This window comes from Podarcis filfolensis (genome assembly GCF_964270895.1).
Source record: "Podarcis filfolensis genome assembly, chromosome: 4".
In the NCBI taxonomy this organism is placed as follows: domain Eukaryota; kingdom Metazoa; phylum Chordata; class Lepidosauria; order Squamata; family Lacertidae; genus Podarcis; species Podarcis filfolensis.
The window spans coordinates 93,618,527-94,672,458 of record NC_139607.1 but is presented as its reverse complement, the minus strand read 5'-3'; the positions used below and the strand labels follow the sequence as shown (position 1 = coordinate 94,672,458).

The window sequence follows — 1,053,932 nt, the reverse complement described above, 5'->3', positions numbered from 1 at the left end:
TAAGGGCCACTGAACCCAACAACTAACTTGTGGTTAGACACGGTAAGATTGCACCGTTGGTCATTACCTGAATATGGCCTTCAGCGAGGAGAAGCTATACACCGTGAAGAGCAGCATGAGCAAGATTTTAATAGGCAGTTCTGAAACACAACAAACAGTTGGCAGATGTTGTATATGGCCAAAACAATAGGGGGAGAAATACTCTTTGTTAAACAAAATAAACGCCAAATACAAAGTGCATATACCACTTGATTTAAAAAAAATGGGGACGCGGGTGGCGCTGTGGGTTAAACCACAGAGCCTAGGACTTGCCGATCAGAAGGTCAGCAGTTCGAATCCCCGCGACGGGGTGAGCTCCCGTTGCTCGGCCCTGCTCCTGCCAACCTAGCAGTTCGAAAGCACGTCAAAGTGCAAGTAGATAAATAGGTACTGCTCCAGCAGGAAGGTAAACAGCGTTTCCGTGCGTTGCTCTGGTTCACCAGAAGCGGCTTAGTCATGCTGGCCACATGACCCGGAAGCTGTACGCCGGCTCCCTTGGCCAGTAAAGCGAGATGAGCGCCACAACCCCAGAGTCAGTCACAACTGGACCTAATGGTCAGGGGTCCCTTTATCTTTACCTAAAATAAAAATACAACTCTCTAAGCAGTGTACAAAACGGTGGCAGCAGGCACATAAGAAGCTGCCTTATACTGAGTCTGACTACTGCCCCATCTAGTTCAGTATTTCCTATAATGACTAGCAATGGCTCTTCAGGATTTCAGATGGGGTTCTTTCCCAGCCCTACCTGGAGAAGGTGAGGATTAAACCTGAGACCTTCTCTGTGCAAAGTAGGATGCTCTACCACTGAGTTACATCACCTTCTAAGAAGAGGCACCTGCTGTTTTAGAAGTACTTACATTAAAAATAAGGCACTCCCCCACTAATCTGGGAACCCTTTTATTCAATTCAAAGGAGTTTCAGTCAATGAAAGGAAGCAGCCCTAAATGACGTATATTCTCGATGTGTCGATGGCCCTTCACGTACATCAGTAATCTTTGAAAACGGATGTGCAAGCCAGGAAATATTTTAGGCAGGTGGTGAGACATAGAAGGTACTTACCTGGTGCTGTAAACAGTAGAGGGAAAAGGGAAAGATGTCCTGTAGTGGACAGAACCAGATAGGTGCCAGCATCTCTGGATCTCTCCACAGCCAGCAAGCTAAAAATGCATACCAAAAACAGGAGATTTTGGAAAGTAGCCGCTAAGCTGTTCAAGGAGGAGATCATTTTCTTCAAGGTCCTCCCTCACTGCTGCCACCATGCTCCCAGCAGAATGCTATTCATGTCTACCCAGACGTTTCACAGAGTTCAGCTCTGGTTAACCATGTGCAACAGGGGTGAGAAACTTGTAGCCTTCCCAAGGTTGTTGAATTACAGTTCCCACCATGCTGGCTGGGGCTGAAGGGAATTGGGAGTGCATCTTTGCAGCAATACCTAGGATCTTCCTGCAGCAGCAGGGGGAACAAGGAAGTCAAGTTCCAAAGCTGCTTCCTTGTTTTGCTCTTCAACTGTAAGAAGCTGCTTTATCTCTGACTTGTTTCTAAGATATCACAGAAACAGGCCCAAGATCCACAGGGAAGTCCTACGTAGCCATGGAATTTTTAAAGAGAAAATTGAATTAAGAAAACTACACTCTTTGGATTCCATAATGTCATTTGTGGTGTGATATTTGTAAGCCAACCTTTGCACAATCTTGCCCAGAAAGGGGTCCAAGTGTGAAGACTGGAATTTATAAAAATGCAACCTGAATCCCTTTCCACCCCTCTTACCTCAGAGGGAGAATGGCGAGAAGGACTGCTTTCTCATGCACATGCCACCCAAACATGAAGGAGCTCAGCGCGCAGAGAACCAGGCATCGTAGAAAGCCTCTGGGCCCTTGGGGTTTAAACCAAAGACAGAAAACAGAGGGCTAGAAACAACAGGCAGAAAACAAAGCTTCAGTGGTGCATTTCAGCGCCAGGAACACAGGCTTATCATTCAGTGGGGGCTCAGCAGTTGCTAAGCTCTGCATTTTTACAGTGGTGCCTTGGTTGTCGAACTTAATCCGTTCGACCCCGGAACTGTTCAAAAACCAAGACGCAGCTTCCGATTGGCTGCAGGAGCTTCCAAAGTTCCAAGTTCAGCTTCCAAAAAACATTCGCAAAGCGGAACACCTACTTCCAGGTTTGCGGCGTCCGGGAGCCGATTTGTTCAGTAGCCAAGCCCTTCGACAAATAAGGTACCACTGCATTATTCTGCTTTGCATTGCCAGAAAGTGTTAAATTGCCTTTTTGAGATTCTAGGTACCACCTACGTTATATGCCACTGACGTGGGTCCCAAACCAAGGAACTCTGGGAATTGTAGTTTTGAGGATAATGCTGAGACAATCTTGTACCCTATACTTTTCAAGTGCGCCAGTGGTACCACAACCATCTTTTGAAAAGCAGGGGTGGGGGAGGTGGCGAAAGGGTGACAAGCAGTGAAATTTAAGAGAATCTGTAAAAACAAAATCCAGAACACTGGAAGCTGACCTCATGTTTCAGATTGCAATTAATGGTGGTTCTGAATATTTTGCCCCACCTAAGAACATAAGAGCAGTCTGCTCCTGACTCTTTAAAAGCAGCTTAACACAGGTGTGTGTAGATTTGAAGCTTTCCCCATCCATGTACTTCTAACCCAGGAAGAGCTTCAACTGCTGAATTTTCGCATGTCAGGCCACCGTTAAAGACACAAAAGAAGTAATCAAAACTAGTGCTAACTCTGTTTTTAAAGGCACAATAGACTGGCAGGGACCAGAGCGGGCTGAATATTCAATGCAAGCAAGTTGGTGCTTTAACAGGGGAGCATTCATTTTAAATGGGGAGAAATTTCTTGTGGGCTGTGCTTGCAAGCAGATGAAGATGTGCTCAGAGGGGTAGAGTGATATGGATTTACCAGCATAGAGATGGCAGTACAGGTCAAAGTTGCCAATGGAGTCACTGAAGGAAGGACGGTATGTTGAAATTCCTGGACTAGCCCTCCAGTCATGGCAGCCTTGGGCATCTTTGCAGGGTCAAGCAATTTATATTTCAGACCTGGAAGTTATAATGAAATTTGTAAGAAGGACAGGCATGTTGTCAGCCACACCATACCCACCCTAAATATATATGGAAGCAAGTCCCACGGCTTGTTTCAACACTTGTTTACATACAGAGAATTTTTAAATTTTATTTAAAGGTTTATAAGCCATTTTTGAGCAGATGCTCCAAAGTGTCTCATAGCACAAGTAAAAACCCAAAGCGGAATTTAAAATATAATTTAAAATATTATGTTTGTGCTAAAAAACAGCATTAAAACCAAAATAAAACCAGGTTTAACAGAGTCAGTTTATAATCACAACCTATATTACATAGGATTATAAAACTGTAGGGTTGTTAGGGACCCTGAAGATCATCTGCTCCAACCCCCTGCAATGCAGAATATGCAGCTGTTCTCTATAGGGATCTAACCGCTGCTGAGTGTCCAGCAGCCTAATTGTCGTCATGTGCAGTCATGCAAGGACACTACACAGCCCAAATGGTGTACTAAAAATGACCTTGTAGACATAGCAAGATGTCTGAGGCACACGCACATAACCAACTCCACTTTAGTAAACAGTAAGCTTCTGAGAAGATATTTAGGATGGTTTGGAAGTCATCCTCTGAGTGGGCACACACACTCATAAACACAATCTCCAACTCCTCAAAAGATTCCATCAACGGTGCCTCCGAAATTTTTTGCACATCTCTTGGGAAGACAGGCGAACTAATGCCAGTGTAGTGGAAGAAGCAAAGATCACCAGTGCTGAAGCAATGATTCTTCAACATCAACTTCGTTGGACTGGTCATGTTGTTCGGGATGCCTGATTATCGTCTTCCAAAGCAACTACTCTATTCCGAACTTAAAAATGGAAAGTGTAGTACTAGTGGTCAACAAAAGAGGTTTAAAGACTCTCTCAAGGAAAATCTAAAAAAATGTAGTATAAACACTGACAACTGGGAAACACTGGCCTGCAAGTGCTCCAATTGGAGAACAGCCTTTACGAAACGTGTCATGGGCTTTGAAGACACTCGAACTTTTGAACACTCAAAAGGGAGAAACGTGCTAAGAGGAAGGCAGGCTTGGCAAACCCACACCGTGATCAACTCCCATTTTACTACATGTGGATCCAGAATTGGTCTCTACAGTTACCTATGGACACACCGTTAAGACCATGTTCATGGAAGCCATGAGGAGATTTCACCCCTCCCATTGCAAGAATCTGCTGATTTTCTAGAGAGGAGGGGGTGGATCGTGCTTGCTACTTATTCCGCTCCAGCCTCACTTCAAAAGGGGGAGACTGTGTAGATAAGGTCGCTGCAGAAAGCAGCTGTAACACTCAGTGCAGTCCAGTGTCTCCATTTGTATATAGTTTGTATAGTACAGTAGCTGTTAGTGAATAAAAGATATTCTTCAGCGCTGTCATCCGAGTGATTTATGCTCTGCTATACTCTGCTGTGCACGACTGTCTTCTGGAAGTGAGTTCGGTGCTCACAGCTCTGAGTTGTGAGTCCACAGCACTTAGACCTGTTCCTGCAGATGAAGGTCTCTGGAAGTGCTACCCCAGCTCGCCTGGCCCAGTCGGGGCTGAAGTGGTTGAGCCCATTCGGTGGCACTGGCTCAAGGGCGAAGCTGACAAGCCATCATTTGCCCGATAATAAATGTTGGAAATGTAAGGAGGTTGAAGGTACATTCTTTCACCTTTGGTGGACGTGCCCAAAGATTAAGGCTTTCTGGGAAATGATTTATAATGAAATGAAAAAGGTATTTAAGTATACCTTCTTGAAAAAACCAGAGGCTTTTCTCTTGGGCATAGTCGGCCATTGGGTGCCAAAGAAGGACAGAACTTTTTTTTATGTATGCTACAACGGCAGCAAGAATACTTATAGCAAAGCACTGGAAGACTCAAGATCTACCCACTCTGGAGGAATGGCAGATGAAGTTGATCGACTGTATGGGACTGGCAGAAATGACTGGCAGAATCCGCGACCAGGGAGAAGAGTCGGCAGAAGAAGATTGAAAGAAATTCAAGGATTATTTACAGAAATATTACAAAATTAATGAACTCTGAAAAGATGCTGGATTGAATTTTTGTGGTTTCTAGCTGCTATGATAAAGATAATAGGGATTAAAATTGTTTAAGTCATAAAACTTAAAAAGTTGATTGGGAAATATGGTGTTAATTAAAAGAAATGTTAAGAGATTAGGATTTGCTGGATTAACAATTTGAAATAGAAAACAAGAAGGGGAGGTATGAGGAAGTCAAAGAAACATGTTATTGAAAAATTGTTACTGAAATTGACTTGTTTTTAATATTTTTCTTTTTCTTTTTGTGTTTGTATAAAATTGGAAAATCTAATAAATATTTATTAAAAAAAAGGGTGAAGCTGACAAGCCAATCTTACTCAGCTACGAGTGATCGCCAAAGAAGAAGAAGAGTAAACACAGTGGTTTAGGAGACTATTATAAAGATGAAGAACTTGCATGGAAATCTCTCTGCTGCTGTCATATCTGATGACTGTCAAAGGCAAGAGATTGGACTGGACGTCCCACTTACCCAACCCAGTTAAACAGTCCTCATGTTTATATATTCTTTTGCATACTTTCAAAAGATTAATAATAAAATGTAAGGAGAGGAACTGCCACTGTGCTGGTCAGACACAGCAGGCTTCTCCTACTGAAGATTTCTAAAAGGGAACAAGAATCACCGAACAAGTATTTGATATTAATACATGCAGGGTTAAGATACTCTACCAATAACGGAGAGCGCTTTGTCCAGGGCGTTGTACAGTGCCCAGAAGTTAGGAGCCCAGTATGCATGGCATAGGCCTCTTCTGAAAGGGAAGAGACGAGAGAGGACCTGAGGCAGCTGGCCCTAATGGAAGAAAAAGGAAGTTAGAAAGTTAGTCAAAGATTTTTCATTTATATTAAGTAACCTAACAATATATTTATGGTAAATGATGAGGTGTGTGTCTCAATTTGACACTTCTGATACAGAGCTGGAATCCCAGAATGAAGCAACAATTATGGGTGGTTGTTGTTGTTTAAAAAAACCCTATATATTTATGGCTGTGGCTTTATTGCTTTTACTGTTCATGTTGTTGCATTTTGTTAAAATAATTTTAAATGATTTAAAGCTGCTTTCAGAGCCTTTGGATAGAAAATCAGCTTATAAATCCAAGTAGAAATCACAGAATAGCAGTGTTGGAAGGGACCACAAGGGTCAACTAGTTCAACCCCCTGCAAAGCAGGAATCTTGTTGTCCAATGTGGGGCTCAAACCCATGGCCCTGAGATTAAGAGTCTCATGCTCCACAGATAGAGCTACCCTGAGCTAACAACCAAGTCAAGAATGTTCCCCACACCCGATCAGCTTATAAAGCATATTATTCACACATATAGTTAGTTACCCTTTGTACAGTGGTACCTCAGGTTACAAACACCTCAGGTTACAAACACTTCAGGTTACAGACTTCACTAACCTGGAAGTAGTACCTTGGGTTAAGAACTTTGCCCCAGGATGAGAACAGAAATCGTGCGGCGGCAGCGCAGCAGGCCCCATTAGCTAAAGTGGCACCTCAGGTTAAGAACAGTTTCAGGTTAAGAACGGACCTCCGGAATGAATTAAGTTCGTAACCAGAGGAACCACTGTACTCGCTTATGGGAACAATTAGTAAAGAACGTCTTGTATACAGTCATCACTCAGGAAGCAGGTGCATGTTTTAAAGGGGATCACGGTCCTTACCCAAACAATAAATGGTCCCAGTGAAAGTGCAGAAACAAAGCAGACAATGAATCCCAGGGCAATTAAGCGAAGAAAACTGAAACTGCCCCATCGGAGGGATCCATCTGGAGAAAACGAAAATATTATGATTAAAACAAAAGGGTGTGTGTGAAAGAAACAAGAAATGCTTTGGCAGTGTGTTTTAATTTCCTTCCCATTATAAAACAAGATCCTCCTCTGAGATAGTTAAACTCTTGTCATAGATCAGTCTTTCCCAACCTGGTGTCCACCAGATACTGTGGACTACAACCCCAGCCAATATGGCAGTCTTCTTTTTCACCTGGCGATGTATCCAAACCCTGGTCATTCCCCCTATGAAATCATCAATAACTTGCCTGAATTATTTGCAGTGAAGCAGTAGGACCGGAGGAGGTACACACCATATGCTGGGGCGACATAGAGGTTGATATGCTTGAAGTGCAAGAGGACGGCAAAGAGAAAAGCCCCTTCCAAGTGCCTTTTCTGAAAGGGAGTGTGGGGCAACAGGGAAGAGAAAGGTCAGGCAGTTATTTGAAGGAACAAAGAATCCAAAGCCTACATAAACAGAATGCACACTTAAGAGCTGGATGAGACTTCTAGAACAGGAAGTGGGCATGGCCGCCTCTTAATACACTACCTGGAATAGCCGTGCAATGGAAAGCACCATGAATCCAAACAGAAAGCCATTGTACTGAAAATGAATGTCTGTGATTGAGTTAAGGACTAACGTCCACTTCAGAAAGATGCCCTAACCCAGGAAACTTTAGTGCTTCAATTCAACTTCCATGTTGAATGACCAGTTGTAATTCTTACCAGTAGCAAATTTAGCAGTTCCAATTCTCATTAGAATTTGATAGGTATCTCCCCACTCCCCCCAAACCCAACCAAATGTTGATGTTTGGTTTAGGTTATCTGGCCAGATTTCTTTTGACACCTGAGTTGGAAGGATACGGTCCACAATTAAGAGGCCAAAATTCCATAAGAGGAGAACTGAAAGGACAAGCTGAGGGTTCTCCAGAGGTTCCTTTGTACCTCGCTTCCCATTTACACATCTACAGCACCTGAGCAGAGGAGAAATAAAGAGACAAGACAAAATCCAAATCCCTTTGTTCTTCCATACGCATTTCTTAAAGATCAGGTGCAGTTTATAGGTTATGTTAATACTGTTTTCTCCTCCAAACAGGTTTTTTTTTGTTTTTTAAAAAATACTCCATCTATTCCATCTAAAATACTCCATCTATTCTACTCTTCAACACATTTACTGATTTCAACAAGAGGCAGGCTGAGTGATTTCTTTCCAGATTCCAGTGGCTTATCTTCCCTTCTCCCGAAACACAAAACATAAAGACTTCTTATTTAAAAACAATAAAGGGGCACCAACATACTCGCGAACTGCGTAGATGAAGAGCACATCTGTGAAGATGACCGAAAGCCTTTGGAAAAGAATGGTTGGGTAGCTGGAATAGTTGAGGTTCTGGATAACCAGCATCTCTTTGTCAAAGTATTTGGCAACATGTGAAAGCCCATACTCAAACCATGCAAAGAAGGGAGGGTAATCTAAGGTCCACTCAGAAGTTGCCTGTAAACATGGGAAAGGAACGCAAGTGAGAAGGCAGGTGTCAATCACTGGACGACTTTAAACCGTAAGCTAGTTCACATATACACATTCAACGTGTGGCAAGTGCAACATCAAGTGATTTCTCATTTTGTGAACAGCCCATCACAAATCAAATGCTTTGCAGTCATTAGGGTGGCTTTTTAAAAAAATGTGCAAAGGGGAACGATCTGGATCAGTTGGCTGTTCTAAACCAGACAGAGACCTTCACTTTTACTCTAGGAAGCCTGGAAAAACAGGCAAAAGACGTTTCAATTGCCTGCACTGGAGGTCCATTCAGCTTCCAGTAACAAGGAAGGAATATCTGACGGCAGCCTTTAATCATCTGCAAAACTCCACAAGATGCTGCACCTCACTGTTCTAAGAACCAAGCACACTTCTGGAAAGGCAGAAAGACACACTTACCTCATAATACCACTGAGAGACTGGTAAGCTATGGGTGATGGCTAGCCAGTTCCTATGCACTTCAAAATCTGTGGAATGACTACAAAAAGTTAGATATTAGTATCTGGATCTTACCACATAGCTTTCTACTTTGTAAAAGGCAAAAGATTTATATGATCTAAAGAGAAACCAGAGCATTTCTACTTTGCATTTTCCAGTGCAAAAGTAGGTAAATAAGAACCAATGAGGAACTCTCTGCTAGGTTGTTAACAAGAGACAAACTTTCAGCAGTTGTGCTCATACATTAACATGTATGTCTATGTATCTCTGTAGGTATCTGTGCACAATAGCTTAGTTAGTTCTGTTAGTTAGTTCTGTTTCCTAATTTCATGTTAGTTAACTAACATGTTAACTAATTTCAGTTAACTAACACGTTAACTAATAACATGTTAACTAATTTCAGTTAGTTCTGTTTCTTAATTTCATGAGAAATTACTTCTGCCACATTCCGGCGATTTAATTATCACCACATCTACAACTCACATTCCCATTTATATGCACGGGTAAATGTACACAGCAGTGGATGACCAAAAGGTAAGGGGGATTTTCAGAGCGGCACTTGGTGGGATCACAGAGCAAACCGACAAAAAAGTGGACTGGGCTCATATACCATTAACACAGAATCATAGAAAGTTATGTAGAAGAGGACATTTTGATCCCTGGATGTCAGGAGAAGCTGCAATTGCCAAAATTTGCAACATGGAGAGAGACAATGGAGTGCATATCTGTGGGTGAAGTCAAACTGCTGCATTAGCAGCGCTGAAGTTGCCTCCCAGGGGTACAAGCCTGGGCAGTATGTAGAGGTTCTGAGCTGCTCAGATGACAACACATACCCCTCTCAGCTGGGCTGCAAGAGTTGCCAAAAGGAGGCAGACAAGGTGCCATCCAACCATCTTAGGGATTCTACTCCGGATTTGTGTCAGGATTATGCCTTAGCTCTTTCAGCTCCCGAATATATCCAGCAAGGCAGCAGAGGTTTAGGATCTTTTCCTTCTCCTACTTGGGCTACCCTCCCAGGTTGATGAGCCCCATCTGCCCCTCACTTCTCTCTACAGCACATGCAGAAACTGCCTTCTTGGCTGTTGGACCCACTGTTAGTATCATCTGCTCAAGACATTGGAGCTAATCCTTGCATGGAGGGGAACTACACCTGTAAATATCAGCTGCTGGGAACTGCAAGTGGGGAAGAGTGCTGTTGTGCCCATGACCAGTTTCAGGGCTTTCCAACAGCATCTGTTTGACCGCTATGAGAACAAATAGCTGGAATACAGGAGACTTTGGTCTGACCTTGTGAGGGTTTTCAAACGTACTTAATGTACAATTGGGCCAAAGCAGCCAATCATAACAGCCTTCACTATGTGAGCTGATGTTTTCTTTTTCTTTCTTTCTTTTTTTAAACTTGCTATAAAACATAATTGCACTGATTACCAAAATATGCTCTGTGAAAATCTTGTTCTTAGTCTGACCACATCCTGCTATAGTCAACAGTACCATTGGTGTCCATTTCCTCAGACACAGCAACGTACTTTAGTGCTTTGACAAAACCTGCATCTCCTGCATTATTAAGCCTAATGGACATTTACTGGAATTGATGCTGTGCTTTCCCCCATTTTATCACCTGGAAGCCCAGAGGGCTAACTAATATTCCTCCTCTTCAGTTAAATCTGTATCCAATCCCTCATGATCCTCATAAACTTGGTATTACTGCACTTCTGAGTTTGACTCCACTGCTAACTAGGGTATAATTTCTTGAAGATAGGCAATCTGAAGGGGTCTCCGGCAGAGAAATAGAATAAAGATAGATAGATAGATAGATAGATAGATAGATAGATAGATATAGATAGAAACAGGGAAAGAACAAAGGCCAGGGAGGAAACAAAGGCATTGAAAGAATGCTATTGTTTTAATCACACATACTTTGGGTTAAGGTAGGGATACCTAACATGGTACCCACTAAATGTTTCATGAACATAAGAAAAGCCTTTTGGATCAGGCCCATCTAGTCCAGCATCTGATTCTCACAGTGCCCAAGCAGATGCCTGCAGAAAACCTATTAAGCAGGACGCAGGTACAAAAGCACCTTCCCCTCTTGTGACGTCCAGCAATTGGTATTCAGAAGCCATTTACTGCCTCCCCAACTGTGGAGGCAGAGCATGGCCATCGTGGCTGGTAGCCACTGGTAGCCATATGCTCTATGAATTTGTCTAAACCTCTATTAAAGTAATCCAAGTTGGTGGCCCATCCCTGCCTTTTGGTCTAAAACTCTTTGCCTCAAGGGATAGCTCAGTTGGTAGAGCATGAGATTCTGAATCTAAGGGTTGTGGGTTTGAGCCCCATGTTGGGTGAAAGATTTCTGCACTGCAGGGAACTGGCCTAGATGATCCTCATGGTCCCTTAAAGGTAAAGGTAAAGGTACCCCTGACCATTAGGTCCAGTCGTGACCGACTCTGGGGTTGCGGCGCTCATCTCGCTTTATTGGCTGAGGGAGCAGGCGCACAGCTTCCGGGTTATGTGGCCAGCATAACTAAGCTGCTTCTGGCAAACCAGAGCAGCGCACGGAAACACAGTTTACCTTCCCGCCGGAGCAGTACCTATTTATCTACTTGCAATTGACGTGCTTTCGAACTGCTAGGTTGGCAGGAGCAGGGACCGAGCAACGGGAGCTCACCCCATCATGGGGATTCGAACCGCCGACCTTCTGATCGGCAAGTCCTAGGCTCTGTGGTTTAGAATCATAGAATCATAGAGTTGGAAGAGACCACAAGGGCCATCGAGTCCAACCCCCTGCCAAGCAGGAAACACCATCAGAGCACTCCTGACATATGGCTGTCAAGCCTCTGCTTAAAGACCTCCAAAGAAGGAGACTCCACCACACTCCTTGGCAGCAAATTCCACTGTCGAACAGCTCTTACTGTCAGGAAGTCCTTCCTAATGTTTAGGTGGAATCTTCTTTCTTGTAGTTTGGATCCATTGCTCCGTGTCCGCTTCTCTGGAGCAGCAGAAAACAACCTTTCTCCCTCCTCTATGTGACATCCTTTTATATATTTGAACATGGCTATCATATCACCCCTTAACCTCCTCTTCTCCAGGCTAAACATGCCCAGCTCCCTTAGCCGTTCCTCATAAGGCATCGTTTCCAGGCCTTTGACCATTTTGGTTGCCCTCCTCTGGACACGTTCCAGTTTAACCCACAGTGCCACCCGCGTCCCCTCTTACAAGTCTAGAATTCTGTGATTTTGTGAACTCTCATTTGTCCCAGACAGCATGAGTTCACCATGTTGGCCATCCCTGCAATAAGGTGTAGGGTATGGGGTGTGATCCAAAGGGAAAAAAGTGAGTTTTCAGAAAAACCTTTTCCACCCAAGGGCAGCATGTTGAATAGAGCCAGTTCTCTACTTGCTTGATTGCAAGCAAGCCGAACCATACCTGATCGAAACAATTCCATATTCCTCCTGCCTACCTAGGTCTCGAATTCCCTCCCCTTCCTGTGTGACTGCCTGGTGTCCATTTTATATTACAATTCCCTCAGGGCAGAGACCTGTCAAACCTGTTCTTTGTAAAGCACCACGTTCACATGGGACTGCACTGCTTGTTGTGCAATTCACACATATGTCTCCTAACAAAAAAAAAAATTCCTGCCAGTAGCACCTTAAAAACCAACTAAGTTAGTTCTTGGTATGAGCTTTCGTGTGCATGCACACTTCTTCAGATACACTCTGCATGCACACGAAAGCTCATACCAAGAACTAACTTAGTTGGTCTTTAAGGTGCTACTGGCAGGAAAATTTTGTTTTGTTTTGACTATGGCAGACCAACACGGCTACCTATCTGTAAATGTCTCCTAACCTTACACTTACTGGAGCTTTGCTTATGAAATGTATATTTTGTCATCATTTAAAAGTTGCAGCGTAAGTTCTACAGAGTGACTCTCAGGTTTCCCACCCTCTTTTTTTGACATTACAGGAGGGTCGGAAGAATTAGGAATAACATTAAGAATAGCCTACTGGATATAGTCCAGCATCCTGTTCTCACAGTGGTCAACTAGATGCCTGAGAAACCAGCGAACAGGATTTGAGCACAAAAGCTGTTTCCTGCAACTGGCATTCGGAAGCATTGCTGCCTCCAGCTGTGGAGGTACAGCACAGCTGGCTAGTTGCCCTCTCCTCTTCCTTGACTTTGTCTAACCCTCTTTTAAATCTGTCTAGGGTGGTGGCCATTGCTGCCTCCTGGGGGAGCAAGTCCCATAGTTTGTCTATGTGCTGCGTGAAGATTCACTTTCTTTCCTCTGTCCTGAATAATAATAATTCATTTATATGCTTGCCGCCCATCTGACTGGGTTTCCCCAGGGACTCTGGGAGGCTTCCAACCAATTACAGTGGTACCTCGGGTTAAGTACTTAATTCGTTCCGGAGGTCTGTTCTTAACCTGAAACTGTTCTTAACCTGAAGCACCACTTTAGCTAATGGGGCCTCTTGCTGCTGCTGCACCGCCGGAGCCCGATTTCTGTTCTCATCCTGAAGCAAAGTTCTTAACCCAAGGTACTATTTCTGGATTAGCGGCGTCTGTAACCTGAAGCGTATGTAACCCGAGGTACCACTGTACAGTAAAACACAGGTAAGACATCAAACATTAAAAACTTCTCCATACACCATACAACAGCCCATGAGGCCCTTAATCTCAGGGTCGTAGCTTCCAGCCCCACCTCGGGCAAAAGTTCCCTGCATTGCAGGGGGTTGGGCTGGATGACCCCTGGGGGTCCCTTCCTACTCTGCAGTTATTCCACGATTAAGAGAGGCGATGGGGGAGGGAACATTCCTCTGCCCACCTTCTCCGTGCCACGCATTCATTTCATAAGATGCCAGTTATGGAGCGAGGTTTCTCAAGCGCGTGGGCCTCTGGCAGTTTTTGGACTACAACTCCCATCATCCCTAGCGAGCAGACCCAGCGGTCGGGGATGATGGGAGTTGTAGTCCAAAAACTGCCAGAGGCCCAAAGTCTGGGAAACGCTGCTGTAGAAGGAAGCCCTGCAACGGGGAACCCAAGGCAGACTCGGAGAGAGAGACAGAGAGGGACCAGGCAGCAGGAGGGCGGAGAGGCCCCTGCGAGGAACAGCCGCGTCCATCATGGCGGCGCCGGAAGCCCCCTCGCGCCCGCCCCTCCCCCGCCAGAAGAATGTGAGGGGAAATAATAACGAATCCGGGCTCCTTACTACGTGGGGATGAGGAGCAGCTTGAGCAGCGTGACCCCGAAGGCCAGAGCCGCGAACCAGCCTCCGCTCGCCGCCATCACGGCCCGCTTGCCACCGCCAGCGCCTCAGAGGGCCGGCGGGCACTGCGCATGCGTGGGGGGAGGCGAGCCGTTGCCGCGCCGCAACGGTTTCAACCGCCTTCGCAGCATCCAGGCGCCTGCGCAGGAGGGCGGGCGGGCGGAAAAAGTACTGCGCCTGCGCGGTGACTTTACTCGCGGCGTCCTGGCTCGCCCCTCGCCACACTCCCTGCAGGCGGGAGTGTGTCAATACAGCCGCCTCGACGCAGGCGGGGTTTCAATGCGGTTTGCAAACCGATTCTTTGCTTGTTATGTGCAGTTGGTTCCAAGCCTAGAGCCTCTAGAATTCAGTGGAGCTTATTTCTGGCAGACAGTGAGAGGGTTGCAGGCTTCTAAATGTGCAGTAGTCCCAAGTCTAAATCCTGACCCTGTAGAATTTATTGGGCTGTTTTTATTCTGATTATATGTGTGTGTGTGTGTGTGTATATAAATATATATGTTTTTATGTTGATCTAGTATGTGAACCATCCAGGTATAGGTATAGGTAAAGGTCCAGTTAAGTTCAGTTGCAGACGACTCTGGGGTTGTGGTGCTCCTCTTGCTTTACAGGCCAAGGGAGCCAGCGTTTGCCTGCAGACAGTTTTTCCGGGTCATGTGGCCAGCATGACTAAGCCGCTTCTGGCGCAACGGAACACCGAAACCAGAGCAGTGCATGGAAATGCCGTTTACCTTCCCACTGCAGTGGTACCTATTTATCAACTTGCACTTTCTGGCGTGCTTTTGAACTGTTAGGTTGGCAGGAGCAGGGACCGAGCAACGGGAGCTCACCCTGTCGCGGGGATTTGAACCGCCGACCTTCTGATCAGCGATCCCAAGAGGCTCAGTGTCCGGGTATAGGGTGGTACAGTCATACCTTGTTTTGCAACTGGGATGCGTTCCAGAGCCCCGGCCGCTAGCCGAAAAGGATGCAGGAAAAAGCACCGCGTCTGTGCACACGCGGAGCGGTTTGCGCTTCTGCACATGCGCAAGTGGCAAACCCAGAAGTAACCTGTTCTGGTACTTCCGGGTTTGCCGCGGACGTTTGCCGGAACAGATGCTTGACAAGGTGGACATTCGTGGAGGTATTACTGTATATAAATTCACTATTTATATAAATATATAAATTGCACTATTGTATGCCCAGATAATATTCCTATTGTCTGATTTATCCAAACATCATAGGGCTGTTTACAGTTAGTGTTGCACGGACTGCATTCGGAACTAACTTCAGTTTTCTGGAGACTCTCCAAAGACAGACCCATATGTACAATTTATTACAGTCATCTATCCTAGATGTCAGTTTAATGGAAAGGCAATGTTGTTCAACATGATAACAATGCCACCCGCCCCGATGCATAGAAAACCAAAGTCTATCTGTAACGAGCCGCCATGCCAGTCTCTGTGTCTGAAAAATGCTCTTTAACAAATTTCATCGCCCTTTTAGTCAATGGGGGCCATGCAACTTGGGGGTGGGGTGAGGACAGAGGTCATGCTCCATTTTCTACTTTTGTCATGCAATAACTACCTGTGGGATATTGCGATCCGTCATAAACCAAGCCCAGACACACATGCGGAATTCTCAGAGGCGTGTTTCTAAAGTTAACAAGCAGATTTATTATAAACATCTGTTAAACCCAATATGCTTTTAGAGAGAGTCCCAAAGACCCTGTAACTCTGCAATAAGATGTCTTTACAGGATCTGTCATGGAGTTTGGCATTTATTGCAGAACTGAACGCCATTCGTAATAATCCCCCACAGAGCATTGAGTGTCAACATCTAAGGACACCTTTCAAAGGGTCACTTTGGCATCCCGATGAAGCAGATTTCAAAGTCACCCTCTACCTGGCTCTGAATTCTTTCCAAGAAGTGGTGAACTGAAATCTCAAAAGAGTTTTTACAGGACCAGTTTTTGTGCACAAAAAAGTCAGATGTTTTTACAATGATTGCAACCAATTTCCTACAGACATCTTTGGTCCATCCTGAGGCAAGCTCCGTCTATCCTGACTGCCCACTCTGCTGTTATACCATTGGCCAGGGGACCAAGATCACTGTTGGACTATGATTTACAGCCCCAGGAAGTATGGCTGATAGCCAGGGATGATGGGAGTTGTAGTCCAACAACAAGAGTAGGGTACCATACTATTATTATTAAATGTTTTCATATATGCTGGAAGCTGCCCAATAAGATGGATGGGGTACAAATAAATTATTATTATTATTATTATTATTATTATTATTATTATTATTATTAGCTACCAGTACTGGCATCAGTTGCATGCCTTCCTAGAGAGAGATAACCTGGCCATAGGCACCCATTCCCTAGAAACACTCCCTGCTTTTATTAATTGCTTTCGTGCATTTTAGTCGCTATGGCTTTAAAACAATCTGCTGCTCTGTTGCTTCTACTGCTTTCCATTATGAAATATATTTATTTTTTCGTTAAGCCCTCCAGAGACTTTTGCAAAAGATGGGCAGTAAATCCCTAACAGCGCCCTCCTACGCACGTTTATTCGGAAGTTAAGTCCCTGCTGTGTTCAGTGGGCTCACTCCCAGATAAGTGTGAGTGGGATTGCCGCCTCAAATGAATAAATAATAGAATTGCAGAGTTGGGAGGGACACCGGGGGTCATCCAGTCCAACCCCCTGGAATGCAGGAATACAATCAACTCCAAATGAAGCATGTGGCTAGTGAGCTATGTTCTCTTTGGGGGTGAGGGTGTCACAAGTTGTGCAGGCCTGATCTAAACCTAGGCCCCTTCATGCTTTTTTCTTTTTGCTCTGAGGAGAATCGCTGTCCGTCCGTGTCCAACACCCTTTCTCAATCTGACTACTGCAATGCGCTCTACGTGGGGCTACCTTTGAAGGTGACCCAGAAACTACAACTAATCCAGAATGCGGCAGCTAGACTGGTGACTGGGAGTGGCCGCCGGGACCACATAACACCGGTCTTGAAAGACCTACATTGGCTCCCAGTACGTTTCCGAGCACAATTCAAAGTGTTGGTGCTGACCTTCAAAGCCCTAAACGGCCTCGGCCCAGTAGACCTGAAGGAGCGTCTCCACCCCCAACGTTCAGCCCGGACACTGAGGTCCAGCGCCGAGGGCCTTCTGGCAGTTCCCTCACTGTGAGAAGCCAAGTTACAGGGAACCAGGCAGAGGGCCTTTTTGGTAGTGACATCTGCCTTGTGGAACGCCCTCTCATCAGATCTCAAGGAAATAAACAACTGTCTGTCTTTTAGAAGACATCTGAAGGCAGCCCTGTTTAGGGAAGCTTTTAATGTCTGATGTTTTATTGTGTTTTAAATATTTTGTTTGGAGCTGCCCAGAGTGGCTAGGGTACCCAGGCAGATGGGCAGTGTATAAGTAATAAATTATTATTATTACGAGTGCTGGGGTAACCAGCTGCAAAATGCTCCGTTTGCTGGCTGGTTCTGGAAACGCTGGAAGGAGATATCATGGCCCTAAGCCATGTAGCTCAGCCCTGAGCCATGTAGCTCTTAATCTCAGGGTTATTGGTTTGAGACCCACAGTTGGGGGGTGGACTAGATGACCCACATGGTCCCTTCCAACTCTGCAATTCTATGATTCCATGATCTTGCATTTGTCTAGTGCCTGTTAGCTGCACTCTCCACATAGATGCTAGGCAGTTTTCAGATGCTTCCTTTCTCCTTTGGAACAAACAGGGTCATAGGAAGCTGGCGTTTTACCAAGACCATTTGTTTCCCTAGCGCGGTATCATCCACACATACCAGCAGTGGCACTTCAGTTGGGGATATTCCCAGTCCTATCTGCAGGTGCTGGGGACCGAACCTGGAACCTTCTGCATGCAGAACCTTCTACCTAGCAGCCAGCTAGCAGAGACAGATACCCCCCACTAGCCTAGTACCATGAAGCCATGCTCCATTTTGTACTGCAGGCAAAAGCCCCAAATATCCCGGAGGCCGCCTCTTCAGACCGTTTGAATCTTACAACTGGCCAATCACATTAAAGGAAACAGTGACAGCATGGAGGCAAACTGCTGCACTGGGGAAACTAGGGCAATTTCCTATCTACGTGCCAGAGACGTTATAATATGACCGAGGAGGGAATCACCTCCAATGGCTATCATGCCCTGCTCGGGTCAGAAAGTCTCTCTCGCCCCGAATCCTCCAGCTCTTGCACAAACACAGACATCCTTAACCGCCTTTAGCCGCTCGGCTGCCCTTTATAGTAAGTTAAGATTGCACAAGTCTCTTCCCAGTGGGAAAAATGAGGCAGAGAGGTTAAAATGATGAGTCACCCGTCATTAAACAAAATGTGGGATCTATTCACAACTCCCAGTCTCTGTGTAAACAGTTCAATATTGCTATTTTGTCCTGTCAACCCCACAGATAAGGGATGAACAGCTTCATTCTGGCATTGTGTCGTTTGGGAAACAGATTTATCCATCAACATTCCCCCTCCCTTGCCCTTTCTGCCTCTTCCTCGCCGGGCACAATATAGCATCGAACATGCAAGGGGGGCAAACAAAGGCAGTACATAATGCCCCCGGTGCTGATGTCATTGCCGGTGCCCACAGGAAGAGATTCGTCCCTTCCCGATGATGCATCTTAGAAGAAAGGCAATTGGTTGACATGGAACCAGAGATCTTCCTCAGCCCCTGCTACCACCTGGCCCACAAACCAATCTGTCACACATCCCTAATCTGGAGTTTCGACATACACTGGTTAGTCTGTTAAGCAGAAAACTAGCTTCGTAATTCAGGTTATTAGCGCACGATTCGTGAAGTGGGCTCGGAAAGGGAAACCCGTGTCCAAACACGAACCTCAGCGCATCGTTGCTATGTGTAGCGGAACGGGGGGTGAAGAGGCCCCGCCTACTTGTACCGTATTAGCCGGATAATTTTATTGTTCATAAAATCCGAGGCGTGCGGGTGAGAGGAGTCGACGCAGAAGCCATCGCTCATGGCGATTTTCAGTACCTCCTCTACAAACACCTGGAAACTGTTGATCTGCTTCTTGGCTGGCAGGACCCACAACCTCTTTAAGTTCTGCCTGGTGTACTCCTCTTCCGGCAGCCCTTCCACGCTGGCAACCCAATCCAAGGTCACGTGGTAGGGATCCTGCAGGTAGCTGGAGATCGAGGACAGGTTGCCGTTGAAACAGTAGTAGAGTTTGGAGCCCAGAAGTTTGAGGAACAAACTGGAGGTGCTGAAGATGTGAGCGTTGAACACTTCCATGTTGGAAGAGGACAAGCTGTAGATCTGGGGAGCTTCCCGGACGGTGAAGTGAACCGTCTGAGTCCTCTGGTCCAAGCTGATGTTGAGCATGGCGTTCTTCTCCGCCCTAGAGAGCTCCACCTCCTTCTCCTGCAGGGCCTCAATCAGCGGCTGGACCTGGTAGAAATCTGCTTCTCGGCGGAGCAGGCCCATTTCTTGGAAGTCCTCTGGGAGGTCCAGGTGGGAGGTTCTCAGGAAGTTGAGGATGTAGCGGAAAACCTTGCCGTCCCGGTCGATGAAGCAGTTGCCTTGGCTGTCCCTCTTGGTTGGCAGGTTCCCGCTGAACATAGCACCCAGCATGGAGTCTGGGAAGCTGGTTAAGGTGGACAGCGATGTTGTGTACAGCTTCCCACCAACGTTTAGCGTTATAGGCTCTGACATGGTGGGAGGAAGGGATGTCCGGAGCAGATCTGGGATGGAAGGAAGCATATGCATCATTTAGGGGTGGTTTTGGGTTTTTTTTTTTGGAAGGGGGAGAAGCTTGAGTGCATTAAAATTCTTCCATTTACCTCCCCCTTCAACCCTCTTTTGGTGGAACAGGAGAGGTAAAGGAACAGGAGGAGGAGGAGGAGGAGGTGTGAAAGCCCTTGATTCTCCACCAGAAGGACCCATCCCTCTCGTCCTCCTGGACCTGCTCCTCACTCTCCAACCCTCCAGCTGATCCTGCCTGACTCTTGTCTCCTGGCTGTTATGTCTCCCCCAGATCCCTTCTTCCGTCAGCTTCTAACCCCCTTTCCCCCAGTGCCCCACTCCTCAGTTTGCCTAGCCACCGCTCCTCAGTCTCCAGCCAGTCCCTGACAGTATCAGCAGGAAGTCTTCTCCTGCAGAGCACAATAGCCGGTTGGGTATCTAAGGGGTGAAATGATCTTTTGAGAGCCAGTGTGGTGTGGTGGTTAAGAGCGGTGGACTCGTAATCTGGTGAACCGGGTTCGCTTCCCCGCTCCTCCACATGCAGCTGCTGGGTGACCTTGGGCCAGTCACACTTCTCTGAAGTCTCTCAGCCTCACTTACCACACAGAGTGTTTATTGTGGGGGAGGAAGGGAAAGGAGAATGTTAGCCGCTTTGAGACTCCTTAGGGTAGTGATAAAGCGGGATATCAAATCCAAACTCTTCTTATTTTGGAAGCTGATTAGGGCTTTGCACACCTGTAGTAGTACCTGTTGTCTTTGTCCATGGCGTTTGTCCAGTGACAAACCTAGACAGCATCTTAAAAAGCAAAGACATCAGCTTGCCAACAAAGGTCTGTATAGTTAAAGCTATGGTTTTCCCAGTAGTGATGTATGGAAGTGAGAGCTGGACCATAAAGAAGGCTGATCACCGAAGAATTGATGCTTTTGAATTATGGTGCTGGAGGAGACTCTTGAGAGTCCTATGAACTGCAAGAAGATCAAATCTATCCATTTTGAAGGAAATCAGCCCTGAGTGCTCACTGGAAGGACAGATCCTGAAGCTGAGGCTCCAATACTTTGGCCACCTCATGAGAAGAGAAGACTCCCTGGAAAAGACCCTGATGTTGGGAAAGATGGAGGGCACAAGGAGAAGGGGATGACAGAGGATGAGATGGTTGGACAGTGTTCTCGAAGCTACCAGCATGAGTTTGACCAAACTGCGGGAGGCAGTGGAAGACAGGAGTGCCTGGCGTGCTCTGGTCCATGGGGTCATGAAGTGTCAGACACGACTAAACAACAACAACAACTAGCACCTAGTATTATAGAATCATAGAGTTGGGAATCTCAGGTAAAGAATCCAGGACAGATGCCCATCCAACCTCTGCTTAAAAACCTCCCAAGGAGGGAGACCGTTCCAGTGTCAAACAACCTGAGGACCCACTGTTTGGTTCCCACGTGCAAGATCGTAACTGCAGCTTTCAGTGTCGGCTTGCAAGTGAGAACAAAACTCCCACAGGTAGAACTTCTACGTCTCCAGAAAACAACACTTTTCAGCATAGCTACTTTGCACATTCAGATGTCACCAGGCTTCCAACTTCTGAGTAACGCAGTGAAGAGGAAATCATCTGATGGTATGAATTTGTGTGAATGAGTTCTTGGGTACAGGGAAATGGAGACCCGTAGTAACTGGTCATCAGCCTTGAATGCCAGTTTGCCTCAAAGTCAACGACAATTTTCCCGTTGGAAATCTCAGGGCTGTAAATTCAAGAAGCTGCACTCAAGTCTACCACTAGGTCTTCTGCCGAGAGCAGATACCATTTGGAGACAAGGTACCTTTACAACGTCTGCTAATTTATTAATCAGCACAAAGCCAGCGTAGTTAGAAAGTCACACTAGGACTTGGGAGACCTGGGTTCAAATCCTCACCCACAGGGTTATTGTGAGGATGAAACAGAGGAATGAAAACCACGTATGCTGCCTTGAGCTCTTGTGGGGTATACATGTCAGGAAGAAAGGAAGAGAAATTTGCTAACGAAACTCCCATCACCCCATCTTGGCTGGGACTGATGGGTGTTGGAGTACAATGACAATCTGAGGACCCTACTTAGGGGCCTTGGTTCTCAAATGCCTTGGTTCTCAAACACGAAAAACCAGGAAGTAAGTGTTCCGGTTTTCTAACGTTTTTCAAAAGCCGAACGTCCGATGTGGCTGTCGGCTATTGTTTCAGGGGCGGCTGCACCAATCAGAAGCTGTGCTTTGGTTTTTAAACATTTCGGAAGTCAAACAAAGTTCCGGAACGGATTAAGTTTGGTGCTTTTGTTTATGGTATGTATTCTGTGTTTTTGAGGGTTTTTCGGTTAATCTGTTTTTGTGACTATGTGGAACCCAGTTCAGCTACTGATTGATTGATTGATTGATTGTGTGACTGTGGAAATGGATTAAAGCCCCCCAATCCAAACGACGACTATCATCAGTGCAGGTAAGAAATTTTTTTAAAAATTTTTTTATCTACAATACTGACTTATTTATTTTATAGTACAGCACACTGATTATTGCTTTCATTTTATGGATCAATGGTCTCGTTAGTAAAATTCATGTTGAATTGCTGTTTTAGGGGTTGTTTTTAAGAGTCTGGAATGGATTAATCTGTTTTGCATTACTTTCTATGGGAAGTGTGCCTTGGTTTTGGAATGCTTTGGTTTTGGAACAGACTTCCGGAACAGATTAAGTTTGAGAACTAAGGTACCACTGTACCAGGTTACAGAAAGGTGTGTTAGGAGTCAGAACTTTCAGACCCTCTTTAATCCATTATGACACGGCGTGCTGAACCCTTGCATGTTATGGAAGAGAAGAATAACAGTTGGCTGCGTGGACGGGCCTTTCCCCACGACTCTTTATTCACTGCGTCAGGTGAGATTTGAGGCTGGAAAGACCATTTCACCGACCCATCCATGAGGTAAGACCATTTGCGCAAAGAGTGATCTTGAAGGGAGTAAGCCAGTTAGGGTGTCAAGGGAAACATGAGGGATAAGAAATGCAAGAACTGTTTTGCTGGATGAGCACAAGTTTTCCGTCTGCATTCTAAGGCTGGATCTAGACACATTAAAAAAAACGTTTTGGGAAAACACGTTGCAAAGATCATAATGGGAAATCACATTAGCAAAGGATCGAACTCTACAGCGCCATCTGGTGTCATGGTGTTATAACACATTTAAAACTAATGTAAAAGGTAAAGGGACCCCTGACCATTAGGTCCAGTCGTGACCGACTCTGGGGTTGCTGCGCTCATCTCGCTTTATTGGCCGAGGGAGCCGGCGTACAGCTTCCGGGTAATGTGGCCAGCATGACTAAGCCGCTTCTGGCGAACCAGAGCAGCGCACGGAAACACCGTTTACCTTCCCGCCGGAGTGGTACCTATTTATCTACTTGCACTTTGACGTGCTTTCGAACTGCTAGGTTGGCAGGAGCAGGGACCGAGCAACGGGAGCTCACTCCATCACAGGGATTCGAACCGCCGACCTTCTGATCGGCAAGCCCTAGGCTCTGTGGTTTAACCCACAGCGCCACCCGCGTCCCAAAAACTAATGTAGCTGTGTCCAATAGTGGTCAGCCATATATTCCTAAGAAGGTAGTCCACCATCTAATTCTCACAGTGACCAAACAGATAGATGCCTCTTATGGGAAGTTGGGTCTGATATTTGCTTTGTTTATGCTTTTATTGTTAAATTGCTTCTAAATGTTTTAGAGGAAGCGATTAATAAATGAACAAATAACAAATAAATAAAACAATGTGAAAAATGCGTATACTGCTCAAAGGAAAGTATCTAAGTGGCGAGGAAAGGCATGTAAAAATATGTAAGACCGATCATTGAAGAAAATTAGAAATCATAAAAACCCTTCATTGTATGTTGTATCAGCCGTAAACTTCTAAACAACAATTCAGCTGGAGACGACCTGAGTTGTTGTTAAGCCTCTGAAGCGCAAAATAATAGGTGCCCATTGCCAAGGGGACAAAATGCCATTATGCTGGTGCATAATTAAGAGGCATATACAGTGGAACCTTAGTTCCTGAGCAGCTTAGTTGCCAAAGAAATCAGCTCCTGAACGCTGCAAACCAGAAAATAAGTGTTCCGGTTTGTGAACGCTTTTCGGAAGCCAAACATCTGACGCTGCTTCTGCTTGAGTGCAGGAAGCTCCTTCAGCCAATCGGAAGCCGCGCCTTGGTTTTCAAACCGTTTCGAGAGTCGGACAGACTCCCGGAATGGATTAAGTTCAAGAACTATGGTACCACTGTAGTAATAATAATATTAATAATAATATTTATACCCCACCCATCTGGCTGCCACTCTGGGCAGCTTCCAGCAAAATATAAAAACATAATAAAACACCAAACATTTAAAAACTTCACAAAACAGGGCTGTTTTCAGATGTCTTCTAATAGTCAGGTAGTTGTTTATCTCCTTGACATCTGGTGGGAGGGCGTTCCACAGGGTGGACGCCACTACCGAGATGGCCCTCTGCCTGGTTCCCTGTGGCTTCACTTCTTGCAGTGAGGGAACTGCCAGAAGGCCCTCGGAGCTGGACCTCAGTGTCTGGGCTGAGCAATGTGGGTGGAGACGCTCCTTTAGGTATACTGACGTTTAGCCATCCCTGACTTGAGGCCTACATAATACCTGGAGGAGAACTGAATCACAGGTAGGAAACTGGCCCCCTTGGGTGAAGAATGTTGGTGCACATATGAGTCAAAGGTCACTGGTGAAGGACCTTTGAGTCCTATGTGGATATTTGCTTCCTTGACCTGCTCTGAGCTTGTGGTCCGACCCAACGGCCCAGCTTTGAAACAAGTGGCTGCGCTGATGAACTTTTGCTCCTGCGCAAATTCCACCCCCTTTGTTTTTAAATAACTATCTGCAAAGCAGGGGCTTAACTGACCTTGAAAAAATGTCAAACAACTGGTCAGAGCCGTTCTGTATTTAACCTGAAGCAAGGATACTCTCTGTGTGGAGTGATGGCTAACTTGGGGGACGATTTTGTGCTTGTCTACATAGGAAAAACTATGAAAGAGCCATAGCACAGTGCAAAGGAATGAGACTTGTATGCATATAGTTATCTGAAGTTTAACATTTTAGTATATTTTTATATATGTTGGAAGCCACCCAGAGTGGCTGGGGCAACCAAGTCAGATGGGTGGGGTTTAGAAGAAGAAGAAGAAGAAGGAGAAGAAGGAGAAGAGGAGGAGGAGGAAGAAGAAGAAGAAGAAGAAGAAGAAGAAGAAGAAGAAGAAGAAGTCCCTCCTTTAGGAGAGAAATGTTGGAGGGCAAGGGCGAATGGCTGGATACAGAAGACTCTTACTACAGTTGTTCCTTGGACGTCGAACGGAATCCTTTCTGGAAGTTCATTCAACTTCCAAAACATTCGGAAACGAAAGCACAACTTCTGATTGGCTGCAGGAAGCTCCTGTAGCCAATCGGAAGCCACATCAGATGTTTGGCTTCAAAAATAGTTCGCAAACCAGAACACTCACTTCTGGGTTTGCAGGGTTTGGGAGTCAAAATGTTCGAGAACTAACTGCTCGAAAAACAAGGTGTGACTGTATATTCCTATGTTCTGAAATCCCTGGAGTCATTGTCAGTCAGTGCAAACCAGGTGAGTAACCTGTGGCACTCCAGATATTGCTGGACTGACTCCCAGCATCCCTGACACCACCACTGGCCATGGCTTCTGGTGCTGATGGGAGTTGTAGTAGCAGTTCAAGACATCTGGAGGATGTCAAATTGTCAAAAGCCTTGTTACGGAAGTGCCACCTGCAGAAACAACCTGCAGGCGTTGATGTAAGTTCCCCCTGAGCCCTGGGGTGTACAAAAGAGGGTTAGACATGTAAATACATAAGCAACATTAAAGCCAATGCAGCCTCAACCACACTTTAAAACCCGCCCTAAAAAAAACCTTCCTTCCAAAATATCTCCGTGTTTATCTTTGGGGTTGTATCGTAAGGCAAGGCGCAGCTAATCAAGGTATATTTGCACATATCCTGTCTGATATTTTTGGCCCCATCTCGTTATACCTTTAATCCCTTAAAACCAGTCCTACCTTTAAAGATAAGATCATAGGTAATCCAGGTTGGTGCTCTTAGATAAAAGGAACCAGCCGTGTATTAACAGATGATTTACCAATTGCTGTCTGCCCTCAGACACAAAAACTAAAAAACTGGTTCAGCCGTCAGGGTCTGCCCCCTGGCCCGATTCCAATCATGATTTCTCAGAAGGAAGTTTCCGTGAATTCAGCCAAGCTTACTCTCAATTAAGTGCAGAGATCGTGGCAACCTAAATTTAATTTTACCTTGCCTCTAACAAGAAATCTCTACATGGGACAAGAAGCTACAGTTAGAACTGGATATGGAACAACTGATTGATTCAAAATTGGGAAAGGAGTACGACAAGGCTGTATATTGTCTCCCTGCTTATTTAACTTATATGCAGAATTCATCATGTGAAAGGCTGGGCTGGATGAATCCCTAGCCGGAATTAAGATTGCCAGAAGAAATATCAACAACCTCAGATATGCAGATGACACAACCTTGATGGCAGAAAGTGAGGAGGAATTAAAGAACCTTTTATTGAGGGTGAAAGAGGAGAGCGCAAAATATGGTCTGAAGCTCAACATCAAAAAAACGAAGATCATGACCACTGGTCCCATCACCTCCTGGCAAATAGAAGGGGAAGAAATGGAGGCAGTGAGAGATTTTACTTTCTTGGGCTCCATGATCACTGCAGATGGTGACAGCAGTCACGAAATTAAAAGACGCCTGCTTCTTGGGAGAAAAGCAATGACAAACCTAGACAGCATCTTAAAAAGTAGAGACATCACCTTGCCGACCAAGGTCCTGTTCTCGAAGCTACCAGCATGAGTTTGACCAAGCTGCGGGAGGCAGTGGAAGACAGGAGTGCCTGGCGTGCTCTGGTCCAGGGGGTCACGAAGAGTCAGACACGACTAAACGGCTAAACAACAACAGCCTCTAACAAGCCTGGTCTAGCTGCATTCATCTTCCCAAGGAGCTGAGGTGATGCAAAAGGCTTTGCGTGCAGCTCAGGTCTTGCGATTATCTTGGCTTTCAACAACTTCGCCTTTAGAAGAAATTCTAATGTGGACCCAGCAGAAAAAAAGTCATATTGAAACAGATCTGTCAGAAAGTATAGCATCCCTCTTTCTCCCTAAGATAGAAGAAGTTGTCAGACTATTAGCTACTATTTCCTACTCTGACTAGGAACATCGCTTCATCATCTCAGACAGAGCATCTTTACCCTCACCTGTTACATGTAACCTGGCAGTATCCCATTAGTGTTTAAAAGTTCTAAATGACTTAAGCTCCAAATATCTGAAAGGCCTTCTCCCTCCCTACAGATCCTCTTGTGTGTTAAGATCTGCAGAGAGAATCCTCTTGGTAATTTTGCTGCCCCTGCAGGATCTAGGTGGTGGTAGTGGGTGTAGCAAGGCTCAGGGGCTTCTCTGTAGCGGCCCCTAAACAATGAAATTCCCTCCTCACAGAAGTGCATTTATGACTTCATTGTAAAGGTAAAGGGACCCCTGACCATTAGGTCCAGTCGTGACCGACTCTGGGGTTGCGGCACTCATCTCGCTTTATTGGCCGAGGGAGCCGGCGTACAGCTTCCGGGTCATGTGGCCAGCATGACTAAGCCCCTTCTGGCAAACCAGAGCAGCGCACGGAAACGCCGTTTACTTTCTCGCTGGACCGGTACTTATTTATTTACTTGCACTTTGATGTGCTTTTGAACTGCTAGGTTGGCAGGAGCAGGGACCAAGCAACGGGAGCTCACCCCGTCGTGGGGATTCGAACCACCGACCTTCTGATTGGCAAGCCCTAGGCTCTGTGGTTTAACCCACAGCGCCACCCACGTCCGACTTCATTGTACTACTATGCAAACAGCAAACAGTCGCAGGGAGAAGGTCAGGAGGGCTAAAGCTCAGAATGAGCTCAGACTTTCAAAAAAGGTTAATAATAATAAGAAGAAGGTTTCTTCAGATATGTTCAAAGCAAGTGGAAGAACAAGCAAGCAGTAGGTCCTCTGCATGGAGAAGACAGAGAAATGCTATTGGGTGAAAGAGAGAAGGGAACACGTACCTACTATAAACAAATTCAAATCTCCACCCAAGCGGCACCCAAGGGTACTAAAGGAACTTGCGGATATAATCTCAGAGCCTCTGTTTACAATCTTCGAGAATTCTTGGAGAACAGGTGAGGTTTCTGCAGACTAGAGACTAGAGATAGGCCAGTGTTGATCCTGATAACTAGCGAGAGATCAGCTTGATGTCAATACCAGGAGAAGTCCTAGAACAGATAATTGAGTGGTCGGTCTGTGAGCACTTATAAAAGGATGCCTTGATTACTAAGACGCAGCATGGGTTTCTCAAAAACAAGTCATGCCAGAGGATAGAGTTACAAGCTTTGATAGAGATACAAACTTGGTGGATCAGGGGAATGCTGTGGACATAGTGTATCTTGATTTCAGACCTTGACAAAGTCCTCCATGATATACTCCTGTTAAAGCTGGTAAAATATGAGCTGGACGAGGTAACTGTTAGGTTGATTTGTAGTTGGTTTACTGACCAAACCCAAAGACCACTCACTAATGGTTCCTTTTATCATCCTGGGAAAAAGTGACAAATGGAGGTGCTGCAGTGTTCTGTCCAGGGGGCGTTGTTGTTCAACGGCTTTATAAATGACTTGGAAGCAGGAATTGAGGGGATGCTCATCCAATTGGCAGATGACACCGCAGAAGACAGAATTTGAATACAAGATGCCCTGAAAAGATTGGTGAACTGGGCCAAAACTTAGTAACAAAATGCATTTCAGTAGGGACAAATCTAAGGTTCTAAACTTAGGCATCCCCAACCTGCATCCCTCCAGATGTTTTGGCCTACAACTCCCATGATCCCTAGCTAACAGGACCAGTGGTCAGGGATGATGGGGATTGTAGTCCAAAACATCTGGAGGGCCAAAGGTTGGGGATGCATGTCCTAATCCAACCCTCTAACCCAGGCATAGGCAAACTCGGCCCTCCAGATGTTTTTGGGACTACAGCTCCCATCATCCCTAGCTAACAGGACCAGTGGTCAGGGATGATGGGAATTGTAGTCCAAAACATCTGGAGGGCTGAAGGTTGGGGATGCCGGTTCTAATCTTAGGCAGGAGTAACCAGCTGCACAAATATAAGATGGGGAAATCTGACTTGACAGTAGTACGTGTGAGAAGGTTCTTTCACATTACCTGTTATCCAATTCCTTTTTCAAAACAGGAGATACCTGGGGGCTTCTGCATGTGAGATGGATGTTGTACAAATGAGCTGGTCTCTCCCTAGAGTTAGGATGGTGTTGTGAGCAGAATGAGAGACCTGGATCTCAGTCCCACCTCGGCAATGAAAATTGCTGAGAGGCTCTGGGCATTTTTTAATCATGGTTTCCCTTCTCCAAAACAGAAATAATACGGTCTACTGCAGAGGGTTTATTTATGTCTCATTCATGGCCTGCCTGTCTGCCTCTCCTCCAAAGCAGATGGCATTTTCATGCAAGAACAACTTTGCAAGGTAGGTTAGGCAGAAAAATAGTGACTGACCCCAAAGCCCCCGGTCACCTTCACAGCTAAAGCTGTGGCATAAAATTGTGTTTCAAACTTCCAAGGCCATCTCTCTAGTCACTGGACTATCACAACTCCCTATAATGAGTAAAGAAAGAAAGAAGAGAGTCTAGGTTATAAATGGGTATATTTTTATGTCTCTACGCAAACACACATCTAAACGATCTCAGTAACTTAGAGCAGAAATAAGTACTGCAAAGATCTGGAGAAAAGTAAAGGTGTTTGCATGCAGAGATTGAATAAAAAAAATGATCAGACAGCACAAAGTCTAAAAACAACGATTTTGGGATGACAGCAGACTTTGTAATAGAGCTGGGTCCTTTTATTGACTATTGTAAGATAACTTACAGTGGGGGAAATAATACGAATATACCTTTTACTGTTGTGTAGGGGCCTTGTTGCTCTGTATAATTTAAGAGCGGTTTACAAACTTGTACATAATGTTGGAAGACGTTTAGATACGGACATGTTGCCTTGATATCAACAGTTTATGTAAGCGTGTATACGCGGTCGGCTTGGGAGCACCTTTGGGTACCAAAGTGGAAGGACAAAGTCAAACCGGAAAAGGACCTGGCACACGTCTGCTACCTTGTCACCTTTAACTGCCTGACAGGCGGAAACTCAACAGATGCAGCTCTCCTTTCCCTAGAGCCAGAGGAACTTTCCGACAGTTTTCTTAGAAATGCGACTTCTGAGCCATCTGGGTTTTAAAGGCCCCCCCTCCCCAAACAAACAAACAAACCAAAAACCCCATCAAGGTGTATCATGAACCTTGAGCCAAAGGCATGCATCTGAGGGGCCCAGCCTTTGGGATCCCTCTGTTGATCTCTCCTGCGACCAGCCAGCATCCCATTCATCGGAGGGCTTCCCCCAGCATCCTCCGCCCCCTTTGGAGCACCTGGCTCTTTCGCATCACTTACCTGTCGCGCTGCCCACCTGCTGGACCGCTGTCGCAGATGCTTCTTTGGGGTGGGGAAGGGGAGAGAGAGGGGAAAAAAACGATGGGAAAGACTGGGTGGACTGGGGAGGGGGGGAAGAGAGAGAGAGAGGTGGATCTGCCCTGCCTAGGAGACGAAGGGAAACCCCAGCCGGCCGCAATGCTCCGTGGGAACTGTATTTCCTGGGCGCCTCCGGTGCCAGCGCCGCGGGCCGGGGACGGGACTACAACTCCCAGCTGGCTCCGGGGCAAAGGCGGCCGGCGATCAGCTGGTGTTAAAGGGGACGCAGCCCTGGAATTGTGACTCGGGGGGAGGGGGGGGGGAGAAAAACAAACCCACAGAGCAGCCGGAGGTGGTTCCCTGGTGATGCGCGCCGGCTGCAGCAAAGCAGCTCCTGGCGCTTTCCCTCTGCACCACCAAGTCTGGGTTGGTTTGTTTTTTTGCAAGCGGGGCGCTGGAGGAAAAGTGGGGCGTTGCTCTTATTATTATTATTTGCAACGGCGTCTTCTGCACCTGGAGAGAGAAGTAAGTGAACGGCCGCCTCCCTTCCTCCGTCGCTTGCTTGTTTGCTTGCTTGCTCGCCTCCCCGTTTTGCGCAATGGTAACGCGCGCGTGCAGTGCGGAAGGTTCCCCTACGAGGAAGCGCCGCTGGCTTTTGCAAGCGGGAGGGGAAATTGCTCCCAGGTAAACGGGCGCAGGGTGGCCCCATCCGGTCCTTCGGGTTTGGGGCGCTTCCTCGACTCAGAATCTCCGTGCGAACCCCTCTTTTTGACCCCTCTTTCTTCGTAGAGTTGGAAAGGGACCCCTCGGGTCATCTAGACCAACCCCGCGCAATGCAGGGATCGCAGCTGAATTCATGGAGGTTAGATGCGGCTCTGCTAGCCATGTTTAGCGGCAGTATACCCCTGAGTGCTTGAGGCTGGGTGGCAAATGACAGAAGAGGGCAGTTGCCCTGTTGCCCCCACTTTGTGGTCTTTCCGGAGGGGTCCGGCAGGGAAAGTGACCATCGATCTTTGGGTTAATGCAGCTGCGCTCTCCCTATGTTGTCTTCTAGCTGCTTAAGATGCACTCTGCACATGCTCAGTGCTGCTCTTTTTTCCCCGGAGGATGACTTAGAATCGTAGAGACGGAAGGGACCCAAAGGGTCATCAAATCCAACGCTCTGCAATGCAGGAACTTCATCTCTTTCAAGGCCGAGATGTGGTTTTGGGAACCGATTTTGGAGCACCAGTTCTTGATTTTTTGTTCCGGTCACTCGTCCCTTTCCCTGGGGCTGCCGCCCTCTTGTGAACCAAGTAACCGTGTGGTCAGGTTTTGGCGAGACAGGTGAGTCCGCGGAGGGAATAGCAAGTGTGGAAAGATGGAGGAATGTTCCTGCAGCAGAACAAACCCTTGGCAAAAACAAAAAAGTTGTCAGGCTTATTGACATGATGCAAGAAGAAGTCCCGGGGGAACGCCGGTGGTGAGGCTGCCTCGTTGCTAACTCAGACTGAAATTTATGCTCTCTTCATTCTGTCACCACCACGTACTTCTGTAATAAGAACTGCTGCAGAATTAGAGCCATCCGAGAAGTGCAGTTGTGGTGCAGTAAATAGATGCATGCATTTATTACATTCTGCCATTTCTTTAAGGAGCGCACAGTATTGTGAAAGGTTCTGTAGCCTAGTGTAGTGGTTAGAGTGTCAGACTAGGACCGGGGAGACAGGGGTTCAAATCCCCACGCAGCCTTGAAGCTCACTGGGCTTCTAGTCTCTGTCTAACCTACCTGACAGGGTTGTTGTGAATTGGGGAGTGCGTGTCACCTTGAGCAAATTGGAGGAAAGTCAGGATGTTAATGCAATAAGAAATAGATGTGCACCTGTATGTTTTATCCTTGCAATAATCTTGTGGGTTGGTTGGGCAGAGAGAGTGATTGGCGCAAGGTTCCCCCAGTGAGCTATGTGACAAGAGTGGGGATTTGAACCCAGCGCTCTCTGGGATACTAACCACTGTACAAACACCAGCTGTAAGTCAAGTCTCCTGTGAGGGTGCTGGATTAGATGGGCCATTGGTCTGATCAAGCAGTGGCATGGTTTAGGGGAGCGGGGAGGTCCTGGGGGCCATGGCCCTGGGTTCAAAATTCTGAGGGGGTGCAACCAGGTGCCCCCGTGCAGGCGCTAGCTTTTGGGGGATCCTCACTCTACCCCGGCAAAGGCAGCAGAGCAGCAAAGCCCACAGTGGGCAACCCCAGCGCAGCCCGGCCCAGCACTCTTCTTCGTGGGTGTCAGGATGAGTCTCCCACCAAGGGCTGCGTTGGCTGGCCAGGCTCCACTCTGTATGGGTGGGTGGGTCGTGCGACATGGCCCCGCTTAGCTCAGGGGGGGGGGGTACCTTCTGGTGCTATTGGTGTCTTGCCTGCCCCGGGCACCAGCAACCCGCGCTATGCCACTGTTCTTAAGTTCACTGGGCGTCCTCCAGCTTGGAGCTGCAGTCCCAAACATCTGGAGAGCACCAGGTTGGGGAAGATGAGTGTAAGCCAAAGAAAAGAAGCCACCATACTTTGAACTTATTGACTGTCTTGGCATAGGTGTTATGGCTGTTATTAAGATGACTTGGGCGCTTTCATGAAGGCTAGGTCTGCCATTGACTATCGGCCATATTAACTAAAATTGTGTTTCTGTAAATAGGGGCCTCAGTATACCTGTCATTACTGGGCACAAGCTGGGTAAGAGAGAGAGAGAGAGGGACTGAGACTGGCCATTTCCATTATACCTGACTTGTAGGCTTCTCTGAGTCATTTGACTGCACACTGCCGGAGACATAAATCTGGGAGCGGTAGGACTTTGACCCGATTCAGCATGACGGTTATGGTATTTCTGAGATCTGGTACTCAGCTTTATACTGAACAAAATACCCGCCCTCTTTTTTTATGATACACACTTTCTCTTTGCCAGAAGTGTCATATAATTATGGTATAAAATCCATTCATTTCAAGTTGGGCAAGTGTTCCGTATTCGCTCCTTTTCATTTCTTGTGTTTGTGGAATCCGCAGAGATTTCTTCCAGGTCTGTTTGATGAAATAAAATGATGGTTTTGTGAGGCAAAGCAAATTGATTATTCAGAAATTGTAGCAATAAAAACTTGTGATCATATGCAGACTTGCTTGGGAGGGAAAAGCCGAATCACTGTGGGACCTAACTTCTCCTTCTCCTTCCTCCTCCTCTTCTTCTTCTTCTTCTTCTTCTTCTTCTTCTTCTTCTTCTTCTTCTTGTATTTGTACCCTGTCCATCTGACTGGGTTGCCCCAGCCGCTCCCAACAAAGTATTTAAAACATCAAACATTAAAAACTTCCCTAAACAGAGCTGCCTTCAGATGTCTTCTAAAAGTCAGACAGTTGTTTATTTCCTTGACATCTGATGGGAGGGCGTTCCACAGGGTGGGCGCCACCACCGAGAAGGCCCTCTGCCTTGTTCCCTGTAACCTCAATTTTGGCAGTGAGGGAACTGCTAGAAGGCCCTCAGAGCTGGACCTCAGTGTCCGGGCAGAACGATGGGGGCGGAGACGCTCCTTCAGGTATACTGGGCCAATGCCATTAAACAGAAAATGTGCACAGGATTGTTGATCTTCAGTTTTTGATTCAAATTCTAACCTTCCTTCTAGGCACTGGCGGAGGAAGAGGAGTGCGAGGGGAGCGCACTGCCCTAGGCAGTGTGATCCCGGTGGGGTGCCATCATGGCTGCCCCCCCGGGGGCCACGCCCCCGCAGGCACGGGCCCCGCCCCCGGGATGCGCACCAGCAGCCCCACCCCCGTCTGCTTCCCCCCCCCCAGTGCCAGAGCATGAAACTCCGCCCCTGCTTCTAGGATGCAAAGGAGGAAATGGATCTAGTGTGAATTCTTTGTCTCAGAGTTATGATATGAAATCAGTTTTATTTTTATTTATTGTCCGTATATTACAATTATATCCTGCCCTTTCTCCCAAAGGAAGTGGGTGTCATTTTTCAGGAACGCCTCGTCTCTCCTTTTGCGTATTATGAAAGCGTCTGCCTTTTGCAAAACCTTATTGTGTGAAGACTGCTAATTTTTTAAAATTAAAATCCTTAATACAAGTTGGCAGTAGTCAAGGAATGCAATGGGAACAAAGTCGTACAGAATGTGAAGTAAAACATTCTGAAAGCATGGGATGATCTGTCTTGAGTTAAGGTTGGAGACAATGCATCCCGTGGATCTAAAATAGTACATTTCCGAGCACAATTCAAAGTGTTGGTGTTGACCTTTAAAGACCTAAATGGGCTCGGCCCAGTAGACCTGAAGGAGTGTCTCCACCCCCATCGTTCTGCCCGGACGCTGAAGTCCAGCTCTGAAGGCCTTCTGGCTGTTCCCTCACTGCGAGAAGCAAAGCTACAGGGAACCAGGCAGAGGGCCTTCTCGGTAGTGGCACCCGCCCTGTGGAACGCCCTCCTACCAGATGTCAAAGAGATAAACAACTACCTGACATTTAGAAGACATCTGAAGCCAGCCCTGTTCAGGGAAGTTTTTAATGTGTGACATTTTAATGTATTTTTAATCTTTGTTGGAAGCTGCCCAGAATCAATTATTATTATTATTATTATTATTATTATTATTATTATTATTATTATTATGTTGACTCGGGGCTGAAGTCAAACAGCTGTGTTAACAGCACTGAAGTGTTCTCCCTGGGCTAAAAGCATGGGCAGTATGTCTGGAGGTCCTGGGCTACCCAGACGACAAGACCCCCCTCTCAGCTTCACTGATGTGGTCCAAACGAAAGCAGAGCAAGATATTTGGCACCAGCTTGGCTGCAGGAGTTGCCGGAAGGAGGCGTACAAGGAGCCATTCAACTGTCTTACAGACTCCACTCTGAATTTGTGCAGCAGTTCCTCCTGAGCCTTTTCTTCTCCCAAAGATATCCCACAAGGCAGCAGAGGTTTAGGGCCAAAGTTTTCCTCCTCCTAGATGGGCTCCCTTCCCAGGTTGACAAACCCTTCACTTCCCTCAACAGTACAGGCAGACATTGCCTTTTTGATCGTTGGACCCAACCACTATTGGTCTCGCCTGCTCAATCCTCTGGAGCTTGTTTTTGCTTGCAAGGGAAACCCCTAACTCATGGGTAGGCAAACTAAGGCCCCCGGGGGCCTGATCCGGCCCAATCACCTTCTAAATCCGGCCTGTGGACGGTCTGGGAATCAGCGTGTTTTTACATGAGTGGAATGTGTGCCTTTATTTAAAATGCATCTCTGGGTTATTTGTGGGGCATAGGAATTCATTCATTTTTTCCTTCAAAATACAGTCATACCTCATGTTACGTTTGCTTCAGGTTGCGTCCCACGGCAACCCAGAAGTACCCGAATGGGTTACTTCTGGGTTTCGCCACTCGCGCATGCGCAGATGCGCAAAATGACGTCACGCGCATGCGCAGAAGTGGAGAATCGCAACCCACCTGTGCGCAGACGGGGGTTGCGTTCTTTTCAGGTTGTGAACGGGCCTCTGGAATGGATCCCATTCGCAACCAGAGGTACCACTGTATGGTCCGGCCCCTCACAAGGTCTGAGGGACAGTGGACCGGCCCCCTGATGAAAAGGTTTGCTGACCCCTGCCCTAACTCAATGAGCGTTTGAGACCATCGGCTGCCCTCACCTGGTTTAGCCAGCCAGTCGAAGCCATTCCAGAGTGTGGCTGCTATCACATACTGACAGCTTTTAGGAGCCACAGGTGAGAGCTGTGTGCAGGGTGAGGACCAAAGGTGGACAGACTACCCAGAAGGAGCAAAATGTGCCCCCCACCAGAGGTTCTACCCCTCCCCTAACAACCTATACACTCTACTAGGGTATTAAGAGAGAGGAAATTAATAAAGGTTTTTCTTTAAGCTTTGTGCATCATTTTGCAGTTAGTGGCACAGAATAAGGCCTAGGGGAAATGGCGATGCCACAGTCCCGATCATAAATTTTGCATGCAACCTTCTTTCAGAGCGTCACATTTGAAAAGCACAGACTACTGTAGATGTTTCCTCTTTTGGAGTGCAAATGTATGGCCACTCTGGGATGTGCTGTTTGTTGGTTTAACTTGTTTGTTGGTTAAAGGGGGGGGGGAATGCTAGGTTTCGGGGCAAGTACTCTTTAATGAGAGAACCCCAGCAGAGAATTAAAATCACAAAACATGCAGCAAAGTAAAGCGTGGAAATATAGCCTGTTGAGACCTTTAAAATATCCCCTTCTTCCAAAGTCCCCACTTCTCTTAGCATAGAAAGAAACCACACGTTTGACAAGTTGAAAAATGGTTTACTTACAAACTCTTCAAAGGTCAGATTCATGAGCTTTCCCATACAGCAGCAAGAAAAGACCTGCAGTAAAATAGTAAATGTTTCTAAATTATTTGTATAGAAAAACAAAGATGGCTTGCTTAAGCCACGCAGTGGCTTGGCACATCTTGGTTAGAACCCCCTTACTGGTAGGGTTCACATGGTGGAAGAGAGGGAACAAAGAGATTGGTAGGAGGAGTGACCTAGCTAAGCCTGGCAGGACAGCTTACACTCTATGGTCTTAACCCCTTCATGCATTAATTAGAGTTAAGCATCTTGATTATATGAGGCTGATTGATCCCACACTGGTTTCCAAGGTTTAGTGGCCAGACCATGTCACTTGAGAGGGCACTAAAAACCCCACAGATCTGCAAGGATTGTTGACCAGGCAAAAACGACAACATGTTTGCATAGCTGCACCTTCAACTTGCAAGGTCAGGGGTGGGGAACCTCTGGACCTCACCATCTGCCCCCGAGGGCTTTCCCCATGTACACACCCTCTGGAGCCACCAGTCCTGCTTTCGACCTTCCATAAGGGGTTTTGCCTGACTGGAATGTCCCCTTGAACTCTCATGATGCTTCTTGTTTATCTGAATTCAGGTTGGAGAGGGTTGTCTGAAGGTGTGTAGAAGTGCGCTGGACAATCCAACATTCCTTTCCCCTACCTTGTGCTTTTGGCTCCCGTATCTCGTTTTGTGTAGAAGCGAGCCTATTGAACAGCATCAGAATTCGCATTCGTAGCCCTTTCTCCCCTGGCCCCACCCAGCAGTGACCTGCGGCCCCCGAAACGCTGCCCCAAAGGGAATGTGGCCCTTGAGATGTTTCTCACTTCCTCCTCTGTAGCACCACAAAGTTCCCAAGAGTTTAAGCCAGCAGCGTTGCTCACTATTCCCTCTGGAGCATCGGGGGCTTAGCAAAGGTGCAGGTCTCAGTGAATCCAGATTGCCTGGCAATCTCAACGATGCAGAAAGTCAGTGATGTAATAGTTTGGCTGGCAGAGCAGGAGGTGGCTTTGGAAAAGGGATGAAGGACAGGGAGGTCAGGTTGAAATTTCCTCTTGGCTCTTTTCTTTGCTGCTGCAGAATGGAAGGGGGTGGAAAAAGCTAGCAAAAGACTCTCCTCTCCCCGCACACCCCCTCAACCTCAACCCCATGCAGAAAATTGACTATGTAAGCAAGGAAGCAAGCACTTCTGTCTTCAGGATATGTTTTGATTTTATTGGGTTTTCTTCTTAAAGGAACAGCATACTTAGGCTGAGATAATGGCAGGTCATAAAGATGAGCTAAGTTGAAATAGAGAAGTGTTTTGTTCCAAGGCTGCTGGGTCATTGTGCATGTGTTCATTTTATGGGAACCCCCCCCCCATAAAACCAGGCAGTCTGAGGTCCTAATCGCCAACTTTGTACCCTCCATCTGTTTCAAACTACAAACTCTGATCAGCCCAGCAATGAAAGAGGTACCTAACTAAGTTTAACCCACTGAAATTTCAGTGTGGCCTACTCTTGAGTATAACTTTGTTTGAAGCCACCCATAGTCCGAAACGTCTGCCAGACTACTGTAGATCCAATTGTATACAGTGGTACCTCGGGTTACAGACGCTTCAGGTTACAGACTCCGCTAACCCAGAAATACTACCTCGGGTTAAGAACTTTGCTTCAGGATGAGAACAGAAATCGTGCGGCGGTGGCGCAGCGGCAGCAGGAGGCTCCATTAGCTAAAGTGGTGCTTCAGGTTAAGAACAGTTTCAGGTTAAGAACGGACCTCCAGAATGAATTAAGTTCTTAACCCAAGGTACCACTGTGATATTAATAATAATAATAATAATAATAATAATTTATACCTCACTCATCTGGCTGGGCTTCCCCAGCCACTCTGGGCGGCTTCCAACCAAATATTAAAATACAGAAATGCATCAAACATTTAAAGCTTCCCTGAACAGGGCTGCCTTCAGATGTCTTCTAAAAGTTTGGTAATTGTTGTTCTCTTTGGCATCTGTTGGGAGGGCGTTCTACAGGGCGGGCGCCACCACCGAGAAGGCCTTCTGTATAGGTGTGTGTGTGTGTGTTTTAAAGGAATGTCGCTAAGCCACCTTGAATGCCATTTGGCATGAAGGTGTCCTGTGAACCTTTCAAATGAGTAAATTTGGGGAGGGAGGGATAAACACGTCTGAATGTGTCTTAGCTCTGCAATCAACCAGAGAAAGACCGTAAGGTTGAAGTGTTGGTGCTGACCTTTAAAGCCCTAAACGGCCTCGGCCCAGTAGACCTGAAGGAGCGTCTCCACCCCCATCGTTCAGCCCAGACACTGAGGTCCTGCTCTGAGGGCCTTCTGGCGGTTCCCTCACTGTGAGAAGTCAGGTTACATGGAACCAGGCAGAGGGTCTTCTCAGTGGTGGCGCCTGCACTCCTCTTCCTCCGCCAGTGCCTAGAAGGAAGGTTATAATTTGAATCAAAAACTGAAGATCAACAATCCTATGCACATTTTCTGATTAATGGCATTGGCCCAGTAGACCTGAAGGAGCGTCTCCACCCCCATCGTTCAGCCCGGACACTGAGGTCCAGCTCTGAGGTCCTTCTGGCGGTTCCCTCACTGTGAGAAGTGAGGTTACAGGGAACCAGGCAGAGGGTCTTCTCATGGTGGTGCCTGCCCTGTGGAACACCCTCCTACCAGATGTCAGGGAAATAAACAACTCTCTGACTTTTAGAAGACATCTGAAGGCAGCCCTGTTTAGGGAAGTTTTTAATGTTTGATGTTTTTTCGTGTTTTTAATATTCTGTCGGAAGCCACCCAAGAGTTGCTGCGGCAACCCAGTCAGTTGGACGGGGTATAAATAATAAATTATGAGTATTAGTATTCAGAAGCACTTCGTCTCTGAACCTGGAGGAGGTAATACGTAGGTACCATGACCCGTAGCCATTGATAGCTTTATCATCCGTGATGCTCAAAACCTGGCTTGCAGGTGGAGCGACACAGGTGTGACACAGCAACAAACGTCATTGGCCAAGGTCACTAATCCCCAATCCTTTCTGCAAGTATGTGTCTCCCTTCCCTCAGTGACCCACCCCCCCATGAAAACAGCCAGAACGGTCTCAAAAGCTGACTGAATATGCGGAATTAGATGGTCTATCAGAAAAAATAAAGACTAAACCAAAACATGAATTTGTTTCGAAATGGGAGGTCTTTAAAGTATATTTGAAATATAATTATAGTAGTTTAAAGTCTGTTGCAGCATTCGAAGAATTTCAGTAATAGTTTCAAGTTAGATATGAGACCTAGGACATATCTAGAATTAGTTCAATCATGATAAAAGTGTGTATGGGCAGCAAGTAATACATAAATGAAATAAGGAATGGACGGGAGGTTGGGTCTATAGTTCTAAAGCCTTACTTTGGAATTACCCAGAGGTCCGGCGGTCCGCCACTCCCGTGCCAGAAGGGAAAAAACAGTTCCAGAGACTTCTTGGTCAGAGAAAAGAGATTTATTTAGAAACACAGCATGCTGGGGCAACCAGCAGAATCACTTCTGAAAAGACTGGCTGCGCCAAAGTGCACATCGGCAAACACTCTTATAGGTAGAAAACACCCTTCCTTTCTTAAACTCCCCCAAAAACTTTCTCCAATCAACTGGCAAGCTTTCAACTTATTTCCTTATATGGCATATAGGTGTTTAGCTAGCTAAGCCCCCTCCCTCCCTTGTTTGTGTGTTCTTCTCTTGCGTTACTGCAATAGGAAGCTGCAATAGGAAGCGGGCCCCTCGCTCTGTCTGACCACATACGGTAAATAGATGCGGTTTCTGCTTAGCTGGCAAGCACAGGAAATGGTCTTGCTGCTGTTTGCTAGCAACTGCAAAGCAAGATTAAGAGAGGATTCACTGAATTTATTTCAAGAACAAGGTGCAGGGATTACTGATAGCAATCCCCTTCCTTAGGCACAAAGTGCAATCCCTACACCTCTCCCTTCACTCCCTCCTCTTCTTATGAACAACCTAATACTTAGGTTCGTTCTGGTCGCTCGGGTTCATAGTATCCCTGGAGGAGAGCAATGAGGGTCATGACACGGGGCCCCATCCTGCGGGACATCATCTTCCCCATCATATTTTGCATACATTGCATCAAGCAGGGCATACAGAAGCAGAAAAGCAGTAAGATTATTCCTACCCACCAACCCCAATCTGTCCATGGCTCCTCCCACCACTCCATCTCTTAACCCTGTAAGGCCAACTGAAACTGTGCTTCTATAAACGCCTCACCCGTAGGGGTGGGTCGCCAAAGTATCTCCTCCTCCCCTATTACTTGAAGCAACTTTCCTGCTACCCAACCATCATGAACGCAAATTGCGTAACCCCACGGTCGCCTATAAGAATCGTAGATATAATGGCAACCACAAGAATAAACCCAAGCGTTCAAGGGACGTTCAGAAGGGGTCAGCACGTCAAGAGGGGTAAAATTGTCTGGGCTTAATAAAATCAGTCCAGGGGGAGCTGCGCCTGGATTGTCTGGTTGTCGGGTAACTACGGTGGGAGCGCTGCCTGCGGGCGCCCCTCCCATCCACCTTCTTCAGCCGTGCGTAGAAGGGTCAGCGTCCAGAGTGACCCTAGCAGGGCGGTCGTCTAGCGCGCTTCTGGAGATGGTTAGCTTCAGAGGATCATCAGGATTTGGTGTAACTGTCCAATCTAAAATAGCCTTCTTCACTTAAGTGTGGTGGACCCACGGGGTGATGCCAGTGACTTTAACAGCGGTGGGTGTGGACAGCAGGACAGTGTGAGGACCCTTCCAACACGGTTGCAGAGGTGTCTGGGCCCAGTCTTTGATCCACACTTCGTCACCCGGCTCGAACTGGTGCAAGGGCTCGGTCAGAACACACGGGGTGCGTTCGTGGGTCCACCTATTAAGAGAAAGAAGAACTCGGGAGAGTGACTACACATAGTTATCAAGCTGTACATCTCGAGTGACGTGAGGAGTCAGTAACCTAACATAAGGGACTGGTCTTCCAAACATTATTTCAAAGGGTGATAAGTGGGTACGCTTTTGGGGTAGGCTTCTGACCCGTAATAAAGCAAGGGGTAACATTGATACCCAGTTTGAACCTGTTTCCTGGGTTAGCTTGGACAACTGATTTTTCAAAGTCCTGTTCATTCTTTCTACCTTTCCTGAGCTCTGAGGCCTATAGGCAGTGTGCAATTTCCAATTGATTTGCAGAACTTTTGCTAGTTCCTGCAACACCGCATGAACAAACGCTGGGCCATTATCAGAGCCAATAGTTCTGGGCAGGCCATAACGGGGTATGATCTCCCTTAGGAGACACCTTGAGACTTCAGAGGATCGCTCAGTTTTAGTGGGCCATGCCTCAACCCATCCAGTATAGGTGCACACCGCCACCAGCAAGTAACGGTGCAGTCCACAACGAGGTAATTCAGTAAAGTCCACAACAAGATCTTCCATGGGTGCAGTTCCAATATGTTGGACTCCCGGGGGAGCCAAAGGTCCTGTTCTGGGGTTGTTCTTTTGACATAGCAGGCACTTCCTGGAAATCTGGGCCGCCAGTTGATAAAGGTGGGCTATATAGAAGCACTGCCTTAGCTGCCTGGTCGTGGCATCTGGTCCCATGTGGGTGGACTCATGATATCTTTGAATTATCTGCCGGGACAGGGACTCTGGAATCCACATTCTGTCATCATGAGTAAGGTACCATCCTTCTTTGGACATAGTCAGTTCCTGGGCATCTGCGGTGTCCCTTTCCTTCTTGGTGTATATTGGCTTATCAGCGGTATTCAAGATCCTTCCAGGGACCAGTGCTCCAATAACTGACGCTGGGGGCTGGTTCCCGGGCTGCTTCCTTGGCCACTCTGTCTGCTAGTCGGTTTCCTCTGGCCACTTCTCCTAGTCCAATTTTGTGTCCATAACAATGGATAACTGCCACTGCCTTGGGCTCCCATACAGCATCCAGAAGGTTCAATAAGGCTTGTGGGTGGGCCACCTGGTTTCCTCTGGAGGTGAGCAAACCTCTTTCCTTCCATAAGGCTCCGTGGGCATGTAAGGTTAGGAATGCATACTTAGAATCAGTATAAATGTTTATCTTCTGTCCCTTTGCTAGGGTCAGGGCTCTGGTGAACGCTGTTATTTATGCCAGCCGGGCCGACGTTCCAGGCGGGAGTGGCTGCACTTCGATCACTTGGTCTTCCAAGGCTACCACTGCATAGCCTGCTTTTCGCTGTCCAGCCTTAACAAAGCTGCTTCCATCCACAAACCACGAAGGCCAGTGGGGGTTTGCTTCAACAAATGGGAACTAACAGGCCTGCTGAAATATTATTCGTGCATCTGCTCCTCACCTTCTCCTACCGGCAACAGGGTAGCTGGGTTGAGGGCGGTGGTAACCTGGAACTTCAAACGCGGATGCAGCAATAACATCTGACACTTTCTCATCTTTGCTTGGGAGAGGAAATAGGTACCCTTCATATCAAGCAGAGCTGGGACTGCATGCGGGGTCACACAAACAGTGTCTTGGCCAAAAGTGAATTTGTCTGCTTTGTTCAGTAGGGTGGCTACTGCCACAACTGCTCTCATGCACGGCGGTAAGCCTTGTTCTGTAGGCGTCAGGCGCTCAGATAGGTATGCCACCGGCTGTTGCCAGCTTCCCAATTTTTGGCACAAAACCCCTTTGCTGTTCCCTGGTCCTCATCCACAAACAGGGAGAAAGGCTTCTCAGGATTTGGAATGCCTAGCGCTGGTGCCTGCTGTAATGCCCTTTTTAGGTTCTTAAAGGCCTGCTGTTATTCTTCTCCCCACACAAAGGGGTCCTTCTCAGTTCCTCTGGTTGATTCATGCAGAGGCTTGGCAATGATGCTGTAATCTGGTATCCATATCCTACAAAATCCTGCAGACCCCAGAAAGCCACGGAGTTCTCTACGGTTCTTTGGCTCTGGTATCAGGATAATAGCCTGCTTCCTTTCTTCACTGGTAACAAAAGGGGTGTTTCACTGTGATTGGCATTGCCTCAAGATCCTATGTTGGAGCAGTCGCTCTAGATGCACCCACACTCCTTCAGTCGCCCTTCGTGGGATGGGATACTTATTTACTGCAACAGGATTGACAAATGGCTTGGGCTTCACGATTATTGGTGGGATATTCTTTGCCATTCCTGGGGGGTTACCTTCAGCCCATACTGTGGGGTTCACTTGTTCCAGAATACTGGCGGGGATGGGTCCCTCCTCTTCTTTTACCACCATCAGGCGCCAATGTTCCCTCAAGGGTACCTCTAGGGAAAACTCTCCTGCTGGCCCTGTAGTCATTGTTACTTCGCCTGTCGGTTGGAAGGAGATCTGGGCTTGCAATTTTGAAAGCAGGTCTCGGCCCAATAATGGGATGGGGCACTCTGGTATGTACAAAAACTTATGTTGGACCACTTGGCCACCCAGGCGGCAGACAACAGATTGTAGAAATGGGGCCTTTTGTGACTTGCCTGTAGCTCCTATTATGCTAATTGTTTGCTTGGTAGGCTTGGACACTGGTATGGGCAAAACAGAATGAGCGGCCCCTGTATCAACCATGAAGGGGATGGTTCGGTTCCCTGTTTGTATTTTGACCATGGGCTCACGGGAACCTAAATCAGCTGGGCCCGGTCGGTCCTAATATTCTTCTTCTTCCCTCAGGCTCATGGCACCAGGCTGCCCTTGGGCTGGGGGGTACCAGGGAGGTCCTTGTCCACGTCCTCTACCCCTGCTGGTATTTGCCGACGTCCAAGGCCTCAGTTCCTGTCCGGGTCCCACAGGAATGGAGCCTGGGACTCGTTCTCCTCGACCTCTTCCCCGGGCACTTCCTCTTTCTTGGGGACTGGGTGTGGTAGCCTGTAATGCCATCAACTTCTCTGTTTGATACTTCTCCTTTTTCTCTGGGCCTCCTCTTCTCTCTGATTGTAAGTGGTTTGAGCTATTTCCAACATCTATTCCAGCCCATGATCGATGAACCCCTCATGCTTCTGGATTTTTTTTCTTTTGGCGAATATCGGACGCTGCTGAGCTACAAAGGCAGCCTTTATAATGGGGCGTTGGCAATATCATCTGGGTTCTCCTCAAAGGTAGGGTTCTAATTTCTCCAATTGCACACATCAGCACTTGAAAAAGGCACATGTTGGACTGTATAAGTGCATGGTGGTGCTTCCCCACCCTGTCCTGGGGGGCCTGGTGGGTCATACACTCTGCGTAGAGGCATCATTGCAGTCCCACCCTTTTTCTGTGCCTTATGGGACTTATGGAGGGACGCCCTGGTTGCTGCTTCTATCCATTTCTTTCGCATAGGGTTGTACATACTGTTGCAATCTCAATTGTCTGATACTGTGTCCACATTTTTCCTTTCTTTGCTAACTCAATTAGTCCCTTCATAAACTCCTCATCATCCTCTTCCTCTTCGCTCTCTAATTCATCAACCTTGGAGGGTTCAGGCTGAGGGCCGGCTCCTCCCTGGGCCTGAGGGATTCGCTAGAGGGGCAGCTGGTGGAGCATAGGGTGGCGGCGGTTTAATGACTTCCCCCTCTTCTCCTTCTTCTCCTTCCGGCTCTGATATCGCCGGGGGCTTTTCTGACTTCCCTGCCGGTCGGACTGCACAAATTGTATTTTGTGGGGCGTCGCCTCGGCAGGCTTTCAGCCACGGTGGATTCTTTTCTACATTGATTTTCCAGGTAGAAATATAAGGGATCTGGTCTGGGTGGACGTTCAAGTTATTTTGATATAGTGGGTTGATTAGTTGCAAATTAAAACTGCCCTCCAAGGGCCAATTAGTTCCTTGGGTGGGCCAATCAACATCCTCTCTCTTCTCAATTTGAACCCAATCATCATGCTTCGTAGCTGCTTTCCAGTTGGTTAAAAAGCATTTCAGAGGACTACGTTAGCTTGCCCCAGACCCCATTTTTCAGATACTCCGCTCCTAACCGGGCTTAAGATCCTTTCACACACCAACCACTACAGGCTGTGACTTAGCGAACTCGCGTTGCTAAGAAATGCACAGCCCTGCAATCGCTCGGCCAAGGGGACGCTAAGCCCCGGCCCACACTTGACAATTCAACCACTGGAGTATCTGGCACACAACACACAAAACACAAATCCCTTCCCCTTCCCCTGTTTGTCCTCCTTCCGGCGTCAGCCTGCTGACAGCCAGACCCTTTCCTGGCGGCACTTTACTGCTCACTGCCAGGCGAAGCTGATCGGGCTTCGTCCCTTGCCCTTCCCTTAGGGCTTACCTGCTCCGCTGCGGACTCCTTCGGCCGTCCTCTTTTCTCCCTCGACCGGGTGTCTCCACTCCGGAGCGGTGTGGCGATCTCCCCCCACGAACTGGCAGGGTGGCGCCTGGAGGTCGCGAGCACCTGTCCTGGGTTGTTCACCTCAGTCGAGTCTGGCCCCTCGGCTGGAAGTGGGGACCTCTTCCCGGCCCAATGCACCAAATAAAGCCTTACTTTGGAATTACCCAGAGGTCCGGCGGTCCGCCACTCCCGTGCCAGAAGGGAAAAAACAGTTCCAGAGACTTCTTGGTCAGAGAAAAGAGATTTATTTAGAAACACAGCATGCTGGGGCAACCAGCAGAATCACTTCTGAAAAGACTGGCTGCGCCAAAGTGCACATCGGCAAACACTCTTATAGGTAGAAAACACCCTTCCTTTCTTAAACTCCCCCAAAAACTTTCTCCAATCAACTGGCAAGCTTTCAACTTATTTCCTTATATGGCATATAGGTGTTTAGCTAGCTAAGCCCCCTCCCTCCCTTGTTTGTGTGTTCTTCTCTTGCGTTACTGCAATAGGAAGCTGCAATAGGAAGCGGGCCCCTCGCTCTGTCTGACCACATACGGTAAATAGATGCGGTTTCTGCTTAGCTGGCAAGCACAGGAAATGGTCTTGCTGCTGTTTGCTAGCAACTGCAAAGCAAGATTAAGAGAGGATTCACTGAATTTATTTCAAGAACAAGGTGCAGGGATTACTGATAGCAATCCCCTTCCTTAGGCACAAAGTGCAATCCCTACACCTCTCCCTTCAGTTCTAAGACCAATTTTTGTTTTATTATTTTGTCAAGAAGATTTTGTGTTTATTGTTATTTTTGCTTGTATTTTTTTGCTTTCTTTCCTTTTTGCAGTTGTATCGATAAAATTTTGTGTTCTAGAATGAAAAAAGAAAAAAAGAAAATAGCAGGAAAGGACTGCATGTTGATATACTGCCCCATGTTTTCTCACATTTCTCCCACAATTTTCTGGGTTAAGGAGGCTGCAAACAAGGATTATCTTCCCCTGTAAAACACGACAGCAATAATTTTATTATTTATACCCTGCCCATCTGGCTGGGTTGCCCCAGCCACTCTGGGCGGCTTCCAACACGTATAAAAACGTAATAAAATGTCAAACATTAAAAACTTCCTTATCAAATACAGGCAACTCCCTGCTTGTGTGGGGATCTTGTTCTGGGTCATTGTGCATATCGGCAGAGCATGCGTAAGGCAGTCCTGCCCCATTCCCGCCCACATCCGGGGCAAAAAGCGGCGCGCATGTTAGCGGTTGCGCATGCATTGGATGCGTACAAAATGGTTGTTCCTTCTATTATGGAAATGAGTGCTAAGCATTCTCTGTATTTCGTCCATTTTCCAAAAAGCGGCTTTTGCATCCTATTAAAGCTCCGGTGGCGCAGGTGGCGCTGTGGGTTAAACCACAGAGCCTAGGACTTCCTGATCAGAAGGTCGGCGGTTCAAATCCCCACGACGGGGTGAGCTCCCGTTGCTCAGTCCCTGCTCCTGCCAACCTAGCAGTTCGAAAGCACGTCAAAGTGCAAGTAGATAAGTAGGTACCATTCCAGCGGGAAGGTAAACGACGTTCCCATGCGCTGCTCTGGTTCGCCAGAAGCGGCTTAGTCATGCTGGCCACATGACCTGGAAGCTGTACACCGGCTCCCTTTGCCAATAAAGCGAGATGAGCGCCGCAACCCCAGAGTCGGCCCCGACTGGACCTAATGGTCAGGGGTCCCTTTACCTTTACCTAAAGCTCCTTTAGAATGTGGAGATCAACAACTAGGGAAGCATTAGGAAAGGGGGATAAACTGCCGCGTGAATATAACCTGACTGAAAGTGGCTTTCCGGGGTTTCAGATGGGAGCTGGGACTCGAACCTGGAACCTCTGACATACAAAGCAGATGTTCTTTTGCTGCTGCTGTGCTGCATCCCTTCCCCTAAAACGCTTGCTTGCATTTACCGGCTTCCTGAAAGGAAAGTTCATAGTGGCAAAAATAATATTTCGGCCTTTTGTACGCAGTTCAAACTCCCCGTCAAGCTTCGTTCTGACTAGTAGTTCTAGTGAAATCCCAGCGTTTTCAGCAGATTTATTACCTCCCCCCACTTCTGTTTTCGTTGCTAATTAATGAAAGAGTTTCCCCATTTTCACTTCCCTCCCCCGCCGCCACCTCAGACTTTAATTGGAAAGAAACACAATGGTTTCATTCCTAGCCCTGGAGCATCGGCGAATTTTGGCAAGGACAGGCGGCGCATGCTGCATGATGCTGCAGAATTATCCTCTCATCTGAGTGACGGTGCACGATCAGCAGAAAGCCCAGACTTTCCTAACGAGGAGCCAGTAATTGCCTTTGAAACATGAGCGCCCATCTGGGGATTCATGGTCTTGATGGGGGGGGGGGAGAGAGAGCTGTGCAGCTCGCGTTTTGGCAGGCCGAATGGGAGCAGGTCTGCGGTGCTCTGGGCCGGCCCTGCCGTTAGAGTGAGGCAGCTGCCTCAGGCGGCACGTGCCAAGGGACAGGCAGTGACGCAGAGAGGGTTTGAAGGACAGAACTGTGTTGTGCTACATGGCCGGCTGGCCTCCGAAAGAGGGTGCTATCCCCTCAACTTTTAAGTAAGGTTCGACTGTCTGGTTAGCTTCTGCTATGTGCCATCTTGTTCTTGCCTCAGGCAGCAAAGTGTCTTGGCCCGGCCCTGGTGCCAGTGCCCAGCGGGATCTACTGTTTTCCCTAGTTCTCTCATCAGCACTGTGGGGATCGATATGGGAGCCGCCATTTACTTTCCCCACAAATGCCAATGATAGAGAATTGGCCAAGGGCATTATGGGAAATGCAGATAACTTCTCTCGGCTCCCCAGAGTCAACTGGAACGCTGTGTTATCACTACCAGGTGAACCCATCCGGGCTCACCCACACAGGAGACGGTAATGAAGGGTATGTTTAGCCTGGAAAAGAGGAGGGTGAGAAGAGAGAGAGAGATGATAGCCATCATCATCATCAACAACAACAACAATAATAATAATTTATTATTTATACCCCGCCCATCAGACTGGGTTTCCCCAGCCACTCTGGGCGGCTTCCAACAAAGTATTAAAATACAGTAGTCTATTAAACATTAAAAGCTTCCCTAAAGAGGGCTGCCTTCAGATGTCTTCTAAAAGTCTGGTAGTTGTTCTTCTCTTTGACATCTGGTGGGAGGGCGTTCCACAGGGCGGGCGCCACTACCGAGGAGGCCCTCTGCCTGGTTCCCTGTAACTTGGCTTCTCGCAATGAGGGAACGGCCAGAAGGCCCTTGGTGCTGGACCTCAGTGTCCAGGCAGAACGATGGAGGTGGAGACGCTGCTTCAGGTATACTGGGCTGAGGCCATTTAGGGTTTTAAAGGTCAGCACCAACACTCTGAATTGTGCTCGGAAACGTAGTAAAGCAGGCTTCCTCAACCTCGGCCCTCCAGGTATTTTGAGACTACAATTCCCATCATCCCTGACCACTGGTCCTGCTAGCTAGGGATCATGGGAGTTTTAGGCCAAAAACATCTGGAGGGCCGAGGTTGAGGAAGCCTGATCTAAAGGGTCACATTGAAGATGGAGCAAGCTTGTTTTCTCCTGCTGTGAATGGCAGGACTCGAACCAATGGCTTCAAGTTGCAACAAATGAGATTCTGACTAAACATCAGGAAGAACTTTCTGACTAAGAGCTGTTTAACCGTGGTCTCCCTCAGGAGGTTGTGGACTTTCCTCTTTGGAGGTTGGATGGCCATCTGTCATGGATGCTTTAGCTGAGATTCCTGCATTGCAGGGGGTTGGACTAGATGACCCTTGGTGTCCCTTCCAACCCTACAATTATACGATTCTAATTCCCAAATGCATCTCTCTCAGTCACACACACAGAGCACACTTGTGCACCCCATTCAGAAAAACTCTACCAGTGTAGGAAGTACTTGCCGTTTCAACCCTCTTATTAAAACAAATAAATCCTGACTCCCCTACAACAGCAAATACACGAGGGCCACCCATCTGGTGCCTACACCCATCAGCCTGCACTCGATTAGGACCCTGGCAGAGACACATGCCCGACTGGCATGTTCCCTCCCTCCTGGTCAATCGTTCGGGAGCTTCAAAAGCTTTCTTCAGCCCAAATATCACAGCGACCAATGCCAACCGACACTGACACACTTAGGGATCCGCAGAGTTTGTGCATCCCGCGTGACAGACCTCAGGAACTCAGCATTTTGGCTAATCTACTTTATTTACATATAAACACACACAGAACACTGCAACATGGCTCCCTCTCTAGCATCAGACAGCAAAGAGGGAAAAAACAAAGGACAATAGTCCTACTTCACGGAACACAGTAACACAACCATCCTGTCTCCATCACTTCCCACTCGGTGGAGTCAAAATGTATACCGTCATGTGATAGACAACAATCCCATGACTGCAATCATGGAGCAGGAATTCTAACAGTGCCCACGGGTGCTGTGTTGGCAATCCCTGGCCTACGGCATTCTGATTTTATTTCCGCCCTAGGGAGAAACAAACTCGTAAACTAAACTTGTCGTTATTTGATTCTCTTTCAGCACACGAGGTGCGCCAGCATGGACAAGATTCTTGAAGCCATTCTGATGTCCTCCTACCCCGACCACATGAAACAAGGGCTGGTGCGGCGAGTCATCGAGGCTTCGAAGCAGTCGATGGACAGCGAGCAGTGCTGGCTGATGCTGGAGCTTTCGACCAAGCTATTCCTGGTGGGCGACACCAAGTTCAAGAGGTCCGTCGGCAAAGAGGTCCTGGAAGCCTACGGCCATTACCACCGGGAAGCCTTTGAAGAGTTCTTCAATGCTCGTTTCCTCCTGAGCCTCTTGCAAGAGGGTTATGGGCCTCTGGGGAAGAGGAGCGTTTATGTGCTAGATTATATCCACCTGGGGCTGCCCTTTGTCTCGGACGGACCCTCGGCCAACGACATCTTCAGCCTGCTCAGGACGGAGGTTCTCCGGAAAGTCTGCGAGAGGCCGGGCCTGAAGCAGTGCGTCCGAATCAGCAAGCTCTTAACCCAGTACCCGCAATGTATCCCCATGGGCAAGCGCCAAGCCCTCTTTTGTCAGCAGCTTGTAAGGTGCATCGGGCAGTTCCACCCTGCCTCCGGAAGGGAAGAGGCCATTGTCGACTTCCTGGACCAGGTGATCAAAGTCAGCGCCTTGCTGCAGAAGATCTGGAAGACTCAGGTGTCTTCCATTCTCCCGTCCCTGAAAGAGCTCTTCACTATCATCTCTTCGACAGGTGAGGGGGCTGCACAGGCGGAACATGTTTCGTAGCATCAGTGCTAGTGATAATCATGGTTTGTGGTGATGTGTGTGTTGATTTTTTTGGAGAGTTTTGATTTTATTGTTATTATTATTAGATAGATTATGATGGGGGTGTTTGGGGAGGGATAATACCTCTCTTGCATGGATGGTGGGTGGCGCTGTGGTCTAAACCACTGAGCCTAGGGCTTGCTGATCGGAAGGTCGGTTCGAATCCCCGCAATGGGGTGAGCTCCCGTTGCTCAGTCCCTGCTCCTGCCAACCTAGCAGTTCGAAAGCACGTCAAAGTGCAAGTAGATAAATAGGTACCGCTCCGGTGGGAAGGTTTGCGTGGTGAGTTCCCCCCCCCCAGTGGAAATAAAGACACATGACACAATTATTAAGGTTAATGGACTAAATAAGGCCACAACTTTATTGGTTTCAGGTAATGAGTAGTATTGGCTTAGGCATTGGTCCTAACCGACTATATCCGGCTTCAGCCCGTCCGCTTGAAGTCCGGGAAGGGTTAACCACCAGTAGCGGGAGTCCTGTTGATGCACATCAACTAGGAACTCCCCTAGGGTCGCTGCTCGGGGGCGTGCCTTAGGCCCTCACCTCCATAGGCTTCGGACAGGGCCACGCCCCCCGGAATCCTTTATCAGACTGCCCTTCAAGAACAGCTGGTAGGCGGCAAAAGAGGGTGATCCTCGGGACCGCGCCTGCCTTAAATAGGGCAGGCCACGCTCCCAGACCCAGCCGATTCGCTGGCAAGGGGTGACGCGGCCGGGGATTCCCCCAATCGCGCGGGGTGGGGGCCGTGAAGCCCACAACCCCACCTCCTCTGCAGGGCGGAAGTGGCTAAACAGCATTTCTGTGCGCTGCTCTGGTTTCGCCAGAAGCAGCTTAGTCATACTGGCCACATGACCCAGAAGCTGTCTGCAGACAAAAATCGGCTCCCTCGGCCTGTAAAGCGAGATGAGTGCCGCAGCCCCAGAGTTGTCTGCGACTGAACTGTCAGGGGTCCTTTACCTCTGTTGGAGGACGTGACGTGCTCCTTCTTGGGTACTTTGCCCACCTTTGGTCCCCACTCTGCGCTTACCTCTCACCTATGGCTTGTAGAAGCTGCCAGCGTGTGACAGTGGCCACACCTGGGAAACCACTTCAGCTGGCCGGCTAAACCAGGTGAGGGTAGCTTATGGGTCTCAAACCCTTGGTGAGTTAGGGACTTCATGAGAAGACAGGCTCCGGCGGATTGAGTGGACAAGACCAATTGTGGGTCCAGTGATCAAGAAGGTGATTTATGCAGGTACTGCAGAGGGCAGTGAGGGGCAGATGGGGCTTGTCTACCTGGGAAGGGAGCCCACCTAGGAGAAAGAAAACGCCAATCCTAAACCCTGGCTGCCTTGGCTAAGAAATAAACCAGGCATAGGCAAACTCGGCCTTCCAGATGTTTTGGGACTACAACTCCCATCATCCCTGACCACTGGTCCCGTTAGCTAGGGGTGATGGGAGTTGTAGTCCCAAAACATCTGGAGGGCCGAGTTTGCCTGTGCCTGGAATAAACCCTACACAAGTGCAGTCTCTTATGATGGTTGGATGGCACCTTGTACGCCTCCTTCCGGGAATTCCTGCAGCGAAACTGGTGCCAAGCGCATTGCTCTGGTTTCCTTTGGACCACATCAGCGAAGCTGAGAGGGGGGTCTTGTCCCCTGGGCAGCCCAGGACCTCCACACACACTGCCCAGGCTTGTGTCCCAGTTTGACTTCACCCCCCCCCCTCCATTGTCTCTCAGTATAACTGGCGGAGCCATACACATTTCAGATATAATAATAATAAAAAATAATAAATTTTATTTATACCCCGCCCTCCCCAGCCAAGACTGGGCTCAGGGCGGCTAGCACTAGGTATAAAAACAATTGGTTAAACGCAACTTAAAAACAACATTAAAATGCAACATTAAAATGTAGCCTCATTTCAGTAGAAACTCAAATCAAAAACTTTTTGGGGATGAAAACGTCAAATCTTCATCAAGGCCAACTATCCTGACTGGTATGCTCATTTAGGTTTGCCCTGGCCTCTGTTTCCCTTTTCTGGTGTGTGTGTGTATGTGTTTGTGTTTGTTTGTTTGTTTGATTTGTGAGTTGCCTGGAAGACCCTAGATAGGTAGAAACACACGGTGCTGCAACCCCAGAGTCGTCCGTGACTGGACCTAATGGTCAGGGGTCCCTTTACCTTTACCTGCGAAGTACACTGTCTTAATTCTTGATGCCACTTGTTTTTGGGACTGCCTCTGCCTTCGACGGTCTTGTAGATGAGCAGGACCCACCGTCGATTGCCTTAGCCAGCGTGGTCCAGTACGTTCCCCTAGAACTCATGGATGGCATCCTTAGAAACCTCACCAACGACGACAGCATAACGGATGTACAGATGATGATGGCAATTGGCAGGTAAGGAGCGCCCAGGGAGAGAAGTATTCCCCAGAGAGTACTTGCAGGGTGGGTTGCTTTCACAAATGGTACTAATACTTTTTTTGTGGTGCGTGCAAAGGAACAGAAGAGGGTCCTGCAAGGATAAGGCAGTGGTTACCCCTTGTAGAATTCTGTGTGTGTTTTTGTGCTTAGGCCAGCCTGCCTTCCACCCCACCAGTCCCAACAGACAGAAGTCACTAAAAATATGTATTTTTATGCATATTCCCCTGCAGATTTCTTTTAAAAACAATAGATTGTGAGAACCGGGTGGGATGGGTTTGTGGCTGAACACATGCAAAAATGGCACGGATTTGGGAAATACCGTATTTTTCGCTCTATAAGACGCACTTTTCCCCTCCTAAAAAGTAAGGGGAAATGTGTGTGCATCTTACGGAGCGAATGCAGGCTGCGCAGCTATCCCAGAAGCCAGAACAGCAAGAGGGATCGTTGCTTTTGCTGCGCAGCGATCCCTCTTGCTGTTCTGGCTTCTGGGATTCAGAATATTTTTTTTCTTGTTTTCCTCCTCCAAAAACCTGGTGCGTCTTATGGTCTGGTGCGTCTTATACGGTAGATGCACCCATCTCTACTCATAATGCTCTTGGTTTTCTCAGGACAGGAGTCCTCCTCTTGCTCCCGGTTCTTTTCTGGGAACACTCAATTCTTTCTTTTGCTGTGTCCAGCAAAGTTAAAAGTGCTGCAGAGAACATGCACACCTCTCAACTTGGTTCAATTATTGTTCTTTCTCCTTCTTCTTTCCCTGGGCAGCTAATGGCAGATGCTTGCTAGCGATGTTGCTACTAAAAGGCATCTGGCTTCTATAATTAGCCCTTGGAAGATCGATGGCCTCCCTTTCCCTTTTTAAAACAGCCCCCGCGCTGGGGCAGAATTGGGAGAGACATGAAGCAGAGCCCACGAAACGCAATTAGGCTCACGCGAGGGCTGGGCGGGTGGTTTGGAGGAGGCTTTGAGAGCCAGCCGGCAGGCCAGATACCGCCTGCCAGAGCGTCCTTGCATTTGAGGCTCCTTTCCAGGCACTCGCCTCCTCCTGCGTAGACTGCGCAGACTCTGGGCAGCCGTCCAAATGACGTCAACGCAGCAAGCGACCCGTTCCTGGCAAATGGTTGTTTCCTGGCAGCCGGACAGATGCAGGAAGGCAGTAGCCGGAAGGCACGGAGGGGTAGGCCCCTAGCCCTTTTGACCAGTAGTCAGAGATGTTGGGAGTTGTAGTTCAGTAACATCCCACCACGTTGGAGAGGGCTGTTGTTCTTCTTCTAGGGCAGGAGTAGCCGGTATGTGGTGTTGTATGTGTGTCTTGAACTATAGCTCTTATCAGCCCCAGCCAGAACTATAAAATGGTGGTTTTCTTGAGTCAAAAGGAGAGTACCCCTAAACACTAAAAAAAAAAAAAAAGCACTGATTTTGCCTAACGTGGGACTCAAATCCACAATCCTGATGAAATATACTCTTGAGTCGAGAGTGGATTTCATGCTCTTTATTCAGCTCATAGTGGTGAGGAGGAATGGAAGTTCCCCCAGGATGTCTGCTTTATATATATTATTTACACAATGGATCCCACGTGATTGGCTAATTCCGGGATTCACCTACAGACCAATCAGGTTGCGGATTCACTTCCACCTGGAGCTGGATTGGGTGGCTCCTGTGGACCAATCAGACTGCTACATTCTGAATCCTGTTGTTCTAGAGCCAATCAGACTGCTGCATTTTGGATCCTATTCAACTCAGTACATAACACCTGAGATTAAGAGTCTCGTGCTCTACTGACTGAGCTATCCCCCTACCTCTCTGCTGATGCATCATGATGTTGAAAGCAAAGTATCGCCCAGCCCTAGCTAAATCATCAGAGGGTGAGCTGTTGTCCTCATAAGGCAAGATTCACTGAAAACCCTGCCTACACGCAGTGGGAGAGTCCTCTAAACTTGTTAGTCCCTGAAAGCAGTTAGAAGTTCAGTTTAAAAGTTATTCAGTTAAAAGTTATTATTGTGGCTTTCACTGTGCAATTAAAAAGAAAAATGAGTCCCTGGTAGGGGATGGTGCTGTGGACCCTCTGGGTGTGCTCTGCGGACCCCCAGGGGTCTCCAGACCCCTAATTAGGAACCACTGCTTTATGCAATTACCTTAGAGCAGGGTGTGGCGATCACACACAGGGCCCCCAGACGTTTGACGGTCTATTGACCCTGTGCCACCACTGCGATTGCTTTTTCCGCTGCCACCACCCCGTATCTCACGGGGACACACGGAGTCCAGTCAGTTGTTAACATTAACAAATAATCAAGTTTATTTTTAAGTGCAGGAACAAGCTTATGGTTTCAGTAAATTTTTCTCTCGTCAGTTTCTTATTCTTAGTTCCTAACAACTTCAAACTGATTATCCCCAACTATCTATCTGACTCCACCTAACAATTCATCTCACTCTCTCACAATACAACTCTACCAACCCACACCTAATCCTCCCTTTTCCTTCTTCAACTCCCAAACCTCAACTGACTTTCAAAACCTCCCACTCTAACTTTTACTCCTCCCCTTGCATTCCCACTGGCCAATCACATCACACACTCATTTAACCCTTTCCTTATGACCCATCCTAGGAGGCAAATGGCACACAGGGTTTCCCAAACTTGGGTCTCCGGCTGTTTTTGGACTACAAATCCCATCGTCCCTGACCCCTGGGTCCTGCTAGCTGCAGGTGATGGGAGTTGTAGTCCAAAAACAGCCGGAGACCCAAGTTTGGGAGACTCTGCCTTAGAGGAAGCCACGTTGAGAGCAACGGGACTTAAATTCTGAGTAGGAACGAATAGGATTGCATTTCCTGAACTTGGCATTTAGAGATCAGGTTCGTCTGGACCTGGCTTGCACCTTGCAAAGTTATTCTGCGTATCCTATCTTGCGGGACCTGCTTCCCTCTTTATCTTTGCAGGATGATTGAATGGGTGTCTTGGCCTCTGGGGAAGAACATCGACAAATGGATCATAGCGTTGCTGAAGGGTTTGGCTGCGGTGAAGAAGTTCAGCATCTTGATTGAAATCACGCTGTCCAAAATTGAGAGGGTCAGTTTGCTTCTTCGCGTAAGCCTGCATACAAGGGACTAACGTGCATTTAGCACTGCCAGGGAAGTTTTCTCTGCCCTCGGGGAGCCCATTTGGGAATTATAGAAACATAACTCAATTTCTGGCACGTGTGTTTGAGTCATTGTTCAGCACTGCCATGCTATTATCTTCCAGAAATAATTCAAGGGGCTGTTTTTTAACTTATAAAGGCTTAAATGGCTTATGTCAGAGGGGAAACATTTGGAAATAATCAACATTTGTGGGTCCCCACAAAATACCCACGGCACATGTTGACTGGGACTGACAGGGATGTTGCCTGCTAATTTAAACCAAAGCCCAACATTCTTTGCAGAGGTTTGACTCCATTGTCTCTCGAGACAGAAGGATGTCAACAACGACATATACGCTAATGGCCAAAATTGTGGAAACCTTTTGGGAAAAGTGTATTTCTGAGGTTTGATGGCTCATAACACCTAATTGGCTCTCTAAACATGCATGCTCATTGGCTACATTCAAATGAATGCATATCAACCTAAGCAAGTTGTGCTTCCTTTTTCTGGTTATTTGGCTATAACCTTTGATAGAATACAGATAATTAAACAGGCTTTGTGGCATTACATTCTTCATTAAATTATCTTTCCATTGATATCTAATTTTATGGTATTACTCTAAAAAAAGTGGTGTTCTGAGCCATCAAACCTCAGAAAAACACTTCCCCCAAAATGTTTCCACAATTTTAGCCACTAGTGTAACTCAGGGAGACGCGGGTGGCGCTGTGGTCTAAACCACAGAGCCTCTTGGGCTTGCCGATCAGAAGGTTGGCAGTTCGAATCCCCGCAACGGGGTGAGCTCCCGTTGCTCTGCCCCAGCTCCTGCCAACCTAGCAGTTTGAAAGCACGTCAAAGTGCAAGTAGATAAATAGGTACCGCTCCAGCAGGAAGGTAAACGGCGTTTCCGTGCGCTGCTCTGGTTTCGGTGTTCCGTTGCGCCAGCAGCGGCTTAGTCATGCTGGCCACATGACCTGGAAAAACTGTCTGTGAACAAATGCCAGCTCCCTTGGCCTGTAAAGCGAGATGAGCGCCGCAACCCCAGAGTCGTCTGTGGCTGGACTTAACTGTCAGGGGTACTTTACAGTAGTACATCGGGTTACATACGCTTCAGGTTACAGACTCCGCTAACCCAGAAATAGTACCTCAGGTTAAGAACTTTGCTTCAGGATGAGAACAGAAATTGCGCAGCGGCAGCGCAGTGGCAGTGGGAGGCCCCATTAGCTAAAGTGGTGCTTCAGGTTAAGAACAGTTTCAGGTTAAGAACGGACCTCCGGAACGAATTAAGTATTTAATCCAAGGTACCACTGTACTTTAATGTAACTCAAGAGCCGTTGGGTTGTGGGATCCTGCTCACCTGCCATGTTAATAATGAGCCCTTCCTCTCTTCCAACAGGTGTTTTCCAAGTTGCTGTACCCTATTCTGCGAGAGGGAGAACTCTCTATCCTGCGTTATATGCTGTTGAGCTTCCAGCACTCTCACGAGGCATTTCACTTGGTAAGGCGAAGCATGTCATCGCTCATGTTCAAACGTACAGGCGTTCAGTTAAGAACCAGGTAGAACAGGAATGTCCCGGAACTCCAGATGTTGCTGGACTTTTGCATCATCCCAGATCGTTAGCCAAGCTTGCTGGGGCTGTTGGGAGCTGGAGATCCACAAGATCTGGAGAGCCACAGGTTCCCCATCCCTGACACAGAAGCAGAGGTCTGATGCGGCAGGTGTTTCTTTTGGAATGAAGAGGTGGGGTCTTCTTCCACTGAGTCCTTGACGATTGGCCAGTTGTGGGATGAGTGACAGCAAAACCGAGTGATATTTTAACCCTTAAGTATCTGGTGAGCTCCCGTTGCTCGGTCCCTGCTCCTGCCAACCTAGCAGTTTGAAAGCACGTCAAAGTGCAAGCAGATAAATAGGTACCGCTCCGGCAGGAAGGTAAATGGCCTTTCCGTGCGCTGCTCTGGTTCTCCAGAAGCGGCTTAGTCATGCTGGCCACATGACCCGGAAGCTGTACGCCGGCTCCCTCGGCCAGAAAAGCGAGATGAGCACCGCAACCCCAGAGTTGGCCACAACTGGACCTAATGGTCAGGGATCCCTTTACCTTTACCTATCTGGTAACTGCCTCTCCTGGTATGTCCCACAGAGGACCTTACGGTCTTCAAACAAAAACATCTTGAAGGTCCCAGGCCACAGAGAGGTTAGGCTGGCCTCAACAAGAGCCAGGGCTTTTTCAGCGGTGGCTCCGATCTGGTGGAACGCTCTGTCACAAGAGACTAGGGCCCTGCGGGACTTGACATCTTTCTGCAGGGCCTGCAAGACAGAGCTGTTCCACCAAGCCTTTGGCCAGGGCACAGCCTGACTCCTTTGGCAATCTTCACAGAACTCTAGCCCAATGGTTGCCATCAATTTGATTTGAATTAATTTTATAATGAAATGATTTTAGAATGTTGTATTATTTTATTGTTGTTAGCCGCCCTGAGTCTGGCTTCGGCTGGGGAGGGTGGGATATAAATAAAAATTATTATTATTATTATTACGCGTGTAGCTCAGCCCTGCGGCTGGTTTTTTGCTGGTTTAGGCTGACTGTACCTCTCCTTTTCTCTCTCTCAAAGCTTCTCCCACACATCCCAAGAGTGGTTGCTGCCCTCCACAAGGAAAACTCCAATTCTGCGGCAAGTTGCCTGGAACAGCTGGCTGAGTTAATCCACTGCATGTTCTTCCGATTCTCAGGATTCCCAGATCTCTACGAACCTGTCGTGGAGGCAATAAAAGTAATTCCTCTTTTGGGGGTGGGTGGGTTCTGTATGCATGGAAGAAACCTTTGGGGGGGGAGGAAAAAGCTTTCAGCTTCATGCAGCTGAAATGAGACGCTTCTCAGAATTGGCGTTGGGGGCTAGAATTATAGCACGAGACAATCCTGCTTTTTTTACTTTTAAACCAAAGGAGCTGTGAACATTGCAGACTTAACCCTGACTTTCCCCCCTTGCTTTATTCCTCGTGAGACTCTCCCGATTCCAAATGAAGACCGAATCAAATATCTGCTCGGGCAGAACGCCTGGACTTCCCAGAAGAACGAACTGGCCAGCTTTTATCCTCGACTGGCTTCCAAATCTGAAACGGGGAAAATAGGGTTAATAAACCTGGGGAACACCTGCTATATGAACAGCATCATCCAAGCACTCTTCATGGCATCTGAGTAGGTGTTCTTCCTACCCCCTTTGCCTCTGCTTTCCCCTCCAGCCTTACCTGGTTTGGTATTTAATGATAGGTTTGGAAGTTCTGATTTGGGGCTATTAAAAGTGCCACATGTTAGCAGCCCATTTTCTGTTCTGGCTTCGTTGCTTCTCACATTTTAAAGCCTTCAGCAACAAATCACCGTGAGCCAGTGTGGTGCAGTGGTCGAGTACCTGATTAGGATCTGGGTTCAAATCCCCGCTCGGTCATAAGTGATGTTCACTTGGGCCACTCACAGCCTCTCAGCCTAACCTACTGCACAGGGTATTCAGTGAGCAGGGGGAGAGAACTGTGGGTGCCCCTTGAGCTGGGTGGAGGGGGAAATGTAGGATAATAATAATAATAATAATAATAATAATAATAATAATAATAAAAAATTCTATTTATATCCCGCCCTCCCCAGCTGAAGCCGGGCTCAGAGCGGCTAACATCAAATGTATAATACATTAACATAAAATCAGACAATTAATTAAAATACATCCTCAAATCAGATCAGGATCAGAATAAAATCCAATCGGATGGCAACCCGCAGATTAGGGTTGGGGACCTTAAATGCTCACCAGGCCCAACTGTTTGTGCTGAACTTATATGGGCCTGTGAGAAAATAATAATAATAATTTATTTATACCCCGCCCATCTGGCTGGGTTTCCCCAGCCACTCTGGGTGGCTTCCAACAGAATATTAAAATACAATAACCTATTAAACATTAAAAGCTTCCCTGAACAGGGCTACCTTCAGATGTCTTTTAAAAGTCTGGTAGTTGTTCTTTTCTTTGACATCTGGTGGGAGGGCGTTCCACAGGGCGGGTGCCACCACCAAGAAGGCCCTCTGCCTGGTTCCCTGTAACTTGGCTTCTCGCAGCGAGGGAACCGCCAGAAGGCCCACGGAGCTGGACCTCAGTGTCCGGGCAGAACGATGGGGGTGGAGACGCTCCTTCAGGTATACTGGACCGAGGCTGTTTAGGATATAGATGCAATAAACAAATAAACAAATAGTTGAATGTTTGCTGCTGAAGGCTTCAAAGCGAGAGAAGCAGTTCAACCTGAACAGAAGCAAATAGAAGTTGTAATCACCTGTTGATTGCATTGGTGAACAAATTAAATACACTTGTGGGAATTTCGGGTGGGGAAGAGGGACTTTGAAGGAAGTATAATAAGGGAAAGGAATTGGTTAAAATAATAGTTGCTGGCATTTGTCTGTCTCGAAAGACGATGGAGTGCACCTCTGGGGGTGAAGTCTACTCCAGCCCAATCTGGGTTAAGAGTTCCCCAAGAAGAGGGGTTGGTTGTTACACTACTCTAGAAACTTGAAATGGAATCAAGAGTGGATTTCATGCTCTTTATTCAGCTCATAGCGGTGAGGAGGAATGGAAGTTCCCCCAGAATGTCTGCTTTATATACATTATTTACACAATGGGCCCCACGTGATTGGCTAATTCTGGGATTCACCTGTAGGCCAATCTGGTTGTGGATTCACTTCCACCTGGAGCTGGATTGGGTGGCTCCTGTGGACCAATCAGACAGCTGCATTCTGAATCCTATTGTTCTAGGACCAATCAGACTGCTGCATTTCGGATCCTATTCAACTCAGTACATAACAAAACTGTAGCTCTGTGTGGTGAATAGGTGTCTTCTAAAAAGTACAAGCGCCCTTTAATGAACTACAGCTCCCAGGATTCCTTGGGGGAAGCCATGACTGCTTAAACTGGTCTCATAGCACTTCACATCTGTAGTGTGAATGTGTCCGGTGATGTGTTGCAGAATACACACACACAAAAGCATTTGTCTGGAGAAACCCTGGTTTCTCATGATTGTATGTAAAGTTTTGTGTTGTTGTTTGGTTGTGGGGTTGCCACTGTCGATCGGGGAGCTCAGGCTTCTCATTACGACGCTCTTTTGTTTCTGTTTTCTATACCACCTCAGTATATTCACTGTGTCTAAACGTCTTTCAAAACTTCCTTTTCAAGCTTCAGGCGTTCAGTGTTGAGCTTAGCCGAAAACACTTCCCAGCCCTTGGTGGCGAAGCTGCGGTGGCTGTTTGCCTTTCTAGAGCACAGCCAGGTAAGTCAGTGCATTTCCCAATTCCTGCATTTGCGTTATGCTTCCCTTTCGAATGTTCAAAGCTCTTTTGTTGCGTTATGCCTGCAACAGCCCCACAAGGTACCTTGGTCAGTTTTGTTAACCTCCGCATCCCAGATAGGGCGAGGAGGAAGGGAGTTGAGCCTCAGATATGGTGGCTTGCTCAAGCACCCATGGTAAGCTTTGAACCCGCTGCTTCTTGGCTCAAAGGGGCTGTTCAGTTTCCAGTACAGGTTGAAGTTTAGAGGTCTGGAGGATGAGCCTCAAATTATATAGGTAGAGGTAAAGGGGACCCCTGACCATTAGGTCCAGTTGTGGCTGACTCTGGGGTTGCGGCGCTCATCTCGCTTTATTGGCTGAGGGAGCCGGCGTACAGCTTCCGGGTCATGTGGCCAGCATGACTAAGCCGCTTCTGGCAAACCAGAGCAGCGCACAGAAACGCTGTTTACCTTCCCACCGGAGCGGTACCTATTTATCTACTTGCACTTTGACGTGCTTTCGAACTGCTAGGTTGGCAGGAGCAGGGACCGAGCAACGGGAGCTCACCCCATCGCAGGGATTTGAACCGCTGACCTTCTGATCGGCAAGTCCTAGGCTCTGTGGTTTAACCCACAGCGCCACCCGCGTCCCTCAAATTATATACTTTGCCTCAAACCAGGAATGGAATGAGGCAGCTGCCGTGTCCGCAATAAGGGGACTGATGGACTTGAGGCTTCTTGCTTGCTTTGGTTCATATCCTGTTTTTATCTCACGTTTCCTCCAAAGGGCGCAATATGTGCTCTTCTCTCTTTTATCCTCACAGCAACTCTGTGAAATGGATTAAGCAGACAGAGTGACTGGTTCATGGCCATTCAGTGAGCTTTGTGGTGGAGTGGGGATTCGAACCCAGCTCTTGCAGGTCCTAGTCCAACACTCGCAAACACTGCACCATGCTGACCCCTCACAATGCCAGAACCACCACCACACAGATGCTGTTTTGCTTAGTGTTGAGCAGAACAGAAACAGCCAGCATTTGTCCAGTGCACAAACAACAGTGTTTTGCTATATTTGCAGATTTTCGGGTGGGAGTGAGCAGGTTAAGGAATGTCATGGCAGCCCTTAAAGCAGCTGGGGAAACTGGCTGATACAGTGGTACCTTGATTCTCAAATTTAATCCGTTCCGGAAGTCCGTTCCAAAACCAAAGCGTTCCAAAACTAAGGCATGCTTTCCCATAGAAAGTAATTCAAAATGGATTAATCCGTTCCAGACTTTTAAAGACAACCCCTAAAACAGCAGTTTAACGTGAATTTTACTATCTAACGAGACCATTGATCCATAAAATGAAAGCAATAAACCGTGTACTGCAGTCACACAAACAATCAGTAGCTGAACTGGGTTCTTCCACACAGTCATAAAATAAATTAAAAAAAGAGCCGCAAAAACAAGAACGCAAAATAAATAGCCAAAACAGACAGACCTCAGTGTAACACTCAAATTGGAAGTGTGGCACTCTAATCAGAAGCGTAACACTCAAAACAGAGCATGTTCAGCTTCCGAAAAAAGTTTGCAAACCGGAACACTTCCGGATTTGCAGTGTTTGGGTTCCAAGTTGTTTGAGTACCAAGGCGTTTGAGAACCAAGTACCACTGTACTTTTATTATTTTAGGGATTTGTTGGCGACTGTCTACCCCAGCTTTCTAGCTAAAATGAAGCAGATTTTGAAATTTAAAACCACCTAATATATAAATTCAGCAGTCTAAAAATCAGCTGGGGCCATGATTTGAACTTTAAAAAGCACAGGTGAAAAAGCGCAGGCTTTGGTATCCGAATGGCAAATACTTTGTGTCTCTTCACCATTTCCCCTTCTGTTACCCACTTACCTTTCTTAAATCCCTGTTAGCGGCCTGCCATCTCTCCCGAAAGCTTTTTCTCTGCTTCCTGGCCTCCCTGGTTCACCAGGGGAGCTCAGCAGGACTGTTCCGAATACCTCAAGTACCTGCTCGATCGGTAAGATGCATCCTTCTCAGATAACATATGCTTTGTAAAAAAAACCCCAACATGAATATTAGGTAAAATTGTATGCAAAAAATGTCTACCGAGAAGGGAAGGGCCTTCTCGGTAGTGGCACCGGCCGTGTGGAATGCCCTCTCATCAGATGTCAAAGAAAAAAAACAATTACACAACTTTGCAAAGACATCGGAAGGCAGCCCTGTATCAGGAAGTTTTAAATGTTTGATACCTAATTGTGCTTTTATATTATCTTGGAAGCGACCCAGAGGGGCAACACAGTCGGATAGGTAGAAGTATACGTAATAAATTATTACTGTTCTTGTTGGGAGAAATATGCAGTAAAATGCTGCTGAATTTTCAGGACTTTAAACCAAATAAATAAATTGTGAACCGATCTAGAACTTAAAACTGGAAAGCCGAGAAACTGAAATTGGCATGTTTGCCTATCCTGTCTCCACACACACCCTGAAGATTGCCCAAATGCCCGCTCTCTTCACAGCCTGTGAAAGCTCAGCCCTTAAAATTGCCCTATACATTTGGGAGAGATTTGTTTGTTTGTTTTGAGGGAGAAGGGAGATTCTCTGAATACAGCCACTACTGAAAATGGCAGGTGTGTGTCTTCCTTGTCCCCTTTCCCTCTGCATTTCTCATTGGACTTCCTTGTGGCCGCAATCCACAAGGTATCAGGATACGGATTGGTTCAACCAGATTTTTGAAATAAGAATGTTAAGTTATTTGCCTCCTGCTTTATCAGGCAGCTTGCGTGTAAAAGCATGAAGCTAACACTGGACTTACTGCAGAAATGCACTCAAGGGATAGAACAAATTGAAATAATAATTTATTATTTGTACCCCACCCATCTGGCTGGGTTTGCCCAGCCACTCTGGGTGACTTCCAACAAAGATTAAAAATACATTAAATTGTCACACATTAAAAACTTCCCTGAACAGGGCTGCCTTCAGATGTCTTCTAAAAGTCTGGTAGTTGTTGTTCTCTTTGACATCTGGTGGGAGGGCGTTCCACAGGGTGGGTGCCACTACCGAGAAGGCCCTCTGCCTGGTTCCCTGTAACTTGGCTTCTCGCAGTGAGGGAACCGCCAGGAGGCCCTCAGAGCTGGACCTCAGCGTCCGGGCAGAACGATGGGGGTGGAGATGCTCCTTCAGGTCTACTGGGCCGAGGCCGTTTAGGGCTTTAAAGGTCAACACCAACACTTTGAATTGTGCTCAGAAACGTACTGGGAGCCAATGTAGGTCTTTCAAGACCGGTGTTATGTGGTCTCGGCAGCCGCTCCCAGTCACCAGTCTAGCTGCCACATTCTGGATTAGTTGTAGTTTCCCGGTCACCTTCAAAGGTAGCCCTATGTAGAGCGCATTGCAGTATTCCAAGCGAAAATGATTTATAAAATTCCTTCCAGAATATAGGTTTCAGTGTCTGTCTGGAGAGGCAGCTTGTCCGGTTTCCTTCTAGGAGAAAATTATATGATTCTGGTACTGCCATTCATCTTGAGATGCAGGGCTTAGATGTTGGCAGGTGTCTAAGAGCCTAGTAGCACCTCCTTCCGTGGTTGGAGGGATGGTTTTACTGGTGACATTATTCAGTGTATTTCTCTTCTTCTTCCCCCAACCCCCCCAAAAAGGCTTCATGAAGAAGAGAGAACAGGAAGGCGAATCTACCAGAAGCTCAAAGAGTCCACGCTGATATCTCAGGCTGAGCAACAGCAGCCTGCAAACAAGACTTTAATTGAAAAAATGTTTGGGGGCAGAATTAAGACGAAAATCCGGTGTCTGAAGTGCCTGAAAGTCTCTTCTAGAGAAGAAGCCTTCACAGACCTCTCTTTGGCTTTCCCACCAGCTGATAATCATGTGCCTATAGCCAGTAGCAGTACCTCTCTTTTACCGGTAGAAGAAATGGGCCCGCAGGCCGTTCATTCGGGCATAGAAGTGCCAAGCAGGACATGCGATTCGCCAAGGAGGTTTGCTAAGCCGGCTGCACCGGGAGAGAATCATCCCCAAATATTGCCCGTCGAAACTTTGGGGCCTGGAAGTCAAGAGACTCCTTTCCCCCCGAGGGCTGAGCAAGACGCTACCGGCGCGAAGCCTGACGAAGACTTGGCGTTGGCTCTGAGGGAGCAAATTCACAGGCCCACAGCCTCCAGATCCGTCCCCGACCTGATCAATTATTTCTTATCGCCCGAGATGCTGACGGCGGAGAACCGCTATCACTGTGACAACTGCGCTTCTCTTCAGGACGCGGAAAAGCTGGCTGAACTGACGGAGGGGCCTCACTACCTCATCCTCACCCTGCTGAGGTTCTCCTTTGACCTGAGGGCCATGAGGAGGAGGAAGATCCTGGACAACGTCTCCGTCCCGCTGGTGTTGAAGCTTCCGGTCCTGACGTCTTCAGAGGACCCGAGCGGCGGAGCGAACCCGCCACGGAGCGCCTCAGCACGCAAGGCCTTTGCTTCAGTGGTGTACGACCTTTGCAGCGTGGTGGTGCATTCCGGGGTCTCCTCTGAGAGTGGCCATTACTATTGCTACGCCCGGGAGTGTGAGGATGTGGCGGCTGAGAGCAACCTGAAGGACGCCTCTCGGAGCGGCGCCCCAGAGAAACCTCCAGACGTTGCGATCCAGTGGTACCTCTTCAATGACACCAGAGTCTCATTCTCGTCTTTTGAGTCTGTTAGCAATGTGACATCCTTCTTGCCCAAGGATACAGCTTACCTGCTGTTCTATAGGCAGAGGACGAGCCAGTCGAGAGACGCAGGGCGTGGGGCCACCGGAGAGTCCGGCCGGGTGAATGGAGACTTGCATTCTCCAGACAAAAGCCTGATGGAAGCCATTGCGAAGGATAACATCCTGTACTTGCAAGTAAGTGTCAGTTTGCATTTCTTGGTGTGGGAAGTATTGATCTGATGTTTAGAGATCTTTCCTATTCTACTTAATTCTGGAAGCTTCTGGAACCTTCTCTGTGTGAAAGAAACAAGCAGAAGGTTCATGATGTTTGGGTTATTCCTTCCGAGAAGCTGAGTACAGCTGGCTTAAACTAGTTCTTGTATCTCTTTCTGTCAAGGTCATGCTGACTATAAAAGTAAGGCCAGAAGGAGCCTGGGTTTCACTTTCTCTTTCTATCTCTTTTCCTTCTGGTGTGGTGTTCTGAACATAGTATGCTTAGTGTCAAGGTTTAGACTTATTATAAGTTATTGTAAGTTTAAGTTAAGTCTGCTGCAACTGGATTTCTTATGGACAGGGCCAATCCTTAATGTATTGGATTTGTGACCATTATGCTCATTTGCCTTCAGTGGCAGCAAAGCTCTGCTGGATGAAATATTAATGGCCTCTGGTCTATTTTGGGGGAATCTTGCAACATGTTTAAGTTTTTACTCTGCTAACTATACATTGAGAATCTACTCTGGATCAATATTGAGTAGATTTCCATGACAGTAAGGTATGCCAGCTCCATCACCGTAGTTGTATATTCCGGGGTAGCCAATATGCTGCTTTTTTGACACCCAACTCCCATCAATCCCAGCCAGTATGGCCGTTGGTCCAGGATGATGGGAGTTGTAGTCTAGTGACAGCTAGAGAGCGCTCCATTGGCTGCTCATCATAAAGATTTGAGACGTTCCGTGCTCATGGATATGAGCCAAAACCATGCTGCTTGCGCACAAGTAAGATATCAGCAGCCTCTGACGGTTATATCCAACAAAGCACTAAGCTAAATCACTTAGCTGCTTTTGTTGGTGAAATGTTTTCTGCCCCCAGAGTGCTATTACGCAGGAGACTCCATGCATGGTGGTTGGGAGACAACCAGGTCGTGGTGGGGAATAAAATGGATTAGCTGCAGCAGGAGAGCAGAGAAATGTTTACATATAAAGTGTGGAAAGAATGACCATATAGGTGACTTCCTAGTCGATTCTGTTTTTGAATGTATCCCGGGAAGAGATACACATGCATCACCTGAGAAGTTAAAGAACTTAGTGGATTTAGGATTGGGCGCAAGTCTGTCCACCCCTCCAAAAACAAACAAACCCACAAATGGAGGTGGCTGTGGGGGGGACACCCCAAACAAGCCAGTGAGGACTGTTCATGCTCCATGGGGATGGAATACTGTTGGGACTGACCAGAGTGGGGAGTGGGAGCAAAACCGTTGGTTGGTTGGCATCCTTCTTCCTTGAGAAACAATGGAGTGCACCTCCGGGGATGAGGTCAAATTGTTAGGCACCAGCTTGGCTGCAGGAGTTGCTGGAAGGAGGCGAACAAGGCGCCATCCAACCATCTTAGGGACTCCACTCCAAATTTGTGCAACGTTCATTCCTTGGCCTTTTCTTTTCCTGAAGATATCCCTCAAGGCAGCGGAGGTTTAGGATCAGAGTTGTACTTCTCCAATATGAGCTACCTTCCCAGGTTGATGAGCCCCATCTGCCTGGTGGCGGTAGTGGGTGAATTGGGGTGGTTGAAACCCTGGACGGAAGCACTGTGTGAGTGTCTGGAGGCGGTTGGAGGATGGATGGCGGCTGACAGATTGAGGTTGAATCCTGACAAGACAGAAGTACTGTTTTTGGGGGACAGGAGGCGGGTGGGTGTGGAGGAATCCCTGGTCCTGAATGGGGTAGCTGTGCCCCTGAAGGACCAGGTGCGCAGTCTGGGAGCCATTCTGGACCTACAGCTGTCCATGGAGGCAAAGGTCAATTCTGTGTCCAGGGCAGCTGTTTACCAGCTCCATCTGGTATGCAGGATGAGACCCTCCCCGCCCGTGGACTGCCTCGCCAGAGTGGTGCATGCTCTGGTTATCTCTCGCTTGGACTACTGCAACGCGCTCTACGTGGGGCTACCTTTGAAGGTGACCCGGAAACTACAACTAATCCAGAATGTGTCAGCTAGACTGGTGACTGGGAGGGGCTGCCGAGACCACATAACACCGGTCTTGAATGACCTACCTTGGCTCCCAGTATGTTTCCGAGCACAATTCAAAGTGTTGGTGCTGACCTTTAAAGCCCTGAACAGCCTCAGTCCAGTATATCTGAAGGAGAGTCTCCATACCCATCATTCTACCCGGACACTGAGGTCCAGCTCCGAGGGCCTTCTAGCGGTTCCCTCATTGTGAGAAGCCAAGTTACAGGGAACCAGGCAGAGGGCCTTCTTGGTAGTGGCGCCCTCCCTGTGGAACGCCCTCCCACCAGATGTCAAAGAGAACAACTACCAGACTTTTAGAAGACATCTGAAGGCAGCCCTGTTTAGGGAAGCTTTTAATGTTTGATGTAGTATGGTATTTTAATATTTTGTGGCTGGGGAAGCCCAGCCAGATGGGCGAGGTATAAATAAATTATTATTATTATCATCATCATCACTCCATACTGCAATGTTTTGTTACAGGGCCCCACTTGTTAGCTGAGAGTCAAGGAGGTTGGTTGCCTCCAGATATTGGTGGCCTCCACCAGCTCTCCTCAGTCCCAGTCAACATGGTGGCTCCATGTTCAGGGATGACGCACCATCTTGAGGGCGCCATGTTGGCTAACCTTGAGGGGGTTATTTGCTGTTGTTTATTTAACTGATTTGAGGTGTATACCATGTCTGAGCTTTGTTTTGTTTTCCCGTGCCACAGGAGCAAGAAAAGGAAGCCCGAAGCAGAAGTGCCTACATCTCGGCCTTGCCCAAGTCCCCTCTGTGGTGGAAAGACTTTGATGGGGACGATGATGATAGTTCTTCGGGGGGTTGTGGGCACGACCCCAGTGGAGGGTCAAGCTCTTTCCATGGACTCGTCTTCTAGCCATTGTTGACCCGACACAAAATGGCCGACACTGTCACCACCAAGCAAGGCTCCACTGTGCTCAACGATCCTTTGGCCTTTTTAATCTTCTTAGCAACAGGAGAGCTAGGCCCACCATGGCCGAGACAGAGTACCACAACCGTTTGAACGGCCTGGCCCTACCATGGAATTCTGGGAAATGTAGTTCTCTGATGGGTGCTGAGGAGGGAATTCTCCGCTCCCTCACGGAACTACACTTCCTAGGACCGCCAGGAAGACTGAATTCGAAGTGTCCTGAGGTGCCCCACCTACACCTTCTCCCCTTGCGAAAAGGTGGGGAATCCTTTTGCGAAACCCCTCGAGAGGGGTGTCTTTTCAGGGAGGGACAGTGCAGCAAACTGGACTCGAAGGCATTTCTGCTGTCCTGTGATACCTTTTCAAAGCAGAGCGGCGGCAGGTTCTGAACCCCTGTCCTGTTTCGAGTCTTCGTTGGCCATGGATATTTTGAGTGGAACTGAAAGAGAAGTAGGAGCTTTGGGGGAGGGATAGAACAATATGGCGGCGTAGAATAATTCAGGCCACAGGGCAACACCATTGTTGATCAGCATTGGCCTTGGGTGTAGCTGTGTGCCACTAGGTTGAAGATTAAAATGGTGCACATGCCCTCTCTCATACGAGATCTTGAAACTCCTGGATGTGCTAGTCCCCTTCTCAAGTATCCAACCTCAGCCTGTGGTACGTTAGGTAGGAAATCTTACCTTTGCTCTATCACAGAGCTCAGGTGAGTTATGCCTCCTGGCTGCCATCACAGAAGAAGCATTCTCTCCTCGTTGACCTAGACAGCCACCTAGGGAAGAATCATGTTTAGAAAGGCTGGTCCTCTTGACATGAATCTTTCCTTTGCCAGTTTCCCCCATTTCTTATTCTAGGAACCGCAATGTCAGAGAATATAGTCCTGGCCGAGACTTGTCTCCTAGCGCCTCCACTCCAAATCAGTATGTTAAGACTGTGGTTCATGTGGTGCCTCTGTAGTATATGAAGGCAGAGGTTGCTAACTGATTATTTAGCTGGTTTATAAAAAATGCACACCCATGGCTGTCACTCAAGATTTTTTTTTGTTCTGGGAAATCGCTGCTCTCGGGCTCAGTTCATTGGTTGTCCAAATCCAGGGTTACCGACGGGCTAATATTTTAAACTTCTGTATAATGGAATACACAAATACATACAACATGCAAAAATCACCTCCTTTTCTTTCTGTTTTGCGCCTTGATGAGAGCCGGAACTCAGCAGAAATTTAGTTTTCTTCCCAGCTCTGCAGAAATTGAAATTCTTAATGGCAGCCGGACAGTAGAAGTTTCCGTAGGGGCAAGAAAGGAGCTCTTAACTTTGAATCCCTCTCTCAGTGCTTTCTCTACACCTTTGGAGAGATCTGGTGTTTTCCTATGGTCTTTGACACACCTTCCCAGGGGGTGTAGGACTTACTGCCCATCTTTCACTTAAAACCACGAGACGGGACAGATTATGAATGGTCGCATCCACACCAATCTGCTTGTTTTAATGGCCATGACCTACCCCCAAAGAATCATTGGAATGGTACTTTCTCAAGGTTGCTGAGAGGTGTTTTATCAGGACCTTTGGAGAGCTAGTTTCCAAGATTCTTTAGAAGAAACCACGAGTGTCGAAGTGGTTTAAAAGCAATTTCAGTGCATGGTGTGGCTGTGTCCATTCCTACTTGCGTAGTATAGCATCTGTCTCTCTGCTGGCATCCATCTGTCTCAGGAGACAATGGAGGAGTGCGCCTTTGGGGGTGAAGTCAAACCTTTGGAGAGTTTCAGTGCCTGCAGTGGCTGCAGAGACCGATACAGGAGAGACATGTTTTGTTGCAGCTGGGGCAGATGAAGGCGTCCGGTTGTGCTGCTGCAGGTACAGCATAGCGTTTATTCTCTCTGTTCTTATTCCAGTGGTCATTCTTCCTGTGGTCATTGCTATGGATACTCAACCTGTCTGTTTCCAGGCACTGTGGTCGCCTGCAAGGGATTTAGCGCTCTTCTGAACACTTAAAATGCACCGGCGAGTACTTTAATTAGCATTATAAATAGCAATTCCCTCAACAGCCTGCTCTCCTAATTGTGCTAGTTAATAACAGAGAGAAAGAGAGACACTTTTTTTGCTTTTAGGCACAGGTCACATTTATTTAACAGCAAAAATAATAAGTTTCTTTTCTTTAAAAAAAGTATTATCTAGGTTAAGCGCAAGATCAGTTTTACAGGATAAGTGTGTCAAAAGTGTCTTTTTTTATAAACAACAACAACAAAAAACCCCTCACAAAGAATAAATTAATAATTTAAGGGATTAGCAATCCACAGCGACTAGAAAAATTAATAGCCAGCTCAAATGGCGACACCACAAGACGAACACGCTGTACACATTTTTAAAAAGGGACTATTTTTTTTGTCCTCCTAAAAAAAACCCCAAAAGTATTCTTATGAAATAAAACATTTCTTACCCCCTTCACCAAAAACAGCCATTCATTTTAGGACATTCATAGCAAAGTAACTAAAGCACAACGTTCCTTTTATTAAATGCCCTTAAAGGCTCCTCATCGAGTTGCTTTTGGGGACACATTATAAAATTACCCTAAATCGGATGTGGCGAGCTTTTGGCCCTCCAGATGTTGCTTCACAACAACCTCATGACGTTTGGCCACTCTTGGGTTCCAACATCTGGAGGGCCAGATGTTCTCTGCACCTGGTGAAAAGGTTTGCATTAACAGTCAAATGTTTCCATTATGTAGACTCAGCAACAGGGGACCTGAGACTCTCAAGATGTTGTGGACTACAACTCCCATCATCCTGAGCTTGGCCTATGGGAGCTGGGGCTGGCGGGAGCTGGAGTCCACTAACATCTGGAGAGCCCCAGGCTCCCCACTGCTGATGTAGATCCTTGGTTTCTTGAACCCTGGTTTCTGAAAAGCCGTATCTGATGTCTATCCATGGAACTACCAAGTCCATCTGTAAATAGCCCTTTATCCAAATACTACCAGGCTACATGGATGCTTTAGGCCAGGGGTAGGCAACCTATGGCCCGGGTTGCGGCCCAATCGCCTTCTAAATCCGGCCAACGGACAGTCCAGGAATCAGCGTGTTTTTTACATGAGTAGAATGTGTCCTTTTATTTAAAATTCACCTCTGGGTTATTTGTGGGGCCTGCCTGGTATTTTTACATGAGTAGAATGTGTGCTTTTATTTAAAATGCATCTCTGGGTTATTTGTGGGGCATAGGAAATCGTTCATTATTATTTTTTCAAAATATAGTCCGGCCCACCACAAGGTCTGAGGGACGGTGGACTGGCCCATGGCTGAAAAAGCTTGCTGACCCCTGCTTTAGGCATCTAACAGGGCCGTTTGGTTTTGCAGCAATACCCAATGCCATCAACCTTAGGTCTTATCTTCTTTCACAAATCAGAAACCTGCGATTTGTGTTATTGAGCTGCACAGACTCCCATCAGCCCCAGGCAGCATAATCAATAGCCAGGGTTGATGGGAGTACTACTCAAACAACAGCTGCATGGCTACAGGTTCCCCATTTCTACACTATATGGTACAGGGGCTACCACTGAAGACTTGTAGAGTTCCTCTTCCTGTTGGTAATTTTGGAATACAAAACCCACGATGCAGTGGTGTCAGATGAGCAGAGTGGAATTTTCCAAGCAGATGATCAGAATGCTTTCGTGGGGAGGGGATAAGGAATGAGGCCACTCCAATCGGATGCTTTAGATGCACAAAATTGCCCCTCATTGAGGTAATTTGTGTGTTAAGAACTGATAGCCCACACTCTCCCGAGCTTTTTGGGGTGTGTGTGTGTGCGCGCACACTACTGGCAAACTGGTATCTTGATCCTTCTGTAGTATTGCCTCCCATGTGCAGCAACCCATCATTTTAATTACCCACCCTGCCATTGTGGGGAATTTTAAAGCACAACTTATTGCAGCTGTGTGCCCTAGTGGCTAGGCATGCACGCACCCGGGAAAGGTGGGTAGAAGAAGAAGAGTCTCCCGCTTTATCACTACCCGAAGAAGTCTCAAAGCGGCTAACATTCTCCTTTCCCTTCATCCCCCACAACAAACACTCTGTGAGGTGAGGCTGAGAGACTTCAAATAAGTGTGACTGGCCCAAGGTCACCCAGCAGCAGCATGTGGAGGAGCGGGGAAGCAAACCCCGTTCACCAGATTATGAGTCTACCGCTCTTAACCACTACACCACACTGGCCCCAGCCCAGAACAGGCATGAAGTCTGGCGGTCTTGAGCGTGCTGGGTGTTGATGCCAGGCCATCCTGGTTTTGCCTGGTCGGGACACACACACACCCCTCCGATCTTACCTGTTTATTATGCATTCACACCACTAGGAACTACCAGGGTGGCACCCCTCAAAATGCAAACTTTTGGTAAAATACCCAACCAGGTGCTGCTCTGAATCCTTGTGCAAAATGTTCGCTGTGTTGCTCGGGGCCCCTTAGGAGTAGGACAAATCTATGTCTTGTCAAAACGGGAAAACGAGCGCATAGCATTTGTTTCGGCAGCTGGCAATGTCGCGTCCAGCTCACCGAGTTTGCTTTTCTCATCATGTGACCGACATGGTGGTCACGTGATCCCATTTCTGTTTCTGGCATGTATATGGGGATTCTATTCCGGCTCCCTGTCACTCACCCCTATAAATGAGAACCTGATGAAGGGGAGCAGGGATGGAGATGTTAAGAACTCTTCTGGGTCAGGTAATCTAGTCCAGCACCCTGTTCTCACAGAGGTCAGACAGATTCCACAATCAGAAATCCACAGCCGCAGAACCTGAATGTAAACAGCACTCTCCTTGCCTGCGATTTCTAGCAACGGGGACTTTACCAACAGCAGAAGTGGAATTTAACCATCATGGCTAGTAGCCGTCGATGGGAAAACTCAACAGTGTTAGAACATGTAAGGCGATGTCTTGCATGACTAGAGGTTAGCAGAAGAAGGGGCCGTCTGGGGGCTTTCAATGGAAGCTGTAGGGTTTTAGTTTAGAGTGGAATGCAAAAACCGGCATTTCAACGAACAGTCCCACAAGGCTACGTTTGACAGTTTGGACCGAGTGGGAGCCCCACGACGGGCTGCCTGTCAAAGCCTGGCATGTTGGAACCCAGGTAGCCATCAGAGAGGGGCCTGATTCAAAGGTCAAAGGGGCTGCTTCTTGTGATCCTGTAGCGATCACCCAAGAAAACCTTGCCACCCAGCCTTTCCCAAATCCCTGGAGCAGCCAGGTTGGGAAGCTATGTGAATGCAGCTGCCGCCCTGCCCAGGAAGTCTGGGAATTGGTTAGAAATCGTGCCCTCACACCGGTGACAAAGCTGTGTCTCCGTGTATCAGTTCACCACGCAGGTGGGAACTCAGCTGACTACTAAAATCAAAACCCCTGCACGTAGAAAACGGCATGGTCTCGGTGGCGAGGCAATGTGTGTGCGCAGAAACATAGCAGGTGGCTGAGGAGGTGCTGTTGTTCAGTGGCAGAGTACATCCGCTTTGCATGTAAAAGGTCCTAGGTTGCTTCTCTAGGTAGGGCTGGGAAAGACCCCTTGCGTCAAACCTTGGAGAGCTTCTGCCAGCCAGTGTAGACATAACTGATGGTCCAACTGACTCAGCGTAAGCCAGCTTCCTTCATTCTTGTGTCATATGAACCTTCACCTTCATCTCAGACACAGGTTTTTACCACATCAGGAAACCTGGGAGGGGCCTTAGGCTCTTGGTTAAGTTTGCAAAAGCTCAGGAGCCTCTGGAAACTTTGCTAGAAAAATAGGAATTAAAAATAATAATCTCAACACCGTTCCATTTCAGAGTTTCCCAAGCTGCCAACAACTGGGAAAATGCCTTACATTAAAAAATGAAGTATTTTCTTTTCCAATTATGCACCTGATGCATCCGATAATGTGCCTTTGCAGTGAAGGCTGATTCACATTTATTGCTATTTTCTCTTCCCTCCCTTGGATTTTATTCATGCTTTTCCCAACGAGTAGAATTCATTGCTCATCAAACTGGCTGGGAATTGTTCATTGTGTTTGATGACATTGGTGGATCAGAACAACTGCTCAGTGTCCTAATCCGTTTGAAGTCTCCGCCATTTTGATTAACAGTGTTTGGAGTCAGTGAGACAGAGAAATGTCCCTTCATTACACTTGCAATATTGGTTGCTGGAATGCCATAGTGGTGTCACATATAGTTTAAAGGTAAAGGGACCCCTGACCGTTAGGTCCAGTCGTGGCCGACTCTGGGGTTGCGGCGCTCATCTTGCTTTATTGGCCAAGGGAGCCGGTGTACAGCTTCCAGGTCACGTGGCCAGCATGACTAAGCCGCTTCTGGCGAACCAGAGCAGCGCACGGAAACGCCGTTTACCTTCCTGCCGGAGCGGTATCTATTTATCTACTTGCACTTTGACGTGCTTTTGAACTGCTAAGTTGGCAGGAGGAGGGACCGAGCAACGGGAGCTCACCCAGTCGCAGGGATTTGAACCGCCGACCTTCTGATCAGCAAGTCCTAGGCTCTGTGGTTTAACCCACAGCGCCACCTGCATCCCCACATAGTTTAGGGTCCAGCTAAAATGCTCTTTCCCCTGTTCTTAGTGCCCACAACACTCCTGTGAGGTAGGGAACTGAAACACTATCTTTCTTATAGGATTGGAGACCACTAAACAATGTGCTGCAAATCAGACCGTCCAAACAGCCTCTCATGGAGCAAACCCAAATACTTTGTGGGACACAAGCAGTGTGCAAGAAAAGCCAAGAAGTCCACAGAGCAGGTCAGTCATCATGCAAGAAGAAAGGGAATGAGAAGAGATCTGAGCAATGTCGGCGATGGGTGTCAGAAAGAGACATTTCAGAGGCATTTGTGGTTCTTAAGACAGTGGAAAAAGCAACGATCCTAGCCTGAAAAGCTGGTGGGCAAAACAGTCACTGCATTTTCTCTAAAGTGAAATTCAGGTGCCATTCTAGTGAGCAATGCCGGCCTGCACATTTAGGATGGAAAAGGAAGTGTGATGCCCATCTTTCTGACATGTATCTATACTTGCAAGAAAAAGAGTAGTTTGGATTTGATATCCCGCTTTATCACTACCCGAAGGAGTCTCAAAGCAGCTAACATTCTCCTTTCCCTTCCTCCCCCACAACAAACACTCTGTGAGGTGAGTGGGGCTGAGAGACTTCAGAGAAGTGTGACTGGCCCAAGGTCACCCAGCAGCTGCATGTGGAGGAGCGGGGAAGCGAACCCGGTTCACCAGATTACGAGTCTACCGCTCTTAACCACTACACCACACTGGCAAGCAGACTGTTTTGCTTCAGACTGCAGGTAGGGAGGGGTTTCCAGAAGCTGTATGACTGAGTAGACTTCCCTGCATGTAGAAAGCCAGAAATTTTGCCCTAGCCTTCTTCCTGCAAACCATAACCCTCACTTGCAGTCTTGAGATTATAAGGTGCACTCACTTGGCAGTTGTTATCACCTCCAAGTCTTTGCTGGAGGTTGAAATGTAGGTCTATGCCTAAACAAAGACTCTAGTGTAGGGGACCTGTGGCTGTTGGACCACAACTCCCATCGTCCTGCATTATGGGGGTTAGACTAGATGGCCCTTTGGTACCTTCCAATTTTGCAATTCTATTATCTCTGACCTTGCTGACTGGGGCTGATGAGAGTTGGGGCACTAAAGGGAGTTGGGACACTACCAAAGGAGGAGATACAGCAGTTCCCCACCCACAGCACTGATAAAAGAGGTTTATTTTCTGTGCCAGAGATGACCAGTTCCCCTCTTTGTCCCAGAGGTGGGTTTCCACTGTGAAGCAGAGTCTCACCATGCAGCTGTTTTCATTTGCACATGTTCTGAAATAATGGTGGCGAGGACCCTGGGAAACAGCCCTGGCCTGAGAAAATACAGTGGTACCTTGGGTTGCATACGCTTCAGGTTACATACGCTTCAGGTTACAGCCTCTGCTAACCCAGAAATAGTGCTTCAGGTTAAGAACTTTGCTTCAGGATGAGAACAGAAATTGTGCTCCGGCGGCGCAGCAGCAGCAGGAGGCCCCATTAGCTAAAGTGGTGCTTCAGGTTGAGAACAGTTTCAGGTTAAGTACAGACCTCCGGAACGAATTAAGTACTTAACCCGAGGTACCACTGTAAGCAGTTGGCTATTAAGTGGGACCCCGGTGTATAGGGGCAGTATACCTGCCAACACCAAGCAAGCAAGAATTGCTGTCGTGTAATCCCTTGTACCTCGGGTTACAGACGCTTCAGGTTGCGTTTTTTTTGGGTTGCGGACCACCAAAACCCGGAAGTACCGGAATGGGCTACTTCCTGGTTTTGGCGGCCGTGCATGCGCAGAAGTGCTAAATCACGCTTTGCGCATGCGCAGAAGTGCTGAATCGCAACCTGCGTGTGTTGCAAACGTGCATCCCGCACGGATCACATTCTAAACCCAAGTGTCCACTGTATGCAAGCTTCCCAGAGCCATCTTTCTGGATCAAGTCAGAAAGAGAACGCGGACCTAGGCTGACTCAGCAAAAGAAGTCTGACTCAGCACAAGTTCTGAATCCTCACAAATTGCGTGGAATCTCAAGGCAGGGTTTGCCACAGACCAGGGCTCTACCATCTAGAATTACAGAAATACGCTTTCAAGAAAGCTAAGCATGGAAAGGAATCCTTTTGCAAAGGAACAGATGTTTTTAACAGTCATAATTCGTGACGTCACAGCTTTCGCCGGCTACCCGCAATAACCTGTACAAAAGTGCAAAGGTAGGTCACGGCAATATGCTAATGGAGGCTGCGATCCTAAACACACTCCCCTGGGAGCAAGCGCTACCGGACACAATAGGGCTTACCTCTGAGCAAGCATTCATAGGGCACGAGGATGGTTTTGTCTGTCAGTGGCTTAGAGCCAGGTAGAATAAGGTGGACAGATCCTGGCATGCAAGGAAGCAGCAGAGATCACGCTAAATAGCATTCTTCGACCCCTGCTGCAACCCATCCTCATCCACACTGAGAAGCAAGCTCCAAGGAATGTGATTCTTTGTCCCCACCCTCCGTATTATCCAGTATAACGGCATAGCGATACACCACAACACGGCAGCAGTCCAATACACACCTGGGGAAAAGCTCCATTGAAGACAGTGGGACTTGCTTCTGAGTAAACAAGCACAGGACAGTGCTGGACGTGAGTCTACCTATGCTCAGGTATGGGTGGAGGTTGTACCTTTAGGCCAGAGGTTTTCAACCTTTTTGAGTCCACGGCTCCCTTGATCAACTGCATTCTTTCTACGGCACCTCTATGGGGCTCAGGAGCCCAGCTTTGTCCCCCTTGCCTGCAGAGCTGGCAGCCTCTCACCCCTTTTTGAACACCCTGCCTCGTGGAGGGTTCCCTCAGCCTCCTCTCCTCTCTCCTTGGGAGTCCTGTGGGCAGCAGCTGCTGCTGCCCCTGGTGTCTGATCTGCCCCCCACTGCCCCCAAGAGAGGTGCTTCCCAGAGGCACCATTCGCCTGTGGAGCTTGTAGCCAGGGCTGCTGCAACCAACAGCTGTTTGGGAGGCAGAGATGTGAGAGGGCATCAGAGGAGGGAGGGAAGGAAAGAGGGACAGAGGCGAGTGTTGCCCGCGGCACCCCTAACCACCATTCACAGCACCCTGTTTTAGGCTATAGCTTATCAGTATTTACGGGACCGCCTTTCCTGGTATGCCCCGCAGAGGACCTTAAGGTCCATGAATAATCATAGTTTAGAGGTCCCGGGCCCTAAGGAAGTCAGATTATCCTCCACCAGGGCCAGGGCCTTTTTGGTGATGGCTCCGACCTGGTGGAATGACCAGGGCCCTGCAGGATTTAACTTCCTTCCGCAGTGCCTGTAAGACAGAGCTATTCTGCCTGGCTTTCCATTTGAACTTAGCCTGATCTTTTATTCCCCTTCCTTCCCTCCCCCTCCCCTTTTTATGAAGATTACCCGCTCTGGGATCCCACAGCTAATTCTCCCCTGGTCTCCTCGCTGGCCCAAATAGGACTAGCACTGGTGATCATCTAATGTTTATTGGATGGATTTCCCCCCTAAATTTTTGAATTCTGAATTTATTATTATTCATGTTTTATACTGTATTTTATGCTGTTTTTTGTTGCATCAATTAAGTGTTTTAAATTTGTTGTTAGCCGCCCTGAGCCCGGTTTTCTGAACCAGGAAGGGCGGGGTATAAATAAAAAATTATTATTATTATTAATTAGTAGAGCCAATGAGTTGTATGCAGATGGCTCCATCTCCAGCATTTCCAGTTAGATGGATAAGGTTTCAGGTAACAGGAAAAGATCCTTCTTTCTAACTGAGACTCTGGAGGGATGCTGCCAGTCTGAGTCGGTAATAATGGACTCAGCGTAAGACAGCTTCATCTACAGAGCTCCCCATGCACTTACCACATCACACAGGGGCGCCCAGAAATGCTTTTAAGGTTGTTGTTTTTTGCGGGGAAGGGAGGGTTGTCTGCTGATGGTCCAATATTAAACCCAAAAGGAATCTCTCAGCTCCATGAAAAGACACATGGATATTCTAGAAGGGTAAAAGAACTAGAATCTTGCTATTCCAGAGCAGTTAGTCAGAGCATGGTGCAGATCATGCCAAGGCTGCAAGTTCAATCCAGATGTTTTGGGACTACAATTCCCATCATCCCTGACCACTGGTCCTGTTAGCTAAGGATGATGGGAGTTGTAATCCCAAAACATCTGGAGGGCAGAGTTTGCCTATGCCTGGACTAGATGATTCTCAGGTTCCCTTCCAACTCTACGATCCTATTATTCTATTTGGGGCTTGGCCTCTTCATTCTCAACCTGAACTCTGTCCTCCTGCTGTCCTTACAAATTAACTCTGCTACTCCTTCCACAGCAATCTGCACTCACCCTGGCGCAGCAAGCAAGTTAGTGGGGTTGTTTTCGTGGCCCTACAAAACGGGCCACACCTTTTAATCAATTAGCCTTGGCCAAGATGTTATTCCTTTCTTTGCCTGATCACCCTGGATAATTTTAGGCAGGGACTTCTTAATGTCTCCCTACTCCGATGTTTTCCAGGGTCCTTGACTTTATGCCATTAGATGGGGAAGAGGTTGACGCTCTTACAGCACGCAAGATAGGAGAATTCTCTCCATAAAGTGGCAGAAACCTGTCGCAGAAGGGCATCTTTTTCATATCCCATCTGGCAGACCTACTGCTTTGATGGCTTCCTGCAACAGCTTCCTTTTTTTTCTAGTCCTCTGTGCTAATGCGATCTTCTGGAGGGACAACTGGCCAGTGATTGTGGCTCTCATGTGACAAGGAGCAACTAGTAAGACATGTTGAGACTATGGGTTGAGGGCATCACTTAATTCGTAGCCACAATGACACAGAGCTTCAACCCATGTTCAGCTGCTATTCAGTGGCGCATCCACCTTTGCCATTAACCAGACAAGACTAGGAATCTGGAGGATTACTGTGAGACAGGGTTCAAACCTAACAGGGCAATTTTGCTGACATCTGGTGAAATGGGTTCTTTTTTTAGTGTATTTTGCACCCAGACTAAGCATCAAGGCAATGGGCAAATTCAAACACATGACAGCTGAATATTTGTAAATATTCAACCTTTCGCCAACGTCTGAATTTTCGTTTTGAAAACGCGAAAAGTTCTAATGAGTTTTGAGTGCGCTAGATTTATTGGCAAGCATCGGACATGAACAGTGGCTATTCCCAGAAACGGAACGTCGGACCGGATAGACCTTTAGCACAACCTGACAGGGCTCGTCTGACGGTCTCAACTATGAATCTCATGAGCAGCCAGACATCAAACTCACTCACCTACTAAGCACAACTGCACACCAGCTATCAAACACTTGTCAAACACCAAAGGCTGAACTCAAACATTACAGGATATCAGATACAGATATCAAATATTCCGCGAATGTTCAACAATATGCAAGAATTCAGAAAAGATTCGACATTAAGATTTGCAAAGGGGAATCTCGGAGGGGAACCAACACACTTTCCCAAGAAACTGATATATGCCAAGGAGCAGTGGTCGTTTCCTTACACCCGCCATCCTCACAAGGAAAGCTCTAAATGCTCTGAGGACAAGGATGTCTGTAATTTGCAAGGTAAACAAAACCCAGAGCTTCCACAGGCTTTGCTGAAAATCAAACGTGATTAGAGCCGACGTCTGGCCACTTTCTTTTCTGTAAAGGGATCAGGAGACGGAAGAGGGAGGCAAAAGGGAGACCCAAGATCCCAGCAGAAGCCCAGGATTCTGCCATACTGGCACCAGTTTGGCTCGGGGCAGGTGTACTTTGAAGAAGAGGAGAAAACAGTGGATACAAGGCGGGTCTGGTGATGGCTTAAAGCATGCAGGGCGTCAAAATTCCCAGTATTGCTATGTTGAATTCTGCAGATAACTTATCCACCAGGAGCTCTGACATCCTTTAGCACTGGCAAGCAGTTATCAGCCATGTTTTCCCTCCTGAAGTGAACTTTGCTTTCTTAGTCGACCCTGGCGCTAGCAGTCCTTGCTGAACGACGGCCGGTGGGCCCAGCGCCTTGATGGGCAGAACTATTTAGTCTTTGCCCTTCTGGAAGGCTCTCTCTATCTTTTTCCTCTCTCTCTCTCTTTATCCTGGTGTACCTCCGCCGGCTATTACTTCACCGCCTTGTTGGGCTCCGAAGACTGCCGGACGTCTGTCCACTCCTGCATGGTGCTTTGCAAAGCTTGCGTCTTCTCCTTGTCGACTTGTACGTAGTCGACCTTCTCGTCTGAGGCAACTGAGGATGTGGAGGGCTGGTGATAGGGAAGAAGGAAAAAGAAGAGTTTGGATTTGATATCCCGCTTTATCACTACCTGAAGGAGTCTCAAAGCGGCTAACATTCTCCTTTCCCTTCCTCCCCCACAACAAACACTCTGTGAGGTGAGTGGGGCTGAGAGACTTCAGAGAAGTGTGACTAGCCCAAGGTCACCCAGCAGCTGCATGTGGAGGAGTGGGGACGCGAACCAGGTTCACCAGATTATGAGTCTACTGCTCTTAACTACTACACCACACTGGCTCCACCACAAGGAAGCACAAAACAGTTGAACGTGGTTGCACATCTACCCCAAAACAGAGTGGGTGGCAGGGGGTGGAGAGAGAAGGGAATCCTTTTCAGCCTGGGGGCCACATTCCCTTATACAAAACCTTTTGGGGGCCATATACCAGGTGGTGGGTGTGCCAAGAGGCAAAACGCGATGGAGCAGCAGTTGTGTCTCTTGTACACATTCCTCTTTAACCAGGCTTTTGGCTGACAGACATCCAATGCCCTTTTAAAATGTGTTGTGGGGCCATTATTGGGTTGCTATTGTTATTTTATTTTTATTATGCGTTTTGTGTTTTTATATTGTGATTTTACATTGTGAACCGCCCTGAGACCTGCGGGTATAGCGTAGTATACTAATTGAAATAACGATGATGATTATAATAATAATAACAATGATAATAATAATGATGATGATGATTATACACAAGCCATGTATAGTTCAGAGGGTGCTATAATAATAATAAAGATAATAATAATAAATTTTTATTTATACCTTGCCCTTCCCGGTTCAAAAACCAGGCTCAGGGCAGCTAACAACAAATTTAAAACACTTAATTGTAAAAGCAGCATAAAATACAGTATAAAAACATGAAAAACAATAAAATTCAAAGTTCAGAAACCAATTTAGGGGAGATCCATCTAATAAATATTAGATAATCACCAGGGCTAGCAGAAAGTGCATTGCTTGAATGGGACAGAACATTACTTGCTTGCACCCCATTTGATTAATGCAAAGTCTTTGGGCTATACCTTTCTGTGAGGGCCAGGTGAGCTTGGCTGAAAGTCCAGAGCCAGGTAATCAACATTTCCTGTGCTCTTTTTCGTGGCTGGGCTGCTTGTGCCGCTGGGGATGGGCGATGCAGAGACAGGGTTTTGCTGGAAAAGACAAATAAAGAAGGAACAAGTGAAAAAGAAACCACAATCAGAGGCCAAGGTCTGTTCTTGGACTTCTGCTCACGGTTTTCCCAGTAGTGATGTATGGAAGTGAGAGCTGGACCATAAAGAAGGCTGATCGCCGAAGAATTGATGCTTTTGAATTATGGAGCTGGAGGAGACTCTTGAGAGTCCCATGGACTGCAAGAAGATCAAACCTCTCCATTCTGAAGGAAATCAGCCCTGAGTGCTCACTGGAAGGACAGATCCTGAAGCTGAGGCTCCAAGACTTTGGCCACCTCATGAGAAGAGAAGACTCCCTGGAAAAGACCCTGATGTTGGCAAAGATGGAGGGCACAAGGAGAAGGGGACGACCGAGGACGAGATGGTTGGACAGTGTTCTCGAAGCTACCAGCATGGGTCTGACCAAACTGCGGGAGGCAGTGGAAGACAGGAGTGCCTGGCGTGCTCTGGTCCATGGGGGTCACAAAGAGTCGGACACGACTAAACAACTAAAGAGCAACAACAAAAGATGGAGGGCAGCCACCCGGGGTTCCAATGCTGCTCACCCTCTGCTAAAATGTGAGCTGGGGTTGGGACCACTAAGGACAAGGGAGAAAGATGGAGTACGGAGAGATAACTTGGGTTGTACTGAGAGATGGATTCTGCAGGGACTTACCATGGCCACGTAATTCTCTTCGCTGTCCCCGGAGTCTGTGCTGGTGATGCTCTGGGTGGAGATGGGACGACAGTATTGGGAAAAGTTGGAGTTGAAGGTCTGGCTGCAATGAGAGTTGAGAAGATGACTTGGGCTAGGCAGGGTGCCTTACACATCCTGTCCCGTCCCCCCCAGAAATATACCCGGAGTCAAGAGTGGATTTCATGCTCTTTATTCCACTCATAGTGGTGAGGAGGAATAGAAGTTCCCCCCAGAATGTCTGCTTTATATACATTATTTACACAATGGGCCCCACGTGATTGGCTAATTCCGGGATTCTCCTGTAGGCCAATCAAGTTGCAGATTCACTTCCACCTGGAGCTGGATTGGGTGGCTTCTGTGGACCAATCAGACTGCTGCATTCTGGATCCTATTGTTCTAGGACCAATCAGACTGCTGCATTCTGAATCCTATTCAACTCAGTACATAACACCCCTATTTGAACAATCTGCTGGCGTGCTGAATGGGGACTCTGCACATGCCCCAACAGCTTTCCCCCGGAAAACTTGCTCTTTGGTGCTAAATCGGAACAAGCGGCAATCCACGGAGAATTCAATTACTGTTTGTTCCGATTGAGTGCTAAAACTGCGAGTTTTCCCGGGGGAAAGAGGAGGTTAAAACGGATGTGTGAATAAGCCCTTCTTCAACCCTCTGTTGACCCCATGGAGGGCCCTTGCCCTGTTTCATGGGCAAGATCTTCACTTAAGGAGGCTGGTCGCTTTGAGAGCAAAGGGTCCTTTACTCACCCAGGCCTGGACCAGGATTTGGTGACCGGTGACTTGAAGGGAAGCTCATCGATAACGGTGTTGTTCCTCAAGTCCAGAGGCGTTGGCTTTGCTGGAGCGGAAAGAGATCCGAGTCAGGCCTGAGCAATCATTTAATGGACACTTGATTGAATGGACTTGTCAGGGGACTGCCATCGGAACAGGGGAGGGAGGCAGGGGGGCCGTTGGGATACAGAGTGCTTCCAAAAATCTTGAGGAGCAGGTCCTCCTCCAGCGGTGGGGAAAGCCACACCTCCAGTGAAGGAGATAGAGAAGGGACCAGCCAAGTGGGGGAGGAGCTTGAGGATGCTGCTGAGAGCCACAGCGCCTCACATAGCCAGGCTGGCCAGGAGGGACGCATGCCCCTTCCGTTGCCCAGCCTGCGCAGAGGGGTGAAACGTAAGGAAGGGAAGCGGAGCCTTGGGGTACCGAAGCTTTTCTGTTGGGGCAGAAGCCGGAAGGGGCCACTCCCGGATTCTGCAAGACAGACATGAACTTTGAGTTTCTGCACTGTAAATAGTTTGCTTTTAAATTATGGTGCTGGAGGAGACTCTTGAGAGTCCCATGGACTGCAAGAAGATCAGACCTATCCATTCTGAAGGAAATCAGCCCTGAGTGCTCACTGGAAGGACAGATTGTGAAGCTGAGGCTCCAAGACTTTGGCCACCAGATGAGAAGAGAAGACTCCCTAGAAAAGACCCTGATGTTGGGAAAGATGGAGGGCACAAGGAGAAGGGGACGGCAGAGGACGAGATGGTTGGACAGTGTTCTCAAAGCTACTAAAATGAGTTTGACAAACTGCGGGAGGCAGTGGAAGACAGGAGTGCCTGGCGAGCTCTGGTCCATGGGGTCACGAAGAGTCGGACTCGACTAAATGACTAAACAACAACAAAAATAGTTTGCACCAACAAAACCTGTAAAAGACAGGTCGGAGTCTTGCCTGCTTACTCACAAGCAACCACCACCTGCATCTGACAGGACTGATAAAAAAAAACAGGAATCTGGCAGGCGTCTGGTCAGCCACTGTGAGAACAGGATGCTGGACTAGCTGTTGGCCTGATCTAGAAGGTTCTTAGGTTCTTATGGCAGAGACTGGCAACCTCCTGACGTGCGGATATTAGCCACTAAACGCAGCTTCAAGCCGCAGCAGTTGCCACACGCATTGCAAAAATATCAAATTGCCCACAGAAGAAAATGGCAGGAAAGTGGTGCCTTTCCTTCCCTGAACTAAATTAATGCAAAAAACCTCCCAAAATAACACCCAGTCCCCTGAAATGAGGGATAAGCTAGGGTACCTACACCTACCTCACAGGGTTGTTGTGAAGGGGGAAAAATGGGGAGGGAAAACCCATGTAAACTACCTTGAGCTCCTTGGAGGCAAGGGTGGCGAGGGCGGTTTGCTTTTCTTTTTTTTCCTTTAATTTTTATTAAGTACAAATTAGAAAACATACCTATTTACAACAAAAGAAAATACAAAAGAAAAAGAAAATACCTATAACCAAGGGAAAAAAATTAGAGAATATTTTGTCTCTTTTCATATTTACAGTTATTTATACCTCTATAAGGGACGCGGGTGGCGCTGTGGGTAAAACCTCAGCGCCTAGGACTTGCCAATCAGAAGGTCGGCGGTTCGAATCCCCGCGACAGGGTGAGCTCCCGTTGCTCGGCTCCTGCTCCTGCCAACCTAGCAGTTCGAAAGCACCTCAAAGTGCAAGTAGATAAATAGGTACCGCTCCGGCGGGAAGGTAAATGGCGTTTCCGTGCGCTGCTCTGGTTCGCCAGAAGTGGCTTACTCATGCTGGCCACATGACCCGGAAGCTGTACGCCGGCTCCCTCGGCCAATAAAGTGAGATGAGCGCCGCAACCCCAGAGTCGGTCACGACTGGACCTAATGGTCAGGGGGACCTTTACCTTTACCCCTCTACAAAATGCTATTCACAATAAAGCAGTGAAATGAAAGATAAGATATCAGAAAAAAGAACAAAGAAAAAATAAAGTAAAAGAAAAAAATCATAGGTGGAAATTTTTAAAAGTAGGTAAGTACGCACAATACATAGCCGTTTCCCGTCTATATTTATATTCAATTGTATAATTTCATCTTGTCTGCCAAGGGCAGTTTGGAGGGGAGAGGAGCTTACCTTTGCGGTCTGGCTTGAGGTTGCGGTTGACGGGCGGGGGCTGGATTTCGCTCATCCTCCTATGCAGCTGAGAACTGCTGCTACCTTTGTGGACCGGGAAGGTAGAGGAGGACATGCCCATCAAGTCCAGGTGGTGAGGCCCGGGGCTCATGGGGATGTAGAGGTGCTGGGAGTTGTCGTTCGACCTCTCCGTGCTGATCAGGACCGAAGAGCCTGGGTTCATGGGGACATAGTTGTCTTCCGAGTCCGCGCTGTGAGAGCGAGCCACCGTCGCCTTGTTTTGCTGGGGAAGGGAGAAAGTGGTGACACGTGAATGGGAGGCGAGTCGGTGAGGAAAGGCGGCAGAGAGGAAAAATTCAGGTTCTAGGTCAGGGGTCAGCAAACTTTTTCAGCAGGGGGCCAGTCCGCTGTCCCTCAGACCTTGTGGGGGGCCGGACTATATTTTGAAAAAAATAATAATGAACGAACTCCTATGCCCCACAAATAACCTAGAAATGCATTTTAAATAAAAGGACACATTCTACTCATGTAAAAACATGCTGATTCCAGGACTTTCTGCGGGTTGGATTTAGAAGGCGACTGGGCCGGAAGCAGCCTCCGGGCCTTAGTTTGCCTACCCATGGTCTAGGCCTTGGGAATTTTTTGCAAGGTAGCTTTCTGAGAAGCCCAGATTTTATATTATTTATATTTTTTATTTATTTATTGAATTTATCGTATTTTTCGCTCTATAAGACTCACCAGACCACAAGATGCACCTAGTTTTTGAAGGAGGAAAACAAGAAAAAAAATATTCTGAATCTCAGAAGCCAGAACAGCAAGAAGGATCACTGCGCAGTGAAAGCAGCAATCCCTCTTGCTGTTCTGGCTTCTGGGATGGCTGCGCAGCCTGCATTCGCTCCATAAACGCACACATATTTCCCCTTACTTTTTAGGAGGGAAAAAGTGAGCCTTATAGAGCAAAAAATGCGGTATATACTGCCCTATACCTGGGAGTCTCAAGGTGGTGCCCAGAATAAAATCAAGACATAAAGCCACAATAATAAAAATAAAAACAACAACCCAATAGCCCCTCCCACCAAAAAAACCCCCACATTTTCAAAGGGCATAGGATGTTAATCAAATCAACCAAAGGCCCAGTTAAAAAGGAATGTTTTTGCCTGGCGCCTAAGGGTGTATAATGAAGGTGGCAGGTGAACTTCCCTGGGGAGAGCATTCCACAGATGGGGAGCCACTGCAGAAAAGGCCCCGTTCATCGTGTTGCCACCCGCCGAACCTCTTGATGAGGGGGTACATGAAGGAGGGCCTCAGAAGATGATCTCAGGGTATATATGTATGTATAGAAAACCTCAAGTTGCTAGTCCTTAGGACACCAGCCAACTGAGCACCCATAGCTTACCAGATATGAGTTGAATCCAGCATTCACAGACTCTGTCGACTGAACTGCACTGCTGCTGCTGTGCTGAGGATATTCATAGGTTTCACAAGATGAAGCTGAAATCAGTGACATCAAAATCACAGTGAACAAACAGTAAACAAAGTTTATTAAGAGGAGCAACTTAGTGGGTTCTCCAAATTCCTTTTAGACAGAGAACAAACAAAAGCCAAAATTCCTAGAGTGCAGAATTCATGAGCGTTGGATGAAGTTGTACATTATCTACACCCTCAGGGCAACTGACTAATGCAGGTCACGCAACAGATACAGCTCTTTTCTTCAACATGCCACAACCACTTCTTGCCCCACGCTGTCTAACAGTAGAGCTGGACAGGCCCCAGAACTGGGAGGAAATTTGTCCCGCCTCAGTTTTTTTTACATTAAGGTCCTTCTGGAACAGGAATTCTATTTCTGAGCGACGGAGATGGAAGAGTGTTGTGTCCATGTATTGTTGGCATCCGTCTGTCTCTAGAGACAATGGAGTGTGCCTCCGGGGGTGAAGGGAAACGGCTGCATCTGCAGCACTCAAGTGACCTCTCTGGGGCGCAGGCCTGGGCAGTGTGTAGGGAGGTCCTGGGCTGCCCAGAAGACAAGACCCCGCTCTCAGCCTTGATGCGATGGTCCAAAGGTAAGCTGAGCAAGACGTCTGACACCAGCTAGGCTGCAGGAGTTGCTGGAAGGAGGCGTACAAGGTACCACCCAACCATCTTAGAGACTCGACTTTGGATTTGTGGAGCGTTTACTCCTTAGCCTTTTCTTCTCCAGAAGATGTCCCTCAAGGCAGTGGAGGTTTAGGACCAGAGTTTTCCCTCTCCTATATGGGCTACCTTCCCAAGTGGATGAGACCCGAATGCCCCTCACTTCCCTTTACAGCATATGCAGAAATCACCTTCTTGGCCGTTGGACTCACTCTTGGTCTCATCTGCTTAAGCCACCAGAGCCTGTCTTGGCATGCAGGGCAAGTCCCCAACTCATGGTCAGGGTACAGGGAACCGGATCCCTCCCTCAGTGGTAGTGAATAAGCACATCAAACAAAAGGAGCGTTCTTACCAGTTAGTTTCTTTAATAATCACAGCGAGAGACAAAGGAATGTATATATCTCTCTAGAAATGGCATTGTTCCCAGTAAAAGCTCACATCCACTGTCCCTACTAATTTATGCCACGTAATCTGAGCTGGTTGCCCCTGTGCCCTCTGTTCTATCACTTTCCAAGCCTGTCTAGTCTTAAGCGAAAGGGGGGGGGGTCAGGCATGCTGTCCAAGGACACTGAATCTGCCAGCTGTCTCCTAGTGTTTCTGTGCTGGGCCCGGGGGTAACCTATGAAACGTGGTCCAGGACCGGACCAGAATCTGGAGGTTCTGCTGGGAGTCAGTCCGACAGGGCCAAGGCAGGACATGAGGCAGGAAACCAGGCAAGGACAGGATCTAACATACAGCAATGTTGCTCCCGCAACCTGGGGCAGGTTCCGACAACCTTTTATCTTTGTCGAGGTAGTGGCCGGTCCTGACCATCCCCCAGCGACTTACCTCCCTGTTTCGCCCGAAGGCAATCACTCCTCCTGCGAGTACTCAGGTCTCTCCTTCTCTCAGACCTTAGTCTCTGCAGCTTGGGAGATGTCAGTGGGTTACTAGACCCAGAGGCCCCCTCAGCCTCCCCTGACCCAACTGGTAGTGGAGCAGCTGTAAGTGACGGCCCAGCTGGAGGCAACGAGGTCATCCCCGCATCTGGAGCCAGGGCAGGCTCAGCCCCATAACTCGGCCCAGCTGGTGTTTGTTGCAGGGGAACCTGTGCAGACTGGGACTCTTCAGCATCAGGCCCCAGACTTGGTTCAGATGATGCCTGAGGCAAAGGATCCGGTGCAGACTGAGACTCCTCTGGTTCTGAGTCCGAGCCCGAATCCCAGGCCATCACAGTTTCCTTTTCTTGCTGTTCTTCACCCAGGATTTCCCAGCTTTCCCCCCTGAACTATGCCCTTTTGCAAACCACTGTTCTAAATCAATACTGTCCTCCTGCCCTTGGGAAGGTTCAGGAGAGGGGGCGGCAGCTCCCACCAGTCCTCCTCAGTCCAGCCCCTGACACTCACTGAGGGTTGGATCATCATTGGTTGCCCTCAGCTGTTTTAGTCGGTCAGTGGAAGCTGTTTCCCGGGGTGTGGCCACTGTCTCATGCTGGCAGCTTCTAGAAGCTGATTGCAAGGTGGGGACCAAAGGTGGACAAGCTACCCCTGAAGGAGCATGACGTGCCCCCCATCAGAGGCACTGCCCCTACCCTAACAGCCCAGGCACCCCAGCTCTTGCCCAAAGCCTTGGAGAACTACTGGCAGTCATAGCAGTATACCCAACTGCAGTGGTACCTCGAGTTAAGTACTTAATTCCTTCCGGAGGTCCGTTCTTAAACTGAAACTGTTCTTAACCTGAAGCACCACTTTAGCTGATGGGGCCTCCCGCTGCCGCCACATGATTTCTGTTCTCATCCTGAAGCAAAGTTCTTAACCCGAGGTACTATTTCTGGGTTAGCGGAGTCTGTAACCTGAAGCGTATGTAACCCGAGGTACCACTGTATAGTCATCCAGTGCAAACAGCCCCAATACTAACCTCGATGCAGCCGGCAGTTCTCCATGGCAGGCAGCGTATTCCTTCTGGGAATGGTAGCAGCAACCGAGCCCACGCCTAGGCCTTCGCTGTCCAGCAGGCGCTGCTGAGGGCTGCCCCACCGTGTCTCTGCCTGCCCTGGTTTAGGTGGCCTGGGTGGGGGAGTGGCGGGCGTTTCGTTGGAGGCCACCCCCAGGGTGTTGTGGTTCTTGTCCAGCGTGAATGTCCTTGGAATCTGATAAATTGATAAAGGAGTGCCAGGGACGTCGTACGAGTCAGTGGACAGCTCCCCAAAGTCCTTGCAAAGGGTGTTGTTGGGGGTTTTGAAGGTGTACACCTCCTCGCTATCCGTTTCGGAACCCGTGAGGCTGGATTTGGTGTGCGTGTAGCACCCGAAACTCCTCGGAAGGTCGTAGGCACTGTCCCTGAGCTCCGAGTTGTGCCGGCTTGGCTTGGGCAAGCTGTAGAAGCCGTGGACTTGCCCGCCCACTCCGTTGACACAGTGCCCGTTCCCCTGAGAGAGCTTCTGGACAGATGGGTCGCTTCTCATGAAGAACGAGGATCTTGTGGCTTGAGAGAAACTAGCACTCCTAAAACGAAAAGGGGGAGAGAAGCCGTGAGGTAGAGATTCACACTGGGCACTGCCTAGGGTGACAGCAGTCACGAAATTAAAAGACGCCTGCTTCTTGGGAGGAAAGCAATGACAAACCTAGACAGCATCTTAAAAAGCAGAGACATCACCTTGCCGACAAAGGTCCATATAGTTAAAGCTATGGTTTTCCCAGTAGTGATGTATGGAAGTGAGAGCTGGACCATAAAGAAGGCTGATCGCCGAAGAATGGATGCTTTTGAATTCTGGTGCTGGAGGAGACTCTTGAGAGTCCCATGGACTGCAAGAAGATCAAACCTATCCATTCTTCAGGAAATCAGCCCTGAGTGCTCACTGGAAGGACAGATGGTGAAGCTGAGGCTCCAATACTTTGGCCACCTCATGAGAAGAGAAGACTCCCTGGAAAAGACCCTGATGTTGGGAAAGATGGAGGGCACAAGGAGAAGGGGACGACAGAGGACGAGATGGCTGGACAGTGTTCTCGAAGCTACCAGCATGAGTTTGACCAAACTGCGGGAGGCAGTGGAAGACAGAAGTGCCTGGGTTGCTCTGGTCCATGGGGTCACGAAGAGTCGGACACGACTAAACAACAAATATCTTCCTATATAAAAAGAAATGTAACGTGTTGTCACGCTCTGCAGCATGCGGAACAGCAGGCCGGGTGAGCTGTTTTAACAGAAGGAGGGAAGTCACCTTCCCCCCCGTTAAAGACGTCTGCAGTGAGGTGTAACATGGCAGGGGGTCTTCACATAGGTTAGCAAGCTGCTTTGTGAAGCACCTCTCCAACTCCATTAACATTTGGAAAATGCAATCTAATTTAGGGATAGGTGGGAATTTGTCAGAGAAGTCTCAGTACCTCAACCAATTATAATTTTCACGATTCTTGGGAGAAATGTTGTAACAGCCTGGTATAAAACTTAAATGAGTTTATAGCGTAGAGATGCTAACCTCTCAGACCCCAACTGTGGGATCGTAGCAGTAACTGGTCTGTGTGATGTGATCTTACGTACGGCTCTGAGCTTCACATAGTGGCCTGTAAAATGGTGAATAATTGTCTTGGGTCACACAAGTGTTGTGGAAGGAAATTTGCAGCCTTGGCAACAATGAAGATGAGTACTATGGGATACAATTACTCACAGTTCATTGCAACGACAATCCCAGAGCTGGTTACATAAGCCATTAAAAGAGCAGAGAGACAATAAAATATTACAAATAAATGGACCATCCGACCTGCAGCAAGCAGAAAATTGAAAGGGTAATGGCAAACAGGCACTATGCCCAGCAAACGCCTAAGTGTTTGCGTGGCACCTAAAGCTCTTAGGAACTGGCGCCAGCTGCATCTCAGAGATGAGGAAGTTCTATAACTGGGGGGGGGCCACCACCAAGAAAGCCGTCCCTTGGGTTGCGGCACTGCAAATATCAAATAGCTACCGCTCCACCAGGAGAACCCCACTCGCAGATCTGAATGCACCAATGTGCACACAACCACACCAGATCTTAATAAACACACACACAATTTTTAATTATTATTATTTTAAGAGAAAGTGCAAGGGAAGCTCATTCAGTCAACCCAACAGCTGGGATTTAAATTTAAGAATTTAAAGGTAAAGGACCCCTAGGCAGTTAAGTCCAGTCAAAGGCAACTATGGGGTGCTGTGCTCATCTCGCCTTTCAGGCCGAGGGAGCCGGCGTTTGTCCACAGACAGCTTTCCGGGTCATGTGGCCAGCAGGACTAAACTGCTTCTGGCACAATGGGGCACCGTGACGGAAGCCAGAGTGCATGGAAACTCCGTTTATGTTCCCGCCGCAGCGGTACCTATTTATCTACTTGCACTGGTGTGCTTTTGAACTGCTAGGTTGGCAGGAGCAGGGACAGAGCAACGGGAGCTCACCCCGTTGTGGGGATTCGAACCGCCGACCTTCTGATCGGCAAGCCCAAGAGGCTCAGTGGTTTAGACCACAGCGCCACCCGCATCCCATTGCTGCACAATGGAACTTCCCCTTCCTCTCTGATCCCCTGCAAATTCCAAATGCTCTAGCAGGTCCTCGAACCCTCTGGAGAGGAGTTTTGAGGTGTGTCGGTGGTGGTGAAATTGGGGAAGCTCCACTGCTGAAGCAGACATCTATTCCTCTCATGCGGTGCCATTCCTGGATGCAACCCATGCTGTTGAAAGGTCCCAAATGGCTGGATACAAAGGGTTTTTAATGACCTTCCATTAAGTTCCATCAGAAGTGAAGCATACTTTTAATTATTAATGAAAAACAGATGTAGGGGTGAAATTCTCTTGAACCCGCGAAAGCCCTGGGGTTCACCAAGAATCCAGCTGTGATTCAAGCATGTTGGGACCTTCTGATTTACACGGCTGGTACCTCTCCAGCTGTCGCCCACCGTCCTTTGGGTCATTTATGGGTCCCTTCCTCTCATCCTTCCCACATCACGTTCCCAGCACGTTCCAGTATGGTTTGATGGGAAGGAAAAGGCAATAAGCATTCCTCCTCTAGGGAAACACGAAACCAGTATAATGATAACAAACCAACTGGGACCAAAAGAAACGGAAAACCATAACACTGCTAGAATAAAGAAGGCTGATATATGGAAGTGAGAGTTGGACCATAAAGAAGGCTGATCGCTGAAGAATTGATGCTTTTGAATTATGGTGCTGGAGGAGACTCTTGAGAGTCCCATGGTCTGCAAGAAGATCAAACCGATCCATTCCGAAGGAAATCAGCCCTGAGTGCTCACGGGAAGGACAGATCCTGAAGCTGAGGCTCCAATACTTTGGCCACCTCATGAGAAGAGAAGACTCCCTGGAAAAGACCCTGATGTTGGGAAAGATGGAGGGCACAAGGAGAAGGGGACGACAGAGGACGAGATGGTGGGACAGTGTTCTCGAAGCTGCCAGCATGAGTTTGACCAAACTGCGGGAGGCAGAGGAAGACAGGAGGGCCTGGCGTGCTCTGGTCCATGGGGTCACGAGAAGTCGGACATGACTAAACGACTAAACAACATCAACAGCAGCACATATTTCTGTATTTGTTTCATAAAATCTATACACCTCTTGACCCCAACAACAATCAAAGTGGTACACCCAAAGGTAAAACAAGAAAATAAATCAAAATGAATAGTATATTGTATGTAGCTGCAGGACAGAAAGTTGGAAGTCCTTTTACTTTTTCTATTTTTCCAGTAGCTTTTTCTGTCTTTCCTTTTTCTCCCCCTTTCTCTTATTTTTAGGCCTCTCCTTTTCTTCTATCTGACTTTTTTAAGCTAGGTAGTTGTCTTATCATGGTATATTATAAAAAGATACTTTGTAAAGGGTATGTGGTTTTGTATATCTAAGTGAAAGGTAAAGGTAAAGGGACCCCTGACCGTTAGGTCCAGTTGTGGCCGACTCTGGGGTTGTGGCGCTCATCTCACTTTACTGGCCGAGGGAGCCGGCGTACAGCTTCCGGGTCATGTGGCCAGCATGACTAAGCCGCTTCTGGCAAACCAGAGCAGCGGACAGAAATGCTGTTTACCTTCCCGCCGGAGCGGTACCTATTTATCTACTTGCACTTTGAGGTGCTTTCGAACTGCTAGGTTGGCAGGAGCAGGGACCGAGCAACGGGAGCTCACCCTGTCACGGGGATTCGAACCGCCGACCTTCTGATCGGCAAGGCCTAGGCTCTGTGGTTTAGACCACAGCGCCACCCGCGTCCCAGTATATCTAAGTATCAATAAGTAAATCAAATAAAAAAGGAAGAAAAAAATCACAACCCTACTTTAAAACATACCAGAAATTACAATACTATAAAACCTATGCAATCTAAGCATCCAGATAGGCTAGCCTATTATACACGAGGGTTTTCAGCAGGCGCCAAAAAGAGTACAGCAAAGGTGCTCTCAACAGGCAGGGAGTTACAAAGTGTAGGTGCTGCCACACTAAAACAGATCATTGTTCTTGCAAATAAAAGGTAAAAGGACCCCTGACCATTAGGTCCAGTCGTGGCCAACTCTGGGGTTGCGGCGCTCATCTCGCTTTATTGGCCGAGGGAGCCGGCGTACAGCTTCCAGGTCATGTGGCCAGCATGACTAAGCCGCTTCTGGCGAACCAGAGCAGCGCACAGAAACGCGGTTTACCTTCGCGCCAGAGCGGTACCTATTTTATCTACTTGCACTTGTGCTTTCGAACTGCTAGGTTGGCAGGAGCAGGGACCGAGCAACGGGAGCTCACCCCGTCGCGGGGATTCGAAGCACCGACCTTCTGACCGGCAAGTCCTAGGCTCTGTGGTTCAACCCACAGCGCCACCTGCGTCGGAACTGTTATTATCTGGCACCTGCAATGGTGCCAGTTCTGCAGATCGAAGTGGTTGAGTGGGAACATGTAGTGCCAGGAGACACATGTTCACACAAAAGCTTCAACTAAGAGATCGTGGTATAAGGCACCTTCTGTGCTCTACTGCTTCATCACCAGTAGGTGGAGCTATGTATAAAACGACTACAGAATTTATTTTTTGCATGATGGGCCTCTTTTATTCCCAAAACACAGCTCTTTTTGCAGAACAATTGCAAAGTAAGATGTTACTTGTGCTGAAAGACCAGCAGCTGCCTCTTTGAGCTTCAGACTACTCTCAGATCTCTTGCCACTAAGGCTAAATGGCTGTGCCCCAAGTTTTATAGAACAGTGGTTTTTGAAGAAGGGTTTATTTCCTGATTTTTAACTGCATGGGTATAAACTGCTTCAAATTATCAAAACGACTTTTACTTCTGTAAATGCTTTTTAAAGGATGAGGCAACGAGGCACAATGCCTTGTCAGGAATACCGTAAGTGGAGCATACTGTTACCATTGCTGCTTGATTTTACTTTTGCCCTACGCTGAGTAGTACCATTGAAACTAATGGACCTAAGATAGTAACAGCTGCTCATTTCAAACGTTGCCCTCCAAGTAGGAAGAACTCTGGGCACTACCCATTGTGCTTAAGCCATCCTGAGCATTGCAAATTCATTGGAAGGGCAGAGTGTGACGTTATTAAAAATAAACAATGTCTCTCAGGCGCTGAGCTTGCAGGCAACAAAGAATATGCAGTGAGTGAATCTGTCAATTTTGGCTTCTCGTATTTCCAGCCTGAAGTTCAGCACCTAACATTTCCACCTCAGTCTGCGATTATTATTGTTTTAAAGTCCTCCTGAAAATTCACCAGCAATTTTAGTGTGAATTTCTCCTAAGCCACAGAGCGTAGGGCTTGCCGATCAGAAGGTCGGCGGTTCAAATCCCCGCTACGGGGTGAGCTCCCGTTGTTCGGTCCCTGCTCCTGCCCACCTAGCAGTTCGAAAGCACGTCAAGTGCAAGTAGATAAATAGGTACTGCTCTGGCGGGAAGGTAAATGGCGTTTCTGTGCGCTGCTCTGGTTCGCCAGAAGCGGCTTAGTCATGCTGGCCACATGACCCGGAAGCTGTATGCCAGCTCCCTTGGCCAGTAAAGCAAGATGAGCGCCACAACCCCAGAGTCGTCCGCGACTGGACCTAATGTTCAGGGGTAAAGGTAAAGGGTCCTCTGACCCTTCTGATTGGCGAGTCCTAGGCTCTGTGGTTTAACCCACAGCGCCACCTGCGTCCCTTAATGTTCAGGGGTACCTTTACCTTTTTACTCCCAATAATAGACATTTTTATATGCAATTTTGCCCAGTAAACACATATTGTTGCATAGTATTTCTCCCAATGCTGAAGCATTCTTGTACCATAACTCTCACTAAGATATATGCACGCTTTAATGTGGCAGATGAATTTTTGCAAACGGTGGTTGGCTGGAGAGCTGACTGCAAAATTCGGAGAAGTGTGAATTTCGAAGGACCTTTGCGTTTCAGTTTGCGTACCATTTCAAAAAGTGAGAATTAGGGAGATTCGTATTTGATGTGAACCGAATCGAATCTCTCCCCACCGATCACCAATCTTTAGCCAAGAGGTTCTGGTCCTACCTGGTGTTCTCCGATTTCCTGCTCATACACTGGTGCAGGAAGAGATAGTCTTGAGGGGCACTGGTGGAAAGCGTGGTCCGGATATGGTTGGCGGGTGAATCGAAGGTGAAAAGGGTGGGCTGGCTGGAGTGCGAAGGAGCCGACGACTTCCGTTCTCGCAGGAGCCGCTGGCTGGAGCCGCTCAGCTCAGCCGGGGAGGAACGTGGCCCGTGAATGACAGAAGGAATGTTTCTTAGAGAATCTGCACAGGAAGAATTGAGGGAGATATTGTCACCCTTAAAATAATAGCAGCAACAACAACAACAACAAAGATAACAATAACAACAACAATAAAGATAATAACAATATCAACAACAATCATAATAATTTATACTCTGTCTATCTGGCTGGGTTTCCCCAGGCACTCTGCGCAGATTCCAGCAAAATATTAAAATACAGTGGACGCTCAGGTTGCGAACATGGATCTGTGCGAAGGCACGTTCGCAACCCACAGCGCCGCGTCTGCGCACGTGCGGGTTGCGATCCGGCACTTCTGTGCATGCACAAAGTGCAATTTAGTGCTTGCGCACATGCACGACCGCCAAAACCCGAAAGTAACCCGTTCCTGTACTTCTGGGTTTCGGTGGGTCTGTAACCCGAAAAAACGCAACCTGGAGAGTCTGTAACCCGAGGTACGACTGTACAGTGGTACCTCGGGTTACAGACGCTTCAGACTGCAGACTCTGTTAACCCAGAAATAGTACCTCGGGTTAAGAACTTTGCTTCAGGATGAGAACAGAAATTGTGCGGCAGCAGCGGGAGGCCCCATTAGCTAAAGTGGTGCTTCAGGTTAAGAACAGTATCAGGTTAAGAACAAACCTCCGGAATGAATTAAGTTCTTAACCCAAAGTACCACTGTACAATAATTCATCAAATATGAAAAGCTTCCCTAAACAGGGCTGCCTCCAGATGTCTTCCGAACGTCAGATAGAACTTAACAGAGCTATAATGCCCAACATCCAACAAACAAACCAACAAGCCACAGTTCCCATGATTCTTTGGAAGAAGCAATGTGCATTAAATATGCAACCAGGGACAGAGAACAAGTGGCTCTTCAGATGCAGAACAATAGAATAATAGAGTTGGAAGGGACCATGAAGATCATCTAGTTCAACCCCCTGCAATGCAGGAATATGCAGCTGTCCCATACGGGTATCGAACCTGCAACCTTGGCGTTATCAGCACCATGTTCTAGCCAACTGAGCTATCCAACTGAGTCATGCATCTAGATTCCAGTTCCCACCATCCCTAGATACCAATGGCCATGTTGACAAGAGGCTGATGGGGACCCTAACACCCTAGGGATGACGACAAGTTCCTCATCTCCTCTGCCTAAACAAGGTGATTCATCCGTCTCCTATACATTGTCAAGTGATAAAAATAGGCATGTCTGCAGGTTTTCTTTTAGCCGTACCACAAATCCCTATTTTAGAAAGAATAAAATAACATCAGTACGTGGTTCTGACTGATTGGTTGGTGCCTGTGTGCACCACCGATCAATATCGAACATTAAATTTAATGGTGTCATTATGATATTAAGGAGAACAGTTCTTTGCATAGCTCAGTACAGGGATAGATTACACGCACAATGCTCAAATTCCATTCTTTGGGCAGAGGAGAGCTACCTGGCAGCACAGCACGCTATCGGAATTTAAGTCGTCACATTTGCCTAATTTTGCTATTAATATTACCCTGTGAATCATAATCCGAGGTCCTTCTTTGTGGCCCTCCTCCAGGTGAGGTCCGGAGGGTGGCCTTTTCGGTGGTGGCTCCCCGTCTATGGAATGCTCTCCCCAGAAAGGCTCGCCTGGTTCCTCCATTACATACCTTTAAGTTCTATGGCCTTTTAAATGTGCTTTTGGGAGGTAGGGTTATTGGCTTGTCATTGTTATGCATTTTGCGTCCTCATTTTGTATTGTTATGTTGTGAACCGCTCTGAGAACTTTGGATGAAGGGCAGTAATAATCTGAGAGGGTCTGGCTAGGGCTGATGGAAATTGAAGTCCAAAACATTTGGAGAGCTCCAGGTTAGTGCCCTTATGATTTAGGCAGTTTTATATTCAATCCCAGGGACATGGGTGGCGCTGTGGGTTCAACCACAGAGCCTAGGACTTGCCAATCAGAATCCCGGCGACGGGGTGAGCTCCCGTTGCTCGGTCCCTGCGCCTGCCAACCTAGCAGTTCGAAAGCATGTCAAAGTGCAAGTAGATAAATAGGTACCGCTCCGGCGGGAAGGTAAATGGCATTTCCATGCGCTGCTCTGGTTCTCCAGAAGCGGCTTAGTCATGCTGGCCACATGAAGCTGTACGCCGGCTCCCTTGGCCAATAAAGCGAGACGAGCGCCGCAACCCCAGAGTGGGCCACGACTGGACCTAATGGTTAGGGGTCCCTTTAGCTTTACCATTTATATTCAATCCCTCATGCTGCATTCTCCATTTTCACAGCTGCTGCACACGGGGTCGAGAAAGGGAGGAGAAATGTGGAAGGAAGGAGAGAGGGGAGGATTAATCAAATCAGCTCCTGGATGAATAAACCCGTCCTGTTTTTAGGGTTTTGCTTCTTGGTCACGCAAGGAAGTGACAGAATGCCAGGAGCTGGCTTTTAAATGTACGGCTGCCAAACTAGTTTTTTCATTCAACTGGTCTGGGGAGGGGGGGGGGAAATCCTGAAACATACAAATAAAGAGGTACACACAAGGGACGTCGCCAAATTGGGGGGGACAGGAGCAAATGCCCCCCCAAATCAAGTAAATAAATAAAAATACTTAACTAACTGACTAATCGTGTTGCAGATAGCTCGATTCTGCCCCCCAATAAATCCTGGCTATGTCCATGATACACACATAATTTTTGGACATACCCTAAAATATAGACCATTTGGATCGAAGAAATAATAGTAGCTGGAAGCATGATAGGATATAAAGTCCCCGTGAACCCGCTGGTAATTTGGTTTGGGTATGCCTTGACAGACGACAGAGGAACGACCTTAAATATTATTTTTCTTTCCTTTGTTAAGGAAATTGGAAATTACAAAAAAGAGGAATGCTTTGATCCGGTTTAACCAAAATTATGCCAATACATCAGTCTCCCACCCCCAAAGTATTTAACGAGCGCGTGGCATCCTACGCAGTAATTTTTATTGTTAATGGGGAACTACTTTTATGCTCCAAGTTATCAGTGAACCGGTGATCATTTACTGCTTTAAAACGTTGAACAAAAATAGATAAAAAGATGCATGCTGTTTAAACAAGCTAAGTGGGGGGGGGGGTCAGAGTTAAATATATATATATATATTTTGGGGGGGTTACTGGAGAGGAAGATGAATGAATCGGGGTGAAGGTTCATTGCAGGGGCTCTAATGCAGTAATTTTTTTAAAAGCTCAGATTTTAGGTGGGAAAAATAGGCCCATTACTCAACAGTCGCACGCTATTCTAGAGACATGAGCGGGCATCACTCAAAACAGACCCACACTCCATAATCTCTAGTAAAAGCAGGCTTCTCACCCCAAGGGAGCCCATTCTACTGACACTGGCATTGATTTTCAAAAATGTATCCTCGCTTTTCTCCCCACAGTGACCCGGCCACTAAGTGCTATTAGCGATTGCAGCGGGTTCAGAACTCACTCACCACTGTTAAAAGAGTTTCGGGAGACGAAACCCCGTCAATAGAGGCAAGGGGAAGGGGCAAGGAAGCTGCGAGCTGCTTGTATTTGAACTTACTGTGGCACAGAGAGAAGCAAAAAGAGGGGAAATAAGTCAGAAGATGGAACGTTTGTCCTCTGCGGCGGAAAATTCAGCGGACGTGCCTTACTTTTTGGTCGCTGTTGGAGGGCGAGAAGGATCTGGGGCACGTGGGGAATACTTGCAAACAGGTGAAACATTTTGTTTGCTTGTTTATTATTTCAGTACAGTGGTACCTTGGGTTAAGTACTTAATTCGTTCCGGAGGTTCGTTCTTAACCTGAAACTGTTCTTAACCTGAAGCCCCACTTTAGCTAATGGGGCCTCCTGCTGCCGCCGCACCACCGGAGCACGATTTCTGTTCTCATCCTGAAGCAAAGTTCTTAACCCGAGGTACTATTTCTGGGTTAGCGGAGTCTGTAACCTGAAGCGTATGTAACTTGAAGCGTATGTAACCCGAGGTACCACTGTATTGTTCTCTATTGAATTTGTTTGACGACCTGCATCCGAAGATCACAGGATGGTTCGCAACGTAAAAATGCAAAATGAAAGCACAAAATGCGTATAAAACAAAGACAAATGTGAAACAAATCAATATCCCTCCCTTCTACATCCACTTTATGATTTATTAAATTTACATCCTGCTCCTCCTCCCGAGGGAGCCCAAAGGAGAAAACCTGAAACAAAACTTATCTGCGAGCAATTAACACCATTTAAAAACATTTTAAAACGAGTAAGAGCCATCTAAAAAATAAGATACCCTCAGTTACTAAATTTCAGAGATGCCACTGCCGATATCTACCAAGCATCTAATTATTATTATTAATTATTATTATTATTATTATTTAATTATACCCCACCCATCTGGCTGGGTTTCCACAGCCATTCTGGGCGGCTTCCAACAGAATATTGAAATACAACAACCTATTAAACATTAAAAGTTTCCCTAAACAGGGCTGCCTTCAGATGTCTTCTAAAGGTCTGGTAGTTGTTTTTCTCTTTGACATATGGTGGGAGGGCGTTCCACAGGGAGGGCGCCACTACCGAGAAGGCCCTCTGCTTGGGTAAACAAGAATGCTTTAAATTCCTCCTGAACTGTATGGATTTTACATCTTCTTATTATTTGTAACGAATACTATTAGCATCTAGGAGAAGGAAAACTCTGATCCTAAACCTCTGCTGCCTTGTGGCTAATAGTAGTAGTAGTAGTAGGGACACTGGTGACACTGTGGGTTAAACCACAGAGCCTAGGGCTTGCCGATCAGAAGGTCGGCGGTTCGAATCCCCACGACAGGGTGAGCTCCCGTTGCTCGGTCCCTGCTCCTGCCAACCTAGTAGTTTGAAAGCGTCAAAGTACAAGTAAATAAATAGGTACCGCTCCAGCGGGAAGGTAAACGGCGTTTCCGTGCACTGCTCTGGTTCACCAGAAGTGGCTTAGTCATGCTGGCCACATGACCCAGAAGCTGTACGCCGGCTCCTTCGGCCAGTAAAGCGAGATGAGCGCCGCAACCCCAGAGTCAGTCACGACTGGACCTAATGGTCAGGGGTCCCTTTACCTTTAAACAAGCTATAGCTTAGGGCCCCACTCTCTTGGGCCCCCCCCCAAAAATTAATGATTTTTTTTAAATATACATTTCCAAAATATAAGATAAAAAACAAATAAAACAAAACCTACATACAGCAACAGTGTTTTGTGTTGTGTAGGCTCCTATGATGTAAGTCATGGGCTCCGCCTGCTAGCCTGCTCCCTAAAATATTACTTGTTTGCTCCTTTCTATATATAGGGACGCGGGTGGTGCTGTGGGTTAAACCACAGAGCCTAGGACTTGCCGATCAGAAGGTCGGTGGTTCGAATCCCCGCGACGGGGTGAGCTCCCGTTGCTTGGTCCCTGCTCCTGCCCACCTAGCAGTTCGAAAGCTTAATATTAATATAAAGCTAAGGAGTTAACCCTAAATGTGGCAGGGATGATGGTGTGAGGGTTGGCATTGCCTCTGGTGGGTCCCAACAGATGCCTGAGTGTGGCTGGTGCTGGTTTTGAAAGCAAGTTACAAACGTCAACTATAAAATCAATGAACGGCGTATGCCAAAAATAAAAACTGTGCAATGCAGTTCCATCTGTCTCTGTTTACCAAGTTCAGTCCCTATTTTTGGCACCTCTTCCTGGTAAAACATTGTCCCTATTTTGTGTTTTTCAGCGTGTGTGTGTGTGGGGGGGGGGAAATTGGGAGGTTGCTATTTTCTTCCTTAAAAAAAATGCAAGCATAGTTCCAACAGGAAATGTTGGGTTCTGTGAAGCCCTGGAAGTTTGTTTTATTCCACATTTACTTTAACTTCCTGTGGATGCAGAACACACACACATACGCACAGAAATCTAGCAAACAGAATGAAGAAAACGTTATTGCTGCACAATGGTTTCTTCTCTTGCTGTTAAGACTGACACTGAGAAGCTTTCCTTTCCCCAGCAGGCTCTTAAAAGGGGAGGAAGAAAAGGATCTGCCAGAGAATTAAGAGATTCTCCTGACACCGAGTAAATCAAGGCTGGAGATTATCTGCGATCAGTACTCAAACCATTCTAATGTGAGAAAGAAATTCTATCTGTTACACAGGCCTGAGGCGTGGTTGTGTTTTGTTCCACCGTCTCTGGGTGCAAGGAAGCTCAGAGAGGGGGCCTTGAAGGTTTAAAACAGCCATCATTAAAAATATGAGCCCTCCACAATGTCTGCAAATGTGATGTGAAGGCTGGCAACATCAAGTCCGCCAGGCAGGAATCTCCTGCAGATGACCACGGAGCCTGGAGACAAGACAGTCAGGTTGAGCATCCACAGCAGTGAACAGAGGATGAATGGCCACCATGGTGCATCTGCAGCAGCACAAAGAGACACCATCATCTGCCCCAGCTGCAACAAAACATATCTCTCCTGCATCGGTCTCTAGAGACACTACAACCTTCCAACAGCTTCACTTCACTTCCCTAAGGTGCATGCCACAGTGGTTTTCCAAAAAAGACTGCCAGCAGTTCTCCAGGGTCTGGTGAGGGACATGTCGTTGTCACGGTCTGGTTCACGGGCGATCGAAGTCTCGGCTGGGGACGTTGGGACCGGGGGCAAGATGGCGGGGTGGGAGCAGGAACAAGAGTCCAGAAGCCAGGAGTCAGGAAATCAAGAGTCCGAGGGTCAGAGAGCCGGGAGTCACGAAGTCAGGGGTCCGAGTATCAAGAAGCAAGGAGTCATGAAGTCAGGGGTCCCAGGATCAAGGAGCAAGGAGTCATGAAGTCAGGGGTCCCAGGATCAGGAAGCAAGGAGTCACAAAGTCAGGGGTCCGAGGATCAAGAAGCAAGGAGTTATGAAGTCAGGGGTCCGAGGATCAAGAAGCAAGGAGTCACAAAGGCAGGGGTCCGAGGAGCAAGGAGTCAAGGAACCAAACGCCGCAAGGCAGGGAACGCGTTGCTGTGGCAAAGAGCCGAAGGGAAATGCTGACCTTATATCCCTTCCCAGCTCTTGCCACCAGGTGCAGTGAGTTACCAATCGGCCTCACCTGTGCGGACGCGCCTTGCCTCTCCAGAACAAACTTAGGTAGGCCCCAGTCCTGAGAGTCCTACTGGTCACAGGGCCTGGCTCCTGCACACACTTCTGACAGTCGTGCTCCTTCTTGGGTAGTTTGTCCACCTTTGCTTCCCGCCTGGCACTCAGTTCTCACCTGCGGCTCCCAGAAGCTGCCAGCATGCGAGAGTGGCCACACCTCAGGAAACGGCTTGGACTGGCCAGCTAAACCAGGTGAGGGTAGCCGATGGGTCTCAAACCCTTGGTGAGTTAGGGGCTTCCCCTGTGTACAAAGACAGGCTCTGGCAGACTGAGCAGATAAGACCAAGAGTGGGGCCAACGATCAAGAAGGCGGTTTCTGAACATGCTGTAGAGGGAAGTGAGGGGCAGGTGGGGCCCATCAGCCTGGGGAGGTGGTCCACCGAGGACGGGGGTCGGCAAAGGTATTGTGGCTTGGGCCAGTTCACGGTCCCACAGACGCCGCAGTGGGCCGGAGTGCGTGTGTGCACACACATGCATGCACAAATGCTATTTCCGGTGCTGAGGAAGCGGGCGCGGCTTCCCATTGGAGGGCGGCAGGGGTCCATAGGCCGGTTAAACGACCCAAAACATCTTGATGGCCGAGTTTGGGGGTGCTTGGATTAGGTGACCCTCAGAGTCTCCTCCATATAGTAAAAGCTCCTCCGTATAGTAAAAGCTATGGTTTTCCCAATAGTGATGTATGGAAGTGAGAGCTGGACCATAAAGAAGGCTGATCGCCAAAGAATTGATGCTTTTGAATTTTGGTGCTGGAGGAGACTCTTGAGAGTCCCATGGACTGCAAGAAGATCAAACCTATCCATTCTTAAGGAAATCAGCCCTGAGTGCTCACTGGAAGGACAGATCCTGAAGCTGAGGCTCCAATACTTTGGCCACCTCATGAGAAGAGAAGACTCCCTGGAAAAGACCCTGATGTTGGGAAAGATGGAGGGCACAAGGAGAAGGGGATGACAGAGGACGAGATGGTTGGACAGTGCTCTCGAAGCTACCAGCATGAGTTTGACCAAACTGCGGGAGGCAGTGGAAGACAGAAGTGCCTGGCGTGCTCTGGTCCAGGGGGTCACGAAGAGTCGGACACGACTAAACGACTAAACAACAACAACAGAGTCTCCTCCAACTCCACAATTCTGTGATGCTGTGAATGCTTCCCCACATTGTAACTCCTTGTGCACAGAAATCTAGCATACGTATATCAAGGGGAAAGGATCCTGGCCCAGGTTTCTGCTTGGCACGATTGCTTTATACAGTGGTACTTCTGGTTGCGAACGGGATCCGTTCCAGAACCCCGTTTGCAACATGAGCAGAACACAACACGTGCACGCGCGGGTTGCAATTTACGGCTTCTGCGCATGACGTCATTTTTTCGCGTCTGCGCATGCGCAAGCGGCGAAACCCGGAAGTAACCCTTTCTGTAACTTCCGGGTCGCGGGACGTATCCTGAAAGAACGTAACATGAAGCAGACGTAACAAGAGGTATGACTGTAAAATGAAGGTAGCGTTTGTTTTTAAAAGAAAATGGCATTCCAACATTCTGCCCCTCGTCTTTGCAGTCTGTCACGGTGAAGTCCCGAAGGAACTGTTTCTGCTGATTGTGTGGCTTGGCTCCTTGTGAGGACCATAAATTTTATTAAATAAGGCAGGGGTGCTTTTCCAGCCAAGCCTATCTTCACCCAAACAGCCCTTTCTTATGCAAATTCTGCCCTTATCTTCGAGAAGGAATGCCACTGGTAGGGATGATTGTCATGCATGGTGAAGAGAAACAGCTTTAGCTGTGCATATCGGGACCCGAGAATAGAGCAAACATGGGGGGGTGCTTTTCACGTTTTGCAGTACCAGCATTTCCAGCTCGTTCTGAAAATAATACATTAGGTTCCCATTGCCAGGACCAAGGCATCCTTCGCCATACCCGTTTTTAAATTGCAAATTGCTGAAAGGCATCTTGCAAGGGGGGCTGGGTTATTGTGCTGAAGGAAGCAGTGGAAACGTGGCTTGCTTCTCATTTAAAAGGTGCAGGCCCAATGCTTGTTAAGTGCACAATTAGGATCTCAGAGGGGAACAGGAGGTTCATTGGTAGGGACGCAAGTGGCGCTGTGGGTTAAACCACAGAGCCTAGGACTTGCCAATCAGAAGGTCGGCGGTTCGAATCCCCGCAACAGGGTGAGCTCCAGTTGCTCAGTCCCTGCTCCTGCCAACCTAGCAGTTTGAAAGCATGTCAAAATGCAAGTAGATAAATAGGTACCACTCCGGCGGGATGGTAAACGGCGTTTCCGTGCGCTGCTCTGGTTCGCCAGAAGCGGCTTAGTCATGCTGGCCACATGACCCGGAAGCTGTACGCCGGCTCCCTCGGCCAATAAAGCGAGATGAGCACCGCAACCCGAGTCGGCCACGACTGGACCTAATGGTCAGGGGTCCCTTTACCTTTAAGGTTCATTGGAATAACATCTGTATTGCATGCTGAAGGTTCCAGGTTGAAAACCTAATACCCTCTCCAGGCAAAGCTGGGAAAACTCCTGCCTACTTTGTTGGCATCCGTCTGTCTCGAGAGACAGTGCAGTGCGCCTCCGGGAGATGAAGTTAAACTGCTGGAGAATCACAGAGCCTGCTGTGGCTGTGAAGACTGGTAGCTCCTAATGCTGCCTCCTGTGTTGCTTTTGCTGCGTTTGCAGCACCAGAGTGGCCTCTCAGGGGTGCAAGCCTGGCCAGGGCATGTGGAGATCTTGGGCTGCCAAGACGGCAAGACACACACACCCTCCTCTCAGCCTTGCTGATGATCTCCAATGGAAACCAGAGTAAAATGTTTGGCATCAGCTGGGCTGAAGCAGCTGCAGGAAGGAGGCGTACAAGGTGCCATCCAACCGCCTTAGGGCCCCAACTCCAGATGTGTGTAGGGTTTATTCCTGAGCCTTTTCTTCTCCCGGAGATGTCCCACAAGGCAGTGGAGGTTTAGGGTCAGAGTTTTCCTTCTCCTAGGTCAGGGGTCGGCAACCTAAGGAAACCAGTGGTCAGGGATGATGGGAACTGCAGTCCCAAAACAACTGGAGGGCCGAGTTTGGGGCTGCCTGATTTAGCCCAGCCCCCTGCAATGCAGGAATCTCAGCTAAAGCATCCATGACAGATGGCCGTCCAAACTCTGCTTAGAAACTTTCAAGGAAAGAGAGCCCACAACCTCCTGAGATAAGACTGTTCCACGGTCAAACAGTGCTCACCTACCATCCAGACAAACAAGAGTCATTATCTGAGTTAAAAGGAAACTTTTCAGTCAAAGCACTTTGGTTATAAAGGAGGAGCAGTTGGGAGAGTGGCATGGGGAGAGGGGCTATGGTCTGGGCCAGGAAAGGCAAAGGAGGAAAAAATGGCTGGGAAAAAGGAGCCACAATAATGGAACAACAACAACAACAACAACTTATTTTTATATGCTGCCCATCTGATTGGGTTGCCCTAGCCTCTCTGGGTGGCGTCCAACAAATTAAACACATCTAGCACAGTAAAACCTCAAACGTTAAAAACTTCGATATAAAGGGCTACCTTGAGATGTCGTCTTAAAGTCAAATAACTGTTTATTTTAACAACAACAATAACGATAATAATACCCCCAACCATCTGGCTGGGTTTCCCCAGCTGCTCTGGGCAGCTCCCAACAGAATATTAAAAACATGATAAAACATCAAACATTAAACACTTCCCTAAACAGGGCTGCCTTCAGATGTCTTCTAAAAGTCAGATAGTTGTTTATTTCCTTGACATCTGATGAGAGGGCATTCCACAGGGAGGGCGCCACTACAGAGAAGGCCCTCTGCCTGGTTCCCTGGAACCTCACCTCTTGCAGTGAGGGAACCACCAGAAGGCCCTCAGCGCTGGACCTCAGTGTCTGGGCTGAACAATGGGGGTGGAGATGCTCCTTCAGGTCTACTGGGCCGAGGCCGTTTAGGGCTTTAAAGGTCAGCACCAACACTTTGAATTGTGCCCAGAAACGTACTGGGAGCCAATGTAGGTCTTTCAAGACCGGTGTTATGTGGTCTCGGCAGCCACTCCCAGTCACCAGTCTAGCTGCCGCATTCTGGATTAGTTGTAGTTTCCGGGTCACCTTCAAAGCTAGCCCCACGTAGAGCACATTGCAGTAGTCCAAGCGGGAGAAAACCAGAGCATGCACCACTCTGGCGAGACAGTGTGCAGGCAGGTAGGGTCTCAGCTGGCGTACCAGACGGAGCTGGCAGACAGCCGCCCTGGACACAGGTTTATTGGAGGCAGTAAATGCTTCTGAATGCCAGTTACTGCAAACCACAGGAGAGAGTGCTCAAATCCTGCATGCGCAGGAATTGAGTTGGCTGCTGTGTGAACAGGATTCTGGACTAGATGGACCACTGGCTTGATCTGGCTGGGCTATCCTCATGTTCTTAAGCTTCATAAAGAAACTGTATTGTGTGAATGGGCCCAGAAAGATGAGAGTTTTGGCGAGGCAAGGAAAGAGAACGGGCATAAGCAGCAGCAATCGAAAGCAGCCCAGCTTTTAAGGAGAATCTGAAGGGCACTGAGACCTGAGTCACCAAATCCACTTGACATTTAATCTGCATGCTGTGTGTGCACACATGTTATCAGCAGGCCATTTGTTCCAAAGTTGTTTTGCCTCTGACTCGCTGCAAATATTTTCCACTATTTTAATCATGTCAACATGAGCAACTGCCTGGAGACACCTTGCAAATGTAGTCAGCCTGCGCTTAAGGTACAAATGTTTTGTTTCCTAGAGATGACAGCGCAGTTTATCTCTTTAGCTGCAAGGCAGGCTTCCCCAACCCGGTGCCCTCTGGGCAGCTGTGCTGGCAGGGGCTGATGAGAGTCGCAGTCCAAGACATCTGGGGGGTGTCAGGTTGGGGGTGCCTGCTGTATAGGGAAAAAAGACATCCTCCACCCAGCTTCTGCTACCGTATCCATGGCAGGAAGCCAATACTCGCCCTGCAATGGGAAGTCGCTGGAGAAGAGCAATGATCTCTCCTCAGTTTAGCTGCGCTTCCAATAGCTTTGCGTGTGTGATTTGCTCACAGAATGTGGGTACCACCTATCCATTCTTAAGGAAATCGGTCCTGAGTGCTCACTGGAAGGACAGAAACTGGAAACCAGTATAATGATAACAAACCAACTGGGACCAACAGAAACAAAAAGCCCTAACACTGCTAAAATAAAGAAGGCTGATGTATGGAAGTGAGAGCTGGACCATAAAGAAGGCTGATCGCCGAAGAATGGATGCTTTTGAATTATGGTGTTGGAGGAGTCTCTTGAGAGTCCCATGGACTGCAAGAAGATCAAACTTCTCCATTCTGAAGGAAATCAGCCCTGAGTGCTCACTGGAAGGAGAGATCATGAAGCTGAGACTCCAATACTTTGGCCACCTCATGAGAAGAGAAGACTCCCTGGAAAAGACCGTGATGTTGGGAAAGATGGAGGGCACAAGGAGAAGGGGACGACAGAGGACGAGATGGTTGGACAGTGTTCTCGAAGCTACCAGCATGAGTTTGACCAAACTGTGGGAGGCAGCGGAAGACAGGAGTGCCTGGCGTGCTCTGGTCCAGGGGGTCACGAAGAGTCGGACACGACTAAACAACTAAACAACAACAACTTTTCCTTTCTGCCTTCATAACCTTACACAAAAGATTAGAGCAGAGCCTTCCCTTACTCTCAAATATTCTTGACGGCACCTCCATTTTCTCTCCTTTCTTTATCTCTCTTTTCCTTCCTTCCTATCTTTTCCTTTCCTTTTCTCTCTGTGCAATTTCCCTTCTTCCTTCCTCTCACCCCCAGGCTCTATTGCAGCCATTTTTCTGTAGCCCTGTTAAGTCTGCTGAAACAACATCAACAAACAGCCCTGCTCTTCATTGTTTTCATTCTCATTTCCTTTCCCTACTTCCTGTTTGCCTTCTTTCGTCTACTTAGAAAAAGATTAGGGGTGTGCATATAGGGGGTGCTAGCAGACTGGAGGGGGAGTCGCACCAATTGCTTATGCAGTTGAATGAGGTGGGGAGCTTATAATAGGATCCCAGGATTCCTTGGAATACGGATGGAGAAATGACCAGCTCTGGGCACCATCCTCTGATTTCTCTTTGTGGGGCATGCAAGAACTTCCCAAGAGAGGAGTGGAAAAAAGACCAGCCAAGATTTATGCAATGTTACGCCCCAAAGTTAGAATGGGTGACTTTGCCAATTTCGATTTCTCTCAATTTCCCATTTTCCCCCAATCTTAATTTCAAGTCTCCACCCAAAAGAAAAAGATTTTTAAATGGAAATTCATCACCATTTTATAGTGTGGGTTGCTCATTCTAGATGCACACCTGCATTTAATTTCCCCCGATAGACACATTTTTGCAAAGCAATTTCTCTCACCTGGAGAATATTTACCACTCTCAATTTTACCAGTGGACTGCCATCTGTTGCAATTTTAATTTGCTCTGAACTAATTTTAAGATGTATTTTGATTAATTGATTGCCTGTTCTCATGATCTTTGTATGCTGTGTTAGTTTTATGATGTTAGCCGCCCTGAGCCCGGCTCTGGCCGGGTAGGGTGGGGTACATTTTTTTTCATTTTTTTCTAATTATTATTATTATTATTATTATTATTATTATTATTATCTATATCTATATTTTTTTACCAACCACCAAAACACAAACAGTGAAACCCTCAAGGCGGCTGATACAATGGGCATACAATATTCAATAATATACATATTCAATAATATTCAATAATAACATATTCAAATTAACCATATGTACACTTCTATATACCTTAACACTCCTCCTTCCACAAGGGCGGGGTACAAATAAAATCTATTATTATTATTATTAGTTACATTCTCTAATATAGGAATCTTTATGCACCCAAATATATATGCATTTTTGAAGATGCTACTTGGCTTGAGAACCGCATTGCAAAATTTTGAAAGATGCCTGTGTTGCAGTCTGCATGCAGTATTGGAAAATAAATTCCGACTTTAAATGAGACCTGGATCAAATTCCATCCCTGCCCCCCATCTTGTAATAGTCATTTAAGACAGAGGGAGGGAGAGGGAGAGAGATGGAAATATGAATCCTTTTCCAAAGAAGCAAAAGTCACATGAGAACAACAGAGAACCAGAGCCCACGATAGAGAAATGAAAAGGAGCAGCAGCAGCAGCAGCAAAGAAGGGGTCTGGGGAAAGGGCCAAGTCAGATCACCCTGACCTCAAAGCATTATATATCTCAGTTATTTTAACTGCAATCAATTCTTTGAAGGGCAGAGCAGGGAAAGGAAAGGAAAGGCAGAGAGGGATTCTTGAACATAAAGGCAAAGCTCTGCATCTCATTCTGCCTAGCCTTATCTAACTTTGTCTAAACTTTGTCATTCCCACGAGAATCTTTTTCCAAATGCTAACTGCTCATGTGATAATCTTGTTGCTGTTCTGTTAAAATAATAATAAGAAGAAGAAGAAGAAGAAGAAGAAGAAGAACAACAACAACAACAATTTATTTATACCCCGCCCATCTGGCTGGGTTTCCTCAGCCACTCTGGGCGGCTTCCAACCAAATATTAAAAACAATACAGCATCAGACATTAAAAACTTCCCTAACTTCAGTTGTTTTTTAAAAGTAAAATAGTTGTTTATTGCCTTGACATCTGCTGGGAGGGCATTCCACAGGGCGGGCGCCACCACCGAGAAGGCCCTCTGCCTGGTTCCCTGTAACCTCACTTCTTGCAGAGAGGGAACCGCCAGAAGGCCCTTGGTGCTGGACCTCAGTGTCCGGGCTGAATGATGGGGGTGGAGATGCTCCTTCAGGTATACAGGACCGAGGTGGTTTAGGGCTTTAAAGGTCAGCATCAACACTTTGAATTGTGCTCGGAAACGTACTATTTTAGATCCATGGAATGAATTGTCTCCAGCCTTATGAAGGGCATCTGCTGTATTAGTCTATTGTCCAGTACAGGGGCTGGCAAATTTTTTTAGCCAAGGGCCGGTCCACTGTCTCTCAGACCTTGTGGTGGGCCGCTGCGCTTACCTTCACAGGGGCTGCCGCTGCCGCCACCACCGCTGCTTCTCGTGGCAGAGCGAGCTCATCCGCTCCGCTCTCTGCCTCATAGGAGCACCAAGGCGACGGTGGAGGGAAGATGAGCATCGCAAAAGGGCTGGCTCTGGAGAGGGGCTGCTGAAAATGGGGCTCGGCCAGCTCAGCCCAGCCCCCTTCCTCCTCTAGGCAGGGCGGGGAGAAGCCAAGAGGAGGGAGGGAGGAGGCGCCACCGCGGTGTGTGTGAGGGAAGGGGTGGGGAAAATGGAATAGTGCAGGGGGGGGGAAATGGCGCACGCAGCCCGAACGGACAGAATCCCCACACTGATCCACGGACAGTCCGCAGGCCGGATCCTGAAGGCAATTGGGCCTGATCCGGCCCACAGACCTTAGTTTGCCGACCCCTGGTCCAGTAAAGGTAAATGTAAAGGGACCCCTGAACATTAGGTCCAGTCGTGGCCAACTCTGGGGTTGCGGCGCTCATCTCGCTTTATTGGCCGGGTCATGTGGCCAGCTTCCGGGTCATGTGGCCAGCATGACTAAGCCTCTTTTGGCGAACCAGAGCAGCACATGGAAATGCTGTTTACCTTCCCGCCGGAGTGGTACCTATTTATCTACTTGCACTTTGACGTGCTTTCAAACTGCTAGGTTGGCAGGAGCAGGGACCGAGCAACAAGAGCTCACCCCGTTGCGGGGATTCGAACCACCGAGCTTCTGATCGGCAAGCCCTAGGCTCTGTGGTTTAACCCACAGTGCCACCCGCGTCCCACCCTGGTCCAGTAGCTTCCTTTAAAAACCTGGCAGTCAACTAAATGTTAGCAAGGACCCTGTTATAAATTGAGGATGAGCAGAACAGCCTGTGACGCTGGCGATATTCTCTGATTCACGAGCTGAGTGCCAAAGCTGCAGATGATGCTAAACATGTCATTGGAAGCTGTGTTTAGGGGATGGGGAAGAAATTTGGCTCAGTTCGCATCTACAAGCAAACTGACTTAATTTGCACGACTCATAAACTGAAAAGCACCAATCCTTCAAAACTCATATTTTCCCCCCAATTTGCCAAGGCAGTTCTTCAGTCAAGTTGTTGTTGTTAATTAAATTTATGTCCTGGCTTTCTTCCCAAAGGAGACCAACATGGTAGAAAAGTGCATATACTGGGGTTAAACCATGTGTGCGTATTAGAGAAAACAGCATATGGAATCACATTAGGAAAAATTGCTTGCAAAAATATGTATACAGTGGTACCTCGGTTTAAGAACAGTCCCGTTTAAGAACGATTCGGTTTACAAACTCCACACAACGGGAAATAGTGTCCTGGTTTGAGAACTTTACCTTGGTCTAAGAATGGAATCTGAACGGTGGAAGGCCACTACTGGCGGGAGGCCTCATTAGGGAGTGTGCCTCGGTTTAAGAACAATTTTGGTTTAAGAACGGACTTCTGGAACGAATTAAGTTCGTAAACCGAGGTACTGTACATGACAAAATTAACATTAAAATGCTGGTGAATTTTCATAACTTTTTTTCAAAATCGCAAACTGATGTGGAAACAGAAGTGAGCTTAAAGTCTGGAAAAACAAGAAGCAGGGAGAAAGCAAAATTGTCAGATTCGCCAATCCCTTATCGTGTTATTGTTTTGTTTTGTTTTTTAAGCTGGAAGTAGCAGGCACATGGGGATATAATCAGGATCCATACTGTAGAGAAGGAGGGGGGGGGGGTTATCGGTTTTATCCCAAGCCACAGTCACAACCAAAGTTGCCCCCCCCACACGCAAGTGCAACAAAGGCTTTTTCAGACTTCAGTTCCTCATTCCCTTTTCGTTTTGTATTTCAGCTTAAACTCGGCAGCGAGCAGATGAAGTCATAAGAAGACAGCGCTGGAAACCAAATGGGAGGAAGTGGAAGAGAGGAAATGCAAAATTAACTGCAGCACTTACAAGTAAAGCCAGACTGAAAAGTCCCGGGAAACCACAAATTAACAACGCTGGGGGAAAAACCATATATATTAGGACAGAGCGTGTAAAGAAAACTGTTCAAGAAATCTGGAAATAATTTATTAGGGTTTAGAAGGGTGTGTGCATCTCACAAGCAGAGCAAGTTGAATTAGCAGGTCGTATATATAGGGAGGGGGAAAGCTAAAAATGCTTCAAAACACATTTGGATTGTTTTCCCCCGCTGTATGCAAAGGATAGACTGCTGATTGCTTTACTTACTTGTCTATGCATCTTGTGCAAAATAAAAAGTTTGATCTGTGATGTGCTGCTAACTTAACATGCTAGCTCAATGAGGCTCCTGGGAAATGATATATAATGAATTGAAAAAAATGTTGAAATATACATTTGTTAAGAAACCAGAGGCATTTTTGTTAGGAATGGTAGGAAATGAAATAAACAGAAAAGATTCTAAGCCTTTTTTATACGCAGTAACAGCGGCAAGAATACTGCTAGCCCAAAAATGGAAACAAGAAGAATTACCGTCAATGGAAGAATGGAAAATGATGTTAATGGAATTAACAGGAAGGATCCGAGGCCTACGAGACCACAGATTCACTGAAGACTGGAGTAAATTTGTAGACTATTTGAAAAGTATTTGCGATGAACAATTAACGTTTGTAGGTTTGCAAGAGGCTCTGTGAAAACAATATTAGAAATATTGTAAAAAAAGGGAATAAGAGGGTGGCTATCCCTGAAGCCTGGAGAGCGAGAGGGGTCGGTGCGCACCAACCCCTCTTGCTCTCCAGGCTTCAGCGAAAGCAATGCATAGCCTCCGGAGCGCGGAGGAAGAACTCCTTCTGCGCTTTGGAGGCTTCAGGTTCCTTTCGCTGAAGCCAAGGAGCCTGCATTTGCTCCAGAGGACGCACACACATTTTCCCTTCATTTTTGGAGGGGAAAAAGGGCGTCCTATAGAGCAAAAAATACGGTATGTTTGCTTTTTTTAAGTGCCGCTGCCAGGAATTTGAATTGAATTGAAGCATCCTGGCTTCTTCACCTGCCTGGTTCATCTCTGCCTCCCCGTGGCCCCTCTTCAGCTTCCAACTCTGCGTCCAGCCAGTCCATGACACTGGGGAAGGCCATGTAAATCACCCTTCTCCCATACCTGCTTTCCCAGAAAGACGACAATGGCAGGAGCTCCAGGCACAGAGTGCCTGGATGGATTCTAAGATAAGCCAAGGTGGTTTCACAACACCGAATGAGAGGGGAATGGAGGAGCCAGATGGAGCAGGCAGAGGTGTCTCCCTTGCTTAAACGAAGTCAACAGCGCTCCTCGCTTGATGTTGATGCTCGCAGCAGGGATGCTGGCGGTGATTAAATGCCTCGTTCCAGATAGGACTTTTCTCGACTTTAATTAATACCACAGCTCAGCTATTTATCTTGCATTAGACGGGAGGAAAACATTTCCCCGTCTCTGGTGATCTTTAGGGAAAGGGCAAGGAAATATTTCAATTCCATCTTGCCAGCGTCAACGCTATGGGATGATTTTCTTGACTGTGCGCCGACAGAGACACCCCATGCCGAAGAATGAATAATAACATTGCATTACAGGTCTACATAAGCTGCCCAAACCACAGTATTCTGGCCTGAATAAATAAGAATCATAGAATTGTAGAGTTGGAAGGGAACTTAAGGGTCCTCTAGTCCAACCCCCTGGAATGCAGGAATTTTTCACCCAATGAGGGGCTTGAATGTATGGGCCTAAGACTAAAAGTCTCTTGCTCTACCCACTGAATTAATTACATTGCCATCACTCACTCTCTCGAGCTCAGCTAACGAAGGTGTTATTACAGAGTTATTACAGAATCTCTCAGTCACTAGAATCACGTTTCTGGCTTCTGCCACACATAATAATAATAATAATAATAATAATAATAATAATAATAATAATTATTATTATTATTATTATTATTATTATTATTATTATTATTAAACATTATTATTATCTGCCACACATTTTCAAGCTTTATAGCAAGAGTAATAAAAAGAAAATGTTATTTAGGGGAACTGAATTTAATTCTAAATTATATTCTGGAAACGTGGGAGATTTCAAGGGGTCAAAAAAAAATAATGGATGTACCGTGCTATATTAGAAGCAAAAAATCTTGTTTTGATGAATTGGGAGAGCCGCAAAAAGATTCCATTGAGTACCCGGATTGATAATATGGACAGATTAGCTACATACGAACGAATTGCATGTCGACGCAAAATAAGAATGGATAAATATGAAGAAATCTGGAACAAATATTTAAGCGATAAGGATAGTGGTGGGAAGTGGGGGGGGGAGAGAGGTGGGAAACTATTGTTAAAAAAGGTATAGTCAAAGGTATATCAGTGTATTCAAATCTGAATTGTCAAATTGTGTAATTATTGTTATTATGGTTTTTGTCGTATGTGTGTTTTGCAGCTGATGTTTGTATGGAAAAAATGATTGAACAAATTTTTTTTAAAAAAGCTTCATTTTTCTTGCTAGCAGGGTGACTTTTGGACTTCATTTGTACCGTTTTATTGTCGTTTTATTATACCCGTGGTAGAAGACGTCGCTCGTTATCTGCCAGCCTGTATAGGGACCCAAGAGAACGCTTTCTGAAACCTTTGTTCACACAAGTAAGCAGGTACACCCTGGCAGAAACGGTTTGGTTTCTTGTCGAGTGACAATTCCTGTGCAACACACAGAGTGAGGGCCCTCTATGCATTGGCTACGGGGGAAAAAAACACCAGGAAAAAGGAGTTAGATTATTCATGTCCCATCGATTTGCTTTAATGCTCTCTGGTCTTCAGATTCTATTGATTCCAGCAAGTGACGTAGCCTCTGCAATCTTCTCTGTGTGTTCGTATATATGCGTGTGTGTTTGTATGCCTATGTGCTTTAGTCTTGGGCATCTGTGTGGCAGAAACGCAGTTTATGAACATCAAGTAAAATTCATCAGCTAAGATTCATAGGTCTAAAAGCTTTTAAAAATGAATGCTGAAATTTTCCAAAAACCCAGGAAAAATATATTGAGACGGATTGGTGCAGCTGTTAGAATAGGTCTGAGGATGGAATGTGGACCTTCAGGCATCCTTATCTGGCCCCTGGAACTCTAGGCCACACCCCTCACTAGTCCTGCTCTACGTACTCCTCCTGGCTGGAGCAGACCCTTGGGCTGTAGACCAATGCCTTTGGATGGAGAGGAACGGGTCTGTGGCCCCTGGAAGGCTGCTAATGAGGCAATGTGGCTTTTGGGTCAAAAAGCATTCTTCACCACCAGGCCTAGGGCTGGGAAGAGCAGGGCTCAAACTCTCACTCAGCCATGAAATTTACTGGGTGACCTTGGACCAATCGCTGAGGGTGGGCAACCCAGATGATCAAGGGTCTGGACCACCAAGCCTGATGAGGAATGGTTGAAGGAGCCGGGTGTGTTTAGCCCGGGAAAAAAGAGACTGGGAGGAGATAGGATAGCCATCTTCAAATAGCTCAAGAGGTGACGTGTGGAGGACGGTGCAGGCTTGCTTTCTCCTGCTCTGGAGGTTAGGACTCCAAGCAATGGACAAGAAAGGAGATTCTGACTGCACATCAGGTGGAACTTTCTGGTAGTAAGAGCTGTTGGGACAGTGGAACAGACTCCCACAAGAGGTGGTGGACTCTCCTCTCATTAAAGGTTTTTAAGCAGAGGTGGGATGGCCACCAGTCATGGATGTTTTAGCCGAGATTCCTCTATTGCAGGGCGGGTTGGACTTGATGACCCTCGGGATCCCTTCCAACGCCACAATTCAACGATCCGAACCTAATCTACACCACAGGGATTTTGAGAGAGTAAATGGAGTGAGGGAACCAACATATACCCTTTGCGTTTCTTGAAAGTAAAGGTAAAGGTAAAGGGACCCCTGACAATTAGGTCCAGTCGTGGCCGACTCTGGGGTTGTGGCGCTCATCTCGCTTTATTGGCCGAGGGAGCCGGCGTACAGCTTCCGGGTCATGTGGCCAGCACGACTAAGCCGCTTCTGGAGAACCAGAGCAGCGCACGGAAACGCCGTTTACCTTCCTGCCAGAGCGGTACCTATTTATCTACTTGCACTTTGACGTGCTTTCGAACTGCTAGGTTGGCAGGAGCAGGGACCGAGCAACAGGAGCTCACCCCGTCGCGGAGATCCGAACCGCCAGCCTTCTGATTGGCAAGTCCTAGGCTCTGTGGTTTAACCCACAGCGCCACCCGCGTCCCGTTTCTTGAAAGTAGGGTGGTATAAAAATATAAGATTTATTTATTTTTTGAAAAAATCTTCTCTGGTCTACCTGAGGGTCAGGTAAGAGAATTCCCAAACTATTCCCGCTGCCTTACCGAGAGCTGCTTCGATGAAACTTGTTTAATTGTGAGAGTGAAAGCCCAGTGAAAATGGAGAAGCCCCTCCAGATGGGACTCAAAACCTCTGCTTGCAATTATCGGGGTGGAGGGCAAAAGATGAGAGGTTTTGTGTGAAAACATCTGTATTGGTTTGACAGAGAGCTGGGGAGGAGGGCTTGCTCCCGAGCCGAAAAGCTGGACCCAGATGAAAGCAGCACAGACGTGAAATGTGCTCACTTGATATCCCGCCTTATAAAAACAAGCCTTCTTCAGTTTGTTGCTGCTGCAGGCTTCTAGCGGGGCCTGCACCTTCAGCGAGGCCAAGCTCTGCTGACACGCCTGTTAATAATAAATACAACCCCCGGGACCGATTCGTTCAATCTGCTCTGCTTTGGGAGATCAGGTGGATACTTGACGTCTTTCTTTTTGCGCTAACAGCAATGAACCCAGAAAAAAGGCTTTGCATCATAAAGTTTTACGTCCACGCACAAACCCCTCAATTTTTGCTCTCCGTATACAATAACTCGAATAGGAAAGAGATATATGAGGGACGCAGCATTGCCAGACTCCTGTCTGGCTTTGCTATTGCAGGTGTCTTCTGCAACTTATGATGGATGCAGTAAAAGCGGCCACCAAGACCACATAAACACCAGTCTTGAAAGACCTACATTGGCTCCCAGTACGTTTCCAAGAACAATTCAAAGTGTTGGTGCTGACCTTTCAAGCCCTAAATGGCTTCGGCCCAGTATACCTGAAGGAGTGTCTCCACCCCCATCGTTCAGCCCGGACACTGAGGTCCAGCTCCGAGGGCCTTCTGGCGGTTCCCTCACTGCGAGAAGCCAAGTTACAGGGAACCAGGCAGAGGGCCTTCTTGGTAGTGGCACCCGCCCTGTGGAACGCCCTCCCAGCAGATGTCAAAGAGAAGAACTACCAGACTTTTAGAAGACATCTGAAGGCAGCCCTGTTTAGGGAAGCTTTTAATGTTTGATGCATTGCGGTATTGTAATATTTTGTTGGAAGCCGTCCAGAGTGGCTGGGGAAGCCCAGCCAGATGGGCGGGGTATAAATAATAAATTATTATTATTATTATTATTACCAGCCACCCATGCTTCTGCATGTCCCCCAGGCATCTGGTCAGAGCCACTGTGAGAACCGGATGCTGGCCTAGATTGGCTACTGGCCGGATCCGGCAGATGTGGTCTTACGTTCTTATCTTCTTAAAGCAAACCGGACCTCCTGGCTGCTACGCTTTTCCAGCTAATGATCTCATGCCCCCCTGAACTGGAGAACATAGGGCCACCCCCGTCTGATAACTCCTGCAGCCTTGCCACCCACTGTGCTATGCACTCTCCCTAAATACCAAGCGACTGGCAATCTGAAACAAAAAGCCAGGAGCCAGCGTCCCTTGAAATAAATCTAATCTGGTCGCCTACTGAGGAAGGGAGAACTTCGGAAGGTCTTCAGGGGCTTCTCCCACCCTTGCCGTTATATAAATTTAATAAATAAAACAAAAAAAGAAGCACATTTCTTCTACGCCCAAGCTGCCTGCCAGAGGATCGTCTAGGGAGGGCTAGTGGATGAGTCAGCCGATGAAATGGCCGATCCCCACATCTTCTCTGTACCAAAGAAAACCACCTCAGCTCCCGATATTCGCTCCAAAACTCCTACACGAAGTATCCTGCAGGTTAAAAAAATAATTCCCCCACCCTCTCCTTCCTCTCTGAAACAATGCTCTTATTGGGTGGTAGATGAAAACAACTCTTTGGCCACTATCTATACCACACAAACACACACACACACAAAGGAAAGGGAGCCAAAGAAACCAGCAAGGCAGTGCCTTTGGAGGATCACTATAAAACTGATTAGATGAACTGTTCCTCTATTCATTTCCCCATCCCCACCCCATCTATACCCTTATTCAATGGCCTTTATAGATGTGTAGAACCCAAGGTCTTTGTCACCTTTGGACATCTGTCCATGCAGACTGGGGCTAATAGGAGTTGGAATCCAACAAAAACAATTTCATTATTTGTACCCCGCCCAGTCGCATAGTGAAAGCTATGGTTTCCCCAGGAGTGATGTATGGAAGTGAGAGCTGGACCATAAAGAAGGCTGAAGCCGAAGAATTGATGCTTTTGAATTATGGTGCTGGAGGAGACTCTTGAGAGTCCCATGGACTGCAAGAAGATCAAACCTCTCCATTCTGAAGGAAATCAGCCCTGAGTGCTCACTGGAAGGACGGATCCTGAAGCTGGGGCTCCAGTACTTTGGTCACCTCATGAGAAGAGAAGACTCCCTGGAAAAGACCCTGATTTTGGGAAAGATGGAGGGCACAAGGAGAAGGGGACGGCAGAGGACGAGATGGCTGGACAGTGTTCTCGAAGCTACCAGCATGAGTTTGACCAAACTGCGGGAGGCAGTGGAAGACAGGAGTGCCTGGCATGCTCTGGTCCATGGGGTCATGAAGAGTCGGACACGACTGTTCAGGGAAGTTTTTAATGTGTGATATTTTAGTGTATTTTTGGTTTCTATGGAAGCCGCCCAGAGTGGCTGGGGAAACCCAGCCAGATGGGTGGGGTACAAATAATAAATTATTATTATTATTATTATTATTATTATTATTATTATTATTATTAAACAACAACACCCTGCCCAGTGGGTAGGGTTGCCCAAGCGACCCCAGGGACCATCCAGTTCAACCTTCTGCAATTCTGCAACCTTCTGCAACCTACAATTCTGCAGGAATATGAAGCCGTCCCATATAGGGATCCAACCTGCAACCTTGGACTTATCAGCACCACGTTCTAACCAACTGAGCTATCAGTTGACCTAGTCTCAGTGTACTTCCAAAAAGCTTTCCACAAAGGACCTCACCAAAGAGTAAGCTTAAAAGTCATGGAATAAGGGTAGAGCTCCTTTTGTGGGTTGGAACAGGAAGCAGAGAGTAGGAATGAATGGAGAGTTCTCCCAAAGAAAGGATGTGGAGGTCCTCTGTGAGTGCCTGGGGGCAAGTGGAGGATGGACGGCGGCAAACAGATTGAGGTTGAATCCTGACAAGACAGAAGTGCTGTTTTGGGGGGAAAGGGGGCGGGCTGGTGTGGAGGTCTCACTGGTCCTGAATGGGGTAACTGTGCCCCTGAAGGACCAGGTACGCAGCCTGGGAGTCATTTTGGATTCACAGCTGTCCACGGAGGTGCAGGTCAATTCTGTGTCCAAGGCAGCTGTCTACCAGCTCCACCTGGTACTCAGGTTGAGATCCTACCTGCCCGAAGACTGCCTCGCCAGAGTGGTGCATGCTCAGGTTATCTCGCGCTTGGACTACTGCCATGTGCTCTCCGTGGGGCTACCTTTGAAGGTGACCCGGAAACCACAACTAATCCAGAATGCGGCAGCTAGACTGGTGACTGGGACGGCCACCGAGACCATATCACATTGGCTCCCAGTACGTTTCCGAGCACAATTCAAAATGTTGGTGCTGACCTTTAAAGCCCTAAACGGCCTCAGTCCAGTATATCTGGAGGAGCGTCCCCACCCCCATCGTTCAGCCTGGACACTGAGGTCCAGCTCCGAGGGCCTTCTGGTGGTTCCCTTACTGTGAGATGTGAGGTTAGAGGGAACCAGGCAGAGGGCCTTCTCGGTGGTGGCGCCCGCCCTGTGGAATGCCCTCTCATCAGATGTCAAGGAAATAAATAACTACCTGACTTTTAGAAGACATCTGAAGGCAGCCCTGTTTAGGGAAGTTTTTAGTGGTTGATGTTTTATTCTGTTTTTAATCTGTTGGGAGCCACCCAGAGTGGCTGGGGAAACCCAGCCGGATGGACGGGTATAAATAATAAGTTGTTGTTGTTGTTGTTGTTGTTGTTGTTGTTGTTGTTGTTGTTGTTGTTGTTGTTGTTGTTGTTGTTGTTGTTATTTAGAAAACAGAGTCCCCCAAGCATCCATGTTTGGTATTTTTATGTCGCGAACTGCCCTGGGATAACATCAAGAAGAAGTGAAAAGATAAAATACGCGAATGGATCTGATAAGAAATACCAACTGAAGGGAGGGAGGGAAGTCACAAGCTCGGCGGAGCTAAAATGGCTATAAAGTGGTACCTCGGGTTACAGACGCTTCAGGTTACAGACTCCACTAACCCAGAAATAGTGCTTCAGGTTAAGAACTTTGCTTCAGGATGAGAACAGAAATTGCGCAGTAGCAGCGCAGCGGCAGCAGGAGGCCCCATTAGCTAAAGTGGTGCTTCAGGTTAAGAGCAGTTTCAGGTTAAGAACGGACCTCCGGAACAAATTAAGTACTTAACCCGAGGTACCACTGTATGTTGATTAATGTATTGCTAAGAAAGAATGTGTAAAGAAAGTAAAAAAAAAATTATTGGGGGGGGGGGGAGAAACCAAATGTTAAAGACTTCCCTGTATGGTCCAAACCCGCCACCCATCCTACTACCTTGCTGGGGGAGGAGACACACACACAAGCTTCTCCAACCTGGTGCTCTCCAAATACTGTTTGGACCCAAACTCCCATCAGTCCACAAGCAGGAATGATGGGAGCATTGGGGAAGGCTGCTGTGGAGTATTTGGGTACAGCTGCAGGACTGCCTATCCCTTAGGCTGACTTCCTGTCCTCGCTCTCTTTCAATTGTTTAACACGACATATGCTCCAGCTGTTCCTAGGAACAAGGCACAGCCCCTATTTTCCTCAAAGTCTCTATATCCCATCACGCGCTGTTCCGGAACTTCGTAAATGTCAGGACAACACATCCCTCTTTCTTTGAGAACCTCGTGCTGAGAAAAAGAGGGGATTGGTTTTCATCGCCTTCCTTCCTTTCACTGCAGACTCCAGGCACTGAGAATTCCTGGGTATTTATTCGCCGTTGAACAACTTCATTAATTGTGGTTTATTGCTGTTATTTATTTCCTCCTAGGCCGATAAGGGTAGAATTTATTAGCTTGATCCTGAGTTCTGTATGGGTGTTATTGTTCTGGTGTGTTTTTTAACTTGTTCTCTTCGAGAATTTCCACGTTTTGCCTCCAAAGTGCCCATGTTTTGTGGTAAGGAATGAAGCACATACCTGAACTTCTGGTTTCCTCATTTAAAGCAGATTAAATGTCACTCAGGCACAGTGGTACCTCAGGTTACATATGCTTCAGTTTACAGACTCCACTAACCTAGAAATAGTGCTTCAGGTTAAGAACTTTGCTTCAGGATGAGAACAGAAATCGTGCTCCAGCGGCAGTGGGAGGCCCCATTAGCTAAAGTGGTGCTTCAGGTTAAGAACAGTTTCAGGTTAAGAATGGACCTCCAGAACGAATTAAGTACTTAACCCGAGGTACCACTGTATAACAAATTCACTAAATCCCTGCACAACCACAGACCTTTTGTGGTTTGGAAAGTGACAAGGATATGCATGGAAATGTGTGGGACGAATGAATGACCAAAGGGAAGATGTGTAGAATACTCTGCAAGTGAATCGGAATGAACGATCATTGTTGTCTAACCACCCCACAAACCAATCAGAACAAATGTGAAATGAAGACGGGATATAATCTAACCTCTCTGAAACCTTGTGCAAGGAAATCAGGATCAATGCTCTTTATGTTATTTTGTTTGTATTATTTAAACACAAGCTTCTGGGTTAGGGTGGATCATTTTATTACGTTAATTTACACTGTCGTTTGAAAAAATAAAATGAAAAGAAATTAAAATTAAAATTTATTTTTTAAAGGGTCCAATGGAGCAATACAGTGGAACCTCGGTTTTCGAACGTAATCCATTCTGGAAGACTGTCTGACTTCAAAAACATTCGAAAACTGAGGCGCAAAGGGCGGCCTGCAAATTTACAGAGAAAATTGAGAAAAATGCAGTGGTACCTCAGCGGAAGCTGTCCGATTTCTGAGGCGCATTCAAAAAAGGAAGCATTTACTTCCGGGTTTTCAGCGTTCGGGTTCCGAAACGTTTGTCAACAGAGACGTTCAAAAACTGAGGTACCGCTCATACGTATAAGCTAAACAAGCTATAGCTTAGAGTCCCACTCTCTTAGGGCCCCCCAAAAAATTTAAAGGGAAAAAACACTGGATGTACATTTCAAAAATATAAGATAAAAACAAATTATAGCTACATACAGCAACAGTGTTTTGTAGGCTCCTATGATATAAGTCATGGGCCCCGCCTGCTAGCCTGCTCCCTAAAATATCACTGGTTTGCTCATTTCTATATATAGGGTGCCTACATTCTGCATGGACTGTTATGTGCAAATGGCTTGAGATACCTATTAGGTCCATAAATTACCATATAGAATATATTCAATGCAAAAAAACAGTGGCAATTTGTTGTTGACAAAGGACAGCTGGACATATAAAGGGCCCCATTACCTTCAGGAGCTTAGGGCCTCATCAAACCTAAATCCGGCCCTGGCACCGCTGTACAACTAATCAATCAAATGAATGAATAAATAAATAAATAGCACCAGCAATCTTACTGCGCAGGCACACTGAGTTGGCTCCCTCCCTTCGGCCAGAGAGACAGAACATGCTTCAGAATTGCCAAAATGGCTCTTGGCTTCCGCAGCTACTTCCTAGCCATCCTAAGCCATTTATTTAAGAGCCGGCAAGATCATTCCAAGGCTCCTGTGCCTTCACACCAGGCAGAAGTTCAAAAGGTGCAGTTATTCCCCCCAGTGCATTTCCATGCCACGTATACAGTGGTATCTCGCGTTACATACGCTTCAGGTTGCATACGGTTCAGGTTACACACTCCACTAACCCAGAAATAGTGCATCAGGTTAAGAACTTTGCTTCAGGATGAGAACAGAAATCGTGTTCCGGCAGCATGGCGGCAGCGGGAGGCCCCATTAGCTAAAGTGGTGCTTCAGGTTAAGAACAGTTTCAGGTTAAGAACGGACCTCCGGAACGAATTAAGTACCGTATTTTTCGCCCTATAGGACGCACTTTTTCCCCTCCAAAAATGAAGGGGAAATGTGTGTGCGTCCTATGGGGCGAATGCAGGCTTTCGCTGAAGCCTGGAGAGCGAGAGGGGTCGGTGGGCACCGACCCCTCTCGCTCTCCAGGCTTCAGGAGAGCCGCAGCGCCAGCCCCACAAGGTCGGGGGACAGCGGGGAGGCGGAACGCCGCCATCCCGCTCTCTCCCGATGTGGTTTGGAGGCTGACGGCGGGGAGACACGTGCTTCTCCCCGCCGCCAGCCCCGCAAGCTCCGGGGACAGTGGGGAGGCGCAGCGCGTCTTCCCGCTGTCCCCGGACCTGTTCTGCAGGCGGGCGGCGGGGAGAAGAGCGCTTCTCCCCGCTGCCTGTCCCGCAAGCTCCAGGGACAGCTGGGAGGCGCAGCGCGTCTTCCCGCTGTCCCTGGACCTTGTCTGCAGGCGGGCGGCGGGGAGAAGAGCACTTCTCCCCGCTGCCTGCCCCACAAGCTCTGGGGACAGCTGGGATGCGCAGCACGGCTTCCCGCTGTCCCCGGACCTGTTCTGCAGGCGGGCGGTGGGGAGAAGAGCGCTTCTCCCTGCTGCCTGCCCCGCAAGCTCTGGGGACAGCTGGCCCCACAAGCGCCTGGGGGGAAATAATTTTTTTCCCTTTATTTCCCCCCCAAAAAACTTGGTGCGTCCTATGGGCCGGTGCGTCCTATGGGGCGAAAAATACGGTACTTAACCCGAGGTACCACTGTATGTTTTTCTAAGATGAAGTTCTTGAAGGCGCAGTAATCCTTTTTTTGGGTGGGTAATCTGATTTTTGTTTGCATTTTTTTATGTTTAAGAGACTCGTTTCGTTTTTAATGACGGTGCTTTAAATGTGGATCTCTATAGTGTTTTCATTTTGGCCGCTGCAGCCAAATTGGAACCCCCATGTTCAGAGGCACTCTATCTTTGATCTCACTAGGGCCTGTTGCCTGTGGGCTTCTGAAAATGACATGGCTGGACTGGCTTAATCAGGAGAGAAATTCCTTATGTTTTCTCTGTCGCTTGATAAATAGAGGCAATGAAATTAGAGAGGGGAGTGGGACATAATCGAACATATTTCAGCATCTCCTGTGTGCCAAATATACTCCTCTCCTCTAGAATTGTTTACTCTTTAAAACGAAAGCCAAATAGCGCAGGATTCTTAAAATAACTTGCTGTTTGGGACTCAGGAAACTTCGGGTCAAAGACATTTACGGAGAGAGGATAAAAATTAAAGAGGCAGCTGGCTATAAAATTATTGCTTCATATATTGCACGCACGGCGAGCACTGACTCTTTTGAGCCTCTGGTGCCAACCAAAAATGCTACCTTTGGTCGAAGCTGGCCAACAAACTGTTAATGAATTTCAAATTGCATTTATTCTCAATTTCCCCCGCAAGGTCCCAAAGGCAGGTCGCAGCAAGGTAAAGCAGAACATTAAAAACAATTTAAAGCCAATTTCAACCACAGTAGGTCCTAAAAAGTTTAAACCCAAGTGTCGAAGGCCAGGGTGCAGAGGTCGAGTCTTCAGCATAGAAGGAAAGCTGTGTAATGAAGGTGTCAGGCACCTTCCTGTGCACGGAAAGAATCATAGACTTTTAAGGGACCCTGAGGGTCATCTAGCCCAACCCCCTGCAAAGCAGGACTCGAACCCACACCTCTGAGATTAAGAGTCTCAAGCTCTACCGACGGAGCTATCCCAGAGTTCAACAACTTATTCATTTATTTTATTGCATTTCTATCCATCCTCTCTCTCCACGGACCTCAAGGTATGGTTCTCATTCACAACAACGCTGTGAGGTAGGTTAGGCTGAGAGGCAGGGGCTCATACAAAGTCACCCAGCGAGCTTCACCGGCCGAGTGTGGATTGAACCTTAGGGCTGCCACGAAGAATACCTTCTTCCAGAGCAGCCTTTCTCAACCTGTGGGTCCCCACAGATGTTGTTGAACTACAACTCCCATCACCCCTAGCTAGCAAGGCCAGAGCTCAGGGATGATGGGAGTTGTAGTCCAACAACATCTGGGGACCCACAGGTTGAGAACCGCTGCTTTAGAGGGTCTGGAGGGAAGGAGGCGGTCTTTCAGATATCGATGCGTTTTATTGACACGGTTTTATTATGTTCTATTGACGGAGTGTCTCCCCCCCCCCTTTGAGACTTACTGGCAGTAAATAAATATAATTTTATTGACCAGAGGAGTCAACCCTGCTTCCCAACTACAAATCTGTGAGCCCCTCCAGACATCCTTTTTATTGTACTCATGATTTGCGCTCACAATACGATTGGGACATGATTTGCATTCGTGATTCTGTACATAATTGTGCTTTCAACACCTGCATAAGGTTTTTTGGGGGGTGGGTGGGTGGGTTATATTGCTTCAGCTCCAACCAGTGCAATATAAACCCTCCTCCAAAAAAACAGCAACCTTATGTAGGCATGACCCATAGCTGTCAACGTTTCCCTATTTTAAAGGGAAATCCCCTTATTCCGAATAGGATTCCTCACAAGAAAAGGGGAAAGTTGACAGCTATGCCCATAGCTTCCTGCTAAAATCCCATAACTTCTTATGCCTTTTTTTTCCAAACTGCGAACTTTTTTCCAAACCTTTTTTCAAACCTAAAATCCCATAACATGACTTTTTCCCCAAACCTTTTGTAATATACAAGAGCAGCATGCCAAAGTGCCAGAATGCGCCTTCTGCTTTCTGATCTACCCACTCCTAAATACCTCCTGTTGATGGCAGATACCAGCATTCCTGCGGTTTGTGAATGCTGGGGGGGTGGGACCGGTGGTTTAGCAAAACTTTCAGTGCAAAACTGGAAGTGTGGTGGCACCATGTCATGGCACAACTAGCTTGTGCATGAGAAACAGTGAGGGGGTGAGCCATGGGAGTGGCAGTGCAATAGGAATTTTATGGTCTTAGATATATGGTAATGTTCATAAGCGTACCAACCAAGCACATACATAGATCAGCACAGGAAGGCCAACCTGGAACCATTTTGATTCCTAAACTGACCAAATTTTTCTCTGCAAGGTCAAACTGGAAAAGCCCTCCCATTGTCTTTTCCTTCACAAATCCTGTTTTAAGGGTATGTCTGTGTTTGAATAAAGGTGTGAGCCTGTGACCTGGCCCAGGAACTAAGTATTTATCACTACAAAAGAATGGCCAGGCTCCCCAGGCAATCCAATCAAGTAACCTGCTAGACAGGAGATAAACAACACAGGAGAAAACAATATTCAAATTTTCTGTTTTAGACCGCCATTTCTGTGATGTGGGTGTGATGTATCTGAGGGGTGGTCTTAGATTACACCTCTTCTGTGATGTATGTATGATGTTTCTGGGGGTGGCCTTGATCTACAGGGTGACAATTTCAAAAGTCCATATAAGGCCTTGCGCGCCATTGTTCTGGGTTCCTCCTCCTTTCCTGCGGGTGAGGGGAGCACCCTGTTGCAACAGTTCAATAAAGATCAAGCTTACTAGCTGCTTTGCTTCTCAATATTCTCTAGCTGGCCTCTGTCATTCTCTCCTACCAATAGGGAACCTATGTAAGGACTCTATATGGGCTCTTGGATACCCCATAAGGGAAAAGGGCAATTTTTGTTTACAACAGCGGGAACATGGAACATGGACATACTATTAATGAGTCACTGACATGTTGCTGAAAACAGTCACAATAAACCAGCAGTCTGCATGAGCAGTCTTCTCACCATAGAATCACAGAACTTGAGAGGGACACCTAAGGGTCTTCTAGTCCAACCCCCTTCTGCAGGAATCACAGCTAAATAAACCCGGGCAGATAGCCATCCAATCTCTGCTTAAAAACCCACAAGCAAGGCAAGTCTACCATCTTCCTAGGCAGTCCGTTCCCCGTTCCCATTTAATTAATTTCAGCTATGGATCGGCAAATCTTCCAATATCAGCTTCTCTCAATTTCGCATTTCCCCAATCTTCAATTTGCTTCTCTACATCATTTACCCCCCCTTAGAAAGTCCTCGTGAAAAATTCTCCACCGTTTTGGTAGGAATATATACTTGTTTGGGACGCGGGTGGCGCTATGGGTTAAACCACAGACCCTAGGACTTGCCGATCAGAAGGTCAGCGGTTCGAATCCCCGCGACGGGGTGAGCTCCCGTTGCTCGGTCCCTGCTCCTGCCAACCTAGCAGTTCGAAAGCTCGTCAAGGTGCAAGTAGATAAATAGGTACCGCTCTGGCGGGAAGGTAAACGGCGCTTCCGTGCGCTGCTCTGGTTCGCCAGAAGCGGCTTAGTCATGCTGGCCACATAACCCAGAAGCTGTACGCCAGCTCCCTCGGCCAGTAAAGCGAGATGAGCGCCGCAACCCCAGAGTCGTCCGCGACTAGACCTAATGGTTAGGAGTCCCTTTACCTTTATATACTTGTTTGTATGCAGTTCTACCCAATACAGTGGTACCTCGGGTTACAGACGCTTCAGGTTACAGACGCTTCAGGTTAAAGACTCCGCTAACCCAGAAATAGTACCTCGGGTTAAGAACTTTGCTTCAGGATGAGAACAGAAATCACGTGGCGGTGGCACAGTGGCAGTGGGAGGCCCCATTAGCTAAAGTGGTACCTCAGGTTAAGAAGAGATTCAGGTTAACAACAGACCTCCAGAATGAATTAAGTTCTTAACCCGAGGAACCACTGTATACAGCTTTGAAAGTCCATTTTCCCTTAAAAAAGCATTTCTGTACAGTGGTACCTCGGGTTACATACGCTTCAGGTTACAGACTCCGCTAACCCAGAAATATTACCTCGGGTTAAGAACTTTGCTTCAGGATGAGAACAGAAATCGTGCAGCGGCAGCTGGAGGCCCCATTAGATAAAGTGGTGCTTCAGCTTAAGAAGAGTTTCAGGTTAAGAACAGACCTCCGGAACAAATTAAGTTCTTAACCCGAGGTACCACTGTATGCTGTTTTCCCCCCTTCTAATTATGCACTGCTATGCGCACTTCTGCATTTTTGTACGCACTGCTTTGCTGGAGAAGGGCAACATGGCAAAATTTGCAGAGGCACGGATTCCGAAGACGCTGCGTTTCACTTTCCATGTTGTTTGGGGAAAGGAGGATGACGTGGGGTGGCTTTTAATCGCGAACTGAATCGAACCCCTCTCCCGCCCTTCGTTCCAGCCGTGTGCCGAAGCGTTTGCCGACTTCCTGCTCCTCCGAGCGCTTGACACCCTTCCCCTCCTCCTCTACCCAACCCCTGCCAAGAAAGAGCACATGGCGACCTGCCTTTGCGAGCGAGCCACCCCCAAGTCATTGTTAATCTGCTCATGATCTCTCTTCCCCCACCACCCCAGAGACAATGCGCCGACCGCACAAAGCCAGCGGGGAAGGAAGCGGGAGTGTGCTGTTCACAATGGCGAGGAAGCACTCGGGGGGTCTGTTGCAGCTGCTGCCATTTCCCTGGCCCTGCTAAGGTGTCGCTCTTAAGCCAACGGCCGCCGCAAGTAAATGCCGTTGCAGTTCAGAGGCCTTGAATGTGTTGCCGGAGGCCTTTTTGCAATTCTTCAACAACCATCTGTCATATTAAAAGACAGAGAGTTTACTTCGTATCTTGCTTTCCTATGGTCTTTCATTCTTCTTTTCTCCCTGTTGATTCTACCCCATGTTCATGCTTTGCTTCTTGAAGTTTCCTGTCTTGGATTAATGAAGGGAGGCACAGGAAGGTGATGGAGGAAGATGAAGGAGCCTGTATAAGGAGCCGGATAGAGAGGATCTCCCAGGGTGGGAGGCTGGGAGAAGAGGGGGAAGCTCCCAGGTGAGAGCTGGGAGGATTCACTCTTCTGTGTGAGGAATAAGGGTTAAAACGTAATTACGACAGAGGACCTCGTGTTTATTTCTTCTTTTTCTTCTTCTCTTCTACTACTTTATTTTCTTCCTTTGCTTATTCTTGTTTCTTTCCTTCTTATCTTCTTGGATGAGTTCGGCTTTCATTCTATTTTATGCTGAAAATTCCGAACAAAAATTGATATCTACAGTGGTACCTCGGGTTACATACGCTTCAGCTTACATACGCTTCTGTTTACAGACTCCGCTAACCCAGAAATATTACCTCGGGTTAAGAACTTTGTTTCAGGATGAGAACAGAAATCGTGTAGCGGCGGTGCAGCGGCAGCAGGAGGCCATATTAGCTAAAGTGGTGCTTCAGGTTAAGAACAGTTTCAGGTTAAGAACAGATCTCCAGAACGAATTAAGTTCTTAACCCGAGGTACCACTGTATATATAAAAGGATGCACAGGCAGTACAGAGGGTAGGGATGCGGGTGGCGCTGTGGTCTAAATCACTGAGCCTCTTGGGCTGGCTTGCTGATCAGAAGGTCAGCGGTTTGAATCCGTGTGACAGAGTGAGCTCCTGTTGCTCTGTCCCAGCTCCTGCCAACCTAGCAGTTCAAAAGCACGCCAGTGCAAGTAGATAAATAGGTACTGCTGCAGCGGGAAGGTAAACGGTGTTTCCGTGCACTCTGGCGCTCGTCATGGTCCTCTATGTGCCTGTAGCGGTTTAGTCCTGCTGGCCACACGACCCAGAAAGCTGTCTGTGGACAAACGCCGGCTCCCTCTGCCTGAAAAGCGAGGTGAGCACTACACCCCATAGTTGCCTTTGACTGGACTTAACTGTCAAGGGGTCCTTTCCCTTTAAATCCTTAGAATGGTAGAGTTGTAAGGGACTACAAGGATCACTTAGTCAAACTTAATTTGTTCTGGAGGTCCGTTCTTAACCTGAAACTGTTCTTAACCTGAAGCACCACTTTAGCTAATGGGGCCTCCCACTGCTGCCGCGCTGCCGGAGCACGATTTCTGTTCTCATCCTGAAGCAAAGTTCTTAACCTGAGGTACTATTTCTGGGTTAGCGGAGTGTGTAACCTTAAGCATATGTAACCTGAAGTGTATGTAACCCAAGGTTCCACTGTAATAATAATAATAATATCCCAGCCCTACATAAGAGATGCCAGGCATTTAATCTGGGGCTTTCTGCTTGCTCGCCACTCACTTCCTGCCAGAAATCGACAGGAGTCTCGAGGAGTTAAAAGTTAACTTCTGTTGCCACCAGAGGACCATTGTGAGCACACAGAATTCTCTGATGGGACTGCTCTGAACTTTGCTTCCAAAGGCCGCTGTGTTCACACTAAGTCCTTTGTGCCCCTGTGTCAGAACAGTCCGTGACTCAGACATCCCTCTCCCCTCCATTCTCTTCCCCAAACACACTTCTCCCCTTGCTTTTATTTCCTCCTCCTTTCCAAAGATCTTCTGTGGGGAGGGAGAGAAGCAAAACCCATACCAGAGGGGGGCAGGCGGGAACTGTGTGACCCGAGGAGACACACTGTACACACTTCCAAGGTTGTGCTTTTCAGACCGTGCACAGAAATGCATCAAAAGGGGGGGATGAATTACTTCAAACAGTTCCTCGAAATAAGCTCCTTTGCAAGCAAATTAATCCTGATTTTTCATGCTCAAGTGTGAGGCATTTGGGAAACACCACCTGAGGGCATGCAGGGGGTGGGTCATAGAGTTCGAAGGGAGCACGAGGGTCATCCAGTCCAACCCCCTGCGATTCAGGAATTTTCACCCAATGTGGGGCTTGAACACACGACCTCGATATTGGGAGTCTCATGCACTACCGATGGAGCTATATGACTCCGTGACACTTGGTCCCTTCGGTTTCTCGTTTAACCATTCTTCAGGCATCTGTATTTCTGCGTAACTTTGCATTTTACTTAAGTCTTCGTGAAACCCATCGGCATTTTATCACTTAATATACACACCTTTGTGAGCAATTTTGCCTGCTAATATTTTCTTGCAAGCTATTTCTTCGCACGCAATGCATTTCGTATGTTATTTTCCACTGTCACCTGTGTGTTTAATGTTGTTTGGAGACACCCTTACTCCCCTAGCAAAACTACAATTCCCAGAGTGGTTTAACAATCAATTCCTCTTCACAAGGGACACTGGGAATTGTAGCTCCCCGAGGGGACTGGAGGGTCTCCTAAAAGCTCTCAGCAAACGTAACAAACAACAGCTCCCAGAATTCCTTGGGAGAAGCCGGGATAATCTGTCGTGTGTGGGTGATGTCGCACGTGTGACGTCACATGCCATGCGCACTGCAGAAAGGCCTGCTGCCACTGTGGTGAGGCCTGCTGCTGCAAGGCCCTGCGAGGTTTGCCGCTGCCGCGAGGCCTGGCCCCTCAAAATTGGGGGCAGTGCCGGATTAAACCCTGTTGCAGCCCGTAGGAAGTTGAAACCTCGGGGGCCCCCTCACAAATTACCGTATTTTTCGTCCCATAGGACACTCCGTCCCATAGGACGCACCTAGATTTAGGGGGGGAAATAACGGAAATTTCCCCCCCCTTTATTTCCCCCCCAAAAGCAGGTCGGGGAAACCTAACCAGGTCGAGGAACAGTGGGATGGCGGCGCTGCGCCTCCCTGCTGTCCCCCGAGCTTGTGGGGCTGGCCGATGTCTGCCCGGCGCGAGGGGCGCTCTGCTTCAAGGCGCCCCATCCGCCGGGTGGCAGGCTGCTATCCGCAGCGTGGGGAGCCCTGTGAGGAACTCCTGCAGGGCTCCCCATGCTGCGGATGTCTGTCTGGTGCGTGGGGCGCTCTGCTTCAGGGCGCCCCGCCCGCCGGGCGGCAGGCTGCTATCCGCAGTGTGGGGAGCTCTGCTTTCAGGGCGCCCGACGCTCCGGGAAGCAGGCTGCTACCCGCAGCCTAGACATCCCTGCGGGACCTACCGCAGGGCTGCCTAGGCTGCGGATGTCTTCCTGAAGCCTGGAGAGCGAGAGGGGTCAGTGGGCACCGACCCCTCTCGCTCTCCACGCTTCAGCGAAAGCCTGCAGCCGCCCCATAGGACGCACCCAGATTTCCCCTTCATTTTTGGAGGGGGAAAAGTGCGTCCTATAGGGCGAAAAATACGGTATCTCCTAATACTTGATTGTACAGACATAACTCGGGTTTCAGCCACTTCATGTTGCGTTTTTTTGGGTTACGCACCCGCCGAAACCCTGAAGTACTGGAACGCGTTATTTCTGGGTTTCGGCAGTCACGCATGCGCAGAAGCACTAAATCGCGTTTTGCGCATGCGAAGAGACACTGAATCGCAACCCGTGCGTACGCAGACTGGTGCGCTGCGGGTTGCAAACGTGCATCCCGCACGGATCACGTTCACAACCCGAAAGTCCACTGTAATTGTCTTTCAAGATCAAATCAATATTATTTTGATCTTGCAGGGCCCTGAAAAGGACCCATCGGCCGGTGCCTACTCTGCCTGTATGGTAATCCAGGACAGATTTTTTTTTGGGGGGGGGCTCAGCCCCATCCCAACAGACTTCGGTGGGGGGCTGAAGACACCTCAGCCCTACAGAGTTGGGGCCTACGGACGTTGCACTCAGGTTGGGCTCGGAGGCCTGCCATTGTAGGAGCACCCAGTTGCTGAAAACAAATCACACTCCCGAGTCCGTGTTTTTGTTCCACGAGCCTTCCTGCTTCAGAAATCTGAACGACGCACTTAAGGGCAGAAGAAGAGTTTAGCTGCTGGATCGGGCCCATCTAGTCTCATCGCAGCCAAACACAGATGCATTTTATGGGAAGCCAGCACTTGTACCCTGAGCAGTATTTATTTTAAGCATAGCTCAGAGTGGGTTGGGCTCGATTCCTCATCCGATCCAAAAGTGAGAGGGGGAGGCAGAAAGAGAGAGAAAGGCAGAGAGCTAACAGCACACAAAAGTATGTTTTAGCAAAACAGATGAGAAACTTCGGTTCCCAGATGAGAGTTGGACACCTGCCCATTGGGGCAGGCAAAATACAGACAGCGTCATTCCTGAGAAGCGATTAACATTTCTGCAGCAGGGATAGCCAGTGCTTTGGTGTGAATGCTGCAAGTCAAGCCCAAAGAACGAGACCACGTGGCTCAAGCACGTACCAAGCTTGTGGATAGCAAGAACCAGAAATGCCGTGATGGATCACACCAAAGATCTACTCGGAGCCGTGTATGGCTTCCTATAGTGGCCATACAGATAGTTCTTGGAAGCCTACAAGCCGGACAGTGTTGGATGTGCAACAGCAGGAATCATTACATTTTCAACTCGAGGGTTAATTATGTTATCAGTAAATCAGCCAACCAAGGGGCATGTGTGGAGGTGTTGCTTAGCAACCAGTCAGAGTAACATGATCTCTAGTGCTCTGATTGGCTATGCATTTCCGAGGGAGTTTGTCCTCTGTGTGTTTGGTTGAATGTCTCCCTGCTCTGTACAAGGCCTGAACTAAGAAAGGCAAAACTTTACTTTGCCTATGGCTAAGCACTGTTTACCACAGCAAAGTGTTATTGGGATTTCTTTCTCTCTGGGCTCTGCTTTTGCTAAGTGACTTTGTGAAGCAGACACAAAGACTACTCTTCTACTCCTGCCCCTGGTCGGCATCTGTTGCATAGCTGTTTCCCTTTCTTGTGAGGAATCCTATTCGGAATAAGGGAATTTCCCTTTAAAAAGGGGAAACGTTGACAGCTATGATCTGTTGCTTGGTGGCATGCAACATAGCCATTAATACTACTAAGACTAGTCCTCATTAATTTGTCCAGTCTCCACAAAAGTGGGCAGAGAAATGAATGTAAACTTTGACATTACAGTCGTACCTTGGAAGTCGAACGGAATCTGTTCCGGAAGTCTGTTAGACTTCCAAAACATTTGAAAGCCAAAGCGCGGCTTCTGATTGGCTGCAGGAAGCTCCTGCAGCCAATCGGAAGCCCTGAAAGCCCCGCCGGACGTTCGACTTCCAAAAACAGTTCGCAAACCAGAGCACTTACTTCCGGGCTTGCGGAGTTCAGGAGCCAAAACGTTTGAGAACTAAGCTGTTCGAAAACCAAGGTATGACTGTATAGTAGGCTAGTTTCCACATGTACCAAAACATCCCTCTGTCCAGACAACCAAGAGGCATTGTCAGGTTTCAGGGGCACATCCTTGCTAGGCCAAAACATGCAAAAGGGGTGTGAAGGAGGATGAGTGAGGGGTGTGGCCTAGGGAAAACCCCAAGGGCCAGGTAGAGAGGGCTTGAGGGCTATATTTGGCCCCCACTATTGTCTTTGAAGAATGCTGGGTTGGGGGAAAGATAGGGGAATCAAGGAGGCAGTCAGGGCAGGAGAGAAGCTAGAGGATCATCACTCTTGGTGAGAAGGTTCAGCCACACGAGGATTTAGAAGGCATCTATGTGGGACGCGGGTGGCGCTGTGGGTTAAACCACAGAGCCTAGGACTTGCCGATCAGAAGGTCAGCGGTTCGAATCCCCGCGACGGGGTGAGCTCCCGTTCCTCGGTCCCTGCTCCTGCCAACCTAGCAGTTTGAAAGCATGTCAAAGTGCAAGTAGATAAATAGGTACCACTCCAGCGGGAAGGCAAACGGCATTTCCGTGCGCTGCTCTGGTTCGCCAGAAGCGGCTTAGTCATGCTGGCCACATGACCGGAAGCTGTACGCCGGCTCCCTCGGCCAGTAAAGCGAGATGAGCGCCGCAACGCCAGAGTCGGCCACAACTGGATCTAATGGTCAGGGGTCCCTTTACCCTTTACCTATGTGGGAATGTTCAGGGATGCAGGAGAGGATATATTGTCTGATTATATCCTTTTCCAGGGACGCGGGTGGTGCTGTGGGTAAAACCTCAGCGCCTAGGACTTGCCAATCGCATGGTCGGCGGTTCGAATCCCCACGGCGGGGTGCGCGCCCATCGTTCGGTCCCAGCGCCTGCCAACCTAGCAGTTCGAAAGCACCTCCGGGTGCAAGTAGATAAATAGGGACCGCTTACCAGCGGGAAGGTAAACGGCATTCCGTGTGCTGTGCTGGCTCGCCAGATGCAGCTTGTCACGCTGGCCACGTGACCCGGAAGTGTCTGTGGACAGTGCTGGCTCCCGGCCTCTAGAGTGAGATGAGCGCACAACCCTAGAGTCTGGCAAGACTGGCCCGTACGGGCAGGGGTACCTTTACCTTTACCTTTATATCCTTTTCCAACTTGTGTAAACAAGTTCACAATTTAGCAGAGTAACACTCCCCTTTTTAAACTCAGCGGAGGCTCGCTAAAGCCTCTCTAATAACTGTTCTGGTATTTTCCCCTTATTCCCTCATAAAAGATAAGACACGACACAGTCTTCTATAAAAAGAGTTTACTCACATTCTGTTCACAATTGGATCCCAGAAGGCAGACTTAGCCAACATACACTTGGAAACTATCTCATAAGGAGACAGTCCCTTTGTCCTCTCTTGGCTGGAAGCTAAGAGAGCATCTTTGGCTAAGGAGATGTTGCTTCTTCGATGCATGTAGTCAAAGAGAGAGGGATGGCTGCCCTGCCCTGTGCTTTTGTCGTTACCTGCACAGGTGAGGCCACACCCACCTCTAGTCACATGCCGAGGAAGTCTGTCCCAGCCCAGAAGGAAACAGGAAGTTTACCTGCTGGCTGGACAAACATTCCTCCCCATGTGTGAACATGTTCACTCTAGGAATGTTGTACTTGACTGCTCTTGTGTTTCACATCCCACAATCTACACCCAGAATGCATCAGGAATATCTATAAACAGCCATATGTCCTCTGTAGGCTCAAGTCCTCCTTCTTCCTGTGAACATAAAACAGCTTGGGAGCAATTGATTCCCACCTCGAGACGCCTCTCCACTCTAATGCATCCAGACACGTCTGCTGAGTTTGCGGCTGCCGAACGCCATGGCTTTTCGTTAGGCTAGTTCAGAAGAGATCCGTCTTGGCAGGTGAATTTGCTTCTTTTCCTGGGGCGCTAACCAAATGCGAGTTCCTCTCACAAGGCCCCTCTCTGCCTTTACTCGCCTGCCGCTGAACTCACTTGGTCAACGCTTGGAGCTTTTCCACTTCAAACAATTCCTCTCCTCCCTCCGGGACGAGTTTGCTCCTAGCTTGTTTTCCACGGTGCCACTGATGACAATAGCCAGACTTTGATTACACATGGAAGTTCTGTATTGATTCTGCAGAACTGGGGCTTGTTTTGCTAACGGGAACACAAACTGCAGCCCGGACGTCTGACTGATAAATGTCAAGACCAAAGTCCTGCAATGGGACATCTCCAAAAAGCCAAACAACTTGCATTCCTCAGCGAGGTGCCATCTGGTGGTCCCTCTCCCAAGAACCCAGAATATGGAAACTGGATATGAGAGCCAGTGTGGTGTAGTGGTTAAGACTCGTAATCTGGTGAACTGGGTTCGATTCCCCGCTCCTCCACATGCAGCTGCTGGGTGACCTTCAACTAGTCACACTTCTCTGAAGTCCCTCAGCCTCATTCACCTCACAGAGTGTTTGTTGTGGGGGAGGAAGGGAAAGGAGAATGTTAGCCGCTTTGAGACTCCTTCGGGAAGTGATAAGGCAGGATATCAAATCCAAACTCTTCTTAACATTGGCATGGCACCATTAGTGAAGATGCTACTTTACCGAGTTATAAGGAGAAAAAGGAGGTTCTGAAGGCATTTTTTAATTTAGTTGGACAAGAAGGAGTTTGGTCATCTTGCTATCTGTAAACACCCAACGGATAGGCAGTGAGAGAGCCAAGGGCGTGAACAACCAGGGATATATATTTTTTTAAAAGCTTGGAATCTCTCTCTCTGTAGCCTTTGGAATGTAAACACCCTTCAAAGTTTGAGGAGATGTGTCAGTGTTCTTCTCGGCATGGAAGATTTAGCACCACCCAATGACCGCTGTTCTGTTTTAATTTGGAAGAGGTATTGTTGTTGTCTAGTCGTTTAGTCGTGTCCGACTCTTTGTGACCCCATGGACCAGAGCACGCCAGGCACTCCTGTCTTCCACTGCCTCCCGCAGTTTGGTCAGACTCATGCTGGTAGCTTCGAGAACACTGTCCAACCATCTCATCCTCTGTCGTCCCCTTCTCCTTGTGCCCTCCATCTTTCCCAACATCAGGGTCTTTTCCAGGGAGTCTTCTCTTCTCATGAGGTGGCCAAAGTATTGGAGCCTCATAGCAAACTTCTAATGTTCTTACAGTCACAAAATTAAAAGACACCTGCTTCTTGGGAGAAAAGCAATGACAAACCTAGACAGCATCTTAAAAAGCAGAGACATCACTTTGCCGACAAAGGTCCATATAGTTACAAGCTATGGTTTTACCAGTAGTGATGTATGGAAGTGAGAGCTGGACAATAAAGAAGGCTGATCGCCTGTTATGTACTGAAATTCTCACCCTGGGCCAGCAGGGGGATACTGTAAATAGTTATGCAAATGAAGGATCGAAAGTGATTGGGTAGTTTTTATGCAAATGAAGGATTGAAAGTGACGTTCAGTGATTGGATAGTTTTAGAAAGTTGCTACAGTAATGTTGTACTGGAGCTCTATATAAGCAGGCTGACTGAGCCCTTCAGTTCAGTTCTGTTCTGGCCTCTGAATAAACAAGAGTTGTTTGAAGAATTGCTGTGTCATCTGATATGTTCACCCACAACTTAACATCGCTGAAGAATTAATGCTTTTGAATTCTGGTGCTGGAGGAGACTCTTGAGAGTCTCATGGACTACAAGAAGATCAAACCTATCCATTCTGAAGGAAATCAGCCCTGAGTGCTCACTGAAAGGACAGATCCTGAAGCTGAGGCTCCAATACTTTGGCCCCCTCATGAGAAGAGAAGACTCCCTGGAAAAGACCCTGGTGTTGGGAAAGATGGAGGGCACAAGGCGAAGGGGACAACAGAGGACGAGATGGTTGGACAGTGTTCTCGAAGCTACCAGCATGAGTTTGACTAAACTGCGTGAGGCAGTGGAAGACAGGAGTGCCTGGCGTGCTCTGGTCCATGGGGTCATGAAGAGTCGGACACGACTAAACGACTAGACAACAACAATGTTCTTACACAAAGTGTGCAATCCCGCTTTCCCCCAGCCCTAATGGGCAATTTTTATTAGAAACATTGTTGGGAGGCGGGGGGAAGATTAAATACTTCTTCTCCCTTGTGCACTGCTGATCATAACTTTCCCCTGCTACAATCTTGGGTTGGGTGGGTGGGTGGAAATATATAGAGGCAAATGCCCCATTGTCTCCAGAGACAGATGCGACGCCAACCAGTTTGGATGAAATGATAGTCGCTTCCCTGTGAAGAGGAACAGGCCGCAGGGAAGAAAATGGTCAGAGCAATGTATTCACACAGGTAACAAGCCAGAACAGCGGAATCATACGCTTTCTGGAGCTGTGGAAAATGGTGTAGCTACTCCACGGAGTTTAAAGAACGTCAGATATTCTGAGCTCTGAAATAAAGGGGGAAAGGAACACGGGAAGCGGAGGAAGGGAATGTTTAGCATGCAACACCAGGCAGGTGCCCTGGAAAAAAAAAAACGAGTGAGCAAAATATGGCTCTTTGACAGTAAATGTCCAGGGTGGTACCCGTTTTGCATTTTAAATTTAAGAAGAATTGGTTGGGTTTCAGAACTATGAGCTGGCTAGCGCTGGCACACTCTGATAACGTGAAGGAAGAGAAGTATCTATGCTGTCTGTTTGTAGGAGTGAATCTTCTTCCACGATTGCTGTTTGTAAATGAAGCAAATGTTAGAAAAACGCACCAGAGTCTTCAACACCCTGAAGATGCTGCTGAACTACAATTCCCATCACCCATTGCCAAATGGCCACGCTGGCAGGGGCTGATGGGAGATGCAGTCCAACAACATTTGGAGGCCCACAGGTACATCGCTCATACTCTAAGGCTGACGTAGAGCCAACTAAACCCTGCAGCGCTGCTCTTCCACTTCTTGCCATTGGGAGAAGAGAATATACAAAGTGATCTATTCCAGGAAACGCAGCGGCACCTACTTTGGCTTAATTTCACCTGGGCATGGGGACTGAGGAATTACTTATTTGTTATTATTATTATTCCTTTCCAAGAATTTATAACCCACTTTTCTCTATGAAGGTAGCCGAAGTAGTTCACAGGCAGAACAATACCACGTGAAGCTCCACAATTCTAGTTAGGTAGGTAGCCGTGTTGGTCTGACGCAGTAGAAATATATAGGGGGGAGGGAATTGTCCAGTAGCACCCTTAGAGACCTACTAAGTTTGTTCTTGGTATGAGCTTTTGTGTGCATGCACACTTCTTCTAGAGCTGTCACAATACGAACACCAACAATTGGGAAACACTGGCCTACGAGCGCTCCAGTTGGAGAACAGCCTTTACCAAAGGTGTCATGGGCTTTGAAGATGCTTGAACTCAGGACGAAAGGGAGAAATGTGCCAAGAGGAAGGCACGCTTGGGAAATCCTCACCGTGATCAGCTCCTGCCCGGAAACCAATGTTCCCGCTGTGGAAGGACGTGTGGATCCAGAATTGGCCTCCACAGTCACTTACGGACTCATTGTTAAAACTGTGTTTATGGAAGACAATCTTTCTCAGCTACGTGATCGCCAAAGAAGAAGAAGATGATATGGGGGGGGGGATTGTCCAGTAGAACCCTTAGAGACCAACTAAGTTTGCTCTTGGTATGAGCTTTCGTGTGCATGCACACTTCTTCTAGAGCTGTCACAATACGAATGCTAAAACGGTTAAGGCAATACTCAAACAGCAATACCATAAAATATAGTGGTATCTCGGGTTACATACGCTTCAGGTTACAGACTCCACTAACCTAGAAATAGTGCTTCAGGTTAAGAACTTTGCTTCAGGATGGGAACAGAAATCATGCTCCGGTGGCGTGGCAGCAGGAGGAGACCCCATTAGCTAAAGTGGTGCTTCAGGTTAAGAACAGTTTCAGGTTAAGAATGGACCTCCGGAACGAATTAAGTACTTAACCCGAGGTACCACTGTACTATAAATTCTGCAAGATCGAAACACAGTTCTAATCAAGGTTGCAGATAAGGCTGTGGCCCAAAGGCTCTTTGGAAGAGCTGCAAAGAAGAGGAGGAGGAGGAGGAGGAGGAGGAGGAGGAGGAGGAGGAGGAGGAGGAGGAGGAGGATGGACTTAATATCCCGCCTTTCACTCCGTTTAAGGAGTCTCAAAGCGGCCAACAATCTCTTTTCCCTTCCTCCCCCACAACAAACACTCTGTGAGGTGAGTGAGGCTGAGAGACTTCAGAGAAGTGTGACTGGCCCAAGGTCACCCAGCAGCTGCATGTGGAGGAGCAGAGACGCGAACCTGGTTCACCAGATTACAAGTCCACCACTCTTAACCGCTACACCACGAAGGCAGTGTGGACCCAAGCAGACCTCCTTTCGGAAGGTGTTCTGCTACCTCGGTGCCACAGCTGATAAGGTCCTGTCAAATGTAACACACCTCCACTAGCAGCACCAAATGCAGCCTTTGATGCACATCTCAAATGTTTCAGATGCTTTCAGTATCAGAGGAGGCGGTTCTTAAGCTATCTCCGTCACAGGCCATTTAAGGTCAAAATCACCACTGGGTCCCGAAACAAGCTAGAAACCAGCAAAGATCAAACATTGGCAGAGTTATGTGCTCCAAACTTCAGGCTCCAGTTAACAACCGCATTTTGGACTCACTGTACTTTTCAAACCACCTTCAAAGCAGACCCACTTGGAGCATGCAGTATTCTAATGTAATAATAATACATTTTTATTTATACCCCGCCCTTCCTGGTTTAAAAACCGGGCTCAGGGCGGCTAACAGCAAATATAAAACATTGATTAAAATGCGACTTAAAAAGAGCATAAAACAGCATAGAATACAACATAAAATGCAGCATCAATATCAATAAAATTCAAAAATTCAGGGGTCACTTTTTTTGGGGGGGGAACCCCAGTCAGTAGACACTGAATGATCACTGGGGCTAACTGGTCACGTTGTTCCTACTAGGGCCAGCAAGGAGGTGTGTGAATTAAAATTTAAATGTGGGGTCCCAGAAAGCGTTTCTTCATAGAAGAGGAAAGGGAAAAGGGAACAGAGGATCAGGCTAATTCAAATTGAAGGCCAGGTGGAATAGCTCTGTCTTACAGGCCCTGCGGAAGGAGATCAAGTCCTGCAGGGCCCTTATCTCATGGGGCAGAGCATTCCACCAGATTGGAGCCGTCACTGAAAAGGCCCTGGTGGAGGATAGTCTGGCTTCCTTATGGCCTGGGACCTTTAAGCTATTATTATTCATGGACCTTAGGGTCCTCTGTGGGACATACCAGGAGAGGCGGTCCCATAAATGTAGAAACGGCAAGGGCAAGAGCGAACATTATTATATACAGATTAAAAGGACACTATTGCAGATTTTTTAAATCGTGAAATGAAGGGCTGTGGAAGCAAGCGCTAAGGGTATGGGCTTTGTGATGCTGTAAGATGGACATGTCTATAAGAAGGGAGGACCAGGAATGGATTATTGAACAGGCTAAAGACCCTCAAAATTCAGAACGTGGTTCACCAAGAGCCTCAAAATTCAGGATGTGGTTCACCAAGAACCCCAAAATTCAAGATGTGCTTCACCAATAACCCCCAAATCCACGACGTGGTTCACCACGATCTCCAGTCATTTTTGTTCCCTGTGGACAGCTTGAAAATAATGGTTGCTTTAGACCACACAAATGCACTTGTCAACTTACCTGCTCTCATCCTAGAAAACACACGTCAGGTTTTTCACTTCTACATGTAAGAAACAACCTTTTTCACAAGAGCTAACTGCCTGTTGCTTTAAGGACTTTTTATTCTAAATGGTACCGACGTATGAAGTTAGATGCCACCTCTGTGCCATGAAATTTCGCGCATACCTGGGTTCTCCTCGGACTGGTTGAATCCACAGATCTGGCAAATGCAACGGACCCATTTGTTCATATCCTCCTCTGTTTCGGCCACAAGGTAGAAAGTCCTCTCGCTAGTCTTGATATCGAAGACATAGCTGTCCTGCAGCTCCTTCTTGTTGAAGGTCAAACCGGCGTCCACCTGTTCGCAGAAGTTGAGGTTGATCACCCGCAGGGGCTTCTTGGAGTGGTCATTCTTGTAGTACTCCAGCACATCGGGGTCTCCGCTCATTCGCCCACTGCGAAGGATGAACCATCGCTTCTTCCAGGCCTAGGAAAGAGAGAAGAGGTTGGGAAAAGTCTGAATTCCTGGAATTAAGCACCTCCTGGCTAGCATGGCTGAGCCTGTCATGTTTTTTTAAAATAATATTTTATTAATTTTCCAAAAATAAAAAATACCGTATTTTTTGCTGTATAAGACTCACTTTTCCCCTCCTAAAAAGTAAGGGGAAATGTGTGTGCGTCTTATGGAGCGAATGCAGGCTGCGCAGCTATCCCAGAAGCCAGAACAGCAAGAGGGATCACTGCTTTCGCTGCACAGCGATCCCTCTTGTTGTTCTGGCTTCTGGGATTCAGAATATTTTTTTTTCTTGTTTTCCTCCTCCAAAAACTAGGTGCGTCTTGTGGTCTGGTGCATCTTATAGAGCGAAAAATACGGTAAATATAGAATACAGTGGTACCTCGGGTTAAGTACTTAATTTGTTCCGGAGGTCCGTTCTTAACCTGAAACTGTTCTTAACCTGAAGCACCACTTTAGCTAATAGGGCGTCCGGCTGCCGCCACGCGATTTCTGTTCTCATCCTGAAGCACAGTTCTTAACCCGAGGGACTATTTCTGGGTTAGCGGAGTCTGTAACCTGAAGCGTATGTAACCCGAGGTACCACTGTAACAAAAATTTAAATAACAATATGGAAACAAAACAAAACAAATTGACTTCCCTCTAATCCCTTCCTTGGTTCCATTATTCATCGAGATACTGCATGTCCATTGTTAAGTTTATAACATGTTTAAATCACCTGTAGTCCATTCACAATAAAATTACAAGTATTCTTAAAACCCTGCTAATGTATTAACCTATGTACATTGCTTCTGTAGATATGCAGGATGAAGGATGAAGAGGTTGAATCAGTCAAGATTAAATGGGCACAAGATGTGGGACATAACATTGAAATGGCGGAATGGGAAAAATTATGGAAAAGTGATATAAAATTTACAGCACGTGTGGCGATCAAAGAAAATTACATGAAAATAATGTATACACGGTATTTAACTCCAGCAAAATGAGCAAAAATGTATAAAACTAGGGAAAGCAAATGTTGCAAATGTAAAGCAACAGAAGGGACATTTTTCCATATGTGGTGGGATTGTAAAATTATTAAGAAATTGGGAAATGATTTACAATGAAATGAAGAAAATGTTTAAAATAACCTTTGTTAAAAAACCAGAAGCTTTCTTACTAGGTATTATAGGAGTGGACTTACCAAAAGTACAAAAGAATTTGTTTATGTATGCAACAACGAGCCTATCATGTTTAATACAGCTGACTACGGTAAAAGTTCGCAACTCAGGAAGCCTTGCCAGGCAGGGTCAACTAATTCTAGATTTTGCCTCAATACTTCTAGCAGACCAATAGGGATGAATAAGCAGCCAATGTCCTGCAAACTACTCCCAAACTTTGTGCAAAGAAATCTGGGATGGATGCTCAATAAGCAGGTTGCCAGAGATATCAAAGCCATGGGGCCCAATCCACCAAAAGATTCTACAGTGGAACCTTGGTTTTCAAGCATAATCCGTTCCGGAACACCGTTCGAGTTCCGAAACGTTCGAAAACCAAAAACTCAGTATGGAAGCCTCAAATCGGAAAACTCAATATGTTTCATGTTTGACTTCCGAGGTGCGTTCAAAAACCGAAGCATTTACTTCCGGGTTTACGGCATTCGAAAACTGAAATGTTCATCAATGGAGATGTTAAAAAACCGAGGTATCACTGTGCTGCAAAAAGGATAAACAAAATGAAAAGGGCCCACACAGGACGAGTTAATGAGAGAGAAATAAAGAGAACAAGTGTGTCTGTCTGTGACAGATTTGCTGCCTCATGCAGAAAAATCTCTTGGATGGGCCTTGAACTAGCTGGAAGCAACTTTGAATGGGCAATGAATGCAGAGCTGTGATTTATGGGCGCTGTCAGTAAACTCTGGTCCAGGGCGATGAAAGGGCTGAGCAAGACCATTTGCTAACGCCTGATCTGAGGAAACATTTATTTAGCACAATTGTATCTCAAAACCTCTTCCAACTTGCTCAGGGCACAATGCACTAAAGTATATAGTCTGAATTAATTAATATACCTATACTTTGAGTCGTGTGACCTGTAACGTCGTTTTGGAGGGCTTGTAGGGGTTGAAAGTGCAAAGTCTGAACGGAAAGCCCTCCTCAACACCACCAGATTCTTTGCAAGGTTTACATTTATACAGAAAAGCTGCAATTTGCGCAGGGGTTACGTTCCTGGTCATCACACACTTCTGTTCTGCCCTGCCCTTTTAGTGACATCTTTTAGGACATTTCCAGGTCACTCCAGACTCACACTGATTCGCATCCTGAACGCATGTAAACGGAACCCGTTATTAAAAAAATGAGAGGCACAAATACAAGATGGGTGACACCTAGCTTGAGAGCAGTACATGTGAAAAGGATCTAGGAGTCTTGGTTGACCACAAACTTGACATGAGCCAACAGTGTGACGCAGCAGCTAAAAAAGCCAATGCAATTCTGGGCTGCATCAATAGGAGTATAGCATCTAGATCAAGGGAAGTAATAGTGCCACTGTATTCTGCTCTGGTCAGACCTCACCTGGAGTACTGTGTCCAGTTCTGGGCACCACAGTTCAAGAAGGACACTGACAAACTGGAACGTGTCCAGAGGAGGGCAACCAAAATGGTCAAAGGCCTGGAAACGATGCCTTATGAGGAACGGCTAAGGGAGCTGGGCATGTTTAGCCTGGAGAAGAGGAGGTTAAGGGGTGATATGATAGCCATGTTCAAATATATAAAAGGATGTCACATAGAGGAGGGAGAAAGGTTGTTTTCTGCTGCTCCAGAGAAGCGGACACGGAGCAATGGATCCAAACCACAAGAAAGAAGATTCCACCTAAACATTAGGAAGAACTTCCTGACAGTAAGAGCTGTTCGACAGTGGAATTTGCTGCCAAGGAGTGTGGTGGAGTCTCCTTCTTTAGAGGTCTTTAGGCAGAGGCTTGACAGCCATATGTCAGGAGTGCTCTGATGGTGTTTCCTGCTTGGCAGGGGGTTGGACTCGATGGCCCTTGTGGTCTCTTCCAACTCTATGATTCTATGATTCTAAAAGTATTTCAGTGGGCTGAAGATTGTATTGCTGCATTTAAAACTCAGTGTGCCCTACATTTGTCAGAGGTAGCACCACTGAGCTGAATGGGGCTTACTCCCAGGAAAGTATCCATAGGATTGCAGTCATGGCAGATGTCTCATCAGGGCTGCGAAATTGGGTCTCCCCAAATTCAAACATGCTAAGCGCTAAGTCATCCAGTGCCATATTAAACCCTATGGTGACCCCTTAGGCCGTCGAAATCTCGGGGGACCCCCCTCGCAAATGGTCTCCTAATACGTTTTTAAACTTGAGGCACACTAACTCACGGAAAGCTCAGTATCCGGAGGTTTCTTGTGTGTGCACTCTGGTGGGATAACATTGAAAGATCAAATCAATATTATTTTGATCTGTTGTCACGGGGCCCCTAAAAGGAAATCAATATTATTTTGATCTGTTGTTGCGGGCCCCCTAAAACAGCCCCTAGGCCGGGGCCCACTCTGCCTATTTGGCAATCTGGCACTGAAACTTTTCTTTACAATATGCTGGTCAGCTGGTTCCAATAATCTGAATACTAATCAATAATAATAATAATAATAATAATAATAATTTATACCCCGCCCATCTGGCTGGGCTTCCCCAGACACTCTGGGCGGCTTTCAACAGAATATTAAAATACAGTAATGCATCAAACATTAAAAGCTTCCCTAAACAGGGCTGCCTTCAGATGTCTTCTAAAAGTCTGGTAGTTGTTGTTCTCTTTGACATCTGGTGGGAGGGCGTTCCACAGGGTGGGTGCCACTACCGAGAAGGCCCTTTGGCTGGTTCCCTGCTCTCTCTCTCTCTCTCTCTCTCTCTCTCTCTCTCTCTCTCTCTCTCTCTGTGTGTGTGTGTGTGTATGTTGTACAGCATGTTTCTCCCACCTCAGGGCTGCTCCACCTCCTTCCCCTACCAACCAAGCTATTACTAAGGTCCCCCACAATTCCAATTCAGCATCTATGCATTGAAGCTGAGGTGTCTGCCCACTTTAGCTTCACTGCTATGCGGCCCCCACAAAGTTGTCTACAATGGGATGTGGCCCTTGGCCCGAAAGTCTCCCCCAGCCCTGCTTTACGCGACACCTTGGTGTTGCTTCTGCTGGTGCGGGACGATTGAAAGCCTTCTCCATCTCCTTCCCAGATAGCATAGGACCAATTTCACAAGTCTCCAAACATTCTGCGGCGCTCAATTCTATCTCCCTTTCCCCGGAAAACATCTGTTTTGTATGTAGGATGGAGCTGGCTGAGTGATGCTCGCTCCGAGGGCTGTTTCTCAGATCATGCGTCTGCCTGCCAAAGCAGCGCATGTATCTGTCGAATGCATATTGGCCCAGCTGTCAGAGACAGACAGCAGGGACTGGAGCTAGAATGCTTAAAAGCGCGAGAAACAGCGCCGGCCTTTAATCATAGGTTGTCGAGGGAGCGCAGATGAGATCCACCCAGCCCTTGAACACACAGCTGTCCCAGCTAAAGCTGCAGGCCTTCGTATGACGTGCCCCTCCATGCATAACTTGAACACACCGCAGAGAGCATCTTTTGCTATCATTCTTAGGTAAAGCTCAAGGGCACAGACCCCTGACACCAATGTCCCCTGTGCTGATTTTATAATGTATAGGTGCAATTTTGGGCCAAGTTTCTGGGCTGGGGAGACAAACTCTGGCTCATGCTGTTAGGGAGGTTTGTTCTGCATGATGAGGTCCCAACAGGATTTTCTTGAGTTACGCTCAATATGGGTTGGGCTCACTCGTAATCTATTGGCAAGAACTACCGATTACATGCACGCCAGACAATACAAAACTAAGCACCCTTTGGAGAAAGGGGATACAGCAAAGTTTTTTCCCACCCCCTCTGAGAATTCGGGGAAATGCAATGGAACTGAATGATGGAAGATTCGGGACAGCAAATCTCTTATGTTCACAAGACTAAAAAAATAAATGTATCCTACTCAATGTTTAGTGAATTTACAGGTGGCACTGTGGGTTAAACCACAGAGCCTAGGACTTGCCGATCAGAAGGTCAGCGGTTCAAATCCCCGTGACGGGTTGAGTTCCCATTGCTCGGTCCCTGCTCCTGCCAACCTAGCAGTTTGAAAGCACATCAAAGTGCAAGTAGATAAATAGGTACCGCTCCGGCGGGAAGGTAAACGGCGTTTCCGTGCGCTGCTCTGGTTCGCCAGAAGCGGCTTAGTCATGCTGGCCACATGACCCGGAAGCTGTATGCCGGCTCCCTCGGCCAATAAAGCAAGATGAGCGCCGCAACCCCAGAGTTGCTCATGACTGGACCTAATGGTCAGGGGTCCCTTTACTTTTACTCAACATTTAACATTACTTCTCTCTCTCTCTCTCTCTCTCTCTCTCTCTCACACACACCCACCCACCCACCCACACCCACAAACACAAACACACACCATTCCTTTTCTACCCCATCCAACTAGGGCAACACACTTAGAAGTCTCCTGTCACCAGTCAGTGCAATATTCAGCAACTGCAGATAATCACAACTTGTGCCGCAATTGGAAAGAGAATTAAGGTGGCAGGCATCTGCGACCTTACTGGCACTGTGTTTTAAAGTGCGTCCAACTGCCCTGCAGGCAAAGAATTAAATAAACGGTTTTTAAGTAGGAGAGGATGGGTTTAGAGTTGCACAGCCTTGAACCCAAGACCCAAGGTGAAGAAGAAGAAGAAGAAGAAGAAGAAGAAGAAGAAGAAGAAGAAGAAGAGGAGGAGGAGTTTGGATTTTATATCCCACCTTTCACTCCCCTTCAGGAGTCTCAAAGCGGCTAACAATCTCCTTTCCCTTCCTCCCCCACAACAAACACTCTGTGAGGTGAGTGGGGCTGAGAAACTTCAGAGAAGTGTGACTGGCCCAAGGTCACCCAGCAGCTGCATGTGGAGGAGCGGAGACGCGAACCCGGTTCCCTGGATTACGTGACTACCGCTCTTAACCACTACACCACACTGCACTTAACACAGTGCAGCTGGTTTCAAAGCATCGCCTCCCTCTCCAAATGTCCCCCCCATTTTTTTTTTAAACGTTCATCCCTGATTATTTGTGCTCATAATGGTATCAGGTGGTTATAGACGACACTGCTTTCAAAACTGGTTTGGCCTGCAAGTGTTTCCTCGTGGACACACTGCTTTGTTTCCTAATCAGTGCATTGCCTGTAACCTCCGGCAGAAACCCTGTGTCTTTTCATACGTCAACTGTTTCGATTCATTACTACTTTTGTCTCGTGTGCTTTTTGCTGTGCTACAGAACAAGGTTGCTGCCCCTCCTGACGGCAGTGTTGCTGCAACGCAGGGGTAGCATCAAAGGGCAACTAACAAAAGCGGAATGATGCATGGACAGCCCCATATTAATGGGAGTGCCTGGCGTGCTCTGGTCCATGGGGTCACGAAGAGTCGGACATGACTAAACGACTAAACAACAACAAAAATGCACTATTTAATGCATTAGTCACAGGTTGCGGAATACGCCCACGGATAACGCCGCCACCGCCAGACCTAATTTATTTTGTGTTTATATTTATTTATAATATTTGCATACAGCTTCTACAACCACGATGATTCCCAAAGCAGTCCCAACAGCCATTAAAAATAGTAATCAGTTAAAACAACAATTAACTAACCGCGACATTCAGCAATTAAGACGGAGTAAACAGCAGACAGAAAAGCACCACCACAGGAGTTCTCCAACAGCGGCAGACAATATCAAACGGAAGAGACCCAATGAAATAACAGGTCTTTACCCCTTTCCACCTTTTGCTTAAAAATCTCTAATGAGTAGCTGGATCAGACCAAGAGGCCACCTAGTTCAGCACCTTGCTTCTTACAGTGAGAGCAACCAGACCCCCATAGAAAACCCACAAACAAGGCAGAAAGGCAGTATGAGGTTCCGCTTTGCTCTCATGCCTAATATTGGTGCACCAGACTCAACTCCCTCCCTTCTTCCGAAAGGAAACAAGGCAGCAAACCTTGAAAGGTCAAAACAGTACAATTTAAATTAAAAGTAAAATAAAAACTGTTTAAAACATTAAAACTATCCAAGACAATTCAAATACATTTAGAAAAATCTAAAAACATATTAACAGCTTTGCAGTTCTTAATTTCATGGCCAGTATCAATCAGCCATCAAGTGCCTGGGACACAGGAATGCTTTTCAATTTCTTCTGGACGCCAACAACAAGAGAGACACACGCACCACATCAGAGGCACAAATGGGGAGCCACCACCCAAAAGTCCCTGTAATGTGTCAGTGCAAACAGGGCACCACCATGGAAGCCTTGGATGGCAATAGCCACTGAGAAGCCTATCCACCTCAATTAATGTGGCAGATCCTCCTTTTAATAATAATAATAATAATAATAAACCACCTAACCTAAAAGTCATAATCACATAGCATAGAACAGGGGTGGGCAGCCGGCACCTCCAGATAGGAGGAAAAGGGAAAGTCACCACCACCTCAAAAAGTCTCTCTTCCCCTCTTAAGATTATCACCGCTTCATATTATTCCCCCACTTCCTTCCTTCCTTGTCACAAGAGTGTGGTGGTAGCTCTGGCGGTAGCCAACATTGGTAATATCCAAAGGCAACACAATGACCAAATACAACAATGCAATGTCAATATAAACTCTTTATATAATCTAGTTGTTGTTGTTCAGTCGTTTACTCATGTCCGACTCTTCATGACCCCATGGACGATTGCACACCAGGCACTCCTGTCTTCCACTGCCTCCCGCAGTTTGGTCAAACTCATGCTGGTAGCTTCGAGAACACTGTCCAACCATCTCGTCCTCTGTCGTCCCCTTCTCCTTGTGCCCTCCATCTTACCTAACATCAGGGTCTTTTCCAGGGAGTCTTCTCTTCTCATGAGGTGGCCAAAGTATTGGAGCCTCAGCTTCAGGATCTGTCCTTCCAGTGAGCACTCAGGGCAGATTTCCTTCAGAATGGATACGTTTGATCTTCTTGCAGTCCATGGGACTCTCAAGAGTCTCCTCCAGCACCAGAATTCAAAAGCATCAATTCTTCGGCGATCAGCCTTCTTTATGGTCCAGCTCTCACTTCCATACATCACTACTGGGAAGACCATGGCTTTAACTAGACGGACCTTTGTTGGCAAGGTGATGTCTCTGCTTTTTAAGATGCTGTCTAGGTTTGTCATTGCCCCTTCCTGGATCACTGCCTTGTTGTGGCGAAGGGGCTTGAATAACTCAGAGAAGCTATGAGCTACGCCGTGTAGGGTCATCCAAGATGGACAGGTCATAGTGGAGAGTTTTGACCAAACGTGATCCACCTGGAGCAGGAACCGGCAAGCCACTCCAGTATCCCTGCCAAGAAAACTCCATGGACAAAGACTGCCTTATTATGGGTCAAATCATTGGCCCATCTAAGACAGTATTGTCCACACTGACTGGCAGCAGCTGTCCAGGGTTTCAGACAGGGTGTCTCTCTGTCAATGAGCTACAGCCCTCACAGCTGGCCGAACTGAGTGAGAGCTCAGCTAAAGCCCCAGTTGCAATCGGCAAAGAGGGGCAGAGGAAAGGCCTTCGCTTTTTTATTTGCAGAAGTCAGTGTGCACAACCAATGTTGCCAACCCTTGGGGGGCAGAATGGAGAGAGGAACTACTCATCTCCCAGGGCTGCAAGTCTTCTGCGTGAGGACGGCGCCTGTTACGTGTTTGGCGTGCAGCACAGAACTGGTGCATTCCTCCTCGTCCAGAGGTCACCTTTTTGACACCTGCGATTAAGACAAAGTGGCGTTTTGTTCCGATGAAGCAGGCAAGGACTAAAGCAAAGGAAAGAAGAGACCTCTGCATAGCTTGGCAAACAACCAGGGAGTTAATTGGGCCCCAAAACCATTCATCAGCTGCCTTTTCAAAGCCGAGCCGAGCATGATGTGGCATTTATCTCCCGTAAACAGGTCTGGTCTCCTTCTGCGCAGGTGAGGCCTCTGCGCTCGGCTGCTGGGAAGAGGCAGCCCAGATACTCAGGTGGTACGGCTGCGTCGAGCCTGCAACTGTTTCACCCAGTCAAAAGCATTGGCAAGAATTCCTGGCTGGAACTACAGGAACTGTGTTGGGTCAATGTAGAAGAAGAAGAGTTTGGATTTGATATCCCGCCTTTCACTCCCTTTAAGGAGTCTCAAAGCGGCTAACATTCTCCTTTCCCTTCCTCCCCCACAACAAACACTCTGTGAGGTGAGTGGGGCTGAGAGACTTCAAAGAAGTGTGACTGGCCCAAGGTCACCCAGCAGCTGCATGTGGAGGAGCGGAGAAGCGAACCCGGTTCACCAGATTACGAGACTACCGCTCTTAAACACTACACCACACTGGCATAGCAACATAGCCTTGAACTGAGTAAGACCACCACTCTGTCTAGCTCTGTAGGATCTACAACAGGGGTCGGCAAGGCTGGATCACTCCCGTGGAGATCCTCTGTGGGCCAGGCCAGTGCAGTGCGACGCCGGAAATCACCTCTGCGCATGTCCGTGGCACCGAAAATTGTTTCTGCGCATGCCCAGACGCTAAAAACCGTGCTCGTGAAGAAGCGATTTTCGGCATCTGGGCATGCGCAGAAGTGATTTCTGGCACCACAGACATGCGAAGAAGCAATTTCTGGAGCCGTGGAAGAGTCCCCGCACCGTGCTGGTTTAGCGCAGCATGTGAGGACTCGGTTCGGGGGCGGCTCATGGGAGAGTTAAGAGACCCTCATGGGCCGCTTCCGGCCCATGAGCCTTAGGTTGCCGACCCCTGGTCTACAAGGACAGGCTGTGGCTCTCTGGAGTTATGGAAGGGGCTGTTTTCCGGTCGTACCTGGAGATGCCAAGGATTGCACCTGAGGCCTTCTGCATCCAAGGTTGATACTTTGCCACTGACCTGCTGGGCCAGTGTTTGAAATTTGTTGTTATTTAGTTGTGTCCGACTCTTCGTGACCCCATGGACCAGAGCACGCCAGGCACTCCTGTCTTCCACTGCCTCCCGCAGCTTGGTCAAACTCATGTTGGTAGCTTCGAGAACACTGTCCAGCCATCTCGTCCTCTGTCGTCCCCTTCTCCTTGTGCCCTCCATCTTTCCCAACATCAGGGTCTTTTCCAGGGAGTCTTCTTTTCTCATGAGGTGGCCAAAGTATTGGAGCCTCAGCTTCAGGATCTGGCCTTCCAGTGAACCCTCAGGGCTGATTTCCTTCAGAATGGATCGGTTTGATCTTCTTGCAGTCCATGGGACTCTCAAGAGCCTCCTCCAGCACCAGAATTCAAAAGCATCCATTCTTCTCTCACTTCCATACATCACTACTGGGGAAACCATAGCTTTCACTAGACGGACCTTTGTTGGCAAGGTTTGAATTAGCCAGGTGCATTTTGCACCTAGCTCTTGGCCACTTGTGAAGATCCTGGGGGACCACGATGATGCCTGATATCTTCACCATCTTCACCATTTGGGCCCCACTCATCAAGCAGGCCACACGCTGGATCTGATCTTTGGGGCTGGCATAGATGTGATCATGCTCCCCGCTGTGGAGGTGCCATGGTCTGATCACTACGCTCTGAAAGCCAAGATTGACTTCCCGCTCCTCCCCGGCTCGGGTGGCGAACCTATTTGGGCTCGTCCGCGAAAACTGATGGATCCTGATAGATTCCGACAAGCCTTGCGGAACCCTGTTCCTCCTGGCGACTCATTAGATGACCTTGTTGAGGACGGGAATAACCGGCTCTTGGCAGCCATTGATGAGATCGCGCCTAAGCGCCCTCTGCGATCCCGTCGAAACTGGGCACCTTGGTTTACTGAGGAGCTCTGGAAAATGAAGCGGGATCTCAGACGGCTAGAGCGAGTATGGCGACGGACTCGTGACGGAGCCTCAAGAACATCTTATAGGACGCTTATGAAAGCCTATGAGATGGCTATGAAAGCTGCTAAGAAATCTTACTTTGCAGCTTCCATTGCATCCACTAGCTCTTGCCCGGCACAACTTTTTAGAATAATTAGGTCAATAACGTCCTTAGGAGAACAACCAAATTTAAGCACAAATTTGACCCACAGCTGTGAGGCATTCGCGAGCTTTTTTGCGGAGAAAGTCCTGTTGCTCCGCCATGACCTCCCTGCCAATTTAGATACAGTGACTGAACTGGAGGCCCCTCGACTGACTTCAGGTCCAGTGTTGGACCATTTCGATCAGATACTCCCTACTGATGTAGATAGATTCCTCCAAGTTGGTAGACCCACCACCTGCCTCCTTGATCCGTGCCCGTCTTGGCTGATTAGGGAGTGTCCAGATGTTGCGCGGACTGCCCTGGTTGAAATTATCAATTTGTCCCTTGACACAGGGACATTCCCAGGGGAACTGAAGGAAGCAGTGGTGTGTCCACTCTTAAAGAAAACTTCATTAGATCCCTTAGACCTATCCAATTACCGCCCAGTTTCAAATCTTCCATACCTGGGTAAGGTAATTGAGAGAGCGGTTGCTGATCAGCTTGGTAGGTTTCTGGAGGAAACATCGGCATTAGATCCATTTCAGTCCGGTTTCCGTCCTGGTTTTGGGACGGAGACGGCTCTGGTTGCCCTAACAGATGATCTCCGTAGACAACTGGATCGAGGTGGGTCAGGACTGCTGATTCTTTTAGATTTGTCAGCAGCCTTTGACATGGTCGATCATGATCTTCTGTACCACCGCCTCGCAGACGTGGGGATACAGGGCATAGCCCGTAACTGGCTGTGCTCTTTTATCTCTGGTCGGGGACAGAGGGTAGCACTAGGGAGGGAAATGTCGTTGCGCCACTCCTTGGTGTGTGGAGTACCGCAGGGCGCAATTCTCTCCCTGATGCTGTTTAACATCTTTATGCGCCCCCTTGCCCAGATTATCCGGAGCTTTGGGCTGGGCTGTCACCAATATGCTGATGACACTCAGCTCTATCTGCTGATGGATGGCCACACCGACTCAGCCCCGAACACACTGACCAGATGCTTGGAAACTGTGGCTAGATGGTTTCGTGGGAGCCGACTGAAACTAAATCCTTCGAAGACAGAGGTCCTATGGCTAGGTCGGGATGGCATGGGGATGAGGGACCAACTCCCTTCTCTTGCGGGGGCCCACTGCCTTCCGTTAAGAGTTTGGGTGTAATCCTTGACGCCTCCCTTTCCATGGAGGCGCAAGTTACAGCAACAGCCAAGGCAATATTTTTCCACCTTCGCCGCATCAAGCAGTTGGTCCCTTACCTTTCCCGCCCCAACCTGGCCACAGTGATCCATGCGACGGTCATCTCCAGGCTTGACTACTGTAATTCGCTCTACGTGGGGCTGCCCTTGAAGCTGTCCCAGAAACTCCAGCGGGTACAGAATGCTGCAGCGAGGCTCCTCACAGGGTCTCTGCCATGGGAGCATATTCACCCAGTGCTTTTCCAGCTGCACTGGCTCCCGGTGGAGTACAGGGTCAGATTTAAGGTGCTGCTTTTGACCTTTAAAGCCCTTCACGGCCTAGGACCCTCGTACCTACGGGACCGCCTCTCCTGGTATGCCCCACGGAGAGCCTCAAGGTCCATAAATAACAACACCCTAGTGGTCCCAGGCCCTAAGGAAGTAAGATTAGCCTCAACCAGAGCCAGGGCCTTTTCAACACTGGCCTGGTGGAACGCTCTGTCTCATGAGACCAGGGCCCTGCAGGATCTGATTTCCTTCCGCAGGGCCTGTAAGACAGAGTTGTTCCGCCTGGCCTTTGGCTTGGAGCCAATTTGATTCCCTCCCTCCCTCCCTCTCTTTCTTTTTTCTTTTCCTTCTCCTCCTGCGATGAGGCTACATTTTAATATTTTAATGTTCCATTATTTTAATGTATTTTATTTTTGTTTTTAAGTTGTAATCATTCATCTTGTTTTTATTATTGCTTGTAAGCCGCTCTGAGCCCGGCCTTGGCTGGGGAGGGCGGGGTATAAATAAATAAATAAATAAATAAATAATAATAATAATAATAATAATAATAATTATTATCTGGTGGTGCATGCCTGGGGATCTTTAGATCTGGGCTGTTTTCACACCCTAATACCTCATCCTGTAGAATTCTGTTATATTTTTTCTGCACAGTTGCAATGAATTTCTGAAACCAAAATGCTTTACCTGTGCAGCCTGAGCAAGGGCAGTGAGCAACGTTACAGTTAATTGATGTCGCTTCACTTACCCCTACCCCACTCACAGTTGTGAAGAATATTCTTATGTTATGAATGGTCCATGTCACTGTTAAGAAAAGGAGGTAGGAATAGTCCTACAAATATGTGGACTGTCCCTGGATCAAGTGACTTTTCCTCTTTAAGTTCTCAAAGCTCTAAAAAATTAAGATTAGAAATTGTACTTTTTATTTTAGTTTTTTATTTCTATTGGATTTGATATGTTAATCAGATGTTCTTACTGGAAAATTAATAATAAAAAAAGTTCTCAAAGCTCTTAACCCAGCTCAAGGTTGTCATCTGAACTATCCAGATGTTTAACTGAGAACCAACCACAGTCAGTCCATCCTTTGAAAAATAAAGACTTTAGAGCCTTCTTGCCCCCAAATAGCAACTAGACATTCTGTTTTGGCCACTGTAACCTGGGATTAAGGAGCCATTTAGCACCTGGCTTATATACCTGAATTTCTAACACTCCCCACAATACAGATCTTCGCTTTACAGAGGCCCTGTGTTGAGAAACAGGATACCTCTAATCGCCAGATGGCGGACATAAACAATAGGGTACGGCGCTCTGCATCATCTCCAGCTGGTGAGCTTCCAAAAACAGCTGGCTGGGAGCTCTTGGAAACATGCAGGATTAGACAGAACTTGGTCTGATCCCACAGTGCAGCCCCTGTGACGAGAAGCCTGGAGTACAAGTTGGGAGCAACGAGGCTACAGAGCCAGCAGAACTTGCTTCCTGCTAAAGATGCTTAGGATTACAGCCTCATCTGAGCAGAAACACAACCACATCTCAGAAGTGGGAGGGGAGAAGGATGACTTCCCTTCCCTTTGCCGTTTTTCCCCCCTCCCTCCCCATACCTTCCTTTGTCTTGTCACTCCAAAGATTTGTAGCCTAATTAGTTTTGCGCTAAATCTCCAACTGGCCGCGCAACAGCCGAGGAAGTGGCGGCAGGATGGATCTTCGCAAAGGCAGCAGAGCAGCAAATTGTTTGGCAGTAAAATAAAAGCAGAAACCGTAGGCCGGCTTTCGGATTTCAATTTGGTTTGGGAACTAAATGCAATTTCCCCTTTGACATGCCTGCTAATAGAGGAGCTAAATATAGACACGCAGCCATCTTGCTGCGCCCATCACCGAAGGGGGGGAAATATATAACTTGGGTCTTCCTCAGCGGAGAAGGAAATGGGATAGGGAAATAAAGAGAAAGAAAGAAAGAAAGAAAGAAAGAAAGAAAGAAAGAAAGAAAAGAAAGAAAGAAAGAAAGAAAGAAAGAAAGAAAGAAAGAAAGAAAGAAAAAGATAAAGGCAGGCTTATGCTCTGTCGCTCCCCAAGTGAACGGGGAGGTCAAGATAACCTTCCCAGGTCCTTTATGAAAATCTCTTTAATTTCAATATATATGCAATGCTCCAGTAAAGGGAAAATAGCTCTGTTCATCTACAGAGAGCTCTAATGGTCTGGGGTTTTTTTCCTTCTCTTTTATTCATTGTACTCACCCTTATATGGGCAGGGTAATTGTTGTATGTTGCTGGGTGATTTTTGCGGAGGATCGCTTTTAGAAGGTTTGCTTTGCTTTTGTGGATTTTTGTGGTGTACAGCAATAGCTTGGTTGTCGAACTTAATCCGTTCTGGGAGTCTGTTCGACTCCAGGAACCGTTCAAAAACCAAGGTGCGGCTTCCAATTGGCTGCAGGAACTTCCTACATTCAGTCGGAATCCGTGTTGGACATTTGGCTTCTGAAAAACATTCACAAACCAGAACAAACCAGGTTTGCAGCATTTGGGAGCTGATTTCTTCGGGAGCCAAGCCATTAGACAACCAAGGTACCGCTGTATTTTGCATTGTTTTGTGCATGTATTCATTGAATTTATATCTTACCTTTTCCTCCAAGGAACTCAAGGTGATGTACACAGTTCCCACCATCCAACATCACCTGCAAGGCCACAGATTTCCAACCACACTGGCTCTCATATAGCACAACGTGCCCCAAACCTTAAAATGTACCATTAAACACCCTATATATAGAAGTGTAGCAATGACAAACCTAGACAGCATCTTAAAAAAACAGAGACATCACCTTGCCAACAAAGGTCCGTATAGTTAAAGCTATGGTCTTCCCAGTAGTGATGTATGGAAGTGAGAGCTGGACCATAAAGAAGGCTGATCGCCGAAGAATGGATGTTTTTGAATTATGGTGCTGGAGGAGACGTGCTGGAGGAGACTCCCATGGACTGCAAGAAGATCAAACCTCTCCATTCTGAAGGAAATCAGCCCTGAGTGCTCACTGGAAGGACAGATCCTGAAGCTGAGGCTCCAATACTTTGGCCACCTCATGAGAAGAGAAGACTCCCTGGAAAAGACCCTGATGATGGGCAAGATGGAGGGCACAAGGGGAAGGGGACGACAGAGGACAAGATTGTTGGACAGTGTTCTCGAAGCTACCAGCAAGAGTTTGACCAAACTGCGGGAGGCAGTGGAAGACAGGAGTGCCTGGCGTGCTCTGGTCCATGGGGTCACGAAGAGTCGGACACGACTAAACGACTAAACAACAACAACAACATATAAAAGTATGCTTCCTGCAAGCTATTCCCTTTGCATGTAGACAATTCAAGGAATAATCAGTGGGGAAAGGAGCGGCAATGAAGGATTGCTTCTGTCACGATATGGGTGCAAGTTTGTGCTTTCTCTCCAACTTTCTGAAATCAAGTTCCCTTCCAAACTTACTCTGAGCGTGCAAGTGCACACACACACAAATTGGCCATCCATCTCTTTGGCATGCTAGTGCGCAGACCTCCTTGCACCCAAGTAGTGTATTCCTCCTTCCAGTATCTGTGCATTCCACATGGCTGGCCAGCCAAACGAAATTTGAAGGGCACCTTGCTTCAGAAAAGAAAAAGATACCTTGCAAGTTCAAATGGTATCCATTAATCATGACATGCTAGGGGACCCAGATTGAAGGATCGGGCCATTAAGCCAACAGAATGCTCAACTGGAGACCCAGTTCCAGTTCATTTCAGGGGTTTGGTCTTTTCCTAGTTTGGTTCGAAACCCATTTTCCTGGTTTGTCAGCCCTGAGCCAATTTGTTCCATTCACTGTCTCCTGTTCCAAGCGGGGCTCGGTTTTCTGCACTGCTTCGATCCATACCTTCTCCTCTTGAGCTTAAAAGATCTGAAGGCTCCTGGGCCAAAATTTCACATGATGCTGAGATGGTGTGCAGTTTTTATTTTGACTTTTCAGTGGATTCTTGGGTTGCGAACATGATCCGTGCCATGCGGTGGTCCGTAACAAAAAAAACCGCAACCTGAAGCGGCTGTAACCCGAGTTATGACTGTATTACAGTGGTACCTCGGGTTACAGATGCTTCAGGTTACAAACGCTTCAGGTTACAGACTCTGCTAACCCAGAAATAGTACCTCGAGTTAAGAACTTTGCTTCAGGATGAGAACAGAAATCGTGCTCCGGCAGCGCAGTGGCAGCAGGAGGCTCCATTAGCTAAAGTGGTGCTTCAGGGTAAGAACAGTTTCAGGTTAAGAACGGACCTCCAGAACGAATTAAATACTTAACCCAAGGTACCACTATTTATTTATTTATTTATTTATTTAAAAAGCCTGGAAAACATAGTTGCAAAAACTGCAAGCTGGAACAGATGACTGGGACTGGGGTAATAATAATATGAACAACAGAAGCAGTTGCTGGTGATACAGACTCCCCCTAGCCTGGTGAGGGTTTTTTTTTTTTGAGGCGTGTGGCAGATTTTTTGCATGTGCATTCTGCACCATGTCACTGACACATTAATAGTGCATTCGTGGTAGATTTATACTGGACCATCCAAACGCATCGGCGCACTTTATTCGTCACTCTGCAAGGTTTCCCCTACATTATTGCCATCTGGGCGAGCACCCTTGCGCTACAGCGCAACAAACGTCGGTCGAAATATAAACGGGAACATTTCCTGGCATGCAAAGTTGCGGGATTTCAGCAGGAAGGTACGGGACAGGCGTCGATTGGAAACGGACCCTGAAACTTGGGCAGGTGCGAACAGTAGTAAGCATAGGGTGGGGCATAAACATCCCAGTAACTACCAAGCGCCCTAGTCTCCGTTTCCAATGTTTACATATCTCCTTTTATGTGCAGATGCCGAAACCAGATGATGCCGTTCTGTAACCTCCGGGCAATTTGAGCTATTTGGCTCTGATATTCCAGTAAACCAGAAAACGCTCATGCAGAGACTGCACTGTAAATCAGGCTACGTCTGCAAAGTACACAGGCCACCCCCTTGACTATCGTCACAGACTTAGCCCTGCTGAACCAACAGCCACCTGACCTCCTGACTTTGTAGAGCCTTTCGCCACTAGCAGAGAGGCCGATACGGACACCCGCTAGCTCTGCAGGTGAGGTCAGCCAAGTCCTGAGACTTGGAAAACGCGCCTCCTTGCAGGGATTTCTGGCTTAGCAACGGCTGCCCTGCACCTGGGCGTCAGAGGAAGCCATGCGTTATCTTCCCTGTTATTGCAGAGAAGCAGATAAAAGGGGGGGGGGGGAGAAGGCACCAGAGGCAGACAGTCCATAATACTTTAGCAAGAGATTACAAAACACCCTTTCAGAGGCAAGGCCCTGGCAACTTATTTAATCACAGCAGTGGCTGATAAGAGAACTTCCGCTGCTGCCGTGGTTCGGAGAAGTCAATAAAGAGCAAAATCCACTCAGAGGGGGAGAGATGGGCTCTTTCCTTCTAAAGATTTCAGCGCATGTAAGGACACAGGTTCGCTCTTGGATATATTCTAGATTATACTGCAAAACCTCCAACCACTCTGTGTTTTTAAAAGCCCGCGTTGCAGGAACCAGTGAATGGGGCATTGATCATTGGAACATCTGGAGAGCAGTAGTTATGGAAATTACGGCGGGGGGGGGGGTTCCAACATCTTTAAAGTTGTTAAATGTTACAAATATTATGCATAAATGTATTCTTTCGACTTGACAGCTCAGGGAAGTTAAAAAGGTAAAGGTAAAGGGACACCTGACCATTAGGTCCAGTCGTGGCCGACTCTGGGGTTGCGGCACTCATCTCGCTTTATTGGCCAAGGGAGCCGGCATACAGCTTCCGGGTCATGTGGCCAGCAAGACTAAGCCGCCTCTGGCAAACCAGAGCAGCGCACGGAAACGCCGTTTACCTTCCCGCCGGAATGGTACCTATTTATCTACTTGAACTTTGATGTGCCTTATAACTGCTAGGTTGGCAGGAGCAGGGACTGAGCAACAGGAGCTCATCCCGTTGCGGGGATTCGAACCGCCGACCTTCTGATCGGCAAGTCCTAGGCTCTGTGGTTTAACCCACAGTGCCACCCACGTCACAGTGCCACCCGCGTCCACAGTGCCACCCACGTCAGGGAAGTTACCTACCTTTAAAAATCATATAAAATCAACTCCTCTGCCAGTTTCCCTCATTCCACCGCCAATTTGCTTCATCGGCCAAGGACTTAGAAACCACTTGGTCCGCCATAATCCCTCAAGCAGGAAGTCACATACTCACAGGAAGGTACTCATAGGTGTCAATCGCTCGGCAAAGGCACTCCTTTGGACTTGCCCAGGTGGCAGATTATGCAAACCAAAGTTCTATTGTCCCTTTGTAGTAGGTGCTTAGAATGTACTTCCCAATACATATCCTGTATCGGCCTGTTGCCCCAACACATTCCTCCTATGTTAATCATGTATAACCCTCCCCTGCAATGATGTAGTGATGATGCTTAATGAACTGTATGCTGGGATAAGATAGAAACTTTTAAAAGTCCTTGTCACCCCATCCTCAGGGTTCAAAATTCCTCTTTGAACCTGTTGCGCCATAAACTTTGGTCTACAGCTATTTGCTCCGGTTGGTGGCTGGACTCCTTCCTTTATTCTGCAGGGACCTGTGAGCCGTAGCTGTCAACTTACAGATTTGAAAATAAGGGACCAGCAGCCTCGAAAATAAGGGATCAGCAGCCAAAATAAGGGATTTTCCAAGCACAGGTATGTTCAACTTCTGAGCCCCTCCGAGCCAAAGGCAGATTCCCCCCCCCCCAGCAGCCAAACGAAGCTTCAAGCCGTGGTTCCCACAGCACAGCAACCCGGCAAAGGGGATGCAGCAAGGAAAACCACCGTCACCTCTCCGCTGGGAAGCACTGAGCAAAGGCGAGTCCCCAGGCAACGTGGCCGATTTGATCAGCACAAGGCATGCAAGCTCCACCCCCCAGTCGTTCTTAGACTCCTTATTGGGTGAGCAACGTAGCCAAACAACACAGTTGGAGCCTCCCTCCTCCCTGGCCGGCAGCGAGGGAGGGAGAGGAGCTGCTTCCTTTGAAACCCAGGAAATTTAAGGGATATCATCAATAAGGGACAGCAGCGGGACACGGCGCTGGGATAAGGGAGTTTCCCACCAAATAAGGGACAGTTGACAGCTATGCCGTGGGCTCTGCCTGACGAGCTGGGTGACTGAGCAGCCTCGCACCTAGATTTTTCCGTAACAGCAGTGTAAGAAACTCAGATATAGAAGCTAGGAGCCAAATGGCTCCTTAAAACAGGGTTCCAGTCGCCAAAGCAGAATGCGCAGTTGCACAACCAGGATGTGATTTTATGTTTCCAGTTCAAATCCCAGCTTGGAAACCCACCGATTCCAAACCCCCCCCCCCCCGTTTTTAAGGGAGACAGAGAAGACACCGACAAGCACACACTGCAACTTGGCATTTCCCACAAGCGGCGAGACATCACAATCGAACTCGGTTTGCACGTTTACGGCGCAATTCTTTGTCGGGAGCACCACACCTGTGATCCGGATTTTAAGAGGCGAGGAAAGATGCAAGAGACGTGGCAATAAGATACCCTCTCGAACTTTGTGATTTAATGGCATTTATGGGGAAATAGGTCCGAGCAAGGGGAATGCACAAGCAACCATGCTCCTGTACACTGAGGCGGTTTCTCTGACAGCCCTCTCTGCAAAAAAGGACAAGCACGCCCCATTAAGCACGATTGGCTCCCGGCCTCGGGGCATCCATCAGCTTGGCAGGGAGGGCAACCGAAGCTTGAAGAATTCGCACTCCAAGGACAGGCCTGCAAGAGCCTCAACATTTTAATGAGGGAGGCTGAGGATTTTTCCTTGCAGATGAGGAAAGAGACTGCATTCGTGGTGTGCCCGCCATTGTGGCGAGCTCTGGCTGCTTCTTGCAAAGCGTGGCTTGCTAACGGGGTCCAAAATTTGGGAGTGTGTGCACACCCCACTGTCCTTCCCCCACTGCTGCCCCAATTCCCTTCTGTTGTGGGCTTTAGCTAGGGCTTAGTGCCCGGCCAAGGAATATCTCTCAGCCCAGGGGCCGCACTGCCTTATGATCCTGAAAGATCTTCACTGGCTCCCAGTATGTTTCCAAGCACAATTCAAAGTGTTGGTGTTGACCTTTAAAGCCCTAAACGGCCTTGGTCCAGTATACCTGAAGGAGCATATCCACCCCCGTTGTTCTGCTTGGACACTGAGGTCCAGCTCTGAGGGCCTTCTGGCGGTTCCCTCCCTGCGAGAAGTGATGTTACAGGGAACCAGGCAGAGGGCCTTCTTGGTAGTGGCGCCTGCCCTGTGGAACACCCTCCCAGCAGATGTCAAGACAATAAACAACTATTTTACTTTTAAAAGACAACTGAAGGAGGCCCTGTTTAGGGAAGCTTTTAATGTCTGATGCTGTATTGTTTTTAATATTCAGTTGGAAGCCGCCCAGAGTGGCTGGGGAAACCCAGCCAGGTGGGCTGGGTATAAATAACAAATTATTATTATTTATTATTATTATGGGTAGCATTCCAAGGGCTGCATACCAGCAGTTGGCAGAGCAATGCATGCAAGTTTTTCATTGACCACACAGTGGGCAACCATTTTACCTGCTACAACAAGGGTGTCTCTGGACCTTAAATTCATCAGTGTTCATTCCAGGTAGGCAAATATTCCTGGGGTGCAAAGCCAGAGAACTGAGGGGTGTTATGGAAATTGCGCTTGAGATCCATGTTCAGAGTATTGGGATTGGGGCTCTGCTGGGGGCTAGATGTAGGCCTGCACTGAGCCCCTAGACAGCCAGCTGCCAACCCCTGCCTTTGCTGTGTTCAGCCACTCAGCAACCCTAGAATCACAGAATTGTGGGGACCCCAAGGGCCATCTAGCCCAACCCCCTGCAAGGCAGGGACCTCAACTAAAGCACTCATGACATCCTGTAAGATTGCCCCCCCCCCCATTCATGATGATTTGTCCAAGGATACCCGAAGGCTCCATGGCTGATTTGGGGCTGGAGCTACAGCTTGCATAAAGAGCTGCCTCCATCTAGCTCAATATCGCCTACACTGACCGACTGTAGCTCTCCGGGATTCAAGACTCTGGGTACATTCCCAGTTAGGGATTGAAATTATGAATGCAAACTAAACGTTCTTCTACTGAGCTACAGCCCCGCGGTGAGAAAGTAACCCAGTCAGATGGGTGGCATATAAATAATAAATTTATTATTATTACAGTGGTACCTCGGGTTAAGAACTTAATTTGTTCCGGAGGTCCATTCTTAACCTGAAACTGTTCTTAACCTGAAGCACCACATTAGCTAATGGGGCCTCCTGCTGCCGCCGCGCCACCCCCGCACGATTTCTGTTCTCACCCTGAAGCAAATTCTTAACCTGAAGCACTATTTCTGTGTTAGCGGAGTCTGTAACCTGAAGCGTATGTAACCTGAGGTACCACTGTATTATTATTATTATTATTAGGCACACAGATTGTGGTCCCTGGAAGTGCGGCGCAGCTGTATCCACATTAAGACCCTTTATCACTTGCACCAAACTCACAGCTAGCAGGTGTGGTCTTGCTCCTCTCTTACACATTTGCTGAACATACAAAGAAGGTCATGTAAACACCCCTTCCCAGTGAATACGGGCAAACTAGTTTTCTGGAGAGGAGATGATGATGATGATAATAATAATAATAATAATAATAATAATAATAATAATAATAATAATTTATTAATTACACCCCACCCATCTGGCTGGGTTTTCCCAGCCACTCTGGGCGGCTTCCAACAGAATATTAAAATGCAATAGTCTATTAAACGTTAAAAGCTTCCCTAAACGGGGCTGTAGGGGGGAGGTGGGGAAGGGCTGTAGCCCGGTCAGTAGAGTATCAAAGGTCTCAGGTTCGATCCTGAGGTAGGAAATACCCCTCGCCTGAAAGCCCAGAGGCCCACAGTTAGTCGGCGTAGATCACACTGAGCTAGGTGGATCAAAGGACCTGACTCAGTGCAAATAGCTCAGTTGGTGAGATTCAAACAGGGGTCAGCAAACTTTTTCCGCAGGGGGCCGGTCCACTGTCCCTCAGACCTTGGGGGGGGGAGGACTATATTTTGGAAAAAACCCCAACCCCACGACTCTCCCCTTCCTTCTCCACAGCACCGGACGAGTCCCGGTGGCTGCTGCTTACCTGCGCCTTGCGAGCGGTAGGGGCTGGCGGTGGTAAGACGATGAGCGGAGCGAAAGGGCTGGCTCCGGAAAGGAGCTGCTTAAAATGTTGGCGGTTAGCCAACAAAGCCTAGTCCCCTTCCTCCTCTAGGCAGGGCAGGGAGAAGCTAGGAGGAGGGAGGGAGGGAGGAGACGCCACTGCGCTGTGTGTGTGTGCGGGGGGGGAGGGTACCCAGGCAATCCAATCAAGTAACCTGTCAGACAGGAGATAAACAAGGACAGGAGAAAAACAACATTCAAATTTCTGTTTTAAGACCGCCTTTTCTGTGATGTAGGTGTGAGGTATCTGGGGGGTGGTCTTAGGTTACACCCCTTCTGTGATGTATGTATGATGTTTCTGGGGGTGGTCTTGATCTACAGGGTGGCAATTTCAAAAGTCTTTATAAGGCCTTGCGCACCATTGTTCTGGGTTCCTCCTCCTTTCCTGCGGGTGAGGGGAGCACCTTGTTGCAACAGTTCAATAAAGATCAAGCTTACTAGCTGCTTTGCTTCTCAATATTCTCTGGTTGGCCTCTGTCATTTTCTCCTACCAATAGGGAACCTACGTAAGGACTCTATATGGGCTCTTGGATACCCCATAAGGGAAAAGGGCAATTTTTATTTACAACAGCATCCCTCTCTGGTCCTGTTGAGATGCCCCATGTGCCTTAAAGACTGGGGGAGGCTGGTGTGGAGAAGGGGAGGAATGGCCAAGGCTGAATGCACCAAGCAAATCCTTAAGAAAGAATCATCCATGTAACTGAAGTCACATTTGCCCACATTCATCGGGAAAATATCTGATGCGCGTGGAGCAAACTCGCTGCCAGATCCAATCAGCACCCCAGAACGTATTTTAATTATCTGCCACACCGGTTGCAGCTTGGAGGTGTCGAAAGGTCAACGTTTACGTCGGAAGGTTTTTGTTTAGCCTGTTCATTAATTGGGGGAGCGGTGATTTCTTGCATTTTTTTGGGGGGGGCACACCACATCCCACATTAAAGGGGCTTTCAAAAGGCACACACAAAATAAAATGAGGAAAACAAAGCCTCCCATTCTGGGAACCATAAATAAAGGATCTAAGGGAGTCAGATGATACATAAATTAAGGCGGCAGGGATAGCTGCAATAGCCACAAGCACACACTCAGTGAAGCCCAAATGATCAGAATCCCCACACCGATCTATGTAGCAATTCCTGGACCACCCGCAGGCCGGATCCAGAAGGAAATTGGGTCAGATCCGGCTCCTGGGCCGTAGTTTGCCGACCCATGCTCTTAAATCTCAGGGCCGTGGGTTTGAGTCCCACACTGGCCAAGGGAAGAGGGGGGTTCCTGCATTGCAGGGGGTTGGAAGAGATGACCCCCGTGGTCCCTTCAAACTCTTAGGATTCTACGAATTAAGAGTGCAGTGTTTTTAGAGCAGAAGATTGTGACTTGGCTCTAGAAAAGAGCCGTCCGTTCCTTGCCGAAGCCACACAGCCAATCCTGCTGCGTCTTACTCCCAAAACGAAATGCAAACATGCGTACTTTCCGGTGACACCTGTTTACACAGCCAAAGCGCCTTTTAAACCAATGTTGTATTTTACCCAACAGCTGGGTTTGTTTGCTTTCGGCCACGTTCTCCAACAAGGAACCACGAGGAAAGAACTGTACATGAGCCCGTTGTGCATGAATTCTTGGGGAAGGGTAGCTGTTCACACAATCTGACAAAACCCATCATCAGGGAGAGATTATCTTTTCCATGGAAACATAGTAAACTGGCTTATGCTGAGTAAGAATGATTGCAAAACTACAACAAACCTCTGGTTATGTGAAACATATTCAATAAACACACAAGACATAACCGGCTGTACGTTTGAAAAAATAATATATACTATTCATTGTATTGAATTGTAGATTTCAACTAAAGAAGCTCATAAAGTTGAATGAAAAAAGTAGAAGACCCAGTGGATCAGTTCATTCTCTAATCAGTTTATGCATAAGGTCCATATATGTGAAAGTGTCTATTCCACCTGTCTGTTCGTAGACAGTGCACACGAAAGGTTGTTGCAGTTCCACAGAATCCTTTCACAGAGTCTAAGACAGGGATTTCTACTACTATGCTATAAGATCCACTGTCCTGTGATATCATATATGAGTTTGTACTACTGATGAAGCCCAAGAGGGCGAAACAAGGCTAATATTCTGGAAATCCTTGTCTTAGACTCTGTGAAATAGAATGAATAGTATATATTATTTATATATATATATATATATATATATATATATATATATATATATATATATATATAGTATTATATCTATATTATTTTTTCAAACATACAGCCGGTTCTGTCTTGTGTGTTTATTGATCGGGCAGTGCTGGATTACCCATGAGGGACACCCCACACTGCCAATATTTCGCCGCAGGTCCCACTTATTATTATTTGTGATAATAATACCTGTAACTTTTGGGAATGGGCGACTCCTTGAAAAGAGCATTTCCCCAGGGGTGTCTTATCCATAGAGGTTAGTGGCGCAGGGCGCCAAGTTCTGGAGGGCACCAGGGAAGAGACGGAGGCTGGCCGCGGCGCCTCCCGGCATCAGCTCGCCACCCTCGCCCACCTCCGCCATGATCCCAGAACCTCTGCCTGCCATGGCCACTGTGGCACAAAGCGTCCAGCCTCTGCCTCTTCCCCACAGGAGGAGCTGCCCTCCAGCTGCTGCCCACCTCCTCCACTGAGAGCCAGTGTGGTGTAGTGGTTAAGAGCGGTGGACTCGTAATCTGGTGAACCGGGTTCGCTTCCCTGCTCCTCCACATGCAGCTGCTGGGTGACCTTGGGCCAGTCACACTTCTCTGAAGTCTCTCAGCCCCACTCACCTCACAGAATGTTTGTTGTGGGGGAGGAAGGGAAAGGAGAATGTTAGCCGCTTTGAGACTCCTTCAGGTAGTGATAAAGCGAGATAACAAATCCAAACTCTTCTAAAAAAAGGTCAGCAACTCTGGGAAACCACGGCAAATGCTTAAGACGGCCTTGCATTTGCCAAGTTGTTAAGATGTAAAGAGGAAATGGCTGCACACAGCTACGATTTGTCACCGGGCAAACTGATAGGTGGGGTTTGTAGTCATTTTTGCCTTATCCCTCACCCACCCCGCAAAAATGTGCAGCACACAGGTCTCTCAGTTTAGCCATGCCATGGCTGGCTGGCCAAATCTAATTTCTGTGCTTGAGTAGCTAAGATGCATCAATGCCTTCAGGGAGCTAGGATTTAATATCCACTCACATCTGAATTAAATAGGAAATTGAGAGCAACACCTATGAACAAAAAAAGAACTGCATCCTTTGTGAACCTATGCGCTATTGCACCAAGTCGTTGATTAATCTAACCCAGAACTGTCTACTCTGATTGAAAGCCGCTCTCTGGGGAAAGGGCGGTAGAGCTTGGTGGTAGAACATCTGCTTTGCATACAGAACGTCCAGGTAAGATTATGAAAGGCTCCTCTCGGAAACCCTGGAGGTTTGCTGTCAAGATGGTAGGCATCGCAGAACCAGATGGACCAAACGCCTGATTCAACAGAAGACAGCTTCCTGTTCTAAAAAAGAGAGAGATGGTTCAGCTGTTTAGGTATGTAACAGCTAGGATTCTTTATGCACAAAAATGGAACGAGGTTCCCACTAAGGAATGGATAAGCAAGACAATGGGGCTATGCAGAAATGGCAAAGTTAACAGCCAAAATAAGAGAAACTAATGACGATTGTTTTGTGGAAGAACGGAAGCCTTTTTCGGATCACTTAAAGAAATGTTATCGAATGATGCACTCGCGAGCAAGATTTGAACTCTGAGCAACAGGAGGAATTGGAGATTATTATATTGTCGTTATGATATAAGAAAGGGAAGACAGTGTGCAGCAGAGGGGGAAGAAACTAAAACACCGTGGAAAACGGAATGGGAAGTCGACAAAAGGAAAGGAAAACAATTACTATGTACTGAAGTGTGTTCTTGGGAGAAAAGCAATGACAAACCGAGACAGCATCTTAAAAAGCAGAGACATTACCTTGCCGACAAAGGTCCGTACAGTTAAAGCTATGGTTTTCCCAGTAGTGATGTATGGAAGTGAGAGCTGGACCATAAAGAAGGCTGATCGCCGAAGAATGGATGCTTTTGAATTATGGTGCTGGAGGAGACTCTTGAGAGTCCCATGGACTGCAAGAAGATCAAACCGATCCATTCTGAAGGAAATCTGCCCTGAGTGCTCACTGGAAGGACAGATCCTGAAGCTGAGGCTCCAGTACTTTGGCTACCTCATGAGAAGAGAAGACTCCCTGGAAAAGACCCTGATGTTGGGAAAGATGGAGGGCACAAGGAGAAGGGGACGACCGAGGATGAGATGGCTGGACAGTGTTCTTGAAGCTACCAGCATGAGTCTGACCAATCTGCGGGAGGCAGTGGAAGACAGGAGTGCCTGGCGTGCTCTGGTCCAGGGGGTCACGAAGAGTCGGACACGACTAAACAACAACATTGAAGTGTGTATGTTAAACATTTGAAAATTGAATAAAATATAATAATAATAACATTAGAGGGCAGCTTCCTATGCATCTGTGCTCAGGGCTTTTTGACAGGGGTCTCTTCCGGAGGGAGATGCAATTCTGTCAGCATCTCCCAATTTAATAAGGTCTTATTATTAATAATTATTAAGTTAATGTATTTATTCGGTGGCTTTCTCCTAAGGTGGGATTCAAAGTGGCCGGCATATTTTTTTAAAAAAACATTGTTATAAAATACAAAGAAATAAAAACAAACCAGTTACAAGCAGTAGCCACAATACATTGAAACACACCAAGAACCAGCATCAGAGATCACCCTGACAGCAGTCCAGCACCCTAATTTTCAAAGATGTGTCGAATACAAAGGTTTTGATCTCCTGGTGGACGAGAACAAGGAGGGAGCCAATCTAACCTCTCTTGGGAGGGAATTCCGCCATCTGGGAGCAGCCACAGAAAAGGCTCTCTCTCGCGGCACCACAAAACCTGCCTCTAATCAGGGTGGATTAAAATCAATGATTTTAAAAAACAAACAAAATAATGGATTTTTTAAAATTTAAATCGGATTTTTAAAATAAAATGCTTTTGGAGGAAGAATCTTTCTAAAGAGAGTTTTCTGTTTAAGTTACATTATAGTCCAAAGGCTATTCATCAGGAAATAAGGGTTTGTTTTAAGTTTTTTATGTGTGCTAAAACTCAGTCTAAGTTTTGCTTTTTTCATAGTTTAAACAAATCAGTTAACAAACATGAATACATATATTGTTTTAGTTAAATAAATTGTTTAAATTGTTTTTAAGGAAAGGATTATTTTTTCTCCTTCTGATAAAGTACAGCAGAAAAGTTGTCCAAATATAAACAGTTAACTTATTAAACCTCACAAGAATTTCATAATTATCTCTCTATGTATTTCTACTAGTAGAACCAAATCAGAAATTTTTGATATAACTGTAAAAACTACTCTGAAACTACTTTTTTCATCAACAATCTGGCTTCTGCATGCTCAGTCGGTGCATTGTGATAGGAATTTTATGGTCTTAGATATATGGTAATGTTCATAACCGCAGGTACATAGATCAGCACAGGAAGACCGACCTGAAACCATTTTGATTCCTAAACTGAGCCAATGTTTTCTCTGCAAGGTCAAAGTGGAAAAGCCTCCCCATTGTCTTTTCCTTCACAAATCCTGTCTTAAGGGTATGTCTGTGTTTGAACAGGGTGTGAGCCTGTGACCTGGCCCAGGAACTAAGTATTTATCATTACAAAAGACTGGCCAGGCTACCCAGGCAATCCAATCAAGTAACCTGCCAGACAGGAGATAAACAAGGACAGGAGAAAAACAACATTCAAATTTCTGTTTTAAGACCGCCTTTTCTGTGATGTAGGTGTGAGGTATCTGGGGGGTGGTCTTAGGTTACACCCCTTCTGTGATGTATGTATGATGTTTCTGGGGGTGGTCTTGATCTACAGGGTGGCAATTTCAAAAGTCCATATAAGGCCTTGCGCGCCATTGTTCTGGGTTCCTCCTCCTTTCCTGCGGGTGAGGGGAGCACCCTGTTGCAACAAATCAATAAAGATCAAGCTTACTAGCTGCTTTGCTTCTCAATACTCTCTGGTTGGCCTCTGTCATTTTCTCCTACCAATAGGGAACCTACGTAAGGACTCTATATGGGCTCTTGGATACCCCATAAGGGAAAAGGGCAATTTTTATTTACAACAGCATCCCTCTCTGGTCCTGTTGAGATGCCCCATGTGCCTTAAAGACTGGGGGAGGCTGGTGTGGAGAAGGGGAGGAATGGCCAAGGCTGAATGCACCAAGCAAATCCTTAAGAAAGAATCATCCATGCAACTGAAGTCACATTTGCCCACATTCATCGGGAAAATATCTGATGCGCGTGGAGCAAACTCGCTGCCAGATCCAATCAGCACCCCAGAACGTATTTTAATTATCTGCCACACCGGTTGCAGCTTGGAGGTGTTGAAAGGTCAACGTTTACGTCGGAAGGTTTTTGTTTAGCCGGTTCATTAATTGGGGGAGTGGTGGTTTCTTGCATTTTGGGGGGGGGCACACCACATCCCACATTAAAGGGGCTTTCAAAAGGCACACACAAAATAAAATGAGGAAAACAAAGCCTCCCATTCTGGGAACCATAAATAAAGGATCTAAGGGAGTCAGATGATACATAAATCAAGGCGGCAGGGATAGCTGCAATAGCCACAAACACACACTCAGTGAAGCGAAGGCCGAGAGCAATGAGAAGCTCGCGCCAGACGACATTAGCCCATCACCACATGACTTTGCTGGCTGGGGCAGATGGGAGTTGTAGTTCAAAATATTAGGAGGGTGCTAGGTTCACCTAGCAGCAATGTTGTTTTCTGAAGCCTTCTATTTCATAGGTGGAAAACGTGATCAGGAAACTCATACGGCCTCGGTCCAGTATATCTGAAGGAGCGTCTCCACCCCCATCGTTCTGCCCGGACACTGAGGTCCAGTGCCAAGGGCCTTCTGGCGGTTCCCTCACTGCGAGAAGCCAAGTTACAGGGAACCAGGCAGAGGGCCTTCTCGGTGGTGGCACCCACCGTGTGGAACGCCCTCCCATCAGATGTCAAAGAGATAAACAACTACCTGACATTCAGAAGACATCTGAAGGCAGCCCTGTTCAGGGAAGTTTTTAATGTGTGATATTTTAATGCATTTTTAATCTTTGTTGGAAGCCGCCCAGAGTGGCTGGGGAAGACCAAGCAAGATGGGCGGGGTATAAATAATAAATTATTATTATTATTATTATTATTATTATTATTATTATTATGAACCACAGCTCTTGCTGGGATGCAGGATTTCAGATTGCAGGTGCTGGAACCATGCGTTGCAGGGACTGAAGCTCCTATGAGCTCCATCCAGATTAGCCAATGGTCAGGGAGGATGGGAACTGTAGTCAAACAACAACTGGGGACCCATGACTGAAGAGACGGATGCGCCTTCAAGCTCTACTCTACAATAGCATCATTGAATGGAAAAGAGTAGCATCATGGAGACAGCGTTCCGACCTTCTCTGACACCCTAGCTTTCTGCTTGCAGTGAGTTATTCTACATCTACATTCTGCAGCACTGCATCCTGCTCTGTTATGGAGGGTCCCTTAACTCTCAAGTGAGTTTTTAGGGGCCACAGGGGCTGCCTAGGACAGGAGGGGGCAGGAAAGCCCTATTGGCCATGTGACCTGTTCTATTAATGCAAGTCGTATTTGCATTTGAATGGAAACGTAATTCTGAAGCAAAAGGTTCTCTCCATCTCTCCTTTTTAAGATTCCGTGGCACTTGGGTGCACAAAACAGCTTATTGACTTTATGGGATTGGCAGAATTGACTGGCAGAATCCGTGACCAGGGAGAAGAGTCGGCAGAAGAAGAATGGAAGAAATTCAAAGACTATTTGCAAAAATACTGTAATATTAAGGAATATTGAGTGATGTTGGATTGAAATTAAGTGGTTATTAGCTGTAATGGTACAAAAGAATATGAAAAAATAGTTCTTTTTTCTTTGTATATAAGTAAAAGTATAAGTTACAATAATTTAAGAAGATGGATAGAAAATAAGGGGTTTTTAGCTGTAATGCTATGAGATAAGGATTTGCTGGATGAACAATTTGAACTGGAATACAAGAAGGGGAGGCATGAGGAGGTCAGGGAAATATGTTATTGAAAAATAAGTTATGAAATTTATGTGTTTTTATTATTTTTTCTTTTTAATTTTTTTTTCTTTGTTTGTATAAAATGGAAAACCCTAATAAATATCTTATAAAAAAACACAAAAAACAAAACAGCTTATTGGGAGTGATTTGGTGATGTCACATGGAAGATGGAGCAAGCTTGTTTTCTCCTGCTCTGGAGGGTAGGACTCGAACCCATGGCTTCAAGTTACAAGAAAGGAGATTCCTATAAAACATGAGGAAGAAGTTTCAGACAGTCGGAGCAGTTCGACAGTGGAATGGTCTCCCTCAGGAGGTTGTGGACTCTCCTTCCTTGGAGGCTTTTAAGCAGAGGTTAGATGGCCATCTGTCAGGGATACTTTAGATGAGATTCCTGCATTACAGAGGGTTGGACTAGATGACCCTTGGGGTCCCTTCCAATTCTACAATTCTATGATTTCTAGGATGTCGCTATTTGTGGGTTGGGATTCAATCACATAACAGCCAATTCAGCTTGTGGAAGTGAGGTTGATTTGGAGTCCATTTAAATAATAATAATAATAATAATAATAATAATAATAATAATAATAATATTTATTTATACCCCGCCCTCCCCAACCAAGACCAGTCTCAGGGCGGCTAACACCAAATATAAAAACAATTGATTGAAATACAGCTTTTTTAAAAAAAAGATTAAAATACAACATTAAAACATTAAAATGCAGCCTCATTTCAGTGGAAACTCAATCAAAAACTTTTTTGGGGATAAAAATGTCAAGTCTTCACCAAGGCTAAGTATCCAGACTGGTCCTACGTGGGCCAGAAAAAAGCCAGGGAAGTCCCCAAACAGGAGTTCCAACACAGAAGGAGAAAGGAAAAAAGAAAGAGGGGGTGGGAATAAAATTCATTCCAAGCCAAAGGCCAGGCGGAACAACTCTGTCTTACAGGCCCTGCGGAAAGAAAGCAGATCCTGCAGGGCCCTGGTCTCATGAGGCAGAGCGTTCCTCCAGGCCGGGGCCAATGTTGAAAAGGCCCTGGCTCTGGTTGAGGCTATTCTGACTTTCTTAGGGCCATGGACCTCTAGGGTGAATATTAATAGTGTGAGGACAGGCCTTCAGATATTCAGAGACAGCACACTCCCAATTATCAGATACTGGCGACATCTCCTTTGGGTCCTGCAGGTGAATTTCCAAGGAGAATTACGCTGGTCAGCACCACAAGTTCAAATGCTGGAGGCGACGGACCTGGGGCCTGCTCCCGCAAGACTGCCCTCGCGTTTTGTTTTGCTAAAACAAGAAGCGGGGTGCGTATGTCGTTCACACCCGGCTGACGTGTCCCTGACATAATGCAGCCTTGCAGAACGAAGGAAAAATCTTTCTGCACTCATCAGGAGTGTGTGCCCGGCCACGTCATTCTAGGAAACCATCTCTCCAGCTGCTGCTGCCACGATTTCTTCTCTGCTGCTAGACGTTGCCTGTCAGTGTGATTAGCGCAACGACTGGCTGGGAAAGTTTGGGGGAACGTAGGTTACGAGATGAGAAAGTGTGGTTAAGTTCAAAAGACCGGAGGGTCACAGAGACCCTGGTTTCAAAGAGACAAGAGAGAGATAAAAGAGGTTCGTAGGACGGCAGCTGACTCCCCGCAACGTGCTTTCTGGAGCAAGATAGCTTGTGACCGAACTTGGGTAGCCCCAGCATATTTGGGGGCTGGATGATCTCCATTACTGCACACAACACAAGTCAACCTGCAGGGCTTTTCGAGCGAGGTGGCCTTGGTTGATCTCGGTTTAGCGGAGAACAGAAATACAGTCATACCTCGGGATAAATACGCTTCGGGTTAGGCAAATTCGGATTGCGCTCTGCGGCGACCCGGAAGTAATGGAGCGTGTTACTTCCGGGTTTCGCCACGCGCGCATACGCAGATCGTTAAAATGACGTCACGCGCATGCGCAGAAGGGCTCAAACGTGACCCACGCACGTGCAAACTTACCGTATTTTTCGCACCATAGGGTGCACCGGACCATAGGGTGCACCCAGTTTTTAGGGGGGGAAATCAAGAAAAAAAAATATTTTCTCTCCCCAGCCCCAAAGAGCAGCGTACAGGCTGCACACAACCTCTCCCTGCCAGAGGGGTTGCGCGCAGCTATGGAAGAAGGCAAGGCAGCGAGCGGGATGGATCCCGCTCGCTGTTTTGGCTTCCCCTTTAGCCCCGTGCAGCCTCTCCCTCCTGGGAGAGGCTGTGTGGGGCTAAAGAAGCCATAGCCCCGTGCAGCCTCTCTGTGCCGGAGAGGTTGCGCGCAGCTATGGAAGAAGGCAAGGCAGCGAGCGGGATGGATCCCGCTCGCTGCTTTGGCTTCCCCTTTAGCCCCGTGCAGCCTCTCCTTGCCGGGAGACGCTGCGCAGGGCTAAAGAAGCCATAGCCCCGTGCAGCCTCTCCCTGCCGGAGGGGTTGCGCGCGGCTATGGCACAAGCCTGCATTCACTCCATAGGACGCACACACATTTCCCCACAATTTTTGGAGCGAAAAATACGGTAGCTACTCTATTCCGAACTTAAAAATGGAAAGCGTAATGCTGGTGGTCAACAAAAAAGGTTTAAAGACTGTATCAAGGCAAATCTTTAAAAATATAGTATAAATACTGACAACTGGGAAACACTGGCCTGCGAGCGCTCCAATTGGAGAACAGCCTATACCAACAGTGTCATGGGCTTTGAAGACACTCGAACTCAGGACGCAAGGGAGAAACATGCTAAGAAGAAGGCACACTTGGCAAATCCATACCGTGATCAACTCCTGCCCTGAAACCAATGTCCCCACTGTGGAAGGATGCGTGGATCCAGAATTGGCCTCCACAGTCACTTACGGACTCATTGTTAAAACCGTGTTTATAGAAGTCAATCTTACCCAGCTACGAGGGATCACCAAAGAAGAAGATGATAATTTATTGTATTGTTATTTTTACTGTAAGCTGCTGTGGGTACTTACTAAGTAGAAAAGCAAAGCATTAATGATAACACTAACACTAATAATAATAATAATAATAATAATAATAATAATCGTTCCCTTCCAATCTAACTGGGTTGCCCCAGCCACTCTGTGTTGCTTCCAGCACATACAAAATGATAATAAAACATTAGAAAATAAATGAAAATAAAACAAAGGTGTCACTCTACTCATTCTCTCCATGCTGACACCTCCCTTGTTCATATTTCCACCCCCCTCCTAAATTTTCTGGCGGACCCCTCCCAGCCTCAACAACTCGTCCTCACGGGCTGAGATTTACAATGGATTAGGAATCGGACCGCTTTATTTATTGTTTTCTTTCCCCCTCCCTCAACCCCACTGATTCCGCCACTACCCTGCTTAACCCCATGAATATTTCACAAGCATTTCAAAACTCAGTTTCCACCTGCATGCATTATTTAATGGACAACAACAAAAAAAACCCCCTTCCTTGTTAATGCACATGGGGCAAGAGGGTTCGCTGCATTAGAAGATGACCTCGCGGCTGACCCCGCCATCGAACGTGCTCTCCTGAGCTGTTAATACAACAGATGTGCTAAAGACAGGGAGGTCTAGGGCAAATTGTCTGCAGGAATATGCCCTCACGCTGCCTAGAGAGTTGCATGTGATTAAGAGGTCAAGGGGTCATCCCACTTGGTTAGGGATGTCGGAGGAGGTTGTTCAGCCCACATTTTTTAGCAAATCCACCTATTTTGTATTTCCCAGACTGATATGCAGATCAGGGTACTGCTACCCATTGGTTTTAACAATGCTCTGAATTTTGCAATGCCGTCCTCAGCAAAAAGCACACAAACAAAAAGCAGAAATCACAGGGAAGTGTGAAGAACAACAACAACAACAACAGCGTGTTTTAGTTTTAAATGCAAACAAAAATGCACATTCCAGCATAAATGCATGCTTTGGGATGAAATGTGTTCAAAATTTGCGTCTCTCTCTTTCTGTCCTGGCTCTTCCAACAGTCACCTTCATTGGATGTCCACAAATTCCAGCGTTTCCAGAAATAAGTATCTGCACAAAATGTTAAAAAACATGTAGCTAGGGACTAGTTCCACATTCTGTCAGCTAAAACCAGAGACTGAAAAGCGGATGATGATGATGATTATATTCGTATCCCACCCATCTGACTAGATTTCCCCAGCCACTCTGGGTAGCTTCCGACATACATTAATAAATAATAATAATAATAATAATAATAATAATAATAATAATTATTATTATTATTATTATTATTATTATTATTATTATTTATACCCAGCCACTCTGGGCAGCTCCCAACAGAATATTAAAAACACGATAAAACATCAAACATTCAAAACTTCCCTAAACAGGGTTGCCTTCAGATGTCTTCTAAAAGTCAGATAGTTACCTATCGCCTTGGCATATGATGGGAGGGCGTGAACAGGGTGGGTGCCACCACCGAAAAGGCCCTCTGCCTGGTTCCCTGTAACCTCACTTCTCGCAGGGAGGGAACCGCCAGAAGGCCTTCGGAGCTGGACCTCAATGTCTGGGCTGAACGATGGGGGTGGAGATGCTCCTTCAGGTATACTGGGCAAAGGCTATTTTAGGGCTTGAAAGGTCAGCACCAACACTTTAAATTGAGCTCAGAAATGTACTGGGAGCCAATGTAGATCTTTCAGGACCGGTGTTATGTGGTCTTGGTGGCCACTCCCAGTCACCAGTCTAGCTGCCACATTCTGGATTAGTTGTAGTTTCCGGGTCACCTTCAAAGGTAGCCCCACATAGAGTGCACTGCAGTAGTCCAAGCGGGAGATAACCAGGGCATGTACCACTCAAGCCAAATACTTAAACACACAGATGTGGTGACAGCATCCTAAGAACACAGGAAGGCACCAAATACAGAATTCACATACGTTTTAACAGATGTCGCTCCATCATTCTGGTTGCCTCTTTCTGAATTTCTTCTACTTCTAAAAAGAAATATCATGCTAGGCCTGTTCTGATCTCCCACTCTGGTCCTGGGTCTCCATCCTGGCACCAGAATTTTTATTTCAAGTGTTGCATCCCGCCTGCAGCGTTTAGGCAGCTTTGAGATTTTTATTTATTTTTTAAAGTCAGTATAGACTCTTTTGACACACCCACACCAAGATCTTTGTTGTTTGCCAGTGTTTCCTCCATCTGCAGACCGTAACATTTCGCCATATGGGTCTTGTGAGGATGGTGTGGTCATTGGCCGTCTGCAGCGAGCGCTGAGGGCGGAAAAATTCCAAGTTACATCATCTGCAGGGCTGTTTTCTGCCCAAAAAGAGGGAAAGTGCAAGCACTCTCTCCAGTGGGATGATGAGGTGGCAGAAAGACTAGCGGGAGGGGTGTAGGAAACGAGAACACCCCAGCCAGTAGTTTGGGAAAGACGGCAACTGCAAAGGCATGTTTCCTTGAATTGCGGCTGCAATGGCGAAAGGCTCATCAGCCTGGGAGGGAACCACCAGCTGGCGGGGAAAAGATGATGTTGAAATATTTTTGTGCACTGAAATCACGTCTGGGACTTATGGCAGGCCGTTGTCATTGGGATGAAGGAGCCAAAACGATGCTGTTCTCGGAGAACTTACAGGCACCAGCAGAAGGATGCGCAAGTCATTTATCGCTTATCCTAACAATGAATTCATTCTCCGAGCGCTGGATTCCTTACGAGGGAAGGGCGAATGTGTCGAATTTGGTTTACCAGAAGGAGATCTACAACGATGCATTCAGAGCAAGGCCCTGCTTAGCCTTGTTGATAAAAAGAAGAAGAAACCCAAAAGACTTGCACAACAAAATATTATTTAAGGAGTTGAGCGAGCCTGGCTTATGAGCTAATTATTTAGCTTGGCTATGTGACAGGTCCAGTGATAACTGCCTGCGAGGGTGAGGAATTTGCTAAGCGCTAAAAGTCGAGAGAGCCATTGTGTCATGGCATCAAGGACCGGGAAGGGCCTGTTTGATATGTGAGTGTGCCCTTCTTTCCTTCTCTCGTGTGTGAATTATCCTACCCAAATAACTTGAGTACACATTTCTACTTAGCAAGGAACAATCCTGATTGGAGCCTGAAAACAACACTGGCCTTCCACAACAGGAATATCCAATGTAAGGTAAAGGTAGAGGGACCCCTGACCATTAGGTCCAGTTGTGGCCGACTCTGGGGTTGTGGCGCTCATCTCGCTTTATTGGCCGAGGGAGCTGGCGTACAGCTTCCGGGTCATGTGGCCAGCAGGACTAAGCCGCTTCTGGCGAACCAGAGCAGCACACGGAAACGCCGGTTACCTTCCCGCCGGAGCGGTACCTATTTATCTACTTGCACTTTGACATGCTTTCAAATTGCTAGGTTGGCAGGAGCAGGGACCGAGCAACGGGAGTTCACCCCGTCGTGGGGATTTGAACCACCGACCTTCTGATCGGCATGTTTAACCCACAGTGCCACCTTCAAAAATCCAGGGATTATTTGGGTGAATAGAATAGAATAGAACAGAGTAAAATTGGAAGGGACCCAAGGGTCATCTAGTCCAACCCCCTGCAATGCAGGAATCGAACACTGCTCCAGAGCCATGAGGTCTAGAAACTTAAAAAATAAATAAACCTGAAAGTTTCAGGATAGTGACTTTCACAACCAGGAAGGAGTTTCAGCGCAAGAAATTTAAGCAAATGCACAGAAAGTCCAGATATGTACTGAAAGCAGCACAAATCCCCAGGCACCAGAGATTCATGATACACAGCCGTGAAACCTTAGAGTGCAGGGTTGCCTCCCGGGGCGCAAGAGTTTTAGCACTTCAACCTATTGGAATTAGGCGAGCAAATAACATCACTATGAACAAATCTCGTCTGGCAGAGACATACAGCTCAGATGACCTAATATTAACTCTCTCTCTCTCAGGCCTCTCTTCCCAGAGAAGCCCCAGAGCACTTTGCAAAGCAAATGTGGAGGATCTGGAAACGAGGACGTCCGAAAACATTCTGCCAAAAACATCTACGTGAGGGCAGGACTGCGCAGTATCCCCCCCCCCCAAAAAAAACCACATTTCCCAAACATTCATCCGCCAGTTAACGCGAATGCAGGAGGGGAGCTTTACAAGCGAGGATCAAGTTTTCCTGGTTTTTGCCAATTCTGTTTGCAAATGCCCTTCCCTAATTGACTGCCACCTTCTGCTTCTTCCATTTTCAGAGCTTGGCTGGAAGAGGAAAAAATAGTGGGTGGGGAAAAGATTAGGCATGAATTGTCCCCTACGGAATTTGTTTCCGAAATCCCAACTTTCCGACATGGAGCTCAGGACAGCCATTGTGGTTTGGTTTGCCAGCACACAGTCACACAGAACACAGAACCTAAGGATGTTAAGAAGAGTCTGAGTGCTGGATCAAGCCAATAGTCCTTCTAGACCAGCATCCTTTCCCCACAGTATTATTATTATTATTATTATTATTATTATTATTTATATCCTGCCCTCTCCAGCCAAGACCGAGCTCAGGGCAGCTAACACCGGTTTAAAAACAATTGATTGAAATACAACTTAAAAACAAGATTAAAACACAACATTAAAATGCAGCTTCATTTCAGTAGGAACTCAAATCAAAAACTTTTTGGGGGATGAAAACATCAAGTCTTCACCAAGGCCAACTTGGTGCTACGTGGTCCTACGTGGGCCAGAAAAAAGCCAGGGAAGTCACCAAATGGGAGTTCCATCACAGAAGGAGAAAGGAGAAAGGAAAGAGGGGAAGGGGATCAAGGATTCCAAGCCAAAGGCCAGGCGGAACAACTCTGTCTTGTAGGTCCTGCAGAAAAAAATCAGATCCCGCAGGGCCCTGGTCTCATGAGACAGAGCGTTCCACCAGGCCGGGGCCAGTGTTGAAAAGGCCCTGGCTCTGGTTGAGGCTAAGCTTCCTTCGGGACCTCTAGGGTATTGCTATTTATGGACCTTGAGGCTCTCCGTGGGGCAGACCGGGAGAGGTGGTCCCATAGATATGAGGGTCCTAGGCCGTGAAGGGCTTTAAAGGTCAAAACCAGCATCTTAAATCTGACCCTGTATTCCACCAGGAGCCAGTGCAGCTGGAAAAGCACTGGGTGAATATGCTCCCATGGCAGGGACCCCGTGAGGAGCCTCGCTGCAGCATTCTGCACCCGCTGGAGTTTCTGGGTCAGCTTCAAGGGCAGCCCCACGTAGAGCCAATTACAGTAGTCAAGCCTGGAGGTGACTGTCGAATGGATCACTGTGGCCAGGTCGGGGCGGGAAAGGTAAGGGACCAACTGCCAATCGGATGCCCCAATGGGAAGCCCACACGCTGGACCTGGGTGAAATAGACCCTTTCCCCGCTCACTCTCTTTCAGGAAATGAGATCCCGGGAAATGACTCAAACAAGGAGATGAAACCACATGTTACAGTGAAGAAAGAGGGGAAGTGCTGTTCACACATGACAAGTGCTGTACACATGTACAAAAAGTCTGCAAAGATGCTTGCATGAATCACTGTACGGGTGGTGAATTCGAAAAATCAACACAAAAACCGACGGAATGAATGTATATTACAGATCGGATGTGCAGCTGGCCACACGTTCAATGTGTGGGACATTATTGCTAGTCAAACCAACAATCCATGTTTTCCCAGATAGGCATATGAAGGGGCCGAGGGTCACAGAGCTTCCCTGTAAAGTTTGCTAGGGAGAACTCTTGTGAGGTCACTTCCTTTGTCTGCCATGGCAGGAAACTGTGACACGACATACCTCCTTCTTGTATTGGAAACTCTCTTTCCGCATCATCCCTCCAAGCTGACCACACGCGTGTGTCTGAGCTCTGCAGCTCAGACACCATTTGGAATTTAGAATTTTGTACTGTTGTAACTTAGATAGTAGTTATAAACCAGGGGTCAGCAACCTTTGTCAGCCGTGGGCCGGTCCACCGTTCCTCAGACCATGTGGTGGGCTGGACTATATATATATATATATATTTTTTGGGGGGGGAAATGAACAAATTCCTATGCCCCCAAATAACCCAGAGATGCATTTTAAATAAAAGCACACATTCTACTCGTGTAAAAACACCAGGCAGGCCCCACAAATAATCCAGAGATGCATTTTAAATAAAAGGAAACATTCTACTCATGTAAAAACATGCCGATTCCTGGACTGTCCACGGGCCGGATTTAGAAGGCAATTAGGTCGCATCCGGCCCCTGGGTCATAGGTTGTCTACCCCTGTTATAAACCTGCCTTCCTTTTGCTACTGTAACTGTTGCTTCAAGACATAGATTCTGTAAGTAAATACTACTTTTACTTCTTCACAAAACACCATGTGTGCGTATGTGCATATGTTATTTTTAAGTGGGGGGGAAGGGGGGAAGGGATGCATTAAAGGAGGTAACACCAGGGAAAATCCAGTCTGCCTTTCAAGCAGCCTGGATTATTGTTTCTAGAAGGTTAAATCAACCTTGTCTTAACTTCCATGTTTAAAGCTGCAAAAGATGGTACAGTGGTACCTCGGGTTACATACGCTTCAGTTTACATACGCTTCAGGTTACAGACTCCGCTAACCCAGAAACCTTGCTTCAGGTTAAGAACTTTGCTTCAGGATGAGAACAGAAATCGTGCTCCAGCAGTGCGGCAGCAGCAGGAGGCCCCATTAGCTAAAGTGGTGCTTCAGGTTAAGAACAGTTTCAGGTTAAGAACGGACCTCCGGAACGAATTAAGTACTTAACCTGATGTACCACTGTACTCGCTCATGTGAGCAAGGAAGGACAATAACAATATATTCTCTCCTAGTGCCTAAATCCATTCCTACAGAATGTACCCACGTATGATCATATGCAATATTCTAGAAACAGTCACAAAACCCAAACTGATTGATGGAAAGTTATTACCCTATTTGGACCCTGCTGCACCTGTCCGTAACCTAAGCCTGATGCTGTCCTACATTGACCTGACCTGACTGAGACCTTTCGCACCACAATTCTTGATGTTTCTTTCTCCTGGGTTGTGATCCACCCCTTTGCCTCTGCTCTGCACGTTTGTCTCGCCTAACCAGCCCTCCAAATTATCCCAGCAGCACACTGCCCCCCCCCCAACATTGCTGGTACTTGTGGAAATAAAAAGTTTACGTCCTGACATTTAAAGATGCTGCCAGCATATTAATAGCCTGCTAGGTTGAAAATAACACTGGCTTAGCCTGCAAATACCTTGAGACTCACAAGTCATAAACACCATTGCTTTTTATAGTAGAATTAAATATTTGGCCTTGGTGGTTATTAAAGAGGTTTGGGCACGTATTCCGCTATACAGGGGACAGCTTTGTATGTGAAGGGCTGGGTGATCTTACTTCCTTCCAAATTTCCTTCTATATATATGTTATCACATATATCACATGATAATATCATATATTGCACATATATGTATGATATATATGTTACCACAGGGAAATCCTGTGCATGTCTTCGGTTTGTCCTCCTTTGGGAGGGATGCGGGTGGCGCTGTGATCTATACCACCAAGCTTCTTGGGTTTGCTGATCGGAACGTCGGCGGTTCGAATCCCCGTGATGGGGTGAGTGCCCGTTGTTCTGTCCCAGCTCCTGCCAACCTAGCAGTTCAAAAGCACACCAGTGCAAGTAGATAAAATAGGTACCACTGTGGCGGGAAGGTAAACGGCGTTTCCCTGTGCTCTGGCACTCGTCACAGTCCTCCGTACGCCAGTAGTGGTTCAGTCATGCTGGCCACATTACCCGGAAAACTGTCTGTGGACAAACGCCCTCTCCCTCGGCCTGAAAGCGAGATGAGCGCCGCAACCCCATAGTCGCCTTTGACTGGACTTAGCTGTCCAGGGGTCCTTTATCTTTTTTTTACCCTCTTTTGGGGTGACATAATGACGTCCAACTCCCCCCCCCAGCCCTGACCTCACTATCACTTTGCCCCTCCCACTGGGGGTCACTGCTACAGCTCTGCCCCACCAGGTGAGGTGCTAAAAGGTAGGGCAAAATTTACACCCTCTCCAACCCTGAAGCCCCCTGATCTCACCAGGGAGTGCTCACAATCACTAAATCAAAATATGAAGTTTTAAGGCTAGCTGACCAACTAATACTCCCTCCATACCACTTGCGATTCCTTCAAAATCTCAAGCATGCCCCTTCACTCGCTCAATCCTATTTCCCCCCCATACATGCTCTAGGGACTTAACGTACACCAGCTTTAAGGACTTACTACTTACATATAAGCTCCCGTTGTGAGCTTATACGTAAGTAGTTGTGAGCTCCCGTTGCTCTGTCCCAGCTCCTGGCAACCTAGCAGTTTGAAAGCATGCCAGTGCAAGTAGATAAATAGGTACCGCTCTGGCGGGAAGGTAAACGGCGTTTCCATGTGCTGCTCTGGTTCGCCAGAAGCGGCTTAGTCATGCTGGCCACATGATCTGGAAGCTGTACGCTGGCTCCCTCGTCCAGTAAAGCAAGATGAGCGCCGCAACCCCAGAGTCGTCCGCAACTGGACCTAATGGTCAGGGGTCCCTTTACCTTTACTTACATATAAGGCCCACAGCAACTCTGGAGTAGCTTCCCTACGCTCCTTTCCCTGGTAAGAGCATTGCAACCAACAAATACAACCCAGCGAGTTTTGCCGTGGGCTGATTACTGCCGTGTAGCAACATGGAGGTGGGCTTTCTCAGTGGTGGCCCCAGAAGCAAGGAATGCTCTCCTTGCTGAAATATGAGAGACCCCCATCAGTACTGGCATTCTGCCAGCTCTTGAAGACACACCTGTTTAAGACAAGCGTTGGTTTACTCTCTTGACCTAAACCTCCTGTTTTACTTGACTTTTTGAAATCGTGGTGCAGTTTTAATGGCCCGTTTAGCGTGTGCACATCTGAACTGTTGGTTTTTATTCCAGTGTTTCAGTGGTGCTTTTTCGCTGTGCCTTTTAATTATGTCGTTGTTATTTTGCAATTGGCTTTATACTTTCAAGCTGCTTAGAAGCCACGTCGGCGACTAAGCGACCTGTGAATTAATTTACCGCTACTGTTATTATTGATTACCATTAACAACGTCAGCAACATGAAAATCCCTGCCGTCCTGTCATGATCTCATCCTGTTGGGAGCACAATAGCGGAGATCATCAGCGTGTGACTCTGTTATGGGCATGGATGGCAGCAGACTCCGACTGCCTGGAGGACCTAGTCAGTTGGGAACTAGCTGTCAGCGAGGAAGATGGCTGAGATTTGACAGCTGGAGGAGTTCGAAGGAAAAGTGGTTCTCAATGAGTATTTCCCCCCTGTGTAAGCCTGGATTAAGGAAGACCAACTTTTCTGGTTATTTCTCCTCATACAGTGGTACCTCGGGTTAAATACTTAATTCGTTCCGCAGGTCCGTTCTTAACCTGAAACTGTTCTTAACCTGAAGCACCACTTTAGCTAATGGGGCCTCCTGCTGTCACTGCGTCGCCGCGCCACGATTTCTGTTCTCATCCTGAAGCAAAGTTCTTAACCCGAGGTAATATTTCTGGGTTAGCGGAGTTTGTAACCTGAAGCGTATGTAACCCGAGGTACCACTGTATTTTATGGTATTTTTGTTCCGCTTACCTCTGTAATGCAATACAAACTTCTTTCCTTTCCGGACTCCCATCTGCTTTATTCCAGTCACTCTGCTAACAACTGCATCTATCTGGAGTGTGTTCAAAATGAAGAACGGAGGAATGAAATTTCTCCTGGACTAAACTGCAGGTAGGTTATTGTCATCCAGCAAGAAAACATCTTCCTAATAGACATGCACACCTGCGACGCCTGTCTCGTACGAACTGGCTCCTGCTTTTGAGAGCCTGTTCCGAATTGGTAGAAAACAGATAGATGGGTAGCTTTTTATCTTCAGGAAGAAAGAGCCAGGAAATGAATCATCCATTTGACACAAGGCCTCCCCTCCTTCTCTCCCTTTAAGCGAGGAAGACAATTAGTGATCAAGCCCACTGCCCAAGAGACTGAGTTCAGGGGTTCAGGGTGGCCAAAGACTCACATAGGGCTGCTGAACCCCAGACTGTGTTTTGCTAGATTTCATTGGTAATTCCACCTTCTTTTCAGTATTTACTATTTAAGTGTCAAACCTAACAAGGAAGGGGGAAAAACAGGTTTGTTTTTTTAAATAAAGGACAGAAAACACACATGCAACGACAACACACAAGACAGGCTGTCAACTCACAATGAGAATGCAATCACGTGGGTGGCGCTGTGGTCTAAACCACTGCGCCTCTTGGGCTTGCTGATCAGAAGGTCGGTGGTTTGAATCCCCGTGACGGGGTGAGCTCCCGTTGCTCTGTCCCAGCTCTTGCCAACCTAGCAGTTTGAAAGCATGCCAGTGCAAGTAGATAAATAGGTACCGCTGCAGCGGGAAGGTAAACGGCGTTTCCATGCACTCTGGTTTCCATCATGGTGTCCCGTTGCACCAAAAGCGGTTTAGTCATGCTAGCCACATGACCTGGAAAGCTGTCTGTGGACAAACGCCGGCTCCCTTGGCCTGAAAGCGAGATGAGCGCTGCAACCCCAGAGTCGCCTTTGACTGGATTTAACTGTCCAGGGGTCCTTTACTTAGCTATCAGTATTTTAGAAATCAATTAAACAGCATACGAGTAAAAATAAAAACAATAGCCATCAGTACTTCCATCTAAAATTACAGACAACTCCCCATGCGCATTCAAGGCATGCGCGACCACACACTTACGCATCGCTGCGAACCCGCAAACGGCACAAAAACAGCATCTTGCAATCCCAGAAACCTTTGCAACAGCCTTTGAGTCCAGAGAAGAGTTGGAGTTTTAGAGAGGTGGTTTGCAGAGAGCAATTGTGGTGGAGTTGGGTGGATTTTTTGGTTTTTTAAAGGGTTTCCAGAGGTTTAAATGGTGTTTGCAGGTACATATGTAGAAATATCGTACAAAATGCATTATACACACAACTCTCAATGTACGCCGAGGCTGCTTTCTGGGGATAACGCATAAAACCAAAACTGTGTATAGTCAAAACACATTGACTTTGATGGTGGGTGGGATTGCCAATGTCTCTCCTCCCCCTGGATGCTCTGCCCCCTTTCCATCCCCTTTTTATTTTTTTATTTTTTTGTTGGGTGCCCAAACCATAAAGCTGAATGTGCAGAAGTTAAATGTGCATATGTCGCAAGATACAGGGGAAAACTGCATGCAAAAATTTGTACAGGGGAAGCAATGCTCATTCAGAGGCCAATGGATTTTTTTCCACAAGGACTTTAAAAAAAAACGCACACACGGAGGTGGAAAAATGGCAAACTGAAATTAGGCTGGAAAAATAAAAAAAAAAACTGAGAGAAACCACAATGGTCAGATCCATCCATCCCTACTCCTACACGCACAGGGCCTACAACTCCCAAACCAAATCCTGGAATGGAAAAAAAGAAATCTATACTTCTAATTCTGGAACTACCAAGGACTAAGGAAAGAAATGAAAGTTGTTGGGGAGGGGGTCCCAAATCTTAAGCGATCTTGAGCCTATCCTTTGAGGGGACTTTCTGCACCAGCTGGAGGGGGTCCAAGGCATTTGCACCCACGACATTCCCTGAGAGTTTTAAAAAAGGCCTAGGGAACTTTTCTAGGAACGTGGAATGGCATCCCAGGCCAAAGCAAACACAGAGGAGGTGGATGATGACCTTCCCATCGGAGTTTATTTTTAAATAGAAGTGCGTACACATAAAGGGGAAAAACAAAATGAGTCCTTAAAAAAATTATTATTATTATTATTAATACTGGGTTTCTGGGTACTGGAGGGCAAATCTTTTAATTAAAATTGTCTCAGAAGGTTGAAAACTTTTATCTTCCGTCCCAAGCACCCTACAAGAGGTACCTTTGTGTCCAAATAATTACGGGAAGGCGTCTAAAATTACAAGCTTTCTCTCTGAGAAAGCTGCATGGTGAAAAGGATTCTCTCTCCTCCCCACCCCCTACCAAAAAAAGTGCTCCTTAATTAACGGGTGGAAGCTTTTCAAAATCCCCACCGAGCAACTGTAGCCGTTGCCACGGCAACGGCAAAACCACTCACCGGCCCGACAATGAATGGAGCAGCTTCGCGGAAATGTTTAATATTCGCTTTATAAAAATCTCGCAAATTCCCAGGGAGGCAGCGCTGTCCGTCTTACCGCTAAGGTAACCTTGGGCGATCGTGCCGGTGAAATATTCATAGGCAGGGAAGACACGTTTACTGGCCTCATCACCTCCCTTTCACCACTCATGAATTGGCAGAGATAAAATTAGAGCTTGTAGGTTTAGGCGTGGAAGGAGGGGAAGCAATGACCCCCTAAAGGAGCAAGACATCCAACCAGTTGCAGAAATGGTAAAAAAGGGGGGTTTAGGGCTCATCCAAGGGGACGTGGGTGGCGCTGTCTAGAGCCTAGGGCTTGCCAATCAGAAGGTCGGCGGTTCAAATCCCCACGACGGGGTGAGCTCCCGTTGCTCGGTCCCTGCTCCTGCCAACCTAGCAGTTCGAAAGCACATCCAAGTGCAAGTAGATAAATAGGTACCACTCTGGTGGGAAGGTAAACAGCGTTTCCGTGCGCTGCTCTGGTTCGCCAGAAGCGGCTCAGTCATGCTGGCCACATGACCCGGAAGCTGCACGCCGGCTCCCTCGGCCAATAAAGCGAGATGAGCGCCGCAACCCCAGAGTCGTCCGCGACTGGACCTAATGGTCAGGGGTCCCTTTACCTTTAGGGCTCATCCAACACTTCTGCCGCCCCCCCTCGAAAACCCACCGTTTACTGCTGAATCGGAGCAAATGATGATTGGGTTTTCTTCGAGTGGCTGGGGAAACCCAGCCAGATGGGTGGAGTATAAATAATAATAATAATAATAATAATAATAATAATAATAATAATACAGCGGTACCTCGGGTTAAGTACTTAATTCGTTCCAGAGGTCCGTTCTTAACCTGAAGCACCACTTTAGCTAATGGGGCCTCCTGATGCCGCCGTGCCGCCGGAGCACGATTTCTGTTCTCATCCTGAAGCAAAGTTCTTAACCCAAGGTACTATTTCTGGGTTAGCGGAGTCTGTAACCTGAAGCGTATGTAACCCGAGGTACCAGTGTGATGATGATGATGATGATGATGATGATGATGATGATAATAATAATAATAATAATAATATAAATAAAATAAAATAAAATAAAATAAAATAAAGAATAATTATCCCTACAAACTGCCGAGGCTTGTGCCCCGGAGAGGACACTTCAGTGCTGTCAACGCAGCCGTTTGACTTCACCCCCAGAGGCGAACTCCAGACGGAGTTCGAGACAGACGGATGCCAACAACATGACCAAAAACGGAAACCAAAGAGGATTGTGGCTGGTCCAGCTTTGACCTCCATTTCACGAAACGCTGGTTCTTCAGCTGGGACTTAAACATGGAGGTAAAGTGCTGGCACGTTTGCCTGCTTAAATTCATGGTGGGTTGTCATCTTGGTCTCATAGTGGAGAGGGAGAACAGAAGTTGCACACCCTCCTGTGCCCTGAAACCAGTAGATAACACCCCCCAAAAAACATGTAAGCCCACAAATCGCTTAACTCAGGCCAAAGAATCGGCCCAGCTGCCTCTCAATGATTTCAGTCTAGTCAAGATTTTCTCCTATTATTTTTCATCCCTTTGGACTTCAGATGCTGAATGCGCTGTTATGGTTGACAGCGCTTCATCCTGGCACGACAATTGACAGGGAGACTGTCCTGTAAATAAGGCAGCGGAGGGAGATAGGAAGGTCGTGAAACTTGAAAGCGTTTTTCTGAACATGCAAGGACCGGCCTGTGCAAATCTTCTTGTAACTCTAAGTTCTTTTTGTGCGAAAGCCACAGAATGCTATGTGCTCGTTCCCCTCAGCCACTCCACACAAAGCGCCGTGGGGCAGAATCTATCCAAAAATAAGCGCACTTAAGGCGTATTATTTTTAGTGTGGCAGCTCCTATCCTACTCTTTGGAACTCACCGCCCATTGACATTAAGCAGGTGCCGTCACTGTGTTCTTTTAGTGCCTATAGGCAAACCTATCCAGACATTTAAAGTTGATACTGATTTCAATCCGTAATTTGAGCTTATAATGTATACTTTTAACTGTTTGGCTTTTTAGAAACAAACCTTGATTTTTATTGAAAACCCTAATGTGTATTTTGTATTTGTATTCTTTTAGACGTGCAGATGATTGAACCAGAGAACTTCCGCATGCGAGGCTACTGCTGAGCTGTAGTCCTCCCCGATGCTCAAACGCCGAACAAGAGAGCTAAATCTGCCTGCCCCCTTTCTAAACTAAGTGTCTCCCTGCAAGGTCAGCTGGCAAAACCTTGGATCTCAGCCACCACGCAGCTCAGTTTTCGCAAATTTGTCTTAATTAAAACACAAGGAGGAGGGGTTGTGTAAACAGCTTTGCTTTGAAATCAAAGCTCAGGTCAAATGTTTGAGAGTCTGTAAAGCAGACTTATTCAGCAACCGTAAGAACCTGTTTTCCAATACAGTGGTACCTCGGGTTACATACGCTTCAAGATTACATACGCTTCAGGTTACAGACTCCGCTAACCCAGAAATAGTACCTCGGGTTAAGAACTTTACCTCAGGATGTGAACAGAAATCGTGCTCCGGCGACGCGGCAGCAGCTGGAGGCCCCATTAGCTAAAGTGGTGCTTCAGGTTAAGAACAGTTTCAGGTTAAGTACGGACCTCCGGAACGAATTAAGTACTTAACCTGAGGTACCACTGTATGCCAGAGAAATATCCCCGGTGTATCTATCTGAGGAGCTACAAATATGAAGAACGGCAGCAAGATGACTCTGACCTGCCTTTCATGGTCCTACTGGGAACCAGAGACTTTTAAAGCTCTGTGAGAAACACAAAAACTACTGGCCTGGATTGGGTGTAATGCTATGTTTTTGTTTAGCGCAGAGATGGGTAACCTTCCAGATGTGGTTGGATTCCAACATCTAGAGGACCACAGGTCTTTGCTGCAATGTTTCATACAAAACCCGTGAGCTTCTATGTCTCCTTTTCCCTCAAGACCACATCAAGGTGACAGGACTCTTTCAATTCTGCTTTCGCTTCGCTGCGGTTTAGTGTTACACCTCAACCCTAAATGGCAACTGACCATGGTTTACTGTAACAATCCAACTTTGCAAAACCACAGTTTGACGCTGGCTTACTTCCCTGAACCGCAGTTAAGACGAACAGCTGCTTGTCTGGGTTCGGATATAATGCTAAGCTGTGGTTAAGGGGGAAACCGGAACACTTTCAATCTCTTCCTCACAGCTTCACCCGAGGAGGAGGAGAGACTATGATTTAGCATCGTGCAATGCTGAATCCTAGTTTAGCGCTATGACCAAACGCAGTCACAGAACTCAAATTTATCTCGCCTCTCACATCTTTTGACAGGTATCTACTCCCATTCAATAAATGGAGACTTGGAAACAAAGGAGAAGGAAAAGCCTGCTTATTTCTGGATCGATCCATCTCATACTATTGCAGCGGAGGGAGGCTGCGTGGGGACTGCCCTCGAGCGTGGACCCCCGTCAACTGGCTATCAAACCAGACTCTTTTCCACAAGAACCATCTAACACTTCCACAGAATAACCTGTTTATATTTAGGCAAAGCTTTTCCTCCTTCTTCAGGGCTTGCAGGAAATCTTTTCTTAGACACTTAAACAAACACACAAACACCGTCCCGGACTATTTTCCTGGATTCTTCCTTGTACGGTTTCTCTCCTCCATCCTGCTCCCAAATTTCATCTCATCCCACACCTGGAGAGGGTTGGGAAGACTAGCAAGAGGCAGATGGATGAAGGAAGAGTCCTTCTTACCACAAATCTTGCAGAGAACATCTTTTCTACGCACATTCCGTCTCTCGTCCCCAGCTACTGCCTATCCAGGGAGTATTGTTGTTGAACTGCACCCGGTGACTCATTTTCAGTTATGAATTGAGAAATGCCTCGCTCATTGCCACTCACACCAAGCCAAAAGCAGATGGCTCTTTGAACCCTTCAACTCACCAGGTGTTTTAAAAAAGGAAAAAAAGAGGAACTGAGGTTGCTTCCAGATGACCTGTTTGTTGAGTATTCCTCCTGATTTGTTTGCACCAAGTCTGCAGTAGGGACGGCCACCTGTCCAGGATTATTTAGCTGAGATTCTCACATTGCAGGGAGTTGATCTAGGTCAGGCTTCCTCAACCTCGGCCCTCCAGATGTTTTGAGACTACAATTCCCATCATCCCTGACCACTGGTCCTGCTAGCTAGGGATCATGGGAGTTGTAGACCAAAAACATCTGGAGGGTCGAGGCTGAGGAAGCCTGATCTAGGTGAGCGTTGGGGATCTTTCCAACTCTACAATTCTGTGATTCTACGACGGGTGAATCTCTGTATGTTCCTCTCCATTTCTGATTTTTCTAGTCTTAAGTTCCACACCGAATTGTGATAAAATTCCTCAGCATCCGAGTGCAAATTTCTCCGAATTTGCACATTCTTACATGCACATCTGCCAAACACACCCATTTTTGTCAAACGATTTCCCCGGATGCAATGCAGTTTTTTTTGTATGCTGTTTTCACTTAAATATGCATTTTTGTACAAATTACTTGGCTGGAGAACAGCACGGCCCAGAGAAGTGTGACGTTTAAAGGATGGGGTTGTGTTTTCGGTTCCAGAAATTGCAAATTTTGTAGGTTCAACCCTGAATTGAATTTCTCCCCCTTCTCCAGTTTGCGGGGAGGTCAGATGACAGGATCATAGGGATTGTAGATGGGTAGAGGATATGCTTTGCATGCACAAAGTCCCAGGTTCTAATCTCACCATTTCCAGGTAGGACTGAGAGAGGAACCCTGGGAATGATGGTGAATGTGGACAATACTGCCATACATGGGAACAATGACCTGATTCAGTAAAATACCACTTCCTACACCCTTAAATCCCTGGAAGAGAGGGGATACTTTAGAGAGAAGCTGTTCATGGTTAATTTCTATTTGACAATGAAACACTGTACTAAATTACTCTTTGTGGGCATCAACAATGTCTACACATCACTTGGGAAGACAGGCGAACTAATATCAGTGTACTGGAAGAAGCAAAGATCACCAGTGTTGAAGCAACATCAACTTTGTTGGACTGGTCATGTTGTGCGGATGCCTGATTATCGTCTTCCAAAGCAACTACTCTATTCTGAACTTAAAAATGGAAAGCGTAATGCTGGTAGTCAACAAAAGAGGTTTAAAGACTGTCTCAAGGCAAATCTTAAAAAATGTAGTATAAACACCAACAATTGGGAAACACCGGCCTGCAAGCACTCCAATTGGAGAGCAGCCTTTACCAAAGGTGTCATGGGCTTTGAAGACACTTGAACTCAGGACGAAAGAGAGGAACGTGTTAAGAGGAAGGCACGCTTGGCAAACCCTCACCATAATCAACTCCTGCCCGGAAACCTGTGTCCCCACTGTGGAAGGACGTGTGGATCCAGAATTGGCCTCCACAGTCACTTACGGACTCATTGTTAAAACCGTGTTTATGGAAGACAATCTTACTCGGCTACGAGCGATCGCCAAAGAAGAGTTAGTAAACCCTTCTAAACTACTATGGTTGTTTCAAGTCCCACTTGTTCTGCAAGCTGTTATGGTTTCGTTTTTAACAAGCGGAATACAGAAAATCAAAACTAATATAATGGACATCAAATTGATGGCTTGGGAGCTTTCTATCTGCCACTTTAACAATAAGGGTTAAGACGTCAGCAAGCACACAGATTTCCCTAAATCGTGGTTGAGTGAGGCAGCAATCTTGATTCTTGCCCCCATGGCCCAGTCTGTTCAGTTCCCTGAAAAAGTGGGGAACCCCAGTCAGCTGACTCCTGCAAAAAAGCTTGCAAGGTGGGAGAACGAAACCCCTTTTATCGGCTCCCTCTTTCCCCACAAGGCTGTGGAAAACACAAGGCAGCAGCTACAAAGGCAAACATCCTGGCAGGAAGAGGAAATGCTTCCTATATAAAGGGAGTTTTATGTTTCCTGGCTGAGGGAACTTGCATCGAGCAGAACGGGGGCGGGAAGGCGATTATATACATCCTCTGCCTATATTGCGAATGGGGTTGTCCCATTTTGCGGAGGGAGATTTGGCGGTCAGCCTTGAACCAAGATGAGTCTGTGTTGTGCGCAGCACCAAATCAATAAAGCACAAAATGAGACCAAGTAAAATAGGGTTTCTGGTGAGGGGTTGGGTGAATTTGCCCATTTCGGCTTCCTTGTCTTCCAGCTCATCACATTTTTTCATGTGTTCAATAAACGAAGAAAAATCCTCATGAAAACCCACCAGCGTTTTAGTGCTAATTTCCTAACAAGCAAGCAATTTCTCCCACAAAAATGCGTATTTTCACAGACAGTGGTACCCCGGGTTACAGATGCTTCAGGTTACGTGATTTCTGGTTGTGAACAAGGAAGTACTGGAATGGGTTACTTCCGAGTTTCGGCACTCCTGCATGCGCAGGAGCACTAAGTCACACTTTGCGCATGCGCAGAAGTGCCGAATTGCGACATGCGCATGTGTAGACGCGGTGCTGCGAGTGGCGAATATGCCTCCTGCACGGATCACATTCACAACCCGAGGTTCCACTATATATGGCTATGCTGGCAATGCCTGATGGGAGTTGTAGTCCAAAATCTCTGGAAGCCAACAGGCTGGTGAAAAGCTGATTTATAGTCTGGCCCCAGGAATTGTATTATCAACCCTCAGAACTCTGGGTTTTGAAACTGCTGGTACTTTGCCTGTCGTTTTGAATTTAATATTTGGATTTATTTCTCCCCCCTCCCCCCCATTTGTACTCTGCGTTCTCTGTGGCAATTTGCTGAGATGCATAACGAATTGCGTGATTCGCAAAGTCATCATGCGTGACAACTTTTCTGAAACAACAACAACAACAAACCATTTAAGGGCATAAACCCACTTTCACTTACCCATTTAAAAATTATTCAGCTGTGCACAGGGCACCAGGCAAGCGGTTGAGGGAGAAACGACACCATCTGAGTATATTCTACCAATGTTTTCATTGCTTCCCCCCGCAGACACTATAATGGATTTCCCATTTGAAATTATTACTGATGTTCTACACTGAAGTTGTAATGGCATGGGGGTGAGGGCTGTTTTCAGCCATCATAATAACATTCTACCCAAATCTGTCTGTCTGTCTATCTATCCATCCTCTTTATAGTAAACTGTAAAACAGACATTTCCTCTGCAGAGCACGGACAGGCCACCTCCCAAAACCAATTAGCTAACTGGCTGCAATCATTCCCCAAGGAAACAGAGGCTCGTGAATGAACTCTGTCCACAGAAAGGGACCTGTTCTTCATTCCTCGTACCCTCTCTCCCCCCTCCCCACCCTGAATTCATAATTTAACTTGGATAACCACTCTAATAAATGAAACCACACGCACGCTGTTTTTCTTTGCCAGCGATTAACGGGGGGGGGGGGGGATGACATGGAAATGAAAAGTGGTTGGGAGCAAGCGGGGACACGGCAACCTGGGGGGCGGAGGGGGCCAACCTTCTGAACTGCAGCCATTGTCGGAGGGGGGGTCATTTGCATACAATTCAGAATGCACAACAAGTTGATCTTTGCTCTTGTGCAATGAACCCATTGCCCCCCACCTGCCGCAAATCAGACTTGTGTGTAATAAAGGAAGGGGGAAAGGCCAATAGTGGTTTTAAAAGTTCAGGAAACTAGACTCTTAAAATTTTGTGAACCGCCCTGAGATTGTCAGATTGAGGGTGGTATATATTATTATTATTATTATTATTATTATTATTATTATTATTATTATTATACCTCGGGTTAAGAAATTAATTCGTTACTGAGGTCCGTTCTTAACCTGAAACTGTTCTTAACCTGAGGTACCACTTTAGCTAATGGGGCCTCCTGCTGCTGCCGCTGCGCGATTTCTGTTCTCATCCTGAGGTAAAGTTCTTAACCCGAGGTACTATTTCTGGGTTAGCGGAGTCTGTAACCTGAAGCGTCTGTAACCCGAGGTACCACAGTATTATTAATAATAATAATAGGGCTGAAGGCAGCCCTGTTTAGGGAAGCTTTTAATGTTTGATGTATTACTGTATTTTAATATTTTGTTGGAAGCCGCCCAGAGTGGCTGGGAAAGCCCAGCCAGATGGGTGGGGGATAAATTATTATTATTATTATTATTATTATTATTATTATTATTATTCACTGGGAAGTGTGGGTTAACATTTGCATGATGTAACAACGTTGTCTAGTTTCCCTGCAAGCAAATCAGAGCACGTGCTCAATAGACAGTCGATGACTCTGACTCATTGTTGTTGCGTTTTTGATATCTAATTCAGATCCGGATGAATGCCAAAGAAACAGCTCGTCAGGGAGCAACCTGGGATAACAGGCTCAAAGGGGGAAACAAGAAATGCACTCTGGGGAGCGTAGTTTGGAGCAAAGTGTTCAAAGCTTTTGGAGAGCACTTGGACCCTCTTGCACAAATGACTGACTGGCACACAGAATTGTAGAGTTGGAAGGGACCCCTGAAGGTCATCGAGCCCAACCCCCTGAAAATGCAGAAATCTCAACATGCCTTCGTCTCCGCCCCCCCCATCCAATTTGAAACCATACCGGACGCCGCTTGGCTTTGCAAATGCAATAGCAGTTTTAGTGCCAGGAGGAACATCTGTGAAGCCACATCTATGAAGTCTGAGGTCCAGAGCCTTCCCAGTTGGCTCTGTGCGTTTCGGGTTTTTCTTTAAGTCATGACCAATTTACTTACATATCACATTTTCAACAAGTAAATCCCTGATCAAAGCAGCGACAAAGTAAGGCAAATGATACAGTGAGCCCACAACTTATGCAAGCGGTTACATTCTGGGGATCACGCCTGAAGTCAGCATTGCGTATGGTCAAAACACATTGGGTTCAGTGGCGGGTAGGACTGCTATAGCCTTTTCCCCTGTATGCCTGTCCCCTTTCTTATTGTATTTATTTTTTTGCCATGCGCTTAAGGCTGATAATAATAATAATAATAATAATAATAATAATAATAATAATAATAATAATAATTTATTTATTATACTCTGCCCATCTGGCTGGGTTTCCCCAGCCACTCTGGGCGGCTTTCTACAAAGTATTAAAATACAGTAGTCTGTTAAACATCAAAAGCTTCCCTAAAGAGGGTTGCCTTCAGATGTCTTCTAAAAGTGTGGTAGTTGTTCTTCTCTTTGACATCTGGTGGGAAGGCGATCCACAGGGCAGGCGCCACTACCAAAAAGGCCCTCTGCCTGGTTCCCCGTAACCTCACTTCTCGCAGTGAGGCAACCACCAGAAGGCCCTTGGCGCTGAACCTCAGTGTCTGGGCTGAACGATGGGGGTGGAGATTCTCCTTCAGGTATACTGGGCTCAGGCAGTTTAGGTCTTTAAAGGTCAGCACCAACACTTTGAATTGTGCTCGGAAACGTACTGCATACGAAGAGGTCAAGTCAAACTATCCATTAAGCAATTCCCTTATAAAAGTGCCTATGACTGGAAGGGGGGCAACACAGGTAAAACCAATAATCTCTCTCTGTCCCTAATAATAATAATAATAATAATAATTATTATTATTAATAATAATAATAATTTATTATTTATACCCCGCCCATTTGGCTGGGCTTCCCCAGCCACTCTGGGCGGCTTCCAAAAAAATATTAAAATACTGTAATACATCGAACATTAAAAGCTTCCCTAGACAGGGCTGCCTTCAGATGTCTTCTAAAAGTCTGGTAGTTGCTGTTATCTTTGACATCTGGTGGGAGGGCGTTCCACAGGGCAGGCGCCACTACCGAGAAGGCCCTGTGCCTGGTTCCCTGTAACTTGGCTTCTCGCAGCGAGGGAACCGCCAGAAGGCCCTCGGCACTGGACTTCCTCTGGAAACAGCTCCCTTATGAACAGTCTCCTTCAGGAGGTGATGGACTCTCCTCCCTTGGAAGTTTTTTAGGCAGAAATTGGGTGCTATAGTTGAGATTCCTGCATTGCAGGGGGTTGGACTAGATTGCTCTTTGAGCCCCCTTTCAACTCTGCAATTCTACGACTGGCAAATCCCCCCCCAATACTTTGCAAGGCTGATAATAATACGGAAGCTGCTCTGACATGCTGCTGTCAACATCTCTCTCTCCCCTGCGGAGAAAGGAGATAGGAGGTTGCTTGGAAACTAGATTACTTCTCGTTCTTAGAAAGCAGTCAAGATGCTGGCGAGGTCACAATGCCAGGTTTAGCAGGGGCTTGCTGATACGGCTTTCTGCCTAGAAGGGAGAGAATGAGCAAGAGATGGTTTCCAAGTCCTTGGTTGACTTCATCTAACACAAGAATGGGGAACCTGCGGCCCTCCAGAGGTTGAGGGCTGCAGTCCAACAGCAGGTGGAGATCTGGATGCTGTTGTTGTTGTTATTTATTAAATCTGCACGCCACCCTTCATCCAAAGGACACAGGATGGTTCACAAAAAATTAAATCTTTTTTTTCAACATCTGGCTCTGCCCAACTTTAGAAGAGGAACTGAAGAAGGAGGCTAGGCAGCCTTTCCACTCTTTTGCATTTCCACCAAGTGACATTTCAGCAGCAGAAATACCTTGAAGAAATCTTCGCTCAGTACCAGAATAAATTCTGCATCTGCTGGATTCCGAGACCCAAACCGAACTGACCCATGCAGTGGCTGGCGTTTGCCTGTTGTTGTTTAGTCGTGTCCGACTCTTCGTGACCCCCTGGACCAGAGCACGCCAGGCACTCCTGTCTTCCACTGCCTCCCGCAGTTTGGTCAAACTCATGCTGGTAGCTTCGAGAACACTGTCCAGCCATCTCGTCCTCTGTCATCCCCTTCTCCTTGTGCCCTCCATCTTTCCCAACATCAGGGTCTTTTCCAGGGAGTCTTCTCTTCTCATGAGGTGGCCAAAGTACTGGAGCCTCAGCTTCAGGATCTGTCCTTCCAGTGAGCACTCAGGGCTGATTTCCTTAAGAATGGAGAGGTTTGATCTTCTTGCAGTCCATGGGACTCTCAAGCGTCTCCTCCAGCACCATAATTCAAAAGCATCAATTCTTCGGCGATCAGCCTTCTTTATTGTCCAGCTCTCACTTCAAAGCCTACTATTTTGACACCCAAAGCCTACTAAGACATCCTGGGAGACTGTGCCCAACTAATCAATACGATCTAAATTTCAAGTTCAGGAACCTGAAGTTTGATTTTATAGCTCTAATGTTCTGTGGATGTTCCCCCATCTCGGAGCGGGCAGAGCACCCAAAATAAGTTCCTGGTATGTTTCTCTGCACCTTTCAGGGACACTAGATCCTATTTTGGATCTTGGGAGTCTGTATTCTAGGAGCGTGGATGGACAGACTTTCAAAATATACAGGGCAGTCAAGGAGCGCTCGTCTAACCAACATCTTGTTGACCAAAGCCTTTTCCATAGCATCCTTTTCCAGCGACGTGTTCGCAGTTGCAACTCAACATTTCCAGACAGGGAGTTGCCGAACGCACACATATATGATGATAATGGCCAATCCAGGCAACTTCCGGAAAAAAAAGAATCCAAGGCAGGCTGAGCGGCTGGGTTTTCCAATAGCAGCCAATAGCCATATTTTGAGAGACGGCGCCCCTACTCAAATAACTTCCCCATGAATATATATATTTATAAAATTAGGTGTCCAAACAAGCAGCTTTTTTAGAGGATTAACTGCAAGTGGAGCCCGGTTCCCTGCTCTGCTTCCCAGGGTGGATAAAAATCAATGTGTTTTTTAAAAATTGGATTTTTTTAAAATTCAAATTGGATTTTTAAAATTTAAATTAGATTTTTTTAAATAAAATGCTTTTGGAGGAAAAATGTTTCTAAAGATAGTTTTCTATTTAATTTACATGATAGTCCAAAGGCTATTCATCAGGAAATAAGGATTTGTTTTTAAGTTTTTCAGGTGTGCTAAAACTCAGCCTGTTGTTTTTTTAAAATTGTTTAGCCACAACAGTTAACAAGCATGGATACATATGCTATAACGTTACTGTTTTAGTTAAATAAATTGTTTAAACTGTTATGAAGGAAATGGCTATTTTTCTCCTTCCAATAAAGTACAGCAGAAAAGTTGTCCAAATATAAACAGTGAACTTATTAAACCTCACAATAATTTCATAATCATCTGTCTATGTATTTCTAATAGTATAACCAAATCAGTAATTTTTGATATGACTGCAAAAGCTACTCTGAAAAGTTATTATTCCAAAAACGAAACCTTCCTCTGGTTGCAAATATTAAGATGGTGCTGGCAAGAATGAGTCTTTCTGCAAAAAAATGATTTAAATCAAGTCTTACCGACTAGCGATTTACCATATTTTTTGCTCTATAAGACGCACCAGACCACAAGATGCACCTAGTTTTTGGAGGAGGAAAACAAGAAAAAAAAATATTCTGAATCTTAGAAGCCAGAACAGCAAGAGGGATTGCTGTGCAGTGAAAGCAGCAATCCCTCTTGCTGTTCTGGCTTCTGGGATAGCTGCGCAGCCTGCATTCGCTCCATAAGACGTACACACATTTCCCCTTACTTTTTAGGAGAGAAAAAGTGAGTCTTATAGAGCAAAAAATATGGTAAATCAAATCCACCCTGCTGCTTTCTATCCTGCAAGGAGGTTTAGGATCAGTTTTCCTTCTCTTAGATGGACTACTTTCCCAGTTTGACGAGCCCCTCACTTTGCTCTACAGCACATGCAGAAACCGCCTCCTTGACCGATGGACCCACTATTGGGTCTCGTCCACTCAGTCTGCCAGATTTTATCTTTGCATGCAGAGGAAGTCCCTCACCTGGTTTAGCCAGCCAGCCAAAGCCATTTCCCATGGTGCAGCTGCTTCTAGGAGCCACAGGTGAGAGCTGTGTGTAGGGTAGGAACCAAAGATGCTTTAACTACCCCAGAAGGAGCCTATGCATACCTGCAGACGCATCAGGCAGGTAATGTGGGAATGTTGAGGGTGGCAGGAGAGGATATATTGATCATTAATATCCTTCCTAACTTGCGCTAGCAAGTTTCTTCACTTAGCAGAGTGCATTCCCCTTCTTCCGCAGCAGAAAGCTGGCTGCCAACTCGTGTGAGTCTCTTAAAACAACAAGCAATTCAATTTGGCTTGCCCAGATTGAGACACAGTAGTAATTGGTTCTCAAACGCCTTGGTACTTGAACAACTTGGAACCTGAACACTGCAAACCTGGAAGTAAATGTTCCAGTTTGCGAACTTTTTCCGGAAGCCGAATGTGTTCCGTTTTGGTGTTATGCTTCTGATTTGAGTGCCACACTTCCGTTTTGAGTGTTACGCTGAGGTATCTGTCTGTTTTTGCTAATTATTTTGTGTTTTTGTGGCTCTTTTTTATTTCGTTTTTGTGACGGTGTGGAACCCAGTTCAGCTACTGATTGATTGTGTGACTGCAGTACATTGTTTATTGCTTTCATTTTATGCATCAAATTCATGTTAAGTTGCTGTCTGAGGGGTTCTTTTTAAGGGTCTGGAACGGATTAATCCATTTTGCATTACTTTCTACAGGAAAGCGTGTCTTGGTTTTGGAACGCTTTTGGTTTTGGAATGGACTTCTGGAACGGATTAAGTTTGAGAACCAAGGTACCACTGTATGTTCAATTATTCCTGGTAAGACCCCTTTGAGCCCTCCTTAAAGAATAAAGACACCACAGTCTTATTAATAAGTAACAAAAAGCAGTTTTACTCACGATCAGGCAGAGCAGTGTGTGATCCCTGAAAGCAGGCTTTAGGCTTAAAAGTTACAAACATGTACAAACTGGTTTACCCCATATGGGAGACTGCTGGCTGGCTGGCTGCCAGCAGTGCAGTCCAGGTGAATCAGGATGTTTGAGGGACGAAAAAAGAAGATCAAAGAGAGAGAGGTTGCTGCGTGACTTGGCCTTTTACCAGGTCTGGAAAGGTCACGCCCACCTGGAGCATGCTAGGACGGATGCTCCAGGCAGGTGTAGCAGGAAGTTTGACCGGCTGGACCAACATCCCCTTGCATGTCCACTCTAGCAAAACAGGTAATGTTGTACTTGACTGCTCCCAGTGGATTACATCCCACAGGTAAAAGTCAGCTCCAGCAGAATTAACTTGAGCCTCGAAAAGCTCATTGACAGTAATAAGAGGTGAAGGAAACACGAAGGAAAGGGAAGCTGTTATGTACTGAGTTGAATAGGATCCAAAATGCAGCAGTCTGATTGGTCCTAGAACAATAGGATCCAAAATACAGCAGTCTGATTGGTCCTAGAACAATAGGATTCAGAATGCAGCAGTCTGATTGGTCCTAGAACAATAGGATCCAAAATGCAGCAGTCTGATTGGTCCTAGAACAATGCAGCAGTATGATTGGTCTGCAGGAGCCACCCAATCCAGCTCCAGATGGAAGTGAATCCACAACCTGATTGGCCTACAGGAGAATTCCGGAATTAGCCAATCACGTGCAGCCCATTGTGTAAATAATGTATATAAAGCAGATACTTTGGGGGAACTTTCATTCCTCCGCACCACTACGAGCTGAATAAAGAGCATGAAATCCACTCTCGACTCTGAGTATATTTCAGAAGCACAATTCACCGTGTGCTTATTTCTAATATGAATGCAGAGAGAAAAGTCCCTGAAGACTGTCCGCTTACGGATCTGGGCTACTGTAGAAACGGTTGCAATTAGCCTTCTGAACTAAAGTTACGTCCCGAACGGTTAAAGAGAGAGATGGAAAACTTTCCAAAATACGAGCTGCCAATGCGATTGTGGAGGGGGCTATGAGCTCAGTGGTTTAATTGCTTTTAAAGAGGGGGAGTGGGGGGGCACACTCCTAAAAGCTCATTTTTTACAGGTTAATTTTTAACTCCAGAGTCACCTAATTACAGAATTGGGAGAAAAAGCCCCCTCGCCCACTTCATTTGAATTAAGCACCACACCACTAATAATAAAGAAGGTCAAAGTTGGGAGAGGTCAGTGTGCCTCAAATGAGACACACCGGTCGACCTGCGAATGAACTCTTAAGATGGCGGCAGGTGGAACTGCCAACTTGTGTGTGTGAGTGAGATTTTTATTAAGTTCTCTATTTTACCATTTAAAATATTCATTAAACAACCTTAAAATGTCAATGACTTCCCTTCTTCTCTTTCCATGGTTCAATTTGCATATCCTAAATCCCTGCATATTTTACATAAACTAAACCATTCAGTATTCCATTAATACATCCACCAAAACGTGCTTGCACTGTTGAATTTATCTAAATGCTGCCAACATTTTCAAGTGTACACAGTCCCCCCCCCATATATTCAATAAACATTTTGCAATCTTCTTTGAACGTATGTTCTTCTTGTTCTCTTATTCTATGTTACGTCTGCAAGCTGCGCATATTTCATCAGTTTAAGTTGCCATTATTCTTTAGCTGCGACCTCGCTCATTTACCATTTTTGGGCTAACAAACACAGGCCACAGTAAATGTAAAGGGACCCCTGACTGTTAGGTCCAGTCACGGACGACTCTGGAGTTGCGGTGCTCATCTCACTTTATTGGCCGAGGGAGCCAGCGTACAGCGTCTGGGTCATGTGGCCAGCATGACTAAGCCACTTCTGGCGAACCAGAGCAGTACATGGAAACGCCGTTTACCTTCCTTCCGGAGTGGTACCTATTTATCTACTTGCACTTTGACGTGCTTTCGAACTGCTAGGTTGGCAAGAGCAGAGACTGAGCAATAGGAGCTCACCCCATCGCGGGGATTCGAACAGACACCTGAGAATTTCCGTCTGAATTATCCCCAACGAAAAGGACTCTGGTGTTTTGGAAAAGTATTTTAAACATTTTTTCCCCAATTCATTATAAATTATTTATAGAGACTGCCAACTTTCTTACTGCCCACTGCCCCTGTGCGTTTAAGCAAGAGGCTTAATTAGGCATAGGCAAACTTGGCCCTCCAGATGTTTTGGGACTACAACTCCCATCATCCCTAGCTAACAGGACCAGCGGTCAGGGATGATGGGCGCTGTAGTCCCAAAACATCTGGAGGGCCGAGTTTGCCTATGCCTATACAGTGGTACCTCAGGTTACATACACTTCAGGTTACAGACTCTGCTAACCCAGAAATAGTACCTCGGGTTAAGAACTTTGCTTCAGGATGAGAACAGAAATCGTGCTCCGGTGGCGCAGCAGCAGCAGGAGACCCGATTAGCTAAAGTGGTGCTTCAGGTTAAGAACAGTTTCAGGTTAAGAACGGACCTCCAGAACGAATTAAGTACTTAACACGAGGTACCAGTGTTTATGTATGCCTAGAGGGCCAAGTTTGCCTATATATATGTATGTCTTACATATCCTGTATTTTGTTCTGACCCACCCTGTGATCTTGTGATGAGGGGCAGTATATAACTCTAACAGATAGCAGTAATTACATATGCTAATACATATATGGTTATTATGATACTTCACTTTTGAAGTATTTTGACCTACGGTTGCGGTTTGTTCCTTTTAATCTCCCCATGGACTTGGTTCTTAATGTGCAGTACGCCAAGCTATTCGTATCTTACGGACTTGCAAGCTGCTTTGAGACAATTCTTTTTTGTGGAAAGCGATGGATAAAGAAACAAAAATGAATGTGCTTTTTTGGGAGGGTGGGGATACCAGCAGGAGAAAAACTTTATCCTCACAGCAGGTTAAACATTCGGATAAATCAGCCCCAAGTTCCTTCTAGCTAAGAGTTCTCTTGGCTTGACCACACAAACACACACACAGAAAGAAATGTGGCTTTATTCAAACCAGATTACTGAAATTGCATTAAGCATCACTGTGCACATGCTTAATTAGGGCTCAGTAGCCGATTCTTTTGCTCAGCCCTACGTTCCCAACTGCTTTGAGCTGGATTTGAAGAGAAGAGTAAAACAGATTAAAATCAACTCCTAATCCAAATTGCTTCATTCATCCTTCCCCTTTGCTACGCAGATCTGGCAGACCAGCCTGAACTCTTGTTGTGTGCTGTTACACCATTTCTCTCATTATCCAAATTGATTCCTTCCTCTGCATGGGCTGTTTCCGAAAAAAGGCCAAAAAAACAAAACAAAAAAGCATCAACAACGGCTGTCAGTGTAGTTTGAATCACCCGCATGCTCTGTGAGACAAAACAGAAATGAGAAAGAGAGAAAGAGAGAGGGAAGCTTTGGCAGAATTACCCATTTGCTCCTTAGTCATACTGGGAAGCGTTATTTACAGTCACAGACCAAACACTAAAAGTGCCTTCGTTGCGGAAGTTTTAAGGACCAAAATGTGGCCTTTTTGCTCAATGCTCTGGGCACCGCAACACAGGATCTGGATGCTTTAAAAAAACACCACCTTCGCTTATGCAAATAAACTTTAAGAAAATACCAATTTATAGTGCTACGTAGCGGTCTTCCAACTTCCTATTTTAAAGGAACCTTTTGGAAATTGAGTACATTTCCAAATGAGGGGGGAAGGGTCCTCTGTCCCCTTCCTTCCCCAGCCAAACTTTGCATCCTTCTTGGGTGATCTTGCCTGGCCGGAATATGTCATCGATTCACAGCACTGTAGAGTTGGAAGGAGCCCTAGAACAGGTGGTTTGGGACATGGACTAGGATTCTTTGCAATTCTCTTGCATTTTGATGACAGGGGTTCAGGGGTTCCTGGTGGATCACCTGTGAGGGACTTGTTTCAGCCTGACAGCCAAATTCCCTTCTGGGCTACCTCCCGGGGGCCACACCTGCCAGGGAGGGCTGGGCTAGAGGCAAAAGGTTGGCAGAGCAATGGGTGCATTTTTTTTTACCTTTTTGCAATAGGTAAAAATTCTCTGACACTTCTCCCCATCCTTCATCTTATATATTTATTTATACCCAGCCTTTTCCCCGGACGGGAATCAAGGCAGCTTAAAGATACAAAACAGGAATCGCTAAACACACACACAAAACAAATAACAATTGAGCATCGTTTTTATTCATACACTTGGGGGCATCTTTTGGAATTAAGGGAAATTCGGATTCAATTTTGTCCTGAGGTAAACATACGGACAGGTTTTTGTCTTAGGTTACTTTGCTAATTCGTGCCCACATAGAAACTAATTAGCAAACACACATCCAGAGACAGACAGACAGACAGACAGACAGACAGACAGACAGACAAACAGAGAATGGATTCCCAGATTGAAAGCCAATCGCCTGAAATAAAAAGGGCAGGAATTTAGGTCAGGCCAGCTGGCAATCGATGGGCGACGTTAAGATGATGGAAAAACCCTGCGTTGTGTAAAAATCCACAGACGTGTGAGGAAACAAGAATATAGACATCCCTCGCTGCGAAGGGGTGAAATGTAATCACCTGCCTTCCATTTTGCTTCCATTTGGCCTCACTGCATGTGCCAGCCGTAGCTGCGAGGTGAATTTCTGTTATTGAACAACAGCACCATCCAAAACATTTGAATTCGGTTACCAAAATACTGGGCGCTTAGACACTTCACCACACCAGGCAACAAGTGCAATCGGTGAATACACAACTGAGGAGGGCTCAGGAACCAAAACTCTTTGCGTCAGGTCGTCCTTAGGTTGCCAACCCCTGGAATACATAATACCCCCCTCCTGCAATATCAGAAGCATTGCTGCCGCCAACCATTGATAATACAGTGATACCTCAGGTTATATACAAAATATACATACCTAAAGAAAGAAAAAATAAAATAAAGAGAAATTAAGGACAAAAACTATTCCAAAATCATATATGTACCAACACTACAGACTTCTTGTCAATCACATTGTATATTCCTTTTTCACAAATGAGAGCCTCTGTGTTAGCTCAACAAATCCACTTAGAAAAAAACAACTGGCTTTGATATGGTTTGAAAAGTGTTGGGAAAGATCAACATCATCATCTTATTTGGATGCCACCTTTCCACAGTTAAAACAGCGCTCAAAGCGGCTTACAATATGAAAATATTTCCATAATTACAAACATAGCAAAGCAGTCATAAAAATAAATAAAACACATCACAAACCACATAACCAAACTGAACGGTTTCCACGTAAAAACAAAGATACCCAAAAATTACTATCAATAACAGCAGCAAAAACTCCCAACAAAACTTCCCCCAAAATGCGCAGGAAAGTCTAGGACAAATGAATGATTAATGGGAAGATGCGTAAAACACCCCAAAAGCAAATTAGGGTGATTGCCATTTGTCATACACCAGCCCCATAAACAAATCCGAACAAATGCTCAGTAAAAATCAGATGTACACAAACCACTATGTCAGCTCTGCCCAAGCAAATCAGGAAACACGCTGAATAAGGTCAGTAAATGCTGTCTGCCAGTAGGCTTTTTATTACGTTTTTATCACTGATGTTCTGTATTAATGTCGTACGCTGCCCTGGGATCTTTTGATAAAAGTGTGGTATATAAATTGAATATATAATAATAATAATAATCTGGAGCTGCCCTTAAAAGAATAGTTGGTTCCCTTTATGTTTTCCCCATGGTACGAATTCCTCCGGCATGCCCTTAAATGTCTTTTATAGAGCACTCGGACTCGGGAGGAAGATAAATCATTCATGCTCAGTGCTGAGCGTGACCCATCGTGAGCAACGAATCCAGAGCTAAAAATGAACATGACTTTCCTTGAGCGCAAAGCAGGGCGAGGAAACACGTGCGGCTGGGCGATCTTTCGCAGCAGGTAGATGGGAACAGCTCCGACAGCACTTGTTTCTGTCTCGTCAGCGATATGTTTCTCAATGAGACCAGGTGCACATGGACTTCATGCGCGGGCTGCTTTCAGAGCACACTCCACGGGGGAGACTGGTTGCCATATTGTGAGATCTTAGAAGGAAGACAAGTGAAATGCGGCAGTTGTGCTCTTCTTGGAAGAAGCCGGTTTCTCAAGAATGAAGTCTAGTGTCCAGGTCAAGGAGAATTAATAGTACCACCCTGTTCTGCCTTGGGCAGACCACACCTGGAATACAGTGGTACCTCGGGTTACAGACACTTCAGGTTACAGATGCTTCAGGTTCCAGGCTCCGCTAACCCAGAAATATTACTTCAGGTTAAGAACTTTGCTTCAGGATGAGAACAGAAATTGTGCAGCGGCAGCAGCAGGAGGCCCCATTAGCTAAAGTGGTGCTTTAGGTTAAGAACAGTTTCAGGTTAAGAACGGACCTCCAGAACGAATTAAGTTCTTAACCCGAGGTACCACTGTACTGTGTCCAATTCTGGGCACCACAATTAATGAAGAATGTTGACAAGCGGGAACGTGTGCAGAAGAGGGCAACTAAGATGACCCAGGGTCTGGAAACTAAGCCATATGAGGAACGGTTGAAGGAGTTGTGTATGTTTAGCCTGGAAAAGAGACGGAGATAGGATAGCCATCTTCAAATATCTCAAGGGCTGTCCCACGGAAGATGGTGCAAGCCTCTTTTCCTCCTGCTCTGGAGGGTAGGACTCGAACCAACGGCTTTAAGTCACAAGAAAGGAGATTCTGACAAAACACCAGGAAGAACTTTCTGGCAGTAAGAGCTGTTGTACACTGGAATTGGACCATAAAGAAGGCTGATCGCCGAAGAATGGATGCTTTTGAATTATGGTGCTGGAGGAGACTCTTGAGAGTCCCATGGACTGCAAGAAGATCAAACCTATCCATTCTTAAGGAAATCAGCCCTGAGTGCTCACTGGAAGGACAGATCCTGAAGCTGAGGCTCCGATACTTTGGCCACCTCATGAGAAGAGAAGACTCCCTGGAAAAGACCCTGATGTTGGGAAAGATGGAGGGCACAAGGAGAAGGGGACGACAGAGGACAAGATGTTTGGACAGTGTTCTCGAAGCTACCAACATGAGTTTCACCAAACTGTGGGAGGCAGTGGAAGACAGGAGCGCCTGGCGTGCTCTGGTCCACGGGGTCACGAAGAGTCGGACACGACTAAACGACTAAACAACAACAACAACAGTGGAATAGATTCCCTCAGGAGGTGATGGACTCTCCTTCCTTGGAGGTTTTTAAGCAGAGGCTAGATGGCATCTGCCATGGATGCTTTAGCTGAGATTCCTGCATTGCACCGGGTTGGACTAGATGACCCCGGGACCCTTTCCAACTCTACAGTTCTCTCATTCTCCTGGCTCCATGAAGGATCTGATGGTGGAGCAAGCCTAGGCAAAATGGGGGGGTGCATTTGGCAGGGTCCACACATCGCTGGCACCTGAACACAGCCTGCCCCACCCCAGCCCCCCTTCTTGGGTGTTCCTGCTGGTTGCCATCCCAGAAAAACTCACGTGGACTCCCAATTCCCAACGCTACGTTTTCCATTTGAGCGCCTACGACTTTTCATCCTCCAAAACACATTTTTAAAACCTCTTCCATGAGGCGAATGCAGTTGGAAGCGGTCCCTGTGCACACTGCTTCCACCATGATTGACATTTGGGTTGTTTCCCCCCACTCCTTTAAAATCAAAATATATTTTGAGCAGCTTCTTGGCAGCTTTAAAACACGATGCTCAGGAACTATCTCCCAGACCTGCAGGAAGCCAGAAGGGAAAACATGGCTTTTGAATTGTACGGTCTGATTACGCTTCGAATTCTCCCCCCCCCCCATCCTTCTTCCCTCCTTTCCTTTCCCCCACCCCCACATTTCAGTGTGTAGGCTACACAGTCAGTCAGTTTTGAGTTTCCAACGGGAAGAGGACAGGATGATACCCAAATGAAGCAGCTCATTGTCTGGCAGGTCAAGGGTCGGGGATGTGATGTCATGATGTCGGGGAGCAGAACCAGCAGCTGCGTCCCATCCTCTGCGGAGGTCCACGGAAGCAAAACTGCACACAGGTCGCTCCAGGGAGCTCATGCTGTCTGGATCAGGCTTTGCCAACCTGGCGCCCTCCGGAAGGTTTGGAGCTGCGTTCGAAATTTCCCAGGAGCATTTTGCACCTGGCTATTGGCCACTATTGCACCTGGCTATTGGCCGCAACGGGGTGAGCTCCTGTTGCTCGGTCCCTGCTCCTGCCAACCTAGCAGTTCGAAAGCACATCGAAGTGCAAGTAGATAAATAGGTACCGCTCCGGCGGGAAGGTAAACGGCATTTCCGTGCACTACTCTGGTTCGCCACATGACCCGGAAGCTATATGCCGGCTCCCTCTGCCATTAAAGCGAGATGAGCACCGCAACCCCAGAGTCAGCCATGACTGGACCTAATGGTCAGGGGTCCCTTTACCTTTACTGGCCACTTAGGGGCCGCGTGTGGCGATGTGGGTTAAACCACAGAGCCTAGGACTTGCCGATCAGAAGGTCGGTGGTTTGAATCCCTGCGACAGGGTGAGCTCCCGTTGCTCAGTCCCCGCTCCTGCCAACCTAGCAGTTCGAAAGCACGTCGAAGTGCAAGTAGATAAATAGGTACCGCTCCGGCGGGAAGGTAAACGGCATTTCCGTGCACTACTCTGGTTCGCCACATGACCCGGAAGCTATATGCCGGCTCCCTCGGCCATTAAAGCGAGATGAGCGCCGCAACCCCAGAGTTGGCCATGACTGGACCTAATGGTCAGGGGTCCCTTTACCTTTACTGGCCACTTGGGGGCCGCGTGTGGCGATGTGGGTTAAACCACAGAGCCTAGGACTTGCCGATCAGAAGGTCGGTGGTTTGAATCCCCGCGACAGGGTGAGCTCCCGTTGCTCAGTCCCCGCTCCTGCCAACCTAGCAGTTCGAAAGCACGTCGAAGTGCAAGTAGATAAATAGGTACCGCTCCGACGGAAAGGTAAACGGCGTTTCCGTGCGCTGCTCTGGTTCGCCAGAAGTGGCTTAGTCCTGCTGGTCACATGACCCGGAAGCCGTACGCCTGCTCCCTCGGCCAATAAAGGAGATGAGCGCCGCAACCCCAGAGTCGGCCACGACTGGACCTAATGGTCAGGGGTCCCTTTACCTTTACTGGCCACTTGAGACCAAGTGAAGACGCCTGGGGACTACGATGGAGATGGTTTCCTGAGGATCTTGACTGTTTTCACACACTAGCAACACATCCTGTAGAATTCTAGCTGCGATATTTTATCTGCCCAATCAGAACAAATTTCAGGAACCAAGAAGCCAACCAGATGGTAAACCCACAAGCAAAGACAGCCCTCTCCCTGTATTTATTTTCACCTGCCATTTTGACACAAAGTTTTGCAGGTAGAGATGTGACTGTTGAAGGCAGGATGTTTACTGGGAAGTAACACCCTTTACTGGGAAGGGCAGTGCTGTTGCACTCAGTCTTAAGAAATTGTCAGGTGTCGAAAGAAGAATGGCAGACAAAAATAATGGACTACGCAGAATTAGACAAAATGACAGGAAGGATTCGAAACCTGCGGGACCAGAGATTTACAGAAGATTGGAAGAAATATACGAATTATTTGAAGAGCAACTGTGTTCAACAAATTACGCTAGTAGTTTTGTAAGGAGAAATATATGAAATATTGCAAAGAAGAGAAAGAAGAAAGATGCTAGTTATGAGATTTAAATGTAATAGTGAAAATAAGAAATGTAAATTAAGTAGACTGGAAAATTTTCAGATGTTATTGATGGAAGTCAAAAAAATTGTGTAAGATGTGAAAGTACATTTAATTATTGCTGAAAATGATATGTTAAAAAACTAATGAAAAATTATATAAAAAAGAAATTGTCAGGTGTTTTGCGACTGGCACAGGTCCAACTGTGATTACGTAGAGATCTCTGGATGGCAGGTTGACAACCAACATCTCCATCAGGCTGGTCCCTCCAGTTTTCTTAAGCAGGTCAGCAGAGGAGCTTACTCACTGCATTTCTATCCCACTTTCCCCCCCTCCAAAAATACATGGTTCATCCCCCTCCTCAGTGAGTCCCTGCAACGACCCTGTGAGGTAGGGCCAAGGGGCTGTGACTGACTCCAAGGGACTTGAACCCTGACCTTACAGGTCCTAGTCTGACACTCTAACCACTACACCATATGGGCTTCCCAGAGTCCTTCTGCTATGGGGCAGCTATACAGATTAAGGAGGTAAATAAATATGCAGAAAGCAAAATATCACTTAGAGAAGGACCTGAAAGATTCTCCTTGGAGCTTTAATTCGTTTTATTCTGGGTTGTTTTGTTTGATGTTCTAATGTGTTGTAAACCACTTTGAGATTTTGTCCTTTAAAATATAAGTCGGTACAGAAATGAAACTAATAATAATAATAATAATAATAACAGCAATAATAAATGTCACCGCCAAAAGAAAAAGGTACCTAGACCTTCCGTTGTGGCAACCATAACCTATGTTTAAGGTGCCATTTGGCAATTAGCACATATATACACACACGGTATATACATATACATACGGTATATACATATATATATATATATATATATATACACATACATATGAGTTTCTAACGCTGAATTTGCACTCAGGTCCTGCTAGCGGGCTGAATTCTGCCAGGCCACTGTGAGAACAGGATGTGGGCCTGATCCACCACTCTTACGCTACTGCGCAATTCATAGTTTTGCAGAAAAATGTTCCAATATTAATTTAATGCTCTCCTGACAACATCTCCTTTGGATTTCAGAAAAAGTACACTCGCACACGCCTGACGTCCCTGCAAAATAACACGTGCTCAGACATTTTAACAGTTGTCCCTTGGACAGCAGCCACGAGATTAAAAAAATTGTATTTGCATAAACCCATCCGTCCTCAGGAAGGTATTTGCATAAAAGTCAACAGAGTGTCATTTTTGCAAACAACTTGACTCCCAAACGTTGACAAGTAATTGTTCCGGGACTGAAGGCTTTCAAACCGAACGTCTTCTCTGTTATTACTGCGTAGTTGAACTCTCTGCCATTTTTTTAAAAAGGAAAGCACCCACACATGTACGTCTTTTGAAGCCAGCTGCGCTTCAACGTGAAACGGCGAAGCAACAGAAAGCATTACAAGTTTGCATCTGTGCGCAAAGGAACGGCTACAGCCTTGCTCTGTGTAAATGGGACTACTTGCAGGTAAACATCAGGCTCCCACTGTGGCTTTCGTTCTTCCTATCTCTTTATATCATTTGTAATTGGCTATGGGAGACCCCTCCCAGCCTACTAACCTCCACTTTTGGACTACAAATCCCATCAGCCACAACCAGCTTGGCGATGTTTACTGGAGCTGATGGGAATTGCCCAGTCTATAATACATTAGATTGGGGGAAAGCTGGGTCGCACCAGGTTTGGGGCAAATGCCACCGTCTGGGGTTCTTTGCTCAGGGACCAGAATGATAAACAGGATGGTTCAAATCCCCTGGGAGGAAAAGTTGCAAAGTTTGGGACTTTTTGGTTCAGAGAGAAGGCTTATCCACACCCACCCACCCACCCAGCCCCAGAGAAAACCACTCTTTAGCGCTCAACCGGGGGCAATTGGGTTTACTGCAGATTGTTGCCTGTTCCAACTGAGAGCTAAAGAGCAGCTTTTCTCAGGGAAAGGAGTGGCCAGAAGGAAAAACACGCAGAACTGTGCCCAGAAAGTGTGGCTCAAGCAGAAAACAGACCCATGGAAAAGCAGGAGTGTGGGTAAAGGTAAAGGACCCCTGGACGGTTAAGTCCAGTCAAAGGCGACTATGGGGTTGTGGCGCTCATCTCGCTTTCAGTCCGAGGGAGCCGGCGTTTGTCCACAGACAGCTTTCCGGGTCATGTGGCCAGCAGGACTAAACCGCTTCTGGTGCAACAGGATACCGTGACGGAAACCAGAGCGCACGGAAACGCTGTTTACCTTCCCGCTGCAGAGGTACCTATTTATCTACTTGCACTGGTGTGCTTTTGAACTGCTAGGTTGGCAGGAGCTGGGACAGAGCAACGGGAGCTCACCCTGTCACGGGGATTCGAACCGCTGACCTTCTGATTGGCAAGCCCAAGAGCCCTTTTGGTTTAGACCACAGTGCCATGATTAACACCCTAGAAGGAGACACGGTTGAAGTTTATAAAAAAACTGTACAGTACGAGGAAAGTGAATGGAGAAAAGTGTTTCTCCCCTCTCTCTAGAGACATGCATTGAAGCTGAATGCTGGAAGAGTCAGGGTAGGTAAAAGAAAGTCTTTCTTTACATACTGCATTAGTTAAACTATGGCACTTGTTTCCCCAGGAGGTAATGAAGGCCACCAATTTAGATGGATTTGAAAGATTAGGCAAATTAGAGGGGAGAATTGCCCTTGTGCTCAGCTTCAACTTGAGTTTCCCATGGCTAAGTGAGCCATGGGCCTAATCCAGTAGGCTTTATATGTATGCCCCCCAATACTTTTATTCCAAGAATCTGTGGACTTTGGAAGGACTGGATCTGAAGCACGCTTGTATGCTAGGGGCCGGCCCTATCAATGGGCAGAGTGAGGCGGCTGCCTCAGACAGCCGACTGAGGGTTTCGTGAAATGGGAGCTGTTAGGAGACCTCTATTCCTCTCCCAGAATGGCTGGACATGCAATCCATCTTCGAAGGGGCCTCTGGGAACCGCAGATCTGCAAGGGGTTCCTAACAACTTCCTAACACCGGGAAGAAACTACAATTCCCAGGATTCTCCAGGGGAAACCATGACTGTTATAGCGGTATCACAGAGTTTTAAACATACAGATGGAGTGTTTCCAAGTGTAGGATTTGGTGGTGGTGCTGGGCCAGTTGTTGTTCTGCCTCGGGCAGCAAAATATCTTGGTCTGGCCCAACTTTCTGCTAATCACAGAATCACAGAATTGTAGAGTTGGAAGGGGTTCCAGGGTCATCTAGTCCAACCCCCAGCAATGCAGTAATCTCAGCTAAAGCATCTGGTGACCTCAATCTCTTCTCCTGTTTTGCTTTCCTCCACTCTTTCTGGGGTACGGCCACAATCTCCGCACCTGCAAAAGTTCCCCACAATCTTCCAAGAACGATTTCCAAGGCCTGTCTGCTTATTTTGATGTTTGCAAGGCCCCAGCTGCCGTGAATTTTTATTTGTAAAAAATCACGTCCGGTCAGTTCTGCCTTTATTGGCTTCCAAGCCCCCGTTTGATCTCTTCCTGGGCTGTAACAATAGCACTCTGAAAGCCCTTCGCCTCTTCAAAGAGTTCGGTGGGCATTAAATAATTCATGCTAATGACAAAAACACGCCATCTTGACCCCTCCTTCCCCGAAGAAAATGGAAGAAGTTGATCCACGGCTGCAGGCTGCCTAGCTCGTCAGAGGTGCAAAGGTCTCATAATAAAGAGAAAGAAAGCGAAAGTGGTGAAGGAAGAGATCAAAGGATACGGGGAGGAGTGGGCGAAAACACCTTGCTGCAAAAATCACAGGAGCGGCAAGGGCAAGGAATGGCCATTAATCTGCTTGCCTAGACAGGTGTGAGAAGCCGTTTAGTCCTGCTCACTCCCAGGCCACCAGACCAGGGCGCTGACTTCCATCACCGGCTAGCCAAGGTGAGCCTCGCTCATTTCACTAATGCATCTAATTCTTGGAAGAGGCCTTAACGAAGGATAAAACCCAGCTAAGGCCCTCGCTCACCTTCCAGCCCACCTGGGGGCTGCAACGTACCCATCTCACATGTTTTATCCTGAAGTTTGTAAATATGTGAATGTTAGAGCTGGGAGATATTTCGCTGTATCGTCCAAAACCGGTTCAAAGTCCATATCGGGGTATCGGTTTCATCATTTTCTGACCTGCCAAGATGTCGCAAATCATGACACGTGTGCCCTATGCCAAAACCAAAATTTGGGAAAAACCCTGAAGCCACTGATACTTCCTGCAGCCCTTGTTAACTGCGCTGACTCAGCTCACCGCAACCTCCTACAGGACGAAGCAAATTGCCCGCCAAAATCACGATGCGGGACAAATTGTGAAGCCGGCCAACGCCTCTACGGAGCTCCATCCTTGTTTCAGATATCCTAATATATCACACTGTTTAGCTGGCGGATATATCGCAATGTTGTAGTATAAACACCGACAACTGGGAAACACTGGCCTGCGGGCGCTCCAATTGGAGAGCAGCCTTTACCGAAGGTGTCATGGGCTTTGAAGACACTCGAACGCAGGACGAAAGGGAGAAACGTGCTAGGAGGAAGGCAGGTTTGGCAAATCCACACTGTGATCAACTCCCGCCCGGGAACCAATGTCCCCACTGTGGAAAGACGTGTGGATCCAGAATTGACCTCCATAGTCACTTACGGACTAAATGTTAAAACCGTGTTTACGGAAAACAATCTTACATGGCTATGAGTGATCGCCAAAAAATAAGATATCGCAATGTTGAACACCAGATATTGAGATGTTCACCTCTTCCATCCGTATTTCAGACATCATGATACACCACAATGTTTAGCTGGTGGTGATATGAATTCCATCACCCCTGTGCGCCCCTCTTTCCCCACTCTGTAATCCCCTTTTTGAGGTGTGGCTGTGGGATGTGATACATAAGGAGCAGTCAAGTACAACATTCCTTATTTTCCTAGAGTGGACATGCGGGGGAATGTTTGGTGCAGCCAGTCGAAAGCTTCCTGTTTCCTCCTGGCTGGGACATACTTCCTTTGCATGTGACTAGAGGGGGCCTGACCTTACCTGTCCAGGTAACAAAAGTACAAGGCACACTGCACACCCTCTCTTTTTGACTTCCTCCGTCGTTGGAGCAGCTTTTTTTAGCTAGAGATGCTCTGTTGGCTTCCAGCCAACAGAGGACACTGAGATTATCCCCATATGGCAGTGATGGCCAAACCTGGCCCTCCAGCTGTTTTTGGGACTACAATTCCCATCATCCCTAACCACTGGGCCTGTTAGCTAGGGATGATGGGAGTTGTAGTCCCAAAACAGCTGGAGGGCCAAGTTTGGCCATCACTGCCATATGGGATAGAGCCACAGGAATATACTTTGTAACTTAAGTCTGCCTTCAGGGATCGCACTGTGCTCTGCCAGATGTAAGTAAACTTCTTTCATTGACTTTGAATAAGATTGTGGCGTTTTTATTCTTTTAAGAGGGATTTAAGGGAACTTACCAGGAACGTACAATTCAGTCTAAAACAGACTGAATTGTATACAGTGGTACCTCGGGTTACATACACTTCAGGTTACATACGCTTCAGGTTACAGACTCCGCTAACCCAAAAATAGTACCCCGGGTTAAGAACTTTGCTTCAGGACGAGAACAGAAATCGTGCTCTGGCGGCGCGGTGGCCCCATTAGCTAAAGTTGTGCTTCAGGTTAAGAACAGTTTCAGGTTAAGAACGGACCTCCGGAACGAATTAAGTACTTAACCCAAGGTACCACTGTAATAGTGAGAGGCTTACATGAGCCTGCAACCAGTTATCCGCTGTGCATTTTAAAGGGGAATGTAAAACTCTGCTAAGTAAAGGAACTTGCTAGTGCAAGTTAGGAAGGATATTAATAAACAATATATCCTCTCCTGCCTCCCTGAACATTCAAACAGTGGCAACCAAAACTGCTCATCATACAGGCCTGGTCAGTCTGCAGACTTGTGTCAAGGCATGACAATTCTGGCAGTTTCAGATCCGTTTTCTAACAAACCCCAGAATCTAGCAGCACAGCTATGCATCTCGACTAACAGCATCAGAGACTCAGCAATTTCATCCATCACCCGAAACTGGTGCAATTTCGCCGTCAGCAGAGGAGTCGTGGCAGCCAAGAGTTGCAGACTTTGCAGACGGGCTGAGTCATAATCCCTCACCTTGAAGCCAGTTCCAGATCCCTTGCAGGGATGGGGAGAGAGAGCAAGAAGGAACTGGGGTTCTCGGCCCCTTGCTCCATTTATCATGAGAACAGGGCCTAAGTCGGGAGGTGCTTTAGCATTGTACAGCAACACAGAAAATGCCCTCAGAAACAGTAAGAGACTCCATGACACAACGAGGAATTCTTCAACAACAAGCAATGACAAATATCTAATGGCTCCTCACACATACTGGAGCGCATGGCTTAACAACACGGCTATACTACAATATGTCCACTGTTTAATTTGTGTGCATACACAAACACAGAGGCCTCCATTTTGGAGGGATGGGGGTGGAAATGACTCCAGAAATCACCATTGCCCAAAATCCCACAAAAGCCGGTCATGCTGGAGCAGCATGCTGGATTTTTGCTTGACAGACAGCTGTCGAGAGACAGAAATGGCAAGCTTTTTTTCCACGTCAAAGGCGGGGACAAACAAACACAAAGTTTGTTTTTTGTGCATGTGTTTTTTGTTCTCTCTCCCACAGGGGTGGGAGAACCTATGGCCTTCCCAAAGGGCTATATAGCTCAGCAGCACTGAGCATTAGATTCTTAAAGGCAGGGTCGTGGGTTCGAGGTTCACGTTGGACAAAAAAATTCCTGGATTGCAGGGGATTGGATAGATAACCCTCAGGTTGAGCTTTTTTTGGAAACATTACAGGGGGCAGGAAGACCTTGCAGGTATATAAATTCCACAAATCGAATCAAATCTCGGTTAATTTGTGCACTTTGAATGCTTTTCTAAAAAAAAAAAAAAAATGGGGAGTCCACGACCAGAAGGAGGAGTATCAGGAAGAGTGGATTAAATTTAATGATTGTTTAGTTAAATATGTTAAGTTAAATTAACTGAAAACAGCTTGCAGATACTTAATTGGCTTAGGATTTTATTTATGTTAAATGATGAATTCATAATGTGAAGATTTAAGGATGTTAATGCCTAAGTTAAATTTTATAAGAATTCTGATTTGGAAAACCGTTAAAAGGCTATGCAATGAAATTCAACCAAGGGGAAGCGAGGAAGTCACTTAACAAAGTTAATAAATGTAATTTCCAATAAGGCTATGATCTATGTTTGTTTTTCTTATGTGTTTGTTTGTTTATAATATTGTGAAAACGAATTAAAAAAAATTGAAAAAAAAATGGGGATCCCATTCTCTCTATGAGGTGGGAGAGCCGCGGATGCTTAAAGCAGGCACCCCCAAACTTGGCCCTCCAACTGTTTTGGGACTACAACTCCCATCATCCCTAGCTAACAGGACCAGTGGTCAGGGATGATGGGAGCTGTAGTCCCAAAACAGCTGGAGGGCCGAGTTTGGGGATGCCTGGCTTAAAACATCGCCAGGCCGCTTTAAATCGGCAGTGTCAGACGGGGCGGGCCGACGGAACCGGGTTCCTACAGCGCGAACCCGGCCGCGCGCGTTCCCAGCCGAGGCCGCCAGGGGGCGCGCAGAGGCGGGCCGAGGCGGAGGCGCGCCCGCAGCAGCCAGACGCTCCCGGAGCGCTCCAGCCCCAACAGCGAAAACAAGCCTCCGCCCCTCCCAGTCCGCACCTGTAGCAGCCGGAGCAGCGCAGCCGGGAACAGGCCGAGCCGCTCTCCGCCCAGGTGGCGGCTGCTGCTGCCCAGGCCAACCTTGGCGACGACGCCCAGCCAGCGCCGCTTGGATCCGCAGCTCCGCCCTGAGATCCGGAGTCACTCCGGAGCGGCGTGGGAAGGGATGCTTCCACGCGCGCTCGCCTTTGCCCGCCTCTCCCCCCCCCCCGGTCTGTCGTCCAATTGTTTCGTTTTTATAAGTCCCTCTCGAAATTTATTTTAAAAGTCTAGCCAGGCAAGCGTTGTGTGTGTTGAATTGCTGTTCTTACGCACCCGGGTCCAACCCTGATCCGAATTCGCACCTTTGGAAGTGACCTCGAAAGCAGAGACGGAAAGGGACCAGATGAATTGGTGGGGGAAGGAGAAACCGCCGAAAATCATTGTGATGATATACAAACATCCTACTTAGAAACACACCCCTACACCGGATTAAAAGCTGGACAAAATCGAAGCCAGACTCCCCCCCCCCCCGCGATCTACTGGGGTGTGATCTCAGGAAGGCGCGCAGCCCCGACTTTTAGGAAACAATGTTGGGTTGATTTGCTCCCCGCACCTGCTTCTCTTCGCGGAGAAACAGGTGTGATCTGCGAGAAGGAACCGGGAGGAAGGGAGGCAGGCTGGCTTTCCGAACTGATCCCAGTCTCTCTCTCTCTCTCGTCCTTTCTCTTGTTTGGGACCGGGGCTCATGACAGCTTGCACGGGACACGATCGATCCCGTCTGCACAACCAAGCCCAGCGACGCGGCTCGCCCCCCGCCTCGATCATTTTCACCGCTAGCTAACCTTCAACTAAGGACAAGCTATTGGGGCGGCGGCGAGGCGCGGGGGGATCCATGCTTCCACCGATATTTTGCAACTGCACACACACACACACACACAAAATCCTGGACTTTGCAATTACACGTACACGATCCTGGACGTTGCGATGACACACAACTCTGAGCTTTGCGATTGACACACACAATTCTGGACGTGCAATTTTGCATTTCCCCCCCTTCCCAAAACAAACTAGGACTTTGTAGCTACACAAACACACAGAATCCTGGACGTTGCAATTATGGACACACAATCCCAAGACCTAGCAGTCACACATTGCTAGGGCTTTGTAGCTACACATGCACAATCCTGGACTTTTGCGAACCACACACACAAACAATCCAGGACTTTGCAATTGCGCACGCCCATCCAAACAATTCTGGATGTTGCAATTGTAGACACACAAACACAATCCTGGACTCCCGCTTGGGCACAGCCCCAGATCGGCCTCTCCCGGTTTCTCTCTCTCTCACACACACACACACACTCCTTGTCCGTTTGTTTCCAACCGCCCCGCTTCCTCCTCCTCCTCCGGACTTACGTATCTCCTCAACTTCTTCTCCGGCGGCGATTTGCGCAGCCAGCCCGAGCAGACCACCTCTCCGCCGCCTCCGGCTCCGCTCATGTTGCGCGGGGGCGCACAGGGGCGCTGGCCGCCTGTTCCTGGAGCTCAGCGCCGAGTGGCCCGCGGCCGGGTCGCCTCCTCCTCCCTGCCTCCTTTTGGCCCTCTCTGGGCTGCGCCTTCGCCCGCCTGCTCCGGCTCACAATGGCCATTCAGCGGCGCCGGCCCTCGCCATCTCCAAATCGCCCTTTGCGCGCTGTGCGCCTCCGCCCGCAGCGCAAAAGAGCCATCCGTCCCCGGCGGCTGCTCCCCGGGCCGCCTCCTTCTCCATCCCCGGACCACAGTGGCGCTTCTGTCTGCCGGCTGGCTGTTGTCCTCCTCCTTCGCCTTTCCTGGGGAGGGAAGAGTCCCCCTTCCTGCTTCCCTTCCCGGAGAGGGGAGAGCAGGGAGCGAGAGATGATGCTGCGAGCGAGCGCCCTTGCTCTGCCTTTTTCTTTCTCTCTCGTGCGCGCTCCCCGACCGACCCCTTGGGCGGCTCGGCGAGCAGGAAACTCCTCGCCGCCTCTGGAGCTCGCTCTCCCCACCCTCTCCAAGCGCACCCCGCCTACCTGGCAGGCTGGCCAAAAACGCACTTGTTTGGAAACAGAGCGCCTTGCCAAAAAAGGCCGAGCGGAGTCGCCTGGTTGTTGCCGCGGTGATCGGTGACGCGTGGGAAAAGAGACACAGCGGCATTAAGGATGAAGATGATCATAATAATAATAATAATAATAAATAAAATAATAATAATAATAAATGAAATAATAATAAACATTTGATCAGTGATGCTGGGAAGGGCATCATTACGGCATGGACAAAGACTGTGATATATTTATTTAGACCTGCAGGGACTGGAGGCAGCTTGCAGATAAAAATAAGAAGCAGATAAAAAGTGGGTTGGGAAGCAATTACAGTGGTACCTCGGGTTACATACGCTTCAGGTTACAGACTCCGCTAACCCAGAAATAGTACCTCGGGTTAAAAACTTTGCTTCAGGATGAGAACTGAAATCGTGCTCTGGCGGTGCGGCAGCAGCAGGAGGCCCCATTAGCTAAAGTGGTGCTTCAGGTTAAGAACAGTTTCAGGTTAAGTACAGACCTCCGGAACGAATTAAGTACTTAACCCGAGGTAACACCGTAATAAGATTATATGTGTACAGTCATACCTTGGGTTGCAAACACTTCGGGCTGCGTGATTTCGGGTTGCGCACTGCGCCGAACCCGGAAGTACTAGAATGGTTGCTTTTGGGTTTTGGTGCTTGCGCATGCGCAGAAGCACTAAATCGTGCACTGCGAATGCGCCAAATTGCAACTCGCGCATATGCAGATGTGCGGGTTGCGAACGCTGCGGGTTGTGAACATGCCTCCCGCATGGATCACGTTCGCAACCGGGGCGTCCACTGTATTATATATGTGTGTAATATATGTTATATACCTGTAAGTACGCAAACATACAGATAATTACAATACAGCACAGCACTGGCCCTTTCATAGAATCCTAGAATGGTGGAGTTGGAAGGGACCCCAAGGGTCATCCAGCCCAACCCCCAGCAATGGAGGAATCTCTCTTTTTTAAAAAAGAAATATTTATTAACGTTTTACAAAAACAAATATACAAAAATACATAATAAAAGAAACAAAAAAAATAAGAATAAACACAGAGAAAAAATAAGAAAAATTAAAAACAATTCCATTTTTCATAACTTAAAATTCATTTGCTTATTTCTTTGACTTCCTCACACCTCCCCTTCTTGTATTCCCATTTAAATAATCAAATCAGCAAATCCTTACCCTCTTTCATTTATCTTATCTCTATAACTTAACATTTTATAACTCTGTATTTTCATCCATTATCAATTCATTTTTGCATATTCTTATTAACTTTATTGCTAATACCACTTATTTCCAATCCAACATCATTTTAATTATATTTTTACCTATTTATAACCCTTTTTCCATATTCTCTTAAAGCATTACAGCTGGAAACCACTTAATTTCTATCCAACATCATTCTAACATTCATTAATTAATTCAGCCCAACCCCCAGCAATGGAGGAATCTCAACTAAACCATCCAACCTCTGCTTAAAAAAACTTTCATTAGAGCCTACTAGAAGAAGGTCATCTTCACCTGCTGCTAGAAGGACAACAGGGAGGGAGCTGGTTTAACTTCTCTAGGCAGGGAGTTCCAAAGTTATCTGGGAGCGGCCACCGAGAAGGCCCTCTCCTGCATCCTTACAAATATTATTGCTGAAGAAAACACTATTATTTATTATTATTACAATTTAAAAGACATTGTTACCATTGCCTAGCAAAATAATAATAGCAATAGTAACAAGAACAACAATAATATACTTTTATTTATCCATTCTTCCATTTATTATTTGCTTCCCATAAAATATTGCAAAGTGATTTTGCAGTAAGAATATCAGCAGTAAAAACTATTCCATCTGTAAAAACAAACAAGCAAAAAAAGCCACAGCAGTAATGACACATTGAGGGAAAGGCGGTTTAGAATTTTTTAAAAAAGTTTTTATAGTTAAAAAAAAAATCATTAAAAAAATATTGAGAAGAATAATTGCTGCCGAAACACAGATTCAAGCAGGTGGTTAAATAATAATATATAATAGTATATAATGTAATATATAATATAATAATTATACTGCCCTATACCCATGGGTTTCAGGCAGTAAGTGGGGAATATATTTCTTATGCAATCTTAACCCCGCCTTTCCATATCACACTGATGGCCAATAACACCTTGGAGGCACCCCAGAAATGTTTGCTTCTTCCTTCTGAAAGGCCGCAATTTGAAACTGTGGAACTCACTGCCACCTGATGGACTTCAAAAGCGGATTAGAAACATTTTCACCGAGGGCTAGGCTATCAAGGGCTACTATAGAACATACTATCACCTGGATCACAGGCTGCGTGTCTCTGATTACCAATTGTTTGGGCAAGAACAGCCAAAGAAGGCTAATGTATTTGTGTCTTCCTTGCCGGCTTTCCGGAGGCATCTGCCTGGGCCATGTGATAAAAACGATGCAGGATTAGAGGCCTTTAGTCAGATCCAGCAATTCTCCTCTGATGCCCTTATGACAGCAGCTGCCCCCCAGGTTTTTTTTAGATAAACGCATTTCTTGCTCCAGAAAACCCAGACACAATATACCCACTATAGGATTAATTTGTGTTATTATTAGAAGTTCCAGGCAGCCGTGCTGGGCAAACATCGCATTCGACTCCACCCACCCCCAAATTAAAGAGAAACCCTCCTCTCCTGGCTCCTTCACTCAACAACCACTGCCCTAAAAGGGGCCAGAGATTCATCACAGAATTGTAGAATTGGAAGGGATCCCAAGGGTCATCTAGTCCAACCCCCTGCATTGCATGAATCAGTTTAGACCAGTGTTCGTCAACTTGGTGCCCTCCAGCCGTTTTGGACTACAACTCCCATCAGCGTGTGCTGCCTGGTGCTGATGGGATTTGTAGTCCGAAACAGCTCACCAGGTCGGCGAAGTCTGATTTAGGCACTGAAGAAAGTACACAGAAGGGGGTGAGAAAGAGATTTAGAAGCCTTTTATGGATTGCCATGTCATCTTGTTGTAGGAAATACGGATAGAGAACAGGCGTTCATCCCTTTATCTTTAAATTTAACAAATGCTTAATGCCCCTTAACGCAAAAAGAACCTCACGAACAGCTTTCACCTTTCTCATTCATTCATCCTTTATTGGCAATAATAGCAGCTTTACTTAATATAAAACATTCATAAGAAAATGCCGGTAAAACCCGGAGACTTAAAAACACACACAAAGTAGGTACGTTAAAGCTATCAAAATGGAGATAAAACAATATAAAAAAATTCCTTCCAGTAGCACCTTAGAGACCAGCTAAGATAGTTACTGTGGTACCTCGGGTTAAGTACTTAATTCGTTCTGGAGGTCCGTTCTTAACCTGAAACTGTTCTGCTAGATCCATTTTCTGTGCGCATAGACGGGCAAATGGTTCGGAGCGCTCCGATACCCTCTTTCGGAGAGACTTAAAACAGGTTTTCCCCTGAAGTTTCATTGTACGTAACAGAACTTAACTGTGTTTTCAGCACGCCTAAATGTTTCGCTTTGGAGCGCACCTTAAAAAACCAAGCCTCCTCTTTTCATGCTGAGCGGCCGGCTCCAGGACGCTGGAGGCAAGGACCCTGCTGCAGAAATAATAAGGGGTCTTTGACTGCCCCCTTCCAATGACCGCCAGACTGCTACACAAATGCAAGAACACCTCGCTAACCCACACACCCAGCTGCAAAAAAACTCGTCCAGGTATCTACAGAGGAAGTCGCGACACCTTCCCAAAAGTCACCCACTTCTCCATTCCTGCCAAGTCATTTCTTGAGGCTTGGTTGACCGCGCACATTGCTCAAACCGGTATTTTTCAAGAAATACAATTCCCAGATCTTCTTCGTGTGAAAAGGGGAGCTGCGATCAGGTTAGGTGCCGCACCCCGGACCATTCCAAACCCTCTGTCTGTCAAGCGTCTGGGTGTGGGAACCTCATTTTGCACAGACTCTGTACAAATTTCGCCCGATGTGCAAATCAAACTCATGACCCTGGGGTTAAGCGTCTCACGCTCTACCAACTGAGCTGGCCCAGCTACCAAAGAACATGCCAGCAGTAGCTTATATCCATCCAAGCTGCTTAAAGCAGCACAGAAAGCACAGAATCACCTTTCAAATACAGCAAAGATACTGATTTTGCAATTTTGAAAAACAATAATAATGACTTGTGCCACCTATTGGACCCGGGCTGCCACTGCACAAATAACATTTACCCTCTATATAAAGATACAGTGGTACCTCGGGTTACATACGCTTCAGGTTACATACGCTTCAGGTTACAGACTCCGCTAACCCAGAAATAGTGCTTCAGGTTAAGAACTTTACCTCAGGATGAGAACAGAAATCGTGCGCCGGTGGCGCAGCGGCAGCAGGAAGCCCCATTAGCTAAAGTGGTGCTTCAGGTTAAGAACAGTTTCAGGTTAAGAACGGACCTCCGGAACGAATTAAGTACTTAACCCGAGGTACCACTGTACTGATATTTAAGTAGAGCTGTGTGCATTTCATTATAAATACAGAGGAACTTCGGCTGTCAAACGTAATCTGTTCCAGAAGACCGTTCGACTTTCGAAACGTTTGACAACCGAGGTGCAAAGCGCTGTCAGCAATTCCAACGGTGAAAATCGAAAAACACGAAGCGGTAGCCGTTGGACTTCCGAGTCGCGTTCGAAAACGGAAGCAGTGACTTCCGGGTTTTCAGTGTTCGGGTTCCGAAACGTTCAGCTTCCGAGATGCTGGGAAACATAGATTCCACTGTATGCTGAAGCAAAACAACTACCACCATCCCTCAAGGTGGTTCAGCTTCCCAAAAGCCGGCAAGTATGCATGCATTAAAAAGAGCAAGTTTCTAGCCCTCATTGATGCCAATGTATGATTGACATTTTTCAGGGTGGCTGGATAAGGTCTGCATAGCTCCTCGCCCCTTACTCTCAGAAACAGGACAAAACTATGTACACACATGCAAAAGGCAGAATAAATGGGATTGCTTCTATCTGCTCAATTTATGCTGGTGGCAAAACTGAGGTGTTTTATTTTTTTCAGTTGAGAATTTTAGGGAATGTTTAGGGACGCTTTTAATGTCTGATGCATTACTGTATTTTAATTTTTTGCTGGAAGCCACCCAGAGTGGCTGGGGAAGCCCAGCCAGATGGGAGGGGGAATAAATAAATTATTATTATTATTATTATTATTATTATTATTATTACTACTACTACTACTACTACTATTATTATTATTTGTGTTACCTTTGTGAAGAAGTTCAATTTGTTCCCATTCTGAAAACACAGAACACGCGTATGGCTTTGGTGTTGACTAGCAGTGCCAACCAAACCTTCAAAATTGCAAAGGAAATTGTGTTTTCCTTCCCCTCTGTCTTCCTATCTGCCCCATCACCTGCCCCCCAACTCCTGCCCTGTGATACAACAATCTGGAGCCCTCTTTCCTATGACAGACAAGGGAGGCTCACACACAGAAGAAATAAATAGCCTACCACTGTATTATCTGCCTTGTTCCTAGTATTGTTGTTTTTTTAAAGATATGCGTGGTATTCAATGAAGTTTTACCAAACCTTGAAATTGATGAGCAGAACTCAAGTTAGGCCCATTCATTTTAATGTGTCTACTCTGAGTAAACAGTAGTTGAATACCACCCAACAAATATGCAGAATAGGAACCTTGCCAGAGTTGGGCCTGTGACAGATGCAATGACTAGAGTCACAGTCTAGGACTGGGGAGACCCACTCAGACATGAATCTCACTGGGCTCATCCTCTCTCTTTCAACCTAACCTACCTCAAATATAATAAAATAATAATAATAATAATAATAATAATAATAATAATAATAATAATAATTTATTATTTATACCCCACCCACCTGGCTAAGTTTCCCCAACCACTCTGGGCGGCTCCAAATTGAGTGTTAAAAACAATACAGCATCAAAGCATACCCTCCAACATTTCACCAGTGAAAACAGGGACGTCCTATTCCATAATAAGAATAATTTTATTATATATACCCTGCCCACCTGACTGGGTTGCCCCAGCCACACCAGGCGGCTTCCAACACATATAAAAACATAGTAAAACAACAAACATTTAAAACTTCCCTGTACAGGGCTGCCTTCGGGTGTCTTCTAAAGGTTGTATAGTTAGTTATTTTCCAACATTTCTCTGATGAAAATAGAGATGTCCTAAGGAAATCAGCCCTGGGTGCTCACTGGAAGGACAGATCCTGAAGCTGAGGCTCCAAGACTTTGGCCACCTCATGAGAAGAGAAGACTCCCTGGAAAAGACCCTGATGTTGGGAAAGATGGAGGGCACAAGGAGAAGGGGACGACAGAGGACGAGATGGTTGGACAGCGTTCCCGAAGCTACCAGCATGAGTTTGACCAAACTGCGGGAGTCAGTGGAAGACAGGAGTGCCTGGCGTGCTCTGGTCCAGGGGGTCACGAAGAGTCGGACACGACTAAACGACTAAACAACAAGAAAAAGCAGAACATTCTGGGATCAAATCAGAAACTGGGATGGCTTCTGTCAATCTGGGACAGGGATACTTGAAAAGGGTTGTTGTGAAGATAAACAAGGAAACCTGTATGCTGCTCTTTGTTTGGAGGAAGGAGGGAAATAAATATTGTACCTATGCAAAGAACCTTTGGCTAAATTGGAGAATCACTCCCCTCCCAGCAGCTCCTTCCACACGCCCAGTCAGAATATTGGCATGCTTTGCCAATGACAGCGAACTTACATTTGGCATTTGTTCCTCATCGGGAAAGAATGGATCGAAATATTGCACAAGCGTTCTAACAGGGCAAGCCAAGACTGCAGGTTTTCCAAGCGTGGAACTCTCCTTTCTCCTTGCTGCACTGCGAAAGGGCAGGCCTTGCCTGCCAAAAAATAAAACAACTTAATTAAAAGTTCCACAAACGCTCCCTTACATCAAGACGTCATTATCGCCATCATGCACATGGGGAAACTGAGGGAGAGGCCTCTTAAGCAACTGCCCCAAATTTCCACAGCATTTCAACGACCGGTAGAGAAGAGTTAAGGCCTAGGAGTCATCTTTTAATTGATCGCGTCAGGATTGTCTACGAGTCAAAACAAAACATACCAGTCTATCATGGCAAGATGTCACCGATAAGCTCTAGAATTCCGGAACCACCTGCCAACTACTTAAAAAAGAAATTACGTCAAGATCTGCCAGTATCTTTTCCCCCTTCTATACAGAATGGGAATGCATAGGGGAATACATGAAGAAATATGGTGTTAAAGCAGAACTCTTAATAGGCAATTGTTAAGCGTGTAAGGACAAAAGAAGTAATTATAATTTAACAGTTTTCATGTTATTCTATTTTCTTAAAGAAACTAGAAAAAAATATTATGATGGGAAGATCTCACACAGGTCAAAGGAAGCAGTGGAGAGGAGGGGTTAGGTAGAATTTGGGAAATAAAATAATATATGGGACAGCAAAGGATATAATAGATTCTTATAGGATAGTAATATACTGTAACCAGAATAGAAGTTCAAAGGGAAGTAAATGTATTCTTTAGTATTTTCATTATTGTAATGGTTATTATTATTTCTTATAGATAGAAGGCAATGTTAATTCAGGCTTCTTCGTTTTGCTGTTTGTATAATTTTCTTAAGTCAATTTAAAAAAAGATATTCCAGTATCTAAAGGGCTGTCACATGGAGGATGGAGAAAGCTTGCTTTCTGCTGCTCCGGAGGGTAGTACTTGGGCCCAGGGATTTATGTTTCAAGAAAGGAGATTCTGAATGAACATCAGGAAGAACTTTCTGGCGTTAAGAGCTGGTGGACTCTCCTTCCTTGGGTGTGGCAGCTAGACTGGTGACTGGGAGCGGCCGCAGAGACCACTTTACCAACTGCACTGGCTCCCAGTGGAGTACAGGGTCAGGTTTAAGGTGCTGGTTTTGACCTTTAAAGCCCTATGCGGCCTAGGACCCACTTAGCTACGGGACCGCCTCTCCTGGTATGCCCCACAGAGGACCTTAAGGTCCACAGATGACAACACTTTGGAGGTCCCAAGTCGCAAGGTGGTCAGATTGGTCTCAACTATGGCCAGGGCCTTTTCTGTACTAGCCCCAACTTGGTGGAACGCTCTGTCACAAGAGACTAGGGCCCTGCGGGACTTGGCATCTTTCCGCAGGGCCTGCAAAACAGAGCTGTTCCACCTGGCCTTAGGTTTGGACTCAGTCTGACCCTTATGTTTATCTCCCCTTATGCTTTTGATCTATGGGCTTTTAAAATGAGGCTGCATTTTAAATTGCATTTTAACTCCCCACCACCCATTATGTTGTTACTGTAATTTTACTGGTGTTCGTTGCCCTGAGCCCTGCTCTGGCTGGGAAGGGCGGGGTATAAATAAAATTTATTATTATTATTATTATTATTATTATTATTATTATTATTATTATTATTACAACTACTACTACACTGGTCCTGAAAGACCTACACTGACTCCCAGTATGTTTCCGAGCACAATTCAAAGTGTTGGTGCTGACCTTTAAAGCCCTAAATGGCCTCGGCCCAGTAGACCTGAAGGAGCGTCTCCACCCCATCGTTCAGCCCGGACACTGAGATCCAACGCCGAGGGCCTTCTGGCGGTTTCCTCACTGCGAGAAGGGAGGTTAAAGGGAACCAGGCAGAGGGCCTTCTCGGTGGTGGCGCCCGCCCTGTGTCACCTCCCACCAGATGCCAAGGAAATAAACAACTATCTGACTTTTAGAAGACATCTGAAGGCAGCCTTGTTTAGGGAAGTTTTTAATGACTGACGTTTTAATGTATTTTTAATCTTTCGTTGGAAGCCGCCCAGAGTGGCTGGGGAAACCCAGCCAGATGAGCATGGTATAAATAATAAATTATTATTATTATAATATTATTATTGGAGGTTTTTAAGGAGAGGTTGGATGGCCATCTGTCATGTATGATCTAGTTGGGATTCCTACATTGCAGGAGGTTGGACTAGATGATTCTCAGGTTCCCTTCCAATGACTCTAGTCTGAAAGTCCTGAGATACAAAATTATATGATGTGAAGTTAGTTCAGAGTGGTGGGAATTTCAGGTCCAGGGGCCGGATGTGGCTCCCTAGGTCTCTCTATCAGGCCCTTGGAAGTCCTCCAGGTCACATGCCCTCTTCCCCAGGCCACACTCTCTTAAGTGGCCCTTCTTCACCCCACAAATGCTTTTGTCCAGCTGGCAACACTGATAATGCCTCTCTGCATGTCCAAACAGAGGAAAGAGGATGCAGAAACTAACCTGCTGTAAAGATGGGGAAAATTACATACAAGCTCCCCCCATATTTTGCCTTAAAGGTAAAGGGACCCCTGACCATTAGGTCCAGTCGTGGCCGACTCTGGGGTTGCGGCGCTCATCTCACTTTATTGGCCGAGGGAGCCGGCATAAAGCTTCCGGGTCATGTGGCCAGCATGACTAAGCCGCTTCTGGCAAACCAGAGAAGCACGGAAATGCCGTTTACCTTCCTGCTGGAGTGGTACCTATTTATCTACTTGCACTTTGACATGCTTTGGAACTGCTAGGTTGGGAGGAGCAGGGACCGAGCAGCGGGAGCTCATCCCGTCATGGGGATTCAAACCGCCGACCTTCTGATCAGCAAGTCCTAGGCTCTGTGGTTTAACCCACAGCGCCACCCGTGTCCCATATTTTGCCTTACCTTTACCTTTAAGAATGAAGCAGAGGTTTGGGAGAACAGCTGGCTCAACCCTTTCTGGTTCTTATCCAATCAGGGTAGTTATTTCAGTTTATGCAGCAGTTCAGTTTCCCTAACTAATTCCCCCATAGAATTCTTGAGATAAGTCAGAGACGCTCTTGCAGGCAACGCCGCGACTTTCAGAGGGGCGCCAAGCAGCAAAACGGAAGCAGGGCCTTCTCTGCGGTGGTGCTCTGCTGCCGAGCTGGATTCGGAGGAAATTCCTTCTGGCCAAACACTTTTTACCCAAGGAAGCATATCGCAAATTTTGCAGCGGCGCATAGGGACTGTGCAGCTCAGCCCTTGCACAACCTGGACCCTCCACATGTTTGCTTATTCTATGGGTAGGTAAACTAAGGCCCGGGGGCCGGATCCGGCCCAATTGCCTTCTAAATCCAGCCTGGGAATCAGTGTGTTTTTACATGAGTAGAATGTGCCCTTTTATTTAAAAATGCATCTCTGTGTTATTTGCGGGGCATAGGAATTTGTTCCTCCCCCCCCCTCCAAAATATAGTCCAGCCCCCCACAAGGTCTGAGGGGCAGTGGACCAGCCCTCTGCGGAAAAAGTTTGCTGACCCCTGGTTATTCACTTCAACAATTTATATGCCATTTAACTCTGTTGCCTCTAAGCGGCGTGCGGGGAACTCCCCACTTACACAGAGTCAGCACACAGACAACCGCAGGCGCATGTGCTATTTTGGGCACTGAAAGGGGGCAGGGGAGGACCAGACTTGCGAGTGTCCCACTGACGTATGGGGTGGCCAGGAACAGAGCCCCCGCATTAAGGGGCAAGATCCTCCTGTACCATAAAAAGAGAAGAATTAAAGATAAATTCAGCTAAAACTAACTGCAAAACCAGAAGAGAAAGAACACTGGTCTTGAAATGCCTGCTGAGATAAAAAGCTCTTCACTAGGCGCCAGAATTATGAGAATTTTGAATTATGGTGCTGGAGGAGACTCTTGAGAGTCCCATGGACTGCAAGAAGATCAAACCGATCCATTCTGAAGGAAATCAGCCCTGAGTGCTCACTGGAAGAACAGATCCTGAAGCTGAGGCTCCAATACTTTGGCCACCTCATGAGAAGAGAAGACTCCCTGGAAAAGACCCTGATGTTGGGAAAGATGGAGGGCACAAGGAGAAGGGGACGAGAGGACGAGATGGTTGGACAGTGTTCTCGAAGCTACCAGCATGAGTTTGACCAAACTGCGGGAGGCAGTGGAAGACAGGAGTGCCTGGCGTGCTCTGGTCCAGGGGGTCACGAAGAGTCGGACACGACTAAACGACTAAACAACAGGCGCCAGAAGGGGAACTAGTACAATATCAGCACAGAATTGGACACAGTCCCTGGTGAATACGAGTAGTACGCCCAAGGCACAGGGGACCACTAATAGTGGTTTGTCTCCCAGCTGCCACTGACCGCAGCCAGCCTAGCAAATGGTCAGGGAAGATGGGAGTTGGAGCCCAACAAATTCTGGAAGGCACCATGTTTGGGGAATGGCTGGCATCTCTCTTGCAACCTTCACAGTGTGTTGCTTCTTATCTCTCCTTGTTGAGAGCTTCGCGGTCCGCCAAAACGCTTCTCGCAGATGAACAGACACCTGGCGAAAGTTTAATTTTGTTCGTTCTAGTTATGGCCAAAGACAAGACAATTGTTCTCTACCCTTCCCGAAAACAGTCATTGAATGCTACAATGCAATGTGCTCTGCGGATTTAAAAACAATGCAATAATACAAAACTATCCTCAGCTTCAAATGTCATTGGTGCAATGTTTACCATAGTATTATTCAATGCTAAAAAAAGGGCGTTGTCTCTATATTCTTCCAGACAACATTGTAGTTTTGTCGTCAGGACAGCAGGGCATGGATCCGTAAAAACGAGCGATGGCCGCATCTTCGGGAAAGGCTACAAAACGCACGAGTGCGAAAACCGTGGGAAGGGGATGACGTCTTTGATGTTCTCAACGCCCAAGATGCAGCGGAGGTAGCGCTCAAATCCCATTCCAAATCCACCATGAGGGGTTGATCCGAATCGACGCAGGTCTATGTACCTGGAACGCAAGGCGGCAAATCAGTTATGTTTACCAATACTTGGTTTGATCCAGCAGGCCTCTATTTAGGTCCCAGGAACTGAGGAAGTTGTCTTATTCAGAGTCAAAGAATTGGTCTGTCTAGTTCAGCACTGTTTGCCCTGACCGGGAGCTGCTCTCCAGGGTTGCCTCCCAGTCATACCTGGAGATGTTAGAAATTGAGCTCAAGGTTGTCTACACTGACTGACAGCAGCTGTCTGGGCTTTCAAGTAGGGGAGATTCTCAGCCCCGTCTGAAGATGTCAAATACAGTTACTGACAAAAACAAGCAATCACTTTCCCCCTCTAAAATCGTTCCAAAGGTTTGTTTCTGCCCAACTTACTTACTTTAAGATAGATGTAGAATGGTAAAGGTAAAGGACCCCTGGACGGCTGGTGTTTGTCCACAGACAGCTTTCTGGGTCATGTTGCCAGCAGGACTAAACCGCTTCTGGCGCAATGGGACACCGTGACGGAAACCAGAGCGCACGGAAACACCGTTTGTCTTCCCGCCGGAGTGGTACCTATTTATCTATTTGCACTGGTGTGCTTTCGAACTGCTAGGTTGGCAGAAGCTGGGACAGAGCAATGGGAGCTCATCCCGCTGCTGGGATTCGAGCCACCGACCTTCTGATCGGCAGGCCCAAGAGGCTCAGTGGTTTAGACCACAGCGCCACCCGCTGAGGTAGAATGACAGCTGTCACTCACTTTGTCAGGCAGGTCAGGGGGTGCCAGGGGGAAGAATGCAGAGGAACATCATTCAACAGTGGAACGGTCTCCATCAGGAGGTTGTGGACTCTCCTTCCTTGGAGGTTTTTAAGCAGAGGTTGGATGGCCATCTGCCATGGATGCTTTAGTTGAGATTCCTACATTTCAGAGGGTTAGACTAGAGGACCCTCAGAGTCCCTTCCAATTTTACAGTTCTATGGTCCTATGTCCCAACTGATACATTTAGCAGGTATGATGGGCCATCGCAAATCTGTGATCCACCACAAGACTGAAAAAGGATTTGTTCTCCCCTCCAGCAGTTGGTGGGGACGCGGGTAGTGCTGTGGTCTAAACCACAGAGCCTAGGACTTGCTGATCAGAAGGTCGGCGGTTCGAATCCCCGTGACGGGGTGAGCTCCCGTTGCTCGGTCCCTGCTCCTGCCAACCTAGCAGTTCGAAAGCACGTCAAAGTGCAAGTAGATAAATAGGTACCGCTCCGGCGGGAAGGTAAACGGTGTTTCTGTGCGCTGCTCTGGTTTCACCAGAAGCGGCTTAGTCATGCTGGCCACATGATCTGGAAGCTGTACGCCGGCTCCCTCGGCCTATAGAGCGAGATGAGCGCGCAACCCCAGAGTTGTCTGCGACTGGACCTAATGGTCAGGTGTACCTTTACCTTTTTACCAGCAGTTGGTGGCTGCAAAGGTTTGGAATCATGGAACTGCAGTATAAGAAGGGACCCCAAGGGTCATCCAGCCCACCCCCTGCAATGCAGGAATCACAGCTCAAAAACCTTGGACAGGTGTGCCATCCAAAGGAGGAGGACCAGATCCACCTGGGCAATGCTCTGAACACAGCCGTAGACTGACAAACAATACCTGGCCGTCCTTACCATTGGTAGGTGTCTTCAAGCCCCTGCCTGTGGAGCCAAGGGGAAAACATCATGAAAGCAACCTACAAAAGGCCTTACATTATGGAAAACAGCTTTTGTGAGAATGTGCGTCAAAAAGAAACGATAGTGGACACAGGAGATTTTCGTAGGTGGGCGTTAAGATGAACAGAAAAGCAGGCACTTAAGACAACAAGGTGATGCATGGCAGTGAATTTCTGTCCCCCTCCCCAGCCCAAACACATTTGTGAGAAAGGAGCTGCAACAGTAATTTTTTTAATTTTTTTTTTTGCATTTCTGCGTATTGGACAGATTGCACCGATGAGTCTGGCATGTCAAGGAACACATCCCCTAAGAAGCATCTGTTCTGTCTGAACAAGTGGCCGGCCTCTCCCCTTTAATCACTGGCGTCCTCAACAGACCCTCCTTGACCAACTGTCCAACAGCTCCCCACAGTAAGCCAGAAGCAGAAATCCTCTCCCTCACCTCTGTAGGCGGGACTGGAGGAAATCAGGTCGGTCTTCCCTCAGGCTGCCTCCGCAAAGTTCCCCGACTGCTGGTACAAGGAGGTCAACTGCCGCCACCTTTAAAGGAAAAGGGAATAAAGGAATAAATCACTCTCTGAATTGCGTTATCCAAGATGGCGTTAGCCAGAGCGTATTTTAATGCCGAAACAGGACCATTTTATTGTGCTTTTTAATTACGGGTGTTTAAAAGTCGTGCAATCAGGTTTTGTACGCTGTAAATCACTGACAAACCCAGTTTGTCTCTGTGTATGTATGATTATGCATGTACATATAATTAATCACTTGCATTAGTTAGTCCCTTTATACAAAAAAATAGTCTCAAAGTGACTTAGCAACAAGATAAATGCAAAACAGGTGAAATCAATTAAAAGCCAATTAAAGCAAACAACCCAACGGCAGCAAACAATGTGAATTCCTAAAATGCTCACCCTTCTGATTGAATTGCTGGATAAATCCTGTTCCATCCCACTGAAGTATGACAACGTGGTGTCGTTCGGATGCGGCTGACTGACAGCTCCCATCACCCCTGACCTCTGGCCCTGCTGGCAAAGGCTGATGGGAGTTGGAGTCCAAAAACACTAGCTACCCCTGGCCTAAGCAGTAAGCAGGGATACTAAATCAAAGTAATTACACAGCAAACAGAAGCTTTGGGAGTTCTGCGTGGTGCCCTAGGCAATCCTCCCCTTTCCTGGGAGATCATGGGTTGCAGCCAACGTTTGTCCTACTCAGAGTAGACCCACTGGGATTAATGGACATGACCAACTTAGGTACATTTGTTTCAACGGCTCTGTTTCGAGTTGGGCACTCTTTTAAATCCTCACCCACCACACACAAACATTCCCCCAAGATTAGGGGCATTTGAAGAGCAGTGCTGGACCGGACTGCTTCATTCCAGAAACTATATGAAGAAAGCAAGATGCAAAAGGGCAATATCCTGCACTGCCTAGGCCCTAGGCATTTTGAATTGGAACTCTTACTGTATGTTGGGCTCCATCTTCATTGTCCCGCATATAGAACGGCTTCAGGTCGTACGGATAGTTGAACACAAATACGGGAATCTCGCCACAGTGTTGGACCAGGTATCGCTCATGTTCAGTCTGAAGATCACGACCCCACTGAAAAAAGAGAGCGGAAAAGAAAAATATTAATACTCAGGCCTCGGTATTCATTTAGTTTTTCAAAGAAACCCTCCCTCACAGACACACACACACGCGACAACACTCACCTCTGGTTTGTAAATGAATTCTTGGCGAGCTCGCTTTAAAACCTCTATCGCTTCCGTGTAGGACATCCTAGAAGGTGGGAGAGAACCTGTCAAGAACTTGAGCTGATTTATTCTGGCACACATTTATTTGTAGCCTGCCTTTTAGGACAGGGGAACTCCTTGCTGCAAGGCTACACCTGAGGCTCAGGTGGCCTCAGTGGCCCGGAGTGCCTTCCATCAGCTTCAGCTGGTGGCCCAGCTATGCCTCACCTGGACAGGGATAGCCCAACTACTGCTGTCTATTCTCTGGTAACTGCAAGGTTAGATTACTGCAATGCATTCTACTATGGGCTGCCTCCGAAGACAGTTCGGAAACTTCAGCTGGTGCAGAATTAAGCAGCCAGGTTGCTGAACAGAGCAAGGCGGTTTGAGCATATTACACCGATCCTGGTTCGACTGCACTGGTTACCAATTAGTTTCCGGGCCCTATTCAAATTGCTGGTTTTGACCTATAAAGCCTTAAACAGCTCAGGACCATAGTACCTCAAGGACTCCTACCCAGACCCCGAGATCATCTTGAGGTCCTCCTTTGTGTGGTCCTCCTTCTTGAGAGGTCCGGAGGGTGGCAACACGAGAACAGGGCCTTCTCTGCAGTGGCTCCCCATCTGTGGAATGCTCTCCCCAGGGAAGTTCGCCTGGCGCCTTCATTATACACCTTTAGGCACCAGGCAAAAACGTTCCTTTTTAACCAGGCCTTTGGTTGAACTGACTTACATCCTATGCCCTTTTAAAATGTGTTGGGGGCTATTGGGTTGTTTTTATTTTTATTAGGTATTCTGTGGTTTTATATTTTCATTTTATTCAGGGAACCGCCCCTGAGACCCCTGGGTATAGGGCGGTATACAAATTCAATCAATCAATCAATCAATCGACCAACCAACTAACTTTACTCTTTACCTAGGCCTTTGGCCATTAAATAATCCATTGCTCATGAAAATGTGTTTGTGTGTGGGGCTGCTATTATGATGATTAAGCTCTGTATCATGTTTTTATTATTATGCTGTGTAAATTATGTTTTTATTGTTGTACACTGCCCTGCCATAATAATAATAACGGGGGGGGGGGACGTGCTACTTTCTGTGCTGTTTGAAAGCAAGGCTGTTTAAAAGCCCTTTTGCAAAGAGCTCCACACTGCTCTCTGAACCTCTGGTTGCAAAAGTGATTTCAAACAGCTCAGTGCTTGGGCCCACCTGCCAAATTTGGCCCGTCAGGGGTGGGGAGATAAAAGACCTGGCCTGCTGGTGAGAAAAGGTTCCCACACCCCTGTTTCAGAACAGGTGATCCCCTAACATGCTCATTTGGGGAGGGAACACAGCTCAGTGACTTTACGTGTGGAAGCTCAAAGGTTCCATCTTTGGCACCTTTAGTTAAAAGGAGCAAGTAACAGGGAATGGGAAAAAACCTCCCTCTTAAGACCCTGAGGAGCTGCTTTCAGTCGGAATAGGGAATGCTGCACTAGTAATAATAATAATAATAATAATAATAATAATAATAATAATAATAAAAATTATTAGTCATACCAATCTGGCTGAGTTTACCCAGCCACTCTGGGCGGCTCCCAATCAAGTATTAAAAACAATACAGCATTAAATATTAAAAACTTCCCTAAACAGGGCTGCCTTCAGATGTCTTTTAAAAATAAGATAGCTGCTTGTTTCCTTGACATCTGAAGGGAGGGTGTTCCACAGGGCGGGCGCCACCACCGAGAAGGCCCTCTGTCTGGTTCCCTGTAACCTCACAGGAAGGGAACCACCAGAAGGCCCTTGGTGCTGGACCTTAGTGTCCGGGCTGAACGATGGGGGTGGAGACGCTCCTTCAGGTATACTGGGCTGAGGCCGTTTAGGGTCTCAACAAGAAAGGAGTATAGCTCATTGGAAGAGCAGCTGCTTTTCCAGCTTTATTTCATCATCATCATCATCATCATGAGCTCCCAGCTTCATTCCGCAGTAGCACCTCCAAGTAGCTAAGTGGACTAGGATTTCTTGACAGCTAACCACAGCGCATGTTAAATTCTGCTGCCCTGGGAAGACTGTAGCTTCGCTCCGCGGGAAGCCACAAACAGGCAGTTTGGAAAAGGAAAAAACCCACAGCCAACTGAGCCAAATACGACACACTTAAAATGAAAGCAGCATGGTCTGCGGGCTTGATGTCACAGCCAGAGCAAATTTCGGGCCAGAGGAACGATTACCGTTCATTTCTGCACTTGTCGGCACAGAGAATGCGTCTCTTACAGCTTACAACATAATACACGCAAGGGCTTATGATGAATTCCCTGGCAGCTTTTTAATTCATTTATTTTTTTAAAAGAAAAATCACTCGGGGGAGACAATTTCAACTGGAAAAGTGATGGGAGGGTTAAACTGCCCCCCAGCTGCTATTTCTCTGCTCTAAATCATCCCATTCTGAGGCAGAAACAAAATAAAAAAATTCCTTCCAGTCACACCTTAGAGACCAACTAAATTTGTTATTGGTATGAGCTTTCGTGTGCATGCACACTTCTTCAGATACAGTGGTACCTCGAGTTAAGAACTTAATTCGTTCTGGAGGTCCGTTCTTAACCCTCGTAGAAAAGCCAGCAGAAGCTGCACACCTTTTAAAGAGCGCGCGGCTTTTGTGTGCTTTTGCGTGCGGTGGGGAAATTCCCCCACCTCCCGCAAAAGCCCACAGGAGCCGTGCACCCTTTAAGGAGCGCACGGCTCCTGCGGGCTTTTTGACCAGGAGGGAGAAGGGACTGACACGGCCAGTCAGTCCCTTCTCCCTCCTCGGGGAAAAGCCTCAAAGAGGTCGGGGAGCAGCGCAAAGGCGGCGCACTGCCTTCCCGCTGCTCCCAGAGCTTGTGGGGCTGGCGGTGGGGGGAAGCGCTGCTTTCCCCCATCGCCAGCCTCAGAACTAGATCGGGGAGCAGCGCAAAGGCGGAAATTCCCCCACCTCCCGCAAAAGCCCGCAGAAGCCGTGCGCTCTTTAAAGGGTGTGTGCCTCCTGTGGGCTTTTCTACGAGGTGGGAGAAGGGACTGATGCGGCTAGTCAGTCCCTTCTCCCTCCTGGGGAAAAGCCCGCAAGAGCCGCACGGAGCTTGTGTGCGGAGCTCTTGGAGGCTTTTCCCGTCTGCCTCCCCGCTGCATTCGCTCCATAAGACGCACACACATTTTTCCTTGCTTTTTAGGAGGGAAAAGTGCGTCCTGTAGAGCGAAAAATACGGTAACCAGCTGATGCTCCTGGGGGAGAGGCTTCCACAAAGCAGGAGCCACCACAGAGAAGGCCTGTTCCTTATGTTGTTGTCCTCTAGACCTCTCATGGGGGAAGCTGTGGGTTGTGGGGCTGCATGCGCTGCCCATGCCTCCATGTGTTCAGTGAGCATGAGAAAGTCTGGATACCTACAGGTGAAACTCGAAAAACTAGAATATCGTGGAAAAGTTCATTTATTTCAGTAATTCAACTTAAAAGGTGAAACTAATATATGAGATAGACTCATGACATGCAAAGCGAGAGATGTCATGCCTTTATTTGTTATAATTGTGATGATTATGGCGCACAGCTGATGAAAACCCCAAATTAACAATCTCAGAAAATTAGAACATTAAATGAAATCAGCAAAAGAAGGATTGGACTTTTCCACGATATTCTAATTTTTCGAGTTTCACCTGTATGTATGCCTATAACAGAGCTCTACCATGTGATGACACCCCCCCAGGACTAGCATAGGAACTCTCAACACCCTTAAAAAACTACAGTTCCCAGGAATCTTTGGGGGAATCCTGGCAGCTTAAAGTGACATGCTACTGCTTGAAATGTACCGTGCCGGAGGGACCCCGCCATTCATTGTGATATAATGAAAAAAAGCTGGGAAACTTCAGCCGCAGCCGACAACAAGAACGCCAATGTATTTTTTGCTTACGTTATGAACCGGTTCTTCAGCATCCGTTCCACCTTTGCCTTCGGGAGAGGAAGAAACAATTCACAATGGCTACCGGAAGAAGAGTTCAGAAACCACCACCAAGTTCACATTTGCGTTTTTCGGAAAGGATTTCAGAACGGAACCGAGGATTTGCACATCTAATCTAAGCGGGAGATCGGTTTCCATTTCTGGCCTTACCGAAACCAGAGTCAAGACTACCCGGGTTTTTTGTTCCGCAGGAAAAGCTGAGTTGTGCTGTTTCAACCAACGCACAAGGCGAGGACGGTGGCTTCGTTTTGCATTGGGATGGTCTGCTGGCTGCATGAAGGAGCTAGGCAGAGAACCCACAGTAAAACGATCTGGGCCGGGTCATTACCTGGTCTATCCAATCCAATAATAATAATAATTTATTATTTATACCCCGCCCTTCTGGCTGGGCCTCCCCAGCCACTCTGAGTGGCACTCAACAGAATATTAAAAACACAATAAAACATCAAACATAAAAAACTTCCCTAAACAGGGCTGCCTGCAGATGTCTTCTAAAAGTCAGATAGTTGTTTGTTTCCTTGACATCTGATGGGAGGGCATTCCACAGGGCGGGTGCCACCACCGAGAAGGCCCTCTGCCTGGTTCCCTGTAACCTTACTTCTCGCAGAGAGGGAACCGCCAGAAGGCCCTCGGCGCTGGACCCCAGTGTCCGGGCTGAACGATGTGGGTGGAGACGCTCCTTCAGGCACATAGCAAGTCCACAACCAAGACATGAAAGCCGTAACAGAAGCTAAGAGGTTTGCTTTAGTCACCATGTCTCTCTTTTAAGGTAATAGAAATCTTTTCTCTCCCTTACCTCTTGACCAGGAGCTACGTGTTTATGAAAAAGCTCAACATCGCGAGGGCAACTGGACAGAACTGTGTCGGTCACTTTCTTGAAAAGGTCCTCCATAGCCTAAGGAAAAGTGAGGGAGCCGTAGATGCAGAGTACATGCAAAAATGCAATATTTCTTAAACTTATTCCACGCTTTGGGTGGCTTAAACTCTCCACATACGGACGCAACATTACACCATGGTTCATCAAAACATGAACATTCCCAGCTGGACGAGTTTGGCAGCTTTTTGGTTTTCCTTAACCACAGTTTATCACCTTGCCTGGAGTGAGAAAACTGTTTTAGCGTTAGGTATTTTTAGCTATGTTTTTGTATTCAACTTTTCTGGCTTAAGTGCGATTATTAAAAGAAATATTTGTTTAAAAAATAAGAGGTGTCGAAAGTTGGCCTCTTCTGAACTCCAGCTCACCCAGAGAGTGGAAAAAACTAATTTTGTGCTTCATGCCACCCACTTTTTTCCCCCGCGTGAGAGAAAGTTGTTTCGTCTGCACGCTGTGGGAACTTTAAAACTGTTAGTTCATGGCAAAGAGGTGGGGGCAGGAAAGCCAAGACCGTGTTTTCCTTTCCTTGAAAGAGGAAGTGCTCTAATGCGTCACAGAGCTTCTGCCAGAGTAAAACCTACACAGCAGGTCGTTTCAACAGAGTCTTTCTACTGCTGTTTGAAGCCACTTTTCTCTCTTTTTTTAAAAGGAAATTGTGGTGATGATATATTTATTTATACCCAGCATTTCTCCCTTAAAGCAATGGTTCCCAATTAGCTAATTACGGAGGACCCCCTACTTTTGAAAATTTTGGAAACTCTGTTAGTTACTTCTGCAAAGCAGTTTTTTGAACAAAATGTGGGGTAGCCCCTAATAGGCTAATGATTTTAGCCATACTAAAAAACAGACCATAAAATTTGTTATTGGTGTTGTTTAGTCATGTCCGACTCTTCATGACCCAACGGACCAGAGCACGCCAGGCCCTCCTGTCTTCCACTGCCTCCTGCAGTTTGGTCAAACTCATGTTGGCAGCTTCGAGAACACCATCCAACCATCTCGTCCTCTGTCGTCCCCTTCTCCTTGTGCCCGCAATCTATATTATCACCCGGCACAGGGACATCAGGACAGCTTTTTTAAAAAGTGGCCCATGCTGGCTGCTTTGGGAGAAATAGCACTGAACTCTTTTCATGGGACACACAAAGAATGTAACAAAACACTTAGCAGGACGGAAAAAAACACCACCTGTTGTACGATTGTCAGTAAGTTTGTGGAAAGTTAGCCAGAAGTGGAAGATCTGATGGTTCGTTCATTCAGATTTCCGGTCAATCCTTTTTAAGGCAGCTGTGGGTCTCTGGGTGTTGCTGAACTACAACTCCCATCATCCTTGACCATTGGCTACACTTGCTGGGGCTGATGGGAGTTGTAGTTCAGCAAAGAGCCAAAGATTCCCCCACGACTGCTTCAAAGGTAGGACAGGCAGCAGGTTTCAAACCACACATAAAATACCACAGTTTTGTTTTGAAAGAGCTCCGTTTTCCACGCTCCCCGTAACTTGCTCCATACCTGCATGATATCCTGAAGGCTTTCAGCAAAAGACAGCTCTGCTTCCACCATGTAAAATTCTGCCAAGTGCCTGCGGCTTTGAGAATCGTCAGCCCGGAAGGTCGGACCGAACGCGTACACCTTGGAAAATGCCCTGCAACGAGACGGTGGGAAAGTCACACCCACAAAACACACAGGCTGTGATCAGCACCTACTGGCTAGAGCCTGTGCCGTCACCAATATGCTTCCCTCAGAATCCCTGGATCACATTTTCATAAAAATAAGCATTTTATCTGTTTGGGAGCCCGAAACTGAATCAGAAGAGGCTGTCTTATATCTCAGTTCTGCCTACATGCCTGATTCACCCAACACTCTACTGTTCAAGGATGATACAGGTTAATGAGAAGCAGATTTTTTTGGGGGGGGGACATGCAGGGGGCTGGAAGAGACAGGAGAGACACCACTGGGCAACTGGACATCTGCTCATGTTATGCTGGATCTCACCCAAAGAGAGTCACACGTTCAGGGGGGCCGTGCCCTGTTTTGCTGCTCGAGGTAAAACGGGAATTCCACCTCTACCTCTGGAGAACCCGGTGCCAATTTCTGGCGAGATCTTGTGTGTGCTCCCTGCAAGATCTCATGCAATTCTGGTGAGATCTTGCCAGAAATTGGGGGGGTGGGGGCGCCTCCTTGCGACTTCCGTCACCTAAGACAGTGGCATCACCTTACCCAATGGCTACGCCGGCCTTCCAAATATTCGAAAATGTATGCGCTCTCGGCCCCAGGTGCCTCAAGCTGCTCATGGGGGTCATTTAGGGGAGCACAATTAGTGGTCCCCCCCACCACGGAGAAGAAGCATGAATCATTTCAACAAAGAGTTGTGCTGCCCAGATGGGCAGGATATAAATAATAAATTATTATTATTTTATTATTATTGACATCTTTCCGCAGGGCCTGCAAGACAGAGCTGTTCTGCCTGGCCTTTGGTTTGGACTCAGTCTGACCCTTATGTTTCCCTCCCCTTATGGCTTTGATCTATGGGCTACTTTTAAAATGAGACTGCATTTTAAACTGTATTTTAAATTGGGTTTTCCCCCCTTATTATGTTGTTTACTGTGATTTGATTGGTGTTAGCCACTCTCAGCCCAGCTCTGGCCGGGGAGGGCAGGGTATAAATAATTTTTTTTTTATTATTATTACTTAAGGCCGCCTCTACTTGGGCCCGATCCAAGTTGCGACTGCGGCAAACCTGGATGTAAATACCGGGCTTGCGGTGATTCGTGCATGCGCAGAAGCGGCTTCTGCCGTTTGCGCATGCGCAGAAGCACACTGCTGCTGAATGCACCTGTGCACAATGGCGATTCTACCAGTGACCCGGATCGACTTACGGACGGACCTCCAGAACTGATTACGTCCTTAAGGTTCCACTGTTCTGGGCTCAATTCTACGGCACCCCCCGGATTAGAAACCCGGCAGGCCATGTCAGTGCTAAGTTTCAGACTCTGGGTTAGAATGGCTTAACATCAGGAGGTCTCGGCACCATAAGCGCTGCTCTAGCATTTTATCCTTCCATGTTCAGATCTACAGTTAAATTCTGTATATTGCATGTTTGAATTTCTGCAAGCCACTTCAGGACACAAGAAGAGTCTGGTGGATCAGGCCAATGGCCCATCTAACCTTAATGTTTTGACTGAAATTATTTCAGTTATAAAGAAACAGTCCTGTCCTATGGAGAGGCAGAGTTGCAAGTTTTGCTGCAACTTCTGCACAACAGCCCTGCAGAGAGGGACATCAGAAAAGCAGGACGGTTGCAACACACCAAAGCCCATCTATAGTCCAGCATCCTGGTCTCAGGGGGGCTGATCAGATCCCTTAGTTGGAAAGTGGCAAGCAGGATTCGTGCAAAGGACCCCTCTCCCCTCCTACGGTGGTACCTTGGTTCTCAAACGCCTTGGTACTCAAACAACTTGGAACCCAAACACTGCAAAGTGTTCTGCTTTGCCAACTGTTTTCGGAAGCCGAACGTGCTCCATTTTGAGTGTCACGCTTCTGATTTGAATGCCACACTTCTGATTTGAGTGTCACGCTGAGGTCTGTCTGCTTTTGCTATTTATTTTGCGTTTTTGCGGCTCTTCTTTGTTTGTTTTTGAGACTGTGTGAAACCCAGTTCAGCTCCTGATTAACTGACTGCTTGTGAGACTTCAGTACCTTGTTTATTGCTTTCATTTTATGGACCAATGGTCTCATTAAAATAGTAAAATTCATGTTAAATTGCTGTTTCAGGGGTTGTTTTTAAAAGTCTGGGACAGATTGATCTATTTTGCATTACTTTCTGCGGGAAACCACGCCTTGGTTTTGGAACGCTGCGGTTTTGGAACGGGCTTCTGGAACGGATTAAGTTTGAGAACCAAGGTGCCGCTGTACTTAAAAAACATTCCTGCCTCAACTGTGGCACCAGAGCACAGCCATCGCAGCTGGCAGCCATCTTTATCCCTCTCCTCTACGGTTGTCTAATCTTCCTGAAGGAGAAAATCACGCCTGAAACATGGGTTCAGCGTTTTGTTTTGTCCTGATGTCAAGACTTCTTTCCCTACCTTCCTCCACAAGCTGGAACGGAGGACAAGGAATAAAGAACAGGGGTTGCCAAAACTGCATATGCGTTGCCCGCCAAATCTGTCCCCCAAGCTATCCTGGCACAGATTTCTGAGGTAACCCTGCAATAATCCGCACTGCATTGTTGCAGGATTAGCTCCCAGCCCCTGCCTCCCCCCCAGCTGCAAATGCTTTGTAAACACCAATGAAAGATTTCCGCATCTGTGTATTTTGCAGATAAGAAAATTCAGCGAAAATCTGCAGGGTTTGCACGCGCAAGGCGCAAGAAGCATCTCGTACAAAGCGGTTTTTCAGGGGCAGAAAAACCTCTGGCCCCTCCCTCTTATTTCCAATCACCTAAAGCAAGAAAAGGACCCCATTGTTCCCTTTGTCCTCTGCAAACCTGGAATTTACTGCCGGGGAAGAAAGCCGCGTGCCCTGCCGATCTTAATTAAGAAGCAGCAGAGATGTTATTACGGCAAACTATCTGCAAACAGCCAGCCATTTCCGCAAGGCTGAGGGAACCCATTGACCTGCAGAGGATTCTGGGGAAATGGCGGAAAGAGCTGGGAACATGGTGCCTGGAGAAGAGTAAAGGGAAAGATGGATAGCTGTCTTTCAGAATGTATTTCAATTAATTGACTGTGATTTTATGTAAACTGTGCTATTTTTACTGTTAGCCGCTCTGAGCCCGGCTTTGGCTGTGGAGGGTGGGATATAAATAAAATTTTAATATTATTCTTATTATTCAGTTAGGGCTGTGTTTTCCCTTCACTACCGGGGGCAGAATACTTTTGCCTTTTATCTTATTTAACTAATAGGTTATTTGCCCGTATCACCCCTTCCTGGGGGACTTGTGGACAGCAGCCAGCCAGATATCATAAAAGCGACCAGTAGCCAAACTGACAGAAAGCTCGTTTTTCTTGGCCCCTAAGCAGGACTCCTTAAAATGTCTGCACAACTTAGAAGGGCATATAGTTGTTGTTGTTGTTATCATCATCATCATCATCATCATCGAATCTTAGAGTTGGAAGGAATCCAAGGGTCATCTAGTCCAACCCCCTGCAATGCTGGAATCTCAGCTAAAGCATCCATGACAGGACACAAGAGTTACCCACCCTGGAAGAGTGGCAGATGAAGGTGATGGATTATATGGAATTGGCGGAAATGACTGGCAGAATCCGAGACCTGGGAGAAGAGTTGGTGGAAGAAGACTGGAAGAAATTTAAAGACTATCTTCAGAAATACTGTAAAATTAATGAATGTTAAAATGATGTTGGACTGAAAATAAGTGGCATTAGCAGCAAAGTTAATAAGAATATGCAAAAATGAACTGATAAATGGATGAAAATATAGAGTTATAATATGTTAAGATATAGAGTTAAGATAAACGAAAGAAGGTAAGGATTTGCTGATTTGATTATTTAAATGGGAATACAAAAAGGGGAGGTGTGAGGAGGTCAAGGAAACAAGCTAATGAGTTTAAAGTTACTAAAAACGGATTTGTTTTTTAATTCTTTTTTATCTATTTGTTTTTTGTATTTTGTATTTTTATTCCTCTTTTTTCTCTTTTATGTATTTTCTATGTTTTCTTTTTTGTATCTTTTTCTTTCTATGTGACTTTTTTCTATTTTGTAAACTTATGTTTTTGTAAAATCACAATAAATATCTTTTTTTTTTAAAAAAAGCATCCATGACAGATGGCCATCCAACCTCTGCTTAAAAATCTCCAAGGAAGGAGAGTTTACCACCTCTTGTGGGAATCTGTTCCACTGCCGAACAGCTCTTACTGTATTCCACTAATCATTGTTTTTTATTTATTTTTATTTTTATTTTATTTGTACCCTGCCCCTCTGACTGGGGCAGCTTCTAACATATATAAAAACATAGTAAAACATTGCACATTAAAAAGCTTCCCTATACAGGGCTGCCTTCAGATGTCTTCTAAAAGTTGTGTAGTTATTTATCTCCTTGACATCTGATGGGAGGGCGTTCCACAGGGCGGGTGCCACCACCAAGAAGGCCTGGATCCCTGTACAGTCATACCTCGGTTTACAGACGCTTCAGGTTGTGTTTTTTTTTGGGTTACGGACCTGCCAAAACATGGAAGTACCGGAATGGGTTACTTCTGGGTTTCGGCGGTCGCGCATGTGCAGAAGCGCCAAATCGCAACCCGCGCATGCGCAGATGCGCCGCTGCAGGTTGCGAACACTGCAGGTTGTGAATGTGCATCCCGCAGGGATCGCGTTCACAACCCAAGCGTCCACTATAACTTCATTTCATAGGGAGCCGCCCAGAACGGCTGGGGCAACCCAGCCTGATGGGCCACATATAAATAATAAAATAATTACAATTGTAATTTCTAATTATTAGCACATTACTGAAAGAACACGTTTGTCCAAACCCACCCAAAAAGTATGAATCGAGACATCGTGAGACGGCCGCGTTCTTCAATTCATTTTTTGTCAAGTGCCTTTCGGCAAGGAAGGGACGCGGCGTGGCGATAAAAAATGGCGGCCAGTGCCCACTTGAAGACACAGATCCTGAGATCCTTAGTCCGTCTTTTTTTCCCCCTCAGAGAAAAAGAGAGTGCAGTCGGAGGCAACTGGCCTCACTTCCTTGTAATCTGTTTTAAGACCCCTTTTTTCAGGCCCTTTCTTGAAGGCTGAAAAGCCTGGAATGTCATTTTGGCTCGGAAGAAGAAGAATTTCTCTCCAAGCGGATAAATTTAGCTCGTCTAAATTTAGCATGCATTTGAGCCGCTTAAGATGCCTGGTGTTGTTCTTAAATAATAAAAGAACATGTTCTTGAAGGACAGGGTGTGAAGCAATAACATTGTGTCCTGTACTCAAAGAGCCCTCACTGTTTATTTTGAAGTCCGGTACAAGGGTTTTTTGTTTGTTCTTTGGTGGTGGTAGTGGAGGCAAAACAAAACCCCCAAAACCCAAGAAACATCTTAAGGACATCACTATAATAATGACCGACGTGAAGATGAGTCCCTTTCATTATACTTGCGTGGGGTGTCTATACTTTATAATTCTCTGGACAAATTTAAAAAGTTCTGATTTAATAGAGTGCCGCGTCATTAGAGTACCTTCATCCTGTTCAATTTACTAAAACACCGACACAATACATTATATTATTATTATTATTATTATTATTATGGGAAATTCTAAACAAGGGGTCATCCCAGATGTGCTAATTTGACAGGTGGGTGTGGAGGAACTGAAACAACAACAATAACAATAATAATAATAAATTTTTCTTTATACCTTTCCCTTCCCGGTTCAAAAACCGGGCTCAGGGCGGCTAACAACAAATTTAAAACACTTCAAAACACTTAATTATAAAAGCAGCATAAAAGACAGTATAAAAAAATGAATAACAATAAAATTCAAAATTCAAAATCAATTAAATAATCCCCAGGGCTAGTTGGCTGAATTGGACCTACTTGGGCCAGCGAGGAGGCCAGGGGAGAATTAGCTGAGGGGTCTGAGCGGGTGATCTTCATAAAAGGGGAGAGGGAGGGAAGAGATCAGGCTGAATACAAATTAAAGGCCAGGTAGAATAGCTGCTTTACAGGCCCGACGGAAGGAGGTTAAATCCTGAAGGGCCCTAGTCTCATGGGACAGAGCATTCCTCCAGGTTGGAGCCATCACTGAAAAGGCCCTGGCCCTGGTGGAGGATAGTATGAGTTCCTTAGGGCCCGGGACCTATGGTTATTCATGGACCTTAAGGTCCTCTGAGGGGCATACCAGGAGAGGCGGTCCCGTAAATACGAGGGCCCTAAGCCACAAAGGGCTTTAAAGGTCAAGACCAGCACCTTATACCTGACCCTATACGCCACCGGGAGCCAGTGCAACTGGTAAAGCACTGGGTGAATATGCTCCCATGGCAGGGACCCCGTGATCACCACCAATCAGCTGATCGGGGCTGAATTCAAGTCCCGCTTACATCAGGCAGCTCCAAATTTTGGTGTCAAATTTAATGCTGTCAGACTCGGATCAAAAACCCTGCTCACAGTCTTTGCTTACCCCACACCTGGTGTCATGTGGTGTGGTCATGGGCTGGCTCAGTTTGACAGATCAAGGATGCATCTTCAAAGCCCAGCGGAATACCAATACAGATGAGGGCAACTCATATTTCAGCAGGCAGTATATTCAACAATATACTCATTGCAACTAGCTAATACTGTGCTTGTTAGTCTGATCTTAATGCCCTTACTGCACTATGGGCAGAAAGTCCGGTCTTTAGAGAGCTCTACCTCTCTTTCAAATCAGAACCAGTGAAGGTCCTGTGTGAGTGTCTGGAGGCGGTTGGAGGATGGATGGCGGCTAACGGATTGAGGTTGAATCCTGACACGACAGAAGTACTGTTTTTGGGGGATAAGAGGCGGGCAGGTGTGGAGGACTCCCTGGTCCTGAATGGGGCAACTGTGCCCCTGAAGGACCAGGTGTGCAGCCTGGGAGTCATTTTGGACTCGCAGCTGTCCATGGAGGCGCAGGTCAATTCTGTGTCCAGGGCAGCTGTCTACCAGCTCCACCTGGTATGCAGGATGAGACCCTACTTGCCTGCGGACTGTCTCGCCGGATTGGTGCATGCTCTGGTTATCTCCTGCTTGGAGTACTGCAATGCACTCTATGTGGGGCTACCTTTGAAGGTGACCCGGAAACTACAGCTAATCCAGAATGCGGCAGCCGGTCTGGTGACTGGGAGCGGTCGCCGAGACCGCATAACACCGGTCTTGAAAGACCTACACTGGCTCCCAGTACATTTCCGAGCACAATTCAAAGTGTTGGTGCTGACCTTGAAAGCCTAAATGGCCTCAGTCCAGTAGACCTGAAGGAGGGTCTCCACCCCCATTGTTCAGCCCGGACACTGAGGTCCAGCGCCGAGGGCCTTCTGGTGGTTCCCTTACTGCAAGAAGCCAAGTTACAGGGAACCAGGCAGAGGGCCTTCTCGGTAGTGGCACCCGCCCTGTAGAACGCCCTCCCACCAGATGTTAAAGAGAACAACAACTACCAGACTTTTAGAAGACATCTGAAGGCAGCCCTGTTTAGGGAAGCTTTTAATGTCTGATGCATTACTGTATTTTAATATTTTGTTGGGAGCCGCCCAGAGTCGCTGGGGAAGCCCAGCCAGATGGGCAGGATATAACTAATAAATTATTATTATATTATTATCTTTCAGGTACCCTGGATCCAGAGCAGTTTAGAGCTTTATAATTTTATTTTATTATTTATTCATTTATTAAACTTGTACACCACCCTCTACCCGCAAGTCTCAGGGCGGTTCACAGGATAAAATGACAATACGAAAACACAAAATGCACAATCAGAATTAAAGCAAAACCAACCCAATAACAACACCCCTCCCCGAAACTGTAACAAGACCTTAAAAACAGGGTCAGTGGCTAACAGGCATCCTGCAATAGCTGCAGCCTCTGGACCAACAACAAGGGAAGCCCCACACAAAGTATACGGCAGTAGTCTAAATGTGTGATTACCCAAGCTACAGTGGCCCAGAAAAGGGTGTAGTTGGACCTGGAGGTGGTGCAATGGGTCAGTGTGCCTGGCAGTTAACCTGAAGGTCGGTGGTTTGAGCCCACTCAGGGACAGCTGTGGGCAGAATTCCTGCATTGCAGGGGGAAGAACCAGATGACCCTGCTGATATTTCCATTCCACCTTAAGGAACAGGCATGTGGAATTGTTGCGTGTCACATGTCTGTTTACATTCCAGCACAGCTTGCTGGGAACTTCCATTTGTGTATAGCTTTTGCTTTTGCTGTTCTCTCCGAGACGACATGAGAGAGAGAGACGACATGTTTCTTTGTTCTGATCTACCGTATTTTTCGCTCCATAAGACGCACTTTTCCCCTCCTAAAAAGTAAGGGGAAATGTGTTTGCATCTTATGGAGCAAATGCAGGCGGGAAAAACCCCCAAGAGCCTCACACACGCTCCGCGCGGCTCTTGCGGGCTTTCCCCCCGAGGAGGCCAGTCAGTCCCTTCTCCCTTCTCGGGGAAAAGCCCCCAAGAGCCGCGCACCCTTTAAAGAGCGTGCAGCTCTTGTGGGCTTTTGCGGGAGGTGGGGGAAGGGACTTGAGGGGCTGCTCTCTGTCCCTTCCCCCACCTCCCGCAAAAGCCCCCAAGTGCCGCACTCCCTTTCACAAATCGCGAGGAGGGAGAAAAGCCTGCAAGCGCCGCACACATGCACCGCGCGGCTCGTGAAAAGGAGCTCTGAGCTGGGATGCATGCAGGCTCCGCTCAGCGCTCCCTTTAAAAATATTGTTTTTCTTGCATTCCCCCTCTAAAAACTAGATGCATCTTATGGAGCGAAAAATACGGTATGTTTAATAAATCTGTAGCTGCAGCATGACTTACACCTCACGCCTACTTCTGTGTGCAACCCACACTCTGCTAATTGCGTGCCCTGGCTTTTGAAGTTCGGGTCGCTGATTTACGTCGGAGTACGGGCCGATGGAAGGAGACGTCCAAGCTGGGCTTGCTAGCTGGCCTCCCGGCCCCTCTGCATGTCGACAGACCCCTGGGTCCCTTCCAACTCTATGATTCTGCGATACACCAGCTGAAGCTGGCACTCTTTCAAACTGAGACCACGTGACTCTCCTTTGCCTGGCTTCTCTGTTCCCCTGCCTACTCCACTCTCAAGTTGACCAGACACACCAGGGAGAGGCAGTGTGGTGGTTAGGGAGAACCAGGCTAGGACCTGGGAGACCAGGGTTCGAATCTCCACCCAGCCACTAGGTGACCTTAGGCCAGTCCCTCTCTCAGCCAAGCCTACTTCTCCTCAAGCTGTTGCATGGATAACATGGGGAGAAGTATGGGTGCCACTTTGAGGTCTTTGGAAGAAAGGTAGGGCGTAAATGTAATATATAAGAAAGAAAAAAATATATTTGCACTCATGCTTGTCCCTCCAATATGATTTCACCCGAGTCTGGGCTTCCAGTGCCATTTACAAGGGCCACCCCATGGATATTTCCGTTGTGTCAACACCTTACAACCACCGCGGGGCCCAAAATGCACCCACAGACACCCACAGTCAGCCTTAAATCTCCCAACTGCGAAAACAAAAACCAAAAAAACCAGCAAGATCCATACCCAGCCATCACTTCCAAGTGGAGTTGGCCAGAGACCGTCAGAAATGCAGGGACGTCAAAGAAATGGGGGTTTTCTCCAGGTTCTCTCTCTTCATTTGCAGACTGCAAGAATTAAAACAAAACAAAACGGGAAACTCTTGATTAGCTCAGGGGTAGGGAACCTTCAGCCACCTCCAGCCCACGGGCCAAATTGCATGCCCAGGGTTCAAATCTGGCCTGTGAGGCAGTTTTCGCCAAATCACATCGACCTTCCCCACACGTGATGTCCTGTCTGACACAAAGCATGTGCTGTAATGATGGAGCTACAGTCCCTCCCTGATGGAGCTGCTTCGCTGTAATTTCTAGAAACTGTGGTTTGTTCAAACAAAGGCTTGGTGTGATAGCCACAGTACATCAACCATTGCTAGCCTCCTTTAGAGGCCACAATGCAACAGAAATGAGTGTACAGATCAGATGGAAAACAGGAGGCGGCAAGCGGCCGTAAACTACAGCATGTTGGTATGTGCAGAAGCCCCAAACCACGGTTTCCATTTCAACTGTGGTTGGCACCAACCATAGTTCGGCTGAACGTCTGAACGGTCACACACGTGGGCACTTCGCTTTGCATATGCATCCCGGGTAGTGGGGTGACAGCAGAGAGACTTGCACCAGTTGCGACTTCCCAGTGCGAAATATACACAGGAGAGCCACTGTGGTGTAGTGGTTAGAATGAGGATCTGGGTTCAAATCACCCCTCAGCTCTTACGCTCCCCGGTTGATGTGGAACCTGTCAGCCGAACCAACTCCACAAGGTTGCTGAGAAGATAAGACATTTGGGGTGGGTGATGTCTGGTTTCCAACTTCGTGATATATCAGGATATACAGTCGTACCTTGGTTGTCGAACGCCTTGCGACTCAAACGTTTTGGCTCCCGGACGCCGCAAACCCGGAAGTGAGTGTTCCGGTTTGCGAACATTCTTTGGAACCCGAATGTCTGACGCGGCTTCCGATTGGCTGCAGGAAGCTCCTGCAGCCAATCAGAAGCCATGTCTTGGTTTTCGAACGTTTTTGGAAGTCGAACGGACTTCCGGAACGGATTCCATTTGAGAACCAAAGTACGACTGTACTGATATATCACAATGTCTGAAATAAGGATAGAGTTACATATGTAGAAGCACTGGCTAGCTTCAGTTTCCCCCATAATGTGATTCTTGCATAGCACACACATCATGATTTGCAATATATTACTAGGTCAAAAATTATGAAACCAATTATCATGATATGGACTTGAAGCTGGTTTTGGAAGCTACATCACCCAGCCCTAAAATACAAATCATGATTCACGATATATTGCCAGGTCAAAATCTATGGAAGTCGATATCACAGTATGGACTTCAAACCAGCTTTGGACAATATATTGATGTATCGCCCAGCCCTAGTATTCTGCTGAGGTCTATGGAGGATAAAAAGATTGTTTAATGGTGGCATGTACATCATACATGCATTGCCCACATTTCCCGATGAATAAATGTGAGTTCTGCATCGTGCCTAAAAGCAACTGTGAGCTAGGGAAAACGCTATTATCCTTTATCGAGACTCAGTTTTGCGAGTTACACTAGAACAGCTTAAAGGAAAACTACAACCGTGTCACACATTGTTGTTGTGCACAGACACACTCCTCAAACTTCCTTTTGAACAGCTCTCACGCTAAGCACCAGAAGAACATTTATATTCGGGACAGTTTAAATGCACAGTTCTGCTGGGGGGGTTGGGAGAGTTCCCTTGGAAGTAAGTGATGAAAGAAAGAAAGAAAACCCTCTCTTTGAAGAGCCACAGGTGCTGTTCACAGACATGGAAGGAAGGTTTCGCGTCAGGATGAAAACATCTGTCATAAAAATTAAAACAAAGAGCAACGTTTTCAAGAAGGGGCTTTTCGTTTCCTTGCAACGGCCACCGGTGAAGATTGAAGAAAGCTTTTGGGCACTTGCAAAAGGCAGCGGAGAGGAAACAAAAGGCGAAAAGATGAAATATTGAAGGATTCTTTGGATTTCTTTTTCAAACAATTTGCCTCAAAAGGAACAAGACAATAACACGCCCGCTACGCTGTGGACGCCAGAAAAGGCCCTGGATTGGAAAGGAAAACGAAGATTTCACTCTCCGTTTGCAGAAACGAACAAAACTTTCCATTCAACCGCATCCCTCAGTCACCTGACACACCTAGAGAAATAGGAAAGCCAAATGGGTCTCCCCCTAATATTTCCCCTTCTCCGCCCAAACCTCCATGAGGTGAGATATTTGTAGCAGATGGGGGGGGGCAGAAATACACCAACAGCAAGAGAAAGCCACAGAAAAATCTGAGCTCTTTCTAAAGGGCTGGCTCCATGTTTGATGGGAGAGAAAATGTAGTGTCCTACAGCGGACACTAAAAACTCCTTTTTTGTAACCCAAGGGCCACACTCCATTCCATACAACCTTCTGAGGGCCACATTCCGATGGGGAATGGAGCCAAAAGCCAATGTGGGTGAAACAAGAAGTGTAAATTTAATATTTGTACAGCTGGGGGGAAGACAGAAGTGCCTGGCGTGCTCTGGTCCATGGGGTCACGAAGAGGCGGACATGACTAAATGACAACACAGCTGGGGGGGTAAGGGTTGTTATGGGAGGGTAGTACCTTTGGCGGGGGACATGAGGGGTACAGTGGTACCTCGGGTTAAGAACTTAATTCGTTCCGGAGGTCCGTTCTTAACCTGAAACTGTTCTTAACCTGAGGTACCACTTTACTTAATGGGGCCTCACGCTACTGCCGCGTGATTTCTGTTCTCATCCTGAAGCAAAGTTCTTAAGCTGAGGTACTATTTCTGGGTTAGCGGAGTCTGTAACCTGAAGCGTCTGTAACCTGAAGTACCACTGTAGTTTGTCTACCTTTGGTCCGTGCCCTGAACTCAGCTCTCACCTGTGGCTCCCAGAAGCATGTGACAGCATGTGACAGCGGCCACATCCCAGGAACAGCTTTGACTGGCCAGCTAAACCAGGTGAGGGTAGCCGATAGGTCTCAAAGCCTTGTGAGTTAGGGACTTCCCCTGTGGACAAAGGCGGGCTCTGGCAGATTGAGCAGATGAGACTGAGAGGGGGACGAACGGTCAAGAAGGTGGTTTCTGCATGTGCTGTAGAGGAAAGTGAGGGGTAGATGGGGCTCGTTCACCTGGGAAGACTGCTCATCTAGGGGAAGGAAAACTCTGATCCTAAACCTCTGCTGCCTTGCAGAATATCTGTGGGAGAAGTAAAGGCTAAGGGGTAAACTCTATAGATCTATAGATAGACAGATAGAGGACCCCCCTGGACAGTTAAGTCCAGTCAAAGGTGACTACGGAGTTGCGGCGCTCATCTAGCTTTCAGGCCGAGGAAGCTGACGTTTGTCCACAGACAGGTTTCCGGGTCATGTGGCCAGCACATCTACAGTGGTACCTCGGGCTACAAACGCTTTAGGTTACAGACTCTGCTAACCCAGAAGTAGTACCTCAGGTTAAGAACTTTACCACAGGATGAGAACAGAAATCGCACAGCGGCAGCGGGAGGCCCAATAGGCTAAAGTGGTACCTCAGGTTAAGAATGGACCTCCGGAACGAATAAAGTTCGTAACCAAAGGTACCACTGTAAACCGCTTCTGGCGCAATGGGACATGGTGGCAGAAACCAGAGCTGATGGAAACGCCGTTCATTTTCCCGCCGCAGTGGTAACTATTTGTCTACTTGCGCTGACATGCTTTCGAACTGCTAGGTTGGCAGGAGCTGGGGCAGAGCAACGAGAGCTCACTCCGTTGCAGGGATTCGAACCTCTGACCTTCTGATTTGCAAGCCCAAGAGGCTCAGTGGTTTAGACCAGAGCACCACCCGTGTCCCTTTCGGGGTAAACCCTTCACAAATTCAGAGTTGGATGGCGCCTTGTGGGCCTCCTTCTGGCAACTCCTGCAGCCAAGCTGGTGCCAAACGCCTTGCTCTGCTTTTGTTCGGACCACATCAGCGAGGCCGAGAGGGGTGGGGTCTTGTCAACTGGGTAGCCCAGGATTTCCATACACACTGCCCAGGTGTGCGCCCCGGGAAGATCACTTTGGTGCTGCTAACGGAGCAGTTTGGCTTTACCCCTGGACGTGCACTCCATTGTCTCTTGAGGCAGACAGGTGCCAACAAGGAAGCAAGCAGTGTCCAAGCTAAGTTCATCGCAGTGTTTGATCGTATCCATCACAGAAGACCTTTTACCTCTGGCAGCATGCATTTGGTTCATGTTTAAGAAGAGCATCAATTTTCTGCTTGCCGACAACAAGTAAAAGGCTACTTTCCAACACAAACTGCCCTGTCCATTCTCCATCTAGGCAAGCAAAAGGCATCATCAGAGTTCAAGAACACATCCCAGTCAAGCCAAAACAGAGCGGGACCAGTGAGGAGATGCAGTCTTAGGCACAGTTCTTTTCTTTAAATTTGTTTTTATTAAAGATTCTCCTTTGTTGCAAAACAAACAAAGGGAAAAGTACACACAGTGGTACCTTGGGTTACAGAAGCTTCAGGTTACATACCCTTCAGGTTACAGACTCCGCTAACCCAGAATTAGTAACCCCGGGTTAAGAACTTTACCTCAGGATGAGAACAGAAATTGCGTGGCGGCAGCGGGAGACCCCATTAGCTAAAGTGTTCCCCATTAGCTAACTGTTCTTAACCTGAGGTATAAGAACAGTTTCAGGTTAAGAACGGACCTCCAGAACGAATTAAGTTCTTAGCCCGAGGTACCACTGTACAGTGTCTCCATGTTCAATTTAGAGAGACTTTTATAGTTCGTTTACATTCGGTATGACACACTAATGACATAAGACACTGTGCGGCTGGGGGGAAAGAGGGGAGAGATTATGATTTTTCGTTCTGTTGCACAGTTTTTGTGCAGGGTTTTTGTGTTGGCATCATTTGGGTAGGTCGTTTATTTACATATCTATTTCTTTTTATTGGCTTTGAGAGAATTTGGAGGGTTCAGAGCCTGGTTGGTTGCAGTATGGTTTGTTTGGATGTGTGAAGTTTTGAGAGGCTGTAGGGTCAGATTAGCCATATTGATTCGTATGCTGTTGGGAGTATGCTCTTGAGAGTCCCATGGACTGCAAGAAGATCAAGCCTATCCATTCTGAAGGAAATCAGCCCTGAGTGCTCACTGGAAGGACAGATCCTGAAGCTGAGGCTCCAATACTTTGGCCACCTCATGAGAAGAGAACACTCCCTGGAAAAGTCCCTGATGTTGGGAAAGATGGAGGGCACAAGGAGAAGGGGACGACAGAGGACGAGATGGTTGGACAGTGTTCTCGAAGCTACCAGCATGAGTTTGACCAAACTGCGGGAGGCAGTGGAAGACAGGAGTGCCTGGCGTGCTCTGGTCCATGGGGTCACGAAGAGTCCGACAGGACTAAACAACTAAACAAGAACAATGCTGCTGGGAAAGGGATAGGTCATGGTATTGTGTTGTACATTCAATAAAGGGGAGCCACAACAAGGTGCTCCTTCATTTCTCCCTGTGCTACTTTAAATTTGTTGGTTCAGAGGGCCAGACAGAGAGAATTTGACTCCTGGGTCTGATTTCCCCCACCCCAAATTTAGAGAACAGTTTGATCAAGCTTCTGCTCCAATGTAAGCTTTAAACACCTAATGCTACTCACAAAATACCTGTTACTTTTCACATCCTCTCCCTTATTATTACTCGAAGGGGAATGGATGGCAGATGGCTTTAGTAAATCCTCTCTGCTTCTTGGGGTGAAAGCGCCGTCAATACACAACAGAAAAGCTTGGAGCAGGGGAAGGCTTTGGAGACTAACTCCAGGCATAAAGAACAACCCCCAGTCGATACCTGTTTTGTGCTTTCCTCTAAGTGATAGAACAATGATTCCCTTTGATGTCTGCCTTCCTGGTCCTCTCCTTTAAGCTCTAAGGAGGCATTTGGCTTTAGGGCAAACAAAAAAGGTTTTATTTGCTACTAACCTTTATTACTGAGGGGACACGGGTGGCGCTGTGGGTTAAACCACAGAGCCTAGGACTTGCTGATCAGAAGGTTGGCGGTTTGAATCCCCGCGACGGGGTGAGCTCCCGTTGCTTGGTCCCTGCTCCTGCCAACCTAGCAGTTCAAAAGCATGTCAAAGTGCAAGTAGATAAATAGGTACCACTCTGGCAGGAAGGTAAACAGCATTTCCGTGCGCTGCTCTGGTTCGCCAGAAGTGGCTTGGTCATGCTGGCCACATGACCCGGAAGCTGTACACCGGCTTCCTCGGCCAATAAAGCGAGATGAGGGCCGCAACCCAAGAGTCGGTCATGACTGGACCTAATGGTCAGGGATCCCTTTACCTTTACCTTTATTATTATTATTTTTTGCAGGAATTTCACTCCCCCTCCTGCAAAAGGGACACAGAGGCAGGGATCACTGGCCACTTTGCTCACCCCACGGGATACCTGCAAAGATGCCTCTGGAGGGATTTTGGAGAAGACGTTCAGTGCGATGTGTCACACCGCGATGCTCTTCAAACTGTGTTGATGCTTCCCTAGGTTTCAAAACCAGTTTGTTGTGTGACACTATTGCTGGTGGGAATCACACATACACACAGGCTACTTACGGGACCGCCTCTCCTGGTATGTCCGATGGAGGACCTTACCGTCTTCAAATAAAAACATCTTGGAGATCCCGGGCCACAGGGAGGTTAGGCTTGCCTCAACCAGAGCCAGGGCTTTTTCGGCCATGGCCCCAATCTGGTGGAACGCTCTGTCACAAGAGACTAGGGCTCTGTGGGACTTGATATCTTTCTGCAGGGCCTGCAAGACAGAGCTGTTCCACCAGGCTTTTGGCCAAGGCAGTCTGACCCCCTCCTCCTGTAATCCCTCATAGAATGTCTAACCCAATGGTTGCCATTAATTTGACTCTGAATTGATTTTAGAATGAATTGATTTTAGAATGTATTTTAATTCATTGATTGTGATTTTATGTAAACTGTTATTTTTACTGTTGCTAGCTGCTCTGAGCCTAGCTTCGGCTGGGGAGGGTGGGATTTAAAGAATTTATTATTATTATTATTTGCACAAAGACTAAACAAAAAATGAGGAAATCTTCTGCACGTGTAACAAGTCAGATGGGGTTTGGGGATCCTGTACCAAGAGAGAATGTGGCTCCTCAGGCAAAAAAAGAAACCAAGAAGAAAAAGTCGGTCCCCAAAGAGGCTGGGTGGCCATCTGTCAGGGATGCTTTAGTTGAGATACCTGAATTGCAGGGGGTTGGACTAGATGACCCTCGGGATCCCTTCCAACTCCCTGATTCTGGCTTATTTATTCCTGAATTATCAAGGGCCTTACCTCTACTTGAAAGATTTCCCCGGCTCCTTCACAGTCGTTTGAAGTAATTATCGGCGTGTGAACATGCAAATATCCGTTATCCTAAAAATAAAAAGTGATTTGAGAAGGGGGAAAAGTTACAAGTTACTGATGGACGACTTGAACGTCTGCCCAGATATAAGACTGAACGTGGCATACTAGAGTATCGGGACCCGAGTTCAGATCCCCACTCACCCACAAAGCTTACTGGGTAAACGTGGGGCAGCCTCTCACTCTCAGGCTAACCTACCTCTCAGGGTTGCGGTGGGGATTAAATGAGGGGCAAAGAACCATGTACATACGTCCCCTTGAGCTCCTTGGAGGTAGGGTGGAAGAGAAATGTAATTTAAAGAGGGCGGGGGAGACATGCAGGCTCAGATTATCCAAACCTGCACTTGCAAACTAACCACATTCAAACATAGTGCTTGGGAAATAAGAAGGCAACAGGATGTGAGACTAGGGAGGTCTTTGGTCTAATCCATCACGGCCCTTCTCACGTTCTCCCCCATTGTTTATCATCAGTAGACAGCAATTTAGAGGTAGACTGCCATTAAAGCTGGAGGCTCCATTTAGCCACCATGGTTTGTAGCCAAATGCCCTCAGGCTTCCCGGAATCATCCTGCTGGCTATTATTAAAAACAGGAGGCCAGACAAGATGGAGCTTGATCCAGCAGGGCTTTTTTTGTGCCAAGGGAGACAGACCCATCAGTGGAGAGAGGCTGGACTTTAAATGGAGCTTTGCCAGGACTCTGGAATAACTTCCCAGAGTAAGTCCACTTCTATGTCTCCCCTGGGTCTTACAAATAAATGAAAACATGCCTCTCTCTGGTCACTGCTTGCAAATCAGCCCCACCCCCTCCAATCCGCATTTGGTTTTTATTTTTTAAAGTTCACTTTGTTGTGTTGTTGTTTTTTGCACTGGAGATATCTTGAATGCTTTGATAACCAATCCCCAAACCTCAACAACGTGGAGAAATAGTGCTTAAAGAAAAAATATTTTGTGTGTGTATTGCTTCCAACTCTACAATTCAAGGATACTTCCCTATGCAAGCACAGAATCTGCCTGCAGAGAGATCTCTAGGAGACCTGGCAAAGCCTTACAGAGAGAGTCAAGGCCATTATTCCTCCTTCTTCTTAGGCGATCACTCATAGCCGAGTAAGATTGTTTTCCATGAACACGATCTTAGCAGTGAGTCCGCAAGTGGCTGTGAAGGTCAATTCTGGATCCACGCGTCCTTCCACAGTGGGGACATAGGTTTCTTGGCCGGTGTTGATCGCGGTGAGGGTGTGCCAAGTGTGGCTTCCTCTTAACACGTTTCTCCCTTTTGTCCTGAGTTTGAGCATCTTCAAAGCCCATGACACCTTAATACAGTGGTACCTCGGGTTAAGAACTTACCATATTTTTCGCTCTATAAGACACAAAAATATTCTGAATCTCAGAAGCCAGAACAGCAAGAGGGATCGCTGCACAGTGAACGCAGTAATCCCTCTTGCTGTTCTGGCTTCTGTGATAGCTGCGCAGCCTGCATTCGCTCCATAGGATGCACACACATTTCCCCTTACTTCTTAGGAGGGAAAAAGTGAGTCTTATAGAGCAAAAAATATGGTAATTCGTTCCGGAGGTCCGATCTTAACCTGAAACTGTTCTTAACCTGAAGCACCACTTTTGCTAATGGGGCCTCCTGCTGCCGCCACGCCGCCAGAGCACGATTTCTGTTCTCATCCTGAAGCAAAGTTCTTAACCTGAGGCACTATTTCTGGGTTAGTGGAGTCTGTAACCTGAAGCGTTTATAACCTGAAGCGTCTGTAACCCGAGGTACCAATGTACTGTCTACACTGACTGGCAGTGAATCTATAGGGTTACAGGCAGGGAGGCTTTCACAGGCCTAGCTGAAGATGCCAGGAATTGAACCTGGGTAAAGGCAAAAAGGTAAAGGACCCCTGGATGGTGAAGTCCAGTCAAAGGCGACTATGGGGTTGCGGTGCTCATCTCTTTTCAGGCCGAGGGAGCCGGCGTTTGTCTGGAGACAGCTTTCCGGGTCATGTGGCCAGCAGGACTAAAGCGCTTCTGGCACAACAGGACACCGTGATGGAAAACAGAGCTCACGGAAACGGCGTTCACTTTCCCGCCGCAGCAGTACCTATTTATCTACTTGCACTGGTGTGCTTTCGAACTGCTAGGTTGGCAGGAGCTGGGACAGAGCAAGGGGAGCTCACCCTGTCGAAGGGATTCGTACCGGCGACCTTCCGATCGGCAAGTCCAAGAGGCTCAGTGGTTTAGACCACAGCGCCACCCGCATCCCTTGAACCTGGGACTTTCTGCATGCAATGTAGATGATCCCCCACTGAATGACAGCCCTTCCCCAAGGCAGTACCTGGTGAACTGTATTTGTAAGGCACCCCGTTTCTTTTTACCTCTATCACATCTGAATCCTTTTTTTGGGATTATGCTTGGTGTCTCCCCCTTATGGCAAGACATACTGCATTACAGCAATGGAGTCAAACTCTGCATTTGCATATGTCTAAATTAGCAAGCCTGTTTATTTCGTAAAATTTATACACTGCTTGATTGTAAAAAAAAAAAATACAAAATACAAAAACAAAACCTCAAAGTGGTTTACAAAAAGGATAAAGCAATCTGCTCAGTCTCTGGTGCAGGAAGACTGAAAACCAGGAGCAGAAGGCATTGCAGGAATCACTTGCAAATAAAATCTGTTTCTTCTGGATATACCGAAAAAGTTGGTTAATTCATGTATGCATGCAATGGCGGCAGCAAGAACGAACAGAAATGGAAAGGGGAGGAAGGAAGAATTAAAATTATTAAAATGACGGGAGTTTGTGGAACTGGCAAAGCTAACCGCAAAGATTAGAGACCAAAAAGAACGATAACATTCTTTGAGGATTGGAAACCGTGTGCAGAATATCTAAAGAACTATTATAGCTGCATGAAAACAATACGAGCGACAGTAGAAAAACATTAAGGCTAATAATCTAGAGTGCTTATATGGAGTGCTGCAAGTTAAAATATGCAGCATTTGAAGGATAAACATAGAACACCATGGAAGAGGGGGATGGGAAGTCAATGGATAAATAAAAGGTATTGTTGGTGGTAAAGTATGCAGACTTTTGAAAACTAAATAAAGAAAAAATTTAAAAATCAGTTTTTTTATCCATCTGGAGTAATAAACACACAAATACTGCCACCCAGTGGTCAGAGACTGCATACTGCCTACAAAATTTTTTACACATCACTCGGGAAGACAGGCGAACTAATGCCAGTGTACTGGAAGAAGCAAAGATCACCAGTGTTGAAACAATGATTCTTCAACATCAACTTTGTTGGACTGGTCATGTTGTGCGGATGCCTGATGATCGTCTTCCAACCCAACTACTCTATTCTGCACTCAAAAATGGAAAGCGTAATGCTGGTGGTCAACAAAAAACATTTAAAGACTCTCTCAAGGCAAATCTAAAAGATATATAGTATAAACACTGACAAGTGGGAAACACTGGCCTGCGTGTGCTCCAATTGGAGAACAGCCTTTACCAAAGGTGTCGTGGGCTTTGAAGACACTCGAACTCAGGACGAAAGGGAGAAACGTGCTAAGAAGAAGGCATGCTTGGCAAACCCTCACCGTGATCAACTCCCGCCCGGAAACCAACGTCCCCACTGTGGAAGGACGTGTGGATCCAGAATTGGCCTCCACAGTCACTTACGGACTCACTGTTAATATCATGTTTATGGAAGACAATCTCATTCGGCTACGAGTGATCGCCAAAGAAGAAAGAAGATTACTGGGGGGAAATAATACATATCTCATCAACACTTCTTTATTTTATGTACAACCTTTAACAACAGAAAACACATCCAAGACAAAGCAGTATATAACAAAACTTTGAGTCTCATATTTTTGTTTGTACTGATTCTTCTCAGATGCCCTTATTTTACTATTCCTTAATATTTGTCTCCTTCTTTTGGTTCCTTAACCTTAATCTCTTAGGTCCCATATATATCTTTAACCATTTTTCAATTAATGCCCTCACCTCCCTCCCTCTAAACCCGTTGCTTCCCTTCACCCATGTGCGATCTTCTTTACATACTGTTGTTGTTGTTTTTTGCGTTAACAGGTGTTTATATTTGTTGTTCCGTATTTGTTTTAATATCATCCTATAACCTTGCACCCTTTAAACTATTTAAAAGAAATGATACATATCAAAATACATGCCAATCATAAACTAATGAAAAGTAGTCCCTTCGTTAGAGATGTCATTTCCCCCAAACCACGCTGACCTTCCCGCACACCTGAGGATGTGAGGTCAGGTGTGGGGCAGGTAAGGTTGTGGCTGGATCAGCTGGAGAGGGAATGCTTTCTGCATGTGCTCAAAGACACTCTTCATCAATGCACATTGCAGGTGCAAGCTCCGGCTAGCTGCAAGGTTCGGCTCAAGTGATTGGATTGGATTCACTTGAGCCGAACCTTGCAGCTTTACCTTTCCTGATTTATGAGGCAAATCAGCATGATCTGGGTAAATTCTTAGGTCTGAAGAGTGTCTTTGAGCACGTGCAGAAAGCACTTCCTCACTGCTGGCTACACAAAATTAACGCGCACATTGGGGACTTCAAAGAGGAGCTCTTCCAGGCTTCACAAGCGAGACCCCTGGCACTCCTGATGTTCTAAATTTTAAGCACTGTCTCCTATACATCGTCTCCTATACACAGCATTATATCTGTAAGATTCTCTTCTTGAGTGGATCAGCTGGAGAAACGGATTGAAATGTGAATCTGTGCAGGAGGCCTTTTGTGTCGAATAACTTTGTCCAATATATGGCATATAAAAGATGTTTACTCACACATTCAGTTCACAGATGAATCCCTGAAGGCAGACTTAGTTACAGAGTATATACATGTGGAATCTATCCCATATGGAGATAGTTCCTTTGTCCTCTGTTGGCTGAAAGCCAACAGAGCATCTCTAGCTAAAAAGCTCCTGGTCCAGCGATGGAGAAGGTCAGAGAGCAAGCATTAAAAACAAGGAAGTGTGCTGCGTGCCTTGCCTTCTTGTTACCTGGGCAGGTAAGGTCACACTCACCTCTAGTCACATGCAAAGGAAGTATGTCCCAGGCAGGAGGAAACAGGAAGTTTTCGAGTGGCTGGACCAAACATCCCTTTGCATGTCCACTCTAGGAAAACAAGGAATGTTGTACTTGACTGCTCTCTATGTATCACATCCCACACGGGGTACCTTGAAAAAGGAGTGAATTGCAGCCGTGGCTTCGCTGCGGAGTCTCAGGAGAGCGCCCAAGGAATTGGTTCTGCATCGGACGTGAGGGAACTGCCTGAGGTAATCCAGTGGGTGATGTGTTTTGTACTTCAGTGGGAATGCCTGGATGGGGAGGCAAGGAAGAGATGGCAGAGTAAGCTCAACTTTACGACTCACTTGCATCCCCTGGTAGAAAAGGCAGCATGGACAGATGGGCAAAATGAGTGATTAACAAGGAAATGGGTGGGGGGAAGAACCTCAACCTTCAACTTTCCGAAAACATTTATTTCTAGGCAGCTGGGAATTCTGCCGTAAAAATTTGATTGAATTTACTTACATAGCTATAGCTCCCTTCGCAAACCATCTTACAGTAATGAATATAAATCTTCATCTAAAGATCCAACAATAATTATAAATTATTTCTGAGTAAGAATCATTATTAGAGACTAGAATCATTATCAGAGGTGGTCCCATCTAAGAAGTAAAACAATCAACATGGTGTAAGAGGAAACAATCATACTCAGGGCCAGTTTGGAGAGAAGATGGACTGGATTTTCAATTAACAATCCTCTTGTTTTAAATATCTATTTTTAAATTATGATTCTATCATTCCTGTATTGGTTTGCTGGTCTCATTGGTGCTGTTGTGTTAGTTTTCAATAGTTTAAATATGGATGTTTGCTATTTGAAAATAGTTTTATGTTTGTTGTGAGCTGCCTTGAGAAAACTATGTCTTGAAAGGCGGGATAGAAATCTCTGAAATGAATGAAGGCAAAGGAAATATTCACCCAAAAAGGATAAATAATTTCTGAGCCATAAAACTCAAGAAGCTCATGTTTGTTGTTTAGTCGTGTCCGACTCTTCGTGACCCCACGGACCAGAGCACGCCAGGCACTCCTGTCTTCCACTGCCTCCCACAGTTTGGTCAGACTCATGTTAGTAGCTTCAAGGAACACTGTCCAACCATCTCGTCCTCTGTCGTCCCCTTCTCCTTGTGCCCTCCATCTTTCCCAACATCAGGGTCTTTTCCAGGGAGTCTTCTCTTCTCATGAGGTGGCCAAAGTATTGGAGCCTCAGCTTCACGATCTGTCCTTCCAGTGAGCACTCAGAGCTGATTTCCTTAAGAATGGATAGGTTTGATCTTCTTGCAGTCCATGGGACTCTCAAGAGTCTCCTCCAGCCCCATAATTCAAAAGCATCAATTCTTCGGCGATCAGCCTTCTTTACGGTCCAGCTTTCACTTCCATACATCACTACTGGGAAAACCATAGCTTTAACTATACGGACCTTTGTTGGCAAGGTGATGTCTCTGCTTTTTAAGATGCTGTCTAGGTTTGTCATTGCTTTTCTCCCAAGAAGCAGGTGTCTTTTAATTTTGTGGCTGCTGTCACCATCTGCAGTGACCATCTGCAGTGATCATGTTTATAAGCTCATGTTTATTCACCCTTAATTTGAATTTATTCTGATCAGCTCTTTCAGCACACTGACCAGCAGACTGGGAGGTCACCCAGGTGCTGTAGCCCTGAGGCACAACCATTTCAAATAATATACCCTGAGAAAACCAAAGAGAACACCTGTGCAGTTTAAAATATGGCTTAGCAGCTGTAATCCTGTAAAAATTCTCTGCAAAATAAGTCCTGCTGTGTTTAATGAGGTTGACTCCCAGGGAAACAGGCATCAGGTTGCAGCTTGAGTTTCCTACGATGACGAAAAAGCATAAATTTATAAACCAGGCATATCCTGCAGTTGGGAAGAGTTGCACTTACTGCTGCAGATTTCATATGTGGTGGACTTGTAAAAGAGTATTGGGAAACGATTCATAATAAATTGAAAAAACGTTTAGAGAAGATTAGAAAACGTTCATTGAGTACATGGGAAATAACAGCTGAAAACGTTGGCAGCATTAAGATAAAATCAACAGTGTAAATGAGTTACGATGGAGGTAATAACGGAATGTTGAATTGTACAGTTTCTGTAAAATGTGCAGGGAATTATATGTAAAATGAACCATGGAAAGAGAAGAAGGGAAGTCATTAGTATCTTAAGGATCTAAAAACGAATACTTACAATTGTAAAACAGAAAATTTAATTAAAAAATTACGTTGCACTTACCAGGACATCGCAAGGGCCCACCACACGAATGTTCTCTGCAGCCAGCTCGACATTTTGACGTTTATGAGGACTTTTTATCAGTTTCCCTTGCACTTCGACAGAACTTCCAAACGTCAGCTCACTGGGGGAAGGCAATCAATTGTTCATAATGTGAATTTAAGACAGCAGGCCATTTTCATACTTTTTATAAATAAATACCGTATTTTTTGCTCTATAAGACTCACTTTTTCCCTCCTAAAAAGTAAGGGGAAATGTGTGTGCGTCTTATGGAGCGAATGCAGGCTGCGCAGCTATCCCAGAAGCCAGAACAGCAAGAGGGATTGCTGCTTTCACTGCGCAGCGATCTCGCTTGCTGTTCTGGCTTCTGAGATTCAGAATATTTTTTTTCTTGTTTTCCTCCTCCAAAAACTAGGTGCGTCTTATGGTCTGGTGCGTCCTATAGAGCGAAAAATACGGTAAATGAGATTTTATTAAAGCTTTTTCATGACACGATAAAATAAGAGAAACTAATCTAAGTAAAAACAAAAGCAAAGAGAGAAAGAGAAAACACCTAAGGAACCTGGGAAAAACTAGGGGAAAAAGATTTAAAATTTACCGCATGTTACTGAAGGACATTTTTTATGAAAATGATATATAGGTGGCATAAATTAGCTGGGGGGGGGGGACATGGGTGGCACTGTGGTCTAAACCACAGCCTCTCGAGGTTGCCAATTGGAAGGACGGCGGTTCGTATCCCGGCAGTGGGGTGAGCTCCCGTTGCTCTGTCCCAGCTCCTGCCAACCTAGTAGTTTGAAAGCACACCAGTGTAAGTAGATAAATAGGTACACTCTGGGTGGCTTTCAACAGAACATTAAAAACAGAATAAAACTTCAAACATTAAAAACTTCCCTAAACAGGGCTGCCTTCAGATGTCTTCTAAAAGTTGGACAGTTGTTTACTTCCTTGACATCTGATGGAAGGGCATTCCATATATAGATAGATGGATAGATAGATAGATAAAAAAGTTCAACAACTTTTGGAGTGTCCTGGTTTTTACTTTTTGAAATACAGCAACTCTAAGGTATAGGGAGAAATCAGAACACAGTGGTACCTCGGGATACATACGCTTCAGGTTACATACGCTTCAGGTTATAGACTCCACTAACCCAAAAATAGTACCTCGGGTTTAGAACTTTGCTTCAGGATGAGAACAGAAATCGCGCAGTGGCAGCAGGAGGCCCCATTAGCTAAAGTGGTGCTTCAGGTTAAGAACAGTTTCAGGTTAAGAACGGACCTCCGGAACAAATTAAGTTATTAACCCGAGGTACCACTGTATGTAGTGGAAAAGAATGTAATAAAATGTAGGGGAGGGGAAGGGGAGTCTATATTAATTGCATGCTTTTTATATTTGAAATATTGCTATTGCTTCAAGTTTTAAGTAAACATGGAAAAACCTGGGTCCCAATCCTGGGTCAGCGACCACCTGCAGGTTCTCCAATGAGGAGCCGTCGTTCATGTGAACAAAGAGAACGTCTTTCTGGGAGCGGACAGAACGGACCCAACCCTGGAAGCAGAGAAGAGAGAGAGGAGAAGCTTGAATCAATCAGACATTTCTTCAGCCTTCCTGTCAAGTCAGCGAAGAAGGACCAATGAAATACCGTGAAAATCCGTGAAACAAGAAGCAATCGACTATAAATATTATCTTGTGGAAATCAACTAAAAATCAAAAACCTTAAGGGGAAAAAATTAGAAAAACCTAAAATAGAACAAAGCCTTAATGGGACACCAGCTACAAACCTCGTTTCACTGAACTATTCTGTTTCCTCAGAAGGAAATAGAAAATTCATAAACTTTAAATGACCAAAATTCTATTTTAGGTTTTTCTAAATTTTTCCCCCTTAAGCTTTTTGATTTTTAGTTGATTTCCACAAGATAATATTTATAGTCGATTGCTTCTCGTTTCAGGGATTTTCACGGTATTTCATTTGTTTTGTACAATTTCTCAGCTCCGTGACTGTCTTTTTTCTATTAGCGAAGAAGGACCTAGCTATGACCCTGGGGAAATCAAGAACAGCCACATTCGTTTGTAGCAGGAGTCAGCAACCTAAGGCCCATGGGCCACTAGCGGGCCACGGGGGTCGTTTCACTAGCCCACGAGCCACCCCCGAACCGAGCCGCCTGCTTGGCGAGTCCCCGCGCACTGTGCTAAACTGGTGCAGCGTGGCGACTCGCTTCTGCGGTGCCGAAAATCGCGTCTGCGCAGGCACAGGAAATTGCGGGGGCGCGAGCTCACTCTGGCCCACGGAGAGATCTCTGCTGGAGTGAACTGACCCAGGCAAGGTAAACCTGTAAAGGTAAAGGGACCCCTGACCATTAGGTCCAGTCGCGGACAACTCTGGGGTTGCAGCACTCATCTCGCTTTATTGGCCGAGAGAGCAGGCGTACAGTTTCCGGGTCATGTGCCCAGCATGACTAAGCTGCTTCTGGCAAACCAGAGCAGCGCACGGAAACGCCGTTTACCTTCCCGCTGGAGCAGTACCTATTTCTCTACTTGCACTTTGGTGTGCTTTTGAATTGCTAGGTTGGCAGGAGCTGGGACCGAGCAACGGGAGCTCACCCAGTCGTCCACGACTGGACCTAATGGTCAGGGGTCCCTTTACCTTTACCTTGGTGTTGAATATATGCTATATGCTAATTTATGGACCTAATAGGTATCTAAAGCCATTTGCACATGCAACCAGTCCATGCAGAATGTAGGCACCCTATACATAGAAAGGAGCGAAACAGTGATATTTTAGGGAGCAGGCTAGCAGGCAGGGTCCATGACTTACATCATGGGAGGCTACACAACACAAAACACTGTTGCTGTATGTAGGTTTTATTTTATTTGTTTTTCATCTTATATTTTGGAAATGTACGTCCAGGTTTTTTTCCCCTTTAATTTTTTTTGGGGGGCCCCAAGAGAGTGGGACCCTAAGCTATAGCTTGTTTAGCTTATACTTAAATCTGGCACTGAACATGCATAGTCCTGAGCTCCTCAGAGTAAGGACAGGGTAAATGTATGGTTTTCCCAGTAGTGAGAGCTGGACCATAAAGAAGGCTGATCACCGAAGAATGGATGCTTTTGAATTATGGTGCTGGAGGAGACTCTTGAGAGTCCCATGGACTGCAAGAAGATCAAACTGATCCATTCTGAAGGAAATCAGCCCTGAGTGCTCACTGGAAGGACAGATCATGAAGCTGAGGCTCCAATACTTTGGCCACCTCATGAGAAGAGAAGACTCCCTGGAAAAGACCCTGATGTTGGGAAAGATGGACGGCACAAGGAGAAGGGGACGACAGAGGACGAGATGGTTGGACAGTGTTCTTGAAGCTACCAGCATGAGTTTGACCAAACTGCGGGAGGCCGTGGAAGACAGGAGTGCCTGGCGTGCTCTGGTCCAGGGGGTCACGAAGAGTCGGACATGACTAAACAACAACAACAAAAATGTGTGGCGAGATACAAAACAAGCTTCCAAACTAGCCCTCTCCCTCGCTTGCCGTACCCACCTGGACTTTAATGTCCTGCCCTGCTGGGTCTCGGACTTCCAGCGCTTCTCGAACTCGGAGCAGTTTGGGAGTTGCCGCATGCTTGGGGCAGGGAGCAGAGGAACAGCGGCGGAGAAACAGGCGCACGCAACGCGCCCCAAACATCCTCGCTCAGCTCCTTCTTTCAGCCGCTTGCAACCCTGCAAAAAACAAAAACCCGAAAGACCCAAGACCCCTTTGGTTACTCAGTTGTGCACAGGGGGGAAAGGTCTTCTGATATGATCAAACACTGCGATGAACTCAGCTAGGAACTCTGCCTGTTGTGGACCTAATAGCTATTCAGAACCAAAGACCCTGGCAAGATTACCAGCAAGACGTTATAGGTGAAACATTTATCAGAGAGCGGGACATATATAGTGTCTATGTAAAAGAATATTGTCAAAAGATCAATCTGTCGGCAGGTACTGACTGAACTTTGGTGTGCAAATAGGATAATTTTATTAAATAAAATGGATAGTAAATTAAATAATAGTCATACCTCGGGTTACAGACACTTCGGGTTGCGCGATTTTGGGTTGCGCACTGCGCCAAACCTGGAAGTACCAGAACTGGGTTTCGGCGCATGCGCATAAGCGCTAAATCGCACTTTGCCCATGTGCAAAAATGCCAAATTGTGACCTGTGCGGGCGCGCACACGGCACTGCGGGTTGCGAACGTGCTTCCCGCACGGATCACATTCGCAACCCGAGCGTCCACTGTACTGAGAAAGTAAAGTTTAAGCATGTGTTTAGGTAATTCAATTTGGGAACGCAAGGGGGAGATCGGAAGTCTCGCAAAATTTAATTACAAATGGGTGTACAAAGCAAGTATGAATAATTGTTTATTTTTTATTTTGCCTATAACATCTATTGTACATTTTGTTATAAAGTTTTAAATCAATAAAGCATATAACAAAAAAAGAATAAAAAAAAGAACCAAAGACCCTTTAATTCATCTGGAAGGGTTTAATAACAGGTTTGGTTGGCATGCATATATATGGTATGACAAGGTAAAAATTCATAAAGGTTTCAAAAACCATATTGTTAGGAAAGCACTATATAATGTTTGGATTCGGTATAAAGATCTGTTGGAAAACAAAACCCCTAGGTGGCTGTCACCAATGGAAGCTAAGGAAGTGAAAAAACTTAATATGGAATCTAAATGGCCAAAATATTGGGAAATTATAGAACAAGAGGAGGGAAAAGTGAAACTACAGAGTTATGAGAAATTGAAGTCTAAAGTAAGAGACTGGCTTCATTATTACCAGATAAATGAAGTATTCAAACAGGACAGGAAAATTGGCTTTCAGGTGGAGAGATCAAAATTAGAAACAGAATTGTTGGAACCCAATACTAAGAATTTGTCAAGAATGTACAACTTGCTGTTGAAATGGAATACACAGGATGAGACGGTTAAATCAGCTATGATTAAATGGGCACAAGACATTGGTCATGACATTATGTTTGCTGACTGGGAACAGTTATGGACCACCGGTATAAAGTTTACGGCATGTAATGCCTTAAGAGAGAATATTATGAAAATGATTTATAGGTGGTACATGACCCCAGTCAAGCTTGCAAAAATCTATCATTTGCCCAATAATAAATGCTGGAAATGTAATGAAACTGAAGGTACTTTCTACCACCTTTGGTGGACGTGCCCAAGGATCAAGGTCTTCTGGGAAATGATCTATAATGAAATGAAAAAGGTTCTTAAGTGTACCTTTCATAAGAAACCAGAGGCCTTTCTCCTGGGCATGGTAGGCCAATTGGTGTCAAGGAAAGATAGGATGTTTTTTATGTATGCTACAACAGCAGCAAGAGTTCTTTTAGCAAAGTATTGGAAGACACAAGAACTACCCACGCTGGAAGAGTGGCAGACGAAGGTGATAGACTATATGGGACTGGCTGAGATGACTGGCAGAATCCGCGACCAAGGAAAAGAGACGGTGGAAGAAGATTGGAAGAAATTTAAAGTTTATCTTAAAAACTGTTGTAAAATTAATGAGTGCTAAAATGTCATGGGTAACGTAAAACAGAATTGCAGCAATAAATGATTGGGTAAGAGTAAAAGGATTAAAGAAAGTGAATTATGAGTAATTGAAATTAGGGGTTGCTGAAAAAGTTTAAAACAGGGATGCAGAAAAGGGAGGTATGGGGAAGTCGTTGAAATAAGGCTTAAGAAAAAGAGGTTATGAAATTATACGTGTTTATATGTTTGTTTGTCTATGTATTGTTAGTTGTAAAGTGTTTTAATTTATGTTGGAAAATCAATAAAAATCTATATATAAAAAAAACAAAGACCCTTTAATTCATGCAGACCTTAATAAAATGATTTTTGTGATTTTAACTCCTGCCTCTTGCAGTGTGTGTGTGTGTGTGTGTGTATATATATATATATATATATATATATATATATATGCTGCAAGCTACCCTGAGTGGTGCATTTATATCTAGGTAGATCTTGTCTTACGCATGGGGTACGCTCCTGGCTATTGTGCACACAAGCAAAATTGCTTAAAGCCAGAACACCCCTTAGAATATTGCAAACATCCCGGAAGTATAACACTAGGCAGCTGCATAATAACATGGATCATTCCCAAAATATAATTATAATTCAGCCTCTTCCATGTGTGCCATAAGTATGCATACAGGCAGTGAGAGGTGCGAGCTTGCCTTGGCCGGGAAATCTCATTTATATTGGGTCGAATTTGAAGCCAACAAGCTCATCTCCTCACCAACACAAAGAAGCCTTTCTCTTTTCTAATCTTTCAAATTTGTAAGCATAGAAAATTCCTTTCTCCCACCACTGACCCCTCCAGATTTCCCACTGCAGGCTTTCAAATCCATTATTCCGAACCTCCCCTCTCCCCAAAATGCTCTTTAGGAGGCCTAGCAAACTGCCTTATACAAAGCCAGACCATTGGTCCACCTACCTTCATAGTGCCTGCACTGACTGGCAGCCGCTCTCCAGGCTTTCAGCCTGGGTTTGCCCCCAGCCGCCCTACCAGCTATTGCACCCGGGACCTTCTGCATACAAAGCAGGTGTTGTGGCGCTGAGTTGCATGCCGCCCTTTGCAAAACGCCTTAGGCAGAGCTTAGTCATTGGTCCACCTACCTCCATAGTGCCTGCACTGACTGGCAGCCGCTCTCCAGGCTTTCACAGCCTGGGTTTGCCCCCAGCCACCCTACCTGCCTATTGCATGCAAAGCAGGTGCCCTGGCGCCGAGCTGCATGCGGCCCTCCGCAAAACGCCTTAGGCAGAGCCTTGCCGTTACCCCCCCCCCCATCTCAATAGTGCATGCACTGGCTGGCAGCATTCTCCGAGGTTTTAGGAAGGAAGACTTTCCCAGCTCTGCTTGGGGTTGCTGGAGATTGCACGGGGGGCCCTTCTGCACGCATGGCAGCTGCCCCACGGAGTTACAGCCCTTCTAACCCACTCAGAGTTGCCCCAGCCCCCTTTGCACGGCCCTCCCCAAACTCACCTCCTCTGCCCCTTTCCCCAGCTTGCTTCCAATCCTCCCCGATGCACACAGACCAATCGGCTGCAAAGCATGCAAAAAACTCATGCAATGCGCACCCGCGTCTTCCCCTGATCTCCCCCTTCCTCCAGAAGGGTCGCCTGGCAGCCAATGGAGGCTGCCGGTTTGCAAAAGCTCAGCCCATCGGAGATAGGGAACTCTTTGCGGAAGTTGCCCCTGGGTCTCTAGCTCTCTCCAGCGCAATGCATGACGGGAGCTGTAGTTCCAGGAGCTCAGCGCGCCCGCTTTCCTTTTCACTGGGAGCAGAGTTTGTTTGGGGGGATGCCACGTGGGAATGGGGACGTCGAAAGCCTTTTAAGCACGCTTCCCCCCGCAGAAATAATTTCTATTAAATATTTTCTTGAATTACAAAAGAACGTGCAATCTCCCCCCCTTGCCCCGATCCTAGAGTCTCTAAGTTGCGTTCCATGTAAAACGATTTTGTATTTAGTAGTATAGGGTTGAAGGTGGAAGCGAGGGGGGGATGAAATGGTGCGTGGTAAACTTAACACACTATTTTTCGTTTTTCAAGCTTGGTAGATAGGGAGAAAAAAGCTTAGCTGCTTTTGCCAGATTGATTTTGTGTTGTACTCGCACTGCAACTTGAGTGCAAATATATGTTTTGTGTGTGTCAAAACAAATTTTTTTTTTCCTTTCCAGTAGCACCTTAAAGACCAACTAAGTTAGTTCTTGGTATGAGCTTTCGTGTGCATGCACACTTCTTCAGTGTATGCACACGAAAGCTCATACCAAGAACTAACTTAGTTGGTCTTTAAGGTGCTACTGGAAAGGAATTTTTTTTTTTGTTTTGACTATGGCAGACCAACACGGCTACCTATCTGTAACTGGTTTTGTGTGTGTGTGTGTGTGTGTGTGTGTGTGTGTGTGTGTGAAGGTTTAATTCAAAAGTTTACTTGCAGAACTTTCTTAAAAGATGAGATATACAGTGGTACCTTGGGTTAAGTACTTAATTCGTTCCGGAGGTCCGTTCTTAACCTGAAACTGTTCTTACCCTGAAGCACCACTTTAGCTAATGGGGCCTCCTGCTGCCGCCGGAGCACGATTTCTGTTCTCATCCTGAAGCAAAGTTCTTAACCTGAAGCACTATTTCTGGGTTAGCGGAGTCTGTAACCTGAAGCGTATGTAACACGAGGTACCACTGTACTCGGAGTCGAGTGTGGATTTCATTATCTTTATTCAGCTCATAGCGGTGAGGAGGAATGGAAGTTCCCCCAGGATGTCTGCTTTATATATATTATTTACACAATGGATCCCACGTGATTGGCTAATTCCGGGATTCACCTGTAGGCCAGTCTGGTTGCAGATTCACTTCCACCTGGAGTTGGATTGGGTGGCTCCTGTGGACCAATCAGACTGCTGCATTTTGGATCCTATTGTTCTAGGACCTATCAGACTGCTGCCTTTTGGATCCTATTCAACTCAGTACATAACAAAACATAACCAAAAAAATGGTAAAGGATACATCCAAACAGTTCTGTATCTTATGCATATCCAGTACAGGCTGAGCATCTTCTTAGAAATAACATAAACTTATAATTTAGGGTGTCAAAAAGTAAAAGCCAGGACACCCCAAAAGTTGAGCTTTTCCCCCCCTAACAGAAACGCCCCAAAACTGAATTTTCGGTTGACTTCTCTAAGATCCAGGACAAAGCACCGCCTTTCGGAAATTCCCCCAGGTATCAATTCTACCTTTGAAACCCCAATAATGCCCAGGTAAACCTGACAGTATGGCAGCCCTATGTAATCAGAGCTGGCAAACATAGCTCTTTCTCACACACAGACTTCTTTGTCTGCATCCCAGGCTCCTTTTCTGCTGGAGCTGTTTCCTCTCCTTCGAAGAGAAATTTTTGCAGGTGTTTACTCCATAAAGCAGGGGTCAGCAAACTTTTTCAGCAGGGGTCCGGTCCACTGTCCCTCAGACCTTGTGGGGGGCTGGATTATATGGGGTGGGGATGAACAAATTGCTATGCCCCACAAATAACCCAGAGGTGCATTTTAAATAAAAGGACACATTCTACTCATTTAAAAACACACTGGTTCCCAGACCGTCCGCGGGCTGGATTTATAAGGCTATCGGGCCAGATCTGGCCCCTGGTCCTTAGTTTGCCTACCCATGCCATAGAGTCTGTAAGAACAACAAAACCAGCCATCACCCCTCCAAGATGGCGAATGTGCAATTCAATATCTTAATCAGCCAATCTAAGGTTACTTGTTATGAACTGAAGTTCTCACCCTGGGCCAGCAGTGGGATACTGTAGATAGTTTTCACTCAGGTCAACATATGCAAATAAGGGATTGAAAGTGACGTTCAGTGATTGGATAGTTACAGAAAGATTGTTACTGTTGCGTTGTAGTGGAGCTCTATTAAGCAGGCTGGCTGAACCCTTCAGTTCAGTTCTGTTCTGGCCTGTGAATAAAGAAGAGCTGTTTGAAGAATCGCTGTGTCGTCTGATATGTTCACCCACAACTTAACATGACTCATCACTTGTTAGCTGCTAGAGAACAACAGTCAGTTAATTATCGACCAGTCAAAGCCCAGAAAGAGCTCTTTTTTAGCTTCAGTGGAACCTCCCCATGTTTAACCCTTTACACCAGGACACAGGTGTTCCCATTTCTGGGTGAATTAAACCAATTATATTTAACATGATCTTCACCTGGTCAACTAGTAAGCTTGGCTGTGTTTACTTTTCCATTACATTTTCTATTTTTATGTTTGGAGTAGAGTAGTTGCTTTGGAAGACGATAATCAGGCATCTGCACAACATGACCAGTCCAACGAAGTTGATGTTGAAGAATCATTGCTTTGACACAGGTGATCTTTGCTTCTTCCAGTACACTGGCATTAGTTCGCCTGTCTTCCCAAGTGATGTGTAAAAATTTTCGGAGACACCGTTGATGGAATCTTTTGAGGAGTTGGAGATGGCATTTATAAGTGGTCCATGTTTCACAAGCATACAGTAAGGTTGGTAGTACAATAGCTCTGTAAACAAGCATTTTGGTTTCCCTGAGAATGTCCCAGTCCTCAAACATGACACGTGCTGGGGTTGTGATTCTGGGGCAATTTTGGAGCATTTAGACACCAGGCTATCTCTAAAAACCACCAAAGTTTCTGTGAATTAACTCCTAAGGCTCATAGTTGAAGTTCGTGTGCTGTTTTCTACAGAAATATTTCCCTCCACAGTATATCTAGATATAGACAGATATAATACAATCTGAGAAGGCCTTGCCCAGTCACAACAGTAATGGTGGACATCCCAAGGTTGGAGGGCCACGTGACATGCATGCTTTAGTTGAGATTCCTGCATTGAAGTGGGGTTGGACTAGATGACCTTTGCGTTCTTCCCAACTCTCCAATTCTATGATTACAAAAGAGACAGGAGCTTCTGAACAACGTTGCTGTCTAAAAGCGAGAAGTTAACTTCTGAATGTCAAAAGATGCCAGCTTGAAAGGCACGTTTGGCTGTGAAGCAGATGGTTAAAATGTACATAGATATGAATTAGCCCGCTAATCAAAACCAACCGTTTGTGTATTTTGGAAGGGGGAACTGAGTATTTAGAAGCAGAGCAGGTTGATCCATAAGCTACTTAGTGCAAACTTGTTTACAATTTGCTGCTAATCCCGTCCTGTGTGGGACTTCATTAACACCGTATCTGGTCAACTGATAATCCAACTTTGTTTCAATAGTGGATTTTCCAACCCCAACGAAAGGGAGATTAACCCAATGACTTTTCAAAAATTGAATTTGTTTGTTCTTCAGCCCAGTAGGCATTGTTCTCTATCAATTTATCTATTATTATTAGCAGGTGGTGGGTAAGTATGTGCCGGGTGCTGACAAGAAACTCAAAGAAACCCAAACCTGACTCAGGATCTTGAGAACAATCATGCAAAATTTGGATATAATATCTTAAAGTGTGTCCAAATGCCTCGGGAGCAAACATCTTCCAGAAATATTGAGTAGAGAGCAGAAAGTGCCGGGTGTTCCTCAGGAATTCTAAGAAACCAGTAAAATCAGTGCCATCTTGGAATGGGTTGTTAAAATCCATGCAATTGTGAAACATTCAGTCTCTCATCTTGATTCAAAATGGCACCGACCTGTATCCAAACAGAGACAGAATCCTGCTCCTTGATGTCAGGAAACTGCCATACAAAATTTGCTTATGATACTGAAATATACTCGGAGTTGAGAGTGGATTTCATGCTTTTTATTCAGCTCATAGTGGTGAGGAGGAATGGAAGTTCCCCCAGAATGTCTGCTTTATATACATTATTTACACCATGGGCCCCACGTGATTGGCTAATTCTGGGATTCACCTGTAGGCCAATCAGGTTGCGGATTCACTTCCACCTGGAGCTGGATTGGGTGGCTCCTGTGGACCAATCAGACTGCTGCATTCTGGACCCTATTGTTCTAGGACCAATCAAACTGCTGCCTTTTGGATCCTATTCAACTCAGTACATAACAGATACCTTACATTGATTAAAATCAGTGCCTTTACCCCTCACAGCTATTTTCCAGCTTATTGCATTACATTTTCCCTCAGTCTTTTTTACTCCAATGAGCTTAGGGTGATTTGCATGGTTCTCCCCCCATCTCATTGAAACCCCACAACAACCCTGTGAGGTAGGTTAGGCTGAGAGGCAGTGATTAGGCCAAGGGAACCTCTGGGCAGGGTGGAGATTTGAACTCTGGTCTCCCAGGCTCTTGTCCAACAGTTGATAACCACTGCACCATGCTACAATTCCCTTAAACAATTCCCTTGCACTACAATTCCCTTAAACTACAGTTCCCATGGTCCTTTGCTTTAAATATATGGTGTGGCTGCAGCAAGAACTGAGTATATTAAAGGGGGGGGGGGGAATGGCAGGCAGAATTTTTTCACCCACACAGAATGTTTGGTGAAACAAGTTTGAGAAAGCCAGCCTCATATAACCAACATGCTTAAGTCTAATTAATGTATGAAGGGGTTAATATCACAAAGTAAGCTGTCCTGCTAGGCTTAGCTATGTCCACTTCTTCTCTTGGGAGGAACTTGGTCATCAAGCTTTCATTCTCCTCCACTATACATGAGAAGCTCCACTTGTGAAGAGGTTTGAGCTGGCTGCTCCAAGCGGCCAGCTAAGGTCGTTGCCTTAATTTTTTTTTTTTGTCTTGATTAGTTCAGCAACCCGCTCTCTTGGATTCTCACCCTCATTGGGTACAGCACCCCAAGAACTGGAAGCGACTCAGGACACAATCCGCAGTCCCGAAACCCATAAGAGCACATTCAACGTACACGACTCTCCCCAAAGAATCCTGAAATCTGTAGCTTGCGCCTCAGAGCTACCATTCCTATAACCCTCCTGGCTAACGCTCCCAGGATGCTATGGGGGATGTCATGTGCTTGTGGCAGTGTGGTCTAAACCACCCTATTCTGGTAGGGTGCCATTGCGGCGGCCCCCCCAAACATGTGTTGCACCCCCCCGGGTGCACCGGGCGCCACGCACCCAGAACACACACCAAGCCCCTGCGGGTGGCACGCCATGCCCTCTTGGGCAGTGCGCCATGCCCCTGGCTGCTCTCCGCCCCCAGTAGCGGAGCATGCAGCTTCACCACTGCCCGTGGACTGTCTTGCCAGAGTGGTGCATGCTCTGGTTATCTCCCGCTTGGACTACTGCAATGCGTTCTATGTGGGGCTACCTTTGAAGGTGACCCGGAAACTACAACTAATCCAGAATGCAGCAGCTAGACTGGTGACTGGGGGTGGCCGCCGAGACCACATAACACCGGTCCTGAAAGACCTACATTGGCTCTGAGTACATTTCTGAGCACAATTCAAAGTGGTGCTGACCTTGAAAGCCCTAAACGGCCTCGCCCAGTAGACCTGAAGGAGCGTCTCCACCCCCATCATTCTGCCTGGACACTGAGGGTCCAGCTCCGAGGGCCTTCTGGCGGTTCCCTCACTGCAAGAAGTGAGGTTACAGTGAACCAGGCAGAGGGCCTTCTCAGTGGTGGCACCCGCCCTGTGGAACGCCCTCCCATCAGATGTCAAGGAAATAAACAACTATCTGACTTTTAGAAGGCACCTGAAGGCAGCCCTGTTTAGGGAAGTTTTTAATGTTTGATGTTTTAGCGTGTTTTTAATATTCTGTTGGGAGCCGCCCAGAGTGGCTGGGGAAACCCAGCCAGATGGGCGGGGTATAAATAATAAATTCTTCTTCTTCTTCTTCTTCTTCTTCTTCTTCTTCTTCTTCTTCTTCTTCTTCTTCTTCTTCTTCTTCTTAGTGATAGGCAAACAGACACCCCCCCTCCGGGACTCTCAGAAATGCAAACACATTTGTATGCACATCCCTGATGCCTGTGATGGTGGGAATGGCAAATTTGTGTGTGTGTTACTCCTTTCCCTGGGGAGAAAAAGGGGGCAGGGAGACACAAGGAACGCAGAAAACGGCCCTAGATTTCACCCTTTATTGATTAACCTGAGGAACCGACTGAGCGCATTAGATTGCTGGCATTCAGCCCTGTGTTCTGTTCCCGAAAGGTGCTCACCGCACGGCCTGCGTCTGTATGGTGCGGCAAATGACACCAGTCACCGCAAAGCGTTATATTTAGGATTGAATTACGGTAAGAGCATGGAGGTCGTGTGCACGTCAGAGGCTTTCTGCCAGTGACTGCAAGGGGAATTTTGCTCGCGCCCCCTAAATGCTTCTATTAACGTGCAAAACGTCCACAGGGTACTTTGGACACCTTGCAGAAAGTAGAGGAAGTGGCACTGTTTTTCCCCCCAAATGTGTTTTTATTAAAGTTTTAATTGGTTTACAAAAGTATGTGCAATCTCTCTCTCTCTCGCTCTCTCCCTCCCTCTCTCCAAGTAACATTTTTTACAGATCAGTTTCATTTGTTGAGACATTAGGAAGAAGAGGGGGAAAGAGGTGGAGGGGGGGGAAAGGTGAGTGGGGGTGGGGTCGGGTGGCGATGTTTCTATTATACTTAATATATGTAGGGTTTGGTGTCAGCGTCACTTATGTGGGTTCTCTGCTATTCACTAATAATAAATAATTTATTTATATCCCGCCCATCTGGCCGAGTTTCCCCAGCCACTCTGGGTGGCTTCCAATCAAGTGTTAAAAACAATACAGCATTAAATGTTAAAAACTTCCCTAAACAGGGCTGCCTTCAGATGTCTTTTAAAGAGAAGATTTCCTTCACATCTGAAGGGAGGGCGTTCCACAGGATGGGCGCCTCTACCGAAAAGGCCCTCTATCTGGTTCCCTGTAACCTCACTTCTCGCAATGAGGGAACCGCCTTGTGTTCCTTTGGTGGTGAGAGAGGTTGGGGTTGGCCTAGGGTGTGGTTGTTCATTTGTGGTTGGCTGTGGTGGCCTTTGTTTTTGTTAAGTTGCAGGTGAACATATCAGACGACACAGCGATTCTTCAGACAGCTCTTGTTTATTCACAGGCCAGAACAGAACTGAGCTTGAAGGGTTCAGCCAACCTGCTTATATAGAGCTCCAGTACAATGCAACTGTAACAACTTTCTGTAACTATCCAATCACTGAACGTCACTTTCAATTCCTTATTTGCATATGCGGACCTGAGTGAAAACTATCTACAGTATCGCCCTGCAGGCCCAGGGTGAGAACTTCAGTACATAACAGTTTTCAGGTGTGGGTGGGTGTTTTGGATTAGGTTAGCCATATTGATTGGTATGCTGTTGGTGGATTATTGTCATTGTCTTGTTGGAATGTGTATGTGATAAAGGGGAGCCATACTGAGGTAAAGGTGTCTTCTGTTTGTCCCCATGTCAGTTTCAGTTTATTGGTTAATTTTTCTAGTAAGGCTGTTTCCCATACTATTTGGTACCATTGGTCCATGCTTACTCCTGACAGGTCTCTCCAGTGTCTGGTTATGGTGTTTCTGGCTGCTGAAAGTAGGTGGGTTATGAGTGCTTTGTAAATGGGCATTATTATTGACTGGCAGCAAAGGGACCGGGAGGGAGTTAGAGAGGAGGGATGGGTGCTGGAAGGAGAGAGGTGAAATGAGATGGCGAAGCTTCTTTCAAGCTGAAGAATAAATTGACCTTCCATCTACCAAATGGTGCTGGAGGAGACGTCTTCGACTTACAGCTAGGTCAGCCTTCCCCACACTGGGGCTCGCCATTTTGTGGGGAGGGATCACAACTCGCGTATAGAGTGAGTTTTCGGGGGGAAAGTTGTGGCTCCAGCAGAAGTGTGGTTGACTCCTAAGTGTGCAAAACAGCCTTTTTCATATGTCCAAATATTAGAGGCGACAATGTGCAAAGCTGTTCAACAGATGGCAGCAGAGCACAAAGAAAGAATATAAAAAAGAGTCAAGGCCCAAGAATTCCAAATGGAGAATTTTATCTCCCAGGATTTGTTTTGATTTTTCTAAACCATATTCTCTCTCTCCGTACCTCTATATTTTTCTAGCCGTCTACTCTTTGCAGAACTGTTTCGGAAACATTTAAGTTCTCTTTATTTCCCTAAATAAAGCCTGCATGTATTACATTCGCCGGACATTGGGGAAGATCTATGCTTTACCATATTCTCCATCTTCAAATAGGTCCGATGGTTCCTGCAAGTTAAAAGAATATTAACTATAACGATGCGGCAGAACTTTATTTTTAATGAACTGCAAAATACCATGAAGCAAAAGTTTTCTAGGTGGGTTACTTCTTGCGCCAGGTTGCAATGTTATGCTCTTAAAATCAAAAGAGACAGTGTGATATAATGAGTTACAGTGTTGGGCATGGGAGATATGGGTTCGAATCCTATCACAGCAAAGCGTGAATGCCAGCAACATGAACTGGGGTTGCCCAAGATGGCTGAGGTTTTGTTCTGGGGTTATTTTGGGCTGGGGGATTAAAGGTAATCTGTGGTTCATCCTCCCAACTGTAGGGGGTGCTGCTGCATAATTAACTAAACACAATTCTAGTTTAGTAATGGCTAAAGAGATAGAGGAATATCAGGGCATCTCGGGATTGTCAGTATTTTGTGCGAGAGATTCAGATGCATACTAGGAAATGTTGGTTTGCACAATTAAAGTGGATTAATGTTCATCATGCGAAAGCCTGGGCTGGATGAATCCCAAGCCGGAATTAAGATTGCTGGAAGAAGTATCAACAACCTCAGATATGCAGATGACACAACCTTGATGGCAGAAAGTGAGGAGGAATTAAGGAACCTTTTAATGAGGGTGAAAGAGGAGAGCGCAAAATATGGTCTGAAGCTCAACATCAAAAAAACAAAGATCATGGCCATTGGTCCCATCACCTCCTGGCAAATAGAAGGGGAAGAAATGGAGGCAGTGAGAAATTTTACTTTATTGGGCTCCATGAGCACTGCAGATGGTGACAGCAGCCACGGAATTAAAAGACGCCTGCTCCTTGGGAGAAAAGCAATGACAAACCTAGACAGCATCTTAAAAAGCAGAGACATCACCTTGCCAGCAAAGGTCCGTATAGTTAAAGCTATGGTTTTCCCTGTAGTGATGTATGGAAGTGAGAGCTGGACCATAAAGAAGGCTGATGGCCAAAGAATTGATGCTTCTGAATTATGGTGTTCGAGACTCTCGAGAGTCCCATGGACTGCAAGAAGATCCAACCGATCCATTCTGAAGGAAATCAGCCCTGAGTGGTCACTGGAAGTACAGATCCTGAAGCTGAGGCTTCAATACTTTGGCCACCTCATGAGAAGAGAACACTCCCTGGAAAAGACCCTGATGTTGGGAAAGATGGAGGGCACAAGGAGAAGGGGACGACAGAGGACGAGATGGCTGGACAGTGTTCTCGAAGCTACCAACATGAGTTTGACCAAACTGCGGGAGGCAGTGGAAGACAGGAGTGCCTGGCGTGCTCTGGTCCATGGGGTCACGAAGAGTCAGACATGACTAAACGACTAAACAACAACAACATTTCCCTTTGTGCGAGAAGCCTACTTTGAAAAAAAAAAACAGACTTTTTGCGATTAGGAGAGTGACGGGGAGATTCACTGATTGAACGAATGATTAACAGGTAAACACCCACAAGCAGATAAGAATGAATGCCCATTGTCGTACAACCTCCCTGCAAAGTAATCAGAATGAATGCAGAAGGCAGACCGGATACAATTTTACCTCTGCATGAACCTTTTGCAAGCAAATCAGGAAGAATGCCTCATCTGCAGTGCCAAAGGTGAGCCACGGGCAGTTGCCAGAGTTGAACCCTGAGCCAGGGATTGTGCCAAGGAGTCAGAGGCCACCTGAGGCCACCCTGTGTGTGTGCCACCTCCATGAGAGGTCTGGAGGCCAGCAACACCAGAATGGACCTTTTCTGTGGTGGCTCCTCGCTTGTGACATTCTCTCCCTAGGGAGACTCACCTTGCTCCTTCATTACATATCTTTAGGTACCAGGCAAAAACATTTTTCGCACGCCTTTGGCTGACAATGATGTGTTGTTAAACTGTGTTTCAGAGTTACAGTGATACCTCAGGTTAAGAACTTAATTCGTTCTGGAGGTCCGTTCATATACACACACACACACACACACACACACACACACACACACACACATTTATATTGGTTTTTTAACATATAATTTCCAGCAATCATTTAACATAAATTCTTATCTTTTACAATATTTTAGACTTCCATCAACAACCTCTGAAGATTTTCCGTTCTTTATCACTTATTCTGCATTTCTTAATTTTTCTATTACTTTTAATTATCATTAACTAATAATTCTCTTCATAAATCTTCCTTGCAAAATTTTTCATAATCCTCCTTACAGAACTTCTTGCAGTCCTACTAGCGCAATCTGTTTATTACAATAGCTTTTTAGATAGTTCAAATATTTACTCCAGTCTTCTAAGAATCTCTGGTCCCGAAGGTTTTGAATCCTCCTTGTTAATTTGTCTGATTCTGCATAGTCCATTAATTTCATTTGCCACTCTTCTTTCGTTGGCAATTCTTCTTGTTTCCATTTCTGTGCCAGTTCTGGAGGTCCATTCTTAACCTGAAACTGTTCTTAACCTGAGGTACCACTTTAGCTAATGGGGCCTCCTGCTGCCGCCGCGCGATTTCTGTTCTCATCCTGAATCAAAGTTCTTAACCCAAGGTCCTATTTCTGGGTTGGCGGAGTCTGTAACCTGAAGCGTCTGTAACTCGAGGTACCACTGTATTGTTTTCGTTTGGTAATATGGTATATATTTTTGTGTTTTTATATTGCAAACTGCCCTGTTTACAATCTTTGGATGGAGGGGGTGGTATAGAAATTTAATAAATAAATAGCAGCAAGAACAGCAACATTTTCTCTCTCCTGAATCTTCCAACAGTCAGCTTCACTGAATCTCCATGAGATCTCTTATCGTGGCTGATAGCAACTGACAGCCTTCTTCTCTGTGAATTTTTGTAATAGTCTTTTAAAACCATCCAACTTGGTGGCCATCACTGCTGCTTCCGTTGAAAGTCAGATAATAAATTCTATTGCTGTCATTAGCCTGCATGGAAATCCGCATTGAAATAAATATGCGTTTAAATTAGTAGTTTTGAATAGGTTTTGTGATGGCCTGGGAATCTGATTCAGAAGCTGAATCTGAGGAGTCCCAGCCTGCACAGGAGTCCCCGCCTTCAGGGCCGGCTGAGCCAGGGCAGGGGCTTGAATCTGAAGGTCCTGCACCTGTGCCGGATCCTCAGGAGCAGACACCAGATGCATCCACTCTGGCTCCGGAGGTGATTGATGATCCATTGCCTGCAGGTGCGCCTCTCCCAGCCCTGTCAGGGGAAGGTGAAGCTGCCCCTGGGTCCAGTAACCCTCCAGCCTCTCCTGAGCTACAGAGGCTCAGGGCAGAGAGGCGGAGGGAACTGGGTTCTCTCAGGAGGAGTGCTCGCCTTAAGGCCAGGAGAGGCGGGTCACCTGTGGGCCAGGACTGCCCCTGGCCTCAGAGGAGATAAAGGCCATCAGCCCAGTCCCAGGTTGCGGGAGCAACGACGTTGGAGACCTGTTTCTGCCAGCTCCCAGACCTGTCTTTCCGGAGTTCCCGACCACGCCTGGCTTCTTGCTTTGGACCCCGCTTCCCCCTTGGTGGGCAGTCTCCAGACCCTCAGCCCAGGACCGGACTTTGACCACGCCTCACGGTAACCCCCCCCCCCGGGACCAGCACAGGTTTTCTCTCCAAACTTGCTGAACCAAGCAGGGTGCCTCTTAAAATATGCACCACTCGATGCATTTTGTCTCGGCATACGCATTTTTAAAAATGCATTTTCATGCCTCGAGCCCTCGTTTCCACTTCTTCTGCATTCCTGGGTACATTCCAGAGACAGCCTCTAATGTTTTGCTCGTCTACCGTACCATGAAGCCATCATGAGTTGGTTCCTAAGAGTTAATTCACACATCCATTATTAATGTGTGCCTGGAAATTCAATTTACTCTCATTAAAGAGTGATTAATAGCAAAAGATTCGGCAGATTACGGTTATGGCGCTGCATCTCTTCCAGTACGCCCAACTTGACAAATGCACTATTCCCCCCCCACTCCATTTTCCAAATAAATAATAATAAAATAATAATTCAAATAAACAATAAACAATAAAAACCCACAGCAAATTTTAGCCATTTGGAAGTTGTCTGGATTTTTCCCTTTTTTAACGTTCTGGCTATGAAAAATTGGCATCGCTGTTGGGAATATTTTATAATGGGAAGGAAGGGAAAGAGGGTTAGGATTCTTAATTATGAAAACGTCACCTTTCCCTGGCACCTCTCCGTCATCTACCCCTTTCAAAAAATAAGCACAGATGGTCAAACTGAACAGGCCTCCATCTTGATCGGGAAGCACAAAGAGGTGTAACGTCATTGTCTGGGTTACAATTTTGGACAAGAAACGGAGTATCGTCCCCAAACTCCTTCAACGTGTTGAGATCTGAGGCTGGGCCCTGAGCCGAAACCTGAAAGTGGTCTAAGCACTGGCGTAGCAAGGCAAGGTGGTACTCGGTGCAGAAAATTTCTTCTCAACCCCCCTCACCCCCATTGAAATTATTGCAAGAAGGAAAAATAAGATACTTACAGTCAGTGGCGTAGCTAAGGCTTAGGCTGCCCGGGCCAGACACTGACTTTGCCATCCGTCTTGCTGTTCCTCATGCAGGAGTCCTGTTGATTTGCCACGGTTCTCCCCTCCGACTGACATGGATGAGCAGGGAGAACAGGGCCTGGCTGACTGCGCATGCGCCCAGCCACAGAGGTGGAAAGGGGATGCGATGCAACTCAATCCTGCTCCGTTCCTTGAGGTAATCACACGCACAAACATGCACATGCACACACACGCAGACCATGCCCAGCCCACCACTGGCCCTGAAGAAGAAGAAGAAGAAGAGGAGGAGGAGGAGTTTCCGAGCACAATTCCAAGTGTTGGTGCTGACCTTGAAAGCCCTAAACGGCCTCGGTCCAGTATATCTGAAGGAGTGTCTCCACCCCCATCGTTCTGCCCGGATGCTGAGGTCCAGCGCCGAGAACCTTCTGGCGGTTCCCTCACTGCGAGAAGCCAAGTTACAGGGAACCAGGCAGAGGGCCTTCTTGGTAGTGGCGCCCGCCCTGTGGAACGCCCTCCCACCAGATGTCAAAGAGAACAACAACTACCAGACTTTTAGAAGACATCTGAAGGCAGCCTTGTTTAGGGAAGCTTTTAATGTTTGATGTATTACAGTATTTTAATATTTTTTTGGGAAGCCACCCAGAGTGGCTGGGGAAGCCCAGCCAGATGCGCAGGGTATAAATAATAAATTATTATTATTATTATTATTATTATTATTATTATTATTATTATTATTATTGATATTCCGCTTTATCACAATCCGAAGGAGTCTCAAAGTGGCTAACATTCTCCATTCCCTTCCTCCCCCACAACAAACACTCTGTGAGGTGAGTGAGGCTGAGAGACTTCAGAGAAGTGTGACTGGCCCAAGGTCACCCAGCAGCTGCATGTGGAGGAGTGGGGAAGCGAACCTGGTTCACCAGATTACGAATCTACCACTCTTAACCACTACACCACACTGGCTCTCCTTTGCCTCGAGTACAAATTCAGAGACAGCGTCGAGATGAGTTCAGCTGGCATTTTGTCACCCCCCTCAGGGATGACTCCCAGGGCGGCTTGCAACGCCCCCCCCTTCCTACGACGCTGGGTCTAAGCTCTGGGTCTAAGCTCTGTGGTGCCCATAGGGACTCGGAATGCAGACGGCAAAAGTCCCATGCCAATGGGAAGTGAGGCAGCTCCACGGATAGATAGAAGCTTTTGCCTTCATTCTCCTGCCTCCTGAGTTTGGTAGGGACAACATTGAGGCCAGCTCTGCACCACACATTTGAAGTGGTATCGTACCGCTTTAACTGCTCACGGCTTCCTGCAAAGCATCCTGGGAACTGTAGTTTGTTAGGGTGCTGAGAGTTGCTAGGAGATGCCTCCTCTTCCCCTTGCAGAGCTACAGTTCCCCAAGTGGTTTAACAATCGATTCCTCTTCCCTGGGAATTATAGCACTGTGTGAAATAAGTGTCATCTAACAGCTCCCAGCAGTCTTAACAAACTACAGTTCCCAGGCTCCTTTGGGGGAAAGCCTAGATAGATAGATAGCAAAATTCCCTGGATGTCAAAATCCAGTTTGGGGGCAAGTACTCTTCGGTGAGGGGACGCGGGTGGCGCTGTGATCTAAACCACAGAGCCTAGGACTTGCCGATCAGAAGGTCGGCGGTTTAAATCCCCGTGACGGGGTGAGCTCCAGTTCCTCGGTCCCAGCTCCTGCCAACCTAGCAGTTCAAAAGCACGTCAAAGTGCAAGTAGATAAATAGGTACTGCTCCAGCAGGAAGGTGAACGGTGTTTCCGTGCGCTGCTCTGGTTGGCCAGAAGGGGCTTAGTCCTGCTGGCCACATGACCCGGAAGCTGTACTCCCTCGGCCAATAAAGTGAGATGAGCGCCGCAACCCCAGAGTCAGCCACGACTGGACCTGATGGTCAAGGGTCCCTTTACCTTTACCTTTACTCTTTGGCGAAAGAACCCCAGCAGAGATTTAAAATCACAAAACATGCAGCAAAGTAAAGTGGGGAATTATAGGCTGTTAGACCTTTAAAATATGCCCTTGTGAGTTCCGTCCAAAGTTTCCCTCTTCCCACAACATAGAAAAAGACCACGTACTTAAAGACTCTCCAAAGCTCAGATTCATGTGCTTCAGGAAGTTGCACAGGCAGTAAAACCTGGCTTAGTTACAAACCGGTGAAAGTTCCCAGATTATTGGCATAGAAACTCAGGAGAGGCTTGTCAGAGCCATGTGGTCTGAGCGGGAGCTACCAGCTCCAACTTCTTCACATATCGAGCTTCTCAGGTAGACTAGGGGTGAAGAAAGGCTTGATTAGCTAGTTCCTCCCAAGGTGAGGAGAAGGGGATTTAGCTAAGGCTGGCAGGGCAGCTTATTCTATGGCACTGGAAGTTAAACAGCGTTTCCATGCGCTCTGGTTTCTGTCACGGTGTCCCATTGCACCAGAAGCGGTTCAGTCATGCTGGCCACAGGACCCAGAAAGCTATCTGTGGACAAACGCCGGCTCTCTCGACCTGAAAGCGAGATGAGCACCTTTGAGTGGACTTAACTATCCAGGGGTCCTTTACCTTTCCCCCCCCCAGTATGTTTCCGAGCACAATTCAAAGTGTTGATGCTGACCTTTAAAGCCCTAAATGGCCTCGGTCCAGTATACCTGAAGGAGTGTCTCCACCCCCATTGTTCAGCCTGGACACGGAGGTCCAGCGCCAAGGGCCTTCTGGCGGTTCCCTCCCTGCGAGAAGTGAGGTTACAGGGAACCAGGCAGAGGGCCTTCTCGGTGGTGGTGCCTGCCCCGTGGAACACCCTCCCATCAGGTATCAAGAAAATAAACAACTATCTGACTTTTAGAAAATATCTGAAGGCAGCCCTGTTTAGGGAAGTTTTTAATGTTTGATCGTGTTTTTAATATTTTTTTGGAAGCTGCCCAGGGTGGCTGGGGAGGACCAGCCAGATGGGCGGGGTATAAATAATAAATTATTATTATTATATATCTGCATATATTAAAAACAGTCAACACAACTGCATGGTAATATAACCACCAGTTACTGCTGCTGCGAATGCCGCTCACCTGGAATTGTCACAGACTTGCGCTTTTTGCATTTCATAGCATTTCGTCCCCAATGTTTGCAATTCCACTTCCCCACCCCACCCAACCTTTGAAGCCTGTGTGTGAAGCATAACTCTCATGCATCTGAAGAAGTTGACTCAGGTCCACAAAAGCATATGCCACAGTAAATCTGTTAAACCCCTGAGGTGCCATGAGGCTGCTTGCTATTTTTTGTTATGTCTCGGTGGCCCTGAATCGCATTCTATTGTTATATGTTGTGCAGAGGCCTGAGGTGCTCTGATATTCTGGAGCCGAAGGCTTGAGGACGGTGGAGGTCCTTCTCAAATGAAGCCCATCTGTGGCAACACCGCTCTGTCCTTGACCCCAGCTGTTTCCCTTTTGCTTTCGGCGAGGAAGGAAAGCCCCTTTGCGCCGGCAAGCTAAGTGCTCCAGTTGCGTGCAACATGTGGGGAGCACCGTTGCAAATCGTACCGAAAATCGGAGCTGGCAGGACGGCCCAGAAAGCTGCTTTGAAAGGTTATTGAGAGCAGAGTCAAACATTTACGTAAGGCCAACAAAGCCGGTCTCCAGGGTGCGAAAGGGCGTCCGAGTCCCACTCCCCTTTAGCCTTCGGGGCTTTCTCACCTGCCCTTTCTCGAAATGATCCATGCTCTTTTTATTACGATTATTATTTCAAAAAATATTGAAAGGAATAACTTGTGCTCAGATCTGCCGGGTAACTCATGCCATATGCCCGCCGTCCTTCAGACGGGAGCGACACCAAAAGTTCATTTTACCTTCCTCTGTTCTCCCAGTGTGCAGAGGTTTGTTAGAAGTAATTTCAGGTGCTTTCATAATTTCCAAAAGCGGCAATTAGATCACGGGGCCCAGACCGACACTGGCAGTGAAAATAAGCCCCTATTTCCTTTCCTGGGCCTAAGGCTAATCGCTTTGAATTTGCGATGGCTGCTCTTGTTCCCCTGGATTTATCCCTCAAGGGTAATTATAATGTTTCTGAGGCTAGGTCGACCATCACGTTTATGGGATTTGAGATGAGGTTTAACTGTTCCCTTTCCTAGTCAAAACCCTGCGTGCTCCACCAGGAATGGGTGAATCTGTCTATTTCGGTTTCCCTCAGATTCTCATTTTTTCAACTGTTAATTTCACTTCTCCACATTTCCACATCAGTTTGCAACAATTTTTTTAACCCTCATGAAAATCCACTAGCATTTTAGTATAAATTTATCCTGTAAACAATTTTGCCTCATATATGCATTTTTGCAAAGCAGTTTTCCAGGATTTTTAAATTTTCCACTGAGGTGCCCGGTCACCTGATGTCAGTGTGATATGTCAGGTGACTGACAGACCGGCAGTGCGAATGGTCAATAAACAGGTTGTCTGGAAGCAGCTGTGAGGGCAAGGGATGGAGAGGACCAGAAGTTTGTTCAGAAAAGTGGCAGATTGCAGCAAATAGCACATTTCTTGGCATCAGATTGTATATGCTAAATGGAGAAATTAGGCCACCCGTCTGTGGCTTTTAAGATTGCATAGCCTGCTCAGTGTACGCAATGCCTTTCTCTCTGCTAGCAGAAAGGGAAGTTGCCCTCTCGCTTTTCAGTGGAAAAAACCAGGAAGAGGAGAGTGGAAAGAGGCGAGGACTTGGGCAGGTTCCCGTAACGCACAGAGGTTTTTTCCAGCCCTAGTTACCCGAGATCTCTTAGCCCGACAGAAAACGTAATTTAGCATGCCCAGTGGACATTTTATCTCTGCGGTGCCATGCCGTGGCTGGCCCTTGGGATGCAGCAAAACTAATTCTTGTATCATCCGAAGCAGAAGGAAATCTGAGGACAGCAAAACAGAGGAGAAGGGCTCGCTATCTGGAGCGTTCCCTAATCCCCGTCTCTGCCAATCCCCGCTATCACCCGATTCATGATGTTCCTGCCATATTGCAGAGCAGGAGATAACATAATTCTAAATCTCTGTTACAGTTTGGGCTCTGCGATACTTCGCCTTTACGCCTTTTATTTAAAGCCGAGCCTATTGCATCAAACGACTCGCAGCTGGGGCGTACGCGCCATGGCTGAATCCCACAGGGGTTGCTCCTTGTATCGTTTTTCTAAGGCAAGCTGTTTTAAATCTCTTTCCTCCCCATCCCCAATTTCTTCCTCACAAAGCAACAGAGCCTTTTAACATCGCCATGTGCCCAGGCCTTGCTGTTAACAGGCCCCCATAAATACTGTGATGTATTTTCCTCCTTACTAAATAACTCTGATTTATTAGTGGGAAAGAAACTGCACGTAATGGCTCCAATATGCGGTTACATGCTTATATAATGTAAACCGGTTGCCGGGTCTCGGGTAGCTGATCACTTGCTGCTTTAGACCTTTGAGGTCTCACCTGATGCCATGAATGTTGCCTTCCTTGGGCTGCCACCTAATTAGTTTGAGTTTATTACTATGCTAGGGACACGGGTGGTGCTGTGGGTTAAACCAAAGAGCCTAGGGCTTGCCGATCAGAAGGTCAGCGATTCGAATTCCCGCGACGGGGTGAGCTCCCGTTGCTCGGTCCCTGCTCCTGCCAACCTAGCAGTTCAAAAGCATGTCAAAGTGCAAGTAGATAAATAGGTACCACTCCAGCAGGAAGGTAAACGGCATTTCTGTGTGCTGCTCTGGTTCGCCAGAAGCGGCTTAGTCATGCTGGCCACATGACCCGGAAGCTGTACACTGGCTCCCTTGGCCAATAAAGCGAGATGAGCACCGCAACCCCAGAGTCGGCCACGACTGGACCTTACGGTCAGGGGTCCCTTTACCTTTTACTATGCTGCCTTTTGACCATCACCTCCCCTAAGGCGGTTCACAAAGACTAACACAAATACCAAATGAAATACAACCTGGGGGGAAGGGGACCTGAAGACAATGGAGCTGCAGGTGGGCTTCCCTCGGGTCTGCCCCTTGCCCATTTAAGCAGCCAGCACCTGGGGGCTCAGCCTGTTCGTTCCTGCGCTGGGTTTCCCTACCCACCCACCCTCAGTTTAAGCTGATAGTCAATGACTTTGTTGTGGCTACAGTGGTTGCTGTTCTTTATGGGGCCAGGTAGGAATTTATGGGGCCAGGTAGGAATTTGCCCACCAGGCTAATTGGCACTGACCCAGTGGTTTTGCCTACCTCATAGCAATCGTAGTTGGGCATTGGGACAGTCCTTTGTTTTGGATGGAGGGGAGGTTGTAGTCCCCGCCTGCCCCTCCAAACACTGGGGTATCCTGTTAACGGGATCCGGGGGGAGTGGCTGTTAGAATTCCTGCTCCGTGATTGCAGTCATGGGATTGTTGTTTATCACATTTCGGTATATGTTTTGACTCCAACAGAGTGGGAAGTGATGGAGACAGGATGTTTGTGTTACTGTGTTCTGTGAAGTGGGACTATTGTCCTTTGTTCGTTTTTCTCTTTGCTGTCGGATGCTAGAGAGAGAGGGAGCCATGTTGCAGTGCTCCGTGTGTGTTTATATGTAAATAAAGTAGATTAGCCAAAATGCTGAGTTGTTGAGGTCTGTCACGCACAAGTTGCGCAAACTCTGCGGATCCCTAAGTGTGCCGGTGTCGATTGGCATCGGTCGCTGTGATATTTGGGCTGAAAAAAGCTTTTGAAGCTCCCGAACAATCGACCAGGAGGGAGAGAACATGCCAGTCGGGCATGTGTCTCTGCCAGGGTCCTACTTGAGTGTAGGCAGAACTCCTGACAGTGGCCATGTCTGCATGCCCTGGGGGGGAGGCCAGGGCCGAAGGCACTCCCCCAGACGGTGGTCCCTGCAGGGGAGGGAACCCCCGCCTGGATTGACCACATGTCACTTCTGGCGGGCTGGTCGGAAGTATTTCGATTGCCCCATGCCCAAGCTAAGCCTCTTTCATCTGTATTCAGTAAAGTTGTGGCCTGTTTTGACCCAAACCCCAGTCTTATTGGTCTTTTACTATTTTGGTTGGGGTATGGGAAGTCCGATGCCTGGTCCTGCGAGGGTGCTGAATTGTCAAGAAACTGCTCAATTCTCAGCACCCTTAGAAAGCTATGAGTTGTAGGCCAAAAACATCTGGAGGGCCGAGGTTGAGGAAGCCTGGTCTAGGCCCACCTCTACATCAATATAGGGCTGCCATATGTTTGGATTTGGATTTGATATCCCGCTTTATCACTACCCGAAGGAGTCTCAAAGCGGCTAACATTCTCCTTTCCCTTCCTCCCCCACAACAAACACTCTGTGAGGTGCGTGGGGCTGAGAGACTTCAGAGAAGTGTGACTAGCCCAAGGTCACCCAGCAGCTGCATGTGGAGGAGCGGAGACGCGAACCCGGTTCACCAGATTACGAGTCCACTGCTCTTAACCACCACACCACACTGGCCGGGTTTCCCCAGGAATCAAACAGCACATTGTCGTCTGGGGGGATTTTTGTGAAATCAGCAAAATGTCCAGGGAAACCCTGACATACAGCAAGGGGTGTTTCCTCCTGGCCTGTGCATTTTGGTTGCATGTTTGGCCAGCATGCACCATCTTTATTTAATTCCCACTTTTTTGTTTAGTCTGGTTCTGTTGGTTTGAGGCTTGATATTCCAACCTTATTGTTTTTAGATACTGTACACTGCTGAGAGATTTTTGAAATGTTACGCAGTTTATAAATGTTTTAAAATAAATAACAAACAAAAGTTGCTGGATGATATTCGGTGGTTGCTAAGTGGTTCTGAGTCCCCCCCACAATTGTTGAACAATAGCAGAAACAACATGGGGGTTTTTTTTGTTCTAAATTTGGCACTTAAGCCCCAGATCCGCAGTAACTAGATGTAGTTTTGTCTGGCTCACAGGGTGCAGTTGGTTATTAGCGCTTCACCTCGGCCACCATTTTGCCTCTGGCTCCTTCCCCACAAACCACAACTTTGCAGCTGTCTCCAGTTAGTAGACACTGGCATCCTAGTAAAAAAACACAAAGTAGATTTGGAAAGCCTCACGTCTGCCCACACCTGGTCTATATTATAACCATCATGGGGTCTCAGCATCCTTGTGGCAAATTTCCCACTCGCTGGATATATCATTAAGCAGAATTTATCAGATGAACGACAGAGAGACTTTCTTAAAGGTAAGCACAGCAGTTAACTCTTGGCGTGTATAGACCGCCCACGTAGTTTGATTGTGCCCTGACATTAGGCTTGTTCACACATTACACTGAATTCTGGTATGAGCGGTCTCTGCACACGAGCTTGTGTGAAAGAGTGTACACTTTTTAACTTGCACAGCCCAACCATTGTCTGCGCAGACTGTACACACACTGAATGCCACATGTGAAAAGTGCAGCACCACTGTGTGTTCACATTGGTGCATGTATTGCCCGCTCATTGAACGTAAGGTATGAATACCCTTATCACTGGTGTTTACAGCTTCTTACACTGCGACAAGATGTTATAGCAAACACAAGACAGCTGCTCAAAATGGCAACCTCATGGTTGTACCTCCCTCTCAAGAACTAAAGAAACTTGGTGTAAGAGCATAACATCACCATGTTGTGGATTTCCCCATTTTTGCTGTAGGTTTTCGGATCAGCTGCAAGGTTGCTGTAAAGCCTTAAATTGAGAGTGCCTCTGGATCAGCAGTTTATTGAGCATTCACCATGGTTTGTTTGCGGTGAGATTAGACAACATTTGGCTCCTTAATGAGCATTCACACTGATTTGTTAGCAAGGGATATTAGATTGTTTTGCATCAAATTAAGCGTCACACTTTCCAGTGCAGTTCACCATCACTTTGCAAAAACTCGGACCGTTTTCTTGCACAATCAGTTATAACTATATGACTTAAAGGTAAAGGGACCCCTGACCATTAGGTCCAGTCGTGGCCGACTCTGGGGTTGCAGCGCTCATCTCACTTTATTGGCCGAGGGAGCCGGCATACAGCTTCCGGGTCATGTGGCCAGCATGACTAAGCCGCTTCTGGCGAACCGGAGCAGCGCATGGAAATGCCGTTTACCTTCCCGCTGGAGTGGTACCTATTTATCTACTTGCACTTTGACGTGCTTTTGAACTGCTAGGTTGGCAGGAGCTGGGACCAAACAATGGGAGCTCACCCCGTTGCAGGGATTTGAACCGCCGACCTTCTGTTCAGCAAGTCCTAGGCTCTGTGGTTTAACCCACAGCACCACCCGCGTCCCTTAACTATATGACTTATGTGGACATATATATGTCGCTTAGTGGAACAGCATCTGCCTTGAGATTTCCAGGCATCTCCAAATAGGACCAGGAGAGTCTGAAACCCTGGGCAGCTGCTGCCAGTCAGGGTTGACAAGGCATAGGAAAACTCAGCCCTCCAGATGTTTTGAGACTACAATTCCCATCATCCCTGACCACTGGTCCTGTAGCTAGGGATGATGGGAGTTGTAGTCCCAAAACATCTGGAGGGCAGAGTTTGCTTATGCCTGGTGTAGATGATACTGAGCTAGATGAGCCAATGGGTCTGACTCTGTGTAATGAAGCTTCCTATGTTTGCTATGCTGGTATGTGGTTGAATCCATCCTAATAATAGTGACCGTCTGGAAGCGGCCTTCGCTGGCTGACATCATGGGGCCCAGAGAGGTTTAGGAAAGGGGGGACAATTTTAGGGATTCTACGCCTAAAGAACATTGGCAGGATCCAATCATCCTATGACCAGCCATAGAAAATTAGTTGTATGCATAGAAATAAGTTAACCTTGTGTTGGGCTGTAGTCTTGGTATATTGTTGTTGGCATCTGTCTGTCTCAAGAGACAATGGAGTGTGCCTCAGGGGGTGAAGTCAATCGCAGTGTTAGCAGCACCAAAACGACCTCCCTGGGCAGCGTGGATGGAGGTCCAGGGCTGCCCAGATGACAAGACCCCCCCTCTCAGCCTCGCTGATAGGGACGAAAAGAAAGCAGAGCAAGACGTTTGGCAGCAGCTTGGCTGCAGGAATTGCCGGAAGGTGTAAAATAATAATAATAATAATAATAATAATAATAATAATAATAATAAAAAATTTATTATTTATACCCCACTCATCTGGCTGGGCTTCCCCAGCCACTCTGGGCAGCTTCCAACAAAATATAAAAATACCATAATGCACCAAACATTAAAAGCTTCCCTAAACAGGGCTGCCTTCAGATGTCTTCTAAAAGTCTGGTAGTTGTTGTTCTCTTTAACATCTGGTGGGAGGGTGTTCTACAGGGCGGGTGCCACCACCGAGAAGGCCCTCTGCCTGGTTTCCTGTAATAACTTGGCTTCTCACAGTGAGGGAACCGCCAGAAGGCCCTCGGAGCTGGACCTCAGTGTCTGGGCTGAACGATGGGGGTGGAGACGCTCCTTCAGGTATACTGGACCGAGGCCGTTTAAGGCACCATCCAACCAAAAGGCACTATCCAACCGTCTTAGGGTCTCCACTCTGGATTTGTGTAGGCTTTGCTCCTCAGACTTTTCTTCTCCTGAAGACAGGGGCATAGGAAGAGTGGGGGGCAGATCATCCCAGGTGCCCTCACTGAGGGGGGTGACATTCGGCATGCCGCCTGCGACTCCCAAGGCTACCCTGAGCCATCAGGATAAGGGGGGAGCTGCATCGTGACATTCCCCCCTTCCCTCTTCGTTTTGACAGCTTGGGGGAGGGTTGGGAGTTGCGGGCGGGTGGCGTGCCAAATGTCCACCCTGGGTGTCTCACTCTGCCCCCGTGAGCAGCTCGCTCTGCCCCATGGGTGTCTTGCTCTGCCCCTGACTGCAGGGCACACACGCTGCTCTGGGCACCCAAGTGGCTATCCTGTGCCTGGGAGGGCACCCTCCATGCCACGCCCCCCTGAGGAACGCCCCCGCCCTGGGCAGCATGGGCATATACTGCACCACTGCCTGAAAAGTTTTAGGATGAGAGTGTTCCTTCTCCTGCCAGATTCTGCGCCCAGATTTGTAGGCACAGATCATCCTCTAGAATAAAATAGCTTACTAGGGAAATGCTAGGGACATGGGTGGCGCTGTGGGTTACACCACAGAGCCTAGGGCTTGCTGATTAGAAGGTCAGCGGTTTGAATCCCCGTGACGGAGTGAGCTCCCGTTGCTCGGTCCCTGCTCCTGCCAACCTAGCAGTTCGAAAGCACGTTAAAGTGCAAGTAGATAAATAGGTATCGCTCCGGCGGGAAGGTAAACAGCGTTTCCGTGCACTGCTCTGGTTCGCCAGAAGCGGCTTAGTCATGCTGGCCACATGACCCGGAAGCTCCCTTGGCCAATAAAGCGAGATGAGCGCCACAACCCCAGAATCGGTCACGACTGGACCTAATGGTCAGGGGTCCCTTTACCCTTTACCTTTACTAGGGAAATGCTGAAGTTGCTCTTTGGGGCGCCTCAGGGTCAATTTTTTATAGTAGCCCAAATCTCAGTTGTATGGGTGTATGTATATATCTCAATTTTAACTCATGCGCTATTGCTGCAATCTGCTCCGATTGTATATTTTATCTTTATGAACGCTGTTTTTATTGTGTTATGTGTGGTGTAGTGGTTAAGAGTGGTAGACTCGTAATCTGGTGAACCTGGTTCGCGTCTCCGCTCCTCCACATGCAGCTGCTGGGTGACCTTGGGCCAGTCACACTTCTCTGAAGTCTCTCAGCCTCACTCACCTCACAGAGTGCTTGTTGTGGGGGAGGAAGGGAAAGGAGATTGTTAGCCGCTTTGAGACTCCTTCGGGTAGTGATAAAGCGGGATATCAAATCCAAACTCTTATGTTATGTGAGCTGGTCTTTGACCATAATAAATAATCTATCGATCATCTGGAGGGCCAAGGTTGAGGAAGCCTGGCCTAAGGTGCATCTCCTCTTTTAAAAACCATACTATCTGTTCCTTCTCCTAGGTGGGCTCCCTTCCCAGGTAGATGAGCCCCACCTGCCCCTCTTGGTATATAGCGAATGGCATTTTCAGCATCCCTTTGCAAATGAAATAAAATAGTGGTCCATTCTTCCCATGTACCATTTATGCAAATCTCCAGAGCGCTTGGAGGCAGGTTCGTGTAGGTCCTCTGTCAGGAGAGGTTTTTCTAGGGCCTATTTGTAAATCCTGCACCTGGATTCAGAGGCGACCGAAACAAGACTTAGTTTGTTCCAAGCCATCAAAAACTCGCCCACTCTTTTTAAACACAAAATATTCTTTTTATTTGTCACCGAAGGCTACACATGGTCACTTCTGTTCTGAGACTTTTTTTTTGTTTTGATTTTTGTTTTCTAGAAGGTATCTACATCTGCACGTATTTACAGGCTCGTCTTATTTACACAGTCAAGAATACAGTGTTAGAAACACAAAGTGGAGAGAGAGAGAGATTTCTATATATATATAAAAAGGAATAAAAAAATTAGTTCCAGACGTCAGGAAATTACAGACAGTAATGAGAACAAAATCCTCCAGTGCTCGGGATTACAAGTGCGGCTTTGATTTAAAAGGGGGGGGGGTCCTCCTTTTTCAAACTGGTAGCTGTGTTCAGAAGTTCTCCTGTTATATAAAGCATATTTTTCTTTGTGTACCATGGCGTAGGGGTGAAAGTGTTCGGTTCTTTCCGTAAGGGTCCTAACCTTTAACCAATTCCTTGCTGGGGAGAGCTAAGGTTGTGGGTTTCCGCTCCCTCACCCCCATTCGTTCATTCAGGAGTTTACGGGGTTCTTTTGCAAATATATTCAGCCCGCAACTTAGGTGGGTGATCGCGCCTAAAGCCAAAATTGTATATAGTCGAAACCCATTGGGTTCGATGGCCAGTGGTTTTCCCAAAGTCCTTTCCCTCTGAACCCCTGCCCCTTTCTCGTTTTGTTAAGAGTTTTGCCACGCACACATAGCTGAAGGCACACAAGTTAAATGTGCAAATGTTGTGGGCTTACTACAGCAGTAACCTTAGAGGTGAAAGTCCCCTTTGTCTGTAGCAGCATGATGTCACCAGCACATAGCTTTTGATGTTTGGGGTGCGGCTGGGGGCATGTTTACAATGACTTATGTTTCAATACAAATTCTGGGTCAGTCCACATACCATTAAAATGAACACAGTCTCTATTATATTTACAGTGGTACCTCGAGTTATAAACGCCTCAGGTTACAAACACTTCAGGTTACAAACTCCGCTAACCTGGAAGAGTTACCTTGAGTTGAGAACTTTGCCCCAGGATGAGAACAGAAATCATGTGCCGCCGGCGCAGCAGCATCAAGAGGCCCCATTAGTGAAAGCACGCCTCTAGTTAAGAACAGTTTCAGGTTAAGAACAGATCTCTGGAAGGAATTAAGTTCGTAACTAGAGATACCACGGTACTTTTCTCCAGCAAGGAATATTTAAGAGAGATATAAGGATGGCATCTGGAGCGGAGGAAAGAGAGAGGAGTCCTTAGCAGAGGAAACCCAGAATCCTAAATATATTTATTTGGGACTAGAGATGGGAGAATCTGCCTTTTACCAATCATAAGTTCAGTTTTCCACATCTGCATATTAAAGTTCTTTTTAAACTTTAGTGCAAATCTCTCCTAATATGCACATTTGTATACATTTCCTGAATTTTCACATTTTTTTGCAAAGAAATCCCCAATAGAATGCATTTTTGCATTTGACTTTCAGCAAGATAGGTTTTTTTTATATATACCTTACTGGAGAACTGCATTGCAAAATTCAGAGAAATGTGAAATCCCAATGAAAGTTCTGCTATTGGTTCAGATATTGTTTTGGACAGTGTCAATTGTCTAATTTGCCTTTAAATGCAAACTGAATCTAATTTTTCTCCCCCCCCCAAAAAAATCTCTACTTGGGAGTGAGATTAACTGGACTCAGTGGGGCTTCTTTCTGAGTAGACATGCATAGGATTGCACTATAATAAAGCTTCTTTTTCCTCTTCTCGCCTGTATAGCCATAGCACACACAGACCATCACATCCAAGAGTGGCCTTTACTCTACGGTGGGATTTAGGTAAAGGCGGCTGCATCTCAGCCCCATTGAAATGAATGGTCCTCAAGTATTTAAACATGCACTTCCATGTCACTGGTTTCACTGGGACTTCTGGTGCTGTTAACTTTCTCTGGACTGTGCCCTGTGGCCGGAATCACATCATGTTCTCTCTTTGGTGAGCAGGAAAGACTTCAGTGGTGAGGATAATGGCAGAATCATCCATAACCCACAGATATTCATTCTTAAAAACCTGCTCCAGCTCTGTACACAGAACAAGATCAGGAAAAGCAGATCCCATGCATCAGGAAAAGGGATGCTGTAATGAAATTTCATGTCTTCTGCAGAAGATCTCAAACATCCTGTTTCTCTTATAATACACACACTACACTCCCTTTAGCAGCCAGATTCCTCTTTCCATCTCCTTTTCAGTACCTTTTCTGCCCTCCCCATCCTTCTCCCTCAGCTCTCGTCTTACAGATCTGATTCACGTATACCATCTGTGAGATAGAAAACAAATAACGTGCACTAATTTAGCGCACCGTATGCACAAGTTGCTCCCTAACTTCTTTCTTTGGTGTTCGAATAACACCCAGTGTCCTTCTTTGGTCCCCACATGGGTCAATGGATGCTATCAAGTGCCAGGAGCGTGCTATTGAAAAAACACAGCTGAGACCCAACTTCCTAGTAGTGCGCTCTTACTGCTCAGCAACACGCATGGTGGAGATGTGCACAGATATGTAGGATGGGCATGTACACATGCAGAAGAAAGGTTTAGGTGTGGTGAAGTTGTCTGAAGCCCCTCCCCCTCAGTTTGCATGCATTCAGCACTACGTTCTCTCTAAAAATAGTAATATCTGCGGTCATTGAGAATTCTTTCCCGATATATTCAAGAGGTTAAGCACCCTCCGATACATCTCTTCTGTCTTGCGTGGTACAAATCTTGATTTGCAAGTGTGTGTACAGATATCTTAACCCCAATTGGTTTTGTTAACTCGGGAGCCAGAAATTCTGGAAAGGAATGGTGAAGGAATTTGGTCCCCAGAATTGAAGCAGTTAAAACGTTTTGTAGAAAGAACCAATCGCGGCCACAAGGAACTCCCAACCAAACATGCTACACAAGGAGAGCTGTTGGGAACAGATAATTGTTTGCTTTTTATATCAGATCAGTTACTGGGTTCATCAAAATGCCTCTGGACGTGCAGGCCCTTGCGGTGGCAACCGTCAAGAAATAATCTTTTGGGTGTGTTATATTAGTCTTCTTTTCAAAAGGAGCTCTGGTGTTCTTTGGAAGCTTACTGAGGATTACACCGTGAGATCGATAATGGCAGACAAATGTCACTCAGAGACAACTTTAAGCAGAGGGAGCATTTGGGTGTGCTATAGGCTGAATTCAGTAAACAGTGGCGTTAAGACTGGGCTCTCAATCACAACCCAGATGCCTGCATAATACACAAAGGGTTTGGATGGCAGTGGCCCAGGGAGCCCTCAGCAGATGGGAGGATTCCCTGCACACAGGGAAACAAACCCACTTCAGGAGAAGAGGTTGCAGTAGACACACTAGGAAACCTACACCAGCTTTCAAAGACCAACACTCATGATGGCAACCGCATCCGGCATTGAACAGACTGCTCTCCTATCTCTCGACAGTTTCCAGTTTCAGTTTCATCCCTGGTTGCTTTTCTATCCTGTCCTTCCCTCAAGAATCTCAAGGTCATATCCTGGCTGTCTCACCTCCAGATATTGGCCAGTGCCTAATTTGAGCCCATCAATACATGCGCCTATTTCGTGTCAAGACTTGACATCTGAGATGCCACCAATGGCCCTTGCCTGAAGCTGCTTCTCCTCACTTAAAAGATGAGGTGTAAACAAGGTCAAACCAATGGCACAGGATTCCTGTGAGTTAAGGATTTGCCAGGCAAAATTTATCTTGCTCCTTCGGGAATGTTCTATAAATGTGTTATGGCCTGGCAGGTTCCAAACTACATGTAGGGTAGCTTTCAGCTGCTGTAGGTGAGACAACTACACAAAACATCCAGGTAAGGCCAAAAGTGATGAAGTCATCTTGATACTGTGCAAAGGGTGGCTCTGAATTTTTCAAGGACTTGAAGCGACAGACATTTTCCTACAGTCTCCTCCCCACTTCTCCTTGAGGAGGTCCTCTACTGCCCTCCTCACAATGCTAAAATGGCATGATCTGGTGACGGGAGTGGACCTGCAGTCTAGACACATGGCAGTCTGTTTATCTCACATCCTGTAACCATACAGAACACTCTTCAAGGCATGCATGCATGGACCAGTGTCGCCTTCTCCTTCTCTCCCACGTACAGCATTGCAGGAGAAACAACCAGCTGTGAATGGATGCAACCCATGAAGGCAGAAGACAGTGCAACTTTGGGCTAGCCATCACTATTTTTACTCTCTCACTCTATGGCTTCCTGACACTCAGGAAAGCATTAGGGAAGGACCACATGCCAGGAAGCTTGCTGGTTGGCCAGGAAGGACAAGGGTGAAGTTTTAGAACCTTACAGCCCTAGTCAAACAAATTAAATTAAATAAAATTAAAAAATTCCTTCCACTAGCACCTTAGAGAGCAACTAAGTTAATTATTGGCATGAGCTTTCGTGTGCATGCACACTTCTTCAGATACACTGAAACAGAAGTCACCAGAACCTTTTATATAGTGAGAGGGTGGGTCGGGGTATTACTCAGAAGGGTGGTGGGAATGGGTGATTGGCTGATTCAGCAACTTCTCTTTCTAGTCTATTTCTGAAATTCTTTTGTAATAAGACAGCTACTTTGAGATCTTGTATAGAATGTCCTGGGAGATTGAGGTGTTCTACTGGTTTCTCTGTCTTGTGATTCCTGATATCAGATTTATGCCCATTTATCCTTTGGCCTGTTTGTCCAATATAGAGAGCTGAAGGGCACTGTTGGCATTTGATGGCATATACAATGTTAGAAGATGAGCAATTAAAAAGTCCCGAAATGGTATGTTTGATGTTGCTGGGTCTTATAAGAAAAGAATTTCAGAAATAGAGACATTGGATTCTTATCTCATTATATATTATAAAGCTATTTTTAGCCATCCCACCCCTTGCTTTTTCCTGTAAGACCAATTGCAGTCGTTAACAGTCGTCAACAGGTTTACTACACCTATCAGCCAATCACCCATTCCCATCACCCTTCTGAGTAAAACCCCTCCCCACCTTCTCATAAGGGTCTGGTGACTTCTGTTTCAGTGTATCTGAAGAAGTGTGCATGCACACGAAAGCTCATACCAATAACTAACTTAGTTGGTCTCTAAGGTGCTACTGGAAGGAATTTTATTTATTTATTTATATTTCTTTTATTTTGTTTCGACTATGACAGACCAACACGGCTACCTACCTGTAGCTTACAGCCCTAGTTTAGCAGGCACCAAGAAGCCTTGGGTCAGTTTACCCCAGACTGTGCCCTGCCTTCTTCTGGGACACCATATCGGTGGTACCTTCTTACTTTATTGACGGCATGCAAGAGATGTTGCTTGCACCATGTTAAATGATGCTTCAGGCAGCCTTGCCCTCCCAGGTTGCAGCTTCAACAATAAAATACTCTTTTGAGATCTGGTGGCGTTTCCACTGACGTGCAAAGTTGCACAGCCAGGGAGAACGTGTGGGCTCACTGTGTTGGGTGCGTTACCAGATGAAAACAAGTGGAGCAAAGTCATCTCATGGCTCCATTCCCAGTCTGCCTGGCCTGTGCATTGTAAACATTTCGGAATGGAGCCATGAGACTCTTTCCTCCTTCTGAACTCCCAAGTGCTTCGTCCCTAGGTTTGGGGATTATTTTACTCATGGTCAATTCACAAGGGTGGGTGAATGCCCATATTTGTTTGGAATCCTGGTTTTCTTTGGAGAGATACCTAGGCACATGTTGATCTGCTCATGAGGCCATGTGCCTTCCATGTACACATTCTTATAAGAACGAAATGAAAGTATGATGCTGAGATGCTAGTAGGGTCTGGGGCAGGTTCTCCCTTGGCAAGGGGGCAAGTTGCAAGATCCTTTCCTACCACCCCACCCCTAGTTATTTCTGTTCCTGCTTCAGCTCACCTGTCACCAGTCTCCATATCTTTCTAAAAGCATCCTCAGAAGTAAAGTAAATCGCAACAAAGAAATAAGAAGTAGGCCCAACACTATGTGATAGCAAAATCTGGGTTTTCACGGACTACAACTGAGGATGTTGGTTTCTAGCATGGGGAATTAATGGCAGTTTCACTTTCCTAGACTGGAGGTAAAGGTATTTAGACACATGACTGCACTACCACACACCTCTGTAGTAGAAGATGCGTTCTGTGTGCTCAGTACCTTAGGTTGAATTCATGAAAGGCTGCACAGAGGCAAATAAAGACCTTCCCCAAGCCAGAGAGGTGCTGCTGCAAGCCAGAGTGGGCCGTATTGGGGTAGGCCTCGCTCAGTAGAAGGGGCAAAGCAGGTGTAGTTTGGTAGACATGTATAATGTCTCCCGATGGATTGTTTTTTTAAAACTTCAACAAAACTGCAGTGGGCTTTCGGGATCCTAACTATGCGTGACATTGTGTTGCTTGCAAGCACATTATCCCCCCCCACTTAATTTAATTACAGGTGGGGGCAATAGGTTTGTGCAATTTTTATTTGCTTCACAACGTGTGGGGAGGGGCGGTTTAACCCTTCCCTCCTGTCAAAATCTTGTCAAAAAAAATCCCCCACCCTCCTCATACTGCAGTTAGAAAAACAGTTTCCCTATAGTACCAAGAATAATAATAATTTTTTATTATTATTTATATCCCGCCCTCCCCAGCCAAAGCCGGGCTCAGAGCGGAATGTGTTTTCAAGTGCAGTTAGGCCCAGAATTTGACCAAAACAGTGTGTGTGTATGTCTTTCCTCACAGACCATCTGCCCACTAAATATTATCGCCAGCTACTTTTCTACTTGAAGGGGAAAAGATACATGGACTGAATGCCTTTCTTTCCTGAGGGGGGAAAAGCAGCAAGGGAGTGGGATTCAGATTGGGGAAATGGCCCTCAGAGAAAAGGGTTGCTGTCGCTCCAATCACACCCGATTCCCCCCCCCGTCCCCACAGCAACACTGAATTAACAACCAAAGCCATTGAGAGATTCTCCACACACTCACACAGCCTCTCACATCCACCTCTAGTTTGGTCTATCGCCCTCGTGAGGCGCCAAGAACATCCCACCACTAATGGCGATTCTGCTATTGGCCATTTGCTGCCTCAAAAGATAACGGTTAAGACACTCAACCTGGTGTACAGAAATACTATATATTTAAGGAAGGTTTTGCCATTTGACAAATATACATCATAGGTGCTTTTTTTCCATCCAACAGCATGTGCAAGAAAATTTATTCTAGTAGAGCGTCAATCTCTCCCGACCCCCGCACCCTGGGAAACCCCCCACCCCAGTCTGAAATGGGGTTTCAAACTAATAGGAAAACAAACAAACAAAAAGAAGCAAGGAAGATTTGCAGCGATACGTACTCTGTCGCACTCACACAAAAAACCCAAACCAAACCGGTGAACAAAATAGCCTATCGTAGTAAAAAAGACTCATTTAAAAAAAATAAAAAAGAGATTATTTCCGTCTCGGGAAGGGAAAAAACTCATCTGGCAAGTCTATAAGACGCAGCTATTTCGCCTTGCCCGGCTACTTCTGAGCTGCAAGATGGCCCAGAAACGAGTGTGAAGTGTGAAAATGACCTGCAAGTTCTCATTTGGAGGCTCATGTTTATCACGTAAAGAAGATTCAGAGCAGTCCACGGCTGCTGCTTCTTCGCTTTGCTGTGTGCAGCGCAGGATGCTGAAAGCTCGCATCCCCCCCTCTTCTTCTTTCACCTTTTCTTCTTTTTCAACTCAAACAGGGTTTGCGCGGAACTTACGCAGAGACCCTTTTCTCGCCACACGAAGAAACCTAACGGGTTTTGCATGGACAAATCCCCCGATTTTTCAGAACGTTGCACAAAGGGGAAGGGGAGAAGGATGGACGAAAAGGACACAGGATTTCCACCGTGCTCACACAAAGGTGAAATATACCTTCTGGTCCGTGTTCGTGTGTGCGTGCGTGTGTGTGTGCATGGAGGGAAATGATAACAGTAATGGGTGAGAAGGCCAATTTTAGAGAGAGAAAAATAAAACAATAGGATGTTGCATGAGTTACAGTGCAACTGTATTATCATTCCACCCCAACCTTTTTCATCACCGTTTCTTTAAAAAAAAAAAAGAGGATTGAGTACAACACAGTCTGGTATGCGGCCACAAAAGAGTAGCTGTCTTTGGCAAGAAGTCAATGCGCCGACCCTCCCTGTCACCTCCTGCCCATCTCGCTCTGTCTCATGAAATGAATGTTGTTGGCGCTGTCTGAGAGTTCGGGGTACTGCTCCACCGAGATCACAAAGTAGCCGTCATAGCCCTGCACCCGCCCTGTGCTCAGCAACTGCTGCTTCTCCCCTTCTGTCCAGGAGCGTGTCCCCTCCTCCCCGTCCCGCAGTCTCTGCTGCTCCTGTGCCCAGGCTTGGGCAACCGCTCGCTGCCTGGCCAGCTCCAGCACGCGGGTCTTTTCCTCGTCCAAGGTCGTCCCGTACCGGGTGTTCAGGCACAGTGCTCCGTACTGGAGCTGGATGTCCGTGTAACGTCTAGTCCTTCCGTTGAGCACCGTGTTGATTTGGGAGACGGTGACATTGACGCCGTTCTCCAGGGTCCTCCTGCCGCCGCTGAGGCCCAGGATGGACAAGTCTCCGTCCGACGGCCCTTGCTTGACGAAGTAGTGGGTGTCCACGCCCTCGACGGTGAAGTGCAAGTCGTCTAGGTAGTGGGCGTTGTTGAGTATGGCCGCAACCCTCCGCCCGTCTTCGTTGGCCGTGCTGATGATGTCCGTGGCCACCCTGCCGTCTTTCATGGCAAACTTGACCCCTTTGCCGATGACGGAGCCCCCCGAGGCAAAGTTGTGGTTCTCCTTGGTTTCGTGGCAGCCGGCGATGCTGGAGCTGTAGATCTGCTCAAAGCGCTCCAGGGTGACGAAAGCCTTCAGCTGCTTCTGCACCTCACACTGCACTCCCAGGATCGACTGAGCAAGCAGCAGAGAGAAAAAGAGAGGGAAGAGAGAGGCTCGTGTTAACGATGGGTGCAGGTTGAGCAAACAACAGCAGTGGCAGCAACAACAACAGCTTACAGCGCCTTAAAGACGAACACATTTAGTCTTTATGGCACAGAGTTTCGTGAATTAGCTCCAACACTTGTTAATAGACGTCTGGACTTTCCCCGGTTTTTGCTACAGATTAATAATAATAATAATAATTCATTATTTATACCCTGCCCATCTGGCTGGGTTTCCCCAGCCACTCTGGGCTGCTTCCAACAAAATATTAAAATACAACAGTCCTTCAGATATTAAAACAGGGCTGCCTTCAGATGTCTCCTAAAAGTCTGGTAGTTATTTTTTCCTTTGACATCTGGTGGGAGGACATTCCACAGGTCGGGTGCCACTACTGAGAAGGCCCTCTGCCTGGTTCCCTGTAACTTGGCTTCTCGCAGTGAGGGAACCACCAGAAGGCCCTCGGCACTGAACCTCAGTGTCCGGGCAGAACAATGGGGGTGGAGACGCTCCTTCGTTGGCAAGAGCTTCTGGGTTGTTCTGCACAATGTTATCAGGGACCTGGCTGTGATCGTAATTTTAAAAAAAGAAAAAAAAACCCACTTCCCTGTTATCTCAAAACAAGCTCTGTGCCTTTGAAAAGCTGCTTAATTTTAAGATCTAACGACCTTGGATACACCCTTTGAATAATACAGTAATGCATTTGGGAAGAGCGTTTTCTTCCGCGGGAGAAAAACAACTCTTGGGCTGTGTGGCTGTGGAAATAAAAAGGAAGGGGCGCAAACAGATTGTGCAGAGTTCAAAGAGACAGAGTACCCTGCCTTTGAAAATTGCTATCCGTTCTGTTTCATCTTCTACCATGTATTCCCCACCCCTTTGCCACTGAATTAGTGAAGGCGAGCGGTAGAAAGTGCAACTTGAATGGGAGCTAGCGGGCCTCTGATAATGGGGAAGCTTTCAGCAAACTGTTCAGGTAGAGAGAAATAGTACAAAAACCCCCCCCAGAAGTATTGCGGATGGAATGGAGAGAACTCATGTGCATCAGTAGATAAGAGCACTGAGGGAAAACCTGTGGATGCTGACATGGAGTCCCAGCTGAACCCTGGGAAAAAGCGACTGTTTTGCTTGGTACAGAAGGAGCATCTGTAAAGACATTGACAGCATGTGTGCAGATTGCCAAAAGTGGCTATTAAACGTGGCCGCCAAATCTCACGAGGGCAGATCTTAGATCCGATGAAGGGTAAGTTAAACCACCACTCCCGCCCAATATGTTTTGAATGTGGGGGCAAAAGAACCAACTTTCTCCACATGTTGTGGGCGAGTCAAAAGACCAACCAATCTAGCTGTGGAGCAGATTGCAGAGGCCATTCTGGCTTCCACAATCCATTTGTCAGAATGGAACCAATTTCAGCCCACTCATTGCCAAAAACCTGCAGAGTAAATACGGAAGGAAGAAAATGCCATGTTGCTCTTCCTTGGAGATGGCAGCGGTGGTAGGGGAGCATGGCAGTACTTCCAAGTTGGAAAAGAGAGCTACAGTTCACAGTGCAGGGAATTGTGGTTATGTGTTCAATTCCCTCCTTCGCCAGGAGAGCCTGCATTTCACTTGAGACAGTGGACATGTTTGAGAAGCACCTTGCCATGGTCAAGAACAAGTTCCAGAGACGACAGCAGAAAATAAGTCTTCATTTTCTCGTCAAAAGGCCTAGGAGTCAATTGAGTTTTCTGGATTTTTGAGATGGCTAGTGTAGCTTTTGATAGCGATCTAGGCCGAGGCATGCCTGTGCTAAATGAACATAATTTTGTGCACTGGAAGCAATGCTTAATAGCACTTCTAGATGGAAAAGGAGTCCTGGGTGCTGCAAAAAGCCCTCACACAGATCCTACTGCAATGACTGCTTCCCCTGGCTGCGGGGGGCTGGAAGGCACAGCCTCGACAGTTGCATATCAATCTTTTAAGGATAGAGCCCTGCTCAGTCTTTATGGCGCAGAATTGATCATTGCTATGGCCAGGAGTTAAGCGCAAGAGGCCGAAACACTAGGAGCCTGCTTACCTGAACAATTTCCTCCTCCCATATACAGTCATACCTCATGTTACGTTTGCTTCATGCTACGTTATTTCAGGTTATATCCTGCAGCGACCCGGAAGTACCAGAAAGGGTTACTTCTGGGTTTCGCCGCTCGCACATGCGCAGAAGTGTAAAATGATGTAAGCACTGAATCGCAACCCGCACATGCACAGACACTCCACTACGGTTTGCACTTTTTTCATGTTGCGAACGGGCCTCCAGAACGGATCCCATTCACAACCAGAGGTACCACTGTATACCCAAATGAGCCAGACATTGTGTATTCATGATGGTCTGTGCTCATGGTGATATTCGGGGTGGCTATTCGCGACCCCGCTTTCAATACTGTTTGTGGCGGCAAAAGGGTGGGCGTGGACCCTGTTTCCAACCAGTGCGTGTCCAGTAACTTCCTGCTGAAACCTTGTAACTTTTGACACCACCAGTGCTCTGTTTTCGTCCTGCTTCTGTTGCGTAAGAGCACCCCTCCAATGCAGTAACACTGGATGTGTGGTTTGGTATAAATCACGAATGCGCTATTATTGTACCCATAACCATTAGCAAATGAGGTACAGTGGTACCTTGGGTTACAGACGCTTCAGGTTACAGATGCTTCAGGTTACAGACTCCACTAACCCAGAAACAGTACCTCAGGTTAAGAACTTTGCTTCAGGATGAGAACAGAAATTGTGCAGCGGCGGTGTGGCAGCAGCAGAAGGCCCCATTAGCTAATGTGGTGCTTCAGGTTAAGAACAGTTTCAGGTTAAGAACAGGCCTCTGGAACGAATTAAGTCTTAACCCGAGGTACCACTGTATAGGGGGTAGTGACTAAAGACACAGTCTTTTTAGTGGTGGTGCCCATTTGTCGAATGCCCTCCCCAGAGTGGCTTGCCTGTCACCTCCCAACATTTTGCATCCAGTAATGGTTCTTTCAGTCCTGGGTGAAGATCATTTTGGCTTCCCAGGCTTTTCAATCTTAAAATCTGTTGGTACTACTGTTGTTTGGTTTGCATTTTTCTTCTTTACGTTTCTAGTTTTTTAAGGGAACCTTGGCTATCGGGCGGTATATAAAATGTTGCACGTGCATGAATAAGGTTCTGTGCACCTGGAAGCAGTTATGTTTAGATCTGGAGAAGTGGTCCACTGGCTATTTACCCCACTGAACAGGAGGGTAGTTTGTGGAATAATTTAATGACTCCAATAGGGGGCTTTCTAGAAACAGACAGTGGCCTGGTTCCCACATCACATTAAACCATAGTTAACGTTTAACTATAGTGTAACGTGAATGAGCAGAATGCTGGTAGATTATGCTCAGAAATCCCTCCTTCACAACTCCCTCACTGTTGGCTGCAACAACCGAGAAGCTTTAGCTTGTCACATTAAGACTTTAGGTTGGCTTCTTTCCAAACAAAACAACCAAGGCTTAATCCTGGCTTACTTCTCATGGGTTGCTTGTGGGAAACAAACCACGACCCTGGGTCCAAGCATCATGATAAACCAAGGCTCGTGGTTTGTAACTCAACGCATGGCTCAGCCAGGAGTCTGGGAGGAGCAAAACTGGGTCTTTTGAAAATTAAACTATGGCTTACTGTGATGTGTGAACAGTGAGATAGATTACCTTGCTATTGTCCCATTCTTGAGTCTTCAGTTGGGTGTGGATGAGTTCATAGGACGGCTCCACAGCATCCGTGTCTGGCTTAGGATATCCAGGGATGACGTTGTGCAGTTGAAACCCAAATGTGAGCAGCCAGCTGTTGACATCTGGGATGCGATAAATGAGAAACCAAAGGGTTAGCTTGTTCATTATACTTTATTGCCTGTAGGCACCTGGAAAGAAAGTCAGGTAACTTGGAAAGACCTTCCACCCAAAGTATGTGTGTGGGTGGGGGGAAGGAATTGACTATATTTGCTCATGTCTATTCATGCAATGAATGAGGTGTAAATCTGAAGCTGCACATTTCCTAAGATGTCTATAGTGGCCACATGGCAACTCTACTTTCTCCAGATTTTAGATTGCACAAGTTGGCCCAACGGGAAACAAATACACATCATGCAAACAGGCTGATGGCTTGCTTCTCCTTGCTATATTCTCAAAACTCTGTGTTATCTGCTAAAGTTTTAGGGGAGGGAAGATCCTTTGCTGGCCATGGAAAAAGCCTTCCTTCTGTGTTTTTGAAAATCTGACAGAGAAGAAGCAATGTTGCTTTTTTATTATTTCATTACCATTAAAATTAAAGCACTTTGCTCTCAACAGCCATTCACTCTCTATATCAATAGCAGCAGCAACCAGTTTCTTAATAGCTTTGTGGTGTGATCTTCTAAGTTATGCAGAAATCTACCCTGCTTCTGAGCAGTAGGCTATTATACCACTAGGAATAAGCCAGTGCCATTTATTGGAAGGGATAGAGGTCAGGAGGAGACTTTTTTTTAAGATGTCCGAATGCTCAAAAGACAGTCAGGGCAACATCCAGCCATCACAACGCAGTTGCTTAGTCCTAACATTAAAATCAATGGAACCCCAAAAGAATTTAGGATCTGCCCCAAATATCAATCTGCTGAAAATGAAGCAGTGTTTATTTATCTGTTAAGTAAAAACAGTGCATTTCATAGGACACTGGGTACATTTTGGCTTCCACTCAATTTGGTTCCCTATATGTCAGAATGAATTCATTTTGGGGGCAGAGTAAAGAGCATGGCTATTGGAAACAGGGGCAATAGAAATGTCAACTCAATCTGCTCCCTCCACAAAAGCCAGTCACAAAAGCATTCCTTCTCCACTATAGTGGGGGGGGGGGTATGAACATAAACTCCAATTAATCCTAGGTATCCGTTGCCAGTTCTCCTTTAGGTGATCTTTTGCAGAATCCTAACATAGGTTTATTCAGAAGTTCCCCCGCATTCAATCAAATCTTATCCACTATAAGTGTGTTTCGAATCGCAGTCTCCAGTTCTGAACCATCCCCCCCAAATCCCCTCAACTTTAGGGATGGGAGAATCTGTAAATTGTGGTTTCACTCAGTTTCTCAAATTTCCAATCTTATATTCTGTTCATATTTCCACAACAATTTGCAATTATTATTATTTTTAATTACAAGTGGGTAGCCGTGTTGGTCTGCCGTAGTCGAAACAAAATAAAAAAAATCCTTCCAGTAGCACCTTAGAGACCAACTAAGTTTGTTATTGGTATGAGCTTTCGCGTGCATGGTATCTGAAGAAGTGTGCATGCACACGAAAGCTCATACCAATAACAAACTTAGTTGGTCTCTAAGGTGCTACTGGAAGGTATTATTTTTAAGGGGTCCTCATGAAAATTCACCATCTAAGTGTGAATTTCTCTTAGCATTCACACGATTGTATGCAATTTAGTCTTAATACACGTTTGTTGCAAGCAATTTTGTTTTTTTTTGCATTTTGCATTTTTGGGATCTTAACTATTTTATTATTGATTTTTTTAAGAAGCGCAAACATAAAAAAGAAAGAAAGCAAAGAATACAAAATGTCAACCATAAAGCGCCACAGCCTGGAAGGACAAAAGTACAAAGGTTCAGCACAGCTCCAAAGGAATAAAGTATGGACTTGTGCAAAGATTCCCTCTGCCAATAACTAAAATTTATAAAAACAAAAGCATTCTCCACCTGTAAGTGCCATCATTATTGAAAATAAAGGTTCCAAAAAGGCTTAGATGAGCCAGACATTTGCATATACTGGTGGCACTGAACTACCGCAGGCCTCAATATTCATATTAGAAATAAAATCATACCATATAGCAAAAAATGCCAAATGAAAAAACCCTGGTCTTTAGAGTTCTCTTAATGTCAGGGTTGTGGGTTTGAGCCTCACACTGGGCAAAAAGATTCCTGCATTGCAGGGGGCTGGACTAGAAAACCCTCGTGGGTCCCTTCCAACTCTACAATTCTATGACAAAATGGGACACAATTTGCTCAGCCGGCTGTCCAAATGCTAACTATGGATGGGCAACGTCTAGTCCCCCTGTCTCCCAACCTCTCAAGCTCTCCCATTTTATGGTTCTTGTAGGTTTTGACCAGCCAGCACTCCAGATGAAGATGATTACTATTCGATACCCTCTCTAAAATGGGATACTGGGAATCCGTCCCTCTGGGGTCTCTTCCAGCTCTGTGAATCTAAGTTGCCTTGTGCAGAATCATGACTTGGCCCATGCGGCTAAGCACCGTGCCTTCCACTCAGACTAGTAACAACCGCCCAAGGCCTCCTGCAGAAAGCTTCCTCACCTGTTCTGCCTGAGATACGATATCTTTATTGTCATTGTCCCATACAGAACAATGAAACTGAAAAATCTACATAAGACATTCAAAACCCCCTAAAAACTCTGACACCCCATTTTAAAATACAATATACTCCTATAGAGACTCCTTATACTGTGTTTAAAACCAGAATTGCATTTGGGTAGAAACTGTTTCTCAGGCAGCTAGTCCTAGTCTTTATAACCCTGGACCTTCTTCCAGAAGGCAGAAGCTGAAAGAGATCATTTCCGGGGTGCGCATTATCCTGCACTATCTCTGCAGCTTTCTTATGGCACCTGGAAGCATAGATTTTATCTAAGGCGGGAAGAGTGCACCCAATTATTCTCTCTGCAGTCTTTACAACCCAGGACAGCATTGTTTTCCCCCTGACCGTGCAGCTCCCAAACCCCCCACACAGACCATAAGTTAATACACTCTCCACAGTACAATGGTAAAATGCCATCAACAGGTCCTTTGAGAGATTGTTTTTCCAGAGGATTCTCCGGAGGAGCTTTTAACTAGCAATCCCAGGGGCTGAACCTGTGATCATCTGATGCAAAGCATGCGCTCTACCACTTGAGCTACGGCCTGCCCCCCTCATATACTCTGCCATTCCTGTCTCCGTGTCTCTTGCTTTCAAACCAACTCTCCAAACTTGCTGCGTTTTCCCACCCCTCTTTATTTCCTCGCTGCAAGTCCTTCGAGACTTCCCGTGCCACTGAATTCTTCCCTACCGCATTCCTGCTACTGTTACGTCAGTGTGTTGTGTCTGTCCAGGCTGTGCTATTCCTCCCCCCGAATGCACACTCGCTCCCACCCGCGAATTACTTGCCCCAAATTTAATTCCGCAGCGACTCTGGTGGGAGTTTGGTCAAAGGCTGCCGTCTCTCTGCTCTGGCCTATATTTAAGGCACATGATACTTGTTTTTCCTCCATCCCTTAAGTAGCGCTTCTCATGGGTGAATTAACGCTTAATCGCATTGTTATTTTTAAAAGGCTTGATAAAAAGGTCATGATTAGAAAGGACTCAGCCGCTGCTCTCCTGGAGCGAGGCTCCTTAATGCAGTTTATTTAGATGCAATTTTGAATTTGGGCTGCCAGCTGATGCACACACGGATACCTCTGTGCAAGTGATAGGAAATTAGGAGAACATTAATCATCCTTTAATCTGCAGGAAGGGGATTATCGGGTCTGGCTGAGCCCCTTGGAAAACGGAGAGCTTTGCAGCGGGACTTCGCAAAACCCAACAATCAGCTGATTGTCAGGCCGTGAGGAGTCCCTTGCAAAAAATCCTTTGCAAGACACGTGTGGACAAGCAAAGGTCACTTGACCCCTGCCCACTTGGCCTTCAAGACCAGATCCAGCCCCCTTTCATGTGAAGGACTAAAAAGGGGGAGAGGGACACTTTTTGCACATTGGCTTAAACTACCAAAGTGGGTTTTTGATACAACCAAGCTAGGGAAAGTCTAGTGTCTATTGTGTCTTCTCTGGCAATCTCTAGGTTAGATAACTGCAGGGAGTTACATGTGGGGCTGCCTTTGAAGATGGCTCAGTAACTGCAGATGGTGCCAAAATTGGCAGCCAGATTGTCAAACAACACAATACGGTCTGATCATATAACACCAGTTTGGACACAACTGCGCTAGCTTCCAATGAGCTTCCGGGCTCGCATCAAGGTGCTTGTTTTGAACTATAAAGCTTGTATGTGGTTCAGGACCATAGCTGTCAACTTTCAGATTTGAAAATAAGGGATCGGCAGCCTCGAAAATAAGGGATCAGCAGCCTCACCTGTCCCAGGGACAGTCTACGGGATATCTAACAATCCGGGATAGCAGCGGGAAATGGTGCTGGAATAAGGGGATTTCCCACAAAAAAAGGGAAGGTTGACAACTACCTCTTCCCACTTGAACCCGGACCCTGCATTCATCATCCGTGTGCCCCCTTTGAGGGAGGTGAAGACTCATAATCTTGCTCCAGTGGGCCTTGTGGGCATTTCCCTTCTGCCATGAGTAGGACTGTTCCCAAGTTAACCCCTGTCAGACCCCTGCCTGAAACTTGAGAGAGCTGCAGTCAAGTATAGATGATTCTGAGCCACACTGGCCAAAAGTCAGCTTTCTAAAATTATTAAGTTGCTTATGATGAACAGGCGGCTCGGCCAGCGTCCGTCCTCTTCCAGCTCACCTAAGTCAGTTCTACTTTGTTTTTGGAAATGAGGTCTGCTTGTGAAATGGGACTTCCCCCATCTCCTCCCTCTGTGTGCCCCATGCACCCCCTAAATAGGCTCTGGAGGACTGGGAGAAGCCCCAGATCAGGTTTAGGGGCCACGGGAGAGGAGAGATTGGAGGGAAGTCATGTTTCATGAGTGGACCTTGTTCCCTATGCATGTACTCAACTTAGTGCTACCCCTTTGATTCCCCTCCTCAGTCCTTACACCTTGAACATTTTTGGGTGCGACAGAGATTTGTAGTCCTTTATAGCGTTTTCTGCTATAAACCAGTTTGCACAAGTTTGTGGAGTGTTTAAATCGAAGGTTTCCACCTAGCTAACTGACCTGAGAGAATAACAACCTCTGCATGAATCAATGCACCTTGTTATAAGGAGGTTTTCAATGTTCAATGTTTTATTGTGTTTTTAATATTTTGTTGGGAGCCGCCCAGAGTGCCTGGGGCAACCCGGTCAGATGGATGGCATATAAATAATAAAATTAATAATAAAATTGATAATAATAATAATAATAATAATTTGCTTTAACTCTTCCCTAGCAATCTAAGGAAACATTTCTTCTTTTCTATCTAGCTACCATGCAACAGTTGAAGCAAAACTAGTACAGTGAGAGATTCAGCTTTTAACTCCAAAGTATAGAACCATATATAAGCTGCTCTTCCCAATGAAGTAAAAAATAATTCGGGAGAAACTGAAAATACCTGGGTGCAGATTTAAAAGAGACGCGTAGTCAAATACGGTGCAACTGAGCTGACTGGTGGACTCGAGGCCAGCTGGGCTGGCCAAAAATGAACCTTACCTGTCATGTAGCACTTGATATCCTGAGAGTTACTGATAGGATTGTTATTCTTGAACATGTAGAGACTGAAAGGCATTATATTGCTGCTGCTGAGACGTTTCCAAATGTCGTGGTCCGGGCTGGTCCACCGGCCGGCGAGCACATCGTAGTCTCTCTTACCCATGTGTATCAGTTTGGTGAGGGGATCGTAGAGGCCTCCATGGTAGCCGATGATGATCTGGAAGTTTGGGTTGGTGTCAGTGTAGATCTCCCCATAAGCCGTGTACAGGATCTGCTTGATCATGAGGCCTGTCCCGCTGAAGACGGCCAGGGGAGTCCCGATGTTGTCGCAAGCGATGTAGAACTCGTCCCCGCTGCTGAGCTCCATGGCAAAGAGGTGGCCTTGCAGGTCGTAATAGAGGGACGTTATCTCAGAGCTGGAGTGGTTGTACAGGTGGGTGACTTTGGTGGGGTTGGTGAGATCCGCGTAGAAGAACTGCAGATGGTGGCCGTGGGCCGTTTTGCTGGAGACTCTCCTCCCAAGTCCGTCGTAGCGGTACTTCACGCTCCAGCCACTGGCTTTGTTGTACGCCTTGATGAGCAGCCCTGCGGAGTTATACTCGAAAACATCATTCCCTCTTTGTCTCAAGAAGCCGTCTTCATCCATCTTATATTGCACGTCCCCCAGCCTTGTGATCCTGTCCCTGAGGTCGTACCTCAGAGGCGTGAGGCGGGCGCTGTTGCCGGGACTCAACAAATGGAGATTCCCGTTCAGGTCATAGCTGTACCGCCAGAGCGGCTTCTCGTTGATCGACACAGTCTGCAGCTGCCCATCGGCATCGTACTCGTAAGAATACCTCGTCGTGTTTGCGTACGGGCCGACCTTCAGCTCCTTCTTCACCACCCTCCCCATGTTGTCGTACTGCACCGTCATCCAGTACATGAGGGACCTGAATATCTCGTACTGCACTTCCTTCATCCTGCCGTAAGCGTCAAAGTGTTTCGTGTGAGTCATGACGGCAGTGGTGATGATCTGGTTGATGTCGTAGTAGATGACCCCGAACTTGCCGAACTGCTCCGTCTTGCCCGACACGTCGTCGTACCGGTACAGGTCGATGGGCAACGGCGTCTCGTTGATCACCGCTTGCATGCTGGTCACCCGGAAGCTGTTGTCGTAGTTGTAATCGAAGCGGGCGTTCACCATGCCTTCCTCCGTGAAGCGGAAGATCTGTCGGTCGATGAGGGGCCCGATCTGCCGGTACCGGATGGTGCAGGTGAACCCTTCGTTTTGCAGGTTTATGGTCTTCAGCATGCCGGCGGTTTCGTCGTAAGTGAAGCTGATCTTGGTGGTGTCATAAAGCATTTCGGCCAGCTTGGACAACTTGCCGTACTTGTAGATGACCCGCCTCCCCGTCCCCAAATGATAGGTGTGGAGAAGCTGCCGCTCCTCGTTGAAGTCCTGAACGACAGAGGCGTTTCCCTCGGGGGGGCTGTAGATGTTCCGGTAGTAGCCGATGGAACGGATCGTTTCAAAGGTCTGCCGGGCTACGTTGGGCATGGTCACCGACGACAAGCGGTCGTTCTTATCGAACTCGAAAATGTACTGCCGCTGGCTGTGAAGAAGCAGCACCATGGACTGTAACCAAGAGAGAAAGCAGTTATTATCCTTCATTTTACAGCCGTTGGAAATCTGAACTTTCTCAAGCAAGGAAATTCTTTAGGGCACTGGGGGGGGCATTCAGTGTAGCGCTATGGCAATTGCTCCATCAGCTCAAGCGATTCAGCTTGCCAGGCGGAATGACCCCCCACCAGGTGTACTAATTTTTTTGGTGTGTGTCCCCCTTGGCAGAATTCTGCTAGCCAGATTCGTTGAGTTGGATCTGGTCCATTATTTTAATTTTAATTATCATTTGCAATTCTGCATCTTTTAGAAACAGTGCCCTCTCCCCCTGAAATTTCTGTAATCGGGGCAGGGGAAGTACACTTGAAGACTGAAACATCGGAAAACGCCTTGCAGTCTCCTATTCTGTGGTACTGATAGCTTACTTCCTCCTGGTGCCCCTGTAATAAAAAATTTGGTGGATGTCAGGAACTGGCTGGACGACGAGGAGTGATGGGAGGCGCCAGCTGGAGAACCCCCAAGGGAAGCCCCAGAGAAGGAGGGCTCAGAGCCCGGGGATTGGTGGTGGGACACAGAGGAGAGGTCAGAAGGGGAAGATTAGGAAGAGGTGCTGGATACCGAATGGACAACAGGGTTCAGTGAGCAGGAGGAACCTGTGACAGGGAGCAGTTCAGACTCTGTGGCTGAAGCAGAGGAAGGGGGTGGGGCCAAGGGACTGCTCAAGAATCCTGGGAGTCTTGCTCTCTGGCTGCAACAAGCTGTCCTCTCCCTGGTCTCCAAGAATGTGCAGGACAGCGAGGAGAGCAGAACAGAGCCCGGAGGTGTGCAGACACAGTTTCAGACTGCTTGGGAAACATCTGAGAAAGGAGAAGCCTTAGGAGGGGGTGGAAGGCAGGGGCCAGCAGTCCTGGCAACTGCTCTATGTGGGTAAGACCTACTGGGAAGGGTTGCTGAGTTGTATGCCGTTTCCTTGAACAAAGAGGACACGGACAACAGACTCTGCTTCTTTGTGCTGACCTGCATCTGACTCCAGCCCTGACAGAGGAGCAATAGATAGCTCCAGTTTCCAGAGGGGTAGCTGTGTTGGTCAGCAAAACCGGTACTGTGCCTTGTAGTACCTTAAAGAACAATGACTGTATCCAATGTAGCACTAAGTAATTCATTAGTGCAATGATTTACTGCTGAGTAATGAAGCTTCTTCCCCCATTCTCTTTTCTCAGTGCCTTGCCCAAATCTGCTCCAGGGGGTGCATGGGGTGGGGCGAGGAGGGACAGGGAAAATTCTGTTGCACAACTTTAAACCCTTGGATTAGCTGGATACCATAGCAACAAATTAATTATGGCTTAAGCATTCATGGACTGGAGTCCACTATCATCTGACGAAGTGGGCTCTAGTCCATGAAAACTTGTGCCATAATTAATTTTTCAGTCCTTAAGGAGCCACAAGGCTCTATTATTGATAGATCCAGTTTCTGAAACAACCAAAATCCCCTGTTAAACTCTACCGCTGAACGCTAAACAGCCCAGAATTCCGAGAGGGAATTGCTATGCTCAAAATTAAGAATAATGTGGATTTACTTGTCGCCAAAGCGGGCTGGTGTCTTCTTGGCTTGTGTAGGATATGGGAGTGGTGTTGTTGCGACCAACTCCAGAATCCCCAAGACTACACTCCTTAAGACTGAATTTCAGGGTCACATACATGAGCTGTTAGAATTATTAAATGCGAGTAAAAATGAGGAATAGGAGAAAACATAAATCAAGGGATGTGGCATTCAAAACACCTTTAGCTGAGATTCCTGCATTGCAAGGGGTTGGACTAGATGACTTTGGGGTCCCCTACGTAGGCTACAGGCTTAGCAGCATCTTTTTACAGGCAGTCCTCACCTTCTCCAAGTACGTGTAGCTCCAGGATTTGCCATCGGCAAAGATTCTGGATGTAATCCTGCCAGACTGGTCGTATTCCATCCTTTCCGACATGGTTCCCCTTTGGATCCCAGCAATATGTCCTCCAGCGGAGTAAGTTACGTTGACCCCGTTCAACCTGCTGCTAGGAGACCAAAGCGTGGGCCGGCCGGCCTGGTCGTAAAGGATCCTCAGGGTGAACTTGCGGTGGTCGTCGTAGATCTTCTCTGTCCTCGTCACGCGGTCAAAGTCTAATGACAGCAAGTTCCTGTTATGAACCTGCAGCAGAGAAAGGGGAAGAGTGAAGGATCAGAACTGAACAGAAAGCTGGAGGGTGAACTGCTCTGCAAAGCAACCAAGTCTTCTTCAGGGTTACAATTTCTGGATTTGAGTTTCTTTTTTTGCAAGCAAATCCAAGGGGTCTCTGACAAGTTCCAAGACCCTGGATGCTGTTTGAATCAAGTTTTAAGCAAAGAACACCTACTGAAATAAATGGACCTAATTTAGCCATGTTCACTAATTTCAATGGTTCTGCTCCTGAGTAAAATTTAGTTGCTGGCCACCCACAGCAAGAGAACAGGAAGGACAATAAAATGAATCTTCACACGCAGCTCAGTTGCTGAATAGAGGAATTAAGGCCGCAATCCTATACACCAGCCTTACTCAAGTTGGAGCATTCCGGATGTTTTGAACTATAACTCCCATCAGCTCCCATCATTCATGACAATAGGCTGTGCTGGCTATGCTGGGATGATGGGAGTGGTAGTCCAAAACATTGGTGTGTGTGTGTGTGGGGGGGTAAGTTTGGGAAAGGCTGCTATACACAATTAAAGGTAAAGGGACCCCTGACCATTAGGTTCAGTAGTGACCGACTCTGGGGTTGCGGCGCTCATCTCGCTTTATTGGCCAAGGGAGCCGGCGTACAGCTTCCGGGTCATGTGGCCAGCATGACTAAGCCGCTTCTGGCAAACCAGAGCAGCACGCGGAAACACCGTTTATATTCCCACCAGAGCGGTACCTATCTATCTACTTGCACTTTGAGGTGCTTTCGAACTGCTAGGTTGGCAGGAGCAGGGACCGAGCAACGGGAGCTCACCCCGTCGTGGGGATTCGAACTGCCAACCTTCTGATCGGCAAGTCCTAGGCTCTGTGGTTTAACCCACAGCGCCACCCGCGCTATACACAATTACCTGGAAGTAATTACTCAGTGGTTAACCTTACTCTCGTATCATAGACTTATAGAGTTGGAAGGGACCATAAGGATAATACGTAGGACTTGAAGCCTGAGATTAAGAGCCTCATGCTCTGTCCTCAACTACTTCTTTATTAAAATAAACAACTCATCCATAGCTGCGTTTCGGTTAAAAAAACAACAACCCACTTTTTGGAGATCCACCAGCTCAGGTATATTAAGTATAAATGAATGAATGAATGAATGGATATTAAGGAATCACAAATCTCTCAGTGCAAATGTGGTTTGGCCCCAAAGACGTTTTAGGGTAGGAATTAAGCTGGAAGTCAACAGAAATGTTTGCAGACATCTTTGTAATGCCGAATTGGTCTGCCTATGGGCCTGAAGCCCATGGAGCACGTCCTTGGGGATCCTAGTCCATCCTTGTGTGATTGCTTTCCATGAGATCCTTGTCCATTCTGTGTACAACACCAAGCCAGGGGAGACGTCGCTGAGATAGGAGTGAGAACATGCTAGGAATGTGGTCTTGGGACAGAATTCTACCCTGCTATGTTCAGCTACGCATTTAATGGCTGAAATATACAATTGCTAATAATCTTGCAATTATAAGGTGTGGGAGCGTGTGATTGCTTTTAATTTCCCCGAGTTTTTATTTTAATTTATTGTTGCATCACTTACGCGTTTGCTAGCCTGGGCTACCTTGGAAGGAAGGGAAAGATATAAGTTTGATAAACAAATGGCCCCTTGTAATAAGGGCTTATATCCCGGGCATAATGAGTCACAATTGCAAGGCAAAAATCATACGACCACTGCAGAAATTTCAGCACCAAGTATGTGGAGTGTAGCAAGCTCTCTGCAGCGTGACTGTACACTGTGTGAAAGGTTGTAGGGGCAAGGTTAGGACACTCTACTTAGCCAAGCCGCAGCTTAACAGTTGGCAAGGTAATCTCCGTAGTGCTGCTGGGAGCTATGGTGCAATCTGTCATTGTGACAACCACCTTTGCTGTCTCCCCACCAGAATCCCAAAGACAGACCTCCCGTTTTAAGCACGTCCCAGGTTAAATAACTAAAGTGAATGTATCAGACTGCGAAGACACCAGTCTGCGCAACCTAAGCGGCGGGCCGTTTTTGCATCGCTATTTGCGGAGGTTTGCATTTGTGCGAAGGTTGTGGCATTATCCAAAGCGGTGTGGTATTGCAAGCGTTTTCGATCCAAGGGGGTGTCCAGCGAGTGACTGCTGGCTATGGATTTTTAACGCTGCTGAAGAGCAGGGCTGATCAATCCCTAATAGCCATAGGACCAATTAGAGGTCTAGAATGTTACGACAGCTAGAGGGCCATTGAAAGGTGTTGGCCTGAGAGGTGCTGTAAGAGGATGCAGACACTGATCAGTGGGCTAGGGAAACCAAGAGTAGGATGGAGTCCGTGAATAAGGAACAAGATGCAAACACTCTCTCTCTCTCTCTCTCTCTCTCTCTCTCTCTCTCTGTGTGTGTGTGTGTGTGTCTCCTTTTGTGTGACTCCAAGGGTTCTCCTGGTCCTAATGATACAGTCTGTCCAAGTAAGAATCCCTATTTCGACACAAACATCTTGTGTTCTACAGTGGACGCTCGGGTTGCAAACGTGATCTGTGCGGGATGCATGTTTGCAACCCCCAGTGTTCGCAACCTGCAGTGGCGCATCTGTGCACGCGCGGGTTGCAATTTGGCGCTTCTGTGCAAAGCGAGATTTAGCGCTTCTGCACATGCGTGACTGGAACGGGTTACTTCCGGGTTTTGGCGGTCCGTAACCCGAAAAAACGCAACCTGAAGCGTCTGTAACCCAAGGTGTGACTGTATAGGAAGGATGCTCAGCAATGTATTTCTAGGGCAAATGGTACCCGGGGAAGCCAATACAGATTACTCCCCAATCTGCAGATGTGGCAGGTCTTGGTGGTTTCCTTTGGCTCAACCGCATTCCCCACTGGTTATGTGAACTGACTTATGGTCCCTTGCAGCTCAGATGTCAAAAAGTGTGGACGCACCTCAAGGGATAGTTGTGAAGCAATCTGAATACAATATTGGGATTGGGGTGGTTTCCAGGTAAGTCCCGCTCCGCATAATCGATCACATGACATGGCACATGCACACCATTTGAATGGCCTTGGGAGGGCCCTGACCCCCTCCAATATTTTATGGGCTGGTGGTGAAGGGACCGCAGACCCCAGGAGTTGGCTCCTATGGTATGGAGTTAAGGCAGCCAGCCTATGAGTTGGGAGAGACCAAGTTCATATCCCCACTTGACCCATGAAGCTCACTGGGTGACCTTGGGCCAGGCCAGGGCCAGATTTAGGTTTGATGAGGCCCTCAGCTACTGAAGGTAATGGAGCCCTTCATATGTACAGCTGTCCTTTGTCAACAACAAATTGCCGCTGTTTTTTGTGTTGAATATATGCTACATGGTAATTTATGGACCTAATAGGTTTCTAAAGTCATTTGCACATAACAAAATACTGTATTTATTTTATCAAAGTAATTGATATAGAAATGAGCAAACCAGTGATATTTTAGGGAGCAGGCTAGCAGGCGGGGCCCATGACTTACATCGTAGGAGCCTACACAACACAAAACACTGTTGCTGTATGTAGGTTTTATTTTTTTATCTTATATTTTGGAAATGCACATCCAGTTTTTTCCCCTTTAAATTTTTTGGGGGCCTCCAAGAGAGTTGGCACCTAAGCTATAGCTTTTTTTTAGCTTATACGTAAATCCGGCACTGGGCCAGTCGCACTGCCTCTCAACCTAACCTACCTTAAGGGGTTGTTGTGTGGGGACTAAAGGGGAACTACGGCATCTTAAAAAGCAGAGACATCACCTTGCCAATGAAGGTCCTTATAGTTAAAGCGATGCTTTTCCCTGTAGGGATGTATGGAAGTGAGAGCTGGACCATAAAGAAGGCTGATCACCGAAGAATTGATGCTTTTGAATTATGGTGCTGGAGGAGACTCTGGAGAGTCCCATGGACTGCAAGAAGATCAAACCTCTCCGTTCTGAAGGAAATCAGCCCTGAGTGCTCACTGGAAGGACAGATCCTGAAGGCTCCAATACTTTGGCCACCTTATGAGAAGAGAAGACTCCCTGGAAAAGACCCTGATGCTGGGCAAGATGGAGGGCACAAGGAGAAGGGGACGACAGAGGACGAGATGGTTGGACAGTGTTCACGAAGCTACCAGCATGAGTTTGACCAAACTGCGGGAGGCAGTGGAAGACAGGAGTGCCTGGCTTGCTCTGGTCCATGGGGTCTCGAAGAGTCGGACACAACTAAATGACTAAACAACAACAACACGGCATGTATGCATGTCACCTTGAGCTTGTTGGGCTGGAAACGCAACAAACAAGTAAGCATCAGTACCGTCATCAATACCAGTTTCTTATTCCGCATGGTGGTAGAGGTGATGTTGGGGACCGAACCCACAATGCACAGCTTTTTCCACTCACCCTCAGCCTGCGCCCGAAGACGGTGATCTGACCCCTGGCCTGCTCTTTGCGTTGCCTCCACTCAACCAGGTTGAGACCATTGTCAATGGGGAGGGTGACATTCCTCTTCCCCACCGTAGGGTTAACTGTGCCGGCCAGAAGATGAGGCTCAGTCTGCAGGGCCACCTCCATTCCGTTAGCCAGGATGAGCCGCAGGGAGCCATCTGCGCCGATGTAATAGCTGTTTCGCACCTGATCTGTAAGAAAGAGGATGTGGGGAGGAGAGAGAGTGATCCAGAGGGCTGAAACTCAGCTGCTGAAGTCATGAAATAATAATAATTAATAATAATAATAATAATAATAATAATAGCAATAATAATAATAATAGTAAAAACAACAACATCAACTTATACCTCGCACTCCCTGGCCAGAGCCGGGCTCAGGGCGGCTAACACCAATAAAATCACAGTAAAAACATAATAGGGGGAAAAGAGAGCGGGAGGGGGGGGGAGAAACAACCAATTTAAAATACAGGTTAAAGTGCAATTTAAAATGCAGTCTCATTTTAATGTAGCCGATAAATCAAGACCATAAAGGGAGGGAAAGATAAGGGTCAGACCGAGTCCAAACCAAAGGCCAGGCGGAACAGCTCGGACTTGCAGGCCCTGCGGAAAGATGTCAAGTCCCGCAGGGCCCTGGTCTCTTGTGACAGAGCGTTCCACCACGTCGGGGCCAGTGCTGAAAAGGCCCTGGCCCTAGTTGAAACCAATCTAACCTCACTGAGGCTCGGGACCTCCAAAGTGTTGTTATTTGTGGACCTTAAGGTCCTCCACGGGGCATACCAGGAGAGGCAGTCCCATTGGTACGTGGGTCCTAGGCCGCATTGGGCTTTAAAGGTCAAAACCATGAGATGCAGAATGGGTTAAACCATGGAAGAAGAATTGGGCTGTAGGCTCAGTGGCAGAGCAGCTGCTATTCTGGTTTAATCCCTTGCACCTCAAAGTTGGGTTGGGAAGAAACCTCCACCTGGGGATACGGATAAGGTCCATTATCTGACTGTTGACTCAGGACACTAAACTGTGCTTTTCTATTTAATTTTCACTTTCTTCTGTGTATATTGTAATGTTCTCTTGCTGCTATGGCCATTGGCTGAGGCGAATAAGGTTTCTGTTCATTTCTAAACCTCCACCTGAGACTTTGGAGAGGTGATGCCTGTTAGCGTAGACCAGGGTTTCCCAAACGTGGGTCTCCAGTTATCGGACCGCCATCATCTCTAGCTAGCCATCTCTAGATGAACCATATCCTGACTCAGTATAAGATATTGTTACAAGAGCTCATGGGGTTCCAGGCAGGCATGCGCCCAAGTTCTGTGTTCCTTTGGAGAACAGAAGACACGGCAGAAACTGTCGTTGCTTTAAGAAATATGCTTTATTCACCTATTTGCACCTTCAGCCTGCATGGAGGGGGTCCGGATCTTACAGCATGGTCATTTCAAGAGGGGCTACTGCAGTGCAGCCCTGAAGCCAAAAGCATCTCTCCCAGTCAGCCATCAGCCATCCTGCCCAAGATGTATCTAAGTCTTTCTTCCTTCTTCCCAGTACACCTTCCTAAAAATTCTCATTTCCTGTCACCTTACACCCAGTTACCCTGGCAACCTTCCAAACACCTAGTCTCTGTTTACACCTCAGGGCAAAAGAGCAGGACAATCATCTTGCCTTGCCAATGGCCCCATATTGTTTCTTACTGGACCCCAGGCTGGGCCAGGTCATTTTGCATAGGCTAGCTCAAGAATATGCAGATATGCATATTCAGATATGCAGATATGCAGATGACACAACCTTGATGGCAGAAAGTGAGGAGGAATTAAAGAACCTTTTAATGAGGGTGAAAGAGGAGAGCGCAAAATATGGTCTGAAGCTCAACATCAAAAAAACTGGGCCCAACACCTCCTGGCAAATAGAAGGGGAAGAAATGGAGGCAGTGAGAGATTTTACTTTCTGGAGCTCCATGATCACTGCAGATGGTGACAGCAGTCACGAAATTAAAAGACCCCTGCATCTTGGGAGAAAAGCAATGACAAACCTAGACAGCATCTTAAAAAACAGAGACATCACCTTGCCAACCAAGTTCCGTATAGTTAAATCTATGGTTTTCCCAGTAGTGATGTATGGAAGTGAGAGCTGGACCATAAAGAAGGCTGATCGCCGAAGAATGGATGCTTTTGAATTATGGTGCTGGAGGAGACTCTGGAGAGTCCCATGGACTGCAAGAAGATCAAACGTATCCATTCTGAAGGAAATCAGCCCTGAGTGCTCACTGGAAGGACAGATCCTGAAGCTGAGGCTCCAATACTCTGGCCACCTCATGAGAAGAGAAGACTCCCTGGAAAAGACCCTGATGTTGGGAAAGATGGAGGGCACAAGGAGAAGGGGACGACAGAGGACGAGATGGTGGGACAGTGTTCTCGAAGCTACCAGCATGAGTTTGACCAAACTGCGGGAGGCAGTGGAAGACAGGAGTGCCTGGCGTGCTCTGGTCCATGGGGTCACGAAGAGTCAGACACGACTAAACAACAACAGCTCAAAAATTCCTGTGCAGCTAGTATTTCCCCCTTCACTTCCCAAATCACCAAAATCCTACCATTTCTTAATTTCTACGGTTCTATGACAATATTTTCTAGGGTTCTATAACAATATTTCCCTGTGTTGCTTTTTCATTATTAGAATTAATATGGCAGAATTATTTAGTGGCCAACCAATTGCTAGTTTCAGGTTATATGAATACAACAGTATTCAAACTGCTTTTCAAACTGTTAGAATTGTCCCAGAGTTATTTATTACCGCTCTTGTGCCTTTAACAAGCCGTAAGACAGGAAGATTTCCAGTAGGTGAAGCTATACATTTCTCCATGTTAGGAGTACCCCCTGTTAAATTTCAGCCTCTCAGGTTGCTGTTAAAAAGCCCAAGGTCTCACTGCCTGTTCACATGCGTTTATGTGTAATTAAGATTTTTTTGCCCCAATATGCATCGCTTTACACTTCTTTTTTTTTTTTTTTACATTGCACGGCATTTGTGATTTTTCCAGGTGAAACTACAGGGTTTTCCTTGCCCAGCCCACCCCGCTCTCCAGTCCTGGAGCTGGTGCTGATTTAGAATGATGTACCTTTATAGCTTTGCCGAGCTGCCGAACACGGAGATGCTTGACCACGAGACAATTATTAGACCCTCACCCCCAGATGCATAAATCTCAGCAAATCAATTAATTCCCCGAAGAGCTCCGAGCAGCAGCTACTGTGGCTTAATTAGACTCATGAGGAGGCGCTAAATTCCCTTCCCAGAGATTGCCAGACATCTGAACGCTTCTAAAATCCGGCCGGTCCAATTAGAAATGGGCTTGATTTGTCTACATGACAGGGAAACTTATGGGGCTGCAATATAATCCGGAAAGGGCAGGTAACAGTTCCATCTCCTTTGCCAGGCATAACCAATGTGGTCACTTTCAGATTGTTGTTCCTGGACTCCCAGCTCCCATCAACCCTGACCCCCTGGGGCTGATGGGATGGGAAGTCCCAGCAAGATCTGGAGCAGCGGTTCTCAACCTGTGGGTCCCCAGATGTTGTTGGACTACAACTCCCATCATCCCTGAGCTCTGGCGGTGATGGGAGTTGTAGTTCAACAACATCTGGGGACCCACAGCTTGAGAAAAGCTGAATTCTGGAGGGTCAAGTGTTTCTCTTCTATCTGGATCACAGCCTTAGCAAAAATCCAAGTACAGTGGTACCTCGGTTTACGAATTTAATCCATTCCGGAAGTCCGTTCTTAAACCGAGGGGAGCTTTGCCTAATGAGGCCTCCCACCGCTGGTGCCCTTCCAACATTTGGATTCTGTTCTTAGACCAAGGTAAAGTTCTCAAATCAGGACACTACTACCGGTTTTGCGGAGTTTGTAAACAGAATCATTCTTAAACAAGACTGTTCTTAAACTGAGGTACCACTGTATTAAGGGACACGGGTAGCGCTGTGGGTTAAACCACAGAGCCTAGGACTTGCCGATCAGAAGGTCGGTGGTTCAAATCCCCATGATGGGGTGAGCTCCTGTTGCTCGGTCCCTGCTCCTGCCCACCTAGCAGTTCGAAAGCACGTCAGAGTGCAAGTAGATAAATAGGTACCGCTCCGGCGGGAAGGTAAACGGCGTTTCTGTGCACTGGTTCGCCAGAAGCAGCTGTACGCTGGCTCCCTCGGCCAATAAAGCGAGATGAGCGCTGCAACCCCAGAGTCGGCCACGACTGGACCTAATGGTCAGGGGCCCTTTACCTTTTACCACTGTATTATGCACAAAATAAATGAGAATATAAATTTAATGTGGTTTTCCAGAGCTGGGCTGTTTGTTTTGCATGAAGTTGTCCTAACCCCATTCCCTGTCCCCGATGACGATCTCTATGCTATGATAACAGCACCAAGGACACTGGAAGACTTTTGCCTTGTGAGAAGAGCTGGCAAGCAAGGAAGCAGGCTGAACCCCCAACAGAAAACAGCTGCAGTACCACGACAGGCCTGGCAAGGGCTCCGCTCCTTAATTAGGTGCGAGTGCGCGCCAATCAGCAAAGGAAAGCATTAGACAGCGCCAGGATATGGGGGTCTCATGGTGCTGGGATTACCATGATGAGGTCTGTTTCCTGCTGCATAATCCAGTCTGTGCTGCTCAGCCCTTCCTTCCCAGCCCTTGCCAATAGCTGCAGAGCGAGATGACGATTCGTTATCTGAACGAATTTGTGTTAATGGCCTGACTTATCTCCGAGACTCTGGGGGAAGTTACAGAAATAGTTTCGGCTTTACATTAACGCTCACCCCCGGCCCCCGAAAAGGGATTCATACCAGACCTTGAAACAAGTTCATAGTTGTAGGGTGGAGGAGGTGGAAAGAGGTAGGGGGCTAGAAAATTGCCTACAGTTTAATTCCCCCTTTCCCTTCTGCAGGTTCGGTTTGCGTTCCTTTTGGTCAGGGGTCGGCAACCTTTTTCAAGCAGGGGGCTGGTCCACTGTCCCTCAGGCCTTGTGGGGAGGCCAGACTATATTTTTAAAATATAAATGAACGAATTCCTATGCCCCACAAATAACCCAGAGATGCATTTCAAATAAAAGCACATACAGTGGTACGTCAGATTACATACGCTTCAGGTTACATACGCTTCAGGTTACAGACTCCCAGAAATAGTGCTTCAGGTTAAGAACTTTGCTTCAGGATGAGAACAGAAATTGGGCTCCAGCGACGCAGCAGCAGTGGGAGGCCCCATTGGCTAAAGTGGTGCTTCAGGTTAAGAACAGTTTCAGGTTAAGAACGGACCTCCGGAACGAATTAGGTACTTAACCCGAGGTACCACTGTATTTTACTCATGTAAAAACACCAGGCAGGACCCACAAATAACCCAGAGATGCATTTTAAATAAAGGGACACATTCTACTCATGTAAAAACACGCTGATTCCTGGACCGTCCGTGGGCCGGATTTAGAAGGCGATTGGGCCGGATCCTGCCCCCGGGCCTTAGTTTCCCTACTCATGCTTTTGGTCTCATAGCTGGAGCACCCCTGCTTTAAATCTGGTGAGTAGAATTGCGGGTGGGCACAGTCTGATACAAATAGGCCTCCTTGCCCAATTGATCACTGCACTCTGCACAAAAGGGCTCCTGCTGATAACCATCTATCAGGAGGTCTGTGGCACCCCCCCCCTTGGAATTCCCTCTCATTAAATATTGAAGAGGAGCTGCCTTTGTTCTTTTCAGCACCTATTGAGACCTCCCTTTCCCAACAAGTGCACTTTGCTCAAACTAACTAGCGATTCTTCAAACAGCTCTTGTTTATTCACAGGCCAGAACAGAACTGAACTAAAGGGTTCAGCCAACCTGCTTATATAGAGCTCCACTAGAACGCAACAGTAACCATTTTCTGTAACTATCCAATCTCTGAACGTCACTTTCAATCCCTTATTTGCATATGTGGACCTGAGTGAAAACTGTCTACAGTATTTTGAACTTTGCTCGAACTATTTTTAAGTGCTTTTGTATATGGAATTCTTTTGAATTGCTTTATACGTGGAACTGTTTTTACACTTTCCTTGGTTTTTGTTTTTTGGTTGCAACTGTTGTTTTTGGTTTATATTGAGTGGCACCTGTCTGTCTCATATCCTCCAACACCTCTCCAATGAAAATAGGGATGTCTTATTCAATAATAAGGGACATGGGTGATGCTGTGGTCTAAACCACTGAGACTCTAGGGCTTGGCAATCAGAAGGTCGGCGGTTTGAATCCCCGCGATGTCCCAGCTCTGTCCCAGCTCCTGTCACCTAGCAGTTTGAAAGCACGTCAAAGTGCAAGTAGATAAATAGGTACTGCTCTCGTGGGAAGGTAAAAGGCATTTCCGTGTGCCGCTCTGGTTCGCCAGAAGCAGCTTAGTCATGCTGGCCACATGACCTGGAAAAACTGTCTGTGGACAAACACTGGCTCCCTTGGTCAGTAAAGCAAGATGAGCGCCACAACCCCAAAGTCATCTGTGACTGGACTTAACTGTCAGGGTTCCTTTACCTTTACATTCAATAATAATAATAATAATAATAATAACAACAACAACTAATATTTATACCCCTCCCATCTGACTGGGCTGCTCAAGCCACTCTGTGCGGCCTCCAACATATAAAAAAACACAATAAAACATTAAAAATAAAAAACCTTCCCTGTGCAGGGCTGCCTTCAGATGTCTTCTAAAGGTTGTATTGTTACTTATCCCCTTGGCTTGGGGGGTCAGATAGCTCCATACCCTCCAATATTTCTCTGATGGAAATAGGGATGTCCTAAGGGAAAGCAGGACAGTCCGGGATCAAATCAGAAACCAGGATGGCTTCTGTAAATCCGGGACTGTCCCTGGAAAACAGGGATACTTGGAAGGTCTGCAGAGACAATGGAAGAATGCACCTTCAGAGGTGAAGTTAAACCATTGGAGAGTTACAGCGCCTGCTGTGGCTGTAGAGGCTGATGAAGGAGAGACATGTTTTGTTGCAGCTGGGGCACATGAAGGCATCCGGTTGTGCAGATGCAGGTGTACCATAGCGTTGACAACAGTACGCTTGCTGAAACTTGGCTTGGGACCTTTAGGTAAAGGGCAGGGCTAAAGGAGAACGAACCCAAACCAAAAAAACCTGGACAAAGCCCGTCCAGCAGATCTGAAGCTCACCTTGCAAGAGGGTGTAGAAGGCACCTGAGGCTGAGAGGTTGGTTGTTATGGTGACGTCATCCTTGCTGGACGTCTCAACCTGGACATGCACTGAGCTGTCCGTGTCGCTGCGGAAACTGCTGACCTGACCGGTAGGGAAAGTGATGTTGGTGAGGCGGCCAAAACTGTCGTACCTGGAAAGGAAGGAGATGCATGAGTAGCAAACAGAGGAGGAGGAGGAGGAGGAGAGAGAGACAGGAACCTTCACCCCAAAGTATTGGGTTTTAACTTGCTGCCATCTGACCTAAGCCTTGCAGTACAAGAAAAAAAATCTTTTTTAAAAAAGGAATAGTATCACTGATGTTGCAAACCATCTGAGCAACCTCTTTTTTATTTTTATTTATTTGAGTTCCTGCCTCCGAGAGTGGCACATATTTGCTTCTTTGATGTTTGCTCACCAGGTCATGACCTCACTTACCATATTTTTCCGTCTATAAGACACCCCCATATATAAGACTCAGATTTGGGGATTAAGATAATGGGGGGAGATGGCCCAGAGAACGCTCCCTAATTTTTGACTTTATTTTTTAGGAAAAAACCCTAGTCTTACACACGGGAAAAATATGGTATATCCCCAGTAGCTGCTAAAAGGCTGCATGTTATGAAGGAAGGTAAACAGCTGGAGCGACTGATGTTCTTTTGACGGTGATTTTTTAATTAGTGGCAGATGGGGTGTAAAATATTCTTGCCCAGAAACAAAAATCTCCTCTGCTATGAAGGAGGATGTGCGAACACAAATTCTGAACAGAGTTTGCTGCCGCTGTTCCTCTTGGCCACACAGGAATGCTTCTTTTAATAAACGCTTTGTGCAACTTTTCCTTCCTTCTTCTTATGCCCACTGTGCCCTGCTGTTCCTAAGATGTCTTAGGGCTTTCCATACTGCTTTGCAGCAGAATTCCTCTCACCCCTGGGCCCCAATTCGCACACAGCTCGACAGGTAAGTTTTGAATCTGCAGAATTCTCGGCTTGCTTTGATGCAAAACAAAAATTTATGGAAAAATGGGATAGAAGATATATGTTCAAAAATATAGTAAAGGTTCGCTATCTATGCTGCTATTCAATTGATGTTGGAGAGAAATTGAGTTGAGAAACAAGATCAAGGGTACATATTGATATAGGAATGTATTAGATAAAATGTAAAGAACATACAATAATAAGAGTATATTCATTTGTAAAAAAAAGAATATACAACGAGATTGACAGGAAGTCCGTAGTGTTGGTACAAATATTATTTTGGAATAGCTATTTGTCTTTTTTTGTCTTTTCTTTTTTTAGGTATATAGATTTTGTATATAAACTTTGTATACATGTTGAAAATTATATTATAATAAGTCCTGTAATGTAATATGACAATGTATGCATATGTAACATAAGAACGTTAATAAATAATTTGGGGGGGGGGAATTATCTGCTTGCGAGAAAGTGGTTTTGATTCAAGGGTTGGGTGTGGAAAAATGACACAAGATGTTCAAAGACGCTGCTGATCTGGGCAGATGAAGTGAAAGCCAAAATGGCTTGAAATCAAAAGGGCTAAGTTAGATGTGTTCTATAAATGCAAGTCTGTAAGTGTGAACATTTCTAGCCTTTAAGGAACTGTTTTTACACATTTTTTAAAAATTAATTGTGACCTAAAATCCGAACAGCTTATATCTATGTATATGTAAGGGACGCGGGTGGCTCTGTGGGTTAAACCACAGAGCCTAGGAGGTTGGCGGTTCGAATCCCTGCGATGGGGTGAGCTCCCATTGCTCGGTCCCTGCTCCTGCCAACCTAGCAGTTCGAAAGCACATCAAAGTGCAAGTAGATAAATAGGTACCACTCCGGTGGGATTTTAAACGGCGTTTCCGTGCACTGCAGCTCCCTTGGCCAATAAAGCGAGATGAGCTGGACCTAATGGTCAGGGGCCCCTTTATCTTTATGTATATGTATATGTTTTTATATATGTTGGAAGCCACCCAGAGTGGCCGAGGCAACCCAGTCAGATGGGCGGGATAAAAATAACAAAATTATTAGAATCATAGAATCATAGAGTTGGAAGAGACCACAAGGGCCATCGAGTCCAACCCCCTGCCAAGCAGGAAACACCATCAGAGCACTCCTGACATATGGTTGTCAAGCCTCTGCTTAAAGACCTCCAAAGAAGGAGACTCCACCACACTCCTTGGCAGCAAATTCCACTGTCGAACAGCTCTTACTGTCAGGAAGTTCTTCCTAATGTTTAGGTGGAATCTTCTTTCTTGTAGTTTGGATCCATTGCTCCGTGTCCGCTTCTCTGGAGCAGCAGAAAACAACCTTTCTCCCTCCTCTATGTGACATCCTTTTATATATTTGAACATGGCTATCATATCACCCCTTAACCTCCTCTTCTCCAGGCTAAACATGCCCAGCTCCCTTAGCCGTTCCTCATAAGGCATCGTTTCCAGGCCTTTGACCATTTTGGTTGCCCTCCTCTGGACACGTTCCAGTTTGTCAGTGTCCTTCTTGAACTGTGGTGCCCAGAACTGGACACAGTACTCCAGGTGAGGTCTGACCAGAGCAGAATACAGTGGCACTATTACTTCCCTTGATCTAGATGCTATACTCCTATTGATGCAGCCCAGAATCGCATTGGATTTTTTAGCTGCCGCGTCACATTATTAATTCTTATAATAACTGATTTGTCTGATTGAGTGATAGCCTAGAATCATAGAACTGGAAGGGACCACGAGGGTCATCTACTCCAACCCCCTACAATATAGGAATCCTTTTGCCCAACGTGGGGCTCAAACTGACAACCCTGAGGTTAAGAGTCGCGTGCTCTACCAACTGAGCTATCCTGTAGGCTTGATTATACTAACCACCCCCTTGATACTTCAGGAGTCGCCTAAACAGAAACAAACCAAGTTTCTCCTTTCTGTAACATCTTTTTTCTGTTACAGGTAGGTAGTCGTGTTGGTCTGCCAGTAGCACCTTCCAGTAGCACCTTAGAGACCAACTGAGTTTGTCATTGGTATGAGCTTTCATGCGCATGCACACTTCTTCAGATACAAATTTATCTTTTTTTCTGTGTGCCCTTTCGTAAGTGAGGAAACCCAGGGAAGCTGGAAATTGGGGCAGCCTACAGAAAACCCCTGAAAAGAGCGTCCAGAAGACCCGTTCAACAACTGCATCATTAAAATTAAAACAGACAAACCAAAAACACCACCCTCTCCCAAAAACATCTGTTCTGAAAACTGGGTAAAACGGATGGGTGTCAATGTATTGCGATCTCTGCTCATTCCCACCTCTATGAACGCACATAATTTGGTTTGAAAAGGTAGCCTAGGAAAATGAGGTTACAGGGAACCAGGCAGAGGGCCTTCTTGGTAGTGGCGCCTGCCCTGTGGAACACCCTCCCAGCAGATGTCAAGGCAATAAACAACTATTTTACTTTTAAAAGACAACTGAAGGCGGCCCTGTTTAGGGAAGTTTTTAATGTCTGACGCTGTATTGTTTTTAATATTCGGTTGGAAGCCGCCCAGAGTGGCTGGGGAAACCCAGCCATATGGGCAGGGTATAAATAATAAATTATTATTTGAATTATGGTGCTGGAGAAGACTCTTGAGAGTCCCATGGACTGCAAGAAGATCAAACCTATCCATTCTGAAGGAAATCAGCCCTGAGCGCTCACTGGAAGGACAGATCCTGAAGCCGAGACTCCAATACTTTGGCCACCTCATGAGAAGAGAAGACTCCCTGGAAAAGACCCTGATGTTGGGAAAGATGGAGGGCACAAGGAGAAGGGGACGACAGAGGACGAGATGGTTGGACAGTGTTCTCGAAGCTACCAGAATGAGTTTGACCAAACTGCGGGAGGCAGTGGAAGAAAGGAGTGCCTGGTGTGCTCTGGTCCATGGGGTCACAAAGAGTCGGACAAGACTAAACGACTGAACAACATCATCATCATCATCATCATCATCATTATTATTATTATCTGTAGGGAGACAAATCCTCGCAAGTCAATTCATTCCACAGCTAAGCTGGCTGTGCCCTGTTTCCACAGTCCAAAGGATTCAGAAGTTAGGCTGGTCTCCATCACACCCTAATGTTCTCATGTTCATTTAACGCTCCGACTTGCACCAGAATTAAGGACAAACACCGTGACGCAGGGAGGCTCCGAGCAGCCGGCGCCAGCAATGAATTCATCACCCCCCCTAATGTAACCTGCCGCTGTCCGACCGAGCTACCCCAGCCTTTACAATCACGGTGGCAATTATAAGGCTGACAAAGGAAACCAGGGCCATCCATCCCCAAATGGAAACGCATTTAGCCGCGGTTCACTGCACAGAATTAATGCAGTATTTGGTGCTTATGAGACCTAATTGTTTGCTTGTGAACATCCGACACCGTCATTTGTCACATTACTGGCGCGGAAAGGAGGCAGTTGGTTCCAGAAAGGCCTGCTCAGAAGCTCCCATCCCCCCCGGGTCCTCTGCTTTCGGCAACCTTTGGCAGCTAAATAATCGGTGGGAAACGAGTCACCTTGAAATACTGCTACGTTCGGTGACTAGGAAGCAGAAATAGCATCAGTGGTTTTTTTTTCAAGACACAGGGGTTTGGGAGACAGGGAAAAGGGACCATATCCTCCAATTTCAACTGCTAAACTTTTAGTCACTAGCATGCTGCAGGCCTTGGAAAATGGGATGAGGTTCAAAATGCAATTTTCAGTAAAACAAATCTCCTCTTGCGTGTTGGATCAGCCCAGGCTTCCTGCGAGTTTAGGACAGCTTGGCATGGGTTTGCTACTGCCCTGTCCGTGTCCCAAACCACTCAGGCTTGCACTGGGGCCTCCATTAGGCCTCAGGTTGTGCTGTACTAAGGGCACTGGCTCCTGGGCTCTGAGGCAATGTGGCACCCCTATACACACACACACACACACACACACACACACATCGGGTTGAAGTAGCTTCGGGATGAATATTTTCGGTTGCACTCTGCGGTGACCCGGAAGTAACGGAACGCATTACTTCCGGGTTTTGCCGCTCGTGCATGCGCAGATGCTCAAAATGAATTCACGCGCATGCGCGGAAGCGGTGAAACGCAACCCGCGCAAGCGCAGACGCGTCTTACATTTACTTCAGGATGCGAACGTGGCTCCGGAACGGATCCCGTTCGTATCCAGAGGTACCACTGTATATATATTTAGGGGGCCAGGCCCCCAATGTTCAGAGGGCACCCTGCGCAAAGTCCGGCCCCCTCGATTCTCCAGAAAAGGTGGTGCCTCCGTGCTGCGCGCATGGTTTCAGCAAGGGGAGGAGTTGGGGGAGAACTCCACGCCCCGAAGTACGTTCCAGGGGGCAAAATTAAATCCATAATTTGTTCATGGGAATTTGCTGCGGGAAGATATGGCGACGGTCACTGGACTTGATGGCTTCAGAAAGGGATTAGAGGGCAAATTCACCGAGGACGGAGAGGTGGTCTAACAGCAGCCATTAGCTTTGATAGCCACCTGAGCAGACTTTATTTGCATGAATACAATGATAATTGATAATATATCAGGCTACTGACAATTACAGTCGTACCTTGGTTCTCAAACTGGATGCATTCTGGGAGTCCGTTCGAACTCCCAGAACAGTTTGAAAATCAAAGCGTGGCTTCCGATTTCCAGCCAATCAGAAGCTGCGCCGGACGTCCAGCTTCCAGAAATCGTTCAAAAACTGGAACACTCACTTCCGGGTTTCGATCGTTTGGCAACCGATTTGTTTGGGAGCCAAGGCATTTGGCTTCCAAGGTACGACTGTATACGTGTATTAGGATAATAAGAATATGCACATCTGTATATTAATGTATGGTAATGTAGCGGTATTTTTTTCCTTTTTTTTCATTCTCACTCACTTTTTTCTTACTGTATCTTTTTATAAATTAAATTCATCATCATCATCACCACCATCATTATTATTAAAGGTTTGGTAGCTATCTGGAACTTTCACATCCCAAAAAGACAGTGTGCCCCTGTTTACTGTTGTGGGATGGCAACAATGGAAGAGGCCTATTATTTTCATAGTGTCCTGTGGGTTTCTCAAGAGTATCTGCTTGGCCACTGGACTACACAGGCCTTTGGTCTGATTCAGAGAAGCTCTTCCTATCTCCTTAATGTTGGCCGTGGTTTTATTGTACGTGTGGCAACTGTTGGATGACGCCATGGCCTTTGGTTGGTGCACTAAATGATGGTGATATTCTTAACATGATCTGGGATTCTGTCACACCCAACAAAATACTCACTCATAAAACGTCGTCCACCCGTTTTCATTGCTCTTGGTGGCAAGGAGGCCTGAAATGCCGTGATAGGTCATCATGGCCACCTCGTGCCCCTGGGCTGTCACGCTCTTCAGGGCGCTGTTGGTGCCAATGGTCAGCCAGTAGACCTGCCCGTCCGGCACCACCAGCCATAGCGGCATCCCAGTGGAATCCCTCCGGATGTTGACCAGGTTTCCATTGTTGTCGGTGATCAGGGTGATGTCCCCGTCTCCGGTGTAGGTGAAGTTGTAGAGGTAATCTCCGGTGGGGAGGCTCTGGGTGAAAAGGTGTTTGCCGCTGGTGTCGAACAGGTAGAGCTCTTGGTCGATGGGCGAGGACAGCTCGTACAAGTTCTGCGTGTTGAGGAACGGCTTGTTCTTCCGGATGAAACGGATCCGGATGTTCCCCAGGTCAGCCACGTACAGCTCCCCGTCCGCGCACACCGCCAGGGAGGAAGGGGCATTGAGCTTGGCGTCCTTTGCGTAGCCGTCGTCGCCGGAAAAGCAATCGCAGCTGACATCGTTTTTGCAGTCACAGCCACTCGGGGCGCCAGCCACCAGAGAGATTTCCCCGTTGGTGGTGACCTGCCTGATGCGGTTGATCTTCTTCTCGTCCGTCTCCGTGATGTACAGGACGCCACTGTGGGAGACGGCCAGAGCTGTGGCCGATTCCAAGGTAGCATGGATGGCCACCTTACTGAGAAGGAAGTGGTCAATGCCCGGAACCTGACAATGCATCGGCCTCCCTGCCAGGATCCGCACTTGGTGGTTTTCGGAAATCTGCAGTACCACGTTGTTGTCGAGGACGTACAGAGAATTGTCCATCGGGTTGACCGCCAGGTCCGTAGGCCACTCCAGGCGGACCTAACAGAATGGAAAGAAGCAGAAACGGTTCTTAGGACCACCGCCGTTTGTGTTAACATTGCAAGAATAGTGTCTTGGTTTATATGTGGGTTACACAAGAATAAATGGATTGTTATTGTATCATATATCTGTCACGACGGTGCCGTCAACAGCTCACTGGGCTAACTGCCCAGTGAGATTTGAGACGTGGAGAGCGTCTTTCAGTTCTTTTATTTAAATCAACATGCTGGACTATGCCGAGATGGCAAAATCAACTGGGAGACTCAGGAATCAAGAAGATAAGGACTTTAAAGAAGAATGGGGAAAACTAATAATCTACCTAAGAGAAGATTGTAAGCAAATTAAAACGTTAACTGGACTTTAAGAATCACTTGTAAAGCAACAAGGCTTATGCATAACATAGTAATGAGAATTATGGAGAATATATTGATATGTAGATTGGTTAAAAAATTGTTACTAGGATCCATGTTAAGGGGGGGGGAGTCACGAGATTCAGAGAATCTCATGGATTGATTTTATAAAGAATTTTGTTATTACTCTGTATATATAAAAGCCAATTAAAAATTATTTCAAACAACAACAGAAATACACAGAGACATGGAGTGTACTCCCCCTTTCTTGAGCTGTTTCTCTGAGTGCCCGCTTCTCCCCCCGGCAGTTACTTCCTAGCTCTTGACCCCTCCTGCTGTTTACGGTGGCCAGCAAGGAAATATTTCTGGTTCTAGGACAGGCATAGGCAAACTCGGCCCTTCAGATTAGGCTTCCTCAGCCTCGGCCCTCCAGATGTTTTGAGACTACAATTCCCATCATCCCTGACCACTGGTCCTGCTAGCCAGGGATGATGGGAGTTGTAGGGCCGAGGTTGAGGAAGCCTGCTCCAGATGTTTTGGGACTACAACTCCCATCATCCCTAGCTAGGTTTGAGCTTCCCTGCCACTTTCCCCGCAAAAACCTGAATTGACATTTACTCTGATTCAGCAGTAGAGATCAGGTTTTACTGGGGAAAGTGGTGGGGTTAAACCAGGCATAGGCAAACTCGGCCCTCCATGTGTTTTGGGACTACAACTCCCATCATCCTTAGCTAACAGGACCAGTGGTCAGGGATGATGGGAGTTGTAGTCTCAAAACATCTGGAGGGCCTAGTAATACTGTAATATTGTTATGACATAAGAGACAAACAACAGCAAAGGGGGAGACAACAACAAAATCACCATGGAAAGCGGGATGTGAAGTCGACAAAACAAAAAAACGTAATTATGTACTAGAGTGTATACGTGGAATTCTTTTAATTAGAATATTTTTAAAAATAAAATAAAATGGATTTTTTTTAATTAGATGCATTACTTACTAAATGGACTCTGTTCTACATTGTGACTTGAAACACAATGTAGAACAGCATAAGAGAAACGGGTTTGGGAACTGGGTCCTTATACTAAGATTCTGATAGGTCCTGATCGTAGCCCTTTAAACCCAAACTGCCACACTCTTAAATTCGAAGCACATCCTGCAATTATAGAGAAGGGCTCATTGTGACTCAGGATCCCTGGCAAATGAAGCATGAAGCCATGTGTCATTTCAGCTCAGGATCCAGGGATCCTCACCACGAGAGTGGCTGAATGTCCAGAGTGAAAAGCAGATATTGATTTAAATGCAGTTCCCCCCCCCTCCCATCATGGCTGAAGAGAAGAACGGACAAGAACCATGAGCAAAAAAATTAAGATGACTGTTTTGGCTCAGCCCTAATCAAGAGATGGTTGTGTTTTAGTTCGCGACATGTTTTAGAAAATGCAAATTGGATAAGATCCGCCTTTAAATAGGAACCGAGCTGAATCCGTCCCTCCAGCCCGGCCCTAATTAGGTGACATCTCCTTATCTTCTGGCCCTGAACGGCAGCAGCTTACCAGCTTGTGTAGACCCCAAAGAAATTGCTGCAAGGTGGGTTCACCTGTCCATCTTAAGCAAAAGCTACTGTCATGTGTCTAGTTCTCATTGAGGTCGTGGATAGATGCCTGGGCTGCTCCCCTTCAGAATGCCAATGGAGGCCCATGTAAACCAATGCTCTTCTCTCTAATTAGACTGGCACGCACCAGATACAGTGGGGAGACCTCCCCCCAAGTATATACATTTGGACATCTGTATTGGTTTTTAAACAGGCTTTTGAAAACCCATTAATTTCAAGCTGGCGAGCTTCTGATTATTTAATGGTTTATTAAATTGCTGCTGCTAGTTTAAAATGCCCTCCCCCCCCCACACTCCTTAATTGTTTAAATTGTTTGTGCTGGGCTGTGAAATGGCTTCAGACTGCTGTTTTAGTGCGTTCTAGTTTCACCTGAATGAAATACAGTGGTACCTCGGGTTATAGAGGCTTCGGGTTACGTGTTTTTGGGTTGCAGATGCGGCGCTGCGGGTTGCGAACACTGTGGGTTGCGAACGTGCCTCCCGCACGGATCACGTTCGCAACCCGAGGTTCCACTGTATTTTATTTTCTCCATTTCATTTATTTAAGGGTGCTGCTGCCTCGGAGGCACATTGTGTTGAATGGTCACTTTCAAATGTGAAGGTTCATTATTATTTCACAAGTTGTGTATGTCTTTAAGGGCCAGGGCAAATAACGAGACCCAGTCTTACAGCTGTGAAACATAGCAGGTGCTGCTGAGTTGTGTTAATCGAGCTGTGTCAGTAATTGGGTATAGTATATAAGGAGCAGCACCTAGCTCTCCCATTACCCTGGGGGGTGGGTTGGTGGTTAGGTCTGGTTTGTTGTTGATGTATTTAGTGTATAAGGAGTTTTTGTTTTTGTTATTAAAACCTTGTTTAAGTTATTACGAGAAGCAAAGCTACAGGGAACCAGGCAGAGGGCCTTCTCGGTAGTGGCGCCCGCCCTGTGGAACGCCCTTCCAGCAGATGTCAAAGCGATAAACAACTACCTGACATTCAGAAGACATCTTAAGGCAGCCCTGTTCAGGGAAGTTTTTAACGTGTGATATTTTACTGTATTTTTGGTTTTTATGGAAGCCGCCCAGAGTGGCTGGGGAGGCCCAGCCAGATGGGCGGGGTATAAATAATAATTATTATTATTATTATTATTATTATTATTATTATTATTATTATTATTATTATTATTATTGAGTCCCTTTTTAATGCATGGTCTCCCCAGCAAGCTCTCTGCAGCGCTACTAAACTGCAAATAGCCAACATGTTGCCCCCTGCAAGACGGCAAAGCAATATTTGAAAAGAAATAAAAATAAAATAAACAACATCAAATATCCTGCAGATAGTAAACCGGTATGTCATGGAGAGAGCTAAGTTAGAAGCCTTTGGTCTGGCATCTCATCTTCTAGGTGCAAGGGTTTTTTACGGGGTTTCTTTGAAAGTTTTGTTCTTCCTAAGCTTTCGGACTCAGCATTGCTAAATCGGAGGCAGCTTGACGGGACATCTAGCTTAACGCAATGCACAATCCAGGATATCCAGGCCCAGAGGTAAAATTTCTGTCTGGGTGGATTTTTTAAAAATTGCCAAAACGTCTCTGGCTATACTTTCTGGATGAGATATAACTGGTGGTTGAAGACTTGCTTCCCTCTTCTCTTCTCCTGCCCCACTCAACAATATATCACAGCTTCTATAGCCTACGTATAGTAGGGGCATTTAAAATAGAGAGTCATCACAGTGTCCTCTTTTTTGATCTTCAAAATATGACATGCCTAGACATTACAGTGGTACATCTGGATGTGAACGGGATCCGTTCCGGAGCCCCGTTCGCATCCTAAAGCGAATGCAACCCGCGTCTGCACATGCACGGGTCACGATTCGTCGCTTCCACGCATGCGCGTGATGTCATTTTGAGCATCTGCGCATGCGCGAGTGGTGAAACCCAGAAGTAATGTGTTCTGTTACTTCCAGGTCGCTGTAGAGTGTAACCTCAAAACGCTCAACCCGAAGCTACTTCAACCCAAGGTATGACTGTACTGTTCTATGCAGTACAATGGTACCACAGGTTACAGATGCTTCAGGTTACAGACTCCGCTAACCCAGAAATAGTACCTCGGGTTAAGAACTTTGCTTGAGGATGAGAACAGAAATCGTGCTCCAACGGCGCAGCAGCAGCAGGAGGCCCCATTAGCTAAAGTGGTGCTTCAGGTTAAGAACTGTTTCAGGTTAAGAACGGACCTCTGGGAGGGGCCACTAGGGGCGCATCGGAAGATGGCTGACAATAACATCTCTCCGACCCACACAAGGTAATTAGGAGGCTGTGATGGGAGTAAATAGCCTCCCTACCCCCCCCAAGGTTGGGGGGGCTGCCCTTGCCTGCTGTGCCCTATACCACCCCCAAATTTGTGGGGATGGGGCACTAGGCAGAATGCCCTCCTGTAGGATCTCAGCGCTCCTGGACGCTGTCTCTGATCCGCGCCACTAGCTGCAAGAACTTCAAAAGAATCAATTAGGAGGAAGCGAATGCACATATTTCAAGGAAGGAGGGGAGTAAAGACTGCTAACTGAAGAGATCTCTGATAAACAAGACGAGTCGGAGGAACAAGCATAAATCATGAGAAGATACGCCAAGACTCGGTATGACAAAGGGACTGGATGGGGGAGGGGGAAAAACTTTCCTTTCTTTCCTCTATGTGATTAAACAAGAATCCTCCCCCCTCACAAGTCAGAAATGTCATTTAATGACTTAAGCTGTGGATTTAAGGCTGTGTGGAGATAAATTTTCTAACCAAAGCATGTTTTAAGAAGATCGTGGAATGTACAAGAGCTTTGGAATGACGCAGTTAAAAATACCGTCGCCATATTGGCAAGCTCTGTCGGAGGACTTGAGTCTGGGAGGAGAAATAGAGCTGTTTTTATATTGTGTGTGAGACTCCTCAGAGGGATTTAAGAACGACAGTTTTCGAGATAAATGATGGAAAGAGCAATGTTATTTATGAAAGCGATGATATATGGAAACCATCTCGATATGAGGATTGGACGAACGGAAAAATTCACACAGGATTACAATTGGTGTTTATCTGCTTAAGGAGATTACCAGAAGAGATCATAAGGAAAAAAGAAAAAAATGTATGAACAAGATGAGCTGTGGAAACAGCAAGATAAGACTGGATAGAATTCTGAACTTTATTTGGACTGATTTGGATATTAACGCGGTAGCAAGAAGATGATCGGAATCCCCCTTCGGAACTTGAAATATGGGTCCCCTCAACAAAAATTTAAAATTCGGCTTTGTAATTCGGAATTTACGTGATGTGATTTGATTTGATTTGATTTGATTGGTCGGTTAATAAAAATTATTTAAAACAAAAACAAAAACGGACCTCTGGAACAAATTAAGTTCTTAACCCAAGGTACCACTGTATAAGGTTGGGGAGGAAGAAGGGGAGAGAGATATATTCTTCTACTTCGTGTACATGTTGGGTTTTTGTGACAGCGTCACTTGGGTAGGTTCTCTTTTGATTCGTTTATTATATTTCTTTGGTAGTGACAGAGCCAGAGAGAGAGAGAGAGAGAGAGAGAGAGAGAGAGAGAGATGGAGAGAGATGGAGACCACCATCCCTTCAGGTAGACGAGAGATCAGTCCTACCTATACTCTGGAATGGTACCACCCAACAACTTAGCTTTACTGCCTCAGTGGGAACTAGGCCACCGACAAAGCTGCGTCTGGTCTCTCTTTCCCCCCCTCCTTTTGGCTCCTGGCCCTCCTTAACCCTTCCTGTAGTAAAACATGACAGCTTGTGGTTTCCCCTTCAATAATGCATGCCTCTCTGCCTTGCCAACAGCCTTCTGAGCGCCTGCTACTACGCTTGCAACCTTGAGTTAGCATCAAGAATGTAAGTTTATTTGGAAACGGCGAGGGAATTCCAGCCCCCTCCCTTTCTTAAAACCAATTCCTTGTCAACAACGACTGCTAAATATTTTATGGCTGCTGGTCCCTCACTGCCTGAGGGGCACTGACTGAAGAGACCTCGAGAGCAGCTTTATAGGATGAAAGAAGGGAGAGTTCCCTAACCGGGGTGGTTTTAAAGAGACCTCTCGCCAGCATCTGCGAGATGCAAGCGGGCGACTCGAAAACGGGTCCATCGCCTTTGAAAGAAGGAAGAATGAGAGCCTGGGCTCCAGATGGCTGCTTTCTAAAAGCTTTTGCAAGGACTATATAGAGAAGACGTATTGTATGCATTCTTCAAAATGCAACCAACGATGAGATGGAGTTGGGGAAAGCTTGGGAGCTGGGGAAATATGATGGACCATAAAGCTTCCTAAAGTTCAGTTGGAATAATAATAATAATAATAATAATAATAATAATAAAATACCCTGCCCATCTGACTGGGTTTCCCCAGCCACTTTTGGCAGCTTCCAGAAAAATATAACAAAAATAATAAAATGTCAAAGATTAAAAGCTTCCTAATACAGGGCTGCCTTCCGATGTCTTCTAAAAGTTTGGTAGTTCTTTATTTCCTTGACATCTGATGGGAGGGTGTTCCCCAGTGAGGGTGCCACTACCGAAAAGGCCCTCTGCCTGGTTCCCTGTAGCTTCACTTCCTGCAGTGAGGGAACTGCCAGAAGACCCTCGGAGCTGGACCTCAGTGTCTGGGCAGAACAATGGGTGTGGAGACACTCCTTCAGGTATACTGGGCCGAGGCTGTTTAGGGCTTTAAAGGTCAGCACCAACACTTTGAATTGTGCTCGGAAACGTACTGGCAGCCAATGTAGGTCTTTCAAGACCGGTGTTATGTAGTCTCGGCAGCCGCTCCCAGTCAGCAGTCTAGCTGCCACATTCTGGATTAGTTGTAGTTTCCGGGTCACCTTCAAAGGTAGCCCCACATAGAGCGCATTGCAGTAGTCCAAGCGGGAGATAACCAGAGCATGCACCACCCTGGGGAGACAGTCTGCGGGCAGGTAGGGTCTCAGCCTGCATACCAGATGGAGCTGGTAGACAGCCGCCCTGGACACAGAATTGACCTGCGCCTCCATGGACAGCTGTGAGTCCAAAATGACTCCCAGGCTGCGCACCTGGCCCTTCAGGGGGCACAGTTACCCCATGCAGGACCAGGGAGTACCCCACACCTGCCTGTCCCCTGTCCCCATGAAAACAGTACTTCTGTCTTGTCAGGATTCAACCTCAATCCATTAGCCCGTTAGCATGCATATATATAACATACTAAAGTGAATTACATTAGGGGGAATTGCATACAATGTTGTGTATGTTCAGACAAATGGCTGCTGGCTTAGATGGCTTTAAGAAGGGGGCTGGACAAATCCACAGAGGGGTCTATCAACAGCTATTTAGCCATGTTAGCTGAACCCCCACATCCCAAGAGAGTATATCTCTAAATAACAGTATCTGCCAGGCGGCAAGGAAACAGAGGTGTGTTGTTACTGCCATAGCTTGGGACATAGGTGCCAACTCCTTTAATAATAATAATGATAATAATAATAATTTTATTTATACCCCGCCCTTCCCGATTCAAAAACCGGGCTCAGGGCAGCTAACAACAAATTTAAAACACTTAATTATAAAAGCAGCAGCATAAAATACATTATAAAAACATGAATAACAATAAAATTCAAAAATCAATTTAGGGGAAATAAGCATTAGATAATCCCCAGGGCTAGCTGGCTGAATTAGTCCTACTTGGGCCAGCGAGGAGGCCAGGGGAAAATTAGCTGTGGGGTCTCAGAGCGGGTAATCTTCATAAAAAGGGGAGGGGGAGGGAAGGGAAATAAAAGATCAGGCTGAATTCAAATTAAAAGCCAGGTGGAATAGCTCTGTCTTACAGGCCCGATGGAAGGAGGTTAAATCCTGAAGGGCGCTAGTCTCATGGGACAGAGCATTCCACCAGGTCGAAGCCATCACTGAAAAGGCCCTGGCCCTGGTGGAGGATAGTCTGACTTCCTTAGGGTCCGGGACCTCTAAACTATGGTTGTTCATGGACCTTTGAGCTCTGGGTGCCTGAGCACCCACAAAATTCCCCATGAAGGGGCCGGGAACCCACAAATTTCAGTGCACGCTGCATGGCACCCATGGTCCCGGGTACCCACAGTTGCAGGGCCAAGTTGGCACTCCTGCTGTGGGATTCCCTCAAAGCTGGCTACTGTGGGGAAAGAAGAAAGGATCAATGGGCAAGTCAGGCCACATCAGAGCTATTATTGTGTTACATTCCCTGCACACCTTCTCTAGCTGGGAAGGCTGGTGCGAGGAGGTCTAGAGGCAGCCATTCCAAAGGCTCAGTAGATAACTAAACAAGCTGTACAGTGGTACCTCGGGTTAAGAACTTACCGTATTTTTTGCTCTATAAGACTCACTTTTTCCCTCCTAAAAAGTAAGGGGAAATGTGTGTGCGTTTTATGGAGCGAATGCAGGCTGCACAGCTATCCCAGAAGCCAGAACAGCAAGAGGGATTGCTGCTTTCACTGCATAGTGATCCCTCTTGCTGTTCTGGCTTCTGAGATTCAGAATATTTTTTTTCTTGTTTTCCTCCTCCAAAAACTAGGTGCGTCTTGTGGTCTGGTGTGTCTTATAGAGCGAAAAATACGGTAATTCGTTCTGGAGGTCCGTTCTTAACCTTAAAGAGTTCTTAACCTGAGGTACCACTTTAGCTAATGGGGCCTCCCACTGCCGCCGCTGTGCAATTTCTGTTCTCATCCTGAGGTAAAGTTCTTAACCTGAGGTACTATTTCTGGGTTAGCCGAGTCTGTAACCTGAAGTGTCTGTAACCTGAAGTGTCTGTAACCCGAGGTACCACTGTAGTTTGGTGGTGCTTTTAAAGAGGACTTAAAAAATAACAATCTAGTTTGAGTGGAGAGATGGTGGAGGAAATCACAGGCCTAAGTATATATCAGGCCCTTGCTTACAGAAGGGAAACCACAATGTTCGCCAAGAAAGATTTTTTTTTTTAACAATCAAACTTTACCTCTGGTCCACCAGGCAGGTGACTTTTGTAGGGCTGTAATTTTTATCCCGCTCATAAATGGCAGACGGTGGGGTAGCTGCCACAATGGAGCGGGAGCAATCTTATCAAATCAGGGGGAGAAAGAAGGAAAGGAACAGGTGCCAGGTGGATGCCTGGAAATTGCATGGGTGGTTGTGGAAAGAAAAGAAAAAGCCCCATTGACTTCTATTGTGCCTAACTTACAGTGCTCAAGCTTTCCAGCTAGGAACTGTGGTTCCGCAGAACAAAGTTTCATCCCCCAAGCCGTAATAATAATTATTTGAGGCGTGCAACCCCTGGCAGATTTAGAGGTTATGGCTCCAGGCTGGTGCTGATTATCGGGACGGACAGTGCCCCTGAAAACCGAGCCCTGAGCAGCATCAGTTTGCCTATCTTGTGCTAAGAAATGCAGGTGTCAAAATAGATTTTTTTCCCCTATATATAAAAATAAAAATAAAAATTGAGCAGCTGGACTGAAAAAGCCCGGCATGAAAGCCATTTGCAATCTGAAGCAATTCAAGATTCTTCGTTTTCCTGCTGTTGATAATTTGGGCAGAACAGACTTCAACCACTGTTTCTGAGATATTAATTTGAACCAGTCCCACTCCAAAATGCACTGTGTCCAATTTAGGAAGTCTCCGACACATACGGAAAGAAAAAGTACTTCCGATGAGCAAATGAATTGTGTATGTAATGGAAGACCTGAAGCCATTTTGAATTTAGGCTGCATTGCGATGTATATGCTGACTCCTAATAATAATAATAATAATAATAATAATAATAATAATAATAATTTATTTATAACACGCCCACCCAGCCGAAGCCAGGCTCAGAGCGGCTAACAACTAGAAAAGCAACACAGCATTCTAAAATCAATTCATTTTAAAATCAATTCAAAATCAAATTAAATTAATGGCAACCATTGGGCTATTCACCCCCCCCTCTCTCTCTCTCTCTCTGTGACACAAATTGCCAACTGCAGTAGTCTCTTAGCCATTGGCTGAGCTGCAGTGATGTCAGAGAATGCTCATATTCTGAGGGCGGAACGTTGACAAAGCAGTTCAGTGGCTGGAAAAAGTGAAAAGGCTTGAGATGAATCTCAAGACTGGAAGGCAGGTGGTAAAAGACAGGACAAAGGAAATGGGGATAAAGTCAGAAGGCAGCTGCAAAAGGCTCATCTAAGCCAGAAGCTGAGGCTCCAATACTTTGGCCACCTCATGAGAAGAGGAAAAGACCCTGATGTTGGGAAAGATGGAGGGCACAAGGAGAAGGGGACAACAGAGGACGAGATGGTTGGACAGTGTTCTCGAAGCTACCAGCATGAGTTTGACCAAACTGCGGGAGGCAGTGGATGACAGGAGTGCCTGGCGTGCTCTGGTCCACAGGGTCACGAAAAGTTGGACACAACTAAACGACTAAACAGCAACAAGCCAAGGAGGCAGAGGAGGAAAGAAAAAGAGGAGTCAGAGAAGCAAGAGAATGAGAAGCGAATGAGAAAGGAAGGTGAGGGGAAAACCTGAACAAGAGCTAGGAATGGGCTTTTTTGTTACTACGGAACAATTTCCCCAACCTGGTGTCTTCCAGATGTTTAGATTACAACATCAGATCTAACCTGCTGGCTGGGGGCAATGGGAGCAGCAGTTCAAAATCTCTGGAAGGCCCAGGTTGGCAAAAGCTGTTGCAGGTGAAAAGTAAACAAGACAAATAAGAAAATGAGGCGGAATTAAAGAACCTTTTAACGAGGGTGAAAGATGAGAGAGCAAAATATGTTCTGAAGCTCAACATCAAAAAAACGAAGATCATGGCCACTGGGCCCATTACCTCCTGGGAAATAGAAGGGGAAGAAATGGAGGCAGTGAGAGATTTTACTTTCTTGGGCTCCATGATCACTGCAGATGGTGACAGCAGCCACGAAATTAAAAGATGCCTGCTTCTTGGGAGAAAAGCAATGACAAACCTAGACAGCATCTTAAAAAGCAGAGACATCACCTTGCCAACAAAGGTCCGTATAGTTAAAGCTATGGTTTTTCCAGTAGTGAGAAGTGAGAGCTGGACCATAAATAAGGCTGATGGCCAAAGAATGGATGCTTTTGAATTATGGTGCTGGAGGAGACTCTTGAAAATCCCATGGACTGCAAGAAGATCACACCTTTCCATTCTGAAGGAAATCAGCCCTGAGTGCTCACTGGAAGGACAGAACCTGAAGTTGAGGCTCCAATACTTTGGCCACCTCATGAGAAGAGAAGACTCCCTGGAAAAGACCCTGATGTTGGGAAAGATGGAGGGCACAAGGAGAAGTGGACGACAGAGGACGAGATGGTGGGACAGTGTTCTCGAAGCTACCAGCATGAGTTTGACCAAACTGCGGGAGGCAGTGGAGTGCCTGGTGTGCTCTGGTCCATGGGGTCACAAAGAGTTGGATACGACTAAATGACTAAACAACAACAACTTCATGAACACTAGGGGACAGGCAGCTGAACGGTCCATGCAGGTAAAGGATGAACTTAAGGAAAGGAAATAAAAATGCATATGAATTTGACACAACCAGCAAAATATTTGCAGGTCTCCAGTTCCACAATTTTGATTGCGTGCACACAGTGTGCCAGTTGCTGTTCCGATGTGACAAAGACGCTGTCCAGAGTGCTTACAGTCAAAAGGGACATTTAAAGCCCAGCTTGGAACACAGGAAGTGGCTTGAGAATAAGGAGACAAATCAGGCCGTTTCCGCTCCCAGAAGACCTCTGCACTCAGCCGGTTAATCCGGTTTCCCAGACTGCAAATGTGTGATGATACAGCTGGGAATCCCTACATTACTGCAGTTTGAGGGCGCCGCAGATTGAGAGTTCCCATGTACCTTCTTTCCAAAAACATTGCAGAATGCTGATTTCAGTGCAGACAGGCCAAAAATGAAGATATTGGAAGGTCGTGAGACAGGAATGAAGAGGATTTATTTGTGGTGGATACTTTGGAATGAGCAGAGCTGTGGCAGCCCACGAGAACCTTTGCGGAAGCGTTTCCTATTGAGCTGTAGTGATGCCACGCAATAGCTTCACCAAAGTTGCCCATGTGTTGGCAACCTCAAGGCAGATGACTGCAATGCCCTCTATGTGGGGCTGCTCTTGGGGGCTGTCTGCAGGCCAGTTAGGGCAGATCAAGGGGCAAACTGGTACAAATACACCTTGTTTGTGGTATTTGCAATGGCTGCCAATCTGCTGCCAGGCCAAATTCAGGATTTTGATATTAACATAAAAGGTCTTACGTAGCTCAAGACCGTATACCAGGCACCCCCAAACTCAGCCCTCCAGCTGTTTGGGGACTACAACTCCCATCATCCCTAGCTAACAGGACCAGTGGTCAGGGATGATGGGAATTGTAGTCCCAAAACAGCTGGAGGGCCGAGTTTGGGGGTGCTTGCCTTACACACTCAGAAGGTGACCCACTGCAGTCTGCAGGGAAGCTTCTCCTACAGGTTCCTAAGATGTCAGAAGCCTGCTTTGCTGCAAATATGGAAAAGCACTCCTGTCGATACATGACACGTGCTGGATGAAAAACCTCAATTTTTTGTATCTTCTTTAAAACAATGTATATTCTATTTTTTAATTTTTTTTGGAGTTGTTCTGAATTGCTTTTTAGTTGTTGTTTTTAGCATGCTCTGCACATTGCCTCAATTCCTAAACGGTGACGACAGAATATGCACAAACATTCCAACTTCTGAGTGAGAAGGCAGCGCAGCCTGTAAGGAAAAGGTGCCTGGAGGAGGAAAAGGTAATTGGCTTGCCAGACAAGAGATGGAGAAGTTCTGCCGTGGCAGATGACGCACAGTTTTGACAGTGGAGAAGGAATGAAGGGGCCTTAAATACCTGGGATATATCCATGACTGAGTCACAGCTCAGAGGCCGGGCGGATGTTAGGTCATTGGAACCGAGCACCGTTGAGATGATCCCGTTCTGATCGATGCGCCGGATCATGGTGCCATCCACAAAATAGATGAACCCAAATTTGTCGACTGTGATGCCTGCGAAGAGGAAACAAACCCAGCTTGGATAACTGCGCAGAAAGAAATTCACTATATATATCTATAAAGGTAAAGGTAAAGGAACCCCTGACCATTAGGTCCAGTCGTGACCGACTTTGGGGTTGCGGCGCTCATCTCGCTTTATTGGCCGAGGGAGCCGGCGTACAGCTTCCGGGTCATGTGGCCAGCATGACTAAGCCGCTTCTGGCAAACCAGAGCAGCGCACGGAAACGCCGTTTACCTTCCCGCCGGAGTGCTACCTATTTATCTACTTGCACTTTGACGTGCTTTCAAACTGCTAGGTTGGCAGGAGCAGGGACCAAGCAACGGGAGCTCACCCCGTCGTGGGGATTCGAACCGCTGACCTTCTGATCAGCAAGTCCTAGGCTCTGTGGTTTAACCCACAGCGCCACCCGCATCCCTCTATATCTATCTATCTATCTATCTATCTATCATCTATCATCTATCATCTATCATCTATCTATCTATCTAATCTATCTATCTATCAATCATCTATCCACACACACACACACACACAAAAACAACAACAACACACAAATGCATGTTTGTTCCGAAAATGTGTTTGGCATCAATGCATGGCTGTCAGGCACGGCTCAAGGGAACTATGGCGCAATCACATGATGTCATGTGATTGGCAGGTGGGGCTGCCCCTCCCACCTGTCAAGGTTGCCCTGCAGGCAGCCTAAAAGATTCTCCCACTTCCTGGAAGGCTGGGATAAGGACGTTTGCAGCAACCGTTTTACATGTAGTGACGAGATAATTCGAAAGTGAACCAACTCTGCTTGGCTGAGCCCTTGACATACACCAACTAAAATTACATCTGCAGGGCTGCCAGCTAAAGATCAATGGCATTGGGTCGCCCCATTTTTAAAAAGTAAAACCTCCTAGGTCAACCCAACCTGCCTGTTTTGAAGCCACCGCATTCTGCTAAGGAACGGCCGCCCCTCTTACCCCTGGGGTTTGTGAGTGTGGCCTCAGTCGCTTTCCCACCGTCTCCGCAGCGTGTGTCATCAAAGGGAAGACACTGGTCTCCTGTTCCGGCCACCACCTCCGAGTTCTTCACAACGTCTTTCACCACGGTGATCGACTTGATTCTAAAGACACGGCGGCTGTTGGTGTCGGAGAGGTAGATGGATCCGGAAATGGGGTCCGTGGTCAGGTAATACTTATGAGCGGGGCTATGGCTGCAAAAACAAAGGAGGCGGGATATTGAACTTGTTCCTACATTCTCAGGACGACAATCAGGAATCCCGCTGGAGGTGCGATGATGTCACAGCACCATGCAGCCAATCAGGTTTGGCTATACGGGCGATGTCAAATGAAGTTCACACATTGCCTGAGGGCAAAGCCAGAATGTGCTCCCATTATTGGAGGAGGAGGAACAATGAACTTTTGTCCCCTGACACTTGGCTCTTATGTACCGTGCAATGTTTTTCGGACTCCTCCCCCCGAAAGCTGAGGCACAAGAGTGAGACTTGTGAGATTCAGGTCTCACTTTATTCGTGTGTAGCTCTGATCTGATCCTTATTCATTCCTTGAGGTTATGTCACTAGACAGAGGGCAGGATGCTCACAGAGTTATGTGGAGCGCCCAGTCCAGTGGCTGCGTCCACACATTACAATAACCTCGGTTTATTATGCACAAACAACATGCTAGAGCATGGTGTTGGATTCTTCCCACTTTGCTCTTTCCCTGGAGAAAGAAGGTGAAACAAACTAGGAGGCTATGATTACACTTGGCTTCCTATTACAGTGGTACCTCGGGTTACATACGCTTCAGGTTACAGACTCTGCTAACTCGGAAATATTACCTCGGGTTAAGAACTTTGCTTCAGGATGAGAACAGAAATTGTGCTCCGGCGGTGTGACAGCAGCGGGAGGCCCCATTAGCTAAAGTGGTGCTTCAGGTTAAGAACATTTTCAGGTTAAGAACGGAACTCCGGAACGAATTAAGTACTTAACCCGAGGCACCACTGTACATCCAGACTTGGGATTGTGGCTTTTTGCTCCCTGAGAAACCAGCCTCCCTGCTCCAACCCTCTTTCTGAAGATCTCTGAGAATTGTAGATTATGGGCTCATCCACACTTACCTTTCGCCTCACATTTTGCTGGGCACAGATCCACACTTTCCTGGTTCATCTCCAAGCGTGTTTTGGTTTGTTTTGTTTAACCCCACCACTTTCCCCAAGAAATCCTGATCTCTACTGCTGAATCGGAGCAAATGGCAATTCAGGTTTTCGCGGGGAAAGCGGCAGGGAAGCTCAAACCTGTGTCTAGAAATATGGAACAAAGATTAAGTGTGGATAAGCCCTTTATTGAGGGGAACCAGAGTCTCCCAGTGACTTTCAGAACCCTTAGCAAACCGTAGGTCCAAGGATTCTTTGGAGCACGGGTAGGCAAACTAAGGCCCGGGGGCCGGATCCGGCCCAATCGCCTTCTAAATCTGGCTCGTGGACGGTCCAGGAATCAGCATGTTTTTACGTGAGTAGAATGTGTCCTTTTATTTAAAATGCATCTCTGGGTTATTTGTGGGGCATAGGAATTTGTTCACTCCCCCAAACCCCCCCCCCCATATAGGCCAGCTCCCCACAAGGTCTGAGGGACAGTGGACCGGCCTCCTGCTGAAAAAGTTTGCTGATCCCTGCTTTGGAGGAATCCACAGCTGTTGAAAGTGCCATGATACTGTTTTAAATCTATAGTGCAGATGAGGCCTCAGTCAGGGACCCTGGCCTATCATGGCATGCAAGTCCAGCCACTGCCTTAATTTTGTAAAAACAAAAACAAAACCCACCCAAAGAACATGTTGCAAATTACTTACCTAGCTAGCGTCCCACCTGGCTCATTCAAGTCTCATGCCATGTACCTTACTAGAAACGGCCATTTTACATAACCTTGCCCTTTTCTCTCACCTCTCTCCCAAATGCTCTAAATCCCTCAATTTGTAGAAAATATATATATATATCATACCTCTCTCCTCTGCCCTGCTTATTGAATTAACTTAGTACATTTTCCATAGAGCGAGGGAGCTGGGCAGAAGAGAGGGGTGTTTGTGGAAAGACCTATCTGATTTATCCCAGAATATCCCCCTGTGATTTTACCTTATTAAAGTCTGAGCAGATTTCATCTGCGCACGATGACACTGATTCTTGCTAAATAAAATACTCTGACCTTCAGCGACTCGGGATGGCAGTTTGGGCTCCATCTGTATTCCTTCTCGATGACAGCAAACTGGCAGGGTATTATTTCATTTACCTGCCCGTCACTCAACCTGAGAATCCACTTTGTGTGTGTGTGTTGGGGGGGAAGGTGCCCTGTGGGAATCCGCCATCCATTTTTATCAGGCCCCCAAAAGAGTTTGCGGCTCTTCTCCAGCAAGGCTCAGCTGAATGTCAGTCAGCTCTTGAGCGGCTCATAATCACCGGAGGTGGGCCGTAGAGACATTAATAACCACCGGCTGACATTCCCCAGCACCTCGTTCGCCTCCAAGACTTTCAAAAGCACTTTCCACGGAGCCTCTCGTCAAATTGGACGAGGCCGTGGCGGTGATTTACACACAATGACACACAGACAATTTGGACAATGTGACCCCTCTAACCACTTCAGGTGTGGAGGAGTGACAGGTGCCGGCAAGTCTCCCCTGGCGGCCTTCTAGAAAAAGCATTTTTCACCTCAGAAAAGTGACGGGCAGGTAGTTGCCGACGGGCCAGGTCCACCTCTTGAGTTAATTTGATCTGGCTGCCCAACCAAATTTCAATCAGTGCAGAGTTTAAAAAAGGAAAAGGAGTTCGGCCACATTTTTATGTAACTATGGGGGACCAAAACCCTCAGGTCTGGCCCGCATATGGGGTGGAATGAACCAGCTGCCTTGGGTGGCAAAATCCTGTGGGGCGGCGACCCTGTGGGTGCCCTACCCACCCCGGCAAATTTTTGCTGGAAGCCATCACCACCCAACCCCAGTAAGCGAGGCTTTGGTGGGACGGGCCTCCCTTGAAAATATTTTCCCACTTATGTCTCAATAGGCACACAAGCACCACACACACACACACACACACACACACACACACAACAGAGGATCATATTCCCCACCCCCAGCAACAACAAATATTTATTTGTGCTAGGAAAGTCGGATTCCCCTCCCTGCATAAGTGGTTTAAGATATCTGGATCCCCATACAACAACGTCGTAAACAAATGCAACATTTTGATACCCAAAGCAGTCTGAAATCTCTGTGATTTATTCTAACCTAGGTATTTTTGTGGGGAATGTCCATTTATGGGTGGATGAGGGCAGATGTAGATCTAACCAAGTTGTAATGTGTTTGGAGCAATCACCATTGTGCTTAACTCTGCTACCAGAGAGTAAGAGATCTCTCTTCCAAACATTTCTCTCCGGCAGAAAAGACCATTGAAGTGCAGAAAGCACATCATCTTGGCATGTCCTGGGCATGATTTTAGAAAAGTACCTAGGAATATAAAAAAAAATGCCCTGCTGGATCAGACCAAATGGCCCATCGAGTCCAGGATCCTGTCCCCACAATGGTCAACCAGATGTCAATGGGAAGCCAGACATGAGCACTCCTTCCACTTGAGATGGGCAGCAAGTGGTATTCAGAGCCAAAACACCTCCAATAGTGGAGCCAGAATACAACCATTTTGGCTAGTAGCTGTTATCCTGCAGGCATTTCTCTACTCCTCTTTGCAAGGCATGTTTCATCTGTACAGTCATCAGGTTACAGATGCTTCAGGCTGTGTTTTTTTGGGTTACGGACCGCCAAAACCCAGAAGTACCGGAACGGGTTGCTTCTGGGTTTCGGCGGCCGCGCATGCGCAGAAGCGCTAAATCGCGCATGCACAGAAGCACCAAATCGCAACCTGCACATGCACAGACGCACCGCTGCGGGTTGCGAACGTGCATCCCGCACGGATCACGTTCGCAAGCCGAGCGTCCACTGTAATTTGTGTGTGTGTGTGTGTGGCATCTAGCAATAAAATATCATTTGACAAATAATCCATACACCATGTAAAAAAAAACAACCATCTACATATAGCTCAACAGGCAAGAAGTAATAAACGAGAGAGAACACGCAACGGAGGAAGGGAGAGAAAGCGACGGTTGTCCGCTTGTTGGCTTACCTATGTCTGAAATCTTTATTTCTGACAGAAGAGCAGGAAAGCAAGGAAGAACAAGACAGGAGGAGGAGGAAAGAGAGAGAGAAGAGAGGAGAGAGAGGTTAGCGGCTGAGCTCCGAAGCATTATTAGCAGGCTGAAAACTTGACAGTAACAACCACATTGTACAAGGCAATAATAAATAAAGATTTAGCAAGCCTGACACTGATACATTTCATAATGGAGATTATTTGCCAGAGGAGCTGCCTTATACGTTGCTGCTGCCCATCACTTGGGGGGGGGCGAGGAGAGAAAGTGATCTCCTGGATGCCTTTGGAGTTGCAGCTTAGGTACGGAGGGATGCAGAGCAGTTGTCACGGGGTCCGCGGTTCCCACGGTCGCCTCCGTCTTGAGATGTCGTTTCTCGAGACAGATCTCCCTGGCGCTTTAGGGACGACTCACACAGCCCTCCTTGCACATGGTGGACCGGGTACCTTTCCCCTTTTTCACCGCCGTGTCCTCATGAATGCACAGAACAACTGTGCGAACAGGCCCCATACTGTGAGCATTCGTGTTCGTACCACCGGTCAGCGTGCTTCTTCCATTTTACAGAAAGGCAATTTAGCAGCTGCAGCGTTGCGGCCAACAACGCACGTCAACGTTTTATAAAAAAATGTTTGAGCGAGGCTCAAAAAGCAGCCGCAGGAGAGAGAGAGGGGAGAGCCGCGCTGAGGTTGAGGCTGCTTTTTGTTGCTGTCGTTGTTCCCTAACAAAAGTTACAAACCTTCCCTCGCGGCAAACTTTTCTGAAAACCCGTTTTACAGCCCTCTGGAAAACAGGGGCTCCTATGAAGAAACCACACTGAAATGGCAGTCATCTCCAAGGGAACACGCTTTGAAAAAGGCACAGAGTTTTTAAAAATGTTTGCGCCCTCCAAAAAGCCAGAGTTTCCCCGGATGGCCATTAGCCGAGACCAGCTGTGGGCCTTGAATAATTCCTTGATCCTTGGGTGTTTAAGCACAAAAGAAACAGAAACGGCTTGCTTTCATACCAGAGTATGCCTACTTTGGAGGCAAGGAAGTAAGTTGTTCTTCTGAGGATCTGGGAAAAGATTGGGGGGGGGGGCTGGGCTGGGCAGAATGTTGCCTTTAAAGTGATTGAGACTATTTGCCCACCTAGACCAGTGTTGTCTGCTCTGACTGGCAACAGCTCCCCAGGGTCTTTCTCACACTTGCTGCCTACTTGGAAGGAGTGATGCTGGAGACTGACGCTGGGACCTATTGCACATAGAGCATGTCTCTCCCACTGAACATGGCTCCTTCTTCCCCGATATGATCTCATCTGATTTAGGAATGGCTTTGTAAAGTCTAGACCAGGATTGATCCAGACCAGACCTGAGCTAAGCATAGGCTAGTCCACCCGAGGATTTACAGAGAATTATGGTAGGAAGAGCTGCAGTTTGCATGGAATCATGGGCAAGGAAACTATTCTAAAGCAAACCTCTTTACCCAAAGCAGTCTCAGTCCAGATTTTTTGTTTCTAAGAGTCCCAGGTCCTGAACACCGGATGCTTAATAACACCATATTCAAAGTGGTTTTATACCACTTAATGTGCCTGCAATTTTGTCCCTGCATTATTATTTTTTAAATGCTAACTAAGGAAGCAAACATTAGCTTGAAATTGGGCTGTGGGAAAAGACTGCAACACTTCCTTTCCAGAATTTTTGGATCTTGAGTGCTTAGGAAAGGAAATTTGGAAGTAGGCTCCTGTCTGGTTTGGACTAATTTCTTTAGAAGCACCAGACTCAAAGCGAAGGTAGGCTTGGAACGAACCCTTTCACAATCTCTAGATGTGTGGACATTATGGGTTGCATTAGTGCTACACTAAAGCCACCTTAAGTGTACTACTTGCTCTGCTGGGATGTTGTTGCACAAAGAGAACGCAACAGCAGGTTGCACAAACACTTGTGCAAGGAGTTTCTGTGAAGCACAACTATTGCGCTGGATTCTGCTGCTGCACAATATTAAAACCCAACACTCTATGGCTCAGTGACAGCCCTTGCTTGCGTTTTCGAGACAGTCGCAGGAGTCAAGGACAGATCTTTCTGGCAGCTTCTCAGCGCTGTTGCCGTTCCACTAATATGGGCACAGGGGAAGCACACAGGGGGAGAATTCCTTTCAATGGCATTTCCATTATTTTTGAGGGCAGAAAGCCCACCCTCAAATCCCTAAAGAGGCTTCCTGCCCGCTTCTATGAACTTATTGAACTCAAGCGGGTGCAGAATGCTGCAGCGAGGCTCCTCACGGGGTCCCTGCCATGGGAGCATATTCACCCAGTGCTTTTCCAGCTGCACTGGCTCCCGGTGGAGTACAGGGTCAGGTTTAAGGTGCTGGTCTTAACCTTTAAAGCCCTTCATGGCCTAGGACCCTCGTACCTACGGGACCGCCTCTCCCGGTCTGCCCCACGGAGAGCCTCAAGGTCCATAAACAGCAACACCCTAGTGGTCCTGGGCCCTAAGGAAGTTAGATTAGCCTCAACCAGAGCCAGGGCCTTTTCAACACTGGCTCCGGCCTGGTGGAACGCTCTGTCTCATGAGGCCAGGGCTCTGCAGGATCTGATTTCTTTCCGCAGGGCCTGTAAGACAGAGTTGTTCCGCTTGGAGCCAATTTGATTCCCCCCCCCTTTATTTTTTCTGTTCCTTCTCCTCCTGCGATAAGGCTACATTTTAATATTTTGATGTTTCAATATTTTAATGTTGTATTTTAATCTTGTTTTTAAGTTGTATTCATTCAACTTGTTTTTATTATTGCTTGTTAGCCGCCCTGAGCCCGGCCTTGGCTGGGGAGGGTGGGGTATAAATAAAAATTATTATTATTATTATTATTATTATTATGATCTGCAGAGCTCTCCATTGGCTTGCACTGTCCCTTCCAACTTGTCCCTGTTCTGCAAGGAGTTGATAGGACGGCCAAGAAGAAGAAGGCAGCTTCAGGAAGGTTTGGGACCTATAAATCACAGCTAACTTGCTGTCCTACTTATGAATGACTCTCTAATGTTCCCATTACCCCTGCTACCCTTCCAATATTAGACATTTCCTTGGGGCTGCATGTTAATTTTGCAGCGTGCTCAGCTTCTCAGGCAAAACCTTCCCTGTGCCCCATTTGCCCTGTCCGTCCTTTCATTGCAAAGTTTTGCTCTCACTTAGCTACTGGATCCCATAATAGTCGGAGCTCAAGCTGGCTATCAGAACTGGGGGGCTTGTGGAACTGGCTCTTTGCAGATTTTGAATGTGCAGGCTGTGTTGTCACAGTCCCTCGGATTCTGCACTTCTCTGGATTTTAGGATAAAATACGTTTAGAAATGCACATTTCGAGAGAGGGAGAAAATATGCATTTAAAACATGGATTTTTGTTTGGGTTGCTTAAAAGAAAAATCATAGTTTAGCATAAAAATGAGATGAAATGGACCCAGTACGTTTCCAAGCACAATTCATAGTGTTGGTGCTGACCTTTAAAGCCCTAAATGGCCTCGGTCCAGTATATCTGAAGGAGTGTCTCCACCCCCATCGTTCTGCCCGGACACTGAGGTCCAGTGCCGAGGGCCTTCTGGTGGTTCCCTCACTTTGAGAAGTCAAGTTACAGGGAACCAGGCAGAGGGCCTTCTCAGTAGTGGCACCCGCCCTGTGGAACGCCCTCCCACCAGATGTCAAAGAGAAGAACAACTACCAGACTTTTAGAAGACATCTGAAGCCAGCCCTGTTTAGGGAAGCTTTTAATGTTTGATGCATTACGGTATATTAATATTTTGTTGGAAGCCACCCAGAGTGGCTGGGGAAGCCCAGCCAGATGGGCGGGGTATAAATAATAAATTATTATTATTATATAATGGCTGCACAAATTCAAAAGAGACACAGTAATAGACAGATCTATCCCCTCCTAACCTTAATTCCAGTACGTTGGTGACGTTTCCGGAGGGGAAGATTCTACGGATGTAGTTGAAGTCCCCGACGTAAAGGCTTCCGTCCGAGCCGCAAGTCAAGGCAACAGGAGCCAGAAGCTTGTTCCCATCGGCAAGGCCATTGCAACTGGGGCAGGATATGCTCCTCCTGCGGCCGTTCCCCATGATGCTCCCTATGACAGGTGGTTGCTGGGAGATGAACTGGTTCTCCCCATTTCCTTTGTGCAGGATACCTGGAGAGCAACAGAATGCAAAACAGAGAGAGGGTGACTCTACTGCGAAGGGTTTGTTCACAAACCGGAACAGCCACTTCTGGGTTTGCGGCATTCGGGAGCCAAAACGTTCAAGAACGAGGCTCTTAGAAAACCAAGGTACGACTGTAATAATAGTACTTTTTAATTAAACATCTTTAAAAACACAACCAATTTTGACCAAGTCAAAAGGCAACATGATATCATGGGTGATCCTTCAAAAATCTCATTTTTAGTACCTTCTGCTCCCCTGTCAAGGTCAGGAGCCTCTATTGGCCCACTCTAGTTATGTGTTGGGACGCGGGTGGCGCTGTGGGTTAAACAACAGGGCCTAGGACTTGCCGATCAGAAGGTCGGCGGTTCGAATCCCCGCGACGGGGTGAGCTCCCGTTGCTTGGTCCCTGCTCCTGCCAACCTAGCAGTTTGAAACCATGTCAAAGTGCAAGTAGATAAATAGGTACAGCTCCAGCGAGAAGGTAAAAGGCGTTTCCGTGTGCTGCTCTGGTTCGCCAGAAGCGGCTTAGTCATGCTGGCCACATGACCTGGAAGCTGTATGCCGGCTCCCTCGGCCAGTAAAGCAAGATGAGCACCGCAACCCCAGAGTCGGCCACGACTGGACCTAATGGTCAGGGGTACCTTTACCTTTTTAAATTTTGTGTTGGTGAGCCACCAGCCACGCAGGAAACAACTGCTCTGCTAGATCTCCCAGCACAGGTCCCTTGCTGTCCCCCTGAGATCTACCTCCCTCTAGTCCTGCTCAGGCATCTTTGCAATGCAGCTCCTTTAAAGGACGCACCTGCGTGTCATGAGCAGAGGAAATCCAGGGAATTTTAGGCTGGCCACCCCCAGTCTGCGTGCCTGGATTTCCTCCGCTCATCCCAGACGCACCGGAATTCAAACGCTTGCTCTAGAAGGACGGTGGCACTCGGGGCAATCTCTGCCAGAAGGAAAACGCTTGCAAGGGATTTGCAGAGTCCAGTCGCTCCCCGCATGCACACCCAAAGAGGTTGGCACCATATGTAGGTTGCAATAAATAATTTGTTAGCAATGTATGTGTGCGCGCACACTTTGTGTGTGCGCCCCCCTCTCTCGTTTGGGCTGAATTATTAATGGCGATCAAGCTACCGCTTGCCGTGCAACTGTGTCAACCCCTGTGCTATTTTTATTATTTGCAAGTTGGGGCGGCGTGGGGAGGAGGAAACTGGGGCCAAGAAGACCGACGCACCGCTCTGGATGTTGAGGGCGTGGTGCTTGTCAAGAGACCATCCTCCGAGTTTGGAAGCATCAATCTCGTAACCTTGAAGCACCGCCGTTCGCTTCTCCCACAGGATCAGGTCCGGACACGATTCGTATTCATAGCCCACCGAAACTGGGAGGGAGAGACAGAGAAAAATGGAGACCAGCAGCTTAATGGCCTTAGAAGTGCACGCTCAGCATAGAACAGAGGTTTCTAATTGGGTGGCCGGGTTGGCGAGAAGGGGATTTCTGCAGGCTACAGCAGCTACTTATTTAAAACATCGTCACATCCATGCAGAACATCCTTCTTTAAAGGCTACGGAGCATTATAAAAAAGGTCAGCGTAGTAATAGGTGTTGAACAAATGCGCTAATGATTTTAAAATGGCCGGATCAGGGATGTGTTTATTAGACACGGAACGCTCAAGGTCTTCCGATTTGCATTTTGTGCTTTTTTTTCTGCTTTAGTGGGCAGAGATGTCCACTGATGCAGGACGGGAGGGAAAAGAACTAAACGCAGAAAGAGAACATGCTGTGTTTTAGGACAATCCACATGTACCGTATTTTTCGCTCTATAAGACTCACCAGACCACAAGACGCACCTAGTTTTTGGAGGAGGAAAACAAGAAAAAAAATATTCTGAATCTCAGAACAGCAAGAGGGATCGCTGCGCAGTGAAAGCAGCAATCCCTCTTGCTGTTCTGGCTTCTGGGATAGCTGCACAGCCTGCATTCGCTCCATAAGACGCACACACATTTCCCTTTACTTTTTAGGAGGGAAAAAGTTGAGTCTTATAGAGCAAAAAATACGGTAGATTAAGCAGGTGAGCAGCGAGTGAGGGAAAGCTCCTTACTCCCTCTCTCTCAGGGCCTGGAGGCTGATGTTTGTCTGGGGGCAACAGAAGGTACCCCAGTTATGGAGTGTAAGGAAAGAAGGAAGTTGCTGCAGGATCAGGCCCAAGGCAGATCTAGCCCGGTATCTTGTTATCATAGTGGCCAGTCACATGCTCCCTACCTGCAGTTCCCAGCAAATGGTAAAAAAATGCAGGCTGAGCAATACTCCTTGCTCTGCCCATGATAATTGCTTAAGTCGTGGATGTAGGCTGGCTCAGCTTTTCCACTTGGAAGGGAGGAAGCAACTAAGATTCTCCAGCCCACTCCCGTTCTCCAACTTAATGGGGCCGGGACTGTCACCATCAACAACAACCTTTCCCTCCTGCCGTCACAGAAACCCTGGAAGTGACTTACACCAGACGTTTAAAAGCAATCAGCCCTCCCCAAAACCAAGCCAAGCAAAGCATAAAAGAAGAACAAGGAGCAGCAGATTAAAAAGAATAAATCATACACCCAAAAGAGCCAGGGGAAAAATACCGTATTTTTCGCTCTATAAGACGCACCAGATCACAAGACGCACCTAGTTTTTGGAGGAGGAAAACAAGAATTTTTTTTTCTGAATCTCAGAAGCCAGAACAGCAAGAGGGTCGCTACGCAGTGAAAGCAGCAATCCCTCTTGCTGTTCTGGCTTCTGGGATAGCTGCGCAGCCTGCGTTCGCTCCATAAGACGCACACACATTTCCCCTTACTTTTTAGGAGGGGGAAAGTGAGACTTATAGAGCAAAAAATACGGCAATAATAATAATAATGAGTTATGAGCTGGGCCGAAGGCATGCAAAACATAAAACGGTATTTAGAAGTGCCAAGAAATCGACAAGGTGGAAGCTGGGTGGATGTCCTGGGGCAAGGAGTTCCACAGATCAGGAGCAGCGCCGGCAAAAGCCCTCTAGCGCAGGCATAGGCAAACTCGGCCCTCCAGATGTTTTGAGACTACAATTCCCATCATCCTTGACCACTGGTCCTGTTAGCTAGGGATGATGGGAGTTGTAGTCCCAAAACATCTGGAGGGCCGAGTTTGCCTATGCCTGCTCTAGTGTGTTTGTCTGCCAGATGGTATTTGGAGGTGCAAAAGGGCATCGGCCAATTGAATGGATGGGCAAGCTCATGTGATAGGGGATGGAGAGTGAAGTCTTACCAAAGGCCTCCGATAACCCATACACCTTCTGGTTGTAGACGTCAGTCTTGTCCCAGATGAAGTAGTAGGAGAGATCCGGGGCGGCAGCGAACCACTTCCTGAACAGGCGTCCCTCTACGGCTACCATGAGATGGACTTTCATGAGGTTGAACGGGATGGTAGGATGGGTCAAGCTGATCCTCAGGACCGATTTGTAGCCGGGCGTACGGCTGCTCAAGTAACTCAGCTTGATTTTGCTGCCCGAGATTTTAATCTCTTCTTGCAAGGCCTGGAAAAAAGCATCACGCCAAAGTGTGTTATTATATCACATACCGAGCAGGAAAAGAAACATACGCAGGGCTGCGATTTATGAGATGTTTATGTGCGTTTCTTAAAAAGAAGAAGAAAGAAAACTGATTTCATGGATAGAACTCTGGTTTTATACACCCACGTAAGACACACCGATAAGTAAAAATAATTTATAGGCTTGTTTTTCGAAGCTAAGAGATGCACATCACTCTCAGGCTGCAATCTTATCCAGCCATACCTTGAACTCAGCAGGACTTCTTAGTTGGTATAAACAAAACTGTGATATCATTATTATCAACATGCCCTTCACTCTAAGGTCCCACAAAGGGTTGCAACAATTTAAAAGACAGCATAAAGGTTTTAAAAACATACAATTGCAAAAATTACAATTATATTTACAAAAAAACCATGATGGCACCATGAATCATAATGGATGTCTTTATTTGCATGAACACACACAACAGATCTAACAGCGTCCCTGTGATCAGCGGGGAATTTTGTTCCAGTAACCTGAAGATCCAGAAGCATTTGTTTTCGTTTGTTCAAGGCTTCGAGATTTCTTGAGGACAATGCTCCTTCTACAAGGTGAGCTTGTTTTCTCCTGCTCTGGAGGGTAGGACGCGAACCGATGGCTTCAAGCTACAAGAAAGGAGATCCAAAACGAAAACCAGGAAGGACTTTCTGACAGTAAGAGCTGTTTGACAGTGAAATGGTCTTCCCCGACAGGTGGTTCAGGACCCTAAGGAATTGTTGTTGTTGTTTAGTCGTTTAGTCGTGTCCGACTCTTCGTGGCCCCATGGACCAGAGCACGCCAGGCACTCCTGTCTTCTACTGCCTCCCGCAGTTTGGTCAGACTCATGCTGGTAGCTTCGAGAACACTGTCCCACCATCTCGTCCTCTGTCGTCCCCTTCTCCTTGTGATCTTTCCCAACATCAGGGTCTTTTCCAGGGAGTCTTCTCTTCTCATGAGGTGGCCAAAGTATTGGAGCCTCAGCTTCAGGATCTGTCCTTCCAGTGAGCACTCAGGGCTGATTTCCTTCAGAATGGATGGGTTTGATCTTCTTGCAGTCCATGGGACTCTCAAGAGTCTCCTCCAGCATCATCATTCAAAAGCATCCATTCTTCGGCGATCAGCCTTCTTGATGGTCCAGCTCTCACTTCCATACATCACTACTGGGAAAACCATGGCTTTAACTATACGGACGTTTGTTGGCAGATCTTTGCTGGCAAAGATCCTCCTTCATGCATCACTGCCTTGCCGTGGCAAAGGGGCTTGAATAACTCAGAGAAGCTATGAGCTATTCTGTGCAGGGCCACCCAAGATGGACAGGTCATAGTGGAGAGTTTTGACCAAACGTGATCCACCTGGAGCAGGAACTGGCAAGCCACTCCAGTATCCCTGCCCAAAAAGCTCCATGGACAAAGTCAACAGTCCTAAGGAATAAACCTACACAAATCTGGAGTGGAGTCCCTGAGGCTTTTGGACGGCGTCTTGTATGCTTCCTTCCGGCAACTCCTGCAGCCAAACTGGTGCCAAACGTCTTGCTCTGCTTTCTTTTGGACCACATCAACGAGGCCGAGGGGGTGTGTGTCTTGTCATCTGGGCAGCCCAGGACCTCAATAAACACTCCAGGGATATCACGTCGGTGCCACTAACACAGCAGTTTAACTTCGCCCCCCCCCCCGAGGCACACTCTGTTGTCTCTCGGGACAGACGGATGCCAACGAAAAGGATTGCCGCAGCAAACATTTCTATTTGATCAGAAGGCAGACAGGGTAGCCAATGCACTGCTCTCCAAATGGTACCGGGACTTCTAACTCCCATTATCCCTAGTCAGCATGGCCAACGGTCTGGGCTGATGGGTGTTGTAGTCCAATCACATCGGGAGGGCACCAAGTTGGCTATCTCTGGTGCACATTTCCAATGCAGGGTCTTAGATTATATGTGTGTGTGTGGGTGTGTGGGAGAGGATACATTGCAAAAAGTTAGGCAATCACTGGTGACTCAGGAATAATTGATGCTTCACACAGCATGACCCATTGATAGAAAATGCCTTTTCTTACATAGTGCCGGCTGTGTGATACATATGCGTAACTGAGAAAGAAATAAAACAATGTCTTTCCCCCCTTTTGAGCTATTGTTTTTTTTCTTTTTTAAAAATAATTTTAATTAAATTTTCCATTTTAACAATTCAATCCAATCACATTAAATATTCCAAATTATAAAAATACGTATCATATGAGCTATTGTTTTTTCATGCATTCAGATTCATGTAAACTTGAGCAATTCATTGATTAGTCGACTTAAATCTCATATATTTTATCAACGGAGATTTCTTTGATTAGGCAAATCCTACCAGTTGTTTTGTTTTTTTAATATTAATTTTTCATCTGTCCCCCAAGCCACTTTAAATTGTGAAAATAAATAAATAATTTAAAAAAGGGTTGCTTTGAGCCACTAGCAAGGACCCAAAATATTTCCCCGAAGTGATAATTTATAAACCCGGAGCTTTTTTGCATCTCTTGACAAACTGATAGACCTGGAAAGTTAATAGTGCCGGTTTCCTTGATCTCATACATATTTACTTTCCCCGAATGCAGCTTTTTCAATTTACATAGCTTGCTGGGTATGAGGCGAAGAAACAACAGAACTGGGAAAAGCCAGGGACTTGTCTTTTTTTATTTTTTAAACTTATTTTACAAGCTTATCTGCCAGGCATGCTGGAATCCAACGCAGCCAGTTACAAGCCGAGGAAGGGGAGGTGGCCCTTTAATGCAATCTGTCTTCGCACGGAGAGAAAGCGTTGTTTGCAACATCTTGCCCTGATGCTGTGTTATAAAATTATTGCTTCGCTCTGCTGTGGCCCATCTTCCTTGCCCGACTGCCATGTCTCGTAGCAAAGGTCAGTTGTGGGAGAAAGCAAAGAGCAGCAAAACGATGGGAGGAATTCCAAAATGGCAGCACTTTGGAACACACATGGTCATTCCTCCTCTGGTCGCCGCTGCGGATACACTATCTTGACTGCCTGTCGTCAGGTGCCGTGGCAGAGTTTGGGCTTTAATATTTCTGTGACAAAATTCAGTGCCCCCCTTGCCTCTTGCCTTCCACTGTTCATCATTGCTGCAGCATCCCCCTCTCAGCTCGGTGCCCAGTGCAGGTGAACCACCTAAATCTACCTCTGCCAGGCACTGACACGGGTGGTGCTGTGGTCTAAACCACTGGGATTCTCGGGCTTGCCGATCAGAAGGTCAGTGGTTCAAATCCCCGTGACAGAGTGAGCTCCCGTTGCTCTGTCCCAGCTCCTGCCAACCTAACAGTTTGAAAGCACACCAGTGCAAGTAGATAAATAGGTACCACTCCGGCGGGAAGGTAAACGGCGTTTCCATGTATTCTGGTTTCCGTCACGGTGTTTCGTTGCGCCAGAAGTGGTTTAGTCCTGCTGGCCACATGACCCGGAAAGCTGTCTGTGGACAAACGCCAGCTCTCTCGGCCTGAAAGCGAGATGAGTGCTGCAACCCCACAGTCGCCTTTGACTGGACTTAACCATCCAGGCATCCTTTACCTTTACCTTTTCACCTAGTCAAACAGTCCTCTCTTCTAACTGAAGGAGTTACGTGGGTAGGTTTCTCCCTAGAGTTGGCCTGCCTGCCACCCACCCACACCCACACCCAGTAGGTTCTCCTCACTTAGGGACACGGGTGGCGCAGTGGACTAAAGCACTCAGCCTCTTGGGCTTGCCGATCAAAAGGTCGGCGGTTCGAATCCCCACGACAGAGTGAGCTCCCGTTGCTCTGTCCCAGCTCCTGCCAACCTAGCAGTTTGAAAGCACACCAGTGCAAGTAGATAAATAGGTACCACTGCGGTGGGAAGGTAAACGGCGTTTCCATGTGCTCTGGTTTTCATTGCGCCAGAAGCGGTTTAGTCCTGCCGGCCACATGACCTGGAAAGCTGTCTGTGGACAACTGCCGGCTTCCTTGGCCTGAAAAGTGAGATGAGTGCCACAACCCCACAGTCGCCTATGACTGAACTTAACTGCCCAGGGGTCCTTTACCTTTTACCTGTCTACCACATGGCAGGGTTGAGGTTGCCAGCCTTCATGCCATGTCTGCAGATATCTTTGTAATAAATAATAATAATAATAATAATAATAATAATAATAATAATAATAATAATAAATAAATTATTTGTACCCCGCCCATCTGGCTGGGTTTCCCCAGCCACTCTGGGCAGCTTCCAACAAATATTAAAAATACGTCAAAATGTCACACATTAAAAACTTCTCTGAACAGTGCTGCCTTCAGATGTATTCTAAATGTCAGGTAGTTGTTTATCTCTTTGACATCTGATGGGAGGGCGTTCCACAGGGCGGGCGCCACTACCGAGAAGGCCCTCTGCCTCGTTCCCTGTAACTTGGCTTCTCACAGTGAGGGAACCGCCAGAAGGCCCTCGGAGCTGGACCTCAGTGTTCGGGCAGAAAGATGGGGATGGAGACGCTCCTTCAGGTACACTGGGCCGAGGCCTTTTAGGGCTTTAAAGGTCAACACCAACACTTTGAATTGTGCTCGGAAATGTACAGAGTTGGTCTGCCAACAGGTCTGGTGCCTGAAGCCAGCTCCTTGGGGATCCTGCCATTTTCTATTTTGTGGACACGACCAAGTCAGGCGCTGTGGCATGAGTGCGAACATGCTGGTAACATGGGCTTGGGAGAGCACATCTATGCTTGAGACTCTGTTCTGCCACGTGATGCCCAAAATCTCCCTGATGCAGCCCATTTAGAAGGTGCTGAGGTGCCGCTCCTAACGTTTTTAAGTTGCCCAGCATTCTCTTCCATAAAGCAGCATTCTCTTCTTCTTCTTCATTTATTATTTATTTATACTGCCCAGAAATATACATTTCACTGCTTTTACAACCATTTTAACATTTTAAAACTTGACTTCCTTCCCCCTCTTTCTGCGGTTCCTTAACTTTTATTTTTAATACGTTCTGCATATCCAAATTACCTTAACTTACTCATTTATTTATCTTCTTTAAATATATACTCTCATGTAGCTGCAGGTTATTACAATATACCAGCCAGTGTTTTCATCTGTTTGCAATTTATCTGTAAATATTCAACAAACCATTTCCATTCTTTTATAGAAAGTTTGTTATCTTCATTTCTCATTCTTCTGGTATGTTTCGGCATTTCTGCATATTCCATAAGTTTTTGTATCCATTCTTCCTTAACCGGGACTACTACTTCTTTCCATTTTTGAGCAAGTAACTTTCTTTGCCGCTGTCGTCGCATACGTGAATAAATTCTTATACAATCTAGGTAGTTCTATCCCTACAATTCCCAAGGGATAAAGGTAAAGGGACAGCTGACCATTAGGTCCAGTTTTGGCCAACTCTGGGGTAGCAGCGCTCATCTCGCTTTTTTGGCTGAGGGAGCCGGCGTACAGCTTCCAGGTCATGTGGCCAGCATGACTAAGCCGCTCTGGTGAACCAGAGCAGTGCACGGAAACGCCGTTTACCTTTCTGCTGGAGCGGTACCTATTTATCTACTTGCACTTTGACATGGTTTCAAACTGGTAGGTTGGCAGGAGCACGGACCGAGCAACGGGAGCTCACCCCGTCACGGGGATTCGAACCGCCAACCTTCTGATCAGCAAGTCCTAGGCTCTGTGGTTTAACCCACAGCGCCACCCGCGTTCTTCCCAAGGGATAGGCTTCTTATAAAGCAGCATTCTCAACCCATAAGCTAGGTCGGTTTCACACTGGGATCTCCCTCTGTTTCTGAAAAATCTCACCCCATTGCTCCTTTCACCCAGTGGCTGCTGAGCATGAACAGGAGGTAGAAAAGGCAATGCAAGATGCCAGATAATCTGGATTCCTTTTGCCTGCTTTATTTCCTGTCTCTGCACGCTGCAAAGCCTTGAGTGATAATTTCCGAGTCCCTTTCCTTCCTTCCCATCGAATTGTAAATAACATAGCTCTGGGAGTGAGGGTTTTTTTCCCCTCCTTCTCCCCAGCAGAGACAATTGCAGATTGTCTTCGCTGGTGACTGTTGTTAACCGGCGTTTCCCTGCCAGTCGATCAGATATGGGCAGAAACAAATAATGGCGACGTGAGCGGCAAGCTTTAAATATCAAAAATATGCAAATGTCTATGCAAATTAGTCCGAGACCCAGAGGGGAAGTAAGCATTTGTGCAGAGAGAAGTGTGTGTGTGTATTTGTATAAGGAGGGGAAAGGCCATGCGTATTTTGCATGAGTAACACAGGAACCTGGTTTTTTACGAGTCAAAACCGGCTGGTGCATCTAGCCCAGTTCTGCCAGGTTTCAGGCAGGAATCTTTCAAAACCTTATGCAAGGATATCAGGGATTGGAAATAGGAACTTCTGCATGCAAAGCGTGGACACAACTCTCCCAAATGCTAAAATCCTGCCCCTTTTTAGATGCCTTTTAAAAAGTTGAAACAAACAAACAAAAATATTCCTTCCAGTAGCACCTTAGAGACCAGCTAAATTTGTTATTGGTATGAGCTTTCGTGTGCATGCACACTTCTTCAGATTAAAAAAGTTGTATGCAACAGGGAGGAAGGGAATGCTATGTGAGTGGCTGTTGAACCCTCTCTTTGATGGCATTGGTCTATTAAAGATTCTCCCCAGTTGGTTTTCTGTCGTTTAAGGAAAGGGCATTGTCCCCCTGTATCTTTTTCCCCTCTCGGGAGAAAATGGCAGCTGAGGAGGAGGATTTTGAATAGACAAATTGGGGGCAAGGGAAATGTTACCCTTGCCTGCCCCCCCTCCAAACACATTGGTTCTCAAGTCTACCATCTGTGGCTGCTTTGCATTTAGCAGTGCCTGCCCAGCAAATAAACTACAGCGGTACCTTGGTTCTCAAACGCCTTGGTACTCAAACAGCTTGGAGCCCAAACACTGCAAACCCAGAAGTAAGTATTCCGGTTTGCGAACTTTTTTCAGAAGCCGAACGTGCTTTGTTTTGAGTGTTATGCTTCCGTTTTGAGTGTCTGTCTGTTTTTACTATTTTGCGTTTTTGTTTTTGCGGCTCTTTTTGCTTTGTTTTTGTGGCTGTGTGGAACCCAGTTCAGCTACTGATTGATTGTGTGACTGCAGTACATTGTTTATTGCTTCCATTTTATGGATCAATGGTCTTGTCAGATAGAAAAACTCGTGTTAAATTGCTGTTTTAGGTGGTATCTGAAGAAGTGTGCATGCACACGAAAGCTTATACCCAGAACAAACTTAGTTGGTCTCTAAGGTGCTACTGGACTATTTTTTAATTTTTTATTTCGACTGCGTCAGACCAACATGGCTACCTATCTGAATATAGAATGCTATTTTAGGTGTTGTTTCTAAAAGTCTAGAACGGATTAATCCATTTTGCATTACTTTCTAGGGGAAAGTGCGCCTTGGTTTGGGAATGCTTTTGGTTTTGGAACCGACTTCCGGAACAGATTAAGTTTGAGAACCAAGGTACCACTGTACATGCAACATGTAGTTTGGCCATTTCACAAGCAAAGGCATTTATAATTTTTCATATATATATATATATATATATATATATATACACACACACACACACACACACACACACACACACACACACACACACACGTATTTTTCGCTCCATAGGACGCACCTGACCATAGGGCGCACCTAGTTTTTAGAGGAGGAAAATACGGAAAAAAATATTCTGAATCAAATGTTGCACTAAACTATTTAAAGCAGCAAAGCGGGTGGCTCCTGTCCGCTTTGCTGCTTTAAATCGAGCCTCAGAGGAGGGTAGGAAGGGGAACCATGGCTTATCTAAGTCCAGTTAATAATGCTGAGCCTGACTTACGGCCATCGAGATTAGCCTGGCCGTCTCAGTGGAAATCTGGGGAGGCTGAGGTGGACTTTCCAGTGGTCAAAGTGTGGTTGTGTCTTCCTGCCCGGCATCTATTTCCTGCCGTCTTTACCCCCTGCACCCCCGCACCCTGCTTCGAGGGAAGGCAGCGGAGCCATGGATCCTCTGCTCGCAACTGCAGTGGATTCCCTCCACTTTGAAGCAGGAAAGTGGGAGAGGAGCTGCTTACACGAGTGTAAGCTGCTCCCCTCCCACTTTCCTGCTTCAAAGCAATCACGGAGGAGGGAATCTGCTGCAGCCGTCACGGAGGATCCATGGTCCCCTTCCTTCCCTCCTTCGTAGTTGTTTTGAAGCAGGAAAGTGGGAGAGGAGCTGCTTACACGAGTGTAAGCTGCACCCCTCCCACTTTCCTGCTTCAAAGCAATCACGGAGGAGGGACTCCGCTGCAGCCGTCAGCAGCGGAGGATCCATGGTCCCCTTCCTTCCCTCCTCCGTAGTTGCTTTGAAGCAGGAAAGTGGGAGAGGAGCTGCTTACACTTTGCCGCTTCAAAGGGAGCCCGGGAGGAGGGAATCTGCTGCAGCTTCCCCCACCTCCCGCAGAAGCCGCGCGCTCTTTAACGGGGCTGCGCGGCTTCTCCTGGCTTTTCTGGGAGGTGGGGGGATTTTCCCACCTCGTAGAAAAGCCCGCAGGAGCCGCGCAGCCTTTAAAGAGCGCGCCGCTCTTGGGGGCTTTTCCCCGAGGAGGGAGAAGGGATTATGCGGCCAGTCAGTCCCTTCTCCCTCCTGGGGAAAAGCCCGCAAGGGCGCATGAAGCTTGTGTGCGGCTCTTGGGGGCTTTTCCCGCCTGCCTCCCCCCTGCATTCGCTCCATAGGACGCACACACATTTTCCCTTGCTTTTTAGGAGGGAAAAAGTGCGTCCTATGGTGCGAAAAATACAGTGTGTGTGTGTGTGTGTGTGTGTGTGTGTGTGTGTGTATATATTATGGTCCTTATTACGGTCCAGAGACCCAACAAATCGTTACAAAGCAATGCACAATTCAGACAGCCTACCTTCAGACAGCCAGGTTAAACAAGCATTTTGTTCAGACTTAAAGATAGAGGGATCATTGGTTCTTGCAGCCACTGATAAAAGCTTCACCACTGCTAATGTTCTAGCATTTGTCCGGTCTTCCAATAGGAACCTGACATAGTGAGCCTCTGATTTTCCCGGGAAAGGTACCAGGTAATATCAGTTCAGTTCTGACAGAGCGATTTATAATTAGAAAAGGCTTTGGCTGGCCTGTAAGCTGACTTGTAGATGTGCTGAAATTTGTTTTAACTGTTTTTTAAAAAATTGTCTTAATTTTTCAAAATGTGGCATTATCGCTGCTTTAATCACAACACGATATTTTGTTAATGCTGGTTCTAATGTATGTATGCATCCGTTTGGCTTGCTTGTTTTCCCCATGTTGAGCTGGGCTCTGAAACCACAACCTCCTTGCTCAGTACAGACAAGCAGGACCTGTGATCAGAAATGTCCTTTCTCCCCCTTGTGGTCCTACCTGTATCTCCGGGACAATGGGACCTCTCTCCGAGCAGGAGCTGGCAAATGCCGTCAGAGGGGAAGGCGAGACCACAGGGTTGGGCCGGGCGAAGTTGCTCAGGTCGCAGCTGGGGATGTCGTTCTCTTCGTGCCTCATGACGATGGTCTCCATGACGAAGAAGCGGTCCCACGGCAGCCAGAGGGTGTGCTCCTGGGTGATGAAAGGCGCCCGCTCAAAGTGCAAGATGATGGAGATGCCGCCGTTGGTCACCAGGTCAAAGCTGTCAATGTAAACACAAGAACCAGGCGTTGGAAATCTCTGCAGCTCAACCCTTCACTGAGCTTCTCAGTTCCTGGGTCATGCTGGAAAGTTACCACCGGACAGAACCTAAGAACCAGACTAATTTAAGCGGTGTACACAAGGAGCATTTTGTTATAGAATCAATGGAAACGACCGTACTTTTCAGTGTATAAGACTAGGTTTTTTTCTCTAAAAATTATGCTTAAAAGTGGGGGCCGTCTTATACGTGGATAGTGCTTAATGAGGACAGTTGGCCTTGGTGAAGATTTGACGTTTTCATCCCCCAAAAGGTTTTTGATTTGAGTTTCTACTGAAATGAGGCTGCATTTTAATGTTGTATTTTAATCTTGTTTTTAAGTTGTATTTTGATCAATTGTTTTTATACCTGGTGTTAGCCGCCCTGAGCCCGGTCTTGACTGAGGAGGGTGGGGTATAAATAAATTATTATTATTATTATTATTATTATTATTATTATTATTATTATTATTATTAGCTGCTGCTGTCAGCGGGCGTTGTGCATATTATTGGTTTCTGCATCAATGGATGGTGTTGATTGGCTGCTGTTGAGGCAATTGGGCAGGCGATTGGGAGCTTCTGCCGGCGATGGGACAGACAAGAGGTGGATTTTTGCGGTGCATGAGCAGTTTTCAGCAATCCCAAAAAATTCAACAACTCTGGGCAATCCTCTGCAAAAAAAGCTCATCAACTCTGGGCAACCTGCCGCAAAAAAGTGCCATCTCCCCCCATTTTCTTAAACTTGAGTCCCCAAAATTAGGGGGCGTCTTATACATGGAAAAATATGGTACTTGTTATTTTTTGGTCTGCACACAATCCAGAACTATGGTTTTATGTACTGAAGTTCTCACCCTGGGCCAGCAGGGGCATACTGTAGATAGTTTTCACTCAGGTCCACCTATGCAAATAGGGGGTTGAAAGTGACGTTCAGTGATTGGCTAGTTACAGAAAGTGGTTGCTGTTGCGTTCTAGTGCAGCTCTACATAAGCAGGCTGGCTGAACCCTTCAGTTCAGTTTTGTTCTGGCCTGTGAATAAACAAGAGCTGTTTTGAAGAATCGCTGTGTCGTCTGATATGTTCACCCACAACTTAACATATGGAGTATTCTTTGCCCCTGAAAAGCGCTTCCCGAGAAACTGGCTTCGTTCCGAAAAGAAACACTCATTGCAGATTGATTCTGTGTTTCCTCACAGCGTGTCAGCTTGACAACGAATGAAAGCAGACATAGGGGGTCCCAACAACATATTCACACCTGCCCAGTGGTGCTGTGGGTGGGCATACACCTAGGCTGAAGCCACCAAGATTGCTGGACTATATAAAGAAGATGCTATGGAAAAAAATTGAGATTTTCAGAGGTGAATATTCTCTTGAACTGTATGCCCATTGTATGGAAATTGACAACAGGACAGCGAAAATAGATTCCCTCTGCCCTAATGGTGGCTGAGAGACTGATGCTAATGAACTGGAAGAACAGAGATAACGATTCTCCTTAATCAATGGCTTGACAACATGGCAACATTGGCAACTTATGAATGGACAGCTTATTGACACAAACTTTCTATGGATGAATACAATGATACTTGGAATGAGCTTACAAAGAATATATTAGGTTATTGGCAATTATATGTGTTTTAGGATAATAAGAATATACATATTTGTACCTGTTTATTTAACTTATATGCAGAATTCATCATGCGAAAGGCTGGGCTGGATGAATCCCAAGCCGGGATTAAGATCGCCGGAAGAAATATCAACAACCTCAGATATGCAGAGGACACAAGCTTGATGGCAGAAAGTGAGGAGGAATTAAAGAACCTTTTAATGAGGGTGAAAGAGGAGAGCGCAAAATATGGTCTGAAGCTCAACAACAAAAAACCAAAGATCATGGCCACTGGTTCCATCACCTCCTGGCAAATAGAAGGAGAAGAAATGGAGGCAGTGAGAAATTTTACTTTCTTGGGCTCCATGATCACTGCAGATGGTGACAGCGATCACAAAATTAAAAGACGCCTGCTTCTTGGGAGAAAAGCAAACCTAGACAGCATCTTAAAAAGCAGAGACATGCTGACAAAGGTCCATATAGTTAAAGCTATGCTTTTCCCAGTAGTGATCTCATCAAGAAGGCTGATCGCCAAAGAATTGATGCTTTTGAATTATGGAGCTGGAGGAGACTCTTGAGAGTCCCACAGACTGCAAGAAGATCAAACTGATCCATCCTTAAGAAAATCAGCCCTGAGTGCTCACTGGATCCTGAAGCTGAGGCTCCAATACTTTGGCCACCTCATGAGAAGAGAAGATTCCCTGGAAAAGATGGAGGGCACAAGGAGAAGGGGACGAGAGAGGACTAGATGGTTGGACAGTGTTCTCGAAGCTACCAGCATGAGTTTGACCAAACTGTGGGAGGCAGTGGAAGACAGGAGTGCCTGGTGTGCTCTGGTCCATGGGGTCACAAAGAGTCAGACATGACTAAACGACCAAATAACAACAGCTTCCAGATCACGCCAAACAGGTGGTCTGTCTGGTAGCTTGATGCTAGCAGGAGAATGTGACAAAGGCATTTGTCTGCTGGGATAACTCAGCCAAGAGAGCACGAGGATCTTAATTTCAGGGTCGTGGGTTTGAGCCCTACAAAGGATTTCTGCATTGCCTGGGGTTGAAGTAGATTCCAACTCTACTGTTCTATGATTCTATTATCTTTGTGCCATGGATACACATTTCGCTTTGCATAGCACAGGAGGGTGGGTTCCTGCCCCACGGAGCTTGAAATCTATAATTCAGCACATGGGAGGGTGTCGTTGAGTTGTAGAGTCAGGGGGCGGAGGACCTAGAGGGTCATCTAGACCCACAGGTTCTTTTCTCACATGGTCTTTTTATAAATGAAATTATTCTAATAAAATATCAATAAAAATAAAAAAGATTGCAACCACCACTTCTTTCTTTATGCACCTGGGGCAAGTGCAGGATAAGCCCATGAAGAGGACAATAAAATAACTACACCCATCCTTGGTTGATGGCAGTCTAGAATGCAAACAGTATGGTAAGGATAGGCACAAACAGTTCCACATTGGGGGAAACCCACACTTTTGTGCTTTGAACGGGTTAGTGTGTAAGAACCTGGAATCATCCCAAATGTGTGCTTTAGAGAGGACAGTTTTTGGTTTTTTTGCCATGAAATGATAATAAAACACTTCCATTTTTAAAAATATCTCTCTCTCTCTCTCTATATATATATATAAACGAAGTGAGATGTTTATTCTGCAATTCAAATAGAGACATCAAAAACTCTGGCCGCTCGCTTTTAAAAGCCTCCATTTGTTGCTTGCCAGCGAAATGAAGAGCATTTAAGTCTTGATGAGGGCATTTTTAACAGCTAGTTAGCATTTGGCAAAGCCTAGAAAGCAGCCTGGGGCTGAGTATGAAATGTGGGGAGGGGGGGCGACTACAAAAAGGACTGGGGTTGTTTTCCTTTTAAATACTAAAAATAAAAAGGAGTTCAACAAGCGGCTGGAAAAAGAAGGGTCGTTTATAAATGAAAACATCTCTTCTTTGCCTCACTGGTGAGGGGAGTTGCTAGGAACAGTGAACTCTAATGAGCTTTAGAACTGTGCTTCCTTTCGGCACAACCGTGAAACTGGGGGGAAAAGGGAAGGAATCGATCTCAAGCAGGCGAGGAAAACACAGAGGCGACATTGTTGTTGCGGGAGATGCAGCTAGTCATCAGCTCCTGCCTTCGCCTTGAAGTTACCTTGATGAGGCCAAGAAGCGATGAAGGAAAGAAGAGAAAGAGAGATAAGACCCAAGCCGGTGGAATCAAAACGAAAACCGCCAACAAAACTCTCCTCCTATCAAGAAGCATCAAAGCGTTCTCTCTGACAAGGGCCGCCGATGATGCCCTGGCCTTTACGAAAGCTCTTTCAGAAGCGTGTGGTCTGCAGTCCTACCTAGTCAATGGCTCAAAGCGAGAATTTTGTTGTTGAAAAAAGAAGAGCGAGTTTTACAGCTTGGCCCTGCAAACTTTTCCACTGAGGTGGAAATGCACACAGCCTTAGCGGGACTCTCCCCAGTGCCCCTGGAATGCCCCACTCCTCCATTCTCCTGGCATGGCTAGGACTCAGCCACGACACCAGAAAACAGCCGCAACTCCACTGAGGTTTCCAATGTTTCAATGCAACATGCACCTGAGATGCTTAGAGGATGCTGTGCACTGCAAAATAAGGTGGCTAAAACCAGTGTCAGTGGAGAGGAACGGCATGCTGGTGTCAGGAGTTCAGCCTACACTCGAATAGGACCCTGGCAGAGACACATGCCCGACTGGCATGTTCTCTCCCTCCTGGTCTTTTTTTCGGGAGCTTCAAAAGCTTTCTCCAGCCCAAACATCACAGCGACCGATGCCAACTGACACCGGCACACTTAGGGAGCCGCCGAGTTTGCGCAGCATTGCGTAACAGACCTCAGAAACTCGGTATTTTGGCTAATCTACTTTATTTACATATAAACACACACGGAGCACTGCAACATGGCTCCTTCTCTCTCTAGCATCAGACAGCAAAGAGAAAAAGAACAAAGGACAATAGTCCCACTTCACTGAACACAGTAACATAGACATCCTGTCTCCGTCACTTCCCACTCTGTGGAGTCAAAACATACACCGTCATGGGAAAGACAACAATCCCATGACAGCAATCATGGAGCAGGAATTCTAACAGCCGGAAGCTGCCTCATATTGACACAGACTGCTGGTTCCTGTAGCTCGGCATCATCTACAAGGACTGCAACCATCTCTCGGGGGTTCAGAGAGGAGTTTACCTGGGGAATGAGCCAGGGACCTTCTGCAAGCAAAACAGATGCAGTACCACTGAATCATGACCCTTATTCATGGAGGCAGCTGCACAAACCACAAAAGATCACCATTATTACAACTCAAAGGCCTTCCGTTGAATTTTCTGGAATTTGGCTGGTTTGGTCATTTACTGCCTACACCAAGGCCTTCCATGTATTGTTGGATTCCATTTCCCACCAGCTCCAGCTTCCTTAGAGGTTTCTAAGCAGAGGTTGGATGGCTGTCTTTAGTTTAGATTCCTGCATTGCAGGGGGCTGGATTGGGAGACACTCTGGGGTTCTTTCCAACTCTATGATTCTATGCACGGCGACCAATCCCTACTTTTTCTGTTGTAAGGTAAAGGTAAAGGGACCCCTGACCATTAGGTCCAGTCGCAGACGACTCTGGGGTTGCGGAGCTCATCTTGCTTTATTGGCCAAGGGAGCCGGCATACAGCTTCCGGGTCATGTGGCCAGCATGACTAAGCCGCTTCTGGCGAACCAGAGCAGCACACGGAAACGCCGTTTACCTTCCCGCCAGAGCGGTACCTATTGATCTACTTGCACTTTGACGTGCTTTCAAACTGCTAGGTTGGCAGGAGCAGGGACCGAGCAACGGGAGCTCACCCCGTTGCAGGGATTCAAACCGCCGACCTTCTGATCAGCAAGTCCTAGGCTCTGAGGTTTAGACCACAGTGCCACCTGCGTAGTTTAAGCCAATTCTTTCCCTTCTTTCCTGTACCTTCTTTCATTCAGAATAGCCTGGTGGGCTCAGAGGCAATACCCTGTGCTGGGAAGTGCATTTATCTGGCTACCACTAAGTAATGAATCAGGTAGGAAGGATTGTCTATTTCCCCCCACCCCTCACCTAATAATAATAATAATAATAAATATTATTATTTATATGCCACCTACCTGGCTGGATTTCCCCAGCCACTATGGGCAGCTCGCAACAGAATAATAATAATAATAATAATAATAATAATAATAATAATAATAAAGTGAGAAAACATCAGACATTAAAAACTTCCCTAAACAGGGCTGCCTTCAGATGTCTTCTAAAAGTCTGATAGTTGTTTATTTCCTTGACATCTGATGGGAGGGTGTGCCACAGGGCGGGCACCACTACCAAGAAGGCCCTCTCCCTGGTTCCCTGTAGCTTCACTTCTAGCAATGAGGGAACCACCAGAAGGCCCTTGGAGCTGGACCTCAGTGTCGGGGCAGAACGATGGGGGTGGAGATGCTCCTTCAGGTATACTGGGCCGAGGCCATTTAGGGCTTTCAAGGTCAGCACCAACACTTTGAATTATGCCCGGAAATGTACTGAGAGCCAATGCAGGTCTTTCAGGACTGGTGTTATATGGTCTTGCAGCCGTTCCCAGTCACCAGTCTAGCTGCCGCATTCTGGATTAGTTGTAGTTTCCAGGTCACCTTCAAAGGTAGTATCGGGAGTAGCAGCTTTCCTTAGAAGTTGGAAGGTTCTAACTTCCCCACCTAATTCAGAGCCTGCTTATTTATTAGTGCCAGTCCAGACCCAGCAAGGAACGAAAGGAATCTGCAAGCACCCTATGAAACAGACAAGCTGATGTTCACACTCAAGCCTCTGCACTGAAGCCAGCCTTGCATTTCACACAACGAAAAGACAGAAAGGGGCCCACATACATACCTGCCATCCTGCCTGCTGATAGTGTAGCCGAAAAGAGGGTTGTTGACAAAGCTGATATTCACGCCGACGAGCGGGGTCCCGTCCGATGTCATCACCTGCCCACGAATCACACAAGGGTGGCTGCAGGGAGAAGAGAAAGCGCCACATGCTTAATTCTTAATCCTGTCCTCTGCTATACGTTGAAGAAAAACCATATGAAAACGATGTACCGTTGGTACCTAACTCCTACTAAATTAGCAAAAATGTATAGAAGAGCTACAAATATTTGTTGGAAGTGTAAAGAAAAAGAAGGTACATTCTACCACATGTGGTGGGCGTGCAAGATAACAAAAGCATACCAGATGGAGCTGGTAAACAGCTGCCCTGGACACAGAATTGACCTGCCCCTCCATGGACAGCTGTGAGTCCAAAATGACTCCCAGGCTGCACACCTGGTCCTTCAGGGGCACAGTTACCCCATTCAGGACCAGGTAGTCCTCCATACCAGCCTGCCCCCTGTCCCCCAAGAACAGTACTTCTGTCTTGTCAGGATTCAACCTTAATCCCTGGAAGTGGCAGCAGAAGAAGGGAAGAGTGCTTGCTTCCTTCCTTCCTTCCTTCCTTCCTTCCTTCCTTCTCAGATTGGCTTGTTGAGCCGAGGGCTTCTTGATGTGAGAAGGGATGATGTCCGAGAAATGTGGCAGCCATGCTTCTTCAGTCTCAACTGGGCATTACGCTATTTTTCCCCCATTGCTCCCTAGTCTCTGCATTTAGAACTGCTTTGATTTCCCCATTGCAGATCTGTTAGCAGCTGATTAAAGCTTGATCTCTGCTACTGGTTATTCCTAGAATATCTAATCCCGCTCAAACCAGTTCTCCTCCTCCGAAGAAAAGCCTCTCTCTGATCTTGTTCTCTCCTGGTCTGAGTTGCAGCCTAGAGAGTGGCAGCCTTGCCGTTGCCTTTTCATCTCATCTGCCTCTTTTATCTCAGGCCCCATCTGCGCACAATACAGTTAAAGGGGCGACAGAGCACTTTAAACCGTTGTCGCTTCCCCCAGAGAATTCTGGGAACTGTAGTTTGTTAGAGAGCTCTCTGCTCTCCTCTAGCAAGAGGGATCGATTGTTAAAACACTCTGGGTATTGTAGATCTGGGAGGGGAATAGGGCTCTCAACATCTCTCAGCATCCGTATTGACCTACAGTTCCCAGAATTATTTGGGGAGAAGCCATGACTGTTTATAAAGTGGTCTGATACCCCTTGTGTGGTTGCAGAAGGGGCCTCAGATTCAACCGCACATTAATCCTCCTTCTACTGCAAGCCAGCTATTTTTCATCATCTGCATGTCTTAAGTTTGTTTGCTGTTCAAGTAACTAATACAGTAGAAGATTGATTTACATGAAAGCAATGACTGGATGTGAGTTTAGCTGGAGGGATACACACTCAGCCTAATAATAATATGTGTTGAAGTCAGAATCAAACTATAACTTGAGGCACTTTCTGAAAGGCATTGGCTTATGGAGCTGGCGTGAGAAATAAGGTAAGGGATGCAAGAGGATGCTAAGTTTGGGGTATTTCCACATAAAGACATATATGAAGGCTCTAAGGTTTTTGAACCTCTGGGAAGACTATTCCCAGCTGAGGCTTGGCTGCTGGTAGAACCTTGAGGTGATTGCAGTCCCAAGGTGGAGGAACACATTATAAACTCCCTGCATCAGCACAGAATCACAGATTTGTAGAGCTGGAAGGGACCCCGTGGGTCGTCTAGTCCAGGGTTTAGCAAACTTTTTCAGCATGGGGCCAGTCCACTGTCCCTCAGACCTTGTGGGGGGCCAGATTATATTTTGGGGGGAAATGGAACAAATTCCTATGCCCCACAAATAACCCAGAGATGCATTTTAAATAAAAGGACACATTCTACTCATGTAAAAACACACTGATTCCCAGACCATCCACGGGCTGGATTTAAAAGGTGACTGGGCCGGATCCGGCCCCTGGGCCTTAGCTTGCCTACCCATGGTCTAGTACAGGGGTCAGCAAACTTTTTCAGCGGGGGGCTGGTCCACTGCCCCTCAGACCTTGTGGGGGGCCGGACTATATTTGGGGGGGGGAATGAATGAATTCCTATGCCCCACAAATAAGCCAGAGATGCATTTTAAATAAAAGCACACATTCTACTCATGTAAAAAACACCAGGCAAGCCCCACAAATAACCCAGAGATGCATTTTAAATAAAAGCACACATTCTACTCATGTAAAAACACCAGGCAGGCCCTACAAATAACCCAGAGGTGCATTTTAAATAGGACACATTCTACTCATGTAAAAACACGCTGATTCCTGGACCATCCACGGGCTGGCTGCACTTGACTGAAGGGATCCCAAGGAAGGATGGATGGGTGGGTGAAAAATGAAGAAGAGGTTTAAGTCCTACACTTTGCCTGATGAGATTTCTTTTCTCCCCCCCCCCTTTCTATTTCCCCCAAGTGATAAAAGTTACCCCGTTTGGGAAAAGCAATTAACGCCGTGCCTTGTCAGCACCTGGCCTCTACTGGGTCAACACGTCCTTTCTGGAGGCGAGACCGTCTCTCCCACAATACACCGAGCCCCACAGGAACCTGGTTAATGCTAATTTAGTCAGTCGTTTCCTTCAGAAGACCTTGGTCTAAATGCAATTACACTGCAAACAAGCTAACTGGTACTGCAAAAGACCCTCTCCCTCTCTCTGCTCCGCCCAGGGAAGTCTCTCGATATAAAATTACCTCTCCTGTTAATAGGAGGAGATCTCTTTCAATCAGTCTTGCCTTGCCAAGATGGAATGCATATTCGGTAATTTAGCAACACTTATTTCCACCCCCCCAATAGCCGAAGCCTCAGCGATCCGATGAATTATTAACATATTTCCTCTTACGAATTTGCTTGCCTTTTAAAGTTATTTTGGAAATTGTTTTGATGCTCTCTTTTCACTGAAAACAGCTATTTAGTCAGCATTTTTAATTAGTCCTTCCCAAAGGGGCCTTTTCCACTAGTTTTTTTGTTGTTTAAATGACCTTTTGGGGTTTCTTAATATTTTGGGAATGATAATTCATCACTGGATTTCAAGAAAGCAGACGGCAATTTAGGCATGCTGTAATTTCGGCCTGTCATATTATTAAGTAATGCATAATTCACTGGGAGATTAAAGTTAATGTTTCTGTTTTCCCTTAGGTGAAATGGGAAAGTTCTACTCAGAGCAAAGGCAGTGCTGGGGTTCATGGTCCATACACAGCCAAGGAAATAAAACGTACTGCATTCTGCAACATGTTTCATGCAATCACTCCTAAACATTAATTTACCTTGTTGTCTAGGAAATAACAGAAAGACAAGAAGGGAAAAGTCCCTGAGGCGACACTCAATCCCATAAGCACTACACTTTCCCTTTTCCTGTGAAAGGGTTGCCCATGTTTAAATGCAAGTGTAATATGTAAAAAGCTATATAAACACCAGCAACTGGGAAACACTGGCCTGCGAGCACTGCATGGACTCTGAAGACACTTGAACTCAGGATGCAAGGGAGAAACGTGCTAAGAGGAAGGCACACTTGGCAAACCCTCACCGTGATCAACTCCCACCCGGGAACCAATGTCCCCACTGTGGAAGGACATGTGGGTCCAGAATTGGCCTCCACAGTCACTTATGGACTCGCTGTTTCCTAAAATTATGAATAAACATACAAATTGAACTTGCCATCCAAGAGTCTTCCTTTCCTCCTTGTCTGGTTGTTTTTATTTATTTGAGTAGTTTCTCTTACGTTTTATTTGGGGTGCGGGTAGCTCTGTGGTTTAAACCACTGAGCCTCTTGGGCTTGCTGATCTGAACGTCGGTGGTTCAAATCCGCATGACAGGGTGAGCTCCTGTTGCTCTGTCCCAGCTCCTGCCAACCTAACAGTTCAAAAGCATGCCAGTGCAAGTAGATAAATAGGTACCGCTGCGGCGGGAAGGTAAACGGCATTTCCGTGCACTGCTCTGGTTCCCGTCACAGTGTTCCGTTGTGCCAGAAGTGGTTTAGTCCTGCTGGCCACATGACCCACATGACGCTAGCTCCCTCGGCCTGAAAGCGAGATGAGCACTGCAACCCCATAGTCATCTTTGACAGGACATAACCATCCAGGGGTCCTTTACCTTTTATATCCGGATTGTATTCTGTCAAGAAACCCAAGGTAGTGTGTTATGTGGCTGATCAAGACCAGACCCAAAGCTTGAGTGAAGTGCTGGACTCATGATGTCTTCAGGCCATAGTACTGATGTTGTCTATGGGCCATGATGGTTATGCTCTGCATCCCTGGCCGGAGGTGTTTCTGAACGACAGTTGCTGGAAAGCACAGGGAAAGAGGGTCCTCCTTGTGGGTTTGGTGCAGGCCTTTGGGTGGCCACTGTGAGGACAGGTACGTAGCTTGGGGGTACTCCAGAATCCTCTGCTGTCACTTGAGGCTCAAGTGGGCTTGGTGCCTCTGAGTGCCTTCCATCAGCTTAAGCTGGTACCCAATCTGGACAGGGATAGCCTAGCCTTTTGTCTTTGCTCTGGTGTCAGGAGTTCAGCCTACACTCGAGTAGGACCCTGGCAGAGACACATTGCCGACTGGCATATTCCCTCCCTCCTGGTCAATCGTTTGGGAGCTTCATAAGCTTTCTTCAGCCCGAACATCACAGCGACAGATGCCAACCGACACTGGCACACTTAGAGATCCGCAGAGTTTGCACAGCTTTGCGTAACAGACCTCAGCAACTCAGCATTTTGGCTAATCTACTTTATTTACATATAAACACACACAGAGCACTGCAACATGGCTCCGTCTCTCTCTTTCTAGCATCAGAAAGCAAAGAGAAAAAGAACAAAGGACAATAGTCCCACTTCATGGAACACAGTAACACAAACATCCTGCTTCCGTCAATTCCCACTCTGTGGAATCAAAACACATATCGTCAAGTGAAAGACAAAAATCCCATGTCTGCAATCGTAACCTTTAGGTTGGATTACTGCAATGCGTTCTCCATTGGGCTGCATCTGAAGACGGTTTGGAAACTTCAGCCGGTGTAGAACCTGGCAGCCACGTTGCTCACCGGGAGAAGACAGTTTGAGTATATTACACCAATCCTGGCCTGGCTTGTTTGGCTGCCAATTAGTTTCCGGGCCCAATCCAAGGTGCTGGTTCCAACCTATAAAGCCTTAAATGGCTCAGGACTGCAAGACCTCAAGGACTGCCTCTCTTCATATGAACCTACCCGGACCCTGAGATCATCCTCTGTGGCCCTTCTTCGTGTGCCTCCTCCACAAGAGACCCGGAGGGTGGCAACACGAGAACGGGGCCTTTTCTGCAGGGGCTCCCCATCTGTGGGTAGTGGTTAAGAGCGGTAGTCTCGTAATCTGGTGCACCGGATTCACGTCTCCGCTCCTCCACATGCAGCTGCTGGGTGACCTTGGGCCAGTCACACTTCTCTGAAGTCTCTCAGCCTCACTCACCTCACAGAGTGTTTGTTGTGGGGGAGGAAGGGAAAGGAGAATGTTAGCCGCTTTGAGACTCCTTTGGGTAGTGATAAAGCGGGATATCAAATCCAAACTCTTCTTCTTCTTCTTCCTCTTCTCCCCCAGGGAGGCTCACCTAGCACCTTCCTGTACACCTTTAGATGCCAGGCAAAAACGTTCCTCTTCAACCAAGCCTTTAGCTGATTAACATTCAATGCCCTTTTAAAATGTGCTTGTGGGAAAGAGAGGGGATACTGTTTTGCTGTTTTGTTTTACTGATTTACTTGTATTTATGTGATGCAGGTGGCGCTGTGGGTTAAACCACAGAGCCTAGGACTTGCCGATCAGAAGGTTCGAATCCCCGCGACGGGTGAGCTCCCATTGCTCGGTCCCTGCTCCTGCCAACCTAACAGTTTGAAAACACGCCAAAGTGCAAATAGATAAATAGGTACCGCTCCAGCGGGAAGGTAAACGGCGTTTCCGTGCGCTGCTCTGGTTCGCCAGAAGCGGCTTAGTCATGCTGGCCACATGACCCGAAAGCTGTATGCCGGCTCCCTTGGCCAATAAAGCGAGATGAGTGCCGCAACCCCAGAGTTGGTCACGACTGGACCTAATGGTCAGGGGTCCCTTTACCTTTGCCTATCATGTATTTTATTCTGTGAACTGCCCTGGGATCTTATGATGAAGGGCAGTAAATGAATGAATGAATGAATGCATGCTGGACCAGATGAGCCACTGGCCTGATCCTGCATTAGCCTCATGGTCGTACATACCCAGGTATAACAGGTTTAGGTGTGAGCTCCAGTTGCTCGATCCAACTGCTGCTCATAATTGCCACCGTTCTTGACTGTGCCACTGGCAGAAATTAACTCCACCGTTGGCTCACAGCTGCTTAAAAGCATTATAACTACAGGAGCGGAGGGAGAAAGGTATACGCGCACGAGGCCTAAATAGTTTTCAAGAGCTTGTTTCTGTGTTTGTTTGTGCCCCCCTTCCCAAGTGTTAAATAAGAATTTAAAAGACATTACAGGAGATTGCTGGCAAGGGAAGCCGGAAATGCAAAAAAGTAGCCATCCAGAAATGCTTATTACGCCACCTGTGTACGTCTGCAAGGGAGTTCTTAGAAGGAGCTGGCAGTCGGGAGACAAAACAAGCAACTAAGCTCAGTAGAAAAGCCCGGCAACAAACACAGCGCCAGGCAGCGACTGTCAGCCTGAGTGTGGGGACCTCAAGCCTTGACGAGAGACCCGGAAGCTGCCTCGGGGTTTCGTCAAGTGACATTGACAGGTGACAGGTCCCAGGCAGCCATTTGCTGAGGAACTGGCAGAGTGCAAAATGGAGGAAAGGAAGAAGAGTGACAAAATGTGTAACCAAACTGGAATTAAAAACGACACAGGTATTTTGCAAAAAACAAACAAACCCAGGATCGTTCTACTACCACGATTTGCAATATAGATCAACCTTTACCCTGAGACTGGCTGTGGAGACCTTGCCTCTTGGTTCAACGTTCAGGTTGCTTAGATTGGTGGGCACCAGACCAGGGGTCCTGATCCATGGCGATGCCGCCACCAAGGAAAGGTGATGTCCAAGCAAGGTGGAGATAAGAGTAGGTCAGGGAACTGATGGAAGATGAGGTCAGAACTGTGGATGAGGAGCAAGGTATCAGTTCAGGACCATGGCCAGTGCCTTCAACAATACCATGGAGCAATTGACAGAGCCTTAGGTCCTTGAGATGGAAGCCAATTCCAGCCTTTTTCTAGGCAGTGGGGTTTCAGATTGTGGGGATTGCTTTGGAATAAGCTCTCTTGATCCTCCATGGAGCTTGTAGTCCACTCACTGGAGTCCAGTGGCAGAGATGTCTCAGGGTTCAGGGCATGGGATGTGGGCTCTAGCAGTTTCCCATGAGAAGGACTGGGCAGGTGATTCATCTCCTCTCCATCTGAAGATTCCTGGTCCAGAGCCATGACAACAGGGTCTTTTTACTGGTTGCCCCTAGTTTGTATTAATCCCTCCCAAAAGATGTGGGATTGGCCCTGTCTGTGGCAACCTTCAAGAACCTGTGATGATTTTACCAGTTGTTCCCTTGGGCTTTTGCCCAAGATTACGCTACCAAGGTCACTGGGCTTATTTTATTTTCGATCATAGGGTTTAGACTGTTGGTTATTGGATTCCAGAATTATATTTATGCCGAGTTGACAAACGTTTTAAGCGATACCCAATTTGCATTCACTGCTCACTGGCTTTCTGACATTTTGTTAGCAATTTGTTTTTAATTACACTATATCATTGCAGCTTGTAAGTCGCCCAGAGAGAATATTTGTTCTGAAAGGAGCCCCCAAAATCCTTTGAACAAATTAACGAACAACCTGGAGAAGATTGGAAGCGTGCAAAAAAAAGGGGGGATAACTCTCTCACGCTGGCCCTGGCTTTCTTCGGAGGCTCAACCAAGAATTAAGGGCTGATCAGGTTGTGGGTCCTTTGTCAATTTTGGGGTGCCAGCAAACACATGACCCCATGACCCTCTGGAATCAGCCCTGACGGCAGAAGTGATGGAGACAGGGAGGAGTTAGGAGAGCAGCTACCACTTTCACAAATGATGGGAGTTATCGCTCTTCCACCGGCTACAGCCGACTGTCACAAATCCCAGTTCTCCCCTTCTTGTCTTAGTAACGGTGGGGCTTTTGACAACTGAAGGAAGAACGCAGATCAAGGAGACGGAAGGGTGCTATTTTTGATACTTTCCCCACCACCCCAAGAGACTGCCCGTGATTAAGAAAGTTTCAACACAGGGAAGAGAAAGAAATGGACAGGTGCTGCTGGCTGGCTGTCAATCAGACCGACAGGCAAGGGAAGCATTTTCCCCCTTCTCTCTCTCTCTCTCTCTAGCTTCTACAGTGCTGCTATACTGTCTGTTTTATAACTATTGGTCAGAACTGTTCTACGAAACCAGGAATGGTTGCAAAACAAAACGAAGTGGTGAAACTTAAATGTCCCAGCAAACACAGTGGGTTTGAATTAACCTAGCTTTTCCCAGGAGCTGGGTTTTATTTACTTATTTCATTTCACAAAATAAAATAATAATAATAATAATAATAATAATAATAATAATAATAATAATAATTTATTTATTTATACCCCGCCCATCTGGCTGGGTTTCCCCAGCCACTCTGGGCGGCTTCCAACAGAATATTAAAATACAATAGTCTCTTAAACATTAAAAGCTTCCCTAAACAGGGCTGCCTTCAGATTTCTAAAAGTCTGGTAGTTGTTTTTCTCTTTGACATCTGGTGGGAGGACGTTCCACAGGGCGGGTGCTACTACCAAGAAGGCCCTCTGCCTGGTTTCCTGTAACTTGGCTTCTCGCAGTGAGGGAACCGCCAGATGGCCCTCGGTGCTGGACCTCAGTGTCCGGGCAGAACAATGGGGGTGGAGACGCTCCTTCAGGTATACTGGACCGAGGCCATTTAGGGCTTTCAAGGTCAGCACCAACACTTTGAATTGTGCTCGGAAACGTACTGGGAGCCAGTGTAGGCCTTTCAAGCTAGAGTGTTATGTGGTCTCGGCGGCCGCTCCCAGTCACCACTCTAGCTGCCGCATTCTGGATTAGTTGTAGTTTCTGGGTCACCTTCAAAGGTAGCCCCACATAGCGCTTGATTGGTAAAAAACCACAAAACCACAAAACTCACACACCCTTCAGAGCAGCTTGCAAAACAATAAAACACGGAGGGGGAGGGGAATTGCAGCAATACTTGTTAAAGTTAAAATACTAAAACAGCTTGGGAAAGAGGAGACAAGAGGAGAGATGATATCCGTCTTCAAATAGCTCAAGGGCTGCCACATGGAAGATGGGGAAAGCTTGTTTTCTTCTGCTTTGGAGGGTGGGACTCGAACTCATGGCTTCAAGGTACAAGAAAGCAGATTCTGACTCAACACCAGGGAGAACTTTCCGACATTAAGAGCTGTTTGACCGTGGAAAGGAAGGTTGTGGACGTTCCTTCCTTGGAGGTTTTTAAGCAGAGGTTGGATGGCCATCTGTCATGGATGCTTTAGTTGAGATTCCTGCATTGCAGGGGGTTGGACTAGATGATCCTTGGGATCCCTTCCAACTCTACAATTCCGTGATTCTATGGTTCTTGGTTAAAATTCGCACCAACTTCCTAAGCACTTGGGTTGGCTTCTCTAAACAAGAATGTTTTAGCAGCTGCCGAATAGAATACATTGAAGGCAATTGTCAAGAGGCAGGGAGTTCCAAAGTGGAGGACCTGCCGCATGAAATGATTGAGTTCTTGCAAACAGGTATTATGTGGCACTTGTGGAAATGCCAGTTCTGCAGAAGAAAGTGGTTGAGTGGGAACATTTTGGGTAATGCGATCTTATAGGTAAGCTGGTCCCATATAAGGGATTATATATTAATAGTATATGAGTAGCTTGGCCCAGTAATCTTATTATGATTTTAAAATCAGATTCTGATTTTAGGTTGCATGCTGTTCCTTGGGACCGGGAGCTCATTCCTCCTGGAATACTCCAAATGCCTTAGACTTTGTTGCCTGCACTGATTCTGCTGATTCTTGAAGTCCCCACTGTTCCATCTCAAATTGGTAATTTGTAATCGAGGAATTCTTCATGTCCTTCAGTCCAGAGTTCTTTCCCTTCCAGAGGAAACGCCCTGAGCTTTCCGTGGCTCAGTAAAAGGGGGATCAAACTGGGAGGGCTCAACTTTGGGTGACGAGACGTTAAGTAAAACAAGCTGTTCTGGTTCCTCCTGAATGCTCCTAGGTTTCTGGGAAAAACGTGATCTCTAGTTGTTAAGGGATTCAATTAGGCAGAAAGCAATGGGGAGAAAACTGGAAATTCACTGGGAAGTAATAAAATAGACAGGCAAAAGCCTTGTGTGTTCCTTGGCTTAAAAGACACAGATGTCATCCTTGCTCTGAGGCCGATGAGAGGAAGAGGCTGAAATGTTATTTAAGCTGCCAAGTTTGGTCATGGCTGGGACTCATGTGTGCTAAGAACATAGTAAGAGCCTACTGGATTAGTCCAGAGTCCATCTACTGTCACAGTGGCCAAACAAATGTCTGTGGGAAACCAGCAAGAAGGATACGAGTGTCAGGAGTTCAGCCTACACTCGAGTCAGACCCTGGTAGAGACACATGCCCGACTGGCATGTTCTCTCCCTCCTGGTCAATCATTCGGGAGCTTCATAAGCTTTCTTCAGCCCAAACATCACAGCGACCGATGCCAACTGACACTTAGGGATTCTCAGAGTCTTCGCAACTTGCGCGTGACAGACCTCAGCAACTCAGCATTTTGGCTAATCTACTTTATTTACATATAAACACGGAGCACTGCAACATGGCTATTTCTCTCTCTAGCATCAGACAGCAAAGAGAAAAAAAACCAAAGGACAATAGCCCCACTTCACGGAACACAGTAACACAAACATCCTGTCTCCATCACTTCCCACTCTGTGGAGTCAAAACATAAACCGTCATGTGAAAGACAACAATCCCATGACTGCAATCATGGAGCAGGAATTCTAACAACGAGCACCAGAGCACCATCTCCCCCTGTGGTCTTCAGCGACTGGTATTCAGAAGCATGGCTATCTCCAAAGGAAGAAAGGAAAAGGCAAGCAGGGTGCCCTGAACCAACCAGGAACAACCTGAACCGACTGGACTGTAGGAGAAGGGACAGGGAAGGGTCTATCCAGCTAGAGTCCTAGGGGAAGAGCCTGGAATGGCTATGCTAGCAAGAATGGAAGATGCAACTTATGTGGCTCAATGCCTGCATAAAATACCCCTGGGGTGTTAAAAGATACAGCTTAGAGCTCCCCTTGCAAGGGAACAGCAGTTGCTCAAGTGTCTGGTGCAAGTCAGGGGTACCACCTGGGAGGGGGCTGTGCTCTTTGGCCCCCCAAATATTTATTTGACCAATGTTCAGGGGGCAGAGGAGGCAAGGCTTCCATGGCTTCTTCTCCTCTTCCTGCTGCAGCTGCCGGGGAATGAAACCTTGGCTCTTCCCAATGGGGAACCAGCATGCAATTGTTAGAATTCCTGCTCCATGACTGCAGTCATGGGATTGTTGTCTTTCCCATGGCGGCTTATGTTTTGACTCCACAGAGTGGGAAGTGACGGAGACAGGATGTTTGTGTTACTGTGTTCCATGAAGTGGGACTATTGTCCTTTATTCTTTTTCTCTTTGCTATCTGATGCTAGAGAGAGAGAGGGAGCCACATTGCAGTGCTCCGTGTGTGTTTATATGTAAATAAAGTAGATTTGCCAAAATGCTGAGTTGCTGAGGTCTGTTACACATGATGCGCAAACTCTGCGCATCCCTAAGTGTGCCAGTGTTGGTTGGCATCGGTCGCTGTGATGTTCAGGCTGAAGAAAGCTTATGAAGTTCCCGAGCGATCGACCAGGAGGGAGGGAACATGCCAGTCGGGCATGTGTCTCTACCAGGGTCCTACTCGAGTGTAGGCTGAACTCCTTACAGCGATGGGCAACTGGCATGCATGGAGCTTGGTGCACAAGGTGCAAAGGGCCTGCACGGCACCCAGGGTGCTCAGTGCAATGTCTGCAGTAGCTGGGGGCTCTTTCCCCGGCACCCGCAGCAGCAGCTAGCTCTTGGGGTGCTTGGCATGCAGTGTATCATCACACACACACACACACACACACACACACAACACTGGCCCCCCAATCTGCCTCGCAAGTTGGCGCATACAGTACAGGTAAACCAATGGCCAAAGACAGTTCATGCTGGTCCAAACTTATCACGGAATTACACTCTGGCTTTCTAGCCAACAAGCGGTGCCGACAAGCCGCCTCAACGCCGCTATAGAGAGAAAAGAGTGCAGGGTAAAGAGAGAAGCAAGAGATATAAAAAGGACAGTGACGAATTAGCCCAATGTGTAAAATGTAAAGGCCTCGCCTTCTTCAAAATATCTGTGCCGTGCTGCATTATTCATGGGCAAGAGGGTGAGGTTTGTGGGGGCGGGTGGGTTGTGAAGCAAATGACAAAACTCAGAATGAGCACCCATACTGAAACCGAGCATTTTATGATGGCAAATCAAGCCGCCGAGACAGATTCCGAATGCAAAGGACGTCTCTCCGCATCATCTTGATGAACAGATAACAAGTGCTCTCGTGCCACTAGATCATTCTCTTTATTGATTTCCCGGCCACTTACTCCCGCTGTTTGCTTTGTATCCTTTAAGCCATTTTTAGCTGTCCGTCACCGTAAAGATTGGCACGGGAGATCTGCTTGCGGTATCGAGTCGCCGGCTTCCCAGGGCGACACCCAAGAGCCCTCTTCTCAATCTCTCTGGAGTGGCGAAAGGTCGCCGGATTGCAGTAGAGGGCAAAACGCTTGACGCCTGCATGTCACAAATGAATACGGGGGGGAAAGAGCACTTGCAGGAAGCGTTAAGTGCAGGCTGCTTCTCTGCGTCTGGCCTCCAAAGTCCGGACCCGATAGGTGCTCAAGAATCAGTGCACAAACATTGATATGTGGATCTAGGGTTATGTCAAAAGGAACACAATTCCCTTCCTTGTCTGCTCCAGAAATAACCTTGCAGAAGGAAAGAAGTTTAATTCTTCAGATGTCCACTGGAGAGTCCAGTTTTGAATTGGAGAGGATGGGACCAGGCTGATGACCAAATTGCTGCTGCACACTGGATTATGACCTGGAGCCCTTCTTGCCAACCATCTATGGAAGTGAGGGTGCCAAAGAATTTTCCACCAACAACTCAAGCCCCAGGATGTGCTTGCAAGGAGGCTACAAACCCCAGGAGCTAGACTGCCCAGGTCTTCCTGGTTGGCTCTGGACTCAGGACACATCCAGAAACTAAGTTCCTGCTTACAGCTTAACGAGCCACAGAAATGCCTCATTTTTGGTGGATTGTGCTTCATTTATGAATAAACAAACATTGCAGGAAGGGAGAAAGCAGTGTGTTCACTCTCCAAGAGTGTGTGTTCTGGACTCTACTGGCAGGAGATGCAAGGAGGAAATGCAGTTCACAGATGTTTGTTGTTGTTTAGTTGTTTAGTCATGTCCGACTCTTCGTGACCCCATGGACCAGAGCACGCCAGGCACTTCTGTCTTCCACTGCCTCCCGCAGTTTGGTCAAACTCATGCTGGTAGCTTCGAGAACACTGTCCAACCATCTTGTCCTGTGTCGTCCCCTTCTCCTTTCCCAACATCAGGGTCTTTTCCAGATGGTCTTCTCTTCTCATGAGGTGGCCAAAGTCTTGGAGCCTTAGCTTCAGGATCTGTCCTTCCAGTGAGCACTCAGGGCTGAGTTCCTTAAGGATGGATAGGTTAGATCTTCGTGCAGTCCATGGGACTTTCAAGAGTCTCCTCCAGCACCATAATTCAAAAGCATCCATTCTTTGGCGATCAGCCTTCTTGATGGTCCAGCTCTCACTTCCATACATCACTACTGGGAAAACCATAGCTTTAACTATACGGACCTTTGTTGGCAAGGTGATGTCTCTGCTTTTTAAGATGCTGTCTAGGTTTGTCATTGCTTTTCTCCCAAGAAGCACAGATAGATTTTGCAATTCCTCCAACCAGTATCTCTGTAGACTCTGCACAGTATTCAACAAAGTAGTTCCACTAGTGCAAGACCTTTGGCTGTGCAACAGAACTTGCCCTTCCTCTCCTCTCTCCTCTCCTCTCCTTCTCCTCTCCTTGTGTGCTCCTTCCAGGTCCCCCTAAATCTCCTCTGGGTTCCCTCCCCCCCATCCTCCACTGCAGATTTGGAGAGTGCGCAGGGAGAGGAAAGGGAGGGAAAGTTAGTAGAAATCCTTGCGTGAGCAGAAATGCTTGGCTGGCTACTGCCCCTACCCTCTCCACTGGCATTCTGCTTATCATAATTGGCAGATGGTCTCCTGCACAAACGTGAGCTTCCTGATTCATGGGCACCGCAAGTAGAAACCAAAACAAAGCATTGCAACATGGTATGTTTCTGTTCATGCCAGCCAGTCAGCCATACCCTTCTCCATGAAACTCCATTCCACCCTCCCCCTCCCCAACCTTACGGGGTCTTTGCTGCGAGATCACATTCACCCGGTGCTATACCAGCTGCACTGGCTCCCGGTGGAGTACAGGATCAGGTTTAAGGTGCTGGTTTTAACCTTTAAAGCCCTATACGGCCTAGGACCCTCGTACCTACGGGACCGCCTCTCCTGGTATGTCCCACGGAGGAACTTACGGTCTTCAAACAAAAACATCCTGAAGGTCCCAGGCCACAGAGAGGTTAGGCTGGCCTCAACTAGAGCCAGGGCTTTTTTGGCTACGGCTCCAATCTGGTGGAACGCTCTGTCACAAGAGACCAGGGCCCTGCGGGACTTGACATCTTTCTGCAGGGCCTGCAAGACAGAGCTGTTCCACCAGGCCTTTGGTCAAGGCGCAGCCTGACTCCCTCCTTTGGCAATCTTCATAGAACTTTAGCTTAATGGCTGCCATTAATTTGATTTTAATTAATTTTTATAATGAAATGTTTTTAGAATGTTGTACTATTTTATTGTTGTTAGCCGCCCTGAGCCCAGCTTCGGCTGGGGAGGGTGGGATATAAATAAATTAAAAAATTATTATTATTATTATTATTCCATTAACTGCCAGTCAGAATTTGCGTCCACAGAGCACACTCATTGGGCTATTGTAGGGCTTCTCTTTTTCCCTTAGGCTCCCCCCCCAAAATTATACATTTTGGTACTTTTGCAAACCTTAGGCTGGGGCAGGGGACTGTGGGCCTGCAGGTATTTGCCGACTTCTGGTGTGTGGACATTGCACATTTTTGGCTACCAATGCCTGGAGAATTGAAACCGCTATCAGTTTATACAGGCAGGTTCCCTAGCTAGCTGGTTATGATGGAATTTTGAGCAGCCTCTTTGTGGGGAGAACATTAGGTGAACTGAAACAGGCAGGCAAGGGAAACTTGGTAGGTCATTAGGCTGCCAACTGGAAAAGCTCATTAAACGTGACATCAGATCCACGCGTAACAAAACCTACCTGTCTGTCGAAAGAGCAAACAGACCCAAAAAGAAAACAGCAGCAGCAGCACCCCGCCCCAAACACAACCTCATTAGGTATGGCTCTGGTGTGATGTTCACTTAAAAGGAAGTTCCTGGGAGACAGAAATGCCACAGGAAATGTTTTTTCTCCAACCATCAGCTGGGATGGTGGTGGGATGACATTTCCAACAGCATCATTCCAGCACAGGCTTGTTTATTACAAGGCTCGTGTTGGCACCAGAGAGCAGATCACAGCTTGTTTACTCCACCGAGATTGGGAGATTGATAACTCCGCGTCGCTGTCCGGGAAAATAACTCCTACCTACAGGATGAAGGCAAAGGGTCCGGGTGGCGCTGTGGGTTAAACCACAGAGCCTCTTGGGCTGGCCGATCAGAAGGTCGGCGGTTCGAATCCCCGCGATGGGGTGAGCTTCTGTTGCTCGGTCCCTGCTCCTGCCAACCTAGCAGTTCAAAAGCACGTCAAAGTGCAAGTAGATAAATAGGTACCACTCCGGCGGGAAGGTAAACGGCGTTTCCGTGCGCTGCTCTGGTTCGCCAGAAGCAGCTTGGTCATGCTGGCCACATGACCCGGAAGCTCTACGCCGGCTCCCTCGGCCAATAAAGCGAGATGAGCACCGCAACCCCAGAGTCGGCCATGACTGGACCTAATGGTCAGGGTCCCTTTACCTTTAAAGGATGAAGGCAACCTGGGGTTTTCTTTAGCAACACCCCCTTGCTGACTATTTTGGACCAGCCCTGCCTGCGCACACAAGGGAGTGAAGTGGTAGATCGCTGAGGCAACAGGCTGCACCACTTCAGACTGCAAACTGGTGTGTGCTATGTACGTGTGCCATTTTTGAACACTCCATGTAAAAGAGAACATGGAGAGAGAAAATAGTTTCTCCTTCTCCCATAACATCAGACTCCTGGGTAGCCAGTGAAGTGGAAGGCCGGAAGGCTCTGGAAAGATTCTAAAATTACTTATCCATGCAGTGCAGGGTTTAAACTATGGAACTCCCTGCCACATGAGGCCAGTGATGGCCACCAATTTGGATGGCTTTAAAGGAGGACTGGGCAAATTCAAGGAGGAGAGTGCTAAGGATGGTTTGGCAGTTGCTGATTTATTCCAGGGTTGCATGTTCCTGACTCCTACGCCAATGGCTACCAGCTTGTATCATCTGATCCATGTATCATCTGATCCGTCTACTGCAATTATTACGTTTGCAGATGACACCACCACAATGGGTTTAATAACAGGTGGAGACAAATCAGAGTATAGAGGGGAGGTCCAAAAAATATCTCCATGGTGCCTAGGGAACAACTTGCACCTTAATATCAGCAAGACAAAGGAGATGGTGTTGGATTTTCGGAGGAAGAGAGGAGAACTAGCCTCACTGTACATCGGGGAGGGCTGTGTGGAGAGAGTCTCTTCCTTTAAATTCCTAGGAGTTTATCTCAGTGAAGACCTTACTTGGAAAATCAATAGAACCCAGGTGGTTAAGAAACCCCAACAGAGACTCCATCTTTTCAGATTATTGCGGAAGAATGATGTAAATCAACATTTGATAATCTCCTTCTACTGGTCAACGATAGAAAGTGTCCTTTCATACTGCATCACGGTGTGGTACGCTGGTTTGACATCATCTGATAGGAAGTGCCTACGGAGGGTGGTGAATACAGCACAAGATATTATGGGCTGTCCTGTGAATCCGCTGAATGAAACAGCGGAAGAACGTTGCCTCAGGAGAGTAAGGAAAATTCTTAGGAATGATTCACACCCTGGCCGGCACTTTCTGGATCTCCTGCCCTCAGGCAGAAGATATAGAAGCATGATTAGTCGCACCAACAGGGTAAAGAACAGCTTCTATCCATGGGCTGTTAGGCTGCTGAATGAAAAGATAACAACAGGGCAAGTGACTTTCGGGTTTGGTGGGTGTGCGTCAGTAAACGAGGGGAATTAAGACTAAGAGAGCTGAGTGGGGGTGCTCGCGTAATCTCACTGTATGCAAGTTGTACAATTGACAATAAAGTATTTCAATATTCAATTTCAATTCCTGCCGAACTCTACAACTCTTTCAATTCCTGCCGAACTCTACAACTCTAGAATTCTATGACCCTTAGGACAGAGTGTTGTTACTCTCAGGTCTTGCTTATGGGCTTCCCATTGTGGCTTTTGGCTGGTCAGCCAGGAAAGCAGGGATGCTGGACAGAGCAGCCCTTTGCCCTCTTTCAGCAGGGCTCTTTCTTGTGGCACAAGAACACTTTTGATCCTTGTCGGGAGTGGGGCAAAGGAAAGCACTTACCCTCCGTTGAAAGGGTTCTCCCCAGGAATGATGTGCGTGCTGTCCTTGCCAACCAGGAATTTGATCCGATCGTAGAACGAATAAAGGTTCTGCTGTGACACCGGGGGCTGTGTCTCCTGTATGATATCCAGGGGGTCCGGGGAGCCAAGGCAGAGGGTGTTGGTATGGCACAGGGGCTGAAGGCAGCAGTCTGGATCCATACAGTCCATCAGTCCATCTGTGGGTCGGGGAGGAAAGTAAAAATACACACTCAATAGGCATTGTAGGGAAGAAGCAGCAGGTGGCCACAGCAATACAATGGTACCTCAGGTTACAGATGCTTCAGGTTACATACGCTTCAGGTTCCAGACTCCGCTAACCCAGAAATAGTACCTCGGGTTAAGAACTTTGCTTCAGGATGAGAACAGAAATCGTGCAGTGGCGGCAGCAGGAGGCCCCATTAGCTAAAGCGGTGCTTCAGGTTAAGAACAGTTTCAGGTTAAGAACGGACCTCGGAACAAATTAAGTACTTAACCCGAGGTACCACTGTATTAAGATTTTTCTAATTACAGTGGTACCTCAGGTTACATACGCTTCAGGTTACAGACTCCGCTAACCCAGAAATAGTACCTCACGTTAAGAACTTTGCTTCAGGATGAGAACAGAAATCGCGCGGCAGCAGCAGGAGGCCCCATTAGCTAAAGTGGTGCTTCAGGTTAAGAACAGTTTCAGGTTAAGAACGGACCTCCGGAATGAATTAGGTTCTTAACCAGAGGTACCACTGCACTCAGGGCAAGACTGGACCCCAGTAAAGCAGTTTGGTGCACCCTTCCCTTTGCGATTTGGGAAACTCTCCTTCTGAAAACACATCTTTTTATTCAGGCCTTTCCTGATCCTCTAAGCTTCAATTCTCCTTCTTTACTTGTCTGCTATTTTTATTTCATTTTGCTCTTTATGCACAGTATCCATGCAACTCACTCAGCCAGCACGAGGATTCCCTTCTCGGTAGTGGTGCCTGCCCTGTGGAATGCCCTCCCCTGAGATGTCCAAGAGATAAATAATTGCATGACCCAGCGCTCGACATTAGCCAGCGTTTTGACCACTTGCGAGCAAGTGAAGATGCCTGGGCGCCAAGATGTCGCCTGACAGCTCCACTATCTGAAGATGAGGATACTTGGATCTGGGCTGTTTTCACACACACTAATACCCCATCTCTCCGTTATATTTTATCTGCACAATTGGAATGAATTTCAGGAACTGAAATGCTTTATCTGCGCAGCCTGAGCAGGAGCAGTGAACAACGTTGTAGTTAACTGATGTCGCTTGTCTTCACTTATCCCAACCCCACTGCCCTGCTCCCAGTTGTGAAGAGTATTCTTATGTTATGTATGGTCTGTGTTCACCATGAAGAAAAAGAGGTTGGAATGGGCCAATGTGTATGTGTACCAGCCCTGGATTAAGTGACTTTTCTTCTTTAAGTTCTCAAAACCCAAGGTTGTCATCTGAACTAACCAGATGTTTTAATTGAGAATCAATTACAGTCAGTCCATCCTTTGAAAAATAAGACTTGAGAGTATTCCATTATGGCAACTGCAACCCTGGTTTAAGAAGCCATTTGGTGCCTAGCTGATATACCTGAGTTCCTAATAATAATAATAAATAATAAATAATTTTTATTTATACCCCGCCATTCCCAGTTCAGAAAACTGGGCTCAGGGCGGCTAACAACAAATTTAAAACACTTACTTAATGCAACAAAAAACAGCATAAAATACAGTATAAAACATGAATAACAATAAATTTAGAATTCAAAAATCAATTTAGGGGGGGGGAAATCCATCCAATAAACATTAGATGATCACCAGGGCTAGCTGGCTAAATTAGTTCTATCTGGGCCAGCGAGGAGACCAGGGGAGAATTAGCTGTGGGATCCCAGAGCGGGTAATCTTCATAAAAAGGGGGAGAAGGGGGGAAGGAAGGGGAATAAAAGATCAGGCTAAGTTCAAATTGAAAGCCAGGCGGAATAGCTCTGTCTTACAGGCCCTGCAGAAGGAGGTTAAATCTTGCAGGGCCCTGGTCTCATGGGACAGAGCATTCCACCAGGTCAGAGCCATCACTAAGAAGGCCCTGGCCCTGGTGGAGGATAATACTGATACGACCTTCTGTAGATGTGTGAAGGGACCCTGTATTGGGAAGCTTTCCATGCCTGATGTTCTGTTGTGGTTCTGTAAATTCTGGGATGTATTTCTGCCCCAAAATTGGCAGGGTGTGGGGGCTGTGGGAAGATTCATGCAGGGACCTTACCTAGTCAATAGCTCAGTCTCATAACCACTGAACTGTACTAGCTCAGGTTTATAAATGGAATCCCGCTATGGGTCCAAGCATATAATAGTGATTTAAAAAAGATTCACTCCAGCTTTCTGAGACGTATTCTTGGACTCCCAGCTGTGATCAAATATGAAACAATGTGTGCAGAAATAGGCATACACACAATGGAATATTGGGCCTGGTCCACCTCAATAAAGTACTGGTTACGCTGCCATTTTCGCTGCCCTCCATCAAGTCTGCTCGCTGATTTGCTCAAAGACTCCTACAAATCAAGATGGTATCAGTACCTCGAAAAAAAGATTGAATCTTTAGGCATCGAGCTGGAGCCCCTGTACAATTCTAATGAGCAATACATTTTCCATAATATCCTAACTAGACTAAAGGATGTCGAGAGGCAAAATATTATGGCAGCTGTAAACAAAATTTGCTCGCCCATATTCTATGATTTAAATATCTTAGATAGCAGAGCCAATTACGTCACCAAATTAATAATTCCAGCCCAACGTAGGGCTTTTATGCTGGCCCGTTTGAATGTTTTTCCCTCAGCATTTGTCAGGGGAAGATATCAAAACATCCCTAGAAACAAGAGATTCTGCAGATGTTTTATGAATGTCCCGGACACGGTAGAGCACATTCTCTTTCAGTGCCCATTGTACAGTACGCTCCGTCAACGCGTGCTGTCCCCTCTTTTGGGTGGTTTGGAGCCCCAACAAGGTGAATGTGTGGGATTCTGCCTATCCGACGTTGACCAAAGGGTAACGGCGGGGGTAGCCGAGTTTTTGGTAGCAGTCCTCCAAGGAGCAGGTTAACAAGGAAAACCACTGATTTTATATGTATATATATATATATGTATGTAGCCAACTGCTGCCTTTCTGTATATATCTCAAGGCTTTTATATGTTACTTTTTCTTTTATCGTTTTATTTGTATAATGCCTAATAAAGGTTTGAATAAGTAAGTAAGTATAAATGTGGCTTTGGTATCCCGACGCCCAGAATAACCAGATAAGCGATTGTGGGAAGAGAGAGCAACATTATTTATTAAATCCTTGCTGTTTGCCAAAAGACATCATGTTGACAACTGGTTTTTTTATGATCGTCATTTTTTTTTTTTTTAAAAAAAAGAAAGAACACAGTAGCAAGGGTCCGTTTATTTGCTTTTTTCTCTTTGAGGCTTTAAGCCTTCCTGGTTTAGTGTGTGTGTGTGTTTCTGCACAGGTTGTGTGTGGCTGGATGTGCCCAACACACGCAGCTCCTAAATTTCCCTGAGCCAAAGGGAGCGTAATCCTGCAACACCCATTAAAAGTCAAGGGGAGCTGAGGATCCGCTTTCAGAAAGTTTTTAAGAGCTCTAAAGACGTGGGGGGGGGAGGAAAGGTCCTTTGTCATGCTAGCAGAATAAAGGAAACAAGGAAAGAGGAGCGGGCAGGAGGGGATGCACACGGACAGGAAGAAATATTAGGTGCAAAGCTGCCTCTGCAGCATCCTTGCCTGGTCCCAGATGCTCCGCTGATGGTTTCCTCCCCAAAACACATGCCTACTGCCATTGGCAGTTTAATTTTGGCCTTTGCAGTCTTAATCTGAGGCAGAGAAGCCAAGGCGGAAGCCAGCAATGGATGCAGTCATCCGTTCCAGCTGTCCCGCGGAAGCGGATGAGAACAAATTGCAAGCACAGGGGGACCTGATCCAGGTTGGAACCGAAACAGAGACAAAGGGGCATTGAGAGAAGGGCCACCGACGGCTATGAGCCACGTTGGTTGTGCTCTGCCCCAACATTCAGAGGCAGGAAACGCTTCTGAATGCCAGCTGTTGAAAGCCACAGGATGGGGGAGAGTTGCTCTCATGCTCAGGTGTTGCTTGCAGATTTCCCACAGGCATCTGATTGGCCGCTGTGAGAATAGGATGCTGGACTAGATGGCCCATTGGCCTGACCCAGCAGGATCTCCTTCTGTTCTTACAGGTAAAGGTAAAGGGACACCTGACCATTAGGTCCAGTCGTGGCCGACTCTGGGGTTGCGATGCTCGTCTCGCTTTACTGGCCGAGGGAGCCGGCGTACAGCTTCCGGGTCATGTGGCCAGCATGACTAAGCCGCTTCTGGCGAACCAGAGCAGCGCATGGAAACGGCGTTTACCTTCCCGCTGGAGCGGTACCTATTTATCTACTTGCACTTTGAACTGCTAGGTTGGCAAGAGCTAGGACCAAGCAACGGGAGCTCACCCCATCGCAGGGATTCGAACCGCCGACCTTCTGACCAGCAAGTCCTAGGCTCTGTGGTTTAACCCACAGCGCCACCTGCGTCTCTTGTATTAAAAACCAACAAATGCATTGGTTAGGCACACTTTCTCCAAATGCATGCGTCATTGTACACACTAGTTGGTTGGGAAACTGCACTGCAAAATCCAGAGGTGCATGAAGGGCAAAGGGGACAGCTGTGTTTTCCTTCACATATTATTATTGGTAGTTTCCAATTAAAACGCAAAAGTAATACTAATCAAATTTCCCCCCCATCCCGAGTTGCAGTTATACTCCAAGCTGTCAGCTGAAAGCGCTATTTTGTGGGAAGAAAATTCTTGTGCAGGCATGTCCCAAAATTGCCCCATATATATATGCATGCAATATTGACCAGGAACAACTCCAGCTTTGAGCAACACTCTCTGACAATAACAACCACATCTTTCATTCTTCCGTTCTGTTTTGGGTCCAGATTGCCTGTCCAAAAAACCACATTTTTTCCTCTCCACTCCTCCAAAAGGCAATTTTTGGTCCTCTTTCACAGAAGCAGAGATTAGAGCCTAAATCCACATATTTGACACATCTGGTGTGGTGAATGGCATCACTGCTTTGAGCCTGTTGTAAACAGAAATGAAGACGGAGGTATCTAGTTTCGCGGGAGAGAAGAAAGTGTCCTTTGTTTTATAGCATGTATGTTTTTATACTGGAGTGGGGGAACGAGAGACGGGTGCAGTTTCTGCACCTTAAATTCTGAATCTTTTTCCAAAGGAAGTAATCTGGGCCATTTACCACACCAGATGTCAAAACTATCTTAAGCATTCAATATATGTTTTGAAAAACCACAACCTTGGGTCCTTCTGCAACAGATAATCTCCCTTGGGTTTACCTCCAACCTCCTTCTTGCTCTTGTAATATGATAACACAGAATTGCTCTTGTAATATGGTAACACAGACAATGCTTGTGTTTTACTGCTGTCTTAGGAACAGGAGTGAGCTGACTTTCAGAGTCAGGACAATGGTTTCCCTATCTCACTATTGTCTACACTGACTGGCAGTAGCCAGGGATTAAAACTGGGACCTTCGGGATATCAAGAAGATCCTCCACTGAGCTATGACCCTTTGCCATAACTCATATGGCCCCTCACAACCATATGGGTGACGTTGATGGGGTTTACATAATCAAAAAAGTATAAGACCATTGTTTATGTACGCAGTTACAGCAGCCAGAATAATAGTGGCAAGAAACTGGAAAAATGAAATTTTACCAGCGATTACCGAGCGGCAAATTGTTATGATAGAATACCTGAAACTAGCAAAATCGAGTGGAAAAATTAGAGGAATGTCAAACCAAAAGTTATTTAAGGAATGGAAAATATTTAAAGAATACTTGAAAATGTACAGTACTTGCAGAAATAGAGTGATACTGATAACCAAGAATTATTTAAAATATAATAGTGGATTATATATCTATATACAAAATAAAATAATTTGAATCTGTGCAAAGAATACAGATAATATAAGTAGTATAATGAGAATTATTTGATGTTACATATTTTAATTTGCTATGTAAGTGTATTATATTGTATTTGTTTATGTTTGTTTCTCTATCATTTCTTTCTTACTGGTGTGGTGGTTAAGAGCGGTAGTCTCGTAATCTGGGGAACCGGGTTCGCGTCTCCGCTCCTCCACATGCAGCTGCTGGGTGACCTTGGGCCAGTCACACTTCTCTGAAGTCTCTCAGCCCCACTCACCTCACAGAGTGTTTGTTGTGGGGGAGGAAGGGAAAGGAGAATGTTAGCCACTTTGAGACTCCTTAAAGGGAGTGAAAGGCGGGATATCAAATCCAAACTCTTCTTCTTCTTCTTCTTCTTCTTCTTCTTCTTCTTCTGTATTATATGTTATGTATATTTGTTTATATGAAAATTAATAAAGATTTGCTTTTTAAAAAACAAAAACAAATAATTAATTCCTCTATCTCCCTTGCAGTGCGCTGTCTCCTAACTTCTAATCCAAAGTTAGCAGCTTACTAGAGCTTTCTTGGCAACAAGATCCTAACCTATGCTGTTAACAGCCAATTTTAAAAACTCAGCTGACACTGCTCAACATAGCAGTATTGAAGTAAAAGTAAAAAGGCATGTTGCCACAGGAGAGGTGGTTTAGCCTTATGAGAATTTAAATTTAGGGCAAATAGGAGGTGCTTGGAGGGCAGGAGGGGTATCTATCTGGTGGCTCATTGGGGCAAGACGGTTTGAGCATATTACACCGTTTGCACTGGCTGCCATTACTCTCCGGGCCCAATTTAAAGTGCCTGTTTGGACCTAGGTAAAAGTAAAGGTAAAGGGACCCCTGACCATTAGGTCCAGTCGTGGCCGACTCTGGGGTTGCGGTGCTCATCTCGCTTTATTGGCCAAGGGAGCCAGCGTACAGCTTCCAGGTCATGTGGCCAGCATGACTAAGCCGCTTCTGGCGAACCAGAGCAGCGCACGGAAACGCCGTTTACCTTCCCGCTGGAGTGGTATCTATTTATCTACTTGCACTTTGACGTGCTTTCGAACTGCTAGGTTGGCAGGAGCAGGGACCGAGCAACGGGAGTTCACCCGTTGCGGGGATTCGAACCGTTACCTTCTGATCGGCAAGTCCTAGGCTCTGTGGTTTAACCCACAGCGCCACCCGCGTCCCTATGAAGCCTTAAATGGCCTATAAAGCCTTAAATGGCTCAGGACCGCAATACCTCAAGGACCGCCTCTCCCCATATGAACCAACCCGGACTCTGTGTTCCTCCTCCGAAGCCCTTCTTTTGTGTACCTCCTCCGTGAGAGGCCCAAAGGTTGGCAACATAAGAATGGGGCCTTTTCTGCAGTGGCTCCCCTTTTGTGGAACGCTCTCCCCCAGGGAGGCTCGCCTGGTGCCTTCATTACAGTGGTACCTCGGGTTAAGTACTTAATTCGTTCTGGAGGTCCGTTCTTAACCTGAAACTGTTCTTAACCTGAGACACCACTTTAGCTAACGGGGCCTCCTGCTGCCGCTGCGCTGCTGGCACGCAATTTCTGTTCTGATCCTGAAGCAAAGTTCTTAACCCGAGGTACTATTTCTGGGTTAGAGGAGTCTGTAACCCGAAGCGTCTGTAACCCGAGGTACCACTGTACACCTTTAGGCAACAGGCACAAGCGTTCCTCTTCAGCCAGGCCTTGGGCCAACCAACAGTCCATGTCCTCTGCAGGACATTGAGCTTAATTCCAGAAGTGTTTGCTTTAATGCAACACAGTGGTACCTCGGGTTAAGTACTTAATTCATTCCAGAGGTCTGTTCTTAACCTGAAACTGTTCTTAACCTGAAGCACCACTTTAGCTAATGGGGCCTTCTGCTGCCGCCTCACCACCGGAGCACGATTTCTGTTCTTATCCTGAAGCAAAGTTCTTAACCCGAGGTACTATTTCTGGGTTAGCAGAGTCTGTAACCTGAAGCGTCTGTAACCTGAAGCCTATGTAACCCGAGGCACCACTGTAATTTATTGAGCCAGACCACTTCTCCATCTAACTTAGCATTTCTACACTGACCAATGGCGGCTGTCCATGGTTTCAGACGGGAGGTGCCCCAGTCCTACTTGGCGATTCCAACGATTGAAGCTGGCAGCTGGGGCATGCGAGGCAAACTCTCTGCCTGGGAGCTACAGACTTTTGCCATTTGGGGACATTCAGGGACACACACACACACACCCCTCCGATTTTCAGGATGGTGCAGGCCAACGGAGACCTGCAGTCTGACAAATCACGGTGGTGGGTTCCTTACCTCCATCGTTGTCCTTTCCGTCGCCACACGCAGTCTCCATGGACGTGTCGCAGCCGGCCCCTCTCCAGCCCAGCTGGCAGACGCAGCGCCACCCATTCATGTCAAGCGTGCACCTGCCGTTGCCATTGCACAAGCCGGGACACCCCTCTGGAATGGCAGAAAGGGAAATAACAGTTCCAGGAAGCCATTGAGAAATTAAAACAGGGTCGGGGAGTGAGAGGAATACGCAACCTATCTGTTGTGTCTAGACGAACAGGGACTTGCAAGGACCATGGTTAACAGTCTTCCCTGGGCCAGATTTAGGTTTGATGAGGTCCTAAGCTATTGAAGGTAATGGGGCCCTTTATATGTCCGGCTGTCCTTTGTCAACAACAAATTGTCGCTGTTTTTGGTGTTGAATATATGCTATATGGTGATTTATGGACCTAATAGGTATCTCAAGCCATTTGCACATGTTGCCGTGCAACCAGGCCATGCAGAATGTAGGCACCCTATATATAGAAAGGAGCAAACCAGTGATATTTTAGGGAGCAGGCTAGCAGGCGGGGCCCATGACTTACATCATAGGAGCCTACACAACACAAAACACTGTTGCTGCATGTAGGTTCTATTTTATTTCCTTTTTATCTTATATTTTGGAAATGTTCATCCAGGGTTTTTTTTCCTTTAATTTTTTGGGGGCCCCCAAGAGAGTGGGACCTGAAGCTATAGCTTGTTTAGCTTATACGTAAATCTGGCACTGGGTCTTCCACTACAAAAGGAGGTTCACACCATTTAAGTCAATATTTCTTCTTTTAAGAGGGCATGCAAGCATCTGAACCCGATTTGTGGGTGGTTGGACATGCAATCACAATGGAAGATATCTGGGAATGTCCTCCCCACCCTTAAATACAACAACGTCTTTTCTCATCTTCAAATGGAATAATTTGCAAATTTGCTATTGCAAATAGCGAATGTAAAAGAAAGATTATGCCCTGCATCAATTATACTGCAATTTTTCTTATTCGGGGGGGGGGGGGGGAATATGCGGAAGATTCATTTCCATTAACAAAAAACACTTTCTTTCGCTTTGCTTCTTTATGCCGTACATATGCCCGCCAATTTATCCATTTACATTATCTCTCTTCTTAGCCAACTATTTACAAAAATAAAACACATTCTCTCTTTTCAAAAACCTACCCCAAAAAGTGATTGGGATTATCCATTTTTTGCTTCAGCATCTTCGTAAACAATTCCGTTACCTCCGTTATAACAGTATATTTTAAATAATCTAGTAATAAGCGAGGAAACAAAGCACCAAGTATTTGAAAAGAACTGGCAGTGACGGATTTATCGACTGCTGGTAATGTCAACAAGATATTAAACACAGAGTTTGTCTTATCGAATTAATCATTGATCTGTTCCAGTGTGTTGCTCGAGTCCTAATTTTGAGTACCTTTTTGTCAGAGCAAATCAAAACAAAGTTAAGGCAGGGCCTAGTGTAAATTATACTTCCAACAGGCAGGGTCCCCCGCCCCCTGTTTTTAGCAAAATAATTGCAGACATCCATTTTCATTTATTCAGCCTTAAGCTTCTTGCGTTTATCGTTGGCAAATTTCAATCTGAGTGGTGACTATAAATACGACATAACAATTCAGTACATCTATCCTTTGTCTGCAGTCTTCAGTCATTATCCTGTTTCCACTTAAACTTACAACCAGATCTTTCTGAGATTCTTGTAACTTATATTTTGCCTAGAAGCATGGTGTGCCGGTGCTGTGTCCCTCCTTTATTCCTTGAGTGTATATATTCATATTATCTCAGACCCTCCAAGTGTCCCTATTTTCCAGGGACAGCCCCGGATTTACAGAAGGCGTCCCAGTTTCTGATTTGATCCCGGAATATCCTGCTTTTATTATTATTATTATTCCACAGGACATCCCTATTTTCATCAGAGAAACGTTGGAGGGTATGCTATCACAGGAGAGTCTCCAGTTCTCTCAATTTTAGTTCATTGGAAAACTCAATATTTGTCCTAAGGACCTCGTAAGAGTGTGGATGGATCTTAGTTCAGGATAACTAGTTCTCCTTTCTGAAATAGTTATGGTTGGCTAGCATATCCAGACTAATTGCAGTAGAAGTATTCTTATTAGGGATGGGGGAAACCTATTGGTGTTTCGCAACTTTCTGACTAGCTGCAGGACCTTAGCCAGACCTAGCAGAGTTAATGCAGAATCCACGGAAGCAATTGGCAACTTGGCTGCAGACAGGATAGACGAAGCAGGAACCAGGAACTTGTAGTTAGGTGTTTATTATATACGGTGGACTATTTACAGGAACAGAACACGGATCTTCTGCTAGCTCTCTCTGACACGACTCACAACTCCTACACTGACACGGAACTCTGAACATGAACACTGAACCAACACATTCCAGTTAGTAGGCCATTAATTATCACTCCCTTGAGAGAGCTTGACCAATCAGGGAGCTGTCTCCATGTCTCTGTTATCACCAGGCAGACTTACTCCTTCACATGACCTTCTGGCTGTCTACCAAACCTTAATTGACTCTGTGTGAGTAGCTGCACGTACACAGATTCCCAACACCCGTGGCCCTCCAAGATGTTGTTGGACTACAACTCCCATCAGCCCTGACCATTGCCCATGCTGGCTGGGGCTGATGGGAGTTGCAGTCCAACAACAGCTAGCTTCCCCATCCTTCATTTGTAAGTCCCCTACTTCCTGCAGCAAGGGGAATCTCTTGTAGACTAGAATGTCAACATATGAATGGACTTTGGGCAAGGAGACCCAAATGGGAGTTTTTACAAACATGGTGCCAAAACCGAGCAAGCTTGAGGGCTCATCTGTCAGCACAGATGAGCACCACCTGTTTATCATGGTAGTTTGAGGGATAACAGACAAGCAGTTAGCACAAAATCCATGGTGCAGGAGGGCTACATGACTGCTAAGCCAGGCCACTACTAATTTTTGAAAACGAGCTTGTTTGAGCCTTGTGATTGAGCATTGTCTCTCCCTTTACCTCCTTTAATAATAATAACAATAATAATAATAATAATAATAATAATAATAATAATAATAATAATTTTTATTTATACCCCGCCCTTTCCGGTTCAAAAACCGGGCTCAGGGCGGCTAACAACAAATTTAAAACACTTAATTGTAAAAGCAGCATAAAATACAGTTTAAAAACATGAATAATAATAAAATCCAAAGTTCAGAAATCAATTTAGGGGAAAATCCATCTAATAAGCATTAGATAATCCCCAGGGCTAGCTGGCTGAATTGGTCCTACTTGGGCCAGCAAGGAGGCCAGGGGAGAATTAGCTGTGGGGTCTCAGAGCGGGTGATCTTCATAAAAGGGGAGGGGGAGGGAAGGGAAGGGAAATAAAAGTTCAGGCTGAATTCAAATTAAAGGCCAGGCGGAATAGCTCTGTCTTACAGGCCTGATGGAAGGAGGTTAAATCCTGAAGGGCCCTGGTCTCATGGGACAGAGCATTCTACCAGGTCGGAGCCATCACTGAAAAGGCCCTGGCCCTGGTGGAGGATAGTCTGACTTCCTTAGGGCCCGGGACCTCTTAACTATGGTTAATCATGGACCTTAAGGTCCTCTGCGGGGCATACCAGGAGAGGCGGTCCCGTAAATACGAGGGCCCTTTAGCAAGCAGTGGAAGAGAAAACTGGTAGCATCTGCTTCCAGGTTTAAATTAAACACAGTTTGTCATTGTATTGGAACCAGGGTCTGTGTTTGTTTTAGCTATAGTTTGTAGGAACGCAGCAGGATCACAAAACATGGTTTCACCTCGGCTCGTTTCCGGAAGCCATAGTTTAAACTAACCACAGGTTGCCCTTGACTAACCAGAGTTCATTTACACCTGGAAGCAGATGCTTCTCATTATTTTCTGGGGCACACAGCAGAGGAGGAGGTGAACAAGCACGACCGGGAGACTGAGGCACAAGAGTACCAAACCAAGTGTCATTATTGTTTTCCCATGCAAAACTCTTGCCTGACATTAATGAGCGAAGCTACGTCTGGGAGGGTGGAAGCAAACAAAACCAGTTGCTCCATATACACAATGACATTTTCCCTCTTTCTGCCAAGGCTATTTACTCAGATTAGCGAGTGATTACCTTGCAGTTTTTAGAGACTGGTAGCCGGAATAATCTGCTGCTAATGATCTGGGCAATTAGAGCTCTTTAATTAGTCCCAGTCATAACCCTCCTATTTCCCTCAGAAGGCTCCTTCTAGAGGGTTGATTTAGAGATTAGAGTTGGAGGCTGAAGGAGCTTGGGTGGGAGGAGGGATTAAAATTGGGTTTTCTTCCTTGCCCACCCAGCAAAAAAAAGGAAGTGGGGATGCTCTGCTGTGCCCTTCAGATTTTGGTGGGGAAGGAAATACTTCCAGATGGGCATAGATGGATGCAACTGGAATCGTCATTTCAAAATCCCTGAGAACTTTGTCGCACCCCTGCCCACAAATCTAATTTATTTGGTTCTTTACACAGCATGGTTTTTTTAATTTAGACCCTTCACCCCTGCTAGTCTTTACAGGGGGAGGAGGAGGAGGAGGAGGAGGAGAAGAAGAAGAAGAAGAAGAAGAAGAAGAAGAAGAAGAAGAAGAAGAAGAAGAAGAAGAGTTTGGATTTGATATCCCGCTTTCTCACTACCCGGAGGAGTCTCAAAGCGGCTCACAATCTCCTTTCCCTTCCTCCCCCACAACAAACACTCTTTGAGGTGAGTGAGGCTGAGAGACTTCAGAGAAGTGTGAGTAGCCCAAGGTCACCCAGCAGCTGCATGTGGAGGAGCGGGGAAGTGAACCTGGTTCCCCAGATTACAACTCTTAACCACTATACCACACTGGCTCTCTGAAGTCGAACTGTTGCTTTAGCAGCACTGAAGTCACCTAATCAGGATGCAAGCCTGGGCAGTGTGTCTGGAGGGCCTGGGCTGCCCAGATGATAAGACACCCCCCTTTTTGGTCTTGCTGATGTGGTCCAAAGAAAAGCAGAGTAAAATCTTGGTGGAAGAAGCTGCCGGAAGGAAGCGTACAAGGCACCATCCAACTGTCTTAGGGACTCACACTCCAGTTTTGTGTAGGGTTGACTCCTTATATCTCCTGATGATATCTTGCAAGGCAGTGGAGGTTTAGGATCAGTTTTCCTTCTCCTAGATAGGCTACCTTCCCATGTGGATGAGCTTCATCTGCCCCTTACTTCCCTCTACAACAGAGATGTCCAACCCCCAAGAGACTGTGATCTACTCCCACTATAAAAAAACACAAAACTGGCTTTTGGGTTCTAGATTCAGGTAAGTAGCAGTGTTGGTCTGACGCAGTAGAAATATATATAATGTCCAGTAGCACCTTTGTTGTTTAGTCGTTCAGTCGTGTCCGACTCTTCGTGACCCCATGGACCAGAGCACGCCAAGCACTCCTGTCTTCCACTGCCTCCCACAGTTTGGTCAGACTCATGCTGGTAGCTTCGAGAACACTGTCTAACCATCTCGTCCTCTGTCATACCCTTCTCCTTGTGCCCTCCATCTTTTCCAACATCAGGGTCTTTTCCAGGGAGTCTTCTCTTCTCATGAGGTGGCCAAAGTCTTGGAGCCTCAGCTTCAGGATCTGTCCTTCCAGTGAGCATTCAGGGCCGATTTCCTTCAGAATGGATCGGTTTGATCTTCTTGCAGTCCATAGGACTCTCAAGTCTCCTCTAGCACCATAATTCAAAAGCTAGAGAACAGCCTTCTTTATGGTCCAGCTCTCACTTGCATACATCACTACTGGGAAAACCATAGCTTTAACTATACGGACCTTTGTCGGCAAGGTGATGTCTCTGCTTTTTAAGATGCTGTCTAGGTTTGTCATTGCTTTTCTCCCAAGAAGCAGGCGTCATAAGGTGCTACTGGACAATGTTGGCTTTTTTGGGGGGGAGCCAAAGTTGTTGAGCTTTTTGGGGGGAGGAAGACCTAATTTTTTGGGGGGGGCGATCGACCAGGATCGACCAGGGATGCCCCGCAATCAACCAGTAGATCACGATCGACCGGTTGGACATGCCTGCTCTACAGCATCTGGACCCACTATTGGTCTCGTCTGCTTAATCTGCCAGAGCCTGGCCTCACATACAAGGGAAATCCCTAACTCACTGAGGGTTTGAGATCTCTCGGCTGCCCTCACCTGGTTTAGCCTGCTGGTGTATGTCTGTGTAAGTATGGAATAGTTGTGAAAGTTTTACAGGAGTAGAAAATATTTTCACTTACCACATTGTCTCTGAAAAAATCCCTTTAATTAATTTATTTATTGTGTTTCCTTTCCACGTTTCTCCTCCAAGGAGCTCCAGGTGGCGTAAAAGGTTCTCCTGCTCCTCAACTAATCCCCAGAACAACCCTGCAAGGTAGGCTAGGCCAAAAGGCAGCCACTGGCCCAAGGTCCCCCAGTAAGCTTCACAGCCAAGTGGGGGATTCGAACCCTGCTCTCCCAGGTCCCGATCAGACACTCTAACCACTACTCCAAACTAGTTTTTGTATGTCTTGAGAAGATGTGGCTGAATCTGTGTTTTTTTCCAAGCTCAGCGTGCAGCAAAGCAGTTGCACAAAAGTTTCTTGACCGACTCCCTCAGCTCCTCTTTCCTCCTGCAATCGTATCTAGTTTCAAATCCCTTTTCCTTAATGTTTGCTGACAGAACAGAGTGATGAATCCCTTACTGAGATGATGTGTATGAAGTGCTATGTACACGCTGCATGTGTTTATCACCAATCATTCCACCGTGAGACCGGGTCAAGTATAAAGATTTGCAGAAACCTCGTCTGGCTGTGTGGATGGAAATGCAAACTGGCTCCCGGCTGCTGCGACTGAGTTTGGAATTTCGTCAGCCAAGGGCTTTGCCCCAAAGAACCCCAGGGACTGTAGTTTTCTGAGTGTGCTGACAATCTGATGCTCAAGACTTCTGCCTTCTCTCTCCCTCAAATGACTGCAATTCCCAGTTAGTTCTCTGGGGGTGAGGGGACAGCTATTAAACCAGTTCAAATCTCTGGCGTAGATAACGCCCAGATTGTCTTGCTGGTTTGGATTAGAGCAGACCAAAACCAACAGAGTCTCTCCCAGCTCAGCTCAGAACGGCTGATTTGGCAATTCCAACCCCAAACGTGCAAATGATTAGGAATGCCTAAATGGCGTGTTCCCTTCAAGCCATGCATTCTGCTCATGTGAGCAATAAGAGTTATGGAAGCTGGAAGCTACAGCAAGTGCCGATCACTCCGCAGTGCGTCGTAAACGCGAAGGTTTACGGCAAGCACGCTCGCTTTAACCTGCTGCAAACTTTATGGGAGGGCTGGCTAACCCCCGGACTGGGGCCTGATCTAGCCCCCAAAGGCATTTATACTGCCCCTGCCCTCCTCAGATTTCAGTGGTAGAAGCATAGAGAAAAATAATGTAAAGCAGACACAGTGCGGTTGGGGTGTGTGTCCCCGCCAGTCATCATATGAATCATCTGATGAGCAGGTAGAGATAACTCTCCCCTTCAGCTGATCTGCATATGTCAGCAGGGACAGGAGGTGTGTGTGTGTGTGTGTGTGTGTGTGTGTGTGTGTGTGTGAGAGAGAGAGAGAGAGAGAGAGAGAGAGAAGGTTGCTTTTGACCAAATTCATTGGCCTGACAAAGTGTGAAGGTAACCTTTGTGTCCTCCAACAACAACAACAACAACCTGGACCCTGAGATCATCTTCTGAGGCCCTTCTTCATGTGTCTCCTCCTCGAGAGGTGCGGAGGGTGGCAACATGAGAACAGGGCCTTTTCTGCAGTGGCTCCCTGTCTGTGGAATGCTCTCCCCAGGGAAGTTCGCCTGGCGCCTTCATTATACAGTCAAACCTCAGATCCCGAACGGCAATGTTTTGGCTCCCAAATGCTGAAAACCCGATTTTTGAACATTTTTCGGAAGCCGAACGTCCGACGCGGCTTCCGCTTGAGTGCAGGAAGCTCCTGCAACCAATCAGAAGCCGTGCCTCGGTTGTTGAACATTTTGGAAGCTGAAAGCGCTTCCAGAACAGATTACGTTTGACAACTGAGGTTTGACTGTACACCTTTAGGCACCAGGCAAAAGCATTCCTTTTTAACCAGGCCTTTGGTTGATTTGATTGACATCCTATGCCCTTTTAAATTGTGGTGGTTTTTTTGGGGGGGGTATTGGGTTGTTTTTTTTTATTTTGATTATTTATTTTGTAGTTTTATATTTTGATTTTGTTCTGTGAACCGCCCTAAGACCACCAGGTATAGGAGTGGTATATAAACTCAATAAATAAATAAATAAAATAATAAAATAAAATAAAATAAAATAAATAATAGTAATAATGATAATAAGTTAACCAGCCCTGCTTAACAAAGTACAATCTACTCCCTTCAGTTCCTGGCTTGCAAGGTTAATTCAAAGAAGATAAAGCAAGTATTTTATAGATGACTTTTTTAAAAAAAGGGGGGGGAATGAAAGGAGGGCGACGAACAAGGAAGAATATATCTGAAGTGTATCTGAAGAAGTGTGCATGCACACGAAAGCTCATACCAAGAACTAACTTAGTTGGTCTTTAAGGTGCTACTGGAAGGAAAAAAATATTTTTTTGTTTTGACTATGGCAGACCAACACGGCTACCTATCTGTAAAAGGAAGAATGGAGATGTTCACTTCTTTACACCTCTGAATCTGAAGGAGATGATGTATGCCTTTAAATCCTCTTTCTCCACCCACCCTTGTTCCTCTGTTATCTTTTGATTTGCTGTGCCCCCCAGCCCCCTTCCCCCGTATGGAGATGAGAGGCAGGAATGGGGAGTGAGGCACCTATTATTCGCAAGAATTGCCCCCCCTCTAAGTGGGTAAACAGAGACAAAAGCAGACCCTTGTCCCTTGAGCTAACAAAGGATACCTAAAAGGGGTGTGTGTGTGGAAGCAACATAAAGAAATTCAGGGGCATTTCATTCATTCAATTAAGGGAAAACAACTTAGCCGCCACAGAGATGGGCAGCCCTTCCGAAGCGGCCAATTTGGCAAGGAGCAGTAGCCTTTGTTGCAAAGTTTCTCCTGTCCCTGAAGGGCTAATTGGCTTGCCAAAACAGCTTTTGCTGTCCCCGGGGATTAGCGATTGTTTGGCCACTCTTGCTGTCTCCCCTGTTTGCAAGCACGATTTGACCCTCTCTGCTTCCTGGATGTCCAAGAGAGGCTGCCAAGAGGGAGAGGGTCAAAAACTTGATCCGGAGGTCCACCACCGCGTGACGGAGAACGGAAAGGCGGCGGCGCCTTGCAAAGAGGGGAAAGCATATGAGTTGGGCAGGAGATATGAGTTGGGCATGTTCTGCTGGGGTGAAGGGGGCCGAGTTGGAGAAGCTCATGGAGGGTTAGGTTGTAAATGGCTACTAGTCACCAGGATGTTCCAGGATCACAGGAAGTATTGTGATAGGAATTTTGAGGTCTTAAAGGTAAAGGGACCCCCAACCATTAGGTCCAGTCGCAGACGACTCTGGGGTTGCAGCGCTCATCTCGCTTTACTGGCCGAGGGAGCCGACGTACAGCTTCCGGGTCATGTGGCCAGATGACTAAGCCGCTTCTGGCGAACCAGAGCAGCACACGGAAACGTCATTTACCTTCCTGCCGGTGCGGTACCTATTTATCTACTTGCACTGGCATGCTTTCAAACTGCTAGGTTGGCAAGAGCTGGGACAGAGCAACAGGAGCTCACCCTGTCGCGGGGATTGGAACTGCCGACCTTCTGATCGGCAAGCCCTGGGCTCTGTGTTTTAGACCACAGCGCCACCCGCGTCCCTTTTGAGATCTTAGATGCAGTAAATGTTCATAAGTGTACCAACCAAGCACGTACATAGATCAGCACAGGAAGACCGACCTGGAGCCATTTTTGATTCCCAAACTGACCAAATGTTTTCTCTGCAAGGTCAAAGGAAAATGGAAAAGCCTCCCCATTGTCTTTTCCTTCACAAGTCCTGCCTTAAGGGTATGTCTGTGTTTGAATAGGGTGTGAGCCTGTGACATGGCCCAGGAACTAAGTATTTATCATTACAAAAATACTGGCCAGGCTCCCCAGCCAATCCGATCAAATAACCTGCCAGACAGGAGATAAACAACAACAGGAGAAAAACAACATTCAAATTTCTGTTGTAGACCGCTTTTTCTGTGATGTAGGTATGATGTATCTGGGGTGGTGGTCTTAGATTACACCTCTTCTGTGATGTATGTATGATGTTTCTGGGGGTGGCCTTGATCTACAGGGTGGCAATTTCAAAAGTCTATATAAGGCCTTGCTCGCCACTGTTCTGGGTTCCTCCTCCCTCCTTCGTGAGGTGAGTGAGGACCCTGTTGCAACAGATCAATAAAGATCAGGCTTACTAGCTGCTTTGCTTCTCAATATTCTCTGGTTGGCCTCTGTTATTTTCTCCTACCAATAGGGAACCTATGTAAGGACTCTGTATGGGCTCTTGATACCCCATAAGGCAAAAGGGCAATTTTTGTTTACAGCAGTATGCCCCCCGAAATACCACTTGGTGGAGAACAAGAGCCAAGAAATGTGGTTGTCCTTGTGTCCTGTAGGCTACCCATAGACATCTTGCTGGTCACTTTGGAAAACAGGATGTTGGACCAGGCAAGCTCTTGCTGTGATTCATCACAGTTTGTAATATACTCTTAAGATGGATATATATGTGTGTGTGTGTGTGTGTGTGTGTGTGTGTATATATTCATATTCTTCCCACCTTGGATCAAATCTATGCTTCCAGGTGCCATAAGAAAGCTGCAGAGATAGCGCAGGATAGTGCGCACCCCGGAAATGATCTCTTTCAGCTTCTGCCTTCTGGAAGAAGGTACAGGGTTATAAAGACTAGGACTAGCCGCCTGAGAAACAGTTTCTACCCAAATGCGATTTTGGTTTTAAACGCAGTGTAAGGTAGTCTCTGGAGGGACGCGGGTGGCGCTGTGGATTAAACCACAGAGCCTAGGACTTGCCGATCAGAAGGTCAGCGGTTTGAATCCTTGCAACGGGGTGAGCTCCTGTTGCTCGGTCCCTGCTCCTGCCAACCTAGCAGTTTGAATGCACGTCAAAGTGAAAGTAGATAAATAGGTACCACTCCGGCGGGAAGGTAAACAGCATTTCCATGCACTGCTCTGGTTTCGCCAGAAGCGGCTTAGTCATGCTGGCCACATGACCTGGAAGCTGTACGCCGGCTCCCTCGGCCAATGAAGCGAAATGAGCACCGCAACCCCAGAGTCGGCCATGACTGGACCTAATGGTCAGGAGCTCACCCCGTCGCGGGGATTTGAACCGCCGACCTTCTGATCGGCAAGTCCTAGGCTCTGTGGCCACCCGCGTCCCTTTGTAGCCAATAACCTACCGTCAAATGCTTTTAGTGGGGCAGGGGGCCTTCTTAACAGCACCCTCCCCACACACCAGCCTCACAACTATGCGCAGCAGTACCACTGCATTTTCAAAAGGATGCGCTTGTCCAAGTCAATCAAATCTACTGCCATCATGACAGCCATAACAAGAAAGCATTGCTGCCTGTGGCCTCTGTGTTTAATGTGCATAATTAGCAACACGTTTCGAAATGGCAGGCAATACTCTCCAGCATATATGTATCTCTCTCTCCTGCCGCAGCTATAATTCCATAAATTAAATTAATAAAGTGCGGCTCCCAACCCAGGAGAGTCTTGAAAGAGGAAGACTGACTTTGCAGCAGTCTTTTTACGGCTTTTTTTTTGGGGGGGGGTGAGGCATTTTAGAAAGTGTGTGGTTTCGAAGGCTGAAAACAAAACCTCGCTTAAAAGCACGGAGGCCTGATCTCATTCCCGCATAATTTTGATGGATTTATTTGAAAAGGGTTCTCTACTTTTTGTTTGTGAGGACAGACGCCAGCTTGGTTGTAAGCCAACGTTTCTCTCAAGTGGGGATTTGGGTGGGTTTTGTGTTGGGGTCTCTCTCTGTGTGTGTGTGTGTTTGTGTGCAGCGGGAAAGCTCCCATGTTTGGGGGCTTTTTCAGCAACAGAGGCTAGTTCATTAGTGCTGACCCAGGAGCTCCAGCGGGTGCAGAATGCCATGGTGAGGCTCCTTACGGGATCCTCGCTGCGAGATCACATTCATCCGGTGCTATACCAGCTGCACTGGCTCCCGGTGGAGTGCAGGATCTGGTTTAAGGTGCTGGTTTTAACCTTTAAAGCCCTATACGGCTTAGGACCCTCGTACCTACGGGACCGCCTCTCCTGGTATGTCCCACGGAGGACCTTATGGTCTTAAATAAAAACACCTTGACGGTCCCGGGCCACAGGGAGGTTAGCCTGGCCTCAAGCAGAGCCAGGGCCTTTTCGGCTGTGGCTCCGATCTGGTGGAACGCTCTGTCACAAGAGACTAGGGCCCTGTGAGTCTTGACATCTTTCCGCAGGGCCTGCAAGACAGAGCTCTTCCACCAGGCCTTTGGCCAAGGCACAGCCTGACCCCCTCCTTTGGTAATCCTCACAGAACTCTAGCCCAATGGTTGCCATTAATTTGATTTGAATCGATTTTAGAATGAATTGACTTTAGAATGCTGTGTTACTTTTATTGTTGTTAGCCGCTCTGAGCCCGGCTTCGGCTGGGGAGGGTGGGATATAAATAAATTATTATTATTATTATTATTATTATTATTATTATTATTATTATTATTTATTAGGGAATGCCCCACCAACTTCAGTTGACCCTCAGCCAGGAACTGCCTACCTGCCTTCTGACTTATCCATCAGGCGTTAGATCTGTGAGGGGCAGGTGCGGCTCATCCACCTGCGAAGGTAGCCCATCTAAGAGAAGAAAAACTCTCATCCTAAACCTCCGCTGCCTTGAGGGATAACTTCAAGAGAAGACAAGGCTAAGGAGTCAACCCTACACAAATCCAGAGTGGAGTCCCTAAGACGGTTGGACGGCGCCTTGTACGCCTCCTTCCGGCAACTTCTACAGCCAAGCTGGTGCCGAACGTCTTGATCTGCTTTCCTTTGGGTCACATCAGTGAAGCCAAGAGGAGGTCTTGTTGTCTGGGGAGCCCAGGGCCTCCAGACACACTGCCCAGGCTTATGCCCCAGGGAGGTCACTTCGGTGCTGCTAACACAGCGGTTTGACTTCACCCCTGGAGGTGCACTCCATTGTCTCTTGAGTCAAGATGGGTGCCAACAAGAGGGAGGTGGATCTGCCTGTCATTGGCTGCTGCTCCACCGACTGACGGTCTCCCTGCCTTCACCCCAGCAGTCACAATGTACACCAACCACAACCACCTTTTAGTTAAGAAAAGACGAGAAACGATCAGGGACATGAACCTTATAAAACCAGGCAGGGGTCAGCAAACTTTTTCAGCAGGGGGCCGGTCCACTGTCCTTCAGACCTTGTGGGGGGCCGGAGGAAAAGAAAAGAACGAATTCCTATGCCCCACAAATAACCCAGAGGTGCATTTTAAACAAAAGGACATTCTACTCATGTAAAAACAGCAGGCAGGCCCCACAAATAACCCAGAGATGCATTTTAAAGAAAGGGACACATTCTACTCATGATTCCTGGACTGTCCGCGGGGCAGATTGAGAAGGCGATTGGCCCGGATCCAGCCCCCAGGCCTTAGTTTGCCTACCCATGGTGTAGGGAAAGAGGACAGAGGAGCTTTGACCCTGCTCTCGTGATTCTATAACCTTCGGTCAGCCAATGAAGCTGAATTGTGGGAGATTCAGGACCCAGGGAAGGAAATACACACAGCACAAAGCTAACTCACAGAGCTGGTGTCTGCTTTTGAATGTGTGCACCAGAGGGGCATACTTTGGCCCCCACCTGTTGCACAGTCATCAAAACCTTTGGTCACTGTTGTTGCACGTTGGGCTGCAACGCTGCTCAAGGAATCACAAGTCGGTTGACTTTAGTCAACGAAATGTGCATGAAAAAAATTAAAATAACCCACAGCAGTTCTAAAGGAGCAAAAGCCTGTGTTGCAGCAGAAACAGAGGAGGAAATGCCTTTTCTGAGGTGGAGCTTACAATCAACAGTTTTTGTTTCTTTTTGTAATGGAAACAACAGCAACAAAATTAAAAAGCCATTACCTGATTAATCAAGGGCACCACTTTAATTGATGGAAATATCTCAGTTTAAGCTTTTAACTGAACTGGATGAGCGTTGCAGCAACAGATGAACTGCCAACGAATGCATTCGAAATATGCTGTCCTTTCTTTCGTTGCAACTTGACATTGAATTTAGCCAGTTTGTATAAACTGTGCCCCACCCTGACACCCGGCTGCAAGTCCATGCAAACTGCTGCATGGTGTGAACTGGCCCGTTTGTAAGCAGGTTCACTCGCTGCTTTTTAAGATAGGAAAAAGACATGCTCTGATGCAGTCCGTGGGGCAGGTAGCACATCACCCAGAAATCTTAGCCAACACAGTGCAGTCCAGATATTCCTTGACTCCAGCTGCCATCAGCCCCTGCCACCATGGCTGGTGCTTAGGGGATAATGAGGACTGGAGCCCAGCAAACATCTGCAGGGCCGGCTGTTCTCTAGCCCTGACCTACAGTACGTATCATAAATGTATCAACAGGTCAACTTCGCTTGGGGATTTTGTCGGAACTTGAGTTCGGCAAAGCTGCTCCTCCGATCGAGTCCTCTGACAGTGATTGACCACCTGAGCCTTTGATGAGACTTCAGGCACGTTCCCTCATTACGCAGAGTATACAAGCAGCAGAAGGACGAGAAATATGAGCTACATTGCTAAGAGTTTCATTTCTAACTACGCAGGCAGAAAAGAATATACATCCTCTCTCTGTGAAAGCAGAGAGGCAACTGGTACAAAGAAACAGGAAACCAGTAATATCAACATCCGTCTCCCATCTCTGGTGAGACTTCCAACAGTCTGGAATTTCTGGAATGTAAACAGAGTCTTGTGACTCCAAGCACTGCACAGTGGCACAAACAGATTTGGCCCTGCTGAATTTTGCTACAGTCAAGATTACTAGTTTCAAACTGAAAACCAAGAGACTTCGTACATCAAACACACTCACCTGTGTCTTCACCTCTTGGGCCATACAATTATTATTATTATTAACCACATGCTGATGCAGTAATTGCTGCTATTCCCACCCCCACCCCCAAATAACTTGGCAAGGTGGGAAGGAGAGATGGAATGGGTAGGATAAACATGGATATGACATGATGGAAGTTGCAAAAAAACAACAACAACATTCCCCCTCCGTTCAGCCTAAATGCCTGAAAAGCCAGGCTTTTCATACATTAGGTGAAAGCGCTTGTGAACATGGAGAAAAGATGCCATCTGATTTACTGACTCGGGTGCGTGCAAACAAATGGGGAGGGTTGTCTACCTGGGTTTCAAACACAGAGACAAACGAGGGAGAAAAAAGAGGAAAGGAAGACCACCGTACCTTTCACTACCTTATCCAGATAGTGGGCTTGGGAGATAAAAGACAGGACATGTAAAGTAGGGTTGAGTCAAGTGCAGTACAGCTTAGTACGAGACAGTGCAGAAGTGTTACAGAGGCGCCGGGAAGGAGAGGCGGAGGGTCAGAGGTTGGGGAAGGGGGAAAACGACAACATCAGCAGCAACAACAACAACAGGAGACCGAGCCTTTGTTACGGAGAAGCAGAAAAGTGGCAAGGAAGGAGGGGACAGTACCAATACCATCAGTCAAGGAATGGCGAAAAGGTCTGTTTATTTATTCTGGGTGCTGCGGGTAATAAGGTCAGAATAAATGACAGCCAGCCTGAAGGTCCTGCGAGCCTTTTCACGGCTATAGCAACCTCTTGCCACGGCCGCCGCTAAATGCATTTTTCCTCCTGCCTGCCTATCATTCATTTAGAAGGCATCAACACAGCGCTTTATGGGGTAACGTAAAGCGGAAAAGACCAGCCGCCAGCTCCAAGGACCTGGGAATCCCCCCCCCCCCAAATCATTTTCTGTGCAATTAATAGTTCGTGCAGTGTCACCGTTGAACGTGCTGCTTTGCGTCCAGCAGCACCAGCAAAAATGCCAGGTCTCTCCCGCAAGGAGCTTACAATCTAGCTTTCTGGCAGAAGCCCAATTTTAGTTTTTAATCTTTCAATCATCCACATGTGATCAGCATTTCATAAGAGACATATAGCTCAGCTAGTTAGAGTGTGGTGCCGATAATGCCAAGGTTGGAGGTCTTATCCCCGTACGGGACAACTGCATGGCAGGGGGTTGGCCTAGATTGTACTCAGGGTCTCTCCCAAATCTATGAAAATGTGAGGTGGTAAATGTGTGCCAAAAGTAAAGACAGATCAGGTGGGTCGTGAGTGCTTCAGTTCTGAGACAGGCAAGCAGAACAGGGTCTGAATATTCTACCTCTTCCCTAAAGAGCTATCAGCACTAAAATAAAAAAAGGAAAAGAAAAGCCCTGAGTGTTCTGAATTTTGACGGACAGCTGTCTATCACAGTGATCACAACTGGTGACGTCATCTCGCAACCCAGACACTGAGCGGACCCTTCAAAATCTCTGCTAAGCCAAGGGAGACACAGCTTCTCCCCTCCCCCTCATGGCCGGGGGGGCCTCATCCAGGTCCCCGACTAAAAGGTGGCACACATGCACCAAGGAATGTGACAACTTACGGGGGTGGCGGCAAGGTGGTAGATAAAATTTAGAAATAAGCGAACGACATGGGCCCCTAGGCCAATTTATGGCAAAAGCAAGAGTAAGTTTTGAAGTGTGTTCCATAGTTGCCAGACAATTCCTCCCACTCTTTGTGCTTGCGCTCACCGTCTCTTAAGAGGGGCGTTGAACCAGGGTGCGCCCCCTCGCCGGTACAGCCTGAAGCCAACCGCTTTGACTTTGCAGATTAACCTCGCCGAAGGGGCAGGGCAAATACCACGACAATATAAAGGGACTCGGCAGAAGAAAAGAGAGTTTAAATGGCCGGCTTAAGGTCAGAGCAAGAGTGGCAGAAATATAAAAGAACCCCCGGGAAATTTAGCCGATGGGGTGACTGACCAGCTCCTTTTCTTCTGAGCAGTCGACAACTTCAGAAGTTGGGGGGGGGGGGCTGGGGGGTGCTTCTGAGGAGGGGTGGGGTGAGATATTTTCGGCTAAAGCTCTCATCCTGCCGAGCTCTTTGCTCTTATTTAAAACGTCGTCCAAGTAAGGACCGGGCAAAGCTTGCTTCTCCAATTTGGGCACCATTCCCACGCTCCTTCCAATCTGGCTCTCAAACGACTCCTTGTATTTTCCATTTATTCTTGCCCCCACTCCACTCCACCCCGCCCCTCCTGCACTGGCTCAGGCAAGACCACCCAACTAGAAGGGTCGTGACCTCCGAAAGAATTTTTTTGGCGCGTCCCCGCCCCCCCCCACTTTCGAGTCTAGACTCTAGTATGTCTAAACGGGCAGGCGGAAGCACGGGATACGTATTTGCAAGCGAGGAGGTGAGGAGATTGATGACTTGGCTCCGGGATGGGACAACCTCAGCTGGTTCAAAACATTCGCTCAAGGATAAAGGAGAATGGAAGCACCTGGGAAACACTGCCAGGAGGAAACGCCCGACAGGTTTAGAAACTCATCCAGACAGCCCAAATTGCCTGGGTCACCACTGCAGTCTCTGGGAGAATCTGCCATCCTTTTGCAGCGAAGAGCCAGGCCATGGGGCCTGCAGAATAACATGGTGCAATTCTTGGTGCACCGCTCCACTTAAGGCTGCTTAAGGTGGGAGATTGCATGGTTGGATGATTCCTTATTATAATAATATAATAATAATTATTATAATAATTTACTATTTATACCCCACCCATCTGGCTGGGTTTCCCCAGCCACTCTGGGCGGCTTCCAACAGAACACTAAACTACAATAACCTATTAAACGCTTCCCTAAACAGGGCTGCCTTCAGATGTCTTCTCAAAGTTTGGCAGTTGTTTTTCTCTTTGACATCTGGTGGGAGGGTGTTCCACAGGGCGGATGCCACCACCGAGAAGGCCCTCTGCCTGGTTCCCTGTAACTTGGCTTCTCGCAGGGAGGGAACCGCCAGAAGGCCCTCGGCGCTGGACCTCAGTGTCCGGGTAGAACGATGGAGGTGGCGACGCTTCTTCAGGTCTACTGGGCCGAGGCCGTTTAGGGCTTTAAAGGTCAGCACCAACACTTTGAATTGTGCTTGGAAATGTATTATTATTATTATTATTAGCCCAGTCCAAATCTGGTTGAAAGGTATAGGAAGTAATAAATGGTTACCAGACCAGGCAAAAAATGAATTGGCTCAGTAGGTTGCAGGACAGTGCAAGAAAATAAATAAAAGAAGAAACCCTAATAAAGGAAAGCAGGAGAGGCCCGGAATCTGTCCATCAACAGCATGCTGTTAATCAGAAGACTGGTGGTTCGCACCTATTCAGGGCACGATTATTGCAATGCAGGGGGTTGGACTAGATGACCCCTGGGGTTCCTTCCAAGCCTACAATTCTATGAGTCTAAGCATCTAGGCAGCACACTGAGCAGGTACGAAACTCACCTGGTCACTGTCTCCCTCCGTATGGGGAGGTGCATTGCATTTCTGCTTAAATCATTGCAATCAGTTGGGTCTCCGGCTGTTTTCGGACTACAACTCCCATCATCCCTAGCGAGCAAGTCCAGCGCTCAGGGACGATGGGAACTGTAGTCCAATTGCAGGCCCTAGTTTGGGAAACCCTGGTCGAACGTTAAGGAGAAGCCTCTCCCGCTTCTGCCAGAGACTCCTAGCAATGTTTACCTGCGCACATGTCAATTACGGGTCAGGATTGGGGTTCAGCCACTTGGGGGGGGGGAGGAGGGGTTGGGGTGGATGACACAATTTTTATCAGGGATAAAGCAGGCAGGGAGACAAGATGTAACGGCGATTTATGGCCGACGGCGCATGTGCCCATGCAGAAAAATCACACTGGGATGAGCGGGGATGCTTGCCACACACAATGATCTTCCATGCCAATGTCCTTTCACATGTGCCAGTTCTGTTACTCCTCTGTCCCCCCGCCCCCGCTCCCCCAAATACTGGATTTTTATGGTGGTGTAATGCTTGTTTTTTCAGTGATTATTATGTTCATGAGCCTATGGACAAAACGGTGCAGAGCCACTGGGAAGACTTTCTGGGTGGTGGAGAAAAAGGGCTGTGTGTGAAAAAAACTCTCTTTCTCTCTCTCTCCCTACACCCTTGACAGACCATGCTGCATTGCAGGGGGTTGGACTAGATGACCCCCCCCCCGAGGTCCCTGCCAATTCTACGATTTTATGATTCTATAGGATAAAAGCAGCAACAGGGGCAGAGACCTCCTAAACATGGACCATCAGCAGCTCCTTGTTTTAAGTGTTCAGAGTAGAAAAGGCAGCATGTAAGACTTAAAACCATAAAGGATGGACCATCAAGAAGGCTGATCGCCGAAGAATTGATGCTTTTGAATTATGGTGCTGGAGGAGACTCTTGAGAGTCCCATGGACTGCAAGAAGATCAAACCTCTCCATTCTGAAGGAACTCAGCCCTGAGTGCTCACTGGAAGGACAGATCCTGAAGCTGAGGCTCCAATGCTTTGGCCACCTCATGAGAAGAGAAGACTCCCTGGAAAAGACCCTGATATTGGGAAAGATGGAGGGCACAAGGAGAAGGGGACGACAGAGGACAAGATGGTTGGACAGTGTTCTCGAAGCTACCAGCATGAGTTTGACCAAACTGCAGGAGGCAGTGGAAGACATGAGAGCCTGGCGTGCTCTGGTCCATGGGGTCACGAAGAATCGGACACAACTAAATGACTAAACAACAACAACAACCAAGACTTAAAACAGGGCAGTCTCAAATACTGCCCTGGGTTCCAAACTGTTTAGGGAAGCTTTTAATGTTTGATGCATTACAGTATTTTAATATTTTGTTGGAAGCCGCCCAGAGTGGCTGGGGAAGCCCAGCCAGATGGGCGGGATATAAATAATAAATTGGAAATTGGAAATTGGAAGAAAGGGATGTGTAGAAATAAATGGGCATCTCCAACCCCATTGTCCAACCCGGTTACTGAGGTCCAGCTCCGAGGGCCTTCTGCTGGTTCCCTCACTGCAAGAAGCAAAGTTACAGGGAAGCAGGCAGAGAGCCTTCTCGGTAGTGGCACCCGCCCTGTGGAACACCCTCCCATCAGATGTTAAGGAGATAAACAATCACATGACTTTTTACAGACATCTGAAGGGAGCCCGGTTTGGGGAAGCTTAGAATATTTTGGTGTGTTTCCTTTATACTTTGTTGGAAGCCAGGCAACTGAGTCAGATGAGCGGGGTACAATAAATTATTATTATTATTATTATTATTATTATTATTATTATTATTATTATTGATACTGCCAAGTCCTCCCACTTGAAAAATCTGGCTGCTTTTCAGGCCACATCTTGTTGCTAAGGCCCCGATCCTGTGCAGCTCTTCAGGCTAAAAAAACCCTCACTTGCATTTGAGTTTTTTAAAGAAAGAATAGAAAGGCTTTCTCTTGAGTAATGCAGCAAGGAAGGCTCAACTCCACCAGGAGAGGCTTCTTCTTAGCTGGAAACTACTCTCGTAGCATCCTTTCCTGTGGCATAAGTCAGTCTTCTAACTATAAGCTCCAGGTTCCCTTTGCAGGAAATGCTAGGAGTCCCCCCCCCCGGAAGAAGCCCAAATGGTTTTTACAGCAAGCCGGAGTAGGCTTGCAAACAGCTGATTAGGAGGTACAGAACAAATCCTATGCAAACTCTCCATCTTGCAACTGGCCTTCCCTATCTGCAAGAGCATTTGTTTGTTTTTAGAATCTCTGCCTTAAGACAAAACGCTTTTGAATGTGGCTGTCCACAACTGCATTTATGCAAAAAAAACAACAACAACCCCCCCCCCCCCCAGTAAACCAGGAAAAAATATGTTTGGAGAAAGGGTAAAGCCCTGAGATGGCAACATGAAGGAGTTGGTCTGGGGAGGGCTGTAAAGTGGCTGGTTTAAGGTTGTGCTAAAATGGGGTGGAGATATGACGATTGCGTGCTGAAAGACATGCTGGAACAGCCGGGCTCCCTGGTGGAATGGGGCAAAGCTTCACCAGGAAATTGGACGAAATTGGAGGGGAGAAAATTGTCAGGTGGGGAAGACCGCTCGAAACTTTCAGTTACACGAACTATGCAAAAGTTTGTCTCTCATAAAAGTGAAAGAAGCTCTTGTGCCCAACTCAATGAATGCTCGATGGAAGACGAGTTCACGACACGCTAGTGGAGTGAAACAGGCAAAGAACAGGTCTTGGGGGTTTTAAATCTGAAAATGAAGCATTTTCGTGGCTCCCTCTGTTCCACTTATTGGTAAGTTTCCGGCTTTGGCGATAAGCTGTCAGCAATGTTTAAATGAGGCACTCTTGTTTCTTGACTTGTTCTCATGAAAGAAAGGAAGAGGGGGAAGTCCCCAGGAAATCTGGGGCTAAAAGAAGGGGGGTGGAACCCCAGCCCACCATGTCAGCATGGATCCCTCAATTCAGTTACGGGGAAAAACCTGAATCTTGCAATTCAGATGCATTATGGGGGGAGGGAAGCAACTATTTCCGCATTTTGGATAATTTACTGTATTTTCCCTATAATGGGAAACAATTCCCCCGGAGGCTCCCCATATCTAGGCTGCTAGGCTGTTTCTGGTCACTTTCGTTTAGGGAAGTTTTTAATGTTTGATGTTTAATCACATTATTATTATTATTATTATTATTATTATTATTATTCTGTTGGGAGCCGTCCAGAGTGGCTGGGGAAACTCAGCCAGATGGGCGGGGTATGTATGTATGTATGTACGTACAGTGGTATCTTGGGTTACAAACACCTCAGGTTACAAACACTTTGGGTTACAGACTCCACTAACCCGGAAGTTGTATCTCAGGTTAAGAACTTTACCTCAGGATGAGAACATAAATCGCGCGCCGGGGGTGTGGTGGAAGCGGGAGGCCCCATTAGCTAAAGTGGTACCTCAGGTTAAGAATGGTTTCAGGCTAAGAACGGACCTCTGGAACAAATTAAGTTCGTAACCAGGGGTACCACTGTATGTTTGTATGCATGTAAAGGTAAAGGTATGTTTGTATGCATGTAAGGGTAAAGGGTTCAGTCGTGGCCGACTCTGGGGTTGCGGCGCTCATCTCGCTTTATTGGCCGAGGGAGCTGGTGTACAGCTTCCGGGTCATGTGGCCAGCATGACTAAGCCACTTCTGGCGAACCAGAGCAGCACACGGAAACACCGGTTACCTTCCCGCCGGAGAGGTACCTATTTATCTACTTGCACTTTGACGTGCTTTCGAACTGCTAGGTTGGCAGGAGCAGGGACTGAGCAACGGGAGCTCACCCCTTCGCTGGGATTCAAACTGCTGACCTTCTGATCCGCAAGCCCTAGGCTCTGTGGTTTAACCCACAGTGCCACCTGCGTCCCTATGTATGTATAAATATAAATATGCATAAATAAATAAATAAATAATTCCTATGCACTCTTAAGCTTTACCTTAAACTTTTTTTATCCTAGCGGAAATGACTGGCAGAATCCAAGACCAGGGAGAAGAGTCGGTGGAAGAAGATTGGAAGAAATTTAAAGACTATTTGCAGAAATATTGTAAAATTAATGAATGTTAAAATGATGTTGGATCGAAATTAAGTGGCATTAGCAACAAGGCCAATAAGAATATGTAAAAATGGACTGATAATGGATGAAAATATACAGTTATAATATGTTAAGATATAGAGTTAAGATAAATGAAAGAGGGTAAGGATTTGCTGAACTGACTATGTGAACGGGAATACAAAAAAGGGAGGTGTGAGGAGGTCAAGGAAACAAGCAAATGAGCTTAAAGATATGAAAAAAATGGATTTGTTTTTAACTTTTTCTACTTATTTTTTTTTGTATTTTGTATTTTCTTTTTTTATGTATTTTTGTATTTTTTGTATTTTTTCTTTTTCTTTCTTGTCTTCTTCTTATTCTGTTAATTTTTGCTTTTTGTAAAATCCTAATAAACATCTTATAAAAAATAAACTTTTTTTATCTTGTGAACTGTCCTGAGATCTTCAGATGAAAGGTAGTATATAAATTTAATTAATTAAGGTCTGGGAACTTGCTCCACGTGGAAAAAAATAAGCGGAGGAGACTCTTGGGGATACTGGTACCAGCCACCCTGTGTCCCCTTTTCTGGGCTTGTGTGGAGTAGCTGGAGACTGGAGATTTGAGCATGGGCAGAGCGTCAAAGGACATTGGTCGGGGGCTGTGGGATGGGGAACGCCACACATGGGAATGTATGACACTGGAACATGGAAATCCAGGAACGGAAGGAAGGGGGTGTGCATGCTGCGGGGAATGTTGCGGCAGTTCGATTAAGCATGCTCCTTTCACCCAGTTCCTCCACCCCTCCTTCCGCCCCACCACCCCACCGATTACCCCTTTCGGCGTGGGTTTTCCCCATAGTCGAAAGTGCTCTCCCCCACCCCTACCAATGGTGCAGTGCTCTCCGTTCCAGCCCGGGCTGCATTCGCACTTGCCGTCCCGGCACGTCCCGTGCTCGTTGCAACGCGGGTGACACGATCGCTGGTCGCAGGCGGCGCCCATCCAGCCTTCCTCGCAGCGGCAGGTGCCTCCGACGCAGACGCCGTGCCCTCCGCAGTCGGCGGCGCAAATCTCTGTGGAAGAGAAGAAAGGGGGGGAGGCAGAGGGGAAGGGGAAGGTCGGGTGGAAGGGGGAGAAAAGGGAGAGAAAGTCAGAATTTTAGCGTTTGGGTGGGCGAGGTGGAAGAAAGCAAGGAAGAAGACACACTCTGCTACCTTGCCGGTGGGGGAAAAGAAAGGAATTCCTGCAGCTCATAACGGTAATCCTTTCCAACAATAAGAATCTAATAAGCAGATTACAAAACAGAGGAGATGGACACGAATCTGGCGAGGGCCGTAGCCAAATGAATCTCCTGTTTACTTTTGAGTGCTATTACGGCTCCCGTGGCTTTTGAGTGGAGCAGGGTGAATCCAGAAGCGGTGAGTGTTGCAGAGGAGGTTCTGCCACAGCAAAGGAACAAAAGCTGCTTTTTAATTAAAAACTGCTTAAGCGTGAAAACAACGAGCCCCCGAGTCGCCCAAAAATAAAGTTAACTGTCCCGGGCAAAGTCTATTTATTTGCGGCTTATTAGCCCTTTGGTTACGAGGCCAGGAGCCTATGAAAGCCTCACGTTTTTGAAATATAATCAGAGTCGAGTGTGGATTTCATGCTCTTTATTCAGCTCAGAGTAGTGAGGAATGGAAGTTTCCCCAAAGTGTCTGCTTAAATACATTATTTACACAATGGGCCCCACGTGATTGGCTAATTCTGGGATTCTCCTGTAGGCCAATCAGGTTGCAGATTCACTTCCACCCGGAGTTGGATTGGGTGGCTCCTGCGGACCAATCAGACTGCTGCATTCTGGGTCCTATTGTTCTAGGACCAATCAGACTGCTGCATTCTGAATTCTATTGTTCTAGGACCAATCAGACTGCTGCATTCTGAATCCTATTGTTCTAGGACCAATCAGACTGCTGCATTTTGGATCCTATTCAACTCAGTACATAACATTTTTGTTCTCGGATGTTGCTAACCTTCGCAAAGGATGTTTCACTTTCTCTCCAATGTCTTGCACGACTTTGAAACGTGGCGGAAAATGCAGCTCAAGGAATCTGCTGGGCAAGGAATTTGGTCCCTGTCCCCGTTTCTGAGGTTGATACCCACAACCCCAAGCACTACGGTTAACAAAAATACGCTGTGGCCTTGCGATTCACTTCATCCAGCCCTTTTGCTGCAAGATGTGGACTGGTACCCAGAAAGCTCTTTTTTGTGCATCTTGCTACATTAAATGTAGGGCTAATCGCCCAGAGAGTAGCTGGGGAAGAAGAGGGGTCTGGCGTTATACAAGACATTTGCTTCAGGTGCAGGAGGGGGGCGAAATAGCGCCCAGCCTCTCTCAGCCTGTGCTAACATTACACCTGGCTGAAATTCAGCCTTATATAACCATCTCTTGAAATATAATAGGCCGCGGCAGCAGCAATAACAATGAATGAGAGCAGCAACACTGCGGCAGGAAAGGCCGTAGCAGAAAAGCAGAAGGTCCTGGGATCAGTTCCTGCAGGCATCTCTGAGTGGGGCTGGGAGATAGTCCCTGCCTAAAACCCTGGAGAGCCACTGTAAGTCAGTGTAGACACTACTGGGAACTGTAGTTCGCCCCTATAGGGAGCTACAAGTCCCAGGACTCTGAACCAACTGCAGATAGATAAGATAAAACTTTATTCGCGTTAGCCAATGGCCATAGCAACATTAAAACATTACAGCATATGCAGAAAAGGGAATTTGATATAAGAGCACAATTTAAAGTCCTGAATCAACCGTCAGTTAGTGGCCCTTATTCTGATTGCCCCTGCTATGAACCTAGCAACCTTTGCTGTTATCTGCTCATTTTGATCTGATAGAAGAAAGGCCATCGTGGCAGTGGTTGAGCGCCCTGGGATGCTTAGTACGAATGGGGTGATGATCTCCTTCCTCAGGTCTTTGTAGAGAGTGCAAGACAGGAGGACGTGTGCCGCTGTTTCGGTGCTACCATCTCCACAGGGGCAAAGACGTTTCTCAGACGGGATCTTTTGGAATCAACCCTCAAGTACCGCAGATGGCAAAACATCCAGTCTTGCAAGTGTAAAAGCATGTCTGTATTTTGGGATAATAAGTTTGTGCAGATATGGGGCCAGAGAATCAAAATGGAGAGGTGGAAAGGGAACATACCAAGGGCAGAATTTCCTTATAGTGGCCGAACCAACTGCAGTTTGCTACATCAGCCCAGGGGCATAGCTAGCTATTCTGGCACCAGGAGCGGTGGGGGTGGGGCGATCTGCCCACGGGGGCAGCGTGGCGACCTGCACACAGGAGGCAGCGCAGCGAGCTGCCCATGGAGTCCATCTGGTGGATTCAAGTCCCACACTGCCGTTTCGGGCAGCGCAGGCCCCGAGCCACCGCGTCACTCCCAGGAGAGACGCATGACTCGGGCGTGCTGCAGGCCAGGCCCTTTTGTGTACCATTTTGTCACCCCCTCAGGGATGACACCCGGGGCGGACCGCACCCTCCTTCCTACGCCCCTGCACCAGCCTACAAAGCTGCCTTCCACAGCATCAGCCCACTGGTCCATGGAGCCATTGCTATGTAAACCCAGCGGTTCCCCAGCCAAACTACCTGTGGTGCTTGTGAATGGGAACTGCTCAAGGCTCATTCAGGTGGGGGCATTCTGCTAACCTGTGGGCGCTCGCCACAAGGCAGCGTGCGCTGAGAGGTTTTGCCAGTCTAGAGGAGAGAATTTAACAGGTTGCTTAAAGCCTGCGTAAGTAAAAGGAAAGGGAGAAGACAAAATACATCTTCCTTGGGGGCTGTTTTCCAGAACGAGCCCGCTTGTGGTTAGCGGGATAAACTTCCTGATGACTCTGCCTATTATTCTTGGCAACTTGGTGAAATTGAAGGGGAAATCCTCAAAATATTTCCTTCCTGTTCCTTAAGAGAACATATTTACCAAATTTGGGGAGGCTTTATGACAGCTGTCTGGCATCCTCCCCTCTACAGAAAGCATAAGCCATCCCTAGCCAGACTGATTGCGTTTTACCCTTTGGGGTCTAGACAACTAAGAAAGAAATGTTGTGTTTTTTGTTTCTTTTCTCAAGTTGCATTTTGGAAACCTGCCTTTTAAGATCATCTTGCATTTCATACTTGAGAGAGATGCTCCCTAGTGGGCTCGGTGGGCTATAGACCCTCATCCCAGCGGGCTCAGCCAAGGCCAGGGTAAGTTAAGGAAAAAAAATCATCCTGGATTGAGGGCAGAGGTGGGACAGGGTGTGGGGGGGGGGAGAGACTTACCCCTACTCCAAACTCCTTTCCGTTCAGTTGCTTGACCTAGCAGCTCAGCGGAAGAGTAAGTCAAACTCCATTTTAGAGTCTTGTTTTCTCTTGGCAAAGCTTGGGCTGGCTCTGAACAGAGTTTGGAACAGGAGCAAGTTGCGCCGGCCTAACTGACCCTGGAGCAAATTACGCCTGCTTCCTACGGTTCGGATTGCTCTTTGAGTTGGCTCTAGCGCCACCTACTGGTTGTCTCCCTGGCTTCCACCCAACCAAGTCCCAGTGGGCACCATCCACCAATCCTCCTTAGCTGCCTTCCTCTTCCAAATGCCTAACTTAGACTAGGAGTTCCCAAGTTTCACTGGGGCCACTATTCCCTTGGTTCAATAAACTCATCCCCAGTGCCATCTACTGTCTCCCCAGAGTGGTGCATGCTCTGGTTATCTCCCGCTTGGACTACTGCAATTAAGCCAGAGTGCAGCAGCTAGACTTGGTGACTGGTGACCCTATAACACCAGTCCCAAGGATCTACCCTGAGCACAATCCAAATTGTGGGTGATGACCTTTAAAACGGTAAACAGCTTTGGCCCTGCATAGCTGAAGAAGTGTCTCCACCTGCATTGTTCAGCCCGGATGCTGAGGCCCAGCTCTGAGGACCTTCTGGTGGTTCACTCACTGCGAAATATGAAGCAACAGGGGACCAGGCAGAGGGCCTTCTCAGCTGTGGTGCTCGCCCTGTGGAATGCCCTCCCAACAGGTGCCCAAGAGATAAACAACTATATGACTTTCTAAAGGCATCTGAAGGCAGCCCTGTATAGGGAAGTTTTTAATTTTGGGTGTCTTACTGTATTTTAGTTTGTTGAAAGCCACCCAGAATGGCTGGGGCAACCCAGACAGATGGGTGGCATATAAATACATTCTTGTTATTATTAGCTTAACTAATTAAAGCTGTGGGACGTGGGTGGCGCTGTGGGTTAAACCACAGAGCCTAGAACTTGCCAATCAGAAGGTCGGCGGTTCGAATCCCTGTGGTGGGGTGAGCTCCTGTTGCTCAGTCCCAGATCCAGCCCACCTAGCAGTTCGAAAGCACGTCAAAGTGCAAGTAGATAAATAGGTACCGCTCCGGCGGGAAGGTAAACGGCGTTTCCGTGCGCTGCTCTGTTTCGCCAGAAGCAGCTTAGTCATGCTGGCCACATGACCCGGAACCTGTACACCGGCTCCCTTGGCCAATAAAGCAAGATGAGCACCGCAACCCCAGAGTCGGCCATGACTGGACCTAATGGTCAGGGGTCCCTTTACCTTTACCTTAATTCAACAGTTACAGATAGGTAGCCGTGTTGGTCTGCCATAGTCAAAACAAATTTTTTTTCCTTCCAGTAGCACCTTAAAGACCAACTAAGTTAGTTCTTGGTATGAGCTTTCGTGTGCATGCACACTTCTTCAGATACACTGAAACAGAAGTTGCCAGATCCTTCTAAATAGTGAGAAGGTGGGGAGGGGTATTACTCAGAAGGGTGGTGGGAATGGGTGATTGGCAGATAGCTGTGATGAGCCTGTTGACGACTCTTAACGACTGCAATAGGTCTTACAGGAAAAAGCAAGGGGTGAGAAGGTGAAAAATGGCTTTGTCATGTATAATGAGATAAGAATCCAATGTCTTTGTTCAGACCAGGTCTCTCCATGGTTTTAATTCAACAGTTAGTTCAACAATTGATGAAGCTGATGAACTGAGAGTACGTTTTAAAAGTCTCATAGTTATTTACACCTTTAATGCCGCACCAGGAACCCTGCCCCCCAGCCCAGAGAGCAATACCACCAACTTTAAAGGTAAAGGGACCCCTGACCGTTAGGTCGTCGCGGATGACTCTGGGGTTGCGGTGCTCATCTCGCTTTATTGGCCGGCATACAGCTTCCGGGTCATGTGGCCAGCATGACTAAGTCGCTTCTGGCGAACCAGCGCAGTGCACGGAAACGCCGTTCACCTTCCCACTGGAGTGGTACCTATTTATCTACTTGCACTTTGACGTGCTTTCGAACTGCTAGGTTGGCAGGAGCAGGGACTGAGCAACGGGAGCTCACCCAGTCACCACCAACTTTAGAAACCACTAATTTAGACTGTAACTCAAATGGCGAAGGGACCCTTCTTTTTTTATTTGTTCAATGCTGCAAAGCAACTTGTACAAGGATAAGGCCGTCTCTGTCTACATCATGCCCAAATTTTATGGCATGACAATGAATTATGACATTGCTGTTTGGTCCAAACTGCCCAACTGCTGTCTCTGGTCCCCCTGCTGCCCTCAATATAGAGGTATCTGAGTCATATGTGCAGCCTAAATTAAAAAGAATAGTAATAAAATAGGGGTTTTTTTTTGCGGGTGCAATGAAAAACAAGATTATACAAAATCTGAGACTCGGAAGCAAATGAGAAGAAAGCTGAGGAGGAAAAAGGAGGCTTTAAATACTCTGATTACAGCACCGCGAGCCTGTGGGGGCAGCTGCGTTACGCCGACTCTGCCTTTCAGAGCAGACCTAACAAACTCTCCGTGGGCATCAAAGCCTTTTCCCCAATAACAAATATTTTCACACCAAATGTTTCCCTCCACCCCTCCCCGCAAAAATACTTGATGGTTAAATATTTCCTTTCATCTATAATCTCTTTTCACCGTTTGTGAGAACAGCTCAGGCTGCGCCCTGCGCCATCGTGAGGTGCTCAGAGCGCTCCCGCTGTTTTTGCCTCACACACCGATTCATTCGCCCTGTTGCTCAGAAAGTCTCATGCAGGAGGGGGGCCTGAGACAGTTTTTAAGGCCGGAGAGCTCTCCTCCTTAAGACTTTCAGGGTGAATTTTGAGTTTGGAGTTGCCTACAGGACCCTCTTCAGACAGGGAGAGCTGAAATGTTAAGGGAAATTGCTATGTCTGCAGAAGGCATAACAGGGGTCAGCAAGCTTTTTCAACAGGGGGCCAGTCCACTGTCCCTCAGACCTTGTGGGGGGCCGGACTATATATATATTTTTTTAAAAAATGAATGAATTCCTATGCCCCACAAATAACCCAGAGATGCATTTTAAATAAAAGGACACATTCTACTCATGTAAAAACATGCTGATTCCTGGATCGTCTGCGGGCCAAGATTGAGAAGGCGATTGGGCCGGATCCAGCCCCCGGGCCTTAGTTTGCCTACCCATGGCATAGAAGACACTCTCTCTTTCTGCTCATGGTACAAGTAAAGGCACACACACACACACACACACACACACACACACACAGTGAGTGAGTTGTTGCTGTACAGAAACCAAGCTTCTCCCATGTGACTTTACTGATGCAATTATTTTATTTATTTATTGCACATAAAGGACCTGAGGGTGGCAACACAAGAACAGGGCCTTCTCTGTGGTGGCTCCCTGTTTGTGGAGTGCTCTCCCCGGGGAGGCTTGCCTGGCACATTATACACCTCTAGGCACCAGGTGAAAATGTTCCTCTTCCACCAGGCCTTTGGCTAATTAACATCTTATGCCCCTTTTAAATGTGTCTATGGGAGGGGGTGGTTGGAAGGGGGTTATCGGGTCTCCCCTTCCTCGTTTTTATTACGTGTTTGTTTTATCTTTTTATCTTGTATTTTATGCTGTGAACCTTCCCGAGATCTATGAAGGAACGGCGGCATACGAATTTAATAAATAAATTAACAAATGGGAAGGTGATAAGATGAAGTAAACAACCTGGGTCCCAGTGAAGCTCATCTGTTGACGGCCAAGATTTTAAAGCAGGTTGCGAGTATCAGATACTAAGCTCACAATTTAGCGGCCTGGAGATGAAGAACCTGGAAAGGACGGGATTTCATCCACATGCAATTCATCAACTGATATAAAGAGCGTGTTTTCCTGTTTGTAGCAAGAGAGTGCTCAAAATGAGCTGTGCGCAGTTTTCTGCACCACCGGAGGAGGGAGAGGGCATGTTTTGCCTGTGCTTCCCGCAAAACACTGCAAAATTTATTAAATAAAAATAGCAACGCCTGGCTTGAGAGTGCACTTCTTGTCTGTTGGAAGCGATCCCTCTTGGCTGAAGAAAATCTGCTTCCACAAAGTAATGAATTGTTCCTGGCTTGAGACGGGCCAGTTTTCTAGAGGAGGGAGAGGGGATTGGCTCACGAAACATGGGAGCGGGCTTAAGATGCTTGCTGTTTGCTTCCTGGCCAAACCTTTGATCCCAGCAAATGTCCTGGTCTTTCTTTCCCAGCATAACAAAAGCCAAACACCCAGGGGTGCGTTCTCAGGGCTTGCTGGAAAGGGGAGAATTTGCAAACGCGCAGCAATTGAGTGGCCTTCCTCAACTGCTGCTCTCCAGAAGTTTTAGGCTACAAGTCCCGTTAGCTGTGATGGCTGGGGCTCATAGCTGTCAAGTGTCCCTTATTTGGCGGTACAGTCCCTCATTTCAGCGCCATGTCCCGCTGCTGTCCCTTATTGATGATGTCTCTTAAATAAGCTACTGAAGGTAATGGGGCCCTTTCTATGTCCAGCTTGCTTTGTCAACAACAAATTGTTGCTGTTTTTTTGTGTTGAATATATGCTATATGGTAATTTATGGACCTAATAGGTATCTAAAGCCATTTGCACGCAACAAAATATGTATTTTATAAAAGTAATTGTTGATCACTTATTTTGGCTGCTGATCCCTTATTTTCGAGGCTGCTGGTCCCTTATTTTCAAATCTGTAAGTTGACAGCTATGCTGGGGCTGAAGAAAGCTGTAGAATCCTAGATTTGGAAGGGATCCACAAGGGCCATCTAGTCTAACCCTCTGCAACGCAGGAATCTCGATCTGTAGTATAAAATATCTGGAGGGAACCAGGTTGGTATAACACTACAGAGGAAAGACAATTCTCAAAAGTCTCAACAATGCAACTCCGGAAAAAGATTCCATTGAGCACATGGGCTGATAATATGGACAGATTAGCTACATACAAACGAATTGCATGTCGACGCAAATTAAGAATGGATAAATATGAATAAATCTGGAAGGAATATTTAAGCGATAAGGCGGATAGTGGTGGGAAGTAGGGGGAGGAAAGAGAGGGGGGGAAATATTGTTAAAAAGGTGTAGTCATAGGTATATCAGTGTACAGTGGTACCTTGGGTTACAGACGCTTCAGGTTACATACACTTCAGTTTACAGACTCCGCTAACCCAGAAATAGAACCTTGGGTTAAGAACTTTGCTTCAGGATGAGAACAGAAATCGTGCTCCGGCGGCAGCAGGAGGCCCCATTGGCTAAAGTGGTGCTTCAGGTTAAGAACAGTTTCAGGTTAAGAACGGACCTCCGGAACGAATTAAGTACTTAACCCGAGGTACCACTGTATTCAAATCTGAATTGTCAAATTGTGTTATTAGTGTTATAATGGTTTTTGTTGTATGTGTCTGTTGCAGTTGTTGTTTGTACTGAAAAAATGATTAAATAAATTAAAAATAAAATAAAATGTATGTGTATGTATGTGTATAATGCATGTGTATGTGTATAATATATGTGTATGTACAGTATGTAACTAAAAATTCAGTAAAGATCATCGAAGAAAAATAAAATAAAATAAAATGCAACTCCGGAGATACTATAGGCTTGTGGTTAGCTACTTGCCAGGTCGCCTGGGGCGAATTCAAACGGCTCCCAGGCGACCAGAGACGGCCATTTCCAGTTCCACCTTCCAGAAGAGTCTGCTCATTCTTGAAAAACGAAACTCACTGACCATGCTTGGTTTAGGGCTGAGTGCTCCTACGGGTAACCTCAAAAGTGGGGGAAGGCCCTCATTCATTCTTTTGTTGCAGTCTATGTCCAATGGGACACGGGTGGCACTGTGGGTTAAACCACAGAGCCTAGGACTTGCCGATCAGAAGGTTGGCGGTTCGAATCCCCGCGACGGGGTGAGCTCCTGTTGCCAACCTAGCAGTTCGAAAGCACGTCAACGTGCAAGTAGATAAATAGGTACCGCTCCGGCGGGAAGGTAAACGGCGTTTCCGTGCGCTGCTCTGGTTCACCAGAAGTGGCTTAGTCATGCTGGCCACATGACCCAGAAGCTGTACTCCAGCTCCCTCGGCCAGTAAAGCGAGATGAGCGCCGCAACCCCAGAGTCGGCCACGACTGGACCTAATGGTCAGGGGTCCCTTTACCTTTACCTATGTCCAATTCAAAGTGGAGTAAGGAGGGATAAGTAATGACACTAGCATCCACCTCACTTTTCAAACACCTACCCACCCACCCACCCACACCCTTTTTTCTATTAAGAGAAAGATCATACATTTGTCACCCCAAAAAATCTTCCACTCGTGGCGCTTACTGGTTTGCAAGATGGCTGTTGGAAGGGGTGGGGTGGGGAGATTACATTTGTATGCAAGGGAAACAAAAAGAGAGAGAGAGATAGCCGCTTCTGTTACCCGTGCTAAATCCCTTAATAAATGTGGATTTAATGCTAAGATAGAAGATCAGGTAAAAATTGCCCAGAGCTGCTTAAAAACTGGAACCGTTCCACTGACCTTCAAAACGTTATTAGAAAATTTAATAATTACAAACTGTCTTAAGTTGGATTTTCTGGTTTCAAGTGAGCTTAATTAAGCAGCAGCACCTCACCCCACTGGTACTCTCGGTTTTTTATCAGAATTGGAAGGGTGTGATTTTCCTACTGTGTTGCAATTAAAGCAAGCAAGCAAGCAAGCAAGCAAGCAAGCAAGCAAGCAAACAAACAAACAAACAAACAAACAAACACTCTCCCTGATAGGCTGCTCACTGTCAACTCTCTTGCTGTAGAACAAGGATGAACCCGTGTGAAGCCACAATGTCAGTCATTCGGGCTACATAAGGACAGCAAAGCCACAATAAATTATCCCTTATCTTCGAATGATCCCTGGGTGATGAATCAGTTCCTCTCTTTTAGGCACCACTTGGGTTATTTCCAAATTTTTTAAATTCGGGGATACAAGCAAGTGGTGGTGGGTAACCTGTGAAAATTTGGACGCCAACGGTTGTTGATAACACTCTGTTCCTCTGTGATGTTGTCCCCCCCCAAAAAAAAACAGCTCCATGTTGGCCTTATGAAACACCTTGGCACCTAAACAGGGAGGGGGCGGTCTGTCTGGATGATGCCCTAAGCCAGGAGTCCCCAAACTAAGGCCCGCGGGCCCGATAAGGCCCGAGGGACTCGTTTATCCGGCCCGCGGCGACCCCAGCCGCCCACTGCCGCCACCGGCTCTTACCGGCGCTGTGCTGCGCGGCTGCCCACTTCCGAGTCGGAGGAGCACCGGAAAGCATTGTGCGCATGCGCAAGCGTTATTTCCGGTGCTCCTCCGACCCAGGAGTGTGCCGGAAATAGCGTGTGCGCACGCGTATGGGCATGCGCTCCCCCGACCTCTGGCCCGCTGCGCGATTGGCGCTGGAGACACTGGCCAGAGGCGTGGTAAGTTTGCTGACCCCTGCCATAAGCCCCTTCCCGTTTGGGGTTTCCTGTGCCCAGTGAGGACTGAAAACTAATGGAGGAGGTTGCTGGACTGGTCAGCAAGTTTCTTTGTGCGACAATGACCTTAGCTGGCCACTTAGAATCATGGAATCGTAGAACTGCAGAGTTGGAAGAGACCCCAGATGTCACCTAGTACCACCCCCCACAATGCAGGAATCTCAGCTAAAGCACCCATCAGATGTGTCCAACAGCAACCCAAAATAAAGAGTTAAGTTGCAAGAGCTGCAACCAAGAGACTGGTCCACAGCAGTGACCAGAGGAGGAATGGCCGCTGGGAGGAGCTCAGACGGAAGAAATGCCACGGTGCATCTGCAGCAGCACAACCGGAAGCCTTGCTCTGCCCCAGCTGCAACAGAACATGTCTCTCCCCTATCGGTCTCCTACAGCAACAGTGGAGAACAAAAAGACTGGGATCTATTGGCAGATTTCCGAGTGGAACGCAAGCAGCAAGCGTAAAAACAGCAAGGATTTCTGGTTATTGCTTTCAACAAAAAAAGACTTTTCTTCACGTGCTAAATTAGGATTAAAAGAAGAGTTTTGGGGAGCGCAGGAAAAGACCAGGAGCTGATTTCTGTTTTGTGTGGAAGGCGTGCGAGTTCTGTTCTGGCACTGAAACCATATTCCTGGGCTCCTTAACTTTAACTGAGGTCGCCTGTCCGCAAAGACCACCATTTCCAGGTAGCTGACTTTGGGAACTTAGCAAAGAACACAGACCCCCAAAAGCTTAAATCCTGACATTCCGTTCTTTAAAGGTCTCCAGAGATGAGGGAGATATGATTATGCTTTCCAACCACTACCAACAACAGCAGCAGCTTACCATTAAAAAAAACAAGACCCCTTAGACAAACTAACAGGAAGGATTCAAGACCGGCGGGACCAGAGGTTTACCGAAGACTAGACTAAATTTACTGAGTATTTGAAAAGTATTTGTGATGATCAGACTACGTTTGTAGGACTACAAAAAGTTCTGTGAGGAGTAATTTAAGAAATATTGTAAAGATGGAAAGGGAGAAATGATTTGATAGAAAAGGTAAAGGCAATATTAAGTTAAGAATTGCAGGAGAAATAATCAAGACGGAAGGCTATCAGAGATGCTGAAGGAAGTCCAAACAAGGACATATGTATAATAATTTGTGTGGTATGTCTTTAAAAAATTGTATGCTAAAAAATAAAAAAAATTATTAAAAAAAAAGAATACCCCAAAGCCGCTAACTATAATTCCTGAAGAAAATGAGAGGCAACTGCAATTTGAGGACTGGTTCAATACGGCAGACTACCCTCTTCCGTTATTTCTGCGTATAACTCCGCTCCCCAGCCCCGCTCCCACCTCAGTCCCACAGAAAACAACTCCCTCCAGGGGCCGCATAGCAAAACATAACCTTTCCCCTTTCTGCATTTGTAGAATGCACCTCAAGTCACTTTTTGTCAGGCAGTTCAGTATTACACCCAACAACTCCATCCCTCACAGAGCTGTTTCCCATGTTCAGAAAGTTATTATTGTTTCATGCCTGGTGGCAAGAAATCTCTGCCAAGGTGGTTTGTAAACACCCATTTGTTACCCAGACCTCTCAAGTCTATCTCGGTCTCGGCTCCGAAAGATGGATTTGCACGCCAACCATGGCTGTACTCCTGAGAGAGGCGTAGCTCCCCCACTCCACCTCGCCCATCCCCAAAATGAATAGTTTGCATGAACTATGGGCCTATATGTACACTGAGGAGCAAGGAGAGTTATGGGTGCAGGTGCTTAGAGACTACTGCAGCTAAGCGGTATATTGTTGGCATCTGTATGGTCTCCAGAGACAATGGAGTGCGCCCCTGGGGGTGAAGTCAAACGGCTGTGTTAGAAGCACCGAAGTGACCTCCCTGGGGTGCAAGCCTGGGCAGTGCAAATTATTATTATTATTATTATTATTATTATTATTATTATTATTAAATTTTATTTATACCCCGCCCTCCCCAGCCAAGACCGGGCTCAGGGCTCAGGGCGGCTAACAACCAATAATAAAAACAAGTTGATTGAAATACAACTTAAAAAACAAGATTAAAATACAACATTAAAACAATTAAAACATTAAAATGCAGCCTCATGACAGGAGGAGAAAGGAAAAAAGAAAGGGGGGGAGGGAATCAAATTGATTCTAAGACAAAGGCTAGGCAGAACAACTCTGTCTTACAGGCCCTGAGGAAAGAAATCCGATCCCGCAGGGCCCTGGTCTCATGAGGCAGAGCGTTCCACCAGGCTGGAGCCAGTGTGGAAAAGGCCCTGGCTCTGGTTGAGGCTAATCTGACTTCCTTAGGGCCCTCTAGGGTGTTGCTATTTATGGACCTTAAGGTCCTCCGTGGGGCATATCGGGAGAGGCGGTCCCATAGGTACGAGGGTCCTAGGCCATGAAGGGCTTTAAAGGTCAAAACCAGCATCTTAAATCTGACCCTGTAATCCACCAGGAGCCAGTGCAGCTGGAAAAGCACTGGGTGAATATGCTCCCATGGCAGGGACCCCGTGAGGAGCCTCGCTGCAGCATTCTGCACCCGCTGGAGTGAATTGAAGTCCTGGACCGAGAGCCCCCTCTTGGCTTCGCTGACGTGGTCCAAAGGAACCGGTCTTGAAAGACCTACATTGGCTCCCAGTACGTTTCTGAGCACAATTCAAAGTGTTGGTGCTGACCTTGAAAGCCCTAAACGGCCTCAGTCCAGTATACCTGAAGGAGAATCTCCACCCCCATCGTTCTGCCCGGACACTGAGGTCCAGCTCCGAGGGCCTTCTGGCAGTTTCCTCCCTGTGAGAAGCCAAGTTACAGGGAACCAGGCAGAGGGCCTTCTCGGTAGTGGCACCCACCCTGTGGAATGCCCTCCCATCAGATATCAAAGAGAAAAACAACCACCAGACTTTTAGAAGACATCTGAAGGCAGCCCTGTTCAGGGAAGTTTTTAATGTGTGACATTTTAATGTATTTTTAATCTTTGTTGGAAGCCGCCCAGAGTGGGTGGGGAAACCCAGCCACATGGACGGGGTACTACTATTACTTCTTCTTCTTCTTCTTATTATTATTATTATTATTATTATTATTATTTCCAAACATCTTAGGGACTCTGGATTCACCTCCTTAGCCTTTTCTTCTCCTCAAGATATCCCACAAGGCAGTGGAGGTTTAGGACCAGAGTTTTCCTTCTCCTCGATGGGCAACCTTCCCAGGTGGACGAGCCCCATCTGCCCCTCACGTCTCTCTACAGCAGCAGTTCTCAACCTGTGGGTCCCCAGACGTTGTTGGACCACAACTCCCATCATCCCTGAGCTCTGGCCTTGCTGGCTAGGTGTGATGGGAGTTGTAGTTCAACAACACCTGGGGAACCACAGGTTGAGAAAGGCTGCTCTACGGCACGTGCAGTAACCGCCTTCTTGACCATCAGGCCCACTCTTGGTCTCATCCGCTCAATCCATCACAGCCTGTCTTTGCATGCAGGGAAAGTCCCTGCCCCATTGGCTACCTTCACCTGTTTTAGCCGGCCAGTCAGAGCCGTATCTCAGAGTGTGGCTGCTGTCACAGGCTGGCAGCTTCTAGGAGCCACAGGTGAGAAAGGAGGGCCGACGGTGGGCAATGTCACGGGTAAAAATTGGCCGCTGTTTCTTTTATGCTAAAATAACTAAGTCAGCCTGAGTCAGCGGCCTACAGTGACTCATGCAGCCTTTCACCAAATTGTACCTGTATATATAGAGTGGAGGAGGAGGAGGAGTTTGGATTTGATATCCCGCTTTATCACTACCCGAAGGAGTCTCAAAGCGGCTAATATTCTCTTTTCTTTTCCCTTCCTCCCCCACAACAAACACTCTGTGAGGTGAGTGGGGCTGAGAGACTTCAAAGAAGTGTGACTAGCCCAAGATCACCCAGCAGCTGCATGTGGAGGAGCGGAGATGCGAACCCGGTTCACCAGATTACGAGTCTACCGCTCTTAACCACTACACCACACTGGCTCTCATTGAGTGGTCAATGTTAGTGTTGGGTTGCTTGGATGGTAGAAAGCTGGTTGAATTTGGTGTGTGTCAGTGGCGTAGCGTGGGGGGTGCAGGGGGGCCGGCCGCACCGGGCGCAACATCTGGGGGTTAGGGTTAGGGGGCGCAAATCCACGGGTTAGGGGGCGCAAATCCACAGGTTAGGGGGCACAAATTACTTGCCTTGCCCCGGGTGCTGACAACGCACGCTACGCCACTGGTGTGTGTAAAAGCTGCCGGTCGTGGTTGGAGAAGACAACTTTTTTAAGAATAAAAGCAGCATTCTGCAAAGTACTCTTTCTTAAGGACTCTTTGTGCCAACTAAGGTCTGAGGCAAAGGAGGAAAAAGGAGGTCAGAACCTTTCCCCCCCCAAACATGGATAGGCAAACGACCCCAGAAGGAGCTGGATGTGTCCCCCACCCCACCCCTCCCCTAACACCACCATACACTGTTGAAATAAATAAATGGGAAAAAAGCCGCAGGTGCAATTACCAATGGCGCAGTCGTGTCCAGTCCAGCTGGGATCACAGCTGCACAGGCCGGTTTCGGGCACGAACGTGCCGTGGCCGGAACACTGGTCCAGGCAGGTCGCTCTGGGGGTCTCGCAGTTGGTTCCCCCCCATCCGACGGAGCAGTGGCATTCTCCTCTCACACACACGCCACGACCGGAGCAGGTGGGGTCCATGCAGTCCACTGCAGCAGGAAGAGAGGAAAAGAGAAGCACATGTAAAAACAAGTCTAGGTTTGCATTCATGACCTCATTTGTTTATTCAGCTTATGCCCCTCCAGGGAGTTCAAGGTGGCCGAAGTAATCTGCCCCCCATCACATCCTCACAACAACCTTGCGAGGTAGGCATGGGGAGAGAGGGAGCGGCAGGCCCCGAGCCACACCCAGGTGAGCTTCACGGCTGAGCGAGGATTTGCTATAGATCACGGGTAGGCAAACTAAGGCCCAGGGGCCGGATCTGGCCCAGTCGCCTTCTAAATCCGGCCTGCGGACGGTCCAGGAATCAGTGTGTTTTTACATGAGTAGAATGTGTCCTTTTATTTAAAATGCATCTCTGGGTTATTTGTGGGGCCTGCCTGGTGTTTTTACATGAGTAGAATGTGTGCTTTTATTTAAAATGCATCTCTGGGTTATTTGTGGGGCATAGGAATTCGTTCATTCCCCCCCCCCCAAAATATAGTCCGGCCCCCCACAAGGTCTGAGGGACAGTGGACCAGCCCCCTGCTGAAAAAGTTTGCTGACCCCTGCTATTGATAAATATACAGTGGTACCTCGGGTTACATACACTTCAGGTTACATACGCTTCAGGTTACTGACTCCGCTAACCCAGAAATAGTGCTTCAGGTTAAGAACTTTGCTTCAGGATGAGAACAGAAATTGTGCTCTGGTGGCACGGCGGCAGCAGGAGGCCCCATTAGCTAAAGTGGTGCTTCAGGTTAAGAACAGTTTCAGGTTAAGTACGGACCTCTGGAATGAATTAAATACTTAACCCGAGATACCACTGTATCTATTGATCGCTTCCGTTTGCGGATTTGCTTCCTGTCAAAACATCGCTAGGCGCTTTAACAGCAGAAGCACCGGCGACAGAAACATATGTGAAACAATTCTGTATATAAAACCCGTTTTCCAACCCAATGCAAATGCAGAGCAGGGTAAAGATTCACACTTAAAAGGCTTGTCAGGGCAGGTAGGTCTTCCATAGGTGCTGGAAAGAGAACGTGAATTCCAATGGATGGGCGCCGCCATGCTATGTTCCCCACGTCTTTCGCCTGCCTCCACTTCCTCCCTCTTACCTGCGATTCCTGTGCGTCTAGATGACCCTCTGGATCCGCCCGCCCAGCTCTACAACTCAACGACACCCTCCCATGTGCTGAACTATAGTTTCAAGCTCCGTGAGGCAGGGACCCACCCTCCTGTGCTATGCAAAGTGAGATGTGTATCTATGGCACAAAGATAATAGAATCATAGAACTGTAGAGTTGGAGTCTACTTCAGCCCCCTGCAATGTAGAAATCCTTTGTAGGGCTCAAACCCACGACCCTGAAATTAAGAGCCTCATGCTCTCTCGGCTGAGTTATCCCAGCAGACAAATGCCTTTGTCAGATTCTCCTGCTAGCATCAAGCTACCAGACAGACCACCTGTTTGGCATGATCTGGAAGCTGTTGTTGTTTACTCGTTTAGTCGTGTCCGACTCTTCGTGACCCCATGGACCAGAGCACGCCAAGCACTCCTGTCTTTCACTGCTTCCCGCAGTTTGGTCAAACTCATGTTCGTAGCTTCGTGAACACTGTCCAACCATCTAGTCCTCTGTCGTCCCCTTCTCCTTGTGCCCTCAATCTTTCCCAACATCAGGGTCTTTTCCAGAGAGTCTTCTCTTCTCATGAGGTGGCCAAAGTCTTGGAGCCTCAGCTTCAGGATCTGTCCTTCCAGTGAGCACTCAGGGCTGATTTCCTTCAGAATGGATAGGTTTGATCTTCTTGCAGTCCATGGGACTCTCAAGAGTCTCCTCCAGCACCATAATTCAAAAGCATCAATTCTTCGACCATCAACCTTCTTGATGGTTCAGCTCTCAGCTCCATACATCACTACTGGGAAAACCATAGCTTTAACTATACGGACCTTTGTTGGCAAGGTGATGTCTCTGCTTTTTAAGATGCTGTCTAGGTTTGTCATGGCTTTTCTCCCAAGAATCAGGCGTCTTTTAATTTCATGGCTGCTGTTAACTGGAAGCCATATGTGTGTGTGTGTTTGTGTATATGTATATATATATGTATGTATGTGTGTGTGTGTATATATATATGTATGTATATGTGTATATATATGTGTGTGTGTGTGTGTGTGTGTACACAGTCATACCTCGGGTTACAGATGCTTCAGGTTGTGTTTTTTTAGGTTACGGACCCGCCGAAACCCGGAAGTAGCGGAACGGGTGACTTCTGGGTTTCGGGGGTTGTGCATGCACAGAAGTGCTAAATTGCGCTTTGCGCATGCACAGAAGCGCGAAATGGCAACCCATGCGTGCACAGATGCGCCACTGTGGGTTGTGAACATGCATCCTGCACGGATCACGTTTGCCACCCAAGCGTCCACTGTATGTGTGTGTGTGTGTATGTAATTGGACTTAATTTACATCGGCTGGAAAACAAAGTCACCTGCATTTTACCTAGGCTCAGCCCTTTCCCTGGCTGCACAAGGATATATTTCTGTGGCATGAAGACTCACACTCTTTTTGCATCGCCGGAGAGGCAGGAGGAGGAGACCCGGCCTATAAATCGCTGGGGCTGTTAAAAGCTTCCCAGAGCGAAGGCACCAATCTTAGAACGCAGGGACCTCTCTCAGCCCCCGGACTGTCTTCCTCCTCAGAAGTAACAGCCATGAAAGGGAGAACAGGGAGAGCGAGCTGGCAGCACCTTACGGCCCCGGCAGATGGTTCAACTGTGGGGAACAAAGATTGCCGGCTAACTGACAAGGGGCAACGGATAGGCAATTAATCATCCTCTCCGAAGGCCAAGAGGGGGGAAGGAGGTGAGCGGTACAGGGGTCTCCATCACAGGCGGCAAGAGCGCTCTGCTACCTCAGCGTTAACACAGGATTACCGGGGGGCGGGGGGAGGTTGCATGCATGTCAGGACACCTCATTCATCATAATCCCAGGGCCATTTTTCATGTTGAAACGAGCCCTTTCAGAAGGCGCCCGGTACAATGGCTACTTTAATCTTGCCCTTGCTGGCCACATCGCTTCAGAGTCTTGGCACCGTGGCACGGGGTCTCGGATTGGAGAGTTTCGCTGCCTCCTTTGTGAAAAAAAGCTTCAATGTGTGTGCGTTTGCTCCCTTTTCGTTTCCCACTTTCTTCTTCCTCTTGAAGAAGAAGAAGAATAGCATGGCTGTGGGTTTTCGTTTTTCATTTTCGCAGGAAGTTCTGCTCAGCAAATTCCGTTGCAAGCGAGTGAGTGGAGGCCTCCAGCCTCTTTCTAGAGATCTGTTCCAGGTGCAAACAGCAGATTTGGGGCACCGATCCACCGGGGGAGAGGACGTCTCCCAGGTCAGTTCCACCAAAATGACAGAAGGCTCTCCAGGGCTCCCATTCATTTCTGCAGGGCGAGCGCCGGAGAACTTCCTTGGCAATTATTAGAGGCTTGTTTTCTGGCAATTATTAGAGGCCTTACAACTCAATGGGCTCAATTCTATACCACCAACGGTTCAGGACCTGCTCTCGGACAGGAATGATCAACTCACTTTAATAGTGGCTGAATTTTTGAGTGCTGTCCATGTAGAAAGACTGGGCCATTATAAAGAGATTTAGTGGTTCTTAACTGATCGGTGATGTGGTAGTGTTGTATTGTATTATTTATGCAAATTGATTCTCTCTGGAGTTAAAGATCTGACTGGGACAAACCTTGTTATGTTGAGCTCGTATTTTGCACAATTTGTATACAGTGTTTGTTTGATAATGTGTGGTTTGCTATGCCTAATAAAGGATATTCATAATAACTTCCTTGGCCAAGTGTGGCATTAGGTTGCTGAAGCTAAAACAGCATTCTTTGATGAGCGTGGAATTGTAGAATTGTAGAGTTGGAAGGGACGTCCCGGGTCATCTATACCAACCCCCTGCAATGCAGGGATCTTTTGCCCAAAGTGGGACCCGAACTCACAACCATGAGATTTAAGGGTTTCATGCTCTACTGACTGAGCAAGTGGAACTGCTCAAGGATGTGGGAGATCCAGGAGTTCCCTGTTTAAGGAAGTTTTTAATGACTGGTGTTTTAATGTATTTTTAATCTCTTGTTGGAAGCCGCCCAGAGCGGCTGGGGAAACCCAGCCAGATGGGCGGGGCATAATAATAATAATAATAATAATAATAATAATAATAATAATAATAATTTATTATTTATACCCCGCCCATCTGGCTGGGCCTCCCCAGCCACTCTGGGCGGCTTCCATAGAAACCAAAAATACAGTAAAATATCGCACGTTAAAAACTTCCCTGAACAGGGCTGCCTTAAGATGTCTTCTGAATGTCAGGTTGTTGTTTATCGCTTTGACATCTGCTGGAAGGGCGTTCCACAGGGTGGGCGCCACTACCGAGAAGGCCCTCTGCCTGGTTCCCTGTAGCTTTGCTTCTCGCAATGAGGGAACCGCCAGAAGGCCCTCAGTGCTGGACCTCAGCGTCCGGGCAGAATGATGGGGGTGGAGACGCTCCTTCAGGTCTACTGGACCGAGGCCGTTTAGGGCTTTAAAGGTCAGCACCAACACTTTGAATTGTGCTCGGAAACGTACTGGGAGCCAATGTAGGTCTTTCAAGACCGGTGTTATGTGGTCTCGGCAGCCGCTCCCAGTCACCAGTCTAGCTGCCGCAGTCTGGATTAGTTGTAGTTTCCGAGTCACCTTCAAAGGTAGCCCCACTTAGAGTGCATTGCAGTAGTCCAAGCGGGAGATAACCAGAGCATGCATAAGTAACAACAACAACAACAACAATTACAGTGGTACCTCTGGTTACATACGCTTCAGGTTACATACGCTTCAGGTTCCAGACTCCGCTTACCCAGAAATATTACCTCGGGTTAAGAACTTTGCTTCAGGATGAGAACAGAAATTGTGCTCCAGCGGCGCAGCAGCAGCGGGAGGCCCCATTAGCTAAAGTGGCGCTTCAGGTTAAGAACAGTTTCAGGTTAAGAACGGACCTCCGGAACGAATTAAGTACTTAACCCGAGGTACCACTGTATTATTTGGAGTTCAGGATAAGCACTGCATGAGAAATAATAATAATAATAAAAGGCGGTAAAACATCAAACATTAAAAACTTCCCTAAACAGGGCTGCCTTCAGATGCCTTCTAAAAGTCAGATAGTTGTTTATCTCCTTCACTCTGACAGGAGGGCATTCCACAGGGAGGGCACCACTACCGAGAAGGCCCTCTGCCTGGTTCCCTGTAACCTCACTTCTCACAGTGAGGGAATCGCCAGAAGGCCCTTCGGAGCTGGACCTCAGTGTCCGGGCTGAACGATGAGGGTGGAGATGCTCCTTCAGGTATACTGGACTGAGGCCATTTAGGGCTTTAAAGGTCAGCACCAACACTTTGAATTGTGCTCAGAAACGTACTGGGAGCCAATGTAGGTCTTTCAGGACCAGTGTTATGTGGTCTCGGCGGCCAGTCCCAGTCACCAGTCTAGCTGCCGCATTCTGGATTAGTTGTAGTTTCTGGGTCACCTTCAAAGGCAGCCCCACCTTCAAAGGTAGAAGGACTATAGAACAATGGCAGAGCATCTCCCTTGCATGGAGAAGGTTTCAGGTATCTCCAGGTATTGCTGGGAATGTCCTGTCTAAACATACGAAAAAACTTTCTGACAGTCGGAGGGCCTCCCTTGAGAAGTTGTGGATGTTCCTCGGAGGTTTTTGAGCAGAGGTTGGATGGCCATGTGTTGGTCATGTATGAGATTCCTGCATTACGGGGGGTTGGACTAGATGACCCTTGGCGTCCCTTCCAACTCTGCAATTCTATGATAGCTTAGGAGTGTCGCTGCCAGTCAGTGAAGACAGTACTGAGTTACATGGACCAGAGGTCTGACTCGGGATAAGCCAGCTTCCAACATTCCTGTGCTCCCAATTGCACCAGCTGAACTGAAATAGCTACACAGTTTAAAGTCCCCCAAATACCAGAAACCCACTTCACAGAAACTTCACAGAAACTGGCTGCCCCAGTTTTGTGGAACACCGTCCCCGTTGAGGCAGGTGCCTGCTCTCTGTGCCTTTCAGAAACATTTGCAAACACTCTTGCTTCAACAAGTTTTTCCCCAGTTGGGTGAAAAGGCGTCTCTGCCTTGGGAGCTAACTTCATATTGCTTTCCTCAGTCCAGTATATCTGAAGGAGCATCTCCACCCCCATCGTTCAGCCCAGACACTGAGGTCCAGCGCCGAGGGCCTTCTGGCGGTTCCCTCATTGCAAGAAGTGAGGTTACAGGGAACCAGACAGAGGGCCTTCTCGGTAGTGGCACCCGCCCTGTGGAACACCCTCCCTTCAGATGTGAAGGAAATAAGCAGCTATCCTATCTTTAAAAGACATCTGAAGGAAGCCCTGTTCAGGGAAGTTTTTAATATTTAACGCTGTACTGTTTTTAACACTTGATTGGGAGCCACCCAGGGTGGCTGGGGAAACTCAGCCAGATGGGCGGGGTATAAATTAAAAATTATTATTATTATTATTATTCCAAACCTATCTTGCTTTCTCGTACTGTTTCCAAAACTATTTCAGTGGTATGGCTGCACCCAGCCTTGCGACGTCTTTAGGAGTCCATCAATACATTAATCAATAACAATGCATTGGGAATTGAACCTGCTGGATACAATCGGGGAGGAAACACAGCTTGGTAATAAGAGCACATGTTCCAGGTTTTGCAAAGCTGCAACCAGCACCGTACATGACCACTCAGCGCTGAGATAAATGGGAGAGGTACAGGAGAAGAGGCAGACTAGCACAATTCCTGTTCGTTTCAACAAAACGCAGGCAGGAGAGATCTGGCTGGACCGCAATAACTCAAGGACCACCTCCCCTGATATGAACCAACCCAGACCCTGCGATCACGATCGGACGCCCTTCTCCATGTGCCTTCTCCATGCGATGTTTGGAAGATGGCAACACCAGAACGGGGCCTTTTCTGTGGTGGCTCCCCATTTGTGGGGTGCTTTCCCCAGGGAGGCTTGCAAGGCACCAAGCGAAAACATTCCTCTAGACGTTTGGCCAATTAAACACTCTTTGGCCTTTTAAACTGTGTGCGTGCGTGCAGAGCTATTGTTTTTGTTTGTTATTATGGTATGTATGTTTGTGTTTTTGTATTGTAAACCGCCTTGTGATCCTCGGATGAAGGGCGGCAAAGAAATCTAATAAATAAATAAGTAAAATTTTTAAAAATGTTGCTTTGATAATACAGTGGAACCTCGGTTGTTGAACGTACTCCGTTCCGGAAGACTGTTCGACTTCCGAAACGTTTGACAACCAATGCACAAAGGGCTGCCAGCAATTTCAATGGTGAAAATGGAAAAACACGCAGCGGAAGGCATTTGACTTCTGAGGCACGTTGGAAAACGGAAGCAATTACTTCCGGGTTTCCGGAGTTCGGCTTCTGAAATGTTCGGCTTCCAAGACGCTCAAAAACCGAGGTTCCACTTTACTGTACAGGCTTAATACAATGTGTGTGTGTGTGTGTGTGTGTGTGTGTGTGTGTGTGTAAGAGAGAAAAGTTAAGAGAACATTAATCAGAAAAGGCATATTTTAAACATTGGTGGAAGAAGCGCTGAGGCTTCAAACCAAAAGAGATCAAGACCAGATGGCCCTCTTTTAAAGAAAAGAAATAATATTTGTGAAATATTTGAAATCAACTTTTATTGGAGGGATTTACAGTTGGGGGGGGGAGAATCCCACAGATTTCCTAAGTAACATATTTCATAGAGTCTTTTTAATGTTCCTTTCCTCTTGGCAGAAATACGAAATATTGTCTTGCATATGGGAAACAAATGCTGGGTAGGAAAGGGGAAAGCTCCCAGCCACACAAAGGCTCCTAGGAAAATGTGTTTCATTTGGTGCCTGCCCTTCTAACTCGGGGCTGCCATCCGATTAAATAATATTGGGCTTTTATTTATTTATTTAAGAATCTCTGTCCAACTTCGTAGCCCTAAGAGGCTTTCAAAGCAACAGCAAAAAAAGTTGTCTGAATAGAGCTGTAATAATAAGATTGCAACTGATATGAACAAAATCAGAATCATAATTGTCCAAGCACTTCCTATTTAATTCATTGATTTGAAATAAAAAGCTATGGAACGCCCTCCTTTGAGGGGTCTGAATGGCTTATTTCTCTGGGCTGCCTAAAAATGGAAGAGGAATTAGACCAAAGGCCTATCGAGTCTGACATCCTCACAGTGGCCATCCAGATATCTACTGGAAGCCCAAAAACTGCACCCGAGCACAACAGTTTAAGTGTCTAGTTGTGAGGACACTGGGTCTTTTCAGTGGCGTAGCGTGGGGGGTGCAGGGGGGGCCGGCCGCACCGGGCGCAACATCTGGGGGGGCGCTCGCACTCGCAGCTCTCTGCCCCTACCTGGCTCGAGTGCTAAAATCCACAGGTTAGGGGGCGCAAATTACTTGCCTTGCCCCGGGTGCTGACAACCCACGCTACGCCACTGGGTCTTTTTCTATATGCTTGCAATTGAACGGGCTTAGTATGATGGAAAGCTACAACCTGCTGGTGTACTAGCTGAAATCCATACAGAAACCTTTCTTTAGAAAGAAAGAAAGCGTGGATCTTGATGACGCCAGGGTACCACACGTTGGACAGGGAGAGGAGAAGGCTTGCCATTTTCAGGGGCAGCCTTCTGTCTGCTATCATGTGTTGTTCCTGCTTGTTGCCTCCGAAGGAGCTGACGGATGGGTGTCTTGCTGACACAAGCACATCCGTCCGCCAGCGCTGTCCCAAGAGCCACTTTGTTCATCGCTTCACAATAACAGGAGGTCTGGCATTAAGAAAGCAGTTCAACCCACCCACATTAGCGACAGCGCTTCCATCTTTCACACACATAAAGGAAAGAATGAAAACACAGAGCCTTATAAAAGACATGGAAATGAATGCAGATCAAGGAGAAATGCCACAACATTGCCATCTCGGGCCCAGAATGGAACTGAAAGCGATCTTAAAGCAAGACTTTTTTAAAAAAGAGACGTTCAGTTCTGAAGCAGGAGAACCACCTGCTGAAGGCCTGAAGGACCCTGCCCTTGCCTCTCTCCACCTGGCTTGGGTGGGGCTTGGCAGGCTTCACAAGGACTGCAGCTGCTTTTAAATTGTTTTTAATTTTTATCTGCGTTGTCTTAAATGAGACCAGCTTGTCTGTGAGCCCTGGACAACCTGCACCCTGCCTTGCTGGCCCTTTCCCACCTGGCCTGGGAGAGTGGAGTGTGGACTGACTCAAGCACAATTCAAAGTGTTGGTGCTGACCTTTAAAGCCCTAAACAGCCTCAGCCCAGTATACCTGAAGGAGCGTCTCCACCCCCATCGTTCAGCCCGGACACTGAGATCCAGCGCCGAGGGCCTTCTGGCGGTTCCCTCCCTGCGAGAAGTGAGGTTACAGGGAACCAGGCAGAGGGCCTTCTCGGTGGTGGCGCCTGCCCTGTGGAACGCCCTCCCAGCAGATGTCAAGACAATGAACAACTATTTTACTTTTAAAAGACAACTGAAGGAGGCCCTGTTTAGGGAAGTTTTTAATGTTTGACGCTGTATTGTTTTTAATATTTAATTGGAAGCCGCCGAGAGTGGCTGGGGAAACCCAGCCAGATGGGCGGGGTATAAATAAATAAATAAATAAATAAATAAATAAATATTATTATTATTATTATTATTATTATTATTATTATTATCATCATCATCATCATCATCATCATCATCATCATCATCATAGCTACAAAAGCTGAAGCTGTTGAATGGAGTACAGTGGTACCTCAGGTTAAGTACTTAATTTGTTCCGGAGGTCCGTTCTTAACTTGAAACTGTTCTTAACCTGAAGCACCACTTTAGCGAATGGGGCCTCCCGCTGCTGCGGCGCGATTTCTGTTCTCATCCTGAAGCAAAGTTCTTAACCCAAGGTACTACTTCTGGGTTAGCGGAATCTGTAACCTGAAGCGTCTGTAACCCGAGGTACCACTGTATTGTTACCGGTGGTTGAGAGAGAGCTGTTGCTGATATTATTTTTGTATCTTTAGTTTTATGATTTACATGGAAATTGTTTCCATTTGGTTGTGTACTTTTCGATGTGTTTAATTTATTGTTTATGACTTCAGTTATGTTTGTAATTATGTAAAGCTTGTCATGTTGTCAGTCGCCTCGAGCACAGTTTCAGCTATGGAAAGGCGGCATACAAACAAAATGATGATGATGATGAAGCAGTGCTTGAATCCAAGGCCAGAATATGACACGGCTTTCAGACTCTGAAAGGAAAAGCAGCACATAAATGCACCACTTCACATGCGCTGCCGCTCCGTAAACAATGGAATCAGTAATTGCTTACTATGGCACACCAAGGGGGAAAAACCAGTGCATACGTTTAGATGTGCAGATGGGGGAGGACTGGCCATTTTCTCACCCAGTTATTGTACCAAAAATGAAAGATAACCAGCCTCAAACAGTGGTGTTGGCACTTCAAGGTTTGTGCGAAGTCTTGGCATCCTCAAAAAACACATTGCAATGGGAGAAATTGGAAGGATCTCAAAAGAGAAGATAGACAGGGACGGGAAGGTGTTTAAAGGATACTCGCAAAACCATATTGAAAAATCAGAACTCCTATTAGAATAAACAAGTTCTGTTTTCAATACTGAAATACTAAATAAGATGGATAACGATGTGTAATAGAAAAAGAAGCATGAAATTAGGTTAAAGGTGTGTGAAAGAAAGTAATAGAAGTGGAAAGAAATTGCAATTGAGTAGATTGGAAGTCTAACACAAAGGTGGGGTGAGGGGTGGTGGATGGTGATGGGAAAAGGAATTATCTGTGGGACTGAATGTAGGTGTGTTTGAATATTTTTAAGGATTGTATGAAATGTATGTTTGTAGGCTTGCATATTCGCAATATGTGTGTATTAATGCTGAATTATTTTAACAATAAAAACTTTTCAAACAACAACAACAACAAAAAACACATTGCGGGGGGCAGAAATGGCCTCGGCCTCTAGAACTTGGCCCGCCTGTGAACAACTCCCCTCTCTCTTGCGCTGAAAACCAAAGGGCGGAAATAAGACCCACTGAGCGATGACTACAAATACCTTCCTCGCAGCTCTCTCCTTTGTATCCCGGGTTGCAGATACAGGTGCCCATGATACAGGTGCCATGGCTGTTGCAGGCGACGTCGATGCACTGGTTGGTTGGGACGTCGCATTCGGCTCCTTTCCACCCACTGTGGCACAAGCAGCGCCCTTTCATGTACTGCCCGTTGCCGCTGCATAAGACTGGGCAAGATGCTGAGAAGCAGGGAAGAGGAAACAACAAGAAAGGCAGCAGTTAAAAACTTTGTTCGCAAGGGGCCAAGGACTTTGCAAGGACTTAATGGTTTGCGTTTTATTAGCATTGCTCCTATTGATAGAAGGGACGTGGGTGGCGCTGTGGGTTAAACCACAGAGCCTAGGACTTGCCGATCAGAAGGTTGGTGGTTCGAATCCCTGAGACGGGGTGAGCTCCCGTTGCTCGGTCCCTGCTCCTGCCAACCTAGCAGTTTGAAACCACGTCAAAGTGCAAGTAGATAAATAGGTACCGCTCCGGCGGGAAGGTAAATGCCAGAAGCGGCTTAGTCATGCTGGCCACATGACCCGGAAGCTGTACGCCGGCTCCCTCGGCCAATAAAGCGAGATGAGCGCCGCAACCCCAGAGTCGGCCACGACTGGACCTAATGGTCAGGGGTCCCTTTGCCTTTACCTACTGATAGCCATCCTTACCTGTTGGAGCACCTGCCTGTTGTTTCATGAGCAGCTGCTCTGTTCAGTTGGGACTCCAAGGGGCTAGTTATTGGGCTTTTGAGAAGTCGCAGCAACTGTGTGGTCAGAATTATTAGCCCCCTCCCCGCCCATGTGCATCAAGGCATCTATTCCCATGCCCTATATTTTCACATCGTCTCTCCAATTAATGGCTCATGCAGCTTCCTGAGGTCAGCTGTCCCATGCCTGACCTAACAACCAGCACAAGCCTGCCTTGAAAGGTTTCTGGGGATGTTGAATCTGGATTTTTTGCCAAAACTCACAACGTCTATTAAGCCTGAGATGGGTTGTTATTCCATTGCCTCTGCTGAGAGAGCAGCTGCCTTTGTCTCTGCTCAGCTGTTCCCCAACAGCAGCTGTTCCTCAGGCTACCTGAATGGTTTCCATACCAGCTGGTCATTCTTAATAACTGCAGCTTGCATGTTTTCCTCCTCCATCCCCACACCCTTTTCCTTTTCTGTGTGTCATGCAACAGGGACTGTAAACCAACTCTGGGAACCTTTTGCCTGTTATGAGAACGAGCCACAGCAACCCTGGGGTACGTTGAGAGGCCCAAGTGAGTGATCCCTAGCGATGCTGGGACCTCATGCAAAGCACAGACCTCGTTGTTTTGTGTGTTTCCTATGACAAGTCTTGTGCACTTTAAACTATTTTGCACTGACTTGCTTCATCCTCGGTTTCCGTGCAAAGCCTTGAGTCCCCCTTTACGGAGCGTTGCAGGCTATAGCTGCAGCAAGCGGGAGAAAACTCCCACAAACTTTTTGACTAGCCACCTTTTTTGAAGGTTTGGCTTTGTGGGAACTTCAGGTAAAGAGGTTGCTTAGACTAGTCGTGGCTCCTGGGTGCCCTCCCTTCTTCAGTATTATTATTATTATTATTATTATTATTATTATTATTATTATTATTATTATTTATACCCCGCCCATCTGGCTGGGCTTCCCCAGCCACCCTGGGCGGCTTCCAACAAAATATTAAAAAACAGTAATGCATCAAACATTAAAAGATTCCCTAAACTGGGCTGCCTTCAGATGTCTTCTAAAAGTCTGGTAGTTGTTGTTCTCTTTGACATCTGGTGGGAAGGCATTCCACAGGGCGGGTGCCACCACCGAGAAGGCCCTCTGCCTGGTTCCCTGTAACTTGGCTTCTCGCAGTGAGGGAACCGCCAGAAGACCCTCGGCGCTGGACCTCAGTGTCCAGGTAGAACGATGGGGGTGGAGACGCTCCTTCAGGTATACTGGACCGAGGCTGTTTAGGGCTTTCAAGGTCAGCACCAACACTTTGAATTGTGCTTGGAAACGTACAGTGCACCAGGGCAGGCTCTCTAGGACAGGCATAGGCAAACTCGGCCCTCCAGATGTTTTGGAACTACAATTCCCATCACCCCTGACCACGGGTCCTGTTAGCTAGGGATGATGGGAGTTGTAGTCCCAAAACATCTGGCGGGCCAAGTTTGCCTGCTCCTGCTCTAGGATAACCTCTGAGGTTCAGGCAAGGAAAAGAAGCTGCTCAGAGGCCACCTTATGGTTGACGGGAAGACAAAAAGGGTCAGCCTAAGCTCAGCCAGCTATTGACAGAGTAGTTGCTGGAGAAACAATGGAACATAGTGATTGCTAAGCTTCTTGGACCAATTCTTTCCCCAAGGGGCAGTGCCATTGATGGGTCATTGTTCTCACTGTTTGCTCACATGCAGAAACCAAAAGGAAGGGGTGGGTGTGTTTGGTTGGGGGCAGGGAGGAGTGAGGCCTGTAGAGTCTCAGCTAGATAAATCTAAGAGAAACCTAAAAGTATGGATAAATGTTTATAGACTAGGAGGTGGGCTCCGAATCCATCCTTGCCCTTTGCCTGGAAGCCCCCATCCCACCTTCCACAAGATACAGTAGGGACAGTAACAAACAGCAACAAAAGTTAACCCGAATCCCTACCTCGTCCACAATCGGGACCCAGGAAGCCGAGAAAACAGTGGCAGGTCCCAGAGACACAGTCCCCGTTCCCATAGCAGTTGCTAGGGCAGTTATCCACTGATTCTGCGGGAAGGAGAAACAGAGACAACAAAAGAGTGTTTGAAGGAAAAGCAAAGGATATCAGTCATGGGAGTGGAGAACATCCATTAAAGAAGGTAGCGTAATTCAAACAGCAAACTTCTAATAATAAAAGAATATATTTTGAAAACAGAAACAGCAACACCCAACTCATTCTCCACACCAGATGATGGAGCAGAAAGCATTCCTATATAAGGGTGACAGCAATTAAGTACGGTAATCTAAATGCTAACCATTGTGGATTTCTCCATACAATTCCAGAGAAGAGAGAGTTATATGCGCCCAGTTTTGCAGGAACAGCAGGATCCCTTGCATTAAAACAAACATCTGGGCACTGTTGTAAATAAAAATATGCCCTTTTCCCTTATGGGGTATCCATGAGCCCATATAGAGTCCTTACATAGGTTCCCTATTGGTAGGAGAAAATAACAGAGGCCAACCAGAGAATATTGAGAAGCAAAGCAGCTAGTAAGCTGGATCTTTATTGATCTGTTGCAACAGGGTGCTCCCCTCACACGCAGGAAAGGAGGAGGACCCACAAAAATGCTGTGCAAGGGCTTATAAAGAGTTTTGAAATTCCCATTCTCTAGATCAAGACCACCCCCAGAAACATTATGCATGCATCATCAAGGGGTGTAACCTAAGACCACCCCTCAGATACATCCCAGAAAAGGCAGTCTAAAACAGAACATTTGCATGTTGTTTTTCTCCTGTCGCAGTTTATCTCCTGTCTGGCAAGTTACTTGATTGGATTGCCTGGGGAGCCCGGCCATTCTTTTGTAGTGGTAAAATACTTATTTCCTGGGCCACGTCACAGGCTCACACCTTATTCAAACAGACATATCCTTGAGACAGGATTTGTGAGGAAAGAGACAATGGGGAGACTTTTCCAGTTTGACCTTGCTCAGAAACGTACTGGGAGCCAATGTAGGTCTTTCAGGACCGGTGTTATATGGTCTCCCAGACACCAGTCTAGCTGCTGCATTCTGGATTATTTGCAGTTTCCAGGTCACCTTCAAAGGTAGCCCCACATAGAGCGCATTGAACTATTCCAAGCGAGAGATAACTAGAGCATGTACCACTCTGGCGAGACAGTCTACGGGCAGGTAGGGTCTCAGCCTGCGTACTAGATGGAGCTGGTAAACAGCTGCCCTGGACACAGAATTGGCCTGCACCTCCATGGACAGCTGTGAGTCCAAAATGAACGCCAGACTGTGCACCTGGTCCTTCAGGGTCACAGTTACCCCATTCAGGACCAGGGAGTCCTCCACACCTGCCCGCCCCCTGTCCCTCAAAAACAGTACTTCTGTCTTGTCAGAATTCAACCTCAATCTGTTAGCTGCCATCCATCCTCCAACCGCCTCCAGACACTAGCCTTTGGTTGATGCAGCCTAGAATAGCATCAGGTTTTTTTGCTGCTGCATCACTCTGTGGACTCATGTTAAGCTTGTGGTCCACCAAGACCCCCAGATCCTTTTCATGTGGACTGCTAGTAAGCCAGGTGTCCCCCATCTTATATTTGTGCAGCTGGTTTCATGCCAGAGACATTCCCAGCCACCGGGGATTGGACCTCGGACTTTTATGCAAAGCAGATGCTGTCCCACTGAGCTGTAGCCCTTCCCCTTAACAGATCAACAGATTAGGATACTTGCCTAATTGTTTATTTTCTTACAGTGCATTTATTTATTTTAGCGGATTCCGACTTCGGAGGACGTCAAAGTCAATTAACGGCAAAGAATCAAAAAGCTGTATTGAAATCAGAGACATCCAGCGCAACTTCGAGAAAGACAACATCTTGTAAAGCTGTGTAGTTATTTACATAATTCAAAATATCTATGTAGCAGAACTCCTGCTTCTTGCCTGAGGAGGCAGCATTAATTTATTCCATATACAATGTAATACTTTTGCTAAATAACTCCAGAAAAACCAGAAACATACAGTCTTCAAACTGTGCCTAGCACTTCGTTTTGTTTTAATGACAGCTCAAACTATTAGTGTTTACAATTTGCTTTTAATACAGGAAAAAACACACATGGCTTATTAAACATAAACACACTTTTTTTTTTTACCCGCGAAGAGAAAATAAAGATCATTTTGATGATTTATTCGCCGACGTTTGCATGAAGACAGGTACGGCAGTGTGTGTGGCATTAGACGAAATGATAAAATAGCATAGTTCGTTTGAGTCTATTGTTTCTGGTTCACACTCCATGCAATGTGTGTCATATTAAAATAGGATGTAATTATATAGGAGCGGCCTTAACTTAGCTAGATCTCTGTGTGTGTGTCCCCACTGAAACAAGTTAGAAACAATGGAAGCGGTGAGGAAACAACTCCTCTCTTTTTAAGACCTTGATTCAGGTCTTTGCTGCAACTGAGCCATTTCATAAACCTCTCACAAAAATTAACCGTTGAACTATCCAATAAAAGAGGTCTTAAAAACACGAGTGTCAGAGCTACCCTAGGTCCCAGCTCACAAAGGACCAACGCTGCTTCGTTGTTAAGTATAAAAGTCTTTATTGAAGTTCAGATTCACTTCCAGAGCCGCAGCACGCAGCTCCACGTCTTAAGTGTCAGACCACTGATGCTCCGTCTGAGTCTCCTCCCCCTTGACACCAATTTAAGATTCTAGCCTTGCTCCACCTTCTCCGCTGCTCCTTCCTCCTCTGGGTCTGCCTGCCTGCCGGGGTTCCACCCTTTCTAGCCTCTTCTCCCGCTGATTCCCCTGAGCCTTCTCCCTCCCTCCGGCGGGCTTTAGGAGCTGGTTCCCCATCCGGGTCTCCTGCTGTCCCGCGCGCCTGCACATTTGAACTTGGCGCGCGCGCCCAGCCAGCAGCTTTCCTCCTGACCGTTTCACTGCTGCTGCTGTCACTGCTTCCCCCTTCGGGGGGGCTAGCTGCAACTGACCTCCCCTCCGTTGGAGGCGTGGTCAGCCCTGACTCCCTCTCTGGAGGAGGCACTGCCCCTGACACATGTGACTCTTCCCCCCCCCTACGCTCTGGTGGGGAAACTGGTCCCGATCCTCCACTGCTGCTTTGGGGTTCCCCTCTGGCTCCTTGTTTCTGGTGCGTCCCCCCTGGGACCCCCCTTGCCCTGACCATCGGCGCCCCCTTCTGGGAATCTTCTGATTCGCTGGAGAAGCTCATGGAATCTCTCGGGCCACTGTCATACTCCCCTACGCTGCCCTCGGATTCTTCCCCTTCGCTCTCCCAATCCTCTCTCCCCAGTGCTCCTGCTCCTGATTCCCTGACAACGAGCCTTTCTAGATGATGCACTGCTTACTGTGAGGCATTGGTCACTGACGTAAAAGATATTCGTACTGGGCCCACAATAGAAAGTGTCCTTTCATACTGCATCACGGTGTGGTACGCTGGTTTGACATCAACTGATAGGAAGTGCCTACAGAGGGTGGTGAATACAGCACAAGATATTCCGGCTGTCCCGTGAATCTGCTGGATGAAATAGCGGAAGAACATTGCCCCAGGAGAGTGAGGAAAATTCTCAGGGATGATTCACACACTGGCCGGCACTTTCTGGATCTCCTGCCCTCAGGCAGAAGATATAGAAGCATGATTAGTCGCACCAACAGGGTAAAGAACAGCTTCTATCTGTGGGCTGTTAGGCCACTGAATGAAAAGATAACAACAGGGCAACTGACTTTTGGATTTGGTGGGTGTGCGTCAGTAAACGAGGGGAATTAAGACTAAGAGAGCTGAGTGGGGGATGCTCGTGTTAATCTCACTGTATACAAGTTGTTCAAGTGACAATAAAGTATTTCAATGGTGATGATTTCAAATTACTTCATCTCCAATAAAAGGAGAGGGGTACACGCTGCTCCAAAGAGAAGTCTAAGCTTGTAAGATGAACCCTGCTGGGTTAGAACAAAGGCCACAAGGATCTAATTTGCCCAAGTTCACAGGGATTTGAATCCAGCTTAGAATAATAGAATAGTGGAGTTGGAAAGGGAGCCAAGGGTCATCTAGTCCAACCCCTTGCAATGCAGGAATCTCAGCTAAAGCATCCATGGCAGAAGGCCACCCAACCTCTGCTTAGAAACCTCCAAGGAAGGGGAGTCCATAACCTCCCAAGGGAGACCATTCCACTGCCGAACAGCTCTTACTAGGTGTTAATCCAGCAGTTGTTGCTTTTCTCCTTTTTAAAGGACTGTCGACTGAATAGAGCAGTGTGCATGCACACAAAAGCTTATACCAAGAACAAACTTACCGTATTTTTCGCTCCACAAGACACACTTTTTTCTTCCTAAAAAGTAAGGGGAAATGTCTGTGTCTTATGGAGCGAATGTGTGGCCCCTGGAGCCAATTGCCCAGGGACTAAAAGCAGATCATGCTTTTTTTTTTTTTTGAAAGAGGAAAGTGGGTGTTGAAACAAAGCCACTGGTCGTTTGCCAATCGGGGAGAGAGATAAGGGAGGCTAGAGATAAAGGAGGCTGCCTGGGAGCGGGGAGGTAAAGGCAGCAAACTTGCAAAGGGGGGAAACAGTAAGACTAAAGCAATAAGGAGAGAAATTAGAAGAAAAGGAGGAGCAAAAAGCTGCTCCAGCTAAGGAAAAGACACTAAGGCAAACAAGAGGGAAGGGAGTGTTGAAAGGAAACAGCTGATCGGTGGGATCGGAAGAGATATAAGGGACACTGCCTGGGAGTGGGGAGGTAAAAGCCCATGGATGCTCAGGATTTTTACATTGGGTCACCCCAAATTCACCATCAGATCACATAGCATGTCCATGGCTACAGCCTGCACCAAAAAAATCATGCAGCCACTGCTGCGTGGGGCCACAATGGCGCAAAAACGTGGTTACGAAGCATGGATCCTCAGGATTTTTGCATTGGGTCACCCCAAATTCACCATCAGATCACATGTCTGTGGCCACAGCATGAACCACAAAAATCGTACATCCACTGTTTCGTTTAGAATAGTTTTCCTCCTCTAAAAACTAGGTGCATCTTATGGTCAGGTGCGTCTTATGGAGTGAAAAATATGGTGGTTGGTCTCTAAGGTGCTACTAGACATTATTTATATATATATATATATCAACTGCGTCAGACCAACATGGCTATCTACCTGAATCTAGAGCATTTTGAGGCGCAACTTGCGCAGGGAGAACATCTACGGGCACCACACTGACTACTCCTGTCTCCTTAGCGACACACCTCTCAGGATATCTGTTCACGGAGTTGTGGGAGCCTGTTTAGCCCCCCATGACCCACAGTGCGGACCTCGGAGACGGCAGAGTCACGAAACACTTGCCTGCTGGCAAGCAGCGAGCCTGATATAGTGCGGCAAGCTTGTTAAAGCTGCCTTGCCCTGTCCTGCAATTACCCATGTGAATTACTTTTTCTCTGGACAAAATGCAATTATATATATTAAAGAGATGGACAAATTGGCTGGTCTCCCAACAGATCTTCCTCCTCTCCCTCCCCCCACCTCGCTTTCAGATTAATTATCCACCCTCTGGCGGGCTTGGGTGGGCCAGCAGAACAGCAAATGTTGCAATATTTCTTCCTTATTTATCTACTGCGTAGCATCATGCTTAATTACTAGGGGTCTCTCTCTCTCTCTCTCGGGCTAGAGGCCAAGGCAATGCCTTCCCAACACCAGGCCTTATTAGAGGCTTTGCTAATGAAAATGCATGTTAAGAGTTACATATTTTATAGCCTCTGTGCTTGGCTCGCGGCTCCCCAGGCATCGAGGAACGAATAAGCCGGCGCCAAGGAGAAACCAAACCAAACCAAACCCAAGCACTGCGAATTTAGCAGGGCAGCAGCTTGCATGCAGTTAGAACCAGCAGCACTTTCCACATTGTGATGGAAGATTGGGGGAAATTATGGAAAACTGATTTAAAATTTAAAGAAAATTTAAAGGGTTGGTTTCTATAGGGAGAGGCGGTCCTTGAGTTACTGCAGTCTCGAGCCATTTAAGGCTTCATAGGTCAAAAGCAGCACTTTGAACTGGGCCTGGAAACTAAATATTGGCATTATACGCTCGAGCCAACTTGCCCTGGTGAGCAACCCGGCTGCTCAATTCTGCACCAGTTGAAGTTTCAGAACCATTTCAGAGGAAGCCCCACATATAACATGTTGCAGTAATCTAGCCTAGAGGTTACCGGAGTATACAGCATTGTTTTTGACTGTTGGTTTGTTTTGTTTTGTTTTCCCTCTTTGCTTTAAAAAAATAGTATCTGTAATTCTACATCTCTTGGTCTTCCTCGTGAACACAGAGATCCCTCTCTAATTCCTTTGTGGCTAAGGCTGTGTGCACCTCACCCCTTACTCCTGGGTCCATTATGCTCCCACTACTAGTGTCTGAAGCCAAGCGGACTTGCTTTTTAAGTCACAGTCCATAGGCACCCTGCAGCTTCCTGAGAAACAATGCTGTTTGATGGGCTTACCCTCAAGCCAGCTTCCAAACGATTAGAAAATGAAAGCTGTGGTTCAGCTGAGGTGTGTACAGTTCAGGCAACTGTTGCACATGCTCAGATGATGGCTTCAGTGAACTGGGGTTTGGAGGGGGGGAAACAATGCATGTCAGGGTGAAGACATCCACACCCTCTCTCAAGTGTGAAAAGCAACATAAAAAAAGCAAATTGGGACACAGCTGGGGGGAAGGGGGGGAAGAGGGGGGACGACCTCACTGCCTTTCAAGCCGCTAATGGGTACATAGCAGAAGTTCTGGCTCTACAGATATTGGGACTCATCACCCGAGTTCTCTATTAAGGTGTTAAGAGAATACATTGCAGAAGGATAAGGTGATTTTTGGTTTAAGTTAATTACGTGTTGAAATAAATTCAGACAAGACTCAAATTTTGGTTTGGTTTTTGGCAGAATTTAGGCCACAACTTTATTGATTGCAGAAAGTGACTGGTTGCATAGGCTCTGGTTCAACTAGCTCCCTGCCATGCAGGTAGCGCTGACCCAGGGCACCAGCATAGGTCAGCCATGGGTGAACACCTGGATAAGCGGAAAGCTGGGAGCACGCAATCTCCGCCACCCAAATGCCCCCCTGGACTCAGGCACGGGCACAACCCCCTCACAGGGGTTGACCAAACCATTGAGTCCCTGGATTCCTTTAACGGAATAGCCTTCACATAGGGATGGCGAGAGCGTTCTCCCATCCCTATCACCTGAACCAGAGCCTATCCGCAACCTTACAAGTTGTGACAATTTGCTATGTGGCAGGCGAAACCCAAATGGCAACAGCCAATCAGCCAAGTAGGGAAAATTCCTGCCGTGCCCCTGTCCCAATGACAGACAACACACAATGGCATAGCAAGGTCAAGCGCAAAGCCCTAAAAGTAGGGAGAGGTGGGTGGGTGTTCCGAATGCATGCGCCGAAAGAGGAAGCTCTGGGTCACGTGCATGGGCATAAATAGGTCCCTCGAACCGTTTGGACTGCGTCCCATTGGCCTGATTGAACCCTGCATCAAGGGACCTACCAATTGGGTGTTGTGGCTATCCAAACGTACCCACCCACAACACAGGGTTAGGTTGCCATGTCCCACCGCAACACGTGCCCTATTTAAGGGAGGACCCGATTTATCATCTAAATAATTTGGAAGACACTTTTTTGCTGTTCTATTCAAACGATGTGCAACCACACCAATGCAAATTGAGAACTGGGGAGTGGGGTGGAATCCACAATTAACTGCACAACAAACAAGTTTTGAGATATATATATATATATATATATATATATATATATATATATATATAATATTTGGAGGTCTCAGCACTGACTAGCTTTGCTTCCCTGCACATCTGTCACAAATCAGCTCATGCACGTATTGCCCAACTTGTCCGAATGATGGAAACTCAGCTCTCTGCCACCACCCGACAGATAATGTGGCGAAACACAGTTAATACTGATTGATGAAGGCAAGGGAAGCCCAGCAAATGAATGATAATTTCTCGGGAATCACGAGGCCACGTCCTCAAAACTCTTGCTCTGTCTTATTCCTTTTCCGTACCTTCTAATGTTGGTCATTTATCACCCATGTCAGTAAGCTGGTTGGTGCAGACACCCTCGCCAAGCAGAATGCTTCGTCTACGCTTCTGCAGACTCAAAGACACGGTTCTCCGAGTGTAGGCTCAAAAATGTGGGCAATTAGAAAAAGGACTTGATGCCTGTCCCAAATTTGCACACTTTGACCATTGCTGCTGTGTTTTTTCTTTCTTTCTTGTATTGGATGAACTTTCTTCTTGGGCCTAAGTGCCTTTAAAGATAATGGCCATATTAAAGCAATTATTCAATAGTATAGAGCAGCAGTCAGCAAACTTTTTCAGCAGGGGGCCGGTCCACTGTCCTTCAGACCTTGTGGTGGGCCGGACTACATTTTGAAAAACAATATGAACAAATTCCTGTTTTTGTTTAGTCGTTTAGTCATGTCCGACTCTTCATGATCCCATGGACCAGAGCACACCAGGCACTCCTGTCTTCCACTGCCTCCCGCAGTTTGGTCAGACTCATGTTCGTAGCTTCAAGAACACTGTCCAACCATCTCGTCCTCTGTCGTCCCCTTCTCCTTGTGCCCTCCATCTTTCCCAACATCAGGGTCTTTTCCAGGGAGTCTTCTCTTCTCATGAGGTGGCCAAAGTACTGGACCCTCAGCTTCAGGATCTGTCCTTCCAGTGAGCACTCAGGGCTGATTTCCTTCAGAATGGAGAGGTTTGATCTTCTAACAAATTCCTATGCCCCACAAATAACCCAGAGATGCATTTTAAATAAAAGCACACATTCTACATGCTGATTCCTGGATCGTCTGTGGGCCGGATTTAGAAGGCGATTGGGCCAGATCTGGCCCCTGGGCTTTAGTTTGCCTACCCATGGTATAGAGTGTCACACCTTGATGTGCATTACAGTGGTACCTCGGGTTACAGACGCTTCAGGTTACAGACTCCGCTAACCCAGAAATAGTACCTCAGGTTAAGAACTTTGCTTCAGAATGAGAACAGAAATCGGGCTACGGCAGCGCAGCGGCAGCAGGAGGCCCCATTAGCTAAAGTTGTGCTTCAGGTTAAGAACAGTTTCAGGTTAAGAACGGACCTCCGGAACGAATTAAGTACGTAACCAGAGGCACCACTGTACCTCTGACCAGACCAGGACAAAACCGACAACACAGGAGCAAGAAACTGAGGTACCATTGTAGTTTAAAAATGGGCAGAGGACAAGAATATTATTGGCACAAAAATGGAAACAAGAATAATTACCAACGAAAGAAGGATGGAGGATGAAGCTGATGGACTACGCAGAATTAGATAAACTAACAGGAAGGATTCGAAACTGGCGGGATCAGAGATTCTTAGAAGACTGGAGTAAATATATGAACTATTTGAAAAGTAACTGTGATGAAGAGATTACGCTAGTAGGACTGCAAGAAGTTTTGTAAAGTGGATTATTTGAAATACTGCAAGAAAGACTATGAAGAGAACTATTAGTCAAGGATAATTAGATGTAATACAGAAAGTAAGAAATGCAGAATAAATGATAAAAACAGAAAATCATCAGAGGTGTTGACGGAAGTCCAAAATATTGTATAAGATGAGAAGTTACCGTATTTTTCGCTCTATAAAACGCACCAGACCACAAGACGCACCTAGTTTTTGGAGGAGGAAAACAAGAAAAAAAAATATTCTGCGTAGTGAAAGCAGCAATCCCTCTTGCTGTTCTAGCTTCTGGGATAGCTGCGCAGCCTGCACTCACGCCATAAGACGCACACACATTTCCCCTTACTTTTTAGGAGGGGAAAAGTGAGTCTTATAGAGCAAAAAATACGGTATGTTGTATGACTGTTGGAACTGATATGTTAAAAAAATTAATTAAAATGTATATAAAAAATGAAATAAAAATGGGCGGGAGGCGGTTAGGGAAATTCATGGAAGATGAATTAGTCATGATGACTGTATTACCTCTGCTATCAGACACACTGTGACTCTGAAAGCCATTTTCTGGGAATCACAAGCAGGAGAATGTCACTGGACTCGTGTCCCGCTTGCAGGCTTCCCATAGGCATCTAATTTCCCGCTGTGAGAAACGAAGGCCGGAGCGGATAGGCCTTTAGTCAGATCCAGCAGGACTCGTCTTATGTTCATCAGCGAGAACAGGTGCCTCAGGACCACAGAGGTGGGAAACGACACAAAGGGAATCAAAGGAGCTGAAAGGGGGCAGGTAACTGTGCATGCTTCAATTCAGTTTCAGAAATCTACCTAGTTAAACTGGGATTCAGGAGCGGCGTGGTGCCGGGCAGAGGAACAATGGAGGAGAAGAACCAAAGAAACCCACTCATCGCTGCTCTGAATGTCAGGCGCCTGGGGACAAGCGAAGAAAGCTTACCACTTTTTCAAGCTCTGCTTGTGAGGTTACAAAGACATCTGGCTATCTGCTGTTGGGGGAAAGGAGGCTAGACCAGTTTGGCCTTGGTCTGATCCGCCAAGTTTGATTTCCTAACGCCAAAAGGTATATGCTGCCCACGCTTGCTTTAGACGGGGGAAGAAAGGAAAGGAAAATAGCAGGCTGTGGTTAATTCCCCTTTTCGTTTCTAGGTCTTGCCCTGCCCTCCCCAAAGTCGGGATATTTTTAAACCGATGTTTTGCTGCGCTGAAACGAAGCACTCTCTTCTCGCCAATTTGCCCCAGGGACTGAATGTTAAGTCTACTAAAGGGTTTCTGTGCATATATATATATATATATATTCTCTCCCTCTCCCTTAAACTCATACACTTGCAGAAGGCTAGAGGAAACAACAATTATGCAACCTCTGGAGTTCGAGTCGCAGGCCCTTTCGCTTGTAAGCAGGATGCTGTTTTATGTTCAGTATATTACAATCTCTGGTTTTCTAGCTGGGGACAAGGCCAGTGCTGGCTTTTGAGTTTCGCTGCAAATGAGAAGTTGAAGGCCATTTTAGAAACAAGGGACAAATCATGTTCCCGAGTGCGTATTAAACTTGGAAGGCCACAGAGGTGGGTGGAAACAGCAGCAGGAGCCTGGCTCCTTCAAGGATATTCCTGCTGCCCCCCTCTTGACTTTTCAGCTTTCTTTCATTTTCTCCCCCCCCCAAAAGATGCCTTTAGCCTTTTTACCTGTGAAGCTATCAGGAAACACAAGCAGGCGGTAGTCAAATGAGAAACTGAAAGCAAGAGCGAGTGTTTCCCTGTCTTCCTCCTATTGTTGTGGCCAATGACTGCAAGCGCTCTAGGACTTTTGTTGTTTAGTCATTTAGTCGTGTCCGACTCTTCGTGACCCCATGGACCAGAGCACGCCAGGCACTCCTGTCTTCCACTGCCTCCTGCAGTTTGGTCAAACTCATGCTGGTAGCTTCGAGAACACTGTCCAGCCATCTCGTCCTCTGTCGTCCCCTTCTCCTTGTGCCCTCCATCTTTCCCAACATCAGGGTCTTTTCCAGGGAGTCTTCTCTTCTCATTAGGTGGCCAAAGTATTGGAGCCTCAGCTTCTGTCCTTCCAGTGAGCACTCAGGGCTGATTTCCTTCAGAATGGATAGGTTTGATCATCTTGCAGTCCATGGGACTCTCAAGAGTCTCCTCCAGCACCATAATTCAAAAACATCCATTCTTTGGCGATCAGCCTTCTTTAGGGTCCAGCTCTCACTTCCATACATCACTACTGGGAAAACCATAGCTTTAACTATACAGACCTTTGTTGGCAAGGTGATGTCTCTGCTTTTAAAGGTGCTGTCTAGGTTTGCCATTGCTTTTCTTCTAGGACTTTAGGAGTTCTTTAAATCAGAGCTTTCCAAATTGTGCATCGCGACACATTAGGGCATCAGCTGTAGTGTGCGAGTGTGTCGTGCGAGTGCCCCCTGTGCTCTTCCCAGGGAGGAAAGGGGTTAGTTTAACCTCTGGTTTGCTAGTAAAAGTGAATTACCGTGCCATGAAAATGATGCATGTCTAAAAAGAATCTCACCAACATGAAAAGTTTGGAAAGCTCCGCTTTTAAATATTACTAAAATTAAAGTGGAATTGAAATAATGCCAATGGAAAACACACTAGATTTCTTATATCAAGGCTGCTGATGAAAACATGCAATGCATACCCACTCCTACCACACAGGAAACCTCCGGAGACCTAATGAATGTTTCTAACTAAATATAGGCCTGCAATGATGGTACGGTCTAAATTTATTTATTTCATAAAATTGACAGACTGCTTGAGTGTAAGAAACCTCAAAGCGGTTTAACAAGAAGACCGAAACAGTAAAATGATTAGTAATGGCAGATCAAGTTGATGGATTATGCTTAAATGGCAAAAATGACTAGAAGAATCAGAAATCAGGAAGGCCAGAATTTTAACAAAGAATGGGGGAAATCTGTAATTTATCTTAAAAAACCATTGTCAACAGTTAAAATTGTTAGAAGGATTGGAATAGCTTAATGGTGAATTTTGGATATAACGGAGATGCAAAAGATTTGGATTATTATAAAAGATGCAGGAGGAAATGAATAACAATAGCTTTTGGTTTTCAAACATTTTGGAAGTTGAACGGACTTCCGGAACAGATTCCATTCGACATCCAAGGTACAACTGTATATATATATATATATATATATATATATATATATATGGAGAGAGAGAGAAATTTCCTTATGTTTGGATTTTTGCAATGAAAGCCGTCCTTTGAATGAGGTAGGTCAAGTCACGGTATTTTCATCCGCACCCACCCACTTCGAGAAAAACTCTGGTTAGCAGTCAAAAAGTGTTAGCTTTTTAACAGCTTCATACGCAGGGATATGCTCAATTGCACACTCATGTATGCAAGCCCTTCGCTTTTATGGGTACGAGTTAAGAGCAAGTCTTGGGAAAAACTGCCGTTCTTAAGAAGCCCCATTGTTTGGGACCCATAAAGATTTTATATCTGTGTGCCAAAATATACAAACAGTTTGGTACTCCGAAAGAAACCCCCTGCACCCGCTAATTTATACTCTACACTGTTAGGGCTTACATGGAAATACGAGCCAGGCAGTTCTATAATGTGAAACAGGAACAAAACATGCTTTGCTTACATTATCCGAGGGTCCAAGAACATTATACACCTAACAGAGAGTGCTCAGTCTTATATAAAGGGCAGAAACTCAAACCATACTGACTCGGGTTTCCAGGTTTGCTGGGGCAGGTTCCTCCGGTAACAACTGCGGCTAACACTGCAAGCCTTGTCGCAAAGGTTGAATTCGGGTCTTTGGAGAAATGTAATAGCAACAACCCTCTCCCCCCAAAAATGCATGTGAATTAAGTTTTAAATTATGTAAACCTTTCCTTGACCCCGAAGCTAAAGTAATTATGCCAGTCAATGAAACTTTTGTAGAAACTCTTAGATCAAGAGAAGTTACCTAGCTGAAATGCTGAGTGAATTGACAAGCTGTGGTTGAGAGGGAGTGGCCGTGAGGAAACGAGGCCTGGTGGAACAATGGACACGCATTGGGTATATGTATATGTATATATTTAATGGGAAAAGAAGAAAAATAGAAGTAAATTTAATGCTACCCGTTTTCAATAGTGCATGAGACCAAAGGAAAATAAACCTCCTTATGCAACAACTGGCAAACTATACCAGTGTACTGGAAGAAGCAAAGACCACCAGTGTTGAAGCAATGATTCATCAATATCAACTTTGTTGGACTGGTCATGTTGTGTGGATGCCTGGTTATTGTCTTCCAAAGCAACTGCTCTATTCTGAACTTAAAAATGGTAAGCACAATACTGGCGGTCAACAAAAGAGGTTTAAAGACTGTCTCAAGGCAAATAAAAAAAAAGTAGGATAAACACCGACAACTGGGAAACACTGGCCTGTGAGTGCTCCAGTTGGAGAACAGCCTTTACCAAAGGTGTCATGGGCTTTGAAGACACTCGAACTCAGGACGAAAGGGAGAAACGTGCTAGGTGGAAGGCACGCTTGGCAAATCCACACCGTGATCAACTCCCACCTGGAAACCAATGTCCCCACTGTGGAAGGACGTGTGGATCCAGAATTGGCCTCCACAGTCACTTATGGACTCATTGTTAAAACCGTGTTTATGGAAGACCATCTTACTTGGCTACGAGGGATCGCCAAAGAAGAAGAAGAAGAAGAAGAAGAAAAAGAAGAAGAAGAGGAGGAGGAGCTTTGATATGCTTATGGTGATAATAATAATAATAATAATAATAATAATAATAATAATAATAACCTGCTATTTTTCTAGAAAAAGAGATACCAGAACTCATTATGAACACCTCCCTTACTGTCTTATAATGGCTATTGTGCCCACCTGAGAGGTGCTGGAACTGAGTTCTGGTGAGTTCTGACTGGAAAAAGTCCTGATGGTGATAATACACACATATCTTACAGGGCACACTTGTTTTTCACATTTAAAGGCAAACCTACCTAATCCACACTTTTTGAAACAGTACACAAATACCTTTTAAAATTTGCTCTTCTCCGAATTTTGCAATGTCATTCCCCAGCCAAATGATGGGTGCAAAAACGCAGAGATAAAGTGCACATGAAATTGCACATGTTACTGAAAATAACATTAAAATGCATTATATATGGGGAAATTGCTTCCCTCCCTCCCCCCCAAAAAACCACCTTTCACAATCTGATTTTGGAAATGTGAAGAAATGAACTGAAGATTGGAAAGATTCGCCTATCGCTAACACACCCCCCCCCCGTATCTCCAGAGCAGGCAAAGTTGGTCTTGATAACACTCCACAAATCCCTGGTTGCCTAACCTTCCCAGAGCTCTTTGCTTGGAGCAAAGCCTAGACTTGCTGACTCAAGAGCCTTTTTGCGGTATAATAATCCATTTATCCTTCATCTAACTACTCGGAGCTAAGATCAACAGGATGCATGAAAGAATGCAAGTAAGAAGGAAAACACATGAGAAGCATTGGGGCTTGGGAGGAGGGGGCTGGGAGACGGGATTTCTGGGTTTTGACAGAACTGCAGGATCACATAGAAGTATTAGTTTAGCTTATAACTGAGCAGGACTTTGGTCACCAGTCTACCTTGAGCAGAGACTCCTCTGGAAAGGAGAATCATCATCATCACCATCATCATCATCATCATCATAATCATTTATACCCCGCCCATCTGGCTGGGTTTCCCCAGCCATTCTGGGCAGTTTCCAACTAAATATTAAAAACAATACAGCATCAGACATTAAAAACTTCCCTGAACAGGGCAGCCTTCAGTTGTCTTTTAAAAGTAAAATAGTTGTTTATTGCCTTGACATCTGCTGGGAGGGCGTTCCACAGGGCAGGCGCCACTACTGAGAAGGCCCTCTGCCTGGTTCCCTGTAACCTCACCTCTCACAGTGAGGGAACCGCCAGAAGGCCCTCAGAGCTGGACCTCAGTGTTCGGGCTGGATGATAGGGGTGGAGACGCTCCTTCAGGTATACTGGACCAAGGCTGTTTAGGGCTTTAAAGGTCAGCACCAACACTTTGAATTGTGCTCGGAAACGTACTGGGAGCCAATGAAGATCTTTCAGGACCGGTCTTATATGGTCTCGGCGGCCACTGCCAGTCACCAGTGTGGCTGCCGCGTTCTGGATTAATTGCAGTTTCCAAGTCACCTTCAAAGGTAGCCCCACATAGAGTGCATTGCAGTAGTCCAAGTGGGAGATAACTAGAGCATGCACTACTCTGGCAAGGCAGTCTGTGGGCAGGTAGGGTCTCAGCCTGTGTACCAGATGGAGCAGATAAACAGCAGCCCTGGACACAGAATAAGAGGTGCAGATGACTGATCAGTGATCTGGGATGTTAGGAAGCCAGTGTGGTGTCGGGTTGGAGTGTCGGACTAGGGTTCAAATCCCCACTCAGCCACAACCTTGGGCCAGTCACCAACTCTCAGCCTAAACTACCTCGGAAGGTTGCCGTGGGGATGAAACGACAAAGGGGAAAACAATGTAGGCCACCCCGAGCTCCTTGGAGAAAATGGTGGGATACAAATGCAACGAGATAAATCAAATCAAGAGAAAGTGAAATGTGCAAGGATCATGAAGAGTATGTGATGGATTCCTCATGGGGTAACTACAGAAGAATGTCTCCAGAAGGACTCCATGGAGACTCTGGGCAGGATCCAGCAAACTCATTCTGTCAGCATAAGATTTCCACTTGCTGTCAGTTTGTCAAATTGACAGATACAGTGGTACCTCGGGTTAAGTACGTAATTCGTTCCGGAGGTCCGTTCTTAACCTGAAACAGTTCTTAACCTGAGGTACCACTTTAGCTAATGGGGCCTCCCGCTGCTGCCGTGCCGCAGGAGCCTGATTTCTGTTCTCATCCTGAAGCAAAGTTCTTAACCTGAAGCACTATTTCTGGGTTAGCGGAGTCTGTAACCCGAAGCGTATGTAACGTGAAGCGTATGTAACGCGAAGCGTATGTAACCTGAAGTGTATGTAACCTGAGGTACCACTGTATAATAAGACAAAAACAGTGCAAGAGGCAATTGGCCCACCTGAAAGACCTCTCTGACTTGATGCCACACCAACCTTTACCTGCAGTGGACATGCCCTTGTTGTTGTTGTTGTTTAGTCGTTTAGTCGTGTCCGACTCTTCGTGACCCCATGGACCAGAGCACACCAGGCACTCCTGTCTTCCACTGCCTCCCGCAGTTTGGTCAAACTCATGTTGGTAGCTTCGAGAACACTGTCCAACTATCTCGTCCTCTGTTGTCCCCTTCTCCTTGTGCCCTCCATATTTCCCAACATCAGGGTCTTTTCCAGGGAGTCTTCTCTTCTCATTAGGTGGCCAAAGTATTGGAGCCTCAGCTTCACGATCTGTCCTTCCAGTGAGCACTCAGGGCTGATTTCCTTCAAAATGGATAGGTTTGTTCAAGAAGTCCACGGGACTCTCAAGAGTCTCCTCCAGCACCAGAATTCAAAAGCATCAGTTCTTCGGCGATCAGCCTTCTTTATGGTCCAGCTTTCACTTCTATACATCACTACTGGGAAAACCATAGCTTTAACTATACGGACCTTTGTTAGCAAGGTGATGTCTCTACTTTTTAGGATGCTGTCTAGGTTTGTCATTGCTTTTCTCCCAAGAAGCAGGCATCTTTTAATTTTGTGGCTGCTGTCACCATCTGCAGTGATCATGGAGCCCAAGAAAGTAAAATCTCTCACTGCCTCCATTTCTTCCCCTTCTGTTTGCCAGGAGTTGATGGGACCAGTGGCCATGAACTTCGTTTTTTTGGATGTTGAGCTTCAGACCATATTTCAGACCATTATTATGCCCTTAGTTTGACATAATAAGGCCACTCTTCTTTCTTCCTTTCTAAAAAAATAAAATATTTTTGTCCTATCTTATATATTCCTCCTCCCTGAGCTGCCTGGTTCTTCAGGCTTGACAGCAACAGCTGCAGGAAGGCTCCGTAGATGACTGGAGTCGGGCTCTCGGCTGTTCCTTGCCATCTCTGAACAGGTTTTTGGCCAACATCTGTCCCAGATGCGCTGACTCCAGCTCTCCCTTGACCTGCTATTTTGTTCTACTTAGACCAGATTGTCCCAAATAAATCACTGCGATCTGGCAGAGGTGAATCCGCCAGGCGCTTTGCCGAAGAGCATCTGTGTTAGAAAAACGCTGCCAAAGTCATTTACAAGGAGGTTAATTTATTACGGAGAGAGACCTTGGTCTTCCCTGCTGTAATTCGTAAGGACAGGGGATGAAATGGGCTTATTGCAAGGAGAAACCTCCACTTTGTAGTGCCTTCCTTTCGTCCACTGCCAAGAGGCTAGCATTAGATGGTTGCAATCACTTAGAAGTGGACTATAGCAGGCCTCTTTCCCAAGGTTCTCCTGACATGGGAAGAGACTCTCAGGCAAATTGCTGCTGCCCAGGGGCGGAGGAGTAATAATATAATAATAATTTATTATTTATACCCAGCCCATCTGGCTGGGCTTCCCCAGTCACTCTGGGCGGCTTCTAACAAAATATTAAAATACTGTAATACATCAAACATTAAAAGCTTCCCTAAACAGGGCTGCCTACTAAAAGTCTGGTAGTTGTTTTTCTCTTTGACATCTGGCGGGAGGGCGTTCCACAGGGCGGGGGCCACTACCGAGAAGGCCCTCTGCCTGGTTCCCTGTAACTTGGCTTCTTGCAGTGAGGGAACAGCCAGAAGGCCCTCGGCGCTGGATCTCAGTGTCCTGGTATAACGATGGGGAGGGTGTGGTAGTTAGAATATTCCGTTCCACCTTAAGAGGGACACGCATGACTGTTGTGTGTCACATGCCTGTTTACACTCCAGCACAGCTCGCTGGGAACTTCCGTTTTTGTGTATAGCTTTTGCTTATGCTGCTTGCTTGGACGTGAAAGGGAGAAGACATGTTTTTCCTTTTGTCCTGATGTATGCTGAATAAACTGTTTGTAAATATGCTTCACACAGCATCTCCCTGCCACTTCTGTTGTGGGTTTACTCTGCTGAGTTGCGTGCCCAGCTTCTGAAGCTCTGGGTCACAGATTCATGCTGCACCAAGGACTGGAGCTTGACCCGCACGTCGGCCGGTGGGCTGTAGCTAGCTGGGGGCTTGCCAATGGCCCCCGATTGCTTAGCAGCATCCCAACAGTGGTGACACCTGCTGCCCAGGGGCGGAGGAAGGAGGGTGTGGTGGGTGCGCCCGCCCTGGGTGTCACTACTGAGGGGGGTGACAAAATGCCAGGTGGCACTCACTGCTGGGCCTGCAGCGCACCCGAGTCACGCATCTCTCCTGGGAGAGACACAGTGGCTTGGGTACGTGCAGTCTCTGCGCTGCCCAAACGGTCCGCCCGCTGCCTCCCCCCAGCTATAGGGCGGCTGAGTGGGAGGAGGCAGGCAGACTCTGGATGCCCTGTGGTGCGCCCAGCCTCTATGGGCAGCTCACCCCGCCCTTGGGCACACCGCTTCAGGCACCCAAGCGGCTTCCTCCGCCGCCACCGCTGCCTCTCCCTTGGGGGAAAAAATCCCCTGGCAATTGAGCCAGGGACATTCTGCATGCAATTGTTGTTATTGTTTAGTCGTTTAGTCGTGTCTGACTCTTCGTGACCCCCTGGACCAGAGCACACCAGGCACTCCTGTCTTCCACTGCCTCCCGCAGTTTGGTCAAACTCATGCTGGTAGCTTCGAGAACACAATCCAACCATCTCATCCTCTGTCCTCCCCTTCTCCTTGTGCCCTCCATCTTTCCCAACATCAGGGTCTTTTCCAGGGAGTCTTCTCTTCTCATGAGGTAGCCAAAGTATTGGAGCCTCAGCGTCAGGATCTGTCCTTCCAGTGAGCACTCAGGGCTGATTTCCTTAAGAATGGAGAGGTTTGATCTTCTTGCAGTCCATGGGACTCTCCAGAGTCTCCTCCAGCACCATAATTCAAAAGCATCAATTCTTCGGCGATCAGCCTTCTTTATGGTCCAGCTCTCACTTCCATACATCACTACTGGGAAAACCATGGCTTTAACTATACTAACCTTTGTTGACAAGGTGATGTCTCTGCTTTTTTCCTCTCTTTCTGCATGCAAAGAGCTGAGCTATTCCCCCTTCTCCAAAAAGTCAGTAATAAACCACTCTTCAAGACCCTCTGTGCAAGTCAGCTTTCCACCACCTGGGCAGAGAAAACAATTGTGTCTCCGCGATTTCCCAAGTCTCTGCCTACATGTTTATATTTTTTTAAACACGAATGACTCAGCCCATCATGCCTTTCTAAGCCAAAACAAATTGAAGCGTGAAAAGAGGTGGGTGTTGACAAGCACGCACCCCAAAGTCTCGAAACAGCTCCCGATTTAGACATGCCAGCACCATGCGTCTTTCCTTCCTGACCATATTCTGGCATGGCTCAAATGTGTATATCCCATCCACATTTCTTCTGATTTTTGAAAGCCGGTCACACGGAGACGAAACGTGTTCAACGGCTCTTGTATGAATCACAAGATCGCGGTTAAAATTAGGCCTCTCGGAGCTTGCCTCTCACCCTGCGAACTTGCCCTCCTGGCCCAAATCAATCTATTTCCCTCTTCCTGCACAGATCAAGCCTCCCATCTGCTTGGTGACCCAGAACATTGCACCCTAGTTAGTATATGCGGTGTCTCACTCAAAACCTTATATCGCTCTTCCTTGCTGCACTGCAAAAACCCAGAAAAGGAGGCTAAGACTGCTGAGAAGATTTTAAAGTGTGCCCATAGTTCTTTCTAAAACATAAGAAAATAAACAGCCTGCCTTTTAGCCCCACAAATGGGCTCTCAGTGTGGTTTTGTTCTCTTACCTTTACTTATAGAATTGACAAACTTTGTATACAGCACTGCTTGACAGTAATAAACTCTCAAATAGGTTTATATAAAAAAATACTGTAAAATCATCAACAGTTATAAGCAGGTACAGTCATACCTCGGGTTGAATGTGCTTCGGGATGAGCGCGTTTGGAGTTGCGTTCTGCGGCAACCCGGAAATAATGGAGCACATTACTTCCATGTTTTGCCGCTTGTGCATGCGCAGATGCTCAAAATGACATCACACGCATGCGCAGAAGCGCTGAAACATGACCCGCGCATGCGCAGACGCACGGACACGGGTTATGTTTGCTTCTAGAGGTATCACTGTATTTAAAAACTGATTAAAACCAAGCTGCAGATTAGAACGCGTGTAACTTCTACATGTGGAAGACAGGAGTGCCTGGCGCGCTCTGGTCCATGGGGTCACGAAGAGTCAGACACAACTAAACGACTAAACAACATAAACAAACTTCAACATGTCTGGCTAGGCTTGTCTAAACAAAAATGTTTTAAGAAGGCTCCTGAAAGGGTACAGAATCGTAGCGTACAGCAAAGGTGCCTGTCTGGTGTCAGTAGGTGGAGAGTTCCAAAGTGTATGTGCTGCCACACTAAGATATCTACCGTATTTTTCATCCCATAGGACGCTCCGTCCCATAGGACGCACCTAGCTTTTTTGGGGGGAAATAAAGGAAAAAATGTTTCCCTTTATTTCTCCCCCAAAACCAGGTTGGGGAACAGCAGGATGGCGGCGCTGCGCCTCCCCGCTGTCCCCTGAGCTTGTGGGGCTGGCCGATGTCTGCCCGGCGCGAGGGGCGCTCTGCTTCAGGGCGCCCTGCGCGCCCGGCGGCAGGCTGCTATCCGCAGCCTGGGGAGCTCGGCGGGAACTCCCACGGGCTCCCCAGGCTTGCTGATAGCTTCCTGAAGCCTAGAGAGCGAGAGGGTTCAGTGCGCACTGACCCCTCTCGCTCTCCAAGCTTCAGCGAAAGCCTGTACTCGCCCCATAGGACGCACACAGATTTCCCCTTCATTTTTGGAGGGGAAAAAGTGTGTCCTATAGGGCAAAAAATACGGTATTTTTCTGTGTATTGGAAAAGGGTTTTTGACTCAAAAATCACATCAAAAACTGGGGTCGTCCAATACATGGATAGTGGCATGGTGGTTGTGGTGGGGGGAGAAGCACTGCGCCACCAGCAGCGAGCGGGGAATGATCTGGGGGGGTATTTCCTGCTCACAGCTATGGGGGGGGGAGAAGCTGTGTATGCTTAGCGTGGAAAAGAGAAGACTGGAGAGGAGATAGGATGGCCATCTTCAAATATCTCAAGGGTTGTCACATGGAAGATGGAGCAAACTTGTTTTCTCCTGCTTCCCTGAACCAATGGCTTCAACTTACAGGAAAGGTGATTCTGACTCAACACCAGGAATAACTTCCAGATTTCAAGAGCTGTTTGACAGTGGAACAGTCTCCCTCGGGAGGTGGTGGACTCTCCTACCTTGGAGATTTTTCAGCAGAATTTGGATGGCCACCTGCCATGGATGCTTTAGCTGAGATTCCTGAATTACAGGGGGTTGGACTAGATGACCCTCGGGGTCCCTTCCAACTGTGCAATCCCACAATTATCTGATAGGGACACTGAGTCAGACCTATGGGTCCATCTAGCTCAGTACTGCCAGTACTGGCCAGCAGCTGCTCTCGAGGATTTCAGGCAAGGTTATCCCACAGCCCTACTTGGAGATGCTATTGGAGACTGGACCTAGGACCTCTTCTGCATGCGAAGCAGACGTTCTACCATGGAGCTACGGCCCTTCTTGATCCAGAGGCCAGCTCTGCGACTGCATCGTAATGCAGACGTGAATATACCGTATTTTTTGCTCTGTAAGACTCACTTTTTCCCTCCTAAAAAGAAAGGGGAAATGTGTGTGCGTCTTATGGAGCGAATGCAGGCTGCACAGCTATCCCAGAATCCAGAACAGCAAGAGGGATTGCTGCTTTCACTGCGTAGCGATCCCTCTTGCTGTTCTGGCTTCTGAGATTCAGAATATTTTTTTTCTTCTTTTCCTTATCCCAAAACTAGGTGCGTCTTATGGTCTGGTGTGTCTTATAGAGCGAAAAATACGGTACTTTTGCAGTTGAAATGGGAGTTTCACAGGCAGGGGATGTGGGACTAGACAGAAAATCTTCAGGAGCAACCTTGCAAAGTCCTCTGGAGGGGAAGATACTGAGCAGAAAGTTAAAAGCGCATCTCATTTCCAGTCGTAAGCTGCGAGAGGATCACGGAATAAAAAACTGCATTCCGTAGGGTCAGATTACCACATGGTAAATTAAAGGGCAATTATTTTCCGCGCCACTTAGCGACGAATAGGCTCAAGCACACGCATACGTGCGCATGAGAAAACGTAACACGTTCCTGACAGTGAATACCTGTTCAAAGTTCCCACCCGAAAGCAGAATATTACCATTGCATTTCAAACTGTGATTAAGTAAACTTTCACGGTAAAAAAAAGAAAAGAAGGTATATTGCAGCCTTAATGACTTTGCTTTAATAAGACCTAAACTTTTAATTAACCTGCCAAGACAAATTACAGCCAATAGCTCTCAGGTAACTACTGCAGACAGCTGAGATTCAGAGCGAAGGCCTCTTTGGGGAGAAGGATTAATGGAAAGCTCGGAACGACCCCTCGATTCACAGTCCAGGAGAAAAAAAATTGGACCATTAAATAATCATTGTGGTTTGGAGAATGCTAAGTGTTAATTTTTATGGGAGGGTCTGTGAATTACAACAAGATGGATTAGGGGGCGAAGGAACATGGTTGGCCTGATTCCGTGAAATATAAAATAGCTGTTAATTATGGCCACCCTGTGTGGTTTTTATTGAGAGCCTCCTGATATTTAGTAGCTTTTTAAAAAATAAAATAAAACCAGAACAAAACCAAATACTGACTGTTGAAAGAATGTCCATCTCAGCTTTCAGCACAGCAAAAAATAATCTAGACTACTTGACGAGGCTTCGTAATGTAGCGGCTGCGAGCTACGAGTTAAGAAATTCCTGGATCAAATCTCTCACCAGCTCTGAATTCACTCTGCCTAAAGCTCACCCTGACCCAGAAGTATGAGCAAATTAATGCTGCCCCACCATGCAGGCTTGTTGTAAGGATGTGGAAATGTACAATGCCCTTCAGACAGGACCAAATCACAACACAATTACTAATTGAGTTATTGTTGTTTTTCTTGAGCTGCAGAAGCAAGTTTGGAAATGTGGCTGTCATACTCCTTTGACATGCAAGGGGAAAATGACGCGGTGGAAACAGGTGCCAAAATAACTTTGTATCACCCCACGATCTCGGGATTGGAAGATGTGTAAAGGTCACAGTCCAAAATGTATCTGACTGGTTTTGCATATTGTGCCAATAAAAGGAGCCTCCACAGAGCTAGCCGGCAGCTTGCTCCTGCACAGCTCATCTGCATTACCAACTCCTGCCTCATGTCCTTCACTTCAGGGGTCAATGGAAGATGTTGCCTAAGTGGTGTCCACAGGAGACAGGTGTGCTAGCCGGTACTTCCGGTGTTGCTCACGGAAGGCCTCAGTAATTCTCCCTTTAATATTCCACAATGCACAAGGAACTCTCCTCACTTCATTCCTGCCTGTACTTGCTCAGCTTCTGCCATGTCCATGTGCTCCTGTAAATGTGCCCTCATGTCACTGGGTGCTTCGACTGGCTCCCCGTCTCCCTTCCGTTCTGAACACGGGAGATGCATAAAGAGTTTCTCTCTGCGAACAAGTGTGGCAACCATTTTGTGGTCTTGCCTTTTTACCGCTCTGCCCAATATGGCAGCCATTTTGTGCTACGCCACGAGCCCCACAGCAGCCCATCCGGCACCTGTGGCAACGCCTCAAGATTACAAACATGCGTACGCCACCCCAAGAAAGGTTGCCTGGTCTGCAGCATTCCTGCGACCGAGAAAATATGAGTACCTGAGCAAGTTTGGGTCAGGATAACATCCCTGCGAGAAATATTGTTTGGTGTGGCGGAAGAAAGGAAGATGGCAGCCCCAGTACCAACGCTGGCTGAAAAACAACTAAAAAGCATACATTTCCAAAAATTAAGTTCTTACCAACAGCAGTGGTGAGAAACGAGACCACCTCAGACTCCTTCCCGTCGTTGTAAAAGGCGAGGTGCCACATCCCTGAATCCAAATACTGAATAAATCCCGTCTCGTGGCTGGCTAGTGGCACAAAGCCCTTGTGTTGCCTCTGAGGGCCTTCCAGACTCCGGGCCTCCTGAGTTAGCAGTCTCCTCCCATCCAGAAGCTCTACAAAGTCAAACTGGAACACAAGGAAACGAGGTGAAAAAGGGCAATTCAGAGACCTTCACCAAGTCAAATGACTTCCAATGTTTTTTGGGATGCAGCCTGGTGAAATCTGCATCTGTATCTAGGTTACAGGTGCGCCACAGAATTTCATTAACAGGAAATACATCTATTTTTCATTTGTCGTACTATTATTTCCTTTGGGGGGGGGGACACACGTGAAAACAATTACACGCAGGGCTTCTTCCCCCCAGCCAGAACTCAGTTCCGGCACCTCTCAATTGAAATTTGGGGTTGGGGGTTAATAAAAAAATTAAAGCACCTCTCAAATACTTAATGGGCAGGAAGCAAAAAAGTGGGTCTCCAACAGTGAAATCTTGTCTTCAGATTTTTGGGGAGTTTTAACCCACTTTTTTGAATTTTGGTCATTTAAGGTTTATGATTTTTCTGTTTCCTTCTGAGGAAACTAAATAGTTCAGTGAAACGAGGTTTGTAGCCAGCATCCCGTTAAGGCTTGGTACAATTCTAGGTTTTTTTCTCATTTTTTCCTTAATTTTTTTGATTTTTATTATTTAGTTTATTTCTATAAGATAATATTTCTAGTCAATTACTTCTCATTTCAGGGATTTTCATGTTATTTCATTTGTTTTGTGTACTTTCTCGGTTCTGTGACTGTCCTTTTTCTACTAAAGACAACATGAGAGCAGATAAATTTTAAAACACCCATGGCAGAGACCTGTTCATCCAGCAGGGATGAAGCTGGTTGGAAAAATGTCTCCAGTTGTTCCAATTTAATTGCAGTAATAGCATTACTAGTAGTATTAATAATATGACCTCCCATCCTGCGAGGTTAGAGGGCTCTGAGCTGCCTATATTACCTGAGCTCAACATACACCCTCAGGTGACAACATTCTTCTTACCTGTGTGTGTGACGGCGGAAGGCCTTTCCTGCCATAAATCCCAACCAGAGCAGACTTCCCTAATGAAACGTTGAACTTCAGATGTACCGGGTGGTCAATGAACACCTGAGATCTCCAGAAGATACCGGGAGCGATCTTCTGCATGGCTCGCCTGCCAACATCAATCTCCCCAGTGTCTATAAAACTGTCTTCTGGAAAGAAACTACTGGGCTTCCCTGCTGAGATACAGGAAAAGAAAAGAAAATATTGGATTATAATACTGCCGCCCATCATCGCCTCCGCGGCAGCCTATGGTGATGGCTTCTGGGAATGAACGTGCTCCTGCCTGTATTGTTATTTCCCCCCCGTATTTTATTATCAAAAGCCACAAAGCCAGAGGGGTTGTTTGCCCTGAGTTGTGGGGTGTGTGTGTGTGTTTGCACACTGCAAGTAAGTGCAATGGGGCAGGTGTGGGGTCAGGGTCATCATCAACCCTGGAGATTCCTGCTTGAAGGAAACATCTGAGAACATTCAAAGGAAGGGGATTTAGGTAAGACTTGTGGAATTTCTGTGGAGGACCCCTGAATACTGCAGTCCTTTGCCTGCTGGGCTGGTTTTCTGCTTGTGGGAAGTTTATTATTTGTGGACAGTATTTGAAATCGTGATCCCTGCCCCCATCCGCAGTCTGAGAGCCAAACTCATTCTTCTGCCTGCACAGGCCTTTCTCAGAAGGTTCCACGTATCCGGAATTTTTTGGGGGAGGAGGGAGGGGGTGTAAATAAAAAAATGAAAAGTTGGCCTGAAATGATTCCCTGTCTATTAATGTTGGGTTGTGTATGTCTGTGTTACAGGGGAAGAATTATAGCTGGATTTGGCCTGGGAGGAGGTCTGAAGGCAGTGGGGTGGGGAAAATTATGCATATTAATGTCTGCTGAGACCTGTGTGGCACGGAGAAATTTTGACTAAGAATCCAAATCGAACTCAGCCCATCCTCTGACCTGCAAATGTTAACAGCTGACTATACTTGCTATTCCCTGCCAGCCCCACCTGAAACAGGGGTATAAGAGCAAGACCTACATTGACTCCCAGTATGTTTCCAGGCACAATTCAAAGTGTTGGTGCTGACCTTTAAAGCCCTAAACGGCCTCAGCCCAGTATGCCAGAAGGAGCGTCTCCACCCCCATCGTTCAGCCCAGACACTGAGGTCCAGCTCTGAGGGCCGTCTGGTGGTTCCCTCGCTGCGAGAAGCCAAGTTACAGGGAACCAGGCAGAGGGCCTTCTCGGTAGTGGCGCCCGCCCTGTGGAACGCCCTCCCACCAGATGTCAAAGAGAAAAACAACTACCTGACTTTTAGAAGACATCTGAAGGCAGCCCTGTTTAGGGCTTTTAATGTTTAGCGGACTATTGTATTTTAATATTTTGTTGAAAGCCGCCCAGAGTGGCTGGGGAAACCCAGCTAGATGGGCGGGCTATAAATAATAATAATAATAACAACAACAATAATAGAGTGTATTATTGTGCAGGGATTTTTTTTTTTGCAAGGGGTTAAAAGCCACATGTGACTACAACCTCAGCTTCAGCAAAACCTTTAACGTGTAGTAGGAGCCTAATCCCTTTGGACAGCACTGCCGGGTTGTTGTAAACCACTGAGAGCCTGCTCTGCACTATTCAGCCTGAATAAGGGTAGGGCTGTCATAAGCCATGCTGTCTTCTGCACATTTCTCTTGGAGGAAACGGGAGGCAGAACTGCCCACTCCCCTCCTTGTTTCTTTCCCTCTCAGCTAGACTCTCCTTCCACCTGACCAGAGGCACTTTGAAACATCCCAGTCTGCCCAGTTACACCCCCCTCTTCACCAGACACTTCCAGCGAGCTCACCAGTTCAATTTTCTTTTCCGATTAAAAATGGTGAGGTTTTTCTCCTCGCCCCTTTAGGAAAAAGGCCACTTTGCAGATCCTTCCCCCTCAAAAAAAAAAACCCTGGCGAAATGACCCACCCGATTTCCTTCTTGACAAACAGGGGCAGTAGAAATTCAAGAGGCCACTTGCACAGAGCACTACGCTAAATAGGAAAATAAAAGAAAATAAATGGAGCTCTCAGGAAGATAAGCTAAACTAATCATCCGAACTCATGCCACGTTTGCGGGGATCTTTGTCTTCTTTCCTTTTTGGGGGTGGGGGGGGGGAAGAGTAAGCATCATTCTGGGAGAAAGAAATTAAAATACCTCCTCCATCCACCACCTTTTTACATAGCCAAATTCCCTGACAATGCATGTTTAGTGGCAAGATCATGATTGGTAGCACATTCTTGCAGCCATAAAATAAAATAGTTTTTTTTTACTATTCTAGACAGTAAAAGTCTACTTAAAACGTTAAGTGATTCCATCTGTTATCAAGTCAGCATAAACTCCCCCTGTGGACACATCAGGCTGGATGCGACTTCATTTAAAACAAGTGCGTGGCATTGCCGTACGTGTGGAAATGCAGCCGTCAGGGGCGATTTTCAGATTTGTAGTCGTGGCTTGACTGAGGATGGGGGCAACGGGCAAGTCACCTGGAGGTTCCTCCGTCTCACCCACCTGAGGTAAAACTAGGGGAACATTCCACTCTTAGCTCCCCCCAAAGGTTCCTATTTCAAATATTTCAGAATACCAAAGCATTCATCCACAGAGGAGTTTGTTCCCTGTGTGTCTGAGTCTCTGTTCTGCATGTGCCTCCTTAATCAAATCATGCCCATAATATTAATTCAGGGCACGGGCACCCGCCTCAACTTGAGTACCATAGAAACAGGATTGCAGAGCTGGAAGGGACCGCGAGGGTCATCTAGCCTAACCGCTTGCAATGCAGGAATCTTTTGCCCAACATGGGGCTCAAACTGAGATTAAGAGTCCCACGGTCTCTCTCTCTCTCTGTCCTCTAGTCTAACTTTGTTGGCTGAGTTTTTGAGGCTCCAGGATAGGGTGGATGCAGGGTTCTTCCTATCGATTGCTTGAACTCCTTGGTTTATTTGGCATCTAGCAGGAGATAGAGGATTGCTGGAAGGAAGAAGCAATCAATGCAAGACGGGGTGGTCTCAGCTGCTCTGATGGAGGCGGGCAAGTGATAACTCCCAAACAAACTCTCTCTGGGTGGTCACATTTGGGGGGCAAGATGCCAGAGTGAGCGGTGGCTATGCAACTCTTCAACGGCACCAGTTGTCTGGATACTTTTCAATCTGGTTTCTCTTTTGGCAACGGACCAGCCTTTGGCCTGGTTTGCCAAGGCAAGCTGTGGTTTTAGCCACCAGGACCATGAAAACAAGCTGTAGCTTGTGGTTAAGTTTGGAAACTTGTGGTCCATTGCAAACTCGGATGCAGACCAGCACGCTATGCCAAAGCTTGGCTTCGTTCAGCACGGCAGCAAATTGAACCACAGAGAAAAGAACACAACTGTGAGCTCTACTCTACATTGGTGCAGTTCTGCTAGACCACAGCTTACCGTAGCATGACGTTTGAACCAGGCCATTGTCCTTCTAATGCATGGACAGGGGAGGTGTAACTGTGCTAATTCTTCTGGACTTTTCCATAGCTCCCACCCCCAATAATTAGCCATGAAATGCTCCTGTCTCAGTTTGGGGAGCACATCATTCCAGGTTTCCATTTCTACCGGGATGCCGAATTCCAGAAGACACTTCAACCAATTATCATATAATTTCACAGAATACCTTACAGCAGTGCTACCCAAGTTTAAATGGTCAGGAAAGCCAGCCTGGCCTCTAACCTTTTAATCTTGTGTTAACACAACACACTCTCTCTCTATATATATATATTTATATATATTGTGCACCACATCATTAGTAAAGGTAAAGGGACCCCTGACCATTAGGTCCAGTCATGACCGACTCTGGGGTTGCAGCACTCATCTCGCTTTATTGGCTGAGGGAGCCAACGTACAGCGTCTGGGTCATGTGGCCAGCATGACTAAGCCACTTCTGGCATACCAGAGCAGCGCACGGAAACATCGTTTACCTTCCTGCTGGAGCGGTACCTATTTATCTACTTGCACTTTGATGTGCTTTCAAACTGCTAGGTTGGGAGGAGCAGGGACCGAGCAACGGGAGCTCACTCCGTTGCGGGGATTCGAACCGCCGACCTTCTGATGAGCAAGTCCTAGGCTCTGTGGTTTAACCCACAGCGCCACCCACGTCCCATACACCACATCATTAAGAACATCCAAAAACTTGGTAGACCGAACTTAGAATGTCAGTGATTACCAAGAGCAGATCTTGGAAGGGGCAATGCTCCTTGGCTGAAAAAGAAAGGCGACTTGGGGCTTGGAAGATGAATCACAAGTGGGAAAGTTTGAATTAACTCAAATTTGGCTTGGGACACATTGGTTCACTCAGCACGGCACCTTTCATTTTTTGAAAGGATAAAAAACATGCCCATTCCATACCTGGAGCCAAATTCTGACTCACCACTGAAGTGGTTAATGATTGCTCTTTAGAAAGAGTCAGAACTTCACCTTTTGCAGGTATTTCTGCCATGGATTCCTCATTAGATGTTATCTCATAGGTTGTCAAGCTGTCAAATGATCCCCCCCCCCCCAGAGCAAAGGTTGGTCTTGCACAGGCCTGAACAGCTGCAGCTTACTAATTCCAGTAAGCACTAATTCCTCTTGGCGTCTTGCAAGAAGCCAGAAAGCCACGTACAAGACATGGACCCTCTATAGGACAATTGAGAAGAGAAATGGACCATTTCCAGATATTAAACTGGCATCCCTAAGCATGCTCACTTAGAAGTAAATAATCACTAATTTTTGCTTCTCAATAAAATATTTAGGACAAGGGTTATAAATTGCAATGATAAAGTTAACTATGCTGGGGATAAGTTCACTGACTGAAGGAGAAGGGAATCTGGATTTTGTAACTTGTGGATTTTTGTTTTGAGAAAAGGTAGGTGGGAGAAACGGTGTAGATATTGTGAACTGGGTTATTTTTTTTAGTATCCAAAATTACCAGCTGAAGTGCTAATATCAAATTTTGATTCCTGACATTCTAACGTTTAATTCTGAATATTAAATTTAAGTGAATATGTAGGGATCCAGTAGGATATCTTGGCTTTGGGTCACATGACTGAAGAATAGGGACACCCAAATTTCATCATCATCTCCATTTTGATAGGAAAATTGGGCCTGTGTTACTCAGGTCAAAGTTGAGAAATGTTGCAAATTTGATTCTAGCTATTACTATTAAATAAATTTGTACACTGCCCTTCATCCCTGGATCTCAGGGCGGTTCACTAATTACCCTACTGACTTCCAAAATGGGCTTATTCAATAAGTGGTTTGAGGACTACCAATTGATGCCTGTGGTTCCAGCGATTCTTAATTCATTTTAAGGCATGGCACCCTGTGGCATCAACCCTGTGCCAAGTTTGCCAACAAGCTGAATAAAGCCAAGGTTTTTTTTTATCAGCATTCAGTAGCCCTGTAAAAAGAAGGAGCGTTGAAACAACATTTGAGATCAGCAAAACATTTCTGGTGAGAGGAAATGGAAGACAGGAGGATTTTGGTGAAGAAATGTTGTGCTCCCACAATGCATATGGATTCTTCCCAATTCCCTTTATGAATGGCTCTGGATAAACCACCATGCGGCAATGCACACTTCAGGACTTGTAGGCCATCCTGAGCGAGGGACAGATGGAAACATAGATGGGCAACTACTGATTCTAGGAGGAGAAGGTTATGGAGTTATGAGGATGGATGTCTGGAATTCAGAGGCAGACAGAGGACTGACAACAAGGACAACACACCAACCGTACCTTCGCCGGCTCCTTTGCCTTTCCTGTCAGGTACCTCTAACCCCGTGCCCCCTGAGGAATATAAGGAGACGTCCGTTGGCACTGGCCAACTGCTGGCCGTGTCTTCCGTCATCTCAAACATCTGCCCTTCCATCGGCTGCAGGTGCCAGTTTAGGCCAAACAGGTGCATGGCTGTGGTGAGCAACGAGAAAAGTCATCTTTTTGTGGGGGGTTTGTTTCTCTGCCGAGGAAATACAAAGACTGCACCCAAGTTCACTGCTCCTCTCAATTCGACCCCCAGGGCTCCAACATCAGCACTGGCTTCTGCACTGCTTTGGGCCTACGAAGATCACAATGGCTTGGGCCTAGTAGGGATGGAGAGCCCCTGGTCCTCCAGAGGTTGCTTGGCTACAACTCTCATCACCTCAAGCCACTGGATACGGCTGGCTGGGGTGGTTGGGTGTTGGAGTCTAACAACACCTGGAAGGCTACAAGTTTTTCATCCCTATCCCGCTCACAACTTTGCAGAGCTGGTGACTGGATTCTTGAGTATAGCATCCATTGGCCAAATCCATTGGCCAAGCACATGCAGGTATTATCAGTGACTGTTCCCAGCTCCACAGATCCCTTGCCCTAGAAATGCATGGAAATCTGAGCTAACTGCCCTTCAGAGGTTCAATAAGAGAGGCCGTTTGGTCTTGAATTTTTTCAGAGTCTGGGTGTGAGAGCAGAACATTTTTATCTTGGCAAATGCGTGTTCCCGAACCCTCAGTGTTTTCTGAGATAAACATGGATGTAGGGCATGGAATTGAAAATCTGTGCAAGTTGGACAGAGCTGCTTCCACACCCACTGATTATCTTGTGCAAAGGCCTCAACCTCGACCTGTGGGCATCTTTCACCCCATTTGGAACTGCTTCCAGTTTCAGAACTCAGCTGAGGGCGCAGACATTTTTAGACAACCTAGGAATGTCTGACAAGGAAGAGCTGCCATCTCAGATTGGGACCATGTTGCAATGACCTGGTTGAAGCTGGGAGCTGAAAAGTTGGGTAGAGATATAATTCCACAGGGGAAAGAATTGGGACTCAATCCAAATCAAACGCCAACTGATTTCTTTGAGGTGAAGCTTTCTCTGAATGGAGAACGCTGCGTAAAAACAATCCGCAAAGGAGGCCGGCATCCAATGGCACAGGAACTTTTTCTCCTTTTGTTTCTCTTTCCACTGTACGCAGGAAGAGTGAAAGAGAACAGAGCGGGTCTTATGCCTTGATGCAACGCCAGTGTTCTCCTAAACAGGTCAAGGGCTGCATTGAGTAGGTTGGAAAAGCGAGGCAGAAACATCTAAGGGATTTGCTTGATGCTAGAATGCACTGTTTGCTTGTCTATGTGCATCACGAAAAGTCAAAACAGTGGAAGAATCAACTCCGCAGAGAAGGAAGCACCTAAATTCCAAGGAATGTGGTGGCTCCATTTTTAAAAAACAGTAATAACAGAGCAGTGCACTGGCATGGTATATAGAACAGGGCATGTTTATATGATTAGCCATCGCCTCCTGAAAGCAAAGAGGAAAGCCAAAAGAGCTTCCTGTATCCTTTCTCTCTCCTCCCCAACATAAACATTTCATATTTAATCACAATCCAAATTTCCCTTTGGGCTTTCTGCAGTTCTCAGATTCGCTGTTCCCCACTCTCAAAATGGCATTTCCCGATTAAGGGGGCACATGTACCCACCCCATCCCACAAAAGTGCACGGCACATCCTCCAGGAACGTGTCCGGTGGTATTAGCATCAAGTCCACTCAACGTAATTAAGAGCAGAAAAACGGAAAGGGAACGGCTCCCCAACATTGCCGTTTTGTTTATAAAACCATGCCAGAATTTGTCAAGCGTTCCAGGAGGCAGCTTAGCGCTGAGCACAGGGAAGAAGGTCAAAGCTGCAAACATGTCGCACAAAGCGGAATCCGAGGTTCCTGAACTCTCCTAACAAAGAAAAACAAGCTTGGAACTGGGCGAGTACTTTTAGCTGCCAGTCTCTAATAACAAATTCCCAAATCTTTCAATGGATCAGATACCATGCCCAAGCCATGGTTTGTCCAACTCATCATTTAGAATCAATGAAAACAAGCACTGTAACTATGGTTTGTCGATTTAGATAATATGCCAAACTATAGGTAGGAACTAGCTGTGGTTTACAAACTCACATCAAAACTCACATCTAATAAAAAAACCCCCCCAAATCTCTCAATGGATCAGATACCATGCCAAGCCATGGTTTGTCCAATTCATCATTTGGAAGCCAGGTAAACCATGGTTAAGAGCTGCTTATCTCCTTCAGTGTGTTCTCTGAGCTCTCAGCTCCAGAATTTGACCTTCCCCATTCTTAATAGAGCCTCCAGCAATGAAAATAAGCACTGTAACTATGGTTTGTCGATTTAGATAATATGCCAAACTATAGGTAGGTACTAGCTGTGGTTTGCAAATTCACATCGAAACCATGGCTTGCTCCAACAATGACTGGTATCAGTTCAGACGTCTCACGCAGCTACAGGAAAGCTTCCTAAGTAGCTACTATTTGGTTTTATTTAAAAATAAATAAATAGGAATAGATCAAAGGCAGTTGTCCCATTTCGAAGCATAAACCAGGTCTAAGTAAGCTGACTATGTACACACCTCTCGTTTTGCCATGTAAATAAGGGGTGTTTGTTCCAAAAACTGCAATTAATCTTTTGGATAGTCCTCGAGGGTTACTATACAGAAGTTTTCAAAACTTATCTCACGCAAAAAGCTTTCAAACTTCTAAGGCAGGCCAGTGCAAGATTTCTCCAAAACACTTATTCCATCACTGAATTGCTTTTACCGTTTGGCAGCTCTTAATGTCTAACCTATATCTTCCTCTGTGTAGCATAAAATAAGTGAAAGAACTGTGGGAGAAAGATTTTTTATAAAAAGAGAGAGAGAAAGAGAGACAGAGAGAAAATATGTACTTCGAAGCACTAAGAGCTCTTAAAAGCAAAATGGAAGTATTAGGAAGAGAGGATTCAGGGTTCCGGAAAGTTCAGTCTGGACCATTCAGGGACGTTTCCTCAGCCGCCGGTTTACTCAGCAAGATGGAAAGAAAGGGGCTCAAAGCACAAACACCTTCTTAACAATATTTCTCATCTCATGCAACATTCAATGCATTTTCAGCCACATTGAAGGCTTCCCACCCACTCAAAGAGCGCCGGTTAAAAAGAGCCATTTCCTACAGCACTTAACACCTCTGAATGCACACACTTTTGTTGTGTTTTAGCTACACCACTCACAGTTAATTGAAAGTGTTTTATTATTTCGTTTTCTCTTAAAGCTCCTTTTCGGCAGCTGACACACCAAGGGTATTAAAAGTAGAAGTTAAGCACGGTTCAAACTGTATTTATATTTATGTGGAGTGCTGCAACTGCAAACTCATGAGGAGGGGGGGAGAGAGATGCTGCGTGGCTGCGAATATCATTGCAATGTACACAACCCACCATATTAAGTCCTTTATGGGGTTGAGTTAATAAGTTGTGCCTCTGGTTACTGCTGATGAAACGCCATTGCTGGTCATCTTTCCCCTTAGTAATTAAGTTCTTGCATTTCATTTTGAGGCCAGGCTCATTAGCTTTTAATGATACCAGATTCTCACACAGTCACTTGTTGTACTTTAAGGTCCCTTGCTCTCTGGCTCTCTTAGCCTCTTTCGCTTCCCTATGGCTACCTCCCGTTCTATTGAAATTTGGGAAAAGGATTCAGTTTTTCAGACAAATCTGGTATTTTGGCCGATATCAATTCTGCATGTTCATTCACTCAGAAGTCCACTCAGTCCTATAATTGGTTTAATCTACTGTTTAGTTTTTAAATAAATGAACATGGAAATTTGTATTCAAATAGGTATTTGATCACAAAATATACATTTCAAAGCCTAGGTAAAAAAAAGCTAAGGGACCCCTGGACAGTTAGGTCCAGTCAAAGGTGACTCTGGAGTTGCGGCGCTCATCTCGCTTTCAGGCTGAGGGAGCTGGCGTTTGTCCACAGACAGCTTTCTGGGTCATGTGGCCAGCAGGACTAAACCGCTTCTGGCACAACGGGACACCATGACGGAAGCCAGAGCGCACGAAACGCCGTTTACCTTTCTGCCGCAGTGGTACCTATTTATCTACTTGCACTGGCATGCTTTCAAACGGCTAGGTTGGCAGGAGCTGGCACAGAGCAATGGGTGCTCACCCGTTGCGGGGATTCAAACTGCTGACCTTCTGATTAGCAAGCCTAAGAGGCTCAGTGGTTTAGACCACAGCGCCACCCACGCCCCCTATTTCAAAGTCTAGGGTAGGGTTGTATGTGGTAATGCCATTTTCTCTCTGTTTCTCCATAGAAACATAGAATTGGAAGGCACCCCCCATTTCTATGCAATGCAGGAATCAGAGCTAAATAATCTTTGACAAGTGGCCTTCTGACCTCTGCTTAAAAACCTGCAAGGAAGGAGAGTCCACCACGTTTTGAGGGAGCCAATTCCATGGTTGGACAGCTCTAACCATCAGAAAGCTCTTCCAGATGTTTAGCCAGGATCTCCTTTCTTATAATCTGAATCCCTTGTTTTGGGTCCTAGCCTCCAGAGCAAGTTTTCTCCTTCTTCCATGGGAAGACAGCCTTGCCGACCAAGGTCCGTATAGTTAAAGCTATGGTTTTCACAGTAGTGATGTATGGAAGTGAGAGCTGGACCCTAAAGAAGGCTGATCGCCAAAGAATTGATGTTTTGGAATTATGGTGCTGGAGGAGACTCTTGAGAGTCCCATGGACTGCAAGAAGATCAAACCTATCCATTCTTAAGGAAATCAGCCCTGAGTGCTCACTGGAAGGACAGATCGTGAAGCTGAGGCTCCAATACTTTGGCCACCTCATGAGAAGAGAAGACTCCCTGGAAAAGACCCTGATGTTGGGAAAGATGGAGGGCACAAGGAGAAGGGGACGACAGAGGACGAGATGGTGGGACAGTGTTCTTGAAGCTACGAACATGAGTTTGACCAAACTGTGGGAGGCAGTGGAAGACAGGAGTGCCTGGTGTGCTCTGGTCCATGGGGTCATGAAGAGTCGGACATGACTAAAGGACTAAACAACAACAACAACAAAATCGTATCACCTCTGTGATTCATATTGCTAAGCAGCACATTGTTCCAGGTTTTTATGTCACCGAACGACATATTGTTCTAGGAGTGCAGTGCCACAAAAAAAAGAAGACGGGAATAAAGGGTGCGGGATCTTTGCACCCATAGCTGTCAACTTTCAGATTTGAGAATAAGGGACCAGCAGCCTCACCTGTCCTGGGGATAGTCTATGGGATATCTAACAATCTGGGATAGCAGCGGGAAGCAGCGGGAAAGGGCACTGGAATAAGGGAATTTCCAGCAAAAAAATGAAAGGTTGACAGGTATGATTGCACCCCAAAAGCAACACATTATGCCCAGATGAAAATTGGCCGGCGTGGACCCACATTTTAATAGCATCCTAACAGGTTTGTTGTTTTTTCACTGCTACCTGCTGCTATCAATTTGTGCAGGTTCAAAATGGGGCTTAAGGTAAGGTTACCAGACGTCCCCGTTTCCCGGGGAGAGTCCCCAGATTTACAAATCTGTCGTCTGACAGAATCCATCTATTTAGTAGGAAGTTGAAAAGTGTCCCCGGATTCACTGACAAGTATCTGGTAACCTTAGCTTAAGAGACTAAGCAGCCCTCTGTATTGTCAACAGTGACTTATGAAAGAATTGAAGAAAGCAGGCAGAAAGAAGGGAGTGGAAGGGAACCCGAAGGAAAGGAATGAAGAGGCTTTCGTGTGTGTGTGTGTGTGTGTGTGTGTGTGGTGATGAGGGAAGAGAAAGGTGGCCAACAAAATGGACTCCTCTCAGGACAGGTTGATGGAGTGAGGGAGTTAGCCGAGACAAGCCACTGATTTTGATAGATCACTGAGAGAAGTAAAGACCAAGACATGCTTAGTGAGGCGTAAGAGGCTTCTTTTCGGGGTGGGGTGGAAGGGGAAGGAGAAATCTACAGAAGTCAGCAGGAAAATATAACAGAAGAAGGGGTGGGGTGCGGGGCAAAAGAAAGAGAGAGAAAGAGAAGCAAAAAAACAACAACAACAACCAACAAACCTCACACGTTGCTGGCCTTTTATTAGCTTGTTGACTTGCTAGAGCTGGGCAAAGGAAATGCAATAAATAACCAAAGTGATCAATTACAGCGTTTTAAATTAAGGCCTGAGTAAAAGCCCAGAGGCTGGAGACAGTAATTGATTTCTAAGTTGGTGTTGAAAGAGGGATTCAGGAAAAAAGTCTCCCTGATGGTGCCACTCCTTGTTTAATATTCGGAGGGGGGGCGGCAGCAAAGTCCTCCAGGCCAATATTTTAGTCTTCAATCCTGAGCCACTGATCTTTAATTGAGGCAAATCTTCCAGTGAATGCAATTTTCTTAAATAAGGTCTCTCTCTCTCTGTGTGTGTCTCTTTCTCTGTGTCTGTAACCAACATCTTATTTTTTTTTTTTAATCCCTTATACTTTACAGAGCCCGTTGGCTGGAGGAGGGCAGCACTCCTTCACAAGTTAGAGCATCAGCACCAGCCAGCAAAACAGGTAGGTTGCTACAGGTAAGTTTACCTGCTTTTATTTTTTTTGCTGGTCGATAAGGGGAATAATGTCCAGAAGGGGCATTTGCCTTGCACCGTCTGTTCACCATCTGTTCTGTCAGAGTGGTTACAGAGTGCTGGACCTGGGAGACCTGGGTTCGAATCCCCATTCAGCCATGAAACTCACTGGGTGACCCAGAGTGGCTGGGGCAACCAAGCCGGATAAACAGGGCATTACTACTACTGTCATCATCATCATCATCATCATCATCAGAATCCATGCATCACCTCTGTTCTAGCCTTTCTTGATAATGAAGATGCTCAGGCCTTGATCATTTTTTGTTGCCTCTTGAACTTCCACCAGATCTATGGTGTCCTGTTCAAGATGTCTAACGTGTCAGCCAGCTCAGAAAAGTAGGCTGAAAGTCTTACATGAATAACACAGGTACTTTCCTCGGCCTGTACTAAAAAAGCACCAGCAAGCCAGGAACCTGAAAGATGCGGCATTATCACCACATGCTAGGATTTGCCCATCTTACTGTACCAGAACGGTTCACCGCAGGCCCCGTTGGCGCCAGTAAATTTTGTATTATGCATCCTACAAGGGCCTTTCCTAGTAAAATAATATTTTTCCATCTAGATCCTTTTACGACGGGAACCATATTACTTCCTAATCTATATTGCGGCATGTTTCTCCACGATCAAAGTCAATTACCACTCGGTCCCAGCACACCTCTAAATGGAGTTTTAATTTGTGTATATTAAAGAGGAATCTTCCCACCGGGGTATTCGCTGTAATTAGAGAAACCAGGGCAAGCAGGTTTTTACAGAGAGCCTCCCACCTTGCGTTGTAATTGATAAAGGATAGGGCTGGTCTGTTATGGTCAGTATAACTTTATGCAAACCACCTCATTAACCAACCTCTTATTAGGGGAGGGCACTTAATTGATGAAGCATGGTTCCGATGCTTAATTCAGCCACCTCCAGCTCATTCCCCAGCTGCCCCCAATATATCTACCAGAACACATTCGGTGAGTCCACCTCATCCCATTTATCAAGGTGATATATTTATTACATTTATGCCCTGCTCTTCCTACAGGAAACTCACGAGTGCAGGCGTCCCACCCCTTACTAACACATGACCGACTTGCGTGCAACCGTGTATATGTACGGCACCTGGAAGTAACAAAGTAATTTAATTGGAAATGGCGGGGGAGAGCTGGAGAGTCGTTGGGGCTCACGAGGAAGCCCTCCCCAGAGCCCGAAGAGGATGTCAGTGAGGGCAGAGGAAGCCTCAAATAGGCCAGAAGCACAGCGGGGCTTTGTTTCGGCTGCTTAGCTTCCCCGGCTAACAGCTGACACTCAGGGTAGCGCAGCAGCAAGTACCACTTTCCTGCACATCCAGCCTCTAGCCGGCTCAGAGCTTCAACTCCAGATATTTGGGTCTGGACTGGGGAGAGACTGGGAGAGTGAGCGAGCTGGAGAGCAGGAAGAAATGGGAGTTTGGAGGGTTTTTAGACGGTGCTCCCCTCTATGCGATTTCAGTTATGTGCAGGGCCCCCCGGAACGCAACCCTGCATAAATGGGGAGATACCTGTAGCTCACATGAAACTACCCATCTCTTGTCCAAGTCCAGCTTAGTTTGAATCACAAAACAGCATCATGGACTCTCAAACCATCCCTTCTTATGGCTGAATTATAATTAGGACTGAGCTGAAAACACCCCACCATTTCTCATGGACATTTTTGATAGCGCTGACCATTTGGTATTCTGCATTTGCTCATTTGCGAAATCGGTCTCTCTCATCCTCACTTCCGACTGCCCTCACTGATATGACCACACGGTCAAATCTGACCGGTTGCGATATTAACTACAGTTTTTCTGGTTGTATCATAACGTCTGGCTTAGCGACCTCCATTTCATTCATTACAAACACAACTAACGTCACGCGACTCACTCAGAACGAGGTAGAAGCAGCAGCAGAAAATATTAGCACTGCATGGGGTTTTCATTTTAAACATGGGGTTTCCATTTTAAACATGTGGAAGAGACTTGAGGGCCTTGGATATAAGGTTACCAGGTTAATGTGCTAGATTAATAGGTTAAAAAGGACTGACAAAGCCCGGGACCAGGAGGAAGGGACGCTGGATGAAGATTGGATTGTTTTTCTCTTTTTTTATATATATAATTAAGATTGTTCTATAAAATTAATGAATGTTAGAAAAATGTTGAAATGAAATTACTTGGCTCTTGTAAAAATGGCTAAAGAATTAGGTAAGAATGTTATGGTTAGGAGAAGTTGGTAAAAATAAGATTTAAGTTTTAAACTTTAAGGTTTCTATATGATAAGATGAAAATAGATTAAGGTAATGTAATGACAGAATATTATGAATTAAGGAAAGGATTTGCTGCGATTATTATTAATCAGGATACAAGAAAAGGGAGGAGGAGGAGGTCAAAGAAAGAAGGTATTGAAAGTGGGGAATCTGAGAATGATGGTTTTCTTTTTTCTTTTTCTTTTTCTGTCTTGTTCTTTCTTTGTGTGTGTGAAATTTTTTCTTTTTAAAAAACACCTTTTTCCCAATAAATATCATTTAAAAAAATAATAATAAATAAACATGGGCCCTTTGTACCATTTAAGTCGGGGGGGGGGAATTCTACTCCACTAAATCAGCACTTTCGTTTTTAAAATTAAGGGAAGAGGACATTGCCAGGAGAAGGAAAAAGGCAAAGCAAATGAGAATCATCAGCATAATATTAAAACTAGTGGAAGAGAGCAAAAGAAGAAAAAGTCTTGAGGCATAATAGAGACTTAAAAAAAAAGTATTACGGTACAAGCTTTGGTAGAATAACATCCATTTCATCAGATGGATGATGTTCTACTTGCAGGCATGTATTCACAGAGAGGAGACTGTAAGCAGTGAGGGAAGAGAAAAATGTGATGCTCAAAGGACGGAGAGATAATTCAATTAGACCTTGAATGTATGCAAAACAAGCACAGTGACCCTTCAGAACAGCAGTGATAGGTGATAACACAAGCATACATTCGGGCTCTAATGGAGTTGTCACTGCCTGCACCTTTCTCATTTCATTTCCCCCTGACCTACTGATTTTGCAACCTTGGCATTTTCAATTAAGGATTGGATACTTCACGTATTTGACAATGTGGACGCTATGTTAGGTACAAAGCTTATACCCTAACAAATTTGTTGACTGCTGTGGCTCTGGCCTTCTGGGAGCCGGAGGAAGGGAAGGGTTAACTGAGAGGTTATTGATGAATGCCGCAAAATCGGAAGAAACTGGGCAGATTTGGGTTGAAACTGGAGGCCGAAAGGAGTGGGATTGGGAGAAGCCATGGATGTATTCAGAGAAGACTCGTCATAATCAATGGACCCAGGTTAGGCACGGCCATTCATTTCAATGGCTCTACTCTGAGTAGCACTAACACGGCACACAACTCTATGAGTTCAAGTGGCAGAATTGTGGGTGGAGCTTGGTTTGAGGGCAAAGGAAGAAGGTGGAGAATTAAGAGTGGAAATCCTGAGGAATCGGGAAGAACACTGTAGCAAATGAGAGGGAATCGGTAGGGTCTAGAAAGCCAAGGTCCTCCCGGTTGCTGTGAAAACAGGATGCTGGGCTAGACGGGCTTTTGGCCTGATCCAGCAGGGCTCCTCTTATAGAATTGTAGAGTTGGAGGGACCTCAAAGGTCATCTAGTCCAACCCCCTGCACTGCATGAATCTCAGCTAAAGCATCCATGGCAGATGGCCATCCAACCTCTGCTTAAAAACCACCAATGAAGGAGAGTCCAAAACCTCCTGAGGGAGTCCGTTCCACTGTTGAATGGTTCTTAGTGTCAGAAAGTTCTTCCTGATGTTTAGTCGGAATCTCCTTTCTTGTAACTTGGCAGTCCTACACTCCAGAGAAGGAGAAAACAAGCTTGCTCCACAACCCTTGAGATATTTGGCTATACCTATCGTATCTCCTCTCAGTCTCTTCTTTTCCAGGCTAAACATACTCAGCTGCTTCAACCATTCCTCATCAGGTTTGGTTTCCAGATCCTTGACCATCTTATAACGATAAATATAATTTTATTATATTACTCCCGCCTATCTGGCTGGGTATGGCTGGCTATGGTTTTCCCAGTAGTGATGTGTGGAAGTGAGAGCTGGACCATAGAGAAGGCTGATCGCCGAAGAATTGATGCTTTTGAATTATGGTGCTGGAGGAGACTCTTGAGAGTCCCATGGGCTGCAAGAAGATCAAACCTATCCATTCCTAAGGAAATCAGCCCTGAGCGCTCACTGGAAGGACAGATCCTGAAGCTGAGGCTCCAAGACTTTGGCCACCTCATGAGAAGAGAAGACTCCCTGGAAAAGACCCTGATGTTGGGAAAGATGGAGGGCACAAGGAGAAGGGGACAAGAGAGGACAAGATGGTTGGACAGTGTTCTCGAAGCTACCAGCATGAGTTTGACCAAACTGCGGGAGGCTGTGGAAGACAGGAGTGCCTGACATGCTCTGGTCCATGGAGTCACGAAGAGTCAGACACGACTAAACAACTAAACAACAAATCGTATCTCCTCTCAGTCTCTTCTTTTCCAGGCTAAACATACCCAGCTCCTTCAACCATTCCTCATCAGGCTTGGTTTCCAGATCCTTGACCATCTTATAACGATAAATATAATTTTATTATATTACTCCCGCCCATCTGGCTGGGTTGCCCCAGCCACATTCTTGGTTGCCCTCCTATGCACACATTCCAGCTTGTCAACACCTTTCTTAAAACTGTGGCGTCCACAACTGGACACAGGACTCTGGGTATTCACAGAGTGTGATTTCAGAGGCATCTCCACAAAAGCAGGACTTGACCCGAGAAAAGGAGAGTTGAAGTGGGGGCTAGCTAGACACGGCAACCCTTTTCAGCCGTGGGACCCACAGCGGCTAAGCAAAGTGGGCCAAGAAAGGCCCACAGCTGGCGCGAGATGAAAATCAAAGCGGGGAGAATTGAGAGAGAAGAATGCCGACCACAGAAATGACTGGCAGGGAGCCAGGTCTGAAGGGTAACAACAGGAGCTGGGGAAAGAATTCGTCGTGGAAGTAAATTTACCACAAAGGAAAGGAGGAAGGGTGTGGAGGAGACTAGTTGTGCACAGTGGGGGAAACGTGCATTCCTCTTCTGTCCTTAAGAGTGGAATTTTCAGAGCTACAACTAAGGCTGAACGAAACTTCTCGGGATTAAAACAGCCTGAGGATGTGCGTGTGTGGAACTGAGGCAGATAGATGCTCCCAAGATGGGGACTGCTTCATTCAAGCTAAGAAGGTGTGAGCGAGACCAATTTAGATTTTTATTTGTACAGAGAAAGCTTATTCCAACCTGCTTGTCCTCTTCCTCCAAACTTCGGTCATAAAAACCCTCTATTAAAAAAATGAAGAACAGCGTGAAGACGACAGCGGGGAGGGGGAGAAGGGACCGAAAGGAAGAGAGGCGCTTTTTTCTTCTGCAAAAACAAGGCCTGGCAAATTGTTACAAATGGACCCAAGTCTGGGAGGGCTGATTAAGCAGCTGACACTGTGGAATTAATGACCGTCTCCCCTCCAGAGAACAGGAGCAAAAATCCAGCACAGGGAGTCGGGAGGAGAATAAATCTGAGGGAATGGGACAGATCAGCGTTAAAAGTCCTATCAATAATGAAATTTAACACAGCCCGGCAGCTGGCTCAGACAAGCCTCAAATGAAGGCAGCAGAGAAAGCGGTGGCTCGTTCGCACTGGGGTTGCCCCATAGCAGAATCCAATTTCCGACCCCCCACCCTCCGACCCCCAAATACCACCGTGGCAAGTTCAACCACACATATTATCACAGGGCAAAGATCCCTGAGTTACAAGACAAATCTGTACCATGGGCTAGCTAACGTACGTTATCTCCAGGTAACAATCTCCGTCTCGCTCGATCCAACTTGCAATTTGTTTAAGTATGTTAAGAGCGGGTGAGTGAGAGGTTGGAGTGAGCCAAATCACCGATCAAGGGCTTTTGATCTGACTTTTGGGATCAGTGATCATAAAAAAACCAAACATAAATGGAGGAGTCGATGTTTTTCTCCATTTCCCAGTTGCTGCTTGTTCACTTTGGTTGTTATTTGTTTGCTTTTAAAAAATAAATAAATGTTGGTTTGTTAACAACAACAGCAATGCTCAGAGATAACAAAAAGCAAGAAAATAACCAACATTGTAAGTTGTGAAGTATCATAGCCTGGAAGGACAAAAGTAGAAAGATACAGAATTGCTCCAAAGGGATAATAAAATATTAACTCATACAAAAATTCACTGTACAAATAATATGGACTGGTGAAAAACAAATGTATTCTCCACCATTGTTGAGAATCAAGGTACCATACAGGTTTAAATGAGCCAGATATTTGCATGTACGTGTGGCACTGAGTGTAAGAAATAAAATCATGCTTTTTAATAAAGAACAACAGTAATGCGAGCTCTGTATCAAGTTTATGGGATAGCTGTTCAAGACGGGCAGTTTGCCTTTAAAAATAAAACAATTTAATAAAACAATTCAGTAAAAAAATTTTAAATAATAAAATAACACAATATTCACTTTCGAAAAATGCTTTTTTCCTTAAAAAAAAAAGGCTACTAAACACCAACGAGCCATTCCTACCCTTAGCGCTGAGCAAATAAACTCTTAACTTGTGAGCTACAGCAGCCTGTTGCTTGCTATTACAAGTAAGAACACTTCACGTATGGCAAGTGTGTTCTCATGCAATAAATCCATTCTTGTGACAGAACCGCGAGAAAAACACGTTATTGGGTGGGAAAAGAACCAGATACCGACTTGAGTGTCAGAAGACTACGTTGAATTTCAACAGCGTCTCCGTCTCCAGGCATGTCTTTGTAATGGAAACAGGAGATTGAAAAGAAGATGGCCAAGTTTAATTCAACAACGCGGCCCACCCTCACGCGCTGTCTCAGACAACTCAATCTGAGGGCCATTATTATGACTGGATTGCCCCACACAAAATGCGTGGTATTTGAAAACAGTGAAAGCAGCCATTATGGGAGAAGTTTCTCCCTCCCTCTCGTTCATCCCTCTCCCTCTGTGTCTGCATTTAGCTGCAATTAAAATACACTATTTCATGGTAATTAGTGCGAAATAAAGACCGGGACTTGAGGAGACCTCCTTTCAGAAGTTATTAAGATCTGTAGCACCACCACCCCTTCCTGGCCATGATTCCATTTTCAGTACAGTGGTACCTCAGGTTACATACGCTTCAGGTTACATACGCTTCAGGTTACACACTCTGCTAACTCAGAAATAGCGCTTCAGAACTTTGCTTCAGGATAAGAACAGAAATCGGGCTCCAGCGGCGCAGCAGCAGCAGGAGGCCCCATTAGCTAAAGTGGTGCTTCACGTTAAGAACAGTTTCAGTTTAAGAACGGACCCCCGGAACGAATTAAGTACTTAACCTGAGGCACCACTGCACTTGTGGGCAAAGGCTGAAGAAAGTTGAGGAATGAAGGATAAGTCTGAACATCTGCACTACGCTTGTTAAAAGACCATGGCAGCCATGCCCTCCCCCCCAATCATCAGTGTCAGTAGGGACTTTTACAACTAGGGATTTATAATGACTCTTAAAACAAATCCCTCGTGACAAGTGGATTTAAGACTGGGGCAGAGCGTTCAGAGCCAAACCGAAGCAGAAACAACCAGCTCCATCATATCCACACAGCCCACAAGGAGAAACGGACAGAAAAGCTCAAGATACACGTTGATCTACCCACACGTAGTTGTTATCTCTGAGAAACGTAGAAAATAACAGGATATATTTATCCGAAAGTCTTCAAACTCACACGAACCTTTAAAAAGTTAGCTGATGAAGATGAATACATCGAAACAGGGCCCTGTCCTGGTTTCTGATCCATAACTGACTTCTGACTTCTGCTCAGTGATCGAAATTAAGACTTTCACGTTGAATCTGACTATGGACCAACATGAACTTATCTCTACTCATAATCTCTTATCTCTAATTCTGTAACGAATTATTGTGTTATACATATCTTTACGAGTTTGAGTTTGTTATCTCTGTTACAGTTTGTAATCTCTATTTGAGTTTGTATACCTTGTCTACTTTTGAATGGATTAGTTTTTGTTACAATTGACTACAGTGGTACCTCGGGTTAAGAACTTAATTCGTTCTGGAGGTCTGTCTTAACCTGAAACTGTTCTTAACCTGAAGCACCACTTTAGCTAATGGGGCCTCCCGCTGGTGCCACACTGCTGCCGCTGCGCAATTTCTGTTCTCTGTTCTCTTTGTTGTTGTTGTTGTTGTTGTTGTTGTTGTTGTTGTTGTTGTTGTTGTTATTATTATTATTATTATTATTATTATTTGCAGATGATGTCCTCCAGATGTTGCCAAGCTACATCTCCCATCAGCCCCAGCCTGCTCAGGGAGTTGTAGCTCCAACAACTGCAGGGTATCAGGCGGGCAATGCCAACATGTGGAACGAAGCGTATTATGCAGCTAAAGAGAAGGCATGGGCACGGGATGGGCAATCTTTGGTTCACAGGGTAGGATTCTGGTCTGTGGTGCTCTCAGCCCATCTTGAACTGCCTGCGGCTGACTCTTCCAGCCGGCCATTGCGGTTGCGCAGCAAGCAAGCAGCTAGATAGCACTCGACCTACAGAGCTTCCCGGCTGAAGCTCTGCAGTGCCTGACACATATAATCCAAAGTGGAAACGTGAATGTGCAAAGCTGCTCGGAGCAGAACTTGACCTGATCCCTCGAGACGGCATAGGAAAGAAATCTTTTTAAAAAGCAAATGAAAAGAAAGGCTGCTTTGCCCTTTGGCTCTCCCGCGTGCCATTTCCGTATCATAAGGTTGTTGAGTTTGGGGTTGGTTTGTTTTCAAAGTTAAAACCTGCGCTGCTCCTTGCTTGGGGCTGCTTGCTGAACTGGAAGATCACTCTTAACATTTTTTAAACAATTATTTCATGGCACAGAAAGAGGCTCGTTCCCAGCAGCTCCTATAGGACCGTATATCTCCCTTACTCCGCGACTTCTAAATGTCAGGCTAGAGGTCTTGCTTAGATTTGGAGCAGAAAAAGGACCAATTCATTATAGCCTTTTTCCAGGTTAGCTCTCCACTCCAGTTTGGGGGTGTGGGTGGAAGGAATCGATCTCGAGAAGGAAGGCTCTAAAGCAAGTTCTTGTATCTTCAACGCCATTACTTTCAGAGCTGCCGTTAAATCATTTTAGCCTCCGCAGTCCCAAGGCTACAAAAAGCTATCCGTGGATGCTGTCCAAACCTATAACGCGAGATCCCAAAGCCAGCCCCTCTTAAAATAAAAAATTGGAAGCCGGAAGGAAATGGACAGTTCTCCCCTTACAAAAGCGAGCAGGCCTCCAACAGAACTGCAGATTCGGAGAACAAAAGAAAACGTTATTTTTGGTTATATTTAGTTCTCGCAGCAGGCTTGAAGCAGGAGAGGAAAGGACGAGAGAGGCAGGGTGGAACTGGAAGCAATTTCCCCAGGTTGGCTTTTTCGGAGGTACTTTCTTCACTTCCCAGAGTTAAAGTGCGGCTTTTAACGGCTCAAAGGCGGCTGAGTCAGTGTTGCTTTTAACTGCGCTCTTGGCACAGAGACATGGATTTCATTAAAAAAAAAAAGTTCCCGGAGAGAAAGCTGGTTTAAAACAAAAACAAAAGCCTCGCACAACTTGACTGCGGTAAGCTTTTGAGCCGTTCGTCTGGAGGAGGGAATCCTTCGGATGCGCAGATTCTCCTCCAGCTCAACCGTCTTCCAAGCACTTTATTTTCCCACAACAGATGGGAGTCATAGTGCGCAGGTTCTTTAATGAGGGGAGGTGTGTTAATTAGGCTAGAAAGCAGCCAGGAAGGCCTCCGGGGTTCCCACCATCCGCACGGCGAGGGGAGGAAATACCTGAGAGAGCTGTGCCCCCGAGACAATATTATTTTTTTTCAATGGCCACCTTTGGTTATGTCTCTTGAGATGCTCCATCTGTCTATTCATCTACACATGGAACGCTGTCGGGCTCAGGTTCCCAGAGACACTTCACAAGGGTGCATTGTGGAAGTCTAGGGCGGAATTAGCAGAGAGATCGTTAGGCCAAACGATCTGGCAGTCAGCAGAGGCGGAATCTGCATGCTGTTACAGTGGTACCTCGGGTTAAGAACTTAATCTGTTCTTAACCTGAAACTGTTCTTAACCTGAGGTACCACTTTAGCTAATGGGGCCTCCCGCTGCTGCCGTGCCACCGCCGTGCAATTTCTGTTCTCATCCTAAAGCAAAGTTCTTAACCTGAGGTACTATTTGTGGGTTAGCGGAGTCTGTAACCTGAAGCGCCTGTAACCTGAAGTGTCTGTAACCCGAGGTACCACTGGAATGTGTATGGGTTGCGTCCCCTTCAAGGAGGTGGGGGTTACCAGGTGAAAATAATAGTCCCTTCCCTTGCCCCAATTATCTGGGTGAAATAAATGCTTCCTAATTTAGGTTGCTCCTTCCTGGACCTTGTCGTGGTGAATGGGCTTGAATAACTCAGAGAAGCTACGAGCTCAGAGAAGCTATGAGCCCTGGAACGGATTAATCCATTTTGCATTACTTTCTATGGGAAACTGCGCCTTGGTTTTGGAATGGACTTACAGAACGGATTAAGTTCGAGAACCAAGGTACCACTGTACTGGTGTTATCAGCACCATGCTCTAACCAACTGAGCCAACTCTCCCTGTGTTCTTAGTTCCAGTTTTTATACACAACCTTTCAAGACACTAAAAGATTCATTTCCACCTACATCTTGTAACCAACAACTAGTATTTGCTGTATGTATACAGTCATACCTCGGGTTGAATGTGCTTCAGGTTGAGCGCTTTCGGGTTGCGCTCCGCGGCAATCCGGAAGTAACGGAGCACGTTACTTCCGGGTTTTGGCGCATGTGCAGACGCTCAAAATGACGTCACGTGCATGCGCGGAAGTGGCAAAACACGACCCACACACGCGCAGACGCACCGTCGCGTCTTACGTTCCATTCAGGATGCGAACGGGGCTCCGGAACTGATCCCGTTCGCATCCCGAGGTACCACTGTATTATCGAGTTCAGAAATGATTTTAAATAAATAAATAAATCAAGTTTAAGGGGAGAACTGGAAGGAATGCAGTTTTATATAAGGATTTCTCCATCGGGCTCCGGGGAGGGTCTCCTTGCAAGCCACGGGGACTCTCCAGGGTGTTCCCCATTTAGATACATTTCACTGACGCCCACAGAGGCCCGGAACATAACCCCTGTCTTAAGTGGGGAGTCGCCTGTACGTATCTTTTTGCAGACCGAAAGCAACAGCGATAGTTGTTTCCATTCCGGACATGGGACTAAGAAGTGAATGTCCACATTTTCTGGCCCCGCTTCCATTTTTGCCAGAATGCTCCGGCACCCCTATCCAGAACGCGTGTCAGAATGGGACTCCCATAGCCTCTCTGTCTCAGGCCATCTCCAGTGGAGATGTGCTTCCTTGCCTCCGCCTCTGTACACACCGCTGCGAATATTTGAAAAGGGAGTCGCTGGTGACTCAAAGCCGGCTAATTCCAGCAGGGATGTAATGGCTTCCTCAAGTTAATGCACCTTTATCTTTCTGTTTGCCCATTATTCCTCTAGTACGGTGAGTCAGCCTTGTGAAAGCCTTCTGTTAAATCACAGTATTTACACATCGCACCAGTCGTACAATTTCGATGGGATCACATTCTTTTCCAGCATTCTCACCGTCCCCCTCTCCGCCTGCGGAAAGCAGAACCAAAGCTTCTTCCGTAGATCTTTGAACGGAAAGAGAGCTAAACCAAGTTCCCTCAGTTTGTTGAAAGCTATGAGAATGTCACTGAAGCCTAAAATTCCTTTTCGGAATTTTAAATGATGATATTCCAAAAGACAAAACTATTTTTTTCTTATATGAGATGAGAATCTTGGTGGCTAAGTATTGGAAAGGGAACCAATTACCCACTAGGGGAGAATGGTTATGTAAGCTTTCAGAATATTGAGAATTAGCCAAATTGACAGATATAGTAAGACAAAATCCAAAAAGTGAAGTGAAAAGGAATGGGAGTGCCTAAATGAATACCTTAAAAGCCAAGGTTCGAGGACAGAAATCTGGCTGAGTCTGGAAAAACCTTGTGAAGTGAAAGGATAAGAAAGAGGGATTTATATCTAGATGCTAGGATAGAGATGATAAGGAAAACAAGAAAACATAATGAGAGGTAAAGGAGGTGCTGTGGGATTGGTGGAAGTCTGTGTTTTTCTTTTTAGTGTTTATATTATTAACTTGTAAGATATGGATTTGGGTTTTTTCTTGTATGCTGGTTTTTGTGTTTTGTGTATTGTTATTTTTCATGTTGATGTTGTGTGGAAAATACTAACAAAATTTATTATATTTTTTTAAAAAAAGAGAATGTCACTGAAGCACAATGAGTACGGACATTTCTACAGAACGTCTTTCTCCCTTAAGTGGGCAATTTATCGCGATACCACAGATGTGCAAGGTATACGCAAAATCCCAGGACCAATTCCTTCTTTCTTCTCATATACAGAATTTTGTAAGTTAAAGGTAAAGGGTAAAGGGACCCCTGACCATTAAGTCTAGTCGTGGCTGACTCTGGGGTTGCGGCGCTCATCTTGCTTTATTGGCCGAGGGAGCCAGTGTACAGCTTCCGGGTCATGTGGCCAGCATGACTAAGCCACTTCTGGCGAACCAGAGCAGTGCACGGAAGTGCTGTTTACCTTCCCGCCAGAGCGGTACCTATTTATCTACTTGCACTTTGACGTGCTTTCGAACTGCTAGGTTGGCAGCAGCAGGGGCCGAACCACGGGAGCTCACCCCGTTGCGGGGATTCGAACCGCCGACCTTCTGATCGGCAAGTCCTAGGCTCTGTGGTTTAACCCACGGCGCCACCCGTGTCCCTTTTGTAGTATCTGTCAATTTAGGGCTCATCCCCAAGGCTGTGGCCTACGGAGAGCTGACTTCTGGCACCAGGCCGGTTGTAAATAATGTCTGCAAATATGACATGAAGGCTGTAGGAATCTCTTGCAGATGACCGCGGTGCCTGGAGACAGATAGTCAGACAGGCAGTCAGATTGTGCATCTACAGAAGTGACCAAGAAGGAATGTCTTTGGGAGGAGCATGGGGAAAAGAAACCCCCTGTAGCAGCACATCCAGACGCCTTCATCTGCCCCAGCTGCAACAAAACATGTCTCTCCTGTATCGGTCTCTACAGCCACAGCAGGCGCTGAAACTCTCCAAAGGTTTGACTTCAAGGCACACTCCTCCATTGCCTCCTGAGACAGATGGATGCCAGCAACTGGCAATTTAGGGTTTCTCCAGGCTTCCTTTTGTGCCATATTCCTAGGCACAGGAATAGGCTTTGAAGCTTCGCACACCTAGATAGTTTTGGGGTCTTTTTGTCCCAGGAAAACCTGCATTTTTTCACTGAATTGCAGCCAACAGCAACTGGGTTTTCTGCAGATTACCACTGGCTCTGTTTCAGCAGTAAAACCCGGGTTTCCTTGGGACAAATAGCCAACAACTCTCAGACATGGAGCTTTGAAGTGAGGATATGTTCCTAGAAAGCAAAAGGAAGTTTGTTTGAGTGCTAAATTGAGTGATTTCTCAACTGTGCAATGCAGGACACAAGCTGCTGCTTTAACAGAGTCTTGTGGCACCCTGAAAGCCTAGCCAATTTAGTATGGTATAAGTTTTTGTGGACTACAGTTAATGTCATCAGATGCATCTTAAATTGCAGGTATGTATAGTTAAAGCTATGGTTTTCCCAGTAGTGATGTATGGAAGTGAGAGCTGGACCATCAAGAAGGCTGACTGCCGAAGAATTGGTGCTTTTGAATTCTGGTGCTGGAGGTGACTCTTGAGAGTCCCATGGACTGCAAGAAGATCAAACCTATCCATTATGAAGGAAATCAGCCCTGAGTGAACTTGTCCTCTGTTGTCCCCTTCTCCTTGTGTCCTCCATCTTTCCCAACACCAGGGTCTTTTCCAGGGAGTCTTCTCTTCTCATGAGGTGGCCAAAGTATTGGAGCCTCAGCTTCAGGATCTGTCCTTCCAGTGAGCACTCAGGGCTGATTTCCTTCAGACTGGATAGGTTTGATCTTCTTGCAGTCCATGGGACTCTCAAGATGGTTGGACAGTGTTCTCGAAGCTACCAGCATGAGTTTGACCAAACTGCGGGAGGCAGTGGAAGACAGGAGTGCCTGGCGTGCTCTGGTCCATGGGGTCACGAAGAGTTGGACACGACTAAACGACTAAACAACAACATACAAGCAGGAGGTGTGGGGAGGCTGTAAACAGCGAGGTCAGGAGGAAATAAAATGCTGGAAAAGTATAGAAATGGATAATAATGCACAGTATTTAAACATGGTAATTCACAAAATAATGACTATGTAATACATCGCCTGCTATTTATGGCCAGCATCTGAAAGTTTATGCCATAATAAATTTGAATAAATAAATAAAATCATGCCATGGGTTAAGAAGAGAGTGGAAAATGATATACACCAACACTCTTGAGATAACAGAATTAATCACGGCAGTAGAATTTTTTACACTAGAGTCACTGCTCTGAGTTACTTTAGTGAACTATCCAATATTGTTTAGACATTTTAATGCAATGAACTCAAGCTCATTCCACTCCTTAACATAATCAAAGCCAACATGAGATGTATTTTGTTAACCTTTCTTAAAATTAAATACTGCAACACAATTGAAATCAGTGCTACAAAACCAAAGATTAAATATTGTCCTAGAAGAGCAAAACAATTTAAAACCGTAAGCCTAGAAACGTACCCCAAAGTTCAGAAAGTAAAAGTCTGTTTTTTGGTTTGTTTGTTTTTTAAGTTGGGAATCAAAAGAAGTACTTTCCCTGACACTTCTACTTTAGTAAGGAAAGGACAATGTGGAGGAAAGATTTATAGGGTGTATGTGTGTGTGATTTCTAGTTAGTGATACAATTTTTATCCTCAACTTGACAGGATGTAGAAAATAATTACAAATGAAAAGGTTATTCATAATTTTTAAATGAGTTAATTAGTAAACCCAGTCAGAGTCACTCATTACATTAATTAATAATTGATTATACTTGAAATTAAACACAGTTTTTCATTAAATCTAATTAAATATCTGCATCCCCCCCTCAACATGGTGATTAGATCAGTGGACCCGATAGCAGCTCTTCTCATTAACCATGTTTATGCAGTGCTCAACCAATTACATTTGATTTTGAATAATTCTTTTAGAATTTGGAAATTATGGACTCATGATCCCAACCAGCATAACATGACCAATAATTCCCCACCGCCACAACTTTAGCTTTGGTGCATCTTGCCAGTCTACTATGGCATGTGGAAGACACTTCAAAACAATCGGATAGGATATAAAAAACAGTTAAGGTTTATATCCAAAGTAGTGCTATGTAAAGGCCCTGTCCGCACAGGGACTTCTGTTTGTGCAAAGGAACGTTCTCCAACTCTCTTTCCCATGTAATGCTCCCTAAATCTGTTCCAAGGGTTCCCCCAACCATTTTGAGCAATTTGGGTAGGGTGTGGGGCCAGTGCCAGATTTAGGTAAAGGGTAAAGGGACCCCTGACTGTTAGGTCCAGTCGTGGACAACTCTGGGGTTGCGGCACTCATCTCGCTTTATTGGCCGAGGGAGACGGCGTACAGCTTCTGGGTCATGTGGCCAGCATGACTAAGCCGCTTCTGGAGAACCAGAGCAGCGCACGGAAACGCCGTTTACCTTCCTGCCGGAGTGGTACCTATTTATCTACTTGTACTTTGTTGTGCTTTTGAACTGCTAGGTGGGCAGGAGCAGGGACTGAGCAATGGGAGCTCACCCCGTCGTGGGGATTCGAACCGCCGACCTTCTGATCGGCAAGCCCTAGGCCATATTTACGTATAAGCTAAACAAGCTATAGCTTAGGGCCCCGCCCCCCAAAAAAAAATTAAAGGGGAAAAAACTGGATGCACATTTCCAAAATATAAAAGACAAATAAAATAAAAAACAAATAAAATAAAACCCATGTACAGCAACGGTGTTTTGTCTTGTGTAGGCTCCTATGATGTAAGTAATGGGCCCCGCCTGCTAGCCTGCTCCCTAAAATATCACTGGTTTGCTCCTTTCTATATATAGGGTACCTACATTCCGCATGGACTGGTTGCAAGGCAACATGTACAAATGGCTTGAGATACCTATCAGGTCCATAAATTACCATATAGCATATATTCAACAACAAAAACAGTGACAATTTGTTGTTGACAAAGGGCAGCTGCACATATGAAGGGCCCCATTACCTTCAGTAGCTTAGGGCCTCATCAAACCTAAATCCGGCCCTGTGTGGGGCACACACAAGAGTGGGGTGGGGAGAGTGGAGGTTTTGTTGCGCAAGTATAAATCGTTGCACTAATGGAACAGGTGAAGCGGACAGCCCCTAAATGCTTATGTAAAAAAAAAAGAAAGAAAGAAAGAGAAAGAGGAAGAGGAAGAGGAAGAGGAAGAGGAAGAGGAAGAGGAAGACATTTTCACACATCCAACCCACCCCTCTGGCCAACAAGTCCTGCCTGCTTTTGATGGATGCCAAAGTTCTGCAGGAACTAGGGAAAAGTTCCTCTGACACGCGGAGATAATGTCCCAACATCTACTTGGTGCATAAAGATAACGCAAGATAAATGGGACGCCGGGGTTGGACATACTTGGCAAATGATGAAAGGTGACTGCACCTTCCATCAAGCTGCTATCAATTTAATGCTCGCTGATTAATCACTTCTCCTTCTGCTATGGAGCACGCTAAAAAAACCGGTGACCGTAAGCACGGCGGCAATCTTTTGAGAGCCGGGGTTGGGGGTGGAAGAGAGATTTGGCCATTAAAGAAATATCTGCCGGAAGAATACGGCCACAGAAGAAATAATCTGTTGGTGACAAATTGCACGCACGAGGGACGCAAGCAGGAAAGTCCTATTTTCTACTCACATGTGCAGCTTCCAGCAAGTTATAACACTAATGCTTTACCGTTCGATGGCATGGAAGAAGTGGAGGCAAAATCAACAGGGAGCTCGATTTTGCTGCATGGGAACAAGTGCTTTTACCTAAGCTTAAAGAGTCCTAGGAACATAATTATAGCAGCACAACCATCCCCATCTATTGGGTTGTGGGTTTGTTGTTGTTTTTTTGTAAGGTTTCAGGTTTTTTTTTCTTCCCTAATGGAAACAAATACAAAACTGGGACTGACATGTTAAGCTGGCGTCTCAGCGAAGGAGAAAAGAGAGACATAAACCATAAGTATTTGTTTTCTGAATTGCAGAAGCATCATCAGCAAGAGAGCAGCAGGCAGGTAGAAAATACAGGAAAAGAAATGGGGGTGAGAATTCCAGGCGCAAAGAGGTCTGTGTGTTTTCACATTACAAGCTGAATTCTTCAGGGACTCACTTAGGCACAACCACATTCCGGAGACAGCCTCCCTGCTCCATTACGCAATAATTCTGAGAGATGATTTAATTATTACATAACAGAATTTGGAGGCTGTTGTGCCCGAGAGCACCCCAAAAAAGAACTGAATCAGAAATGGGCTGGGCTTAATAAAGACACAGTTGAAGGCGTTTGTCCTTCTTATCCCGCAAGATCACTGTCCCCACCCCTCAAAGTCTTCAATCCTCTCTTGCCTTAAAAGTATTGGAAAAGCTGGAAAATTGAGAAAGGCCACTTTCCACGTTTGCCAGCTATTGTGCGAAGATTCCGAAAGGGGATAAAAAAAATTCCAGATTTTGTATCTGGAATGTTTTGCCCCAAATTGCACAGACTTCGTAGATGGGTGAACCTGCAGACTGCTCTTCCAACCACCACTACCCCATTTGCAACTCCATTCACCTAATTTATTGGGGAAGGGGGTGGAAACAAAGAAATCAAGAATGGGTATTAATCTCAAGGTTAAGTTGAGTACTTGGGTACTCTGGGGCAAGCTGACTCTTCTACTAACCTGCCCCCCTCCCTTCCCACAAGACGTTTCCCTGTCGCAATTCAGAAATCACTAAAAAGGAAGTAACCACATGCCGCCACTCCAAGTGAGATGCTATTTACTGATTGCACTCTAGGTATTTGTAGATGTCTTCATTTCTCTAAGAGCAGAATATGCATTTACCGTATTTTTCACTCCATGACGCACTTCCTAAAAAGTAAGGGGAAATGTCTGTGTATCTTATGGAGCGAATGTGTGGTCCCTGGAGCCAAATTGCCCAGGGGCAAAAAGCAGATCATGCTTTTTTTTTTTTTTTAAAAAAAAGGGAAGTGGGTGTTGAAACAAAGCCGCTGATCGGCAAGCGATCGGGAGGGAGATAAGGGATGCTAGCAATAAAGGAGGCTGCTGGGAGTGGGGAGGTAAAGACAGCGAACTTGCAAGGAGAGGAGACAGGAAGACTAAAGCAATGAGGAGAGAAATTAGAAGAAAAGGGGGAGCAAAAAACTGTTCCAGCTAAGGAAAAGACACTAAGGCAAACAAGAGGGAAGGGAGTGTTGAAATGAAACAGCTGATCAGTAAGGGATCGGGAGGGAGATAAGGGACGCTAGCGATAAAGGAGGCTGCCTGGGAGGGGGGAGGTAAAAGCCCATGGAACCTCAGGATTTTTGCATTGGGTCACCCCAAATTCACCATCAGATCACATAGTATGTCCATGGCTACATCCTGCACCAAAAAAATCACGCACCCACTGTTGCGTGGGGCCGCAATACCGCAAAAACATGGTTACAAAGCACAGACCCACATGGATCCTCAGGATTTTTGCATTGGGTCACCCCAAATTCACCATCAGATCACATGTCTGTGGCCACAGCATGAACCACAAAAATCAAACATCCACTGTTTCGTTCAGAATATTTTTTTTTCTTGTTTTCCTCCTCTAAAAACTAGGTGCGTCTCATGGTCAGGTGCATCTTATGGAGTGAAAAATACGGCACCTGTAGCATATGGCACAACAGACCGTTTAAAGCAAGGTTTCCCAAACTTGGGTCTCCAGCTGTTTTTGGACTACGACTCTCTTATCATCCCTGGCTAGCAGGAGCACTAGTCAGTGATGATGGGAATTGTAGTCCCAAAACAGCTAGAGACCCAAATATGGGAAACCCTGGTTTAAAACATAAGCAACTTTTTGGAGCTATCCTCCTGATGTTCTAGACGTCTACTGGAAGAGTTCCTATATGTATCTGGGTCTTTCACTTATTGATCAGCTGATTGGAGAGGTTGGGAGTAGATCTGTCCAGCAAATTCCTTCATCTTCCCCCCCCCCAGCGGAGAAATCAAACAATTACAGGCAGCGCACAGTGGGCAAAGGCAGAGGTTGTCTCTGGACAACTCGGCCAAAGGAGCAGAATCGCCCAACAAAAACAGCAACAACACTGAGGTTTTCACAGGGTCAAGGGAGAAAGAAAGTCCCCAGAAAGGAAGGGAAAGCTTACCGATAAAATAAGCCAGCAGTATCACCAGTGTGACCGAGATGATGATAGCACTCAAGGCAGCGCATTTCCACGTACAGTACTTATAGGGTTTCTTCAGGTTAAAGGCCGGCCTAGAAAATGTACTTCTGGGAAGAGGTCGAGGGGGAGGCGAGTACACAGTGCTGGACGTCAAGGGGTATCCTGGAGACGTTGTACAAAAGAGGGGAGAGGTGCCTCCCGGCTTGAACAGGAAGTGCCTGTGGGGAGAGAAAGAGAGAGGTTGCAAGTGATTGAGGCGCAAGGAGGATTTTAAACTTAGCAGTGCTTGGCTAAACACACACACACACACACATAAAAACAGTGCCATGCATCGAGGACAAAGACTTTGTAAAAACAGGAATGAAGAAGAAGAAAGAAAGAAAGAAATGAAATGCATCCACTGAAATTAAAAAAGTAAGCCTGTTAAAGAACACTGAAGCTACTCATTCATGTCTCCATCAGAAAGCCAAATTATATTGGTTGTATACAGCGGTAACAACAGGTGTCCAATGAGCAGAACCCAGGGAGACCAAGAGAAGGTGGATCCAAGAGTTAATGACACACAGATCCAGGTCCAGTGAGGTCCAGCTCCGAGGGCCTTCTGGCGGTTCCCTCACTGTGAGAAGCCAAGTTACAGGGAACCAGGCAGAGGGCCTTCTCGGTGGTGGCACCCGCCCTGTGGAACGCCCTCCCACCAGATGCCAAAGAGAAAAACAACTACCAGACTTTTAGAAGACATCTGAAGGCAGCCCTGTTCAGGGAAGCTTTTAATGTTTGATAGGTTATTGCATTTTAATATTCTGTTGGAAGCCGCCCAAAGTGGCGGGGGAAACCCAGCCAGATGGGCAGGGTATAAAGAATAAATTATTATTATTATTATTATTATTATTATTATTATTATTATTATTATTATTATCCACTCTCCTGACTGGTTGTAAATAGACCAGCCTTCGCTAGTTGTGTGAGTGTGTCCCCAAATGCCATCTACTACACTGCGCAGAGTGAAGGACGGTGCATGTTACTTTTGCACCATTGCCATTTTGTGACAAGTGTTGAGATTTTGGTCAGCGGTGGTCTTTTGGAGCCCCTGTGGCTGAGCTTCACATCTTGTACTCTCTCCGTAAAGTGAAGGGCGCCACCCAAAGCCAAGCTGATACGCACTGGGAGATGTTCTCTCATCAAAACGGAAGGAAGCAGCAGCAATAATGGCAGGATGTGCAGGTTTAAGGGTACAACTCCACATTGCAAGAAGCAAAGGGGGGTTCCCAGCCTGAGTGGAGATGAGAGAGGGGCATGTTTGAAGGAGAGAAATCAGTGGACTTACACCACTGAGAGAGCCAGTCAACATGGGTGAGGTTAAGGCTGTCTGATGCCAAGTCTCCCCTGCAAGTGCCTCATCCTGTGCTCCATTCACATGACTTTCTGGTCACCACCATGCTCTGCTTGCTGAACCTCTTCCTAAGGCACCTTGGCTGGCCAACCCTGAATATTCTAGATCAGCCTTTCTCAACACTGGGTCCCCAGATGTTCTTGAACCACAACTCGTATGAACCAACCAGGACCATGCAATCATCATCTGAGGCCCTTCTTTGTGTGCCTCCTCCATGAGAGGTCCAGAGGGTGGCAAGACGAGAACAGGGCCTTTTCTGCAGTGGCTCCCCGTTAGTGGAATGCTCTCCCCAGGGAAGCTCGCCTGGTGCTTTCATTATACACCTTTAGGTGAAAATGTTCCTTTATAACCAGGCCTTGGGCTGATTAAACAATCTATGTCCTTTTAAATGTGTTTGTGGGAGGGGAGTTATTCATTTCCTTTGTTGGTTTTTGTGTTATGCATGTTCTTGCCCTTGTTTTTATTACATATTTTGTGTTCTCATTTGGTGCATAGCCCTGTGATCTTCAGGGCGGTATTCAAATTCAATCCATCATCATCAACAACAATTCCCATAATCCTTGACCACTGGCCATGTTGGCTAGGAAAGATGGGAGTTGTAGTCTAACAGCACCTAGGGACCCAAGATTGAGAAAACCTGCTCTAACATGGATCACTGGTGTGTGGTCCAAAATGACAAGCTTTATTTACATCATTGATATTCTCCTGTTCTTCTGTGAAGGCCCAGATGGCACACATAAGGTGTTCATAGGCAGCTCGCCTTTCCATGTACTGACCAGCCCTAGAATTGCTTCTGGGGGAGTTGCCTCCAGGACCACAGCCCTGAGACCAGGTACAGAATAAGCAGCTGGGGGTTAAAACTATCCTAATCGATTGCACTGATCAGGATTTTTCTTTTTTAATAAGGAATGGGCTGCATTCCACTTGCAGAATGACTTCTGCTCAGCCAATGGAACTTACAGGCCTTCTCCCTGCATGCCCACCCTCCAAATATTCTCTGGGTCCACCCATCCCACCCCCAAACAAATTTGGAAGGGGGTGCAGGGGTGTTCAAGAAGAGGAGACGGAGCGAAATTTGTTTGCATGAGTGGAAGTTGTTCCACGAGTGCAAAGACTTTGTTGGATGCGGTCCCACTGGCTCTTACTGAGACACAACCACCAACCCTTTAGGGAAACAAAATGTTGCCAGTTCCACGATTCCCTGAAACACATGCCAACTTCTCCAATCAAAATGATGGACACGTGGGAAAAAGTGCCGCCGAAGCAAACCACCGCTGTTGTCAAATAGACACAAAGACACCCCCCACCCCAAAAAAGTTCAGATGTGAAACCTGGAAAACATCGGATTAGGACATTTAAACCATCTCAAACAAAGCATGAAGCAAAACACAGTGACATGTCTTAGAAGACCTGCTATCCCTCTACAGCTGCCTCTGTGTTAGTGAAATGGCTTTCAAGGTGTCAGGAGGAAGCCAATGAGATGGTATGGATTGGCATATTAACGAGGCTGCCATTAATATGTGCAGGACGATTTGCGTTCCATACTGTCATGAACCTCATTGTTCTGATTACAACTTTTTTGGGGGGGTGGGAGGAGGTGGGGGGAAGAGAGGAAAATAGGTTGGGGGGGATAGATTACGTGAGACAAGAAAGTGAGAGGGGAAATAATAATATGACAGATTAATTTGTCATGCAAAGGACGGGGGAATGGTTGCAATATTAAGAGAGCAAAGACCACATTAAGCGTCAACGTACCCATCATTGAAAGCACCGTCATGTCGGGAGGAGGTGAGAATGTCCATCTCAATGAGGTTGTCCTGCAAAGTCTCTAGGAATGTCTGCTTTGCTATGTTTCTACATACATATGGAAACATGAATGAAGCCAAGTGAGACATGCATCTATGAAGTGTGACCTCATAAACCCACAAATGGTTATAAGTGCAGCTGTGCATGGGATTAGAATGATGGGCCACTCATTGATATGTATAGCATGTTACAACATATACATATATAGCATTTGTGAATGTTCACTTCCATATATACACATATCTACTCTATGTATGCGCACACACAAGAATATATACGTGTGTGTATCACCACAAATATCTTAACGTTTGCTGAATGTTCGCATTCACGTCTCAAGGCCGGCAACCCGGCACGAACTTTGGGAACGTGTGAAAATTCCTTTTGTCGGTGAATGGCAACCATCACACTCGGGTGATAGGAACACTCAGCCGCATTATCCTCTTTTGAGTTTTCAGACATTCGCAGAATTCATCTGGGATTGCCAACGGTCACAGGTAAATGACAACATCCATCAGATTTCAGACATCCAATGCAATCGGTAGCTATATCTACACACACATATACACACAGATCTGTGAGCACAAAACATTGTTTGGTGCCTATGTTCGCATTTCACGGCTTTGCTGCCAACGCAGCTGTCCAAACCCATCGCGCATGAATCTATCTAATCCACTGGACGTCTTAATTTCGCACAGCAAGCGTCCCTAGTAATGAGTCTGGCTCTGTGGGTGCTCCGGCAAGAAGACAGACTACACCAGTCAGTCAATAATCTTTCTAGAGAAACCCTATTCTTGCCGATCCACAGATAAGAATTCAATCAGACGGAATCTCATTCTCTTTCTTCTTTTGGGTTACATTTCACGTTGCCGCTGCAAGGAGAATTGTTAACGCCTAAGACAAGCGCCCGCCCGCGCCCCCCCCCCCGCCGCCGCCAAATATCCTTACCTTGTATTGCTGGAACGCATAGTTCAAGAAACATTCGAGAGTTACAATTCTGTGTCTGGTTTTTCACTCCGAATGTATACAGCCTGAGACACATCAGTACCAATTCATTTTATCCAGGAAAACAGGCAGACAACATAATTATGCCCTGTACACATCCCCTGAATAAGCACCCTTGAACTCATGTCAACCTCTGGTTTGCTTAAAATTCAAAAGCTGAATCAGACACTGGAGCCAATTGAAAACAAGTCAACAAAGGTCATTCCCGGCGAGGTCAGGAGCTCTTGAGTCAACCCTTATTTCATCCAAGAATAAGCGACCATGTAAACAGGGTGATCATACCTTGATATGCAAAGGAGGCTGGAGCGGAGGAGATTCCTGACAGCAGTGGTTTACTATGAATGCCCTAACATTACAGGACAGCCTTCCTATCTTGAAATAAGCTGCCTGGGTGGCTAGGGAAACCCAGCCAGATGGGCAGGGTATAAATAATAAATTATTATTGCTATTATATGAAAGTTTCTGTGATGCTACTGGACTTTCAGCCTTGTAGGCTCTTCCTTTCCGGCTTGACCAAAACCTACTGGCTTGGATTTACATCTTAAAAAGCAGAGACATCACCTTGCCAACAAAGGTCCATCTAGTTAAAGCTATGGTTTTCCCAGTAGTGATGTATGGAAGTGAGAGCTGGACCATCAGGAAGGCTGATCGCCGAAGAATGGATGCTTTTGAATTATGGTGCTGGAGGAGACTCTTGAGAGTCCCATGGACTGCAAGAAGATCAAACCTATCCATTCTGAAGGAAATCAGCCCTGAGTGCTCGCTGGAAGGACAGATCCTGAAGCTGAGGCTCCAATACTTTGGCCACCTCATGAGAAGAGAAGACTCCCTGGAAAAGACCCTGATGTTGGGAAAGATGGAGGGCACAAGGAGAAGGGGACGAAAGAGGATGAGGTGGTTGGACAGTTTTCTTGAAGCTACCAGCATGAGTTTGACCAAGCTGCGGGAGGCAGTGGAAGACAGGAGTGCCTGGCGTGCTCTGGTCCATGGGGTCATGAAGAGTCGGACACGACTAAACGACTAAACAACAAATAAATTCAATAAATAAAATAAATTCCTGGGGCTGATGGGGAGGCCACAGGTGTCCCATCCCTTTCACAGAGCATTGTGTTTTCAGGTGTTATGCAATGAGGGTTGGAACCAAACTTGATTTGCTGCCTTGCATATTGTGGGACCCCAGACCCCATCACCCCTGGCTACTGGCCATAGGGGCAGGAAGTGATGGCATTAGGGAGTCTAGCAGCATCTGAAGAGTCTCAGGTTCCCCACTTTTGCTCTATAAAGTGCTCTCATTTTTTTTTTGGGGGGGGAATCCCACTTTCTCTTGGCAGAGGTGAGGGGCAATGGTTTCCGAGCACAATTCAAAGTGCTGGTGTTGACCTTTAAAGCCCTAAACGGCCTCAGCCCAGTATACCTGAAGGAGCGTCTCCACCCCCATCGTTCTGCCCGGATGCTGAGGTCCAGCGCCGAGGGCCTTCTGGTGGTTCCCTCAATGCGAGAAGCAAAGCTACAGGGAACCAGGCAGAGGGCCTTCTCGGTAGTGGCGCCTGCCCTGTGGAACGCCCTCCCATCAGATGTCAAAGCGATAAATAACTACCTGACATTCAGAAGACATCTTAAGGCAGCCCTGTTCAGGGAAGTTTTTAATCTGTGATATTTTAGTGTATTTTTGGTTTCTATGGAAGCCGCCCAGAGTGGCTGGGGAAACCCAGCCAGATGGGCGGGGTACAAATAATAAATTATTATTATTATTATTATTATTATTATTATTATTATTATTATTATTTCTTCCATTTCCCCCACTCTTTGCTGGGAAGGCGAGTCTTTGGCCGCTTCCTGATCCCGAGAAGAGAAACAAAATTCACATTTATAGCTTTGACGTGTAGAGGATCGAGCTGCGTGAGTTGAAATGCCAGCTCGGAAACCATTAAAAACCAAGCCCGGCGTATTCAGAAGTTGTATGTCAAGAATAAGGCAGTAAAAAAAAAAGAAAAGAGTGCTTTTGATGGATGCACCATCAAGAAGGGTAGCAGCGAGGATATAAATATGAATTTATCAGTAGTTAAAAGCCTGTGTGTAAAAATGGGTTTCTACAATGGAACTGTACGTTTCAGCGGGAGATTGCCAATATAAAGCTAGGCAGGATGCTGGGTTGTATAATGTTTAATGCAAGTGTCAATAACAGAATAGAAGAAGGAAGGGGCTTAGCGGAGGAGGGAGGCAGGAGGCAGCCCTCTGAGCCGAGATGAAGGGGGGGGGAATCAAATAGGAAGGAGAGAAGAAAGCTGCAAAGAACGATGGCTTTATTTTTGAAACTCGGACATGTTCCTAAGTCTTTTGGGGGGTGATATTCCTTGTATTCATGCCTTTTAAAAAGCCTTGAGGGAGCAAGCAGCTAGAGTTAATAAGGAACAATGCTGAAAATAAAGACCCAACTCAGTTCGCTCCCATGTTCCACGTAATGTGGAAGAACGGTGTGATGTCATTACTCAGAATGTAGGAAGCGCCTTTCCAACAAAGGTCCATATAGTTAAAGCTATGGTTTTCCCAGTAGTGATGTATGGAAGTGAGAGCTGGACCATAAAGAAGGCCAATCGCTGAAGAATTGATGCTTTTGAATTCTGGTGCTAGAGGAGACTCTTGAGAGTCCCATGGACTGCAAGAAGATCAAACCTATCCATTCTGAAGGAAATCAACCCTGAGTGCTCACTGGAAGGACAGATCCTGAAGCTGAGGCTCCAATACTTTGGCCACCTCATGAGAAGAGAAGACTCCCTGGAAAAGACCCTGATGCTGGGAAAGATGGAGGGCACAAGGAGAAGGGGACGACAGAGATGGTTGGACAGTGTTCTGGAAGCTACCAGCATGCGTTTGACCAAACTGTGGGAGGCAGCGGAAGACAGGAGTGCCTGGCGTGCTCTGGTCCATGGGGTCACGAAGAGTCAGATACGATAGATCTCTGAACATAGCCATTGCGGCTAGTAGCTATGATGATGATGATGATGATGATAATAATAATAATAATAATAATAATAATAATAATAATAATAATAATAATTTATTATTTATACCCTGCCCATCTGGTTGGGTTTGCCCAGCTACTCTGGGCGGCTTCCAACAGAACACTAAAATACAATAACCTATTAAACATTAAAGCTTCCCTAAACAGGGCTGCCTTATGATCTGCCTTATCTTCCATGAATCTGTCTAATCTTTCAAATCCCTCCAAGTTGGCGGCCATCATTACTGATCGTGGGAGTGGCTTTAACTCTGTGATGTGTGTATTTTCTTCCCCTGCCTTGTATCTTCCAACATTCGGTTTCACTGGATTTCCCGTGTTCCGGTAATGAGAGGGAGAGAAACCCTTTGTCAACTTTATTCGCGCCTCACAAAATGTTATACACCTCCATCAAGTCCCCTCATGCTACAAGATATAGCTGAGAAGAAGGGGAAATGGGACACAAGGCAACTGAACACTGCAGGCCACCCCAAAGTCCTGCCCCATCTCTGTCTCCTTCCTACTGCACATGTGGTTCAAGTTTGAAAAGTGTTGCATGTGTGCCTTTGAGCAAAGGTAAGAACACTCTACAGGAGGGAAGGTCTTAGTCGCCTTCCCTGTTCCTGAGAGGCACCCCACAGCTCAAATCCACAAAACGGTGCAGTTACTGAACTCCTAGTGGCAGCTAGACTGATGAGTTGCTGCATTTTGCAACCCTCACTGTGTCTTCAGGGGAGTAAGATCACCTTTGAAGGTGACCTGGAAACTACAACTACAGTGATACCTCTTGTTGTGAATGGGATCCGTTCCGGAGGCCCGTTCACAACCTGAAAAGAGTGCAACCTGAAATGCCATATCTGCACAGGTGCTTGGCGCGATTTGGTGCTTGTGCACATGCGCAAAGCATGATTTAGCGCTTCTATGCATGCGTGAGAGGCGAAACCCGGAAGTAACCCTTTCTGGTACTTCCGGGACGCAACCTGAAAAGATGTAACCTGAAACATCAGTAACATGAGGTATGACAGTAATCCAGAATGCGGCAGCTAGATGGGTGACTGGGAGCGGCCGCTGAGACCACATAACACCGGTCTTGACAGACCTACATTGACTCCCAGCACATTTCTGAGCGCAATTCAAAGTGTTGGTGCTGACCTTTAAAGCCCTAAACAGCCTCTGCCCAGTATACCTAAAATAGTGTCTCTACCCATTGTGGTCTCTACCCAGAGAGCCAGTGTGGTGTAGTGGTTAAGAGCAGTGGACTCGTAATCTGGTGAACTGGGTTCGCTTCCCCGGTCCTCCACATGCAGCTGCTGGGTGACCTTGGGCCAGTCACACTTCTCTGAAATCTCTCAGCCTCACCCACTTCACAGAGTGTTTGTTGTGGGGGAGGAAGGGAAAAGGAGATTGTTAGCCGCTTTGAGACTCCTTCGGGTAGTGATAAAGCGGGATATCAAATCCAAACTCTTCTACCCCCATCGTTCAGCCCGGACACTGAGATCCAGCTCTGAGGGCCTTCTGGCGGTTCCCTCACTGCGAGAAGTGAAGCTACAGGGAACCAGGCAGAGGGGCTTCTCGGTAGTGGCTCCTGCCCCATGGAATGCCCTCCCATCAGATGTCAAAGGAATAAACAACTATCTGACTTTTAGAAGACATCTGAAGGCAGCCCTCTTTAGGGAAGTTTTTTAATGACTGATATCTTAATGTATTTTTAATCCCCTGTTGGAAGCCACCCAGAGTGCCTGGGAGACCCAGCCAGATAGGCGGGGTATATATTATTATATATGCCCATTGTGACAGAGACTGATAATCCAAGAAATGTGAGACGCCCGACAGTAGTTTGGTCAGGCAGCAGTTTCAGCACCACGGACAGTTCCAATGAGACAATTTGCTTCAAGGAAAGGCTGGAACTACCGTATTTTTTGCTCTATAAGACTCATTTTTTCCCTCCTAAAAAGTAAGGGGAAATGTGTGTGCATCTTATGGAGCGAATGCAGGCTGCGCAGCTATCCCAGAAGCCAGAACAGCAAGAGGGATCGCTGCTTTCGCTGCGCAGCGATCCCTCTTGCTGTTCTGGCTTCTGAGATTCAGAATATTTTTTTTCTTGTTTTCCTCCTCCAAAAACTAGGTGCGTCTTGTGATCTGGTGCGTCTTATAGAGCGAAAAATACGGTAATTTCCTGCTGAATCGGTCCAAGTTCCCTGGCATCTCCAGTTGAGAAGATCAGGCAGCATAAGAAGGTAAGAGCATTCTGCCTGTGAGGAGCCTGAAAGCAGGACTGAGCAAAAAATGCACTGTCACCTGCTTTTCCCAGCAGCTAGTATTCAGAGTCGAACTCCAACAATGGAGGCAGAACACAGCCAATGTGGTTAGTAGCCATGTCTAGCCTTGTCCCCCCATGCATTGGTCTAGTCTTATTTTAAAGCCATCCAAGCTGGTGGCCAAGACTGCTTCTTGTGGCAGAGAGTTCCACAGTTTACCTATCAGCTTCACGAAGAAGCAATTTCTTTTGTCTGTCTCGAATCTTCCAGCACTCAGCTCCATTTGGTATAGATGGGTTTTTAGTGTTCTAGCATAAGAAAAGCCCCAGTCTAAGATCGTGGAAAGCTACTGCCGGTCAGAGCAGACAATACTGGATTAGATGGACAAATAGCCTGATCTGATAGATGGCAGTATTGTAATGCTCAGTGGCAAAAGTGGTGGTGGGGGGTGGGCAGGAAAGAAGTCAGAAACCCTTAAGTCAACATGCCAGGGCCCCCAAATTAGATCCGATTAGACTCTGGGTACATTTGCAGCAGTTTCTGACAACCTGTGGTTGACAACACTTTTAAAAGTGATGGGAGTTTCTCAGGAGCAATAAAGACTCACCTGTAACATGCAATTATCCAAAGACAGAAGGCAAGGAAAGAGATGTTGCGAAGGAACTCGGGGAAGTGGAGGGAGAGACTAATGGGGAAGGATGCTAATTGATTGATGTGGTGCTTTGTATGGTTCCAGACTTGCTGGAGCAATATTTTAGGCAGCGGAAAATGCATCCTATGACATCTCCCCCATTATGTCTTAACAAGATCAAGTTCTCCTGCGCGGTAGACTACAATTATACTCGCTGCGATCGGCACAGCTAGGAGGCTAAATCTTTTCAATATATTGACTGATTCCAGTTTCTTAAATAGGATATTGATTTATTCCGCTTCGGGGGGACGAAGCTATACAAAAGAATGCACGCACACGTAAGCCCATTTTGAATTTATGTTTCTCATTCCCGTTTTAAATGGGGGAAATAGCCTTACAAGCTACGGTTAATGCCGATGATATTTCCAAACTGTGGAAGACGACTGCGAGGCAATTTCCTCTTTCTCTTCGTCCAAGTGAAAATGCGTCAGGAATAAGCTATGAAGATACTACTACCATTAAAAAAAAAGGAAACGAAAGCTAAACTAAGTCCCCACTGAAAGTAAGGAAGAGCCATAACTTAGTGGCAGACGATGTGCTCTGCATGAAAAAGTCCCATGAAAGACCTACATTGGATCCCAGTACGTTTCCAAGCACAATTCAAAGTGTTGGTGCTGACCTTGAAAGCCCTAAACAGCCTAGGTCCTGTATACCTGAAGGAGCGTCTCCACCCCCATCGTTCTGCCTGGACACTGAGGTCCAGCTCTGAGGGCCTTCTGGCAGTTCCCTCACTGTGAGAAGTGAGGTTACAGGGAACCAGGCAGAGGGCCTTCTCGGTAGTGGCGCCTGCCCTGTGGAACGCCCTCCCACCAGATGTCAAGGAAACAAACAACTATCTGACTTTTAGAAGACACCTGAAGGTAGCCCTGTTTAGGGAAGTTTTTAATGTTTGATGTTTTATCGTGTTTTTAATATTATGTTGGAAGCTGCCTAGAGTGGATGGGGTATAAATATTATATTATTATTATTATTATTATTATTATTATTATTATTATTATTATTGCAGTCATACCTTGTGTTACGTTTTCTTCATGATACATTCTTTCAGGTTGCGTCCTGCGGCGACCCGGAAGTACTGGAAAGGGTTACTTCCGGGTTTCGCCGCTCGCGCATGCGCAGACACGCAAAATGACATCACACGCATGTGCAGAAGCAGCGAATTGCAACCCGTGGGTGCACAGACGCGCCGCTGTGGGTTGCGTTCTGCTCATGTTGTGAATGGGCCTCCGGAACGGATCCCATTCGCAACCAGAGGTACCACTGTATTATTATACTAGAGAAGCTGGAAAATTGCTGCCACTCCGAACAAACAATGCTGCACTATTCTATTGACTGATTGATTCCAAACAGTTATACTCTGCCCCAGTGCTATTTTTCTAGAAAAAGAAGTGCTGGAACTCACTGCAAATACCTCGATGGCATGAAGTGACCACTGCCTTATCGAAGCTTCCCAGGACACCTTCCTGCAGAGCAGAGGAGCGACTCGGCGCTCAGTAGAGCAAGCCAAACTAAAATGAAGTCAATCCGTCACTGGTGAGAAGATGGGAGGGAGCAGGCAGATTGCTCTACCTACCCACCCCCTTCTCTCAACAAGAGGGACAGCAGCAGATGAGAGAGATGTTTGCATTCGGCACCCCGGCAAAAACGAAATTCTGCGCCAAGCAGAATGCAAATGTTATGCTCGGAACGTGCCATGCAAAGGAAATCCATCTGCAAATATTGATCTGTTTAGCATAGATTGTATTCATTGCCGCTGATTCACACCTGAGAGAGCCACTGCTGGCCCTGGGCTAAGCGGAAAAAAGGGTCCAACTTAGGGCAACGTCGATTCAAAAGTTCAGCTTCAGAAGGACAGAGAAACAGGCCTCATACTGTCAGGACAGCTGGAGGTGTCGCTATAAAACATATCTATGGATAGAGATAATGAACATACATGCGCAAAGCCCAAATCCCCATTCATTTCTCTGGCGCATCACCAGGTGCCCTAGACATAACTTCCAGCCTTTTCTCTACATTCATGAGGACTAGATGCCTGGCACAAACAGAGCATCTTACACCACTCCAGCCGAACAGGACTTACCTGGTCTCGAGGGGGATGTTACTGTTCAGCAGCCAGTTGTCCTGAGCGTGTGTGGACTCTTGCGTCCCAGCTTGCTGCTCTCCAGAAAGGGAGTGGTCCGTCGGAGCAGGGCTAGGATTGCTTCGCGGGGTGAAGTTCCCTCGATTCAGAGAGTTGATGGAGGCCGCGTGATGTTGGTTTGGCGTGTGAGCGTGGGAAAGTGGAGGTGGCGGGGTTCGGAGCCTGGAGTGGTTCTGAAGACTCGGCGGATGATCTACAGGGAAAACAGAAACACCCCACTGGTGAGTTTTGAGAACCATTTACTTTCAGACATCTCTATCCTACTTTTCTTCCATCGTGGTATCTAATGCGTCAGGCACCGGGTTCTCTGGTGGCCCCCTACAGGTGAGGTGATACCTTTCCAGCAAATCCTTTTGGTAAAAGTGTATGCAAGCTCATTTTCATATTGTTGCATTTCTAAATAAAACACATGCATTCCTATTATCATCTTATACCCTATATTCCAGCAGTACCCAATAGGTTTTTGTAGCTCCTTGAGGCAATTTGCCAGTTTGATTTCACAGTATTTTTTTAATGCACCCCAAACAACTTGTTTTTTTTTAAAAAAATTACCGTATTGGCCCGAATAGAAGCCACACTTTTTTTCCAAGTTCCGATCGTGAAAAGTTAAAGTGCGGTTTATATTCATGACCTTATGCCACTGGCAAAGCGGTGCAGCTCCCCCCCCCCCCCCGCCAGAGCAGCCTGGGAGTGTGAGGCAATGACGCCCATCCTGTCCACAGCTCCCAAGCCGCCAAATTTTAAAGGTGTGGCTTATTCGCAGGTGCGTCTTATATTCGGGCCAAGATGGTATTGAAAGCTTTTTAGTTCAATTTATTAATTGTGCACAGGAATATCACTGTTTGGATTTGTGCACAGGAATATCATCTACTTTGAAACTAATGTGTGCATACAGTCTAAGGAAAGGAGATTGATGGCCACAAATGAGATGCAGAAGTTTCCCAAGTCTTTGCACTCTCAAACTCACCCGTATTTTGGGTGGTCGGGGAGGCAAAAAGACAGAAGGGAAGATTGCGCCAATTAAATTTGGAAAGAAGCAGTCAGGTTTCTTTTAGCTCAACCAAGCTAAAGCATCATTTGGTTCTACTTGGCAATTTGACGCAGGTATAACGGTTGTGTTGCCTGCTACAGCAGTCTATCTGCTTCCACTATGTTATGCTTACAATATTCATAAACAAACCAAGTGTGATACAGACACTGTAAGTCTCTGCTGCTCTGTCTCATGCAAAGCAAGCTACCTCACTTCTGACATCGCCCCTGGCTCCCAGATATATATTGTCATAATCGTATTTCCTGCGAAGTTCCTCGTTTACTGGCTGACTCTTCCTACTAGCCGCAACCCAGGTTAGACTCTGCTTCTATAAAGCTGCTAGGTAAATTCCTATTTTACAACCTCGTGATGCGGTTGCTATTACTGACAATGACTTTTGAATTAAGGAAGGCGGAAAGTGTCGCTTCTGTTCTCTGTTTACATAGTTTCTCCAATTTCTTCCCTAAATGCAAAGCAGCAAATTTCTCCAGCTCCTGCCAGTGTGATTTCCCCCCGAAGGGATTTATAAGGTACATTCCTTTCCAGATCGCCATTTACTATTCCACACATACCCCCTCATCCTGAGCCCTAGAGCCTTTCGACTATATTCATGCACACTTATGTCATGTTTCAGCATTGCAATCGTAATATACCTTGACTGGGATTAAAAAAGGGATTTCTAAAGCTTTTCTCTTTTTCTCGCTCTTTTCAAGTTCTCAAATCGGAGCCCTTAACTAAACAACCTGTGAAATCTGAGTGCCGCAAAGCACCGCAGGAAAGCAACGCTTTCGGAGAATATCTGTACCATGACACACCTTTTAGACTGACAAATTTATTACTGTGTATGTCTCTGTGGACCAAAGTCCAGGAAAGCTCTCTCGCAATAAATGTTCCAGTCTTTCATGTGTCTCAAGACTCCCTCTGTTGTTTCAGTTGCGAGACGCTAACACGGCTACCTCTCTGAAGATTACCACCTATATAAGGTTTGCATTTTTCCAAGGAATGCATGAACTATTTTGCTGGATCAGACCGAGACTTGTCTAAATTCTGCATCCACAAAGGGCCGGCCAGATGGATATGGGAAGCTCACAGCCAGGGCTTGTAGGTAACAGCTGTTCTACAGGACTTCCCCCAATGCATCCTATATAATGCCATTGAACATGGAAGTTTCATTTATGCATGTTTTAATAGTTGATGTTTTTATCCTTAAATCGCTTCTAGATGTCACGTAGGAAGAAATTCGTGAATGGGGCTAACTAAATGAAATTGTTAGGGTCTAGTATGAAGACTCTCTCTGAACAGAGGTTAACAGTGGTTAATTTAGAACTGCAGGAGCTCACCATGACAGTCCCCAAAGAGAGACAAAAAACACAGACATTGTTTTATAGACAGTGGTAAACAGCATAATGACCACTGTATTAGGTTCTGTGTCACTGCAATCCCATGTGCCTTTTCTTCAGAGTAAACTCGGTAGCACTTACTTTTGACTGCATAGATTCAAGTTGTAAAACACAGTGGTTCCCCACCCCCAAAAGGAAATGCAACATTTAGCTTTCAATGGAAACATGCAAGGAAGTGCAAACTGCCAGCAAGAAGCAGTACAACCCATCAAAGAAAGGGAAAGACGTACCTAGCCTCTGCCCAATTCTTTCCCTCATCTTCTGACTCCCTCCATGCTAATCTGTCACAAAGAAACTTGAAAGCCTAATTATCACCTCATTCACTTGCCAGAGCAAGGAAACCCTTTCAGTTACCAAGCTGCAAAGAAAATCCTATTTCTGCTTTGCAAAATAAAATAAAATGGGGGGGGGGCAGAGATTGGAGCTGAGCTCCACTGTATTCCCCCCCCCCCCCCCGCACTACACCGCTGCCTCTGAACATGAAGTTTCCACTGAGCTGTCAGAGCTAACACTTGCTGATAAAATCTGCATCAGTTTGTTAAATTCTTCCTTAAAGTCACCTGAGTGATGAAGTCCTTGCCACATCTAGGTAAAGGTAAAGGGACCCCTGACCATTAGGTCCAGTCGTGACTGACTCGGGGTTGCGGTGCTCATCTCACTTTATTGGCTGAGGGAGCCGGCATACAGCTTCCGGGTCATGTGGCCAGCATGACTAAGCCGCTTCTAGCGAACCAGAGCAGCGCACAGAAATGCCATTTACCTTCCTGCTGGAGTGGTATCTATTTATCTACTTGCACTTCGACGTGCTTTTGAACTGCTAGGTGGGCAGGAGCAGGGACTGAGCAACGGGAGCTCACCCCGTTGCAGGGATTCGAACCGCCGACCTTCTGATCAGCAAGTCCTAGGCTCTGTGGTTTAACCCACAGCACCACCCGCGTCCCTTTGCCACATCTAGTGGCAGTGAATTGCACAAGTTTATTCAGATTTCACAAAATATACTTTGCAAGACCCAAATGGCAATTCCTGAAGTCACTATGAGTTAGCAGTAATATTAGGGAAAACGGTTCTTGTAACAACACAGGTACTGTTGCTGGTTAAGATTGCAACGACAGCCTCCTTCGCACAAACACAGCGGAGTTGGCCTTACTACTTCACCTTCAGTGAAGCAGCTTAGTCGTCTCCTCTGTCTGAGCGTGTGGGTTGGAGGAGATCGAGACGCTTTAAAAATGCAAATCAGTGATATTACCTCAAACCCCTCCTGAGGAGGTAACTGAATAACTGATTAAAGAGCATAATTCTCTCTCGCACACACACGCTTATCTTTTCCAATCCTGAGCAATGATTATAGCATAATGAAATACACATTTCTGCAGTAAGAAAATAACATTTGTGCTGCATTAGCTCTCCCGATGTTCCCCTCCGAAACGGCACTCTTCAGAGTTATATAGGAAATCAGATTAACAACCTACTTATGCTTCCATTAAAGTAATGAATCAACACGGGGAGGTTACTTTTTTATGTCAGCCAACTACTTCCCGTCCCTTATTTTTACAACTACAAATAATTACACAGAGCAGCTAGCACAACCTTTAGGGGCTTTTTCTGGAGAGGCTGAGTCTCCTGCGTATTTTCGACGGAGATTTCAAATCTGGGAAATATCACAGTTGCGGTGCATGGGGGAACGAAAATAGAACGCCCAAGTTTTCCCTCGCCCCCCCCCCCATGAACATGCTGTGATATATGCTACACATACTCCCTGCGAGACATGCGGCCAGGAAAACAATAATTTATTTATTTGTATTCACAAGACGCCTGATAAAATACATTCTCGAGGTGTTGAATTAAAACTTACGCCTGAAAGTCAGTAGAAAAATAGCTCCACTGTGGAGCTGCAAACAGGTCATTACCAAGTTTCCCGTAAGTGAGACTTTGGGCGTTTCCAAGAGACCTGTTTGCGGTGCATCCGTCCTGGTTTGCAGAGAGATTAGGCGACGTTGGCTCTTCAAAGAGCACTCATTATGCTCTGTTTGTGGGGAGGTTAGCTGATCTTTCCTTGTCACTTTCCTTATCGCAAAAAGTCCTTTCGGGGAAGTGTTTTTCGTGCACAACCATGTATAATGGTGCAACCCAAATTTGCCAATACGGTTGTACTTTGGAAGTCGAACGGAATCTGTTCCGGAAGTCTGTTCAACTTCCAAAATGTTTGGAAACCAAAGCGTGGCTTCTGATTGGCTGCAGGAAGTTCCTGCAGCCAATCGGAAGCCACAGAAGCCCCATCAGACGTTTGGCTTCCAAAGAACGTCCACAAACCGGAACACTCACTTTGCAGCGTTTGGGAGTCAAAACGTCTGAGTACCAAGGCATTTGGAATCAAAGGTATGACTTGATTTGAATGATTTGAATCCCACCTGAAAATAGGGACACTCTAGAACAGAGCTTTCCAAACTGTGTGTCAAGACACAGTTAGTGTGTCAGCTGCATTGTGTAGGTGTGTCACAGAAACACTCCCCACACTCCTCTGGGGCTGGATAGGGGTCAGTTCAACCTCTGGTTTGCTTGTAAAACTGAATTAAGGTAAAGGGACCCCTGACCATTAGGTCCAGTCATGACCGACTCTGGGGTTGCGGCGCTCATCTAGCTTTATTGGCCAAGGGAGCCGGTGTTCAGCTTCCAGGTCATATGGCCAGCATGACTAAGCTGCTTCTGGCGAACCAGAGCAGTGCACGGAAATGCTGTTTACCTTCCCGCCGGAACGGTACCTATTGATCTACTTGCACTTTGACGTGCTTTCGAACTGCTAGGTGGGCAGGAGCCGGGACCGAACAACAGGAGCTCACCCCGTCGCAGGAATTCGAACCGCCAACCTTCTGATCGGCAAGTCCTAGGTTCTGTGGTTTAACCCACAGCACCACCCGCGTCCCAATTACTGTGTTGCAAAAGGATGCATGTCTAAAAAATGTGTCGCCAACATGAAAAGTTTGGAAAGCTCTGCTGTAGAAAGTGCCTTTTTTCCGAGAATGGGCTAGATGGCCAAAACTTTGGGTCACCTGTTGGAGAAAGAAAAGGAAACAGCTGCATTGGCCATTGTAGAAACAAACAGCTTGTTGCACCGCGTTGAAGCATTCCTCACTTGCCCCAGCCCCACTCTGACCCTGCAACGTCTGTGCTTTGCTTTTGGATTGGATTCTGCACAGGAACAGCTGGAGGCGAAGTCAGGAGAGGGCGGGCATTCTAACCTAGTGTTTTGGGGTGGCATTAGCCGTCTTTTTGTTTCTCTGTTCATCATTCGCCATCAATTCTTTTTACCCTTTAGAGAGAGAGAGAAGGAAAGAAAAGGCATGGGGGGACTTTTCAGCCCATACAAGTTGGAACAAAGCCATTTTTGTTCAAAGCTCTCCAAACGGCAACATAAACTAGGGACAATTTCTGTCCGGCGGCTGCAGCTTTGACACCCAGCCTGTCAAAATAATTTATAGCTTGCTCTCTCCTGCCCCAGCCACCGCTTCTTCACAAAGACCCACTGATTCCCCCCGCTGCCCCTCCCAGGCTGGGAAACCATGGATGCACTTAAGTGTAAAATTTCTTTGCACAGGTGGAAAACCTTCTCTGCTTTGGCTACTCATGTTTTGGAAGCGATGGTTGCTGTGAGCTTTTAGCATCTTGAAGGCATTCCCTGAATCGTGGCCGGCAAGTGTGTGTGTGTGGGAAATGCACACCCAGAGCAGCACATCGAGGCCACTAAAACAGAGACAGACACATAGTCCTTGCTTTTAGGCCTTACAGTCTAAAAAGACATGACAGAAAAGGAAAAAGGGTGTGGGAGGGAGAAGGGGGGAAATCAAACTCGTGTGTAAGTTCTTAGTTATCTAAAAGATAAAGGTAAAGGACCCCTTTTTGAATTATGGTCTGGAGGAGACTCTTGAGAGTCCCATGGACTGCAAGATGATCAAACCTATCCATTCTGAAGGAAATCAGCCCTGAGTGCTCACTGGAAGGACAGATCCTGAAGCTGAGGCTCCAAGACTTTGGCCACCTCATGAGAAGAGAAGACTCCCTGGAAAAGACCCTGATGTTGGGGAAGATGGAGGGCACAAGGAGAAGGGGACGACAGAGGATGAGATGGTTGGATAGTGTTCTCAAAGCTACCAGCATGAGTTTGACTAAACTACAGGAGGCAGTGGAAGACAGAAGTGCCTGGCGTGCTCTGGTCCAGGGGGTCACGAAGAGTCAGACACGACTAAACAACTAAACAACAACAACAAAGGACCCCTGGATGGTTAAGTTCAGTCATAGGTGACTATGGGGTTGCAGTGCTCATCTCACTTTCAGGCTGAGGGAGCCAGCGTTTGTCCACAGACAGCTTTCTGGGTCATGTGGCCAGCAGGACTAAACTGCTTCTGGTGCACAGAGGACCATGATGAGTGTCAGAGGGCACGGAAACACTGTTTATCTTCCCACTGCAGTGGTACCTATTTGTCTACTTGCACTGGTGAGCTTTCAAATTGCTAGGTTGGAAGGAGCTGGGACAGAGCAACAGGAGGTCACCCCGTCATGGGGATTCAAACCACCGACATTCTGATCAGAGGCATAGGAAGGTCAGGTGGTACTTGGTGTGGAAAATTTATTGTCACACCCCGCCCCCCACATTGATTTTTTTATAGGAAGGCCCCAGTCCTGCAGAGTGCTACTGGTCACAGGGCCTGGCTCCTGCACACACTCCTGACAACTGGACACAGTATTTCGGGTTTAGTCAGACCAAGGCAGAATAGAGCGGACTATGACTTCCCTCGATTGGGGACTAGACTTCTGCTGATGCAGCCTAGAACAGCATTAGCTTTTTTTTTAATGAAAAATTGAAATTTCTAACCATTTCAGGCTGGGGTCTCTCCTGCACCTGAGACACCAGAGATTTAACCTCAGACTTTCATCATGCAAGAGAAATACTCTGCCAGGCACCAGGCAGCGTTGAGATTCCTGCATTGAAGCGGGTTGGACTAGATGAGCCTTTAGGGTCCCTTCCAACTTTACAGTTCTATGATTCTAAGATTTCATGACCCCACTAGAATCCTCTGCCGCAGGAGAGCCCTGCATCCCTATGAATCTCAAAGAAAGGGCATGAACAAATTTTTTTAAATTCCAAATATGTAAGCATCTTCCTTCCCTGCCAACCCTCGGAAAAACTGGTGATGTTCCTTTACTACCTGCTCCTGGTACCAAACGGTACCAAACAAAGGGGGGGGGGGAATGACAAGAAATTGGTATAATTCCACAGCAGAGCATAAAGATATATTTTCTGTAACTCAAGGTGCACATTTCCATTTCTCCCTCTCTCTTTCTCTCTTTATAGAGAGAGCGAAAACCGCGTTCTGAAGCGGTCTCCTTCATAAAAGCCTATAAATTAAACAATAGAGCGAATAACTGACTGGAAGGTTTTATTGGCCCTAATGTAATACACGCAATTCAGCCGGCTTTTGGGGGTGGGGGCGGAGAGAGAGAGAGACGGGCTCAAAATTTCATTTCGAAAGGAAAGGGGTACAACAACATAATAAAAATGAATTAAATTAATAAGGATTGGAATCCGGCACACCTTGGGAAGCCTGCATTTCAAGGCGAGGGCAGAATTGTTGCTGACAGAACCCAAATTAGTTTTACGCCGGCTTTAACCCAGAGAGGTCCTAAATAACTTCAGGCGTCAGCCACAACACCAGGCTGGCTTGGCCTGAGAACGCCATTGGATGAAGCTCTGGTGAGGGGGGAAGGGAAGCACAAGCGCCCCCATGCTCTGATGCATGCGCGGCTCCACTACTTTGGAAGCAGAACTTTTGACTTCGCCCTCTCTCGGGATTATGGGAGGATTATAGCTCAGAGGCGGAGTGTAGAGGTTCAGTCCCTGACATTTCCATGTAGAGCTCAGAGAGGGGCCCTCAGCTCTTCCCGAAACCCTGGAGCAGGCATAGGCAAACCCCGGCCCTCCAAATGTTTTGGAACTACAATTCCCACAATCCCTAGCTAACAGGACCAGTGGTCAGGGATGAAAGAATAGAATAGAACTTATTATTTATACCCCGCCCATCTGGCTGGGTTTCCCCAGCCACTCTGGGCAGCTTCCAACAAAGTATTAAAATACCAGTAAAGGGGCCCCTGACCATTAAGTCCAGTCGTGGCCGACTCTGGGGTTGCGGCGCTCATCTCGCTTTACTGGCCGAGGGAGCCGGCATACAGCTTCCGGGTCATGTGGCCAGCATGACTAAGCCGCTTCTGGAGAATCAGAGCAGCACACAGAAACGCTGTTTACCTTCCTGTCGGAGCGGTACCTATTGATCTACTTGCACTTTGACGTGCTTTCGAACTGCTAGGTTGGCAGGAGTATTAAAATACAGTGGTCTGTTAAACATTAAAAGCTTCCCTAAAGAGGGCTGCCTTCAGATGTCTTCTAAAAGTCTGGTAGTTGTTCTTCTCTTTGACATCTGGTGGGAGGGCATTCCACAGGGCAGGCACCACTACCGAGAAGGCCCTCCACCTGGTTCCCTGTAACTTGGCTTCTCGCAGTGAGGGAACCGCCAGAAGGCCCTTGGCGCTGGACCTCAGTGTCTGGGTTGAACGATGGGGGTGGAGACGCTCCTTCAGGTATACAGGACCACCCCCATCGTTCTGCCCGGACACCGAGGTCCAGCTCCCAGGGCCTTCTGGCACTTCCCTCCCTGTGAGAAGTGAGGTTACAGGGAACTAGACAGAGGGCCTTTTCGGTGGTGACGCCCGCCCTGTGGAACTCCCTCCCTTCAGATGTGAAGGAAATAAGCAGCTATCCTATTTTTAAAAGACATCTGAAGGCAGCTCTGTTCAGGGAAGCTTTTAATGTTTAGTAGGTTATTGTATTTTAATATTCCGTTGGAAGCCGCCCAGAGTGGCTGGGGAAACTCAGCCAGATGGGCTGGGTATAATTAATAATAATAATAATAATAATAATAATAATAATAATACAATATGCATGTGTGCTTGGGCCCAGGGTCTTTTGCCTCACCACCCCCACTACTGACTCCCTGTTGCACCTTAGCTTCAAAAAATAAAAATAAAAAAATGACCCTGGATTCATTGAAAAAAATCTGGTAACCATAGTTTATTGTATAATCACCCCACCCTTTAGGCAACTGGTTCCAGGAACACAGATGGAGAAGCAAATCCCAGGCATTGTGGCTTAATTGCTCCGCATCTAGTAAAAGGACCATATAGGTATTTCAACTCTTTTGTGGAGTGACATTTTCAGAATAATCTGTTCTATAGCCACAGGAGCACTGACCTTTCAGGAGAAGCAAGAGATGCATTTTCTATTATCTGGCGACTTTCACCCTACAATATCAAGCAGGCGGAGCCGGCCACGGTGAAGACGTTAGACGAAAAGAGGCATCCATATCGCGTGCCTGTTTGCTCTGAGGTGAGGCCTGTACATTTCAAGAATGGCCTGTTCCTTCCAAGGAAGCAGGGAGACGGCCACAGCAACAAGGCAGCTTATAAGCTGGAAGTCTCTGAGAAGCGTCACGAGAGCTTTCCAATAGTCATTGGAAGGGAAGTGTCAACTGGAGGCAACAGAACTCGTCCCACTCACCTGCGCACATACCTGAACACACCCTGGCTGGATGTACCTGTGCTTTGGAAAGTAAGAGAACTCCAGGAAACCCATAAGCTGGAAGCCAGCACCTCTTGGCAAACATTGCAAGTGTTGTTCAGGGTTAGGTTACCTCCAAACGTAAAGGATTCCTATAATCTTCCTGACTACAATGCCTCAAGCACTGCCTCTTTTCCTATGAACCTACTTAGTCCCTGAGATAATCTTCTGAGGCCCTCCTCTGTGCGCCTTCTCCTCAAGAGGTCCAGAGGGTGGCAACACGAGAACAGGGCCTTCTCTGTAGTGGCTCCCCATCTGTGAAATGCTCTCCCCAGGGAAGTTCACCTGGAGCCTTCATTATACACCTTTAAAGATAAAGGTAAAGGGACCCCTGACCATTAGGTCCAGTCGTGGCCGACTCTGGGGTTGCGGCGCTCATCTCGCTTTATTGGCCGAGGGAGCCGGCGTACAGCTTTCGGGTCATGTGGCCAGCATGACTAAGCCGCTTCTGGCAAACCAGAGCAGCACACGGAAACGCCGTTTACCTTCCCGCCGGAGTGGTACCTATTTATCTACTTGCACTTTGACATGCTTTCAAACTGCTAGGTTGGCAGGAGCAGGGACCGAGCAACAGGAGCTCATCCCGTCTCGGGGATTTGAACCGCCGACCTTCTGATTGGCAAGTCCTAGGCTCTGTGGTTTAACCCACAGCTCCACCCGCATCCCATTATACACCTTTAGGTGCCGGGTAAAAACATTCCTTTTAAACCAGGCCATCGGTTGATCTTATTGACATCTAACACCCTTTTAGAAAGTGGCTTTTTGGGGGGGTGGTTTATTGGGTTACTGCTTTTGGTTTGATTTTATATGTTGTGGTCTTGTTGTGATCCGCCATGAGACCTTCGGGTACAGAGTGGTGTATAAATTGAATAAATAATACAGAATTATAATGACCAATAGCCACTGATAAACCTAGCCTGCGCTATCAATATTCTGACCTCTTACCCACTTCCATAAAGGAACTTCCAGCTTCTCTTCTCCCCCTGCCAGCCCCCCAAAATCTTCTCCAGAGGGTCCCCCAACCCTCTAGAGCAGCCTTTCTCAACCTGTGGGTCCCCAGATGTTGTTGAACTACAACTCCCATCACCACTAGCTAGCAAGGCCAGAGTTTAGGGATGATGGGAGTTGTAGTCCAACAGCATCTGGGGACCCACAGGTTGAGAACCGCTGTTCTAGAGCATATCTTGAGGGTGCACCGAGGGGGACAGAGGAGGAAGGAGAGGCCCCATGCATGAGTGGATGATGGCCACTCACTATCGTGGATTTCACTCAGATTACAGAGACTAACGAAAGGTAAAATTTAAATTCTTATAGCAAAACGCTCCCATGTTCCCTCTTCTGGCTGTACATATCGGACACATTAACCCCACATGTCATAGAATCATAGAATCATAGAGTTGGAAGAGACCACAAGGGCCATCAAGTCCAACCCCCTGCCAAGCAGGAAACACCATCAAAGCAGTCCTGACGTATGGTTGTCAAGCCTCTGCTTAAAGACCTCCAAAGAAGGAGACTCCACCACACTCCTTGGCAGCAAATTCCTCTGTCGAACAGCTCTTACTGTCAGGAAGTTCTTCCTAATGTTTAGGTGGAATCTTCTTTCTTGTAGTTTGGATCCATTGCTCCGTGTCCGCTTCTCTGGAGCAGCAGAAAACAACCTTTCTCCCTCCTCTATGTGACATCCTTTTATATATTTGAACATGGCTATCATATCACCCCTTAACCTCCTCTTCTCCAGGCTAAACATGCCCAGCTCCCTTAGCCGTTCCTCATAAGGCATCGTTTCCAGGCCTTTGACCATTTTGGTTGCCCTCCTCTGGACACGTTCCAGTTTGTCAGTGTCCTTCTTGAACTGTGGTGCCCAGAACTGGACACAGTACTCCAGGTGAGGTCTGACCAGAGCAGAATACAGTGGCACTATTACTTCCCTTGATCTAGATGCTATACTCCTATTGATGCAGCCCAGAATTGCATTGGCTTTTTTAGCTGCCGCGTCACACTGTTGGCTCATGTCAAGTTTGTGGTCAACCAAGACTCCTAGATCCTTTTCACATGTACTGCTCTCAAGCCAGGTGTCACCCATCTTGTATTTGTGCCTCTCATTTTTTTGCCCAAGTGCAATACTTTACATTTCTCCCTGTTAAAATTCATCTTGTTTGTTTTGTTTTGTCCTCAGGGACAGTACCATCATCGCATAGCTTCGGCAAATAAAGTCCTTCAAAGCATTCATAGAATCACAGAATTGTAGGAGTTGCAAGGGACCACGAGGGTCATCTAGTCCCACCCCCTCCAACGCAGGAATCTTTTTGCCCAACGTCGGATTCGAACCCACAACCCTAAGATAAAGAGTTTCGTGCTCTACAGACGGAGCTATCTCTGGTACCTTCCATCCACAAAGCTCTAAAACTGCCACCATCACTATTATCAGAGCCAACTGACGAAGCCGAAACGTTTTGCCGTAGGAATTTAAAAATCCTGTTTCGTTAGCCGCTGCGGTAATTGCGGTTGTGGTGATTAAGTGCATCCTATCAGGATCTAGAACAAACTTGTCTGAAGTGCACTCTCTGTCTGTCTCTCTCTCAATGCAATCAGTGTAGGGCAACTTTTATGAAACAAACAGTCTGGGATTCAGAGCTATTTAATCAAACGCAGTAGTCATAGCCTCATCTCCTGCTATAAAACGCTGCTTCTAATTTCTGCTGCCAACGTTGCCCCCACGAAGCGGTGGGGGGCAAGTTTGGCATTCTGAATGACTGCAAAGGAACAGCTGAAAAACATTGCAGCGCCTACATATCTTTGTACCTGGCAACCCAAGGATATTAAAGAACTCTAGAACTGGAAACAATATCCAAGAGGGATTACACCTTTGAGTACACATCATAAACCTGCTACATTTTCCCCCCCTTAAGTGCAAAGTAAACTTTTCATTAGATTTCTTATTTTCGTTTTCCTGCAGAAAGAAAATTAAAAATTTCTGCTGCCTACACGGCCCTGCGCATTCAGGTTTTTTTCTTCCCTCTTTTAAAATAATATTATGTTCGCCAGGCAGCGAAGCCTTACGATATATTTATACCTCCATATAAAAATGCTTAAGGTGCAATCAATCCTATGCGCGCTTCCTCCTGAGTAACTCTCACTGAACTCGACGCGGCTTATTTCTGAAAAGGATTGCAGCATCACTCTCATGCATGTTTACATTACTATCGTCTTCCGGTAACTGGGAGCGCAGCCCTAAACTGCTCTACCTAGGAGGAAGCTCCATTGAGTTCATTGGGGCTTCCTCCAAAATAAGCAAGGTTAGCAGTGCAGCCTAACTCCTTAATACACATCAGTCTGTCAGGTATTGAAACACACGTCAATTGCTTGAAATTCTCCAGGTGCGTTTTGCTACTGGCAAAGGTCCAATGTGAGAGCCAGTGTGGTGTAGTGGTTAAGAGCGGTGGACTCGTAATCTGGGGGACCGGGTTCGCGTCTCCGCTCCTCCACATGCAGCTGCTGGGTGACCTTGGGCCAGTCACACTTCTTTGAAGTCTCTCAGCCCCACTCACTTTACAGGGTGTTTGTTGTGGGGAAAAGGAGAATGTTAGCCGCTTTGAGACTCCTTCGGGTAGTGATAAAGCGGGATATCAAATCCAAACTCTTCTTCAATAGCAACTACTGTACGTGCAGATTTCTGAGTGACAGTTTGGCAACCACAGTTTAAAAGCCTCTGCCCTAGCCCACAGTTCAGAGCTTTCTGAACTTTTCAAGTTGGCGACACACCTTTTGAACATGGATCATTTCGCAACACGGGAATTCAGGTTTGCACCATTTCACGACACAGTAAGTCAGTTTTACAGTGGTACCTCGGGTTAAGTACTTAATTCGTTCCGGAGGTCCGTACTTAACCTGAAACTGTTCTTAACCTGAAGCACCACTTTAGCTAATGGGGCCTCCTGCTGCTGCTGCGCTGCCGGAGCACAATTTCTGTTCTCATCCTGAAGCAAAGTTCTTAACCTGAAGCACTATTTCTGAGTTAGCAGAGTCTGTAACCTGAAGCGTATGTCCTTTTATTTAAAAGACATTTATTTATTTATTTATTTATTTATTTATTTATTTATTTATTTTACTTATTTTACTTATTTTATTTTATTTATTTATTTAAAATGCATCTCTGGGTTATTTGTGGGACATAGGAATTCGTTCACCCCCCCCCCAAATATAGTCCGGCCCCCCACAAGGTCTGAGGCACAGCAGACCGGCCCCCTGCTGAAAAAGTTTGCTGACCCCTGCACTAACATGTTGTGACACACAGTTTGGAAAGCTCTGCCAATGCTATTTCCATTCCCACTGTGAGTGTTTCTCCTCCTTGCAAACTTCTTGCCAGCGAATTGTTGCAAGAGCAAGCTACAATCAACCAGTGTACCTGAGATCATATAACTGCAGCACTGGAAGATACCCCAAAGGTCATCTGCTGTGGCGACTGTAACCTAGGTTTAAGGTGCCATTTGACAATTAGCTAACACTGGTCAGTGGTGAGCAGGGTCGCGTAGGGATTAAAGGGCGGGGGGCGATTTGAACAAGGAAGAGCACACATCTCCTGTGTTGAGCGATTGCCGGTGATGTCACACCCATAACTTCTCCTATCTTGTGCGAAGCGGTTATGTAGCGGTACACACCTTCCATTGTACTGCTCTATCGCACTGAACTGTCTTAATTTAATTGCATTAGAGTCTATTAGAATGCTTAAGAGATAAGGGAAAAATCCATAGCATCTCTCTCCCTCTCGCCTAAACAATCTGATTATAAAAGTGGCAAGGTAGTCAAAATACATTAGGCCAAACAAACATACACTGCAGATGGCCTTTCTCTCTCCCCCGCCCATTGTCCCTCTGCCATTGACTTACTCGGGGGGTGGGGGTGGAGAATACTGCTAATTACACTGAGTTGCATTGATTCCACCACCACCCCAATCTCCCCCAATAGGATGGATTACCGTGTCCTCCCAGACTCTTAAATGTTTAAGGTTAGAATAAAACCGCCGCCTGATAACGGCTGAAGAGTCACCTTTACGGAGAGGTGAAACTGTCAAGCTCAGCAGCGCCACTTTCCTCCTTCTTAGGTTCTGCTTTCCAAACAAGCTTCCAAATGGGACGGGAAGCTCAACCAAAGGAAGCACAGAGATGCAACTGAGCGAGACCCCAATGCACTCGGCTAGGAAACACAGGAGGAGCAAAATGGCAGATCCATCTCCTTCCGAGCTTCTGCTCTGGCAAGAGTCAGCAGACCATCCCATTCCCATATAACACCGGTCCTGAAAGACCTACATTGGCTCCCAGTACGTTTCCGAGCACAATTCAAAGTGTTGGTGCTGACCTTGAAAGCCCTAAACGGCCTCAGCCCAGTATACCTGAAGGAGCGTCTCCACCCCCATCGTTCAGCCCGGACACTGAGGTCCAGCGCCGAGGGCCTTCTGGCAGTTCCCTCACTGCGAGAAGCCAAAGTTACAGGGAACCAAGGAGGGCCTTCTTGGTAGTGGCACCCGCCCTGTGGAACACCCTCCCATCAGATGTCAAAGAGAAAAACAACTACCAGACTTTTGGAAGAGATCTGAAGGCAGCCCTGTTTAGGGAAGTTTTTAATGTTTAATAGGTTTTTGTATTTTAGTGTTTTGTTGGAAGCCACCCAGAGTGGCTGGAGAAACCCAGTCAGATGGGTGGGGTATAAATAATATATTATTATTATTATTATTATTATTATTATTATTATTATTATTATTATTATTTTCTGCGTACACCTGGGGAAATTAAAGGACAGTTCCACCCACTGGAGCCAAAGGCAGGAAGAGACACAGCCACTGGGATCACTTAACTTTCAGCTCCCACCCAGCTGCCTCTCGCAGTCGCAGAAAACTAGGGAACGGTCTTCTGCTACGTCTTCTGCTATTTGCTCATCTGTTCCAGTGCCATCTTCTTAGAACGGCTTCAGCTCTTTGGGGTCTCCGGCAGAGTATTTTACATACTTCCTGATCCCTTTGCAAAACAGAAATGCTGGAGGCTGACCCATCAGAAGAACTTAAAGAAGCAAAGTCACTTGATCCAGGGACAGTCCACATACATAGCAGAAACTCCAGTGGGTGCAGAATGCCGCGGCGAGACTCCTTACGGGGTCCTCGCTGTGGGATCACATTCACCTGGTGCTATACCAGCTGCACTGGCTCCCGGTGGAGTACAGGATCAGGTTCAAGGTGCTGGTTTTAATCTTTAAAGCCCTATACGGCCTAGGACCCTCGTACCTACAGGACCGCCTCTCCTGGTATGTCCCACGGAGGACCTTACAGTCTTCAAACAGAAACATCTTGGAGATCCCAGGCCACAGGGAGGTTAGGCTGGCCTCAACCAGAGCCAGGGCTTTTTTGGCTGTGGCCCCGACCTGGTGGAACGCTCTGTCACAAGAGACTAGGGCCCTGCGGGACTTGACATCTTTCCACAGGGCCTGCAAAACCGAGCTGTTCCACCAGGCCTTTGGCCAAGGCACAGCCTTTGGTAATCCTCACAGAACTCTGGCCCAATGGTTGCCATTAATTTGATTTTGAACTGATTTTAGAATGAATTGATTTTAGAATGCTGTATTACTTTACTGTTGTTAGCCGCCCTGAGCCCGGCTTCGGCTGGGGAGGGTGGGATATAAATAAAATTTTATTTATTATTATTATTATACATATTGGCCAATTCTGACCCCTTTTTCTTCATGGTGACGCCTCCTGCTCAGGCTGCATAGGGAAAAAAAGCATTTTGGTTCCGGAAATTCATTCCGATTGTGCAGGTAAAATATAGCAGATAGGATTCTACAGGATGGGGTATTAGTTTGCAGAAACGGTCCAGATCCAATGATCCCCAGATGGTGGAGATGTCAGGCACCATCCTGGGCATCTTGACTTGGTCGCAAGTGGTAAAAAGCCAGGTGCAAAATGCGCCTGGCGCCTGGCTAATTTCGAACTCAGCGGCTATGCTCCCCCTACGCAGCTGGGAGGCAACAAAGCTTCTGAGTATCAGCTGCTAAAAACTGCAATAGGGGAGAGTGCTCCTGCTCACAGGTTTTCCACAGGCATCTGGGGGGGGCACTGTTAAAAGAGGATGTTGGGTGACATGGAACATTGGCCCGGTCCAGTAGGATCTCTTATTATAGCAACACCCTGGAGGTCCCGGGCCCTAAGGAAGTTAGATTAGCCTCAACCAGAGCCAGGGCCTTCTCAACACTGGCTCCGGCCTGGTGGAACGCTCTGCCTCATGAGACAAGGGCCCTGCGCGGTCTGATCTCTTTCTGCAGGGCCTGTAAGACAGAGTTGTTCCACCTGGCCTTTGGCTCAGAATCAGTTTGATTCCCTCCCCCTTTTTCTTTTTCCTTTCTCCTCCTATGATGAGATTGCTCCCTAATTGTTTTAGTACTGTATCTTAATCTTTTAAATTGTATTTCAATCAACTTGTTTTTATTATTGGTTGCTAGCCGCCCTGAGCCCGGTCTTGGCTGGGGAGGGCGGGGTATAAATAAAAAATTATTATTATTATTATTATTATTATTATTATTATTATTATTCACTTATTGCAGAATTGGAGTGGGCAGCTCCAGGGCATCCAGGCAACAAACCTTCCAGGCCTACAGTGTCAGGTCAGAGCTAATGCTCATTGAAATGTATTTGTTAAAAAGGCAGGCCACCAAGATGGAAATCAGATCAATAAAATAAGCGCCTAGTAACAGGGTTGGCGAGGAAGGAAACAGCCAAGAAGCATTTTGACAGCTCATGACTGCCTTTGCAAGGTTTCAGATTTGTTAACTTTCCCAAATCCCAGGTGGGCTACGATTCCTGTTCTTTTCCCATCTTTCTATCATCCGCTGTCAGGACACAGGCTAATTGTATGTTATTGCAGTAATTCTCGTTTGCAAGTGGTCTTTTATATACCATGCTGTTTCTTTTTAAAAAAACCACTTGTATTACATGGTGCGGTTGCTGACAATTTTGACCAGAGGAAATGTTAGGAAGAAGTAATTAACTCAACAGGAGGACGGATTCTGCTCTCCTGTTATATTCCCCCCTTCTTTTGCTCATTCTCCACCCCTTTCCTCCCCTGCTTTATTCGTGCCCTAAACCTGGAAACAAACATTCCCCCATCAGTTTAATATGACCACTCTCCACTTGCCTCTTTTGAAAGACACATATTATGTCTGCAAAGCTGCATCAATCTGCAGGGACCTTTTTGTAGTCAAGCTTGGGCTTTTAACGGGTACGTGATAGGAACAGATGAATCTGTTCATATAGGTTTCTCTCCAGTTACCATCTTCACAGTCTTCAATTCAGTTCATCACAGTTCTGCACTGGTATAGGATTTATTTTTTTTCTTAAGTCCTGACAAAGAATTGTCACCATTTTTTCCCTAACATGCATGTGTTCCCACGCAATTTTGCATTTGCTTCTGCCGGTTTTTAGGGTTGCCACATGTCTGAGTTTTCCTGGACACATCCTGGACACAAAATAGCATCCGGGCAGATTTTCACTTTTGGGATTATGGCAACCCTAGCAGTTCTACCATATTTTTCGCTCTATAAGACGCACCAGACCACAAGACGCACCTAGTTTTGGGAGGAGGAAAACAAGAAAAAAATATTCTGAATCTCAGAAGCCAGAACAGCAAGAGGGTTCGCTGCGCAGTGAAAGCAGCAATCACTCTTGCTGTTCTGGCTTCTGGGATAGCTGTGCAGCCTGCCTTCGCTCCGTAAGATGCACACACATTTCCCCTTACTTTTTAGGAGGGAAAAAGTGAGTCTCATAGAGCAAAAAATATGGTACTTTTTTCTCAGTTGGAGAATTGCATCACAAAATTCGGAGGAGAGCAATTCTCATATATTGTTTCGGGAAGTGCTAATTAGGTAGGTCCGCATGAAAATGCAAACTGACCCAAATTCCATTAAAAGCAGTAACATTCAACATAGCAATAATCAACAATTATTAAAACAACATTTAAAACTACTATGTCAGTAGAACAAGGAGAGCTCAACAATCGCAGCTGGCCGTAACCAAGTCCATTCCTCCTCAAAATCTCATGGGGAAAGTGTATATTTAAATGGCACTGGAAGATCCACAATGAAGGTGCCATGCAAAACTCCTGAAGGAGGGAGTCCCATATACAGGTGACCCCAAAAGAAAAGGCCCTCTCTTATGTCAACAATGACACAATGAAAAGAGCCTCTTCTGCACGTCTCAGCCTGTACCGGCTAATATAAAGGACTGCAGTCCTTCAAGTTTTGCTGTCCCAAACTGAGCAAGTCTTTATCAACCCCTTGAACTGGGTTTGGCAGGCTATAGGTTGGCTGTGCAGCAGAAATCAGTATATAATTCCAGATATCTAGAGGTCCCATTATGTCCAGATATCTAGAAGTCTCACTAGCTGCAGCTCCCAGACAGTGTTAGAAACTCAGGTATATAAACTGGGTGCCAAATGGCTCCTTAAACCGGGGTTTCGCCAAAACGAAATATCTAGTTGCCATCCTGGGGCCGAGTTCTTCTTGGGGAGGTTCCGGAGCCTGTGCACGCTCCCATTGCTAGATAGGTGCATTCTCTTTCTGTTTGTCTCTCCCTCTTTCCTGCCACTCCCCCCCCCCGGCTTTGGTGAGCGAGACTTTCCAGAGAGGTGCTGCTGACCCCGCTGCCACACAGCAGCTGAATACAATACGCTTAGGTGGCTTCAGTGTCGGGCGCCTGGTACCCCCCAGAATTCGGTACCCAGGCGCCCTGCACCCCTTGCACCCCCGGGTAAAGACGGCCCTGAGCGCGATGCTCAGCTGGGAGTTCAACACCCCCTGGAGAGCCACAGGTTCCCCATCTCTCCACAAAACCATGTTTTGGCGTTACTTGTGAAAGTGGCCATTGTGCAAGCAAATCAGGAAAAATGAGACATCTGTTAGACAATGGGTGGCCAGCCCTCTGCTCCTGCATACAGATTCCGCCTCGCAAATGTCAGCCTCCTGCTCCCACGTGGCTTAGCAATGTTCGGCGCTAAGAGTAACCATAGCATTTTCTCCACACAAATAAATTCCTCTTTCCAAAGGCTCCCCTCCTCTCTCTCTTTTTTCTTTCTCTCACCCCAGGCTGGCATGGGTAGATTTGAATATCAAGGAAGGGTGCAGACCCTCTCTGGGCACAAACAGAAGCGACCGCACACATTAACTTGTAGAGTTATGTCTGCAAAGATTTGGGGTTGAAAGGGTTGTTTGCAAGTTCAGCCAGTCCCCTTCTAAACCACTCTGCAATCTCATCTCACCGTTTGTCAAGAGAGGAGGCTAAGAGGAGTCTTAATCCCAGCTAATTCTCTGGGGTCATGAAGGAAACATGAGGCTGGCTTGAATTTTTCTTTTTTTCTTTTTTTGGTAAGTGTGGGAGTGCTGGGCTTCTGTAAGGTTCTTAATTAAAGAGGGGCATCGTTGCAGCTGCTGAAGGATCAGAAAGCAAATTCTAACAGCAAACTAGGTCTCTCTCACACACATACCAAAGCAGGCCTTTGCAAAATTACCACAATTGTGCCTCATCCAGAGTGGAAACCATAAAACAGGGTGCAAAGGAAGAGGGAATTAAGCAGGCACAAGATAAATAAGTGTTCTTCAACCTTGGTTCCCCATATGTGGTTTGACTACAACTCCCATCATCCACATCCAATGGCTAAGATGGGAGTCATAGCCTGCAAAAATGTTCATGAGCCTGTTTGCAGGCTAGTTAATAATAAAATTTACCAAGCACACTGGTGGAGAAGAAAACAAAGCTGGGGAATGGGGTTTCCTTTCTACATGGCCAGTATGGGAACTAAACAGACTGGCAGAGGAAGAAAGGTGAGATATACCCCTCATCTGGAATTCTAACTACAGTCAAACCTTGGATCCCGAACACCTCCGTTTTGGAACGTTTCAGCTCCCGAACGCTGAAAACCTGGAAGTAAATGTGGCTACTGTTGCGTATAAATATAATGTCTTTTTCCTCTTCCTTTAGACTTCCTGGCACTATTCCCAATAGAAAACCTTCTGATGTTTTCCTAAATGAATATCTGAACATTGTTTTCATTTCATTATACTGTATATTGTTTCCCAAAATTGTTTGATGTTTAAACAATTCCACCATACAGTCGTACCTCTGGTTACGTACTTAATTTGTTCCAGAGGTCCATTCTTAACCTGAAACTGTTCTTAACCTGAAGCACCATAGTACCTTTTTCTGTGCTGCCCCAGCTCTGGGTGCACAGCATGTGCGCTGCTCTGGGTTCTGGAGCAGCTAGAGCCTCCTCAAATCTGCTCTGGAGCGTTGGTGGCAAACCCAGAAGGGATTTAGAGAGCAACTGCACAAGCAGAAATATTTGCACTGCTGGGACAAGTTACTTGGTGCTACAGTGGATGCAACACTTAAGATCCTAGGGTCATGTTTTCATTGCGGTGGCAAATGTCTGCCTGGGCTGTACCATTTCAGACTCTGCATGTGTGAAGAATGGGGTGGGGTGTGGGGCTCCCTTCCAAGGCACCCAAACCAAACACTCCCCAGAAATGCAAAAAACTATTATCAGGGAGAAGGGTTCTAGCCGGTACTTCCTTCCCTCGGAGAACCTGTTTTCTTATCTATGGAGATGATGTATTTATTGCCAAGAAATCTCCACCTGCGCTCTGAACCGGCATGGCCCTGAAGCAGCAGCGAGACAACCAGGCCAAGGTTTGTCCGTAAACACATGCCCGCCGTTTCCCCTCTTGTTTTGGAGACCCACGGGGCCTGAAACCAATCCGGACCACCCCTGCAATGCTCCCCGGCAAAGCAAGCCATTCATCTTGGTTTTAAATTCAGCCCATCACTTCGAGTAGGGATCGGACAAAGAAACAGCAATCAAGCGATTTCCATGCAAGGAAGGTAATTACGGAATCTGTTAAATTACAGTGATTAGACGCCGCTCCAGAGGAGCACAAAGAACATTCCAAGCAACTTTTTTGGAGGGGGGAAAGCTGGAGGGGGGGGAGTTTTAATTAAAACAGCTGCACGCCTCTTGCAATTGATTTGATCCATTCCGTCCCGTCCTCCCACCTCACTCCTTGCAATCCACCACCTTCTTTTAATTTTTTTTAATAAAAAATTGCAAAAAGCAAGCAGGTTAACAAGAGACAAAAGGCCGAGGAGGGAGTGTAAGTGGATCAAGGAGAGACTTGGGAAATCCTCGCACAATAGGTCTGAATATGGCATTAAATGGTTCATTTGGTGGAAAGTGATTAAACGGGAGAGATTTGCCTTTCTTATGGAAATAGGAGCCTCTGTTCTGTTGGACCTATGCTAATGACCTGAAACACACACAGAGAAAAAGGAGGGCAGTGTTCAAATGCTATATAATACACTACTTTGCCATGGGGGCTCCCAGAGGTCATTTGCATGAATACAGTCACGCAAAAAAGGGTTCAAACCCGCCAATAGATTCGGGGAGAAGGATGGCTTGGGCAGGAATCATTCGCGCCGGAGTCAAAAGTTCACGGCACAGAAAATCCAGTATCCGGTAGGTACATTGGTCCAAAACCAACAATGGCGGATTCTGCCTCCCTTTTGCTTTTTGCCGCGGTAGTGCGGAAACAAAAGGGGGGTTTCTCTCCCTATTATTTGCAGAAAAGCTATATTGCAAGGTTAATTTAAACTGGGGAACGGGGGGGGGGGGTGCCGAAGTTGCAACCACTTGGAGGAAGCGGACACGAGTGCTTAAAAATAAATAAATAAAAGCTCCAGCGCTCAAAACCATATAAATCCTCCGGAATCCCAATTTATGTTTCACAACGTAAGCTGGTTAGGTTCCTGGTTATAACGCTCACATCACAATAGCGGAATCTTTTTGGGATTTTTTTTTTTTGCCATGGGGCTCTTTTGTCTTTTTGCCTCCCCCTGATATAAATGGTGCCAGCAGGGTTATCACGTCGGATTATGAAAGGAAGGGGCCCGACTAGTGAGAAACATCAGTTGGAGAGGTTTCAAGGGGGAGATCTTCGGCTTCCTGTGCGGCGCTGCAAATTCAGCTTCCTAATTCTCGAGATTTGGTGGGTGGCTGCTGTTTAAGCCTTCAACACCTTCGCATCCTAAACGAATGCTTGGCTTGTGTGTTCCTGTTAAGAAGAAAAAAAGAAAAAGCCCACAGGAGTGGGAAGGGAAGCAGGCAATGTTTCAAGTCTAATTGCTGCGAATTTCAAGAATCAGTTCAGGCTTATAGAAGTTAAAAGGTTTGTTTGTTTGTTTTGGAGGGAAGGATGTCACTGGTAAGACTGAAACCGGCATACAGTCATACCTCATGTTACGTCCGCTTCGTGTTACATTCTTTCAGGTTACGTACCGCGGCGACCCAGAAGTACCGGAAAGGGTTACTTCCGGGTTTTGCCGCTCATGCATGCGCAGAAGTGCAAAATGACGTCACGCGCATGTGCAGAAGCGTCAAATCACAACCGGCGTGTGCGCAGATGCGCCGCTGCGGGTTCCACTCTTTTCATGTTGCAAACGGGCCTCCGGAATGGATCCCATTCGCAACCAGAGGTACCACTGTATTTTCATTCAGCCTAGGGCAGCCTCGTCCCAGCTGCCGTCAAGCACTGCTGCCTCTTACCAAGAGCAAGAAGGACAAAAAGTGCAAGGTGGGGGCAGAAACAAAGCCAATCCGGCCCTCTGGCCACTCTGCCTGCACCCAGGTGCTGTCCATCTAAGAGGCAGGGGGAAGAAGCTGCCCGGGGTGGGGGAAGCCCCCATAAGGTGCCATCCACATGGTCACCATGTTCGCCCCGCCAACTCTGCTAGAGAAGTGCCACCGGCGTTGGCACCAACTTCCGGCGAGATCTTGCGAAGCGCGTAAGTTCACGTGAAGTTTTGTCGAGATCACAAATTACACAGTTGAGTTTCCCGCATTTGGGGAAATCGCGGGGGTCAGCACACACGCAGAGTGATGGATGAGCCTGGCTTGCTCAGTCGGTTAGAGTGTGGTTGTGATGGCCTGGGGCTCGGGCTTGGACCCAGAACCAGAGGAGTCTCAGTCTGCACCACATACTTTGCCGGTGAACCAAGATGGCATCATCTGAACCAAGTCTGGGGCCTGATCCTGAAGAGTCCCAGTCTGCACAGGTTCCCCTGCAACAAACAGGGGCCTGAGCCTGCCTTGGCTCCAGATGCGGGGATGACCTCGTTGCCTTCAGCTGGGCCATCACTTACAGCTGCTCCACTACCTGTTGGGTCAGGGGAGGCTGAGGCGGCCCCTGGGTCTAGTAACCCTCCAACGTCTCCCGAGCTGCAGAGACTCAGGTCTGAGAGAAGGAGAGAGCTGAGTACTCGCAGGAGGAGTGCTCGCCTTCAGGTGAAATAGGGAGGTGAGTCACTGGGGGATCAAGACCGGCCATTACCCTGACAGAGATAAAAGGTTGTCGGATCCCGCCCCAGGTTGCGGGAGCAACATTGCTGTATGCCAGACCCTGCCTGAGATCCTGTACCTGTCCTTGCCTCATGTTCTGCCTTGACCCTGTCGGACTGACTCCTAGCGGAACCTACGGATTCTGGACCGGACCTGGACTGCGGTTCTCGAGTTACTCTCAGGCCCAACACAGTGGTGCTGATAATGGCAAGGTTGCAGGTTCGATCCCCGTATGGGACAGCTGTGTACTCTTGCATTGCAGGGAGCTGGACTAGCGTATCTGCCAGATCCCTTCCAGTTCTATAGTTCTTGCTGGAAATCGGCACCTATGCTGGCACCACTTCTCCAGCGGTGATCTGGGCAGCAGGGGAGACTTCTGGCTTCACCTCTAGCACCACCCTGAGCTCCTCATGCCTCAGTAAGCCAGGCCCACAACCAGTGAGTGAAATCGACCAGGCACATTCTGTACCTGGCTATCGGCCACTTGTGACCAAGCAAAGATGCCCAGGTGCCAGGATATCACCTGACGTCTTCCCCATCTGGAGGTACTTGCCTGGGGATCCTGGGGCCTTGACTGTTTTCACACACTAGCCACACATCCTGTAGAATTCTATCTGTTATATTTCATCTGCACAATCAGAATGCATTTCAGTCACCAGAAACCTGTAATGAAAATTACAATGTTCGAGATGTCTGCCACCCCAAATAGCAACTAGACCAGGGGTCAGCAAACATTTTCAGCAGAGGGCCGGCCCACTGTCCCTCAGACCTTGTGGGGGGCCGGACTATATTGTGGGTGGGTGGGGGGATTAACGAATTCCTATGCCCCACAAATAACCCTGAGATGCATGTTAAATAAAAGCACACATTCTACTCATGTAAAAACACCAGGCAGGGCCCAGAAACAAACCAGAGGTGCATTTTAAATAAAAGGACACATTCTACTCATGTAAAAACACGCTGATTTCCGGACCATCTGCGTGCCAGATTTAGAAGGCGATTGGGCCAGATCCGGTCCCCGGGGCTTAGTTTGCCTACCCATGAACTAGACGTTCCATTTTGGTGACTGTAACTGTGTTTTAAGGAGACATGTGGCACCTAGCTAAGTTTCTGACACGGCACACACAACACCGGCTTGCCTGCTACTCCCTGACAAACACTGTTTATGTGAAGGGCACACCATATTGGGGAAGACTGGCCTAACAAGTGATATTCCAGACTGGGAATATTCCAGGACTGGGAAGGGAGCAGTTAATGGGCAGAAACGTCGGCGATCAACTGGGCTCTCTTTCTCATTACTACCTTTTTGGAGATTGGCTGGGGGAAGAGCCAAAATGCAATGAACTTGGGACTGGACCAGTCTTCTAAAACAAATGGTAAGAGCCCTTTTCCCATGGCTGGCAAATACACCCAGAAATGTGACAGGGGTGTTTAACAATATGACACCACTAGACCGTACGAAGTCCTCAGTGTGGTGTAGTGGTTAAGAGCGGTAGACTCGTAATCTGGGGAACCAGGTTCACGTCTCTGCTCCTCCACATGCAGCTGCTGGGTAACCTTGGGCTAGTCACACTTCTCTGAAGTCTCTCAGCCCCACTCACCTCACAGAGTGTTTGTTGTGGGGGATGAAGGGAAAGGAGAATGTTAACCACTTTGAGACTCCTTCGGGTAGTGATACGAAATTAAAAGACGCCTGCTTCTTGGGAGAGAAGCAATGACAAACCTAGACAGCATCTTAAAAAGTAGAGACATCACCTTGCCAACAAAGGTTCGTATAGTAAAAGCTATGGTTTTCCCAGTAATGATGTATGGAAGTGAGAGCTGGACCATAAAGAAGGCTGATCGCCGAAGAATGGATGCTTTTGAATTATGGTGCTGGAGGAGACTCTTGAGAGTCCCATGGACTGCAAGAAGATCAAACCTCTCCATTCTGAAGGAAATCAGCCCTGAGTGCTCACTGGAAGGACAGATCCTGAAGCTGAGGCTCCAATACTTTGGCCACCTCATGAGAAGAGAAGACTCCCTGGAAAAGACCCTGATGTTGGGAAAGATGGAGGGCACAAGGAGACAGGGACGACAGAGGACCAGATAGTTGGACAGTGGTCTCCAAGCTACCAGCATGAGTTTGACCAAACTGCGGGAGGCAGTGGAAGACAGGAGTGCCTGGCGTGCTCTGGTCCATGGGGTCATGAAGAGTCGGACACGACTAAATAACCAAACAACAACAACAAGAAGACCGTACGAATTTGAAAAAAGGTTCCCCAATGCATTCTCTGTAGCAGTTTCCACATGATTGTGCATGGAAAATGCAACAATATGGGCACATGCCAAATGGGAGTCTTTGTAGCCCGAGGAAGAGAGGAACATAATGACCCAATTTGCAAGCCATAATCAAAATCGGGAGCAGGTCTCTGCGAGCAACACTTCTTTGAGTTGGCTGCGTTGCTGAGGCAGAGAGGAGGGTTTAAACCACGACTGCTGACCTATTAAAGGACTGTTTGCCCTTTCACAGAGTGATCAATGAATCAGATCAATTGCCTTTAAAACATGACTGCATGTCACCAAATCTTCAGTACAGTATGGCTTGTAAGTCATTGCTACCAAACATCCTTGGAAGGAATGGCCCTATTTAACAATTCCCTTTCCAGTACCTGTGACAGAAATACCTCAGAAACAACGCAAGGACGTACCCCAAACTCTCACTCCACTGACTGAAATGCAATTTCATAAATTAATCAACTAAAGTTTAAGTGGATTTATCTCCCAGATAAATTGTTTCGGATCAGATCTATGTCACCACTTTTTTTTAAAAAAACAACCTCACAGTGAATGGAGGGTTGCCAATTGAAAATGCAATTAATAAGCCAGTGTGGTAGTTTCAATGTTTTTAGCTTTGTTTGCTAAATACAAATACAATAAGCATGCTAAACTAGATCACTCTTGCATTCTTTTTCTGCTTTTCAGCTGGGGCCTGTTACTGTGCCATGGCCTGATCCGCAATAGCTGTACTACCCTGCACAGATGCTTTAAAAATAAATAAGTAAAGAGAAATGGACCCCCAACTGCAAGCTTGTGTAAAGGAGAGCCTGGGGTCTCAATGACTAGCAGAAGACTACAGTCGCACCTTGGTTTTTAAACAGCTTAGTTCTCGAACATTTTGGCTCCCAAATGCCGCAAACTTGGAAGTGAGTGTTCCAGTTTGCGAACTATTTTTGGAAGCCAAACGTCCAGCGGAGCTTCCGAGGCTTTCAATTGGCTGCAGGAGCTTCTAAACCTCTGCTGCCTTGTGGGACACCTTCAGGAGATGAAAAGGCTCAGGAGTTAACAAATTGAGAGCGGAGTCCCTAAGGGGGTTGGATGACTCCTTCCAGCAACTCCTGCAGCCAAGCTGGTGCCAAACGTATTGCTCTGCTTTCCTTTGGACCACATCAGTGAAGCCAAGAAGGGAGTCTTGTCATCTGGGCAGCCCAGGACCTCCACTGCCCAGGCCTGCACCCCAGCGCTGTTAACACAGCAGAAACAACGCAGGACGCAGCAGTTATGAGTTGCCGGTCTCTGCAGCCACAGCAGACGCTGTGATTCCCCAGAGGTCTAACTTCACCCCTAGAGGTGCACTCCATTGCCTCGCAATACAGACAGACGCCAAGAAAAAAGTGGTGGATTTATTCCAGACCAGAGGTGGTCAAACTAAGGCCTGTGGGCTGGATACGGCCCACTGGGCTCGTTAATCCAGCCCGCAAACCTTGCAGACCCTGCTGCCCGCTCGGTCAGTCCCCGTGCTAAACAGGCGCAGTGCAGAGGCCTCGCCACATGGAGACTGACTTCTGTGACGCGGCATGGCACGGCACGGCTCCTGCAGCCAATCAAAAGCCGCGGATGCCTCTGGGCTGGCAGCGACTCTGGCACGTCTTCTGATTGGCTGCAGGAAGCTCCTGCAGGAAGCTCCTGCAGCCAATCAGAAGCGGTTGACGCCTCTGGGCACCGCCCCTTCCTTCCTGCTGAGGCGGCCGAGTGGGAGGAAGCGGCCGAGGGGGAAGGAAGTGGCTGCAGTGTGAATGGCATAGGCGGGGGTGTGTGTCTTTCGGGAGGGGGGTGTTAAGTTGTGAGTGAACATATCAGACGACACAGCGATTCTTCAGACAGCTCTTGTTTATTCACAGGCCAGAACAGAACTGAACTGAAGGGTTCAGCCAACCTGCTTATATAGAGCTCAACTACAAAGCAACAGTAACAACTTTCTGTAACTATCCAATCACTGAACGTCACTTTCAATTCCTTATTTGCATATGTGAACCTGAGTGAAAACTATCCACAGTATCCCCCTGCTGGCCCAGGGTGAGAACTTCAGTACATAACAGGGGGTGCTTTCGGGAGGCAGTGGGTCCGGCCCCCCACAAGGTCTAAGGGACAGTGGACCGGCCCCCTCCTGAAAAAGCTTGCTGACCCCTGTTCCAGACTGTCCACACATTATCCCATTTTATCTTTGTTCTGGGGTGCTTCTCCTGCGCTGCCGCACTACTGCCACTCTTGCGGAATAAAAGAGGAACGGATTTCTCGAAGGCAGCGCACCGGTGTGAAGTTTCATTTGCGTCATTTCAAGCAACTGCCGAAGGGTTTTACGGAGCAAGTCAGAAGCTGCCGAAGGTGCTTGTGTTTTGCCTCCTGTGCGGATTTGCTAAGGGCCAGCCAAGGCTGATAATTAAGAGGCTTGTTTGAATAGGAAGCCTTGTTTCTCTTCTTTTTTGCTTTTAATAACACACACCGCATTTCCCCTCATACCCGTTTATGAAAAAACCATTTGTTCATGGTATTAGCAACGCTAATGCCAGCCTGTCATTCCGTCACTTCTCCGCCCTCTCATCCTATGCCAAGCCCTTCCAAACGCTACGCACATCTGGCTCAGAAGCTGGATTTCCTTCGACAACAGGTGGCTAAGCTGGTGCTGGAATCGCGCTAAGGCTGCAGAGCGGCCCCAGACCCACTTCTGACAATTCCCTGACATGCAGCTCAGCTACACATAGCAGAGACAATTACACACTCCTTCCTAAGCAGCAGGGAAATAATTGTCCGCATCTATCTCATTTTCCTTGCCCTATCCTGGAGTTGGAATACCGTATTTTTCGCTCTATAAGATGCACCAGACCCACAAGACGCACCTAGTTTTTGGAGGAGGAAAACAAGAAAAAAAAAATTCTGAATCTCAGAAGCCAGAACAGCAAGAGGGATCGCTGCGCAGTGAAAGCAGCAATCCCTCTTGCTGTTCTGGCTTCTGGGATAGCTGTGCAGCCTGCATTCGATCTGTAAGACGCACACACTTTCCCCCTTACTTTTTAGGAGGGAAAAAGTGAGTCTTATAGAGCAAAAAATACGGTATATCCCCAGCCTCCCCACACAAAATACTTGATGTTAGAGAAGACCCAGGGTTACCAAATGCTACCTGAAAGGGTCCGAAAGCAGATCTGTATATTCTTTAAAACAGTGTTCGAAATTAGCCAGGCGCCAGGCGCGTTTTGCACCTGGCCTTTGACCACTTGTAACCAAGTGTAGATGCCTGGGTGCCAGAATGGCGCCTGACGTCTTCACCATCTGAAGATCATTAGATCTGGACTGTTTTCACACACTAATACCCCATCCGGTCGATTTTCTATCTGCTATATTTCATCTGCACAATCGGAATGAATTTCTGGAACCAAACTGCTTTTTCTGTGCAGCCTGAGCAGAAACAGTCACCGTTAAGAAAAAGAGGTCGGAATAGGACTGTCCCTGGTGGCAGCTAGACTGGTGACTGGGAGCGGCCGCCAAGACCATATAACACCGGTCTTGAAAGACCTACACTGGCTCCCAGTACATTTCCGAGCACAATTCAAAGTGTTGGTCTGACCTCTAAAGCCCTAAACAGCCTTAGTCCAGTATACCTGAAGGAGCGTCTCCACCCCCATTGTCCAGCCCTTCAGGTAGTCACCAGTCACCAGTCTAGCTGCCGCATTCTGGCTGAGTTGTAGTTTCCAGGTCACCTTCAAAGGTAGCCCCACATAGAGCGCATTGCAGTAGTCCAAGCAGGAGATAACCAGAGCATGCACCACTCTGGTGAGGCAGTCTGCGGGCAGGGAGGGTCTCATCCTGCATACCAGATGGAGCTGGTAGACAGCTGCCCTGGATACAGAATTGACCTGCGCCTCCGTGGACAGCTGTGAGTCCAAAATGACTCCCAGGCTGTGCAGCTGGTCCTTCAGGGGCACAGTTACCCCAATCAGGACCAGGGAGTCCTCCACACCTGCCCGCCTCCTGTCCCCCAAAAACAGCACTTTTGTCTTGTCAGGATTCAAACTCAATCTGTTAGCCGCCATCCATCCTCCAACCACCTCAAGGCACTCACACAGGACTTTCACCGCCTTCACTGGTTCTGATTTAAAAGAGAAGAAAGCTAATTACAAGACGGTGGAAAACTAGCACTGTTTGTATTGTGTATTATAGCACTATTTTACAAAAGTACAGGAGGGCAGGCCCTGCCTCGAGGTACACGCCTTCTAAATTTTGAGATAGGGAAGAAGGACAGAGGAATGGGAGCGAGATGGAGCCAGGGATAAGCAGGGAAGTGGCGCTCTGGCTTGCTCCCAGAATTTTGCACCACTGAAACCAAGGGATGCCAAAGCCAGCCTAAGTAGGAGAACAATGTTTGCTTCCTAGCTCTAAGATCATTACTCCATCCACTTGACTGAAAAGGCTTTCTTTCTTTTCAAAGCTTTCCCCCGCTGCAGAAGGAAGAAAGGGTTGCGTTTGCAGCCAAAGCCGGCGGGCAGAAGTTATCCTAGCCGCCAACTCGGGCAACTCCTTTGGCTCCTACCCCAGAATCTGCCGCGGACAGGAAAGGCTAAGCAAATCCAAAAGGCTTCCCCTGTTTCCAAATTGCCTACCTGCAATTTACTGCACGTTAATTCCACAGGAAGCGAACTGGGCCAAACGTAAGCTCCGAAATATATTAGGGGCACAGCTGGATTTTGTGTTCTTGCATCTCTCCTCTGGTATCCAAAACCACCACCTTTTTTTCTCTCTCCCCCTCTTTTAAAAAACCAGCCATGGTAGTAGATTTCATGTTCTTTTAACATGCCAGAAAGCTGGCTGGTGTTGAAAAGAGCATTCCACAATGACAGATTATTTTGTGGGTTGGGTTCTCCCCCCCCCTCCACCTTGTGCTTTTCAAAATCCACAGGCTCTCATCTGCATTTCCTTTCCTCCAGAGTTTTCCCACCATTGTTGGCACAATCTCCCTGACATTACAGGACTCTGAGTTTTTTTCCACAGCTGTAAGAATTTCAGAGTGAGATCCTGCCTCCGTCTGGGCTGACAGGAGCTGTGCTACAGGGCCCCACATGGAGTTTGCCTTTCATGCGGTTTTTTCTTAAGATCGGAGGCGCACTGGAGGGAGGGCGCATAATGCGAGGCATGCTGCAGCTCAAGGAAACTGCTTGCTTGTCACCCGGACCCAAACCCCCAGAATTCAACAAGGGGGAAGGAAAGGACTCCCTCTACCCCTTGAACAATACCAGAGGAAGAACTGGATTTTATTGGTGCAGAAGTTGGGCGAGGGGGTTATGTTTCCCTTGAAAAGCGCAGCAGATGTGCCAAACCAAAGAGGGGGGAAAAGCAGCTTGAGAAACGGTGCCCAAGCGTCAAGTTTCAACCTTCAGGTTATTATTTCTCTCTTTCTCTTGTTTCCGCCACTACTAGCCGCTCCATTAAAATTCCACCTTCGAAATCATAGTCAAAGCAAACGAACAAACTCTTATTGTTCGGCGTCAAAATCTACAGGAACCCATGGGGGACACGAATAATGCACCCCTGGAACTTGAGCTATGGGGACGGGAGAAAACCGCTCAGGCAGCGCGACGAGGAAATGCTTTTGGTGGGGGGGGGACAGATTAAACACACCACTAATCCATGTGTTGTGTTCCTACCGCACAGGTGTGTCCGGGGATTATCTCCCTGACAAGCACGGCGCTTGTGCCAGCTTTTAAACAAAAGTAAAACTACAAGAAAGAAAGAAAAAAGAGAGAAGGCTCCCCTCTTTTCTCTTGCAACTCTCCCCATCGATCAAAAATAAAAAGCCCTGCAGCTATTTTGATCAGGGAAAAAGGGAGAAAACGCTTGACAACACCTCCCGAGTCGGATTTTAGCATAGCGGCTGAGTGCAAACGCAGCCACTTCTGACGCACAACCGCTTAACCGAACTTACGAAGGGGGTTTGTCTCGCAGGGCCTGGCTGCTGCTAACATTTAAACGAAAAGCTGAAGGAAAGTTTTCAGGCAGGATGAAAACGAGAAGCGGCTCCAGAGGCCACCAATTATAAGCAAAAAGTGAATGTAAGTTTTGCTACGTTCGTAGACCTAGTGTAGGGTTAAGAAGACCAATATTCTGGTTTCATGGGTCCCCCTCCCCCCTTTACTGTGCCCACTCAAGAAGTCTTGTTCCCATATTACACTAAACAAAGGTATATGCCGTCCCCAGTGTTCATGTCAAAGAGCATGACATTTGTGGAGCTGTACATCTCAACTGTTGCGTTATGAACAATCGCACGAGTATACAGTTCAACTATCAGTTTAAAGAGATTGCGTACTCATTGGAATGTAATGTGTGAGCACCTCTGAGTGTTTTCCCCACCTATTCCCCCTTTTTTTTTAAAAAAAAACCCCACACTGTTTACTTGGGATTACTGGGTTGTCTCTGAGCAAGTGCTGTAACCCTCCAATAGTTTGACTTCACCCCCAAAGGCACACTCCTCCAGTGTCTCCTGAGGCAGGCACATGCCAACAACAACAGTTACTTTCTGAACACACACTAGAGCTGTCTGTCTGTCTGTCTCTCTCTCTCATAGACACACATAAAGAGGGAAAGGGAAAGGGAGAGGGGAAGGGAGAGGGAGAGGGAGAGGGAGAGGGAGAGGGAGAGGGAGAGGGAGAGGGAGAGGGAGAGAGAGAGAGAGAGAGAGAGAGAGAAAGAAAGAAAGAAAGAAAGAAAGAAAGAAAGAAAGAAAGAAAGAGATGTTGCATGAGCAACTCTTTGGCTAAAGTGCATGGCAGATTGAGAGAAAGACAAGTGGGAACTGCCCAGCCCCTCATGTAAGTGAAAAGCAGATTGTGGCAAAATGGAATACAGTGGACGCTTGGATTGCGAATGTGATCTGAGGGAGGATGCATGTTCGCAATCTGCAGCATTCGCAACCCGTGTCTGCGCACACTGAAAAGAAGTGTTTGTTCACACATGGACATAACTCCACTTTCTATTTAGTCATCCCTGCTTAACGTGTGGACGGCATTTCTCAGGTTGCTACAGCATCGTGTTACCTACTGCAGAGTACTGCTCTGACGCAGGTGGCGCTGTGGTCTAAACCACTGAGCCTCTTGGACTTGCTGATTGGAAAGTTGGCGGTTCGAATCCCCATGACGGGGTGAGCTTCTGTTGCTCTGTCCCTGCTCCTGCCAACCTAGCAGTTCGAAAGCACGCCAATGCAAGTAGATAAATAGGTACCGCCGTGGCAGGAAGGTAAACGGCATTTCTGTGCGCTCTGGTTTCCATCACGGTGTTCCGTTGCACCAGAAGCAGTTTAGTTCTGCTGGCCACATGGCCCAGAAAGCTGTCTGTGGACAACTGCTGGCTCCCTCGGCCTGAAAGCAAGATGAGTGCTGCAACCCCATAGTCACCTTTGACTGGACTTAACCATCCAGGGGTCCTTTACCTTTACTGCTCTGAAAAAGCTGCTTGGAATTACTTACTAGTAAGGCTAATTGTGGGACGCGGGTGGCGCTGTGGGTTAAACCACAGAACCTAGGACTTGCCTATCAGACGGTCAGCGGTTCGAATCCCCGTGACGGGGTGAGCTCTCGTTGCTCGGCCCCTTCTCCTGCCAACCTAGCAGTTCGAAAGCACGTCAAAGTGCAAGTAGATAAATAGGTACCGCTCCAGCGGGAAGGTAAACGGCATTTCCGTGCGCTGCTCTGGTTTGCCAGAAGCGGCTTAGTCATGCTGGCCACATGACCCGGAAGCTGTACGCCGCTCCCTCGGCCAATAAAGTGAGATGAGCGCCGCAACCCCAGAGTCAGCCACGACTGGACCTAATGGTCAGGGGTCCCTTTACCTTTAAGGCTAATTGCCTTCAGGAACTTGCCTGTACAGATTCTTGTTTGAAGCTCTAAGGTAACTATCCTATTGCCCGTCCACACATGCAAACACCCTGACTTCCCAATACTTCATCTGCGGAGTCCTGCGTGATTTGTTGCTGTCAGGCGTTTCTGAATCAAGCATACCCGATGGCCAGAGAAACCTTTCATTTAGCCACGCACGCAATGAATCCTAAAGTGACATTTCACTGTAATTCTTCCCCAGTTATTTGCTGTTACAAATGTGCCCTCTCTCCCTGAAGGCTGGGAATGAGATACAATCACAGGAAATGCAACATTAGCTTTCCATGGCAGAATTTCACATGGCTTTATTGCCGCTCCATCATGGGGAGATGCATTTGTAAAGGAAAAAAAGCAGCCGCGGAAGAATCAAGAGGGAAATATCAAGGTTTCCTCATTGAGACCGAATCACACCTTGGAAGGAATGAACAAGCTCCTGGCCTTCTCAGATATCTTATTCGGGTGGAGAGCCACACACACATGGAAAAACGATTGGACAGCAAAGCAACTTGGTCCATTAAAATTAACAGCATTGTTAAGGTTAAGAACAGACTGACCCCAATTCACGTGGCAGGCGGCCGTCCATGAATTAGTAACCTCCTAACTAGACTCCTTACTTGACCAGTAGTGATGTACGGAAGCGAGAGCTGGACCACAAAGAAGGCTGATCGCTGAAGAATGGATGCTTTTGAATTCTGGTGCTGGAGGAGACTCTTGAGAGTCCCATGGGCTGCAAGAAGACCAAACCTATCCATTCTGAAGGAAATCAGCTCTGACTGCTCACTGGAAGGACAGATCCTGAAGCTGAGGCTCCAATACTTTGGCCACCTCATGAGAAGAGAAGACTCCCTGGAGAAGACCCTGATGTTGGGAAAGATGGAGGGCACAAGGAGAAGGGGACGACAGAGGACGAGATGGTTGGATAGTGTTCTCAAAGCTACCAGCATGAGTTTGACTAAACTACAGGAGGCAGTGGAAGACAGAAGTGCCTGGCGTGCTCTGGTCCATGGGTCACGAAGAGTCGGACATGACTAAACAACAACAAACTAGACTGCTGGAAGGCACTCTACATAGGACTGCGCTTGAAGACAATTTGGAAGCTCAAAAGGGTACAAAATGCAGCAGCCAGAATACTGACCAGGATGGGCTGGAAATAATCCACCACACCAGTTTAGAGGCCAGTTTAAAGGCAATTTTCTGAGAATCCTCCAGAGAAACAATCTCTCAAAGGACCTGTTGATGGCATTTTACCATTGTACTGTTGAGAGTGTATTAACTTATGGTATGTGTGTGGTTTGGGAGCTGCATGGTCAGGGGAAAAACAATGCTGTCCAGGGTTGTAAAGACTATGGAGAGAATGATTGGGTGCACTCTTCCCACCTTGGATCAAATCTATGCTTCCAGGTGCCATAAGAAAGCTGCAGAGATAGCGCAGGATAGTGCGCACCCCGGAAATGATCTCTTTCAGCTTCTGCCTTCTGGAAGAAGGTCCAGGGTTATAAAGACTAGGACTAGCCACCTGAGAAACAGTTTCTTTCCAAATGTGCTTTGGGTTTTAAATGCAGTGTAAGGAGTCTCTGTGGGAGTATATTGTATTTACCGTATTTTTCGTCCCATAGGACGCTCCGTCCCATAGGACGCACCTACTTTTTTGGGGGGGAAATAAAGGGGAAAAAATTCCTTTATTTCCCCCCCAAAACCAGGTCGGGGAACAGTGGGATGGCGGCGCTGCACCTCCCGGCTGTCCCCCGAGCTTGTGGGGCTGGCCGATGTCTGCCCGGCGCAAGGGGCGCTCTGCTTCAGGGCGCATCACGCGCCGGGCGGCAGGCTGCGGACACCTGTGCGAAGCACGGGGCGTCCTCCGGAGGGCGCCCCATGCTCCGCACTGCAGGCTGCCGCCCGCAAGCCTTGCGCGCCCGGGGGAACTCCCCCGGGGCATGCGAGGCTTGCGGATAGCTTCCTGGAGCCTGGAGAGCGACCGACGCCTCTCACTCTCCAGGCTTCAGCGAAAGCCTGCATTCGCCCCATAGGACGCACACACATTTCCCCTTCATTTTTGGAGGGGGAAAAGTGCATCCTATAGGGCGAAAAATACGGTAATTATGGGGTATCAGAGTTTTTAGGGGGCTAACCAGGTTGGGATAGCTGGGATAGCAGGCTTGTTGGTTTTTGAATGTCTGATGTAGATTTTTTCAATTCTGTTGTTCTGTATGGGACAATGACAATAAAGATTATTGTATTGTATTGTATTGTATTGTATTGTATTGTATTGTATTGTATTGTATTGTATCGCATCATATCATATCATATCGTCCGATCAGTGTGCATGCCCAAATCAAGGGGCTGCTCTTTAGCTTTAAAGCCTCAAGTCTTCATCTCTCAGGAAGCACATAAAAACGCTACATACAGTGTGTATTTTTAACCACCCAGTAAAACATTCTCTTTTCTGATGGCTTTTCGGGAAGGAAAACATCGTAGGATGTGGGGAGATGTTTTATATTAGATTTGATAACTGCTGCTTGTCTGAATTTACGAGCTTTGTTTATCCCAAATGGCTCCAAGTTATTTAAACGGAGAAGAGTGAGTAATACATTTTGCAAATGAATAGATGAAACAAAAGGAGTTTGGCACCAGATTGCTTTCCGAAAGCATCCTCCACACCCCCTTTGCCACTTCTACCCAATTTCTAGCTTTGCCCCACACTGAATCAGCCCAAGCCTGTTGGCTGTTCAATTTCCCATTAGCTACCGACTGCTTCGAGAGCAATGATTTCGTGGCAGCGAGCTCTGCGCACGAACCGTTCCAGGTCCCCTGGCTCTTAATTTATTCTGGGTACTCTGGGCACCTCTCCGAGGTAGCCGCTGTGCTAATGAGCCGCGTGTTGCCCCTCTTGTCTTCTCTGAACTGCATCCCCTGTTCTCCGGTTCTCAGCTTACGAGACGAGGGATTGAAATTCTGCTGCGGTAGAATGATTCAGTGCGCCGGGGACAATGCTACGGAGCCAGAGAGAGCGATGTGGAAGTGGCGTATTCAAATCAAAGCCGCCGAGAAGCCCACAGATGTCTCGCACATCACAGCGACGTTCACGTGAAGAAAAGCAGCGCTAAGAATGATGTCATTTTAACAACAGGCCCTCAGATCAGAGGTCACTAATGTGGCAGCCATGAGCACGTCTCACTTCTACTTTAAATTAAGCACAGTAGCCTGTCTTTCTCTACTTTACACCACCTTGCCAACAAAGGTCCGCATAGTAAAAGCCATGGTTTTCCCAGTAGTGATGTATGGAAGTGAGAGCTGGACCATCAAGAAGGCTGATCGCCAAAGAATTGATGTTTTTGAATTATGGTGCTGGAGGAGACTCTTGGACTGCAAGAAGATCAAACCTATCCAATCTGAAGGAAATCAGCCCTGAGTGCTCACTGGAAGGACAGATCCTGAAGCTGAGGCTCCAATACTTTGGCCACCTGATGAGAAGAGAAGACTCCCTGGAAAAGACCCTGATGTTGGGAAAGATGGAGGGCACAAGAAGAAGGGGACGAGAGAGGATGAGATGGTTGGACAGTGTTCTCGAAGCTACCAGCATGAGTTTGAGCAAACTGCGGGAGGCAGTGGAAGACAGGAGTGCCTGACGTGCTCTGGTCCAGGGGGTCACAAAGAGTCGGACACGACTAAACGACTAAAGAACAACAACAACAGCCCGTCTTTCATACTGATGTTGGAATCTGCCTGTCTCAAGAGACAATGGAGTGCGCTGCCGGAGGTGAAGTCAAACCACTGTGTTAGCAGCAGCAAAATGACCTCTCCTGGGTAGAAGCCTGGGCAGTGTGTCTGGAGGTCCTGAGCTGCCCAGATGACAAGACACACACACACCCCAGCGCCTTGAGGATGATGATTAATTCAATTTGTATACCACCCTTTATCCGTAGGTCTCAGACAGTTCACAACATAAAACTACAATATAAAATACACAAAACACATAATAAAAATACAGTGGTACCTCGGTTTTCAAGGGTCTCAGAAGCCGAACGTTTCAGTTTTCGAACGCCGAAAACCCGGAAGTAATTGCTTCCATTTTCGAACGCGCCTTGGAAGTCGAATGGCTTCTGCTGAGGTTTTTTTTTCTCTTCAATTTTCTCAATTGAAATTGCAGACCGCCCTTTGTGCCTCGGTTTTCGAATGTTTTGGAAGCCGAACGGTCTTCCGGAATGGATTACGTTTGAAAACCGAGGTACCACTGTATGTATTTGTGGTCCAAAGGAAATTAGAGCAATATGTCGGGCACCAGCTTGGCTGCAGGAGTTGCTGAAAGGAGGCGTACAAGATGCCATCCAATCATCTTTTTTTAAAAAATACATTTTTATTGGGGTTTTTTAAACATATCATTTCCAACAATCATTTAACATAACTTCTTATCTTATACAATAATTTAGACTTCCGCCAACAACTTCTGAAGATTTCCAATTCTTTATCACTTGTTCTGCATTTCTTAATTTCTCTATTACTTTTAATTATCCTTAACTAATAATAATAATAATAATAATAATAATAATAATAATAATAATTTATTTTTACCCCGCCCATCTGGCTGGGTTTCCCCAGCCACTCTGGGCGGCTTCCAACAAAGACCAAAAATACACAAAGATGTAATAATTCTCATCAAATCTTTCTTGCAATATTTCACATAGTCCTCCCTACAGAACTTCTTGCAGTCCTACTAGCGTAATCTGTTCATTACAATTGCTTTTCAAATAGTTCAAATATTTACTCCCACACCTAGGGACTCCTACAATCCAGGGACTCTGGATTTTTGTAGGGTTGACTCCTTGGCCTTTTCTTATCCCAAAGATGTCCTACAAGGCAGACGAGGTTTTGGGTCAGAGATTTCTTTCCTTCTCCTAGACGGACTCCCTTCCCGGGCTGATGAGCCCCATCTTCCCCTCACTTCCCTCTTCAGCACGTACAGAAACAGTCTTCTTGATCATTGGACCCAATACTGGTCTCATCCACTCAATCTGCCAGAGCCTGTTTTCGCATGGGGGGGGGGGGAGGAGAAGTCCCTCTCCCAGTGAATCTTTACTCCCGTCATCCCTGACAAATGAACTGTGCTGAATGGGGCTGGGAGGAGCTGGGAGGAGCTGGAGTCGAGCTGAGGCAGTATGGTTAGTTGGGGCGGGGTGTGCAGGTGGGAGGGTGTTAAGTTGTGGGTGAACATATCAGATGACACAGCGATTCTTCAAACAGCTCTTGTTTAGTCAGAGGCCAGAACAGAACTGAACTGAAGAGCTCAGTCAGCCTGCTTATACAGAGCTCCAGAACAACGTAACTGTAGCAACTTTCTAAAACTGTCCAATCACTGAACATCACTTTCGATCCTTCATTTGCATACAAACTATCCAATCACTGAACGTCACTTTCAATCCTTCATTTGCATAACTATCTACAGTATCCCCCTGCTGGCCCAGGGTGACAACTTCAGTACATAACAGAGGGAGAACAGTGTTCTGAAGCTGACTTGCTTTAAGAAATATAGTTACAATTAACCGAAGATAACAGAGAAAGCTTCAGTTAACCTACAACGGAAGCACAGGAGGCTGAAACTTGTTCCCGTCACACTAAACTGTGGTTCAGCATTATGCCCAAAGAAAGTCATTGCGCAGTGTCTGCCCCTAACACAGTTGGAACCTGATACGTTATTGTATTGTATTGTATTGATCTTTATTACGGCCATTGGCCCATCACACGACAGTTTCCCATACCAACATAATGTACTTAAACCTCCAAATTTAAAACCGCCAAAAACTTACAAACAACAGACAAGAACCAAAGCAAAACAAAAAACAAAGGACCAACATCATACATTACAATAAATTTGTAACATAAATATCGCCCTCTGCTTATAAATTAGTAAAAGACATCCATGGTGATATCACCTAATTACAACCTAAAACATAGATCATAGTTTAAAGGGATTATCCGAGCCGCACAGGAGTCCGTTTCTCTTCTTTAGGGATAGGACGCTGATCAAGAATCTGGCAACCATGAGTGATCTTAGGGGGTCATCATCATTTAATAGATATCTCAGTTTGGCTTCATTCGTATCATCGGCAATTCCCTTTAGATATTGAGCGAGAAACTTGCTCCTGGCCGATGAGTGAAGAGCACAGTCAAGAATTATGTGATGCAACGATTCCGGTGCCCCACAATTACAATCACATAAGAGCGATATCTGTCCATTGGAGAATCTATTTCTCAGCACGTTCGATGGGAAGGTGTTGAATCTTGCCTTTGCAAAGGCATATCTATGAGCCGATGAAGTCAAGGAATTCAAATAGTTTGGGAGCCTTAAGAGGGGTAATAAACCAAGGTTTAGAGGTGAGCAGGTACCATTGCCCAAGATCATTTTCTGCTGCAAGTCCATCTCCTCTAGTTTACAGGTTACTGTTCTTTTAGCTGGAACTATATCCTGCTCTAGTAATTTGGATGGGAAGATTCCCATTGCCGTAATTTTCAGAACCTGATACGTTATTAATGGCTATGCATTTTAAACCCAGCTCAGGGTTATAATATGACGAGATGCAGGGATGATCTAAGCAGACCAGTGTAATAGTTAAGGCATCCCCTGCAAAGCCCCCTGAGAATTGTTAAAGGTGCTAAAAAACCCGTCTGTTCATAATCCCCAACCAGTCTTGCAGATCTCCTGTTCCCAAGGGTTCCCTGGAAAGAGGGAATGCTTATTAGACCAGTTTAAGGCTGCGAAGTCAATATGTCTTAAGGGAAGGACTTGTTCTAATCAAAGGAGCTTTGGTTTGGATTTACAGAGTTTATCCTGTTTATTTTAATTGCAAAAAGGAAAGAGGAGGGGGGACCCTCAAGAAACGGCGGCGAAAGAAACAAACAGCTTGTATATTCTAAGGCCTGGAAAGATTAAAGAGAAGAAAGAAGACCACTGGTGCCCTGTGCTGATGGGAAGTGCCGGACAATTCATTCACTGGACTGACTTGACCCTCGCAGATCCCATGTATGTAGTAATAATATGGCTGCCCATATATTGCTGGACTCCAGTCCCATCCGGAATGGTCATTTTTCAGGGATAATGGGAGCTGGTCCAGCAATATCTGGGCAGCCAGAGGTTCCCCATCCGTGATGGACAGAGACCCCGGCTTTGGCTAACATTGCTTGAGTGCAGCATCCGAAATTTGCCAGGCACATTTTGCACCTGGCTATCAGCCACTCGTGATCAAGTGAAGATGCCCGGGTGCCAGAATGGCGCCTGACGTCTCCACCATCTGCATGTGCCTGCCTGGGAATCCTTGGATCTGGACTCTTTTCTTTTTTAAATAAATTTTATTAACATATAAAACACATACATATACATTTACGCAATACACAACACACTACCTTATTTTCATAACATAAAACATACCTACATTACTCTATATAATACCTACCTATACTGTACATATCAACATATGTACACACCTACCCTACACGGACACCCACCAAATGACTTGACTTCCAGCCGTTCTTGTTACGCTACTTTATTTTTCCAACTAGCTTAAACGCATTTCATTATTTCTTTAATCTCTTCTTCTATCTTGATTTTACTCTCCTTTCACTCTAATAGTTTTCTGGATTCACTCAATATCTATCAGAAATTCTACTTTTTCCACATAAATTTTGTACAGTGGTACCTTGGGTTAAGTACTTAATTCATTCCGGAGGTCCATTCTTAACCTGAAACTGTTCTTAACCTGAAGCACCACTTTAGCTAATGGGGCCTCCTGCTGCTGCTGCGCCACCGGAGCACAATTTCTGTTCTCATCCTGAAGCAAAGTTCTTAACCCGAGGTAATATTTCTGGGTTAGCGGAGTCTGTAACCTGAAGCATATGTAACCCAAGGTACCACTGTATTCCTTAAAGATAGCCCACTCCTTATTCACTTTTTGTACCATTGTACAAAAAGCAGATCTGGACTCTTTTCACACACTAGCAACACACTCTATAGAATTCTATCTGTGATATTCTACTGGCACCATTGGAATGAATTGCCGTAACCAAAGAAGTCATGTTGAAAAATACAACACCTGAGCTGTCTGGCATCAAAACGCCAACTAGGCATTCTGTTTTGGTGACACTGGTTTAAGGGGCTCATTTGGTGCCTAGGTTATATACCCGAGTTTCTAACACTGCTTGAGTGGGATGGGATCTGAACTCTGACGTGGTCAACACTCTGTGTACTGACTTCCAGATATGGAAACGTAAGGTCTGGAGAACTGAGCAGCCTGCATTTCACCTTCCACCCTTTGCAATGGCAGCTGCTGAAGGAGGCAGTGCTCCTTCAAACCAAACAAGAAGATTCTTGTAGAATATCTGCAGCTAGCAAAAGCGACAGGAAGAGTATGAGGCCAACAAAACCAAAAAGTCTATAAGGATTGGAGAATCTTTAAAGAAAACTATGGAATAAAAGGAAACATCTTGACAGAATTAGACTGATCCCTGTATTGTATAAATCTAAGTTTGTAGGAAGGTAAAAAGAAATTATATAAGAAATATATAACTGTGCAGTATAAAGTAATGGATAGACAAAGTACAGTGAGGTTAATTGGAATTTAGTTTTAAATTTCTTTTCTAGAAATTTTATAATTGTGTTCAATACCAGGAGTATATATGATGATAATTATATTAATCTTCTTATATCTTATAGTGTGGTAGTTTGTTTGATTTTTCTGTTATTTGTTTGTTTGATGGTATGTTTGTTTACTTGTATGTACGTCTGTTTTTCATAAATGTATTTATTTTAAATTAATAAAGATATATTTAAAAATGAAAACAAAAGCTTTTGAAGCAGTAGGGGAGACAGCTGGTATGATCAGGTCCTGTTTACGACTTTCTCACAGGGCATCTTGTTAGGCACTCTGAGAGCAGAATGCTGAACCAGCTGGGTCTTAGGCCTGATCCATGCAGCCTTTGCCAACCCGGTGTCCTTTTGTTGTTGTTGTTTAGTCGTTTAGTCGTGTCCGACTCTTCGTGACCCCATGGACCAGAGCACGCCAGGCACTCCTGTCTTCCATTGCCTCCCACAGTTTGGTCAAACTCATGCTGGTAGCTTCGAGAACACTGTCCAACCATCTCGTCCTCTTTTGTCCCCTTCTCCTTGTGCCCTCCATCTTTCCCAACATCAGGGTCTTTTCCAGGGAGTCTTCTCTTCTCATGAGGTGGCCAAAGTATTGGAGCCTCAGCTTCAGGATCTGTCCTTCCAGTGAGCACTCAGGGCTGATTTCCTGAAGAATGGATTGGTATGAGTCCATGGGACTCTCAAGAGTCTCCTCCAGCACCAGAATTCAAAAGCATCAATTCTTCGGCGATCAGCCTTCTTTATGGTCCAGCTCTCACTTCCATACATCACTACTGGGAAAACCATAGCTTTGACTATACGGACCTTTGTTGGCAAGGTGATGTCTCTGCTTTTTAAGATGCTGTCTAGGTCCTAAAACCCCCCAAATATCTAGAGAGTACCAGTTTAGGAAAGGTGGATTTGAAGAATTCCTTCCCACCAGAGTCTACCTTGAGCATCTCTAGACAGTGGTGTGAACCTCTCATGTTGTGGGTGGAGTCTAACAGTTAACCCAACTCTGCTTGAGGCCAAACCAAAAGCAACAAGAGGTAGAGGAAAGGAACTTTTCTAATCAGGCCAACTGCCAAGTTTCCTCCAAAAACAGTAATATATATGTAACGTATGCTTTGGAGAAGGCATCCTATGGAACAAGGATGAACATGCATTGGACGTTCATATGCCCGACCGTGCCCTCCTGCCCAGTTTACAGTTACTCCTGCCCCCCCAAAAAACACGCTGCTATTTATTTAATAAGCACTTTAATGAGAAACTGTGACTTGAAATGTGTTTTGTTTCACTGACAGACGATAATGCTTTCAAGCACGTTGCAGGCGCATATAAACATTCCTATGGAAAGCAGACAAAAATCTAAAACACAGCCTATGAAATTTTCCACCACTGTTCGGGGCAAAGCTGAAACCACACACAAACACCCATTTGCAAAACAAAACAAAGCCCACGTTAGAATTCTAGCCTATTCTGTTTTTTATTTGGTAACGGAGGGCTTGCATGTGGTTTGGGCTTTTGCTCGGCTCTCCGGCAACAGCAGCAGGAAATAATGATTTGCTGCTGGTCCTACCTATGGCATAGGCTGAAGTGTGTTTGTGTGTGTGTGTTGGCGGGAGCTTCTGTCACAGGAAGTTGGATGTGGTTGCATCTACGGCAAGTCCTTGAAGACTGGCCATAGCCTAAGTTTCCACTTTGGCCAAGATGCGGAGTGAACCTTGAAGTCTCTTGTCTTTCCACAACCATTTCACATACTGGAAATTCTGTCCAGAATCATGTGGGTTTCTGAAGTCTTCACAAACAACTGCCCAAGTCTGCACAGGTCCTCATTTTCTAAAACAAAGAACATTCCCCCCCTCCTGCCTCTTTCATGATATATGAGCTACTGAGAATGAAAAATTGAGCATACCGTGTCAGAGTCTGTGGTTAGGAATTCAGTCTGCAGCTATGTAAGACAAACAGAGGTCTGGGAGGTCAAACATCATGTAGAATTGTTCGGCGTTAAGTTCCCCACACTCTCATAACGCTAGAAATTGTGACCTTCCAATAATGATGAATGGTGCAAAATTCAGAAGAAATACAGAAGAAATTGCCCTGAGGGATAACTCAGTCGGTAGAGCATGAGACTCTTAATCTCAGGGTCCTGGGTTCAAGTCCTGTACAGTGGTACCTCGGGTTAAGTACTTAATTCGTTCTGGAGGTTGTTCTTAACCTGAAACTGTTCTTAACCTGAAGCACCACTTTAGCTAATGAGGCCTCCTGCTGCTGCTGCGCCGCCAGAGCACGATTTCTGTTCTCATCCTGAAGCAAAGTTCTTAACCCGAGGTAATATTTCTGGGTTAGCGGAGTCTGTAACCTGAAGCGTATGTAACCAGTGGTAGCTCTGGTTACGAACTTAATTCGTTCTGGAGGTCCGTTCTTAACCTGAAACCGTTCTTAACCTGAGGTACCACTTTAGCTAATGGGGCCTCCCGCTGCTTCCGCGCCACCGGCAGGCAATTTCTGTTCTCATCCTGAAGCAAAGTTCTTAACCCGAGGTATTATTTCTGGGTTAGCGGATTCTGTAAGCTGAAGCATCTGTATGTAACCTGAGGTACCACTGTATTGGGTGAAAGACTGAAGGACTCGATGACCCCAGTTGCCTCTTCCAACTCTACGAGTCTGTCTGTGAAAGCACATTTTCATATAGTGCATAGCTAAACTTTGGAATTCAATCCCAGAAGATATAGTGATGGTCACCAATTTGCATGGCTTTTTTTTTTTTAAAAGGACGAGAGAAATTCATGAAGGATAAAGCTATCCATAGCTACCAGCCAGGAATACCTGTGAATACCTCTTGCTGAGAATCAGAAGTTGGGAAAGAGCTGTTGCCTGCTTCCTATCCAGGGCATCTGGTTGGCCACTGTCAGAGAAGGTTGCTGGATTTAATGGTCACTGGGCCTGATCCAACAGAGCTCCTCCGATGCTCTTGGATTATTCCCGCTTTTCGAAAAGTGTTTATAAATCTTCCACTTTTGTCTTGGAAGGTAATCTTGTGCAACCCCCACTTTGGCACCATTATGGAAGTGGACCCCTGCTAGGCTAATTTGCATGGGTTAATTTGCGCCGGAAAACCCTCAGTTTGCACTGGGAAATCTTCCGATTGTCTGGGTAAACTCAATATAGAACGCTTATTTTCCTTTCCTTTCAGCAAGGCTGAAAACTTTGAAACTGCCAAGCTCGCCCAAACCAGAACGGCAATAATCAATAGATCGAACAGTTAAATGGAGAGGAGAATCTGTATTGTTCTCAGGAACTCATGATAGTCAAAGCAGAAGGTGGCATGGAAAAGTTATCTGCTATTTTCTCTAGGTTGGAAGTGCAATTGGGGAATGAGATTCGGCACAGGTTTGGCAGTCTCCTGCAGCAGAGAAAATTATTTTCAGACCAGGGGGCTCATTCCCCCACAGGTAACCTCTCTAGGGCCACATGACCATGGTGCATATGGGGCCATTGGCAAAAGCGCATGTAAAGGTAAAGGTAAAGGGACCCCCGACCATTAGGTCCAGTCGCAGACGACTCTGGGGTTGCGGCACTCATCTTGCTTTATTGGCCGAGGGAGTCGGCGTACAGCTTCTGGGTCATGTGGCCAGCATGACTAAGCCGCTTCTGGTGAACCAGAGCAGCGCATGGAAATGCCATTTATCTTCCCGCCGGAGAAGATATTCTTCCTATTTATCTACTTGCACTTTGACGTGCTTCCAAACTGCTAGGTTGGCAGGAGCAGGGACCAAGCAATGGGAGCTCACCCCGTTGCGGGGATTCGAACCGCCGACCTTCTGATCAGCAAGTCCTAGGCCCTGTGGTTTAACCCACAGCACCAAGCGCATGCAGTTGACAGCAAAAAGGGCACAGAAATTGAAGAAACTCTTTCTTTGTCCACATTCCAGGACGAGACTCTTAATCTTTGGGTTGTGGGTTTGAGCCCCACGTTGGGCAAAACATTCCTGCATTTCAGGAAGTTTGTCAAGATGGCCCTTGTGGTCCCTTCCAAATTCTTTGAGTCTATGATTCTATGAAGTACTGTTTAAATGCAAAATAACTGCAGAAAGCATGGCTGGCAGCCACCGTTTTAGAGGGGCATTCTTCCCCTTTGAGAAGATGATTCTTGCAACAAGAAAAGCATGTGTATCATCTAAAGGACAAAAGCAGAGTGCGGCTTTTGCTTCAGAGATGCCCGCGCATGCAAATTCAACCTGTCAGTTAAAAGCTGCAAAACCATTGGCTGAAGCACAGCGTCATTAAATCAAGTTGACAGCCCTAATATCAGAGAGCTCTTAATCACCTCGGGGGCTAGAAGATAGCCATGGAGATTTCCCCTCCCTCCATCTCCCCCTTTCTGAAGGAAAACAGGCTCAATTCCCGCCCTGTGACCTCTGGAAGCCAGGAGCCTTGGCTTAAAGGGTTAATCCCCCTGCCAAGGCCTTGTTTTATTCAGATTATTATGTGGGTGACACTAAGACTTGCCCTGCTACTCCCACCAGGCCAGTAGCATTATGCTCATTTGGGAGGCTATGCAGACAAAGGGCTGAGGACTCTGCAAACAAAGTTCAGAAGCGCATTCGGTCACAGCCCACATCTTCTTTACCTGATGCTCCCAAGTCTGCGCATCTCCAACCATAGGATTCAGTGGGCCATTGTTGCCTCTATGTGCATTAGGTACACAGCAGGGTTAAGAAATTCCATTAGCCAATCAGGCTCCCTCCAGAGGCACCTGGTGCCTGATGGAACTACAACTCCCATCAGGAGTGCTGTTTTTTGGAGCTGATGGGAGTTGCGTCAGTTTGCACCTCTTAGTACAGAAAACATTGATATGATGCAGGGGTCAGCAAACGTTTTCAGCAGGGGGCAGGTCCACTGTCCCTCAGACCTTGTGGGGGGCTGGACTATATTTTGAAAAAACAAAAAAATATGAACGAATTCCTATGCCCCACAAATAACCCAGAGATGCTTTTTAAATAAAAGCACACATTCTACTCATGTAAAAACACCAGGCAGGCCCCACAAATAACCCAGAGATGCATTTTAAATAAAAGGACACATTCTACTCATGTAAAAACACACTGATTCCTGGACCGTCCATGGGCCGGATTGAGAAGGCAATTGGACCGGATCCGGCCCCTGGGCCTTAGTTTGCCTACCCATGAGCTGATGTGTAGAGATGTGATGTCTTTCCTATTCTGCTTAGTTCAAGAGGTTTCTGGAAGCTTCTCTGTGTGGCAGAAAGTTCATGATGTTTGGGTTATTGTTTGGGTTATACCTTCAGAGAAGCTGAGTACAGCTGGTTTAAACTGGCGCTCTTATCTGACAAGGTCATGCTGACTATAAAAGTAGGGCCAGAAGGAGCCTGGGTTTCACTTCCTTCTTTCTGTCTCTTTGTTCGGATGTGGTGTTCTGTTCTGTATGCTTAGTGTTAAGGTTTGGTCTTATTAAAAGTATTGTAAGTTTTATTGTAAGTGCTGCAACTGGATTTCTTATGGACGGGGCCAATCCTGAATGTATTGGATTTGTGACCATTATGCTCATTTGCCTTCAGTAACAGCAAAGCTCTTATATTTTAACTGGCTGGATTTGGGGACATATTATCTTATCATTTGATTTATTTATGCACTTAAAAGGTAAAGGGACCCCTGACCATTAGGTCCATTCGTGGCTGACTCTGGAGTTGCGGCGCTCATCTCGCTTTATTGGCCGATGGAGCCGGCGTACAGCTTCCGGGTCATGTGGCCAGCATGACTAAGCCGCTTCTGGCGAACCAGAGCAGTGCACGAAAACGCTGTTTACCTTCCCGCCAAAGCGGTACCTATTTATCTACTTGCACTTTGATGTGCTTTCGAACTGCTAGGTTGGCAGGAGCAGGGACCGAGCAACGGGAGCTCACTCCGTCACGGGGATTCGAACCGCCAACCTTCTGATCGGCAAGTCCTAGGCTCTGTGGTTTAACCCACAGCGCCACCCGCGTCTATTTATGCACTTACCGTGTTTTAAACCTGATTCTTAGTTGCCTCGAGTGCCAAATGTACACAAGCGGTTAGTAATAAATGTTAAAATACACCCAAAAGGCAATGTGGGAAAGCAGGGCAGTGAAATCCTTTACTGCATTTCTGTTCGTCCTTTTCAAAATGGCTGAAACGCACCCAGCCCCAGACTCCCTTCAGGAAGGCTGCCACAACCCCATCACCTCCCCCAAATAATGCTCTATTGTGTGTTCAGAGAAACAGCCTGCTCCCGCAATTCCATGTGCACCAACACTTGCGATTTACACGGGGATTTGCAATGGCGGCACTTTTCCCTGGGCCTTAGTTGTTTTGGAAAGGTTCCTGGCTCCAAGCAGAGTTTACACAGCTGCGGGAGGAAAATCTAGCAGAGATCAACTGGAAAAAGAAGAAGAGGGCAACACAAATCTCATGCAAAAGAGAGAGAGAGAGAGAGAAATGAATACTCAAGAAAGCCCTGCTGTTGAAACAACTTACACTGAGAGGAAGAGAATGAGTTCCCTAACTGTATTAAGTGTAGCCACAACCCAAATAAGCCTTAGCTCATTTTCACCATTTAGAGAGCATAAAGACTCCCTTTTGTCATCTAGAGTCTAAGCTGCCTAAAGCCTTTACAGAAACACAACTTTGAGGAAGGCAGGCAATTAAATCCATTTGGAGAGGCCAGGAGGGTGTTTTTTTTTTCTTTCCCCTCCTAGTAGCTAGGATGGGCCTGTGTGGATCAGATTTATGGACCGTGGAGAGGACTATCCAAAGCTACTTTCCAAAAAAAAGTCACCCTTTGTAGTTTTGCAGAAAGATGCTTGCAGGTGACCTCGATTGGACCGGTTGTCTGTCCTTATCAGAAGTCAGCAACCACATCACACACACACTCACACAAACACACACGTGCACACACAACCCTCCAGGCGCACTGTCTTGGTGCAGGACATATTTACTACCGACTTCCAGAATTTATTTTTCACATAAAGGAAGCTCCAGGGATGCAAATCATCTACAAAGGCTTAAGGAGCAAGGAGGCCGGGTAGCAGACAGCTGAGAGCCCAGAACCGCTGCGGCACATCAATAATACAATAATGTCATCAACCTGCTGTAGAGACGAACAATGCTTTTTCCTGTCCGTTAGTTAATTAGCAAACGGGGTGAGATTAAAGGCTTTAATCTCTTGCTTACTTTCATTCCCTCTCTTCTTATTTTTTTAATAATAATTTAAAAAAAGCAAAAGCAAAACCTGAAACCTGAACAAACCAGCAGCCACATGTAGGAAGGGAGAATAGAAAAGGGGAATACAAAATTGATTACATTTGTTGTGAATCGGTGTATTTGGCTTAGGGAAGGGGTAGGCTAGATGATGATGATGATGATACCTTTACAGTGGTACCTTGGGTTAAGAACTTAATTCGTTCCGGAGGTCCGTTCTTAACCTGAAACTGTCCTTAACCTGAAGCACCACTTTAGCTAATGGGGCCTCCCACTGCTGCAGCGCCACCAGAGCATGATTTCTGTTCTCATGCTGAAGCAAAGTTCTTAACCTGAGGTACTATTTTCTGGGTTAGAGGAGTCTGTAACCTGAAGAGTCTGTAACCTGAAGCATCTGTAACCCGAGGTACCACTGTATTGTCATTGTACAACCTGTGTACAATGAAATTAAACAAGCCTCCCCCCACAAACACTCAATCTCTTATCGAACAACACACCACCTTGCAAGTCAATTTCGCTGTGTTATTTTCCATTCAACAGCCTAACAGCCCATGAATAGAAGCTATTTTTTAGCCTGTTGGTACAGGTGATTATATTTCTGTATCTCCTGCCTGAGGGTAGAAGATTAAAGAGGTGATGGCCGGGGTGTGAGTCATCCCTGAGATGTTGTTGGGAAACACCTGCCACCTTCCTTGTCCACTAGCCATGCTGGATGGAATTGATCTGAGCTCAATACTGGGGCAGGGGGGACAGGCTGACCTGTAGTTTTTAGTTGAGATTCCTGCATTGCACAGGGTTGGACTAGATGAACCTTGGGGTCCCTTCCAACTCTACAATTCTATGACCCCCCAGGTCACAGCTTCTGGTCATCACATGGAGGTAATCATGGAACAAGTTCTCCACAGTGCAGATATATAATGTAAGGTTACCAGATTTTTTTTCAATGAATCCAGGGACACCATAAATAAATAAATTAATAACATTTGGGACGTTGATGCTGCAACAATGGCGGTGGCAGAGGGGCGGCCAGCGCCTTGACCTCAACTGCCATGTTTCCCCTTCCTCCGAGGCTTCTATCTCCTTTCTCCATGAGCCTGGGCAGCCCCTGAGCTGTTGGTTCTTCGGTGGTGGTGTTGGGGGAGCGGTGCGTGGTGGGTCAGGCATGGAAGGTGGAGAAGGAGGGCCGAGAGTGGTGGCGGCAGCGGGGCTCGGGCAGCGCACTGCCTCCCTTCCCATCGGAGCAGCCCCAATCCCATTCCTACTTGCGTGCAAGCAGGAGGGGGCCGGGATCCCTCTGATGGGAAGGGAGGCTTCCCCTTGCCTAACTGAGAGATCCCTGCCCCCTCCTGCTTGCACGCAAGCTCTGATAGGTAGCATGAAGCCTCCCTTCACAGCTTAGTTGCTGGGGTCCGCGTAGGTGGAGGCAGCCCGGAAGCTGCATCTGAGAGCCCCTGCATCACCATCATCTGGGGACTTCTGAGCAGCTCCTGAAGCCAGCCAGAGCCAAATGCTCTGGGCAGCTGAGACTGCCGCTGCTGCGTTTCCCGGGGACATTAGATGAAATCCGGGGACATTCCGGGGATGGAATTTGCCCGGGGACTTATTCGCAAATCTGGGGACTGTCCCCGGAAAAGGTAACCCTAATATAATGTCCACCAGGCCTGACCACGAGAGGGAGGCGTTTTCACCATGCCAGTGGTCACTGAAAGAAACCCACATTACGAGGTCATCCCAGCACATTACGTACAGCTGGAGGAGGGAAATGGCTCAGGAATGCTGATTCCTCGTGGCAACTGCAAGGAAAGAGATTGGCCTGTTTGTCTGAAATCACCTCCCCACAAAAACCACCCAAGGTCTAAGGGTGTTCCCAAAATACTGGCCCTGCAAGCTTTTTTGCTACCTCTGGGCATGCAAACACAAGCAAAACAAAATGTTTGAAAAGTACTGCACAAATACAAGATGGGGGACACCTGGCACAACAGCAATACACGTGAAAAGATCTAGGGGTCTTGGTGGACCACAAGCTGAATGTGAGTCAACAGTGTGATGAAGCAGCAGCAAAAAAAGCGAATGTTCTTCTAAGCTGCATCAACAGAAGTCTAGTGCCCAGATCAAGGGAAGTAATAGTCCCACACTCTATTCTGCCTTGGTCACACCACACTTGGAATACTATGTCCAATTCTGGGCGCCATAATTTAAGAAGGATGTTGACAAGCTGGAAGGTGTGCAGAGGAGGGAGACCAAAATGATCAAGGGTCTGGAAACCAAGCCTTATGAGGAACGGTTGAAGGAACTGGATATGTTTAGCCTGAAGAAACATAGAAATATCAACTGGTAGTGTTGGAGGGGACTATGAAGGTCATCGAGTCCAACCCCCTGCAGAGGAAACTGAGAGGAGATATGATAGCCATCTTCAAATATCTAAAGGACTGTCACATGGAAGACGCAACAAGGTTTTTCTCTCCAGTTCTGGAGAACTTTCTGACAGTAAGAGCTGTTCGTCACAGGAACAGTCTCATAGCTGTCAACATTTTCCCTTTTTTAAGGGAAATTCCCTTATTCCGAATAGGATTCCTCGCAAGAAAAGGGAAAAGTTGACAGCTATGAACAGTCTCCCTCGGGAGGTTGTGGACTCCCCTTCCTTGGAGGTTGGCCATCTGTCATGGAGGACTAGATGACCCTTGGGATCCCATCCAACTCTACAATTCATTGACTCAGTTATTCTACCAGAGGGCAAAGTGTCTCTGGGCATGTCTAAAGTGCCTTTTCTTTTTAATTACGTTTCCGAGCACAATACGTTTCTGAGCACAATTCAAAGTGTTGGTGCTGACCCTGAAAGCCCTAAATGGCCTTGGTCCTGTATACCTGAAGGAGCGTCTCCACCCCCATCGTTCTGCCTGGACACTGAGGTCCAGCTCCAAGGGCCTTCTGGCAGTTCCCTCACTGTGAGATGTGAGGTTACAGGGAACCAGGCAGAGGGCCCTCTCGGGAGTCCGTATTTTATACAGTCTGTATATGATGTTTGTTTGATAATGTGTGGTGTGCTATGCCTAATAAAGGATTTTGAATTGAGTGGTGCCCACCTTGTGGAACGCCCTCCCATCAGATGTCAAGGAAACAAACAACTATCTGACTTTTAAAAGACACCTGAAAGCAGTCCTGTTTAGGGAAGTTTTTAATATTTAATGCTGTATTGTTTTTAACACTTGATTGGGAGCTGCCCAGAGTGGCTGGGGAAACTCAGCCAGTTGGGTGGGGTATAAATAATAAATTATTAAATTATTATCATTAAATTAGCAACACTTTTAAAAAAAATCAGGTGAAGGACAGGGTGAAGGGCCTCACGCATCTCTTTTGATTCTGAAGGTGTGTTAGAGGCAGCTAGGGTGTGAATTTCATTTTTTTGCAAAAGCCATCTCTTCTGGATCCACATCTCCCTGTTGTCGGAAGTGGTAAGTAGGGGAGAAATTGTGTCAGGGCTTGTAAAAGAATTCTGGTCCCACGGAAATCAGAGGAGGCTGGTTATGGCTTCACACAGGGATGTGTATTGCTCCTCACATCACCTCAGTGACTCCTTGAGCTGAAGGAGACTTTCCGGCTACTTTTCTGGGCCGGTTCCTGTTCAACATGGGTTACAAGCAAAACAAAAGGATAAAGAACCAGAGAGAGAGAGAGAAATTACACTACAAATCAACACTGGACATTTAAAAAATGAAATAAAATACAGAACCAGAGTGGTTGTAATTTGAGCCTTGTGTTTGGAGGTGCTGCGAGGTGGCAATGACAGCAATGGCTGTTTGATCTGCAGAGAGGCCGTTTTGTGCCTGGACTTTATCACTTAGCCATCCAGTGAGGACCGAGGAGTCGTGCACACCTTGACATGCTTAGGGGGGCTGACATCAGAAGGACAACTCGACAATGCCAGTATCCTTAGTCCCAGGCTTTCAGCACATCGGAAACGAATGCATGGACCACCTCGATTTACGCCAAGCAATGCCCTCAAGGTGGGACAGGAAGTAAATAAGAGTTTCCAGGTGTCTCAAAATCCCAGACCCTAATACGTGTTGGAATTATCCAATAGCAAAGCTGTTAGAAAGCTTGCAGGAGTTTTCATTGGATTTCTTGTGGTTTCAACCTTCTGTGCATTTTGCAATACAGCTGCAATTTTTATTTTTTAGTGATGGTTTCATCGTTTTATCTCTTGCAAACCGCAAGAGCTCCCCACTAGCAATCAAGCCATGTATAGATCTTGCTTAAAGGTAAAGGGGCCTCTGACCATTAGGTCCAGTCGTGGCCGACTCTGGGGTTGCGGTGCTCATCACACTTTATTGGCTGAGGGAGCCGGCGTACAGCTTCCGGGTCATGTGGCCAGCATGACTAAGCCGCTTCTGGCAAACCAGAGCAGCGCACGGAAACACTGTTTACCTTCCCGCCAGAGCGGTACCTATTTATCTACTTGCACTTTGATGTGCTTTCGAACTGCTAGGTTGGCAGGAGCTGGGACCGAGCAACGGGAGCTCACCCCGTCGCGGGGATTCGAACCGCCGACCATCTGATCGGCAAGTCCTAGGCTCTGTGGTTTAACCCACAGCACCACCCGCGTCCCTATAGATCTTGCTTAGACATAGAATTATAGTATTGTAAAGTTGGGAGGGGCTCCCAAGAGTCATCTAGTCCAAACCCCTGAAATGAAGGAAACCTCTCCACAGCCATAAACACATTAAGGATGCCACTATCTTATGGGCAAGTGTCGTATAGTTCAGTGGTTAGAGCATCTGCCTTGCAAGCAGAAGGTCCCTGGCTCGGTCCCCATTGGCATTTCCAGGTAGGGATAATATTGAGAGGCAGTGTGGTATAGTGGTTAGAGCAGGGGTAGGCAAACTAAGGCTTTGGGGCTGGATGGTCCAGGAATCAGCGTGTTTTTCCATGAGTAGAATGTGTCCTTTTATTTAAAAAGCTTCTCTGGGTTATTTGTGGGGCCTGGCTGTTGTTTTTACATGAGTAGAATGTGTGCTCTTTATTTAAAATGCATCTCTTGGTTATTTGTGGGGCATAGGAATTCGTTCATTCCCCCCCCCCCAATATAGTCCAGGCCACCACAAGGTATGAGGGACAGTGGACCGGCCCCCTGCTGAAAAAGTTTGCTGACCCCTGCGTTAGAGTGTCAACCTAGAACGAGAGAATGCCAGGTTCAAATCTTCTCTCTACCAGTCCTGAAGCTCACTGGGCGACCTTGAACCAGTCCCTGTCTGTGAGGCTGACCTACCTCACAGGGCTGTGGTTGCGAAGCTAAAGATGGTGGGGGAATTATAAAGTCTGCCCCAAGTTCCCTAGACTGGGGAATAAACCTAAGAGAGGAATACAACTGAAGGATATGTTTTAACCTGCTGCACAACAGCAACTGTAAATGGTAAAAAAATGTAATAAACAATAATTTCAGCAAGCTATTCCTGGATTACTGTTCTTAAATTGATTCTACGCCGCCTCTACTCTTCTAAGCCTTTTAATTTATTTTATTAGATTATGTAAGTGTTGCATTTTATTTTTATTTTTTATCACTGAGCACTGTTTCATTTTAAGGTGCTAAAAGGACCCCTGACAGTTAGGTCCAGTCGCGAACGACTCTGGAGTTGCGGCGCTCGTCTCGCTTTACAGGCCAAGGGAGCCGGCGTTTGTCCGCAGGCAGTTTTTCCGGGTCATGTGGCCAGCATGACTAAGCCGCTTCTGGCGAAACCAGAGCAGCGCACGGAAACACCGTTTACCTTCCTGCCAGAGTGGTACCTATTTATCTACTTGCACTTTGAGGTGCTTTCGAACTGCTAGGTTGGCAGGAGCAGGGACCGAGCAATGGGAGCTCACCCCGTTGCGGGGATTCGAACCGCCGACCTTCTGATCAGCAAGTCCTAGCCTCTGTGGTTTAACCCACAGCGCTACCCGCATCCCTTTCTTGCAAATATAATTCTGGCCTACCATACAAGGCCAGTACAAGGATTTCTAAAGTATCTTCTATAATATTGGCATTTTTTTATTTTAAAAGAAAAATGGAAAAAAAGAGGTTGTGGAGTTCACATTCTCAATAATCCTTTTTGTATGGGAGACAGGGGCTGTGTACTTGCCATGCATTTAAAACACACAGCTTTCCAAAAAGAACATTGGGAATTATAGTTTGTCTCTCACAGAGCTACAATTCCCAGCACCCAGGGTTTCTGTCATGTAGTTGTTGTTGTTGTTGTTGTTGTTGTTGTTGTTGTTGTTGTTGTTGTTGTTGTTTAGTCGTGTCCGACTCTTCATGACCCCCTGGACCAGAGCACGCCAGGCACTCCTGTCTTCCATTCCCTCCCGCAGTTTGGTCAGACTCCTGCTGGTAGCTGCAAGAACACTGTCCAACCATCTTGTTCTCTGTCATCCCCTTCTCCTTGTGCCCTCCATCTTTCCCAATATCAGGGTCTTTTCCAGGGAGTCTTCTCTTCTCATGAGGTGGCCAAGGTATTGGAGCCTCAGCTTCAGGATCTGTCCTTCCAGTGAGCACTCAGGGCTGATTTCCTTCAGAATGGAGAGGTTTGATCTTCTTGCAGTCCATGGGACTCTCAAGAGTCTCCTCCAGCACCAGAATTCAAAAGCATCCATTCTTGGGTGATCAGCCTTCTTTATGGTCCAGCTCTCACTTCCATACATCACGACTGGGAAAACCATAGCTTTAACTATATGGACCTTTGTTGGCAAGGTGATGTCTCTGCTTTTTAAGATGCTGTCTAGGTTTGTCAATTTCCTTTAATTTAACACAAATGTTTAGGACTGGGGTGCGCATAAATATCAGAAGACTCCATCAGGGAAAGCCACTTTCGATGCTGGTTATCAGATAGGGCTAGTCCTTGAGGAATTCGCCACCTCTTTGTCAAGGACCATCTCCCTACTTAGAGCTCATTGACTTGAGGATGTGAATCTGGTGAGAGCAAACCATTTCCTTTTTCCAACTGTTGAAGGCTGAGCTAGCCACTTAGTCAAGGGGACCAATGCTTCGTGGATTGGAGTCTGTGGCATCAGTAACCTAACCTTTAAGTTCCAAAAAAAAACCCTAACTTGCTTTTGTTTTTCCCCTTTGTCTGTTTAGTTTTCACCCTTGATCAGAAACTTATTTAGGGAGTCTCCCAGGGTAAGGAGCATCAGGGAGAGAGAGAACCAGTGCCTTTCTCTGACAAAAGGATGGTTAAAAGTGCTTGGAAATGGCAGAACTGGATGCAAACTGTCAGCTGATCACATGATAAAATTGTTATGTGTGGTTTTGTGGGGAGGGGGGCCACACAACCCAATGCTCCCCTTAACACACATAAACACACACTGCATATTTGGAAATTGTACATCTGGAAGGCTTCTAAGATTAATTTATTTTTAAATAAACTTTTGGGCCACTTTTTTTTTTTTTAATTGTACTGCTTATTTTCTCCATTTTCCTGGAGCTACTGCTGTTGTGGCTCCTTGTGTTTTCTTAAGGTTTTGATCCCCAGCCCCTGAAAATAATCTCCCTTGATTATTTATAATCACATTAAGTGTGATTCTGTTAGCTGCCTTGGATCTTAGGAAAGAGGGGTGCTGGGCAGGGGAGAGCCCAAGTCTTTTAACTTGATTCCATTTCACTTTGAATTTGTATACCGCCTTTCTATGCACAAGGAGGTTTACAAGCTGCAAAAGCAAGAAAATAGTATCAAGGATCACACTTGTAATAACCCCCTGCCTTATACAAAAAGACACAATAGCTGAAAAACAAACAACTTATATCAAATAAAGCAATATTCAATAATCCATTAGAATATAATAGTAAACAGTAAAATTAAACATCAGCAAATAATAATTCAACAGTTAATACTTATCTATTATTATGATTATTTATACCCCGTCCATCCGGCTGGGTTTCCCCAGCCACTCTGGACGACTCCCAACAGATTAAAAACAGAATAAAACATTAAACATTATAAACTTCCCTAAACAGGGCTGCCTTCAGATGTCTTCTAAAAGTCAGATAGTTGTTTATTTCCTTGACATCTGATGGGAGGGCGTTCCACAGGGTGGGCGCCACCACCAAGAAGGCCCATTACAATGAAGAATTACTAAACTATAATCAATAAAAATAACATCAAGTCACAATGAATGAAATGCCGCAAAACATACAAAGCCATGTGAAAGGATCCAACTGATCCAACAATTAATGTATAAATAAGTGGTACCTCAGGTTAACAACACTTTCAAGTTAATAACGGACCTCTGGAATGAATTAAGTTCTTAACCAGAGGTACCACTGTATTTCTTAATTTAAAGGTTGCATGGTGCACATCCATGTATACTGGGGGTGGGAAAGGCCAGGAGGATTTTGAGCACCTATGCGGTAGGGGCTACTGACTTTTTAAAAAGAAAAAGATAGGTGCCAAATGGCTCCTTAAACCAAGGTTGCAGTCGCCAAAACGGAATGTCTAGTTGCCATTTCAGGGCAAGACAGCTCTCAAGTCTTATTTTCAAAGGATGGACTGACTGTGATTGATTCTCTGGCTCCATCAGGTGACAACCTTGAGCTGGGTCAAGAGCTTTTGAGAACTTGAAGAAGAAAAGTCATTTGATCCAGGGACAGTCCACATATATATCGGCCTATTCCGACCTCCTTTTCTTAATGCTGACTGCTCCTGTTCAGGCTGCACAGAACAAGCAATTTGTATTCCAGAAATCCATTCCGATTGTGCAGATAAAATATAGCTGATAGAATTCCAAAGGGTGTGTGTGTGTGTGTGTGTGTGTGTGTGTGTGATATCCAGATCCAATGACCCCCCAAATGGTGAAGACATCAGGTGCCATCTTGGCACCCAGGCATCTTCACTTGGTCGTAAGCGGTCAAAAGCCAGGTGCAAAATGAAACCATTCACATAACAAAAACTACCATTGAAGTATCAAGAATTTCAAAAGGAGGGGGGGTCCATGGCTTGGCATTTTAAAAACAGGGGGTCTGCAGTACTTAGCTAATTGGGAACCGCTGCTCTAAGCAGAGCTTTTATCGGGGGGCGGGGGACTCAGGAGTACACATACCCCTAAACATTTTGTGAATATGATGGTGAATTCATTTCCTTTCCCGGTGATTTTCTTGAGTTGAAGTGAGAGTACCCAGTGGCATCGCAATGCGGGGGGGGGCATGGGGGTGGTACGCCCCGGGTTCCATGTCTGCGGGGGTGACAAGAAGTCACCCCGCAGGGGCTCATGGTAGCGTTGGAGCGGCATTGGAGCGGCGCCACCAGCAAACCACTATACAGCGCATGTACGGTGTCACTATGTACGGTGCATGCATCGTGCGTAGCGACGCCGCACATGTGCCCCATGTAGCGATGCCCGCCCTGGGTGTCACAAGGCCTTCCTTCACTCTTCAGAGTATCTCTAAACATTTTAGGGAAAAAAGCACTGGCTCTAAGCCATTTGCAAAGATACAAGACAAAAAAAACCCAATGTAATTGGTTAAAACGATAAGATCAGTTGAAATGCCCACTGGAATAGTCTTCAGTAGGGTGCTGGAAGTTCAGGGGGGGGGCTCTCTGACCTCAACTGGAAGGCAGTTCCATATAATAGGGACCCCAATACTAAACTAACAACTCCCGGTCGGTCCAAGTAGTGCATCTGAGCCATGGTGGGCCATAAACACTGACCCCCCCCCAAAGACTTCAGCAATTGGGCAGGGATATAAAGGAGATATCCTGGACTCAAATTGTTAAGGGCCTTGTAACCTAATGCAAGAACCGTGAGCTTTAAAATACGAGTTGCCAGTGCAGACTTCTGAGAACTGAATGCTGGCGATAGCTTGTCCCCCATAAACTGCCTAAGGTAAAGGTAAAGGTACCCCTGACCATTAGGTCCAGTCACGGACAACTCTGGGGTTGCGGCACTCATCTCGCTTTATTGGCCGAGGGAGCTGGCGTACAGCTTCCAGGTCATGTGGCCAGCATGACTAAGCCGCTTCTGGTGAACCAGAGCAGTGCACGGAAACGCCGTTTACCTTCCTGCCGGAGCGGTACCTATTTATCTACTTGCACTTTGACGTGCTTTCGAACTGCTAGGTTGGCAGGAGCTGGGACTGTGAAATGGGAGCTCAGCCCGTCACGAGGATTCAAACCGCCAACCTTCTGATTGGCAAGTCCTAGGCTCTGTGGTTTAACCCACAGCGCCACCCGCGTCCCTTCATAAACTGCCTACCCACTGGCATTTTGCACAAGCTGGAACCTCCGCACCAGGCCCCAGGGTAGCCCTACGCAAAGCGCATTGCAGTAACCAAGGCTGCCATTTGATCAGCATAGGACCTGGCTTGACTCACTTCCTTGAGTTACCAGCTCCACACACATGAAGTCCTCTTCTTGCTTTTATGGTGCAGTTGTCTAGCTTAGATTGTGCCATGATCTGCGGAGACCTGATATGATGCTATTGCTTGGTGGCTGGGGACTTGTAAGCACATGTAATAGCTGTGCAACTTAGATGTTTTTCCCCGCTCGGCCCAGAAACTTTTTAATTTCAAGAGTTGGCAAATGTACCAATAACCACCCCCTAAAACAAAACTGTTGACATATGTATTTGCAGAGGCTCTTAATTGCATTGACTGGAGGCGGGAACACAGCCGAGGTATTAATTAAGCGAATACTCATTTCAGAGATTTGGCCCTGTCCACTTTGGGACTACTGCACCAATCATATTAAAAAATAATAATTCTGTAGAACTTCAGAATTCTCTGTGCACTGAAACATATCACAGATTCAGGTACCAGGTGGGCAAAGGTGGATGAAACCAGAATAACAGATATGGAATGAAAGATGGAACATTTGGGATTGGGAACCAAGTGTAAAAGCAAGCTGGCTGTGCCTAATATAACCTTAATATAACCTGCAAACTCCAAGAATTTCTTTTTCCCTCTCCCCAACCAAATCCAATATTTTACTCAAAGTAGCGTCCATGCACTAATAATGCAAACAACTCACTTTTTGCAAAAAAACACGACATGTGTAGAACAAGTGGCTATTTTTACAGCCTCCAAATTCACAAGGTACTCCTAGCAGCTGTCTAAGCCAGAAGCTGCAAAAACAACACACACACACACACACACACACACACACACACCCTTTTTTAAAAAAAGCTCCTGCAGTTTCTGAAGTCAAAAGACACTCTCTCCTGACCTGTTAAGACCCAATCGGACTGGGGAGAAAAACACCACCACCAGTATTTCTGAAAAGCATACATATCACCTGATTTTCTAAAATGGGTCACAAAAATAAACAGCACATGGACAAACACAAATGCGGTTGACACGTTTCCCTGGAACAAAATCTAAGGATTTGATTGAAGTTGTGAAAAGATCCAAGGTTTCTTTGACTCTCCCAATACTGATATACTGTATCATTTTAATTTTTCATTCAGAAACAGAGACTCCAAAATTCAGCAGGGGAAAAAACAACAGCCACATAAAATTCAAAACAGAATGCATGAGATTTAACCGAATGGTCCAGTTCGTTATATTTAAACACACAAGCAACCCAAATAATCTTGCAGAGGAGACTGCCGGGAGAGAGGTGGGCTGAACATTAAGTCAGTGAAATCTGTAACGCAGGACAAATGTTTTTGCCACCCTGACTGCAAAATCTCCATCAAATGCACGCCTGGTGGAATTTACTCCAACCCACACATTCTTTCTGCAGCTCTAAAAATGCAACTTGAGATCAGGCCAGGCCGAACCACCCCCCTAACCATTCAGCCATGGGGGGGGGGGTCCAAAATCAGCAAGAGTTGCAGAGTTGAGCTGCGATGCAAAGCAAGCCCGCCCACGCAACCCTCCTCTCTTGCAAAAAAAACAACAACACACACACACAAAATCCATTTGCAAAACTTCGAACAGCAAGATGCAACAAAAGAAGCAGATTGTTCCCAATTGTAATGCACGCTTGGCAATGCATCTCGCTAAAATGAGTTCCAAAACATTTCAAATACAAAATAACCAACAAATACATACATATATATATACTGTATATATTTAAAGCAGTAACACAGTTAAGTAGGTAGATAGAATGAACTCACCAATAGAAGGGAGGGAGAGATTCCCAGAGCCACTTTTAACTAAGAATGAATTGGGGACAAACTCTTCTTCAGAGTCAGAGTCCTGAGTTGGCTGGGCCACCCCATTGCCTAGCAACCTCCTCTGGCTCTCATTGGCTGGCGGGGAGGGGGGAGGGGAGGGGGTTTGCTCAATAGGGGTTGATGAAGCAGATGAACAATGCAAGGGAGGACCTGTTAAACACAAAACACAAACACAGACAGAAAATAAATAACTGAAAATTGCAACCCAAAAAAGGAAAACAGAAGAAGGAAGGAAAACACCAGGACAACAAGGGGGGGGGTGGGACAAAGATACATCAAACAAACACACACAAAAAAACCATGCACAGAGACGCAGATAACTTCTTAGCAAAGCCTATGCGAGGAATCACCATTTGCAAATACTGTATACTGAGCACAATTTGGGCTGCCCCCTTGCGAAGGAGAAGATCCCATTCAATCCACTGGTGGAGATGACCTCTGAATAAATGCACAGAGATGCACAAGGCATTCAGGTGTAGTCTTGATTAAGCAGGTATTAAATAACAAGGGAAATCCTGCCGTTTTCAGACATTGGTTAGAAAGCTCTTGAGTTTCCTGTTGTATATGACTTTGGGGGTGGGGAGAAAGGTTCTTGTCATTTTAAACAGCCAGCTGGAGAGGGAATCCAAGAGTATTGAGGCTGGATTTAATCATGCATCGCTGCGATTTCTAAGCCCAGTGATCATGCCCTCCGAGGAGGAGACGGAAGGTTGCACCAGCAGGCGATTGCATGATGAAACTGAGCCGTAACAGATAAGGAGCAAAAGTCAATCGAACATCAAGAGAGAGGGTGCTTTGGAGTGCGGAACGCTAGGGGTGGAGAGATGCTTCGTTGGGTATCATTTGATGAGGGGGTCCTTCTCCTTGCCAGAAGTGAAGGAAGGAAGGGGCTTGCCCCAGTGGCACAGCTGGAAAGGGCTGCAGCTCAACAGGTAGAGCATCCATGGGGGGGGGGGCGAGGTCCTGGGTTCATCCCCCCCAAAAAACGTCCAGCTATAGGACTGGGAATCCTGCCTGCCTGGGATCTTGCAGAGCTGCTGCCAGTCAGTGCCAATGATGCTCAGCCAAATGGACCAATTCTCTGGCTCAGTGTATAAAGGTTAAGGGACCCCTGACCATTAGGTCCAGTCGTGGACAACTCTGGGGTTGTGGCGCTCATCTTGCTTCATTGGCCGAGGAAGCCGGTGTTCAGCTTCCGGGTCATGTGGCCAGTATGACTAAGCCGCTTCTGGGGAACCAGAGCAGCGCACGGAAACACCGTTTACCTTCCTGCCGGAGCGGTACCTATTTATCTACTTGCACTTTGACGTGCTTTTGAACTGCTAGGTTGGCAGGAGCAGGGACCGAGCAACGGGAGATCACCCCGTCGCAGGGAATCAAACTGCCAACCTTCCGATCGGCAAGTCCTAGGCTCTGTGGTTTAACCCACAGTGCCAACCGCGTCCCTGGCTCAGTGTATGGCAGCTCCCAATGTTTCTGCAATACACGGCAGAGGATTGGAAAGAAAGGGAGCTCAACAAATCTTTGTTATTTCCGTAGCATACAGGTGTGGCCGACACGTAACTCTGTCAGCCATGGTTTCATTTACACACACAGCCGCCACGCTGGACCCAGAAAATATAAAATTTGCCACCCAACCGGGGGCCTCTGGCAGAGAAGAAGGTTTCCTGTCAGTATTTTTTTGCATGCACAAAATGGGATAATAGGTTTTATTGCAGTTAAAGTGGATTAAAGCACTCTTGTCTCCCTGGCGCAATAAATCCAGGTTTTTTTATTTTGGAAAAAAAAATTATATTTGGAAACTGATGGGGGAAATGTACTGAAAAGGGTAGGGTGGTGTAATAATTAACAGGAAGGTGCATAAACACCCCACGTTCAAATCACTGTCATATGACCTCTCCACAAACAAATCCTCAATAGAGTTGGGCACAGAACCCATCCTGCTAATTCTCTGAGGTTGAAAGTATCCCACAAAGTAAAACCAAACACACACAAAAAATTCACACAAAAAAACTCATTTTTTAAAACAACTGGATCATCACCGCTTGCAGGCTAAAATGCAGCATTAAAAAAATGAAGCCCTCAGAACCAGGGCTAACCATTTATAAAAGTAATCAGCAGGAGAATCAAAGGTTTGTTTTTTAGAAGGAAAGCCTTTAAACACTATCAGAACATAGATGAAGAGGGAGAGGGCCAGGTTAGTTATAACATTTTTATTTTTTAGAAGTTTAGGAGAAGGTGAGTTTATTATTAATTTTAGAAACTGGATTTTCCTATTCTACTCTAATCTGAAAATTTTGCCTCCACTTCCCACCTTTTAAAACTTTATACTTATTATCATAATTTATCATCACTGAAAGCTAGATGCTCCTATTTTGTTTTGGTTTGTGTATACATATATAGCATGTTATGTACTAGGAATGGTTTGTTTGTTATTAATGAGTTTGATGCGAATGTAAAAGTTTGATTTTTAAAATAAATAAATAAATAAATGGGAAACAACTTAAATCTTCTGGAGCAGGAAGTAATTCTTCCTATTGCCCATTGTTAATAATAATAATAATAATAATAATTTATTATTTATACCCCGCCCATCTGGCTGGGCCTCCCCAGCCACTCTGGGCGGCTTCCATAGAAACCAAAAATACAGTAAAATATTGTTATTATTACTATATATTTATTTTTTAAGTGTGTCCTTTATTGGGGGGGGTTCCCTTCATTCATATCTCACTGCTGCCTGAAAGGCAGGATTTGTGCAGCAAATTACATCTGAGGGTCTTGTAGACGCTACAGGAATCATAGAGTCATAAGAGTTGAAGGGATCCCAAGGGTCATCTAGACCAACCCCCTGTAACGCAGGAAATCTACACCTGTGTGTGTACACGTGTTTATTTGTGTGCCTGCGTGGGTGCCCTCTGACGATCTGTGGCCACCCTGGGATCTTGGAAACCCCAAAACTAGCCTCAACAGAACATGGCAATTTGGCTGCAAAACCTGCCCCAAACACCATGCACATGTTTTAGTCTGGTTGTCAGAAGCACCTAGCAGTCCATAACTGAACACTTCGCTGCACACCCTATAGCGATTTTTGAACTGTTTCCAACCTTTTGAGTGGGTGCATATCTGCATGAAATCCATCCTTCCCATTCTAGGCTGCAATTTGGCTTAGTTTAAAGATAAAAAGGTTCCCGTTGTTGCAATTGATAGCTTCCCACTAAATCAGGGGTAGGCAAATTAAGGCCCGGGGGCTGGATGCGGCCCAAGCTGGTAGCTTGGAGAACACTGTCCAACCATCTCGTCCTCTGTCGTCCCCTTCTCCTTGTGCCCTCCATCTTTTCCAACATCAGGGTCTTTTCCAGGGAGTCTTCTCTTCTCATGAGGTGGCCAAAGTATTGGAGCCTCAGCTTCAGGATCTGTCCTTCCAGTGAGCACTCAGGGCTGATTTCCTTAAGAATGGATCGCTTTGATCTTCTTGCAGTCTATGGGACTGTCAAGAATCTCCTCCAGCACCGCTTCCCCTTAGGACACCCCTATTTTCATCAGTGAAGTGTATGGAGTTATGTGACCCCCTGAGCCAAGGGGATAAGTAACTCTACAACCTTTAGAACACATCTGAATGCTGCACTGTGTAGGGAAGGGTTTTTTTTTTTTTAAAGGTTAATGTTTTATTATGTTTTTCTATATGTTGTAGGCCAGCCAGAGTGGCTGGGGCAACCCAGTCAGATCAAAGGGGTATTATTATTATTATTATTATTATTATTATTATTATTATTATTAATGTCCCTATTTTCATCAGAGAACAACCAACAACCACCGCAGGAGAGACCAGAGATCACTGGACCAGCAACCTGTTCCCACGGCAACAAACCAGAGATGCCTACAGGAAGGAGAACCAAGTTCTGAGCACAGCACCACTCCAAGAAGGCCTTCCCAAAATTCCCGGGAACATCACTAAAACTGCCCTTTTATTATTATTATTATTTTACAAACGCCCTGGGAACGGGAGGCAGAAAGTAGCGTAATCCTGGGGAGCGACCGCGCACTTTCCGTTAACTGCAAAGAAAACAAATCGCCCCGAGAAATTTGTGCCAGACTCTGCAAAAACAACAAAAATAAAACTTTATAATACTTTCTAACATGTTGTATAAAAGTTACGGGCTGGCGTAACCAAAACCATACGGCGACTGCACAGTATCTCTTTCCAAAAGGCATGCGGGGAGGGTCAGGGCGCGGGGGGGGGGGGCGAGGAACCGGCAAAGGGTTTTATCTGTTCAGCATTGCCTCCCCCGCACCCACCCAGAAAAAAAGATTTGCTAAGGTTCAGAGAACTAAAAGCCCATTTCTCCTCCCTCGCTTCCTCCCTTCCTTGCATTTGGTCGCTGGACCATGTCACGATGGCAGGGGGGCTGGCGTGAAATCCCCTCCCTGGTTTATGTCGAGCTTGCCTTGTACATTGTCGAAATTGCACATCGCTCCCCACCCCACCCCCTTCTCTCTCTTTGTCAGTAGGGTTTTGATCACAGCTTGTGCTGCGGCCCCATCCGTGAGGCCCCGAAGTTTCGGAGCAAGCAGATGAATGAAGCCCCAAGCCCTCCCATGTTAAAAGGTGCTGCGTGTAATTCAGACCCCCGTCCCCCGAAGACCAAAGTGCAACTATAACTCCATCTGTACAAGAGAGAGAGAGATTTGGTCTCGCCCCGTGGCCACATATATCACATCCATGCAATGCTGACAAAGCCAAACGCCACCAATGTCGTTCTGCTGCTTTGTTTACCATTGGCGACGATGTAACCTTAGGTAAAGGTAAAGGGACCCCTGACCATGAGGTCCAGTCGTGACCGACTCTGGGGTTGCGGCGCTCATCTCACTTCATTGGCTGAGGGAGCCGGCGTACAGCTTCTGGGCCATGTGGTCAGCAGAACTAAGCCGCTTCTGGCGAACCAGAGCAGCGCACAGAAACGCCATTTACCTTCCCGCCGGAGCAGTACCTATTTATCTACTTGCACTGGCGTGCTTTCGAACTACTAGGTGGGCAGGAGCTGGGACTGAGCAACAGGAGCTCACCCCGTGGCGGGGATTCGAACTGCAGACCTTCTGATCGGCAAGTCCTAGGCTCTGTGGTTGAACCCACAGCACCACCCACGTCCCAGCGATGTAACCTTACCCATGGTCTGTTCTCCCACTTACAGACGTACCTTTCCGCACTGGTTAGAATGCAGGGTTCCTAATCTCCCCACTGCCTGAATAAGGTTTTCTGGAGCCCCGGAAACTCACAGTGGCCCCACCCCACTCCAAAATTCTCTTTGCATCCCAAATAAATGGAGTTCTGCTGTTAACTACTGGGCTGGTTCAGGTCAGCCTACGGAATTAGGGTATATAGCTACATGTGCTATATACAAAGAATCATTTTCTATCTCAGGTGTCAGGAGTGAGCCAGCAATAAATCACACAGAGTAAGTGAAGAGAACTCTTTATTGGAAGAAATAGGGGGTCTGCTCAGGGGTGCCTGGCCTAATGAGCACAGCAACTCTTCTTTGGTAGGTCTTGACCCTATGAGGCAGTTGTGGAGGCTGAAGGTCCCAGAATTCCCACAGCAGCCTAAATCTCCTCCTCCCTCAGGTCCTTCCCAAGAAATCTGAGACTGCGCCCGTGTCTCCCTCTGCTCCCCACGCTTCATACCTCTCCTGGTCCTGTGGGGACCAGGCAGCAGGGAAGCTTGTCACAGCAGGAGGGGGAGACACCTTGGCTTCTTCACCAGCCTGATTCATCTCTGCCTCTTGGCCTCCTCCCCCCACCCTGCTGCCTCTGCTTCTCTCTGGCACGAACTCTCCCTCCTCATTAAACCCTGTTACCCCTTCAGCTTCCGACACCACCTCCTCTTCCCAGGCTTCTCCCCCTTCTCCCTCGTTGTCCCACCACCAATCCCTGGGCTCTGAGCCTTCTTCCCTTGGGGGTTTCCCTGCTGGTTCCTCCCACCACTCCTCTGTGTCCAGCCAGTCCATGACATCAGGGGTGGGGAACGACCTGCCCATGGGCCAACTTTGGCCTGCTAGGCTGTTTCAGGGAAACAGAAGCAGAGTTTGCCATTCAGAAGCCTATGGAGACCTGGCAGGAAGGACAATGAATGGCAATACTAGCTGGGTAAGGCTGGACGTGGGTGGCACTGTGGTCTAAACCACAGAGCCTAGGGATTGCCGATCAGAAGGTCAGCGGTTCGAATCCCCGCAACAGGGTGAGCTCCTGTTACTCTGTCTGAGCTCCTGCCCACCTAGCAGTTCAAAAGCATGTCAAAGTGAAAGTAGATAAATAGGTACCACTCCGGCGGGAAGGTAAACGGCGTCTCCGTGCGCTGCTCTGGTTCACCAAAAGCGGTTTAGTCATGCTGGACACATGACCCGGAAGCTGTACGCAGGCTCCCTCGGCCAATAAAGCGAGATGAGCGCCGCAACCCCAGAGTCGGCCACGACTGGACCTAACGGTCAGGGGTCCCTTTACCTTTAAGGCTGGAAAAGAGGCCCTTCCAAGCTCCTGAAATCCTCAGCTGGAATCCGAGTGCTGCTGCCAACTTGGCCTCTTGGATCCACTGGTCTCACACAATGAAAATTAGGAGTGTATAGACAATTTCTTGCCGCCTTTCAGATTCAAAGTCCCTTGGTCAGAATCAACATTATATTGCAAGCAGCAGTCAATGAAGCAGAGCAAGGGGAAGGAAAAATGGCTACCAGGCATCCTTGCAGTGGATGCAGGGACAAAGCGCAGCAACATTTTTCGCAGCAGGGACAATGATGCCATCTCCCGGAAGGGTATATGCCAATCTTCTGCACGGGGCAATAAATGAGCTTTTTTTCCTTCCTGGAGGGAAATCCACCAAACAAACTAAGCAGAGGAAGAGGGAGGTTTCATTAGTATGAATGGCTAAGGGCGGAACTCCTTGTTTTAAGATGCTCAGGTCCTTTTATTTTGGGCAGCCAAAATGTCACTAAGCATGAGCAAGCTTTAGGGTCCGACAGAACTCTTCATTGGGAGAGGAACTGCAGCACAGTGGCGGGGGAATTTGCTTTGCGTGCAGAAAGTCTCGGGTTCAATTCCTAGCATTGCTAGGTAGGGCAGGGAGTTTCCCCTGCCTAAAACCCTGGGGAGCTGCTGCCAGTCGGTGTAGACAATACTAAGTTAGATGGACAATGGGTCCAATAGCTTTTCCCATGCTTCCCATCAGGCTGGATTCTAAGTTGTGGGGAGCAAAGAAACTGGCTTAGTATTGAAGCTATAATGTCCACACTGGTCATTTTTACTGCATAGAACAAGGTTTGGGTCACCCACTGTTTTTGGACTACAATTCCTATCATCTCTGACCACTGGTTCTGCTAATGGGAGTTGTAGTCCAACAAGAGCTGGAGAGCTAAGTTTGGGAAACCTTGGTATAGAAAGGGCATAGACATGAACAACATGCACCCCAGAATTTACAACCACTCCCTCCTCATCCCGTGCAGTTTTGGGCCTTGGTCCACTCAATTCTGGTATTCCCCTCCTTCTCCTCTTTCATTCCTTCCACCCTCTCCCCTCTTTCTCTCCCTCTCTTGTCTCCCTCCCACTTTCAAGGACGCACCCCCCCCCAGTGGAACAAATAACCTGCTGACAACTGCATGCCAACCCTTTGACACCTTGTTCCAAGAAGCCTTCAGAGGATGTGTAAAAATATCTGAGGCTGAAAGGCGTGAGAGAGAGAGAGAGAGGGAGAGAGAGAGAGAAACACACCTGGAAATGGTAAATGAAAGCAGTTGCTAAGATGCACTTTGCTGAAAGGGACTCAGTTTAGGGGTAAACAAGATGCATTCTTTCCATGTAGAAATGCGTAAAGTTACAAGCAGTGCAGAGAGAAACCATTTGCTTCTCAAAATTCTACGCACGATGTTTAGCATCTTCATCAAGCACGGAGGACCTTTTCTCCAGCCTGAGAGCCACATTCCAGCTGGGATAGCTCAGTCAGTAGTGCATATGAAATGGGCATAAAGGTAAAGGGACCCCTGACCGTTAGGTCCAGTCGCGGTCGACTCTGGGGTTGTGGCACTCATCTCGCTTTATTTGCCGAGGGAGCCGGCGTACAGCTTCTGGGTCATGTAGCCAGCATGACTAAGCCGCTTCTGGTGAACCAGAGCAGCACACGGAAACGCCATTTACCTTCCCGCCGGAGCGGTACCTATTTATCTACTTGCACTTGATGTGCTTTCGAACTGCTAGGTTGGCAGGAGCAGGGACTGAGCAACGGGAGCTCACCCCGTCACGGGGATTCAAACCGCCAACCTTCTGATCGGCAAGCCCTGGGCTCTGTGGTTTAACCCACAGCACCACCCACATCGCATGAAATGGGCTTATAGACTCCCAACTCCTATTGGTCCCAGGCAACATGGCCAAACATCAGGGATGATGCTTGCACAAGTAGGCACATAGGGTGGTGTTGTGATCTAAACCAATGAGCCTCTTCGGCTTGGTGATCAGAATGTCAGTGGTTTGAATCCCTGCAACGGAGTGAGCTCCCGTTGCTCTGTCCCAGCTCCTGCCAACCTAACAGTTCGAAAGCACACCAGTGCAAGTAGATAAATAGGTACCGCTGTGGCAGGAAGGTAAACGGCGTTTCCGTGCGCTCTGGCACTTGTCACGGTCCTCCATGCGCCAGTAGCAGTTTAGTCATGCTGGCCACATGACCTGGAAAGCTGGTTGTGGACAAACCGGCTCCCTTGGCCTGAAAGCGAGATGAGCGCCACAAACCCATAGTTGCCTTTGACGGGACTTAGCCGCCCAGGGGTCCTTTACCTTTTACTTTTACAAGTAGGCACATAGTTTAACCAAAGAAATAAAGTTAGTTAAAGCCGTTTCTTCCACACTATTTCAAACTGAATGAAATCCCCAAAGTGTGAAGGAAAGGAGCAAGGTGAGATTCTAAAATACGCACAAAGGTAAGATGAGCCATGTTTGGTGTTTTCTTTTTCTTTTTTTAAAAAAAGGTATTCTAGCAAAAAAATCACACCTGGGAACCGAGAACCCCTTACTTGTTGAAATGTGTTGAATGGATTGCAGAAATGTGTGGTGGGGGGTGGCGGCAGAGGGCTGCCTAAATCTGAGGGGCTGCAGCTGGCCTCCTTTACAATTTAAACACAGGCAGAGTTAGAAACACACACACTAACTTTGCCAAAGTTTCAGAGCTGTGGAGCTCCATGCTGCGTTCAGGGAGAGGGTGAGAAAAGCAATTTGTATCCCTCTAGAGCTGCTATTTACAAAAAGAGGGAAGTGTATGATTTGAAAAGCATTATCTGTGATCCTGGGGTTTTTCCTCCCCGTGTCCCCCAGATGGGAGGGTCTAGGGCAGGGGTGACGCGGGGGCTCAATCCAGCCTCTGGGCAAATTTTTCAAGTCCTCCGAGACCCCACTGGTTTTGGTTTTGGCAGCGGCGGCAGAAAGAAATCAAATTTAGAGTGGGCTGGATGCTAGAGTGAGTGGACCCCATAACCCGATGAGATGCAGCCCCAAACATCTGGGACCAGGGTTACTAGGAAAAGCTAACATAGTAAATTAATTACAGTGGTACCTCAGGTTACAAATGCTTCAGGTTACAGACTCCGCTAACCCGGACGAGTAGTACCTCGGGTTAAGAACTTTACCTCAGGATGAGAACAGAAATTGCGCCGTGGCGGCAGTGGAAGGTCCCATTAGCTAAAGTGGTACCTCAGGTTAAGAACAGTTTCAGGTTAAGAACGGACCTCCGGAATGAATTAAGTTCGTAACCAGAGGTACCACTGTACAGTGATGAGATTCAGACTAGCTGCCACACTATAGCAGAAGCAAGCAATTTCGCATCTATGCTTCCCAGGATAAGTGTTCAAAGCAAGCTTTGGACTAGGACCAGTCTTTTTCTCTGCTGGTAGGAAAACAAACAAATGACGCCTCCTTTGCACAGATTGTTGTGAGTACTTGCAGGGCTGTCTTAAGCATATCTGGCGCCATGGTGCAAAGCTCCCTCCAGCGCCTCCCCCCCCCCCCGTTTCCCAGAGGTTTTAGGGAGGATGGCGCTGCCGGCGGAGCTGGAGGAGGCGGGCAGCGGCTGTAGGGTGGCTCGTGTAACGGGGAAGAGGCAGAGGTTGGACGCGGCACCTCCCGGCTCAGCTGGCCACTTCGTGCCGCGATGGCCACGGCAGACAGAGGCTCCAGGCATGGAGCCACTTCGGCGTGGCATGGCCGCGTCCAGCCTCCGCCTCTTCCCTGGAGCCCTCCAGAACTTGGCGCCTTGGCACCCCGCGCCACTAGCCTCTATGGATAAGACGCCCCTGAGTACTTGCAATGGACTCTCACTTTTGCATAGCTTGTGAAGAAACCTGTCAAATTGTCTCAAGAGCTCCAACCAGGCCAAGGGAGGGAGGGGAGGCAGATACACAAAGCAGATAAACTGAATTGCATTGCAGGGGGCTGTGCTGGACTAGTGTTTGAAATTCGCTAGGTGCATTTTGCACCTGGGTATTGGCCACTTGCAACCAAGTGAAGATGCCCGGGCAGCAGGATGGCACCTGAAGTCTCCACCATCTAGACATGCATGCCTGGGAAACCCTTGGATCTTGCCTGTTTTCGCACACTAGAAACACACCCTGTAGAATTTTGTTATACCGTGGCACCTCGGTTTCCGAAGGTCTCCGTTAACAAACGTTTCGGTTTTCGAACGCTGTAAACCTGGAAGTAAATGCTTTGGTTTTCGAACATGCCTCAGAAGTCGGACATGCCACGCGGCTTCCGTACTGAGTTTTCTGTACTGAGTTTTTCGTACTGAGTTTTCCGTATTGAGGCTTCCGTGTTGAGTTTTCAGTTTTTGAACGTTTCAGAACTCGAACGCTCTTCCGGAACGGATTATGTTCAAAAACTGAGGTACCACTGTATTTTATCTGCCCAACTGGAATGAATTTTAGGAACCCAAAAGTCGTATTGAAAAATACGACTTTTGAGCCATCTGGTCCAAAAATGGCAGCTAGGCATTCCGTTTTGGCGACCGTAACCGTGGTTTAAGGAGCCATTTGGCACCTAGATTATATATCTGGACTAGATGACCCTTGGGGTTCCTTTGTCCCTACAATCCTATGATTCTGTGAAAGGTAGTAATGCTAGAGATTGAAAAGACATGATGTATTATTGGTAAGAGAACATTAAACAGTACTTTATCTGACTGTTATCAGGGAGAGGCAGTATGATGTAGTGGTTGGAATGTTGTACCAGCACCCAGGAGACCAGTGTTCAAATTCTTACTCAGCCTTGAAGCTCGTGGGGTGATCATGGACCAGGCAGTAACCTGCTTAAATTTAACCTAACCTACCTACTTTACCATACATCACTTTACCATATAAATCACTACTGGTTTTCCCAGTAGTGATGTATGGAAGTGAGAGCTGGACCATAAAGAAGGCTGATCGCCGAAGAATGGATGCTTTTGAATTATGGTGCTGGAGGAGACTCTTGAGAGTCCCATGGACTGCAAGAAGATCAAACCGATCCATTCTGAAGGAAATCAGCCCTGAGTCCTCACTGGAAGGACAGGTCCTGAAGCTGAGGCTCCAATACTGTGGCCACCTCATGAGAAGAGAAAACTCCCTGGAAAAGACCCTGATGTTGGGAAAGATGGAGGGCACAAGGAGAAGGGGACAATAGAGGACGAGATGGTTGGACAGTGTTCTTGCAGCTACCAGCAGGAGTCTGACCAAACTGCGGGAGGCAGTGGAAGACAGGAGTGCCTGGCGTGCTCTGGTCCATGGGGTCACGAAGAGTCAGACACAACTAAACGACTAAACAACAACCTACTTTACAGGGTTGTTGAGAAGATAAAATGGGGAAAGAGAGATGTATGCATGCCACTTTGAGATCCTTGCAGGAAAGGGGCGAGATATAAATGTAATTAATTACAAATAAATAAACACAAGCTGTGTTACTTATCAGCCTGAAAAGGAATATTTTAATACAAATAAGGAAATAGTCAACATGTGGCGACCCCAGTTAAAGCCCTTTGCAGTCTGATTCTATCCAGCATTTCTCCCCCACTCTTTCCGTACCTGGTGAAAATGAAATCCAATCGTGGTAAATGCTAACTTCGAAGTATTCCTGCCTTTCCTGTGCTTATCTCTGAATTTCACCACATGAGGAGATGGGGGAAACAACCCTGGGAAAGTTATAGAGAATTGTATTCTCCTGTTGACAGCCACCCATGTAAGCAAGGCTTTTTTCTACCGCTGGAACTCACTGGAACTCAGTTACGGCACCTCTCAGGTGGGCACAACTGCCCTTGGAAGAGAACAAGCGTGGCATTCAAGGTGAGTTGTGGCACATCTTTCGCTAGAAAAATAGTAAGGGAAGTAACATCCTGCGTACTTGCTTATGACGGAAAGCACATGCCCTCTTTCAAGTGCTTAATTTACAAACTGTTCATTTTCGCTACGACTAGTCATCATCAGTCAGGAGCGGGTCACACCCACACTGATTGGATCCTATATTTATTTAAACAGGCTCTTGTATTCATTAAGTAAGGTCTCGCATTCATTTGTGCTTTGCATAATAGCATGACACATTCCTTTTTCTCTCCCTCTCTCTCGCATTGCTTTTGGGCTTCACTTTGGAAGATATATGCATTTCTTTCTATATTCATGGGATTTGCTTAGATTATCGCATTATTTATTTATTTATTTATTTATTTATTTGGCTGTCTCCATCTGGTGAAGCGAAGCTTTAGGTCACAAATATTTATGCCACACTGTAGTACAAAGTGTGCTGGTCCCGGGGGGGGGGGAAGGGGGGTTACCGTGTGGCGTGGTCTGAGTCCGGTTCTAGGTCAAGGGTATGGGCACTGTCCGTCAAGGGCGAAGTGGGGTCCAAGGCAAGGAGCTGGGCGTGGTCAGGAACTCTGGAAGAGCAGGACAGGGTGCTGGCAGGAACAGGTTACCGACGATGTTGCTCCCGCAACCTGGGACTGGGCTGACTGGCCTTTATCTCCTCTGAGGCATAGGGCAGTCTCGACCCACAGGTGACTCGCCTCACCTGGCCTTAAGGCGAGCCCTCCTCCTGTGTGAACTTAGAACCCTCCGCCTCTCTGCCCTGAGCCTCTGCAGCTCCGGAGAGGCTGGAGGGTCACTGGACCCAAGGCAACCTCACCTTCCCCTGACAGGGCTGGGAGAGGAGCACCTGCAGGCAATGGGTCCTTGATCACCTCCGGAGCCAGAGCGGATTCAGCTGGTGTCTGCTCCTGAGGATCCAGCACAGGTGAGGGCCCTTCAGGTTCAAGCCCCTGCCCCAGCTCAGCTGGCCCTGGAGGCGGGGACTCCTGTGCAGGCTGGGATTCCTCAGGTTCAGCCTCTGAATAGGATTCCCAGGCCATCACACCAAGGAACGATGCATTGCTCGAGATGTTTTGCAGGCGAGTCAAAAGGACAAGGGGATGTTTTGCACAGGAGAGTCAAAAGGTTTGTCCTAGGAATATGGCAATGGGGCTCATCCATGGATCTGCTCTCCTTCTGATTGACTAAAAGGTTCACAAAGGGGTGAAAAGAACGTATGTAAACTGAGCTGGAAAGTGAGTTGAAAGAGGAAAAGTTGCAAAGTTGTGCAGCCAGAATTGCTAAGAGCAAGGAGTTGAAAAACAAGAAGAGAGAAGAAGGTTTTAAACACTTTAAGAGAGCTGGAATGCTGGGAAGTGTTAGAGCTCAGCTCACAGTAGGGTAGTGCAGCAGAAAAGAGCAAACTGAATAGCAAAAAAAAACCAAAAAAACAACAACCCAGAAGCTGAACGAAGGGATGCAAATTGATATTGCCTTGGTTAGGGAAACAGTTCTGAATAGGTTTAGCTGGATGCTTTCATCTCTACTTATTTTTATTTGCTTTTATGGGTACTAAACTGCAAAATTAGGTGCTCCCCCTTTCAGTTATTCTCAAAAACTGTTTGATTTGATGTCTGAATAAAAATGCAAGAAAACGTTTTTAAAAAAAGAAAGAAATATGAACTGGGGCTTTGATATCCACCCCATCCTCAAGCCAATCGAGGAAGCAGGTAGGTCCAGTGAAAGTACCAAAAGCTGTTTTATTATGTATTTCGTGTTTTTTATATTGTGATTTTATGCTGTGAACCGCCCTGAGGTCTATGGGTCTTCTTCTTTGGTGATCCCTCATAGCCGAGTAAGATTGTCTTCCATAAACACGGTTTTAACAGGGAGTCCGTAAGTGACTGTGGAGGCCAATTATAGATCCACACATCCTTCCACAGTGGGGACATAGGTTTCCCGGGTGGGAGTTGATCACAATGAGGGTTTGCCAAGCATGCCTTCCTCTTAGCATGTTTCTCCCTTGCGTCCTGAGTTCGAGTGTCTTCAAAGCCCACGACACCTTTGGTAAAGGCTGTTCTCCAATTGGAGCGCTCGCAGGCCAGTGTTTCCCAGTTGTCGGTGTTTATACTACCTTTTTTTTAGATTTGCCTTGAGAGTCTTTAGACCTCTTTTGTTGACCACCAGCATTACACAGTATAGGGTGGTATAATAATAATAATAATAATAATAATAATAATAATAATAATACAGGATGAGAACAGAAATCGTGCTCCGGCGGCGCGGCGGCAGCAAGAAGCCCCATTAGCTAAAGTGGTGCTTCAGGTTAAGAACAGTTTCAGGTTAAGAACGGACCTCTGGAATGAATTAAGTACTTAACCTGAGGTACCACTGTAATAATAATAATAATAATAATAATAATAATAATAATAATAATACCGCCAGCGGCTCATCTAGTCCAGCATCACAGTGGCCAACCAGCAGACAGGATTTGAATACAAGACCACTGGGATTGAAGACAAGACAACTGCTGCCTCCAATACGTTCCAAAAACAAAACCCCTGTGTTGCAATACAGAATAATCTGCTCAAATACAGCCGCAACACATGGCTAATAAGTATGATAAATGTATTATTATTAGCAGTTAGAATATAACCCAAAATTTACAAATCATAAACATCATTATATAATGTGTGTGGAGAATGACAGTGCCTGCTGTGGCTGTAAAGACTGATAACAGGAGAGACATGTTTTGTTGCAGCTGGGGAAGATGAAGGCGTCCGGTTGGGCTGCTGCAGATGCACCAGGGCATTTCTTCTGTCTGCGCGATGCGGGAATCATGGCACTTGGAACTAAGCACAATTTACTTGAAAATATGTTATTTGGGAATAACATCAAGGTTGCAGGTTCGATCCCAGTCTGGGATGGTTTGTAGGGGGTTGGACTAGATGATTCTCAGGCTCACTACCACCTCTACAATTCTATGATTCTATAATCATATGATTCAACAGCATCTAAAAAAGCAGAGACTTCACCTTGCCAACAAAGGTCCGTATAGTTAAAGCTATGGTTTTCCCAGTAGTGATGTAGGGAAGGGAGAGCAGGACCATAAAGAAGGCTGATTGCCAAAGAATTGATGCTTTTGAATTATGGTGCTGGAGGAGACTCTTGAGAGTCCCATGGACTGCAAGAAGATCAGACCGATCCATTCTGAAGGAAATCAGCCCTGAGTGCTCACTGGAAGGACAGATCGTGAAGCTGAGGCTCCAATACTTTGGCCACCTCATGAGAAGAGAAGACTCCCTGGAAAAGACCCTGATGTTGGGAAAGATGGAGGGCACAAGAAGAAGGGGACGAAAGAGGACAAGATGGTTGGACAGTGTTCTCGAAGCTACCAACATGAGTTTGACCAAACCGCGGGAGGCAGTGGAAGACAGGAGTGCCTGGCGTGCTCTGGTCCATGGGGCCACAAAGAGTCGGACACGACTAAACGACTAAACAACAATGATTCAACAGAACTTTATGTTCCTTTTATGACATGCACCAACACAGAGCAATGCCCTTTCATTAGGAACTTTGTGGCAACTGAAGTAAACGCAAAAAAATAGTCAAAGGTTTCTGCTTTGCAATCACAGCAAGGAAGCAAAAATGTCTTTTCTTAAGTTTAATTCGACCCCATCGCCTTTTGGTTGGGTGGTGGGGGAGAGGATAAACACTGGAGATTCTCCAGGATGTTGAATTAGGCAGGCGAGTGCAGAAGTCATCATCATAAAAGTAGCAAACGCAAGGCAGACTCTCTCCACCTGGAGTCCACGAAGCAGCAAGAAGCAGCAGACCAGAACAAACCAACAGGGTATCTAATCTGCCATCATTTCTCCAACTGTAACCAACTGTGGATGCATCTTTTTTTAAAAAAAACCCTCCATAAAGGCCTTAATTATGCAGCTCCATAACCCGGGGAGAGATTTTTTCCAGGCACCACCTGGTGACGGATCGACTTGCCGAGGCTTAATGACTGACAGCGTTGCTCACTGTTAACCCAGCCCCGTAATTCCCAAATGGTGCACTTCCAAGCCTGGGAGAAAAAGGTTGGTGTGCCTGGAGAATTAAAACAATTAAGAGCCCCTGCGAACCCAGCAAAGTATCCCTCTCCTTCCCCAGAAAACATACCCCTGATTCTCCCGAATTCACAGCTCTGACCTTTCCTGCTTCTAAGCAGCCGCTGGCAGGGACCAGCAATTCTGTTTTCTGCATCAGCTGGGACTGAATAATTCAAACACTCCCTGAGCCAGAGACACGGCAGAATTACCTGTCGGCTAATTGTTCCTTATTTTTTTATTTATTAATTAACGCACAGATATATCTCCCTGCCTTTCAGTCCAAAAGGATCATCGAGGCAGCTAAAAACTGGCTCAGACATCTTGCCCTTGAGAGCAATGGGTATTGATGACTACAGTGGTACCTTGGTTCTCAAACGCCCTGGTTCTCAAATGCTTTGGTTCCCAAACACCGAAAACCTGGAAGTAAGTGTTCCGGTTTTCAAACTTTTTTGGAAGCCAAACGTCCGATGCGGCTGACGGCTATTGTTTCTGGGGCACCTGCCGAAGCCACACCTTGGTTTTCAAACATTTCGGAAGTCAAACAGACTTCCGGAACAGATTAAGTTCGAGAACCAAGGTACCACTGTATTTGGCGCTTTTGGTTTTGCTATTGATTTTGCGTTTTTGTTTTTGAGGCTTTTTCAGTTCATTTGTTTTTGTGACTGTGTGGAACCCAGTTCAGCTGACTGACTGATTGTGTGACTGTGGAAATGAATAAAAGCCCCCCATCCAAACAATGACTATCATCAGAGCAAGTAAAAAAAATAAAAATAAAAATATTGTTCCCAGCATCTACAATACTGTCTTATTTATTTTATAGTACAGTACATTGATTATTGCTTTCATTTTGTGGATCAGTTGGTCTCATTAGAGAGTAAAATTCATGTTAAATTCCTGTTTTAGGGGTTGTTTTTAAAAGTCTGGAATGGATTAATCTGTTTTGCATTACTTTCTATGGGAAAGCACGCCTTGGTTTTGGAACGCTTTGGTTTTGGAACCAAAGTTTGAGAATCAAGGTACCACTGTATATCAATATACGGATGGACTTTCTGTGTGTGCACATGCAACCCGCTTTGCACAATTCAGCAAACAAACCCTAACCCGAACAACAACAACAACAACAACAATTTATTATTTATACCCCGCCCATCTGGCTGGACTTCCCCAGCCACTCTGGGCTGCTTCCAACTAAATATCCAAATACCGTAATACATCAAACATTAAAAACTTCCCTAAGAATCAGTCTCCACTGCTCATATGGAGAAAGGTAAGGGCCCAATATCTTGCCCTGCATTTCCCCAGGGACCCTGAATCTTCCCTGCTGCCTACGCAACGCTGTTGGGTAGGGGGAATTTTTGACATGTACACAGACGCGTGTCTTCCAGCGTTCAAAATTCGCCAGCCGCATTTTACACCTGGGTAGCGGCCACTCGTGACCAAGTGAAGATGCCCGGGTGCCAAAATGGCGCCTGGTGTCTCTACCATCTGGAGGTGCGTGACTGGGGATCCTTGGATCTGGACCATTTTCACACACTAGCAACACACCCTGTAGAATTCTACCTGTTATATTTTATCTGCCCAACCAGAATGAATTTCAGGAACCAAAAATATGGGTGAGAAATATGACTTCTGAGCCACCTGGCGCAAAAAATGGTCCATTTTTTCAACGGTAACCCTGGTTTAAGGAGCTACAGTGGTACCTCAGGTTAAGAACTTAATTCGTTCCGGAGGTCCGTTCTTTACCTGAGACTGTTCTTAACCTGAAGCACCACTTTAGCTAATGGGGCCTCCTGCTGCCGCTGCACCGCCGGAGCCTGATTTCTGTTCTTATCCTGAAGCAAAGTTCTTAACCTGAAGCACTATTTCTGGGTTCGTGGAGTCTGTAACCTGAAGCGTATGTAACCTGAAGCGTATGTAACCCGAGGCGCCACTGTATTTGGCGCCTAGCTTATATATCTGTGTTCCTAACACTGCACTCTCCATCTCTCGACCGCAGCCTTCAACTCTCATTTTCGATTAAAAATGAAATAAAATAACCAGGAGGCCGTTCACACACCTCCCATGTACCGTCTCATTTGGCCCTCAGACAACTATGGATTTTCCTCGAATTTGAAAGACAGGATGCTATTAGCTCCCACAGCAAATTCGAGACGGAGAATCTATTCCAAATGAATTCAATTATCCAGCACGGCCTGCAGCCAGCAAGTAACAAGAGGACTTATTGCTGGACTCTTTGTGTAATGTGGCTATAATTCAGTTCTGCCTTTGCCATGTGCAGGCCGCAGTGAGACTTGGGGGCATATTTGCTCTTTTTTCCTGCTTGCAGTTCTGCGCTGTTATTGTTTCAAACGCTGGTGATCCTGTTTTTACACCTATCAATTAGATGCACGCCTTTACGTGTCTTACCCTAAAAGGTAAAGGTAAAGGGACCCCTGACCATTAGGTCCAGTCATGACCGACTCTGGGGTTGTGGCGCTCATCTCGCTTTATTGGCCAAGGGAGCCAGCGTACAGCATGTGGCCAGCATGACTAAGCCGCTTCTGGCGAACCAGAGCAGCGAACGGAAACGCCGTTTACCTTCCCGCCAGAGCGGTACCTATTTATCTACTTGCACTTTGACGTGCTTTTGAACTGCTAGGTTGGCAGGAGCAGGGACCGAGCAACGGGAGCTCACCCCGTCGCGGGGATTCGAACTGCCGACCTTCTGATTGGCAAGTCCTAGGCTCCGTGGTTTAACTCACAGAGCCACCCGCATCACATGTCTTACCCTAATCTATCCAAACAGCACAGAATATGAATATCGTTTATTATCCCACCCCCACTTTTAAAATTAATTATTATTATTTTCCTCCGGGAGGAAGAACAGGATATATAAATCGTAGGAGTAAGTATTTGACACAGCTCTTGAACCCCTCGCCTTGACACCTGGGGTTTGTATAGTTAGGACTGACCCTGTTCCTGCAACTGTTAATTTGTTTTAAACTGGTTTCAGTATTTAATTTTAAGTAGCTGTACCCCGCCCCGCCTGAGGGCGGGCTAAAAAACTGAAATAAATAATAGTTCTATATTAATTAATGATTAATAGCACTCAGGGATTGAACCTGTGACGTTCTGCACTAAAAGCATATTCCTTACCACTGTGCTACAGGGCAGAACAGCTCCAGCATTTGCTTTCTTTTTTAAAAAATATTTTTTTTATTAATTTCCTTTTTAACACAGTATTTCAATTTACATTCCAATAACAAACAAATATACTCTATGCTCTGCTGAGCTTGTGACTTCCGTCCATCCCTTCAACAGGTTTTCTATTTTCAAGTCTTTTTATCGCACTTTAAATTTTTGACTTCTGACCTTTGTATCCTTATAATCAACTCTGTCTCTTTGGTCTAAAAAGTTTTTAAAAATGTTCATTGCAGGGTTTATTTCAGTCCTGCTAGCGTCTTCACATTTTTACAGTAATTATTCATATACCAAATAAATTTACTCCAGTCTCTTTGAAATTTTTGGTCATCTTGGTCCCGGATTCTACCGGTCAGCTTGGCTAATTCCACTTAGTCCTTCATCTTCGTCTGCCACTCCTCAATTGTTGGTAAAGTACGTACTGGTAAAGGGACCCCTGACCATTAGGTCCAGTTGTGGCCGACTCTGGGGTTGCAGCGCTCATCTTGCTTTATTGGCTGATAGGTGATGTGGCCAGCATGACTAAGCCGCTTCTGGCGAACCAGAGCAGCACACGGAAACGCCGTTTACCTTCCGGTCGGAGCTGTACCTATTTATCTACTTGCACCTTGATGTGCTTTCGAACTGCTAGGTTGGCAGGAGCAGGGACCGAGCAACGGGAGCTCACCCCGTCACGGGGATTCGAACCGCCGACCTTCTGATCGGCAAATCCTAGGCTCTGTGGTTGAACCCACAGCGCCACCCGCGTCCCCAATCGTTGGTAATTCTTGCAATTTCCACCTTTGGGCTAATAAAGTTATTGCTGCTGTTGTGGCGCACATAAATAGTCTTTGATCTACCTTTCCTCTTTTTTGCTTTCATTTGTCTTCCCAGTTCCTTTTACCTCTTGTACCGAACTTTCCAAGTTAAATGCAAGAAAATACACCGAGCTCAATACTGTCTGTGCTGATTGACAGCATCACTCCTGGGATTCTGGTCAAATTCCTTCCCAGCCCTACCTTGCGATTCTCTGCATTCCTGTGTGCACACATCCATTTATTTCATTCTGCAAACAGCTGCAGATATCAGTTGCAGAGCAATTTTACCGCAGGAGGTTAATTCTTACCCATGCTGGCTTCATCTTGACACAGGAATTAACACTCTCATCCTGCAAACTCGCAATACTGATTTCTTATTTATAACATGAGCCTGTCGGCGGGGACCAGAGTAACAAAAAAGCAGCACATTCCATCTAGGCCTGGGAAACCCGAGGCCGCATCCTGTAAGACCAACATCTTCAGGCTGCATTACAGTAACTTCCACGAGGGTTGGGTCACCCAGGCTGTTTCTCCACATCCATTAACTCTAAGCAACTACTTCCATCCCAGCTAGTTGTTATAAGCACCATCAAACATCAATAAATTCAGAGTCTGCGTTTGCTTGTTTTCCTTTTCCCTGCCCATCCCTCTTTCCTTTTATGCTAAGTCTTATTTGTATTCATATTTCAGCCACTCTAGGTAGCTTTTCCACTTAAGTAAAGGTAAAGGGACCCCTGACCATTAGGTCCAGTCGTAGCCGATTCTGGGGTTGCGGCACTCATCTCGCTTTATTGGCCGAGGGAGCCGGCGTACAGCTTCCGGGTCATGTGGCCAGCATGATTAAGCCGCTTCCAGCGAACCAGAGCAGCACACGGAAATGCCGTTTTCCTTCCCGCCGGAGCGGTACCTATTTATCTACTTGCACTTTGTGCTTTCAAACTGCTATGTTGGCAGGAGCAGGGACCGAGCAACGGGAGCTCACCCCGTCGTGGGGATTCGAACCACCGACCTTCTGATCAGCAAGTCCTAAGCTCTGCTGGTTTCAATTCTATCTATCTATCTATCTATCATCTATCTATCTATCATCTATCTATCTATCTATCTATCTATCTATCTATCTATCATAAGATTTATATACTGCTTGGTTGTAAAAAAATATCTCCAAGCGGTTTGCAGAAATATAAATTGTTTATATTACCTGAGTCTCTCTCCTATTTCCTTATCCAAAGTTTCCAGATAGTCAAATGAGGAATATAGATTAGCACTGAAAGGTCCAATGTAGCTTGCGTAGTAGACTGTGTTTTTGGAATTCGATACCAATACATTAAATTTTCATCTTAAACTGGAGGAATTTTATAATCGATCGATGACTTTTATTTCCAGACAGGACTTGAAAGGGTTCCAATGGACTCTAACAAAACTGATGAAAAGTGATGAAGAAGAGCAAAAATAAAATAAAAAGTGTATCTTAAATGAGAACAAATTATTGCTGATTTTTGTGTATAACCCCGTCCTAGTAGCTTAAAACTAAAGCACTGGTCTTGTAAACCAGAAATGAGACCTTCCCCCTCCTAGGTCATCAAAAGAGAAGACCATAACCCCTCATCGCCAGCCCCCAAAACTAGCATTTTCATTAAACTATCTTCTGCACCTCAGCCGCCTCTGGGCGGCTTTTTTGCCTCCCACCTCAGCCGCCTCCGGGCGGCTTGTCCGATGATTTATTTACTATAATGCATATAGTGCATTAACCTATTTACCCCATGAAAAATTACATATACATTATCCTTTAAATAAGACATTATACGTATATGTATAATTATACATTAATATATTTACCCCATGAATACCCTATATATACTATCTTCTATATATTTTACATAATACATATCAATTAATCGTACATACATATATTTACCACACGACTATTATTTACCGTATTTTTCGCTCGATAACACGCACCTGACCATAACACGCACATCGTTTTTAGAGGAGGAAAACAAGGGAAAAAACATTCTGAATGAAACAGTGGATGTATCATTTTTGTGCTTCATGCTGTGGCCACAGACATGTGATCTGATGGTGAATTTGGGGTGACCCAATGCAAAAATCCTGAGAATCCCTGTGGATCCATGCTTTGTAACCACGTTTTTGCACCATTGCAGCCCCAGGCAACAGTGGGTGTGTGATTTTGGGGGGGGGGGCAGGCTGTAGCCATGGACATGCTATGTGATCTGATGGTGAATTTGGGGTGACCCAATGCAAAGATCCTGAGGATCCATGTGGATCCATGCTTTTTAACCACATTTTTGCACCATTGCAGCCCCAGGCAACAGTGCGTGTGTGATTTTTGGGGGGCAGGCTGTAGCCATGGACATGCTATGTGATCTGATGGTGAATTTGGGGTGACCCAATGCAAAGATCCTGAGGATCCATGTGGATCCATGCTTTTTAACCACATTTTAAGTGGGGAAGGAAGGAAAAATACAGAATGGACAAGGAGCACGAGAGGGGTGTGCAGAGAAGCAGCTGGCTAAGAATGCAGGAGAGGGGTATAACGGGAGGGAGGAAAGGAAGGCAAAAGTTTTCCCTCACCTACCCACCCAAGCCAGCCAGCTCTCTCTCTCTCTCTCTCTCTCTCTCTCTCTCTCTCTCTCTCTCTCTCTCTCTCCCTCCTGCATGTTTTCAGCAGCACCGGAGCACAGAGACGACACTCTGCTTTCCCCTCTGCTTGCCTGGAGGGGAGGGGCTTTCCCTGCTCTTTGTTCCATTTGAGCAAACACAGCAAGGAAACAGAGGAGGGTGGGCAGTAAGACCCTGAGGCAGAATGCAGGAAAGCAGCCACTTCCTCTTTTCAGGTTTCCCTTCTCCGAGACGCGCGATTTGATTTTTGCCTGATTTTTTTTGCCATTTGGCTCCAGGGACCACACATTCGCTCAATAACACGCACAGACATTTCCCCTTCCTTTTTAGGAGAAAAAATCTGCGTGTTATAGAGGGAAAAATACGGTAAGTATTATTAACCTATATATTTAACTTAAGAATATTTATGTATATCGTGCATTACTGTTCATCCTCATGGATATCCATTAATCACTACCCTCCATAATCTTACATTCAGACATTACCTGCAATCATTCTCTTCAACACGGAAGTGTATTTTATACATGGTTATCTCTTAATCTAGCTTCTCACGTGAGAATCATCAACCCCTGCACATAAGGCCCCCCTCCCTAGTCTCACGTCCATTACATGAGGTTGCACCACTTTCTCACCTTTTCCAAGGCCTCTGGTTGTTAGGTCAGGACCATTCTACTCTCCATCACCACTTTCTCACCTTTTCCAAGGCCTCTGGTTAATGGGTTAGTTACCCTCTTACCCTTGCTCATAGCATAACTGGTTTTCCTGGCGGCTGGTATTTTTTATTTCTCTTTCCCTTCAGACCTCATCTCAAGTGCTCCTACCAATCCAGTTTTAACCTGAACTAACAGTGCAATGGACTTCGCGCAAGCTCTCTATATGGTATTATTTCCTTAATGCTTGGTAGACATATTTTTTTACACCACGAACGCAACCGTAAAATTTCCCATACATTTTTTGATAAATTTTAACAAATTTTTAATTTAATTTTCAAAAAAAACCCCTAATGCAAAATTTTATATACAATACTCTGCGTCCGTGCTCATCACACGAAACTAAAAAAAATATTAATATTTTTTCTATAACAACTAAATTAATCACAATACTAAATTTAACCATATAAATTAAAATTTAACTAAAAAAAAATACATTTTTTATGGCAAACCCCCCTACCCCCCTACCAACAATTTTTCATGTTTAATCAAATTTTTTTCTCGCCAAACCCCTAAAACGAGATTCAACTAAACTGATTAATTATCGGTTAATTGCAGTCAACACTATACTATACAAAATATAAATGCAACTACAATTTTTTGTTTAAACCCTTATTAAAATTTGATTCATTAATCAAACTTTTCTCCTGAAAACTTCTAACACATCTAAAAATTTAATAAGATACTTTATAAAATATGTTAGCTTTGTCAGGACTGAACAACAAAGCCTTTTTAAACAATTTATTATGTTTGTTTGGACCAAACTACATTTTTTTAAAAAAAATTTTGCTTCATATATATATATATATATAATTTTTTAACACTATTTATAACCTTTATCATATATCCCAGGACAAAAACATGTCATTGTAGCTTATTTTTTAAAGCATGGCACTGAAGATGCTGAGACGAGGAACAAAAAAACCTCCACAGACAATAGCTTTGGTCCTGGGCTTACCGTTATTTTTTATTAAGATTATACATGCAAGCCTCAACAATCTAGGGAAGTTTTTAACGTGTGATATTTTAGTGTATTTTTGGTTTCTATGGAAGCCGCCCAGAGTGGCTGGGGAGGCCCAGCCAGATGGGCGGGGTATAAATAATAAATTATTATTATTATTATAAAAGCGCAATACAGTGGTACCTCGGGTTACATACACAGACTCTTCAGGTTACAGACTCCACGAACCCAGAAATAGTACCTTGGGTTAAGAACTTTGCTTCAGGATGAGAACAGAAATCGTGCTCCAGCAGCGCGACAGCAGCAGGAGGACCCATTAGCTAAATTGGTGCTTCAGGTTAAGAACAGTTTCAGGTTAAGAACGGACCTCCAGAACGAATTAAGTACTTAACCCAAGGTACCACTGTAAACTGATTGTCTGGAGGAGCCCCTAGTTACATGCCCTTAGAAAAAAGAACAACAACAAAAAATCAGTAGAATATTCGTTTCGGATGGACTGTCTGATCTTGCCAACATTGAAATTCATGCAACATGCCTCTAAAATTTTGTTGTTTTTCATCCGATCTGCTACCAAACTGTAGGCAAAAGGATTTGGATGTATCTGCCAAATGTGAAGCTGCGTCATATCTCCAAAGTCCTTCGGGGCTAAATTATCAGCCAGATAAAACCTTTTGTCCTGCGTTTCCATTCTGAAAAGCTTTCTGATGGAATGAGAAAGGACTACTGTCTGGACTCCTGTAGATACAGCACCTTATTTTTTATTGTTTACACTCGATCAAAATCAAGTGTTTCTTTCCTCCCCACTCTGAAGGAACAGTTACGGTAAGTAAAACGACCTTCAGGAACCGTCATTCTGAACGAACCGGTAGGTGCATGACAACAGCCTGACCTGCATTAATCTCATTTAAAAATACAACTTTCCACCCTCCTAAACACACACACAACACTTAGGTGCCAGTTTTAGCAAATGCAACAAAGCTAAATTCCCAGCCGGATCTCAACTCACGTTTGCTCGAAAGCAAAACCCCACAGATCTCAAAAAGCCTGACTTTGAAATATGCACATCTAGGACTGCAGCTGTAAGTTCATTCCCTCAGTGGCGGACCAGCTTCCCTCCATGCAAAAGTTCCCGTATTGAATCCTTGCATCTCCAATAGTCAGTGCATATTGCAATGAGGCAGATGGAGGAAGGGAACCGCAAGTTAAGGCACCTGGGCTTAACTTCCATGTCCTGCGAGCAGTAAGTATGTCCTGCGAAAAGAGTTGCCAACTCTTTTTGGACAGGTGAACAGATTTTGAATTTTGAGAGAGTGCTGGCGGCAGTCACAAAATAGCTGCTTTGGCGTATGTTGTCACCTGTGACAACTGCAAGCCTACCGTGAGAAGTCAGCTATGTACTGCTGGACCTGTTTGTGGAGATTAGGGCTGGGCGATATCTGGTTTTTAAAAATGTGATATATTGCCAGCCAGGGGGATGCGGATGGCGCTGTGGGTTAAACCACAGAGCCTAGGACTTGCCGATTAAAAGGTTGGCGGTTCGAAACCCCGTGACGGGGTGAGCTCCCATTGCTCGGTCCCTGCTCCTGCCAACCTAGCAGTTCAAAAGCACGTCAAAGTGCAAGTAGATAAATAGGTATCGTTTCGGCGGGAAGGTAAACGGCATTTCTGTGCACTGCTCTGGTTCGCCAGAAGCGGCTTAGTCATGATGGCCACATGACCCGGAAGCTGTATGCCGGCTCCCTTTGCCAATAAAGCGAGATGAGCGCCGCAATTCCAGAGTCGTCCGTGACTGGACCTAACGGTCAGGGGTCCCTTTACCCTTTACCTCGCCAGCCAGTGCTCCCCCCCCTAAAAAATTGTTTAGAGGTATTCTCATTTTGACTCAAGAAAACCACCATTTTATAGTTCAAATCAGGAAAAATAAATATAGTAAATGGACTAAAGTACAAAGATTCACAAAATGTTTAGGGGTATGCGTACCCCTGCGTTCCCCCAGAAAAAAAGCACCGTCGCCAGCTAAACATTGTGACATACTGATATATTCACGATGTCTGAAATAAGGATGGAGCTATGTAGAGGAGCTGGCTGGCTTCATGGTTTTCCCTGCATTGTGATTTTTGCATAGCACACACACACACACACACACATCGTGATTTGCAATACATTGCCGGGTCAGAAATTATGAAACCAATATCCTGATAAGGACTTCAAAACGGTTTTGGACAATATATCGTCCAACTCTAGAGGAGATCAGACAATATTGTTCTCTCTCTCTCTCTCTCACACACACACACACAGTTGCTGCCTAATAGCAGATTGGCAACATCACATTTCTTATTTCGCATTTATCCCTTGGAAGGTACCTGTACATTTTGCCCCTAACTTTTTTCCATGAGGGCAATATACTTACTTTAAAATAAATGACAGATCAGAGTAGGGGAAACCTGTCTAGGGACATCACTATCATAGACTAAGTTTAGATTGTAAACTCCTTGGGGCAGAGACCTGCCTTCTGCTTTCATTTCGTTGTAGCCCACCCTGTATCTTTTAAACTGTGGGAGCATTGTTTTGGTACATACGTTGTGTACTTTTGTGTTTTTATATTGCATACCTCCCTGTGATCCTCGGGTGAAGGGCGGTATAGAGACTTAAATTAATAGTAATAATAATAATAATAATAATAATAATAGTAATAGTAATAATAATAATACTCCTCTGTTGGTGCAACAATGCCCACTACAACAATTGTGGTGTTGAGGCACTTCCGCTTGTGGGGCCCTACAAGCCGCCGGCCGTTTCTGAACACGGGTCTTGTGCCGGGGAAATATATTGATTTACACAATCTGCAGGAGAACATATGTCTTAAATTGAACACGAGAACAATGCCCGGCCAAACACTTCCTTGTATAGAATTTCATGGGAAGTAACTTACACAATTAGAAAAGAAATTACGAACAAAATCGCAACAGACATGGCTATGCATGAGGAGAAGCAAGCAATTTATTCACAATAGGCTCCACCGTTTGGGCTTTTCTTTGCCTTCTTTTTTTATTGCTTTGCTGAAATCCAATGAAGCCAGCTGTCATTCTGATTCAGGAGACCAAGCCCTGATCAAAGATCCCCTCCCTCCCACCACGCACATATTCAAGCTTTTATTTTCTTCCTGGAGGAGATACACCCCCCCTCCATCTCGGAGCACTGGGCTGTAGTCTATCAGCCGACTCTATTACATTATGCAAAACTTTGCAGATAGCAGGGAGAAGGTGCAAAAGGACCCTTCTTCATTAACTTCAGGGTCAACCCGCTGGAATTGGGGGATAAAGAGAGAGAGGCACGAAGTACATTTAATATTTGTTTTAAGGCACACACCCTGATTAAATTAATCTGCGTTACCAGACCAACAGGGGCACGCAAGAGAAAAGGACATAAGAGGCGAAAAATGTGTGTCATTCAATTTTCCATTTCCCCATCCCTTTTGAGACCGAGGGGCACGGATGTCACTGCAAGAATTGGCGGCCGTCATCACCCAGCTACTAAGCCGACTTAAAACCCAGTCGTCCCTTGAAGTCCAACAATTTCGCAGTACAGGTGCCTTGTGGATTTCCGACTGCTGAGCCACACACAAAACAGAACCTAAGCTTGTCGCAATCAGAAAGCAAAGAGGGGCACCCCCTTCCTTTGTAGGCAAAGGGGAAGAGTCACAATTAAGCGGCACAATGGCAGAGGTAAAAGTCAACGATCGCAGATATTAGAAGCGGAGGAAGTACAAAGGACCTCTTATAGGTCACACTGCCCACCCCAAGAGCAAACTGTGATTGCTCCCTCTAATATATTCTCAAGTACTTCCATTCCACCAAGGTTTCAATGACATGAATGATGAGCTTCGCAATGTCTGATGAAACGTAATTTCTGTGTTCTGCACAATGGACGTTTCTGCTCCCAAGCGGTTGCTAATCAGACTATTAATGATAAAAGTCAAGGGGGGGGGGAGAGAATGTAATGACAGGCTTGGCTTGTTAAGAGACTTTGTGGGGACTTGACCCCTGATAGGATGGAAATTAAACCCTTTCCAGATTTCTCCCTGACGCCGCTGGAACGGCTCTTTTCCAACCAACCACAAGAGCTGTGAAAACGTTGCTGACATAGTAAGCAGGCTGTTGCAAAAAAATATAGACTAGATTTTCTTTTTATAACCTTTCTATGAGGCTACAATTTGATGGTCCCAGGTGGTGGCATTTCAGGAATCATTGGATATAGTGGTACCTTGGTTCTCAAATGCCTTGGTACTCAAACAACGTGGAACGCAAACCCGGAAGTAAGTGTTCTGGTTTGCAACCTTTTTTCGGAAGCCAAACGTGCTCCGTTTTGAGTGCCACACCTCCATTTTGAGTGTTACGCTTCCGATTTGATGGATCAGCTGCTGATGAATTGACTGTGTGACTGCAGTACAGTGGTACCTTGGGTTGCATACGCTTCAGGTTACATACGCTTCAGGTTACACACTACACTAACCCAGAAATAGTGCTTCAGGTTAAGAACTTTGCTTCAGGATAAGAACAGAAATTGGGCTCCGGCGGCGCGGCAGCAGCAGGAGGCCCCATTAGCTAAAGTGGTGCTTCAGGTTAAGAACAGTTTCAGGTTAAGAACAGACCTCCGGAACGAATTAAGTACTTAACCTGAGGTACCACTGTACATTGTTTCTTGCTTTTGTTTTATGGATCAATGGTCTCGTTGGATAGTAAAATTCATGCTAAATTGCTGTTTTAGGGGTTGCTTTTAAAAGTCTGGAACGGATAAATCCATTTTGCATTACTTTCTATGGGAAAGCGTGCCTTGGTTTTGGAATGCTTTGGTTTTGGAACAGACTTCCGGAATGGATTGAGAACCAAGGTACCAGACTTGAAGAGGGAGAGCCATGTAGAGAGGTCCAGACTTGAAGAGGGAGAGCCATGACTGATGCCTCCTCTGCTGCCATTACAGGAGTGTATAGCGCTCAGTGGAAGAGCATCTGCTCTGAATGTGGAAGGTCACGGGTTCAACTCCTGGGATCTCCAGATAGCTATAGGAGAGACTCCCTGTCTGGAACCCTGAACAGCTGCTGCCAACCAGTGGTGGCGAAATGGATCGGCATAGACCAGAGGTCGGCAACCTAAGGCCCGTGGGTCAGAAGCAGCCCACAGAGGCCATTTAACCAGCCCATGAGCCGCCCCCGAACCAAGCCACCCACTCGACAAGCCCGCGAGCCGGGCATGAGGCAGTTGCGGTGCGGTGGCGGCCTTTGAAGCGCTGCCCTTCTTTGTCCCTCCCCATCCCCTCCTCTTCCTCCTCCCTCAGGCCGCCTCCTCAGCCGCCTCCGGCTTCCCCTGGCAGCGCGGCGGAAGTCTCGCAAGAGAGGGGCTGCCTGCCTGCCCGCTGCCACCCATCTCCTCACGACACACCCCTGAGGGGGGAAAGGGAGAGATGGAGACGCGGCAGCTCATGCACACGCACTCTCTCACAGTGGAGGACCCTGAGCCGCTGCTTCCCTCCCGAGCCGGGCGAGCATGAAACCCGGGAAATTTAAGGGACATCATCAATCCGGGACAGCAGCAGGACACGGCACTGGGATAAGGGAGTTTCCTGCCAAATAAGGGACGGTTGACAGCTATGATGTCCATGGCGCCGGAAATTGCTTCTGCACATGCCCAGACACTGAAAATCACTTCTGGGAAGGCACAATTTTCGGCATCTGGGCATGCGCAGATGTGATTTCCGGTGTTGCGCTGCGTTGGTCCGGCCCACAGAGGATCTCCATGGGAGTGATCTAGGCCATGCCCGGTAAGCCTTGCTGACCCCTGGCATAGACAGATAGCCTTCAACAAGTTCCAGGACCCACCTTCACCCCAAACATGCATTTGGGGTCCCATTTCTTAACCTTTTAGCATGGTGGTAGTGCGGCCGTTGTAACCCGCCTTGGAGCGAATGTGGGTCCCAACGCATCAGTTGAAGAGCAGCGGCGTAGACAACCCTGAGATGGATGGACCAATGTTCTGACCCAGTAGAGGGCATCTTCCTGTGTTCCACAGGTCTTGCCCTAGAAGAGGCCAATAGTCTTTCCAGTCTTCCAACAGGCAGCAGACCAGAGACAGAACTACAGTGGTACCTCGGGTAAAGTACTTAATTCGTTCCGGAGGTCCGTACTTAACCTGAAACTGTTCTTACCCTGAAGCACCACTTTAGTTAATGGGGCCTCCTGCCGCCGCCGCGCCACCAGAGCATGATTTTTGTTCTCATCCTGAAGCAAAGTTCTTAACCTGAAGCACTATTTCTGGGTTAGCGGAGTCTGTAACCTGAAGCGTATGTAACCCGAGGTACCACTGTACACCACACCTGGAGATTAGTCAGTGGATTTCTCTTCCCAGAGGACCAGGAAAAAATGGAGGAATTTGAGGACACCGCTTTACCTGTATGTCTGCCCTTCTAGCCTTCAGTTCTTCCCATCCCTCCTACCTCAGGATTGCATCTTTAACCACCCTTTTTGAATCCCCTGTCAAGATGGCTAGACAGGGGCGCAGATGGGGACTTTCCAATGGGTCAAAATTGGGGCTGCAATCAGTAGTAACTTTTATGAGTATGCAACCAGAGCGCGATCGTTATTCCAGATAAATTAATGTTGAGGACAGGGACATTTTCTCAAGGTAATTGAAATACTTTTTGCATCCTGGCCCCCAAGTCTCTACAGTGATGTCACACTTTTCTGCATTATATATGTCTCGATGCTAATCTTTTTGCACTCTTAATTATACCCACTTGAGCCATTTATTTAGGCAGAGAGAGAGAGAGAGAAAGAAAGAGAGAGAGAGAGACGTCCTGTCCTCAGGAAGAAGCAATGTTCTTTGTGGGTTGTTTTTTTTTAATAATAAAAAAAATAGCAGCCAATGACCCAAAAAGAGGATGTGCATATTGAGAAGGAGAGGAAGATATGCCTGTCAGTTCATACAAATTAAATAGCTCGGCTTTGGAGGAAGAGGAAACGGCACGTGTAACCCGTCGTGCCAAACGGAGCCACTCCATTTGCCTGTAACTGAGGAAGTGAAGAGAATCGGGGCCACCGTCAGCTCACTTGAGAAAGCAGCTCTATCAGGCTCCTCTCTCCACCCAGAATCACCTGGCAGCACCCATAATAATAATAATAATTTATTATTTATACCCTGCCCATCTGGCTGGGCTTCCCCAGTCACTCTGGGCGGCATCCAACAGAATATTAAACTACAATAATCTATTTGGGTATCCTTCTATTTGGGTATCTATTAAACTTTAAAACCTTCCCTAAATAGGGCTGCCTTCAGTTGTCTTCTAAAAGTCTGGTAATTGTTTTTCTCTTTGACATCTGGTGGGAGGGCGTTCCACAGGGAGGGTGCCACCACTGAGAAGGCCCTTTGCCTGCTTCCCTGTAACTTCACTTCCCACAGCGAGGGAACCGCCAGAAGGCCCTCAGAGCTGGACCTCAGTGTCTGGGCAGAACGATGGGGGTGGAGAAGCCACTCAGAGTGGCTGGGGAAACCCAGCCAGATGGGCGGGGAACAAATTATTATATTATATTATATTATATTATATTAATTATTCAAAAACCAGCAACGGTCTGGAAACACCCTAAGAACTAGTGCCTAGGTTTTCTTTCTTCCTCTTCTAATGGGGTCGGACAGCTGGCAGTATGGGGTGCCTCTGCTAAAAGACCTGCACTGACTGCTCTTATGCTACCAAGCCAAGTTCAAGGTTCTTGTATCAACATGAAAAGCCCTGGAGGCAGGATACCTTAAGGACTCCCTGAACCCTCATTTGACCGCTCAGTCATTGAGATGATCTAGAGGAGGGCTGTTAGTTACTCCACATGTTACAGAGGACTGATGGGCTTCAGCTATTGGCATCTGTCTGTCTTGAGAGACAACGGGGTGTTCCTCCAGGGGTGACGTCAAACCACTGTGTTAGCAGCACCGAAGGGACCTCCCTGGGGAGCAAGCCTGGGCAGTGGGTCTAGAGGTCCTGGGCTGCCCAGATTACAAGACCTTATCGACCTCATGGATGTGCTCCAAAGGAAAGCAGAGCAAGCATTTGGCACCAGCTTATCAGAAGGAGTTGCTGGAAGGAGGCGTACAAGGTGCCATCCAACCGTCTTAGGGACTTTTGTAGGGTTTATTTCTTAACCTTTTCATCTCCCAAATATTTTCCTTCTCCTAGAACAGGGGTAGGCAACCTACGGCCCGTGGGCCGGATGCAACCCAATTGCCTTCTCAGTCTGGCCTGCGGACGGTCCAGGAATCAGCGCGTTTTTACATGAGTAGAATGTGTCTTTTTATTTAAAATGTATCTCTGGGTTATTTGTGGGGCCTGCCTGGTGTTTTTACATGAGTAGAATGTGTGCTTTTATTTAAAACGCATCTCTGGGCTATTTCTGGGGCATAGGAATTCGTTCATTTTTTTTCTTCCCAAAATATAGTCCAGCCCACCACATGGTCTGAGGGATGGTGGACCAGCCCATGGCTGAAAAAGTTTGCTGACCCCTGTCCTAGAACTTCAACCAGGTATGACATTTACTATCTTTAAGTCCACGGAGATGGTAAAGTTATCCTCACTAGTTTTCGGTTTCCATATCTTCCTTCTTCCCAAGTTCATTCCTTAAGCCATTTATTAGCATTGCAAATACTGAGCAGCTCATTCTTATGCTTTGAGCAGGAGTGGGTGAACTTTCTAATCCATTTATCTATTAATTTATTATCTAATTACGGTTCAGAATGACAGTGCTATTTGTTTAAATAGACCCCTCCAACTAAACCAATAAGGAAAAACACATGCATTCAAATCAATTAGAATGATCCGCAGCAATGTTTTCCTTAATCAGCCGGTAACTGTTATTGCCATTTTGCAAAAGGGAAGGGGGAAAAAGTGTTCAGCATCCTTAGAAGCACACGATTGTGGCTGCTAACACAGAAAGAACTTGATCTAAAATATATGCATGCCAGCTCACTATGAAAGCAGTGCACAGGCAAACAAGTTAGAATTATTGGGTTGAGACAGACAATAATCTGTTCACTCTAAATGTACCATTTCCCCCTCCACTGTAAACCCTGAAGAACATAGCACTGAAATATTTAAACCGATGGAATTGTTAGATTAATAGGTTAAAATCTAGCTAAAATAAAATCTAGCTAACGTTTTATTAACCATGTAGGATTGGGACAGAGGCAGAGAAGAACCAGGTTGCAATTTTCAGAATTCCAGTTTGCTTGAGGAAAAGCCACCCACGGATTGGCTAGCATCCATGCCATCACCAAAACAACTTTCCCCCAATTCCCAGAGCTTTTTCGTGCAACAGGCATTCTCTATCTGTATATTCCAGAAACAACTGAAGACCTTTTTGTATTGGCAAGCTTTTCCTGCTGGGCATGCAGGTCTGCAGCAGCCCATAGGGACCCCGCCTGAAATAGTTCCGTACATGGAAAAAGTGGTACATAGAGTCTTCTTTGGTATCTGGGATTCCACAGTGTGTGTTTGCTTTCAAAAAATGTAATAATCAAAACAATGTGAAGGGGATGTAATATACATGTCGGGGTTTGAAAGCGGTCTGTTGTTTTCAACAGATGGGCAACATACGCAGCAAACATTCAGGGGAAAAGGGAAAGTTGTCTCCCGGGTACGACTTGAAGCCGATCTATTGGTCTCATTTGCAGCTCAAAACTCCTTTTGAAACAGCATCCAGCCTTGGCCTGCAAATATCTGGGGGAAGCCCCACTCATTCGTAATATTTATTATGGCAGAGCATGATTCAGTACAAACCACCAACGCTTTATTTCCTTCCCCTCCCTGGCATGACGCCTCACTTTCCTTTCAAGCGAGGTATTTATAGCTCAGTCAGATATATTTTTAAGATGAAGGGAGACAAAGAGAGAACCGGCAAACCCAAACCGAGTGTTTCTTGCAGAAGGGCTACACATTCTGCCTTCGGATCGGAACCAATGCTATGTAACAGCTGCAAAATCTTGTGACTCCTCTTAAGGTCAACGATAAGCCGAATCATTTCCTTGCGAATTTCTAAAGTCCCCTTAAAAGCGTCTTAGATAGCGGAAGGAGGGAAGGGAGTTGGAGGTTGGCTGGTTTTGTTTCGCCATTGTTTTGCTGAGCATGGAAACTTCCGTCAGACGCTGTGTCCCGAGGAGATTGTGAGGTCAGACAAGCAATGGGCTGATAACTTTTGCACTACTACAAAGGAGTTTTGGAAGCAAGAAGCAAAAAAGACCCTCTCTTGGGCTCAAGGGAGACAAATGCATTGGATTGGACTTGATATGCATATACACTAAAGGTAAAGGACCCCTGACAGTTAAGTCCAGTCACAGACGACTCTAGGGTTGCAACGCTCATCTCACTTTACAGGCCGAGGGAGCCGGTGTTTGTCTGCAGACAGTTTTTCCGGGTCATGTGGCCAGCAGGACTAAGCTGCTTCTGGTGCAATGGAACACCGAAAACTGAGCAGTGCACGGAAACGCCGTTTACCTTCCCGCCAGGACAGTACCTATTTATCTACTTGCACTTTGTTTTCCTGCGTGCTTTCGAACTGCTAGGTTGGCAGGAGCTGGGACTGAGCAACGGAAGCTCACCCCGTCGTGGGGATTCGAACAGCCAACCTTCTGATCGGCAAGCCCAAGAGGCTCAGTGGTTTAGACCACAGCGCCACCCGCGTCCCTGCTTGTTAATAAACACCACTGCTTGTTAATAGTTGCCATCCTGCAAGTACAGAGTCATCTTCAAAGCCTTGTGTGTGATGTCAACTTCATCACCTGGGCTGAAACTGCTGCATGACTCTGCATGACTCAGGAGAAACAACCAACAATCACTGCCTCCTGTTGGATTGAATTCCATGGTTTAACTATGCAATGCATTAAGAATTACTTACTTTCATTTTTCCTGAATCTCCCAACATTCGATTTCATTGGATGCCAATGAGTTCTAGTATTATGAGAGAGGGGGCAGGGACTTTTCTCTACCTGCTTTCTCCATCTTTCCTTCACCTGCAAAATGTTCCTAAGTCCTGCAGTGAATACCGTATTTTTTGCTCTATAAGACTGACTTTTTCCCTCCTAAAAAGTAAGGGGAAATGTGTGTGCATCTTATGGAGCGAATGCAGGCTGCGCAGCTATCCCAGAAGCCAGAACAGCAAGAGGGATTGCTGCTTTCACTGCACAGCGATCCCTCTTGCTGTTCTGGCTTCTGAGATTCAGAATATTTTTTTCTTGTTTTCCTCCTCCAAAAACTAGGTGCGTCTTGTGGTCTGGTGCGTCTTATAGAGCGAAAAATATGGTAAATTCTGGCCAGCTTGTCTTTCCTAGGACTTTCCTGTGATTTAGTACAGATAATCAGGTAGTGTGTTACAAGATTTCACCTCCAAAAAAGTTTTAAGGCTGCTTCTCAACTTCCTTGTTTTATGGGGACGTGTCTGTGTTAAAACACGCAATGCCTTTCCTTCCAAAAAGGGGAAGAAGGCTATTGCTTCAGATAGCCAGGGAAATAAAATCAATTAACCAAGTAAAGTTATTTCAGTTTAAGATCATAGCACTTAAGTAACGACATCTGCTCTTTCTCCAAACAATTTTAAGAGCTCCCTTTTCTGCATTTAATATAAACTGGTGTCATTTAGAGATGGAAAGAAGAAGTGGGAGGGGGCACAGTGTGGCTCTGTATGCTCTGATAAGTTGGCCACTGATGCATCAGCAAAAGAGACGACCAATGAGGGAGGACACTGATTGGCATATAGTTTGCATATGCCTTCCCACACTTGGGAGGCGAAGAGGAGGAGGAGAAGTTTGGATTTGATATCCCGCTTTATCACTCAGTCTCAAAGCAGCTAACATTCTCCTTTCCCTTCCTCCCTCGCAACAAACACTCTGTGAGGTGAGTGGGGCTGAGAGACTTCAGAGAAGTGTGACTGGCCCAAGGTCACCCAGCAGCTGCATGTGGAGGAGCAGGGAAGCGAACCCGGTTCACCAGATTACGAGACTACCGCTCTTAACCACTACACCACACTGGCTGATCTCTCCCTCTGCAGTACCATACGGGCCTTTCATCCTGCCTGGCTTCTCTGGTCTGCTTGCTCACCACCTGGCCAATGTACTTTGCCCATACTGAACCACCAGAACACACCAAAAGCCCTGATGCTTCAGGCCAGTGGCTCCTCCAGTCCACAGAACCCGAGCGAAACAGCAAATTCATGGGATTGAGAGGAAGACTTCTCCTGGAGGCAGAAAGGGAGCCATCATGGCAAGTGACCTCAGTGGGCCTCAGCCTCTGCCAGCCACACTAAGGTTAGCTGAAGCTTCCCTGCTAATGAAAAGAACCACCGTCCCGCCCCACCTGGGAGCAGAACGAGAGGAGGAGAAGTGAAAAATGCCTTTCTGCAAAAGGCCATTACGAATCAGAATCTATTATTCAACGTCTATGAAACTCCACGATGCATAAAGAAGGCTAAGTAATCACTACTGATATCAATGTTTTATGTGTGCTTTCCTAGTCTGCCCTCCCAGGCACAGGAACCGGGGGAAGGTGACAAATTATATTTCCTCTGCTTGGCTCCTGTCAAGTCGGGGGTGAAGCGAGGGAAGGCAGATGTGGGGAAGGGCACCAGAAATTTGGAACAGAGGTCCGCCCTCTCAGGGCCGGCTCAAGGAATTGTGCTGCCTGAGGCTAGGGAGAAGTTGGTACCCCCTCATCCCATGTACAGAAGCTAAATGGAATGGCAGTTGAATCTCACTTCAACACTGATTGCAGGGGAATGTTCTTCTAGTGCACCTGAGGACAACAGGTTAATTTAGGAGACGTATGCAAGGCCTGTGGTACACTGCGTTTTGATCTCCAGCAGAGGGGAATGGTTGGGGGGAGATCTCGGAGAAATATCCCAGATGTGCTGCTGCTGACCTACAAGCATCTGCCACCTGAGTCAATTGCCTCACTTTGCCTAATGGAACGGTTGGCGTGGCACAGAGCAAAGAGCAACTGGCAGCTTCTGCTCTGACATTTTGTGATGACTTGCTCCCAGGTAAGTGGGGTTAGGATTTCAGAGTTGGCCAGGCTACATGTCTATGGGTCTTTCTTTAATGAAGACTGATCGCCGAAGAATTGATGCTTTTGAATTCTGGTGCTGGAGGAGACTCTTGAGAGTCCCATGGACTGCAAGAAGATCAAACCTCACCATTCTGAAGGAAATCAGCCCTGAGTGCTCACTGGAAGGACAGATTGTGAAGCTGAGGCTCCAATACTTTGGCCACCTCATGTGAAGAGAAGACTCCTTGGAAAAGACCCTGATGTTGGGAAAGATGGAGGGCACAAGGAGAAGGGGACGACAGAGGACGAGATGGTTGGATAGTGTTCTCGAAGCTACCAGCATGAGTTTGACCAAGCTGTGGGAGGCAGTGGAAGATGGGTGCCTGGCGTGCTCCGGTGCATAGGGTGTATTTAAAAAATAATAATAATCAGAATTTATAGACCATTCTACAATTAAAAAAAAGTGATAAACACCCAAAAGGCACTATACACATATTTTATTTCAAAAGAACCCCATTCAAATGCAGAAAATTGTACCACATCAGGATTGTAAAAGGGGGGTTATAAATGCTTTACTAAATAAATGCAAATTATATTTTTGTTGTACTTTATATTCTGTTGGAAGCTGCCCAAAGTGGAAACCCAGTCAGATGGGTGGGGTACAAATAATAAGTTGTTGTTGTGGTGGTGGTTACGCAAAATGGAGGCTTCCACATGCCCACGGGTGGAGGGGGAGTCTTGCACAAATTGTCTCATTAGAACTCTACAGTGATTTTTTTTCCTAAAAAAAAATCTTTAGGGGTACTCTCATTTTGACTCAGGAAAATCACAATTTTATAGTTAAAATCGAGAAAAATAAATACAGTAAATGGACAAAAGTACAAAGATTCGCAAAATGTTTAGCGGTATGCGTACTCCTGCATACCCCCAGAAAAAAATGCACTGGAACTCTATATTAACGCCGTTTACCTTCCCACCAGAGCAGTACCTATTTATCTACTTGCACTTTGACGTGCTTTCAAACTGCTAGGTTGGCAGGAGCAGGGACCGAGCAACGGGAGCTCACCCCGTCGCAGGGATTTGATCCACCAACCTTCTGATTGGCGAGTCCTAGGTTCTGTGGTTTAACCCACAGCGCTACCTGTGTCCCGGGGCAGATGGTTTAGGGTGTCCCAAAGTTTTTTGTTCTTTTTTTACCACCAAGGAGGGAGGAAATGCCCTTGTGGGATTTCCTTCCTTAGTTACCCAAAGAACTTGACTTATCCCCTTGTAGTCTGAACCATCTCAGGTAGCCAAATGTCTTGGGAGAGATCTGGGGGCATGTTTTAAACAGGAAAACAAAAGCGAGCGAGATCTCCGTACTCAACTGTCTTGTTTGGCCTGGGATCGCCCAAACGAAGGACACCCAAATCCTCAGCCCAGCGCCTCAACTGCTACACCCACAACTTCTTAAGGAATGGACTCGGAGAAAAAAGAGCTCTGCCGAAAGCTGTTTGTGGAGCGCTGCCAATGTCTACATGAGCTGGATTTCTCAGCCAAGATCATTGAGCAAGTCAGTCAGTATCACAGTCAATTCACTCTCCCTTGGTACGGTTTGATCCCTTTGCTCAATGTTTGTCTTGGCCCTCGAAAGCAAATTCTGACACCGGCTATTCAGGACAATTAAGCAAAATGGAAATGTTCCGTGGTTAAAACACATTTTTCACGACTGGCTATTGGACAGTTTTCATGAGAAAAATAGAATAGCAGTCATTATTTTTGTTCTGGGGAGGTGTTTTCCCCCCTCTTCATTTTAAGCACAGTCAGGAGCTTGACCTCTTAAATATGTTAAGGAGAAGGAGGTTTCTATGCACTGTGCACAAGTGAAAAAGAAAGAAAAAACCTCATCCAGGAGTCTAAGAATGTGTAGACACTGTGCATTTAAAGCACACAGCCTTCTGCAAATAAACTGTAGTTTACCACTTGCAAAGCTATAACTCCCGGCACACCTAAACTACAGTTTCCAGGATTATTTGTCACAGGCTTTAAACGTGCTTAAAATGTATTGTGTGTGTGTGTTTGTATGTTCCGTTTCTGGCATCTCTGATTGAAAAGGATTCCAGGTGTTCCAAGAGGCACCTCCCTCCTTGAGAAATAACAGTACAGTGGTACCTCAGGTTAAGTGCCGCATTTTTCGCTCCATAAGACGCACCTGACCATAAGACACACCTATTTTTTAGAGTGGGAATGCAAGAAAAAAAATATTCTTTAAAGAGACCACTGAGCAGAGCCTGTATGCATCCCAGGCTCTGCTCAGCGCTCCCTTTCACGAGCCGTGTGGAGCGTGTGTTTGGCTCTTGGGGGCTTTTCCCCAAGGAGGGAGGAGGGCAGCCCATCACTGACGGGCTGCCCTTCTCCCTCATCAGGGAAAAGCCCCCAAGAGCCACACACACGTTCCACGCGGCTCGTGAAAGGGAGCTAAGCAAGAAGCCCCTTGACTGAGGGGCTAAGCCAGAACCTAGAACAGCAAGAGGGAGAGCTGCACAGTGATCCCTCTCACTGTTCTGGCTTCTGGGATAGCAGCGCAGCCTGCATTCGCTCCATAAGTCGCACACACATTTCCCCTTACTTTTTAGGATGGAAAAAGTGCATCTTATAGAGCAAAAAATATGGTATTTAATTCGTTCCGGAGGTCTGTACTTAACCTGAAACTGTTCTTAACCTGAAGCACCACTTTAGCTAATGGGGCTCCTGCTGCTGCCGTGCCGCTGGAGCCCGATTTCTGTTCTTATCCTGAAGCAAAGTTCTTAACCTGAAGCACTATTTCTAGGTTAGCGGAGTGTGTAACCTGAAGCGTTTGTAACCTGAAGGGTATGTAACCCGAGGTACCACTGTACATCCATTTCTCTTTTCGTATCTAAACTGTGAATTCTGATGCCTGGTTTTACACTGTTCTTATTTCATATTCACGCATAGCTTGGGGAAACGAAAATATTTTGCAAGGTGGCTAAGGAAGTGACTTTAATAAATAAAATAAATAATACATGGCTTATGGCTTCGGAGAAATTGGTGAATAATTGTTGATTCCCATGCACAGGAAGCAGGGGGGGGGATGGGGAGGAGAGAGATATGCTTCTAATGAACTGCATTAATAAAGCCAGAACTGCCAAATAATTCAGTTCTTTCCCTTACTAGCTGAAGCCACTAATTTCCCAGCAGGCTAGAAAGCTGGATTACATCTCAAGAGTCTTCTTGCTGAGGTTGTTCCTACATCATCTGGGTTTATTTAACCTGGGATGTGTCCCCGATCATAACTGGAAACGGCCACAAGGCAATCTACACTGTAACTGGGGTATTTTCCTCGAAAGATTCCATCAATGGTGTCTCCGAAAATTTTTGCACATCACTTGGGAAGACAGGCAAACTAATGCCAGTGTACTGGAAAAAGCAAAGATCACCAGTGTCAAAGTAATGATTCTTCAACATCAACTTCGTTGGACTGGTCATGTTGTTCGGATGCCTGATGATCGTCTTCCAAAGCAACTACTCTATTCCAAATTTAAAAATGGAAAGCGTAATGCTGGTGGTCAACAAAAGAGGTTTAAAGACTGTCTCATGGCAAATCTAAAAATAAAGTAGTATAAACACCAACAACTGGGAAACACTTGCCTGCGAGCGCTCCAGCTGGAGAACAGCCTTTACCAAAAGTGTCATGGGCTTGAAGACACTCGAACTCAGGACGCAAGGGAGAAATGTGCTAAGAGGAAGGCATGCTTGGCAAATCCACACCATGATCAACTCCCACCTGGAAACCTATGTCCCCACTGCAGAAGGACTTGTGGATCCAGAATTGGCCTCCACAGTCACTTATGGACTCATTGTTAAAACTGTGTTTATGGAAGACAATCTTACTCAGCTAGGAGGGATCGCCAAAGAAGAAGATTTTCTGTTTGCTGCTTCAAGCAGCAAAATGGCCTTAGGCCAGTGCTGTCTGAAAACAACATCTCTCTCCTCCTAGGTAACCTTTGCCTCCACCAAGGACCTCAACAGTCTGGGGCCCAAGTCGGCACCTCTGGACTGGAGAATGTACTTTCCCCCTTTGTCAAGGTTAATAAAGAAAGAAAGGGAAGGGAAGGGAGATTCAGTTGTCTTACTCTTAAATCCCAACCTTCTGCATATCAAAGCAAGCACATGCCTTCAGAAGATGATTTAGAAATGCTAAAATATTTCCTGAAATCAAGTACGTGGTACCTATTGCTCATCTTATTGTTTAGCAGACAGAAGAATTGGCGTTCGGGAGTTTGTTCAGGGCTGATTATGATGGTGTTTGCGTGATGGAGGGGAACAGTAATTCATTGCAGGCAGGGAGATAATTCAACGCAGAGATTGGCTGGCAGAAAGTAAAAATGACAGATGATTCTGACAATAGTTTGCAATTATCCCCTTCCTTCTCTCTCTCTCTCTCAACTCTGGAAACCGGCTCAAAGAATACTCTTTGACATTTAGCTTTCAGGAGACAGGTATTCTTAAGCACCTGGGCCTCATTTTTATATTTTTAAAAAACAGAAATCTAAATACAGTAATTCAAACACTCCCCACCCCTTCCCACTAACATAGTTACAGGGCTTCTGGAAATGTTTCTCACAAAATGAAGTCAATAGAACAGCTCACGAATGCAACAGGGAACGATATCCTTACTTTTAGCTACGCCCTATTAGATTCCACAGGATCTCTCGCAAAAATGTATATAACAAAAGCATGGCTCTTTCCATTCTCACGCTGTATTCTGGCCTACGGACTTTTTCATTAGGGAAAAGGGACCATTCTGTTATTTGCCTGCATCACATCAATAATGTTCCTGCTGTTCTCTAATAAAATTGGATTTTTTTACATATAAAAAATAAAGAGCGAACACATGCTTAGAAGAATTTACAGAATATAGATGGTATAAAGCAGGCCGCTTTCTGGAAAAGGGGGGGGGGGAAGGGAAGAAACAGGCAAAGGAAAACAAGAAGTCGAATACACTTTTCGAGGCTGCCAACTCAGCCTTGACAAAACTTTGACAGGGAGCTGGCTGTAAAATATAACGTTTGAGAGGGCAGAACGGGGAGAGGGGAGGAAAAAACCAGTCATTTTGGAGATAGAAGCATGAATTGGCCTCTCCAAGTCCATGTGTCAGTTTTAGTTTTTATCTTGTGTTTTTTTCTGATCTTAAATTCAGCTCTTCGCATTAGTTTATATTAATTTTGTTATCACCAGGTTGGGCGTTGCTTTAATTCGGGGTGAAAGGGGCAAAAGTGTACGCAGTTGTGCACAAAACCTGCATGTGATAATTTATATGTACAGACACACATTTAAAAATGATTGCTCTTTCGGTTCTGCTGGCACCTTCACATTGCACCTTTAGGTGCCAGGTGAAAAATGCATATGTTAATGAAAATAGCAACAAAACGCATCAAAACGAAAATAGCATCAAAACGCATATGAAAAATGCACATGTTAATGAAAATAGCAACAAAATGCATCAATATACATATTTTTGCAAAATATCTGTATATTAGGCAAAATTGGATACAAAGATGTGTATATTAGGAGAAGTTCAGACTAAAATCCCTCTGCACTTAGGACTTAAAAAATAAGAATCACATTAATAACCACAAGTTTTTAATGTTTGACGTTTTATTGTGCTTTTAATTCTGTTGAGAGCCACCCAGAGTGGCTGGGGAAGCCCAGCCAGATGTGCGGGATAGAAGAAGAAGAAGAAGAAAAAGGAGGAGGAGGAGGAGGAGGAGGAGGAGGAGGAGGAGGAGGAAATGTGGAGAACTGATTGCAGGTGCTAATTTCAGGTGCCGTGCTGAGAAGCAAGGGAGCAACTGAATCCTTCTAAGACACACAGAGAGAAACAAAATCACCAGATTCACTTGTGGAAAAAGAGGTACAGCACTGATGGAATAAAAAGGAAGGAAGGAAGGAGGTTCCATGGAAAGTGCTGTCTGGCTGATGCTTCTGTACCTGTTACCTCTCTGATGCAGCCAATAATTTGGCCACACCAATCAGAAATCTTCTCAGGTTGTTCCTAGTTTGTACTTCAACTTCTTGCGAGTGTGGGAAGTTAGGGGCTGTGGGTGATGGGGACAGGGCTGGATTTAGGCTTGATGAGGCCCTAAGCTACTGAAGGTAATGGGGCCCTTTATATGTCCAGCTGTCCTCTGTCAACAACAAATTATTGTTTTTTGTGTTGAATATATGCTATATGGTAATTTATGGACCTAATAGGTATCTCAAGCCATCTGCACATGTTGCCATGCAATCAGTCCATTCAGAATGGAGGCACCCTATATATAGAAATGAGCAAACCAGTGATATTTGAGGGAGCAGGCTAGCAGGCGGGACCCATTACTAGGAGCCTACACAACACAAAACACTGCTGCTGTATGTAAGTTTTATTTTATTTGTTTTTTATCTTATATTTTGGAAATGTACATCCAGTTTTTTCCCCTTTAAATTTTTTGCCCCCCCCCCAAGAGAGTGAGGCCCTAAGCTATAGCTTGTTTAGCTTATACGTAAATCCTGCACTGAATGGGGCAGCCACTTCTGTTGAGACTCTTCTTTTGGGTGAGGAAAAACTCTCAGAATCATTCATTTCCTCCCCAGCTTAGGGTCTCTGTGTCACTTTGGAGACAGATGTGGACCTTGGCTTTCAGGGAAGACAAAATGCCTCTCTATTCCTATGGAGGAAACTTAATGAAGCATTGCAGAAAAGATAAACAGCAGTGAGGACAGAAACCAAGCAGAGTTGCAGGAAGGAAGAAAATACTTTATGTGTTTTAACCATCCTTCACTTTACAACAAAACTTTAGCTTCCCATTTCTGCCCGGATGGAATCTTATCTGGATTAGGGATTTTACGTTAACATAACATACATTATATTAAGGGGAAATGCTTTGCAGAAACATGTATATCAGGTGAAATTGCATTAAAAAGGTGAAGGTTAGGAGGAATTTGCACTAAAATGCTGGTGGGTTTTCATGAAAACTTCTTAAAAAATTTTTTACAACTCATGTGGAAATGTGGAGAACTGGATTTAGTATTGGAAAAAACTGGGAGAAAATGAAATGGCCGGATTCTCTCATTCCTGATCACATTTTATATCCGAATTCTCTCGTTTCATGCAGCTCCGTGTGGTGGACTGTTTGAACAAGCAGAGTCTGGTGTCTGCCACAACCTCATTAAACAAACCTTTTGCTCAGAGAGCACATTTTCCTGCACCCAAAAAATACACCACTCCTGCAACTGGAAAGTAAAATATGTTTTGGTTAGCTACTTGATTTTTAACTCTTCTTTTTACATTGATCCTTTTGTTCTCCTGAGAAGGAGAAGAAAAGCGTGTCGCCTAGGCATACATGGGGTGGGTAAGAGAAGCAAAATTAATTTGCAAAATAACTAGAGACATTCCAGCAGAAGAACGCTAAGTAGGTGGGATTGGGTCACAGCCACTGCACATTCACTCCCTCTCTCTCTTGCAAAAGGCTTGAAAGAGGCAAATCATGCAGGATCAGGATGCAGAGACAATAAGCTGATCCCCTCTTTGTAAGAGGTCCGTGCTTTAAAGTCCCTCGAGAGGCAAAAAGCCCCACACATTAAGAAAACATCGCGGGCAAAGTCTTCCTTTTAAAAAGAATAAAATAAAATAATCTATATGAATGGCAGCCCCAAGCAAAATGAAGGGAGCAGCATTCCAGGATATCGGAGATTAGCAGATGTGATGACAAACCAATAATAAATGCAGACCTGCCTGTTTCATGGGGAAGACTTAGGGGATAACAATACGGAGTGTGTGTTCCACGAACCTAGCCCAGATTGTTAAAAGGCTTTGAGAAGCTTCGCTTGTTTTGCTTAGTAATCCCAGAATGGCAGCCCAGGACAAGTTTGGCATCCTGGAATAAAGGTGTGCTGGGTGGAAATAGCTCTTGAGTCACGCACAAGAACAAAAGGAGGGGCGATACTAGGAACATCTGTTTGGAAAGAACGCCTTGGAAAGCAGGTGGACGTGAAGGAAAACAAAACAAAAAAACTCTATAGAGTTTCCGCACACCATTAATGATGACCCAAAACCAAAAACCCAAGTTGCAAAATATTTCAACGTCGATTTAAACATTGCACAAAAATTACAAAACGCTCTCGCATTCTATGCAGTGGGACTTTTCAACAGATTATAAAATAGGTTAGTTACCGTATTTTTTGCTCTATAAGACTCACTTTTTCCCTCCTAAAAAGTAAGGGGAAATGTGTGTGCGTCTTATGGAGCAACTGCAGGCTGCGCAGCTATCCCAGAACCCAGAACAGCAAGAGGGATTGCTGCTTTCACTGCGCAGCAATCCCTCTTGCTGTTCTGGCTTCTGAGATTCAGAATATTTCTTTTCTTGTTTTCTTCCTCCAAAAACTAGGTGCGTCTTATGGTCTGGTGCATCTTATAGAGCGAAAAATACGGTAATTTTTGGTCAACTCTGGAGAGGATTAACAGTTTCTCTTCTGGTTTACATCTGCTATGCCCAAAACTTTTGGCAACCATTCCACTTTAACCAATGGGAAATGGGTTTGTTTCCAAAGTTTTGCTAGCAAAGTCTCTGCAGTGGCAAGTTTGGGGGATCCCAACTGATATTCATATCAATTAATTATACCTGATGGATTCTACTGCAAACTGTAGGGTAGCGCTACATGCCCCGATAATCATGGTATTGATATGTTGAACTGCTTGGGGAACTGTCTATTAGGGTTGAAGAGCAGCTGTCAGTAAATCAAGCACTGATATGAAGGTTTCGGCAGCATCCTCTTCTTCCTAGTCTCCCTTTAAAGCATCTCCTTCTCCATGGACTCCAGACACTTTGTGAGGAACTGTGTTCAGACCCAGAATCAGCCTGCATTCTGAAGCAAAGAGCACAGATTTGCTTCGTAGCTTGTACAGGCTATGGATCATTAAGCATCAGGTAATGACCGGCCTCTTAACTGCATCCCCTCTCAAATCTATTACAGCTGGTTCTAAGCAGCTGTACAGTACAGCACTTTTAAACAATCCCATTGCAAGGAACTGTTACCGAATGATTTATTCAAGCGGCAGCCGTCGCCTTCGCAGGGATCATTTATTAATTAACAATCACTAACTAGATGGTGCTTGCTGGTTCTTTTTTATAAAACAACAACAACAAAACCCTTTAAAGTGGAAGCAGGGATGCGGCCATTTTGCCTCTTCAACCCAAGAATGGCATCAGAGATTCGGGTTGTTGTTTGCCCAGGCGGGCGCATCATGTGGCCCATGAGAGCTGCAAAACAACCAGTCTGTACAACGGTGATGGGATAAAATCAGGCCAAATCTTTACTGACAGCAGCGGGCAGGGCAAGGGTTGGCATGGCATTGGGTCCCCGGATCAGTTCATCATTCCACAAGACCCATGTTGATGGAATGGATCTGCTGGGTTTGGACTGCTTCAAACCTGTATGACACGAATCAGCCAGTGTTGAGCTTTGCCGTGGTGCAAACCAACCAAGCAAGGTCTCCCTAGGGAACCAGGGTGCAGATTCCAACCAGGCAGATACCGAACCCACACTTGGGTTTGTCGGGGTCAATCCTTCCCTCAGGCCCCTTATGACCCCCCCATACTATAAGGGGCGCGGGTGGCGGTGGGATCTAAACCACTGAGCCTCTTGAGCTTGCTGATCAGAAGGTCAGCAGTTCGAATCCCCACAATGGGGTGAGCTCCTGTTGCTCTGTCCCCGCTCCTGCCAACCTATCAGTTCGAAAGCACACCAGTGCAAGTAGATAAATAGGTACCACTGTAGCGGGAAGGTAAACAGCATTTCCGTGCGCTCTGGCTTCCATCACAGTGTTCTGTTGCACCAGCAGCAGTTTAGTCCTGTTGGCCACATGACCTGGAAAGCTGTCTGTGGACAAACATCGGCTCCCTCGGCCTGAAAAGCAAGATGAGCGCCGCAACCCCATAGTCGCCTTTGATTGGACTTAACCATCCAGGGGTCCTTTACCTTTCTTTAACCTTTTACCTGTGCTATATTGATCCTGCCCAATGCCAATTCCACCCTCATACAAACAATGTTATTCTGCCTAACAAAGGGAAGCCGTAATTTCACTGAGGTGGAAAAACAAAACACACACACACAACCAACCAAGTGCCAATCAAATTGAGAGAAAAATAATAATTTCCGGCCCTGTCAATCAGCAACCTCAAATTGCTCTAACCCGAGGGTTGGTGGGTGGGAAGCTTTCAAAGCAAAATGGCTTTGAGCTCCAGGGGAATCAGCCTTATATAGGCTTTCCCCTCCTTTCTGCAGCAAGGGCTCATGGGACAGCTTTTCCCCAGGAGCCCATCACACATAGAAGATACTGGGGGAAACCTTGCCTAGTATTTTGCTGCAATCCATGGACCACAGCACCATTGGGCAAAGGCATCCTATGCTTATTGGGCATGGAATGGGGCTTAGAATGTAAGCAGAACTGCTTAAACTGGATCAGTCTTCAGATTCATCAAGCACACCCTTGCTGCTTCCAGATTTTTTCCCCATCATCACATTTATACCCCCACCCATCTGGCTGGGCTGCCCCAGCCACTCTTTCTGGGCGGTAGATGCATGTTGATTTGCAAACTGGCTGTTGAGATATGGTAAACTGGTCACTGACGACAAGTTATTTGTTGAACTTCATAGCTGAAGCTGGATGTCCCCAGTCAAAATACAACCATGTGTTCACTACAGGACATTGTTTCTTTCATGCAAAGGACTGCAGTGGGTGTAAAGGATTAAAGTCTCCTTATCTAGGTCCGAGTCTGGAAAAGAGAATCCTTGCACAACTGTTTGCTCAAAACACACACAAACATTTACTAACTGCATGGAAGTTATGACATGGTTAAGGTTACCATTTTGTTTAAACCGTTCTTCAGTTTTCAAGCACTTGCTCATTTAAGGAACAGCTTCAATTTTTCATCTGCTGCCAATTAGATTTTTTTTTCTTTCTTTCAGAAATGACCATATTAGCAATTCATCCAGCATCAGAGTTTTTGTTTTGTTTTAGCTGTTGACTTTAAATAACCTACGGGCAAAGCGGGATGGAAAAGAATGGAAATATGTTGCTGGTGAGATAAGACCGCTGTAACACTCACTGCACAACATCACTTGGCTCTCACCAAGAGAAAAAGAGACAGCTGGATGAAACCCTTGAAATTGTCAAGCTGAAAACCAGCGTTGGCCATGCAGAGTTTGTGCTTAACATGGTGACAAAAAAGCTGGACGAAAAGATACAGGGCAGTTTCCCCAACCTGATGCCCTCCAGATGTTCATAGAATTGTCGAATTGGAAGAGATCCCAAGAAATGAAGGAATTGCAACGAAAGCATTCGTGACAGATGTTGTTGGACTACAACTCCCATCACCCCTGGCTGTTAAGCCATGCTGATGGGCCTAATGCGTGTTGTAGTCTGAAACATCTGGAGGACATGACATTGGCTCCTCCTCTCAAACCAAGGGGCTGCCATCTTTGCTAGTGGGCCACATGTCTAAAACCAGATGTTTCTTGACCGTGCAAGATCAAAGAATAGGTAAGATGTTATCTCATGGTTTCATGGCAAATGTGGTGCCTGGAAGAGTGTGTATGTGCAGTTCAACGGCTATCATTAGAGCAAAAGCATGGTCCTGTGTGATTTCCAAGATGATACCCACAGTTTGTATCTAAGGAGCGGGATGTGGGGTTGCCCACATGGAAGAGGTGAAGGCCGTTGCGGTTAAGCCACTTTGAAGATCTTTCCTTACTATTTCTGTCCCCAGAAAGAAAGAAAGAAAACTTCACCTGAACGGCGTTCATTGTAGTGGGTTTGGGGGGAAATTAAAATTACAGGCCTGAAACTCAGACCAGCTTGTCCAAAAGAAAACAACGTCTTCTGTGAAGGATGAGAAACCTGGGCTGAATTTAGACCAAAGCTCCCTCTGCCCATATTTGTGGCTTTGGGTGCAAAAGCCAGCCTGGCTGTCACATGGTTTCAACTAGGGGTGGTTTAACCTCAAATTCCAAATTGAACCTGTCAAACAAGGAATGAGTTCACAAACCCTGTAATTGCCAGATCCACAGCTGGTAAAAATTGAGCAGCCTCCTGGGAATTTCAAGGGCAAGTCCATTTAAAAAAAGAGAGAGGGGGGGGGAAAGAGATGGAGACTTGTTTTCCATCATCCAATTATTTATACCACTGTTTTTAAAGTAACCCCTATTAAGTGTTCCTTGATGAGGCAGAAACGGTGGGCTTTCCTGAACGACCTTTCGAACAATCCAAATATTGTTCGATCTAAAGTTAAGCATGAGTAGATTCCATTGTTTTCATTGGGAATGCTTCACTTAGTCTCTTCCACTGAAATCAAGGAGACTTACAATATGTCCTTGATGTTGGTTAGTATCTAAAACACCTTAAGTTATGCTTCAGCTTTTGAGATTTTAAAACAATGAGCAATTCACTTTTCCACCAAATGGTTTATAATTCAAAGGCCATCCTATAAAGCAAAAGTATCCCACAGGGTTCCCTTCAGATTTGGTTGGCCTACAACTACCATCTTGCCAACAAAGGTCCATATAGTTAAAGCTATGGTTTTCCCAGTAGTGATGTATGGAAGTGAGAGCTGGACCATAAAGAAGGCTGATCGCCGAAGAATTGATGCTTTTGAATTCTGGTGCTGGAGGAGACTCTTGAGAGTCGCATGGACTGCAAGAAGATCAGACCTATCCATTCTGAAGGAAATCAGCCCTGAGTGCTCACTGGAAAGACAGATCCTGAAGCTGAGGCTCCAATACTTTGGCCATCTCGTGAGAAGGGAAGACTCCCTGGAGAAAAGACCCTGATGTTGGGAAAGATGGAGGACACAAGGAGAAGGGGACGACAGAGGACGAGATGGTTGGACAGTGTTCTTGAAGCTACCAGCATGAGTTTGACCAAACTGCGGGAGGCAGTGGAAGACTGGTGTGCTCTGGTCCATGGGGTCACGAAGAGTCGGACACGACTAAACGACTAAACAACAACAACTACCACCACTGGCCATGTTTGAAGGGCTGATGGGAGTTTGAATATCCCTGCTATAAAGGAAGCTCACCTACAGAAGCTTGGGAAAGAAGACCAATAGTGGCAGGAGCACCGTCGAAGGAAGTAATCCTGCAGCTTCTCCAAGGTCGCGAAGGAAACATGTTGCAAAAATAAAGATTGCCCTCAGGACTCAGAAGATCTCAACCATAAAAGCCATGCTTCCCTCCCACATGTCAAATAACTTTTCTGCCCATCCTTTTATTGCTTCTCAGGTAATGTTTATTGCTCGGAAAGTAACTAATCATTGGTTGATGGGAGCTTGGATGCAATTAAAAGGATACCCTTCGCCTCTTAAAATGCAAAACATTTCTGAGCGTCATAATCGTCTAGGTTTTATAACTCGGCTTTATTACTTTCCAAATATACAGTGCTCATAAAAAAAGAAAGTAATTGGCTCTTTACAATAATGCTGCCTCCTAATGTTCGCTGGCAACACTGGATGATCAGCCATATCACACAGGTATTACGTCTTAAATTGTTTTGCTTCCATCCCCAGCATTGAAACTTTTGAGGGCAATTGTTTTGCATAAATATATTAAAAGCTGATGCAACAGAGGGAAACTATCGACCAGGAAAATAGGAGGTAACATTACCAGCCAAAGGTCGTAGTAGAAAGCATCACTGAATACGAGTTAAGAAGATCAACATATCAGTTCAAGAGCTGTGACTGCAGTTCTTTTTTCCCTTGTGATGCAAGCCTAATTCACATCCAGCACCTCAGTTTACATAAAACACTATGAAGAGGGATAGCAAATCATCTAGGCTAATGCGAGGAGGGACAAGCCTAGACGATGATCCAGTGATCAGCCGCCAGTCTTGTCCCTCCCCTTATGAGTGAAGATGGCTGCCTGCTTCTTAAAAATACAAAGCAAAACCCTGTTACGTAGGTCACTGCCAGACTCTATAGTATTCAAATTATACAGTTATAGCTGATTAGGACAGCACTGGCGAAAATGCCTGGGGAAATTTTTGGGATAACACTTGCTTCGACGCAACGTCAGCTAACCTCTGTGAAAGCACATTAGAACGAATGCTCCTTAGATAGCCAACGTTGCGTAAACTCTTTGCGAATAACTCAGGATGTGAGCTCACTAAATCGGTCCCCTGCAATTGCCTGTAGACTTCTATGAGCATATACCCTTAGCTCTGTAAAGTGTAAAGAACATAAAGGTAAAGGGACCCCTGACCATTAGGTCCAGTCGTAACCGACTCTGGGGTTGCGGCACTCATCTTGTTTTACTGGCCAAGGGAGCTGGCATACAGCTTCCGGGTCATGTGGCCAGCATGACTAAGCCGCTTCTGGCGAAGCAGAGCAGCGCATGGAAACGCAGTTTACCTTCCCGCTGGAGCGGTACCTACCGTATTTTTCACCCTATAGGAGGCACTTTCCCCCCTCCAAAAATGAAGGGGAAATGTGTGTGCATCCTATGGGGCGAATGCAGGCTTTTGCTGAAGCCTGGAGAGCGAGAGGGGTCGGTGCGCACCGACTCCTCTCGCTCTCCAGGCTTCGCGCAGCTCTCCGCAAGGCGCGGGAGCCCGGCACCGGGCTCCCACGGCATGCGGAGAGTTGCCTGTTCTGGGGGCTGGGGTCGGGGGGAAGCTTGGGCTTCCCCCGCCCCCGTCCCGCGCCTGGGGGGAAAAAATAATTTCCCCCCCTTTATTCCCCCCCAAAAAAGCTAGGTGCGCCTTATGGGATGGTGCGTCCTATAGGGCGAAAAATACGGTATTTATCTATTTGCACTTTGATGTGCTTTCGAACTGCTAGGTTGGCAGGAGCAGGGACCGAGCAACGGGAGCTCACCCCGTCATGGGGATTCGAACCGCCGACCTTCTGACTGGCAAGTCCTAGGCTCTGTGGTTTAACCCACAGCGCCAACATAGCTAGCATTTAAAGCAAAGTTAATAGGTGAAAATATTTTGTAAATTTCCTTGCAATCTTTGGATGAAGGGTGGTGTCAGAGCTGCCCGAGGTCCCAGCTCACAAAGGACCAACGCCGCTTCGTTGTTAAGTACAAAAGTCTTTATTGAAGTTCAGTTTCACTTCCAGAGCCGCAGCGTGCAGCTCTACGTCTCAAACTCTAGACCGCTGAAGCTCCGTCTGAGTCTCCTCCCCCCAGACACCAGTTTAAGACTCTAGCCTTGCTCCACCTCTTCCTCTGCTCTTTCCTCCTCTGGTTCCGCCTGTCCGTCGGGGTCTCGCCCTTTCTAGACTCTTCTGACGCTGAATCCCCTGAGTCTTCCCCCTCCCTCCGGCGGGCTTTAGGAGCTGGTTCCCAATCCGGGTCTCCTGCTGTCCCTCGCGCCTGTACATTTGAACTTGGCGCGCGCGCCCAGCCGGTAACTTTTCTCCTGACCGTTTCACTGCTGCTGTCACTGCTTCCCCCTTCGGGGAGGCTAGCTGCAACTGACCTCCCCTCCGTTTCCCCACTCTCCGATGGAGGCGTGGTCAGCCCTGACTCATCTTCTCTCCCCGCTGGAGGAGACGCTGGTCCTGACACATGTGACTCTTCCCCCCCACTACGCTCTGGTGGGGAAACTGGTCCTGATCCCCCGCTGCTGCTTTGGGGTTCCCCGCTGGCCCCTTGTTTCTGGTGCGTCCCCCCTGGGACCCCCCTTGCCCTGATCATCGACGCCCCCTTCTGGGAATCTTCTGATTCGCTGGAGAAGCTCATGGAATCTCTCGGGTCACTGTCATACTCCCCTACGCTGCCCTCTGATTCTTCCCCTTCGCTCTCCATTTCCTCTCTCCCCTGTGCTCCTGCTCCTGAGCCCCTGACAGGTGGTATATAAATTTAATAACTAACTAGTTTGAGTTTGAGTCCTGCCCTCTAGAGCAGAAAACAAGCTTGCTCCATTTCCCACATGACAGCCCTTGAGATATTTGAAGAGGGCTATTATATCGCCTCTCAGCCTCCTCTTTTCCAGGCTAAACATACCCAGCTCCTTCAACCGTTCCTCATAAGGCTTGGCTTCTAGACCCTTGAAGGGAGTTGGGAGTCTTCCAAAATTTGAAGGTCTACAGGTCCCCCATTCCTGATGAAGAGTTCCTAGGTATCTGTTGTTCCACATATAACAAACATAAGTTGCGTGCCGCACTATAAAGGAGTTTCCTGGTGCGCCAGTTCTTTGGTTTGGTCAACAGGTCATCTCGAATTATGGTGCTGGAGGAGACTCTTGAGAGTCCCATGGACTGCAAGAAGATCAAACCTATCCATTCTGAAGGAAATCAGCCCTGAGTGCTCACTGGGAGGACAGATCCTGAAGCTGAGGCTCCAGTACTTTGGCCACCTCATGAGAAGAGAAGACTCCCTGGAAAAGTCCCTGATGTTGGGAAAGATGGAGGGCACAAGGAGAAGGGGACGACAGAGGATGAGATGGTTGGATAGTATTCTCGAAGCCAGCAACATGAGTCTGACCAAACTGCAGGAGGCAGTGGATAACAGGAGTGCCTGGCGTGCTCTGGTCCATGGGGTCACGAAGAGTCGGACATGACTAAACAACTAAACAACAGCAACAGGTCATCTCCTTCAATTTCCTGATGAAACAGGATTCTGCTTGGTATATTAATATGCACTACCAGCAGACGTCTTCCAAATGAGCTCTGGCATGAGCTCCTCTGATTTGCCACAGAGATAAGTGTGAAGGTTAAATCGAAGGTCAATGACAGTCCATGTTTATTGGCCAACTCTCCGGTCTGGAGCCACTGTTATTGAGCATGTCTACGAAATCACCTCGGAACGAGGTAGGGCTTTATCGATAAACGACAGCGCCTTGTGCATATTGATAAGCAGAGGAGCCTAGGGAGAAGTGCGGAACTGCAGGGAAGTAGCAAAGCAGAGACTAGCAGTGCCATTGAAGTAAATATCCTGGCAAAGATTTGGGGGGAGCAGCTATCCCTTACCCTCACCTTACAGCCATTTCTTAAAGGAACATCACACCCCAAGACCCACCTGCTGGAAATGGTTGCTCCAAACACCTGTTTGGGTTGCTTCTGAAACTGGGCTGGCCTGATTGGGGAAATTATCCAGTATCAATCCCAGTGTCAGGCTTCAACGAATCCGATCCCTCCCACGGTGGCAGCCAAGGAGCAGATAAACAAGAGGAGTTCTTACTAAGTCATTTATTCAATATTCACAGAGAGGGACAAAGGAATGTAGTCTCTCTTAGAATACAGTGGGTATAGGGTGGCAGTATAATAATAATAATAATAATAATAATAATAATAATAATAATAATATAAATAAATAATTCCTCAACTTTCTAAGCATCTGGGTAGGCCAGTCTTTACAATAATGTTTTCAGCAAGCACTGGAAAGAGTACAGCAAAAGCGCCTGACTGGGCTCAAGAGGCAGGGAGTTCCAAAGGTGCCGGCACACTGAACAATCAAGTTTTTAAAAATGCAGAGCAAGCAATATGTAGCATCTGTAATAGTGCCACATGCATGGAAGCCAACACATAAGGGCTGAGGGGCTCTTTGCCACACCCAATAAAATATCTGAGGTCTCAGGCCTCCCCAAAGTTGATGGGCATTGCCATTAAAAGGGTGTGTGTGTATGCTGTGCCATATGATCGATTATGTGGGGCATGACTTACCTTCTCCCTCCCACCACAACATTTTATTCAAGTTGGCACCCTTGGCCACATGTGCACCAATCATTTTAGCTTTCATTTCACTTTAGCTTCATATTGCTTTTAAATTTTTTTTGCATTATATTCTAAGTCACTTTCAGTTGGCAAATCATAAAAAAATCTACTCACAAGAAAGAAATAAAAAATATTGAAAGGGTGTGGGGAGAACAATTACCTTACTATAAACGTAATGAATGTGCATGTTGATTTACATGTGCAAAAACCTTGTGTTACCTTAATATACAGTTTTCCCCCACCTGGTGCTGTTTTGGACTACAGTTCCCATTGTCTATCACCACTGATGGATGATGAGAATGATAGTTTATGAGGCTCAAGTGTGGAGCCATCCGACAGTTTGACACTGGAAGCGAAAGCAAAGACAGACTTTTGAAAGCCTGACTCTGAGGATCTGATCCCTTTTTTTCTTTTTTCTTTAAAAAAGATTACATATTAAGGATGTTATCGTCTCGTGGCTTCTATTTAAGTGGATGTTCTAAGCCTTCAGCAGCCCACCAGATCTATTACCAAAATCTTGAAGGCAGTGATGACAATGATGTATAGATTGTATATTACACCTGTCAAGTTAGCGAAAATGTATACAGTCAGTAATAAATGTTGGAAATGTAAGGAAAAAGAGGGAACATTTTATCACATGTGGTGGGAATGTAAAAAGGTGAAATGCTTCTGGGAGATGATATATAATGAGATGAAAAAAATGTTGACATATACATTTATAAAGAAACCAGAAGCGTTTTTACTGGGCATTGTGGGGAGTGATATAAATAGAAAGGAATGTAAGCTCTTTTTATATGCAATAACAGCAGCAAGAATATTATTGGCCCAAAAATGGAAGCAAGAAGAACTACTGACGATCGAAGAATGGAGGATGAAGTTAATGGACTATGCAGAACTAGATAAACTAACAGAAAGGATTCGAAACCGGCAGGACCAGAAATTCACGGAAGACTGGAGTAAATTTACGGACTATTTGAAAAGTATTTGTGAAGATCAGACGACGTTTGTAGGTTTGCAAGAAGTTTTGTGAGGAGTATTATTGGAAATATTGCAAAAATGGAGAAGGGGAAGGATGATTTGTTAAGAGATGTAAAGTTAAGAAATGCATAAGAAGTGGTTAAAATGGTGGATCATCAGAGGTGCTGATGGAAGTCTAAGAAGATTGTATAAGTGAAAAGTTTTGTGGTACATTTTATAATTTATATGTTAAAATCAATAAAAATTATTTTTTTAAAAAACAACAAAATCTTGAAGGCAGGACAGACAAGAGTCAGTCTTGTCTTTGTATAGAGTCAGAGTAATGGGCTCATCCATGGTTTGAAAAACAGGAGAGAGAGAGGGAGAGAGAGAGGGAGGGATACAATTCTATCTAGCGTGCGCACATGTGCATGGAAGTATGTGCAGATATAAGTGCCTGGCCTGTGAAACAAGAGATGCTTGAAAGCAGATGGCCCTGGGTAGAAAACCATGCTCAGGTTTATGTTTGAGGACAGACTAACAGATGTGCCACATTATCCCAGCCTTTTAAGAAGATGTATGCTTTTGGTGCCATTCTGGTTTTCTGAAGGCTAATGAACTATCTTTCGGAGGAACCATATGTCCATGGACACCCTGCCCAAAATCGCAACGATTATGATCGTACTCCTCTCTACCCCGTTAACTCGAGAGACCTTAATTGCGTTGTCGTGACATTTACCGCACAATCCCAAAGAGAGAGAGGCGCTTGTGTATTGAACTGTGATCAAGTGGGGAACAGTCTTCCCAAACATGGAGGGAATCTGATATAGTTGTGCCATCCGACAGCAGGTTTCTTCATAGAAGTCGTGGCATTTATTTACTTATTTTTCACCACTCCGAACATGCGGATAGAAGCCCTTGGCTCCATCTCGTGCCCTATTGTGCCTGGTGTTTAAATGTTCATGTAATACTGAGATGTTGCAGTTGGGCTCGCTAACTACTTGGCTGAAACTGTCAACCATAGAATCACAGAATTACAGTGGTACCTTGGGTTACAGACGCTTCAGGTTACAGACTCCACTAACCCAGAAATAGTACCTTGGGTTAAGAACTTTGCTTCAGGATGAGAACAGAAATTGTGCGGCGGCAGCGGGAGGCCCCATTAGCTAAAGTGGTACCTCAGGTTAAGAACAGACCTCCAGAACGAATTAAGTTCTTAACACGAGGTACCACTGTATAGAGCTGGAAGGGATCTTAAGGGTCCCTGCAATGCAGGAATCTCAACTAGATCATACATGAGAGATGCTTAAAAACCTTCAAGGAAGGAGAGTCTACCATCTCTTGTGGGAGTCCACTCCACTGTCACTCGAACTCAGGACGCAAGGGAGAAACTTGCTAAGAGGAAGGCATGCTTGGCAAATCCACACCATGTTCAACTCCCGCCCGGAAAGCAATGTTCCCACTGTGGAAGGACGTGTGGATCCAGAATTGGCCTCCACAGTCACTTATGGACTCATTGTTAAAACCGTGTTTATGGAAGACAATCTTACTTGGCTACGAGTGATCGCCAAAGAAGAAGAAGAAGACTGTCAGAAATGTCCTCTTGATGTTGAGTCAGGACCTCCAACTCAAGCCATTCTCCATGTGTCAGCCCTTCAGATTTTGGAGGTGGTGAACCTATCTTCTCTCAGTCTCCTCTTTCCCAGGCTAAATACCCGCAAATCCCTCAACCGTTCCTCCTATGAGGTTTTTAAATCCTCTGCTTACTGGCCTCTAGGAAGGTCATGGGAGGGATCTGGAAGGCCTTGAGAGGCTCTTGAGATCTTTGCCATCTCCCTGCATCAACTTTGGACAGGTAGGGATGGGCCCAGGGGGGCAGTTAGAGAGGTCTTTCTGACGTTATGCAATTTTGCCTTTCTGTGTGGACCTCTGGAACGCAACTCCTGTGTAAGTTTCAGGTCTACTGTAGTACACTGCCATCATGATTAATGGTCATTGAAAGTCTTATGTCCCATGAGTAGTTCACGGGTTTCTTGGATCTGGAAACACCAAGGATTGTCGTTGGGACTTTCTTCCTCCAGAGTAGATCCTTCAACCCCAAAGACACCTCAGGCAGAAGAGTTTTTGATGGGATCCGTTCCTGCATTTGGTTGCCAGTCAACTATTGAGTGATCAGGCGTCGTACATGCATGTCTGAGCCATCCCTAAGGCTTGCAAATGAATGGGAAGGGCCGTGACTTTGTGAAACAGAGGGACACCAATCCCAACCTTTCCCTTTAAGAAACAACTCTCTTCCAAAGCACCAAGCAATAAAACTATGCAGAAGGCTCTGGGTGTATAGACATCAGAATTCAATACTGATTATTTATTTTGCATAACTAATAAGGAAACATAACAAAAGTTGCTGATGTTAACATGCAGTGGGAAAAAAATGGGCTTTAATGGCCCCCATAAACTCTGCTATTGATGGCAGCTTTATAAAACTCCACATTGACGACAGCTAAAGGCTATACGTTCTATCAATACGGTCAGCAATTAATATTGACCGATAAAATGCATCCGGTAAGCTCACTCATTCCTTGAGTCGCTTTGAGCTTACTTTCAGCATAATTTTCACATCTGAGGAAATATTTTCCCTGTAAAATCCTCAAAGCCATTTTGCGAGCAGATCTCAGGATCCGCAGTAAGGATCCTTAGTTGCGAGGAAGCTTCTGTTTCCTTTTTGTTTCCCTGATCTCTTCCCCTCTGGCCCACCTGTAGATCAGCACCTCTGAGTTGCTTCTTGATTCATCCTCGGACTCGCCTGCCATATTGGAGGAGAGAGAGGGGTGTCTGTGAGTGCAGACATTAGTTTTGTGTGCAAAGGTAACATATTCATTGATCTGCTTCTTTCACTCTTGCTTCAGATCCCGTCCACCACTAGCATCTTTGCATGGAGGGTGTTTAATAATAATAATAATAATAATAATAATAATAATAATAATAATATTTATTATATGCTGCTCATCTGACTGGGTTGCCCCAGCCACTCTGGGCAGCTCCCAACAAAATATTAAAAACACATTAGGCGAACTATTGTCAATGTACTGGTAGAAGCAAAGATCACCAGTGTCGAAGCAATGATTCTCCAACATCAACTTCGTTGGACTGGTCATGTTGTGAGGATGCCTGATTATCGTCTTCCAAAGCAACTACTCTATTCTGAACTTAAAAATGGAAAGTGTGATGCTGGTGGTCAACAAAAGAGGTCTAAAGACTCTCTCAAGGCAAATCTTTAAAAATGTAGTCTAAACACCAACAACTGGGAAACATTGGCCTGCGAGCGCTCCAATTGGAGAACAGCCTTTAACCAAAGGTGTCATAGGCTTTGAAGACACTCAAACTCAGGACGCAAGGGAGAAATGTGCTAAGAGGAAGCCACACTTGGCAAACCCTCACCATGATCAACTCCCGCCCGGAAACTTATGTCCCCACTGTGGAAGGGTGTGTGGATCCAGAAATGGCCTCCACAGTCACTTACAGACTCACTTTCAAAACCATGTTCATGGAAGACAATCTTACTCGGCTACGAGTGATCACCAAAGATTAAAAACACAGTAAGACATCAATCAGTACAAACTTTCCTAAATAATAACCATAATAACTTGTAGCCCCAGAAGATCACCAAGAAGGGAATGTGACCTCTGGCTGAAAAGGGTCTCCCACCCCTGTTCTACAGATAGTTGTTTGTTTGTTTGTTTGAAACACACCCTCGCCCACCCTCACATGACATCTTTGTTATGACGGAACAGAACCTTAATAGGCCTCAGTCACTGAAATTAAAACACAAAACGAGGGGGCAGCACGTGAGGAATCAGTGTTGCAAGTCTTCGTATACAAAAAGCACCCCCCCAAAAAAAAAACGCGCACCAATTTTACTTAAAATCACCATATGCTACCCAATCTGACTGTGGAAAGCAGCAGCAGGGAGAGAACCGCTTCACTTATTCCATGCGGGTGCTCAGGTCAAAATCCCATTCCCCTTCGTGGCCAACATGCCTGCTCTATATTAAGAAACTGGCAATGGAGCAGTTCAATTAAAGGTGTAAAAAGGAGCACGAACATCACTTGCAACGGCTGCTGCTTCGGGATGTACTCTGCTTCCCATCTGCCCACCCTTCCTTCCCGCTTTAAACAAGCCGTGGTCAAGTCGCAATTGCGTACTGTGGCACTCTCTTCCTCGCAGAACTGTTGACCTCGAAATGTGCATTCCATCGCCAACCCCGCAACTGGGAGACATCTCCACGGCCGGGGAGACAAAAAAAGAAGAAGGGGAAACACCCTGTGACCTTCAGGTTTTCGTAAAAGACAAGTTTCTAAAAATACGCCTTTTCTTTTCCCTCCTCACAGAGAGAGAAGCCGGGGTTATTTACATAAGTGGCGGGAGTCAGCCGAGATGGGCTTGGAAATGATCTGCTAGGATATCAGTTTGAGAGATAAGGAAAGTGGGGAGGAAAGAGAGAGGAGAAAACGCTTGATAGGGTGAAATTTCAAATGCAGGAGTTTGGGTGGTGTTTTTCCGGGTTTTTTTGGGGGGGGGGGCTGAACGGGCCCTGCAAAGAGCTCAGGGGCTGCTGAACTAGCGCCGCTTTTCCACGACAAGCAAAACGGGAGCCTTTTTCGTAGCACAATGCCGCCGACCATTTTGTACAAGAGGCCATGCCAGTGAAGTACAAAAAGAATACTATTCTGCCCTCATTTCTCCTCCGCCATTCCTCATAACCAAATCAAACACCCCAGAGCTGCTGGAGAACCTTTTGTCCCCACCCAGACGTGGATAGACTACAACTCCCATCGTGCCTGGCCAGGGCCAGCCCAAGGCATTTTGCCACATGAGGCAAAACAGAAAATGGTGCTCCCCACCTTCTCCTCATAAGGGGTCCTGCTTCATCCTCCTCCGCTGCTACCTGAAGAGGAACAGGTGGCTTCACACTTCCCAGGCAGTGACCATGGGCGACAGTGGGGTGCGGTCAGTGGACTAGCGGGGCTGGGCTAGTCCCCTAAATGTTCCCCCGGCACCTCCTTTCCAAAGCCCAGGAAGCTTCTGCCCAGCTTAGGGAAGTGTTAGAATATTCCCTTCCACCTTAAGAGGGACAGGCATGACTGTTGTGTGTCACATGCCTGTTTACATTCCAGCACAGCTTGCTGGGAACTTCCGTTTGTGTATAGCTTTTGCTTACGCTGCTTGCTTGGACCCGAAAGGGAGAAGACATGTTTTTTCCTTTGTCCTGATGTACGCTAAATAAACTGCCTGTAAATATGCTTTGCACAACCTCTCCCTGCCACTTCTGTTGTGCGTTTACTCTGCTGAACTGCGTGCCCAGCTTCTGAAGCTCTGGGTCGCAGATTCATGCTGCACCAAGGACTGGAGTTTGACCGCCACGTCGGCCGGTGGGCTGGAGCCAGCTGGGGGCTTGACACTGCCCCCCGATTCCTTAGCAGCATCCCAACAGGAAGAAGGCGCTATGCTCACATGTGCAATGTCACACACACAACATTGAACCCCGCCCCATCACACTTGTAAACTGGCACCTCTGGCCCTAACTGTTCCCCTGTGAAAATTTTTACTACATGCCACTGATGGGCGACCAGCTCAGAAGGTAGTAAACAGTGTGCTCCCCAGAGGAGAACGCTCCTCCCAGTTGTCCCCAGCCTGCAGCCTGAAGCGACTGCCCCACAGAGGCTAATGGCTGAGCTGGCCCATTCTATGGGCTGGGGCTGATGGAGGCAGGCTAACAACATCCAGAGGACCCTAATGATTTTGCACCGCAAGTCTAGAAGACAAAACAAAGACTGGGACACAAAACAACAGGATGGAAGACAAACAGATGGACAGAAGAGTCTTTGTAAGGAGCAGAACAGAAGCACCGGTATCTCCTTGGTGGTCTCTCTTACCAGTTTCGGTGTTATCGTGTTCCGTATCGGTGAGGGTGAGGTTGGAGTTGGCGCGACTGGACAAGCAGGAGCTGCGGCCCGACTTGGGGTTGCGCCCCCACAGCCTCACGGGGTGCTCCGGAGACATGACCGCGTCGGCTTCCGTGTCTGCGTCCGAGCCGGCGCTGATGGAGTAGCCGCAGTGGGGCAGCCCTATATCTGTCCGGTACAGAGTCCCGTGTGGCGGAGGCGATACGTCTTCGAGGCCCAGCTCTCGCAAGGAAAAGTTGGCTCCTGGGGCAGAAATGGGGGAGAGAGTTGGGAAAGAAGAAGAGAGCAGAACATTGTGGGATGTCCGTCTAACAAGGGATAATGAAGACGTTTACCAGCAGATGTTATGTTACATTGTGTGGACCTTCCATTGGAGATGTATCAGCGTTAGGGAACCTGTGGCCCACCATATGTTGCCAGAATCCAGACCTCATCAGTCCCTGCCAACATGGCCGACAGCCAGGGATTATGGGAGTTTTAGCCCAGCAACATGCTGGTTCTCCAACCCAGGGTGAGAGCTGAACAAGAATTTGAACATTGCATCTCTGGTCCAAGCACAACGCTCTTGCCTACTCCCATTCAATTGATATGCTGGCTTAAAAATAAGTGTGCAGTGTGAGTCATATGGTTGTGCTCTCCAATTCCACCCACACAATTGTGTGCGTGGATTTGAACTTGAGTTGGTGGGGAGAAGCAGAAGTATTTGCGCTCTCTGGTCTGCCCTTCAGCCTCCGAAAGGTTGGAACAGACCTTGCTCACGTACAAACGTCTGTCTGCATTATCATGAAACCTGCATTTTGCAAGGTTCTCAGCTGTGCATAGTCGCATGTGAGCAGGGTACGTACAGTTGCACATGGGCCGACTCTCTTTCAAGATCCTGATGTGGAATTTGGGGGGGCAGTCAGCCCAGGAAAACCCACCCTGCGGGGCTATGGTCACGCTATGCCAGAACATCATTCCAAGTCCAGTGTATAACACACTTTCTGCATCACACAAAACGAGTCCGTTTGGAACCCCAAGGTCATCCGCTCAGACACCTGCCCTTGACATTTTCCACTCCAATAAGGTCACAGCAGAATCCGTTCAGCAGCAGAACAGATGTGATTGTTTAGCTGGCTAAAAATATTACCTGGGAAGAAAGGGCTCTTGAATTTGCCTCTAGTTACCTGCAGAGCCACATAATCGTTTCAAGGCAAAATAAACATTTGAATTTCAGTCCTTCCTCTTCAAAAGGAAGAGGAAAGTTCAGGAAAGTTGTCTTCACCAATTAGTTTTTCTGTTATAAGCCCCATTTATTTATCAAATTCATATCACTCCCCTCTCTGCCTCCTTCATTTATTTTTGTCAAACAGAATTGCAAGGGTGCAAGAGAGTACCCAGAAATCTTATACTCTTAATCTTTTGTTCCAGCTCATTAATCCCAAATACTGTCAGAACGATCCTGTCATTTAGGTTGGGGATTATTGCTGTTGCTCTTAGTAACAGCATTATTTTATAACCCGCCCTTGACTCTTAGGTTCCAGGTGGGTCACAACAATTAAAAAATACATTTATTTTCTCTAACAAGAAATTTCTGACACCCTTTCCCCCCTGAGCACGTGGATACCCTGTTCCTGTATCTCAGTGGCTCCATTTGGGCTACCATCCTATCGGCCACTTGAGATAGCTCCAGCTATCTAGGCGCAGAACAGCTAAGAGCAGGGGTAGGCATGCGGTAGGGATGCGGCCCAATCGCCTTCTCAATCTGGCCCACGGACGGTCTGGGAATCAGTGTGTTTTGACATGAATAGAATGTGTCCTTTTATTTAAAATGCATCTCTGGGTTATTTGTGGGGCATAGGAATTCGTTCATTCCCCCCACCCCACCCCCCAAAATATAGTCTGGCCCAGCACATGGTCTGAGGGATGGTGGACCAGCCCACGGCTGAAAAAGGTGGTTGACCCCTGGCTAAGAGGATAGAGGGGAAGCTCTTCCATAGAGAGAGTCTGCGTAAGCTGAGTTTAAGGCCAAGCTAGGTTCAGGATGCAGGTGGCTCTGTGGGTTAAACCACAGAGTGTAGGACTTGCCGATCAGAAGGTCGGCGGGTCGAATCCCTGCGACAGGGTGAGCTCCCGTTGCTCAGTCCCTGCTCCTGCCAACCTAGCAGTTTGAAAGCACGTCAAAGTGAAGTAGATAAATAGGTACCGCACCGGCGGGAAGGCAAACGGCGTTTCCGTGTGCTGCTCTGGTTCACCAGAAGTGGCTTAATCATGCTGGCCACATGACTCGGAAGCTGTACACCGGCTCCCTTGGCCAATAAAGCGAGATGAGCGCCGCAACCCCAGAGTCGGTCACAACTGGACCTAATGGTCAGGGGTCCCTTTACCTTTACATTTAGGTTCAGGACCTTGGACAGGGACTGCAGAACTAGTTCAGGACCGCGGACAACAGCCCTGCAGCGGAGGCAGGAGATTTCAGTTGTCTCAGCAAGTGTTGAGGGCAGCTTTGTAGTTGGAGAGATAGACTATGGCTCCATTTTGGCTACTATCCTATCGGCCACTTGAGGTAGCTCCAGCTAACTCCAGCTCTTGTCCTGATGCTGCTGCAATGTGCTTTTTGCACCAGGCAAAAGCATTCTTCTTTACTCAGGCCTATGGCTATTGAATAATTTATGGCCTGTAAAAGTGTGGGGGTGAGGACTCTTTGTTATAATGATCACTTTACTGTTAGGCTGTCAGTACGCTTTTTACTATGTTTATACTATCATTTTTATCATTGATGTTCTATAATGTGTTTTTGATGTTGTACATCACCCTGGGATCTTTTGATAAAGGGCGGTATATAAATTCTTAATAATAATAATAATAATAATAATAATAATAATAATAATTTCTCCTCCCCATCACCAGTGAAATGGAGGGGAAGGAGGGAGAGAGGATGCATAGCAATGATTTGCACTGAGTGCCATGCTATGGACAGGGAAAAGAAAATGCAAGGCAGAAACACTCTTTTGCTGGTAGCTCCGTGTTTCCAAGCTCAGGCCGCTTCACCTTTAAACCGACGGCTCCCTCCAACTCCTGCGCTTGAAAAATAGCTATGATTTTTACACTCTTTTGTGGTGTGTTATTATGTAGGTCACACCTGTGGAAGAGCTGCCTCGCCACAAGCCTGCTCCCAGCAGGGAAGGACTTTTGCAATAACACAGGTGGCACCGGGGTGCTCCACTCAGCACAAGCAACCTGGCGATTCTGCGTGTGTCTCTCTCTCTCTGTGTTGTTTTTGTTCCTTACGGGGAAGCATTTGCTTAGCTTAGAAGAGGAGGAGGAGGAGGAGGAGGAGGAGTTTGGATTTGATATCCTGCTTTATCACTACCCAAAGGAGTCTCAAAGCGGCTAACATTCTCCTTTCCCTTCCTCTCCCACAACAAACACTCTGTGAGGTGAGTGGGGCTGAGAGACTTCAGGGAAGTGTGACTGGCCCAAGGCCACCCAGCAGCTGCATGTGGAGGAGCGGGGAAGCGAACCCGGTTCACCAGATTACGAGTCTACCGCTCTTAACCACCACAAGAAGAGCCTGCAGGACCAGGCCAATGGCCCATTCTAGCCCAGCATCCTGCTCTCACAGCACCTGTGGGAAATCTCCAAACAGGATCCGAGCACAAGAGCAACTCCCCCCTCTCCTGTGGTTTCCAGCAACCAGTATTCAGAAGCACTGCTGCCTGCAATTGTGGAGACAGAACATAGCCACCATGGCTAGTAGCCATCAATAGCCCTCTTCCCCCATGAATTTGTCCAATCTTCTTTTAAAGCCATCTCAGTTCATGACATCACTGTCTCCTGTGGGAGCGGGTTCCACAGTTTAAATTTCTTTTCCCTGCCCTGAATGCATTGGATGTTTGCAAGCACTGTTTAGTGTTTCTGCGCATGCGCGAGCGCTGAAACCCGGAAGTAACCCATTCCGGTACTTCCGGGTTTCGGCGGTCCGCAACCCGAAAAAATGCAACCTGAAGCATCTGTAACCCGAGGTATGACTGTAGTTAATTTCTTCATCCCTTTTTTCTGTTTTCCTGTTTTAGATTAGTGTGATTTCTTTGTATCTTTTGTGGAAAACCTTCAGTTAAATTTGATTATTAGAAAAAGAGAAACGCGTTTTCTCTATTCTCTTTCTATGCGCCATTGATATCAAGTTCCCCAAAGGACGCGCTAATAATTGCACGCAGGGGGTTGTAGAGGAAAGGCTGGTGCAACTCTCCCCACAACCACACAACCCCCCCCAGCCATTATTTGAAACAAGTAGTCTAGCATGAGAACAGGAGCTGAGGGTGAACTTCACACCTTTTTTAATTACCTAAGACAGATTAAGCTTCCTGACAGCATTGACAGGCTTGGGGATAGCCGCTCTGCCAATTCTGCAGAGCTGGTCGAGAGAACAAGGAGTGAGCCTATGATAAATTAATCTGGATAACACCACTGGGCCTCCTTGCAAGAGAAGCAGCCATCCCCTTTCACCACCTCGCAGCTGCGAGAGGATGGAGAGGGGCTAATGAAACAGAGAAAGCTGCACCGCCCTTGAAGTTTACCTGTGGGAGCAGCTCAGTACGGTTTCCCCCTCTTATCATTTGAAGCTAACTTGGTATCATGATTCTGGGCCCCAGGGAGACCTGTTTGGAGGAAAGGCCTCTGCTGGCTGGTGGTTTGCTGAATTGATTTCTGCTCCAGATATGGGACGGTTATAAATAATAATAATAATAATAATAATAATAATAATAATAATAATAATTTATTATTTGTACCCCGCCCATCTGGCTGGGTTTCCCCAGCCACTCTGGGCGGCTTCCAACAAAGATGAAAGATACACTAAAATATCACATATTAAAAACTTCCCTGAACAGAGCTGCCTTCAGATGTCTTCTAAAGGTCAGGTAATTATTTCCTTGACATCTTAAGATGTCTTCTGAATGTCAGGTAGATGTTTATCGCTTTGACATCTGATGGGAGGGAATTCCACAGGGCGGGCGCCACTACCGAGAAGGCCCTCTGCCTGGTTCCCTGTAACTTGGCCTCTCGCAGTGAAGGAACCGCCAGAAGGCCCTCGGAGCTGGACCTCAGTATCCGGGCAGAATGATGGGGGAGGAGACGCTCCTTCAGATATACTGGACCGAGGCCGTTTAGGGCTTTAAAGGTCAGCACCAACACTTTGAATTGTGCTCGGAAACGTACTGGGAGCCAATGTAGGTCTTTCAAGACCGGTGTTATATGGTCTCGGCGGCCGCTCCCAGTCACCAGTCTAGCTGCCACATTCTAGATTAGTTGTAGTTTCCGGGTCACCTTCAAAGGTAGCCCCACGTAGAGCGCATTGCAGTAGTCCAAGTGGGAGATAACCAGAGCATGTATTACTCTGGCGAGACAGTCTGCAGGCAGATAGGGTCTCAGCCTACGTACCAGATGGAGCTGGTAAACAGCTGCCCTGGATACAGATTTGACCTGTGCCTCCATGGACAGCTGTAAGTCCAAAATGACTCCCAGGCTGCGCACCTGGTCCTTCAGGGGCACAGTTACCCCATTCAGGACCAGGGAATCCTCCACACCTGCCCGCCTCCTGTCCCCCCAAAACAGTACTTCTGTCTTGTCAGGATTCAACCTCAATCTGTTAGCCGCCATCCATCCTCCAACCGCTTCCAAACACTCACACAGGACCTTCACCTTTACCGCCTTCACAGGTTCTGATTAAAAGAGAGGAAGAGCTGGGTATCATCCGCATACTGATGAACACCCAGCCCAAACCTCCTGATGATCTCTCCCAGTGGCTGCATGTAAATGTTGAAAAGCATGGGGGAGATGACAAAACCCTGAGGCACCCCACAAGTGAGAGCCCAGGGGTCTGAACACTCATCCCCCCCCACCACTTTCTGAACATGGCCCAGGAGGAAGGAGCGGAACCACTGTATGACAGTGCCCCCAGCTCCCAGCCCCTCAAGACGGTCCAGAAGGATGTTATGGTCGATGGTATCAAACGCCGCTGAGAGATCCAGCAGAACTAGGAAACAGCTCTCACCTTTGTCCCTAGCCCGCCGGAGATCATCAACCAGTGCGACCAAGGCAGTTTCAGTCCCATGTTGAGGCCTAAATCCCGACTGGAAGGGATCCAAATGGTCCGCTTCTTCCAGGCGTGCCTGGAGTTGTTCAGCAACCACTTGCTCAATCACCTTGCCCAAGAATGGAAGATTTGAGACTGGGCGATAATTGGCCATCGTGGCCGCATCTAAAGATGGTTTTTTAAGAAGCGGTTTAATAACCGCCTCTTTCAGCGGGTCTGGGAAGGCTCCCTCACGGAGGGAAGCATTCACCACCCCACGAAGCCCATCACCCAGTCCTTCCCGGCTAGCTTTTATAAGCCAGGATGGGCAAGGATCCAGGAGACAGGTGGCTGGCTTCACTCGTCCAAGCAGCCTGTCCACACCCTCGGAGGTAACAGATTGGAACTGATCCCACACAACTTGACTAGACAGGACTCTAGCACTCTCCCACCCATGGTGGAGTCTACTTCTTCCCGAATCTGAGCGATTTTATTTGCAAAAAACTTTGCAAAATCATTGCAGGAGATCATGTGGCCCGTACTGGCAATTCCTGCTCCCTTTTTAGTCAGTGTTCTCTCACATCCCTAACCTCAGCCAAATAATTCCTTCTTCCCTCATAATAATAATAATAATAATAATAATAATAATAATAATAATAATTTATTATTTGTACCCCTCCCATCTGGCTGGGTTTCCCCAGCCACCCTGGGCAGCTTCCAACAAAGATTAAAAATACATTAAAATGTCACACATTAAAAACTTCCCTGAGCAGGGCTGCCTTCAGATGTCTTCTAAAGGTCAGGTAATTATTTCCTTGACATCTGATGGGAGGGCGTTCCACAGGGTGGGCGCCACTACCGAGAAGGCCCTCTGCTTGGTTCCCTGTAGCTTTGCTTCTCACAGTGAGGGAACCGCCAGAAGGCCCTCGGAGCTGGAGCTCAGTGTCTGGGCAGAAGCAACGGGAGCTCACCCCATTGTGGGGATTCGAATTGCCAACCATCTGATTGGCAAGCCCAAGAGGCTCAGTGGTTTAGACAACACCACAGTGCCACCCACGTCCCTGCCACCATACCCTCTGACATGTCCCAGTGCCGTGTGTGTGACCTGCCATGAGATCATGGTGACTAAAAAGTGAGCATTTTGGGGCACTGCGATCTCGCACGAGAGCATGTCCCCCCCAATGGAATGTCCCAATTTGGGACAGTGCCACGTGCCCCCTGGGTGGGTCATGCAGACCCCTTGGGGTCTGTGGACCACCAATTGGAAACTACTGTTCCAAATGTTTTTGGATGGTGTTTCAAGGTTATAAATATGCTTTTTTTCCATTTTATGTTAAATGTTTGGTTTTCACGTTTGGGAGTTTTACCGCCTGGGCTACTTTGGGTGGAAAGGCAGTCCAGGAATAGATGGAAAAAAACTTTGAGCGCCCTCCCCAACTGCCCAACTTCAAGGAGGCCAGGGTGCAAGAACCATACCTGTTCGGCAGTACTCGTCCACTTCCTGGTGCACCATTTCTTTCACCCGGTTGCCGTACGTCAGCCTGGAGTCCTGGTCGTAAGCCTTCAGAGTCTCGCTGGAGCTGTACGACTTCTGAGGTATCTTGCTGTCCTCGCTCTCTGCGGACGAGCTGGTGTAGCGGCGCTCTGCATCCCGGCGCCTGGTCAGAGAACGATATGGCTTCCTTTCTTTCACATCCATGGCCCTCTCGTCTCTGTCTTCAACATCAAAGAAACGGCGTCCGTGAGGCAATCAGATCGGAATGTTCTGGAAGGGAAAACCAACCATCTTTTACAGTGCGTTCTGTATAAGGACGTGGCAAGCTATTAAGAAGGACAACTGGTCCATTTTTTATAGTATATGCTCCCGATAAACAAATCAAGTGTGCTCCTATCTGCTTCCTTGTTATTTTAGAATTAATATTTCAAACCCTTTTTTTGGCAGGGCACGCCACTAGACCTCACGAAAGCGGCGTTTGGCTTGGTCATTTTCAAGTTTACGGTCAAAGCACCTGACTTTCGAGCACAGGAGCGAATTCCCCCTCCAACGGCTGCTTCCACGAGGCCCGCTCTATAGGAAGATTTCCCCATGGCAAGAAAACCCATGTGTCATGCCAGCATCTACAAAGCCGGTCTCTGCAATTGCCATTAGTGACTGTGTAATAAGTGAAGCAGCAACAAAGGAAAGCATAAAAACCTACCAGGAAATGGAGAACATTCCTACCAAATGAGTTATATGAAAAATTTTCCCTCATAAAAAATGTGTTGGAAAACCTAAAGTTTCTGATCTGGAACACGTCGCTTCATGGATTATATAGAATCCAATAATCTGTTGCCTCGCCATCCTCTCATTGGGTTCCAAAGCAGCATTCCACATAAACGTCAGGAAAAGACGTTAACAAATCCAAATCTGGGACTAGACATTGCAGGCGTTTAAAAATACCTGTGTCTAGTATTCGGTCCCCACAATCGCCCCTGTGGCAATCACACAGGGTCCCCGGACGTTTAACGGTCTATTGATCCCTGTGCCACCACTGTGATCGCTTCCTCACTGCCACCAACCAGTTACTCTCTGGTAAAACACTGAGTCCAGACAGTTGTTAAAAGTGAACAAAAAACCCAACAAGTTTATTTTACAAACATTAACAAGTTTATGGTTTCTCAGATAATATTCCTGTCAGTATCTTAACTTTAGTTTCTTTATTGGCCTATACCTTCCTAATACCTTCTGACTGATTATCTCAACTGTTTGACGGACTCCTCTTAACAAATTCTCTCCCTCTCTCACACCAGACTAGCCCAACCCACAGACTTATCTTCCCTCTCTCGTCTAACTCCAGACTGTCTTCTCAACCACTCTAACTCCTCCAAAAAACCCTCTGTGCTTAAACCTTATACACAGTTAAATCTGCCCCTTGGGTTCCCATTGGTCAGTCATTTTACAATTAGTTAACTCTTTCCTTATGAACCCAGTATGATGTCACGCACCTAGGAGGGCAAGCGCCACAGCCCCCTCCCAGATGTCTAGGGAAACTCAGTGTGTGGCATGATGTTATCAGCCCATGGCTTCGCTTGCCTTAGCAGCCCTGCAAAAATTCAGGTGGCAACCTTTACACCTGATTTGGTCTGATCGCCGAAGAATTGATGCTTTTGAATTATGGTCCTGGAGGAGACTCTTGAGAGTCCCATGGACTGCAAGAAGATTAAACCGATCCATTCTGAAGGAAATCAGCCCTGAGTGCTCACTGGAAGGACAGATCGTGAAGCTGAGGCTCCAATACTTTGGCCACCTCATGAGAAGAGAAGACTCCCTGGAAAAGATCCTGATGTTGGGAAAGATGGAGGGTACAAGGAGAAGGGGACGACAGAGGACGAGATGGTTGGACAGTGTTCTCGAAGCTACCAGCATGAGTTTGACCAAACTGCGGGAGGCAGTGGAAGACAGGAGTGCCTGGCGTGCTCTGGCCCAGGGGGTCACGAAGAGTCGGACATGACTAAACAACAACAACAACAGATTGGTTGCTTCCAGTGGTGGCTGGTGCCTATTAGCTCTGTAAGGGAAGGCAGGGAGCAGTAGTGTAGGGGTGCCAGGAGAGCCGTTGCCCCAGGAGCATGGGGTGCAAACCTGGTGTCCCCACAGAGATCCTTGTTTTGCCAGCCCTGCCTGGCTCCAGCAGTGAGGGTTGGGGATCATGGAGGATGCCCTCCACTCTCTGTGTCCTGTTCCTGCACAGCGTGTGAGCACCCGCTCTGTGGCGTCGGTGGCAAGAGCTAGGTGAGCACGCTCGGCGCCCACCCCAGGTGCTGGCAAACAGAGCTACGCCCCTGGCAGGTAGTTTGACAGTAGCTGGCACCAGAAGCAACGGTTGGCAGAGCCATCTGATTCTAGTTTTGTCCCCATCCTCTTCCTCCCGGCTGAGTTCTATAAGGGCAACTCTGAGGCACGGGAGGGGGGTTCCGCCACATGCCTGGGCTGGTTGTCAGGAATTTGGCAGGCAGGTGGGGGATGAAGGTTGATGGGTGCAGTGCCCCCTTTGCCCTAACATAGCAGCCTCCAGTGTTTAGTTTCATGCCAGTGACATGGGGCTGCCTGTGCAAAGTGTTCAGAAATGTCAGCATATGTTCTCTGCAAACAGGGACAAAAGTCAGGTTCTGCACTTATGATTCGAGAAGTGTAGCTAGAATTCTGATGGGACTCACTTTCAGACCACATCACACCTATTTAATAAATAATAATGATAATAATTTATTCATACCCCACCCATCTGGCTAGGTTTCCCCAGCCACTCTGGGTGGCTCCCAACAGAATATTAAAAACACAATAAAGCATCAATTAGTTTCTGGGCTGAATTCAAAGTGCTGGGTTTTGAATCTGAATTTTAGTGGGGTGGGGTTGAGTTGTTTATACAGATATATATATATATATGTGTGTGTGTGTGTGTGTGTGTGTGTGTGTGTGATTTGTGCATTTTCTCCAAGGAGCTAAAGTTGGTGTACATGAAAATAATTATAATAATTTATTATTTATACCCCGCCCATCTGGCTGGGTTTCCCCAGCCACTCTGGGTGGCTCCCAACAGAATTATAAAAACACGATAAAACATCAAACATTAACAACTTCCCTAAACAGGGCTGCCTTCAGATGTCTTCTAAAAGTCGGATAGTTGTTTATTTCCTTGACATCTGGTGGGAGGGCGTTCCACAGGGCAGGAACCACCACCGAGAAGGCCCTCTGCCTGGTTCCCTGCAACCTCACTTCTCGCAGGGAGGGAACTGCCAGAAGGCCCTCAGAGCTGGACCAACAATGGGGGTGGAAATGCTCCTTCAGGTATACTGAATATTTAGCATATTCCGCTTCCAGTTTGTTTCTGTGCCCTGTTCTTACATTGAAAGCCCTAAGCCTGCGGCCCTCTAGATGTTGTTGGGGCTCCCAAACAGCATGGCCAATGGTCAGGGATGATGGGAGCTGTAGTCCAGGAACATCGGGGGGGCACAGGCTCCTCATCTGTGGCCTAAACAGCTGGGAACCTGGCTATGTAAAGAAGTCATCCACATGTTGAATTTGCTCAATGAGACTCTTCTCTGTGTCCCACCACCCTCCAAAGTGCATTGGATGGGTGCTTGGGAGAGGGTCCACTTTTGCCAATGGCACCTTCTTATGTTCTTATGCAAAAGGGGTGGAGGGGACGAGGTGGACATTGGGATGTCACGAGCCAGCATGCTGAGAAGACACTTTCGTCAGCAGCTGAATAGGCAATATCCCCAGTAAGCTGGGCACTCTTCACAGAAACCCAAGGAATGCACAGTTGGCTTAGCAGATTTATTATAACACTGAGCCCCCCGTGAGCAAAATAGCTCTGTAGATATCCCTGGACAGGACTTTGGAAAATTGCAACATTTTTAAACACAGAAGTACCGAGTTAATGCTGTAGGAATGCTTCATAAATTCATGCACGGCTAGGGGAGGTGTTTTAGCCGTTGCAATGTAGGCAGTCAGAGAACTTAGATCCCTGCTTGCTCTTTAAGGATTTCAGTTGGCAGCAGCGGAGAAGACCTTATTCAAGAGTTTTGAGAGCTGCAGGCAGTCCGGGTGGACAATAGTGAGCTAATCTCAGTAGAAAGCCGTTTTGTATGCAAGAGGAGAATGTAAGAATAGCCTGCAGGATCAAGACAATGGCCAATCTACTCCAGCATCTGAGGGACGCGGGTGGCGCTGTGGGTAAAACCTCAGCACCTAGGACTTGCCGATCGCATGGTCAGCGGTTCGAATCCCCGCAGCGGGGTGCGCTCCCATCGTTCGGTCCCAGCGCCTGCCAACCTAGCAGTTCGAAAGCACCACCGGGTGCAAGTAGATCAATAGGGACCGCTTAACAGCGGGAAGGTAAACGGCGTTCCGTGTGCTGTGCTGGCTCGCCAGATGCAGCTTGTCACGCTGGCCACATGACCCGGAAGTGTCTGTGGACAGCGCTGGCTCCCGGCCTATAGAGTGAGATGAGCGCACAACCCTAGAGTCTGTCAAGACTGGCCCGTACGGGCAGGGGTACCTTTACCTTTACCTTACTCCAGCATCCTGTTCTCTGCTCAATCCACCAGAGCCTGTCTTCACATGCAGGGTTTGAGACCCATCGGCTATCCTCACCTGGTTTAGCCAGCCTGGGGTGTGGTTGCTGTTGCTTGCTGACAGCTTCTAGGAGCCACTACATTAGGGTATGATATATAGGATGTATATATAGGATATATAGGATAGTATAGTTAAAGCTATGGTTTTCCCAGTAGTGAGAGCTGGACCATAAAAAAGGTTGATTGCCGAAGAATTGATGCTTTTGAATTCTGGTGCTGGAGGAGACTCTTGAGAGTCGCATGGACAGCAAGAAGATCAAACCTATCCATTCTTATGGAAATCAGCCCTGAGTGCTCACTGGAAGGACAGATCCTGAAGCTGAGGCTCCAATACTTTGGCCACCTCATGAGAAGAGAAGAGTCCCTGGAGAAGACCCTGATGTTGGGAAAGATGGAGGGCACAAGGAGAAGGGGATGACAGAGGATGAGATGGTTGGATAGTGTTCTCGAAGCCACCAGCATGAGTTTGACCAAACTGTGGGAGGCAGGGGAAGACAGGAGTGCCTGGCATGCTCTGGTCCATGGGGTCACGAAGAGTTGGACACGACTAAACAACAACAACATATAGGATGTGACATAAGCACACACTGGTACTTTGTGAACTCTCCCTAGCCATTGGCTTAGTTAAACTATCAGCACAGAGAGTGTAGGGGACAACAGGTGCTGGGAACTCTTTCTGTGACCCATAGAGGGTCAATTGTTGATGCACAACCTCTCTGCATGGCCTTTCTTGGGCCAAAGACTGGGAAAAGAACCAGAAAGGTCCAGGGAAGCCAAATTATTGATGCCCGTGGGTAGCTCTTTATTACCGCCTTTGACAGAATGCTCTCTACTAAAGATGTGAAGTTCTTAAGCATGTTATTTGCAGTCCTGGATCACACACATTGCAAACATTTGCCCAAAAAAGCCCAAAGTGCTCATAGACTAAGGCTATGCCTTAGGCTACTTCTAGACAAATTGGCTATTTACTGAAGACCTAATCCTGGACTGCAAAGACCAATTTCCTTGATAACGTGTTGTTGTTCTTAAGCAAATCTTTCCTTCAACACCCGGTATAGTACAATGCATGAAAAAGAATGCCGCATAAGAAAATCTCTGATCTCTCGGCACAGAAAGAGACAAATACTGGTTTTTTTAAAAACTCAGCAGGGCTAAACTTCAAACCGAAGTTTATTACCGTGCAAGTTATACATATGAAGAGAAGCACGGGCCACAGATTGATTTTCGATTTTCTATGGGCCTTATTTTTAGACCTTCTCCTGGAGAGGGATAATCAGAGTGCACAGTAAGACAAGAGCAATTGATTAATGAGCATAGCCCCTGCTGTGTCCAAATCTTAACTTTCAATTATGCTGCCGGCAGCCACACTTTTGCCTTACATATATAATAGCTGCAGGGGCAGAGATGGGGGGAAATATACAGAGAAAAACAGGGTGAATTAGAGAGCCTAAGAATTTTCCTTTCTGCCCTGCACCTGCCACATGCAGCCCTGTTTCCGTTCCACTGCAATTCCGCCAAAACCAATGTTACTCGCTTTCGCTGCCCCCGGTGGTGAAATGTTGTAACACATGTAATTTATTGAATTAATTATGTGCATTGCAATGCCACTATGTTATTTCACCCCATTCACTTCAATGCAAACATCAAGCAAATGGAGGGGAAGCATAACAAATTACATTATCGCTTGTGGGCTGAAAGCAGCAACCTTGTTTGAAATTGTTTTTAATATTGTTCTAATTGCGGTAACCTGCCCTGGGGCCTTAGGGTGAAGGGCAGGTAATAAACAAACAAACATTTATGTCCTTCATTGGGGGAGCATTGCAGAGCAGCTGACAGAATGGGGTGATGGCTGGATGGTCCTGTATAAATCCAGTATTGAAGCAATGATTCTTCAATATCAACTTCGTTGGACTGGCCATGTTGTGCTGATGCCTGATTATCGTCTTCCAAAGCAACTACTCTATTCCGAACTTGAAAATGGAAAGCGTAATGTCGGTGGTCAACAAAAGAGGTTTAAAGACTCTCTCAAGATAAATCTTTAAAAAATGTAGTATAAACACCGACAACTGGTAAATACTGGCCTGCGAGTGCTCCAATTGGAGAACAGCTTTTACCAAAGGTGTCGTGGGCTTTGAAGACACTCGAACTCAGGACGCAAGGGAGAAACATGCTAAGAGGAAGGCATGCTTGGCAAACCCTCACCATGATCAACACCCACCCAGAAACCAATGTCCCCACTGTGGAAGGACGTGTGGATCCAGAACTGGTCTCCACAGTCACTTATGAACTCACTGTTAAAACTGTTTTTATGGAAGACAATCTTACTCGGCTACAAGGGATCACCAAAGAAGAAGATAAATGCAGCACAAATGCACTGTTAATGCATCAGTGACATGCTACAGAATACACCCATGATAAAACAGCAGCTTGAAGATGTCTACAGTCTAGCAACATCTGGAGGGCTTCGTTTTGAGCTAAAAAGCCCATCCTCCTTCTTTTAAACAGTGCTGAGACAGCTACTAAAACATTCCAGGCCTGCTTTTTAAGTTCAGCTCATGGTCTCGCATTCCCTCTTTTGTTTTCTGCCAGAGCTAGAAAGAAGTCAGTCAAGGGAGACATCTTTTAAATCGCGAAAGGTTATAGCTCAAGCTTTGGCATATGAAAGATAACCCCTCCACAAGCTTACCCACCTCTATTGCCAACTTCCGGATAAAGATAAGTTATATCCCAGCCGCTGCGATCTCGACACCAAATGCGCCTTGTGAACATCTCTTGTCTTTCCGGAAAGATGGAAGGCAGTGGAATTAAGGGAACAAGGAGGTATGGATTTGAAGTATCAAGTTTGTAAAAGCAACGCAAACTCATCTTGGTTTTAGATCGCACGACTCTGCCTCAGGGGTGGGGAAAGAGGGTTTTAGTGCTTAGCAGGCGAAGCTACAGAATGAGGCTGCCTCTGTTTCCTTACCTTAAATTATTGTGATTTTTTGAACAATACATTTCGCCAGGAATGTCCCACAGAGCTGCAAAGTCTTGCCTTAGGGCAGGTTACCTCACTTCCTAATCCCTAAGCAACACCTGCTGCTCGTTTCGACTTATTTGCAGTTGGTTTTTTTTTAAAAAAACTTCAGGATCTGTTTGAAAAGTCCAGGAAGGGCTTTGTATCAGAGGTTGAAGAAGTCAGAGGTTGTTTTGTTCTGCGTTTTAAGGGTCTCCTGCAACCTGCTGTGCCTATATCTGAAATCTTATTCTGAATCTGGGGCTCCTTAACACCTTACAGATAATTGATTTCTTTCTGTCCTTTTTGGTGTACACAAAAAAACGTATACAGGCATGAGGAATAGGATCCGGCTGGTGGGCCAGACCCCTATCTCCCCCTCCTGCCTGTAGGCCAAATTTGAAAGCTGGGCAGGGCTGCACACCTGTCAATCACTGTATGTCACAATGAAATTGGGTGGTGTGGAACCCTGAAGCCCCAACAACCAGCTGGCTGGTAGGACTTCAAGGCACAGCACAGGGCTTTTTTTTTTTTTTTTGCAAGGTGCTTTGAAGTGCTGATGGATCAGCTGATTGCCGGGACTTCAAAGCACCTACTTGCAAGCCTGCACTTTGAAGTCCAGTCATCAGTTGGTCCTTAGAACTTTGAAGTGATGTGCAAGGCTCTTTGGATGGGACTTCCAAAAGAGACCTATGTCATCCTTTGAAGCCTTAACAATTAGCTGATCACCAGCGCTTCAGAAGCCTGGTGCTTGGGGCTTCTGAATGCTGATGATCAGCTGATCGTCGGTAGTTCCTACGCAAGACGTGCTGCCACTTTTGATGCCCAACCAAACAGTTGAACTATTGGACTTCAGAAGCATTGCATGGGGCCTTTCAGTGTATTTCAGCCATCTAATGCTCAAAAGTCTCTCTCACACAGCACAGGGCATTCCAGTCCTGTCATGGGTCAATGCCAACTGGGCATCCCCAAGTGGTGGCACCATCAACAAGGCCTCACCTGATGATTGTGGGGCCCAAGTTGGTTGAAATTGGGTTGACAACTGTGGTAAAGGGGCTTTTACAGAAGAGGATATTCAAAAATTGTAGCCTCCTGACAGAGCGGCAAGGCCAATTCCACTACCTAATTCAATTAAATTGTAGACCAGGCCTAAGCCATTTGCAGATTTTTTTCCCCCAAAATATTTATTGAAGTTTTACAAAAACATAAGTTTACAGAAATAAACCAAAAAGTCGTATAATAAAAAAGATACAAAAAGATAGATAAAAGAAAGAAAAAATAAAAATAAAAATACAGAATTCAAAAAACAAATAGATACAAAAAGAATTAAAAACAAATCCGTTTTTGTAACTTTAAACTCATTTAACTTGTTTCCTTGACTCCCTCACACCTCCCCTTTTTGTATTCCCATTTAAATAATCAAATCAGCAAATCCTTACCCTCTTTCATTTATCTTAACTCTATATCTTAACATATTATAACTCTATATTTTCATCCATTTATCAATTCATTTTTGCATATTCTTATTAACTTTTGTTGCTAATGCCACTTATTTCCAATCATTTGCAGATTTTTAAAGTGTGTAGCCAATACCAAATAGTATGAGAAACAGCCCTACTAGAAAAATTAACCAATAAACTGAAACTGACACTGGGACAAACAGAAGAAGACGCCTTTACCCCGGTATGGCTCCCCTTTATCACATACACAGCCCAACAAGACAATGACAATAATCCACCAACAGCATACAAATCAATATGGCTAACCTGATCCAAAACAGCCACCCACCCCACTCACACACAAAAACAAAGATCACCACAGCCAATCACAAACAAACAACCACACCCTAGGCCAACCCCAACCTCTCTCACCACCAAAGGAACACAAGTGAATATCAGAGAACCTGCACGAGCAACGCTGACACCAAACCCTACATACATTAAGCAAAATAGAAACATCGCCACCCACCCCCACCCTCACCCATCTTCCCCCTAATGTCTCAACAAATGAAACAGATTTGTAAAAATGTTACATGGAAAAAATATGAGAGACATTACACATACTTCTGTAAAACAAGAAAATCTTTAATAATAATAATAATAATAAAGTGTGTAAAGTTTGTAAAGTTCCCCTTGCCTGGTCGCCTGTAGATTACTTTTTCCCCTCGCCGCAGGTGACCAGGTGCGTTCAGACATTTGCATCATCCCCATCATATGGTACAATGAAATGCAACATCTGTCTAGAAACACAGTATAGATGAGGAAACATGAGGTGTATAGAGTGAGTCCAGGGCAAGGAAATGTTGTAGATTGCACCTCTAAGCACTGCTTTCGGGCTATTACACAAAGCTCTGGAAATCAGCCAAACAACATGAGCATTATTGAAGAGTATTTAAGAAAGAAACCATTCTTCGGATTAAAAGGCTTGCAAGCTGTCTACCCTGGTTCTTGCAGAAGAAAAAAATTAGAATCTCATGGCGTTGTCAAATCAAAACATTTCACAGCTCCCCTCTGGAGATTGCTTCCTCCCTCCTTTCCTTCCTTCCTTCCTTTTTACAATCATGTTAACATTTTAAAAAGCATCTCTTGATCTCTTACATGTCTGCAGAGAGCTGCAATGTCATTACAAACTGGCACAAATCTCCCTCCCTCCTACTCCCCCCCCAATTTTTTTTTTGTGTGTGTGTCTTTAAGGACTCACAAAACCCCCTTTGCTTTGTGATGGTGGGCAGAAAGTGAAGGAAGAAAACTTGGGTGATAGCTCAGCGGCAGAACATCCACTTTGGAGGCCAAAGTTCCAGGGTTTAACCCTCTTTTAAGTTGTCAAATAAGCCTAAGTTGATCCATGTCGTATGTTGTGGGTTGCATCCAAATAATCAGCTGACAATCTGGATCTGGGTTGTTGTTGACATCTGTCTGTCTCGAGACAATGGAGTGTGCCCCCGGGGTGAAGTCAAACCGCTGCATTAGCAGCACCAAAGTAACTTCCCTGGGGCGCATGACAGGGCTGTGTGTAGGGAGGTCTTGGGCTGCCTAGATGACAAGACCCCGCTCTCAGCCTCGCTGAGGTCCAAAGGAAAGGGGAGCAAAACGTTTGCACCAGGCTTGGCTGCAGGAGTTGCCGGAAGGAGACGTACAAGGTGAAATCCAACCGTCTTAGGGACTCCACTCCAGATCTATGCATTCTGTGAACCGCCCTGAGACCCCCGGGTATAAATTCAATAAATAATAATAGAGCCTTTTCTTCACCCAAAGATTCCCCGCAAGGCAATGGAGGTTTAGGACCAGAGTTTTCCCTTTTCCTAGACTGGCTACTTTCCCAGGTGGACGATCTGCACATGCCCCTTACTTCCCTCTACAGCACATACAGTGGTACCTCGGGTTAAGAACTTAATTTGTTCCGGAGGTCTGTTCTTAACCTGAAACTGTTCTTAACCTGAAGCACCACTTTAGCTAACGGGGCCTTCTGCTGCCACCAATGCGCAATTTCTGTTCTCATCCTGAAGCAAAATTCTTAACCCAAGGTACTATTTCTGGGTTAGTGGAGTCTGTAACCTGAAGCGTCTGTAACCCGAGGTACCACTGTTTAGAGAACACCATCTTGACCATTGGATCCCCTATTGATCTTGCCCGCTCAATCCACCGGAGCCTGTCTAATTACAATACGCAGAGTTGGCCAAAGAGTTGGCCAGCTATCCATTAGTGCCGCATACAGTGGCTACTTGGGAAGCTCTGGCCTGTAGGGCCCCCTGCCCTACACCTCATGTCATATATGGCACCAGGTGTGGGGCACATAAAGACCTGGCACAGAGGAAAGGGGTCTGCTGGCTGCACAGCCCCTTGCAAAGAACTCCACAAGGCTGGGCAATCAGCTTGTGGAGGGCTTTTTAATGGGCTCTGCTACACCTGTCCGTCCGCTGGTTGCCGGGTCTTGTTGTTGTTGTTTAGTCGTTTAGTTGTGTCCGACTCTTCGTGACCCCCTGGACCAGAGCACGCCAGGCACTTCTGTCTTCCACTGCCTCCCGCAGTTTAGTCAGACTCATGTTTGTAGCTTCGAAGACACTATCCAACCATCTCGTCCTCTGCCATCCCCTTCTCCTTGTGCCCTCCATCTTTCCCAACATCAGGGTCTTTTCCAGGGAGTCTTCCCTTCTCATGAGGTGGCCAAAGTATTGGAGCCTCAGCTTCACGATCTGTCCTTCCAGTGAGCAATCAGGGCTGATTTCCTTCAGAATGGATAGGTTTGATCATCTTGCAGTCCATGGGACTGTCAAGAGTCTCCTCCAGCACCATAATTCAAAAGCATCAATTCTTCGACGATCAGCCTTCTTTATGGTCCAGCTCTCACTTCCATACATCACTACTGGGAAAACCATAGCTTTTACTATACAGACCTTTGTTGGCAAGGTGATGTCTCTACTTTTTAAGATGCTGTCTAGGTTGGTCATTGCTTTCCTCGGTTGCCGGGTCTTAAGTGACCCCTTAAAAAGTACCCCACAAGGTCTTCTAAAGTCCTTTGCAAGCGGTGCATTTGATTTCAAAGTGGGTGGGCAGAAATGGCCATGTGACATCATGATGCAGTGAGGTGATTGATATGTGGGCAACCCCGCCCACCTATTAAACCTGGCCCACAGGGGTGTGTGATTTTATTTATACCCCACTCTCCTTGGCCAGAGCCGGGCTCAGGGCAGCTAACACCAATAAAATCACAGTAAAAACATAATAGGGGGGAAAGATGGGGGGGGACAAATTTAAAATACAGGTTAAAATGCAATTTAAAATGCAGCCTCATTTTAAAATAGCCAATAAATCAAGACCATAAGGGGAGGGAAACATAAGGGGCAGACCGAGTCCAAACCAAAGGCCAGGCGGAACAGCTCTGTCTTCCAGGCCCTGTGGAAAGACGTCAGGTCCCACAGGGCTGTAGTCTCTTGTGACAGAGCGTTCCACCACGTCGGGGCCAGGACTGAAAAGGCCCTGGCCCTAGTTGAAACCAATCTAACCTCTTTGAGGCTCGGGACCTCCAAAGTGTTGTCATTTGTGGACCTTAAGGTCCTCTGCGGGGCATACCAGGAGAGGCGGTCCAGGATACGGATAAGGATCCAACCTGCCATTCAGATCCAGTTCCCCACCCCTGCAATAGCCCATCCCAGTATATCATGTCGATGCTCCTTTCTCCCCACTAGAGCATGAGAGAGAGGGAGAGAGAGAGAAAGAGAGGCACCCCACTAAAAAAACGGTGGTAAATATGTGGAGAAAATTCTGCGTGGCCTTCTGCCCTGCGAGGGCAGCTGGACAAGGCTCTGACATTTCTGACTGCAGTCGCTGTCACGCAGAGGCGGAGGAACCTGATTGGGCGCTTGGGCAGCACACCCAGGGGTGGGGCGAGCCACCCATAGGGGTTCAGGCGAGGGCGGGGCACACCGTGGGGCCTTCGGAGTCTGCCTGCCTCCTCCCACTCAGCTGCCCCACAACCGAGGGGAGGCAGCAGGCGGACTGTTTGGGCAGAGTGGAGCCTGAGCGTGTCCAAGCCACAGCGTGTCTCCCAGGACAGACGTGTGGCTCGGGCGCACTGCAGGCCCTGTGTTGAGTGACGCCCACCATTTTGTCAACCCCCCTCAGTGGTGACACCCGGGGTGGCCCACACCCACCGCAACCCCTTCCTTCGCCCCTGCTGTCACATTTCCAAGGCCCCTTTCCTCCTTGAGGTGAAATTGTGATTTGCTCTCAGCGAAACTTTCTCTGCTTGATGTTCTCAGAACTGTGCCTTAAATAATAACAATAATAAAATTTTATTTATATCCCGCTCTCCCCAGCCGAAGCCAGGCTCAGAGCGGCTAACAACAATAAAATGATGCACATTCTAAAATCATTTCATTATAAAATTAATTCAAATCGGATTCATGGCAACCAATTGGGCTAGAGTTCTGTGAGGATTACCAAAGGAGGGGGTCAGACTATGCCTTGGCCAAAGGCCTGGTGGAACAGCTCTGTCTTGCAGGCCCTGCGGAAAGATGTCAAGTCCCGCAGGGCCCTGGTTTCTTGTGACAGAGCGTTCCACCAGATTGGGGCCACAGCCGAAAAAGCTCTGGCTCTGGTTGAGGCCAGCCTAACCTCCCTGTGGCCTGGGATCTCCAAGATGTTTTTGTTTGAAGACCGTGTGTGCGCATTTTAGCGTGTGTCCGATCGTTGCTCCTCAGGGGGAAACAAGAAAGGATGTTAAGTCACTCAATCTCTACACCATTTCTAGAAAGCACATAACCGGTGGGGCCTCCCATCTGTTTGGGGTCCCAGAGCCGTTCCCAAGGGGCCAAGCATTCTCTCTAGTTGCAGACACCGTTGAAGCAGCCGATATTTTTATAGCAGCTCATCATTCTGTCTCTGGGTTCCTCCCCGCCCTCTCTACCCCATCCTCCCTTTATAAATACTGAAAAGATGAAATCAACTTAAGTGTGGAGATGCATCTCTCCTGTGGCTTTTGCAATTATCGTCTTCCTCCAAGCTATATAAATCGCACACATTTAATATATTGTTATCTCCAGTCTGTTTACACTAATTTTCATTTATACAATACATCTAGTATAACAGAGGCAGAGCCAATTTCTTTCTCTCTCTCTCTCTTTGGCTTTCTTTTCTTTCCCCCTTTTTGGGGGTTTTGTATGAAAGCCTTCAGGGAAGCTTGTAGCTTTTGATCGTTCTCTACTTTGATGTAAGCAAATGTTTTAAGTTCTGCTCCAGCGGAATGTTTCCAGCGCATATTCATTAATGATGCAAGTTCTCTTCCCTTTTGCTAGCTAGACTATTTATAGTTCATTCTCTGTGTGTTTTATCTTCCTTGTAGTCATGAAGGCAGAAAAAAAGCAAGGAAAGACAAACCACCGCAGCTCTTCCTTTGTCCGATCTTATCCAATCAAGTGGTGGGGTTTTTTTTTTGGGGGGGGGGTTGCATTTACTAACTGCTAGAGATGTGTGAAACTATCAATTTCTGTTTCATTCTTCCAATCTCGAATTTGGTTCTCCACATTTTCACATCAGTTAGTGATTTATTTCCTTCCAAAATTCCCCATGAAAATTCACCAGCATTTGGGTGTGAATTTCTAAAATAGAGATCTCTTAATGCATTTTTACCTAATTTTTGCAAGGAAACTCCCTAATCATAACGTTATTTTCACCAATATATGCATTTCATGCACACGATACTCTTGTAAACACCCTTTTCCACACATTACGTGGCTAGACAACTAAAATGCAAAACTCAGAGCAGCGCAGATTTCAAAAGGCAGTTGTGTTCAGTTCACACGCTGTTTTGGAAAGTTCCAAACAGATAAGATTTGTCTTTAAATGTGGACTGAACTGAATCCTGCCCCCTCATCCCTTCTAGCCTAAATCAACCAGGAATTACATATTAGAAACATTGTGTACTCTATCAGTGCCGAAAAAACTTCAGACCAACAACAATGAACCTTTGCTGATTTACTAAGATGAGCCACTGGACTAACAGTTCAGCCTTGCCAGAGATGGTTCATTTTCTTCTGCAAATATTCTTCTCTGGCCACTTCTTGGATATCAGTACAGTGGTACCTCTGGATACGAACGGGATCTGTTCCGGATCTCCGTTCCCATCCTGAAGCGAACGTAACCCACGTCTGCTTGTGCGTGCTTCATGATTCACCGCTTCCATGCATGCGCGTGACGTCATTTTGAGCGTCTGCGCATGCGCGAGTGGTGATACCCGGAAGTAAGACGTTCAGTTACTTCCGGGTCGCCGCGGAGTGCAACCCAAAAGTGCTCAACCTGAAGCATATTTAACCCGAGGTATGACTGTAAAGGTAAAAGGTTAAGTCTCATCGAATTCAACTATGGAGTGCAGCGCTTTCAGGCCAAGGGAGCCAGCGTTTGTCCGTAGACAGCTCTTCTGGGTCCTGTGGCCAGCAGGACTAAACCGCTTCTGGTGCGCAGAGGACCGTGATGAGTGCCAGAGCGAATGGAAACGCCATTAACCTTCCTGCCGCCGTGGTACCTATTTATTTAATAAACTGCAAGGTTGGCAGGAACTGGGGGAAAAGCAATGGGAGCTCACCCCGTCTTGCATATCACACCCTCCTTATACAGGGTGAGTTCTTTAAAAGGGGCCCCGTGGATACAGAGTCCACATGTTCCACAGGGCTTCTTTTAAAAGACTCACCCTGTATATGTACCTTTCTATCTCTGCACCTCTGATGTATGTTGTGCTGGGTGGGTGGGTGGTCCACACAAACATTTAATGCGGACTGATCTCACTACATAAAATCTCTTATTTTTAAACGAGATTTTTGTGCTGATCACACTTCTGTCTATCGAAATAGACTTCTGCCCTTTGGTATGCCAAATCACCCATTCAGACTCCTTGCCCTCGCTGGGCATCCGTTAGTCTTGGGGGGACAATGGGGGGCAGGGCACAAACTAATGGCTTCCAAGTTACAAGAAAGGAGATTCCGACTCCACATCAGGAAGAACTCTCTGATAGTGAGAGCTGTTTGACGGTGGAACTCTCTCCCTTGGAAGGTGGTGGGCTCTCCTTCCTTGAAGGTTTTTAAGCAGAGGTTGGATGGTCATCTGTCGTGGATGCTTTAGCGGACTGGAGGGCCCTTGGGCTCCCTTCCAACTCTAAATAATAATAATAATAATAATAATAATAATAATAATAATAATTTATTATTTATACGCTGCCCATCTGGCAGGGTTTCCCCGGCCACTCTGGGCGGCTTCCAACAGAATATTAAAATACAATTATCTATTAGACACTAAAAGCTTCCCTAAAAAGGGCTGCCTTCAGATGTCAAAGAGTTGTTTTGCTCTTTGACATCTGGTGGGAGGGTGCCACTACCGAGAATGCCCTCTGCCTGGTTCCCTGTACCTTCACTTTTCGCAGTGAGGGAACTGCCAGAAGGCCCTCGGAGCTGGACCTCAGTGTCCAGGCAGAACGATGGGGGTGGAGACACTCCTTCAGGTATACAGAACCGAGGCCATTTAGGGCTTTAAAGGTCAGCAGCAACACTTTGAATTGTGCTCAGAAACGTACTAGGATCCAGTGTAGGTCTTTCAAGATCGGTGTTATGTGGTCTCGGCGGCTGCTCCCAGTCACCAGTCTAGCTGCCACATTCTGGATTAGCTGTAGTTTCCGGGTCACCTTCAAAGGTAGCCCCACATAGAGCGCATTGCAGTAGTCCAAGCAAGAGATTACTAGAGCATGCACCACTCTGGCGAGACAGTCCACGGGCAGGTAGGGTCTCAGCCTGCGTACCAGATGGAGCTGATAAACAGCTGCCCTGGACACAGAATTGACCTGTGCCTCCATGGACAGCTGTGAGTCCAGAATGACTCCCAGGCTGCGCACCTGATCATTCAGGGGCACAGTTACCCCATTCAGGACCAGGGAGTCCCCCACACCCACCCGCTACTGTCCCCCCAAAACAGTACTTCTGTCTTGTCAGGATTCAACCTCAATCTGTTAGCCGCCATCCATCTTCCAACCACCTCCAGACACTCACACAGGACCTTCACCGCCTTCACTGGTTCTGATTGTTTGATTCTATACAGAGAAATCTCTGGCCTCTATGGCTGGAATGTAGCCTATTGTTTAAAGGTAAGAGTTACACCTGTGGCTCCAGCCACTTTTCTCCTGCCCATGTGGCACCCCAAAAGTTGCCTGTGAGGTAATGTGCCACTTGGGGTGAAAAGGGACCCCCTGCCTGGTGTAAAAGGGTTACAGCTTCAAGTTATTAGTCTTTTGAGGTACCACAAGACTTTCCCCTGTTCTTTTAACTTTCTGCGAGCTTCAGGAATTTGCATTGTTAGCTGCAGCCAGGGCAGATACAGTGAGATACGGAAGACACACAGTAACTACCATAACGAAGGCCGGATAATTACACTCTGGGCAAGCAAAAGGAGGAGGAAAGATTAAAGGAAGAGATATGCAGATACATGAAGGTGAAAGCAAAGCTGATCTCAATCAGATCTAATGGCCTCCTGACCACCTTGCTGATTAAAACAGATATAGGCAGAAACTTCTGGGAATCTAAACTGAGAAAGTTCAGGGGTGGCGGTGGCTGGGGAGAGAGGGTTGCAGAGTGTGGAAGGGCTGAAAAGTGCAGCTGGGAAACTGGAACTGCGGGAGGAACACAAAGATTCGGTTTGACTCGAAAGCTAAACAAACAAATCCTCTGATCACCAAAGTAGCAAATAAGGCGGAACACAATGCAGACCCTCCAACTCAAACAATGGGAAAGCTTGGGAATAGGTTTTGCCCTGACATAAGGGGGTCGGCTTTAACCCCTCGCGGTCAACAGGACTTGTATTCCCACCCGCCAGTGACTGGTTTAGAAGTTTGCTCTCCTTTTGTACAGCTTCCATGGGACCCCCTCGCATCAACTTGAAGGGTAGCTGTATTGGTTTAAGGCTGTCTTTGTTTGCTTGGCGCTTTCCAGAAATTTGGGACTACAATTCCCATCAGCCCCAGCCGGCTTGAGCAGGAAGGGGGTTGCAGGCCTGATCCAAGCTCTCTTGGAGGAAACTGATTTTCTAGATTCATTTCGACCGGGGTTTAGGCCGGGTTGAAGACATGGGGAGATATCGTTGTGAAGCGGCTGTCTGAGCTGTGGAGAGTTGACACCGCTTTGCCATGGTTCTGATTATACTTAGAATCATAGAGAATCGTGGAGTTGTAGAGTCGGAAGGGACCCCGAGGACTGTATGGTCCGACCCCCCGCAATGCAGGAATACGCAGCTGTCCCATGCAGGGATCGAACCTGCAGCCTTGGTGTTATCAGCACTGCGCTCTAACCAACTGAGCTATATGGCGACACTTCCAGAAGATGGTTCTTGGGGGATATAGGCAGCTCCCCATTTAAGTTCCAAGGCACCGCACATTTAAGTGAAATTGTGTATATTTGAAATGCCATGGGAAAAGCCCACAAAAACCCTGCCACATCCCTTTTGGTGATGTTTCCGGATCACTTCTGGGTTCGGCGTGATGTGCACATGCATCAGATGTGCCTAAAATGGTCATTGCCTGTATTGTTTGGCCCCATGGAGTGTGGGGTTTTGCAGGACTCAGTTTCATACTCCCTGGCTGTTCAACATCTGATGAAACCACTAAGAGGGGTCATCCAGAGCTTCGGGGTACATTGTCGGCAATATCCGGATTTCTACTTCTCCTTTGCATCTGCAGGTGTGGCAGTGGATTGATGGACTGATGTCTTGCCTTCATAATGGACTGGACGAGAGCAAATAAACTGAAGCTCAACCCAGAAAAGACGGAGGGACTTGCTGGTGGCTCCCTAGACTGGGTGAGGTGGGTGTGCCCTGCTCTGAATGGGGTTCACTTCCTCCAAAGGAGCAGGTGTGTACATTGGGGGCACTTCTGGAGCCAGTGTGGTGTAGCGGTTAAGAGCAGTGGACTCGTAATCTGGCGAACCGGGTCCGCTTCCCCGCTCCTCCACATGCAGCTGCTGTGTGACCTTGGGCTAGTCACACTTCTTTGAAGTCTCTCAGCCCCACTCACCTCACAGAGTGTTTGTTGTGGGGGAGGAAGGGAAAGGAGATTGTTGGCCACTTTGAGACTCCTTCGGGTAGTGATAAAATGGGATATCAAATCCTAACTCTTCTTCTTCTATTACTGTCCCCGAGGCTCAAGTGGTCTCAGTGACACAAAATGACTTACACTAGCTATGGCCTAGCTGTGCATCCATCTGGACAAGGGCAGCATAATTTCTGTTGTCTATGCTCTGGTTACCTCTAGGTTAGATTACTGCAATGTGTTGCTATGTGGAGCTGCCCCTTAAGATGGTTCGGAAACTGCAGCTGGTGCAGAATTAGGCGGCCAGGTTGCTCACCGGGGAAGACAAATCTGAGCACATAATGCTACCAATTAGTTTCTGGGCTCAATTCAAAGTGCCGGGTTTTGAATCTTAATTTTAGTGGGGTGGGGTTGGGGTGTTTATACAGATATATATCATTTGTGCATTTTCTCCAAGGAGCACAAGGTGGTATAGATGAATATAATTATAATTATAATAATTTATTATTTATACCCTGCCCATCTGGCTGGGTTTCCCCAGCCACTCTGGGCGGCTCCCAACAGAATATTAAAAACACGTTAAAACATCAAATGTTAAAAACTTCCCTGAACAGGGCTGCCTTCAGATGTCTTCTAAAAGTCAGGTAGTTGTTTATTTCCTTGACATCTAATGGGAGGGCGTTCCACAGGGCGGGCACCACCACCGAGAAGGCCCTCTGTCTGGTTCCCTGTAACCTCACTTCTTGTAGTGAGGGAACCACCAGAAGGCCCTCGGAGCTGGATCTCAGTGTCTGGGCAGAACAATGGGGGTGGAGACGCTCCTTCAGGTCTACTGGGCCGAGGCCGTTTAGGGCTTTCAAGGTCAGCACTAACACTTTGAATTGTGCTCAGAATGTACTGGGAGCCAATGTAGGTCTTTCAGGACCAGTATTATATGGTCTTGGTGGTCTTGGTGGTTCTCCCTCCACTCATTTAATCCCCACAACAACCCTGTAAAGTTAAGATGAGAGTGAGTGTCTGGCTCAAGGTTCAGAGCTTCACAGCTGAGTGGGGATTCGAACCCTGGTCTTCCAGGTCCTAGTCCGACACTTACTGCTATACCACCTTGAACCCTTAACATGCTAGTTTTCAGTGAGTTTTGTCCAACATCAGTTCTACTCAGAGTAAAACCCACTGAAATTAAAGGAGATGACTCACTCAGGTCCATAGATTTTCAAGTCACTCCACTCTGAGTATAACTTAGTTGCACAGAGAGTTTTGGGGTTGTTTTCTCCCATGGAAGAGTAATATTTTTTTTTCACATGACCCTCCTGAAGGTATGAACTGCTGCTGAGGTTGGGTTTGCATCATGACTGATTATTTTCCTGTTCTCTTTTAAAAAAAAATAAAAATCACAATAATGCACATTGTAATAAGGAAAGTGTGTCACAAGGGGGAATAATCAAGCCTTGACATTTATTTTAATTCACTATTTCTGCCTGAGATTCTGCTTGCTATACCACTTTCAAACCTTCATCCTGATAAAATGTCAACCCCATTAACACGCAAAACGCATCTCCCAGAGTGGCAACATTATTTTCTAAACTCTGCTTTATGCATCGCAAAGAAACAAGACAGGAGAGGGAGGGGACTAAGCAGACAGCAGCAGTGCTAAGGCTAATCTTCTCGTTCAAAGGTTTGCTGTTTAGACATTTATTTCTTGCATTTATATCTCACCTTTTCCTCCAAGGAGCTCAAGGTGGCGGACGTGGTTCTCTCCCCCTTCTCATTTAAGCCCCACAGCAACCCTGCAAAGTAGGTTAGGCTGAGAGGCAGGGACTGGCCCAAGGTCACCCAGCCAGTTTCGCATTTGAGTGGGCATTTGAACCCTGGCCTCCCGGCTCCTAGTCCAACACACTGTGGCGATCACACAGGGTCCCCGGACGTTTCAACATCTAATGATCCCTGTGCCACCACTTTATTTCTCACTGCCACCACCCAGGCCCTACCTGGTAGAATACTGAGTCCAGTCAGGGTTAAACTGGAACATAAACTTCTGTTTATTTATTGCAGTTTAACAAGCGTGTGGTTTCATAAATGGTATGGGTCAATTACAATCATGGGGTGCCTATCCAGACCTATAACTTCCGCTACCTGCTCTCACTCACTAAACCACCTCTCAGATATTTACTTGTCTTCCTAGCTCCTAACTGGTCCTGACTCAGCTTATTTCGCAACACTAACTCAAACTACCCACAGACTCTATCCCAATTCACTCCCACTCCAACCAACCACCCAACTCCCAACGAACTCCACCCTTTGCCTCTCCCAGAGCTGGTTTTATAGTCCCTCTGACTCCGCCCCCTGGGTTCTGATTGGGTAACCTGTTTAACTATTTCACCTCCAGCACTCTCATATGTTAACGTCACATACACTAACCACTGTCTGTAGTAGAATCACAAGGCCCAACCTTCAGAGATCTCCCAAGCAGAACCAGATGCAAAATAGCAGTTCAAGAGTAGAGATATACATCTGAGAAGATGCACAGCCCCACAGATGAAATTAATGGACTATGCAGAATTAGATAAGATGACAGGAAGGATCCAAAACTTGCGGGATCAGAGATTCTCAGAGGACTGGAGTAAATATTTGAATTACAGTGGTACCTCGGGTTAAGAACTTAATTTGTTCCGGAGGTCTGTTCTTAACCTGAAACTGTTCTTAACCTGAAGCACCCCTTTAGCTAATGGGGCCTCCTGCTGCCGCCGCACTGCTGCTGCACGATTTCTGTTCTCATCCTGAAGCAAAGTACCTGAGGTACTATTTCTGGGTTAGCGGAGTCTGTAACCTGAAGCATATGTAAACCTGAAGTGTATGTAACCTGAGGTACCACTGTATTTGAAAAGCCATTGTAATAAACAGATTACGCTAGTAGGACTCCAAGAAGTTCTGTAAGGGGGATTATGTGAAGTATTGCAGAGAAGATTATGAAGAGAGTTATTAGTTAAGGATAATTAAAAGTAATAGAGAAATTAAGAAATGTAGATTAAGTGAAAAAGATTGGAAAATCTTCAGATGCGGTTGATGGAAGTCCAAAATGTTGTATAAGATAAGAAAGTATATTATATGATTTTTGGAAATTATTTGTAAAAATCTATATATGTATATATAGAGAGAAGATGCATAGCCCAGGAATTTTGCTTCCAGTCCCAGAAACTCAGCTCACAGCCCTGTTTCTGGAAAGAAAAAACCCAAAATTCTTAGGGTTCCTCCATGCCCCCACCTCATCCAAAATAACTATAGAATCCTAGATTATAGAGGTGGAAGGGACCCCAGGGTCATCTAGTCCAACCCCCTGCAGTGCCAGAATCTCACACATGACTAACAGATGGCCATCCAATCTCTGCTTGAAAACCTCCAAGGAAGGAGAGTCCAACACCTCCTGAGGGAGACCGTTCCACTTGTCAAACAGCTCTTACTATCAGAAGTTCTTCCTGATGTTGAGTCGGGATCTCATCTCTTGTAACTTGAAGCCCATGCAGGAATTGACCAGTGACAGGGTCTTTTTTGGTTGTGGCACCCCAGATTATTGGGGGAGTGTGGGGGGGGGGAATCAGATGCAAAGCTAAAACACACAGCAATCGCCAAAGGAGTGAGCAAAGAAATGTGAGGGTGATAAATGCTCCTTCATTGCATTCCGCCCCCCACAAAATACATTAATTCCTTTCTGCAGCCACAAACCTTGCAAGCCTTTCTATACTTTTCCAAAGTGCAAAGTCAACATCTGTTCATCAACGTTTGTCACCAAAATCAAGCCACACGACAGATGAAGCACTTTTCATTTTGTGTCAAGCCGTTTGTCCACTTTGCCCAGGACTATTTGCATCTAGCTATAGCTCCCCAAGGTCACAGCGACCTTTCCAACCCTACTATGTGAGATCCAAGAAGAAGAAGAGGAGACCTGGAGATGCCTAGGATTGAATTTATGACCTTCAGGGTGCAAAGCTCGAATTGACCACTGGCCTATAGCCTCTCCCAGGAAAGAACAGAGGAAGCTACCTTATTGTGAGTCAGATCATTGATTCCCCTTATTCTCTACAACAGGGGTAGCCGACCTGCTACCCTCCAGATCATGTTGGACCACAACTCCCACCAGCCCCAGCTAGAATGACCAAGGTGAGGGATGATGGAAACTATGCTCCAACCACATCTCAAAGGCACAACGTTGGCAGCTGCTAGTCAACACTTCCTGGCAACAGGTCTCCAGGGTTTCAGGAGCATGGAGATGCCAGGATTGAATCTGGAACCTTCTGCACGCAAAGCAGATGCTCTAACCACTGAGCTACAGCCCTTCCCTGTCCACCCACTGATGTGGAAAGTCAAGATATAATTAGGGATAGATGGATCAGTTTCTGGTCAGTGTCTCCTCTGAATTCACAAGTCCATTCTGTGCCATTTCTGTATTAATCTCCATTTTTAAAACAACAACAACAACCAGAGGCAAGTAATTTGTGCCCCCTAACCCGTGGATTTGCGCCCCCTAACCCGTGGATTTGCGCCCCCTAACCCCAGATGTTGCGCCCGGTGCGGCCGGCCCCCCCTGCACCCCCCACGCTACGCCACTGACAACAACTCTGCATTGAAGCCTACATCCAAATACTTTACTTGCAGCAAGTTTTTTCTTACAAAATTGGAATTTCTGAACGTCTTTTTTAAAACACAAAATTCAAAGACATGCATCTTTTCAACACTCTCTCTGAGCCAAACACAGCACCATGACATTCAGGAGAACGTGAAATCCAAAGGACATCGACATTCTGACATCCACACGTTAATACATGGTATGTGGGTCAGGATTGCTTGCTATCAGAATTTGCAAAGCCCCCCTAGAGACAACCTTACCCATCGGTTCAAACGTAACAGAAATCTGATGAACTGCCATAGTTTTTATAGCCAGTGATCCCGTATAAAGTTACGCTCTTAAAAATATACTCCCGGGTGTTAGGTAGTGTCAATTCCATGTGGTCCCAACAACTGATATGCAAAGTTAGGTAGTGTTTTAGCAATTGAGGTATCATAGGAAAGCACATTGAAATAAATGTGGGTTTTATTTATTTTATTTTTTAAAAAACCAGCGCTTACCTGTTTTAGATGCCTCCCCCTGCCTTCTGCCAACCTAAAATAGTGGCTCCAAATCCTTCAAAAGGAATGTCAGGTTGCTCCATCTACATTGCAGAGCTGTTCAATCATCTGCTTTTAGGTTGAGCCATTTACCCGACATCATTGTTATCTCCCCCCCCCCCCCCACTCTGGGGTGGAAAACAAAAACCAAAAATCCGACAAGGTAATAGGGCCTTAACAACCTTGGTGAACAGAATCCGGGCGGAGAAGAGGTAAAGAACAACAAGGATGCAACTTCAGTGAACAAGTCAAAGTCAGCCGTTGGGTTTTCTTTTCTAAGACAGAGGGAAAGGAAGAGCTCTTTGCTAACCTCGTTGAACTGCTCGGCTTCTGCAGACCAGGAAAACTCCGGCAAGCGGTCGGCTTGAATGGAATCCAAAGGCATGCTCCCAGGGACCGGCCTTTGCCTCGCCAGCCTTTCATTATTTACACTTTTCTATCTGAATGCTTTAGAAAAGGGCTTTAGAAAAGACACTCCCCCATTGTCGAGGGGGCCCCCTCCCTCTCCTTCGACAGGAACTTGTTGTGTTGTCGAAGTTCCTCTCATTTAAAGCTGAAGGGAGGGAGAAGCCATCCTCAATGGCATCGCCAGGTGCTGGGAGAGGAGGAGGAAGACAGGAGGTCTCTTTCAGGCCCAGAAGCTTTGAAATCTCCCCATCTTTGTCCTCCGTGCTTTTCAACAAGCTGGCTCTTTAGGAGCCGTCGCACCTTAATTCAGATTTCGCTCCCCCTCTTCGCCCCTGATTGAAGGTATTAAAAGAAGCAGGGGAAAGAAAGAAAAAGCAGCATGGAAAAAATTGAGCAGAAGGTGGGTGGGAGAGGGAAGGCACAATCCGGTGGCGAAAGAGAGGGAAGTTCATACCACAAAATGAAAACCAACAGGAGGCCAGGGCATTTTAAAGATTCTGAAATCTTCCCCAGGGGTAATTCAAAGAGAGATTCCCTTTCATGAACAGAGTTCTCCCTCTGGCTTTCGATGATCCCCGAGGAAGATTTTTAAACTAAAATGTATTACGCTCCGAAGGATGTTTGCCGCTTTTAAAGGTAAAGGTACCCCTGAAAAATTAGGTCCAGTCGCGGACGACTCGGGGGTTGCGGTGCTCATCTCGCTTTACTGGCCGAGGTAGCCGGTGTACAGCTTCCGGGTCATGTGGCCAGCATGGCTAAGCCGCTTCTGGCGAACCAGAGCAGCAGCAAAAGCAGAGTTTGGATTTGATATCCCGCCTTTCACTCCCCTTCAGGAGTCTCAAAGCGGCTAACATTCTCCTTTCCCTTCCTCCCCCACAACAAACACTCTGTGAGACATGGAAACACCGTTTACCTTCCTGCCAGAGTGTTACCTATTTATCTACTTGCACTTTGACGTGCTTTTGAACTGCTAGGTTGGCAGGAGCTGGGACCGAGCAACGGGAGCTCACCCCGTCGCGGGGATTTGAACTGCCAACCTTCTGAGCGCGAAGGTAGCATTCTTCTACGTTCTTTGTAGAAGGCTTGCCTCTTGGTCGCCTTGACTTTGATGCCATTTTCAAAACAAAGCTCTCCATGTGGGTGCCTGAATTCGGATGCTCAAAGCCTGGGGTGGCAGAAACTTGGTTCCCTCTAGCTGTTGCCAGACTACAACTCCCATCATCCCTGATGGGATCATCCAGCATGGGAGCTGGAGTCCAAGCACATCTGGAGGATGCCATTTTAGCTATCCCTCCCCTAAGTGATGTGTAGAGAAAGGTGGGGAAAGAGGCAAAAAGATTCGGGCAATTTAGGGAAACAGCCAACATTTAACCGGGTGAAGAAAATGGCTTTGTTAAAAAGTCGCCACTGGCTTCATCACTGATACACAAGCAGTGCTTTTTAATCCTCCTTCTCCCCCCACCCCCCAGCCAAAAAATGCTAAAAGAAATAAGCAAATGCCATTAGAAATCAGACAGGTACCATCTCAGTTAAATTTCAGACTCCAGCTTAAAATTGTTTTATTCCAGGAGGTCTTTGCACCATGAATGCTCGCCTAATATTTCTATCTACTGATTTGTTCAACTTTTAAAAAAATAAAAAATATTTACCGCTATTCTTTAAAAAAAAAAAAAAAGAAATCAAAGCAGTTTACTGCAAGTGTACATACAAGCAAAACCAAGCTGAAGTATTAAAACCAGAGACCATCGGCTAATTATTGCAGAAATAAGTGCAACAGCTTGGCAGTGTAAAGGAGTTTAAAGGTGAGAACAGAAGGTGTCTGCTCAATCTCGGTTGACACAGCATGCCACTGAAAGCTCAGTTTCCTGTTGCTGTCCGATGTCCCACAACTCTCCTGGCAAGCTGGGATATAAACTGATGCTTGAATCAATGTGTTATATTGTATGCTTTGCATCACATTCATCCAGTGCTTTACCAATTGCACTGGCTCCCGGTGAAGTACAGGGTCAGGTTTAAGGTGCTGGTTTTGACGTTTAAAGCCCTATACGGCCTAGGACCCACATACCTACGGGACCACCTCTCCTGCTATGCCCTGCGGAGGACCTTAAGGTCCACAAATGACAACACTTTGGAGGTCCCGAGCCTCAAGGAGGTTAGATTGGTTTCAACTAGAGCCAGGGGCCTTTTCAGCACTGGCCCCAACGTGGTGGAACGCTCTGTCACAAGAGACTAGGGCCCTGCAGGACTTGACATCTTTCTGCAGGGCCTGCAAGACAGAGCTGTTTCGCCTGGCCTTTGGTTTGGACTCAGTCTGACCCTTATGTTTCCCTCCCCTTATGGTCTTGATTTATCGGCTATTTTAAAATGAGGCTGCATTTTAAATTGCATTTTAACCTGTATTTTAAATCCCCCCCCCGCTCCCTTTTCCCCTATTATGCTTTTACTGTGATTTTATTGGTGTTAGCTGCCCTGAGCCCGGCTCTGGCTGGGGAGGGCGGGGTATAAATAAAATTTTTTTTTAAATTATTATTATTATTATTATTATTATTATTATTATTATTATTATACTGTATGCCCTGCTCCACAAGCCAACTTTCAGACCTAGCAACAAGCAGGTAATAAATTCCTGAACAAACAGACATAAGAAACACCACTCGTTTCCATCACTGGCCAACACGGAGACTTGAAATTCTCATAGGCAGTGGATCTAATGGCCTTGAGAGGAAATCAGGGTTTTTGTGTGTTTCTCCTCCCCAAAGCAAATAACCAGCTTGCTTTTGAGAAAAGGATGCTGAGCTCTGGGAAACTTCCTGGCTGGATCGCATCAGAAACAGCCAACTGAGCTGGGGCTGAGGGGTGTGTGTGTGTGTGTGGCAGTAACACTACAGCGACAATGGCCTCAATCTGAGCTAGAAGTCTTCCCTGGCAGGCCAAACGTCAGACACAAACGCGAAGCGAGAAAGGGCCTTGTGGCACCCGCCACTCGACTGTTTGCCTCTTGTGCACGTAATTAGGTTGGGTTCACCAGCGTCTTTAATTAGTGTGTCTGCTAACGCGATTAGGCTATTTGTGCACACACAATTCATGCAATTATTTGGGCTTCTACCAGCCTTTTCCTCCGCTCTGCCCCTACAACTCAGAAGGCCACCTGCTTTGTTGTCAAAAGACTTGCATGGGAAATTGCATGGGTGATGACCTCCCCTCTTCACATAGGGATGCAAAGATCCTTCCAGTGCAGGTGGGGGCGGGAAGAGAGAGAAAGAACAGGGCATCTTTGGCACGGAGCTTACCCTTTATCTTTAGGACTCTTTCAATGGCACAGATGGACCTCCCCCTCTGCCCTGGTCCATTGCCAGAAAGGGAAGGTCCATATCTCCATGGGAGAGACTCTGCATTGCATGCAGAACATCTCAGATTCAGTCCCGGGGATTGTACTGTCTGGGGCTGATGTGAGTGGCAGTAGAAAACAGCTGGAGGGCACCAGATCAGGCAGGACTGGATTTAGGTTTGATGAGTCCCTAAGCTACTGAAGCTCTACGTGGGACTACCTTTGAAGGTGACCCAGAAACTACAACGAATCCAGAATGCGGCAGCTAGACTGGTGACTGGGAGCAGCCACCGAGACCATATAACACCAGTCCTGAAAGACCTACATTGGCTCCCAGTACGTTTCCCAGCACAATTCAAGGTGTTGGTGCTGACCTTGAAAGCCCTAAACAGCCTCGGTCCAGTAGACCTGAAGGAGCGTCTCCACCCCCATCATTCTACCCGGACCCTAAGGTCCAGCGCCGAGGGCCTTCTGGCGGTTCCCTCGCTGCAAGAAGCCAACTTACAGGGAACCAGGCAGAGGGCCTTCTCGGTAGTGGCACCCGCCCTGTGCAATGCCCTCCCCCCAGATGTCAAAGAGAAAAATAACTACCAAACTTTTAGAAGACATGTGAAGGCAGCCCTGTTTAGGGAAGCTTTTAATGTTTAATAGGTTATTGTATTTTAGTGTTTTGTTGGAAGCCGCCCAGAGTGGCTGGAGAAACCCAGCCAGATGGGCAGGGTTTAAATAAATAATAATAATAATAATAATTATTATTATTATTATTATTATTATTTCCAGCTGTCCTTTGTCAACAACAAGTTGTCGCTTTTTTGTGTTGAATATATGCTATATGGTAATTCATGGACCTAATAGGTATTGAAAGCCATTTGCACATGCAGAATGTAGGCACCCTATATATAGAAAGGAGCAAACCAGTGATATTTTTGGGAGCAGGCTAGCAGGCGGGGCCCATGACTTACATCATAGGAGTCTACACAACACAAAACACTGTTGCTGTATGTAGGTTTTATTTTATTTGTTTTTCATCTTATATTTTGGAAATGTACATTCAGGTTTTTTCCCCTTTAAATTTTTTGGGGTCCCCCAAGAGAGTGGGGTCCTAAGCTATAGCTAGTTTAGCTTATACGTTAATCCAGCACTGGGGTCAGGGAAGGCTGATATAAGGCTTCGAAAACCATGGTTGACAAACCATGGTTTACGAAGCCATGAATAAGTGTCACGCTGAACCGTGAATAAGTGTCAGCCTCCGGCTATGAGGCAGTTTCAGCACACAAAAAACCCCAGCTTCCGTGAATCCAGTGTTCCCTGCCATGTTCGAAAAAAGGAAACTTAACAAACCAGGGTTGTGACTTAACTTCCTTGTTTGTTAACCAGCCTTAAGCCAGTAGCGGAGATACAGCCCAGGTGCCTTTTCTCCAGAATTACCCCTAGTTCCTCTGTCTTTTAAACTAAGGTACAGCTTATCCTTCCTGGATCTTTGGTTGAGGGGGTGGACTGGGTATTTTATTAGGTCAAATGGCTTCATTTGATTTCTTTTCTTTTCTTTTTTATATATAAAAAAAGTTCCTCGGTTTTGTAAGATCAGCAAGAAAAAGGCAGCTGAGTTATCTTGATCGGTGACTCTGCAGTGAGCAAAATGGGTCCAGACATTAGTAAGGCTGATAAAGGTGACAGGACAGGGTTGTGCCAAGCCATCCGGGTGCCGTAGCCGCTGATAATGCGATAATAAATGTTGCTTATTAGGTGTTGCCTCAGGTCTGCGTTTTCACGAAGGGTCAAGGGCTTAAGGAGCTATTTGTTTTCAGCATTGGGCAAAACAACTCGCAAAGCCTGCCAGGAAAGCCAGCTCTTGCGATGACCCTGGGAAAGAAGGATTTTGTTTCCCGAGACTTTCTATTTCCTGGACCATATAAGCCTTTGGTTTCTAGGTTTCCTGCAAGGGACTCCTCATATGTAACATAAGGACTAGTAGCAGGGAGAAAACTCTGGAGGAAAAAGAATTAAACTAGGAGTTGAAAGCAAAGCATAAATATATACTGTTGGCCAGTCATGTGTCCGACTCTTCGTGACCCCGTGGACCAGAGCATGCCAGGCACTCCTGTCTTCCACTGCCTCCTGCAGTTTGGTCAAACTCATGCTGGTAGCTTCGAGAACACTGTCCCACCATCTCGTCCTCTGTCGTCCCCTTCTCCTTGTGCCCTCCATCTTTCCCGACATCAGGGTCTTTTCCAGGGAGTCTTCTCTTCTCATGAGGTGGCCAACGTATTGGAGCCTCAGCTTCAGGATCTATCCTTCCAGTGAGCACTCAGGGCTGATTTCCTTCAGAATGGATCGGTTTGATCTTCTTGCAGTCCATGGGACTCTCAAGAGTCTCCTCCAGCACCGTAATTCAAAAGCATCCATTCTTCGGCGATCAGCCTTTCATAGCCTCCAACATTTCTCTAATGAAAATAGGGACGTCCCGAGGAAAAGCAGGACATTCTGGGATCAAATAAAAAACCAGGATGGCTTCTGTAAATCCAGGACTGTCCCTGGAAAATAGGGACACTTGGAGGGTCTGTAGGAAACTGGCAAGGAGGACCCGACCTCAAGAGCTCCCCACCACCACCTCCTGCGCTGTCAGGCAACCGGTGTGCAGAGGCATTGCTGCCTCCAGCCACAAAAGTCAGAAGCCAAGGGGCAGAAGGAATCGGGGGCCACTTGACTTGATTCTGCCATGCAGAGAGCTCTCCAAAAACCTGCGGCTTCGTGCGACCCCAGCGCTGGCCTGCTCAGCAGTCAATCTTCAGCAAAGCCCTGTCAGAGACAGGGCGGGAAGCAGTCCTAAGCAGAAAGCCCTTCTTCCCCTGAGCTGAGGGCCCCATTGTTTTAGCCACAAAAGGAGCAATTCCAGTTGAGCTACCGTTTTTTTCCCCCAGCCACTTTGCATATCCTTTATTTCCCTCTTAATTGGCATTATGCTCAGAGGCCGGTCTGCAAGGCCATGGGAACGAAGAGGCAGATCCTCTACACACACACACCTTTTTGAACAAGCGGGGTCCAATTAAAGAGCCATTATGCCCCCCCTTCGCCCCCCAACCCCCCAGCTTTTGCCTCGTTTGACAGACTACCACAGAAAACGAGACATGTTGTTAATCTGCAGGGCCCAGCTACCTTTTCTTATGAAAATTAATGTCTTTTCTCCCCACCCCATCCCTTTTAAAAAAGGGGGGAAAGAAAGAGAGATAAATGAGGGTACAAAAGGAGAAGCAAGGGGAGACGAGTGGCTTCGACTCTGAGGACCAAAAGTGGATTGTTTCGCAAATTGCGCACCTCGACTTTCCAGACGATGTGCCTCTCCTTTTTTTTTTTTATGGCCTAAGATTTAAAATCCATTTGTGAGGTCTAGCCGAAGGGCTGGAAAGAAAGGGGAGTTGAGTCTGGGTACAGAGGGGACTGGTGCTGGGAGAAAGGACTCAGGCTGAGTGTTCATGAAGAGAGAGGCAATGTTTGGAACTCTGGAGCAATGGCGCCTGCGCCCACGTGCCTGAAGGCAATAAACTGTTATTATTCTCTTACGTTAGGGACGTGGGTGGCGCTGTGGGTTAAACCACAGAGCCTAGGACTTGCCGATCAGAAGGTCAGCGGTTCGAATCCCCACGATGGGGTGAGCTCCTGTTGCTCGGTCCCTGCTCCTGCCAACCTAGCAGTTCGAAAGCACATCAAAGTGCAAGTAGATAAATAGGTACCACTCCAGCAGGAAGGTAAACGGCATTTCCGTGCGCTGCTCTGGTTCGCCAGAAGCGGCTTAGTCATGCTGGCCACATGAGCCGGAAGCTGTACGCCAGCTCCCTCGGCCAGTAAAGCGAGATGAGCGCCGCAACCCCAGAGTCAGCCATGACTGGACCTAATGGTCAGGGGTCCCTTTACCTTTACTCTCTTAAGTAAAGAGAGAAGTCCTTTCCCAGGACTCTCAAGGCAATCTGCAAACATACATTTAAAACAACTGAATATATACATATATATTAAAGTACCAATGAAACCTTCCAAAGATGGGTTCAGGGTGCAAGTGGGGTGCAGTGGTTAGAGCAGTGGTTAGAGCAGGTGGCGCTGTGGTCTAAACCACTGAGCCTCTTGGATTTGCCAATTAGAAGGTCGGTAGTTCGAATCCCTGCGACGGGGTGAGCTCCCATTGCTCAGTCCCAGCTTCTGCCAACCTAGCAGTTCGAAAGCATGCCAGTGCAAGTAGATGAATAGGTACCGCTGCAGCAGGAAGGTAAACGGCGTTTCTGTGCGCTCTGGCTTCCATCATGGTATTCCGTTGCGCCAGAAGCAGTTTAGTCGGCGCCATTGCCATTATAAGAGAACAAGGGAGGTGTTTGTGATGAGTTCTGGAACCTCTTTTTAAATAGAAAGATAGCACTGGTGATGATGATAATTTTATTATTTATATGCCACCCATATGACTGGGCAGCTTCCAGAAAAATATAAAAACACCATGAAACATCAAACATTAAAAACTTCCCTAAACAGGGCTGCCTTCAGATGTCAGGTAGTTGTTTATTTCCTTGACGTCTGATGGGAGGGCGTTCCACAGGGTGGGTGCCACCACCAAGAAGGCCCTCTGCCTGGTTCCCTGCAACCTCACTTCTTCTAGTGAGGGAACCACCAGAAGGCCCTCAGAGCTGAACGATGGGTGTGGAGAAGCTCCTTCAGGTATACTGGGCCGAGACCGTTTAAGATAACTGGGGCAGCTACACTGAAAGCCCTGCTCCAAGCTGCTGTAGTTCTGAGATTACAAGGACTTCACAGAAAAGCTCTCAAGGAGGAATCCACAAAGGATTGTTTTGAAGGAGTTTCCTTCCCCAACCTGCTGCCCTTCAGATGTTTTGGATTCCAGCTCCCTCCAGCCCCACCCAACACTGTTGGGGTGGAGGCTGGCTCAGCGTAAAAGCTCACCTCCAACGGTAGTGCCATGACATTTAAAAATGTAGTCCAAAGAGCAACCACACTTCTTGGGGTTGATGGGAATTGCACAGCAACAGCATAGCAGAACATGTGGGGTCCTGATCGCTGGGTTTGCATGCTCAAGGTGTCACCAGCCCCTCTCTGGACTTTGCAGGGTGTGAAAAACTAATAATTTAGCCTGTGGCACACTGGCAAACAAATCTAAAAGTGGCACTTTGGGGCACCTAGCCTCCACCTGATGCTTTATGAAACTGCATCCTCATTTTTCCAGCTGCCATCTGTAATCTATCAGCAGGTTATTCAAGAGCAACGCTCCCCTTGTTGTGACAATGGGAATAAAGAGGGTAACTGCCAATAAGGAAGGCATTCTTGTCTAATTTTTCCTGCTCACCCCTACCGTTTAATTTCCAAATGCCAGGAAGCTCTTGGGCTGCTTCTTAAAGCACGATGAGCCCCTCCAGGAAATGAGCAAGTCAGCACCGATCCAGCAGAGACGGGTGTTGTGAAAATGACTAAAAATGGATTTCAACGGAAAAGCATATAATTCAGTTCTGATGTTTACCAGTAAATTCAAGCATAAGGGCCATATAACTCCCTAACTCTGAGAAACTGACAGATTTCATTTTTTTAAAAAAAGATATTTATTGTGATTTTACAAAAACATAAGTTTACAAAATAGAAAAAAGTCACGTAGAAAGAAAAAGATACAAAAAAGAAAACATAGAAAAATACATAAAAGAGAAAAAAGAGGAATAAAAATACAAAATACAAAAAACAAATAGATAAAAAAGAATGAAAAAACAAATCCGTTTTTAGTAACTTTAAACTTATTAGCTTGTTTACTTGACCTCCTCACACCTCCCTTTTTTGTATTCCCATTTAAATAATCAAATCAGCAAATCCTTACCTTCTTTCGTTTATCTTAACTCTATATCTTAACATATTATAACTCTATATTTTCATCCATTTATCAATTCATTTTTGCATATTCTTATTAACTTTGTTGCTAATGCCACTTATTTTCAGTCCGACATCATTTTAACATTCATTAATTTTACAGTGTTTCTGAAGGTAGTCTTTAAATTTCTTCCAGTCTTTTTCCACCAACTCTTCTCCCAGGTCTCGGATTCTGCCAGTCATTTCCGCCAATTCCATATAATCCGTCACCTTCATCTGCCACTCTTCCAGGGTGAAACTGACAGATTTCACATTGCCTGCCCAATGGCAAAAGGCACAGGCTCCGGTCATCTGCGTGAATCATTGTGACACAAAATGGGGGCTGCCGAGATGATGCCAAGCAGTCTGGTGCAAGTGGAATTTCTCATGCTGCAACACTCCTTCAGAGGGTTGGGCCCCCAGAATATCTGGCACTGGGAGGAGTAATACCCTCAACCAGTATGCCATCTGTTGACTTAAAGCTCTACCTCTCTTTCAAATCAGAAACAGTGAAGGCGGTGAAGGTCCTGTGTGAGTGTCTGAAGGTGGCTGGAGGATGGATGGCAGCCTCTGTGTGATTGGTGGGTGGTGCTGCCACCCCCGGGAGGGTTGGCGCATCGCCGATGGCACCCCCAGGAAGATTGGTGCTCCCCCGTGGCAGGATCGCACTACTTCCATTGCCGGTTTCCCCCCGCCCCCTGGCTGGATCAACCCACCCCCTGGGTGCGTGTCATATTTGCCATTCCGGGTGTTCCAGCGGCTTCCTCTGCTACTGATAGGAGGGCGAATTAGCCCGATATGGAGGAAAGTAGTAGGAGTAGGAGTTTGGATTTGATATCCCGCTTTATCACTACCCGAAGGAGTCTCAAAGCGGCTAACATTCTCCTTTCCCTTCCTCCCCCACAACAAACACTCTGTGAGGTGAGTGGGGCTGAGAGACTTCAGAGAAGTGTGACTGGCCCAAGGTCACCCAGCAGCTGCATGTGGAGGAGCGGAGACGCGAACCCGGTTCACCAGATTATGAGTCCACCGCTCTTAACCACTACACCACGCTGGCTCTTGCCAGTGTAGCAGCCAGGAAAGTATGCTTTCAGATTGTATAAGCTACACATTCTTCCTGACATACAGGTACAGATGTACAGAAAAATGGCACGTCTTTTGCTTACCCCTGGGTTTTCTGTGCAGTTTTCTCTCCTCCAATAAGGGGCCACCCACACACAGAGGAAATCTAGTGTGACGAAGATGCAGACCTGGGCTGGGTGGGAGGTGAGGCAGTGAAGAGGGAAGCACCCAACACCCCATCCAGCTCCTTTTCAGTTCTCATTTGCCCACTCTCCAAACACTGTGGCTTTTATAGGAGAAGCGGTAAGGGTCTCGAGCAGGAAGCTTGTAAAAGTGGGAGCAGAGTGCCTAAGGCTTTGTGACATTTTCTTAACAGGACCCAGAGAACCTGATGTTAAGCAAGTCATAAAACCCCTGCTCGTTCTCCATAAATCCTGCTTGCAGTGAGGAATTTGCCCTAGACGAGTCACACCGCCTTGGGGGCAAGTGGCTTGCCAGGCACCCCACTCAATTTATATGGATGAGCCCATTCTGCAGAAAAAGTGCAAAGCCAAGTGCTTGCAAATTTGGGGACAGAGAGAGGATTTTGCAGCAAGAAACGTTTGCAGCAAGGGAGAATATTCCCGTTGGATTCACAAGAGCCCGGTGCAAACCACATTCAACCCAAGGGGCATGAAGTCTGCTGCAGCCCAAAGGCCACATTCCATTAAACAAAACCTTGAAGGCCAAAAGCCACCAGTGGCGAGCAGGGCCAGAATCAAAAGTGGGTGGCAAAACAAATGCTAATATAATCACATATTCCTCTCTATACTCTATCCAGGCAAGATGCAGTACTAGTTGAGATTCCTCCGTTGCAGGGGGTTGGACTAGATGACCCTCAAGGTCCCTTTCAACTCTACAATGCTATGAGCCTATGATTATCCAAGTTACATTTCAGCCAGATTTCTACACTCCAAAGGGTGTGTGTGTTAACTACCTGGGCAGTTATCTTTCCACAAGGGCCGACATTGATATCAAAATCCAGCATCACCTGAGCTCTGAGAGTGCAGCTTTCTCCCGATTGAAGTGCAGAGTGTCTGAGGACCGGGACATTCTCTGGGAAACCAAAATGCTTGTTTACAAAGCTATTGTACTACCAAACTTACTGTATGCTTGTGAAACATGGACCACTTATAAACCATCTCCAACTCCTCAAAAGATTCCATCAACGGTGTCTCCGAAAAACTTTACACATCACTAGGGAAGACAGGCGAACTAATGCCAGTGTACTGGAAGAAGCAAAGATCACCAGTGTTGAAGCAATGATTCTTCAACATCAACTTTTTTGGACTGGTCATGTTGTGTGGATGCCTGATTATCGACTTCCAAAGTAACTACTTTATTCTGAACTTAAAAATGGAAAGCGTAATGCCGGTGGTCAACAAAAGAGGTCCAAAGACTCTCTCAAGGCAAATCTTTAAAAAATGTAGTATAAACACCGACAACTGGGAAACACTGGCCTGCGAGCGCTCCAATTGGAGAACAGCCTTTACCAAAGGTGTCATGGGCTCTGAAGACATTTGAACTCAAAGCAAAAGGGAGAAATGCGCTAAGATGAAGGCACACTTGGCAAATCTACACCGTGATCAACTCCCACCTGGAAACCAATGTCCCCACTGTGGGAGGACGTGTGGATCCAGAATTGGCCTCCACAGTCACTTACGGACTCACTGTTAAAATTGTGTTCATGGAAGACAATCTTACTAGGCTACAAGTGATTGCCAAAGAAGAAGAAGAGGAGGAGGAGGAAGAGGAAGAGGAAGAGGAAGAGGAAGAGGAAGAAGAAGAAGAAGAAGAAGAAGAAGAAGAAGAAGAAGAAGAAGAAGAGGTGTGCAGCCTGGGGAATAGGGCTGACAGAAAGTGATGCTTAGGGGGGTGTCTCATTGAACCCTGTGCTTGAGGTTCTCCATCCCAGCATTAAGCCATGGTTCAAAGCAAACAATTGTTTAATTTGCATGCTGGTGCATGCTGCTGTGTGCTGCTAGCTTTGCTCCTGTGCTGTGCCACTAGGAAATGCCAGACACCTGGGCTTGCGGTTCCATTTCCCCAAGCAGACCATAGGCAGTCAACCAAAAACAAACCATAGTTACAATTTAGTGAGGAACGATGACAAGCCAGACTCTGGCTTCCTTCCTGGTGGCAGGGCAGCAGCAGCAGTGATGGTGAGGTGAGGCATGCACCATACCAATGCGCTGCTCCAGGATGCCATGCATTCACAGGAGTTGAGAATCTGCAGCTCTCCCACTGCTTTTGGATTCCAACTCCCATGAGCCCCACTCAGTGTGGCAAAAAGTCAGGGATGATGGGAACTGTAGTCCCACAGCTTCTGTAGAATCAGAGTTTCCCCACGCCTGACATCAAACCAAAGTTTGTTTTGAACTATTGTTTACTGCCACGTGCAAAGCAGAACAAATCATGGACTTTTGCTGGGCTAAGAAAAGCTCCCTAAGCTCTGTTATAGCAACACTTAAAACACATGCTTGATTTAGGGACTGAGATAATTCTTTTGGCTCCGGTGCAGGCTTATGGATGAATTACGAACGACCTACTCAAGGGTGTTTTTCTGCTGAGCTGTTCTCGGGAAGCCTTGACCAAATCTGTCTCAGATAAAGACTCTCTCTTCCTGTTCCATTAAACGCTGGATTCGGGCCATTTCCAAATCTAAGATGAGCATTCTTTAATCACCTTTCCTTAGCCGCACGGCGTTTGCCAAATAATTTGCCGACAGAAAGAGGAGATCGCATACAGCATAAAAAACCCCGCTAAACAGTGCAGAGTTGGATAAACAGCTGAGATGGTAAAGGTCTCATAGGATAGAATTGGGGGGAAGTGACGAAACTGCGTGAATGCAGTGATGTATCATGGAAAAGTGGCAAGGAGTATACAACCCACAACTTCTCGTACATTGAGAGCTGGCTGCAGGAGGAAAGGCTCTGCAAAATGACCACTAGGGCTAATGAAACACAACAGCAGCCTTGCTGGATCAAGCCAAAGTCCCATGCAGCCTAGCATCCTGTTATCCCACAGTGGCCAACCAGGTGCCCACGGGAAACCAAAAAGTAACACCTGAGCTCAACAGGGCTCTCCCCACCCCCTTGTATTTCCCAGCAGCTGGTATGCAGAGGCACTGCTGTTGCCAACAGTGGATGCAGAACACAGCCATTAAATGTGCATTAACCTTGGTGCCAATGTAGCCTTTACATACAAGTTTAATAAAATTCTGGAGTTCTGTCCACTGATCCGCTCCTCACCTTTCCTTCCTTCATTTATTTCTGTCCTACCTTTTCACCAAGGTATGCAGCATAATTAACATACAGTGGTACCTCGGGTTAAGTACTTAATTCGTTCCAGAGGTCCGTTCTTAACCTGAAACTGTTCTTAAGCTGAAGCACCACTTTAGCTAACGGGGCCTCCTGCTGCCGCCGCACAATTTCTGTTCTCATCCTGAAGCAAAGTTCTTAACCCAAGGTAATATTTCTGAGTTAGCAGAGTGTGTAACCTGAAGCGTATGTAACCTGAAGCGTATGTAACCTGAGGTACCACTGTAATATAATCAAACAGCACAACCTCAAAGCAAAATACACATATGGAATAACCAGTGCTTTTTTTCTGGGGGGACGCAGGGGTACACAAACCCCAAAACATTTTGTGAATCTAAGTTTGGCCTCATTGAGGGGCAGTATTTCAATATGAGTAGGAAAATGAGAGTACCCCTAAACATTTTTAATTTTTTTAGGAAAAAAAGCACTGGGAATGTCTGCTGTCAAAGAGATCCCTGGCTTTTGAGTCTGCTGCAGCCTCAGAACGAATTATATTATTTTGTTCTCTAAGGTTTATTAAACTGAAAAACACAACTTTGTATAAACCTGAGCAGAAAAGCGCTGAGAATTATACCGGGGGCGGGGAAGGAAACCACTGGACCCACGCAGCCAAAATAACCCTGAGATCAGGCCCTGCCAACCTTCATGGTTCCATAGGCACTGTGCAAACAAACGCCAGTGCATTAATATTAAATAAAAAAGTGCCGGGTCTCCTTGGGAACATTGTTGGCTTTTCCTGCAAAGCAGGCAGCGCCGCTGAACTTGCCCAGTGACTTCCCATCCATCAACATCTAATTACAAGCTTCAAATTAAAACAAAGTTCTAGTCTGGGGCTGCTCCAGCTTTCAAACGCCGCTTGGTGGAAAAGGAGGATTTGCTCTCTCGCACACGTGAGAAGACAGGCTGAAACGCTCTGCGGGTCCACGCGCCATTTCTCCTAGCAGAGGCCCAGAATGCGCTCAATGGTCCATTCCATGGCTATTTGCTCCATGCCAAGGTTTTGCCACGGCAGTGCGCTTGAGACTGACAGGTGCAAAACAAGCTGACTTTCAATTGGGCCGCGTAAATAGACCTGCTGGTTCCCTGCCTCATGGTAGAATTCTTAAGAGTTTAACTGCTGTAAGAGTTTCCAGCACAAATTCATTATACAATGGTACCTTGGGTTAAGTACTTAATTCGTTCCGGAGGTCCGTTCTTAACCTGAAACTGTTCTTAACCTGGAGTTACACTTTAGCTAATGGGGCCTCCGGCTGCCGCTGCGCCACTGGAGCACGATTTATGTTCTCATCCTGAAGCAAAGTTCTTAACCTGAGGTACTATTTCTGGGTAAGCGGAGTCTGTAACCTGAAGCATCTGTAACCTGAGGTACCACTGTATTTGTTATACACTGTATTTGTTATACAGCGGTACCTCGGGTTACATACACTTCAGGTTACATATGCTTCAGGTTACAGACGCTTCAGGTTACAGACTCCGCTTACCCAGAAATAGTACCTCAGGTTAAGAACTTTGCTTCAGGATGTGAACAGAAATCGTGCTCCGGCAGCACGGCGGCAGCTGGAGGCCCCATTAGCTAAAGTGGTGCTTCAGGTTAAGAACAGTTTCAGATTAAGAACGGACCTCCGGAACGAATTAAGTACTTAACCCAAGGTACCACTGTACTCCTGTCGCTGCAGGGACTGTGGCTCAGTGGTATAATGTGGCTCTCACATGACAGCCTACCACACAGGGTACGCCTTGGGTGCTGGGACCTGAGAGCATGAGACTCTTCATCCCAGGGTTCTGGGTTCGAAACCCACGTCAGCTGAAAGTTTCCAGCATTGCAGGGGGTTGGACTAGACCCTTGCGGTAGGGTTGCCATATTTCAAGAGGTAAAAATCCCGACAGCTCAAAAGTTGTTGAGCTTTTTTAGGGCAATCGCCCGGTAGCCCCTTTGCCACCACCGAGCCAGAGCCCAAGTAGCCCACATCAGAGCCAGAACCAGAGCCGCCCGCGCACCATTTTTTAAAAAACTAAAATTCAGGACATTTGATGTAAAATGTAAAATCCTACCCCCCCCCCCGCTGGATGGACATGAAGGACCCCCAAAAGAGGACATGTCCAGGAATTCCCAGACATATGGCAACCCTACCTTGTGGCACCTCCTAGCCCTGCAAGTCTATGATTCAGACACTTTTAGACCACTTTTTAAATTTCGCGGACGTGTTTGCAGTGTTGCAGATCACAACACAATTAAAAAAACCCAACAGAACCACCCAATATCAGTTGAACGACGTGGTCCAGGGAGAGAGGGAAAAATAGTGGAAGTGAACAACTGGCTTCGCAAATGGTGTAAACAGGAACGGTTTGGATTCTTAGATCACGGAATGCAGTTTCTTGAAGATGGACTTCTGGCAAGCGATGGGCTGCACCTCACAACGGTTGGGAGGAATGTTTTTGCAAAAAATCTCAGAAACCTCATCAGGAGGGCTTTAAACTGACTAATGTGGGGGAGGGAGACAGTGGTCCTGAAGGTAGGAGTCTATCAATTGATGAAGATGATCATCCAAATGTCATAGACCGAATGGAGCAAACAGCACGCAGACCTAGTGGTGAGAGGAAAAAATCCTTAAATAAGAGACACGGGGGAATGATTAATGGACTTCAATGTCTGTACACTAATGCGCAAAGCATGGGAAATAAACAAGATGAGCTTGAGCTCTTGGTGCAGCAAACTAAATATGACATAATAGGAATCACTGAAACCTGGTGGGATAAGTCCCACGATTGGAATGTAATAATGGAGGGATACAATCTATTTCAGAGAAACAGACCAGACAAGAAAGGAGGAGGAGTGGCGTTATATGTCAGGGATGTGTATACCTGTGAAGAGATCCAAGATTTAGAACCTCAAAGCCAAAGTGAGAGCATTTGGGTCAAAATTAAGGGAGAGAAGAATAACAGAGACCTCATTGTGGGAGTTTACTATAGATCCCCAAGCCAAACGGAGGACATAGATGATGCCTTCCTGGAACAGATGGCCAAGCATGCAAAAGGAAGGGAGATAGTAGTAATGGGGGACTTCAATTACCCGGATATTTGTTGGATGTCAAACTCAGCCAAGAGCATAAGGTCAAACAGATTCCTCACTGGCCTTGCAGACAACTTCATTGTCCAGAAAGTGGGAGAAGCAACAAGAGGAACAGCCATTTTAGATCTGGTCCTAACCAATGTTGATGACCTGGTTAGTGGGGTAGAAGTGGGAGGATCATTAGGCGCGAGTGATCATGCTCTTCTGAAGTTTACTATACAGCGGAAAGGAGCAGCCAAGCATACTAGGACACAATTTCTCGACTTTAAGAAAGCCGACTTCATAAAACTTAGGGAAGTGCTGGGTGAGATCCCATGGACAGTAATACTAAAAGGAAAGGGAGTTCATGATGGCTGGGAGTTTGTTAAGAGGGAGATAGTAAAAGCACAACTTCAGGCAGTACCAATGAGACGGAAACATGGAAGGTGCCTAAAGAAGCCAGGGTGGCTATCTAAAGAACTTTTAACTGAGTTAAGATTAAAAAAGGATGTGTACAAAAAATGGAAAAGGGGGGAAACCACCAAAGAGGAATTCAAACAAATAGCCAGCACGTGTAGACACAAAGTCAGAAAAGCTAAAGCACAGAATGAACTCAGGCTTGCTAGAGAGGTTAAAAGCAACAAAAAAGGCTTTTATGGGTATGTTCGTAGCAAAAGGAAGAACAAAGAAACAGTGGGGTCACTCAGAGGAGAAGATGGTGAAATGCAAACAGGGGACACAGAAAGGGCTGAACTCCTCAATGCCTTCTTTGCCTCAGTCTTCTCCGATAAAGAAAACAATGCCCGACCTGAAGAATTTGGAGCAAATGATTCAGCAGAGGAAACACAGCCCAGAATAACTAAGGAGATAGTACAAGAATACTTGGCTAGTCTAGATGTATTCAAGTCTCCAGGGCCAGATGAACTGCATCCAAGAGTATTAAAAGAACTGGCAGATGTGATTTCAGAACCACTGGCAGTCATCTTTGAGAATTCCTGGAGAACAGGCGAAGTCCCGGCAGACTGGAGGAGGGCAAATGTTGTCCCTATTTTCAAAAAGGGGAAAAGAGAGGACCCAAATAATTACCGCCCAGTCAGTCTGACATCAATACCAGGGAAGATTCTGGAGCAGATCATTAAGCAAACAGTCTGTGAGCACCTAGAAAGGAATGCTGTGATCACCAATAGTCAGCATGGATTTCTGAAAAATAAGTCATGTCAGACGAACCTGATCTCGTTTTTTGACAGAATTACAAGCCTGGTAGATGAAGGGAACGCAGTGGATGTAGCCTACCTTGATTTCAGCAAGGCGTTTGACAAGGTGCCCCATGATATTCTTGTAAAGAAGCTGGTAAAATGCGGTCTTGACTATGCTACCACTCAGTGGATTTGTAACTGGCTGACTGACCGAACCCAAAGGGTGCTCATCAATGGTGCCTCTTCATCCTGGAGAAGAGTGACTAGTGGGGTGCCACAGGGTTCTGTCTTGGGCCCGGTCTTATTCAACATCTTTATCAACGACTTGGATGATGGACTCAAGGGCATCCTGATCAAATTTGCAGATGACACCAAACTGGGAGGGGTGGCTAACACCCCAGAGGACAGGATCACACTTCAAAACGACCTTGACAGATTAGAGAACTGGGCCAAAACAAACAAGATGAATTTTAACAGGGAGAAATGTAAAGTATTGCACCTGGGCAAAAAAAATGAGAGGCACAAATACAAGATGGGTGACACCTGGCTTGAGAGCAGTACATGTGAAAAGGATCTAGGAGTCTTGGTTGACCACAAACTTGACATGAGCCAACAGTGTGATGCGGCAGCTAAAAAAGCCAATGCAATTCTGGGCTGCATCAATAGGAGTATAGCATCTAGATCAAGGGAAGTAATAGTGCCACTGTATTCTGCTCTGGTCAGACCTCACCTGGAGTACTGTGTCCAGTTCTGGGCACCACAGTTCAAGAAGGACACTGACAAACTGGAACGTGTCCAGAGGAGGGCAACCAAAATGGTCAAAGGCCTGGAAACGATGCCTTATGAGGAACGGCTAAGGGAGCTGGGCATGTTTAGCCTGGAGAAGAGGAGGTTAAGGGGTGATATGATAGCCATGTTCAAATATATAAAAGGATGTCACATAGAGGAGGGAGAAAGGTTGTTTTCTGCTGCTCCAGAGAAGCGGACACGGAGCAATGGATCCAAACTACAAGAAAGAAGATTCCACCTAAACATTAGGAAGAACTTCCTGACAGTAAGAGCTGTTCGACAGTGGAATTTGCTGCCAAGGAGTGTGGTGGAGTCTCCTTCTTTGGAGGTCTTTAAGCAGAGGCTTGACAACCATATGTCAGGAGTGCTCTGATGGTGTTTCCTGCTTGGCAGGGGGTTGGACTCGATGGCCCTTGTGGTCTCTTCCAACTCTATGATTCTATGATTCTATGATTCTATGATTCTAAACAGACACAAAATTCTGCATAGCACGTAGCTCTGTTGAGGCAGCACCGGGTGTTGACATTTTGGGCCCCTAGTATATACATGCAACTTGGTGAAAAATCCCTCTTACAAACTGGGGTATAATAAATGGGCTAAGCAAATAAAGATGTCTGCCTCCCACTCATCCTTACCCAACACCGCCAGGCCCAAACCTTGGTCAAAGTTAGCAGCTTCTTCCCCATGTCTCGACACTGTCGTTTGATAGATTGTGGTAGTAATACTTAGCTATTTCCCATGGGTGTGGAACAAGGCGTTAATTCACTAACATTTGTCAAAATACTGAAATTCTCTTCAGAGGGACGGCTGTAGCACTGCGGCACGTTATTACACCTCGAGAAAGACAGGGGGGAAAACTACTATTTTGCAGCAGAGATCCTGCTCCGATAACCACCAGTGCACTTTTCATTAATATCTGGTGACAGATGTAGTTTACTGAGGAAAAGTCTATTACCTACACTCTAACATGAAGTTATCTCTTTTTCTTCCAAACAGCATAATGACTGGATCTTTGCCCCAGCATCGCTGACATTTATCAGTTCTTTGCAGGGCGTGAAATCATATCCTCTGCTTATTGTAACTATATTAAGGTGCTTACAAGAACAGGAGAAAAAGGGTGTATGCGTGCTTGCAGGAGAACGACATCAGAAATATCCAAAAGATACGAAAGAAACTCAATTATTGATCTGTATGTACAGACACACACACAACGCTCTGAAACTATCCAAATTCTGCGCCCGTTTTCCCTCTCCATGCAAAACTTATTTCTGTTCCTGCACAACAGAATTAGGAGTGATATAGGCCACTGAAGACCTAGCCTTGCCCAGTAAAGAGCCTGCTTATCTGATTTTGACAAATTTATATACTGCTCAACTGCTGTAGTCTCTGTGCAGTGCACAATGAGGTTACTGAAGATGCAGTACGGGTAGAAAGTTTAAAGCCAGCCATAAAATAAGAAATGGGCTTAAAATGCCTGCAGAAATGAAAAGGTCTTCGCCAGGTGGTCAGCAGGGAAGGGGACTGCCTGGTCTCAGCCAGGAGGGAATTAGAGATTTAGAGCTCCTTTGGTTACTTGATATCACCCCTTAATGCAGGCATCCCCAAACTTAGCCCTCCAGCTGTTTTGGGACTACAACTTCCATCACCCCTAGCTAACAGGACCAGTGGTCAGGGATGATAGGAATTGTAGTCCCAAAACATCTGGAGGGCCAAGTTTGGGGATGCCTGCCCTAATGGGAAAACGTTTCTTCTCCCCTGGGCTAAAGTGGGCATCTGATTAATGCGCAAAGCCTTCAAGGATCACCGCCATCTTTGTGAGCCTAGGAAGGCCTGGCAAATAATTGAGTAATCTAGAGTGGGACCCAAGAGGAGTGCTTTGGAGGTGGCATGACAAGATGGCAGAGTGAGACACTCCTACTGTGGGTCAGAGAAGGTGCCTCAGCAGAGAGGGACCTTGGTGACAATGACTCACATCCCTCCAGTAGAGGTCAGGAGGACTTTAGGGTCTCCTCTCACCTTCTCCACCTGACCTGTAAGAAAGGATGCTGTTTTCCTTCCCACATTGCAGCTGGGTGGGTGCCTGAGGGGCAGACAGGAGGGTCTTTGCCGGAGGCCACCTAGAGATTAATAGGCCGAGAGGAAATCTGAACTGAAAGATCTACATTGGCTTCCAGTACATTTCCAAGCACAATTCAAAGTGTTGGTGCTGACCTTGAAAGCCCTAAACGGCCTCGGCCCAGTAGACCTGAAGGAGCGTCTCCACCCCTATCGTGCAGCCTGGACACGGAGGTCCAGCTCTGAGGGCCTTCTGATGGTTCCCTCAGTGTGAGAAGTGCAGGGAAACAGGCAGAGGGTCTTCTTGGTGGTGGTGCCCGCCCTGTGGAACGCCCTCCCATCAGATGTCAAGGAAATAAACAACTATCGGACTTTTCGAAGACATCTGAAGGCAGCCCTGTTTAGGGACGTGTTTTAATGTTTGATGTTTTATCGTGTTTTTAATATCCTGTTGGGAGCTGCCTAGAGTGGCTGGGGAGGCCCGGCCAGACAGGCGGGGTATAAGTAATAAATTATTTCCATTAATAATAATGCTTAATCTCACCGTTCAGTTTCCCCGCTGACACGCTGATACAATGCAGCAAAATGCAACTGCCTCCCACACCAACCTGGGAGACGCAGGGCATGAAAGGGGAGTGCAGGCGCAAAAAGGTCTTTAGATTATTATTATTATTATTATTATTATTATTATTATTGCAATGTGAGCAATTAAAAGGCAGTTTCCGGATACAGAGAAAATCTGCTACTGGTAAGAGGAAGAACAGATGTTTGCCCAGATCATCACAGGAGAGGGAGCGAAGCAGTGGGCCATGGCAGATCCTTAAGAGGCCCACACCTTACAACATCTGACAGATGTAAAGCATCATAATTACCTTGCAGTAAGCGACCGAGCGGCTTCTGTGCAGACACTGAGCAAGGAAGCATGTCTTTTCCCCCTCTCCACCCCCTTTTGCTAGTGGCTCATCAAGTGCAGCCTCCCCAAGGGAATTTCTGAAATGCTAAATTGAAAATAGCCTGTTTGCCGTCTACAGAACCAGATCTATTTACTTATTTTGAACAGAGACATTGCCGGAAGGGTGCCCCCACTCGCTTGCCTGGGTTACTTCCTTTAGCACAGCAGGGGTGCTGCTTTTTTGCAATTTAGACAGAAGAAGCAGTATTAAATCATCACAAATGCTTCAGATGGTGCTTTGGATTTTTTTAAAAAATCAAGCAATGCCCTCCTGGCCCCACCAGGGTCAAATATTTCCATAATGTCTGCCAGTCTGCAAAAGTCTTTAAAACTCTTCAGTGCAGCAATTTTCAGAAGGCTGACCACCTTAAAGGTAAAGGGACCCCTGACCGTTAGGTCCAGTCGCGAACGACTCTGGGGTTGCGGCGCTCATCTCACTTTATTGACCGAGGGAGCCGGCGTACAGCTTTCGGGTCATGTGGCTAGCATGACTAAGCCGCTTCTGGCGAACAAGAGCAGCGCACGGAAATGCCGTTTACCTTCCCGCTGGAGTGGTACCTATTTACCTACTTGCACTTTGACATGCTTTGGAGCTGCTAGGTTGGCAGGAGAAGGGACCGAGCAATGGGAGCTCACCCCGTCGCGGGGATTCGAACCGCCAACCTTCTGATCGGCAAGCCCTAGGCTCCGTGGTGTAACCCACAGCGCCATCCGTGTCCCTGGTGACCACCTTACTCAGTCGCGACAAAAGCAACGGGTCTTGTGGCACCTTAACACAGCCTCTCCGACTTGGCTACTAACCCTGATGGCTATGTTCTGCCTCCACAGATGTGGAGATGTTGAGAAAAGCAAAGAGGCAGCTGGTTCGGGTCCTACCCACCGGACCAGGAGAAAACAAGCTTGCTCCATCCTCCATGTGACGGCTCTTTAAATATTTGAAGATGACTCTCCTATCTCCTCTCATGCTCCTCTTTTCCAGGCGAAACATACCTCTACCATTCCTCATCAGGCTTCATTTCCAGACCCTTAATCATCTTGGTCACCCTCCTCTGCACACGTTCCAGCTTGTCAACACCCTTCTTAAATTGTGGTGCCCAGAAATGGACACAGTACTCCAGGTGGGGTCTGACCAAGGAAGAATAGAGTGGGACTATCACTTCCCTGGGTACTATACTTCTGTTCATGGGTATAGCCAGGATTTTTCTTAGCGGGGGCAGGCCATATGTTGGGGGCAGAACCTCAGTTTGCTATGGATTTTTATGGATTTTTTAAAATTGATTTGGGGGGCAGCTGCCCCCCTTGCCCCCCACCCTTGGCTATGCCCATGCTTCTGTTGACGCAGCTGCTATTTTCTGTAGTCTGCTAGACCTTGCATAATCTTTCTTCTCTCGCGCACCACATGCCCAATCCTCATTCTAGCTCAGGCATAGGCAACCTTGGCCCTCCAGACGTTTTGAGACTACAACTCCCATCATCCCTAGCTAATAGGACCAGTGGCTGGGGATGATGGGAATTGTAGTCTCAAAACATCTGGAGGGCCGAGGTTGCCTATGCCTGTTCTAGCTCCTTCCTTTACATACAGAGAGACTCGAGTCCACTGATTTCTTGAAAAGGATTCTTGGTTTCTTCTTTTGTATGAACAGATACATAAAAACACAAGACGAGCCTCCTGAGGTTTCCAGCAACTGGTATTAAGAAGCATTAGCTAATCTGACTAACAGCCGTTGTGCAATATTTACTGTATGATGTTGGGAACCGAAGGACCCTCAAGCCACCATCACCCCAGCTTCCCTTCCCTTTATCAAACGGCGCACAGATGTGCAGCTACGAAGTCTGCGCAAAGCATTCCCTCCGTGGCAGAATGAACAACAGCATTGCCAAGCCCATTAGAATGGCTTTAGAACTCAACAATGTGGTTATTTACCTGTTGGAAAGATCTAGGAATAATCCATCAAAAGATCCTTGAAGTATGCAGCCTTAACCTGGACATGTGTTGATTGCAGTTTACCTGTCGGGGGAAAGGAAATAAAGAAATACGATAAGGAGGTTGGCCTTTTCAGTTATTTCTTTTAGGCTGGAAAGCAGGAAGTGGAACAATCATATTAATAAGAATAATAGCAGCAGCCATGGGACACTTCTTCAGGGGAAGCCGGGAATTCAAAACAGCTACTGATTTAGCTGAATTATAGAACAGCAATCTTGTCCCCCGATACAGTTAGCTCTTTAAAATCTCATTAAAATCTCAGTGATATGAGCAGATGAATGGAAGATGCAAGCATCAAACAAGCAGAGCATCTCAAAAGTTGGTTGAACATCCGGTCCACTGGGTTGTTTTCATATGTAGTCACCATGCCCCCTGGGCTGGCTTGATGGTTTCATATTATTTGGTTTTGCGGGTGTGGTAGAATGTATTCTTACATTGTCCGAAGATGGTTCCAAAAGTCAAATGGATGTGATTTTTGGATCCTGATTTTTTTTTAATTAAAAAATCTTTAAGCAAAAACATGACTTATTTCCTCCACAATGAATGGGAAATTGAGTTTCCTTATATTATGATCTCTTTTATTCAGAGAAAGAATCACTGGAATAGCATCTAATGCTACACACAGGGCAGTAGGACCAGTGGTCAGAGATGATAGGAATTGTAGTCCAACAATATCTGGTGACTCAAGGTTGCGAAAGGCTGGACTAAAGCAGGAATGAATAAAATCAAAGTAAATGTTGAGATCCTCCTCAGGTGAAACACATGGGGATTTTCCAAGCAAAGGCAAAGGTTGGGAAAGGCTACTCTAGGGTAACAGGCAGGAAATGTCATGGGATTTCTTGCATGAAAATCACTTCCTCAACCATTGAGCTTACGACTCTTCCTGTAGAACAGAGTTTTCCAAATTTGGAACTCTAGCTGTTTTTTGGACTACAGTTCCCATGATCCCTGATCACTGGTCCTGCTGGCTAGGTATGATGGGAGCTGTAGTCCAGCAATAGCTGGAGACCCAAGTTTTGGGAATCCCTAGACGCTCTAGAGGTTCCATATCCCCAGTCACAAATGAAAACTAAAAACCGTTCTAAATGTTTTAAATAAAAATATGTATACACCACCTATTCATTTAAAATATCAAGGTAATATGCAGTAGCCCACCCAAATCTCCGCCACCAAAGCATTTGCCAAAGTTAGTAAATGAGATTGAACCAACCTCCCTCCGGTTACAACAGATACCATCCCAGAAGGAAACATTGAAAGAACAACGAAGCACTAAAGCACGACACAGAGCGATTGCACCTCTTGCATCATGGTTTAGCAAAACAACATCAGAGAGATCTTTAGCCTGCCCCTCCGAAACCAAACGAGCTATCTTGAGGCAGCATCACAAAGCATTAAGATACCACAAAACAATGCAAAATAATCCTAAGCATGAGCGGCTCACCTGGAATGAGTATTTGCTTAATTCTGAATACAGCTCTTGGCATAATAAAGTCCCCAAGAGACGCCTGAAAGTCAAAAGTGAAGATGTCTGAAGGAAACTCTGCTGGAGGAGTTGCCCGAAGCGATGGAACCAGAAACACTAAATCCTCAGCTTCTGGTTCGAGGTCAGTTTGGCCTCTGTAACCGGGGCGGTGGGTGGGGACAACTAAACTCCACTCCTCTGGGTGACCTTACTTCACCAACAAGGAGTGGCGAAATCGGCCAATGAGTGTGTGTTTAAGTAGCGCTCTTGAAGGGCGACTCAGTTGGAAATGACAGTGTTCTGAAACCTCCACTCTCCAGGTGTTTTGTTGGATTACAGCTGCCACCATCCCCAGCCACCTTAGTCGATGTTCAGGGATGATGGCAGTCATAGTCCAAAGCCATTTCTGGGAACCCAGGGCTGAAGAATGCTACCTTAAGAGGCACAATGGGGAGAGAATTTCATCTCCCACATCTTGCCACTCATTGTTGTTGTTGTTTAGTTGTTTAGTCGTGTCCAACTCTTTGTGACCTCATGGACTAGAGCACACCAGGCACTCCTGTCTTCCACTGCCTCCCACAGTTTGGTCAAACTCATGATGGTAGCTTCGAGAACACTGTCCAACCATCTTGTCCTCTGTTGTCTCCTTGTGCCCTCAATCTTTCCCATCATCAGGGTCTTTTCCAGGGAGTCTTCTCTTCTCATGAGGTGGCCAAAGTATTGCAGCCTCAGCTTCAGGATCTGTCCTTCCAGTGAGCACCCAGGGCTGATTTCCATCAGAATGGATAGGTTTGATCTTCTTGCAGTCCATGGGACTCTCAAGAGTCTCCTCCAGCACCATAATTCAAAAGCATCAATTCTTTGGCGATCAGCCTTCTTTATGGTTCAGCTCTCACTTCCATACATCACTACTGGGAAAACCATAGCTTTAACTATACACAGACCAATTTCTTGCCCTGTCCACAAGTGCACAGGAGCCAAGCCTGACAACTGTAGCTCCCTCTAGGCCAGCCTTTCTCAACCTGTGGGTCCCCAGATGCTGTTGGAACTACAACTCCCATCACCCCTAGCTAGCAAGGCCAGAGCTCAGGAATGATGGGAGTTGTAGTCCAACGACATCTGGGGGCCCACAGGTTGAGAACCGTTGCTCTAGGCATTTGCTAATGGAGGAGATCAGGAAAAGCCATGCCTGACACCCTCTGTTTTATCCAAGGCCTTCTTGCATTGAGCAGGAAGATCTGGAGGGGCTTCTAAGGAAGTTTGGCTGGGCATATTGGAAACCCTGGTGGCAGAGCCCAGTGCAGTAAGCTTGGTAGTGCCACGGCATCAGAGAGGTTTGGGACACATGCTGCTGCCCTCATCCTCAGTTTCTGCTCTTGCATGTTCTTTCTACGTGCCTGGAGAGGGCTATAACTTTCTCCAAGGTCAAGGCCCTATGCCCTCAGTTGCCATGCATTTTCGTTCTATCACTTGCTTAGCCTTCAGAAAGCTCAGAGCAACTTATGTTAGGCATCAGTTACCCACTTCGTTTGCATACCATTAAGATTTCCAGGACAAGTCTTCATGACCAGCTGAAATGCAACAGGTGCACCAATAAGCAACGATCTTACTTTTAAAAGACATCTGAAGGCAGCCCTGTTTAGGGAAAATTTTAATGTTTAATGCTGTATTGTGTTTTTAATATTCGGTTGGGAGCCGCCCAGAGTGGCTGGGGACTGGGGAAACCCAGCCAAATGGGCGGGGTATAAATAATAATATATCATCATCATCTCAGTGGTGCAAAGAAAAGTTACAGCTGTTGGATGTGTGGTTGCTGTGGAGCTCTGAAAGACGCAGGAGACTTCGGGTGCGCATCCATGTGTGGCAACTGTGACAGTTTGTGCCCTTGGTTTCAGCACCCGTCATTTGAGCTCTGTGGCTTTTGAAAACGCTATAAATAAGCATGAAGAGACCTCATTCCAAATCCATCATCAGTGTAATTTGCACTACACAGAACTTGGGTACAATATAATTAGCAAATGCATTGCAATAATTTATTTTTGGTTTAAAAGGCTGAACAGTCACGGTTTTCTAACAAGGTGGGGAAGAAAAAACAGAGCTATGAGCCAAGCGTTTTTTTTTTTTTTTAAGTTCCCCTTTTTCTCCCTTATTCTGGCTCCTATTAATTCAGTCATTTTACCTTTGGTGTGCATTCACTCACCTATGCAATGCGAGCCGCTCCACTGAGAAGGGTTTTGAATACGGAGCCTGCTTTTTTAGTTTCTTGTTTTGGGCGCAATGGAAAACGCAAAGCCAAAGCCGCGAGAGCTCCTCTGCATTTGCATTATTATGATTAACACTACTCCAAACAGAAAGCATCCGGCGGTATTAATTACAGGAATGGTGAGATTCAAATAGTCATAAATCATTAGACAGCATAATGTAAACTCCCCGAAACCTTATCAGAAACTAATTTTGCATGACTTCAGAGGCTTTTTTCTTCCCTGCTCTGCCTTTCCACCTCATTTATATGGTGACTGTTGACGTAACGGCAGGAATTGTATGTGCTTGATTGAGAGGTATGAAAAGAAAGAGCAGAAAGGGTGAAATTTATGACTTTCCCTAACAGCTACTTTTGTGTTACGCATAACTCTTTATCCCAGAGGGTGGAAAGGTTATGGCTGGTATTTAACTAACCTCTCCCATCGGCTCAAGGATTTCCATTTGCACAACTCCTTCTCCCTCATGCCAGATCTGCTCCAAAGGGTTGGGGGAATCTCTAGAACTGACTTAGGGGGTACACAGAGGGAGGAGAGGCAGTTGTGGAGGAGTTGAGGATACCGCATTCGCTTACCCTGCACTAGGCACATCTGTCTGAGTTAGCAGCATGTAATACTATACCTATAAAAGGTCAGGGACCCCTGACCATTAGGTCCAGTCATGGCCAACTCTGGGGTTGCGGCGCTCATCTCGCTTTACTGGCCGAGAGAGCCGGCGTACAGCTTCCGGGTCATGTGGCCAGCATGACTAAGCTGCTTCTGGCGAACCAGAGCAGAGCACGGAAACACCGTTTACCTTCCCGCCAGAGCGGTACCTATTTATCTACTTGCACTTTGATGTGCTTTCAAACTACTAGGTTGGCAGGAGCTGGGACTGAGCAACGGGAGCTCACCCCATCGCGGGGATTCGAACCGCCAACCTTCTAGTTCTAGGCTCTGTGCTTTAACCCACAGCGCCACCCGCGTCCCTTATACTATACAGTGGTACCTTGGGTTACATACGCTTCAGGTTACAGACTCCGCTAACCCAGAAATAGTACCTTGGGTTAAGAACTTTGCTTCAGGATGAGAACAGAAATCGTGCACCGGCGGTGCGGCAGCAGCAGGAGGCCCCATTAGCTAAAGTGGTGCTTCAGGTTAAGAACAGTTTCAGGTTAAGAACGGACCTCCAGAACGAATTAAGTACTTAACCCGAGGTACCACTGTACCTATAATTACTCATAAATAAGTCCCATTGAGTTCAATGGGTCCTTTTCTCCAAGGTAAGCGGAGCCTGAGGTTCTATTCTGAACTTGAGGCTCTATCCTGGAATTAATACCCAGCTGGCTCAAGAGGCCTGCAGCAATGCAGCCTAACTGCAGTAAGGATGCAGAAGCACTTTCTGGCTCGGAGCGGGACCCTCCCTTGAAGGAAGGCAAAGTCCTCTTGAGTCACAGAACTGAGCTTAGGACCCCACCCTGAGGAATGTGCTTATCTTGGGTTCCTTTGAGATTCAAGGCCTTCTCCTAACACCCTCAATCACTGGAATTAAAGAGGCAAACAAGTGTTTGTTCTCTGCAGGGAGTTGTAAGCCACCCTATCAGGAGCTCATTGCATTGAAGTTGGGCCTTCAATGGAAAACTGGAGCTCTTTCCTGCACGCACAACGAACCTAACACTTCTTCTTCCTTGGCGATCACTCATAGCCGAGTAAGATTGTCTTCCATAAGCATGGTTTTAACAATGATTCTGTAAGTGACTGTGGAGGCCAATTCTGGATCCACATGTCCTTCCACAGTGGGGACATTGGTTTCCAGGCAGGAGCTGATCACAGTGTGGATTTGCCAAGTGTGCCTTCCTCTTAGCACGTTTCTCCCTTTTGTCCTGAGTTCAAATATCTTCAAAGCCCATGACACCTTTGGCAAAGGCTGTTCTCCAACTGGAGCGCTCGCAGGCAAGTGTTTCCCAATTGTTGGTGTTTATACTACATTTTTTAAAATTTGCCTTGAGACAGTCTTTAAACCTCTTTTGTTGACCACCAGCAATACGTTTTCCATTTTTAAGTTCAGAATATGGAAGATGGTAACCAGACATCCGCACAACATGACCAGTTTAACAAAGTTGAAGTTGAAGAGTCATTGCTTCAACACTGGTGATCTTTGCTTCTTCCAGTACACTGGCATTAGTTTGCCTGTCTTCCCAAGTGATGTGTTTTGGAGACACCGTTGATGAAATCTTTTGAGTAGTTGGAGATGGCGTTTATAAGTCTCCTTCCAAACCAAAATAAGTCACTTTTCCATTTATTTAGGCATTAAGTATTTGTACAATGGCAACACTTAAGTATCTGCAGAATATTGACAAGGGAGGAGGCACTGAGTTCTGCCCGACATTGGGTGAGCTTGTTGCGTTTGTGTGACGTCACACGGGCAACACACAAGCGTGATGTCAAGTGCATTGAGAGGAGGCTGCAAGGCCCTATGAGACTCTCTGCCTCCATTAGGAGGCCTGGCAAGGCCTGGCCCCTCAAGATCAGGGGGAGCACCCGCCCTACCAAGCTGTGGAATGCCCTCCCACCAGATGTCAAAGAGAAAAACAACTACCTGACTTTTAGAAGACATCTGAAGGCAGCCTGTTTAGGGAAGCTTTTAATGTTTAATAGGTTATTGTATTTTAATATGTAATAATAATAATAATAATAATAATAATAATAATAATAATAAAGCAATAAAACATCAAACATTAAAAACTTCCCCAAACAGGGCTGCCTTCAGATGTTTTCTAAAAGTCAGGTAGTTGTTTATTTCCTTGACATCTGGTGGGAGGGAGTTCCACAGAGCGGGCGCCACTACCGAGAAGGCCCTCTGCCTGGTTCCCTGTAACCTCACTTCTCGCAGGGAGGGAATCGCCAGAAGGCCCTCGGTGCTGGACCTCAGTGTCTGGGCAGAACAATGGGGGTGAAGATGCTCCTTCAGGTATACTGAACCGAGGCCGTTTAGGGCTTTAAAGGTCAGCACCAACACTTTGAATTGTGCTCAGAAACGTGAATCCTGTGTCCAATTCTGGGCACCATAATTTAAGAAGGATGTTGACAAGCTGGAAGCTGTGCCAGGCTCTCCATGTAAACCCATTAACAGCCAGGTAAACCCATCAACAGGTTTCCTGCCAGACAGGATTCTGTTGTAGAACCCCCTTCTGTGATGTAGGTATGATGTACTGGGTGGTGGTCTTGGGCTGCAGGGTGGCAATTTAAAAAGTCTATATAAGGCCTTGCACACCATTGTTCTGGGTTGCTCCTCCGTCCTTTGTGTGGTGAGTGAGGGCCCTGTTGCAACTGCTCAATAAAGATCAGGCTTACTAGCTGCTTTGCTTCTCAATATTCTCTGGTTGGTCTCTGTTATTTTCTCCTACCGAGAGGGAACCCACTTAAGGGCTCTATACGGGCTCTCTTGGATACCCCATAAGGGAAAAAGGGCAGATTTTGTTTATAACAGTATCCCAAGATTTACAGTGCCTAGACGGGCCCGGGAGATTGCTTGTCACCTCTAAGGGAAATCAATACAACCCCCCTTCCTTTTCGCCCGGTCATTTCGACAGAATGAGATTTCAGTTTCTTTGCTAGAAGCACGAATCCAGCCTCCTCGCCGTCCGACCTTCCCCAGAGACCACCACACAGGCACACACACCCCTCCAAGGTGCTATGCAAACAACATTACCATATGACATTACCCAGCCCTGTTCCATTATTTAATGCCTCTCGAGGAGAGCCTGAGAGTGAGCCTTTTAATCCTCGGCAAATTGACAGGATCTCTATCCTGGGAGATGCAAATTGAATAAAAACGAAAGGGTCTGGACTGCACCCATTGCATTCTCCTCAGTTGCTTCAAGCTACCCTCCTCCCCGCTGCCAATTAGTTCTCTCCCGGAAAAGGGTGCAGGAGGAAATCCACAGAACTGCGTTTCGCCAGTTGTCAATAACAATAAAAGCTCGCCTGTGCAGTCTTCCTCCAGACCTGAATTCTGCATTTCCAACCCGCCAATTAAACTCCTGCTGCGACTTTAGAATTTGCAGCCACTGTGCAGCTGTTCTGCTTTGCTGGCACTAAATTTCCCTCAGTAGTGGATCAACGTGTTTAAACACTTTGATCTTCCTTATCTCAGCAGAGGGATTTGAAAGCCTACTTGGAGAAACAAGCTTTCATTTGGGCTCAACCCTTCTTTATCTAACCTGAAACTTTGGGTGTTTGGGGGTGTTTTTTATTTTATTTAAAAAAACCTCATTGTCTTTGGAAATCGCTTCTTTCCCTGTGCACACAAACTCAGGCATTCTCTTTCTCTCTCTAACAAGAAAAAGAAAATGGGGGGAGATTTAGCCGATGGTACTTCAAAGGGCAGATAAAGGCTACAAAGGAGACAAAATTCTATATGCAGTAATTCCATATCATCTCAATATCGGGCACATGCTCTCAGATTTTCTATTAAATCTTCTTCAAACACCACACTAGCTTCCCTGAATATGCAGACACAATGGTGGTTCTGTAAGAAAACATCAGTGAAGAAATGTGGTTTTAACAAGGGCTGCTCCAGTTTCCTACCCAAACCCGGGAACATCTCAGCTAAACTGGAAATATGCAAAGCGTTGATTGGTGTTTTCTTCTCCAAACTAAATTTTCAGATTGGCACCAGAATTCAAGGAATGCATTATTATTATTATTATTATTATTATTATTATTATTATTATTATTCCTGTGCAGGCATGGTGTACGCTGCACCAAGGGATTTGTAGTCACAGTGGGATTACAGAACAGGGAGGGGGTAGAAAGGGCTCTATGAATTTAAAACAGAGACATTGTATGTACCCTTTATTAAAATCATTTAATAATAATAATAATCCATATTATAGCACTCAAGAAAAATTTGCAAACAAAGTCCAAAGACAGTTACCACACTGCAGCATGGATTATTTATTATCTTTTACAACTAGAAGACAAATGGATAAAATGTTGGAATTTGACCAAAAGAACCAAGGTAAAATCCTTTCCCAGCTGCTTGCCTCAACCTAACTGGAATCACAGGGTTGTTGCAAGGACAGAAGGAATCAGACAGGGTAGGCAACCTTTGCAATGTCTTGAGCTCCTTGGGAAAGACGTAGGATAAAAATAACATCCTCCCTTCTTTCCTTACAAGTGAAAGTATGAGGACCCAGACCCTACAATCATCATCTGAGGCCCTTCTTTGTGTGCCTCCTCCGCAAGAGCCCCAGAGGGCGGCAACACAAGAACGGGGCCTTTTCTGCAATGGCCCCCCATTCCTGGAATGCTGTCTCCAAGGAGGTTTGTCTAGCGCCTTCATTACGTATCTTTAGGTGCCAGGCAAAAACGTTTCTCTTCTCCCAGGATGTGGCTCGGAGAGGGGGTGTGCTCTGGGAGCCAGACCAAGAAATCTGTACCGCTCTATTCTGCCTTGGTCAGACCACAATTAGAATACTGCATCCAGTTCTGGGTACCACAACTTAAGGAGGATATTGTCAAGCTGGTACATGTGCAGAGGAGGGAGGATGATCAAGGGTCTGGAAACCAAGCCTGATGAGGAATGGTTGAAGGAGTATGAGTATGATAGCCACATCAAAAGGCTTGTTACAAGGAAGATGGGGCACGCTTGTTTTCTCTTGGCTGTCTGTCATAGATGCTGAGATTGGAGTAGGATGGACAAGAAGACCCCCAGGATTCCTTCCAACTCTACAATCCTACGTTTCTATGAAGTGTAAGGGGCCTGAGGTTCTGTTCCTGGGCCTGAGGTCCCATGGAATAAACCCCCTATGATAAAATACTATCAAAATCAGTCCCATGGCCCATGTATTCCAAGCATACACACCTGGAGGAAAGTCTCAGAGGGACTATCCTCTAGTCTCAGTAAGGTGATGATGAAATAATAATAATAATAATAATAATAATAATAATAATAATAATAATAATTTATGTATACCCCGCCCATCTGGCTTGGTTTCCCCAACCACTCTGGGCAGCTTCCAACAAAATATTAAAAATACGCCAAAACATTAAAAACTTTCCTAAACAGGGCTGCCTTCTCGTAGGAAGGGAACCGCCAGAAGGCCCTCGAAGCTGGACCTCAGTGTCCAGGATGAATGATAAGGGGTGGAGATGCTCCTTCAGGTGTTTAGGGCTTTAAAGGTCAGCACCAACACTTTGAATTGTGCTCAGAAACGTACTGGGAGCCAATGTAGGTCTTTCAGGACCGGTGTTGTATGGTCTCGGCGGCCACTCCCAGTCACCAGTCTAGCTGCCGCATTCTGAATTCGTTGTAGTTTCGGGTCACCTTCAAAGGCGATCTTACTCCCCTGAAGACACAGTTAGGGTTGCAAAATGCTGCAACTCATTGTTTCCCAGCAAGTCACCTATGAAGAAGGCCCTTTGATTTGAGGACATTTTACTTGCTGGACAAGTTCCTCTGTCGGAAAATCCTATCTATACACAAGTATCGGTCCCATCCACATTCCACCATGGAACAAAGCGTGCTCCCCTACCTGGTGAAACCAAGGTGATTAAGCACACTTACATCTGTGTTGGACCCTTTTGAGTAGCACTGGGATGATTTAAGGTGGAATAAAATCATACGCTTTTGATACGGGGTTTTCCCCTTTCTCCTCTCCCCCAAGAGTTAGCTGCAAATCATCAGCACGTTCTCCTCAGTTGCAGACAAATTAAAGTCATACTTTGTGCAGGGGCAGGAAAGTTCTCGGGCAGCCTGTCTTATTTTATTTGCAGAAAGTAAGCCCAGGAATTTCTGGGGTCACGGGCAGACACCACGCTGGGCAGTGTCATAACACACACGGGTGGAACAGGCCCTACTCCATTTCCGAAGGCACCCCACAGCTCCCATAAATCAGTCAGCAGGTACCTTGGGCCCACAGATATTAGCAAAGCTGACTCAAGGAATTGAAAAATGGAGCGAGGTTATTTGAAGGCTGTGATTGTTATTACACCAGGCTCACCAAGGCAGGGAAGGGGGAGAAAGGAAGTGCCGAAGCGACAAGAGACTTGAGCCAATGGAGACAAAGTGGCCCCTAGCAGCCTTTCAGGAAAAGGAGGAAGAAAACAGAAAAGCGATTCATGGTATGGGCACCTTGGACAGTGAATCTCAGGATGAAATTGAACTTAGATTGATACCTGCTGCAATTCCTGCATTGCAGGGGGCTGGATGATAATGATAATAATAATAATATTATTAATATTTGTACCCCACCCATCTGACTGAGTTGCCCCAGCCACTCGTTTGGGCTCCTTCAACTCTTCTAGCTGTCCATGGAGGCGCAGGTCAGTTCTGTGTCCAGGGCAGCTGTTTAGCAGCTCCATCTGGTATGCAGGATGAGACCCTACCTGTCCGCAGACTGTCTTGCCAGGGTGGTGCATGCTCTAGTCATCTCCCACTTGGACTACTGCAATGCGCTCTACGTGGGGCTACCTTTGAAGGTGACCCGGAAACTACAACTAATCCAGAATGTGGCAGCTAGACTGGTGACTGGGAGCAGCTGCCGAGACCACATAACACTGGTCTTGAAACGCCTACATTGGCTCCCAGTACGTTTCCGAGCACAATTCAAAGTGTTGGTGTTGACCTTGAAAGTCCTAAATGGCCTCGGTCCAGTATACCTGAAGGAGCGTCTCCACCCCCATCGTTCTGCCCAGACACTGAGGTCCAGCTCCGAGGGCCTCCTGGCGGTTCCCTCACTGCGAGAAGCCAAGTTACAGGGAAGCAGGCAGAGGGCCTTCTCGGTAGTGGCCCGTGCCCTGTGGAACACCCTCCCACCAGATGTCAAAGAGAACAACTACCAGACTTTTAGAAGGCACCTGAAAGCAGCCTTATTTGGAGGGAAGCTTCTAATGTTTAACAGACTACTGTATTTTAATACTTTGTTGGAAGCCACCCAGAGTGGCTGGGGAAACCCAACCAGATGGGCGGGGTATAAATAAATTATTATTATTATTATTATTATTCTATGAGGGGTCAAAAGGACTCTGATTCAGGGAGGATCTCTGTAGATAGCATCTATGCACATATCATGTCAGCACCAAGCAAAAATCTTTTTAATTTATTTTTTCACACCAGCAGGACCTGTTTCTTGCCCGCTTCTTTGATGTGCACATATGCCTATTACCGCCTCTGTGGTTAAACCTTTATTGCCGTTAATCTTTTGCTTTATGGTTTTGACTGCTATTAGCCATGGGAGCTGTCTGAAAGTTTTGCTGCTGAAGGACAGGGAACAATTTTTACAAACAAGCAAGCCAAACACATGGACATTGATTGCTGGGGGCACCAAGTATATGTGGCGCAAGGGGCTTCAGAACCTCCTCCCAATATTTTGGGGCAGGGGGCTGCACTCCACAAATATTGAGGGAGCTGCCACCCTCCCACGTGACTTGGCTGAGCCCTCTCAATTTGGGGGGCAAGTTGGCATCCCTGTTGCTTGCTGTTCAAAGAACTATTGAGTCTATTATTGCACTTAACATCAAAAAAACGAAGATCATGATCACTGGTCCCATCACCTCCTGGCAAATAGAAGGGAAGAAATGGAGGCAGTGAGAGATTTTACTTTCTTGGGCTCCATGATCACTGCAAATGGTGACATCAGCCACGAAATTAAAAGATGCCTGCTTCTTGGGAGAAAAGCAATGACAAACCTAGACAGCATCTTAAAAAGCAGAGATATCACCTTGCCAACAAAGGTCCGTATAGTAAAAGCTATGGTTTTCCCAGTAGTGATGTATGGAAGTGAAAGCTGGACTGATCGCTGAAGAATTGATGCTTTTGAATTATGGTGCTGGAGGAGTCTCTTGAGAGTCCCATGGACTGCAAAAAGATCAAACCGATCCATTCTGAAGGAAATCAGCCCTGAGTGCTCACTGGAAGGACAGATCCTGAAGCTGAGGCTCCAATACTTTGGCCACCTCATGAGAAGAGAAGACTCCCTGGAAAAGACCCTGATGTTGGGAAAGATGGAGGGCACAAGGAGAAAGGGACGACAGAGGATGAGATGGTTGGATAGTGTTCTCGAAGCTACCAACATGAGTTTGACCAAACTGCGGGACGCAGTGGAAGACAGGAGTGTCTGGCGTGCTCTGGTCTATGGGGTTATGAAGAGTCGGACACGACTAAACGACTAAACAACAACAACAAATTATTGCACAAGGCGCCAACCTGTTTCTTGACCTTACCTTGTCAAGGCAGTGATCAGCGTCCTGCTTATTACAGATCACCATCATAATCTTAGTGTTTGTACTCCACTCATCTGACTGGGTTTGCCCCAGCTACTCCGGGAGGCTTCCGACAGATAGAAAAACAGGTTGTCGGCATGTCTTTCCTGGCCTCTGCAATGCTCCAACTTGACCCCGAGCCTTGTTCGAACGGCAGAACGTGGCCAGCTGAGAAAGTTAAAGGCCGGAGCCTGCTGAGAGCATGTGACAGCACAGCATCTCCCCGTAGGGCAGCACCTGTCGGGCTGGATGTTTTGATCACATTGCGCATCGAGGAAAGGCTTTTGCGTTGCTCCATATGGCTCTGAAAGGGGGCGCCAGCTGCCTCCCCTCTCCTGATAACGTTTGCTCGCCATCGAACGACATATGGAACCATATGGAATCATCTCTCCATTAGGAAGAGACGATAGCCAGACGCATGAAGTCTCTCTCTCTCTTTTTCTCTCTCAGTAACAAAGTTATTAGTGGTGGCTTCTCCTGACTGAGAACAGGCCTTTGCATAGTGTATGAGAGAAATTGAGTGTGAATGTGTGTATATGAAGGAGCTTAAGCAGCCTTAAGGGGTCACCACGTGAACCTCCTCTGTTTTTAAAAGCATCTATCGTCCCTCCTTTATTTTTTATTTTTTAAATGGAGGCTTTTTTCATCCATCAGATTAACCTCAGCCTGGCTTGATTAACCTGCCGCAGCTGCACAGTTTCTCCTTCACTCTGAGACGACTTGAGCGTGACGTGTACAAATGGCACATTTTCCTGCGGAGCAGGAGGTGTGGAACTAAGAGCAAATGAATGATAGCTTGCAAATCGGCTGGGTTTGCAAAGAAACAGAGCCGCTTGCTGCAGCCTGCCCGGAGCGTCGACCGCAGGCTTCCCTGGAAGCAGCCTCAGCGACAGGTGGACGCTTTAATTTCCCCCAGTGAAGTGCTGCCCTGGGGCGCGTGGGAAATTAAAATCGCCCCCTGACGTTGGAGAGAGGGCACCTTGCCAAGGGCTCCCTTGAATCTGGAGCTCGGGACACAGGAAGTCATATTGGTTCAACTGGTTCTGTTATTATTTATGTTAACTGGCAGCAGCTATCCAGATGGAAATCTCTCCCAGTATGGCCTGGAGATGCCAAGGATTGAACTGGCAATCTTCTGCATGCCAAGCGGAGGCTCTGCCATGGAGCTATGGATCTCGCAGCTGTCCATGGAGGCACATGTCAAATCTGTGTCCAGGGCAGCTGTTTACCAACTCCATCTGGTACGCAGGCTGAGACCCTACCTGCCTGCGGACTGCCTTGCCAGAGTGGTGCATGCTCTGGTTATCTCCCGCTTGGACTACTGCAATGCGTTCTACGTGGGGATACCTTTGAAGGTGACCCGGAAACTACAACTAATCCAGAATGCGGCAGCCAGACTGGTGACTGGGAGCGGCTGCCGAGACCACATAACACCGGTCTTGAAAGACCTACATTGGCTCCCAGTACGTTTCTGAGCATAATTCAAAGTGTTGGTGCTGATCTTTAAAGCCTCCAGCGGCCTTGGCCCTGTATACCTGAAGGAGTGTCTCCACCCCCATCGTTCTACCCAGACACCGAGGTCCAACACCGAGGGCCTTCTGGCGGTTCCCTCCCTGCGAGAAGCCAAGTTACAGGGAACCAGGCACAGGGCCTTCTTGGTAGTGGCGCCCTCCCTGTGGAACGCCCTCCCACCAGATGTCAAAGAGAACAACAACTACCAGACTTTTAGAAGACATCTGAAGGCAGCCCTGTTTAGGGAAGCTTTTAATGTTTGATATATTAGAGTATTTTAATATTCTTTTTGGAAGCCGCCCATAGTGGCTGGGGAAGCCCAGCCAGATGGGCGGGGTATAAATAAAAAATTATTATTATTATTATTCATGTGTTAGTCCTGGGGTCTGCATTGGGTGGTCTTCTGTCTGCCTTGATAGCTCATTCAGTAGAGCATGAAACTCTTAATTTCAGGGTCGAGCCCCGTGTTGGGCAAAAGATTCCGGCATTGCCAGGGAGTTGGCCCTTGAGGTCCCAACTCTACAATTCTATGATTAATACGACTACTAAGAATAAGAATAATAATAATTATTTTTCAGTGATGGCTCCGACTTGGTGGAATGCTCTGTCCCATGAGACTAGGGCCCTTCAGGATTTAACCTCCTTCCGTTGGGCCTGTAAGACAGAGCTATTCCTCCTGGCCTTTAATTTGAATTCAGCCTGATCTTTTATTTCCCTTCCCTTCCCCTCCCCTTTTTATGAAGATCACCCAATCTGAGACCCCACAGCAAATTCTCCCTTGGCCTCCTCGCTGGCCCAAGTAGGACCAATTCAGCCAGCTAGCCCTGGGGATTATCTGATTGATTTTTGATTTGTTGAATTTTATTGTTATTCATGTTTTTATACCGTATTTTATGCTGCTTTTATAATTAAGTGTTTTAAAGTGTTTTAAATTTATTGTTGGCCGCTCTGAGCCCGGTTGTTGAACCGGGAAGGTGGGGTATAAATAATAATAATAATAATAATAATAATAATAATAATAATAATAATAATAATAATAATTTGTACCCCATCCATCTGATTGGGTATGTTTTTAATGCACAACCTCAGTATTCTTGCGGGGCAGGGGAAGAGAAAATATTTCCCACCGAAACCTCTATTTTCACGCCAAACATTGAAACCAGAGAATATTCAGCGTGCCCCTGCTTGGGACCACTGATGTCTGATCATTTGCTGGGCACGAGACGGTCCAGAATCCAGCGGAATCCGGAGCATCTCCCCTTGTTTGATCTGCGGCAGGTGACAATCACTTTGTTGCATTTCCAGTGTCTCTGTCTGAACTGTGAGAAGGCTGCAGCGAGTAATAAGAGCTTCCCCGAGGGAACAGTTAATCTTGTGTTCCCCCTAGTCCTGTGTTTTACACTCGCCTCATCTGGTCTATCCGACCCAGAGGTTGGAAACTGAGCTGGGGAAAGGCACACCGGAAAGAGGATAAGGCCAATTATTAACCACAAGCGATCGAGGAACAAGGCCTAGTTGGGGGAGGAGGGATGACAAGTCCTGGTTAGAAGTGCAAAGCCATGTTTAACAGCAAAACATGGGTACTTAGTGGTTTATTAAACAAGCGTGGAAGAGGAAGAGAACTGTCAGCGTCACTTTGCTTCTCAGGCCCTGCAAACACACAGGTGCCCTTTGAAATGCACAGGGTGCTTTTACTCATGGTGTTGTTGCAATGGTACACCCCTTCATGCAACAGTACCATACACATCAACTATATATTGATTGTCTATATTATGCCCACCGACATTTCGCTGATGAAAATAAGAACGTTCTATTCCATAATGTCAATAATTTTATTACTTATACGCCACCCATCTGACTGGGTTGCCCCAGCCCTTCTGGGTGGCTTCCAACATGTATAAAAACATAATAAAACATTAAACATTAAAGAAAAAAAGCTTCCCTAAGAAGGTCTGCCTTCAGATGTCTTCTTCTAAAGGTTGCATAGTTACTTATGTCCTTGGCTCAGGGGTTACATAACTACATACCCTCCAACATTTCTCCAATGAAAATAGGGGTGTCCTAAGGAGCGCCTCCACCCCCATCGTTCAGCCTGGACACTGAGGTTCAGCTCCAAGGGCCTTCTGGCGGTTCCCTCACTGCGAGAAGCCAAGTTACAGGGAACCAGGCAGAGGGCCTTCTCGGTGGTGGCGCCTGCCCTGTGGAACGCCCTCCCTTCCGATGTGAAGGAAATAAACAACTATCTGACTTTTAGAAGGCATCTGAAGGCAGCCCTGTTTAGGGAAGTTTTAAATGTTTGATGTTTTATCGTGTTTTTAATATTCTGTTGGAAGCCACCCAGAGTGGCTGGGGAAACTCAGCCAGATGGGCAATGTATAAATAATAAATTATTATTATTATTACTAAGGGAAAGTGGGACATTCTGAGGCAATCTTGTATGTGGGAAAGTTTTCAATGTTCAATGTTTTTATATGTGTTGAAAGCGGCCCAGAGTGGCTGGAGCAACCCAGTCAGATGGAAAGGGTGTAAATAGTAAAACAACAACAACAACGGCATAGGACATCCCTAGGACATTTAGGCAGAGCAACAGAGTGCAGGGGTGTAAATAAGGGTTGGTTTGGTTGGTGACCACAATTCCCACCATCCCTAGCTAACAGGACCAGCGGTCTGGGATGATGGGAATTGTAGTCCCAAACATCTGGAGGGACGGAGTTTGCCTAGGCCTGGTCTACATTGACTGACAACAGCTCTCCATGGATGCAGAGCTACCTAAAGATGCTGATACAGTGGTACCTCAGGTTACATATGCTTCAGGTTACATACGCTTCAGGTTACAGACTCCACTAACCCAGAAATAGTGCTTCAGGTTAAGAACTTTGCTTCAGGATGAGAACAGAAATCGGGCTCCGGAGGCGCGGCAGCAGCGGGAGGCCTCATTAGCTAAAGTGGTGTTTCAGGTTAAGTACGGACCTCCGGAACAAATTAAGTACTTAACCCGAGGTACCACTGTAATTGAACTTGGGACCTTCTACATTCAAGGCAGATGTTCTACCGACAATGACTTCTGTAAAACAACAACAACAACAACCATGCATATGATGGAATCGCAACGCTGATACCCCAAATCCTTATACTGACTTTCTTGGCCCATTTAAATCGATGGGTCTTCCTTCTAAGTTGGCACTGCATGTTAATGGAGTGACAGCTCTGCTCTTAAGAAGCCTCCGGATTCCTTCGCTAGTTTTCCTGCAACATCTAAAGCCCTCTCTACAGAGCAACATTCAGCAAAAGAGCACGAGGTGTTTGGGCGCGATGATAAAGAGACCTGAAAACTGTAAAGACTGACAGATTTGTGCGAAACGAAAGCGAGACTACAGTGGAATCGCTCTGATCACATGGAAGCCTCTTGTGCGAGCGGGGCTCCTCGGGGGAAGAAACGCCTCAGGAAGAAGGATAAATGCTAGACGTGCCACGAGAAGATTAGAAAAGCTCGAGGTTTGCAAATTGACGGCGTAGAAACAAACAAATCTTTCCAGGAACCATGGGGTTACTTTTATCAATGGAATATCAAGAAAACTTTTCTATCTTGCACTGGAACTCATGAGAGATTTTATATTGAACAACATGCTTACAAGAATCATTGTGGTCCCAACCAACAACCCCCCCATCTCTCCTATTTTCATCAATTGGCTTGGACTGCCTCTACTCATTGTTTAAGCTGCTACTGTCTGGGTTGGCGGGATGCGGGTGGCGCTGTGGGTTAAGCCACAGAGCCTAGGACTTGCCGATCAGAAGGTCGGTGGTTCGAATCACTGCGACGGGGTGAGCTCCGGTTGCTTGGTCCCTGCTCCTGCCAACCTAGCAGTTCGAAAGCACAAAGTGCAAGTAGATAAATAGGTACCGCTCTGGCGGGAAGGTAAACAGTGTTTCCGTGCGCTGCTCTGGTTCGCCAGAAGCGGCTTAGTCATGCTGGCCACATGACCCGGAAGCTGTACGCCGGCTCCCACAGCCAATAAAGCGAGATGAGCGCCACAACCCCAGAGTCGACCACGACTGGACCTAATGGTCAGGGGTCCCTTTACCCCTTTAGAGCTGTGGTGGTGGGGACTACTGCAGCCTTGGGAGCCAGACGAGTCCCTAAAATGTTAGAATTCCTGCTCCCTGATTGCAGTCATGGAATTGTTGTCTATCACATGACGGTATATGTTTGGACTCCACAGAGTGGGAAGTGACGGAGACAGGATGTTTGTGTTACTGTGTTCCATGAAGTGGGACTATTGTCCTTTGTTCTTTTTCTCTTTGCTGCCTGATGCTAGAGAGAGAGGGAGCCATGTTGCAGTGCTCCGTGTGTGTTTATATGTAAATAAAGTAGATTAGCCAAAATACTGAGTTGCTGAGGTCTGTTACGCAAACTGCAAAGACTATGCGGATCCCTAAGTGTGCCGGTGTCTGTTGGCCTCGGTTGCTGTGATGTTCGGGCTGAAGAAAGCTTTTGAAGCTCCCGAACGAAAGACCAGGAGGGAGGGAACATGCCAGTTGGGTATGTGTTTCTACCAGGGTCGTACTCGAGTGTAGGACGGGTTCCTGACATAAATTAGGGATGGAGGAAAAACTATCAGGCTCAGCCACCAGAGACTGGAAGAAGATTAACCATACTGCAGTTCCCTTTTCAAAAAAAATCATAGAGCTGTGCTTTTGTGGGGAAGATGTGGACAGGTGGTTTGTTTTTAGGGGGAAATGCAAGGAAAAGCAAACAAAGAGCGAAACATGTTGAAAATGTGGATATTAGGGAAGAGTGCACAAAAATGCATAAGATTATAAGTGTGGATTTTCTGTGTGACTTTTAGTGATGAACGGGGCAGTCCATTTCTGGCTGATGTCAAGGTGTTTGTCCAATACAGTGGTACCTCAGGTTAAGTACTTAATTCGTTTTGGAGGTCTGTTCTTAACCTGAAACTGTTCTTAACCTGAAGCACCACTTTAGCTCATGGATCCTCCTGCTGCTGCCGCGCCGCCGGAGCCTGATTTCTGTTCTTATCCTGAAGCAAAGTTCTTAACCTGAAGCACGATTTCTGGGTTAGCGGAGTGTGCAACCTGAAGCGTATGTAACCTGAAGCGTATGTAACCCGAGGTATCACTGTACTCACATTTACTCTGTGATTATTATTATTATTATTTTAAGAATTAAAACCTGCACTTAAATTTGCATTCAATTGAACAGACACTTGACTTTTTAGGAGATACGGGAAACCCGAAAACTGGGATTCCAGTTCTCTTGAGTGGTAAGACAAGGGGTTGGCACCTGGACTTTTGCTGTTGACACTGAGTGGGTTAGGGATACGGCCCACAGGCTGGGGACAGAGTTTGTGGCTTTGCAGGGGGCACAGGGTTGAACAGGTGATGCTTGAAGGAGTTTGGCAGTGTGGGGCAGTTCAGGAGGGACAGACCAGGCGGCGGAACCAACAGCAAAATCTCAAGCTGAGCTGGACCACAGGAGAGGGACCAAGTCCTGCAGGGAAACCATTGTGTACTCTGGAGAAGGGAACGTCAAGGTGAGACATGAGAGTTGCGTTTAGTTTTCTGAAGGGATGTCATGTAGGCAATGGTTTCTGTTTCTCATAAGGGAGTTCCTCAGTCTCCTTGATCACCACGACTGCATTTTCTGAACCCTTTCCAACTTCACAATACCCGTTTTGAGTTGAGATGACGGGAACTGATGCCAATGCCCTCTTATGTATAGGAATAAAAGCCTGTTCCTTTCCAAGATGGGGTTTGTCCCCACAAAAATGGAAACTCTCCACAATGTAGCAAGGATTTCCCCCCTTTTCCTTCTTATCCTGACACTCGTTTTAAGAGCCTTCTGCGCTGACCTACTTCTTCGAAATTTGCCATCCTGGGTCTCCGGTTCCCGAAGTGGTTTTCTTTTTTCATTTACATGATGTGAGTTTATCCTAGCAGGAAACTGAAGTGTTTTCTACATATGTTTGAAGTGTGAAGAAAGGGCGGGGGAGGGAGGGGCAGGAAGGAAGCACTCTTGCCTAGATGAATAATACAAAACAGGGAGCTGAACTCCATAGAAATGGTACAATACACAAAGAGAGGCTTCTCCTTTCCTGTTTAATTATACAAATGTAAGTCTGTTGGTAAATACCCTTCCTTCGCTCCAGACTACACTTCCATTTTTAACTACCATTCACAACTTGCTTTTCTGTATCTGCATACCTGTTTGTTCATCTTTGGTAATCAAAATAGCAGACCCTATTTCCCAGGGACAGTCCCGGATTTAGAGAAGCCATCCTGGTTTCTTATTTGATCCCAGAATGTCCCGCTTTTCCTTAGAAAATCCCTATTTTCGTTGGAGAAATGTTAGGGTGTATGGAATTACCCCTGAGCCAAGAAGATAAGTAGTTATACAACCTTGTACAGGGAAGTTTTAAAAGACAGCCTTGTATAGGGAAGGGTTTTTTAAAAAAATAAATAATGTTTAATGTTTATTATGTTCTTCTATATGTTGGAAGCTGCTCAGAGTGCCTGGGGTAACCCATTCAGATGGGTGGGGTATTACTACTACTACTAAAGGTAAAAGGTACTACTACTACTACTACTAGAATGTGATGTCCCTATTTTCTTTTTTTTATAAGATTTTTATTAAGATTTTTACATTACAAAAAAATAAAAACAAACAGAAAAAGAAAAAAAAATCTTTCCATCACATTATTTTTCCTTTACTTGTTTCTTGGACCTCCTCATACCTCTCTTTTTTGTATTCCAATTCAATTTATTAGCTCAGCAATTTGTTTCCCTCTTTATTCTACCCAAATCTTTATTCTTAAATTGTTGTGATCTTGAAATTTTACTTTTATAAACCCATTTTTTTCATATTCTTTTAACCCATTACAGCTAGAAACCTCTTAATTTTAATCCAACATTATTCTAAAGTTCATTAATTTTACAATATCTCTGTAAATAATCTTTAAATTTCTTCCAATCTTCTTCCACTGACTCTTCCCCCTGATCTCGGATCCTGCCGGTCATTTCCGCCAATTCCATATAGTCCATCACCTTCATCTGCCATTCTTCCAAAGTGGGTAGATCTTGTGTCTTCCAATATTTTGCAATAAGTATTCTTGCTGCTGTTGTGGCATACATAAAGAAAGTTCTATCCTTCTTTAACACCGATTGGTCAACTATGCCCAGAAGAAAGGCCTCTGGTTTCTTCAAGGTGATGTCCCTATTTTCATTGGAGTAATGTTGGAGGATATGGAAGAGGTTGTCCTGTCCTGTCCTTATTATTATTTATTATTATTATTATTATCCTTTCCTTATTATTATTTACTAAATCTCTATACTGCCCTTCACCCAAAGATCACAGGGCTGTTTAATACACACACACACACACACACACACACATATACACACATGCAGACTTGTGATGGATGCTTTAGAAAGCAATGGATAAATTAATAAAGACTGAATCAATAACTTTCTTTTTCTTTGATGCAGTGGCGTCGCAATGGGGGGGGAGGGGGGCGGAGCGCTCCCGGTGTCACGCCTCTGGGGGTGACAAGGCAGCGCCCCGCCGCGGCGACACAAGCAGCCATCGCACCGCTGCCTGTGGAGGATCCTCCGTTCGTGGCTGCAGCCGTGAGCAGAGGATCCTGGCACCGTCCGTACAGCGCTGGAGTGGCGCCAGCAGCAAACCGCTATGTACAGCGCATGTGTGGCATCGCTACATACGGCGCATGGATCGTACGTAGCAGTGCCGCACATGCGCGCTACGTAGCGACGCCCCGCCCATAGCTGTCAACGTTTCCATTTTTTAAAGGGAAATTCTCTTATTCCGAATAGGATTCCTCGCAAGAAAAGGGAAAAGTTGACAGCTATGGCCCCGCCCTGGGTGTTACGGCGCCTTCGTTCCCCCCTGCTTTGATGCATAAATGACCGCTCTGCCTGCACCCCCCCAGAGTTTGGAAGGGGACAGCGAAAGCATCGAAGGAGTTATGTGTGTTATTCCTCAAAACAGCCCACTTTAGCCGACAACTCATTACATGGCGTGATGCCCACCACTCTCCCCAACTCCTTTCATCTTTTATATTCTCATGCACTTCTGATAAATTCTGGATTCCCCCCCACCACCACCACACAAGCCCCCAAAGTCCACCCTCGCTACCCCGAGCCTCAAAATCAGCGTGCTGTACCTCGGGCAAGCCTCCTTCCCCACAAAGTCGTGGCCAATTCATCTTTCCATTTGGCATTTCATTTTGATGTTCCAGGCGTAAAAGTTGGATGGCTCCCTCAAGCCATTTCTCCTCTACGAAACTGTAAATTGCTAGGCAATTGGGAAGGTGTTTAAAATACACTGTTAGGCTGGGGAAGAGAGATGGAGGAGGAGGAATAGGGGTTGCGGGAGACAGTGGCAGGAGAGGAACAAAGGAAGCTTCTCTTCTAACTTTTAAGCAATGAATGAAGTCAGGAAAAGCCTGATCTGAATTCTCTGAAATTTTTTTTTCAGAGCCGCAGCAGAAGCAAGGCAGATGCTCTCTATTACCATAAAGCTATTTCCATAAAAGAAATGAAACTCAATAGTTTTTTATGATAATTAGAGAGGTGTGGTTTTTTTTAAAAAAGTATTAATAAGTCTATTGTTATCGTCTCTGGCATTGGAGGAGGGGGGAATGCAGAGTTTCTGTCTGAAATATGGGGCTGCATTTTAAAGATGTGTTCCTTGAAGAGCACCATTCAAAGATCCCTTTGGCGTGCTTCCTGAGATCGTGGAAGGAACAGCAGAAGCTAGTCACTGATAACCATGGTTAGGGCTTCTTCTTGGCTGGTTTGTGCTTGGGATGCAAAGAAGTGCACATAACATTTCAGAGCAGGGGTACTGAAGGTGTAGTGTAGTGGTTAAGAACGGTAGACTCGTAATCTGGTGAACCGGGTTCGCTTCCCCGTTCCTCCACCTGCAGCTGCTGGGTGACCTTGGGCTAGTCACACTTCTCTGAAGTCTCTCAGCCCCACTCCCCTCACAGAGTGTTTGTTGTGGGGGAGGAAGGGAAAGGAGAATGTTAGCCACTTTGAGACTCCTTCAGGTAGTGATAAAGCCAGATATCAAATCCAAACTCCTCTTCTTCTTGAGACAACAGTTGAAACCACAACCACACCATACACTAAAAAGTCCTTGTTGGCATCCATCCAAGAGACAATGGAGTGTGCCCCCAGGGGTGAAGTCAAACCACTGTACTAGCAGCACCAAAGTGGTCTCCCTGGGGCATAAGCCTGGGCAGTGGGCATAGAGGTCCTGGGCTGCCCAGATGACAAGACTCCCCTCTCGGCCTTGCTAATGTGGTCCAAGGGAAAGCAGAGCAAGACATTTGGCACCAGCCTGGCTGCAGGAGTTGTGGGAAGGAGACAAACAATGCGCCATCCAACCATCTTAGGGATCCCACTCTGGATTTGCATAAGATTTACTCCCACAAGTCAGCAGAGGTTTAGAATCAGAGTCTTCCTTCTCCTGGATGAGCTACTTTCCCATGTTGACGATCATGTCATGTGGAAGAAGGAACAAGCTTGTTTTCTCCTCCTCCGAAGAGAACTCGAAACAACGACTTAAAGTTACAGTGGTACCTCGGAATAAGAACTTAATTCATTCTGGAGGTTCGTTCTTAACCTGAAACTGTTCTTAACCTGAGGTACCACTTTAAATAATGGGGCCTCCCGCTGCCACCATGCAATTTCTGTTCTCATCCTGAAGCAAAGTTATTAACCTTTGAGTTAACCTTTGAGGTACTATTTCTGGGTTAGCAGAGTCTCTAACCTGAAGCGTCTGTAACCTGAATCATAAAATCATAGAATCATAGAGTTGGAAGAGACCACAAGGGCCATCGAGTCCAACCCCCTGCCAAGCAGGAAACACCATCAGAGCACTCCTGACATATGGTTGTCAAGAAGCGTCTGTAACCCGAGGTACCACTGTACAAGAAAGGAGATTCCAACTAAACACCAGGAAGAACTTTCTGAAAGTAAGAGCTGCTCAACAGTGGAACAGTCTCCCTTGGGAGGTTGTGGAATCTCCTTCCCTGGAGGTTTTTAAGCAGAGAAGAAGAGTTTGGATTTGATATCCCGCTTTATCACTACCCGAAGGAGTCTCAAAGCGGCTAACATTCTCCTTCCCTTCCTCCCCCACAACAAACACTCTGTGAGGTGAGTGAGGCTGAGAGACTTCAGAGAAGTGTGACTAGCTCAAGGTCACCCAGCACCTGCATGTGGAGGAGCGGGGAAACGAACCCGGTTCACCAGATAAAAAGTCTACCACTCTTAACCACTACACCACACTGGCTCTCAAGGTGGATGACCATTTGTCAAGGATGCCTGAGCTGAGATTACTGCATTGCAGGGGGTTGGAATAGATGACCCTTGGGACCCTTTCCAACTCCACAACCCTATGATTCTATGTGCGGCAGGGTTTCCCTGCACCCCCTCCCAATATTTTATTCAAGTTGGCACCCCTGCTACAGAGCGGAACCGACCAGAGTAAGAGGCGAGCAGGCATTGGGTTTCACCCATTGCCTCTTCTGTTTTCAGTGCTGCATTATGCCTTGGCGAGCCGAGAAGGGTGGTGAAAGTGGTGAAGGAAGGGAAGATGCAGAAATCCACATATTCATTGGAACCAAACAGCTAGACCTTGGGCTGCAGGTTCCTGCCGTCTGCATTGTGTAGCCAAATGCTGGTGGCGTATTGTCAAAGCAAGCCTGTCAACAGATTGATGTAGCGCATTTGGACACCTCGGAGATGTGGTCTGTTGACGGCGGCATCTTCCATTTGCCTGCGTTCGTCTCCTCCGAGCTTTGGAGCCTGTTCCGGAGATTTCATCTGACACCCTTAAGTAATTTGTTTAGTTCTGCTCTTCCGAGGGCTTAATCCCTGTCCACACTAGGGGGCCATGAATTCCTTCCTAGAGGGGAGATGTTTTGAGTTTTGGTCGTTTGCCGGCATAATGTGAAATGACAAGCACTTGGGGAGATGATAAATCTAATCAAAAGGCCCCCCTTTGTGCCCTTTCCATGAAGGTGAAGGAAGGAGCTGGATATGGCTTGATGTTTCTTAAATATATATCCATGGGGAGATTAAGCACCAGGGGACAATTTTGTTTTCCTCAACTTCTGTGCTGTCTCTCGGCCAAGCAGTTCTCTTCCAAATAATGAGTGACAAGATTATGAGCTGAAAATTTTCAGATGAGAAACTTATTACAGTGCCTTCGGTTACAGATGCTTCAGGTTACAGACGCTTCAGGTTGCAGACTCCGCTAACCCAGAAATAGTACCTCGGTGTCAGGGAACTGCCATCGGAGCCAAGAGTGGAGGTAAGGCTCCCCAACGATGCAGGAGAAGGGACCAGCAGGGAGAGAGAGAACACTTCCTTTGGGGAAGGAAATCGGCGTGACACCAGGAAGAAAGGGGAGCAGGGAAGGACTTCGGAGAGATGGCTCCAAGACTCTTCCACAGAGACCAGCGGGGAGAGCCCAGGACCTCCGCTGGCCACGCCCACTCTGCGCAGAAGACTTCCGCGCAGGGAAGCTAGGCGGAGACTTGGCGTCAAGGAGCTTTTATGTTGGAAGAAGTTCAGGAAACACCCACTGACGGATACTGCCAGTGACTGACACAGCCACGGAGAAAGGGCTGTCCAGCCAGGGAAAGGTTTAGCCAGACAACGTTGCCTAGAGCAGCAGCCCCCTTACGCACGAGCAACCCCCAATTCCCTTTACACTCGGGTTAAGAACTTAGCTTCAGGATGAGAACAGAAATTGCACGGCCGTGGCGGCAGCGGGAGGCCCCATTAGCTAAAGTGGTACCTCAGGTTAAGAACAGTTTCAGGTTAAGAATGGACCTCCAGAACGAATTAAGTTCTTAACCCGAGGTACCACTGTATTAAAGAACATAGGAACAACCCTCTGGATCAAGCCACATCCCATCTACTCCAGTGGCCAACCTATGAGAAATTTGCAAGCAGGACTTGAGCATAACAACACTCTCCTCATCTCCTGCAGTTTCCAGCTACAAGTAGGCAGTATTGATGCCTCTGACAGTGGCGGTAAAACATAGTCATGCTTAGAACATAGAACTGGTGACTGGGGGCGGCCTCCGAGACCATATAACACCAGTCTTGAAAGACCTACATTGGCTCCCAGTACGTTTCCGAGCACAATTCAAAGTGTTGGTGCTGACCTTTAAAGCCCTAAACGGCCTCGGTCCAGTATACCTGAAGGAGCGTCTCCACCCCCATCATTCTGCCCGGACGCTGAGGTCCAGCGCCGAGGGCCTTCTGGCGGTTCCCTCATTGCGAGAAGCAAAGCTACAGGGAACCAGGCAGAGGGCCTTCTCGGTAGTGGCGCCCGCCCTGTGGAACGCCCTTCCAGCAGATGTCAAAGCGATAAACAACTACCTGACATTCAGAAGACATCTTAAGGCAGCCCTGTTCAGGGAAGTTTTTAACGTGTGATATTTTACTGTATTTTTGGTTTCTATGGAAGCCGCCCAGAGTGGCTGGGGAGGCCCAGCCAGATGGGCGGGGTATAAATAATAAATTATTATTATTATTATTATTATTATTATTATTATTATTATTATTATTATAACTGTAGAGTTCGAAGTGACCACAAGGATCATCTAGTCCAACCCCCAGCAATGCAGGAATCTCTCCCCCCTCTTTCTTTTATTAAATATAATCTATTAATTTTCACATAGACAAATATACACGAGTTACATAACATATAAAACAGAAAACGATACAAATGAATAGAAACGATGAAATAAGAAAAGATAAAGAAACAAACAAACAAATACAATATATTAAACTTACATGACAGATTAAAATATATAACTTCGAATAATTCTCATTATACTACTTATATTATCTGTATTCCTTGCACAGATTCATATTATTTTGTTTTGTGTATGTGTGTGTGTATGTATGTGTGTATATATATATATATATATATATATATATATATTCCACTATTATATTTTATGTAATTCTTGGTTACCAGTATCACTTTAAGTATCTTATTGTTCGTACAGTACATTTTAGAGTATTCTAGTATTCTTTAAATATTTTCCATTCCCTATATACCTTCTGGTTTGACACTCCTCTAATTTTTCCAGCCAATTTTGCTAGTTGCAGGTATTCTATCATAAGAATTTGCCACTTGGAAGAACGAAATCTTACCAACGATTACAGAGTGGCAATACAGGAATCTTCCATCCAATGCGGATCTCGAACCCACAACCCTGAGATTAACAGCCTCATGCTTTCCCAACTAAGCTATTCCTCAGCCGCCATCGATAACCTTACCCTCTGTGAAATTGTCTAATTCTTCTTTAAAACAAATTTTAAAAATCTAAAAATTGTCCAGTAGCACCTTAGAGACCAACTAAGTTTGTTCTGGGTATAAGCTATTGCTTCAGATACTGCACACGAAAGCTTATAGCCAGAACAAACTTAGTTGGTCTCCAAGGTGCTACTGGACAATTTTTTATTTTTATTTATTTATTTTGATTGCGTCAGACCAACACGGCTACCTCCCCTGAATCTTCTTTAAAATTAACCAAGTTGGTGGCAATCACAATCTTTTGAGGGAACAAATTTCACAGTTTAACTAGGAACTGTGCGAAGGGTTTTCTCTGATTCTCATCAAGAAGCATTGAGCTTCCTCTAAAAAATTATGTATGTGAGGACAATCATGGGTGCTCTACTGCTGCATGGAACAGAATATCCTGTCTGTGCATAGCAGTGGCACATGGTAAATGCAGCTCTTTGCAGTCCCCCTGCTCATGGAGCGCTGCTCTTTTTTAAAGAATGGAGTTGGAAGGGACCCTGACGGTCTTCTCGTCCAAGCCCCCACAATGCAGGAATCTCAGCTCAAGCATCCATGACAGATGGCCAACCAACCTCTGCTTCAAAACCTCCAAGGAAGGAGAGGCCACCACTGTGATGGCCTGGGACTTGGGCTCGGACTCGGAACCAGAGGAGTCTCAGCCCGCACCAGATCCTTTGCCTCAGGCATCACCTGAACCAAGTCTGGGGCCTGATCCTGAAGAGTCCCAGGCTGCACAGGTTCCCCTGCAACAAACAGCAGCTGGGCAGAGTCAGGGGCCTGAGCCTGCCCTGGCTCCAGATGCGGGGATGACCTCGTTGCCTCCAGCTGGGCCATCACTTACAGCTGCTCCACTACCGGTTGTGGCAGGGGAGGCTGAGGCAGCCCCTGGGTCTAGTAATCCACCGACGTCTCCTGAGCTGCAGAGACTAAGGTCTGAGAGAAGGAGAGACCTGAGTACTCGCAGGAGGAGTGCTCACCTTCAGACGAAACAGGGAGGTGAGTCGCTGGGGGATCAGGACCGGCCGCTACCCCAACAAAGATAAAAGGCTGTCGGACCCAGCCCCGGGTTGTGGGAGCAACATTGCTGTATGCCAGACCCTGCCTGAGATCCTGTACCTGTCCTTGCCTTGTTTCCTGCCTCGGCCCTGTCGGACTGACTCCTAGCAGAACCTTCGGATTCTGGTCCAGTCCTGGACCGTGTTTCACGGGTTACCCCCGGGCCCAGCACAGTCACATTCCAAGGGAGAAAAGCAGGACATTCTGGGATTAAATAAAAAACTGAGACGGCTTCTGTAATTCCAGGACTGTCCCTGGAAAATAGGGACATTTGGAGGGTCTGCCCTCTCTGCTTACCCTCTTCAATTCCCTCCTGGTTCTGGGAGACAGTGGAGCAGGAGGCACTTGGCTCTTTAATTGCCTGGCCTGCCTCTTCCTCCTCTTCTTCAAACTCATCTTGTGCTCTACCCTTCAGCTCTGAAGCATCCCTGCCTTTGACACTTGCCTCATGGCTGGTACAGTTCCCCGAAAATCACGGCTCTCATCTCCCAAGTCAGACTCCAGATCCCCTGGTGTTCACTCATCAGCATCCTGCCAGCTTATTATTATTATTATTATTATTATTATTAAATGCCCTGCGCATCTGGCTCTGGGTGGCCCCCAAATGTTAACGGAGAAATCTGAGGGCTCCCTTGGACAAAAAAACAAGGACACCAGCCAGGAATACCAGAGCAAAACAGCAGCCAGTACACAACAGAATATTAAGAATAATAAAAAGCAATAAAACATCAAACATTAAAAACTTCCCTAAACAGGGCTGCCTTCAGTTGTCTTCGAAAAATCAGATAGTTGTTTATTTCCTTGACATCTGATGGGAGGGTGCCACCACCAAGAAGGCCCCTCTGTCTGGTTCCCTGTAACCTCATTTCTCACAGGGAGGGACCCACCAGAAGGGCCTTGGATCTGAACCTCAGTGTCAGGGCTGAACGATGGGGGTGCAGATGCTCCTTCAGGTCTACTGGGCCGAGGCTGTTTAGGGCTTTAAAGGTCAACACCAGCACTTGGAATTGTGCTCGGAAATGTGCTCAACATTTTACATGCCCACTTTTCCTAATTCATGGATTTGGGGACACTTTAATTTTGAGTGGGGGGGATTGGATTGGAGAACAGCTTCTCAGGAATCGGAGGACTGTCAAAGGATAGCTGGGCTTTGGTTTGCATAGTGCAAGTCAGGTAAGATGACACAGAAATGCAAACCGTACGAAGCCATCCTCCCCCCTTGCCATAATATGCTAAAGGCTTCTGCAAACTGTCTTCTCTAGCACTGTCATAAATAATGAAAGCAGAACTCGGCATGTCAAAATAAATTAGAGCACTGCCTCGCACAATGCGAGATCATCAATTCCGCCACCCCAGACTCATCGCCCACTGCCCTACCTTTCTGCCGCATTCGCTTCCTTGCTAACTTGGAGGGACCCCCAGTTTTGCAAGTATAGGCAGGATCGGGGACTGTACATCCAATTTTCTTTCTTCTGTGATTTTACTGCTAACTGCATTGGCTTTGTACATGTGGGTGTGTATGCATTTTCATTCATTGGTACCTATTTCAATATTTGTTCCACCTGTCCCTACCTACCTTTGTGAAAGGTTTGCATCCCTGGTAAATATGAATCTATGCCAAAACCAAAACCAGGCTGGTCTTGTCTGGTTGCATTTCATATATGCATGTAGTTTTAATTCTACTGATGTTGAATAATAATAAAAATAATAATAATAATAATAATAATAATAATTTTTATTTATATCCCGCCCTCCCCAGCCAGAGCTCAGGGCAGCTAACACCAGTAAAATTACAGTAAAAACATAATAGGGAAAGAAAACCACCATTTAAAATACAGGTTAAAATGCAATTTAAAATGCAGCCTCATTTTAAAAGTAGCCCATAGATCAAAACCATAAGGGGAGGGAAACATAAGGGTCAGGCTGAGTCCAAACCAAAGGCCTGGTGGAACAGCTCCTGTCTTGCAGGCCCTGCAGAAAGATGCCAAGTCCCGCAGGGCCCTAGTCTCTTGTGACAGAGCGTTCCACCAAGTCGGGGCCAGTACTGAAAAGGCCTTGGCCCTAGTTGACTGTTTTAACTGTTTTAAATTATTGTTTCTTCTATGTTTTTAAGCAACTCCCTAGCTAGCAGGAACAGTGGTAAGGGATGATGGGAGTTGTAGTCCAAAAAGAGCTGGAGACCCAAATTTGGGGAACCCTGGTCTAGAGGGTACTATTCTGGCTACCACCATTCTAGAGTCTTGCATTATTGGCCAAAGCAAACCCATCACAGCCTCTCCTCTCCCACCGAGACGTACAGGGCAAATATTCCATTTGCACAGACGATCTTAGCAACAGCAACAACAATTCTGAGCGGAAAATGCAGAAGTGGCCCATTTCACTGGTTCCCATGGTAATAGATGGTGCTAAGAGCTGTAATTCGGAAGCCTTCACATTGTGAAAATAACACGCAAAATGCATCATATTAAGGTAAATGGCCCTGCAGAAATGGGGCACATTAGATGAAACTGCATACAAAGATGCACATGTTAGGAGAAATTCCGAAGAATTTCCTCGAGGCCTTTCAAAAGAATCTGTAGACTGACACACAAATGTGAACTGAATGTCAAACTAGAAAAAGTAGAAATTAAAAGAAACCGAAATTGCCATTTTTGCCCATCCCAAATATATGAAAACCTGTGTCCCGTGGGGTGGGTGTGTGTGTGAGAGAGAGAGAGAGAGAGAGAAAGAAAGAAAAGAAAGAAAGAAAAAGATAGATAGATGCTTTGCAAACTCTTCATTATAGACATCCTGGAGAAAGAGTTCAGTTTTGCATGCAAAATAGGATGCCCAGTTTATTTATTTTTGCATGAGTAAATGAGTGATATGGAAATCCAGCAGGATCCTTTATTGTTCCACACCTTTGCAGGGAAATTGCACCAAAGTTTGGCAAACCTCTCCCTCAAAATTTGCATCTCGACCAAGGATCGTTCACTAGAGCAGTAACTTAACCACAACATTCATGCTTGCATACACCTGCTTGGTAACTGGGTTACCTGAATTGCCTTATCAAAGAGTAAGGAAAATCTGAAATCCAGAGAAGGATTTGAGTGTTATAATCCTTCTCCCAGTTTGACAAGGCAATTCAGATGATCAGCACCCTGCCATGTGGCAAATGTTCGTTTGCCTCCATCCTTCATTTCCAGAACACTTGGGGCTCAAAGAATCTTGAACATCCGAGAATCTATGCAGCGGATAAGCAATTTTAGCCAGAGGAATGGGCAGATGTGGGATTCCAAACCTACAACGTAGGAACAAAGAAAGCCAAACTGCCTTCATATACTCAGAGTTGGAAGGGACTCCCTGGGTCATCTAGTCCAACCCCCTGTAATGCAGGTCTGACTGTTTGCACATGAATCCCATAATGGTCTACTAGGGATGGGCAGATTTCCAGCTGAAGAACAAGAGAAGCCACCTTACAGTGAGCCAGACCCATTGGTTCCATTTAGCTCCGTATTGTCTACAACAGGCTTCTTCAACTTTGGCCCTCCAGATGTTTTTGGCCTACAACTCCCATGATCCCTAGCTAGCAGGACCAGTGGTCAGGGATAATGGGAACTGTAGTCTCAAAACATCTGGAGGGCTGAGTTTGAGGAAGCCTGGTCTACACTGACTGGCAGCAGCTGTCCGGGGGTTCAGGTGAAGGCCATTCCCAGCCCTATCTGGAGATGTTGGGAGATGCTGGAGACCTTCTGCTTGGAAGACATGTGCTCTGCCACTCACAGATCCTAACTCAGTGGCAATTCAGTAAGAGCTAGGTCAGGACATCTAGTATCCCTTTAGTTATTCAACTGTGTTCTAAAAGGAACAATAAAGAACACCAGTCTTGTTCACAGGATCAATTTCCATTCCAGACGCAGGATGGATAAGCAAACACCTGAAATTTGCACTCCCATTACGGTTGGGATTCTCTGACACCCCTAATTGCAACCCACAGGTACTGGAAACAAAATTTGGTGATATGCAATGTCCAGACTTTAAATTCAAAAGAATTTTACTTTCATAAACAAAAAACCGAGAAGAAAATATTTACAGTCTCACGCTTATGCACTTTGTTCCTTATAGAGAGCTCCTGCACAGGTTTTTCCATATTAATGTTTTAGGGGTCTTCCTCAGTCTGTTTCACTTCAGATAGGTCACACTGACACAACAATGTCCTCAACAGTATCCTGAGAAGCCTCTCTCAGCAGCCATTCTCCCTCAAACACAGAGAGAACAGTTAAAAACAACAGCTATTGGAATAACAGTCACAACAGAATGGAATGCCACTCATGTGGCTCACAATCAGCCAATCACAGGAGAGATACACAGTAATTGAACATAAGTAAACATTCCCATTTCAGGAAATTAAACCATTATCCTTAGCACTAGATATGCCACAAGCCTGATCTAGCAGTGCTCTTATTATGATGTATTTCAGGATGCTCCAATTGAGACCATGGTGAAAACGGTCCCCTCTCACCAAAAAGCTCAACAACTTTGCTAAAAACAACGTTATTTTGTCCGAATTTTCACTTTTTGAAATATGGCAACCCTAATGGTGAGGGCTGAAGATGAAGTGGGACTTAAACTTCCATCCACCATGCAGTGGTTCTGTTATGTACTGAGTTGAATAGGATCCAAAATGCAGCAGTCTGATTGGTCCTTGAACAATAGGATTCAGAATGCAGCAGTCTGATTGGTCCTAAAACAATGCAGCAGTATGATTGGTCTGCAGGAGCCACCCAATCCAGCTCCAGGTAGAAGTGAATCCGCAACCTGATTGGCCTACAGGAGAATCCCGGAATTAGCCAATCATGTGCGGCCCATTGTGTAAATAATGTATATAAAGCAGATATTTTGGGGGAACTTTCATTCCTCACCACTATGAGCTGAATAAAGAGCATGAAATCCACACTCGACTCTGAGTATATTTCAGGTTCTATGACAGATGTTGAGGAACTCCACCAAAGAGAAGGTGATGTAAAAAGAAGGGAAGTTCCCTGAAAGCAGAAAGTTTGAAAGCCACATATCTTGAGACACAGGCAACTGGCAATGAATTGGGTGAAAAGACTCCTGGGGAAGAAGGCGAACTTATGACAAACTTCCACCCCCAATATATTCTCATCGGATTTTCTTCTTTACCTTCAAAACCATTTCTTCCTTGCTTCATTTCCCCAAGCCCTTTGTGTGTTCGCTTTGTCCAAACCCATTGGGGGAAACAGAAAGGGAAATGATGGATTCAATTTTGCACAAAGGGATTGCCTGTGGATTTGCGAGATGCCCAGAAGCCCCTGAGAGCAGAACCCTGGGACTTCTGAATGTGCCACCAATTTTTTGTTATAAAATAAAAGTGACAGCAACTCACGCATAAGTCTATCTAGAGAGAGGCAGAAGTTGCGCTTTGAAGTCGAAGCGAATCTGCAGAGGAAGGTTTGCGGGGAGAAGATGATGGAAAGGCACTCAAAGCAGAGTTTGGGGGAAAATGTAGGTCTTGTTCATGCGTCTCATTTGCAACGTGGGGATAAGCCAAAGTTTCATGGGACTTCAAGATGGAACTAATAACATCTCTTCAATAAAGAGCAGAGCTGGTTCTACCATTACACAGAGAGAGGCAACCCCATCAGGCAGGTGGTTTGGGGTATCGTGAAGGGGCAGCAAATAGCTGGCTGTTTAATTTATTATTGTTGTGTTTTTCTGGAGAAGGTCTTTAGGGAAATTCATGCCCGAGGTGACAAAATAACTGTGCTGGCCTTGAGCAGTCTGTATATTGAATCAGAGGTGGAGGGCACTACATAAAAAAGAGGATTAAAAAAACAGTTTTTCTCTCCCTTTCATAACACTATTGTTATGAAATTGCTGAATATTGCAAGATTCAAGACAGGGAGTCTAGGATCAGTCTAGGACACGGGTGGCCAACTCCCAAGAGACTGCGATCTAGTCACAGTGTTAAAAACTAGCAGTGATCTACCCCCTTTTTTGGGGTTCAGGTCAGAGTTGTTGAACTTTTTTTTAGGAAGGAGGAAGGCCCATTTTGGGGGCGTTTGGGTCAAAGTTGTTGAGTTTTTCAGGGAGGAGGTAAAATGTTGAGCTTTTTTTTAGGGGAGCCACAGTTGTTCAGCTTCTTTGGGGGGAGCCCATGATCTACCAGTGATTTACCGCAGGCGTCCAGTGATCTACCGGTAGATCACGATCTACCTGTTGGACATGGCTGGTCTAGGACAAGTTTTGAAACCCCTGGGGATGGGGAGACAACTCACAATAAGAGGCTTGTTGGTTTCTGTGAGTCCTGGTGGCTATAGAAGCGCTGAATTGATCAGAAAGCAATCCAAAGTTTTCATGTACAGTGGTACCTTGGTTCTCAAACTTAATCTGTTCCAAAACCAAAGCGTTCCAAAACCAAGGCACAGTAGTTTCCCATAGAAAGTAATGCAAAATGGATTAATCTGTTCCAGACTTTGAAAAACAACCTCTAAAACAGCAATTCAACATGAATTTCACTATCTAACGCAGGGCTCAGCAAACTTTTTCAGCAGGGGGTTGGTCCTCAGACCTTGTGGGGGGCCGGACTATATTTTGAAAAAATATATATGAACAAATTCCTATGCCCCCTCAAATAACCCAGAGATGCATTTTAAATAAAAGCACACATTCTACTCATGTAAAAACACCAGGCAGGCCCCACAAAGGACCTAGAGATGCATTTTAAATAAAAGGACACATTCTACTCATGTAAAAACACGCTGATTCCCGGACTGTCCGCGGGCCAGATTTAGAAGGTGATTGGGCCTGATCCGGCCCCCTGGGCCTTAGGTTGCCTATCCATGATCTAACGAGACCATTGATCTATAAAATGAAAGCAATGAACGATGTGCTGCAGTCACACGATCAATCAGTAGCTGAACTGGGTTCCGCACAGTCACAAAAACAAAAACACAAAATAAACAGCAAAAACAGACAAACTTCAGGGTAACATTCAAAGCGGAAGTTTTGAGGCACTCAAAACGGAGCACGTTCGGCTTCCGAAAAATGTTCACAAACCAGAACACTTACGTCCAGGTTTGCAGTGTTGTCCAGGTTCCAAGTTGTTTGAGTACCAAGGTGTTTGAGAACCAAGGTACCACTGTAACCCAAAGGCAAATCTTCAGTTCGAATGCAAAAAAGATCTTGTGTTGGTGCCCTGAAATTAGGGTGCGCATAGACCAGGCGTAGGCAAACTCTGGCCCTCCAGATGTTTGGGACTACAATTCCCATCACCCCTAGCTAACAGGACCAGTGGTCAGGGATGATGGGAATTGTAGTCCCAAACATCTGGGGGGGGCGGAGTTTGCCTATGCATGGAATAGACCCTTCTGCTCCACTTGGAAGGCAGGGATGGTCTGGGGAGCCTGAGAGGACTCCTCCCGCAGCCAGGATCTTATCGTGTGATCCTGCCTATCAAGCCAGAGGAGGAGGAATCTTCCCAGATGGAATGGCTGTCCTTCAGGAGCCTCGGGGAAAAGAAAGCTTTTCATGCAGCTCCTAGTCAAACTATGGAACTCCTTTCCCCGCAGGAGGCAGTGAAGGCCACCAACATAGTAAAGTTAAAGGGACCCCTGACCATTAGGTCCAGTCGTGACCGACTCTGGGGTTGCGGTGCTCATCTCGCTTTACTGGCCGAGGGAGCCGGCGTACAGCTTCTGGGTCATGTGGCCAGCAGGACTAAGCCGCTTCTGGCGAACCATAGCAGCGCACGGAAACGCCGTTTACCATCCCGCCGGAGTGGTACCTATTGATCTACTTGCACTTTGATGTGCTTTCGAACTGCTAGGTTGGCAGGAGCAGGGACCGAGCAACGGGAGCTCACCCTGTCGAACCGCCGACCTTCTGATCGGCAAGTCCTAGGCTCTGTGGTTTGACCCACAGCGCCACCCGTGTCCCGCCACCAACATAGATGGCTTTAAAAGAGGATTAGACAAATTCTCGGAGGAGAGGGCTACCAGCCATGCTGGCTACACTCTTGCTTCCACAGTTGGAGGCAGCAAAGCTTCCGAATACCAGTTACTGGAAACCACAGGAGCGGACTCTTGCGCTCGGATCCTGCTTGCTGGTTTCCCATGCTGTGAGAACAGGATGCTGGACTAGATGCGCCATTGGCCTGGTCCAGCAGGCTCTCCTTACGTTCTTGTGTTGGCCTTGAGAAGAAAGGCTTTGTGAGCACATGAAACCGTACGAACACATCAGACCACTGCTCCACCTCCTTACGCATTGTCTGCACTGACTAATAATAATAATGAATTTTTAATTATACCCCGCCCTTCCCGGTTCAGAAAACCGGGCTCAGGGCAGCTAACAACAAATTTAAAAAACTTAACTGATGCAACAAAAAACAGCATAAAATACAGTATAAAACGGGAATAACAATAAATTCAGAATTCAAAAATCAATTTGGAGGGGGAATCCATCCAATAAACATTAGATGATCACCAGGGCTAGCTAGCTAAGTTAGTCCTATTTGGGCAAGCGAGGAGACCGGGGGAGAATTAGCTGTGGGATCCCGGAGCGGGTAATCTTCGTAAAAAGGGGGAGAAGGAGGGAAGGAAGGGGAATGAAAGATCAGGCTAAGTTCAAATGGAAAGCCAGGCGGAATAGCTCTGTCTTACAGGCCCTGCGGAAGGAGGTTAAATCCTGCAGGGCCCTGGTCTCATGGGACAGAGCATTCCATCAGGTCGGAGCCATCACTGAGAAGGCCCTGGCCTTGGTGGAGGATAATCTGACTTCTTTAGGGCCCGGGACCTCTAAACTATGATTATTCATGGACCTTAAGGTCCTCTGTGGGGCTAGCAGGGTTTAACAGCCTCTTTGCAGGTAGGGCCTCTGACTGAGCAGAGTTCCTACATGTGAGGACACTCCTGTTCTAAAACAACTGCTATATTTTGCTGCAGGTTCCCACTTGCGATGACTAACAACTAATTGCCATCTCCTGCAGTCGTGACTTTCTCTTGCTGTTCCCAGACCCACAAAACAACTCCAAAGGCTTATTGCATGCAGATGGTTTCCCCGGTTTCTCTTTATACATATTTGAAAAATTTCTGGGTTCCCTTCCCTTTTAAACACAAAAGCAACAAGGCTGAAGAAATCTAATTTTCACGGCAAGAAACCAGCATTGTAGGCAACACGACAGAAGGAAATGTTTTGGCTGTGCTTGGGGTAGGGGGAACACCCCCCCCCCAAAACGACAATCTTTTGCAAAGCAAGATGTGATTAACAAGCAGGAAGCAAGCGCTATGCGATTCTACAGGATTTGGTAATTGAATCCACCAAGGATAATGACGTTGACCTTCCCATTTGGAAATAAACTAGGCATTCAGCTTATAAGTGCTGTTCGCATTAATTCTAATTGCCCATACATGGCTAACGCGGCAGGATACTACTGGGAGGACAAGGAACAGGTAAATAATGATTACCATTAGCCTGTTTTACTAACAACATCAACAAAGCAAGGAGTATTTATGACAACGGTTTCTGGACCATGTAAAAGGCAGAGTTCGACATCTGGATGCCATCGCTCCAACACAAGGATTTCCCTCCGCGTGCCAGAGCCCATGCATCAAAGCGTATCGTAAGGACATAAAGTCTGCCTTGTTGATTCAGACCAAACATCCATCGAGTCCAGAATTCTGGCTCCGAGGATCAAATGGTTATTTCTGACTATTGTTACTTCTGATGGAATAATCTTGTTCTGGCGGTTCTTCCCAATGCTCCCAAGAAGAGTTTGGATTTGATATCCTGCTTTATCACTACCCTAATAATTAATAATAATAATAATAATAATAATAATAATAATAATAATAATAATTTATTATTTATACCCCACCCATCTGGTTGAGTTTCCCCAGCCACTCTGGGCGGCTTCCAATCAAGTGTTAAACAGAATACAGCATTAAATATTAAAAACTCCCCTTAACAGGGCTGCCTTCAGATGTCTTTTAAAGATAAGATAGCTGCTTATTTCCTTCACATCTGAAGGGAGGGCATTCCACAGGGCGGGCGCCACTACCGAGAAGGCCCTCTGTCTGGTTCCCTGTAGCCTCACTTTGCACAATTAGGGAACCGCCAGAAGGCCCTCGGCGCTGAATCTCAGTGTCCGGGCTGAACGATGGGGGTGGAGACGCTCCTTCAGGTGTACAGGACGAAGGCCCGAAGGAGTCTCAAAGCGGCTAACATTCTCCTTTCCCTTCCTCCCCCACAACAAACACTCTGTAAGGTGAGTGAGGCTGAGAGACGTCAGAGAAGCGTGACTAGCCCAAGGTCACCCAGCAGCTGCATGTGGAGGAGCGGGGAAGCGAACCCGGTTCACCAGATTACAAGTCTACCATACCACCATATCACACTGGCTCCCAAGCAGATTTGGGGAGGGGACAGGGGACACAGAGGGAGCAAATCCCATGGCAATGGCGGGGCTCATCACACTGCTTCCTGCTAGTGCAACAACCAAGTTGGAGCCAATGTTTGTTCTCGGTACCTATTTTGCAATACTCCCTTCATCTGACCTTAGGAACAAAGATAGCAACATGTTTCATAGGGGCAAAGGAAGCTTCCTTGTATCGAGTCAGACCATTTAGTCTCTAGCGCAGTATTGTCTGCTTTGACTGGCCATGGCTATTTCTTCCAGAGTTTCAGATAGGGGTCTTGGACATACCTGGGACTGAACCTTTGGACCCCCTGCAAGCAAATTGGATGCTGTATCACTGAGCTGCAGACCTTTTCCTAAATCAGGATATTTATGGCCCATGCCACATATGCACGTATTTACTTGTAAGTCCACTCCATCTTGTTTCCACACTAAACTGGTGTTAAATAAAATAATAATAATCTGTACAAAAAAATTGCCTATATCTCTGTGTATGCGCGCACACACATTTTCTCACAAAATATGCTCTTTGGGGAATGCATTTTATTCCAAAACTGTGAGTTTCTACATGCATTTGGATATGATCCTTGGGCCGAGAATCATGTTGTGGCCTTCAGAGAAGTGAGAGATCCAATGCACAGCTACATTTGACTTGCACATTCACCCAGGGGGCGAGGACCAGGCAGCCTCATATTGGAAATTGCAAATACAATATTCACAAATGTAATTCACGAACACGAAATTCCTCAAGCATCTCTGTGGAGGTTTCATTCAGCTCACATGAGAACTTATAAGGTGCCTCATACTTTAGATTTGCCCATCTCCCCCAGCATTCTCCAACCTGGTGCCCTCCAAATGCTTTTGACTATACTCCCATCATCTGCAACCAGTGTTCCTAGAAGTGCTGGATTTACATATAAACTAAACAAGCTATAGCTTAGGGCCCCACTCTCTTGGTGGCCCCCCAAAAAATTAAAGGAAAAAAACCTGGATGTACATTTCCAAAATATAAGATAAAAAACAAATAAAATAAAACCTACATGCAGCAACAGTGTTTTGTGTTGTGTGGGCTCCTATGATATAAGTCATGGGCCTCACTTGCTTCCTAAAATATCACAGGTTTGCTTGTTTCTATATATAGGGTGCCTACATTCTGCATGTGCAAATGGCTTTAGATACTTATTAGGTCCATAAATTACCATCTAGAATATATTCAACACAAAAAGCAGTGACAATTTGTTGTGGACACAGGAGAGCTGGACATATAAAGGGCCCCATTAGCTTCAGTAGCTTAGGGCCTCATCAAACCTAAATCCGGCCCTGGTTCCTAGCTATTTAAAGACTTACTGCGTTCAAATGCACCCAACCGGTATGGGACAAGGCAAGTCTTCATTTGTTTTTCACTCGGCACTCGCCACACCGAAAGATAAAGTCGCTGCTGGCTGCCTGGAAAGCGCATGTGCGTACACCTAGTTAGAAAACATTTCCTTCCATTTCTATATTGCAAACAGATCTTTGCCAGTAGCCACCCCACTGCTAATGATCTCTGAAACGGTCCCCTCGGCTGCTCTTGTTGACTATTCCAAAACACCACCTGGACACACTTAGAAATGCAAGACTGCCCACGGCAGAAGCAAAAGCTTTCCCCATGCGAGATAAGATTCGGTGCGGATGATACCTGGCTCCATTACAGCAGAAGCAAGACTAGCAGGGGCCTGGAGCTCTGCAAATCCCTCTTTGGTGTCATCGGATCTTCCTTTAAGGGCAGCCCAGAAGAACATTCTGAAAAAGGAGAGCAAATAAAAGAGAATCATTCCACGTGTGTTAGGCCACCAGAGGAGGCAACCATTTTCCTCAGCGGAGCTCCACCGAGCAAGTGAAACACATACACAATTAGCAAATTAATTAGGTGGAGAAATAGTTGGATGGAGTCCGTTGCACCGAACGGCCTTCTTCCTGCCCCCTAGAAGAATGGTTTTGTTTTTATTTTTTAACCCTCACAGTCCTCTCCCAGACATCAAGAGTTCATATCACCCCCCTTCCCCTGTAAATGTAGATGGATCAGAGATTGCAGAAGTGGAGACTGGGGCAGGCGATGAGGAGGAGATCTTGACCTTGCGCAAAAAATACCCATTGGGAGCAGCCAACTGAGAATTAGCCAAAGGTGCCAGCTGTCTGAAAGAACATTCATGCCTCAGAGCTGAAAGACACAGATTTTCTATCCACAGCCTAAGAGGGCCTCAGCCAATGATGTCTACTAGAGCCAGATGAAAGGACATAGGCCCATGACCTATATCTATTATCCCGCCTTTCTCCCAGGAAAAACAATCTCTCAAAGGACCTGTCAATGACATTTTACCATTGTACTGTGGAGAGTGTATCAACTTATGGTCTGTGTGTGTGGTTTGGGAGCTGCACGGTCAGGGAAAAAACAATGCTGTCCAGGGTTGTAAAGACTGCCTAGAGAATAATTGGGTGCACTCTTCCCACCTTGTATCAAATCTATGCTTCCAGGTGCCATAAGAAAGCTGCAGAGATAGCGCAGGATAGTGCGTACCCCGGAAATGATCTCTTTCAGCTTCTGCCTTCTGGAAGAAGGTACAGGGTTATTATAAAGACTAGGACTAGCCACCTGAGAAACAGTTTCTACCCAAATGCGATTTTGGTTTTATACGCAGTGTAAGGAGTCTCTATGGGAATATATTGTATTTTAAAATTGGGTATCAGAGTTTTTAGGGGGCTAACCAGGTTGGGATAGCAGGCTTGTTGGTTTTTGAATGTCTTATGTAGATTTTTCAGTTTTGTTGTTCTGTATGGGACAATGACAATAAAGATATTGTATTGTAAGATTTACAGAAGCCTTCCTGGTTTCTCATTTGATGCTGGAATGTCCAGCTTTTCCTTAGGACATCCCTATTTGCACCAGAGAAGTATTGGAGGGTATAGTTGGACCTCCCTATTTTCATCAGAGAAATGTTGGAGGGTATGGACTTATCTGTCCCCTGAGCCAAGGAGACAAGTAACTATACAACCTTTAGAAGACATCTGAAGGCAGCCCTGTATAGGGAAGTTTTCAATGTTTTATTATGCTTTTATATATGTTGGAAGCTGTCCAGAGTAGCTGGGGGAACCCAGTCAGGTGGGTGGGGTATAAATAGTAAAATTATTATTTGTATTATGGAATTGGATATCCCCATTTTCCTCGGCAGAAATGTTGGAGGGTATGAAATTAAAATAACACACACACATAAATAAAAATATTTAAATAAGTAACCCTGCTTTAAGAAACACTGGGAACACCTAAAACCATTTGAAAGCATGCACACACAGAGAATGAAAAAAACATTTGTCTGTTGGCTAGGATTGCCAGATTTCCAGAGGTAAAAATCCAGACAAAAAAACATGTTGAGCGCTGTTTTATTGCATGATTGCCCGCACCAGACCCCAAAACTGAGCCACCCATGCACACATTTTTTAACCCCCCCCCCAAAAAAACCTGGACATTGCTTAAAATTGTAAAAAATTCCTCCGGATGGGCATGCAGACCCCCCCAAAAGAGGACCTGTCTGGGATTTCCCGAACGTATGCCAATCCTACTGTTAGCACAAGGAAAGCAGAAGGGAGATCAGCCTAGCCACACAAACCCCATTCTCTTATTTTCTTCACAATGCATGAGAGGCTACCCTAAACCTTGCCATAGTCCTCAGGCCAGTGTTTTCTCTAACATGCTCATCTTTTTTACGTGTTCAGATTTATGGAGAGTTTGTGTGCATGGAGGAGCACTCGATTATGCGGTTCCCCCAGCGGAAGCAAGACTCTGCAGAGACAAAAGTACCTTCCACTCTGCTGTTTGTCAGAACAAGGGCATTTGGGTGCATTTTAGCGCTGCTCCAGAGCATCCGAGCACTTCCTTGAGTCCATCTGGGATATGAAATTTTAGAAGGGAAGATTTCCTCTCAAATGGAAGGAGGGGAAACAAGGCTACTCCATCATCGTCTGTGCTCAAGCTTTACTTAGCGATGGAATCAAGAGAAAGGTCAAGGGATCTCAAGAGGTTGAGGACTCCTGTGGCCTGAGGCTGCTGTGGATTTTGAGCGCTCTGGCTTCTGAGCCCTCTTCAGGGGAAAGGAAGTCCACCATCAGACACATTGGACTTCAAAAAGAGGCACTTCTAACTGAAAATAAAACGAGGGGATTCGGAAAAAGGAAGCTGGAAGAGAAAGTCAAGAGGGTCAAAGCTCTTTAGAATGCTAGGGGGGTTCTTCAAAATCGCAATAATAGAAGTTCAGCAAAAATGTATACTGACGATCAATGTGGTTGCTACAAAACCCAAGAGGATTTCTGTGTGGTTAACAAGTTAGTGTCAAAGAAGTTATAGGGGGCTTCTTTCAGAAAATGGAAGTCTTGCCCAAGTAAAGAGGACCAAAAGGAACAGAAACGTTGGCCAAAGAAATTCCAGTAGACAAAAAGGGATGCTGAAAAAAGAATTCTGAGGAGCGCGTTGCTAAAACCGTAAAAGCAAACAACAAATTATGTAAAGGCATTAGAAACAGGAGACCAAGCAGGGAGACTTTGTTGGACCTTTGGATGAGAAGGAAGTCAAAGGTGTGCTCAAGGAGGAAAAGGATGTTTAAGAGAAGGTGAATGTATTATTTGCATCCGTCGTCACTGCAGGAGATGTAGAGCAGCTCATCTGTGTCTGATCCAATTTTCTCAGCAAAGGGAGTCAGTCAGAGAAAATGCGGCAAATAGTGGTGACGAGAGATGAGCACAATAAAAACCGACAAATTGCTGGGTCTGCATGGCATCCACCGGAGAGTTCTTAAAGAACTCACATGTGAGATTGCTGATCTTCTAACAAAAATATGTAAATCATCCTTAAGATAAGTAGCTGAAGGCTGGAAAATACCAATGTAAACCAATCTTTAAAAATAATTTGCAGTTGGGGGGGCGGCTGGTAAAGGAAGCTACAAGTAGGTTAGCTCAGTATCTGTCCTGGAAAAAAACTGGTGGAAAAACATGATCAAAGACAGAACAGCCAGCATATAGAAGAACAAGCCATGCTGAAGAAGTACCAGCACGGCTTCTGCAATGGTATGTGCTGCCTAACATTTTGGAGTTTTGTTGAAAGTGTCCATAAGCCTAGGTCAAAGGACGGTGGAGGAGTTTACAGTCATACCTCGTGTTGCATTAGGTTCATGTTGCGTCTCTTTGGCTTGCGAACATGGCAAACCCAGTACACTTCCGGGTTTCATCACGCATGCGTGGGCAGAAGCGTTCTGCACGTTTTGCGCATGTGCAGAAATGTTATGCGTGCTTTGCACATGAGCAGAAGCACTCTATTGTGCTCTGCGCTTGTGCAGAAGGGCTACTCTAGTTGCGGACTTTTCAGGGTGTGAACGGCACCCCAGAATGGATCGTGTCCACAACTAGATACCACTGTACTTTTCAATTAGCTGTTGATACAGATCCTTCATTAAAGACTCATTGAATAATCTTAGCAGAGGTGGGGGAAAGAGACAGGTCCTCTTATGCATCATTAATTGGTTAAAAAACCAGAAAGCAGGGAAAGGAATAAATGAGCAGTTCTTCTAGTGGAAGGATGTAGGAAGCTGGGTCTCTCAAGAGATCTGCACTGGGACAGATGCTTTTTAACTTGTTCGTAAATAATCTGCAATTAGGATAAGCAGTGAGATGGCCAATTTGCTGGTGACACCCAACCATTCAGGATGGCCAAAGCTAAATAGGATTGTGAGGAGTTCCAAGATGATTTATCCAAAGAGGATGAACGGGCATCAAAACGGCAGATACAGGTTCAACGTAAACAAGTGTTAAGCGATGAACACTGGGGCAAAAACATCTAAACGTACACTAATGGGGTCTGAAATGGCAGCGACTGGCAATCCTTGGGAGGGCTGGTGGCTTGGAGTTAGCAGTATGGTGTAGTGGTTAGAGTGATGGACAAGGATCTGGGAGACTAGGATTCAAATCTGTACAGATCTCATTGGGTGACACTGGCCAATTACTATTCCCAGATTAACCTAACCTCACAGGCTTGCTGTGAGGATGAAATGTGCTGTGGGAGAGCCATCTCTGCCACCCTGAGCTCTATGAAGGAAGTGTGAAATATGAATGTAGTGGTGAAAATAAATGCATACTACTACTACTACTACTACTACTACTACTACTAATTTTTTATTCATACCCCGCCCACCTGGCTGGGCTTCCCCAGCCACTCTGGGCAGCTTCCAACCAAATATAAAAATACAGTAATGCATCAAACATTAAAAGCTTCCCTAAACAGGGCTGCCTTCAGATGTCTTCTAAAAGTTTGGTAGTTGTTGCTCTCTTTGACATCTGGTAGGAAGGCGTTCCACAGGGTGGGCACCACTACCAAGAAGGCCTTCTGCCTGGTTCCCTGTAACTTGGCTTCTCGCAGTGAGGGAACCGCCAGAAGGCCCTCGGAGCTGGACCTCAGTGTCCGGGTAGAACAATGGGGGTGGAGATGCTCCTTCAGGTATACAGGACCAAGGCCATTTAGGGCTTTCAAGGTCAGCACCAACACTTTGAATTGTGCTCGGAAATGTACTGGGAGCCAATGTAGGCGTTTCAAGACTGGTGTTATGTGGTCTTGGCAGCCGCTCCCAGTCACCAGTCTAGCTGCCGCATTCTGGATTAGTTGCAGTTTCCAGGTCACCTTCAAAGGTAGCCCCACATAGAGCGGATTGCAGTAGTCCAAGCTACTAATTTAACTAAAACCAGTTGTTCATGTAGTTTGGTGTGATCTACTCTAATGGGCAACAGCTCTCAAGGCCGTTTTTTTCCCCACCAGCTGCAACCTGCAGAACCTGGATCTGCATGCAGAAATTTTGAATGGCAAAGCAGACCTTCCAGGTCTGCTTATGGGTAGAGCCACTTTGGCCCTGGACTTCTTGAAGTCCAGAGAGCAGCGGCAGAAGGGGAGGCAGAGAGAGCGCTGAAGCACAGCAGCTGGGTTACTGCAACAACAGGCACCCGTCCAGCACACCCGGCCTCCTCTTAAACAGGCTTCCTTATTTCTCAGACAATAAAAATCTTGATCCACTTAGTGACACCACCGTTTCAAAGAAGCATCAAATAAACACTGCGCTCGAAAACACTTTCTCTTCCCCCAACCCCTTTCCCTTCCCTCGTTGCTAACTGCGCAGCTCACGTCTCAAGCCTGGTACTCTAATGGAATGTCTAACGCTCAGCAGCTGCACATTTTTAATGCAAAGCTGGGGGCGGAGCCTTGAGAATTATAGGGAGATATATATATATATATACACACACACACAGGCAACATATGGTTTTATGTAATCTTGCCATGAATTTTTTAAACGGAGTGTCCTAATTCATGCTGGACGGAAAGAGCTTTTCCAGCCGGTCCTCTGTGGCTACAGCCCCACTTGCGTGGAGTGTGTGATGCCTTATTGCCGCAGTGTTTGCAGCAAAGGCAGCCCTGGCGCAGAGGCTGAGGCAACAGAACCTCTTTTATGGCCAGCTAGCCAATGGCTAGGGATGCGGGTGGCGCTGTGGGTTAAACCACAGAGACTAGGGCTTGCTGATCAGAAGGTTGGCAGTTCGAATCCCCGCGACGGGGTGAGCTCCCGTTGCTCGGTCCCTGCTCCTGCCAACCTTGCAGTTTGAAATCACGTCAAAGTGCAAGTAAAATAGGTACCGCACCGGCGGGAAGGTAAATGGCGTTTCCGTGTGCTGCTCTGGTTCGCCAGAAGTGGCTTAGTCATGCTGGCCAAATGACCCGGAAGCTGTACGCCAGCTCCCTCGGCCAATAAAGCGAGATGAGCGCCGCAACCCCAGAGCTGGCCACGACTGGACCTAATGCTCAGGGGTCCCTTTCCCTTTCCCTTTTCCTAGCCAATGGCTATTGTCGGGAAAGGCCAGGCAATGCAAAGGTCAGACTGAAACAACTAGGGACCGATCAAGTCCAACACATCCTACCAGTGGACTCCTGGGGTGCAAGCATGGATTTCTTAATAATCATAATCATAATACATTTTATTTATACCCCGCCCTCCCCAGCCAATACCGGGCTCAGGGTGGCTAACACCAGGTATAAAAACAACTGATTAAAATACAACTTAAAAACAAGATTAAAATACAGCATTAAAATGCAGCCTCATTTCAGTAGAAACTCAAATCTTGGGTGTTCTCCAGCCAGATGTCAGGGAGAAAGGTGTCCCAGATTGAGTAACAACCACCACCCTGTCTGCACCCTGACTTCTGATGTCAGAGACCGAAATACATGGAATCATAGAATTGTAAGGGACCCTGATGGTCATCTAGTTCAATCCCCTTCAATGCAGGAATCTCAGCTAGAGGATCCATGGCAGATGGCTATCTAAGCTCTGCTTAAAAACCTCCAAGGAACCTCCCATTCTGTGGGGCAGTTTTTAATAGGTAGGGAAATACCTATTAGTCACAATTAATCCCTCCAGGAGCCCCCATGTGGGGGCTGAAGAGAGTTGTAAAATCCCATTATTGGCAGCAAAATTAAAAGCATAGGCATTAGGGTGTAAAACCTTGTTTTGAGAAAATCGACCTATGAAGGAAGCTGGCTTCCCTTTTGTACCCCCCGCTTAATAAAGCACCAGGCAACGAATTGGAAAGTAAGCTTAAAAATATAATCTACTTATTTATTATCATGCATGGGTTTCACAGCAATGGCAGCAGTCAAAACTATGCAAGCAAAATACTTATATTCACAGGATAACGAGCTTCAGGCTTGTGCCTGGAGCTGGAGTAAACACAGGGTACATCTGCCCTTATGGCTGCTCACAGGAAGAGAGCTCAGGAGGAACAGGAAGTACTGCATGCAACTTCCTCTCCAGGAAAAGAGGGGACATGACATCACACAGAGCCCTCTCTACCAATTGCATTTCTATGGTCTATCTATCAGCTGTACAGCTCTGTGGACTTAGCCCCTTCTCACGCTAACTACCAAGAATACGCATTTGTTAGGTTTGGCTCTCTGTCCACTTTATCATCATCACCATTTTCCTGAATAGCTCAGTTGGTAGAGCACAAAACTCTTAATCTCAGGGTCGTGGGTTTGAGCCCCACGTTGGGCAAAAGATTCTGGGGTTGGGCTAGATGACCCTCATGGTCCCTTCCATGGAATTCTAGGATTCCATGCACATCTACCATGACCTCCTTTCCTTAAACTAAAAAGTCTCAAGCATAGCCATTGAGTTGCCACCGTTTCCTGTAGTAGCTTCTACTCCTGCCGAGAATTTGCAAGTGAATCTCCAAAGAACAAGCACATCTTGCTGTATTCCCCACCAACCTTCTAGCCTGGCACATACTCAAATCAAACAAATGTTTCCAAACTTTCAACCGAGGCAGAGGGAAATGATCAAACAATGAAGAAACCGCCCGCGTGTGGAAATAATCAGCTGTGCTTACTTCTGGAGAGAGAAATCCACAATGCTCCAGCAGTTTCTGATGCTCTGATCAAAAACAATTGGTTTTGCGAGCAAACAACAGAGCTGCATTTTCTTTTTCACCTGCAGCTGCTATCATTTTCTTATCAATCAACACCTTGTGACAACCGATCCCCCTCGGGTGAAAGGAGGTTTGTGGGTTTTTATAAAAATAAAATAAAATAAAATTAAAACAACCTATGAAAGATCACTGGCTTGTCCTTAAGGGGTAAAGGCAGCAGCTCATCTTTACACGGTATTGACGAACCGATAGACAATGAAGGAGGTTATTCAATAGACTTGGAAGATTCACTATAGACAAAAGAAAGGACTTCTTCACACAGCAAGAAGTTAAACTATGGAATTTTCTCCTGCAAGAGGCAGTAATGTCCAACAAGAGAATCAAGCAAATGAATGAGTCCGTTAGTGGCTATCAGGTGCAATGGTTATGTTCTCCATCCTCTATTGCAGCACTTCTCAACCTGTGGGTCCCCAGATGTTGTTGGACTACAACTCCCATCATCCCTGAGCCCTGGCCTTGCTAGCTAGGGGTGACGGGAGTTGTAGTTCAACAACATCGGGGGACCTGCAGGTTAAGAAAGGCTGCTTTATTGGAAGAAGTATTCTTCTGGTTACTAGCTGCGGGGAATCACAAGTGAGAAGAGTGCTGCTGCATTCAGGTCCCATTTGTCGGCTTCCCATTGGGGAATTCTGATTGGCCATGGTGAGAATTTGATGCTGGACTAGATGGGCCTTTGGTCTGATCCAGCAGGGCTTTCCTTATATTCTTAAAAATGTACACATGCAGGACACACCACTTAAAATACCTGAAGGAGCGTCTCCACCCCCATCATTCAGGGGTCCACCTCTGAGGGCCTTCTGGCGGTTCCCTCACTGTGAGAAGTGAAGTTACAGGGAACCAGGCAGAGGGCCTTCTCGGTGGTGGCATCTGCCCTGTGGAACGCCCTCCTGTCATATAATAAACAACTGAAGACATCTGAAGGCAGCGCTGTGCTGGGAGGTTTTAAATGTTTAATGCCTTAAAAAGGTAAAGGTAAAGGGACCACTGACCATTAGGTCCAGTTGTGGCCGACTCTGGGGTTGCAGCGCTCATCCCGCTTTATTGGCCGAGGGAGCCGGCGTACAGCTTCCGGGTCATGTGGCCAGCAAGACTAAGCCGCTTCTGGCAAACCAGAGCAGCTCATGGAAATGCTGTTTACCTTCCCGCCGGAGCGGTACCTATTTATCTACTTGCACTTTGTGGTTTCGAACTGGGAGGTTGGCAGGAGCAGGGACTGAGCAATGGGAGCTCACCCCGTCGCGGGGATTTGAACTGCCGACCTTCTGATTGGCAAGTCCTAGGCTCTGTGGTTTAACCCACAGCCCCACCCACGTCCCTTGTTCGATGCCTTACTATGCTTTAATTTACTGGAAGCTCCCCAGAGTGGCTGCAGTAAACCAGTCAGGTGGGTGAGATATTATTATTATTATTATTATTATTATTATTATTATTATTAAAGGCAAATAATGAAAAATTAAAATGATCGAAGTCCTTCAAATGTTTTAGAATTGCGGGAGAGGAATCCTTGTGGCAGTCAACACGGTTTGGGGTCAAAAAAGGAACCTGTAATGTTCTCGTTCATAACATATCTGAAGCTTGTCCACATTGACCTTGTTGATATGGCAAAGTCAGAGGCTTAAAGGCTCAGGGACCACTGACAGATGTATGCAGTGTGGAGGCACCTGCCTCTAGTAGAAGCTGTGTCTTTAAGAAAGCATATTTCAAGGGTTGGCACCTGCTGAAGTGCCTGTCCGTGGCAGTTAGCTTCAGAATATGCACACTGAGTGGCATGAAAGGAAGACAGGCAGGAACGAACAATCCACCGAGACCAGAGGTTATTTTTAGAGAGAAAGCTTCTCCAGCCAACATTTAATAAATAAGTAACGGAGAAGACCTCAAAGGAAGGCAGCAGCCGCTCGGGCCACGTGAGTTGCTTCCTTAGCCATGAATCTCAAATGCGAAGGCTTTGCAATTTTTCCTTCCTTTAATGCACAGAGTGGTTGAATTTTCCTCCTCTACAATCTCAGTTTTATGCTGGAAGCCGAGCAATGATGGTGGGGAGGGACTGCCACAATTTAGGGATGTGTTCCTCTGAACACGCCCAAAGAATCTGGTGAAGTTGCAGGGATTCACAGAGCAGGGGTAACTTAAAGGTAAAGGGTAAAGGGACCCCTGACCGTTAGGTCCAGTCGTGGACGACTCTGGGGTTGCGGCGCTCATCTCGCTTTACTGGCCGAGGGAGCCGGCGTACAGCTTCTGGGTCATGTGGCCAGCATGACTAAGCCGCTTCTGGCAAACCAGAGCAGCGCACAGAAATGCCGTTTACCTTCCTGCCGGAGCAGTACCTATTTATCTACTTGCACTTTGTGCTTTCGAACTGCTAGGTTGGCAGGAGCAGGGACCGAGCAATGGGAGCTCACCCCGTCGCGGGGATTCGAACCGCCGACCTTCTGATCGGCAAGCCCTAGGCTCTGTGATTTAACCCACAGTGCCACCCGCGTCCCTTAGGGGTAACTTGGATAGCTTCAAAAGAGTAGACAAATTCATGGAGGGGAAGGCTATCAAATAGTACCTAGTCATATTGGTTATGTTCTGCCTCCATTGTTGGAAACAGCAATGCTTTGATCCAGCTGTGCTCTCACAGATGCTACTCTCACCTCTTTGAAAGAAAACACAAATGAGACAAATAAATATTATGATTAGCTATGAATTCACTGTATGGTTTGGGGCAAGCCATTGCCCGTTCTTTAAAGAAAACTAAATATAATTATTAGCTATGAATTGATTGCATGGTCTTAGGCAAGCAAGTCTATTGCCCATCCAAATCAAGGTTAAATTCACTTCCGCGTGGCAACGAGCGATTTAAGTCATGTGCAACCACTCATGTTCTCTGCGCAGAACGTTTTTCCTCTTGCTGCCACCATAAACCTTCTCCCCGCTTCGCACAATGAAGAAAAATCCTCTTGTATCTACATATTCATAAGAACATGATCAGTACACCAAATCCAATTAACTTAATGGACAGGCTCTTTTGAAATACATGCACCACTCAGAGAGAGAGAGAGAGAGGTGGGGGTGGAGAGAGAGAGAAAAAGGCAGCGAACATGAAATATACTCAGAGTCGCAAAGTGATTTCATGCTCTTTATTCAGCTCATAGTGGTGAGGAGGAATGAATGAAAGTCCCCTCAAAGCATCTGCTTTATATACATTATTTACACAATGGGCTGCACATGATTGGCTAATTCCGGAATTCTACTGTAAACCAATCAGGTTGTGGATTCACTTCTATCTGGAGCATGATTGGGTGGTTCCTTCCAACCAATCATACTGCTGCATTGTTCTAGGACCAATCAGACTGCTGCATTCTGAATCCTATTGTTCTAGGACCAATCAGACTGCTGCCTTTTGGATCCTATTCAGCTCAGTACATAACAGAACAACACTCTGCAATCAATACATTCCCGTGTTCTAGGTCAAGGATTGCAAGATTTTTTACTTTAAGGAAAAGAGCTTCTGTTCAAAACTACCACAGCAGGGAAACAATCAAAGGAACACAAAGCAGGAACAACAAGGAATTCCTGGCAACCTGTCCTTCACAATGCAAATTCAGAGAGAGATGCCATGCAAGAGTGCGCAGTGCTTGAAACCAATAGTATTGACCTCAAACACTGGAATGAAATGAATGGGGAAAGTAGCATTCGCGAAAGCACACACCGTCCTTGGCTGGTGAGCCGGCACTAGAAGGATAACAGGGTGCCGAGCAGAATTCTTTACGCAAATGTCAAGGCTAGCGGTTTATTGTGCATGTTTGCAAAGGTTCAAAGACAAAGATGCTGTCAACAGAGAAGCAAGAACAAAACCAGTTAGGAAAACAATGCTGTCAGCTTTACTGTGCAAACCGCGCTGTGTAGGTGTAAGTGTTGGGGATAGGGGCTCAAACACTTCAAGCGTGGGTTTCGCCGACAAATTGCCCAGGGTTAACAACAGAGACTTTATTTTGGGGGAACAACGAGCGCCAGCTCAAGAGTAAGCCAAAGTGTGGGATGAATGCAATTGGAAATAGAGAGGCAGAAGGCAGATCTGGATTTCTGGACGGTTTGCATTAGATCAGAAAGAATTCACTGTTTTCCGGTTGTTTAACAACAAGCAGCAAGAAAATGGCTTCCACCCACTGCTGCGGTGAATAAAGCATGGGGCAGTCCAAAGTGGTGTTTTGTATGAAAGGGTTTCTAAGTTCCATTCATTCCTAGGCTCAGAATTCTGTAATTCTAAGTCTATGAATATTGCACCAGGCTTCAGATTGCAGATCTCAAGGTTCTGGCTTCAGGGATGCAGAAAAGCTTTACTTCCCCTTGCATAGCTCAGTTGGTAGCTCAGTCAGGGTCAAGGGTTCAAGCCCTACGCTGGGCAAAATATTCCTGCATTGCAGGGGGTTGGACTAGATGACCCTTGTGGTCCCTTTCAACCCCAGCTCTCTGATAACAGTATGAGAAGTGTTATAGTGAAGCTGAGTGCTGGAAGATTCAGGACAGAGAAAAGAACGGGATTCTTCACGTTAGCACATAGTTAAATGATGGCATTTGCTCCCACAGAAGGCAATGATGGCCACGAATGTAGGTGCCTATAAAAGAGGATTATCATGGAGGAGAGGTACACTGATGGCTGCGAACCATGACGGCTATGGTCTGCCTCCACAGCTGGAAGCAGAAATGCTTCTGAATTGCTGGGGACTACAGGGAAGGGACTGTGGCAAGTTCTTAAAGAAGTGGGAGTGCCTGATCACCTCATCTGTCTCCTGAGAAATCTCTATGTGCCACAAGAAGCTACAGTTAGAACTGGATATGGAACAACTGATTGGTTCAAAATTGGGAAAGGAGTGTGGCAAGGCTGTATATTGTCTCCCTGGTTATTTAACTTATATGCAGAATTCATCATGCGAAAGGCTGGGCTGGATGAATCCCAAGTCGGAATTAAGATTGCCGGAAGAAAGTGAGGAGGAATTAAAGAACATTTTAATGAGGGTGAAAGAGGAGAGCGCAAAATATGGTCTGAAGCTCAACATAAAAAAAAAAAACTAAGATCATGGCCACTGGACCCATCACCTCCTGGCAAATAGAAGCCCTGAAGAAATCAGCCCTGAGTGCTCACTGGAAGGACAGATCCTGAAGCTGAGGCTCCAAGACTTTGGGCCATCTCATGAGAAGACTCCCTGGAAAAGACCCTGATGTGGGGCAAGATGGAGGGCACAAGGAGAAGGGGACGACAGAGGACGAGGTGGTTGGACAGTGTTCTCAAAGCTACAAACATGAGCCTGACCAAACTGCGTGAGGCAGTGGAAGACAGGAGTGCCTGGCATGCTCTGGTCCATGGAGTCATGAAGTGTCAGACACGACTAAATGACTAAACAACAACAATAACAACAACAACAACAACAGGAGGAGGAGGGGACAGTGTTCATAGAATCAAAGAATTGTGCTCGAGTTCTGCTTGCTGGTTTCATGCCTCTCCTGGTTCTGGGAGACCAGCTGGACTCATCTTTGACTCCTTTCTCTTCTCCCAGACTCTCTGCCACAGACTCTCCCTGCTCACTAAGCCCAGTTAAAGAAGGTAAAGGGACCCCCGGCAGTTAAGTCCAGTCGCGAACGACTCTGGTGTTGCGGCACTCATCTCACTTTACAGGCCGAGGGAGCCGCCGTTTGTCCGCTTCCGCAGACAGTTTTTCCGGGTCATGTGGCCAGCATGACTAAGCCGCTTCTGACGAAGCCAGAGCAGTGCATGGAAATGCTGTTTACCTTCCCGCTGGAGCGGTGCCTATTTGATTACGAACTGGTAGGTTGGCAGTAGCTGGGACCGAGCAACGGGAATTCACTCTGTTGTGGGGCCTCGAACCGCTGACCTTCCGATTAGCAAGTCCAAACAGCACAGTGGTTTAAACCACAGCGCCACCCACGTCCTGTTACCCCTTCAGCTTCTGACACCTCCTCCTCCCAGGCTCCCCCATCTTCTCCCTCTGTCCCTTCATCGTCATCCCATCACCACTCCCTGGGCTCTGAATCCTCTTCCCTTGAGGGTTGCCAAGCTGCTTTCGCCTGCTACTCCTCTGCGTCCAGCCAGTCTGTGACACCTGCAAACCCATACCTTTTGAGGAAACAGGAAAGGAGAGTGGCCTGTTAAACACCACACAGCGTATCTCAAGTCATTTTTCACTGCCACCGGGGGGGGGGGGGGCGACGATGAGAAAAGCGGAGGGGCAGGAGGAATCAGTCCTCCCGCCCTCCCTTATGCCACACGCCCAACGACCCACAGCTCCCTCTGTTTTGAATCGCCAAATCATGCATTTCTCATTAATGGCCCAGACACAGAGAGTTTTCAATTAAGTCAGAAAGCGCTGTTGTAGTAATTACATTATGATATTAGCCCCCACAGATTAATACACTGGCAGCCGCGTGCAGGTTGCCTTCTGCAATTGTGTCACGCTCCGCTCGTTTGCTCTGGTAATGAAACCAAAACACAGGAATGTCTCACATAAAACGGCATCGGCCATCTGGATGGCTGCGATCAGCAGCTCCGATAGTCTATAAGGTTGGGTGCAGAAAGTAGCTTTTTTTCCTGGAGACTGGAGCATGGCGGCAAGGTCACGACCCTCCTTCCCTTCTTTACATCTGCAAGCTGCATTAGCACGGTGATCAGCTCCCAATCCCTCTTCCGTTTCTCGCTTGACGCTAAGTTTCCCGCACAATCTACCACTAAACATCTCTTAGCACCCTGGCTGAGTGCTTCGGCCGAGAGGAGAGGTGTCCTTGGAACTCTTTTCCTTGCCCAGATGGAGAAGAGAAAAGTGTTTGTGTGCAGAAAGCAGCCTACAGTATAAAGGCCAAAATTTACATTTGTCCCTCCTCCCACTTCTGCTTCTGGCTCTGCCCACCACTGCCATGTGGCCCTCAGAAAGCTGCCAAAAATGGAATGGACTACTGCAATGCACTCTACGTGGGGCTACCTTTGAAGGTGACCCAGAAATTGCAATTAATCCAGAATGCGGCAGCTAGACTGGTGACTGGGAGTGGCCGCCGGGACCATATAACACCGGTCCTGAGAGATCTGCATTGGCTCCCAGTACATTAGGGCGGCTGTCTACCAGCTCCACCTGGTACGCAGGCTAAGACCCTCCCTGCCTGCAGAGTGTCTCGCCAGAGTGGTGCATGCTCTAGTTATCTCCCACTTGGACTACTGCAATGCGCTCTACATGGGGCTACCTTTGAAGGTGACCCGGAAACTGCAATTAATCCAGAATGTGGTAGCTAGACTGGTGACTGGGAATGGCTGCCGGGACCACATAACACCAGTCCTGAGAGATCTGCATTGGCTCCCAGTACATTTCCGAGCACAATTCAAAGTGTTGGTGCTGACCTTTAAAGCCCTAAACAGCCTTGGTCCTGTATACCTGAAGGAGAGTCTCCACCCCCGTCGTTCAGCCCGGACACTGAGATCCAGCTCTGAGGGCCTTCTGGCGGTTCCCTCATTGTGCGAAGTGAGGTTACAGGGAACCAGGCAGAGGGCCTTCTTGGTAGTGGCGCCCGCCCTGTGGAACGCCCTCCCTTCAGATGTGAAGGAAATAAGCAGCTATCTTTAAAAGACATCTGAAGGCAGCCCTGTTTAGGGAAGTTTTTAATATTTAATGCTATATTGTTTTTAACACTTGATTGGAAGCCACCCAGAGTGGCTGGGGAAACTCAGCCAGATGGGCGGGGTATAAATAATAATTATTATTATTATTATTATTATTATTATTATTATTATTATTATTATTATTATGGCCCTCAGGCTGAAACAAGGTTCCTCTCTCCTGCTCTGCTGCCTCTTGCCAATGCCAGTAGTATGCTAAGCCTCTCAAGCCAGGAGGGCAAAGCAGCTGTCCAGATATTGTCCATGATATTTATTAAAAGTTTTGGTCCACCCCAATTAAAATGGGCTAGAAGTCAATTTCACAGCCATTGCTTTTTAAGATCTCACAAAAATGTTAATTCATGGAGAGGCAGTGATTTATCTTGCTGCAGTCACTCCCAGGCAAAGACTTGCACATTTTAAACACCACTCTTGCCTCTCCCCTTCACTTGGTTCCCAGAGCTTAAGAAGCCCAAGGAAGCCAATCGGGGTGGTTGTTTTTAATCCCAAAGCTTAAGAAAAGTAAGCATGATTGAGGTCCAGCGCCGAGGGCCTTCTGGCGGTTCCCTCCCTGCGAGAAGTGAGGTTACAGGGAACCAGGCAGAGGGCCTTCTCGGTAGTGGCGCCCGCCCTGTGGAACGCCCTCCCACCAGATGTCAAAGAGAACAACTACCAGACTTTTAGAAGACATCTGAAGGCAGCCCTGTTTAGGGAAGCTTTTAATGTTTAACAGACCACTGTATTTTAATACTTTGTTGGAAGCTGCCCAAGGTGGCTGGGGAGACTCAACCAGATGGGTGGGGTATAAATAATAAATTATTATTAATTATTATTATTATTATTATTATTATTATTATTATTATTAAAGGCAAAGCTCACCCACAACCGCGACATGGCAGTCAAAGCGCTTGGAAGGCCCAGGAACCCACTTCTGACACCCTAACCGGGGTTGCGGCAAGCTTGCAGATTTAATTTAAAGGAAATAATGGAGGGACTGTTCCACCTTAGGATGCGATTTGAAAAGCAGCCTGGTGCATGGGTGAGGAACAGTTGAAGGAACTGGTATGTTTAGTTTGGAAAAGACAGAGGGGATAGGATAACCACCTTCCAATATCTCAAGAGCTGTCACATGGAAGATGGAGCAAGCTTGTTTTCTCCTGCTCTGGAGGGGATGACTCGAACCAATGGCTTCAAGTTACAAAGAATAATAATAATAAATTTTATTTATACCCCGCCCTCCCCAGCCAAGACTAGGCTCAGGGCAGCTAACACCAGGTACAAAAACAATTGATTAAAATACAACCTAGAAGCAAGATTAAAGTACAACATTAAAATGCAGCCTCATTTCAGTAGGAACTCAAATCAAAAACTTTATGGGGATGAGAAAAGTCAAATCTTCACCAAGGCCAACTATCCAGACTGTTCCTACATGGGCCAGAAAACAGCCAGGGAAGTCCTCAAATAGGAGTTCCATCACAGAAGGAGAAAGGAAAAAGGAAAGAGGGGAAGGGGATCAAGTTGATTCCAAGCCAAAGGCCAGGCGGAACAACTCTGTCTTACAGGCCCTGCGGAAAGAAATCAGATCCTGCAGGGCCCTGGTCTCATGAGACAGAGCGTTCCACCAGGCCAGTGTTGAAAAGGCCCTGGCTCTGGTTGAGGCTAATCTTACTTCCTTAGGGCCCAGGACCTCTAAGGTGTTGCTATTTATGGACCTTAAGGTCCTCCGCGGGGCATACCAGGAGAGGCGGTCCCGTAGGAACGAGGGTCCTAGGCTGTGAAGGGCTTTAAAGGTTAAGACCAGCACCTTGAACCTGACCCTGTACTCCACTGGGAGCCAGTGCAGCTGGAAAAGCACTGGGTGAATATGCTCCCATGGCAGGGACCCCGTGGGGAGCCTCGCTGCAGCATTCTGCACCCGCTGGAGTTTCTGAGACAGCTTCAAGGGCAGCCATGCGTAGAGCGAATTACAGTAGTCAAAAAAGGAGTATCTGACTCAACATCAGGAAAAACTTTCTGACAAACTGTTCAACAGTGGAACCATCTCCCTCAGGAGGTTGTGGACTCTCCCTTGGAGGCTTTTAAGCAGATGTTGGGTGGGCATCTGTCATGGAGGCTTGAGCTGAGATTCCTGCATTGCAGAAGGTTTGACTAGATGACTCTTGTGGTCCCTTCCAACTCTACTATTCTACGATTCTATGTTTACCACATCACTGAATCAGATCATCGATTGCTGCCTGCTTTGAGCGAAGTCCTCCGTTGCTGTATTTTGACACGGGCTACTATAGAGAGGGTGTAAACCTGCAATTAGCACATTTGCAGTGGCTGATGTAGCCCTTTGTCAAATTGTGAGCAATGGAGGATGTTTGGATGTAAATTGCTAATTACTGCATCCCAATGTCTCACTTGGAAAGCACTTTTGAGGCGGTTAAAGAGGAACGCCACTAGAGAAACGCTTTTTCCTCCTCTCTCCTTGTTCATCTTGTCCTGACGCAGATGAACATGCCCTGAATGCAGCCCGCTGCCGAAATTTGGAGGCCATAGGCAGAGAAAGAGAATAGAAAGCGCCGGTGCCGTGGGGCAGGGAGGAGGGGCAGAATAATCTATTGGCTTCAAAGAGTCAAAATATCTGCCCCGCTCGACAAGGCAGCCTCAGAGAGCACTTAAAGAGAACACTGCGGGGAATTTAATGACCATGAGAAAAGCTGAAAAGAAAAGGGGTTTTTGTACAGGCATGGTTGGTTTTAGTCTTTTCAGGGACAAAAAATAAAAGGGTCAACGGGGTCGAGAGGTCATCGTTTCATGGGTTAAGCAACAAGACAAAAGGACCTTTTCTCCACTCGGCTATTCAGCCTTCGGAAATGTCCCGATCAGGGTTCCCCCACCCTCTGGCTCTGCCCACCTTGAAGACCACAGCAACCTCCCAGACGGCCCTTTTTCTACCACAATCTGTACTATTCATGAAATGGACTCGAGGTGACTTACGGGGGTGGAGGGGAGGAGGGGGCTGACCTCTCACCGGAGTTTAAAACCAGTCTTAATTAACTTAGGCCAATTCATCCCTCTGGCAAAGCCTATACTTCAGGGCAGGACCTCACCGGTGGGCTCAGTGGCCTCCAATGTTAATCTTTTGTTATCTTCTGCCCTGTAATCCCTTCCCAACCCTCCGGGTCAGATCATAGTTGCTGATTAATGGAAAGGGAGACCTGCTATTCTGAAGTTAGGACGGATAAGGTCTTGAATATCTTCCCTGCCCGTGTTTCCATTGGCTGAAAGGAGAGATGCATTTCTGCACACTAAAGGAATCCAAGCGTTCACCCATCAACAATGAGACATTCGGGTGATACGCAACTAAGCCACACTCAGAGTTTGGGATGTCAGAGCACTCTGATGAAAGCAAGAGCGGGAACGGAAATTGGCAAGGTCCACTTACTCATCCCATGCCCAGAATGGAAATCAACCCACTTAATATGATTGGCGTTCACAGTTGTTGTTTCTTTCAAGCCACAAAGGGAATGCCACTGACAGGTTTCCCCATTTCCATTGTGCTTCCTTTGCACTGGAAATGAATTGGTTGGGATAATGCAATTAATTACATAAACCACACAGCATTCATAATTTTGCTACAGCGGGCAGCAAGATGAATATACTGTAAACCAACTGACCGACAAACATATCTACATGCCTCTAGCTACCATCCCAAACATACCAAACAGTCCATTGTATATAGCCAGGCACTACGTTACAGCCGTATCTGTTCCAATTCTACAGACAGAGACTCTCACCTAAGAGATCTACAGCAAACCTTTTTAGAACTAAAATACCCAGCAGATGAAGTTAGACAACAGATCAACAGAGCCAGACAGATACCCAGAGAGAACTTGCTGCAAGACAGACCCAAAAAAGAAAATAACAGAACACCTCTTGTCATCACATACAGCTCCCAAGTTAAAACAGTACAAAGCATCATCAGAGATCTACAACCTCTCCTGGACAATGACAGTTCTCTTTCTCAAGCTCTGGGAGGAAGACCTTTCATTGCCTACAGACAGCCACCCAATCTTAAACAACTCCTAACCCACAATAATACTACAACCAGACGTAACACGGACACCGGCACCAGAGCCTGCAATAAACCCAGATGCCAACTTTGCTGCCACATACACCCGGACAACACCATTACTGGCCCCAACAACATCACACACACCATCTCGGGACTATTTAATTGCTCATCGTCTAACATTGTATATGCCATCAAATGCCAACAGTGTCCTTCAGCCCTCTATATTGGACAAACAGGCCAAACCTTACGCCAAAGAATAAACGGACATAAATCGGACATCAAGAATCACAAGACAGAGAAACCAGTAGGAGAACACTTCAATCTCCCAGGACATTCTATACAAGATCTCAAAGTAGCTGTATTACTACAAAGGAATTTCAGAAATAGACTGGAAAGAGAAGCTGCTGAATTGCAACTCATTACCAAACTTAAAACCATGGAGAGACCTGGTCTGAACAAAGACATTGGATTCTTATCTCATTATACATGACAAAGCCATTTTTCACCTTCTCACCCCTTGCTTTTTCCTGTAAGACCTATTGCAGTCGTTAAGAGTCGTCAACAGGCTCATCACAGCTATCTGCCAATCACCCATTCCCACCACCCTTCTGAGTAATACCCCTCCCCACCTTCTCACTATATAGAAGGATCTGGCAACTTCTGTTTCAGTGTATCTGAAGAAGTGTGCATGAACACGAAAGCTCATACCAAGAACTAACTTAGTTGGTCTTTAAGGTGCTACTGGAAGGAAATTTTTTTTTTTGTTTTGACTATGGTTTTTGGTGGAAGACGAACTGCAGTGGGAATGGGAACAGCGCTGCGTGAGATTAATACAGGGAGGAATGGAAGGTAGTGCCTTCTGGCATCCCTACTCACGAGCACACCCATTGGAAGCAAAGCATTTCAGTAACCTGAGTCCACTGAGGTCAATGTGTCTACTCTGAGTATGACTAACAGTTGGTATCACCGAGATAAGAGAGAAAGAAGGCGAGAGAATGTCATGTTGGTGAGAAGGTGAGAGAATGTCATTTCATGCACCTGAAATCTAAAGAGCCACAGAACTGACATATTTGTGTGTCTGCTATTCCGTTCAGTGCATCTATCATTTTGGTTTTCTTTTTCAACTGCTGGCTTTATTAACGAAGTAGTACAATCCAGCAGAAGTTGCCCAGAAGAAAAAACTGAAGGATCCTAAAAACCCGTCAGAATTATCCCAGTTTGCACTCCATCTCCAGATGGTCCCAATCTCCGTGTGAAAGTCCATACCTCTCTGAGCAGTGATTGATCTTAGCTCACTGTTTTAGACACTAGTTTTGATTAATATCCTGCAAGATTCCCACACTCGCTTTCCCTATTCAAGTGTTTTTTTCTTAAAAAAAACTTTATTCTCCACCTGCTCCCAATGACAGACACCTCATTTTTCACTTAAGTAAAAAATTCTAATATTTTTAGGCACTACACAGAAAGAAAAACCAATGCAGAAAACCTTTGAGACAATTACCTAAGTTCGGTGCTGCTGAGATCAATTCACTTATTCTTTATGTATGAGTTGTCCCACAGCAAGGTTTCTTTGGTCTACTTCAACAATATTGTAATTATAACAGATGCTTTACAACGTTTATGCTATTCATTGTCACAACACCCCTGCATGGTTGGCCACAACAAAGGAAGACTTGTGGTAGAGAGAACGCTGTCCAATGACTTTAGGGCTAAGAAATTATTGTCCAGGATCAGAGGGTAATACACACTAGATGACCCTTGGGGTCCCTTCCAACTCTACAGTTCTATTAGTAATAGTAATAGTAATTTATTATTTGTACCCCGCCCATCTGGCTAGGTTTCCCCAGCCAGTCTGGGTGGCTTCCAACAAAGATTAATACATTAAAATGTCACACATTAAAAACTTCCCTGAACAGGGCTGCCTTCAGATGTCTTCTAAATGTCAGGTAGTTGTTTATCGCTTTGACATCTGGTGGGAGGGCGTTCCACAGGGCAGGCGCCGCTACTGAGAAGGCCCTCTGCCTGGTTCCCTGTAGCTTAGCTTCTCACAGGGAGGGAACTGCCAGAAGGCCCTCGGCGCTGGACCTCAGTGTCCGGGCAGAACAATACGGGTGGAGACGCTCCTTCGGGGATACTGGGCCGAGGCTGTTTAGGGCTTTAAAGGTCAACACCAACACTTTGAATTGTGTTCGTAATTGTGTTCACGTAAGCTCAGTTGAACTCAAGCTACATTCCCGACCTCACAGACGCTAAGATAAAAGAGCCTCTAAGTGTCCCTTTTTTCCAGGGACAGTCCCGGATTTACAGAAGCTGTCCCAGTTTCTCATTTGATTCCAGAATGTCCCGCTTTTTCCTAGGATGTCTCTATTTTCATTGGAGGAATGTTGGAGTTCTGTGAGCCCTAAGCCAAGGAGAAAAAATCACTATACAACCTTTAGAAGACATCTGAAGGCAGCCCTGTACAGTCATACCTTAGATCCTGAATGCCTCGAACGTTTTGGCTGTTGAAAACCGCAAACCAGAAAGTGACTGTTCCAGTTTGCGAACTATTTTGGGAAGCCGAACGTCCAACGGGGCTTCTGCGGCTTCCAATTGGCTGCAGGAGCTTCCTGCAGCCAATCAGAAGCCATGCTTTCGTTTCTGAACATTTTGGAAGTCAAACAGACTTCTGGAATGGATTCTGTTGACTTCCAAGGTACGACTGTTTAGGGAAGGTTTTTTTAAAAAAATGTTTAATGTTTTATTATATTTTTATATATGTTGGAAGCTGGGCTGGGGCAACCCAGTCAGGTTGGCTGGGTATAAATAATAAAATTATGATTATGATTATGGAATACGGTTCCATTTCTCCATTTTCATTGGAGAAATGGAGGATATCAGATGTTCAAGTAGCTGATAATTGTCAACAGTGCTTTTTTCTTAAAAAAAAAAGTTTAAGGGTACTCATTTTGACTCAAGAAAATCACTATTTTATAGTTCGAACTGGGGAAAATACACTATGATTAAATGGGCACAAGACATTGGTCATGACATTATGTTTGCTGACTGGGAACAGTTATGGACTACCGGTATAAAGTTTACGGCATGTAATGCCTTAAGAGAGAACATTATGAAAATGATTTATAGGTGGTACATGACCCCAGTCAAGCTTGCAAAAATCTATCATACGCCCAATAATAAATGCTGGAAATGTAAGGAAACTGAAGGTACTTTTTATCACCTTTGGTGGACGTGCCCAAGGATCAAGGCCTTCTGGGAAATGATCTATAATGAAATTAAGAAGGTACTTAAGTGTACTTTTCTTAAGAAACCAGAGGCCTTCCTCCTGGGCATGGTAGGCCAATTGGTGTCAAGGAAAGATAGGACGTTCTTTATGTATGCTACAACAGCAGCAAGAGTTCTTTTAGCAAAGTATTGGAAGACACAAGAACTACCCACGCTGGAAGAGTGGCAGACGAAGGTGATTGACTATATGGGACTGGCTGAGATGACTGGCAGAATCCGTGACCAAGGGAAAGAGACGGTGGAAGAAGATTGGAAGAAATTTAAAGTTTATCTTAAGAACTGTTGTAAAATTAATGAGTGCTAAAATGTCATGGGTAATGTAAAACGGAATTGCAGTGATAAATAATTGGGTAAGAGGAAAAAGATTAGAAACTGAATTATAAGTATTGAAATTAGGGGTTGCTGGAAAAGTTTAAAACAGGGATGCAGAAAGGGGAGGTATGGGGAAGTCGTTGAAACAAGGTTCAAGAAAGAGAGGTTAAGAAATTATATGTGTTTATATGTTTGTTTGTTTATGTGTCATTGATTGTTAGTTGTATTATGTCTTAATATATGTTGTAAAATCAATAAAAATTTATTATTAAAAAAAACGAATGGGGGAAATACAGTAAATGGACAAAAGTACAAAGATTCACAAAATATTCAGAAGTATGCGTACCCCTGCATACCCCCAGAAAAAAGCACTGATTGTCAATGACCTTTGGGGTTTTTTCCAATTCTGCAATATTATGATTCTATTATATGAACTGTGTTCATCTGGATGGTGTCAGGAATTGAGATTTGCATCCTCAGGGATCAAGCACCATATCCCCCTCAGTTTCTTGCATAGGAATGAACCTGAATGGGAACTGGACCATAGAATTGTTCTGAATTGCAGTCTGATCTTCTCCCCACCACAAACAAACCACCACTGCTACCAAGACATTCCATGCAAATATTTCACTCTCACAAAACATGGTAGCAGCAATAATAACAGTACTATGTGTGAAGTGTAGAAGTGGCCTTTTTCACTGGTTCCCATGGTAATTGGTGGTGTTAAGAGCTGTTTGTAATTTGTAAGGCCTCAAGTTCAACAAAGAAAGGAGGGAAAGAACAAGGCAAGGCAAGCTTTTATTAGTGTGTTAAATAAACTCTCCATTCCACAATTCCTTTCATATGCCTTGAGTTTCCAGTATGACCAGAGGAACACCAGTCTTCAAAGGCCATAGTCGTATCAAAATACACTGTAATCCACTCTCCCCTCCTAGCTTTCATCGGAATGGTCTCCATCATCATTAAGAAAAATTTAATTAATTGAAGGCTTACCACTCTGGTAATGCATTTTAGTTAATTATCAGAGTTTGTTTCTGAAGGAGCTATTAATCTTCAAAGATTGTCAAGTGTTTTGCAGGCCATTACGCCCCTATTTCGCAAACCGGGCTCTTTAATCAGACACCCAAAGGCCATGCTCCAATCAACCCCAGGCATGAAACCTTTGTTCCCTAATGGAAATGAATGATCTCTAAGCCCAGATGTTCAGGCACATTTCCTAGGAGGTTCTCAAGCACCTGCTCACTGCTGGGGCAATATTATATCCATGGCCTTGCATAGCTTGTTTATTTCTCAAGAGCCTGAAGCTGTTTTCATATGATTCTCAGGAGATGTTGCATCCATAAAGTCTGGATGTTCAGCTATATGCAACCCAAACTTGGAAGAAGTTTCAGACTGCAACTCCCATCATTCCAGGCTGCCTGCCAATGATGGTGGAACAATGGGACAAAGCTTAGCTAGATGGCTTCTGAGATCCCTTGCACCCTATGATCCTCTGCGTCCATGAGTTAATGTGTGAGATTCTTGATGAAATTGCCAAGATTGACAATATTGTCAGATTCTTGAGGCCCTCTTTAGAAGATTCTGTGGGTCAATATGGCTTTTTCTCTATGTTCATATTTGTAATTTTAGGATGGCCCGGGGAATTGTCTGAAGGCACGCAACATGGGTCTAATGAAAATCTAAGCCAGTCTTCCTCAACCTGGTGCCCTCCTTATGCTTTTGACTACAGCTCTTACCTGCAACCTTCCAGAACAACTATAATGGAGAACCCATTTAGCTGCCGTGTTTAATAAGGGCCCTTGATAGAGCGACCCTCAGCGAATTTGTCTAACCCCTTTTAAAGCCATCTAAGCTAGTAATCATCTCTACACCTTGTGGCAGTTAGCCCCATAATTATTTCCTCTATCAGCAGCAGATTAGATTGGATGGAACTTTTTCTAACCCTGTAACTCTGTATCTTCTACAAAGCAGAGGTGAAACTATGACTCTTTGATTAAGGTTCAGGATCTTCTGATAGATCTCTATCTGTTTACAATTACTTCTGATAGATCTCTTGGTGCTCTCCAGCAGATCAACAAAGACTTCTGGCTCCTAATGGTTTAGTAACAAAAAACTCTCCCTTGCCCAAATTATACTGCCAAAATTAAGAATGAATGTGTGGCTAGTGGCCATCAGGTAAACCAAAAGTGGATTTCTGTGAAGAAGTAGTTCAGTTGTGGTATTGAAAACAAATGCCTGGGCTTGAAATTATTTAATTCTAGATGTATGCCGTTGGCCGTAGGCTCCAGTTGGTGGATCTAGGGGTTCTGGAAAGAAAAGTGTTGTGTATCACCCTAGTAGTACCCTTGCCATATGGGTTTTGTGTCAGGTGAACATTGTTGTGTAAGATAATGCATTAGAAAGTCACTGGTAGCTTTGTAGCACAAGTTCCTGCTAGTGCAACTCTTGAGTTGAATTTCTCTGTTGTACAACATCAAAGCTATTATTATGCTGCCCATCTGACTGGGTTGCCCCAACCATTCTGTGCAGCTCCCAATAAAATAGTAGCTAGCTCACTTATCTGCACTAGAGGACAGACAATGTGGGATTCAGCCCAAAGTCGAGGCTGCAGCCCTGAAGTCTATCCATCTTGACTGAAAGTCCTTTCCTTAGTCTGTCACAAAGCTGCTACCTATTGCTTCCACAGGGTGACCCACGAGTTCCATAGATGGCCCCAGCGGTGCCATAACCTCAAACTTGATTTCTATCTTTCTCTCCTTTTTCCCCTTAGCCACCTCTGCTCAGTTAGCTAGCAGGCATGACTCTTGGGTAATGAACTTCAAATCCCACGCCTCTGAAACTCTGATCATATGGCCAATCAGTCTGCAGAAAGCCCACTGAAGAGGATGGGGAAATTGCCTAGCAGGGGGGTTGAGAGAGAAGATTGCACTCCAAGATGGGTTATCAAACTGTCTTCCATCTACTTAGATTTAATTAAAAGTGCCTGTCGAAGATGGTTAGATTTTACCGTGCACATGGCAGCGAGAACGCAATGTTTTCAACAAGGTGATAATTATTTTCTTTTGCAGGCGGTTTTCGAGAACATTTCCACACCGGGGTATTTCTATAACTAAGATGACTCAGGTTGACAGAAGCTGTCGATTTGGGCTTGAGATGAACGATTTGGAAAAAGAAGAAGGAGAAGAGGAGAAAGCAAATTATAGTGGGAAACATTTTGATTCCTTTTTTTATTGTTATTATCCTCATGTTATTGCACCTGTGAAATAACACCTCTGATGACTTTTGGAGAAAGATGGGGAAGAAGAAAAAAGCGAAACTTGTGTAACTTACCAGAACAACCAAAGTTCTGATACAAAGGCCAGGTTATCGCAGAACAATCCCCTACCACAATATTCTTAAGCCTACCACTTGGAACAGCACTGAATATTCCAGCAGGTCAATGAAGATTTTCAGGTGCAGTGCCATATCGGCTGACTTCATCAGAGCAAGGAAGTAGAAGCTCATTTTGCCCATCATCAAATTAGCCACAGCCAGATCCTTTCCAGTCGTTTCTGGGACATTTTTTTAGGACGTACAAATATGCAGGTGACGGGCAAGGAAGCAGGTGAGTGGGCATTTGAAGAAAAATGTAACTAATTGGTTACATATACCATGCTTACAGATGTTCCACAATAGCATGTCCCTCAGATTCAAGGATCTTTCTCAATGTGGCAAAACAAGGGACTTTCCCCAGGCACCAATTGCTGAGAATCACAAATGGTGCGAGGGCTGCTGTGTTCATCTCCTGCTTACAAGCATCCCATAGACTTCAGTTTGCTCGTGGTGAGAACAAGATGCTGGACTAGATAGGACCATCATCTGATCCACCACCGAGACTTCTTACGGGTGGAACATATGAATCTATCCCATTTGGGAATGGTGTTATTTCAACATTTTGGAGTATGTGAGAGGGGGTGTCTGAATCTCACACCCTTCTAAAATTCATAAGGTAAAGGTAAAGGGACCCCTCACCATTAGGTCCAGTTGTGGCTGACTCTGGGGTTGCGGCGCTCATCTCGCTTTATTGGCCGAGGGAGCCGGTGTACAGCTTCTGGGTCATGTGGCCAGCAGGACTAAGCCGCTTCTGGCGAACCAGAGCAGTGCACGGAAACACCGTTTACCTTCCCGCCGGAGCAGTACCTATTTATCTACTTGCACTTTGATGTGCTTTTGAACTGCTAGGTTGGCAGGAGCAGGGACCGAGCAACGGGAGCTCACCCCATAACGGGGATTCGAACTGCTGACCTTCTGATCGGCAAGTCCTAGGCTCTGTGGTTTAACCCACAGCGCCACCAGTGTTCCTGTAAAACTCATAAAGGGAAACACTTTTCAAGAAATGCACTCTTTCTGAAGACCGCTAAGTGCTTGAATAAGATCTGCTAACTTCTTCAGGATTGCAATACATTTCACGTAATGTTAGGAGCACGAACATTTCCCCCCCAATCTGGGGCTACACATAACTTCAGCGCAATTAAGAAATGAATTATATGATCTTTGCAAGAATGAAATTCCACAGGGCATCTTTCCAGCCACCATTCAACAAGATTAATTTTGGACATAAGGGAATATCATGCCCCGTGATCTCCTTAATCTCTTTCACATCTCTCTGCCAAAACCCTTAAATGTATTTACAGGAACAACACGGATGCGTAAACGAGCCTCTCTCCCTGCCTATTTCCTTTCCAACAAGCCCTTCTCTCCTTTTTTTCCTTGCAACATACGTGTTCAATTTGCACAAAGCTTTTTTTCCGCTTTTGATTCCCTGACAGAATAAACGTAACAATTTGTTACATTTTCCCTGCCATATATCAGCTAATTCCATTTCCAAAGCTTTGTTTCCAGTTTACTATAAACTGTGTTTTACGTTTTAAACACAAAATCTCAGTCAAGTGTCATACACCCACCATAAAATCTGGACATCAAAGATCTTCAGAACTCCTGCCACTGCTGTCAACAAACAAACCAATCCAAGTTTTTTTTCACTCCATGAAAGATACAGGGAGAAACAGCAAAGTCCCTATATGCAGATATCAGCTTGGATCTCGAGAAGTTAAGGAAATTCATGGACAGAAATTATCACCTTCCCCCCACCCCAAACATCTTTTTTGAGGGGTCAGGCCCTCCTTAACAATTGGGCACAGAGGACTACGGTAGCAGGTAGGAAAGTATGGGGAACATTCCTTCCATTAACTTCCTTATGCTTATTCATTTATATATCCCAACTTTTTCTCCACAGAACTCAAGGTGGAATGCATGGGTCTCCTTTCCCCACAACAACCCTGTGAGGTAGATTAGGCTCAGAGGAACTGTTTGACTCAAGGCCACCCAGTGTGCTCTAGGGCCGAGTGGGGATTTGAACCCTGGTCTCTCAGGTGCTGGTCCAACACTCCAACCACTATACCACACTGGCTCTCTAACCTATCTCATGCTCCAAGCCAAGGAGATGATGAAAGGTTGATTTGATGGGCCTTACCTGCTAATTTCTCCTACATTTCATGTCTACCCTGAGAGTTTAGCATGATGGATGTCACACTGGGCCAGCGTAGTATAGTGGTTAAGAGCGGTGGACTCGTAATCTGGTGAACCGGGTTCGCTTCCCCGCTCCTGCTGGGTGACCTTGGGCCAGTCACACTTTGCTGAAGTCTCTCGGCCTCACTTCACAGAGTGTTTGTTGTGGGGGAGAAAGGGAAAAGAGAATGTTAGCCGCTTTGAGACTCCGTAAAGATAAAGGGACCCCTGACCATTAGGTCCAATCGTGGACTCCTCTGGGGTTGCGGCGCTCATCTCGCTTTATTGGCCAAGGGAGCCAGCGTACATCTTCTGGGTCATGTGGCCAGCATGACTAAGCCACTTCTGGTGAACCAGAGCAGCGCACGGAAACGCCGTTTACCTTCCCGCCGGAGCGGTACCTATTTATCTACTTGCACTTTGTGCTTTTGAACTGCTAGGTTGGCAGGAGCAGGGACCGAGAAACGGGAGGTCACCCCGTTGCGGGGATTCGAACCGCTGACCTTCTGATTGGCAAGTTCTAGGCTCTGTGGTTTAAGCCACAGCGCCACCCTTGTGGAGGAAGAAGGGAAAAGAGAATGTTGGCCGCTTTGAGACTCCTTAGGGTAGTGATAAAGCGGGTGATCAAATCCAAACTCTTCTTCTCTTCTCTCCATCTGTCAAGGATGCTCTAGCTGAGATTCCTGCATTGCAGCGGGTTGGAATCATGACCCTTGGGGTCCTTTACAACTCTAGCATTCTGAGTTGTAGTTCAACAACATCTGCAGCCCAAAGGTTCCCTGCTGAGCAGATTCCAACTAAGCATATGGATGAACTTTCTGATGGTAAGAGTTGTTTGACTTTGGGATGGGCTACCTTGGAAGGTGGTGGAGTCTTCACTGGAGGTTGGATCGCCAGCTGTCGTAGGCCTAAGGTGCTGGCCACAGCAGAACACAGTGGAGGGAGAATCCAGCCAACCAGCCAGATCTCAGCAGGGGTACTTGCCTGTTCATAGGCAGTCCAGACCTAAGGTCAGGAGTGTCTCAGTTCACGTAGTCAGAAGATCGAGCGTCAAGAAAGCCAATGGTCCAAGGTCGCAAGAAGCAGCAAGATCTGGTCAGGAACAATGAATATTGTTTCCAGCAACTGGCTGAGGCTGGAAACCCTGCTTAAGAAAGCTGGAGCCAGCTGGTTCTCATCAGGAGCAAGAAGGCTGATCAACAGCAGGTGGAGTCACTTTGCCTCCTGCTCCTTCAGGCTGCTGCTCAGCAGGTGAAGCCCATTACGTCATCTGCCAGGGATTCTTTAGCTGTGATTTCTGCATTGAAGGGGGTTGGACATCTCAGAATGTCTCTAATCTATACTGCCTCCATTTCTTGAAGGCATGTCCCTCTTGATCAGCCTTGAAAAGGTAGGTGCCATGCTCTCCATCAAATTGAGTCCTGTATCCTGTTTTCACAGTGGCCAACCAGATGCCTGGGAAAACCCCACAAGCAGGAGTCAAGGGCAAGAGACCTCTTCCCTCCTGTGGTTGCCAGCAACTGGTATTTAGAAGCATTAATAAGATAAAGGACCCCTGATCGCCGAAGAATTGATGCTTTTGAATTCTGGTGCTGGAGGAGACTCTTGAGAGTCCCATGGACTGCAAGAAGATCAAACCGATCCATTCTGAAGGAAATCAGCCCTGAGTGCTCACTGGAAGGACAGATCCTGAAGCTGAGGCTCCAAGACTTTGGCCACCTCATGAGAAGAGAAGACTCCTTGGAAAAGACCCTGATGTTGGGAAAGATGGAGGGTGCAAGGAGAAGGGGACGACAGAGGATGAGATGGTTGGACAGTGTTCTCGAAGCTACCAGCATGAGTTTGACCAAACTGCGGGAGGCAGTGGGAGACAGGATTGCCTGGTGTGCTCTGGTCCATGGGGTCACAAAGAGTTGGACATGACTAAATGAGTAAACAACAACAACAAAAGACCCCTGACAGTTAAGTCCAGTCGCAGACCACTCTGGGGTTGCAGTGCTCATCTCGCTTTACAGGCCGAGGGAGCCGGCGTTTGTCCGCAGACAGTTTTTCCGGGTCATGTGGCCAGCAGGACTAAGCCACTTCTGGCACAATGGAACACTGAAACCAGAGCAGCACATGGAAACGCCGTTTATCTTCCCGCCAGAGTGGTACCTATTTATCTACTTGCACTTTTGGCATGCTTTTGAACTGCTAGGTTGACAGGAGCTGGGACTGAGCAACGGGAGCTCACCCCATTGTGGGGAATCGAACCGCCAACCTTCTGATCGGGAAGCCCAAGAGGCTCAGTGGTTTAGACCACAGCGCTGTCTGCGTCCCATTCAAAAGCATTACTGCCTGGGAATTCAGTGTGCCAGGCTTTCCAGCAGGGCTCGTCTTCTGTTTGTATGAGGACTGTCAATATATATATATATATATATATATATATATATATATATATATATATATATATGAGTTAGTTGGGATTTTATGAATTCTAGGCAAGAACAAAATAAAAAGCATAAGCCCTGGAATCAGGACCACATAATGTGGTTTGTTACTCATTACTGTTATCAAGAATCCTTCAATGCTTGTCAGGATTATTGCACAACCCCATCTAAAATATATTGTACGTTCTGCTGCTGGATAGATGTTTGGCTCACCAAATCCCTGCTTATCTCTAGGCCCCTGTAATGCCAAATCCCTGATTTTATTCCTACTTTTATTCCAGATAAAGCCATCGATCAACTTTTGCCAAGACCTTAGAATATCTGACGTCAAGTATCCCATTATCACTTGGAACACTATGGTGTTTTTTTTTAAGGTATGATTTGGATGTTAATCCACGTAATGATCTTTATTTGCTGCAAATGTTCCATCCTGCCCTTCCCCCTTGTATTTCCCCCCCCCCCTATTATTTATAATTAAAATGGGGAAGGGGGAAGAAACAAAAGCAGAGGTTGGACGGCCAACTGTTATGGATGCTGTCCAGCCTCTGCTTAAAAACTTCCAAAAGCCCTGTCTGAGAAGCCCTGGAGAAGAAGAAGAGGAGTTTGGATTTGATATCCTGCTTTATCACTACCCGAAGGAGTCTCAAAGTGGCTAACATTCTCCTTTCCCTTCCTCCCCATCAACACTCTGTGAGGTGAGTGAGGCTGAGAGACTTCAAAGAAGTGTGACTAGCCCAAGGTCACCCAGCAGCTGCATGTGGAGGAGCGGGGAAGCGAACCCGGTTCACCAGATTACGAGACAACCGCTATTAACCACTACACCACACTGGCGGAGCTCTGCTAGATGGCCCAGAAGTCTGACTCAGGATAACAGTTTCCCACATTCTTACACTATGTAAAAAAAAGAGAGATAAAGGTAAAGGACCCCTGGACGGCTAAGTCCAGTCAAAGGCAACTATGGGATTGTGGCGCTCATCTCGCTTTCAGGCCAAGGGATGCAGTGTTTGTCCACAGACACAGACACAGACAGCTTTCTGGGTTATGTGGCCAGCAGGACGAAACCACTTCCGGTGCAACGGAACACTATGACGGAAACCAGAGCGCACGGAAACGCTGTTTACCTTCCCGCCACAGTGGTACCTATTCATCTACTTGCACTGGTGTGCTTTCGAACTGCTAGGTTTGACGCAGGTGGTGGTGTGATCTAAACCACTGAACCTCATCATATGTGGTGGGATTGTCCGTTAGTTAATGAGTTTTGGAAACAGATTGGTATAGAAATATTTGGAATTGTGGCTAGGAAGGTGGAAATATCTAAATCAATGGTTCTTATTAGTCTGAGTAGCAACGAGTTAAAAACAAAAGAGGAATGTAAATGGGTAAAATTGATGGTAATTGCAGCCAGACAGGTTATAGCGAGTAACTGGAAAAACGCAGAAGAGCTAGGGGTGAACCAATGGAGGAAAAAATTGAATAATATTATAATTTTAGAATATCTAACTATGAAGATACACAGAATGAAAGGGTTTAAGGTCAGTGAGAAAGAGGAGGATTGTATTGAGAAGATATTGAATTATTTAAATTACCATGTGGAGGGAGGAGTGTTAATGTATATAGAATTGTACATATGGTTGAATTGAATATGTTATTATTGATTAAATATACCCAATGTATCAGGCTGCCTGGGAGGTGTCACTGTTTATGTTTTGGTTGTTGGTATTTTTTTTTAAAAAATAAACCACTGAGCCTCTTGGGCTTGCTGATCAGAAGGTTGGCGGTTTGAATCCCCACAACGGGGTGAGCTCCCATTGCTCAGTCCCAGCTCCTGCCTGCGCTATATACAAGACGAGCAACCAATATACTTATAGAATGTATGGGAACATAATGCACGACTAAGCCAGTGGTGGTTAACAATATGCATGACAATATTTCAGAGGTGTGTTACGTTTGCAGAAAACTTCCCTGAGCACGCAGTGCTGGGTGGATGGAAGAAAAGGCAAAAAAGAAAAGAAAAAAGTATCGGTGGAAATGAAAAGACAACTCTGTACTGCAATTCCTTAGTGATCAGGTTACCTTTGTCCCAACGGCAAAGTATGGGATCAAGGCTGAGCTTTGAGCCAGATAAAGCTAATTCATAGAACTAAGCTGCTCTGCGGGCTCATTATGAAACAACTTTGAGAACTTCTGCCCTGAATGGTTTAAATGCAATTCAAATTCAGTTCCTTAAAAAGAAAATGAAAAATCTAAACACAACTTTCTCTCTTTCTCGAACTTCAGAAGAAAGAAGAGTAAAGGAGCTCTTTAAGCTGATGTGGTGCCATTTCAGTGCATCGGAATAATGGTCTGCTTCCAGGGAAGGGATGAGTTCTCCTCTTGGTTCACTGGATGGCATTGTGTGAATGGGACCGGCTTTGCTCTTTTTGCTACTCACGGTTCAGAAATCCAGCAGGGAAGGGGGGGGGTGTTTCAGAATCACCCATTCATTCGCTCGGAGATCGCAAGTGGAATTGAAAAGGAGGCAGATGCGACAGTGAGATCTAAGCAAGGGGGGCAACAGACGTCAAGCCCAAGGACCCCAGCAAAGCATGAATGCAACCACATTTGCCGACGTCGTTGCCATTTCGTACCTCCCCTCTGCATCTAATCCGGGTAGCAGGTACATGCTTTCAGTCCCCTTAAGATGAGTCTTTAGAAATCAGCGCCGCAAGGCACTCAGATAAAATAAAACCTTCCCACCAGGAAGTATCAGATGCAGCCCTCCACCCCAAAAGAAAACAAATCAGGATTTAAATTTAGTGATGATTCATTTTAAGATCACCACCTGATTGTGTAAGCTGTTGTGTTTGGGGGTGCAAAATGGATTAATCCATTCCAGGCTTTTAAAAACAACCCCCAAAACAGCAATTCAACATGAATTTTACTATTTAATGAGACCATTGGTCCATAAAATGAAAGCAGTCACACAATCAATCAATCTGTAGCTAAAGTGGGTTCTACACAGTCACAAAAACAAAACAAAAAAGAGCCGAAAAACAAAAAAATGTAAAATAAATAGCAAAAACAGACAGAACTTAGAGTAACACTCAAGACGGAAGTGTGGCACTCAAATCGGAAGCGTAACACTCAAAACAGAGCACGTTCGGCTTCTGAAAAAAAGTTTGCAAACCAGAACACTTACTTCCGGGTTTGCAGTGTTTGGGTTCCAAGTTGTTTGAGTATCAAGGTGTTTGAGAACCAAGATACCACTCTACAGCGAAATATAAAATAGATGAAACATTGGAATCCATAAGGGGGAATTCCACTCAGTCAACGGCCTGACGTTCCAGTGCTGATTGTTGGTGGGCATTTTCCACCCCCCCGCCCACTCTCCCTATGGCTCTTTAGACCAGACAGCCCGTCAAACAGAAGACCCTTCTCTGTAACCGTCTTATCTCAGAAACGTCTGTCTTCACCTTGAGAAGCTTATCTCCCCTTCACCAGCACCTGCCTGTACCACTGAAGATGGCGAAATCTCCCTTCGGGATTCAGAGAAGAGCCCCACACATCGCTATGACAAAGGGGGACAAGAACGGTGACAGAAATGACTCGAAATCTTCCCTGGGTTAATAATAATACTATTATTATTATTATTATTATTATTATTATTATTATTATTATTAATTTATTTATACCCCACCCATCTGGCTGGGTCCCCCCAGCCACTCTGGGCGGCTTCCAAGAAAACACTAAAATACAATAACCTATTAAACATTAAAAGCTTCCCTAAACAGGGCTGCCTTCAGATGTCTTCTAAAAGTTAGGTAGTTATTTTTCTCTTTGACATCTGGTGGGAGGGCGTTCCACAGGGCGGGCGCCACTACCGAGAAGGCCCTCTGCCTGGTTCCCTGTAACTTGGACGCTGATATCCCAAAAGCGGACGCCGGAAAACATTTGGATCTGGGCATGAGCCTCACAGGCCTTTCCTCCCAGCTGCTCACTAAATTGCCACTTAGGGGAAGGCATTGCTGAAGACCGTCCCCCTTCCATGTTTGTCCCGGTGGTGCTGAGATGGAGGCCAGCAGGAGGCCTGCTAGATAAGCCAGCTAAAGAGGGTCAAGGAGGTTGTCCTCGACTTTCCAGAGGCATCTTAATAGCTTTCTAAAAACAGTGGGCCATCAAGTACCCAGACAATTTAATTTCGCTTCCCAGCTGGAATGTTAAGTACAGTGGTACGAAGCCATTCTGAAAACAAAGAGTGATAAAGGGGAACTCCTTTGCTGTCTCACTTTGTTTCTCTTGACATCACCGCAAACCTTCAAAGGATGTATCGAGCAGAGAGCATGCTAATGCTCTTTTGGTACAAGGCCAAGGAGAAATTAAAAGTGCTTTTGAGAGGTCTCCTCACCCCAGGACTGAGAATGGCCGGCTTTTTCTAAGCCTTCATCCCCAAAACTAACCACGAAGATGATGATAACCTGCACACGATATGAAATAGGGTATGATTTATTTTTTTTTACATATCAAATTGTTTTTACTGTGAAATCGCTTTGGGATACTTTGTGGGAAGCAACTCGTAAAGTGACACAAAGTAAGGATAATATTATGTGCCCAAATCTTGTGCCAAGAGGAAGCTGATAAAATTGTGCAAGTTAAGTAAATGTGTGTGTAATCTAAAGGATTTGTTCTATTTCTGTAGTTCAAGGGGAGAGAGGGTGAATCGTACAGGATATAGAAATTCATACCCGCCAACAGTTCTCTGATGGAAATAGGGACATCCTAAGCAAAAGAACGGGGATGCGGGTGGCGCTGTGGGTTGAACCACAGAGCCTAGGACTTGCCGATCAGAAGGTCGGCGGTTCAAATCCCCGAGACGGAGTGAGCTCCTGTTGCTCGGTCCCAGCTCCTGCCAACTTAGCAGTTTGAAAGCACGTCAAAGTGCAAGTAGATAAATAGGTACCGCTCCGGCAGGAAGGTAAACGGCGTTTCCGTGCGCTGCTCTGGTTCGCCAGAAGCGGCTTAGTCATGCTGGCCACATAACCCAGAAGCTGTACGCCGGCTCCCTCGGCCAATAAAGTGAGATGAGTTCTGCAACCCCAGAGTCGGCCACGACTGGACCTAATGGTCAGGGGTCCCTTTACCTTTAAGCAAAAGAATGGGACATTATGGGATCAAATCAGAAACCAAGATGGCTTCTATAAATCTGGGACTGTCCCTGGGGAAATATGGACACTTGGATGCCCTGTGACTACTGAACAAGCTCTTGAAGCCTTAAGGGATAGAAGTTGACTTTAAAAAACAAACAAAATAAAATGCAACAGTTGCGATTCTCATGTTGCATTCTCTGATCAGAAATGCCGTCCTCAGGCCAATCCAATTTAGAAATTAAATCAATGTATTTATAGCATTAACTATGCTGTTCTTCAGAGTAGCCTTCTTATTATTCCCTTTAAAAGGAGGGGGGAAAGAAAAAAGCACACACTACTCTTTAAATTCAACAGGGGAGAAAAATGCAATAATACCTGCAGTAGTAAAACAAATGATAACTAAAACTTTCCTGCACAGCAATCTTGCTGGGTTTGGGGAGGGAGTGGTTGCTGCGGAAGAAGAACCAAACCCAAAGGATACATTCACAGAATCATACAATAGTAGAGTTGGAAGGGAACCCTGAGGGTCATCTAGCCCAACCCCCTACAATGCAGGAATCTCAACTAAAGCATCCATGACAGATGCTTAAAAACATCTGCTTAAAAACATCAGGGAAGGAGGTGTCAAACAGCTCTTATTGTCAGAAAGTTCTTCCTGGTGTTTAGTCGGACTCTCCTTTCTTGTAACTTGAAGCCATGGGTTCGAGTCCTACCCTCCGAAGCAGAAGAAAATAAAATTGCTCCACCTTCCATGTGACAGTCCTTGAGATACCGGAGGATGACTATCATATCAGCCATTCCAGCTGGGTGAAAGAAGACCTTCCAAGGGGTCCCTATTTTCCAGGGACAGTCCCGGATTCACAGAAGCCATCCTGATTTCTGATTTGATCCCAGAATACCCCACTTTTCCTTAGGATGTCCCTATTTTCGTTGGATAAATGTTGGAGAGTATAGTATGCGACCCCCGAGCCAAGGAGATAAGTAACTATACCACCTGTAGAGGACATCTGAAGGCAGCCCTGTATAGGGAAGTGTTTTTTATAAAATGTTTTTATATACTGTATGTTGGAAGCCGCCCAGAGTGCCTGGGGCAACCCAGTCAAATGGGTAGGGCATTATTATTATAGTATAATTAAAGCTATAGTATAGCTATAGTATAGTAAAAGCTATGGTTTTCCCAGTTGTGATGTATGGAAGTGAGAGATGGACCATAAAGAAGGCTGATTGCCAAAGAATTGATGCTTTTGAATTCTGGCGCTGGAGGAGACTCTTGAGAGTCCCATGGACTGCAAGAAGATCAAACCGATCCATTCTGAAGGAAATCAGCCCTGAGTGCTCACTGGAAGGACAGATCCTGAAGCTGAGGCTCCAATACTTTGGCCACCTCATGAGAAGATAAGACTCCCTGGAAAAGACCCTGGTGTTGGGAAAGATGGAGGGCACAAGGAGAAGGGGACGACAGAGGACGAGATGGTTGGACAGTGTTCTTGAAGCTACCAGCATGAGTTTGACCAAACTGCGGGAGGCAGTGGAAGACAGGAGTGCCTGGCGTGCTCTGGTTCATGGGGTCACGAAGAGTCAGACACGACTAAACGACTAAACAACAACAATTATTATTATTATTGGCCTCCACAGTCACTTATGGACTCATTGTTAATACTGTGTTTATGGAAGACAATCTTACTCGGCTACGAGTGATTGCCGAAGAAGAAGAAGAAGAAGAAGAAGAAGAAGAAGAAGAAGAAGAAGAAGATTATTGACAGTCCTGCAGGGGAGATAAAGAGGCTGGGAAGGAAATATTTGGCTCCCGAGCCTGAGGTTCCCCCTCCCTTCTCCCAGGGCAACAAAAGGCTTTTGAGAGAGACTCCTAAAAACCATGCAAACCATTGTGCGGAGCCATATGCAAAATTTTCTTTCTCTAACAATATTTATACTTTCCTTCCTCGCCATGCTGGAGCGCCAGTGTTTCATTAATTCAGTCTGAAGAGCTCTGAGGATTTAGAGTACCGTACAAGAGCGAGCATTATTAAGCATTATTGCTACCGCTGTTATTGTTATTAAGATGTATTTCAGGAGCCATTCATAAAAAGGAGGTTTGAAGGTTACCCGGGGAACCCAATCAGGAACTGCAGGTGACGTTGTACACTCCACGCCATCGGGCGAGGGGAGAGGCTTACCTGATGCGCCTCTCCCTGAGAGAATGATAAGCAAGGAAAGACGGAGATGGACTCCTGCCCCGCTGGAAAGCTTAAACACATGTGCTCTCTCCCCCTGGTAAATCCGGGCAGAGTTGTTGAGGTTTAGGCACTGTGGCACATTATTATTTTTTTGCATGCTGATTTACCAAACCTCTGTGTGCCATTTTGGCTATAAAGCGGAGCACATGGGGGTTATTTTGCAGACCCGGGAGGGCAATCCAAATCACCGGGGTAAAACTGTGCCAAGTAAACTGTGGGGCGCAGGTGGTGCTGTGGTCTAAACCACTGTGGGCTTGCCAATCAGAAGGTCGGCGGTTTGAATCCCTGTGATGGGGTGAGCTCCCGTTGCTCGGTCCCAGCTCCTGCCAACCTAGCAGTTCGAAAGGACGTCAAAGTGCAAGTAGATAAATACCTGCTCCAGCAGGTAGGTAAACGGCATTTCCGTGTGCTGCTCTGGTTCGCCAGAAGTGGCTTGGTCATGCTGGCCACATGACCCGGAAGCTGTACGCTGGCTCCCTCGGCCAATAAAGCGAGATGAGCGCTGCAACCCCAGAGTCGGCCACAACTGAACCTAATGGTCAGGGGTCCCTTTACCTTGTTAAACTGTGCCAGTGTAACTTACCCTGTTTCCAAACTCTGTTCAGGAGCAGGGATAAAGCTGGCTGTGACAGCCCAGGCCTCGCAGAGAGGAAAGAAGCCATTCAAATAGAGTTTGATGCACATCACACTTTGGACCGTTGTAAATTCTGGTAAAATCGGTACGTCATGTAGCCGAGCCGAATGGTGTTTGGAATAAGGATAACTGCTTTCTGTCCTGTCCTGCCCCTTCTCTCTCTCAGAACATCCCTGTTCCAGGACTTTTGCTGGCTGATCCAGGATGGAGGACTTAAGCACGAAAAATGAACTGTTTTCAGTGTTACCCGTTTGTTTTTTTAAAAATAATTTAAAGTGCAAAATTCAAGGAAAAAGCCAACCCCCGGTGTTAGAAGACACATACTATAGTCTTGAATTTAGGAATATGGTTTAAATCCACAACAGGCTGTTTTTAGCAGATACCTAGGTCACTAGAGCATGAGATTTAATCTCAGGGTCATGGGTTTGGTGACATGTAGCCAAAATACGAACCTAGGATGAGTCCTCACAATGGCTTTCCCATCAGCGAAGGAAAAGGGCAGAAGCACCTGCAATTTCTGCAACACACACCATCAGTTTATTTTAAATATAGTTTAATACGGGGGCGTTTGATGCTGTGCCCTTCAGACCTTGCTTGACTACAGCTCCTCCCCACCCCTGACCAGTGGCCATGTTGACTGGAGCTGATGGGAAGGTTTACTGTATGCTTCTGAAACATGGACCACTCATAAACTTCATCTCCAACTCCTCGAAAGATTCCATCAAGGTGTCTCCGAAAAATGTTACACATCACTTAGGAAGACAGGCCAACTAATACCAGTGTACTGGAAGAAGCAAAGACCACCAGTGTCGAAGCAATGATTCTTCAACATCAACTTCGCTGGACTGGACATGTTGTGCGGACGCCTGATGATCGTCTTCCAAAGCAACTACTCTATTCCGAACTTAAAAATGGAAAGCGTAATGCTGGCGGTCAACAAAAGAATTTTCAAGACTGTCTCAAGGCAAATCTTTAAAAAATGTAGAATAAACACCAACAATTGGGAAACACTTGCCTGCGAGCGCTCCAACTGGAGAACAGCCTTTACCAAAGGTGTCATGGGCTTTGAAGATGCTCAAATTCAGGACGCAAGGGAGAAACGAGCTAAGAGGAAGGCACGCTTGGCAAATCCACACCGTGATCAACTCCTACCTGGAAACCAATGTCTCCACTGTGGAAGGACGTGTGGATCCAGAATTGGCCTCCACAGTCATTTGCGGACTCATTGTTAAAACCATGTTTATGGAAGACAATCTTACTTGACTATGAGGGATCGCCAAAGAAGAAGCCATGTTGTCTATCCCTGGTGAAGTGTGGCCGTGTGTGGTTCAAAGGATAGCTGTGATCTGCTAATGCTAAAGAAGGGAACGCAAGCGGTTGCGCTACAGAGACGCCAAGATCCTTGTCGCTTATTAAAGTTTCATCTGGCTCCCCCACCCCCGCCCTCCATGCTCTCCCTGCCATGCTGTGAACATGGCAATTAATTATTTAGAACAACTAATCAATCAGGGATTAGATGTACTAATCAAACACGTTTCAGCTGCTAAGTATCACTCACATGAAGACATTGATCAGCTGAAAGATGCTCCACAGACAGTTCAGAAGAGGATTCTTACAGGCCGTGTTACGTACCTCTTAAAACCCCCAGGGGTCGAATCCTTGACACCATCTGCTGGACCATGTAGAGAGCTGAACACCAAACTGTCAGACAGACGGCAATTATTTTCTGTTCTGGTGCCCTTTTATGCGCTCTCAGTAGGGAATCGGATTTCAGGGCAAGTCTGGAAACTTTGCCATCGGCTAAGAGGTTGAAAAATGTGCTTGGTTCCTCGTTTTCTTGATTACCTGGCCACTTGAAGTAGTCCGGGACTTTATTGCTAGTTATCAGCACTGGAGATTTTCATGATTCTAAGAGCATATTTAATGTGCCAAGTGTTTTGCAACCAATAGTCCTTTTTTAAAAAAATAGGCAGGAGAGGGGAAAATAATCAGAGCATAAATTTGCTTAACATCAAGAACTCCAGTTCTGTATTAGAATGGACGCTATGGCAAACCTTGAACTAGGAACCTTCACCAACTGAGCTATGGGCCCAAACAACATCAGAAGAGCCCTGTTGAATCAAGTCAAAGGCCAGTGTAGTCCAGCATCTCGTTCTAACGCCGGCCAAACAGATGTCTATGGCAAACCCACTGTCAGGAGTGCATGCAGGAGCCAGGCCCTGTGACCAGTAGGGCCCAAGGTCCCAACTGATGTAAAATCCCTGCCAAAACTTCAGACTTTCCAAGTGCCCCTGTTTTCCAGGGACAGTCCTAGATTTACAGAAGCTGTCCTGGTTTCTGATTTGACCATGGACTGCCCTGCTTTTCCTTAAGATGTCCCTATTTTCATTGAAGAAATGTTGGAGGGTATGGAGTTATGCGACCCCCGAGTCAAGGGGATAAGTAACTATAGTCGTACCTTGGTTCTCTAACGGATCCATTCCAGAAGTCCGTTCAACTTCCAAAAACATTTGAAAACCAAGGTGCAGCTTCCGATTAGCTACAGGAGCTTCTTGCACTCAAGCGGAAGCCGTGCCGGATGTTTGGCTTCCCAAAAAAGTTTGAAAACTGGAACACTCATTTCCAGGTTTGCGTATTGGGAGCCAAAACGTCACAAGACGTTCAAAAACCAAGGTACGACTGTATACAACCTTTAGAAGACACCTGAAGGCAGCATGATATAGGGAAGTTTTTGTAATGTTTCATGTTTTAGTATGTTTTTATATATGTTGGAAGCTGCCAGAGCGGCTGGGGCAACTCAGTCAGATGGGTAGGGTATAAATAGTAAAATAATAATAATAACAGCAAAATCAACATCATCAACAACAATAAAATAATGGAATAGGTCATCCCTATTTTCATCAGAGACGTTGGAGTCCGGTTTTGTAAGACAACACTGCTTAGCTTTCTCAGAATGGATTGTTTTTTCCTGCTATCACCCCCGCAAAACCATCATTTAAAAGTTTGATGCTGCTTTTACATACTAGAGAAAGATAGGAATTAGGAAAATGAGTGGGGACCTCTCCCTCTGGGGAGTTCTGGGGAGTTCATATTACTGACCTCCCGAGAACGCTTGCCGAAAAAACACGAAGGACGACGCAACGTTAAAAGACTCTGTTTTTGATACATGATTGAGCTGCTTCTCATGTTATTTGCCGTCCCAGGACTTTCTGACTGTTCCTTGGCAAGTTGTTCTATGGTTTCCCCTTAGGCTGACCCCTATAGTAATTGGAATTTCAATTATTCATTTTCAATTATAAGCATGGCACGACGATCACAAACGTCATTAAGTATTAAATTACTCCTAATGATGGATGGACGGATAGACGGGTCCTTCTTCAGATTGTCCACCACCGCCTTTTACTGCTATAGCTGCTCAGGTCAATGTTCTGATAGCACAGCTTGCAAAAAAAGAGAGGAAAGGCCTCAGCTCAGTAGTACAGCATCTGCCCTGCATGGAGAAGGTCCTAGGTTCAATTCCCGGCATCTCCAAGTAATACCAGGACAGACCTCTGTCTGAATACCTACGAGGAGTCATTCCTTTTGTGTGGTACCTCTGGAACTCCCTGCCTATTGACATTAGGCAAACATTTTTTAGATGTCTGCTGAAAACTATTTCAGCAAGTCTTTCCAGGCACATGATTTCGTTATAAGTTGCTTTTTAAACTTTGATTGGTTTTATCTTCACTTTTAATGATGGTTTTATTTACATTTGTGCTTTACTGGTTTGTGGATTCTAGTCATGTTTTATATATGACTTGGGAGATTTTCTTTGGAGCAAGTGGTTTATGATTTTTTTCTAAACAACAACAACAAGCATGCACAAGGGCTGGAGACCATAGCGAATTTGGCTGACATCTTACTAGCCACTTCATAGTAAATCATTCAGCTTTTTTGCCAGTGCAGTGGTACCTTGGTTTTCAAACTTAATCTGTTCCGGAAGTCCGTTCCAAAACCAAAGCGTTCCAAAACCAAGGCGTGCTTTCTCATCGAAAGTAACGCAAAACAAATTGATTAATTCCAGACTAAACCCCTAAAACAGCAATTTAACATGATTTTTACTATCTGACGAGACCACTGATCCATAAAATGAAAGCAATAATCAATGTACTGTACTATAAAATAAATAAGACTGTATTGTAGATGACAAAAATGAAAATTTGATTTTTTTTCTTCCCTGCACTGATGATAGCCATTATTTGGATGTGGGGCTTTTATCCGTTTCTGCAGTCACACAAGCAATCAATCAGTAGCTGAACTGGGTTCCACACAGTCACAAAAACAAATTAACCAAAAAAGCCTCAAAAACAAAAACGCAAAATAAATAGCAAAAACAAAAGCGCCGAACTTTATCCATTCCAGAAGTCTATTTGACTTCTTAAATGTTTGAAAACTAAGGCGCAGCTTCTGATTGGTGCAGGAGCCCCGGAAACAATAGCTGACAGCCGCATCGGACGTTCGGCTTCCAAAAATCGTTCGAAAACCGAAAACTTATCTCAGGGTTTTCGGCCTTTGAGAACCAAACTACCAATGTATATTTTCAGATGGTGTTTCTATAACCACAAACTCTAGAAAGCTACTGTTTTAAAAACCAGGAAGCTGATATTCCCAGGATTCCAGCAGACCCTTGAAGGTCTTAGAAACAGCCCCATTCACTAAGTATCCCCAATCTTAAAGGTAAAGGGACCCCTGACCATTAGGTCCAGTCATGGCCGACTCTGGGGTTGCGGTGCTCATCTCGCTTTATTGGCAGAGGGAGCCAGCGTACAGCTTCCGGGTCATGTGGCCAGCATGACTAAGCCGCTTCTGGCGAACCAGAGCAGTGCATGGAAACACCGTTTACCTTCCCGCCAGAGCGGTACCTATTTATCTACTTGCACTTTGACGTGCTTTCGAACTGCTAGGTTGGCAGGAGCAGGGACTGAGCAACGGGAGCTCACCATGCCATGGGGATTTGAACCGCCGACCTTCTGATCGGCAAGTCCTAGGCTCTGTGGTTTAACCCAAAGCGCCACCCGTGTCCCGTATCCCCAGTCTTACCTCTGCTCAAATATTCTTCACTGTCCCTAGTATGGTTTACTGCATATGAAACAACCCAGTTTCCGTAAGGAAAAACACTGTGTGTGGAATAAATTACACAAGGGGGGGGCAGAGAGAGTATGCAAATTTTATTCATTCGAATTTCCCTCACAGCATGGAGTGACATCCAGAAACAATATTCTCTTTTATAGTGTCGTTCTGCCCTTTCAGGAACTGCCTGGAACCTCAGGCTAGCGTATGGAGAAGCCTACATCCCTACGAATTGGCAAGAAAAGCCACCTTCGGAGAGGCAAAGCGGCAGGATGCAATCCTCATCCACTGACCCAATGGAGTTTAAATGGAAATTTCATTTTTTTAAAAAGGGGGGGGACACTCTCTCTTATGGTCCTCGGGGACCTTTGTGTAAACTGAGAATAAATCCTTATATTGGACATGTCAGCTATCAGTATTTTCACTGACAGCAGGTCTAAGAGGGCCAGGAAGGCTGGATCTCTCCTTAAATACCTCGCTAGGAGCATTTAATGAGGGTGAAAGAGGAGAGCACAAAATATGGTCTGAAGCTCAACATCAAAAAAACCAAGATCATGGCCACTTGTCCCCTCACCTCCTGGCAAATAGAAGGGGAAGAAATGGAGGCAGTGAGAGATTTTACTTTCTTGGGCTCCATGATCACTGCAGATGGTGACAGCAGCCACAAAATTAAAAGACACCTGCTTCTTGGGAGAAAAGCAATGACAAACCTAGACAGCATTTTAAAAAGCAGAGACATCACCTTGCCAACAAAGGTCCGTATAGTAAAAGCTATGGTTTTCCCAGTAGTGATGTATGGAAGTGAGAGCTGGACCATCAAGAAGGCTGGTCACCGAAGAATTGATGCTTTGAATTATGGTGCTGGAGGAGACTCTTGAGAGTCCCATGGACTGCAAGAAGATCAAACCGCTCCATTCTGAAGGAAATCAACCCTGAGTGCTCACTGGAAGGACAGATCCTGAAGCTGAGGCTCCAATACTTTGGCCACCTCATGAGAAGAGAAAACTCCCTGGAAAAGATCCTGATGTTGGGAAAGATGGAGGGCACAAGGAGAAGGGGACGACAGAGGACGAGATGGTTGGACAGTGTTCTCGAAGCTACCAGCATGAGTTTGACCAAACTGCGGGAGCCAGTGGAAGACAGGAGTGCCTGGCGTGCTCTGGTCCATAGGGTCACGAAGAGTCGGACACGACTAAACGACTAAACAACAACAAGGAGCTGGACACAGGCAGTGCTTCACTCAGTGTTTGGCCTCCTCTGCCCCCTCAATATTAGGGAGCTGAAGACACCTCAGCCCATAGAAATTGGCGCCTAAGTTGTGACTATATATGAGGAAGTGGGAGGAGATTGGTTCTCCCTGATCACCTGACCCTCTTCTGAATGTTCTGCCAGGGGATTCTCCCTGCAGTTCCCTGCAGTTCCCACTTCTGCCACCAATTGTCCAGATGATTCAGGGCTTGTTGACACTTCCACTTGTCCTGCCGTTTCCCCCTTGGAAAACCCAATCTTTACGGCTGAATCAGCGCTAATGTCAATAGGGTTTTCCATTTGGGATTGATGTTTGCTCATATTCAGCACTTAAGAGTCTCAGTCCAGTATACCTGAAGGAGCGTATCTACCTCCATCGTTCTGCCCAGACACTGAGGTCCAGCGCCAAGGGCCTTCTGGCGGTTCCCTCACTGCGAGAAGCCAAGTTACAGGGAACCAGGCAGAGGGCCTTCTCGGTAGTGGCGCCCTCCCATCAGATGTCAAAGAGAAAAATAACTACCAAACTTTTAGAAGACATCTAAAGGCAGTCCTGTTTAGGGAAGCTTTTAATGTTTAATAGGTTATTGTAATTTAGTGTTTTGTTGGAAGCTGCCCAGAACGGCTGGGGGGACCCAGCCAGATGGGCGGGGTATAAATAATAAATTATTATTATTATTAAGAGTTTGTTTAGTGGCGGGGCAGACAGAAAACCGCTCAGACCCCTGCCTAGAAATCAACGCTTGCTTTCCAGGGATCCTGTTTCCCGATATGAATTTGTCCAAGGTCAGCGTGACACTCAGACGTAAAGGTTAGTGTTATTTCCTGGGTAACTTTGAAATTCTCGATAGCATGCTCTTTCAGCCTCGAATATCCAGCTACTTAATAGGTGCAGCGTACCGCAATGTTCTGATAGCCCCACGTTCCACCCTACTATGATCCCTGTGGGTAAAAGGTGAATTAATGTAAAATTAGGTTGGTACTGTCTTGCTGCTCTTAAGTGCTCTTTGGTCAGCCCTGCCATGTTGCCGGCGCAGGGTCACCAGGTCATGGTTATTAGCATATGGTTTATATGGATCATCGCCATTCCCTTGCAACAGGGGAAAGAGCTCCCCCGAGAGCCTTTTAAAACAAACTTGATTTTATTCAGCCTACGGAATTCAATCGTCATTATCCTCACGCCTAAGCAGAGAGAGCTCTGCTGCATTCACACAAAAGGAGGCCACAGGTCAAACACAGAGATCAGTGACCCAGGCACTGCAAATCAATATCTTGCAACATGATGTCTATGATCCCCCCCCCCTTTTTTTTAAAAAATGTGGTTCTATGGATTCTGGATCTTCAGCTAATGCAAATCATTGGTCAATCTAGTGCTTGTGTGTGTGTGTGTGTGTGTGTGTGTGTGTCTTCGAAATCCAAACATCAAATTGAATCACATCCAATACAGTGGTACTTCTGGTTGCGAACGGGATCCATTCCGGAGGCACATTTGCAACATGAAAAGAGCGCAACCCGCAGCGGCGCATCTGCGCACGTGCAGGTTGCGATTCGACGCTTCTGCGCATGCGGGTGACATCATTTTGTGCTTCTGCGCAAGCAGCGAAACCGGGGAGTAACCCTTTCCGGTACTTCCGGGTCACCGCGGGACGTAACCTGAAAGAACGTAACATGAAGCAGACGTAACGTGAGGTATGACTCAGCAAAGAACATGGGGGCTGAGCTTGTTAGGTCATTTTAATTTATGGGCAATTTTTACGGCATGGCTGTATCCAGTGGCGGAGGAAGGGGGTGTGGGAGGTGTGGGTTGCCCCCGGTGTCACTGGGGATGTGTGACAAAATGTCAAAAATATGAATTTAAAAAAATAAAAAATAAAAAATTGCGCTCACGAAATGTTTTAGTTCAGTCAAGAAACGTAACGAAACGCGGCTGGCACTGGGCGCCATACTATGGGAGCTGGCACTTACCACAGGGCCTGCAGCGTGCCCGAGCCATGCGTCTCTCCTGGGAGTGATGCGGTGGCTTGAGCGCCTGTAGGCTCCGCGTTGCCTGAAACGGCACTGTGGGGCTTGCATATGCCCACCGCCTCTCCCTCAGCTGCCCTACAGCTGAGGGGGGGGGTGGCAGAGGGGCTCAACGCAGCACACCCTGCCCCCATGGGCAGATTGCCCTGCCCCCGGCTGTAGGATGTGACTGCCACACCGGGCACCCAAGAGGCTAGCTACACCGCTGGCTGTACAGTGGTACCTCAGGTTACATACGCTTCAGGTTACATACGCTTCAGGTTACAGACTCCGCTAACCCAGAAATAGTGCTTCAGGTTAAGAACTTTGCTTCAGGATGAGAACAGAAATCGTGCTCCGGCGGCGCAGCAGCAGCAGGAGGCCCCATTAGCTAAAGTGGTGCTTCAGGTTAAGAACAGTTTCAGGTTAAGTACGGACCTCCAGAACGAATTAAGTACTTAACCTGAGGTACCACTGTATCCACATTCCCAGCTGGACCCTGAAACACATATCTGGGAGCCATATGCTCCAGCTGTCCTGAATTTACAGGGACAAATCTTATTTTTCATGACCTACCCCTGGTATGTTGTTGTATATTGTGACCCTATCCTCCACCCTTTTTTAAAAGAAAAAAAAAAGAATGGCATGTGTTTTGGGCACTAGAGTTGGCATTGCTCAGGGTTCAAGCTCCCCCCTCAAGGTCTCAAGAAGGTGGATTGCTATTGCTCTTTCATTATTATTCAGTTCAACTATTTTCATCAGAAAAGATCGCAACACAATTTACAAACCAAACCAAAGAAGATTAAACTAGATTGTACGTAGCGTGGGAGGAAAAAATAAGAATATCTCTCACCCATGTGTGTGTAATAAATAGCAAAAGAATCAGTAGGCGCCTGGATTCAAAAAGCAGGCTAAACTCGTTCTTCAACAGGAAAGCAGACTTTAAACTCACAAAAGTCAAGCAGCAGCATAGCATTAGGAATATGGGTTGTTAGACACTTTTATCCAATTTAGTCCACTTGCCAATGGTTCCCCTCTTTCTACGCCTTTTGCCACGAACAGACCACATACTGTTAAGCAGGTCTCTTCCAACTCTACAATTCTATGATTCTATGAAAATGGTATGCTCACAAATTGTTTCAAAGGTCAGATTCATGCATTTATCTAAGCAGCAGAAAGGACAACCCAGGCGGTATACTCTTAGGTGGAAATACAGAGAGGTAGCTTCAAATACGTGCTCTAAACCTAGAGCAAAACTTAGGCACATCTGTCCTCATAAGTTACATGGCACAGAAAAAGAGAGAGAGAACAGGAAGAAAAGGTCATATGCTCCAGCTCCAGCGATGGAATCACACCTAAAGAATCCCTGACAGATGACCATCCAACCTCTGTTCAAAGACCTCAAAGCAAGAAGAGTCCACCAGCTCCTGGGAAAGTCCATTCCACAGTCGAACAGCTCTGACCACCAGAAGGTTCTTCCTAATATTTAGTCCAAATCTCTTTCTTTGTAATTTGAATCCATTGGTTGAGGTCTTACCCTCTGGAGCAGCAGAAAACTCCACCATTCATGTGAAAGCCCTTCTGGTATTTGAAGATGGCTATCATAGCTCTGGCCCATGGGGTCACAAAGAGTTGGACACAACTAAACAACAACAACAACAACCAGACTCCAGACTCCTCTTCTCCAGGCTAAACATCCCCAACTCCATCAACCGTTCCTCATCAGACTTGGTTTCCAGACCCTTGATCATCTTGGTCGCCCTCCTCTGCACACCTTGCAGCTTGTCAACATCCTTCTTAAACTGTGGTACCCAGAACTGGACACAGGACTCCAGCTGTGGTCTGACCAAGGCAGAATGGAGTGAGACTATCACTTCCCTTGATGCGGCCTAGAATTGCATTAGCTTTTTCTTAATGCTGCATCACAGTGTTGACTCACGTTCAGCTTGTGGTCCACCAAGACCCCTAGATCCTTTCCACATGTGTCCCCTCATCCTATAGTTGAGATGATGGTGATGCAAATGGAAGGTGGCCCCCAGGCCCAATTACTTGGTGTTAGGGGCACCCCCACAGAGTTGTGGGGAGAGGCTACTGGAATGATCCTGCCCTGGCAGTTTCCTGAGGTGGCATCAGGCCTGGCCCAGCTTACTAATGTAACAGAAATAGGTGTGTCCAGATCCTAGCGAGGTATTTAAGGAGAGATCTAGCCTTTCTAGCCCTCTTAGACCTGCTGTTAGCGATAATACTGATGGCTGGCATGTCCAATATAAGGATTTATTCTCAGTTTACACAAAGGTCCCCGAGGACCATAGGAGAGATGTGTGGCATCAGGCCAGGCCCAGCTTACTAATGTATCGGAAATAGGTGTATCCAGATCCTAGCAACATATTTAAGGAGCGATCTAGCCTTCATATCACCTCTCCTCTTTTCCAGGCTAAGCCTATTGTACGGAACAACGAAAATGGAATCTACGTGCTCTAATGGTAGCCAAGAGAATGATATTGATGTACTGGAAGAATAAAGATATGATACCCTTTAATCAATGCAGCACTTTTTTTTGGGGGGGGGGAGCAGCGGTACACATATTGCTAAACATCTTGTGATTCTAAGTCTGGCCTCATTGAGGGGCAATATTTCAATATGAGAAGGATGCGGGTGGCACTGTGGTCTAAACCACAGAGCCTAGGACTTGCCGATCAGAAGGTTGGCGGTTCGAATCCCCGTGACGGAGTGAGCTCCCGTTGCTCGGTCCCTGCTCCTGCCAACCTAGCAGTTCGAAAGCATGAGAGGACCCCTAAACATTTTTTTTTAGAAAAAAAAGAACTGAATAAATGGATCAACAATATGATAACACCTGCAACTTATGGATGACGTAGACCTTGTTTGGATTAATATGACAATATTTGGAATGAATCTATACAAAACATAGTAGGCTATTAATATTTACATATGCATTAGAATAATATCAAATTTATAAAAGTATGTATGGGTTATGGTATTATATATATATATTCATGTATTGTTTTTTCTCTACAGATTTTTGTGCCTTTTCTTTTCTTCTCTTATTCTTTGCATCACTTTATTTCCTTATGATTGAAAGCTTTTCAATAAAATATGAATACCAAAGGGGGTGGGGGGAATCACCTCACAGTCTTCTCCTCTCCAGGCTAAGTAAGTAAAATAAAATAAAAGGCAGTGGCTGGATTTGACTCAAACATTTGTAGCTCTGTTCATGTTGTTCTGGAACACGCTCTTGAAGGAATTCCTTTCTGGACACCTGTTGATAAATACGGCTCAGAAAGCGCTTTGCCTCTATGTCTGCTAGGCGGATTTCCATATCAACGCCTGTCCTCACCGAAGTAATTCTCGCTTGGGGGACTTTCCACTCTCTGGACTCTTAATTCGGCCAAGACCCCCTTCTCCACAGAATCTTTAGACTGCATGAATGCATTAAATACCTATAGATCATCTACCTTCTGGGAGGATTACCATAAACCTGGCCTGATAACACAGTCTAGGAATTATTTAAAAAATTCAATTTTTTAGAAGCATTGAAGCTTAAAAAAAGCCTCATTCCCCGAGCACTCGTATACTCTGCACACTTCAAAACCTTCCCCTCTTGCTTAACCTTTCCCTTCCCTTCCTCTTTCTTCGAAAGCGATGACTCATTCTTGTTATTTTTTAAATTATATTTTTATTTATTTATCTGCTCACCGGTCGCAATATGGAAACTTGGCAAGGAGTCCCTTCCTACCTGTCCCTTCCCATTCATGATTTAAAGCTGGGGAGGAACTTGTTCTATAGGGAGGAAATTTAGACAACACATTTTCCAACTTGCTTCCAAATGCACCCATGAGGGCTAGAATCTTAAGAAGTAAAAGCTCGGTTTCCAGTGAATCAAGCAAGCTGCTGTTTCATGAACCCCTTCCTGTTTTAACCTGATGATGTTATAAGAAGGCCTGAGAGGGCTATTAATGGTTTCCGAAACATTTTGCTGCACCAAAGAATGTAACATTGCAGCAAAGACCTCCAGTTCGTGTACTCCTTGAGCTCCGCTGCTCCTGCTGCCCATGTTAAATTCGTACAGTGGTACCTTGGTTCTCAAACTTAATCCGTTCCAGAAGTCCATTCCAAAACCAAAGCGTTCCAAAACCAAGACGCGCTTTCCCATAGAAAGTAATGCAAAATGGATTAATCCGTACCAGTCTTTTAAAAACAGCCCCCAAAACAGCAATTTAACATGAATTTTACTATCTGACGAGACCATTGATCCATAAAATGAAGGCAATAAACAATGTATTGGAGTCACAAAAACAATCAACCAACCAGTAGCTGAACTGGGTTCCACACAGTCACAAAAACAAAACAAAAAAGAGCAGCAAAAACTCAGAATAGCTAGCAAAAACAGACAGATCTCAGCGTAACACTCAAAACGGAAGTGTGGCACTCAAAATGGAAGCCTAACACTAAAAAAAAGCACGTTTGGCTTCCAAAAAACATTCTCAAACCAGAACACTTCTTCCAGGTTTGCAGTGTTTGGGTTCCAAGTTGTTTGAGTACCAAGGCGTTTGAGAACCAAGGTACCACTGTACCAATATTATCTCCGTCTGCATGCAACTTGCAGGTGTCACGTGTGTTGCTTCTGCATTTGCATTTACAAAACATTTGCCAGGAAGCATATGGTCCTCAGGTCATCCATAGGGAAAGTTTTTCTCTCACTCTCATGAGAACTCGGTGCCCATCCTGTGTGGTGGGACAATTTGAAGGCTACTTTGTGACCGCCATCGCTACTGCTTGAGGGAGAAAATTCCATAGTTTAACTATGTGCTGTGGGTTCAATCAGCTCTGCTGCATTTTCATACATTTCTCCAATGAAATTAAGGATATCCTGTGTCATAAAGATAATCATTATGATTTATATCCTGCCCAGGGCCGGATTTAGGTTTGATGAGGCCCTAAGCTACTGAAGGTAATGGGGCCCTTTATATGTCCAGCTGTCCTTTGCCAACAACAAATTGTTGTTGTTTTTGGTGTTGAATATATGCTATATGGTAATTTATGGACCTAATAGGTATCTCAAGCTCAAGCCATTTGCACATAACAAAACATGTATTTTATCAAAGTAATTGTTGAAATTTTTTTCTTTAATTTTTTTGGGGCCCCCCAAGAGAGTAGGGCCCTAAGCTATAGCTTGTTTAGCTTATATGTAAATCCGGCACTGTTGCAGGCCATCTGACTGGGTAGCCACTCTGGGTGGCTTCCAAAATATATAAAACATAATAAAACTTTTTTTAAAAAACTTCCCTATACTGGGCTGCCTTCAGATGCCTTCTAAAGGTTGTACAGCTACTTATCTCCTTGACTTGGGGGTCAAATAACTCCATACCTTCCAATATTTACCTGATGCAAATAGGAACATCTTAAGGAAAAGCAGGACATTCTGGGATCAAATCAGAAACAGGGGCAACTTCTGTAAATCCAGGACTGCCACTGGAAAATAAGGACACTTGGAAGGTTTACATTGGGGGGTCCTGGACATCTGCCCCAAAGTCTTGCCTTAATGGGGGCCCTGGTTTTTAAGTTCTATTTTCTGGCTAAAAACCCCGTTGCCCAGATCAGTCTCTGCGTGGTGATGTTCTTTACGCTGTGCTAGAATCTCAATCTCTGAGTCAGCCTTTAACTTCTTTAAAACTTGCCTTTACGTTTATTTATTTTTTTGAAAGAGTACACATAAGCTGCCAAGCCCCAAGAAGGACAATTTAATTCACCATCCAGCACGTTTCTAAATCCACTGTAATTGGATGATAATTTGCCGTGAAGCATAGATGTCAATCCTCATGTTTGCCTCTTGACCTGACAGGATATGGCGAGCGAAAAATGTCGAACAGATAATTACTGTTGGAGTAACCCTGACGTCTTGATTATTACTTGCAGGCTAGTCATTCTGGGGTAATTCCCAGGGGTATCTCACCCGGTGTGGTGGGGGGGAGGTTGAGGGAGTGGCAACTTTTCTACATGAAACAGTTGCGGGCTTCCATCATGTGCCCCCCACTTTTTTTTGCTTGGGAGTCACACTCCGGATTCTGTCAAAAATTTCCCTAAGCAAATGCAGACACAATAAGACAGGGAGGGAATTTTACATGCTGCGAAAGGTCTTGCTCTCATTCTCCAGAAAGATGAAGCCTGCAGACCAAGGGTTTCAGCAGGGGGCCAGTCCACTGTCCCTCAGATCTTGTGGGGGGCCGGACTATATTTTGAAGGAAAAAACATGAACGAATTCCTATGCCCCACAAATAACCCAGAGATGCATTTTAAATAAAAGCACACATTCTACTCATGTAAAAACACCAGGCAGGCCCCACAAATAACCCAGAGATGAATTTTAAATAAAGGGACACATTCTACTCAGGTAAAAACACGCTGATTCCCGGACTGTCCGCGAGCCGGATTTAGAAGGCGATTGGGCCGGATCCGGCCCCCGGGCCTTAGTTTGCCTACCCATGCTGCAGACCATGCATGGTGCAACCATATCAGATCCTGGGAGTAACACCTCTCCCCCAAAACACTAGGTTACTTCTGTCTCGTGCTTCAAGTATCCCCTCAACCTTTTCAGAGTTAGTCTTAGGCCTCGTACACACCATACACTATGATAATACAGTGGTACCTGGGCTTAAGATCTTAATTCGTTCTGGAGGTCTGTTCTTAACCTGAAACTGTTCTTAACCTGAAGCACCACTTTAGCTAATGGGGCCTCTTGCTGCCGCTGCGCCGCCACTGAGCGATTTCTGTTCTCATCCTGAAGCAAAGTTCTTTTTTTTAAAAGGAATATTTATTAAGATTTTACAAAGACAAATATACAAAAACACATAATAAAAAAAATAAAAAAATAAGTAAACATACAAAAAAATAAGAAAAATTAAAAACAATTATTTTTCATAGCTTAAAACTCATTTGCTTGTTTCTTTGACTTCCTCACACCTCCCCTTCTTGTATTCCCATTTAAAAAATCAAATCAGCAAATCCTTACCCTCTTTCATTCATCTTATCTCTGTATCTTAACATTTTATAACTCAGTATTTTCATCCATTATCGATTCATTTTTGCATATTCTTATTAACTTTGTTGCTAAACCCTTCTTCCATATTCTTAAAGCATTACAGCTGGAAACCACTTAATTTCTATCCAACATCATTCTATCATTCATTAATTTTACAATATTTCTGTAGATAGTCTTTAAATTTCTTCCAATCTTCTTCCACCGTCTCTTCTCCCTGGTCTCGGATTCTGCCAGTCATTTCTGCCAATCCCATATAGTCCATCTGAAGCAAAGTTCTTAACCCGAGGTACTATTTCTGGGTTAGCAGAGTCTGTAACCTGAAGCGTATGTAACCTGAAGCGTATGTAACCCGAGGTACCACTGTACTTTAAATAGTCATGGTTTCCCCCAAAGAATTCTGGGAGCTGTAACTTGCGAGGGGTGCTGGGAGACCCCCTATTCCCCCCACAGAACTACAGTTTCAATGGGTGGTTTAACAGCCAATCCCTCTTCACATTCCCTCCTGTAGCTCTGTGAGGGGAATGGGGTCTCCTAACCAGGGGCGGTGGAAGCGGGGTGCGGTGGGTGCACCACTGGGGTGTGTGTGACAAAATGGCGGGCAGCACTCACTGCAGGGCCTCTCTCCTGGGAGAGACATGGTGGCTTGGGCGCGCGCAGGCTCCGCGCTGCCCAAACTGTCCGCCCGCTGCCTCCCCCCCCCAGCTGTAAGGCCGCTGAGTGGGAGGAGGCAGACAGACCCCAGAGGCCCCGCCTTCACCCCACCCCTATGGGGGGATTGCCCTGCCAATGGCCGCGCCGCCCCAGGCACCCGAATGGCTTCCTCCACGACCCCTCCCAACAACTCACAGCACCCTTAATGTATGGGGGCAACCATTTTTGTTGTTGTTTCTGTACAAGTCATCCCTGGGATGATGGAATGAAATTGTATACTAGCCCCCCAGAGAGCACATCTTCTTTCGTCGCATCTTTGAACACTGCGCCAGTCGCAGCGCAAGTGGGATTTCAAGCTTCTTGCGGCGGCTGCTACCCACCGAAAGAAAGACTTCGAACTTCAAAGGCAGACCTCGGAGCACCTTGTGAAATTCAAAGACTGTGGCACAAAGGCAAACTCAGTCGCAAAACTACGTTCTGATCCATACCAGGGTCCAGAAAGTAGAGATCAAGTCAGTTTTCTCTTAAATGCAGGTTTCTTTTTCTTTTTTTCAGTTTAATAATTTTTATTAAGTACAAATTAGAAAACATACATATTTACAACAAAAGAAAATACAAAAGAAAAAGAAAATACATATAACCAAGGAAAAAAATTAGAGAATACTTTGTCTCTTTTCATATTTACAGTTATTTATACCGCTATAAAATGCTATTCACAATAAAGGAGTGAAATGAAAGATAAGATATCAGAAAAAAAGAAAAAAAGAACAAAGAAAAAATAAAGAAGTAAAAGACAAAGATCATAGGTGAAATTTTTTAAAAGTAGATAAGTATTCACTATACGTAGCCATTTCCCATCTATATTTATATTCAATTGTATAATTTCATCTTGTCCTTATCTACCTTAAATAAAGTGTGTTTTTTTAAAAGACTTCCACCGTTTGCCTCACGCTTTTTTAATAATCCGTTCGTCAGATCTTCTGTTCTTCATATTTTCCCTTTGGATTTCCTTAATGTCTCACTTTGTGTTTTTTATATATAAGGTTTCTTTGACATCTCAAGTGTACCAACCCGGATGGAAGATCAGCCCCTTCGCCCGTCCCCTCACCATGTGTGGGAAGGCATATGCAAATTATATGCAAATCAGCGTCCTCCCTCATTGGTCCTCTCTTTTGCTCATGCATGAATGGCCAACTTATCAGAGCATACAGGGCCACACTGTGCCCCCTCCCACTTCCTCTCTGCATCTCTAAATGACAGCAGTTTATGTTAAATACGGAAAAGGGAGCTCCTAAAATTGTTTGGAGAAAAAGCAGATGTCTTTGTGAGGAGAACCTGAGCTTACAGGGTTAAACAGCTCAGAGTGTACGCCCTGCCTACAAATTGGGAGGAGGGGGGAGACACGTCATATCCGAGAGTCTCCAGTCTTTGTTTTTTCTCTCTACTTTCGCTTTTGAGGAGAGAGGACGTGTTTTCACGATGCTGTTTGCTGTGATAGACAATGGATAGTCTGCTGTAAATAAAAACTGCTTCTAGTTGCTAAGATCCTGAGTGGATTTTATTTAAGCACACTGAAGAACGCATTGGAGCTTGCAGCTTTCTCTGGCCGCTGCGTTAAACTCTGCGTTTGCTCAGAGCCTTTGGAATGTGGCCTTTGAAACAATGCTGTTTTTGTTTCAAACACTGCAAATTGTGGACAAGATGGATTGTTTCAAGAAGTGGCAGAAACATATATCTAGATTTGTCTGGCAGGGCGAGAAGCCCAGGATAAAATATAAGATATTAACTGATGCAAAGGAAAGGGGTGGATTTGCCCTGCCAGACTTTAAACTTTACTATGAATCAGCAGCATTCTGCTGGTTGAAAGACTGGCTGCTTCTTGAGAACACAGACATTTTGGATTTAGAAGGTTTTAACAATGTTTTCGGGTGGCATGCATATTTGTGGTACGACAAGGTTAAAGCACATAAAGCATTTAAGAACCATATTGTCAGGAAAGCTTTGTTCAACGTTTGGATAAGATATAAGGATTTATTGGAAAATAAAACCCCAAGGTGGCTGTCACCAATGGAAGCAAAAGCCCAGAAAAAGCTCAATATGGAGGCCAAATGGCCGAAATATTGGGAAATTTTGGAACAAGAGGAAGATAGATTAAAACTGCAGAGTTTTGAGAAACTAAAAAACAAAGTGCGAGATTGGCTTCATTATTATCAGATAATGGAGGCATATAATTTGGACAGGAAAATTGGCTTCCAGGTGGAAAAATCAAAATTAGAAACAGAACTGTTAGAACCCAAAACTAAGATTTTGTCAAGGATGTATAACTTGCTGTTGAAATGGAATACACAGGATGAAATCTGCTATGATTAAATGGGCACAAGATGTTGGACATAACATTATGTTTGCTGACTGGGAACAGTTGTGGACCACAGGTATGAAATTTACGGCATGTAATGCCTTAAGAGAGAATATTATGAAAATGATATACAGGTGGTACATGACCCCAGTCAAGCTTGCAAAAATATATCATTTGCCCGATAATAAATGTTGGAAATGTAAAGAAACTGAAGGTACATTCTTTCACCTTTGGTGGACGTGCCCAAGAATCAAGGCTTTCTGGGAGATGATATATAATGAAATGAAAAAGGTATTTAAATATACCTTCCTGAAGAAACCAGAGGCCTTCCTTCTGGGCATTGTTGGCCAATTGGTGCCAAAGAAGGATAGAACTTTTTTATGTACGCTACAACAGCAGCAAGAATACTTATTGCAAAGTATTGGAAGACACAAGATTTACCCACCCTGGAAGAATGGCAGATGAAGGTGATGGACTATATGGGATTGGCAGAAATGACTGGCAGAATCCGAGACCAGGGAGAAGAGTCGGTGAAAGAGGATTGGAAGAAATTTAAAGACTATCTACAGAAATACTGTAAAATTAATGAATGTTAGAATGATGTTGGATAGAAATTAAGTGGTTTCCAGCGGTAATGCTTTAAGAATATGGAAAAAGGGTATAAATAGGTAAAAACATAATTAAAATGATGTTGGATTGGAAATAAGTGGTATTAGCAACAAAGTTAATAAGAATATGCAAAAATGAATTGATAATGGATGAAAATACTGAGTTATAAAATGTTAAGTTATAGAGATAAGATAAATGAAAGAGGGTAAGGATTTGCTGATTTGATTATTTAAATGGGAATACAAGAAGGGGAGGTGTGAGGAAGTCAAAGAAACAAGCAAATGAGTTTTAAGTTATGAAAAAGAATTGTTTTTAATTTTTCTTATTTTTTCTGTGTGTTTATTCTTATTTTTTTTGTTTCTTTTATTATGTGTTTTTGTATATCTGTTTTTGTAAAATCTTAATAAATATTTTTCAAAAAAAAAAAAAGGAATGTGGCCTTTGAAGTCCGGAGGCCCAGCAGAACTGCGCAACCGAAGCGGGCTGGACGCCAAGGCTTATCTGAGCAATAAACATTCTTCAGTCTTTACTTTAAGTGTTATGATCTTAAACTGAAGTAACTTTAACTTGCTTAATTTATTTTATTTCCCTGGCTCTCTGAAGCAATAGCCTTCTTCCCCTTTTTGGAAGGAAAGGCATTGCGTGCTTTAACACAGACATGTCCCCATAAAACAAGGACGTTGAGAAGCAGCCTTAAAACTTTTTTGGAGGTGAAATCTTGTAACACACTACCTGATTATCTGTACTAAATCACACAAAAGTCCTAGGAAAGACAAGCTGGCCAGAATTTATTTACCGCAGGATTTAGGAGCATGAAGATAATGGGAAACAGTTGGCCAAGGAAACATGTATTAAATTGGAACCACTCTCCCTTCTGCTTGTTATCAGGATCCTATCAGAAAGAAGCAGGTAATGCACTTTTATTTTATTTTTTTAACAAAGATGATAACTATCAGCAGTTGCATCTTGATCAAAGTGGGAGTAGATGTCTTTCTTGACAAAGAACCTATCCAGGATAGAGGACGGCACTTGACCTCATCTCAACAGCGTCTCTGGCAGCAGCACTTCTTATCCCACATTGAACTTTATGCATTTGGCACAGTGTAGTAGTGGCTAAGAAACCAAGCTAAAGATCAGCCCATTTCCATTACACAGCTGTTTCATCTCATTTTTTGTGGATTTTTAAAAAAATAAACGAACAAACGACATTTAAATTGTAAAGTGCACATTCTATAAAGCACACATTTTCTTTGCCTTTTGTAGATCCTCCCTTCTCTTAAAAAAATTTTTTTGAATGCATTTTCTGCTAAAACACATGTTTTTGGCACATCCTTTTTGATAAAATGCGCATTTTCTGTGCGTCTGCATTGCAAAATTCAGAGAGGTGCATTCTCTGATTTATAGCTGTTTCTGGCCCACACATGGGCCTGGATTCCACAATCTTTGACCACCAGCGCAAAGGCTGTTTTGTGTTCGCATAAGGGCAAGTATAATGGTTGTGCAATATGAAATCCAGGGCCACAGCTGTGCCAGCAGAGGAAACAGCAATGTGTTGAGCAACCAGCCATGATAACCATGTGGCTGCCTTCTCAATCAGTGCAATTAATGCATCGCTAAGGGACTTTGTGCCACACTGAATTCCTCCCATGTCTGGGTATAGAATCATAGAATCATAGAATCCTAGAGTTGGAAGAGACCACAAGGGCCATCGAGTCCAACCCCCTGCCAAGCATGAAACACCATCAGAGCACTCCTGACATATGGTTGTCAAGCCTCTGCTTAAAGACCTCCAAAGAAGGAGACTCCACCACACTCCTTGGCAGCAAATTCCACTGTTGAACAGCTCTTACTGTCAGGAAGTTCTTCCTAATGTTTAGGTGGAATCTTCTTTCTTGTAGTTTGGAACCATTGCTCCGTGTCCGCTTCTCTGGAGCAGCAGAAAACAACCTTTCTCCCTCCTCTATGTGACATCCTTTTATATATTTGAACATGGCTATCATATCACCCCTTAACCTCCTCTTCTCCAGGCTAAACATGCCCAGCTCCCTTAGCCGTTCCTCATAAGGCATCGTTTCCAGGCCTTTGACCATTTTGGTTGCCCTCCTCTGGACACGTTCCAGTTTGTCAGTGCCCTTCTTGAACTGTGGTGCCCAGAACTGGACACAGTACTCCAGGTGAGGTCTGACCAGAGCAGAATACAGTGGCACTATTACTTCCCTTGATCTAGATGCTATACTCCTATTGATGCAGCCCAGAATTGCATTGGCTTTTTTAGCTGCTGCGTCACACTGTTGGCTCATGTCAAGTTTGTTGTCAACCAAGACTCCTAGATCCTTTTCACATGTACTGCTCTCAAGCCAGGTGTCACCCATCTTGTATTTGTGCCTCTCATTTTTTTTGCCCAAGTGCAATACTTTACATTTCTCCCTGTTAAAATTCATCTTGTTTGTAAATCAGGCATTTGCTTCAAAATGCAAACCAAGCAAATTTCTTCTATTTCCCTATGTGAGAGTGAGAGGGATTCCTAACTCAAATTCACCACTCCACTCAACAAAAAGGAAGACCTTTTAACTGGGTGTGGGTGGGTGTGGGTCTCTCTGGAGTTGCTCCAACTAGCCCTGGGCTGGTAGTCAGCATGTTCCTTACCCCAAAGCTCCTACTAGAATGAAGCTACCTGACGATGCCATGTTGCTTCAACAGGGGTGTCTGAGGAAAACAGGGCAGGTGCCAGGAGGAAGGGCAAATCTAGCTAGGTGGCATTAGACATCACCCTATGTAGAAAGAAAAAAGTATACTATTTATTTACTTTCTTCCATTTCTATCCTGCTTTTCTTCCAATACAGAACCTGAGGCAGTACAGCCATACCTCATGTTACGTTTGCTTCATGTTACGTTCTTTCAGGTTACGTCCCGCGGTGACCCAGAAGTACTGGAAAGGGTTACTTCCAGGTTTCGCCGCTCACACATGCGCAGAAGTGCCGAATCACAACCCACGCGGGCACAGGTGCACCACTGCAGGTTGCGCTCTTTTCATGTTGTGAACGGGCCTCCGGAACGGATCCCGTTCGCAACCAGAGGTACCACTGTATACACTTGGATCCCAGGCTGGTACCCATCTAGGCAATGACCAGGCTCAGGTGTGTTTAGTTTCAGCAAGATAGCTGTCTCAAGTAATTTCAGACAACATAGGGCCATAAACAAACCATCGTAACCTGTATTGTGGTTTGTTTGTTTAATTATTTTGTGGTTGACCTTTCAGTCCCTGTCACAAAAATCTTCACTAAAACATGTTGGGAATTTTATGACTTCCTGAAATTCCACATGCTGATGTGGGAAAGATGGAGGGCACAAGGAGAAGGGGACGGCAGAGGAAGAGATGGTTGGACAGTGTTCTCGAAGCTACCAGCATGAATTTGGCCAAACTGCGGGAGGCAGTGGAAGACAGGAGTGCCTGGCGTGCTCTGGTCCATGGGGTCACAAAGAGTCAGACACGACTAAACAACAAGTCCTTCCCTCCCTTCATAGTTTCCCTAGGGATGTAGGTAGCGCTGTGGTCTAAACCACTGAGACTCTTGGGCCTGTCAACTGTAAGGTTGGCGGTTCGAATCCGTGCAACGGGGTGAGCTCCCGTTGCCCTGTCCCAGCTCCTGCCAACCTAGCAGTTCAAAAACATTCCAGTAGATCAATAGGTACCACTGCAATGAGAAGGTAAACAGCATTTCCATGCGCTCTGACTTCTGTCACGGTGTTCCATGTGCCAGAAGCGGTTTAGTCGTGCTGGCCACATGACCTGGAAAAACTGTCTGTGGACAAACACCAGCTCCCTTGGCCTGAAAGCAGAGATGAGTGTAGCATCCCATAGTTGAATTTGACTGGACTTAACTGTCCAGGGGTCCTTTACCTTTACCTTTACCCTTTGTGTAATTTCCCTGAACCAAACAGAAGAGGTGCATCAGACCAATGGCCCATCTTCTGCCTAGCATCTTGTTCCCTGCCACAGCCAATCAGATGCCTCGAGGAAGCCCACCTGCAAGGCATGAAGGGAATACAGTAACCCTCTCCCACTCTTTTCCCCCAGCAACTGCACCCGAACATGGAGGTTCTGTTTAACCACCACCCCTCTCTACAAGGCTGCTATTTGCACCAACTGGAGGAAAATCTATATATCTATGTTTTTGCAATGAGGAGTAAGGTTCCGAAAGGAGGGCAATGCCATGATACCATACGCTGCTCAGATTTTCTGCTCTAACATTTCTGCTGCTATAGACTTCCAGGATGTGAGGCCGTTTTACTATTCTTCCCAAATCTTTTCTATTCCCCAGCCTGCAATTAAATCTCAAGAACTGGTCATCCTTCGGGTAATTAGTTGGAGCTCTCCGTGAAGAGGAAATAGTATGAAATCAATATTGCCACTTCTTGTTTACACTATGCCCGTTGCCAGAGCTTATCTCTTTACGCTTTCTCTTTGGGAGTGTTGCCGTTTCAAGATATATCAAATAATATTTGCTAATGTAAATAAGAGCCTGGTCTTACATGTGCAGCGAGGAAGCAGTGGCGGAGCATGTGCCCGAGCTGCCCAGGGCGGGCGTGCTCCTGAGGGGGGCAGGGCATGGTGGGTGCCCTCCTATGAGCCACAGTTCAAGGTAGGAGAGGGGCAGGGAAGCTGCTGTTCACTTCCTGCTCTCTGCCGCCGGGTCAGAAGAGCTAATGCCACTGGGCATGAAGTGTGCCACCCACTCGCCTGCCATTCTGACACCCCCCTCAGGCCTGACACCCAGGTCAGACCGCACGCACCACACACCCCTTCCTACGCCTCTGCACGGAAAGCAGTACAGTGGTATCTCGGGCTACAGATGCTTCAGGTTACAAATGCTTCAGGTTACAGACTCCGCTAACCCGGAGCTCTGTGGAGGGAATAGGGGGTCTCTCAGCACCCCTTGGAAGTTACAGCTCCCAGAATTCTTTGGGGGAAACCATGACTATTTAAGGTACAGTGGTACCTCGGGTTACATACGCTTCAGGTTACAAATGCTTCAGGTTACAGACTCCGCTAACCCAGTAATAGTACCTTGGGTTAAGAACTTTGCTTCAGGATGAAAACAGAAATCGTGCAGCAGCGGTGTGGCGACAGTGGGAGGCCCCATTAGCTAAAGTGGTGCTTCAGGTTAAGAACAGTTTCAGGTTAAGAATGGACCTCCAGAATGAATTAAGTTCTTAACCCGAGGTACCACTGTAGTTTCCTGAAGGGGTAAAGTTTAATGTACCATATTCAAGCTGTGCATGAATCATTCAGTCATGGAATCTCAGAGTTGGATGGGACCCCAAGGGTTGTCTAGTCCAGCCCCCTGCAATGCTGGAATCTCAGCTAAAGCATCTATGACAGATGTCCACCCAACCTCCCCAACCTCTGCTTGAAAACCTCCAGGGAAGGAGAGACCACCACTTCTTGAGGGAGTCTGTTCTACTGCTGAACAGCTCTTACTGTCAAAATGTTTAGTCAGATTCTCCTGTCTTGTAACTTGAAGCCATTGGTTTGAATCCTACCCTCCGGAGCAGGAGAAAACAAGCATACTCCCTCACCCATGTGATAGCACTTAAAATATTTGAAGGATGCCAGGTTTGCATCCCTCCCCAGGTAAAAAACAGAGCCTCAAAGTTTCTCCCAGCAAGGCAAATAGAAGCAGGGAGAGCAAGAGATTTCAGAAAATACAATAATTTTTACGATACAATACGATAATCTTTACTGTCATTGTCCCATAAAGAACAACGAAATTGAAAAAATCTACATAAGACATTCAAAACCCAACAAGCCTGCTATCCCAGCTAGCCCAACCTGGTTAGCCCTCTAAAAACTCAGTATTGGAGTGGCCTTGGAGGGAGACTTTCCTAGCTCTACTTTGAAGTCTCATGGTTGAGTCCCTGGCATCTCTCTAAAACCTTGGAAAACTAACCAAAATTACCTTGAATTTCTGCTTAACCCTCAAGAAAGAAGGGCATTTTTGCTGGCCAGATTTAATTCAAATCTATCCAACCTCCTTTGGGGAAGGTTCTCAGGCAGGGTGGAAGGAGAAAGAACTTGCCCATGTGAAGACCACCTGGTGGAAACCCTTACACATATGGTTCTTAATTGTAAACTATATGCTGATCTCCGTCAGCAATTTCTAGATCAACTCTGTATCCCCAAATGGAAACCAGAGTTGGAGGCCATACCTTTTCTATTACTGGGGAATGATCAGGAGCTCACCAAGTTAGTGGCTAAATATCTCTATTTGGTTTTTTGTCGCCGAAATACACTGCAGATGTCTGATCTCCCTGGAAACCTAGAGATGTGACGATAGACTGCTCTGCCTCCTTTCTTTTAGCAAATGTTTTGTGCCACTGGGGAAGTGGTAATTCTGTATTGATTTGTTTTGGATGTTTGTATGTGATGCCAATAAAAGGTTTGATGATGATGATGATGATGATGATGATGATAAAACCTTGGGGAGCCACTACCAGGTCCTGTAATCACCCACTGCCAATCAGCATCCCTCTCCTGGATGGACCAATGGCGTGACTCCGTATCAGGCAGGTTCCTGCATCTCCAAGGCATCTTCTTCTCTCTTCTCAATTGCCTTTGCCCCGTTACAGTGGCTTGGCTCCCCTCACCGCTTGAAAGCCACGGCTTTGGAAAAGCATTCGAGCTGACAGCACACATTCTCCACTCCCACCTTCCTTCGCTATGCTCCCTTTCATCACCGACTTCAAAGGAATCTTTATCACCGGCTGCCTCCCTTGCGCATCAAAGCTTTGAGGTGTCAGCTCAAGAATGCAAGGTAAGTAATGACGCTGGGTTTACAGAGCTCGATAAGGAGGATTTCAAGACAGGGGAGTAAATACGCTTTCCCCTTTTTTTGGAGGGGGGGAGCAGGAGTAAACTATCCCCTCCCCCAGCTACACATACAATAAAATAGAAATGCTATTGTACTCCAGAATACAATTAACATTATAGTTGGGTAGGGAGTAGGCGGAGAAGGAAAAGGTGACTGCAAAAGCAGCCCTGGCGGTTTATGAAGCCAGTCTGAACAGCATTTATCTTTAACATATTGGGATCCAGCCCAAATGAAACTGGGGGAAGTTCAGAAAGGGCACCCAAATTGATCAAGGGGGTGAACCAAGGAATTTCCCCATGAAGAACGGTTACAACATTCAGGACTTTTTAGAGAAATTGTAAGTAAGAGGAGACATGCTAGAGGTTGGGGCTTCAGGGGGGTTGCTGGGCATTGGAGGGCAATGTCTTCCAAAGCAACTACTCTATTCCAAGCTTAAAAATGGAAAGCGTAATGCTGGTGGTCAAGAAAAGAGGTCTATGGACTCTCTCAAGGCAAATGTAAAAACATGTAGTAAGAATACTGACAATTGGGAAACACTGGCGTGTGAGCACTCCAATTGCAGAACAGCTTTTACCAAAGATGTCATGGGCTTTGAAGACGCTTGAACTCAGGATGAAAGGGGGAAATGAGTCAAGAGGAAGGAACGTTTGGCAAATCCTCACCTTGATCAACTCCCGCACGGAAACCTATGTCCCCTTTGTGGAAGGATGTGTGGATCCAGAATTGGCCTCCACAGCAAAAGAAGGGTGGCAGATGAAATTGATGGATTATTCCGAGATGGCGAAATTAACTAGGAAAATTTGGAACCAGCAAGACCAGACTTTCCTGAAGGACTGGAAGAAATTCACGACATATTTGAAAGACAATTGTAATCAACTGACATCGCTTGTAGGTTTACAAGAAGTTTTGTAAGGAGAACTATATGAATTACTGCGAAAGAGGACTAAGAAGGGTTTTATTTAGGAGTTGGATTTTATAGCAATAACTATAATAATAAAATGCAAAATTAGAAAGGAAGTTAGAAAACTATCAGTTGAGGTTGATGGAAGTCCAAGGCAGTGATAGCCAAAGGTCTGTTTTGTTGTTTAAGATGGGGTGTTATGTTTGGAAAACATGTGTAAAAACCAATAAAAAATATATTAAAAACAAACAAACAGAATTGGCCTCCACAGTCACTTATGGAGTCATGGTTAAGCTCATGCTCATGAAAGACAATTTTACTCGGCCATGAGTGATCACCAAAGAAGGAGGAGGAGGAGGGTGATGGAGCCTCAAAAAGCTAGCTGATCCCCTAAAAAAAAAGCAAAAAAAGCTCAACAATTTTGGCTGATCTCTAAAAAAGAAGCTGAACATCTTTGGGCGAGCTCTTAAAAAAATAAAGCTCCACCCCAGGTGCCAGCATAGGTTGCTACACCACTGATGGGCAAAATACTCTGCAAAAGTATATGTCAATAATGTCTTCTTCTCTGTGATGCAGAGCAACCAACCATGTATGCCAAAGTTCAAAGGTTGGGCGAGAGCTCTTGCCCAAATGCCATCTTGGTATTTGCCAGTGTCCTCCCAGACCTAAGCCAATTAAAACACGAAAATAAAATCACAATAGCTGAAGATTGACTGACGTGCATTAACATGCCAAGGTTCCTTTTTTCCTTGAATGTGTTTTTTACACAAAAAAAGGCCAAAGGCACTGCATTAAATTTCATTTCATTTCATCTCTTTCTTTTCTTTTTTTTAAAAAAAGAACCACCTGCGCTGAAGATGATCGGTTAGGCCCAGAGGGGTCGGCTGATTCTGTCCTGCTGATCACGTCCCCGAATGCAAAGTTCACCTTTTTGCGGCAGGCGGTGCCTTGTGCCTTATCTGCAGTGGGGAGATAAGGGGGCGAGTGGATGACTCTTGAATCTTTATTGCAGGAATCCAGGGACACCGAGCATTCAGTCCAAACCCCGGCATCAAACACATAATTACTTCATCTGTCAATTCACTTGCGGTTCTGGTAGTTGGGCAGTGCGGGAGAAAAAATGGGTTGTGAATGGTTGCAAAAAAAGGACTCACAGGCAGACTGTTGACACATGCCATTGTATGAAACTGTCTTATAGCTAGTGAGGCTATTGGTTCATCTGCTCAGTACTGTCTACATTATGGCCTATTCTATGTCCTGCCTCATTTGTCACTGCCAGGATGCCTCCTGAATGCCGGTCGCCGGGGACTTGAATTGAGCCAGGAGCGCTGTGGCACTCAGGTCCTGTTGAAGTCAGAGTAGCAAAAACGTAGCTAAGAAGCTCAAATCGCTAATAATAATAATAATAATAATAATAATAATAATAATAATAATTTATTATTTGTACCCCGCCCATCTGGCTGGGCTTCCCCAGCCACTCTGGGCGGCTTCCACAGAGACCAAAAATACACTAAAATGTCACACATTAAAAACTTCCCTGAACAGGGCTGCCTTAAGATGTCTTCTGAATGTCAGGTAGTCGTTTATCGCTTTGACATCTGATGGGAGGGCGTTCCACAGGGCGGGCACCACTACCGAGAAGGCCCTCTGCCTGGTCCCCTGTAGCTTTGCTTCTCGCAATGAGGGAACCGCCAGAAGGCCCTCGGCGCTGGACCTCAGCATCAGGGCAGAACAATGGGGGTGGAGACGCTCCTTCAGGTATACTGGGCCGAGGCCGTTTAGGGCTTTAAAGGTCAATACCAACACTTTGAATTGTGCTCGGAAACGTACTGGGAGCCAATGTAGGTCTTTGAAGACCGGTGTTATGTGGTCTCGGCGGCCGCCCCCAGTCACCAGTCTAGCTGCCGCATTCTGGATTAGTTGTAGTTTCTGGGTCACCTTCATCCAGGTGCCAAACATGCTTTTTAGGGCGCTTCCAAAATACAATGACCTGCATCTTATCATAGTTTACAGATAAAGCATTCCTTGTGCAGTATGAACTTAATTTTGCAAGAGCCGTCTCAGGCCCCCCTGGGTTCTAGATACAAGTACTAGGTCATCAGCATACATTAAAACTGAGAGTTTTTGGTCGAGAATTGTGACGGGGCAAACTGTAGACCCTCCAGTTCTTTAACCATGTCATTAATATAAAAATTAAACAGGAAAGGCGCCAAAATGCATCCCTGTTTGACTCGCATATATGACTGACACTCTCCTATGGAAATTAAACCAACATCCAGGCTTTAACATTCAAAAAAACTTTACTCACAGAAACTTATGGAGGAATTAAAACATAATATTTACAGCCACATGCTTCTCCAAGCATGCACTTGCAGTCTCCTCTTCTAACTTCCGAAAAACAGTATTTCCCTCTCTTTCCAGAGCTCAGCACTTTCAGCCTTCTGTATCTCACTTAGGCCATGCCTTGGAGTTCCCATGAGAGATTTCCACTTTCCCCTTCTCCTGCAGCTTTCTTCCAAGCAGAGAAGCAGCACTCCCGCACTCGATTCAACTTAGCAGTGTTCACAGTGGATTCTAAAACACAGTCACCTTGCCTCACGTAAAATGGAGTCTCTCCTTCGCTAGATACCTCCCATGTGACCAACGTTAACCAATCCCATGAGAACTACCAGAGAACTCTCTGGAATTCAGTTACCAACCAATAAAATTTAAACACACAGTAATGCATAGAGGCATTTACAATTTCAGTGAATTTGATTACAGTCATACCTCATGCTGCGTCCGCTTCAGGTTGTGTGTTTTCGTCTTGTGTCCCGCGGCAACCTGGAAGTACCGGAATGGGTTACTTCTGGGTTTTGCCGCTTGCGCATGCGCAGAAGCGCCAAATTGCGCCGCGCACCAGCGCAGACACAACACTTCGAGTTGTGGGCTTTTCACGTTACGGGCGGGCCTCCAGAATGGATCCCGTCTGTAACATAAGGTACCACTGTACTGTTCTTAACAGGTCCTGCTTGGGGGTGGGGGGGCTTTCCATAAGCATTTGGTTGGCCACTATGAGAAATGGATGCTAGACTAGATGGGACTCTGGCCTGATCCTGTGGCACTCTTCTTCTGTTCTTCATGGGACCTAAAAAAGGTAAAGGTACCCCTGACCATTAGGTCCAGTCGCGGACGACTCTGGGGTTGCAGCGCTATTCTCACTCTATAGGCCGAGGGAGCCAGCGTTTGTCCACTTCTGGGTCATGTGGCCAGCATGACTAAGCCAATTCTGGCAAACCAGAGCAGCGCACAGAAACACCTTCCCGCCAGAGCAGTACCTATTTATCTACTTGCACTTGACGTGCTTGCAATCTGCTAGGTGGGCAGGAGCTGGGAAGGAACAATGGGAGCTCACCCCGTCACGGGAATTCGAACCGCCAACCTTCTGATCGGCAAGCCCTAGGCTCTGTGGTTTAGACCACAGCGCCACCCACGTCCCCCATGGGACCTAGTACCAGGTAGATACTTATTTGTTAATCTATTACATTTAAATATGCTTAGCACTATGTTCTCTGTTACATTGCTCACATAGCAATCCTTTTGCACATGTGCAGGAAATATATATATACAGGCAACAACCGTTTTGTGCGAGAGTTTCATCCCTGACCCATCAACAGAGTGCATGTAAGCCTGCCCCGCCCCTTTTTCTGGCTTCAGGTTGCAGCGATGCGTGCATGCACAATCACACATGCTTTGAATGCGCACAAAAAGCATTTGATTCTCTAACTGGAACACACTTTTTAAAGGGCAGAATTGATTGGCTAGCATAAGAAAATGTATCCAAGCACCGTGGCTTTCAGATGAGAATGGAAAGAAAAGGAACCTAACCTTAATCCGATCCATATATCTTTAGGAAAGCCTTGGTCGATAGCATTTCTTCTGTGCAAAAAGGGGGTGAGTGCAGCTGCGAATGCAGCAGAAACAGCACCATCTCTACAAAAGATGGAGATAAGAGCAGGCTCAGGGAAAGCCTTAGCTTTGCAAGAGTCCCCTCCCTGCAAAAGGTAGGGAGCGGGAACCTTGGAGAGGTAGAATCCCAAACAGCCAAATGAGCATGATCAGTGGTTGCAGAATGCTGTTGGAGGTTGGAAAACCAGGTGGGAGGAAATGGATGAGCCTTGAGGGGAGGTGGCTGGTAGACTGGATCACTGGCTTTAATTGAAATGGATGTAGAACCGGTTGTTCCACAGTTGGTGCTGACCTTGAAAGCCCTAAATGGCCTTGGCCCAGTATACCTGAAGGAGCGTCTCCACCCCCATCGTTCTGCCCGGACACTGAGGTCCAACTCAGAGGGCCTTCTGGTGTTTCCATCACTGTGAGAAGCGAAGCTACAGGGAACCAGGCAGAGGGCCTTCTCAGTAGTGGCGCCCGGCCTGTGGAATGCCCTGCCATCAGATGTCAAAGAGATAAACAACTACCTGACATTTAGAAGACATCTGAAGGCAGCCCTGTTCAAGGAAGTTTTTAATGTGTGACATTTTAATGAATTTTTAATCTTTGTTGGAAGCTGCCCAGAGTGGCTGGGGAAACCCAGCCAGATGGGCGGGGTAAAAATAAATTATTATTATTATTCATTGTTCCATTTCTGTGTTTGTTCCTTGATGTAAAGTGCACACACATTCACCGTATTTTTCGCTCTATAAGACGCACCAGACTACAAGACGCACCTAGTTTTTGGAGGGGGGAAACAAGAAAAATAATAATCAGAATCTCAGAAGCCAGAACAGCAAGAGGGATCGCTGCGCAGTGAAAGCAGCAATCCCTCTTGCTGTTCTGGCTTCTGGGATAGCTGCGCAGCCTGCATTCGCTCCATAAGATGTGCACACATTTCCCCTTACTTTTTAGGAGGGAAAAAGTGAGTCTTATAGAGCAAAAAATACAGTACCTATCTGTGGGTCTTTTTGAGGGTTATGTACATGTCATAGAGCCCTGGTGCTCAACTGTTGGGTCGAAACCTGATCCAAGGTGGCTCACAACGGGCAGTGGCGTAACAAGGTCAGGTGGTACCCGGGGCGGAAAATTTCTTGTCACCCCCCCAACTGAAATAATCTAGTTGGACTCCTAAGAGACTGTGATTGACTCACAGTATAAAAAGACTGGCTGTGATCTACCCATTGTCATTGCCAGGAGTTGTTGCACTTTTTTTGGGGGGGGAGGTGTGATGGCCTGGGAATCGGATTCAGAGGCTGAACCTGAGGAATCCCAGCCTGCACAGGAGTCCCCGCCTCCAGGGCTGGCTGAGCTGGGGCAGGGGCTTGAACCTGAAGGGCCCTCACCTGTGCTGGATCCTCAGAAGCAGACACAAGCTGAATCTGCTCTGGCTCCGGAGGTGACGGAGGACCCATTGCCTGCAGGTGCTCCACTCTCAGCCCCAGCAGGGGAAGCTGAGGTTGCCTCCGGGTCCAGTAACCCTCCAGCCTCTCCTGAGCTGCAGAGGCTCAGGGCAGAGAGGCGGAGGGAACTAAGTTCTCGCAGGAGGAGTGCTCGCCTCCAGGCCAGGAGAGGCGAGTCACCTGAGGATCGGGGTCGCCCTGTGCCTCGGGGCAGATAAAAACCAGCCAGCCCCAGCCCCAGGCTGTGAGAGCAATGTTGTTGCTAGCCTGTTCCTGCCTGCCCCCTGTCCTGCTCTTCTGCCAGAGTTCCTGACCTCACCCGACTCCCTGCCTTGGACCCCACTACACCTTTGACGGACAGCCTCCATACCGCAGCCTCGACCTCGGACTGGACTCGGACCTCACCGCACGGTAACCCCCTGGGACCAGCACAGGAGGATTGACCAAAGTTGTTGAGCTTTCCCGGGGGTTGCAGGGTTTGGGTCCTGAGTTGAGAGAGCTTCTGCATGCTTCCTCCAGCAGCCTGGGATCACTGGGCTGTCAAAACGAAGAGGCAAAAAGCGGCACAACTACCCCAATTACCCCAACACCTCGGGGCAGGTGGGAGTCGCGGGCAGGTGGCACCCTGAATGTCACCCCCATTGGTGATGACACCCGGGGCAGTCCGCACCCACCACACCCACCCTGGCAACGGAAATACTACCACAGAGCAAACCTTTGGTGAACGAGTAGGAAATGGCTTCCCAATTGGATGTTTGGGCCTGAAAAAAGTTGGGCACTGTAGACTGGAACACTGAGCAGGAAATACTATGTGCAGCAAAATTTTGAGCGGGTCCCTCTGACGTCTGATACATTGGCTATTTCAAACACAACCCAAGTTATTCCTTGCAGAAATGAGGCATTTAAAAAGGTGTGAAACGAGCTCCGTGGCACGGGCCTGCCTTTGAAAGTGTGTAGAGTTTTACTACATCTTCTCTGACTTTTGTATATTTTAGTGTCTGAAAAAGCTGTCGGTGCCATTTTACAGGCCGGCGTGTCCACAGGTATTCTTCTTATTACCCTCATTTCCTGACAGGAAATCAAGAGCATTCCACGATGACCACATTCACACCTCGTGTTGGTAACAGGAGAAATCGAGAACACAATAGGCGCATTTCATGTAAGGTAGAGCAGACCTTATTGAGAGGATGCAAAGAAAATGCCTGGAACACCAGGGCCATTGCGACAGTCAGATAATCGTGTGCCAGGTTTTCATCCAGACCTCATGCCATCGCCAAAGCAAACATGATGCAGACTGCAGACAAAGAAAGCACCACCTCATGCTCCTAAGAGACCCATGCTACTCAGTGGGTAATGCACAGACTGGGCTGGAACACTTGAGCCTAGCTGCAGGGGCAAGCACATTCTTGGTGTATGAATGCTCCCCTGCAAATTGGCCAACTCACACGGTAAGTACATTTCAATGTGCCAATGTGGGCATCGAGCCCTTTCCTCATGGCCTGTGTCACAGGGCCTGGGGAAAATTAAAAAGCAGAAACACCACCTGCTAGATCAAAATGGAGCCAGAGTAACACCTGGCAGGTATGCGATGGGAGTCAGGCAAAATCCTAGCAGGCCATGGGCAGCGTTGGTGAGTTCAGGCATTTGACCAGAGGAGGAACGAACACTGTGAGAGCGCAGAGAGAAGAAGCATCCATGGTGCATCTGCAGATATACAGTCAGACACCTTCCTCTGCCCCAGCTGCAACAAAACATGTCTCTCCTGCATCGGTCTCTACAGCCACAGCAGGTGCTGCAACCTTCCAACAATTTGACTTCACCCCCAAAGGCACACTCCTCCACTGTCTCCTGAGACAGACGGATGCTAACAATGCTGTGACTACCAAGGGACTGTGCCCCACCCCAGTGGCGTAGAATGGGGACACCCACATTGGTGGTTTCCCTGGGTGCAAAACTGTTAGGGTGTAAAATGTCAACACCCAGTGCTGCCTCAATGAAGCTGTGTGCTTCCATTGCTGGGCTCCATTGAAAATGGCTTCTTCATGAAAACCAGGAAGTGACCTCTCCAGACAACGGAATGACTCTTCTTATTTCTGTGGCTGCGATCTGTTGGGTGATGTGGACGCCATTCAGCAGTTGAATGCACATACGTACACCATCCATTTCCCTCCCTCCCCCCAAGCCCACCCTCTCTGCATGGCCCTGGGCACCAGCAACCCATGCTACACCACTGCCCACCCCCAGTGCTCCATATCTCCCCTGCAATGCATATTTTGAAGTGCAACTTCTTTCAGCTGAGTATTTTCACCAGTGAAATGGCATTTCCTCCAATTAGAGGCCAGCATCCTCCCTCCCTCCATGTGCTTTTTGCAACATTCCATCCTGTTTGCGACTTGCTATCCAAACAAGCCTGGCTGTTTCCCATCCCCTCTCTTCATCTGAAACCCAAATCAGTAAGTGGTTAAGGCTGGCAGAGGGAGAGATCCAGGTGTTACGGGTCAGAACGATGAACAGGCTGCAAGTGCCACAAAAGGATGCTTGCAGGAGGCCAAATGGTCTCTCCTTCTGGCAACCAGCCCAGTTCTCATAAGCATGCACACAAAAGCATCAGAATTTGCAAACCAACACTTCCAACCATACCATATAGTCTGCTGATGATTATGGTTGAATTTCCCACACAGCCCCCAGCTTCAACTTCTGTTTTCCTTCTCTGCACAAAGTGGTGCTGAGCTTTGCAGAGATCTCTGGATTTTCACGCAGGAATCCGATCGCCAAGAGTTGGTTTGGCACAGCTAGAAAACTGCTAAGCCAACTTCTCATTATGTCTCTAATGAGGGTTTCTTAAGTTCTTGCGTTGAATGGTTATTACATTGCTTATTATGTTCTAAACTGCCCTGTGGCCTTTTGGGAAAGGGCGGCACAAACATTTCTCAATTAACTAAGTAGGTGAGACCATCCCCTTTTGAGTCAGGTGGTATCCTCTTCCCATTGGCAAAGCTCTGTCTATATAACCAGCGTCTAGATGGCACAGGGTGGCAGGGACTACCTGTGGGCTTGCATATGAACCTTACAGTGCCAAAGGCATGGGCAGAGTTGGCAGTGCCAAGGGGTATGGCTTCTCAGAAGTGCAGCAGCAGGGCACCCATGAGCAGTGATTCAAAATTTGTGAGCTTGCCTTTGCCAGATTTCTGAGGACCCCTGCCCGCTGCAACAAGCCAAACGCAGCCAACCATAGGAGCCCATCAAGGGCTTGATGAAATCTCAGGCTTTTGCTGCTTGCCTGGGACAGCACAAAGAAGAGGTCAAGAAACCTAGAAAGCCACAGCATGTGGTCTGCAGTTGTGCTCAGCCAGAAGCTGTGCAAGACTTACCAAGGTGAACCCACTTAGAACAGGCAGGTTTGTACTTTTTTAATGTCTGTAGAAAACGGCTGCCTGCTAAGGTGGTCCTGTGTCCTACTTTACCGAGGAGATCCTCTCTTTGAAGGGTTATCAGAGGACAGTCCTCTATTTGGAGGAACATAGGAAGGATTTGCTGAGTAATTTTATTAACCAGCAGATAAGGAGCAAAGTGGCATTCTCACCAAACTAGCTAATAGTTCAAGTTGACTCAAATACAGTGCTTGTTGATGTTTAGTCGTTTAGTCATGTCTGACTCTTCGTGACCCCCTGGACCAGAGCATGCCAGGCACTTCTGTCTTCCACTGCCTCCCGCAGTTTGGTCAGACTCATGCTGGTAGCTTCGAGAACACTGTCCAACCATCTCGTCCTCTGTCGTCCCCTTCTCCTTGTGCCCTCCATCTTTCCCAACATCAGGGTCTTTTCCAGGGAGTCTTCTCTTCTCATGAGGTGGCCAAAGTATTGGAAATACACTGGTACCTCGGGTTAAGTACTTAATTCGTTCCGGAGGTCCGTTCTTAACCTGAAACTGTTCTTAACCTGAAGCACCACTTTAGCTAATGGGGCCTCCTGCTGCTGCCGCACCGCCGGAGCACGATTTCTGTTCTCATCCTGAAGCAAAGTTCTTAACCTGAAGCACTATTTCTGGGTTAGCGGGGTCTGTAACCTGAAGTGTATGTAACCTGAAGCGTATGTAACCCAAGGTACCACTGTACAACAGCACGGACAACAAAACATTGGTGAAACAATTGACAATCAAGCCTTTTGCCCACAAGCTGTTTCTCCAAAATGTATAGTTAAAAAGAGGGCTACCAGAGGAACTTCTAAGTGTGTAGATGCAGAGCTGCGATCTCAACCCCCAATTGGAATATGATATGGGGAGGGACAATCATGATGGTGTGACTACGAATTCCTGGCTGTGTTATCGGAAATTAGCTCCAAATGAAATAGGTAGTCCTCTCCCGAGAATCAAAAAGTATACTAACACCATTGAATGGGTTCCCACTGATAAGAGGAATGGAAGCAATTTTAAAAGATGGAATTGGGTACCTGGACAAAGTGGAAGCTGTCTTACGCTGAGCCAGACACCTGGTCCATCTTGCACCAAGTGTATACACTGGCTGGCAGTGGCTTTATAGGGTTTCAAACTGGGACAATCCCACCCATAACTGGAGATGCTGTAGATTGACCCTGGGACCATCTATATTCATAGCGGACGCCCTGCCGTTGAGCTACAGTCTTCCCCAGAGCTACTCTATCCAAAGAGCTATTGCATCTAGGGCTGGGCGATACCTGTTTTTCAACATTGTGATACATCCCCAGCTAAACATTGTGATAAACCAATATATCACGATGTCTGAAATAAGGACAGAGCTATGTAGAGGCATTGGCTGGCTTCACGGTTTTTCCTGCATTGTGATTTTGGTTGGCGCCTGCTCTTGCGATTCGCTGTACACTTTGAGAGCTGACTCAGCAGAGTTAACAGGGGCTGCAGGAATCAAGAGAAGCTTTGGCTGGCTTCACCGTTGTTCCTACAGTGTGATTTTTGCATAGCACACACACACCCCATGATTCGCCTGGTCAAAAATTATGAAACTGATATCACGATATGGACTTCAAACTGGATTTGGATGATATACTGAAATATCACCCAGCCCTAGTCCCATCCAAGTCTACAGTAAGAGAGAAGGACCCTAAGAATTGAGGCCACTAGCATTTAACCCATTGGGAGTGGCCGCCGGGACCACATAACACCGGTTCTGAGAGATCTGCATTGGCTCCCAGTACGTTTCCAAGCACAATTCAAAGTGTTGCTACTGACCTTTAAAGCCCTAAACGGCCTCGGTCCTGTATACCTGAAGGAGCGTCTCCACCCCCATCGTTCAGCCCGGACACTGAGATCCAGCGCCGAGGGCCTTCTGGTGGTTCCCTCATTGCGAGAAGTGAGGTTACAGGGAACCAGACAGAGGGCCTTCTCGGTAGTGGCGCCTGCCCTGTGGAACACCCTCCCTTCAGATGTGAAGGAAATAAGAAGCTATCTTATCTTTAAAAGACATCTGAAGACAGCCCTGTTCAGGGAAGTTTTTAATATTACCGCTGTACTGTTTTTAACACTTGATTGGGAGCCGCCCAGAGTGGCTGGGGAAACTCAGCCAGATGGGTGGGGTATAAAGAATAAATTATTATTATATGAATAGAGACTGAGCAGGCTCACGGGTCATCTTGCCACAGACTTCCCCACTTTGTCCTGTATTTCTAGTGAAATTGTAGTCAATGTTTCTAAGGCTGCATATAACTGGCGTATGCCAAACCGTTGTCCTCCTTCCCCCGTGTTTCCTCTTTCTTAACGATGCACAAATTGCCAACCTCCTGCCTGTGGCACTTTCATTATGCAGATCAATGGCGTCTGCCCGTGAAAGTGCACCTTTAGAAAGTGGTGGAAAAGATTAAATAACCTGTAGCAATAACTCAGAGAAAGGCTATTTCACCATGGAGGGAGCCTTTCTGAATCCTAAACGCACTATGCTAGTACTTCAAAGGCAACAGGAACTCAGGCGTGCTGAAAGCTTCATTCTGGACCCGCCCATAACTGTGTCAACTACCAGACAAGGTAAGGAATCACCCAAGTAGAATGCCACAATGAGCTCTTTTGGCTATTCATAGAATTGTAGAGTTGGAAGGGACCTAGGGTCAAATAGGTCAACTCCTGCAATGCAGGTATCTCAGCTAAAGCATCCACGACAGATGGCCATTTTACCTCAAAGGAAGGACAGCCCACAACCTCCCAAGGTTGTCCATTCCACAGCTCTTACCATCAGAAAGTTCTTCCTGATGTTAGCCAGAACTTGTAACTTGAAGCCATTATCTCAAGTCCTACACTCCAGAGCAGGAGAAAACAAGCTTGTTCCCTTTTCCTTCTGACAGCCCTTGAGATTTTTGAAGATGGCTATCATATCTCCTCTCAGTCTCCTCTTTTCCAGGCTAAACATACCCAGCTCCTACAAATGCTCCTCAAAAGGCTTAATTTGCAGACCCTTGATCATCTTGGTCACCTTCCTCTACACACCTTCCAGCTTCTCAACATCCTTCTTAAATTGTGGTGCCCAGAAATGGACACAGTTTTCCATGTGTGGTCTCACCAAGGCAGAATAGAGCGGTACCAGGACTTCCCTTGATCTGGACAATGTACTTTCTGACACTACAGTCATACCTCAGGTTGAAGTAGCTTTGGGGTAAGTATTTCCGGGTTGCGCGCTGCAGCGACACGGAAGTAATGGAGCACGTTACTTCCGGGTTTCGCCGCTCACGCATGCACAGACGGTCAAAATGACGTCATGTGCATGCGCGGAAGTGGCAAATCGCGACGCGTGGACGCGGGTTAGTTCGCTTCAGGATGCGAACGGGGCTCCAGAACGGATCTCGTTCACATCCAGAGGTACCACTGTATTCAAAGACTTGCAGGCTCACTATCCATATGGATCCTTCCTTCCTTCCTTCCTTCCTTCCTTCCTTCCTTCCTTCCTTCCTTTTATCACGATGCCCAAAGAACATGGGATTCTGCTATTTATTTATTATTTGGAAATGGTATAGGCAGCTGCTTGCATGCTGCACGGGTGCTGAAGTAAGGGCATTGCGATGCTGTCGAATCTCAACCCTGGCAACTAGCCTTTCAAGCTATTTTACAACAGCTCAGAAGCAAGCCAAGTCAAACATGCAGAACTGACCTTTGAAATTCCACAACAACAACAACAACCCAACAACCATGCTAGCCAGCTTTCAGCAGCAGCTTTTCAGTATCACTTATTTACCATCTTCTGCAAAGAATTGTTGATGATACATAACAGTGGGGATGTGAGCTCCTTCAAAACTCTTGGGTTTATACACAAATGGTTATGTAATGCTGTAGGCGCCAAGCCAGACGGCCCGGCAAGAGCCCCATTTATCATTCGTTAGCAACAGGCGCATTAATCGGCTCCAATATCAGCGCCGTCCTCCGACATTGACAAAACCCCTGTTGATTCTGAAGGCACCACCAAAACATTTTATTAAATGAGACGAATAATGCGGAGGCCAGGGGTCACTCTCCTTCAGCTAAGGGAGCTCAATTATTTATGGATATCTCCGTCATTAAGATGTCTCTAGGTTGGCAGGCCCATTAGAGATTTCATTTCTTTAACGCACCGTGTAAAATGTAGGATCTTCACATGCGGGGATAGACACACGAGCCCATGTTTTATGGATGTGGCAGGGAATGCTCAGCAAATGTCAATCTGGGATCGCTGATGGTCGGTGCTGTGATGGAGCCCGGCACTGATTGGCTGAGCTGGGGCGGGACGGACAAAAGAACATGAGAGCGTACTGGATCAGGCCAATGGCCCAACTAGACTGTACTGTAGAAGAATAGCCAATGCTCTCGAAGAGAGGCATGGATACTGTTTCTGGTATATACAGTGGTACCTTGGTTTTAGAACAGCTCAGTTCATGAACAACTTGGAAACAGAACGCTGCAAACCCAGAATGATGTGTTGCGGTTTGTGAACTTTGCTTTGGAAGCGGAACATGATCCACTTTCTGTTGAGTGTGTTCCGTTTGTAAATTGAGTCCTCCGCTGCTAATCAGAGGTTTCCTGTTGAGTCTGTCGGCCCGAGCACCCACGCAACACAGAGGTGATATTTAGAGCTTTTGTTTTTTGCTTTTTAAAAAAATGCATTTTTGTTTGCGTGACTGCAGAATTGGATCAAAGCTCCCCATCCAAACCATGACTATCATCAGCACATGTAAGAATTTTTTTTTTAAATTTTTATCATCTGCAATACTGTCTTATTTATTTTATAGTACAGTACGTTGGTTATTGCTTTCATTTTATGGATCAATGGTCTCGTTAGATAGTAAAATTCATGTTAAACTGCTGTTTCTGGGGTTGTTTTTAAAAGTCTGGAATGGATTATTCCATTTTGCACTACTTTCTATGGGAAAGTGCACCTTGGTTTTGGAACACTTTGGTTTTGGAACTGACTTCCGGAACGGATTAAGTTTGAGAACCAAGGTACCACTGTATCCTAAAAAAGTATGTTTCTACTATGCTAGACTAAACTAGACTGCACTGGTTAAATGTTTCTTCATGCCACATATGCCATCCTATCCTCCCACACCAAGGTGGCGCACCCCACCCTCCGAGAACCACTGGGCTAGATGAACCAATGTTCTGACTTGACCCTTTTGCCCTAATAGCCAGTCTTCACTGCTCAACTACTTGTTTGTTTTCTCCAAAGAGCCCTGTAACCTGTGCAAAGGGTGCTACATACAGATACAGTGGTACCTCGGGTTAAGTACTTAATTCGCCCCGGAGGTCTGTTCTTAACCTGAAACTGTTCTTAACCTGAAGCACCACTTTAGCTAATGGTGCCGCTGCGCCGCCAGAGCATGATTTCTGTTCTCATCCTGAAACAAAGTTCTTAACCTGAGGTACTATTTCTGGGTTAGCGGAATCTGTAACCTGAAGCGTATGTAACCCGAGGTACCACTGTAATCTAAATCAGGGGTCAGCAAACTTTTTCAACAGGGGGCCGGTCCACTGTCCCTCGGACATTGCGGGAGACCAGACTATATTTTGGAGGGGGGAAATGCACAAATTCCTATGCCCCACAAATAACCTAGAGATGCATTTTAAATAAAAGCACACCTTCTACTCGTGTAAAAACACCAGGCAGACCCCACAAATAACCCAGAGATGCATTTTAAACAAAAGGACACATTCTACTCATGTGAAAACATGCTGATTCCTGGACCGTCCGCGGGCTGGATTGAGAAGGTGATTGGGCCGCATCCGGCCCATGGGCCTTAGGTTGCCTACGCATGATCTAAATGCAGTGGTACCTCGGGTTAAGTACTTAATTCGTTCCAGAGGTCTGTACTTAACCTGAAACTGTTCTTAACCTGAAGCACCACTTCAGCTAATGGGGCCTCCCGCTGCTGCCGCGCCACCAGAGCACAATTTCTGTTCTCATCCTGAAGCAAAGTTCTTAACGTGAAGCAGTATTTCTGGGGTAGCAGAGTCTGTAACCTGAAGCGTATGTAACCTGAAGCGTATGTAACCCGAGGTACCACTGTAAACAACCACTACCTCAGAAGGAGAGTCCATCAATGCGCTGGCACGTTTTTAAAGGGAAAAGCAGGCTCGGAGCTTATCAAAGCTGGCGGAGAAACTGCCCACCTTTGTGTTCCCTTTCCTTCTGCGTTTGTTTGTCAATTCGCATTCCCACCCCCCACCCCCCTTCCCTGAGCGAGCGATTATCACGGACACCGTGTCATGTTGGCAAGCTCGCCTTCTACCTGCGTGGCAGCGGAGCGGCGGCAGATGGCGGGGAGCTAAAGGGAAATCCCACAGATCCAAGGACTGACATCTCAACAAGGCTCGGAGGCCGCCGAGTCTCGGAGAGCGAGGCTGCTGCGCTAACTAGACTGACAGCACCAGGCCAAATAGGAGGCTCAGGGAATGGTGCTGGATGTGTTTTGCCTGCAGCCTCTTATTGGAAAGGTCTAAAGCTAGGAGGCAAAGGGACGATGCGGAGCGGTGACTTGCATTCTCTTCCGAGGGAACAAGGCAGGAGGGAGAAGCATCCCTCCACAGCAGGGGTAGGCAACCTAAGGCCCGGGAGCCGGATCCGGCCCAATCAGCGTGTTTTTACATGAGTAGAGTGTGTCCTTTTATTTAAAATGCATCTCTGGGTTATTTGTGAGGCCTGCCTGGTGTTTTTACATGAGTAGAATGTGTCCTTTTATTTAAAATGCATCTCTGGGTTATTTGTGGGGCACAGAAATTCGTTTATATATTTTTTTCAAAATATAGTCCAGTCCACCACATGGTTTGAGGGACGGTGGACCGGCCTCCTGCTGAAAAAGTTTGCTGACCCCTGGAGTAGAGCATGGGTAGGCAAACTAAGGCCCAGGGGCCAGATCCGGCCCAATCACCTTCTTAATCCAGCCTGCGGACGGTCCGGGAATCAGCATGTTTTTACATGAGCAGAATGTGTCCTTTTATTTAAAATGCATCTCTGGGTTATTTGTGGGGCATAAGAATTCGTTCGCTCACTGGAAGGACAGATTGTGAAGCTGAGGCTCCAATACTTTGGCCACCTCATGAGAAGAGAAGACTCCCCGGAAAAGACCCTGATGTTGGGAAAGATGGAGGGCACAAGGAGAAGGAGACAACAGAGGACGAGATGGTTGGACGGTGTTCTTGAAGCTACCAGCATGAGTTTGAGTAAACTGCGGGAGGCAGTGGAAGGCAGGAGTGCCTGGCGTGCTCTGGTCCAAGGGGTCACGAAGAGGTGGACACGACTAAACAACAACAACAACAGGAATTCGTTCATCCCCCCCCAAAAAAAATAGTCTGGCCCACCACATGGTTTGAGGGACAGTGGACCGGCCTATGGCTGAAAAAGGTTGCTGACCCCTGGCTCTACACATTAAGCAGAATGGGAAATGTTTTCCTGAGCTGGACGTCCCTTCAGGCAAACTCATTTGTCCTGCTTGGGCACGATATGAACTGAACGCCGCTCAAATGTTCGTTGGCAGCTTAGAATGCAAAATTTTGGGCCCAGCTGTTTCTCCTTCTCTGATCTTAAACATTGAAAAAAAAAATCTTCTGCCCTGGAAGGAAGAAGGAAATGCAGAAGCAAGAGAATATGAAGGCAACAGAAGACCCCACTATGCTAACCAGAGGTGGGTTTTCTGAAAATCTCGATGTCGCAGTTATAGGCACACTTATTTTTACCAATTCCTGTCCCCACTCTATTGCTATTATGTATTTATTTATACCCCGCCTGATAAAAGACTCATGGCAGCTTCCGGATGATGATGATGATGATGATAATAATAATAATAATTTTTATTTATACTCCGCCCTCCCTGGCCAGAGCCGGGCTTAGGGTGGCTAACATCAATAAAATTTCAGTAAAAACGTAATAAGTAAAAAAAACAAAAAACAATTTAAAATACAGGTTAAAATGCAATTTAAAATGCAGCCTCATTTTAAAAGTCAAAACCATAAGGGGAGGGAAACATAAGGGTCAGACTGAGTCCAAACCAAAGGGCAGGCGCATAAAATTAGAACAGGTAAAAATTAGAACAGGTAAAAACGCAGAGAGACAGACAGATGCTAACCACAAAATTCGATATCCCAAAGCATTACTACTTCTGGCTACAGAGACAGAGCACAGCCGCCATGACTAGTAGCCATTGAAAGCCAACTCCTCCATCAATTTGTCTCATTCCCTTTTAAAGCCATCCAAGTTCACGGCCATCGCTGGCTCCTAGGGGAGAAAGTTCCATCATTCTGTCTATCACCAGATTTCACAATGGTGCCAAGGGATCCATTTTCCTTTGCCCCATATGGTTTGAAATCTTAGGTGACATCGTAGATGATGTTTGATGTAGGGCAGATGGGTGAGGATTAGCCAAAACAGCCTGGCGGGCTGGTGGCTGTCACACCAAACAGCAACCCCTATTGGTTCCAACCACCAGTATCAATGAAACACACTCCTAGATTTCCCATGGGCGAATGGAGTGGCAAATTGGGATGGGTGGCATAGTTACTGAGTGGCATCAAGATGCTCTGCAAACTTTAGTACTCCCAGTACGTTTCCGAGCACAATTCAAAGTGTTGGTGTTGACCTTTAAAGCCCTAAACGGCCTCGGCCCAGTATACCTGAAGGAGCGTCTCCACCCCCATAATTCAGCCCGGACACTGAGGTCCAGCACTGAGGGCCTTCTGGTGGTTCCCTCACTACGAGAAGCCAAGTTACAGGGAACCAGGCAGGGGGCCTTCGCAGTGGTGGCACCCGCCCTGTGGAACACCCTCCCACCAGATGTCAAAGAGAAGAACAACTACCAGACTTTTAGAAGACACCTGAAGGCAGCCCTGTTTTGGGAAGATTTTAATGTTTGATGCATTACTGTATTTTAATATTTTGTTGAAAGCCGCCCAGAGTGGCTGGGGAAGCCTCAGCCATATGGGAAGCCCAGCCAGATGGGCGGGGTATAAATAATAAATTATTATTATTATTATTATTATTATTATTATTATTATTATTAATTATTATTTAGCTCAGAAACCCTTCTGAGAACCTTCTAAAGCAGGCTGGCCTAGGGGACGGGATCCACACTTGCCCTGAACAGCTAAAAGAAGCTTCTGGGAGGCCACAGGGACCTTGCCGGAACAACTCTTGGGTTGGGGCAACTTGCTAAACTGTTTTTAAATGTGTTAAACGGTTCTAATTTTGGTTCCCGTGTTTCACTTTTGTCAGGTTGGTGTTGGTTAAATGTTTAGTGAGTGTTGGCGGTGACTTTAATTTGGGTATAACTGTAAACTGTTTATTATTACCACTAATATTGTTATTATTGTTGCTTTTGTTATCGGTTCTATTGGTTTATCGTTTGGTTTGTTGCCTATATAGGATATCTTTTTTTTTTTAAATGTTTGGTGTTTTGTTGTGTTTTGTATATTGTAAGCTGCCCAGAGTGGGTGGGATATAAATTAAAAATTATTATTATTATTAGTAGTAGTAGTAGTCGTAGTAGTAGTAGTACAGTCATAACGGTAAAGGTAAAGGGATCCCTGACCATTAGGTCCAGTCATGGCCGACTCTGGGGTTGCGGCGCTCATCTCGCTTTATTGGCCGAGGGAGCTGGCGTCCAGTTTCCGGGTCATGTGGCCAGCATGACTAAGCCGCTTCTGGCGAACCAGAGAAACACCATTTACCTTCCTGCCACAGCAGTAACTATTTATCTACTTGCACTTTGACGTGCTTTTGAACTGCTAGGTTGGCAGGAGCAGGGACCGAACAACGGGAGCTCACCCCGTCACGGGGATTCGAACCGCCGACCTTCTGATCGGCAAGTCCTAGGCTCTGTGGTTTAACCCACAGTGCCACCCGCATCCCTAGTACAGTCATACCTCGGGATGAATACGCTTCAGGTTAAGCATTTTCGGGTTGCGCTCTGTGGCGAGCCGGAAATAACCGAACGCGTTATTTCCGTGTTTCGCTGCTCGCGCATGCCCAGGCGCTCAAAATGACGTCACGCACATGCACGGAAGCGGCGAAATGAGACCCGCGCATGCGCAGATGCGCAGTCGTGTGCTACGTTCGCTTCAGGATGCGAACGGGGCTCCAGAACGGATCCCGTTCGCATCCAGAGGTACCACTGTAGTAGTATTTCCATTTTAGATGCATTGTTGAGGTTAAGAGAAGGAATGGTTTGTCAAAGGCCACACAGCAAGTCTGGGAAACAGCCTATTTCTTTTTCCTAACTTTTACATCATACTTAGAATCACAGAACTGTAGAATTGCAGAGGTGGGAGAGAATCTGAGGGTCATCTAATCCAAACCCCTGCAATGCAGAAATCTTTAGGCCAACATGGGGCTCAAACCCTCAACCCAAAGATTAGGAGTCTCATCAGGACCAACTGAGCTGTGGTGTCAATTCTTATACCAACTCCAGGTCGGGGATTTTGACACCCTTCCTAGAAATGAAAATGGTGTGTGTTTGTCCACACACACATAAATCTAAATCACAGGGGGGGGGTCAATTATCTCCTAGGGATGGAAACTGCCTTGTTGTTTCACATAGAATCATAGAATCATAGAGTTGGAAGAGACCACAAGGGCCATCGAGTCCAACCCCCTGCCAAGCAGGAAACACCATCAGAGCACTCCTGACATATGGTTGTCAAGCCTCTGCTTAAAGACCTCCAAAGAAGGAGACTCCACCACACTCCTTGGCAGCAAATTCCACTGTCGAACAGCTCTTACTGTCAGGAAGTTCTTCCTAATGTTTAGGTGGAATCTTCTTTCTTGTAGTTTGGATCCATTGCTCAGTGTCCGCTTCTCTGGAGCAGCAGAAAACAACCTTTCTCCCTCCTCTATGTGACATCCTTTTATATATTTGAACATGGCTATCATATCACCCCTTAACCTCCTCTTCTCCATCCTTGCATAAGATTGAGAAGCACATGACAGCTAATTGTCCAGGCAAAAAGTCTTGCAGGGGAAGAAGGCAGAGATGACAGAGGAGCTGAGGAACACGCCTCTTGCTTGACGGCAGCGAAATTCAGGATCCTCCTAATGAATGCACTATATCTGTACTTTCCAGAAACAATGGAAGGCGTCTGAAAGCTCTGTCAGGCTTCCCCACCTGGATAAATGGATCTTTACTGCAAACGTCTACTATGGTTTTAGACGTCTACTATGATTTATTGACAGCAACAAGTGCAAACCTAGTAAAGGGAAAACGACAACAAAGAATTGGAAATTTAAACTGCAAAGAGTCACGGCCTGGAAGGAGAAAAATACAAAGATACTGGGAAGCCTCCGAGGGATAACAGAAGTATTAACTCATACAAATATTCCCTTTGCAAAGAATAAAGATTCGTAAGGATAAAGGCATTCTCTCCACAAGTGAGTTCCATTATTACTGAGAATAAAGGATCTATGCAGGCTTAAACAAGCTGGACATTATCACATACTGGTTGGCACTGAGTGACCCTGTGCCTCAATATTTGCATAAGAAGTAAAATCATGCCGTATATGGGGAAAACAGTCATTCACCGCCAAGCCCTTATATAGCAGCAATCCAAATGATTAGGATTAAAAGTCTTCCAGGATTTGGCAATACAGCATTTCTTAGTATAAATCATCTTGAGATGGTTGTTTAGAAGACCATTAATGAATTATTATTATTATTATTATTATTATTATTATTATTATTATTAGGTATGAAAAGGAGATGTGGGCGGCAGGAATTATACAATCTGCATATAATTCAGAAACTGAGAATTGGGTTGGTTTTTATACCTTCTTATAACAACAAGACCGGCTTCCGGTCTGTTTCTGGTTATGCTTCGGCTTGGAGAAGATGTGGGAGAGGGCCTTCTCGGTGGTTGCTCCCTGACAGTGGCTGCTCCCAGACATTGGAACTCCTTCCCTAGAGAAGCTAGACTGGCTCTCTCCTTGCTGTCCTGATGCACGTGAACGTAAGCAGGTACTCTCTTGGCGTTAATAAGGATCAGGCAGACTCAGCAATGGAGAATAAGAAGGTGAAGTTTATTGCCAGGCAATAAGAACCCAGTTTGGAATCTCTTCCAAAAGGAACTGGGACCCCGATTGACAGAAATCCAGAGGTCTTTATACCTGAGCAGATCACAGCAAATCATAGATCATGAGACAACCATGAGGCAGTCACGATATTGCCAGTGAAAATTAGCCAATTAGCAAGCTTCTTGCCATGCTACCAGCTCCTGGTCAAGCACTGGTCAAGCACGGAGTTCTAGTTCTGCTTTCCGTTGCTTGCAGTGACGCTCTGTCTAACCTCTCCCCTAGTTATGACAGGACAGGGAATTTTTGAGTTTTTGTGGTTTAGCTCTTCCTGTTCCAGTGGACTAATTTAGCCTGTATCTGAGGGGATTTTGTACCAGTATCTCTGATTCACGTCTTCCCCTTGTCCAGGGTACACGGATGTTTGTAGGGGAAAGGTTGGCTCCTAATTTTGCTGTTTCAAGCAGTATGCAGTTAGCTAAGGCACAGCTTCCCTTTGATTCAAAATGGATTATAAAATACTGTAAGCCCTGATTATGTGTGAGCATATATGAATATATTGATTACTGATAACTGATTATATGGATAGCATAGGGGTAGCCCTTCTTCCTTGCCTCAGTCCTTCTGGGGAAACTCAGCAAGATGGGTGGGGTATAAATAATAAATTATTACTATTATTATTATTATTATTATTATTATTATTATTATTATTATTTTGTTCCAACAGGCTTTGGGGAACTGGCTACTTTTAATGAGGGGTCTTGTGCAGTGCTGTGTTTTTTTGGGGGGGAGGTAATTATCTGTATGTTCTTAAAATATTACACACACACACACACACACACACACACACACACACACACGACTCTTGAGAGTCTCATGGACTGCAAGAAGATCAAACCTCTCCATTCTGAAGGAAATCACCCCTGAGTGCTCACTGGAAGGACAGATCCTGAAGCTGAGGCTCCAATACTTTGGCCACCTCATGAGAAGAGAAGACTCCCTGGAAAAGACCCTGATGTTGGGAAAGATGGAGGTCACAAGGAGAAGGGGACGACAGAGGACGAGATGGCTGGACAGTGTTCTTGAAGCTACCAGCATGAGTCCGACCAAGCTGCGGGAGGCAGTGGAAGACAGGAGTGCCTGGCGTGCTCTGGTCCATGGGGTCACGAAGAGTCGGACACGACTAAACGACTAAAGAACAACAAATACACACACACACACACACACAGAGAGAGAGAGAGAGAGAGAGAGAGAGAGAGAGACTTCCTATCTGTAAGCCACCATCCTTGCCAGGGAAGAAGACGGGATATATTTAAATAAGGAAATGACGCCCCACTGGCTGACCTTGGGCCAGAACTCTGTATCTTAGCCTAACCAATCTGGCAGGTTTTGTTGTGGGGAATAACTGAGGAGAGGGAAACCCTCGTATACAGCCGTCTTGAATTCTTGGGAGGAAAAGAAAAGGGGAGAGATGCAGTAGTCTAATAAACAAACAAATTTTTTTGGAGTTGGACTAGACAAGCAATCCAGGCCCCCTTTGATCTGATGCTAGGCTCCCCAACAGGTAAGCTGAAAACACTTACGTCTTGGCTATTGATAGAGCGCTCAGAGTCGCTGAAGCCCAGAGAGACTCTGATTACATTTGTATTCCTGATAGCCCGGTCACTCCATTTCCTGTTAGAAATTCATTTCCCTGTCAAATAGGCAACTCTTGAACTTGCTGTGTGCGGAAAAGGAGAACGCTGAGAACGGCTTGCCTTCGACAGCCTTGAAGGTCAAGCGGGAGTTGTATTTCAACAGAGCTACACCTCTGGCATGTCTGACAGTGGGTGGGTGATGGCAGAGCAAAGGCGGATGGGAGAGAGGAAGAAAAACCCCTAATATGGTGGGGAAAAGCTGAGCAGGGAGATCTCAGAAGCATATTTGCTCTGTGTGGGTACTAAATAACCCTTTATGAAGGTGAGAGAGGGAGAGGAGGGGGTTCGGGTTGTGTGTGTGTGTGTCTTATTTCCCCTCTGAACTCAGTCCAGACAAAGAGCCTAATGTTATCGCGGGGACTGATGTAAGAAACAGGATCAGCCCATTCCGCAACTGGCATGAAACTCTAGCAAGCGAGCTCTGCGTAGATGCGAGGCCAGAATTAAGGAGAGATCAGATAAACGGCAGTTGTGAGTGGTGCAGAAAAATTGGGAGACAGGGCCAAAGTGGTCTGGAGATCAGTGCAAATTCACAGGGAGAAAGGGAGGGAGGGAGGCTGGAGGAGGTGGCAGCAGTGGCTCCCCACACAGTAGAGTTTGGGCAATTTAATACGGCATAAAGGCTTTTGGTGGATGGGTCAGGGGGGAACTGGCCTCTCTCCGCAGCCTAGGAGCTTAATGATGCTTATTTAAAAGGCTGCTAATTGCTACTGTGGATGAAACAGGCCCTTACACAGTGCTTTGATCTCCCAGCTCGGAGCGCCGAGAACAATAAAGCAGCGAGCGGCAACAGTTCAAGGCTCAGAGGCAGAATCAGGCCAGGTATGAGCCCAGGGCACAGCAGTCAGTATCCTCATGCATCTCCACGCCTGTTACAACTCCTGTTTGTTTGCCCAAACAGAAGGGATAGTCCTCAGCTTGACCTCTGAAAACACACCATTAATTTGATGGCACGAAAAGGTAAAGGGACCCCTGAGCGTTAGGTCCAGTCGCAGACGACTCTGGGGTTTCAGCTCTCATCTTGCTTTACTGGCCGAGGGAGCCGGAGTACAGCTTCCAGGTCATATGGCCAGCATGACTAAGCCGCTTCTGGCAGACCAGAGCAGTGCATGGAAATGTCGTTTACCTTCCCACCAGAGTGGTACCTATTTATCTACTTGCACTTTGACGTGCTTTTGAACTGCTAGGTTGACAGGAGCAGGGACTGGGCAACGGGAGCTCACCCCATCGCGGGGATTCGAACCACCGACCTTCTGATCGGTAAGCCCTAGGCTCTGTCCTTGTTTTCATTGGAGGATATGGTTATCCAACCCCCGAGCCGTCTGAAGGCAATCCTGTATAGGGGAGTTCTTTTTTTAATGCTCTCCAGATAGAAAACCCTGCCAGATAGTGGATTGCCTCTCTAAAGTTGACACATGGCCACCCTATTTATGTCTGCGTTGAGACTAGGGGAGCAAGAGCAACCTGTTTCAGTTCACATTTCAATATGAACCTGTGTGTTCATGCTTTCCGAAATGCAACTGGCCTTCAAAATTCACGTTTATCCCCATTTTGCTATGGTACTTTTCCAAGCCCAAAAACGTATGCAAGAAAATGCATATATTAGGGAAAATAACATAGAGAAATGTGTCAGGTGAGGGAAAATTGTTTGCACAAAATGTTAGGAGCAAGGCATGCTAGAATGCTGGGGAATATTTGGGAAAGACTGAAAAAAATTGCAACCCAATGCAGAAACATGGTGAGTTTTTAAGAGGAGGAAAATGAGAAATGAAGTTAAACTGAAGTTGGCATATTCCTGGTTGTGACTTTCTATGTACATTGAATTTTGGGAGGTGGGGTGTTTGGAGAGGGGTAGGGGTTGGGGAGAGCACGCTACGCCAATTCAGGACGGCAAAGAACGTATATAAAATGATCTGTCCTGTGCCGAACACAAGCAGCCTGTGTAAGCCTAGTATCTGAAATCCATTGTTTCTTGCCTTTGGCGAGAAAATCTGTCACACAGTCTATCCGAGCAGCAGCACTCACAGTAATAAGTTATTAGGATTTCGATTTGCACAACCCACTCCTAAGGTCGGGGTCAATTGTTCGAAAGCCTGGCTGACCACTGTTTTTAATACGTTCTGTTTAACAAACCACATGGGACTCCGAGCCACATCTGGTGACGGCTTGCGCTGAGATGCGATGGATTGCCACCATGGGGATGAATTGGGCTAACTAGGCTTAGTGGGGGAGGCCCTTTTTCACATTGACACGTTTCATTAATGCTGCCGTTTCGCTGATGAGTTATGGCGCCTCTGTCAGACATCTTTTTCCCCGCTCCACCTCCAAATAGTCACCGAGGGAGCAGACTTAGCAGCAGAAGAGAACTTTCTTAAGGTCAGCGAGGAAAACGTGAGGGAGGGAGAGAGGTCTGTTGGAAGCGTGTGTGCGCTGGGGATCAGAGTGAATTATATTAGCCAATATATAACTTCATGGGAAAACTAGCCGCAATGGTTATGTCCGTCTTCCCCTTGAGAGGCAGAAACACTTCCGAAAAACCAGTTGCTTGGAATCAAAAGTAGATAGAGTACTCAGGTCGTGCTTGCAAGCTCCCCATCTTGCAGGTCAATGTGAGAATAGGATGCTGGACCAGAAGGACCAGGGGCCTGATCCAGCACCCTCTTCTTATGCTCTTAACACCAGAATAAACAAACATTTTCAGCTTAACTCCTTTCTCAATGTGTCTCTCGGAAGCTATGGTCTGCAAATGGACTCCATCAACCTCACCAGCACGGTCAGGGATGTTGGAACATCTGGCAACATCTGGAGGGTCAAAGGTCTTCCATTTCTACCTTTGAGTGAAAATGCATGTGAGAACAATGCAACATTTCTGCTCTATGTGAGGTACACGGCGCAACATCGATGCTAAACATGCACGTCGCCAAAACTCAGGCTGAACGTCAAATCCACACAACCAATCACTTTGTCAGCTGCAGAAACCGGGACCCAAATTTCCTCTTTTTTGGGGGGTCGCCTTCTCACAAAATAAACCTTTGCACAGAGTGGGAATTAAAAGGCTAGGAAGGTGCAAGAGTGAACACACGCAGAAATGCTCCTGGTGGTTCTGCAAGCCACATGAATCACATTCAGCTCGCAAGGCTCAGAGCCAGCAGCTAATCAGACCCAAACACCATCGCTACATAGCTTATACGCTCTCTGCTTGTCAGTAGTTGTTTTAATTAGCACCAATGAATGATATTTGGAAACACAAAACAAATCTAAAGTGACTGCCCTGACTGGGAATAACTTGTTTTGGTCGAAGATTAAAAACCATGGGCTAGTAATAACTGCGATGATCGTTACAGAAGGCAGAACTTAATGCTGGTTGGAATATGGTTGCGGGCTCATCCATCTGACACAGAAACCTCCTAATTGTTGTGTGGCCCCATTATCCGGGTGAGTGCAGAAAGAGTTCAAAACACACAGAGGCCTGAATGGTACCCAGTTCTTGCCCTGGGTCATTGATCGATAGATATAGAACATGCAAGCACACCAGTGAGCCAGGGTGGACGTTATTGGAGCAATTTTTCGCTCTCCAATAGGTGGATGACATGTCGCCCGAATCAATAATGCCCATGAAGGTGATGAATGGGGGATTTAAGCAGGCAGGCACCCCCCCACCGCCCGCTGGAGTAATACTCACTGAGCTTGATCGTCATACGTTTGATTCCCAAGCTCTCTGGCTGGATGAGCAAAATGGCTGTTATTTTAAAATAGAGTCCGGAAAGGAGAAGATTTTTTAAAAATGGAAAGTCTTCCAGCTTTGGAGAGACAACGCATTTTAAAAAAAGACAGCAGGGCTGTTTCTCATAGTAGTGACCTCACACATTTATTTCTGTAATGCCACTGCATAATAAAAATACAACCAGATACGTGCCGAAATAATTGTGCTCCTTCTGACTATATAATAATGCCTGACATTTATGTACTCTGCACATGGGACTCCAAACCCTGAAATGGACTCCATAATCAACCAACAAAGGTATTTTTATTATTATTACTGTTAGTCTTCCCGCCTTTTCTCCAGAACTGGGACCCAAGGCGGCTTGCAAAAATTAAAGCAACATGGATAAAACAAAGAAAGCTTAAACAATTGGAAAAGATAATAGCTTAAAAGTTATTCAACTATAACAGAATTGTAGAGATGGGTGGGACCCCGGAGGCAAAACTGAAGCAACTATATATTCAGAGAAAGTACTGTGTATATGGAGATATAGAGCAGGCATAGGCAAACTCGGCCCTCCAGCTGTTTTGGGACTACAACTCCCATCATCCCTAGCTAACAGGACCAGTGGTCAGGGATGATGGGAGTTGTAGTCCCAAAACAGCTGGAGGGCCGAGTTTGTCTTTGCCTGATATAGAGTTATTAAATGGGAAGGGGAAAGAAAGAAAAACAAAACCCCAATACAAAAACAAAAAATCCCCAGCCCGCACTAATGAGAAATTAATGTCGGCACTACTACATATCAATATTAAAGCGGATTAAAAGATTACTAGATAAAAAGAGCAAACGGAGCGTTGAGCATCATAGGTTCTAATAGCATTACATTCCCATTTCCTGCGAACTGGTTTTTAGTTAATTGCCATTAATTTTTTTTAAGGCGCTAAATAGCAGAGGTAATGAGATTCCTGAGTTATTGGCCTATACACTCTAGACTTGATACTGCCTCGTTCGGGAATTGGGTGATTTGGTGACTCATGGGAGATTTAGGCTAGCTAGCTTGGGTGTGCACGAGAGAGAGTGGGCAAGCCTTTCTCCCTTTCCTCTAGGATCAATCATGCTTTCCTCTGGCTAGCTTCACCCTGGTGGATCAGAACAAAGGCCCATCTAGTCCTGCGTCCTGTGGCCAACCAAATACCTACAGGCAGCCCACAAGACAGGACATGATCATAACAACTCTGCTCACTTGTGATTCCCAAAGACTGGAGGCAGTAAAAGGTAAAGGTAAAGGGACCCCTGACCATTAGGTCCAGTCGTGACCGACTCTGGGGTTGCGGCACTCATCTTGCTTTATTGGCCGAGGGAGCCGGCGTACAGCTTCTGGGTCATGTGGCCAGCATGACTAAGCCGCTTCTGGTGAACCAGAGCAGTGCACAGAAACCCCATTTACCTTCCTGCCGGAGTGGTACCTATTTATCTACTTGCACTTTGACGTGCTTTCGAACCGCTAGGTTTGCAGGAGCAGGGACCGAGCAACAGGAGCTCACCCCGTCGTGGGGATTCGAACCGCCGACCTTCTGATCAGCAAGTCCTAGGCTCTGTGGTTTAACCCACAGCGCCACCCGTGTCCCAAGACTGGAGGCAGAACATAGCTTTATTCTCCATCAGTGTGCCTAAGCTTTACTTGGTGGCTATCACCGCAACTTGTGCCATCAGATTCCTTTGAGCTATGCACCATGTTGTGTGAAGAAGCGCCCCAAATTTTCCAAGATTCAGCTTCCTCGGATGACCTCTGCTTCCAGTATGATTAGAGGAGAAGGGAAACTTCTTCCCACAAATCCCCTTTCTGCTACCAGCCAGCTACCCTCTTTCCACCTCCTTTCAGGTGGACTTCTTGGTCCAGAGACATTGCAGGATGAAAAAGAGACTTGATGGTGGCAGGGCTCCTCAGGCAATCAAAGCTCGTTCTGCAACGGACACAGACTCCAGACTGACACTGCCCCAGCTTCTCCACCCAAACCGTAGTCCCAATCCTGCGATGAATTGCAATTCATTTCCTCCTGTGCTCGGCTGACCAGATTTGACATTGACACCTCTGGCTGCAAAGCGAATTTCAAGGCCCTTTTAGTCATTCCCTCCTTCTCTTGGGCAGCTGTTCTTTAAAAAAATAAACCAATCAGGGGAAATTTCAGCCCCGTATTACCCTATGGAACAAGCAGTCCAAACACTCCTGTCACAATTGCCTTGAGATGCCATCAAGGAGCCCCGCTGTCATCAAGTCTCTTTCTCCCAAACCAGGTACCTCTCCAAGCCCCATAATGATTTTTGCTGCTGTTGGAATCCTCGCCAATTTGTCAACATCTATCAGCAACACCCAAGAGCTGTACCGCCACTCCAGCATAGCAGAGGGGCGGGGGGAAATATCACCTCCCTATGGATGGAGAAAGCCTGTTTTCTTATGCGCTCATATCGCCTCAGATCACATTTGCCCTTTTTTGTCATCTTAGAACATTTTAAGCTTATATATATTATATGTGCTGTCTGCCAAACCCCCAAGGTCTCTTTTGCCATTACTCCATTCCAGGTTGCCTTGTCTAGCTGAATATCTGTGTTTTAGATTATTTTCTTTTAGATTTATTAGCTTGGTGTTTTTTTCCCCCCTTGGCTGAATCTCACATCACAGTTCCCTTCCTCTATCTGTGACATCTCCCCTTAAATCTTTTATACCGCATCTTTCAAGGATTTTACTGAGACTGCAAGGATGCTGGCTGGAGTTTGTGTAAACGTGAAAAAATAACAACAATAACAGTGACAACAACAACAACAACAACAACAACAACAACAACAACAACAACACTTTTTAGTCTGTTCAATGGCCTTGGTTGTATGATTTTAATCATGATTTTGATTACATGATTATTGCAGTGTGTGTGTGTCTTTGGATATTTTATAAATGGCGGGATATAATTTTGATGATGTTGACGCTTTTGGAGCCAAGGAGGCTGTGATTTGTTAATGCTAGTTTGTATGGTATCCATTATGCTATCTTCTGTTATTTTAGTTAACATTGCATCTACTCAGTATTGATCTTTTAGGAAGCAATCCTTTCACAAGATGAGTCAGGTTAGGATCCAGCAGATCCGAAGCTAAGCTGGGCATCTGCAGTGCAGCCAGGCTACGCTGGTGTAACTCCCCATACTGAGCTCAACCAGAGCTTCACCGGCATATTTTCCAGGACACAGCTGGTTGAGTCAAACCCAGTCAATCTTAAGATGGGGCAGGCCTTGAAAAAGTGTTGTGATGGGGGCATAACAGCTGTGGAACCAGAGGGAGGAACTTAAGTTGGATTCTAACTCACTCAGCTCAGTAGTACCGGTATATAGTGTGGGTTCAGGACCATGGATAGCGCTCCTGCCCATCCATCCAAGTTGTCTCAGCAAGGTCTTATAGGGCTAGGTGGTCATTGGCCAGAGTCCCTCCAAGCCCAAACCAGAGTGCTGCCCCCTGGCTAGTTAAAGGGCCAGCGCCTTCTTCTCTAGCCATTGCTTTCTTTGGGGGTAAGGGGGCTTACAGCTGTGGGGGTCTCTCATTAGGGCTCTGTATACCAAGTCAGAACATTCGCCCCTCTAGCTCTGTATTAAGAGCTAGAGGTCCGTATAGTTAAAGCTATGGTTTTCCCAGTAGTGATGTATGGAAGTGAGAGCTGGACCCTAAAGAAGGCTGATCGCCGAAGAATTGATGCTTTTGAATTGTGGTGCTGGAGGAGACTCTTGAGAGTCCCATGGACTGCAAGAAGATCAAACCTATCCATTCTTAAGGAAATCAGCCCTGAGTGCTCACTGGAAGGACAGATCCTGAAACTGAGGCTCCAATACTTTGGCCACCTCATGGGAAGAGAAGACTCCCTGGAAGGGCACCCTGATGGAGGGCACAAGGAGAAAGGGATGACAGAGGACGAGGTGTTTGGATAGTGTTCTCAAAGCTACCAGCATGAATTTGACCAAACTGCGGGAGGCAGTGGATGACAGGAGTGCCTGGCATGCTCTGGTCCATGGGGTCATGAAGAGCCGGACACGACTAAACGACTAAACAACAACAACAAACAACAACAGCTCTGTATTGTCCACATTGACTGGCGTTAGCTCTTCACCTTTTCGGAAAGGGGTCTAGCCCTTCCCTACCTGGAGATGCCACCCTTCTTCACATAAAGGAGATACTTTACCACTGAGCTATTGTCAGGGACTGGCTAGGCGAGGAAGAATGGGAGGAGGCTACAACTTGGGAACCCCCCAGAGACACCCCACAGGAGGAAGGCTCCGAGCCAGGAGAATGGTGGTGGGATACAGAAGACAGGCCAGAGAAAGAAAGGGGGGCAGATGGGTTGGAGGCTGAGCAAGCAGCAGGTTTGAGTGAGAGTGAAGCGGCTGAGGAGGCGGCTGAGGTTGCAACAGATCCAAAGCAGCCTTCAAGTTCCACTGTCTTCCTTTCCTCTCCTCCCCTGTCTCCAAGAATGAGGAGGGCATTGCATGTAGCAGAACAAAAGGCATAGAGAGCCCCACATCTGCTTCAGAGGAAGTAGGAGGCTCAGATCCTCAGTTCTGGCAACTGTATTTTGTCTTTGAATAAAGAAAATTTTTACTGCTCATCTCGGAGTCTTGGTGTTGACCCACAGCTGAACCAGCCCTGATAGCTATGGAGCTTCGTCAAAAAGTATCACGCTCCATTCGAGGTGTGCCACAACGCTTCCCTGCCCATGCCACTTGTGGAATGAATGCCTTCTCTGCCCGTGTGCGGAAGTGTGAGATTAAAATCCCATGGCGCTCCCAAGTGAGCCTAACCCAGTGTCAGGGACTGGACTGAAGGGGGAGGCTGGGAATCACCCCCTCCTCCTCCTCCTCTGATTCCCTTGGAGGAGGAAAGGGAGTGTGTGGGGGGAATGGGCCCTCCTTCTCAAGTAGTTTCAGGAGAAGAGGGAGACAGGGTTGAATTGCAGCAGAACCCAGGGCTGCCAAGTTACGAGGCGTTAGGAGAAGGAGAGGGAGAATTGCCAGCAGAGACGTCCTTGGAAAGCATAGAAGTGCCACCACCTCCACGTACGGGCTGCTCACTTAGAATTCAAGAGCAAAGAGCTCAAAGACATTTGACCCTCAGGCCACCCATAGGGCCACAGGCTGTTGCAGGGGAAAGAAGAAGAAGAGGAAGAAGAAGAGTTTGGATTTGATATCCCGCTTTATCACTACGCTAAGGAGTCTCAAAGCAACCAACAATCTCCTTTCCCTTCCTCCCCCACAACAAACACTCTGTGAGGTGAGTAAGGTTGAGAGACTTCAGAGGGACTTCAGAGAAGTGTGACTAGCCCAAGGTCACCCAGCAGCTGCATGTGGAGGAGCGGGGATGTGAACCCGGTTCACCATATTACGCCGGTTCACCATATTACGAATCCACTGCTCTTAACCACCACACCACGCTGGCTGGTAGAACTCAGAGTGAGCAATGTCACTATGGAGCTAAGGACTGGATTCTTTGTCTTGCGCCACGAGAACTGAATAAAACCATAAATACGAACTTTCTTGCTCCTGCCTTGATCCTTGATGCTGCCGGGGGAGGATATAACCCCCCCCCAAGCCTGACACCCAGATGACTTGCCCTAGAACAGTATGCAAAACTGTAACTGTGCACACATGAAAAATAAATAAATGTGGAAAGGTTTGGCATCAGCAGTTGGCACCCTTGGGCAGCTGACAGGACTCCAACACTCTGACAAGGCTGGTGCCTGCTTTAGTCCCTAATCTCCATCCCCCCCATCCCCCCGGACCAGCACTGAGCACTGCCAGATGGCTGCATCCATCCACCACTCTGATTTTCCACAATGTCGCCCACCTATTATCACTCTGGACATGGTGGTAAATTAAAAGAGTGTCTAGATCTGACTCCACAATGCTGCTTGGAACATAGCTGCCAAGCGTCCCTTATTTGGCGGGACAGTCCCTTATCCCAGCTCCATGTCCTGCTGCTGTCCCTTATTGATGATGTCCCTTAAATAAGCTACTGAAGGTAATGGGGCCCTTTCTATGTCCAGCTGTCCTTTGTCAACAACAAATTGTTGCTGTTTTTTGTGTTGAATATATGCTATATGGTAATTGATGGACCTAATAGGTATCTAAAGCCATTTGCATGCAACAAAATATGTATTTTATCAAAGTAATTGTTGATCCCTTATTTTGGCTGCTGATCCCTTATTTTCGAGGCTGCTGGTCCCTTATTTTCAAATCTGTAAGTTGACAGCTATGGCTTGGAACCCTGCCACCATAACCAGGTAATCCCAGCTGGGTGCACTGGGAGCCATGGGAGGACACTGTTGCCCAGGACTCCCTCAAAGTGGGTGCCAGCCCTGACTTTTGAAAACCAATGCATCCTTCAGGCATTGACTTGACGCCTCCAATTGCAGATGTTACAGGAATCTTGTGTACATTCAAGGAACACAGCTTTGGCGGCTCATGCTAAGTTTCTAATATAAAACTCAGTCCCAAATAACTCTCCCAGACATCTTTTTGAAGCGTTATACTCTCTGACATTCAGGACATCTTTGACGAGCCCATGTTTAATTGCCATTGTTCTGCTGGGGTAATAAATGCGTGTCATGAATATTGGGCCTTCAACTTCCTCACTAGATTGTGCCAAGGAATTAATTTTCCCATTTCCAAAACCAGGAGCTACCCTGAGGCGATGGGCGAGGGTGGGGAATAAATTTAAATAACTAAATAAAATTAAAAGGGTAAGCATCGATTCATGAAAACAAGCCGATTCGCAAGCACGGAGCGATATCTGCGGGTCCCCTCCCTAGTCGATCCTGCTCTTTGCTTTCAAATTGCATCTCAGCGTTGTCGTAAACACCAATTCACGAAAATGAAATAACTCCCAAGAAGATAAATAAAAAGATGACAGTTGCATAAACATATGTGCGGGCACCCACACCCCCCTCAAATGCATATATTGTTTTTAACAAGACTGAGCTGTGTAGTGTGTTATGCACTCTGAAGACTGTAAGAGCTCTGGCTGGTTGCTGGGTTTTAACATGATTCGTATTCTGAACTGAGCAAAGGTGAAGAGCTTTGCTCTGCCCGCTGAACCACTCTCACCTGACTCAAGATACAGAGCAAAGGGCTCTTTCGCCCTCTGCTCTCCAGAAGAGGCTTTGCTCCAGTTCCACTTGTACACCCTTGTGCAAATTAACTGAAACAAAGCATGTTTTCTATGCCACATCGATCAGTCTGTCAAGCACCCACAAAAGAAGGTGTTTTGGGGGTGCTTCAGTTACTATGGTGTCAGAAGCCTGCAGCCAACAGAAGGAATGATGCGCTCACCACAATATATTGAGGTTCTACGAAAGAGAGCTATTCCAGAACTGGAAAAGAGGTATCCCAGTATCCTGACGGTACTGGGATATTGCAGCAGGACCCAGCCTCCTGTCACACATTGAAAGTGGTGAAGAAATTCATGACGGAGCAGCAAATACAGGTACTTGATTGGCCAGGGAATTTTCTGAACATAAATCCTATTGAGAATTTGTGTGCTATATGCAAAAGTCGCCTCCATGCTGTAGACTGTACGACTATGGAGAAGCTCATTCAGGCGCTTATTCAAGTGTGGTACAGGGATCCGAAAATCAACAGTGACTGTTCGAAACTAGTAGACTCCATGCAAAACTATGTTCAAATGCTGCTTAAAAATAGCGGAGATCATATCCGTTACTAATGTACGTATATGTGAGTTTTGTACATGTATATGTGGGTTTTGTACAAAAAAATACTGTACTAAATTCACGGTTTGTTTCAATTAGTTTGCACAAGGGTGTATTATTCAGCGCAACCACTCTGCATAAAGCAGGCTGGGGAACCTCTGGTCCGCAAGCCATTCTGCTGTTCACATCTAGGGTGGGCGGAATGGTGTAAAGAACCCTTATCTTGCATAGGAGGAGGTGGTGAAGGTACGGAATATCGGGATGTATCCATGAGGTCAGGGGCTACAACCTTGATGCATGAGATGCTTCCAGTCAGCCAAATTGAACATTAAGGCCAGGGCCGGATTTAGGTTTGATGAAGCCCTAAGTCATTGAAGGTAATGGAGCCCTTTATGTGTTCAGCTCAGCTGTCCTTTGTCAACAACAATTATCACTATTTTTTTGTGTTGAATATATGCTATATGGTAATTTATGGAACAAATAAGTATCTAAAGCCATTTGCACATGAAGAATGTAGACACCCTATATATAGAAAGGAGCAAACCAGTGATATTTTAGAGAGCAGGCTAGCATTTGGGGGCCCATTACTTACATCCTAGGAGCCTACACAACACAAAACACTGTTGCTGTCTGTAGGTTTTATTCTCTTTGTTTTTTATCTTATGTTTTGGAAATGTACATTTTTTTCTTTCCTTTCTTTCCTTGGGATCCCCAAGAGAGTGGGGTCCTAAGCTATAGCTTGTTTAAGGTAAAGGTAAAGGGACCCCTGACCATAAGGTCCAGTCGTGGCCGATTCTGGGGTTGCATCTCGCTTTATTGGCCGAGGGAGCCAGCGGACAGCTTCCGGGTCATGTGGCCAGCATGACTAAGCCGCTGCTGGCGAAACCAGAGCAGCACACGTAAACTCTGTTTACCTTCCCGCTGGAGCGGTACCTATTTATCTACTTGCACTTTGATATGCTTTCAAACTGCTAGGTTGGCAGGAGCAGGGACCGAGCAACGGGAGCTCACCCCATCAGGGGGATTCGAACCGCCGACCTTCTGATCGGTAAGTCCTAGGCTCTGTGGTTTAATCCACAGCACCATCCGCGTCCCCTAATAGCTTGTTTAGCTTATATGTAAATCTGGCACTGATTGAGGCCTACGGTCAACTTTCCAACTACATCCTCCAAAAGAGAGTACTTTCTTAAAACAAAAACATTGCCCGTAAGTATCACAATTGCATCCATCAAGGAGAGGTCATGCAGATGAGCAGCAACTTAATTGCAATGGTCAGCAATTCTGAGAAATGTTCAACTTCATAAAATTACCTTGATTGTTTAGATGGTTGGAGGTGACTTTCCTCTTAACAAGTTATGCTTCTCCAATGGGGATGTCATAGGCATGGGGCGGGGGTTGGAGGCTTGTTAAACAAGCCAGATTTTCAAGGACCCGTTTCTTGTATAATACCCTCCATTAAGTTTACTGATTCGAGCAAACTCACTTTATGTTTCGTTACAGAGGAAACTATCGGTTTTACTGTTTGCTTAACAAAAGGGAACTTCCCCTAACGACCCGTAATTGAAAATGCGCCATCCCTTCTTAACCCCTTGACATACTTTTATGGGTATTCTACTTTTAAAACTCAACTTTTAAAAGTAGGAATTACTTTAATCCATCCCCCGGCCTCTCCTCCTCCAGAAAGGTTAAACAGTTTGGAAAATGGCTTTCTGATCCAGTGGGCCTAGAATAAAGGCACCATAATAGAAATCATGACTTAACTCTTTAAACATATACAGTGGTACTTCCACTTGCGTTCACCTCCGGTTACATATCCTTCGGGATATGTACGCGGCAAACTCAGAAGCATTTTTCCGGGTTTCGCCACGCACGCATGCGCAGAAGTGGCACCTCCAGTTGTGGAAATCTCGGGATCCGACCGGAGCTCCGGAATGGATCCCATCCACAACCGGAGGTACCACTGTGTGTGTGTGTGCACAGTGGTACCTCGGGTTAAATACTTAATTCGTTCCGGAGGTCCGTTCTTAACCTGAAACTGTTCTTAACCTGAAGCACCACTTTAGCTAATGGGGCCTCTTGCTGCCGCCGCGCCGCCGGAGCACGATTTCTGTTCTCATCCTGAAGCAAAGTTCTTAACCCAAGGTAAGAACTGGGTTAGCAGAGTCTGTAACCTTTGCTTGGAGCTGGCTCATTCCTGACAACACGTTAGGGGAGGGGTGGAGCCAGAAGCAAAAGTAGGCGGGGCAATGGCTGTGGGTCTCACATTTCTACAATAAGGTAGTTTCTACACACATGGGCACGCTTCTCTCTGTGCTCCGTCCATGCAAGCAAGAGGCACTATCTGAGTTTCATGACATAGTCAAAATATTATGTTGTGAGCTGCCCTGTGATCTTTGAATGAAGGGTAAAGATAAAGGTAAAGGGACCCCTGACCATTAGGTCCAGTAGTGACCAACTCTGGGGTTGCGGCGCTCATCTCGCTTTATTGGCCGAGGGAGCCGGCGTACAGCTTCCGGGTCATGTGGCCAGCATGACTAAGCTGCTTCTGGCGAACCAGAGCAGTGCACGGAAACGTCGTTTACCTTCCCGCTGGAGCGGTACCTATTTATCTACTTGCACTTTGACGTGCTTTCGAACTGCTAGGTTGGCAGGAGCAGGGACAGAGCAACGGGAGCTCACCCCGTCGCGGGGATTTGAACTGCCAACCTTCTGATCGGCAAGCCCTAGGCTCTGTGGTTTAACCCACCGTGCCATCCGCGTCCCAGAATGAAGGGTGGCATGCAAATTTAATAAATAATAGGAAAAGTAATAATATTCTAGCCAGGCATAAACAGCCAAGGAGAGCTGGTGAAGGATGCGGATGAGGAATCAGAATTGGAAGGGATTCTGGGGGTCATCTCGTCCAACCCCCTGCAAGTAAGGGGAAAGTCCCGAGGGCCTGATAAAAGAGCCCGGGGGCCACATTTAGTTCCTGAGCACAAGGTTATCATCCTTCACTTCTCTTCCTGTCTCTTGATGCTTCCCTCTTTTTCTTCCTTGCCATTTACATGAAATCCGCCAAGCCTTTGCCCACTCCTTTTTGCCAGAGGAATGAAGCTTGTAACAAACAACAACACTGAAGAACAGATTTCAACACAGATCGCAGCTTGAAAAACTTATCAGCTGAAAAAAATACTGTAAAAAAATGTGTGTTTTGTGATGCAACGTCTTTAGAAATGCATATTTTAGGGAGCAAATATGTTCAAGATACAAATTTAAATATGCATTTTCATACATACGTGTGTGTGATTACTGTGGAAACAAAACAGAACAGGCAAGCAAAACAGATCAGAAAAAGACAGATGCATCCCTTGGCGGTGATAGTTAGATGTGGGGGTTCATCACTGTCCCCTGAACTGTATAAACACAGAGACAGTCTCTGCTGAAAGGCTGAGTGGCGATCAGACTGCTGCAGTTTGGATCCTATTCAACTCAGTACATAACACCATAAGACCGTCAAGTGCATCTTGACAATATAACCAGAATAGTAAATATTTAATACGATGCAGCTCGTGAACAGCAAAGCAAAATTAAATGAAAAGTCAAATAAAATGAGCTTGGAGATACAATAAAGTTACTTATTCAGTGTCTGGAAAAGGCTTTGTGTGAGTTCTCCCAACCCTTCCGCTGGTACCAGCGACTTGTGTCTTGGCTGTTTCCCAATGGGCACCGTGAGCATGCTGGTGACAAGAGGGCTAACATGGTCGTTCTCCTGCACCTGATAGAATTGTGTGTGTTTGTGTGTGTGTGAGAGAGAAGGAGAGACAGAGGGAATGAGCCTGTTGGTTCCACCTTCCCTCTGCACAGCTCTCCGCCTCCATTCCAACAGTCCTCTACATGTTGGGGGCTGATCTTCTACAATTGCAGGGCCTCTTCTCCTCCAGCTGGATCCCCACATTGTGGGAAAACCACATACAGAGCTGTTTATACTGAATGAGACCATTGGTCCATCTAAGGTCACTTTTGTCTACCCTGGCCAGTATTGGCTTTCCAGGGGTTCAGAATGGGAACTCCTTCAGCCCAGCTGGAGATGCCCAGAACTGAATCTGGGATCTTTGACCTGCAAAGGAGATACTCTACTACTGAGTTATGACCCTTCTTCAAGTGATGGAAGTGATGCTATCAACCGTCTGACCTGGAATGCCTCCTTCATGTATGTTCTTGAGGAAAAGGCTCAGGACCACAATACGTCAAGGACTGCTTCTTTCCATATGAACCTACCGGACCCTGAAATCATCTTCTGAGGCCCTTCTTCGTGTGCCTCCTCCGTGAGAGATCAGGAGGGTGGCAACACGAGAACGGGGCCTTCTCTGCAGTGGCTCCCCATCTGTGGAATGCTCTCCCCAGGCAAGTTTGCCTGGCGCCTTCACTACACACCTTTAGGCGCCAGGCAAAAACGTTACTTTTCAACCAGGTCTTTGCCTGACTTGATCTATATCCTATAGGCTTTTAAAAAAATGCTGGCTCTTTGGGGTTTTTTTTATTGGGTTGTTGGTTTTGTTTTGATTTTATGTATTTGATATTTTATGTGAACCGCCCTCAGACCTTCGGGTATAGGGCGGTATAGAAATTAAAGAAATAATAATAATAATTAATAAATAAAAAGTGCCATTTGAAAATCGAGTACACGTAGTTTCCTATTACACTGACCGACAGAACTCAGGAGCAAAGGAAAACCCGGGCATTGTTATCAAAATGAGCCACGTGAATTCAAAACATTAGTGTGTTCTTGGAAATGCCAGCATACATCGCCCCTCATTTTAATTAAAACTTAAATTAATTTTAATTAAAAAATCAATCTTTGTAATGAGAGCAAATATCACCTAACACTCTATTTTCAGTTTTGCTACCCTGCAGCTATCTTGATTATGGGAACGAAAGGAATGCTTTTCAACAAGTCTAGCCAATTCTCTCTCCCTCCACCCTCCTCTCCAGTTTTGTTTTCCAGTTTGCTCACAACACTGAACAATTTACGGGTTGCATGCATTTAAATGCTGGGACATTCCTAACGGTCTTTGGTTGTGTGTGTATATTTGACTCTGGAAAGGTTAGCAATGCACGTTGATAAGAGTCAATGCGCATTAAACATCTTCCCATTCATACTGGGTCCCAATCATGCAATAATTCCCATGTGTGTAGTGGGAGTTTCCTCCCGCTGTACCCTCCCCAAACCCCTAAAACAGATTTAGGAGATTGCTCCATTACACAGCCAGAAATACTTCCACGGACAGAACACTCACATAGTATCACTTTGGATACAAGCCACTGGCTACAGGGGATTTCACAGACTCCAGGAAGCACATTGCTACTAGCAAACAACAATGTGAACTGGCACCCCAGTCCTGGAAGCAATAAATATACACATGGAGGAAGCTGTCATGAACTGATGACCTTATTGGATTTTGAATAGGTCAGGCTTCCTCACACTTGGCCCTCCAGATGTTTTCGGCCTACAACTCCTATGATCCCTACCTATCAGGACCAGTGGTCAAGGATGATGGGAACTGTAGTCTCAAAACATCTGGAGAGCCAAGTTTGAGGAAGCCTGGAATAGGTGCTCACCTGGATGCAAGACATCTGACTACAGAATCTTAAGAGTTGGAAGGAAACCAAGGGTAATCTAGCCAACCTCCTGCAATGAAGGAATCTCAGCTACAGCATCTATGACAGATGGACATCCAACCTCTGCTTAAAACCCCTAGGGAAGGAGAGTCCACCACTTCTCGTGGGAGTCTGTTCCAGTGCCGAACAGATCTTACCATCAGAAAGTTTTTCTGAATGTTTAGTCAGAATCTCCGTTCTTGAGCCATTGGTTTGAGTCCTACCTTCCACAGCAGGAGAAAACAAGCATGTTCCCTCCTCCATGTGACAGCCCTTCAGATATTTGAAGATGGCTATCATATCTCCTCTCAGTCTCCTCTTTACCAGGCTACACATACTCAGCTCCTTCAACCGTTCCTCATAAGGCTTAGCTTCCAGACCCTTGATCATCTTGGTTGCCCTCCTCTGCACACCTTCCAGCTTGTCAACATCCTTCATAAATTGTGGTGCCCAGAACTGGACACTGTATTCCAGGTGTGGTCTGACCAAGGCAGAATAGGGTGGGACTGTTATTTTCCTTGATCTGAACACTAGACTTCTTTTGATGCAGCCTAAAATAGTGTTAGCTTTTTTTTGCTGCTGCATCACACTGTTGACTCATGTTAAGTTTGTGGTCCACCAAGATGTGGCCCCAACTGACACTAAATGCTGTAAACATGTCTTGTTGCATGTTGCATATAAGCTGCCATTAGAATCACTGGAATGAAAAGCTGGGTACAAAACTTCAAAATGACAACCAAATAAACTTCTGCTTGTTTGTCTGGAGACGATTCTTTCCCAGTTTAGTGGCCCCTGCAAATTTGATGAGCATCCCTTCAGTATCTACAACCAAGTCATTTATAAAGGCATTGAACAACAACAATTTCAACTCAGGATACCCCTGTTTTCAAGACCAACAACACAATTTCCCAATATCACATCATGGAACAACAACACATGAATATAATGGTACCTCGGGTTACGAACGCTTCAGGTTACAGACACTTCAGGTTACAGACTCCGCTAACCCAGAAATAGTACCTCGGGTTAAGAACTTTGCTTCAGGATGAGAACAGAAATCATGCTCCGGTGGAACAGCAGCAGCGGGAGGCCCCATTAGCTAAAGTGCTGCTTCAGGTTAAGAACAGTTTCAGGTTAAGAACAGACCTCCAGAACGAATTAAGTACTTAACCCGAGGTACCAATGTATATGAAACTGCCTCATTCCAGTAGCCAATACTGTAAGTCCACTTCATCCAGGATCTTTTGTTCCAAGTAACAGTGGTATCTAGGCAGGCATCTCTTTCCCAGTGCTGCTCCCTGTGGGCCTTAAAACTGGAGATGCCAACGACTGGGCATGCAAAGCATGAAGTCTGTAGCTGAGACATGTCACCGGAAATTTGTACTGTTCTTATTTCACAAGGTAAAAGGGACGCAGGTGGTGCCGTGGGTTAAACCACAGAGCCTAGGACTTGCCGATCAGAAGGTCGGCGGTTCGAATCCCCGTGATGGGGTGAGCTCCCATTGTTTGGTCCCTGCTCCTGCCAACCTAGCAGTTCAAAAGCACATCAAAGTGCAAGTAGATAAATAGGTACCGCTCCGGCGGGAAGGTAAACGGCGTTTCCATGCGCTGCTCTGGTTCGCCAGAAGCGGCTTAGTCATGCTGACTACATGACCCAGAAGCTGTATGCCGGCTCCCTCGGCCAATAAAGCGAGATGAGCGCCGCAACCCCAGAGTCGGCCACAACTGGACCTAATAGTCAGGGGTCCCTTTACCTTTACCTTATTTCACAAGGTGGGCATAAATGATAAAGGAACTGTTTCTGAAAAACGCAGGTGCCATACGTGACTCAGGTTACTAGCCTGCACATGCTCTCCACCAATCATAGTCAGGCTTTGCTTCCGAGCAATGTTCTTCAACCTCCCCACCATCACCAGCCAGCCGAAGGATGATGGAAGATGTAGTCTAACATCACATGGCGACTCAAGGTTGAAAAAACAGTGCTATGAGGACTTGATATTAACCACCACACATGGACTAGCACACAGTGTGCTGAACAAAAGATAACAACCAGCCTGTTTATTAGCAGCTGTCTGCTCTGCTGCCAAAAGAGGATTCCTTCCTAGACAAGGATCTAATGATCAGCCTCCACTCTCAACTCCGGAGGTTCTTCTTCTCTTCCTTTTTTCCTCCCACAATAGGAGTCGTGCCAGAGTTCTGTCCCCTCTTTTTCAGCTTCCTCTTCTGACCCCGTATGAGCAATGGTCTCTTCGGTGGTTGGTGAGGCAGGGATCTCCCATTTGTGAAGGTTTTCGACTGCTCGCCAGCTGCTATGCGTGTGTTCCAATTAATGCTCTCACCCTTCAGAGCTAGCTTGTTTACTTGTGTGCTCCCAATGTGTGGGCTTCGGGGTCAAAACCGTGCTCCCTCCCATATGTCAGGAGATAAACGCAGGAACACTGCAAGAACCCACAGTCCTTGTCATCATGGCATCTCCAGTTCATTCCAGGAAAGGATGTGAGGAAATCAAAACGGGCAAGGATTATGTACTGCACATTAAGATATTGAGGAGCAATGGTAAACGTTGAGGCTGTCTTGGAGCTTGTGCAAAAGCCTTTCCAGTCAATTTTGAGTCATTCCATACACATCTGCCTTTACTTTTGGAGATCTGGGGAGGATATCATGGTAAGGTAAAAGGTAAAGGACCCCTGGATGGCTAGGTCCAGTCAAAGGCGACTATGGGGTTGCTGCGCTCATCTTGCTTTTAGGCCGAGGGAGCCAGTGTTTGTCTACAGACAGCTTTCCGGGTCATGTGACCAGCAGGACTAAACCGCTTCTGGTGCACGGAAGACTGTGAAAGTGCCAGAGTGCACGGAAACACTGTTTACCTTCCCACCACAGTGGTACCTATTTATCTACTTGCACTGGTGTGCTTTCGAACTGCAAGGTTGGCAGGAGCTGGGACAGAGCAATGGGACCTCACCCCGTTATGGGGATTCGAACCACCAACCTTCCAATCAGCAAGCCCAGGAGGCTCAGTGGTTTAGATCACAGTGCTACCCACGTGATATTAACAATGGTTAAAAAATCAGAAATTCTCTGTGGAGTCACTCCCTGACACCTCTCAGCCTTTCCTCTCCCATGTAAACCCCTCCAGCTAACCTCTAACATTGGTTGAGTATTATGGCTGGGCAATATATTGATAATATCGTTCAAAACTGGTTTGAAGTCCATATTGTGATACCAGTTTCATAATTTTTGACCTGGCAATATATCGCGAATCCTGGTGTGTGTGTGAGAGAGTGCTGTGCAAAAATCACAATGTGGGGAAAACCATGAAGCCATCCAACATAGCTCCTTTTGATTTATCAGTATATCGCAATGTTTAGCTGGTGATATATCACAATGTTGAGAACCCTATCACCCAACCCTATTGAATATCACAGCACCTGATAGCTCAGTTCGTAGAGCATGAGACTCTAAATCTGAAGGCTGTGGGTTCAAGCTTCATGTTGGGCAAAAGATTCCCTTCCAACTCTACCATTTTATTATCTATGATCAGCACTACAGACCCGCAGGGAGAAGCTGAATTCAACTCATTTCATATGAGTACCTAATTTGCACTTTCTGAAACAGCCATCATTTGAAATCTGTGCTTCTCCGGATCTTGCAGTAAAGTTCTTAAGCCAAGCTGGGTGTACAGCAATGCACAGACTAGATTGAAGTGTGCATCAAAATGCACATATTTGTGAAAATGACATGCATTGTATTAGGAAAATATGCTTTGCAAAAAAAAAAGTGTATTTGTTTGCTTCTTAAAATAAATACACTGCCTGACTGCAGGGTGTGGGGAACCCATCTCAAAGCTGTTTACAAATTAACCAAAGTTGCATTCTAAACATGTGTGTATTGGGATAAATATGCACCCAAATACTGGTGAAATTTCTTGATGATTTCAAAACATATATAATCACAAACTGCTCGACTTCCGGGTTAGCGCCATGGACAATGGTGGAATTCCTCTGATCCAGAGGAACCCGCTCCGCGAAAATCGGGTCTTGCCGCCACGGCGAAGGCGGAGACCCTTTAAAAATCCCAGGCGAAGGAAGCCTGGGAACGTGGGATTCGGCTGACACCAGGAGCGCCCCCCCTACACGCAAGGAAACCCCTTTTTCGGGGATCCGAAGCAACGTGGGGTGAGCGGCGTGGTGTTTTGAATTGACCGCTATTTTTACGGAGTGAAGCCGCACAGTCGTTGCCGGAGAGTGCTGCCTTTTTCCTGTGGACAATTGGACTCCAAACAAGTACCCGTGAGTAGAATGGAAAATTGGGCTAAGAAACTTTTTAATTTGGCACTCAAGCGGGAAGGTTCTAAACAGGAAGTCCGCCTTCCGCTTTTGTAAATAGTCTGAAGCAAAAACTGTGCAAGCTAAAGCCTGGAAAGTTGAATATAAAGGTTTAAAATTCCTCCTGTTTTAACCATCTAAACCCCTCTTGGAAGCAGGAGTAAAGAGGGGGAATTTTGACTGTTCAAGCCTGCAGGAGAAAGAGTAAAGAAAGATAATTTCCACCGTCTCAAACCTGGGAATGGGGTGTCAGAGACAGAGATTTTTGGTGAAGTTCATTGACTGTGAATGGAACATCTTTTGACAGATAGTTAAGAAGAGAAACAAATTGATTCCAATGTTGCCTTTTGCATTTAAAAGAAACAAAAAATCTGAAAAATGAAAGTAATTTTCTTTTGATGGACCTGCTTTCTAAAGATGGATATAAATAGAAATTGTCTCCTCTAGAGGGAGCTTGTTAAATTGTTGCTGGAGTCAATCTGGGGACCTTACAGCTGTGGAGATTAGGATCGTGGGACCAGACTGTGACCTTGAACAAAAATGTGTTTGGAAGAAGTTTTGGTGCTTGCTTTTTGCAAGACAAGTGCTTTGTTGGAGCAGATGCATGAGAAGATGGATTTGATGACTGTTGCAGTCAAAAACTTTGGACAAATAGTGAATATTTATACAGAAACCATCCAGGAGCCAACCCAGGAACCTGTTTTGATAGAGCAAGTGCAAATGCAGAAGATAATGGAGGAGGCGGCTGTTGAACCTCAAGTAACACTAATGGAGAGGCCCGAGGCCCTATAGGAGCATAAGTCGTTGTTGTTGAAGGCTGAATTTGGAATGGGCCAGGGGGAGTCTGGAGTTGTGGGGGCCCTTAAGTTTGGAGGGGCTTTGAAAGATGCCTTTAAATATTTTCTGGACTATACTGTTGACTGTGGGGAATGGGCCGATCTGCTGAGGAGAGACGGAGACATTTTCGAGTTGGAACATCCCCAAGACCTATTCTTCAATGAGAAAGGAAAGAAATTAAGAAAGAGATCAACAAAAGACAAGGTAAAGTGCAAGTACAAACAAGAAGAAGATCTGCAGAAGGGACATGGAAAAGACTTCAGAGCCTCGGACATAAGACTACCAGGTTGATGGATTAGATGGAATGGACAGTAAGGACTGACATAACCCGAGACCAGGAAGAAGAGACGCTGGAGGAAGATTGGAAGAAAATTATTAAAAATTTATTTTGGGAATTAGTGTAAAATTAATGAGTATTAGAAAAAATGTTGGAATGAAAATATTTGGCTTTAGTAGAAATGATATAAAGAATTATGTACAAACAAATATTAAGTTTTAAGCTTTAAGGTATTTTATGGTAAGACAAGGTTAAAATAAATTAAGGTAAACTGAATGACAGAATATAGTGAAAGATGGAAAGGATTTGCTGAGTTAATTAATAGGTTAAACTGTTAAGACAAACTATTCAATAAATATTGAGAAAGATGGAAAGAATTTGCTGAAATAAATAACTAAACTAGAATACAAAAAGGGAGGTGTGAGGAGGTCGATGAAACAAGTAAATGAAAGATAAAGATATGTAATACTGGATTTGTGTTTTTATTGTTATTGTTGTATTGGCTTTTATGTTCTTTTTATTTTCTTTTTTCTTTTTTATGTATTGTTATGTATGTTTTGTTAAATTTTTTCTTGTTTTTTTTTCTTTTTTCTTTCTTTGTAACTTTTGAAATTGCTAATAAATATCATTTTAAAAAAATATATAATCACAAACTGATGTGGAAAGTGGAGAACTGAGCTTAAGATTGGAAGGAGAAACTGAGAAAAACCAGAAGTGATAGATTTACCCATCTCTAATCAGCATTGATGTTGGGTGTTTAACTTTGTGTTAGATATTACTTTCATAAAAACCATTTACTAGCCTCTCTCTTGACACTATTGCAACTGTGGGGTCGCCAACTTTAATTGTATCTGAAGAAGTGTGCATGCAGTGTATCTGAAGAAGTGTGCATGCACACGAAAGCTCATACCAAGAACTAACTTAGTTGGTCTTTAAGGTGCTACTGGAAGGAAAAATTTTTTTTTTGGCTTTAACTTTAATTGGGTTAATGCTAACCCAATTCCCTCTGAAGCAGTCACCTAATCCATTTCAGACTTTTATTTATTTATTGACTTAGCATATCTCACCCTTCTGGTAGAAATAAACCACTCCAGACAGTTTACAACACATAAAAATTCTAATTCCATGAAAACAGTGGCAATAAAGGGGACAGGGCCAGCAGCTTAAAAACCATAAAAAATATTGTATGTGTACCCCACAAAATAAAAGCCTGACAGAATAAAAAGATACTGAACCACTGGGCAGAAATTCTAATTTGTTTGGATTTTAATGAGAAACTACCTAATTCACACTTCCCGAAGCAAGAAGCAAACTGAAGAACAGCTACACTTCAAAATTCCCCCTCCTCTGTATTTTGCAATGCAGGTCTCCAACCAAGACAATATTTACAAAAATTCTTCTATTAGGAACAAAGGCACCTAATATGCATGCTGTAGTGAAAATGAAATGCAAAATATTAGGGGAACATGAGTGCAAAAATGTTAATGTTAGAACTGCATGCAAAAATGTGCTTATTAGGAGACATGCATGTGAAAATGCTGACAGACCTTCATGATTAATACGTCCCACAATGCCTATCAAAATTATACCTCAATGCAGGCTTCAAGGAGGGAAACCAAGGCACAAAATAAACACTCAAGCCCTTCAAGATCCTATTAAGTCAGATTGCTTCCAAACGACTCTTAAGGACTATCTGCTTTCGGAGTTCGCTGATAACATTGAGGAACACTGGACCAAGCTAAAGGCATCCATTATTGCAGCCTGTGAACAAACTATTGGATACCAAACCAAGAAACAGCAGGACTGGTTTGATGAGAATGATAGTGAGATTGAATGCAATATTGACAAGAAAAGGAATGCTTTTTTGGATCTGGCAAAGAGATAGAAACTAAGAAAAAAACCTATGCCAACACTAAGGCACAGAGTTTCTTTAAAGCCACAAGGACCATCTATGGACCAATAACTCATGAAATATGCCCCCTACGCCCAACAAACGGTCCCTCACTTCTAAAAGATAAAGAAGCTATTGCATTGCACTGGAACATTACTAGCATCTCCTTAACCACAACTCCCCCATAGCTGCTGAGGTTCTCTCACAAATTCTACAAAAACAAATTAGAAATGAGCTAGCAGCAGGAGAGTTGTGTACAGCTATTAACTAAATGAAAAACAACAAAGCCAGTGGACCTAATGGGATACCTGCCAAAGACTTCAAAGAGGGCAGAATTGAACTACCCAGAAAAATTTGTGAGCATCTTTCAGCTCCTCCATGCTAATATGACAGCAACAATCACAGATAACTATGGCTCTTAAAGTGAACCATTCACAGTGGGATCAGGTGTTAAACAGGGTTGCGTTATCGCCCCAACTCCATTCATTATTTTCATTCCCCTTATCCTATACATTGTTGAAAGGAAGGAAACTCCCCAGCAGGGTGGAAACCATATATCCAACAGATGGAAAGGTCTTTAACTCGAGAAGGCTGAAAGCAAAGAATAAGGTTACCATAACTTCTGTCTTAGAGCTTCAATATGCTGATGACAACGTAGTGTGTGCACACTCAGAGGATGACCTCCATTCCATCCTAGCTAGCTTTGCAGAAGCTTACAAAAAGCTTGGCCTATTGCTCAACATCCAAAAAACCAAAGTGCTGCACCAACAAGCACAAAAAAACCCTCTGCAGTGCCACAAATCCAACTTAATGGTGTAACATTGGAATGTGTTGATCACTTCTCCTACCTTGGCAGATATCTTTCCATAAGGGCCAAAACTGATGATGAAATCCAGTATTGCCTAAGCTCTGTCAGTACAGCTTTCTCACAATTGAAGTGAAGAGTTTGTGGACTGGGACATTCTCAGGGAAACCAAAACGCCTGTTTACAAAGCTATTGTATTACCAACCTTACTGTATGCTTGTACCACTTATAAATGGCATCTACAACTCCTTGAAAGATTCTATTAAAAAAAATTGCATATCATTTGGGAAGACAGGTGAACTAATGCCAGTGTACCGGAAGAAGCAAAGATGACAAGTGTTGAAGCAATGATTCTTTAACATCAACTTTGTTGGACTGGTTCGGATGCCTGATTATCGTCTTCCAAAGCAACTACTCTATTCCGAACTTAATAATGGAAAGTGTAATGCTGGTGGTCAACAAAAGAGGTTCAAAGACTCTCGCAAGGCAAATCTTTAAAAATGTAGTTTAAACACCAACAATTGGGAAACACTGGCCTGCGAGTGCTCCAGTTGGGGAACAGCCTTTACCAAAGGTGTCATGGGCTTTGAAGATGCTCAAACTCAGGACGCAAGGGAGAAACGTGCTAAGAAGGCGGCACCCTTGGCAAACCCTCAACGTGATCAACTCCTGCCGGGGAACCAATGTCCGCACTGTGGAAGGATGTGTGGATCTAGAACTGGCCTCCACAGTCACTTACGGGCTCACTGCTAAGACCGTGTTCATGGAAAACAATCTTACTTGGCTATGAGTGATCGTCAAAGGAGAAAGGTTACACAACATGATTGCCATGCATGAGACTCTTTATCTCAGGGTCCTGCATTGCAGACTCCTGCTTTGCAGGGGGTTGGACTAGATGACCCTCAGGATCCCAACGCTATGAGTTTAGGATTCTAGGATTCCAGGGTAGCAACGCAGGGATGAGATAGGAAGCAGGCAAGGTGCGCAGGAAACAGCAAACAATGCTCAGGATCAACAGCGCATGCTGGGTAGACAAAGCACTGGGATCTCTCAGGGCTTTGAATACAAGCGCTTCATTATTTTTTTTAGATATTGTCCCCCTCACCCCCATGTTTTTAACTGTTTCACCTTGATTCCCTGTCAGAGAAAAAGACAGGGTATAAAGAAATATGTGATAATATCCAGCCACATGGAATACGTAGTTAGCACATGCTCAACAGTTCACAGTGCTGCGTGTCTGCAGTCAAGTCAATGTGTTATTGCCACCCTGGGTTTATCTAGGTTCTCTGGTGTGGAGGATTAAGGGGGGGGGGGTTAAGGTTATCAATGGCCATAGTGAGAGGCAGGAACACTTCTGCACATTCCCATTGCCTTCTGCATCAGTTGTCTCACAGCACAACCCTACTCAGAGATAAGTCCCTTCTGAGCTCATCTGAGGCTTACTTACAGGTTTAAGTGGATACAGGACGGCAGCTTTTGTGAGTCATCACGTAGCCAACGCTGTGAGTCATCGCATGGTTATGTAGCACCCGTGACATCGCCCTAAACCAGAGAAGACAAGCAGCTGTGAGTAAGGACTGTGTCACAAGCTCCAGGCCTTGGAGAAGGGAACTTCTTCGCCTGGGAGCGATGCTGCAGAGTTCTTGAGGACTGTATGTTCATTTGGCCTCGGAGTCTTGCTTGGTTGCATCAAGGACCAGGGAAGGGGGAAAGTAGACAAATGCCACCTCTATGGCCCTTGGGACATTTCCCAGTTAACGCCCCCTATCCCCAAGTTGTGCCCCTCAATAGCCCTGAACTGCTTCCTCCTCAAACACTTTTGTGTGGGTGCAATGCATCCCTGAACTGTGATAACGCCTTTTGCCCAGCAGGATGAAAGATGGAGGCAGAGGGCCTTCTTGGTGGTGGCGCCCTCCATGTGGAAAGCCCTCTCATCAGAAGTCAAGGAGATAAAGAACTACACAACTTTTAGAAGATATCTGAAGGCAGCCTTGTATCGGGAAGTTTTTAATGCTTGATGTTTTATTATGGTTTCATATGTGTTTTATATATGCTTCTATTATTATTATTATTATTCTGAATGGAGAGCTGTATCTCTATAAATAATTTTTATTTTTAAGTTGTAACACTTTTACTGACATACAAATCAAATAATTTCCCAATAAACATACAGTCGTACCTTAGAAGTCGAACGGAATTCGTTCCGGAAGTCCGTTTGACTTCCGAAATGTTTGAAATAATAATAATAAATAATAACTTTTATTTATACCCTGCCCACCCCAACCAAGACTGGGCTCAGGGCAGCTAGCAACCAATAATAAAAACAAGTTGATTAAAATACAATTTAAAAAACAAGATTAAAATACAACATTAAAACATTACGATGTAGCCTCTTCACAGGAGGAGAAAGGAAAAAGGAAGAGGGGGAGGGAATCAAATTGATTCTAAGCCAAAGGCCAGGTGGAACAACTCTGTCTTACAGGCCCTGCGGAAAGAAATCAGATCCCGCAGGGCGCTGGTCTCATGAGACAGAGCGTTCCACCAGGCCAGGGCCAGTGTTGAAAAGGCCCTGGCTCTGGTTGAGGCTAATCTAACTTCCTTAGGGCCCAGTGCCTCTAGGGCGTTGCTATTTATGGACCTTAAGGTCCTCTGTGGGGCATACCAGGAGAGGTGGTCCCGTAAGTACGAGGGTCCTAGGCCGTGAAGGGCTTTAAAGGTCAAAACCAGCACCTTAAATCTGACCCTGTACTCCACCGGGAGCCAGTGCAGCTGGAAAAGCACTGGGTGAATATGCTCCCATGGCAGGGACCCCGTGAGGAGCCTCGCTGCAGCATTCTGCACCCGCTGGAGTTTCTGGGACAGCTTCAAGGGCAGCCCCGCGTAGAGCGAATTACAGTAGTCAAGCCTGGAGATGACCGTCGCATGGATCACTGTGGCCAGGTCGGGGCAGGAAAGGTAAGGGACCAACTGCTTGATGCGGTGAAGGTGGATAAATGTTGCCTTGGCTGTTACTGTAACCTGCGCCTCCATGGAAAGGGCGGTGTCAAGGATTACACCCAAACTCTTAACAGAAGGCAATGGCACTAATTGGGCCCCCGCAAGAGAAGGGAGTTGGTTCCTCATCCCCATACCATGCTTTGATATTCCCTAACGAAGGGTTTTCACTGCATCCATATCAAGGGCAGTCTTGTGTCTAAATACCAGTTGCAAGAAACCACATTCAAGTCCTGCTTGTAGACTTGCCACGGGCACCTGGTTGGCCACTGTGAGAACAGGACACTGGGCTAGACAGGTCAACAGCCTGATCTACCAGGGCTCTTCATCACACACTTCAAAGAGTGTTGCAACTCGAGATAATCTTCTCCAGGACCACGCTCTCCCTGCACTGCTGGGCTCCAACTCCCATTGTCTCTGACCATTGGGCATGCTAGCCAGGGCTGCCAGAAGATTAGGTCCATCTGGGGAGGAGCCCCTGGCTAAGGAAGGCTGCTTCAAGATTGCTGTAAGACGGGGGGAAATGCCGCAAATTTTCAGCCCACCTCCCAGTAGGCGATACAAAACAAACTAACGATCGTCTCCTGGCTTTAATATTAATGAGGTGCTGCTGGTTGTTTCAAGTCTGCAATGTGGCTTTTGTGCTGGAGGCGGCTGCAACATCACGCCTGTTCCCGAACCAGAGATGATCAAATAAAAAAGGTCTTTCCCGTTTGGATTGAAGGGTGTGTAAACAACCTTTGAGCCAAATCTCCGGCTGTGAGAAATTGCATGTTGCTTTTCCCCAATTTTTATTTATTTATAAAAATAAATAAATTGTGATGCCCGACCCGCCGCTGCAAGTGCTTCTGCTCTGGGTTTAAAGAGCTAGCTAATCAGGCAAATCTCCTGTTTTAAAAAGCAGAAAACAAAACACTGCTGTCATCTGATCAAAGGGAAAAGGTTGCCTAGTACTTCCCTTCCCCTCTATTTGAATATCACCATTTGCTTCCCATAATTGGAAGCACAGGAACAAACTGCAGCATGTCTGCAAGGCAGTGCTGACAAGTTTGCTTGGACCACAGCTTTGCTCTCATCTACCCGCCGCAAAACCATAAAGAAGGCTGATCGCCGAAGAATTGATGCTTTTGAATTCTGGTGCTGGAGGAGACTCTTGAGAGTCCCATGGACTGCAAGAAGATCAAACTGATCCATTCTGAAGGAAATCAGCCCTGAGTGCTCACTGGAAGGACAGATCCTGAAGCTGAGGCTGCAATACTTTGGCCACCTCATGAGAAGAGAAGACTCCCTGGAAAAGACCCTGATGTTGGGAAAGATGGAGGGCACAAGGAGAAGGGGGCGACAGAGGACGAGATGGTTGGACAGTGTTCTCGAAGCTAGAAACGTGAGTCTGACCAAACTGCGGGAGGCAGTGGAAGACAGGAGTGCCTGTCATGCTCTGGTCCAGGGGGTCACAAAGAGTCAGACACGACTAAACAACTAAACAATAACAACAACACCCGCCCCCAAAACGCCAAGAACTATACGGGCGACTTCACAAGCAACACCAGGAAAGGAAATCACCACCAGCAGAATCCAGCGTTTCTTGCGCAACATCCCTACTTCTGCATGCATTTTCTGGCTCCCATTTTGGCTGGTTCCTGGAACCAGTCCTATAGCTGATTTACCCCATGTAACACAATTTAATCCTATACAAATGGAAATCAAAGGCATCTTCCTGTTTTTCGTAACATCCTTTGGCACGGGGGACCAACTCTCCCTACGAATGTGGCACTTATTAGAGAGGGAATGAAGGTGACAAACTTAATTGCTAGGCTGCGCTACACAGAAATCAGGCTTCGATTTGTTCAATTTGGCAGAGGAAATTGTTGCACTTGCTTGACTGTGCCACTTCTTCAGCTCTGCGAACTCAAATCAAATCCCGAGTTGTTCCCTTAGTTAGTTAACTGATATTGGACAAGTATTCCTTGGTTTGGATGCAAGGGGTATCTCTGGTTTGGAATGAGTCAGGGTCTCTGGGTCCAAGGGAAGAGCAGGGAGTGAGTTCTCCTAACACTCAAACCTGGTTTTGAAACTACGAATGTAATTTGGGGACACGATACATGTGTATGCCATTATGCATGGGATAGAGAAAGCGGATAAAGCTTTTCTCCCCCTCTTTTAATACCAGAATCAGGGCCATCCAATGAAGCTAAATGTTGAACATGTAAAAGACAGGCCCTCTTCAACCAGTGCATAAAGGTAGAGGGACGCCTGACCATGAGGTCCAGTCGCGGACGACTCTGGGGTTGCGGGGCTCATCTCGCTTTATTGGCCGAGAAAGCCGACGTACAGCTTCTGGATCATGTGGCCAGCATGACTAAGCCGCTTCTGGTGAACCAGAGCAGCGCACAGAAACGCCGTTTACCTTCCCACCGGAGCGGTACCTATTTATCTACTTGCACTTTGACGTGCTTTTGAACTGCTAGGTTGGCAGGAGCTGGGACCGAGCAACAGAAGCTCACCCCGTCGCGGGGATTCGAACCACCGACCTTCTGATCAACAAGCTCTAGGCTCAGTGGTTTAGACCACAGCGCCACCCGCGTAAATTACGGAATTAGCTCCCGCAAGGGGCGGCAGATGGGCATCAACTTGGATGCCTTCCAAAGGGGATTAGGCAAATTCATGGAGGGCAAAGGCTAACAATGGCTACTGGCCGTTATGGCAATGCTCCCCCTATCTTCTCAAACTCATTGTTGGGAATGACAAAGGGCAGAACGTGGTCACATTCAGATCCATCTTGTGGGCTTTCTGTAGGCACTCAGTTGTCCACTGTGAGGACAGGATGCTGGCCCAGATGGGCCACTGGCCTGATCCAGCAGCAGCCCAACTGGGCCAGAGGGTTTTTTTTAGTGGGGGAATGTTCTTAGCTTAAGATGCAGCAGTATCAAGATAGCAAATTCTAAAAGCTCCTGCAAAAGGTTGGGTTACAGGAAAATCAATGGCCCAGAGAACCATTTCTCTTTCTTTTCTACAAGAAGATTCACTGGGAAAGGGATTAGTGACTAATACGCTCAGAAAAGCAATGCAGGAGGCATTGGTTTTACACTAACAAATGTACAAATCCATCTTTATATTCCATGCATGGCCATAAATACTTCACTTTCCTGTGCACTTACCCTCATGTCATCCTCATGAAATACTATATTATACGAACGACATACTGTCTCGCCTGGTCTGAATCGATATTTCTACATATATCCCAGTTGCAGAAAAGAAAAACGAATTAAGTTAATATTTCATTATACTGGAAGACAACCTGGGAGCATATGACAGCAGCCACCAGAGGGTATTTTTTTTGGGGGGGGAAAGAGGCGGAGTAGTGGAAACCATGATAAAGAAATATTTTCCCAAATTTAGAAAGTGTAATGCCCTTGATGTACTGGAGTACAATGAAGTTTTTGAAGAAGATGAGCCATTTTCCTGTTCTGAATTGCACTACAGAAACACACTAAAATTTATTACCATTATCCATTACAGTGGTACCTTGGGTTACATACGCTTCAGATTGCATACGCTTCAGGTTACAGACTCCGCTAACCCAGAAATAGTGCTTCAGATTAAGAACTTTGCTTCAGGATAAGAACAGAAATTGTGCTCTGGCGACGCGGCAGCAGCGGGAGGCTCCATCAGCTAAAGTGGTGCTTCAGGTTAAGAACAGTTTCAGGTTAAGAACGGACCTCCGGAACGAATTAAGTACTTAACCCGAGGTACCACTGTATTACCTGGATTACAAATTGGGTCAACCAGGTTAGAATTTTAGGTGTACCCTCAACTTGACAATTATTGCTATGACTTCCCTGCCCTTCACCCTAACGTTCCAGGGCAAGTTACAACATCAAAACATAGTATTAAGAAGAGTTTAAAACAATTTACAGTCACAAAAAGAAGGCAAGTCCTAAAAATATACACTTCGAGTGCCTAAGCTGTGCAATGACGGTGCGAGATGTGCCTCTGTGGGGAGCAAGTTCCACAATTTAGGGGCCACCACAGAGAATGCCCTGCGGCCTTTGAAGAAAAAGGTTCCTCAGCTCTTAATTAAGGGATGCTGACATACACTTTGTCTCCCCCTTGTAATCTTTTCACCTGCCTTCTGTCCATGCTGAGTTAAACATTTTTACTGAACACAAAGGAAGGTCACTTGGGAGAGGGAAGCGAGAAGTTGCTTCCTGCTCCCAGACTGGGGTCCCGAGTTTCCCGAGACTCCAGCTGTTTGTTTACTTCCCAGAAAGAATTAGGTAGTTAATTTCCCCGGCATTTCTTGCTGGCCTTTTACATCAGCTCCTTTGATAAATCATTTGGGACACTGCATAATCAAGTGCTGCCATAAAAACCCTTATACAGATCTATAAACCAGATTACATCGCACAGGGAAATCATTGCACTGGCCGGCTCCGAAAAAGCAGACAACTTGCGTTTAAAAATCAAAAGCGGAGGGCCGTCGCTCCGGTAGCGAGTTTAGTGTTTCCCTCTCTGGAGTTGTCAGGCAATGCCATGAGAAATCATTGCAATGGCGTCTCGCGGGGTTCTGTAACCGCAGAACACGAGCAAAATTCAGACTGGTCCTCACTTCCTCTCCTAGTTCCGTTATCTGACATGGGGGGAAGCAGAGCGAAGGGAGGCTGAGACAGAGATGGTGAAGCCCAGGCCCCAGAGCCCTTCCAGGTCTCCTTATATAGCATTTAGGATGCTCCCGCCAGGCCACCCACTATATAGCCACTCCCCTTTTCCCTAGGCCACAAGACTGAAGTACTTTTTGGGGGGACAGGGGGTGGGCAGGTATGGGGGACTCCCTGGCCCTGAATGAGGTAACTGTGCCCCTGAAGGACCAGGTGTGCAGCCTGGGAGTCATTTTGGACTCACAGCTGTCCATGGAGGCGCAGGTTAATTCTGTGTCCACGGCGGCTGTCTACCAGCTCCATCTGGTACGCAGGCTGAGACCCTACCTGCCTGCGGACTGCCTTGCCAGAGTGGTGCATGCTCTAGTTATCTCCCGCTTGGACTACTGCAGTGCACTCTACATGGGGCTACCTTTGAAGGTGACCCGGAAACTGCAATTAATCCAGAATGCGGCTGCTAGACTGGTGACTGGGAGCGGCCGCCGGGATCACATAACACCGCTCCTGAGAGATCTGCATTGGCTCCCAGTACGTTTTCGAGCACAATTCAAAGTGTTGGCGCTGACATTTAAAGCCCTAAACAGCCTCGGTCCTGTATACCTGAAGGAGCGTCTCCACCCCCATTGTTCAGCCCGGACACTGAGATCCAGCACCGAGGGCCTTCTGGCGGTTCCCTCATTGCGAGAAGTGAGGTTACAGGGAACCAGATAGAGGGCCTTCTTGGTAGTGGCGCCCGCCCTGTGGAACGCCCTCCCTTCAGATGTCAAAGAGATAAACAACTACCTGACATTCAGAAGACATCTTAAGGCAGCCCTGTTTAGGGAAGTTTTTAATGTATAACATTTTAGTGTATTTTTGGTCTCTGTGGAAGCCGCCCAGAGTGGCTGGGGAAACCCAGCCAGATGGGCGGGGTACAAATAATAAATTATTATTATTATTAATTATTATTATTATTTCTCTCCCCTCCAACTTTTTACAAAACTGACGGTGAGGCTGTGGTTTTCCTCCAGAGCAACATGGGAACGTTTGTGAAGACTTGCCAATCCCTTCGGACATGTGCGGTCCTCTTGAGTAAAGCGGCAGGAGATAACTGATGCAACGAATGGGTAATACACGGACTGGTCTGTTTCAACTTTGTTACAAGCGTATGGTGTTTTAAATACCACAATGATAGCAGCCATATAAGCATCCAAAGGTGTTCGGCCTGGTTAGTTGACTGCCATGCAAACAAAACAAGTGGACTGAGAAGAAAACAGCTTTAGAGCCTTTGTTCCACACAGTGCCCTCCGGATTTTGCTGGACTACAACCCCCATAATCCCTGAGCATTGGCCTTGGTGCTGGGGCTCATGGGAGTTGTAGTCAAACAATGTCTGAATGGCACCATGTTGACTATCTCAGATTTAGAATGTTAAAAAGGCAACAGCAGGATTTTCGTTATAAACCCTGAAAATTAAAATTATGCCAAAAAAAAAAACAACACCCCACAGAGTCATAGAATTCCAAGGGTCATTTAGTCCAAATCCCTGCAATGTAGAAATATCAATAGAGGAGTGTCTCCAACATTTCATGTGGGAGACACTCCCAGTCCTACCAGGAGATGCTGGGGATCAAACTGGGACCTTCGACATGAAAGCCAGGATCAGTGCCAATGAGCTACAGCTCTTCCCCGAGAGCAAAGGTCATTGCAAGCCTGTTCTTTAGTCCCAGTCTTGCCTGGTTTTCCTGATGCAACTGTATCGCAAAGCGTCTTCCACCCAGCCAGTAATTTTATATGTGCCATGCAAAGTACGGCAGGAAGTATCGGCTTCATTTATCGCCCTCCTATCAAGGACAGTGCTTTCTTACAAGGCCTGCCACAAAGGGACTGACCCGGTGTCGTAATACGGGCCGGGGATGGAAGATTGTAACGGGACTCCGTGGTTACAGCTTACTCAAGCTGATGGCCTTGATAATATCACAGCCCAAGCCCAGGAAGCTGCTGCCTAGACGTTCTCTCGGCTGTCGGTGTCGATACCAATGTGGCGGTGACAGAGCCCGGGGGCAAAAGTCTAGGCTCTGTGCACGCTGAGCTGATGAGAGGGGAGAAGTCGGTTTCCGGCACTGGGAAGGGACAGAATGGCTCCCAGTGCAAGGTCACAGGGAGAGTGTCGGACAGCTGAGTTGTTGCGGTGGAGAGCACACCGGGGGCGGGGCGCAGGGAGAGAGCAAAGCCAAACAGGAGCCAGATAAGGGTCTGGAACAAGATCCTGCACTTTATCAATGGCCCGGGTTAATATAAAGGAGACACATGGGAACGCAAACAGAGGGAAAGCGATAGGTTGGTTTTTGGTTTTTTTTGTCCTCCCCCTGGCTCTGTTGACAACAAATAAGTTTGCTCTGGAAAGGGGGGAAGAAAGGAAGACAACAAAGGAGCCTTGCAGCCCAATATGGAAGAAAAGTCCATTTGTTATGTGCACACAATGAAGAGTTTGTTCAGCATGACTGAGAGACGGCTGCATTACTGAAAATCTGAATTTTGCGTTTTGACCTCTCTCCGCTGCATATACTGTGTCAACGAGAGCCAGCATTTCTGCTCTGTAAAACTGATCTTTCTCCCTTTCAACTTTCACATGCTGAGACTAAAGAACTGGCTGTTTGTAGGCATACTTCGCTGGCTGCACACAAACTTCCACTTGTCTCCAGCGGCTCCACATTTCATCCAGGTCAGAGACTTTTTCCCCTCCAAAGGGGATGCCCGTTAGCTATTATTTCCCCCCAGCGATGCAAAGCTGAGATTGAAGTCGTTGCACCTGTCGAACTTCAGCCTTCGCAGAAGCCCTGTCTCATACAGAGTCCTGTGATACTGCACCGTAACTGAACATGACCAAAATACAGATCCCCCAGACCTTTCACAGACAAAACAGTGATTCTTCTCGGCGGTGAATCTTGCTTGCATTCCAAGGTCGGCTGTACATTACACTCTGGTTTTGGCACAGCCATTCAGCTTTGTGAAATGTTTATCTTTTCGCCTCTCTATTCCAGCTGACCATTGCAGCAATCTTTTAATCTCTTGATGATCTCTGTTCCAAAGGAATTTGTTTTGATTTTATAGTCTTTTCATTTGCTGCTTCTTAAATGCTTGCCTTACTTCGACTGTGACTCTTAATTTGTTTCTGCTTTCTCGATCGCCCGGAGGACTCTCGTCACTGGGCGGATGATCAGTCAAATGCATAGATAAAAAAAAAATGTTAGATATTGCATGCAGATGCCCTCTTCTGAAATGTTGTGCCCACATGCGGATGCCTGGTGAGACATGCATGCGTGCTGGTGGGTAAAAGTGTGATCTTAATCCCTTAACTGTGCATAAGAAGATTTGGAGGGAGGCAGACTAAAGAATCTGGGAAACTGCCAGCATAGTTTCATGGGCTCTTTGAAAGAAGGATCTTAAGGAATTGGATGGACACTGTTTCATTAGGGTTTGGCTTTCATTAGGGCGGCTGTCTACCAGCTCCACCTGGTACGCAGGCTAAGACCCTCTCTGCCTGCAGTGTCTCACCAGAGTGGTGCATGCTCTAGTTATCTCCCACTTGGACTACTGCAATGCGCTCTACATGGGGCTACCTTTGAAGGTGACCCGGAAACTGCAATTAATCCAGAATGTGGTAGCTAGACTGGTGACTGGGAATGGCCGCCGGGACCACATAACACCAGTCCCGAGAGATCTGCATTGGCTCCCAGTACGTTTCCAAGCACAATTCAAAGTGTTGGTGCTGACATTTAAAGCCCTAAACAGCCTTGGTCCTGTATACCTGAAGGAGCGTCTCCACCCCCATTGTTCAGCCCGGACACTGAGGTCCAGCACCGAGGGCCTTCTGGTGGTTCCCTCATTGCGAGAAGTGAGGTTACAGGGAACCAGATAGAGGGCCTTCTCGGTGGTGGCACCTGCCCTGTGAAACGCCCTCCCTTCAGATGTGAAGGAAATAACCAGCTATCTTATCTTTAAAAGACATCTGAAGGCAGCCCTGTTTAGGGAAGTTTTTAATATTTAATGCTGTATTGTTTTTAACATTCGATTGGGAGCCGCCCAGAGTGGCTGGAGAAACTCAGCCAGATGTGCGGGGTATAAATAATAAATTATTATAATATTATTATTATTTGGCTTACCAGTGTAGCCTATTTCCTTCCCACATGGTCAAACCCTTCCTTGGAAGTTTTCAAGCACAGGTTGGGTGGCCATCTGCCATGGATGCTTTAGCTGAGATTCCTGCATTGTAGGTGGTTGGACTAGAGAACCCTACAGGGTCCCTTCCCACTCTAGAATTCTACGATTCAATCCCAGTATTTGTGTACAAACCCATGCACCAACACAGAATGTCTTGTCAGCGTCTGGCTTTCCTCGTATCGAAAGCCAACCCTCGAAGGCTGTCCTGGAACTTCCTCCCATTCAGAGTAAAGTGTGAAGCGTGAAACCAAATAAAACAGGCAGCCAAGAGGTTACGTGCCCCAAGGGCTTCCAGATCAAAATTTCATAATAAAGGGATGCTTTAGAGCTGTGGTGCTTGACATCCATTATGCCCTATGAAATAAACGAAGAGCATCTATTATGTATGAGAGGAATCCATTATGCCCCTTGGAAACAAAGAGTGTCGAAACAAGGGACATCCATTCCGGGAGGAGAAGGCATGCATCTTACAAAAAAGGGATCTAGCAATCCTTGTATACATCACCCCTTTGGTCCACTCACCTACCACCGACTCAATTATCTGCATCTGAGCTGCATTAAATTACAGGATAGCATCTTAAAAAGCAGAGACATCACCTTGCCAACAAAGGCCCGTATAGTTAAAGCTATGGTTTTCCCAGTAGTGATGTATGGAAGTGAGAGCTGGACCATAAAGAAGGCTGATCGCCGAAGAATTGATGCTTTTGAATTATGGTGCTGGAGGAGACTCTTGAGAGTCCCATGGACTGCAAGAAGATCAAACCTCTCCATTCTGAAGGAAATCAGCCCTGAGTGCTCACTGGAAGGACAGATCCTGAAGCTGAGGCTCCAATACTTTGGCCACCTCATGAGAAGAGAAGACTCCCTGGAAAAGACCCTGATGTTGGGAAAGATGGAGGGCACAAGGAGAAGGGGACGACAGAGGACGAGATGGTTGGACAGTGTTCTCGAAGCTAGAAACATGAGTCTGACCAAACTGCGGGAGGCAGTGGAAGACAGGAGTGCCTGGCATGCTCTGGTCCACGGGGTCACAAAGAGTCGGACATGACTAAACGACTAAACAACAACAACTGTTCAAGAGGTACCAGAGAGAAACAATTTAAAATTGATTAATAAAATAAATAAATAAATTATTATTTATACCCCGCGCTTCCCGGTTCAGAAAACCGGGCTCAGGGCAGCTAACAACAAATTTAAAACACTTAATTGTAGAAGCAGCATAAAATACAGTATAAAAACATGAATAAGAATAAAATTCAAAGCTCAAGAATCAATTTGGGGGAAATCCATCTAATGAGCATTAGATAGTCACCAGAGCTAGCTGGCTGAATTAGTCCTACTTGGGCCAGCGAGGCCAGGGGAGAATTAGCTGTGGGGCCTCAGAGCGGGTGATCTTCATAAAAAGGGAAGGGGGAGGGAAGAGAAGGGAAATAGAAGATCAGGCTGAATTCAAATTAAAGGCCAATCGGAATAGCTGTCTTACAGGCCCGATGGAAGGAGGTTAAATCCTGAAGGGCCCTAGTCTCATGGGACAGAGCATTCCACCAGGTCGGAGACATCACTGAAAAGGCCCTAATTAATGATTATTATATAGATAGATAAAAGAAGATTTACTCTACCCCACTACTTTGAGGACAGGTTATAAAAAAAATATGTGAAAGTCTTAGCAGAAATTGGTAACTGAACAGGTGACGTGGAGGGAGAAGGCGTGAAATTTCAAAATGAAAGTTGGAAATGTTATTGCACCGGGAGCAGCGATGGAGGGAGGAAAATAGAGGGAACATTTGGGGAGGTTTATACAAATTTGTATTAATTTGGTCACAATTTGTTAAAAATTATGGAAAATCAAAATAATTGGGGGGTGGGGGAGAGACCTTCCACAGGTCTCGAGTGTTAAGCAGGTGCCACAGTGATGGAGTTAAGATTGCAGAAGATGTAAATGCAAATAGAATTGAAAGTCTGTCATGCTGAGGAAGCGGGAGTTGACATTTGGCACCACATTACAAGAGAGCATTAATCCCTGTATCCCACATTAATCTAGAGGAACAATTACTTCATCTCCAAATATTCACAGCAACTAAAAGGGCTCAGAATCTCTTTTATGAAAAAAAAAGAAATGGCCTCACACCCACTTTCAGACAATGGAGACAATATTTTCTAGCAAGCTGTCAGCATGCCTTACAGATGGGAGTTTCGTATTAGTATTAATTGTATTGCTTATTTGTTATGTTAGGTGCCTGCTACTGAAAACAAAAGGCTTGAGGCAATTTACCATGAGGAAAACAACAGCAGCACGATATAAATATATAAAAATTAGGAAGAACCAGCAAGCAGCATGAGCGGCCATAAGCTTATTCTAAAAGCACCAGGCAGACACTCTGCCATCTTCCCACAACATACGCAAGGGATGATAGAAATTAAGTGGTTTCCAGCTGTAGTGCTTTAAGAATATGGAAGAAGGGTATAATTAGGTAAAAAAATAACTAAAATGGTATTGGATTGGAAATAAGTGGTATAGGCAACAAAGTCAATAAGAATATGCAAAAATGAATTGATAATGGATGAAAATACTGAGTTATAAAATGTTAAGTTATAGAGATAAGATAAATGAAAGAGGGTAAGGATTTGCTGATTTGATTATTTAAATGGGAATACAAGAAGGGGAGGTGTGAGGAAGTCAAAGAAACAAGCAAATGAGTTTTATGTTATGAAAAATAATTGTTTTTAATTTTTCTTGTTTTTTCTGTATGTTTTACTTATCTTTTTATTTTTTATTATTATGTGTTTTTGTATATTTGTCTTTGTAAAATCTTAATAAATATTTCTTTAAAAAAAAAAACATACGCAAGGGATGCCTCCGGGAAAAATTAGGTTTGCACAATTGAAGTGGATTCCAGTGCTCTGTTGCCCTAGTGCAACGTATCCACTTTAAAAAAGAAATAGAACACTTGTGGTTAGGAGAAGGGGAAATGCATTTGAAGGCGGAGGATTTCACAATGACTGAGAGCAGTGCTTTTTCTTCTTCCAGCTGGAGCACAGTTCCAGCACCTCGCAAGTGGTCGCCATTGCTGGCCGGGCTCCCCCTGCCCGATTCTTGCCTTTACGTACTTCTGATGAGCCCAAAATGATGGTTTCAAGTCCAAAATGGAAGCTGGCCGGCATGTACGAGTCTAAACTTTTTTTAGACCTATGATTCCACATTGCTCCTAGCTGCTCCTAGCCACAATTGGTCCAATTAGGGGGTGGGGCCAATTCACGGGTCCTTTTCTTCAATCCGTCTTCCGTCTAGTGGTGGGGAGGGGCTTTGCACTTTCCAGCCACACCTCTGCTATTTCACACACAAAGGTTTGTACAACGGCGCTTCCATACCCTCCAACATTTCGGAGGTCCCAAGTCGCAAGGTGGTTAGATTGGTCTCAACGAGGGCCAGGGCCTTTTCAGTACTGGCCCCGACTTGGTGGAACGCTCTGTCACAAGAGACTAGGGCCCTGCGGGACTTGACGTCTTTGCCGCAGGGCCTGCAAGACAGAGCTGTTCCGCCTGGCCTTTGGTTTGGACTCAGTCTGACCCTTATGTTTCCCTCCCCTTATGGTCTTGATCTATGGGCTACTTTTAAAAGGAGGCTGCATTTTAAATTGCATTTTAACCTTTATTTTAAATTGGTCCCCCCCCATTATGTTTTTACTGTAATTTTACTGGTGTTAGCTGCCCTGAGCCGGGCTCTGGCCGGGGAGGGCGGGGTATAAATAAATTATTATTATTATTATTATTATTATTATTATTATTATTATTATTATTATTATTATTATTATACAGCAAGACACAGCATTGTTGTGAGATGCATTTGGTGAAAAAAATGATAGCCACTCTTCTGCCCCCTTCTGACTATGGGTTTGGACGACATTACATGTTATAGCATCATTCTGGAACTTTGCTGGAGAATAAAAATGGTGGGGGGAGCTGTCAACTGCAAGGAGAACACAAGAAGGTGTGGGCTATTTCACCCCTGCCTTTGCAATTCACTTTTGTTCCCCACCAAAAAAGGCAACATCGGAAAGGCCCACCTCAAATTCTGCCAAAAGTTGTTTTCTGAGAACTAGGAATCGGATACAGTGCCAAAGAATTACTGTATTTTTTGCTCTATAAGACTCACTTTTTCCCTCCTAAAAAGTAAGGGGAAATGTGTGTGCGTCTTACGGAGCGAATGCAGGCTGCACAGCTTTCCCAGAAGCCAGAACAGCAAGAGGGATTGCTGCTTTCACTGCGCAGCGATCCCTCTTGCTGTTCTGGCTTCTGAGATTCAGAATATTTTTTTCTGGTTTTCCTCCTCCAAAAACTAGGTGCGTCTTGTGGTCTGGTGTGTGTCTTATAGAGCGAAAAATACGGTAAATGAAAATGAAAACCCTCCTTTCCCCCTCCCGTCAGCTGGAAGAGCCCTTAATGAAGACGCTGTTTGCAAGCACTCCTCCGATATAATAAATGCAAGTGGTTATCAATAATGCATTTGCAAGGCTACCCAAATGCTATTTTTAAAGCAAATCATTCACTCCACCCACCCCTGAAACGAAGCCATCCCGTAAAAAAAACACCCCGGCTCCTCAAGAGGCTGCAACGCGCAGGCAGAACATGCTGCAAAACAAATGAGGTCACCCAGAGCTGTTAGGCGCGTTTGCTCCAGAGTAATCCCATTAAAGCCAATCATTTCGCTCCCTTCCTCCACACTGTTCCAGAATGAGTGGGCTGTGGAGCCTAGCCAAACGGCAGGACAAAGTAATCTGTGCCGCTGGAAACCGTGGGAGAAATTTACGCAGACAGACAATAGTTATCCTACATGAAGGACCGCCAGGGTACTGGGGTAATGTCTGCTGCCTCTTGCCAAGATCTCTGGGATCTCCTACTTGCAGAAGCTGCAACTTTCAGGCAGCAGAAGGTGATCCATTAGAACAAATGGGCCTTATTCTGCCCTCACCTGACTGCCCTTTTGTCTGCTTGCAACCAGTCAGTTTCCTCCTCTTCTTCCGTACTCCTAGGGTTGCCCTCATAGAACTTAACAGGGATGTGGATGGGAGCAAAATTAGTTGGCTCCACCTATCACCTCTTCTCATGAGAAGACAAGACTCCCTGGAAAAGACCCTGATGTTGGGAGAGATTGAGGGCACAAGGAGAAGGGGACGACAGAGGACGAGATGGTTGGACAGTGTTCTCGAAGCTACCAGCATGAGTTTGACCAAACTGCGGGAGGCAGTGGAAGACAGGAGTGCCTGGCGTGCTCTGGTCCATGGGGTCACGAAGAGTCAGACACGACGAAATGACTAAACAACAACAACAATCAGCAGAGGGGGGTCCTCTTGACTGTTCCTCTAACCTCAGAGGCTCAGTGGGGTTGGGAGATGGCCTTCTCTGTGGTAGCCCCCTAAGCTGTGAACTTGCAAATGCTGAGGATGTGCCTTTTACTGTGGGAGGCAGTGGAAGACAGGAGTGTCTGGCGTGCTCTGGTCCATGGGGTCACGAAGAGTCGGACACAACTAAACAACTAAACAACAACACCTATCACTGGCTCTGGCGCCACTACTACTACTACTACTACTACTACTACTACTACTAATAAAATTATTTATACCCCACCCTTCCCGGTTTAAAAACTGGGCTCAGGGCGGCTAACAGCAAATATAAAACATTGATTAAAATGCTACTTAAAAGCAGCCTAAAATGGCATAAAATACAACATAAAATGCAGCATCAATATCAATAAAATTCAAAAATTCAGGGGTCATTTTTTTTGGGGGGGGGACCCCAGTCAGTAAACATCAAATGATCACCAGGGCTAACTGGCCAAGTTGGTCCTACTAGGGCCAGGAGGGAGACCAGGGAAGAATTTCAATGTGGGGTCTCAGAAAGGGTTTCTTCATAATGTATATTCAAAGTCTAAAAGGTGTGTTTCGGACTATAGTTCTTAGCAGTCTCAGCTAGCGTGGCTGTGTTGGCCCGCGCTGATGGGGGCTATACGTAGTTCAAAACATCTGGAAAGCACCAGATAACAACAACAACAATTTTATTATTCATACCCCTCCCATCTGACTGGGTTTCTCCAGCCACTCTGGGCGGCTCCCAACAGAGTATTAAAAACATGATAAAACGTCAGACATTAAAAACTTCCCTCAACAGGGCTGTCTTCAGATGTCTTCACTAGACATCACTAAGACCAGGCCCATAACATAGAGGCACTAGGGCAAAATCTGTTTTGGGAGCCACACTAGTTTCCTTTTGGGGTGGGGAGAAGTTTGTTTTTGTTTGCATTTTAATGAGAAATGACTTAATTTACAAGGGTCCGTGGAAAGCCTGGGTAAAAAGATAAGTGTTTACAAGATGTGCAAACCTAACCATCTTTCAAAAGATGGCATGTGACCAAAGTCAATGTTCTGGTGTGTCTTTAGTTAGGTTACAGAATAAGCTCGGGTAATCCTGTAGAATCACTATGTGGTATCTCGGTTTCACATTTCGAATAAGTCCATATCATGTTTACCCCATGTCACTTATTTATTTAAAAGCAATTATAAACTGCTTAATATTTTAAGCGTCTCAAAATGGTGTACAACACAGAAGCAACAGAGAGCATCGTTGAAACGAAAATACAACACAAACCCAGTAAAATGGTGGTATAAAAGCATACAACACCAAAAGGAAATGAGTTTGGAGGATACTTTTGAATCATGGTGCTGGAGGAGACTCTTGAGAGTCCCATGGACTGCAAGAAGATCAAACCTCTCCATTCTGAAGGAAATCAGCCCTGAGTGCTCACTAGAAGGACAGATGGTGAAGCTGAGGCTCCAATACTTTGGCCACCTCATGAGAAGAGAAGACTCCCTGGAAAAGACCCTGATGTTGGGAAAGATGGAGGGCACAAGGAGAAGGGGACGACAGAGGACGAGATGGTTGGACAGTGTTCTCGAAGCTACAAACATGAGCCTGACCAAACTGCGGGAGGCAGTGGAAGACAGGAGTGCCTGGCGTGCTCTGGTCCATGGGGTCACGAAGAGTCGGACACGACTAAACGACTAAACAGCAACAATGAATAAAAAAAGCACTCATGGGTCAGGGACGGCCTGGGCAAAAAGCTAAGTCTTTGCAAGACATCCAAAGCTACTTTGTGTATGGCCAACAGCGTTCGAAACTAACCAGGCGCTAGCCACATTTCATGACAGGCAACCAGCCTTTAGCAAGGAAGTTGGGATGTCTGTTCTCCAGGTTTGGCGACTAACGTCTCCAGCTGGCTGGCTTCAGAGGCAGCCCCATGCGCAATGTGTTGCAGTAATCTAACCTTGAGGTTAGTGAGCTGGTTTGACCAATGGTCTGACTTGCTATAAGGCAGCTTCCTATCTTCCTACACTGCATTCTTTTACTTTGTGCCGTCAGCCTCTATTGATAACACTGTCGTTTTTTAAAAAAACAAACCACATCCATCATACCTTAAGTAAATATGTATATGAAATGATCAGGTTCTCCATCAAGTCCTTCAGAATCAATGAAAGTCATTGTTTGTAACCACTCTTTCATTCCATTCCATTTAAGGACATCACCATAGCTACGGCGATCTGATTACCAGTGGCAAGCAATTAAGGCCAGGCTCTTCAATATTAACCAGGTGATTTTTTTGAGGGGGGGGGAGAACCCCAAACTTTTTTTTAAGAGCTCATTTAACTTTGAGGAGTTGACGGGGAGGTCAGCTGAATCTAAACAAAGCCTGTCTCCGTGGATGCGGGGAAGTTATTCGATTAAATTCTGGATGTCTGATCCCCATTTCTGCTTGCTCTGTTTGAGGGAAAATGACAATGCTATGATTAAAACTAATTATATTGTGCCGTGGCATAAGATCACTGGAAAAGGGACTCCTTTGATGTGCTTCAGTAGGCCTGGCATGTTTCTTTCTAAGAGGTCATAATCCTAACCAGCCATGAGGATGGGGGTGGGGATGAGAATCATAGAATTGTAGAGTTGGAAGGGACCCCAAGAGTCATCCAGTCCAAGCCTCTAAAATGCAGGAATCTAAGCTAAGGCATCCATGACAGATAGCCATCCTCCCTCTACTGAAAAACCTCCCAGGAAGAAGTGTCCACAGCCTCCTGAGGGAGACCGTTCCATTGTTGAATAGCTCTTTACCATCAGAAAGTTATTGCTGATGTTGAGTCAGAATCTCCTTTCTTGTGACTTCGAGTCCTACCCTCCAGAGCAGGAGAAAGCAAGCTTGCTCCATCTTTCATGTAACAGTCCTTCAGATATTTGAAGATGGCTATCAAATCTCCTCTCAGTCCCCTCTTTTGCAAGCTAAATGCCCCCAACTCCTACAACCCTTGCGTGTAGTGCTGTTCCATGTGGTGGCCAGGATGAACATGCTTGGCGCATGTATTTGCTGTGCCTCCAAGGGCTGCAAGGCCTATCCATATTTGGTTTGGATGCACTAAACGCGGATGGGCTCTTAGCCAAAGCGCAGACTAAGTGCCTCTTAAACACCGCAGCAGATCTGCCGATAAGTGCTTGCTGGCATCAGTGCACATCACTGGGAGGTGCCGTGTTGAAATTTGCACTTGGAGCGGGGCCATAGCTCAAAAACTGATGTCCCTCGACCCAACTTCAACATCTCCATTTTAAAAAGACCTTTGCCATCAGAGCTTGGAGAAGACTTCCACCTGAGAGTTTGGGAACTGCTGGAAGTCAGATCAGGCACAGGGCTGGGAACATTCATTAACGACTCTACAATTCTGTTATTCTTTCTGAATGAAAGAGCCATTGCATCTTAATCACAGACACAACTCTTGAGCTTTGTGGCATTCAGCTATCAAAAGCTTGATTGCAGAAGGCGAAAGATGCATTTGCGGGGAGGGCAGAATAACACAGTTGCCGAAAAAACAACTTAGCTCAAAAGAGGAATGGCCCGCTAGCTATCGCCTGCCAACACGTCTTTCTGACTTTCCAGGCAAATAACAACATTCTCCCAAATGCACGTCTTTCTCCCCCCGCACCATTCACATTTGGATTTCGGGTTCCAAATGGAATCTGTTTATTGTAATTACCTCTCTAACTGCAGCACGCTTCCAATGCGTCAGGTTAATGTTAATGGAAGCTGAAGCTGAGGCGAGCAAGGCTTATTAATTCGCTCCTCTCTGTCATTGCATTTCCTTCGCTCCGAAACAATGTCGGCCTAAGATGCTTTGCCACCTGAGGAGCAAAGGCTCAAAGTACGAGTCAGAGATGGTTCCCCATGTCCCTTGGGGGAGGGGAGGATGGGTGGGGGGGGGAGAAATTCAATTCAGTTCACTTCTGCAGGCAAATCTACCCTATCTGCATGTTCCAACCCAATACATGAACTGAAACCCAGCCATTCTTAGAAACTCGTGCTTCTCCGAATTTTCGCAATGCGGTTCTCCAGTCAGGTGATTTGTGCAGAAATGCACATGTTGCAGTAAAATGTGCACAGAAATAAATATATTTGTGAAAATAACATGCAAGATGCATTGTATTAGGCAGAAGTGCATGCAAAGATATGTATGTTAGGAGAAATTTGCACTAAAATGCTGGTGTATATTCATGACCACACAGATGGGGAATTGTGGACAACTGAAGCTAAGCATGAGAAAAAATCAAGAAGCTGGAAAAACGACAACCCAACATTGACAGATTCTCCCACGAGACCCTGGTCAAGGAGGGCTGTATAGCAGACAATTCAAACTAGGGCTCTTGCACCACAGTCCTGAATCCCTTTAGTCCTGGGAATCAGCTGACATCAGAGAGCCTATCCTGTGTTTCTGACTGCTAGAAAACTCCCAAGAACATAAGAACAACTACAATGAGTGGCAGCTGCTCATCACAGAGTTACCGGGAGATGCTGGTGATTGATCTGGGGAACAATATGTGGAAAACAGACACTTGTTGGTATCTAACACTGAGTAAACTGGCAAAAATTTATAAATCTAAATCAAACAAGTGTTGGAAATGTAACGAGAAAGAAGGTTCTTTTTATCATATGTGGTGGTCTTGCAGGAAGGTTAAAGCTTACTGGGAAATGATATATAATGATAGAAAAGGATGTTTCAAATAACTTCTATACAAAGCAACCCCCAGAAGATTGTCTTTTGGGATTTATAGGGACAGTACTACCTAAATTGTGTAGAAATTTATTTATGTATGCTACTACAGCAGCAAGAATGTTACTTTCCCCAAAAGGCAAAGAAACAAAAGTCCCAGCAAAGGAAGAATGGATACAAAAACTTATGGAGAAATGGTGAAACTTACCAGAAGAATAAGAAATCAAGATAGTGAACGTTTTATAAAAGAATGGGAATGGTTTGTTGAATATTTACAGATAAATGGTAAACAGATAAAAACATTGGCAGGAGATATTAAAAAAATAAATTTAAGGAACCGCAAAAAGAGGGGGAAGGAATACAAATTTTGAAATGTGAAATTGATTGTAAAACTAATGAAATGTATAAATTTGAAAAGTATAAATAAAAACTTTGTAAAACCAGACACTCAACCACTGAAATATGTTTTTCCCCAGTTTGCGAAATCTGTGGATACAATGCATATCTCCTCCGCACTGATATATTAACTGTATTCCTTGACATAACTCCCTTTCTCTCAGCTCAGAACAGACTCATGTCAAAGGAGCTAAATCAGGCTCAATGCAGAGAAGATTCAATTTAACTCACCTGTGCTTAGCCTCTGTAGCACTCCTGTGTGTCATTGTGACCATCAAGGAGGCTGGAGAACTCCTTGCTCTCCAAATTCCACCTTCATTCCCCCCTTTCTCAAATTCATCTACCTAGTCAAAGGATGACAGCAACCTGGAAGTCTTCCAGCCTCAGGCATCAGACCTGGAAACTTTTCCTTTCCCACCTAGTGAGTCATTTCTGTCTATGTGACTCAAGACATGTAGCTCCTACAGCTCCACAAAGGATCTGGGGAACATTTCTTCTTCTTCTTCTTCTTCTAATGAAGAGCCATGTGGCAGTATCCAAATAACTGTGTGAGTGGAACAACTTCCACTTGCAGAATGAAACTTCCATACACCGCTGCCCCATGCATGACCCACATCACCCCCAATTTTGTCCTAAGGGGTTGGGGGACCCCTAGAGCAGGTTTAGGGAGTGCAAGAAGGAGGAGGGGGAAAGTCCTGTTGTGCAAAGCAGAAGTCATTCTGCTTTCACAAGGAGTTACTTAGCACTATGATGGATACAGTTAAAAGGTTCTTTTAATTTTTTAATTATATATATATATATATATATATATATATATATATATATATATACACACACACACACACACACCCCTACAAATTCCGTAAAATGATAAAACCACCCCACTGCCACAAAGAGACAGAACAATCAGAAAGAACCAAGAAGTGTTAAGATCAATATTTCAAGACGATAGATTAATCATTTTCAAATGAAGGCATTAGAAGCAATATACTAAACTTTGTGGATCTTTCCCATTGCTGCCCAGTAGCTGTGTGGTCTATATATTGTGCATTTGAGTCAGATCTCCCATTCTGAATTTTGAGGATGTTTCATTTGTTCTTTTCCCTGTTTAGGGAAGCTTTTAATGTTCGATGCATTACGATATTTTAATATTTTGTTGGAAGCCGCCCAGAGCGGCTAGGGAAGCCCAGCCAGATGGGCCGGATATAAATAATAAAATTATTTATTATTATTTATTATTATTATTATTATTATTATTATTATTATTATTATTATTATTACAGCACTTTACAAACAAAAAACAGAAAACCCACACACACCAGTTTGCAGGGCACTTCCAAGGCAGAGCTACCAGTTTCACACGCCTGAATATCCACAATGAGTTGCTTCCATTCTAAGGCCAACCCAGGGCCTCACTAACCTTGTGGCTGTTGTTTTTCCAGGGAAAATGTTCATTTTTTCATGACTTTCACCAATTGTCATGCATGGCATTCCATTAAGTAAAAAAAACAAAAAACCACACACGCAGCAACAACTTTAAACCAATAGATTTTTTCATTGAATGACAGCAATCTGCTTTTAGTTTATTTAAGCGCTGATTTATGTGCGCTCACACCTATCAATTTTAGTTTAATTAGAGCCCATCCCTGCTTAATTACATGTACTGTCGCCATTCTAAATGAATGCTTTCTTTTCAAACCCCCGCCCCGCTTTTAAGGAAAAGGCTTCATTTTTATTTTATTTTTTTACTGGAAGGTAGATCAAAGCTGAACTTTTTTCACTTTTGTATTAAAAGCAGGGGGCAGGGATGACGACGACGCTCTATTTGGGTGTCTGCTGTAGTTCCACACACTGAGCGCCCTAGTGTTGTTCTATTTGCCATCGCACATTAAAAGGAGGCAACCCGAGCAGACACAGGGAATGGCAACGGAAGCGATGAAGAGACAAAGATCGCTGTGATAGGCATGGGGAGCTGTTCGAGCTTTGGAGAAGAAGGAATGCCTTTTCACACAACAGATCGGAGAATACTGAAATATTGCTGGCCTGTGAAGACCCAGGGGCCCAGAAGCATATGCGCCTTGGCGTGTGCATAATGGAGCATCACTGCTCAGCGGCCTGCCAGTGGGATCAAGGTGCAAACAACCCTGCCATAGTCTGTGTGATGGCCTGGGACTTGGACTTAGACTCAGAACCAGAGGAGATGCAGTCTGCACCGGATCCTTTGCCTCAGGCATCATCTGAACCAAGTCTGGGGCCTGATCCTGAAGAGTCCCAGTCTGCACAGGTTCCCCTGCAACAAGCACCAGCTGGGCCGAGTCCGGGGCCTGAGCCTGCCCTGGCTCCAGATGCAGGGATTACCTCATTGCCTTCAGCTGGGCCATCACTTACAGCTGCTCCACTACCGGTTGGGTCAGGGGAGGCTGAGGCGGCCCCTGGGTCTAGTAACCCACCGATGTCTCCCGAGCTGCAGAGACTCAGATCTGAGAGAAGGAGAGACCTGAGTACTCGCAGGAGGAGTGCTCGCCTTCGGGCGAAACAGGGAGGTGAGTCGCCGGGGGATCAGGACCGGCCGCTACCCCGACAAAGATAAAAGGCTGTCGGACCCCACTCCAGGTTGCGGGAGCAACATTGCTGTATGCTAGATCCTGCCTGAGCTCCTGTACTTGTCCTTGCCTGGTTTCCTGCCTCGTGTCCTGCCTTGGCCCAGTCAGACTGACTCCTAGTGGAACCTCTGGATTCTGGTCCAGTCCTGGACCGCATTTCACGGGTTATCCCCGGGCCCAGCACAGTCTGAAGGCAGCCCTGTTTAGGGAAGCTTTTAATATCTGAAGGACGATTGTATTTTAATCTTTTGTTGGAAGCTGCCCAGAGTGGCTATGGAAACCCAGCCAGATGGGTGGGGTATAAATAATAAATTATTATTATATTATTATTATTTCCCCTTCAGTCTTGTGAACCACTACCAGTTGCTGGAAGTCTTGGGATGGGAGAAGGCTCTTTGGGCTTGCATCCTGCTTTCTGGTTTCCCACAGGCATCTGGTTGGCCACTGTGAGAACAGGATGCTGGACTACACTGGCCACTGGTCTGCTCCAGAGGGCTCTTCAATGGTTCTTATGTTCACCTTCACATCCTCTCAGAATAGGCAAGCTCTGGAAACATTTTTGCCTGTTCTGACTGAGAGCATCTCAGAGAGTTTCAGGAATAGTTTGCCGCCTGCCCGTTTCAGTCCTCTCCATTTCTCATTTTTCCAATCTTAAATCTAGTTCTTCTCATTTCTGCAACCGCTTGCAATTTTTCAGAAGGGAAAATATACATGAAAATTCGCTAGCTGAAGTTTTCCAAATCAACACATTCTTAAATGTACAGTGGTACCTCGGGTTACAGACGCTTCAGGTTACAGGCGCTTCAGGTTACAGACTCCACTAACCCAGAAATAGTATGTTGGGTTAAGAACTTTGCTTCAGGATGAGAACAGAAATCGCATAGTGGCGGCAGTAGGAGGCCCCATTAGCTAAAGTGGTACCTCAGGTTAAGAACAGTTTCAGATTAAGAACGGACCTCCAGATCCCCATAGATCCCCATAGAGTTGGCGCTGTGCTCCCCGGGCTTTGGGCTGCAGGCTGCTATCCGCAAGCCTTCGGAGCCCAGCGGGAACTCCCGCTGGGCTCCGAAGGCTTGCGGATAGCTTCCTGAAGCCTGGAGAGCGAGAGGGGTCAGTGCGCACCAACCCCTTTCGCTCTCCAGGCTTCAGCGAAAGCCTGCATTCGCTCCATAGGACGCACACACATTTCCCCTTCATTTTTGGAGGGGGAAAAGTGTATCCTATAGAGCGAAAAATACGGTACTTGCGAGTACCAGATAGGCCTAGGATTTAAATTTGTGATGTTGTAAAATACTACGTTAATGTTAAAATGAGAAGAAAGAAAGATGTAAATTGACTAAGTAAATTTTATGGGGAAATAGTTTTGGAAAACTTACAATGGAGTACAGTGGTACCTCGGGTTACATACGCTTCAGGTTACATACGCTTCAGGTTACAGACTCCGCTAACCCAGAAATAATGCTTCAGGTTAAGAACTTTGCTTCAGGATGAGTACAGAAATTGTGCTCCAGCAGAGCAGCAGCAGCAGGAGGCCCCATTAGCTAAAGTGGTGCTTCAGGTTAAGAACAGTTTCAGGTTAAGTACGGACCTCCGGAACGAATTAAGTACTTAACCCGAGGTACCACTGTATAGGGAAACTCAGCTAGGGGGATTCGAGGAAGTCATTCAACAATGTTAACAAAAGTGGAATCATTATAGCTACGATAAATGTTTGTCTGTCTGTTTGTTTTTTATGTTTTTTGTATGTTATAAATTGGAAAACCAAAAAAAAAAAGAAATGGGGGGAAAAAAGAGATTCAGAGTCTCGTGCTCTACAGACAGAGCTGCAGAAACTCTTGCAGACCCCATACACACGCCGCAACAGATCATACAATTCAATCCATTCTTCTGGCTACCACAACAGGCATCTTTCAAGTCCAAGTTGAGCAGAGGACGGTCTTAGGCTCACAGTGATAGGGACCAGTTATTCCCCAATTTAAGACTAGCATTTGCCAAACAGAAAGCCGGCCGATCCTATTCTAAAATAGGTGCACGACTCTTTGCCGCACCACCAAATGGTTGCCAGGCAATGCGGGGAGCATTCCCACTTATGCGCGCAGTTAAGGGCTGCTTAGCCAGTGTGGTGTAGTGGTTAAGAGCGGTAGAACGAATTAAGTTCGTAACCCAAGGTGCCACTGTATATATATCTCTGAGCCTTCTTTAATCATCACCTCTCTGAGCAAATGAAGGGCTGTGAGGACTGCGATGCTGATTCGCATGTGCTAAATAAAAAATGGTCTTCCAGGGCCTCCATTACTTATCCAGACTGTGCGTCTCTATAAGCTTTTCCCTCTTTGGGGGGAAAAATGCTAGCCTATGTATAATTATGTTGTTTGTCAAGAATGTTTGTTCACATCTGTCTGCCGGCAATTTTTATAAATCAATTAAGCCTTCGACAGATACCATGCTGTCGTTTCTTTGAGTTCCCACAGATGTCGCTTAGTCATCAACCAGCATGAGTTACTTCGGAAAAACAATCCGCTGGTGTGAGCGGTTGACTGACTGACTTCGTTCCAGAAGTCTGTTCTTAACTCGAAACTGTTCTTAACCTGAGGCGCGCTTTCGCTAATGGAGCCTCCCGCCACCACGCGATTTCTGTTCTCATCCTGGGGCAAAGTTCTCAACCCGAGGTACTACTTCCGGGTTAGCGGAGCTTGTAACCCGAAGTGTTTGTAACCTGAAGCGTTTGTAACCCGAGGTACCACTGTATATACAGACCTAATATAATAATAATAATTTATTATTTATACCCCGCCTATCTGGCTGGGTTTCCCCAGCCACTCTGGGTGGCTCCCAATTGAGTGTTAAAAACAATACAGCATTAAATATTAAAAAATTCCCTAAACAGGGCTGCCTTCAGATGTCTTTTAAAGATATGATAGCTGCTTATTTCCTTCACATCTGAAGGGAGGGTGTTCCACAGGGCGGGTGCCACCACCGAGAAGGCCCTCTGCCTGGTTCCCTGTAACTTGGCTTCTCACAGTGAAGGAACCACCAGAAGGCCCTCGGCGCTGGACCTCTGTGTCCAGGCAGAATGATGGGGGTGGAGACGATCCTTCAGGTATACTGGACCGAGGCTGTTTAGGGCTTTAAAGGTCAGCACCAACACTAAAGGTCACTGCCCCATAGCAGAGAGACTGTAGGGATCCTGTGTGGTGCAGTGGTTAGAGTGTCGGACTAGGACGTGGAAGGTCCGGGTTCAAATCCCCACTCCATCATGAAGCTCACTGGGTGACCTTCGGCCAGTCACAGCCTTTTAGGGTTGTTTTAGAAATTAACCGAGGGTGGGGGTTAACCAAGTGCTCCTTGGAGAAAAAAGGTGGAATCTAAATGCAATAAATAAGATGTTTTGCTAATCTGCTTAAGAAAGATGGAGGGGCCAGTCAGGTGGAGACGTCAGTCGCCAACCTTGTCTCCAGAGATCTCCACATGGTCACAAGTGAACCCATGTCAGTCGCAAAATGCTCCTGGCGCCTGGCTAATTTCTAACGCTGCTCTTTTCACATGACAAAATCTGGGGTGGTATCCCGGCATGGACTTCTTTCCCACCATTTGAAATTTAGCACACGGCAATATGTCAACTCAAAAGACTTCAGTTCCACAATGCAACAGATCAGGCAGCATAAAGGGAATGTTAGAAATGGAGACAGAAATGTTAAGTGTTCTAACCAATATAGTTTCTGGAGAAAGCTCTCCGCTTACTTCAGATTTCTTGTTTTGTACGAGCAAAGAGCTGCTCACCCATCTCTAGTGGAGAGGATGGAGAAGAAAAGTCTTAGAAGAAATATTCCTTTGTTTGAAAACAATGTTTGAAATGTGTTTTGCCCGGTACTGAAGAGCGGAGGTGGAAACACAACACTGTGCTCCTCTTCCCACAACTGCTAGATTAAATATTGTTCGCTCGGAGGTTACCAAGACAAGGGCAAATCAATCCAGCAGCTCCACATACATTTTGAAAACCTTTACAGCTGCAGATATTCTAAACTCTGGCTGTCGGCCTGTACAATCCTGGGTTTTTCCTCTATTCATTTGAAAGTTAGTTTCTTTTCCAAGTTGAGCTTTCCTCTCTGCCTCCAAAATGAAGCTCAAGAACACACACACACACACACACAAACACAGGTAGGGAACTTCAGTTCCCAAAACTGGCCTTTTAAAGACTTTCCAGACCAAACACCCCACAGGCTTCCTTCACATCTGAGTCGTTTTGCCTGCCTAGAAAAGTGTCCTTGAACTCTGGCAATGCCTTGATGGAGTGTGTACAAAACTAGCTTATTGTACAAAGGTTAACATTTCCATTCCACCCACTTTTCCTGCTGGTCCTGCCCTCCAGTGGCCCTTGGCCCTTGGAAGGTTGCACAAAAGGCCCTCTGGCCATAAACGGCTCCTCACCCAAATAACTCTGAGCTCTATATTTCTTGAGCAGTGCTGAGAGTTGCTAGGCAACCGCTGCTTCCTTCTGATGGGATGGAGTTCCACAGGGCAGGTGCCACCACTGAGAAGGCCCTCTGCCTGGTTCCCTGTAACCTCACTTCTCACAGTGAGGGAACCGCCAGAAGGCCCTCGGAGCTGGACCTCAGTGTCCGGGCTGAACAATGGGGATGGAGATGTTCCTTCAGGTATATTGGGCCAAGGCTGTTTAGGGCTTTAAAGGTCAGCACCAACACTTTGAATTGTGCTCGGAAACATACTGAGAGGCAATGGAGGTCTTTCAGGACTGGCGTTATGTGGTCTCGGCGGCCGCCCCCAGTCACCAGTCCAGCTGCTGCATTCTGGATTACTTGTAGTTTCCAGGTCACCTTCAAAGGTAGCCCCATGTGGAGCGCATTTCAGACAGTAAGCTCCTTCCTGAAGCCTGGCAGGGTCCTGCCTTGAGAAAAAAACACCCACCAAGCCTTCCTCCTTTGTTGCATCTTTCCACTTTTACCTGGTTCCCTGAAGGATGCTTCAAACAGAGGAACCAGACAGAGGGCCTTCTCGGTAGTGGCACCCGCCCTGTGGAACACCCTCCCTTCAGATGTGAAGGAAATAAGCAGCTATCTTCTTTTTAAAAGACATCTGAAGGCAGCCCTATTTAGGGAAGTTTTTAATATTTAATGCTGTGTTGTTTTTAACACTTGATTGGAAGCCGTCCAGAGTGGCTGGGGAAACTCAGCCAGATGGGCGGAGTATAAATAATAAATTATTATTATTATTATTAAACACACAAAAAATAAAACAGCAATACTCCTTTAAGGAAGCCATGCATTCCCTCCGTCTTTTGAGGAGGAAAAGTTGCTGTCAGAATATTTTCCCTTTCGATTCATGGGCCGTAAATAATCTCATCTCCCTCTGATAACTTTTAGAGAGCTAATGGGGCTGAGCAAGGCATTTATTTATGGGTAAATGCTATGTTTCTAAATACATCAGGGCTTTTCAATATCAGGAGAGATCGGCTGCCTCTCTTCGCATTAGGTAGGTGAAAGATGGAAACACTCTAAATGGAAGAGAAAGGTTTCTGCATTCAAATGTTAATATGGCAATTACCATACCCAGGGATCTATTTACAGACATTTCCCCCCCTGTTACTCATAGTTTTGAGGAGCAAGAGCAGGCAGCAGGAAGGCCACTGACTCACAACAATACCTGCACTCCAGAGACCACGAGTCAAGGTGATAAGGTGGAAAGATGGAGATTAATGTTTTCAATATTCATCGTGGCTGACCAGACAAAGTGGCTGAATGCATTGCAGGAAAAGCCTGTCACATTCTCTGTTGATTGACACCTCTGAATGTGATCCACTAGGAATCAATGCGGTGCACATTCCCGGGCCAGCAGATGTCTAGGTTAGGCAAAGGTCCTAGAGACATTGAGAGGCCCAGCCAAGAAAGCGAACACAAGCCTCAATCAAAAGTTTATCCACTGCCACCCCTTAACTTAGCTTTCCAAACTGTGTGCCATGACACATTAGTGTGTCAGCTGCAGTGTGTAGGTATGTCGCACATACGCTCCCCACAATCCTCTCAGGGATGGAGAGAGGTTAGTTTAACCTCTGGTTAACTGCATTACTGTGTCGCGAAATGATGCAAAACTGAATTCCTGTGTCACAAAATGATGCAAAACCGAATTACTGTGTTGCAAAATGATGCATGTCTAAAAAGTGTGTCACCAGCATGAAAAGTCTGGAAAGCTCTGCCTTAACTGAAAGAAAAAGAACTGGAGTAATTATTGGGGGGGGGGAGTAATTATTTGGGGGGGGGTTCCACCCATATTAGGGTGATATATTTATCATGCTAACCCAAGTGCCACACAGACCTTTCAAGTGTCCCTATTATCCAGGGACAGTTCCAGATTTACAGAAGCCATCTCGGTTTCTGGTTTGATACTAGAATGCCCTGCTTTCCCTTAAAAGGTAAAGGGACCCCTGACCATTAGGTCCAGTCGTGGACGACTCTGGGGTTGCGACGCTCATCTCGCTTTGTTGGCCGAGGGAGCCGGCGTACAGCTTCCGGGTCATGTGGCCAGCATGACTAAGCCGCTTCTGGCGAACCAGAGCAGCGCATGGAAACGCCGTTTACCTTCCCGCCAGAGCGGTACCTATTTATCTACTTGCACTTTTGACGTGCTTTTGAACTGCTCACCCCATTGCAGGGATTTGAACCGCTTAACTTCTGATTGGCAAGTCCTAGGAGCTGTGGTTTAACCCACAGCACCACCCGTGTCCCTTTTCCTTAGGACATCCCTATTTTCATCGAGAAAATGTTGGAGGGGATGTCTCTATTTTCATCGAGGAAATGTGGGAGGGTATGGCCACGTAATGTTGATCCAGCTTTTGAGTTATCCAGAATTCATCATCAGGTTTGGGCCCCGCTCACACATTACATTTAAAGCGGTATGATACCACTTTAAACAGTCATGGCTTCCCTCCAGGAATTCCAGGAGCTGTAGTTTGTTAAGGGTGCTGAGGTCCACAAGGGTAGCACTGAGGAGAAGGAAGCCACCAGCCAAGGCCACCCTCTGGGCTGCACGCAAGTCAGCAGATGGGGTCTAGCTGAGGGCAAGCTCCATTTGCCCAAGGCAGTCACTCTCCTCTGCAATTACAGGCCAGGATGCAACTAAAAACCAGCAATCTAAATAAAACATGCATCTTGGTATGAGCCTGCTTATTAATATTTTTTACAAAAATTAAGACTTTTAGTAACACAGAAATAAAATTGCACTTAGAGGCCCTTCATACCTCGAGACCCTAACTTGTAGCTTGCTTGGTTTGTGAGTGAGCCACTTCCGCCCTGCAGAGGAGGCGGGATTGTGGGTGTCATGAGCCCAGCCCCCACGCAATTGGGGGAATCCCCGGCCGCGTCACCCCCTGGGCCAGCCAATCAGCTGGTTCTGGGAGCGTGACCTGCCCTATTTAACGCAGGCGCGGCCGGGGATCTCCCTCTTTTGCCCCCTACCAGCTGTTCCTGTTTCCCACCCTCCCACCCTTTAAGGCTTTCGTTCCCTTGACCTTGCTATGGACCTTGGTTGGTCGCCGTTGAGGGGCCTGGTAGGAATTTTTCCACTTGGCAAATTGGCACCAGCCACTTGGTTTTCACCTACTTCGTAGCAAATCGTCACAACTTTCTTGGTATTGGCGGTTAGGCATTGGTATTGGTATTTTTTGTAGATGGAAGAGGGGAGGAAGCGCCATCACCTGCCCCGCATATTGAAGGGTAGTCCGGAAAATTATTCCAGGGGGTGCGGCCCTGTCCGAAGCCTATGGAGGTGAGGGCCTAAGGCACGCCCCCAAGCGGTGACCCCGGGGGAGTTCCTAGTTGATGTGCATCAGCAGGACTCCCCCTACTGGTGGTTAACCCTTCCTGGACTTCAAGCGGATGGGCTGAAGCCGGATATAGTCGGTTAGAACCAATGCCGAAGCCAATACTGCTCATCACCTGTAACCAATACAGTTGCAGCCTTATTTAGCTCATTAACCTTAGTAATTGTGTCATGTGTCTTTATTTCCACTGGGGGTGGGGGGGAGATGGGAACTCGCCACGCAATTGTACTGTCTGTAGCAAGCTGTTTGGATGGGAAAAACAAAACAGAGAGGTGCCGGCTCTTTCCTGCTCCCAGTCCCAAGCAGGGGCACAGTGTGTGGACATTTCAAAAGCCTGAGTATGCAGATGCGCCTCAACAACTTATTTGGAAATCTAGTCTCTTCACTGTGCCATTAGCTATTGCTTCCACATGAGAGCAACTCGTAAGGTTATTTGCAAAAGTGAAATGGAGTTGACACAGCCATGATTTTTTTTGGGGGGGGGGGAATCTAATTCTTGGCAGGAGTGGGGAGGAGGCAAGCTGCAGATGAGATTACCCTTGGATAATGCTTTTTTGACTCTTCTAGGACTGCAAAAATCCTTCTACGCAAAGGGAGGGGGTAGCAATGCATACCCTCCAACATTTCTCTGATGAAAACAGGGACATCCCATTCCATAGTGATAATTTTACTACATATACCCCACATATCTTACTGGGTTTCCCCAGCCACTCTGGGCAGCTTCCAACACATATAAAAACATAACGAAAGGATGAAGGAAGTCAATTAGAAAAGAATAAGAATTGAAATACCTCGGGTTACAGTCGCCTCAGGTTACAGACACTTCAGGTTACAGACTCCGCTAACCGAGAAATAGTACCTCGGGTTAAGAACTTTGCTGCTGATCCCTTATTTTCGAGGCTGCTGGTCCCTTATTTTCAAATCTGTAAGCTGACAGCTATGGGCTGGGGAAACCCAGCCAGATGGGCAGGTATAAATTATTATTATTATTATTATTATTATTATTATTATTATTATTAATAATAATAGATGAACATGGTATCCACTGGGTGGCTATCAGATGGGCTCGTGGCAGAGGCAGTCCTGATCCTATACCACACATGGGGCCTACAGAAGAGAGGTGTGTGAACAGGTCTCACCTTGCCAGCGACAACAGCATTTTCCGGGGCCGGCTGCTGTTATCTCATGGATGGGTTCCTACAATCCTAGCTCAGGCAGCTTGTGTGGTGTGTGTGTGTGTGTGTGGATCCAGTCATTCCTTATCTTCCTGCAACAGAGAGGGGAAGACCCCTCTTGTATCTAAGGAAAGCCTTCAGAAATGCAATTCAAGGCTCCAGGTCTCAAACGGGGTCAATCTTCAAGGCCTTCAATTGCCCCTCAGTTGTCGGGAAAAAGGAAAAGGGAACTTTGCAGAGGATGGTGGAATTATTCAGTATATGCATGTCAGCGTCCCCTCACTGGGTTTCTTGTCACATCTCTGCCAAGTGGTCTTTTTAAGCATCCGGGAAGCGCAAGTGCTCCCCAACTACTTTTCGATGACCGGCGTCTCGCTTTCTTTTCTTTTTTAAATAATTTTTATTAAATTTTCCATTTTAACAATTCAATCCAATCACATTAAATATTCCAGATTATAAAGATACATATCATATAGTCCAAATATTCCGCCAAATTATAAATTTTTATTGGGGCTTCCCATACTTCAAGGTCAGTGGGGCTCTGATCATCTTATATCTCTACTGCCTTGCGTTTCCAATAATTCCTTTAATTCTTCCTGTTGTTGCTTTCTTGACCGGAGTCTCACTTTCAACGGGGTGCTGGGGAGAAGGCACCCAGTCAGCAGGAGGGATGGACACATGCGAGGGCCGAAGCCCCGGGAAGCAAGGAGAGGCGAATTCGGGAAAGGGTTTCCGAGCAACCAAAGGCTCGCCCCCTCCCCAAAATAAATAAATAACCAGAGTTCACGGGGCCTTAACCTGAATAGTTCTCTTGATAGGAAGGCCCTTACCCGTGAGATAAGAGGTGGATGCAATCAGCATGCGTAATTCCTCCTCTCGAGGGTTTAGGTCGTAAAGTTTCATCTCGTTCCTGATTAACATTTGCTTTCAGCCTGGTCCCCCCCCCCCTTTTTTAGCCTTCCCTGACAACGACAAATAGGCTACAAAGACATGGAGAGGAGCAGGGGTGAAAGCTCCGGTAGAACAGCCACTCAAGTGGAATGCTAAAAGGACAGAGATTCAAAAAGCGGGGAGATCAACTCTTGCGCTCCTTTTCCTTTTTATTAACTTGCACCCCGCCAGCTTCAACTTGTGTGGTTGTAGCCGAGAAAGGAAAAAGAAAACATCTATTCACTTCTAAACTGCCTCTTAAATCATTCAAACTCCCCCTTTTTTCCCTTTCTCTCTCTCCCCTGAGGTGCCTTCTGCTTCTCATTAAGTCACTTTCTTAAACTAAGGGCAGGTGCTAGCCAACATTGGCATAAAAACACAAGAACAGCCTTCTGAATCAGGCCAGAGGCCCATCTGATCCAGGATCCTGTTCTCACAATGGCCAACCCCAGATGCACTCCACCTTCCTGTGGTTCCCAGCACTGGTATTTCTCTGGGACAGAGCATAGCCATCTTGGCTAACAGCCAATGATAGCCTTATCCTCCATGAAACTGTCCCACCACCTTTAAAGCTGTCCAATCGGTTGTTAGAAACTCAGGTATATAAGCCGGGCACCAAATGGCTCCTTAAAACCATGGCTGCAGTTGCCAAAATGGAATGTCTAGTTGCCTTTTGGGGGCAGTCTTATTTTTCACAGGATGGACTGGCTGTGATTGATTCTCAGTTAAACATCTGGTTAGGTCAGATGACAACCTTGGCTGGGTTAAGAGCTTTGAGAACTTAAAGAAGAAAATTCACTTGATCCAGGGACAGTCCACAACTATGTTGGCCTTTTCTGACCTCTTTTTCTTAGTGGTGACTGGGACCATTCATAACAAGAATATTCTCACAACTGTGAGCAGGGCAGTGAGTGGGGGAATAATAATAATAATAATAATAATAATAATAATAATAATAATAATAATTTTTATTTATACCCCGCCCTCCCCAGCCAAGGCCAGGCTCAGAGCGGCTTACAAGCAATAATAAAAACAAGTTGAATAATTAGAACTTAAAACCAAAATTAAAATACAACATTAAAATATTGAAACATTAAAATATTAAAATGAAGGAAAAGAAAAAAGAAAGAGAGGGAGGGAATCAAATTGGCTCCAAGCCAAAGGCCAGGCAGAACAACTCAGAAGTGAAGACAAGCTCCATCTGGTACGCAGGATGAGACCCTATCTGCCCACGGACTGCCCCGCCAGAGTGGTGCATGCTCTGGTCATCTCTTGCTTGGAGTATTGGGGCTACCTTTGAAGGTGACCCGGAAATGACAACTAATCCAGAATGTGGCAGCTAGACTGGTGACTGGGAGTGGCCACCGAGGCCACATAACACTGGTCCTGAGTAGACAAATTTACTACAACCCGGCTATCACATGCCTGAGCCCTCTGAAACTGAAACCCATCAATGAAGGGGCGAAAACTCACACAGAGAGAGGAAAAGAATACACAGAGAATATTAAACCAGCTGCCAAGTTCAGTGTAGGAGAATTCTGAAGGAATCAGATAGGATTACGTAAACGGCACAAACACAAGTCAAGGCAAATTGACGTTATCAAATTAGCACCCTTCCTCTCGCATTCGGTCTCCTCTCAAACTCTTCTCTGAAGTACATTTGATTAGCGATACATTAATAATAACACAAAACTTGCCAGGGTGAATTCCTTTCCAAACAAAATAATTTGTTTTAAGACATAGGGAAGTGCTCCAAAAGCATCTATACATTAGAGACTGACGTGCAGCAAACTGCATCCTGCTAAACTCCTCGCCTGCTAAAGAGTCTCATCAGGACTGCAGGCGGAAACTTAAAATAATATCTTGCATGGCAATCACAACTCTTGTTGGGTGTGTATATGTTGGGTGCATATACCCAACTCTTGTTGGGTGCGTACACCTATTTTTTAAACTGATTACTGCTAGAGCAATAAAAGGGGAAGGATGGGTGTAATATTGGTCATTAAAGTCTAATAGGAGAATCCATTCCTATCATGGAAATCCAAGAGACAATGGCACATTTTTAATGAGCCAATTAACATCTTGGTGCATGGAAGTTGGAAAGCATTTGAATTGTATCTTTTTTCCCCCTGCACTGAAAAATGAAACTGGCCAACAAGAATTGGATGCATGAAATTGCCTTATTCTGTGAGAACCACCAGAACCATAGTGTTGAAAGGGTGCTACAATTTAAGAAGGATATTGACAAGCAGAGTAGGGCAACCCAGAAGGGTCTGGAAACCGAGCCTTAAAAGGAACAATTAAGGGAGGAATGGATAAGAGAAGACTGAGAGGGCATATGATAGCCATATTCAAACATCTAAAGGGCTGTCACTTGAAAAACAGAGCAAGCTTGTTTTCTGCTGTTCCAGTGGATAGGGCCCAAACCAATGGATTCAAGTTACAAGAATGGAGATTTCGACTCAACATCAGCAAGGACCTTCTGACCAGAAGAGCTGTTTGACAATGGAACAGAATCCCTCAGGAGGTGGTGGACTCTCTTTCATTGGAGGTTTTAAAGCAGAGGTTGAACGGCCATCTGTCATGGATCACATGTCTGATCACATTCATCTAGTGCTTTACCAACTGCAGTGGCTCCCAGCGGAGTATGGGGTCAGGTTTAAGGTGCTGGTTTTGACCTTTAAAGCCCTATGCAGCCTAGGATCCACGTACCTACGGGGCCGCCTCTCCTGGTATGCCCTGCGGAGGACCTTAAGGTCCACAAATGACAACATTTTGGAGGTCTCAAGTCGCAAGGTGGTTAGATTGGTCTCAACTAGGTCCAGGGCCTTTTCAGTACTGGCCCCGACTTGGTGGAACACTCTGTCACAAGAGACTAGGGCCCTGCGGGACTTGACATCTTTCCGCAGGGCCTACAAGACAGGAGCTGTTCCGCCTGGCCTTTGGTTTGGACTCAGGCTGACCCTTATGCTTCCCTCCCCTTATGGCTTTGAGCTATGGGCTACTTTTAAAATGAGGCTGCATTTTAAATTGCATTTTAACTTGCATTTTAACTTGTTTTTTCCCCCTATTATGTTTTTACTGTAATTTAACTGGTGTTAGCAGCCCTGAGCCCAGCTCTGGCTGGGGAGGGCAGGGTATAAATAAAATTTATTATGATGATGATTATTATTATGGATGCTTTGGTTAAGGTTCCTGCATTACAGGACTGCATGATCCTCATAGTCCCTTCCAACTCTATAATTCAATGATTCTATGATCTGCTACCCACCATCCACTAGGTAAAGGTAAAGGGACCCCTGACCATTAGGTCCAGTCGTGGCCAACTCTGGGGGGCCAACTCTGGGGTTGCAGCGCTCATCTCGCTTTATTGGCCGAGGGAGCCGGCGTACAGCTTCCGCGTCATGTGGCCAGCATGACTAAACCGCTTCTGGTGAACCAGAGCAGCGCACGGAGACGCCGTTTACCTTCCTGCCGGAGTGGTACCTATTTATCTACTTGCACTTTGACGTGCTTTCGAACTGCTAGGTTGGCAGGAGCAGGGATCGAGCAACGGGAGCTCACCCCGTCGCGGGGATTCAAACCGCCGACCTTCTGATTGGCAAGTCTTAGGCTCTGTGGTTTAACCCACAGCGCATCCACTACCCACCAAGAATTAACACCCACCATGTACTAACATCCACCACCCACTGAGGATAAACATCTACTACCCAGTGGTCTAAAGATCTCACTGCCCTTAACTTGTAACAGGTTTAAGTCAGTCCACCCCCTGCAATGCAGAAATCTCAGCTAAAGCACCCAAGAAAGACTCTAACAGCCAGTCCTGCCTGCTACTCTGGAACTTCAGGATGTGCGTGCGGCAAACCCGGAAGTATTTTACCGGGTTTCGCCATGCGCGCATGTGCAGAAGCAGTCCACAGGTTGCAGAAACCTTGGGATCCCACCAGACCTCCAGAACAGATCCCGTCCACAACAGGAGGTACCACTGTATTTGAGTGTGAGCAAGCGACTGAAGAACAAAGCACAGAAAGTTTGTAGGGAGGTAAAAAGAAATTACGTAAGAAATATGTAACTGTACAGTATAAAGTAATGGATAGATAAAGTACAGTGAGATTAATTGGAAGTCAGTTTTAAATTTCTTCTCTATAAGTTTTATAATTGTGTTCAGTATCAGGAGTATATATGATGGTAATTATATTAATCTTCTTGTATCTTACAGTGTGGTAGTTTGTTTGATTTTTTCTGCTATTTGTTTGTTAGACTGTATGTTTGTTTACTTGTATGTATGTCTGTTTTCTCATAAATGTATTTATTTTAAATTAATAGAGATATATTTTAAAAAGAAAGAAAAAAGAATGAAAGAAAGAGGTTTAGAAGAAGCGTCATTTTAGTTCATTGGACAAGAAGCAGGAGTTATGGACAACACACAAACACACAAGCCGTGGTTAAACCCCACCTGTCCCTCACAATGAAGGGGTGCATGCCACAAATGCTTAAATAAAACAGAAAAATTAGATATATTTCTCCCTTTCAAATGCTACGGCATTGTTCCTCAAGACATTTCTGTGAGATGGGCTGATGAGGAATGAGATATGGAGACAGCAAGTGGTATTTAAGAGTGATGTACATGGAAAACAATATAGATCTATTTCCATTTCTTTAGTCCTTCGGATTTCAAACACTAGAGGGAGCGGTTAATGAAAAAGCTAATTGATAAATCCCATCCCACCCCCACTTATTATTATTATTATTTTAACTTTAGCACGCTCAAAATCTCCTTTTAGCTTGCTCAGGGTTATTAATCCATTTGCACGGGGAACGGAGGAGGGCTGCTGTTGTGGAATGACCAAAAACACAGAGCAGCTTAATTTAATTCCCACCCACCAATCCCGCTAAATTGGCTCCCTGAAAAATTGCCATCCTGAATATGGCCGTAGTTTGGAATGTTGACGCTCTGAATGTTCTAATTAAGGCTAAGTTTGCAAACTGATTTCAAGGTTGGCTACCTCTGCCCATTGATACAATATGGACCAGATGTAAGTAACAGCAGGGCGTTAATAACTTTGAATGGCTGCATTGTTCCCTCTATGCAGCTTGCAGAAACTTGCCCTTTTGGATTCAAAGGGGGACCCAGAAAATGGGTTGCTGCTGCTGCTGCTGCTGTTTTTCTGCTAAGAGAGTTTTTAAATAAAACCATCCCTTTCAGTTGTTTGTTTTCCTGTCTGGATTCAAGGGATATTTACTCAATTGATGAAAACAAGAGCTATGCAGGAGATTAGACAGCTTTACTTGGTATAGGCCCTTTTCTCCATAATAAGCAAAATGTGTGTGCAGATATTTCGGTGATAAACAATGCCTTTCCTCCGCACAGAAGCTTTCCGCACAATCTCTTGTTTATTTGTTTCTTCATTGCATTTATATCCCACCATGCTTTAACGTTGGTATATACGGGTCACCCCCAACTCCCAGCTCCCCACATTTTATCATCACAACTACCCTGTGAGGTAGAATAGGCTGAGAAACTGTAAGTGGCCCAAGGTCACTAAGAGATGCAACTTTCAAATGCCTTTGCATGAATAATGGATGCGTAGTCTCACTGCATGAGTTATAAGCCAAACATGTAGATTCCTTACATGATTTAGACCATTGTTTCCCAACTGGGGGCCATATGGCCCCCTGTCAGCCCCCCCCCAGGATATTATAAGGGGGCCCCAGGTGAAAATTGTGTAAATGAGGGGCCACAGCAAGAGGCTAGTAGGGCCACAGAGGGAGAAGTGAAGGGGGGAAATCATTTTTGTTGTTTTGTTACTATTATTAGTAGTAGTATTTCAATTTATATACCACCCATTATCCTACCCAAGGCGCTGGCCTTCTTGAAGCAAAATGCAGGATTAGGTAAAGGTAAAGTTAAGGGACCCCTGACCATTAGGTCCAGTCATGGACGACCCTGGGGCTTTATTAGCCGAGGGAGCCAGCGTACAGCTTCCGGGTCATATGGCCAGCATGACTAAGCCGCTTCCAGCGAACCAGAGCAGCGCACGGAAACACCGTTTACCTTCCCGCTGGAGTGGTACCTATTTATCTACTTGCACTTCGTGCTTTCAAACTGCTAGGTTGGCAGGAGCAGGGACCGAGCAACAGGAGCTCACCCCGTTGCAGGGATTCGAACCGCCGACCTTCTGATCGACAAGTCCTAGGCTCTGTGGTTTAACACACAGTGCCACCCACATCCCACAAAATGCAGGATAGAAATATTGTAAACAGAAAGGGATTTTTTTAAAAAATCACTGTCTGCATCCATATTGGATATGAAATTTGAGATGGAAAGAAGACAAAGGCCCTATCATGGAAGAATGGCAAGCTAAGCTGATGGACTATGCTGAAATGGCGAAGCTGACTGGAAAAGTATGGAACCAAGAAGACAAAAACTTTCAGAAAGAACGGGGAGGGGGGTACAATTTATCTAGGAGACCACTGCAAGCAGATGGAAACATTAGCAGGATTTGAAACCCACTTGTAATGTAACAAATACTATGGATAATATGGATTGATTTAAAATATAGAATATGGAATAATATGCAGTTGGAAATGTTGACAAGAAGACCCAAGGAGGGGATGGGGGGGTGTCTCGAGATTCAGAGCAATCTCTATGTATGGATATGCATTTGGAATGCTATAAATTTATATTTGTAAAATCAAATAAAATGATTTCAAAAAAAATCTTTTAATATATAAGAAGTGAAGGGGGGAAACATTTTTGTTGTTTTGTTACTATTATTAGTAGTAGTATTTCAATTTATATACCACCCATTATCAATACCAGGGCGCTGTACATTAGAGAACATCAGTTGATAAAAACGTAATAAAAAGCATCTAATTGTAGCATTGTTCTAGTCATGTCTGCATCGCTGTAGTTTTTATTGTCAAATCTCTTCCGAGATGCATCGCAGGCAGCGATTCATAAACGAAAATAAATGAATGAAGATAACTAAGGAATTCCATTTCTGTTATCCTCCTTGACGTATCTGCCTTTCCAGCAGAATTTAGGTCAGGGGGGCAGGGCCCCCAGAAATTTGACAATTGCATATATTATCCTTTCCGCAAGCATTAAGATGCGTGGAACCCCCAAGGAATTAAAATTGCTCGGTTCAGAGTTTTTAGTTCAGCAGTTTTTACACAGCACTTAAATCGCCTTATGCGATAACCACACACTATATGTGCATCTCTCTGTGAAAGCACAGGGAGAGTTCCTTGTGTTTAACTCTTCTCTATACTGGTGGAAAAGAGGGGAAAGGCTGGCTGAGCCGCATTTGCTAGCTCAGCAAGCAGAAGTGGCGACTTATAGATTGTCATGGGCTCGAGGGACTGGCGTCTGATTTCCCTTCCCCACCAAAAGAAAAGGGAAAAAAAGTTTGGCTGGGAAAATCATGATCACTGCAACAAGAAGAATGTTCATTTTTCTGCATCAGGGAGGGAGTGCTCTGTTTGCAGGGGGCAGTGAAATTAAAGTTTGCGGGACCAGAGATTTACAGACGATTGGAAGAAGTGTATGAATTATTTGAAGAGAAACTGTAATCAACAAATTACGCTAGTAGGACTACAAGAAGTTTTGTAAGGATAAATACACGAAGTGTTACAAAGTAGAAAAAGATAGAGATATTGGTTATGAGTCTGAAATGTAATAGGGAAGATAAGAAATGCATACTGAGAGATTAGATTGGAAAATTTTCAGACAGGATTGATGGAAGTCAAAAATTTGAATAAGATGTAAACGTATGTTTAATTGCTGTTGAAAATGATATGTTAGAAAAACTAATAAAAATTTATATATTAAAAAGAAAGAAACTAAAGTTTGGCAAGGTCCGTGAGAAATGCGCAGAGAAACAGTTGAGATCAGCAATGGATGTTTGCAGAGAGCTAAGGCAGAAGTGCTTCGGGTAAGGAGACCACAGTTCAGCTCTATTTGGGGTGGGGCATACCTGCCATCCCTAATGCAGAGGTGTCCACAAGAGAGAAAGAAGGGGCAGGGCCGTCTTAAGCATATCCGGCGCCCTGGTGCAAAGATCACTCTGGCACCAGTGCCCCAGCCCTTTCCTGGAGTTGTTGACCTTTTCCCGAGCCTCTGCGGGAATCGCTCTCCTCCCATGGAGGCTTGAGAGGCAAGCTGCATGCGCGCCAGCCATATGGTTGACGCGGCACAGCTGGCGGGCATGCAGGGAAAGGGGAGGCTGCCGGCAAAGCCGTGCAGCTCCCCCACTCTCTGGGGCGCCCCTGAGAGGCCAGCGCCCTGGCGTGACGCACCACTAAGCCCTATGGGAAAGGCGGCTCTGAGCGGGGGGGTGTGTGTGTGTTGTTTTTATTTTAAAGCAGAGACATCACCTTGCCAACAAAGGTCCGTATAGTTAAAGCTATGGTTTTCCCAGTAGTGATGTATGGAAGTGAGAACTGGACCATAAAGAAGGCTGAGCACCGAAGAATTGATGCTTTTGAATTATGGTGCTGGAGGAGACTCTTGAGAGTCCAATGGACTGCAAGAAGATCAAACACATCCATTCTTAAGGAAATCAGCCCTGAATGCTCACTGGAAGGACAGATCCTGAAGCTGAGGCTCCAATACTTTGGCCGCCTCATGAGAAGAGAAGACTCCCTGGAAAAGACCCCGGTGTTGGGAAAGATTGAGGGCACAAGGAGAAGGGGACGACAGAGGACGAAATGGTTGGACAGTGTTATCAAAGCTACAAACATGAGTCTGACCAAACTGCGGGAGGCAGTGGAAGACAGGAGTGCCTGGCGCGCTCTGCTCCACGGGGTCACGAAGAGTTGGACACGACTAAATGACTAAACAACAACAAATATGTTTTGTGGCTTTATGTTCTGGTTTTGTTCTGTGAGCTGCCCTGAGACCTCCGGGTATAGGGCGGAATATAAATTCAATTTAAAAAGAAAGAGAAAAAGACAGCATTCTCCTTGAAGCTGAGCAGCGATCGGGTAATCCCCACCAACAACAGAGGCTGCAAATGTGTCCCAGTGCTGAACAATTGCTTTGACCTCACTTGGCTTCCATCATTGCTAGACTTCTGTTCTGGGTACCACAATTTATGAAGGACATGGAGCAACTGCAGCATGTTCAAAGGAGCGGATCCAGGATGGGGAACCTGGCAGTGACCGTAAGGTATCCGACGAGCTCCTATGCAGCAGATGGAGCAAACTTGTTCTCTGTTGCACCAGAGAGTAGCACAAGAACCAAGCAGTGGGGATTTTAAGGGAAGGAGATTTTGGCTAAATATTAGGAGAAACTTCCTAACAGTAGCTGCTGTTCAACTGTAGAACAGACTGCCTTGGGAACAGACAGGTTTTCCTCCGCTGAAGGGATTTAGGGAGAGGTTGTGTGGCCAAGGGTGCTGTAACCACATCTTGAATTGCAGACCCTGAACTAAGCTGAGGGTTGGACTCGATGACATTCAGGAGAGGTAGCTCTGAAGAGCATCTGAAGTCTCAGGTATAATCCCCAAAATAGCTGCAATTCCTGCATTGCAGGGGGTTGGACTAGATAACAACAACAACAACAACAACAGCAACAACAACAACAATTTGTTATTTATACCTCACCCATCTGGCTGAGTTTCCCCAGCCACTCTGGGCGGCTTCCAATAGAATATTAAAATACAATAATCTATTAAACTTTAAAAGCTTCCCTAAACAAGGCTGCCTTCAGATGTCTTCTAAAAGTCTGGTAGTTGTTGTTCTCTTTGACATCTGGTGGGAGGGCGTACCACAGGGCGGGTGCCACTACCGAGAAGGCCCTCTGCCTTGGGGATCCCTTCCAACTCTTCAACTCTGTTTCTTCTATGAACTTCAGGTCATAGGAAAGAGAGCTGGAGAGCTCTTGCCAGTAAGTGTAGACAACCCTGAGTTGTATAGACAAAACATCCAACTAAGGATAAGGCAGGCATCCCCAACCTTCAGCCCTCCAGATGTTTTGGACTACAATTCCCATCATCCCTGACCAGTGGTCCTATTAGCTAGGGATCATGGGAGTTGTAGGCCAAAATATCTGGAGGGCCGCAGGTTGGGGATGCCTGGTAGAAGGCATCATCAGCCTGTTTATCAGTTTCCATCGCCCATTTCTGTCCATTTCCCAGCTCCATATACTTTCTGCAACGGGGTGTTTTGAAAACCTGCAGTCCTCTTCCCTGTCCTCCAGCTGTGCTCTTGAAACAGCGTTTTGGCTAATGGACTTTGAAGGCAGGTGGGTCTTGCAGGATCATTTCCAGCTCTCAAATTCTATGTTCCCTTGATTATACAGATCTGGGGGAAAGTATCACGGAACACAAACATTTATCGCACAAGTTAATTAGGGAACATCCGCTTTTAAAATTGCTAATGGCCCTTGGTCATTAAAACAATAGCATATATTAATAGCGCTAAGATAGACTGATTCCCAGTTGGTAAGAAGAAGGGAGGGGACTCAGAAGGGAGGGAAAATGTGTGTGCATTTTGTTAATTAAGATTTCTTTCAATTCATTCATTTATTTATCACTTCTCTATCCTTCCCTTCCTTCTTAAGAACTCAGTATGGTCTATTTGGATCCCCCCCCTCATTTGATTCCCATAACAAGACTGTAAGAGAGGCTAGGCCCTAAATCACCCAGGAAGCTTTTTGGATCAGCACGGATTCTACCTGGAATACTGTGTCCAGTTCTGGGCACTATAGTTCAAAAAGGATATGGTCAAGCTGGAATGTGTGCAGAGGAGGGTGACCAAAACGATCAAGGGTCTGGAAACAAAGCCTTATGCAGAATGGTTGAGGAAGGTGGGCATATTTAGCTTGGACAAGAGGAGACTGAGATGGGATATGAGAATCATCTTCAGGTATCTTAAGGGCTATCCCATGGAAGATGAAGCAACCTTGTTTTCTCCTCTTCTGGGGAGGTAGGACCCAAACCAATGGCTCCAAGTTACAAGAAAGGAGATTCTGGCTAAACATCAGGAAGAACTTTTTGACAGTAAGAGCTCTTTGACAGTGGAACGGTCTCCCTTGGGAGGTGGTGGACTCTCCTTCCTTGGAAGCTTTTAAGCAGAGGTTGGGTGGCCAGCTGTCATGGATGCTTTAGTTGAGATTCCTGCATTGCAAGGAGCTGAACCAGATGACCCTCAGGGTCCTTCCAACGCTTGTTGGCATCCATTTGTCTCAAAGGATAATGGACTGCACCTCTGGGGATGAAGTCAAACCACTGGAGATCCCCTGCGGCTATACAGACCAGTAACTCATGACTAATGCCTCCTGCATTGTTTTTCTGTGTAAAGGTAAAGGTACCCCTGCCCGTTCGGGCCAGTCTTGACAGACTCTAGGGTTGTGCGCTCATCTCACTCTATAGGCTGGGAGCCAGCGCTGTCCGCAGACACTTCAGGGTCACGTGGCCAGCGTGACAAGCTGCATCTGGCGAGCCAGCGCAGCACACGGAACGCTGTTTACCTTCCCGCTGGTAAGCGGTCCCTATTTATCTACTTGCACCCGGAGGTGCTTTCGAACTGCTAGGTTGGCAGGCGCTGGGACCGAACGACGGGAGCGCACCCCGCCGCGGGGATTTGAACCGCCGACCATGTGATCGGCAAGTCCTAGGCGCTGAGGTTTTACCCACAGTGCCACCCGCGTTTTTCTGTGTAAGCAGCACCAAATTGTCCTCCCCGGGGCGCAAGTCTGGGCAGTATGTATGGAGGTCCTGGACTGCCCAGACGACAAGACCCCCCTCTTGGCCTTGCTGATATGGTCCAAAGGAAAGCAGAGCAATACGTTTGGTACCAGCTTGGCTACAATTCTATAGTAAAGGTAAAGGTACCCCTGCCCATCAGGGCCAGTCGTGACCGACTCTAGGGTTGCGCGCTCATCTCGCTCAAGAGGCCAGGAGCCGGCGCTTGTCCGAAGACAGCTTCCGGGTCACGTGGCCAGCGTGACTAAGCTGCATCTGGCGAGCCAGCACCAGCGCAGCGCACGGAAACGCCGTTTACCTTCCCGCTAGAAAGCGGTCCCTATTTATCTACTTGCACTTAGGGGTGCTTTCGAACTGCTAGGTGGGCAGGAGCTGGGACCAAACAACGGGAGCTCACCCCGCCGCGGGGATTTGAACCGCCGACCTTTCGATTGGCAGGTCCTAGGCTCTGTGGTTTAACCCACAGCGCCACCTGCGTTCCTAAAAACAATTCTATAGAATTGTACAATTCTATGATTCCATCTAAAGGCTACTAGCTGCAAAGTCTATGATCTGCATCCAAATACCACTTGCAGGGAATCTAAAATGAGGTGAGTTCTGTCCCATAAGCATCTGGTTTGCTGCTGTGAATACATGATGCTGGACTGGATGGGTCTTTGACCTGGTCCAGCAGTGCTTTTTCAATTTTCAGGCCAACACACATTACTTACATTAGTTCTCTGCTCCGGAAAAAAAATAATAGCAGAAAATGAGTTGGCGCCATCATTTCCAGTGGGGAACCTTTCTTCTTAGAAAGGTTTGCTTGGGGGACCTCAAAGATGCACACACACAATCAGCAAGGAGTTAATGACACTCATTGGAAAACACTGGTGTTCATTGTTGCTGTTGTTATTTAGTCATTTAGTCGTGTCTGACTCTTCGTGACCCCATGAACCAGAGCACACCAGGCACTCCTGTCTTCCACTGCCTCCCACAGCTTGGTCAAACTCATGTTTGTAGCTTCGAGATCACTGTCCAACCATCTCGTCCTCTGTCATCCCCTTCTCCTTGTGCCCTCCATCTTTCCCAACATCAGGGTCTTTTCCAGGGAGTCTTCTCTTCTCATGAGGTGGCCAAAGTATTGGAGCCTCAGCTTCTGGATCTGTCCTTCCGGTGAGCACTCAGCACTGATTTCCTTAAGAATGGATGTGTTTGATCTTCTTGCAGTCCATGGGACTCTCAAGAGTCTCCTCCAGCACCATAATTCAAAAGCATCAATTCTTTGGCGATCAGCCTTCTTTATGGTCCAGCTCTCACTTCCATACATCACTACTGGGAAAACCATAGCTTTAACTATATGGACCTTTGTCGGCAAAGTGATGGTGTTCATTAGCATCAGTAACAGAACCCAAATCACTCAGTATATTTGCACAACTATATGACATGTGTGGGGGCCAGTTACACCAGTATTATTGGATCCCTGTCAAAATGAAGATTAGAGTCAAACAAGGGACGAACCGGTTAATGTTCTTGCTTCGATACAGAATGTACAAGGAATATTCTCCTTCCTAGTTTCTTGGCAGCAGTTCAGATGAATTTGCCACATTATTCATCTACTTGCTGCCTGAATTAAGAGAGAAACACTTAGAGCTTTGCAAACAATTCATCAGCAAAGCAGATCACGTACGCTTTGAAGAGCAGAATTTGGCCTGTCAATAGAGACATATGCATGCGCGCACACATACTGCGGCTCCGTGTCACACTGTAGTGTGACCAGGAGACACAGCACAGTATGGGTCTATGCAAATTAAGGGGCAGGCGCGTTGCATGACATTCGCTAACAAGGGCTCTGCACCCTGCCACTGGGTGGAGCGAGGTGACTGCCTCAGGCAGCTGACTTTGACAATCAGGAAAAGGCAGCCAGTTGACATCTTTTTAATTTATATATTACCATGCATCGTTTATGCAGAGCATGCCTTATTAGGGAATGTGCAAAAAAGCCAAACCAAACCAGAAATGCAGTCTGTTCTCCCTATACCCCACCCCCAGGAGATCTTCAGAAGATAGAACACATACTGGCCATGCTTCGAAATGAATTTCGGACAGAGGAGGACCGTAAGGTTCTTGCAGGACTTTCAGTTTCAGGTGCCAAAACAACTTGGTCTTGGGCAAGGCAGGTACCACTTGCTATTCCCCTTCTCTGGAAGGTAGGACTCAAAACAATGGCTCCAAGTTAGAAGAAAGGAGAGCCTGACTAAACATCAGGAAGAACTTTCTGGCAGTAAGAGCTGTTTGACAGTGGAACGGACTCCCTTCGGAAGTGGTGGACTCTCCTCTACCTGAAGGAGTGTCTCCACCCCCATCATTCTGCCCGGACACTGAGGTCCAGCGCCGAGGGCCTTCTGGCTGTTCCCTCACTGCGAGAGGCAAAGTTACAGGAAACCAGGCAGAGGGCCTTCTCGGTAGTGGCACCTGCCCTGTGGAACCCCTCCCTTCAGATGTCAAAAACAACTACCAGACTTTTAGAAGACATCTGAAGGCAGCGCTGTTTAGGGAAGCTTTTAAGGTTTAATAGACTATTGTATTTTAATATTCTGTTGGAAGCCGCCCAGAGTGGCTGGGGAAACCTAGCCAGATGGGCGGGGTGTAAATAATAAATTATTATTATTTTATTAGTATTCCTTGGAGGTTTTTAAGCAGAGGTTGGATGGCCATCTGTCATAGATGCTGTAGTTGAGATTCCTGCATTGCAAGAGATATAGATGACCCTCAAGATCCCTTACAACTCTACCATTTGCTCCAATGAGGTCTGGCAGCAAGATGAATGCTTGGTACCCAACCCTGCCCCTGGCTACTTATTCTAGGCTCCAGCGCATCTAGGATAAATGGAGCCTTGCACTCCATCACTGTTTGTGGCTCAGGCTACCTGGTGCACTGCCATCTCTGTAGTATGTTTGTGTGGAGGGTGAGACTGAAATATCTTTGGTGCTGAGTGCAGTGGCTGTTCAGACCTGGGAGTGGCATCTCAGGGGGTTCTGGCTGAGGACCTCTATCTTAGGGAATCAGTAGTCAATTTTGCATTGGTGTCAGGATCTGGGCCACTGGGACTGTCCAGGCCTTTCATTCTGAATCAGCACTCTTGACACTCCTCAGGGATCCACTCATCTTCCGTGGTGGGCGATGTTGCAGCCGGGCATCTGGGACCTTTAGTGACCTGGCTGTGGGATGCTGCCTGTGTCATTCTGACTCCCGGCCGTGTCACGCCCCCAGCTGTCCAATCGGCACAGCCAGGGGCGTGGCCGTGGGCCACATAATCTATGGCATGGCCAAGGGGTGTCCTCCTTTTTAACCTCCTCGCCACAGGAATTGTCACAAACATATTAATTTCAATTTTAATGTGGGGAGCTGAATTGAAGATTGTAAAAAGGAGATCTGAAGTTGCCAGAATTGTGCATCATCTCTATCTGTAAGGGTCAGCACAGAAAGGTAAACCAGTAAGAAACATCCCACTTGGCTTATGGTTAATAGGATGTGAGAGAAAGATGTCCCTTCACCCTCTTGTAAACAGAAAAGGCACATTATGTATTATACCCAAGCTACCGAAATATATACAGTACTGTGTTTAGTTTCTCATCGAAGCAATAAAACAAGGATACAGCTGTGTACATTCCGCCAGAAACAACTGTCTCCAGAAATCATGGTCTCATTTATTGGACACCCTTTATCAGTGAGGATTAGTTTGTGCAACTCTGACCTACTTATGCCAGAATGTCCAAACCCCTTTACAAAGGAGAAAACACACTCCAAATTAATGCACACAAGTGATTAGGATTCAGCGGGCAGCTGGCGAGGACTCCAGGCATAAGACAAGGTGAACTGACGCTGGTGTACATTTGCTGCTCTCCTAACAGGTCTTTAACCTCCCATGTCTTTTTCCTGAATAACTACGGTGGCGTTGTATCTGCCTCACCCTCTGAATTTTGCTTTCTAACACCAGACTCGCACACCTTACAACTAGCAATGTTGTCAAAGGTTGTCGTTTCCTGGTTTGGAACACAAAGGTCTCCAGCTCATAACACTCAGCTGCATCACAAAATTATAGACTATAAGTTATAAAATTATAATATTAGAATTGTAGAGTTGGAAGGGATACCTGAGGGACACCCAGTCCAACCCCCTGAACATGCAAGAATCTCAACATGCGGTCTCCCATCCAGCTGGAAACCATACCAGACCCTGCTTAGCTTTGCAAATGTGCTTGCAGATTTATTGCTGCCTTCTTAACGATAACAGTAATGTATAATTTTTGTTTCTCCCTAAACCACTAAAAAGCTTTATTTACAATTAACCAGTATACAATTTTTGTTAAGTTAAATAAATAAATGCTGGTTTTTTGCACATGCTCATGTCAGAGAGCAGCCATGGAACATCTGTCATCTATCTATCATCTATCTATATCTATCATCTATCTATCTATCTATATCTATCTATCTATCTATCTATCATCTATCGATCATCTATCTATCTATCTATTATCTATCTATCATCTATCAATCTATCTATCTATCTATCATCTATCAATCATCTATCTATCTATCTATCATCTATCTATCTATCTATCTATCTATCTATCTATCTATCATCTCTCTCTCTCTATCATCTATATCTATCTATCTATCTATCTATCTATCTATCTATCTATCATCTATCATCTATTTATCTATCTATCATATTCAGGCACCCTGAAAACATAGATGTTCCATGGCTGCTAGCTGACATGGGCATGTGCAAAAAACCCACGCTAAACTACTTCTGGCGCAATGGGACACAGTGACGGAAGCCAGAGTGCACGGAAACGCCGTTTACCTTACCTTACCTATTTATCTGCTCATGCTGCTATGCTTTGGCCCAGGCAGGAGCTGGGCCAAAGCAATGGGAGCGCACCCCATCGTGCAGATTCGAACTGCCGACCTTACGACTGGTGAGCCCAAGAGGCTCAGTGGTTTAGACCACAGCAGCCGAAAAGACTATTACCTTCCCCTCTATCAATGACCCAAGGCCTAATGACTGAAGACCTAGCTATCTCCAAAGCACTCTGAGCAAGCCGAAGGGTACATCAAAGGGCAATTGTTGCAACCTCAATTGATAGCCGTCTAGTAAGCCAAGTCAACGTCTGTGGACCCCTAAATAATGTTCTTTCTTGTGCATATTGACGTCCTGCTGATCTGCACAGCCACCGCCCTCTCTGTGCAGCTGCAGCAGGAACAATGCTCACGGCACACTTCAGATGGCGCAGCGTTGATCCCCATGCCATGTGCAACAATGACCTTTGCTTCATTAACATAAAGGATTCACCAGGTCTGCTTTTTTACATTTGCCAGATGCTGCGAGGAAGCTGGCAATCCTTACACCCACCTAACCATTTGGAGGCGGGGCGAAGTTTGGTGTTTTGTTTCTGACCCATTAGTCGAAATAGGCTCTAGCGTTTTCGTTTGTTTGTTCTGCAAATGATTCTTTGGCAGAACCTGTGCTTTATCTCAGCCTTCCAGTTCCTGCTCATCCATTCGGAAGGAACATGCCTCGTGGTTATCAATGCATTTGCTAGACCGGGGGTGGGGGTGAAAAATATATGAACGCCAGCAATGCCCATGCATTCCTAGCAGCGTCCGAGCAGATAACTCTCTTATCACCCATTTGAACACTCTGTTAAAAATGGCAGCTGTTGTCTTCAGCAAGACAGAGAACAAGGGTATCAATGACTATGGCTATGTTTCACCTCCACTGTCAGAAGAAATATGCCTTTAAATCATCAGGGACAGGTGGGAATGACAGGTAGAGAGAGCACTGGTGTGCTCAGGTGTTGCTTTCAGGTCTCCCACAGGCATGGATGCTTCAGCTGAGATTCCTGCATTTCAGCGGGTTGGACTAGATGACCCTCAGGATCCCTTCCAAATCTACAATTCTAGGATTCTATGGGTCTGTGATCTACTTGGCCACTGTGAGAACAGGATATGGGACTCGATGGGCCATTGGCATGAATGAGACAGAAGGGTTTGTCTTACATTCCTACATGCCATTATAATTCCCCCCCCCATCAGATTGTTCCCCCTACAGGTCTCCTGGCAAAGTGCTGCTGTTCCCATCAGTAAAATGGGAATATCATGCCCCCTTCCTTGCATCAATGGATTTTATTTAAATTAGGTATTTCCAGTCCTTTTTTATTTTCTTAAAAAATGTTTAGGGGTACTCTCATTTTTGACTCAAGAAAATACCATTTTATAGTTCAAATCGGGGGAAATAAATACAGTAAATGGATAAAAGTACAAAGATTCACAAAATGTTTAGGTGTATGTGTGCACCTGCGTAAAGGTAAAGGGACCCCTGACCATTAGGTCCAGTCGTGGCCGACACTGGGGTTTCGGCGCTCATCTCGCTTTATTGGCCGACGGAGCCGGCGTACAGCTTCCAGGTCATGTGGCCAGCATGACTAAGCTGCTTCTGGCGAACCAGAGCAGCGCACGGAAATGCCGTTTACCTTCCCGCTGCAGCGGTACCTATTTATCTAATTGCACTTTGACGTGCTTTCGAACTGCTAGGTTGGCAGGAGCAGGGACCGAGCAACGGGAGCTCACCCCGTCGCGGGGATTCGAACCGCCGACCTTCTGATCGGGAAGTCCTAGGCTCTGTGCCACCCGCATCCATACCCCCCAGAAAAAGGGAACTGGGTATTTCTATCCAGCTCTTCAGCTGACAACGCTCTCGAGAGAGGCTTCTGCAAAACCAGTATAATCACTAAAAAAAACAACCGCAGTCAATGAAACATAAATGCAGAGCTGCTAAATTGGTTCAGCTATTAAATTTGTCTGTTGCTTCCCAGTGCAAAAGGTGTTCCGAATGGCTTACAGAAGGAGAGTGTGTGAGTTAATCTGAATCCTGTCTGCACTGAGACTGATTTAGCTCCTTTGATGTAAGTCTGTTCTGAGCGGAGAGAAAGGGAGCTATGTCAGGGAGACAGTTAATCCAGTGGTACCTCGGGTTACATACGCTTCAGGTTACAGACTCTGGTAACTCAGAAATAGTGCTTCAGGTTAAGCACTTTGCTTCAGGATGCGAACAGAAATCGTGCTCCAGTGGCGTGGCAGCAGCAGGAGGCCCCATTATTGGTGCTTCAGGTTAAGAACAGTTTCAGGTTAAGTGCAGACCTCTGGAACGAATTAAGTACTTAACCTAAGGTACCACTGTATATCAGTGCAAGGGGGATATATGCACATCCATATCTCAGTAGTCGAGTGCCTATAATAATAATAATAATAATAATAATAAATTTTATTTATATCCTGCCCTCCCCAGCCGAAGCTGGGCTCAGGGCGGCTAACAACAATCAAAATAATCCAACATTCTAAAAACATTCATTATAAAATTAATTAAAATCAAATTAAAATCAAATTGATGGCAACCATTAAGCAAAATTCTGTGCAGATTGCCAGAGGAGGGGGTCAGGCTGCGCCCTGACCAAAGGCCTGGTGGAACAGCTCTGTCTTGCAGGCCCTGCGGAAAGATGTCAGGTCCCGCAGGGCCCTAGTCTCTTGTGACAGAGCGTTCCACCAGATTGGAGCCGCGGCCGAGAAAGCCCTGGCTCTAGTGGCCTGGGATCTTCAGGATGTTTTTATTTGCAGACCGTAAATTTCTCTGTGGGACATATCAGGAGAGGCGGTCCCGTAGGTACGAGGGTCCTGGGCCGTATACGGCTTTAAAGGTTAAAACCAGCACCTTAAACCTGATCCTGTACTCCACCGGGAGCCAGTGCAGCTGGTATAGTACCGGATGAATATGATCTCGCAGCGAAGACCCCATAAGGAGTCTCGCCGCGGCATTCTGCACCCGCTGGAGTTTCTGGTTACAGATAGGTAGCCGTGTTGGTCTGCCATAGTCAAAACAAAAAAAATTTTTTCCTTCCAGTAGCACCTTAAAGACCAACTAAGTTAGTTCTTGGTATGAGCTTTCGTGTGCATGCACACTTCTTCAGATGGAGTTTCTGGGTCAGTCTCAAGGGCAGCCCCACGTAGAGCGAGTTACAATAATCCAGTCTAGAGGTGACTGTCGCGTGGATCACAGTGGCTAGGTCAGGGCGAGAGAGATAAGGAGCCAACTGCTTAGCTTGGCGGAGATGAAAAAATGCCGCCTTTGTTATAGCTGTAATCTGCGCCTCCATAGAGAGGGAGGTATCGAAGATTACACCCAAACTCTTAACGGATGATGCTGGCACTAATTACACCCCCGCAAAAAGATGGGAGTTGCCCCCTCAATCCCATATCGCTCCGTCCCAGCCAGAGGACCTCTGTCTTCGAAGGATTTAACTTCAACCGGCTCCCACATAACCATCCAGCCACAGCTTCCAGACATCTGGTCAGTGTGTCTGGGGCCGAGTCAGGATGGCCATCCATCAACAGATAGAGTTGGGTGTCATCGGCATACTGATGGCAACCCAGCCCAAAACTCCGGACAAGCTGGGCAAGGGGGCGCATAAAGATGTTAAAAAGCAACGGGGAGAGAATCGCACCCTGAGGCACTCCACACACCAAGGAGTGGCGCGATGACAATTCCCCCCCAAGCGCTACCCTCTGTCCCCGACCAGAGAGAAACGAGCGCAGCCATTGGAGGACTGTGCCCTGGATCCCCACATCGGCAAGGCGGTGGTCTAGGAGTTCGTGATCGACCATGTCAAAGGCTGCTGACAGGTCTAGAAGAATCAGCAGCCCCGACCCGCCTCGATCCAGCTGCCTGAGGAGATCATCTGTTAGGGCGACCAGAGCCGTCTTGGTCCCATGACCAGCGCGGAAGCCGGACTGGAATGGATCGAGAGCCGATGTTTCATCCAGAAACCTACCAAGCTGTTCAGCAACCGCTCTCTCAATCACCTTACCCAGGAATGGAAGATTCGAAACCGGGCGGTAATTGGATAGATCTAAGGGATCTAATGATGTTTTCTTTAAGAGCGGACGCACAACTGCCTCCTTCAGTTCCCCTGGGAATATCCCGGTGCCAAGGGACAAATTGATGATATCGCCTAGGGGGGCCCGCACCTCGTCTGGACACGCTCTAATCAGCCAAGACGGGCACGGGTCAAGAGGACAGGTGGTGGGCTTTCCAGCTCGGAGGAGTCTGTCCACATCGGCTGGGGATATCCGGTCAAAGTGGTCCAATACTGGACCTGAGGACAGTCGAGGGGCCTCCAGTTCCTTTATTGTATCCAAATTGGCAGGGAGGTCATGGCGGAGCAACAGGACCTTCTCCGCAAAAAAGCTCGCAAATGCCTCACAGCTGTGTGTCAAATTGTTATTTAAATTTGGCTGTCCTTCAAGGGACGTTAAAGACCTAATTATACTAAATAATTGCGCCGGGCAAGAGCTAGCGGAGGCAATGGAGGCCGAGAAGTAGGACTTCTTAGCGGCCTTCACTGCCATCTCGTAGGTTTTCATAGAAACCCTATAAGATGTTCTTGAGGCTCCGTCACGGGCACCCCGCCATACTTGCTCTAGCCGTCTGAGGTCCCGCTTCATTTTCCGAAGCTCCTCGGTAAACCAGGGAGCCCGGTTTCTGCGGGGTCGCAGAGGGCACCTAGGTGCGATCTCATCGATGGCTGCTAGGAGCTGGATATTCCAGCCCTCAACAAGCTCAGTCAATGAGTCGCCAGGGGGAGCAAGGTCCCGTAAGGCCTGACGGAATCTATCAGGGTCCATCAGCCTCTGCGGGCGAGCCCAAATTGGCTCACCACCTAAGCAGGGTGGGGGTGGAAAATCAATCCTGGCTTTCAGAGCGTAGTGATCAGACCATGGCACCTTCATCGAAGGAGACATGATCACATCTATACCGGCGCCAAAGATCAAATCCAGCGTGTGGCCTGCTTGATGTGTGGGGCCCGAAACAAACTGGGAGAGCCCTAGTGTCGCCATGGAAGACACCAGGTCCAGAGCCTGTGGGGAGGGAATGGCATCAGCATGGATGTTGAAGTCCCCCAATACCAATAGGTTAGGGAACTCCAAGGCCCAGCCGGCCACTGCCTCCAGCAGGCCTGACAGGGTGGCTGCTGGTGCGCTAGGTGGCCGGTACACCAGCCAGACAGCCAAGCTCACCTCAGAGCCCCACACTAGGCCAACACATTCAATGCCGGGAATCGATGGCGATGGTAGAGCCCTGAAAGAACAATCTTCCCGGATTAATAATGCCACCCCTCCCCCCCGGCCCACAGTCCGCGACTGGTGGAGGATGGAGAAACCCGGGGGCGCCATCTGTCGTAAGGTATTTTACGTAATATTAAATAATAATAATAATAAGTGCTATTTTTCTAGAAAAAGAGGTGCCGGGACTGAAAATAAGCCTTGATAAAATATCCCACAGCAAAAAAGAAGAAGAAGAAAGGTACCTAGCCATTCTGTTCTGGTGACCGTAACCTAGGTTTAAGGTGGCATTTGGTGATTAGCTAATTTATCTGAGTTGCTGACACTGTTTATGTGCAAGAGATTATTCCATGGCAATACTCCATCCTCCATCCCTCAACACTCCTTTTCAGTTTTGAGTTCTTTGCATGCACTGGTTAACTTAGGTAGCTCAGTTTTTGCCAACCTGGTTTTTTGTTCCCATGAGTCCTAAACAGCACAGGCTGATGGGAATTGTAGTCCAAAGGCAGCAGGCTGGAGAAGACTGAGCTACTTAAGTGAGCAAGCCTTCTCCAACCAAAACACTAGTTGGGTTGTCTCAATCTCCACACCTTTTGAATCTGAACCAACCTGTCACAAACAAGTGTTTAAAATGAAAAGCACCATTATCATCTCATTCACTCACCAGAGGAGGCAGGGCCTATTGCCATAATCACTCTGTCAGGTGATTTTTGTTAAAGTCTGTATATGGTTTTATTTTTTTCCTGAGGAGGTCAGTAAATCATCCAGGTAGTCAACAACCCTAGCTTAGATCTGCCCTCGAGTATGAGCTACCTCATCACACCCATTTGACTGTACAACTCACGTTCCTCCTCTGCTTTTCCTAAACTAAACACCCAATTATCCAAATGCTTTGGCAATCCCACAGGCCATTTGAACAAATGAGGTTGAACTATAGCTGGGATGAGGGAATCTTTGAAAAGCAGGTTTATTAGGGACCAAGGGGTACGCAGTGGGGGGTGAGGTGGAGAAACCTTTCAAGGAAAATGCTTTGCTGTTGTGTTTTCCCACCTCCACCCTCAAAACCTCCTTCGGAACGTAATTTTTCCATCCTCTCGTTTCTCGTCCATGTGTGATCCTCTGACGCTTGATGGATGAAGAGGGTAATTGCCGATTACTTCATGCGTTTCTGGCAGGAGCGCTTACCAAACACAATTAAACCTCTGGTTTTATGTTCTCTCCTTTATTAATAAGGTTCTTTGCCAAATGTTCGGGGTCAGCCAGTGTCTAATTTTGCTCCAGATTACAACGGCGGGAACTATTTTGGATCAAATGGCCTCACTGGGCTTTGTCCTCCCTCGGTCTCTGTCTGAACCACCTCCGCTACCAGCCAGCAAGAGACGGGTGGCTCTCAGCAGAAGGCAGACATTCATAGGGAATGGTGGCTGTGACAGTGCTTCGGGGGTTTTTTTTGGCTTTGGGTCATCCACCTCTTGAGATATGGTCACCAAACATGGCACGAAAGTTCCCAGGGTGGGAGTGGCAGTCTTCTTCGATGTTTGGATACCAGGTACCATTTTGTATCAAGATGGCGGACCAAAATGTGACTTTGGCATGACTTCGCCTGATTTTTGGCAAGACAGGTCCATTTAATAATCACAAAATATTTTTTGTTTCCAGAAATCCCTAGGCAGTACCACAAAGTCCCGCTAGTACAAACTTGGCCCTCCAGCTGTTTTTGAGACTACAATTCCCATCATCCCTGACCACTGGTCCTGTTATATAGGGATGATGGGAGTTGTCCCCCAAAACAGCTGGAGGGCCAAGTTTGGCCATGCCTGCTTTTGACTCTTTAGGCTTCCCTTCCAGATCTGATCCATCTGATAAGGATGTCCTCTGACCCAACTCAGGCTCCACTTGCAGAACTGTCCATGACTCCACTCAAGTTTCACACATCATAAAAGTCAGGGGTTGTTGTTGTTTTTCCTATCTAGAGCATCATCATATGATTATATATCTAACGAGGGCAGAAAACGCAGCTCTGGAGCCATCTGGATATATCTTGAGAATGCCAAAGGGGGTCCTAAGAAAGGAACCATAGTTGTAACATAGGAGTCGGCCTTGACGAACCCATCTGTAAAATGGGTATAAAATGGGCATGACACTTTCTGCAACAAGCCTGGTTTCCATTCACCTTAATGATGACATTCTTTATGCCAGAGCTTCCCTCTTTGCTTCACATGCAACTGCATCACTCTGATAGTTGAAACCTATCCGTTCCCAGCTACCCCACATATGCTGCAGAAATTCAAAACATCCCTCTCCATCTTAAGAATTTACTGCCACTTGCATTGCATGTGCAATTAGGATAGAGAAGGTAAAATACTCCTGTTTCAGGGTATTTAGTCTTATCGTATTTCTTCCCGTGATGGCTTTGATCTCCTCGGTGCCGTTTTAGGACAGGATCATAAAACGCACACATCCAAACACCTGCACAAAATCCTTTTTCTAAATTTGTCAGATGTAGGAAATTACTAGCCCATTGTTCTGCATTAGGCACTGCTAGTTACCTCCATTTTGAGGAAGATTAGCCATTTAGCTGTCAGAATGGCTCTTGAGATCCAAGGTGGTTCATTTCTAATCCATTGTATAGAACGGAGATGAATTCTCATGGACGGATTTTTTTTTAGCAGAAAAACTGTGTGTCAGATTCCTTTTAAAAATGGAATCTCTCTGTTCAACCAGGAGCTGTTGAATTTGGGGGACATTCTTTCCATTTGTTGCATTAAAAGATCAGCCACTCCTTTCATTTTGCAGAAGACCTGAATTTCCTAGGATTAATACTATATGACTATATTTTAGAACAGGCAGCTCAGCCTTCAATGGTAAGCAAGGGCACCATTAGGAGTATCAGTGATGAAGCATTAGAATCAACAGGAATTGTGGAGTTCGAAGGGACCCCGAGGATCATCTAGTCCAACCCCCTGCAATGCATGAATCCTGCCCACAGCTGTCCCTGAGTGGGCTCAAACCACCGACCTTCTGGTTAACAGCCAGCTGCACTGACCCATTGCACCACCTGAGGGAATTTAAAGAGTCCATCCCATTCTCGTTCACAAATTAACCTGTGTAACCTGTTGCTGTGCCATTTGGTAAGGTAATAACACTAGACACTGACTTCTATATTTTGGCCATCTAGCTCAGTATTGTCTTCCCTGACCACCACCAGCTCTCCAGGGTTTGGGACAGGAGACTTTCTTCTAAATGGAGATGTCAGGATTTGAACCAGAATATGGGGACGTCACAAATGGGGAGAGTGGTCTTGCACTCAGGTCCTGCTTGCGGGCTTCCTGAAGGCATCTTGAGATGCCACCGTGAGAACAGGATAGTGGACTAGATGGGCTATGGGCCTGATCCAGCAGCTAGCTTCCTCTTATGTTCTTAAATAAAGGATAAGCAAGGTAGAGGGCCTTCTGGCGGTTCCCTCACTGCGAGAAGTGAAGCTACAGGGAACCAGGCAGAGGGCCTTCACGGTTGTGGCACCCTCACTGTGAAACACCCTCCCATCAGGAGGAGATGAGTGACAATGTAACGTTTAGAAGACATCTGAAGGCAGTCCTGTATTTTTAACGTGTCATGCTTTATTATGTTTTATATATGTTTTATATACGTTGGAAGCTGCTTAAGGTGGCTCGAACAGCCCAGACAGATGGACGGGGTACAAATATAACAACAACAACAACAACAACAACAGGTGATGGCCACCAATTTAGATGGCTTTAAACAGATTAGACAAAGTCATGGAGAATGAGGCTCTGAATGGCTGCTAGGCTAATACAGAGAACTTCCCCAAACTATGGGAAAGCAATGAACAAAATTACAGGAATGCCAAAACAATGGATATCATGTATAAAAATGACTTATGAAATAGCAAGGCAACTGTCCTATGCAAATTAGGCTAATTGTCATATGGTAATTTGTACCAAAAATAAATTATGATGCCTAAGAGAATAATATAATTCAGCATGCTTATTTTGTTTGTGTTTAATAGATAAAGCTTTAAAAAGTATCTCATGTTTATTTATTCCAGTACGGCACAGGTACTTGAGCTGAAATATGTGAGGGTGGGGGAAAATAAAGCATACTTAGTTTAAACTCAGAGTAGACCCACCAAGATGAAGGAACGTAAATATGACTTACATTGGGTGTCAACCATGCAGAAATTTTTATTGGGATCATTATAAAAATTTAACGACAACAGAATGTACTTCCTTTACATTGTTTACATTTGAGGCGAAAAAGAAATAAAATCAAAAGATACTGAAGCAGCTGACACACTAATAATTTAATAGCTAAATAAATAAATGACCAACCTGTATTCTCTCATATACTTACTAGGGACAATCCCTTGAAAGAAACATTAATGACAACTTTGAAATGTCCAAGCTTGTCCTAATACTGTTTTCGCAATGGGCATCCATTCATTGCCATGAATGACGATATAAAATGGGAGATTTTCACTGCCCCAAATGTTGCTGGGAATGCACCTGCCCCACTCCTGACACTAGGGTGCATTCAGACGAGAGGAACATTGCATTAGTTTTCATGGCTATAATGCTAGTGCTTCTCTCCTGTTTTCTAATGTTCCTTGCGCACTGTAATACCTGTTGTGTTATGGAACTGTGGCTTTTTGACCGATACATCCGCATAGAGCAACTAACCCCAGAATCACAGAGTTGGAAGGAAGCCTGCAGATCATGTAGTCCAGGCACGTCCAACTCCCAAGAGACTGCGATCTACTCTACTAAAAAACTGGCAGTGATCTACCCATTGTCATTGGGGGACCGAGTTGTTGAGCTTTTTTTAGGGAGCCAGAGTTGTTTCAACTTTTATTAGGGAGGAAGAACCAAAGTTGTTGAGCTCTTCTTCTTTTTTGAGATCGCTCAGAAGAAGAGGAAGAGTTTGGATTTGATATCCCGCTTTATTACTACTCGAAGGAGTCTCAAAGTGGCTAACATTCTCCTTTCCCTTCCTCCCCCACAACAAACACTCTGTGAGGTGAGTGGGGCTGAGAGACTTCAGAGAAGTGTGACTGGCCCAAGGTCACCCAGCAGCTGCATGTGGAGGAGTGGGGAAGCGAACCCGGTTCACCAGATTACAAGTCCACCACTCTTAACCACCACACCGCACTGGCTCTCAGGATCCAAAGATCAACCACAACTGACCAGGGACACCCCACAATTGACCAGTAGATTGTGATCGACCGGTTGGAATTGCCTCATCTAGTTCTGAAATGCAGGAATATGCAGCTGGTCCTTATGGGGTTCGAACCTGCGACCTTGGTGTTATCAGCACCATGCTCTAACCAACTGAGCTATGCTGTGCTAAGTTTCATTCACACCAGTAGGCGTAGGATGGTGCGACAACAAACACTATCGGACAACATCGCTGCCGCCCTACCCTTTCTGCACAGGAATGCTTCTGTCCCCCCCCCCCCCCCATGAAAACATTGGGAAAGATCCATATGCCGGTATACTTACTCAAATTTCATCACTTTACCCCCCTGATCTTCTGGCAGATGGGACTGCAAATGGATTTTTTATGGAGCCAAATAACACAAAAATGAGCGCTAAACACGACTTACATTCCATTGGTTTTTCAGAAGCAGATTTTTTCCCATTGTGTGAAAGGTCAAAACTTAATGCAGAAATTCGCAGACAGGGAAATGCCGGAACAATGGAATAAACTTCGGTTTAAATGAAGACACAGGTCCCACACTGAACAACCACTTTTCTATAGACTCCGCCCTTGACTGCCACTCTGGCCCCGCCCATATGCAAAGCAGCCACCCACTCTCCCATTGCCTCTCCATCGAAGTTCCTTAATGCAGAATGGAAATGGAAACTGATGGCTGAGCTGATGATGTCAGCAAATTAACAAGGGCACTCTCTTAATGAGGAAAACCTGGTCCCATTCCCATGCAAGCCACATCTTTATTATACCGCTACTAATAAAACTTCATACGCAATAAAATGTCTACGCCAAAAAGCACTTAGAAAACAAAAAGCACAACCTCATTTTCAGAGATTTACACATGTTCCTCAATAGCTGCGGCAGGTGGAGATATTTCAAGCCTGGAAAATGTTCGCTAACCAAAACTTTAATTAGAGCTATGATTACACTGTGGTCTGCTGTTTGTATATGTGGATGTAATCACAGAAGCTTGGGGGACTATTAGCAATCCCTAACAGTCTCTCGACTAAAGACTGCTGCTGCTCACATATTGCGGATGGAGCATCAAGTGGTAATTCGCCTGAGTGTCCAGGTCACCTCTAGATCTACCATTGCAGAAGGTATTTTTGTGTTATTTCACGTACAATGCTTTCCACGCACTGAGATCGTAGAATGGGATCATAGTTGAGAGGGACCACGTGGATCACCTTTAAACCCCTTTGTGGCTTAGGGCCCTCGTATTTACGGGACCGCCTCTCCTGGTATGCCCTACAGAGGACCTTAAGGTCCATGAATAATCATAGTTTAGAGGTCCCAGGCTCTAAGGAAGTCAGATTATCTGCCACCAGGGCCAGGGCCTTCTCAGTGATGGCTCCGACCTGGTGGAATGCTCTGTCCCATGAGACCAGCGCTCTGCAGGATTTAACTTCCGCAGGGCCTGTAAGACAGCTATTCCGCCTGGCTTTCAATTTGAACTTAGCCTGATCTTTTATTCCCCTTCCTTCCTTCCCCCTCCCCTTTTTATGAAGATTACCCGCTCTGGGATCCCACAGCTAATTCTCCCCTGGTCCCCTCGCTGGCCCAAATAGGACTAATCTAGCCAGCTAGCCCTGGTGATCATCTAATGTTTATTGGATGGATTCCCCCCTTAAATTGATTTTTGAATTCTGAATTTATTGTTATTCACATTTTATACTGTATTTTATGCTGTTTTTTGTTGCATCAATTAAGTGTTTTAAATTTGTTGTTAGCCACCCTGAGCCTGGTTTTCTGAACTGGGAAGGGCGGGGTATAAATAAAAAATTATTTATTTATCTATCTATCTAGTCCAACCCCCTGTAGTGCAGGAATATTTTGTCCAACGTGGGGCTCAAACCCACAATCTTGAGATTCAGAATGTCACGCTCTACTGACTGAGCAATCCTGGTCTTCAAGGGTGTCATGATCAGATCCAGAAAACTGAAGTGTCGATGTCAGCCTCCTCCCAACCTGGTGGCCTTCCTGATGTTTTGGGCTACAATTCCCAAGGGTCATCTTGACCAATGCAGAAATCACAGCTAAAGAATCCATGACAGAGGGCCGCCCAACCTCAATTTAACAAACTTCAAAGAAGGAGAGTCCACCACCTGCCGAGGGAGACCGTTCCACTGCTAAACAGCTCTTACCACCAGAACGTTCTTCCTAATGTTTAGTCAGAATCTCCTTTCTCGTAACTTGTATCCGTAGGTTTGGGTACCATCCTCTGGAGCAGCGTAAAAGAGGCTCGCTCCATTTTCCATGCGACAACCTTTCAAATGATTGAAGATAACTATCACATCACCTATCCCCAGGGCTGGATTTAGGTCTGATGAGGCCCTAAGCTACTGAAGGTAATGGGGCCCTTTATATGTCCAGCTGTCCTTTGTCAACAACAAATTGTCCCTGTTTTTGTTTGTTGAATATATGCTATATGGTAATTTATGGACCTAATAGGTATCTCAAGCCATTTGCACACGTTGCCATGCAAGTAGTTCATGCAGAATGGAGGCACCCTATATATAGAAAGGAGCAAACCAGTGATATTTTAGGGAGCAGGCTAGCAGGCGGGGCCCATGACTTACATCATAGGAGCCTACACAACACAAAACACTGTTGCTATATGTAGGTTTTATTTTATTTGTTTTTTTATCTTCTATTTTGGAAATGTACATCCACTTTTTTTTCTTTTAAATTTTTTGGGGGCCCCCAAGAGAGTGGCCCCTAAGCTATAGCTTGTTTAGCTTACACGTAAATCCAGCACTGCCTATTCCCACCCCATACATCAGCGTATGCCTGAAAGTGATTTGGGTCATGTGTCTGTGGGCTTTCCCTTCTCCAATCCATCACAGGCTTGATTCAGAAGACACACACTAGCTTCATTTCCCCATTTGAGCATGCTGAAAATGGTTCCCACCTTCCTCTTTTTCCTCTCCTGTGCCATTTTTTCTGCTGTTGTGTATTTATTGCTGCCCTTTATCAGTCGCCTGGTTTTAACGAAAAATCGCCCTAGGTGACATACAGCAACATGGGAAACTTAAAAGGGGGGAAATCACAACAATTCCATTAGGTAGGTTAAGCAGGGGACGTGGGTGGCACTGTGGTCTAAACCACTGAGCCTCTTGGGTTTGCCAATCAGAAGGTCGGCGGTTCAAATCCCCGCAACGGGGTGAGCTCCCGTTGCTTGGTCCCAGCTCCTGCCAACCTAGCAGTTCGAAAGCACGTCAAAGTGCAAGTAGATAAATAGGTACCGCTCTGGCGGGAAGGTAAACGGCGTTTCCGCGCACTGCTCTGGTTTCTGTGTTCCGTTGCGCCAGAAGCGGCTTAGTCATGTTGGCCACCCGGAAAAACTGTCTGCGGACAAACGCCGGCTCCCTCGGCCTGTAAAGCGAGATGAGCGCCGCAACCCTAGAGTCGTCTGCAACTGGACCTAACCGTCAGGGGTCCTTTACCATTACCTTTCTAGATTAAGCAGAGGTTGACTTGCCCAAGTAAACTCCATGGCTGAGCAGGGATTTGAACCCCAGTCTCCACAGTCTGACCCCCACCACAATATACACTACATCCTCAGTCGCTGCAACCCATGAGAGTTGCAAGCAACACTCTCCTCCAGTGAGTCCTATAGTGCCCAATGGGACTTGATTCCCTAAAACTGGGTTTAGGATTACAGCCTGTGTTTTGTAGACCTCTCCAGATGGGTTGTCTGCCACCATTAAATTCCCCCATAAGGCTGTAAATGGAAATGAGGAACCCAAAATGAAGCAACATTTATAAGCTCGGTAACCCACAGGCCAGAGTGCAGCGTCTCATTCAAGAGATTGTTCTCTTTCCATCACGCTTCCAGTTACCCACTTAAAGTCTAGGCCATCAATTAAAGAACAGATAAGGGTTTGGTTCGTTTTCTTTTTTTTTTTTTGCATCCCAGTCACTTGAAGTCCATCAGTCCCTTCCTTTTAAAACGAAGGTAGTTTCCTGGTGAGGACAACCCTCAAGAAACAGAGCAACTCAGAACTGTAAACCAACATTTAAAAGAAGTATATATATACCCCACATATGGTTTTAACAGATGTGGTTTTAAATTACCTTTGGGGCCTAATAATGTTTACTGAATGGTCTGAATGCTTTAAAAACCTTGGCTGTTCCCTCCAGCAGATTTCAAACTGACACACAAGCGTTTGGTCCTTAAAGCCGCAAAAAAATCCTTTCTACTGCCCACCTCTCCACATTCGGCGCAGCTATGCCTCAGTCATTGACCATGTTTGGCCAGTTGTGATTTAATATTTTGCCCGCCAGTTTCCTTGCTGGAAACCGGGCAGGGGTCGGAGGCTGCTGTGCAGAACAAGTGAATAAATAAATCCTGGTAGACCACTGAGGCCCACTGGCATCGCTCCTGCCCTTGGAGTTACAGCGTTTCCAAACAATGGGAAGCTTTCTGGTCGAGGACAGCCATGGAAGGGAAAGAGAAAAATGTTGAATAATTCAAAGCCATCGCTGCTCAAGCCCGATGCAGGTTTAAAAATAGTCACAAGACACCACAGTATATAGCGTTTTCATCGCAGACTTCACTTGAAGCCTTTTTTATTATTTGTTTTGACGCAAAGGCATTTGTTCGGCAGAAAACGCCCTAGCTTGGTGCTTTGCAGGCAGAAGGTCCCAGTTGAAATCCATGTCATCTTCTGGTAATTCTGGAGAGAGACTGCCGGTCAGCATACTGAGCTAGATGGACCAATGGGTCTGACCGATTACAAGCTAATATTAAAACTAACACAGATATTCCTTACCTAGGTCTGGTGGTGGCTCATGGGGCCGAGCCCCAAGTCTGGCTTGAATGGTGCCATGGCTTGGAAGCAGGTGTGGGGGTTAAGCAAGCGTTCACAATTCAGTTTTGGAAGCTCAGATATACAGTGGTACCTCAGGTTACAGATGCTTCAGGTTACAGACACCGTTAACCCAGAAATAGTACCTTGGGTTAAGAACTTTACCTCAGGTTGAGAACAGAAATCATGCTCCGGTGGCACAGCGGCAGCGGGAGGCCCCATTAGCTAAAGTGGTACCTCAGGTTAAGAACAGTTTCAGGTTAAGAACGGACCTCCGGAACAAATTAAGTTCTTAACCTGAGGTACCACTGTATAAGCTAGGTGCCAAATGGCTCCTTAAACCAAGGTTGCAGTTGCCAAAACAGAATCTCTAGTTGCCATTTTGGCAAGACAGTTCTAAAGGCTTATTTTTCAAATGATGGACTGATAATAATTTATTTATGCCCCGCCCATCTGGCTGGGTTTCCCCAGCCACTCTGGGTGGCTCCCAACAGAATATTAAAACCACAAAACATCAAACATTAAAAACTTCCCTAAACAGGGCTGCCTTCAGATGTCTTCTAAAAGTCAGATAGTTGTTTATTTCCTTGACATCTGATGGGAGGGCGTTCCACAGGGCGGGTGCCACTACTGAGAAGGCCCTATGATTAAGTCTCAGTTAAACATATGGCTAGTTCAAATGACAACCTTGAGCTAGGTTAAGAGGTTTGACAGCTTAAAGATAAGTCACCCAATCCAGGGACAGTCCATATATATATATATATATATATATATATATATATATATATAGGCCTATTCCAACCTATTTTTCTTAATGGTGACCACGGACCAACCATAACGTAGGAATGATCTTCACAACTGTGAGCAGGGCAGTGGGAGAGGGAAGTGAAGACAAGCTACAACAATTAACTATGATGTTCCTCACTGCTCCAGCTCTGGCTGCACTTTGTACTTTGGTTCCAGAAATTCATTCTGATTGTACAGATAAAATATAAGTGTTGGAATTGTACAGGATGGAGTATTAGGATCCCCAAATGGTGAAAATACCAGGCCCCATCCTGGCATCCGGGCAGCTTGACTTGGTTGCAAGTGGTCGAAATCTCGGTGCAAAATGCGCCTGGCTAATTTCGAACCCTGATTCAGATCCCAAAGTGGAAATTATGTTGTCCATCAACCACCTTTTATTCCCAAAGCTCAGTGGAGATGCCATGTTGCTGTGAGGTTTACATATCCCACGATCTCTTCATAATGGGGAGCCACTGGCAGAGGAAGGGGGTGCGGTAGGTGTGGTCTGCCCTGGGTGGCATCCCTGAGAGGGGTGACATCACTGCCCCGCCCCCTGGGACACTTGCCCCACCCCCAAGGTTGGCTAGCCCCGCCCCTAAGTGTTCCAGGTGCTGGAGCAGCTAGATCCGCCTCCGCAGGGAGGTGTAAGTAAACAGCCCTGAAATTGCTTTGAGTGCCACATTGCCCACCTTCAAAACACACAAAGAGACTGACTGGATCAAGACAAAGGTCCATCTCCTCCATCGTCCTGCTTGCAGGGTGGCCAAGAGATGCCCCAGGAGAAAGCCCACAAAAACAACTTGAACGCAACAGGCCCCTCCCTGTTAGCAAATCACTCCTCTGTTGCTGATGTGTGGCTAGAAAGCCACATGTCACTGTTTACTTTCCTGAGCTGGGAAAGTCTGAGGGCGGAAGTTACGTCTTATCTCTTCCGTTATGTCGTGCTGTTGCGCTGTGTTTCTCTCTCTCTCTGCCCGCTGCTGAAGAAGAGAGCAGATGCCATTATGCTCTGTCCTGTAAATATTGCTTAATAAATCCTTAGGACGTTTCCGAGCACAATTCAAAGTGCTGGTGTTAAAGGCGAAAGATTTATACGATCTGAAGAGAAACCAGAGTAATGCCCTAAGAGAGAATATTATGAAAATGATATACAGGTGGTACATGACACCAGTCAAGCTTGCAAAAATATATCATTTGCCTGATAATAAATGCTGGAAATGTAAGGAGGTTGAAGGTACATTCTTTCACCTTTGGTGGACGTGCCCAAAGATTCAGGCTTTCTGGGAGATGATTTATAATGAAATGAAAAAGGTATTAAGTATACCTTCTCGAAGAAACCAGAGGGTTTTCTCTTGGGCATAGTCGGCCATTGGGTGCCAAAGAAGGACAGAACTTTTTTTATGTATGCTACAACGGCAGCAAGAATACTTATAGCAAAGCACTGGAAGACGCAAGATCTACCCACTCTGGAAGAATGGCAGATGAAGTTGATTGACTGTATGGGACTGGCAGAAATGACCGGCAGAATCCGCGACCAGGGAGAAGAGTCGGCAGAAGAAGATTGGAAGAAATTTAAGGACTATTTACAGAAACACTGCAAAATTAATGAACTTTGAAAGATGCTGGATTGAATTTATGTGGTCTCTAGCTGTTATGATAAAAAGAATTGGGATAAATATTGTTTAAGTTATAAAATTTAAGAAGTTGATTGGAAAATAAGGTGTTAGTTAAATGGAATGTTAAGAGATTAGGATTTGCTGGATAAACAATTTGAACTAGAAAACAAGAAGGGGAGGTATGAGGAAGTCAAGGAAACATGTTATTGAAAATTGATATTGAAATTGATTTGTTTTTAATATCTTTTTTTCTTTTTCTTTTTTGTTTGTATAAAATTGAAAACTTGAATAAATATTTATATAAAAAAACAACAACAAAGTGCTGGTGTTGACCTTTAAAGCCCTAAATGGCCTCAGCCCAGTATACCTGAAGGAGCATCTCCACCCCCATCGTTCTGCCCGGAGGCCGAAGTCCACCTCCAAGGGCCTTCTGGCGGTTCCCTCGCTGTGAGAAGCAAAGCTACAGGGAACCAGGCAGAGGGCCTTCTTGGTAGTGGCACCCACCCTGTGGAATGCCCACCCACCAGATGTCAAAGAGAACAACAACTACCAGACTTTTAGAAGACATCTGAAGGCAGCCCTGTTCAGGGAAGTTTTTAATGGGTGACATTTTAATGTATTTTTAATCTTTGTTGGAAGCCGCCCAGAGTGGCTGGGGAAACTCAGTCAGGTGGGCCGGGTACAAATAATAAATCACTACTACTACTACTACTACTACTACTTAGGTTGCTCACATTCACGCTTCCAGTCATCACTGCTAACTCTGCTGATTAATAGCATGCACAGGATCATCCAACCTGTGTCCATCTCCCCTGGGATGGACATCAATGAAGAGTGATGTCCATCAAGGGGGAGCGCAACACTGGACAACACCTGGAGAGGTTTGTCTCATACCGGGGCAGTGCCCCCCCCCCAGGGTGTGTTACAAACACTCCCCCCTTTGGATCCTTAGCAACTGGTACTCACAGGTACGTCAACAGCACAGGCAGAACATAAGCCACCATGGCCAGTGGCCCTGACAGCCTTTGCCTCCATGAATTTCTCTACTTCCCTTTTGAAAGTCATCCAAGTTTGTGGCCATCACTACCTATTATGGGAGAAACGGAGAAACTCCCCAAAGTGTGGTTCTATCCTGTCCTATTTATTTATTTGCATTCCACAAAATTGACAAAATAGGTAACAACTAAGTGCTGCTGAATCCAACCCAGAAATCTGGAAAGTCGCTTGAGGGATGTGTACAATTCTATATGTACACAAAACCTATGCATAAATGCTCATCGTGCAGGTAAGCAACTTTAACCTGTTGCAGGATCTTAGCCAGACCCAGCTGAATATAGTAGAGCATACGCAGACTTCCAGAAGCAATCAGTTGCAGGCAGGAAGGATGAAGCAGGAACAAGATGCTGCTACCAGTAACTTGGTTACTTAGAGGTGTTTATTATTTACAGCAGACTCCTACAAGTTACTATATACAAGATACACACACAGATCTTAAACTCTCTCTCTTAACAAACTCCAAACGACTGTCAGAATTGACCAACAAACTATCCAGCAAGGAAGGTCATGAGTCATCAGGCCTATGTGGAGACCTCAACCTATAGTTGAGCTGTATCCAAGGTTGCTATATCTCTAGAGCTATATCTCTAGGCAGAATAACTCCCTCTGATCAGTCTTCTTGGCCTTCGGCCAACTCTTAATTGTTTTGTGAGAAGCTGTATCAAGTGGCACGTAGACAAAATATCCCAACACGTAGATCTTTCGTTGAAACGTAAGATATTAAGTCCCGCCAAATCAGTGTGGCACAGATCCTGCTCAGCTGGTTAGAACGTGGTGTTGATCATGCCAAGGTTGCAGGTTAAATTCCCGTAAGGGACACTTGAATATTTCTGCACTGCAGGGGGGTTGGACTAGATGATCCTCGGGATCCCTTCCAACTCTATGATTCTATGCCAAAGATCTTTTCCCTTTGAGCACACAACTTTCGTGGGTTATTTGTTCAGCCCATGCATTTTTATGCCATAATGCAAGAGACAACTTGTGCGAAAATTTCCATTTTTATGCAATAGACAGCTTGGCAGGTGCCAATAACCAAGGTAATAACAATGCACAAATACATTTTGTGACCATGTATACTCAGATGATGAAGATACCTTGACCCCACTCCAATCATCACACTTGGAAACGTCAGAGCCGCCTCCCTCCTAATGCTTTTTAAAAAGTTGCGATAGACTTTCAGGTCTCCTGCAAGGCAGGAATCCTGTGCTTATCAGTGCCTCTGGGGAGCTGAGAGGAACGGCATGTGGAAGGCTTCAGGAAGAAGAAGAGAAGCAGCTCTCTCTTTGCAGAAACTTTAGAAGAACGTTAAATCACTAAACTCTTGGATGTGGAAAAGTGTGGAGCGCAGAGACGAGAAACGGATGCGAAGGCAGGAGATCTTTCGGATAACAAAGCTTTTAAGCCTCTCGCCAATGAAATAAAAGCCGAGAACTCTCAAACTTATTTTTCTTAGCTGGAGTATATCTTGCATCTGGTGAGCTGGAGGTTTTTAGCTGGGGGAGTTAGGGGGGTGGGGAGTCAGGGAGAGCAGTACCCGTGACACTGACCTGATCTGCACATGGTAAGCCAAAGTGGGGGTGTCTAACTCATGGAATTCTCTCCAGGCTACAAACCCTCCCCTGCTCTGCAGCCCCCTTGGGTGCTTCTGGCTGGCTACAATGTGCCCTTGAGTTCGGCTAATGCCTCTTCCTCACTTGGGTAGAGGGACGCGGGTGGAGCTGTGGTCTAAACCAAGGAGCCTAGGGCTTGCTGATCAGAAGGTCGGTGGTTCGAATCCCCGCAACGGGGTGAGCTACCATTGCTCAGTCCCAACTCCTGCCAACCTAGCAGTTCGAAAGCACGTCAAAGTGCAAGTAGATAAATAGGTACCACTCCGGAGGGAAAGTAAACGGCGTTTCCGTGAGCTGCTCTGGTTCGCCAGAAGCGGCTTAGTCATGCTGGCCACATGACCCGGAAGCTGTACGCCGGCTCCCTAGCCAATAAAGCGAGATGAGTGCCGCAACCCCAGAGTCAGTCATGACTGGACCTAATGGTCAGGGGTCCCTTTACCTTTACACCTGCGTGGAGGACAGAGAAGGGTGTGTGAGTCTAAGCTAGCCTACATAAGATACGATAATCTTTATTGTCATTGTCCCATACAGAACAACAAAATTGAAAAAATCTACATTGGACATTCAAAAACCAACAAGCCTGCTATCCCAGCTATCCCAGCCTGGTTAACCCCCTAAAAACTCTGAGACCCCATAATTAAATACAATATACTCCCATAGAGACTACCTTACACTGTGTTTAAAACCAAAATCGCATTTGGATAGCAACTGTTTCTCAGGCCACTTGTCCTAGTCTTTATAACCCTGGACCTTCTTCCAGAAGGCAGAAGCTGAAAGAGATCATTTCCAGGGTGCGCACTATCCTGCGCTATCTCTGCAGCTTTCTTATGACATAAGATCATAAGAAGAGCCTGCTGGATCTGGTCCAATGTAAAAGGTAAAGGACCCCTGGACGGATTAAGTCCAGTCAAAGGCGACTATGGAGTTGCGGCGCTCATCTCGCTTTCAGGCCAAGGGAGCCGGCGTTTGTCCACAGACCGCTTTCTGGGTCATGTGGCTAGCAGGACTAAACCGCTTCTGGCACAACGGGACACCGTGATGGAAACCAGGCGCACGGAAACGCCGTTTACCTTTCCGCCGCAGTGGTACCCATTTATCTACTTGCACTGGCGTGCTTTCAAACTGCTAGGTTTGGAAAGGGGAACGGGAGCTCATCCCGTCACGGGGATTCGAACCACCAACCTGATCAGCAAGCCCAAGAGGCTCAGTGGTTTAGACCCCAGCACCACATGTGTCCTTTCATCCTGCTCTCACAACAGCCAACCAGATGCTGGGAAGCAGGACCGGAACACAAGAGCACTCTAACGAGTGTTAGAAACTCAGTTATATAAGCTCATCGCCAATTGGCACTTTAAATGCAGGTTATGGTCCCCACAACAAAAGGTCTGGATGCCATTGTTCCCTGTGGGTGGCCCAGAAACTGAGGCTGCTTGCCGCTAACACCATTCACCAACACACCAGTTTTGAGCCTGGAGTTGGCAACTGAGGGAAGGGCGGTTGGCACCCACCAGAGAGACAGATTTGGCCTCTGGGTGACAGTAGCTGAGTCCTGTCCTATCATAACACGCCATCGCACTCTGCAGCTAAAAAATGAATCTCGCCAGCCGCAGCACATGGGATGCCTGCACTCCCAAATACACAGACTGGTAGCGTAGTACACATTTAGAAAGGCCTTCATGAAATATTCAGAGGAATGTGATGTAAGGCTAGCTACCACGGCGTGCGTGCCAATTCTGCAAAGCTTACTCAGGGTATTTTTGTTGACACAGGACTGTGGGGAAGGAAAATCAAGTCCAAGCTTGGAATCAAGCGCTCATGACTACTGGTGCTGCTGTAATCAGAGAAGCGGCTTCGGAGAATATATGGGGTTGGAAATGTTGACCAGGGGCAAGCAGGAGGCACGCTTGGCCTGATTCTTTCTGACCAGTGCACTAACTCCTGCATTAATTAGCACACCTCAGGCCAGGTCCATGCTCTGCTAAAGCCAAATCCAAGCACATCCCCCAACACAAGTGCGCTGTCAACACCTTGCATTAAAAGAGGTGCAAGCAAAGTGCCATCTCCTCTTCCCAGCAGAGTGCAAACAAAGCACAATCATCGATGGCAAATCTGCTGGGCAAAAGTCGCCTCTGGTAGCAGCCCCAGTTGTTTCCAGTTTGCGCTAGGGATAAAAGAGCATATGCACAAAAAATGGACCTGTGTTAAAACAAATAAAATTGCACGGGACTCATAAAATCTCCTAATAGCTGTGTGCCTTGCCTTCCTTTCCTCACTGCCATTCCAATTCTGTTAAGATGAATCTAAGTGTGAAGACGGGCATCCCAATTATTAGAAATACATAGACAGATAATTATGAAATTATTGTGAGGTTTAATAAGTTTAACTGTTTATATTTGGACAACTTTTCTGCTGTATTTTATAGGAAGGGGAGAAATAATCATTTCCTTAATAACAATTTTAAATATTTATTTAACTGAAACAGCAACATTACAGCATATGTATTCATGTTTGTTAACTGATGTGATTAAACAATTAAAAAAAAACAGACTAAGTTTGAGCACACCTGAAAAACTTAAAAACAAATCCTTATTTCCTTATGAATAGCCTTTGGACTATAATGTAACTTAAATATAAAACTAGCTTTAGAAAGATTTTTTCCTCCAAAAGCATTTTATTTTAAAAATCCGATTTAAATAAAAAAATCTGTTTTTTTTAATATTTTTTTTAAAAAAATCAATGATTTTTATCCACCCTGACTTGGATCCAGACTGCCTGATCCCTTAGATTCCTGCCCAATCACTGAGGTCTTCAGGCAAGTCAATGTTAGTGACATTACTCAGATGCATAACTCATATCCACCAGGAACTGTGGATTTATGAAACTCCCTTTCAGTTGAGGTCAGACAGACAACTGCCCTGCTGAACTTCGAGCACCCATTGAAAACTTTTTTTTATTCCATTATGCATTTCCAATGGATTCTGATTTTGCCATTTTAACTCATTTTCATTGCCTCGAGTTTCTTGCAACCACTCAGAGACAATCGTAATGAAGTGGTATGCAGGGGCATAGCAAGGGGGGTACGGTAGGTGCGGACCGCCCCGGATGTCCCCACTGAGGGGGTGACAAAATGCCGAGTGGCATTCACAGCGGGGCCTACAGCGCACCCGAGCCACACATCTCTTCTGGGATTGACACGGTGGTTTGGGCGCCCGCAGGCTCTGCGCTGCCCCAAGCAGTCCGCCCATTGCCTCCCCCTCTGCTATAGGGCGGTTGAGTGGGAGGAGGTAGGCAGACTCCGCAGAGGCCCCACAGTGTCCCTGCCCCCATGGGTGGCTGGCCCCGCCCCTGTGGGCAGCTGGCCCCGCCCCCAGGCACAGGGCACACATGCCTCCCCAGGCGCCCGATTGGCTTGCTCCACCGGCAGCGGTATGCAGATTGTCAGAACGAATAAACGAACCTGGCTGGCTTTCCCAGTCTGTATTTCTTTTTATGTAACCAAAGGCTGGCTTTCAGCCCTATCAACACAATCTAATTAAAGACTCTCCATTACAATAGACTGATACATGCAAATTAATATGACTGTCTCTGTGAATCAGGCATCCTAAGCAGACCATCAGTAACTTCTGCTCGCCTTTGTTTGGAAGAAAGATGCCGCCGTCCTAGGAGGCAAATCTGTATTTTCTGGCTTAAAAGAACCGAACGACAAATGTAATTGTGTTTACGATAAGATCTCCACAAATGCCGTTAGAACTCTGTAATCACTAACCAACAGACACGCTAGCCTTATGATACATATCTTTAAGAAAAGTATTGTGGGAATATTCAGCCAAATTGCTCCTGATCAAATTGAGGTCATGATTATTCCACCCTCCCAAGATGGTCCCTGCAGTTTACTGAGAAACATCAGAAATGGTCACAAAAAGAGGCAGCTCTGGACTCAATAAGCGTTCAACTGGTGGGTCTTCCATGCACAGAGAATGATAAGACACCACCTTATGCTGAGTCAGCTGATGGCCCCTCTATCCCACAGGTGGGGTAAATGGAGACCTCCAGATGTTGGTGGACTCCAATTCCCATCAGCCCCTGCCAGCATGGCCCGTGGTAGGGGGATGATGGGAGCTGGAGTCTAGCAAGATCTAGAAGACCACAGATCCCCCGTGTTCTCAAAGTGCAGTCATACCTCGGAAGTTGAATGGAATCTGTTCCGGAAGTCCATTTGACTTCCAAAATGTTCAGAAACCAAAATTCTGTGGCTGCAGAATCGTAAATCATGGAAGCCCCGCCTGATGTTCAGCTTCCAAAAACAGTTCACAAACCGGAACAGTCACTTCCGGGTTTGTGGCTTTCGGGAGCCAAAACGTTCGAGGACTAAGCTGTTTGAAAACCAAGGTACAACAGTATTGAAAATGGCAATGCAGGAGAATCTCATACCCTCCAACAGTTCTCCAGTTAAAATTGGGACATCCTGTTCCATAATAATATCCATATTTTTATTATTTATACCCCACCCATCAGGCTGGGTTGTCCCAGCCATTCTAGGCAGCTTCCAACATATATAGAAACATAATAAAACATTAAAAACTTCCCTATACAGGACTGCCAATGTCTTCTAAAGGTTGTATAGTTACTTATCCCCTTGGCTCGGGAGTAACATAACGCCATACCCTCCAACATTTATCCAATGAAAATAAGGAAAGCCTAAGGGAAAGTGGGACATTCTGGGATCAAATCAGAAACTGGGGCAGCTTCTGTAAATCTGGAACTGTCCTTGGAAAACAGGGACACTTGGAGGGTCTGGGATTTGTCCCCCTTCTCCAAATATTTCGAGGAAAATTATTTTGCTTATTAGCACAGTAACTTTAGAACGTTACGCAGGAGAGTATCTTCTTTAGAAATACCATGGAAACAAATCAGCTAGCCCCCACCCCTTATGCAAAGATCCAATTTCTTTCTGTTTCTCTCTCCACCCCGCTGCCCCCCGCCCCCCGTCTTACCTTCTCAGCATCACCCAGGTCTTTGCCATGGTGAAAACGCACATGTATATATTTTTAGAAGCCTTTCATTAGAATCTTGTTTCCTCTGAAAACATATTGGTCAAAGATCCATGAATACCCAATTCACTGGGAAGTGGTGCGTGCGGTTCTGTCAAAGTGCCCAGATACGCCAATCTGTCAGCTCCAAGGCAGCAACAAAATATTTTAGCTTTTTAGCAACAATAGGCTAGCCGGGACGGATATGCCCAAAGTGTGCAGCAGGTAGCAATCAGGCATTAAATCTGAGCCGATGTTGATTTGAACATTTCCATCACATGGAGATTTAATCAGCAAAAGGCAATTTCAATCCCTGCTTCTCCATTTTAGATATCACACATTTCAAGGCAAGTGCGTGAAATGCTTTGCATACTGCTTAAACTATGCATGTTGAGTGCAAGAATCTAATCACTTTTTCACACACGTACACCCTGCACGGGTGATAAGATCTAAAGGGCAATATCAGTCCATTCACAGACCAGGTTATGTGATAAGCTGCCTCAGATGTGCTGGGCGGATGACTTCCATCATTTCTCCGATGAAAGCAGGGGCATCCCATCCATACCCTCTAACATTTCTCCGATGAAAATATGGACGTCCTAATGGGACCTTCCAGGATCAAATCAGAAACCGGGACAGCTTCTGTAAATCCAAGGCCGTCCCTGGAAAACAGGGGCATTTGGAGGGTCTGGGTATGTGACCCTGTTGAATTTCTTGACCCTCTCAGCTGGCATTTGATACCAGGGAGTCAGCGTGGTGAGACTGTTGGACAGGTGAGGCCCAGTTGACCAGGCTTCAAATCCTCAGTCAGCCATGAAGCTCACTGAATAATCTCAACTCAGTCATGGTCTCTCAGCCTAACCTACCTCACAGGGGTATTGTGAGGGGGAAATGGAGGGGGATGGGGATAAAGAAACATATTCCCCACCTTGAGTCCAACAACCAGTGTTAGAAACTCAGATATATACGCCAGGTGCGAAATGGCTCCTTAAACCAAGGTTGCAGTCATCAAAACTGAATGTCTAATTACCATTTGGAGGGAAGACAGCTCTCAAGTCTTATTTTTCAAATGACGGACTGACCGTGATTGATTCTCCGTTAAACATCTGGCTAGTTCAGATGACAACCTTGAGCTGGGTTAAGAGCTTTGAGAAGAAACGTTACTTGATCCATTGCCGGTACACATCTACACTGGCCTTTTCCAACCTCTTTTCCCAAATGGTGACTGCTGCTGCTCAAGCTGCACAGAAAAGGCGTTTTGGTTCCTGAAATGCATTCCGATTGTGCAGGTAAAATATAACAGATAGAATTCTGCAGGATAGGGTATGAGTGTGTGAAAACAGCCCGGATCCAATGATCCCCAGACGGTGGAAATGTCAGGCCCCATCCTGGCCCCTAGGCATCTTCACTTGGTTGCAAATGGTCGAAAGCTAGGTGCAAAATGCACCTTGCGCCTGGCTAATTCCGAACACTGGCAACAACATCTGGAGGGGGGCAGGTTAGCCACACCTGTCCTATCTTGTTCCATCCTGGTTCAAAGCCTGCAGGTACTGGGCAACAGGATCCCCTGATTTGATGGTGCTACTGAGGAGTAAGAAGCCTGTGGGTTTCAACAAGACAAAGGCTGAAGGCTCCATCTCATCTGACTGATGCCAATGCTATCGAAGCATTTTGGGATTAAGGACTTAAAGCAACATTGATCTGAAATCCCCAATAGGAAGCCACTCGTGTCATTCACCGTTCATCTCGCCAAACACCCCCTACCTTTCGTTTTCCTTACTGTGGCACTTGCAACGTTAGATCTGGAGACATCAAGTTACATAAGATCTTAGCTCTGCTCTGTGGTTAGGACGTAATTCTGTCAGAAAACGAACCACTGGAGCAGAAAAGTGAACAAAACTGGATTTGACTTTCCCTGGGATAAAAAAAATAACAATAAAAGGAGAGAGGGGGAGAGAAGACGACCTTTCGTTATTTAAGCATCTTCCTCCTTTTAGAAGTGGGACCAGAGTTCAGTGCACTGTTGCACTCCTGGGTAGCAGAATGCATGTGAATGGGGGATCACATAAAACAAAAGAGCACAAGTATTTTAATTGAAATACTGCTGCAGATGCTGGGGGAAAGAGATGGGTTTCTCTTGTTATACGTGCCAGGGGAGCAGGGGGACATAAAGAAATATCAGGTCCCAATTAGTCTCTTGTAACAGCACAAAGAAAGAATGGCAGTCCCCTAGGGTGGGCAAAGAAATTCAATTCAATTTGCATTCAAAGTTGAGCGTACCTGATATGCCCTTTCTGAAAACACGGTTTTGGGTTTCTGAGAACCAAAGCATAGCCACTCTTCTCTGAATCTGCACTTTTCTGAATTTTGCAGTGTCAGCCAAGCAATGTGTGCAAAAACACATATGCAGGGATAAACTCTGCACAGTCATGCACGTCTTTGGGAAAACAGCATACACAAATGTATCTCGTTAGGAGAAATTGTTTACACCTCCAAAAAAGTGTGTATTGTGGGCAAAAGCAACATGCAAAACATGTGCATTAGGAAAAATTCACCCCAAACCGCTGGTGGGTTTTCAAGAGGGCTCTCGGAAATAAATTGCAAACTGGTGTGGAAATGTGAAGAGCCGAACCTAAAAATGGGGAAAATGAAAAACCCAAACTGACTGATTTGCTCACTCCTAGCTTCTGCCTCAAATCTTGGTTCCCTAAAAATAAAAGAGAAGCATAGCATGTGCTAGCAATACAGCAGAATATCCAAGTGCTATTTCTCTGAAACACACACACACTTAACCTCAGTAATCCCAGAAACCAGACAAGTACGGTAATCCCAGCTATCTTTTTTAACTCAATGACACGCATATACACACAGAACATTTTTGCCTCTTCCAGTAAATCTGACACAGTCTTCATCGGCTCCAACAGACTCCTGGATTGCACATTCGTCAAAGAAGAAGCACATTTTCTCAACCCCTTCCCCTACAGAGACACCCCACCCCCCAAATATATTTGGGGGGTGTGATGGAGGTTGCAAAAAGAGAGAAGTGAAATGCAGAAAGGTGGTTTGGCAGTTGTGAGAGACTCCCTGTAGAATTCCTTGACTGAGTGGTTCTCCTGTTACAGCTAGTTTTCAAGGGAAACAGGTTGCAAACAGAAACACACACACACACAACTACAGTGCGTTCATGCACACGGAGACATGTGGCAGTGCACCAGTCTCTCTCTCTCTCGTAGAAGCAGCACACACCCAAGCGTTGAGCATGCCTCCGTGTAGGTGACTGGAGAAAGCCTTCTTTAGCAAATGCCGAAGAACCTCAGCCCAATTCCAACACGCATAGCTGCTGAAAAGAAACCCAGGGTTTTCCTGCCCAAGCAGCCTTTCCCTCAAAGGGGGATTGTGGCAGCAGGGAAGCCTAATGGCCCCAAGCAGTCTCAGCCAGGGAGAAATTATCCGGCAGGCTTGCGGCAAGAGCCTTGGCTCCAGCACGCTGACCGGGGAAGAAGGCAGAAGCGAGAGTGGTCTCTCTTTATTATAGGTACAGATTCTTTCTCTCTCTGTGTGTGTGTTTGTGTGTGTGTGTGTGAATTCTAAAAGAATAATCTATCCAGCCTCGTGGATTCTAATCTTCAATCTCTGCCACAACGCAAGGTTTTCAGGAATGGTGAATTAAGTTCTGCCTAGCATGCAGAGAGAGAGAGAAATTACTACCTAGAGCATGCTGGCTCTTTCATCAAAGCCTGCAAAAGTAGATACAGGCTGTGAAATGGGGGAAAGCACAGGTATCTCTGGCCCTGGAAAGGCCAGTGAAATAAATTAAACGGAGACAAATTACTCGAGTCCATAACTAATCAGCCAGGCTGCCCCAAACCTAATGCCGCCCTGGGAACTAATATATTCTCTCTTGGATGCATTTTTTCCACCTTGCCCTTGGTTCAGAATGCTTCCCAGGTCCAGAGGAGGACACAGTGGGAGTATGTATCAAGCACACATCCTAGCTTCCATTTGTGATTGCACCTAACATGGCAAGAGCACATGGTGCGTGATAATGTGCCTCGGATGAAGGACATTTTCTTAAAAAAACAAGGGGTCATTCTTCTCTGCCATCGTTCGCAGCATTCTGAACCTCCCAAAAGTGAGTTGCATTAATGGGCCAACCAAGCAGGTCAGTATGGAGATGGAACGAGTTAGACCTCCCTTGCTCTTGCCGTGAGACGGCGTCTAGTCAAAGAGGAAGGGATGTGCAACCAAGACCTAACTCATCAGATGCCCAAAGCCAGTTGGTAGCACAAGATCATTAAAGTTTGTCTGTGCATTGAAAAAGAACACATCCAAATTAACAGCTGTTGATTTGTTTGTTCCTTAAAACACATCTTTAAAAAAAGAAAACAACCCAAAAATAAATAAATCAGCTTTTCTAGAAGACCAGGACTATATATTTCTAGAAAGTCTCAGCCACCTGAGCAAATCTGCTTTGCAGCTACAGAAGAGGACAAGACATACCACAGGAATGCTGAACCCCCTGTCTCAAAAAAGCAAACTCTTTCTCAGTATGGTTGACAGCACAACACAATGGTTGCAACGTATGACAGATGTGTTGTTCTGGAAGCGATTCTTTCAGCACATTCTTTTCTTCAGGGCTACACGAGTTCAAAAACAGACACTTTCTACCTTCTGAAAGCCAAGGTATCTAAACCCACTCCCAAAAATGTGCACATGTGTGTGTGCATGAACGCAATACTAAAACAGGCAATGCAATGCAGGACATGTTATTTGGGTGTCTACCTATGCATTCCTCTCTTGATATATTCCAAATTTCAACGTGCACCTAGCAACATCACTCCCTGAGACACACACACAGCAACACCTTCAGAAGCACAACCCTATACATGTCTGCTCAGAAGCAAATCCCAGAGTTCAAGGGGTGTAGGGTCTCCCAGTGCTAACTTGGCTGCCAAGAATGAGAAGGAAAGTGCTTAGAAATATAATTAGCAGGAGGGCAGATTTCCTTCCTTCCTTTGGAGCTGGAACTCCGAAAACTTCGCCCCAGTCTTTAAAACAGCAACAACGACCCTCTCTCTCTTTTTTAAGCAGGCATGGATTTTCCTTGGAAAGAAGTCCCACTGAGTTCAATGGGACTTGCACCCTGGTAAAAGTATGCATAGCTCCTCAAAGATGCAGATGTAAACAGACCCACAGAAGACCAAAGGAAGGAGGTGGGGGAGTCAAGGTGAGGAAGGAGACTCTCAGGATGGGAAGATTTTGGGAGGAGGAGGGAGGAATAGCAGGTGACCCCCCCCCCCCATTTCTAATTTTCAGCCTGTGGTTCTGAAATAACTTATTGATCTATTGGGCAAAAACTCCTCCTCCCTCCCTCCCTAAATCTCCTCCTCCCACATCTCTAGCAGCAGAACTGAGGGCAGGATCTCTCTCTCTGCCCCCCCCCCTCCAAAGAATGACTGGAAAGAGAAAGGGGGTCACGCAGGCTTTTGCCACAAGCTTTCCAGCACAGAGAAGGTCTGTCCCTAGTTTACACGGCGAGGGATCCGCCGACCCTCGGCAATGCTATTCAACCCGAGGAAGCTGAACGGATTCGCGTCTGCAATCTCTTAAAAAATAATAATAGCGGGGGTTGAAAAGCAGAGAACCAAGCCGTTGCAAAAATAGGCAGGGAGGGGTGTCTTTGCTTATGGGGTAAATCGCCCTTCTCTAGCCTATGCGAGTAAAAAAATGAATGCCCAGACGTCCATATATATATATGGGTGAATGGAAGAGATGGATTTTCTTCCAACTGTATTGCAGCACGAAACGAACCGGGCCCAAAGGGTGGGAAAGGCAGCTGGCGATCGCGAGAGAGCCGGGCAGATCTCTCTAAATCCTGACTCGGGTGGGGGTGGGGAGGAAAAGAGGACAGCGCCAGGGAGGTAACGGGGTGGGGGGTGGGGAGGCAGCAGGGAGGGGACCTTCGAGGAGGAGGAGGAGGAGGAAGAGGAAGATCATCACCATAAAAAAAGCCCTTTTGGCGCTTACCATTTCTGCAGGGCTCGCCGTCCGCTCCGCCTGCGCGTTCCGATCTGCCCAGCAGCTGGATCCCAAGCCGGGAGGGTGCTGTGCGGATCGCGCTAAATCAAGCCCGGAAGCGGCCGCGGCTCATCCTAAAACCAGGCGGGATCAGCCATGCAGAGACCAACCCATGAAAAACGCCAAATCCCCAAATCAAAAGGAAGCGCCCCGTTCTCAGCAGCAGATTTCTCTCTCCGCCAAGCGAGGTGAAAATGATGATCAGAACGCGCACATCTCTTTTCTTCTCTCTCGCTGCTTTCCAATGTCCAGGCTTCCCAGCAAGCTGCAATCCCACCAAAAAACGCCTCGCGTGCCTTTCTCCTCCTCCTCCTCTTCTGCTTCTCTCTCTCTCTTCCTTCTCTCGCCTTCTGGCTCTCTTATACACACAGAGACACACACACACTCACACGCAGGCAGGCAGGCAGGCGCAGGAGGGGCGAAGCGAGCGCGGCGCACTCAGCCAGGCAGGTTGCATGAATGGGAGCGCACGAGCCAATCCTCCGCTTGCCTGCGAACGGGAGAGCCACCCGGACGCTTGCAAGCTGGTCTGCACCATTCGCGCGCCGGGGAGGGGCGCCGGGGGGCGGGCGGGCGGGCGAGGGGAGCAGCCAGCTCGGCTCAGGTGAGCCTGCCCCCTTTCCCATCGCCCGAGCGCACCCGGCGCTCCTGCGTTGGATGAGGCTTTCGTGGGGAGGGGGGCATAGATCTGGGATTAGGGGTGCCCCAAATATTGGGGCCCCCAGGTAAGCCCTGCCCCACATAACTGATCACAAGACAAACGCACCATTTGAATGGCAGTGCCCATCAACTTTGGTTGCGGAGGGCGGAAAAGCGCCTCATTTTATTAGGGGGTGGTAAAGGGACCTCGGCCATTAAGAGTTGGTTCTTATGTCTTGGATCGTTCCTAGAGCCATCTCTGTTTAGGAACAATGTGGGGACCCTGCAAGGTGCCTTTTAAAATCTCCCCCCCCCCCATCGCTCTCTCCTCCTGTCCCGCTGTAGACGTGACAACCATCAGGAACAGAGGGCGCCCAATGTGCACGCAAACACGTGCGTCACATCCACACAGCACATTGGAAACATGCTTTGTACCGCTTTTGGCAGTCCTGGCGCCCCACAAGGAATCCTGGAAACTGTAGTTCGCTCTCCACAGGGTGGCAATTCCCAACAGCAAACTGCGGTTCCCAGTATTGTTTTTGGGGGAAGCCACGGCTGTTAAAGGGAGTACAGTGGTACCTCGGGTTACATACGCTTCAGGTTACAGACTCCGCTAACGCAGACATAGTACCTCGGGTTAAGAACTTTGCTTCAGGATGAGAACAGAAATCGTGCTCCAGCGACGCGGCGGCAGCAGGAGGCCCCATTAGCTAAAGTGGTGCTTCAGGTTAAGAACAGTTTCAGGTTAAGAACGGACCTCCGGAACGAATTAAGTACTTAACCCGAGGTACCACTATGTAAGCATCCTTAATGACATGGTGTGGATGTGGCCAGTTGGCCTCTCCAGTGCACACGGACCCCTGGTTCGGGAACAGACTTTGGTAATATGGTGCCCTGAATACTGATTTCAAAATAATTCCTTTCGGTGCAGTTGGTACTGATTAGGGAATACTGCTTTCTAAGTTGCGAAGTGTTGTGGGAGCCACCCACAACACCCTAAATCCGGCACCGCCTGATTGCAAACCGCCCTGAGATCTACGGATGAAGGGTGGTATACAAATTTAATAAATAATAACAACAATAATAATAACCACTGAATCATGGCCAGGCGGCCTTGTTTTAGACCTGCAGGGCTGGATTTGTGTCCCAGCTGGAAGCCCTGCCAGGAGGCACTGGGAATTGATGAACCTGGGATCTCTTGCATGCTAATAATAATAATAATAATAACAATAATAATTTATTTGTACCCTGCCCATCAGTCCAGGTTGCCCCAGGCACTCTGGGTGGTTTCTAACACATATAAAAACATAATAAAAATTAAAGCTTAAAAAGCTTCCCTATACAGGGCTGCCTTCAGATGTCTTCTATAGGTTATATAGTTACTCATCTCCTTGACATCTGGTGGGAGGACGTTCCACAGGGCGGGCGCCACTACCGAGAAGGCCCTCTGCCTGGTTCCCTGCAACCTCACTTCTCACAGTGAGGGAACCGCCAGAAGGCCCTCGGAGCTGGATTTCAGTGTCCAGGCTGAATGATGCAGAGCATCTGCTGAGCCAATGAGCTATGTCCCTTCACCATCCGCCATCTGCTGTTTCTAATAAGCATCTATATTAAAAATAATTAACTTTCTTAAAACACCCATGCACCTGGTTAATCGGTGCGTGTGCCTTTTTAGTCCATTGAGAAAGTTTCTCATTGGTTAACTCAGGGGTAGTCAACATGGTGCCGCCCAGAAGGTGTTGGACTACAACTCACATCATTTGTGACCATTCACAGTGCTAGCTGGAGCTGATAGGATTTGCAGTCAACTGGAGGACACCTTGGAGTTAACCAATTGGTTGGTCAAAAGTTGAAAGTTGAAATCTCAAGCAGATATTGAGGAATATAATAAAGAGGTGGGGAGACCAAGGGAGGAGCTGGGAAGCAAATGCAGTTATTTTCTTAGAGAGCAGGTGTCTCCAACAAGGTTGTCCTGGAGCCATAGAATTGTGGGATTGGAAAGGGCTCCAGGGGTCATCTAGTCCAACCCCCTGCAATACAGGAATCACTACTAAAAAAATCCTGGACTAATGGCCACCCAACCTCTGCTTAAAGGTAAAGGGGACCCCTGACCATTAGGTCCAGTCGTGGCCGACTCTGGGGTTGCGGCACTCATCTCGCTTTATTGGCCAAGGGAGCCAGCATACAGCTTCTGGGTCATGTGGCCAGCATGACTAAGCCACTTCTGGCGAACCAGAGCAGTGCACAGAAATGCCATTTACCTTCCTGCCGGAGTGGTACCTATTTATCTACTTGCACTTTGATGTGCTTTCCAACTGCTAGGTTGGCAGGAGCAGGGACCGAGCAACAGGAGCTCACCCCATCGCGGGGATTCGAACCGCCGACCTTCTGATTGGCAAGCCTGTGGTTTAACTCACAGCGCCACCCGCGTCCCCTAACCTCTGTTTAAAAACCTCCAAAAAAGGAGAGTCCACTACTCTTCAAATGAGTCCATTCCACTGTCAAACAGCCCTTACCACAAGAAAGGTCTTCCTAAAGTTTAGTCGGAATCTTCTTTCTGGCAATTTGAACCCATTGGTTCAGGTCCTGCCCTCCGGGGCAGGAGAAAATAAAGCTTGCCATTGACTACTTTCCTTGCAAATCTCATGGCTGGAATTGTTTGCATTCTAGGGAAAGGAGCAGCACCCTTTATAGTCGAGTGGGCAAATGGCGGAGCGGGTGGGGTGGGACGTTTTGGAAACCCCCCTCCCTGCCCCCAATTCCAAAACGCACCTCTCCAGTCGAATAATGTGTGCAGAAATGCATGGGCAAAGGTCAAGCATGCATCAAAGTGCCCATGAGTGGAAATAACAAATGCAAATGCATTCTGTTCGGGGAAACTGCTTTGCAAAATGGTGAACAAATTGCAAATGGAAAATGTATTCGAAGGAATTCTCACAAAAATGTGGGCAAACTTTCATGGAGACCTGCGATTCATAGCAGCTCGTACACAGAGGCATGCGGCCTCCAAGAGTGAAGGTAGACCACAGCCATCATGGCTGGTACCCCCTGATAGGTTGGCATGGGTGGAGTCTAACATGGGTGCAGCCACCTGCTTCTCTCTTTCTCTCACCGCCAACCGCTGTCTCCCACTCTTCCTCCCTGCCACCAGAAGAAGAAGAAGAAGAAGAAGAAGAGTTTGGATTTGATATCCTGCTTTATCACTACCCGAAGGAGTCTCAAAGCGGCTAACATTCTCCTTTTCCTTCCTCCCCCACAAGAAGCACTCTGTGAGGTGAGTGGGGCTGAGAGACTTCAGAGAAGTGTGACTAGCCCAAGGTCACTCAGCAGCTGCATGTGGAGGAGCGGGGAAGCGAACCCAGTTCACCAGATTACGAGTCCACTGCTCTTAACCACTACACATAGCTGTCAAGTGTCCCTTATTTGAAGGGACAGTCCCTTATTCCAGCGCCATGTCCCGCTGCTGTCCCTTATTGATGGATGTTCCTTAAATGTCCCTTAAATGATGTCCCTTAAATTTCAAAGGAAGCAGCTCCTCTTTCTCCCTCCCTGCCGGCCAGGGAGGAGGGAGGCTCCAACTGTGTTGCTTGGCTGTGTTACTCACCCAATAAGAAGTCTAAGAATGACTGGGGGGTGGAGCTTGCATGCCTTGTGTGTGGCTAGTTAATGCAAGCTGAGGGGCTTTTTGAATGCTGGACGCCATTTTGTTGCACGTGCTGCTGCAAACTTTGCAGTGCAAAGCCAGGCCGGGGAGCCATATTAAGTTGAGGCCTTGTGGTGCATGTGATTCAGATTCTATTCAGTTGAACCTCTGGTTACAAAGTTGGTTGGACAGTGTTCTCGAAGCTACTAGCATGAGTTTGACCAGACTACAGGAGGACAGGAAGACTGGAGTGCCTGGAACAGGTGAGGCTGCAGGTCCCTTATTTTGGCTGCTGGTCCCTTATTTTCAAGGCTGCCGGTCCCTTATTTTCAAATCTGTAAGTTGACAGCTATGCCACTACACCACACTGACTCTCCAGCAGAACAATAAGCCTCATTCTTCGTAGAATTAGGCCTCGCGTGAGCCTAGACCTGCAAATGGCCAACTCCTGAGTTAATATTAGGTTAACGATGCGCCCTCCCCCAATTAAATGGGCGGCAGATTTATTTTTAATACTGCAGATGGCATCCACCGTCTTAATTGAGGCATCCCCTCCTGCGTGGTAGAGAAGAGGCAACGCGTTTTCAAAGACGAGATCTGCTCTGACATATGTGTGCATTATCTAAAAAAGTAAATTTTTTAAAAGGAGAAATTGATGAAAGATATATTTCAGTTAATTAAGAAGCTAAGATTATTTTGTTTGGATGACAGTTGTCCGTGTGTATGAGAAAGGGGAGGGGGAAGGGAGGAATGGGAGAGAATTCATATTCAACTATTGAAGTTTAGTTTTTTATCTTGGCAGAGTGACCTTCAGCAATTTACCTGGTCGATAGCTGCACATTTTTTTAAAAAGTAAATATCCATACACTAGATTTAAGCACATCCTAGGCTGGTCTCTCACACACCTGTACACCAGTTTGCTTTCTAATCACTTGGTTACTCAGCTGCTAATGACTGGAAGATGGAGGAGAGATTTCAGGTGGAAAAAATCTGCCTCTCTTTGTTGTTTGTGCTGCAACAGAATTCTACACCCACCTGCTCCAAATAAATTTTAAAGTTTTGGTTTTTTTTTTAAAAAAAGTTCCAAAGCACATAGAATCAGCTGCCCATAATGGAAACCTAAATCATAGGAGCTGTCTTGTACTTAGGCCACATTCACACCAGCCATTTAAAGCACTGTTTATTTTAATTTATTTTAAAATTTATTTACCGCCCTTCCTCCATGGATCACAGTGCAGTTTGGAATATAAAAAAACACCAGAATTCGTAACATGATAATGTTTTAGACAGCCATGGCTTCCCCAAAAGTATTCTGGGAATGGTAGTTTGTAAAGTGGGGGGTGAGAGTAGTTAGGAGACCCCTATTAACTTCACAGAAGCGACAGTTTGCAGAGTGGGTTGAAATCCCTGCATTGCAGTGGGTTGGACTAGATGACCACTGAGGGACCCTTCCAACTCTACAGTTCTATGATTCTAATAGTAGCTCTTTGCAATAAATGGGGTCCTCTGGCTACTCTCAGAAACCCTTAACAAGATACAGCTACCAGAATTCTGGCTTCTGTACACGGAACTGGGAAGGTGAGATCTCATCTCGTCCTTCCCCTCAGACAGTACAATGTACGGGAAGCGGGTGGCACTGTGGTCTAAACCACCAAGCCTCTTGGGCTAGCCGATCAGAGGGTCGGTGGTTCGAATCCCCATGACAAGGTGAGCTCCCGTTGCTCTGTCCCAGCTCCTGCCAACCCAGCAGTTCGAAAGAACACCAGTGCAAGTAGATAAATAGGCACCACTGCAGCAGGAAGGTAAACGGTGTTTCTGTGCGCTCTGGTTTCCACCACGGTGTCCCATTGCACCAGAAGCGGTTTAGTCCTGCTGGCCGCATGACCTGGAAAGCTGTCTGTGGACAAACACCAGCTCCCACGGCCTGAAAGCGAGATGAACACCACACCCCATAGTCGCCTTTGACTGGACTTAACCGTCCAGGGGTCCTTTACCTTTCAAGAGTTGCCATATTTCAAGAGGAAAAAACCCAGGCATAAAAAGTTGTGGGGGAAAGTTGTTGAGGGTTTTTTTTTTTTGCAGTGGGGGGGGGGAGAAGAGGTTTCAAAAACCTGGACATTTTGGCCATTTCCCAAAATTCCCCCAGACACTAATTCCATCGTTGAAATCCCAGACATTTCTGGGAAAATCTGGATGCATTGCATCCCTAGTACAATGCCTCAGGCCAGCTCTAGCCTCAGGAATAATCTTGCCTCATGGTGGCTTCTTGTCCTGGGGGAAACTGATGGTGTATTTAACGTAACGGCATTTCCCCATTCCCTAAATATTGCTTAAATATCAGTGAGTGAGGAGGACTCCTTCACATTTTGACAGTGTCCCCCAACCTGGTGCCCTTCAGAGGTTGTTGCCCCAGCCAGCATGGCGGTCACATGGTTGGTCAAAGGCGTCACAGACCAGTCGTAGTCACTGGGGTGTCTTTCAGATGATGTTGGACTACAACTCCCATCATCCCTGACCACTGACCATGCTTGGTTGGGTCTGATGGGATTTGTAGTCCAGCAACATCTGGAGATGTTCCTGCTGTTCCTGCTGAGGTTGTTGACCAAGATTTCCGTTCGTATAGCAGTATATTGCACCCTCGATGTACCTTTACAGAGCACCAGGAGCCAAAGCACGGAATTGTGATTTCTAATTTTAACAGCGAAGGAGCAAAAGAGGGGAGATTGGAAGGATGCGAAAGGTGAGGTGAGGATAACTAGGAAGGTATATGAGCAAATTGACATGTGTGCGTTCAGAATAAACTGCATTTCAGTTTGGGTTGGAGGCGAAGGGGAAAATTAGAAAAGACTCACCCAAGACAAGTCTGGGATCGCATCCTAATGAGATTTTGACAAGGCTTGGATTTTACTCAACACCTGTAACTGGAGAATATTTGCCTATTCCCAAGGGTCCACATTTGCAGGTATCAGTTAAACCTCTTTAAGAGAGCCAGTGTGGTGTAGTGGTTCAGAGCGGTGGACTCGTAATCTGGTGAACCGGGTTCGCTTCCCCGCTCCTCCACATGCAGCTGCTGGGTGACCTTGGGCTAGTTACACTTCTCTGAAGTCTCTCAGCCCCACTCACCTCACAGAGTGTTTGTTGTAGGGGAGGAAGGGAAAGGAGTATGTTAGCTGCTTTGAGACTCCTTCGGGTAGTGATAAAGCGGGATATCAAACCCAAACTCTTCTTCTCTTTCAAAGAAAGAGGAGGGAGAAGGTGCTTTGGATTGCAGAAGGAGCAAGATGGGGCAGCTTAACTGTCCCACTGCCTGTTGTTTTCCCACTCCAGAGTACCTCCAGACCCCCCCATCACCCAATGGCCTAACATCCTGCCACTAGGAAGGGCTGTAGATTGCTGCCAGAGCAGCTGCTTTGCATGCAGAAGGTTGAAGGTTCAACACCTGACACCTGCGGGTAGGCCTGGGAGAGACACTGAGGAACCACCAGTCCAATTCACAGAGGAGGTTGACTTTGAGTACATAAGAGCTTATTCCTGCACTACTTTGTGTTGTGAGTGTGCCACCTGACTTGAAGGAAGGAGACCTAGAGAGCAGTAACTCATGCAGTCAGGCGACAGGCAGCTTCTTCTCTGAGAGGGTCATTCTCTTGCCATCTCTACAGAACGCTCTCCTCATACTCAGAGCAGAAAGGGGACAGAATCACCACTTGGCTATTAACTCTGCAGGTCCAGGTATCCTGTGTTGAATGGTTTCTTTAAATGTAAAGGTTCATCATTGTTCCACTCGATGTGTATGTCTTTAAGGGGCCAGAGCAAGGGCCAGAGCAAAATAACGAGACCCAGCTTTACAGCTGTGAAACATAGCAGGTGCTGCTGAGTTGTATTGATTAAGCTGTGTCAGCAATTGGGTGTAGTATATAAGGAGCATCACCTAGCTCTCCCTTTACCCTGGGGGATGCGTTGGTGGTTGGGTCATGGTTGGTTGTTGATGTATTTAGTGTAAATGGAGTTTTTGTTTTTGTAATTAAAACCTTGTTTAAGTTATTTTTGAGTTCCTTTTTAATGCATGGTCTCCCTAGCAAGCTCTCTGCAGCGTTACTATACTGCAAATATCCAACATCCTGATTCTCCAAAGACGACCCCAGAATTACTACAGCCACCCCGGCTTCCGATTTGATCCTGGAATGTCCCATTTTCCCCACCAGTGCTGCTACCGCCGAGCTTGGGGAAGAGGTTGACCTGGCAATTGTCCCGAGTGGCAGTGAGGGAACATGGCTGCTGTCGTTGGCCTCCTCTCTTGGGCAGCTTGTAGAGTGGGCAAGGAGAAAGAAAGCCAAGCCAAGCCCCATGTGATGTGCTGGTTCTGAGGGGCAGGCAGAGGGCGGGTCTGCCCTGGTTGGGAAGAAATGGGGAGCAGAGCGCAAGGGCTCTCGATTGATTTTTTAATGCTTTGGGCGTCCACCTCTTGTCCCTTTCTAGAAATTTATTTATCGGTGTGTGTTTTTCTTTTTGGAAATCTACCAACGATTAGTAGGATTGGAATATCACTTGTAGTTTAAGGGTGAATCCTGGACACCATGGAGATGTAGAAGGTTTGGATCATCATAAAAGATTGCAGGAGGAAATGATATATTATTATTATTATTATTATTATTATTATTATTATTATTATTATTATTAATACAGTGGTACCTCAGGTTAGATACGCTTCAGGTTACATATGCTTCAGGTTACAGACCCCGCTAACCCAGAAATAGTGCTTCAGGTTAAGAACTTTGCTTCAGGATGAGAACAGAAATCGTGCTCCAGCGGCGCGGCAGCAGCAGGAGGCCCCATTAGCTAAAGTGGTGCTTCAGGTTAAGAATAGTTTCAGGTTAAGTACGGACCTCCGGAATGAATTAAGTACTTAACCTGAGGTACCATTGTAATAATAATTTAATATTTATACCTCGCCCATCTGGCTGGGTTTCCCCAGCCACTCTGGGCAGCTTCCAACTGAATATTAAAAACAATACAGCATCAGACATTAAAAACTTCCCTCAACAGGGCCGCCTTTAGTTGTCTTTTAAAAGTAAAATGCTTATTTATTGCCTTGACATCTGCTGGGAGGGCGTTCCACAGGGCAGGCGCCACTACCGAGAAAGCCCTCTGCCCGGTTCCCTGCAGCTTTGCTTCTCGCAGTGAGGGAACCGCCAGGAGGCCCTTGGCACTGGACCTCAGTGTCCGGGCTGGATGATGGGGGTGGAGATGCTCCTTCAGGTATACAGGACCGAGGCCGATTAATAATAGGACCCACTAAGGGGAAGATGGAAGTCCAGGAGATTCCTTGGAATCTTGTTTTTATGATTTATGTTTGATATATCTCTGTAAAATTTTAATTTGAAAAACCAAATGAATTAATTTTAAAAAGGAAATCTACCATCAAATTAATATAATATAATATAATATAATATAATATAATATAATATAATAGGGTTTTCTCAAGATGCTGGAAATTGTGTGTGCTGTGTCCCACTGGTGGCAGTCTTCTTTCTTCTGATAGGAAATGCTCTGTGGGGGACGGGAGCAAAAATGGGAGGTCAAGGGGGGTCAGTTGGGGTGGTGAGAAATGCCCCTATTTTAATCTGAGGAATGGTGGAGGGCATGCTTTAGCGTTCTAGATATGGCAAAATGCATCTGGAACCCCAATTGCGTGCGTGTACGTTAGGAAGAGGGAGGCGGGTGGTGCTGTGGGTTAAACCACAGAGCCTAGGACTTGCCCATCAGAAGGTTGGCGGTTCGAATCCCCGCAACGGGGTGAGCTCCCATTGCTCGGTCCCTGCTCCTAGCAGTTCAAAAGCATGTCAAGGTGCAAGTAGATAAATAGGTACTGCTCCGGTGGGAAGATAAATGGTGTTTCCGTGTGCTGCTCTGATTCGCCAGAAGCGGCTTAGTCATGCTGGCCACATGACCCGGAAGCTGTACGCCGGCTCCCTCGGCCAATAAAGCGAGATGAGCGCCGCAACCCCAGAGTCGGTCACGACAAGACCTATACCTTTACGTTAGGAAGAAACAAGCTGAGTAGATAGGAATGGCAGGAGGGGAAAGGGTTAAGCCTCCTCTCCCCACGGCATCTTCTCCCATCAAGGCTGCCACCTCCCAAGGCTGCGTTTCCTTTAAATAAGCTGTGTCAAGCTTCATTATCCTCGCAGTTTGCCACTGGGCAGAAGCTGTACAACTCCCCGTATTCTGCATTCCATATGCAATGCGGTTGGTGCTAAATCAATGCCCGCAATCGATAAATATTAGTATAATAAATAACACCATACTTCTGAAGTGCAAGAATTTCTGCAAAGCCAAGTAGCGCTGAAGTGCCAGCATTTCGGAGCTTCGGTGTGGCTGATACTCTTAATGACGGCCAATCGTTTTGGCAAGGGGGCTACAGCTGATGTCCAAAATATCAAACAATGCCTCTCTTGAGTGCACTACAGTAGATGCATGAGATCTCAGCCAAAAATTCTTTTGAGAACCTTTTAAACTTGAAACTGGGGCATTAACATGCGTGTGTATGTGTGTGTGTAAGAGAAGTCCCTAAAGATTTATATATCTTCCACACACAAACACAAAAACATACACAAACACACTTTTTTTTTTTTGCACTTCTGCAAGTACTGGCACACTATTTCCTTTGTGCTTCCTACCAGCCTACCCAGAAAACACTGTGAGGGCCTCACAGTGCCGTTCCACGTGGAAATAGCCCTCACAACAGTGTCAGCAGTAATACATTGCTGAATTCTTGAATAAAACCTTTAAACCTAACTACCAGGGTTTGAGTTCAAGCTCTGATAGTGCGAGCTAGGAGAGCAGCCTGGGGAGATGAGGTGTGCTGGTACGAATACCCCCCAACATTTCTCTGATGAAAATAGGGACATCCTAGTACATAAAAATGGACTAAAAATGGGATGCGGGTGGTGCTGTGGGTTAAACCACAGAGCCTAGGACTTGCCGATCAGAAGGTTGGCGGTTCGAATCCCCGCGACGGGGTGAGCTCCCGTTGCTCAGTCCCAGCTTCTGCCAACCTAGCAGTTCGAAAGCACGTCAAAGTGCAAGTAGATAAATAGGTACTGCTCTGGCGGGAAGGTAAACGGCGTTTCCGTGCGCTGCTCTGGTTCGCCAGAAGCGGCTTAGTCATGCTGGCCACATGACCCGGAAGCTGTACGCCAGCTCCCTCGGCCAGTAAAGCGAGATGAGCAACCCCAGAGTCGGTCACGGCTGGACCTAATGGTCAGGGGTCCCATTACCTTTACCCTTTCCATAAAAATAATTCTACTATTTACACCCCAGCCATCTGACTGGGTTGCCCCAGCCACTCTGTGCAGCTTCCAACATATATAAAACATAATTAAACATTAAACTTTTTAAAATAAAAGCTTTCCTATACAGGGCTGCTTTCAGATGCCTCTGGGGTCGCATAACTCCATACCCTCCCACATTTCTCCAATGAAAATAGGGACAAGGCTGTATATTGTCTCTGTTTATTTAACTTATATGCAGAATTCATCATGCGAAAGGCTGGGCTGGATGAATCCCAAGCCGGGATTAAGATTGCCGGAAGAAATATCAACAACCTCAGATATGCAGATGACACAACCTTGATGGCAGAAAATGAGGAGAAATTAATGAACCTTTTAATGAGGGTGAAAGAGGAGAGTGCAAAATATAGTCTGAAGCTCAACATCAAAAAAACTAGGATCATGGCCACTGGTCCTATCACCTCTTGGCAAACGGAAGGGGAAGAAATGGAGTGAGAGATTTTACTTTCTTGGTTTCCATGATCACCACAGATGGTGACAGCAGTCACGAAATTAAAAAAACTCCTGCTTCTTGGGAGAAAAACAATGACAAACCTAGACAGCATCTTAAAAAGCAGAGACATCACCTTGCCAACAAAGGTCCGTATAGTTAAAGCTATGGTTTTCCCAGTAGTGATGTATGGAAGTGAGAACTGGACCATAAAGAAGGCTGAGCGCCGAAGAATTGATGCTTTTGAATTATGGTGCTGGAGGAGACTCTTGAGAGTCCCATGGACTGCAAGAAGATCAAACCTCTCCATTCTGAAGGAAATCAGCCCTGAGTGCTCACTGGAAGGACAGATCATGAAGCTGAGGCTCCAATACTTTGGCCACCGCATGAGAAGAGAAGACTCCCTGGAAAAGACCCTGATGTTGGGAAAGATGGAGGGCACAAGGAGAAGGGGATGACCGAGGACGAGATGGTTGGACAGTGTTCTCGAAGCTACCAGCATGAGTTTGACCAAACTGCGTGAGGCAGTGGAAGACAGGAGTGCCTGGTGTGCTCTGGTCCATGGGGTCACGAAGAGTCAGACACGACTAAACGACTAAACAACAACAACAGCAACAAGGAAAAGTGGGTCATTCTGACATCAGATCAAAAACTCAAAGCCTCCCACATTTCTCCAATGAAAATAGGGACATCCTAAGGAAAAGCGGGACATTCCGGGATCAAACCAGAAACCAGGATGGCTTCTGTAAATCTGGGACTGTCCCTGGAAAACAGAGCCAAATAAGAAACCTTGGAAGGTCGCAACCAAACCTCAAGCCTGAGTTGCTTTCTTCCTTGCCTTAAAACAAGGGCAACAGCACAATCCTAATTCTCAGATTCCTTATAGCTCTGGTGTTCTGTTGTTTTCTTCTGGTTCTTGCTTTAAATTGCCATTTTAAAGACAACTTCGACAGCTTTATAGACTTATCCAGGCTTCCTCAACCTCGGCCCTCCAGTTGTTTTGAGACCACAATTCCCATCATCCCTGACCACTGGTCCTGCTAGCTAGGGATCATGGGAGTTGTAGGCCAAAAACCTCTGGAGGGCCAAGGTTGGGGAAGCCTGGATTTATCCTTTCCTTGTTTAATGTTGAGGTTGGCTGCGAGTTTCATGGGAAATTTATTTGGGTGCTCGGGCCCTCAGGCCCCTGGGAGTCGGCACCTATGGTAGAAGTGCAGGTTCATTCCATTTTTATTTTTATGTTTTTGTTGTTGTTTAGTCGTTTAGTCGTGTCCGACTCTTCATGACCCCATGGACCAGAGCACGCCAGGCACTTCCACTGTCTCCCGCAGTTTGGTCAGACTCATGTTTGTAGCTTCGAGAACACTGTCCAGCCATCTCGTCCTCTGTCGTCCCCTTCTCCTTGTGCCCTCCATCTTTCCCAACATCAGGGTCTTTTCCAGGGAGTCTTCTCTTCTCATGAGGTGGCCAAAGTATTGGAGCCTCAGCTTCACGATCTGTCCTTCCAGTGAGCACTCAGGGCTAATTTCCTTAAGAATGGATGTGTTTGATCTTCTTGCAGTCCATGGGACTCTCAAGAGTCTCCTCCAGCACCATAATTCAAAAGCTTTATGTTTTTACTATCTGCTAAAATTTCATTTATTCGAAGTTTACCTTGCAAACAGCACAAAGCCAAAACTGCTGCCTCCCGCTTTCGCCGTCTCTCTGCCTCACCCATTTCAGCTACCGTGAAGATTTGGCGGGGAGGGGGGAGCAAGCAAAAAGTCAGTGCACTTTAATTCAAATTTTGAAAGCCAAGCAGAAGAGGAATTGCAGATATGGAGTTTTTACTATAAGCAGCAGAATTTTCGAGGCAGAATTCTAGAGGGGCAGACGCGGCTGCCATTGCTAATTCCTTTACGATTGGATATATTCAAAATGCACTAATGTTTGCATTGATGGTATTGATTCTGCAACACTTTTTTTTTTTAAAAAAAGAAACTTAACTCAAAATGGGGGTGGGGGGAGTAAGATGGGTCTTTAAGAAGGACATATTTAAATTGGGGAACATCATACTGCTTTCAGAACAGATCTCAATTGAATTCACTGCGGTAGCAAATGGTCCTCTCCACCAGTGTCTTGCGGTGGAATTTTTCAGGGGGCACAGTTCGGGTCAGAGGTGCCAGCTTGCAAGGGCAAAAGGGGTTGCTTGTGAGCATTGTGCCTCCTGACCCCAACCAGGCAGAAGCTTCTTGAGCTTTGGAAAAGAGAGGAGGAGGAGGAGGAGGAGGAGGGGAAGAAGAAGAAGAAGGAGAAGGAGAAGGAGAAGAAGAAGAAGTATTAGTAGTAGTATTTGGATTTGATATTCTGCTTTATCACTACCCAAAGGAGTCTCAAAGCGGCTAACATTCTCCTTTCCCTTCCTTCCCCACAACAAACCCTCTGTGAGGTGAGTGGGGCTGAGAGACTTCAAAGAAGTGTGACTGGCCCAAGGTCACCCAGCAGCTGCATGTGGAGGAGCGGAGACGCGAACCCGGTTCCCCAGATTACGAGACTACCGCTCTTAACCACTACACCACACTAGCTCTCAGTGGCACCAGGGGAACATTTAGGGGACTAGTCTAGTCACCCTAGTTCACTGACTGCAAACCACTGCCCTCCACTGCTTGAGAGTGCTGCAGGAATGACCGCTCCCCACATTAAATGGGGGGCACCTTTTGCGTGGTCGCGCGCAGCCCCCTGGGCCCTATGCGGCACCATTAGCACAAGCTTGGCTTTGCCTCCCCCCAGGTGGGAAACCTGGAAGTCTCCGCCTACCTCAGCCAGTTACCCAATCCCGCCTGGGGAGTTGTTGCCAAGGTGATTGAGCCAGGTAGGGGGAGGGACTACCTGCCCACACAATAGGGGGAGGATCTTACCTGGGAATTGTCAGTTGGCTCCAGAGCTTCCCCCACCCTACCCACCCTCAGTTAAGACTTATTTTGCAGGTTAACCTTTTCTCCACAGGTACGCGGGTGCTGCTACGTCAAGGTTGCTGTTGAAGGACCGGAAAGGAATTCTCCTGCATTGGCAGGTTTGCCTTTCCCGTAGCAAAACGTCACAACTTTGGTGGTATCAGGCCTTGGGCGGAATCCTTTAGTCTATCTTCCCTGAATGGGGGGGGGGGACCTGCAGCGCTGACCCACACCCCCTTCCTCTTTGTGGCAGCGATACCAGGGTTCCCCGTTAAAGAGGTTGTTTGAGGGGAGGCTCTGGCCGTACGCCTAGAGGTCATCATTGCTCTCCCCTGCAACGGCAGCGTAACGGGGGCAAGCTCTCTCTGCTTGAACATATGTTCTCCAGAGCCAGCCCATCTCCCCCCCACACTGGATAACCCTGATGTTCCCCAGATCCCCAGTGGGGGACTGGGAGGGATAAATGCCCAGTGTCTGAGCCAAGGTCTACCCACATCTGAAACATAATAAAGTTGTGGCCAATTTTAATCCCATAGCACGTTGTCTTGAGTCGTTATTCCACATGGGGGCCGCCCAGGGTTTGGGGAGCTCCGCCTGTTCACACAAACCAGCTTGGCCAACAGTCAGGAATGAGAGGAACACAAGACGCTGCCCTGCACTGAGTCATCCATTTAGCTCAGCATCACCCACACTGACTGACAGCAGCTCTCTGGGGTTTGCGGAGGGTTCTGAAAATGCTTGGGCTGGAAACTGGGCCCTCCTGTGTGCCACGCAGATGCCCTACCACCACCAAGCTGATGATGGGAGCTGCAGCCCCAAAAAGATCTGGAGGGCACCAGGTTGGGGGAGAGTGGTGCTGACAGTACAGAGCGCAATGGGTCAATGGTTCGATGGGTCCACTTGGGGCGTAACAGGAATTGCCACTTCCGGCACCCAACTGCTGCCAGGCCCCCCACAAAACACTTGAGCCATCAGAAGGTGGCAGGGCTGGGTTGGTGGAGCAATGCCTCTTTTGTTCCCGCTGCCCGAGGTGGGCGGTTCACTCTGTCTACTGTGTGGGCCAGTTCTTGGTCCACCTCGCTTCAACCCTTGCAAAGGCCAACCTAGCAGTTCGAAAGCACGTCAAAGTGCAAGTAGATAAATAGTACCACTGCGGCGCTGCTCTGGTTCGCCAGAAGTTGCTTAGTCATGCTGGCCACATGACTCGGAAGCTGTACGCCGGCTCCCTCGGCCAATAAAGCGAGATGAGCGCCACAACCCCAGAGTCGGCCACGACAGGACCTAATTGTCGGGGGTCCCTTTACCTTTGCCTTTAAGGAGTCTCAAAGGGGCTAACATTCTCCTTTCCCTTCCTCTCCCACAACAAACACTCTGTGAGGAGAGTGAGGCTGAGAGACTTCAGAGAAGTGTGACTAGCCCAAGGTCACCCAGCAGCTGCATGTGGAGGAGCGGAGACACGAACCCGGTTCACCAGATTACGAGTCTACCGCTCTTAACCACTACACCACACTGGAAGAGACACAATAAGTTTAAAAGGGGTAGAGAAGAAATTTTTAATGACAACCAGTAAACACAGGCTGAGCACGCAGAAACTCTCCCCCACCCCCTCTCCCTGGGTTTACACTCAGCTGATAAACCCAGACTTAACAGACCGGCATTCATTACATGATTGACCTTTCCTTGTTAACCGAAGTAGACAATGATGTGTTTGGAAAATTGGACAATAGTCAATTTAATGGGAAAACTATTTTGCTGGGGAAGCTCTCCCACTTCACTTCACAGCAAATTACTGCGGTTGCTGCTGGCGGGTTAGGACTCTTATTTTTCAACAAATGTGGAGGTGTGTTCTCTTTTTTAATCTTATTTTGAAAATAAAAAATAAAAATTGAAATCTATGTATTTGTTAGCAAATTGCCAGGCCAGGGAGTTCACCAAATAGTCCATCAGTGTTGTAGCAGCGAGATTGATGAGTGCTTGGAATATAATAATTAGATGCTTCTAGGGCTGCATTCGTATCTCCCTCCCCTTGGTTCAACTTTGTCTGTCCCTATGGAAGGCATCTGGGAAGTCTAATGCGCTAGCCTTCAAGACCTTCTCTTCTAGGGCATGGGGAGTTCATGCTGTGGAGCTGTTGTTCAGGTGACCACTTAATGGCCCCAGTACGGGCTTCTGTTTTGCCTGCTGGCATTTGTTCCTGGAAAATAATGGACGGTGGCGGGCTCTGTTGTGTGCAGACAGCCCACAGTTCACGAAATTCTTCCATCCATCAAGGGGAGAAAGCAGCAGCGTCTGCTGTGGTCAAAAGGCGCCACATTGCTCAAGCGGAATGGCAGACGTCTCTGCAGGTGACTAGGTAGATGCCCTCTGCAAGACATACCTTGCCAGGTGACAGGAGACATCTGCACACCCATTGTTTTTCCAAGTGGAAATAGTGAACTGCCACAAATCTTATTTCATTCATGCCCGTTTTTGCCTTCTATTCTACATTATAGAATATAATATGCAATCATATTCCAATCTATTCCAAACTTAAAAGTGGAAAGCGTAATGCTGGTGGTCAACAAAAGAGGTTCAAAGACTCTCTCAAGGCAAATCTTAGAAAAATGTAGTACAAACACCAACAAGTGGGAAACACTGGCCTGCAAGCGCTCCAATTGGAAAACAGCCTTTACCAAAGGTGTCATGGGCTTTGAAGAAACTCAGGACGCAAACTCAGGACGCAAGGGAGAAACGTGCTAAGAGGAAGGCACACTTGGCAAATCCACACTGTGATCAACTCCTGCCCTGAAACCTATGTCCCCACTGTGGAAGGACATGTGGATCCAGAATTGGCCTCCACAATCACTTACGGACTCACTTTTAAAACCGTGTTTATGGAAGACAATCTTACTCGGCTACAAGTGATCGCCAAAGAAGAAGAAAAAATAGTTGCAATATAGTGGCCTCCTTTTTTATTTGTTGGTGGCAGGCTTGATACCTCAAACTTTGGTGATGCTGCATGGAGTATGTACTTTGCTGGTTCTACCCCCAAGACCTTGCTGTAGTTTTGTTGATATAGTTTGTAATTATTTATTGTAATTGTTTAGAGTGAATTTCTATTTATTCTTTGCTTCTGTTCTGAGAGTTAATTTGATTGTGTACTAATAGATTATTGAATATTACTTTAATTCATTTAAGTTGTCCCATTTTAAAGTTATGTTTTATTAAGACTTTTTTTTGTATTGGATCAGATTATTATAAGGTTCTTTGCTGTATATTTTGTTGCTGCAAACTGCCTTGTGTATAATAAAATAGAAAGGCAGTGTACAAATTAAAAGTGAAATGGAAATGAAATGCTCTCCCATATTTGTGTGTGTGTCTTATGCTGAGGCAAATCAATGGTCCACTGAACTCAGTATTGTCTACACTGGCTGGCAGAAGCTTCCCAAGGATTTCAGATGAAGTAAGGGGTCAGGCTTTCATTGTTACACCAATTGAAAATTTTCCTCTGCAGCCTATTGTTTTTGTTGAACCAATTCTCCAAACATAGGTCTACCAGTGGCTAGTGCTCATGACAGCTAAATGTCACTTGGGAAGACAGGCGAACTAATGCCAGTGTACTGGAAAAAGCAAAGATCACCAGTGTCAAAGCAATGCTTCTTCAACATCAACTTCGTTGGACTGGTCATGTTGTTCGGATGCCTGATTATCGTCTTCCAAAGCAGCTACTCTATTCCAAACTTTAAAATGGAAAGCATAATGTTGGTGGTCAACAAAAGAGGTCTAAAGACTCTCTCAAGGCAAATCTAAAAAAATGTAGTATAAACACTGACAACTGGGAAACACTGGCCTGCGAGCGCTCCAGTTGGAGAACAGCCTTTACCAAAGGTGTCATGGGCTTTGAAGACACTCGAATTCAGGACGCAAGGGAGAAATGTGCTAAGAAGAAGGCACACTTGGGAAACCCTCACCGTGATCAACTCCTGCCCGGAAAGCTATGTCCCCACTGTGGAAGGACGTGTGGATCCAGAATTGGCCTCCACAGTTACTTATGAACTCATTGTTAATACCGTGTTTATGGAAGTCGATTTTACTCGGCTATGAGGGATCACCAAAGAAGAAGCCACATTGTCTATCCCTGGTGAAATGTGGCCGTACATGGTTCAAAGGATAGCCAAAGACAAAGAAGAAGATTGCTCATGAAAGCCAAATGAAGCCTCCATGTTCCATGCAGTCTTCCCCTGAATAGTTGCTGAGGCGTGCAGATTGTAGGTCAGGGCTTTTGTCTTTTCAACCTGCGAGCTTTCCAGAAACATCTGGCTGGCCACTTTGGGGAGGGTGGTACTACAACAGCTGTGCCTGTGGTCTGAATAAGCAAGGTTCTCCTCACTTGCTATGCTCTCCTGTTCAGCCTGCCCACCTTAGACTATTCTGAAATCCGTTCGATTTCTCCCTCCTCTATGGATCCCAAGACTCACCCGCTTGTAAAGCTGCCGTTTTTACCTTGCTCTTGCAGAATATGCTTGCAGCACATTGCCCGTAAAATAAAGCCATCTACGGTAAGCACCGTAAAAATCCAAAGCACGGCTGAAGCTATTTGCAAACAGCAGCTGAGCTCCCCCAGCTGACATCCCAAGTTTTATCATTCTGTCAGGGACTCTGCCCTCTTATGGGTAATATGTAGCAGACAATTATGTCTAAGCAATTAGATGGAAGGTCCTATTAAATGTGCAGGGGTCTCTATTCTCTCTTGCCTGGCCCTTTCATTTCTCCCCCTCCCTGCTCCTGAATTATTTACAATTTAACTCTGTAAATGCATTGCGGTGTTGTGGCTGCTGTTGCTTTCTGACTACTAAGGGAAGTGTTTGGAGGTTGCCGAATGCGGATGAAGGAAGAAAAAAAGGAGGCATAAAGTGGTACGGGGCTTGAGAAACATGTTGCCTCCGCTGTCTGGGGAAGGTCAAGAATGAGAGGGAGAGTGAAGCTTGCACATCCCAACGGTGTGAATATCCAGTTTGTTTATTTGCCTCCCGAAATAGCTCTTGGTTGGTTACTCAGAGGAGACTTGCCTAGCAAAGGTAAGAACCATCTCTCTATGTTAGAATGTTTGTGAACATTCCATGACCTCACCATAGCCACCATCCAGCTTACAACCATGTGAACGTTGGTGGCCCATAAACTACATTAGTTGAGTTCTGTAAGAATAGGGGTGGGAGACCTCTTGTCCCACCAGATGTTGTTGGGAGTCCATCAACTCTGGTTACCAAAGCCCAGGGCTTCCCAAACTTGGGTCTCCAGCTGTTTTTATACTACAACTTCCATCATACCTAGCTAGCAGGACCAGTGGTCAAGGATGATGGGAACTGTAGTCCAAAACAGCTGGAGACCTAAGTTTGGGAAAACCTAGCATAGCCAATGATCAATGATGACTTGAGCTTCTCATCCAGCAACACCTGGAGGACCACAGCTTCCACTTCCCCATCCAGACTATACACCCAAGGGACTCTTATTCCATGCCTCCCCCTCCAGAATCCTGAGAACTGTAGTTTGTTAAGGGAGCTGACCTTAGGGACTCTTAATGGACCAGAGTTCCCAGGACTAGCCGTGGCTGTTAAAGCAGTATGGGTGTCAGGGACTGGGCAGAGAAGGAATAGTGGAGACTGCCTCCTCAGCCTGACCCTTCCAGAGAAGGAGACAGTTCAGAATTACAACAGGGGTTTTAGGAGATCACAGCTCAGAGGCAGATGAGGGGGAAAGCGGGGAAATAATGGGAGAGGAGGAGAAGGAGGAGAAGGAGGAGAAGGAGGAGAAGGAGGAGGAAGACGCACCAGGGGCTGGCAGCTGATGGACACAGTGTCTTTAGAAAGCATTCCAGTGTTAGAATTCCTGCTCCATGATTGCAGTCATGGGATTGCTGTCTATCATATGACAGTATGTGTTTTGACTCCACAGAGTAGGAAGTGACGGAGATAGGATGTTTGTGTTACTGTGTTCCGTGAAGTGGGACTATTGTCCTTTGTTTTTTCTCTTTGCTGTCTGATGCTAGAGAGAGGGGGAGCCATGTTGCAGTGCTCCGTGTGTGTTTTTATGTAAATAAAGTAGATTAGCCAAAATGCTGAGTTGCTGGGGTTCTGTCACGCGAAATGCGCAAACTCTGCGGATCCCTAAGTGTGCCGGTGTCGGTTGGCATCAGTCGCTGTGATGTTCAGGTTCAAGAAAGCTTTTGAAGCTCCCGAACGATCGACCAGGAGGGAGAGAACATGCCAGTCGGGCATATGTCTCTGCCAGGGTCCTACTTGAGTGTAGGCTGAACTCCTAACACCCAGACCCCCCCAATAACCCAGAGAGCATTGAAAGTAGGAGAGCAAATAGCTCAAAGGCAGAGGGGACTTTTCAGCACCTGTAGCGATTATGCATGAGGAAGTGGGAGAGATGAAGGGGGTGGAGACTCATTCAGGACAATGCCATTATTCCAAGAGGTTGCATTCCCAAGCCTCTCTCTGTGGATATTGAATAAAAAACCATTAGTAAGGACTTTTCCTTGTCTTGTCTGTTCCTGGCAACCTGCCGTGAGGGTTGGTTCCTCTGTCTCCTAACTACAGCAGTGCAGGCTGTGACCTTAGAGTTTTAGTCACCTGGAAGAAAGGCAGTTCCATTGAATTCAGCAAGGTTTGCATAAGCAAGTATAGAGGATTGCACCGCTAGAAACTTAAAGGCTTTCCAGCGTGAAAGCAGGTGCAGATAAGAAGTCAAAAATTATACACGGAGGGCGGGGAAATAGCAAAACATATTTCCGCACATGAGCTTTGGGTTTCAGACACAGAGCTATTTGATGAAATGCATACAACATGGTCAGACAAGAGCAAAGCCACCTGTTCCGTATAGATTCCACATGACTTATGCAGTGGTCGGGACATACGCCATGTGAATGAGAAGAAACTCTACATGCCAGAGTTGTAGTTTGCGGTCCTGAATTGTTGTTGTTGTTGTTTAGTTGTTTAGTAGTGTCTGACTCTTCGTGACCCCATGGACCAGAGCACGCCAGGCACTCCTGTCTTCCACTGCCTCCCGCAGTTTGGTCAAACTCATGCTGGTAGCTTCGAGAACACTGTCCAACCACCTCGTCCTCTGTCGTCCCCTTCTCCTTGTGTCCTCCATCTTTCCCAGCATCAGGGTCTTTTCCAGGGAATCTTCTCTTCTCATGAGGTGGCAAAGTATTGGAGCCTCAGCTTCAGGATCTGTCCTTCCAGTGAGCACTCAGGGCTGATTTCCTTACGAATGGATAGGTTTGATCTTCTTGCAGTCCATGGGACTCTCAAGAGTCTCCTCCAGCACCATAATTCAAAAGCATCAATTTGTCTTGAATTGCTACCCACCAAAGTGGTCACGTCAATGACTTCAGTTCCTTTAGCAATGTAATTTTTTGTTTTGGACAACCACCCTCATTTTATGTACCCTTTCCCACCCCAATGAAACTGCTGCATCTGATCTGATCAAAACCAGCTGTATACTAATGGTATGAGACAAGGCGTCAAACATAAGGCCCAAAGGCCATATCACATAGTTTAAGGGAGGCCAGTGCGGCCACGACATACCTGCTGATGCCAATTTCTGGATCACCTCCAGGAAGGATTTGATGCTGGTCTGGTTCAGTAGGAGGTAGATTTTTAAAAGCTAATTTATCACTGGCACTGTTAAAGGCAAAGGTATAGGGACCCCTGACCATTATGTCCAGTCGTGACCGACTCTGGGGTTGCGGCGCTCATCTCGCTTTATTGGCCGAGGGAGCCGGCGTACAGCTTCCAAGTCATGTGGCCAGCATGACTGAGCCGCTTCTAAGAGCAGCGCACGGAAACACTGTTTACCTTCCCGCCGGAGCGGTATCTATTTATTTACTTGCACTTTGATGTGCTTTCGAACTGCTAGGTTGGCAGGAGCAGGGACCGAGCAACGGGAGCTCACTCCGTTGCGGGGATTGGAACCGCCAACCTTCTGATCGGCAAGTCCTAGGCTCTGTGGTTTAACCCACAGCGCCACCCGCGCTGGTAGTTATCACCAAAACCAAGAAGGGAAGACAAACAGGAAGTCATCTTATACTTGCTGCCATATTTATTTTAATTCAAGTTTATACATACACACACACACACACACACACACACACACACACACACACATATATATATATTCATTTTTTATATGCAGATTGTTGGGAGAAAAGCATTTGCACCAGTAGCATTGCTGTGATTGTCAAGTTTAGTATTTCCCCCTCTTGGGAATGCTGAATCTTCAGGTGCTACCTGTCCTTATTCTTTCATATTTACTGGTAATACCTTCCAGACGAAGGCACTACAAGCCGTAAATCCACTAATGGCTGTAAAGTGCTTTTGGATGGAGGGTTATAGAAATTCAAAGTTTTATTGTCCTCCGTCTGCTCTATGAGGTAGCTGCATCTATATTGCAAGAATATGCTTGCAGCCTACATGTGTTAAGTCAGGTAGAATTATCTACAACGGAGTCCCAACCAGCCAGGTATTTCATATTACAGTACCTTTAATGGCAAGGATGGAGAACCTGTGGTCCTCTGGAAGTTGCTGGACTACAGCTCCCAACCTCGCCGACCAATGGCCATGCTGGTTGGGGCTGATGGGAGTTGGAGTCTAACACCACCTGGCAGACACCATGTTAGTGTCAAGCTCCGGGGAACCGGCTTCTTCCCCCCATGGCAGTAGATACGAAGATCAAAGAAAGGAATGTCCTACCAATTAGAAACTTTAATAATCACAGTGAGAGAACAAAGAACACATCTCCTAGAAATGGCGATGCTCCCAATTAAGGATCACACTCCCTTCCGTCCCTATTAATCTACATCACTCCTACGTCTTGTAATCTGAGCTAGTACCCTCTGTGCTTTCTGTTCTGAGACTTTCTAAGCTCTTCTTGACCTTGAAGGAATGCTGTCCAGAGACTACGACTCTGTTAACCCTCTCTGTTCCAGTGTTTCTTCACCTAGCTGTTCCCCATCCAGTATTTCCCAGCTTCTGCCTTCTGAACTATGCCCCTCTGCAAACCACTGTTCCAAATCTATACTGTCCTCCTGCTCCTGGGAAGATTCAGGAACAGGAGCAGAAGAAGGGGGAGGCGGTGGCTCCTCAGCATGGTCCCTGATAGTTAGCTACCACACCATTACAGTGTGGGAGTTGTTGTTGTGCGCCTCCTTGCTACATCATGAACATATCCAAAGTCAACTTGCAGCACAAGTGATCACCTGCTAAGAACTGGGGGCAGGGCTGAAATGGAATGAGCCTTTGATCTGGCCTTGTCCCTTTGCCAAGTGCTTGGGCTCCTTGCGTTATCCAAGTAGTGTGGTAAAGAGCTGGACGTCACCAGAGGACAGAGCATGGACTGATGTACACAACAGCAGATCAACAAGTATCATTCTTGGAGCTAGAGTATCTAGCTGGTGAGCTGTGTTTAGCTCATTGGGTCACCAGCTCCAATTCCCCATTCTCTCTTCCCTTCCCTTACTTATATTCTGAAAACCACAGCTTGACGGACTAATCAGTGACGGCTGTAGAGATGCCAGCAGATCCAACCACATCAGCAAAAAGGGGAAAATTCTGGGTGTATGCATGCTGGACACTTTACTAGAGGATAGTACCAGCATCGCTTAGCTTTAGCGAACGAGGGTCTTTTAAGCATTTCATATATCTCACAGTGTGTGTGTCACATGCCAGTGGGGGTGGGGTGGGAGGAAAATGTGGGAGAGTAATGAATGCAAATATTATTTTTGTGCATTACGAAACACACCAAGTGTCCCTATTTTCCAGGGACATCCCTGAATTGTCTGGAATGGCTGGGGAAACCCAGCCAGCTGGGCGGGGAATGAATGAATGAATGAATGAATGAATATTCATTATTATTATTATTTAGAGACGCTGTCCAGGTTTCTGATTTGAACCTGGAATGTCCCACTTTTCCTTAGGATTTCCCTATTTTCATTGGAGAAATGTGGGAGGGTATGGAGTTATATGACACCCCCCAAGGCATCTGATAGCAGCCCTGTATAGGGAAGCTTTTATTTTTAAAAGTTTAATGTTTAATTGTGTTTTATATGTGTTGCAAGCCTCCCAGAGTGGCTGGGGCAACCCAGTCAGATGGCCGGGGTGTAAATAGTAAAACTACAGTGGTACCTCGGGTTAAGAATTTAATTCGTTCCGGAGGTCCGTTCTTAACTTGAAACTGTTCTTAACCTGAAGCACCACTTTAGCTAATGGGGCCTCCTGCTGCCACCGCAAGATTTCTGTTCTCATCCTGAAGCAAAGTTCTTAACCCGAAGTACTATTTCTGGATTAGCGGAGTCTGTAACCTGAAGCGGATGTAACCTGAAGTGTATGTAACCCGAGGTACGACTGTATTATTATCCATATTATACATCCCTATTTTCACTGCAGAAGCGTTGGAGGGTATGCAGTAGACACACACACACACACACACACACACACACACACTTCTCTGTCTTCCATCCAGATAAGCAAGAAGCATTATCAGAGTTTGTTGACATGATCCAGCCAGGCAGAAACACATAAGCAGGATGCCAAGAGGCTTAGCAAACTCTAAAGCTTAAAAAATAAGCAAGGAAAGAAACATGCCTGCTGTAACATTCACATGTGTTCCTCTACCCAGTTTTGCTTCCAGCCCTGACCAGCAGTGGAATGTGGTCCCCTCAGAAGGTTGCCCAGAAGGCAATGGGAAGTGGATCTCTGGAGAGGCATTGTGTCCTGAGAGGCTTCAAGGGCCAGATCTGGCCTTTGGGGGGCTTCAAATGGCTCTGAGCATTTTGCTGAAATCCCAGACTTTAGGAGAAAGGTGAGACCATCATGATGATGGGAAGAGAGGATGCTCTCTGAGGAGACATTGGGAACTGATGCAGGGGTGGAGAGATGAAACAGAAGGAAGTGCCAGTAAGGATGAGGTCATGCCATCGTCTAGACACAAGGTGACACAGGGAGATGTCTTCACTTCTCTTCCCACTCCATGTGAAGGAGGGCATCAGTGCTTTCCCCAAGTTTTTCCAGAGATAAAGGCCGAATGGAAAACGATAATATTGCTAAATTCCAGCCAGCAAAAGCTGCAATTTGCCTGGATAGTTTTAAGCTTCTGAAGTGCTAATTGCTGTGACTGCTGTAAGCTCATATTTGAGCTGCTCTTTTAAGCTAGGCTGCGTAACAATTAGATTATGAGATTTGGATTCTTATAAAGGGAGATACTTAAAAATGATTGTTTTGTCATGGTCTGTGTTGAAGCTTTGTTTACTGCCAAGCAGTGGCAGTGATCATCATAATTATCAACTTTACTTTTTTTTTATAAGATATTTATTAAGATTTTTTAAAGTATTACAATAAAATAAAAAAATAACAAAAATACAAAATACAAATAATTAAAAACACACAAATTTTCCATTGCTTATTTTCTTTTAGCTTGTTTCCCAGACCTCCTCATACCTCCCTTTTTTGTATTCCACCTCAAATTGTTGGTTCAGCAAATCCTTACCATTATGTTTTTACCTATTTATAACCCTTTTTTCATATTCTCTTAAAGCATTACAGCTGGACAACTTTACTTTTTTTTCTCGTGGAGGCCATAATTATGTCCTTCTCAAAACATCAGCTGAAACACCAGGAGTTGACCTGGACTTTTCCCAAAGCAAAAAACATCCAAGAGGAACCGTAAGGGGGCTCACATTTATTCCAAATGTGGGTTGGTTTAGCTCTTTGGTTATCCCATGAGAAAGTAAAAAAATTGTATTCTATGTTTTATATATAAGTTGCCTAGAGTGGCTGGTAGATCCCAGCCAGATGAGTGGGGTATAAATATTATTATTATTATTATTATTATTATTATTATTATTATTATTATTATTATATTACATGGTGTGTAAGAGCAATCTGAGCATCTTCACCAGTTTCCAATAAAAAGCATTGGAAGATACCTTCTCCTGAGTCAGACTATGAGTCCATCTAGTCACGTCTCTATTCTGAACTTAAAAATGGAAAGCGTAATGCTGGTGGTCAACAAAAGGGGTTTCAAGACTCTCTCAAGGCAAATCTTAAAAAATGTAGTATAAACACCAACAACTGGGAAATTGGAGCCTGTAAGTGCTCCAGTTGGAGAACAGCCTTCACCAAAGGTGTCATGGGCTTTGAAGACGCTCAAACTCAGGAAGCAAGGGAGAAACATGCTAAGAGGAAGGCATGCTTGGCAAACCCTCACCATGATCAACTCCCGCCAGGAAACCTATGTTCCCACTGTGGAAGGATGTGTGGATCCAGAATTGGCCTCCACAGTCACTTACGGACTCACTGTTAAAACTGTGTTTATGGAAGACTATCTTACTCGGCTACGAGGGATCACCAAAGAAGAAGATATTGTCTCCATGCAGTGAATGGCAGTGGCTTTCCATGGTTTCAAGCAAGGGTCTCTCCCAGCTGTATCTTCCTTCCTACAACCCTGTTCTGTGGCTTGCCAGCACACCAATTCACAGTGCATGGAAAACTGAACGGGGGAACGACTGCAATGACACAAGCCAGAATGTGACAGCTGCGGCGGTTGTCTCTTCCTCCCCCATCGCAGGCAGAGATTCTGTTTGTTTGTTTACGTGCAATGCCTATTACCCTGCCACTCAGCTCCAAGAGCCCTTAAGGCAGCTTACAAAATAAAACATAATTTCCGCAAGAAGAACAATAAGAATAAAAGCAAACAGGGAGCGTACTTCTGAAATTTAACAAGCAGACGCCACCAAAACCAACATGGCACAGGAGAAGCAGCTGATTCAAGGTGCTCCGAAAGCCTGGTAGGAAGGGGACTGTTTTAGTTACCAGGGATGGAGATTCTGGGACCTTATCAATGCTGTTGGACTACAGGTCCCAGCATCCCTGACTGTTGGCTGTGTTGGTTGGTGTCAGAGACCAGGCTGAGGAGAGCTACTGTGATGTGGAATGGTGGGGGGCCTCCCCCTCTCCCTGCTCCTGACCAGGATCCTGAAGCTGACCGGGAGCAGTGGAGATTTGGAGCAGCGGTTTGCAGAAGGGCATAGTTCGGAAGACAACAGCTGGGTGGAACTGAGTGGGGAACAGCTAAGAGAAGAACTGGGGGAGAGAGAATTAACAGACTCCCTTTCACTGGAAAGTCTCCCAGCGCTCAGTCCAAGGTCAAGGAGGGCAGATAAGGTAGCTACACAGAAGGCCAAATGGTTGCGAGATCAGATTGCCAGACTAGGAAGTGATGAGGGTGGCTCGGGGGGGGGAGTGGGAGGAAACCTTAATTGGGAACACCTTTCCTCTGAGATGGAGTCTTTGGTTTTTTGCTGTGAACATTAAAAGTCTGTTCAACTGGTAAGGGACTATTTTCACTTTGTTCTGCTTATTCACGGCCAAAGGAAAGGAGGAGACTGTTTCCTCGAAGCCTGACAGCTGGGCTGATAGGAATTGCAGTTCCATAACACCTGGAAGGTGCAGTCCACATTTATTTGCATCTTCTAACCTGCCTTCTCCTATCATGGAACTCCAGGCAACGTATATGAGATTGGCATGCAATCTGCCATTCAGGTAGCAACCAGTCTCAGACCTAAGACTTTGTTGCATCAGGTGCCCTTTGGGCCTGGAACTATAGACCATCACTCTGGAGTAAGGATATGGGAGCCAGCTGCTTGTCATTTAGCAAATATGCCGGCTGTATATCATCTACCACCTTCCTATGAATTGTATTTAAGCTTGGCTCCTTCGAGAGCAGCAAGACCAGTGCCAGAATCTTTATTGTCAATCAACTCTTGTTTTGCTATATATTTATGCACCATATTTTTCGCCCTATAGGGTGCACTTTTCCCCCTCCAAAAATGAAGGGGAAATGTGTGTGCGTCCTATGGGGCGAATACAGGCTTTCGCTGAAGCCTGGAGAGCGAGAGGAGTCGGTGTGCACCGACTCTTCTCGCTCTCCAGGCTTCAGGAAGCTCTGTGCAACCCTCGGGTATTTCCCTCGGGTATTTCCCCCCCCAAAAAAACCTAGGTGCGTCCTATAGGGCGGCGCGTCCCATGGGGCGAAAAATACGGTACCTAAGCCTAGATATATTTATTTTTGTAATATTGAATTTATCCTGTGTTTGCCAAATTGCTGATTTTTGTCATTTTTTAAAATTTACTGTCATAATCTGTATTTTGTATTTTCCATTTTCTGTATTTTGATGTTTTGAATGTTTGCTACAAGCCAATTTGAGCAAAGCTCATCGTGGAAAAGTGGTATACAAGTAAATCAGTCAATCACACAGTAGCAAGTGAAAACTACAAGTAGGGATTTGGGGGGTGGGGGTTTCATATTCAAAAACGAACCTACCTAATTCACATTTTCTGAAATGCAGCCAATCTTTGAAATTCGCACTGCTCTGACTTTTGCACTGCACATTCTCCAGCCACGTAATGTGTACTAAAGTGCATATACTATGGTAAAATGTCCAGAAAACTGCAGGCATTGTTGCAAAAAAAAAAATGCATTATATGAGGGGAAATTGCTCTGCAAAAAACACATACATCACACAAAACGACACACAAAAATATGCATATTTCAAGAAACGTACGCTAGAATACTGATACGTTTTCATGAGGACTAAATTGCAAACTGAAGTGGAGAGCTGAGATTAAGACTGCAAAAAAAAATTAAAAACAGCAGACCAAAACTGGCAGGTTCATCCGTCCCTAACGACAACAAAATATTTGCCACGTAACCTTAGCTCCAAATAGGAGAGCTTCTGATCAACATTCTTGCCAGCTTGCCACACCCTCTTCCAAGACACTATCAGCTAAAAGGAGCCTGAGCAGAGAATTCCTCTTCCTTCTCCTCAGTGTTCTGTATCTCTTTCCCCATTGACACACAACATTCCATGGCCACTAAACATTCTCAGTCTTCAGAACATCCATCTTGTTGCCCAGTGGTTCCATTTTAGCTCAGTTTCTGTTGGCACTCAACCCAGCCAGATGGGCAGGGTATAAATAAAAATTATTATTATTAAATGGAAGCTTGACCTTGGTCCCTGATCTACCAGTGCTAACCAGTGGACGGACTATAACACCAGTATAAAAAGCTTTCTGCAGCTTACCCCAGCCAATCGCCAAGCAGAGGCATTCTGGGTTATCTGCACATTCTGAGCCGTATGGAAGGGAAACATCATGTAGACAATATTGCAGCAAGCAAGGCTTATGCGCTGAAGATCAGGGTGCCCAGATGATAAGGCCAGCTTGATGTAATGGCAAGTTCTAATAACTGGGCTACGGTACAGTCTGTCGAACCTTTGTTTGGCATTAACAGAAGCACACACACAGACACACACACACACACACAGAGAGAGAGAGAGAGGCTAGTTGACTCAAGAGAATTCTTGGGACCTGCATTGATTTTCTATATATTTTTTTATAAGCACAATATTCGTTTTCATTTCCTGACAAATAACCCTGTTCCCAAAAGGTACCCATAAAACAACATGCTGGGTAATTCTCACCTGGCGTAAAAACAGCCTTGCAACGATGCATCAGCAACAATCGCAAGCAGAGCGTCTGAGACTCTGGCCTTGGTGGTTTGGTCAGAGCTGACCAGCTGCCTGAGAAGCCAGACAGACAATTACCTATACACAAAGGGGCATTTTTTTTCTTGTAACAACCCCCCCCCCCGTGCTTTGGTCTTAGCCACCAGGTTCCCAATAATGAACTCCAATTATGTTTCTTTTAAGAGTGCAACTCAGACGCTGATCTCTGGTAACGAGTTTATTATTTTATCTAACCCCGGTATGATCACGGTAAATACATCCAGGTTTTTTTCCTTTGATTTTTTGGGGGGCCCCCAAGAGAGTGGTACCCTAAGCTATAGCTTGTTTAGCTTATATGTAAATCCGGCACTGGTTCAGGCTGAGTTTTTGCAGCATTGTATTGATGCACACAGCATCCAGGCGTGTGGTTCCAGGATAGGCAATAGGCAACAGTGCCCGGGCCCTGGGTCTCGCACGAGGGTCAAGATTGCCTCCCCATTTCATTTCCCATATATATATATATATATATATATATATATATATATATATATATATATATAAATTGCTTACAGGGTGTCTGGCCAGACTGCAAAGTGCAGTGCTACTGAGACCCCAAGTCTTAATCTGCCTTGAAGCATCCATGTACACACACACACACACACACACACACACACACACACAAGCTAAATATATTGCTATACAAGGGGCTGGGAATTTAATCAGATTATCTTTTTAAATGGTATAATTGACTGACGCATGGAAGGATGGGAATTGCATTGACAGTCTTTTTTATTATTTTAAATTGTTTTATTGAATTTAAAAAATAACACAAAATCAAAATTTTATCCATAACAAATAAACATCAAAAATTATCAATATCTATTACACTTTACCACAGTCTTCTTTTACTTCCAGTGACTTCCTGCCAACTCCATCTAGCTTTAAATATATATTTATCTAGTGCGCTATTTGTCTCTATTTTTAATAATGACAACCAAAATATTGTACTTTCTTAAACCTATTCGGTGGATAACAGAAGCTATTCAAAGGCTGCCACAGACTTCATGTTACTGCAATCTTTTATGTAACTTTTAAATAAAGCCCATTTATTGAAAAATACTTGATCTGCATGGTCTTTTATTCTTCCTGATAGCTTAGCCAGTTCTGCGTATTCAATTAGTTTTTGTTGCCACTCCAACTTTGATGGTACCTTTCCTCATTGATGGTCTTTGGCCTGATTGTCTACAATGTTATTTCAAAAGTTATTTATATTTTTAGTTGATTTTCATTCCTAATGCTTAAAGGATATTTTGTTTAGGTGTTTACCATGTTTATGATGAATTGCTTTTAGCAGCTGTTTTTTTCTGTGCAATGCTTGTTTTAGACAGGAAAAGGATGCTCTATTTAGTTCACTGTGTTCTATAGACTGTATGGCTTGGTTTTTTTAGTTGTTGTTTTTGAGGAGGTTTCAACCTATGTTTTAAGCCACTTAGAGCTTGATTTGAATATAGACAGGATGTAACTCACCCAAATAAAGAAATAAACCAGCACAGGAAAATTTTATACAAATTTGTGTCATGGGCCTGTGCTTTCAGTCCTTTAAGTATCTAGCAATCTCCTTGAACACAGGCAATATAGAAAGAGAACACACAGAAAATTGAAGGGACACAGAGCATTAGCAAACAGAACAGGATCCAGTTCTGGAGTTTATAATAGAAATGGGAGCAAAATTTGACACAGTTTGTATTTGAAAATGAACTTATTTCATTAACGCTTTATGAAATGAGAGACGGATCAAAACACAACTTTCTAAATGTATGTTTTTTTCGCAGACTGTGCAATGCACTGAGCGCATGCAAAAAAGGAGAAAGAACCTACGACAGTAAAATCGAATGTATTGTTGAAAATAACATACAGAAATGCATTACAGAAGGGGGAAATACAAATATTAGGAGGAAATGCGCTTTGCAAAAAAATGTATTAGGCAAAATTGCATACGATATTAGGAGAAATCTGCACTACAATGCTGGTGAATTTTCATGGTGACTTCTTTTTGATTGTAAACTGGTGTGTGAATGTGGAGAAGTGAGCTTATGCCTGGTAAAGTGAGAATTTGAGGGGGAACAAAATAGACAGGTCCACCCATCACTAGTGTATATCATTAAAAATTATGCTAGTTAAATTGGAATGAATAGGGAGTGGGCGCTGGTTGCCATGGACCAGGGAAGCAATAAAGGAATTTATTGGTTTGGGGGGGGGGAGACTTCTCTTGCAAATGTGGTAACTGATTTATCGATGCATATATTGAGAAACACACACACAACATGTCCACTTTGCTTGTCACTTGTTTTGCTACTGTAGGTGTGGCATATGGTATAATGGAGATCTGTCCCATTCCAGAACTCCTTTTGAAATTGATGAGGATTCTGGTGTGCTCCTTCAGTCTGGAGCGTGAGCCATACCCATGAACTGTTATTGGAGGAATTCAATTCAGCTGGCGTTCAAAGGTGAACCTACTTAATTTTCACCTTCTGAAACAATACATGAAACACAGACACCCTCCTAAATTCTTACGTATCCAAATTTTCCAACGGAGTTCTCTAGTCAAGTGGTGAGTTAAGTATAAGGGCAAAAATGCACATCTTAGTGGAAACAACATGCAAAATGCATTGCATTAGGAGAAACGGCTCTGTAAAAAAAAAGTGGATTTTTGGGCGAAATTTGCATTAAAACACTGGTGAATTTTCATGATGATTTTTAAAATAATTGCAAACTGGTAAAGAAATGTTGGGAACTGAGCTTAAGGTTGGATTTTGGTAGGGGGGAAACCTTTCGAAAATGTGAACACTAGGCAAAGCTACACACACACAGAGAGAGTATATAAGGAGAAATTCACAGTAGTACGTTCCTGAATTTTCACGGGGAATTTTAAACAGAACTAAATCGGCAAATGTGGAGGGCTGAGTTTAAGATGGGAAGGATGGGGGACAGGCATGAGAAATGGAAACTGCGAGGTCTGCTCATCCGTATGCCCAACGCACTCTTTTCTGCCAGGGAAGGTGCCAAGTCTGCGTCAATGGCTCTGCCTGTGTGTATGAAAATGCAGCCTGGGAATTAAACCCCTGTGGTTGTCGTGGGACTTAATCTGCCTTACTTTTAATATTACAGGCTTAACTAGTTTATGGACTGCATTAATATATATATAAATGCATGCCCAATTCATTCCGCCAACATTTCGACCCCACAGGATATATTTTTTTCCAATAATTGAAATGCATACACTGACTTTATATTCTATCCAGGGACCACATGATCAACCTCAAAGTAAACATCATAGACACCTGTAAGTCACACCAGCACAGCCTAGGTGCAGAACGAACCTAATCAAGGATTCCCAGTCCAGCGATGCACTCCAAATACCAGACATGCACACACACAAATCTTTGAAGTCAGGATTCTGTCCGCCCCAATTCCCAGGTCTTACTTACCCACAGATGCTCTTTCTGCAGGGTCTTTTGGAACCAGCAAACCCCTGCAGGCTGCAGAGGCCACGCCAGCAAACTCGAAACACCGGTTTCTGCAAAATCCTCCCCCTTGTGCCACCCCGAGAATTAGATCCGAGCTCCAAGGGGCTGGAAATGTCATTTGAGACGGCCGAGCTCAAAGGCTGAAATCAAAGCATCCGCCGAGGTCCAGGACAGGTAAACAAGCCATCGCCGACAAGGGCCCTAACCCAAACCGAAGCTTTCTGTTTTGAGAAATGGTGCAACAGGTGAAAATGCTGCAGAGATGATGATAGGCGGCGGACGGCACAAGGGATCCGGCAATGGCTCAACCTGGTGTAATAGGACATGCGGGTTGCTGGTTGTTGCAATGCTATTGCAACAGTCTCTTCGTTTAGAAAAAAAAAAGAAAGAAACCCTGGCAGGCGAGACTGCGTGGCTACAGTTTTCCTACAGGCAAGAATCTTGGTGTTGCTAGAGGTGAATATCTATTGATTATTGTTTTGGTGTCACTGGGCAATTTCCCCCGCCCCTCGTTCTCTGGGACGCTTACAAAGGATGGGAAGGAGTCCTTCGAAAGGAACAGGCAGGTTCTGCCGTGAAGCACACTCTACTTTTTTACCATTATTGCTGAGCTCACGTTTCTTTTGCTTCTCAGCGTTGCTTTAATCAGATCTCCCGATTACTCGTGCCCAGCAGCTTGGGCTGGGCTTCCCTTTAATGGAAAGGTTGGGAGGCCTGCGTCCAGCTTCTGTCCTGCTCCCCAGCTCCACTGCCCAAAAAAGAACTAAAAACAAGCCTGTAAAGAAAATAAAAGTGGGGCGGATTTCTGTCTTATGGAAGAATAGGGAGAGGACTGAGAAAGTGGGGCGGAGTCCCCCGGCTCAAATATCTGACTTGGCTATGACGTGCCTATTGTTGAGGTGGGCTTTTAAAGGCCTTACTGGACTGGGACCCTCCTGGTGGGGCTGGCACTGGCTGCTATCTGGTTGGCATTGTCCCGTGACACAGGCTTTTTGGTGGTGGCTCCCTGTTTGTGAAATTCCCCCGCCCCCAGTGAAGTGCACCTGACTCCTGCAATGCTAACATCCAGGTGGAGTTCAAAAACATTCCTTTCCTCCCTGGCATTTGATGGCTGAAATACATTGTTTCAGGCCACCCTGAAGTTAGTAGCTGTGAGGGTATGTGATTGTTTGTTTGTTTGTTTAAATTATTTATACTTTTCAGGTTTATACATTTCACTGACTTTACAATCATTTTCACATTTCAAAACTTGACTTCCTTCCTCCTCTTTCTACGGTTCATTAAATTTATTTTTAATATCTTCTGCTTATCCAAATTAACTTACCGTATTTTTTGCACCACAACACTCACTTTTTTCCTCCTAGAAAGTAAGGGGAAATGTCTGTGCGTGTTATGGAGCGAATGCCTGCGGGTGGCGGGGGAATATGCTGCAGTCGTGAGCAGAGGATCCATGGTTCCCCTTCCTTCCCTCCTCCGTGGTTACAAAGCATGGATCCACATGGATCCTCAGGATTTTTGCATTGGGCTACTCCAAACTCACTGTCAGATCACATGTCTGTGGCCACAGCATGAACCACAAAAATCATATATCCACTATTTCGTTTAGAATATTTGTTTTCTTGTTTTCCTCCTCTAAAAACTATGTGCGTGTTATGGTCTGGTGTGTGTTATAGAGCGAAAAATACGGTAATTTACTCATTAAGTCATCTTCTTTAAATATATACTCTTATGGAACTGCAACTGTAATGGATAGACAAAGTACAGTGAGATTAATTGGAAGTCAGTTTTAAATTTCTTTTCTATAATTTTTATAATTGTGTTCAACATCAGGAGTATATATGATGATAATTATATTAATCTTCTTATATCTTATCGTGCGGTGGTTTGTTTGATTTTTCTGTTATTTGCTTGTTTGATTGTATGTTTGTTTACTTGTATGTACGTCTGTTTTTCATAAATGTATTTATTTTAAATTAATAAAGATATATTTTTTAAAAAGGAACTGCAGGTTATTAAAATAACCCTGCCCGTGTTCTTATCTGTTTACAGTTTATCTGTGAATATTCAATAGAGTGGTATCTCTGTTTATGAACGCTTCTGGTTATGCACGCTTCGGGTTACGAGCTCTGCTAACGCGCCTCAGGATAAGAACAGTTTCAGCTTAAGAATGGACCTCCGGAACGAATTAAGTTTGCAACCAGAGGTACCACTGTAACCATATCCATTCTTTTATAAAAAGTTTGTCGTGTTGATTTCTTTTTCTTCCGGTAAGTTTCAGGTATGTGGTTGTTTTTAATACATTTATAATTTAGTTTTTAATGGTATTGCTTGTGGGTCCCCAGATGTTGTTGAACTACAACTCCCATCACCACTAGCTAGCAAGGCCAGAGCTCAGAGATGATGGGAGTTGTAGTCAACCAAAATCTGGGGACCCACAGGTTGAGAACTGCTGCTTTAAGGTCTGGGTGTTTGCTACCCAGAAATCTCTATGTGGGACAGAAGCTACAGTTAGAACTGGATATGGAACAACTGATTGGTTCAAAATTGGAAAAGGAGTACGACAAGGCTGTATATTGTCTCCCTGCTTATTTAACCCTACTGGTGGGGGGTGGCACTGGAATTCATCATGCAAAAGGCTGGGCTGGATGAATCCCAAGCCGGAATTAAGATTGCCGGAAGAAATATCAACAACCTCAGATATGCAGATGACACAAGCTTGATGGCAGAAAGTGAGGAGGAATTAAAGAACCTTTTAATGAGGGTGAAAGAGGAGAGCGCAAAATATGGTCTGAAGCTCAACAACAAAAAACCAAAGATCATGGCCACTGGTCCCATCACCTCCTGGCAAATAGAAGGGGAAGAAATGGAGGCAGTGAGAGATTTCACGTTCTTGGGCTCCATGATCACTGCAGACGGTGACAGCAGTCACGAAATTAAAAGACGCCTGCTTCTTGGGAGAAAAGCAAATCAGCCCTGAGTGCTCACTGGAAGGACAGATCCTGGAGCTGAGGCTCCAATACTTTGGCCACCTCATGAGAAGAGAAGACTCCCTGGAAAAGACCCTGATGTTGGGAAAGATGGAGGGCACAAGGAGAAGGGGACGACAGAGGATGAGATGGTTGGACAGTGTTCTCGAAGCTACCAGCATGAGTTTGACCAAACTGTGGGAGGCAGTGGAAGACAGGTGTGCCTGGTGTGCTCTGGTCCATGGGGTCACGAAGAGTCGGATACGACTGAACGACTAAACAACAACAACAAGATGTCCCTTCGGGGGTGCCCAGTACTCAGCAGATCTGTGTGATAAGAGGGAAACTAGGGAATTATCACATCCCTGGTCCACCAAGCTCAATTTTCTGAGCTAAATCCTGTCTCATGTATTTTTTGGTGCGCTTTTAAAAATAAGAATAAACATCCCAGACAGGCCTTTTTAAAATGTCAGCTGAAATGTTTTGTAGTTTTTGTTTTTGTTTTTGGTTTTTTGTTTTGCATGAGCCCCTTTTATAGTTATTTACATGCTGTTTTCAAGTCTGCTGTCTTTTATGCTGCCATTTCTTGATATATATTTATATATTTTAAAAGTCTCTCCCCCCTCAGAAAGATGAGTTGTTGTTTTTTTGCACACCACCTTGAAAGCTAAGCTGTTAGGTACTGAAATAAAACAGAGAGAATGATGAAAAACAGAGCAGTTTCAATACCCGGATAGGGGTGGGGGAGAAATTCTGTTCAGTTTGCATTTAAAGGCAAGCCAATATAATTTTGCCATTTTTGAGACTACAGGCGGACCAAGACATCCTTCAAAATCTGCATTTCTCTAAATTTTGCACTACAGTAAAATGTCCATACAAATTCATATATAAAGACAACGTCCAATTTATGCACATCCAATTGATGTGCGACCACACCGACGTGCATCATGCCGAGTCTGGAAGTGACTTTAAAAAGGGGGGAAACAGAACTAAAAGAGCCCAGAAAGGGCAAAAAAGGTGAAAACATTCCTTTTCAACCAGGCCTTTGGCTAACTGACATCTAATGCCCTTTTAAATGTGCTGTGGAAGTTGGGGGGGATTATTGGGTTGTCTTTGTTTTGATTTTTATTATGCATGTTGCGCTTTTTATATTGTCATTTTATTTTGTGAACTGCCCTGAGATCTATGGGTACAGGGTGCTATACAAATTTAATAAGTAAGTAAATAAGCCAGGCATGAGCGCGACGCCACTCTACCCACCTAGATTTTCGAACAACTGACATTCAGAGGCATACTGCCATCCTATCTAGTAGCCATGGGTAGCCTTGTCCTAATAATAATAATAATAATAATAATAATAATAATAATAATAATTTTTATTTATACCCCACCCTTCCTGGTTCAAAAAACCAGGCTTAGGGCGGCTAACAACAAATTTAAAACACTTAATTGATGCAACAAAAAAGCATAAAATACAGTATAAAACGTGAATAACAATAAATTCAGAATTGAAAAATCAATTTAGGGGGGAAATCCATCCAATAAACATTAGATGTTCACCAGGGTAGCTGGCTAAATTAGTCCTATTTGGGCCAGCGAGGAGACCAGGGGAGAATTAGCTGTGGGATCCCAGAGCGGGTAATCTTCATAATATCTTCATGCAAATATCTGTTGCATATTACTGTACTTTTCCATGTATAAGATGAGGTTTTTCCCTGTTAAAATAATGCTTTTTTAAAAAAATGGGGTCATCTTATACATGGGTAGTTCAGAGTAGGGGGGTGATTGGTTGTTGTATGAGATTCTCAGTGGCGGTTTTTTCTGGTGATTGGTGGCTGCGGCGAGGGCTGCTGTCGACTGGCTGTTGTTGCGGCAATTGCGCGGGCGACTGGGCGAGCAAGTAGGCAGATGATTTTCGGCTTCTGCTACATGTGCTATTGGCAGTGTTGGTCTGGTGGGCGAGCGATTCCCCCGCCAAGAAAAGCTCAACAACTCTGGGCCATCTCCGCCCATTTTCTTAATTTTGAGTCCCCCCAAATCGAGTCTTATACACGTGGGCGTGTTCTACACGGAAAAGTACGGTATGTTCTTCAGGCTCCTCTTTTGTCCTTACTTTGCACACACAACCCCCAAACCCAATTAGCACTGCACTTTTAGGTTGCAATCTTATGCCCACTTAAAGGTAAAGGGACCCCTGACCATTAGGTCCAGTCGTGACCGACTCTGGGGTTGCGGCGCTCATCTTGCTTTATTGGCCGAGGGAGCTGGTGTACAGCTTCCGGGTCATGTGGCCAGCATGACTAAGCTGCTGCTGGCAAACCAGAGCAGTGCACGGAAACGCCGTTTACCTTCCCACCGGAGCGGTACCTATTTATCTACTTGCACTTTGACGTGCTTTCAAAGTGCTAGGTGGGCAGGAGCAGGGACCGAGCAACGGGAGCTCACCCCGTTGCGGGGATTCGAACCACCAACCTTCTGATCGGCAAGTCCTCGGCTCTGTGGTTTAACCCACAGCGCCACCCGCGTCCCTATGCCCACTTACTTGGGGGCAATTCCTTCATTGGGCCCAAAGGGACTTACTCATGAGTGTGTGTTTATTGGTTTGCACTGTGAACAAACAAATGAATGACAGGAGGGTCCCGTTCTCCAGACAGATGGCTGGCACTTATGGTCTGTAAGTGGGGAAGAGGAATGGGGAGTGTCTAGGAGGAGTCCTCTGTCAACAACAACAACGACATCAACAACAACAACAACTGTTGACTCTGTCAAAAGCAGAGACTGTTCTGAGCACATCTCTGGAGGCCAGTCTGAATTTGGAGCCTCAAAATTGGCTGACGAGACCGTAAAACCACCAGACTTACAGTAAAAGGAGACAATAGCACACAGAGCTAGAACAGCGCAACCCCCCTGCATGAAATCATAATGTGATAAAATGGTGAAATAGCAGATTAAACAGTGAGTACAGCAACAGATAAAACCAGCAAATAAAACATTGTAGCAAAGCCGATAAAAAGCAGAGATAAAACACGGAAAGGTGGAAGCAGACCAGGATAAAAGCATGCTAAGTTAGGCACTCGGGAAGATGCTTTCTACTAAATCAGAACATTGGTCCATTGACTTCAGTATGGTCAGCACTGAGCGGCAGCATCTCTCAGACAGGGGATCATCCCCAGTCCCTCTGAAGGACCAGGTGCACAGATTGGGAGTCATTTTGGACTCACAGCTGTCCATGGAGGCGCAGGTCAATTCTATGTCCAGGGCAGCTGTCTACCAGCTCCATCTGGTACTCAGTCTGAGACCCTCCCTGCCCGCGGACTGTCTCGCCAGAGTGGTGCATGCTTTGGCTATCTCTCGCTTAGACTACTGCAATGCGCTCTCTGTGGGGCTACCTTTGAAGGTGACCCAGAAACTGCAATTAATCCAAAATGCAGCAGCTGGACTGGTGACTGGGAGGGCCACCGAGACCATATAACACTGGTCCTGAAAGACTTGCATTGGCTCCCAGTACATTTCCAAGCACAATTCAAAGTGTTGGTGCTGAACTTTAAAGCCCTAAACAGCCTCGGCCCAGTATAGCTGAAGGAGTGTCTCCACCCCCATCGTTCTGCCGGGACACTGTGGTCCAGTTCCAAGGGCCTTCTGGCAGTTCCCTCGCTGCGGGAAGGGAAATTACAGGGAACCAGACAGAGGGCCTTCTCAGTAGTGGTGCCTGCTCTGTGGAACGCCCTCCCATCAGATGTCAAGGAAACAAACAACGATTTGACTTTTAGAAGACATCTAAAGGCAGCCCTGTTTAGGGAAGTTTTTAATGTTTGATGTTTTATCGTGATTTTAATATTTTGTTGGGAACCGCACAGAGTGGCTGGGGAAAACCCAGCCAGATGGGCGGGGTATAAATAATAAATAATTATTATTATTATTATTATTATTATTATTATTATTATTATTATTATTTCTGGAGATATCAAGGATTGAACATGGAACTTTCTGCATGCAATGCATGTACTCTACCACTACATAATAATAATAATAATAATAATAATAATAATAATAATAATAATAAGTACTTTTTTAAAAAAAAAATGTTTAGGGGTACTCTTATTTTCCTACTCATGTTGAAATATTGGCCCACAAGGAGGCCAAACTGAGATTTACAAAATGTTTAGGAGTATGCGTACCCCTGCGTACCCCAGAAAAAATCACTAATAATAATAATAATAATAATAATAATAATAATAATAATAATAATAATTGTATGCCAGCCATCTTACTGGATTGCCCCTGGGTGGCTTTCAACAAAACATTAAAACCTCAGAGCCTCAAATGTTAGAAGCCTGCCTGCATAGGGCTGCCTTCAGATGTCTTTTCAAGAGTTATGACTTCCCCCAAGGAATTCTGGGAGTTGCAGTTTGTAAAGGTTGCTGAGAGTTTGCAAGAGACTCATGTTCTCCTCACAAACCTGTAAACGACAGACTTCTCAGTGAAGAGGAATTGACTGTTAGACCACTCTGGGAATTGTAGCTCTGGAGGGAGAATAGGGGTCTCCCAAGGATTTTCAGCACCCTTAACAAATTACAGTCCCCAGGATCAGTGCCAGATTTACGTATAAACTAAACAGGCTATAGCTTAGAGCACCACTCTCTTGGGCCCCCCCAATTTTTTAAAAGAAAAACAACAGCAATGTACTTTTCCAAAATATAAGATAAAAAACAAATAAAATAAAACCTTCATCCAGCAACAGTGTTTTGTGTTGTGTAGGCTCCTATGATGTAAGTCATGGGCCCTGCCTGCTAGCCTGCTCCCTAAAATATCACTGGTTTGCTCCTTTCTATATATAGGGTGCCTACATTCTGCATTGACTGATGGCAACATGTGCAGATGGCTTGAGATACCTATGAGGTCCATAAATTACCATATAGCATATATTCATCACGAAAAACAGTGACAATTTGTTGTTGACAAAGGACAGCTCGACATATAAAGGGCCCTATTACCTTCAGTAGCTTAGGGCCTGTTCAAACCTAAATCTGCCCCTGAGTCTAACCTGTACAGAAGTCTAGTCTAAGAGATGGAATTCTCCCCCATTGATTTATGCATACTTTTAGCCTGCCATTTCCCAAAGGGTTGCAACAGGCAGCCATTGTTACAGATAAAACAGAAGGTAAAATGCCCATTAAGGTATCGATCTTCCCAAAAGGACACTTCATCCAGATACGATTATACACATTGCCCAAGTAGCCGTTTTGCAAGTGACTTTGAGACTGCGATTTATTCTGCAGGAATTAACGATGGCAAATGCGGAACACACCCCTTGCAATTTCCCCCCTTTATCTATTTTGGCATCGATGCCCCCACCTTAATCACGATAAATAAATGCACAGGGCCGCTTCAGAAAGAAAAGAAAGGCATTTTCCAACCAATTAAAAGGAATCCTAAACAAATAAGCACCAGCAGTAAAAGGAAGGCATCGTGAAAACAGTTTGGGCAGACGGCAAATTGAAATAGACCTTAGTCATGCAACAGTTTATGAGGGGGGAAAATAAACTGCTCCAGGAAATGAAGAGAGTTTACCAGCAGGCAAATACAGGTCTTTGAATTTATGAAGAGTTCTTCAGTTGTTTGGTACCAAACGTGTGAAGTGACTTCTGAGAAATTATCAGCTCTCCCTGTCCTCTAGATGACAACGTGCGTTTGGTGACGGTTTGAAGGGGGGAAATGTCTATGAGAGGCAGTGTGGTGTAGTGGTTATAGAGAACCAGACTAGGCTCTGGGAGACCAGGGCTGGATCTACACGCACCTTTTAAATGTTATTAGAGCGATATTCAGCATCTTAAAAAGCAGAGACATCACCTTACCAACAAAGGTCCGCATAGTTAAAGCCATGGTTTTCCCAGTAGTGATGTATGGAAGTGAGAGCTGGACCATAAAGAAGGCTGATCGCCGAAGAATTGATGCTTTTGAATTTTGGTGCTGGAGGAGACTCTTGAGAGTCCCATGGACTGCAAGAAGATCAAACCTCTCCATTCTGAAGGAAAGCAGCCCTGAGTGCTCACTGGAAGGACAGATCCTGAAGCTGAGGCTCCAATACTTTGGCCACCTCATGAGAAGAGAAGACTCCCTGGTCCAGGGGGTCACAAAGAGTCGGACACAACTAAACGACTAAACAACAACAAGAACGATATTAGAAATATTTTTTTTCTAAATCGTAAAGATAGGAGAAGGTCTCTCTTTCGCTTTGCTTCTAGGCCATCTAACTGGTTTCTGGCAGGGGGCTTCTCTGCAGCACTCTGCCGTCACATTTTAATAACACATTATGAACGTTAAAAAAGAATGTCACATGGTTATCCTTTTTAGCGTAAAAAAACCAAAAGAGTAGATCTGCCCCAGGGCTTTTAATCCCCACTCAGCCATGAACCACAGTTACAAGAAAGACACACTATATTATTAACAAATCAATACAAACAAAGGAATCAATAGTACATTTATAATCTATAAAACAATTTTATCACAGCCTGGATAGCTCAGCTGGCTAGAGAGCGGTGCTGGTAATGTCAAGGTTGCAGTTTCAATTCCCATATGGGCAGCTGCATATTCCTGATTCTACAATAAACAACATTAACCAAATAGCAACCAAAAAATAAATAACATAAGACCTGTTGAGATTATACACTCCTCATTCCCATGACTCATAATCTTTTACGCTGCATTCTGTGCCAACTGGAGCTTCCGGATGAAGCCCAAGGACTGACCCACTCACAGTCGTAGGCATTGGCTAGGCAGCCTAGCTGAGGCAAAGGCATCTAGAGCAGCTTGGGTCCCGGAATATTGCTGGACTAGAACCACCAACATCCCTGGCTGTTGCCTGAGCTGGCTGAGGGTGATGGGAGTTGTAGTCCAATGAATGCAAAGTTGAAGAACTCTGATCTAGAGAATGGGGGTAGGGATCCATCCAGCACATTAATATTAATATTTATGACTTCTTCTTCTTCTTCTTCTTCTTCTTCTTCTTCTTCTTCTAAGAGATGGAAACTGATGTGGAAATGTGAAGAGCTGATCTCAAGGTTGAGGAAAGAAGAAACCAGGAAAAGCCAACATTGGCAGATGAATCAATCTCTGCTGCTTACCCATCTCCTATCTCAAATGAAGCCAAGCAGATTCAGTCATGAGTCTGGTATGGCAAGAAATGCTACTCATTTTGTATTTAAAAACAAACCTCCCTGATTTGTACTTTCTGAAACCATTTGTGAACTGTAGCATAGACAGCCTTCAAAATCTGCATGTCTCTGAATTTTGCAATGTAGTTCTCAATCAAGTAATGTGTACCAAATTGCATCTACTAGGCTAAAGCATGCATGAAAATATCATACAAAAATGTACAATGGTACCTCTGGATGTGAACAGGATCCATTCTGGAACCCTGTTTGCATCCTCAAGCGAACGCAACCCGCGTCCGCAGGTCGTCATTTTGACCGTCTGCGCATGCACGATGGTGAAACCCAGAAATAACGCACTCCATTACTTCCGGGTCGCCACGGAGCACAACCCGAAAATATTCATCCCAAAGCTACTTCAACCCGAGGCATGACTGTATTATATTAGGCAAAATGTAAATTTCAGGGAAATATGCAGCGCTTTTTTCCAAAAAAAATGTTTAGGGGTACTCTCATTTTCCTACTCATATTGAAATATTGCCCCTCAATAAGGCCAAACTTAGATTCACAAAACATTTAGGGGTATGCGTCCCTCTGTGCCCCCCCCAAAAAAGCACTGGAAATATGCATTGCAAAATGCATACATTAGGCAAAACTGCATACGAAGATGTGTGTATTACGAGAAATTCATACTAGAATGCTAAGGACATTTTTCACATATACAAAAATGCAAACTGATGTGGAAAGTTGGAAAACCGAATTTAAGATCTGAAAAACGAGAAGCTGAGGGAAACTCGAAGTGACAGATTCGCAGATCCCTACATCGTGTTACGAGAGGCGCTTTCATTCCAAAGCTCTTTTCTATGTGCCTCAAATATTTGATATCCTTCTCCACCGCAGCTGATTCATTTCTTCAACAATGGGGATGTACAAGTTATTACAGGAATCACCCTGCATTACCTGCTAAGTCGGGGCTTCCTATTCCAGCTGCCACTCTCTGACATAAAGCATCAGGTGGCTCCAGAAAATCCACGTTTGATGGTCATTTGCCTTGCGATCTGCAAGGAAAACATTTCATTTTCTGGTAATGGGGAACGGTGCCCCATCAGATGCAATGCGAGCGTCAAGAGTGCGAGGCAAAAGAACCAGAGCGGACACAGAGAAGGCGATGCAGGAAATGAACTGGGGAATGTTTTAAAGAGAGCTGTCAGGTTTAGCACAGTGTGGAATTGTCTTGGAGTGATGCAAGCAGGACAGCTTTTATTTGAAGGGCGAAACAGAAGCAGATTGAGAAGGAAGGGGGTGGCTTTGGATTCCAGAGGTGCTCTCCTTCCTTGAGCCAATGTGAAGGAGGAAGTATAAACCCTGCTTTTGCAGAGCAATGCCGCGGAATAATTCAACACTCAGGAACAGTGGCGCAGCATTTCTGTCCATGCCCAGTGTTGGATTTACGTATAAGCTAAACAAGCTAAGGCTTAGGGCCCCACTGTCTTGGAGGCCCCCGAAAAATTTAAAGGAAAGAAACTGGATGTACATTTCCAAAATATAAGGTAAAAAACAAATAAAATAAAGCCTACATCCAGCAACAGTGTTTTGTGTTGTGTAGGCTCCTAGGATGTAAGTCATGGGCCCTGCCTGCTAGCCTGCTCCCTAAAATATCACTGGTTCGCTCATTTCTATATATAGGGTGCCTCCATTCTGCATGGACTGGTTGCACGGCAACATGTGCAAATGGCTTGAGATACCTATTAGGTCCATAAATTACCATAGAGCATATATTCAACACCAAAAACAGTGACAATTTGTTGTTGACAAAGGACAGCTGGACATATGAAGGGCCCCATTACCTTCAGTAGCTTAGGGCCTCATCAGACCTAAATCTGGCCCTGTCCAATCCTGTTCAAACTACAGAGTCTCTCTCCTGCCATAGATCTGGATGAACTGCCTTCTTGCGTTTCCACAAAAGATTGGAAGTTACATTCCGTATCTGGACGTGAGCAAGTCCCTCTTTGGAACTCACGACACACTTCCAGTGTTAGCCATTTTGTGTCCCGGATTGGTGTGACACTTACAGCCATGTTTAGATTTTTTTACAGGTAGTTAAAATTGTCAATGAAACAAACAAATTAAAAAAACAAAAGGAGAGAGAGAAGAGGCCAAACTGATAAGACTGGAAACGATGAAAAATGCCACCTCCAAAATGCTTCCCCCAAAGCCCCAAAGCCCAACGTTAAAAGATGTAAAGTTGTGTTGTCGCAACAGCAAGGAATAGATTTCCCACTAGAAAGTCACAGCGCGAAACTGTCAATCAGAAGAGGGGGGTGGTTTTGGAACTTAAGGTCGTCAGAAAAATGAGCATTTAAAAGTGTGGCCTGGAATGAGCCTTGTGCTCTCAGTAAACCATTCTTGAGTGCCAATTTGGGAGGCCAAAATGCAAGCAGCAGAACGTGGGAGACCCTTCAGCAGAGAATTTCCAAGCTGCTCTCAGGAAAAAGTTGCCTGAAAGGGGAATCTCCACACGGCTGAATCTGCAATTGTTATTATTAATTTTATTATTGAGATTTCGATTTATTCAATTTTTTTGGTGTGGCGCAATTGGTATCGATTAGTTTGGCACAGACAGATGCAGCAGTTTAAAGAGATAAATCAAGGAACGGTTTATTTTGCTCCTTCTCTCTTTGATTTTTTTTTTTTTTCCTTTCTGGCAGAAGATTATCTCACTTTTCCAGCAAACTTTTGTTGTTGTCGTTATGCTTAATATTTCTAAAAGAATAACTAAAGCAGCCTAGGGCAACGCCTGATGCTTAGAGCTTTTTTTTTCTCTCTCTTTCTCTTTCTCTTGATTATAAGTAGAAATGAGGGGAGGGGTGGCTGGGCTAGAGGTGGAGAGTGGATGAGCTGTCGTCGCAGTCTAGCTGGCAGCAAGCAAGGCAAAAAGCAGAGTCTGCTCTAGAAGCGGTTCCAAGCAGCAGAGACGTCAGGAAAGGCACTTCTTAGTACCAACAGTGCAGCATATTGCAGCCGGCCATCGTGGGCTTATTAAAAAGGGGGCCGTTCTCCCCTTCTGAAGCAAGGCATGATGATAGGGAGATAACCAATCACAGACAGTGTTGCAGCAATATTCTGGGCAGAAAGCCAGTCGTGTGGGCTGTCTTATGAAAGGTCGCGCCTGTCAGACGTTCATTGCTATGCTATAAGCCAAAAGATTGGAAGCAGGTTCTTTTGGGGGAAAGGCTGTAGCTCAGAGGAAGAGAGCAGAACAGAAGGAGAGTCCTTCTGGGTCAGGCCAGTGGTCCATCAAGACCAGCATCCTTCTCTCACTGTGGCCAACCAAATGCCTATGGTAAGCCAATAAGCAGGACCCGAATGCACCAGCAACTGGTATTCAGAGGCATACTGCCTCTGACAGTGGAGGTACATAACATAAGACCAATAACACGAGATATTGGGTCACCGAGGTCTCAGGCAGAGGGGTGGGTTTTATTATTATACATGATACAACATTCAAACCAAAACACAACACTGCTTCATAATTCACACGTCTCTGTACTTTGCAATGTGGTTCTCCAGTCAAGTGACATGTACAGAAATGCACATACTAGGGCAAAGCATAAAAATGTCCAAATTAGTGAAAATATCATACAAGCGTGCATCATGTTCAGGAACTTTGCTTTGCAAAAAAACGTGCCTGTTAGGCAAAATTGCGTTCCAAAGTGTGCATATTTAGGACAAATTGGCACTAAAATGCTGGTGTATTTTCAACATGGTTTTTTAAAAATGGTAAACTGGTGTGGAAACGTGGAGAACTCAATTTAAGACTGGAATAATGAGAAACCTAGAGAAACTGAAATCGATCGTTGTTTGTTGTTGTTGTTTAGTCGTTTAGGGCTTCTCTTAAGGGCTTCTCTTCAGCCCTTATGACAAAACCATTTCAGAACGACACTAACGTCGGGACAAAGTTCAAAATGGCAAAATATTGCAAAATAATGCAGTCTATAGTGTGACCGCAAGTGGTATATTAAGCATCGTTCTGGTCGCCTTACCTAAAAATAATATTGTGGAGTTGGGAAAGGTTCAGGGAAGGGAAACTAAAATGATCAAGGGGATGGAATGAGTCCTCTACGAAAAAATGTTGCTGCATCTTGTTGTTGTTTAGTCGTTTAGTCGTGTCCGACTCTTCGTGACCCCATGGACCAGAGCACGCCAGGCACTCCTGTCTTCCACTGCCTCCCGCAGTTTGGTCAAACTCATGCTGGTAGCTTCGAGAACACTGTCCAACCATCTTGTCCTCTGTCGTCCCCTTCTCCTTGTGCCCTCCATCTTTCCCAACATCAGGGTCTCTTCCAGGGAGTCTTCTCTTCTCATGAGGTGGCCAAAGTATTGGAGCCTCAGCTGCAGGATCTGTCCTTCCAGTGAGCACTCAGGGCTGATTTCCTTCAGAATGGATCGGTTTGATCTTCTTGCAGTCCATGGGACTCTCAAGAGTCTCCTCCAGCACCATAATTTAAAAGCATCCATTCTTCGGTGATCAGCCTTCTTTATGCTCCAGCTCTCACTTCCATACATCACTACTGGGAAAACCATAGCTTTAACTATACGGACCTTTGTCGGCAAGGTGATGTCTCTGCTTTTTAAGAGGCAGGCTTAAGCACTATGTGGACCGAGAACTCCCAGAAGTGCAAGCTGGATTTCGAAGGGGCAGAGGAACCAGAGACCAAATTGCAAACATGAGCTGGATTATGGAGAAAGCTAGAGAGTTCCAGAAAGACGTCTACTTCTGCTTCATTGACTATGCAAAAGCCTTTGACTGTGTCGACCACAGCAAACTATGGCAAGTTCTTAAAGAAATGGGAGTGCCTGATCACCTCATCTGTCTCCTGAGAAATCTCTATGTGGGACAAGAAGCTACAGTTAGAACTGGATATGGAACAACTGATTGGTTCAAAATTGGGAAAGGAGTACGGCAAGGCTGTATATTGTCTCCCTGCTTATTTAACTTATATGCAGAATTCATCATGCGAAAGGCTGGGCTGTTACCCACCCCTAATGCAAGTTACCACTGAACGAGCCATCGGCTTAGAGCATTACGTCCAGAGTCTAAAATAATTGAAGTGTACCACTGGATCCATGGAGACCAGAGGGAGGAGAACTGGGATCCCTTTTTGGAATATGCTGCATCATGTTGCTTCTTGCCTAAGGCTGCCGTCCTATTGCTTAGATACCCAGCATGCCTCACCCTGTGAACAGATGGCACGATTATTGCCCTGCAAGTCCTGACAGACACACAGGGACTCAAGGTTCACAAACAAGCAAGGTAGAGGTGATATGGCAATTTCTGGCCTGTACCACTTCAGACGGAAGGATGGAGGTGGGAATTTCATGACTAACTGCTCCTTCACCCTAAAAAACCCCCCAACAACTAAAAATTACATGCCAGGAAGAAGGTCCTAGACTAACTTCTCCCCTAATGTGCTAGATTTCGATGTGTGGGAATGTGTGTGCATGTCACGGGGGCAGTGTGGTGTGTGGTACAGACCCTCCAAGTGCCCGATTTTCCAGGGACCACCCCAGATTTATGAAAGCCACCCTGGCTTCTGATTTGATCCAGGAATGTCCCTCTTCCACCTGCCAGAACCGCTGCTCTCAGTACAGGAAGGAGGAGGAGCTGGGACGTGTCCCAAGTGGTGGCGGCAGCGACTGTTGCTAAGAGGGAGCACCCTGTTGCCTCTGTGGCCATCACTTGGGCAGCTCATAATGGCTGCTGGAGAGCGGGCATGAAGGAGAAGAGGCTGCCGCCACCAAGCCAAGCCCCACATGACTGGCGAGGCTCACAGGAGGGGAGAGCGCTCTCGCCTTCAGCTCCCACTTGAGGGTTCCCTACAGGCGAGGGAACCTACAGGTTCCCTGCTGTGAGAACATGGTGCTGGATTAGGTGGGCCATTGACCTGATCCGGCAGGCAGGCTCTTCTTACGTTCTTATCTGCCATCCAGGCATGCGAAAGGCAGGGTCAGAGTTCAAGGGCAGGTTTCCAGCCAGGCAAAAACCCTCAAGGAGGGTGCAAAGCTGGCTTGCTGAGGGGTGTGGCCTAGTGGGAAGGGGTGTGGCTGGTGAGGGGTGTGGCCTGGAGAGAGGGGTGTGGCTGATGAGGGGTGTGGCCTGGAGAGAGGGGGAGTGGCTGATGAGGGGTGTGGCCTGGAAAGACTGGTGTGGCTGTTGAGGGGTGTGGCCTGGAGAGGGGTGTGGCTGTTGAGGGGTGTGGCCTAGAGAGGGGAGTGGCTGGTGAAGGGTCGGGCCAGGGGAGAATCCCAAGGATGAGTGAGAGAGAGGGGGGGGGGGACTTCAATGATTGCATTTTGGCCCCCAAAGTCTGAAATTTCTCATCCCTGCTGTAAAGCCTGATGCGATCTGATTATGTGAAAGAAAAACATATAATTTTATTTATTTTTATCTATTAATTTTCTATACTGCCCTTCATCTGAACATCACAAGGCAGTTTACACTATAAAATATCTAGCATAGTAACAAACCAAAAGAATACTTCCCCTCCCCAGACGGTATTTTTTATTTGTTAAATCGGGCTCTGCATATTTACATTTCCACTGCTGTCTTTCAAGAGCCGCTTGGCAGCTTGTAGTAGGCAGCGAAGAGGTCCTTTCTACCCAGGTGCAATGACTCCTCATCCTTGACAAGGTGACACGAGCCGGCTTGGGCCATTAATATAAATTTCCCTATTGACACAGCTGTAAAGTCAAAAATGACAATGGCAGGCGCCTTGCTAATTTCTGCAAGCCCTGGGAAGGAAGCAAGCCTAGCAGTGGCCGACGTTTCTGGAGCCTGGCTTTTGTTCCCAAATGTGAATGGGGTACTGCAATGCCATGGAATGTGCCTGCAGACTATAGCTGACATTCAGAAGCAGTTGCTTGGGACCCCCAAGCACCAAGAGTGCCCTGTAAAGGTAAAGGACCCCTGAATGGTTAAGTCCAGTCAAAGGTGACTATGGGGTTGCGACGCTCATCTCGCTTTCAGGTTGAGGGAGCCGGCATTTGTCCACAGACAGCTTTCCGGGTCATGTGGCCAGCAGGACTAAACCGCTTCTGGCACACCGTGATGGAAACCAGAGTGCACGGAAACGCCATTTAGCTTCCTGCCACAGTGGTACCTATTTATCTACTAGCACTGGCGTGCTTTCGAACTGCTAGGTTGGCAGGAGCTGGGACAGAGCAACGGGAGCTCACCCCGTCGCAGGGATTCGAACTGCCGGCCTTCCGATCAGCAAGCCCAAGAGGCTCAGTGGTTTAGACCACAGTGCCACCCATGCCCCCGTGCCCTGTAGCATAGGAGCACAGATGACCATTGGTCCATACAGCTCAGTATGGTCCATGCAGTGGCTGCCCAGGGGACATTCCCAGCCCCAGATCATAGAACTGTAGAGTTGGAAGGGAACCTGAGGATCATCTAGTCCAACCCTTCAAGAATATGCAGCTGCCCCATACAAGGGACTGAACCTTCAACCTTGGAGTTATCAGCACCATGCTCTAACCAGCTGACCTATCTAGGCTGATTATGTAATGCATTTGCTTTGCATGCAGGAGGTCCCAGGCTTAATCCCTGCTGGTATCTCCAGGCAGGGTTGGAAAAGATTCCCAGCCAGTTTAGGCAATACTGAGCAAGGTGGAACAATGGCTTGACTCAGTAGAAGGCAGCTTGCTATGCTTCTGTATTGGGGGAAACCTGTCTAACACATGCAAGCTGTCTTCATGCACTGGCACCCGGTCAGTGCATGGTTCCAGCTCATGAAGACAGCCAACATGCACTTGATTTTGACCTTACCTGTCTCACTCCATCACCTGAGGCGAAACCGGAAGGTGCCATCCTGCATGTGTGCTGCCCCAGGTCCAGGCCTTGCTTACTGGGGTCGTGTGACTGTCGCTTCTTGGTTCCAGCAAGATCTCGTGAGCTTTCGTGGGGGATCTCAGAAGACTTTGCTGGAATCTGGAAGCTGCTGCAGGCGCTTCTCCTCACATCTCTGGTGGCAGCAATATGTGTGTATATCTGTATCCTTGGATTCTGCTGCCTGAGGTGCCTGCCTCTTGGATGGGCCGGCCCTACCTTACCTGAACAGGTAGTGTCTGGTCTGATGCCAGATCCTATAGAGAAGGTGGCAGCAGCAAGACAGGAGCTGCAGGACCACAGATGGTTGCAGGTGAGCAACTCACTCCAGCAAAGGTTGAGAGAAGACCAGGTATTTTTAAGCCCCCATACTCTTTTCCCCAGGCTCTGCTCCTTTGTGAATGACCTTAGCATTCTTAAAGAACCAAACTTCTGGTACCCCTCGTCTCCACCTCCATTGTTCTGCCTGGACACTGAGGTCCAGCGCCGAGAGCCTTCTGAAGGTTCCCTTGCTATGAGAAGCCAAGTTACAGGGAACAAGGCAGAGGGCTATCTGGGTAGTGGCACCCGCCCTGTGGAACGCCCTCCCACCAGATGTCAAAGAGAAAAATAACTGCCAAATTTTTAGAAGACATCTGAAGGCAGTCCTGTTTAGGGAAGCTTTTAATGTTTAATAGGTTATTGTATTTCAGTGTTCTGTTGGAAGCCGCCCAGAGTGGCTGGGGAAACCCAGCCAGATGGGCGGGATATAAATAATAAATTATTATTATTATTCTTACAGTGGTACCTCGGGTTAAGTACTTAATTCGTTCCGGAGGTCCGTTCTTAACCTAAAACTATTCTTAACCTGAAGCACCACTTTAGCTAATGGGGCCTCCTGCTGCCACCCGAGGTACTATTTCTGGGTTAGCGGAGTCTGTAACCTGAAGTGTATGTAACCTGAAGCGTATGTAACCCGAGGTACCACTGTATTATTCTCACCTGCTGTGCTCCCTGGGCTGCTGGGCAAGTGAAGTCTCCTTAAAAAAAAACTAATCAGAAATATGCTTTAAACCACATAGAAAAACACCTATCCTTCATACAGGGCTAGTGATCCCCCCCCTTTCCACAACATGATCCCATTTCCAGAATAAAGACCTTGTTTTCAGCAATATTACATCATAGTAGGGGCGGGGGAGGTACCATTTAGAAACACTCTTCCAACCATTCCTGAGTTTCCTTCCCTAAAAGCCCTGATTAAAGCACCTGCCAGTTCCTACACTTTGCATCTTATTACCCCGGTGTTGTAACTGGGTTCTAAAAATAAATGAAAATGTATATCCAGCAGACCATCTAACCACCGGAGGATTCGAGCCGTTTAGGAGATGTGATAATTTCTCCCAACTACTTTTCGCAATTAAAGGGCAAATTCTCTCCCCCCTCTAAAAGGCTAACTTTGTAATGGATGCTGCAGCCTGCTGTATCTGTTCTGCAGCTTCCCCCGGTGTCGTCGAAAAGGAAAGTGAGCGGGAGAGAATTGCGCAGGATATTCGTTATCCATGGGAAGTAATCAGAACAAGGAAAAGGTGATGAGATAAAGGTGTTTCCTTTCTAGCACCTTGAACTAGCGCTGACACGGGAAAAAAGCACCTCTCATTTGGCAATTTTATCTGTGGCTGCTGCAAATGGGTTTTTCGTTGTTCGCCAATTCTGGGATTATTGCTCTCATTCTGAATTGGCTTTGTTTCATCTCTCTCTCTCTCTCCTTCCCATTCACAACACTTTAAAAAGCATATATTTAATGAAACTAACAAAGACTAAGTATCACTCAGAGCAATAGAACTTCATATACAAACCGAACAGCCAGCAATTCACTCAACTGTCGGAGTAAATGAACAGGTCTTTAACTGGTGTAAAACAAAACAAAACAAAAACTCAGATGAGTTAGTGTCAGTCTTATCCGAGTGGAGGGGGAACTCCACAATTGGGGTGCTTGTACAGAGAACACCCTTTCTTTTGTCACTACGGATTGAATTTCAAGTCACTGTGCTACTGCCAAGAGGGCATGCCCTTCAGATTTTAAGGTCTACATAGGAGCAGGTGATCAGCTAAATCTCTAGCTCCTGAGCTCAATAGGGATTTGCATGTCAATAAAGTACAAGGGATGCAGGTGGTGCTGTAGGTTAAACCACAGAGCCTAGGACCTGCCGATCAGAAGGTTGGTGGTTCGAATCCCCGCGACGGGGTGAGCTCCCGTTGCTCGGTCCCTGCTCCTGCCAACCTAGCAGTTCGAAAGCACATCAAAGTGCAAGTAGATAAATAGGTACCACTCCGGTGGGAAGGTAAACGGCGTTTCTGTGCACTGCTCTGGTTTGCCAGAAGCGGCTCAGTCATGCTGGCCACATGACCTGGAATCTGTACGCCGGCTCCCTCGGCCAATAAAGCGAGATGAGCGCCGCAACCCCAGAGTTGGTCATGACTGGATCTAATGGTCAGGGGTCCCTTTACCTTTAAAGTGCAATGCATTGCCCTCTGGTGTATAGTGACTGGCAGCAGCTCTCCAAGACTTTCCAAGCCCTATCTGGATAAACTGGGGGTTGAATCTGGGACCTCCTGCATGTTCTGCCACTGGGTTACGGCAGTTCCCCAATGCAGTCCTTTTCACATGCATGAAATGTGTTCCTGGCAGGCTGTCCCACACAACAGCTGCATGGCATCATCTAGAGCAGCTGTGACTTCGCCACAGCTCCCCACAGAGCACATTGCAACCTTGAGGTTACCAGTGCCCAGGATCCCAGCGACCAGGCTTTCCCAGCCCAGGAAGAGCCCTAGCTGGGGCACCAGCCCAAGTCGACAAGTCCTCTCCACAGAGGTCCTTTGCACTGGGTGTCATCAGCATCCTGTTGACACTTCGTGGCGCAATCCCATTTGCTACGAAATCCCCCAGCTGCCTGGGATTTCCCATGTGGCTCTTGCCAGAAAGTATTTTCCTCACTGCACGGCTGCTGCATTTCAACTCCCAAGGACAAGCACTTGTGGGATTTTCCGTCTCAGGTGCCAAAATAACTCGGATGACCCTGAGTACAGTGCACTTTGCCTTAGATACCTTCCGTGTGTGTCACTTGCTGTTCTATCTTAGGCAGAAAAAAATCTCTCATGTACAGACTAGTCAGCTATGCAACACATAGTAAGTTTTCATTCCTCACTGCAAGATTTGGAGTACATTTCTTGCATTTTTCTTGCTTTTTTCAAAAAATAAGAATCGTATCCAGGCTCCCCTCTCTGCCTCCGCCCTCTGCCTGCAAGAGAATTGATCCCCATTGTTTTCTGCTTCGTCAAATAGCTTCGGGAAGGAGGCGGGGAGGAGATCTCAAGCACATGTGCAGAGGGGCAGCAGCTGCTGAAAAATGACAGCGGTGAGATGATGATTTGTTAACGCGCGGCCCGGTGACAACACAATGAGGCCGTTACAATAAGCAATGATCATTTATACTCCGCACTTGGAGAGCTTTTGCTTCCAAACGCCGAAACTTGGCAGCAGCGCTGGGCTCCTGGCTGCAGGTGTGCTCCGGCATCGGAAACGGCTCAGGTTTAAAGTGCCTCAAATGAAATTCTCTATCTGTCTGCTGGGATCGGTTAGAGCTGTGCTTAGCCTACACAAGCTAAGAGGTTGCCGGTAGAGTGGCACACGCGTAGAGTGGTACAGTCGGTGCGTTTCTTATCAATGCAATATTCTGCCTTCCTGCCGTCCCCTCCATCGATCTCCAGGCATATTTGGGGAAGGGATGAGAGCACGAACCCTTCTAATTGGCAGATCCATCAGCTCAAGAGACGGTTGATTTGGCTGTGCCAAAAGGAGACACTTGTTCATTATTGAAATGTTCATTTGCACATGGAAGGCTGACACGACAATAAGGCATCAAAGAGGCATTCGGTTACACAGGGCTGCAGCCTTAGAGTAAGAGAACATAAGGAGATTCATGTTGCATCAGGCCAGTGGCTTGGGAGCATAGTGTTGGGAGGGCCAGGGGGCCGTAGCTCTGGGTGTATGATTTTGAGGGGGTGCAAGCTAGTTGCCCTCTTGCAGGGATCCCTACGCTGTTTTCCTCTGGAAGTTTTGCTGCTGTGCCCAGTCCCCTCACTGAATGGCAGCGTTGGGGGGCGAGATGCACCCACTATGGTCCGTGTCGGCTGGCCAGGCTCCCCTCTGCACGGGCAGTCACGCAGTCAGCGTTGCACAGCACAACATGGCCTCCATGAACTCTCAGTGACTGTTAGGAGTCCAGGTTCCCGGCTTGATAACACAATAAGTGTACGTAATTAAAAAGGAGGATTTATTGCAAAAAAACCAAACCCAGACAATTATCTCATGGACGGCTCTAGCAAGCCTCTGGCCCCCATCACTCAGTTGACCCTTCTGAGGAGTTCTTCCTGTGTCGACAGAAGAGATTGAACCTTCGACCTTTACGTTTCTTATTTTGCTTCCTGTCCAGCAGCCTTCCTATACGCCTACGCCTCAGACTTATTTGGTTAGCTGCAGCCCCTTCCTGTTCCGAAAAGCTGTCTCTGTGGCTTTCCGCGCCTGTTTGGGCTTCCCAGGAGCTTTGGCTGTGTTCCAGCCTGCTCTCCGTTCCTCCCTTATCAGCCGGCCATTCAAGGTCAGGGGGAGTTGATGCTGGCAGCTACGGGCTCTCCTGTGCCGACATGAAAGCCCAGCCTCCCTGTTCCTGACTGCATTCTGCAGCTGGCTGCAAGAGTACACTGGGAGCTGGTGTGTTCATGACAGTGCCCCATGCCTTTCCAGTAGTGGTGTCTGGCAAGGGTTGGGGCTGGCGCAGTAGGTTTTGTTGACCCTCCGTGCCCAGCGCCTGTTCCTGCCTGGTACACACGTACGCCCTGGGCACCAACGAAGGACACAGTGCTGCTGCAGTGGCCATCTCGTCCAGCATCCTGGTCTCACAGCTGCCAAGCAGATGCCCATGGGAGGCCCAGGACCTTGGCATGACAGCATTCTCTCCACCTGTGGTTTCTGGCAACTGGTAGTAGTAGTAGTAGTAGTAGTAGTAGTAATAGTAATAGTAATAATAATAATAATAATAATAATAATTTATGCCCCGCCCATCTGGCTGGGTCTCCCCAGTCACTCAGGACAGCTTCCAACAGACCACTAAAATACAATAACCTATTAAACATTAAAAGCTTCCCTAAACAGGGCTGCCTTCAGATGTCTTCTAAAAGTTTAGTAGTTATTTTTCTCTTTGACATCTAGTGGGAGGGCATTCCACAGAGTGGGTGCCACCACTGAAAAGGCCCTCTGCCTGGTTCCCTGTAACTTGGCTTCTCATAGCGAGGGAACCGCCAGAAGGCCCTCGGCACTGGACCTCAGTGTCTGGGCAGAACGATGCCGGGGGAGACGCTCCTTTAGGTATGCTGGACTGAAGCCATTTAAGGCTTCAAAGGTCAGCACCAACACTTTGAATTGTGCTCGGAAACGTACTGGGAGCCAGCGTAGGTCTTTCAAGACCGGTGTTATATGGTCTCGGTGGCCACTCCTAGTCACCAGTATAGCTGCCGCATTCTGGATTAGTTGTAGTTTCCGGGTCACCTTCAGTGTTAGCCCCACATAGAGCACATTGCAGTAGTCCAAGCGAGAGATAACTAGAGCATGCACCACTCTGGTGGGACAGTCTGCGGGCAGGGGGGGCCTCAGCCTGCGTACCAGATGGAGCTGGTAGACAGCTGCCTTGGACACAGAATTGACTTGTGCCTCCATGGACAGCTATGAGTCCAGAATGACTCCCAGGCTGCGCACCTGGTCCTTCAGGGGCACAGTAACCCCATTCAGGACCAGGGAGTTCTCAGATGTACGCCGCTTCCAAGAGTAGAGGTTGAACATAGCCATCATGGCTGGCAGCCATTGCTAGCCTTCTCCTCCATGAATTTGTCTTTTACAGCAATCCAACTTGGCTGCCACTGTTCCCTCTTATGGCAGCAAGTTCCATCGTTCAGTTGTGTCCTGTGTGAAGAATCAACTTCCTGTCGTCTCTCCTGAATCTTCTAGCAACCAGCTTCATGGGATGTCACCAGTTCTAGTGTCATGAAAGAGGGACAAACACTTTTCTGTACGCACTGTTTCCATGCCATGCATAATATGTTAAAACTTCCATCATGTCACCTCCTGCTTGTCTAAACTAAGATGCAGCCCGTATAGTTAAAGCTATGGTTTTCCCAGTAGTGATGTATGGAAGTGAGAGCTGGAGCATAAAGAAGGCTGATCGCCGAAGAATGGATGCTTTTGAATTATGGTGCTGGAGGAGACTCTTGAGAGTCCCATGGACTTCAAGAAGATCAAACCGATCCATTCTGAAGGAAATAAGCCCTGAGTGCTCACTGGAAGGACAGATCCTGCAGTTGAGGCTCCAATACTTTGGCCACCTCATGAGAAGAGAAGACTCCCTGGAAGAGACCCTGATGTTGGGAAAGATGGAGGGCACAAGGAGAAGGGGACGACAGAGGATAAGATGGTTGGACAGTGTTCTCGAAGCTACCAGCATGAGTTTGACCAAACTGTGGGAGGCAGTGGAAGACAGGAGTGCCTGGCGTGCTCTGGTCCATGGGGTCATGAAGAGTCGGACACGACTAAACGACTAAACAACAACAAGATGCAGCAACATTTTTTCGTACAGGACTCATTCCATCCCCTTGATCATTTTAGTTTCCCTTCCCTGAACCTTTCCCAACTCCACAATATTATTTTTAGGTAAGGCGACCAGAACGATGCTTCATATACCACTTGCGGTCACACTATAGACTGCATTATTTTGCGATATTTTGCCATTTTGAACTTTGTCCCGACGTTAGTGTCGTTCTGAAATGGTTTTGTCATAAGAGCTGAAGAGAAGCCGTTAAAACTGCTGTTTCCATGTAAGAATTGATGGTGGTCTTTCTCTTTTTCTCTTTGTACGTTATCTCCCTGTTCTTTCAATGCTGTCCAAAAAAAAGAGAGAAGGCACCTCCAGAAAGCTTTTTGGTAATGGCAAACATACAATGGATTGAAATGCGGGTGATTAACCAATTTAAAAACTTTAATTAACCAATTAACCAGCATTTAATTGATGAATAGCCCTATGCTTCACACACGGAGTAGTACTAAAGCAAGCATAATTTATACCTGCAGCGAGAGGCTGCTTTCAGTCATGTTCAGATCATGTGCAGTAAGGGAGATCTCTCTGTGTTGACTGCCATGAGAAATGCCAGGCTGACAGACAGCTAACTGCCTTTTCAGCCACATCTGCCGACCAGGAAGTGCTTCTCCTTTAATCTCAGGGATGTGTGTGGGCTAGAAGTGCTTATTCATCGGTGTGATGAGAGCACTCTTCTTGATGATTATGTGGAAAAAAGCTCCAAGGTTGCGTTCTGGCACTGCAAGCAGATTCTGGGACCCAGCGCCGCTTCACTCTGCCTCAGCGCCGGGGTGAGTACACAGTGTTTCATCGCTGTTTGCCGTCATGAACAGGCAAACTGTGATGGAGAGACGGGCATGTCTAAACACAGAGAGGACATGAGCCAGGTCCAGCCAGCCACAGGTCCCTGGGGCATGTCCATAGGACACACGTACGCAAGTGTTTGGCGGTATCTCCCCTTTGTGCTTCTTCTCTCTCCTCTGGCAAACACAAGGAAGCTTCTTCATCCTAAGTCAGGCCTCATCATTGTCCATGCCAGGGATGGGGAACTTATGGTCCTCCAGGACTCTGTTTGGCCCTCAGAAATCAGAAATCAAAGTGTTGCTGCTGACCTTTAAAGCCCTAAATGGCCTTGGCTCTGTATACCTGAAGAAGCATCTCCACCCCCATCGTTCAGCTCGGACACTGGGGTCCAGCGCCGAAGGCCTTCTGGCAGTTCCCTCACCGCAAGAAGTGATGTTACAGGGAACCAGGCAGAGGGCCTTCTCAGTAGTGGCGCCCACCCTGTGGAACGCCCTCCCACCAGATGTCAAAGAGAAAAACAGCTATCTGACTTTTAGAAGACATCTGAAGGCAACTCTGTTTAGGGAAGTTTTTGACGTTTGATGCTTTATTGTGTTTTTAATATTCTGTTGGGAGCCACCCAGAGTGGCTGGGGAAACTCCGGGGATATATTATTATTATTATTATTATTATTATTATTATTATTATTACTATTATTATTATATCTTGTGGGTCTGGGTGGGGGCAGATACAGAATAATAGAACAGCAGAATTGGAAGGGACCCCCAGGGTCATTTACTGTAGTCCGACACACTACAATGCAGGAATCTCAGCTAAAGCCACTTCTGAACTACAGTGGCACCTCGGGTTAAGTACTTAATTCGTTCCGGAGGTCCGTAATTAACCTGAAACTGTTCTTAACCTGAAGCACCACTTTAGCTAATGGGGCCTCCTGCTGCCGCCACGCTGCCGGAGCACAATTTCTGTTCTCATCCTGAAGCAAAGTTCTTAACCTGAAGCACTATTTCTGGGTTAGCAGAGTCTGTAACCTGAAGCGTATGTAACCTGAGGTACCACTGTAGAGAGGAGGTGGAGTTGTGGACTTCACGCCCCCTCCACGTGCATGGGGTTGGCCCTCAGCCTCCGCGCTATTGAGGGCATCCCCGGCCGCGTCATCCCCTGGCCAGCCAATCGGCTGGCTTGGGGGGAGTGGCCAGGGCTATTTAGCCCCAGCGCGGCTGGGGATCTTCCTCTTTCCCTCAACCATTCCTCATAAGGCTTGGTTTCCAGATCCTTGATCATGTTGGTTGCCCTCCTCTGTACACATTCCAGCTTGCCAACATCTTTCCTAGAAGCTAGTCTGCTGCAGGAAAGTGAATTTCACTTGCTTTGCATGTGGCTCCTGGAAGATTTCCCCAAAGGGGACATGGGCCTCAGGCTGATAAAACATTGAACAGTAGAATGGTGATGTTGGAACGGACCATGACGATCATTCTTGTCCGAACCCCTGCAATGCAGGAATCTAAAAGTTCCTTATTCCTAGTGTACACTCTTCAACACCTGCTGTCCTGGGTTTCTGGCAGAGATTTCACCCAGCCCTGACTGTAGGTGCCTGGGGTTGATCCTGAGATGTGCCGGCGAGCTCAGGGAAATGTATAACGTTGGCGAATCTGTTGCAGAAGTCAGGAACAAGCTGGGAATAAAGATCTACACTGGGAACAAGGGTGGGAAAAAACCAGCAGTGCATCCTATTTGCCAAGAGGCTGCTGTAATAATAATAATAATAATAATAATAATAATAATAATAATAATATTTATTTATACCTGCCCTCCCCAGCCAAGACCGGGCTCAGGGCGGCTAACACCTAATATAAAAAAAATTGAATGAAATACAGCTTAAAATACAAGATTAAAATACAACACTAAAACATTAAAATGCAGCCTCATTTCAGTGGAAACTCAATCAAAAACTTTTGGGGGGATAAAAACGTCAAGTCTTCACCAAGGCTAACTATCCAGACTGGTCCTACTTGGGCCAGAAAAAACCTGGGAAGTCCCCAAATAGGAGTTCCAACACAGAAGGAGAAAGGAAAAAAGAAAGAAAGAGGGGGAGGGAATCAAACTGATTCTAAGCCAAAGGCCAGGCGGAACAACTCTGTCTTACAGGCCCTGTGGAAAAAAATCAGATCCTGCAGGGCTCTGGTCTTGTGAGACAGAGCGTTCCACCAGGCCAGAGCCAGTGTTGAAAAGGCCCTGGCTCTGGTTGAGGCTAATCTGACTTCCTTAGGGCCCGGGACCTCTAGGGTGTTGCTATCTATGGACCTTAAGGTCTTACTTGGGGCATATCGGGAGAGGCGGTCCCATAGGTAAGAGGGTCCTAGGTTGTAGAGGTGGCATTGGGGAAGCCGCCAAGGAGGTGGCAGATCCAGCCTCCAAGGGCTGCGCCACAGCTGCCTCTGCCACCATGGTGGTAGTAGCAGCAGTGGGTGATACATTCCCTGGAGGCTGGATCTGCTGGCCGTGTAGATGCTACTGCCCGAGGCAGCCTCTCATTGCCTCATTGGTGGGAAACCAGAAGAAGGACAGTTCTCTTGTCCTCGAATCCTGCCAGCAGTCTTCTCACAGGCATCTGACTGGCCAATGATGGACCAGGTGAGCCATTGGCCAGATCCAGCAGGTTCTTCTTATGTTCTCAGGGTAAGCAGGATTCTAGATTTGATGGCCTTTGGTCTGATCCATCAAGGATGCTCTGATGTTCTTTTGTGTTCGTGGAGAAAGCTTAGTAGAGGATGTGGTTTGCGCTGCCCTAGTTGCAGAAATGAAAGGGACGCAGGTGGTGCTGTGGGTTAAACCACAGAGCCTAGGACTTGCCAATCAGAAGGTCGGCGGTTCGAATCCCCGCGACGGGGTGAGCTCCCGTTGCTTGGTCCCTGCTCCTGCCAACCTAGCAGTTCAAAAGCACGAAGTGCAAGTAGATAAATAAGTACCGCTCCAGCGGGAAGGTAAACGGCATTTCTGTGCGCTGCTCTGGTTCGCCAGAAGTGGCTTAGTCATGCTGGCCACATGACCTGGAAGCTGTACGCCGGCTCCCTCAGCCAATAAAGCGAGATGAGCGCCGCAACCCCAGAGTCGGTCATGACTGGACCTAATGGTCAGGGGTCCCTTCACCTTTTTAGTTGCAGAAATATCAGGGGGTGAAATCCTTTTCCCAGTTTGCATTAGGATATTTCCCTGGTCTGTCTTTCAGGCTCTTGAAATATTTGTCAATGGGAGGCACAGTGTAGCTTGCACATGAAGTTCCTTTATTAGTCTTGATTGCAGCAAAAGTTGAGAGCCCTGTTTGCTAAAACAAATGTTGTTGATTGCAATGCAGATTTAGCAAGGCAATTTGAGGCCGTTTCGTTACTGCATTGTGATCGTTTTACAGCATTTGCTGGCATGCTTTCAGTTACTTCTTCGGTTAAACAATGACCTGGCTCACACATAGCACTGAGCTGTAGTTTAGCACTGCAGGAAGGAGCAGCAGCAAGCTTTGGGGCTCACACATTCCCTTCCCACTCCTGTCTTCCCCTCTGGCATGGTTGAAAAAACGAGATTGGAAACATCTGCTTCCCATTTTAAAGAACTGGTATGCCTGAATCTGGGAGCTCTGGTTAGTTTGAAATAATGGTTTGTCAAAACAAGCCGGGGTCATAAATAGTTTTAGATTGGGCAATAAGTTTGTTTGGGGGGAAAATGCATAACCTGCTGTTGTGAATATTCCATGTTCAGCAGTCAGCATCAGAATATAAATGCAGTATTACTACTATTACTACTGGGGGACGCGGGTGGCGCTGTGGGTTAAACCACAGAGCCTAGGACTTCCTGATCAGAAGGTCGGTGGTTCGAATCCCCGCGACTGGGTGAGCTCCCGTTGCTCGGTCCCTGCTCCTGCCAACCTAGCAGTTCGAAAGCATGTCAAAGTGCAAGTAGATAAATAGGTACCGCTCCGGGGGGAAGGTAAACGGTGTTTCCATGCGCTGCTCTGGTTTGCCAGAAGCGGCTTAGTCATGCTGGCCACATGACCCAGAAGCTGTACGCTGGCTCCCTCGGCCAATAAAGCGAGATGAGTGCTGCAACCCCAGAGTCGGTCACGACTGGACTTAATGGTCAGGGGTCCCTTTACCTTTACTATTACTACTACTAATATTGCCGCACTCCCCCCCCCCCCGAAGTTAGCAACTCTCTTCTCTTGTGATTCCTAGCAACTGCCTCTGACAATAAGTGTAGCACCCAAATCCTTAAAATGTATAGCACCCCCTGGTTGCCCACACAGCAACCTTGCCACCAACATTCCACTTTGGAAATGAATACCAGCCATTCAGTTATATGGGAAAGTGAAGGCAGACCCAACGGAGGACAGGAGGAACCCGCTTGCTTTGTGGGACCCCAGCATATTAAACCTTGTGCTATCTACATAGCTCTGCCCTCTCATCTGCATAGACATGCCCCTCCTTTGAAATGACCTGCCATGGCTTCTGTTTGCAGACCCTGCAAGTGCTCCTATTTTCCAGGGACAGTCCCAGATTTACAGAAGCCACCCTAGTTTGATCCCAGAATATCCTGCTTTTCCTTAGGACGTCCCTGTTTTCATCAGAGAAATGTTGGAGGGTATGGTAGGATGTCTCTATTTTCATTGGAGAAACCCCCAAACCATCTGAAAGCAGCCATGTATAGGGGATTTTTAAAAATGTTTAATGCTTTATTATGTTTTTATATATGTTGGAAGCTGCCCAGAGTGGCTGGGGCAACCCAGTCAGATGGGCAAGGTATAAATAGTAAAACAACAACAACAACAACAGACTAGGACGTCCCTATTTTCATCGGAGAAATGTTGGAGGGTATGAATTTGTGGAAGGGCTGTAGCCCAGTGCTAAGGTAAAGGTAAAGGACCCCTGGACGGTTAAGTCCAGTCAAAAGTGACTATGGGGTTGTAGCTTCCGGAGGCGGCGCGACCGGTAATGGCTGCCTTCTCCGAGTAAGGAGAAGGGAGCTCCGCTGTAAACGGGTCGTCCGCTACGGCGAAGCGGAGACCCATCCAGGAAAACCACAGGTGGCAGAAGCCTGTGGTCTCGGGACCCGGCGGGCGCCAGAAGCAGCCCCCAAAACGTTGAAGGGACCCCGTAAGGGGCTCCGGATCGCGGAGGGGGTAGCGGCGCTGTGGGTCGTTGCGCAAACAGCGAAGTGAAGCCGCATTGCTGTTGCCGGTCAGCGCTGTCCTTTCTTCCTGCAACTTTTCTGAACTTTGGAAACTACAACCCGTGAGTAAATTTGGACATTGAAAACTTTCTGAAACTTTCGTCAACTTTCTGAAACTTTTTGAGAACTTTATGGAACTTTTAAAACTTTTTTAAAAAAAAGTTGAAATTTGGCTGAAAACGGAGTGAGAATAAGCAGGAAGCCCATCTCCCGCGATACTGAACTTTAAGCAAAGAGCAGGAGGAGTGGAGACAAAAAGTTATGCTTTAACTAAATGCTGGCACCCTGTTAAAGCAGTTTTCTGAGAGAAAGACTTTGAGCTATTGACTTTTGCTGGTCATATGTGGGATGCACTGATATTCTTCTTCTGTGGTACCAGTGGATTATAAAATAAATAAGAATCTCTGGTGCTGGAGCTGCCTGAATGAGCACCAGTTTGCAACTTTGGATATATTGAATTCAGGTTTTGAAACATTCTGAGCTGGAACTGGATACTTTGAAACTGTTGCAGTCAAGGCACTGTAAGAAACACTGTTTTGCTTTAAGTTTTACTCTGCTAAAAATAACACACTGTGGAGGCGATAGACACGGATTTAAATTTATAAGTTTAACTTGGATTTGATCTTTTCCCTGAAGACGTATTAAGCTCCCTCTAGAGGATTTTGGGCTTACAGCAGTGACTTTGTTTTACTTTCCCTTTCCCGGCCTCTGTTTGACTATTGCATCTGGGACTCTGCTTTCTCATGGGAACAACTTGGATTGACCTTGGATTACAGATAACTTTGGAATGAGTGGCGCAAGGAGAAGAGGAAGGACTAAACAAACAACTTTAACTTTATCTGCAGCCTCACAGCGTAGATCTTCTGTGCCGGCCTTGCCTTCCACTTTGCCTCCAGACATAGAGGCGGCCTCCCTAATACAGGCAGGGGAGGGTGAGACAGAGGAGCTGCACCTGGGAGATATGGCTTCAGGGACAAGTAGCTCTGTCTTGGAGAAAATTTTGGAGAAACTGGAGGCTCTGGACAAGAAGGCTGATTTGCATACAGCTAAAATTGAACAGAACACAGAAAGTTTGAATAAGCTGACTGGACAAGTTGCACAGAATGCCCAATCCATTGGAGAATTAAAGGAGGCTGTAGGTGAAAATCGTAAACTGGCTGAAGATACTAGTCAAAGATTGGAAGAACTTGAGAAAGAAGTAAGACCACTCAGCAAACAAGTTGGAGAACATCAGATTTACTTTTTGATGACAGAACTGCGAAACAGGGAGACCAACTTGAGGATACGGTCAATACCAGAGGTGGAAGAAGATAATCTTATTGAATTTCTAACTAAGGAATTTGCCAAGTTTTGGGAGTTAGAGGAAAAAGACTTTAAAATTGCATCTGCTTTCAGGCTTGGCAGAGTCAGAAGGACAGAGAAGCCCAGAGATTGTTTGATAACATTGAGATCAAAGGAGGAAAGGGACAAGATTTTGGGCCTGCACTACGAAAAGTCACTAGACATCTTGGGCAAGAGAATTGAAATCTACAAGGACATTCCTAAGCAGTTGCTGGACCTTAGATCTAATTACACGGAATTGGCAAGACTGTTGAGAAGCAACGCAATTATCTTCAGGTGGGAGTTTCCACAAGGATTATCCTTTACCTACAGAGGGAGAAAGATCAAAATCAAAACAGTGGAAGATAGAGACAAGTTTTTGGGAGCACACGGAGAAGACCTCCACAAAGGACTTGGATTGCCAGCGCCAGAACCTCCAGGGGAGCCCGCCCCCTCGGATCCTCAAGGACCGGAGAACAAGGTACCACCCCAGAAAGAATAACCAGATCTATCCAGGATGTCTCTGCAGCTTTTGAGTTGGAACATAAATGGCTGTAACAGTCCCGAAAAAAGGTCTAAAATTTTTCATATTTTAAAAAAGGAACAATTGGACATTATATGCTTACAAGAAACGCATGTGATTAGGCTCCATAGAAAGGTGTTAATAAATAAAAGGCTTGGTCAAGAATTTATATCATCGGATACAGTTAAAAAGAGAGGTGTAGTGATCTATGCAAAAGAGAGCCTTTCACCAAAATTTCTCTTTAAAGACGAAAGTGGAAGAATCCTCGCAATAGAAATACAGTATCAAGGAGAAAAAATTTTGATATTAGGAATTTATGCTCCAAATGAAGGAAAATCGGATTTTTATAAGAAGTTGCACGAGATCATGCTGGACTATCTGGATTACAACAACGTCATTATGATGGGGGACATGAATGGGGTCGTATCAACAAATATGGATAAGTCACAGAACCAGAACATTACTAAAGAGGGAAGACTACCTAAGACCTTTTTTGAAATGACTGACAATATGGACTGGGTTGACATCTGGAGAGTTAGAAACCCCTTGGGAAGAGAAGGAACATTCTTTTCTGAAGCTCAACTGACTTGGACACGAATCGACCAAATATGGATAACTAGAAGTCTGGCACCTAAGGTGAGGAAGGTGGAAATCTGCCCCAAAACATGCTCCGACCATAACGCCTTGAGAATGGATATGACATTGATCCCAATCGGCTCCTTTAGATGGAAGATGAATGATGGCCTGTTTAGAGATCAAAGAATTGTAAAGAAGGCCCAAAAAACCTTAAAGGACTATTTTGAGATTAATTTGAACACTACGGTGGAAAAAAGAACTATCTGGGATGCAAGTAAAGCTGTGATGAGAGGGTTCTTGATCCAACAGAATTCCTTAAAGAAAAGACTGCAAAATGAAAAGAAAGATAAAATTCTGGAAAGTATTAAAGAGTTGGAGAAGAAGTTAAGATCTAACCCGAAGTCCCAACCGATTCTGAGAGAAATTAAACTTTATCAGGCGCAATATTCCAAGCTGATAAATCAGGAAATAGAATGGAAGATTAAAACAATGAAACAAAAAACTTTTGAATCGGCAAATAAATGTGGGAAACTGCTAGCTTGGCAGTTGAAAAGGAGACAAAGATTAAATACAGTAACAAACTTAGAGGTTGAAGGAAGGAACATTCAGAACCCGGGAGAGATTAGAAAGTGCTTCCAGAGGTATTTTAAAAAGTTATATACTCAAGGGCCACAAGATGAAATAGAGATTACACAATTTTTGGAGAGAAATGGACTAGCAAAGCTGTCAGAAGAAAACAGAACAATTTTAAATGGCAAAATAACACAACAAGAGATTGAACAGGCCATCCTGAGTCTGAAACAGGGCAAATCACCAGGGCCAGATGGACTGACCTCTAACTACTATAAGACATTGAAGGATTATTTGATACAACCTTTGTTGGAGGTCAGTAATGAAATAATGGAGGGGAAGAAGGCGCCTGAATCGTGGAAAGAAGCATTTATCACATTGATTCCAAAGTCAGAAACTGAAAAGACACAACTTAAGAATTACCGTCCCATCTCCCTTTTAAATGTGGATTACAAAATATTTGCAGATGTTTTGGCACGAAGATTTAAGAAAGTTTTAAGTGAGATAATCCATAAAGACCAGGCAGGCTTTCTCCCGGGCAGACATATGTTTACTAACACAAGGAACATTATAGACATATTGGAACTTTTACAAACAAACATAAACACCAAAGCAGCTTTAATTTTTATAGACGCGGAGAAAGCCTTTGACAACATTTCTTGGAAATTTATGAAGGGGAACTTAAAAGAAATGGGAGTGGGACGGGGGTTTGAGAACGGGATTGAGGCAATATATTCAGAACAAAAGGCTAAACTGATAGTTAACAATGTGGTTACAGAAGAGTTTAAAATTGAAAAAGGTACACGACAAGGCTGCCCGATTTCCCCATTACTGTTTATTTCGGTTCTGGAAGTGCTCCTGAATATGATTAGGGGGGACCGGTTGGTGGAAGGGATTCAGGTCGGAGCGAAACAATATAAACTTAAAGCTTTTGCAGATGACCTAGTTCTGACATTACAGGAGCCGGAGTCTAGTTTGAAAAGAGTACTACAACTGATTCAAAACTTTGGTCGAGTGGCAGGATTTAAGTTAAATAAGCAAAAAACTAAAGTTCTGGGGAAAAACATGACAGATATTGAGTTGGAACAGCTTCAGAAAGAGACAGAACTAAATGTGGTTAAAAAAGTTAAATACCTAGGGGTAAACATAACAGCAAAAAATCTGAGTTTATTTAAAGATAATTATGAAAAATGTTGGTCAGAGATTAAGAGAGACTTGGATAGTTGGTCAAGATTAAAACTTTCATTGCTAGGCCGAATAGCTGCCATCAAGATGAATGTATTGCCAAAAATGTTATTTTTGTTTCAGACACTGCAGATTGTAGACAAGACAGAGTGCTTCCGGAAGTGGCAGAAAGATATCTCTAAATTTGTCTGGCAGGGCAAAAAGCCCAGAATCAAATTTAAAATATTAACAGATGCGAAAGAAAGAGGGGGCTTTGCCCTGCCAGACTTAAAGTTGTATTATGAAGCTGCAGCTTTCTGCTGGTTAAAAGATTGGTTACTTCTTGAAGATACGGATGTCTTGGATTTGGAAGGTTTTAATAATGCGTTTGGATGGCATGCATATTTATGGTATGATAAAGCTAAGATAAATAAGGCCTTCAAGAACCATATTGTCAGAAAATCAGTTTTTAATGTCTGGACAAAATATAAAGACTTACTGGAGAATAAAACTCCGAGGTGGCTGTCACCCCTGGAGGCTAAGGCTCGGAAAAGAGCCAATATGGAGGCCAATTGGCCAAAATATTGGGAGATAATAGAAAAGGATGGTGACAACTGGAAATTGCAGAGTTTAGAAAAGATGAGAGACAAAGTGCGAGACTGGTTACACTATGCTCAGATTAAAGAAGTGTTTAAAAACGACAAAAAGTTAGGATTCCAAGTGGAAAAGTCAAAGTTAGAAACTGAACTGTTAGAACCTAAGACTAAGGTACTTTCAAGAATGTATAACTTGCTGCTGAAATGGAACACACATGACGAAATGGTAAAATCAACAATGATAAAATGGGCGCAGGATATTGGGTATAATATTATGTTTGAAGATTGGGAAAGGTTGTGGACCTCTGGGCTGAACTTCACTGCATGTAATGCGTTGAAGGAAAATGTGATGAAAATGATGTATAGATGGTACATGACCCCTGTCAAACTGGCTAAAATATACCATTCGTCTGATAGCAAATGTTGGAAGTGTAAGGAAAATGAAGGAACATTTTTTCACCTCTGGTGGACCTGCCCTAGAGTGAAGGCCTTTTGGGAGAAAATATATAATGAATTAAAAAAGGTGTTTAAATACACCTTTACTAAGAAAGCAGAGGCCTTTCTCCTGGGTATTGTCGGCCAGAGTGTGTTAAAAGAGGACAGAACATTCTTTTTGTACGCAACAACAGCAGCAAGAATATTAATTGCCAAGAATTGGAAAACTCAGGAGCTACCCACTGTGGAAGAATGGCAGATGCAACTGATGGACTATATGCAACTAGCCGATATGACCGGCAGAATCCGAGACCAGGGAGAAGAAAGGATGGAAGAAGACTGGAGGAAATTTAAGACTTATTTACAAAAATATTCTAATCTGGCTGAGTGCTGAATAGGATGCCAGTGCAGACAATTGTCTACCATTAAAATAGATTTAAAGTCGAATTATATGTCAAACCAAATTAAGATTATTAATTAAGATGAGTTAAATGATAATTTGCTTGAAAATAATTTAATAATGATGTAAGTGTATGCGGGAGGTGTGGGGGAGTCCCATGTAACAATTGAAAGATGTTAAATGGACAACGATAAGTGCTTATTTGATATATGTTTTATTTGAAAACTTTAATAAATATATTATAAAAAAAAAAAAAAAAGTGACTATGGGGTTGTGATGCTCATCTCACTTTCAGGCCGAGGGAGCCAGCGTTTGTCCACATGTCATGGGGCCAGCAGCAGGACCAAACTGCTTCTGGTGCAACAGGACACCGTGATGGAAACCAGAGCACACAGAAATGCTGTTTACCTTCCCGCCACAGCGGTACCTATTTATCTACTTGCGCCGGCGTGCTTTCGAACTGCTAGGTTGGCAGGAGCTGGGACAGAGCAACGGGAGCTCACCCCGTCACAGGGATTCGAACCGCCAACCTTCTGATTGGCAAGCCCAAGAGGCTCAGTGGTTTAGACCACAGTGCCACCCACATGCCTAGCCCAGTGCTAGAACCATAGAAAGTCCCAGAAATCAATCCGTGGTATCAGGGCAAGGATTCATTCATTGACGTTGCTTTCCTTCCTCCCAGAGATACACACAGTCACAATCCTGTCTGCGCACTCTCAGACCAGAGGGCAAGAAGTTGCTTCCGATTGGATTGCGGACAACACAGAGGCATAGCTGGAGATGCCTGCTAGGCCGTTCACCTCCAGTAAGAAGGATTTCGGGACGTTGGGGGTGGGTGGGTGGTCTTTTTGTCTTCTCTGCATTGTCAGCCGGAGACAATAAAGAAGCATCTCCATTCCTCACGCACAAGAGCGCCAATTATAATCTAATTCAATTCAGATTAACGGCACTTTGATGGCATTTCCATTACATAAAAAATAAATTTATTAGCCCAGTATAATGCGACTTGACTATCATGCTAATGCTAATAAGGAAGCTGTTTAACTTCCTTAATGCCACATTTTAACCACAGTTAGAAGCGAGGGCTTCAAAATATATTCATCAGATTGGGTAAATATTACATAGGAAACCTGGGCGCTTTGTAAATCATATCAGGTTTGAAGGCGCTTTATTAATTTGTCAGTGGTATGTGCATCCTTCCCTTCTAACAAGGGGCATTATGCGCCTTCTATATGGGTCTCTGGTTTTCAGCTCTAGTCCTGTGCTTTCAATTCATACCTAGGCAAGTTTAGGCAACACGAAGTGAGTTCAATGGGGTTTGTTCCAGGGTAAGTTCCTGCAGGGAGTTGCAGCCTCAATCTGTTCCCCTGTTCTCAGGGCCAAGCTATGCACATGTACAACCGACATGTGGAGAAACTCCTCTGCACATTTTCACTGTACCGGGCAAGGTATATTTGCAAAAGCTCTTTCACATGTTAGGCTGAAAATGACTACAGTGGGGGGGGGGTGAAGGGCCAGAGGGCATGATCCTGTGTTCACGTCTATGTGTTGTTTGCAAAAGCTCTTTGCATATCGTCACCAAGGGTATGGTTTATTTATTACCAGCAGTTTCATTGCTCGGGAATACAGTGGTACCTCGGGTTACAGACGCTTCAGGTTACAGACGCTTCAGGTTACAGACTCTGCTAACCCAGAAATAGTACCTCAGGTTAAGAAATTTGCTTCGGGATGAGAACAGAAATCGTGCTCCAGCGGCGCGGCAGCAGCAGAAGGCCCCATTAGCTGAAGTGGTGCTTCAGGTTAAGAACAGTTTCAGGTTAAGAACGGACTTCCAGAATGAATTAAGTTCTTAACCTGAGGTACAACTGTAATAAGAAGTGGGGGGGGGGCTGTTAAGTTGTGGGTGAACATATCAGATGACACAGCGATTCTTCAAACAGCTCTTGTTTATTCCCAGGCCAGAACAGAACTGAACTGAAGGGTTCAGCCAACCTGCTTATATAGAGCTCCACTAGAACGCAACAGTAACCATTTTCTGTAACTAGCCAATCACTGAACGTCACTTTCGATCCCTTATTTGCATATGTGGACCTGAACTATCTACAGTATCCCCCTGCTGGCCCAGGGTGAGAACTTCAGTACATAACAGGAACCCAACGCAACATTGGGATCAGTGGCTTAAAACAGTGCCATTTTGAAAGTTTCCATCCACCATCTTGATTCAAAATGGCATCCAGTTGTATCCAAGCATGGAGAAAAATCCTGCTCCTTGGGCTTCCTGTTTGCTGTGTGCCAGGGGATGGAAGTCTCTCCCAACACCGTGGAGAGAGACAGACGGAGGTAATCAGAAAATGATGGGGGAATTGCATTTTGGGCATTCCTCTTCAGTTGGCAAAGGAACTGGGTGCATGGAGCACTCTGGCTACAGCAACCCCCCGATCCCATTTCTGGAAGCACGGGTTATCTTGCTAATTGGGTTTTTTAACTGGAGTAAACTACAGGCACGTGCTAGACAAGATGAGATATGAAACTGTGAAAATGAACCCAGCTACAAGGATTTAGCAGGTTTGGACTGAGAGGGGATTTCGTTTGGTGAAGGAGACGATACGGGGAGGGGAGCTGATGGTTTGCTTATATTAAAGTTTTTCTCTACATTTATGATACGGTAACCCTTCCCACAAGTCAAATTTTTTTTTTAAAAAAAATATATGTCTGTACAAGTGAGGAAGGAAGAAATTGGAATACAAATATGGAATTCAACAAAACTGGAACTGCGTTTGTGAGAGAAAGGTATGTTAGGTTCCTGTGAAGCATGTTAGGCTCAGAGATAAGGAGTGGCTCAAACTCCCGTGAGCTTCATGGAGTTGAGGATTCGAACCCATTACCCTCACCAGTCCATGTTCACACTTCTACACACAAAGCCTCTCAAGGTAGAGCACATGATTTGCATGTGCAAGATCCCAGGTTAAATCCCAGGCATCTCCAGGTAGGGGATACCAGAAATTGTGGGGAGCTGCTGCCAGCCAGTGTAGACAATACTGTGCTAGATGGGCTAATACTAATACTAATACTAATTTATTATTTGTACCCCATCCATCTGGCTGGGTTTCCCCAGCCACTCTGGGCGGCTTCCACAGAGACCAAAATACACTAAAATGTCACACATTAAAAACGTCCCTGAACAGGGCTGCCTTAAAATGTCTTCTGAATGTCAGGTAGTTGTTTATCGCTTTGACATCTGATGGGAGGGCGTTCCACAGGGCGGGTGCCACTACTGAGAAGGCCCTCTGCCTGGTTCCCTGTGGCTTTGCTTCTCACAATGAGGGAACCGCCGGAAGGCCCTAGGCACTGGACACCTCAGCGTCTGGGCTGAACAATGGGGGTATCCTTCAGGTATACTGGGCCAAGACCATTTGACTCAGTATAAAGCATATTCCTGTGTTCTGTTGTCTAAGCTCAGAGCAGGGATCCATTGTACCACCACAGCTTAATGTTTGAGTGAGTGGCTGTATGTAACATGTGTACAGTCTTTTTCTTTTTAAATCTTTACTGAATGGGGGGGGGGAGGGAAGACTAGAGAGGGAATTGAAACAAACATATACATAAGCATCAAATGTTTTGCCTGTTTGATTATTTTAGCTAGCTTTTTGTCCTATCTATCGCTTTGCAATTGATGAATTGAATTATCTCCAACATCAATCATTCAACACTTTGATAAATGGGTTTTGCATTCCAGAACTGCAGAGACAGAGAACCTGGGGGCCTCCAGATTGAAGACTCCAACTCCCATCAGCCATCGCCAGCTTGGCCAATGTTCAGGGATGGTGGGTGTGGTAGTCTAGCAATCTATAGAGGATCACAGGGTCCCATCTCTGCCACAAGGACTGATATCAATATTCCAAAGAGATCTTTTCAAAATCTGTTATGCTATCATTTGCATTAAGACCCTGGGCCATCTATTTCATTTCCAGCCCTCTATTAATGGCAGTTGTTGTTTCTTCCCATTTTGGAACTAATAATAAACAGGCTGCAATTAGCATATTTCCCACAGTTTTGTCACTCTTGATCAGCATTAACATATGCACGGTCTTAATAAGGGTTTGCAATCAGCACTAGCGACAGAAACAGCATTTTCCCTTTAAGTGGTTCCTGCTGGAAAACAAATTCACCAAGCTTGCCTCATCATCCCATCCCCATCCCATTTTAAAAAGTGTGGTGTGTTCTTCTTGATGGAAATTTCCCTCCAAAGGAGGATCCTACTGTAGGAAAAAGGAGCGATCCTGTACGAGACAAAACCTTGGTGCTTTGCTCCGGAATCATGCAAACAATTGCAAGCAGCGGCAGCGTACAAAATCCTGATTATTCAATTTTTATATCTACGAAAGCGCCATTTTTAAATTACATTCCACTCCGACAGGAAGAGAAGACTCCCTGCTGTATTTATGAATTACAGATGATTCAAGCTAATTTCTCTTGGAAACCGTTATTTCATGTGAGCAAAAATGTGCCATTTGATTCCCGAGACTTCATTTCGGAACGCATGGTTTAACACACACCCCCCATCCTCGCTTCCAACCTGCAATCAAATCTGAGGTAACATGAGCAGGAGAAAAAACACAGTGAAGCAGAGCTGCTCAAATGATTAAAGCAAGCGATCTGTCCTGTTCGTGGAGTTACAAATGGAGATAGGCAGCTAATTCCCTTTCTGTTTCTCACTCTTTCACGATAGGAACTAGGAACTTGATCCATGTTTTGCACTGCCCCGTTTTGAAACTTACCCACTGAATTCTGTTTGTTGGGAAACAATGAACAGGAAGTGGCTCTTGCCTCCCTGACCTGCTTGTAGGTTTCTCAGAGGCATCTGGCTGGCTATTGTGAAAAATAGGGTGGTGGTCCAGATCAAGGGTCTTCAGCTGGTTGGGAACCAGTACCAGGTCTGATCTAAGGTGGGTCATAGAATCATAGAATCATAGAATCATAGAATCATAGAGTTGGAAGAGACCACAAGGGCCATCGAGTCCAACCCCCTGCCAAGCAGGAAACACCATCAGAGCACTCCTGACATATGGTTGTCAAGCCTCTGCTTAAAGACCTCCAAAGAAGGAGACTCCACCACACTCCTTGGCAGCAAATTCCACTGTCGAACTGCTCTTACTGTCAGGAAGTTCTTCCTAATGTTTAGGTGGAATCTTCTTTCTTGTAGTTTGGATCCATTGCTCCGTGTCCGCTTCTCCGGAGCAGCAGAAAACAACCTTTCTCCCTCCTCTATGTGACATCCTTTTATATATTTGAACATGGCTATCATATCACCCCTTAACCTCCTCTTCTCCAGGCTAAACATGCCCAGCTCCCTTAGCCGTTCCTCATAAGGCATCGTTTCCAGGCCTTTGACCATTTTGGTTGCCCTCCTCTGGACACGTTCCAGTTTGTCAGCGTCCTTCTTGAACTGTGGTGCCCAGAACTGGACACAGTACTCCAGGTGAGGTCTGACCAGAGCAGAATACAGTGGCACTATTACTTCCCTTGATCTAGATGCTATACTCCTATTGATGCAGCCCAGAATTGCATTGGCTTTTTTAGCTGCCGCGTCACACTGTTGGCTCATGTCAAGTTTGTGGTCAACCAAGACTCCTAGATCCTTTTCACATGTACTGCTCTCAAGCCAGGTGTCACCCATCTTGTATTTGTGCCTCTCATTTTTTTTGCCCAAGTGCAATACTTTACATTTCTCCCTGTTAAAATTCATCTTGTTTGTTTTGGCCCAGTTCTCTAATCTGTCAAGGTCCTTTTGAAGTGTGATCCTGTCCTCTGGGGTGTTAGCCACCCCTCCCAGTTTGGTGTCATCTGCAAATTTGATCAGGATGCCCTTGAGTCCATCATCCAAGTCGTTGATAAAGATGTTGAATAAGACCGGGCCCAAGACAGAACCCTGTGGCACCCCACTAGTCACTCTTCTCCAGGATGAAGAGGAACCATTGATGAGCACCCTTTGGGTTCGGTCAGTCAGCCAGTTACAAATCCACTGAGTGGTAGCATAGTCAAGACCGCATTTTACCAGCTTCTTTACAAGAATATCATGGGGCACCTTGTCAAATGCCTTGCTGAAATCAAGGTAGGCTACATCCACTGCGTTCCCTTCATCTACCAGGCTTGTAATTCTGTCAAAAAACGAGATCAGGTTAGTCTGACATGACTTATTTTTCAGAAATCCATGCTGACTATTGGTGATCACAGCATTCCTTTCTAGGTGCTCACAGACTGTTTGCTTAATGATCTGCTCCAGAATCTTCCCTGGTATTGATGTCAGACTGACTGGGCGGTAATTATTTGGGTCCTCTCTTTTCCCCTTTTTGAAAATAGGGACAACATTTGCCCTCCTCCAGTCTGCCGGGACTTCGCCTGTTCTCCAGGAATTCTCAAAGATGACTGCCAGTGGTTCTGAAATCACACCTGCCAGTTCTTTTAATACTCTTGGATGCAGTTCATCTGGCCCTGGAGACTTGAATACATCTAGACTAGCCAAGTATTCTTGTACTATCTCCTTAGTTATTCTGGGCTGTGTTTCCTCTGCTGAATCATTTGCTCCAAATTCTTCAGGTCGGGCATTGTCACAACAACAGCACTTGTTGTTGTTTAGTCGTGTCTGACTCTTTGTGACCCCATGGACCAGAGCACGCAAGGCACTCCTGTCTTCCACTGCCTCCCGCAGTTTGGTCAAACTCATGCTGGTAGCTTCGAGAACACTGTCCAACCATCTTGTCCTCTGTCGTCCCCTTCGCCTTGTGCCCTCCATCTTTCCCAACATCAGGGTCTTTTCCAGGGAGTCTTCTCTTCTCATGAGGTGGCCAAAGTCTTGGAGCCTCAGCTTCAGGATCTGTCCTTCCAGTGAGCACTCAGGGCTGATTTCCTTCAGAATGGATCGGTTTGATCTTCTTGCAGTCCATGGGACTCTCAACAGTCTCCTCCAGCACCATAATTCAAAAGCATCCGTTCTTCGGTGATCAGCCTTCTTGATGGTCCAGCTTTCACTTCCACACATCAATACTGGGAAAACCATAGCTTTTACTATACGGACCTTTGTTGGCAAACAACAGCACTACCACCATACAAATAGATGGCAATTTTTTTCTGAAAATGACTCTCCAAATGCATGTTGCCATTAAAACCAGATCCCTAGCTGAAGATTGCTAGTCTAGATCAGGAGTGAGCAGAAGCAGTATCTGGGTTGATCGGTAGATCTCAGGATGATCTGCAGTGCATTGTGCAGGATTTCAGACTCTCGAATGTTTACCCACAATTTCAGACAGCAGCAAAGGTCCATGAAGTACCGCCATAGCTGTCAACGTTTCCCTTTTCTAAAGGGAAATTCCCTTATTCCAAATAGGATTCCTCGCAAGAAAAGGGAAAACTTGACAGCTATGAGTACCACTCCCATCTTATGGGGATGGCGTTGGAAAGAGCTTGCATGCTGCAGTTGCAGAGTCTGGCCTTGATGCCATTACCCTCAAAGAACTATAATTCCCAGAGTGGTTTAATGATCAATCCATCTTAGAATCATAGAATTGTAGAGTTGGAGGGAAGATGGAGGAATCTCAACTAAAGCATCCATGATAGATGGCCATCCAACCTCTGCTTTCAAAACTCCAAGGGAGGAGAGTCCATCACCTCCCAAGGGAGTCCGTTCCATTGTTGAACAGAAAATTCTTCCTCCACCCTTAACAAACTACAGCTCTCAGAATCCTTTGGGGGGAAGCTGTGGCTGTTTGAAGTTGTATAAGACTACTTGGAATGTTTAGTGTAGATGGGGGTCTTAGAGAGGACAATGTTACCAAGGAAATAAGAGTGTGAGAACCTCACACAGCAGAGAAAGGGAAAATCTGGCTTTCAACTGGCTAAGATCAAAACTGCCTCTGTTTCTCACCCTTTGGTCTGTGGCAGGGTCTGCAAAAAAGAAAAGAAGAGAGTGTAACAGGGCATTTAAACTTCTGCCCTGTTCCATAGGAGTGGCATCATTATTTGTAGCCTTCAGGCCCTTTTTCTGTTTTACACATTCCTGCCCACACACCGCCAGAATATTCGAGGATGAATTATGAGAAGCGGGCAGAAGGAATCAGAGTCCAAGGCAGGACCGTCATTGAGATGAATGTTGCCAATTTGCCTTTTTTTTAATAAAAAAGGAGGGAGATGTTAGGAAAAATATTGGGGGGTGTATGTGCTTTTGTGTGTGTGCGCATGTGTATATAAAGTGCTGTAAGGGGGGGGGGAGAAAAGAATTTGAATATCTATTTCCCATGCTCCCTCCAATATTGCGCAGGGATTGCGCATTGCAATTACTGTGGCTGCGCATGTGCAACCCATCACAGTTGCCTTGTCACTGAGGGCCACGCCAGACCCTATCAGGAGAGTGACAGCTGGGCAAGCCAACCTGTGCTCAGTGTTCTTGCCCATAGGAGAGAGGCAACAGCCTGCGGCAAACTCTCTCAGTAAAGATGGGAGCGAGGTAACTCGACTGAGTTTAGGGTATTATAGAACTTAGACATTCACTGTCAGTAACACTTGAGAGGTCTGAGATTCTCAGTATGTGGTAGCATTTGAAGATATCCAGCAGCAAGGACTCCTATTTATGTGAAAAGATTAAGATTTTTTGGGGGGAAATATACAATGAATTTAAAAAGATGATGGGGATAACTTTTACTAAAAAACCGGAGGCATTTCTATTAAGTATTTTAGATAAAGAGATCCCAAAAAATCTAAGAGAGGTATTCTTGTATGCAACCGCAGCAGCTCGTATACTTGTGGCCAAGGGATGGAAAGATCACGAGGCTCCAAAAATAACAGATTGGCAAATCAAATTACAGGAATTGGTGGAGACGGCTCAACTCACTAGTAAACTCAGAGGAAACTCAAAGCAAAAATTTGAGGGGAAATGGGATGGTTATAGAAGATATGTTCAAAAATACAATAAAAGTTTTGACTCCGTGATAGAATTCGAGTGATAAAGGAACTAAAAGGAGGTGGACAACAATTAAGGATTTATTATGTTTTCAGAATGTATTGGAAAAATTATATAGAAAGGTTTGTTGTTTTGTGTACATTCAAATGTAAGATAAAATATATGCAAAGGGACTTGACAGGAAGTCAAAGTTGAAGAAAAGATTTTGGAAGATAAAGGGGAAAAATATTTACTTTAATTATTATCATTTTGTGTGTGGTTATGGGTGTGTGGGTGTCTGCACATATGTGTGCTTTTGTATGCAATGTTTGGGAGGAAATAAGACGGTAAATAACAAAAAAAAACAAACTAAAAATTGATGTATGTAATTTTTATTTCTTAATTATATTTAGTGGTAGTATGGCTGTATTGTTTTTTGTAACATAAAATCATTCAATAATATATTTTCTAAAGGACTCCTATTCATGCGAAAAGAATAATTGATGTGGTCGTCACCACCACCATAGAACCCACCCCAAAAAACCCAATTCTGGTTCACTGCTAATACAGTCATATCTCGGGTTACAGATGCTTTGGGTTGTGCGATTTCGGGTTGCGCACAAAGTACTGGAATGGGTTACTTCTGGGTTTCGGCGCTTGTGCATGTGCAGAAGCACTGAATCGCGACCCATGTGTGCGCAGACTCGGCACTGCGGGTGGCGGACGCTGCGGATTGCGAACGTGCTTCCCACACAGATCACATTCGCAACCCGAGCGTCCACTGTAATACTATTGACTGTATTACTAATTATTGATTGCCCATGATAATGGTAGTGATGTCGTCTGTTATGAGGAGGTGAGAGTAATTAGCATCCTGATAGCCTGGGTTGTATCCAATGTTACTTATACTCAGAGTAAACCCACTGAAAGTGAGGGAGGTTATTGGTTTGTTTGTCTTTTATTGCGTATGTTGTATTGCCATTTTGTATTTTTTTCTGTTGTGAGCCACCCTTGGATCTTCAGATGAAGGGTCATATACAGATTAACAACAACAATAACAATAAACTGTGACCACTTAATCTCTCAAAGTCACGATGAGACAGATTGCAAACAAAACTGGAAGGCTTTTTTGATAAGGTGCAAGGCTTTGGGTCAAAATCAATTTACCGAAGAAATTAAGAACTTTAGTTAAAATGCCCACACTAAACCAATTCCTCCTAGGATGGCTATTTGCTCTACTAAGCCTGTAAAACACTTCCAGAACTTTCTAGAATATTTTCCTCTCCCACAGGGAAATAATATGGAATGCCCTGCCTAGCAAACCCCTAACCACACAGCTAATACCCAGCTCCTGTTTCCTATCTGATCCCTATCTCAGCCATATCCAGTCCCTAACCACGCCATATTTAGGCTCCCATCCATGTGTACCCATACCCCTCAACTGTCCCTTTATAAGTGAGACGTCCTGGAATCCCAGAAACCAATCCCAGATGCTTCTGTTTGCATCCCGGAATGTCCCATATTTTGGTCTGGCACTCTGGAGTCCTTGCACCAGAGAGACAGACCCAAAAGTGTTCACTCTGACACTCATCTGCAGGGTCATGCCAGAGCTCTGGTACACCCTGTTGACAAGTGCCCAAGTGCTAACAGAAAGATGACCCGACCCTGCTAAGACCACCAAAGCACCAGACGGGAAAGTATGCCCTTTCTGACATCCCGATTTTGGGGAACAAAAATGTTGGAGGGTATGTAAGCCTCAATGACACCAGCCAAGCTCCAACCTAGGTTCTGCTTCCAGTACGAACTTCTTGAATATGAAGGTAAAGGTAAAGGGACCCCTGACCCTTCAGGTCCAGTCGTGACCGACTCTGGGGTTGCGGCGCTTATCTCACTTTATTGGCCGAGGGAGCTGGCGTACAGCTTCCGGGTCATGTGGCCAGCATGACTAAGCCGCTTCTGGTGAACCAGAGCAGCGCACGGAAATGCTGTTTACCTTCCCACTGGAGTGGTACCTATTTATCTACTTGCACTTTGACGTGCTTTCGAACTGCTAGGTGGGCAGGAGCAGGGACCGAGCAACGGGAGCTCACCCCGTCATGGGGATTCGAACCGCCGACCTTCTGATCGGCAAGTCCTAGGCTCTGTGGTTTAACCTACAGCACAACCTGCGTCCCTAAAGGTAAAGGGACCCCTGACCATTAGGTCCAGTCATGGCCGACTCTGGGGTTGCGGCGCTCATCTTGCTTTATTGGCCGAGGGAGCCGGTGTACAGCTTCCGGGTCATGTGGCCAGCATGACGAAGCTGCTTCTGGCGAACCAGAGCAGCGCACGGAAACGCCGTTTACCTTCCCGCCAGAGCGGTACCTATTTATCTACTTGCACTTTTTTTGCATGCTTTCGAACTGCTAGGTTGGCAGCAGCAGGGACTGAGCAACGGGAGCTCACCCCATCGCGGGGATTCGAACCGCCGACCTGATCGGCAAGTCCTAGGCTCTGTGGTTTAACCCACAGTGCCACCCGTGTCCTTCTTGAATATACCTACTTGCTAAAGGCCTACTGAGTTGATGAGTTAGAAGGAAAGTGGGGTGGGGGGTGGGGATGGTGGAAGCGTTGCCAAAAGAGAGGACAAAAAGGAAGGAACAGATTTGCATAAAATTCACATGTGCTAATTTATATGTACGGATGCAAATTTAGAAATAATGACTATGATTTAAAGAAGAAATACAATCACCGTCAAAATATCCAGGAAGACTGTGGCCAGGTGTGTCTGTTCATTGTCAACAGGCAACTTGCAGACCTCCTGCAGACCACACTCCTTAGGGATCCTTATCTTAAAATGGTCTCCTTCATTATGGACTTCCAGGAGGAAATTAAACACATTCTTGTTTACTCTGCCATTTGATGGCTGGAAGGTTCCTGGCCACCCTGAAATCTGTGGTTGAGAGAATGCTTTTAACTGAACTAGGGGTATTTAAAAGTGTTTTATAGAATGCTTTTAATTTTTCTACTATTACTGATGTGTATGGAGCCTTGGAACTCCTTTGGGAGGAAGGGTGGGCGAGAAATTGAAATACTACTACTACTACTACTACTACTACTACTAATAATAATAATAATAATAATAATTCACCTAGGTTCTATACCTCATGGAGAACTCCTTTAGTTAGAAGAGAGTACTGTTTGACTAGGTAAAAAGGTAAAGGTAAAGACCCTCTGGATTGTTAAGTCCAGTCAAAGGTGACTATGGGGTTGTGGTGTTCATCTCACTTTTAGGCTGAGGGTGTTGGCGTTTGTCCACAGACAGCTTTCCGGGTCATGTGGCCAGCATGACTAAACTGCTTCTGGCGCAACAGGACACCGTGACGAAAACCAGAGCGCACGGAAACGTTTACCTTCCCACTACAGCAGTACCTATTTATCTACTTGCACTGGCATTCTTTCAAACTGCTAGGCTGGCAGGAGCTGGGACAGAGCAATGGGAGCTCACCCCGTCATGGGGATTCAAACCACCAACCTTCTGATCGGCAAGCCCAAGAGCAGGCAGATGTTTTGGGACTACAACTCCCATCATCCCTGACCACTGGTCCTGTTAGCTAGGGATAGTAGTCCCAAAACATCTGGAGGGCCGAGTTTGCCTATGCTTGCCCAAGAGGCTCAGTGGTTTAGACCACAGCGCCTGCGTTTGACTAGGCTTGCCAGGTCAGGAGTATTCCAGAGGTTTCAGGGTCCAAACCTGAGACCTAGGGGTGACCCCTGGTGATGTTATGGAGGCAGACTCTGGAAGTGGAGGTTAATTGAGAGAGGAGGCAAGAGGTCACATGCTTAAATATATTTTGAAAAATGTTTCCAAGTACAATTTTTCTCAAAATACACCCTGCAAAACCTTTTTCTTTTGGATGCCTCAGAACATTGAGGTACTGTGAAAGCCAATGGATTACTAAGACTGCAATCCTAATCATGTCTACTCAGAAGTAAGTCCCCAGTAAATCCAATGCAGCTTACTCCAAGGGCAGTGGCACTGGGACCGTAGGCTAAGTTCCAATCTGCAGGTGAGTCCAGGAGATGTAGCTCAAGGCCATTTGTATCAGAATTCACAAAGATTGAATTCTTCAAGCATTCCTACTGAGGGATCCATTGCCTAGCTCTCATTCCTTGGGGACAAAGCATTTGATGTGTATTCTTCCATGCACAGCAAAAGGGGAAAAATCTATTTCTCTATTCCTCACACTCAGCTTCCTAATAAACTCTCTTCTTCCTGGGACAGCAAAGTGGTTCAGTAAGAGGACCTAGACACATCTGCACATCTGAAGCATGATTGTAGGCGATTATAGACATGTCTTGCTGTTTTTCCTCCTGCTGTTATATGGATATGCATTGTTTATAAGAGTTGAAGTAGTTTGTTGAATCCCAGCAAATATACACAGAGCAGTAGCCAATGCTAGTTATAATCAGAGTAGACCCATAGGCCAGATTCAGCTACACTGTTCCACTAGCAGAGGACTCTTGCTAGCACAAAGGGGCCTCTCCTCCCCTCTTTGCCCCACATTGACCCCAAATCCACTCTGGGGGGCCAGGAGATCCCCAAGATCTCCTGAGGGGCGACTGCAAAATCTGCTTGCCCTGACAGAATGACGATCTCCTTACTGCTACTTTGAATCCTGTTCATTGGAATCAATGGGTCTACTTATGACCTTATTCTCTTTGAACGCCATTCTAGACTGAGAGCTGGACTAAAAGGAAGGCTGATCGCCAAAGAATTGATGCTTTTGAATTATGGTGCTGGAGGAGACTCTTGAGAGTCCCATGGACTGCAAGAAGATCAAACCTCTCCATTCTGAAGGAAATCAGCCCTGAGTGCTCACTGGAAGGACAGATCCTGAAGCTGAGGCTCCAATACTTTGGCCACCTCATGAGAAGAGAAGACTCCCTGGAAAAGACCCTGGTGTTGGGAAAGATGGAGGGCACAAGGAGAAGGGGACGACAGACAACGAGATGGTTGGGCAGTGTTCTCGAAGCTACCAACATGAGTTTGACCAAACTGCGGGAGGCAGTGGAAGACAGGAGTGCCTGGCGTGCTCTGGTCCATGGGGTCACAAAGAGTCGGAAATGACTAAACAACAACAACAACATAAGCGGCACACGGTAAAACGGCTTAAAATAAAGCACACTGTAAAAACACAGTACAGAAACAACAACAAAAAATGCAAAAGCAAACTTAGTTGGACATCATCTGCGGAATATTGTCTGATGTGATTATCAACCTGATCATCGCCTGCAGGCACTTCTATGTAGGAAATACATCACAGCTGAAGCCATCCTGATTAAGGACCATTGAAACAGAGGCTGAAGGCAGAGTAAGTGCGGGATAAACGAAGATCCTTCATAAATGGGACATTGTTCAGAAGGGAGCTGGCTGGGAGAGTGAGAGCTCTTTTGCTAGCAGGCGCTGATGGAAGCAGGGCAACTGCTATTTATAGCCCCTTCCGAGTCAGTCTTTCCCTGCACACCAGCCGCTGAATTGCATCTGTTACTCACTAGCTTATCCTGAGTCAAGTGATTGCCAGAATGTCGTTCCCTTGCCTAGTTGGAGCAGGAAGACTTTAAAACTGGGCCCTGGAGGAAGAGATGGATGCAAGGAACGGGCAGTTAAAGTTCGGAAGAAGGGTCATCTGTTCTAACCTGTCTGCCTGTCATATATCCCCGTCCGTCTACACTAGGGATTAGGCAAGATTTCGATTCACTCCGCAATTTGGAATGAACCTACCAAGCCTTCACACAATGAATCATGCCCAGGCATACAGATCTCTTCTCTCTGAATTTTTCCAAGCTGTGGATACATGGGGCGTCACACTACCACCTGCCTGCCATCTTTCTAACAACTGGGCTAGAGGCTAGAACGACCAATCAGCTTGCTCCTCCCAGTGTTAACCCTTGCAGACCTCAGCAGAGAGCAGAACAGGGACAAAAATGAGTTAGCTCAGCCTGTCATTTTGTTCTGGCTCCCCCTGCTGTTGGTCTCCCGTCCTTCCATCCTACCAGCCTAAAGGGCACCAGCCATCACTGTTGCACCACCCCTTTGTAAGGCAGAGCTATTCCACCTTGCTTTCAATTTGAACTTAGCCTGATCTTTTAATCCCCTTCCTTCCCTCCCCCTCCCCTTTTTATGAAGATTACCTGCTCTGGGATCCCACAGCTAATTCTCCCCCTGGTCCCCTTGCTGGCCAAAATAAGACTAATTTAGCCAGCTAGCCTGGTGATCATCTAATGTTTATTGGATGGATTTCCCCTCTAAATTGATTTTTGAATTCTGAATTTATTATTATTCACGTTTTATACTGTATTTTATGCTGTTTTTTGTTGCATCAATTAAGTGTTTTAAATTTGTTGTTAGCCATGCTGAGCCCGGTTTTCTGAACCGGGAAGGGTGGGGTATAAATAAAATTATTATTATTATTATCATTATTATTATTAATGTGCATTTGTTCTTAAATGAGGTGGTCTGAGGGATTTCTGGCTCGTTTTCTTTCTGCCTGTCTGGTTGGAATGCAAAGAAAACGTGGCAAGGCCATGTTCACTGAGCCGTTTTGAGTGAAAAGCTGCTGGAAGCTGCAGTACACTGTGATTTCTCACCATTTCCGAGGTACTTGTATGGAGCAAAAGCATAGCTGTCAACCGTCCCTTATTTGGTGGGAAACTCCCTTATCCCAGTGCCGTGTCCTGCTGCTGTCCCTTATTGATGATGTCCCTTAAATTTCCAGGGTTTCAAAGGAAGCAGCTCCTCTCCCTCCCTCCCTCCCTCCCTCCCTGAGGAGCCAACTGTGTTGCTTGGCTTGGCTGCATTGCTCACCCAATAAGGAGTCTAAGAACGACTGGGGGGGGCGGAGCTTGCATGCCTTGTGCCGATCAAATGGGCCGTGTTGCCTTGCCTTTGCTCAGCGCTTCCCAGTGGAGAGGGGACGGTGGTTTCCCTTGCTGCATCCCCTTTGCTGGGTTGCTGCGCTGTGGGAACCACCGTTTGAGGCTTTGTTTGGCTGCTGGCTGGGCTTTCTGCCTTTGGCTCGGAGGGGCTCAGAAGTTGAACATACCTGTGCCCAGAAAATCCCTTATTTTGGCTGCTGATCCCTTATTTTTGAGGCTGCTGGTCCCTTATTTTCAAATCTGTAAGTTGACAGCTATGAGCAAAAGATGGCTGCTGCCTCCATGTACCTATGGGGCAGCCAACGGAGGCTGTTGGTATTGGGACAGGGAGGGCAGAAAGCAGGGAGGCGAAGAAGTCAGAGCCAACGATAGGCAGATCCAGCTAGTTCTGGTTTTGTCCCCATTCTTCTCCTTGCCGAATTCTACCATTTATTTATTTATTAAATTTATATAATTTCATCACAAGATCTCAGGGCGGTTCACAGAGCAAAATACAAGGTAAAAGCACAAGTAAATAGTTAAAGTGAAAACAACAAAGAAATAAGGGCATGTGCCTAATTATCGTCTTCCAAAGCAACTACTCTGTTCCGAAATGGAAAGCGTAATGCTGGTGGTCAACAAAAGAGGTCTAAAGACTCTCTTCAAGGCAAATCTAAAAAATTGTAGTATAAACACTGACAACTGGGAAACATTGGCCTACGAGCGCTCCAGTTGGAGAACAGCCTTTACCAAAGGTGTTGTGGGCTTTGAAGACGCTCAAACTCAGGATGAAAGGGAGAAACGTGCTAAGAGGAAGGCATGTTTGGCAAACCCACATTGTGATCAACTCGTGCCCAGAAAGCTATGTCCCCACTGTGGAAGGACATGTTTTCGCAGTGACCAACCAGATACAGTGGTACCTCAGGTTACATACGCTTCAGATTACATATGCTTCAGGTTACAGACTCCGCTAACCCAGAAATAGTACCTCAGGTTAAGAACTTTGCTTCAGGATGAGAACAGAAATCGTGCTCCGTGACAAATCAATACAGTGGTATCTTGGGTTAAGTAACCTGAGGTACCACTGTATGGCTAAAATGACCCACAACCCCCTCCTTCACACACATACGAACAAACTGCACCGCAATCAGCCGAATGTCACCAACCATGCTTTGGGCTCCCCAATCTCTCTCACTGCCCACAAAAACTAGGTTTAGTGTGTATGCTCGATTTTCTATTCTATTCTTTTGGATAGAAAAGCTGTACGTAAAGCTTTTGGCTCAATCTAAATCTTCGAAGAAGCTCTTGCAACAATGCCAGGGCAAAAAAACACACGAGAGGAGCAGAAAAACTGGTTACCTTGAGGCAAACAAATCTCAAGCAACAATACTGTTGCACTATTGTGTTTGAATTGTTTTTCTATCACATTATAAGCCGGATTCCAGCTGGATGAGAGACAATCAGTTTAATGAACCAGGGATCTTGTTAAAAGCTCTTGTCTGGCATGATCTGCGTAACGATTCATTCTTCATGCAATGAAAACGCCTTGTCAGAAGATGCTCAGGGGCATGTTGCATGCAGATCTGTGCGCAACGAAACCCCACTACTGGTTTCCATCAACATGTTGCGAGGGATGGAGGAGCAATTCGATTCAGCTCACACTGAAAGGTGAAGCCACCTCATCTGCGTTTTCTGAAGCACCGTGAGAGGCAAAACACAGCCTTCCTAAAGAAAAATTCTCCCTTTAAGGCAAAAAAGTATTCTAGCCCAGCAACAGGTGCAAGAATGTTTATAATAAGGCTTGCATAAAAAGGCACAGATTAGTGAAAATAGCATTAAAATGTTTGTATAATATATGTATGTATCATTTGTATAATATATGTATGTATGTTGGTATGTTTAATGGAAAATCAATAAAAATTTATGTAAAAAAAGAAAAGAAAATAGCATTAAAACGAATTATATTTGGCAGAATATGCTTTGCAAAAAATGTGCACACTGGGCAGAATTGCATGCAGAATTTTGTGTGTGTATGTGAGAGAGAGAGAGAGAGCACAAAAATTTGCACTAAAATGGTGATGAAATTTCAGAAGGACTTTTCTTTAAAATGCGAATTGTTGCGATAATGCGGAGAGCTGAATTTAAGGCTGGGAAAATGAGAAACCGAGGGAAACCGATATTGACAGGATTGCTGAGAGAAACTGATACGGACTGATTCTCCTGTCCTTCATCTTTACTGCGATGTTCTTTCTCGCTGCGGATCCAGTCTCCATCTGGCTGGGTGGGAAGCTTCTCTGCTACCAACAGCTGCCACAAAAGGAGCATTGTACCGACTGAGAAAAGTCATCAGGAAAGGTCTTCTGGGTGGGTAAGCCATTCAGAAATGCGCTGACGTCTCAGAATTGCTCCTCGCTGCCTGCTTTTCTCTCGAGGCAGCTGCCTCCCGCCCCACCCCTGCTCCCCAGACAGAGATTGATGGTCTCCCTAATGACGGTCAGCAAGATCCTTTTCTCTCGGTCTTCTCCCTTGTTCGTTCCCCACAGCGTGGGGCCTGCTCTTTGAATTCAACACACCCAGCGCTCTTTCATGTTGAGTTTGATATGTGGAGGGTTCCTACAGGCCATGCCGCGAGGACAACAGCCATTGTGGAGGCACTGATAGAACAGAAACCAAACTGCCTCTGGATCACGGAGCCTCATCTTCTCCCCATTTTCTGCCTCAAACTGAACGGCTTCTGCCAATGAATTTCGTCCAATTATGGCTGGCTGGCTTCGATGAAAATGAAAGGGATCTGTTTTGGTGGTGTCCTCGCTGACCTCCTGCCCAACGCCATTGTTAGGGGGCTGCCAACCATCCGCATCTGCAGGGCTTCGCCTTTCTAGGGCAGGGCAAGAGGTGGCTCTCTAACAAATCTGTGCTAAATGGAATAATTTGATCAAGCCAAATACGTAGTTTTCGTTTGACCCTGTTTGAAATAAAAGGACAGATGCGCGCTTATTTGCCTCCAGAGCAAATAAGCGGGAATACTTTGCTGCCTCCTTGCACCCAGCGTGGCCTGTATATATTCATTATTTCCTGCTGCAGGCAGCAGTTAGCTGCCATAGAGCAAACACACACAACGGCACCTCGGAACCCCAATTCCAACCTCCAGAAAGCAGATAAGAACTCGGCCCTGAACCTCGACATGAGCAAATATTTATTAGCTGTAAACGTGAAGCTGTAGCTCAGTGGAACAGTATTGCTTGGGGGGCAGAAGGTACCAGGTTTATGGTCCCCACTCTGAAACCCCTGGACAGCTGCCAGTCACTGTAGACAGTATACATAATTAATTAAATAAATACTAAAGCAGATTAGAACTCACACCAGCATTTCTAAGTAGGCTTGTCTAAGCAATACTGTTTTTAAAGGTAAAGGGACCCCTGACCATTAGGCCCAGTCGTGGCCGACTCTGGGGTTGCGGAGCTCATCTCGCTTTATTGGCCGAGGGAGCCGGCGTACAGCTTCCGGGTCATGCGGCCAGCATGACTAAGCCGCTTCTGGCGAACCAGAGCAGCACACGGAAACGCTGTTTACCTTCCCGCCGGAGCGGTACCTATTTATCTACTTGCACTTGATGTGCTTTCGAACTGCTAGGTTGGCAGGAGCAGGGACGAAGCAACGGGAGCTCACCCCATCGCAGGGATTCGAACCACCGACCTTCTAATTGGCAAGTCCTAGGCTCTGTGGTTTAACCCACAGCGCCATCCGCGTCCCTAATAATGTTTTTAGCAGGCAGCAAAAAAATAGAGTGAAAGTTCCTGCTTGATATTAATAGGCAGGAAGTTCCAAAGTGCAGTTTCTGCCGCATGAAACAGCCAAATACGTACAAATGTGGAACGGTTCTTACGGTGCAGAGCATGTCAAAATGCAGGCGTTCCTTCTTTGTGCCTCACCTCAAATTTCTCTATACTAGCACCATCTTGAAGTAGAGCGTCTGCTGTGTGGCAGTCTGCCTTTACGTCTCTCAGCTGATCCCTTACAATTAACTCTTTACTGAATCAGTCAATCATGTTTCAGCGTTCTCCCCCCCCAGCCCCCAAACCCTTCCATTCTAGCAAGTCGCACCTTGCCGAAAGCTATAAATCACAAGGATTGCAATTATTGTGCGTTACCTCAAACCACTGTAATTATACAATTAAGTTGTGACGGGAGGTCCTCAGCTTTTGGCTTCACAATGTGGTGCTTAATGTAGTGATTAAACTATCTCTGTACAAATGGGGCTAATTGGAAGAAAATGGGTTTTACTGAGGGGCGGCTTGAAAACAATGTCTGCGCCGGTTGAAAAAGGAATTTGCGTGAGGACAAGCTTCTCGTGGCACAAAAGAACAGGGCGTTCCTGCTCCGGGGGAAGGAGAAAGAAGCTGAAAGGAGGAGGAAAGAAACAACAAGCAGACTCTGAGACTGCCTGGGATGAGAAGAGGTGTTCTAGAATGTTCCATCCTTGGCAAGTCGAAAAATCTAATCCATTCAGCACCATCGTTTTTAATAAGATTCTCATTGATGTCCATGAGAACCTCTCAGACGTCAATCGTTGTGAAGGACACAAGAGCTCTCTGATGGGTAATGGATGGTCTGGACTGTTGACGGACATTCTGAACTCTGCTCAGCTGTGAAGGCCGTAGGGCAGCCTTAAGCCAACGTGCCCCAGAGGGTGTTAGGATTTGCCTCCTGTGGCTTCCTGTGAGTAGTTGACATTGACAGGTCGACATTGGCAGGTGTGGGGGACTCCCTGGTCCTGAATGGGGTTAACTGTGCCTCTGAAGCACCAGGTGTGCAGCCTGGGAGTCATTTTGGACTCACAACTGTCCATGGAGGCACAGGTCAATTCTGTGTCCAGGGTGACTAACTACCAGCTTCATCTGGTATGCAGGCTGAGACCCTCCCTGCCCGCAGACTGTCTCACCAAAGTGCTGCATGCTCTGGTTATCTCCTGTTTGGACTACTGCAATGCGCTCTACATGGGGCTACCTTTGAAGGTGACCCAGAAATTGCAACTAAACCAGAATGCGGCAGCCAGACTGGTGAAACCCAGTCAGATGGGCGGGAGTATAAATTATAAATTATTATTATTATTATTAGCAGAAACCTCCACAAAGTTGCCTAATCTGCTCTTGAAGCCATCTAAGTTGGCATCACTCCATTTTTGTGGAAGGCGATTCCAGAGTTGAACCAGGTACTTCCTTTTGTCTGTCCCCCAGCCTTTTCTACACAGTGGTGGCCTCTCTTTACGGCAGACCACCCTACACCACAAGGAGGTGGTGTGGTGCAGCTGAACTCTGGAAGATGCTACACACTGAATCCATTGATTGATCCATCCATCTCACCATTGACCAGTAAAGGCTCTCCAGGCTTCTAGAAAGGGGTATCTCCCAGCCCTGCCTTGAGATGCCAGGGATTGAGCCTGGGACCTTCTGCAGGCAAAGCAGGTGTTCCACCACTGAGCTATGGCAAAGCATCATTTGGCTTAGAACTGCACAATCAGAATGGAAATCAGCACCCGGCTCAAGGGGAGTGGCCACAACAGTTATAGCTATATAGCTATTCTGGGGTCTGGGTCTGGCTGGGTCTTCATCTTAAGATCTAATAAGAGGAGTGCTATGTTTCCCCCGCTGAGGTATACATGCTATATGTTCATGCTGCAACTTTGGGCTCCTGATGCCCTTCTGATGTACTCCGTAAATCTCCGTGGTAATCCCTGTTAATGCTCCAGATATCGGAGGGATAGACCGCCTATCTCTCAATTTGATCCAGCTTTCAAGAGCATAATAATGTCAGTATTACATTGTTGATAATCGTTTTCTTAAATGCTGGATTTTTAAAAAAGAAAATAAAAGAAAGAAGATTGGTTGTTGTGAAATAGGGAAGGAGGATGCACACAACACACACACACTGATTGCAGCAGATGAACTCAGTTTGGTGGCCCTGAACTTGCCTACAGATTGAAGAACATTTCCCAATCTGATTGTGCATTTCTCCAGATTTTGCAGTGCAGTTTCAGTGTGCAAAAAGTACAAACAAACAAATGTATACGTTACAGTTAAAATGTGATTAAAATTCCTATTTTATGGGGCAATGCTTTGAAAAGCATTAATAAATGTCTTTGGGGAAAAACCTGTATAAAAAAGCATCTAATTTCAGTGCCATCTTTTCATACAATCTTTCAAACAATCTGTGTAAAATGTGATGGAACAGACCTATGATCGAGTGTCAGTTATGGATATGAAAGTCTGTCAATTTTGTTTTCATTCCGTTTCTCGCTTTTCCAATCTTAAGTTCAATTCACAACATTTCTGCATCACTTTGCAATTTTTAATTTTTTTTAAAGTCCCCATGAAAATTCACCAGCACAAATTTCTCCTCATGCACATTTTATATGCGGTTTTCCTAATATACACGTTTTCACAAAGCAATTTCCCCATACAGAATGCATTTCTGCATGTGTTTTTCAGTATGTGCATTTTTATATACAATACTGGACTGAAGACCTGCATTACAAAATCCAGAGAAGCATGGATTTCCAAATATAACTGTGATTCGGTTCATTTATTACAGAATCATGCAATCATAGAATTGCAGATTTGGAAGGGACTCTGAGGCTCATCTATTCCAACCAATTTAGAAATCTGAACTAGATCATACCTGGCAGATAGCCACCCAACCTCTGCTTAAAACCCTCCACGGAAGGAAAGTCCACCCTCTCTTATGGGAGTCTGTTCTACCCAGTATTGTGCTGAAAAGTGAAAATTCATAAAATTTGCCTTTCACTGTGAACCCCATCACAATATACTTACCAAGCAAGATGAAATCATATTAATTTTACCCAAATATTTTTTGAATTCCCAAGTTATGTGTAATGGCTTTAGGGGTTGCTTGTGCGTAAGTTACCGCCGCTCTGGGCTAGGTTGCCTGGTTAAACCGTTTCTGTCTGGACAGCCATCCACTCCGTGGCTGTTCAGTCGCTAGCAGAATCCGTCAGTGGGCGTTTCTTGAACCTCTTCCAGCAAAGAAGTTCTTTGACGCCAAGTCGCCGCCTACTTTCCCTGCGCGGAAGTCTTCGGCGCAGGGTGGGTGTGGGCAGCGGAGGACCTGTGCTCTCCTCGCTGGTCTCCTGCGAAGAGTCCTGGAGCCTCCCCTCTGCTTCCCCCATCGGCCCCCCTCTATCCCTGGTGTTGCGCTGATTTTCTTCCCCAGCCGGAGACCTGCCTCTCTCCCTGCTTGGCCCCTCTCCAGCATCGATGTGGAGCCTCGCCTCCTCCTCTAGTTCCGATGGCAGTTCCCTGACATCCTGCTACAGCTTTTTTAGCACCCCTCATTTTTGGAAATCAAAAGTTGAAAAATTCAACAGCCCTGTGTTAGGAACCTTGCTTCTAAGTCACCCACACCAGCGCAAAGCCTGAATTCAGAAGCCATGCTTCAACAAAGAACACAACAGGTTGTTGTTGTTTTTTTACACCCATCAAGGAAGTTCAGAGTCCAACTCCTGTATACTGTACCAGCCTTTGTTTGTGCATGCAGGAGATCTGTGGATTTGGGCCGATGAGTGTACAAGAATAATGTTAAACAACAACTGATGAACTCCCTTTACCTGTCCACAATAGAAAGTGTCCCTTCATATTGTATCACAGTGTGGTATGCTGGCCTGACAGCCACGGACAGAAAGTCTCTACAGAGGGTAGTGAACACAGCACATGCTATCATGGGCTGTCCCTTGAGTCCGCTAGATGACATCGCAAGGGATCGTTGCCTTAGGAGAGTGAGAAAAATTCTCAGGGATGACTCACACCCCGGCCATCACCTCTTTAATCTTCTACCCTCGGGCAGGAGATATATAAGTATAATCAGCCATACCAACAGGCTAAAAAATAGCTTCTATCCGTGGGCTGTTAGGCTGCTGAACGGAAAATAACATAGCGAAATTGACTTGCGAGGCGGTGTGTCGTTCGATAAGAGATTGAATGTTTGGGCGGGGGGAGGGAGGCTCTTTTAATTTCGTTGTACACAGGTTGTACAATGACAATAAAGGTATTATTATTATTAAGTGGAGTCCAATCTTTAATTTCTTATCTCATCACTGCGAAATGCACAAGGATATACAATGCTGCCATGAGACTGGAGACCTTGTTGATGACTTACATGCGTAATGGATGAACAGCCTACTGGAGATTATCAGTTTAATTCTTCAACTGTTCTGTTTCTTTCATTCCTGCTGAGTAACCTTTAATCCTCCACTCCTGACATGCGTTTGGGTACCTCCTCCCCTTATCGTGTCTCCCCCAACCCCAGATCTGCCCTCCAAGCCCACCAAAAGCAACACCTTACTGTTGAACAACGACACAGAGGGAGAAGATGACATTGAGCGTGTGTGGTTGAACGCCGGGAGATAAAAACAATGTAAGAACGACGGAGATCCTCAGAGCTTATCAGCCAAATAGGACACCGGATTGGGGAAGAAAGGAAAGAAAAAGCAATCAGTGTAAAGCTCTTATCAAACCGTCTCTCAGGAATAGATTGTTTTAAAAATAAAAAAATAAAAATCTGTTATTGCTCAAGGGGGAAATATTATGAGATTATTTTAAAGCAGTTTTATTGGAGAGAGATTTGGTACATTACATTGAGTTCCAGCAATCATTGGGAGAATCTATCTCTGCATCTAGCTATTCTCCCGCTATCAATGGGACTTATTTGGGAGTAGTCATGGATATAGGACTGCACAGTATGCCAATGAACTGCCTAGAGTGGGGGTGAACTTAAGGATCTACATTGGCTCCCAGTACATTTCTGGTGTTGGTGCTGACATTGAAAGCCCTAAATGGCCTTGGTCCTGTATATCTGAAGGAGTGTCTCCACCCCCATCCCAGACACTGGGGTCCAGCTCCGAGGACCTTCTGCCAGTTCCCTCACTGTGAGATGCAAAACTACAGGAAAACAGGCAAAGGGCCTTCTTGGCAGTGGTGCTCTCCCTGTAGAATACCCGCCATGAGATATCAAGGAGCTAAATAACTACACAGCTTTTAGAAGACAGCCGAAAGCAGCCCTGTTCAGGGAAGTTTTTAATGGTTGATGTTTTACTGTGTTTTTAATACAGTGGTACCTTGGGTTAAGTACTTAATTCGTTCTGGAGGTCTGTTCTTAACCTGAAACTGTTCTTTAACCTGAAGCACCACTTTAGCTAATGGGGCCTCCCACTGCTGCCGTGCTGCCGGAGCACAATTTCTGTTCTCATCCTGAAGCAAAGTTCTTAACCCGAGGTACTATTTCTGGGTTAGCGGAGTCTGTAACCTGAAGCGTATGTAACCTGAAGCGTATGTAACCCGAGGTACCACTGTATTTGGTTGGGAGCCACTCAGAGTGGCTGGGGCCAGACTAGATTAGCTGTTGGCCTGATTTAGCAGGCCACTTCTTTTGTTCTTATCCACACTTGGAGAGACCAACTGTGATTTCTGAGCATCACTTGTAGAGAGCACCGCCATTCTTCTCTGGCCTGCTGGCTTTCCTGAAGTTGGATCACAAGCTCTCCCAAAAGAAGAATTCAATGTGCCCAACCTGCACCCAGGCAGTTCCCTCAAGCGCGAATGCTACAATAGGCGTTTCCTAACTATTCAATAGCTCATGAATATTTCAGGATAATAAATGTCAAATTAAATGCTTAACGATCTTGTTTACACTTAGAAGACCTTGAGAAGGATCCATTAAAAATAAAATAAAAAATGAAGCCACAGAACACTTGCTTTTTGTGAAACAGGAACACACCAAAAATGTGGCATGCCACGAGTGACTGGAGCAGGGATGGAGTCACAGATAGGCTGCAGGCCTCCCGTCAGATGTCAAGGAAATAAATAACTATCTGACTTATAGAAGACATCTGAAAGCAGCCCTGTATAGGGAAGTTTTTAATGCTTGATGTCTTACTATGTTTTAATTTGTTGGAAGCAGCCCAGAACGGCTGGCATAACCCAGTCAGATGGGCAGCATTTAGATAATTTATTATTATTATTATTATTATTATTATTATTATTATTACTATTACTTTTTTCCATTGAAAACAATGAGCCTACCCTCCAACATCCTGCTGATAAAAATCAAGACTCTCATTTTTATTTTTATTTTGGTTCTGAGCTCTTGTGGGAGCCAGCTGATTTGCACAAGAGCACGAAACCGAATAATGAGTACTGGACCAAAAAATGGGACATTCTGGGATCCAGTCAGAAGCTGGAAATGGCTTATGTACGTAATTCCGGGATGTCCCACTTAAATTGGGACAGTGGAGCAGTATGAATGGGGTTGTCTTCTGAGCGGACATGCATAGGGCTAGGGGTTAAGGAGAAATGCATTTTGGTTTGCATTTTAATGCGAATCTACCGAATTGGCATTTCCCAGAACAATATGTGACCCAAAATAGGTATTTATCAAGAATGTCCGCTTGTTTGTATTTGTGCCTTTAAACTGGTTTTAACCATCTGGTACGTGATCCCGTTCGCATCCAGAGGTACCACTGTACTGCAGAAAGGACTTTGTAGAGTAGGAGGAGGCTTTGTCCCACCTGCTAAATTTCAGAAATGGAATATTCCGCATTAACGCTCCCAGCCTAAATGGATTTGTGAAAGCAAGTCCCATGGATTTTGAGGGAGCTCATTACCAAGTAAGCCTGCCCGAGGCTGCAGATTTATTTTAATTTCCAGTTTCTAATCCAGTGAAAATGGCCACAGGGTTCTAACAGTGGTGGGGGAGATGTCACTGTTTGGCAATAGAGGTAGAGGTTGCTTATTCACCTTGCCTCCACTGTCTCATGCTGCCTGTGATTCAACCTGAACATGCTGGGGGACATTCACACACACACACACACACACACACACACACACACACACCCTATCTCTTGTATCCTGATACAGGGAAGGCTGCACCAAGTGGGTCCTTTAAAATGTTGGCAGAGAGCTTGCTGGGGAGACCATGCATTAAAAAAGAAAAGGACTCAAAAATAACTTAAACAAGGTTTTATAAGGTTTAATAAGAAAAACAAAAACTCCTTTTACACTAAATACATTAACAACCAAACCAGACCCAACCGCCAACCCATCCCTCAGGGTAATGGGAGAGCTAGGTGCTGCTCCTTATATACTACACCCAAATGCTGACACACCTTAATCAAATACAACTCAGCAGCACCTGCTATGTTTCACAGCTGTAAAGCTGGGTCTCGTTATCTTGCTCTGGCCCCTTAAAGACATACACATCGGGTGGAACAATGATGAACCTTTACATTTAAAGAAACCATTCAACATAAAAATGTAGATCAACTTAGATTTGCCAATGGGTCTTCGTTTCCCTTGGATGAATGACCGGTCTCTAGATTGAGTTGCATGCATTGGTGGAAGTTTGAGTCCAAAACCTACAGAGGGCATCAGGTGTGGTAGACTCTTGCTGTAAGAGCTGAAGATTCTTCAAAACATATCCATGGAACCCAATCTCAGTGCTATAATCTCCATGGTAACTATTGTTGGGAATGAGATTGCTATGGTGATCAGATCAACTGTGTGTTCGAAGGGACACTTGTGGGTTACCCAATATTCTACCAAAACACCCTTTGACAGATGCATGTCCAAAATTAAGAATGTTTTAAGCCATAAAGATTCAGGTAAGTAGCCGTGTTGGTCTGACGCAGTAGAAATATATATATATATATATATATATATATATATATATATATATCCAGATACCATAAAAATGCAGGAAGAGCCTGTTAGATCTGGCCAAAGACCTAAAAGGTAAAGGGACCCCTGACCATTAGGTCCAGTCGTGGCTGACTCTGGGGTTGTGGCACTCATCTCACTTTATTGGCCGAGGGAGCCGGCGTACAGCTTCCAGGTCATGTGGCCAGCATGACTAAGCTGCTTCTGGAGAACCAGAGCAGCACACAGAAATGCCGTTTACCTCCCCGCCGGAGCAGTACCTATTTATCTACTTGCACTTTGACGTGCTTTGGTTGGCAGGAGCAGGGACCGAGCAACGGGAGCTCACCCCGTCGCAGGGATTCGAACAGCCGGCCTTCTGATCGGCAAGTCCTAGGCTCTGTGGTTTAACCCACAGCACCACCCGCGTCCCTACCCAGACCTACCCAGTCCAATATCCTGTTCTAACAGTAGCCAAGCAGATGGCTGTCAGAAGTCCAAAAACTCCAACACAACAGCACTCTTCCTGTTTGTGGTTCCCAGCAACTAGCAATGGAAGTAGAACACAGCCATCGTGATTAGTAGCCACTGATAGTCTCACCCTCTTGACATGTTCAAAGGATGGAGAATCCATTATCTGTTTCTAAACTGCTCACATAGATCAGCTTCCCTCATACCATTTAACCTACACCCATCTAAATCACACCCTAGATCTGTTTTACTGAATCAGATGCAAGTCCGGTTACGCCAGTATTCTGTGGTCAGCCAAACTCTTTTTGCAAGTGATGATGGTTAGTTTGTCCCTAGCATCTGGTACTCAGTAAGCTTGACTAGGGTTTGTCTCTTACTAGTACACATATGTAACTGTGAGCATCTTCTCCCTTTGTTCCATGTTTCTGCTATCCCACAAGGAAACTAATTTACAGACATGCTTCTACTTTGAAGGTGAACTGAAAACTACAACTAATCCAGAATGTGGCAGCTAGATTAGTGACTGGGAGTGGCTGCTGAGACCATATAACACCAGTCCTGAAAGACCTATGTTGGCTCCCAGTATGTTTCTGAGCAAAATTCAAAGTGTTGGTGCTCACCTTTAAAGCCCTAAATGGCTGAGGCGCAGTAGACCTGAAGGAGCATCTCCACCCTCATTGTTCAGCCCGGACCCTGAAATCCAGCTCTGAGGGCCTTCTGGTGGTTCCCTCACTGCAAGAAGTGAGGTTACAGAGAACCAGGCAGAGGGCCTTCTCAGTAGTGGTGCCTGCCCTGTGGAACGCCCTCCCATCAGATGTCAAGGAAATAAACTATCTGACTTTTAGAAGACATCTAAAGGCAGCCCTGTTTAGGGGAGTTTTTAATGTTTGATGTTTTATTGTGTTTTTAATATTCTGTTGGGAGCTGCCCAGAGTGGCTGCCAGATGGGCGGGGTATAAAATAATAATAATAATAATAATAATAATAATAATAATAATAATAATAATAATTTCACCTAAACATTTAAAGGAGTATTTTCCAAGTAGTAATGGTGAAAATTTTGCTTGAAAATAGTCACTGAAAACCTCAGCAAACTGAAGGTCAGACTTGGTCTCTCATTTTTGCTTTTTCACCTTGCAGGATTGCTGCATTTACCCAAGCCTGGGATGAGCAGGAGATTGTTTCTCCATTTTAGACCACAAATCAAGCCATGTGATTTGTGCCTCCACCCTGTCCAGTCCAGAAATGTCCATTGTGTTTCAATGTCCATCTCTAGTTCAATCCCCAGCATCTTGAGGTGGGTCTGTCTAAAACTCCTGGAAGCTGCTGCCAGCCAGTGTTGACAAAACTGAGTTGCATGGGCCAATGCTCTGACTCAATTTAAAGCATCTTCCGATGTTCCTCGCTTCCTACATGGAACATGGTCACCAGATTTTGGAAGGCTGGTCTAGGACATTGGTTTTCAGTTGATGGGTCCATGCCCATTACCTGTGTAGACTTGATCTAAGATGAGATGCAACAGCAACATGACCCCCATCTAAATATATGGCGGTGAAATGGGTCCCTATATGCATGTTTAGGTTAACGGTAGGTCTTGGTGTTAGAATTCCTGATCCATGATTGCAGTCATGGGATTGTTGTCTTTCACATGATGGTGTATGTTTTGACTCCACAGAGTGGGAAGTGACGAAGACAGGATGTTTGTGTTACTGTGTCCCGTGAAGTGGGACTATTGTCCTTTTTTCTTTCTCTTTGCTGTCTGATGCTAGAGAGAGAGGGAGTCATGTTGCAGTGCTCTGTGGGTGTTTATATGTAAATAAAGTAGATTAGCCAAAATGCTGAGTTGCTGAGGTCTGTTACACATGATGCGCAAACTCTGCGGATCCCTAAGTGTGCCGGTGTCGGTTGGCATTGGTCGCTGTGATGTTCGGGCAGAAGAAACCTTTTGAAGCTCCCGAACGATCCACCAGGAGGGAGGGAACATGCCAGTTGGGCATGTGTCTCTGCCAGGGTCCTACTTGAGTGTAGGCTGAACTCCTAACATCCAGACCCCCCCCCATAACCCAGAGAGCATTGGAAGTAGGAGAACAAATAGCTCAAAGGCAGAGGGGACTTTTCAGCACCTGTAGCAATGATGCATGAGGAAGCGGGAGAGATGAAGGGGGTGGAGACTCATTCAGGACAACACCATTATTCTAAGAGGCTACATTCCCAAGCCTCTCTCTGTGAATATTGACTAAAAAAGAATTGGTAAGGACTTTCGGGTATGTGTCTCTACCAGGGTCCTACTTG

At 46.3% G+C, this 1,053,932-nt stretch overlaps 6 protein-coding genes and 4 long non-coding RNA genes across 32 annotated transcripts in view; 4 read left to right on the top strand and 6 right to left on the bottom strand.

The window, feature by feature from the left end:
- The window catches only part of ALG8 (ALG8 alpha-1,3-glucosyltransferase), a 15,584-nt gene extending 1,278 nt beyond the window's left edge, over positions 1–14,306 (bottom strand). The window contains exons 1-12 of one of the 2 annotated variants that reach the window (XM_083609948.1): positions 14,105–14,306; positions 8,857–8,924; positions 8,222–8,415; positions 7,788–7,897; positions 7,474–7,541; positions 7,193–7,319; positions 6,819–6,922; positions 5,829–5,949; positions 2,952–3,091; positions 1,807–1,946; positions 1,099–1,196; positions 68–140 (exon numbers count right to left, since the gene is read on the bottom strand). In XM_083609948.1, the coding sequence (XP_083466074.1) occupies positions 68–140; positions 1,099–1,196; positions 1,807–1,946; positions 2,952–3,091; positions 5,829–5,949; positions 6,819–6,922; positions 7,193–7,319; positions 7,474–7,541; positions 7,788–7,897; positions 8,222–8,325 (1,085 nt within the window). In that variant the 5' untranslated portion in view covers positions 8,326–8,415; positions 8,857–8,924; positions 14,105–14,306. Of the gene's footprint in view, positions 1–67; positions 141–1,098; positions 1,197–1,806; positions 1,947–2,951; positions 3,092–5,828; positions 5,950–6,818; positions 6,923–7,192; positions 7,320–7,473; positions 7,542–7,787; positions 7,898–8,221; positions 8,416–8,856; positions 8,936–14,104 lie in introns of both variants that reach the window. The other variant, XM_083609947.1, reaches the window with a different exon arrangement.
- Positions 1–81,927, top strand: part of LOC310760966 — a 95,052-nt gene extending 13,125 nt beyond the window's left edge. Inside the window, exons 2-3 of the long non-coding RNA XR_014547132.1 lie at positions 73,212–73,912; positions 77,449–81,927. This is a non-coding gene — a long non-coding RNA (uncharacterized lncRNA). The remainder of the gene's footprint in view (positions 1–73,211; positions 73,913–77,448) is intronic.
- Positions 15,790–30,605, bottom strand: KCTD21 (potassium channel tetramerization domain containing 21). 2 transcript variants are annotated; one of them, XM_083610159.1, is made up of 3 exons: positions 30,418–30,605; positions 27,986–28,192; positions 15,790–19,865 (listed from the first exon to the last, which is right to left on the bottom strand). In XM_083610159.1, the coding sequence occupies exon 3, from the start codon at positions 19,834–19,836 to the stop codon at positions 19,054–19,056; it is 783 nt and encodes a 260-aa protein (XP_083466285.1). In that variant the 5' UTR covers positions 19,837–19,865; positions 27,986–28,192; positions 30,418–30,605; the 3' UTR covers positions 15,790–19,053. The 2 variants fall into 2 exon arrangements, with proteins under 2 accessions (XP_083466285.1, XP_083466286.1); XM_083610160.1 differs by lacking the exon at positions 27,986–28,192 and having other exon boundaries at positions 30,418–30,598.
- USP35 (ubiquitin specific peptidase 35) lies at positions 22,586–71,119 on the top strand. 6 transcript variants are annotated; one of them, XM_083609636.1, is made up of 12 exons: positions 22,586–22,801; positions 29,340–29,447; positions 50,558–51,257; positions 53,571–53,706; positions 56,662–56,791; positions 58,235–58,336; positions 59,446–59,604; positions 59,836–60,029; positions 62,035–62,128; positions 64,027–64,133; positions 65,773–67,003; positions 69,738–71,119. In XM_083609636.1, exons 2-12 carry the CDS (start codon positions 29,427–29,429, stop codon positions 69,900–69,902), a joined length of 3,039 nt encoding a protein of 1,012 aa, XP_083465762.1. In that variant the 5' UTR covers positions 22,586–22,801; positions 29,340–29,426; the 3' UTR covers positions 69,903–71,119. The 6 variants fall into 6 exon arrangements, with proteins under 6 accessions (XP_083465762.1, XP_083465763.1, XP_083465764.1 ...); XM_083609640.1 differs by lacking the exons at positions 22,586–22,801; positions 29,340–29,447 and adding exons at positions 31,363–31,761; positions 33,102–33,249; XM_083609637.1 differs by lacking the exon at positions 29,340–29,447.
- Positions 81,581–224,811, bottom strand: GAB2 (GRB2 associated binding protein 2). Its single transcript, XM_083609875.1, has 10 exons — positions 224,195–224,811; positions 145,344–145,644; positions 98,084–98,324; positions 91,521–92,107; positions 88,891–88,985; positions 87,495–87,777; positions 85,339–85,429; positions 84,554–84,656; positions 83,752–83,877; positions 81,581–82,711 (listed from the first exon to the last, which is right to left on the bottom strand). The coding sequence occupies exons 1-10, from the start codon at positions 224,276–224,278 to the stop codon at positions 82,571–82,573; spliced, it is 2,052 nt and encodes a 683-aa protein (XP_083466001.1). The 5' UTR covers positions 224,279–224,811; the 3' UTR covers positions 81,581–82,570.
- On the top strand, positions 189,007–196,283 carry LOC310760984. 2 transcript variants are annotated; one of them, XR_014547151.1, is made up of 3 exons: positions 189,007–189,270; positions 193,729–194,036; positions 194,282–196,283. It is a non-coding gene; the product is annotated as an uncharacterized lncRNA (long non-coding RNA). The 2 variants fall into 2 exon arrangements; XR_014547152.1 differs by lacking the exon at positions 189,007–189,270 and adding an exon at positions 191,583–191,705.
- On the bottom strand, positions 208,321–210,180 carry LOC310760997. The gene is made up of 2 exons (XR_014547165.1): positions 209,909–210,180; positions 208,321–208,694 (listed from the first exon to the last, which is right to left on the bottom strand). It is a non-coding gene; the product is annotated as an uncharacterized lncRNA (long non-coding RNA).
- Positions 224,812–236,171: 11,360 nt separating the features above from the next.
- Positions 236,172–277,986, bottom strand: NARS2 (asparaginyl-tRNA synthetase 2, mitochondrial). Of its 2 annotated transcripts, none has more exons than XM_083609970.1 (15): positions 277,797–277,986; positions 274,295–274,473; positions 272,200–272,309; positions 270,767–270,887; positions 268,638–268,778; positions 263,377–263,457; positions 256,035–256,135; positions 246,348–246,480; positions 244,767–244,865; positions 243,923–243,960; positions 239,989–240,055; positions 239,741–239,878; positions 238,723–238,820; positions 238,240–238,266; positions 236,172–236,625 (listed from the first exon to the last, which is right to left on the bottom strand). In XM_083609970.1, exons 2-15 carry the CDS (start codon positions 274,436–274,438, stop codon positions 236,481–236,483), a joined length of 1,443 nt encoding a protein of 480 aa, XP_083466096.1. In that variant the 5' UTR covers positions 274,439–274,473; positions 277,797–277,986; the 3' UTR covers positions 236,172–236,480. The 2 variants fall into 2 exon arrangements, with proteins under 2 accessions (XP_083466096.1, XP_083466097.1); XM_083609971.1 differs by having other exon boundaries at positions 277,892–277,957.
- A 30,220-nt stretch (positions 277,987–308,206) lies between these two features.
- On the bottom strand, positions 308,207–953,788 carry TENM4 (teneurin transmembrane protein 4). Of its 14 annotated transcripts, none has more exons than XM_083609383.1 (35): positions 953,242–953,788; positions 871,782–871,876; positions 756,622–756,725; positions 715,570–715,653; positions 667,210–667,498; positions 659,649–659,921; positions 597,157–597,366; positions 534,467–534,719; positions 525,387–525,485; positions 522,224–522,459; positions 496,102–496,272; positions 490,324–490,541; positions 489,209–489,419; positions 464,746–464,847; positions 462,119–462,313; positions 450,807–451,007; positions 435,440–435,625; positions 427,397–427,423; positions 411,986–412,132; positions 403,660–403,876; positions 385,865–385,984; positions 379,085–379,346; positions 369,404–369,671; positions 367,366–367,509; positions 365,873–366,122; positions 361,959–361,979; positions 357,779–358,011; positions 356,652–356,806; positions 342,989–343,866; positions 336,710–336,882; positions 329,510–329,745; positions 324,824–325,120; positions 321,341–322,955; positions 315,675–315,817; positions 308,207–311,963 (listed from the first exon to the last, which is right to left on the bottom strand). In XM_083609383.1, exons 5-35 carry the CDS (start codon positions 667,430–667,432, stop codon positions 311,205–311,207), a joined length of 8,523 nt encoding a protein of 2,840 aa, XP_083465509.1. In that variant the 5' UTR covers positions 667,433–667,498; positions 715,570–715,653; positions 756,622–756,725; positions 871,782–871,876; positions 953,242–953,788; the 3' UTR covers positions 308,207–311,204. The 14 variants fall into 14 exon arrangements, with proteins under 14 accessions (XP_083465509.1, XP_083465517.1, XP_083465518.1 ...); XM_083609391.1 differs by having other exon boundaries at positions 490,324–490,538; XM_083609392.1 differs by lacking the exon at positions 361,959–361,979.
- LOC310760973 lies at positions 619,301–621,782 on the top strand. Its single transcript, XR_014547140.1, has 2 exons — positions 619,301–619,562; positions 620,640–621,782. It is a non-coding gene; the product is annotated as an uncharacterized lncRNA (long non-coding RNA).
- Positions 953,789–1,053,932: the final 100,144 nt, after the last annotated feature.

Bases quoted from the DNA above. Each gene is read 5' to 3' on its own strand.
- KCTD21 (XM_083610159.1), bottom strand. From the start codon at position 19,836: ATGTCAGAGCCTATAACGCTAAACGTTGGTGGGAAGCTGTACACAACA.
- USP35 (XM_083609638.1), top strand. From the start codon at position 30,802: ATGCGCGCCGGCTGCAGCAAAGCAGCTCCTGGCGCTTTCCCTCTGCAC. The intron at 58,337-59,445 runs GTAAGGCGAAGC...TCTCTCTCAAAG, and splicing joins CTCACGAGGCATTTCACTTG to CTTCTCCCACACATCCCAAG. The intron at 62,129-64,026 runs GTAAGTCAGTGC...AATCCCTGTTAG, and splicing joins CCTTTCTAGAGCACAGCCAG to CGGCCTGCCATCTCTCCCGA.
- GAB2 (XM_083609875.1), bottom strand. From the start codon at position 224,278: ATGAGCGGAGCCGGAGGCGGCGGAGAGGTGGTCTGCTCGGGCTGGCTG. The intron at 88,986-91,520 runs GTTAGTATTGGG...CACTGATTTCAG, and splicing joins GAACTGCCGGCTGCATCGAG to CTTCATCTTGTGAAACCTAT. The intron at 85,430-87,494 runs GTAAGCTCCTCT...TTTCCGCTCCAG, and splicing joins CCTCAAGCCAGACCGCAAAG to CAAAGCCAACGCCTCTGGAC.
- NARS2 (XM_083609970.1), bottom strand. From the start codon at position 274,438: ATGTTTGGGGCGCGTTGCGTGCGCCTGTTTCTCCGCCGCTGTTCCTCT. The intron at 263,458-268,637 runs GTACCCCGTGTG...TTTTATTTTTAG, and splicing joins CAATTCACTCCTTTTTCAAG to GATAACGGATATTTGCATGT. The intron at 240,056-243,922 runs GTAAGCAAAAAA...CCCACCTTCTAG, and splicing joins CTGAAGAACCGGTTCATAAC to GATGTCCTACACGGAAGCGA.
- TENM4 (XM_083609383.1), bottom strand. From the start codon at position 667,432: ATGGATGTGAAAGAAAGGAAGCCATATCGTTCTCTGACCAGGCGCCGG. The intron at 489,420-490,323 runs GTAAGAAGAATG...CTTGTGTTCCAG, and splicing joins TTCCGCCGTCACACACACAG to TTTGACTTTGTAGAGCTTCT. The intron at 385,985-403,659 runs GTAAGTGCTTTC...TTCTCCCTGCAG, and splicing joins GAGAACCCTTTCAACGGAGG to CCACCCTTGTGTGATTCGTG.